We start from the raw sequence: 1,153,433 nt of genomic DNA, 5'->3' as shown, positions 1-1,153,433 counted from the left end.
ACGGTTGATGAAAGCCAATACACCGTATGCCTTCTTAACAACAGAGTCAACCTGCGCAGCTGCTTTGAGTGTCCTATGGACACAGACCCCAAGATCTCTCTGATCCTCCACACTGCCAAGAGTCTTACCATTAATACTATATTCTGTCTTCATATTTGACCTACCAAAATGAACCACTTCACACTTATCTGGGTTGAACTCCATCTGCCACTTCTCAACCTAACTCTGCCTCCTGTTGGTGGCCCACTGTAGCCTCTGACAATCCTCCAGACTATCCACAACAGCCCCAACTTTTGTATCATCAGCAAATTTACTAACCCATCCCTCCACTTACTCATCCAGGTCATTTATAAAAATCACGAAGAGTAAGGGTCCCTGAACAGATTCCTGAGGCACTCCACTAGTCACCAGCCTCCATGCAGAATATGACCCATTTACAACCACTCTTTGCCTTCTGTTGGCAAGCCAGTTCTGGATCCACAAAGCAATGTCCCCTTGGATCCCACGCTTTATTACTTTTTGAAGGAGCCTTGCATGGGGTATCTTATCAAATGCCTTACTGAAATCCATATACACCACATCCACAGCTCCACCTTCATCAATGTGTTTTGTTACATCCTCAAAGAATTCAATCAGGCTCGTAAGGCATGACCTGCCTTTGACAAAGCCATGCTGACTATTCCTAATCACATTATGTCTCTCTGTGTCAAAAGGCAGGCTCAAAAGGTGTTAGCATGATCTCCCCAGCTCCAAGACAGTGTCAATGGCCAGAGAGGATAAATCAGAAAATGGATAAGTCAAATATCCAAAATAAAAGCAAGGTTCTTTCTTTTTTCTAGTGTAAATCTCTATAACACTGACAGCCACTTTGACTGGGGAGCATTCCGTGACCTTGTGGAGGAGATGGAACTTGCCTCAAGCTCATCCTGGCTCTTTACTTATCGCTTCGACCAACCTGGTGTTCATGTCTTCCAACTGAGCAGCAACCCTAACAAGAAAATGGTGTGTGCCTATTTACTAATAGTAGTCCTTCTTTGGATTCAAGCTTGCTCAGAACCCTTAATGATGTCTTTACATCAGAATGATGTCTTCTGCTACTGTAGCCCATCCACTTCAAGGTTTGATGTGTTGTGGACTCGAGATGTTTTTCTGCACACCACTGTTGTAACGTGTGGTTATTTGAGTTACTGTCACCTTCCTGTCAGACTGAACCAGTCTGGCCATTCTCCTCTGACCTCTCTCATTAGCGAGGTGTTTTCACCCACAGAACTGCTGCTCACTGGATTTTTAAATTTGTTTTTCACACCATTCTATATAAACTCAAACTGTTATGAGTGAAAATCTTGGGAGATTAGCAGTTTCTGAGATACTCAAACCACTCCATCTGGCACCAACAATCACTCCATTCTTCCTCATTCTGATATTTGATCCGAACAATAACTGAGCCCTTGATTATGTCTGCATGCTTTTATGCATTGAGTTGCTGCCACAGATTGGCTGGTTAGATATTTGCATTAATGAGCTGGTGTACCTAATAAAATGGTCATTGAATGCATATTTACATCTATTAGGAATTTGCTGCGGTGTGACATGCAACAAAAACAGCAACATTCAGGAACTATAAATAATAAAAATATATAAAAATAAAGAAATATATAAATAAAAAAGCTAATAAATTTAGATGTTAAAGGATCTGGAATAAAATATGCTTAAATGAATACCAGCATGTAATTTCTAAGTAAACAGCATTGTAAAAAGTGGTTTAAAGTTTTTTCAGATTAACTGCCTGGGAGAAAAAACTTTTCAGATGACATGAAGCTTTGTTTTAATAGCCCAATAGTACTTTCCAGATGGGAGCTTTTCGAAAAGGGAGTGTACCAGGTGAGAAGTGTCCACAGTGATTTTTTTTTTGCTCGCTTCTTTGTCCTGGACACGCAAGTCCTGAGTGATGAGTTCAGATAAAGCAATGCCAAGTACCAACTAGCCTTCACTCCACGCTATGCCAGTATTGTGGCATACCCTGCCGTAATGAACTAAAAGTGATGCTTCCATTTCCCAAACTCTCATTTCAGATCTTTCTCAATTTAATTTTGACAGAAGAGGGACGGCAGTTGCAGGTACCTGGCACAAAAACCAAAGCTGGGGGAACTCCACTCTCAGTCTTTATGCAGTCTTGACCTGAAGCATTAACAATTCTTCCCAACTAAAAATATTTGATATCTAGAACAGCACAGTACAGGTCCTTTGGTCCATAATATTGCGCCAACCTTTAAACCTACTCCAAGATCAATATAACCCTTCCCTCTCACAGAGCCCTTCATTTTCCTTTCATCCATGTGCCTAAGAGTCTATCTGCCTGTACCACCACACCTCACAGCACATTCCATGCAACCACCACACTGTATTAAAAAAAAAACCCTACCTCTGACATCTTGCTATACTTTCCTCCAATCACCTTAAAATTACACCCTCTTGTGTTAGTCAATTTCACCCTAGGGAAAAAGTCTCTGGCTGCCCTTGCATCTCTGCATCTTATTATCTTGTATACCTCTATCAAGTCACCTCTCATCCTCTTTCACTCTAGAGAGAAAAGCCCTAGCTTGCTCAACGTTTCCTCTCCAATCCAGACAGCATCCTGGTAAATCTCTTCTGCACCTCTCTGAAGCTTCTACGTCCTTCCTCTGACAAGAATTGAACACAATACTGTGATGGTCCTGGGTTTCCAGTCCACAAAGCTGTAAACTCAAAAGGAGATTTTAAGCCTTATCTGATGTAGATATCTACAAGTTCCTCACTATAGGGAGGTTAGACCGTATCCACCTTCTTGTCAAGGACTAGCTTATTCCCCTGTCTAGTCAATGTGGCCAGGTTTAGCTGTTCGAGTGGTGGACTCCCCCTCCCTGCCAAGGAGGAACTACTTTCAGCTAAAAAAGTAGTTTAAACATCATCCATTTATTTTAGTTTTAAAGATACATGTTTAGCTTTTGGACAAATAGTTCTTAACACATGTTTGTCACTCACAGAGGATTTCTAATTTATAAAAGATTTCAGAATAACAAAAGATTTTAGAACAACAAAGGATTTCCAAACACAGGTACGATTCTTATGAACTAGAAGAACATGCCAACAAGTTACAGATGAGCAAATTGTCCATCACAGAAAGTAAAAGTTGAGGAATGAATTCTAGTTCTTCATTCTATAACTCCTTTGTCATTCGGACCATTCCCTAATGTATTCTAATATTTATACTATTTTCTGCTCAATGACATCATTGCAAGTAAAAAAATTGGTTCTCTTGAAGATCAGAATGGTGATCTGTCAGTCGCTCAGCATTCAGGATGAGGTAGTAAATTGGAGTAGACACTGGCTTTGCGGGAGAAGCCAGAGAGTGGTGGTAGATGGTTGCCTCTCTGACTGGAGGCCTGTGACTAGCGGAGTGTCACAGGGATCGGTGCTGGGTCCTTTGTTGTTTGTCATCTGTATCAGTCATCTGAATGATAATGTAAACTGGATCAGCAAATTTGCATACATCACCAAGACTGGGGGTGCAGTGGACAGCAAGGAAGACTATCAAAGCTTGAAGTGGGATCTGGAAAAATGGCTGACAAATGGCAGATGGAATTTAATGCGGATAAGTGTGAGGTTTTGCACTTCAGTAGACCAACTAGGGTAGGTCCTACACAGTGAGCAGTAGGGCACTGAGGAGTGTGGTAAGCAAAGGGATCTGGGAATACAGGTCCAAAATTCATTGAAGGTGGCATCACAGTTAGATAGGATGTGAAGAAACCTTTGGCACATTGGCCTTCATAAATCACTGTACTGAGTACAGGAGATGGGATGTTATGTTGATGTTGTGTAAGACATTGGTGAGGCCTAATTTAGAGTACTGTGTGCAGTTTTGGTCACCTACCTACAGGAATGATGTAAATAATATTGAAAGAGTACAGAAAAAATTGACAAGGATGTTGCCGGGTCTGGAGGACCCGAGTTATAAGGAGAGATTGAATAGGTTAGGACTTTATTCCCTAGAACATAGAAGATTGAGGGGAGATTTGATAGAGGTGTACAGAATCAGGAGGAGTATCATTCATTTGTTATGTGCTGTGTTGTATGACATGGGGATCATGGTCTTGATCCTGACTGTTCTTGACAAATTTTTCTACAGAAATGGTTTGCCCTTGCCTTCTCCTGGGCAGTGTCTTTACAAGACAGGTGGTCCCAGAGGGAAAGAGTGCCTTACACCTCCTTTGGTAGAGACGTATCTCTACCCCGCCACCCTATGAGGGGTATTAAATGTAAGCAGGGTTTTCCCACTGAGGTTGGGTGAGACCAACTAGAGGGGGTAAAGTGAAATGTTTAAGGGGAACATGAGGGGAAACTTTTTCAGTCAGCGGGTAGTGTGAGTGTGGAATGAGCTGCCAGTGCAAGGGGTAGATGCAATTTTGATTTCAATGTTCAAGAGAAGTTTAAATGGGAGGAGTACAGAACGATATGGTCTGGCTGCAGGTTGATGGGAGTAGGCAGTTTAAATGGTTCAGCATGGGCATGAATGTTTGAATACATTTGACAAACTTGATCCCATCTAGTCCTTTTATAGTATGGGAATCCCGGTCAATATGTGGAAAGTTAAAATCACCTACTATAACAAACTTGTCGCACTATGTTCGACCTTTTGATTTTGAACTTGTCTGAGGTCTTACCAACATCTGTCTCCACAACCTCTCCACTAACTGTCCTGGCACTCTGGTTCCCATCCCCCTGCAACTCTAGTTTAAACCCCACCGTGCAGCACTAGTAAACCTTCCAGTCAGAGTATTAGTTCCCCTCCAGTCAGGTGTAAACCGTTTCTTCTATACAGGTCTCACCTTCCCTGGAAGAGAGTCCAATGATCCAAAATTCTTATGCCCTCCCTCCTACACCAACTCCTTAGCCACATATTAAACCATGTGATCTTCCTCACCTAGCACGTGGCACGAGTAGCAATCCTGAGATCACAACCTTTGAAATCCTGCCCTTTAAATTAGCACCTACCTTCCTGAACTCACTTTGCAGAATCTTGTTACTCATCCTACCTATGTCATTGGTACCTACATGGACCATGGCCTCTGGCTGCTCACCCTCCCAATTAAGAGTGTAGAGGTCTCAATCCAAGATGTCTCAGACCCTGGCACCCAGGAGGCAACGTACCATCTGGGAATCTTATTCTCGTCTAGGGTTTTATAAAGCTTTACCTTGTGTCTCTTAAACTTAATACCCTGACTAATGATGCCAGTACACCATATATGCAATTGTAACCACCCTATCAATTTGCTTGGCAACTTTGAGGGATCTAGGGATGCGAAGCCCAAGATGCCTCTTTTCCTCCACACTTTTAACCCTGTATTCCGCCTTCAAGTTCGACCTTCCAAAGTGTATTTAAAATCCTGAATTTCTGTTTGATGAGAAATCTAAATGGGCTAATCTCTTTCTCAGTATGTCCGAGTGATGCCTGTTGGTGGCCAGTGCTATGAAGAAGGGCCCTTCTTCCCCACCACCCCCAGCAGTTTTATCCGCATGGGCATCCGCAGGGCCCAAGACCTACACTTCAATCCTGATTGGCTCATTATTTCTAGTTTACTGGCGGCAGTGATGGCAACAGTCGGTATCTGTGCAGGATTGATGGTGAGCAACTGAAACTGGTTTAATTACAGCTTATTCCACTATTTGGAAATTTTGGTTCTCGATCTCATTGATCTAACACCATTGTATTTCTGGGCTACGTTTCTTCTAATGTTACCTTAACAGGTGAACTGCATGTGTGTAATTTATTCACTTTTAGTTCAGAGATGAGACAGCAAACAATCTGACAGACAAACTCAGTAGGTCAAGCAACAAGTGTGGGAGGAAAGGAATTAATACTTAAAAGATTAGCTTTATTTGTCACATGTACATCGAAACTTCAAAACATTCAATGAAAATTGTTATTTGCGTCACAGTCCGAGGAAGTGCTGGGGGCAGCCTGCAAGTGTTGTCACGCTCCCAGCCTGTTTACTAAGCCTGACTCCTACGTCTTTGGAATGTGGGAGGAAACTCTGTAACAATTCCTTTCCACCCACAGACGCTGCTTGACCTGATGAGTTCTTCCAGCTGATTGCTGTTGCTCCAGATGTAGTTAGGATCATTCAGTATAGTTCCAATCTCTTTCTGCTGGAACTCAGAGCCCATGGGGAAGCAAAGCTTTATAGAGCACAGTATAGTTCAATATCGTGCAACAGACTATATCTTCTGTTATCTCATCGCTTTCCACATGGGCTTCTAATGAAATAAAGTGATGTCAATTTATAAAAGTCCATTCTGAAAAAGACCTCATAGCAAATGACTAAGTGTAAATTAGTTGCTATGATACAGAAGTAAAAAAGATTAGCTTTATTTGTCATGTGTACATCGTAACATGCAGTGAAATGTGTCGTTGACACTGAGGACATGCTGGAGGCAGTATGCAAGTGTCACCATGTTTCTGGCACCATGTCCACAACTCACTAACCTTAACCCGTATGTCTTTGGAATGTGGGAAGAAACCAGAGAACCCTAACCTACGCAGTCACGGGAGAAAGTACAAACTTCCTGCAGACGGTGTCAGGAATTCAGCCACAATTGCTGGCGCTATAAAGTGTTACGCTGACCGCGATGCTACAATACCACCCAACAGAATATCATTCAGCCAATCAAGGCTGATGTAATTACATTTTCACTATTATTTCCTGATAACCCTGCAATCTACTCTCTCACGCCCACCCTTTTTACCTACACTAGAGATATTTACAGCCACCAGTTTACCCATCAGCGTGTCTTTGGGAGGTCGGAAAAACCCAGAGCAGTCAGTGCATAGGGGGAACACGCAAGTTCCAGGCTAACAGCACTGGAAACTAATATAAAAACGGGGTCGGGGGTGAGGCATTGTGCAAACACACTGACAAGTAAAATATGCATTGCCTATTACTGCGAAGAGATTAGAATCATATAAGGAATCGTTGCTTTTGTTGTTACTGCTTCAAAAAGACTCTACCCTGGTTTACAAAGTGCAGTTTGCATATTTGTACCTAAAAATAGTTTACTTTAGAGATAAAGTTATATGGCAATCGTAGTTGTCCACGACAACCAAGTTACCTCGCTGAGCTAGTCCCATTTGTCTGCGAATAGCCATTGTCTTTCCTTTCTATTTCATTGTCTAAGTGCCTTTAAACATTGTAATTGGCCAGCAAAAAATTAGCAGATTGATGTCTGAGGAGTGAGGTCTGTCCTATGAAGAGAGAATGAGTAGGACGGGCCTATGTTGACGGTGTATCAGAGAAGTGAGAGGTGATCCCATTGAGACACACAGGAATTAACAGAGTGACACTGAGCTGCAGTTTACACTGGCTGGAGAATCTAAGGCCTAGAGACATTGTCAAACTGAGTCATAGAGCACTGTAGTGCTGAAACAGGTCCTTTGGCCCATCCAGTCTGTGCTGAACTGATCTTCTCCCTAATCCCATTTATCTGCATCCAGACCAAAGGGTTAGATCAATCCCTCCAAACCTCTCTCATCCATGTACTTATCCAAACTTCCCTTAAGTGTTACAATGGAACCCACATCTAGCACTTCCACTTACACCATTCTCTGAGTGCAGAAGTTTCCCTTCAGGTTCCCTTAAATAATTCACCTTTCACCCTTAACCTATGACTTCTAGTTCTAGTCTCACCCAACCTGAGGGGGAAAAAAGTCTGCATGCATTCACCCGATCCATCCCACAGAGAGAGGATCACTCATGAGCCACAGAGCTGATGTTTCCTAGTTCAGTCCTTCCCCATAGTACTGTGTGTGGAGTTTGTACATTCTCCCTGTGACTGCTTGGGTTTACTCCAAGTGCCCTGGTTTCCTCCCACATCCCACAGACATGAAGGCTTACTGACCACTGTAAATTAAACCTGGTGTGTAGGTGAGGGGTAGAATCTGGGCAGAGTTGATGGGAAAGTGGAGGAATACAACAGGACTAGTGTAGGATTTGTATAAGTAGATGCACAATAACTAGCACAGCTTGTCAGCTGAAAGGCCCATTTCTATTATGACCTAAATGAGAAAGAACATTGCTACTGAAAAGATGAGTAATATTAGGAATTCGCCACCTTAGAGAGCTGGGGATGTTTCTTCACTGACTACATTGAGGTAGGCGCATAGGTGATGGACAATTGGAGGGCTATGCAGGAGGGAGGGATTAGTTTGATCTTCAAGTAGGTTAAAGGGCTGGCACAATGTGAAGGGCTGAAGGGCCTGTATTGTGCTGTAGTAACCTACATGCTCTGTTCTATGTATAATTGAGCATTGAGATTATTAGACTTTTACAGGAAATGAATCAAGGAATGCAGGATATAAACAGTATGGTGGAAGATCATCCATGAATGATGGAATGAAAGTCCTGCACCAGCCTCTACTAACATAGCGCAGTACAGGCCTTTCAGCCTACGATGTTGTACCAACCTTTCCTTCCCCATTGTCCTGCCTCTGACACCTCCAATACCTTCCAATCACCTTAAAGTTATACCCCCTTGTATTAGCCATTTCTGCCTTGGGATAAAATCTCTGGCTGTCCACTCGATCTGTGGCTCTTATCATCTTGTACACCGCTATCAAGTCACCGCTCATCAATTTCTCTACAAAGGGAAAAGCCCTAGCTCACTCAAACTTCTCAGAGTTTTAGCGAAGGCTTTCCTGTAGCGGCCAGATGCACTGAGTGATTAAACACCAAGCCACAAGCACATCAGTCCTTGAACTCACAGGTGATGAAGGCATTGTCTGATCTTATCCAGGTCAGTGGTGGGGTCGGATTGTGCAACTGGGATTTGACATCTCTGCATTCATGAGAAACCAAGAAAGCAGGGTCCCAATCTCCACACTGCTGTGCTAACTCCTTCAAACAGGAAAGAATATCAACCCATAGTTCTTTAGTGAGACATTGGGTCATGACTCATCCTCTCAGTATTATTTATTTATTTAGTTATTGTATTTGCAAAGTTTGTTGTTTGTCAGTCTTTGTGTGAAGTTTTTCATTGATTCTATCTTATTTCATTGTTCTACTGTGAATGCCCATAAGAAAATGAATTTCTGGGTTGTATATAGTGACACGTATGTACTTTGATAATAAATTTACTTCGACCTTTGAACAAATGTGCCTGTGGAGTGGAGTTTCAGTTGTGAGTGACTGTCTCTGGACAGGAAGGGATAATAAAGGGAACAATATTAAAGACTGGAAGAATTAACCTATATTCAAAACCTTCAGCTTCTCTTCAGGAAGAGCAGTTGGCCCAAGAAAGCGATAGTTACTCCGAGGTACCAGCACCTCCAGAAGGCATATAACTTTGATGATTATTCCTCAAAAGAGGCTGCCATCATTGCTGTGAAAAAGATTCACCGGAGTCTGCAGTTTGCAGAACAAACTGAGGAAAAGGATGAGAATGGAGGCAGAAAGGAAGGTGAGAAATACAAAGATAAAACTACAGCCGTTGTAAACCCGAGACAAAATCTGAACATGCTGAAAGGAAATAGGTTCGATATTTCAGGCTAATGACCTACCAATGAAGGAGGTCACTGACCTGAAATGTTACCTCCGTTTCTATCTCCACAGATGCTGTCCGATCAGTGGAGAATTTCCAGCATTTTCTATTTCTGTCTTGAATGAGCATCTCAGCATTTTCTCCACAGAGTCAGAAATGATAGGAGCCTCGAATCCCATCAAATCACTGGAATGCTTGATAAGACTTTATACTGTAACTGGGGTGGTATCAATCTGTTGGGACTGCAGGTATCTAATATCATGCTTTTTTTTTCTAGTAAGTCTTCAGCTAATTTATAAGTTGGAAGCAAACTTGTAAAGAAAGGCCATTACATCTGTTGAATCACCAGAAGGCGGCCAATTGTTTTCAGGAGAAAAGCTGGTATTCAAATGATGCATAGCAAGATCTCACAACATGTGGGTGTGATGATCTATAGGATTTACTTTTCCACAATTTTGCAGTTTCTATGAAAAAAATAAACCAAATTATTCTATTTTAGATTCTGTCTCAAAAAACAGAGAATTTGGGAATTATGAACAGATTGATTTGGAATTGTTTAATACCAACACGTTCTATCAAATTCTACTGAAGCAATCGTTGGCAGTGTCAGTCAGATTAAGCCAACACAAGAAGGAGGTAAGACTCAAAGCAAAGCCTCCATAGTAATTTTTAATTAAATGAATATCATTGCTTTTTCCAGCACAAAATGTTCTTAAGCAATTTTATATTATTTTATCACAGATTTACCCACAGTGGCCATTTTACTAGGTACTTCCTGTATCTAATAAAGTGGCCACTGAGTGTATGTTTGTGGTCTTCTGGGGCTGTACCCATCCACTCCAAGGTTCGACATGTTGTGCATTCAGAGATGCTCTTCTGCACACCACTGTTGTACCGTGTGGTTATTTGAGTTACTGTCACCTTCCTGTCAGCTTGAACCAGTCTGGCCATTCTCCTCTGACCTCTCTCATTAACAAGGTGTTTTCACCCACAGAACTGTCGCTCACTGGATGTGGGTTTTTTTGCACCATTCTCTGTAACTTATAAATTTGGGTGTGAAAATCCCAGTTTCTGAAATACTCAAACCACCCTGTCTAGACATATCTGAACCTCTTGACCATGTCTGCATGCTTTTATACATTGAGTGGCTGCCACATGATTGGTTGATTAGATATTTGCATAAACAAGCTGGTGTACAGGTGTGCCTGATAGAGTGGCCTCTGAATGCACATTGTTCCTTAGTACTCCAATGTATAATGTGCTGGATTGGGTCTTTGACATTCAGATTCCAATAAGACCACCTCTTCTGCGGTGTCTCAAGACAAATTGAGCAAATTGATTGCTCTTTAGAAAGAAAATGGTCAACTAAATGACATTTTCCTTGTACTCTATGGTGTACACAGGTAATCAGGACCACAGTCTCCATGAGAGGAAAGGTTAAAAGTCATTAGCAACAGAAGTTGTCTATTGATAGTGATCATTGGGATACAAATTATTTTGTCTGACCTGATGGACCCTCCAGGTCACCAGTGCAGCTTTTTAAAGTGAAACATCATTCCATATTTATAACACCTTTTAGGGCCTCACTGTATCCCAAAGCATTTCCTTCCATTGATGTGTGGTCACTTTGTAATGTGGAAAACATAGAAAACCTACAGCACAATACAGGCCCTTCAGCCCACAAAGTTGTGCCGAACATGTCCCTACTTTAGAAATTACTAGGCTTACTCATAGCCCTCTATTTTTCTAAGCTCCATGTACCTATCCTGAAGTCTCTTAAAAGACCCTATCGTATCCACCTCCACCACCGTCACCGGCAGCCCATTCCACGCACTCGCCACTCTCTGCATGAAAAACTTACCCCTGACATCTCCTCTGTACCTACTTCCAAGCACCTTAAAAGTTCAATGTAATTGTGACTGGATAATCACAATTATCACAATTGTTGATTATAGGATAAATATTGACCAAGTCACTGGTGACATCCCTTCCACCCTGCATTACAGAAATCCTTTTGTATCCACTCGAGAGCAAATGGAGTCTTCCTTTAATGCCTCTTCCAAACTAATAACCCCTCTTAGGATATAACACTACCTTGTGCTTCAGGTGAAGTGCTGAAGGGAGAAAATTGAAACCTGTTAAAAGCAGTTAAAATTATTTTCTACATGTGTCCCTTTTAGGTAAAGATGTTGTATCAAAAAATAACTGAAGTGACTGAGTCGCTCAGGGAACGCTGGATGGAAAGAACGAACTTCGCTGGAAAGCATGTAATTAAGAAGACTGACCTGGAAGTGTATAAGAAGATGTGTTACAAGGTTCTACAGTTTACTTTCTTAACTGTTTTTAAGTTGTTGCAGTCTTTGGGAGTTAAAACCAAGTTGCGTATTAATTGTATTAATCTTCTTGTGTACTAATTCTAATTACAGCATTATGTAGCTGAGGGACCGTCACTGTATTGTGAGGCATAATATAGGACAGAATAGATCCGAGAAGGATGGATCTGAAAATGGTTGAAAAAATTCCTCACACTGAATGAGGGGATAAACACTTAAAACAAACAAGAGTGTAGTGGACGGAAATGTGCAATACAACATGTGACTATTTTTAATCCAGGTGACAAGGGCTTGCATTTCTCAACTGCCATATCCACTCACTTCTGAATATCTGTGAATATAAAATGCAGGCAGGGCTTACTTATTCCTTCAGTTCAAATTGCCCGATGGACATAAGGCAGGATCGGAATTAGGCCATTCGGCCCATCGAGTCTGCTCCCCCATTCCATCGTGGCCAATTTATTATCCCTTTCAACCTCATTCTCCTGATTTCTCCCCGTAACCTTTGGTTATTGACATAAACGACACATTTCACTGTGTGTTTCGATGTATGTGACAAGCAAAGCTAAAGCTGGACTCAATGACTTTTCATCAGAACAGTCTTTCCAACTATTATTTTGCTTCTGCTCAGTGGAATCTGACCTGCTATAGGAATGGGGCAAGCTTGGTATAGCACAGAGAAAAACATCACAACTGAAGTTTCCCCAGATTGCTCTCCACCTGCTTCTGAAAATGGTCCCAGCTCGCTCAGTGCAAACAGGATTAATTCTAAATGAAACATAACTGAGAGTTGTTGAACCATACCACCACTCTCTGCAGACAGTGAAAACTAATTTGCAGAAAAATAGAAAAAAAAACATATGAATTCACAACCCAGTAAAGGGATGGAGTTGAAGCCATCACCGATTCAATCTCAAACTGTGTTTCCAGGTAAGGCTGGAGATTAAGAGGCGGAAGGACATTGGGCTGGAGCTTGAAGAGATCCTGGGCAAGCAGCAACAACTATTCCAGGCAGACTGGAACCATCGAGAGGAACATCACATCACCTTCAGTGTAGCCCTGAGAGAAGCGGTCAGATTATTAGAAGAACCTCTAGACCATGAGGAGAACACAGCAGTGGAAACCAGCCGGGTCAATCAGCGGTATTTAGTTTACACTCTTGTACAAAGAAGTTGCTGTAACACAAGCATTTATTGCCACTTTTTATCTGAAGGTCACCATGTTAGTGCTACATTTCCACCATTCACTTTCATTCTTTACGGCAGGAAGATAGGAACAGCAGTATCTCATTGATACTGTTCACTGTTCTGTAAGGCATTTAGATCTGAACTGCTTCGTGCCCCAAGTCCACCTTTGTCCCATAAACCTCGCTGCCAAAGGTCCATTGATTCAAGTCTTTGATGTTTCGGTTGACATAACATCCCAACCCCTGCTCTCTCCCCAATCCAACCCCTACAGGAGAGGGCTCCAAGTTTACACTCCCCACCGTACAAATAAATGCTTCCTCATCTTTATGCTAATTGGCCAGCTCATTTCAAGGTGAACACCATGTTCAGGAGGAACTCAGTAGGTCAGGCAGCATCTGTGGAGGGAAATGGACAGAGGACAAGGAAGCAACACATGCAGGGCACAGGGAGAATGTGCAAGGTCTGTTGTCACCGATTAACAGAACTCTGAAAACTCACACTCGTTCCTCAATCACACTTTATTTACTTGTATCATAATTTAAAACAACCCCAACTACCTGCACAGGGTCTGTATCCGGCCATTTCCCTGCCTGTTCATGTCCAAGTGCCTCTTAACCATTGCTGCCACCACCTCCCCAGACGGCATGTTCCATGTAACTGCCACATTCTTGTCACCAATTAACTGCACTCATTCCTCAATCACACTTCACTTACTCGTGCACAAGGAGAACAGTACGGCCCCTGTCACCAAACTGCTCTGACACTTGAACAAAGAAATCTTAGTTTTATACAGAATTGACTAGCAGCTGCAGTTATTTACCTTTGGTAAACTATGTACAAGGGGTGATTGATAAGTCCGTGGCTTAAGGTAGAAAGAGTCAATTTTAGAAAATGCAGCACATTTATTTTTCAACATAGTCCCCTCCTACATTTACACACTTAGTCCAACGGTCACGGAGCATACGAATCTTGGACCTCCAGAAAGTGCCCACAGATGGGTGATTGATAAGTTTGTGGCCTACTGTAGGAAATGAGTTATACAGCTCTCGTTACATGCACGTGCAGTTCAACTCTTCGAGTGATTATGCAGTAAGTTTGAAGTTAATAACTCATCTTCTACCTTAGGCCACAAACTTATCAATCAGCCCTGATGCGTTATTAACTGATGAGTTATTAACTTCAAACGTTCTACATAATCACTCAAAGTTGAACTGCACATGCATGTAACGAGAGCTGTATAACTGGTCTCCTTCCACCTTAGGCCACAAACTTACCAATCACCATCTGTAGACACTTTCTGGAGGTCCAAGATCCGTATGCTCCACAACCGCTGGACTAAGTGTGTAAATGTAGGAGGGGACTATGTTGAAAAATAAATGTGCTAGGTTTTCTAAAATTGACTCCTTCTACCTTAGGCCACAAACTTATCAATCAGCCCTCTTTTGTTCAAATTCCTTACTTCCAAGGTCAATCACCATCCACAGTACAGAGTTAAAACTGACAACCGATGGTACTTTGAAGTTTGTAAAGCACAGTTGGTGTGTGTGTTTCGCATCCTTCTGTTACACTCTTGGCTCTAGTAAGTGCAATAGTTTCAGTAACCCGCTATGCAAAGAAGTTATGCTCATCAGAGACCTAGCATGCCTGGGCTGTCTCCAGTCTCTCCTTACCTGGATGTTATGTTAACCCTTATCTTATCACAACTTCCATAGCTCCACACCTATAATCTCTGAGGTCAGGACTGAACAGCAGCTGTGAGGTAGTGCCTTCCTACCTGTGCCACTGCTCTACCCTATATAAATCAGCACTGATTGGCACTGTGACACAGATAGACCCAAAATGTTTGTCAGTAACAAACTGTCCTACTGGTGCTCTTCTGAGATGTGATATTGGAATGTATTGGGGACTGAGGAAGGTGAGTCAGGGATCTTCATTCTGTGCCGGGCTGATTTACCAGGAGGAGACCCACACTTAACACCTAAAGTGGAAGCATTCTAGCCTTCATAGTCATGGTTCTCACTTTAAAAAGAAGAGAAAATGAAAAAAACAGAAGCACATGTGATCGTCACGCTATAGATGCTGCCCGGCCCGCTGTGTTCTACCAGCATTTTGTGTGTTGTGTTGTTTCTTGCATTTCCAACTTACTCTGATGTTTTCTCTCAGAGATTCAGAACAGGTTGAAGCATTGTTATTACAAATGTCGGATGCCATTGCAAAGGAGTGTGAGCGACTGAGTCTCTGGTCTGTGCTGGGGAAAGGAATGGGAGCCCAACTTGTAGAAAAGGAGACTTTGAAAGTTCTCTCCAAAGAGGAATTAATTGGTAAGAAAATTTCTATCAGAATCATAGAACTAATAGTGTAGATGGAAGCCATTCAGTCCAGCAAATCAATGCCAGCTCACATCAAAGCAATCCCATCAGTCCCATTCACCTGCTCTCCACATCTCCCCAAAGTGAGATTACTGGAACTGAATGCAGTATATTAATTGTAACAGCTTCCACCCCACTGTTATGAGACTCTTGAAGAGACTTCTTACACAATAAAGATGAACTCTTGATTGCTCTATCTACTTTGTCCTGTTTCTCGCACTCTTGCCCTGTAACTGTAGCATTGTATTTGATATCACACATGCGTCATTGTTCTGGATTCTGCCTCCTTCCTTTCCAGTCCTGATGAAGGATCTCAGCCCAAAACATCGACTGTTTATGCACCTCCTTAGATGCGACCTGACTTGCCGAGTTCCTCCAGCATTTTGTGTGTGTTGCTCAAGATTTGCAGCATCTGCAGAATCTGTTGTGATTATATTGTTTCTTTCCATTTTAATACTTCATTGTTCTTGTGTGTGGAAGGGTATGTCTGGAAGACAAACAACAACTTTTCACTATATCTCCATACAAGTGACAATACACTATTTACCAATTTAGCCAACTTGATACAGGGTTAACATACCTCAATTTTGCATCCAGAAGTTCATTTTGACAAAACTGTGCACTACTGCATGGATGATAGCAACTCAAAAAACTCGATCTACATTGTGGAACAGGCTGTTGGATTTGTATTCTGTTCTCACCTGATACGCTTTCTGATACGCTTTGGATGAAGGAGAATTACAAAGGGCCTTTGATTCAAGTTGAGGACAAAAATGAAGTTAACTTTCCTGTAGTCAATTGAACTATCTTTCAGAAGCAGAGTTCAATGCATGACTTAAGTCACATTAGTGCACTGAGGTCACACTGGAGTACAAACTTCTTGTAACCCACTTTCCCATCACCTTCTTGTTCTAATTTCAAGATAAGGTCTTCCATTCTAGAACATCTCAATTTTTCCTTTGTTAAGAGGCAGGTCTCCCCTTTTGCAATGGTTAATAGAGCCCACTCTTGCATCTCTTTTATTCCTCATACTTCTCTCCTCACCCCACCACCCTCCAGACCACCGCTCCCCAGACAAAGTTCTATCCCACTGCTGCCCTTCCAATTCCATCTCTGCCACAAATCTCCTGTCCACCAGGATATAGTGCTGATGAAATTACACTCGGAAGCCACTTTTAGGTATAGAAGTGTATTTCTCTGTTCATGATCGCTGAAGGCTGCAGCCTTCAAGGTTGAACTTCAAGGTCCAACGTGTTGTGCATTCACAGATGCTCTTCTGCACACATTTCAGTTACAGTCACCCTAAACCAGTCTAATCATTCTCCTCTAACCTCTCAATTCAGGGCAGTTTTGCCCCACAGAACTGCTACTCACTGGATTTTTTTTTTGGTTTTGTTTTTGTTTTTTGCACTATTCTCTGTAAACTTGAGCTACTGTTGGGTGTGGAAATCCCAGGAAATCAGGAGTTTCTGAGATACTCAAACCACCTCGTCTGGCACCAACAATCAATCAAAGTCACTTAGATCACATTTCTTCCCATTCTGATGTTTGGTTTGAACAACAACTGAACCTCTTGACCATGTCTGCATGCTTTTATTGCAGTGAGTTGGTGCTACACGATTGGCTGATTAGATATTTGCATTAACGAGCAGGTGTACCTAATAAAGTGGCCACTGAGTGGATTAACTGTTTTTGAAACTGTGACTTCCTATAACAGGAGCTGATAGAGACCATGGACTCCTCCAGGTGGATCAGCTGACGGGGCTGCTCACTCCAAGTTCTGGTGTTCTTATGCTTTTAGACAATAAATACACCATGCCTGTGCCCGACAGCTTCTTCCTTCACCCTCAGACTGGACGAGTGCTCCCCATGGCTGGCAACGTGTGTTATGACACTCTGAGGTCCTGTCTCCTTCCTGTCACAGACTTGGCAACAGGTCAGTTCCCTGAAGCAAAATAAAACAATTGTCAAGCTTTGAAAGGAAAATGCATCTCAAAGGCCGTCAGCACAGCAAATCACACTGTGAACCACCAGCAAGGATTTATGCTTAGTTCTATATTCTGTAATGGAATATTAGCCAATAGAATATTTATCATTCAGTCCCAGAAAGTATGATAAATGTCGCCTGTTCCCAACTGTCCCAGAGATGAGTTGCTTGCAAGAAGAGGATATATGGTGCTATCAGGCAGGAACTTGGAAGCATAAATTGCGAACAGATGTTCTCAGGGAAATGTACAGCAGAAATGTGGCAAATATTCAGGGGATATTTGCATGGAATTCTGCATAGGTATGTTCCAATGAGACAGGGAAAGGATGGTAGGGTACAGGAACCATGGTGTACAAAAGCAGTTGAAAATCTAGTCAAGAAGAAAAGAAAAGCTTACAAAAGGTTGAAAAAACTAGGTAATGATAGAGATCTAGAAGATTATAAGGCTAGCAGGAAGGAGATTAAAAATGAAATTAGGAGAGCCAGAAGGGGCCATGAGAAGGCCTTGGCAAGCAGGATTAAGGAAAACCCCAAGGCATTTCACAAGTATGTAAAGAGCAAGAGGATAAGACATGAGAGAATAAGACCAATCAAGTGTGACAGTGGAAAAGTGTGTATGGAACTGTAGGAGATAGCAGAGGTACTTAAAGAATACATTTTCTTCAGTATTCATGACCAAAAAGGATCTTGGCGATTGTAGGGATGACTTACAGTGGGTTGAAAAGTTATTAAGATTCGATATTGAGAAAGAGGATGTGCTGGAGCTTTTGGAAAGCATCAAGTTGGATAAGACACCAGGACCAGACGAGAGATGTACCCCAGACAACTGTGGGAGGCAAGGGAGGAGATTGCTGAGCCTCTGGCAATGATCTTTGCATCATCAATGGGGACGGGAGAGGTTCTGGAGGATTGGAGGGTTGCGGATGTTGTTCCTTTATTCAACAAAGGGAGTAGAGATAGCCCAGGAAATTATAGACCAGTGAGTCTTACTTCAGTGGTTGGAAAATTGATGGAGAAGATCCTGAGAGGCAGGATTTATGAACATTTGGAGAGGTATAATATGATTAGGAATAGCCAGCATGGCTTTGTCAAAGGCAGGTCATGCCTTACAAGCCTGATTGAATTTTTTTTGAAGATGTGACTAAACACATTGATGAAGGTAGAGCAGTAGATGTAGTGTATATGGATTTCAGCAAGGCATTTGATAAGGTACCCCATGCAAGGCTTATTGAGAAAGTAAGGAGGCATGGGATCCAAGGGGACCTTGCTTTGTGGATCCAGAATTGGCTTGCCCACAGAAGGCAAAGAGTGGTTGTAGACGGGTCATATTCTGCATGGAGGTTGGTGACCAATGGTGTGCCTCAGGGATCTGTTCTGGGACCCACGCTCTTCGTGATTTTTATAAATGACCTGAATGAAGAAGTGGAGGGATGGGTTAGTGAATTTGCTAATGACAGAAAAGTTGGAGGTGTTGTGAATAGTGTGGAGGGCTGTCAGAGGTTAAAGCGAGACATTGATAGGATGCAAAACTGGGCTGAGAAGTGGCAGATGGAGTTCAACCCAGGTAAGTGTGAGGTGGTTCATTTTGGTAGGTCAAATACAATGGCAGAATATAGTATTAATGGTAAGACTCTTGGCAATGTGGAGGATCAGAGGGATCTTGGGGTCTGAGTCCATGGGACACTCAAAGCTGCTGCGCAGGTTGACTCTGGTTAGGAAAGCATACGGTGCATTGGCCTACATCAATCGTGGAATTGAGTTTAGGAGCTGAGAGGTAATGTTACAGCTATACAAGACCATGGTCAGACCCCACTTGGAGTACTGTGCTCAGTTCTGGTCGCCTCACTACAGGAAGGATGTGGAAGCCATAGAAAGGGTACAGAGGAGATTTATAAGGATGTTGCCTGGATTGGGGAGCATGCCTTATGAGAATAGGTTAAGAGAAATTGTCCTTTTTTCCTTGGAGCGACGGAGGACAAGAGGTGACCTGATAGAGGTGTATAAGATAATGAGAGGCATTGATCGTGTGGATAGTCAGAGGCTTTTCCCAGGGCTGAAATGGCTAACATGAGAGGGCACAGTTTTAAGGTGCTGGGGAGCAGGTACAAAGGAGATGTCGGGGGTAAGTTTTTTATGCAGAGAGCGGTGAGTGTGTGGAATGGACTGCCGGTGGAGATGGAAACGATAGGGTCTTTTAAGAGACTCCTGGACAGGTACGTGGAGCTCAGAAAAATAGAGGGCTATGGGTAACCCTAGGCAATTTCTAAGGTAAAGACATGCTCGGCACAGCTTTGTAGGCCAAAGGGCCTGTATTGTGCTGTAGGTTTTCTATGTTTAAAGATTTAAATATAATGGAGGGTGTGGAGTTTGGTGTAGATCCAACCTCCAGCATCCCAGGTAAAGACATCACATTTCCTCCTCTGAACCTAGTGAGATCTTACAATAGTCCTTTGGTTTGCTATTAAGCTTAATAGTTTATTTCAGATTTCATTTTTTCAATTTAAATTCCCTATCTACCATGTAAGGATTGAGACACATGGTTCCAGGCCATTGGCCCAGACCTATCAATTCTAATAACTTAACCAGCAGGTTAACAATACAACTGACAAGTGGGTTTTTACCACCAGCCAGATGGAGGATATAACCATAAGTTTGTCCTAGGATCATAAAATAACATGGTATAGAAGGATGCCATTCAGTCCATTATCTAGATGCTAACACTGTGTGTGTGAACCAGTTTACTCATGCCATGTCCTTTCTATGTGATCCTGAAAATGCATCCTTCTATCCAATTTGTTTTTGAAAGTTAGTTTCAAAATCTTCTACCAACAACCTATTAAGCAACACTCTTCTGCACACCACTGTTGTAACGTGTGGTTATTTGAGTTACCGTCACCTTCCTGTCAGCTTGAACCAGTCTGGTCATTCTCCTCTGACCTCTCTCATTAACAAGGTGTTTTCACCCTCAGAACGGTCACTCACTGGGTGTTCTTATTTTGTTTTCCACACCATTCTCTGTAAGCTCTAGACTGTTGTATGTGAAAATCCCAGGACATCAGCAGTTTCTGAGATACTCGAACCACCCCATCTAGCACCAGAATCTTTCCATGGTCAAAGTCACTTAGATCACGTTTCTTCCCCACTCTGATGTTTGGTCTGAACAACAAATGAACCTCTTGACCATGTCTGCATGTGCTTTATGCATTAAAGTGCTGCCATGTGATTGGCTGATTAGATATTTGCATTAAGGAACAGATGTACCTAATAAAGTGGCCACTCAGTGTATGTCTCTCTTAAAGCAGAGTTTGATACGTTTTTGATTATTGGGGTGTCAAAGGTTATAAGGAGAAGGCAGATGAATGGGGATGAGAGGGATGATAAATCGCTCCTGATAGGCCTCAATAATGGGCTGAATGGCCAAAGTCTACTCCCATGTCTCATGGATTAATAGTTTTACAGTCTTATCTTTTGTTCTTCAATTCTTAGGTGTGGTTTACCAGAGTGAGGAGAATTTGATTCCATATGTACCGTACCCACTGTATCCAGAGGCCAGTCTCCCACAGAAGCTACAACTGGGTAGCCTTCCCCATCAGAGTGATGTGAAATTGGGAGGACCAATGCCAGATCCAGAGACGGGAATTAAAGTGCCTGTCATAGCCATGACTATTCACCTGCAGACTGGCCTGGTCCGTCCTCTAGGGGGAACCTATATCAGCCCGATCACAAGAATGCTGGCACCAATTGAACTGGGTGCTCCGATGGTCTGCGAGAAGACTGGTCAGATGGTACCCATCATAGGGGTTGGTCTGAACACCACAACAGGTAAACACAATGTGGATAGTAGCAGTAGTAAATACACAGTTGTGTCTCAAACTGTGATGACTCACGCCAGAAGATTTGAGGGAGACAAAGAAGGTGGATGTTGCACAGGGCATAGGGGAGATTATCCTAACTGGGTGCATTGCAGCCAAGTATGGAAACACCGATGCCCAGGAATGGAAAAGTCGACAGAAAGTGGTGGATACAGCCCCGTCCATCACAGGCAAAGCTGTTTCTGTCACAGAGTCACTAGTAAATTGGTTTATTAATGTCACATGGATTACACTACAGAGAAAGTCATTGTTTTCCATAGAGATCAAATCATCACATCAGTGCATTGAGGTAGAATGAGGGAAAGCAATAACACAGTGCAGAATACGGTTTTACAGTTATAGAGAACGTGTAGTGCAGGCAGAAAGGTAGGATAGGTCCTGAAGAGAGATTTTAGGGAGTTGGGTAGAAAGTTGAAAAGCAGGAGCTCCGGGGTAGTAATCTCTGGATTGCTGCCTGTGCCACAATCCAGTGAGGGTAAGAATAGGATGATTTGGCATGTGAATACATGGCTGAGGAACAGGTGCAGGGAGCGGGGGTTCAGATTTCTGGATCATTGGGATCTCTTTTGGGGAGGTATGACCTGTACAAAGGGGCAGGTTGCACCTGAACCTGATAGTGCTGAGGATGAGGTAGTTGGTTTACAAACAGAGGTGATGTGTAGTGAGGAGAGGCTGATGATGGGGCAAAATTGCAGACAACAGGATGAGTTACAATGTAAAAGGCAGACAAGATCAAAAAGAGTGAATACAAGACTGAAGGTGTTAAATTTGAATGCACGCAGTAGACAGACTAAGGCAGATGAACTTGTAGCACAGTTACTAATTGGCATGTATGATGTTGTAGGTATCACTGAATCATGGTTGAAATAAGATTACAGCTGGGAGCTTAATGTTTAAGGATACACGTTCTTTCAAAAGAACAGGCAAGTAGGCAGAGAGGGTGGCATGGCTCTGTTGGTAGAAAATGAAATCAAATCCTTAGGAAGAAGAGATGTAGGATTGAAAGGTGTAGAATCATTGTGGGTGGTAGGGCTGAGAAACTGCAAAGGTAAAATGACCCTGATGGGAGTTGTATACAGACCCCAAACAGTAGCAAAATTGTGGGATACAAATTACAATGGGAGATGAAAAATGCATGTCAAAAGGGCAACGTTATCATCGCTATGGGGAATTTCAATATGCAAGGAGATTGGGAACATCAGGTTGGTGCTAGATCCCAAGAGGATGGATTTGTAGAATGCCTACAAGATGGCTTTTTAGAGCAGCTCATGGTAGAGCCCACTAGGGGACCAGCTATTCTGGATTAGTTGTTGTGCAATGAATTAAAGAGGATACCAAAAGTTTCTTCAGATACATAGTGCAAAAGAGAGGTGACAGTAGATATCAGACTGCTGGGAAATGATGCTGAAGAGGTAGTAATGAGGGAGAAGGAAATGGAAAACAGACTGAATAAGTATTTTGCATCAGTCTTCACTGTGAAGACAATAGCAGTATACCAAAGGTTCAAAGAGTGTCAGGGGACAGAAGTGAGTGAAGTTGCTATTACTAGGGAGAAAGTTCTTGCGAAACAGAAAGTTTGAAGGTAGATAAGTCACCTGGACCAGATGGACTGCATGCCAGGGTTTTGAAAGAGGTAGCTGAACAAATTGTAGAGGCATTAGTAATGATCTTTCAAGAATAATTAGATCCTGGAATTGTTCCGGAGGACTGGAAAATTGCAAATGTCACTCCACTCTTTAAGAAGGGAGAAAGACAGGAGTAAGGAAATTACAGGCCAGTTAGTCTGACCTCAGTGGTTGGGAAGATGTTGGAGTTGATTGTTAAGGGTGAGGTTTCAGGGTGCTTAGAGGCACATGATAAAATAGGCTGTAGTCAGCATGTTTTCTTCAAGGGGAAACCTTGCCTGACAAATCTGTTGGAATGCTTTGAGGAAATAACAAGCAGGATAGACAAAGGAGAATCAGTTGATGTTGTGTACTTGGATTTTCAGAAGGCCTTTGACAAGGTGCCACACATGAGGATGCTCAACAAGCTATGAGCTATTCTAGCATGGATAAAGCATCGGCTGATTGGCTGGAGGCAAAGAGTGGGAATAACGGGAGCCTTTTCTGGTTGGCTGCTAGTGACTAGTGGAGTTCCACAGGGGTCTGGTTTGGGACTGCATCCTATTACATTATATCTCAATGATTTAGTTCAAGGGGTTGATGGCTTTGTGGTCAGTTTTGCAAATGATAGAAAGGCTACAGAGAGGCTACAGAAAGACTTAAACAGATTAGGAGAATGGACAAAGAAGTGGCAGATGAAATCCAGTGTCCGGAAGTGTATGGTCATGCACGTTGTAGAAGAAATGAAAGGGTTGACCGTTATCTAAGTGGTGTGAGAAAATACAAAACTCTGAGGTGCAAAGGGATTTTGGAGTCCTTGTGCAGGATTCCCTAAAGGTTAATTTGCAGGTTGAGTCTGTGGTGTGGAAGGGAAATGCAATGTTAGCATTAATTTCAAGAGGACTAGAATATAAAATCAAGGATGTAATGCAGAGGGTTTATAAGGCACTGGTGAGGCCTCGTTTGGAGTATTGTGAGCAGCTTTGGGCCTTTATTTAAAAAAGGATGTACTGACATTAGACAGGGTTCAAAGGAGGTTGAATGGCTTGTCATATGAAGGGCATTTGATGGTTCTGGGCCTGTATTCACTGGAATTCATAGGAATAAAGTGGGGGAGGATTTCTTTGAATCCTATTGATCGCAGAAAGGCCTCGATAGAATAGATTTGGATGTTTTCTTTGGTGGGAGAATCTGAGACCAGAGGACACAGCCTCAGAATAGAGGGACGTCCATTTAGAACAGATATAAGAAGGAATTTCTTTAGCCAGAGAGTGGTGAATCTGTGGAATTAGTTGCCACAAGCAGCTGTGGAGGCCAAGTCATTGGTTAATTTTAAGACAGAAGTTGATAGATTCTTGATTAAAGGATTGAGGGGATATGGGGAGATTGGGGCTGAGAGGGAAATGGATCAGCCATGATGAAATGGTGGAGCGGGCTTGATGGGCCAAATGGCCTAATCCTGCTTTTAAATCTTATGGTTTTGTAGTCTACCATAAGGTCCAAGGCATGACAAGGTACAGTAGATTGTGAAGTCAAGAGTCCATCTCATCATTCCTGGAGACCATTCAATAGACTTATTACAGCAGGATAGAAGCTGTCCTTGAACCTGGTGGTACGTGCTATCATGTTCTTCTGTTCTATGGAAGAGGTGGGAAGGGAGAATGTCCAGGGTTGGAGGGGCTTTTGATTATGCCCAGCTGCTTTACTGAATGCATATCTTCAGGTTCTTGTTTCCTTTTAGGTGCAGTGACACCTCTGGGAGGTGTGCTGAAGTCTTCCAATAAACCCATGTTTCTCGGGGACAGCTTTACAGAGCCTCTCAGTGGAAGACCTGCTCGAATTTCAGGCGCTTATGTTCAAGACACTGAAGTGGTGCCTCACACAGGTGGCTACCAGGCATTGCTCGATGGTGCCGTGCTGGTGAATGAAGTCTGGATCCTGGAAGCATTGAAGGGCTCTGTGACTGCACAAGGCTCAGGAGTGTCCTCCTCACACCAGAAACAGCGAGGCACACTGAGGGAAGCACTAGATGACCTAGTGAGGGCACGCAGAAGATCCTGGGCACACATTATTCACACCATGCACAACTTGGAGAGACAGAGGAAGGAAGCAAAAGATCTTGCAAACAGAGGTGGTAATGTTGGTAAGAAACCTAGCATAGTTGCAGGATAGAAAGAGGCCTTTCAGCTGACTGCATCTAAAGAGATTTTAAAAAAGGATTACCTTTATCTGTTACATGTACATCAAAACATCTGGTGAAATCAAGAATCCACATGGTACCAGTACATGCTGGGGGCAGCCTGCAGATTTTTCCACAGTTCTGGCACCAACGTAGCATTCCCACAACTCACTAACTCTAACCTGTATGTCTTTGGACTGTGGGAGGAAACCTACACAGTCACAGGGAGAACGTACAAACTCCTCACAGACAGCAGCAGGAATTAAACCTGGGTCACTGATCACTGGTATTGTAAAGCCTTGCACTGGTGGGAGTTGTCTATCGGCCACCAAATAATAACTCTCCCTGTAATGGCATATACCCATCCCACATGGCAGCTCAGACGTCCAGGAAAAGGAGCTGCTGCCTCAAAGATTCGGTGACCTGGGTTCAATTCTGAGCATGGGCGTTAGAGGTGCTGAGTTTACATTTTAAGGAAGAATGGTAGCATAACGGTTAGTGCAAGGCTTTACAATACCAGTGATCAGTGACCCGGGTTCAATTCCTGCTGTCTGTAAGATCGCCTACTCCTGCTCCTATTTCTTATGTTCTTATGATTTTTTTTAACCAGAGAGTGGTGAACCTGTGGAATTCTTTGCCACAGACACCTGTGGAGGCCAGGTCTTTATGTATATTTAAGGCCAAGGTTGATAGATTCGTGATTGGTCAGGGCGTGAAGGGATACAGGGGAGAAGGCAGGAGATTGGGGCTGAAAGGAAAATGGATCAGCCATGATGAAATGGCCTAATTCTGCTCCTATTTCTTATGGTCTTGCAGTCTTTATTAGTGCTTGTTAATGCAAATATTCACATGGCAGCAACCCAACGCATAAAAGCATGCAAACATGGTCAAGACATTAACTTATTGTTCAGACCAAACCATCAGAATGGAGAAGAAATGTGATCTGAGTGACTTTGACTGTGGAATGATTGTTGGTGCCATATGGGGTGGTTTGAGTATCTCAGAAACTGCTGATCTCCTGGGATTTTCACACACAACAGTCTCTAGAGTTTACAGAGAACGGTGTGAAAAACAAAAAACATCCAATGAGCAGCAGTTCTGTGGGTGAAAACACCTTGTTAATGAGAGAGGTCAGAGGAGAATGGCCAGACTGGTTCAAGCTGACAGGAAAGTGACAGTAACCAATAGCCATGTGTTATACAGGATGTACCTAATAAAGTAGCCACTGAGTGTATACCACCTTGAGAATTTTTTTTCAGGTATTTATAGAAAAATTAAGAAATGCAATAGAACTCATGAAAAACTTCACATAAGCAAAGATTGACAAATTACCAATGTGCAAAAGAAGACAAATTTTGAACAGTAAAATAAAAAACATAATACAGTGAACATGAGTTGTCAAGTCCTTGAAAGTGAGCCCATAGGTTGTGGAATCAGTTCATTGTTGAGGTGAGTGAAGTTATTCCCTCTGGTTCAAGTGCGATAAATACACTGGATATTCAAGCAGTTGGGCAGAGTGGAAGTTGTATCAGATGGGTCTGGCTTCCCCACGTGACTGATTTAACCCACCTCCTCAGATGCTAACCTTGCGTGAGAGGATGATGGCAGCATTTGAAAATTGTACTGCTCTGTGAGGTGGAGTTGGGTTTCCCATTTGGTGGTGTCAATTAAAAGTTGATCTGCCATTCATTCTGCTGCTCCTCTCTGTCCATCTTCAGTCAGTAGCAGAAACTCTTCTCACTACTACCATCGGGAAGGAAGTACAGGAGCCTTTGGTTCAGCAACAGTTATTACCCTTCAACCATCAGACTCCTGAACCAGTGTGGATAACCTCACTCACATCAACACTGAACTGATTCCACAACCTGTGGACTCATGTTCTCAGTATGATTTATTTATTTAGGTTTTATGTGTTCTTATTTGCACAGTTTGTCATCTTTAGCACATTGGTTGTTTGTCAGTTTTTGTCTATGTATAGTTCGTCCTTGATTCTGTTGTATTGCTTTGTTTTCCTATGAATGCCAGCAAAAAACCAGAAACCATGGCTGACTGCAGAGCTCCGCGCACTGCTTAGGAATCAGGGCATTGATGTATATGTGGGATTGGTGACTGGTTACACTGGAAAGAGCATTTGAGGATGTTACCATGATTAAACACTTCACTGCCAGGACAAACCAGAAACCATGGCTGACTGCAGAGCTCCGCGCACTGCTTAGGAATCAGGGCATTGATGTATATGTGGGATTGGTGACTTGGTTACACTGGAAAGAGCATTTGAGGATGTTACCATGATTAAACACTACACTGCCAGGACAAACCAGAAACCATGGCTGACTGCAGAGCTCCGCGCACTGCTTAGGAATCAGGGCATTGCCTTCAGATCAGGGAACAGGGCGAGAGCCGCGCTCACCAGTGCCTTCAGGAAGTGCACAGAAAACCCACAGACAGCAGGGACACACAGCACATCTGGCAAGGTATACAAACCATAACCGGTTTCCAGTCCACCCTGTACGTCAACAACAGCGACGACTCCCATCCTGATAAGCTGAATGATTTCTATACACAATGTCATCAATGGAATGAAGTGTCATCGAGGAAAGCCCCCTCTCCCCTGAGGTGTGGAGGACCCTAGCCAGGGTAAACTCACACAAAGCTGCAGAGGTGGACAACTTGCCTAGTCAGGTGCTGAGGGACTGTGTGGATCAATTAACAGAGGTCCTATTTAGTATCTCTCCAAAACAGTCCACTGTCACTGCAGGCTTCACGGCAGCCCCATCATTCCCGTGCCCAAGAGAGCACCAGTAACTGGTCGAAATGATTATCGCCCAGTGGCACGGACTTCAACAATCATGAAGTGCTTTGGGCATGTTTGGTTCTGGATCATAAAAAATCCCACCTTCCAGCTACATTGGACGCTTTCCAGTTCACCTACCGCTCAAACCGGTCCACTCGTGATGCCATAGCCTCAGCCATCTACTCCGTTCTGTCCCACCTAGAAAACTATGCCTCATACACCAAGGTGCTGTTCATCACCGTCAGCTTGGCATTTAACATGATCATCCCTCAGAAGCTGCTGGGTAAACTGTCCTCATTGGGACTCAGCAGCCCTCTGCATAACCGGACCTTGGGACTTCTTGATGGGAAGACCCAGTCAGTCAGAGTTGGCAGCAACATCTCCAGATCCATCACGCTGAGCGCTGGTACCCATCCACCCTCCAGGACTGTGTGTTCAGTCTGCTGCTGACTCACAACTGCACTGCCAGATTCAGCTTGAAACACATCATGTTCGCTGATGATACTCCACTGGGTGGCCTCATCAGCTACAATGATTAGCCGGCAAGTTTGTACATTCCTTCCTGTGTGGCATGGGTTTCCCCCACAGTCCAAAGACGTATCAGTTAGTAGGTTAATTGTTCATTGTAAATTGTCCCATGATTAGGCCAGGGTTAAATTGATGGTTGCTGGGTGGTGTGGCTCAAAGGGCCGGAAGGGCCTGTTCTGCACTCTATCTCTAAATAAAATACAAGAGATTCCCATCCATTTCAGTTTGTCTTCCTGTCCTCGTTCTGACATGTTTATCCAATGGCTACCTCTGCAGTCCTGATGAGGCCATGGATGAAAAACACCTCATATTCAGTCTGGGTAACCTCCAACCTGAACATCAAGTAATTTCTCCACCCATCTCTCTTTTTCCATTCCCCATTCCAGCTCCCTTCTCATTTGCCTATCACCTTGTTCTGTGTTTCCCTTTCTCCCATGGTCCACTGTCCTCTCCCATCACGTCCATTCTTCTTCAACTCTTTACCTTTTCCAACTATCACCTCCCAGCTTCTTACTTCACCCCTTCACCTTCCCCCTCCCTGCTTTCATCTATCACCTGCCAGCTTGCGCTCTTCCACCTCACCCCCCGCCCTTCCTTTCCAGACCTGTTAAAGGGTCTGGGCCCAAAATATCCCTTCCATAGATGCTGCCTGACCTGCTGAGTTCCTCCAGCATGTTGTATGGTGTGTTAGAATATTTAGGCATTTAATTACTAGTGTTATTAGTTTGGACAATATCATGGACTGAAGAGCCTGTTCCTTTGCTGTGCTGTTCTGTCTCTGGGCTATGGGAGGAAACCAGAGCACCTGAGAAAACCGCTTGGATACAGGGAAACTATAGAACATTCTTCATAAGTCAACATCAGAGACTGAACCAGGAAACTTGGTGATGTGAGCCAGTCACCATGTCATCACAATAAGACATCTTTACTGTCCCCTATGTTCTCTCATTCTGTAAGAGATTAGACACAGGTACAACGTTGAGCAAGTTTATAATGGACAAATGTAGTTACCTTTACTGATATCTTTAATCCTCCCATAGGAATGATACCATTTGCCACCACAGATTTGTTGTTTCCTGCTGTTGTCGGGATGTACATTCCTGATCCTGGAGGCTCTGGACTAGAAGTGCCAATTTTAGGGGTGGAATATGACTCAGACACTGGCCGGCTAATCCCACTTGCTGGGACCATGGAGGATGCTGATGGAAGAGGTACTTTCTGCTTAAACTCCACAAAATATCTTGTAGTTGACAAATTTCTCTTTCATTTCAAGATTTAAGTTTATAACATTCAGTTAGATCATGGCTGATCCAATGTTGGCAGCAGTTTTCCTGCTTCATCTCAGGATATCTTTACAATAAATGTCCCCATATCTCCACCCTGACCTTAACTCCACAAGCCTTGGGAGTAGAAAATGCCAAACGTTTACAGCACTCTGAGAGAAGAAATTCCTCATAATGTCAAGCATATTTTGGAACATAGACCCATTTCTTTCCCTCCCCCACCCACATATACAGATGTAACTGTAAAATAAAGTTAATTACATCTGAAATAAAAGTGATTCGTTGTAATACATCTGAAAAAAAAATGGATTAAACTTCCATGTAGAATCTTGCTAACGGAGGAATATTTGAGTTTCTAACCAATCTTGTTTTCAAGATTGTCAGCAACAAAGTATCAGCTAGTCAGCCACTTAAATCCACTCGCTCTTTTGTTCAATTAGACCATGGCTGATCCAATCTTGGTCTTAGTTTTCCTGTTCCCTCCCAGTACCCCTTTACACCTAAATGCCTATCTATCTCCACACACCTCTGGAGTAGAGAATGCTAAAGGGTTGCAGCACTCTGAGAGAAGAAGTTCAAAGTGCATTTATTATCAAAGTATGTATACTATATACAACCTTGAGGTTTGTCTCCTCACAGGCAGCCACAAAACAAAGAAACCAATAGAGCCCATTCAAAAATAGAAGACCATCAAACACACAATGCAAAAACAAATCGTGCAAACAATAAAAGTAAGCCAATAATACCCAGAACCGAAGCTCACGAAACTGAGTCCACAGTGACAAAGCTGGCCCAGGAGCCCATTGGTTACAGGCCACAGTCTCAGTTCAGCACAGAGAAAAGTGAGTTGAATTGGCCCGTCCCTCAACTCCGGCCCTGACACCCTGACCTTTACGATTTGGCCCGGTGCTTAAGTCAGCCAAAAGTCGGGTTGTTCCTCGCTCTTGGATTGCGGGTACAAATACCAATGCATGAACACACTGTACTAAAAAAAGAGTGAATTTCTATCTGCTCTTTTGGAGCCACTGTGCCGTAACATCTTTTTCTAGGAATTTCACAAATATGGAATCTTTATTCCATGCATTTTCCTTTCCAATTGGGACTTTAAAACAAAACTGTATGTAGGAGCCATGCACCCGTTCTCTATCTGCATTGTATTCAGTGTTGTGTGTTTATTACGTGTATTATGGTAACTGGTCACATGAGTACAGGTGTGGTAAAAGTGTGGGGAATAATTCACATCTTTGGGCTTTGTTCGTGGCAGTTTGTAGCTGGGAGCCGGCAGATAGCATATCTTTTGTTGACTGCTCAATTATGCTTAGCTTTTCTTAAGTTTCATTGTTTCAAGATTGTACATTTGCTAATTGCTAATAAAGGATCAAATAAGTATCTTCGTCTTTGGAACAACATTGTTGGAGCTGAGGGCGCATCTTACAAGTATAGCAAATCTGTAGAGTCACCAGCAGCGGCAATTGGTTTGGTTAGAATTGGCCGTTGCATTGTACCTTCAATAAATACTTGATCTTCACTCTCCTATTTCCTTCCAAACCTTTGCAGCCTTGGTGACAGCTGCTTACAATGTGGATCTTCAACTATATTTTTCAAGAAATATACCAAATGTATTTCATCTGCTCTCTTTGTTTGAGCCCTCGTGTTTTTTCCTGTTTTCCAGGGATGGTACCAATTGCTCTTGGTGCCAGAAGCATTGACCCCATCACCGGAGAAACTGGCCCGGTTGTAGGAGCCCGTTTAGATGCACAGACAAAGATTGTGCTGCCAGTCATACAGGCGTCAAGAGGCATCATGAGGCAAAAGCTGGATGGAGAAATGGTAATATACTGTGAACACTCCCAGGATGTCAGAGCGACTCAGCATTTATGGAGAGGAATAAACATTTGACCTTTTTGGGTCAAGACCCTTCATCAGTAATGGAAAGCACAGAAGCAGAAGCCAGAATAAGAAGATGGGGGGAGGGGAAGGAGTACAAGCTAGCAGTTGATAGGTGAGACCTAATGAAGGGAAAGGTGTGTCAGTAGGGGAAAAGTGATGAAGTGAGAAGCTGTGAAGGGATGGGTGGAAGAGATAAAGGGCTGAAGAAGAAGGAATATAACAGGCTAGGACAGTGAACTATGGAGAAAGGAAAGGAAGAGAGAAACCAGAAAGAGGTGATTGGTCAGTGAGGAGAAGAGAAAGGATGAGGGGGTAACTAGATACATATTGGTTGCTTTTAAACCCATTTCAGAGGTCTATCACACGCTGCTGAAAGTAGTCACAATTTAAGTTGTATAATAGCTCGGTACTTCAGGGTGATGGTTCCATATGTGTATCTGTTCAGGTCAAAACCCTGGATGAAGAATTCCACTGTAGGCGCGAACACTGGCATCATCAGCAACAGAATGAAGAAACCCTTTTCATTGCTTTGAAAGATTTACTGCAGGAGGTCACTGACACCAAAACTGATTGCAGATTCACAAAGGTACAGTATTGTGATAAATAGGTCTTTAATAATGGAGTCTAGAATCATTGGTTTATTTTGCATATATATGTTTAATTACCTGATTAAAAGGAACAGTATAGTGATACAAGGATCATTCGTATATCCCTTTAATGTTGGAGTCAAGAAACATAGGTTTATTTAGCTTGCATAGGTTTAATTACATACTTTAAAGGTCAGACCTAGAACTGCATGATGGTTGGTAGGGTTTAAATCTGTTTAGGTAGTTCTGAGAAGGCTTCAGGCCTTTAGTGAGTCGAATAATTCACTGTGATTGTCACACGAGAAATATTTCTCCCTGTCCCCTGTGGTCCTGAAGGTTCACATCCATATCTGGAAAATTGAATTGATGATCATTACCTTATCAATAGCTTTAGTTTTCCTTATTAAGGAACATAGAACACTACAGCACAGTACAGGCCCTTCAGCCCACAATGTTGTGCTGACCTTATAAGCTGCTGTCAGATCAATCTAACCTTTCCTTCCTGCGTAGCCTTCCATTTTTCTATCATCCATTTGCCTAAGAGTTTCTTAGCTTTGCCTAATGTATATATTATTCAATAGTTATTAATTATTGAACAAGCATTTTACTTCAACTGGACCAATAAGATTTTGAATTAGTCCTTTAGCTACTCTCTTTAAATTTAATTGTTATTCAGGTATAGGTTTGCAAGATTACAGTATCCTTTCTGAAATTTTGAGACCTGAGCCTTTGCCTTTATGATTATCGTGTCTCCAGTTTTGTTAATGATGATCGTCCATGCAGATCTGAACCTTCTCACTTGATTATCTTCAGGTTGAGGATAAGGTGAGAGCTGTTGGTGAAAACATCATCCTCTTACAAGACTGTGCCCAGAGTGAAGCACAGCGCAGGCACATGGAGGAATCTAACTTAGCATCCTTGATGCCAACTGACGTCATTGTTTTGTTGTCACGAGGTAATTCCATGTCCAAAGGCTAATTCCTTCACTATTTTCCAAACGCAAGTGTGTTGAAGTTAAGGAGCGCTGGATTTTTGTTTCTCCTTTCTTGTCTATACTTCTCAGCTATGCAAGGTCCCCAGTGTTGTTAACACTTTTATCGGGTGGGCAAGGCAGTGAAATGTAGGATGTTTGAACAGGTCACAGTCCAAATTCTGCCTGTCTTCTCACCTGGTGGTCAGACAAGTGTTTGACCTCCATCTCCAAAGATAATAGTTCCATCACTTCCTGGGTAACCACGCCAGTTGGCAACTGCCCTAAATGGTGGTTGTCTTCTGTACAAATATATACCACTTCATAACTGCCATCACAAGGCTTCACATCACTGAATCAGCCATGTATATCACAAAGAACAAGTGCCCCAACACCGATCCTTGTGGGACACCATTAGTTGCAATCACTCACACAACTGTCTACTACCACGCTCTGTCTCCAATTGCAAAGCCAATTTTGCCCAAGGTTCCCTGACCCCAAACCTTTGAACTCGTGTTCCATGTGGGACTTAATCAAATAATGTCACATACTGCATATTGTCCTCCCCTCATCAATATATCATGTTACCTTTTCAATCCATTTGGTCAGATTGGTCAGACATGATCTACAGTTGATGAACCCTTTCAGGTATCCTCCCTCAATACTGAAGTAAAGCAATCTTTCACCTTCAGTGCAAAGGCTCCTTGGGTTTTACTCCCACTCTCATTTACCTGATAATTCTTGTACATCCTAGGGTACTGAGTTGTCAGTTTTTAATCACATCTCAGTGATAGCAACAGTATCTTAGACACACCACTCCCCCCCCCCATATTAATTAAAGTGTTGAGTTCATCTACTTTATTATTCTTCTTGCATTAAAAAAGATGCAAATTATCTGGATTTATTTGAGATTCACTTACTCACTTGTTCTGCCTTTTGAACTCGCTAATGATTTCCCCTCTAGGGGCTTGCTAACACTAACCTAACCTCTCCATTTAAACAAGTACTGAATCTCTTTCTCCTGCCAGCTCAGTTTAAACCTTCTCCAACATATTAATTCATTGAAAATACTCAAAGTCAAAGTACACGTATGTCACCATATACTATCTTGAAATTTTGGCCGATGTTTAGGCACTATGGGAATCAAAGTATACAGGGATTGGATGGTAAAACATGATGTAATGGAATGGTGGAGTAAGCTGGGTAACCACTATGTCCCCCGCTCCCATTTTATGTTCTTAATCATCATGTAGGAAGTAAAGGAATCTTTCTACACCAGCTCTGAAACAATGCAGGCTCGCTGCAAGTTTTTGCATTTCTGTCTGGCTCTTCCCTTCTGACAATTATATTGTTGCGCTCTCTCCTGACTTCACTTTGCAGTGGACAAGGAGGAAGCGGAGCAGCAAATGTTATTCTTAGCTGCTGCTCAGACAATACTTGAAAAGCTGACCCAGTTTGCCAAAAAAATGAGTCAAGATGAGGCTCGCCAGAGGGGTCAACTGCGGCAACCATGGGAGGCTGCCTTTCAACAGGCAGAGGAAGCTTCTCCAATAGGGCACCCTCAGGTGGGTACTCCATGTGTGTACAGATCACATAAAATTTGTTCCATAGAAACATAGAAAACCTACAGCACAATCCAGGCCTTTCGGCCCACAAAGTTGTGCCGAACATGTACCTATCTTAGAAATTACTAGGGTTACCCATAGCCCTCTATTTTTCTAAGCTCCATGTACCTATCCACAAGTCTCTTAAAAGACCCTATCGTATCCGCCTCCACCACTGTTGCCGGCAGCCCATTCCACGCACTCACCACTCTCTGCGTTTTTAAAAAAAACTTACCCCTGACGTCTCCTCTGTACCTACTCCCCAGCATCTTATACACCCCTATCAGGTCACCTCTCAACCTCCGCACCACTCCAAGGAGAAAAGGCTGAGTTCACTCAACCTGTTTTCATAAGGCATGCTCCCCAATCCAGGCAACATCCTTGTAAATCTCCTCTATGGTTTCCACATCCTTCCTGTAGTGAGGTGACCAGAACTGAGCACAGTACTCCATGGGGTCTGACCAGGGTCCTATATCCCTGCAACATTACCTCTCAGCTCCTAAACTCAATCCCATGATTGATGAAGGCCAATACACCGTATGCCACCTTAACCACAGAGTCAACCTGTGCAACTGCTTTGAGTGTCATATCAACTCAGACACTAAGATCCCTCTGATCCTCCACACTGCCAAGAGTCTTACCTTTAATACTATATTCTGTCATCATAGTTGACCTACCAAAATAAACCACCTAACACTTATCTGGGTTGAACTCCATCTGCCACTTCTCAGCCCAGTTTTGCATCCTATCGACATCCAGCTGTAACCTCTGACAGCCCTCCACACTATCCACAACACCTCCAACCTCTGTGTCATCAGCAAACTTAATAACCCATCCCTCCACTTCCTCATCCATGTCGTTTATAAAAATCACAAAGAGTAAGGGTCCCAGAACAGATCCCTGAGGCACACCACTGATCACCGACCTCCATGCAGAATATGACCCATCTACAACTACTCTTTGCCTTCTGTGGGCAAGCCAGTTCTGGATCCACAAAGCAGTGCCCCCTTGGATCCCATGTTCCAATTTTAGGTTCATTCTGTTTTTCAAAGGTTTCTCTTGCTTGACCATCAAAGTTGTTCTTTCACCCTAAGCAACAAATTATTTTACTGTGTTTCTTTACCAGAGTTTCTTTTTTGCACAGCCAAAACTTGCAAAAGCTTTGTAAAACTTATTTTAATTCAACAGCCAAGATCAGGATGCTCCATGCATTATAGAATCATAAAGAGAGCTTTTGGCACATTGGCCTTCATAAATCAAAGTATTGTGAATAGGAGTTGGGATGTGCTGTTGACATTGGTGAGACCTAATTTAGAGCATTGTGTGCACTTCTGTTCATCAACATACAGGAATGTTATTAATAAACTTGAAAGAGCACTGGGAAAACTTACAAAGATGCTGCCTGGACTTGAGGAACTGAGTTATAGGGAAAGGTTGAATAGGTTTGAACTTCATTCCCTGGAGCGCAGGAGAATGAGGGGAGATTTGATAGAGGTATACAAAATTATGAGAGGCATAGATAGGGTAAATGCAAGCAGGCATTTTCCCCTCAGTTTGGGTGGGACTAGAACTAAAGGGTGAAAGGCAAAATATTTAAGGGGAATGTGGGGGAGGGGGCTTCTTCACTTAGAGGGTGGTGAGAGTGTGGAACACTCTGCCAGTGGAAGTGGTGCATGCAAGTTTGACTGCAATATTTCAGAGAAGTTTGGATAAGTGCATGGTTGGGAGGGGTAAGGATAACTCTGATGCAAGTACAGGTAGTGAGACAAGGCAGACCAGGCTGGCATGGACTAGATGGACGGAAAGTCCTGTTTTGCACTGTGGTGCTCTATGACTCTATAATATTATTTGAAGAGGGTAGAAAGGGCTGTTGGTTAGAAGTGAATTCAATAAGAATCATCAAGATGAAATGATAATAACATGAAAGTATATTAGTTGAATGGGGAAGATGCGGAGGGCAAGGAGAATATTGAATATTGCCTTAAAAACATTTGCATCAATGCAATGGCCTGAACGGCTTTATCCTTCTTTCGGCTCTCCAGCAGCCTTTTGTCACTGTGCTCTGATAGGTGTTTGTGTAAGGTGATAAATGAATTTTCCTCCAGGAAGCCTGCAATAAATAGCTGTTTAAAATGCTGTGAATCACTCTGCTGCTGGCAGTGTAATGAGCTGATCATAGGAGACAGCAGGTTGCTATGGCTACTGATGCCATTTTGAGGCTATCACCTGTCAGTTTCTGTCTCACCTCTCCCCCGCACTTCTATATACTGGCCATCTTTCCTCTTCGCCCACAACACCCCACCTCCCCCCTCCAAACCTGATCTAGGGTCTCGACCTAAAACATCAGCATATGCCTTTTGCCTCCATAAATGCTGCTCAATCCACTGAATCTTCCCACTCGTGTATTTGTTTTTCAGCATCTACAGTCTCTCATCTCTCTATAACCACCATTTTCATCATCGTGGTAGGCTTGGATATTAGTCTGAACAAAAAGTATCTTATGATCTTATTCCCAAGAAAGCCTTGTCCTGAATGCTGACTATCCATTTTCATTTACTTACAGTTGAAAACCCTTCTAACTCAAGAGTTTCAGGAAAACATAATGAGCCAATGGACTGACCTTGACATGGTCTACATCAGACTGGAGCATTTGCGAGAGCTAGCAGAACAGTGTGCACTGGAAGCCAAGGTACAATCTCAATAAATGAATGGCAGATAGTTTACTATCTATTGTAATAAAGTGTTGTGATCTAATTAGTCTGTCCCAATGTATATACTTCACCTGGAGTAATCTTCCATTTCAGGTTGTCCTATCTGGAGATGTCTATTGTTTTGGTGACTGTCAGCTGACCAGGAGCCAAAATGCTGGTGTTTTCCATGGGCCACCAGATTCCACCAACCGGAAAATGCTCCCTCTTATCAAACAACTAATAAATCTTTTGGATGCTGACAGGAACATTATCCTTTCCCGAGACACTCTGAACCTTGTATCAAACCAAGGTTGGACAATTCAGTTTCTATTAGGTTCTTGATTCTTTACCTTCAGTATATACAGTATGTCTCTCGTGGCTTATGCATGTTATGAAGCGCAGTGTCTAACTCCACCAATAGCCTAATCTGCTGGAGAAACTCGGCTGGTCAAGCAAAATCTGTGGAGGCAAAGAGGTGGTCATCATTTTAGGTCAAGGCTATTCAGTCACCTGACCATCAAGCTGCCACTTACACCAAACCTACATTGATCTAATTTAATTCTCACTCCACTCCTCTCAACCACCACCAGATCCTGCCTCTCATCCACATGTTAGGGACAGCTTTACAAAATCGATTAACTGACCAACCAACACCTCCTTGGGATCTGGGGGGAAATTGATCTAATTTAATTCTCACTCCACTCCTCTCAACCACCACCAGATCCTGCCTCTCATCCACATGTTAGGGACAGCTTTACAAAATCGATTAACTGACCAACCAACACCTCCTTGGGATCTGGGGGGAAATCTATGTGGTCACAGGAGAACTTGCAGACTCCACACAGGCAGCATCAGAGGTCAGGAATGAACCCAGATCATTAGAGCTGTTGAAGCAGTAGCCCTTCTACTTGTACTACTGTGCCGTCCCCCAGCCTGCTGAGTTCCTCCAACACTTTGCTCAAGATATTCAGCAGCGGCAGAATCTCTTGTGTTTTTGATATACAGTATTTTCTTTTTAAAAGGTCCTACAGCCAGCAGTAGGCCACAAGGAGGTTGGCTGCCATACCCAGAGCCTCCTGGAATTCCTGAGAGATCCCTCGCCATGGCTCCTAACACATCAGTTTCTGGATCGTCACCGCCAAGTAATAAAATGTATGCAGAGAGGCAAGCGTTAATTAGGTGGGCATTCATCAGAGGAGCAGCCTGGTATAATTGAAAACGAGAATCCCGTGGAAGTATTTAAAATTCCAGACTCCCCTCCATTTTAGACCATAAGACAGAGGAAAAGAATTGGGCCATTCAGCCCATCGAGTCACTCTGCCATTCCATCTTAGTGATTTACTATCCCTCTCAACTCTATTTTCCTGTCTTCTCCCCATAACGTTTGACACCCTGACTAACCAAGAACCTATAAAGCAGAGGTTGATATATACCCAATGAACTGGCCTCCACAGCCATCTGTGGCAATTTTCTGAGACATTTTTTGGGGAATAAGCATTAAGGTAGAGAGGAGAAAGCATTGGATCTGTACTTCAAGTCATAAAATCAGAGGGATGTAGGCCGATATTAAGGTATGTCCAATTCCACCCATACTGAACAACAATTCATCCAGTTATCATAGTCATACAGCATGGGCACAGATCCTTCAACCTCACTCGTCAATACCAACCATCGCATTAGTAACCATAGTTACTAATTCCATTTTATCTTCTCCACATTTCCCCAGATTCTACCACACATCTGTAAGTTTAGGGGAATTTGTACTGGCCAGTCCACCTGCCAATCTAGTTTATTCACAATAAAAATATTTACAAGTGTAAAATTATAATAAATTTATAAATGTTTACTTGTAACAATTTTACAAAACGATATGTCTTACATTTGTAAGAACACCTTTTCATTTTTACATTTACAGTCAATGCTGTCAGTCCTGTTCTGTCACATTCCTACACATCAATAAAACTGTTGCCAGTCCTGCGACACCCCCCCCCCACCCCCCGGGTACACTACTACAATAACTGAGGAGCTTCCTCACCCAACCCAGCCCCTCCGTCTCCAGTAATGAAAGTTCTCTAAATGTTGTCTTTCCATGCTCTTGCTATAGTGTCCCCAGACTCCTTGGCAATCACAATTGGAACCCTCCCCAAACCTAACGTCTCTTATCTAAAGTGAGAGGGGGAAGAACTTTAAAGGAGATGTGCAGGGCAAGTTTTTTTCATACAGTGGTGGGTGCCGGGGTGGTGGCATTTAAGGGGCTTTTAGATAGGCACGTGAATATGTCAGGAATGCAGGGCTGAGGATCATGTTCAGACAGAAGCGACTAGTTTAATTTAGCATCACAGTCGGCGCAGACATCGGGGACTGGTGGGCCTGTTCCTGTGCCTCTCTGTTCAATGGTTTTCTCATCAGTTACAGGGTGATGAGATTAAGCTGCAACTTTGCCACTTTTACTTTCAAGTGAACTGATCATTTTCTCATTTGTTCCACTTACTCCCTGCGCATCGTAAGATTCCACATTGAGAAGCAGGCGTCCGAGGCAGCACACCTGGAGATCGCCTTGATGTCGGATGAAGTGAAGCAGATATGGAAACTGCTGGAAGAGGTGCGTGAAGGGTAGAGGACACCAGGCAGCCGCAAACCATAAGCAGGGAGTTACTTTCCTTTGACTGCTGGCTCTCATTGAGAAATTTGGGCTCATTGAGGCGAAGGTCCTTAATAGTGGATGCCACCCTCTTGGGGCATTGCCTTTTGAAGATGTCCTCGATGGTGGGAGAATAGTGCCCATGAGGATTCGGCCAATGAGGACAAGCATTTGATGGAACAGCAGATGTTATTAATGCCAAGCTTAAGCTGCAGAAATCTGTAGACTGTTGGACAGAAATAAGGAGTTGTAATATGTTTCTTTAGCAAAGAAATAAGATGCTGGAGGATGCTGGGTAGTATCTACAGTACAGTGCAAAAGTACAGTCCTATATATAACTAGGGTGCCTAAGACTTTTGCACAGTACTGGAGTAATTTTATGTATTACATTGTACTGGTGCCACAAAATAAAACAAATTTCATGACATGTGAGTGATGATAAACCTGATTCTGATATGGGTCTCTGTTGTAGACTGAGTGGGAAGGGGGCAGGAAGAGGGGAATCATGATTGGGAAAAGGGGCAGGAAGCAGAGAATCATGGTTGGGAAAGGGGGAAAGGAAAGGTGAGGGAGTGGAAAGCACCAGAGAGACATTCTGTAATGATCAATAAACCAATTGTTTGGAGCTAAATGACCTTGCCTAGTGTCCCAGGGTTTGCATCCATCACTCCTCTGCCACCTGTCCCACAACACTCCTGTGACACTCCACCCTCGTCATTTGCAAGACCCTTTTCTTCCACCAGAATTACAAACTCACTCTCAGCTCCACGTTGACAAATATAGCACTGTGCTAAAGTCTCACCCTAGCTATACACGTATGTGCCGAAGGCTTTTGCACTGTACTGTATGGAGGGAAGTGGACAGTCAACTGTCCATTCATCTGGACTGAAAGATGGAAGGAAGGTAGTAAGAGCTGGCAGGCAATAGGTGGATCCATCTGTGGAATGGCAACAGGCAGATGGAAGAATGGAGAGTGGAAATCACAGCAGGAGATGTTAGGTATAGGAGACAACAGGCTGAAGATAGAATGCAAAAGGAGAGGAGGGTGGAGAATGGAATCAAGGGGGGAAAGTGATGAAGACATGTGAACATTAGGGATGGGACCCCAGTGGGAGGATTTTGTGGGTGGTGGACAGATGAGGTAGCTGCAGAATGGGAAAGAAGCAGGGTTTCTTTGTTCAGAATCAGAAACAGGTTTAATATCACCGATATATGTTGTGAAATTTGTTGTTTTGCCCATCCCTATTTGCCTGTACAGAGACCACCTGAGCATGCTGTGATCATAGCTTCCCTTCTCTGAAGGGCATAGTGAACTGACTGTTTTTACAACATTCTGGGAGCTTCATGATACTTTTCCTTTATTCCAGATTTATTTAATTGTTTAAAAATATCCCCAGTGGAATTGAAGGTGTGAGATCAATAGCTCGGGCTTCTGGGTTATACTCTTGTAACTGATGTTGTGATGCACACCCTGTAACTAACATGCCGTAAAAAGACAGAATACACTGATTTCGACACAAACCCAGAGAGAGCAAGGTGTGTAAAACCTTATCTTGGAGCTTGAATCAAAAATTTATCAGTGCATCACCACATTTATAAAACAAAGTCCATGTTCTGTCTAAGGAAGGACATTGTGCAAGTTTGTTCTACTCTGTTGCTTCCCGCTTTAAAAGAACACAAGACAGTTCCTATCTTATTTTATTTGACTATCTTGTATTGAACTTTTTGTTCAGGGCCCCCCCCCCCCAGCAATTGATCTTTAGTTCCTGTCCTTTCCATCACAGAGCTCTTCTCAAAGAAGAGCTCTAGACTGAGCAGAGAGATTCAGAGAGAGAATAGCTTTATTTGTCACATATACAGTGAAATTTGTCACTTGCCTCAAAGACCAACACCATTTTTATATCTGCTGGGGCCAGCCCACAAGTATTGCCACACATCAGGTGCCAAAAATGCATGCCCACAAATTACTAACTCTAATTTGTACGTCTTTGAAATGTGGGAGGAAGCCTATGTGGTCACAGGTAGAACATACAAACTCCTTGCAGACAGAGGCAGGAACTGAACCCCAATGGCTGATCACTACCGCTCAGTACTATGCAGTAAGTTGTTCACTGTGACCACTCTCTCTAAGTAGGATCTTTTCAAATATTTTTATTTGAAGGGATAACCACAAGCTCTTATTTTGCAAGAGAATCACTGCCTGGTTCGGAAATTGCACCATCTCGGATCGCAAGACCCTGCAGCGGATAGTGAGGTCAGCTGAGAAGACCATCACGGACATTTACACTACACGCTGCATCCGCAAAGGAAACAGCATTATGAAGGACCCCATGCACCCCTCATACAATCTCTTCTCCCTCCTGTCATCTGGGAAAAGGCTCCGAAGCATTCAGGCTCTCATGGCCAGACTATGTAACAGTTTCTTCCCCCAAGCTATCAGACTCCTCAACACCCGAAGCCTGGACTGACACCTTGCCCTATTGTCCTGTTTATTATTTATTGTAATGCCTGCACTGTTTTTGTGCACTTTATGTAGTCCTGTGTAGGTCTGTAGTCTAGTGTAGCTTTCTCTGTTTTTTACATAGTTCAGTCTAGTTTTTGTACTATGTCATGTAACACCATGGTCCTGAAAAATGTTGTCTCATTTTTACTATGTACTGTAGCAGCAGTTATGATTGAAATGACAATAAAAGTGACTTGACTTGAGGTAAGAATAAGGCACTTAGCTTGATAGGTAGTGAAGATACTGTTTGTATCACAGGACTAGTGAAACAGTATGGAGACATGAGTTCACATTTCATTCATTAAGACTGACATCAAAAATCTCTTATCAATGATTGTTAGATGAAACCACGGCATGTATTTATTACCAATGGAAATCTAACATCCTCATCTAGTCTGACCTATATATAAATCTGTAGCAACATGACTTATTGAAAGAAGAATCTTAAAAAAAACTTCAGATGGAAATCCAAAACAAAAAAAAAGGAAAATGCTGGAAACACTCAGTAGGTCAGACGGCATCAAGGGTCAGTATTACCTTTTGCAGATGCTACCTGACCTGCTGAGTGTTTCCAGCATTTTCAGATTTTTTGTTTGGGCCTCTGAGCTAGCTCAGCAAGCCATTGAGTTTGAACAAAGAGACATAGCCAATAAATCTTGGCCATGGTCACATCCCATGATTGACTAAGAAAGAAGTATCTTGATGATCTCACGTACAAAGTCTTTCCATCTCAGTTTCTTTGTGAGAATGGAACTTCCAGTTTCCTGTAGAAAGGAGGGTAACAACTACACAGTCAGAAGAGCCAGCTCTAGGCAAAATAAACATCAGCCACCACAGAAAAAGTCAGAATCAGATTTATTATCACTGACATGTTGTGAAATTGGTTGTTTTGCAGCAACAGTACATTGCAATGCATTAAAAAAAATGGTAAGTTACAATAAGAACTATATTGTACATAAAATAAAAGAACAAAAAGTGGGGTAGTGATCATGGTCTCTTTAGAAATCTGATGGCAGAGGGGAGGAAGCTATTCCTAAAATGTTGAGTGCGTGTCTACAGGCTTCAACAATGAGAAGAGGGCATCTTCTTGATGGTGAAGCTCCTTAATGATGGATGCCACTTTCTTGGGTCAACGCCTTTTAAAGATGTCCTCAGTGCTGGGGAGGTTATTGTCCATGATGGAGCAGGCTGAGTTTACAACTTTCTGCAGCTTTTTTTTATCCTGTGCAGTGGCACCTCTATCAAACAGTGATGCAACCAGTTGGAATGCTCTCCATGGTATATCTGTGGAAATTTGCTGGACTCTTTTGTTTCTACTATGTACTATGTACTATGTACTGTACCAGCAGTTTATGGTCAAAATGACAATAGACTTGACTTGACAAACCAAATCTCCTCGAACTCCTAATGAAATACAGCTGCTGGTGTGCCTTTGTAATTGGACCAATACATTGTCCCTAGGATAGATTTTCAGAGATGATGATAGTGTAATCTTACCAAGGCAGGTAGAGCAGGCAATAGTTATGTCCTTACAAAACAACATTCTTCTGTGGGTGCACCGTGGTCTGGAGGAATGTTTTGTTTGGTTGTACAGTATATATGCACAGTCAGATGACAATAAACTTGAAGATTCTATGTAAATACAGTCCCTTTGGAGCTCAATCCCCAGATAGAAAAATGAGTGAAGAATTAAATCATTGCTACAAAAAATGCACAAGCTGAGAATGTGGACAAAATACTGAAAAATGTTTGTGGCTGTTCAATTATTTACAGGAGCAACAGAAGGGAGAGGATAATGAGAGACTGGACCAGATGGAGAAACTGCTGAGCGATTTGTTGGAACAACATAGAAAATCAGTCCTGGCTCTGTATGGTCAACACACAGTGGAGCTAATGGAAGTGGGGCTTGACCCAAACCTAGCGATGCCCCAGAACATCCTTGGAATGGAGAATGATATAATGAGTGGTTTACAGCTGCTGGTCACTGATTTCCAAAAATTCCATGCAAGGAGCAAGCACAAACAGGTCAAATTAACTGACTGATTGAATAGACACCAAAGCATAAGCGGATGAACTGGAAATATAAGGATGGAGTTAAAGGGAAAGTGAAAATAAGAAAAGTTAATAAGGACAACAGAATCAATGGAGTAGAAAGCTCAAGAAGAGATCATACAGTATGGCCAAGTGAAATAGGAATTGATATGAAAGGAGAGGGAAGTAACGAATTAAAAGTATTATATATGAATGCATGAAGTATAAGGAATAAAGTAGATGAGCTTGAGGCTCAGTTGGAAATTGGCAAGTACGATGTTGTGGGAATAACAGACATGGCTTCAAGCAGACAGGGAAATGAATATTCAAGAATATACATCTTATCAAAAGGACAGACTGACTGGCAGAGGGGGTGGGGTGGCTCTGTTGGTGAGGAATGATATTCAGTCCCTTGTGAGGGGGGACATAGAATCTGGGGATGTAGAGTCAGTATGGATAGAACTGAGAAATTCTAAGGGTAGAAAGACCCTAATGGGAGTTATCTACAGGCCCCCAAACAGCAGTCTGGATGTAGGGTGTAAGTTGAATGAAGAGTTAAAATTGGCATGTTGCAAAGGGAATGATACAGTTGTCATGGGGGATTTCAACATGCAGGTAGACTGGGAGAATCAGAATGGTACTGGAGCCCAAGAAAGGGAGTTTGTGGAATGCCTCCGAGATGGATTCTTAGAACAGCTTCTACTGGGAAGAAGGCAATTCTAGATTTAGTGTTGTGCAATGAACCGGATTTGATCAGGGACCTCGAGGTCAAGGAGCCATTAGGAGATAGTGACCATAATATGATATGTTTTAACCTACAATTTGAGAAGGGAAAATCGGATGTGTCAGTATTACAGTTGAACAAAGGGAACTATGGAGCTATGAGGGAGGAGCTGGCCAAAGTTCAATGGAACAATACCCTAGCAGGGAAGACAGTGGAACAACAATGGCAGGTATTTCTGGGAATAATGCAGAAGGTGCAGGATCGGTTCATTCCAAAGAGGAAGAAAGATCCTAAGGGGAGTAAGGGGCAGCCGTGGCTGACGAGGGAAGTAAAGGGCAGTATAAAAATAAAAGAGAAGTATAACATAGCAAAGATGAGCGGGAAACTGGAGGACTGGGAAGCTTTTAAAGAGCAACAGAAGATAACAAAAAAGGCAATACGCCGAGAAAAAATGAGGTACGAAGGTAAACTAGCCAAGAATATAAAGGAGGATAGTAAAAGCTTCTTTAGGTATGTGAATAGCGAAAAATAGTAAGACCAAAATTGGGCCATTGAAGACAGAAACGGGTGAATTTATTATGGGGAACAAGGAAATGGCAGATGAGTTGAACAGGTACTTTGGATCTGTCTTCACTAGGGAAGACACAAACAATCTCCCAGATGTAATAGTGGCCAAAGGAACTAGGGTAAAGAATGAACTGAAGGAAATTTATATTAGGCAAGAAACGGTGTTGGATAGACTGTTGAGTCTGAAGGCTGATAAGTCCCCGGGACCTGATGGTCTGCATCTCAGGGTACTTAAAGAGGTGGCTCTAGAAATCATGGACTCATTGGTAATCATTTTCCAATGTTCTATAGATTCAGGAACAGTTCCTGCAGATTGGAGGGTGGCTAATGTTGTCCCACTTTTCAAGAAAGGAGGGAGAGATAAAACAGGGAACTATAGACCGGTTAGCCTGATGTCAGTGGTGGGAAAGATGTTGGAGTCAATTATAAAGGAGGAAATTACGATACATTTGGATAGCAGTAGAAGGATCAGTCCGAGTCAGCATGGATTTATGAAGGGAAAATCATGCTTGACTAATCTTCTGGAGTTTTTTGAGGATGTAACTATGAAAATGGACAAGGGAGAGCCAGTGGATGTAGTGTACCTGGACTTCCAGAAAGCTTTTGATAAAGTCCCACATAGGAGATTAGTGGGCAAAATTAGGGCACATGGTATTGAGGGCAGAGTACTGACATGGATTGAAAATTGGCTGGCTGACAGGAAACAGAGTAGCGATTAACGGGTCCCTTTCGGAATGGCAGGCTGTGACGAGTTGGGTACCACAAGGTTCGGTGCTGGGACTGCAGCTGTTTACAATATACATTAATAATTTAGATGAAGGGATTAAAAGTCACATTAGCAAATTTGCCAATGACACAAAGCTGGGTGGCAGTGTGAAATGTCAGGAGGATGTTATGAGAATGCAGGGTGACTTGGACAGGTTGGGTGAGTGGGCAAATGTATGGCAGATGCAGTTTAATGTGGATAAATGTGAGGTTATCCACTTTGGTGGCAAGAACAGGAAGGCAGATTACTATCTAAATGGAGTCAAGTTGGGAAAAGGGGAAGTACAACGAGATCTAGGTGTTCTTGTACATCAGTCAATGAAAGCAAGCATGCAGGTACAGCAGGCAGTGAAGCAAGCTAATGGCATGCTGGCCTTTATAACAAGAGGAATTGAGTATAGGAGGAAAGAGGTCCTTCTGCAGCTGTACAGGGCCCTGGTGAGACCCCACCTGGAGTATTGTGTGCAGTTTTGGTCTCCAAATTTGAGGAAGGACATTCTTGCTATTGAGAGAGTACAGCATAGGTTCACAAGGTTAATTCGTGGAATGGCGTGACTGTCATATGTTGAAAGATTGGAGCGACTGGGCTTGTATACACTGGAATTTAGAAGGATAAGAGGGGATCTGATTGAAACATATAAGATTATTAAGAGATTGGACACGCTGGAGGCAGGAAGCATGTTCCCGCTGCACTACAGGCCACAGTTTAAGAATAAGGGGTAGGCCATTTAGAACAGAGATGCAGAAAAACTTTTTCACCCAGAGAGTGGTGGATATGTGGAATGCTCTGCCCCAGAAGGCAGTGGAGGCCAAGTCTCTGGATGCATTCAAGAGAGAGTTAGATAGAGCTCTTATAGATAGCGGGGTCAAGGGATATGGGGAGAGGGCAGGAACAGGGTACTGATTGTGTATGATCAGCCATGATCACAGTGAATGGCGGTGCTGGCTAGAGGGGCCGAATGGCCTACTCCTGCATCTACTGTCTATTGTCATAACAACATTCTTTCATAAGAAAGAGAAGCAGAACGATGTTATTCTGTCCTCAAGGCTGCTCCACTTCATGTCTGTCTCAGTTTCACTTTTCCCCTAAATCCTACAAACTAAAAGTCAGTTGATCTCACTGTCAGACAGATTTATTAATGCTCTGTACTAGAGAGTTCCAAACATTTAGTGCCCTTTGAGAAAAGAAACTCTTCCCCTTCTCCATCTTAATTGGTACCTTTTGTGCCACCCATTCTCAATTCTCCATGATGGGATTCATCCTCTTAGCACCGAGCTTGTGCAGCCCCCACCGTGTTTCAGTAGGAACACCTTCCTAATGAGTACTGGCTAAGCACTCTCAACCTTAACTCCTAGGGAACCACTCTTCTCAGGAATCAATGTAGTAATTCTGCCTCCAGTACAAGTGAATCCCTCAGTAAATAAGGAGACCAGTAATTGATTTACAGACCAGTTAGAGTCGCCCCACTGACCTGGATAAGGGAGGAGTGGTATTAGAGGAGACCAACACATTCAAAATGCTGGAGAAACTCAGCAGGTCAGGCAGCATCAAAGGAGAGGAATAAACAGTTGACGTTTCTGGTCGAGACCCTTCATCAAGAGTTGGCATGAAATGTCAACTATGTATTCTTCTCCATAGCTGCTGCAGATCTGTTGAGTTCCACCAGCATTTTGTGTATGTTGCTCAAGATTTCCAGATCTGCAGAATCTCTTCTGTCTATTGGAATATAAACTGGGTTTGACAGAGCTCAAAGCTTCAGAACCAGTCAAAACTATAAATTTTGCATAGTGGAACTGCCACTTGCACTTAGCTCTCAGGCCAATTTACTGGCCTGGAAATCGTTTGACCTGATTGTCAAGGACCTGCACAAGTCCACAATCACATGTAATATGACTGGTTGGCTAAAGTGAGCAACACACACAAAATGCTATTCAATTTTATTTAGAGATGCAGCACAGTAACAAGCCCTTCCAGTTGTGCTACCCAATTACACCCATGTGACCAATTACCTACTAACCCATAAGTCTTTGGAATGTGGGAGGAAACCGGAGCACCCGGAAATGTGGAGAATGTGGAAGCACCTTACAGACAGCATAGGTGCTGTGCTAACCACTACCCTACCATGCCACCCCTCAGCAGGTCAGGCAACATCTGTGCAGGGGAATAAGCAGTCAATGTTTCAGGTGACATGCTGAGTTCCTCCAGCATTTGGTCAAGATTTCCAGCATCTGCAGAATCTCTTGTGCCTGTGATTGGTTGATGGCCTATCCACAAGGCTTTTGACCAACTTCACAGTCACAACCCTAGCATTGCCATTGGTCAAAAATCTCTGAATGCTCATGAATTAATCATTGAAAAAATATTTTTAAAAATAAATAACTCATTTAAAAATTATTTGCTTAAAAGCTTAAAAATAATTTAATGTAAATGTAACTAATATAATTAATTTTAATGATATAAAGAATGGCAAATAAAGATACAAACATGCCAGTAAAGTGGAAGCTGAAATATAATAAATCATTTTAAAGAATATAGTTTTAAGATCCTATATTTTACATATTCATAAATAGACATTGCTGTTCTTGACATAAAAATTGTTTTTGGGGACTATAAATGTACTAATTTGCAATGATCATTTACTACTCCATCGCTAACCTGAGCCTAAGGTTGAACATGCTGTCTGTGAAAACTTGTTTAAACAGTGATGGCTAGTTCAGGATTCCAGGTAATGTATGCAAACAAAGAAATCCTAAAATTTCCTAAATTAGATTAACTTTATTGCCATATATGCAGTATTTCAGAACATGTGTTATATATGTCAAACAGGGTCTGAGGATGTGCTGGGGGCAGCCGGCAAGTGCCACACTGTGCCCACAGCTCACTAACTTTATCTCGTACATTTTTGGAATATGAGAGGAAAATGGAACCTACAAGTTCACAGGAAGAACATACAAACTCATTGCAGACAGCATGGGAATTGAACCCCAGTCTCTAGTGCTAACCTCTATTCTACCATGCTGCTGTCACGGGATATTGGCAGCAAGTTCTAACAGTTTCACCATCGTAGCTACTACCCATCTGTTGAAGTAATGCCCAGTTCTTGGATCAGGAGCCTCTCAAATCAGAGTCAGGAAGGCCGCAATGGCTCTTGGTCATCTTTGCTTTCAGCAGCTGAAACTGTAAGGAGCAAGTCTGTGAGTTTCTCCATGCTCTCTCCATAGGATGTCCCCTTGCAGTCTGAGACAAGTGAACGTAACGTGGAAGCCCCTGTTGCACAGTGTCTGGACACAGAGGGCAGTCTTACCTATCACTCGCTTGAGACTCTGCAAAGTTGGGAATTGTCACTGGAAGCCTTAAAATTAGTGACGCTGGAAGTTAGGAAACTGAGCCGAGTGTATAAGACAATAGATATGTACAGTAAGTTACAGGTACAGTTATACTTATTTACCTCATTTTTCTCTGTAAATTCTCAAAACTATATTTTGAAGACTTTTTTTAAATTCACTCATAATTTTTTTTCTGAGAAGGGAAATTTGAGAGTTGCAGAGCAAAGCCTGGGATCCCAGTGTTTAAAACCAGCACCTCAATGCAGTACTCAGCCCAGAAGCAACCAGGCCAATGAGCAAGTGAGATTGAGAGGGGCTGAGGACTGGAAGAACCGTAGTGGGGTAGATGACTCCAGGGTGCAGGATGGGAGAGGCCAACGCAAAGATACATTCTTCATCCTCATTAGCAGGATGTCCAAAGCCTTGTGCACAGAGCAGACAGTGTTTTATTCGGTGGTGTGTATCTCAGTAATTTATTTTTGTTTAGAGATACAGCAGCGTAACAGGCTCCTCTGGCCCAGTGAGCCTGCATAGCCCAATTGCAGCCATGTGACCAATTAACTTACTAACCTGTACATCTTTGGAATGGGTGAGGAAACCCGAGCACCCGGAGGAAACCACACAGTCACAGGGTGAACCTACGGACCCTTACAGACAGCAGTGGGAATTGAACCACTTAGGCTGGTGCCTTGAAATAAAATAGTCTTGGAGAGAAAATGGGGCAGCAGGTTTGACATTTGGCTAATGTTTGTGTTTGGTGGAGTGATTCCTGTTATAATCCAACGAGTGAAACGCTTAGCAACAGGCAACCTGCCAGAACTGAGCAGGTCAAGCAGCATCTGTGGAGGGGGGGAGGAGGAATTGTCAATGGGGATACAACAGGGGTCCTTTTACACCCAGAGAGTAGTATGTACCTGGAATGCATTGCATGAGGGAGTAATAGAAGCAGGCACTGGCTACTTTTAAGAGTTATCGAAAATAGCATTGGAATAACCCGGGTAAAGAAGGCCAAGGCCCATTGCTGTAAAATGGCATTAGTAAAGTTTGTTGCTGATGCACCATCAATAACTCTCGGAGACGGGAGACAAAAGATAGGCTTTTATTAGCTGCAAACGTGACCACGACATCCTGGAGACTGAGGGAGGAGCAGAGCCTCCAATCGCTTTTATACAGGGATCTGTGGGAGGAGCAGTCAGCAGAGGGGCATGTCCAGACAGGTATACACAGTTTACCACAGTTGCCCACTGGTTTGGATGAACAAATGGTCTGTTTGCATGCTGTACTTTCTCCTTCATGTTGTCTGGTCCACCTCCAGGTGCAGAATTCATATCAAGCTGTTTCCCAACTTCTCAACAAACAAGATTGGCCACTGGGCGAGCAAACGGCTTTGAGAGTTGGGAGGTATCTAGAGGAGGAGCACATAAAAAGACTCTCTGATCTCCTGAGGCTGCAGAGGGAAGAGAGAAAGCGATGGATAAAGGCAGATGGAAAGCCACATGTAAGAATGACCCTCACCTAAATATGCACACCCTCCACAAACAATCCTTATTCAGTACAACCCAACTCTTCTTCAGCAGAAGATGTATACAGCACTAGCTTCAAGGCCAACTATCCTCCTGTTATATGATAAATCTGAACTGTTAATCTGTCTATCTTGTCATGACTCGTGCACTTTACTTGTCTACTCATGGTGCTTTCTCTGTGACTGCAACACTATATTCTGCATTAGAGTCATAGAGTACTACAGCACAAAAACAGACCCTTTGACCCAACTAGTCCATGCTTATTCTCCCTAGTCCCTTCGACCTGCACCTGGACCATACCCTTCCCATCCATGTACTTATCCAAACTTCTCTAAATGTTGCAATCGAACCAGCATCCACCACTTCTGCAAACAGCTTGTTTCACACTCTCACCACCCTCTGAGTGAAGAAGTTCCCCCTCAGGTTCCCCTTAAACACTTCACCTTTCATGCAACCTCAGTGGAAAAAGCCTGCTTGCATTTACCCTATCTATATCCCACATCATTTTGTATACCTCTGCCAAATCTGCCCTTTTTTTCCTGTTTTGTTTTGTATTTTTTTCTTTTGTACTGCTATGTACTTATGTCCATATTGTTTTGCTGACTTGTGGTTTGGTGTTTTTACAGTGGTGCTAGAAAGTTTGTGAAACCTTTAAAATTTTCTCTATTTCTGCATAAATATGACCTAAAATGTGATCAGATCTTCACCTAAGTCCTGAACCTAGATAAAGAGAACCCAATTAAATAAATAACACAAAACACATTATAGTTGTTCATTTATTTGTTATGAAAAATTATCCAATATTACATATATTTGTTGGAAGAAGTATGTGAACCTTTGCTTTCAGTTACTGGTGTGAACCCCTTGTACAGCAATAACTTCAACCAAACTTTTCCTGTAACTGTTGATCCATCCTGCAAATCATTTTTTGAAGAAATTTGGCCTGTCCCCTAAAACCCTCACTAATTTTTATAGATGCACTGTAGAAAGCATTCTCCTAGGGTGCATCACAACCTGGTTTGGAAATTGTCCTGTCTAAGACCGGAAGAAGCTGCAGAAGATCGTGAACATAGCCCAGCACATCACACAAACCAATCTTCCATCCTTGGACTCACTTTACACCACACGCTGTCGGAGCAGTGCTGCCAGGGTAATCAAGGACACGACCCACCCAGCCAACACACTTTTTGTCCCTCTTCCCTCCAGGAGAAGGTTCAGGAGCTTGAAGATTTGTACAGCCAGATTTGGGAACAGCTTCTTTCCAACTGTGATAAGACTGCTGTACGGATCCTGACCCGGATCTGGGCCCTACCTTCCAAATATCCGGACCTGACTTGCACTACCTTACTTTCCCTTTTCTATTTTCTAATTATGATTTATAATTTAAATTTTTATTATATTTACTTCGATTTGTACTCCAGGGAGCGCAAAGTGCAGAATCAAATATCGCTGTGATAATTGTATGCTCTAGTATCAATTGTTTGGTGACAATAAAGTAAAGTAATTTCTGCATACAAAACTGTTTCAGTTCATCAATATTTCTGGAAGGCCTTGCATGAACAGCCCTCTTTAGGTCATACCATAACATCTCAATTGGATTAAAATCTGGACTCTAACTTGGCCATTTCAAAATACAAATTTTCTTCTTTTTCAATCGTTCTGTTGTTGATTTACTCTTGTGTTTTGGATCATTGTCTTGTTGCATCATCCAATTTCTGTTAAGCTTCAGGTGACAGACCGCCACCCTGACATTCGCCTGTAAAACGTCTTGATACAATTTTGAATTCATTGTTCCCTCTGCGATTGCAAGCTGTCCTGGCCCTGAGGCAGCAAAACAACCCCAAACCATGATGCTCCTTCCACCGTGCTTCACACTTGGGATAAAGTTTTAGTGTTGGTTTGCAGTGCCCTTTTTCTCCAAACATAGCAATGTACATTTCTGTCAAAAAGTTCAACTTTTGTCTTACCTGTCCACAGAATATTGTCCCAGAAGCGTTGTGGAACATCCAGGTGGTCTTTGCAAACCTGAGGTGTGCAGCAATGTTTTTTTTTGGAGAGCAGTGGTTTCCTCCGTGGTGTCCTTCCATGAACTCCATTCTTGTTCAGTGTCATTCTTATAGTGGAGACATGAACAGAGACTTCAGCAAGTTCTAGAGATTGAATTCTTCAGGTCTTTTGCTGTTACCCTTAGATTCTTTTTCAATTCTTTCAGCATTGCATATTGTCCTCTTGGTATGATCTTTAAAGAACACCCTCTCCTTGGGAGAGTAGCAACAATACTGAATTTCTCCATTTGCAGACAATTTCTGTTACTGTGGACTGATGAACATTCAGGTCTTTAGAAATGCTTTTGTAGCCTTTTCCAGCTTCATGCATCTCTAAAATCTTTCTTCTAAGATCCTCTAGAAGTTGTTTTGATCGAGGCATGGTGCACAAAAAGATATCTTTCATAAGAAGTACAGGCTCTGTTGGTAACTAGACTTTGTATCTTTTTTATAGGGCAGGGCACCTCTACAACTCACACCTCCAATCTCAACTCATTGATTGGAACACCTGACTCCAAACATCTTTTGTCAATGACATTACCCCAGAGGATCACATATTTGATTGAACATATCCTGTGATTGTTTAAATGGTGTATCCAGGAGCAGATCGCGTTTGTCTATTATTGTGACTTAGATGAAGATCAGACCACATTTTATGAGTGATTAATGCAGAAAAGTTTTTCTTGCAACTGTACATTCTGTTTTTTACAATTTGCATGATTTGTTCTTTCTTTTGCACATGGGGGGGGGTTGATATTTTTCTTTGAATGGATTCCATTGTTTCTTTGTGGCTGTCTGGGAAAACAAATCTCAGAGTTGTATACTGCACACATACTTGTACTTTGAATCTTTGTATGATATGATCTGACTGGATAGCATACAAACCAAAAACTTCTAACTGTAGATCAGCACATGTGAGCCATAACCAATTGCATTTATGATTATAGTAATCACATACTGTAGCTACTACTTGTGTGCAGAGGTAATCTGTGAGATGTGATGGAGGAGAGTTTAATAACCTTGAATTTTATTCTGAGTGCAGGAAGGAAATGAAGGTTTATGTTTGACTGAAAAATTAGTTGGAGAGGATTCAATACCGCATTCAAGTAAACACAGTGCAGACCTACAGAGAGAGCTTGCCCTGCAAATCAAGGAACGCGAGAACCTCGTAGAGGAACAGGTGATTATTAATGTGGATAAAATAAGCATGGAAAATGTAGATTTAACACTCAGAATCAAGTTTATTATCATTGACATACGTTATGAAATTTGTTGTGTTGTGACAGTGCAATACACAAAAAAATTCTCTTAAGTTACAATAAGCAATATAAAAACAAATAAGTAGTACGAAAAGAGAACAAAATAGTGTTCATGGATTCATGGACCATTCAAAAACCTGCTGACGGAAGAGAAAAATCTGTTCTGAAAATGTTGAGTGTGTGTCTTCAAGCTCCTATACCACCTTCGTGATGGTAGCAATGAGAAGAGGACATGTCCTGGATGGTAAGGGTCCTTAATGATGAATGCTGCCTTCTTGAGGCACTGTCAATTGATTATGTCTTCGATGCTGGGGAGGCTAGTGCATATGATGGAGCTAGCTGAGTTCACAACCTTCTACATCTTTTTCCGATTCTGTACATTGGCACCTCCATACCAGATGGTGGAGCAACCAATTAGAATGCTCTCCGTGGTACATCTGTAGAAATTTGCCAGAATTGTGGATGACATACCAAATCTCCCCAAACTTCTAATGAAATACAGCTCTGGCACATTTTCCTTGTAATTGCCTCAATATGTTGGGCCAAGGATACATTTTGAATGAGAATCCCAAAAATTCATGTGTCTGGTGGTAGTTTATGAAAATATGACAGAAAATGTCACTCGCATTGGTCTGCATGAATCTTGCTCAAGGAACAATGGAAGATTGAGAGGATTTCAGGACCTGTACCTTGCCCTGCAGAAAATGGCTGTGTTGGGATTTCTATTTTGAATGAAATCCAAAATACCAAATGGCCAAGTTATTATTTCAATAGAGTTTGGATATTGGGCTTGTCTCCTTTAGTAAAGAGACTATAACATTTCCTAAAAGACATTAATTCTGCCCAGTCCCCTTGACTCACATGTGGACTATAACCCTTCATAACCCTCGCATCCATGTACCTATCCAAATTTCTCTGAAACATTACAATCGAACCTGCATCCACCATTTCTGCTGGCAGCTTGTTTCACACTCTCTCTACCCTCTGAGTGAAGAAGTTCTCACTCATATTCCTCTGAATTTTTGGGGAATTGGTGGCATTGATCCAGTTACATTCTCCAATGTTGGAAGGATTTCAAATCACCAGTGGGGACAGTAGGAGAAGGGAAGAGAATGACATGACACAAGGCAAAATCCATTTGCTCAAGGGGTTGAAATTAACTGGAACAAACTACTGAAGCAGTGATATCCAGAGAGAGAAGGGTTGAAGGTTGTTGTGAAGATATGCTATGGATTTGGGCTGCATCCAGCTTTTCTGTTCTGTCTGATCTTCAATTTCTCTCCTATTTTCAGTTGCAGTTGCAGGAGGAACAAACAATCATGGAAGTAAAGGCAGGAAATGGGAATAGTGACATTGCAACTGTGGTTTACGATATCCAATTGTTACGTCACCTGCGGCAGTACGTTCTTCTGGAGCAAAGACTCAAACAGCAGCAGCAGGAATTCAGGGAAGCGCCACACGACTGTGTAAAGGTCAGTCTATCTGCCTTCCTCACCCAAGACATTCATAAGGTTTAAAGTTATATACTGTAAAGTTGAAACGGAAAATACTGGAAATACTTGGCAGAAGAGGCTGCATTTGTGGGAAGAGAAACAGGTCGAAAACTGGTTTTACATGTAAAATAAATCTGGGGAAGTTGGAGCCAGAGGTCTGCTAGTCCTCTGGAGGCTGGAGGCCCAGAGGCTAAAGTTGGAGGACTGTGTGTGTGTGTGTGTGCGTGTGCGTGCATGCGCTTTCCTTCCCCATGGTGGGACTGTCTAAGTGAGAGGCATAACTTATAGGGAAAGTAGAAAGGATCCAAAGTTGATGTCTGTTCCCACAGACAGTGACTGGAGTCCAGAATGCACCAATCGAAGTGGAGATGGAAGCTGATACTCTTAAAACACTTAAGCTGCTCTATTCATTTATTTATTTAGAGATACAGCGTAGAACAGGCACTTCTAGCCCAGTGAGCCACACTTCCCAGCAACCCATCAATTTAACCCTAGCCTAATCACAGGACAATTTACCATAGAAACATAGAAAACCCACAGCACAATACAGGCCCTTCGGCCCACAATGCTGTGCCAAACATGTACTTACTTTAGAAATTACCTAGGGTTACCCACAGCCCTCTATTTTCCTAAGCTCCATGTATCTATCCAGGAGTCTCTTAAAAGACCCTATCGTATCCACCTCCACCACTGTCGCCAGCACCCCATTCCATGCACTCACCACTCTCTGCGTAAAAAAACTTACCCCTGGCATCTCCTCTGTTCCTACTTCCAAGCACCTTAAAACTGTGCCCTCTCGTGTTAGCCATTTCAGCCCTGGGAAAAAGGCCTCTGACTATCCACACGATCCTATCAGGTCACCCTATCATCCTCCATCACTCCAAGGAGAAAAGGCCGAGTTCACTCAACCTATTCTCATAAGGCATGCTCCCCAATCCAGGCAACATCCTTGTAAATCTCCTCTGCACCCTTTCTATGGTTTCCACGTCCTTCCTGTAGTGAGGTGACCAGAACTGAGCACAGTACTCCAAGTGGGGTCTGACCAGGGTCCTATATAGCTGAAATATTACCTCTCTGCTCTTAACCTCAATCCCACTGTTAATGAAGGCCAATGCACCGTATCCCTTAACCACAGAGTCGGCCCGCACAACAGCTTTGAGCATCCTATGGACTCGGACCCCAAGATCCCTCTGATCCTCCACACTCCACAACATATTTGACCTACCAAAATGAACCACCTCACACTTATCTAGGTTGAACTCCATCTGCCACTTCTCAGTCCAGTTTTGCATCCTATTGATGTCCCACTGTAACCTCTGACAGCCCTCCACACTATCCACAACACCCCCAACATTTGTGTCATAAGCAAACTTACGAACCCATCCCTCCACTTCCTCATCCAAGTCATTTATAAATATCATGAAGAGTAAGGGTCCCAGAACAGATCCCTGAGGCACACCACTGGGCACCGACCTTCTGTGGGCAAGCCAATTCTGGATCAACAAAGCAATGATCCATTGGATCCTATGCCTCCTTACTTTCTCAATAAGCCTTGCATGGGGTACCTTATCAAATGCCTTGCTGAAATCCATATACACTACATCTACTGCTCTTCCTTCAATGTGTTTAGTCACATGCTCAAAAAATTCAATCAAGCTTGTAAGGCACGACCTGCCCTTGAGAAAGCCATGCTGACTATTCCTACTCATGTGATGCCTCTCCAAATGTTCATGAATCCTGCCTCTCAGGATCTTCTCCATCAAATTTCCAACCACTGAAGTAAGACTCACTGGTCTATAATTTCCTGGGCTATCTCTACTCCCTTTCTCGAATAAGGGAACAACATCTGCAACCCTCCAATCCCCTGGAACCTGTCCCATCCCCATTGATGATGCAAAGATCATCACCAGAGGCTCAGCAATCTCCTCCCTCACCTCCCACAGTAGCCTGAGGTACATCTCATCCGGTTCCAGTGACTTATCCAGCTTGATGCTTTCCAAAAGCTCCAGCACATCCTCTTTCTTAATATCCATATGCTCAAGCATTTCAGTCTGTTGCAAGTCATCCCTACAATCGCCAAGGTCCTTTTCCGTAGTGAATACTGAAGCAAAGCATTCATTAAGTACCTCTGCTATCTCCTCTGGTTCCATACACACTTTTCCACTGTCACACTTGATTGGTCCTTTTCTCTCACATCTTATCCTCTTGCTCTTTACATACTTGTAGAATACCTTGGGTTTTCCTTCATCCTGCTCGCCAAGGCCTTCTCATGGCCCCTTCTGGCTCTCCTCATTTCATTTTTAATCTCCTTCCTGCTAGCCTTTATAATCTTCTAGATCTCTATCATTACCTAGTTTTTTGAACCTTTTGTAAGCTTTTCTTTTCTTCTTGACTAGATTTACTACAGCCTTTGTACACCACAGTTCCTGTACCCTACCATCCTTTCCCTGTCTCATTGGAACGTACCTATGCAGAATGCCACGCAAATATCCCCTGAACATTTGCCACATTTCTGCTGCACATTTCCCTGAGAACACCTGTTCCCAATTTATGCTTCCAATTTCCTGCCTGATAGCACCATATTTCCCCTTACTTCAATTAAACGCTTTCCTAACCTGTTTGTTCCTATCCCTCTCCAAAGCTATAGCAAAGGAGATAGAATTGTGATCACTATCTCCAAAATGCTCTCCCACTGAGAGACCTGACACCTGACAGGTTCATTTCCCAATATCAGATCAAGTACAGCCTCTCCTCTTGTAGGCTTATCTACATATTGTGTCGGGAAACCTTTCTGAACACACCTCACAAACTCCACCCCATCTAAACCCCTCGCTCTAGGGAGATGCTAATCAATATTTGGGAAATTAAAATCTCCCACCATGACAACCCTGTTATTATTGCACCTTTCCAGAATCTGTCTCCCTATCTGCTCCTTGAGGTCCCTGTTACTATATTTTAAAAAAACACCCAGTAGAGTTATTGACCCCTTCCTGTTTCTAACTTCCACCCTTAGAGACTCTGTAGTCACTCCCTCCTTTTCTGCAGTCGTGACACTATCTCTGATCAACAGTGCCATGCCCCCACCTCTTTTGCCTCCCTCCCTGTCCTTTCTGAAACATCTAAAACCTGGCACTCTAAGTAACCATTCCTGCCCCTGAGCCATCCAATTCTCTGTAATGGCCACAACATCATAGCTCCAAGTCCTGATCCACGCTCTAAGCTCATCCACTTTGTTCATGATGCTTCTTGCATTAAATTAGACACATCTCAAACCATCAGTCTGAGCATGTCCCTTCTCTATCACCTGCCTATCCTCCCTCTCTTACTATCTACAAGCTTTCTCGATTTGTGAGCCAACCGCCTCTTCCTCCATCTCTTCAGTTTGGTTCCCAACACCCAGCAATTCTAGTTTAAACTCTCCTCAATAGCTGTAGCAAACCTCCCTGCCAGGATATTGGTCTCCCTCACATTCAAGTGCAACCTGTCCTTTTTGTGCAGGTCACACCTGCCCCAAAGGAGGTCCCAATGATCCAGAAACTTGAATCCCTGCCCTCTGCTCCAATCCCTCAGCCACGCATTTATCCTCCACCTCACTCTATTCCTATACTCACTGTCTTGTGGTACAGGCAGTAATCCCGAGATTACTACCTTTGAGGTCCTGCTTCTCAACTTCCTTCCTAGCTCCCTGAAGTCTTCTTTCAGGACCTCCTCCCTTTCCTACCTATGTCGTTGGTCCCAATCTGTACCACGACCTCTGGCTGTTCACCTTCCCACTTCAGGATATCTTGGATGCGATCAGAAACATCCCAGACCCTGGCACTTGGGAGGCAAACTACCATCCACGTTTCTTTCCTGCGTCCACAGAATCACCTGTCTGACCCCCTGACTATAGAGTCCCCTATCACTACTGCCTTCCTCTTCCTTTCCCTACCCTTCTGAGCCACAGGGCCAGACTCCGTGCCAGAGGCACGGCCACTGTCGCTTCCCCCAGGTAGGCCGTTCCCCCAAAAGTACTCAAACAGGAACAATTAACCTACTAACTGGTACATCTTTGGACTGTGGGTGGAAACCAGAGCACCTGGAGCTAACCCACATGAGCACATGGAGAATATATAAACTCCTTGTAGATGGTGCCCTAATTGAACTCTAAACTCTGACACCCCCCATCTATAATAGCATCGTGTTAGCTGTGACACCCAAATCTGGACAAGAATTGTCAAGGCATAGACGTTATGGAGCTAAATGGCATTGGTGTAGATGGGTATGAACATGATGGGCTGAAGGGCTTGTTTCTATGACTGTTAAAATGGCATCTGAATAATGACACATTCAACACCTGTGTTCCAGCAGTTGTTGACAGAGGACAATGATGGTGACATGAAATGCTTGTACAACCAAGCCAAGGGCCAGAACCAAGCTCTTATGGGCCTAAAATCTGCTGCTGCCTTACTGGAGCTAACAGAAAAAAACCTTCAAGAGTTAGCCGATAGCTTGAAGTCTTTCACCTCTGACAAGGTTAGTAATGTGGAAATATCCAAACAATCTACTGGTGAACTAAGGCTGTGGTTTCTTCTTGACCTAAAAAAAAAGGTAATACTACACAAAAGTAGGCCCTTCGGCCCAACAGGTCCATGCTGACCACATCATCCTCCCTGCTAATCCCAATTATCCACATTAAGCCCATAGCCCTCCAATCCCCTCCCCTCCAGGTACCTATCCAAATGTCTCTTGTATGTTGCAACTGTATTCACCTCGACCACTTCCTCCGGCAACTCATTCCAGGTACTCACTGCCCTCTGTGTGAAGATCTCACCTCTCAGGTCTCTTGTAAATCTTTCCCATCTTATCTTGCATCTGTGTCCTTGAGTTTTGGACTCCCCAATCCTGGGAAAAAGACAATGACTGTCCCCCTTTACCAGACCCCTGAGGACTTGATGAACTTCCGCAAGGTTACCTCTCCTCGTGCTATGCTCCAAGGAATAAATCTTTCCCTGTAGTTGAGGCAGCATCCTCGTAAATATGAGCTGATATTCATAAGCACATGAGATTCTGCAGATGCTGGAAATCCAGAGTAACACACACAAAATGCTGGAGGAACTCAGCAGGTCAGGCAGCATCTATGGAGGGAAATGAATCAAGAATCGATGTTTGGGCCGAGACCCTCATCAGGGCTCAGCATTTCAGGCTGAGATTCTTCAGTCAGGGCTCTTACTATTTTACAGTGTGTGGAAGTAGCTGAATGTATGGCTGCTGAGCTAAAAGGCTTTAGACAGGGAAGTGTGAAGACTCTACAGGAACAGCTCCTAAATATAAATGGAACGAGACGTCTGGAGCAAGAAACAAGGAAAATGGCCTTAATAAATGAGGTATGTGGACCATAAATAGAACAGCATTTAATAGTGCTTTAAATATTCCTGCTATCTTGATTCTATCCACACACTCATTTAGCTTGCAGAGGGAGTTACAGGGATTGACCTTATTTTGACCAAATGGAGATCTCAACATACACATTAAAAATACAGGCCAATATGGGCTGCTACTTCACAACATAGTTACAATGCAACACTACTCTGATTGAGATTGAACTACTTTTTTATTTGTTATCGTAGTAGGTACAGTATACACTCAGTGACTTCTTTATTAAGTACCTCAGTCTACCTTGTCATGGCCCTTATATTCACTGTACTTTCTCTGTAACTGGAACACCACACTCAGTGGCCACTTTATCAGATACTTCCAGTGCCTAATAACGTGGCCACTGTGTGTACGTTCATGGTCTTCTGCTGCTGTAGCCCATCCACTTCACGGTTCGACATGTTGTGTGTTCAGAGATGCTCTTCTACACACCACTGTTGTAACGTGTGGTTATTTGAGTTACTATCACCTTCCTGTCAGCTTGAACCAGTCTGGCCATTCTCCTCTGACCTCTCTCATTAACAAGGCGTTTTCACCCACAGAACTGCCACTCACTGGGTGTGTTTTTAGCTTTTTTGCACCATTCTCTGTAAATTCTAGAGACTGTTGTGTGTGAAAATCATAAGGAGAGGAATAGAAGCTGTGGTCAGTGAAGTGCACACTTCAACATTCTACCCAGTCTCAGAAACAGAAGTAAATCATTTGGCCTCTTCTACCTTTTATTTGTTGTTGTGGTTTGACAACAATTTGTTGTCCTTTGAAATTCTCCACAGTGTAAATCTTCAGTTTATAACATTCATGTGTATTGATCACTGTGTAGATTAAGGAACGTGAGGCCAATTTAGCAGAAGAAGAGAAGCTGGAGGGAGAGGTGGTCGCACAAGACCTGCTGAAGAAGAAAAGACAGCTGAGCCTGTGGATGACGCAGGAAGAAACCAAATTACAAGACCAACTGGAACGAGGAGAACTGACACACGAGCATAGAGAGGTGTTGTTTTGTTACTTTGATTGATCTATTCATAACATTTTGAGCTATGATCATGTACTTTTACAAATCCATCTATGCCATGAAATTATGGCAAATGCTTTGCAACACAGAATCATGTTCAATTTCACTGGACACGTTGTGAAATATGTTGGCTTTGCGGCAGCAGTACAATAATAATAGAAAAACTGTGAATTACATGTAACCCCAGGTCCAGTGGGCTGTTAGTCCAGGGAAGGACACTCTCCGGCTCGCCAAACTTGTGAAATCTCGTTTGTGTGGATGCTGCATGATGTTTTCCCCTGTTACAAATCAGTACCCCGAAATAACAAACAGTACACCATATGTAATTAAATGATTTAGCTTTATAATTCTTAATTTGACTAGAGGGTTAATAAAGAAAAGGGCCCATTTTAATGAAACAGTCTAATACACAACATTGGAACTCATGATTTTACCATCCGTTTGTTCTCCATCGATTTCCCCCTGGCGTCGTCAACTCCCGATCCTATTCCACATCCACTGCGTCCTACAGTCTACGACCTTTCCATTCTGGGCTCTTCTCTGTCCATCTTCCACCAAACAAAAGCCCCACGAATCCCTCACTCTCAGGCACACAAGAAAGAAAACTACTCCCCTCATCAGACGCCGCACATTCCAAACCCCCGTCACTGCTGCTACAGAGAGACCATTACATTAGCAGTGAAACCTTTCCCAGGGCATTACATACAGAAAATAGATATATATTAAATAGTTAAATTAAATAAATAGTGCAAAAATAAAACTTTAAAAAAATAGCGTTCATGGGTTCAATGTCCATTAATAAATCAGATGACAGAGGGTAAGAAGCTGATCCTAAATCATTGAGTGTGTTACTTCAGGCTTCTGTACCTCCTTCCTGATGGTAGCAATGAGAAGAGGGCAAAACCTGGGTGATGGGGGTCCTTAATGCCTTTTTGAGGCATCACTCCTCAAAACACACAAGATGCTGGAGGAACTCAGCAAGTCAGCCAGTATCTATGGAAATGAACAAACAATTAACGTTTTGGCCCGGGACCTGTCATCATCAGGATGATGAAGGATCTTAGCCCAAAATGTTATCTGTTTATTCCTTTCCATAGATGTTGCCTGACCTGCTGGGTTCCTCCAGGATTTTGTGTGTGTTGCTCTGGATTTCTGGCATCTGCAGAATCTCTTCACTTTATGGCAAATTCTTTAATACCTTGTACCTTTAGGTATTTGAATGTGAGTCTGGAAAATATTCTGGAATTATGTTGCAGTAGAGTGTTATGATCAGGTAAAGGTTACGTGGAAATTCAGGTCCTTTTCTGACAAACAATGTGAGAAATGATGATTCATCTCTAGCCTGTATTCCAGTATGAATCTTGTAGCCTTTCATACAGCCAAAAAATCCACCTTGAATACAAGATTGTTTAATTCAGCATTGTTAAATGTCATTTCCAGTACACAAGTGTAAAAGAGAAAGAAATAATTGTTACTCCAGATCCAATGCAGCACAAAAAAACACATTAAGATAAAGTATACAATAATAATTTAAAAAACCACAATAAATACAAACATATAAGATAACTTACCTACATAGATTGATTGTATGCCCATAAAGTGACACTAGGTGCAGGAGTGTCTATACATAAGGGACCCTGACAGGAAATGATAAAGTAGTGGTGGTTGGGGTTGTGGAGGGGTGGGTTAGTGGGTGGAGGTGTTGATCAGCCTTACTGCCTAGGGAAAGTAACAGTTTTTGGGTCTGGTGCTCCTGGTGTGGACACTACATAGCCTCCTCCCTGATGGGAGTGGGACAAACAGTCCATAAGCAGGGTGGGTGGGATCCTTCATGATGTTACCGGCTCTTTTCTATATATATATGTGTGTCTTTGAATGTGGGTAGGCTGGTGCCAGTGATGCATTGGACAGTTCTGACTACCCGCTGTTGATCCTTCCTGTCCACTGCAGTGCAGTTTCCATACTATGCAGATAGGATGCTCTCTACCTGCGCATCCATAGAAGGATGTGAATATAGATGTGCATAGTCCATATGCTTAATAACTGAATGTCCATAGATTTCTGACAGAGGAAATTCCAAAGGTTCTCAACTCCCTCGTCCCACTTTTAATCGTTGAATCCCTTATGCTGAGTTCCTTAATCCTCAACTCTCCAGTCTATGGTCTTACCAACAAATTCATTTCTTAATCTTCTAAACTTCAGTAAGTATGGGCCAATCCTAGTCAATTTTTCTTTATAGACCTCCTATCCAACCCAGAAATCAGTTTGGTGAATCACTGTTTCACCACCTCTAAGGTAAGCGGCCAAAGCTGTATATAATACTCCAGATTCCATACAATCTCAGCAAGACTTTCTTGCTCTTGTAGTCCATTCCATATAATAAAATGGTCTTCAAATTGCCGCTTGCATACTGAAAATGCTCTGGAAGAGTAAAGGGTTTGAGTATTGTGAGCAGTTTGAGGACCCTTATCTAAGAAAGGACATGCTGGCATTGAAGAGGAGGTTCACAAGAATGATCCTAGGAATGAAAGGGTTAACATATGAGAAGCATTTGATGGCTCTGGGCCTGTACTCGTTGGAGTATAGAAGAATGAAAGGGGATCTCATCAAGACTTACCGAACATTGAAAGGCCTAGTCAGAATGGAAGTGGAGAGGATGTTTCATATAGTGGGTGAATCTAAGACCAGAGGGCATAACCTCAGAACAGAACAGAAGGACATTCCTTTAGAACAGATGAGGATAATTTCATTAGCCAGATGCTGGTGAATCTGTGGAATTCATTGCTATGATGTGCTGTGAAGCCCAAGTCATTTGGTATATTTAAAGATGAGGTTCTTGATTAGTAAGGATGTCAAAGGTTACAGGGAGAAGACAGGAAAATGGGTTTGAGAGGGATAATAAATCAGCCATGATGGAATGGCAGAGGCTCGATGGGCAGAATGGCCTAATTCTGCTCATATGTCTTATGTTCTTATGGTCTATTTCTAGTTAATTTTTAAAACTTCATTCCTGCAGAACCTTAATAAAGAGCACAGCATAAGACTGTGGCTGCAGGAGAGGAGTCTTCAGCAAGAGATTGAGCAGATTGAGAAGGATCAGGAGGTGAAGTGGAAAAGGAAAAAAGATGATGGCCAACAAAGAATTGCAGAAAGGAAAGCGCAAGAAGAGCAGAAAGCAGAAGCAAGCCATTCTCAGCAAGTCCGACAGCTTCTAAACAAAGGTATGAGTAGGGTAAACATAAAGTACACTGCAGATACTGTGGTCAAATAAACACGTACAAACAAGCTGGATGAACTCAGCAGGTCGGGCAGCATCCGTGGCAAGGAGCAGTCAACGTTTCGGGCCGAGACCCTTCATCCAGTTTGTTTGTACGTGTTTGTATGAGTAGGGTGTTTTCTTGGGAATGTGCACCAAAAATTAAAAATATGGATGGTTTGAAGGTATCATCTTCCCAGGATTTTGTTGATATCAAAACTGGTTGCGGGAGAATCTACAACATTATTTTTAGAATAACCCATTAATTTCTGCATGTGTAAAGCCCTTGGTGCATTGCCTGAGTTAGTGTTCATTCCCAACCCAGCAATCCCTAAAATCTGATTCGTCATTGCTTGTAAATATTTACAGGCATCACCCTTCCCTCATAAACTCCTTCAGCTCTACAAGCCACTGAGATCCCTACATTTTTCCAATTTTGCTGCCTTGGATATCCTCAATTTTGACTGCATGGCTATAGGTCCCCAGGCCTTGGGTTTATGAAATCTCAAATTCTGTCATTGCCTCACTACCACTTACTGTGTCTCTTGCCTCTGTGGCACACTTTTTGTCTCTTTATGTGCCTCATTATCTTTGCTAACACTCCTGGGAAGCACTTTGGAACATTTTACTATACTGACAATGCTGTCACAGTCAAGGCTTAGTGGCTTCAGGCAAGTCAGATATACAGTAGTTTATATTTCCTTACAGGGGATCTACATAGAACATTATAGCACAGTACAGGTCCGTCAGACACCATGTTGTGCTGACCTACTCTAAGGCTGATCTATCACTTCCCTTCAACATAGCCGTCCATTTCACTATCATCCTTGTACCTATGTAAGAGTCTATTAAATATCAAGGAGGATGTGAGGGCTAAGTTTTTCACTCAGAGTGGTGGATGCCTGGAATGAGCTGCCTGGTATGGTGGTAGAGGCAAATATATCAGAGACTTTAGACCATAGGACATAAGAGCAGAAATAAGCCCTTTGACCCATTGAGTCCTCCTGAAATGAATGCTAACATTGCATTTGCCTTCCTCACCACCAACTCAACCTGCAAGTTAACCTTCAGAGTGTTCTGCACAAGGACTCCCAAGTCCCCTCTGCATCTCAGATTTTTGGATTTTCTCCCCATTTAGAAAATAGTCCGCACATTTATTTCTTCTACCAAAGTGCATGACCATGCATTTTCCATTGTTGTATTTTATTTGCCACTCTCTTGCCTATTCCACTAATCTGTCTAAGTCCTTCTGCAACCTACCTGTTTCCGCAACACTACCTACCCCTCCTCCGATCTTTGTATCATCTGCAAACTTGGCAACAAAGCCATCTATTCAATCATCTAAATCATTGATATACAGCATAAGACATTATTTAAGGTGATTCCTCCAATCTCCTTAAAATTATGCCCCCATGTATGAGCCATTTCAGCCCTGTGGAAAAAATCTCTAGTTATCCAACAACTACAAGTTGTTGTTATTACCCACTTGTTGTGGGTAGTGCTGTTATTTCTTAGTCAAAAAGCTAGGAGTTTTAGAACACAAAAAAAATTGAGGCTGACACTTTAATATGTACTGAGGGAGTGCTGTGCTCCTGGGGATGCGACTTTAAACTGAAAGTGAGTGAGTGTGTGTGTGTAATCAGGTTTATTATCACTGACATATATATCATTAAATTTGTTCTTTTGCAGCACCAATACAGACAATAACGATAAATTACAATAAGAATATATATATAGGTATTTAATACATAAATAGTGCTAGAAGGGAGCAAAATAGCAAGGTAGTGCTCATGGTCCATACAGAAATTTGATGGTGCGGGGAGGGGGAAGAAGCTAATCCTAAAACATTGAGAGTGTGTGTCTTCAGGCTCCTTGATGACAGTAATGACAAGAGGGCATGTTCTTGGTGGTGAGGGCCCTTCATGGTGGATGCCACCTTGTTGAGGATCAGTGGTAAGAGGGCTAGTGTCTGTGATGGAGCTTGCTCAGTGTGTGTAAAAAGATAAAGGTGATCTTCACAAGAAAAGCAAAGTTGATTGTCCTTTCCCTCTTAATCTAACCATACATTTCTCTCAATGTCCCCAATGCTGATTGTCCATACAGTATCTTATCACTTTTTGGGTGAGCTAACTGTGTTATAAATTGGCTGCACAGTGATAGCACTACATAATTAACTGTAAAGTGATTAGAAATGATGGAGATCATAAAAGGTACCAAAATAGACAAGAGTTTCTATTTTATGATTTCCATAAATAAACATTTTTTTCCTTTCTTTTGCTCAGCCACCAAAGCCTTTGTACAAATGGCACGTTTTACTGCACGGAATTTTCCTGTACTCCACCTAAAACCCAGACCCATCTTGGGTAAGTATTATTGAGTCAGGTGAAGCTTTATAGAGTTGTGTAATTGATGTACAGGTTAACAATGACTGTTCTCTTAGCAAAGAGTATGTGAAACTGATTCAGATGACAAAGTCTGAGCTTTAATTCCCTACATACCGTCCCTAGGTAACAAATGGGTTCCTTTCCCACAGACGCTTATAAGTCAGATTTTTCCATAAATTGGAAAGCACGCAAAAATCACTCAAATTGGCAACCTTATAGAAATGTTTAAAACTATGAGAGGCAAAGATGATAAAAGTCTTTTCCCCAGGGTAGGGGAATCCAAAATTAGGGGTTATCACTTTAGGATGAAAAGGGGAAAGGTTTAAAAGGGACTTTAGGGGCAACCTATTCACACAGTGGATGTTCAGTGTATGGAATGAGCTTTCAAAGGAAGGGGTTCAGGCAGGTACAATCTTGTCATTTAAGATGCACTTGGATAGCTACGTGGAGGGATATGGGCCGAACTCAGAAAATTGGGATCAGGTAGTGGGCACCTTGTTAGCGTGGACTAGTTAGGCCAAAGGGCCTGTATTCTCTAACTCTACGACAGCTTCCACAACCCTTCTCCCTTTCCTAAGCTTACATTCTTACACTTCAAAAAAGTTTAAGAGTCCGGCAAAAACCGAGGATCAAAACAGAATATAAGATTTATCAGAAACTCCAATCAGTCAAAGTGCTTTGAGAGTTCAGTGATAATTGATGAATGAGGAGTTGACAAATAAGGTGGGAAAATGAGGATGAACATAGCATCGGTTAAAAGAATAAAGATCAGAAGCAAAACTTCTTATTTAAAATGATTCCAGTTTAAGATGGCACTGGTGAAACACAGCGATGACTTGTTGGCAGCAAACTATTAATTTCTTTATTAATCACCCTGTTTCTCAAAAATGATCACTCCAATCAATAGCCTGTAATTTCCCTTTTGAAGTTGGGCTTATGAACCGCCTGTACGACTTGGCTGTTTTGTGATGTGTATTGAGGTCTCAAAGGTGCAGGACGGTTGTGGCGTGACGTGCACGGGCCTGAGAATGGGGAATGGGCCAATGTTTGGCCATTGCTGGAGCAGGCGTGGAACTGATTCAAAGTGGCAGATTTCTTTCTTTTTACAATATTTTTATTCAGAAGAAAAAAAAAACAAGATTTACAGAGTGCAACACATAGATACATCTCAACATAACTTGTGTACATTCGTATATTGTGATAAAATTGATCAAAATGTTATAGCATAACACATAAAGGTATACCACTCTGTAATCAAAAATTTAAAGATAGGTCATACATCATAAAAGAAATTTTTTATATAAAAAAAGTCAACCCCCTACCAACTACCAAAGAAAAAAGCTGATGGATGACAATGGATAATTAGAAAAAAAAACATTCACTTAAGAAGAGAAGATAAAAATATACATAAAAGTCTGTGCACTGTTAAACTTTATAAATTGGAAAAGTAATTTAGGAAAGGTCCCCAGATATCATAAAAAGATTGTTTTGAATTTAAGACTGAGCAGCGGATCTTTTCTAAATTTAAATAAGACATAATATCACTTAGCCATTGAAGATGTGTAGGAGGGGTAGACTCCTTCCATTTAAGCAAGATTGCTCTCCTTGCTAAAAGAGAGGTAAACACTAAAACCTGTAGGTTAGGAGTATTTAAAGTTATATCTTCATCTGCAATAATACCAAACAAGGCAGTAAGGGTATTTGGGTCAAATTGGACCCTAAAAAGTTGTGAAAAGGTATGGAATACTTCCCGCCAAAACTTTTCAATTTTAGGGCAAAACCAAAACATATAAATTAAAGAGGCATCAGCAGAGTTGCATTTATTACAAAGTGGAGAAACATTCGGGTAAAAACTGGAGAGCTTCTGTTTAGAAATCTAAGCTCTATGAACCACTTTAAATTGTAGAAGAGAATGACGAGCACAGAAAGATGATTTATTAACCCGTTTAAGAATTTTATTCCATCTATCGTCAGAAATCTGACAATTTAGGTAATCCTCCCAAGCTTTTTTTATTTTATCTAAAAAGTCTTGTCTAGATTCAATCAAGTTATGGATACCGGTAATAGAACCATTAACAAAAGGTTTTAAATTTAAAAGGTCGTCCAGTAAATTTTTATCAGGACCTATAGGAAAAGTAGTTAATTGGAAATGTAAGAAATCTCTAATTTGAAGGTATCTGTAAAAATGTGTTTTTGGGAGTGCAAATTTAGTTGACAATTGGTCAAATGAAGCAAGAGATCCTGAGATAAACAAGTCCCAAAAACACTTAATACCTAGTTCATCCCAATCCTTAAAGACTTTGTCAGTCATGGAAGGGATAAAAAAATAATTAAGGAAAATGGGAGATGATAATGAAAAATTCGCTAAACCAAAAAATTTCCTAAATTGAGACCAAATCCTTAAAGTTTGCTTAACAATTATGTTATCTGTTATTTTATTTGCTGAAAAAGAAGAATATGATCCAAGAAGAGACAATAGAGGAATTTTTTACAGAATTAACTTCTAAGGAGACCCATGATGAGCAATCTTTATGATAAATATAATAAGACCAGAAAGTAATATTCCTTATATTGGCAGCCCAATAGTAAAACCTAAAATTGGGTAGGGCTAATCCACCCATCTCTTTATTTCTTTGTAGGTAAATTTTACTTAAACGAGCTTGCTTATTATTCCAAATATAAGATGTTAAAATTGAATCTAAAGAATCAAAGTAGGTCTTAGGAATAAAAATAGGTAAGGCCTGAAAAAGATATAAAAATTTAGGGAGAATCTTCATTTTAATCGAATTAATTCGGCCAATTAGGGATAAAGAAAGAGGAGACCTCCTTTAAGAAGAGATTCTTCTTTAGATGATACCTATATGAATGCTTTTTTCAGTAATATCAACATTCCTACATTGTCTACTGATAGCCTAACACAGTTAGATCAGCCTATTTCCAATGGAGAAGTTGCTGAGGCTATACGTGCTTTACATTCTGGTAAGACCCCAGGACCTGATGGCTTTCCTGGGGAGTTTTATAAAACTTTCACTATGTTACTTACACCTTATTTATCCTCTGTTTTATCTGAGTCCTTTAAATCAGGTAAACTCCCTCAATCTTTTTATGAAGCTTTTATTTCTCTTATTCTTTAAAAAAAAAAAAAAAAATCCAGCTGAATGTTCTTCATACAGACCGATCTCTTTATTAAATGTTGATGCAAAAATCTTATCCAAAATCTTAGCTCGAAGACTTGAAAATATTTTACCATCTATTATATCACATGACCAGACAGGATTTATTAAAAATCGTTACTCACATTTTAATATATGTCGGTTATTGAATGTGATATATTCACCATCCAAAAAAATATCAGAGTGTATATTATCCTTAGATGCAGAAAAAGCCTTTGATAGGATTGAGTGGAGTTATCTTTTTAAGACCTTAGAAAAATTTAATTTTGGGCCTAATTTTATTCGTTGGGTTAAATTAATCTACTTGTCTCCTACCGCTCAGGTTATTACTAACTCTCAAATTTCTAAGCCCTTTAAATTACAGCGGGGAACTAGACAAGGTTGTCCTCTTAGTCCTTTACTTTTTGCTTTAGCTATAGAACCCTTAACAATAGCATTTCAAGAATCTAAGGACGTTTCTGGTATACTAAGGGAAGGTATGACTCATAAAATTTCATTATATGCTGATGATATTTTACTTTTTATCTCTCACACTGAAACTTCTTTACCTTCGGTTCTTTAATTTCCCAGTTTAGTTCTTTTTCGGGATATAAGCTGAACTTACATAAAAGTGAGCTATTTTCTTTAAATGACCTAATGTCATCAAATGCCAAATTTCCGTTCCAAGTTGTTACAAGTCAATTTACATATCTAGGTGTAACAATTACTAAAAACTTCAAGAATCTATTCGAAGTGGCAGATTTGAGTCGAGGTGGTGGGGCCCAGAACCAAGAGCAAGGAACAAGCCGATGTTTGACTGATTTAAGTTCCAGGCCAGACTGGGGACAGGCTGAATCGAGGCAGTGGGTCCCAGGCCCGAGAGCATATTGAAGCGGCAAAGCCCAGGTCTGAGAGTAGGGAACAACCCACTGTTTGGCTGATTTAAGCGCTGGACCAGATTGAAACGGTCAGGGAGTCGAGGCCAGTGACGTGGGTCGGGCCGGTGTTCAGTTCACTGCTCGTTGAGGTTTACTTGTTTCTATGCTGAACTGAGGCCGTGACCTACAACTAACCGACTCCTAGATCGGCTGTGACTAGTTTTGTGCCTGTGAACTCACTTTTGTGAACTTTAGTTCTGAAAGTTATTTGCTTAATTTTACTGTTTGCATAATTTGTTCTCTTTTCTTGCATATTGGGTCTTTTATTTAAATTGGTTCTATTGGGTTTCTTTGTTTTGTGACTGCCTGTGAGGAGACAAATCTCAAGGGTGCACATAGTATATGTACATACTTCGATAATAAATGTTCTTTGAACTTGGGAAAACTCAACCCATCTGAATTAATCTAATCAATACCTGCCTGGCACCAGTGTGCTTTGGAAGTGCAGATGGGAATTCTGTGTGGTTAGGACAATGCAATGTTGACTTAATGGTATATCTTTTCATTTCTGTAGAGAAGAACTTTGCCAAGCTGCTTCTCCAAGTTCCACTCTTCAAGCTCCTTGGAGAAATAAACAAACATCTGAAAGCAAACCAAGAAGCTAAAATGGACCACCAGGGAACAAATCAATCCAAAGTCAAGTACGAAGGTAGAATGACATGTTTATTGATCATTTTCATGCCAAATTATTACCTTGACCTTCTGCATCCTCATATAAAATCCTTTATCTGCCATTCTCTCCACATCCCCTTGTTGACTCACTCAGTTTTAACTACCCATTGCTCAGTGATGTGATGGGTCATTAAAACTGCCTAATGCATATATATATAGAAAGGTGCTAGAAAAAGGCCAGCAATATCACGAAGGACCCCACCCACCCTGCTCATGGACTCAACTCCCATCAGGGAGGAGACTACGTAGCATCCACACCAGGACCATCAGACCCAAAAACAGTTCTTGAATCTTGACTTCGATCAATTTTAGCATTCTAATCTTTATTTTCAAATCCTTCCATGGTTTTACCCACCTGTCAAGGTATGTTTGTCCAGTCCGACAATCCCCTAAGGTATTGTTTCTCTTCCAGTTTTGTCCTTCTGAGTATCCCTGATATCAGGCATTCCATTACTAGTGTCTGAGTTTTCAGCCATGAAGTCCCCGAGCCCAGGATTTTTGTTCTTAAAGCCTTTGATCTCCCTGTCTTCCTTGAAGGCATGCCACAAAGACTGTGGTGGATCAATGCTAGCATCTTATGTCTGAGCCAAATATTCTGGATTTAATTCCCAACTTAGAGTCTCAGTTGACAATCCAAGGAACACTGTGTTGTCAGTGGTGTTAACTGGGAGATGAGATGTCAATCTGAAAGTTTAACCAATATTCATAAAATTGGATTGTCAAAGTTCAAAGTAAATTTATTATCAAAGTACATGTATGTTAACATATTGTATACTATGACATTTGCCTTCATGCAGGTGTTCACAGTAGGACAAAGAGATACAATAGAATGGTCTGGCCAGTGGTGTTATGGCATCAGCACTGATCTTCCAGGCAGATGGTCCTGAGTTCAAAGTATGACCAGGTCCCAAACTGCAGAACAGCATTATTTGTGCGGACAACTCAATGGCAACCAACAACGACAAACTTTCCTTGACCCTGGTCAGACTCCACTTGGAGTACTGTGCTCAGTTCTGGTTGCCTCACTACAGGAAGGATGTGGAAGCCATAGAAAGGGTGCAGAGGAGATTTACAAGGATGCTACCTGGATTGGGGAGCATGCCTTATGAAGACAGGTTGAGTGAACTTGGCCTTTTCTCCTTGGAGCGACAGAGGATGAGAGGTGACCTGATAGAGGTGTATAAGATGATGAGAGGCATTGATCGTGTGGATAGTCAGAGGCTTTTTCCCAGGACTGAAATGGCTGCCACAAGAGGGCATAGTTTTAAGGAACTTGGAAATAGGTACAGAGAAGATGTCAGGGGTTTTTAAAAAAACAGAGCATGTGAGTGCATGGAATGGGCTGCTGGCAACGGTGGTGGAGGTGGATACGATAGGGTCTTAGAAGAGACTCCTGGATAGGTACATGGAGCTTAGAAAAATAGAGGGCTATGGGTAACCCTAGGTAATTTCTAAAGTAAGTACATGTTCAGCACAGCATTGTGGGCTGAAGGGCCTGTATTGTGCTTTAAGTTTTCTGTGTTTCTATGTTTTAATCATAAAAAACTATATACAAAGACTGACAAACAATCAAAGTGCAAAACATGACAAATGGTGCAAATAAAAATATATAAATAGTAAATAAATAAATCAAACTGAGAGTCCTTGAAAGTGAGTCTATAAGTTGTGGAATCAGTTCAGAGTTGAGGTGAGTGAAGTTGTCCACACCGGTTCAGGAGTCTGATGGTAGTAGGGTAATAACAGTTTCAGAATCTGGTGGTGTGGGTCCTGGGGCTCCTGTACCACCTTCCAGTTGGCAGCAGAGAGAAGAGAGCATGGCCTGGATGGTGAGGATCTTTGATGTGCTGGTGTGGGGCCAAGTGGTTAAGGCTTTGGGCTGGTGTTCTGATGGTTGTTAGTTCAAGCCTCAGCTGAGGCAGTGTGTGTGTCATGAAATGTGTTGTTTTGCAGCAGCAGTATGGTGCAAGGCATTAAAAGATTACTGTAAGTTACAATAAGTAATACTGTGTATAAAATATAAATAAGTAATGTGCAAAATGGTAGTGTTCATGGGTTTGTGGGCTGTTCAGAAATCTGATTGCAGAGGGAAAGAAGCTGTTCCTAAAATGTTGAGTGTGCATCTTCAGGTTCCTGTACCTCTTTCTTGATGGTAGCAATGAGAAGAGAGCATGTCCTGGGTGATGGGGGTCCTGAATGATGGATGCTGCCTTTCTGAGGCATTGCCTTTTGAAATGTCCTCAATGCTGGGGAGGCTCATGCCCATGATGTAGCTGGCTAAGTTTCCAACTGTCTGCAGCTTTTTCTGATCCTGTTCATTGTCACCCTCGTACCAGATGGTGATGTAAGCAGTGAGAATGCTCTCCATGGTACATCTGTGGCCATTTTCTGGAGTCTGGTGACAGGACAAATCTCCTCAGTCTCCTAATGAAGTATAGCCACTGTTGTGCCTTCTCTGTAATTGCATCAATATGTTAGAACCAAGATAGATATTCAGAGATACCCAGGCTGGTTTTACTCATGTTAAGTGCAAGGTTGTTGTTGTGACACCACTCAAACAGCAGATCTATCTCACTCCTGTATGCCTCCACAACATAATTTTAAGATTTTGCTAACAACAGCTGTGCCATTGGTGAAGCACCTCTGATGCACCTTTTAACATTCAGAAAAACAAAAGTTGTTGACTGAGAGACGTACCATTCTGTTACAGAAAAAGGCAGACCGTACATAGATGCTGTGGATGCAGAATTTACATGTGAAGGAAACCTGGTACCACTAACTCCTGAGAAGATTTCTGTGACTGAGCTGGCTGTTTATCGGTTTGGGATCTACATAGTGCAGCGTGTGAAGAAAGTGATAAATGTGAGTTCCAGTGGCTTTGATGGGGATGTTAAATTGGTTTATTATTGTCACATGTACCAGAGTACAGTGAAAAGCTTGACCTGGATGCTGTTCCTACAGATCAATTTGTTACACAGTGTAGGACAAGGCAAACCAATAAGAGAATACAGAATAAAGTGTAACAGCTACAGAAAAAGTCCATTGCAGGTAGACAATATGGTGCAAGATCCTAATGAGGTAGAATATGTGACCAAGAGTTGCTACTATCAGCATCATACTAGCAAGAAAACATTGAACCTTAATTTGTTTTATCTATCTATCTACAGTATCTACTTACCTATCTATTTATTTAGAGCTACAACACGGTAACAGACCCTTTCACCCAATGAGCCCGTGCTGTCCAATTACACCCATGTAACCAATTAACCTAGCAAACTGTACGTCTTTGGAATGTGAGAGGAAACCAGAACACCCGGAGGAAACTCGTGCAGTCATGGGAGAACATACAAACTCTTAACAGACAGAAGTGGAATTGAACCTAGATCACTGGCATTGTAATAGCGTTATGCTATCTGCTACGTTTCTATGCTACCTCATGGTAGCATAGCAGTCAGCATAAGGCAATTATCCTTTCTTGAAGTCAAGATTCATCTTCTCTAAGTTTTGTTCAAGATCTAAAACCATGAACATTTCTAACTTCCCCCTACATAGCTGTTAATCTTTACTCTAGCTAAAATGTAGATAGCCAAGAAAAGGGGGAAGAGAAATATTCAACATCAGTGCTATAAGACAGGTATTTTCAAACTGGGATCCTTACAATTGACATTTTCTCTCCTTAAATACATAAACATTAATAGTTCATTTCATATATTTCAGTGATTAACATAAATCCACTCAGTAGCCACTTTATTAGGTGCACTTGTGCACCTGCTCATTGATGCAAGTATCTTGTTAGCCAATCATGTGGCAGCAACTCAATGTATAAAAGCATGCAGACATAGTCCAGAGTTTCAGTTGTTGTTCAGACCAAACATCAGAATGGGGAAGAAACGTGATCTAAGTGACTTTGACCGTGGAAAGATTGTTGGTGCCAAACAGGGTGATTTGAGTGTCTCAATCTGCTGATCTCCTGGGGTTTTCATATTCAACAGTCTGTAGAGTTTACAGAGAACGGTGTGAAAAACAAAAAAACATTCTCCAGTGAGTGGTAGTTCTGTGGGTGAAAACACCTTGTTAATGAGAGAGGTCAGAGGAGAATGGCCAGACTGGTTCAGTCTGACAGGAAGATGACAGTAACTCAAATAACCACACGTTACAACAGTGGTGTGCAGAAAGACATCTCTGAATGCACAACACTTCGAACCTTGAGATGGATGGGCTACAGCAACAGAAGACAATATTTATACGCTCAGTGGCTGCTTTGTTAGGGATCTCCTGTCCCTAATAAAGTAGCCACTGAGTGTTATCATTTTCATTGAGTAAAGAAGAGTGTGAGTGTGCAAAAGCATTTCGCATTTGTCCATTTGCATAGAGGGAGTTGAAGAAATATTTCTTACCTGTAGGTGGCGATCTAGAACTTCCTGCTTGACAGGACAATGGAACTTTTTTCCGCCACACTTGGAACATTCACAGAACTTTGGTTCTGTGTGACCATGCTATGGTTAATTCCAAATTTGTGGGCTACAAACCAATCAACATGGCCCATTAATGTAAATATAGGGAGTCACTCTTTCTGCAGCAGATGCTACAAAATAAGTGTGAACAGTTTGGCCAGCCTGTATAGAATGGGTCAAATGACTTCTTCTAAATTTCAAGTTGTTACCATCTTTCTTTAACACTTTCATACCACCATCATCAGATCATACTATATTTTTACAATGAGAAATTCTCTTTAATTTCCAGACTAATAAGGTTCAAGGATTATCTTTATTTGCTGTACACATTTACATGGATTAGGAATTTGTTGTGTGTTGTTCAGGGTGCGACATGCAACAAAAAACATCAACATTCAAAAATTCCAAGAGTAAAGAATTATATTTTTTTAAAAATTAGACATTAAATTAAGCTACAGATATGGAACAAAATGTGCATAATTACATAAACACCAGCATGTATTGACAATATAAACAGCATTATAAAATGTGGTTTAAAGTGTTTACAGTACAGTGTAGTGATGGAGTAAAGGACAGGAGGTGGGAGGGTAACTAGAATGGCTGATCAGATTATCTAGCTGGGGGAAGGAAATTTTTAAGATGGCATGAAGTTTTTGTTTTAATAGCCCTACAACACTTTCCAGAAGGGAGCATTTGGAAAAGTTAGGGTGGGTAGTGTCCACAATAATATGAATAATATTAAACTATTTCAAAATATCACTACAAGTATTAGTATTCCCCAGTATACTCAGCCTGCTCATTATGCAATTTCCTGTGATGTAAAACTTTTAGTTTCCGGCACCTTAAACTGAAGCGCAGTGGCAATTAAAGAATCTCGCACAGAGATGAGCTGGATGCAATACAAGCAGAAACACTGCTGTAGTCCTGACTTAGTTCAGTGAGCCTTCACTCCAGCAGTAGAATCTGCAGGATATCTATAATGGTGTAAAAATATCTCATTCGGAATTTAAGGGGCAATCTTAATAACTTTCACGACACATGCTGATGATAACCCGATTCTGATTCCAAACTCCCTCAGACAGATTTTACACTTCATTGAAACCAATTGTGTAATAATGGGAGAAATGTTCAGCCAAATACCATGCTCTGTGATTTTTAAAGATGAACTTTATTTGTCACATGCACATTGAAACATACTGTGAAATGTGCTGTTTGCATCAATGGCCAACACAGTCTGGGATGTGCTGGAGGCAGCTCACAAGTGTTGCCACGCTTCCAGCACCAATGTAGCTTCCCCTCAGCTCACTAAGTCTAAGGTTTGGCATGTCTGAGACAACCGGAGCGCCCGGAGGAAACCCGCATTGTCACAAACTCCACACACAGTGGCAGTATCGAACCCCAATCGCTGGCACTGTAAAATGTTACACTAACATGCCACCAGTTGTTCCTTTTACAACTAGTTGTCATAATACTGTATGTCATGTAGCAATAACTTTTTCTCATTTCTTGATAGGCCCCAGAGATAAAGCTGCTTCTCGCCTCCAGTTTGCCGCAGAATAATTACACACACAATACCTTCCGTAATTCCTTTTTCTATCAGGTACGTAATTTTTTACCAATAGACTCTCAGGAAGGGATAAGTGATGAGTCAATAACATCCAGTGGGAAATGCAAAGACAAGGACAGGCTGCACTGAAGAATCCCACATCTAATTTATGGGTCAGTATACTAACCATTGGGATAAATTGCTTAACTTGCAGGTTGAGTTGGTAGTAAGGAAGGAAAATATAATGCTGGGACTCATTTCCAAAAGAATAGAATATAAAAGCAAGGATGTAATGCTGAGGCTTTAGAAGGCGCTGGTCAGATAGCATTTGGATTATTGTGGGTAGTTTTGGGCTCCTTATCTAAGAAAGGATGTGCTGGCATTGGAGATGGTCCAGAGGAGGTTCACGAGAGTGATCCCGGAAATCAAAGGGTTAATGTATGAGGAGCGGTTGATGGCTCTGGGTCTGTACTTGCTGAAGTTTAGAAGAATGGGAGTGGGGTAATCGCATTGAAATCTACGGAATATTGATAGGCCTAGATAGAGTGGATATGGAGAGAATGTTCCCAATAGTGGGGGTGTCCAAGATCAGAGGGCACAGCCTCAGAATAGAGGGATGTCCATTTAGAACAGAGATGAGAAGGAATTTCTTTAGCCACAGGGTGGTGAATCTGTGGAATTCATTGCCACAGGTGACTGTGGAGGTCAAGTCATTGGGTATGTTTAAAGCAGCGGTTGATAGGTTCTTGATTAGTGAGGGCTTCAGATGTTACAGGGAGAAGGCAGGAGAATGGGGTTGAGAGGATAATAAATCATCATGGTGGTGGAGCAATCTCAAAGGGCTGAATGTTCTATGTCTTGCGGAGATGCACAAACCTCCAGATGGGCACATGGTTCTACAAAGTAACAGGGACATTGAGAAGCAGATAGGGAGACAGATTCAATAATAACAGGGTTGTTGTGGTGGGAGATTTTAATTTCCCAAATATTGATTGGCATCTCCCTAGAGCAAGGGGTTTAGATGGGGTGAAGTTTGTTAGGTGTGTTCAGGAAGGTTTCTTGACACAATATGTAGATAAGCCTACAAGAGGAGAGGCTGTACTTGATCTGATATTGGGAAATGAACCTGATCTGGTGTCGGGTCTCTCAGTGAGAGAGCATTTTGGAAATAGTGATCACAATTCTATCTCCTTTACCACAGCATTGGAGAAGGGTAGGAACAGACAAGTTAAGGAAATGTTTAATTGGAGTAAGGGGAAATATGGTGCTATCAGGCAGGAACTTGGAAGCATAAATTGCGAACAGATGTTCTCAGGGAAATGTACAGCAGAAATGTGGCAAATATTCAGGGGATATTTCGTGGAATTCTGCATAGGTATGTTCCAATGAGACAGGGAAAGGATGGTAGGGTACAGGAACTGTGGTGTACAAAGGCTGTTGTAAATCTAGTCAAGAAGAAAAGAAAAGCTTACAAAAGGTTCAAGAAACTAGATAATGATAGAGATCCAGAAGATTATAGGGCTAGCAGGAAGGAGTTTAAGAAGGAAATTAGGAGAGCCAGAAGGGGCCATGGGAAGGCCTTGGTAAGCAGGATTTTTAAAAAAACCAAGGCATTCTACAGCATGTGAAGAGCAAGAGGATAAGTTGTGAGAGAATAGGACCAATCAAGCGTGACAGTGGAAAAGTTTGTATGGAACCGGAGGAGATAGCGGAGGTACTTAATGAATACTTTGCTTCAGTATTCACTACAGAAAAGGATCTTGGCAATTGTAGGACTTGCAGCAGATTGAAAAGCTTGAGCATATAGACATTAAGAAAGAGGATGTACTGGAACTTTGGGACTGGGTGAGATGTACTCCAGGCTACAGTGGGGGAAAAGGAGGAAATTGCCGAGCCTCTGACAATGATCTTTGCATCATCAGTGAGGGCATGAGAGGTTCTGGATGTTTAGAGGGTTGCAGATGTTGTTCCCTTATTCAACAAAGGGAGTAGAGATAGCCCAGGAAATTATAGACCAGTGAGTCTTACTTCAGTGGTTGGTAAGTTGATGGAGAAGATCATGAGGGGCAGGATTTATGAACATATAGAGAGGCATAATATGATTAGGAATAGTCAGCATGGCTTTGTCAAAGGCAGGTCATGCCTTACGAGCCTGATTGAATTTTTTGAGGATGTGACTGAACACGTTGATGAAGGTAGAGCAGTAAATGTAGTGTATATGGATTTCAGCAAGGCATTTGACAAGGTACCCCATGCAAGGCTTATTGAGAAAGTAAGGAAGTATGAGATCTAAGTGAATCCAGAATTGGCTTGCCCACAGAAGGCAAAGAGTGGTTGTAGATGGGTCATATTCTGCATGGAGGTCGGTGACCAGTGGAGTGCCTCAGGGATCTGTTCTGAGACCCCCTTCTCTTGGTGATTTTTATAAATGACCTGGATGAGGAAGTGGAGGGATGGGTTCATAAATTTGTTGATGACACAGTTGTTGGGGGTGTTGTGGATAGTGTGGAGGACTGTCAGAGGTTACAGTGGGACATCAATAGGATGCAAAACTGGGCTGAGAAGTGGCAGATGGAGTTCAACCCGGATAAGTGTGAAGTGGTTCATTTTGGTAGGTCAAATATGATGGCAGAATATAGTATTAATGCTAAGACTCTTTGCAGTGTGGAGGATCAGAGGGATCTTGGGGTTCGAGTCCATAGGACACTCAAAGCTGCTACACAGGTTGACTCTGTGGTTAAGAAAGCATACAGTGTATTGACCTTCATCAACTGTGGGATTGAATTTAAGAGCCGAGAGGTAATGTTGCAACTATATAAGACCCTGGTCAGACCCCATTTGGAGTACTGTGCTCAGTTCTGGTCACCTCACTACAGGAAGGATGTGGAAACCATAGAAAGGGTGCAGAGGTGCGTGGAATGGGCTGCCAGCAATGGTCGTGGAGGTGGATACGATAGGGCCTTTTAAGAGACTCCTGGGTAGGTGCATGGAGTTTGGAAAAATAGGGCTATGGATAACCCTAGGTAATTACTAAAGTAAGCACATGTTTGGCACAGCATTGTGGGCCGAAGGGCCTGTATTGTGCTGTAGGTTTTCTATGTTTCATTTTTATTATATTTCCTAAAAAATAGTATCAATTTTACTACTTTATCACTTCAGAGACTATAAAGAGACCTTTGTATTACAGCATTCTCAGAATACACTGTTTATTCGACGACAGCGATTGGCATCTGTGGGTGACTTCTCCCTCCTCCTCGTGCACTGTTTGGCTCACCTTGCCGCGGGTCAGCTGAGTGACGACTCTGACACTCTCTTCCTCAAGTTTTTTCACCAGGTACAGCAGCAAATTTAAATTCCAGCCAGACTTAAAAGTCCCTTCAACATTCAAATGATGAACACAAGAGAAAATCTGCAGATGCTGGAAATCCAGAATCTCACACACAAAATGCTGGAGGAACTCAGCAGGTCAGGCAGCATCTGTGGAGAGGAGTAAATAGTCGACGTTTCAGCCTGGACCAGAAAGGAAGAAGCAGAAGCCTGAATAATAAGGTGGGGGTGGGGGAAGGAGTACAAGCTGATGGATGATAGGTGAAACCAGGAGAGGGAGAAGGTTGCTGGGTATGGGATGAGGAATGAAGCGAGAAATTGGCATGTGATAGGTGGAAGAAGTAAATTTGATTGGAGAAGACTGTGGACCATGGAAGAAAGGAATGGAAGGAGAGCACCAGAGGGAGGTTATGGGCAAGTGAAGAGAAGAGAATGGGTGCGAGGGTTACCAGAATGGGGAATAAAAGAATCAAGAAGGTGGGGGAGAATAACCAGAAGTTTGAGAAATTGATGTTCATGCCATCAGTCTGGAGGCTACCCAGACAGAACATGAGATGTGCTTCTCCAACCTGAGTTTGGCCTCATTATGGCAGTAGGAGAGGCCATGGACAGACGTGTCAGATTAGGAATGGGAAGTCGAATTGAAATGGGTGGTCACTGGGAGATCCTGCCTTTTGTGGCAAACAAGTGAAAGTGCTGAACAGAGAGGTCCTCCAATCAAATAATCCTTTTTAAACAACAATATGACTTCTGTGTTATTATCCTAGGCTCTGAAATTTATCTTCAAGGAAACATTCTTCACACGACTCAATGTTTCTCCTACATTATGTGCACATGAGCCAACGGGTTCCCCTTGGCACAATCTATTCCAAACAGAAGACTGCCTGGGCGTTCATACGGATGCAATTTCTGATTTACTGAACATCAAGCTGGAAGGCCCAAAATCTCTCGCAGATTTTGAAAAGGTAAATTTATGCTGTTAATTCATTTTATGTCAATAGTCAGCAGTGTGCTGTGATCTTCACAGTTTAAAGGACTACAGTCTAAAGCAGTTTAATATAAAGAAAGTGATACTTACATTTACACAGCACCTTGTCATCTCCATCAAACATGTTGCAAAGCCTTTTACCTGGGTTAATTTTTTTTTGAAACACAGCAACTATTATGGAGGCAAACATAGTGCATAGCAAGATGAAAGTCAAAGACAGGCTTATCGTCATATACATGAGTACACATATGCACAGGTGTAATGAAAAACATGCAGCAACGTCACAGGAACATAACATCAGATAAGTAGCATTTACGTGAATTCACTAGATTCCACAAATAGCAACAGAATGAATAATCTGTTCTTCTGCAGTAAGTGTTGTGATTAAAGGTTAAATATGTATGATAACACAATACAAAACTATCCCATTATAACAATGACATCAGCTGAATTATGGAATATGTGTGCTCTTTGCGTTCTGAACTACCAAAGAAAGTCCATTACAAACTGTGTAGAAGGTTCTAAGTTCTATGATAACATTGAGGTAGAAAATGAGACATAACTTTGATGTACATTATGAGTTTATTCAAGACATTATCATGGACAACCTCTGAAACATTTTGTATATAGTTCTAGCCCAGCCACACATACATTCCTTGCTAGGATGACAGCCTTTAGCCAGAGGGTGGAGAATCTGTGGAATTCATTGCCACAGATGGCTGTGGAGGCCAAGTCATTGGTTATATTTAAAAGGAAGGTTGATAAATTCTTGATTAGTCAGTGTGCCTAAGATTACAGGGAGAAGGCAGGAGAGTGGGGTTGAGAGGGAAAATACACTCAATGGCCACTTCATTCAGTACAGGAGTGGCACTGACTTGGTCTTCTGCTGCTGTACACATCCACTTCTAGGTTTGATATATTGTACATTCAGAGATGCACGTACTCTTCTGCACACCACTGTTGTAACGTGTGGTTATTTGAGTTTCGTCACTTTCCTGTCAGCTTGAACCAGTCTGGCCATTCTCCACTGTCCTCTCTCATTAACAAGGTGTTTTCACCCACAGAACTGCCACTCACTGGGTGCTTTTTGTTTTTCACACTAATCTGCATTTTGTTAGGATGTGGGAGGAAACTGGAGCACCTGATGAACATGCACATAGTGACGGGGAAATATGCAAACTCTGAACTCCATAACCTTAGCTTTCCCAATAATTAATGATGCACTGCAATAAAGCATTATCTGGGTTTGCAAATAGCATCGGTAAATGTTCAACTGAGAGGTAATTTATGTATTTGGAGATACAGCTTGGAACAGGCCCTTCCAGGTCACTGAGTCACTCCGCCCAGCAACCCACATATTTAACCCTAGCCTAATCATGGGACAACTTACAGTGCGCATTTAACCCACTAACCGGTACATCATTGGACTGTGGGAGGAACCCAGAGCACCCGGAGGAAAACCACGCAGACACAGGAAGGAATGTACAAACTTGCTTACAAAGGATGCCGGAAATGAACTCCAAACTCTGACAACAGCGTCACACGAACTGCCACACCTCTGTGACGCCCCAATCAATGAGGTGATACAATACAACGCTGCTTTGCAAGCACAGTACTGTTTTCTGTGGAGCAATGGCAAGATCTGTGACTTCTGCATTCACTCATCACTCTCCTCTCAGCACTCGCTGCAAAGCTCTGCACATTGGAGCCTTGTAGCAACCCCAATGTGCAACTCTCTGTCTCCATAGAGACAGGAGGCCTTGGGGAATGGACCAGAATTCAAGCCAGTAGTATGTACAGGTGTACCTAATAAAGTGGTCACTCCGTGTATAGCTGCAGACCAGTCACATGACACTTTCCTGACTGGTATGACAGACTTAAAGCTACAACTAATAGTCGTAACCAGTACAACATATACTACATTGGTGATCTTATGAACAATTCTTGATGCTTTAAAGAACTTTACACTTGTTAATAGGAGTAAAGAGAACACAATAGTAGTACATATTAACACTTCCTGAAAATATTTGTAAATTAATCAAAGATGTTCTAAGTTAGATGTATACTTCGAGGAAAGGGAACAATACTGGCTCGCTAACTGGAGAAATGTGCATATTTTTATGTATCTGCAGGAAGATAGAGAAATCAAAAAGGACAACAGAGCTTCAACCCAATCAAAAGACCAGCAAAGTGAAACGATGAATGGATATCAGAGTCAAATGGAGAGAAACAATGAGTAAATGTGCAACTTCATTCACTGATATTTAGGTTCTGTAGTTTTAAAGCCATGCATTTAGAAGAATGGGGGAGGGGTGTCTCAGAATAGAGGGGCACCCATTTAGAACAGAGATGATAAGGAATTAATTTAGCCATAGGGTGGTGAATCCGTGGAATTCATTGCCACTGGGTATATTTAAAGCGGAGGACGATAGGTTCTTGATTACTAAGGCAGCCAAAGGTAATGGGGAGGAGGCAGAGAATGGAGTTGAGAGGGGAAAATACATCAGCCATGGTAGAATATTGGAATATAGACAATGGGTCAAATGGCATAATTCAGCTCCTATGCCTTATGGTCTTAAGATAAGTTTTGGATCACAGCAAAGCAAGAATTATTGGAAAGTGCAGTTGAGGCTAAAGATTATATTAGCCACAGTTTCTTTGATGACAGATAGGGGTTATACGTCATAAGACCATAAGGCGTAGATGCAAGCGTGAGTCATCTAACCCTTTGAGTGTCCCCCACCATGGTGTTAAGATGAAAGATCATGATCGACCTTCTACCTCAGCACCATTTTACTGAACTATCCCCGTACCTTTTGGTTCCCCTAATATCCTGAAATCTATTGCTGACTGAGACTACACAACCCTCCAAGGCTGAGAGTTCAAAATATTCACCATGTTCTGTGCAAAGCAGTTTCTCCTCATCACAGTCCTAAGGAATTTTTTCTGAGATAGTGACTCCTGCTTCTAAACTCCTCAGACGGGGAGGCATCCTTTATTAATCTAGTCTGCCAAGCCCTGTAAGAAATTTATAAACTTCAATAAGATGTCCTCATTCTCTGAGCATCAGCAATTCTCCTCAAACATTTCTCATACAAGCCCACTATCCTAGGATCCAGTCAGGTGAATCATTGGTACAGTTCTCTTTAGCAAGAATATAATTTTATTTAGCTAATGAATCCAAAACTGCACACAACACTCCAGGTACACCAAGGCCCTATATATTTAAACGTAGAATATAGACCTTAAGACCATAAGATATAGGAGCAGAAGTAGGCCAATCGGCCCATCGAGTTTGCTCCGCCACACCACCATGAGCTAAACTATTCTCCCGTCTATTTCCAATTTCCGGCTTTTTCCCCATATCCCTTGATACCCTGACTAATTATGGTCACATGAAGTCATAAGACCATAAGATATAGGAGCAGAGGTGGGCCATTCGGCCCATCAAGTCTGCTCCACCATTCAATCATGGGCTGATCCAATTTTTCCAGTCATCCCCACTCCCCTGCCTTCTCCCCATACCCTTTCATGTCCTGGCTAATCTATCTCTGCCTTAAGTGCACCCAATGACTTGACCTCCACAGTCTTTCATGGCAACAAATTCCACAGATTTACCACCCTCTGACTAAAGTAGTTTCTCAGCATCTCTGTTCTAAACGGACGTCCTTCAATCCTGAAGTCGTGTCCTCTTGTCCTGGACTTCCCTACCATGAGAAATAACTTTGCCAAATCTAATCTGTTCAGGCCTTTTAACATTCAGAATGTTTCTATGAGATCCCCCCTCATTCTCCTGAACTCCAGGGAATACAGCCCAAGAGCTGCCAGATGTTCTTCATACGGTAACCTTTTCATTCCTGGAATCACTCTTGTGAATCTTTTCTGAACCCTCTCCTACGTCAGTATATCCTTTCTAAAATAAGGAGCCCAAAACTGCACACAATACTGCAAGTGTGGTCTCACGAGTGCCTTATAGAGCCTCAACGTCACATCCTTGCTCTTATATTCTATACCTCTAGAAATGAATGCCAACATTGCATTCGCCTTCTTCACAACCGACTCAACGTGGAGGCTAACCTTTAGGGTGTCATGCACAAGGACTCCCAAGTCCCTTTACATCTCTGCATTTTGAATTCTCTTCCCACCTAAATAATAGTCTGCCCATTTATTTCTTCCACCAAAGTGCATGACCATACACTTTCCAACATTGTATTTCATTTGCCACTTCTTTCCCCATTCCCCTAAACTATCTAAGACTTTCTGCAGGCTCTCTGTTTCCTCAACACTACCCGTTCCTCCGCCTATCTTTGTATCATCAGAAAATTTAGCCACAAATCCATTAATCCCATCGTCCAAATCATTGACATACATTGTAAAAAACAACGGTCCCAACACCGACCCCTGTGGAACTCCACTGGTAACCGGCAGCCAGTCAGAATAGGATCCCTTTATTCCCACTTTCTGTTTTCTGCCGATCAGCCAATGCTCCACCCATGCTAGTAACTTCCCTGTAATTCCATGGGCTTTTATCTTGTTAAGCAACCTCATGTGCAGCACCTTGTCAAGGGCCTTCTGAAAATCCTTTCAGGAAAACATGTTGGCTTTGGTCTATCTTGTCATGTGTCTCCAGGTACTCCGTAATCTCATCCCTAACGATCGATTCCAATAACTTCCCAACCACTGATGTCAGGCTAACAGGTCTATAGTTTCCTTTCTGCTGCCTCCCACCCTTCTTAAATCGCAGAGTAACATTTGCAATTTTCCAGTCAACCGGTACAATGCCAGAATCTATCAATTCTTGAAAGATCATCGTGAATGCCTCTGCAATCTCTCCAGCTACTTCCTTCAGAACCCAAGGGTGCATTCCATCAGGTCCAGGAGATTTATCCACCCTCAGACCATTAAGCTTCCTGAGCACCTTCTCAGTCGTAATTTTCTCTGCACATACTTCACTTCCCTGATACTCTTGGATATCCGGTATACTGCAGATGTCTTCCACTGTGAAGACTGATGCAAAATACGCATTCAGTTCCTCTGCCATCTCTGCGTCTCTCATTACAATATCTCCAGCGTCATTTTCTATTGGTCCTATATCTACCCTCAACTCTCTTTTACCCTTTATACACTTAAAAAAGGTTTTAGTATCTTCTTTAATATTAGTCACCAGCTTCCTTTCATAATTCATCTTTTCCTTCCTAATGACCTTCTTAGTTTCCTTCTGCAAGTTTTTAAAAGCTTCCCAATCCTCTATCTTCCCACTAGCTTGGCTTCCTTGTATGCCCTCTCTTTTGCCTATAGAACAGTATACCACAGCACAGGCCTTTCAGCCCACAATTCTGTGCTGACCTTTTAACCTACTCTAAGGTCAAACTAGCCCTTCCCTTCTACATAGCTCTGTATTTTTCTATCATTCACGTGCCTATCTAAGAGTCCCTTAAATATCCCTGATATACTTGCCTCTGCCTCCACCACTGGCAGCACGTTCCATGCTCCCACCACTCACTGCGTTTTTTAAAAAAAAACAACAAACTTATCTCTGGCATCTACCCTATACTTTCCTGCAATTATGCTTCCTCGTATTAGCCATTTCTGCCCTAAAAAAAAGTCTCTGGCTGTATCATGCAGTAAGATATCTTCACACCTGTACTCAAAGCTACTAGTAATATAGGCCAAGATGCAATTTGTCTTTTTAATTGCTTGCCAAACCTTTATATTGCTGTTCAGTGACTTGTCTAAAAGGCAATTTAGTCCCATGAACGTCAATTTCCCACATGCACCAAAGGAGAAAATCACTCACCCAGAATCAGAATCCTGTTTATTATCACTAAAATATTTTATTAAATTTATTGTTTTGAGGCAGCAGTACACAGCAAGACATAAACATTATTATGAGTTACAAAAATAAATAAATGGTGAGGTAGTGTTCATAGGTTCATGGACTGTTCAGAAATCTCCCTACTTCCTCTTCCTTAAGTCTACAATCAATTCTCTGGCCTTACTGGCATTGAGTGCAAAGTTATTGTTGCAACATCACTAAACCAACTATCTCTGAGATTCTGCCAACAATAGTGGTGTCATTGGTGAACTTATGGGTGCATTTCAGCTGTGTCTTGCCACACAGTGATGAGGTTAGAGCATGGGGCTCTGCCATTTCATCATGGCTGATCTATTTTCCCTCTCAACCCCATTCTCCTGACTTTCCCCATAATTTTTCACGTCCTGACTAATCAAGAACCCATCAACCTCCACCTCAGGTGACCTGGCCTCCATGGCTGCCTATGGCAATGAATTCCACAGACTCACCACACCCTGACTGAAAAAAATTCCTCCCCATCTCTGTTCTAAATGGACATCCCTTGATATGTTCTCTATTTATAGCTTATTTATTTTTAATATTAATATTTCTTTTTGAATTTGCACAGTTTGTTGTCCTTTGCACGTTGGTTGAACGCCCAAGTTGGTGCAGTCCTTCATTGATCCTATTATGATTACAGTAACATAGAAAACCCACAGCACTATACGGGCCTTCAGAGCACAAAGCTGTGCAGAACAGGTCCTTACCTTAGAAATTACCTGGGGTTACCCATAGCCCTCTATTTTTCTAAGCTCCATGTACCTACCCAGGAGTCTCTTAAAAGACCCTATCGTATCCACCTCCACCACCGTCGCCGGCAGCCCATTCCACACACTCACCACTTTCTGAGTAAAAAACTTACCCCTGACATCTGCTCTGTACCTACTCCCCAGCACCTTAAAACTGTGCCTGCTTGTGAAGCCACTTCAGCCCTGGGAAAAAGCTTCTGACTATCCACACGGTCAATTCCTCTCGTCATCTTGTATACCTCTATCAGGTCACCTCTCATCCTTCGTCGCTCCAAGGAGAAAAGGCCAAGTTCACTCAACCTATTCTCATAAGGCATGCTCCCCAATCCAGGCAACATCCTTGTAAATCTCCTCTGCACCCTTTCTATGGTTTCCACATCCTTCTATTATGATTCAATTATGGATTTATTGAGTTTGCCCACAAGAAAATGAATCTCAGGGTTGGATATGTACTTTGATAAAAAATTTACTTTGAATTTTGACCATCTTCTGAAAATTTGAATACACCACATCCTCTGGTCTCCCCCTTATCTATTTATAATTGCCACATCCTGAAAACTCCCCAACAGAGGTAATGTAGTTCTATAAAACTCTAGTTAGACCACACTTGGAGTATTGTAGTCACCTCATCACAGGAAAGCTTTAGAGAGAATGGGGAGAATGTACAAACTCCTTTCAGACATGAACTCAAGTCACTGGCACTGTAAAGTATTGTGCTAACCATTACTCTACTGTACTACCTATGTCTTTTGAAGAAAGGTTGAGTGGGTTAGGGCTTTTCTCTTTGGAGCAAAGGAGGATTAGAGGCAATTTAACAGAGGTGTATATTATTATGAGGGGCACATATAGACTAGACAACCAGCAACTTTCTCCTGGGGTGGCAATGGCCAGTACTGGAGTACATCCGTTCAAGGTGATTGGAGGAAAGTTTCAGGGGATGTCAGATGTAGATTTACTGTATACACAGATGTACTAGGTACCTGGAATGCATTGCCCGGGGGTGGTGGTGGACACTGATACAATAGGGACATTTTAAAAAACTTAGGTAGGCTCTGGTTGAAAGAAAAATGGAATATGGGAAAGGGTTAGATTGATTGTGGCAAACACAAGGAAATCTGCAGATGCTGGAAATTCAAACAACACACACAAAATGCTGGTGGAACACAGCAGGCCAGGCAGCATCTATAGGGAGAAGCACTGTCGACGTTTCGGGCTGACACCATTCGTCAGGATTGATCGTGGAGTAGGTTTATATAGGTCACCATAACATTATGGGCTGAAGACCCCATACTGTGCTGTTCTGTACTGTGTTCATTGTCCTATGTCAACCAAACATAATTTTTCTTTCATAAATCCATAATAGCTCTTATTCTATCTTATTATTCCCTCATGCAGAGAATTGCTAATTTGATAATCGCTCAAATAAAGAAATTTCTCCTCATCTCAATCCATACTGACTTTTATCGATTTGGAAGAAACAATTCTTGGTATATACCTGATCAATTTTGCTCAGGTTCTCATTGACATCATCTTTTATTCTTTGACACACCAATGAAAATAGAGCAAACTTACTTTTGTTAATGTAAAACCATCTGTGAATGGCTTGAAATTAGATGCAATGTTGGATAATGAGATTTGGAAATATAGAAGTGAAAACCAAAATATTTTAAATTCTGTACCCTGTACAGTCTTTGCTTAAGGAACTCTATTGGCTGATAATTGATATTTACATTGGCAACAATTATTTCTAACATGTTGTGCTTAATCTACATGAGTTTATAAATCTCACCATGCAAAACATCTGCCAGACGATGCTGAGGATGTTCTATGAGGTGGCCAGTGCTATCATGTTTGCTGTTGTGTGCTGGGGCAGCAGGCTGAGGGTAGCAGACACCAACAGAATCAACGAACTCATTCGTAAGGCCAGTGATGTTGTGGGGGTGGAACTGGACTCTCTGACGGTGGTGTCTGAAAAGAGGATGCTGTCCAAGTTGCATGCCATCTTGGACAATGACTCCCATCCACTCCATAATGTACTGGTTAGGCACAGGAGTACATTCAGCCAGAGACTCATTCCACCGAGATGTAACACTGAGCAACATAGGAAGTCATTCCTACCTGTGGCCATCAAACTTTACAACTCCTCCCTCGGAGTGTCAGACACCCTGAGCCAATAGGCTGGTCCTGGACTTATTTCCACTTGGCATGATTAACTTATTTTTATTTAATTATTTATGGTTTTATATTGCTATATTTCTTCACTATTCTTGGTTGGTGCAGCTGTAACGAAACCCAATTTCCCTCGGGATCAATAAAGTATGTCTGTCTGTCTGCTAGGTCACAGATTTATTTTCTTTAAAGTCCTTTCCAAACCCTTTCTTAAAGCTAATTCTGTTTATTATTTTCTCCTACTAAATCTCCTTTAGATGAATTTGTTGCTTTGGCATTGGTTTCTCTCTTGCTTGAACATGTGAATTTGTACATTTAAAACCTGTGCCATAAATGTAGGGTGACATAATTATAGATCCTACTTCCAAGTAAAGAGCATTTCCAGAATTCACTTAATTTTGTGTCTATAGTTGCAGAGCTTGCTTTGAATCAAGATCTGAACTGGATTTGCGTGATGTGCAAGAGAAGATAGATGATCTAACTATGGAGCTCGCAGTACTCCTTGACCTGGAACAGAAGGGGCAGGACAGAGCAATCTCTCAAAGAAAAGCATTCCTGTTTAAAGAAATTGAAGAACTGGAAGCAGAATTAGATAGAAAGGAAAACTGAGCTCTTCATTCATGTACAGTATAAGCAGTGTCATTACTCAGAGTAGGAATATATACGGTACATTAAAAAAAAAGGAAAATTCAGGGCCGTGGTCAAAGTCAAATTTATTATCAAAGTACATTTATGTCACCATATACTACCTTGAGATTTTCTTGACGGCACTTAAAGGAAAAGTGAAAAGCTGTACATATATAGAGACTGACAAACAATGTGGAAAAGAAGACAAATTCTGTAAAATATACTGTGTAACGTGTGTGTGTGTGTGTGTGTGTGTGTGTGTGAATATGAGAGAGAATGAGAATGAATATATGAGGAGAACACGGTTGCAGAGTCCCGATAGGTTGTGGAATCAGCTCACTGTTGTCATGAGTGAAGTTGTCCACACTGGTTCAGGAGCCTGGTGACTGAATGGTAATAACTGTTCCTAAACCTAGTGGTGTGGGACCTAAGGCTTCTGTACCTCCTTCCCGATATCTATAGTGAGAAGACTCCTGAACTAGTGTGGACAGCTTCACTAATTATTATTATTTGTTTTTGTTGTATTTGCACAGTGTGTCTCCTTTTGCACATTGGTTTTTGTCAGTGTGTCAGTGTTTCATTAATTATATTGTATTTCTCTGTTCTACTGTGAATGCCTGCAAGAAAATGAATCTCAGGATAGTATTCGGTGACATATTCGTACTTTGCTAATTGATTTACTTTTGAACTTTGAATGTTGATGTGAGCATGTCCTTGATGGTGGAAGAGTAGGAAGTAGGACTTATTACTCTTTCACTGTCATGATATGACGAAATCATTTATCCAAGAGAAACTTTGCCACTAATCACACACAGTCATTGGCTCAACTCTTCTACTCTTTCTTTCCGCAGATTTCACTCTCAAGGATTGGTTCTCCGTTATACCAATCATTGATCTGCAAAGGTTCAAAACCTTTTGTCTGACCACCCCAACCCTCCAATCACCACCACTCTCCGCTCTAATTACAAATGCTATATGAAAACTATTAATTTTTTATAGTGACACACACAGGCAGCATCTATGGAGGGGAATAAACACTCACAGCTTCAGCTCAAGACTCTTCATCAGGACCGGAAAGGAAAGGGAGAAGCAGAATAAGAAGGTAGGGGTGGGGAAAGTGTTCAAGTTAGCAGGTGATAGGTGAAACCAGTTGGGTGGGGGAGAGGGGATGGAGAGAGAATCTGGGAGGGATAGGTGGGAAAGTTTAAGGGCTGGAGAAGAAGGCATCTGATAGGAGAGGAAAGTGGACCATGGAGAAAGGGGAGGAGGAGGGACACCAAAAGGAGGTAATAGGCAGGTGAGGAGAAGAGGTAAGAGGGGAGTCACAGCGGGGAATGGAGAAAGAGGCAAGGGGTGGGGGGAGACATTACTGGATGTTAGGTAGTGTAGCGATTAGCGCAACCCTATTAAAGCTTGGGGTGTTGGAGTTCGGAGTTCAATCCCAGCGTCCTCTGTAAGAAAGTTTGCATGTTCTTCCTGTGTGAGTTAAACTCCACATGCTCCGGTTTCCTCCCACAGTCCAAAGACATACCGGTTATTAGGTTAATTGGTCATTGTAAATTGCCCTGTGATTAGGGCTAGGGTTAAATAGGTGGGCCGCTGGGCGGTGTAGCTCATTGGGCCAGAAGGGTCTGTTCCGTGCTGCATCTCAAAATAAAAATTCACTTAATTTGTGATTATTGACATGCTGCAAGAAGTGACAGTTTACTCAGGTTGTTGTAGCTTATTTATTAACTTAATTGTTAATTCATCAATACTGAATGTATATCACCACAAGGAGGCTCTAATCATGCATTGATGTTTCAAATTCTCAAATGCAGAAACTAATGAAAAATAAAATCAACTTTGAAGTTGGAATTATTCTGTACTTTATTTGCTGTATGAAGTTAGTCTACTTTTTTTATTAGATATTGTTTGATAATTAATTACCACACATTTCCCACTGCTGGGTGCATCATCGAACAGGCATGAGCAGAACCCAAAATAGGACCGTTGGCATGTGTGTGAAAGAGGGTCAAACCACCAGTTACTGTGAATGTAAGATTTTACCAAGGCCTTGAATAACTAAGCATAACTTCCTTACTAGAATTGTAAACAACAGTCTGTTAACTTTCTCAGTTACTTACCGTAAATGCTGTACTGGAGTTGGAATCTAAGATAGGCACGTGGATGATATGTGGGAGGGAAGGGTTAGATTCATCTTAAACTAGGTTAAAAGGTTTGTGCAACAGCGTGTGTAGCGGTTAGTGCTATGCTATTACAGCTCGGGCATCAGAGTTTGGAGTTCAATTCCAGTGTCCTCTGTAAGGAGTTTGTACATTCTTTCACGGGCGCTCCAGTTTCTTCTCACACTCCAGAGTCTTACCAGTTAGTAGGTGAATTGGTCATTGTAAATTGTCCCATGATTAGGTAAGAGTTAAATCAGGATTTTCAGGGGATGCTGGGTTGTGTGGCAGGAAGAGACTACTGCATGCTGTATTGGTAAATAAATAAAACAAGAGTTTATTAAATGCCCCTAATGCCTCTGCCTCTACCTCCACCTCCAACCCTGGCAGGGTGTTCCACTCACCCACCATCCTACTTCTGACATCCTGATGCACCATCAATAACTCTGAGACGTGGGTTAAGCTAGGCTTTTATTAGCTGGAAGAAAGCACAAGCAGCAAGTGACCACCACACAACATCCTGGAGACTGAGGGAGGAGCAGTGCCTCCAATCGCCTTTATACCGGGGTCTATGGGAGGAGCCACAGGAGCAGTCAGCAGAGGGGGCGTGTCCAGACAGGTATATGTAGTTCACCACACCCCCCCCCCCAATACTTTCCTCCAATCACCTTAAAATTATGCCCTCTTATATTAGCTATTTCCACTCTGGGAAAATGTCTCTGGCTATCCATTCTATCTATGCCTCCTTTCATCTTGTACACCTCTATATATAACGATATAACAATTACAGCACGGAAACAGGCCACCTCGGCCTTTCCAGTCCATGCCAAACACTTACTCTCACCTAGTCCCACCGACCTGCACTCAGCCCATAACCCTCCATTCCTTCCCTGTCCATATACCTCTCACCTGGATGGGGTCAGTGGTGCTGTGAGGATTACATTCCTGGACTTCTCTAGTGCCTTTAACACCATCCAGCCCAAGATCTTAAGGCACAAACTAACGGAGATGGGAGTAGACTCTCACATGGTGGATTGGATAGTGGACTACTTGACAGATAGACCTCAGTATGTGCGGTTGGGAGACTGTAGGTCTGACACGGTGGTCAGCAGCACAGGAGCGCCGCAGGGGACTGTGCTCTCTCCGGTCCTGTTCACCCTGTACACATTAGACTTCCAATATAACTCGGAGTCCTGCCATGTGCAGAAGTTCGCTGATGACACGGCCATAGTGGGGTGTGTCAGGAATGGACAGGAGGAGGAGTATAGGAAACTGATACAGGACTTTGTGATATGGTGCAACTCAAACTACCTGAGTCTCAATATCACCAAGACCAAGGAGATGGTGGTGGACTTTAGGAGATCTAGGCCTCATATGGAGCCAGTGATCATTAATGGAGAATGTGTGGAGCAGGTTAAGACCTACAAGTATCTGGGAGTACAGTTAGACGAGAAGCTAGACTGGACTGCCAACACAGATGCCTTGTCCAGGAAGGCACAGAGTCGACTGTACTTCCTTAGAAGGTTGGCGTCATTCAATGTTTGTAGTGAGATGCTGAAGATGTTCTATAGGTCAGTTGTGGAGAGTGCCCTCTTCTTTGTGGTGGCGTGTTGGGGAGGCAGCATTAAGAAGAGGGACGCCTCACGTCTTAATAAGCTGGTAAGGAAGGCGGGCTCTGTCGTGGGCAAAGTACTGGAGAGTATAACATCGGTAGCAGAGCGAAGGGCGCTGAGTAGGCTACGGTCAATTATGGAAAACCCTGAACATCCTCTACATAGCACCATCCAGAGACAGAGAAGCAGTTTCAGCGACAGGTTGCTATCGATGCAATGCTCCTCAGACAGGATGAAGAGATCAATACTCCCCAATGCCATTCGGCTTTACAATTCAACCGCCAGGAGTAAGATATGTTAAAGTGCCGGGGTTAGGACTTAATGTATTTAAGTAAACTACTTAAGAACTTTTTAAAAGCTATTATTAATGCTTTTTGAGAGGGTGATTTTAGATGCTGTTGGGCTTGAAATTCTGCCCTGTGTTCGTTTAGGAAGAGAGACAACCAACACCGGAATATTACAAAACTTGGGTTTATTGCAGAATCCGTAACTGGCACAGCGAATCCACGGAGTCGCTGGAGAAGGCACGTTCCGACTTCCCCTTACAATCTGCTCTTATTTATATCCCTTTTCCCCCCAGCACAACCCCCCGCTACATATTAGGTAATATCGGGCACTTGTGTCCATCTTATTGGCCCGATGCCATATACTCACGAGTTACCTGTTTCTTTTGTTTACTGAATCGCGTGACAATGGTAGTTTCGGAGTAGCGGAATCCCCAGTTTCGCTTCCCCCCCTCCCTCGCATTCCGGTCTCCTAATATTACGTGAGCCACTCCTGACCTGTAATGGCAGTCTCGAATTAACCCTAACATTAACCCTAACAATGCATATCATATTTTTACTGAGTTAAGTATTGTATGTAATTAGTTTTGCTACAATAAGTGTATGGGACATTGGAAAAAAAATGTTGAATTTCCCCATGGGGATGAATAAAGTATCTATCTATCTATCTACCTATCCAATTTTACTTTAAATGACAATATCGAACCTGCCTCTACCACTTCTTTGGAAGCTCATTCCACACAGCTACCACTCTCTAAGTAAAGAAATTCCCCCTCATGTTACCCCTAAACTTTTGCCCCCTAACTCTCAACTCATGTCCTCTTGTTTGAATCTCCCCTACTCTCAATGGAAAAAGCCTATCCACGTCAACTCTATCTATCCCCCTCATAATTTTAAATACCTCTATCAAGTCCCCCCTCAACCTTCTATGCTCCAAAGAATAAAGACCTAACTTGTTCAACCCTTCCCTGTAACTTAGGTGCTGAAACCCAGGTAACATTCTAGTAAATCTTCTCTGTACTCTCTCTATTTTGTTGACATCTTTCCTACAATTCGGTGACCAGAACTGTACACAATACTCCAAATTTGGCCTTACCAATGCCTTGTACAATTTTAACATTACATCCCAACTCCTACACTCAATGCTCTGATTTATAAAGGCCAGCATACCAAAAGCTTTCTGGTCCGCTGTCTGGTCCCCTCCCCTCGATGCCTTTAACCTTTCTTTTTCCAGCTCAAACTGCCTCTCTCTCTCCCTTTCTTCCCTCTGCCTTTCAGCCTCCTCCCTTTCCCTCTCTGCCTCCAGCTTCCTTATCCGGAACTCATGCTCCCTTTTCCTTTCCTCCTCATCCAACCTTAATTTTTCCAGCTGAAGCTGAAGCTCACCCCCTTCTGGTTTACTCTCAGGGAACAGCTCCAACACCTCTACTGGGAACACCATCTGGGATACATAATACATGGCTATAGCTCTCTGTATCGCCAACTTCCGCGTCACCGGTTTCACCGCTGAGAGATCCAACCGTCTCGCAATACTCAACAATTCCAACTTTGTGGCATCCTCTAACGCCCCTGAAGTTGGTTCCCTTAAAAATTTGTCAATCTCCATCTCTTCTGGTTTCCTTTCTGGTTTTCCACACAACCAGATCAGATAAGGGAATTCTACCCCGATTCACTGGCCCCCCAATTTGTTACATACCCCGTAACTGGGTTAACAGACCAGCAGAAATGGAATGATACGTTGGAGTCTGGTGGTACTGTAACTAAAGGTGTTTATTAGTAAACTAAGCAATACAGTATCAAAAATGCCAATATACATATAAAACAGGTTAGCAATGATAAATACAGAAGTGCAAGAATAAGAATCAAAAACCAAGCTCCTCCAAAGTCTAGGGGTAAATGAATTGTCATAGGAGAATATAGAGTTCAGTTCAGTTCGTGCTGAGGTAGTTGTTGTTGTGTTGCAATGTTGGAGAGAGAGAGCGAGTGAGCAAGAGATGAGCAGCTGCAGCAGGCAAACCTTCCATCGTCTTCTTGTTCCATTGTACCATTGGGGTCACCGATTGTGACCCTTCCGTTCCAGGCTAGACCGTTCTTCAATGATGGACTCGTCACCCAGGCAAGGGTGGACACACACACAAATCCCCACCGGTCTGCCTTCATCCACCGTACTCTGGACCGATTCTCCTGAACCGATCCTCCAGGCCCCCACCTTCCTGTGGGTGCACAACACTCTTTCAGTGTCCACTGGTGTGTCTGTGGGTGTCTCCGCAGACCCGTCTTTTATCTCCCCTGATGGAATATCAGCCATCAATCATTCAACATGTCCATGTCCATCAAACTAGGCTGCTCCCTGCTGTCTCAGCAGGAATGTTAACGAGTAAAAAGTGTCCTTGCAGCAAAAGATAAACAATCAGTAAAGAAGCCATAATAATAAATCATCCATCTCTCTCTCTCTTATCCGTAGCAGATGCCTCTACCTCTTCTTCATCTCTCTCTCTCATTAGCAGCATAGTTCCTGGGGGGGGTCAACTCTGGACCCCATTTCCATCTGGCTTGTTCAGCACACATAACACAACCAACATAATATAAGGTGGGGGCAGCGAACATAACATACCCACAATACTCAACAGAAAAACACAGAACACAAGTAATAAACAACAGCAAAGCCAAGCCCCTTTTGTCCTGCCCATGCACATGGACAGTCCTCAATTCTAGGACAGGACTCGTGTCTCCAGGCTTCACACATTGGGACTCAACTTCTAGACTTCTGATCAACCTTTGGGCTTCAGTCTTGGGTATCGACCACTGGACTAGCTGATGGTGGGACTCCAAACTCCAGACCTTTAACTCTGGACTCACAGTAATGTTTCTAATCTGCAGGGTTACAAGAGGATATGGAGGGTTGCAAGCCCAGCCAGCGTTGTTCTCACCACCATCAAGGATTTTTTCAAGATGCAGTGCCTCAGGAAGGTGACATCCATCATTAAAGACACTCGCCACCCAGGATATCCCCCTTCTCATTACAAACATCGGGGAGGAGGTACCGGAGCCTGAAGGGACATAGTCAATGTTTTAGGAACAGCTTCTTTCCCTCCGCCATCAGATTTCTGAATGGACAATGAACACTACCTCACTATTTTGCTCTCTTTTTGCAATACTTTTTTATCTTTCTTATTGTAACTTTAGTATTGCACTGTGATGTCACAAACAACATACATGTTTCATGACATATGTCAGAATTATAAATCTGATTCTGAAAGTAGGTGACCGAAGACATAGAGGTCAGAATGAGAGCAGGGTGGAGAATTCAAATGATGGACGACTGGAAGCTCAGAGTTATCCTTAAACACAGAACAGAGTTGATCTGTATAGCCACCCTACGTTTGAATTCTTAAGTATAAAGTGGTCATATTCTGACCACTAAATCTGGAAGAAATGCAAGTGTACTGATGCTTAATCCAGAGGAACAGTGGGTGATGAATCTGTGGAATTTATTGTCACAGAGGATTGTGGAGACCAAGTCCAAAGTAAATTTATTATCAAAATACATATATGTCACCGCATACTACTCTGAGATTCATCTTCTTGCGGGAGATCACAGTAAATACAAGAACCACAATAGAATCAATGAAAGACCATATCCAACAGGATGGACAAACAACCAATGTGCAAAAAACAAGAAACTGTGCAAATACAAAGAGAAAGAGAAAAAAAGGAAATAATAATTATAATAATGGCTGGCTTTGAGTTGGCGACCTCTACCCAGAAACAGAAGCATTCCTTGTAGCAATACAGGACCAGGTAGTTAACATGAAAAAATATCAAAAATTCATATTAAAAGATCATAAAAATTTAAGACAATAAAAGCAGAAAATGCCAAGAGAAACCAGAAACAATCCGATACATTACAGGATCCAGCAGCAGTTTGACTCAAAATGATTACTGACACAGGCACAATTAAGGGGCAAACATCATTCACCAAAATCTTGCTTTAAAAAACAAGCTCATAAAAAACACCAAATAAGCCAGAGAGTAGTATCGTGGCATCCTCACTGGTGAGTGAGTGGTCCCAGGTTCAGATCTGGTTGGCTCCTTGCACACTTTCTACCCATGCTGGGTTGAGCATTGAATTAGCAACTCGGCCTTGTAAAACAGACAAACGCTAAGGAAATGGCAAGGTTTTGCCTGATGCGCCAGTGAGGTGCGGGATTTTTATTAGGCCTACACAGCAATATTTATGTAACTCTCTAGAAAGTCTCAATACTAAACACCACTAGAATAGTCCAAAAGTTCCTAGCAATTGAGAAATGAATGTACTTCGGAGGTTTTACCAGCTTGAGCTGAGAGAAAAAAAATATTAATAATAGATAAATTAGCAATAAATATCGAGAACATAAGATGAAGAATCCTTCATAGTGAGCTCATAGGTTCTGGGAACAGTTCAATGATGGGGCGAGAGAAGTTGAGTGTAGTTATCCCCTCTGGTTCAAGAGCCTGATGATTGAGGGGTGATAATTGTTCCTGAACTTGTTGGTGTGTGTCCTAGGGTTCCTGTACCTTCTTCCTGATGGAAGCAGCGAGGAAAGAGCATGTTGTGGGGTGGTGGGGTCCTTGATAATGGATGGATGCTGCTTTCCTGTGGCAGCGCTCCGTGTAGATGTGATTAATGGTGGGGAGGCTGCACACATGATGGATTGGGCTGTGTCCACTACTTTTTGTAGTACTTATGTGTATTTAAGGCAGAGATTGTTAGGCTCTTGACTGGTAAATGGGTGTAAGATTATGGAAGAAGTTAGGAAAATTGGTTTGAAAAGAAAATCAGCAATGACTGAATGGTGGAGAAGACACTGATGGGCTGATTGGCCTAAATATGCTCTGAAATGATATGGTCTAACAGACAAGATGCTGGAGGAACTCAGCAGTTCAGGTAAATGGACAGTCAATATTTCATATCAAAACCTTTCAAATGGACTGAAAGGTAGAGGAGAGATCATGATTGGGTATAAAGTGGTGAAGGGAAGCGATGGAGAAAGAAGCAGTTGGTGAAAGGTGAATCTAGGTGAGGAGGGGTGATAGCCCTCTATTTTTCTAAGTTCCATGTACCTATCTCAGAGGCTGGTCCTGGACTTATTTCCACTTGGCATGATTAACTTATTATTATTTAATTATTTATGGTTTTATATTGCTATATTTCTACACTATTCTTGGTTGGCACGGCTGTAAGGAAACCCAATTTCCCTCGGGATCAATAAAGTATGTCTGTCTGTCTGTCTGTCTGTTAAAAGACCCTATTATATCTGCCTCTACCACCTTTGCTGGCAGTGCATTCCATGCACCCATCACTCTCTGTTCTATTTTCCTTTCCAGTTTCCAGTCACTGCAGTTTTTTGCTTCTCAATCAATAGAAAATATTTAAAGATGAGCTTTATTTGTCATATGCACATTGAAACACACAGTGAAATGCATTGTTTACATCATTGACCTAGAGTCGGAAGATTGATCTGGGGGCAGCCCACAAGTTTTGCCATGCTTCAGACGCCAACATAACTTGCCCACCACTTACTAACCCTAACCCATATGTCTTTGAAACGTGGGAAGACTGGCACGCTCCGAGTAAATCCACACAGTCATGAAGGGAACGGACAGCGGCAAGAATCGAATCCCAGCTGAGCAAACTACTATAAATAAAAATGGAAACAATGTAGATACTTGAACTTTGAACATTCAACAATTCAGGCAGCATCGGTGGAAAGAGAAACAGAGTTGATAATCCGGGAAAACAAAAGCTACAATATGGAAACTCTTCCGGAACTACAAATCCCAGCATTCCGTTTGCCCCATCCGCACGCATACGTGAAAGGTTGCTGAGGCCTTGAACAGTCTCAGCGCTTCGGGAGTTCTCTGGTCGGATTTGGGATGAGGCAGGAAGTCTTGGTTTCCTCCGCTGTCAGACGTGCTGAGCCTGGGCTTCGCAGGTGGGTGTGGGGGCACGGCTGCGGGTTATTTATTCTTCCACCTCTTCTGGACTGAATTTTTGTTTCCTCTCCTTTCAGATGTCGGGTGTCCCTGCCATCCCGCTACTGATCAATCTGGGCTGTTCGGTGCTCGGCCTCCTGGGCACTGCCGCCCTCGTCCCCGCCTTCAGGCAGCACTTCATTGCGGCTCGCCTCTACGGCATCGACCTCAACAAGACCTCCAAAGAGAAAGTGTGAGTATGGCGTAGAAGGGCCGAGTGGTTTGGGCAGGGCTGATTGTTGGGGAGGGGATTAGTGCGGGTCCACTGCAGACCCGAGGCTGGCAGAAGGAAAGTAAGCAAGGGGATGGGTGGCACGTATGTCTGTGTGGCGAACAGGGCAGTTTGCTTCGGGATCAGGGGAATGTTGGACCCCCAAGCCTTGGACCAGTGTCTACAAGGGAAGGCTGGATCCCAAACCCTGGACCTGAAAGATGTTACAGGGATGGACTGAATTACTTCAGGTTATGGGCCCTGCAGCTTGACACGTCCATGCTGGACTAGGTCCCTACCTGAGCTAGTTCCACTTTCCTGTATTTGTTGCATATCCCAACAATCCTTTCTAGTCCATTTTCAAAGTGTATTTCTTATCAAGGTATATATACTCAAAGTTCAAAGTAACATTTATTATCAGATTACTTGCATGTCAACTCATACAACCCTGAGTTTCTTTTTCTGTGGGCATACTTAGTAAATCTATAGAACAGTAACTGTAAACAGGATCAATGGACAACAAACTGCAAATGCAGATATAAATAAATAACAATAAATAATGAGCATGAAATAACAAAAGTCCTTCAATGACTGTAATCATCCCCTTTTGTTGAAGAGCCTGATGGTTGAGGGATAGTAACTGTTCTTGAACTTGGTGATGTGGGTCTGTACCTTCTACCTAATGGTAACAGTGAGAAGAGAGCATGGCCTGGGTGGTGAGCATCTTTGATGATGGATGCTGCTTTTCCACGGCAGTGTTTCATGTAGATGTGCTCAATAGTTTGCTGCTGCCAAAGTTCATCGAAACGCAAAACTGAAATCCCATTAATTGTCAGCGCTGGCCGAGTGTTGTCTCTTCTACCACCAGGGTATGTTTTTTTTGGTGGTCCATTAACAGTCCAACCCAGCATTGTGTTGGTTGCATTAGGGTCTATCTTTAACATTGCAATTCACTTGCAGTGGCTCCAATGCTTTTGGTACATGTGTCCCTATCAGCAGCTCAGTTTCTGGCAGTATGCTTCAGGTGAGACTATTCCTGATGATCTCTCTGACGAGGAATGTTTCCTTTTTGTAGACAGGCATACGTTCCTGTGTATAGATGTTAGGCAGTTCACAATAAGTTTTCACCATCTAAGCCAGCCACTTCCAATCCTGAAACGACGTAGCTACTCACAGCGTTCTCATGACCCCTCAATGCGTAAGAGAATGTGTAATTCCTTTTGCTGTCAGGTTGAGCTTGTTTATGAGGCTCTCTGTGCAGAACCCTGCTCTACCTCCTTGATCTAGGAAAGCATAAATACCCACTGTCTTGTTACTCTTTACCTGAACTGGAATTATCGTAAGTTTTCACTTATGATCGCCAGCTCCCATAAAGCCATTAGATACCAGACTGTTACTCGCTGCTGTGTCTGATTCTCTCTCAGCTTGTTTCGAATCAGCCCCCTTTTCATCAGTGCCGGGCTCAGTTGTAGCTTCACGCTCCACAGTAGCAGTAAAGCTGCTTTCTTTAGCTTGAGAATGTATTTGTTCACGCCTTTACTTACTGCCAGCGATGTAGAACATAGAAAATCTACAGCACGTTAGAGGCCCTTCGGCCCACAATGTTATGCCGACCATGTAACCTACTCTAGAAGCTGCCTAGAATTTCCCTACCGCATAGCCTCTATTTTTCTAAGCATTGTATTTTTTCCAAACACTGGATGCGTAGCTCGCCTTTCAAAAAATCAGCAACGTCATTGAAAATAATCGTAGGTGTGCCTTTCTTGCAGTTTGTAGAACGCCAATTTCCATTTTTCCCAAAGTTTATCAGGCAATTTATCTATAACAATCCTCATATTAGCAGGCATGTCCTGTATGTCTTCCGTGGCATTGCAGCAACCTCTAAGATAAAGACTGTAATCTTGAAGAGGCAATTTTTGACACGCTCTCTAGGGTGACCTCCAGTGAACTGTTCGGGAAAATGGCCACGCTCACCAGAAACATCAGTCGTGCCTTTAATGCTATTCTTGAAAGCCCTCATAAATGAGTGATACTGCAATGGATCGCCCTCGAAGATTTAAGTCTCTCTTCTAGGTAGAGATCCAATATGTTGTTGCATCACTATGCTTGTTATTTCCTTTCGGGTCCTTGTGGCCTCCAGCACAGCATTTACACCTTTATCATCTGAAACACGAGTATCGTACTATAAATCACTGTCCTCAGAATAAGCATTCAATGCGCTATTGGATATGGCTCAGGTTCAGAGTTCTTCCATCTGCTCCTGGTTTCTGAAGCTGTTCTGCCCGTTCTTCCAACGCATGTTTATCCATCAGTATTTGTTGTCTTGCGCATAACTCAGCTAAGTCAGCCTCCAAGGGATGCTCTGCTTGCAAAAAAAACCTATTGCATGTACGTTAGATGCACTGTTTTCAGCTTTGTACGTAGTCATAGTCTGTTCTGAGGCTTTATAAATATTTTCATTTCCTCCGGCAATCTTGACTTCAAGGTTACGGCTTCCAACTTGTCAAATATTCAATCTTGAAGCGATGAAACTTAAGTTTACCCAAGTATTATTGAGTGGTCAACAAAAGATATGATCTCCATCTATCCTCAGCTACTAGAAACTGCAATGAACAAAACTTGAAGATGTAACTTAATTCCCTTCACTTTTACCACGCACCCCCTCATGTGACTAGTTACCATAATGAACTAGGTGTGAGTATGGAACAAGCTGCCAGCGGAAGTGGTAGATGCGCATGCAATTTCAACACTTAAGAAAAGTTTGGATAAATGCATGAACATGAGGGGTATGAAGGGCTATGGTCCAGGTGTGGGTGGATGGGTCCAGCAGAATAACACTGGCAATGACTAGATGGGCCAAAGGGCCTGTATCTGTGCTGTAGTTCTCTATGTATTGAAGTAATGATGCCCAAAGTAAGGTTGAGGAACAGCATCTCATCTTCTCTCTGGATTTTTTTTACATCCTCGGGATTTAATTTTGAATTTAACATTTTCAGGTACCCACTTTTTTTTTGCTCCAAATACGTCTATACTTTTCTGTTTTGATTTTGTCCTTTTTGTCTCCAACTGTTAATTTTTAAGACATTTGTTACTTTGACAGTTTGGTTTGCATTTTTCGTGACATTTCCTCTACTGACTCCTCCCTTTCTTTTCAACTTGTATTTTCACTTTTCTGTTTCTGATGAAACTGTTCCAGGCACCAAGTGTCTGCTCTCTACTGATGCTGCCTGACTTGCTAAGACTTGCTTTTCTACTACCTGTTCTGGATTTTCAATATCTACAGTTTTTGCATTGCAGCCACTGGGGAAAAACTCCCTGCTCCTGTTCAAAATGGTGCCATTAGGCCTTGGTGTAACACTCTTTGGACATTAGTACTAGAAAAAGTCCTGCGTGGAGGTATTATCTAGTATAGTGTCAGGTCTCCAGTGTAGCAAATGCATCATCGTCTCAGATATAAGTTAGTTGGTGCACCAGAATCATCTTGTTATCTAAAATGATAGCCACTGGCAATTTAGGATTAGTAAAACTACTGAATCAGGGTTTGATATTAAAAATATTGAAGTATTCTGCAAATCAAATGCTTTGCAGGGAAGACCTGGTTGCTGTAAAGTTGAGTATGTGTCAACATGATCTTTTATTTTGAAAGCTGCCATCTGCATTCTGTCGCATTTCCTGCATTTGGGGTAAATAATTGCTCATTTGTCTCTCAGCCCAGAAGCTCAAGGGGTAATCAGCGGCGTGGTCTTCCTCATCATTCTTTTCTGTTTCATTCCTGTTCCTTTTCTGCACTGCTGGGCGAAGGAGCAGTGCATCACCTTTCCTCATGATGTGGTAAGTGCCTCCTTCCTTGCCAGATAATATGCCTTCTACTTGAACCATCATTGAGCCTATCATTTTTATTTTATTTAGAGATACAGCATGGTTAGAGGCCCTTTGGACCCAATGAGCCTGCACTGTCCAATTTCACCCATGTGACCAATTAATCTACTAACCTGTATGTCTTTGGACTGTGGGAGGGAACCGGAGCACCCGGAGGAAACCCACGTGGTCATGGGGAGAACATACAGATTCCTTACAAACAGCAGCAGAATTTAACCTGGTTGCTGGCGCTGTAATAGCGTTATGCTAGCCACAGTCTTATCATTGCCATCTTCTTGATTTATATCAGAAGTTCTGAATTAAACTGAAATACCCTGTATGATGTTGTCTTCTTATGCCCTTGATTATCAGGATGACAGATGTTTGTGTGATCTCACAGACACTGAGTATTTTCATTGAAATCTTAATTGACAGTTAATGTACAAGTTAAATTGAAATCTACGGTGGATACCTCTGTTATTAATCTTACAAAATAGGATTTGCTGCAGTATTTTCTCCAAGCAGTACATTCTGGCAATCACACATCGGTTCAAATCACTGTAACATGTAATAACAAATGCTCATTTATCATCGTTCATTCAGCAAAGAATCAGTCCATTCGGCCTACCATGTGCATACTGACCATCAAGAACCTTTCTGTACCAATCCCATTTACCAGCACTAGTGCATAGTTTATTATCCCTTAGCATATCAGGTGCTTATTTAAATACCTCTTTAATGTTCTGAGAATAATACCTTCCACCACCTTCTCGGACAATGTGTGCCAAGTTACAACTGCTCTCTGGATGAAAAATTCTTTCTCTGATCCCCTCTAATCTTCTTGCTGTTCATGTGAAACTTACACCCTCTGGTCACAGGTGTCTCAGTTCCAGTGGTGGGGAGGGATGGAGAAATCTCTTGCTCTCTACCTTATTTATGTGGCTGTCATAACTGTGCAGTTCCTTCCTCCCACCCCCACACAGGCCTCTTCTGTTTCATTTGGTCCTGTGAATTTGCTCCTTCCATGTACAAACAATCTGTTCCTGGATTCCAGTTCCTAGTTTAGCCCTACACTCAGTTCATCTCACAGAGCTGATAGCAATGAATAAGGAGGTGTAGACATACGCATCGCTGTCCTCATGATTTAAATCAAAAGTAGTAGCCAGAAAGTTATTTCCCATCTTGCGCTACTGCAAAGGTCCCAGAGGCACTGGGCACTATTATACTGTGCCCCCAACATTTGAATATTCATATCATGTCTATTTGTATATTAGAGCCCTTAGTCAAAAATCAATGTCAAGTTTATTGAAATGCCCTATGCACCAGATGCAGTGAAAAATGTACTTGCAGCAGTATTACAGGCACATAGCATCAAATATACAACATTCACAAGAGAAAACATAAGTTAGGTATACATTATGTGTAGTTGTTACTAGAAAGAACATTTAAAAAAAACAAAGTCCAGTTTGGTCCAAAGTGGTCATAGTGGTGTTGTACTGCAGTGATTGGGATTTTACTGGTTCTTTCATAAAAAACAAAAAGTCGAAGTGAAGTGACTGTTCTTGAACCTAGTGGTGTGGGACTTCAGGATTCTCTATCTCCTTCTTGCCCAATGGTAGCTACAAACTACTCCTAACCAAAATGTGCGGTGCTCAAAAGCATTAATTAACAATGTTGTTACTGGTTGCTATTTTCTTTATCCACAGCCTTACTTTATAAAACAGGGTTATTCTCTTTGTAAATAAAGTTTGCTGTTCTAATTGAAATTATTATATCTCCTTGCTCCACTCTTTTTCAAAAAAACTAATCATCTTGTATGATTTACTTTAACCTTGCTTGTACGATGCAGAATTCACCACTTGTGGAAAATAATACATTTTGCTATAGTACTGTACAGTGAATTGCTGTGTCAATCCACTGTGTGATTGAGGTGCATACTTCACAAATTCTTAAATAATTTCAAGCTCAAGCCATGAAGGAGAAAATGAGAAAATTTATGAAAATGCCTAACTTGATTTAATGTTCTTCCTTGTAACATGTAACAAAAAAGACAAGTTTGTGTAAAGTCAGTGCAATACAAAAATGTATTTAAAAAGTTGAATTTCTACCATAATTTAATTTGAACTTTTGTTGTCAGTTTGTGCAGTTAATTGGGGCCCTCCTTGCCATCTGTTGTATGATATTCTTGGGGTTTGCTGACGATGTCCTCAACCTGCAATGGAGACACAAATTGTTGTTGCCGACCATGGCCTCCCTGCCCCTACTCATGGTGTACTTCACCAACTTCGGCAACACCACAATTGTGGTGCCAAAACCCTTGCGCATGTTTCTGGGTCTCCATTTAGACTTGGGTAAGTTCAGGAATTCTCTATTGCTGGCAGCTTCATCGTTGTTACTGGCCAATTAAATAGGTTTTACTTGCCATTTATGCCTGTTGCTTTGCAAGTTTTTTTGTCCGTCTGATTTGTAGTCTATGCTGACATTAATACAAAATCCTGAGATTCTGTTCTGTGGCTCACTTGCTCTCCAAATCCACATAAAATTTTCTAAATTATGTAAATTCTAATAACCCATCTGTTCCTTACAAACATAGCAGTAGTTACACACAAATAAAGACAATAGTTTCATGTTTGTTTAAGAAATTGATTTATCATGGAATTTAAAAACTTGTGGGTTATGTTGCTGAAGACTGGTTCATCTTATTAAATTTGTTTTTTATGGAATATGATTGCTAAGACTACACAAAATATGCCTTGTAACTTTTGTCTCAGGTTCTCCAACTCTAATCTCTTTATCATACACAGATTTTGTTTTGTATTCTCTACACATTAAGTAGTGGACCAATAATAAATCTTAAAGCCATCATGTAGAGAATAATCATCAAAACAAACTAAAGTATTTGCCCAGGATGAAAGAATTTAGCTTGTGACTAACAAATTCTGATCAAATTTTCTAGTAAAACTAATTTGCTTGTTAAAGATTTGAAATACCTTTAATAGAATTTTAGTTAAACATCAACTCTATATACAATGGCATTGGATTTGCAATTTGCTGCTAATATAACATAATACTAATTAAAAATGGAAACAGAAGTTCAAGTATTCAGTGAATGGGAGATCCTGTGCATAGTCTCAGAAAGACTGTAATAGTGGAATCACTTGAGTTGAAAGGATATAATGAACATGCAAAGCAGCAAGGGTGTGTAATATAGGTAGAGCTTTCTTTGTTTGCTTGTCTGTTGTTGTACCTACAACCAAGAGAAATGATCAACACCTGTTAGAAAGTAAAGTTCTTGATATTTTCTTCAAAGTGGAATCTAAAGATAATTTATGCAAGTATTCAATTGAGAATTCATGTATTTTGGTGTAAAATAATGCAAGCAGATTTTATGCTGATCACAGAAGTAGCCAGGAAGGATTTGTGGCTGTGGTAGTGAGTCTGAGTGAGCACATGGGCGAAGTGGAAGAGAGCAGCAGCAATGACAGAATTTGGTGGTGTTGGGGAAGAGATAGAACAAAAAATTATGTCATGCAATGTTATTGTACTATAATGAAATACCTACATCAATACCCATGTCTTCTGTTTTGTGCCTTCCAGGAATTCTGTATTATGCCTATATGGGGATGCTGGCAGTGTTTTGCACCAATGCCATCAACATTCTGGCTGGTATCAATGGAATTGAGGCTGGACAGTCTCTAGTGATTGCCATGTCAATCATCATTTTTAATTTAATAGAATTAAATGGTGAGTTGATGTATCCATGGAGTTTAAACCTTGTGGCTAAGGACTGGTTCGTTTCATTATACTTCTATTGTTTAAGCTGTTAGTGCATCAAATGAGTTAGAAAGCATTTTATGTGAAGCCATCCAATTCCAAACACCTTGTTATATTGGAATGTATTGGGAGGTTTTCCATGTCGAGCTGATGAGGGATTTCAGGGTCAGGCTCCATGACCTAAACCCATTCAACAGGAGTGCTGCAATTTGGCTTGGAAAATAAAAATGAAATCTATCTGGTTTTTGTGAAACCACTCCCATACACAAGGCACAAGTCTAAATGGCCTATCCTTTTCCTATCTTTGTTGAATTCTGTCGTCTTGGCAAAACTATGGTGTAAGCTTCTATTTGGTGATTTGAATGTTTTTTAATTTGTTCATCATTTTGGGAGCTCCAAAAAGTTTTATTAAGAATTAGTTAGAGCAAAAGAGATTAAAAAAAAAACTTATAAAAGGAGTAAAGCAATGGGTAATATCTTCTGCAAAGGTGGTAAATATTAACACAACTACTCATTTGTCTTCTTCCTAGGTGACTACAAGGATGACCACATATTCTCCCTGTACTTCATGATACCCTTTTTCTTCACCACTTTAGGACTGTTATACCATAATTGGTACAGTAACATTTTTACATTTCTCTTGTTTCATGTAAGGCAGTCAATACTAGGTGGGCTCATACCACTGAGTTGTAGATTGACCTGGAAGTGGCTTCCATTTCATGTGCTTTGCTTAGAACGTTATAACTCCACATTAATTAATATATGTGCAAAATTATCATTTTGCATTTAGATTGCATTTTTAATATAGCAAATTTCAAGGTACAGTACTTCCTAACAGTAATATCAAGCAAAAATTTATACCAACCTACATAATAAAGTAGGACTAAATGGTCAAAAGTAGTTTTATAGAATATTATAAAGGAAAAAAGGACAGAATACTTTAAGAGCGTAACTTTGAACCTTTGCTGCCTTCATAGTTGAGGGCATGGCCACAGACAATTAATTAAGTTTGATCACTGGAGTAACACAAAATGCTGGAGGAACTCAGCAGGTCAGGCAGCATCTATGGAAGAAATAAACAGTTGATGTTTTGAGCCAAGACTCTTCCCCAGAATGGGAGAGGAAGGGTGAAGAAGCCAGAATAAAAAGTTGGGTGGAGAAGGAGTACAAGCTGATGGGTGAGACCAGGTGAAGGGAAAGGTGGGTTGGGGGGGGGGGGGGGGGGGCGGAGATGAAGTAAGAAGCCGGAGGTGATTGGTGGAAGAGTTAAGGGGCAGGAGAAAGAGGAATCTGATAGGATAGGAGAATGGACCAGGGAGAAAGGGAGGGAGAAGAGGCAGCAGTGGGAGGTGATGAGCAGATGAGGAGGAGAGAAGGGGTAAGAGGGGGGAGCCAGAATGGGGAATAGCAAATGGAGGGTGGAAGGAATTACCAACAGTTAGGGAAATAGATGTTCATGCCATCTTCTTCCTTCCCTTTCTCCCATTGTCCACTCTCCTCTCCTGCCAGATTCCTTCTTCAGCCCTTTACCTCTTAAGCCTATCCCCTTCCAGCTTCCCACTTCCCTATCCATCCATTTCCCCCTTGTGGTCTCACCTGCCACCTTGTGCGCCTTCTCCCTACTTTCTTGTTCTGGCGTCTTTGCCCTTCCTTTCCAGTCTCAATGAAGGATTTTGCCCCAAAACATCGACTATTTATTTATTTCTATAGGTGCTGCCTGATCTGTGGAATCTTCTGTGTTTATGATAACTGGAGCAAAGAGAAAAGCCAAATTGCTTGGAGGATGTGTACTATGTTATAAGCCAATAGCACACTTTTCCCTTTGAATTAAGGATCTTACCTTAATATGTGCAAGAGTGGCATACTGTTTATTTTCTAGTTATGTGACATCTCTGTTGGCATGGACCATTTAGGCCAAATGGCCTGATTCTGTGCTGTATAACTCTAGGTAACATTCTCTTGTCCGTTAATCATTAAGAGCTGTTGTTTTTCACTATGTAGTTGTCACTTGTGGTAGCAGTCAAGATGTAGCACTCAGAAAATGGAGAAATAGATGGAGGTGGAGAAAGATAACCTACTTAGACAAAGGAATGGTGGTGGGTGGGATATTATTGAATCACATCATCTGTAGTATCACATTGTTCAAGGTTAATTGTCATTCAACTGTGCATTTTAATATAGCTAAACAAAACAGCATTCTTCCAGGTCCAAGGTGCAAAACACTGTACATACTGGCACACACAGTACATACATATAGTTATGATAGCACATACAGTCACAAAAATAATATTAGTGCAGATCCTTGAGTGACATGGCCTGAAGATTGATGGTGCATGGGATGGTGTCCTGGAGTCACGTGTCTGCAAGAACAAGCACACAGCAGTTCCTCATCTCACACTGGGTCAGCTGCAGATGAAGAAAATCAAGCTTGCATTCTAGGGAATGAACACTGGAGGAGTAGCGCCAATGAAAGAACAGTCTTGCAGGGGCCAGCCCCCAACCCACCATGTTCTCTCTGTTCTCTCTTTCACCTCCGATGCCACCTCCCCTGGGAGGCTGTAACAAAATCTGGTCCACACAACAAAATGTAGCTTCTTCGCTATCAGTCTCAACAATGAACCAGACTTGCAGTAATTTTTATCACCAATGTTTAACAGGGTCTTGTGATCACCAGAAAAAAATAGTTTAAGGCACATATTTGCACCGTTATTTTGACTCGGAGAGGCTACTGCGACTAAATATGCTGCCATCTGACTGGAAGGCTGTTTCATTGTGATTCATCAGTACCGCATTTCAGTAATTTCTCCATAAATCAGAGATGACCTTTGGTGAAGGTGTGATGATTCCCAAGAGATTATAGGAAGCATCCATAGTTTTTAGTATTTGTGGACTTCCTGGCCTCTTATTTCTCTCAATTTTTCAATGAGCTGTCATTGCAATATTGTATGAAGTCAGAAGTTTTGTAGCTACTGTGTGAAGTGTGGGATTATTTCATAGGAAAGGTGACATGATTATGGGACCATTGTATGCACACAGGACAGTATATAAGAAGATGGAAATTTAAATTTCTTACTCGGTGTTTATTTCTTAATGCTGAAAGATGAGGTGGGCTGTATTAGTTTGTTGGCAGAAAGTAATTTTGACCTGAATCACTTTGTGCGTTGGAGGTATCCATCCATTGAGTCATTTTGATCTGTATCATTTAACTCTTGGTAAGATGGCTGTGCGCTCAGACACAGCGGCCGCTCCGGGTTCAACCAAAGGTTATTTGTTCATCTTCTATGTCTTTAAGATCACGAGTCACTGCTGGACATTAAGGACATCAAGTACTGCAGGCCTATCCCATCAGCGAGTTGCTCGATAGTGATGGAACTGGACTTAATGCATAACATTCTTGTGTTGTCACCTGGACTTGTTATTTACAGTTATTGTGCCAAGACAGTGCAAGTGATTGTCTTGGACATTCTTATTAGGATCTCAAGACCCTGATGGACATTGGTAACGTAGAATATTCCAAGTCCAGTTCACTGGTTCATTGGAAAGAACGATGGTAGGGGAGCTGTGTTGCCTCTGTTGTGGCGAGCACTAGTCCCTCAATGGGACTGGGACAACTCAGGGACTTCGGCTATATATATAACCTTTGTGACTAGGTTTTTCTGAAATAGTAACCAGATGTGCTATGTGCAGTGTGCTGTTGGTAATGTGTTTACACCTTGGTTTCAGATGTACGCTGTTTCATTTGGATATCTTAGTGTATAGTTGAATAATAATTGATTGAACTTGAACCTTTTGTGCTGCAGTTACCCATCTTGTATGTCATTTTGACCTGTGTCACCTTGTGTATTGCAGGTACCCATCTAGTGCATTTGTGGGCGATACATTCTGTTACTTTGCAGGAATGACTTTTGCAGTGGTTGGGATCCTTGGCCACTTCAGCAAGACCATGATGTTGTTTTTCATCCCTCAAACACTCAACTTTCTGTACTCAGTGCCTCAGCTTTTCCATGTCATTCCGTGTCCGCGGCATCGGATGCCCAGGTATGTTCTTGTTTAAGATCAGAGTCCTAGTGTGTTCCAAATCACTACACTACTGCTGGGGAAGGAATATTGGCCCTTCTGTCTGCTGACCGTCTCAAAGAAAGGTAAACCAATCCAGTGGGGAGATACTTTCTGAAAGAGCACAAAGTATTATTGCCTAATGTTAATCTTATAGAAAGCTGACAAAAGGGTGGGAATGTTGACTATTTATACCTGAAACTTAGATGATGTGTAAAAATGTTTTGCACGTATTGCATCTACTGTATGAGTAATATGTGCCAGCCAACAATATATAAATCGTAAAATTTTTTCATTCTTTTCCCCATCCAGACTAGATACCAGCACTGGAAAGCTAGGCATGAGTTACTCAAAATTCAAAACTAAGGATTTGCCCAAACTTGGATTCACAATTTTAAAGGTACTTGATGTTAGAATTAGAAATTAGTGGGTGATCAGTTGGCTTGGGTATGATGCAAGTTTTGATTTGCTGAATTTTTTATTCTTTAAAATCAGTTGCAACACACCTCTGCAGCATAATATATATTCTTAAAATTGATTTATAAAAGAGCAATGTGTCATCCCTGAAAAAATAATATTGCAGGTTTTTAATTGATTTTGTTTTATTCAGTTCAGATAATTACCAGCCCAAAAGGTTTCATTATATTTTGCATGTGTACATACTCTGCAAAATATAAAATATGCATAAATCACTTAATATCATAGCCATAACTGCACAGTACTGTAACAAATGGCATCAAAAGCACATGGACTAATAAGGAAGAACAATTGCTAAAAGTGGAGAGTGCATGTGCCTTTCTTGGAAGAGTATTTATTTACTTGCATCAGGCTGTTGAACTTGATCTTATGGGAATTCATTCTTATGGCTAATACAAGGGAGCATAATTCTAAGATGATGGAAGGAAAGTATAGGGAGGATGTCAGAGGTAGTTTTTTTGCACAGAGTTGGAGGTGCATGGAATGTACCAGGTGTGATAGAGGCAGATATATTAGGGGCATTTAATAAACTTAAGTAGGCATGGATGATGGAAAGATGGAGAACTATGTTGGAGGGAAAAGGTTAGATTATCTTAGAGTAGGTTAAAGGTCGGCACAGTATCATGGGCTGAAGGGCCTTACTGTGCTGTAAGGATCTATGTTCATTACTAAGTCACTTCAACTTATTTTCACAATATACGACATACTGAGCAGTAAAATGGATGCATCACATCTGACTTAATTTCATCCGCACTATTTCTATCTACCTCTCATTTCAGCATTCTGTTTATAGAAGATTATTTTATCCACAATTCCGATTTTGAGATCAATCTGCTTCTGGTCTTTTCATTCTGGAGTATCCAGTTCACCCAAGTAGTTCTTTTAGAGAAATATGCACTAAGATGATTTAGTTTTAAATTATTAGCACATGAAATAAACAAGGATGTGGCTGGGTCTGGAAGACCTAAGATATAAGGAAAGATTGAATAGATTCGGACTGTATTCCTTACAATGTAGAAGATTGAAAGGAGATTTGACAGAGGTGTATAAAATCATGAGGGGTAAATGCAAGCAGGCTTTTTCCACTGAGGTTGGGTGGGATTACAACCAAAGGTCATGTGTTAAGGGCGAAAAGTGGAAAGTTTAAGGGAAACATGAGGGGAAATATCATCACTCAGGGTCGTGAGAATGTGGAATGAGCCCCCCAGTCCAAGTGGTGCATGCAAGCTCAATTTTAATGTTTAAGAAAAGTTTGGATAGGTAAATAGATAGTAGGGATATGAAGGGCTATGGTCCTAGTGCAGCTCGATGGGAGTAGGCAGTTTGAATGTTCTTGGAATGGACTAGATGGGCTGAAAGTCCTGTTTCTGTGTTGTACTTCTCTGTGATTCTAGTGGTTGGTGTGCGAAAGAGGTGTTAGGTAGTGCAGAAAAAAACAATATGGGAGATATAGGATCTTTAGTCAAGAGAATTAAATGACAAAAAGAAGTGAAGGTAGTAATGAGAGATGTAAAGAAATGCAAAGTAGCTGTAGTGAGTGTGTGAATGGTTTCAAAGGTACAATTTAATATCAGAGAAATGTGTACAATATACATCCTGAAATGCTTTTACTTCACAAGGAATGGTATAGCAGAATCATTTAAAATTATTTATCTCATTGTTGAATCAAAAGCCTGTAAGGTGCCCAGTTCGAAGATAAGATTCTTTTCCTTGACTTGGTGTTACGTTTCATTGCATGAAGTGTGACAAAGAATTAAACCAGCAGGCAATCTGAAGACCAGAGTTATGCTGACAAACTTGATGGCCGGGAAACATGCACTTAAGATGCAGCAAACAGAGCAAATGCATCATGATTCCAGTTGCCCAAGTTCAGTCCTGACCTCTGGTACTGTCTGTGTTGAGTTTGTGCATATGCTTTGTGTGGTTGTCTGGGTTCCCTACCACATGTCAAAGATGTGGTTAATAGGTTAACTGGCCACTGTAAATGGCCTTGTGTATATGTAGGTGAGTGGTAAAATCTTGGAGTTAATTGGAATGTGGAAATATTAGATTATTGGGAAAATTAGTGGGGAGTAAACTTAATGGGTTATAATGGCCTCCTATGCCATATGAAAATAAGGTCTCCCTGGTGTAGAGGACAGATAGTGGAATGAAGAAATAAAAATCTGCTCCTGAATTGAGTCCATGTTTGCCCTGTACTACAGAACAGTCAGAGCGGCACATTGTCAGTGGGCTGTTCTGCATCTCCAACCAGCCATTTAGAGGGCCCAGTCACTCAGGTGATATGTAGGACACTCTTATTTAAAGTAGGTAAGGAAACGATGACAACGACAAACTTTGAGGATGAAAGCTCACGCTTTGTCTTGTAGGTAGCCAACAAGCTGGGCCTGGTGGAGATGAACCACGAAGTTGGAGAGAACAACGAATATACAGAATGCAACAACCTGACTCTGATTAACTTTGTATTAAAGCTGATAGGCCCTACACACGAAAGAACCCTAACCATTATACTTCTGTTTATCCAGGTGAGGCATGCTATTTCTCTTTTGTGTCCAGTTATACCTGGACACTCCATAAATGTTCTAATGTGGATATAAAGGGTACTATTTTGATTGTTATTGTGTTCTCCTGGGCTACACAATTCTTAAAATGTAATAGTTTCTTATAAACTGTGTTGTTCGTGAAAGCAAAATAGGTGTGAAACCAAGTCTATTGTTTTCCGTTCATTGCTTACACGACAATAGCTGTCTTACAAATAGGAGGAATGGTTCAGTCTGGTACAGAATGAATATTTCTTGATGATACTACTCCACTGAGAAGCAAGTATTTGTAGTGATTTTCATCATATTTCTTCTTCCAGTATTGATGGTGGGTAAGACTTGTGCTAAGCAAGGTTTCCTGTATCACTGTCCCTTAATCTCCTCTCCATTACTGAGGATTTTCCATGTAAATTAATACAGCATAGATACAGACCCTTCAGCCCAATTGGTTAATGCCAGCCAAGAAGCTCGTCTAAGCTAGTTCCATTTGTCCACATTTTCCCGTACGGTCACGATGGTTGCTGGCAGGACTGGAGCAACAGACTCTGTCATGTGAGCACAGCCGTGGCTTGACCCATGAGCGGAGAAACGGCAGACTCCCACGTAGAGATGGAAACAAGAGGTTAGACTTAGGAGTACCAACAGAGCATCAGAAAGTAGCACCGCAAGACACATCATTCTCAAGAAACACAAGGACTGAAACAGTGCTAAGCGAGAGTCCCCTTTAAATTTATCATTAAATGCAGGAAATGTATGCCAGTCACAATTAACTTGACGAGTTTAAACAGAAAACACCAAGGTTTTAACAGCTCTAACAATTAGTAAATAGAGTGCTCGAGAAACCTAGTAGCTCAACGGTCTATGGCAAGCTGCAAAGGCCCGCAGGGCTCATGGCAGTATCTCCTTTGCTAAGGCTGGCACTTGATGGCCCAGGAGGCCGTGGGAAACTTGAGAAGGGATGGAAACCCTGGGTTAGGCATGATGCTCTCAAGACGGGCTGGAAAACTCAGAAACATTGTGTATATGGCTCAGAAACTTTGTATTCCATTGTGCATATAGCTCTGAAACATTGCGTTGCGCAAATGGCTCTGAAACATTGCATTGCGCAAATGGCTCGGGAGCATGGAAACATGGCATTGCGCATACGGCTCTTGCGTTGTACATATGACTTGGGAACATAGCATAACATGGGAGACCTTGTGAAGCTTGTCAACCCAGAGAACCTCAGAAAAAATCTTGAACATAAACTGGAGAAGCTCGGAATGAACACAGCCTTTGGGAACATTTGGAACGCAGTCTTCCAGAACGTGAACTGAGTAACAAAAGCATCCTCACCTCTAGCCGACCGATGCCAAAGCCGCTGTAGAACCTCCGTTGGTCAATTGTAGTGGAGACTGACTGTTATGGTGGTCGCTGGCATGACTGGACCCAAGTGCAGAGGAACAACAGACTCCATCACAGTGGACTCTGGCAATGACTTAACCCAGGTGAGGAGAAACGAAACTCCCAAGAAGAAAAGAAGACAACAGGTTAGACATGGGAATACCAACAGGGCATAAGAGGCAAGACTGAGCAACCCTGTGAGACACAGCATTCTCAAAAAACACAGGGACTCCGAAACAGTGCTAAATGAGAGTCCCCTTTAAATATTAAAATACAGGAAACCTGTGCCGATCACAATTCACTTGACAAGATTAAACAGAAAACACCAGGGTTTAACAGCTTTATCAATTAGTAAATAGAGTGCTCGAGAAACCTAGAAGCCCAACGCTCTATGGCAAGAAACAGAGACCCTCAGGGCTCGTGGCACCATATCTCTCTAGACCTTGTCTGTCCAAATGATTTTAAATGTTGTCAAAGTACCTGCCTCAACCACTTCCACTAGCAGCTCATTCCATATATTGATTATCTTCTGGATGAATAAGTTGCCCCTCAGATTACTACCAAATCTCTCTCCTCTCACTGTATACCTCTGCAGTTGTATGATTTTTATACAACTCTATAAGATCATACCTTATTATCAAACATTCCAATGAATGAAGTTGTAACTTGCTTAACCTCTATAACTCAGTGCCTTGAGTCCTGGCATTATTCTCACAAAATCTTTTCTGCATTCTTTGCAGCTTAACAGCATCTTTTCTATAGCTGGGTGACCAAAGCGGAATACAGTATTCCAAACGTGGCCCCACCAATGTATTATACAATTCTTATTGTTCACTCCTTTCTGAACAGTTTGCCGAGCTCTAAACAGCAGTGGTCCATGTTTTTGTACAAGTTTACTGCAGGTGCAGTGCTTGAAGCCAGTGGAGAGCAACATTGATATCCAAACCCCACTGTGGAACCATAGAAACCTTAACCTACTTGCAAAATGAGCTTCATTTTTGCTTATCATTCAAAGTTGGGCAATTTAAATTTCAGAATGTAATAATATTTGCATTTTAACCTATATATCTTTAATAACCCCTCAGGTCTCAGGAAGTGTGTTTGCTTTTCTGATTCGTTACCACCTGGTCCGCTGGTTTTACGACGTCTGATTCTCATTCTCAAATGTTTGAAGCATGGTTATTCCTCTGGGGAGTTATTACTCCAAGCTGCCTATCAGAGCTTGCTGGATACAGGGGTATCTGTTGATTGGTTGGTTGGATGTATTGAGTTGGAGTTTTGTTTTATTGTTAGTGCACTTCATTGTTGAATAATGTTGCTGAAAATTAGTCTTGGAAAAGTAATGATTAATTGTTGTGGGCGTTGAAAGAATCAATGATAGAGAATGTTCTTATAATTTAAATGAACTGATTTAAAATAATGTGACAGTATCTCCAAATTGTGTGGAGACAATTTCAAAATATATTTTCTTGAATGATGCACTTCATTATGTTGCACACATCTTTACCATTTGTTCCTTTAGAATGTGGTGCAATATCAAAGAATTTGTTACTGTAAAGCAAAGCCTTTCAGTCCTTTGTTTTAATTTCAAGGTGATTTGCTCAGTTCTAGAGATTCTAAGCTCTAATTACCATTGACTATGAAGTCATGTAAGCTTTTGTGTTATTCCTGTTCTCCTTTAGCATTCTTACTTCGTCCATAAAAAATCCTGTCCAAATGTTGATGATAAAGATTTTGGGAAGTTTTCAGAGAAGATATGTGTGTCTATATGAACAGACAAACAGGTGGACAATACTAACAGAAAGTGCATCGACATTCCTGAGCAACTCAGGAGGATGCATGCTCAGTAACATATAACCATGGTACTAGTGTGTCTTTCCCTCACGGGCACTGATTTCAAAAAGGAAATTTGCAGTGTGCGGTTTGGTGTGTGAAACTTGTAAACTTGGTCAATGTTATAGAGTGCCAGTGATGCTTACTAAATCCCCTCAGGATGGATTGGATAACTGAAGGCAAAGCAAATCAGTCTCTGTAATGTTTGAACATAGTGTTTTTTGTTTTAAAAAAAAGCAAGTTACTATGCTACCATCCTCTTGCTGTCAATAAGCTGTATGTTATGACCCTGATTTCAGCATCAATACTCCAAAGAAATAGCTGCCAATTTAAAATAAAAGTAAAGCTCTGCAGATTTAAAATAACAAAATTCATGAAAACATTCAGCAAGTTCTATGCCTTCTGAGTAGAGACAAACCATGGAATAGTCATTCATTTTATCTCTCCACAGCTGTTGCATAACTTGCTGAAATTGACAGTATTTTCTGTTACCATCCTAGAAAATAAATTGCTATAAATGAAACCTAGAAGGATGGGTAAAAGCTGGGTGAACTAGGACAACAGTGGGTAAAGTCCTAAACCATTCAATAACTTGAAAAATTAACTGAATGAAAACGCACATCAAATTTCTTGTCAATTTTCATCACATTTCATTTCCCTAATTTACATACTAAAACTTGACACAGTTATTTAAACTACTATTGATAAGAAACAGAAATCCTATCATCCAGATGTTTTATGTGTTCAAGGCAAGGATAAAATGCTGTCATTGGACACTGAAATTGACCCAGTCAAAACTCCTTAATGTTTAAAATTTCCTAAATGTCTGTTGTTTTCGTATGACCTCAATTGTGTTAACTGGAAAGATAAGTGAACAATGTATGAGAGAACATTTCAATTTTTATACATTGTATGTAAAATAGATAATGTATATGTGTGTGTAACTGGGAATGAGATGCTCTAAGTTGTTGATAATATAAACTATGGGTTTGAGAATTGTGATTTCAAGAACCAAATAAAGATGAGAATTTAACTACGTATACTGGGCATAAGACACATTTATGAATACTAATTCAAAATTTAGTCTTTTTCCTTTATGGAAGTGAAAGAGGAAATTAAACCTTTTGTTTATGTCTTTGGAACCCACATACACTGAACTGCTGAGAGCATTTGTGCTCAAGATATTGTGACTTGGGCAAGATTGATGCCACTGAACCACAGAAGCTGCAAAACACTTGGTTCAAACTTAATCTTGCTGTTAGATGGTGAGTTTGTACATAAGACTCTAACAATAACATCCCTGTTCCATTGTCAATATTCCATATAATTGGCTTGCCTATCAGAAAAATGTAATTGAATTTTTGCATGCAAGAATCATAGGTGCAACCTTAAAGTAAATACATTATCAAAGTACATATACAGTTGCAAGAGAATGTTTGTGAACCCTGTGCAATTACAGTCGGCCCTCCTTATCCGCGGATTCCGCATGCACGGATTCAACCAACCATGGACTGGGAAAACCCGGAAGTTCTCTCCAGCACTCGTTGTTTGAGCATGTACAGACTATTTTTTCTTGTCATTATTCCCTAAACAATACAGTATAACAACTATTTATATAACATTTACATTGTATTAGGTATTATAAGTAATCTAGAAATGACTTAAAAGTGCAGGCAATCCCTGGGTTATGAATGAGTTCCATTCCTGAGTCCGTCTTTAAGTCGGATTTGAAGTCGGAACAGGTACATCCGGTATTATTTAGCGTCAGTTGGTCAAACGTATTTCTTAGTATATAGTACATATTTTACCTTTCTATGCATATTAAACACTTAAGAAACATATGTATTTCAATAATTAAACCACTGCGTTGCTTAGTAATAATTGTAGCTTTCATCGGGGCAGTGCCTTTCACATGCTCCATTAAACTTGTTCCAATCGTTGACTGACTGTAGCCTAATGCTTTTCCAATGACAGATGGCATTTCACCTCTTTCCGATCGCTTTATTACTTCCACCTTATTTTCAATTGTGATCATGATTATTTTCGTGAACAGAAACACCGCGGATTCAGAGCTATGGCGGGTCCTAATGTCCACTGCACGGAGACATGTTAAGTAAAGTCCAGGGTTCCACTGAGCCAGGTTAAATAAGAGACTTGAGCATCCGCGTTTTTTGGTATCCGCGGGGGGATCTCGGAACCAATCCCCCACGGATAAGAAGGGCTGACTGTACCTGGTTTTCTGCATTAATTACTCATAAAATGTGGGCTGATCTTCATCTAAGTCACAATAATAGACAAACACAATCTGCCTAAACTAATAATACACAGACAATTGTACTTTTTATGTCTTTATTGAACATATTGTTTAATCATTCACAGTCTAGGCTGGAAAAATGTATGTGAACCTCCTGTAGCTGCTGAGCAGACTTGCACAACGGTGAGGAGGAATTTTAGACAATCCTCCATACAAAACTGTTTCAGTTCATCATAATTTCTGAGATACCTTGCGTGAACAGCCCTCTTCAGTCCATGCCACAGCATCCCCTTTAGGTTATGGTCTGGACTCTGACTTGGCCATTACAAATGATGAATTTTCTTCTTTTTAAACCATTCTATTGTTGACTTACTTTTATTTCAGACCGTTGTCTTGTTGCACCATCCAAATTCTATTAGGCTTCATGTGACGGATCGCCACCCTGAGGCTACGTCGACACTACACTGGATAAATCCGTAACCAAAGCTTTTACTTTTCATTTTTACCCTCCGTCCACACTAAAATGGCGTTTTTGTCCTCTGAAAGCGGAGCTTTTCAGAAACGTTCTCCAGGGTGTGTAATTTTGAAAACACCGGACTGGCCGGAGCAGTGTGGACGGGGTAACCGGAGAAATCTGAAAACACTGTCAGACGGCAGTGCACTATTTCATTGTTTTCTTGAACGCAACCTAACAATTTTAGAACAGACGGCAACGAGACTGATGCCAGAAGAGTTAGAAATGTACTCACCAAATACTTTGACCCATAACTTACTGAATAAATAAGTATACTCACTTTGCCCTGTTTTCTGTCCTTGCTTGTATGAAGGTGGTTTACCTATTTTTGCAAGTACTTCTCTGACAATAGATGTGTAACAGCCTAATGTAACATTGTATGGAAATACAAGATAACACTGATGCAGACATGTTTTATACATTTAACAAGGTGCTTTATTAATGCAACAGAGTTAGTCAGTTTTTCAATGTTCGTCGTCAGCCGGGTCAAACTGTCCGTGAACTCCCTGTCGGTTGCCTCCGTACGCTCCAGTATTTGTTTTTTTTTTACTTTTAAGTTCTCCTGTGCGACAGCCAACAGCTGTCCGTAGTTTTAGGTTTTTCTAGTCTGTAATTACACAGACGCGCACTTCCACGGCGAGATTCGACACCAAACATGTCACTTGTTTTCGATAGATATGTCCTGCGCATGCGCAGCAGGAGGAGATTCGCCAAAATCTCCGTTTCAATGTGGACAGAGATGTTTTTTAAAACGCATAGTGTGGACGCTTATCGTTTTTATGCAAAACCGGCGTTTTCAAACTTATCTGGCCTAGTGTGGATGAAGCCTGACATTCTCCTGTAAGATGTCTTGAAACAATTTTGAATTCATTGTTCCCTCTAGCGGTCCATGCCCTGATGCAGCAAAGCAGCCCAAAACCATGTTGCTCCTTCCACAATGCTTCACTGTTAGGATGAGGTTTTGGTGTTGGTGTGCCTGCCTTTCTCCTCCAAACATAGCCAAAAAGTTCAACTTTTGTCTTAATCTGTCCACAGAACCTTGTCTCAAAAGTGTTGTGGAACATCCAAGTGGTCTTTTACAAATTTGAGACCTGCAGCAATGTTTTTTTAATTTGTAGAGCAGTGTGTCCTTCCATTATCAGAGACGTTAGCAAGTTTTAGAGATTTCTGCAGGTCTTTTTCACCTCCTTCAACATTGCACATTGTGCTCTTGGTGTGATCTTGCAGGACACCCACTCCTAGGGAGAGCAGCAACAGTACTGAATTTCCTCTCTTTGGAGGCAATTTCTCTTACAGTGGACTAATGAACACTTGGGTCTTTACAAATTCTTTTGCAGCCTTTTCCAGCTTCATGCATCCCTAAGGTCCTCTGAAACTTGTTTTGATTGAGGCATTGTGCACATAAACATATCTTTATTGAGAAGAGTAGGCTCTGTTGGTAACCTGACTTTGTGTCCTTTTTTATAGGGTACCTCTACAACCCACACCTCCAATCTCATCTCATTGATTGGAACACCTGACTCCAAATAGCTTGCTACTCCAGAGTTCCACATTTTATTGAACCTAGACTCTGATTGTGTAATGGTGTTTACAGTATTGATGAGAAGTAGAATTGCTTGTGTGTTATTAGTTTGAGCAGATTGTTTGTCTATTATTGTGATTTTAGATGAAGATCAGACCACATTTTATGAGTAATTATTGCAGAAGGCCAGGTAATTGCAAAGGGTTCATGTACTTCTTGCAACTGTATGTCACCATATCATCATTATGTGCCATGTCGTATGTCGTGGGCAATCATGGTCTTGTGACAATGATGATTCCTGGCAAAATTTTCTACAGAAGTGGTTTGCCATTGCCGCCTTCTGGGCAGTGTCACCAGATTCATTTTCTTGCAGATGTTCGTAGTGGAACAAATAAATGCAATGGAATCAATGGAAAAACTACACACAAAAACTGACAACCAAGGTATAAAAGAAGACAAACTATGCAAATACAAAAAAAATCAAATAAATAGAGTTCTCGAGTCCATATGTTGTGTTCAGTGTTGAGGTGAGTGATGTTATCCGCATTTTGTTCCTTGATTGAGGTTGCATCAATGATTCTAGTGTTTTATCTTCAAAGCAACAAAAATTTAGGATATTGATTGGCCAATTAGAATTAAAATGAAGAGGACATCTGTTGTGTCCCAGAGGACAGCTCGCAGCCATAGATTTTTTTGAAGCTTTAAGAGTATCCAATGACATGAGTATCAGGTGGAAACTGGGCAAGGCACAAAATCAGCCATGATCCTGACTAAAATTGAAAGTTTGTGATGCAGAACCAGCTACATCTCTAGCCAAGCTGTTCGAGTCAAAGTAAATGTTATTGTCAAATACTCAAGTACATGTAGGTACCAGTGTGTAGTTACAATCCTAGTTACTATTACTGTACTGCAATAGTTACTGTAGTTACTATTGTTGGGTGCCTACCCAACAATAGTAGTTTGCCCAGGTATATCTTGTTAGCAAAAAACAGGACAAATCTGTTCCTGCTGCTTCAAAAACAAAGTCAAGTTTATTATTATATTCACAAGTACAGGTATGCACAGGTGAAATGAAAAGCTTACTTGCAGCAACATCATAGGCACATAGCATCACATAAACAGCATTCATAAGAAAACATATTATACATAATGTTTACAAGAAAGAATACAATGGAACAATAGAAACCGCCTAAGTCCCTTTTAAGTGCAAAGTGATCAAAATGGTCATAGTGTTGCGGAACTCTAGTGATTGAGGTTTTGTCGGTTGGTTCAGGAACCAAATGATTGCAGGAAAGCAGCTGTCCTTGAACTTGGTGGTGGTTTTTTTTCCCCAAGAGAAGCTTATTCAAGAGCCAAGGCAAATGTCCAGCATATGGTGAGGGAGCTAATAAATTCTTGGTGGATTGAGAATGCTCTGGAAATCCAGAGAATGGCAGACTCCGATGACTTAAGAAGTTTCTTCAGTGCCACCAAAGTAGTACATGGTACAAGTTACTTAAGATTAAACCCCCTGTACTCAAAGGATGGGAAGAACTTGCTAAAGGAATGGAAGGGTATCAGTACTGTAGTTAATGGAGAGAGCACTTTCAAGAACTTCTTGACTGTGACAGCACTGCTAACCAAATACTCCAAACACCTGAGAGAGGAGACATGGGGGATTGCAAGACAAAGGGTCTTCAGCCGTCTGTACCTGATGGTAGCTGCAATTATAGTGATTATTTTATATATATATATATATATATATATATATATATACTGATTTATTGTTTTTTATTATGTATTGCAATCTGCTGCTGCGCAAAACAACAAATTTCACAACATATGCCAGTTGGTTAAGACATGTTATTGATTTATGCACGCTTTTTATATTTTGATAGCTGATTAAAAGTTTTAATGGTATCCCTGCCATTGATAAATTGTTTGCCGTCTGACTCTGAGATTGAAAATTAAGATATCAAAATTATAGTGAAAGGTAATTTTTATCAACTGAAATTGTTTTTAAAATGACAAATTCTGCCAAGTTATCTGTAAGGAAATAATTGATACCAAAATAGTGATTTGAACATTTCACTATTCAGTATTTGAAAATACGATGGAGTGTACCATTATTCACTTTGGTGCCCAAAGCAGAATATTTTCAAATGGTGGGAGAATGGATGATGATGTTCAGAAGAGTTATATGTCCTTGTATACATGTTATTGAAAGCTAATGTGCAATTGCAGTTAGCAATGAGTAGGACATATATAACCATATAACAATTACAGCACAGAAACAGGCCATCTCGGCCCTTCTAGTCCGTGCCAAACGCTTACTCTCACCTAGTCCCACCTACCTGCACTCAGCCCATAAGCCTCCATTTCTTTCCTGTCCATAAACCTATCCAACTTTTTTTTTAAATGACAAAATTGAACCTGCCTATACCACTTTTACTGGAAGCTCGTTCCACACAGCTACCACTCTCTGAGTAAAGAAGTTCCCCCTCGTGTTACCCCTAAACTTTTGCCCCTTAACTCTCAACTCATGTCCTCTTCTTTGAATCTCCCCTACTCTCAATGGAAAAAGCCTATCCACGTCAACTCTATCTATCCCCCTCATAATTTTAAATACCTCTATTGTCCCCCCTCAACCCTCTACGCTCCAAAGAATAAAGACCTAACTTGTTCAACCCTTCTCTGTAACTTAGGTGCTGAAACCCAGGTAACATTCTAGTAAATCTTCTCTGTACTCTCTCTATTTTGTTGACATCTTTCCTATAATTCGGTGACCAGAACTGTACACAATACTCCAAATTTGGCCTCACGAATGCCTTGTACAATTTTAACATTACATCCCAACTCCTATACTCAATGCTCTGATTTATAAAGGCCAGCATACCAAAAGCTTTCTTCACCACCCTATCCACATGAGATTCCACCTTCAGGGAACTATGCACCATTATTCCTAGATCACTCTGTTCTACTGCATTCCTCAATGCCCTACCATTTACCATGTAATTCCTATTTTGATCAGTCCTACCAAAATGTAGCATCTCACACTTATCAGCATTAAACTCCATCTGCCATCTTTCAGCCCACTCTTCTAACTGGCCTAAATCTCTCTGCAAGTTTTGAAAACCTACTTCATTATCCACAACTCCAGATCATTAATGTATATGACAAACAACATTGGACCCAGTACAGATCCCTGAGGCACACCACTAGTCACCGGCCTCCAACCTGACAAACAGTTATCCACCACTACTCTCTGGCATCTCCCATCCAGCCACTGCTTTACCCTTGTCAACTTTCCTAGTAACCTCTTCAAAAAATTCAATAAGATTTGTCAAACATGACCTTCCACGCACAAATCCATGTTGGCTGTTCCTAATCAGACCCTGTCTATCCAGATAAGTATATATACCATCCTAAGAATATTTCCCATTAATTTACCCACCACTGACGTCAAACTTACAGGCTGATAATTGCTAGGTTTACTCTTAGAACCCTTTTTAAACAATGGAACCACATGAGCAATACACCAATCCTCCAGCACCATCCCCATTTCTAATGACATTTGAAATATTTCTATCAGAGCCCCTGCTATTTCTACACTAACTTCCCTCAAGGTCCTAGGGAATATCCTGTCAGGACCCAGAGATTTATCCACTTTTATATTCTTTAAAGGCACCAGTACTTCCTCTTCTTTAATCATCACATTTTCCATAACTACCCTACTTGTTTCCCTTACCTTACACAATTCAATATCCTTCTCCTTAGAGAATACTGAAGAAAAGAAATTGTTCAAAATCTCCCCCATCTCTTTTGGCTCCACACATAGCTGTCCACTCTGATTCTCTAAGGGACCAATTTTATCCCTCACTATCCTTTTGCTATTAATATAACTGTAGAAACCCTTTGGATTTATTTTCACCTTACTTGCCAAAGCAACCTCATATCTTTTAGCTTTTCTAATTTCTTTCTTAAGATTCTTTTTACATTATATTCCTTGAGCACCTCATTTACTCTATGCTGCCTATATTTATTGAAGATCTCTCTCTTTTTCTGAACCAAGTTTCCAATATCCCTTGAAAACCATGGCTCTCTCAAACTTTTAACCTTTCCTTTCAACCTAACAGGAACATAAAAATTCTGTACCCTCAAAATTTCTCCTTTAAATGACCTCCATTTCTCTGTTGCATCCTTCCCATAAAACAAATTGTCCCAATCCACTCCTTCTAAATCCTTTTGCATCTCCTCAAAGTTAGCCTTTCTCCAATCAAAAATCTCAACCCTGGGTCCAGTCCTATCCTTCTCCATAATTATATTGAAACTAATGGTATTGTGATCACTGGACCTGAAGTGCTCCCCAACACATACCTCCGTCACCTGACCTATCTCATTCCCTAACAGGAGATCCAACACTGCCCCTTCTGTAGTCGGTACCTCTATGTATTGCTGCAAAAACTACCCTGCACACATTTTACAAACTCCAAACTATCCAGCTCTTTTACAGAATGGGCTTCCCAGTCTATGTGTGGAAAATTAAAATCTCCCACAATCACACCCTTGTGCTTACTACAAATATCTGCTATCTCCTTACAAATTTGCTCCTCCAATTCTCACTCCCCATTAGGTGGTCTATAATTGTCGTGGTTATTTGAAATGACTTGGAGACATAGACAATTCTTCAAGAAAATTAAACCTTTATTTGCAAACAAAGGCTGAGGCAATCAATGAACTTGTCACCGAAAGCCCCCCGAGCTCCGGTGTACAGCATTCTTTATAGTAATTTCTTATCTCAGTTACATTTCGGTTTCATCAGCATACCCAATCAAGTTTTAGTTGCATATCATCTATATATGAATTAATTAATCGCTCTTGCCTAGCCCACGGTACGTCACCATTGTTTTTCACCCGTTCGCATTGGGGCCTTATTCGTGGCCAAGATTATGTTTTCCAGACAACCACCCTCACAGTACATTCCTGCTCGCAGCATCCTGTCCGCCACCGTTATCTCGTACTAAACAAAGGCTGAGTGTAATACATGGGATACATTTCAGCTAATAGTGTTGCAAAACAAGCAGGTGTTCTGTAAGTGCCATAATATGCAGCTAAGAGAGTACAAAGTATCTAGTGAAAACAACACATAACAAAATGTGCCTAGTAAAATAATACATATTAATATTCGGTACCTAGAAGTGATTACATAGTATAGTAAATAGCTAATACATAGTGATTATAGTTCAGGTATATATAATGATTATGTCAGGTATATTTCTCAATATAATCCCCCCTTTGAGACCCACAGGGTCTCACACAGAAAGAGAACACTCAGAGGCCGTGCATCAAAGCCAAAATAAAGTCCAGCATTTTAATCCCAAATTTGGGTCAACTACAATTTCCATACTCGGAGCTCAAAATGATCTCTCTCTCTTACCCTAGGCTGTTGAGCCAAAAACCTGTCCCTCCGTAGCTGAGACAGGAAAAAAGTCTCAGACACCTTACAGACTAGTGTCCACATTATTAACACCTTCCAGTCCGCTTGATGCATCGTGCAGACTGTAACAGTACATCATCGGCTTTTCTCCTTGTCTAGGGTCAGATTCAACAATTTCCAGGAGCATCGGGAATTGTTTTGCTGTCGCACACATTATGAAAGTCTTGAGACATGGAAAAAAACAGCACAGAATAAATGCACAACTTATCAGCACAATGCCTGCAGTCATTGCCAATTTAATCAGCCACGCACCCCATCCCCCTAGTTTGCTTTCTAACCAGTCAAACCACCGATGCCCAAATCCTGCATTCTGTTTGACCTCCTTCCGCAGATTCTTTAATTTATTCATTGCTCTGGTGAAAGACCCTTCTGGGCTAGTATTGTTCGGTATGAAGGTGCAGCATTGATCTCCAAACATCACACACACACCCCCTTTTTCTGCCAAAAGCCAATCCAGTACCTGTCTGTTTTGCCACGCCATCCTGCTAGTTGCATCCAGCTGTTGCCCTAAGGCCTCCAGCGCATCGTCAGTGTAGTTGATGAACCTCTGTTGATTGTAGTATATATAATTTATCCATTCAACATTTTTGCTTATCCCTATCACAGGTATGAGAGCTTCCCAGCCTGCAGCAATCTCATTCCACGCCTTGAGTTCATTAGGTCTGCCTCTCGGCTGTCCTATACTGTCAATCCGGATTGTCGGGTTAGGTTCATATTTTCTCTTCCGCCGCAGCAGTGTCCGCTGCTCAGGGAAGTTAGCGCTGGACTGTACTTCAGGGGACATTATAACTTCCTGAAGCAGCATGACACGCGTACATGTTCCTGCCCAATTGAGGGGGAGCATAGATCTCAGACCTCCTTTCTGTCCACACAGCCACCAAGTGTCTGCTAATGGGATAGTCTGAGAGTCCAATGCTCCCTCAGGAGGAGGGGTACCCGTTATGTGTTTTTTACCTGGGGTGACATCCCATGTCTGAGTGCAGTTGCCTTGGAAATGGCCAACCAGGCGAGTGCCCACCCGCATAAAGCATTCATAACTCAAATGACCCTGCATCATAAATTGTTCCTGCATAGGTGTCTGGCTCCTTTTATTTATAGCCCAGGGTCTACTATAATTACAGTGATAGGCAAGCTTGTTCTGGTCAAATTGCGAGGACGCCTGATATAGCATACACCAATATGGGCACATGGGTGCATTATTCAGACAGTTTCTATAACAGGGATCAGTGTTAACACAAATCCCCATGTAACAAGCCCTAGCACTGACTGGACCAGGACATCGTTGCTCACATCGCTCCTTGTGTTCCCTACACCACTGCGCACAAGTGGAAGAATTATAAGGCATGGGGACTACGTGCTGCGCAGGGTTTGCCTTTGAGCACAGGTAGCAATTCTGTCTTTCCATCGTGCTTGCTGTATACATTGCCCATTGGTACCATGTGTTCTCTTGTCGTGACAAAACGGTGTGTGTGCTACTTCTCTTACTGCGTGCTCCCGAGTTTCCCAGGGTTACATCATTCCCATGCCATACCCTCCATGTTAATGGTTTCCAAATCTGCGCTATAGTAGGCAGGTGTGATACTTTGTGGGGCAAAACTGATTGTACCCAAACCATCCCCGTCATCTGGAGGAATACTACTATCCCCAACTTCATTCCCAGAGTCATCAGAATTACCAAAGACCTCCCTTACCACCTGGTCAAATCCCTGTGCTGCAGTGTCGGCTTCTTGATCTTCCAAGCTGGCCTCTGCAGTCTGCTCCTCCTCACCACTTACCTCGGGTTCCGCCTCTGACTGTACCTGCGGAACTGCCCTAGTGCAGTGGTTGAGATGATACCAAGAGGAACGCCCTTCCACCTGAACTGCAGTGGGTGATGCTTTGATTACCGTGAAAGGCCCTTCCCTTCTTGGTTCGTTTCACTTCCTTCGAAACGCTCGCACGTAGACCTGATCTCCCGGTTGGATTGGTCCTTCCCTTTGGACAGTCTCCGGCTCTTTCTGTTTTTCCTGTGTATAAATAGACTTATGTATCATAGTTAATTGTCGCATATATTGTCTTAGTTCAAGTTCCAATTGCTCTAAACTGGGTCCCTTATATGGTCCTCTCCATTGGGGCACTGGCATGGGCCTTCCAGTCAGCATTTCATGTGGTGTCAAGCATGTTACCCGATTAGTCTGCATACGGTAATTCATTACTGCTAACAGTAATGCATCAACCCAATTCAGTCTAGTCTCTGCACAAATTTTGTTCAGCTTGGCCTTCAGAGTGCCATTGATTCTTTCCACCATGCCCTGTGACTATGGGTGGTACACACATCCAAACCTTTGTTTTATTCTCAGTACTTGTAATACCAATTTGACCACCCTTTGGATGAAGGCCAAACTGTTGTCCGAGCTAACCTCCGAAGGTATTCCAAACCTTGGGATCACTTCATTTGTCAGGAACTTTACCACTGTTCCTGCCCTTTGATCCTTCGAGGGTATTGCCTCTACCCATCTGCTGAACCTGTCAATTACCACCAGAATGTATCTTTTTCCTCTTACCGTCTTTATCATATCTACATAGTCAATCACCAGATGTCGAAATGGTCCTTCAGGCACGGGTATGTGACCTATTGGGGTTGCAATCCCCCTTCGAACATTATTCTGTGCACAAACCTCACACTGTGCTAAAATATAGTCTACTGAAGCCTGTAAGTAAGGCGACCAGAAACCATCCTTTTTTTTTTCTTTATTACTTCCCCCCTTGCACAATGGTCCACTCCATGTGCTTCTGAAATTAGGATAGTCAACAAAGGAGTAGGAGCTACCCACAAACCATCCTCTGTGCTTCACAGGCCTTCTAAGTTCTGCTTGGCCCCCCCGTCGCCTCCACATTGTCTGTTCTGCCAACGTTGCCCAACCTTGCATTTCAACCAGGTCCTCTATCATGGGTTCCGGCTCTAGGCTTACCTGGGGTGCAATAATAACTGATGTACACCCAGACACTTTCCTGGCTGCTTTGCTTTTCCCGTGCCTGTCTCTTGTGTTAGAACCGCTGTGACATAACCCTCCTGTCAGTTGGATACATACAAATGAAAAACCTTCTCGTAGTCAGGCAAAGCTGGTGCTGACTGCAATTCCTGCTTAATAGTATTGAAAGCTATCTCCGCCTCTCCATTCCACTGTAAGCCGTTCTTCAAATTTGTATGTCCTGCTTCTTTCATTATCGTTCTCAAAGGTGCCACAATCTCACCATATTCTCCTATCCAATCTGAGCTATATCCTGTCATTCCCAGAAACGTCATCATCTGCCCTACTGTTTGGGGCTTTGGAGCCTTCGTTATCGCCTCAATCTGACTCGGCGCTACTGCCTTTACACCTTTATATACCATCCTTCCTAAATATTCCACCTGCTGCTTACAAAATTGCAGCTTTTTCTTAGATACTTTATGTCCTCCATACGCCAGTTTCTCTAAAAGTATCACAGTATCCCGTTCACATTGCTCTTCACTTTCAGAGCAAATCAACAAATCATCCACATACTGTATCAGTGTACTTTCCAGTGAAATGCCATCCAAATCTTCCTTCAATACTTTATTAAAAACATGTGGTGAATGCTTAAATCCTTGTGGCATTCTAGTGTAGGTGTATTGGTTGCCTCTGTATGTAAATGCAAACAAATACTGACACTGTTCGGCTCGGGGAATGCTGAAGAAAGCCGAACACAAATCAATTACTGAAAAGTAGCTTGCTTCTGGCGGGATATTAGTCAGCAGTGTGTGTGGATTCGGGACCACTGCTGCCAAATCCTCCACTACCTCATTCACTGCTCGTAAGTCATGCACCAGTCTCCATTTAGACCTGTCCGCTTTTGGGACAGGCAACAGCGGAGTATTGCAGGGGCTGTTTACTCTCTTAAGCACTCCTGCCCTTAACAGTCCCTGTATTGTCGGCGCTATACCTTCCTCTGCTTCCGGTCTTAAGGGATATTGTGGTCTCCTAGGTGGAACTGCTCCTTTCTTTAACCTTACCTCCACCGGACTGGCTGTTTCTATTTTCCCCACGTCCGTGTCATGTTGCGACCACAGAATAGATGGCAACTTGTCCAATATTTTATTTTTCTGCCGACCCCTTGCCTGCCCCAACAACGGCATGTGTGGCTGAGGAGTTACTTCAACTTCCTTCATAGTTCCTGTCACATCTATGTTTACCCCTATCTTAATGTAGTTGTTGTCTCCGGATATCCATACCTCAGGCATAACCTTTCTCCAAACCGTTACGGTGCTTACCTGCTTTACCAGGGGTCCTAGGTCTTTAGACTGGTATCCCTCATTTACCATTAAGGTTATGTGGGGTACAGCTTCCGGTATCCTGTACCATTCCTTCAAGAAGGTATTCCACCTGACTTGCAGGGCTGCCCCCTGCTTCCCAATTACTATGGCTTCCCCTTTTAGGTGTTGTTGAATATCTGTCCTCATGTTCCATCTCCTCTCTACCTCCTTATTCTGAGCCTCATTGAAAATTACAGTACAATGTAACTCAGATTTGGGCACTACAGCCTCAGGTAATATGGCCTGCATGCCCTGTTTCCACTTTTCCCAGGTATCCCAGATCTGATCTTCTATGTCCCCTATCCAAAAAACATTGGCTCTCTTATCTTCTTGCACTATTAATTGAGCCCCTGCTCTTTCCACACTCAGCCCATTTCTGGTGCATTCTAATTTTAATTCCAGTTTCAATAAAGCATCTCTGCCTAACAAATTAATCGGAGTTCCTTTAGATACTAGTACTGGTAAGACAATTCCTTTATTTCCCATTTTCAAATGCACTGGAGCCGTGCACTGTGTCAACTGTGTTTTCCCCGAGAACCCTACCGTCTTAATAAATTTTCCTGACATGGGAAGGTGAAGGGCATACTGTGGCTGTACGCAAGTGTACGTGGCTCCAGTATCTATCATCATTGGTGTCAGTTGCCCTTCTAACGTAACCTGAACCATAGGTTCCTCCTCTGCCTCCCTCGTTATCATTGGGTAATGTCCCTTCCCACTCGAGTTCTCGGGGCACCCCTAATACCTTGCATAGGGGTTTACAGGTCCGCTCGGACCCCCAGGAGCCGGCATGTAGCCAAACTGTGGCTCCCTTGCCATCGGCTCCTGCTGATATGAGACAGGCCATGGTTTAAATGGGCAGTCTCTCTTCATGTGTCCAGGCTGGTTGCATCCCCAGCACAATCTTTCTGCCTCTCTTTTCCCCCTGTCTCCTCTCTAATCCTCTCTGCCCATAACTCCTCTGCCCCCCTCCTTGGGAGTTCCAGTCCTGTCTGGGCTGTCGCTTAACTCTACTCTGTCCCAATAGGGCATCTGTGGAAATGTTCCGCGGGAGACATTCATTATTGGCATGGGGTTTTCTGGCCCTTGACTGACAGAATGACCGGTTCCTCCATCTAATGGTGTAATGGCTGTACTCACACTAGTGGTGGCTGGCAGCATCTTTTTGCTTTTGTCTTTGTCCTTCTTTTTCAGTTCTTCGAGCTGCATTTGCAATAGCTTTCGCTGCACCTCTTCTTGCTGATCAGCCAGCTTTCGTTTGTCTCTCCGATATTGGCAGAATTGAGGGTTTGACAGGAGGCTCAGAGGATTGATCGAGAACACGTAAGTACGAATAGGGCAACAAGAAGTTGAGTGAAGAAAATTCCACGTGGTGTTAGTAAATCCCTGTGGATACCGCTTCGCACAGAGCAAAGGGCTGCATGGGCAGGGTAAGGAAAATTGAGTAAATCCCTGTGGATACCGCTTCGCACAGAGCGAAGGGCTGCATGGGCAGGGTAAGGAAAAGTAGAGTAAATCCCTGTGGATACCACTTCGCACAGAGTGAAGGGCTGCACGGGCAGGGTAAGGAAAAGTAGAGTAAGTCCCTGTGGATACCGCTTCGCACAGAGCGAAGGGCTGCACAGGCAGGGTAAGGAAAAGTAGAGTAAATCCCTGTGGATACCGCTTCGCACAGAGCGAAGGGCTGCACGGGCAGGGTAAGGAAAAGTAGAGTAAATCCCTGTGGATACCGCTTCGCACAGAGCGAAGGGCTGCACGGGCAGGGTAAGGAAAAGTAGAGTAAATCCCTGTGGCTATTTCTCCACTGCGTGGACTACGTGATCACTGAATGCTTGAGGGGTCAGTTGCTACACACCTCTGAGTCCCCGAGACCCCCAAAACCAACAGAATTTTAATCCAAATTGTCGCAAAAAGCGCTTACCTTTTTCTGGGTGCACCCGTAATTCTGTTAGCTCTGTAAGGGCTCCCGAGGGACTGGGAAGCGGCCTCAACCCGCGGAATCTTTTCCGCGGGCCTCTTTCCGACCCTGCTCGCGGTCACCAATTTTGTCGTGGTTATTTGAAATGACTTGGAGACACAGACAATTCTTCAAGAAAATTAAACCTTTATTTGCAAACAAAGGCTGAGGCAATCAATGAACTTGTCACCGAAAGCCCCCCGAGCTCCGGTGTACAGCATTCTTTATAGTAATTTCTTATCTCAGTTACATTTCGGTTTTATTAGCATACCCAATCAATTTTTAGTTGCATATCATCTATATATGAATTAATTAATTGCTCTTGCCTAGCCCGCGGTACGTCACCATTGTTTTTCACCCGTTCGCATTGGGGCCTTATTCGTGGCCAAGATTATGTTTTCCAGACAACCTCCTTCACAGTACATTCCTGCTCGCAGCATCCTGTCCGCCACCGTTATCTCGTACTAAACAAAGGCTGAGTGTAATACATGGGATACATTTCAGCTAATAGTGTTGCAAAACAAGCAGGTGTTCTGTAAGTGCCATAATATGCAGCTAAGAGAGTACAAAGTATCTAGTGAAAACAACACATAACAAAATGTGCCTAGTAAAATAATACATATTAATATTCGGTACCTAGAAGTGATACATAGTATAGTAAATAGCTAATACATAGTGATTATAGTTCAGGTATATATAATGATTATGTCAGGTATATTTCTCAATATAATACACCCCTATAAGTGTTACTACACCTTTCCCATTCCTCAATTCCACTGAAATTGCCTCCTTAGACGAGCCCTCTAATCTATCCTGCCAAAGCACCACTGTAATATTTTCTCTGACAAGCAATGCAATACCTCTCCCACTTGCCCCTCCGATTCTATCACACCTGAAGCAACGAAATCCAGGAATATTTAGTTGTCAATCACACCCCTCCTGCAACCATGTTTCACTAATAGCTGCAACATCTGTCACGTACCCCGTGACGGGTTAAAGAACCAGCAGAAATGGAAAACACATTGGAGTCTGGTATTGCTAACAGCTATTAGTGTTTATTAGTTAGTAACTACGCAATACAGTACTATAAATGCAGATACATCAAACAGGTTAGCAATGATATATATATATATACACACACACATACTTAAGTGTGGAAATATGAACAAAACTAGGCTCTTTCAAACCTCGGGGTGAATGAATACAGTCTTACAATGATGAAGAGAGTTCTGTTCAGTTTGAGGTAGTTGAGTAACATTGGAGAGAGAGAGGTGAGAGGTGAGCTAATGCCGTCGATCTTCCCGTTGTCTTCCGAAAATCTGTTGAAGTCACCGACTGTGACCATAACACGTACGACCATTCTTCAGTAATGGAATTATCACACAGGCAAGGGTGGACACAAATAATTCCCCACTGGTCGCACCTTTTCACACTACTAGAGCCACTGATCGATTTCCCCGAATCAATCCTCCAAAAACCCCACCTTCCTGTGGGTGCAACAAAGCTTGTTCAGTGTCCGAAACTGTGTGTATGTCTGTGTAACAGCGGACCTGGTTTTCATCTCCACATGTTGGACACCAGCTGTCTATCAATCTGCTCTGCCCTCCTCTCTCTGCAAGAACTTTGCAAGCAGGCAAGTGTCCATGTGGAAAGGTAAACAACTTGTAGAGAAACCATAACATTGATCTTTCCAGCAGTTTCTGTCTCTCTCTCTCTCTCTCTCTCTCTCTCTCTCTCTCTCTTTTTTAATAACAGGGTCTCTGCGTTGGACATCTCCCTCTCTCTCTTTGTAACAGCTCAAACAGTGTCCAAAAGTCAGTCTCATTCTCCTGACATTTTAAAGTGATTGTCCACAGAAAATATGAACCCTAGGGGTACATAACACATCATATTTCCAGGTATCAATCCATGCTCTAAGCTCATCCACCTGTGCTCCTAGCATTAAAATAGATGCATTTAAGAAACTCTCCATCTCTTACTCTCTGTTTATCCCTAACAGTGCAAACAACTTTATTATCTTTTTCTTCCTTCTCCCCTACATCTTCGGTCTGAGCGCTTCCCTTCTCTATCACCTGCCTATCCTCCCTCACACACTGTCTACTAGCTTTCTCTATTTGTGAACTAACCTCCTCTCTCCTAGTCTCTTCAATTTGATTCCCACCCCCCAACCATTCTAGTTTAAAGTCTCCCCAGTAACCTTAGCAAATCTCCCTGCCAGGATATTGGTCCCCCTAGGATTCAAGTGCAACCCGTCCTCTTTGTACAGGTCACACCTGCCCCAAAAGAGGTCCCAATGATCCAGAAACTTGAATCCCTGCCCCCTGCTCCAATCCCTCAGCCACACATTTATCCTCCACCTCATTCCATTCCTACTCTCACTGTCGCGTGGCAGAGGCAGTAATCCCGAGATTACTACCTTTGCGGTCCTTCTTCTCAACTGCCTTCCTAACTCCCTATATTCTCCTTTCAGGACCTCTTCCCTTTTCCTATCTATGTCATTGGTACCTATATGTACCACGACCTCTGGCTCCTCACCCTCCCACTTCAGGATATCTTGGATGTGATTACATAGATTACATTTATCTTTATAATAAGAGAAGCTGAGTACATGAGTAAGGTGATTTTAGTGGGACTGCACCTGCAACTTTATATCGTTTCCTTGCTCTATTTCATCTAAAAATGGATGTATTTGCAAGGTACAGAATACACTAAACGTTTCTTAGAAAGTTTTCAAGATTAGTGGGTTTGCTGTACAAGGCAAGGGTGAGCCTGTACACTCTTAAAATTTGAAAGAATGAGAAGAGTTCCAACGGAAACATTCAAAATACGTACAAGGAAACATTCTTACAAAAGGATCTAATGCTTTCCCGGTGGATATGATGAATAAACTCTTCTCAGGCTTCCAGCCAGGAACTGGTATCAACTATAACTGATGTTTTGATGACAAACTCTGCCATCTTCATCAGCATCATCCCTGAAGGAGATAGCAGAGTTTGTCATCGAAACATTGGTTATAATCGATACTTGTACCCGGCTGGAAGCTCAAAGAGTTCATTTGATGTTCTTAGAAAGTTTGACAGACTGAATACATGGAAGATATTCCCCCAGATGAAGAGTTTAGACTCGGGTCACAGACTTACAATAAGGAATTGGCCATTTAGGATTGACGTTAGGATAGACATGTAGAACCATACAGCACAGGAACTGACCCTTCAGCTGGTGATGTATTCACCGAACACAGTGCTGAATTAAACTAAACCTTTTCTGCCTCCATATCCAAACACCCTCTGGCTAAAGAAATTTCTCTTCACCTCCATTCTAAATGGATGTCCCTCTATTCTAAGGCTGTGCCCTCTGGTCCTAGACTCACCCACACTAGGAAACATCCTCTCTACATCCACTCTATCTAGGCTTTTTTAAAATTCAATAGGTTTCAATGACATCCCTCTTCATTCTTCTAAATTCCAGCAAGTCCAGGCCCAAAGTAATTCAATGCTGCTCAGACATCAACCATTTCATTCCCAGAATCTTTCTCATGAACTTTCTCTGGACTCACTCCAATGCCAGTACATTTTTTATTAGATAAGGGGGCCCAAAACTGCTCACAATACTCCAATACTCCAAGTGAGGCCTCACCAGTTACATCTTTGCTTTTACATTCTAGTCCTCTTGAAATGAATGCTTACATTGTATTTGCCTTCCTCACTGCCGCCTGAACCTGAAAATTAACCTTTAGGGAATCCTGCACAAGGACTCCCAATTCCCTTTGTGCCTCAGAGCTTTGTATTTTCTCTCCATTTAGAAAATAGTCTACCCTTTCATTTCTTCTACCAAAGCGTAAGACCATACAATTTCTGACACTGTATTCCATCTGCCACTTATTTGTCCATTCTCCTAATCTGTCCAAGTCCTTCTGTAGCCTCTCTACTTCCTCAAAACTAGTTGCCCGTCCACCTATCTCTGTGTCGTCCACAAACTTGGCCACAAAGCTATCAATTCCATTATCCAAATCATTGACTTGCAACGTAAAAAGAAGTGATCCCTACACAGACCCCTGTGGAACACCATTAGTCACCAGCAGCCATTCAGAAAAGGCTTTCCCACTCTTTGCCTCCTGCCAATCAGTCAATGCTCTATTCATGCTAGTATCTTTCCTGTAGTACCATGAACTTTTGTTAAGTGCCTCATGTGCAGCTCCTTATCAAAGGCTGTCTGAGAATCCACTGATTCTCCTTTGTCTATCCTGCTTGTTATTTCCTCAAAGAATTCCAACAATCCAACCGAAAGGTTTTGGCCCGAAATGTTGACTGTACTCTTTTCCATAGATGCTGCCTGGCCTGCTGAGTTCCTCCAGCATTTTGTCTGTGTTCCTCTGGATTTCCAGCATCTGCAGATTTTCTCTTGTTTGTGATTCCAACAGATTTGTCAGGCAAGATTTTCCCTTAAGGAAACCATGCTGACTTTGGTATTATCTCTCCGGTGTTACTTTCCAGGGTTGCAATATCTACTCCTGCCTCTCTTTTACTCTTTATATATAAAAAACATCTTTGATATTGTTGGCTAGCTTACCTTTGTATTTCATCTTTTCCACTCTTATGGCTTTTTAGTTGCCTTCTGTTGGTTTTTAGAAGTTTCCCTATCCTCTAACTTCCTTCTAATTTTTGCTATATTATGTTGCTTTTGACTTCCCTTGTCAGACATGGTTGCCTTTGGGATGTGTCTATCTAGCACCTTCTGAATTGCTCTCAGAACTCCAGCCATTGCTGCTCTGCCATCATTCCTGCTAGTGTTTCCTTCCTATCAAGTTTAGCCAGTTCCTCTCTCATGCCTTTATAGTTCCCTTTACTCCACTGTAATTCTGATACATCTGACTTTAGCTTCTCCTTCTCTAATTGCAGGGTGATCTAACGTATTATGATCACTGCCTCCCAAGGGTTCCTTTCATAATCAAATCTGGTCCATTACACAACACCCCATTCAGAATAGCTGATGGGCTCAACCACATGCTGTTCTTAAAAGTCATGTTGCAGGCATTCTACAAATTCTCTCTCTTGAGATCCAGCACCAGCCTGATTTTCCCAATCTACTTGCATATTGATATCTCCCATAACTATCATAACATTGCCCTTATTACATGACAAAGATCATGAAGAAATACTAGATTAATACCATCCACAAAGCCATAATGAAGCTCAAATCAGAGTTTATAAGGGTCACAGATGACCTGGGACTCATGATGGCTAGCATTTACAGGATACCTGTGAATGCGGAGCAGCTTATGTCAGCCAGATGGGATGCATGGTGGAAACCTGAATCAAGGAGCACAGGAGGTGTATCTGTTTGGGTTACCTGGAGAAACTGGCGGCAGCAGAACATTGCATTTGCAATGGCCATAGGAGATTGACTTCGACAGCACAAAACTACTATGCCGTGCCAATGGCCTGGTGAAGGAAGCCATTGAAATAAAACTAGGGGAAAAGAAATTTAACAAAGATGAAGGTCTCATTCTAAGTAAGAACTGGAATTCGATTGTAAATAAGGTGGGACAGGGGAAACCTAATTGGTTGAGTACTAACCAATCAGGAGGGACGGATGATGGGGTTATAAATACCACCAGGCTAGACGTGCCCAGGTATCATCCCTGAGGAAAATGGCAGAGTCTGTCATTGAAACTTCTGTTATAGTCATTATCTGTAACTGGCTGGAAGCCCGAGAAGAGTTTATTAATCATATACGCTGAGAAAGCACTAGATTCTTCATCTATCTTCCTTTGTAATTTGTAGCCCACATCCTGGCTACAGCTAAGATCTTTCATCAGAACTGGGAAGGTCTCAGTTAGAAACATTGACTCTTTATTGCCCTTCATAGATACTGCCTGACTTGCTGAACTCAATTTTCTGAATGTGCAAGATCAGCCATGATTTTGATCAGTGATATAAAAGGGTAGAACATATAAATGGAATAATGTAATAAAATGAATAAGCTTAAGCTGATACAGTAGTTAGCGCTACACATGAAAACTATCATGGATCTGTTAGGCTGAATGGCCTTATCTGCCACCATTCTGACCAAAGCCAGAACCTTTCTCAGAGCTTAAAATATTGACTCCATTCGGACTCTTTCCCAGTCGGACCCACCGGCTTTATCCAATCAGAGACGTCGCCTTGCCAGCTGGTGATTGGACACCTCGGCGGGCCACATCCCACTCTTGCTGTCTGATTGTGAACAATTGGCTACTATGAGACCAATCACTGACTAACGTCTTTAGTGCGGTTACCGGGGTTGAGTCTCTGCAATCTCCGAAGACACCGTGAAACAGACCAGCTTCGAGATCGCGGCTCCGGCGGTCTGTACACCGGAAGTGTTCTACCGTCGTGAGGGAATTAGCGGTGGCTGTATTCTGACTTCCGGTGGCGACTCTGTGTTGAGACCGAGGTGGGAGTTGGGGGGTGGCGAGGAGAAGGAGGATGAGGTGTGGAGATAAGAGAGCGTGAGGCAAGGATCGTGGGATGAGGAGGTAGGGTGAGGGATTTGAAGGGAGGCATATTAAGAGCTCGAGAAATTCTGCAGATGTTGGAAATCAATAGCAACACACAAAATGCTGGAGAAACACAGCAGGTCAGGCAGTACCTATGGAAAAGAACAAACAGTCGACGTTTTGGGCCGAGACCCTTCTTCAGGACTGGAAAGGAAGGGGGAAAGATGCCAGAATAAAAAGGTGGGGGGAGGGGAAGGCGGGTAGCTGAAAGGTGATTGGTGAAGCCAGGTGAGTAGGAAAGGTAAAGGGCTGGAGAGGAGTAAGAAGTGTGGAGATGAGGGAAGGTAAGGTTTGGGGATGTGAGATAAAGAGGTGAAGAAGGATCGTAGTGCGATCAGGGATGATCAGCGAGAGGAGAGAAGGTGAGGTAAGAGGCATTGGTGGGGTAAGTAGAGTATTGTTAGAAGTTTTTGCTGAAGCTATGTTGGGGGTGGTGGTGCACGATGAACATCAGTTTTCCAGGCCAGTGAGTAAGTATTTGACTGTATAAATGTTATTTCTCTGTTACATAAAGGAAATCTGCTTTTACTGTTTTGATAATAAGTTTATTATTGTTGCATGTACTTGGGTGCAATGAAAAGCCTTTGCTTGCGTATCATCTGGCACATTGAGTTAGTACAAAATCAAAAACAATACGGAAGAGAAAGTGCAGTGCAGGTAGACAAAGTGCAAAAGACATGGTGAAATAAATTGAGAAATGGAGTAAGAAATAAGAATACCAGAACCTCATAATAGTGGGGTAGAAACAAGATATTAAATAACATGGATGTTTTCAATGAACATGGTTATAAATTTCACTGACATGCAAGCTCTATATGATGTGAGTCTGTGTTACTTACTGTACCTGGGGGTTTAACTCTTCAACAAATTGAGTAACTGTGATTGTGGTGTAGAGTGCACTCTAACTTTTCTATTATTTTCTTAGGTTATTTATCTAACCTTAACCTCACTGGAAAGTTGGATAAACTTGGTACCATTGGTTGAAGTAAACCAGCAACTTGCAGATCTTTGCTTGGATTGAAAGGGGAAGAATGACTGAATAAAAATCGGGTTATGTATTCTGGTATGATAAGAACCTACAGGCATGAAGATGCAAACTCAATAGAGTACTGTGACTGCGGCTGAATGTAGTGTGTGATTTGAGCCAAGCAAAATGGCAAAACGGAAAGCAGGGTAAATATTTTCCACATAATTACTTGTTTCCTTATTAAAGAAGCTACATAAAATATTAGTCTGCATCACAAAACTAGTATATAGACAGAATTCAGTGTAACATCTTAGAACTCATTTCTGCAATATTGAGTCCTTGTGTGACATTAAGGAGCCTCTGATTGCTATTGCCACAAAGGGGATATCTACATAAAGGTTAATGTACAGTTCTTGGGCACATGTAAAAAAAATCTGTAAAGGTGAAGATGCTTTCAAAAATAATGGAATGAAAAGATTAAAAAAAACTGTAAAGAGCAGTAAATATTAAAGCGAAATGAAATCAATATTTGGTACGATCACCCTTTACCTTTAAAACTGCATAACTTCTCTTTATGAAACTGTCATGCAGTTTTATCAGAAGATTAACTGATGGGTTGTTCCAAGCCTCTTGGAGTACTTGGCCACAGTTGTTCTGTAGACTTTAGCTGTCTCTGCAGGTGATACCAGACAGCTTCGATGATGTTGAGATTCTGGCTTTGGAGGCCGTACCGGCTGAAGCCATATATTAAAATTAGGGTGATTGATTTACTTATTTATTATTATTATTTTATTTTGTTTTTTTCTCTTCTAGATTATGTATTTCATTGAACTGCTGCTGCTAAGTTAACAAATTTTACGTTACGTGCCGGTGATAATAAACCTGATTCTGATTCTGACGTTGCGTGGTACTGTAGACATAAGAACTAATTACCCCAACAATCTTGGGCTATAAGCAGACATTTGATAAACATGAGATTCTGTAGGTGATTGAAATCCAGAGTAATACACACAAAATGCTGGAGATTGATTATAGATTGGACAGGAATTGGTGTGGTCATTTATAGCTTATTGACAGTTGTATGTCATAGCAGAAAATGTGCCAAGGGACGTATGATATATTGAAAACTTTTATTTGCCTTATATTATCCCACAACATAATTTAACAATAATCCCTATTGTTTCACCATGTCTTGATATGGATTGAAATGTTCTTATGACAAAGACCTGATATAGAAACACAAAACTTCCAGTTGTTCAGTTCATGTTTTGTAATAAGTATTTTACCTTATTAGAATTCTGACAGAACTAGTCGGCTTTTCTTGTGTAACTTCTAAGCTAAGCATTATTATCAGTGTAATGTGATAGTAGGGAGTAAGAATGTTTATGAGAAATGAATTGATTTTTTAAAAACAATATCCAAAGGCATGTGGACAGTGCTTGTACTTATTGCCTATTCTCCTTGAGGAACCGCTTTACAATTGCAGTCTTTCTGATATGGGTAGTTCAGTGCTGCTGGGAAATGGGTTGAAGGATTTCAACCCTATTGTGATACATTTCTAATTTAGAATTGTGTACAGTTTGAAAGGGAAATTTGAGATGGTGAAGGTGTTCCAATGCGGCTGTTGTCTTTTGCCTCTTTTGGTGATTGTAGTGGTGGGTTTGGGAGCTGCTGTTGTTGCCTAGGATGAGCAATGGCAGTGTGAATTTTATAAATAATAACACACTTCAGCCACTATGTACCCACAGGTGAGGGTGTGAAGGTTTAAGGTGATGTACTAATTAACTGTGCTGCTTTTCCCTAAGTAGTTTTGGGTTTCTGAAATATTGAAGCTGCATTCATTGAGCAAAAGAAGCATATTCCATCGCAATACTGACTTGTTTTAGCTTTGTGGCTTTTCCACCTGAGTTTCTGGTCGCTAGTGCCCTTCTTTAGCCCATTTCGATCCCTCCCTCTCTCCCAGAGGTTTTTAGTGTTGGGGAATGAAGCATCTGCGATGTCATTGAACATCGAGGGGAGGTGATGAGGCTCTCACTTGAGATTGTTGCTGTCTGATATTTGCTTGTTGTGCTCTGTCTTCCACTAAAGTGTGAAAGTTCATTCCCTTTATCTTGTATTGTGATTAGTAATGGGTCTAATTTCTAGCGTGACTTCTTAGATTAAAAAAAAGTTTACTTCAAAAAGACACTTAAACTATCCAATCCACTGTAGACCTATGAAATATAATACTTTCTCAATTTTTTTTATTGCAGGTTAATGTTATTACCTAACTTACTTTTGTTGGTACCCAGCTATAAAGTTATTGGTTCCATTAGGATTTTCATGAAGTGCCCTACACTTCCTGCACTACTGACAGATTCTCTGGGATGTCTTGTACTGTTTTAGGAACTATCAGTGTAAATTCTAATCTCCAGATTGTAGTTAACTATACATTAAAAATACAGGCCATCCCTGGGTTACCTAAGAGTTTTATTCCTTAGAACTCTCAGTAAGTCTTGTTTCCCCATAAATCAGAAATACAATTTTTCTACAATAACCCATACACTGGCTGTCATTCTTTGCTTTCATTGAATAATCCCACCTATAATTAAGGAAATGTAATATTCAGTCCACATCCAGTCATCAATGACTGCCAAGAAACATTATTAATAGCTTGAAAAATGCTTTCAAAAGGTATGGACGAACTTGCATGAAGATGGATTTCTACAAGTGAAGTTGTTAATGCAGGAGCTACTGTATTCCTTTGACTGCTGAGTACTTTGAAATTTCTTGAAGGGTGGTAAAAAGTACTGTCAACTAGTCTTTTGCTCATTAATGGATTCCTGAAAGTTTAATATTGTGTTGACTTGAAGAAATTGAAGGATGTTATTTATATTATTTAACATATTCTTACAGTTGTAGTCTTAGCTGGAATAGATGGGCTTTCTATAAACTGAGAATGGCCAACCTTAGACAATTCCTTGGTTGAAAATTGCTTTGGAATTTCAGAGCTTATAAAGTGCTATTTCATGGTTTAAGTTCTTTAACTTTCAAGATAATGCTGATATCTCACTGATTGTTGGAGTTTGAGGCAATTCGGCAATCACTTGGAGCAATACAGAAAACTCTGCGGCTCATAAAGAATTCCTCGCTGCAATAAATGTGTGCTTTTGGTTAGTTTCTTTGGTATAAGCAATTATAAGTTCACTGGTATTGCCTGTTTCTATTTAATTCATCATGACTGATTATAATCTAAATTGTAAAAGTAAACTTCGCTCAACAAACTTCAGTCAGGGAATGAATTATCAAATCCCAGAAAGGCAGTCAATATTTTGAAAGCTTCCAAGATCTGTTTTTTGCCTTTAATATGAATTTAACAGAGATTTACTCCACATCTTCTGCTGTCACATGGTATTCGTAAAACTGTTAACAGTAAATGTGTTTTTCTTTGACTAGGTGTGACGTAATGGCGGCCGGAAAGAATATGAAATATGACTCTCTGGTGCTTTTGTGTGAGTGGCATTCGTGTGGATTCACAGCGTATGGAATGGAAGATTTCAGTGATCATATCGCAGGGCATTTAAAAGAACATTTACAGGACCAAATACAGGGAGATGAAAATGATATTGAACAACAAGGTGGGGTGAGCAGTGAAATAACTGAGCTGATGATGGCAACCTTGGGGGGTGGTGGGGAATGTGAGCGATAGTAGTTCTGAAAACACTCAACCAGAAAGCTACATATTTACATATAGCTAATGGTAGTATTACCTGGATTTGAACAATACTCAGAGGCATAGCTCCTTTGGCCACTCGGCTGTCCCTTTCTCTTAAGTTCTAGTTGTGTGGCACAAATGATTAGCTGTCTTCAAAATTTCTATTATGTTTTGCTGTACTTTAAAAATATGCAAGCGCCATCTGTGAGCCTGCAAATCTAATTCCCTTTTTCTGAGGAGCATACCTGGGCAGAAAATTAATTGTCCGTTAACGAGTTAATTTTTCTGCAAGTATATTGCTCAGTTTGAGTTTGTGAATCCTGGTAGCATTAGGATGTTAACCCTGTGTGGCCAGTTAGAATGAGCTAATAATTAAACTTCTTTGGTTCCTTTAAATACTGTTCTAAAACGCTGTTCAAAGTTAAATGTGGAAGTTTAGAAGATGGAGAAGTGATGAGAAGGACTCCGGTTTTTGGTGGAGGATCTAACAGTGACAATAAGGCAGCTGAGACCAGAGTCCTTGCCACATAAGTTGAGGTGCAACTCAGGGCAAAGCAAAGCCTAAAATGTTGACTGTTTACTCTTTTGCATAGATGCTGCCTGGCCTGCTGAGTTCCAACAGCATTTTATGTGTGTGACTGTCATTGTTTCCTTCTGTTGAGTTCATCCAGCATCTTGTGTGCTGGTGGATGAATTAGAATAGGTCAAAGCCTTTTGTGGTCTTGATTTTAGGTATTTTAACAAAGCTATGCCATTGAATCAGAATCAGGTTTATTATCACCGGCATGTGACGTGAAATTTGTTAACTTAGCAGCAGCAGTTCAATGCAATACATAATCGAGCAGAGAGAGAAAAAAATAAAATAAAATAAAACATAATAAACAAGAGAATCAATTATGTATATTGAATAGGTTATTAAAAACATGCAAAAAAACAGAAATACTTTTTTTTTAAAAAGTGAGGTAGTGTCCAAAGCTTCAATGTCCATTTAGGAATCGGATGGCAGAGGGGAAGAAGCTGTTCCTGAATCACTGAGTGTGTGCCTTCAGGCTTCTGTACCTCCTACCTGATGGTAACAGTGAGAAAAGGGCATGCCCTGGGTGCTGGAGGTCCTTAACAATGGACGTTGCCTTTTTGAGACACCGCTCCATAAAGATGTCCAAGGGTACTTTGTAGGCTAGTACCCAAGATGGAGCTGACTAGATTTACAGTCCTCTACAGCTTCTTTTGGTCCTGTGCAGTAGCCCCTCCATGCCAGTCAGTAATGCAGCCTGTCAGAATGCTCTCCATGGTACAACTATCGAAATTTTTGAGTGTATTTGTCGATGTACCAAATCTCTTCAAACTCCTAATAAAGTATAGCCGCTGTCTTGCCTTCTTTATGACTGCATCAATATGTTGGAACCAGTTTAGATCCTCAGAGATCTTGACACCCAGGAACTTGAGGCTGCTCACCCTCTCCACTTCTGATCCCTCTGAGGATTGGTATGTGTTCCTTTGTCCTACCTTTCCTCAAGTCCACAATCAGCTCTTTTGTCTTACTGACATTGAGTGCCAGGTTGTTGCTGTGGCACCATTCCACTAATTGGCATATTTCACTCCTGTACGCCCTCTTGTCACCACCTGAGATTCTACCAACAATGGTTGTATCATCAGCAAATTTACAGATGGTATTTGAGTTGTGCCTAGCCATACAGTCATGTGTATACAGAGAGTAGAGCAGTGGGCTAAGCACACACCCCTGAGGTGCGCCTGTGTTGATCGTCAGCGAGGAGGATATGTTATCACCGATCCGCACAGACTGTGGTCTTCTGGTTAGGAAGTTGAGGATCCATTTGCCAAGGGAGGTACAGAGGCCCAGGTTCTGCAACTTCTGAATCAGGATTGGCCTTGTAATGCCACAAATGTAAATTTTTCCTTTGACATTTTCATTCTCTACCTTTGAGAGTGAATGGAATCAGAGTTTGAGCAGAGTGAGATGATGACTGGTGGCTTCTCACATCAGGCCAACCATGCCAATGCATTGGCTCGAGTTTAAGAAATATTAAGAATCTACACTATTTTCAGATTCTGCATTGAGCAAAATATATTGCAAACCCTCTGAAAGCAGTTAATGAAAATGGGTAAATCGCAGCTTAATTTTTGCCTCCAGTGTACAATGTATTGAAATATATTTTCATCCGTGTATATAAATGGTTAATGGAGCTGATTTAGGGGAATTTTACTTTGTCCGAATTCCTGAGTAATACAAAAAAGGATCCTTATAATGTTAGCATCCCATATTGTAATGCCTAATACTTAGAAAGTATTCTTAAGCCCACTGTCCCTACTGGGGCATTGCCACCGACAGCTCTCCAGAGTCCTCTGTCCTGAGTCGAAGGTTGATCAGCTCTGTGGCTTCCGCTTTCACTACATGACTCCATACGTTTTCTAGATGAAGATCCTTCCTTGGAAAAGAAGGTCTTTAGAGCTTCTGTTGGTGTTTCTGTGGCTCTGGGTTTTTACAGTGTGGAGTTGTTAGGCCCATGTCCAACCCTTCTCTTTTCCCATCTGGGCTTGGGCCTATCCGTGGCAGAGTTTTATAACCTGTAATTTAGCCAATTTAGGAAACTGCTCTATCCAGTTAGCATCAGCAGCAATGCAAGTTCCTTCATTGGAGTAGAAGGTTCATATTTGCAAATCTTCTGCTGCAATAGAGGTCAAAATCAAATGACTCACCAATTAAAGAAACAGAATGAACTATGCATGTGTCCCAACATAGTCTCTTGTGATGTGTTGATACTCAAAGTGAGGTGGTTACATGTTAATTCAGTATTTTAACAACATAAGCAAACAGCAATTTTAAGTACTTTGACTAGAGAAATGTGAATAATGCTTGTTTGAATACTGTAGAATATTTTGAGATTGAGATGTAACTGGGAGAACTATTTATTTTGGAGCAAAAAATTTAGACATGCCATTTTCTATTTTACTCAGCGAATCAGGCACCATTTTGTGTCAGTGTACTTTCATGAGAACTAAGAATAGTTGGGTATAGTACAGAAGCTATAGAGTTGGAGAAGACAGAGAATTTGTGCGGTAGGGTAAAAACCAAGAAACTGAATGAAACAAGTGATGGTGCCAGCTTAGGGTGCTGAAGGTTTGTTACCCCACTGTTGACAATCTGAAAAGTGACGAGCTTGAAATGTTAGTCTCTTTCCCCATAATGTGCTGAATTTGCATAATTTTTTAAATAACTTTTGTGCCTGCAATTTTCTCACTGTGCAATTAAACCTGTGCCTCCATTGACCCACTGTGAATTTTGTTTATTTCTTAGAGGAACACCAGTGTCTGTGGGCTGACTGTGGCTACTACTCCGTGGAGAGTTCAACTGATGTGATCCGCCATGTATATTTTCACGCCTACCACACGAAGCTTAAGCACTGGGGTTTGCAGACCCTTCAGGCTCAGACTGAACTCGAGCATTGTTTACTGGATCGGCAGAGCCGTAATATCATTCCAGAAATTCCAGAGAGCTTTATCTGTCTCTGGGGGCACTGTGATGTGAGAATTCATCTTAGCAGTCTTGTTTGTTGTAATTCTGCCTATCGGTTTGTAGAATCATTCAGTCTTACAACATGGAAATAAGCCCTTTGTCCACAATATCTACACTGACTCATCAAGCCCCGATTTACACTGAACCCTGTTTCAAGTTCAAATTCAATTGTCATTCAACCATACATGAATACAGCCAAGCAAAACAGAGTACTAGCAGTCATACATGTATAACATTTAATTACAATAGCAGTAAACATACAGCGCACAAAAAAAAATAACATAGCCCAAGTCCCTGAGTGTAATGTTCTGTAGACTGGTGGTGCATCGGATGTTGTCGGCAAGAACAAGCCTGCAGCAGTTTGATCATCACATATGGCTGAAGGTGAATGTAATCCAGTTTGTCTTCCACCAAGTGAATATCAGAGAACAGCACCAACCCACATTCCCATCAACTCTGTCTGGTTCCGTCCCTCACATACACGCCTGAGGCACCTTACAGTGAGCAAATAACCTATCAACATTCACATCTTGGGTAGGTATATGGAGGCTGGCACACCCAGAGGAAACCCAAGTGGTCACAGGCAGAAAGTGTAAACTTCACATGCACCAGTGGTCAGGATTGAACCTGGAACTCTGAATCTGTGAAGCAGCAACTCTGTAAGTCACACCAATATGCTGACCAGTCAACGTATTGAAAACATCGCATTTTAAGCTGTAGTCACCACAGCAACATTGTCTCGTTCAGTGAGGATGAGGGAGGAAAATGCCGCTTCCTAAACAACAATCAATACATTCCATATGTGTGAGAGGGAGGTGGTTTCCCTTGATTTGTCTAGAGGGTTAGATATGCACAGATTGCATATTGTGTTAATAGTTCATCACTTGCCATGTTGCTTTCCCATTTATCATTGCTGTGTTTTCCTTTTAGAGCACTTTTGAGAATCCAGAGTGGTTCTACAGACATGTGGACATGCATGGGATGTGTTCAGACCGTGATGCAACCTCAGAGTCTAATGTTATAATACCCTGCTGTTGGAAAGGTGAGCCCTTCCTAGCATCGGATTGATCATCAGGCTCTTGCACACACTAATTCACTGAGCAAACCTAGCTACCAAATAAGTTGTAAAATTAACATGACTTCCAAATTTGTTGGGGTAGGGCAGTAGATCTTGACATCCTAATAGCTGCTGCTCTCTGTTGATAGCTATCTCTGAGGCTTTATTTGAAATGGAATATTCTGTAAAGTAATACTGATAATTGAAGTTGAAGGGCCAAGTAATTAGGAAAGGCAAAATTAATGTGGATGATTTGTACCACAAATGGTTGGGTTTCATGAATTCTGTTGACTTGAGCTGTGGCTTTGGGGTGTAATGGCAAGTTTTCAATGTGTCTAATGGAGAAGAGTCTAATATTGGCATGTTTTGATACAGAAAATCGAATAGTGGCTGGGTAAGTCTCAGGATTTCCTTAAAGTAATTGATATTGATGGAATAAAGGAACTTTGGGATCTGATAAACATCTACTACTTACTATTTAGTTACCTTGCAGACTTCTGATTGTGATTACATAATCATGTTTTTGGCTATTCATTGCCCATTTTCTGCTTTTAGATTGTGAAGCAACATTCAAAGTGAAATTTAAATTAAGAGAACATCTGCGTAGTCACACTCAAGAGAAAGTAGTGGCATGTCCAACTTGTGGAGGGATGTTTGCCAGCAATACCAAATTCTTTGATCATATACGCAGGCAGATGGCAACAGAATGTAAGTAAAATGCTTTGGGAATACTCTGAGAGATTTTTATTTTAAACAATTTCACAGAGCAAGATCACTGACTATGAAGCAGAGTTACTTTGCAGGCTTACATTACTCTAAGCATGGTCTGAACATTGAAACGACGTACTGTATATAACACAGCTCCTAACCACAGCACAATCACAATGCGAAGTACTTCAGGACATGAACTCCAATTAGGACTTGTTAAATAGTGTTGGCAATATTCATTGCCCTTGTGTGGCCGTATCCTGTAGAAGTTATTTACTTTTGACTTTGATATAAAGCCAGATACTTCAAAGTGGGTTGTGACTTCATGTCATTTGATGTCATTGACCTAGATACAACTTCATAAAGGCTCATGTGAATGTCTATTTTTACACAGAGCTGAACCTATTGCTATAAGAATTGCTTGTCATAAGGTTTTGTTCTGTCTCACTAGACCAACGCTTTCAATGCTCCCACTGCTCTAAAAGATTCGCCACTGAGAGGCTACTCAGAGATCACATGCGGCATCATGGCAAGTCAAGTTTCATGCTGTTTCTAACTTTTTCCAATTAGGCTTTTGTTGTACGAATATCTTTTATTGATATCATTTTTTTATGGGGGTGTGTGGTGTTCCAACATTTAGGTTTGTTCCAGTAACAACCTCCCTCTTAGAAATTCTCAGATCTCTAGATTTTGTGATCAACTGTGCTCTCAAACTTTCCAAAGAAAGCTGTCCACATAGATCCCTGCAGCAGAGTTGATTTTTGTCATTGGTTTAGGAGGATACCTGGTGCTGGCAACTGTGATATAAAATGGGAGGGGGAAAAGCACAATGTTTTCTGTTTTAAGCATTTTACAGAGCTAAAAATGATTACAATATCCATCTTAAAGTATAACATTTTCTAAAATTGTTTTGGAAATCTTTAGTTGACTTATTACAACATTGAATTACACACACCAACAAGCAAAATAATGTACTTGTTTTAGGGTATTTAGCAACAATATTAGTTTGTAAATATAAAAAAAATTCGTTGGTGTATGGGAATGCTGCAGAACCATGCAATTTTAACGCTTGTTTCACAGACAGCAACTCCAGAGTTTTACATAGCAACTTCACCTGTGTAGTTCTATTTATTATCAAAGTAAGTATGCAGTATACAACCCTGAAATTTTTTTCCACACCAATGGTCAAGAAACAAAGCAGAACTGTGGAACAAACCTGTTCAAACATCAACCCTCACCACCCCGCATGCGCAAAAAAAATTGCGCAAATGGCAACAAAATAAAACGATTAAAAAAACACTATATAAAACACAAAACGCATAATTCGTTCAGCCCAGCGTTCATCACTTACAGGCCACTGGATTCAAAACTCGCCCAATTGTAGCAACAAAAAAAGAGCAGCTCAAACTAGAAATGGAACACATTTAAAAACTGAATCTAAGTCTACAATCCATGTCGACTGAATCCTGCTCCGGCTCCATCCGCCAACACCATCGAACGCAAGGACCTTCCCTTGGGAGCAGCGAGCGAGAGACTGCCAGATGCAGACACTGTCTCCAGCAGAAGCAAGCAAGAAGCTGGCAATCAGCGCTAAACACTTGCCTTCCGCACTCATCTAAATGATTTCAGTCTTCCTAGGTGCTTTAATCGTCGAGAGGTTGTCAATCATGGGCCTAGGCCTTGCCTCCTGGCTTCCTATCCTCCACGTAGCATGTTTTGGTCACAGCCTCGTGGAACCCCCTCAGAGACAGCAAAGTGCTGGATTGCCTGATCGGCCCAAAATCACACCACCAGATTACAGGTTTTAATAAGTAATATAACAATATCTGAAATAAAAAGAAGTGAAAGGATTGGTTTGTGACCATCTTGAGGACGTCACCTTTGGTAGCATTGTTTGCTGATGCCATTTTCTTCCAGATTTGTCATTATAGGCTGGAAGACCTCTTTCACCATAGATGAGATGTACTCTTTTACGTTTCCCGCTAATAAGAAGGAGTTGGCTCTTTGTTGAAGTTAAAGGACTGCATTGGAGACATTGATCAAAGTCTTCCTGGTCCCTGAAAGTTGGAGCTAAGTTCATTATAGGCTTGATATTCCAAACCATTTATTATGCACTTCTTTCTGTAGATTCCTCAAGCAGTTAGGAATTGATAACTTTTGTTCTAAAATGGTTAGCAAGTTTCAGAGCTATTGAAATAATATTTTTAGCGTAGATGAAACAAATTGTGCTTTAGACTAAGCTCCCTAGGTTATTACTGAACAGTGGTGTGTCCTTCATATTTGGGTTTGAATGAATGTTTTTGTTTTCTAGTGAATTATTACAAGTGCCCATTTTGCGATATGACCTGTCCAGCTCCATCTGCCTTGCGGAACCATATCAAGTTCCGCCATAGTGACGAAAAACCATTCAGATGTGAATACTGTGAATACAGGTTTGTGTAGAGTTAAAATTTTGGGTTTTCTTGTCCATTGCTCCTCTTTTCCCCCCTCCCCCCAATCCCCAGATCTTCCTCATTCTCCTTTCCCTTGGAGATAATTTGGTCTGGACTTTCCCGTTTAGTGAAAATGTTAATACTTGCTGGTCAGTGTTGATATCCTCAGTTGCCATTTCACCAACCAGTGGAAGCAGTTCATTAGAACTTGTCTCATTGTATTCTATCATAACTCTTGGACTTGACTCTTGTACTCATTGCGAGGATCTGATCTGGCTTAAGCTCTGAGAGCAGTTTCTTCTCCACACTATGCAAGTGCTGAACAATTCCACGTGATGTCCAGTGGCAGAGAGTTGCAGTGAAAGTTAATAAGTTTGGAATGCTTGCAAAATATATATCTTTGTGTTTTGGTATTCCTTTTGAAATAATATAATTTAATGTGTTTGTAATTGCTTTGCCCATTCTTGTTTCTGATTCAATATTTTCTTGCATTGCATTACGATTTGCCATCTGTTTGCCCAGAAATTTACATTGTCTTTTCCACATTTCTTATCACAATTTGCCACAATCTCATTTGGAATGGTCAGCAACTTTAAAACTATTCCCTTAACTTCCAAATGCAGATCACAAGTTGGAAATGAACAATGTCATTAGGAACCTTACACAATGGTACAAAACAGATATTTCTAATTATAGAAACTACCCTTTGTTCTCTACCCCTGTGTCTATATTTCCCTTAATTATATGCTCCATTACAATTGTTTTTTTAATCAAGTAGTGTTCAAAGTTCCATGTAAACTACATTAATTATTTCTTTAGGACTGTTTCATTTCAGTTTTATCTTGGTTGAGCTCCTGACCTACCTTTATAGAATACACACTGTTAAAATATTTTGTTAAGTCATTTCATCTCTTAAGACCTGTTGCCAATTTTGAAATATGTAACTTGCTGATAATTTCATTGGTTTGCTTTTGAAAAATTATCATGCATTTATCCCCTATTGGCATGGTAACTAATTTTCAGAATATTTAGAAAACTTTTGCTGCTTTGTTCTGTAGCTTCCTTCGGGAGCATTGGATGAAAAACTTACTATCTTAATTTTTGACCATCTGGCACTTATTTTGTAGTCCCAGTTTCCATTATCTCTAAAAGTCAGACAAAATACTTCTACCACTATTGTTTAACCAGTCACCTTCTCTTCATTTATTAATCCTGTTTCCTGTTTGGTAGTATCAAGTTTTACTGTCATTTGGATGTTTTTGTTAGTATCTTTACTGTAGTTTTTTTGGTCACTTCAATTTCACCATATACTTTCCTATATTTATTTTACCCATCTTATGTTTACTACTTGTACTGAAGGTTTAATTATTTAGTTTGATTGTATCCTGTAAAGTGCTCAGGTCCTCAACATTAATTTATCTGAATTTATTGTCCTCGCTATTTCTTAAATGCTGCCCTCCTTTAAGATTGATACTATAGAGCAATACAGCACAGGAACAGGCCCAATGGCCATGATGAATTTGACAAACATGATGGCGGCTATACTTCAGTAGGAGTTTGAAGAGATTTAGCATGCCAACAAATACACTCAAACTTCTATAGTTGTACCGTGGAGAGCATTCTGAGAGGCTGCATCACTGTCTGGTATGGAGGGGCTACAGCACAGGAATAAAAGAAGCTGCAGAGGGTTGTAAATCTAGTCAGCTCCATCTTGGGTATGAGCCTGCAAAGTACCCTTGGACATCTTTATGGAGTGGTGTCTCAGAAAGGCAGCGTCTATTATTAAGGACCTTCAGGAATGCCCTTTACTCACTGTTACCATCAGGTAGGAGGTACAGAAGCCTGAAGGCACACACTCAGCAATTCAGGAACAGCTTCTTCCCCTCTGCCATCCGATTCCTAAATGGACATTGAATCCTTCGACACTACCTCACTTTTTTTTAATATACGGTATTTCTGTTTTTTGCACGTTTTTTAATCTATTCAATATACATATGCTGTAATTGATTTACTTGTTTATTTACTATTTTTATTTTATTATTTTCTCTGCTAGATTATGTATTGCATTGAATTGCTGCTGCTAAGTTAACAAATTTCACATCACATGCCAATGATAATAAACCTGATTCTGAGTCTGATAAATCTCTTCAGCTTGCACATGATGCTTATCCCTCTATTTCCCCACATATTCATGTGTCTATCTAAAAGCCTTTTAAATGCCACTAATATATCTGCTTCCATCACTACCTCCTGCAGCCTGCTCCACTTATCTACATTTCTGTGTGTTTAAAAAAAAGTTTTACGTTACTTTTTGAAAATCAAAGACTGCAGATGCTGGAAATCTGAAATAAAATAAAAAATGCTAGAAACACTCAGTAAGTCAATCAGCAACTTTGGAAAAGGAAGGAGTTAACATTTCAGGTTGAACACTGCTAGATCTAAGAGGAAATCAGTTGGCTTTAAGTTGCAGAAAAAACGTAAGGAGTGGATAGAAGAATTCCAATGTTTTTTTTTTAAAAATAGTAATTTCTGATGAAGATCTTTATGTTGAATCTTAACGGCTGGTCAGGTTGGATCGGTGGAAAGGGAAACAGTGTTTTTATTGCCCTCAACAAATGTTACCAGACCCACTGAGTTCCTCCAGCAGTTTTTCTTCCACATTCTATCATCTGCAGTCTTTTGTGTCTTTCCAGCATTTTGTTTTTAATTAAGCATTATTGCTTTCCCTGCTGGAGTATCAACACTGAAAATGATTAATTACATAAAGTCTCTTAATTATCTAATTTTGGACCAATTCTCTTAAAACTGTGACAGTTGATGTTGACTATTCTGTTCCATTCACAGATGTCACTTTTAGTTTCTTTGCTGATCAATGGTCTATGAAACAGTCACAGTAGACCTCTGCAGATGAAGGAATTTTCTTCTGATTTCTCCATTTTAATCTTTAGAATAAAATGAAGTATGCATCTTTCAATATATATAGCTTGTTGTTGTTCCTTTCCACCCCTTGTGGCACATCGGGCACCAACCTTGCCATTTCTATAGCATTTATCTGCATTTTATGAAGCTGAGTTGCTGGCTTGACACTACTCTGTACAGATGGAAAGCAGGCAAGGAGCCAGCCAGATTCAAACTCGGGACCATTCACCTTGAAGTTTGGTGCTGATGCCACTACACCACCAGCCAGCTAGTATATAGCTTGGGAATCTCAAAATTTTCACTTAAGCCCCCTACGATGCTATTATTAAGATTGCTTTTGAGGCATCTCCTCGCGCCCCCCCCCCCCCCCCCCAGTAAAATTTCTGCATCTTAAAATAAAAATACTCTTAGGCAAATCACTGTACCAGTCTTGTTCCTGTAATTTTCAAATATAATTGGGAAATGTTAGAAAATTGATAAGGTCACTGTAATTTGTTTTCACCTAGTTGCAAGAACTTAGTGGATCTAAGGAAACATTTGGACACCCACAGTGAGGATCCGACCTACCGCTGTGAGTTTGCAGGTTGCACATTCAGCGCACGATCCCAATATTCTATCAAGTCCCACTACAGGAAGGTACACGAGGTGAGTAGGGGAAGAAAGTGCAGCACTTCTGCATTGTGTGAATTCTTAGAGCATAGAAGAGTACAGCACAGGAACAGGCCATTTGGCCCACAATGCTGTGCTGAACCAGCTTAAAAAGCAAATCAAAAACACCTGAACACTAATCCCTCCTACCTACACCATGTCCATATCTCTCCATCTTCCTTATATCTATGTGCCTATCCAAAATTTTTAAAAGCCTCTATTGTAGTTGCTTGTACCACCATATCAGGCAGTGCATTCTAGACATCCACCAGTTTGAGTAAAAAAACCTTGCCCCTCATGTCCCCCTTGAACCTACCCCCTCACCTTCAATGGATGCCCTCTGGTATTAGACATTTCAACCCTGGGAAACAGATACACTCTGTCCACTCTGTCTATGCCTCTCATAATTTTGTAAACCTTTAGATCTCCCCTCAGCCTCTCCCAAGGCTCCAGAAAAAGCAACCCAAATTTATCCAGCCTCTCGTGATAGCATATGCCCTCTAAACTAGGCAGCATCCTGGTGAATTTCTTCTGCACCCTCTCCAAAGCCTCAACATCCTTCCTAGAGTGGGGCAACCAGAACTGTACGCAATACTCCAGATGTGGCCTGACCAGAGTTTTATGAAGTTGCAACATAGCCTCTTGACTGTTGAACTCAATGCCTCGACTAATAAAAAGCAAGCATTCCATAAACCACCTTAACCACCTTATCGACCTGTGTAGCTCTTTCAAGGAATTATGAACTTAGATCTCAAGATCTCTGTTCAGCAACACTGTTAAGGATCTTGCCCTTAACAGAGTGCTGTCTCCTTGCATTTTCCCTACCGAGCTGCAACACCTCACATTTATCTAGGTTAAACTCCATCTGCCATTTCTCAGACCATATCTACAACTGATCTATATCGTGCTGTATTCTTTGCCAGTCTTCTACACCACCCACAACTCCACCAATCTTGGTATCATCTGCAAATTTACCGACCTACCCATCTACATTTTCATCCAGGTCATTTAAATACACTAAAAAGAGTAGAGGTCCCAGCACAGATCCCTGTGGAACTCCCCTAATCACAGACTTCCAGATCAAATACGTCTCTTCAACCACTACCCTTTGTCTTCTCTGCACAAGCCAGTACTGAATACAAACAGACAATTTGCAGCAGATCCCATGCATCTTAATCTTCTGGACTAGACTCCCATGAGGGACTTTGTCAAATGACTTAAAAATCCATGTAGACAACATCCACTGCCCTACTCTCTCTCATCACCTTGTCAAAAAACTAAGTTGGTAAGGCATGACCTGCCAAACACAAAGCCATGGGTTTCCAAATGCTCATTTTTCCTATTCATAAGAATTTTCTCCAGCAATTTCCCTACAACTGATGTGAGACTCACTTGTCTATAGTTCCCAGGATTTTCCCTTGTTCCCTTCTTAAATAGAAGTATAACATTAGCCACCTGCCAGTCCTCCGGGACCTCACCTGTGTCTAGAGAGGACACAAAGATACTGGTCAAAGGCTCAGCACTCGTCTGTTGCCTCCTTCAATAACCTGGGGTAAATCTGATCAGACCATGGGGATTTATCCACCTTGATACTCCCTGAGAGGCCCAACACTTCTTCCACCTTGACCTCTAAACGCCCTAACGTATTTATACACTCAGCACTGATGATCTGGTCCTCCACATCCTTTTCCTGGTAAATACTGAAGTAAAGTACTCATTAAGTACCTCACTCACATTTTCTGCATCCAAGCAAATATTCCCCCCTTTATCCTTGAGTAGTCCCACTCTCTCCCTAGTTATCATTTTACTCTTGTATGTATAGATACATACTTGTCATCTGCAGTGTCAGTCTTCCTGCAGGAAAATGGATGGCATCTGAAATGGGATGGCCTATTTCTATTTTAATTCTCTCTGCAGAAACAGGTCATTCACTCCAGCAAAGCTCTGCTAATGCATATGTCCTCCCATCCGCTCTGAGTCCCCTATTTCTTTCTACTGCATATATTTTATACAGCTTCTCCTTAAACATTTCTGTGCTCTTCACTAATCCCTCTGCAGTGAAGAGTACATCATAACTACATTCCAGGTAAAGAAGTTTTTCCTGAATTCATTGTTGTGTTGATGAGTGACTATCTTATTTAAGGTACTGATTCTAGAATTGCAAGATGAAACAACTTCTGCATACCTATACTATCAAACACCTCCATGATTTCAAGGTGAACCCTATCAAACCACTCCAACAGCTTTTACACCATCCACAGTGTCTTGGATGATTCCTGTTACGGGGCCTTTATATCAGTGTTATTGATTACTGCTGCAGAAAATTGGAACTAAGTGCTTCGGTAGTAGAATGATGGTACTCTTGGCAAACATAAAGGCCATTAATTATAAGTACTTGTTGATGGCATACTGTTCTTCATGGGTTATTTGGGGGGGGGGGGGGGGAGGGAACTATCTGATATATCCAGGCTTGAGTTTTTTTACATTGTTGTGAGCAAGAATGGAATTGATGGGGTTCCTCTTCTTGCATTGACTTTCCTTCGCTATTCATTGTTGAAAGGTCATGTCTTGAACTTGTCAACCCAGCCCTGAGGCTGACAAGAGTATTTTTGAGACAACAGTTTTCTCATATACCTAATTTTTTATCTGCTAGAAAATTAACATTGATTCATTGGTTTTGAACTGCATATTAAATTAACTATTTCAAGCTTTTGTGTTAAAAGCCCATTTCCAAGAGTGTCAGGAAAACATGCAGTCCATTAAGCTTTTGTATCATTAAAAGCTGATAGTCATTAATTCTTTGAGTATTGCAAAAAATTTTCTTAGTATAGATACTGTCTTTGAGTGGCTTAAGTTAGGTTATTGAGTTAATTAGTACTTTGGCCTTTTCTTTGTACAGTTATTGTCTTTGAGTGGCTCAAGTTAGGTTATTGAGTTAATTATTACTTTGGCCTTTTCAGGGGGATTTGGAACCCAGATACAAATGTCATGTTTGTGACAAATGTTTCACAAGAGGTAACAATCTGACCGTGCACCTCAGGAAGAAGCATCAGTTCAAGTGGCCTTCGGGTCACCCCCGGTTCAGGTGTGCTATCTATTTCATTTGATGCCATTTATACTCCTTAACAGAATTGATGGCTTTGTGGCCAAGTTTGTGGATGATACAAAGATATATAGAGGAGCGTGTGGTATTGAGAAAGCAGGAAATCTGCAGAAGAACTTGGACAGGTTAGGAGACTGGACAAGCAAGAGGCAGATGGATTACTGTAAGGAAGTGTATGGTCATATGCTTCGGTAGAAGGAGTAAAAGCGTAGGCTATTTTCTAAATGGGGAGAGAATTCAAAAATTAGAGGTGCAAAGGGAGTGGGAGTCGTTGTGCAGGATTCCTTAAAAAGTTAACTTGCTGGTTGAGTCGATGGTAAGGAAGGCAAATGTAATGTTAGCACTAATTTCGAGAGGATTAGAATATAAAAGTAAGGATGTAATGTGGAGGCTTCATAAGGCATTGGTTAGATCACATTTGGAGTATTGTGAGCAGTTTTGGACCCCCTATTTAAGAAAGGTTCTCTGCCGAAGGGTTTTGGCCCAAAAATCAACTACTTTTTTCTATAGATGCTGCCTGGCCTGCTGATTTCCTCCAGCATTTTGTGTGTGTGTGTTACTTGGATTTCTAGAATCTGCAGATTTTCTGTTTAAGAAAGGATGTGCTGGCCTTGGTGAAGGTCCAGAGAAGATTTATGAGAATGATCCTGGGAATGAAACAGTTAATAAATGAGGCGTGCTTGGCTCTGGGCCTGTACTCGATGGAGTTTAGAAAAGTGAGAGTGGAATCTCTTTGAAACCTATTGAATATTGAAAGGCCTGGTTAGAGTGGATGTGGAGAGGATGTTTCAAATAGGTGGAAACTCCAGGATCAGAATCAAGTTTATTGTCACTAAAATATGTCATAGAATGTGGCAGCAATACAGTGTTATACGTTTTTAAAAAAACTATAGGTTACAATTAGAAATATAAATGATTCCAAAAGAGAGCAAAATAGTCAGATAGTTTTCATGGATGGTTCAGAAGTCTGTTGGCAAAGGGGAAGAGGTTGTTCCTAAAATGTTGCGCGAGTCTTCAGGCTCCTGTACTTCCTCCCCGATGACCCCCTTCTCAATAGTGTGTCTGTAGAAATTTGTGTTTGGTGACATACCGAATCTCCTCGAACTCCTAAATAAGTAAAGCATTCATGATTGCATCCATGTGTCACCCCAGGATAATCATTGTTCAATTCTAATCGGTAACTTTTAACTTTAGGTACAAAGAGCATGAGGATGGCTACATGCGACTGCAGTTGGTACGTTATGAGAGTGTTGAACTGACTGAACAACTAATGAAAGACCGGGAAAAGCATGATGGTCGCTTAGACGGCGTATCGGAGAGTTTGGTCTTGTCCGAAGCTAACCTACGAGGGATTATACTGGAGCCTGTGGAAGAATCCAATAGCGAGGACCAGGGGGTGGAAAAGCACAGCCCCGACTGCTGTGTCAGTGAATGCACGGATCACTGTAATTATAGTAATGCTGTTGATGGGGAACATTCCCAACAATCGCCGTTAGTCTCCTGTGACTCAAATGAAAGCCCCATCATTCGAGTGGCCAATCGGACAAATGAACATGGAGAGAATGAAACCGTTTACTACGTTCTGACCAATGCGCAAAGCCCAGGGAAGACTGCGCCAACTGCCAACACGGAGACTGAGGAAACCTCCACCGACAACATAGAAAAAACTGCAGAAGAACTGGGCATTGAAATAATTGGCTAGTACTAATTAATCAAATGCTCTGTGTGTGTGTGTGTGTGTGTGTGTGTGATAGATAGCTGTTTTTGTCTTGTTCTGTATATTTGCTTCTAAATTAGTCAGGCTGTGTGATGCTTTGTGGGTTGGCCAGCTGCTGTTGATGTATTTATAGACCTGTTTCTTTTTAATGTAGCCCCATTGATATAAGCGTTTGATTATGTTGATCTTAATCATTGCCAGAAGCAATACAGGTCCTGCTCTCAATTATGCTACAATCATTAACTCAAACAAATCTATTCAAAGTAGATTTTGACTGACGTACAGTGTCAATACAAGTACAGTCTTTCACCAGAATAATGATTTTTATTGTGTAAAAGTCTACTGGTGGTGATTTTAATAAAATGCACTTTTTAAAGTCCTACAATTCCTTTGTTGCAGACAATTCTAAAATATCTTGTACTCTCCCGAATGTAGAAATTGTTCTTGTGCCCCCTGTTGACGTACACAAAGAAACAGCAGAGTTTGGTCCTGGAAATTAATTGAACCACCAAATTGCTCTCTGATGTAGTGGGTCCAATTTGTGCAACCTCATGTACGGTAAAGGCAAGTTCCTGTACAACAGTACTGCTGATTTTATGGTTCACTCTTTTGTCACCTCTGCTGCTTTCATTCTTCTCTGCCCCCCCACACCACCTCCTTAAAGGCAAGAGGGGTTCTGGAATGTTAAAATCTGACTCTGTTGCTAAGGTATTGTGACTCTCTGGGTGGCTGTTTATTGTCTTTGAATGTAAGCTATAGCCCATCATTTTGAGTTTAAATATCTATTTGTATTACTTATTTTTCTAAGCCACCCTTGATCTGTTAAAGGTCAAAGGTATACAAGATCATGAAGGGTTCTGTTAGGGTAAATGGAAGTTGATCATAGTGGAGGTTGATCAGGAATTGGGGAACAAAAATAATTTAAGCAGATTGAGCAATGCACAAAATGCTGAAGGAACTCAACAGATCAGGCAGCATCTATGCAAATAAATAGACAGTCGATGTTTTGGACTCTTCATCAGGTTACGTTGCTCTGGATTTCCAGGTGTATTAGATGATGAGAGGCATTAATTGTGTGGATAGCCAGAGGCTTTTTCCCAGGGCTGAGATGGTTAACACGAGGGGTCATAGTTTTAAGGTGCTTGGGAATGGGTACTGAGGGGATGTCAGGGGTGAGTTTTTCACACAGAGAGTGGTGGGTGTGTGGAATGCACTGCCAATGACAGTGGTAGAGGCGGATACAATATGGTCTTTTAAGAGACTCCTGGATGGGTATGTGGAGCTTAGAAAAATAGAGGGCTATGCGGTAGGGAAATTCTAGGCAGTTTCTTGAGTAGGTTACAGCACATTACAGGCCCCAGTATCCTGCTTTCTCCCTGTAACTTTTGATGCCCTTACAGGCCTCTGGGCCTCCAGTCATCCAACTTTAATCTTCAATGTTGACCAACATACACTTTTCCATGTATTTAACTTCCCAAGAGTAGCATCCTTGTTTTGCCATTCTTAATAATAAAACTGATATTAACAAATTTAGCTCAAGCCTATTTTGCCCAAATTGTGATATTCTTTTAAAGAGAATTTCACTTTAATCACCCCTTTTTTGGGTTCTTCTTCATCCCAAATGCTGATGAGGTGAAGCTGTGAAGTCTGATAAAATGTGTTGCTTTGTGGCAGCAGTGCTGTGCAATACATAAAATTACCAAAAATTACAATAAGAAATATTTTTAAAAATCACTAAGTTGTGCAAAAAGGGAACAAAAATTGTGAGGTAATGTTCATGGGTTCATTGTCTGTTCAGAAATCTAATGGCAGAGAGGAAGAAACTGTTCCTAAAATGTTGAGTGTGTGTCTTCAGGCTCCTGTACTTGCTCTCTGATAGTAGTAATGAGTCATGGGTGATTGAGGTCCTTGATAATGGATGCCATCTTTTTGAGGCATTGACTTGATAGTAAGGAGGCTTCTTATTTCTATAACTAATGACAAAAGAGCTATTACGCATTTTCAAACAAAATGTACCATAAGAATCAAAATTATTTTGCCCTGTAGATGGTGCAGTGGGTTAGAAAATGTCCTTTAACCTCAGAGGCAACAGCCAAATGATTGATTGAATCTCTTTGACTGTTCAGCACAGTTCTTGTTCTTTAAAGATGATTTATTTATCACATGTACATGTAACATGCAGTGAAATGTATCATTTACATTTACAATCAACACTACCAAGGATGTGCGGTGTTCAACAAAACAACACAACAGAACAAAACAAGATAACAGCAAAACAAGCTCCCACCTCTACGTGTGTGCACACACACTCCTCCACCCCCAAGACAGGCTGCCTCTTGGCCTCCAGTCCTTGGCCATGGACTCTCAAATTTGCAGACATCTGTTCTCCACCCTCCAGTCCCTGGCCCAGACTTGAACTTCAGACCTTCAACCTCCAGTCTCTGGGCCGGACTTGCTGACTTTGGTCTTAAATCTTTTGTGCTTTCTACCTCAGACTCAACAAGCTCAGTACATCAACCTTCAGCTTTGCTGTCCTCTGGGTATCGACCCTAGGACTCATAAACCATGGGTTGACCTTCAGGCCTTGACTGAGAGGAGAAGAGCAACATTAGTAATAATGCACCATGATGTCCTCAAGGAACAGATCAGATAAGAGAAGCAGGTGAAGTTTCTGTTTCAAAAAAGAAACTGCTGGAGTAACTGAGCACACTGGGCAGCATTTGTGAAGGAAAGTGGATGTTGGGATGTCAGGTTGAGATCCTTTATCTGGACTTAATTGATAGAGGAGAGAGAGCTGGTATAAGGAGGTAAAGGGAAGGGGTGATGTGACCTTCCTGTTTCTCTGTCCACAGAAAGTTTCTATCAGGAAGGATTATGTAGCATTTAAGTATTTAAATTTTTATTTTGGTTCTGTCTGGGGACTTTTTTTTGTTGGTATTCTCATTTGGCAATACTGGGTATGGAAATAATCACTAAAATGCTAGGGATTTTTTTCTTTGCAGTGAAGGGTGATGAGAGGTGACTTGATAGAGGTGTACAAGATTATAGAGGAATAGATACAGTGGATAAGTCAGATTTTTCCTGGGACGGAAATGGCTAATATGAGGGGGCACAATTTTATGGTGATTGGAGGAATGTTCTTTACACAGGGTGGTTGGTGTGTGGAATGTACTGCCAGGCAGGATGTTGGAGGCAGAGAAGGGGACATTTAACTCTTAGGTAGGCATGTTGATGATAGGTTGTGGGAGGGAAATGTTAAATTGATCTTAGAGTGGGTTAAAATGTTGACTGGGCATCATGGGCCAAAGGGCCTCAACTGTTTGATGTTCTAAAAAGATGCATCATCTTTTGGTTTCAATATGATAGAACTAAACTGCCACACATCCTCTGTTGCCACTCACCAATGGGATTAATCAGGAGTCTTCATGTGTATTTTGAAAGCTTATAAAATAATTCTTTAAACAAATGGAATGAAAGTGAAAATTGTGCATTGTTGTTGGTGCAGAGATCTAATGGTGAAAAAATAAAACTTTCCACTTCAGTCTTCAAGGGCTGTTTTTATCTTCAACTGAAAATTTAAGTTGCTAAGGCAAAAAGGAGAGCATTAACAGCACGTGTTAACTGATTTATTGTTCACACGAGGAAATCTGCAGATGCTGGAAATTCAAGCAACACACACAAAATGCTGGTGGAACGCAGCAGGCCAGGCAGCATCTATAGGAAGAAGTACAGTTGACGTTTCGGGCCATGACCCTTCGTCAGGACTAACTGAAAGAAAAGATAGTAAGAGATTTGAAAGTAGGAGGGGGAGATCCGAAATAATAGGAGAAGACAGGAGGGCGAGGGGTGAAGCTAAGAGCTGGAAAGTTGATTGGCAAAAGGGATACAGAGCTGGAGAAGGGAAAGGATGGGAGGCCTAGGGAGAAAGAAAGGGAGAGGGGAGCACCAGAGGGAGATGGAGAACAGGCAAAAAATGATTGTGAAAGGGGCAGAGAGAGAAAAAAGGGGGAATAAACAAATAAGGGATGGGGTAAGAAGGGGAGGAGGGGCATTAACAGAAGTTGGAGAAATCAATGTTCATGCCATCAGGTTGGAGGCTACCCAGACGGAATATAACGTGTTCCTCCAACCTGAGTGTGGCTTCATCTTGACAGTAGAGGAGGCCATGTACAGACATATCAGAATGGGAATGGGACATTGAATTAAAATGTGTGGCCACTGGGAGATCCTGCTTTCCATGATCCTTTCCCTTCTCCAGCTCTGTATCCCTTTTGCCAATCACCTTTCCAGCTCTTAGCTTCACCCCACCCCCTCCTGTCTTCTATCATTTCGGAATTTCCCCTCCCCCTCCTACTTTCAAATCTCTTACTTTTTCTTTTTACAATATTTTTATTTCCAGAAAAAAAAAGATTTACAGAGTGCAACACATAGATACATCTCAACATAACTTGTGTACATTCATATATTGTAATAAAATTGATCAAAATGTTATAGCATAACACATAAAGGTATACCACTCTGTAATCAAAAATTTAAAGATAGGTCATACATCATAAAAGAATTTTTTTTATATATAAAAAAGTCAACCCCCTACCAACTACCAAAGAAAAAAGCTGATGGATGACAATGGATAATTAGAAAAAAAAATTCACTTAAGAAGAGAAGATAAAAATATACATAAAAGTCTGTGCACTGTTAAACTTTATAAATTGGAAAAGTAATTTAGGAAAGGTCCCCATAAATCTCTTACTATCTTTTCTTTCAGGTAGTCCTGACGAAGGGTCTCGGCCCGAAACATCGACAGTGCTTCTTCCTATAGATGATGCCTGGTCTGCTGTGTTCCACCAGCATTTTGTGTGATTTATTGTTCAGTCATTTAGTCAAGTCCAACTCTTTGTGACCATAGGGTTTTCATGGCAAGATACAGAAGTACAGAAAAGCCAGGCCTTTCTTCCACGCGGATACTGCTGCTGCCCAGGTTGGGACCGGGCTGGGTTTGAACTCAGGACCATCTGCCTCGAAGTCCAGTGCTGATGCCACCACACCACCAGCTGTCTATGTTAACTGCTATTGTTATCCTATTCCAGTAAGTTCATATTGTTTATTGGTAAGTCAAAGCATACAAATCAAGTAGAGTTTATTGTCATATACACAGTGCAACTACAGCAAGGTGCATGTACAATGAAAAAAAATTGCTTTCAGCATTACAAACACATTGATTCAGACAGCACACAGAAGATTAATTATACAAGAGTGTTAAGGAAAATTGACTTTACAAAGCAAGAAATTAGTGCAAAAAATCTTTTAAAAATTAGTTTTATTTCTCATATGTACATCAAAACATTAAAACTTAATAGTGAAATGTGTCATTTGCATCAATGACCAACACAGTCTGAGAAGGATGTGCTTGGGGCAGACGCAAGTGTTGTCACACTTACTGTGCCAACACAATAGTTGCAGTTCCTGATCCTGGTGGTGTGGGAATGATGCCATTCAGCTGTCCCAGGTTGGTTCTGTATCCAGGATAATTTGACTCCGTCTTAACAAATGGCAATTGTGCTAAACACTTTTCTATGGTGCAATAGTTATTGTTGCTAACTCACAACTACCAGGAACCCACCTTCAAAACTAATCTCAGGTCTGTGTGGAGTTTCATACTCTCCATGACTGCCCGAGTTTCATCACGTTCAGAAGATTTTATAGAGGGTGCCATGGTAGCATGGTAGTTACTGTGACGCTACTACAGCTTGAGTGTCACAGTTCGGAGTTCAATTCCGACGTCTTCTGAAAGAAGTTTGTACGTCTTCCTGTGAGCACATAGGTTTCCTTTGGGTGCTCCAGTTTCCTCCCACAGTACAAAGACGTACTGGTTAGGAGGTTAATTGGTCATTGTAAATTGTCCTGTGATTAGGCTAGGGTTAAGTAGGTAGGTTGCTGCGGCAGCAAGGACCTGTTCTGCTCTGTATATCTAAATAAGATAAAAATAAACTGACCACTATAAATTATGCCAAGTGTAGATTGGTGACAGCAAGGCGAGTGGGGGACTTGATGAGTTTATGGGTCAGAATAGGGGTGCAGGGAAAATAATTGGGAAAATGTGACTGATGGGGAGCTGGCAAAGATTCAGTGGATCAACTGTTGTCAGAACTTATGAACAGTGCAAAAATATGAGTGAACGTTATGCTTGACTTGCCTATCACCTGTCAGCTTGTAATTCTTTCTGTCCACACCACCTTATTCCAGCTTCTTCCCCCTTCCTTTCCCGTCCTGATAAAGGATCTCAGCCTGAAACATCAACTGTTTATTCCTCTCCATAGATGCTGCCTGACCTCCTGAGTTCCTCCAGCATTTAGTGTGTGTTACTAAGTAAGGAGGTTAATTTTTGGATGTTGATTCATGTTTGACAAGATGCACAGCAAGAGAGTGCATGAGGAATGTGCCCCAGAGTTAGCCTGAGCTTTCTAAGGAACTGGCTTCAAGTTGGCCTCAGGTGCTGACATTGGCCCATAGGGTGAACAATGGATCTGTACTTAATGCTCAGTATGTTCAACAAAAATCCATCACAGATAAGAGAGCTAGTAAATAGTTGGTCCCAGAGAGCATATTCCAACCAGAGTGGCTTTGCTAAGGCATGGATGGCTGCTTGGCTTGCAATGACAGTAGGTAACACTAATGAAAGGTTTCTGCCTGAAATGTCAACTGTTTATTCCTCATCTGCTGAGTTCCTCCAGCATTTTGTATGTGTTATGCTGGATTTCCAGCATCTGCAGAATCTCTTGAGTTTATAGTTAACTGAAGAAGTTGAGATGGAAAGTTTCACCACCACCTCTGTATAGAACTGAGGAAGCAGATCAATAGGCAAGGACATAACTTATCCAATTTCTCTTGCTTGTTCTTCATATTTTCTTCCCATTTCTGCTCTGAATGTTTACCAGATTTCTTCCACACCCATTCTAATCTCCACTCTGGCCTTTGTGTCCATGCTCTGTCTATGCAAAACACCAAGAGGGGTATAGACAGGTTGTATACACAGTCTTTTCTTCCCTGGGTTGGGGAATCAAGAACTTGATGGCACAGGTTTAAGGAGTGAGGCGTGAGGTTTAATAGAAAGCTGAGGGGCAACTTTTTCTCCCAGAGGGTTGTTGATATGTGGAATAAGCTGCCAGAAGTGTTTGAGGCATGTACATTAATAACATTTCAAGGGCACTTGGACAGGCTCATGGGTAGGAAAGGTTTAGTTTGATGTGGGCTATATTCATGCATGGGTCAGTTGGACTGAAGGGCCTGTTTCTGTGTTCTATGATAGCTTGATTAGTGACTGCATTAACTGAATGGTGCTCTATTATCACTATTTTCCATATAGAAGAAATAATATTCCTTTTTAATGTACTTAATGACTTTTTTAAATAGTACAATCCTCTATTAAACTAGGTGCTGCAGTTTATAGAGTGCTCCCTCACAGTTACAGTAAGTTGAGTCCAATTGTGATCTCTGGTGATGTCTGTATTGAGTTTACACATTCTCCCTGTGACCTCGTGGGTTTCCCGTGTGCATCCTAAAGAACTTTGGATTGGTAGGTTAATTGCTTCTGATGTATAGGTGAATGATAGAAAATGTGAGGCATTGATGGGAAAGTGGGAGAACAAGGGAATGGTAGCACAGAATTGCCCTGTAGCGAGGGGGGAGGGGTACAGGAGATTGATGAGGACCTACGTCAATAAAGAAATATGAATATGATATTTAGAATATCTCTCTGCCATCCATGGTCCAGTAAAGATAATGCCAGTGATTAAGACTCACTTCACATCTCCTCACACAACTTTGTTTAGCATTTTCACTCCGTCTGCCTCAAAAGGCAGGATTTCCCAGTGACCACCCATTTCAATTCTACTTCCAATTCCCATTGTGACATGTTGGTTCATGGCCTTGTCTATGATAACAATGAGAGGAGCAATGCCTCATATACTGTCTGGATAGCCTCCAGCCTGATAGCATAAACATCAATTTCTCTAACTTCCAGTAATTACTTTTTTTTTCCATTCCCCATTCTGGCTCCCCTCTTACCTGTCTACCACCTTCCCCTGATGCCCCTCCTCCTTCCCTGTCTCCCATGGTCCACTCTCCTTTCCTATCATGTTCCTCCTTCAGCTCTTTTACCTCTTCCACATAGCACCTCAGCTTCTTACTTCATACCCCCTCTTCTCTTTCTCTTCAGCTGTTTTCACCTATCACCTGGCAGCTTGTATTCCTAGCCCCCACCTACCTTCTAATTTTGGCCTCTTACCCTTTTCTTTCCAGTTCTGATGAAGGGTCTCGGCCTGAAACAGTGACTGTTCATTTCCCTCCATAGACGTAGGTAGGTAGGTAGGTGTGTGTGTGTGTGTCTGTGTGTAAAAGGAATTCGGATTTCCAGCATCTGCAGAATCTCATCTTTATCCAGTTTTTTTTTCTTGTAGGTTTTTGCCATATTGTCAATACTAAGCTTAAAGTCATTGCTATTCATTTTGTATAAAGCCATAGAACAATTATTGTGGTTTTTTCAGATAACCACTCTTTTATATTATACATTAATATGCAAGGAATGGAGGTTTTTGTTTCCACACCCAGATGGTTGTTGGAGATTGGAACGCATTGTCTCAGAGGGTGGTGCAGGAAGAGACATTTAAGTAATACCAAGATAGGTATGCTTAAGAGGGATATAGGCCAAACATGGATAAATGGTAACATCTTACTTAGACAACTTGTTTGCTATGGGGAAGTTGGGTCAAAGAGCCTATTTCCATGCTGTATAATACTATGACTGTAATATAGATTTGAGAGAGACAGTCTATCTTGGAGATATCTGTAATCATGGCTGAATCAAAAGGTGAAATTTGGGATTTTAGATTGAATTTGTTTGAATGATTAGGGTCAAGACATTAATTGAAGAAAGAGAGAGTTTGTGTGTTTTACAGATTGCTAACTGAAGCCCAGGAGAACAGAAAGCAAAGAGGCATCTGGTTCTAATGAAAATTCATCAATCTGAAACGTTAACTCTGTTTCTCTCTCCACAGGTGCTGCCTGACCTGCTGGATAGTTAGAGAAATTTGTGTGAATTGTTATTTTTTTTAAGTCAGTATTTAATATACTAAGCTAAGATTCATCTAGTGGTTCATGGGTGACAGAATGGGGAAACACCTAGTTTATTGGCCAATATCCCTTTTCAGTTAATACCTGCAAGATAATCACTTGGTTTATGGGATCTTGCTATATGCAAGGCATTTACCTGGCATACCAGCTGCAACTGCACAGAATTCATTGGAAATTAATCACAACAGGCTGAAGTGCTTCAGAGGACCTTGTTCACCAGGTAAAAAATTATGCACCATTGGGTTAATTTGTGATCCCCTCTGCAGTTTAGTCCTTTGACTTTCAATGGCCAAGCTGATAGATGAACAAGATGAGTGGAAAGCTGGCATCTGAGTCAGTGAAAGGTCTTTGTACCTGACAGGGAAGAAGATAGAAGGGCAATGTTAATGGAGATGGACTGAACAGATGGCAGTTCCACCTCAGCTCCTCAGGCATCACTGTTACAACAGACAAAACAGTAAATGTCACTCCTGAGACCAGAGCAACTTAGCAACAACCTGATGTAAAACTTAATAAAATTTAATCAGTCTCTGTGGATAAATCATGCTTCTTAAAAATCTTGGTTCTGTTCTGCAATGTACGCTCCATGGTATAACAATGATTTTCTGGCATCCAAAAGAACTGCTTTTGGTCTTTTGTCCTTCCGCTCTTCTCTCATCTTCCATTCCCTATTCTGGCTCCCCTCTTACCCCTTTTCACCAGCCCATCATCTCCCCATCGTCCACTCTCCTCCTATCAGATTCCTTCTTCAGCCCTTTATCTCCTCCCCCTATCACCTCCCAGCTTCTTACTTCATTCCATCCCCACCCACCCAGCTTCTCCCTCACCTGATCCATCTGCCAGCTTGTCGTCCTCCTCCTCTCCCACCTTCTTGTCCTGGCATCTTTTCCCTTCCTTTCTAGTCCTGATGAAGGGTCTTGGCCCGGAACATCAACAGTTTATTGCCTTCTATAGATGCTGCCTGATCTGCTGAATTCCTCCAATATTTTGTGTGTTGCTTCTGAATCTTCAACATCTGGAGAATTTCTAGTGTTGTTGTATACATGTAATGATTTTTTAAAATGCTTAATTCTGTCAGTGCAGTAAAGTCTAGCTGTATTCTTAATCATTGCTGGAAATGCAAGAGACTGCAGATGTTGAAATCAGGAGCAACACTTGACCTGGCAGGATACAAGGGCACAGCCTCAGAATAGAGGGACATCCCTTTAAGAACTGAAATGAGGAGAAATTTCTTCAGCCAGAGGGTGGTGAATCTGGAATTTATTGCCAAAGATGGCTGTGGATGCGCTGTCATAGGATGTATTCAAGATTGTTATTTCCTGCACAGAAGTGTAAAGGAGAACAAAATAATTGTTACTCCAGATCTGATGCAGTGCAAAAGCAAAGAAGATATAGAACACATAATAATAATCAAAACACACATAGCTTTCTACATAAATTTGAAGCAGAATTTTAAAGTCAAAGTAAATTTATTATCAAAGTACATGTATGTCACCATATACTACCCTGAGATTCATCCTCTTGCAGCCATTTGCAGGAAATACAAAGAAATAAAATAAAATCCATTACTATTTATAGATAGATAGATAGATACTTTATTCATCCCCATGGGGAAATTCAACTTTTTTCCAATGTCCCATACACTTGTTGTAGCAAAACTAATTACATACAATACTTAACTCAGTAAAAAATATGATATGCATCTAAATCACTATCTCAAAAAGCATTAATAATAGCTTTTAAAAAGTTCTTAAGTCCTGGCGGTAGAATTGTAAAGCCTAATGGCATTGGGGAGTATTGACCTCTTCATCCTGTCTGAGGAGCATTGCATCGATAGTAACCTGTCGCTGAAACTGCTTCTCTGTCTCTGGATGGTGCTATGTAGAGGATGTTCAGAGTTTTCCATAATTGACCGTAGCCTACTCAGCGCCCTTCGCTCAGCTACCGATGTTAAACTCTCCAGTACTTTGCCCACGACAGAGCCCGCCTTCCTTACCAGCTTATTAAGACGTGAGGCGTCCCTCTTCTTAATGCTGCCTCCCCAACACGCCACCACAAAGAAGAGGGCGCTCTCCACAACTGACCTATAGAACATCTTCAGCATCTCACTACAGACATTGAATGACGCCAACCTTCTAAGGAAGTACAGTCGACTCTGTGCCTTCCTGCACAAGGCATCTGTGTTGGCAGTCCAGTCTAGCTTCTCGTCTAACTGTACTCCCAGATACTTGTAGGTCTTAACCTGCTCCACACATTCTCCATTAATGATCACTGGCTCCATATGAGGCCTAGATCTCCTAAAGTCCACCACCATCTCCTTGGTCTTGGTGATATTGAGACGCAGGTAGTTTGAGTTGCACCATATCACAAAGTCCTGTATCAGTTTCCTATACTCCTCCTGTCCATTCCTGACACACCCCACTATGGCCGTGTCATCAGCGAACTTCTGCACATGGCAGGACTCCGAGTTATATTGGAAGTCTGATGTGTACAGGGTGAACAGGACCGGAGAGAGTACGGTTCCCTGCGGCGCTCCTGTGCTGCTGACCACCGTGTCAGACCTACAGTCTCCCAACCGCACATACTGAGGTCTATCTGTCAAGTAGTCCACTATCCAATCCACCATGTGAGAGTCTACTCCCATCTCCGTTAGTTTATAAAGATAATTTATAAAGATTAACAACCAATGTGCAAAAGAAATCAGCCAAAATTGAATGATGTAGTAGACTCAATGGGCTGAATGGCCAAATTCTGCTCCTACAGTGCTTTGAAGGAGTACTCAGCCCCCACACCCATTTTCATATTTTACTGTCTCATTTTGAAAATTTAAATGTATTGAAATAGGATTTTTGAGCTAATCTACAAATCATTGTGGATCACATCAAATCAAAAGAAAAAATCCAAAATCTGTCAACAATTTACTAAACATTAAAAACCAAATTTAAGGGTGTAAAAGTACTTGTCCCTTTTGTAATTACTGCATTAACTTTTCACAGGTGCAATATATCACCTTACCAACTCAACCAATTTGTTCATGTAGAAAATTGGAGCATCACCGGCTTCAATGAATATATATTAACGATCTGGAGGAGGGGACCATGTGTAGTGTATCTAAGTTTGCTGATGGCACTAAACTGAGTGGAAAAGCAAATTGTACAGAGAATATGGAGAGTCTGCAGAGAGATATAGGATATAGATAGATTAAGTGAGTGGGCAAGGGTCTGGCAAATGGAGTACAATGTTGGTTTAAAAAAATGGGAGATCAGATTATTATTTAAATGGTAAAAGATTGCAGCATGCTGCTGTTCAGAGGGACTTGGGTGTGCTTGTGCATGAATCACAAAAGTTTGGTTTGCAGGTGCATTGCTAGAGAGATTGAATTCAAGAGCAGGGAGGTTATGCTGCAACTGAACAGGGTACTGGTGAGACTGCACCTGAAGTACTGAGTGCAGTTCTGGTCTCCATACTTGAGGAAGGAAATACTGGCTTTAGAGGCAGTGCAGAGGAGATTCACCAGGTTGATTCCAGAGATAAAGGGGTTAGACGATGAGGAGAGATTAAGTCGCTTGGGACTGTACTTGCTGGAATTTAGAAGAATGAGAGGGGATCTTATTAAACACATATAAAATTATGAAAGGGATAGATAAGGTAGAGGCAGGAAAGTTGTTTCCACTGGTAGGTGAAAATAGAAGTAGGGGACGTAACCTCAAGATTCAGAGGAGTAGATTTAAGTTGGAATGAAGAGGGTTGCTTTTCCCAGAAGGTGGTGAAACTGGAATTCTCTGCCCAATGAAGCAGTGGAGGCTACCTCAGTAAACATATTTAAGACAAGGTTGGATAGATGGTTGCATAGTAGGGGAATTATGGGTTATGGGGAAAAAAGCAGGTAGGTGAAGATGAGTCCGTGGTCAGATCAGCTTTACAAGGCACCCTGGTCTTCTGCAAAAGGAAAACTTGGGCTTGAGCAGCATCTCTGGGAGAAGGATTGCAGGCTCCCCTTATTGCTACCCATCCTCAAGTCCCCACCCCACTCCTCCCCTTTGTCCACCTCTCCCATCCTCCCTCACCAAACTACCCCCTCACCTTCCCTTCTCTCCAACCCCTCCTCCCTCCACTCCCCCACATAACCCTCAATTTTCTCCCCCACCCACTCCCCTCTCTCCCCTCATAACCCTCAATTCTCTCTCTCCCTTTGCTCGCCCCTCCTGCCCTTTTGCTCCCTCTCCCTTCCTCCCCCCACTCCCACCCACCCTCCCGCCCCTCTACCCACACAACCCCAACCCCCTTTCCCACTACCCCACACCCCTCTCCTCCCCCCACTCCCCCTTCCCCCTCACTCCTCTCCTCCCCACTCTAGCCTCTACCCAACCAATCCTCTACCCACCCACCCTATCCCCCTGCCCCCACACCCCCCACTCTAGCCTCTACCCAGCCACCCTATCCCCCCCCGCCCCCCACTCCCCGTCCCCCCAACCCCCCACTCTAGCCTCTACCCAACCAACTCTACCGTCCCTCCCTACTCCCCTCCACCCCCTTCCCCCCGCCCCCGTACCCCCCTTCCCCACAATACCCCTCCAGTTACCTGTCTCTCCTCCCACCCACCTCAGCGGCCGCCCCTGCGCAGTGCGAGCGCCGCCGGAGCTGCTGTCTCTGCCTCCGCCTGCGCTCTGAATGCTGGGCTACAGTTTTGTTCTGTTCGGTTCCGGGCTGCAAAGCAACCGAGCGCCGGTGGCGCCTCCACTTCCCTGTCGCTGCGCGTTCCGGCCTTTGACCGACTATCTACAGAAGGGAGAAGATTCCTGCGGATGAAGTCACCTGCCTCAAATTGACACTCCCATCAATTTCAGTTTCAAACCATGGGTGGCTGAGGGGTCTTCCGACACCTACATGGATCTGAGAAGGTGTGCAACTGCGAGCATTGCAAGATCACAGTGTATCGACCTGAAACAACCCATATCGCAGTATCAATGTTGCAATACATGTAATGTAGACATCGCGGATCCCAGGGAGGTCTGCGTGTGTGTGTGTTCCTCGGGCAAGGATACACTCTATCCAATGCGCCAGAGTTATTTGCAAGTTGGATTCGTTTGCCACATCTCGGGCTCCGACTGAAGATTCTTCGCTCTGTGTCTGTTGACTATGGCTCTGGCCTTTGGTCTACTCGGCGGCACCTCTGCTACTTTCCAGGACGCCGGCTGGTTGATTCTCTTGCTGCTGTTCGCGGCCTCCATAGTGACAGTGTTGACTTGGCTAGTGCAGTATTCCTTCGGGATTTTACGGCGTTCTGGCCCGGCCGCTCTTCGGCACCGGCCTCCTGCCGCTCTGGGACTCTGGAGCTCACTCCTGCAGTTGGGCTGCTCCCGGGAAGATAGCGGCTCCACCTCGGGGCTCCGGCATCTGCTCAGGTCCCTCTCCTCCTTCAAGTCCTTCAGAGACAATTGGCAGAAGGCATGGATCAGGGCGCTGAACGACCAGGCTTGTCGCATTGGGGTAGGTTACCTTATTCTATTTACTCCAATCTCTCTTCGGTTTTATCAACACCAGCTTCCTCCTTCCACCACGGTGCCGCTGCCGGAGCCGGTAGCAGCTCACCCGGGCGTCTCTGCTGGGTTCCTATATTGTGCACCGTCTCCCCTGTAGTTTTGCTGGGTTTCGTGTACATGTCGAACGCGGATCTCTGTGTCATTTTTTGAATGTGGAGAATGTTGGGCATTTTATTTTAAACCAGTAAACTTACTGTTTGGCGCACCATTATCAAATGGAGCGTTGGACATTCCTGAGAAGAGAGGGTTCACTGGTTTCGAGACTGATGAATGTATGCGGCGAATGGTGATCCAATGTTCAAACATGCATATGTTTATAACCAACACAGAAAATTCTGGAAACATTCAGCAGGTCTGCAAGCATTTCTGGAAAAAGAAACACGATCATTATCCCAGTTTCCAATTTTAAATACATCGAAACATTAGATTTAAATTCAGGACAGAAGGGAACCATTCCATAGACTCAACAATTCAGATTTCTTCCTCATCGTCACTCCCCATATCACAAGATCATCTTCAGTTTTTTCCTTAATCTTTCACCAAGGCTATCATCTTATTTATTTAGGATACAGTGCAAAAACAGGCTCTTACACCCAAATACCCCACACCATCTGTTAACCCACTAACCTGTGCGTCTTTGGAATATGGGAAAAAACGGAGCACCCAGAGGAAACCCACACAATCACAGGGAGAACATACCAACTCCTTACAGACAGCAGCGGGAATTGAATCTGGGTTGCTGGTACCGTAAAACGTTATGCTAATTGCTATGCTACTGTGGCGCCCCACTCTTGGTAGACTGACAAATTCCACTTCTTTACTAATACACTGGGGTATGGATGGAATCTACAGTATCCAGCCTGAGGAGATGCCTGTTGCTGATGTAACATTATTGCCACATGTACCCAGATACAGTGAAAAACGTGCCATCCAGACAGATCATTCCATACATTGTTGTAGTGCTGAGGGAAGAACCATAGCAGAATGCAGAATCTAGTGTTAGTTACAGAGAGAGTGCAGTGCAGGTAGACAAATAAGGTGCAAGGGCCACTTGTCCTTGAATGATCCATGAATGCTACCTTATAATTTTGCTCTCTGTTTGCCCTTATTTTTTTATAATTATTTTAACTTATTTACATATTGCACTATACTGTTCACAGAAAACAAATTTGACAATGTACATTTGTGATAATAAACCTGACTCTGAAGTTAGTTTGAGAGATGGAAGCCTGTTCAAGAATGTCATGCCAGCGGGATAGAAGCTGTCCTTAAGCCCGGTGGTGTGTGTTTCCAATCTTTCGTATCATCATTCTGCTGGGAGAGGGGGGAATGGAGAATGTCTTGGGTAGGTCATTGGTATTAAATCAAATCAGCAAGGACTGTGCTGTGGTCAGCCCACAGCGTCACCACACATCTGCTGCCAATGGAACTTGCTCACAACTCACTAACCCTAACTCGTACATCTTTGGAATGTGGTCTTGAGTGGTTGATAATATGTCCTGGATTCCTGAGGCAGCGGGAATTGTAGTCAGCATGTGCTATTAGTGAAATATTGTGAGACATGATTATATAATGGTACTACTTGTGGGTTATATCAAGTTCAAGTTTATGAATGCATCAGATAGCCAGGAATTACAGCTTTTATTCATTAGCTTTAAGCTATCATGGGCAGAAATATTCGGTATAAAAAACATTAAAATCGGCTTTTAGGCCTATAAAGCACTGGACTATTTTGACCACTTTAGCAGAGACTGGAATGTTATACCTTCCAAGCCAGTAAAATTCAGCCGCACCTTATATGTACTTGGTGTTGGTAATGGCTCAGCTGGTAATGTGTTCTTCTGAACATTAGCGGTCTTCCTATGCCTTTGGATAATCAAAATTACCATTTTAGAAATCAGTGACTGGCATGACCCTAGTCCATAGCAACCTATTTCTAAAAATGAGAATGAGCCTGATTCCAGCTCATATTGGAAAGGTTTTCATAAGTACTGCGCTTTTCCTGCAAGTAAAAGGGACTCCCCATGCATGATGCACACTCACTGGCTACATCCTGTATTGAATAAAGTGGCCACTGGGAGAACGATCGTGGTCTTCTGCTGCTGTAGCCCATCCACTTCAAGGTTTGACATGTGTGTTCAAAGATGCTCTTCTGCACACCACTGTTGTAACACGTGGTTACTTGAGTTATTGTCACCTTCCTGTCAGCTTGAACCAGTCTGGCCATTCTCCACTGACCTCTCTCATTAACATTGTGTTTTTGCCTACAGAATTGCTGCACATTGGATTTTTTTTTTGTTTTTCACACCATTCTCTAAACTCTAGAGACTGTTGTGCATGAAAATCCCAAGAGATAAGCAGTTTCTGAGATAGTCAAACCACCCTGTCTGGCACCAACCATCATTCCATGGTCAAAGTCATTTAGATCACATTTCTTCCCCATTCTGATGTTTGGTCTGAACAACAGAACCTCTTGACCATGGCACTGCAGAACTGCCCTTAAATGAACTGAAATAAATAATCTTGGTTATAGCATAAGTTTTATGCATTGAGTTGCTGCCACATGATTGGATATTTGCAAAAACAAGCAACTGTACCTAATAAAGTGGTCACTGAGTGTACATTCTGTACACTATTGTATATCCTGGATGTGCTGTTGAGTATACTATGGAGAAAGTCTCAAGTAATTCTGCTTGTTTATGGCCCACATCTCCTGATTTCTTCGGGATCACCTTCATTGGTTCCTGAATCTGGGTTCATGCAGGGAAACTTCTCCATTGGCCCTACTTCTGGAGAATTGTGAGGCTTGTTTTTATCATTGGATATCTAGAGTAGGTTCAAGTTTATCCTGGCTGCTTGACTTAAAAAAATAATATCAAGCTGAATGAGTCAGTCAATTGGAGTTCTGCTCTGTATTTATTTGAATCACATCCAGACTGATGGATGAATAATTATGAAAGTTGGAAGCTTTTTGTTATTGTGAGGATCAGCATTGCAGAACTGCCCTTAAATGAACTGGAATAAATAATCTTGGTTATAGCATAACCTGGGGAATTTAACGTTACTGTTGCATTATTTTCTGGAGTTAAAATGAGGTTCCTGTCCTCAATTGCTTCTTGGCCTACACATACTCTGCAATAGGCACTGGAAAAGGAACTAGTACTCATACCTTTGATGCATTATTTCGCAGGTTGAGGGGAAGGAGATGTTGGTAATGAAGTAACACTCTTAAATGTTGCTGTTGGTGATATCAGTGAAAGATCATGGTGCATAAAGCTAACATTTCTGATTTCAGATTCTTTTTATTTGTCATGCATACAGTGTAATATGTCATTTGTGTTAACAACCAATGCAACCTAAGGATGAGTTGGGAGCAGCCCACAAGTGACATCGCATATTCTGGTGCCAGTATGCCAAACCCACGATGTTTGGCAGAACAACGCATAACACAACAAGCAACAAAACAACAACAACATAACAAGCCCCTTTCCTCCCTCCCACTCTCCCACCCACTCATATACACAGTCCTCCAATTCTAAAACTGGTTGTCTTCTGCCTTCAGCCTCCACCTCCAGTGGACTTATGGATTTGAAGACATTGAGCTTTGGCCTCCCCAGTGGACTCCCTGTCAATAATTCCAAAGAGCCAAGTATTATGTTTACATCCTGTCACTTCAATAATTTCAGTCAGTAATGCCACAGGACATGCAGATTATCAGGAAGTTATCACTGTGAAAGAGAAAGGAAAATGGATTTTGACCATTTGAGTCACCATTAGCAGATCTCCTTTCAGTTATCAAGGGCTAAGGTTTGCTATTTCACCTCTAAAATGCTCCTCTCCCCCCCCCCCCCCCCCCCCATGATGGTTCTGAACAACTGTTTCATTGACCAGATGTTTGTCATCTCTCCTTGACACTGGGAAACGCTTCTTTGAGATAAAATGAATTAACCTTTATACCAAGGATTATAAGACATTAGTATTAGGCCATTCAGCCCATTGAGCCTGCACTACTTTTCAATCATGGCTGATTTATTTTCCCTTTCAACCCTATTCCTCTGCCTTCTCTGCATAACCTTTAATTCCCCGACTACTCAAGAACCTATCAACTTCCACTTTAAATATATCTAACTATTTTTCATTTACCCTAATATTTTCCTACATTGCTTGATGGCAATTTTATTAGGAAATGCTTCTTTGTGGTACAGTAGGTCGACTTTGATGCCAAGGATCACAAGACCATAAGACACAGGAGCAGAATTAGACCACTTGGCCCATTGAGTCTGCTCTGCCATTCCATCATGACTGATTTATTATCCTTCCCAACCGAATTCTCCTGCCTTCTCCCCATAATTTTTGAGTATACCCAATGTCTTGGCCTCCACAGCCATTTCTGGTAATGAATTCCACAGATTCACCATCCAATGGTTAAGGAAATTCTTTTCCTCTGTTCTAAAGGAACATCCTTCTACCGGGGGGGGGGGGTATGCTATATAAATAGAAATTGTTGGTCAGGTGTGTTGGGCACCAGTTCGAGCCATTTTTAGAGAGATTAAAGAGATTCACAAAAATAAATTTGAGCTTAATGCGTTGATCAAGATTAAAATCAACAAGGAGGAGAGTGGAAAACAAGGGGTATTTAGCGCTGTCAGCCTGCATTTGACCGGTCTACAGTGGATGCAGGAATCTTGGGTCCCACACTGCAAGGTTCGATTGCCTCGGTGGCTTCTTGCTGTGGACTCACTTTTGGGGACTCTGCAGTTCGATGTTTAATGTTCTGTGTATTATTCGCTTACTTTTTGTACTTTGTGCGATTCCTTTTTTTCACACTCTGTGTTTTTGATGGTCTTTGTTGTATGGGGCTTTCTTTAAACGGGTTCTATGATGTTTCTTTGTTTCGTGACTGCCTGTGGGAAGACGAACCTGAGGGTTGTATACTGTATAGATATTGATAATATACTTTGAAATGGTTAAGCTGTGATCAAATGTAGCATAATCTAAGCTGGCAATCCCTTTAGAAGGTTGTATGGATAACTTGATTGGTGTTTGAAATGATCGTGACTTGACAAGGTGATTGGTGGAGCAGCTCAGCAGGGCCTAGAAAAGAACTAGAGTAGCACACACACACAATGCTGGAGGAACTCAGTAAGTTGGGGAGCATCTGGAGAGGAATCCCAATGAAGAGACTTCAGCCTGAAACATCCCCTCTATGGATGCTACCTGAGCTGCTGAGTTCCTTCAACATTATCTGTGTGTGCCCTGCTTTCTCAGAATCTGCAGAATGTACCACGTTTGTCTAGTTTGTTCTTATAGGTCTTTGACTTATTGATAGTGCTAAGCCTTTTTCAAGCATTTGCCGAATGCTTTTTCAAGCATTTCTAAGCTCTTGTGTTTAGAATTTGAGCAAGACTGGACAGGAGTGAATTATGGAAACAACTTCTTACACGGTAAAAATACACCCCCATGGAGAGGGATTTATCAAGGGTCTTCTGAAACTTTGGTAAACTTTAAGGGCTGGTAAATAGTCATAGATCAGCTTGGATCTAATTGAAGGGCTGAGCCATCTTGAGGAACTGAACAGTCTGCTCCTGCTCCTCTGTTACACAATATGTTTAACTAAGCATACGAACTGGTTCATTAATGAAGCTGTGTAAATGATGCAGTTCTTTTGGGTATTGCAATTTGGGTCACTTAGAATGCAGCTTCATTTCCGCTGCTACATTTAAAAATAAAACTTACTTCAGGTGTGTGAATTTTGTGCAAGAAAATTAAAGTGGAATGTTAACAGCGATGAATATTCATTTAATGATCTAATTGGTGAAATCTGCTTTAACGCTTGCTATACAAGTGTTACAGACTCTCACTTTCAATGTGTGGCGATGTCTTCCAGTAAAGACACTGGGTTGTTTTATGGAAATATGATTCAACGAGGGGCAGTAAACATTGGGAGTGTATTTGACCAGAGCCTACACGCCAGGTCCTGGTTTGTTAGTCCACAGGTCCTGGCATTGAGCCACTTTGGATCATGTTGTGGAAGTTGCAATAACACAAGGGTTAACATAATTGCCAGGTAAGGATAGATTGCAGACAGAATGCAGAGAGCCCAGCCAAGCAAGGTCTTTGATGAGCATAACCTCCCTTTGAACATACATAGTTTACCAAATAGTCATAACTGCTAGACAATTCTGTATAAAAATGGCATTAATCTGTCCAGAGTTCAAAACAGTGTGGGTGACAGGAGCCATGCTGTTTTCATTGTGCACAAATAAAATAAAGTATATTTGAGTTGGAAGTGTGCATGTGTTCTGGGTCTAGCTAATTGGTGATGGGAAGGTCAATATATTGGGTTGGTTTTGGCATTCTGGGCAGTCTCACTCAGTGTTAGAGGTGGTGGCTGTGTCAAACTGATCCTCCCTATGGATAATAACTTGCTCTTGGGTGTGAGGATAACTTTCAGGGGATGATTACAAAATTGACTCTGTTAGCATACGGGATTGATACCTCAATGTTCAAAGTAAATTTATTATCGAAGAACATATTTGTCACCAGATGCTGCCCTGAGATTCGTTTTCTTGCAGGCATTCATAATAGAACAAAGAAATACAATGGAATCAATGAAAAACTATACACAGAGACTGACATCCATTTCTGCTGGAAACTTGTTTCACACTCACACCACCCTCTGAATTAAAGAATTTCCCCTTCAGTATTTCACCTTTCACCCTTAACTTATGACTTCTTGTTCTAGTTTCACCCAACCTCAGTGGGGGGAGAAAACCTGCTTGCATGTAACCTATTTATACCCCTCATAATTTATAATAAAATATAAAGAGTAGGCATCACAAAATTATTGGATTGGCTTAAAAATGGTGTCCTTGGGGAAGGAAGTTGGCAATACTACACTGATATTATCTGTATGTAACTCCTAACCTATAGTGATGTACTTGACTCTTCTCTCTGAAGTGATATTGCATCACAGTGCATTGAGGTAGAACACATTCAGGTCAGGGACAGATAAAATTAGCCACCATGTGTTTACAATTATGATAATTTGAAATAAATATTAAAAAAAAATTTTTGTCAAGTTTTCCCACTCTTGCTAATACAATGCCGAATGTGTTTGACATTGTTAGGATCAGAGGTTAAGCCACCTACTGATTGACAATTGATTGTGCTGTCAGAAAACATGTCAATACACAAACTGCTGGAAGTTGTAACTCTCAGAAAAGCAGTATCATGTTCAGTCACAGAAACTCACTGCCATAATACAAAAATATATATGAGAGCCTGAAAGCATGCACCACCAGATGCAAGGACACCTTCTACGCTACTGTTATAAGACAACTGAATGGTTCTCTCATATAACAAGATGGACAGTTGACCTCACAATCTGCCTCATTATGATTTTGCACCTTACTGTCTACCTGCAATGTGGCTTACATTCTATTCCACATTCAGTTATTGTTTTACCTTGTTGTACCTCAATGCACTGTGTAATGATTTGGCCTGTAAGAAAAGTATGCAAGAGAAGCTTTTCACTGTATCTTGGTACATATCACAATAATAAACAAATTCCAATAAACAGCCAAAATGTGGCAATTTCTTGCAACAAATGGAATTTTTTTATTCTTTGGCCCATGAAGAGAATGGATTGGTGTGATTGCAATGGTCTTTCTGAACAGTGAACCAAATCTAAATGTTAAATATACAACTAATGTACCTTAGTCTTTTGTTAAAGTTACCTTTGTTTATGTTTAATGACACATTGGGGTTGGCCTAGGGTCTGCTGGCAATTAAATCAAGGAATTCTATAACTTTTAAGAATTGGTGATGAGGCATAATTTCTTGGGGGGAAAATTAACTTGGATTTTCTGTAATGTCAAAAGAAAGCATTTACACAGAGTGGTGGGTGCGTAGAACGTGGTTCCTGTGTTGACAGCACAGGCAGCATGATGGACATTTAAGAGATTAAGAGATAGGCACATGGATGAGAGAAAAGTGGAGGGCTTTATGGAAGGGAAGGATTAGATTGATCTCGGAGTAGGTTGAAAATCAGCACAACGTCATGTGCTGAAGGGCCTGTACTGTGCTGTAGTGTTCAACGTTCTATCCTGCTAAACCTGCTGCCTGGCTCCTTGATCCACTTTACAATGGTACAATGTCATGACTTCTCACGGAATGAATATTTCTTAAGAGGTGTGATCATCAACACTGATCGATGCATTAGAGTAACAGAGCAAAAGCATTTTACAGAAGAGCTCGGGAATAATTTCAGTGTGACAGCACTCTGTGACTGTGTTGTTAAGGGATGCTTCATCGATACCGTGTACAGCGCTATGCTGTCAGCTGTGCATTCTGTTGCTTGGCAACCTGCATCTGCAAAATACATGCAGGTCATGGCAGTGGTGTGGGGGATGGTGAGCTGCCTGCCATCTTGTAAAATCTAATCTCTAATCATTTTATGATATCCTGCTTTTAAGGGTGGAGTTCCTATATTATGTGGGTTCACATCTTTGATTCACACCGTGGTTAAATATTAAAACACCAGAGAACAGCCAAAAGGTTTCAGTAGTTTGAAAATTGTCTCCTCACTGATCTGTAGAATGAGCTTTGGGTGTAACCAGACACCAGGTGACTAGCTACAGGCCCTGGTAACAGCAGCTCACAAGTGGATGAAAAGCAAAATACTGGTCAGGCAGCATCTGTGGGGGAAAATGGGTAATCAATACTTCAGGTCAAGACCCTTCACCTGGACTGTACTTAAGTCTCATGCAACCCTTCTGGGTGGAAACTTTCTGTGAATTATGAAACCGGAAGCTGACTCCACCCTTTCCACTCACCTCTTTACACTGGTTATCTTCCCTCCATCTTGGTGCAGCACAATAGCACAGTGGTTAGTATAATGCTTTACAGTGACAGCAAACAGAAGATTCAGATTCAATTCCTGCCACTGTCTGTAAGGAGCTTGTTTGTTCTCTGTGTGACTGTGTGGGGTTCCTCCCACATACAGGTTAGGGCTAGTGAGTTGTGGGCATGCTATGTTGGCGCCAGAAGCGTGTCCTCAACTGTGTTGGTCATAGTCACAAATGATGCATTTGTGTATGTTTCGGTGTTTTAATGTCCATGTGATAAAACTAATCTTAATCTTTCAGTCCAGATGAAAGGTCTTGATCTGAAACATGGACTGTTCATTTCCCTTTGCAGATTCTACATGACCCATTGAATTCCTCCATTTTGTTTTTGCATCTGCAGTCTCTTGGTGTTTCTTTTCTGTATGTGAATAAAGTTCCCAAAGTGTTCCTATCTTCCAGAATTGGAAGGAAATTGGGGCTCGAGATGTGATGATTGAACACTTGGTCATGGAAGGGGCCTGTAAAGGATTTATTGGAGCTTATGAAAATGGGATTTGACAGAGTGTGGACCCAGGCAGCTGGTGTGAGTGGAGTGAAGCTGTCATGGGTATGATGATCACTTGGACAGGCATGTGTTGACAGAGTTATTGGCAGCAAACTGCACTTCTAGCTGCATTTTATAAAGATTTATTGGACACACATACATTGAAGCATCAAAACATACAGGCAGATGCATCAAGGTCTGAGGGTGAGACTCGCTACACCCACAACTCGATGAAAAAAATGATCGGGGTCTCTCTCCCCTTCATTCAGGGCACACGCAGGGCCTCAAGCATTGTCCAGGACCCCTCCCATCCTTCCCACAACCTCTGACCTTCTACCATCAGGCAGAGGGTACTGCAGCATAAGAACCAGAACTGTCAGGCTGGGCAATAGCTTCCACCAAGCTGTTAGATTTAAACCCTGCTGCCATCCATTACTCATGTACACCCTTGTCCAAATGCCCTGCTCCACTTCCCAAGTCACAGACACACTCACATCCTGCACTGGTCACTTTTCATCTTGTATTGCTGCTGTTTCACATATCTATCAGACTGCTTGTTTTATTATGATCGTGTCAGTAACATTACACTGTCTTACAGAAACATGTACCTCACACTTTCAATCTTCAGACCATGCCACTCAGGAACTTGTGCTGGTATTATTTTGTGACTATATGCGCTGGATCGTAACTCTATGTGCTGTGTGTGACCGTATGTACTGTGTTTTGTACCTTGGTCCCAGAGCCACACTGTTTTGTTTGGCTATGTATTTGTGTATGGTTGAGTAGCTATAAGCTTGAACTTACTAACCTTTGGAATGTGGGAGGAAACTGGAGCACCTTGAGGAAACCCCTGTAATCATGGGGAGAATGTACAAGCTCCTTAAACACTGATGGAAATTGATCCCTGAATACTAGTGATGTAAAGTGTTATGTTAATTGTGATGTTACCATGCCATACCTAATGGGGTGAATGGCAGCCTGATAAACTCAGAACCCCTGGTGCGATCAGTTGTTTGTTCATCTGCTGAGCTTGTTTTTACCCTCTCTGACTTTTAGATCCAATGAGGAACAGAAAAAAAACCCAGTAAGGTCAGTAGCAAATAATGAAAGATCCCTGTTGCATAACAGTTTATTCATTCATTAACACAAGAGAATTTGCAAATGCTGGAAATCCAGAGCAACACACACAAAATGCTGGAGGAACTCAGCAGGTCAGGCAGCATCTATAGAAAAGAATAAAGAGTTGATGTTGCAGGCTGAAACCTTTCATCAGGACTGGTCTCCACCTGAAAAATTGACTGATTATTCCCTTCCATAGATACTGCCTGACTTGCTGAGTTTCTTCAGCAGTTTGAGAGATTTTTTTAATCTACTGAGTCACTTGCTCATTATCCTGTCCATGCATGTATCTCAGAACTTTCCTGTACAATTTCAGCTTGCTTCCTTCTTATCAGCATACTTCTCTCCTTCTCTTCCACTAGAGCCCGGCAAGCTGACCATGAAGCTCTATCTCAGTTAGCAGTTACAGGTGGCTGTGGGTATTAAACCTAGCAGGAAGTTGAAGTGACATGTGAGGTTCCCAAATTAAAAAGATGTATCAGCCACATTTGCACCACCTCCGTCTCCTTCCATATGCAGCAGGTTGCCCGTAAACAAACTTGTACACTCAGTGGCCACCTTATTAGGTACACCTGTACTCCTCGTTAATGCAGATATCTAATCAGCCAATCATGTGGCAGCAACTCGATGAATTAAAGCATGCAGACATGGTCAAGAGGTTCAGTTGTTGTTCAACCCATGCATCACAATGGGGAAGAAATGTGATCCAAGTGACATTGACCGTGGAATGATTGTTCGTGCTGGATGGGGTGATTTGAGTATCTCAGAAACTGCTGATCTCCTGGGATTTTCACACCCAACAGTCTCTAGAGTTTACAGAGAATGGTGTGGAAAAACCCAAAAAGCATCCAGTGAGCAGCAGTTCTGTGGGCAAAAGCGCCTTGTTAATGAGAGAGGTCAGAGGAGAATGGCCAGACTGGTTCAAGCTGACAGGAAGGTGACAGTAACTCAAATAACCACATGTTACAACAGTGGTGTGCAGAAAAACATCTGTAAATGCACAACACGTCGAAACCATGAAGTGGATGGGCAACAGCAGCAGAAGATCATGAACATACACTCAGTGACCATTTTATTAGGTCCAGGAGGTACCTGATAAAGTGATCTCTCAGTATAATTCTCAGTGCTAGTAAGGTGTCAGAGTGCTGCCACTGAACTTCCCCAATGGCACCCAACCTAGGTGTGGAGAGGGGCTAGTGGTTCTAAAGATATTCAATAAAACGTGAAGGAAAAAGAGTTTGCTTCTCACTTGATGAACATATCTGCATTATGTATAGTGCTAATGCCCACCTTTCAGTGATTAAATGATTGTTGGATGGTTACACTGTTCTTTTTGCTGCTTTTCATTGTAAGTTGTTTATCTTTCACTTTCCATGGTGTCATCTCCCCTTGAATTTCTAGCCTTTACCCAAACTTTTAATCAAGTTTCCTCTGATTCTGCATGAATTCATGATCATTATTCCATTGTGACTATCATTGAGATCTTTTTCTCCAATGAAGGTGCTTTGCAAATACAGCTTCTATATACAGGTCTAGTGATCTAACCACCCAGATGATGTTTTAAAAAAAAATTAGCTTTATTTGTCGCATGCACATCAAAACACACAGTGAAATATGACATTTGTGAGTATTGTGCTATACAGCCTACAAGTGTCCCCACACTTCTGCCGCCAGCATAGCATGCTCACAACTCACTAACCCAAACGTTAGGAACGTGGGAGGAAACAGGAGCACCCAGAGGAAACCCACGTGGTCATGGGGAGAAAGTACAAACTCAGTTCAGGAATCGAAGCCTGATCTTAACAGCTGGTGCTGTAAAGCATTGCGTTAACCACTATGCTACCGTACTGCCCCAATGGTACATCTGTCATGCACGTCTGTTTCATTTCTTGGTTGTTTGCAACATACCTTCAGCATTTCCAGTCCTTTGATTCTGGTTCATAATGAAAGTAGGAAGGGTGTGTCTGTGTTATGGGTCTGATACTCAAAAATTGTTAGCACAATTCTCAGAAACCATTCAAAGTTCTTGCACAAAAAAGAGATTGGTAGTTTCACAGATGTTGAACCTTGTATTGGAAAGGGAGTTTAATTCTTTCCAGCACCAGACTATAGTAGACCTCTTCCTAACTCTGGTACTGTAGCATATCAGCTAACGTAATACTTTACAGCACCACTGTACGTTTCAATGTTTGTGACAAATAAAAGTAAATCCATCCTCACAAGTATGTTTCAAATGATCTACTCCCCATCAATAATTCTACGTTCCTTGACCAATAGTGTGAAGGTCACTTTAAACCACTGGTTTACTGAATGTGGATGATACTGGCATTTATTGTCCATCCCTGACTCTGCCTGAAGTGAGAGACAGTGTAGAGTCAATTGATTCAAAGGTCAACTGTACTTGTAGCTTGGATTTCCAGCATCTGCAGATTCTCTCTTGTTTGTGATTCAGCAATGATTCATTTGATAAGATAGCACTTGGAGAATTGTGTTCAGTTTTAGTCACCCTGCTATCGGAAAAATGCCATTAAACTGGGAAGAGTGCAGAGGAGATTCATGAGGTTGTTAACGAGACTGGGACTGAGTTAAGAAGAAAGGTTGAGCAAGTTGGGACTTTATTCACTGAAGGGGTGATCTCATAGAGGTGTATAAAATCATGAATACAGACATCCTTTTTTCCCAGAAAAGGGAATTAAAAATATAGATTTAGGGTGAGAGGGGAGGCATTTAATAGGAACCCAAGGGACAACTTTTTCACCCAAAAGGTAGTCTGTAGCTTGAATGAGCTAACAGATGAAGTGGATGAGGCAGATACATTAGCAACATTTAAAAGGACTTCAGTAGTATGTGGATAAGAAAGGTTGAGAATGATATGTGCGAAATGGGAATCTTGGTTGTCATGGACAATTGGGTAAAAGGGCCTGTTTCCATTATGAATGATGATGACAGAGTCATGAATAGATTTCAAGTATAGGCATGGCTGGATAAGGGATGGCAGATCAATATTTCTGGCCTTGGGTTATTAGTCTGATATCTTGATCAAAATGCTGCCACAAATCATCCATGAAGTTCTTATATTAGTAGGTTTTGCTTCCATAAATGTAAGTCTGTCTGTGCTTTCCACTGAGATCAGAAAGAGGCCCTTTAGAAGATATAGTCCATGCTGAACTGTTAATCTGCTTAATCCCATCGACCCACACTTTAACCATAGTCCTCCATGCCCCTCCCATCCACGTACTTATCCAATTTTCTTTTAAACATTGAAATCGAACTTGCATCCATAATTTGCGCTGGCAGCTCATTCTACATTCTCACCATGCTCTGAGTGAAGAGGTTCCCCCTCATGTTCCCTTAGCATTTCATGTTTCACCCTTAACCCATGACTTCTAGTTGTAGTCTCACTCAACATCCGTGGGGAAAAAGGTCTGCTTGCATTTAAGGCAATACACACAAAATGCTGGAGGAACTCAGCAGGTCAGGCAGCATCCATGGAAATGAATAAGCATTTGACATTTAGGGCCAAGAACATTCATTTTTATTCCTTTCCATTGACACTACCTGAGCTGCTGAGTTCTTCCAGCATTTTGTGTGTGTTTCCCTGGATTTCCAGAATCTCTTGTGTTTATGACTGCTTACATTTACCCTATCTATACCCCTCATAATTTTGTATACCTCTATCAAATATCCTGTGAATAAAGTCCTAACCTATTCAACCTATCCCTGTAACTCAGGTCCTCAAGTACCAGCAATATCAGTATCACTCAGTGACATTCTGAAAGCTTCTTTGAAAATGTGGCTCTCTATTTCATCTGGTAAATTCCCTTTCTTGCACAGTTGTATTATGTGAATAAAATTGACAACAGTGAGTGACATTGTTAAACTCAATGAGGATTCAGTGTCATTTCATGGTAACTCCTGGGCTGTGGTCACTTCTCCAAATCTTCCCTACACTCTGTTCTTGTTCCTGAAGAAATGGGGTAGTGAATTTGGATGACCAGTGAATAGTGGAGCTGGCCTGAATGTTGAGTGGTCTACTTTCTTTCCTGCTTTGTGTTGTTGAGAAACAAAGTTGAGAAATGCCTTATTGTCCAGCTTTATTAAAAAACCAAAAAGATTAAAGTTTAGTTTTATTTGTCACATGTACATCAAAGCCATGAGATGTGTCATTTGTATCAAATCAAATCAGTGGGCACACCTCTGGCACCAACTCACAACTCACCAACCCTAACCATTCATCTTTGGAATGTGGAAGGAAACCGAAGCACCCAGAAGAAACCCACGTAATCACGGGGAGAATACAGGTAGTGTGGGAATTGAACCCCGATTGCACTAACTGCTACGCTACTGTGCCATCACTTCATGGAACGTAGAAGGGACCCACTTTGTTTTGCCATCCTGACCCTCCAGAATTATTTGGGGGTTTGAAAAAGTATAATGTTTAGCAAACTGATTTATGGGTGTATGTACCTTATAATGTATAGTAGTATATATGTGGCTAAGACTTTTGTACAAAATTGTATGCAAGTACTTAGAGAGCATTTGTGAATGGTATGCCAACAGCTTGAAGTATTAGGAACCTGGGGTGATAAATCATCAGGATGACTAAAGTGTGTTACACAACATTAAACATATTGATGTGAGTGTGATTTAGCTTTTGTTGTGTTATGTCCTACAGTGCAGTAGTAAGCAGGCCCAGAGACAACACTGACTTGTCATTAAAAAGAGAAGTTATTTAACCCAAATCTGTCACAGCTGTTCGTGAGTAATTGTGAGATTAGAATTTCACTGGATAATTCTGTCATCTTTGTATCAGAGGGCTGCACCAGCCTCATGACTGCTGTGGTTTCACAGAAGCTTTGTGGATCTTACGCTAGTCTACCTGGACCTGTTTTACTGCAGTGGTTGGAAGCAGTGTCCCCAGAATATAATTGTGTTGGGACACTAACACCCATTTGTTGTGAACACCAACACCAGTTGTGCAGCTGGTGTGGAGGTTTCGATGCAAGCAGACGCCATACTTCAAAAACTCAGGCACTCAAGCTTTTTCCCCTGATTCAGGTTGCAGGTCTCTCTAGTGCAGTAGCAGTCTCTCGGGACTGCAGGCAGGCATTTTAGACACAAGTCACTCAGATTAATTTATCACATATACATTGAAACACACAACCTAAGGATGTGCTGGGGGCAGCCCACATGTGTTGCCACGAACATCAGTACCACCATTGGGAGTATTTAATAGGTAGTGGGAACTTATTACCATTGCCACCCCCACCTTTAACAATCTTAAGGAACCACAACAGGCAACAAACCAACAGCAAAGCAAAACAAACCCTGTTCCTCCCAACGCACACACACAGCCCATAATATCATAAGACATAGGACCAGAATTAGCCCTTTTGGCCCATCGAATCTGTTCCACCATTCCATCATGGCTGCTTTATTATCCCTCACAATACCCATTCTCCTGCTTTCTACCTGTAACATTTAATGCCCTGACTAACCAAGAAACTCAACCTCCGCTTTAAATATATCCAATGACTTGGCATTCACAGCTGTCCGTGGTAATGAATTCCAAAGATTCACCGCTCTCTGTCAAGAGAAATTCCATTAAGACTATAAGATATAGGAGCAGAATTAGGCTATTTGGCCCATCAAGTGTGCTCTGCCATTTCATCATGGCTGATCCATTTTCCTCTCAATCTCCTGCCTTCCCCCCACCCACCCTAACTAATAAAACGATCAACCTCTGCCTTAAATATACATAAAGACGACCTCCACAGCTGCCTGTGGTAACAAATTCCACAGTTTCACCACTCTCTAGCTATAAAAAATCATCCTCATCTCTGTTCTAAAAGGACACTCCTCTATTCTGAGGCTGTGCCCTCTGGTGCTAGACTCTCCCACCATAGGAAACGTCCTCTCCATATCCACTCTATCAAGGCCTTTCACCATTCAGTAGGTTTCAATGAGATCCCCCCCTCATTATTCTGAATTCCAGTGAATACAGGCCCGGAGCTATCAAACACTCTTCATGTGACAATCCTGGAATCATTTTTGTGAACCTCCTTTGAACCTTCTCCAGTTTCAGTACATCCTTTCTAAGATAAGGGGCCCAAATCTGCTCACAATACTCCAAGTGAGGCCTCACCAGTGCTTTATAAAGTCTCGATGTTATATCCTTTCTTTTGTATTCTAGTCCTCTTGATATTAATGTTAATGTTGCATTTGTCTTCCTCACCAGAGACTCAACCTGCAAATTCTGCACAAGGGAATCCTGCATAAGGGCTCCCAAGTCCCTTTGCTCCTCAGTTTTTTTGTATTTTCTCTCCATTTAGAAAATAGTCAACCCTTTCATTTCTTCTACCAAAGTGCATAACCATACACTTCCCAAACTGTATTGACATATAATGTAAAAAGTAGTGGTCCCTACACAGACCCCTGTGGAACACCAGTAGTCACCAGCAGCCAACTAGAAAAGGCTCCCTTTGCCTCCTGCCAGTCAGCCTGATGTTTCGGGGCTGGATGTGTTTGCACCCACGCCACACCCACCCTGGCACTCCTCCTCTGCCACCTGACTCACACCTCTCCTGCAGTGCTGTGCAAAGGTCTTAGGCATACAGTCGACCCTCCTCATCCGCGGGGGATTGGTTCCGGGACCCCCCACGGATACCAAAATTCGCGGATGCTCAAGTCCCTTATTTAACATGTATCAGTCCGGTGATCTTTAGGACCCAGCGGAACCCCTGACTTTATTTAACATGTCTCCGTATGGTGGACATTAGGACCTGGCGCCACAGCTCTGAATCCGCAGTGTTTCTGTTCACAAAAATAATCACGATCGCGATTGAAAATAAGGTGGAAGTAATAAAGTGATCGGAAAGAGGTGAAACGCCATCGATCATTTGGAAAGCGTTAGGCTACAATCGGTCAACGTTCGGAACAATTTTAATGGAGCATATGAAAGGCCCTGCCCCGATGAAAGCTACAGTTATTACTAAGCAACGCAGTGGTTTAATTATTGAAATACGTATGTTTTTTAATTGTTCTATATGCATAGAAAGGTAAAATATGTACTATATACTAAGAAAAACATTTGACTAACTGACGCTAAATAATACCGGATGTACCTGTTCCGACTTCAAATGCAACTTAAAGACAGACTCAGGAACTGAACTCATTCATAACCCGGGGACCGCCTGTAATTTAAGTCATTTCTAGATTACTTATAATACCTAGTACAATGTAAATGCTATGTAAACAGTTGTTATACTGTATTGTTTAGGGAATAATGACAAGAAAAAATAGCCTGTACATGCTCAGGCAATGAGTGCTGGAGAGAGAACTTCCGGGTTTTCCCGATCCGCGGTTGGTTGAATCTGCACATACGGAATCCGTGGATAAGGAGGGCCAACTGTACTAGCAATATACACCCAGACCCCGCTTAACACTGAGGATGCATTCCTCGAAGGTGGATTGCTATGCAAATCAGCGCTATGTAGGGTCATTATAACATTGTGTAAATGGATATTTGTGCCTGATTTTTAAGAAAATCAAACCCGAGATGTATGATCTGTTATTTTACGTATACACAGTGGAGCAGCAACACATCACAGCAGCACCAGCAGAGGGAAGCGGGTGGTGGTTACATCTTAGAGGAGGGACCAGGTTGTGGATCCTCCAACAACTTTGGTATCTTCTTCGAGTAGGCATCAAGATTTGACTGCCTTTTCTTAAGTTTCCTCTGAAGAAGCAGTTCTTGGTAGCAGGAAATAATGTTGAGAACACCTCTCTTTGCCTTATTGCTTCGCTCCCAGTCAGGGTCATTCTGACTGTCGATGTATCCAACTTCAGTGAGGTGCCAACATCAACCTGGTGCTCACCAGCTTCGAAATGCCGTATCACTTGCAGTTTCACATCCACGCTAATGCTTTTCCTCGACATTTTCTTAGATGTACTACCCTCGCTGGAAGTTGCAGGCCGTAAAACCAGACATTATGGATGAAAAAACTGGAATAAATTGGCGGGGGAGCAGGATCGTTTACACACGTGGGGAGGCAGAGCGTAAACTAATACGTGATTGGCTGTGAGTGGCTCAGAGCGTATATAAAGTGCTCTCATTGGCTGATTGAATGTTTACTGTAATAGCAGCCACTCGAGAAGTTTTAACTGTTGTTTAGAATGAATTTTTGTCATTTATAAAAGTTTCAATAAAGAATTGAATAACCACTTTGTAACGAATCAGTGTTATGTGGGGTCTGAGTGTATATGTGCCCAAGACTTTTGCACAGTACTGTGCATGGAAACGCACAGTGAAATGTGTTGTTTGAGTTACAACCAACACGCTTAAGGATGTGCTGGGGGCAGCCCGCAAGTGTCACCAAACATTCCAGAACCTACTGTTCAGCAGAACAACGTAGAACACAACAGCAAAAACACACACAGACACCTTCTCCAACCTCAGGACAGGCTGACTTCGGAATCATTCATCAGTTTTACTCCAAGCTTTGGCTAAATTAAAGCCTGATGTGTAGTCTTATCTTTTGATTGGTTGCTTCCTGTCCTGTCAGAGCTGTTGGCAACAATTGAAGTGCCACAGGCTGATGTTGGGTGTGGGGTGGGAGGGGTAAAGTAGTGAGGAGGTGATGGGAGCTTCTGGCTGGGTGTTGCTTGCTGGTTGTTTAACAAAGGAGTGTTGTTTGTCTTTCTGAAAGCACCTGTGTAAGAAGTCAAATGCTAGAAGCTGTCCCAGATCACCACATCAATAAAATATCTTGGAAATGGAGTCCTTCAGCAGGTAATTTAAAACCAGCCATCAACCAAACACACATACGCTAACTAGCTTTTATTCATTAGTTGAGGGTTAAGTATTGTCCTGAGCATTGACAGTGGCATCCCTGATTGCCTTCAAAAGAGTGCTGTGGGATCTCGAACTTCCTTACATACACATACAATAAGAACTTCCCCATGACCGCTTGGGTTTCCTCCTATAGTCCAAAGACGTAGGGGTTAGTAGGTTAATTGGTCACATGGGTGTAATTGGGCAGTGTGGATTCGTTGGGCCAGAGGGCCTGTTACTGTCCTGTATCTCTAAATAAAATAAATAAACTAAAATTTCAGGTGCTCAGTTGAACAGCCATTAGAAAAGTTAGATTCTCCTGCAATAGCATATTTAACCATATCCATGTGTCCAGCCTCCTCACAATCATCTATTTTTCAATTAAAGTCACTCTCCAAACAGATAAAAGCATTGCCTGAACAATGTTTTCTCAGAAGATAAGCTGCAGTTCCACATTTCAGTCTGACCTAGCATTCTCTGAATTGCTTCCAGTGCATTCACACTCCTTAAATTAGGAGCCCAATATGGTTGGCAGAACTCCAGATGAAGTTTTACCAATGCCTTAAATAACTACACATAACCTCTTGTTTATTGCTAGTGGAATTGTGAACCACATTCTCATTTACTTACTGTATCGACGTGCACTCAGTGGCGACTTCATTAGGCACACCTGTATGCCTGCTCGTTAATGCAAATATCTAATCAGCCAATCATGTGGCAGCAACTCAACGCATAAAAGCATGCAGACATGGTCAAGAGGTTCAGTTGTTGTTCAACCCATGCATCACAATGGGGAAGAAATGTGATCCAAGTGACATTGACCGTGGAATGATTGTTGGTGCCAGACGGACTGTTTTGAGTGTCTTAGAAACTGCTGATCTCCTGGGATTTTCAACACAACAGTCTCTAAGAGTTTGCAGAGGAAAAACAAAGAACATCTAGTGAGCAGTAGTTCTGTGGGTGAAAATGCCTGGTTAATGAGAGAGGTCAGAGGAGAATGGCCAGACTGGTTCAAGCTGACAGGAAGGTGACAGTAACTCAAATAACCACACGTTACAACAGTGGTGTGCAAAAATACATCTCTGAATGCACAACACATTGAACTTTGAAGTGGATGGACTGCAGCAGCAGAAGACTACGAACATACACGCAGTGGCTACTTTATTAAGTATCTCCTGTACCTCAAAGTGGCCACTGAATGTTCTTGCCCTTGATGACACCCAGATCCTCTGCATCTCAAAGAACATACAAAGGCTAGGTCTGACATCTCATCTACAAGACAGCTCCATCATTGAGTAGTTTGACACAGATAAGTACAATGTATTCGTTGTACTTGAAATATGATGAGCATTTGATGTCTCTGTACCTGCACTCGATGGAGTTCAGAAGGATGAGGGTGGAATTCATTGAAGCCTAGCAGATTACTAAAGGCCTGATGGAGTGGACAGGGAGATCATGTTTCCATTCATAGATAGATAGATAGATAGATACTTTATTCATCCCCATGGGGAAATTCAACTTTTTTCCAATGTCCCATACACTTGTTGTAGCAAAACTAATTACATACAATACTTAACTCAGTAAAAAAATATGATATGCATCTAAATCACTATCTCAAAAAGCATTAATAATAGCTTTTAAAAAGTTCTTAAGTCCTGGTGGTAGAATTGTAAAGCCTAATGGCATTGGGGAGTATTGACCGCTTCATCCTGTCTGAGGAGCATTGCATCGATAGTAACCTGTCACTGAAACTGCTTCTCTGTCTCTGGATGGTGCTATGTAGAGGATGTTCAGAGTTATCCATAATTGACCGTAGCCTACTCAGCGCCCTTCGCTCAGCTACCGATGTTAAACTCTCCAGTACTTTGCCCACGACAGAGCCCGCCTTCCTTACCAGCTTATTAAGACGTGAGGCGTCCCTCTTCTTAATGCTGCCTCCCCAACACGCCACCACAAAGAAGAGGGCGCTCTCCACAACTGACCTATAGAACATCTTCAGCATCTCACTACAGACATTGAATGACGCCAACCTTCTAAGGAAGTACAGTCGACTCTGTGCCTTCCTGCACAAGGCATCTGTGTTGGCAGTCCAGTCTAGCTTCTCGTCTAACTGTACTCCCAGATACTTGTAGGTCCAGGATCCAAAGGCATAGCCTCAGAATAAAGGGACCTCTCTTTAAAATTGCAACAAGGAGAAATTTCATCAGCTAGAAGGTGGTAAATGTATGGAGCAGTGTTTGATAGTTTCTTGATTGGTGGGCGGGGGGGGTTAACAGTTACAAGAACTGGTAAAATGAGGTTGAAAAAATACCAGCCATGATTGAATGGCAGTGCAGACTCAGTGGGCTGAATGGCCTAATGTCTGCTCCTAAATCTTATGGTCATATGTTTTTCATTCATGATATGTGAAAAGGAGGACAGTAAGTGGGATTGAAGGTGTCAACTAACAATTGAATGTACCTCAGTGATGAGGCTAGTGAAGTTATGCCTTCTGGTTCAAGAGCCTGATGGTTGAGGGGTAGTAATTGTTCCTGAATCTGGTGGTGTGAGTCCTGAGGCTCCTGTACCACCTTCCTGATGGCAGCAGTGAGAAGAGAGCATGTCGTGGGTGGTGGGGGTCTTTGATGATGGATGCTGCTTTCCTGCAACATTGTTCCATGTAGATGTGCTCATTGAGGGGAGTGCTTTACCAATGAAGGACTGGGCTGTATCCACTACTTTTTGCAGGATTTTCCGTTCAAGGGCATTGGTGTTTCCATACCAGGCTGTAATGCTGCCAGTCAACATACTCTCCACCATGCATCTCTAGAGGTCTGTCAAAGTATGAGATGTCATGCTGAATCTTCATAAACTCCTAAGGAAGTAGAGGCACTGCTGTGCTTTCTTCATAATGGTACTTACGTGCTGGGCTTAGGAGAGGTCTTCTGAAATGATAACACTGAGGAATTTAAAGTTGCTGACCCTCTCCACCTCTGACACCTTGATATAGTCCCCATGGACCTCTGGTTTCCTTCTCCTGAAGTCAAAAATCAGCTCCTTGGTCTTGCTGATATTGAGTGAGAGGTTGTTGTTGTGGCACCAATCAGCCAGATTTTCAATTTCGCTCTGATATATGGATTCATCACCACCTTTGACTTGGCGAATGACAGTGGTGTCATCAGCTAACTTAAACATGGCATTGGAGCTGTGCTTAGCCACACAGTCATAAATATAAAGTGAGTAGAGCAGGGGGCTCAGCACACAGCCTTGTGGTACACCTGTTCTGATGGAGATCATGGAGGGGATGTTGTTGTCAATCCAAGCTGAATGGGTTCTGCAAGTGAGGAAATCCAGGGTCTAAATGCACGAGGAGGTATTGGGCCAAGGTCTTGAAGCTTATTGATTAGTTTTGAGGGAATCATGTTGTTGAATGTTGAGCTGTAGTTGATAAAGAATATCCTGATGTATGCATCTTTCCTGTCTAGATGTTCCAGGGTTGAGTGAAGAACCAATCATCTGCTGTGGACCTGTTGCTCTTGTAGGCAAATTGGAGGCAATTGGTAGACAAATAAGAGCAAGAGTAAGCCATTTGGCCCCTCTAGTGTGTTCCTCCATTTGATTTTCACCTCCCATTCCCATCTCCATGGTAATATAAGTGGCCAAGATCCATCAATCTCATTGAAGACCCTCTGATCTATTGCGAAAGAAGGCATTTCACCTTGACTCAATTCAAAATGGCTAACCCTTCACCACAGCCTTTCATTGTGTCTTATAGCCACTCAGCATCAACTCTGTCAAGCTCTCTTTAATACTTTTAAAAACTATCAATTCTAAAAGTCTGCAATGGATTTGCATTTCTGTTGTATCTTTTAAAGGACAAAGACTTTGCATAATGCACTATGTAACTTAGAGCAATCCCAAAGTACTTTTCTACCACTTTAGTAATTTTGAAGCATAACCATTCTTGTAACATAGGAAGCAAGGGAGCCAGTTTAAGCATAGTTAACTCCACAATCAGAATCAGGTCTAGTATCACTGACATATATTGTGAAATTTGTTGTTTCATGGAAGCAGTACAATGCAATATATATATATATATGTGTATGTGTGTGTGTGTTTGTATATACAGTATATGTGTGTTTTAAATACACACACACACACACACACACACACACACACACACACACACACACACACACACACACACACACACACACACACACACACACACACACACACACACACACACACACCCCCCCCCCCCCCCCCCCCCCCCCATACCCATGAAGGATTCTGAAAAATTGAAATAAACACTGAAACTGCTCAAAACACTCAGCAGGTCAGGCAGCAGTTCTGAAGAGATGCAGAGATAATATTTCAGGTCAATGACAGTGTTTGACCTGCTGAATATTTCCAGCAGCTTTTTATCTTTGCCCAGACTAATTTCCCCTGCTGTTCAGAACAGTGGCTGGGAAACTTTGTGTCCACTGCAAGAGCAGATTGTTGTTTAACAGTGAAAAAACTTTTGCATTTGTGGTCAATACATTCAGTAGTGCAAACTTTAATAAAAATGCAAGTCAACTGGCACCATTTGTCCCTTGAGGGACCTCCCCAAGTGTGGTACTCCCCCAGTACCTCACCAGCAAGGTCAGCCTAAGTTTCTTGGGGGGAAGGAATTGAATCCTCAACCATTTGGGTCAGATGGAAGAGCTGCTCTCTGCGCCTCAGTTGACATTTGAAATTTATTGCAGTGCTGCTGTATCTCAAGGTCAAGACTGTGTGTGCCTTCAGCAAGTTCTTGACAGGTTTTAGAATGCAGTTTTACTGAGGCTTTGCAAAGTTATGATTTTAATCTCCAGAGAAGCTTGCAGTTGTTCTGTTCCTTCAGTGACTCAGCTATGTAGACACTAACTTGTAGTACAGTCACATCCTCTTTACTTCACCCCTTTTCAGAATAACTCATGTTGACCTTATCTTGGATCGTGTCACCTACTGTGTGTTCCAGCGGTGCTGTAATCGATTTTGAAACTGACTCACAAGATCTGCTCATATAAGATTATTGTAAGCACCTTTATTAAGACTTCAATGAGACTAATGAATCTCAGCCCAAAAGATCAACTGTTCCTTTCCTTCCATAGATGCTGCCTGACCTCCTACTGTAAGTTCCTTCGGCATTTTTCGTGCTCCTCCAGATTTCTAGCATCTGCAGTCTTTGTGTCTCTAACTTGGCATTTTATTTGGCACAGACATTATAGACTGAAGGCACTGTTCCTTTACTGTACTGTTCTGTGTTTCCAAAGATGCTTGCAAATTTCTACAGATGTACTGTGGAGAGCATTCTAACTGGTTGCAACACTATCTGGTATGGAGGTGCCAATACATGGGATCTGAAAAAGCTGCAGTAAGTTGTAAACTCAGCCAGCTCTATCATGGGCATGAGCCTCTCCAGGTTCAAGTACATCTCGAAAAGGTGATGGTTCAAGAAGGTAGTATCCATCTTTAAGGACCCCTATTACCCAGGACATGCCCTCTTCTCAATGCGGCCATACAGGGGGAGGTACGGGGGGGGGGGGTCTGAATACACACACTTAACGTTTCAAGAATAGCCTGTTCCCCTCCACCATCAGACAATGAGCCCATGAACACTACCTCTCAATTTTTTAATTAGGTCTCTTTTTTTAACTGCTTAATTTATATGAAACAGTTTTTTTACTGGGTGTTTCTAGAAACACAGCTTGTTAGCCCTTCACTAACAGCCACTGGACTCAGCTGTGAGAAGGCTACCTTTCTCAGACTCGATACATCCAGGGGCAGTATGACCTGAGTCCCACCAAAACCGGCAAATTAGGATGTCTTCTGAACCCCAATCTGTGTAAATACTGCCCCCTGCAATTAGCTTTTATCAAGAAATAACAGATTGTACACTGCATATAATTATAAAGAAAGTAGATTTACAAATGTCAGCTTTCTCAAACAGTAAGAAAAAGAGAAGAAAAAAATTAAAAGGACTCATTACAGTTAATCCAGTCCAAATGTGCACAAACGTTTGAGTTCATCTTGAAGTTGTCTGTAACTCATGCACTCATGTAACTCATGTCAGCGTGAAAGCACACACCACATTCCAAATGTGCTCAAAGTTCATCTCAAACAAATAAGCTCCCCCACGGTAGTGTGGGTCCTCCCTTGAAGCCATTCATCTGCACGAAGCACCTTGTGCAACAGGGACAGCATCCCCAGCCATCTTCCCTCCAGTCTTCAGCCTTCACCAAAAAGACCTCGACCCACACCAGTGTCCATCACAAAAACCTCTCCACCTGGCGTTCTCGGGAACCTTCTCCCAATTCCACTATCCTGATTGGATGACACTACATTCCTAAGCATGAACTTCTCAACCCCTTATCCGTTGCTCAAACCCAAACATGCTGAAAACAGAACAGTGTGCTCTTACAGAACTGCTAAAATGAAATACCTGCAGCGTATTTTTTCCTATTGTAATTTATAGTTTTTTTAAAGATTATTATGTATTGCAATGAACTGCTGCCACAAAACAACATATTTCATGATATATGCCAGTGATATTAAACCTGATTCTGATTATGGAACATAGATAGTATAGCACAGGGACTCGGTATCTATGGAGGGAAATGAAAAGTCGATGTTTTGGGCCTGGACTCATCAGTCTCATTCATGTACTGATGAAGGTGCTTACAGTAATCCTATTTGTTTATTCTCTTCACATGTGCATGTCATTGGGTTGTGGGGGGGATTCTGGAACATCTGGAGTAAACTTGTGTGTTCACAGGGAGAACATGGCAACTCTACAGAAACAGTAGCCGAGATCAGATTGAACCTGGGTTCCTGGAGATGTGAGGTAGCAGCTCACCCTGTGGTGCACTTGGTAAATTAACTGAATTTAGATTCTACATCTGCAATTATTGAAGCTTCTTGCTGTGGGGAATATGGAATTGGTATTGGGTTAATGTCACATGTACTAAGATGCAGTGAAAAGCTTGTCTTGCATACTGTTCATACAGATTAGATCATTACATAGTGCATTGAATTAGAACAAGCTAAGACAATGTCAGAATGTAGAGCAGTTATAGAGAAGGCGCAGTGCAGGTCGACTGAAAGACATAAGTAGATTGTGAGGTCGAGTCCATTTTATTGTTCTACAGACTGTTCAATAGTATGATAACAGTGGGATGGAAACTGTCCTTGAGCTTAGTGGAACATGTTTTCTGGCTTTTGTATACTGCCCTCAATGAGAGGAGGGGAGATGAGCGAATGTTCAGGGTGGGTGGGGTCTTTGATGATGCTGGCTGCTTCACTGAGGCAGTGAGAAGTGTAGACAGCGTCCATGGAAGTGAGGCCTCCCCATCCTGTAAATTAATCACATTCTGTTCTCTGATAAAGTCCTATGCAATAACTTTGCAGCCCTTGTGCTCATTAAACCAGCAGAGTCCTCAGATATGTAGATTGTTCCTTGTTCCTCAGTGGAAGGGGTGTGGAGGTAGTTCAGACAGGCCACTCACTAGTGATTCCACGAGAGAGGTGAAGGAGGTCCCTGACTGAGGGTGAACTGTTGGGTTGTCAGTGATTCAGAGCAGGTCCTTGAAGTTTCTAGGAATTGAATAACTTGGAGAAAAATTAAAAGCAGGGAGGATATATAAGTGGCAACTGTTTCCACTTTATGATTTTTGAAGGTAGTAGAAGAGGCTATTTCTGTCGTCTGTTAGGAAGTGGAAAGTCATGAGTTTGTATTTCCATGAACAGGACTGAGCTAGAAACCTTCCCAAACAGTTAAAATTGCAATCTTGTATCTTGTTTGAGTGGTTACAACACTTCTGTTATCTTATATGGAATGCCTGAAGGGTTGTGTTTGTGGAGCACTTGGAGAGACTCTGGCTCATGGCCCATCCTTTAGATACCAGGAATTGTTTGTGATAAGGGCTGTTTTACAATATTGTGGGTCAAAGTCTAGGTAGCAATAGGTCAGCACTTTTAAAGAATTTTTAGAGAATTTAGGAAGTTAGGAAAAAGGTTAGGATTGCAATCTTGGAATTGCTCCCTTTGTCATATGCTGGCAAGGCCAGAGAGATAGGAAGATAAGACCATAAGATATAGGAGCAAAATTAAGTCATTTGACCCATCAAGTCTGCTCTGCCATTTGATCATGGCTGATTTATTTTCCCTCTCAAACCCATACTGCCTTCTCCCCATAACCTTTGAAACCCTGACTAATCAAAATCTATCAACCTCTGCTTGAAATACACCCAATGACTTGGTCTCCACAGCCATCTGTAGCAATGAATTCCACAGATACACCACTCTCCAGCTAAAGAAATTTCTCCTCATCTGTTCTTAAGGGATGTCCCTTTATTTTGAGGCTGTGTCCTCTGGTTCTAGACTCACCCACTAGAGGAAACATCCCCTCCACATTCACTCTATCGAGACCTTTCGGTATTCGATAGGTTTCAGTGAGATGTCACCCCCCACCCCCCATTTTTCTAAACTCTAATGTCTCATAGAACTGGATCAGCCATGATCAAATGATGGAGCAGACTTGATGGGATGAATGGCCTAAATCTTATGGACTGCAAGCTGAGAGCCATCAAACGCTCTTGATATGTTAACCCTTTCATTTATAGTACAGTTGAATGTGTGGCTAAAAGACTTGTGTAGGACGGCTGGCTTCAGCTACCTGGATCATTACGATCTGTTCCAGGGCAGGTGAAAGCTGTACAAGAGGGACGGGCTGGATATGAACTTGCAAGAATGTTTCTAGTGCCACTTGGGAGGTGTGACGGGGTGGAAAGCTGAGCAGTAGTTCAGTAGGTGGAGGGTATAGTTCTCCCTAACATCAGGGACACCTACAAGGGGCAATATCTCAGGAGGGCAATGCCCATCATTTAGCACAAAGTACAAAGCACAAAAAATTTATTATCAAAGTACATGTATACCACCATGTACAATCCTGAGATTCATTTCTTGTAGGTATTCGCGGTAGATACAAGGAAATACAATAGAATCAATGAAAAACTACACAAAAATACTGACTGGCACAAATGTGTGAAAGAAGTCAAACTGTGTAAATATTAAAAAAAATAACAATAAATAACTAAGTAAATAATACTGTGAACATAATGAGTTGTAGAGTCCTTGAAAGTGAGTCCATCAGTTCAGTGTTTCAAATGAAGTTATAACTGAGTCTGGTATTCGGTATTGCTGGAGGACACTGCAGTTTTGAAGAGATGAGAAGCTAGGATTTTTTTTTCTCTAGGGGTTATGAAGGTGAGCCATGACCTAATGGATTATGATCAAATAAATAGCTGATCACCAGATACTGCTAGTTAGCTAACCAGGAGAGAAAGCAAACAGGGTTGAAGTATTGGGTAGAAAATCTGTTTATACAGAATGGGAAGGAATTTTTGGCCAGTTGCTGAAGCTATCCTTCTGTTCTTTGGAAAGTAAATTAGCTGTTTGAAAGGGTGGATGGTCAACAGGGAATAACCACAGATTAGATGAAATGGATTATTGCTGGGCTGAGCTGCCAGTTTGATATGCTCAATGACAAAATTGTCCATAGTCCATATAACCCTTAGAGGTGGAATTTCCCTGTTGTTAAACAGCAAAAATTAAGAGATGAAAGTCAAAAACTTTTTTGGAAAGGCTTAACAAAGATGTCAGAAACCCACTTGAATTAAACCTCAAACAGAAATTTGATCTAAGCCTGCTGTCGCTAAGAGGAATTTCAACTCCAAATTCCGGATGTGCTTTGTTTTGATGGATTGTGTTTACGTGGAAGAGTTAGAGTTGCCATCTGTGAAAACTGTAAATGGGACTGGTTTAGGATGAAACGATAGTGTTGCAATACCTTGGCTAAGCTACTGCAAGTAAATGCTTTGAAGTCTAAAGTTCAAAGTTCAAAGTAAATTTATTATTAAAGCACATTATATCAGATATACTTCCCTGAGATCCATTTTCTTGCAGGCATTTCCAGGAAAATAAAGAAATACAAATATCAAAGATCAGCAAACACCCAATGTGCAAAAGAACACAAATTGTTCAAATAATAACAAAAAGTAGTTAAATAATACTTGTAAGTGCAAGAATTTATTTAGTTCCTTTTTTTTAGGATGTGGAATCAGTTCAGCGTTGAGAGTGAAGTTATCTGCACTCACCTCATTGCAGATAATGAGAGGTGACCTCATTGAAACCTATCGAATACTGAAAGGCCTGTATAGAGTGGATGTGGAGAGGATGCTTCCTATAATGGGGGAGTCTAAGACCAGAGGACACAGCCTCAGAATAGAGGGATGTCCATTTAAATCATTTTTTTGCCAGTGAGTGGTGAATCAGTGGAATTCATTGCTACAGATGGCTGTGGAGGCCAAGTCATTGGGTGTATTTAAGGTAGAAATTGATAGATTCTTGATTATTTAAGGTGTGAAGGGATATGGGAAGAAGGCAAAAGAGAGACAAATGGATCAGCCATAATGAAATGGCCTAGTTCTGCTCCAATATGTCTGATAACCTGAGGCTGAAGGTGAAAGCCGTTTGGAAGCTAAGCCTTTGGCACCTCTCCCAATCCACTGGCTTGTTTAGTTTGTAAGTGGATCTGAGACAGTGGTTCAGTTACAAATGTTTTGATCTGATGGATGAGGGTGCTGACAGGGTGAACGTGATGCCACTGGATAGATTAATTACTCATTCATCTCATGCCTTCAAATTAAAAAGAAACAAGCTCAAGATTGAAGTTTATTTATCATGTGTACTGTGAATCAGAATCAGGTTTAATATCACTGGCATATGTCGTGAAATTCGTTGTTTTGCGGCAGCAGTACAATGCAAAGCCTCATAATAAAATGATACATCACAATAAGAAATATATTTAAAAATAAGATAGTGCAAAAAGAGAAAAAATACTGAGGATAGTGTACATTGTCCATTCAGAAGTCTGATGGTGGAGGGGAAGGAGGTGTTCCTGAATCGTACTGTGCCAACTGTATTGAAACAGACTGTGAAATGTGTTGTTTGCGCTGATAACCAATACAACCGAAGGGTGTGCTGTGGGCAGCATGCCAAGTGTCACCATACATTCCAGTGCCAAAACAGCATGCCCACAGCAGGACAGCTCAGAATACAACAAGCAACAAAATAACTGCAGCAAAATGAGCTCCTTTCCTCCCTCCCTCCCTCCCACCCACCCACCCACCCGTGTGCACAGTTCTCTAACCCCAAGACAGGCCTTCTCCTTTGGCATCCAGTCTCCAGTGGACTCGGACATGCAAATACAGGGCCTTTAACTATCCGAGTAGATTTGCTGAGTCTCTGGCCAATGGATCTCTAAATTTCTGACAACCTGGATATGTAAGCTGTTACATCATTCTTCATGAGTCAAAGACTTGCAAATTCCACTCCAAAATCTCTGTGGCAGCAGCGTCTTGACATAGTTGCTTCTACATTAATTTATGGGACATGGCTGTCATTGGTAAGGCTCTCAGTTATTGCACCCCTACGTGCCCTGGAACCATGTACTGTGTGGAGCTGTTTCCAATGGCAGCTACAGCACAATTAGTCAGATGCTGTTCAGTGTAAGTAAAGACAACACTTTTCTTTCCTGGACTGATATTATTAAACAAGGTAGTTTCTTTACAACAATCTAGTACCTTCATAGGCATCATTGCTGATACTATGTAATTTGAATTTATTTAATTAATTGAATTTAAGTTGAATCTGCTGAGGTATAATTTGAACTCGAGTCTCAGAAGGATTAATCCTGGAAGGATTAGAGGAGGTACTGAAGCACGAAGACACACACTGAACATTTTAGGAACAACTTCTTCCCCTCTGCCATCAGATTTCTGCATGGTCCATGACCACTACCACACTATTTTTAATTATTTTAATGTATTTCTTAATATAACTTAATGAAGTACCTCCTGTACCTAATAAAGTGGCCACTTTATTATGTTCATGGTCTTCTGCTGCTGTAGCCCATCCACTTCAAGGTTCAGTGTGTTGTGTGTTCAGAGATGCACACCACTGTTGTAACATGTGGTTATTTGAGTTACTGTCACCTTCCTGTCAGCTTGAACCAGTCTGGCCATTCTCCACTGACCTCTCTCATTAACAAGGTGTTTTCACCCACACCACTGCTGCTCACTGGATGTTTTGGTGTTTTTCACACCATTCTCTATACATTTTAGAGACCGTTGTGCATGAAAATCCCAGGAGATCAGCAGTTTCGGAGATACTCAAACCACCCTGTCTGGCACCAACAAACATTCCATGGTCAAAGTCATTGAGATCACATTTCTTCCCCATTCTGATGTTTGGTCTGAACAACAACTGAACCTCTTGACCATGTCTGCATGCTTTTATACATTGAGTTGCAGCTACATGATTGGCTGATTAGATGTTTGCATTAATGAGCAGCTGTACAGGTGTACCTAATAAAGTAGCCACTGAGTGTATTTCAGTGATAGTAAACCTGAACTTGCTTCCGCTTTTGTAAATGCAACCACCCCAATAGCACTGGTTCTGGAGAGAGAATCATTGTCACCTCTCCAGGGAAAATGAGAAAGGGCAAGAAATACTGCTTGCAAGAGAGAGGATATGTGTCTGTCAGAAGCTCTCTGATTGACAGCTACACACCCCGGACTCACAATCGCATCTGGCGGCAAGCGTGAGGCTCACCTGCTGTGTACTTAAACACAAGAGATTCTGCAGATGCTGGAAATCCTAATTAACATACACAAAATGCTGGAGGACTTTCAGTCTTTTCTGTTTTTGCTTCATTTATTCTGTATTTGGTTATGGGCATTTGTTTTGCCATAATGACTGTTGTGTTATACTAAATACAGTATGTATATCATATGGACTACTGTTACCTGTGGGAAAACTGGAACTGGACTATAGCTGCAAATACTAAATGCCAGGATGTAGCAACCAGGTCAAATCCTGTTTGAACCACAATGAACATGTCACAGCAGTGTCTGTACATAAGGTGACGATAAATTTGTGGTGGTTGGGGGCGTGTTAATGTGGATTTAGTGGGTAGAGCTGTTGATCAGCCTTACTGCTTGGGGTATGTAATTGTTTTTGATTGTCATTGAAACCTACTGAATATTGAAAGGCCTAGACAGAGTGGAAGTGGAGAAGATGTTTCCTATAGTGAGAGAGTCTAAGACCAGAAGGCACAGCTGCAGAATAGAGGAACATCCATTTAGAACAGATGAGGAGAAATTTCTTCAGCTAGATGGTGGTAAATCTGTGGAATTCATTGCCACAAATGGCCATGGAAGCCAAATCATTGGGTATATTTAAAGGGGAGGTAGATAGGTTCTTAATTAGTCAGGGTGTCAGTTATGGAGAGAATGCAGGAGAATGAGGTTGAGAGGGATAATAAATCAGCCATGATGGAATAGTGGAGCAGACTCGATGGGCTAAATGCCTAATTCTGCTCCTATGTCTTATGGTCTTATACTAGGGGAATCCAACACTAGGGGCATAGGTTTAATGTGAGGGGGGAAGGATTTGAAAGGAGTATGAGGGTTAACTTCTTCACCCAGAGAGTGGTGAGTACATGGAATGAACTGCCAAAGGAAGTGGTTGAGGAGGTACTAGATAATGTAGAAGCACTTGGTTAGGTGCATGGCGGAGCAAGAGTTGGAGGGATATGGGCCAAATGCAAGAATATGGTGGCACTGGTTGATATGGACCAGTTGGGCTGAAGGGCCTGTGACTGTGCTGTATTGCTCTATAACTCTGTGAACCAACTGCCATCAATAAAAACCTGCATTAAAAGATCTTGGGGTATTAGACACGTACTTGTAAGGTAAGCGTTTATTGCCTTTGTGCATTCAAGCTTGTTTAATGCTATTTCCTGTACACAAGTGTAAAGGAGAATGAAATAATTGTTACTCTGGATCTGGTGCAGCACAAAAAAACACTATGAGATAAAGAACACAATAAATATCAATACATAAGATAGCTTATATACATTGATTGTCTATCCATAATATGACGCTAGGCACAGGAGTGTCTGTACAGAAGGTGACCCTGACAGGAAAGAGGTTGAGGGGTGTGGAGGGGTGGGTTAGTGGATGGCAGTATTGATCAGCCTTACTGCTCGGGAAAAATAACAGTTTTTGAGTCCAGTGGTCCTGGCGTGGATGCTATGTAGCCTCTTCCCTGATGGGGGTGGGACAAACAATTATTTAGTTGAGTTATCATGATTATCTAGTCCTCAAGATGAAGGAAATCAGTATTAAGAATGAAATTCCAGGGTTGTAACCCAGTGACAGGTCACTGCTCAGTCTTCACCAGCCAAGGTCTGAACTTGGTGCCATTTGGTGTTACTTTTTTGTGGTGGCAGAGCTACAGAGGGAAAAGCAATGTTTTTCCAAGCTGGGATAGTTGAGATTTGGGCGGGAGCTACAGGTATCACCCTCAGGTGACCCTGCCACCTTTGGTGGGATTCATTCCAGCTGCCACTTGAGTGGAGAAATGGCTTCTATGTCTTTCACTTCATAATTTTAACTTTTGTGTCACAAAATGTCTGAATTATCCAACACACACCAAATGCTGGAAGAACTCAGCAGCTCAGGTTGTATCTATGGAATTGATGGGGATGTCCCGAGAAAATTTCTCGGCCTGAACCATCGACCTTTTATTCATTTCCACAGATGCTGCCTGACCCGCTGAGTTCCTCCAGCGCTTTGTGTGTGTTGCTCTGGATTTCCAGTATCTGCCGAATCCGTTGTGTTGCAGTGATCTTTGCCTCATCTTCCTATAACTGTGCAGAATGAGGCCATTTGGCCTAGCAAATGTATGCATGCCCACCAATTCTTATTAGATTCCTTCTGTGAGGAGTAATCACTTCCAGTGGCAAATGAACTTCAAGAACATCTTTGGGATGAGGGGGAAAGCCGAGCAGCCAAGGAAAGCCAATGAGATCACAGGGAGGACATGCTCAGACTGCAGCAAGAGCCAAAATCAATCCTGGTGACTGGAATGTGTGCAGATGTGCAACTTGATGACATCATTATGCATATGTGTGTCGTTAGTAGTTTACAATAGGGGTGTTTGCAGTGTTGAGTCTCCTAGGGGTATAAGTAGTCACTAGTTCTCGTTTGGGTTTATCCCCCAATGCACCACAGTACTTATTGTGACGGTCTTTGTGTAGGGAGGCAGGAAGTGGAACATTTCATAATCACCTGCTTGTGAATGTGCTCTGTGGCTGTATCCAACTAATTCTTCATGAAAAGTTTTCTCCTTTGCTGGTTAACCACGGGAAGGTGTCAGAGGTGGATGTGTTTGGGCAAGTCCAAAGCCAGGGTAAGCACTCCAGCCAGCTGTCTGAGGATGGAAAGTGAAAGTGACAGATCAGGATGATATACTGGTCAGAAGGCAGGCAAAGCTATGTGGGTAGTGATAGGAAATTGGTTGTCCACCCACTGACTCCACCACTACTTTATTGTTTCCTGTCATTCACCTTGCAATATATATCCCAATGAGCATTGAGTCTCCTAGAGGTATAAATACTGTTAGTTCAGGACTGCATTTATCTCCGATGCACTGTCGTATGTATTGTGATGGCCTTTTTGTTGGGAGGTAGGAAGTGGAACGTGGCTCCTGTGCAGCCTAGTATCACTTTATGGACAAACAATCAATCTGTGTATCTTATGTATTTATATTTATTGTGATCTTTATCTTATGATGTATTTTCGGCTGCATCAGATCCAGAATAACAATTATTTCATTCTCCTTTACACTTGTGTACAGGGAAAGGCATTAAACAATCTTGAATCTTGGCTGTTTCACCTGGGAAGATGTGCATCACATTGGAGGGCAGGAGTGATTAAACAATAAGAAATGATGGCAAAATGAGATAATTATCACTCCTAGAAACAATCAGTAAGAAACAGCCCTACATTTTTATAGCCTCTTGGCACCCCCATATGCTTTACAATCATAGAACAGATCTGTACAACTCAGGAACGGTCCTTTTGGCCAATGTTATTGTGCTGAACAAATTAAACGAGTAATTAAATGCCTAAACTAATCCCTTCTGCCTACACAATGTCCATGTCTCTCCATTCTCTGCACATTCACGTGCCTATCTCAGAGCCTCTTAACACCTCTTATAGTTTCCTCCATTCCCAGCCCTGGTAGTGCATTCCAGGCATCCGCTTGCCTCTGTGTAGAAATAAATCTTGCCCTGCACATCTCTGCCCCCCTCTCACCTTAAATACACGCTCTTGAGTTTTAATTGTTTCAGCCTGGGAAAAAGATGCCAGTTGAATACTCGGTAATCTTGTAAACTTCTCTCTGGGAAGTCATTGAAATTCTCAACAGTTAGAAAATGTCAGAAGTTTCTTTGCAGGTGATCTCACAAACTGTGTGGTAATGACCGGTTTTAATGCAAGCGATGTTATAACTTCCCTGTTCCTCTTCAGTCCCTTGCTATGGGGTTTTATTTCTGACCATCCATCGGATAGGTAGGACCTCTCCTGAAAAATAGCACTCTGGCAATCTTAGTTCAACAGCAGAGCTTTGTTCTCAAGAGACAAGAACAATTTATCCACAGCCACACTCACAAGGTTAGATTTTCAGTCCAGGGACCTCTCCCGCAAATGCTGAAAACTCCAGGTGTTAGACTAAAGCCCTCATGGATGTAGAAAGCTATAGGAAGACAAGAATTGTCCCCTCTCCTGTTGTCTTGTGGGACTGTTTTATCAGCATAACGATGTCACCTGTCATCATTCTGAAAGTGTGAACATTTAAGAGGCAATTTAACTGTAAGTGTTCTCAGATCTCCTCAGATCAAAAATGGAAGCCCTGGCAAACTTCACAGGAAGTTTGTTTCCTCAAAGATTAAGGGACAGTTACTGAGGCAATTGAGGAACAGACTTATCACTGGCCAATATAACGCTTAAAGATTAGCTTTATTTGTCACGTCATACATACATCAAACATACAGTGAACTCTGTCATTTATATCAGCGATTGTCACAAACGGAGGATATGCTGGGGGCAGCCAACGAGTGTCGCAGCTCTTCCTGCACCAACGTAGCATGCATACAACTTACTAACTGACCCTAACTGTATGTGTTTGTAATGTGGGAGGATACCGGAGTACCTGGAGGAAACTCACATGGTCATGGGAGAAACTCCTTACACACAGTCACTTGCACTGTAAAGCATTATGCTAACTGCTATGCTACTGTTCCGCCCCACTGGGACTTTGATATGGGGATATCCTTGTCAGAGTGGACTGAAGCCCACAGTGAGTTTCAAATGGTAAGATGGATGCTTGCAGATGGCAAGTGGAAATCGAATTAAATATGTATATAAAGTGCGTTGTGCTGGGGAATTTGACACAACCACAAAGTAAGATAAATCCATTGTAAATTGACAAATGGTTTTCAACAGGGTTTGCTGGGAAGTGTGGAAAGCTTTCAGTGTTTTTTTCATGCAGAAAGGCGAGCTGCTTAAGGGAAGCTGAGAGACTTGTGCTACTTACTGTTTCCACATGACTCAACACAAAACCACTGGGGAAATATGCTGCTGGACTGCAACATGATTCATCCCCCCAGGGCAGCAATTCACTTTCAAAATTAATTTTTGGCTTTGCAAAAGATTGATTGGGAAAAGACTGAGCATTATATAATCAGAGGGGAACTGAGGAAGGCAGAACATCTGGTGGTTTTTTGGATTTGTGAGGAGTTTGCCAGCTAGGGAGAGCAGGGTAATGATATTTTGCATTTCTTCTCCATTATGATCTCAGGTATTTCTTGACTGAAGTGAAATGGTGTTCAGTAAAAGCAGTTTCATTTGTAACAGGCGATGATGATTGGTATGTGAGAAGACAGAAGATGGGAGTGCTTGGGATTTAATGCAGTGATATAGGCCATTTGTACCAATAGTGTCCATCTCCATGATCTACACAAGAATCCACATCCAAAACCCTTCAACTACTTTCTCACTTCTGTATGCAGTGGGCAGCATGTTAGCATGACGCTTTACAGTGTGAGCTGTAAATCAGGGTTCAATTTCTGCTGCTCTCTGTAAGGAGTTTCTACATTCTCACTGTGACCTCATGGGTTTCATCTGAGTGCTCTGCTTTCCTCTCACATTCCAAAAATTGTGCGGTTTAGGGTTAGTGAGTTGTGGGTATGCTATGTTGGCAACAGGAACTTAGCGACACTTGCAGGCTGCTCCCAGTGCATCCTTGGACTGTGTTGATCATTAACACAGACAGTACATTTCACTGTATGTTTTGATGTACATGTGACAAATAAGCTAATCTCTCTTTATCTTTTGTTCCTTAAGTACATCCATGCTGTTTTGCTTAGTCACTGCCTATCTGCAGAAGTTCTGCATTCTAACCACAGTCCATTTCTCCTGAATTAATAACTGGCTGATATATATAAACTCTGACTTGTGAGCCTCCTCACTAACGGAATAGTTTACTAAGATGTGTCAGCTTTGCCTCTCAGTCAACGTGTTGGGCATGTGCACTGATGAAAGTGTTGTCCTAGTATACAAGGGCAGACTGAGGCTAAAGGGAATTCCCTTAAAGCTGAGATGAGGAAGAGAGTGGTGAATCTGAAGAATCCATTGCCATAAAGCATATGTGTCAAACTCAAGGCCCGCGGGCCAAATCCGGCCCGCGGTGGAATTATCTTTGGCCCGCGAGATAATATCTAATTACTATTAAAGCTGGCCCCAGTAATCGAAGTGCCTATGGCGTATGATATGGTTAATGCTGAGTTTATTCAGGTACCAGGTTTTCAGGGTTTTTAGTGTTTATTCGGCAGTCTTCTTCATAAGAAACGGAATTTGTAAAGTGAACCACTTTGTAGTTATAGCAGAGACTGAGACACATGAGAGCAGGCTGAAAAAACGGAGGCAACGAAAGCTGCGTTTGCACGCGTCCGACTGATCCGGCCCGCATGAAGCTGCATTTTGCTCAATCTGGCCCGTGACCTAAAATGAGTTTGACACCCCTGCCCTAAAGGGTTGTGGAGGCCAAGTCAGTGGGTGTATTTAAGGCAGAGATTGACAGGTTTTGGATTGTTAAGAGGGTTAAGGGTTAAGGGGAGAATATAAGAGAAAGGGGTTTAAAAAAAACCAACCATGTTTGAACAGTTGTGCTCTATGGCTCTTCTGCATGTACATTGATGCCCATGCAATTGTTCTAACAGATATCTTCGACATCTCTCAGGAACAGTCCACTGTCCCCTCAGGCTTCAAGGCAGCCACCATCACCCCAGTGCCCAAGAGGGTGACGGTAACCCGCCTTAACAACTACCGTCTAGTGGCACTGACCTCAACAATAGTGAAGTGCTTTGAGCAGGTGGTTCTGGATCACATTAAACCCCATCTTCCTGCCACATTGGACCCTTCCCAGTTCGTTTATCACTCAAATCGGTCCACTGATGATGCCATAGCCCCTACACTTCACCCTGTCCCACTTGGAAAATAGTGCCTCATATGCCAGAATGCTGTTATGGATTTCAGCTCGGAATTTAATAGGATCATCCATCGGAAGCTGGTGGGTAAATTGTCCTTGTTGGGTCTCAACATTTCTCTCTGTAACTGGATCTTGGATTCTTGACAGAAAGACCACTGTCTGTCTGTGTTGACAGAAACCTCTCTAGCTCCATCACGCTGAGCACCAGTGCTCCCCAGGACTGTGCGCTCAGCCCATGCCGCTAACGTATGACTGCATTGCTAGATCCAGTTCAAACTGAATCATCAAGTTTGCTGATGACACAACAGTGGTTGGCCTCATGAATAACTTTGACATGAGAGTGTACAGAGAGAAGGTAGAGCAGCTGGTAGATTGGTGTGTGCACAGCAACTTGAGTTTCAACGTGGACAAGACCAAAGTGGTGAAGGTGCTGGCTGACCTTTACTCACTGCATGTACACGGTTCCTACGTGGAGAGAGTTAGGATTACCAAGTTTCTGGGATGGCAGTAATGGACGATCTCACCCGGTCCCTCAACACAGCTTCTTTGGTCAAGAAAGCACAGCAGCATCTCCACTTCCTGAGGAGGTTGAGGTGAGTGAAGCTCCACTCCCTCATTCTAATCAATTTTTACAGGAGCACCGTCGAGAGTGTCCTGACCAGCTGCATCACGGTCTGGTACGGGAATTGCAAGGTATCTGACCGCAAGTCCCTACAAAGGATTGCGGTGACTGTTGAGAGGATCGGAGGATCATTGGGCAGTCTCTCTTCCACCCATTAGAGATATTTATCAGGAGTGCTGTGTAAGCAGGGCCCTAAGCATTGGCAATGATTTCTCCCATCCGTCCCACAGTCTCTTTGACCCCAGGCAGGCAGGAGGTACCATAGCATTAGGACAAGAATTGTTAGGATGGAAACAGCTTCTTCCCCCGAGCCATCAGACTACAGAACCTCCTGCCACCACCCAGGTCTCATCACGTATGAAGCGACAGTAGTGTTATACTGTTTACTTTTTAACTTGTATCGTGTATGCAACTTATTATTAATTTATTGTGGTAATATTACTTTATGTGTTATGTCTGTGAGTTGTACATATTGTTATGCACCTTGATCCAGAGGATCGTTGTTTCATTCAGCGGTATACAGGTTACAATTGAATGACAATAAACTAAATTTGAAATGGAACTCTTCCATTCCCAGCGTATTCATATGTCTGTCTAGCAGGCCCTTAAATGCCACTATCATATCTGCTTCTACCACTACCACTAGAAGCCTGTTTCAGTCACCTATCACATTGCACATAAAAAAACTTGCCCCATACATCTCCCTTAAACCGTTCCTCTCTCACCTTAAACTATCCCCCTTGCTATGTTTTGTAACTTTAAAGCATCAAACTAATCAAAATAAAAACAAGGGAGTTTGGAAAACGTTTCTAACTTTGTTTTTACTTTAACCAAGGCGTGTACGTAATGGGCAGTGGCATGATGACGCATACCATGCACGTGCTTTTACATATAACCCATAATGAATTATTTAAACAACAGAGAATGCGTAATCAAACAGTATATTTACAATACTACTCAAATATTACTGTTATATTATACACTCCTCCCTGCTCAGATTCTGGTGCCTTCTCCATGGTGGTTGTAGGAGTTGACTCTGAGACTGCAAGAAGTGGCTCTGATTCCTCTGGACACCTTTCTTCTTTTCTCGGTTGTGCTTCCTTGTACTCAGTTTTCCCATGGTCTTGCTTATGTTCTCATTCCCACTCTTTTTCTTTCTTGTGTTCCTCTCTCTTTCACACCTTTCTTTTTCTTGTTTCTTATGAATGTCTCTGAATTTGCTAATTTTTCAGGGAATTAGGTCTCGTTTATCCTTTTCCACTTCCATAGCACTTGTGTTATCCTCGTCTTGCTTTTCCTTTTTCTTCTTTCTGGGATGTGCATCTTGATCTTGGGAAGGTCCATTTGGTTCACTGGAGTATTCTCTTGACTTTCCTTCTGTTGATCTCTTTACGATCTGATCTCTCTGCTTGGATTCCATATCCACAACATCAGTTGACGAATCTCTATTGTCTCCTTTTATTTTTGGCCTTCCATTTATCCAGCTGGGCTTTGGTCTTTACGTTTACTTTTACAAGCAGCTTTTTGTCTCCCACTTGAAGTTCATGCATCAACATTAATGCATGCAGAATAGGTTTTGGTACTTTATACTCACAAAAGCCAAATGCTTGCAACTTTCCTGAAGCTCCTTGAACTCTTCCAGTTTAAAACCAAGCAGCATTTCACAAGTAACTGCTTGATTACCATATCACAAGCTTTCTTAGAAATGTTGCCTACAAAAACTGTTGTAATCTGACTACTACTTTCGCCACTTTCACGATTCCTCTGAGAAGCATGGTCCTTCCTTGGTCCAATTTGGCACTAACACCTGTTTGCCCTCTGTTGGGGAATGGTTCATGGTGTACAGCATGGACACAGTTGCAGCATCATTCAGTACCTTTCTTAATTTGTTTTCAGTTGACTATAGCAGGGGATGTGACATGCAAATTCCCACAATGCTGGCCGTCCTGTTTTTACCACATACAAGCTCAATGTGGCTTGTAGGTTGTTGTATTTCACTGTTACGAATGTCATTCCCGCAGGAGTGATCTTTTCTCCTGTGTAAGTTCTTAGTTGGATATCTGCAGGCTTCAGTTCAGTATCTTTGAAATGCTGTTCAAACTCATTTGGTGGAATGACTGAAACAGCTGAGCCAATTCTATTTTAATTAATTTGCCGTTCACTTCTGGTGTAAGCCATATTGTTTGTGTCCTATTAGTTTTCACATTGTAAATCCTATGACTGCCCAGTCTTGTGTCACTGTCATCATTATCAGATCTTTTTTATCAACAGCATGCAAATTAGTAATCTTTTTGAAACTGTCATTTAAAAAAAATCTTTTTCTCTTTCCTGAGCAGTCCATTTATTTTTGTCTGCCGGCCATGCTCTTTGTATATGTCATAGGTTGTTGTATTTTCTGTGCAAGTTTCATCTTTAACCCTTTGGTAACTCAACCAACATGAAAAACCACAGTTTTGAGTGCCGTTGCAGAGCAAAGACCTTGATAAAACCCTAGTTACCTTGAAAAGGGGAAAAAAAAAGAGACATTAAAGAAGAATTTAGAGGACATTAAAGAGGAATTTGTGTTGTTTCTGTACATGAACTCAAAAAGGCAGCTATTTGGCACCATCTTAACTTCACTTGTGATAGAGGTACACAAGATAATAAGCATGGATCAAGTGGACATCCAGAGACTTTTTCTCAGGATGAATAGGGCTAATATGAGGGACGTTACTTTGAAGTGATTGGAGGGAAGTATGAGGGGGAATATCAGAGGTAGGTTATTTTACACAGAGAGTGGGGGGGGGGGGTACATAGAACGCCCTCACAGGTCTGGTGGTAGAGGCATACACATTAGTGACATTTAAGAAACTCTTAGATAGGCACATGAATGACAGAAAAATGGAGGGCTATGTAGGAGGGAAGGGTTAGATTGATCTTAGAGTAGGTTAAAAGGTTGTGGGCCAAAGTGCCTGTACTGTGCTGTAGTGTTCCATGTACTATTACTTTCCAGACACATTAGTTTAATAATAAATGGCCTGCCACTTATAATTTAATCATCTCTTCTGACCTCTGCAAACAGACGCTTTTTCCATGTGTAGTGGGCCATGAACAAGCCAAGCTGCATTAATGCATTGTGTCAACTCAACCAGCAGCTTGCATTCAGTGAAGCTAAAGCATTTACCTAGCACCCTTTCATGTCTCTCAGGATGCCATTCCTTGAATAAATTGAATACAGTCAATCTAATGTAACTATCCTCCAGTGGAGGTGTGCTCCAGGGCTCCCCAGTGATTATTGCAAAGCATTAACTGTTAGCATGCTAAGTAAGTGTTGGATTTGCAAGATGAATGTACTGGTTGTTGAGTGAAAATTCCTCCTCTGTTTGTGGGGTTTGAGAGTCTGTAGAGCATTCACTTTATTAGATGTGAAAGGTTTAGGGAGAGTGCAGAGGATGCTACCTGGATTAGAGAGCATATTTTATAAGGAAAGGTTGAGTGAACTCCAAAAAAAAAGCAAGAGTTAGTCATAAACACAAGCGTTTTACATGTGCTGAAAATCTTGAGCAACGCACACAAAATGCTGGAGGAAATCAGCAGATCAGGCAGCATCTATAGAGGTGAAAAGGATTTGGCATCTCAGACTGTTCCCTCGAAGCTGCGTGGAATCGCAGTAACAGAAATGCTCTCGTGCATGTCGCCTATGTTGCCACACAGCTGGAATTTTCTTTTATTAAAATGCTACACAGTTTTCAGGCCATTTAAAAAATTCCTCTTCAGAGCAGTGGTTGGTCCACACAGCTGTAAAAAAAATTAGAGGCAATGTTGGGGCCAAGACCCTTAATCGGGACTGGAAAGGGAAGGGGGCAGAAGTCAGAATAAGAAGGTGGGAAAGAGGGTGGAATACAAATTGGCAGGTGTTAGGTGAAACCAGGTGAGAGGGAAGGTGGCTGGGTGTAGGATGAGGGATGAAAAAGCTGGGAGGTGATAGGTGGAAGAGATAAAAGTGCTGACAAAAGAGGAGTGTTGAGGGGAGAATTGCTCCATCGTGTGTAACTGGACAATTATAATTGTCAACGTGTGGAGCGACATAGCAGCCACACAGGTAACCAACCATGTTGGGACACATTAATTTTCATTTTCCAAACTCAGCCAAAAGGATGTGCTATTAAATTGGAAGTTTTACCTATTTGGAACTAATGAGAATTAACAGATACTAGAAGACCATGGCCAAATGCCTTTATTGCTTTGAGAGAGCCCGTCCTCTTTATCTGCAGTTTCTCCCCTTTAAATGGGCAGCATGTTAGCATAGCAATTAGCATAATACTATTATAGTACCAGCGACCTGGGTTCAGTTCTACTGCTGTCTGTAAGAAGTCTGTATCCCATGACCACATGGGTTTCCTCCCACATTCCAAAGACATATAGGTTAGTAACTTGGGCACAATTGGGTGACGTGGGCTTGTTAGGCCGGAAGGACCTGTTACTGTGCTGTATCTCTTAAAAAAATACTCAACCAGTATAACAATTTACAGCATTCAAAAATATTCTTCTCACTTCCTCTCTTTTTTTAGTGAGTTACCTCATGCTTGCTTTTTGTCCAGCCTACCACCATGAACAGTTTCTTCCCATTTCCACCATCAAAATTGCCTCTATGATTCTGAACATCTCCATGAATGTTTCTCTAAGGTTTTTAAATAGGTGGACATCTGGCTGGTTTGGAACCCTTTATTTCAGACCAACAGATAGTTGAATTTAATCCATTAGATTAACTGTTCTGGTAACTTTAATTGGATTTGTGCTTGCTGGCAATAGTTGGAATCAGTCGCTTGAATTTCTGTCTTATGCTGACTTTGTTATGATTTTTCAGAGGAATATTTAGCTGGGAACGTCAGCCTTTGGCACAAATCAGAAAATGGGCATGTTTGTGCATCCAAAGCTGGGCATACAATTTCTTCAGAGAGTTTTAGATTCAGTCCTTTTGAAACAAACTAGTATTCACTCCAATAAAGGCATCTCCTCTTGTCATTCATCTCATTTCTGTGGCATCTTACACCATGCACAAAATATCTGCTGCATTCAGCTACAGAACTCCCAGCACTTTTGTGAAGTGGTTAATTGAACATAAAATATTTGGGGTCATTTAAGAGACAGAAGAAAGAGAAAATTAGTAACATCTTTTAATTTCTAACTGCCTCGTTATAATAGTGACACATTGCAACCATGAAACTTTAGGAAGAAAGTGAGTGTTTAACAAATGTTATTTTCTTGCACAGGTGTTTACTCATTCACAAGGGCATCTATGAATGTTGGCAGGACCAACGTGTGTTACTCATGTTTGCTCTTTAAGATGCTGGCAAGTTGCAGTGTGGGGCAGGTGATCACAGCAGTGGAGTGGATTCCACACAGCACCTGAATGGGACTGTAAGATGGATAGGGAGTACTAACACCAACTTCCATTTCATATGTAAGCTGTCTCATCTGTGATCCAGACCTGGCCTACCATGTTCCTATGGTAGAAGTGCATTGTTGCAAACTCTGCCAAAACTCTGTTTATGCAGTGGTAGCAACCTTGAGAGCTGTATCTTTCAGAGTTCCCAGTGAAGAGCTTTGTCTTTAAATTGCCATGTTAAGGCCATAAGACATGGGAGCAGAATTAGGCCATTCAGCCCATTGAGTCTGCTCTGCCATTCAATCATGGCTAATTTATTTTCTGTTACAACTCCCTTCTCTACCTTCTCCCTGTAACCTTTGACAGCCTTACTAATCAAGAACCTATCAACTACAGCTTTAATACACCCAGTGACTTAGTCTCCACAGCCATCTGTGGCAGTGACTTTCCACAGATTGATCATCCTTTGGTCAAAGAAATTCCTCCTCATCTCTGTGATGTTAAATGTAATGTAATATCTCTGATGTCGGAATTTCTTGATGCGTGCCTAGAATTTTTGAATCATTGATCTTCCATTTACTGAACTTTGGTGGCTGTCAATGAATGAGGCTTCCAGGTTAAAGCTGTTTGTCAATCTTTGTTTATGTATGCATTTTCAAAGATTATATTGCATTTCTTTTGTTTTCCTGTAAATGTCTGCAAGAAAATAAATGTCAAAGTACTGTATAATATATATGTACTTTGAACCACCCATTTAGGCAATGCTCTGCAGATCTCTCAGGAAGCCTGTCAAAAGCTGCTTTCAATAACAAAGCTGGTTTGACTGGTTCAGGCAGTTCATTGTGATTAATCTTACAAGAATGTAGCCAACCACAGCTGGTCATTCTTTACTTCAGTGAGAGTCATGTTAGGAGAGGAAAAGTCAAGGTCAGAATCTGCCAGCAAAAAGCTTAATTATTTGTATTGTCCCAAATCAGAATTTCTGCAATGATGCCCTTCAACCAACCCAAAGCAGCTTGCAACCAATAAGTCAAAGTCCAACATGGTAGGCTGGTCCAGAAGCTTCAATGGCTTGGCATTCAGGATGATGAGTAAATTGGATTAGGCGTTGGCTTAGCGCAGGGGTTTCCAAACTGGAGTCCATGGACACCTCGGCTACTGGCAGGATTAAAAAAGGTTGGGAACCCCTGGCTTAGCAGGAGAAGCCAGAAAGTGGTAATAGATGGTTGCCTCTCTGACTGGAAGCCTGCTTGTGTGACTGTACCACAGGGATCGGTGCTGGCTCCATTGTTGTTTGTCATCTATATCAATGATCTGGATGCTAATGTGGTTAACTGGATCAGCAAATATGCGGATTACACCAAGATTGGGAGTGTGGTGAACAGCAAGGAAGACTGTCAGAGCTTGCAGCATGATCTTGATCGGCTGGAAAAATAGGGTGAAAAATGGCTGAATGAAATGAAAAGTTAATGCAGACAAGTGTGAGATGTTGCATTTTGAGAGGACAAGCCAGGTGAGTGGCAGAGCATTATGGTAGCACGAAGGGATCTGGGAATACAGATCTGTTATTCCTTGAAAGTGACATCACAGGTAGATAAAGGAAACATTTGGAGTATGGTGTACAGTTCTGGTCACCGAATTATAGGAAAGATATTAACAAAATAGAGAGAGTACAGAGGAGATTTACTAGAATGTTACCTGGGTTTCAGCACCTAAGTTACAGAGAAAGGTTGAACAAATTACGTCTTTGTTCTTTGGAGCGTAGAAGGTTGAGGGGGGACTTGATAGAGGTATTTAAAATTATGTGGGGGATAGATAGAGTTGACGTGGATAGGCTTTTTCCATTGAGAGTAGGGGAGATTCAAACAAGAGGACATGATTTGAGAGTTAAGGGGCAATAGTTTAGGAGTAACATGAGGGGGAACTTCTTTACTCAGAAGTTGTGTGGAATGAGCTTCCAGTAGAAGTGGCAGAGGCAGGTTCGGTATTGTCATTTAAAGTAAAATTGGATAGGTATATGGACAGTAAAGGAATGGAGGGTTATGGGCTGAGTGGGACTAGGTGAGTGTAAGCGTCGGCATAGACTAGAAGGGTCGAGATGGCCTGTTTCCGTGTTGTAATTGTTATATGGTTATATTTGGTAAATTGGCCTTCATAAATCAAGGTATTGAGTACAGGAGTAGGAGAAGTTGGGATGTTATGTTGAAGTCATGTAAGATGTTGGTGAGGCCAAATTTGGAGTATTGTGTGCAGTTCTGGTCATCTACCTACAGGAAAGATGTCAGTATGATTTAAAGAGCTGACCATGCCAGTGATAATAAACCAGATTTGATTCTGATCCAAAATTATGATGGGTATAGATAGGGTAAGTACAAGCAGGATTTTTCCAAAATTTGGGTGAGACTAGAACTAGAGGTCATGGATTAAGGGTGAGATGTTTAAGGGGATTATGAGGGGGAACTACTTCACTCAGAGGGTGATATGAGTTCGAAATGAGCTGCCAGTGGAACTGGTGGATGCAGGTTTGATAGCAACATTTAAATGAAGTTTAGATAAGTACATGGATGGGAGGGGTATGGAGAGCTATGGTCCACATGTGGGTTGATGGAACCAAGCAGAATAACAATTTGGCATGGACTAAATGGGCCTGTTTTTGTTCTGTGGTGCTCTATGACTCAGTGATTTTAAGTACCTTCATTGCTATAATGTAGGAAAGATGACACCTAACTCTCAAAACCTGTCAAGTGACACCATAGCACAATATCTAGTTACTAATGTTGATTGAAGAATAAATATTGGCAAGAATACCTGAGCTCACTCTGCTGTTCTGAGTTTCTGCACTATTACCATTGTACAATGTTCCTTGGCCTGGGGAAGTCACTTCCCAGCATCTGCCCCTTTATTAATGACATAGTATTGGCTTGAATTCTACTGCACACCTATTCTAGTGGTAGTGTAGCGATGAGCATAACACTATTACAGTGCCAGCGACCCAGGTTCAATTCCACTCTGCCTGTAAGGAACCTGTACGTTCTCCCCATGACTGTGTGTGATTTTCCGCCGGTTGCTCTGGTTTCCTCCCACATTCCCAAGATGTACGGGCTAGTAGGTTAATTGGTCACATGGATGCATAGTTGGGCTGAAAGAGCCTGTTACTATGCTCTATCGCTAAATAATAATAAAATAATAAATAATAGTTAATCTGAATCATGTTGTGGCATTTAAATTGCAAAGGTAGAGTGGGTAATGGCAGGCGAGAGGGATAATGCTTTCACAGGGGTTAGCCTGGAGTCAAGTTCAGGGAAAACTCATTAAGACATTAAACTCCAGCTGCAGATATGCACATACTACTGGCTTGAATTCTGGTCCATTCCCCAAGGCCTCCTGTCTCTATGGAGACAGAGAGTTGCACATTGGGGTTGCTACAAGGCTCCAATGTGCAGAGCTTTGCAGCGAGTGCTGAGAGGAGAGTGATGAGTGAATGCAGAAGTCACAGATCTTGCCACTGCTCCACAGAAAACAGTACTGTGCTTGCAAAGCAGCGTTGTATTGTATCACCTCATTGATTGGGGCGTCACAGAGGTGTAGCAGTTCGTGTGACGCTGTTGTCAGAGTTTGGAGTTCATTTCCGGCATCCTTTGTAAGCAAGTTTGTACATTCCTTCCTGTGTCTGCGTGGTTTTCCTCCTGGTGCTCTGGGTTCCTCCCACAGTCCAACGATGTACCGGTTAGTGGGTTAAATGCGCACTGTAAGTTGTCCCGTGATTAGGCTATGGGTTGCTGGGCGGAGTGACTCAGTGACCTGGAAGGGCCTGTTCCAAGCTGTATCTCCAAATACATAAATTACCTCTCAGTTGAACATTTACCGATGCTATTTGCAAACCCAGATAATGCTTTATTGCAGTGCATCATTAATTATTGGGAAAGCTAAGGTTATGGAGTTCAGAGTTTGCATATTTCCCCGTCACTATGTCCATGTCCATCAGGTGCTCCAGTTTCCTCCCAGATCCTAACAAAATGTTGGTTGATAAATTAATTGCCCATTGTAAGTTGTCCCTAGTGTATAGATGAATAGTAGAATCTGGGGGGGGGGGGGTGGGTGGCAGATTGTGATACAAGAGAGTAGGTAACAAATGAAGCATTGATATTGGTAGGATGGCTCTGACTATGGGCCGAATGATGAATTCCTACATCATGCATCGCTTCCCATATCTCACTACTACCATCAGGGAGGGGGTACAGGGGCCTGAAGATGCACATTTAATGTTTTAGGAACAGTTTCTTCCCATCCGCCATCAGATTTCTGAATGGTTCATGAACACTACTTCACTGCTTTGCTCACTCTCAGTGGCCACTTCATTAGGTACACCATTACACCTGCTCGTTAATGCAAGTATCTAATTAGCCAATCATGTGGCAGCAACTCGATGCATAAAAGCATGCAGACATAGTTAAGTGGTTCAGTTGTTGTTCAGACCAAACATCAGAATGGGGAAGAAATGTGATCTAAGTAACTTCAACCATGGAATGATTGTTGGTGCCAGATGGGGTGGTTTGAGTATCTCTCAAACTGCTGATTTCCTGGGATTACCCCTTATTCTGAATTTAGCCCTTTATCTTTAGATGTTGTCCAGTAGGGGAAATATCGTCTAAACATCCATCTCATCCATCTAGTCAACCCCCGTCTACTCAGAATCTTATGTTCCAATAAGATCTCTTGCCCTTCAGGCCCACCTGTTTAGCTTTTTTTCCATGTTCATTTGCAGCCACTCTCTCATGGATGGGCAGCACTTTGGTGCAATAAGTAATGAAGGCACTGTAGTGCAGTGGTTATCCCAGTCGCTTTACAGTGCTGGAGGTTTGATTCTCACCACCGTCTGTATGAAGTTTGTATGTACTTCCTTTGACTCTGTGGGTTTCCTCCTACATTCCAAAGATGTACGATTTAGGTTTAGTGAGTTGTGGGTATGCTGTGTTGGCACCAAAAGCATGGCGACACTAGCCGGCTGCCCCAGAACATTGAATCTAATCCAGGTGGTGAGGCTCCCTCACAATTTGAGAGAGACAGATTCAGTCCTGACCTTGGATGTTGTCAGGGTAAAGTTAATGCAATCACATCGCCCTATCAGTCAGAAATCAGGTTTATTGTCACTAACATATGTCATGAAAGTTTTTGTTTTGCAGTAGTAAAATCACAACAAGCTACAAAGAGGATTAGTGGAAAAGACAAGGTAGTGTTCATGGATTCGTGGACTGTTAAGAAATCTGATGGCAGAGGGGAAGAAGCTGTTCCTAAAACATTGAGTGTGTGTCTTCAGGCTCATGTGCCTCCTCCCTGATGGTAGCAATGAGAAGAGGGCATGTCCTGGATGGTCAGGGACTTTAAAGATGAATGCTGCCTTCTTGAGGGACTTCCTTTGGAAGTGGTTCACGATAGTTTTTAAACCCAATTAAACTTAATTTCTCATAAAAAGTATTTACAAGAATGAACCGTGCAATTCTTAAATTTGTAGGCAATGTACTCAGTGTTCGATTACTTTGTTTAAAGCCAATTGCACCATTGCCACTTGTAATTCCTTGGGTTGGTACACTACTATGATACAATAATTGAAGGGTTTCCTCACCCAGCCCGGTCCCTCCCTGTCCAGTAGCGGACACTGCGGTCCTTCTCCACTGAGTCCTTGGGCTTCAGTGTGTCCCTCAGCACGTACTCCTGCAGCCTGGACTGGGACATTTGGAAGCTTTCCTCCAAGGTCATCTCAATGTGCCGGCACACCAAGTTTAGGGCCAACCGAAGAGCGTCTTTCACTGAGTTGATGACGTTCCAGCAGTACTTGATGCCTGTCTGTGTGTATGCCCCAGAGAATAGCCCTTAGATCAGAGAGACCTCTGTTACACAGCTGCTGGGGATGAACTGAAACACAAGTGGTGTCAGGAGAAAACATCGAAAGGAAATGCAAATGTGACATTGTCATTCTAGGAATTAACTGAGTGAACCTTCTCTGCATATCATAAGTACAATCCTTCCTTCATTAGGGACTATATTATCATTATCACCATATACAGTTCTCCAGGTGTGGTCTGAGCTACACCCTATGACATTTCATTGGAACTTCTCTCATTTAATATGCCACATCTTTTGCAATAAATGCCAACGTTCCATCAGCCCTCTGAATCACACACTTGTATGCTAATATTTTATACCAGGAACCTTGGATCTCTATTTGTTATCTCGCCCCATTAGAGATGTGGCTGGAAGGTGTGAACCCAATGTCCGGAAGGGGTGTGCTGAGTTCTCCAGTGCATTTTCAATCTGAGTCTCAGCCTGGAAAGGGTCCTGACTGTACGGAAGACATCACATGTGGTGTACCCAAGAAGGGCCAACTGAAAGTCTTGAATGACTATCATCCAGTGGCCCTGGCCTCACACATCATTAAGACCCTAGAGAGGCTGATCCTAACTCACCTTCGACCCCGGTCAGATCAGCCCTTGATCACCTGCAGTTTGCCTACCAGGAGCAAATTGCAGTCAATGATGCTGTCATTTATCTGCTGAACAGAGCCAACTCCCATTTGGATAAACAGGGCAGCATTGTGAAGATCATGCTTTTGATTTTTCTAGTGCCTTCAATACTATATAGCCCTTGTCGCTGGGAATAAAAGTTCTGTTCAGTACAGGTTGGCACTTCCATTGTATCCTGGATAATGGATTACCTATCTGGCAGACCACAGTTTGTGCAGCTCAGAACTGTGTGTCAGCACTAGGGCCCCACAGGGTCTGTATTGGCTCCCTTCCTGTTTACCCTGTACACCTCGAACTTTAGATACAACACTGAGTCATGTCATCTGCAGAAATTCTCTGATGACTCAGCAATAGTTGGGTGTTTAAGGGAGGATGGGAGGATGAATACAGGGCCCTGGTGGAGGACTTTGTCGAATAGTGCAAGCTGAATCATCTGCAGCTCGACATCAGTAAGACAAAGGAGATGGTGAAGGACTTTGAGAAGACTAAGCCTGCACAGTTCCCTGGTACTGTTGATGGTGAGAATGTGGATGTGGTGAGGATCTGAGGGTGCACCTGGATGACAGTGGAGCACCAACACAGAGTCTGTGTACAAGAAGGGCCAGAGTTGCCTCTACTTCCTGAGGAGACTGAGGTCCTTTGGAGTGTGCAGGCCTCTCCTTCACATGTCCTACCTGTCTGTGGTTGCCAGTACAATCTTTTATGTGGTGTCATCAACACGGGTGATGCCAAAAGGCTCAATAAACTGATTAGAAAGGCTGGCTCTGATATAGGAGTCAAACTGGACACACTGGAGGCTGTGGTAAAACAAAGGACCCTACGGAAAATCCTGGCAATTCTGGACAATGTCTTTCACGCTCTGCATGCCACCTTGGCTGAACAGAGGAACAATTTCCATAATACAGTAAGACAACTGCGCCGCTCCAAAGAGTCCTATGTCTTACCATTAGGCTTTATAATGAGTCAGCCTATAGCTGGGGAAATGATGACCCTCTCCTGTTAGACTGTTATTAACCTCTGTTTACCACATCCTGTGCAATATTACCATCACTTCTTATCTGGACTGTGTGAATATGCACCCATTACTGTTAATATTATGGTAATTCTTGTACTACCATCTTATAAGTGTGAATTTGGAAATCTTGTAAATCTTGTAATCTTTGACTTGTAAATCTTATACATCTTATTTTTAAGGTAACTTATTTTTATTCTTTCTTGCTTCTAATATTTTTATATCTGTGCACTTGTAATGCTACTGTGACACTGTAATTTCCTTTGGAATTAGTAAAGTATTTATCTATCTAGTTAACTAGTGTCACTCCACTTAAATAATGTTCCTTTTTCAAAAAACATCATTTATCTCCATCTGCCAATTCCTAACCTCTCTGAAACCCTCTGCTGGTACCCCACATTACCTCACAACTTGCTAACTCGCCTGTCTTTGTGTAATCAGCAAACATGGCTTCAGCAAATTCAATTCCTTCATCCATAACACCATTAGACATAGGAGTAGAATTAGGCCGTTTGGCCCATCGAGTCTGTTCCACCATACTGATTTACATTCAATGGCTAATTGATTATATACCTTCTGCACCTAATAAAATGGTCACTGAGTGTATGTTCATGGTCTTCTGGTGGTGAAGCCTGTTCACTTCAAAGTTCGACATGTTGTGCATTCAGAGATGCTGTTCTACACACCACTGTTGTAACATGTGGTTATTTGAGTTACTGTCACCTTCCTGTCAGACTGAACCAGTCTGGCCATTCTCCTCTGACCTCTCTCATTAACAAGGTGTTTTCACCCACAGAACTGTCACTCACTGGATGCTTTTTGTTTTTCACACCATTGTCTGTAAACTCTACAGACTTGTGCATGAAAATCCCAAGAGTTCAGTAGTTTCTGATCAAACCACCACGTCTGGCACCAACAATCATTCCACAGTCAAAGTCACTTAGATCATATCTCTTCCCCATTCTGATGTTCGGTCTGAACAACAACTGAACCTCTTGACCATGTCTGCATGCTTTTATGCATTGAGTTGCTGCCACATGATTAGCTGATTAGATATTTGTATTAATGTACAGTGGCCACTGAGTATATTTTCCCTCTTAACCCCATTCTCCTGCCTTCTCCTCGTAATCTTTGACATCCTGACTAATCAAGACCCTATCAACCTCTGCTTTAAATATGCCCAATGACTTGGCCTCCACAGTCATCACATGTTCACCACCCTCTTGCTGAAGAAATTCCTCATCTCTGTCCTAAAGGGACATCCTTCTATTCTGAGGCCGCGCCCTCTGATCCTAGACTCTGCCATTATTGGAAACATCTTCTGCATGTCCACTCTATCTAGCCCTTTAGATTTCAATGTGATTGCCCCACATTTTTCTAAACTTCACCAAGTACAGGCCCAAAGCCATCAAACTCTTCTCATTTGTTATCCCTTTCATTCCTGAAATCTATGGGGAAAAATGGGGTAGAAGCAGGTGCCATCTCAGTTCAGTTGTTGAAAAGAACTGGAGGCTGACATGGAGGAGTTGGGAAAAAGTCTCTTTCAAAAAGTTGGGCCATCTGCACATCCTCTCACAGTTCTGACTTTCCATTGGCTGAAATTCACATTCTGGGAATTTTCTTTTATGTAGGTGTATGGTACTCTAAGTTGCATTGTGCACATAGTACAAATGTTTTTGGAGTTTGTCCGTGATATAAGTGCTTGTAAAAGTATTCATCCCCAAGCCTTTGCTGATAGAAATGAGTATTACAACCAGACATTTTTTGATCAATTTAACTGAGAATTTTTACTTGTGAATCACACACTCCATTTTTTCCCTCACAGTCAAGCCCAAACAACATGGAAAATTGTGAAACATAGAACACTAAAAATTCAAAAACTGAAACGTCAGCAGTTCAACAGTTATCATCCCCCTTTGCTCAGTACTTGTTGAACCACCTCTCGCAGCTATTCCAGTATTATCTTTTTAGATAAGTCTCTATTAGTTTTGCACAATGTGACGGAGCAAGAGTTGTCCATTCATCCTTGCAAAATTGCTCAAGCTGTGCCAAGTTAGTTGGGGAGTGGTGGTAGTCAGCAGTCTTGAGGTCTTACCAGAGATGTTTGATTTGGTTAAGGTCAGGACTCAGAATCGGCCACTGAAGGACATCAATTTCCTTAAATCGATTCCTCTGGTAGTGTGCTTTAAGTTTTTGTCCTGCTGAAAGACTAATTTCCTCCCCAGTTTTAGCCTCTAGCAGAGGCTAACAGGTTTTTATCCAGAATCTCTCTGTATTTAGCAGCATTCATCTTCCCATCAATCCTGACCAGATTTCCAGTCCTTGCTACTGAAAAGCATCCCCATAGCATGATGCTTTACAGTCGGGATGGTGATAGCTGGCTGATACGCAGTATTAGATTTATGCCACAGGTACCCCTTAGTGTTGAGGCTAAAAAGTTCCACTTTAGTCTCATCCAACCACAAGACCTTCATCCACATCTTTATAGTATCTTCTAAGTGACGTTTGCAAAGTCTTTACGGGCAAGGATAAGCTTTTTATTAAGCTAGGGCTTTATAGGTTACAGGGAGAAGGCCACTCACTCAGAGTGACTGGTGTCACAGTAGCCTCTCGTACAAGTGCCATTCCTCTCTGGTGACTAAGTTTAGAGACTGCCCTGACCTAGGCAGTGTGGCTGTAGTTTCATATTTTTCCACTTGTCCACAATGGACTGTACTGAGCTCTGGGGTATGCTCAGTGCCTTTGAGGTGGTCTTGTACACTTCCCCGGATTTGTGTTTCTCTATTATCATTTCCCTGACTTGTCTCGAATGCTCCCTTGTCTTCATTTTGGTTTGGTCTGTTGAAAATCCACCATACTGTTGGACTTTACAGAGAGAAGGGGTACTTATCCTTATGAGTTCATTGAAAACAGGTGATCCTCCAATTTTCCACATTGATAAATTGGGTGAGCTTGTAAGGTAATATGCAGTATTGCACTTGAGGAAAGTTAGTTTAGCAATTACAAAAGGGGTGACTACTTTTTCAGCTCTATTTTGGTTTTTAATTTTTAATTGTTGACAGGTTTTGGAATTTTTCTTTGACTTGATGCACAATGTTTTGTAGATTAGCTCAAAAATTTCTATTTCAATATATTTTAAATTTAGAAAATGAGAATACTTTTTCAATATCCTCCTCCGGACTCTGAGGACAACAACCAATCTGCTGGAGGAACTCTGGGGGAGGAGAGGAATTGCTGACATTTCCGTTTGAAACCTTGCATCAAGACTGAGAGTGGAGATGGAAGGCGGCAAGAATAAAGGAGTAGGGAGACAGGAGTCCAAGGTGAATGTTGGACTAAGGAGTTAATGGTTGCATGGTAGTGTAGCAGTTATCATATCTTTATTACAATATTCAATATTCAACAGGTTTCAATGAGATTCCCTCTCATTATTCTAAACTGCAGTGAGTACAGCCCTAAAATCCTCAAACACTCCTCATATGTTAACCCTTTCATTCCAGGAATCATTCTCCTCTGGATCCTCTCTAATGCACGAACACCTTTTCTCAGATAATGAGTCCAAAATTTCTCTCAGTACTCCAAGTGAGGCCTCAGCAGCGCCTTATAAAGCCTCAACATTACGTCCTTGTTTTTACATTCTAGTCTTGAAATGAATGCTGACATTGCATTTGCCTTCCTTACCAACCAATTCAATGTGAAAATTAACCTTTAGGGAATTCTGCACAAGGGCTCCCAAGTCCCTTTGGATTTCTGATTTTTGAATTTTCTCTCCATTTAGAAAACAGTCTATACTTTTATTTTTTCTACCAGGGTGCATGTCCATACACTTCCCTACACTATATTCCATCTGCCACTTCTTTGCCCATTCTCACAACCTGTCTGTCCTTCTGTAGGCTCTGCTTCCTCAACGCTACCTGCTCTTCCACCTAACTTTGTATCATCCACAAACTTAGCCACAAAGCCATCAATTGCATCATCGACATATAACATGAAAAGAAGCGGTGTCCTACTGACCTCTGCAAAACACCACTAGTCACCGGAACAGTCACTCTTTGCCACCTGGCAGTCAGCCAATCTCCTATACATGCTAGTACCTTGTCAAAGGGCTGCTGAAAATCCAAATAAACAATATCCATGGACTCTCCATTGTCGACAGTCGTTTCTTCCCACATTGCAAAAGTGTACAGTTTCGGGTTAATAAGTTGTGGGCACGCTATGTTGACACCGATAGCTTGGTGCACTTGCTGGCTGCTCCCAGCACATCCTTGGACTGTCTTGATCATTGATGCAAACGATACTTTTCACTGTCTATTTCAAAGCATGTGATAAATAAAGCTATTCTTTACATCTCTGTGGTAGGAGTTCGGACCCACCATCTTCTGATACAGAGATGAGAAAGAGCCAACTGAGTTAAGTTTGGCACCTCCTATAAACTGCCTGCGCGATTTATGATTAAAACCGTGAACATCAACAGTAGGGAGTAATTATCTCTCTCAGCCTGTCACGCAGTGTATGAATTGCACTCACTCAGCGGATTCATAAGTGAGCAGGTGCTAGGCAGGCAGCAGTCTCTGTGGTCACGGCAGAGAATCTCACTCCTGGTCAATGGGTCTGTCGGTCAGCAATCTCCTGAAGTCTGGAATCAAGTGCATGAGAAAAACCTTTGCCCTTCCCAGCTGATTGGCTGAAAAGCTTGAAGGTTCTTGGGATCACTACCAGCCGATGGAACTTTGCAAAGCTTGAAGGTATTTAATTAAATGTCCAATTAGTGAGGTATATTGACACTTGCTTGGTCAGTTAGGGAGGTATTTAAACACAGCCCTGATCAGGGTAGTATTTAAATCCATACCTTGTCAGTGGGTCTTTTAAGTGCCTTTCCCATCGGGTGGGTTATTAAAGTCACATTGGTTCACAAGATTAAACATAATCCAGTTGGTGGTAGTTTAGGATAAATTAGTCCGGAGTGTGTTTAAATGCATACTTGGTTTAAAGAAAAGCTGCAGATTCTGAAAACCTGAAATTATAACAAATCTTGGAAGCAGGCAGCAACTGTGGAAGGAACCTTGATAGCTCAGGTTAAAGGTCCTTCATCATTTCTTCCTCAACCTGAAACATAACTGTTCCTCTTTGCACAGTTGTTCCCTGACCTGCTGAGTATTTCCAGGGCTTTTTTTTACACTTAAGGTCAGGGGATTATTTAAACATATACCTGTTCAGTGAGACAGTTGTAGTGAACATTCAATAGGTTCATGTTCAGGCTCTTCATTTGCTGGGTTTTTAAAGGTTCATTTTATTATCAAAGTACATACGCAGAATACAGCTCTGGGATTTGTCTTCTCCAGATAGCAATAAAATACAGAAAAACCATAGGTTGTTAAAAGAAAAGACATCAACAACCCCCCCCCCCGCACAAAAAGAAAGAGAAACAAAAACTCATAAACCCCAAGGCCCCCAACCCCTCCCTCGCACAAAAACTAACAACAATCTATAAGCACTGTTTCACCACAAGGCATAGGATAGGAATTAGGCTATTTGGCCCATCAAGTTTGCTCTGTCATTTGATGATTGTTGACCTCTCAACCACTTTCTCCGTACCTTTGACACCCTTACTGATGAAGAACCTATCAACCTCCGCTTTAAATATGCCCAATGACTTGGCCTCCACAGCCATCTGAAACAAAAGAAATTCCTCTGGCTAAAGTAATTCCTCCTCATCTCTGTTCTACATGGACATCTTCTATTCTGTGGCTGTGCCCTCTGGTCCTGACTCTCCTACTATAGTAAACATCTTCTGCACACCCACTCTTATCTAGGGCTTTTCAATATTTAGTATGTTTCAAAGAGATTTCTCCCCCCCCCCCCCCCCCCGTTCTTCTAAACTGAGTACAGACCAGAGTCAACAAAGGCTCCTCATACGTTAACCCTTTTATTCCTGAGATCATTCTCATGAACCTCCACTGGACCCTCTCCAATACCAGCACATCCTTCCTTAGATATGGGGCTTAAAACTGCTTACAATACTCCCAAGTGCAGTCTGACCAATGCCTGATAATGCCTCAGCATTACATCCTTGCTTTTATGTTCTGGTCCTCTCAAACTGAATGCTAACATCGCATTTGCCTTCCTCACCACAGACTCAATCTGCAAGTTCACCTTTAAGGAATCCTGCACAAGAACTCCCAAATCACTCTGCACCTCCGAATTCTGAATTTGCTCCCCATTTAGAAAATAATCCATGCATTAATTTCTTCTATCAAAAATGCATGATCCTGTTTAGAAAATAGCATCTTGATGCATGTGACAATAATAAATCAATTTTAATTCCAATTGTGAAAAGCCATAGTCCATATACTGTTTATTATTTGTCTTTGTTCTTCCAAGTCAATTAGGATTATAACTTATGGGAGTTAAACACTTTGGGATAAAAAAAATGTAAGCCTTGTCTCTGGCATAAGGGTTGTAAAAATAGCAGCAAATCTTTCTTCTAACCCCTCGTCATAATCCATCACCTAAGGGATCCCTAGGGTAAAGATTGTCATCAGTTGTACAATCAGGTGCACCATTGTGTTACGTAGAGCACCCTTGAGGATAGAATATAGAGGGCAGCACAGTGGTGTGGCTGCAGTAACCCAGGTTCAATCCCAACCTCTGGTGCTGTTGGAGTGGACCTTGCACTTTATGCCCTGTGCCAGCGTGTGTTTCCTCCCAAATTCAAATATGTGCAGCTTGGTAGATTAAATTGTCCTTGGGGGCTAGGCGTGAATGTGGGGAGGATGAAATAGATTAGGATAGTGTTGGATCTGGTGATATTGCTGCAGAGGTTCCTTGATCCGTTTCAGTATATTTAAAGGTTCAAAGACTCAAAGAGTAATACACATGGAAACAGGTCCCTTCAGCCCGACTTCACCATGCTAGTCCCGTTTGCCCATATTTGGCCCAAATTCTTCCAGACATTTTCCCAGAATTTACCAAGAAACCAGCGAACGTAACGTAACAAGAGGTCACAGTTGGCACCAGGGGATTACTAGTGGTGGTTTGATTAGCTATGCAGAAAAATAGGAGGTCCATTCATAGTCATTCAAATTCCTCCACTTTTGAAGGAGCACTGCTGCCTGACAGCTCCAGTGATCCGGGTTTGATCCTGACATCAGATGCTGTCTGTGTGGAGTCTGCATATTCTTCCAATTTTTTCCAGGTGCCCTGATTTCCTTCCACATCCTAAAGGTGTGCTAATAAGTTAATCAATTTCTGTAACTTGCCCCTGGTGTGGGTAAATGATAGGACTGTGAAGGTGGCAGCTGGTAGGTGCTTGGAGTGGTCTTTCACTGCTGTTATGTGAGCTCAGTGTGGGAGGAGAAAGATACCTGTGGTCATTACAGAATCACCCAATGCTGTTGCATGCTAACAATGTCATCTGACAGGGGTCTTTCAACCTCTGGTCTGATACATTCCTCCTCCTGAGGGGAAATGATACTGCCCATTGTCTCTTTGCTCCTCATGCATCGGCCAGAAGACGCAACCAGGCTCAAGGACAGCTTTTACCCCACTGTATTAAGACTATTGAGTAGTTCCCTAGTATGATAAGGTCACAATCTACCTCATTATGATTTTACATATTGCCTACCTGCCCTGCATTTGCTCTGTAGCTGCTACACTTTATTCTTTGTCTGTCATTGTTTTACCCCATACTAGCTCATTGCATTCTGTATAAACAATGTGTAAGACAAACTTTTCACTGGACTTCAGTACATGTGACAATAATACACCAATACAATCTAGTCTTCACTATGGAGTTAGAGCTGCGCTGGACCATGCTCTGACAAATGTACAGTTGTTTTGATTTCAAACTATGGCATAAAATGAGCAATGTGGAGGTGGCCACTTGCATACATTTTCCTGAAGTCAGTGATTGCTGTGTAATGCCCATTTTGTACATTGCCTGCAGTCAAAATGGCCCTCCAGAGTTTAAGTACCGTAGATTCCGGACTACAGAGTGCACCTGATTAAAAGCCGCTGGCTTTAATTTTAGAAATAAAATCAATTTTTTAATTGTAAAGGCCGCACCGGATTTTAGGCCGCACCGGATTTTCGGCCGCAGGTGTCCCACGTTGTAATATGAGATATTTACACAGAAAGATATTACACATGAGGATTTTTTAACTTTTAATTAAATCCATATGGTAACAAAAACAAATACATATTGCAAATGCTTTTTTTCGAACCGTGCCCGTAACGCGGCTACTTTTAAATATACGTTGCGTATACTTCTTTACTGAACAACATTCCAATATCTCCTAACGACTGGTAAAAAATATATATACTGCAGCCTACCAGGAAAAGTTATTGATCGCCTTTAACTTAAAAGCAGCGTTTCGCTCCGCCGCTCGACCCCCCGCCTTTCCGTTTATCGCAAACGGCATTTTTCCCACAAGACACCGCGAAACCGGGTGTGACATCATAGCATCCCGCGATGTAGTACAGAAAACAAATATAGTTAAAACTCTTCTAACTTTAACTAGAAAATGAATTACTAAGCGAAAATATTATAAACTAAATAACTGCCATAAGGCAGCACAATGCTTCGAGTGTTTTCCATGTTGATGAGGGTGAGTACAAATGACTGATTTACAATAATTTAATTGTGCAAGTGCGCTTGATTTATCGTACAATTTCATTGGACCTCTGTGAACTACTCATCAATTTTATTGGTCTACTGTTATGAGGCAAAATGTTTACGAGGCGGCATGAAAAAAATCATGTATTAGCCGCTCCGTATTAAAGGCCGCAAAGTTCAAAGCTGTTCAAAATGTGGGAAAAAAGTAGCGGCTTAAAATCCGGAATCTACGGTAATTTCAACTCTGCTAATTTGGAAGCCGCTGTGGGAGGGGGATAAAACCAGGAAAATGCTGGAAGCGCTCAGTGGGACAGGCATCATCTGTGGTGAGTGAAGCGGAGACAATATTTCAGTTTCAGAACCCTCGGTTGGTTTTGAAGTGGGATCCCAAACCTGAAATATTAACTCATTTTTTACGCCCAGTTGCTACCAATGTTTTCTGTTTTTATTTCCTATTTCCAGCATCAGTGGTTTTTTATACTGGGACAAGGCTTGTTTTCCCTAATTAATTGTTTTTAACTCCATTTTAATCTCTCCTTCTGTGCTCAGCATTCCCTGTGTGACTGGTTCCTGCCCCAATGCCAGACTCAGTGCCACTTACTTCTTCAATGGCAATTGCTAGTGAACTCGCACCCAGATCAGGAAGGGTTTTCTTAGATTTCTTGTATACTCAAAGTTCAAAGTAAATCTATTGTCAAAGTATGGACAGACCACCATATACAACACTAAGATTCGCTTTCTTGCAGGCATTCACAGTAGAACAACAAAATATAATAAAAGCAATGAAAAACTACCCATAAATAATGACTGACAAGCAATGCACAAAAGAAAACAAATTACACAAATATAAAAGAGAAACAAATAATAATAAATCATATGGAGGACATGAGTCCTTGAAAGTGAGTCCATAGGTTGTGGAATCAACTATATTGAGCGGTTGCTACACCCTCTGAGATGCTTTGTTGCAGGTTAATGGCGGGGCCCTCAAGCCTGTTCAGATGCACTCTGAATATCCCATAATATTATTCACAGAGTAAGAGTGTAGGCCAGAATTCCTTGGTCAAACAGCAGCACCCAGAGCCAGAACCAACAGTTCATCACTGTTTCTGGGACATGGTAGCTTTTGCATTTGCCTGCATTACCTCCCTTTAAATCATCTGAAATTATTTGACAGAATCGTTTTGATGAGATAAAGAGCTACTAAAATGCAAATGGATCTATTAAATTCATGGTGAATTGATATCGCTGGCACAAAAAATACATGCTCACTCGCTTTAATGACTGCTCTTTGGGGATTAGCAGAGATCAGCACTTTGCAAACAAAGGCTGCCCAATGTTATTGCCAATCTCTTTCCAAGTCCTGGAACAGGAGGAGGTCATTTATTCAGCGTTTATTTAGCTCTGACTGATTTCTGCCTTTATTCCATTTGACGGTATCTCTCATCGCTTTCTCTTCCCCCCCCCATATTAGTTGACTGGTAGAAAGCTGAAAGGTCAAGGACCGAAGTCGGTGACTCCAGAGGTAGAGGTCAAAAGGTTGAGCCTGGGCCAGGGACTGGAAATTGGAGATCTGATGTCTGAGAGTTTGAGGCTGCGGGCTGGAGGCCCAGAGGTGGCCAGTTCTGGGGTTGGAGGCCAGTCTGTGTGTGTGATTGAATGGAAATGGGCTTGTTAAGCTGCTGCTGTTGTCTTGTTTTGTTCTGTTGTTGCTACTGCTGTTTATGGTTGTTCTGCTGAGCATTGTGAACATGCTATGTTGGTGCCAGCATGTGTGGTGACACATCCTCCGTTGTGTTGGTTGTTAATGTAAATGACCCATTTCACTGTATGTTTCCCTGAACATGTGATAAATAAATCTAATTCTGGTATCTACAGGCTTCATGGAGAGGGATCTAGTTTGCCATATCCCTTTGTTTTGAACTTGTGTTTCCTGGTTCTACACAGACTGGCAAAGTCGGCTTGTCTCCAGAGGTAAAACTAAGTATCCGTGGCTGACACAGTACAAATAGGTTAAGTCAGCACTGTTAATGATGCAACTTGACTGGCAAGAAAGTTAAGCTACTTACACGCACTGCAACAGGTCCACGCCAACTGTCATCACCCATTTATTTAGAGAATTGCTTGGTAACAGGCCTTTCAGGCCCAATAAGCTCACACCAACCAATTACACCCATGTGGCCAATAATCTATTAACCCGTATGCCTTTGGACTGTGGAAGGAAACCAGAGCACCCAGAGGAAACCCATGCGGGTACAGGCAGAATGTACAAACTTATAGACAGCGGTGGGAATTGAACCCGGGTCACTGGCATTGTAGTAGTGTTATGCTGACCACTACGCCACCGTGCCACCCACCAATCCCACATTTATCCTATTTTATTCTCCCCATGTCCCATCTATTCCCCCCAAATTCTGTTACTCACTTCCAATTGAGGTGATTTACAGTTAACCTTTCAACTTGCATCTCTGTGGGATACAGTAGGAACCAGAGTACCTGGACAATACCCACCCAGTCAGCAGGAGATGGTGTAACCTCCAGATACACAGTGACCGAGGTCAGCATTAAACCCAGATCATTGGAGCTTTTGACAACAGCTCTACTGACTGTGTGACTGGCATTGGTCTCTGGTTGCCAAGTGACCTGCCACGATCTGAGGAACTGAGGGCTAAGTTTTTCATACAGGGTGGTAAATGTTTGGAACAAGCTGCCAATAGAAGCAGATTCAATTAGACCACAAGACCAAAATATATAGCAACAGAAATGGAGCATTTGGTCCATTGAGTTTACTTCGCCTTTCAGTCATGGCTGATTAATCTTTTTCCCACAGTCCCATTCTCCCACTGTAATTGTTAACCCCTTTTACCAATCAAGAAATCTCCCTCAGCAATTACAATCTTTAAAGGCCCCCCCCGCCCCCCTCTCTGCCCACTCTCCACCCCCTCTCCCCACTCTTTCCCCCACATCCTCTCCACCCCCTTCCTCCACCCCACTTCCCCCCACAGAAAACATTTTCCACCCCTTATTTAAAAATATATTCCTTTTCTTTTTTATAATTTTCTTCCTCTCCTCATTAGCAAGCAGTCTGTACATATTCTCCAGCTTTAGATGAAACAGTGATCTATTATCCTGCCTGTGATCAGTAAACACTAAATTTCATCTAATTTAAGAAGCACTCTTTCTTAAATTAGATTCAGAAGATTATCTCTGTGTAGCTTTCCTGTCTGTTGAATCATATTTGCCAGCATGCTTTGATCTCTATGCTGTACTCTCACCAATAATTTGCATGTGTTTATAACCTGTAACACAGCAAGCTATTTTTTGAGTCCTGAAAAAGTGTCTCAGTCCAAAGCGTCGATGTCGATGTTTTATTATCTTCCCCGGATGCTGCCTGGCCTGCTGAGTTCCTCCAGCATTTTGTGTGTGCTGCTTTGGATTTCCAGCACCTGCAGATATTCTCCTGTTTAAGCTATTTTTAAAGTACTTCACAAGACAAATTTGACTGTAGGACAAATGAAGTGATAATAGGCCATTAGAAGCTGTCCTCGATCCTGGTTGCACACGATTCTGTAGCTTCTGCCCAATGGAAGAGGGGAGAAGGGGGGTTGTCCAGGTTGGGTGGGGTCCTTGATTATTCTCGCAGCAGTGAGAAGTGTAGACAAAGTCCAGAGATGGGAGGCTGATTTCCGTGATGTACAGGTCTGTGTTCATAACTCAGTGCAGTTTCTTGCCGTCATGGGTAGAGTAGATGCCGTACGAAGCTGTGATGTATCTGCACAGGACGCTTTCTATATGGTGCAGTATCAAAGGACACATTTCATCAGCCTCCTTAGAACTTCAGTCTTTAATGCTGGTGTTGAAATCTGGAATTTCATTTTATTATCCAAAGACAAGGAATTACAAGTACTGGAAATGGTAGGTGAAGACAAAGAATTCTGGGAATGCTCAGCAGGTCAGGCAGGATCTGTACAGAGAGAAGCAGTTAACATCTCAGCAGGACTAATTGACAGTCTGACTGTTTCTCTCTGTTTCTACAGATGTTTTCTGACCTGCTGAGTCATTCTTGTTTTGTGAATATTCATTAGGCAGAACTTGTGAAATTCTCTGTGAAACAATTAAAATAAAATGAAAAGGTTGCTTAGTACTTTGAATTATTAATTGTTTGCTTACTAAATTTGCCAGAAGACTTGGTCAGGCTTCTGACTTGAAGATCAGTTATTACCATTGGGACATCATTGAAGCCTGCCGACCTAGACTACAGGATTAAGTGAGATTGCTGTGTACTAAACTCAAAACTTAAGCTGCTTTAGAGTAGAGTAATTTTATGAGGGATTAGAACTGACGTAGATGACAATGTGTATTTAAAGAAACAGGCACCCTTCATGGAATGGAAAATCAAGAAAAAAATTGAAGATGCTGAAAATCTGAGATAAAATCAGAAACAATTGGAAGCACACTGCAGGACAGGCAACATCACCGGAGAGAGAAATAGTTAATCTTTCAAATCAAACATCCAAGAACTATTGAGCACATCTACAGTTGCAAGAAAATGTTTGTTAACCTTTTGCAATTACCTGCTTTTCTGCATTAATTACTCATAAAAATGTGCTCTGATCTTCATCTAAGTCACAATAATAGACAAGTAAAATCTGCCTAAACTAATAACACACAAACAATTGCATTTTCAAGTCTTTATTGAACACATTATTTAATTATTCACAATCCAGGCTAGTAAAAGTAGGTAAACCCTTGTATTTAATAACTGGTAGAACCTCCTTTAGCAGCAATAACCTCCACCAAATGTTTCCTGTAGCTGCTGATCAGACTTGTACTATGGCAAGGAGGAATCTTAGACCATTCCTCCATACAAAACTGTTTCTGTTTATCAATATTTAGAACATAGAACATAAAAAACCTACAGCACAATACAGGCCCTTTGGCCTACAAAGCTGTGCTGAACATGTCCCTACCTGAGAAATTACCTAGGGTTATCCATAGCCCTCTATTTTTCTAAGCTCCATGTACCTATCTAGGAGTCTCTTAAAAGACCCTATCGTTTCCACCTCTACCACCGCCATTGGCAGCCCATTCCACGCACTCACCACTCTCTGTGTAAAAAAAACTTACCCCTGACATCTCCTCTGTACCTACTTCCAAGCACCTTAAAACTATGCCCTCTTGTGCTAGCCATTTCAGCCCTGGGAAAGAGCCTCTGACTATCCACACGATCAATGCCTCTCATTATCTTGTACACCTCTATCAGGTCACTTCTCATCCTCCGTCACTCCAAGGAGAAAAGGCTGAGTTCACTCAAACTATTCTCATAAGGCATGCTCCCCATCCAGGCAACATTCTTGTAAATCTCCTCTGCACCCTTTCTAAGGTTTCCACATCCTTCCTGTTGTGAGGTGACCAGAACTGAACACAGTACTCCATGTGGGGTCTGACCAGGGTCCAATAGCTGCAACATTACCTCTCGGCTCTTAAACTCAATCCCACGATCGATGAAGGTCAATACACCGTATGCCTTCTTAACTACAGAGTCAACCTGTGTAGCAGCTTTGAGTCTCCTATGGACTCGGACCCCAAGATCGCTCTGATCCTCCACACTGCCAAGAGTCTTACCATTAATGCTATATTCTGCCATCAGATTTGACCTACCAAAGTGAACCACCTCACACTTATCTGGGTTGAACTCCATCTGCCACCTCTCAGCCTAGTTTTGCATCCTATCAATGTCCCACTGTAACCTCTGACAACCCTCCACACTATCCACAACACCCCCAACCTTTGTGTCATCAGCAAATTTACCAACCCATCCCTCCATTTCCTCATCCAGGTCATTTATAAAAATCACAAAGAGAAGGGGGTCTCAGAACAGATCCCTGAGGCACACCACTGGTGACTGACCTCCATGCAGAATATGACCTGTCTACAACTACTCTTTGCCTTCTGTGGGTGTGCCAGTTCTGGATCCACAAAGCAAGGTCCCCTTGGATCCCATGCCTCCTTACTTTCTCAATAAGCCTTGCATGGGGTACCTTATCAAATGCCTTGCTAAAATCCATATGCACTACATCTATGGAATGGACACCCTGCATGAATAGCCCTCGTCAGGTCATGCCACAGCATCTCAATTGGGTTATGGTCTGGACTTTGTCTTGGCCATTCCAAAAGATGTATTTTCTTCTTTTTAAACCATTCTGTTGTTGATTTACTCTTGTGTTTGGGATCATTGACTTGATACATTATCCAACTTCTATTAAGTTTCAGGTGACAGACCACTACCCTGACATTCGCCTGTAAAATGCCTTGATACAATTTTGAATAGCTGTTCCCTCAACGATTGCAAAGCTGTCCAGACCCCAAGGTAGCAAATCACCCCTAAACCATGATGCTCCTTTCACCATGTTTCACAGTTGGGGTGAGGTTTTGGTGTTGTTGTGCAGTGCCCTTTTTCCTCCAAACATAGCAATCTGCTTTCCTGCCAAAAGTTCAACTTTCGTTTCATCTGTCCACAGAACATTGCCCCAGAAGTATTGTGGAACATCCAGGTGATCTTTTGCAAACTTGCAGCAATGTTTTTTTTGTAAAGCATTGATTTCCTCCACGTTGTCCTTCCATGAGCATCATTCAGTGTTTGCCTAATAGTGGATACATGAACAGAGACTTTAGCAAGTTCTAGAGATTGCTGCAGGTTCTTTACTGTTGCCTTTTGATTCTTTTTCACCTCCTTCAGTATTGCACGTTGTGCTCTTGATGTGATCTTTACAGGATGCCCACTCCCAGGGAGAGTAACAACAGTACTGAGTTTCCTCCATTTGCAGACATTCTTTTTACTGTGGACTGATGAACACTCAGGCCTTTAGAAATGCTTTTGTAGCCTTTTCCAGCTCATGCATCTCTACAGTTCTTCTTCTAAGGTCCTCTGAAAGTTGATTTGATTGAGGCATAGTGAACATAAACAGATCTTTCTTGAGAAGAGCAGGCTCTGTCAATAACCTGATTTTGAGTGTCTTTTTTTATATAGGGCAGGGCACCTCCACGACACACACCTCCAATCTAATCCCATTGATCGGAACACCTGACTCCAAATAGCTTTTGTAGCAGGCACTGCCCCAGAGGTTCACATACTTTTTTGAACCTAGACTGATTGTTTAATTGGTCTACTCAGTATTGATAAGAAGAACAATTGTTCGTGAGTTATTAGTTTAGGCAGATTGTGTTTGTATATTATTGTGATCAGACCACATTTTATGAGCAATTAATGCAGAAGGTCAGGTAATTGCCAAGGCTTCACAAACCTTTGCTTGCAACTGCATGAAATGCTGTTGTAGCAAAGCAGCATCCATCATTAGGGACCCAACCATCTAGGCCAAGCTCTCTTCTCGCTGCTGCCATCAGGCAGAAGGTACAGTTCCTCAGGACTCACACCACCAGGTTCAAGAACATTTACTACCCCTCAAACATCAGGTTCTTGAATAAAATGGAATAACTACACTCAACTTCACTTGCCCCATCATTGAAATGTTCCCGCAACCAATAATCTCACTTTCAAGGACTCTATCAAATTATTTCATGCTCTCGTTATTTATTGCTATTTATTTATATTTGCATTTGCAAAGTTTGTTGTCTTCAGCACTCTAACTGATCTTTCATTGATCCTGTTATAGTTACTATTCTATAGATTTGCTAAGTTTGCTTGCTGGAAAATGAATCTCAGGGTTGCATTTGGTGGCATTAGTATACTTTGATAATAAATTTACTTTGAAGTTTGAACTTTGAACTCATCATCAGATGGGTCACATTAGATAGCAGAATCTGTGTGATCTTTTAAAAAATTCAGGAGAGGGAGAGTTTGGATTTTTCACCTGAAAGGTTAACCTTTTCTTTCCATAGATACTGCTTCACTACCAAGAAATAGAATTGTTTCTGAGTTCTTATCTGTGGGTGAGGCTGGTTGTTCTTTAATTAATTTTGAGGATTGCAATAATAGCAAACGTTTTGTGCAGTCCCTTCCAAAAAAGGGACTAAGGATAATTTTGCCTTAACATAGCAGTTAGTATAATGTATTACAGCGCCAGTGACACAGGATCACTTAAGGAGTTTGTAAGTTCTTCCTGTGATTGTGTGAATTTCTTCTGGTTGCTGCTGTTTCCTCCTATTTCCAAAGACGTACGGGTTAGGGTTAGTGAATTGTGGGTGTGCTATGTTGGCACTGGGAGCATAGTGAGACTTGTGATACTGCCCCCAGCACATCCTCAGACTATTTTGGTCATTGATGTAAATAATGTATTTCACTGTATGTTTTGATGTACATATAACAAATAAAGCTAACCTTTCTTTTTTTGTAAAAACACTAAGTCATGATAGTTCTGAGCTTGCTGTCAGAAAGGATGGGGGACTGGCAGCTTTTAAATTCAATAAATAAAAAGTTGATTGCAGGGAGGATGGAACTGGGGAGCTCATTCAAAGAGTCTCCATGGGGACAGTGGGCTAATGGAACCATCACTTCAAGGTGAATTTATTGTCAAAGTACGTATGTCACCATTTCATTTTCTTGCAGGCATTTACAGTAGAACAAGAAAGTGTAATAGAATCAATGAAAAATTACACACAAGCAAAGACTGGCAAACTGTGCAAAAGAAGACAAACTGCAAATACAAAATAATAATAATAAATAAATAAATAGTAAACAATACCGAGAATATGAGCTTTAGAATCTTTTAGTTCTGTCTCAAAGGCTGCAAAAACTCCTGTCCACAAGGAAGGAGCTGGTCTTGTGAGGAAGACTTTCTCGTGTTGGGAGATCCACATACGGTATGTGGGCCGAGTGTGAGAGGGAGTCTCTACAGCTGTTACACTGTCTCCATCCATTCCTGATCAAATATATTTGCCTGTTAGATTTGTTAATTATTTTTACATAGACTGAGAGACAGTGAAAAACTTGTCTTGGTTACTGTTCATACAGATCAGATCATTGCACAGTGCATTGAGATAGTACCAGATAGAACAATAACTGACTGTGGAATAAAGTGTAGCAGCATCAGAGGAAGTACAGTGCAGTAGACAATAAGGTGCAAGATCATAAGGAGCTAGATTGTGAGGTCAAGAGTCCATTTTTTCATCCTAGGGAACCATTCAGTCAAAGCAGTCTATGATATTTTGGCACACGCAATTGAGTATACACTCAAGCGTCTTGACCCAAAATATTGAGTGTTTATTTCCCTCCATAGATGCTGCCTGACCTGCTGAGTTCCTCCAGCATTTTGTGTGTGTTGCTCTGGATTTCCAGCATCACTTTGTGTTTACAAATATATACATTCTTCTTTCATATGTAGTCCTGTAATAGCCAACCCTAATCTGGTTATATCACACACTCTGTAGTAGTACTAGTAGTGTGATCACTCGAGTCGAGTATACTGTTCTCCTAAGGAGTTGCCTATTGGCTCTAGAGGCTGATCCGGGATCCATGTGTTCTGGTGCTGTGTGGGCAAGAGTAAGTGATGGCTGTGGTTCGTGGTTGGGTCTTTTCGTTTTTCAGTCTCTTCTCTCATAGGTGCTGCTTGTTCTCTGTGACACAGCGGAGGTTGTTCTCATGAGGTACAGCTCCCTCTTGAACAGATTTCAACCAGATGCATCTATTGAGTGCAGTGTCTTCCCAGTGTTCAGATGTAAAGTTGAATGTCTTCAGGCTGATTTTGATGTCATCTTTGAAGCATTTCCTTTGCCCACCAGGGGCTCCCTGACCTTCCTTCAACTGGGAGTGACGGATCTGTTCAGGGAGATGTGAGTTAGGCATCCGGAATGATTGTTGGTGCCAGACAGGGTGGTTTGAGCATTTCAGAAACTGCTGATCTCCTGGGATTGTCACCCACAACAGTCTCAAGATTTACAGAGAATGGTGTGAAAAACAAAAAATCCAGTGAGTGGCAGTTCTGAGGGTGAAAACACCTTGTTAATGAGAGAGGTCAGAGGAGAATGGCCAGACTGGTTCAAGCTTACAGGAAGGCGACAGTAACCACACGTTATAGCAGTGGTGTGTAGAAGAGCATCTATGAATGCACAACATGTTGAACCTTGAAGTGGATGGGTACAGTAGCAGAAGATCACACCAGTTTCCACTCCTATACCTAATATAGTGGCCACCGAGTGCATGTAGAGTGTACAGCACAGATGTGGGCCACACTTGGACCATCTAGTTTTTGCTGATGTTTATGTTATATTACCAGGTCCCATCTCACTTTGTCACCATACCATCTAATCTTCTCCCTTTGTGTTTCCCCAGCTTCTATTTGTATATTGTATTTTTTTTTAACTTTAATTTACCCCTGCTGCTCATCTCAACTGTTCCCTGTAGTCTACCTCTGCCCTTTGAAACCTTCTCATCATTGAAAACTTTAGTGTCTGATCGCAAAAGGAGACATTTTTCACCATCAAAGTCATCTTTCCAGCCACCCTGTAATCAAGAATGGTGCTGATTAGTTTAAGTTTACAGGAAGATCCCTTTTCTTGGGATTATTCATTTAAGTAGAATGTGTTGATGTACTGATTTCCCAAGCAACACACACAAAATGCTGGAGGATTGCTTTGGATTTCCAACATCTGCAGATTTTCTCATGTTTGTGGGCCTGAGCTCCCAATGTGGTTTAGATTTTTTTAATATAAAAAGCAAATGATTGGCCAGAGCAGTGACCATACAGGAATGGCAATTGACTACATCCCTGACTCCACACCTTTCTTGCTGCCTTATTTTATGATCTTACAATTGCAAAAAAAAACAAATCAGATTTTCCATGCGAGCAGAGTGGAGTGGTTGGCCAACCAGACCCGTGCGGATCGTGAGGGGGGGTGGACCAACCATATGGACTATGTGCTCTCACAGAGGGCCTAAAACCTAGGTCTCAATTTTGGAATTAAAATCAAAGTTCCTTAAACCTCCCTCTCTTCAAATACATTTACACATCAGCATTTGCATTTAAAAACAGAGCACTTTATAATTTGAATGATGAATACTGTTTATTCAGAAATCGTAGTTGCCTTTAAATACCATCGCAGGGAAATTTTGCTCAGTTAATCAGTGGGTTGGACTAACCTAATTGGTGGAAAGCGTTGACAGCAAATCAAAAATCAACCTCAAGGCTGCTGTTTCTTGCCTCATAATCAGACAGTAAACAGAAGCTCAGCTGACCAAATGCTGCTGCAATTAAGATCCTCATTGTTCAGTGAGATATGACTGACACAGTCGTCACTAAATGAGGGTGAAGGTTGCCCGCTAAGGAGGAGGGGAAGCAGCTTTGAAATCCCAGCTGTAGGGAGAAAATAAATTGATTACTATTCGGTGGTTGTGGTTTTTTTGACAAATCCCACATTAGCTTTGCGCTGAGTCTTCATGTTTCAGCCATCTGCCAGAGAGGGAATTGATGTCTATTTTATCCTGCAACTGAGCCAGTTGTTGTTGCTCAGATGGTAACTCAATATCAGCGAGGGTAGAGTTACCATGAGATAAAGGGATGAGCCAGAGGTGTTCACTGTTAGTGAAATCTCCATGATTAGGAGCTTGCTGCAGAGGCCCCTGTGCCCCACTAGTGTTCCTGTCATCTAATTCAAGGGCAAAGGAGCAAAGAAAACACTCTTGCCTGTGAGCCTCAGGAGCTTTGTTGGCTCTGAAGCCTTTCCTCCAATGAAGTGACCAAAATTGAATATAGAACTCCCAAGTGGTCCAGCATTTGCTCTAAGCTGAGCAGGTGCACAGCTGCACAGTGACTGAAATGCTCCTGTGCACATAGCCTTTGTTGCTGCATAGCTGGGATTTTCTTTTATATAATGTCAATATAAAGTGCTGCACAGTTTTCAGGCCGCGTAAAAATTTTCTGCTCACAATTTCCTGCACACAGTTGTAAAAAAATTATTAGAAGGAACGTTGGTGTGGTCAAACAAGGGTTCTTAGAGCCATAGCTTGAACTCTTGAACTCAATCCCCTGATTGATGAAGGCCAACACACCATATGCTGTATTAACCAACCTATCAACTTATGCTTTCTTGGGACAGGAGTATGTGGGGGTGCCAGTGTTCAGGTGTGTGTGTGTGTGTGTGTGTGTGTGTGTGTGTGTGTGTGTGTGTGTGTGTGTGTGTGTGTGTGTGTGTGTGTGTGTGTGTGTGTGTGTGTGTGTGTGTGTGTGTGTGTGTGTGTGTGTGTGTGTGTGTGTGTGTGTGTGTGTTGCAGTATTTGTGAGGATTGTGTGACTACGACGGTATTTGTCAGCAGTCTGTGTGAGCTTAGGAGTATTGGTGGAGCTGGGTGGGGGGCGGTCTGTGAGTGTGTCACTAAACACATATTAAGGTCAAACATTTGTACCTTTCAGCATAAGTTGCCACTTATTATTTCCTTCAAGTCCCAACATGCTGTGATAGCATCAGTCAATCATGTGTCTTCATGCCGGTGATAATGGATGTGAAGCACAATTGTTCGCAGCAGGAATTTGAAAGGCAGCACCAGCCTTGTTACTCCCTCAAATCATCTCAATTTTTGGGAGTCAGTATTTTTAGTGAATATGAGGCAAGGCTCTACTGAAAGTGACCATTGTCCTTCCAGAACATTCCAGATCAGAACCTCTCATTGCATAAACCTAACTCCCCTTGACTCCTAAACACAAGAGATTCTACAGACACTGGAAATCCAGAGCAACACACACAAAATGCTGGAGGAACTCGGCAGGTCAGGCAGTGTCTATGGGGAAAATAAACAGCTGATGTTTTGGGCTGAGGCACCTTCATCAGGACTGGAAAGGAAGGGGGAAGAAGCCAGAATAAGGAGTATGAGCTGACATGACAAGTGAAGCCATGGTGAGGGGGAAAGTGAATGGATGTGGGGAGTGAGGTGAAGAAAGAAGCTGGGAGGTGAAAAAGAAGGAATCTGCTAGGAGAGGACAGTGGACCATGAAAGAATGGAAAGGAGGAGAGAGGGTAACCGGAATGGGAAAAGGGAGAAGGAGGAAGTGGAAGTAATTACCCGAAGTTGGAGAAAACTTTGTTCATGCCATCAGGTTGGAGGCTACCCAGATGGAATGTGAGGTGTTGCTCCTCCAACCTGAGTGTGGCCTCTTCATGGAAATAAAAGAAGTCATACACAGACAAGTCAGAATGGGAAGCCAAATTTAAATGGCTAGCTACTGGGAGATCTCATAGCAGACAGAGCAGTTACCAAACCTGTGTTGGGTCTAACCAATGTAGAGGAGGGGGTCATTGAGCAATGGATGTAACAGACTTGCAAGTAAAATTTTGCCTCACCTTGAAGGCCCTGAGTGGTGGCGAAGGATGAGATGTAGGGGCAGGTGTAGCACTTGTCTGCTTGCAGGGATAAGTGCCAGGAGGGAGATTGGTGGGGATGAACAAGTGTACAAAAAATCATGAAAAGCAGAGAGAAGGGAGAGGAAAGTTTTCTTTTGCCAGGCACCCTAACTCCTTCTCCTCAATGAGCCTCTGCCACTGAAAACAGTTTCCACAACTTCACACAAATCCTTTATTGATTTTGGATACCATTTTAACTTTGTCCCTTATAAACACCCCTCCACAGGTTTGTGTGGAATGAAGTATTTACTGTGTTAAGGTATTCAGTGTGAGGAGGTTACGTGAGCTGGGGTTGTGTAACAGGTGTCAGGCGGAGACTTGCTGTTGAGCTGGACTTTGGAAATCTCTGAGACACAGTATACTGCTGATGGTGGAAATCCAGAGTGACACACACAAAGTGCTGGAGGAACTCAGCAAGCCAGGCAGCATCTATGGAGGGGACTGAAAAGAAAGAGGGTAGAAGCCAGAATAAAAGTGTAGGGAGGGGCGGGGGCTTGAGCTATGGTTGATTGGTGAATCCAGGTGAGAGGGGGAAGGTAGGGAGGTGGGAATGATGTAGAAGCTGGGAGAAGATACATTGGTGCTAGAAAATTTGTGAACCCTGTGGAATTCTCTCTATTTCTGCATAAAAATGACCTAAAATGGGATCGGCTTTTCATGCTAGTCCTAAAACTAGATAGAGAACCCAATTAAATAAATAACACAAAATGTTATACTTGTTCATTTATTTATTGAGAAAAATAATCCAATATTACATATATTTGTTGAAAAAATTTGTTTAGCTCCGCTATAGGTAGAAGATGCAAAGGGCTAAAGAAGGGGGAATCTGATAGGAGTGGACAGTGGACCATGGAATGAAGAGGAGGAGGAGGTGGAATTATGGGCAGGTCATGAGAGCAGGGTAGGGGAAAGAGAATAGAGTAACAGGGCCAGAAGGATAAAGAAAAATAAAGGGGGAGGGGAAAACAGAGGGAGAGGTTACTGAAAGATAGAGAAATTGATAATGGTGCTGGCAGGTGGAGACTACTAAGATAAAATATAAGGTGTTGCTCCTCCAGTCTGCCCCTGGTCTCAACAGGGCAGTAGACGAGGCTGTGGACAGACATATCAGTGTGGGAATGGGCAATGGAATTAAAATGGCTCACCACTAGGAAATCCTGGCTGTTACAGCATCTATGGAGGGAAATGGTTAGCTGACGTTTTAAGTCAAGACCCTTCATCTGGACTGGTGAAAGACATCAGTCCAGATGAAGGGTCTCGACCCAAAATGTCAACCATCCATTTACTTCCACCAAAGTAAATGGACAGTCAGCATTCTGAATGCCACGGTAGCATAGCAGTTAGCACGATGTTACTATAGCTCGGGTCGTCAGAGTTTGTAGTTCACTTCCGACATCATCTGTAAGGAGACTATATGTCCTCCTTGTGGAATGCGTGGCTTTCCTCCGGGTGCTCCAGTTTCCTCCCACAGTCCCAAAGCGTATGGGTTAGTAGGTTAATTGGTCATTGTAAATTGTCCTGTGATTAGGCTAGGGTTAAATCGGTGTGTTACTGGGCGAAGCGACTCGTCGAGCAGGAAGGGCCTGTTCTGTGCTGTATCTCTAAATAAATAAATAAATCCTCAGGTTTAAAAACTAGTTTGTGTGTGCTGCTGGGTGATTGTCAGTGTTACTTTCACAAGGTACAAGCATGAGGCAGATGTGAAACCAATACTATTGAATTAAAATCTAAAAGAAGCAACACTGTTTAAATATTAAGCCTACTATTGTAGTCTCTAACAGGTGCAACAGCTACAGAGGAAAATGGTGCTTACATTTAACTATGCAAGGTTAAAGGCATTTCTGTGAAGCCTACGTGTTTTAAGGTTTTGTTCCCAGATTCCCCATTTCATGGGATTAAAAGGGTACATGAAATCTGATAGATTGTTACTTGGAAAAAGTACAAGTTGTACAGTATATCGCTGATGAGATACACCCAGTTTATAAATAGATGGGATTGATTTCACAGGGTCTCCAATTTCCAATGTCTTAAAACAAAACTTGTTATAAAAACACTTGTTCTGCAAGTGTTGATAGTCGATGTATTAAAGGATGCCTTTGAATTGGTGAGGGTACACAGACCTGTTACTCTGCTGCAGTGGATCCATGTGCAGGACTGAAACGGTTCTCAGCGATCAGGTGTAAAGTGACAGACGCAGAACAATACACAGCTCTGTCCCTACAGGCAGATCTCAGACATGGCTCTGTCTCTCTAATCGACAGCTGTTAAATATTTCTCACTCACTTGCAGAATTGTAACAATGCAAGAAGAGGCCTTTCAGCCCATTGAGTCTAAGCTGTTTCCTTGCACAGAAATCCCATACTCTTCATACTCTTTCCCATAACCCTGCAAGAGATCAAGAGGGTATCTCACTACCACCTCCTCATTGGCAATTGTGAATGGACCAGAATCAAATCATAGAAACATAGAAAATAGGTGCAGGAGTAGGCCATTCGGCCCTTCTAGCCTGCACTGCCATTCAGTATGATCATGGCTGATCATCCAACTCAGAACCCTGTACCTGCTTTCTCTCCATACCCCCTGATCCCTTTAGCCACAAGGGCCATATCTAACTTCCTCTTAAATATAGCCAATGAACTGGCCTCAACTGTTTCCTGTGGCAGAGAATTCCACAAATTCACCACTCTCTGTGTGATGAAGTTTTTCCTCATCTCGGTCCTAAAAGGCTTCCCTTTTATCCTTAAACTGTGACCCCTCGTTCTGGACTTCCCCAACATCGGAAACAATCTTCCTGCATCTAGCCTGTCCAATCCCTTTAGAATTTTATACGTTTCAATAAGATCCCCCCTCAATCTTCTAAATTCCAGTGAGTATAAGCCTAGACGATCCAGTCTTTCTTCATATGAAAGTCCTGCCATCCCAGGAATCAATCTGGTGAACCTTCTCTGTACTCCCTCTATGGCAAGAATGTCTTTCCTCAGATTAGGGGACCAAAACTGCACACAATATTCTAGGTGTGGTCTCACCAAGGCCTTATACAACTGCAGTAGAACCTCCCTGCTCCTGTACTCAAATCCTTTTGCTATGAATGCCAACATACCATTTGCCCGCCTGCTGTACCTGCATGCCCACCTTCAATGACTGGTGTACAATGACAACCAGGTCTCGTTGCACCTCCCCTTTTCCTAATCGGCCACCGTTCAGATAATAATCTGTTTTCCTGTTCTTGCAACCAAAGTGGATAACCTCATATTTATCCACATCAAATTGCATCTGCCATGAATTTGCCCACTCACCTAACCTATCCAGGCTACCCTGCATCCTCTTAGCATCCTCCTCACAGCTAACACCGCCGCCCAGCTTCGTGTCATCCGCAAACTTGGAGATGCTGCATTTAATTCCCTCGTCTAAATCATTAATATATATTGTAAACAACTGGGGTCCCAGCACTGAGCCTTGCGGTACCCCACTAGTCACTGCCTGCCATTCTGAAAAGGTCCTGTTTACTCCCACTCTTTTCTTCCTGTCTGCCAACCAATTCTCTATCCACATCAATACTATACCCCCAATACCATGTGCTTTAAGTTTGCACACTAATCTCCTGTGTGGGACCTTGTCAAAAGCCTTTTGAAAATCTAAATATACCACATCCACTGGCTCTCCCCTATCCACTCTACTAGTTACATCTTCAAAAAATTCTATAAGATTTGTCGGACATGATTTTCCTTTCACAAATCCATGCTGACTTTGTCCGATGATTTCACCTCTTTCCAAATGTGCTGTTATCACATCTTTGATAACCAACTCTAGCATTTTCCCCACCACCAATGTCAGACGAACCGGTCTATAAATCCCCGGTTTCTCTCTCTCTCCCTTTTTTAAAAAGTGGGGTTACATTAGCCACCCTCCAATCCTCAGGTACTAATCCAGAATCTAAGGAGTTTTGAAAAATTATCACTAATGCATCCACTATTTCTTGGGCTACTTCCTTAAGCACTCTAGGATGCAGACCATCAGGCCCTAGGGATTTATCTGCCTTTAATCCCTTCAAATTACCTAACACCACTTCCCTACTAACATGTATTTCCCTCAGTTCCTCCATCTCACTAGACCCTCGGTCCCTTACTATTTCCGGAAGATTATTTATGTCCTCCTTAGTGAAGACAGAACCAAAGTAGTTATTCAATTGGTCTGCCATGTCTTTGTTCCCTATGATCAATTCACCTGTTTCTGATTGTAAAGGACCTACATTTGTCTTGACCAATCCTTTTCACGTATCTATAAAGGCTTTTACAGTCAGTTTTTATGTTCCCTGCCAGCTTTCTCTCATAATCTTTTTTCCCTTTCCTAATTAAGCCCTTTGTCCTCCTCTGCTGGTCTCTGAATTTCTCCCGGTCCTCAGGTGTGCCGCTTTGTTTTGCTAATTTATATGTTTCTTCTTTGGACTTGATACTATCCCTAATTTCCCTTGTCAGCCACGGGTGCACTACCTTCCCTGGTTTATTCTTTTGCCAACTGGGATGAACAATTGTTGCAGTTCATCCATGCGACCTTTAAATGCTTGCCATTGCATATCCACCGTCAACCCTTTAAGTATCATTTGCCAGTCTATCTTAGCTAATTCACATCTCATTCCACCGGGGAATCAGAGTCATAAACACAAAACATTCATCCTTTAAACGACAGAGAAACAAATCCTTTCGGGAGGAAACTGGAGACATGGAGGAAACCCACGCATTTCACTGGCAGACTGTAGAAACCCCTTACAGGTGACATCGGAATTGAACTCTGAACTCCCCCCCCCCCCACACCCGTAATAGCATTCTGCTGACCACTATGCTTCCATGTCTTGTACAGTACAGAACTGATATTTTTGTATCATTTCAAAACTCTTACAAATCAACCAACTTCATGTACTGATCTAAACTAACCTTATAACATAGAGAGAAATGTCTCCTAATTTATTTTACGCTTGAAGGCAGTATATATTTTGAAGTATGTAAATGTCAGAGGAGCTCTGCATCGAGAAGCTGTCCATCTCCTGTGGTGTTCCCTCTGGACATTCTGCACACTCCTACGCATTTCAAATGCGTGACCTTCTCCCACTCACAACTGGGGTTACAACAGCCTGGCATGGTTATGAATACTTTAGTGTTGGAACCTGATGGTGAGTGCCAATCAGAGCCAGATCGCTTATTGTAATTAGGCTGTGGCAACCGTTATACAAGTTGTTAAGTACTGTGTGCTCAGCTTGTGTCGAGAGAGATTTTTCTTTCCTGGTGGATTTGATTATGAATGTTTAATGGAACAATGTGCACTCCAGGTTAAGGAGCAGAAGTGCCCAGGATTGCCAATCTAGTGAGACTGTGATAATCTGGATTATTTGAAGAGACTATGCAGCATCTGTGCCAGGAACACCAGACTCAAAAACAGTTATTTCCCCCAAGCTGTCTAGCTGATTAACACCTCCACTCAATAACCCACTCCACACCACTACTTTATCATTTCTTGTCAGTCACTTTATGTACAGACATTCCTGTACTTGGTGTCACTTTTGTACAAATATTCAGTCTATATATGTAAAAGCTAATCTTGTGTACTTACATTTATTGTGGTTTTATACTACGTCAGATCTGGAGTAACAATCATTTTGTTCTCCTTTACACTTGGGTACTGATGAGTGACAATAAACAATCTCGAAACTTGAATCTTATTCAGAATCGCTGACGTTCTGGCATCACGCTCGCTGATAATTCCACAATGGAGCCGGGAATCTAGAATGCAAGCAGTGTGTGTGGCCAGATCTGGAACCAGGATTGGGGACTGGACCATCAGGAATCAGGAACGTGGATGGGTTTCTAGCTCCGCGGAGTCAGGGCCTGGAGTGGTTGTATCTTTACTGTTCCCTCTAATTTCACTGGAAAAATTGTACACTATAGAAACAAGAGTGGAAAAAAAACGTTTTGGTGTTAATTGGAGTTACATCCATTGGCCCAAGAATTTGCTCATGTAAAATTGAGGGCGTACTAGATTATCGACATTTTACAGTATTGTTTTTTTCTGTGGAGTATCACTGGCCAAGGGAAAATTTAATTGCTGTGTTGATGATTATCAACAGACTGCAGGTGCTGGAATCCTCAGCAAGTCAAGTAGTATCTCAGGAGAAATAGTGAATGCTTTCAGTCTGGACCCATCCGATAGAACTTTTTTGTGGATGCTGCCCAGCCTGCTAACAACTGTGTGTGCGATTAGGGTAACTGTTAAGCAAGCCAAAAGGGCAATAACTAGAAGAGGTGAAACTTTTATCACCAGATCAGTAGTGTAGGAAATTCGGGCAGACACTTCACTGCATTTAATAAGTAGCTGGATTATTAAATGTGCATGGCATAGGACAGAGATTTAGGAAGAATCATTACTCTAACTAGCCTTTGACCAGTCTGTATGATCATAATAAGCTTGATGACTGCACCCGTGTTATCTACAGTATTTCTATGATTCTGTAAATCCATCTTCTATGACTTCTGCTGAATGTTTCCTATAGTGAGGGAATTTAGGACCAGAGGACATAGCCTCAGAATAGAACGTCCCTTTAGAATAGAAATGAGGAGAAATTTCTTTAGCCCGATGATGGTGAATCTGTGGAATTCTTTGCCACAGATGACTGTGGAGGCCAAGTCATTGGGTATATTTAAAGTGGAGGTTGATAGGTTCTTGATTAGTTGAGGCATCAAAGGTTACAGGGAGAAGGCAGGAGAATGGGGTTGAAAGGGATAATAAATCAGCCATGATGGAATGGTGGAGCAGACTCAATGGGCCAAATGGGCTAATTGTTGCTCCTGTGGAAATGTACAGTACATGTATGAGTGCCCAGGAGGAAAGAGGATTTGTCTTGCCTTGGACACTTGTGCAAGTTATTTGCTGGTGCTTGATGGGGTGAGATGATGGGGGAAGTTTTTGAAAAGTATGCATACAGTGTAATTATCCAGAGTTTACCCTGAGGTCGTTAGGAATCATGTAGGTCACAGTCCCAGAGCTCTGCTGTCCTATATATGTTTGTGGAGCAGCTTTCTCAGTTTTTACTGAGACCAAAGCTTGGATAACCAGAATTATCAAATTACTTTCTCAGTTTACAATGGTGAGAGTTTAACCTCTAACTAGAAAGTTCACTTTTACAGCCACTTCTCTACTCTCCCATTAAATGGTTATTACTGGACCAGCCACTCAGAAACCCGCAATAATAATGTGAATTCAAATCCCAGCATTGCATATGAGTATAACAGAATGAGACCATTCAGACCATCAAGTCTTCGCCACAATTCAATCATGGCTGACTCATTTTACCTCTTAACCCCATTCTCCTGCCTTCTCCCCATAACCTTTACACACTTATTAATCAAGAACGTATCAACCTCTGCTTTAAATATACCAATGACTTGGCCTTCATGAATGAAACGTGCTTCCCTCTTCTTGTCTCGCCTATCTGTGACTTGATACCCACTATCCCGTGAAATAGCTTGCCAACCTTGAGGCTACCCCCAGAGTAATTAAGGGTGACTGTTTACTGCTTACTTTCTGTTATAGCAACCTCTCTTGAATAAATAAAATAGAATTTAAATTTGAGCACTTCTTAAAAATATTTCAATGTGATTCACATTTAAATCACTGAAGTGCAGTGACTTGTATTAAAAGAAGAGGGCACCTTGAAGGAGAATTAATTAATGGACCAGTGCACTGAGCGACTGTGCAAGCTTTCAGTACTGGTGATGCAGTAGTGCACCTGTGAGCTAGATATGTACGGTAAATGGAAATATTTTATGCATTATCTCTCCTCAAGCTATCTTTTTTACTGCGCCAGGGTTGGGGGAGGGGGGGAATATTTAACTCTTGGAAAGCATTTTGGGCTTTTTCCCTGTATTAAAGGTGTTGCATGAATCTTTAATTCCTAAAAGTGTAAGAACTAGCAAAATGGTAGACTACTCAGCCCATCTAGTCTGCTTCATCTTCAACACTTTTCTGCTCTTGCCCCCATAACTTCCAATTCCCTCGCTGATTAGAAATCTGCAAAGGTCTCTGTCCCCGCAGCATTCCATGGCAGAGTTCCAAAGACTTGCAACCCTCTGCGAGAAAATAAATTCTTCCTCATCTTGGTCTTAAATGGATACCCTCTTGTTCTGAAACCCTGTCCTCTTGGCCCTGGACTCTCCCATCAGAGACTTCCTCTCAGTGTTTACCTAATATGGTTCCTTCAGACCCTTATAGGTTTCAAAAAGGTCGTCTATCATTCTTCCAAACTTCAATGAGTCTTAACCTGTTGAATCTTTACATTTAGGACAACCTCTGCATGTGCTGTATCATTCCAGTGAACCTTCTCAGAGATGCCTCCAATGAAATAATATCTTCCTTTAAATAAAGGTAACAGAACTCTAGATGTGGTCTCACCATTGCCTTGTGTAGAAGTAATAAGACTTCCCCAGTTTTATACTCCGGTCCTTCTGAAGTAGAGGCCAATATTTCATTAGCCTTCATTATTGTCTGCTAGACTGGTGTGCTAGCTTTCAGGGTGTCATGCACAAGGGCCGCCAATCTTTGTGAGTTGCAGCTTTCGATGTTCTTCCATAAAGAAATTGCTCTTCCTTCCAAAATAAATGACATTTTACCACATTATGCTCCATTTACCAGTTTCTTGCCCACTCACTTAATCTATCAATTGCTTTCTGGAAACTGTTTGTGTCCTCCTTGCAACTTCCCTTCCAACTTATTTTTGTGCTGTCTGCAAATTTGCCATACAATCTACTTCTTTTCTCCAAGTCATTAATATCTGGCTTGTTTTCATTGCTGTGCATTGTCTAAGCCAAGAGGGACATGCTCCAGCAATACTTAATCTTTAACTCATTGAGGAATGTGATACTGAGACCATTATCTTCATGGAGGCAGCAAAGTGCAGTTTGCAACAATTCAAATTTATTGTCATATGCCCAAGTACATATCTGCATAGGTGTAATCAGAAGCTTACTTGCAGCAGCATTGCAACGGATCAAATGCGCAACATTCACAAGAACAGCATAAATTATACAAAGCACAAAATTAGAATTTAAAAAAGTCCTTGGTCAAAGTACTCATAGTCCTGCTATACTGAGGCAATGTTTAGGTTTGCGCAGGTTGGTTCAAAAACCATATGGTTGAAGGGAAGTAGCTGTTCTTGAACCTGGTGGTGTGGGACTTCAGGCTTGTTGACTTTCTGCCCAGTGGTAGCTTCAAGAAGATGGCATAGTCGGAATGGTAGGGATTTTTGATGGATGTTGCCTTCTTGAGGCATTGCCTCCTGTAGATACCACCAATAGTGGGGAAGGATGTGACTGTGATATACTGGGCAGAGTCCACTATCCTGTGCAGCTTCTTGTGTTCCTGCACATTCAAATTGCCATACTAGACTGTGATGCCATCATTCACAATGCTTGCAGTGGTCGATTCAGAATCAGGTTTATTATCACCACATGTGCCGTGAAATTTGTTAACTTAGCAGCAGCAGTTCAATGCAATACATATTATAAAAAGAAAACAAAGTAAATATATTACAGTAAGTGTAAATATATGTGAGGCACCCTGGTTTCCTTGGCTGCATATGTCTAGGGAAAACAATCACCGGCCCCACCAAATGTGTGAGATTGAGGCGCGAGCGCATCCCAAGCCCCCTGTTTGTGTGGATGCTGTGTAAGAGTGCCACGAAATGACAGGCAGTACACCATATGCAATTAAATGATTTAGCTTTATAATTCTTAATTTGACTAAAGGGTTAGTAAAAAGAACAAAAACTGAAAAGGGCCCATTTTCATGAAACAGTCTAATGTGCACAAGTTGGAGCTCACGGTTTCCCCAAGTCACCGATCCTTAATCGCCGGGTTTCGTCAAACCATGGTCCCGCTCTGGGTCAAATCCTACAACCTCTTCTCTTTGGCATCTTCTCTCTTCATCTCTCTTGAACCACCCAAAAAAACTCCAAGCCCAATCTTAGTGTCCCTCACCAGAGGAAACCCCCCTCCCCTTAATTCGACCATCCTAATTGGATGTCAGACATTTCTCCTCATCTCTTATCTTCAACAATAACCCCCAACACAAGCTGAAAACAAGCAGCTCGCACAGATCAGCACAAAATGAAATACATACAGCACAACAGTAAAAAAAATCAACCAGGGCATTACATATGTATATTAAATAGATTAAAGTAGTGCAAAAACAGAAGTAGTGTATGTTAAAAAAGTGAGGTAGTGTTCATGGGTACAATGTCCATTTAGAAATTGTATGGCAGAGGAGAAGAAGCTGTTCCTGAATCACTGAGTGTGTGCCTTCAGGCTTCTGTACCTCCTACCTGATGGTAACAATGAGAAGAGGGCATGTCCTGGGTGATGGAGGTCCTTAATAATGGATGCTGCCTTTCTGAGGTACTGCTCCTCGAAAATGTCTTGGATACTACGGAGGCTAGTACCCAAGTTGTACCAAATTTTACAACTTTCTGCAGCTTCTTTCGGTCCTGTGCAGTAGCCCCCTCATACCAGACAGTGATGCAGTCTGTCAGAATGCTCTCCATGGTACATCTATAGAAGTTTTCAAGTGTGTTCAGTGACAAACCAAATTTCTTCAAACTCCTAATGAAATATAGTCGCTGTCTTGCCTTCTTTATAGCTGCATCAATATGTTGGGACCAGGTTAGATCCTCAGAGATCTTGACGCCCAGGAACTTGAAACTGCTCATTCTCTCCACTTCTGATCCATCTGTGATGATTGGTATGTGTTCCCTCGTCGTACCCTTCCTGAAGGCCACAATCTGCTCTTTCATCTTACTGACATTGAGTGCCAGGTTGTTGCTGTGACACCATTCCACTAGTTGGCATATCTCACTCCTATATGCCCCCTCATCTCCATCTGAGAACTACCAACAATGGTTGTATCATCATCAAATTTATAGATGGTACTTGATTCAACATTTGTAGTAGTTTATTTTTATTTGTTATTTAGTGATGCAGCATGGTGATAGGCCCTTCTGGCCCAACGAACTCAGACTGCTCAATTACACCCATGTGACCAATTAACCCACTAATCCTTACACCTTTGGAATGTGTGGGGGGGGGGGGGGAATGGAGCACCTAGAGGAAATCCATACAGTCACAGGGAGACAGTACAGACTGCTTACGGACAACAGCAGAAACTGAACCTGGGTCTGGCACTAATTGCTATGCTATTGTGCCATCAGTGACACACTAAACCTTCTTAGGTTCCTGTATACCTTCCTTATGATTGCATCAATGTGCAGGGCAATGTATTGGGTAAAAGAGGCAAAAAAAATCCACATGGCTATTATATTTGAAAATGGTTATTCGTCTCTGCTGTGTGCTGTTTTGTTGATAGCTCCAGGTCTACAGGCAAACTCTGGGAATCTAAAACTGGTAACAAGCTTGTCTTAATGAATCTGTTTTTCTTTAAGAGTTCCGTGCAGATCAGCTTTGAAGAGGGTTCGCACCTGCCGTCAACAGCAGGCATCAGTCATGTGACGTGTACCGAACAGTCAGAGCAGAGCATGGTAAGTTAATGGATGTAGGAAGATGGGCACGAGTCTGAGTGCTGGGCTGATGTGTTCCAGGTTAGAATGGAGAGGGAGAATTATAAGGCCCATTTGGCCCATCGAGTCTGCCCTGCCATTCAAACATAGCTGATTTATTTTCCCTTTCAACTGAATATTCTGTCTTCTCTCTATAACCTTTGACACCCTTACTAATTAAGAACCTAGTAACCTCCAACTTTAATGACCTGGCAATGAATTCCACTGATTACTACAATACTCCACATCCCTGTTTTAAAGCAATGTCCTATATTCTGAAGCTGTGCCCTTTGGTCCTAGACTCTCTCACTATTTTAGTTATTTGCTCTTCATCTTCTCTATCTGGGCCTTTCAATATTTGGTAATTATCTTCATGATTGAGTCAACAAAGAAGACTACAAAGTGTTTGTCATATGAGGAGAAAGTACCTAGACCAGCCCTGTTTCTATTCAGGAAATCAGTAGAAATTTCTTCACCCAACGTGTTGTGTCCCAGCTCAAGAGGAATGTGGAGGCTCAGTATTTGAGGTAATTGAGGGACATGGGTTCAGTGAAGAAACTTGTGCAGAATAGCCATGTCTATTTAATGGTAAGACAAACCTGAAGGGCTGAATAGGTTGATTCTGTTATTTATATTGTCAGGCAATGTATTAATGACACTAAAAAGCAGTGACTTTTTGTGCCCTCTTAAGATTTAAGATGAAAGATTAGTTTTATTTGTCACATGTACCTGAAACATACAGTGAAATGTGTTATTTGCATCAAAACCAATCAGTGAGGATTGTGCTGGACAGCCTGCAAGTGTTTCCATGCTTCCTGCATGCCCACAACTCAGTAACCCTAAACAAACAGTGCCTATAAAAAGTATTCACCCCACCCCCCATAAGTTTTCGTGTACTATTGTTTTACAACATTGAATCACAGTGGATTTAATATGTGTTTTTTTTATACTGATCAACAGAAAAAGACTCTCGTGTGTCAAAGTGAAAACAGATCTCTATGAAGTGATCTCAATTAATTACAATTATTAAACAAAATAATTGGTTGCATAATTACTCAGCTGCTTCAAGTCAGTATTTAGTATTTGCACCTTTGGCAGCAATTACAGCCTGGAGTCCATGTGGATATGTCTATCAGCTTTGCACATCTGGACACTGCAATTTTTCCCCATTCTTGGAAACATAGAAAACTTACAGCACAATACAGGCCCTTTGGTCCACAATGCTGTGCTGAACATGTACTTTCTGTAGAAATTACTAAGGGTTACCCATAGCCCTCCAGTTTTCTAAGCTCTATGTACCTATCCAGGAGTCTCTTAAAAGACCTTATCGTATCCACCTCCACCACCGTCGCCGGTAGCCCATTCCACACACTCATCACCCTCTGCGTAAAAATCTTACCCCTGACATCTCCTGTGTACCTACTTCCAAGCACCTTAAACCTGTGTCCTCTCATGTTAGCCATTTCAGCCCTGGGAAAAAACCTCTGACTATCCACATGATCAACGCCTCTCATCATCTTATACACAAAAATGATATGCATCACTTTCTTTACAAAACTCTGGCAGATTCAATGGGATTTGTGAGCGTATAGCCCTTTTCAAGTTCAACCACAAATTCTCAATTGGATTGAGGTCTGGATTCTGACTTGGCCACTCCAGGACATTAACTTTGTTGTTTTTGAGCCATTCCTGTGTAGCTTTGGCTTTCTGCTTGGGGTCATTGACTTGCTGGAAAACAAATCTTCTCCCAAGTCACAGTTCTCTTGCAGACTGTATCAGGTTTTCCTGCAGGATTTCCCTGTTTTTTTTTGCTGCATTCATTTTACCCTCTACCTTCACAAACCTTCCTGAGCCTGCTGCAGTGAAGCATCCCCACAGCATGATGCAGCCACCATCATGCTTCACGGTAGGGATGGTGTATTTTTGTTGATATGCAGTGTTTGGCTCATGCCAAACATAGTGTTTAGTCTGATGGCCAAAAAACTCAACTTTGGTTTCATCACATCATAGAACCTTCTTCCAGCTGACTTCAGAGTCTCCGACATGCCTTCTGGCAAACTCTAGACAAGATTTCATGAGAGTTTTTTTCAACAGTGGCTTTCTCTTTGCCACTCTCCCATAAAGCTGTGACTGGTGAAGCACCCGGGTAACAGTTGTTGTATGTGCAGTCTCTCCCATCTCAGCCACTGAAGCCTGTAACCCCTCCAGAGTTGTCAAAGGACTCTAGATTGCCTTCCCCACTAGTCCCCTACTTGTACAGTCACAGTTTTGAGGACAGCCTGCTCTAGGCAGATTTACAGCTGTGCCATATTCTTTCCATTTCTTAATGATTGACTTAACTGTATTCCAAGGGATATTCAATAACTTAGAAATTTTCTTGTATCCATCTCCTGACTTGTGCTTTTCAATAATCTTTTTGTGGATTTGCTTGGAGTGTTCTTGGGCTTTTCATGGTGTAGTTTTTGCCAGGATACCGACTCACCAGCAGTTGGACCTTTCAGATACAGGTGTATTTTTACTACAATCAGTCGAAGTACCTTGACTGCACATGGTGATCTCCATTTAACTAATTATGTGACTTCTAAAACCAATTGGCTGCACCAGTGATGATTTGGTTAGTCATATTAAAGGGGGGGTGAATACTTATACAAGTATTGGCTCAGTCCCTTCCTACCTACATCCGTGACACTTCACAGGCCCCAAGCATCTTATTTTTATCGTGAATGTCCGGTCCCTATACATCTCCATTTCCCACCAGGAAGGCCTCAAAGTTCTCAGTTTCTTTCTGCACACCAGACCCAACCAGTTCTCCTCCACCATCACCTTCCTTCATTTGGCAGTAATAACTCACTCGCAATAATTTCTCCTTTGGCTTCGCCCACTTCCTTCAAACAAAGGGGGTAGCCATGGGCACTCACATGGGTCCCAGCTATGCCTGCCTTTTTGTTGGTTACGTGAAACAGTCTATGTTCCAAGCCTACAATGGTGTCCATCCCCATTTTTTCCTACGTACATTGATGACTGCATTGGTGCTGCTTCCTGCACCCATACTGAGCTCGTTGACTTCATCAACTTTGCCTCCAGCTTCCACCCTGCCCTCAAATTTACCTGGTCTATTTCCGAAACCTCTCTCCACCTTTTCAATCTCTCTGTCTCTATCCCTGGAGACAGCTTATCTACTGATGTCTATTATAAACCCAGTGATTCTCACAGCTACCTGGACTATACCTCTTCCCACCTGGTTACTAGTAAAAGTGACATCCCCTACTCTCAATTCCTCCATCTCCGCCACATCTGCTCTGAAAATGAGGCTTTTCATTCCAGAATGAAGGAGATGTCCTCCTCCTTCCCTTCCTCCACCATCAATGCTACTAGCAACCGCATCTCTTCTATTTCACATATGTCTGCTCTTATCCCATCCTCCCACCACCTTACCAGGAATAGGGTTCCTCTTGTCCTCACCTACCACCTCACCAGCCTCCACATCCAGCATATAATTTTCCAAAACTTTCACCGCTTCCAATGGGACCCCGTCACAAAGCACATCCTCCCCCCCCCACCCCACTTTCTGCTTTCCGCAGGGATCCCTCCCACCCGAGTCCCTTGCCCATTTGTCCCTCCCCACTAATCTCCCTCCTGGCACTTAAACTTTCAAGTGGAACAAGTGCTACACCTGTCCCTACACCTCCTCCCTCACTACCATTCAGGGCCCTAAACAGTCCTTCTAGGTGAAGCAACACTTCACCTGTGAGTCTGATGGAGTCATATACTGTGTCTGGTGCTCGTTGTGTGGCCTCCTGTATATCGGTGAGACCCAGCATAGATTGGGACACTAGTTTGCCAAGTATTTACATTCCGTTCACCAGAAAATTGGGATCTCCTGGTGGCCATCCATTTTAATTCCATTTCCCATTCCCATTCTGACATGTTGGTCCATGGCTTCCTCTATTGTCGCAATGAGGCCACACTCAGGTTGGAGGAAAAACACCTAATATTCCGCCTGGGTTGCCTCCAACCTGATGGCATGAACATTGACTTCTCAAACTTCCAGTAATTCCCCCTCCTTTCACCATTCCCCATCCCCTTTCCCCTCTCTCACTTTATCTCCCTACCTGCCCATCGCCTCTCTCTGGTGTTCCTCCCCCTTTTCTTTCTTCCTTGGCCTTCTGTCCTCTCCTATTAGATTCCCCCTTCTCCATCCCTGTATCTCTTTCACCAATTGAATTCCCAGATCTTTACTTCAGCATTTGCAGATTTACTCTTGTTTGCAATCAATTATTTTATATTTTATTTGTAATTAACTTAGATCACTTTGTTGAGATCTGTTTTCATTTTGACACAAAAGAATCTTTTTCTGTTAATCAGTGCCAAAAAAAAAACAAATTAAATACACTGTGATTCAAATTTGTAGAACAATAAAACATGAAAACTTCCAAGGGGGTGAATACTTTTTATAGGCACTGTATGTCTTTGGAATGTGGCTGGACACCAGAGCACCCTGGGGAAACCATGTGGTCACGGAGAGAGAGTACAAACTCCGTACAAACAGTGGCAGGAATCAAACCTGAGTATTGTAGCTGGCACTGTAACGTGGTGCGCTAACCACACAGAAAGATATTCAGTTCATTACTGCTGCTTTTTTTTCTGAACTTGTTGTGGTCAAGAGACTTGTGAGTTCCTGATATCCAGAGACCACTTAGCTCCTGATAGGGTCACCCACAGGGGTAAGGTCAAGGGGGAGGTTTCAGATGAAGAGTGATCAAACCAAGACCTCAACAGTGGTGAGGCTGGTGGAAGATGATGACACATCACAACGGCAGTGAAGATGGAGGAAGGCTGTAGCAGTGAAGGGTCCCCAGTCGTCTTGCATCCCATAGCACTGGACTCTGACTGTGTGGTGCCTGCCTGTGCATCAACTTCCCCAGGTTAAGCAAAGTCACACATAGGCGTTCTCCATTAAGGGAATGCACCCTAACATCTCAGTTATGTGGATCCTGGATCAGCCTCTACAGTCACCTGATGACCCACCAATGGACAACCCCTTAGGAGAACATCATACTTGACCCGAGTGATTGCACTACTACTGCTGCGTGGACTCATTATTAAAGGTATCTGGTTAACTGTATTTCCCTATCCTGTAGATCTATAACATTTTCCCCATAATCACTGCCTACCTCACAGCAGCTTGCACACAGCAAGCCACGGATACAGCAAGCACTGACTAATAAACATACGAGATTCTGGAAACCTAGAGCAACACATACACAAAATGCTGGAATTCAGCAAGTCAGGCAGCATCTGTGGAGGGAGTAACCAGTCGACATTTCAGGCCGAGACCCTTCATCAGGATCCTGATTATGCTGACTGACTTGCTAAGTTACTCTGGCATTTTGTGCGTGTTTCACTGATAGATAAGACCATAAAACATAGGAGCAGAATTAGGCCATTTGGCCCATTGTGTCTGCTCTGCCATTCAATCATGGCTGATCTGTTTTTCCCCTCCTCAGCCCCCCCCTCCCCAGCCTTTTCCCCGTAACCTTTGATGCTGTGTCCAATCAAAAACCTATCTATCTCTGCCTTAAATGCACCCAACGACCTGGCCTCCACAGCTGCATGTGGCAACAAATTCCACAAATTCACCACCATTTGGCTAAAGAAATTTAGCCTTTCAACATTCACAAGGTTTCAATGAGATCCCTCCCTCATTCTTTTAAATTCCAGCGAGTACAGACCCAGAGCCATCAAACATTCCTTGTATGATAACCCTTTCATTCGTGGAATCATCCTTGTGAACCTCCTCTGGACCCTCTCCCATGTCAGCATATCTTTTCTAAGATAAGGGGCCCAAAACTGTTCACAATACTCAAGGTGAGGTCTCACCAGTGCCTTATAAAGCCTCAGCATCACATCCCTGCACTTATATTGGAGCAAGATGCCAGATGAAGTGGTTGAGGCAGGTATGATAACAACATTTAAAGGACATTTGGATAGGTAGGAGGGGTTTAGAGGGATATGGGCCAAACAGGACTAGCTTGCTGGGCGGAGCATTTGACACAGACAGTTTGGCCTGAAGGGCATGTTCCCATGTCATAGAGACAAGGCTATTGTTTAATGTCTCAAGCAGCTCTGATGGTACAGCACTCCCTCAGTTTTGCACTGAGGAGACACACTGCACTTGGGTTTCTAGAGCAGAGCTTGAACTCTGAATCTTCTTATTCAGTCCTACAATTGACCTGCTGGGACTGAAGGAATGTTATTTTTCAGGATATTGCCATTGTTATAAATGTGACAAACTGTTCTGAAGCACTGACTGTTACTGATGTGAGCGAATGTATCCATCAATGCACTTTCCCACACTCAGTGTGGTTTACTGGTTTGATGAGCCAGCTCCTGTTCACTCAACACTTAGTTTCAACATTCAGCAAATAGTTGGAATTATAAGTAGCCTGCGGAATGTTCAGGAAAAGCATGATAGAGATTGAAATATGTTTAGTTAATTGAAGAGTTGTTAGTTGAAGAGTTTAATTGTCAACCATTTGTTTGCTGTAGGTGCTTTGTTGCAATATAGCGGTGGATACAATTCAGTTCCCTGTGTCTGTTACTCAGCAGTCTCCAGCAGCCGTGTCTATGGATTCCTACCAAGTCACCTTGGCACCACTTCAGGCTCAGGTAATTAGTTTGTCATATTATTGAGTCAAACAACATGGGAACAGGCCCTTCGGCCCATCATGCCCACACTAACTATCAGTCCTATGCAACTTCCATTTTCCCTCTGGTTTCCTCATAAACTCCACCTGCCTCTGCACGTACACTCAGAAACCACTTTATTAGGTACACCTGCTCATTTATGCAAATATCTAATCAGCCAATCATGTGGCAGCAACTCGATGAATTAAAGCATGCAGACATGGTCAAGAGGTTCAATTGCTGTTCAGACCAAACATCAGAATGGGGAAGAAATGTGATCTAAGTGACTTTGACCGTGGAATGATTGTTGGTGCCAGACGGACTGTTTTGAGTGTCTTAGAAACTGCTGATCTCCTGGGATTTTCACACACAACAGTGTCTAAAATTTACAGAGAATAGTGTGAAAAACAAAAAAAATCCAGTGAGTGACAGTTCTGTGGGCGAAAAAAACATTGTGATTGAGAGAGGTCAGAGGAGAATGGCCAGACTGGTTCAAGCTGACAGGAAGGTGACAGTAACTCAAATAACCACACGTTACAACAGTGGTGTGCAGAAGAGCATCTGTAAATGCACAACATGTCAAACCTTGAAGTGGATGGGCTACAGCAGCAGAAGACCATGAACATACACTCAGTGGCCACTTTATTAGGTACAGAAGGTATCTAATAAAGTGGTCACTGAGTGTATATCTAAGTCTGAGATAAATACTCCAGACTTAAATTTAAGGGAATCAGTATAAAAATAAATAATATGAGAACACAAGTTGTAGAGGCCTTGAAAGTGGGTTTGTAGGTTGCGGAATCGGTTCAGAGTTGAGGTGAGTGAAGTTATCCACACTGGTTTAGGAGCCTGATACAAAATAGCTAGGTAAATGCTTGTTTAATTCAAGGGGTTGGAGTACAAGTTTGAGGAAGTTGTGGTTCTCTTGTAAAGCTCTCAGTCAGACCTCACCTGGAACACTGCAGTAAGTTAAAGCCACGGTAAGGAGGGACTGGCCCAAGAGTGGAAATAGCACTGATTTGTCAGTGTATTACCAGTGCTGAAATGGTTACATTATTAAGACAGCTCAAATGAACTTGGATTGCTTGAGATGATTAAAGTGTTGAAAGGGTTTGACAGAGTAGATTTGGGTGAAATGTCACCTTTCACAGTCCTAAAATTGGAGTTAAATGCTGGGGAAGCAATGTTGGTAGAAATTGATAACCTTGTCAAAACCGTGTGGATGTTACTTCATGTATTGGTTTAAGAGCAAGATCAGCAGATGATCGGCAGGAAAGGGTTTTGATGGAGTGGAGAATGGAAATATAAGATGCTGTTTGACAAGCCAAGCTTCTTCCTACTCCCAAAGTACTCTAAAGATAATTGTAATGTAAAAAGGAATTATTAATAAATGAGCCTTGCTTATCGTTCCTGTTTGATGACTGTCTAACTGATGCCTGCTGTTTAGATTTGTGCCTTAAACTGAAACATCACTGGACTGCTGCCCAGTTTGTATGTACTTGGCCTGACATAAGGACAAAAGAGCAGGATTAGACTTTTAAGTATGGCTGGCCAAAATCAATATGATCTTGGGTGATCTTCACAAACCCAATAGATTCTGCAAATGCTGGAAAATCCCGAGTAACACACACAAAATGTTGGAGGAACTCAGCAGGTCAGACAGCATCTATGGAGAGGAATGTATGACAATTGTGATTGTTTATTGATGCTGTCTGACCTGCTGAGTTCCTCCAGCATTTTGTGTGTGTTTTGCTCTGGATTTCCAGCAAGTACAGAAACTCTTGTGTGAATAACTGTTGTCTGACTTTAATATAAATCAATGTAAAATGTACGAGTTTCATTATATAATTTTCTCTCCCTTCCAGAGGAAAGCTCTCAAACAGTACAGAACATTTTGATACCCTGTTTGAAACATTGATAAAGGATCTGTACAATTAATTTGTCATCATCTTCCCCCTTCCTTTCCAGTCCCGATGAAGGGTCACAGCCAGAAATGCTGAGTTTATTCATTTCCATAGATGCTGTCTGACCTGCTGAGTTCCTCCAGCATTTTGTGTGTGACCTTCAGTCTCAAGAGCCAGCTTCCTGCTATATTCCTTTGATTCCCTTAAACAATCTATCAATCACTGTCTTGGTCGTCATTGACTAAGCATTTTGTGTGTGACCTTCAGTCTCAAGAGCCAGCATCCTACGTAGAGAATTCCAAAGATTAGCTCATCCTTGAGGAACACTTTTTTCATTTCAGTCATAAATGATTTATCCTGAGACTATGATAGATGAACTGAACTGTTTGGGAGGACTGGACCATCATTGAACTGTTCCCATAACGAATGGACTCACTTTCAAGGACTCTTCATCTCATATCCTCAAATTTATTGCATAATTATTTTTTATTGTTATTACCTTTTCTTTCTTTTTGTGTATTTGCACAGTTTGTTGTCTTTTGCACGTTTGTTGTCTGCCCTGTTGGAGTGGTCTTTCATTGATTCTATTATGGTTACTGGATTTATTGAGTATGCCTGCAAGAAAATGAATCTCAGGGTTGTATATGTTGGCAAATATGTACTTTGATAATAAATTTACTTTGAACTTTGAAGGAATGGAAATGTATTCCAAATCAAGTTGGTGAGCAGCTTGGAGCAGAAACTGTAAGTTGAGATAGTGCTGTGGACTTGCTGCCCTTCTTCTAAAGGGTAGAGATTATGAGTTTGGGAGAAGTGCCTGGGTACCCTGAACAAGTAAGTGCAGTGAGTTTTGGACATCACAGCTACAGTGTGTAGCCAGAATGGTTTGGTTGGAATAGACAGAGTGATTAGAATGGGTCAGTTCTTGGATTTTCCACGTAGGATGAGACATGAAGAGAGAATCCATCACCCTCTTCCTCACCCTCCTTCTCCCTCACCTTCCATCACACCACTCTTTAATCCCTCCATCATCCTTTAACCTTCTTCAACCGCTAACCCCCTCACCTTCTAAACCCTCCCCCCTCAAAACTCTCCTTGCCCTCACTCTCTCTCTACATATCCCCTTGCCCTGTCTCTCGGTCACGCTCTGTCTGTCTCTGTCTTACTCTCTCACTCACTCTTTCTGTCTCTTTCTCTCCCTCTGTATCTCTTTCACTTTCTCTCCCTCTCTCTTTCCCACTCTCTCTCCCCCTCCCTCCCTCTCCCTCTCTCTCTTTCCCTCCCCCTCTGGCTGTCTCCCTCATTCTCTGACCCTCTCTCCCTCCCTCCCACTTCTGTCTCCCTCCCTCTCTCCTTCTACCCTCCCTTCTCACAGTTCTATCACAAAGCCATTTCAATGCAGAGCAACAGTCAGACATTCCTCATCTCGTGTTAATGAGATGCTTTTAATTGAAAAAATGTAGAACAGAAGAGCGGCTACTGCTGTGAGTTACTGTCATGCCACCACCTGCCTCCCAGCTGCTGTAAAAAATAAGAAAAGTTAAAAAGGACAACAGAATCAATGGAGTAGAAAGCTCAAGAAGAGATCATACAGCATGGCCAAGTGAAATAGTAATTGATATGAAAGGAGAGGGGAGTACCGAATTAAAAGTATTATATATGAATGCACGAAGTATAAAGAATAAAGTAGATGAGCTTGAGGCTCAGTTGGAAATTGGCAAGTACGATGTTGTGGGAATAACTGAGACATGGCTTCAAGCGGACAGGGCCTGGGAAATGAATATTCAAGGATATACATCTTATCGAAAGGATAGACTGACTGGCAGAGGGGGTGGGGTGGCTCTGTTGGTGAGGAATGATATTCAGTCCCTTGCGAGGGGGGACATAGAATCTGGGGATGTAGAGTCAGTATGGATAGAACTGAGAAATTCTAAGGGTAGAAAGACCCTAATGGGAGTTATCAACAGGCCCCCAAACAGCAGTCTGGATGTAGGGTGTAAGTTGAATGAAGAGTTAAAATTGGCATGTCGCAAAGGTAATGATACAGTTGTCATGGGGGATTTCAACATGCAGGTAGACTGGGAGAATCAGGATGGTACTGGAGCCCAAGAAAGGGAGTTTGTGGAGTGCCTCCGAGATGGATTCTTAGAACAGCTTGTACTGGAGCCTATCAGGGAGAAGGCAATTCTAGATTTAGTGTTGTGCAATGAACCGGATTTGATCAGGGACCTTGAGGTAAAGGAACCATTAGGAGGTAGTGACCATAATATGATATGTTTTAACCTACAGTTTGAGAAGGAGAAGGGAAAATCAGATGTGTCAGTATTACAGTTGAACAAAGGGAACTATGGAGCTATGAGGGAGGAGCTGGCCAGACGAGGGAAGTAAAGGGCAGTATAAAAATAAAAGAGAAGTATAACATAGCAAAGATGAGCGGGAAACCGGAGGACTGGGAAGCTTTTAAAGAGCAACAGAAGATAACAAAAAAGGCAATACGCCAAGAAAAAATGAGGTACGAAGGTAAACTAGCCAAGAATATAAAGGAGGGTAGTAAAAGCTTCTTTAGCTATGTGAATAGCAAAAAAATTGGGCCACTGAAGACAGAAACGGGTGAATTTATTATGGGGAACAAGGAAATGGCAGATGAGTTGAACAGGTACTTTGGATCTGTCTTCACTAGGGAAGACACAAACAATCTCCCAGATGTAAAAGTGGCCAAAGGAACTAGGGTCTTTTCTTCTTGTGTATGATCAGCCATGATCACAGTGAATGGCAGTGCTGGCTAGAAGGGCCGAATGGCCTACTCCTGCACCTACTGTCTATTGTCTATTGTAGGCAAGTAGACAAAATCTTAGATCAAGGAATCAAAGCAATTAATATTATGTTAATTTGAAAAAAAACCCTTCAGATTCTTTGAAACTGTATTAATAGCAAGAAGCTGTAATGGTCACCGAAAGCTGCCTGTGAATTTATTGCTAAGATGGTGTACGTTCGACATTTCCTTTCTCGTGCCTGTATATCCTTCATTCTTTCAAATGCTGACATGAGATTATGAATCTGCACTAAAGAAGGGATACCAGAGCTGCATTGTAAAGTATTAATCATAACTTAGGGTGTTGCTGCAGGCATTTACCATGGCAATCTGCCGTCTGATTGCAGTTTGAATTTTGAAATCTAATACAAGGTAGAAATTAAGGAGTTTTAAAAAATATTTTCCATTTATCACATGCCAACTACGAGGAGTTGTTGGTTCTAGATAAAATGCCCATTAAGCAGGTGCTGGTTTCATTGTTCAGTGTGCCACAGTCCTACCTGATGCCAAGTTTAATGTGCACTGTCAAATAAAACAGAAAATGCTGTGTAACACTTGGCAGATCAGGCATTACCATTAGAGTCTGCAAGTGCACTGGAGGCTGGAGATGGAACACTACCTGTGCGTGTGTGTGTGTAGAGAGGAACAGGACTTGTTTTGCTGCTGCTGTTTTGCTCTTGTTGTTGCTTGTATTGTTCTGCTGAACATTGCAGACATGCTATATTGGTGCTGGAATGTGTGGAAACACTTGCAGGTTGCCCCAGCAGATCATTAGGTTGTGTTGGTTGTTAACACAAATAACACATTTCACTGTATGTTTCGATGTGCATGTGATAAATAAATGAATTGACATTAATCTGGTGGTTGGGATATTGATGCAAAATGTTTCTCCTCATAGAGTCGTAAAAAACAACAGCGCAGAAACAGGCCCTTCAGCCCATCTAGTCTGTGCCCAACCATTTAAATTGCCTACTCAAATGGACCTCCACAGGGACCATTTCCCTTCATACCCCTACCATCCATGTACCTATCCAAACCTCTTAAACATTGAAATCGAGCTTGCATGCACCACTTCTGCTGGCAGCTCATTCCACATTCTCATGAGCCTCTGAGTGAAGAAGTTTCCCCTTATACTACCCTTAAATATTTCACCTTTCATCCTTAACCCATAACCTCTGCATGTAGTCCCACCCAACCTCAGTGGAAAAAGCCTGCTTGCATTTACTGTATCTATACCCCTATCAAATCTCCTCTCAATCTTCTAAATTCTGAGGAACAAAGTCCTAGATTATTCAATCTTTCTATATAACTCAGGTCCTCCAGACCCGGCAACATCCTTGTAAATTTTCTCTGTACTCTTAAACCTTGTTTACATCTTTCCTGTAGTTAGGTGACCAAAACTGCACACAATACTCCAAACTAGGCCTCACCAACGTCTTATACAACTTCAACAAAACATCCTATCTCCTGCGTTCAGTATTTTGATTTATGAAGGCCGGTGTGTCAAAAGCTTTCTTTATGACCCTATAAGAACATAAGAACTAGGAGCAGGAGTAGGCCATCTGTCTTGTCGCACCTGCTCTGCCATTCAATAAGATTGTGGCTGATTTGACCATGGACTATCTCCACCACCCTACCTTTTCCCCGTAACCCCTAATTCCCCTACTATGCAAAAATCTATCCAACTGTGTCTTAAATATATTTACTGAGGTAGCCTCCACTGCTTCATTGGGCAGAGAATTCCACAGATTCCCCACTCTCTGGGAAAATCAATTCCTCCTCATCTCCATCCTAAATCTACTCCCCGAATCTAGAGGCTATGTCCCCTAGTTCTATTCTCACCTACCAGTGGAAACAACTTTCCTGCCTCTCATCTATCCCCTTTATAATTTTATATGTTTCTATAAGATCTCGTCTCATTCTTCTGAATTCCAGTGAATACAGTCCCAGGTGACTCAATCTCTCCTCATAGTCTAACCCCCACATCTCTGGAATCAACCTGGTGAACATCCTCTGCACTGCCTCCAAAGCCAGTATATGCTTCCGCAAGTAAGGAGACCAGAACTGCACGCAGTACTCCAGGTGCGGCCTCACCAGTACCCTGTACAGTTGCAGCATAACCTCCCTGCTCTTAAATTCAATCCCTCTAGCCTGCTGCACTTGCAAACCAATCTTTTGTGATTCATGCACAAGCTACCTCAGACACCACTTTCAATAAATTATGGACCTGTATTCCCAGATGCCTTTGTTCTACCACACTCCTCAGGGCCCTACCGTTCACTGTGTAAGACCCACCCTGGTTGGTCCTACCAAAGTGCAACACCTTGCACTTGTCTGCATTAAATTCTCTCTGCCATTTTTCAGTCCATTTTTCCAGCTGGTCCAGATCCCTCTGCAAGCTCTGATAGTCTTCCTCACCCCCAATCTTGGTGTCATCCACAAATTTGCTGATCCAGTTAAGCACATTATCATCCAGATCATTGATACATATCACAAAGAACAAAGGATCCAGCACCAATCCCTGTGGCACTCCACTAGCCACAGGCCTCCAGTCAGGGAGGCAACCCTCTACTACCACTCTCTGGGTTCTCCAACAAAGCTGATGTCTAATCCAGTTTACTACCTCATCTTGAATGTGGACTGACTGAACCTTCTTGACCAATCTCTCATGCGGGACCTTGTCAAATGCTTTACTGAAGTCCATGTGGACAACATACACAGCCTTGCCTTCATCCACTTTCCTGGTAACTTCCTCAAAATAATCTATAAGATTGGTTAGACATGATCTACCATGCATGAAGCCATGCTGACTATCCTTAATCAGTCCATGTCTATCCAAATACTTATAAATCTAGTCCCTTGGAATACCTCCCAATAACTTTACTACTACTGATGTCAAGCTCACCACCCTTCAATTTCCTGGTTTATGTTTAGAACAACATTGACTATCCCCCAATCCTCCAGTACCTCACCTGTTACTGAGGGTGATTTAAATATTTCTGCACTTGCCTCCAGCAAGGTCCGAGGGTACACCTTGTCAGTCCCTGGTGATTTATCCACCCTGATTTGCCTCAGGACAGCAGACACCTCCTCCTCTGTAATCTGTACAGGGTTCATGAAGTTGATACCACTTTGCCTCACTTCTACAGACTCTGTGTCTATCTCCCGAGTAAATACAGATGCAAAAAAAAATTGAAGATTTCCATCCATCTGTTTTGGCTCCACACATGGATTACCTTTCTGATCTTCTAGAGGACCAATTTTGTCCCTTGAAATCCTTTAGCTCTTAACATATCTATAGAATCCCTTGGGATTCTCCATCACCTTGTCTGCTAGGGCAACCTCATGCCTTCTTTTAGCTCTCTTGATTTCTTTCTTGAGTGTCTTGTACTCCATAAACACCACATTTGTTCATACCTGCATATACCTGCTATGCACCTTTTTTTAAATCTTAACCAGGGTCTCAATATCTCTTGAAAACCCAAGGTTCCCGACACTTGTTATCTTTACCTTTTATTCTGACAGGCACTTAAAAATGTAGTACTTAAAAATTTCACTTTTAAAGGCCTCTCACTTACCAAGTACACCTTTGCCAGAAAACAGCCTGTCCCAATCCACACTTGCCAGATCATATCTGATACCATCAAAACTGGCCTTTCTCCAATTTAGAATCTCAACCCGTGAACCAGACCTACCTCTTTTTGCATATTTACTTTGAAACTATTGGCATTATGATAATTTGATGCAAAGTGTTCACCTGCACAAACTTATGTCACCTGCCCTGTCTCATTCCCTAGTAGCAGATCCAGTATCACACACTCTCTCCTTGGGAACAGATTTGACAAACTCTATCCCATCTGGCCCTTTTACAGAATGTGAGCTTCTGTCAATACGTGGAAAGTTAAAAATCACCTACTATAGCAACCTTATGTTTCTTGCAGCATTCTGCGATCTCTGTACAATTTTGTTTCTCTAAATCCCATGGACTGTTGGGTGGTGTGTAATATAGTTCCATTAATGTGGTCATAACTTTCTTATTTCTAAGTAACGCCCATAATGCCTCACTAGTTGAGTTTTCCAGTCTGTCCTGACTGAGCACTGCCGTGACATTTTCCCTGATCAGTAACGCCACCCCTCCCCCTTTAATCCCTCCCGCTCTGTCATATCTAAAACAACAGAACCCTGGGATATTGTGCTTCCAGTCCTGTCCCTCCTGCAACCAAGTCTCACTAATGGCTACTATGTCATAATTCCAGGTGTTAATCCATGCCCTGAGCTCATCCACCTTTCCTACGGTACCTGCAGTGAAATATAGACAGCTCAGGACACTAGTCACACCATGCTCAACCTTTTGATTGTTGACTTTGTCTGAGGTCTTACCAACATCAGCCACCCTAACCTCTCCACTAACTGTTCTGACACTCTGGTTCCTATTCCCCTTGCATGGCCCCCTTAAAGTTTGTACCTTTCACCCTTAACCCATGACCTCTGGTTGTAGTCCCACTTAACCTCAATGGAAAAAGCCTGCTTGAATTTACCCTATTTATACCCTTAATAATTTTGTATACCACTATCAAATCTCCTCTCAATCTTCTATGTTCCAAAGAATAAAGGCCTGACCTATATAATCTTTCAGGAGAGACAGAATGAGAAAAGCAGTTACAGCACATAAAGAATTTCAAAAAGTAGGCCATTTGTGCAGAAACGAGGAGAATTGTTTGGGATCTGTAGATTAAAGAAGCCTAGGAGTTGAAGGGGTAGTGCTGGAAATTGGTGTCAAGATAGATGATCAGCCATTATCTTATTGATCAAAAAGTTCAGATGTCACATGTACATCAAAATATCGAAACATACAGTGAAATGCATCATTTTGCATCAACAACTAACACAGCCCATGGATGTCTTGGGGGCACCCCGCACATGTTGACACACTTCTGGCACCAACATAGCATGCCCACAACTTACCAAGCCTAACCTATACTTTTTTGGAATTTGGGAGGAAATTGGACAGGTCATAGGGAAAATGTACAAATTCCTTACAGCCAGCAGTGGGAATTGAACTTCTAATCACTGGTGCTGTAAAGTATTACACTAACTGCTGTGCTACCATGCTGCCAAGCTTTTTGCTTTAAAGTTTTCAAAAAGTTCAGGACTCTAGGTGTTCAAACTGATCGATTTGAATTGACAGCAAAGTAGGGACAATAGACAATAGGTGCAGAAGTAGACCATTCGGCCCTTCAAGCCTGCACCACCATTTTGAGATCATGGCTGATCATCTACTATCAATACCCGGTTCCTGCCTTGTCCCCATATCCCTTGATTCCCCTATCCATAAGATACCTATCTAGCTCCTTCTTGAAAGCATCCAGAGAATTGGCCTCCACTACCTTCCGAGGCAGTGCATTCCAGACCCCCACAACTCTCTGGGAGAAGAAGTTTTTCCTCAACTCTGTCCTAAATGACCTACCCCTTATTCTCAAACCATGCCCTCTGGTACTGGACTCTCCCAGCATCTGGAACATATTTCCTGCCTCTATCTTGTCCAATCCCTTAATAATCTTATATGTTTCAATCAGATCCCCTCTCAATCTCTTTAATTCCAGCGTGTACAAGCCCAGTCTCTCTAACGTCTCTGCGTAAGACAGTCCAGACATCCCAGGAATTAACCTCGTGAATCTACGCTGCACTTCCTCTACAGCCAGGATGTCCTTCCTTAACCCTGGAGACCAAAACTGTACACAATACTCCAGGTGTGGTCTCACTAGGGCTCTGTACAAATGCAAGAGGATTTCCTTGCTCTTGTACTCAATTCCCTTTGTAATAAAGGCCAACATTCCATTAGCCTTCTTCACTGCCTGCTGCACTTGCTCATTCACCTTCAGTGACTGATGAACAAGGACTCCTAGATCTCTTTGTATTTCTCCCTTACCTAACTCTAAACCGTTCAGATAATAATCTGCCTTCCTGTTCTTACTCCCAAAGTGGATAATAATCTGCCTTCCTGTTCTTACTCCCAAAGTGGATAACCTCACACTTATTCACATTAAACGTCATCTGCCAAGTATCTGCCCACTCACCCAGCCTATCCAAGTCACCCTGAATTCTCCTAACATCCTCATCACATGTCACACTGCCACCCAGCTTAGTATCATCAGCAAATTTGCTGATGTTATTCTCAATGCCTTCATCTAAATCGTTGACGTAAATTGTAAACAGCTGTGGTCCCAATACCGAGCCCTGTGGCACCCCACTAGTCACCACCTGCCATTCCAAGAAACACCCATTCACTGCTACCCTTTGCTTTCTATCTGCCAACCAGTTTTCTATCCATGTCAATGTCTTCCCCCCGATGCCCTGAGCTTTGATTTTACCCACCAATCTCCTATGTGGGACCTTATCAAATGCCTTCTGAAAATCGAGGTACACTACATCCACTGGATCTCCCCCGTCTAACTTCCTGGTTACATCCTCGAAAAACTCCAACAAATTAGTCAAGCATGATTTGCCCTTGGTAAATCCATGCTGGCTCGGCCCAATCCTATCACTGCTATCTAGATATGCCACTATTTCATCCTTAATAATGGACTCTAGCATCTTCCCCACCACCGATGTCAGGCTGACAGGTCGATAGTTCTCCGTTTTCTCCCTCCCTCCTTTCTTAAAAAGTGGGATAACATTAGCCATTCTCCAATCCTCAGGAACTGATCCTGAATCTAAGGAACATTGGAAAATGATTACCAATGCATCCGCAATTTCCAGGGCCACCTCCTTTAGTACCCTAGGATGCAGACCATCTGGACCTGGGGATTTGTCAGCCTTCAGTCCCATCAGTCTTCTCATCACCGTTTCCTTCCTAATGTCAATCTGTTTCATTTCCTCTGTTACCCTATGTCCTTGGCCCATCCATACATCTGGGAGATTGCTTGTGTCTTCCTTAGTGAAAACAGATCTAAAGTACTCATTAAATTCTTCTGCCATTTCTCTGTTTCCCATAACAATTTCACCCAATTCATTCTTCAAGGGCCCAACATTGTTCTTAACTACCTTCTTTCTCTTCACATACCTAAAAAAAAGCTTTTGCTATCTTCCTTTATATTCCTGGCTAGCTTGCGTTTGTACCTCATTTTTTCTCCCCGTATTGTCTTTTTAGTTAAGTTCTGTTGTTCCTTAAAAACTTCCCAATCATCTGTCCTCCCACTCACCTTAGCTCTGTCATACTTCCTTTTTTTTAATGCTATGCAATCTCTGACTTCCTTTGTCAACCACTGTGGCCCCTTTCCCCCCTTTGAATCCTTCCTTCTCTGGGGGATGAACTGATTTTGCACCTTGTGCATTATTCCCAAGAATACCTGCCATTGCTGTTCCACTGTCTTTTCTGCTAGGCTATCCGTCCAGTCAACTTTGGCCAGCTCCTCCCTCATGGCTCCATAGTTTCCCCTGTTCAATTGCAACACTGACACCTCCGAGCTGCCCTTATCCTTCTCAAATTGCAGATAAAAACTTATCATATTATGATCACTACCTCCTAATGGCTCCTTTACTGCAAGATCGCTTATCAAATCCTGTTCATTACATAACACTAAATCCAGAATAGTCTTTTCCCTGGTCGGCTCTCGTACAAGCTGTTCCAAGAATGCATCCCGTAGGCACTCTACAAACTCCCTGTCCTGTGGTCCAGCACCAACCTGATTCTCCCAGTTCACCTGCATGTTGAAATCCCCCATAACTACTGCGACATTACCTTTGCCACATGCCAATGTTAACTCCCTATTCAACTTGCACCCAACATCCATGCTACTGTTTGGTGGCCTGTAGACAACACCCATTTGGGTCCTTTTGCCCTTACTGTTCCTCAGTTCTATCCACACAGACTCTACTTCTCCTGACCCTATGTCCCCCCTTGCAAAGGACTGAATCTCATTCCTCACCAACAGGGCCACCCCACCCCCTCTGCCCACATTTCTGTCCCTACGATAGCACGTATACCCTTGTACATTCATTTCCCAGGTCTGATCTCCCTGCAGCCATGTCTCCGTTATCCCAACAACATCATAGTTACCCATTCGCACCGTAGTTAGGCACAGGTTCAGATGGAGCCTATCTGACTAGGGTGGTGAAATTGGAGTAGCTACTGAGAGTAGAGGAAATGAGAAGAATCAGCACTGGGTTTACAGCAAGATGATCTATGCTTCCTTCCATTTTTCTGCATTGAGATTCAAAGGTTCAAAGTGCAAAATAAAGTTATTATCAAAATACATATATGTCACCATATACAGCCCTGATATTTATTTTCTTGTGGTTAATCACAGTAAATACAAGAACCACAATAGAATCAATCAAAGACCACACCCAACAGGATGGACAAACAACCAATGTGCAAAAGGCAACAAATTGCAAGTACAAAAAGGAAAAAAAGGAAGTAATAATAATAATAAATATTGATAAAATGAGTCCTTGAAAGTGAGCCCATTATCACCTGGCTGAGGTGTTCGAATATGGCCATGAAATTGTACCCCAGCAAGAATCAACAGAGTCTTAGCTTCATATATATTGCTGACTCTTGATGTTTCACAGCTGTCAGGCTGTCTGATTACATCACGTGACACTGCTTATCGCTGTGAATGTGCTGGACTCTAGGGCCATCTAGAGGAGTATACTTGAACAGTCATCAAACATGATGTACACATGACAGCCACTCTGTCACTTTGTGAAGTCACACAGACAAAATGCTGGAGGAACTCTGTGGGTCAAGCAGCCTCTGTAGAAAGGAATAAAGAGCTGACATTTCAGGCCAAGACCCCTCATCAGGATTGGAAAGGAAGAGGGAAGAAGCCAGAGTAAGAAGGTAGGGGCAGGAGAAGTATAAGCTAGGAGGTGATAGATGATACCAGGTGAGGAGAAGGTGGGTGGGTACTTTGTGAACTGTTTTCTTTTGTTATTACAGATGGAGATCTGTTTGGAAGAAGCAGAGATGAAAGGCCTGCTAGTCACTTGGTCATTCAAGGAGCCCCCTGCTCTGTCCCTCACAGTTACTCCTAAACTACAGCGAGGGGTAAGAGAAAAATAAATATTCTAGAAGTTTAATTTGACTTGAGCGAGAATTGTAATCAAGTGATGATATGTAAATGGAGGAATGAGAAATGGACTTAAAGACAATGCTGTTCAATGGCTTGCCGACCACCAGTCCCTGTTGAATACAGAAGATCCCTGCTACTTGCTGTTGCTAGTGCGATCATCTGTGTTAGTTCTCAAACACATATCAACTTGAGCAGTGTTCCAGTGAGGCACAGGGAGCAATGAGAATATATCAGGAAAGGTGCGTATTTCGAAACAAACGTCATAATGAGGAATGTATTGAATGGAATTCATTATAGAAGTCAGCAAACATTCTCTGCTCATGCCCCAATTTACTAACTCTAAATCTTTTGACTTGGGAATGTGGGAAGAAACTGGAGCACCTGAAGGAAACCCATGTGGTCACAGGAAGAATTTACAAACTCCTTACAGACAGCAGTGGAATGCTCAGTCTGAGATGGTCAGAGGCTAATTATACTTTCTTGAGTATTTGAAAGTGAATCCCTATACAATTTGGGCATTTACTTTGGAAAACAACTTTCCCCCTCTGCATGTGCATATTAACAATCAATTGGCATAAAAGTGGCTTCCCTATTCTCTGGATCGTGTATTTAAAAATGACAGCAATAAAACCTCATTAATATAATAAAGTACCAGCAATATTGTGTTTAGTGTTATTCGAACGTTATTGGTACACCGTGCATTTTAAAGGTATTACCATCTGGGAATCGATCTTCCAGGTTTTACATTTGTAAGACAATGCATTGTAGTAATGCATATATCGCATTCACAAAATTTGTAGCCAGGTGTAGTGCGAACTGGTATTACTTTAGGTATGTATTTAATTATGTTAGTTCATGTTGCCTTGTTTCTTTCTTTACCAGACTTCTATTCAGCAGATGTCTCAACCAATTTCTGAAGTTCAATCCTGAAAAGTGCAAAGTGATTTACTTTGAAAGGTCGAACTTGAAGGCAGAGTACAGGGTTAATGGCAAGATTCTTAGTGTGGAGGAACAGAGGGATCTTGGGGTCCATGTCTACAGATCCCACAAAGTTGCTGCACAAGTTGATAGGATGGTTAAGAAGGCATTTGATGTGTTGACCTTCATTAGTCAGGGGACTGAGTTCAAGAGCCATGAGGTTTATGTTGCAGCTCTGTAAAAACCTGGTTAGAGCATACTTGGAGTATTATGTTCATTTCTGGTCACATCATTTATAGGAAGGATGTGGAAGCTTTAGAGAGGGTGCAGAGGATATTTAGCAGGATGTTGTCTGGATTAGAGAGCATGTCTTGTGAGGATAGGTTGTGCAAGCTAGGACTTTTCTATCTGGATCAAAGGAGGATTAGAGATGTACAAGATGATAAGAAGTATAGATAGAGTGGACAGCCAGAGACATTTTCCCAGGGTTGAAATAACTAATACGAGAGGTCATAATTTTAAGGTGATTGGAGGAAAATAGAGGGAGGGTGTCAGAGGTAGTGTTTTTTTGTACACAGACAGGGGTGAGCGCATGAAACACCCTGCTAGGGGTGGTGGTAGAGACAGATACGTTAGGGACATATAAGAGATAGGCACATGGATGAAAAAAAAATTGAAGGTTATGCAGGAGGTAAGGGTTAGATCAGAATCAGGTTTATTATCACTGGCATGTGATGTGAGATTGATCTTGGAGTTGGTTAAAAGGTCAGCACAACATCATGGGCTGAAGGGCCTGTACTGTAATGTTCTATTTTATAATACAAATTATGATTGATATCAAATCTGTTGACTGTGTAGGGAGCGTTTGTGTTCTTTCTTCTACTAGCACACCGATTTTCCAAGGGAAATGCTGGATTATTTACCTGAACTTTTGTCTGGGCAGGAGAATGATGGGAAAGCAGACATCTCCACCATCAAAGAATTGATCGAGGATACAATTGTCAGCACCAATCCAGCCATGTTGATCAATCTCGAGGCACACATCACAAACACAGTGGTAGGTAGTAACTGTGTATTGGAGATATCACCTTCAATAGGGTTGAGTTCTTTATACCCTTTCTAACTACAGTACTCCAGAAGATGGAGCATCATAGATATTGCTGAAAAGCATTTTTAGAGCAATGCAAGTGTTAAATTGGATATAATAGGGCACCAATAGGCAGAATTGCATTTGCTGGCCATTGTACCACTCTGCCAATGTTGAGCCCTGTTGAGGTTGGTAGTGTTGAATATTGCAAAGGGCTTATGGCAGGAAACCAACATGAGATTGAATATTTAGAATCCTTACAGTTCTTAATGATCTGCAGAAGGTTTTCAGTTTAGTTTGTATTAGTCCCTGCACTGTTTTCTCTTGTCTTCTTTGTGTTTAGAACTTTGAGGACATTGCTGCCTCCACTGTTCCCTCGCTGGTGATTATGCAGCTGATATTTATACAGAGACCATATATGAGAATGTTGCTGAGATTTGAGAATCTGAATTATAGGGAAAGGGTCAACATGTTAGGAATTTATTCCCTGGAGCATAGGAGGATGATCTTAGGGAGATAATACAAAATTATGAGGGATATACATAGGGTAATTGCAAGCATTCTTTTTCCACTGAGGTTGGGTGAGACTGGAACTGGAGGGCAATGGTTAAAGGTGAAATGGGAAGCTGAGGAGGAACACTTTCACTCAGACGGTGTGATCTGCCAGTGGAAGTGGTGGATGTGGGTTCAATTGCAAACTTTAGAAGTTTGGATAAGTACATAGATGTGAGGGCTATGATCCAGGTGTGGGTCAATGAGGCTAGGTAGAATAACAGTTTGGCACAGACTAGATGGAACAAAAGGCCTGTTTCTGTGCTGTAGTGCTCTATGACTCTATATTGATACAATAGCGTGTTGCTGGAAATCCAGTGATTTGAATGAATATTCAGAGTTCCCATTTCCACCGAGGTTGGTATCTATAATGGGGACCGTGAAACCTTGTGATTGCCACAGTAGAATTTGGGCAAATTTAAAGAGATTCACTTTATTTGTCATATGTACAATGAAACAGTAAAACATACAGTGAAATGAGTTGTTTGTGTCAAAGACTAACCCAGTCTAAGAGTGTACTGAGGCAGCCCACAAGTGCGCCACACTTCTGGCACCATCATAGCATGGCCACAACTCACTAAACCTAAATCGTATGTCTTTGGAATTTAGGAGGAAACCCATGTGGTCACAGGAAAAACATACAAACTCTTTACAAACAGTGGTGTGAATTAGACCATAAGACATAGGAGCATAATTAGGCCATTCAGCCCATGGATTCTGCTCTGCCATTCCATCATGGCTGATTTATTTTCCCTCTCAACCCCATTCTATTGCTTTCTCCCTGTAACCTTTGACACTTACTAATCAAGAACCTATCAACCTCCATTTTAAATATACCCAATGACTAGCTCTCCACAGCCATCTGTGGCAATGAATCCCACAGATTCACCACCCTCTGGCTAAAGGAATCCCTCCTCATCTCTGTTCTAAAGGGATGCTGTTAAATTGAAGCCCAGTTGGTGACCGTTGCCACTGAGGAGTGTTGTGTTAGCCATCATGCTACTGTGCCACCCTTCAAATTTGTCCAAGTAACTGCTTTTTTCCTTCCACTTAGGTGGCAGGGGAGAAACCTGGTAAAGCCTCGACTCCTCCATCAAAGATCACACTTAATGCTGGGGGTAAACTGGTGGTCAGACAGCTGAAGGCCAATATCAGCAGAGTGGAAGAAGTGGGTAAGGCTTTTGGATTACATGAAACAATTCATCCCATAATTTGGTGGTTCTTGGAGTGCCTCACAATTATTGATAGAAAGAATTAGATCACTTGGTGTTCCTGGATTGGATCCCTACAGAATGGTGTGCATAGAGAGATGCTGCCCACAAACCTGTGCTGTTATTTGTCTATTCTCATTCCCTGTTCTGTTCTTCTGTCCATTATTATTCTGTAACTTTAAACAATGATTCTTTCTTAGCAATCTAGGAATTCTGCATCTGACAAAGAATTCCACCTGCTAATTATCAAAACAAATGAAATCCTTTTAAGACTGTTCTTGTTTTGTTCCTGAACAACCTATGGCTATTTACCACAATGTAGCTCTTCATTATTCAGAAGACCTTTATCACATCACCATCTCGTCGGCACTGAAAATCTTCTTGAGTCCCTGTTCACTGGTGTCACCACACACCTGTGCAAGAATATGGCACAAGTGTGCAGTCAAACTGGCCACAGGTGGCTTAACACCTTGGTAACACTAGGTGTCAAAGGTCAGGTAGCCATGGCAACTTAAATGGTCTTTTACAGGACATCTAATACCTATAGTGACAAAACAGAGAAGAAAACGACATCAAAGAAAATATTCATCATCATCCATTTTCATAATCAAAGTTAACTGGTAAATAACAAGCCAAACCTTTCCCTTCCAGTAGATAAATTGGCAGAAGGTTGTTGAATGGATTCCCATTGATTGTTGACTGTTGAGTGATGGTAGGGGGCAGTGACGTGGGAAATTGTAACAGATATTAAATCCATAAGAAGTAGACAGTTACAGAAATAAGTTATATTGGCAATTTTTTTTCACATGCTTGGTGTGAATGAAATAGCTTCACATCCAATCAAATACTTCTGAACACAACCTTACAGTTAACAGAAGTATTTTTTGGAGACCAAAAGCAATGAGCTATTTTTGCAGTCTTAGTTGGAGAAAATTGTTTGATCCTGGATAAGATGTCCACATTTCTTCAAAACAAAATATCAGGATATTCTCAGAGCTTTCCTGGAGAATTCATCGAAAAGGCATCATCTCCAACATTGCAGCACCCATTCCATTTTATACTAAAATTTCCGAACAGATCATGTGCACCAAATGTAGTGGGACTTGCACCAAGAATCTTCAAACTTCTAATCACTGGCCAACATCAAACATCTTAATTACAGTTACAAGCAGTGATTGATAAGTTTGTGGCCTAAGGTAGAAGGGGATATTAACTTCAAACTTTCTGCGTTTTCACTCAGAGTTGAAATCCATGTGCATGTAACAAGAGCTGTATAACTCATCTCCTTCTACCTTAGGCCATGAACTTATCAATCACCCTGCTATGGACCACTTCTACAAAGAAGAATCCGTATGCTACATGACCACTGGACTAAGTGTGTACATGTAGAAGGGGACTATGTTGAAAAATCAATGCGCTAGGTTTTCTAAAATTGACTCCTTCTACCTTAGGCCACAAACTTATCAATCACCCCTCATAGAATATTGTTGTAGTCATGAATTATGGCTGTACAATTCTGCTGTGTGACAGTCACGGATTACAGGTATACTATTCTGATGTCATTATCTCCTAATTTGCAGGTGGTGGAGAACTGTGCTGTGTGATGGAGCTTGATAGACCTGCACAGCTGAAAAGAACCAGATCTGTGACACCCACATCCCAGAGTCCAAACACTGATCTGAAGTGGAACGATGAACTAACCTTGTAAGCAGTTTTTACACATTCATCTTGTATATCTTACTGCAAAACAAAGAATCTCAATTTCCAGAATCTTCCCATTTATGGATAGCTATAGGGCAGAGAAAGTTTTAGATTTCCATGAAGAACTTCTGCATATTGACCACAGAACATATTATCCATCTAAAAATTCTGAAATCTGTATCTAAGATGAGTAGACCTTTATGTTCTGACCATTAGTTCAAGTCATGCTGAGTCAAATTTATTGTCAAATGAGCACAGCGAGGTTACAAGTACAATGAAAAACTTGCTTGCAGCACGTAGAGTTGGACAGCAGCACAGAGAATGTATGTAAATTATACATAACAAGGCAATGAAGAGAAAAAGCCAATGATACAATGAGAGAGATGTATTTGGATTGGGGAGTTCCAAATCAACCAAGGTTATAAGTGGGGGAGGAGGAGAAAAATAGCATCTGAGAAAGGTAATATAGCATTTGTAATATTATCTAGGATTGAGTGGGATCTGCTGGTCCTCATCAGTGCCCAATAACCACAGCATATAGAAACTGAGTAAAGTCAACAACTGATTTGCCTATGATGGTAGAGTAAGGTCTGGGATATGAAATGGGACTGGAAACAACCAATACTGGAGGAACAGTCAACATGTAGTTATTAACAAATGCCTTTGATTATTTGGGCGAAAAATAATACAGGGAAACAAAAATGAAAGGGAAGGAGTATCTTGGAGAAGACCTGGTCCCGTCAGTTACCGGTATTTGTGGTGAGAGAGGTGGTTAAATGCAGAAGAATCATTCAGCAAATATTTAAATTTTTTCAGCTTTTTTCAGAAAACTATTATTATGTTCTTGGTGGCTTGGTGGGTCTTCAAATCCTGCCACTACTCTGGTCATCTTATTATGTTCCCTCCTACAGTGCAAGTCATTGTACCAAACTTATGAACATCCAGGTCCATTCAGCAACAAAGGTAAACTGTCAAAAAAATTCAACTCCAGTCCAGTGTTATTATATCACTCTCATTCTAGTAGATAGAACACCATTTTGATGATTCGTCATTCTATTCCCTGAGCATTGAGAGAGAGAGGCAATAAATGACGAGAACCAGTTAAATGTACTGAGACAGTCTACGCAAAACAAAATTAGGCAAAACATTGTGGTCAAGAACATCACAGGTGAGAATTGTCTTCCATTGACTTGATAGACTGACACTGAGGGACATGCTCTATTAATCTGGAAACATGAGTTCAAATCCCTGTGTGGTACCTGGGATTTTTAAATTCAACAATTAAAATTGGGTATTGGGTATATTTAAAGCAGTGATTGATGGGTTCTTGATTAGTAGTGGCATCAAAGGTTACAGAGGGAAGGCATGGGAATGAGGTTTGTGAGGGAAAATAAATCAGCCATGATCAAATGGTAGAGCAGACTCGATAGACCAAATGGCCTAATTCTGCTCCTATGTCTGAATATATTTACTACGAGCTTGTAACTTAATGGTGACCATAAGACTGTTAAACTGTTTTTTTTTAAAAACACATTTAGTTGACTACCTGTCTTCTGGAAAGACTGTTTGCTGTCCTTACCTGGCCTGATTCAGGATCCATTACAGTGCAGTTGATTTCTAAATGATCCAAATATCCACTCAGTTCAGGGGCAATTATGGTTGAATGATAAATGTTGTGTTGTCTCTCACCACATCTTGTGAATACACTTTTTAAAACAAGTGCTGGATCTAGGCATTACCTGGTATATTCATTCTCATTTTGGTGAAAATTCAGTGCAGTTAATATTACACCTCCAAGTGAAGTGGAGTCACCTTAAGTCATGGAGACAGGTGGCACACAAAGAGGTCATTCATTGCATGGCACCTGTGTTGGTGGTTTGAAAGAGATGTCTAATTGATATGACCTACTCCTATTCTTCACCACCCCCCTCCCCACCCACCACCACAATAGTTCCTGGAATTAAACACTGTTTTGTTATGTCTCGACTAATTTCCTGATGTATTTTATGTTCTTTGCTAGTGAGTTGGGAGCAGACACCAAGGAGATGAAAGTGAAAGTCCTGGAGAAGACGGACCAAAGTGAGAGTAAGTATGCATTTGAAGCAAGAAGGTTCTTAACAACAACTTGGGCTGCTACAATAGTGTCACAGTTAGCGTGACACTATTACAGCTTGAGGTGTTGCAGTTGAATTCCAAGTTCTCTGTAAGCAAGTTTGTACATTCCTTCCTGTGCACATGTAAGTTTCCTCGGGGTGCTCCAGTTTCCACCCACAATCCAAAGATGTACCAGTTAGTAGGTTAATTTATTTATTTAATTTCTGCCCGTCACACCACTGGCATTTAGGGAAACAATGGAGGTCCTCCATCTCAACCTGTCCTTGGCCAACCAATTTCAGTCTTGGTCTTGGCGGTATTCAGGGCTTCCTTCATCATGTCAGTTGCTTCTTCTTGGTATTCAATACTGTCAGTTATGCAAGTCCTGGGTGGAATACCATTGCACTCAGATGTAGAAAGATTCATCATTGATGTTTCTGTAACAGATTTGTTTTACCAGTCAAGGCTGTTAGCCCTGAGCTGAACCTCTGAACCCAGAGGACCACTCTTAGTCTGGTATTTGCCTTTGCTCTGATTCCAGCCCATGTAGCTGTATGGGCCATTGAGGCATGGATCTCTGCGTCCAGCACTTAACTCCCTGGAACATCCGCCATCTCCAATGGGATCCCACCACTAAGCACATCTTTCTCACCCCCACCCTCCCCCAACCACTTTCTGCTTACCGCAAGGATCCCTCCCTACGCAACTCCCTTGTCCATTTGTCCCTCCCCACTGATCTCCCTCCTGGCACCTATCCTTACAAGTGGAACAAGTGCAACACGTGGCCCCTACACCTATCCCTCACTACCATTCAGGGCCCCAAATAGTCCTTCCAGGTGAGGCGCCACTTCACCTGTGAGTCTGTTGGAGTCACTTACTGTGTTCGGCCAGCAAAAGCAGGATCTCCTAGTGGCCACCCATTTTAATTCCACTTCCCATTCCCATTCCAATATGTCAATCCACTGCCTTCTCTACTGTTGAGATGAGGCCACACTTAGGTAGCCTCCAACCTGATGGCATGAATATTGACTTCCCGAACTTCACCATTCCCCATCCCCTTTTCCCTCTCTTACCTTATCTCCGTGCCTGCCCAATACCTCCCTCTAACGCTCCTCCCCGTTTTTCTTTCTTCCATGGCCTTCTGTCCTCTCCTATCAGATTCTCTCTTCTCCAGCCCTGTATCTCTTTCACCAATCAACTTCCCAGCTCTTTACTTTACCTTCCCCCCCCCACCTCCCAGATTCACCTATCACCTACCACCTTGTACTTCCTCCCCTCCCTCACCTTCTTACTCTGATATTTCATCTTCCTTTCCAGTCCTGCTGAAGGGTCTTGGCCCAAAACGTCCATTGTAGTCTTTTTCATAGATGTTGCCTGGCCTGCTGAGTTCCTCCAGCATTTTGTGTGCGCGGCTTGGATTTCCAGCACTTGCAGACTTTCTCTTCTTTGTGCAAGGATTTTTACATGTACCTGAAAGTTCAGTATCAGCCCCAGTTTAGTATGTGGTCTAAGAATCCACATTTCAGATGCTGCTGAGTGGTGTCAGATTAGATTTTGTGTAGCTTGTGAGCCAATTGAAGGACAAATTAATTTGATTTTAGGAAGTGCAGGATTAGTAGATATATAAGAGTTGATATTTGTGATTGGGTTGCTATTGTACATTTACTTATGTCCATTTTTTATTCCTCATAGTTCCCTTATTTAATATTGTTCTCACAACATAAGGGAAGTTTCTGCCAGCTTTCCATCAGTGCCATTCTACCACTCATTTTTCTGTAAACTATTTTTCCTCTCACACCCACCCTGTAATTCTCCAAAAGTCCACAACACTGAAGTAATTTACAGTAGCCAATTAATCTACAAAGATTGGTGGAGGGGCAGGTAGTGTTGTGGAAACAGGTAGGATGCAGAAGGACTTGGATAGATTAGGAGAATGGGCAAATAGTGGCAAATGAAATACAATCTTGGAAAATGCATGGTCATGCACTTTGGTAGTAGAAATAAATGTGCAGACTATTTCCTAAATGGGGAGAAAATCCAGGAATCTGAGACGCAGAGGGACTTGGGAGTCCCTGAAGGTTAACTTGCAGATTGAGTCAGTGGTGAGGAAGGCAAATGCAATGTTAGCATTCATTTCAAGAAGTCTAGAATACAAGGGCGAGGATGTGATGCTGAGGCTTTATAAGGCACTGGTGATGCCACACCTTGAGTATTGTGAACGGTTTTGGGCTCCTCATCTTAGAAAAATGTGCTGGCATTGGAGAGGGTAGAGAGGAGGTTCACAAGGATGATTCCAGGAACGAAAGGGTTATCTTACGAGGAACGTTTGGCTCTGGGTCTGTACTCGCTGAAATTCAGAAGGATGAGGGGGAATCTCATTTAAACCTTTCAAATGTTGAAAGGCCTAGACAGAATAGATGTAAAAAGGATGTTTCCCATGGTGGGAGAGTCTAGGACAAGAGGGCACAGCCTCAGGATAGGAGGGTGTCCTTTCAAAACAGAGATGAAGAGAAATTCCTTTAGCTAGAGGATGGTGAATTTGGAATTTGTTACTACAGGCAGCTGTGGAGGCTAGGTCATTGGGTGTATTTAAGGCAGAGATTGATAGGTTCTTGAATGGACATGGCATCAAAGGTTATAGGGAGAAGGCCATGAACTGGGATTGAGGAGGAGATTACAAAAAAGGATGAGCCATGATTGAATGGTGCAGCAGACTGAATGGGCTGGATAGCTAATTCTGCTCCTTTGTCTTATGATCTTATGGTCAATCTATCACCATGTCTTTGGGATGTGTAAGGAAATTGAGCACTTGTCTTAGAGAAAGCCTACACAATCACAGAGAGAATGTACCAAATCCAAGCAGAGAGCACCTGAGAGGAAGATTGATCCCGGGCCTGCCGAGTGGTGCAACAGCACTAACTGCTGAACCTCTCTACCGCCCTTGAGTCTCTTCCATGAAAAAATATTTATAGCAAAGGATTTCCACCCCAGTTCTAACTCCATGTCACTTCTATTTAATCTGAAATGCAGCAATCCAACCATTAAATAATGAGCTCCCTCACAGTGGACTGTAGATATTGCTGAATTTTGCTTGTAATATAAAGTGACTGTAATTTGACAATGTTCTTTTTCTACCATTTTCTTTCTAAGTAAATTCTTCACTTGTGGGCTCATGTGCTTTCTCCCGCTCCCTCTGATCACACAGCTAGAAATTAAATTATAGGAGCAACAAACAATATCCTGGAGGAACTCAGTATGTTGAGCTGCATTTTTTGGGAGGTGTGGATAGAAATGTTGTTGTTTAAACATCAATAATTCCTTCCTCCTGACTTTCTACAAATGCTGCTTAACTCCAAGAGTTCCTGCAGCAGATTGTTTGTTGCCAAGTATCCCAGTGTCTCTTGTGTTTCCACAGAAGTGAAGAAGCTAGGTTGAATCTCTTTCATCCCAACGTGAATATTGTGTCTGATTCTCTTGGCACTGCTCTGTAAGAAGGTTGTGAATGATTGGGGGCAAGGAGGTGGAAATGTGAATTACTAGTGGGGTTATAAACACAAGAGATACTGCACCTGCTAGAAATCTTGAAGAACACACGCAAGTAGGGTTGTAGGGAATGAAAAACTTCAGGAATCAGGAATGCTGCATCTGTCAGATTGTTTACCCAGAGTCATAGGAATATACTGAAATTGTAAGGCGATAGAGCTGGGTGATGCAGTAACGCAATATGCTGATAAGCTGTACCATACTATGACGGAAGAAGACTACATGAATTTGACCATAAGACATAGGAGCAGAATTAGGCCATTTGGCCCATCGAGTCTGCTCCACCATCATGGTTGATCCAATTTTCCTCTCAGCCCCAATCTCCTGTCTTCTCCCCGTAACCTTTGATGTCCTGACTATTCAAGAATCAATCAACCACTGCCTTAAATATATATAAAGACTTGGCCTCCACAGATTCAACACTCTCTGGCTAAAGAAATTCCTTCTTGTCTCCGTTCTAAAAGGATGCCCCTCTATTCTGAGGCTGTATCCTCTGGTGCTAGACTCTCCCACCATAGGAAACATCTTCTCTATATCCATGCTATCAAAGGCTTTCAACATTCAATAGGTTTCAATGAAATTACACCTCATTCTTCTGAGTTCTTGTGAATACAAGCCCAGAGCCATCAAACACTCTTTATATAACAAGCTGTTCAAACCTGGAGTCACTTTTGTGAATGTCCTTTGAACCGTCACCACTTTCAGCACGTTCTTTCTAAGAGGCCCAAATCTTCTCACAATACTCCCAAGTGAGGCCTCACCAGTGCTTTATAAAGACTCAACATTTCATCCTTGCTTTTGTATTCTAGTCCTCTTGAAATGAATGCTAACATTGCATTTGCCTTCCTCACCACAGGCTCAACCTGCAAATTAACCCTTAGGAAATCCTGCACAAGGACTCCCAAGACCCTTTGCACCTCAGATTTTTGTATTTTCTCTCCATTTAGAAAATAGTCTACCCCATTCATTTCTTCTACAAAAGTGCATGACCATACACTTCCATCTGCCTTTTCTTTGCCCATTCTCCTTACCTGTCTAAGTCCTTCTGTAGCCTCTCTTCTTCCTCAACAATACCTACCCCTCCACCTATCTTCAAATAGTCTGCAAATTTTGCAACAAACCCGCCAATTCTGTCATCCAAATCATTGGCATAAAAAGTAAAAAGAAGCGGTCCCAACATAGACCCCTGTGGAACAACACTAGACTCTGGCAGCCAAACAGAAAAACTTCCCTGTATCCCCACTCTTTGCCTCCTGCCAATCGGCCACTGCTTTATCCATGCTAGTATCTTTCCTGTAATACTATGGGCTCTTAACTTGTTAAGCAGTCTCATGTGTGGCACCTTGTCAAAGGCTTTCTAAAAAACACAAGTTCAACCAATTCTCCCTCGTCCATCCTGCTTGTGACTTCTTCAAAGAACTTCAACACGCTGACTATGGCCTGTTTTATCATGTGCCTCCCAAGTATCCCGAAATCATATCCTTAATAATCAGCTTCAACATCTTCCCAACCACTGACGTCAGACTAACTGGCCTATAGTTTCCTTTCTTCTTCCTCTCTCCCTTCCTGAAGAGTGTAATCACATTTGAAATTTTGCAATTTTCCAGTCTTCCAGAACCATTCCAGAATCTAGTGATTCTTGAAAGATCATTACTAATGCCTCCACAATCTCTTCAGCCACCTCTTTCAGAACCCTGGGGTGTACACCATCTGGTCCAGGTGACTTGTCTACAGTGCCTATAAAAAGTTTTCAGCCCCGTCTCGGAAGTTTACATGTTATCTTACAACATTGAATCACAGTGGATTTAATGTGGCTTTTTTTGACCCTGATCAACAGAAAAAGACACTTTCGAGTCAAAGTGAAAACAGATCTCTACAGAGTGATCTAAATTAGTTACAGATATAAAACAAAATATAATTGATTACATAAGTATACACCCCCTTTAATATGACACACTAAATCATCACTGGTTTAGCCGATTAGTTTTAGAAACCATGTAATTAGCTAAATGGAGGCCACCGTGTGCAGTCAAGGTGTTTCAATTGATTGTAGTAAAAATACACCTGTATCTGGAAGGTCCAACTGCTGGTGAGTCAGTATCCTGGCAAAAACTACACCACGAAGACAAAAGAACACTCCAAGTACATACGCAAAAAGGTTATTGAAAAACACAAGTCAGGAGATGGATACAAAAACATTTCCAAGTCACTGAATATCCCTTGGAGCACAGCTAAGTCAATCATCAAGAAATGGAAAGAATATGGCACAGCTGTAAATCTGCCTGAGCAGGCCATCCTCAAAAACTGAGTGACCGTGCAAGAAAGGGAATAGTGAGGGAGGCCACTATGATAACTCTGGAGGGGTTACAAGCTTCAGTGGCTGAGATGGGAGAGACTGCACAGATAGCAACTGTTGTCCGGGTGCTTCACCAGTCGCAGCTTTATGGGAGAGTGGCAAAGAGAATGCCACTGTTGGGGGCGGGGGGGGGGGGGGGAACTCACATGAAATCTTGTCTAGAGTTTGCCAGAAGGCATGTGGGAGACTCTGAAGTCAGCTGGAAGAAGGTTCTATGGTCTGATTAAACCAAAATTGGGCTTTTTGGCCTTCAGACTAAACACTATGTTTGGCATAAGCCAAACACTGCACATAATCAAAAACACACCATCCCTACCGTGAAGCATGGTGGTCCATGCATCATGCTGTGAGATGCTTCACTGCAGCAGGCCCTGGGAGGCTTGTGAAGGTAGAGGGTAAAATGAATGCAGCAAAAAACAAGGAAATCCTGCAGGAAAACCTGATGCAGTCTGCAAGAGAACTGTGACTTGGGAGAAGATTTGTTTTCCAGCAAGACAATGACCACAAGCATAAAGCCAAAGCTACACAGGAATGGCTTAAAAACAACAAAGTTAATGTCCTGGAGTGGCCAAGTCAGAGTCCAGACCTCAACCTGGACTTGAAAAGGGCTGTGCACTTATGATCTCTATGCAATTTGACAAAATTTGAGCGGTTTTGTAAAGAAGAATGGGGAAAATTACAGTGTCCAGATGTGCAAAGCTGATAGAGACTTAATTGCTGCCAAAGGTGCATCTACTAAATACTGACTTGAAGGGACGAGTAATTATGCAATAAATAAATAATGTTGTGCTTAATAATTGTAATAAATTGAAACCAATTTGTAGAAAATTGTTTTCACTTTCACATGAAAGTGTCTTTTTCTGTTAATCAGTGTAAAAGAAAAAGCCAAATTAAATCCAATATGATTCAATGTTGTAAAACAATAGAATATGAACATTTCTGGGGGGGGTGGGGGATACTTTTTATAGGCACTGTACCTTCAGACCTTTTAGTTTCCCAAGAACTTTCTCCCTAGTAATAACAAGTTTACACATTTCTGACCCCTGACACTCAGGAACTTTCACCACACTGCCAGTGTCTTTCACAGTGAAGACTGATGCAAAATAGTACCGTAATTCTTTTGTCCACCACTCCTATGTTCCCCATTACTACCTCTCTAGCATCGTTTGCTGGTGGTCCGATATCCACACTCACCTCTTTTACACTTTATGTATCTGAAAAACTTTTGGTATTCTCTTTAATATTATTGGCTAGCTTACTTTTATATTCCACCTTCATCTTTCTTAATGACTTTTTAGTTGCCTTCTGTTGGATTTTAAAAGCTTCCCAATCCTCTAATTTCCCACTAGTCTTTGCTCTATTATGTGCCCTCTCTATGGGCCCCCTGCACCAGTTCCTCAACCATGCATTCACCTGCCAAATCATCCTATTCTTGCCCTCGCTGGCACATGGCACAGGCAGCAATCTAGGGATTACCACCCCGGAGGTCCTGTTTCTCAGCTTTCTACCTAGCTCCCTAAAATCTCTCTTTGTGACCTCCTCACCTTGCCTACCTATGTCATTGGTGCCAATATGCACCAAAACTTCTGGCTGCTCACCCTCACCCTTGAGAATGCCATGGGCCCAATCCGAGACACCCCTGACCCTGGCACCAGGGAGCCAACATACCATCCAGGTGTCTCTATCGCGCCTACAGAGCCTCCTCTCTGTTCCTCTGACTGAGGAATCTCCTATCAACAGTACAGTCCTCTTCACCTCTCTGCCCTTCTGAGCCACAGCACCAGACTCAGTACCAGTGACCTGGTCACTGTGGCTCCCCTCTCGTAGGTCATCCCCCTCAATAGTATCTGAAGTTGAGTACTTATAATTGAGGGGAACAGCCATAAGAGTACTTTGTACCAGCTGCCCCTTTCCCCTCTTTCTCCTGACCGTCACCCAGTTACCTGCAACCTAGGGATGACTACCTCCCTGTAGCTCCTGTCTATCATCTCCTCATTCTCCCGTATGAGTCCTAGGTTCCTACAGCTCGAGTTCCTTAATACGTTCTCTCAGGAGCTGGAGCTCGGTGCACCTGGTACAGATGTGGTTATCCGGGAGGCTGCAGGTCTCCCAGACTTCCCACATTCCACACACAGTATAAAACGCTGCCCCTGGAGTCTTTCTCACTACACTACCATGCCCTAACAGACAAAGAATGAACAAATAAGAACAAAATTAGAGAAACTTACCAAATACTTTACCTCACCCAAGCCTGATCTTGCTAAAGCCACTCCAAACACTGCCACACTCAAAAGAATGGCTTCTCCGCTTGCACTTGCATTACTTTTATTTGCCCTTTCTAATGAATCCCTCTCACTGATTGGTCGCAGCCCAACTCAGAGAAACTGTCGCAAAGCTCTGCCTTTTAAATCTTGATCGCGGACCTGATTGAAAAGGTAGCTCTATTTTCGCACTCCCTCTTGTTGATTGGTCGCAGTCCAACTCAGAGAAACTGTCGCAAAGCTCTGCCTTTTAAATCTTGATCGCGGACCTGATTGAAAAGGTAACTCTATTTATGCACTCCCTCTCGTTGATTGGTTGCAGTCCAACTTGGACCATTGCAGGCAGATCACAAGCCATCTGTTGGGACTGAAGATCCCCAGTGTATTGAGGCATCTTCTGATATGGGTGGGTGGCAGTCATACATCAAAATGCGTGTTTATTCTTTTCCAGATGTATTATTGGGACAGAGTGTGATCCCACTGGATTTATCTCGGAGATCACCTTCTGGATGCCAGAGCTTTCCCTTAGCAGCCTCTCCAGAAATGTCGAGTACTTCCGCTGGATCAGTCTCACTGGAGGTAGTCTAACTTTCCTGCCTTTCATCTTTGTTATTTGATTTCATTTTCCTCATTTCTCCTATGTTGCTGGTGTCTGTTCCTCCTTAAATGAGGAACATCTCCAAGGATCTATCCTGGGCCCCAACACATTGATTCAGTCAGGAAGAAGCCACACCAGCGGCTATACTTCATTAGGATTTTGAAGAGATTTGCTTTGTTACAAAAGACTTGAGCAACTTCTATTGATGTACAAAGCATTCCGACTGGTTGTTTCACCCCCTGCTCTGGAGGCTCCAATGCACAGGATCAAAAGAGGGTGCAGAGGATCGTAGACTCAGCCAGCTGCATCACGGGCTTAACTCTCCCCACCATCGAGGGCATTTTCAAAAGGCAGCATCCATCATAACCCAGGACATCCTCCGCCTAGGGCATTCACTCTTATTACTGCCAGGAACAGGAACCGAAAGACCTGCACTCTATGTTTCAGGAACAACTTCCTCCTCTCCATCATCAGATTTCTGAATGGACAATTCAAAGGATTCAAAGTCAAAATACATTTCTTATCAAAGTATGTATACAGTACACAACTCTAGGATTCATCTTCTCACAGACAGCCACAAAACAAAGAAGAACAATGGAACCATTCAAAGCATCAAACCCCACCCCCCATGCGCAAATAAACAAATCGCGCAAACAGCAAAAAAGCTAGCGAAAGCTCAAAATCAAAAGGCAAGCTTCAGTTCAGCGCAGTGTTCATTATCTGCAGGCCTCCCGATTCAAAAATCACCCAGAACTAGCAACAAAAAAAGGAACAACCAGAAAAACGAGAACACATCATAAACGTGAATTAGAGTCCCATCCGGAAACTGTGTCGATTAAACTTTGCTCTGGCACTATCCTCCGACGGCATCGAGAGAGAGAGAGAGATCATTCGAATGCAAGGACCTTCCCTTGGGAGCAGCGAGTGGGAGGGAGACAGAGACGGTAACACACAGACACTTTCCTTCACCGGCAGCGAGTGAGAGGCTGGTAGACGGCGCTGAACACCCGCTCACCTCTGCACCCTCCTTGATGGTTTGAGTCTCCCTTGGTGCTTTGATCAGCGAGAGATGGAGTTGATCATGGGTTCGCTATTGCCCCCACCCACCACCCCGTCTCCAGGCTTCCTGGCCTCCATACCACACACTTTGCTCGCGGCCTCGTGGTACCCTCTCGGAGACAGCAAAGCGCCAGATTGCCCGTTCAGCCCAAAAACACACCAGAAGGCAGATAACAGGCTCCAAGAGTAGCAGAACCACACCTGAAATGTAAAGAGGTGAAAGGAGATGCTTCATGACCTGTCTTGCTCTCTTTCTACACTGTCTATTTATTTATTTATTATTGCGATCTGTGGTAAATTTTTATATTGTAATGTACTGTTGCTGTAGGCTAACAAATTTTATATGTGTCAGTGACAATAAATCTGATTCTGATTCTGAAATGCGGAGGTTCTGCTATGCTTGAGAGGACCCTGCAGTAAACCTAGATCAAAAGATCCAATTATTTCCTTTCATTTGCATTTGTGGCAATATTTGCAAATAGTTGCTGTGACATTTTGTCCACAAACATCTTCCCCTCAGCACTGATTAAGAGTGAGACTGAGAACAATGAGGTTTTATTTGTTTGGTTGTTTAGTGATATGGTGTGGTGTAGCCTCTTCCTGCCCTTCGAGCCACCCGGCCCCAGCAACCTCTGACAATCCTGATTAACCCTGACCTAATCACGGAACAATTTACAATGACCAATGGACCTGACCAGTTGGTCTTTGGACAGGAGGAGGAAACCAGAGCACCCAGAGAAAACCCACACATTCCATGGGGAAGATGTATAAACCGCTTACAGATGGCGCCAAATTCTGGAACACCCCAAGCTATAATATTAACCACTACACTACGGTGGCACCCAAAATGCCTCGAGGTGGAAAATTATCCATAGTCACTTGCAGCAATTTTGCAAAGAGATTAATGGCTGCATGCTATAGTCACCTTCCAGAATTTGATTTTCACTGACTTCCAATGCTGTTCTACATCATACATTTCACACAGAGACCAATAATTTCTAACCCTCTGATTCAACTGGTGAATAGCCAACACCCAAGGGCCTGACAGGCTTCATATTCAAACCTCAGCCTCTGCAGATATCAAAGAATTGGGAAAGCAAAAGATAAGCTTCTGGAGTTACTCAGTGGGTCAGGCAACATCCAAGGAGGCAAAGCAATGGTTGGTATTTCAGGTCGAGATCAAACAGGAGATTGTACAGGGCAGATAGTGTGAAGAAGTGAGAGGGAGAAGTTTGAGGCTTCACACTAGCTATTTCTCCATGGCATGGTAGTGTAGCGGTTAGCGTAATCACCTTACCAGGCTTTGTTTCCACTGCTATCTGAAAGGAGTTTGTATACTCTGCCCATGACCTTTTGGGTTTCCTCTGGGTGCTCCAGTTTCCTCCAAAGGAGTACAGTTAGGGTTAGTAAATTGTGGGCATATTATGTTGGTGTCGGATGTATGGCGACATGTTGGCTGTCCAGCACAATTCTAGCTGATTTTGATTTAACACAACCAATGCATTTCACTGTATGTTTTGATGTACATGTGACAAATAAAGCTCATCTTTCTGTCTTTCTTTTCTCCACACTCTCAGTCCTGATGCAGAGTCTCAAACTGAGATGTCAACCATCTCTCTACCTCAACCTGTTGAGTTCCTCCAGCAGTCAGATTTGTTGCATCAAATTCCAGTATCTGCAGTGTCTTGAGTTTTCATTGTGAAAGCAAGAAACTGCTGATGTGAGAAATTTGAAATCAAAACAATAAATACTGTAAACTCTTCAAGGTAGGCGATGTAATTGGTGCTAGAATATTAGTGTTTCAAGTTGAAGACCTTCTCTAAAGAACAACTGCATCTCAGCAGTAATGGTGCCTGCCTATCCTCACAGTCTACTGAACTTCACTGCCTAAGTTTGTATGCAAAGAATATCTCCTGACCAGATAGCATAAATTTAATTCAGGTTTATTTATCACATGTACATCAAAACAGACTGAAGTGCATTGTTGGCATTAATGAACAACACAACCCAAGGATGTGCTGTGGACCAGCTGCAAGTGTGGCCACATTCCAGCACCAACAAAGCATGCTCGGGAAAGCAAAACAGAACACAACAAAACAAAACAACAGCAGCAAAATAAGCCCTTTTCCTCCCCACCCCTTCCCTCCCAACTCTGAGTCCTCCAATTCCAGGACAGGCCTCAGGACTTCCCCAGTGGACTTCAGACTCATAGGCCCAAGGCTTTGATCATTGGGCTTCAACTTCCAGGCTTCTGATCAACCTCAGGACCAGCTGGTGACGGGACCATTCACAGGACATTATGGCAACCAAGAAACATTAACTGATCACTACTTTTGGGAAAATAGAGGCACAGATAGGGAGGTAGTAGAGACAGATCATTCAGTGTTTTTCACTCAGTGTGTTTTTTCCCCCATAGTTGATTTACGTGGAGCCAACAGATCCCAAGCCAGCCCAGTCACTGCTCCCTCTGCGGACAACTGTCACCCCTACGAAAAAGATTGAAATGGATCGAACGATAATGCCTGACGGAACCATAGTGACAACAGTAACGACAATCCAATCCCGGCCTAAATTGGATAGCAAAATAGGTGAGGCTCCTGTTGTTTTCATATTGAAATAGCTCATCTATTTGTATTTCTAGAGCTCGCTGGCTGAATGTGCCTTTTCCTTCTGGTAGTTCCAAATACAGGTAGTCCCCGAGTTACGAACACCCGACTTACGGTCAACTCGTACTTACGAACTGAGGAAAGAGAACGCCGTTCGCCATTTTAAGTCAGATCACAACACCATCCGCCATTTTGTTGTTGCCGTTGACACTATGTTGAGTGTTTAACTTTGTATTTGGCTTAAGTTTTCTTAGTAAGATTCACCCTGACTGCACCCCCCCCCCCCCCCCATTCCGGTCAGCTGGTGGTGCAGTGAGATCGGTGCCGGGCTAGAGAACAGAGGTTCCTGAGTTCGATTTAGTGACAGACTGCTCCCGTTGATGTCGATCCAGTGACTCCCGTACCATCCGTGCCGGGTTGGTGACGAGCTTGCAACTCGACCTTGTAAAAAAAACACTGCCACCTCCAGTTTAAATTCCCACGCAGAATATTGTGGAGAATCAAATACCCATACCCAAACTCAGCACAGCCCCCACATGTCCCATTTAGCCTTTCTCAGTGTGGTGGAGTTTAGGACCTAGGGAATTCACTGCGGTGGTCCTTAGGACCCAGCGGACCTCGGGAGCCGGCGGAGCTTGGGACCCGTCGCCCGCAGTGTTTCTGTTCCATTGACGGGAAGCGATCGCGATTGAAAATAAAGTGGAAATAATAAAGCGTTTGGAAAGAGGTGAAATGCCATTGGTAATTGGAAAAGCGTTAGGCTACAGTCGGTCAACGATCGGAACAATTTTAAAGGATAACGGATAAAGTGAGAATAGTGGAGAATGTGAAACGCCCTGCCCCGATGAAAGCTACAATTATTACTAAGCAACGCGGTAGTTTAATTATTGGAATACATACGTTTCTGAAGTGTTTTATATGCATAGAAAGGTAAAATATATACTATATACTAAGACAAACGTTTGACTAACTGATGCTAAATAATACCGGATGTACTTGTTCTGACTTATGTACAAGTCCAACTTAAAGACGGACTCAGGAACAGAACTCGTACGTAACCCGGGGACTGCCTGTACTTTTTTGTTACGGAATCCACCTGTTTTTTAATGTTACATAGTACCAATTGCAGTCACTCGCTACTTACGTCAAACACAGCTGCAGCTGTGTATTCAGAGCCTTTCAACTAAAGGTCTGTTAACTTCTGTGCTTCTTGCCCTCAGATTCTCCCACAAGGTCGCCCTCCAAGGTGGAAGTAACGGAGAAGAGAAACATCAAGCTGGATGATAGCCCCATGAGTCAGCCTCCCAGTAATGGTAAATTGTGTCACTCTGAGAACCCAAGTTCAGGGATGGTGCTACTTCTGAAAGCCTCTGGGACTATAGCCTCTTTTGAGACAATTTTAACTTTTACAAGATGATCAATATTGGATTTACCACCTAAAACATGTTAATTTATTCCAATAGAAAAGTGGAAAAGAGTGCATGTTAGACTGCCAGTCCAATCTTGCTCACTTTAGCCAAAGCAAAGCACCAAATGCTTAAATAAAAAAACACAGGAAGTGTAGATGCTATAAAACTGGAACAAAATGAGAAAATAAAATGCTGGAAATCCGGAGTAACCTACACAAACAAAATGCTGGAGGAACTCAGCAGGTCAGGCAGCATCCATGGTTATGAATAAACAGTCAGTGTTTCGGGCTGAGACCCTTCATCAGTACTGGAAAGGAAGGGGGAAGAAGCCAGAATAAGAAGGTGGGCTAGGGGAAGAAGTGCGAGCTAGAAGGTGATAGATGAAGCCAGGTGAGTGGGGGAGAGGAGATAAAGTGAGAAGCTGACAGGTGATAGGTGGAAGAAGTAAAGGGATGATGAAGGAATCTGATAGGAAAGCAGCGTGGACCATGGAATAAAAGGAAGGAGGAGGGGCATCAGAGGGAGGCGATGGGCAGGTGAGGAGAAGAGAAAGGGGGTAAACGGGGAGCCAGAATAGCTCTTGGCATTAAGAAATACTGTAAAGTCTCAACATGTCAGGTAATATATGTATAGAGAAACAGAATTTTGTTTCATCAGCTCAAAACATTGACTCTCTATGATGCTTTTGATCTGCTGAGTCTCAGTAGCATTTTCCTTTATTGTTTTAAATGTTTGACTAAGCTTTTTCTAGTACATTCTTCCTGAGGTCCGCTGGGTCCCAAGTGCTGGTAAATGGGATTAGTGTAGAGGTTAGTCCCAGACCCCTTGTTTAACGGTATTGGTCCATGGCCTAAATGGTTGGGAGCCCCTGGTGTAGATGGATAATTAAGGATTGGTGTAGACATAGTGAACAAACAGGTGTGTGTCTGTACTGTATGAGTCTATAACACCTCCACCAAAGAGGACAGGAGTACTGATCGCTGTCCTTAATGCTATATCGGAAGCTGTCTTCTTTCGTATCTGCCTTGATGGCGCTGTTAACTGGCACTTTCTGGCAAACCTTGTACATCAATTATGGAGTTTGTGTTGAACTCTTCACCAAGGCATATATGAAAGAAGACTGTTTCTTTACCTTCATCAGGACCTGAAGAACAGTCTTGGCCCAAAATGTAGAATGTTTATTCATTTACATTTCTTGACCTGTTGAGCTCCCCCAGCATTTTCCAGCATCTACAGAACCTCTTGTGTTTCTATTTCTCTCCCTGCAGATACTACCTGACATATTGAGATTTTCCAGTTTTTCTTTTTGATTCAATTGTACAGTGTCTACACTTCCTTTGCTATTAATTGAACTCATGCCTTCAGTGTGAATGGGTGGTTAAAGGTGAATTCACCTATACCCTCCAAGCTGTCTCTCTGCTTCCCCGCGTGTGTTTCTCTCTTTGACTACCCCCTTCATTCTTTCACATCTTTTTTCTTTCTCCTCTCATTCTCTCTTTACACCTACCTCCTCCCCAACTCTCTCCACCATACTCCCTCCCCCCCCCAGTCCATTTCTCCCTCTCATGTACTTCCGTGCTAATGATAACATTGTACGTTTGGACAGTAGTGGATAACCACCTCGCTAATGGTTTGGATCCAGTCGTACAGACTGCAATTCGGCAACTGACAGAATCTGCTAACAAGCCTAGCAAAAAGACACCAACCAAGCGCAGCACACTGATTATTTCAGGAGTTTCAAAGGTAACCTTACTCCACTAATGAGCAATGTGCACTGGTTTCAGCAGCTTGTGTGGTTGTTCATTTAATGGTCTCCTTATATTAGCAATTTGAGAGGCAGAAATGTAAGCAGCAACTTTGGAAGAAAATGTTAACTATTAAAACTTAATGGTCAATACCAGTCCAAACACTCAAGGCTATTGCTTAAGTTTTGCATAATCAATTGTTTGTTGTGATACACAAGAGTTTTATTGTCGCAGGTGATAAACCAGGGATGTGCAATCCTCAAGGCCATAGGGACAATGAAAAGTTCAAATTGCAGCTTGGATATGTTTGATTTACAGGTCTATTCAGAGTTTTTAGATGTGTCTGGGAGGAAAAAAGGCAGGAGAGTGGGGTTAATCTGCGAATTCACTTGCAGACCAAGATGATCTTTGTTGATTTGTTCTATCAGGCTACATCCTTGCAGAAAGGAGCTAGAAGATTGTTCTTGAATCTACTGGATAAAAATGAAAGCCAGATGGTATGAAGTGTGAATTATTAGATAGCTATCTTCTGCTTCTATTTCTGTAGGGGCTGTGTAGGAATCTTCTCTCCCCCTTTATCTTCCTCCCAAGTTCCAAAGACGTGCGGTTAAGTTTAGTAAGTTGTGGGCATGCTACGTTGATGCGGGAAGCGTGGTGACACTTGCTAGCTGCTCCCTGGCACAATCCTCAGTGACTTGATATGACACAGAAGACACATTTCACTGTATGTTTTGATGTACATGTGGCAAGTACAGCTAATCTTTAACTCTTTAATTAAAAACCTACCTTTATGACCGACCCTTAACTGCCCCAAATTCTCCTTGCTTAACTTGGTGTCAAAGTTTATCTGGTACTGAGCTCGTAACATTAAGATAAACTTCAGCTTATAGCATTAAGATATAAGCTGGTATTGAGCTTAGAACACTGAGATTCTACGTAAGTTCAAGTTATTTTTTTTCCTTAAAATGTTATTGTTATTTTAATCATGCACCTGTATCTCATTTGCACAACAAGGTTTCACCATTTGATTCAAGGTACATAAAAGTACACATTCACTATCAATGTCAACATGGATTAATTAGCACTAAAACAGAACAGGACAGCACAGGAACAGGCCCTACGGCCCACAGTGTGGTTCCGAGCTAATTAAGCCAATGACTCCTAATCCATTCTGCCAGCATGTGGTCCAATTCCCTCAATTCTTTGCATATTAATGTATCTATCTGAGAGCTTCTTAACTATTTTTATCATATCTCCCTTCACCACCACTCCTGGCAGCAGATTCCAGGCATCCACCAGTCTGTAGGGGGGAAAAATTTGCCTCGCACATCTTCTTTGGACTTCTCCCTTACTAGAAACGCATGCCTTAGAACAACTATGGTACACGTCAGAGAATGATCAAATAAGACACCAAGCCAAAGCGGTTGATTTGAGAAGCACCTTAAAGGAGGAAAAAGAGAACTGGAGAGATTAGGGAAGGAATTTGGAAGCTGACGCCCATGGCAGCCAGAAGTGGGAGAGAGAATATGAAAGGAGTTCTACACACAAAAATGCTGGAGGAACTCAACAGGTCAGGCATCATCTATGTAGAGGAATAAACAGTTAATGTTTTAGACCAAGATTCTTCATCAGAAGAACAGAAGTATTATAGAGTGCTTTGGGGTTAAAGGAAATTATAGAGAATGGGTTGGGGAAAAAAAGTGACTAGAATTGTCTGCACTATATACATAGGCTGATGTCCTCTCCTTTTTTTTCTGATCCAGACTCCCATTGATCAGGAAGAAATGGCTCTGTCTGTGGGCTATGCAGCAGCTATGGACGCCTCTCTGCAGTCCGAGCCGGGGTTGCCTGCCCTCCCCCAGTGCAGTGCTCAGACTGCACTAGAGTCGCCCAAATCCATTGATTCTCTGAACCAGCGGCAACCAGCCAGCCAAGACCAGGACGAAGCCGTTGCATCTGATATTTCAGAGCGGCCGTCAGTGGATGATGTAGAATCTGAAACAGGGTCAACGGGAGCACTGGAAACGAGAAGCTTGAAGGATCACAAAGGTAAACACAAAGGAGTCGATCATTACGCTTTTAAGTATCTCTCTCCCCCCTCCCACCAATGAATTGTATCACTTTGTAAATCTTCCAGGCACTACAGTTTAAGTTATATTAAATGCTAAATAATGCATCAATAATAATTATCTGTGGGGAAAATGGAGGGCAGTGAGCTATAGTTCCTTCATTTTGTATTTTTCTTCAAGGGAAGTGGGCTTTGCAAACTGAAGAAGTATTTCATTGCCCGCCTCTAGTTGCCCTCGAGAAGGTAGTAGTGAGCTGCCTTTCTGAACTGCTACACACCTTGAGATGTGGGTATGTTCACTATGCTGTTAGGAGAGAGTATCTACATCTAGTTTTATTTCATTGTGGTTTATTGCAACTGAATGGCTTGCTAAACTATTTCAGAGGGCATTTAAGAGGCAACCACATGGCTGTAGGTCACATACAGGCCATGTAATTCCTTACACCTGTTTGGCACGGTCACATAGTGGTTAGCACAATCAGTTTCCAGCATGAGCGATTACTGATCAGGGTTCAATTCCCATTGCTGTCTGTAAGGAGTTCTCCCCATGACTGCATGGGTTTCCTCCTGGTGCTCCAGTTTCCTCCCACATTCCAATTGCATATGGGTTAGAGTTCGTAAGTCGTGAGTATGCTATGTTGGCACCAGAAGTACGGCACCACTTGCGGGCTGTCCCCAGCGCATCCTCAGACTGTGATTTGACACGATCAATTAACTTCACTGTATGTTTCAGTGTTTTGATATGAATGTGACAGATAAAACTAATCTTTTAATATCTTTGTCAATGGCAGATGTACCTTTCCATGGTTGTACGTTAATATTCTAGGCCAATGAACTATGTCCAGCACTATCTTCTTTATATAATACTGTTTCATTCCTCTATCCCATGATGAATTATCATTGCTAGATTGTTATCATATTTTCTTGTAGTTGGCTTTCTACGAAGTGGAACCAAGCTTTTGTTCAGGAAGAAACACAAGCAGAAGGAGTCAGGCTTTAGTCACTCCCACGATGACCTATCCAACGTGAGTGACAGTCCTTCATCTACACGGAAGAAATCGGGAAGCTTCTCTCGAAAGCTTATTAAGCGCTTCTCCTTCAAGTCCAAGTCCAAGTCAAAGGCCAACACAAACGGCAATTCTGGGGCAAGTGGGAACTGAATGAGCTAGAATGCCCAAACAGCGTTGTTAGATTGGGTACTTGGAGGTTCAACTGACAACAAGAGGCAAAGCACTAAGGGGCCCATCTGAGATTGTTGCAGTAATTTCTGTCCTGGGTTTCTTTTCAGTGACTTTCTGTGAAATGATAAGAGTGCTATCATCATTCATCTGCCATCGCTTGTGAAAGCCACTTTGCAATAACATTTCTCCCATGTCTGACAATGTTGTGTTGATGGGAAATAAAATGGACCTTTCAACAGCCTGAAGCCAAGGAAGTCCTTGAGATAAAGACAAAGACACAAATGCATTTGTTTGGTGACACTAGCTTTGAATGTAAATTAACAACCAGATTTAACCTTTCCCCAACTTTATTTATTGAAAGTCTATAACTTTGCCAAGCTTTGGCAGCTGTATAAGATATTTTATTAGAAATACTGTTGTAATGTTTTAATTGGGAGGAATGAATTGTTATTGATTGCTGCCTGTTATTGCATTTACTGATTTATTGATATTTTGAAAATGTAAATGTAGAGACAAAATTTTATTCTTTCTCTGTTCTCCTTAGATCCTGAAAGACATCCAAAACAAGGGCATGATGAGATGGGTTATTTCTACAGGGGGAGAATGTGCTTGCTTTGGGAAATTGAGATAACATTAATCAGTTGCATTTGTTGCACTTTCTTGCATTCACCAGGTTTACTGACAGATCACATCCTGCTTTCCTTGTAAACCAGGATGTTGAATCTAATTCTGGTCAAGGCCTGGTGAAGGTACAGAGAATATTTGTGAGGAATGTGAATCTTCAGTTTCAGAGAGGCCATGTCTTTGGAGCATAGGTATAGGGAAAGATTTGAAAATCAGCCATGATTGAATGGTGGAGCGGACTTGAACAGCCTAATTCTGCTTCTGTATCTTATGGTCTTAAGGCCTTGTTCCAAATTTTGAAGATATTTAGTAAAAGCAACTGGGAAATAAACAGTTTCTAATGGTACAAGCTTTGGGAATTGATGACAGGTAAGATTTTTTTAATGCAGTGAGTTATTTGATGTGAAGTGCTCATCCTAAAAAGAATAGGAATAGATTCAATTGTAAGTCTCAAAGTGGACATCAAAGAGAGAAAATTTGCAGGGATACAGAGTAAGGAAGTGGCTCTATCGAAAAGTTAACCTAGGCACAATGGACTGCAATGTCTTCCGTAATGTATCGTTCTTTGGTTTTATAAATATCCCATTGGCCCAATAGTGACTGAGTGTAACTTAAATAAATGTCATTAGAAAATGCTGGAAAACACTCCACAGGTCAGGGTGAATTGGTGGAGAGACAAAAAGAATTACTGTTTCAGGCTGATGAATTCAGATTCCCAACAAACCATTTCAGATGACAAATGTTCCCTGTAATATTAACTGTTACCTCTTCAACAATCTTCCTGACCTGAAGAGTGTTTTTAATCTACCTTCAGATTTTATTTTAGAATTTCTGGCAATTGTCACTATTTTTGTGCTTGTCAAAGAAAATCATGTTCAGGATGGGTGGTGGGCTGTAATTTAATATGAAGATAATATTTACCCCCTTGTGAAGGAACTGACGTGAGACCATACAGTAACCATTATCACGATACCCAGTGGGTGCATAGCCTTTGGCATAGCCACAATAAGATAGTTACTAAGGTGCCCGAGGCATGTTCATGATAAACTTTGTATATAGAGAAATTTATACTAGTGCAAGTCTATCCTGCAGTGCTTGGTGAGACTGCCTATAAAAGATGATTTGTGCCCAGTTTCTTGAACAACGCTGACTCTATGGATTAGATCCCCACTCCAATTAATTTGTTTTAGTTTTTGTTCTATTGATAAATTCTAAGGCATCTCAGTTGCCTCCTCACAGAGATTGGTGATTATTCCAAGACTTCTTGCAGGTAGCTCCTTGTGAGATACACATGTAAAAAGAATTGTCCACAATAAACCTTAATCTTGTCTTTTCTGCAGCCAGGTGAAGGATGGTGAATGAATATAATTATGATGTGACATCATCTTAGCTCTGACAGTCATTTTGTAGCGGCAGGTAACGCTTTGGAAATCACAGCCAGCCAGTTGGCTTCCAATTCTTGCAGAGTGGACTCCGTTCTGAAATTAGTTTTTGTTAAGAATGAAAAATATATCAAAAACCTTAAAAACCTCAAAAAATAATCCTCCTAGAGACAAGTGGGAAGATTACCTCTTAAGAATAACCAGTCAGCTGACACCAAGATGGAGATGTGTGTTGGGTTTGGAAGGTCTCCAGTCATCATTGTTTGCTACTGGTTTGCAGAGTGGTCAAACCCCAGGAAGCAAATACCATTTTAGGAGGTACATATCTGTAGGTACTTTCCCATAGATTACTGTGGGCTGCACTGTCCTGAATGCTACTTTAAACCCAAACTCATTTCCTGAAGTTTCTTGGAAATAAATATTGTTTTAAAAATGTATTGTTCACACAGCAACCGCATGTTTTAATAAAGATTTTGATTGTTTTTAAGTGTATAATTTGAAAAAGGTTGGCTCCATCCTGGACAAAGCATTCACCACCCTCTGGCCCTCTATGACTGTGGTGCACCATCCTGGCAAGGTTTCTTCCAAAGACAACACATTCCAATCCCGTTATTTCTTCATCAAGAATGACAAAAGCAGAAAGTATGTGGGAATCAAACTACAGATTTATCAGGCAAGATTTCCACTTAAAGAAACCATGCTGACTGTGGCCTATTTTATCATGTGCCTCAAGGTACCCTGAAACCACATGCTTAACAATGGACTCCAACATCTTCCCAATCACTGAAGTCAGGCTAACTGACCTAATTTCTTTTGTTCTGCTCCCCTAGTGATTCTTGAAAGATCATTACTAATGCATCCACAATCTCTTCAGCTACCTCTTTTCAGAACTCTGGGATGTGGTCTATCTCGTCCAGATTGACTTATCTACCTTAAGATCTTCCAACTTCCCATGCATCTTCTCCTTAGTAACAGTAACTACACTCACTTCTGCCCCCTGGCACTCTTGAACATCCAGCATACTACTGTGTCTTCCACAGAGAAGAATGACACAAAATACTTAAGTTTATCCACCATTTCTTTGCCCTCATTACTACCTCTCCAGCATCATTTTCCAGCAGTCCAATATCTACTGTTGCCTCTCTTACTCTTTATATATTTGAAAAAACTTTTGGTATTCTCCTTGATATTATTGGCTAGCTTATCTTCATGTTTCATCTTTTCTCTCCTTATTGCTTTTTTAGTAGCCTTCTGTTGTTCCCAATTCTCTAACTTCCCACTAATTTTTGCTCTATTACATGCCCTCTCTTCTGCTTTTATGTTGGCTTTGACTTCCCTTGACAGTCACTGATGTGTCATCCTGCCTTTAATGTATTTTATCTTTGGGATGTATCTATCCTGCCCCTTCCAAATTGCTCCCAGAAACTCTAGCCTTTGATATTATGCCTTCGTCCCTTCCAATCAACTTTGGCCAACACCTCTCTTGTGCCACTCTGTAATTCCCTTTACTCTACTGTAATACTGATACATTTGACTTCTCCCTCTCAAATTGCAGGGTGAAGTTGATCATATTATGATCAATGTCTGATAAGGGTTGAACTCCCTCATCAAATCTGATTCATTAGACAACACCGAATCCAGAATTTTCTTTTCCCTCATGGGTTCAACCACAAGCTGCTCTAAAATATCTTCTAATATGTATTCTACCAATTCCCTCTCTTGGGATCCAGCACCATTCTGATTTTCCCAATTTACCTGCATTTTGAAATCCCCCTTGACTATCATAACATTGCCCTTATGACATGCTTTTTCTATCTCCCATTGTAATCTGTAGTCCACATCCTGGCTACTGTCCAGAGGCCTGAATATAACTCCCATCAGGGTCTTTTTACTCTTACAGTTTCTTAACAAGGATTCTACATGTTCCAATCCTATGTCACTTCTTTCTAAGAATTTGATTTTATTTTTAACAACAGAACCACCCAGCCCCTTTGCCTACCTGCCTGTGTATTCTTGGATGTTAAGCTCCCAGCTGTGATCTTCTTTCAATCACAACTTAGAGATGCCCACAATGCCACACCTGCCAATCTTTAACTGCATCACAAGCTACTTTATTCCATATATTCAAGCAACACACACAAAATGCTGGTGGAACACAGCAGGCCAGGCAGCATCTATAGGGAGAAGCACTGTCGACGTTTCGGGCCGAGACCCTTCGTCCTGACGAAGGAGACCCTTGAGTCCTGACGAAGGGTCTCGGCCCGAAACGTCGACAGTGCTTCTCCCTATAGATGCTGCCTGGCCTGCTGCGTTCCACCAGCATTTTGTGTGTGTTGCTTGAATTTCCAGCATGGGCAGATTTCCTCGTGTTATTCCGTATATTGTATGCATTCAAATATACTGTAACACCTTTGGTCCTGCATTCATTACTCTTTTTGATTTTGCCTCCAGGCTGCACTTCAACTTATCCAACTGAGTATGCTCTGCCATTTCATCATGGCTGATCTATGATCCTCCTTCTCCCTATAATATTTGACACCCTTACTAATCCAAAACCTATCAACCTTCGTTTTTAATATACTCAATGACTTGGCCTCCACAGCTGTCCATGGCAATAAATTCCATAGATTCACCACCCACTGGTTACAGAAATTCCTCCTCGTCAGTGTATTCTGAGGCTGTGCACTCTGGTCCTAGATTCCCCCACTATAGGAAACATCCTCTCCATGTCTACTTTATCCTGGCCTTTCAATATTCGGTAGGTTTCAATGAGATTCCCCCACATCTTTTGAAACTCAAGTGAGAACAAGCCCAGAGTCATTAAATGCTCCTCATACATTAACACTTTCATTCTCATAAACCTCCCCCAGATCCCCTCCAATGCCAACACATCTTTCTTTAGATATGGGACCCAAAACTGCTCACGATACTCCAAATGTGATCTGATAAATGCCTTATAAAGTCTCAGCATTACATCCTTGCTTCTATATTCTAGTCCTCACAAAACAAATGTTATCATTGCTTTTGCCTTCCTTGCTTATCTTGCTCTTATGAATAAAGGGCAAAGCATTTATTTTCAACCCACTGCTTTTTGCTCCTCCTCCAAATTTTAATGGGTTTGAGTTAAGATTTGCATATAAGGTAAACTAAGTGATATTCACATTCAAAATAGTTCTATTTGGGAAGAGTTTGGATTTTCCAATAGATCTGTTGGATAAACTTTGAGTGCCCCTCTGTTAGATGGTCTTTGTGAAGATTCTCTTAGATAGTTCTCCATTCACCCCAGTTTCATATATCCATGATCTACTGTATGTACAAGAGAGCATCTACTTCCTGGATTGTGTACAAGTAACATTATACAATGCAATTTTGAAAAGTGATGGTCCATTCAACATTAAGCAATAATCTCAGGAGAGAGAGAAACCACACCCCCCCCCGCCCCCCCCCCCCCCCGTTCAGTATATGTGAAAGGCACATGAGGAGTTTATTAATGCAACCTGTTTTTCATGACACGAGCAAAGAAATGCTGCTTTGTGAGATACTGCCACATGTCCCGAGGTACAGTGAAGCAATGCCAACCATATGGATCAGTACCTCACATCAGTACATCGAAGTACTAAGGGCACAAGGAAAAGCAATAACAGAATGCAAAATAAAGTATTACAGTTACAGAGAATGAACACATTTAACTTTAGCTTTAAATTAATTTTTTAATTTCAAGATTGTTTAATACTATTTCCTGTACACAAGTGTAAAGGAGAATTAAATAATTGTTACTCTGGATCTGATGCAGCACACAAAAGTTAAAGAATACAATAATAAAAAAAAATGAATACATAAGATAGCTTATATACATTGTAGATCCGTAAAGTGATGCTAGGCACAGGAGTGTCTGTACATAAGATGACTGACAAAGAACTGATAGTGGTGAACAGCAAGAAGCTCAAAAATGCACCTGTGGAGCAGTCAATAGTAAAAGATTATGTTTGCCTGATCGATTTTGCCATAATAATCAACCTTGCTTTAGCAGCAATTCCACAAGTTCCACTGTTAGGTTCGCACATTAGTAATGAGTTTGGCACAGTGCCACCCTGCAGGTAATTTATTTCTAATCCTCAAAAGTTAACAGCCTCTGTACATAATTCACCTGATCATCAATGAAAAAATACTTACCATTATATTGCATCTATCAAAAAATATTCTGTTATCTGAAATTGTTTTATACTCAACATGGTACTAGTCAAGATTAATTTATTAGCAAAGAATGTATGAATTATACAACCTTGAGATTTGTTTGCTCACATGTAGCCACAAAGCAAGAAGAAAAAAAAAGAAATCATGCAAACAATTGAAGTGAACAACTACTAAGTTGTAGATACTTTTGTAATGTAGGATATGCAGCATCCTTATTTTTTCCATAACTACCTTGACCCCTATAGCGTCCAAAATAAATATTCTGCCACTGACATGCTACCTGATGGTCCAGTTACGCTCTCTATGATCTATGGCCATGCTATGTTGGTGCCTTAAGCATGGTGACACTTGTGGGTGTAATCCTCAGACTGTGTTGGTCATTGATGCAAAACAATGCATTTCCCGGCATGTTTTGATGTTCCTGTGACAAATAAAGCTAATCCCTTTATCTCTCAGATTACATACAGTACAGTCCTTCTCAGATCAGGACTATCTGCACACTGGGTCAAAACTCTCCTGGATTTATTTTGGAAACTCCACTCCCTCTTGAATTTCATGTTAGGGTGATCCGAGTTAATACTAGGAAAGCTGAAAGCTTGCTACTAACATCTAACAAGCTGCGTTGCTGCATGATATCGAAACTGCACTGCGACGGACAGGATGTCTCTACAATGGGTAGTCAAAACTACCCAGGGCATCACCAGCACCAGCAATCAAGGACCAGTATATACAGAAAAGTGCTGGAATAAAGACCAGTAACATCATGAAGGATTCTACCCACCCTGATCATGGACTGTTTGTCCCACTCCCATCAGGGAGGAGGCTACATTGCATCCACACCAGGACCACCAGACTCAAAAACTGTTACTTTCCTCAAGCAGTAAGGCTGATCAACACCTCTACCCACTAACCCACCCCTCCACACCCCCAACCACCACAACTTTATCATTTCCATGTCAGTCACCTTAAGTTAATAAGCTGTCTTATGTACTTATATTGATAGTGTTTTTATTATTGTGTTCTTGTGGTTTTTTTGTGCTGGAAATTACATTAAAGAATCTTGACATTAAATAGCATGGAGGTTGGACATTCAGTGGTTCAAGTGTACCCCAACCATTCTGAACTGATTCCATTTGCCCAAGTTCCAGTGATCAAAGAATTCTGACACCGTCCTTCCTACACTTTCCTTTCAGCCACACTTTCACCCGATCACCCTATCTTCCATTTCCTATACATGTCACCACTTGGCAGTGAAATTAGAGATTACAAATCTAGAGATCTAAACAAAAAATACAGATATTACCATTTTAGAGGTCTTCCTCTTTATTCTGTGACCTAACTCCCTAACTAATATTGCACCTTTTCACCTGTGTTCTCAGTCGTCATCCAGCACAGAAACAGAGCCTCCAGCCCAACTTGTGCATGGTGATCCAGACATCTATCTGAGCTGGTCCCAAACACAAGAGATTCTGCAGGTGCTGGAGATCTTGACCAACAAGTCCTGAAGAAGGGTTTTGGCCCAAAACATTGTTTATTCCCCTCCAGAGATGCTGCCTGCCTCCAGCGTTTTGTGTGCATTGAGCTAGTCCCATGTGCCTGCATCTCTCTAGGCCTTTTCTATCCATGTATCTGACCAAATGTCTGTTAAATGTTGAAATTGTACGCACATTTACAGCTTCCTCTAGCAGCTCATTCTAACCACCTCCTGTGTGAAAGAATTGCCTCTCAGGACACTTCTAAATCTTTTTTTCTCTCACCTTAAATCTCTGCCCTCTGCTTGCCCTGGGAAAATGACTGTGACAATCCATCTATCCATCTTGTGTGTGTATATATAATAATAAGTACTTTATTGATCCCAAGTGGGAAATTCTTTTGTTACTGCAGCAACATTTAAAAGCACATTTAGCAGTGTGCAGGTTTAACTAATGATAAAGTACAAAATAATATACACAATAATAATTTACCAAAGTGCAATAATAATGTACAAAATAATAAAACAGAGACTACTGTACTATGATGTGTGTTCTCCTGTTGCACAGAGATGAACTGTTGTACATGCTTATTGCATTTGGTAGGTAAGATTTTCTGTAATGATCCTTGTGACAGTGGAGCTGATTGAGTCTGTTTGAAAGGGTGCTCCACTGCCTGTTCAGTAGGTCATGGAGAGGATGTGCCTGATTGTCCAGAATGGATAACAGTTTGTTTAGTGAGTTGAGTGTTGAGGAAAAATTGAAAAAAACACTGCAGATGCTGGAAATCAGAAACAAAATCACAAAGTGATGGAAAATTTCTGCAAGTGGGGCAGCATCTGTGGAAAGGAAAATAAACAACAGTGGGGGAAAAAGAGGTGCAAATATCTCTACACACAAAATGCTGGTGGAACGCAGCAGGCCAGGCAGCATCTATAGGGAGAAGCACTGTCGACGTTTCGGGCCGAGACCCTTCGTCAGGACTAACTGAAAGGAGAGATAGTAAGAGATTTGAAAGTAGTGGGGGGGAGGCAAATATCTCAGTTGGAAGAAATGTCCTTTAGGCCAACTATGACATTCTTCTACACACATGTACAGTATACACCTAAAAACAGTGTTCTCCAAGGCCAAGGTGCAAAACACTACATACAGTCACACACAGCACATAGTCACAAAATATTAGCACAGATCCCTGAGTGATATGGCCTGAAGTTTGATGGTGCATGGGATGTGGTCCTGAAGCTATGCTTCTGCAATAAGAAGCACACAGTAGTTCTTCATCTCACACTGGTTCAGCAAAGAAGGCTTGAGCTACTAGGCCTGCGTAAGGAGTTGTTAATGTCTGGCAGACTAGACATATGTATATGTATAGGATTGAATCAAAACCCACACCACCAGGTTCAGGAACAGTTATCAGCCCTCAACCATCACCCTCTTGAACCAGAGGGGATAACTTCACTCGCCCCATCACTGATATGTTTCCACAATCAATAGACTCACTTTCAAGGATTCTTCATCTCATGTTCTAGGTATTTATTGATTATTTATTTATTATTTTGTTTATGCTTTTAGCTTATTTGTATTTACTGTGAATACCCACAAGACAATGAATCTCAGGTTTGAATATGGTGACATACTGTATGTATATTTTGATAATAAATTTACTTTGTACCTTGAAATAAATGGAAAATGCTAGTCAGGCAGCATCTGTGGGGTAAAAGTAAATATGGCAGATGGGGAACTTATCATTAGACTTGAGGAGAAATGAGAAGACTGAGCAGCGGGGAAAATGTGGGAGAAAACAATTTTTTTGTTACAATGAACGCATATGGAGACAGGATAAGATACTGCTACATTACGGGCAGCCTACTTTGTGGTTGATATGGTTCTGGCACAGAAGGACATGCTCAGGCCCGAATACACACAGGGAAGAAAATAAAATGATCTGCGGGTGGAAATGTTTCTGATATAACAAGAAGAAAGAGCGTGTTATCTATTAACAGATACAGAGAGCTTGTGTTATCTGAAGAGAAACAGCGCTCGGAGTTTTCGCTGACCCTCCTCACCGAAACCCAGAGCGTATTGTTGTTAGAAAGGTGACATTGAATTGGAACCAAGTGCTTTTTCGTTAAAAAAGAGGGGAGGCCGTAAAATCGAGCAATTAAGGTTCAAAAGTCGAATTTAATGTTAGAGATATGTATACAATATACATCCTAAAATGCTTTTTCTAAGCAAACATCCACGAAAACAGAGAAGAGACAGTGAAACGTGAGAACCCGAAGTCGCCCCCCCCCCGCTCCGCGCGCGTAAATAAACGGCAAAAATAAACCATTATTCCCAGTCGCTCAACAAACTAAACTGCCTTTCCTGATTTTATTGAACCGGTTAACTTTATTTTTTCCCCACCTGCTCTATTAGATTGTCTATCTACTCAAGCTATTTGCATTTCCAGTTTGTGATGCAGGCTTCACTGATTTAAATCTATTAATCTGTTAAACTTCTTGCTCAAAATTATCAATTAGATATAACCCAATTCCCCATTGGCCTACAAATGCAACAAGGACCTGTTCATTCTTGATTTATTGTAATATTCAACAATACACGCCGTGGATGTTATTTTCTGCATCTCGGCCAAGTTGCAATTTTTTTTATTCGTTCTAGTACACTGCAGTAAACTTATGTTTTATATTCAATAGAAGTAAATGGTATAAAGTGAAGAAATGGATAATTGAAAATGTTACGTTCGCAAGTTATACTACCGTAAGTTTTATTGTACTTTTTAAAAGTGAAATTTTGCACATCTTATTTTCAATCAAGCGGTCGGTTGTTGGAACAGACAGACAGACATACTTTATTGATCCCAAGGGAAATTGGGTTTCGTTACAGCCGCACCAACCAAGAAAAGTGTAGAAATATAGCAATATAAAACCACAAATAATTAAATAATAATAAGACACTCCGAGGGAGGAGTTGTAAAGTTTGATGGCTACGGGTAGGAATGACTTCCAGTATTACGGGAATTACAGTATTACATCTCGGTGGAATGAGACTCTGGCTGAATGTATTCCTGTGCCTAACCAGTACATTATGGAGTGGATGGGAAACATTGTCCAAGATGGCATGCAACTTCTTGGAAGTTAACGAAACTAAATTACTAAAATCGTGTCCACAACAGAAGTACCCACAGCATAAAAATAGCACAAAGGCGCAAGACGCATTTACTGAATTGGAGAATGTTGATCTCTCTAGATCTTACAAAGGTTTAACAAAAAATTGTGGAACGTACACGCTATGTTTAATTTTGGGCGCTGGGTCTGCAAACCTCGTTGGCCAAGAGTTTTTAATTTTCTTTCCGATTAAAAAGGACAGAAAACTCCTTACTAATATTACAATTGAATATAGCGCATTTGAAATACACGTACGATTAAAAACAAATATTTTCGCGTTGGTTTCAGGATAAACCCATTTTAATTAGCGCGCCTTTACCGTCGCAAAAAAATTAAAATCCTGTTTTGAGGCGGGGACATTAATCATTGGTCTATGACTGAGTGGCTTGCCCAATCACAGTCAGACGGAGAATGGCGCGCGAGCAAATTCTGGCCGGCCAACTGATTATTCTGATTGATCTGATAGATCGCCAATAGAAGAGTGGGATGGGGTCCAATTCTCCAATGGACGAACGACTAGGGGGCGGCACCTTGACGTAACGGGTGGGATGACTATAAGTAAGCAGACCCGCCAAGCTTTCAACGCCATTTTACAGGTTATTGAAAACGATTAGAACATGTCTGGAAGAGGCAAAAGCAGTGGCGGGAAAGTCCGGGCTAAAGCTAAGACACGGTCGTCCCGGGCTGGGCTACAGTTTCCAGTTGGTCGAGTGCACCGTCTACTACGTAAAGGGAACTACGCCGATCGTGTGGGGGCCGGCGCCCCTGTTTACCTGGCGGCTGTGCTTGAGTACCTGACAGCCGAAATCCTGGAGCTGGCGGGAAACGCGGCCCGCGACAACAAGAAGTCGCGCATCATCCCCCGCCACCTGCAGCTCGCCATCCGCAATGACGAGGAGCTCAACAAGCTGCTAGGCGGTGTCACCATCGCCCAGGGCGGCGTACTTCCCAATATCCAGGCCGTCCTGCTGCCGAAGAAAACGAGTTCGGCACCCGCCACCGTCGGGGGCAGCGGCGGAGGCAAGTCCGGTGGCAAGAAGAGCTCGCAGCAGTCGCAGGATTTCTAGGACGCCCCGTAGTGGAGTGGAGGAGGACGTGCACCGGCTGGAGGACTCGTCCAGAAGCCGTAAGAGAAATGCAATGGACTTTAAAAAGCTTTGAGTCCACTAAGGCCCTTCTCGGGTCCTCTCAGGAACAAGAGGGGCTGTGACACTTTCATGAGTTTTATGCTGTTTTGTTACCAAATTTGTGTTCCAATTTTTATGAAGTTCTGTTCTCGTTTCTTCGACTTTTATTGAAAACTTTTAGTTGACTGCATTTTCTGATTGCAATTGAATGAAACAGTTCTTGGGTTTTGTTACTTTTATTGCCTGGCGGCTTGGTTAGACCCTCTGCCACGTAAACGGAGGGTCTGTTTTGCACCAGGCTCGTTTTGTATTGAATTGGGAGTTCGAAAACCGATGTTCAAGTTGCTGTGTTAGCTTGTCCAGGCTGTTAATGGTTTGTTCAAGTTTCTTTAGCGTTAGCTTGCACAAGCAATTCCTCAACAGTGCCTTCTTCACGTTGTTCGCAAACCTGTAATAAAATGTGGGTTGTGTTTAAGGGCTTTTGCTCGAAAATAATTTGCGTTCTCGTTTTACTGAAAATTCGAGGTAGTTCTTTGATAAACGTTGTTATCTTTGTCATGTGATCATGTCATCCTGTTTCAACTATACTAATATAGAATTCTGTTTAACTGACAACGGATTTCAACATCTGCAAGGTTTATTGTAAGATTGTGCAGGGGCACATGTTCAATTGAAAACCTGCCTTTTCAGTAAGTGTACCCTGCTGGTTCAGAATAAAGATTTTCTTTTTTACATAAAACTAGCATTTCTACAGACATTCTTTATTCTCGTTTTGCGCTATTTAGCGTGACACCTGACAAACTGAATCCAGTTTAAGTTCTTCCTGCTACAGCACTTAAACAATCCACTGTATTGGGCTGTGAACAATGCATGACAACGTAGAGGGAAATTGACTTGTACTTATGCAAAAGATACTAGATCAAATGTTTGTCCATTTGAAACCAGATGTGGTTGTTTAAGATGGGTTCATGGTCAATGACCTGAGAACATCCAAGTAACATGAAGTGGGGGCAAAGTTTGGAAATTTGAATCTGCTGTGAAATTTTTAATAGGTTATAGAAGAAAGCCAGGAGCATGAAATCTGCCTCTCAGATGCCTCCTTTGGTCAAGGGAACTAAAATTGTACACAAAGTTTCATTGTATGGCCCTGTAAAGTAAGATGGCAATTACAGTAATGGCCCATGAGCCATTTACTCTTGTTTCCTTCTGTTCCTGCACATGAGCATTGGTCACTACAAGGTCCTTGGTCTACATTTTGCAAATGTTCAATATCTGGCATTTGATTTTACTGAACTGGTTAACTTTATTTTAGCCCCACCTGCTCCATTAGATTGTCTATCTACTCAAGCCATTTGCATTTCCAGTTTGTGATGCAGGCTTCACTGATTTAATTTTTTTTTTGCAGTGGGAAGTTCCACCAACCATTTGTGGTATCTTATGTGCCTGTATTTATTCCCTGCTATTGCATGCACTCCACTACTAATCCAGCATTATTCCTGTTATTACCACTTTAACAAATAGCTTTGCAAATGCAAATCTTGGCCCTTCTAGTCTGTGCCAAACGCTTACTCTCACCTAGTCCCACTGACCTGCACTCAGCCCATAACCCTCCATTCCTTTCCTGTCCATATACCTATCCAATTTTACTTTAAATGACAATACCGAACCTGCCTCTGCCACTTCTACTGGAAGCTCGAACCACACAGCTTCTGAGTAAAGAAGTTCCCCCTCATGTTACCCCTTAACTCTCAACTCATGTCCTCTTGTTTGAATCTCCCCTACTCTCAATGGAAAAAGCCTATCCATGTCAACTTTATCTATCCCCCTCATAATTTTAAATACCTCTATCAAGTCCCCTCTCAACCTTCTACGCTCCAAAGAATAAAGGCCTAACTTGTTCAGCCTTTACATGTTTATATTGCAGACTCGGGTTCTGCAACTTCTCAATCGGGATCATGGGAATTATGGTGTTAAATGCAGAGCTATAGTCAATGACTAAAGACAAACAATGAGGTGGTGTTCAACCATTTTGAAATCTGATGGCAGAAGGCAACATGCTGCTCTTAAAACATTCAGTGTGGGTCTTCAGGCTCCTGTGCCTCCTCCCTGAATGTAACAACAGCAGGCCAGGCCCCAGTTTCAATACCTGGCGTGGTATGTGATGTACTGGAAATCTGTTGTGTACCCCAGTATCAATTCTTGGAACAGTATGCGAAGTACTGGAAATCTGTGACTTTGTTTCTTGTACTGTCATGTGATGACCTATCACAACAGTATCAAAGTAGCCATGCAGATTGCTCTGGAGATGCACTTTGGGAGGGACTCACTTTGGTGGAGAGTTGCTTGTTAATTTTCTGTTTCTGCTTGAGTGTTAATAAACTTAGTTGTTTTGCAATAACTTCCTGACTCCATTCCATATCTATTACAGGTGTCCCCCACTTCAAGCCACTTCACTTTTACAAAAGACCTACATTAGTACCTGTTTTCACATTAAAAAGAGGATTTTTGCTTTTACAAACATTTTTCCCATATGAATTAATGGTTCTTCGCTTTATTCCATTTTGGTTTAAGAACGGTTTCATAGGAACGCTCTACCTTTGTAAGGGGGGGGGGGCACCTGTATTGCTGGTTCCACGTAACACACTTTATCCTTTAAAATTGTTCGGATCATTGACTGACTGTAGCCTAACACTTTTCCAATGACCGATGACATTTCACCTCTTTCCAATCGCTTTATTACTTCCACCTTATCTTTCAATTGTGATTGTTTTCTGTCAACAGAACAGAAACACCAAGTAAGCCTCTCCCTTCTCTTAATTTAACCACATTCTTTATCTTTTTCCTTCTGTTGCTTATTTGACTTCTCTTTAAGAGCTAGTTGCCTCATCTATGTACTTCAGGTTACGTACATTCGCATGTTTCCTGAATTTGTTTTAGCAACTACCGGTAGCTCATTTATGTTTGCTGGTTCTGATTTTACCTGCAAGTCTTTACTTTCTGTAGCTATTCCTTCAAAGCTTTCTATCTCAAATTACCTCTGGCCTAGATGAACAATCCCAGTCTATTAATCTTTCCTGTTTCCTCTTTAATCAGTTTTGATTTTATTTGTGACTTTTTTCTGGTTCATTCACAGGGTATGGTAGTCAATGGTAAAACCAGCATTTAATACATATTTAATACTTTAAGGAGATAGTGATGAACTCTACTGCAGTCCTGTGAATTAAGATAACCAAACTTCCAATCAGGCATAGAATTCCAACACTGATGTAATAACAATAAAGTTATGACTGTGTGACCTATAAGAAAACCCACATATATCCCCTGCTAGCTTCTGTCCATCTGAATGACAGGTTGATGGTCTGGGAAAATTTGCTGTTGACAACTTAAGTTGTGTGTTTTAGACTGCATATACTGCAGCCACAGTCTGCTGATGCTGTTTGGTTTTTAAAGCAATTAAGTAATTAAAAATTAATATTTAATTTTGAAAAAAATTTAAAGTGGGTGCCATGCTAGTGTAGTGTAATGCTATTACAGGTCGGGGCATTCCAGAGTTTGGAGTTCAATTCTGGCACCATTTTCTAATGAATCTCTTGCATGTCCTCCCTGTGGAATGGGTAGATTTTCTTGGGGGTTGTTGAAGGGCTGGAAGGGCCTACTCTGCACTGTATCACTAAATAAACAAATAACTGGAATTTATAGTAAAACAGGCTGTTTTGCTAAGGATGGTATCCAGCCTTTTATGACTGGCTGTATGATCCCATGACTTTCAGTACCTGAACCCCTCGAATAAACTCTTACTGGTCTTCCAGCCAGGTACAAATTTAGATTATAACTGACGTTTTGATGACAATCTGCCATCTTCATCAAGGATGATGCCTGGCCATATCACGAATCCCAGGCAAGCATTAGATCCTCCTGAATCCTTCCTTGTCATAGTCTTACTAAGTGACAAAACACTGGTCAAGGTGGCACCAGCTTTCTTAGACGATATCTTTCAGATAGTTCACAAAACTGTTTATTGTTTCTTCTGCATTTTATTTTTATTTTAAGTGTTTCTGGTACCGTTAGAGCCTCCAATTTACAGTTTGAAGATCTATTGAGTGATTTAGCACTTTGCTATCTCCAAGAAGATTCCAGGAGTCAAGTGGCCTGGCGAAGAAGCTTCAAGCTCATGATGGACTCCATTTCTCACTGATTAAAGTGTAGAGGAAGATTGAAACATTGAGGTGAATGTGGAAGGTGAGTTAAGTGCCTCTTGACCGTTGCTCCCAAGGGAAGGCCTCTTCCCGCTTCTCCTCCATGCAGTTTGAGGATATTACCAAAGTTCTGCAATTTATGGATTGGAACTGTGGACTGTAGTTCAAATTGGATTCTTTCCTTTTTATGTTCTGTATTCTCACCTGTTTCTTTTTGCCATTTGCATGATTTGTTGGATTCCTTTGTGTTGGGGAGTTGATGTTTTTTGTTGCCGTATGCACAAATTTTTTCTGTGGGGGAGTTGATCATGTTAGCGTGACTTGTTTTTTTTTGTGTGTATGGTGGGTGAGTGATGTGTTTCTTTGAATGGCCTCCATGGTTTTCTTTGTTTTGCAGCTATCTGCATTAGATGAATTTGAGAGTTCTATGCTGCATACATACTTTGATAATAAATGTACCTTTGAGATGAGTATGAGATGGACCATGATGAATGGTGTTATCTCTGCACACAACTTGATACTGCTACAGTCACACAGCAAAATTAGCTTACAAAAGACTCTTCACTGAAACATTATCAAAAAATAATCAAAACTTGATGTGATAATGTACTATGAACAACAGCCACTGAAAATTGGCCCCTGTTCATCCAATTTTTAGAAAGATCAATTCACATCATCACAATGCTCCAGGTATAAATTGAATCTTGTTAAAATACTGTAGATTGTCATTTTCCTCAAGTGGTGTCAGTGTTTATTGCGCCTTTCAATACAAATATAACAATAGTGCACAGAGGTCCAAACTGATAAAACCTCTATGGGCTACTCATAGCATTGAAGAAGACCCAAACCTCTTGCTGTAATTGCAGCTATTTTCTAGATTCTATGTGAAGCAGAGAGCCAGCTTCCTGCAGTATCTCACAGGTTACGTTGGGAAGTTTGGTGAGCCTGGGCCAAATTAAACCTGGTGCTGACTCCATTCATTTCAAGGGTAAGAGACTGCTGTGGGGTGAGAAGAAAGTCTTAAGTATTTTATACTTTATGTTGAGATTTTTGTATGACTTTATTATGCCTACATTCTCTAATTTCCTCTAGACCTGCAATCCTCCATGATTTCTGCAATTTGTTGACTTTCCCTTCCTTTTATCTGGTTTCAATGAAAATGAAAATTAGTGTTTTACCAGGTTGGAATTGCCCAAGGCTGCCTTTTTCACATAAATCTGAGGTTGTTTCAGTATTTATTACTGGAAACTATATTAACACTTCCCTGACTGGGGATGATTACTAGTTGATCAATTTATTTTTGTAGCATACTAATGGGAAAAATAAACGTTTCATAAAAATCACACTAATTTGCCACCGTTAAGTACACTGGATTTTGATCACTGCACTTGCAACACACAAAATGCTGGAGGAACTCAGCAGGCCAGGCAGCATCTTGGAAAAGGAGACCCGGTGTAGGTTGGGAGACCGTTCTGCTGAGCACCTACACTCCATCCACCAGAAAAAGCAGGATCCCCCAGTGGCCACCCATTTTAATTCCACTTCCCATTCCGATATGTCTGTCCATGGCCTCCTGCACTGTCATGATGAGGCCACGCTTGGAGTAACAACACCTTGTAATCCATTTGGGTAGTCTCCAACCTGATGGCATGATCATCGATTTCTCAGACTTCCTGGTATGCCCCCCATCCCTCCCTCTCCTTTTCCATTCCCCATCCCCTTTTCCATCTCTCATCTTATCTCCTTGCCCGCCCATCACCTCCTTCTGGTGCTCCTACCCCTTTCCTTTCTTCCATGGCCTTCTGTCTCTTTCACCAATCAACTTCCCAGCTCTTTGCTTCATCCCTTCCCCTTAAGGTTTTACCTGTCACCTTGTGTTTCTCTCCCCTTCCCCCCCCCCATTTTTTAAATCTACTCAGCTTTTTCTTTCCAGTCCTGCCAAAGGGTTTCAGCCCGAAACATCAACTGTACTCCTTTCCACAGGTGCTACCTGGCCTGTTGAGTTCCTCCAGCATTTTGTGTGTGTTGCTCTTTAGTGAGGTAGAGAGATGGGCAGTTGATAGGTGAATGAGATAAAGGGCTGGAGAAGGGAGAACCTGATATGAGAGGATAGAAGACCATGGAAGAAAGGGAAGGAGGCAGAGCACCAGAGGGAGACGCTGGGGAGTTAAGGAGATAAGCTGAGAGAGGGAGACAGGAATGGTGAAAGGTGAGGCAATTACCATAAGTATGAGAAATTGATATTCATGCCATCAGGTTGGAGACTACCCAGACAGAATATAAGGTATTGTACGTACCTCCAAACTGAGTGTGGCCTCATTGTGGCAGTAGAGGGGGCCATGGACTGACAAATGGGAATGGGAAGTAAGATTGAAATGGGTGGCCACCGGGGAGATCCTGCATTTTCTGGCAGACTGCATAGCTGCTCAGCGAAGCGGTCTCCCAATTTACACTGGGTCTCACTGATAAGCTTGACTCCTTATTCCTGTCTCTAACACCTATAGCTTGTCCTCTAGTAGTGTTTATAGGTACATATAAACTCTCCAAAACTATTGTTTTTTGTAAACTGTTATTGATTTGATCTAGTTCCAAGCTGTTTCTGTAAAGCATTGTTTTACCATTATTAATGATTGGTTCATTTTCTGTGCCAATAAATGAGAATTATATGAATAATATTAGTGTGAATGACTGCATGGACTCATTGGGCTGACTGGACGGTTTCCATGCGATGTCTCTAATATTCATTCACATGAAGTTTTCTAAAGTCAAATTGTTTCTGATGTTTAATTTGTGGAATATATTTTAAAGCTTATAACAGCATTTTTGACAGTTCTGCCAGCTGGTAAACTTGGTGTGTGACTTAGCTGGCAGGAGTTTTGTGGTTTACAGCAGGAAGGCCTTGTCCTATGCTGCACTGAGCTTCAGGCAATCAGTAACTTTGGGAACTTGCACAGGTAACTAATTTTTAATTCACTTTAAACATTTTGCAGAAAGCATAATGATTAGGATATGGACAGCTCTGATTCCACAACCTACAGACTCACTTTCAAGGACTGTGCAACTCATGTTCTCAATATTATTCAGTTATATATATATTTTTCTATAGTCCATTTGTTACAAATTAGTTGTCAGTCTTTATGTATTGTTTTTCATAAGTTCTATTGTTATTTCTTTACTTTCCTGTAAATACCTGCAAGAAAATGAATCTCAAGTTAGTATATGGTCACATATGCATATTTTGATTAAAATTTACTTTGACTTTGGACATTAGATTAAGATAGCTGCTAAATTATAATTAAAAAGTCAAAAGAATAGAATTGCGAAATTAGTGGCTGAGGAAATGAGAGTTCACCTAAAATTAATGGTGTAAATAGTAATTATGACTTGGAATGCAATTTAAGACTTGCATCTTAGTCAACAGTGCCTATTTTTGTGGCAAACATTTAAAGATGATATCAATTTTCTGATTACACTGGAAAACTCAGCAACAATGCATCATGTAGATAAGCAGTTAGTGTAGACTCTTGAGTTCCTATTTAATAATTGCATATGTAGTTTCTCCATTAAAATGGTGAGCATTGCAAGCCTTATTACTCAGTGCAAATTTAACTCTTTGCTTATCATGTTTTGCATGTGAATAGAAAGTCTCATAGGATTACTTCAAAACGAGGAGATGAATTATCCTTGGTGTCCTGGCTGATACTTCTACCTTTATCTGTGTCACTGAAGCAGGTTATTTGATAATCATCACATTTCTGCTAACTGTGTGCAAAGTGGCTTCTGTGGTTCCTACATTTATCCACAAAAATGCTTCTTTCTGGAAAAACTGCAGCATTCAGAGATTGTGAAAGGCCTTATATAAGTGCAGGTTTCTTTACTTGACAAAATGTAAAATGCATGTTTCTTTAAAAGTGCAACTTTGTCTCCTTTCATATCAGAATAAGTAATGTTAATACATCACATTTTCAATTGATGTCGTGCTTCACATGTTTATTGTTGAAAATTTAAATAAAGCATATAACATAACTAACTGCCACTGTTGCTTATTAAAGTTGTCCAACCCAAATAAAGTGCTGTTCATTTGAAATCCCAAGTTGATTACCCAGCTGTTTACTCTAGCATTAAGTAGTGTGAATGAGTTGCAGTGTGAGGTTTGTACATATCTGTAAATAGCAATGTGAATGTTGGTTGAATGATTAACTTCTAGAAATAGGAAAGTCACTAGGGAGATTGCAATACATCGTCACAAGATATTTCATATACACTTGAAAGCACAAACAGGACCACAGCTCAGTATCTTCTGCATTGGGCAGTTTTACGCAGGAATGGTAACTGATCATAATTGCAATAGGCTCAAGTTTTCCCTGCTGTGTTATATTTAACTCAGTGCAACAACACTAAATGGATGCTTGGTCTGATTCTGGGTTAGAAGACAGGACTGAAAAGGAATCAACCATACAAAAACATTCAATGCTGATGCCAGTTTCTACATTCTCAGTGTGCAAATCTCCATTGCCTTAATACGCAGACACTGGAAATAGTGACAACTTAAACTGTCTAGGATGTGAATCCAAAGGAAACTTTGGCTACAGCTTTATGCCTTGACAACCACTATGTTTAATGTTTAAACATGATGGGAAGAATTGAAATTGCTGAGATCTGTACTAGTACTGTTTTTTAAAAAAACACCAAACACGCCTTACAATACAATCGTGTTTTGATGATGAGATTTTGTGCAGCTGCCACAGAAATTTCTTCCTGGATTATGACTTCAACTCTACTACATTCTATTTCTTTCCCACAGCTCTGTCCTTCCTCATCACTGCTTCTCCTTGACGGAACAAAAACAGACTTCCTTTGGTCCTTTACCTTCCACCACATCAGCCTTTGCTTTCAACTGCCTGGGCTATCTCTATCAACATCTTCAACCCTCCAATCCTCCGGAACCTCTTCCATCCTCATTGATGATGCAAAGATCATCGCCAGAGGCTCAGCAATCTGGAAAGGTGTAATAATAACAGGGTTGTTGTGATGGGAGATTTTAATTTTCCAAATATTGATTGGCATCTCCTTAGATTGAGGGGTTTAGATGGGGTGGAGTTTGTTAGGTGTGTTCAGGAAGGTTTCTTGACACAATATGTAGATAAGCCTACAAGAGGAGAGGCTGTACTTGATCTGGTATTGGGAAATGAACCTGGTTAGGTGTCAGGTCTCTGGGAGAGCATTTTGGAGATAGTGATCACAATTCTATCTCTTACCATAGCATAGGAGAGGGATAGGAACAGACAAGTTAGGGAAATGTAAGGGAATAAGGGGAATTATGAGGCTATCAGGCAGGAACTTGGAAGCATGAATTGGAAACAGATGTTCTCTAAATGTACGGTAGAAATGTGGCAAATGTTCAGGGGATATTTGCATGGGGTTCTGAGTAGTGCGTTGCAATGAGACGAGAAGGATGGTAGGGTACAAGATCTGTGGTGTACAAAGGCTGTTGTAAATCTAGTCAAGAAGAAAAGAAGAGCTTATGAAAGGTTCAAAAAACTAGGTAATGATAGGAATCTAGAAGATTATAAGGCTAGCAGGAAGCAGCTTAAGAATGAAATTAGGAGAGCCAGAAGGGGCCATGAGAAGGCCTTGGCGGGCAGAATTAAGGAAAACCTCAAGGCATTCTTACAAGTATGTGAAGAGCAAGAGGATAAGACATGAGAGAATAGGACCAATCAAGTGTGATAGTGTTAAAATGTGTATGGAATTGGAGGAGATAGCAGAGGTATTTAATGAATATTTTGCTTCAGTATTCACTATAGAAAAGGATCTTGGCGATTGTAGGGCTGACTTGCAGTGGACTGAAAAGCTTGAGCATGTAGATATTGAGAAAGAGGGTGTGCAGGAGCTTTTGGAAAGCATCAAGTTTGATAAGTCACCGGGACCAGACGGGATTTACCCCGGGCTACTGTAGGAAGCGAGGGAGGAGATTGCTGAGCCTCTGGCAATGATCTTTGCATCATCAATGAGGACAGGAGTGGTTCTGGAGGATTGGAGGGTTGCGGATGTTGTTCCCTTATTCAAGAAAGGGAGTTGGGATAGGCCAGTGAGTCTTACTTCAGTGGTTGGTAAGTTGATGGAGAAGATCCTGAGAGGCAGGATTTATGAACATTTGGAGAGGCATAATGTGATTAGGAATAGTCAGCATAGCTTTGTCAAAGGTAGGTTGTGCCTTATGAGCCTGATTGAATTTTTTGAGGATGTGACTAAACACATTGATGAAGGTGGAGCTGTAGATGTAGTGTATATGGATTTTAGCAAAGCATTTGATAAGGTACCCCATGCAAGGCTTTTTGAGAAAGTAAGGAGTTCATGGGATACAAGGGGACATTGCTTAGTGGATCCAGAACTGGCTTGCCCACGAAGGCAAAGAGTGATTGTCGATGGGTCATATTCTGCATGGAGGCCAGTGACCAGTGGTGTGCCTCAGGGATCTGTTCTGGGACCCCTACTCTTTGTGATTTTTATAAATGACCTGGATGAGGAAGTGGAGGGATGGGTTAGTAAATTTGCTGATGACACAATGGTTGGGGGTGTTGTGGATAGTGTGGAGGGCTGTCAGAGGTTACAGCGGGACATTGATAGGATGCAAAACGGCTGAGAAGTGGCAGATGGAGTTCAACCCAGGTAAATGTGAGGTGGTTCATTTTGGTAGGTCAAATATGATGGCAGAATATAGTATTAATGGTAAGACTTGGCAGTGTGGAGGATCAGAGGGATCTTAGGGTCTGAGTCCATAGCACACTCAAAACTACTGCACAGGTTGACTCTGGTTAAGAAGGCATAAGGTGCATTGGCCTTCAATCGTGGGATTGAGTTTAAGAGCTGAGAGGTAATGTTGCAGCTATATGGGACCCTGATCAGACCCCACTTGGAGTACTGTTCTCAATTCTGGTCGCCTCACTACAGGAAGGACGTGGAAACCATAGAAAGGGTGCAGAGGAAATTTACAAGGACGTTGCCTGGATTGGGGAGCATGCCTTATGAGAATATAAGAACATAGAATAGTACAGCACATTACAGGCCCTTCGGCCCACAATGTTGTGCCGACCCTCAAACCCTGCCTCCCATATAACCCCCCACCTTAAATTCCTCCATATACCTGTCTAGTCTCTTAAACTTCACTAGTGTATCTGTCTCCACCACTGACTCAGGCAGTGCATTCCACGCACCAACCACTCTGAGTGAAAAACCTTCCTCTAATATCCCCCTTGAACTTCCCTCCCCTTACCTCAAAGCCATGTCCTCTTGTACTGTGCAGCGGTGCCCTGGGGAAGAGGCGCTGGCTGTCCACTCTGTCTGTTCCTCTTAATATCTTGTACACCTCTATCATGTCTCCACTCATCCTCCTCCTCTCCAAAGAGTAAAGCCCTAGCTCCCTTAATCTCTGATCATAATCCATACTCTCTAAACCAGGCAGCGTCCTGGTAAATCTCTTCTGTACCCTTTCCAATGCTTCCACATCCTTCCTATACTGAGGCGACCAGAACTGGACACAGGAATAGGTTAAGTGAACTCGGCCTTTTCTCCTTGGAGCGACAGGATGAGAGGTGACCTGACAGAGTTGTTCAAGATAATGAGAGGCGTTGATCGTGTGGATAGTCAGAGGCTTTTCCCCAGGGCTGAATTGGCTAGCATGCGGGGGCACAGTTTTAAGGTCTTGGATGTAGGTAAAGAGGAGATGTCGGGTAAGTTTTTTTACACAGAGTGGTGAGTGTGTGGAATGGGCTGCCGGCGGTGGTGGAGGCGGATACAATAGGGTCTTTTAAGAGACTCCTGGATGGCTACATGGAGCTTAGAAAAATAGAGGGCTATGGGTAAAGCCTAGGTAGTTCTAAGGTAGGAGGCATGTTCGACACAGCTTTGTGGACCGAAGTGCCTATATTGTGCTGTAGGTTTTCTGTGTTCTCATCTAGTCTATTTGTTTATATTGGAGAAACCAAACACAAATTTGGTGATTGCTTTGCAGAGCACCTGTGTTCATTCTGCAGGAGTGACCCTGAGCTGGTTGGTTACATGTAACTTTAATTCTTCTCACTTTTACTCTTACATTTATGTCTGCGGCCTCCTTTACTGTTACAATGAGGCCAAAAGTAATGTTGAGAAACAACACTTCGACTTTAGGTAAATCAATCTTTCTGTGTCACAACTGATCATTTCTGCTTGCTTTCATTGTTGGTTAGCTTTTCATCTAATTGTATTACATTGGCAAATGCCAGGTTAATATTCATTTCAAGAGGTCTAGAATACAAGAGCAGGGATGTGATGCTGAGGCTTTATAAGGAATGGGTGAGGCCTCACTTTGAGCATTGTGAACAGTTTTTGGCCCCTCATCTTAGAAAAGATGTGCTGGCATTGGAGAAGGTTCAGAGGAGGTTCATATGGATGATTCCGGGAATGAAAGGGTTATCATGCGAGGAATGTTTGATAGCTCTGGGTCTGTACGCGCTGGAATTCAGAAGGAAGAGGGGGGATCTCATTGAAACCTTTTGAATGCTGAAATGCCAAGCCAGAGTAGATGTGGTAAGGACATTTCCTATGGTGCGTGAGTCTTGGGCAAGAGGGCACAGCCTCAGGAAAGCAGGGTGTCCTTTTAAAATAGAGATGTGGAGAAACAACTTTAGCTAGGGAGTGGTGAATTTGTTACCATTGTTTCTCCATTGATGTTGTCTGACCTACTAAGTTTCTCCAGCACCTTGTGTGGTGCAAAAGCTAATTGACTTTCCCAATTTTGATGAAAGGTCCAGACCTGAAACATTAACTTTGTGGGGGGTTTTTTACCACATTGATGCTGCCAAGCCCACTGAGTGTGTCCAACATTTTCTGTATTAATCCTTGTAGTTTCCTTTAGATAACCTATTTTTTTCCTCTGAGATTCTTTCTAGAAGATTAGCTATTTCCCACAAAATTTACTTGTAAGTCATAAAACTTGCCATAGAGCATTCATTTTGAAATAGAGTACCGTCCATTTTGAGGTTGTGTTCCAAGGGTTAATATTAACACCCGAAACCAGTTTAATGTAAGTTGTTTCACTAGATGGTGCTGCATTCTGATGAAATCTCAAGTTGCCCACATCCCAATCACCACTAGATGGCATTTCATCCTAACTTGTGTCGTATGTTCAAAAGTAGAAAACTTAAAGATTTACACATTTTAATCTTTGAAATAATTATAACTAAAATTAGAATAATCGACTAAGATCATACAAAATTCAGTCTTCCTAAACCAGAAGCCCTGGATGAATCATAAGATTCACAATCTGCTGAGGGCCAGGTCAGAGGTATTCAAGTCTGGGGACCAAGAAAGTTGCAAGTGGTTCATCTTCAATCTCCGGAAAGCCATCTCATGGGTGAAGTGGCAATTCTGGACTAAACTTGAATTGATAAAGGATGATTGGTAGTTGTGTCAGGGCTTAAATGCTATCATCTCTTACAAAGTGACATAGGTGACAACAGGACTTCACTTCCAAATGAGCTCAATGCCTTCTATGTTTGCTTTGATCATTGAAACACGGAGAAACCATCACAAGCTCCCACAGCCCCCGATAACCCTGAGATTTCAGTATTTGAGGCTAAAGTGCAAGCAGCCTTCGGGGGGGGGGGGTGAACCCACAAAATGCATCCGGCCCAGATGGGGTAACTGGCCGAATACTAAAGACTTGAGTTGATCAACTGGCTGGAGTGTTTACTGAGATCATTAACCTCTCACTGCAGCAGTCTGAGGTACCCACCTGCTTCAATTATACTAGTGCCTAAGAATGTGGTAACCTGCCTCAGTGGCTATCGTTCATTGGTGCTTACATCTACAGCGATGAAATGTTTTGAGAGGTTGGTGATGAAACATATCAATTCTTGCTTGAGAAGTGACTTATACCAAAAGGTTATGTGCTTAGCCTCACAGGCTGGTATGGAAACACCAATGCCCTTGAACGGCAAATCCTGCAAAAAGTAGTGGAAGCAGCCCAGGCCATCACACGTAAGTCTGTCCCCACCATCTCCAAGGAGCATTATTACAGGAAAGCAAATCCATCCATCATCAGGGACCCCCACCATCCAGGTCATGCTCTTGCTGCTTCCATTAGGAAAGTACCTCAGGACTCGTATTGTTAGGTCCAGAAACACTTATTACCCATCACCTATCGGGCTGCTGAACCAGAGGCAATAACTTCACTTGCCCCATCACTGAACTGTTCCCACAACCTATGGACTCACTTTCAAGGTCTCTTCATCTCATGCTTGTAATATTTATTGTGTATTTATTTATTATTATGATTTTTTATTTATTTTTGTATTTGTTCAGCTTGTTTGGTTTTGCACACTGGTTGTCTGCCCCATTGGTGTGGTCTTTCATTGATTCTGTTATGGTTATTGGATTTATTGAGTATGCCTACAAAAAAATTAATCTCAGGCTTGTATATGATGACATACAGTACTGTGCGCATACAGTATGTAGGCACATACTCGTGTGTGTGTTGTGTGTGTGTATATATATATATATATATAGATATATTGATACATCTGTCTGTCTTGAAGGATGTTGGAATTGGCTCTGGAGTAACTTCTCTAGGTTTTAAGCCTGGACAGAAAGAATGGAGGTTTTGGGATGCCCAGTTGTCAAAATCTCCCTTTTGGCCTCACCAGTGCAAGCTAGAGTGCCTAAGTCTTTTACACAATACTGTAGTAATTTTATGTATTGTACTATACTGCTGCAAAAAAAAACATGACATTTCAGTGAGTGATGATAAAACCTAATTCTGATATGTGGACTGAGAGTAGGATGGGGTCAGGGAGAGGGGAAGCAATGTTGGGAAAATGAGAAGGGAGAAGGGAGGGAACGGGAAGTACCAGAAAGACATTCTGCAATTATCAATAAACCAATGGTTTGGAATTGAATGACTTTGACTGGTGTCTCAGGGTGGGGTGTGTCTGCACCCATTCCGGTACTCCTCTGCTACCTGTCCCACACCCGTCCCATGGCTACACCCTCACCATTCCTAACATCTTTTGCTCCTGCCAGATTTACAAACTCGCTCTCCACTCTACGTTGACAAATACAGTATTGTGTAAAAGTCTTAGGCACCCTAGCTATATATATATGTGTGTGGCTAATAGTTTTGCACAGAACTGTATGTACCTGGATAATAAATTTATTTTGAAAAAAATAAAACAGACCATAGTAAAGCACTGGATAGGCTATTCAGCCCACCACATTGTGCTGACCATGATGCCAATTTATACAAAATGTTCTCCTGTGTATCGTCCATATCCCTCCATTTCCTGCATATTCATGTGTCTATCTAAAAGCCTCTTTAACACCACAAAATTGTCTGCTTCTATTATTTCAAGTGAACTTATTATTGAGTTTCCAGTGTCCCATAGACTGACATCACCCAGTAATTTCAGAGTGAGGAAATTCTCAACACAGAAATGAAGAAATGTCCATATTATTGTGCATCCTCTATTGAGCAGCTTCATCCCATTGTGTATTGAAATTACAGAAGCAAGGTGGAACGACAATGTCAGAGGAATGGTCCACGTCACAAGCTGCCAGTGGAGGTGGTAGACAGATGCAATGTATAAAAAACATTTGGGCAGACACTTAGACAGGAATGATGTAGATCAAGGGTTCCACAGACTCCTCAGTTAATGATAGGGGACAATGGCATAAAAAAGGTTGGGAAGCCCTGGTGAAGAGGGCTACAGACCAACGGCAAGCAAATCGGATATGCACAGATAACATGGAGTGGTGGGCCAAAGGGGCCTTTTTCTGTGCTGCTGTATGATTCTGTGATCTATGAGCAAGCATAAATAATATCTCAAATGCAGCTTTGTTTATTAAAGTGTCAGCAGCCATTCTAATTAGAATCAGGTGTATTATCACTGACATATTTCATGAAATTTCTTGTTTTGTGACAACAATGCAGTGCAAGACATAAAAATTGTTCTAAGTTACAAATAATATAGAGCAAGAGGAATAGTGTAGTGTGGTCGTGTGCATAGTTTCATGGGTTATTCAGAGATCTGATGATGGAAAGGAAGAAGCTGTTCCTAAAATGTTAATTGTGGGACTTCAGGCTCTTGTACCTGATGATAGTAGGACATGTCTTGGATGGTGTGGGTCCTTAATGTGGATGCTGCCACTGGAGCACTGTCAAAATGTTCAACTAGAAATTAGTTAAGGAAATTTTAGGACCAATGATATATAGTTCTAATGCAAGGTTTTTAAGTAACTTCTCAAAGGAGGAGAGATAGACAGGAAGAGATCGAAGAAGTGATGGTTCAATGGGGCTTCAATTAAGGGAAGCTGAGTTTTTTTTGGAACGTGGAGAATGGGAGGACAACAAATAGTACATTGGATTGTTCAGATTTTTTTTTTGCAATTTAGGATTGTTCAAATCTAATGTAACAAATGCACGTATAAGGATTTCACCACTAAGGTGGGGCAAAGTTGGGGGATAACACAAAGGACAATCTTGGTGATCCAGTGGTATTGTGCTCCCCTCAGTATGTCATGTGGACTTTGAGGACATAGTCCTTTCTTCCATAATCATATAATCAGTGAACCGATTCTCTCAGTCTTTGGAAATCTTCCAGACTGATTTAGGAACGGAGTTGTTTGCTGTGTGGACTTTGAGGACATAGTTCATTCTTCTGTAATCATATAATCAGTGAACCGGTGCTCTTTGACTTCACTCTCAGTCTTTGAACATTTTCCAGACTGATTCAGGAACGGAGTTGTTTGCATTAACGCTGTCCAAGGGTGATTGCAAGGGCACTGACAGGCAGTTAAAGATTACACAGAGTCTCTAAATCAGGCCAAGTAAGCTCATTAGTGGTCTTATGGCAATCTTGCTGAGATTCATCAGACTACCCCATCCACTCCACGAAGCATTCGGCTGGGAAAATCACTTCAGGAGGAAAAAGATTGCACAAAAAGGATAGAAAATGCTGGGGACCCTGATGACAGTGTTGTTCCTTATCAGCAGAGCAGTTGGACAGGTGAGTCTGACTGGAAGATTCTAACAGCATAAGTAACAATTGCGGTGCAAACAAATATCATTACATTAATATGATTTGTTTTCAAAGAAATTATTGTCCTCTTTCCCCCAATACACTCTTAACCCCTCCCTACAACCCGATTAATTAAATGTATTGTCGTGGTCAGCCTTATTGACTGATAAGGCCTTAGTTTAATTGTGAACCAATGCTGTATGAGGTGATCTCAGCCAAGTTAACATAGGTTACAAGCTATATTTGGGTCAATGGATAACCTGTTATGACTCTCACACTTTGCACTGTTATCCTGTGACTTCTGAAAACTGTGAATGCAGACATCAAATTGTAGGTGGCATCAGGTGTGAACGTAATGGTGTTTCAATGAATTGCTCAAGACATAGAAAGATCTTTATATTCAATTCCTACTGTACACATCATCCAGAAATCTCCAAACCTTGTCCATACCAAAGTCAACTGGTCAAGAGCTGACACAGAAGGACGCAGTAATAAATACATAAGACTCATGACTGTGATGAGAGACAACAGATCCCACACCTTTAGCTTGGCTCACTGCTCACAAGCACCTCTAAGTCATGATCTTGTTGAGGCCATTTTGCATTGTACACCACACCAGAAAGACAATACTTTGGTTGATGGACACAGGAAGGGAAAGACCTTACTGCCACATTGACAGTTGGAATCTTGTCTGATACCGTGGCTGTTGACAAATCAGAATAATCAATCTCTATATATTAATTTACACCAGGTTGGTCTAGTGGTAAAAGTCATAGAGCACTACAGCACCAAAACAGGCCATTCAGCCCACCTATTCCTTGTGAACTGTTATTCTGCCTACTCCCATTGACTGCACTTGGGCCATAGCCCTCCATACCCCTCCCATCCATGTACTTGTCCGCACTTACGTTTGGCAATCAAACCCAGATCCACCACTTCCACTGACAGCTTGTTCCACAATTGCAACACCCTTTAAGTGAAGAAGTTCCCCCTTAAGGTCCTCTTAAATATTTCACCTTTTACCCTTAACCTGCGATCTCTAGTTCCAGTCTCACCTAACTTCAGTGGTTGCTGAGCCTCTGGCAATGATCTTTATATCATCAATGGGGATGGGAGAGGTTCCGGAGGATTGGAGGGTTGCGGATGTTGTTCCCTTATTCAAGAAAGGGATTAAAGATAGCCCAGGAAGTTATAGGCCAGTGAGATCCTGAGAGGCAGGATTTATGAACATTTGGAGAGGCATAACATGAGTAGGAATAGTCAGCATAGCTTTGTCAAAGGCAGGTCGTGCCATACAAACCTGATTGAATTTTTTGAGGAGGTGACTAAACACATTGATGAAGGTAGAGCAGTAGATGTCGATTTCAGCAAGACATTTGATAAGGTACCCCATACAAGGTTTATTGAGAAAGTAAGGAGGCATGGGATCCAAGGGGATCTAGAATTGGCTTGCCCACAGAAGGCAAAGAGTGATTGTAGACGGGTCATATTCTGCATGGAGGCCAGTGACCAGTGGTGTGCCTTAGGGATCTGTTCTGGGACCCCTACTCATTGTGATTTTTATAAATCACCTGGATGAGGAAGTGGAGGGATGGGTTAGTAAATTTGCTGATGACACAAAGGTTGGGGGTGTTGTAGATAGTGTGGAGGGCTGTCAGAGGTTACAGCAGGACATTGTAAGGATGCAAAACTGGGCTGAGAAGTGGCAGATGGAGTTCAACCCAGAAAAGTGTGAGGTGGTTCATTTTGATAGGTCAAATATGATGGCAAAATATAGTATAATGGTAAGACAGTACAGAAGGCATATGGTGCATTGGCCTTCATCAATCGTGGGATTGAGTTTAAGAGCCGAGAGGTAATGTTGCAGTTATATAGGACCCTGATCAGACCCTACATGGAGTACTGTGCTCAATTCTTGTCACCTCACTACAGGAAGGACGTGGAAACCATGGAAAGGGTACAGAGGAGATTTACAAGGATGTTGCCTGGATTTTGGAGCATGCCTTAAGAGATTAGGTTGAGTGAACTCGGCCTTTTCTCCTTGGAGCGACGGAGGATGAGAGGTGACCTGATAGAGGTGTTTAAGATGAAGAGAGGCATTGATCGTGTGGATAGTCAGAGGCTTTTTCCCTGGGCTGAAATGGCTACCACGAGAGTTTTAAGGTGCTGGGGAGTAGGTACAGAGGAGATGTCAGGGGTAAGTTTTTTACACAGAGAGTGGTGAGTGTGTGGAATGGGCTGCCGGCAATGGTGGTGGAGGCAGATACAATAGGGTCTTTTAAGAGACTTTTGGATAGGTACATGGAGCTTAGAAAAATAGAGGGCTATGGGTAAAGCCTAGGTAGTTCTAAGGTAAGGAAATGTTCAGCACAGCTTTGTGGGTCGAAGGGCCTGTATTATGCAGTATGTTTTCTATGTTTCTATAAAAAAACTTGCTTGTATTTACTCTATCTAGAACCACTACCACTATCAAATCCTACCTCATTCTCCTATGCTCCAGGGAGTAAATTTGTAACTTAATCAGCTTTTCCCTATAACTCAAGTCCTTAAGTCCTGACAACTTGTAATTTTTCTCTGTATTCTTTCAATCTTAATGATATCTTTCCATCAGTTGTTTATCTACCGTGTGTCCACATAGGTTCAAGGTCAGCTATTCCTAACCACAAGGGTATACTTATCACTTCCCATGTTTCCAATTACTTATACACTGTGTCACAAAACACACTTTGATATATTGACAATTGACCTATTATCTTTTGAGTATTCTTCAGACAATTTAGACTTGAGATTCAAAAGAATTTGCAGGTATTCTTCAACCTCCCATTTCCCGAGGTTTAAATGTATGGAAATTTGCCTTTAAGTGTGTTTTGAAGTTTAGGCCAGTAGAGATATAGGGTACCTCACACAAAATTGTGGGCTTATTAGATCATTATGGAATCTGAAAGAAAACCTTGTCTCAGTAACAATAATTGTGACAGATAATTAAACACTTAATAAAATAGTTTCAGTAACAGCTTAAAGTGTTTTCAATTATCACCAGGCTGAGGTAACAGATTTATCAGAGCTGGTGGATTTATCAGAGCCCAGCATGAATGAGCACCTTCAAAAATAGACACAGTTATTTTATACCAGCTTATCTCACCTCATTTTTTTTAAATTAAGGCTTAACTTTATTCACCATATATCCATTTACTTGTGTTAGGAATTTGCTGTGGTGATGATTTCACGTGCAATGATCTACCTTTTTGGACTGTGTAGGGGATTACACCCACTTGTTTAAGCAGGACAATGTCCCGGATCTGCTTTGATTAGCAGTGCATACCCAAATCACTGGAATAGTTAGGCAGAACTTATTTTACCTTTCTATCTGATTGAAAGCACTTCTAAAAGTATGATATTCCTACAGTGCTGCTCTGAAACTTCCACACAGCCATTCCACTGAAGATTCAGAATGAGGCTTCATCTTCCAGCCTTCAGTGTACTGGCGTCTCAGTTGAACAAGTGCAAGCATAGTGTTAGCATGATGCTATTACAGCTCAGGGTGTCAGAGTTTAATTCCAATGTCATCTGTAAGGAGTCTATACGTTCTCCCTTTGGAATGCACGGGTTTCCTGTTGGTTTTCTCCCACAGTCCAAAGACATACCAATTGATAGGTAAATTGGTCATTGCAAATTGTCCTGTAATTAGGCTAGGATTTGTCGGGGGCTGGTGGCAGCGCCGCTCAAAAGGCTGGAAGGGCCTACTCTGTGCTGTATCACTAAATAAAATAAAATAAGAGGGGCAGACAAAAATGTTTAGCCCTGTCTGAGTATGAATACATCAAACAGGCAAATTTGCTCTTTTGATTGCTGTACATTTTTAACATATTTAAGACAGTATGTAGAAACATAGAGAAACTTACAGCACAATACAGGCCCTTCGGCCCACAAAGTTGTGCTGAACATGTCCCTACCTTAGAAATTACTAGGCTGACCCATAGCCCTCTATTTTTCTAAGCTCCATGTACCTATCCAAAAGTCTCTCAAAAGACCCTATCGTTTCCACCTCCATCACCATCACCAGCAGCCCATTCCACACACTCACCACTTTCTGCGTAAAACAACTTACCCCTGACATCTCCTCCATACCTGCTTCCAAGCACCTTAAACCTGTGCCCTCTTGTGCTAGTCATTTCAGCCCTGGGAAAAAGCCTCTGACTATCCACACGATCAATGCTTTAAAAGATGTATTAAGACAATGTAAGGGGAAGGATATAAGACATATCAGGAGAATGTAAGCAGTCAATGGCAAGAAATAATGAGTGTACAGGAGGATCTTGGGGTCCTGAAAATGTCTGCACAAGCGCACAGGGTGGTAAAGATGACATACTACGTACTTCATTGGTTTGGCCATTGACGATAGACAATAGGTGCAGAAGTAGACTATTCGGCCCTTTGAGCCTGCACCGCCATTTTGAGATCATGGCTGATCAACTACTATCAATACCCCGTTCCTGCCTTGTCCCCATATCCCTTGATTCCCCTATCCATAAGATACCTATCTAGCTCCTTCTTGAAAGCATCCAGAGAATTGGCCTCCACTGCCTTCCGAGGCAGTGCATTCCAGACCCCCACAACTCTCTGGGAGAAGAAGTTTTTCCTTAACTCTGTCCTAAATGACCTACCCCTTATTCTCAAACCATGCCCTCTGGTACTGAACTCTCCCAGCATCTAGAACATATTTCCTGCCTCTATCTTGTCCAATCCCTTAATAATCTTATATGCTGCAATCAGATCCCCTCTCAATCTCCTTAATTCCAGCGTGTACAAGCCCAGTCTCTCTAACGTCTCTGCGTAAGACAGTCCAGACATCCCAGGAATTAACCTCGTGAATCTACGCTGCACTTCCTCTACAACCAGGAAGGAAGAGTAAGGAAGTTATGCGAGAGTAAGGAAGTTATGTTGCAGCTAAGTGAGACAGCGGCGTGAATTGAACCCTAATCTTACAGCTAGCATTATAAAACATTACAATGATCACTACAGTACTCTGCTGCCAAGGATAGAGATGTCAAATTTATAGAGGGCATACATTTAAGGAACGAGGGTAAAAATTTAAAGGAGATGTGCAGGACAGGCTTTTTTAAAACACTAGGTAGTGTGGAGCAGGCTGTTAGGGATAGTGGTGGAAGCAGATATGATAATGGCACATTAGGCACATGAATATTTGGGGAATGGAGAACTATATATCATGTATAAGCAGAAGAAATTTAGTTAAATTAGGTAAGACATTGTGGGATGATGGGCTTCTTCCTGTGCTGTGCTATGTTCTAAGACTTTCCATGACCAAATGCTAAGTAGGTGTTTCTCATCTCTTCCTTGTTACTTTCTATTTCAATCTTCAACCCTTTCCAATCACAACCCGGTGCCAATTCAAAGTTTGAGATCGGCATGCGCCAGCGGCAGGAGCCTTTACGCTACCAGGTGTTTCAGCCTCTGCCCTGGCAGCTGCAAAACGTCAGTCGCAATCGCAAGTCCAGTCGAATTGACAAGGTAAAAGCCACTTGTTATTAGATGATGTATTGATTTCTGTCAGCATTTTTATACTTTAATTATAATGACCATGAGATGAGATGGCTAATGTGCTTTGATTTCGGAGTCCAAGTTCTGCTTGTATAAGTGCTCCATCATCTCTGATTTTGGAGGTGAGGATTATGGCTGCATCTGATTCAGAAGACTCTGGATGTAGAGCTGCCTGCAGATACTCAAATGCAATGATCTAGAGTGACCTAGACACAGTGGGTGCCTGGAATCTACTGCCTGGGGTGGTGGTAGAGACAGATACATTAGGGACTTTTAAGAAATGTTTAGATAGGCACATGAAAGTGAGGAAAATGGAAGGATATGGATTTTTTTTAGACAGAAAAGATTAGTTGGCCATTTGATTACTAATTTGATTGGTTCAGCACAACATTGTGGGCTGAAGGGCCTGTTCCTGTGCTGTACTGTGCTATCTTCTAAGATAGACTGGTGCAGTTCTGAGGGAAGGCTGTGATGCCACCCAGCAGAGGTTCTGTTTGCTTACTGAAAGAAACTGGCACTCCTTTGAAGGAGAATTACCATTTGGGCATTTATATCAGCTGGTTGTGTTTGCCATCCTATCATAATTAGAATCAGAGTTAAATTTGTTCATGGATTCAGGGTCTTGGACTATATTATTTTGTGTGACTGTTCTGTGTTTTTTTTGTATTCTGTGTTTTTTGCCTGCTCTTTCTCGTATTTTTGTGTGCAGGTCTATGGGGGAGGAGGATTTGGGGTTGGTGTGCTGTTTGTTTTTTTGTGTGGGAAGGAAGGATTTGGGGTTTGATGATTGTGCTGCCATTCTTTTCTTTCTTGATTTCATGGAGAAGAATTCCAGAGTTGTATACTTTGATAATAAATGAACCTTTGAACCTTTTCTGCGATCTTATGTGTGTTATATGTGCCTTCTACTGTGTATGACTGTTGGTATACTGTATGTTTTGCACCTTGGCTCCAGAGGAACACTTTCATTTGGCTGTATTCATGGATATTCATGTATGCTTGAATGGAAATTGAACTTGAACTTGAAACTGGAGCACCTGGAGGAAGTCCACATGGTCACATGGAGAACACACGAACTCCACATAGAGAGTATCTGAGGTGAGGATTGAACCTGTGTCCATGCTGTAAAATGGTGGATCTATGCTACTGTGCCACAGCCTTCAGAAGAGGAAATCTGAATGTTTGTCTGTGCTGCTGTGCCCCAACTGACAGAGAAAGTGCTGAGATGTTGCACCAATTCCCTGTTAGTCATAGCAGACTACTGCATATCTAGTCCATGCCAAACTGTAACTCTGCTTACTCCCATCGACCTGTACCTGCACCATGGCCCTCCATACCCCTTCTATCCATGTACCTATCCAAACTTCTCTTAAATGTTGCAATCACACCAACTCTGAGTGAAGTTCATCTTCAGGTTTCCCCATAAGTTTCACCCTTAAACTATGATCTTTAGTTCTAGATTCTAGATTCACCCAACCTGAGGGGACAATAGACAATAGTTGCAGGAGTAGGCCCTTCGGCCCTTCGAGCCAGCACCGCCATTCAATATGATCATGCCTGATCATCCACAATCAGTACCCCGTTCCTGCCTTCTCTCCATATCCCTTGACTCCACTATCTTTAAGAGCTCTATCTAACTTTTTCTTGAAAGCATCCAGAGAATTAGCCTCCACTGCCTTCTGAGGCAGAGCATTCCACAGATCCACAACTCTCTGGGTGAAAAAGTTTTTCCACATCTCTGTTCTAAATGGCCTACCCCTTACTCTTAAACTGTGGCCTCTGGTTCTGGACTCCCCCAACATTGGGAACGTTTTTCCTGCCTCTAGTGTGTCCAATCCCTTAATAATCTTATATGTTTTAATCAGATTCTCTCTTATCCTTCTAAATTCCAGTGTATACAAGTCCAGTTACTCCAATCTTTCAACATATGATAGTCCCGCCATCCCGGGAATTAACCTTGTGAAACTACACTGCACTCCCTCAATAGCAAGAATGTCCTTCCTCAAATTTGGAGACCAAAACTGCACACGATACTCCAGGTGTGGTCTCACCAAGGCCCTGTAAAACTGCAGAAGTACCTCTTTGCTCCTATACTCAACTCCCCTTGTTATGAAGGCCAGCATGCCATTAGCTTTCTTCACTGCCTGCTGTACTTGCATGCTTACTTTCAGTGACTGATGAACAAGGACACCTAGATCTCGTTGTACTTCCCCTTTTCCTAACTTGACTCCATTTAGATAGTAATCTGCCTTCCTGTTCTTGCCACCAAAGTGGATAACCTCACATTTATCCACATTAAACTGCACCTGCCATGCATCTGCCCACTCACCCAACCTGTCCAAGTCACCCTGCATTCTCCTAACATCCTCCTCATATTTCACACTACTACCCAGCTTTGTGTCAACTGCAAATTTACTTATGTTACTTTTAATCCCTTCATCGAAATCATTAATGTATATTGTAAACAACTGCGGTCCCAGCACTGAGCCTTGCGGTACCCCACTAGTCACTGCCTGCCATTCTGAAAAGGACCTGTTAATCCCTACTCTTTGTTTCCTGTCTGCCAACCAATTTTCTATCCATGTCAGTACCCTACCCCCAATACCATGTGTTTTAATTTTGCCCACTAATCTCCTATGTGGGACCTTATCAAAGGCTTTCTGAAAGTCCAGGTACACTACATCCACTGGCTCTCCCTTGTCCATTTTCATAGTTACATCCTCAAAAAATTCCAGAAGATTAGTCAAGCATGATTTCCCCTTTGTAAATCCATGCTGACTCAGACCGATCCTGTTACTGCTATCCAAATGTCCTGCTATTTCATCTTTTATAGTTGACTCCAGCATCTTCCCCACCACTGATGTCAGGCTAACAGGGACAAAGGTTGCAATTGATATCTTTTGGTAGGTAGGTGTTCAGGTCTGTACATAATACTCCACATTTGGTTTCACCAATGTCTTATACAGCTTCAGGGTGGAGTTGTAGTTGCCCTGACTTTTTGGCTGTGAGAATTTATTTTCTATTCATATCTTCACAGCCAGAATTTGCATATGTCATGATCTAGAGTCTTAAGAATATCTGTGGATGTCCTATGGAGACACAAGGGACTGCAGGTGCTAGAATCTGGAGCAAATAAATGTTGTTGGTAAAGTAGAAAAACAACAGGTCAGGCAGTGTCTGTGGAGGGAAATGTTTTAGGTCAAGACCCTTCATCTGGATTTGATGTTCTGTTCCTGTATCACACATTAGCTCAGAGTCAAAGTTCTAGTTCAAGTTTATTGTCATTCAACCATCCATATAAACCAAACAAAACAATATTCCTCTGGGATAGTACGATTTAATGTCATATGCACAAGGACAGGTGCAATAAAATACTTAGTTGCAGCAGCATCACAGAAACATTAGCAACGTTCACAAGATAAGTATAAATTAAACATAAATTACACACAATTTTTACAAGACAAAACAATTAGAGCAATAAAGAAAGTCCATTTTAATGCAAAGTAGTCACAGTCGATAAACTGTTATGCTAGGGGCTTTGCTGGTTGGTTCAAACACAAATGTTCGAAGGAAGTAGATTGGTGGTGTGTGAATTTACACCTCTGTATGTTCTGCCCGATGGAAGTTACAAAAAATGGCAGGCCTGAATGGTGGGAATATTTGATGCTGCCTGTAATGTGCAGCCATCAGTGTGCAATTAAATATATTATTGATATATACACTCTGTGGCCACTTCATTGCACTTCTGTGCAGCTGCTTATTAATGCAAATATCAGCCAATCATGTGGCAGCAACTCAATGCATAAAAGCATGCAGACATGGTCAAAAGGTTCAGTTGTTGTTCAGACCAAACATCAGAATGGGGAAGAAATGTGATCTAAGTGACTTTGACCATGGAATGATTGTTGGTGACAGACAGGGTGATATGAGTATCTCAGAAACTGCTGATCTTCCAGGATTTTCACACATAATGGTCTTTAAAGTTTACAGAAAAATTATGAGAAGCAAAAAAAAGTCCAGTGAGTGGCAGTTCTGTAGGTGAAAACACCTTGTTAATGAGAGAGGTCAGGGAGAATGGCCAGACTGGTTCAAGCTGACAGGAAGGTGACAGTAACTCAAATAACCACACGTTACAACAGTGGTGTGCAGAAGAACATCTCTGAACGCACAACATGTCAAACCTTGAAGTGGTTGGGCTACAGCAGCAGAAGACCAGATTGGGTTCCACTCCTGTACCTAATAAAGTGACCATAATAAGTGGCCATTGATAAATAAGACACACAGTGAGTGGTGGGTACGAGGAATGTCCTGCCGGTGTTGGTGGTAGAGACAGATACGTTAGGATCATCTAAGAGGCTTTGAGATAGGCATATGAATGAAAGAAAAATGGAGGGCTAAGGGGAGGAAAGGTTTAGAATGATCTTAGAGTAAGTTAAATGGATGGCACAACATCGTGGGCTGAAGGGCCTGTTCTGTGCTGTACTGTTTTATGTTCCATGCTCTAAAAGGTGCATGATGTAAGATAAGTAGCTTGCAGATTCGTTGCTTATTTCAAACATAGTAGAAAGGAGCATGTTGTATTACCACACAATTCATTGCAGTCAATAATTCATCTCTCCAGTGTATTCGCTCACAGATTGTGGGCACTTACAGGGCAACATAACTGTGAACATGAAGTCATGTTTGGGGAGACCAAGTAAGTACAGCAGATTACCTTCCCTGAAGCAAATCAGATTTTTATAACAATCTAATAACTTCGTGGTCACCATTATTGATGCTAGCTTTTTATTAACAGATTTCCTTAATTCATTGAATTAAAAACTCCCCATAGGTTTCTGGGTGGGATTTGAACTCAAGACTTTGGAACTTTAATCCAAAAATCATAATCACTGTTGTACCATTTCCATCTGAGCAAAATGTTCTGTTTTATTTAAGAGACGTCTCTGGAAAAACATTAAAATTGAGAATTTTTGTGCAAGTAAATAGAAGGAAATGGAGCGTCTAGCTAATGTGCTGGATTTAATTAAAAATTACTTTTGTCAAAACAAACCTTCTCATTGCATAAGCAACCCACAAACTGCACACGCACTGAGATTTTAAAGATGTGAGTAGAGAGATTAAGGCACTTTGGACAAATAAAACACAGAGAACATGGAAGCCATCTTGCTGATATTCTAACAACATGATCTTTATTGATAACAAAAATACAGAGTAATGAAAAAAGATGCCTCTCCCAGGCCAATAAACAATTGAGCAAGCCCCAGTGTGGAGTGTGAGCTTGTTGCTTGACTGATACTGTTTCCAGGCAGCGTTGACATATTTATAATTCCTTAATCCCTGCTGTGGCTTCCACCATCTGTGCATCTCCAGCAGAAGGAACGTGACCTTCCAGTGCCAGGGGAAAACAGTGGAGTCGGGGGAAAACGAAGGCAAGAAATTGCTGTCTCATAATATAGGTTACCAAGTCGAAACTTGACAGCTGATGGATGTTCAGACCATCAGTTCCAAGAGAGAGTGATCTCATCCCCCAGAAGCACGAATCAACAACATAATTTGTGCTTCGAAAATCAAACTCCTTCTTGCTATCTTAAGTATTTAAATTTTATGTAAATTAATAACATTTTCCCACAAGAAGCTTTTCCAAGAGAATGAAAGCTTTCTGGTAGGTAAATGGTAGTTGGCATCAATAGGGTTAACTTGAGACGAGTAAGTTGTCTATTGGTGGGTCTTCTGATGGTTGTGGAAGCCGATCCAGGATCCATGTATTCTGGTGTAGTATGGACACAAGTAAGGAGCAGCTGTGGTTAGTCATTGTGTATTGGTATCAGTAACAACACACACAAAACGCTGGAGGAACTCAGCAGGTCAGGCAGCACCTATGAAAATGAATGAACAGTTGACATTCCTTCAGGACTGAAAAGGTAGGGAGAAGATACCTGAGTAAAAAAGTGGGGGAGGGGAAGGAGGATCGCTAGAAGATGAGAGGTGAAGCCAGGTGGGTGGGAAAGATGAAGGGCTGGAGAGGAAGGAATCTGAGAGGAGAGTGGACCGTAGAAGAAAGGAAAGAAGGAGGGGACCAAGGAGGAAGTGATAGCAGGTGAGAAGAGGTAAAAGGTCAGAATGGGGAGTAGAAGAAGAGGGGAGGAGGAGGGGAAATGTTTATTGGAAGGAGAAATTGATATCCATGCCATTAGTTTGGAGGCTACCCAGATAGAATATAAGGCGTTGCTCCTCCACCCTGAGGGTGGCCTCATCTTGACATAAGAGGTGGCCATGGACTGACATGTTGGAACGGGAATGGGAGTTAAAATGTTTGGCCATTGGGCAGTTCCGCTTTTGGCGGATGGAGTGGAGGTGCTCGACAAAGCAGTCCCCCAATTTACAATGGGTCTCACCGACGTAGAGGAGGCTGCATCAGGAGCACCAAACACAATAGACGACCCCCACAGACTCGCAGGTGAAGTGTAGCCTCACCTGGAAGGAGTGGTAATTTGTATTAATACTGATTGGTATCAGTAACCCAGTAAGTCAAGATAATCTTTTGTTTGAAAGTTGTAACTTCTTTTCTTCAGACATATTTATTCAAGGGAATTAACATAATTCAAAGTTACCAAAGTACATATATGTTACCCTGAGCTTAATTTTCTTATGGGCATTCAAAGTAAATACAAGGAAACACAATAGAATCATTGAAAAACTACACACAAACAAAGGCAGACAAAGAAAATACATCAAATTGTGCAAAAATGAAAAGAAAAACAAAATGATAATAATAGATTGACAAGTAATAAATAATATTGAGAACATTGGCAAGGTCGGAATCTACAGTATTATCCAACACTAATTTCCTTTGAGGTTTGCCTTTGTGAACTGCTACAGTTTGTGCGGTGAACATGCCCCCACTTAGCAGCTTGACAACAGCCAAATAGATAGATAGATACTTTATTCATCCCCATGGGGAAATTCAACATTTTTTCCAATGTCCCATACACTTGTTGTAGCAAAACTAATTACATACAATACTTAACTCAGTAAAAATATGATATGCATCTAAATCACTCTCTCAAAAAGCATTAATAATAGCTTTTAAAAAGTTCTTAAGTAGTTTACTTAAATACATTAAATACAATCAACCTCGGCACTTTAACATATCTTACTCCTGGCGGTTGAATTGTAAAGCCTAATGGCATTGGGGAGTATTGACCTCTTCATCCTGTCTGAGGAGCATTGCATCGATAGCAACCTGTCGCTGAAACTGCTTCTCTGTCTCTGGATGGTGCTATGTAGAGGATGTTCAGGGTTTTCCATAATTGACCGTAGCCTACTTAGCGCCCTTCGCTCAGCTACCGATGTTATACTCTCCAGTACTTTGCCCACGACAGAGCCCGCCTTCCTTACCAGCTTATTAAGACGTGAGGCGTCCCTCTTCTTAATGCTGCCTCCCCAACACGCCACCACAAAGAAGAGGGCGCTCTCCACAACTGACCTATAGAACATCTTCAGCATCTCACTACAAACATTGAATGACGCCAACCTTCTAAGGAAGTACAGTCGACTCTGTGCCTTCCTGCGCAAGGCATCTGTGTTGGCAGTCCAGTCTAGCTTCTCGTCTAACTGTACTCCCAGATACTTGTAGGTCTTAACCTGTTCCACAAATTCTCCATTAATGATCACTGGCTCCATATGAGGCCTAGATCTCCTAAAGTCCACCACCATCTCCTTGGTCTTGGTGATATTGAGACGCAGGTAGTTTGAGTTGCACCATATCACAAAGTCCTGTATCAGTTTCCTATACTCCTCCTCCTGTCCATTCCTGACACACACAGAACAGTTTTATAACCATGGAATCATTTAGGGACAGAAGGAGGCCATTCAGTCCATAAAGTCTGTGCCAGTTTTGTATGGATTGCCCTGGGGAATGATCTGTCTGAATGGCTTTTCACTGTTTCACTGCACATGACCATAATAAACCAATTTGCTAATGACAATTCTCCTTCACATTTTTCTCTTCAAAATGTCTGTCCAGTTCCCTTTTGAAAGCAGTAATTAATAGGGGAGAATATGGTTGGTATTCTGATATACAACTGTGTGGCCTTGGTTGTAGCAAGGAGTAGGCTTCATGCAGGCTTGCCTGCTGCTGCAGTCCAGATTGGACTCTGCACTGGAGGCGGTGTAGCATGGAGTCCATGCTCAGCTGGGAGCTGGCCTCTCCCATCAGTGCTGCCCTCCAGTGTTTGATCGGCAGAATGACAGGCTGGATTGTCAGGAGCTGTACCATCAATTTGCATGTCATTTATAGTCCTAAACACTTGGATTATACATGTGTTTTTTTTGCATAATCTGAACCAACATCTCCTCCAGGTGCCTAGAATGTGGAAACTTAATGCAAGTCCTCGCCATCTTACAAACCCCTGTCTTGGGTACAATCTGTGCACACAAATGACTATTTGGGAGATTGGGATGAATTCACCAGCTGCCAAGGGACTGCAAGAATCTTTTACCACCTGGGATCACGGCCACATTTCTGACTGGTGAACTATTCAAGTTGCAATCAGTTCACAGTAACGGAACCCTGCCGTCACCTATCTGTCAAATTATAAAATGCATTCCCACCACTGCAGTAAAAATTAAATCAAGGTTTGTGCTGGCCTTTTGTGCACCTCTAGTTACTGGTGCCTTCATCTTCAGATGCCATAGCCCTCATTTCTGGAATTCCCTCCTTAAATCTCTTTGATTCTAAGCCTTTCTTTAAGGAACCTTAACCTTTCCTTAGTAACACATACCAAATGCTTATTGAGAGAAATAAACAATCCCGAAGTATCAACTCTTTATTCTTCTCCATAGATGCTGCCTGACCTGCTGAGTTTCTCCAGCTTTTTGAGTGTGTTGCTCAAGATTTCCAGCATATACAGAATCCCTTGTTTCTCTTAACCTTTCCTCTTTAGGGAAACTTTGATCTGCTTTTCTACTGTTATGTATGATTTGATGCCATGCCTGTGAAACAGTCTGGGATGTTTTTAGAGTGTTAATAGATCCCATATAAACAAGTTATCATTGAATATTCTTGGCATGTTATGAAGAAATACTGTTTTAATCTTCCAAATGTTTGATTTAATTTTCGCAAATACCTCTGGCTGTCTCATGTGGCAAGTATTATCCCTTTTTTGTCACCATTTGCCAATTGCTTAATAGAACTAAATCTTTTAATAAATCTTTTGCTATATCCCCTACTTCTTACTGCTCTTCTTAATTTAGTGTTGCCAGTAACATTAACAAAATGTAGAATTCATAGACGATCAGAACAAGGGCATCATGTAAAACAATGACTTGGAATTGTGGGAGTCCTTGTTGCCAAGGATGTCATTGTGCTGGAGAGAGTGCTGAGGAGATTCACCAGGATGTTGCCTGAATTAGAACATTTTAATTATAAGGAGAGATTAGATAGGCAATATTTGTTTCTCCTGTGGTGAATGAGGGTGAGAGGCAAGCTGACAGAAATATGCAAAGTGATGAGGGGAATAGATAGAGTAGGTAGTAAGAATCCTTTTGTTTTCTTGCTGTGGGTGTCTAAAACAAGGATAGAGTCACAGAGGAATACAGCACAGAAACAGGCCCTTTGGCCCATCTAGTCCATGCCAAAACCATTTAAACTGCCTAGTCCCAACGACCTTGCACCGGGGCAATAGCCCTCCATACTCCTACTATCCATGAACTTATCCAAACTTCTCTTCAACGTTGAAATTGAGCTTGAATAGACCACTTGAGCTGGCAGCTCATTCCACACTCCCACAACTCTCTGAGTGAAGATGTTTCCCCTTATGTTCCCCTTAAACTTCTCACCTTTCACCATTAACTCATGACCTCTGGTTGTAGTCTCACTCAAGCTCAGTGGGAAAAGCCTGTTTGCATTTACCCTATCTATACCCCTCATAAATCTGTATACCTCTATCAAATCTCCTTTCAATCTTCTACATTCTAAGCAATACAGTCCAAACCTATTCAATCTTTCCTTATAACTCAGGTCCTCCAGACCCGGCAACATCTTTGTCAATTTTCTCTGTACTCTTTCAACCCTGTTTACATCTTTCCTGTAGGTAGGTGACCAGAACTGCACACAGTACTCTAGATCAGGCCTCACCAACATCTTATACAACTTCAACATAACATCCCAACTGCAGTATTTCCAGGTGAGGCGACACTTCACCTGTGAGTCGGCTGGTGTGGTATACTGCGTCCGGTGCTCCCGATGTGGCCTTTTATATATTGGTGAGATCCGACACAGACTGGGAGACCGTTTCGCTGAACACCTACACTCTGTCCGCCAGAGGAAGCAGGATCTCCTAGTGGCCACACATTTTAATTCCACGTCCCATTCCCATTCTGATATGTCTATCCATGGCCTCCTCAACTGCCAAGATGAAGCCACACTCAGGTTGGAGGAACAACACCTTATATACTGGCTGGGTAGCCTCCAACCTGATGGCATGAACATTGACTTCTCTAACTTCTGTTAATGCCCCTCCTCCCCTTCTTACCCCATCCCTGATATATTTAGTTTTTTTTCCCTCCCTTTTTTTTCCTTTCTCTCTCTGCCCATCACTCTGCCTGTTCTCCATCTCCCTCTGGTGCTCCCCCCTCCCCCTTTCTTTCTCCCTAGGCCTCCCCTCCTATGATCCTTTCCCTTCTCTAGCTCTGTATCCCTTTTGCCAATCACCTTTCTGGCTCTCAGCTTCACCCCACCCCCTCCGGTCTTCTCCTATTATTTCACATTTTTCCCTCCCCCTCCTACTTTCAAATCTCTTACTATCTTTCCTTTCAGTTAGTCCTGACGAAGGGTCTCAGCCCGAAACGTCAACAGTGCTTCTCCCTCCATAGATGCTGCCTGGCCTGCTGCGTTCCACCAGCATTTTGTGTGTGTTCCTGTACTCAATACATTGATTTATGAAGGCCAATGTGCCAAAAGCTTTCTTTACAATCCTACCTACCTGTGATGCCACTTTCAATGAATTGTGGACCTATATTCCCAGATCCCTTTGTTCCACCGCACTTCTCAGTGCCCTACCGTTCACTGTGTACGACCTACTCTGGTTGGTCCTACCGAAATGGAAAGCCTCACACTTGTCTGTATTAAATTCCATCTGCCATTTTTCAGCCCAATTTTCCAGCTGGTCCAGATCCCTCTGCAAGGCATGAAAGCCTTCCTCACTGCCCACTACACCTCCAATCTTTGTGTCATCTGCAAATTTGCTGATCCAGTTAAGCACATTATCATCCAGACCATTGATACAGATGACAAACAACAATGGACCCAGCACCAATCCCTGAGGCACTCCACTAGTCACAGGCCTCCAGTCAGAGAGCCAAATCCTCTACCACCACGCTCTGGCTTCTCTCAAAGCTAATGTCTAATCCAATTTATTACATCATCCTGAATGCCGAGCGACTGAACCTTCTTGACCAGCCTCCCATGCAGGACCTTGTCAAATGCCTTACTAAAGTCCATGTAGACAACATCTACTACCTTCCCTTCATCAACATTCATGGCAACTTCCTCGAAAAACTATATGAGATTGGTTAGACATGATCTACCACGCACAAAGCCATGCTGACTATCCTTAATCAGTCCATGTCTATCCAAATACTCATATATCCGGTCCCTTAGAACACCTTCCAATAACTTTCCAACTGCTGATGTCAGGCTCAATGGCCTATAATTTCCTGGTTTGTGTTTAGAGCCTTTTTTAAATAGTGGAACAACATTGGCTATCCCCCAATCCTCTGGTACCTCTCCTGTTGCTAAGGATGATTTAAATATCTCTGCTAGAGGCCTGGCAATTTATGCACTTCCCTCCTGTAAGCTCTGCGGAAACACCTTGTCAGGCCCTGGGGATTTATCCACTCTGCCTCAGGGTAGCAAAATCCTCCTCCTCTGTAATCTATACAGGGTCCATGAGGTTGATGCCGCTTTGCCTCACTTCTGTAGAGTCTGTGTCTGTCTCCTGAGTAAATACAGATGCAAAACATCCATTTCAGATCTTCCCCATCTCTTCTGGCTTCATGCATGGATTACCATTCTGATCTTCCAGAGGACCAACTTTGTCCTTTGCTATCTTTTTGCTCTACCTGTAGAATCTCTTAGGATTCTCCTTCACCTTGTCTGCTAAGGCAACCTCTTGCCTTCTTTTAGCCCTCCTGATTTCTTTCTTAAGTGTTATTTTACATTTCTTATATTCCATAAGTACCTCATTTGTTCCTACCTGCCTATACCTGCTATGCACCTTTTTTTTAACCAGGGTCACAATATCCCTTGAAAACCAAAGTTCCCTACACTTGTTATTTTTACCTTTGATACTGACAGGCACAAGCAAGCTTTGTACTTTCAAAATTTCGTTTTTGAAGGCCTCTCACTTACCAAGCACACTTTTGCCAGAAAACAGCCTGTCCCAATCCACACCTGGCAGGTCATTTCTGATAACATCAAAGTTTAGAATCTCAACCTGCAGACCAGACCTATCTTTTTGCATATTGATTTTGAAACTAATGCCACTGTGGTCACTGGATGCAGTGTTCCCCTACACATCACCTGCCCTGTCTCATTCCCTAATCACAGATCCAGTATCACACACTCTCTCGCTGAGACTTTGACCTACTAATGAAGGAAACTTTCCAGAACGCATTTGACAAACTCTATCCCATCTCGTCCTTTTACAGTATGGGATTCCCCGTCAATATGTGGAAAGTTAGAATCACCTACTATAACAACCTTATGTTCCTTGCAACAGTCTGCAATCTCTTTACAAGTGTGTTCTGTTAAATCCCTCGGACTTTTGGGTGCTCTGTGATATAGCCCCATAAACGTGGTCATACGGTATCTTTGTTCTTTCTCAGTTCCACCCATAACACCTCACTAGTTGAGTTTTCCAGTCTGTCCTGACTGAGCACTGCCGTGACATTTTCCCTGATCAGTAACGCCACCCCTCCCCCTTTAATCCCTCCCACTCTGTCAGCTCTAAAACAACAGAACCCTGGGATATTGTGCTTCCAGTCCTGTCCCTCCTGCAACCAAGTCTCACTAATAGCTACAATGTCATTATTTCACATGCTGATCGATGCCTTAAGCTCATCTGCCTTTCCTACAATACTCCTTGTATTGAAATATAAATAGGATTGGCAGCTCCATTCATTCAAAAGGCAAGAGGTAAGAATATTTTTCAATTTAGTTTAATGTTCTTGTTACTTCTAAATTTTAATAGTCAGAGGCAATTCATCTGTTAAAATTCCTTGCCAGTTTGACAGAGGTTCATGGTTTTGCCATCAAAAGCCCGTCAAGGTGCTCTGTGTTCAGGAGTTCTGCCCTCTGCTGCCCGAGGCTTAATTGCCTGATTTGAGGGTGTGGAGGCTCAGTGTGATCGCCTGCTGTGTCCAGACAGGTGAGCGGTTGTGTGGGATGGGAGCAGGCTGTGGATTCTACCTGGAGGATCCACCCCATTCTAGTTACTCTTCTATTACCAGCATTATAACATCAACAAGAATAGAGAGGTAAGAGATATCAGATTCAGATTGAGTTTCATTTATCTATCACAGGTACATTATAACATGCAGTGAATTGTTAACAACCTAAAGATATGCTGAGGGCAGCCCGCAAGTGAAGCCACATATTTCGACACCAACATACCATGCCCACAATGTACAGCAGAACAGCATGAGCAGTACCAACAACAACAAAACTACAGCAAAAAAAACAACAAAACAAGACCCTTTTGTCCCTCCCACCCACATACCCAGGCCTCCAATCCCAGAACAGGCTGCCTCTGAGCCTCCTGTCTAGCGGACATCAGCTGTGGACTGGCAGACTCGCAGACCCAGGGCTTCGGCCATTGGGCCTCAAATTCCAAGCATACCGACTTCCGACTTTGACATCTGGTATTGACCCCAGGCTTGCCAATGACAGGACCCCGAAATCTAGGCATGTAACACAAGTAACTCCATGACACATAGAAAATCTACAGCACAATACAGGCCTTTGGCCCACAATGCTGTGCTGAACATGTCCCTACCTTGGAAACTACCTAGGGTTACCCATAGCCCTCTATTTTTCTAAACACCATGTACCTGTCCAGTCTCTTAAAAGACCCTATTGTATCCACCTCCACCACAGTCACTGGCAGCCCATTCCACTCACTCACCACTCTCTGAGTAAAAACCTTACCCCTGTCAATCTCCTCTGTACCTACTCCCCAGCACCTTAAACCTGTGTCCTCTTGTGGTAACCATTTTAGCCCTGGGAAAAAAACCTCTGACTATCCACACAATCAATGCCTCTCATAATCTTATACACCTCTATCAGGTCACCTCTCATCCTCCGTCGCTCCAAGGAGAAAAGGCCGAGTTCACTCAACCTATTCTCATAAGGCATGCTCTCCAATCCAGGCAACATCCTTGTAAATCTCCTCTGCACCCTTTCTATGGCTTCCACATACTTCCTGTAGTGAGGTGACCAGAACTGAGCACAGTACTCCAAGTGGGGTCTGACCAGGGTCCTATATAGCTGTAACATTACCTCTCGGCTCTTGAACTCAATCCCACAATTGATGAAGGCCAATGCACTGTATGTCTTCTAAACCACAGAGTCAACCTGCGTGAGTCTCCTATGGACTCGGACCCCAAGATCGCTCTGATCCTCCACACTGCCAAGAGTCTTACCCATTAATACTCTAATCTGCCATCATATTCGACCTACCAAAAGTGAACCACCTCACACTTATCTGGGTTGAACTCCATCTGCCACTTCTCAGCCCAGTTTTGTATCCTTACAATGTCCCACTGTAACCTCTGACAGCCCTCCACACTATCTACAACACCCCCAAACTTTGTGTCATCAGCAAATTTACGAACCCATCCCTCCACTTCCTCATCCAGGTTATTTGTAAAAATCACGAAGAGAAGGAGTCCCAGAACAGATCCCTGTGGCACACCACCGGTCACCAACCTCCATGCAGAATATGACCTGTCTACAACCACTCTTTGCCTTCTGTGGGCAAGCCAATTCTAGATTCACAAAGCAATGTCCCCTTGGATCCCATGCCTCCTTACTTTCTCAATAAGCCTTGCATGAGGTACCTTATCAAATGCCTTGCTGAAATCCATATACACAACATCAACTGCTCTACCTTCATCAATGTGTTTAGTCACCTCCTCAAAAAATTCAATCAGGCTTGTAAGGCACGACCTGCCCTTGACAAAGCCATGCTGACTATTCCTACTCATGTGATGCCTCTCCAAATGTACATAAATCCTGCCTCTCAGGATCTTCTCTATCAACTTACCAACCACTGAAGTAAGACTCACTGGTCTATGATTTCCTGGGCTATCTCTACACCCTTTCTTGAATAAGGGAACAACATCGGCAACCCTCCAATCCTCTGGAACCTCCCCCATCCCCACTAATGATGCAAAGATCATTGCCAGAGGCTCAGCAATCTCCTCTCTCGCCTCCCACAGTAGTCTGTGGTACATCTCATCCGGTCCTGGAGACTTATTCAACTTGATGCTTTCCAAAAGCTCCAGCACATCCTCTTTCTTAATGTCTATATGCTCAAGCTTTTCAATCCACTGCAAGTCATCCCTACAATCGCCAAGATCCTTTTCCGTAGTGAATACTGAAGCAAAGTATTCATTCAGTATCTCTGCTATCTCCTCCGGTTCCATACACACTTTCCCACTGTCACACTTGATTGGTCCTATTCTCTCACATCTTATCCTCTTGCTCTTTACATACTTGTAGAATGCCTTGGAGTTTTCCTTAATCCTGCTTGCCGAGGCCTTCTCATGGCCCCTTCTGGCTCTCCTAATTTACTTCTTAAACTCCTTCCTGCTAGCCTTATAATCTTCTAAATTTCTATCATTACCTATTTTTTGAACCTTTCATAAGCTTTTCTTTTCTTCTTGACTAGATTTACTACAGCATTTGTACACCACAGTTCCTGTACCCTACCATCCTTTCCCTGTCTCATTGGAACGTACCTATGCAGAATGCCACTTCGAAGACAACCCCTCCATGACTTCCTCCTTTTCGGCAGTCGTTACACTATCTCTGATCAACAGTGCCACACCCCCACCTCTTTTGCCTCCCTCCCTGTCCTTTCTGAAACATCTAAAGCCTGGCACTTGAAGTTGAATATATTTCATTCCAAAGAATTATAGTGTCTAAAATGTAGACTGAGTCTTTCCATTAGATGAAATTGTTGTGGAACAGTACCATACCATATGATTATTCCAATTTAACTAATTTGAATCTTAATAGAAGTTTACCTAATACTTTACCTGACTTGATAGATGTTGGTCAAATTTTGAGAGACATTAAATACGATAGACAGTCAGATTCTTTTTTCTTGGGTAGAAATGTCAAGTACTACATGCATTTAAAGCGAGAGGAGTGAAGTTTAGAGGAGATATAAAAATGAAGGGCTATGTAGGAGGGAAAGATTAGATTGATCATAGAGTAGGTTAAAGGGTTAGTACAACATTGTGGGCTGAAGAGCCTGTACTGTGATGTAGTGTTCTATGTACTATGTATGGAGTAAGTCTCTTTTACGCAGAGAGTGGTGTGGAAGCAGATATGACAGTGGTGTTCGAGAGGCATTTAGACAGACACATGAATATGCAAGGGGTGGAGGGATGTGCAAGCAGAAGGCATCAGTTTAATTTGGCATCATGTTTGACACAGAGCTCTCAGGCTGAAGGGCCTGTTCCTATGCTGTGCTGTGTGGTAAACTATGTATACCTGTCTAGACACGCCCCTCTGCTGACTGCTCCTGTGGCTCCTCCCACAGACCCCTGTATAAAGGCGATTGAGGACACTGCTTCCCCCCTCAGTCTCGACATGGTCGTGGTCCCTTTTTCGCTGTTAATAAAAGCCTATCGTTCACTTCCAGTCTCCTAGAGTTATTGATGGTGCATCATACTGTTCCATGGTCTATGTTCTTGAACATTTCTGCTGCAGTAGTTTGTCAGTATGAGAGAGAATGAAACGTATCCAATTTTATTCACACAAACTGCTACAGAAGAATGGTCCAAGAATTGCAAAGGATTAGGTTATAGCAGAAGCTCTTCAAATCAAGGCACAACACAATAGTTAACAATTTCTGTTACAGCTTTTTTTCTTTTAAAACAAAATTTATTTGGCTGAAAATATAAATCAAAACTAAAACAAATTTCAGGTTTATTTTATCTTGCAATTCCCTTTAAAAAAAAACTAAACTGGGTTAAAGGAACTTTATTGATATAAGAAACAACCTCCTTGGACGTGATAATGAGAATATCATGATGATAGTTGATCAAGATAGTGGTGACTATAATGGCCAATGATACAGATTCTTCTTGTTCTTTCAGAAGGACAGTGGTTCTCGCCGAAGCAGTGTTAATAGCTCAAAGGCCGGCACAGCAAGAGGTAGGTCTCCAATTTCCATCTGGCCACTATTCAGAACTGAAACTGAAGCCATCTGCTTATGTTTCAGTGGCCTGTCTCCAAATGCCGACATGACTGGCATGGATAGAAGATTGGCTGACTGGCAGGAAGCAAAGAGTGGGGGGGGGGGGGGGGGATAAAGGGGTCCTTTTCTGGTCAGCTAAGAATTCTAAGAAAAGATGTGCTAGCATTAGAGAGGGTCCAGAGGAGGTTCACAACAATGATTCCTGGAATGAAGGGGTTAATGCATGAGTAGTATTTGATGTCTCTGGGCCTGTACTCACTGGAGTTCAGAAGAATGAAGGGGGTGGGGGTATCTCATTTAAAATGGCCTAGGTAGAGTAGATGTGGAGAGAATGTTTCCTATGGTGGGAGAGTCAGTGGGCACAGCCTCAGAATAGAGGAACATCCCTTTAGAACAGAGATAAGGAAGAACTTCTGTAGCCAGAGGGTGGTGAATCTGTAGAATCATTGCCACAGATGACTGTGGAGGCCAAGTCATTGGGTGTATTTAAAGTGGAGGTTGATAGGTTTTGATTAGTCAAGGTGTGTAGCTGTCTCAGAGACATGTTTCATTGAGATGTTTATTTTATTTGTTTTTGTCATAAATTCATGATTTTTTTTGTCATAAATTCATGATTATTTTATCATCTTAAAATAATGTTTGATTAAAAATTTTGTGCCTTTTATGTAAGGTTTTAATATAGAGTTTAATGGGTCACATGACCAGAGGTTAATGGGTCACATGACCAGAGGTTAATGAGAGCATGACTGTGGCATTATGGGTCAGAACCAATATGGAAGCAGAGAAAGACATATGGCCTTAAAATAACCTTATTCTGCATGTGGTCCAAGAGGTGCACACGGTAATTGTGTTTTATTTGTTTTATATAATGCTGTTGATGTGCCTTTACGTGGACAGTGTGATATGTTTTTAGTGATTTATTGTGCAGAAGTGTTTTGGGGTTGTTTATCAGTGGACATGAGCTTGAGAGACTTTAAAAGATGTATGTTTCAAGCTTTTTATGTCCTTTACTTTCTTGTAGTTTTCACAGTGTCTGCTGAAGAAAGAGAGAGAGAGGGAAATAAAAATAAATCTTCAAGGACATCTGTATGTTGTGTGGCCATTATTTCATTGGACTGGTGCAGTTACAAGGTGTCTAGGGTTAAGGGAGATGACAAGAGAATAGGGTTGAATGGGGTAATAAATCAGCCATGATGGAATGGTAGAGCAGATTTGACAGACTGAATGGCCTATGTCTGCTCTTATGTCTTATGGACTGTTCAAGCTGCCTAGAGAAACTGGACAGCATAATTATCCACTCAGACCCTTTGGAAGACTAGTGGCCATGAAGTCAAAAGACATAAAAAAAAAACAATTTGTATGTCATTTTCAGCTCATCCCAATTATATTCTGACCCAATCAATTACTTAAAAAATGAGTTAGTGTAGGAAGTGCAGCAGCCTATTCATGCACAGCAAGCACCAACAAACAGCAATATGATAACCATGACCATCAGACATAGGAGCAGAATGAGGCCATTCAGCCCATTGGGTCTGCACCATTCCATCATAGCTGATATATTTTCTCTCTCAACCCCATTCTCCTGCCTTCCTCCTGTCACCTTTGATGCCCTGACTAATCAAGCACCTAAAATGACCAGATAATCTGATGGAGGGGAACACTGAGTTACACTACTCTGCTTAAGAATATTCTACGTCAAGATCAGACACTTTTAGTTTAACATCTAATCTTGAAAACAGGCCAAACCTTGGTGGTTGGAACTGGTAGTCCTGATTGGAAGAGCCATTGAAACTTTTGTAAGTGTCAGACCTCCAAGGATTAAAGATCAACTTTGTTTGCCATGTACATTTAGATGCATTAGGAATTTGACGTAGTGTGTTGGTCAGAGTGTGACATGCAACAAAAACAACATTCAACAATTATAAGAATAAAGAATTATATAAAAAATAAGCTAGTGGTTAAAGTATGGATATGGAATGAAATGTGCATAAATACATAAATACCAACATGTACTTACAACGTAAACAGCTTTATAAACAGTGGTTTAAAGTGTTTATAGTGCAGTGACAGGGGTAATGGGGGGGGTGGGGAGGTTAACTAAAATCAGGTTTACTGTAGTTTCTTATAGTTGAGCATCAATAAAATGCTTGTAATATTAAGCAATCTTGGGTTGAATAACCTGGTGCCTTGAAAATCACTGGGTGGACATACTACAGCTGTATGTCCAGTGTGGAAAATCAAATCTGCAACAGCTGGTGAGGACCTTCTAATAGGCCATCTGTCTCTCTCTTTGGGAAGGGAAAATGAGAGAGAGGCATTATTAGCTGTAAGATTAGATTTTGTATGATAAATTAAAGTATGAAATTACCAGAAGAGGGAGTGCTCCATCAATTAAAGCAAGCTAGGATCGAATTTTCACTGGCTTTTCCCATGAACATTTGGAGAGAATGTTGCTAAGCTTACCTAAGTTGAAGTGAGCTCTGTTACCCTTTGTGTAAAATATTTTTGTAGCACTGGGCGGATGCAAGAGGAATGCCAGATCAGCATTGTGCGTGCAGCTGAGAGTTGATGGAATGGAAGGGTTAAAATGTGGTGTCAGAAGGAACCTTCAGAGAAGCTGAGGTCCCAGTGATTCCATAAGACTTTAAAACATAGGAGCGGAATGAGGCCATTCAGTCCATCGAGTCTGCTGCCATTCAGTCATGGCTGATTTATTTTCCCCCTCAACCCCATTCTCCTGCCTTCTCCCTGTAACCTTTGACACCCTGACTAATCAAGAACCTATACAACAGAGAAACAGGCCCTTCAACCCACCATATCTGTGCCAGCCATGATGCTAATCTAGACAATACCATTTGCCTGCTCGTGTGTCTGCTGCAATGCCTCTTAAATGTTGTTATCAAACATTCCACCACTACCCCGGCAGCCCATTCTAAGCACCTGCCACTCTCTGTGTAAGAAATTGCTTCACATGCCTCCTTTAAGCTTTCCAAGGTCTCAGCTGAAGTAAATTTATTATCAAAATGCGTGTATGTCACCGTATACTACCCTGAGATTCATTTTCTTGTGGGCATTCACAGCAAAATAAAAACAATAGAGCACATGAAAAACTATACACAACAAAGACAGGCAACAAATCATACAAATAATAAAAAAGTAAATAAACAATACTGAGAATATGAATTGTAGAGTCCTTGAAAGTGAGTCCACATGTTATAGACCCATCAAGCACTGGAGAAGGAAAGGCAGAAAACATAGGTAGATGTGCGTCTTCAGGCAAGTGGTAGAACAGCCAGGGCCGGCTCTCAGGGTGGCACAGGTCTCGAGATGATGCTTCTTGAGGTACCTGCCGGGAGGTTTTTCACCCTTCTTTAACCTTGTGTGTTGAATCTTTATGAATAACTTGTTGATGGAACATCCATCTCTGAACATAAAAGGTTTAATTTCTTGACTCTTTTCAGTCACGTGCTATGTTCTCTCCTCTTCAACTGCTCTTCAAAATTCAATATTCATGTTTATTTATCAGGTGTATATTGAAACATACAGTGAAATGCACTATTTGCATTAACAACCAACGATGCACTGGAGGCAGCTTGCAAATGTCACCACACATTCCAGCACCCACAATGTTTGGTGGAACAAAACAGAACGCAAGCAACAAAACAACAAAAACAAACACCATTCCTCCCTCCTACTATTGTACATACACAATCCCTTAACCCCTGGACTGGCCTCCAGCGGACACAGACTTGGGCCTGCAGACATCGGGCTTCAAGCTCCTAGCAGAGATTCACAGACTCTTCTGGAATATTCAAATTCACAATCATCCTTACTATTCTTCAGTTCCGAAACAGGGTCTCAACCCAATACATTGGCCACCCCTTTGCCGTCACAGATGTTGCCTGACTCGCTGAGTTCCTCCAGCAGCTTGTTTCTAGCTTCCTTGCAGTCCTCCTTGGTATCTGGTACAGACTGAGATCAAGTAACCTGCATGAATCGCCAACTAACTCTTGGCCCAACATTTCTCCGCAATCTTTCCAATGGTAAGATTTTTACACAGAGTGGAGAGTGTGTGGAATAGCCTGGCAGGGGTGGTGGTAGAAGCAGATACATTAGGGACATTTAAGAAAGCATGAGATTGACACATGGATGATAGAAAAATGGAGGGCTATGTAGGAAGGGTTAGATTGTTCTTAGAGTTGGTTAAAAGATCAGCACAATATTGTGTGTTGAAGGGCCTGTACTGTGCTGTAATGTTCTATGTTCTATTTCCCATCCTCTCAGCTCTGACCTAAATGGAGTTCTCAGCATATGAGCATTAACATTTTCCTGAGCCATTCACTTTATAGCAAGTAGCTTGATATTTACTTTGTTTCAACTACTTCTCTTTAACTTTCCTTCCAGGTTAAGCTGGAACAGATTTTAGCACATTCCATGCCACCTTGGTATCGGCATTTCTGCAGGGATGTATCCCGCAGTGGTGGAAGGTCTTGCTCTATGGCTTAGAGGAAAATCTGAATTACACCTAGCTTCCTTAAATTTGTGCACATTTCCCACAGCTTCTCTCTTTGGGGCTAGATGGTAAGGAGATGTAAAGTAATCTCTAATATCATCTTGGGCAAACTGAAAGTGTGGATCATTTATCTCTTACAATCTGCTCAGGAAAACCAAGCATCACGACAATGGATCTCAGTTCTTTTACATAAGTGGGGCATGCATCCCATCGCGATTGGCTGCCCGCCCACCAACATCACCTTTTTTGTGGTAGTCCTGATGGACACACACTGCCTTTGTTGCAGTCTTGCCAAATATGCACTTGCTGATTTTCAGATCCTTTTGTTTGCTGAGCTGATGCACACTAACAATGGCCATTGTCCATACGTGGCTTTTTGTTTATCCCCAACTCCTAACTGGAGATATCACTGCACGGTGTTTCAGTGCACAGCTGGTGGTGTGGTGCACAAGAAGAGACTAATCCATTGAGACTTCTCTTGCAGCAGTCTCATCTTCTTCGCTGTGTCCTCCCCAATGTTATGAATCACACACCTTTGATATTGATGCTGGGTAATAGTCATAAGATATTGTGGCAGAATTAGGCTATGTAGCCAATTGAGTTTGCCCTGGCATTCGCCTACGGCTCAGTTCTTTTTCAGCCCTATTCTCCTGCCTTTTCTCTTAATGTCCAGACCAATCAAGAACTGATTAATCTCTGCCATAAATACACCCAGTGACTTGGCATCTTGACTTTATTACAATGAAGCTGAAGAAGTTGTTCAGTGCAAAAATGAACTCAATGAGAGGAACGGGTGAAGGTGAGCTAGTTGGGCCTGCAATGAAGCAAGAAGTGATGAACCCTCCACTCATCCTGCTGTGGAATAGGTGTGCAGAGGGTTTATAGAGCCAGTTTGGACCAGGAAATAGGAAGCTGTCAAGGCCCATATCTTCTGCATGGGCACATTGTTGCCTTCAGAACTCAATACTGATTTCAACTATTTTAGATAATTTACTTTCTTTGTTTATAATAGAACTAGATAATTCTGCTGTGAGGAAGCAGTGTGGTTCACAGCTCCAGTGACCCGGGTTAGTTCTGACACTGAGTTTGCACCCTCTCCTGAGACTGCACTTGTTTTCACCCACATCCCAAAGTCATTAAGTGCCATCCTTTTAATCTATTTTAAGATTAATCTAATGCTTCCCCCTCCTACACAGTCCTCAATTTTTCTAACATCCATATATCTTTCCAAGAGTTTCCTAAATGTCCTCTGGCAGGGTATTCTGCGCACGCAACCCTCTGTGTGAAAAAAAAACTTAGAGTCCTTTAGCATCTTCCCCTTAATGGCTCAAATAACTTGTGCTGTAAGAAGGTCCAAATAAAGCCTCTCAAGGATGCTGAATATTGGATAGATTTGACTTTATTTTTTTCACATTTAACTATGAGGATGCACGAGGCAGATCTAACATGGTGAAGAACATCAGATTCTCACCAGAGTTCCAGTTCAGCCTGCTTCTGTATGTTGCAAAACTTTTGTACAGTGTACATTTCAAGTTCAAGTTTAATTGTCATTCATCCATAAATTGAATATAGCCAAAGGAACAGTGTTGCTCCAGGGCCAGGTGCCTGTAAAAAAGTATCCACCTCCTTTGGAAGTTTTCACGTTTTATTGTTTTACAACATTGAATCACAGTCGATGTAATCTGACTTTTTTCACACAGGTCAACAGAAAAAGATTCTTTCGCGTCAAACTGAAAACAGATTTTTACAAAGTGATCTTAAGTAAAAATATAAAAACAAAATAATTGATTGCATAAGTATTCACTTCCTTCAAGTCAATATTTAGTAGATGCACCTTTGGTAGTAACTATAGCCTCGAGTCTGTGTGGATAGGTCATATTGGCCACTCTTTAAACCATTCCTGTGTAGCTTTGGCTTTATGCTTGTGGTCATTGTCTTGCTGGAAAACAAATCTCCCAAGTCACAGTTCTCTTACAGACTGCATTAGGATTTCCTCCAGGATTGCCCTGTATTTTGCTGCATTCATTTTATCCTCTAACTTAAGCTTTCCTGAGCCTGCTGCAGTGAAGAATCTCCACAGCATGATGCAGCCACCACCATGCTTCACAGTAGGGATGGTGTGTTTTTGATGATGAGCATAATGTTTAGTCTGATGGCCAAAATGCCCAACTTTGGTTTAATCAGACCATAGAACCTTCTTCCAGCTGACTTCAGAGTCTCCCACATGCCTTCTGGCAAACTCTAGCCAAGAATTCATGTGAGATTTTTCAACTGTGTCCTTCTCTTTGCCACTCTCCCATAAAGCTGCGACTGATGTGGACAACAGTTGTATGTGCAGTCTCTCCCATCTCAGCCACTGAAGCTTGTTACCCCTCCAGAGTTGTCAAAGGTCTCTTGGTGGCCTCCCGCACTAGTCCCCTTCTTGCACTGTCACTCAGTTTGTGAGGATGGCCTGTTCTAGTCAGATTTACACCTGTGCCATATTCTTTCCATTTCTTGATGATTGACTTAACTGTACTCCAAGGGATATTCAGTGACTTGGAAATTTTCTTGTATCCATCTCCTGACTTGTGTTTTTCACGGAGTTGCTTGGAGTGTTCTTTTGTCTTCATGGTGTAGTTTTTGCCAGGATACTGACTCACCAGCAGTTGGACCTTCCAGATACAGGTGTATTTTTACTACAATTAATTGAAACACCTTGACTGCATAAAGGTCTCCAAAAACAGATCTCCATTTAACCAATTGTTAAATGTGACTTCTAAAATCAATTGGCTGCATCAGTGATGATTTGGTGTGTCATATTAAAGAGGGTGAATACTTATGTAATCAATTATGTTGTGTTTAATATTTGTAATTAATTTAAATCACTTTGTAGGGATTTGTTTTCACTCTGACACGAAAGTCTTTTTTTCTGTTGATCAGTGTAAAAAAAAGCCAAATTAAATCCATTGTGATTCAGTGTTGTAAAATAGTAAAACATGGAAACTTCCAAGGGGGGGTCAATACTTTTTATAGGACTGTGTATAAATATAGATATATATACTTATTGCGGGACAGGAAAGGCCTACATGAAATTCATGAGGATTTCGATATTTGAGACAAATGATGTCAAGATTAAGGAAGGCATTTTGTGGAAGGCATCCACAAAATAAACAGGTCACAAATGACAGGCACCTGGAAGAACGTCTAGTGGGACTGGAGAAAATTGCGTGGAAAACATTCAAGAATGTTGAAAATTTTCTTGGCAATTACAGAGCACCAAACTACGTGCAGCTGGTTGACAACATACTTGAAGCATACAAAACCATGAAGTGCAACATGTCACTAAAGATTAAATTTCTGCATTCCATTTAAACTTCTTCCTTGCAAATCTTGGCATTGTCAGCACTATTAAGCAGAAAAATCAATAAAAGTTGATTTCTTTTTTTCTCCAAATTCCTACGTGATACAAGTAGTCTGTAATTATATTTCTGTTCAGCTTCAAGTGGTCTATCAAAAACAAAAACAAAATCTGAGGAAGCAACACTTTAGAAAAAATTTGTTGTCCAGTGTTATCAAAGTACTATGTCACCATACACAACTCTGAGATTTTTCTTGTGAGTATTCACAGACAATGAAAAGAAACTCAATAGAATCGATGAACAACTGTACACAAAAAGATAGGCAAACAATCAATGTGCAAAAGACAACAAACTACAAATACAAAAAAGAAAAAAAACCAAAATAACAATAGTAAATAAATAAGTAAGTTGGAGTCCTTCAAAGTGAGTCTATAGGTTGTGGAATCAGTTCAGTGTTGGGGTGAGTGAAGTTGTCCACACCGGTTCAAGAACCTGATAGTAGTAGGGTAATAACTGTTCCTGAACCTGGTGGTTTGGTCCCTGAAGCTCCTGTACCTCCTTCCTGATGGCAGCAGCAAGAAGAGAGCAAGGCCTGGATGGTGGGGGTCCCTGATGACGGAAGCTGCTTTCCTGTGACAACGTTCCATGTAAATGCTGTCAATGGTGGGGAGGGCTTTACCTGTGATGGACTGGGCTGTATCAATTGCTTTTTGTTGGCTTTTCTGATAAAGGACCTTGGTGTTTCCATACCAGGCCATGATGAAACTAGTCAATGTAATCTCCACTGCGCATCTACAGTATAGAAGTTTGTCAAAGTTTTAGATGACATGCTGAATCTTTGTAGATTTCTAAGAAAGTAAAGGTACTGCCTTGCCTTCTTTGTCCTGGTACTTATGTGCTGCTGGACCCAGGACAAATCCTCTGAAATGATAATGCCAAGGGATTTAAGTTACTGACCTTCTCCACCTTTAATTCTTTATGGCTCATGGATCTCCAGTTTCCTCCTCAAGTCTCCAGCTCTTTGGTTTTGCTGCCATTGAATGAGAGATTGGTGTTGTTGCACCACTCAGTCAGATTTTCAATCTCCCTCCTAAATGCTGATTCATCACCACCTTTGATTTGGCCTACGACAGTGGTGTTATCAGCAAACTTAAACACGGCATTGGAGCTGTACTTAGTCTCACAGACATAAGCATAAAGCAAGTGATGGTAATTAATTGAAACATAGAAAACCTACTGCACAATACAGGCCCTTTGGCCCACAATGCTGTGCCAAGCATGTACTTATTTTAGAAATTACCTAGAGGTTACCCATAGCCCTCTATTTTTCTAAGCTCCATGTACCTATCCAGGAGTCTTTTAAAAGACTCTATCGTATCTGTCTCCACCACAGCCGCTGGCAGACCATTCCAAGCACTCACCACTCTCTGAGTAAAAAACTTGCCCCTGACATCTCCTCTGTACCTACTTCCAAGCACCTTAAACCTGTGCCCTCTTGTGGCAGCCATTTCAGCCCTGGGAAAAAGCCTCTGACTATCCACACGATCAATGGCTCTCATCATCTTATAGAAACATAGAAAATAGGTGCAGGAGTAGGCCATTCGGCCCTTCGAGCCTGCACCGCCATTCAGTATGATCATGGCTGATCATCCAACTCAGAACCCTGTACCTGCTTTCTCTCCATACCCCCTGATTCCTTTAGCCACAAGGGCCATATCTAACTTCCTCTTAAATATAGCCAATGAACCGGCCTCAACTGTTTCCTGTGGCAGAGAATTCCACAGATTCACCACTCTCTGTGTGAAGAAGTTTTTCCTCATCTCGGTCCTAAAAGGCTTCCCTTTTATCCTTAAACTGTGACCCCTCATTCTGGACTTCCCCAACATCGGAAACAATCTTCCTGCATCTAGCCTGTCCAATCCCTTTAGAATTTTATACGTTTCAATAAGATCCCCCCTCAATCTTCTAAATTCCAGTGAGTATAAGCCTAGACGATCCAGTCTTTCTTCATATGAAAGTCCTGCTATCCCAGGAATCAATCTGGTGAACCTTCTCTGTACTCCCTCTATGGCAAGAATGTCTTTCCTCAGATTAGGGGACCAAAACTGCACACAATATTCTAGGTGCGGTCTCACCAAGGCCTTATACAACTGCAGTAGAACCTCCCTGCTCCTGTACTCAAATCCTTTTGCTATGAATGCCAACATACCATTTGCCCGCCTGCTGTACCTGCATGCCCACCTTCAATGACTGGTGTACAATGACAACCAGGTCTCGTTGCACCTCCCCTTTTCCTAATCAGCCACCGTTCAGATAATAATCTGTTTTCCTGTTCTTGCAACCAAAGTGGATAACCTCACATTTATCCACATCAAATTGCATCTGCCATGAATTTGCCCACTCACCTAACCTATCCAAGTCACCCTGCATCCTCTTAGCATCCTCCTCACAGCTAACACCGCCGCCCAGCTTCGTGTCATCCACAGACTTGGAGATGCTGCATTTAATTCCCTTGTCTAAATCATTAATATAGTAAACAACTGGGGTCCCAGCACTGAGCCTTGCGGTACCCCACTAGTCACTGCCTGCCATTCTGAAAAGGTCCCGTTTACTCCCACTCTTTGCTTCCTGTCTGCCAACCAATTCTCTATCCACATCAATACCATACCCCCAATACCATGTGCTTTAAGTTTGCACACTAATCTCCTGTGTGGGACTTTGTCAAAAGCCTTTTGAAAATCTAAATATACCACATCCACTGGCTCTCCCCATCCACTCTACTAGTTACATCTTCAAAAAATTCTATAAGATTTGTCAGACATGATTTTCCTTTCACAAATCCATGCTGACTTTATCCGATGATTTCACCTCTTTCCAAATGTGCTGTTATCACATCTTTGACAACCGACTCTAGCATTTTCCCCACCACCGATGTCAGACTAACCGGTCTATAATTCCCCGGTTTCTCTCTCCCTCCTTTTTTAAAAAGTGGGGTTACATTAGCCACCCTCCAATCCTCAGGAACTAATCCGGAATCTAAGGAGTTTTGAAAAATTATCACTAATGCATCCACTATTTCTTGGGCTACTTCCTTAAGCACTCTGGGATGCAGACCATCAGGCCCTGGGGATTTATCTGCCTTTAATCCCTTCAATTTACCTAACACCACTTCCCCACTAACACAGAGGAGATGTTGCCAATCTGAACTGATTGGGGTCTGCAAGTGAGGAATTCTTGTCGAAGTCATTGCTGTTTCAGTGTGTCCAATACTTGCACTAATACTGCATCAGGTACTGACAGAAACTCCTGATGAAGAGTCTCAGCCCAAAACATCAACTGTTTATTCCCCTCCATAGATTCTGCCTGACTTGCTGAGTCCCTCCAGCATTTTCTGTGTGTCGCTCAAGATTTCCAGCATCTGCAGAATCTCTTGTGTTTATGACAGAGACCCTGAAGTTTTTAGAAGCTGTCTCCATTGCTATTTACATACGTGCTCAAACATTAAATCGTATGCATTCAATAAATTAGATTGGAATTGCTCAACTGTTAAACTGCACACAAACCTAACTCAGCACTCGGTGGAAAAGGACATGGAAATTAATGACAAATTCATCAATATCACTATATGATCTCAGGATTTTGGTCACAAATTTTTAACTTTCAGCAGTGTCTGAAGAGGCTGGGTTAAAATGATTCGGCAATCTCTACCAATTCATTAAATATGTTTCATCTTGCTTGGTGCTAGGAGGTCTCCTAAAGGCATACCTTTACTACCCTACCCTACTCTGTTTGAGACTACCCTATAGAAGAGGCTTGACCCAAAAGCAGAGCAGCAGAGATAATTCAGCAATGAATGATAAGTTTAACAGACTGCAAAAATAATACACCATGAAGGCAACAAAATGAGAGAGCAGGTAATAAGCACCACAGGCAACGAGATAACTGAAGACTAGGAGCAACTGGCTGAGGCTGGCTGGTTCAATGAGTGAACAAGGCAGGTTTAAATAGGCTGCAAGTGATGGGTTAGAAATGAGTGGCAAGGGACTCCTGTTAGCTGGGTGGAGACTGGGAGGTGCCTGTCTGGGCAGGGCTGACACCCTACTATGATCTCTCAGATGGTTTTATTTTGAATAAACCTCAATTTCAGTGGTGTTGTTCACCCTGCGAAACACCTCCACCCAATTTTACAGAGATTGAGAGAAACTGCAGGGAAATAGATCCTTCAGCCCATTGGGTCCATGCCAGCCATTTACAGTAATTGTACATAAATTCCATTTTGTATTCCCCCTCAGATTCTCATCAACTCCTACCACTCATCTACACAGCGGGTCAATTTATAGGTAACATGCCAACCTGCACATAGAGTTGGGGGGGAGGGGGGGTGTGGTTTGTCAGAGGTATGTTCTTTACACAGGGTGTGGAATGCTTGCTAGAGGCAGATCCATTAGGGGCATGAATGAAATTCTTAGGCACATGGATGATAGATAAATGGAGGGTTATTTAGGAGGGAATGGTTGGATTGATCTTAGAGTAAGTTAAAAGGGCCTGTACTGTGCTTTAATGCTCTATGTTCAATATAACATCCCAAATCCTGTACTCTGCCCAGATTTTTGAAATCCAGTGTGCCAAAAGCTCTCTTTATGGCCCTATCTACCTGAGCTTTGAAATACTCACTATTTTAAAGATTTTCTATTATATCATTCTTGATTATGTTTGAAATCTCCCAATTCCTCCTTCAGTTCATGATTGAGCCTAAAGAAATACATAAACATTTAAGGTGTAAATCAAACTGTATGTATGTTCTTGATGCCTACCTACCATCAAGAACATGTATACGGAAAGGTGCCGGAAAAGGACCAGTGACATCATGAAGGATCCATCCACCATGCTTATGGACTGTTTGTCCCTCTCCCACCAGGGAAGAGGCTATGTAGTGTCCACACCAGGACCACCAGACTCAAAAACTGTTACTTTTTTGAAGCAGTAAGGCTGATCAACATCTCCACCCACTAACCCACCCCTCCACACCCCTGACTACTACTACTTTATCATTTCCTGTCAGAGTCACCTTGTGTACAGACACTCCTGTGCCTCTCATCATGCAATCAATCTATGTATATAAGTTATCTTATGTATTTATATTTATTGTGTTTTATGATTATTGTGTATTTTACCTTACTGTGTTTTTTCGTGCATTCTCCTTTACATTTGTGTGCTGAAAGGGACATTAAACAGTCTTGAGTCCTCTTGAATCTAGAGAGATATTGTGTACAGGTTGGCATAATTATACACACAAAGTTCCCTTAGAGATATCTTTGCTTCTCTAACTTAGATCTTCTTCTTTTCTAAAAACGTATTCATTCCCTCACCAGTTCTGAGTCTTTAGTCTCAAACTCCTGACAACTGCAGTTCTTCTACCTTTGACTGTCTTCATCTTTCTCATCCCTTTACGATGATCCTTCAATTCTAGTGCCTCAAAATCTACCCACCAAACTTCTAGTTATACAACATAATGAGTCTGATCACAAACAAAAGAATTTCTGCAGGTGCTGGAAATCCAAAGCAACTCAAAAAACTCTGGAGGAGCTCAGCAGGTTCAGGGAGCATCTATGGAAAAGAGTAAACAGTTGATGTTTTGGGGCAAGATCCTTCATCTCCAATGTGTGATAATGGGTCGGACATCAATTTTATTTTGAAGATACTCCTATGAAGCAGCTGTTAATATTCATTGTTGCTGAGTTAAAGTGACTGTATAAATGAAAGTCCTTGTAGTCAATACAAAAGCACTGAAATGACATGGAATTATACAAGATCCAATGTAGAATGTATATGGAGTAACGGATGTTGGTTTGAGCACACCATAGATGCTGTCTCACCTGCTGAGTTCCTCCAGCATTGTGTTGCTCTTTTCACAAAATCTGCTTCAAGCATTAACCTGAAATGTCAACTCTGAATCTGTCTGAGTATTTCCAGGATTTTCTTGGACTGTAAGATGTAAGAGCAGAATTAGGCCACTTGGCCCACTGAGTCTGCTCTGCCATTCCACCATGGCTGATTTATTATCCCTCCCAACCCCATTCTCCTGCCATCTCCCTGTAACCTTTGACACCTTTACTAATCAAGAGCCTATCAATCTCCATTTTAAATATACTCAGTGACTTGGTGCCAGCTGGTGGCGCATTGACATCAGTGCTGGACTCCAGAGCAAAGGTTCCCGAGTTCGAACCCAGTCTGGCCGCTCCCGGGCACACTTTCCATCCGTGCTGGGTTGAGTGTCGAGCTTGCAACTCAACCTCGTTTTAAAAAATAAACAACTGTGCTGTGAGAAGGACGTGGGGGACCACTCACAGAATCTTTCCCCCAAGGCAACCACTTGGGGAAAAAAAGTAGTTGCTGAGGCTCTGGCAGAGAATGGCACACACAAAAATAAAGTGACTTGGCCTCCATAGCTGTCTGTGGCAATGAATTCCACAGATTTACTACCTTCTGGCTAAATAAATTCCTCCTCTAAATGGAGGAATTGTAAATGGACATCCCTCTATTCTGAGGCTGTGCCCTCTGATCCTAGGCTTCCCCCACTAAAGGAAATATTCTCTCCACATCATCTCTATCGAGGCCTTTCAATATTCAATAGGTTTCAATGGGATCCTCCTTATTCTTCTCAACTCCAGTGAGTATAGACCTAGGGCCATCAAACGCTTCTCATACATTAATGCTTTCATTCCTAGAATCATTCTTGTGGATTTCCTCAGGACCCTCTCAAATGTCAGCACATTTTCTTGGAAAAGGGGCCCAAAACTGCTCACAGTACTCCAGATGCAGTCTAACCAATTCTTTATGATGCCTCAGCATCACATCCTTACTTTGATATATTTTTTTCAAATGAATGCTAACATTGCATTTGCCTTCCTTACTACCAACTCAACCTGCAAGTGAACCTTTAGGGAATCCTGCATGAAGACTTCAAAGTCCCTTTGCACCTCAGAAGTTTGAATATTCTCGTATACGTCTTTATTCCTTCCACCAAAGTGCATGACCAGACATCTCCCTACACTATATTCGATCTGTCACTTCTTTGTCCATTCCCCCAATCTAAGTCCTTCTGCAGACCTTCTGCTTCCTCAACATCACCTGACCCTCCACTTATCTTCGTATTGTCCACAAACTTGTTTTTATTTTTTCTTGCTTTTATTCCAGGTTAGAATGTGTTGGTCTTGCCTTATCTTGGGTTGTTGATCCACTTCAGAAGCACATTAAAAAGTGGTTAATATAAGAAAGGGGGAGTGCAAACAGTGGAGAGTTAGATTAGACTGCATAATTTATGCTTAATCCTTCTGGAATTGTCTCTGAATATGCAAACAAATCAAAATCCCACCAATGGAGATCAAACTGGCACTTGACCCCGTTTCAACTGCATTATTAAAACCAGCTCCCTGATACAGCATGGTTTCGAGAATCTGCCAAGCCTCAATTTCCTAATCTACCCCAACAGGAAATTAAAACAAATACACAACTTCAACAGAATCAGAAAGATAAATGCTTAAAATTCATAATTTATTGTGATTGTTTTGACTTAGAAACAAAAATGATGTTGCTGCTGGATATTATATCATTTAGATGTGATAAAGCGGTAATAGACATCCTTGGGTTTAGAATTCATGGTTACACAAGGCAATGCAAGATATCCTTGCTTTTTAAATGATAGAATTAGCTCATTACTGTAAAAAAAAAATGAGTTTTGAAAATGCAATTCCACCTCAGGGGCCAATATCACATTTTTTTTATTTTATGGCAAGCAAAGCATTTTGGAAAATTAGCACTAGCAGCAATGAGGAGAAGCATGCAGATCAAGCATTAAGGATGAACTGATTGGTGGTCGTTTATAAACTGTTGTTTTGAAGATGCTCATTTGCCTGCGTAATTCTGAAACTGCCATTGTGACATACAGTAATGAAAAAAGTCCCTGTTCTTCACAAAAAAAAATGTTCTGGTGAACATATTGTAATAGTCTCCATCCTCTAGCAACCATACATTGTGAAATACATTTTTAGAAGTTTTTCTGCAGTTGGTAGATTTGGTGCTTTGTGCTGTCAGTGACTGACTGGAGAATGCATGCCCTCCCTGTGACTGCATGGGTCCTCTGCTCTCCCTCCACATCCCAAAGATAATGCTGGTTGGCAGGCTAATTGGCCACTGTAAATTCCCTCTGGGGTGTAGGTGAGTGGTGGAATCCGGGGGTGGGGAGGAGTTGATGAGAATATGGATAGATATTAAAAATTGGGATTAATATAGATTAATGTAAGAGGCTAGTCCGTGAGGACCGAGAAGGCTGATAGGCCTGTGCTCGTGCTATATATCCCCATGTCTTTTTGATTAACTCTCCCAACATCTTGCTTCTCTGTTGTCCTTCGATCAAATTGAGTGTGAGCTGATCAAGTTGCCTCCATACTGCCTTATTTATCCCAGGAACAAGTTATCCCAGGAAACTTGTTGATGGCAGATTTGGCTCTTTCCTCGCCTCCCTGTGGGTTGAAAGGATTCCATTGTGTCAGATTCATTTATTTATTTCATATGTCAGAACATACACTGCAATATATTTTGCGTTAAGACCACAAGACATTGGAGTAGACATAAACCGTTCAGCCCATCAAGTCTGCTCCACCATTCTATCCTGGCTGATTTATTATCCCTCTGAACCCTGTTTTCTGCTTTCTCCTCGTAACCTTTGTTGCCCTAACTAACCAAGAACCTATCAAACTCTGCTTTAAATGAATTCCACAGATTGACTACCCTCTAGCAAATTAAATTCCTTCAGTTCTGTTCTAAAATGGACATCCCTCTCTTCCCTCTATTCTGGGGCTGTGCCCTCTGGTTCCAGACACACCCACTAGAGGAAACATCCTCTCCCCATCCATGCTTGTTATGTTTTGTAACTTCTAATTCAAAGGAAGACATGGGAGTCGGAAATGCAGGTCCAACGTCAAGGTTACTTAAAGCGAGGCATGCAAATATCACTTGGTAGCATGAGGCATATGTAGTTCACATATTTATGCATATATACATGCAGTTTGTCCCTCCGGGAGCACGTTGGAGTTGATGATGCTGTCATTTACCTGCTGAACAGAGCCTACTCCCATTTGGATAAGCAGGCCAGCACTGTGAGGATCATGGTTTCTCAATTGCCTTCATACCATACAGCCCTCATTGCTCGGGGTGGGGGGGAGCTCTGTTCAATGCCGGTTGGCACTTCTATTGTGCCCTGGATAGTGGACTACCTGACTGGCAGACCACAGTTTGTGCAGCTTCAGAGCTGTGTGTCAGACAACAAACAGCACTAGGGCCCCACAGGGTCTGTATTGGCTCCCTTCCTGTTTACCCTGTATACCTCGAACTTTAGATACAACACTGAGTCATGTCATCTGCAGAAATTCTCTGATGAGTCAGCAATAGTTGGGTGTTTAAGGGAGGATGGGAGGATGAATACAGGGCCCTGGTGGAGGACTTTGTCGAATAGTGCAAGCTGAATCATCTGCAGCTCAGTAAGACAAAGGAGATGGTGAAGGACTTTGAGAAGACTAAGCCTGCACAGTTCCCTGGTACTGTTGATGGTGAGAATGTGGATGTGGTGAGGATCTGAGGGTGCACCTGGATGACAGTGGAGCACCAACACAGAGTCTGTGTACAAGAAGGGCCAGAGTCGCCTCTACTTCCTGAGGAGACTGAGGTCCTTTGGAGTGTGCAGGCCTCTCCTTCACATGTCCTACCTGTCTGCTGTCACCAGTACAATCTTCTGTGCAGTGGTGTGCTGGGGCAATGGCATCAACACGGTTGATGCTAACAGGCTCAATAAACTGATTAGAAAGAATGGCTCTGTTGTAGGAGTCAAACTGGACACACTGGAGGCTGTGGTAAAACAAAGGAGCCCCCAGAAAATCCTGGCAATTCTGGACAATGTTTCTCACCCTCTGCATGCCACCTTGGCTGAACAGAGGAGCACTTTCAGTAACAGACTGAGACAACTACGCTGCTCCAAAGAGCGGTATATGAGGTAATTCTTACCCTCGGCCATTAGGCTCCATAATGAGTCAACCTATAGCCGGGGAAGTGATGACCCCCTTCTGTTAGACTGTTTGAGGTAACTTAATTTATATTCTTTCTACTGCTCTTCTAATATTTATATTTGTATGCTATATAATACAACTACTATATACAGACATCCACAGCATAGAGTCATTGAAAAGTACAGCACAGAAACAGGCCCTTCGACCCATCTAGTCCATGCCAAACAATTTATACTGCCAACTCCCATCGACCTGCACCGGGACCAAAGCCTACCAGACCTCTACTATCCATGTGCCTATCCAAACTTCTCTTCAATGTTGAAATCGAGCTCGCATGCACCCCTTGTGCTGGCAGCTCGTTCCACACTCTCACCACTCCCTGAGTGAAGATGTTTCTGCTCGTGTTCCCCTTAAACTTCTCACCTTTCACCCTTAAGCCATGAAGCCACCCAATCTCAGTGGAAAAAGCCTCCTTGCATTTACCCTATCTAGACTCCTCATAATTTTGTATACCTCTATCAAATCTCCTCTCAATCTTCTATGTTCCAAGGTCCTAATACTAAAGTCCTAATCTATTCAAATCTTTCCTTATAACTCATGTCCTCCAGGCCCGGCAACATCCTTGTAAATTTTCTCTGTACTCTTTCAATATTATTTACATCTTTCCTGTAGGTCGGTGACCAAAACTGCAAATTAGGCCTCACCAATGTCTTATACAACTTCAACATAACATCCCATCTCCTGTACTCAATACTTGGATTTATGAAGGACAATGTACCAAAAGCTTTCTGTCTCCCTACAACAAAAATGCTGGAGGAACTCAACAAGCCAAACAGCATCTATGGAAAAGAGTATAGTAGATGTTTCGGGCTGAGACCCTTCAGCATGACTTTCTATCTCCCTGTCTCTTATCTTGTTAATGTGCGGTACCTTGTCAAAGGACTTCTGAAAATCTAAGTCAACAGCATCCACTGACTTGCCTTTGTCTATCCTGCCTGTTATTTCCTCAAAGAATTCCAACAGATTTGTCAGGCAAGATTTCCCTTAAGGAAATAATGCTGACTTTGGCCTATTTTATCATGAGCCTCCAAGTACCCCGAAACCTCATCCTTAATAATGGACTGCAACATGTTCTCAACAGCTGAAGTCAACCTAATTGGCCTATAATTTTCTTTCTTCTACCTCCCTCCCTTTCCGAAGATTGGAGTGATATTTGCAGTTTTCCTGTTTTCCGGAACAATTCCAAATTCTAGTGATTCTTGAAAGATCATTATTACTGCCTCCACAGTCTCTTCAACTACCTCCTTCAGAACCCTGTGGTGTAGTAAATCTGGTCCGGGTGACTTATCTACCCTCATGATCTAGTGCTTTCCTGGCATATACGATGAATAAACTTTTCTCGGGCTTCCAGCCAGGTACAGGTATCAATTTTAATTGACGCTTCAGTGGCAAACTCTGCCATCTTCATCAGGGATGATGCCTGGGTATGTCTAGTCCGGTGGTATTTATACCCCCGTCGTCTGCCCCTCATGATTGGTTAGTCTTCATCCAATCAGATTTCCCCTGTCCCACCTTGTTTACAATCAAATTCCAGTTCTTTCTTAGATCAAGACCTTCGTCTTTCTTTTCCTTTAGTTTTATTTCAATGGCTTCCTTCACTTTGGCGGTCCCAAAAGCCTTTGAAATGGTACAGTAGTTTTGTGCTGTCAAAGTCAATCAGTGAATGCAATGTTCTGCTGCCGCCAGTTTCTCCAGATCACCAAACAGATACACCTCCTGTGCTCCTTGATGCGGGTTTCCACCATGCATCCCATCTGGCCGATATACGCTGATCCGCATTCACAGGGAATCCTCTAAATGCCAGACATCTTGAGTCCCAGGCCATCTTTGACCCGCATAAGCTGTGACTTGAGCTGCTTTGCGAGTTTGTGGATGGTAAAAATCCTGCATTTCTTCAGGATCCTGGCGATCCTTTCAGGAACTGTGGAAGTAATGACAGTTTCCTCCTCATTGTTAGGTTTCCTGGTGAAGGAAGCCATTGAAATAAAAGGTTTCCTGTTGGCTTCATCCCTGATGAAGATGGCAGAGTTTGTAATCAAAACATCAGTTAAAATTGATACCTGTACCTGGCTGGAACCCAGAGAAAAGTTTATTTTATCAATCTTTGGCTTCCCAAGCACCTTCTCACCTGCTAACCCCTGAATCTCTTGAATTTCTGGCGTACTGCTTCCACAGTGAATACTGATGCAAGATACTTATTAAGTTCAGCTGTTTCTTTGTCCTCCATTACTACTATTCATTTTCTAGCGGTCCATTACTCTCGCCTCTCTTTTACTCTTTATATATCTGAAAAAAACATTTGGCATCCTCTTTGATATTATTGGCTAGCTTACCTTCATATTTCATCTTTTCTCTCCTTATGTTTTTAAGTTGCCTTCTGGTCTTTAAAAGCTTCCTAATACTCTAACTTACCATTAATTTTTGCTATATTATATGCCCTCTCTTTTGCTTTTATACTGTCTTCGAGTTTCCTTGTCAGCCATAATTGCCTCGTCCTGCCTTTAGAATACTTCTTTGGGAAATTCAAACTGTGTGAGGCGGGCCGCGGCTGTGTGGAGGCGAGGAAGAGCGGAGCCTGTTGTGGGTCTAACGTGGACTACCTTGAAAGAATGCCTTCAAAACGAAAAGCAACTGGTCGCAAAAATAATTCACTGGACTTAAAGAAGCATGAAAAACTTCAGGCTTTTCTAAAGGATTTTGACATTGAAGTTGAACGGCAGAAAAGAGAGATGGAGAAAGCTTTGAACAATATGGTCATTACAGTAGAAGCACATTACAGTCGTGCAATTATGAAACTTCCAATGGCTGTGAGACAAATGAATTATTTGGAATACCTCGCTATGGGTGGAAGTGCAGAGGCGGTGGCTGCAGCTGAACAAAAATGTATTAATGCTGCCTGTTTAGAAGTTGAAGCCATTGAATCAGAGATCCTGAAAGATGCTGCACAACTGAAGACTACAAGAAAACGTAAACAAAAAGCAAAGCTTGCCAATGACACAGTTGTAAACGAGAGTGAAAATGTTTCTCCAGCAGCCAAAATGCTACGGAAAGCTAAGCATGGCGTTACCTTCTCAGCTAAAAGTAGACCTCCGTGTACCACAAATGGTCGGACTATAAGGACAAGTCGAACCAAAGGACTCAGCTCTACAAATACTTCTGATATTTGGGGACCCACGCCGCTGATAACACCCAAGCTTAATCCACGACTTCCAAAGACAGCAACTCGTGCGTGGAAATTAGGGGAGCGTGTATTTAGTTTCACAGGAAGCCCACTTGCTGATTCCACAGAAATGATCATCAGTGTTCCAACTGGGCATGGACAGAGCAAACAATTTATAGCCAGCAAAATTACCAGCACAGATTTAAGTCAACTGGATGACCACACACTTAAATCTTTTGAACAACTATCACATGAACTCAATGAAGTGATGAAGATGAGAAAGTGAAAACAAAGTTGACAAAATATAATTCATGTGACTTGTTTGAAATTTGACATATGGTTTGTAGTAAATAAACATTTATTAATAGAATACTTCTTTGGGATGTATCTATCCAGCACATTCCAAATTGCTCCCAGAAACTCCAGCCATTGATGCTTGGCCGTCATCCCTGTCTGTGTCCCCTTCCAATCTACTTTGCCCAGTTTCTCTCTCATGCCTATGTAATTCCCTTTACTCCACTGTAACATTTGACTTTATCTTCACACTCTCAAACTACAGGGTGAATTCTATCATATTATGATCACTGCCTCTTAAGTTGGTTAATAACCAACACAACCCAAGGATGTGCTGGGGGCAGCCTGACCTCTGACCTTTGGACATGCTAACGCAGTGGCTACGACCTTCATGACTCGACCTCCAGACTCGCCAAACCCTGGCTGAGGTTGAATAAATGGAAGCACAATCTTTATGCTTCATTGCCAGAATGCCAGAACAGAAATCTCTGGCACAAATGGAGTGTCTTAAGTATTTGGAAAACTTTGTAAAAAGTCTGGGAGATTTTGCTTATTTATTAAGAATTGATTTTGACCAAAAAAGACATTGAAGAAAGATGTTTTACCCTTAGATCAGAAGACATAAGAGCAGAATTAGGCCATTCAACCCATTGAGTCTGTTCCACTATTCCACCCATTCTGTTAAGGGTGATCTAAGTCAGCCTAAATTTTTGGAACTGCTTATAAAATTTCCTGTACAGTAATCCTTTCAAAGTGCAATAAATGTTAGAGTAGTTTATTAATATTCTCTTAACCCATATAAATACACTCTGACTCTGTGCTTGGAGGGTCTACCAATCTGACAGGGGACCTGTCACTTAAGTTTTCTCATTAAAACATGCAGAACAAACGGCGACTGCTTATTCTTTTCCATAGTTGCTGCTTGACATGCTGAGCTTCTCTGTTTTGTGTGTGTTGTTCAGGGTTGCAGAATCTCTTGTTTCACTACCAATGTCCCACCCACCCCAGTTTGTACTTTGCTTTCTCCAATCACACCATTTTCACTTTGCACCTCTGTACTAGTTTAAAATCTGTTATTGTTTCCTCCAGCTTTGATGAAAGGTCAGCTCTGGTTAACTCGATCTCTACCTCCACAGATGCTGCCTGACTTAAGCATTCAGAGTAATTTCTGTCTTTATTTCAGCATCTCCAGTATTAAGTATTTGAATGCAATTTTTAAAAAATTAAATCGTGACATGGTTAAAAGAGAAGACTGACCAAATGGGTTTCAATAGGTACATTTAATGTCAGAGAAATATATACAATATACATCCTGAAATTCTTTTTCTTTGCAAACATCACAGAAACCAAAGAATGAATGACAGTTAAATGTTAGAACCCCGACCCTCCCCAGCTCCCCCCTCCCACACATAAGCAGCAGCAAAGCAATGATCTCCCCCCACCCCCCCACCAGCAAAAGAAGCATCGGCACCCTCCACCGAGCACTCAAGTGTGCAGCAAACATCAATAAAGACACAGACTTGCAGTACCCTAAGAACTACCTGTTCACCTGGTATTTGATATACCACAGGCTCTCTCTCTCCCTAATAAGGGAAAAAGAAGTGTCCCCATTTCACAGTGAGAGGGGAGACATAACAAACAACTCGCTGGTTTACGATGTTAAAAGTCTGTTGCATCGCTTTTTCCGAGCTCTGTGCCCAGAGATCTCGGGTCTCTGGGTCCGCAGCCAGCTCGCTGCTTTCGATCTTCCGTGTACTCCCACGACACACTAGGTGGCGACACCGGCCTCGAATCTGTCCGCCTCCAGAGCCACGAAAATTTGGCACCCTGAAGGCGTGCTGGTCTTCCAGGCCGTGTGTCTGGCATATCGAAAAGCGATCCCAAGAGTGGGTCCCATTTCCGCAAAGAACCAAAGTCAGTGTGTAACTCGAGGTCAGGGTCTTCAAAGGAACCCTGAAAAGGTTAAAAAAAAAGAGATATTAATGTTCAAAATCGAGCTGTTTCCGAAGATGCAAGCAAAGGAGTCGCCGTTAGGCACCATCACACTAAGCTCTGCTCTCCGTGTTTTAAAATAGTTGTTTTAAAAGGGTAATTTATATTTTTGCTTAGTGTCTATAACACATAGGAGCAGAATTGGGCCGTTTGGTCCTTTGAGTCTGTTCCACCATTCCATCATGTTCAATTTATTATCCCCCTCAACTCCATTCCTCTGCCTTCTTCCCGTAACCTTTGACACCCTGACTAATCATGAAACTATCAGCCTCCGCTTTAAATATATCCAATGACTCGGCCTCCACAGCCGTCTGTGGCAATGAATTCCACAGATTCACCACCCTTCGGCTAAAGAAATTCCTCCTGATCTCTGTTCTATAGGTATGGAACATAGAGAAGAAAATATCTGCATGGACCCCAGCCCAGAGAGGGCAGCGGTAACGATTCAAAAACAGTACAGAAGGTACCAGGAACGCAAGAAGCATGAAGACAGCCCATAAGCGATGTGATGTGTCTTGGTGAGATCTTTCCTGTAACATCGAAAGTAGTGCCAAGTGCTTGGAGTTTAACATTAGTGTTTGGTTATTAGATTCTAACTTCAAAACATAAAGGTAGATCATTATTCATACTCCTGTCTGCCATTTGTTGATCTGTATGTTTTAATGATTTTTAAATAAAGACTAGGAGACAAAAACCATGAGGTAGTGTTGCAGCTGTATATAACTCTGGTTAGACCACAGAATATTGTGTTCGGTTCTGGCTGCCTCATTATAGGAAGGATATGGAAGCTTTAGAAAGGGTGCAGAAGAGGTTTAGAAGGGTGCTGTCTGGATTATATGAGGATAGGCTGAGTGACCTAGATCTTGTCTATTTTGAGCAAAGGAAGATGAGAAGTAACTTAACAGAGGTGAATAAGATGTTAAGAGGTCTAGAGTGGATGGCCAGCACCTCCCATGCAGAAATAGCTAACTTGATGGGTATGATTTTAAGGTGATTGGAGGATGTTAGAGGTAGGTGTTTTACACAGAGAGTGGTGGTGGAGGCAAATATATTGATGGCATTTAAGAGACTCTTAGATAGGCACATGGATAAAAGAAGAATGGAGGACTGTGTGGGAGGGAAGGGTTAGGATGATCTTGGAGAAGGTTAAAAGGTTAGCAATATTGTGAGCCAAAGGGCCTGTACTGTGCTGTGCTGTGAACCAAATCTGACTGGACAGAAGGTCCATTGTAAGATGCACTCTAAGTTATGAACATGCCTTCATGTTATTCCAGTGTGAAAGTTATTCTATTAATGGCCTCAAGTATCCTGTCTGAAATGAATTGATTAAGCCTAGAAGCCAAGCTCCTTTTTAGCCGTGTCAACTATGGGTCCCTGGGAAACACAGTTACCTCTGTGATCCTGTTACTAATACCACAGACATTCTGTTGTTGGGGAAAAAAACAATTTAATCTGAAGTAGGGCAATTTTGTGCACTTTCCTGGGTGTCTTAGCATCCAGTTTAGCACAACATAACAGGACAGAGGGGATTACACAGGACAGGGTGCAGAGGAGATTTATCAGATCATGACCAACTGGAAAATGCAGCCATGAGGAAAGACGGTGAAAGCTTTGGTTGTTTTCTTTGGGAAAGTATAATGAAATTCTGAAGGGCTTGTGTAGAGGAAATTGAAGATTCTATTTTCCTTAGCTCCAGGATCAGCAAAGCTAGATTTTAAGTAACTGGCAGAAGGTTTGGGTGGGAGATGGGGAAACGTGGTACAGGCCGAGTGTTCACTGGCTGGATGAGGCAGAAGTCTCATCACTTGGGTGTGCGCTTTGTCCTGCAGGGCTCAAGGATCAATGTAGGAGGCTGAGCTTGGGCTGGGTTCCTCTTTAAGAAATAGCTCCTTCTGACTTGTAACTTTTCCTTGATTTGATGATTCTACAACTTGTTTTCATTGTTTTGTCAGATGTACATTCTCTCTATCACTTTCTTTCTGGTGTCAATATCGTCCAATGAGGGCACAGTTGTGCAACACACATTCATCTACAGTGTGATCTTTCACCACACGGGTCTGAAAGATAATTCTTATTCTCCAGTCCTGCTGAAGGGTCTTGGCCCAAATTGTCGACTGTACTCTTTAACATAGATGCTGCCTGGCCTGCTGTGTTCCTCCAGCATTTTGTGTGTTTTGCTTGGATTTCCAACATCTGCAGATTTTCTCTTGTTGATGATTCCTATCTGCCTCAAGACGATTCTAGCCTGCTGATGCTAACCTATGCCACATCCACCTTTGTCGCTCCCTTTGGAGGTCACCAAAGTTTGTACTGTAAGAAAATAGTTAAATGTGATTCCTCCTTGGTATATGCTAAAATAAAATGATGTTAGCTTGGAGTGGGATTGTTTTTAGAGTTCAAGAAAACCAGTCCATGGCAATGTTTTGAAAAAGTCAGCAGTGGAAAATGGTGACAAACACGTTTGTTTGGGGAAGGTGAGATCACAGGGCAGGTTTGACTGCAGACTTCTGTTTTTCTCCTGTATTGAATTTGTGCTAGTTCTAATAAAGTGTTTTCTTGTGGTTTAACACACGTGCAGTGCCTCCCTTTGTCTGCGAATGCATATGTGACTGCTCTGAGCTGAATTTTCATAACAAACTGCTTCAGATAAGTGATCCATCACATCAGCAAAGCTGTGTCAACAATCACTGCCCATGTGTTATAGGGATTCCCCCCAGCAACCTCAGCCAAAAGACTTAGGAGCAGAATTAGGCCATTTAGCCCATTAAGCCTGCTCCACCGTTCGATCATGGCCTGTCAGGACTTGTCTACGCAGCGGGAGATCACAGAGTGAGTTGGAGACAGTTCCTTGTGGACTTTACTCACCAGTTTTAAAAAATGAGCAGGGCCTGTCGAGACTTGTCCGTGGAAGCAGAGAATGCTAGGGTTTATTAGCAAGGGCCAATAAAAAGAAGAGGGTTTGATCAGAGCAACCATTGTTGAAGTGGCTGTTGTTGGCTTGTGAGTGGGGCAGTGTTAGAGTTGTCAGGCTTCAGTGAGAGTAGTTCGGGACCGTTCAGGAAGCTGAATTCTTCATAGACCAGTCTTTTACTGAGGTGAAGATGGGTGACCAACAGGAGAGGTACGGGGAGTAAGCAGTCAGTGTAGTGATCCCCTGTGGCCATTCCCCTCAGCAACAAGTATTCCCCTTTGCATACTGCTGGGCAGGGGAGGTTCATTTCCGAATACCAGATCAAGTACAGCCTCTCCTCTTGTAGGCTTATCTACATACTGTGTCAAGAAACCTTCCTGAACACATCTAACAAACTCCACCCCATCTAAACCCCTTGCTCTAGGGAGATGCCAATTGATATTTGGGAAATTAAAATCTCCCACCACGACAACCCTGTTATTATTGCACCTTTCCAGGATCTGTCTCCCTATCTGCTCCTCGATGTTCCTGTTACTATTGGGCGGCCTATAAAAAACACCCAGTAGAGTTATTGACCCCTTCCTGTTCCTAACCTCCACCCACAGAGACCAATACATTTGTTTGTACTTGCATACTCCAGGACAGTTGCATTCTTTGATGGGTCTGTTTGTTGTTGCTTCCAGTTTCAGGGAGGGGACCCGACCTCCTCCTCCTCTTCCTTCTGACTTTTAATGGTGTTGTCAGTGGAACTTAAAGGTGTATTACCCCCACCAAATGGACTGGAGTATGGTGCAGAGAATTCGGAGATAAAACGCCTACTAGTTCTTTATCAAATGAAAACTAAATTACCCTAAGGAGCCCTATAGATTGTAAATAATGAAAGACAATATTGTGAATTAAATTAACATCTCTTCCATAACTTTCATACTTTGAATATGAAATAACATTTGAAGAGTTTCCAGCAGTAAATCAGACCCATTGCTAGAACGATGTGTTTTAAGAATAGTCAAAGCCGATAAAGAATCTGAACAAATTGTAACTTTGCAAGGACAGATTTCCTCCACCACTGTAAGCCCAGAATGATGGCAACCAGCTCTGCAGTATATACTGACAAATAGTTAGTAAGACGTTTCTTTATTGTTACCTGTAATTCAAGCACAAAAACAGCCACACCGACATTCCCTGTTAAATTATCTTTTGATCCATCTGTAAAAATAGTTCACATATCACAATAATTTTCTTTAACATATTGCTGAACCACCAGACTCTCAGGCCTACAAGGATCCTTGGACTTCATTAAATCATTACTTAAGATCAATTAAAGTCATTGGGGGAAAAAACACGGTGGGGTTACCGAAGATAAGAACCCAGCCACCCAAAACTAAAAACACTCTTCTTGTGGTGTTCCCAACAGTCTTCCAACACACTTTTAACAGAGTGATCATCCTACCCCTCTGCTCCCTCAAATTAATCCAGTATGTTAACAACAGCTTCAGCTTCCGCAACTGTAAGGGTAACTGTCCCATTTCAACCAGTAAAGCTGAAACAGGGGACAATCTGTACCACAACACGGTCTTAAAACTTCTTCAAGAGTTTGACTCTATCATTTTAAATTAAGTGCATCTTTATTGATCCTCTTTGTAAAGCATATAACTTGTGTTTTAGCTACTGAAAGCTTAAAACACCATCTATTTGCCCACTGTTCAACCTTATTAATCGCTAATTGCATCCTATATACAGTTAAATTGAAATTTCTAAGGGTACCTGACTGATGGGTGGGGTGTCTTCAAAAAAGGTGCCTGTTTGTGGTAGGGATGGGGTGGGGGAAGAGTCCTGACTCCTGGAAAATGGTTAGTTGTGGATTGATTTTGTTGCACAAAGTCTTTGTGATCTTATTGCGATGAATGTATTTGTGGACATTTGTGATTGTGAAGAAGGATGTGAATTCCTGTGTTTTGTTTTTTGTGTAATTGCTCAGGCTCATGGTAACAACTTCCCCCGCATTCCAAAGAATGGAATATCCCTCTTCTCCCCTTATAAAGGAGATCCTGGCTTAAAAGTTCATTTTGGTGTAAGAGGGGAGGGTAGAGAGTTTGTGGTGAGGTAAGGTGAGGCGAATACATCTGTATTTTCTCTTTTTGACATTTTTGCCATTTTTTGTACTGTAAATATTTTTGGATTTTTTTCTGAAATGTTTACCCCGGCACACCATTAACACCTTTGCACTGAATGTGCTTTTGCAGCCTGCTGTCCGAGTTTTAAAATTTTAACCTTCATAAGGGCACGTGACCCTCACCAGAAACCTGCTTTGTCACACGTGAGCTAGGGTCCAGGATGTCTTGGGGCAGTTGCATATGATTCTCAAGAGGGCGGGTGAGCAGCCAAGGTTGTGGTGCACATTGGCACCAATGACATTGGTAGAAAGGAGGAAGATATTCTACACAGTGATGAGTATAGGGAGCTAAAGAACAGGACCTTCAAGATCTGGATTACTTCCAGTGCCACATGCTAGTCAGGGCAGGAACAGGATAATGGTACAGATGAATGAGTGGTTGAGGAAGTGATGCAGGGGGCAGGGTTTCAGATTTCTCGATTACTGGGATCTCTTCTGGGGAAGCTATGACCTGTACAAAATGGATGGGTTATACCCTGAGAGGTCCAATATCCTTGTGGGCGAGTTTGCTAGAGCTGTTGGGGATGGTTTAAACTAATTTATTAGGGGGATGGGAACTGGAGGGATAGGGCTGAGGTTAGGGCTGTTGGTTTACAAGCAGAGACTGTGTGTAGTGAGACTGTCAGGAAGGACAGGCAGACGATAGGGAGAAATTATAGTCAATGGGATGATTTGCAGTGTATAAGGGGACAAAATCGAAAAGGACGATGAATATAGGACCGAAGCAGTTATATATGAATGCAGGTAGTACACGTAATCAGGTAGCACAGTTAGAGATTGTCAGTATGATGTTGTGAGCATCACTGAGTCATGTCTGAAAGATTATAGTTGGGAACTTAACATCAAAGGATACACACTGTATTGAAAGGATAGACAGGTGGGCAGAGAGGGCCGTGTGGTTCTGCTGGTAAGAAATGAAATCAAATCCTTAGAAAGAGGAGACATAGGATTGCAAGATGTAGAATCCTTGTGGGTAGAGTCAAGAGTAAATAGACCTTGATGGGAGTTATATACAGGCTTCCAAACAGTAGCTGAGGTGTGGGCTAAAAATTACAACAGGAGATAGAAATGGCATGTCAAAAGAGGGGATAGTCATAGTCATGAAGGATGTCAATATGCAGGTAGATTGGGAAAATCAGGTTGGTGCTGGACTCCAAGAGAAATTTGTAGAATACCCACGAGATGGCTTTTCAGAGCAGCTTGTGGTTGAGCCCACTAGGGGATCAGCTATTCTGGATTGGGTGTTGTGTAATGAACCAGAATTGATTAGGGAGGGAGAGGCTAAAGTCAGATGTATCAGTATTACAGTGGAGTAAAGGGAATCACAGAGGCATGAGCGAGGAGTTGGCTAGATTGATTAGAAAAGAACACTGGCAGGGATGATGGCAGAGCAGCAATGGCTGGAATTTCTGGAAGCAATTTGGAAAGAACAGGATATACACATCCCAAAGAGGAAGAAGTATTCTAAAGGCAAGATGACACAACTGTGGCTAATAAGAGAAGTCGAAGCCAACATAAAAGCAAAAGAGGGCATATAATAGAGCAAAAATTAGTGGGAAGTTAGAGGATTGGGAAACAATTAAAAAGCCATGGGAGGTGAAGATGAAATACGAAGGTAGGCTAGCCAATAATATCAAAGAGGATGCCAAAAGGTTTTTCAGATATACAAAGAGTAAATTAGAGAGGAGAGTAGATATTGGACCACTGGAGAGTTAGTAATGGGGGGGGGGGGAGGAACAAGGAAATGGCAGACAAACTGAATAAGTATTTTGCATCACTCTTCACCGTGGAAGACACCAGCAGTTTGCCAGAAGTTCCAGGTGTCAGGGGTCAGAAGTGAGTTAAGTTCCATTACTAGGGAGAAGGTGCAAAGGAAACTGTAAGGTCTGAAAGTAGATAAGTCGCTTGGACCAGATGGTCTACATTACCAATGATCTTTCAAGAACCGATAGATTGTGGAAGATTGGAAAATTGCAAATGTTATTCCATCCTTTAAGAAGGGAGTGAGGCATAAGAAGGGAAATTATAGACCAGTTAACCTGACCTTCGTGGTTGAAAAGATGTTGGAGTTTATTATTAAGGATGAGATTTCAGGTACATGAAGACACATGATAAAATAGGCCAAAATCAGCATGGTTTCCTTCAGGGGAAATCTTGCCTGACAAATCTGTTAGAATTCTTTGGGGAAATAACAAACAGGATAGAAAAGGAGAATCGGTGGATCTTGTATACTTGGTTTTTCAGAAGGCCTTTGACAAGGTGCCACACACGAGGCTGCTTAACAAGATCCACGGTATTGCAGGAAAGATGCTAGCATGGATAGAACGTTGCCTGACTGGCAAGAGGCAAAGAGTGGAAATAAAGGGGGCCTATTCTGTTTGGCTCCCAGTGACTCATGGTGTTCCGCAGGCATCAGTGTTGGGACCGCTTCTCTTTACGTTGTATGTCAATGATTTTTATGATGGAATTGATGGCTTTGTGGCCAAGTTTGCAGATGATTCAAAAATAGGTGGAAGGGCAGGTAATGTTGAGGAAGCAAGGAGTCTGCAGAAGGATTTGGAGAACAGGCAAAAAAGTGGCAGGTGGAATACAATGTTGGGCAGTGCATGGTCGTGCACATTGGTAGAAGAAATGAAAGCGGAGGGAAAATTCAAAAATCCGAAATGAAAAGGAACTTGGGAGTCCTTGTGCAGGATTCCCTAAAAGTCAACTTGCAGGTTGAGTCAATGGTTAGGAAGGCAAATGCAATGTTAGCATTGATTTCGAGAGGACTCATTGCTTGGATGGCTGTGTATTTTTGAAGCAGAGGTTGATAGGTTCTTGATCAGTCAGGGTGTCAAAGGTTACAGAGAGAAGGCAAGAGAATGGGGTTGAGCGGGATAATAAATTAGCCATGATAGAATGGAAGAGCAGACTCAGTAGGCCAAATGGCCTAATTCTGCTCTTATGTTTAATGGTTTAAATATACCCAATGAGTTGGCTCCCACAATCATCTGTGGCAATGAATTCCACAGATTCAGCATTCTCTGGTTAAAGAAATCCTTCCTCATCTCTGTTCTATATAGATATCCTTCTGTTTTGAAGCTGTGTCATCTGGTCCTAGACTCCCCTACCATAGGAAACACCCTCTCCATATCACCTCTATCTAGGCCTTTCAACATTTGGTAAGTTTCAATGAGATACCCCCTCCTTATTCTAAATTCCAGCGATCACAGGTCCAGAGCCATCAAGCTCTCCTCATATGATAACCCCTTCATTCCCAGAATGTTTCTCGTGAACCTCCTCTGGACTCTCTCCAATGCCAGCACATCCTTTCTTAGATAAAGGGCCCAAAACAGCTCACGATACTCCAAGTGACGCCTCACTAGTACCTTATAAAGCTTCAGCATTACATCCATGCTTTTAACAAATAGAGAGAGAAAGAACATGATAGACTGGACATTGATATTGATATTGGTTGATTATTGTCACATACACTGGGATATTGTGAAAAGCTTTTGCTTGAGTGCCATCTGGGCATTGTACACCAAGGAAAACAGCAACTGAATGAGGAATATTTTGTAAGTGTCCCTCTGGTACTTGTGGCCAATTCTCACGCGAAGCTGGAGTACTGTCAGATTTAAACCCAAGTCCAAGATACAAGGCCATAAGAGCAGAATTAGGCCATTTGGCCCATCAACTCTGCTCTGCCATTCAATCATGGCTGACTTATTTTCCCTCTCAACCTCATTCTCTTGCCTTCTCCCCATTACCTTTGATGCTCTGACTAATTAATAACCCATCAACCTCCATTTTAAGGTTGCCAAGTCTGGTCAAATCATTGAGGTCCTATCACGTGGCTTTCCCTTGTCCCCATACTCCCACCATTGGTTCCTAACTCCTTTCTCTGTCCACTAGGCTGATAAGAAAGAGCAGTGACTAAAAGTGGGGGGGGGGGGGAGAGAGAGAGAGGGAGGAAACTAGTTCAGCATTTATAAGGATGGACGTATGTGTGTATGTAAGACTTTTAAATTTAACAATAATATGCAGGCCATTAATATGCAGAGGCGTCATACGTCGGGGTTTCTTAACCCAGGGATGGCTTGCAGTAGACTAGTTAATTCTTGCCTATCCCTCCCCCCCCCACTCTGGTCCTAAACTGCCCAACTAAAATTTGTTAAATATAATTTTTGAAGCTTAATAACCTTTGCCCTCAGGCCCTGGAGACTGCAGGGCAGTCTGGGAGGATTGACACCCATACCAAGAGGACAAAGGTCTGCCTGATATGACACCTGACCTGCTTGAGCTTCTGTTCAGTGTTTTTATCCCTTGTGACAGTCACAAATTCTAGAGCACCTATTCTTTTTATAGCAGAATTTCCATGGAAGGGAGCTGATGATTAACTGAAGCAGAACAGTAAACATAATTAAAGCCACCTTTTGCTCAGCAGCCAGAATCTGTTTTGCACTATGTCCCTGTGGTAAGCAGAATGCTGAAATCTTCCACACATTCAAACAAAAATGACATTGGACTGAGAAATTACCTTTTAAGATACGCTAATACCCAAGCAAAAGATAAAAGATCAGCTATATTTGTCACAAGTACATTGAAACATACATGGAATGCATTGTTTGCGTCAATCAAATTTGTCAGGATTGTGCTGGGCAGCCTACAGGTGTTGCCGTGTGTCACCGGAGCACCCGGAGGAAACCCACGCAGTCACGGGGAGAACGTACAAGCTCCTTACAGGCAGTGATGGGATGAGGATCACTATAGAGCAATGTGCTAACTGCAATGAGACCGAGCCAATTTGTAAAGAATAACCATATAGTTTTTCTTTCTTGTGTGTTGGTGGTGAGAAGATCAGGGTTAATAACCTGAATATCAGCTGAGCAGGAAGAGCACCCAGTCAGCTGGGTGGTGAGCAACAGGGGAATGCAGACCTGATCACAAATGGTTCAAAATCCAATTACACAGCTGGCGAGGAAACACAGGCATTTCTGATATGAAGAGCCAGTGAAAAAGGCCACACACATGATCAGGGCTTCTGATCATTAGCAAGTAGAGACTCTAATTACTGTCCTACTCCACTTGGGAGAGAAATATCAACCACAGTGCTAGTAATGACCACAAGTCTCTCCAAAATCATGTTAACTAACATGTTCCTCTGCTCCATATATTGACCTCCTCACTTGATTAATTGCCAAGTTCTAGACCTCAGAGGCCTCTGGACACACTTGAAGCTTAATTCAAATATCTACAAACACCATAGCTTTCAATTAATCCTTCACCTGCTGGATGTTGTGCCAATTTGAAGAATGCATTTCAAGTTTCATTGTGTTTTTCTCAGATTAACAGCTTATGAAATAGCATAGTGGCTAGTGCAAGACTTTACATCACCAACAGTCAGCAGTTTGGGGTTCAATTTCCACCTGTAAGGAGTTTGTATGTTCTCCCTGTGAACATCTGGGTTTCCTCTGAGCGTTTCGGTTTCCTCCCACATTCCTAAGAAATGCAGGTGAGGGTTAGTGAGTTGTGGGTGTGGTCCTGCTGGAAGCGTAGCAACACTTGCAGGCTGCCCCCAGCATAATCCTCAGACTGTATTGTCCGTTGGTGCAGAAGATGCATTTCACAGTATGCTTCAATGTACATATGACAAATAAAGCTAATCTTTAGGTGTCAGTTACCCAAAACCTCATTAATACAGCACATATGGTTCGGATCCTACTTCTTCAGAAAGACAAGATTCCTTTAGGAGGTCAGTACCACATGTTAAAGGGTAGTAGTTTCAGTGTGGATAGTCAATGACAGCAAACTGATTCAATGCTGCCGAATAGTGACCTTGCTTTCATGAACGTCCTTAATTACAGATGTCTTGAGATGTGGGAGATTCCTGGAAACTATCCAGAAAGAATAGTCTAGGGCTTTTCCTTTTGGAGTAAAGAAGGATGAGAGGTGACTTGATATACAGGTGTACAAGATGATAAGAGGCATAGATTGAGTGGATTCCCAGAGCAGGAATGGCTAATTCAAGAGGGCATCATTTTAAGGTGTTTGAAGGAAAGTATAGGGAGATGTCAGAGTGTATTTTTATCCAGAAAGCGGTGAGTGCACGAACACCCTACCAGGGGTGCTGGAGGAGGCAGATGCATTAAGGGCATTTAAGAAACTCTTCAATAGGCATGTGGATAAAAGAAAAGGGTCTGCACTGTGTCACTTTCTCCAAACCCTCAGAGCAGCGGCCTCTCCCTCCATGTCTTTCATGTATCTCACTCTTCCCCTTTCCAAATTCTGCTCCAGGGCTACTTTTAACCTAGAAGTAAAAATGAGGTACATGGTCCAGTAGTTTCTCAGCCTGTGATGTGCTGACCTTATAACCTACTCTACGATCAACCCAACCTTTCCCTCATACGCAGCTATCTAAGAGTTTCTTAAATGTCCCTAATCTATCTGCTTCTACCACCACCCATGGCAGGGTGTTCCACGCACACAACACTCTTTGTGTTTATAAAAAAAAACTTACCTCTGACATCCCCCCTCATGTTTTCTACCAATCACCTTAAAATTAGGAAAATTAGAAAGAAAGAAAAACATTTTCTTTTTTTTGTAATTTATTTTTTATTGAAATTCATCATCAAACATTTCCATAAGATGTATTTCAGATATTGTCCATATATATGTCATATTTGCCACAAATCTCCACATAATATTTATCTGAGGTATACACTTATAGATAAGAGAGGAAAGAAAGAACAAGCGAAAGGAGAAAACTATGTACAAGTAGGAAGTGATCTTTTTTTTTACAACACATTGATTTGTGAGAATAAAATCAGACCTATGAGGTGTTATGTAGTTAAACCATTTTTCCCAGTATGAATCAAATTGTTCCAACTTATGATTAACAGATGCTGTTATCTTCTCCATTTTGTAAATGTCCATTGTAATTTCCATCCATGCACTTAAGGTTGGGCTCTCCTGTGATAATCATTTCCTAGTAAGAGTCTTCTTACCAGCCACCAGCAGTATATTCATTAAATATTTATCTCTTTTCAACCATTCTTGAAGTATATACCCAAAATATATGGTCTTACTCTCTAAGGGTATTTCACATTTAAAGATGTCTTGTAAGGCATTATGTATCCCACTCCAATAGTCTTTGATAACGAGGCATTCCCAGAAAATATGATAATGGTTAGCATTTTGATTTCCACAATATCTCCAGCAAACAGGGAGGTTATTATCATAATGGGATTTCTGAGCGGGTGTAATAAAATATCTTATCAAGTTTTTCCATCCGAACTCCCTCCATTTCTGTGAACTGGTACACTTCCATTGATACTTCCATATTATTGTCCATTCTTCCTCAGATATAATTATCCCTCCTTCCTTCTCCCATTTTGTTTTAATGTATGAAGTAAAGTGTGTTTTAAGATTTGACAAACCCTTATACACACTTGAAATGATTCTGCTACTGTTATCTGAATTATATGCTTTTCTAAATAGCTCTGTCAAACATAAACTTGCCTTGGCTACATTTTTAACCATCCTAATAACGTATTGTTGCATCTGTAAGTACCGATAAAAGTCTTGTTTTTCTAATAAGTGTTTCACTTTAAGCATTTCAAAACTGAACATTGTTCCTTCTTTCATTATATTGCAAAGGACTGTTATTCCTTTAGCTGTCCAGTCCTTAAATCTAGCATCCAGTTTATTTGGTGTAAAATCCAAGTCATATGCACACCATTTAAGAATTGCAATATCTCCTTCTAGTTTATATTTTTTACAATAGTTTTCCATATTTTAAGAATCCATTTCGCCCATGGGTTATCAATAGTATTTATGTACCTTTGTAGGTTGTTATCAGCCAAAATTGCTTGTATGGGGATGGGAAGTACCCGCTCCTCAATGTTTTTCCATTGAGCGTCATATGATGGGTTGCACCAACATATCACAGCTCTCAACTGTGCTGCAAAATAATAATCTCTAAGAGAAGGTAGGCCCCATCCCCCCTTTTCCTTGGCTAATTGCAAAGTTTTGAGATGAACTCTAGGTCTTTCACCTTGCCAAATATATCTTGATAACATTTTGTTCCATTCATTGAATTGATCTTGATTAATCTTTATTGGTAGGGTCTGAAAGAGATGTAATAGTCTGGGCAGTATATTCATTTTAATAGATTCAATCTTTGAACTGAGACTAAAAAAAGGAATCAGGTTCCATCTTGCCATATCTTCCTTAATTTTTTTAATATATAGGCTGATAATTGCATTCTGATAATTTTGTCAGATCTTTTGGCATAATGATGCCCAAATATTTGAAAGACTCTGTTTGCCGTGCCCAGGGATATCTACTTCCAATTTCTCTTGGTGGGCTATAGTTATATGAAAATAATTGGGTTTTATCTATGTTGATCTTGTATCCTGTTAATTAACTATATTGTTCAAAGAATTGCATCAATTTAGGTAAAGAGTATGTTTGTTGCCCTAGATAGATCAAAATGTCATCCACGTAACAGGCCAATTTATGCTCTGTCCCTTTAATAGTAATTCCCCTGATATCTTCATTTTGTCTGATGTATTGAGCTAATGGTTCCAGATATAATGTGAAGAGTAGCGGTGACCTTGCACAACCTTGTCTTGTGCCCCTTTCTAGGGTAAAACTATTTGATAAATACCCATTGATTTTAATCCTAGCAGTAGGGTTGTCATATAGTGCCTGTATAGTTTTAATAATTGTGTCATGTAAACCAAATCTATGTAAAACTCTGTAAAGAAAATTCCAATTAACCAAATCAAATGCCTTTTCTCACTACGCTTATCCACGCTTATCACTATTGCTTCGATTTTATTTTTTTGTATATGATCCATAATGTGAAGTGTCCTTCATTTATTGTCTTGTGTTTGGCATTGTTGTATAAAACCTGTCTGATCGTTACATATCAGTATGGGTAGAAACTCCTCTAATCATTTGGCCATGATGGAGATAAATAATCTATAATCTACATTAAGAACGGATATTGGTCTAAATGACCCACATTCTATTTTATCCTTGCCTTCTTTCGGTATAGCTGAGATCATCGCTTCCTTCCAGCTGGGTGCCTTTTTTAGAGCCCAGTTCAGTGTGGGGAGTAAGACAGGAATTAACTCATTTTTAAATTCTCTGTACCACTCTGCCGTATACCCATCTGATCTTGGTGACTTGCTTAATTTAAGCCTACTAATTGCAGTTTTTAATTCAACTTCAGTTATGTCAGCAGTCATCGTTCTATTTTGTTCTTTGCTTAAAGTGGGTAACTCTAGAGAATTCAAGAAGGTGTCAATTTGGGTTATGCTTTCCCCTGGAACTTTGGAATATAGAGATTTGGAAAATACTTCAAAAGCTTTTTCAATTTCACTTAGCTTTTTTTTTACCATTTTTGTTCTTGGATCCCTAATTCTATGAATTGTATTTTCTGCTATCTTTTTCAGTTCCCACGCCAGTATTTTCATAGACTTAGATCCACTTTCATAATGTCTCTGTTTCAGAAACATTAAATTTTTCCTGATTTCTTGTGTAGCCAAACTATTAATTTCATTCCTAATTTTTTAAATTTCCTCTAATGTATCCTGTGCCAAATTCAATTTACAACACACACAAAATGCTGCCTAGCCTGCTGTGTTCCACCAGCATTTTGTGTGTGTTGTTGTTTGAATTTCCAGCATCTGCAGATTTCCTCGTGTTTGCTCTCCAAATTCAATTTGGTTTTTTTCTAGTTCCTTCAGCCTATTTTGTAATTCCTCTAATATTTTATTCCTTATTTATTTCTTTTATGAAGATATCGCTATAATTTCCCTCTTAAAACAGCCTTCAGTATCTCATAGAATGGGAGGTGAAACCTCTCCATTATCATTGAATTCTAAGTGAAGGCCAATTTCTTTTTTAATTTGTTCCTTAAAGTGGGGATCATTGAGTAGACTTGAATTTAGTTAGAAAAACATTTTTAAGAAAGTATACAGAAATAAATCTCCATTTGAAACCACTTTATAACTGCTCCAGAAATAGTATGTTTACTATTGGAATGTGGCTAGAATCAATACCCAGAATCAATGAAGCTTCTCTGTGATGTCAGCTCGTTCATAATGTGTGGGTAGTCACAAAAGGCTAAGTTATTGTGAGACTTAATACAATCCCACAAACCAATCACTTACAACAGCTAAACAGAAGGTTCAGCAGATGCTGGAAATCCAGAGCAGCACACACAAAATACTAGAGGAGCTCAGCAGCTTCTTCCTCCTCCTTTTCCAGTCCGGGTGAAGGGTCTCGGCCTGAAACATCAACTGTTTACTCCCCGCCATAGATGCTGCCTGGCCTGCTGAGTGCCTCCAACATTTTGTGTGTGTTGCTGACAACACTTAAGATTTTTTTGAATGTCAGACTGTTCCAACAATACTCAAGAGGTTCAGCAATAGCAAGATGAAAAAATTCTGCTTGACTGAGTCCCCATCCACCTCCCTGAACATTCTCAATCATATTTTCTTAGGACGTATGAGATTATTCTGTCTGTCAAATCCATGTCTGCTCTCAGGGCACTTTTATCAATCCTATTCCCCTTGTTACTGCTCTGTAACCCACTCTCTCTCACTGTACATCAATTCCTGCTGATTTTCTCACCTGTCATCTACCCTTGGGGCCTGTTATAGTGACAACCAACCTTTTTTTTGGGATGTGGAAAGATTTGGCACATTGGCCTTCACAAATTAGAGCAGCTTCAGCAAAATTGTGTTGAAGTTGTATAAGATGTCGGTGAGCCCGAATTTAGAGTATTGTGTTTAATTCTACCAGACCTACCTGCAGGAAAGATATCAATAAGTTTGAAAAAGTGCAGGCAAATTTACACCGATGCTGCTGGAACTTGAGGATCTGTGCTATAGGGAAAGATTGAATAGGTTAGAACTTTATTCCCTGGAGCACAGTAGGCTGATGAGAGATCTTACAAAATTATGAGGGATACAGATAGGGTGAATGCTTATTGGCTTTTTCCCCTCAGTTTGGGTGGGACTAGAACTAGATGTCATAGGTTTAGGATGAAAGGTGAAATATTTAAGTGAAATCTTAGGGTGCCTTATTCTGATTGCCTTAAGTCACTTCTGTTGTGATTGGTTAGTTTAGAAACTTCAGCTGCTTTTCCCATTGGATAATTGCCTGGTGTCCAGTTTCAAATAACCTGGGTATATAACATAGCTTGGGGCTCTCTTCTTCCTTTGTTTTAGGCAAGAATGCACATGACCATTGGGAAGATATACTCTGTGTGCACTTTTAGCTAAGGATGTTTGTTAAAGGTGCATATGTTTGTTGAATGTTCTGATTTGTAGTGTCTGTAGCTTGGGGAATATGAATGTTTGGTCAAATTTTTACTGTTTGTAAATAAATGATTAATATACTTATTCAAAGCCAATGCATTTCCCTTCTCACTTGCCGGAGCTGCGAACCTGATTTAACATTCCAGAAGGGAAACTTCTCCACTCAGAGGTGGTGTGAGCATGGAACAAGTTGTCAGTAGAATGATAGATTTGTAATTGTAACATTTATAACATTTCAGAGAAGTTTGGATAGGAGAAGTATGGAGGACTATGGTCTGGGTACATGTAGGTAGATGATTTTCATAAACTGACTCACTTCTTCATCTATTCTTACAGCAGCAGTTTGTTCTCAGTACAGATTTCTGATTAGGCGGAGGTCTTTCGAATCTAGATCTAGAGTTTCCTGTAATATTTCAAATAACTTTCTGTGCTTCACTTTATCAAATGCTTTTGTGTAATCGATAAAACAAACAAATCTTTTTGCACTTGAATAGCTCGTTCTGATAGTATCCTTAACATCAATATCGCGTTTCTTGTACCTTTGTCTTTCACAAAACCACATTGTTCTTTACCTATTTCAGCTTGTATCTTACTTTTAGCTCTTGTCATCAAAATTCTTAGAAGTATCTTGGTGATATGTCTCATTAAACTTATGGTCCTATGTAATTCACATTCTATTGCTCCAGGTTTCTTAGGAAGAGTGATAAATACTGATTTTTTTTTCATCTCTTCTGGTATTATTCCAGTCTCATAAATGTCATTGATTAAATCAGTAAATTTTTCAATTCTGTAGTCTTCAAGGGCGATAATTTGTTCTATTACTAATTCATCAGGACCTGCTGCCTTTACTTTCTTCATCTTATTTATTGCATTATGAACTTCAGATTTTAAAATACTTGGACCTTCAATTTTCTTCTTAATTTCTGGTTTTATGCCTTGATCGCCTTCAAGCAATTCCTGAATATACTCAGTCCATCTGTTCATAATCTCATCTTTTTCCATGACAATGGTACCGTCCTTTGCTTTCAAACATCCACCGGAAGAACAGAGGAGCTTTTTACCAGTGATATTCTTGATTTGTTGATATAACTTTTTTGGATCAGTAATAGGGATTCTTTCCAGTTGCTCACATTTCTGGTTTAACCGTTCTTTGGCTTTTTGACATAAACTTTTAACTTTTTTATCTAAGAACTTATTTTCTATAGGATTTGCTTTCTTCCGTCTCCTTTCTCACATTAGATTTTTGATTTTATCTGTCATCCAATTATTCTTTGTGCTTTTTCCTTTTGTTTAGGAATCACTGACTTTGCTGATTCTACCAAGGCACATCCTTAAGAGAGTTAAACTTAATTTCTACATGATTGTTATCATCTTCAACAGATTCTATTTCTAGACTTTGAAATCTATTCCTTACTTCAATTGTAAATTTTTGTCTTATGTTTTCTTTAATTAATTGCGAGTAGTCAAGGGATTGTTCAGGTTTTTGCTTCTTTAGTTTTTTAAGTTTTGCTTTTTTGTGACAAGTAAATTCGCTGTAAGAATTGATGGAGAAGTGAGTCAGTTTACGAAAATCAAGCGAGACGTTAGACAAGGGTTTGTTTTCTCCCTTAATTTGTTTAATGTGTACAGTGAAACAATATTCCAAAAACTGAGAGACATCTTGGGAATCAAAGTTGTGAAAACATCAGTAATTTCAGATATGTGTATGATACTGTGTTAATTGCAAGTGCGGAGGAAGAATGTTAGAATGTACGGTAATTATGGGAAAGATTGAAGGGAAGAAAGCAAGAGGAAGACAAAGACAAATGATGATGGAGACAGCAGTCAGAGAACTGGAAATGAATACCAATGAATTGATCCACTCGACCCGAAACAGGAGTGTGTGGGCCACGGCAGTCAAAGCTCAAACTGGGCATGGCACCTGATGATGTAGGTGGATGAGACTAGGCAGAAAAGTGGGTTGGCATGGACTAGATGGGCTGAAAGGTCTGTTTCTGTGCTGTGGTGCTTTATGACTGTATGAATCTATGACACCCAGTTTGGCGGGGGGGTGGGGAAGAAATCCCATGTGGTGCCTGGGAGAATTGTCAAAATCCACAGAAACAGCACCAGAGGCCAGAGTTGAACCTAGGTTAACAGAGCAGAGAGACTGTTGCTCTACGCAGCCTGGTAAACTGTGGTTGCAGTGTATGCCAAGGACTTCTGTGGTTAAAGTCAAAGGCAGATACAGTGCAGAAACAGGCCCTTCTGCCCAACTCCTCCATGCCAATCAAGATGCCCATCTAAGCTAATCCCATTTGCCTGCATTTGGCCCGCATCCCTCAAAATCAGGGGTCCCCAGACCCCTTGCTTAATGGTGTTGGTCCATGGCATAAAAATGGTTAGGAACCCCTGCTCTAAACTTTCCTATCTATGTACTTGTCCAAATGTTTATTAAACATAATTGTACCCACCTCTACCAGTTCCTCTGGTAGCTCATTCCATGTACCCACCACCCTCAGTGTAAAAAAAAAATGCCCCTTCGGGCCCTTTTAAATCTTTTCTCTCTCATCTAAACTTTAGACTCCCCTACCCTGGCTATTCATTTTTACCTATGCCTCCATATTTTCCAGCCTCCATAAAGTCACCCCCAGCCTGTCCAGTCTCTCCTTATCCTCTTTTGAGTCAGTATGGGTGGAAGTCAGGAACAGGAAGGGAGCAGTTACTCTGTTGGGGGTATTCTATAGGCCCCCTGGTAGCAGCAGAGATACTGAGGAGCAGATTGGGGGGCAGAGTTTGGAAAGGTGCAAAAATAACAGGGTTATTATCGTGGGTGACTTTAACTTCCCTAATATTTATTGGCACCTGATTAGTTCCAATGGTTTAGATGGGGCAGAGTTTGTTAAGTGCGTCCAGGACGGATTCCTGTCACAGTATGTTGACAGGCCGACTAGGGGGAATGCCATACCCCCTTTCCATCTAGTATTAGATAATGAACTGGGTCAGGTCACAGATCTGTCAGTGGGTGAGCATCTGGGGGACAGTGATCACCGCTCCCTGGCCTTTAACATTATCATGGAAAAGGATAGAATCAGAGAGGGCAGGAAAATTTTTAATTGGGGAAGGGCAAATTATGAGGCTATAAGGCTAGAACTTGCGGGTGTGAATTGGGATGACGTTTTTGCAGGGAAATGTACTATGGACATTTAGGGATCTCTTGCAGGATGTTAGGGATAAATTTGTCCCAGTGAGGAAGATAAAGAATGGTAGGGTGAAGGAACCATGGGTGACAAGTGAGGTGGAGAATCTAGTCAGGTGGAAGAAGGCAGCATACGTGAGGTTTAGGAAGGAAGGATCAGATGAGTCTATTGAGGAATATAGGGTAGCAAGAAAGGAGCTTAAGAAGGGGCTGAGGAGAGCAAGAAGGGGGCATGAGAAGGTCTTGGCGAGTAGGGTAAAGGAAAACCCCACGGCATTCTTCAATTATGTGAAGAACAAAAGGTTGACAGGAGTGAAGATAGGACCGATTAGAGATAAAGGTGGGAAGATGTGCCTGGAGGCTGTGGAAGTGAGCGAGGTCCTCAATGAATACTTCTCTTCGGTATTCACCAATAAGAGGGAACTTGATGACAGTGAGTGAGGTTGATGTTCTGGAGCATGTTGATATTAAGGGAGAGGAGGTGTTGGACTTGTTAAAATAGATTAGGATGGATAAGTCCCCGGGGCCTGACGGAATATTCCCCAGACTGCTCCATGAGGTGAGGGAAAAGATTGCTGAACCTCTGGCTAGGATCTTTATGTCCTCGTTGTCCACGGGAATGGTACCGGAGGATTGGAGGGAGGCGAATGTTGTCCCCTTGTTCAAAAAAGGTAGTAGGGATAGTCCGGGAAATTATAGACCAGTGAGCCTTACGTCTGTGGTGGGAAAGCTGTTGGAAAAGATTCTTAGAGATAGGATCTATGGGCATTTAGAGAATCATGGTCTGATCAGGGACAGTCAGCATGGTTTTGTGAAGGGCAGATTGTGTCTAACAAGCCTGATAGAGTTCTTTGAAGAGGTGACCAGGCATATAGATGAGGGTAGTGCAGTGGATGTGATCTACATGGATTTTAGTAAGGCATTTGACAAGGTACCACACGGTGGGATATATTCAGAAAGTCAGAAGGCATGGGATCCAGGGAAGTTTGGCCAGGTGGATTCAGAAATGGCTTGCCTGCAGAAAGCAGAGGGTCATGGTGGAGGAAGTACATTCGGATTGGAGGGTTGTAACTAGTGATGTCCCACAAGGATCTGTTCTGGGACCTCTACATTTTGTGATTTTTATTAACGACCTGGATGTGGGGGGTGGAAAGGTGGGTTGGCAAGTTTGCAGATGACATAAAGGTTGGTGGTGTTGTGGATAGTGTAGAGTATTGTCAAAGATTACAGAGGGACATTGATAGGATGCAGAAGTGGGCTGAGAAGTGGCAGATGGAGTTCAACCCGGAAAAGTGTGATGTGGTACACTTTGGAAGGACAAACTCCAAGGCAGAGTACAAAGTAAATGGCAGGATACTTGGTAGTGTGGAGGAGCAGAGGGATCTGGGGATACATGTCCACAGATCCCTGAAAGTTGCCTCACAGGTAGATAGGGTAGTTAAAGCTTATGGAGTGTTAGCTTTCATAAGTCGAGGGATAGAGTTTAAGAGTCACGGGGTAATGATGCAGCTTTATAAAACTTTGGTTAGGCCACACTTGGAGTACTGTGTCCAGTTCTGGTTGCCTCACTATAGGAAGGATGTGGAAGCATTGGAAAGGGTACAGAGGAGATTTACCGGGATGCTGCCTGGTTTAGAGAGTATGGATTATGATCAGAGATTAAGGGAGCTAGAACTTTACTCTCTGGAGAGGATGATGATGAGAGGAGACATGATAGAGGTATAAAAGGTATTAAGAGGAATAGACAGAGTGGACAGCCAGTGCCTCTTCCCCAGGGCACCACTGCTCAATACAAGAGGACATGGCTTTAAGGTAAGGGGTGGGAAGTTCAAGGGGGATATTAGAGGAAGGTTTTTCACTCAGAGAGTGGTTGGTGCGTGGAATGCACTGCCTGAGTCAGTGGTGGAGACAGATATACTAGTGAAGTTTAAGAGACTACTAGACAGGTATATGGAGGAATTTAAGGTGGAGGGTTATATGGGAAGCAGGGTTTAAGGGTTGGCACAACATTGTGGGCTGAAGGGTCTGTACTGTGTTGTATTGTTCTATGTTCTTATACTCAAATCCTCCAGTGCCAGTAGCATCCTTATGAATCTTTTCTGTACCCATTCCAGCTTTATGATATCCTTCCTATACCTGGGTGACCAGAACCATACACAGATCTGAGGTGCAAGGTTGTAGTCTCTCTAGTTTTTGCTTATGGAATCATAGAGCACTCCAGCACAGAAACAGGCCCTTCAGCCCATCTAGTCCACACTGAACTGTAACTCTGCCTAGTCACTTGACTTACACCTGAACCGTGGTCCTCCATATCCCTCCGAGCCATGTACCTATCTGAATTTCTCTTAAATGTTGCAATTTCCCCACATCCATCACTTCCACTGGCAGCTCGTTCCACACTCACTCTGAGTGATTAAGTTCTCCCTCCGCATCCTCTTTCACCCATGACCTCTAGCTCTATTCTTATCCAACCTCAGTGGATCTGCTTGCATTTACCGTATCTATACCCCTCATAATTCTGTATACCTCTATCAAATGTCCTCCCAATCTTCTACACTCCAGGGAATAAAGTCCTAACCTAATCAACCTATCCTGTAACTCAGGTCCTCAAGTCCTGGAGACATCCCCGTAAATTTTCTCAGTACTCTTTCAATCTTCTTGATGCACTTCCTTTAGATAGGGCCTATTTCTGCGCTGTTCGAGTCCATGATTCTAAATTCTTCACATCTAATCGTATTCTAGTAATTTGGTAGCACTTGATAGTGAAGAACAAACACTACCATCTGCAGGTTGGATTCCATGCCAAACAGCATCCTCATGTTTGATTTTCTGGTTTAGGAAAATCCTAAAACTTCATACCTTGGCATCAGCCCCCCCTCCCCCCCCAGAAAGAAGAACATTTTGAATGTTTTCCTCATATTTGATAATATTCTATCTCCACTAAAACTTATGCTAAACATAAGAGATTCTGCAGATGCTGGAAATGTTGAGCAACACAACATGCTGGAGGAACTTAGCAAAATGAAGAGTCTCAGCCCAAAACATCAACTGTTGATTCCCCTCCATAGATGCTGCCTGACTTGCTGAGTTCCTCAAGGATTTTGTGCATGTTGTCATGGGCTGAACATAAGTTGGTAGCTCATACCTTGCGAAAGACTTAAATGTCACTGTTCCTCATCATCGTGGGTAAATCCTGGAACTCCTCACCACAGAGCATTGTGAGAATATAATGTTTTAATTTTATTTATTGAGAGATACAGTGTGGAACAGGCCCTTCTGGCCCAATGACTGCACTGCCCAGTAATCCACTTGTTTAACCTTAACCTAATCACAGGACATTTTACAATGACCAATTAACTTTCTAATCGATACATCTTTGGACTGTGGGAGGAAACCCACGCGGTTTATGGGGAGATTGTAGAAGCTCCTCAAAGGTGGCACCAGAATTGAACTTTGAAATCCAGAATGCCCCGAAGGTAATGGCGTCACGCTAACTGCTACGCTACTGAAGGACAGAGGTGGCTCACAAAGACGGTTCACCATTTCAAGAGCTTTAGGGATGGGCGGTAAATGCTGGCCTTGCCATTGAAGAGAATGGATTAACCATGTTTGAAATATGTTGTGTTGGTCAACATTAACACACAGTGATGATGACCACAAAAACTAAGCACCTCAAATGGAACATTGGCATTTGTGATACAAGGTGAGTGAACTCATTTAGATGGCATTTGGTTGCAGATTGATGGAATGAGACCGAGGATCTGAATGTCTTCCATTTTAGTGTGTGTGTGTGTCCCCCCTCCACCCCCATTTAACTAACAGGAACAAAAGTCAAGCCATTAAGCAAACAACAGCATATAAACAAACGTTTTATTGCACACGGCGTTTGGAGATTTTTTCATAGAAAAAAGGTATTAACACAAGCATTTGCAAATAGAAGCAGATTCTTTTATGAGTTATCTCTTTAAACAGTAAAATAGTCCGCATGCAGTGGCTTCAGGGAGCTTGCTTTGAAACAATCCACAACATCAGAAAAAAAACCTCATTTGTGTCCTCTGTTCAAAACAATGTGCACTTTTTTTTTGTTTTTATTTTTTAAATAACATCACATTTTGATTTTTTTTTGTGCCCTGATCAGTCTGCAGAAGAAGAAAATAGTATTATTTATACAAAAAGAGTTCTTTATGTACAAGAAATATTTTTTATTACAAATTAGCAAGGGCGAGGGTAATAAGGGGATGTATTGGAGCCTACACCAGGGTGTAGGACTTAGAATAGGCTCCTGCCCCCTGCTTCTGTGACCGGCCTAGTCCAGCAGTACTCATCTCTAGTAGCGAGTCTCTGGAGCTGCTTATTTTGGTGTGTGCGGCCAGTCGAGGTTCAGCAGGGGCGCTCGCTCCGGTGGGGGCAGCGCTGGTGGCGCTCGTGTTGCTGGAAGTTGTGGTGGTGGGGGCTGTGGAGGCTGGCACGGTGAGAGTCCTCTGAGGTAAGGTGGTCGTGGCGTGCGGGTGGATGGGCGGCTTGCTGTTGGGGTCGAGGGTCAGGTGCCGGCCTTGTGACTGGTACGCTCTGGCCACGTTCCGGATGGAGGCTTCTCTCGGTGGCACCACAGGGCAAGGGTCGCGGGCATCGGACTTGCGGAAGAATGCATCTGACTTTACGTATAGGGGTAGATTGCAATAATCACCTGCAAAATAAATAATCATTAATGTTAAATTAATGCATCATGCCAAGAGTACCCAACAAAATAAAGGATTATGGATCAAGGATCAACTTTATTCGCCATACACATTTACATATGTGTCTTAGCAATTTTCCCCTCCTTCCTCCTCACTTGGTTTCACCTATCACCTACCAGCTTGCGCTCCTTTCCCTCCACCCACCTTCTTACTCTGACTTTTTCCCTCTTTCTGGTCCTGATGAAAGGTCTTGGTCTGAAATGTCAAATGTTTGTGCCTCTCCTTAGGTGCTGTCTGAGCTGATTAAGGGTCTTGGCTTGAAATGTTGACTGTTTATTTCTTTCCATGGGTGTTGCCTGACCTGCTGAGTTCCTCCAGCATTTTCTGATCAGCAACTGGGAGTCATGAATTCAAATCCCTCCCACCAAGGTAAGTAGAGAATTGTAATTCACAAAGCAAATCTCAGATTAAAACTAGTGATAGTAGCGGTGACCATATTGGTGACTGGTTGCCAGAAAAAAACCTGCTTGAATCACTAAGGAAATCTTGACCCTATTTGGTCCATAGCTGAATCTTAATTACCTTCTGAAATGGCCCAGCAAGGCTCATGTTTCAGGGGAGATTATAGATGGGCAATAAATCCTGTCCTTGCCAGAAGCATCTGCATCTCAAAAAATAATAAATTCCCAAAGTATCTACATTGCTGAAAGTTAAAATGTGGTTTCTGCTGAAGGTTTATTGAGAGTCAATGCAAACTCAAACAGCAGCTACATATCTGCACAGATGCAGACAGCCTGCATCCAAATGGGTCCATTATAAGTGATGTATCGCAGGCATGTTAGGTTACGTGATAAAATGTTGGTTTGGGAGGTTACACTTATAACTGTAACCATAGTGATATAAATTAATTACATTTAATGGGAAGCTTTGCCTCAGATGAACCATATTTTGGAAACCGTTTTTGTCAAGTTTTGCAGTCATCGTGATGAGGGATGTTAGTGCTGGGAACTGAAGACTTCCTATCAGTAGACCAGCCATGGTACAGGGGATGAGGAATGGTCTCTCCACATTCAGTCACCCCAGGTCAGGTAAGGCATGGGCTGGATATGGAGTAAAGAGTGCTCATTATTCCATGCAGGAGCCTGAAGGCACACACACTTCCCCTCTGCCGTCAGACTTCTGAATGGACAGTGAACCCGTGAACACTACCTCACCACTTTTTTAACTATCTGATACATATATATTTTTACTGTAATTTGGTTTTCTCTCTATTATCATTGTACTGCTGCTGCAAAGTTAACGAATTTCACAACCTATACCAGTGATATTAAACCTGATTCTGAACTCTCCAGGGAGAGTGTATGGGGAATATTACTGCAGCCAATGCTACATCTGTCTAACAAACAGAATATGCTCATGGAAAATACAAAGCAAAGAGGTCAGAACTTGAGAAGGAGAGGATTTGCAGGCTTTTTCAGTTTTTTAAATGGCCAACCAATTGGGAGCGGAGGAGCTGAAGACAGCCGATTGATTAGCTAGCGCACTATAAAAGAAGTTTCGTCTAGCGAAGCGGCCATCGTCGGAGTGGTCAGAGTGGGACGACTTCGGCTCAACAGGCAGGTTCTGGTAAGTTGTTTTTTTTTCTCTCATTTGATTTCTTTTTTAACGAGTCAGTTTAGAGAGAATGCCAGGCAGGATGTTCGAATGCTCCTCTTGCAGGATGTAGGAAGTCAGGGAGACCTCCGGTGTCCCTGACAACGACACCTGCAAGGAGTGCATCCAGCTGCAGCTCCTAACTAACCGCATTAGGGAACTGTAGCAGGAGCTGGATGACCTCCGGATCATTCAGGAGAATGTGGAGTTAATAGATAGTAGCTACAGGGAGGTAGTTACGCCAAAGGAGCAGGGCACAGGTAATTGGGGTTACCGTCAGGTGAGGGAAGGGGAAAGGGCAGGCAGAGCAGGGATCCCCTGTGGCCATTCCCCTCAACAACAAGTATACCGATTTGGGTACTGTTGGGGTGGGGGATGACTTGCCTGGGACAAGCTGCGGCAGCCAGATCTCTGGCACTGAGTCTGGTTCTGCAGTGCAGAAGGGAGGGGGGAAGAAGAGGAGAGCGGTAGTGACAGGGGACTCGATAGTTAGATGTACAGACAGGAGGTTCTGTGGTCGTCACAGAGACTCCCGGATGGTTTGTTGCCTCCTGGGTGCCAGGGTCAGGGATGTCTCTGAGCACGTGCACAGCATTCTGAAGTGGGAGGGTGAGCAGCCAGATGTCATGGTACACATCGGTACCAATGACGTAGGAAGAAAGAGTGAGGAGGTCCTGAAGAGTGAGTATAGAGAGCTTGGTAGAAAGTTAAAAAGCAGGACCTCGAGGGTGGTAATCTCAGGATTGCTACCTGTGCCACATGCCAGTGAGGGTAAGAATAGGATGCTCTGGAGGATGAACACGTGGCTGAGGAACTGGTGCAGGAGGCAGGGTTTCAGATTTCAGGATGATTGGGACCTCTTCTGGGGCAGGTGGGACTTGTACGAGAGAGACAGGTTACACCTGAACTACAGGGGGACCAATATCCTTGCAGGGAGGTTTGTTAGTGCTATTGGGGCGGGGGGGGGGGGGGGTGTTAAACTAGATTTGCAGGGGGATGGGAACCAGAGTGCCAGAGCAGATAGTGGAGCAGGGTGAAAATAAATTATGTTAAAGTTTCATGCAAAGTCAGAAATAGAAGGGTTGTGTGTGATGGTAATAATCTTCTGAGGTGTGTCTATTTCAATGTGAGAAGTATTGTGGGGAAGGCAGATGAGCTGAGGGCATGGATTGACACATGGAATTATGACATTATAGCCATTAGTGAAACTTAGCTACAGGAGGGGCAGCTTAATGTTCCAGGGTTCCGATGTTTCAGACGTAATAGAGGCAGAGTGATGAAGGGTGGGGGGGGGGGGGTGGCATTGCTAGTCAGGGAATGAAGGAGATTAGTGTTGAAATTGCAGGGGCCTTGGCAGATAAATTTAAAATGTCGGTACCCACGGGTGAGGTACCGGAGGATTGGAGGATAGCTCATGTAGTTCCGTTGTTTAAAAAAGGCTCAAAAAGTAATCCGGGAAATTATAGCTCTGGAAGTTTGTCATCAGTAGTAGGTAAATTATTGGAAGGCGTACTAAGAGATAGGATCTACAAGTCTTTGGATTGACAGGGACTTATTAGGGAGAGTCAACATGGCTCTTGTGTGTGGTAGGTCATGTTTAACAAATCTATTAGAGTTTTTCGAGGAGGTTGCCAGGAAAGTGGATGATAATCCTAAGAGCTTCTACAGGTATATTAAGAGCAAAAGGATAGTAAGGGATAAAATTGGTCCTCTTGAAGATCAGAGTGGTCGGCTATGTGTGGAACCAAAAGAAATGGGGGAGAAATGGTTTTTTGTATCTGTATTTACTAAGGAAACTGGCATGGAGTCAATGGAAATGAGGCAAACAAGTAGTGAGGTCATGGAACCTATACAGATTGAAGAGGAGGAGGTGCTTGCTATCTTGAGGCAAATCAGAGTAGATAAATCCCCAGGACCTGACAGGGTATTCCCTCGGACCTAGCGATCCAGTTGCTAGGTATACATGGTGAGGTAGTAAATTGGATTAGACATTGGCTCAATGGGAGAAGCCAGAGAGTGGTAGTGGAGGCTTGCTTCTCTGAGCCCAGCACTGATCCCTGTGGCACGCCACTAGTCACAGGCCTCCACTCAGAGAAGCAATCCTCCACTACCACTCTCTGGCTTCTCCCATTGAGCCAATGTCTAATCCAATTTACTACCTCACCATGTATACCTAGCGACTGAATCTTCCTAACTAACCTCCCATGCAGGACCTTGTCAAAGGCCTTACTGAAGTCCACGTAGACAACATCCAGTGCCTTCCCTTCATCCACTTTCCTGGTAGCCTCCTCGAAAAACTCTAATAGATTTGTTAAACATGACCTACCACGCACAAAGCCGTGTTGACTCTCCCTAATAGTCCCTGTCTATCTAAATACTTGTAGATCCTATCTCTTAGTACTCCTTCCAATAATTTACCTACTACTGATGACAAACTTCCAGAGCTATAATTTCCCGGATTACTTTTAGAGCCTTTTTTAAACAACGGAACAACATGAGCTATCCTCCAATCCTCCGGTACCTCACCCGTGGGTACCGACATTTTAAATATATCTGCCAAGGCCCCTGCAATTTCAACACTAATCTCCTTCATTCCCTGACTAGCAATGCCACACCCCCCCCCACCCTTCATCACTCTGCCTCTATTACGTCTGAAACATCGGAACCCTGGAACATTAAGCTGCCCCTCCTGTAGCTAAGTTTCACTAATGGCTATAATGTCATAATTCCACGTGTCAATCCACGCCCTCAGCTCGTCAGTCTTCCCCACAACACTCCTCGCATTGAAATAGACACACCTCAGAAGATTATTACCATCACACACAACCCTTCTATTTCTGACTTTGCATGAAACTTTAACATAATTTATTTTCACCCTGCTCCACTATCTGCTCTGGCACTCTGGTTCCCATCCCCCTGCAAATCTAGTTTAACACCCCCCCCCCCCCGCCCCAATAGCACTAACAAACCTCCCTGCAAGGATATTGGTACCCCTGTAGTTCAGGTGTAACCTGTCTCTCTCGTACAAGTCCCACCTGCCCCAGAAGAGGTCCCAATCATCCTGAAATCTGAAACCCTGCCTCCTGCACCAGTTCCTCAGCCACGTGTTCATCCTCCAGAGCATCCTATTCTTACCCTCACTGGCACGAGCACAGGTAGCAATCCTGAGATTACCACCCTCGAGGTCCTGCTTTTTAACTTCCTACCAAGTTCTCTATACTCACTCTTCAGGACCTTCTCACTCTTTCTTCCTACGTCATTGATACCGATGTGTACCATGACATCTGGCTGCTCACCCTCCCACTTCAGAATGCTGTGCACGTGCTCAGAGACATCCCTGACCCTGGCACCCAGGAGGCAACAAACCATCCGGGAGTCTCTGTCACAACCACAGAACCTCCTGTCTGTACATCTAAGTATTGAGTCCCCTATCACTTCCGCTCTCCTCTTCTACCACCCTCCCTTCTGCACTGCAGAACCAGACTCAGTGCCAGAGATCCAGCTGCCGCAGCTTGTCCCAGGTAAGTCATCCCCCACCCCAACAGTACCCAAATCGGTATACCTGTTGTTGAGGGGAATGGCCACAGGGGATCCCTGCTCTGCCTGCCCTTTCCCCTTCCCTGACGGTAACCCAATTACCTGTGCCCTGCTCCTTTGGCGTAACTACCTCCCTGTAGCTACTATCTATTAACTCCACATTCTCCCGAATTATCCGGAGGTCATCCAGCTCCTGCTACAGTTCCCTAATGCGGTTAGTTAGGAGCTGCAGCTGGATGCACTCCTTGCAGTTGTAGTCATCAGGGACACCGGAGGTCTCCCTGACTTCCTACATCCTGCAAGAGGAGCATTCGAACATCCTGCCTGGCATTCTCTCTGCTCTAAACAGAACAAAACTTACCAGAAACTACTCTCGCCTCTGCCTGTTCATGCCAAAGCCGTCCCACTCCGACTCAGTCCACTCTGACGATGGCCGCTGTATATGGTGGTCTTTCTTTAAACCTTTGGTGCGCTACATCACGCGCCTGCGCAGTCTAGCCTCTTTTCCCCGATCAATAAGAAAAAGACTTCTCTCCGAGATGCCTTTAATCCTTCACTCTCAGCCTCTTGCTTCGATTTACCACAGACGGTTGTGGAGGCCAAATCACTGGCGTATATTTAATGTGTTAATTAGTGGGGACGTCAAAGGTTATGGAGAGAAGACAGGAGAATGGGGTTAAGAGGGATAATAAATCAGTCATGATGGAATAGCAGAGCAATCTTGATGGGCCCATCGGCCTAATTCTGTTCCAATGTCTTATGAATTATAGGGAGAGGTTAGGCAAGCTGGGTCATTATTCCATGGAGCACAGGAAATTGAAGGTGACCTGAGTGAGGTGTATAAAACCAGGAGTGGCATAGGTAGGGTGAAGGCACACAGTCTTTTTCCCAGGAGAAGGGAATAAAATACCAGAAGGCATAGGTTCAACAGGAACCTGAAGAGCAACTTCTTCATTCAGAGAATGGTGCTTATAGGGAACAAGAGGAAGTGGTTGAGCCAACTACAATAACACCATTTTGAAAACATATGGATGGATAGGAAGGGTTTAGAGGGATATGGGCTAAATGGGACTTGCTTAGATGGGCAACTTGTTTGGCATGAATGAGCTGGGCTAAACGGCCTTTTTCTAAACTATATGACTAAAGCTCTGTCCAGGCTTGGGTGGCAGAGCTGCCTGTTGTAATTAAAGCCAAGGAGTTCTAGGTGGCATGGGTCTGGCACAGCTTACCAGCTCGGTGAGCAATGGGCACAGCAACATTCTTCCCTCGGTCAATGTCCTGGGGCTGTGGGGGTGACGCGGTGAACCTGCAGATTCCAGCTTCCGAGGGGGTGCTCATGGAGGTCATGCTGTCGGCGTTGTCGGTTGTGCCTGTGGTCATCTGGTCAGAGGAGCTGTCCGAGATGAAGCACTCAGTGATCTCGAACTTGGCGTGCTGCAACTGCTCCTCCAGCTTGGCATGCTCGTAGGCTCGAGCTAACTCCTCGTAGGTGGAGGAAGCACTCTCTGTAGAGACCATGCTGTTTCTGCCTTTGTCTTTGAAAGAAAAACAACAAAGATGAGGAAAGTTAGAGGAAAAGAATAGAACATGATACATGACATTGCTTAGGAGAGTCAGAGATCAGAAATCCTGGGTCATGAGTACCTGAAAGAGCAGTGAAACAGATTTAATGACCATTTTCCATGAGTTTCTGCAAATGCTGGAATTTAGAGCAACACACAAAATGCTGGAGGAATTCAGCAGGTAGTTTGTATCAAAAGGACATTCAGGAAGGCATAGGCAGTGGTGTGAATTACATCCTTTGAAAAGGTGACAGGGTCAGAGAATGTTGAATCCTTGTTGGTGGAGTTAAGAAACTGCAATGGTGAAAAAACCATTTGGGAATCATATATAGGCCTCCAACATGTGGGGTTGAGATTGCAAAGGGAGCTGGAAAAGGCATGTAATAAGGGTAATGCCACAATTGTAATTGGGGACTTCAATATGCAAGTGGAAAATCAGGTTGGTGTTGAATCACAAGAGAAGGAATTTATTGTATGTCTACGAGATTACTTTTTAGAGCAGCTTGTGCTCGAGGCAGTGATCATTCATACTGCAATTTGAGAGGGAGAAGCCTAACTCACATGTATCAGTATCACAATGGAATAAAGGGAATTACAGAGGTTTGAAAGAGGAGCTTGCTCAGGTGGACTGGAGGGGGATACTGGCAGGGATGACGGCAGAACAGAGTAACCATATAACCATATAACAATCACAGCACAGAAACAAGCCATTCCGGCCCTCCTAGTCCGTGCCGAACTCTTAATCTCACCTAGTCCCACCTACCCGCACTCAGCCCATAACCCTCCACTCCTTTCCTGTCCATATACCTATCCAATTTTACCTTAAATGACACAACTGAACTGGCCTCTACTACTTCTACAGGAAGCTCATTCCACACAGCTATCACTCTCTGAGTAAAGAAATACCCCCTCGTGTTTCCCTTAAACTTTTGCCCCCTAACTCTCAAATCATGTCCTCTTGTTTGAATCTCCCCTACTCTCAATGGAAACAGCCTATTCACGTCAACTCTATCTATCCCTCTCAACATTTTAAATATCTCGATCAAATCCCCCCTCAACCTTCTACGCTCCAATGAATAGAGACCTAACTTGTTCATCCTTTCTCTGTAACTTAAGTGCTGAAACCCAGGTAACATCCTAGTAAATCGTCTCTGCACTCTCTCTAATTTATTGATATCTTTCCTATAATTCGGTGACCAGAACTGTACACAATATTCCAAATTTGGCCTTACCAATGCCTTGTACAATTTTAACATTACCTCCCAACTTCTGTACTCAATGCTCTGATTTATAAAGGCCAGCATTCCAAAAGCCTTCTTCACTACCCTATCTACATGAGACTCCACCTTCAGGGAACTATGCACTGTTATTCCTAGATCTCTCTGTTCCACTGCATTCCTCAATGCCCTACCATTTACCCTGTATGTTCTATTTGGATTATTCCTGCCAAAATGTAGAACCTCACACTTCTCAGCATTAAACTCCATCTGCCAACGTTCAGCCCATTCTTCTAACCGGCATAAATCTCCCTGCAAGCTTTGAAAACCCACCTCATTATCCACAACACCTCCTACCTTAGTATCATCGGCATACTTACTAATCCAATTTACCACCCCATCATCCAGATCATTTATGTATATTACAAACAACATTGGGCCCAAAACAGATCCCTGAGGCACCCCGCTAGTCACCGGCCTCCATCCCGATAAACAATTATCCACCACTACTCTCTGGCATCTCCCATCTAGCCACTGTTGAATCCATTTTATTACTCCAGCATTAATACCTAACGACTGAACCTTCTTAACTAACCTTCCATGTGGAACTTTATCAAAGGCCTTGCTGAAGTCCATATAGACTACATCCACTGCCTTACCCTCGTCAACATTCCTCGTAACTACTTCAAAAAATTCAATAAGGTTTGTCAAACATGACCTTCCACGCACAAATCCATGCTGGCTACTCCTAATCAGATCCTGTCTATCCAGATAATTATAAATACTATCTCTAAGAATACTTTCCATTAATTTACCCACCACTGATGTCAAACTGACAGGTCTATAATTGCCAGGCTTACTTCTAGAACCCTTTTTAAACAATGGAACCACATGAGCAATACGCCAATCCTCCGGCACAATCCCCGTTTCTAATGACATCTGAAAGATCTCCGTCAGAGCTCCTGCTATCTCTACACAAACTTCCCTCAAGGTCCTGGGGAATATCCGGTCAGGACCCGGAGATTTATCCACTTTTAAATTTCTTAAAAGCGCCAGTACTTCCACCTCTTTAATTGTCATAGGTTCCATAACTTCCTTACTTGTTTCCCACACCTTACACCATTCAATATCCTTCTCCTTAGTGAATACCGAAGAGAAGAAATCGTTCAAAATCTCTCCCATCTCCCTCGGCTCCACACATAGCTGACCACCCTGATTCTCTAAGGGACCAATTTTATCCCTCACTATCCTCTTGCTTTTAATATAACTGTAGAAGCCTTTCGGATTTACTTCCACCTTATTTGCCAAACCAAACTCGTAACTTCTTTTAGCTTTTCTAATCTCTTTCTTAAGTTTCCTTTTACATTCTTTATATTCCTCGAGCAATTCCTTTACTCCATGCTGCCTATATCTATTGTAGACATCCCTCTTTTTTCGAACCAAGTTTCTAATATCCCTTGAAAACCATGGCGCTTTCAAACCTTTAACCTTTCCTTTCAACCGAACAGGAACATAAAGATTCTGTACCCTCATAATTTCACCCTTAAATGACCTTAGGCTGAAGTTTCTGGCAATAGTTCACAAGCGACAGGAGTAGGCAACCGTGGCTGACAAGGAAAGTTATAGACTGCATAAAAGCCAAGGAAAGGGTATATAACGTAACAAGAGTGAGTGGGAAGTTGCATGATTGGGAAACTTAAAATTCAACTAAAAAAGCTGTAAGTAGGGAAAAGATAAATATGAGGGCAAACTAGCTGATAATATAAAGCAAAATACTAAAAGTTTTTTTAACATTATATAAAGAATAAAAGGGAGGTGATAGTTGATAATTGGACCATTGGAAAATTATGCTGGTGAGGTAGTAATGGTGTCAAAGAAATGGCAGATGAACTTAATAAGTACTTTGCATCAGTCTTTACTGTGGAAGACACAAGCAGTGTGCCAGAGGTCTGTGAGTATCAGGGAGCAGGAGTGAGTGCCATTGCTATTACAAAGGTAAAGATGCTAGACGAACTGAAAGATTTTAAGGTGGATAAGTCACCTGGACCAGACGGACTACATCCCAGAGTCCTGAAAGAGGTTGCTGAAGAGATAACGGATGCATTGGTCATGATCTTTCAAGAATTAATTGATTCTAGCGTGGTCCCAGAGGACTGGAAAATTGCAGACCAGTTAGCCTAACCTCAGTGTTTGGGAAAGTGTTGGAGTCTATTATTAGGATGGTTTTTTGAGGTACTTGGAGACGAATGATAAAATAAGTCAAAGTCAGCATGGTTTCTGTAAAGGGAAATCTTGCCTGACAAACCTGTTAGAGTTCTTCAAGGAAGTAACAAGCAGGGTGGACAAAGGAGAGGTAGTGGATGCCATTTACTTAGATTTTCAGAAGGCAATTGATAAGGTGCCTCACATGAGGCTGCTTAACAAGATAAAATCCCATGGTGTTACAGGAAATATACTGGCATGGATAGAGGAATGGCTGACAGGCAGGAGGCAGTGAGTGGGAATAAAAGGGGTCTTTTCTGATTGGCTGCCAGTGACTAGTGGTGTTCCTCAGGGGTCAGTATTAGGACCGCTACTTTTCACATTGTTTGCCACAAAGCCATCAATTTCATTATCTAAATCATTGACAAAGTTTGCAGGTGATATGAAGATAGGTGGAGTGGTAGGTAGTGCTGAGGAAGCAATGTGATTGCAGCAGGACTTAGACAAATTGGAAGAATGGGCAAAAAAGTGGCCAATGGAATACAGTGTTGGGAAATGCATGATAATGCATTTTAGTAAAAGGAACAATAGTGCGGACTATTATCTAAATGGGGAGAAGGTTCAAACATCAGAGGTGCAGAGAGACTTGGGAGTCCTCGTGCAAGACTCCCAGAAGGTTAATGTACAGGTTGAGTCTGTGGTAAAGAAGGAAAATGCAATGTTGGCATTTCTTTCAAGGGGAATAGAATATAAAAGCAAGGAGATAATGTTGAACCTTTATAAGACACTAGTCAGGCCACACTTGGAGTATTGTCAACAGTTTTGGGCCCCATTGTTGTCATTGAAGAAGAGTCCAGAGGAGGGTCACAAGGATGATTCTGGGAATGAAGGGGTTAACATATGAGGAGCATTTGGCAGCTTTGGGTCTGTACGCACTAGAATTTAGAAGGATGCATGGGGATCTCATTGAAATCTACCGAAAGTTGAAAGGACTAGATGGGGTGGATGTGGAAAGGATGTTTCCTATGGTGGGGCATCCAGAACTGGAGGGCACAGCCTCAAAATTGAGGGGCAACCTTTTAGAACAGAAGTAAGGAGTTAGGTGAATGAAGTTATCTTCACTAGTTCAGGAACCTGATGATTGCAGGGTAATAACTGTTCCTGAACTTGGTGGTGTGGAACCTAATGCTCCTACTCAAAGGCAAGAGCAAGAAGAGAACATGGTTGTATGGTGGGGGTCTCTGATGGTGGATGCTGCTTTCCTGTGGCAGTACTCCTTAGCTCCAGGTTGGGGGAGCTGAGGAACAGAGTCTGCAGCAGTCACTGAGATCTACCATTCCTACTGCAAAAACTCAAACTGGAGTCTGAGTTGCATTTGTATTCAAGGAGAAATCAGATAATCACTTGAAAAACAGAAGTAGTAAATTTTGTGAGATAAGAGCTGGGGATTAGAACAGAAAGCACCAGTATGGCCTTCTCTGTGCACAAGATCTTAGAAGCTCCACAATACATAATTTATATTTTCAGAAGAAACCCTGGTGGATGAAATCTATCCTTGAAAAGTATAATCTTTTTGTTCCAGAGTTTAATTGAAGAATATTAAGTAAATCCTGATGCCTTTGCCAGTCATTACTGCTGGTGGCTGACTGAGCACTACTTTATCAAACATAGAACAGTACAGCACAGTACAGACCCTTTGGCTCATAATTGTATAGTTTTTCATTGATTCTACTGTATTTCTTTGTTTTACCATGAATGCCTATAAGAAAAAGAATCTCAGGATTGTATACGGTGACATATACACACTTTGATAATAAATTTACTTTGAACTTGAACTTGATGTTGTGCCGATTACTTAACCTGCTCTAAGATCACTCTAAACCTTCCCTTCCACATAGGTCTCCATTTTTTTTTATCTAGGTGCCTATCTGAGAGTCTCTTAAATGTCCCTAATTCATTCGCCTCCACCTTACTAACCATTTCTTCATTCAAGTCATTTATAAAAATCACAACTGTTAAGACAAGCTCAGGGCGAGAAAGAGATCGTAGATCTAATTGCACAACCCTCACTTCCCTCACAATGTTCCTGAAGGATTAACCCATCAGCAAGCCTTTACAACCCTGAATGCAAGACTGTTGCTGAGGGCAGTGACACTTGACCAGGTGAAATCAACCATGGATGTCACAATCTGGGTGTCAATGGATGATCATCAGGTGCGTACTGCTCTGGTCAGATTTTGTCCAAGGCTCACTAAGTAAAAGCACAATCTTTTTTTTTGTGTAAAGTAGCTGGCATTGGTGGCAAGACCAGCATTTAGAGTCAAAGAGCCCAGAAACAGGCTCTTTGGTGTAATGATCCATGCCAACCAAGGTTCCCATTAAAGCTGGACCCATTTGCTTCCATTTGGCCCATATACAATGCTTGTTTCAAAGTACAGAAGGGACAAGCGGGTGGCCATTGTCGAGAGTAGGCCAGTGGTGACAGTAGGAGTGTCAAGCTTTGGCTTAAAGGAGACTTCGGCTCAGAAGAAGTGTTGGCTCTGGGGAAGCTTCATTTTTTTTCTCCCTCTCTTAATGAACCTAGAGTAGTAAATGGCCATTGTGTGTTCTTCATGCCGGATGTTGGAGTCCTGGGAAACCCAGATTCTCCCGGGGAACTACATCTGCGTGAAGTGCATCCGGCTGCAGCTCCTTGAAGACCATGTTAGGGATCTGGAGCAGCAGCTGGATGACCTTCGGCTTGTATGGGAGAGTGAGGTGATAATCGATCAGAGTTACAGGGAAGTAGTCACCCCTAAGTTTCAGGAGGCGAGTAGCTGTGTAACTGTCAGAAGAAATGGAAATGTGAACAGGCAGTTAGCGCAGAGCACCCTTCAAAATGAGTGGATACTTGGATACTGATATGGGGGGGGGGGGGGGTGACTTTCCAGGGGAATGTCACAGAGACCTGGTTACTGGCTCTGAGCATAGGTCCATGGTGCAGAAGGGAAAAAGGGAGAAGAGGGGAGCGGTAGTGATAGGGGACTCAATAATCAGTGGAACAAACAGGAAATTCTGTGGACGTGAACGGGACACCTGAATGGTATGTTGCCTCCTTGATGCCAGGGTCAGGGACGTCTCAAATCACAACCACAACACAAAGCAGTCAGATGTCTTGGTGCATGTTGGTACCAATGATATAGGAAGGAAAAGCAAGGAAGTCCTGAAAAGAGAATTTAGAGAGCTAGGTAGAAAGCTGAGAATTTCTGGATTGCTGCCTGTGCCACACATCAGTGAGGGTAAAAACAGAATGAGTTGGCAGATATATGCATGGCTGAGAAGCTGGTGCAGGGGGCAGGGCTAAGGGTTCTCTTCTGGGGGAGGCATAACCTGCTCAAAAATGACGGGTTGCATCTGAACCCGAGGGGAACAAATATTCTAGCGGTCAGGTTTGTTAGAGCTGTTAGGGAGGGTTTAAACCAACTTGGCGAGGGGATGGGAACTGGAGTAAAGGGACTCAGGATAGGATGGATGGTAGAAAAGCAAAGATAGCATCCAGTCAGGCTGTCAGGAAGGGCAGGCAGGAGATAGGACATAATTACAGCCAACAAGGTGAGTATCAATGCATTAGGGATGCAGAGTCAGAAAGGGTAGCAAATGCAACAAAGTGTAATATCTCAATGCATGGAGTATACGAAATAAGGCGGATAATCTCTTGTTGCACTATTACAGATTGTCAGGTATGATGTTGTGGCCATCCCTGAAACATGGCTGAAGGGTGGTTGTAATTGGGAGCTGAATGTCCAAGGTTACACGTTATATCAGAGGGAGAGGAAGGTAGGCAGAGGGGGTGGTGTGGCTCTTCTGGTTAAGAATGGCATCAAATCAGTAGAAAGATGTGACATAGGATCGGAAGATGTTGAATCCTTGTGGGTTGAGTTAAGAAACTGCAAGGGTAAAAGGACCCTGATGGCAGTTACATACAGGCCTCCCAACAGTGGCTGGGATGTGGATCACAGATTACAACAGGAACTAAGAGGGGTGTGTCAAAAGGGCAGTGTTGTGATAGATTATAAGAGATTTCAGCACACACATCTATAGGGAAAATCAGGTTGGAAATGGATCCCAAGAGAGTGAGTTTGTTGAGTGTCTACAAGATGGCATTTTAGAACAGTTTGTCATTGACCCTACTAGGGGATCAGCTATACTGGATTGGGTGTTATGTAATGAATCAGAGGTGATTGGGGAGCTTAAGGTAAAAGAACCCTTAGGAGGCAGTAATCACAGTATGATTGAGTTCAACTTGAAATTTGATAGGGAGAAAGTAAAGTCTGATGTAGCAGTATTTCAGTGGAGTAAGGGAAATTACAGTGGTATGAGAGAGGAGTTGGCCAAAGTAAATTGGAAGGAGGTGCTGGCAGGGATGTCAGCAGAGCAGCAATGGTGTGAGTTTCTGGGAAAAATGAGGAAGGTGCAGGACATGTGTATTCCAAAAATGAAGAAATACTCAAATGGTAAAATAGTACAACCTTGGCTGACAAGGGAAGTCAAAGCTATTGTAAAAGCAAAAGAGAGACAAAGATTAGTGGGAAGATAGAGGATTCGGAAGTTTTTAAAAACCTACAGAGAGCAACTAAAAGAGTCATTAGAAAGGAAAAGATGATAATGAAAGTAAGCTAGCAAACAATAGTAAAGTGGATAGTATAAGCTTTTTCAAATATGTAAAAAATAGAAGAGAGATGAGAATGGATACAGGACCACTAGAAAAGTAGGCTGGAGAAATAATAATGGGGGCCAAGAATATGGCAAATGAACTAAATGAGAATGATGTATCAGTCTTCACTGTGGAAGACTCTAGCAGTGTGCCAGATGTTGAAGGGTGTGAGGGAAGGGAAGTGAGTGCAGTTACATTACAAGGGTGCTCAAAAAGCTGAGAGACCTAAGGGTACGTACATCACCTGGACGAGATGTTCAAGGCCTCACCTTGAGTATCGTGAACAGTTTTGGGCTTCTCACCTAAGAAAAGATGTGCTGGCATAGCAAGAGTTCAGAGGAGGTTCACAAGGATGATTCTGGGAATGAAAGGGTTGTCATACGAGGAACTTTTGATGGCTCTGGGTCTGTACTCGCTGGAATTAAGAAGGATGAGGAGGGTTCTCATTGAAACCTCTTGAATGTTGAAAGGCCTAGATAGAGTAGATGTGGAAAGGATGTTTCTCATGGTGGGAGAGTCTAGATCAAGAGGACACAGCCTCAGGATAGAGAGGCGTCTATTTAAAACAGAAATGCGGAGAAATTTCTCTAACCAGTGCATGGTGAATTTGTGAAATTTGATACCACAGACAGCTGTGGAGGCCAGGTCATTGGATGTATTTAAGGCAGAGATTGATAGGTTCTTTATTGGACATGGCATCAAGGGTTATGGGGAGACGACCGGGGAGTGGGGCTGAGAAGGGGAAAAAAGGATCAGCCAGGATTGAATGGTGGAGCAGACTTGATGGGCTGAATGACTATACCATGTACCTGCCCAGTTTCCTTTTAAATGTTGTTCATGTGGCTGGCTTAATCTCTTCCATCCACCAACCATGCTCTGGGTGAAAAGGTTGTTCTTCAGGTTCCTATTAAATCACTCCCCTGATAACTTAAACTTATGTCCTCTCGTTCTTGATTCCCAACCCTGGGGAAAAGATCCTATCTATGCCCCTCATAATTATATACTCTTTGATGAGATCTCCCTTCATTCTCCTACACTCCAGTGAAAAGAATCCTAACTTGCTCAACCTCTCTTCATAACTCAGTCCTTCAAGTCCAGGCAACATCCTTGTTATTGATCATCTGTCCTTGCTCTTGTCTTCTTTTTTTTAAACAATACTGTCCACTATGCTGAAGGTACACTCTATCCTACAACATTATTAGTTACCAACTTCAGGATTTCCATATTATGACAATGAAGGAGTGCAAAATATTTCCAAGTCAGGATGTGATTAAAAGATGAGGTGCCACTCTGTGCCCATTGTCCTTCATGGTGATTGAGGCTTGGGAGATGTTGTTGGAGTAGCCTATGTGAGCAAAACTACATTCAGTTTTGCAGGTGGTTCCTACTGGAGTCCTGGTGGACTGGCGGAGGAGGGAGGGACTGTTTGGGAAGGTGAATGGGGTTCCAAGTGGTACATTAGGTTATTTGGGAAGTTAAGTCTGACAATAAATACAGTAACTATCAAAATCTTTATGGTATAAACAACCAAGCAGGGCTCGTCCTGTCCCTTTACTGCCACTCTTACCTGTGTCCTGGGAGAGGCTGGCACTGTAGCTGTCACTCTCTGTCACCGTTATTCCATGCTGTGATCCCACAGTTCTCCAGTCAGAGGTTAAGGTTCGAGCTGGGGTTGAGGCCTGACACTTTGTAAGAGTCCACTGGCTGGAATACCTGTTCCTTGTACTGTGTGCTGATTTCACACTCTTCCTCGCAACAGGATCTAGTGGTGAGGAAACCAAGAGTCTTCATTGAGACATTGACCAACGCACACAAAGTGCTGGAGAAACTCAGCAGGTCAGACAGCTTCTATGGAGGGGAATAAACAGTCGACATTTTGGGCGGAGTCCTAATGAAAGGTCTTGGCCTGAAACATCGACTGTTTACTCTTCTCTATAGATGTTGCCTGAGCTGCTGAGTTTCTCCAGCATTTTATGTGTGTTGAACCATTTAAATTAATCATTTTCTTTCCCTCCCCATTGTCTGCAGCATGAACACATATGGATTGAAAGCTGGCTATTCGGCCCACCTGGTCTGATTGTCTCTGTGCTCACGCCTCTTCATCTGTCTCATCCACATATCCTGCATCTCCCATGCTTCACTTCCCCTTCAACCCCACTGTGCTGGTCACCCACATTCCAAGCAAAACAAGATCCATTTCTGGTCTGGTATTGTCTGACCTGAAGTCACTACACTTTTATAGAAACTCTGATACTTACTGGTGCCAGGCCGGATGTCTGACATGTCGATCAGTGGCCCCGTGTTCTGAACCAAGGCCGGGTGATGGAGAGATACACCCGTGCAGAAACTCTGGGGGTTGACCGATTGATTAAACTCGGAGTCTGTCACTGGGATCGTGGCCTTGTCTTCCCCTGCAGCAGAGAACATAAGAAGTAGGTGCAAGAGTAGGCCATATGGCCAGATCATGGCTTATCTGGTTGTCGACTCAACTCCACCTACCTACCTTTTCTCCATCACCCTTAATTTCCCTATTATAGAAGAATCTATGTCGCTGTGTCTTAAATCTACTTAATTTGTCTCTACAGTTTCCCTGGGCAGAGAACGCTTCAGATTCATTACTCTCTGGACAAAGCAGTTTCTTCTCATCTCCATCTTAAACCTATATTCCCTGAATCTTGAGTCTGTGTCTCCTAGTTCTAGTCTCACCTACCTGTGGAAACAAATTTCCAGTCTCTATCTCATCTATTTCTTACATAATTTTATGTTTCATAAAGTTCCCCTCTCATTCTTCAGAATTTCAGCAAGTATAGTCCCAGACAACTCAACTCCTTATCTCTGTGCTCACGCCTCTTCATCTGTCCCATCCACATATCCTGTACCTCCCATGCTTAACTTCCCCTTCAACCCTGCTATGAGGTTAACCATCTCATCTCCAGAATCAACCTGGTGAATCTCCTCTGCAACACCTCCAAAGCCAGTACATCTTTTCTTAAGTAAAGAGATCAGAACTGCACATAGTACTCTAGGTGAGGCCTCACCAGTACCTTCTATGGAAAGAAGACACAAAGAATGTGAAGAATATTGCCACTCACAGAGGAAGGTCTCACCAAAGTGTGGTTGGTCGAGAATGAAACCGCAGGCTCTCAAGGAAGAGTGGTGTCATCGCCGATTAACTGGACTCTGAAAACTCACACTCGTTCCTCAATCACATTTCAGTTACTTGTGAACAAGAACAGCCTGGCCCCTGTCACCAAAATGTTCTGAAGTGCTGAACAGAGAAATGTCATTTATACAAAACTGACTAGCAGTTACGGATATTGACCATTAGGAAAACTGTGTATGTTATCTTTACGGCGGGAAGATAGGAACAGCAGTAGGTCTCGTATCTCCTTGGTATTGTTCATTGTTCTGTAAGGCATTTAGATCTGAATTGCTTCGTGCCCCAAGTCCATCTTTGTCCCATAAACCTCACTGCCAAAGATCTATTGATTCAAGTCTTTGATGTTTCGGTTGACATAACATCCCAACCCCTGCCCTCTCCCCAATCCAACCCCTACAGGAGAGGGCTCCAAGTTTACACTCCCCACCGTACAAATAAATGCTTCCTCGTCTTTATGCTAATTGGCCAGCTCATTTCAAGGTGAACACCATGTTCAGGAGGAACTCAGTAGGTCAGGCAGCATCTGTGGAGGGAAATGGACAGAGGACAAGGAAGCAACACATGCAGGGCACAGGGAGAATGTGCAAGGTCTGTTGTCACCGATTAACAGAACTCTGAAAACTCACACTCGTTCCTCAATCACACTTTATTTACTTGTATCATAATTTAAAACAACCCCGACTACCTGCACAGGGTCTGTATCCGGCCATTTCCCTGCCTGTTCATGTCCAAGTGCCTCTTAACCATTGCTGCCACCACCTCCCCAGACGGCATGTTCCATGTAACTGCCACATTGTGTAAAAAATGCCATATAAATCTCCTTTAAATATTCCTTCCCTCACTTTAAAGCTATACACTCCATTTTTTCGATATTTCTACCCAGAGAAAGATTCGTCCTCTCAGCCTCAGAAACTCCTGAGCCAATAGTGCAACTTCTCCTAATCCAGGCAGCATCCTGATGAACCTCTTCTGCACTTTCTCAAAGTCTGCATATCCTTCCTGTAATGTTGCAACCAGAATTGCACACAATACTCCAAGTGTGGCCCAATCAAAGTTTTATACAGTTGCAATATAACTCAATGACTTTTATACTCAGTGTTCCAACTGCTGAAGCTAAGTGTGCAGAATGTCTTCTTTACAAGCATAAAGCTGGATCGAGATCCCTCTGTCCATCAGTGCTCCTCAGGGTCCTGGCATTTATTGTAAACCTTACTCCTACATCTTACCTCTCAAGGTACAACACCACATGTTTACTTGTCTGGAATAAACTCCACCTGCCATTTCTCTGCCCACATTACCAACTGGTTTATATCTTACTCTATCCTTTGACAATCTTCCTCACTATTCATATCTCCATCACTTCTCCACATTTCAAAGTACATTTATTATCAAAGTGCGTATACAGTCTACAACCCTGAGAGTCGTCCTCCCGCAGACACCCACAAAACAAAGAAACACCATGGAACTTGTTTAAAGAAAACATCAAACAACCAACGTGCAAAAAAAGAACAAATCACATAAATAGCAAAGAGAGAGCAAATAACATACAGAATATTAAACATCAACAGCAGAGTCCCTGAATTGGTCCAGGAGCCACAGTCACTGAGTCAGTCAGTTTAGCGCTGTGTCGACAACTGCAGGCCTCAGCTGCAGAGCCAGTTCCGCACTAAATCGCCTCGATCAAATCGCGCAACTAGCAAAATAGGAGTAACACTGGACAGCAAATTTTTTCAAAAGTGTTGCTTCCTCAGAAATATTTTGTGTTTATGATAGACTGCTTGAAGCTGAACACAAATATAATTTCAGACTATTTATATCACATAAGAATTTGGAGAAACACAATATTAACTTTTATTGAATATAATGCGTTGAATTGCATAATGGTATTGACACTTTCAATACTTCAACTGAGCTAAATATATTTTGTTGATGATTTTCATTTGTACTCCGTGTCTGAGGCTTCTCACCTAAGTGTCCAACAATAATCAGCCAGTATTGACAGGTTCCAGTTGTCCCGATACCTTTTCTACATGAACTCAATGTCCTGGTGAAACGTTTCACCGTGATCGGCACTGACAACTCCAAGAGTTGCAGGGAAGATGTCTACATGGGAATGCAGAAAATGAATCTTTAGTGACATGTTGCACTTCATGGTTTTGTATGCTTGAAGCATGTTGTCAACCAGCTGCATGTAGTTTGGTGTCTGTAGTTGGCAAGAAAATTTTCCAACAACATCCTTGAATGCCTTCCATGTGATTTTCTCCGGTCCCACTAGAAGCTCTTTGAATTGCCTGTCATTGGTGACTTGTTTGGTTTGTGGACCAACAAAAAAATGCCTTCCTTAGTCTTGGCATCAGTTATTCTGGGAAACATCTTTCTCAAATATCAAAATCCTTCACCTTTCTTGTCCATTGCTTTCATAAAATTTTTCACAATCCTCAGTTTTATATGAACAGTGGGCAAAATTATCTTTGTTGGTTTTACAAGTGGCTTACATGCCACACTTTTCTGCCCTGGAACCAACTGCTTATGGAGTGGCCAATTGTTTTTAATGTAAAGAGATTCTTTAGAATGGATGTCAGATTCACAAAATAACAACAGTACTTGTTGCATTCCTAGTAGCAGCACTACTACTTTCAGATCACCATAGATGTTCCAGTTGTAGTTGCTATGCTCTACGTGTTTCGACAAGACGCCCAGATTTCAGTGGTTTTCTTTCATGTGTACGGCTCAGCCGACTGGTATCGAAAGGTGGACACTGCCGTTCTGTAGCAGCACAGCTTTCAGGCTTAACATTGAAGAATCAATTAAAAAATTGCATTGTTGTGGGCCATACTGGCAACCCAAAACAGTGAAAAGGCCATTAACGTCAGAAATTATCAACCTGACCAAAGAGTTGTGTCAAATCTTCTTGGCGACTACGGAAGATGGAAATGTTTGTGCCTGGTGACAGCAGATTCCATCCTTGCAGCCTTGAACCCAGTAATTCTGTTTTTGCCTTTGACAAACCCAAGTCTCTGACCAGGTCATTTAACTCAGATTTAGTTATCAGATGAGGCTCACTCAACATAAAGGGTTCACACTCTGTATCAGTATCAGTGTTGTTTTTCATTGCTGCCTTGTGCATCGTGGCATCTCCGTCTGCCCCCTCTAGACTCCATGTCTCTGGTGGCTTTGGTCCTGAAAGACTATCGTCACGCGATGCAGGTCTCGTGGCTGAAGGGAGATTGGGGTATTCAATGGATTTCAGAGAAACCAGACCCCACACTGGTCAGACAGAAGGAGCAGTCTGTCACATGATCCTTCTGCTCTCACCGTATCATCAGGACAGCAAACGGCATTGATCTCCAAGTACCTCTGAGCTGAGCTCTAAGATCAACCGTGCATGTTGCGCAAAAACTGTGAGGAGCCCAGCCTTTGTCTTGGTCACCAATTTCACACCCAAAGTAGAGCTCATGGCTTTCTTAATAAGAGGAGTCATGCTCCATCGTTGAAATTTAAGTGTATACTCACCACAAATATAACAGAAAGTATCGCAGCTGTTGCAACATTGGCGAGACATTTTGCTATCACAAATACTTCTGAAGATACAATTACGTTATTATAATGAGTACATTTTTCATAGCGTGTCGCACCAGACAGTCAGCCGTTCTTGTCTGGCGCGTGGTGTCAGGATTGGTCTCCTTTTGGATTAACCGGGTCACAATATGAATGTTCCTGACTCGGCCCTTGTTTTTTACGAGGCCGAGTGGCTAGCTCGACGCTCAACTCAGCACAGATGGAAAGCGTGCTCGGGGGTGGCCCGACTTGGATTCGAACTCAGGAGCCTTTGCTCCTGACTCCAGCGCTGATGCTGATTGTGAGTACACACAATATGCTATGCGCGTAGAGCATGTGCATCAACGTGACTGCAAACGGATATACATGTAAATGCAATGTATAGAACAGTGTGTGCGTGATGCTTTATAGTCTTTCTAAAACCTGCTCTGCCTAAGCATACCTGGACAAGATAGAAAGCTTTTCAGTTTACATTGTGGGCAACATTTTAATTGAAAGAACAAATATAGGCAAGTTCAGAAAAACGGTGCGAGATAGGGAAATTTCATGGTGATTTTCATGATCAGCAGCCCCAAATTCAAAAGATACACTCAAAAGTATTCAGGAAGCAAAATCTTTGTTGTCCAGTGTAACCAGAAACCCATGAACCACAGAGTCCTCCAAAAATGAGTTCACAACTGCAGAGCGCATTCAGTGCTGAGGACATTAAACTTCCAAACACAGGGTTCCCCCCTGACCCCCAAAGAGTCCCATAGCCATAAGCTGCGTCGAGGTGATCAAATGTGCACCTTCCTCCGGCAGCAGCAAGAGGGAAACCGGTCAAATGGCTCTGAACACCCACTTTTGCCCCCATCAATTTCAAACTTGCTCAACACTTTAATTGGTGGGAAATACTGGAGGCTGACCACGGGTTTGTGTGCCGTCATTCAGAAACAACGGCTGCACATGCCATGCTCAACTTCACAAATTCTCCAGGAGATAGCAAAAGCACTAGATCACTCAGTCAGCCCAAAATGACATAATCACAATGGAAATGACAGGCTGCAATCGACTGCAGTTCAGCCGTAGAAGTATATTTAAAAGAAGAAGAAGTAGTAGAAGTAATTTAGTGAGCTCTCTGCGGGATGTTGCCGTTTGTTGCTGACGCCATCTTGTCATTCCCCTTTTGAATGACACTTTTTGTGTCATCTGCAAGTTTACTAATCAGCCCATCTACATTTTTGTCCAAATCATTTATATGTAATCACAAACAAGGCTCCTAGTACTGATCCTTGCAAAACACTACTGATCATACACCTCAAGTCAGAACAACATCCCTCCATCATTAGTGTCTGTTTCCTACAGCAAAAACAACTTTGAATCCAGTCTACCAAATCTCCATGGATCCCATATGCCTTTTGGACCAGCTTACTATTGTCTTACCCTTATCAATCATCTTTGTCACCATCTCAAAAAAAACTCAACCAAGTTTGTATGACATGACCCCTCCTACAATGTGGAGCAGTGTATTCTAGTAGAGTAGGCCATTCAGTAGGAATATCTTAAGTAACAATGGCAAACCCATTAATCTCCAGGGATTGTTCCCCCATTTAATAAGGTTATTGCTGGACCGCACTTTAACTCCAGTTAACCCTACTTCTCAGAAAGTGGAACACAGCAGGCCAGGCAGCATCTATAGGGATAAGCACTGTCGATGTTTCGGGCCGAGACTCAATCCCCCTGTTAATGAAGCCTAGCATCCCATAGGCCTTATTAACTACCCTATCAACCTGTGCAGCGACCTTGAGGGATGTATGGATTTGAACCCCAAGGTCCCTTTGTGCATCTAAACTCTGAAGTAACTGACCATTAATCCTGTACTCAGTCTTCTGGTTTGTCCTTCCAAAATGCATCACCTCACACTTGTCCGGAATGAATTCCATCTGTCATTTTTCTGCTCAACTCTGCAGCCTGTCTATATCCTCTTGTAACCTTCGACCACCTATAGCTCCATCCACAACTCTTCCAATCTTCATGTCATCCGCAATCTTACTCACCCATCCTTCTGCCTCTACATCCAGGTCATTTATAAAAATCACAAATAGCAGGGGTCCCAGGACAGATCCCTGCGGCACTCCACTAGTCACCGACCACCAGGCAGAATACTTTCCTTCCACAACTACCCTCTGCTTTCTTCCTTTAAGCCAATTTTTTATCCAAACAGCCAAGGTTCCACTTATCCCATGCCTCATGACTAATACAAGAGAGCATAATTTTAAGGTAGTTGGCGGAAATTATAAGTGGGGGGATGTGAGAGGTAGGCTTCTTTACACAGAGAGTGGTGAGTGCATGAAACGAGCTGTCAGATAGATCAGGGACATTTAAGAGATTCTTAAGTAGGCACGTGGATGATAGAAAAATGGAGAGTTGTGTGGGATGGAAGTAGTAACATTGATCTTAGAATAGATTAAAAGGTCAGCATCACATTGGGGGCAGAAGTGCCTGTACTGCGCTATGATATTCTGTATCATTCCTCTACTAACATTTCCACATAACATATACTCTTCACATTTCCATTAACTTTCCCCCAAATTCTCTCACTGACCTACAGAATAGGGGCATATTATCTTGGCCATTTGATCTTCTAACCCCACATCCTTTGTGATGGTCTGAAGTAAGATGTCACCTGGACCAGATGGTCTACACCCCAGGGTTCTGAAAGAGGAGGCTGAAGAGATTGTTGCGGCATTGGTAATGATCTTCCAAGAATCACTAGATTCTGGAATGGTTCAGGAAGACTGGAAAATTGTAAATATCACTCCACTCTTCAAGAAGGGGGAGAGGAAGAAGAAAGGAGACTATAGGCCAGTTAGTCTGACCTCAGTGGTTGGGAAGATATTGGAGTCGATTGATAAGGATGAGGTATCAAGGTAATTGGAGACACATGAAAAAAGAGGTTGTAGTCAGCATGGTTTCCTCAAGGGGAAATCTTGCCTGTTGGAATTCTTCGAAGAAATAACAAGCAGGATAGACAAAGGAGAATTGGTTGATGTTGTGTACTTGGATTTTCAGAAGGCCTTTGACGAGGTGCCACACATGAGACTGCTTAACAGGCTAGGAGCCCATGGAATTACAGGAAAAATTCTGACACGGATAAAACAGTGGCTGATTGACAGGAGGCAAAAAGAGCCTCCTGTCAATCAGGAATTGACAGGAAGAAAGGGAGTCTTTTCTGATTGGCTGCCAGTGATTAGTGGTGTTCCACATGGGTCTGTGTTGGGATCGATTCTTTTTAAGTTATATATAAATGATTTGGGCAATGGAATTGATGGCTTTGCTGCAAAGTTTGCAGACAATATGAAGCTAGGTAGAGGGGCAGGTAGTTTTAAGAAAGTAGAGAGTAAACAGATTAGGAGAATAGACAAAGAAATTACAGTGTTAGGAATTGGGAAGTGTATGGTCATGCACTTTGGTAGAAGAAATGAAAAGGTTGACTATTTTCTAAATGGAGAGAAAACTAAAAAAACGGAGGTGCAAAGGGACTTAGGAGTCCTTATACGGGATTCCCTAAAGGTTAATTTGCAGGTTGAGTCTGTGGTGAGGAAGGCAAATGCGATGTCAGCATTCCTTTCAAGAGGACTAGAATACAAAAGCAAGGATGTAATGTTGAGACTTTATAAAGCACTGGTGAGGCCTCACTTGGAGTATTGTGAGCAGTTTTGGGCCCCTTATTTTTGAAAGGATGTGCTGAAACTGAAGAGGATTCAAAAGAGGTTCACGAAAATGAAAATGGCTTGTCATTTGATGGCTCTGGGTCTGTATTCACTAGAATTCAGAAGAATGAGGGGTGACCTCATTGAAACCTATTAAATGGTGAAAGGCCTCGATAGAGTGGATGTGGAGAGGATGTTTCCTGTGATGGGAGAGTCTAAGGCCAGAGGATATGGACTCAGAATAGAGGGGCATCCTTTTAGAATGGAGATGAGGAGGAATTTCTTTAGCTAGAAAGTGGTGAATCTGTGGAATTCTTTGCCATTGGCAGCTGCGGAGGCCAAGTCTATATGTATATTTAAAGCAGAGGCTGATTAATTCTTGACTGGTCAGGGCATGAGGGGATACGTGGAGAAGACAGGAGATTGGGGCTGAGAGGAAAATTTGATCAGCCATGATGAAATGGTGGAGCAGATTCGAAGGGCCAAATGGCCTAACTTTGCTCCTATATCTTATGGCCTGATTGTGATGTGGGATGAAAGCAGAGCTCCTGGAGGAAAGACCTGAGGAGCTGTGATCCGTAGACATTTTGTTGAATTGGACTGCACTGATCATTTTTGATGGATTGAATGGCTTCTATCTACAACACAACTGTAATTAGTATGTTGAGATATATCACAGATTGACCACACCACCTTGAAAGGTCTGGGGAGGAAGTGGTACATTCCTGTACCTGTTAGAAAGTCATAGAACATCACAGAAACAAGCCCTTCAAGCCCATCTAGTCCATGCCAAATGATTATTCTGCCTAGTCCCATTGATCTGCACCTACAGGCATAGCTCTCCATCCAAATTTCTCTTTATTGTTGAAATCAAACCTGCATTCATCACTTAAGCTGGCAGCTCACTCCACACTCGCACCACCCTTTGAGTGAAGAAGTTTCTGTTCAGGTTCCACTTAAATATTTCACCCATAACCCATGCCTTCTAGTTCTAGTCTCACCCAAGCTCAGTGGAAAAAGTCTGCTTGTATTGACCTGGACTATACCCCTCATAATTTTGTACAACTAGAGCAGTAATCTTGTCCTACCTATTACTAGGAGCTTGTTACAGATTTTGAACTCTAGCACTCTGTACCACCTACCCAGTTGTTTAATTCCCTCCTTGTCCTCTATCAGCAACTGGACTCTTGGGATGTCGATGTGAAGCCGGGGTCCCTGAGGCTGCCCTTTCACCGGAGTATCGAAGCTTCGGTTATTCTTACTGCAATCAAAAAACATTTCACTATTCTATAATTTGAAAAACAAAAATTACTTGGATAGAATGTTTGGCAAGACACATCCAAAAACACTACATGGGAGTGTTATGAAACAAAATCTGATAAATTTAAAGTTAAATATTTGCAAAGAAATAGGATCTTAATGAACACCAAGTAATAACAGATCCAAGACGTAGATCGCAAATATGACCCCTGTAAAGCAATGGACAATAAACTCCCAACTTACCAGCAATGCTCACAGCACTCAGTATGAGCCTTATTAAATAAAAGGACAAAGAACCCCGCATTACACTAATCTCAGATACAATCCTGCTGCCTTATGGGCAACACTAAAATACACTAACAAAGAAGATCAAGGAGATACTAGACAGCCATCGGTGTCAGTTAGTTGCCTGCCTCAGCATTGTTAGGGTATCAAGGTAGCAAATACAGTTAGATTTTGAAAATAGGAATTGGTTAACACTCCTAGTCCAGACCTCTATGCTTCTACGGTGTGAGCGAGTGGAGGCAGTCGGCACATTTTGCGCGCCACAATCCTGAGGAAACACCACTCTGTGTAGAGGAAGAGAGAGTTTAAAAGAAGCGAGAGGAAGAAGTCAGCAAGTTTTGCATGCCACAGTCTCAAAAAGACACATGATAGCATAGTGGGACAGTGAATTTAAAAGAAGCGATCGGGTGCATTTGGCACATTTTGTGTGCCACAGTCGCTCGAAGAAACCGGGTTGCGACAAGGGACAGAAAGTTTAAAAGAAACGATCAGGTGCAGTTGGTATTTTTTGTGCGCCACAGTCCACAAGAGATACCGGATTGTGGAGAGAGACGGAGAGTTTAAAAGAAGCGATCGGGTGCAGTTGGCAATTTTTGTGCGTCACAGTCGTGAGGAGGCACCGGATTGCGGACAGAGACAGAGAGTTTAAAAGAAGCGATCGGGTGCAATTGACAATTTTGTGCGCCACAGTCGCTCGAAGAAACCGGGTTGCGACAAGGGACAGAAAGTTTAAAAGAAACGATCAGGCCACAGTCCACAAGAGACATTGGATTGCGGAGACAGAGAGAGAGTTTAAAAGAAACGCTTGGGTGCAATTGGCAATTTTTGTGTGCCAGTCACTCGGAGACACCAGATTACGGACAGAGAGTTTAAAAGAAGCGATTGAGTGCAATTGGCAATTTTTGTGCGTCACAGTCATGAGGAGGCACCGGATTGCGGACAGAGACAGAGAGTTTAAAAGAAGCGATCGGGTGCAATTGGCAATTTTTGTGCGTCACAGTCGTGAGGAGGCACCGGATTGCGGAGAGAGACAGAGAGTTTAAAAGCGATAGGGTGCAATTGGCAATTTTTGTGCGTCACAGTCGTGAGGAGGCACCGGATTGCGGACAGAGACAGAGAGTTTAAAAGAAGCGATCGGGTGCATTTGGCACATTTTGTGCACCACAGTCGCTTGAAGAAACCGGGTTGCGACAAGGGACAGTAAGTTTAAAAGAAACGATGAGGTGCAGTTGGTACTTTTTGTGCGCCACAGTCCACAAGAGACACCAGATTATGGAGAGAGACAGAGAGTTTAAAAGAAGCGATCGGGTGCAGTTGGCACATTTCTGTGCGTCACAGTCGTGAGGAGACACCGGATTGCGGAGAGAGACGGAGAGTTTAAAAGAAGCGATCGGGTGCAGTTGGCAATTTTTGTGCGCCACAGTCGCTTGGAGAAACTGGGCTGCGAGAAGGGACAGAAAGTTTAAAAGAGGCAATCAGGCCACAGTCCACAAGAGACATTGGATTGCGGAGACAGAGAGAGAGTTTAAAAGAAACGCTTGGGTGCAATTGGCAATTTTTGTGTGCCAGTCACTCGGAGACACCAGATTACGGACAGAGAGTTTAAAAGAAGCGATTGAGTGCAATTGGCAATTTTTGTGCGTCACAGTCATGAGGAGGCACCGGATTGCGGACAGAGACAGAGAGTTTAAAAGAAGCGATCGGGTGCAATTGGCAATTTTTGTGCGTCACAGTCGTGAGGAGGCACCGGATTGCGGAGAGAGACAGAGAGTTTAAAAGCGATCGGGTGCAATTGGCACATTTTGTGCACCACAGTCGCTCGAAGAAACCGGGTTGCGACAAGGGACAGAAAGTTTAAAAGAAACGATCAGGTGCAGTTGGTACTTTTTGTGCGCCACAGTCCACAGGAGACATCGGATTGCGGAGAGAGACAGTTTAAAAGAAGCGATCAGGTGCAGTTGGCAATTTCTGTGCGTCACAGTCGTGAGGAGGCACCGGATTGCGGAGAGAGACAGAGAGTTTAAAAGAAGCGATCGGGTGCATTTGGCACATTTTGTGCGCCACAGTTGCTCGAAGAAACCGGGTTGCGACAAGGGACAGAAAGTTTAAAAGAAACGATCAGGTGCAGTTGGTACTTTTTGTGCGCCACAGTCCACAAGAGATACCGGATTGTGGAGAGAGACAGAGAGTTTAAAAGCGATCGGGTGCAATTGGCACATTTTGTGCACCACAGTCGCTCGAAGAAACCGGGTTGCGACAAGGGACAGAAAGTTTAAAAGAAACGATCAGGTGCAGTTGGTACTTTTTGTGCGCCACAGTCCACAGGAGACATCGGATTGCGGAGAGAGACAGAGTTTAAAAGAAGCGATCAGGTGCAGTTGGCAATTTCTGTGCGTCACAGTCGTGAGGAGACACTGGATTGTGGAGAGAGACGGAGAGTTTAAAAGAAGCTATCGGGTGCAGTTGGCAATTTTTGTGTGCCAGTCACTCGGAGACACCAGATTACGGACAGAGAGTTTAAAAGAAGCGATCGGGTGCAGTTGGCAATTTTTGTGTGCCAGTCACTCGGAGACACCAGATTACGGACAGAGACAGAGAGTTTAAAAGAAGCGATTGAGTGCAGTTGGCAATTTTTGTGCGTCACAGTCGTGAGGAGGCACCGGATTGCGGACAGAGACAGAGAGTTTAAAAGAAGCGATCGGGTGCAATTGACAATTTTGTGCGCCACAGTCGCTCGAAGAAACCGGGTTGCGACAAGGGACAGAAAGTTTAAAAGAAACGATCAGGCCACAGTCCACAAGAGACATTGGATTGCGGAGACAGAGAGAGAGTTTAAAAGAAACGCTTGGGTGCAATTGGCAATTTTTGTGTGCCAGTCACTCGGAGACACCAGATTACGGACAGAGAGTTTAAAAGAAGCGATTGAGTGCAATTGGCAATTTTTGTGCGTCACAGTCATGAGGAGGCACCGGATTGCGGACAGAGACAGAGAGTTTAAAAGAAGCGATCGGGTGCAATTGGCAATTTTTGTGCGTCACAGTCGTGAGGAGGCACCGGATTGCGGAGAGAGACAGAGAGTTTAAAAGCGATAGGGTGCAATTGGCACATTTTGTGCACCACAGTCGCTTGAAGAAACCGGGTTGCGACAAGGGACAGTAAGTTTAAAAGAAACGATGAGGTGCAGTTGGTACTTTTTGTGCGCCACAGTCCACAAGAGATACCAGATTATGGAGAGAGACAGAGAGTTTAAAAGAAGCGATCGGGTGCAGTTGGCACATTTCTGTGCGTCACAGTCGTGAGGAGACACCGGATTGCGGACAGAGACAGAGAGTTTAAAAGCGATAGGGTGCAATTGGCACATTTTGTGCACCACAGTCGCTTGAAGAAACCGGGTTGCGACAAGGGACAGTAAGTTTAAAAGAAACGATGAGGTGCAGTTGGTACTTTTTGTGCGCCACAGTCCACAAGAGACACCAGATTATGGAGAGAGACAGAGAGTTTAAAAGAAGCGATCGGGTGCAGTTGGCACATTTCTGTGCGTCACAGTCGTGAGGAGACACCGGATTGCGGAGAGAGACGGAGAGTTTAAAAGAAGCGATCGGGTGCAGTTGGCAATTTTTGTGCGCCACAGTCGCTTGGAGAAACTGGGCTGCGAGAAGGGACAGAAAGTTTAAAAGAGGCAATCAGGCCACAGTCCACAAGAGACATTGGATTGCGGAGACAGAGAGAGAGTTTAAAAGAAACGCTTGGGTGCAATTGGCAATTTTTGTGTGCCAGTCACTCGGAGACACCAGATTACGGACAGAGAGTTTAAAAGAAGCGATTGAGTGCAATTGGCAATTTTTGTGCGTCACAGTCATGAGGAGGCACCGGATTGCGGACAGAGACAGAGAGTTTAAAAGAAGCGATCGGGTGCAATTGGCAATTTTTGTGCGTCACAGTCGTGAGGAGGCACCGGATTGCGGAGAGAGACAGAGAGTTTAAAAGCGATCGGGTGCAATTGGCACATTTTGTGCACCACAGTCGCTCGAAGAAACCGGGTTGCGACAAGGGACAGAAAGTTTAAAAGAAACGATCAGGTGCAGTTGGTACTTTTTGTGCGCCACAGTCCACAGGAGACATCGGATTGCGGAGAGAGACAGTTTAAAAGAAGCGATCAGGTGCAGTTGGCAATTTCTGTGCGTCACAGTCGTGAGGAGGCACCGGATTGCGGAGAGAGACAGAGAGTTTAAAAGAAGCGATCGGGTGCATTTGGCACATTTTGTGCGCCACAGTTGCTCGAAGAAACCGGGTTGCGACAAGGGACAGAAAGTTTAAAAGAAACGATCAGGTGCAGTTGGTACTTTTTGTGCGCCACAGTCCACAAGAGATACCGGATTGTGGAGAGAGACAGAGAGTTTAAAAGCGATCGGGTGCAATTGGCACATTTTGTGCACCACAGTCGCTCGAAGAAACCGGGTTGCGACAAGGGACAGAAAGTTTAAAAGAAACGATCAGGTGCAGTTGGTACTTTTTGTGCGCCACAGTCCACAGGAGACATCGGATTGCGGAGAGAGACAGAGTTTAAAAGAAGCGATCAGGTGCAGTTGGCAATTTCTGTGCGTCACAGTCGTGAGGAGACACTGGATTGTGGAGAGAGACGGAGAGTTTAAAAGAAGCTATCGGGTGCAGTTGGCAATTTTTGTGTGCCAGTCACTCGGAGACACCAGATTACGGACAGAGAGTTTAAAAGAAGCGATCGGGTGCAGTTGGCAATTTTTGTGTGCCAGTCACTCGGAGACACCAGATTACGGACAGAGACAGAGAGTTTAAAAGAAGCGATTGAGTGCAGTTGGCAATTTTTGTGCGTCACAGTCGTGAGGAGGCACCGGATTGCGGAGAGAGACAGAGAGTTTAAAAGAAGCGATCGGGTGCATTTGGCACATTTTGTGCGCCACAGTTGCTCGAAGAAACCGGGTTGCGACAAGGGACAGAAAGTTTAAAAGAAACGATCAGGTGCAGTTGGTACTTTTTGTGCGCCACAGTCCACAAGAGATACCGGATTGTGGAGAGAGACAGAGAGTTTAAAAGAAGCGATCGGGTGCAATTGGCACATTTTGTGCGCCACAGTCGCTCGAAGAAACCGGGTTGCGACAAGGGACAGAAAGTTTAAAAGAAGCGATCAGGTGCAGTTGGTACTTTTTGTGCGCCACAGTCCACAGGAGACATCGGATTGTGGAGAGAGACAGAGATTTTAAAAGAAGCGATCGGGTGCAGTTGGCAATTTCTGTGCATCACAGTCGTGAGGAGACACTGGATTGTGGAGAGAGACGGAGAGTTTAAAAGAAGCTATCGGGTGCAGTTGGCAATTTTTGTGTGCCAGTCACTCGGAGACACCAGATTACGGACAGAGACAGCGAGTTTAAAAGAAGCGATCGGGTGCAATTGGCAATTTTTGTGCGTCACAGTCGTGAGGAGGCACCGGATTGCGGAGAGAGACGGAGAGTTTAAAAGAAGCGATCGTGTGCATTTGGCACATTTTGTGCGCCACAGTTGCTCGAAGAAACTGGGTTGCGACAAGGGACAGAAAGTTTAAAAGAAACGATCAGGTGCAGTTGGTACTTTTTGTGCGCCACAGTCCACAAGAGATACCGGATTGTGGAGAGAGACAGAGAGTTTAAAAGAAGCGATCGGGTGCAGTTGGCAATTTCTGTGTGTCACAGTCGTGAGGAGACACTGGATTGTGGAGAGAGACGGAGAGTTTAAAAGAAGCGATCGGGTGCAGTTGGCAATTTTTGTGCGTCACAGTCGTGAGGAGGCACCGGATTGCGGAGAGAGACAGAGAGTTTAAAAGAAGCGATCGGGTGCATTTGGCACATTTTGTGCGCCACAGTCTCTCGAAGAAACCGGGTTACGACAAGGGACAGAAAGTTTAAAAGAGGCGATCAGGTGCAGTTGGTACTTTTTGTGCGTCACAGTTCAGAGGAGTCAGCGGATTGCGACGAGTTACAGAGAGTGTAAAAGAAACGAGTGGGTCAGGAGGCATATTTTGCACGCCATAGTACTGAGGAGATACCAGAATGCACAGTTAGAGAGAGTTTTAAAGAAGCGAGCTGGGGCAGTTAGCAATTTTACACACCACTGTTCCCAATGAGACTTTAGATTGCGTTCAGGAAAAAGTTTTAAAGAATCAAGCGGGGGCAATTGGCACAGTGAAGCAATGTATTGCGGAGAGAGAAAGAGTGAGTTTCAAAGAAGCAAATGGAAGCAGTCGGCACTTGATTGCATCACAGTCCCTAGGTGGCACCAGATTGCGTAGTGGGAGAGAGAGTTTGAAAGAGCGAGCGAAGGCGGTTGGCACCTCTTGCGTGACAGTGTCCCGGGGAGACACCAAATTGCGTAAAGGGAGGGAAAGTTTAAAAGAAGCGATTGGCGATAGGTGGCACATTTTGCGCTATAGTCTGAACTAGACACGGATTGCGCACAAGGAGCAAGTGTTTAAAAGAAGCAAGTACGGGCAGTTGGCACCTTTTGCACGACACTATCCGAGAATACACTGAACTGCGTAGAGGGACGGAGAGTTTAAAAGCAGCGAGCGGGTACAGCTGGCACAGTTTAGTCCCGAGGAGACATCAGGTTGTGTCGAGGAAGAGGGAGTTTAAAAGAAGTGAGCGGGAACAGTTGGCATTTTTTTGCATGCCATGGTCCCGACGAGTCATCAGATTGTGGTGGGAGTGAGAGAGAGAGTTTGAAAGAAGTGAAGAGGACCAATCGGCTGATTTTGCGCACCGCAATCCCGAGCAGACACTGGTTTGCGTAGAGGGAGAGAGCCTAAAAGAAGCCAGCAGTGGCGGTCAGCAATTTTGGCACGCTACAGTACCAAGAGACACCGGTTTATGTAGACGGACGGAGAGTTTAAAACAAGCAAGCGGGGGCAGTCGGCACATTTTACACACCACTGTTTTCCTAAGAGATACCAGATTGCGTAGAGGGAGAGAGAGTTTAAAATAAGCGAATGGAGGCAGTCGGCACATTTTGCGAACGGTAGTCCCCGAGGAGACACCAGATTGCGTAGAGGGTGCAACAATAGCGTTTTAAGCTTGACAATAGTGTGCGGGAGCAGTTGGCACTTTTTGTGCTATAGTCCTGAGAATACACCATACTGCGTAGAGGGAGAAAGAGTTTTAAAAAGGCAGTTGGCATCTCTTGCCCGACACTGCCCCGAAGAGACACCGAATTTCATAAGGGGAGGGAAAGTTTAAAAGGAATGAGTGGGGACAGTCAGCACATTTTGCGTTATAGTCCCGAGGGGACACCGAATTGCATAGAGGTACGGAGTGTTTAAAGGAAGCGAGCTGGTACAGCTGGCACAGTTTGTGCTATAATCCAGAAGAGATACCGGATTGTGTAGAGGGCGAAAGTTTAAAAGAAGCGAGTAGGAGCAATTGGCCGTTTACACGACACATTTTCTGAGGACATTGGATTTCATAGTGGGTTTAAAAGAAGCCAGCAGAGTCAGTTGGCACCTCTTGCGCGACACTGTCCCAATGAGACTCACGAACTGCGTAAAGGGAGGGAAAGTTTAAAAGAAACGATTGGGGTTAGGTGGCACATTTTGCGCTATAGTCCTGAGAATACAGCAGATTGTGTAGAGGGAGAAAGAGTTTAAAAGAAGCGAGCGGGGCAGTCAGCAGTTGGCACATTTTCCGTGCCACAGTCCCGTGGAGATACCGGATTGCGTAAAGGAGGAGAGACTTTCAAAGAATAGAACTTTTTTTCGCACCGCAGTCCCTAGGTGGCACCAGATTGCGTAGAGGGAGAAAAGGTTTAAAAGAAGCGAGTGGGGGGCAGTTGGCACTTCTTGCGCGACACTGTCCCGAAGAGACACCGAAATGCGTAGAGGGACGGAGAATTTAAAAGCAGCGAGCGGGTACAGCTGGCACAGTTTAGTCCCGAGGAGACACCGGATTGTGTCGAGGGAGAAAGTTTAAAAGCAGTTGACACAGTTTGCACGACACATTTTCCAAGGACTCGTTTGATTTCATAGAGGGAGAGGGACTTTAAAAGAATTGAGCGGGATCAGTTGATTTTTTTTTTACACACCACAGTCCCGACAAGTCATCAGATTGCGGTGGGAGCGAGAGAGAGTTTGAATGAAGTGAAGAGGAGCAATCGACTCATTTTGCGCACCGCAGTCCCGAGCAGACACTAGTTTGTGTGGCGGGAGAAAGCCTAAAAGAAGCCAACAGTGGCGGTCAGCAATTTTAGCACGCTACAGACACCGAGACACCGGTTTATGTAGACGGACGGAGAGTTTAAAACAAGCAGACGGTGGCAGTCGGCATATTTTGCATGCCACAGTTTTCTGAGGAGACACCGCATTGTGTATAGGGATAGACAATTTAAAGGAAGTGTGCGGGGACAGTTCGCAGATCTTACGTGCCACAGTTCCCGAAGATACACCGGGCTGCGCAGAAGAAGGGAGGGTTTCAAATAGGCGAGTGGGGGCAGTCGGCACTTTTTTTGGCACTACAGCCGCGAGGAGACACCTGATTGCATAGAGAGGGAGAGTAAAAGAAGCGAGTGGTTGCAGTTGGCAGTTATTGTGCTCCACAGTTCCCAAGGAGACACCGAATTGCGCGGAGATAGATAGAGAGAAAGAGTTTAAAAGAAGCAAGTGGTTGCAGTTGGCACTTTTTGCGCACCACACCCATGAGACATGGGATTGCGCAGAGAGACAGAGACATTAAAAGAAGCGAGTGGAGGTAATTGGCACTTTTTTGCGCACCACAATACCGAGTAGACAGCAGGCTGCGTAGAGGGAGAGAGAGTTTAAAAGAAGCGAGCGGAGGCAGTCAGCATATTTTGCGCACCACAGTCCCAAGGAGACATCGGATTATGTAAAGGAATAGAGAGTACCTTAAAAGAAGTGGCTAGGAGCAGTTGGCACTTACTACGCGCCATTGTCCTGAGGAGACACTGGGTTGCGTAGAGGGAGAGATAGGTTAAAAGAAGCGAGCCGGAATAGTCCTCACATCTTGCTCGGCACAGTCTAGATGAGACACCAGACTGGGTAGAAGGAGACAGTGAGTTTTAAAAAAAAGTGAGCAGGGGCAGTCAGCACTGTTTGCGCAAAATTTCCGAGGAGACACTGGATTGTGTAGAGGGAGAGAGATTTTAAAAGAAACGGAGACAGTTCATACAAATTGCACACTACAGTTCCCGCGGAGACACAAAATTGTGTATATGGATAGAGAGTTTAGTGAGTAGGGGCAGTTGGCACTTTCTATGTGCCAATATCCCCAGCAGAGACCAGATTGTACAGAGGGAGAGAGAGTTTAAAAGGAATGAGCATGGCTAGTCAGCACTCTTTTTGCGCCACAGTTCCCGAGAAGACATTGGATTGTGTACCATTAGGCACTTGGCAATATAAGTTAGGTTTAAGCAGAGCGGCCATTGTGTGAGTGGGTTAGTGTTGAAGTGAGTAGTTTGACTCATCGAGGCTTTGGTGAAGAGAGGCAGAGGTTGTAGGTAGATTGTTTCACTGTGTTAAGAAGTTGGAGCTGGAAATGGATGCACTCCTGATAATTTGGTATGCTGCGGGTTGATACAGGGAGGTAGTTACACCCAAGGTGCATGACACAGGGTGACTGTCAGGAGGGGGAAATGGGATAGTCAGCCAGTGCAGAATACCCCTGTGGCCATCCCCCCCATCAACAGGTATAGCACTTTGGATTCTGTTGGACCTAACAGAGGAAAGTCAGAGTGGTCGGGTCTCTGCCACTGCAACTCAGAAGGAAAGGGAGAGAAGAAGAAGCAAGCTGTGGTGATAGAGGAATTCATTAGTTAAGAAAACAAAACGGAGGTTCTGTGGGTGAGAATGACATTCCTAGATGCCAGGGTCCAGGACATCTTGGGTTGAGTCCTTAGCGTTCTTAAGTGGGAGGGTGAGCAGTCAGAGGCTGTGGTTCAAGTCAGTACCAATGACATGGGTAGGAAGAGTGACCAGATTCTGCAAACTGAGTTCAGGTGTAAGCTAAAGGGCAGGACCTTCAGGGTTTTCATCTCAGGGTTGCTACCCGTGTCACGTGCTAGTGAGGCCAGAAATAGGAAGACTATACAGTTTAACACTTGACTCAGGAGTTGGTGTAGGAGGGTGGGTTTCAGATTTTTGTATCATTGGTCTCTCTTCCAGGGAAGGTGGGACGGGTACAGAAAGAACGGTTTTCTCCTGATCTGGAGGGGAACTAATATCCCAGTGGGAAAGTTTGCTAGTGCTGCACGGTGGGGTTGAAACTAGAGCTGCAGGGGGATGGGAACCAGAGTGCCAGAACAGATGGGAGAGAGAGAGAGAGAAGTTGTTAAGCCTACATATAAAGTCAGGAATCAAAAGGTTGAGGATGGTGGGACTAATGTACTGAACTGCATATAGTTCAATGCAAGGAGTATCATAGGAAAGGCATGGATCAGCACGTGGAATTATTACATTGTAGCCATTTGTGAGACTTGGTTGCAGAAGGGACAGGACTGGTAGCTCAATGTTTCAGGATTCCCTTGTCTTAGATGTGATAGAGCGGGAGGGATTAAAGTGGGAGGACCCTGAGGACTTGTGGAAACTGTGTGGTGGTTTCTTTCGAACTTATAGTCTTTTAACATCTTTGGACTATTTTTACTGTGCCTGTGGTCTGTTTTTTTTTAATCAATTATGGTATTGCTTGCACTGTTGCAACTATATGTTAACTATAACTATATGTAACTATGTGGTTTTGTGTAGGTCTTGTAGTTTTAGTTTTTGGTTTGTTGGGTGGTAGAGATGGTCTCCTGACTTGGTGTGTCTGGGTAGTCTTGTTTTGTCTGGTGGATTTGGAGCTCCTTTCCGGGGAATGTGCTAAGATGGTAGCGCGATATTAATACGCAGTAGCCTCTCCGGACTCTGGATTGGGGATTGTCAAACGTTATGTGGATTTTCTGGTGTAATCTGTTTTGCCATGTGCTTTTGTGATATCATTCTGGAGGAACATTGTTTCATTTTTAACTGCATTGCAGTTGTGGTTTCTAAATGACAATAAACTGAAATTCAATTCAATTCAATAAGAAATGTAGGAAAACACTTAAGAAAGAAATCAGGCAGGCTAAAAGAAGGCAAGAGGCTGCTCTAGCAGACAAGGTGAAGGGGGATCCTAAGGGATATGTTAAAAGGATTGCAAGGGACAGAATGGTCCTGTGGAAGATCAGAATGGTAATCCATGTGTGGAGTCAGAAGAGATGGGGGAGACGGTAAATGGATTTTTTTGCATCAGGAGATGGACAGAGTGAGGCAAAGCAGCAGTGAAGTCATGGGCCCCGTACAGATTACGGAGGAGGAGGTGTTTGCTGCCTTGAGGCTAATCAGGGTGGATAAATCCCCAGGGCCTGACAAGGTGTCCCCTCAGACCCTGTGGGAGGCAAGTGCAGAAATTACAGGGACCCTAGCAGAGAGAGTTAAAACATCTTTAGCCACGGATCAGGTACCGGAGGAGTGGAGGATAGCTAAGGTTGTTCCGTCGTTTAAGAAAGGCTCTAAGAATAAACCAGGAAATTATAGGCTGGTGAGCCTGACATCAGTAGTGGGAAAGTTATTGGAAGTCATTCTAAGGGACCGGATATATGACTATTTGGAAAGACAGGGACTGATTAGGGATAGTCAGCATGACTTTGTGCATGGTAGGACATGCCTAACCAAGCAAGTTTTTCAAGGAAGTTACCAGCAAAGTTGATGCAGTGGATGTTGTCTATGTGGACTTTAGCAAGGATTTGACAAGGTCACGCATGGGTGGTTGGTCAAGAATGTGCAGTCGTTCAGTATTCCAGATAAGGTAGTCAATTGGATTAAATATTGGCTTTGGCGGAGAAGGCAGAGAGTGATTGTAGATAGTTGCCTCTCTGACTGGAGGCCTGTCTCTTGTGGTGTGCCACAGTGACCAGTGCTCCAGGACTGTTGTTTGTTATCTATCTGAATGATAATGTGGTTAATGGGATCAGCAAATTTGCGGATGATCATAAGATTGGGGGTATAGTGGATAGCAGGGAAAACTATCAAAGCTTTCAGTGGGATCTGGACTAGCTGAAACAATGGGCTGAAAAATGGCAGATGGGATTTAATGCAGACAAATGTGAGATGGGAGGACCAGACAGGGTAGGTCTTACACAGTGAACGGTAGGGCCCTGAGGAGTGTGGTAGAACAAAGGGATCTGGGAATACAGGTCCATAATTCATTGAAAGTAGTGTCACTGGTAGATAGGGTCGTAAAGAAGGCTTTGGGCATGTTGGCCTTCATAAATCAAAGTACTGACTACAGGAAATGGGATGTTATGTTGAAGTTGTGTAAGACATTGGTGAGGCCTAATTTGGAGTATTGTGTGCAGTTTTGGTTTTCTACCAAAATTATAAATAATATTGAAAGAGTACAGAGAAAATTTACAAGGATGTTGTCGGGGCTGGAGGACCTGAGTTCTATGGAAAGATTGAATAAGTTAGGACTTTATTCCTTGGAATGTAGATTTGGGTGAGTTATACAAAAATTATGAAGGGTATAGATAGGGTAAATGCAAGCAGGCTTTTACTACTAAGGTTGGATGGGACTACAACCAGAGGTCATGGGTTAAGGATGAAAGGTGAACACTTTAAGGGGAACGAGGGAAAATTTCTTCACTCAGAGGGTTGTGAGAGTGTGGAATGAGTTGCCAGCGCAAGTGACACATGCAAGCTTGATTTCAACATTGAAGAGAAGTTTGGATAGGTACATGGATGGTAGGAGTATGGAGAGCTATAGTCCCCGTGCAGGTTGATGGGAGTAGGCAGATTAAATCACTTGGCACGGACTAGGTGGGTGGGACTGCCTGTTTCTGTGCTGTACTATTCTATGACTCTGTATTGAGAGCACACAGTCAGGGTGGGGCATGACCGTGTGGAGGGTCAGAGTGTGGGAAGTCAGGGTAGCCAGTGACCTAGAATGTGGAGGGCCTGGGTAAGGTGTGACAGTCAGTATGAGGCATGACAGAGTGTGGAGAGTCAGGGTGGCCAGTGACTGGAGTATGGAGAGACCGGAAGGAGAAGGTCTAGGTGCAGAGGGCTGAATTGAAGAGGCCTGGGGTGAAACTGCTCCGTGTATTGGTTGGATTGCGGATGTCCCACATCAGAGCATGTTCAGTCTGCCACATTCGAGAGATCTTACCTAATCAGCATTTCTGCCAAGCTCTTCGCATCTGAAATATCAAAACAAAACAATTAATTTCATAAACACAAGAGATTCTGTAGATTTTGGAGGCCAAGACCCTTCATCAGGATTGGAAAGGAAGGGCATTAGGCCGAAATGCCAACTGTTTATTCCCATCCATAATGTTGCCTGACTGGCTGAGTTGCTCCAGCATTTTGTGCATTTTGCTTACAATTAGGTTTAGGCAACCAGCACAAAGAGGCGAGATTTTCCCTCCCCTTCTGTACAAAGCTGTAGGAAAGCTGTCCCCCAGTGCTCTGCAATTTGAACAGTGACCCAAGCAAGTGGTAGCATGATTGCGTAGTGGTCAGCACAATGCTTTACAGTCCCAGGGACCCAGGTTCAATATCTGCTACCTGTAAGGGGCTTGTTCATTATCACTGTGACCATGTGGGTTTCCTCTGGGTGCTCCAGTTTCCTCCCATAGACCAAAGGCATACAGGTTAGTACACTAATTGGTCATTGTAAATTGTCCTCTGATTAGGCTAGGGTTGTTGGGTTGTGCGGCTCAAAGGGCCAGGAAGGTCTATTCTGTGCTGTATCCCAATAAAATAAAAGATGAAAAGATTAATTGTCTGCAATGATTGGCAAGGCTGAGTGACAGATTCCTCTCAAAAGTGCCAAGCGGCCAGCTGCTTGTCTAACTTCCCCCAGCCATGCATTGTGACATTTTCCTCAGACATCAACAGTTCTCTAACATCACATCTTGCTTGCCACTCGCCGTAGAGTGTCCCCATTTTCATTCTGCTCCAGCGAGGTGTGCGCATAGCAGATATTTAATGTGAGCAATGTGATTCGAAGTTTGGGAGTTGGGGCTAGGAGGAGTGTGGGGGGGGGGGGGGAGAGAGGGAGAGTGAGAGAGAATGAGAGGGAGAGGTGAAGAGAGAGAAGGACAGAGTAAGTATGAGAGACGTGGGGGGGGAGAGAAAGAGAGGGAGGGAGGAAGAGAGGGAGAGCCACTGTTGAAACATCAGGAGATTGGAAGAACTGGGCACCAGTTTATGACTGGTTGAAAGAAACCAAGTAAGCAACATGAAGGAAGCTACTAAAATTTAATAGTTCAGATCACTGCTGCCGACCTAGGCTATCCAGCTTAATCCTAATTTCCATCTCTTCCTCTATAGCAAGGATGAGCAGAGGGCTTCTGCATCCACTATCCTTTCAGCCAGTGACACATAAACCCCTGAACACAAATAAATCCTTCACCATCTCAGTTCCTTCTAATGATTACTGTAAATCTCTGCTCTCCTTAGTTATTGAGCTCTGGATAAGGGAACACAGTTTTCCCTTTTCATTCCATCTCGATCTCTCATTATTTGACATGCCTCAATAAATAATCAGCCAATTTCTCATTTACAAAGAAACTGACCTCAGATTAACCAACATTTCCCTGCAGTTAAAATTTTCCCATTCTATAGAACTTCTAGTAATCTTCCTCTGAACCCTCTTTCCTGTATCCCCACCTCTCTATAATGGCCAGGTCCACACAGGGTTCTGCAATAGCACTGCTAATGATGTTTTGTCCCAGCAAGATCTCATTACTCTCATATTCTGTCTTAACCTGTTAAGTGTATATTCTAGTCATCATCAAGAATATAAGAACTTTGTTGGCTATAAATGTATCCAGTCTTCTTTTACCAGAGGCACTGAGAGATTTTATTCCTGTTCCCTGAAAATTGAGCAAATGGCACTAGGTGGCAATAATGGCAGGTTTTAGCTGCAGGCAATTGCTGAGGTTGATGTGAACCCTGGGATTGCTGAGATCTGAAAGTTAACAGAAGCAAGTACAGTTTTGTGCTATTACACGGGCCAATCTTTGGTCAGATGAGTGTTCAATGCTATTCATGACCAGGCAGCTTTTTTGTTTGCCAACAATACATCGTCTTAAAGAATCCGTTCCACCAGCGTCTGAGTACTCAGGCTTCAATAAGTGTACCATATTACAAGATACATTGTAACAAAATGCCAGGCTTTCTTTCTCAACACTTTCCAAACCCCAGATCAACCACTTGGAAGGACAATGCCAAAAGTACACCAATACGTATGACTTACCCTCCAAGTCAGAAACCATCCTGAATGGATCCTCTAGGTCTAAATCCTGGATCACTCTCTGACAGCATGAAGGGAATATCTTCACTTCAATGACTATTGTGGTTCAAGAAGAGAAATGGCTGCCACCTTCTCAAAGGCAGTCAGGGTCAGGCAATGAATGGTAACTTCACAGTGACCTGTGCATGCACGCATACATACAGAGTGAAATACCAGGACGGCATGGTAGCCCAGCTGTACAGCGCCAGCAATCACTGACTGGGGTTCAGTTCCTGCTGCTGTCTGTAAGATGGTTGTACTTTCTCCCCGTGGTTTCCTCCAGGTGCTCTGGTTGCCCCCAGAACATTGCAAAACAGTGACTACAATGAACATTTTACTCCATGTTTCAATGTACGTGTGACAAATAAAGCTAATCTTTATAATCTTTGATAGCCAACTATTTTAAATGCTATTGAATTGAGGTTTTGAATCCATATGCCATTATTTAGATTTTTCTTATTATCCTTTGGTGTGTGGGAACTTGAGAGAAGTGTTCCCCTCTCAGATGTACTGTGGATTGCTAACATGTCACAGAAGACTTCCTCTTACCCACCTCAGTTATATATCTCAGCTCACCTTCCAGTGCGCTTGGTTGCAGCAGCATCTACAGTGTTAACCAAAGGTGTTACTGCCTTCTTTAAATGAACTTTTTACAATTGCAATACCCTGCTGGACATTAAGAGCTTAAAGTAATACTGTCTACCCCATTAGTGAGTAGCTCATTGGTGGAGAAACTGAAGGGGCTGGACATGGTACGGACTGTGATGCTGCCTGTGATAGAGAGGTGTCAGTGTGATTGTCTTAGTTGCTTTTCTTGTGCTCACAAGACCCTATTGGTCATTGGTGTGGAATGCCGCGTTCATTTCATTGGTTTATTGGTGAACAGCGGGGGAGCTGTGTAGCCTCCGTTGTAGCGAAGACTAGGCCTCAAGCTGGGGGTGTCACCTTCTGTAACCACCCAGGGGGAGGTGTCAGAGTCGGGTGCTCGACTGGAGTCGGTGCTGACCCCCAGTGTTCACTTGGCAATAAGACAAGCTGGATTGTGTTTGACTGCAGACTGCTGCAACATTCATGGATTCAGGGTCTTTATATATTTTTTATCTGGCTGTATTTTACTGTTATTTTATGTGTGCCTTGTGCTGTGCATGACTGTTGGTACTGTGTTTTGTTCCTTGATCCCGGAATAATGCTGTTTTGTATGGCTGTATTCATGGGCATTCAGGTACTGTATGGTTGAATGACAATTAAACGAACGTGAACTGCATAGTCCAAGCTCTATGACCCATGATGTTGTACCAATCTATTCCACACTCTCCTACGCAGTCTATAACATTCCATTTTTCCTATATCCACGGTCCTATCTAAGAATCTCCTAAATGTCACTGTTGTATCAGCCTCTACCACCACCCAACAGGCCATTCCAGGCACTTACCATTCTGTGTAAAAATCCTACATCTGATATCTCTGCTAAACTTTCCTTCACTCACCCTAAAAGGATGTCGCTGGTATTGGCTATTATTGTCTGAGGAGAAAAGCGCTGGCTGTCCGCTCTTTTTATGCCTCTCACGTACTTATTCAATTATCTTTTAAATGTTGTTATTGTCTCAACCACTTCCTCTGGCACTCATTCTAAATACACACCAACTGCATAAAGAGGTTGCCGTATAGGTCCCTTTTAGATCTTTCACTTCTTACCATAAACCTATGTCCTCTAAAACCCTTGTCAGACTTATTATAAAGCAGAGGCTCAAACCACATTTGGAGTATCGTAAGCAGTTTTGGGCCTCTTAGCTAAGGAAGGATGTGCTGACATTGGAGAGGGTTCAGAGGAGGTTCACGAGAATGATTCCAGGAATGAAAGGGTTAAGGTATGAGGAGCATTTGATTGCTCTCGGCCTCTACTCCCTGGAATTTAAAGGAATAAAGGGACATCTTGTTGGAACCTGTTGAATAGAGAAAGGCCTATATAGAGTGAACGTGGAGAAGATGTTTCCTATTGTAGGGGAGTCAAGGACCAGAGGACATAACCTCAGAATACAAGGACATTCAAGATTCAAGATTGTTTAATGTCATTTCCAGTATACAAGTGCAAAGGAGAATGAAATAATTGTTACTTTGGATCCAAAGCAGCCCAAAATACACAATAAGATAAAGAATACAATAATAAAAAGATCACAATGAATATAAATAAATAAGATAGCTTATATACATTGATTGATTGTACATAAAGTATCTGTAGATGGCTGTAGAGATCAAGTCATTGGGTATATTTAAAGCGGAGGTTGATAGTAAGGGCATTAAATATTATGAAAAGAAAGCAGGAGAATGGGGTTAAGAGGGATGATAATTCATCCATGATGGAATGGCAGAGGAGGCCCAAGGTGCTGAATGGCCTAATTTTGCTCCTATGTCTAATGGTTTTTAGTTTTTAGTTTCCCTTCTCTGAGAAAAAGTCAACGTACCTATGTTCAACCTATTCCTCTCAATATGTTCCATACATCTACAAGGTCTGCCCTCGATCTCCTACATTCCAAGGAATAAAGTCCAAACCAGGCCGATCTCAGGACATAAAGTCCACATAAATCTTCTCTGCAATTATTCCAATTTCCAGAAACAGGGCAACTAAAACTGTACACAATACTCCAAGTGCAATCTCACAAGCATCTTGTACAAATGCAGACACCAAGAGTTTTCTGTTCTTATTGTAGGGGTGTCCAGGATGAAGATTATTCAGATTTTTTCAGCTTATCCATCTGGAAAGACCTGCTGTCTTCCCTTCAAAACTTCCAACTGTTACGTAAATGATTCCAGGAATTTTCCATGCCATCGTTCCTGATTGTCCAACTCATATTGCTGCCATCTGCCCGGGGGGGGGGGGGGGGGGCTTTTTCTGCCACCTGCACGACTGCAACAAATCTTTAAAGAGACTGGACTCTAATTAAACCTCAGCCAGATCCACACTCTGTGCACCTGGCATGGCCAAGGCAAATAAAACTGACAATCATGGCAGGTCATAAACCACAGGGAGATGGATTACTGGAAAATAATTAGTCATCTAAGGAGTTTCAAACAAAATGTAAAACACAGAATGAGCAAATAATAAACACAAGAAATTCTGCAGATGTTGGAAATCCAGAGTAACACACACAAAATGATGGAGGAACTCAGTAGGTCAGGTAACATCTATGGAGAGAGATAAACAGTTGATGTTTCAGGCTGAGACCCTTCATAAGGACTGGAAAAGGAGGGTGGAGGGTGGGGGAGGGGAAAGTAAGCCAGGAAAAGAAGGTGGGGGCAGGGAAAGGAGGCTACTTCCTATCCTCCGACCTTCTTATTCTGATGTCTTTCCCTTTCCTCATCAATCCTAACAAAGGGTCTCGGCCCAAAATGTCAATTGTTCATTCCCTTCCATAGATGTTGTCTGACCTGCTGAGTTCCCGCAATATTTTGTGTGTGTTACAGATTGAGCAAAATTTATTCAAGTTTTATTCCACTAAGAGACAGTGCTTGATCAGATCAGAGCTTCCTCCTAAATAGGGAGAATGTCTAGGTCTCAGATGCTAAAAATCTTGAGTAACACACACAAAGTGCTGGAGAAACTCTGCGAGTTAAGAAGCATCTATGGAGGGGAAATAAGCAGTCTATGAGATCCTTCATCAGGAGAATGTCAAGAAGTTCCCCTCAAATGAATGGTATTCTCAGAGTCATAGAAATTTATACCATAGATGGAACTATTCAGCCCATCATTTCCATGCCTGCTTCCTTACTCTGTGCTAAACCAATCAAGATCATACATGCTGTTAAAAGATGTAAAAAGAAACAAGGAACCCCATTAAATTTTTTTTGCCATATGCCTCTTATAAGACCGTAAGATATAGGAGCAGAAGTAGGCCATTCAGCCCATTGAGTCTGCTCCGCCATTCAATCATGGGCTGATCCAATTCTTCCAGTCATCCTCACTCCCTTGCCCTCTCCCCATACCCTTTGATGCCCTGGCTAATCAAGAACCTATCTGTCTCTGCCTGAATTGCACCCAATGACTTGGCCTCCACAGCCACTCGTGGCAACAAATTCCACAGATTTACCACCCTCTGATGAAAGTAATGTTCTAAATGGACATCCTTCAATCTTGAAGTTGTGTCCTCTTGTCCTGAACTTCACTACCATGGGAAATAACATTGCCATATCTAATCTGTTCAGGCCTTTTAACATTCGGAATGTTTCTATGAGATCCCCTCTCATTCTCCTGAACTCCAGGGAATACAGCCCAAGAGCTGCCAGAAGTTCCTCATATGGTAACCCTTTCATTCCTGGAATCATTGTCGTGAATCTTCTCTGAACCCTCTCCAATGTCAGTATATCCTTTCTAAAATAAGGAGCTCAAAATTGCACACAATATTCCAAGCGTGGTCTCAAGGATGCTTTATAGAGTCTCAACATCACATCTCTGCTCTTATATTCTATACCTCTAGAAATGAATGCCAACATTGCATTTGCCTTCTTCACCACTGACTCAACCTGGAGGTTAACCTTGAGGGTATCCTGCACAAGGACTCCCAAGTCCCTTTGCATCTCTGCATTTTGAATTCTCTCCCCACCTAAATAATAGTCTGTCCATTTATTTCTTCCACCAAAGTGCATGACCATACACTTTCCAACATTGTATTTCATTTGCCACTTCTTTGCCCATTCCCCTAAATTATCCAAGTCTCTCTGCAGGCTCTCTGTTTCCTCAACACTACCTGCTCCTCCACCTATCTTTGTAATTTCATTAATCCCACAGTCCAAGTACACCACATCTACTGCATCTCTTTTGTCTACTCTGCTTGTAATTTCTGCAAAAAATTGCAGGAGGTTAGTCAGGCAGGATTTTCCTTTCAGAAAACCATGCTGGCTTTGGCCCATCTTGTCATGTGTCTCCAGGTACTCCGTAATCTCACCCCTAACGATCAAATCCAACAATTTCCCAACCACTGATGTCAGGCTAACAGGTCTATAGTTTCCTTTCTGCTGCCTCCCACCCTTCTTAAATAGCAGAGTAACATTTGCAATTTTCCAGTCATCCAGTGCAATGCCAGAATCTATTGATTCTTGAAAGATCATTGTTAATGCCTCTCTACAATCTCTCCAGCTACTTCCTTCAGAACCTGAGGGTGCATTCCATCGGGTCCAGGAGATTCATCCACCCTCAGACCATTAAGCTTCCCAAGCACCTTCTCAGTCATAATTTTCACTGCACAAACTTCACTTTCCTGACTCTCTTGAATGTCCGGTATACTGCAGATATCTTCCACTGTGAAGACTGATGCAAAATACACATTCAGTTCCTCTGCCATCTCTGCGTCTCTCATTACAATATCTCCAGCGTCATTTTCTATTGGTCCTATATCTACCCTCAACTCTCTTTTACCCTTTATATACTTAAAAAAGCTTTTAGTATCTTTGGTATTAGTCACCAGTTTCCTTTCATAATTCATCTTTTCCTTCCTAATAACCTTCTTAGTTTCCTTCTGTAAGTTTTTAAAAGCTTCACAATCCTGTATCGTCCCATTAGCTTTGGATTCCTTATATGCCCTCTCTTTTGTTTTTACTTTGGCTCTGACTTGACTTGTCAGCCACAGTAGTGTCCTTCTTCCATTTGAAAATTTCTTCTCATTTGGAATATATCTGTCTTGCACTTCCCTCATTTTTAAAAAAAACTCTAGCCATTGCTGCTCTGCTGTCCTTCCTGCTAGTGTCCCTTTCCAGTCAACCTTGGCCAGTTCCCCTCTCATGCCACTGTAATTTCCTTTATTCCACTGAAATACCGACACATTGGAATTTAGTTTCTCCTTCTCAAATTTCAAAGTGAATTCGATCATATTGTGATCACTGTTCCCCAAGGGTTCCATAACCTTAAGCTCTCTTATCACCTCCGGATCATTGCACAACACCCAATCCAGCATAGCCGATCCCCTAGTTGGCTCAACAACAAGCTGTTCCAAAAAGCTATCCTTACACATTCTACAAATTCTCTCTCTTGAGGTCCAGTATTGACCTTGTTCTCCCAATCCACTTTCATGTTAAAATCCCCAACGATTATCACAACATTGCCCTTCTGACACATCTTTTCTGTCTCCTGCTGTAATTTGCAATCCACATCCCGGCTGTTATTTGGAGGCCTGTATACAACTGCCATTAGGGTCCTTTTACCCTTGTCATTTCTTAACTCAACCCATAGACTCTACACCTTCTAATCCTATGTCATCCCTTTCCAATGATTTAATATTATTTCTTATACACAGGGCCACACCACCACTCTGACTCCTAACCTATCTTTCCGATACACCATATATCTTTGGACATTCAGCTCGCAATATAGATGTACCAGCTACCTGACATCTGGTATGAGTAATTTATTTATTTTCATTTAGAGCACGGTAACAGCTGGCCAAACGAGCCTGTGCCACCCTATTACACCCTTGTGACCAATTAACCTACAAACATGTATGCTTTTGGAATGTGGGAAGAAACCAGAGCACCCACAAGAAACCCACACAGTCAAAGGGAGAATGTACAAACTCCTAACGTACAAACCAGATTGACCTTACCAGACAATGTTACTGGGTGGCAGTCAGGGTGGTAACAAAATCTGGTTCTTGCACCAAACTAATTGGAAAGCATTGAGTTTTACCCTAAAGCCCTTACTGTTACTGCAGTAGAGATCTTTGACCCTGGTGTCTCCTTAGATCACATACCTCTGTACCATGCCTTATTTTAACGAGGCTGTCATGGACATTGACGATTAAAATCTTGTGTTGTGGTGTAGGCCTCTCAGGACTTGTTTACCAGGGATAAGTAAGGGTCATGCCACAGCTATACAAACCGCCATCTTCGACCACTACTGTAGCACTTAAACAGGAAGAGTACAATGGCTATAGAAGAGATAGTAAATGCTGGAATCCAGAGAAACACACAATCTTCTGGAGGAACTCAGCAGGTTGAGCAGCGCGTCTGTGGTGAGGAGGGGAATTGTCGATGCTTTGGGTGAAAAACCTGCATCAGGATTCTCGGGAACCAGAAATATAGAGGCCTAGGAGGAAGTATAGCACAGATTTTCCAATATAGCGCGTGAACATGGAAGGGTTAAACTGTAGAGAAAGCTCTCACAAACTGATATTCTTTGCAAAATTTGATCATTTCAAGATGATTTTAAAGATATTGAAGAAGGAAGAACGGTGGTGAGTAGTCAGATCTGACAGTGGGATAGTTGAGATTGGGGGGGGGTGGGTGGGTGCAGATCTCTTACAGTAGTTTTTTTTTAAAGCTACAGTACAGGACAACAACAGACCCTTCTGGCCCAAAAAGCCCATGCCACCCCATTACACCCATGTGGCCAATGAACTTACTAATTCATATCTCTTGGAGCTGTGGGAGGAAAGTGGAGCACCCAGAAGAAACCCACATTGTTATGGGGAGAATGTACAAACCCCTTATAGACAGTGGTGGGAATAGAAAACATTCCTCACAACATGGGTCATAGATGTTTAGAACTCTCTTAATTCAAAGTTCAATGTAAGTTTATTATGAAAGTACATATATGATAGCATATACAACCTTGAGATTCATTTCCTTGCAAGCATTCACAGTAAAACGAAGAAATATAATAGAATCAATGGAAAACTACACACAAAGAAAGAGTGACTGGTGCAAAGGCTACTATCAGTTTTAAGTTTGGAAATTATGTATTTCTTTTAACCAAAGGTATTAAAGAATATGGGATACAGTGAGCTAAATGGGACTAACAGAGAGTTAACACAACTGAAACAGGCCCTTCAATTCAAATTGTCCAAGATGGCTATCTCCTTTTGCCTCTGCTTGACCTATATCCCTTTAAACCTCTTTTATTCTTCACCTTTCCTGAAGGTGGGCTCAAGGGGATGGGAGATGGCTCCTAGATTTCAGTGAATAACAGACATGAGGGGTTAACTGTTGCTATGTTTCTTAAGTTTCTTCAGAGTGATTGACAAACAATTCAGCAACATTTTGACCCTAAAATACTTGTGATGTTTCCCACTCATCCTTGCTTACCTCGCAGTCTCTTCAGGCGCTTTTCCTTGCGTTTCTTCCGGATAATGAACAGGAGAGCCACGGCAACTGTTGCCAGGATCACAGGGCAAGCAATGGTAAACAACTTCTTCACATCATCCCCTTCTCCTTGCATCGATTTGATTGGTGGGATTGTGCCTATATTATCAGAGCAAATACAGAAAATAAATCAAAATTTAGATAAGATTCACTTGGAAGGAAATTCCATGGAGGCGCACAAGAGGTCATGAACTGTAACAGTGGCAATGAGACAAGTTACAATTGCCTTAGGCTCAAAATCAGATTACTGCATTTACTTCAGTGATTTTTAAATTATTTATAGCAAATGCATTTGTTATTTATGGATGACATAAAATTGAAATGGTTCTTTGTAGTCATCATGCGAAGCAACCACTGTCTGTCTCCAGAATCTCATTTATACTGATACATGAATATTGAGTGAAAAAGATGTCAAGATTAAAGTACCAACAACAATTTGTTCTCGTATTGCGTCTCCAAGGCTACAAGGAGGGACATGATATGTATCTAAAACATGCTCCCCTAAAAGGCTGTGGGTGCAGAAGTGATTGGCAAAAGCTGGGATCGAATGATTTTGCCAGGGCAAGATTATAAAAGGATAAGGACTACATAAGATGCACGTCAGTCTTGATCTGCATACATACTGGAGCTGATCTGAGGGGCAGTTCTTAATTTGACGATGACAGGGTAAAACAGTCAAACAGGAGTATCAGGAGGTAGTGGCATTGGGTGACGAAGGAGGAAAGATGAATAGGCGTACATTTGATGTTTAAGAGGAAAAGATAGAATAAAAAATGTAAAAGAAAATAATAAACACAAGAGATTCTGCAGGTGCTGGAAATCCACAGCAGCACACACACAATGGAGGAAATCAGCAAGTCGTGCGGCATCTATGCAGAGGAATAAATGGTCGACATTTTGGGCTGAGATTCTTCATTGGGACTAGAAGGTAAGGGGGAACAAGCCAGAATAAGAAGGGGAGGGGAGGGGAAGGAGTACAAGCTGGCAGGTGATAGGTAACATTAGGCAAGAAGGGAGATAGGTGGGGTAGTGGAGGGGGATAGATGGAAAAGGTAAAAGGCTGGAGAAAAAGGGATCAGGAGAGTGGAACATGGAGGAAAGGGAAGGAGGAGGAGGGAGGAGCACTAGAGGGAGGTGATGAGCAAGTGAGGCAAAGAGAAAGGAAGCAGAAAAAGAGAAGCAAAACAAGGGAGAAATCACTGGAACTTAGAGAAGGGCAAAACCTGCATGAATTCACCCTACCTATACCCTTCATCAGATACCTCTATCAAACCTCCCCTCATTCTCCTGCACTCCAGGGAATAAAGTCCTAATCTATTCAACCTTTCCCTATAACTCAGGTCCTCAAGTCCCAGTAACATCCTTGTAAATTTTCTCTGCACTCCTTCAAGCTTATTGGTAGTTTTCTGTCTTCATGCCTTAACCTCTGACACCTGACTAATCAAGAACCTATCAATCTCCATCTTAAATATACCCAACGATTTGGTCAACACAGCCATCTGTGGCAATGAATTTCACAGATTCACTACCTTTTGGCTAAAGAAATGTTTCCTCATTTCTGTTCTAAATGGATGTCCTTCAATTCTGAGGCCATGCTCTCTGGTTCCAGACTCCCCAACTATTGAAAACATCCTCTCCAAATTCACTTTATCTAGGAATTTCAATATTTGATAGGTTTCAGTGAGATTCCCTCCACTCTCCACATTCTTCTGAACTCCATTGAGTACAAGCCCAGAGCCATCCAAATGCTCCTCGCATGTTAACCCTTTCATTCCTGGGATCATTCTTGTGAACCTCCTCTGGACCCTCTCCAATGCCAGCACATCTTTTTTTACCATAGGCTTTATCTTGCTAAGCAGCCTCATGTGCAACACCTTGTCAAAGGCCTTCTGAAAATCCAAGTACACAACATCCAGTGATTCTCCTTTATCTACCCTGCCTGTTATTTTCTCAAAGAATTCCAATAGACTTGTCAGGCAAGATTTCCCCTTCAGGAAACCATGCTGACTTTGGTCTATTTAATCATGTGCCTCTGAAACCTTATCATTAATAATAGACTCCAAAATCAGGCTAAGTTGCCTTTAATTTCTTTTCTTCTGTCTCCCTGCCTTCTTAAAGAGTAGAGTGACATTTGCAATTCTCCAGTCCTCGGGAACCATTTAGCAAAACTGCTCACAATACTCCAAGTACAGTCTGACTAATGCCTTATAAAGCCTCAGAATTACATCCTTGCTCTTATCTAGTTTTGTATAGTGATAGTATTTTCAGGGATTAACGTGGTGACGGTGGATATTTACGTGTACTACTTACACTCAGCCCACTGCAGGCACTGGTTAGACCATAAGCCATAGGAGCAGAAGGCCCATCTAGTCTGCACCACCATTCACTAATGTGCTAGTGTTCGTGGAGAAAAGGCAGATTTAATGTTACAAAACAAGAGATTCTGCAAACCTTGAATAACACACACAAAATGCTGGAGGAACTCACTAGGTCAGGTAGCACCTATGGAGGGGAATAAGCAGTTGATGTTTTGGGCTGAGACCCTTCATCAAGACTGGAAAGGAAGGGGGAAGAAGCCAGAACAAGAAGGTGCAGGTGGTGGGGGTCAAGGAGATGTACAAGCCAGCTGGTGATAAGTAATACCAGGTGAGGGAGAAAGAAAAGTGAACATTAAGTGTCTTTTATCCATATATAACAATTAAAAATGGTTCTTGTGACTGTTGTGTTGTTGTTACTTGCATTAGGGGTAGTGGTGGAGGCTGATACAGTGCATTATGGACACTTAAGAGACGGAGGGCTATGTAATAGGGAAGAGTTAGATTGATCTTGGAGTAGGATACAACATCATTGGCTGAAGGGCCTGTTGTGTGCTAACAGTGTTTTATGTTCTATATTAAGGATACCACCCAGATCAACGCATTCTATTTTATTCTTGCTTTCATAGTAATCCTGCTTTCTTTTTGCCTTTACTCCTAGTGTCAATGAGTTCCACCCTCTCTGGGTAAAGAACTTCTTTCAACTGGAGTGATGGGTTATTTGCAAACCTAAAGACCTTGACTGGGGAAGGTTTAGCACTGGGGAAAAGAGAGAATATCAGTCAGCACATCCTGAGGCTCTACAAGCACCAACAGATGGGCTGGCAGGTTTGGTGCTGCTGATGAGTGAATTAAAACACAGAGGAAAGCATCCAGTCAGCTGGAGAGACTTCAAGTCCTATTAGTGTGTAAGCCTGCTATTTTCTTCCCCCTCTCTACCTCCTGCCAACTCTGCCAGATCTGTGCATTAATTGTGCCCGTCAGGTAAAGGTTACTCTCAACCGGAATGTCAGCTCAGAGAACAGACTCACCTCTTTATCCTAGAAATCCTCCGCAGCCTCCAGGTTCAACCCCAGGGGCCAGTCAACATTTGTTGTTCAAGACTTGGGGATAAATTACCCACTACCTCAAAGTAACCTTTACAGGGTCTGGATGGGTCAGGCAGAGATTGCGGAGCTCATTGCCTGCTCTGCACCCCTGGTCAATGTGTGTTTCATATCCATTGTCATGGCATTGCACTTAATCCCACTGATCTTAGAGTCATAGAATACCACAGCTCAGAAACAGGCCCTTTGGCTCATCTAGTCTGTGCCGGCCTGATCATCTGCCTTGTCCCATCTACCTATACCTGGGATAGCCCTCCATACTTCTCTCTTATCCATGTACCTGTCCAAACTTTTCTGAAATATTACCATTGAACCTGTCTCTATCACTTCTGCTGGCAACTCATTTCACACTCGTATTCCTCTCTGAGTGAAGATGTTTTCCCTCAGACTTCCTTTAAATATTTCACCTTCCACTCTAATCCCATGACCTCTAGTACTATTTTCACCCAACCTCAGTAGAAAAAGGCTACCAGCATTCACCCTATCTATACCCCTCATAATTTTGTACACCTCTATCAAATCTCTCCTCAATCTTCTACGCTCCAGGGAATAAAGTCCTAACCTATTCAACCTTTTCATATAACTCAGTACCTCAAGGCCCAGCAAAATCCTTGTAAATTTTCTCTGCACTCTTTCAATCTTATTGGTATCTTCCCTGTAGCCAGGTGATCAGAAATGCACACAATACTTCAAATTCAGCCTCACCTATGTATTGTGCAACTTGGACATAACATCACAACTCCTATCCACATTAAAAGAAACAGGAGGATTTTTTACACCCAGCTGAGAAAGCAGAGAGGCCTCCAGTTAAAGGCTTCATTTAACAGTAATATCTGGAAACAGTGTGGCCCTGAGGAGGACATTTCAGTGACACAGCCACTAAAGCTACTGCCTCTTAGATCCAGTGACCCTGGTTCAATTCTGACTCCTGGTGCAGTCTGTGTGGAGTCTGCACGCTCCCCGTATGACTATATGTGTTTCCTCTCACATCCCAGAAGCGTGCAGGTTGGTTGGTTAATTGATCACTTTAAATTGTCCCTAGTATATGTAGCTGAGGGGTAGGATTTGGTGAGAGTTGATGGGAATATGGGGAGATTTAGGGCGGGTATTAGTTAGAAGTAGATGCTTGATGTTCAGCATGGACTCAGTGGGCTGAAGAGCCTGTTTCTGTGCTGACTCTCTATAATTCTATCACTCACTGACTACATGACACCCTCTTGGTACTGCAATGACGGATCAACCTGTTTCTAGAGTCACTAAAGTAAGCAAGACTCCTACCTATCGAGCAACAACTAATGTCATTATTATGTGTTTCAAGCATTCACAGAACAATGCCTTCTTACACAGAACATATACATTAGAGTACAGCACAGACTCAGGTCCTTCAGCCCATGGTGTCTCTGCTGTCCCTGCTGTCAATTTAAACCGTGTGTCTGCCTGCACATGGTATGTATCCCTCCATTCCGATTATTCAGATTCAGATTCATTTATTTATCACATGTTCATTGAAACATCAAACCAATCATCAGCCAATGATCAAATCGTTCACATGTGCTTAGTGGGGGAAGGAACAAGATGCCAAGTTCGGAGAAGTTCAGAGAACTCACTGGATTGGACAGGCAGAAAACTCTCACTGTTAAAAAAAAATGAATTGGGCCGAGGTGATGCCACTTTTGGCTTCAGCCAGTTGAGTTTGGTAAGTTTACTGAGGCAACAATGAATTGTGATGGTGTGTGTTTGACCAATCAGCTCAGTTCATGTTTACTTGGCAAAAAAATGATAGAAAAACTCAGCAGGTCAGTCTCGGCCTGAAATATTGACTGTTTATTCCCCTCCACAGATGCTGCCTGACTTGCTGAGTTCCTTCAAGATTTAGTGTGGTGCTCATCTGATTTACAGCATTTGCAGAATCTCTTGTGTGTTTATGATTTCAGGCCAAAAACCAGGTTCTTATGAAGTCTTTGAACTGAAACATTTCTCTATCCTGCCTGACCTGCTGAGTTTTCCCAGCATTTTCTATTTTTATTCCTGACTTCCAGCATCTTTTTTTTTTGATATTCCCATTTCTATGGAATTCTTACCCAGAAACAGGGCAATTGACCTAATAGGTCATCTTTGTTGTTTATGGCCCACATAAGTCTCTGCCTGGTGATCTCTTCCCAATCTGGCTCCTACATTCTTTGATCCACTGACTCCTTATTAATGCACAGACTTTCTCTTTCAGGTGTCTCCGCTTCCCTCGTCCATTCAAGGGATCGGTACGCATTTTACCTTTTGGCTTGAAATGCCATGCAGTCCACAACTGAAAGGTTCACCAGCCCTTTCCACAGGCAGTGAACACTCGGCAATGTCTGTGAATTTACACATAGGCCAGGCTGATTAGGTTGGGCAAGTTTCCTTTCCCGAGCGACATCAGAAAACTGCATCTTTGCTGTTCACTGGAATGTAGGAACACTCTAAACAACAGGTCTGATCTCAAATCTACCCACATTACTGAATCCTGGCACTGACACCATTTGTCATCTTGGCCAACACTCCTGGTAACACTTACCCAAGTTCATGAGTGGGTTGATAGTAAGTCAATGGACAATGAGACAGAAGTGGAGGCTGTTACAAGAATCTGGCAGTCTCATTATCACCATTGCTAATATCAGCTTCTGAATTCCAGATTATTTAATTAACTGAATTTAAATTTTCCCAATACTCCAGTGGGATTTAAATTCAGGTCTCTGGTTGACAAGTTTCTGAATTACTAGTCTGATAATTTAACCACTATGCTCCCAATGTTCTGTTACTTCTTAAAATTCCTGCAACCTTTATTAACCAACCATCTGGATGGACATCCACACTGGACAATGAAGGGCTGTGGGCTAAACATGACAGAGTTGAAATGAACTTTTCATTCCTACACTTATTAACTTCCTTCTACAGCCATGTTTATTGAATGGGCAATGTGATACTAGCAGGTCTTCTGGGTTCTAGTGGTAGAACATGCATTGTCCATCAGAGAAAAGGCAACGAGGATGTTAAAATAAAAATTAAAAATCAACTGCAGATCCTGGAAATCTGAAATAAAGATGGAAATTGTCAGCACCACTCAGAAGGTCAGGCAGCATCTGTGGAGAGGAAAACAGAAGCATTGACCTGAAATATTATCTCTGTTTCTCCATCCACAGATGCTGTCTGACCTACTGACTATTTCTGGCATTTTCTGTTTTTATTTAAATTTATATCATACTGGGATTAACAAACAGGATTATCTTGTTTGAGTGCTTCCAGCATTTCTACTTTATGTGCACCTTGGCTATGCAACATGAAACATTTGGGCTGAATGGCCTTAATAGTGTCAACGTATCAAGGCTCAGCAGTTAACGTAGAAGAAGCGGGGCAAGGGGAGATGCTAGGGAAGGGAAACACGGAAGGACAAGCAGTTTCTGTTGGTTGAAGTACTGATGAAGTAATAGAGCTTGTATTTGCTGCTGTTGTTTTGTTACTTGTTGTGTTCTGTGTTGTTCTGTCGAGGATTGTTGGCATGTTATGTTGGTGCTGGAATGTGCGGCATTACTTGCTGTCTGCCCCAGCACATCCTTAGGTTGTGTTGGTAGTTGTTAACACAAACAACACATTTCACTGTGTGTTTTGATGTACACGCGGTAAATAAACTAGAATATTGAATCTTGAACAATGAGTGAGTTTACCTCTCATCAGATGTCCTGTTTTCTAAAGATTAGCCTAAAGGAATAACAATACGAAGAAAACAGTAGAAAAATGAGTACAGTAAAAGTTAATTGCCAATCCTTGTCGGGACTTACTTCCATCATAATCCAGGGTGGCGAACTGTGTGCTTTCATTACCACAACCAGCACTGTTACAGGCTCGCATCTTCAACTCATACCAAGTAGCCTCTCGCAGGTCCTGCAGGAAGATCTCATTGGATAGGTTGGTTCTCAAGGTAAGCCAAGGCCAGGTGCCTTTGGGACGGTAGTCCATGATGATGGCCCTTATGGGGCAGCCACCATTGTTCCACCCCTGGAGGTTAAGCCTAGCATGGCTAGAATTAATGTGGGTAAAGAGATGGGTATCTTTGTTGAAAGCAGGTTCTAGGGCATAAAGCAAAGATAAAGAGTGAAATAAGACGCACTTTCATTTTCAAAGCTTTTACATGAATGCTTTATGAATAAACTATTGTCACATGAAAGGATAATGTTCAACTTATCACATTTTAGGCTCCAAATCCTTCTCTAATTCTTAAAGGCAAAACATTAATTTCAAAATCAAAGAATTCACCAAAAAGGCCTTTGAATCTCTACAAGTTCGCTGGGGTAGTTGGGGGCCCAGTGTCTAAGAAACCATGAGTCCGCTGGTGGCTGGAGGCCTGTCCTGAGCTTAGACGACGGTGTTTGTGCCTGGGTGGGTGTGGTGAACTACATATACCTGTCTGGACATGCCCCCCTGCTGACTGCTCCTGTGGCTCCTCCCACAGACCCCTGTATAAAGGCGATTGGAGGCACTGCTCCTCCCTCAGTCTCCAGGATGTTGTGTGGTGGGCTCTTGCTGCTGACAGTGCTTTCTTCCAGCTAATAAAAGCCTATCTCTCGCCTCACGTCTCCGAGAGTTATTGATGGTGCATCAATGGGTGGGTATGGAGAGAGGGAGGAATGGGAGTTGTTTCGTTGTTGTTGCTTTGTTGCCAAGTATGTTCTTGCTTGTTATGCTCTGCCATGCATTGTGAGCATGCTATGTTGGCACCGGAACGTGTGGCTACACTTGTGGGCTGCCCCCAGCACATCCTTAGATATAATGGTTGTTAACGCAACCAGCACATTTCACTGTATACAAATAAATCTGAACCTGATGTATTAATTTAATCATTAAGGAGTCCTTAAGCTCCAAACAGTTTAGGCCCACACGCTCCTTTAAACTTTGACCTTTGAAACTCTAGTGGCATTTAAAGCCTAAAGCCTGGACCCTTAGAGTGTAAAATCAAATTACGGATACTCAAGAGTTCATTGCTGAAAACTCATCATAAATGCTGAACTCATTTTTCAGGCTCTTTGGAACTGACAGGAATTACAATTTTGAGTTTGTAAAAACAAACTTGCTTAAATTCAGTTGTTAAGAACATTAGAACACAGTGCAGAGGCATGTAAGTACTGTTATTGTGCTTGCAGAACACCACTCAGGTCTCAAACATACTATTATGCCCTGCCTGAGCTACTGAGTTCCTCCAGCATTTTGTGCGTTTGCTTTGGATTTCGAACAGGTGCAGCTTTTCTGGTCTTTGTGATTTATTATTATGTCCAATTCTGGGCACTAGATTCTGAGAAGTGCTGTTAAGATGTAGGAGGAAGGGAAGGCTTATCAGAATAATTGAGGTACCACAGTTAGGAAGAGAGGTAGGAAATTGTGTGGTTGGCTCTGGACAGAAAGGAAGGTGAAAGGGAAATTGCCTGGAGGTGTTTAAAACTAGAAGGGGTTTCATAGGAAAGAGAACAACTTCAGAAATGATCTTCCCAGGGTTTTATTATTGGTGCATGGGTGATGTCAAGAGGGTATAAATTTAAGAGAAATGCTATGATCTGGAATACAAGCTTAAAAGAATTATGGAAACAGACTTAATTGTAACTTCCAAATGGACATTGGGAAATGTTTGGAAGGGTGATACTTGTTGAGCAACAAGAATATGAAGTGGGGTGGGAAAGTGATTTGCTTAGTTTAAAGAGATGGCATAGACACATTGGGCAGAATGGCCTTCCAACCTATAAAATTTCAAAATTCTTCCAGCTGGTAAAAGTCTTCTTATTTGACGAGCAGCATAATTCAGCTCAGTGTAGCTATGTTTCACTTTAAATCCAGAGCATAGAGATTTTTATCTATTTACATTAAATGTTTGAGTCTGTCCCTGAACTGACTACCTTGCTGGGGCATTTGACAGAATCAAAGAGTGGTTACAGTGTAGAACAGGGATTCATGGGCCACTTGCTTAATGGTATTGGTCCATGGCATAAAAAAGGTTGTGAACCTCTGGTGTAGAAGAAGGCCACTCACCCTGTCTAGTCCATACTGACTCAGTGAACAGTTAAGACAACATTTCTATGGGTCCAGAGTCAGTTATAAAACTAGCCCAAGCAACAGCAAGCTAGGACTTTTCTCTTTGGAACAAAGGAGGATGAGAGGTGACTTGATAGAAATGCACAAGGTGATAAGAGGATTAGATCATCTGGACAGCCAGAGACTTTTTCCCAGGGAAGAAGTGGCTAATATGAGGGGGCATAATTTCAAGGTGATTGGAGGAAAGTATCGGGGGAGATGTCAAAGGCAAGTTTGTTTTAAACAGAGAGTGGTGAGTGTGTGGAACACACTACCACGGGTAGAAGTAGAAGCAGACATATTAGGGGCATTTAATAAACTCTCAGATAGGCACATGGATGATAGAAAAATGGAGGGCTACGTGGGAGGTAAGGGTTAGATTGATCTTTCAGTAGGTTAAGAGGTCGGCACAACATCATAGGCCGAAGGGCTGTACTGTTCTATAGTTTATAATACAATGCCAGGTTTCTCCCTAAAGACATTTATAGAAAGGTTGTGGGCTCATTATTACCATAACACCATAGCTTTTTAAATTTCAGATTTGAATTTGGGGAATTGAACTCACATCTCCTGATTATTGGTTTATTATTTATTATTTAGAGATACAGTGCAGAACAGGCCCTTCTGGTCGTTCAAGCTATGCCGCTCAGCAACTATTTAGCACTAGCCTAATCACAGGACAATTTACAATGAGCAATTAACCTACTAACTGGTAGGAAACTGGAGCACCTGGAGGAAACCCAGTGTACATGGGAAGGAATGTACAGAGGAGGCTAGAATTGAATTCCAAACTCCAACGCCCCAAGCTGTACTAGTGTTGCATGAACCACTACACTACCATGGTACCTCACATTTATAAATTAGTAAAGTAAACCTTAACATTTGAAACCAGTGAGCCCAATGATTTACATCCTAAAGGCTTCTTGTAAATGCTGTAGTTGTGTTCTAGGATCTTTGGAATTGACAGGAATTACAAGATTGAATTGGTAAACACAAATTTGCTGCAATTCACTTGTTTCAGGATCTCGAACATCTTTCCCACACACACACAGTGCAGAGGCAGGAATGTATTCATATTGACTCAGACACATTAATTAGTTCCACTTGCAGCTTTAATGTCCAGAAGGAGGCAGGACCTCTATGACTCACCCCTTCCATGGGTCTTGGCTTCAATAATCTCACTAATACGCCCAGCTCCGACGCTGTTCTTGGCTGCCAGTTTTACCTTGTACCATGTGCCACATTTGAGGTTGTCCAGTTTGAAGGAGCGCTCGCTGGGGTTGATGAAGACATCCTTCCATTCCTCGCTGTTATCAACTGAGTACTGCAGCACGAAGCCTGTCAGAGAAGCAGGATTGATGTCTCATTAGTGCTGCAAATAGAATCACCAGCTGAACCTCCAAATGTCAATCACCCTGCAGGCCAGCAAGATCTCGCTTAGTTTTACAAAATTAACCTTTTCATTGTCAGGTCTTTTTTCTCATGAAGGCCTGATATTTCATATGCACAGAAAGGTTACTTAAAAAATAATCACTGCATGTGTTGTGGGCAAATGTGTAAGAAACAGGGGCAGGATAAGGTCACACAAGAGGCATGTGAACGTGAGGGAAATGGAAGGATATGGACATTGTGTAGGGAGAGGGGATTAATTTAGTTTGCCATTTGATTACTAATTTAATTGGTTCATAGAACAGTACAGGGCAGGAACAGGTCCTTCAGCCCATAGTGTTGGCTTGGCTGTATTGTTTTATCTGCTTGTATTGGTGACTATGGCTGATTCTACTTTGGACAATAGCACTACACACGGGGCGCCATGTTAGTGAAGCAATTAGTGGCATGTTATTATAGCTTAGGGTTCTGGAGTTCAGAGATGAATTCCAATGCCGTATGTAAGGAGTTTGTATTTCCTCCCTGTGAAATGCGTGTGTTTCCTCAGGGTGCTCTGGTTTTCTCCCACAGTCCAAAGATGTACTGGTTAGCAGGTAAACTGGTCATTGTAAATTGACCTGTGATTAGGCTAGGGTTAAATAGGTGGGTTGCTAGGCAGCACAGGTTATTGGGCCAGAAGGCCCTGTTCCACACTGTACCTCTAAACAGATAAATAAAATAAATAGCTTGTGTTGTCCTTTGTTTCCAATATAGTAGATTCAAATAGATGACGCAATATCTGACACAGAAGGGACTAAAAATATTGCAGGTCGTTTGGGTGATGGAAATTCATCATTACAGAATTCCCAAATCATTACCCATAATAACACTATGTTCTGCATTCTGTTACTGGTCTTCCTTCGGTATTACCTCAGTGTACATGTGTATGGAATAATCTGTCTGGATGGAAAGCAAACCATATAATCATATAACAATTACAGCACGGAAACAGGCCATCTTGGCCCTTCTAGTCTGTGCCAAACGCTTACTCTCAGCTAGTCCCACTGGCCTGCACTCAGCCCATAACCCTCCATTCCTTTCCTGTCCATATACCTATCCAATTTTACTCTAAATGACAATATCGAACCTGCCGCTACCACTTCTACTGGAAGCTCGTTCCACACAGCTACCACTCTCTGAGTTGTTACGTACCCCGTAACTGGGTCACTTACCAGCAAAGATAGAGAGGTCCATTGAAGTCTGATGGTACTATTTTTAACGGTATTTATTGATAAAAATACACAAAAATATCAATGCAAACATATATATAATATACATCGTCAATACTAAATCTAAAAGCGCGGGTATAATAATAATCAATAAGAAATAGCTCTATCGTTGTCTAGGGGATAATGTATTGTCCGATGGAAATATAAAAGTCACTTTAGTTCATTCAAGCTGCAGCTTTTTGTTGGAGAGAAAGACGGAGGTTTAACTTGCCCATTCCTTTTATGATGTCAATCCTTCGAGAGACGTTGGGGACTGATTTCCCCTTTGTGGTTAGCTAAAGCCGGGCTTCCGTGGTAAAGGCCCCACCAATTCCGAGGCAAATGGAAAAGGACGCACGTGGGCTTTTCCACCGGCTTTCGCTATTACGCTGTTACAGGAGTTCTAGCATTTCTTCTGGTGCGTCTGAGGGGCTGTTCCCACAGATCCTCTTTTATCCTGACTCGCAGGGTCTCAGATGTCAATCAGGTTGAGATGATGCAATCCCTCCACCAACCCTCCTCGGTTCATTGCCTGGGGGGGGCTTCGATGAATCGTACAGTATTCAATACACAATTCCATCTCCAAAAGACAATGACCTGTTCTGTGGCTTTGTATCGCCGAAGGGCCAAACATTCCAAACGTCTCTCTCTCATTTCCTGGGCCTCCTGACCTGAATTAATAGCGATCTTGCGATTCTCAAAAAGGAGGGGGCAAAGGCGTAACAGAGTAAAGAAGTTCCCCCTCGTGTTACCCCTAAACTTTTGCCCCCTAACTCTCAATTCATGTCCTCTTGTTTGAATCTCCCCTACTCTCAATGGAAAAAGCCTATCCACGTCAACTCTATCTATCCCCCTCATAATTTTAAATACCTCCATCAAGTCCCCCCTCAACCTTCTATGCTCCAAAGAATAAAGACCTAATTTGTTCAACCTTTCTCTGTAACTTAGGTGCTGAAACCCAGGTAACATTCTAGTAAATCTCCTCTGTACTCTCTCTATTTTGTTGACATCTTTTGACAAAATAATGCTTTTCACTGTATCTCGGTACAAATGAACTAAATAACAAATTTGAGATATGGAACAAAACTGGAACTTACAGAGACCTGGTCAGAGTCATACACCACAGAAAAAGGCCCTTTGGCCCAACATGTCCATGCTGAAGAAGCTGCCTGTGACATCCCTTTTAACTCCATTGCCTCTAATCTTAAATCCATGATCTCTTGTTTCTAGTACCCCTTCCTTGGAAAAAGACTATGTGTGATGTCTCTGTATTTGCCTTCCCTTTTATGTGAATAAAAAATAAATACATAAAAAGAAAATTTAATTTCTTTTCAACTGGGGTTTCTTGATGCATGTGTGGATGATGGAAAATCAAGATTTGGACAGTTTTCTAGGAACACACATAGTCATCTAAAAGTTAAAATAAGAAATTTGAACAAGTTATACTACCGAGACTTGGCTAGATTTTTTGAAATGGGTGCATATTACTTCTTTACCAGAAAAGTGGGTGTGATTTGTAGGTATGAGGGCTATTCCAAGGGCGAAGAGACAATTTAGAACGAGGTTGGAGGCGACATCGGATGCACGGCAACTCTGGCAGGGTCTGCAGGACATTACTTCCTACAAAGCGAAACCCAATAGTATGAATGGCAGCGATGTTTCACTACCAGATGAACTCAACGCCTTCTCTGCCCGTTTTGAAAGGGAGAACACAACTACAGCTGTGAAGATCCCTGCTGCACCTGATGACCCTGTGATCTCCGTCTCAGAGGCCGATGTTAGACTGTCTTTAAAGAGAGTGAACCCTCGCAAGGTGGAAGGTCCTGATGAAGTACATGGTAAGGCTCTGAAAACCTGTGCCAACCAACTAGCAGGAGTATTCAAGGACATATTCAACCTCTCACTGCTACGGGCGGAAGTTCCCACTTGCTTCAAAAAGGCAACAATTATACCAGTGCCTAAGAAGAAGAATGTGGGCTGCCTTAATGACTGTCGCCCGGTGGCACTCACATCGACAGTGATGAAATGCTTTGAAAGGTTGGTCATGACTAGACTGAACTCCTGCCTCAGCAAGGACCTGGACCCACTGCAATTTGCCTATCGTCACAATAGGTCAATAGCAGACACAATCTCAGTGGCTCTTCACACGGCTTTAGACCACCTGGACAACACAAACACTTACATCATTCTCACAATCCTGATTGAGAAGTTACAGAACCTGGGCCTCTGTACCTCCTTCTGCAATTGGGTCCTCGACCTCCTAACTGGAAGACCACAAACTGTGCAGATTGGCGATAACATCTCCTCCTCGCTGACGATCAACACTGGCGCACCTCAGGGGTGTGTGCTTAGCCCACTGCTCTACTCTCTGTATAGACATGACTGTGTGGCTAGGCATAGCTCAAATACCATCTCTAAAGTTGCTGATAATACAACCATTGTTGGTAGAATCTCAGGTGGTGACGAGAGGGTGTACAGGAGTGAGATATGCCAACTGGTGGAATGGTGCCGCAGCAACAACCTGGCACTCAACGTCAGTAAGATGAAAGAGCTGATTGTGAACTTCACAAAGGGTAAGACGAAGGAACACTTACCAATCCTCATAGTGGGATCAGAATTGGAGAGAGTGAGCAGCTTCAAGTTCCTGGGTGTCATGATCTCTGAGGATCTAATCTGGTCCCAACATATTGATGTAGTTATAAAGAAGGCAAGACAGCGGCTATTCTTTATTAGGAGTTTGAAGAGACTTGGCATGTCAACAAATACACTCAAAAACTTCAATAGTTGTACTGTGGAGAGCATTCTGACAGACTGCATCACTGTCTGGTATGGGGGGGCTACTGCACAGGACCGAAAGAAGCTGCAGAGGGTTGTAAATCTAGTCAGCTCCATCTTGGGCATTAGCCTACAAAGTACCCAGGACATCTTCAAGGAGAGGCGTCTCAAAAAGGCAGTGTCCATTATTAAGGACCTCCAGCACACAGGGCATGTCCTTTTCTCACTGTTACCATCAGGTAGGAGGTACAGAAGCCTGAAGGCACACACTCAGCGATTCAGGAACAGCTTCTTCCCCTTTGCCATCTGATTCCGAAATGGACTTTGAAGCTTTGGACACTACCTCACTTTTTAAAAATAATCTATTCAATATATATAATCGGTTTACTTATTAATTTATTATTATTATGATGTTTCATTTTATTTAATTAATTATTTCTTCTATATCATGTATTGCATTGACCTGCTGCTGCTAAGTTTACAAATTTCATGTCACATGCTTGTGATAATAAACCTGATTCTGATTCTGATATATTATATATTATTCAACAAATTGCCTTGGGTGTTTAAAGTCATTTAGACATTTGGCAATCATTCATTTCTTAACCAACCTTACCCCAAAACCCCTTCATTTCAGAGATCCTGATGATATATTGGCTCTGTTACAATCGTCGCTGTATTCTATTTGCAAGCTGTTAGATATATTACATATTACATACACTTCAGAATCATTTTCTGGCCATTTATTACTTCTTTTAGCAATTCATTTTGGAAAATGAGCTGAAGCTCCTAACAAATACAAACCACTTTAAACAGAAGAGAACTCCTTTGTTGAGATATACCTGAATGATAGAGAAACGTTGGACAGGTTAGAACTTTATTTCCTGGAACGTGGAAAAATGAGGAGAGATTTGACAGAGGTATACAACATTATCATGAGTATAGATAGGGTAAATGCAAGCAGGCTTTTTCTCACTGAGATTGGGTGAAACTAGAACCAGAGATCATAGGTCAAAGGTGAAGGTTGAAAGATTTAAGGAGAACATGAGAGAAACTTCTTCACTCAGAGAGTGGTGAGAGTGTGGAAAGAACTGCCAGTGCAAGTGGTGGGTGTGGGTTTGATTTCAACAGTTCAGATAAGTTTGGATAGGTACATGGATGGGAGGGGGATGGAGGGCTATGGTCTAGGTGCAGGTCGATGGGACTAAGCAGTATAATAGCTTGGCATGGACTAGATGGGCTGGAGGGCCTCTTTCTGTCCTGAAGTGCTCTATAACTCTATAAGCTGGCATAAAGGAAGCCTCAAGTTTGTCTAATGCAAGGGTTCCCAATCTTCTTTGTGCATGGACCACTACTGTTAACCAAGGGATCTGGGGACCCCAGGTCTGGTGGATTGAATGTAATTGTGATGGGAGTCCTTGATGAGGATGGTTTGAACCCAAATGCTGGAGTATCCGAGGCTAGGACCAAGACTGGATTAAGAACTGCATACAAAACAAACGTTAGACAATATCACAATTTCCTGGACATCACTTGGAGAGGCAAATCCTGAGTCAACAGCCAGACTTGCTGCCCAGGCTCAAAACTGGCCCCTGTCCTCTCTTGCCGTTGGCCTTTATTTCAGCCTTCCAGGTACAAGTTAACAAAATCTCCCTTGCCCAAGTCCATTTTTCCTTGCAGCGTCGGACTAGATCTTCAGCCGCAGGAAACCCAACCTTTGCCTCCTGCTCAGGGAAGTGAAGTGGAGAATACCCAAATTAGCATTTGAAAGGGGATATCCCATGCACCAAATGCCATAAAGATCAGAATGGTAATGTATGCGTGGAGCCGAAAGAGATGGGGCAGATCATAAATCTGTATTTATTTGAGAGACAGACACAGAATCTATAGAGGTCATGGACCCTGCGCCGATTACAGAGGAGGAGGTGTTTGCTGTCTTGAAGCAAATTAGGGTGGACAAATCCCCAGGACCTGACTAGGTGTTCCCTCAAACCCTGGGGGAGGTTACTCCAGAAATTGCAGTGGCCCTAGTAGAGATATTTACACCTTAGTCACAGGTGAGGTGCTGGAGGATTGGAGGATAGGTAATGTTGTTCTGTTGTTTATGAAAGGCTCTAAGAATAAGCCTGGAAATGATAGACCAGTGAGCCTGATACCAGTAGTGGAAAAGTTATTGGAAGGTGTTCTAAAGGACTGGAAATTTAAGTATTTGGATAGCCAGGACTGATTAGGGATACTTAATATGGCTTCGTGTGTTGTAGATCATGTCTAACCAATTTTATAGAGGTGTTTGAGGAAGTTACTAAGAAAGTGGATGAAGGCAAGGCAGTCAATGTTGTCTACATTGACGTTAGGAAGGCATTTGACAAGGTCCCGCATGGGAGGTTGGTCAAGAGTGTTCAGTCGCTTGGCATTCAAGATGAGGTAATAAACTGGATTAGACATTGGTTTTGTGGGAGAAGCCAGAGAGTGGTAGTAGATGGTTGCCTCTCTGACTGGAGGCCTGTGACTAGTGGAGTGCTGCAGGGCTCGGTGCTGAGTTTGTTGTTGTTTGTTATCTATATTAATGATCTGGATGATAATGTGGTGAACTCAATCAGCAAGTAGATAGGGTTGTAAAGAAAGCTTTTGGCACATTGGCCTTCATATATCAATGTACTGAGTACAGGAGTTGGGAAGTTATGTTCAAATTCTGTAAGACATTGGTGAGGTCTAACCTGGTGTACTGGGTGCAGTTTTGGTCACTCATATGTAGGGAAAATGGAAATGAGATTGAAAACGTTCGGAAAAATTCACAAGGATGTTGTCAGGACTTGAGGTCCTGAGTTATAAGGAAAGGTTGAATTGGTTAGGACCTTATTCCCTAGAGCACAGAAGAATAGAGGTATACAAAATTATGAGGGGTATAGACATACAGGGTAAATGCAGCAGGCTTTTTCCACTGAGGTTGGGTGAGACTAAACTGGAGGTCGTGGGTTAAGGGTGAAAAGTGAAATATTTAAGGGGAACATAAGGGGAAACTTCTTCATTCAGAGGCTGGTGAGAGTGTGGAACGAGCTGCAAATGTAAGTGGTGGATGTGGGTGTGTTTTCAACATTTAAGAGAAGTTTGGATCAGTACATGGAAGGGAAGGTTATGGAGGGCTATGGTTTGGCTGTAGGCCATTGGCACTAGGCAGATTAATGGTTTGGCAATGGGCTAGAAGGGCCAAAGGGCCTGTTTCTGTGCTGTAGTGTTCTATGACTCTGTGACATGGGTAGTACTTGGTGTTTCGTAACCTAGGGAATAACTTGATGTACATTTTCAGGACAGAGAAATCCTTTCTGTTGGTTGTGAAGTCTTTGATTAAGCATCAGAGAAGCTGGTTAAAATCTGAAATTCCCTCCCACAATGGTAACTGGTGCTTGTTTAATCTTCACCTTTGAAACTCAGGTTACGAGGTTTTTGTTAACTGAAGGTGTTCTGAGAAGAATATCTGTAAATTCACTCTCCTTCTGTTCAAGTTAATGGACTGAATTTTGAGGCAGACTACAATATATTGACATCAATATATAACAAGTTTAAGGACAGGGCAATAGAGCAAGTGATAGATAAGCCATCATATCATTACATAGAACACAGCACAGGAACAGGCCACTGATATCTGTGCTAACCATGAAGTCAATTTAAACTGCACATCTGCTTGTATATACAGTAGTCTATATTTTTATTCAGAGATACAGCACAATGACAGGCTCTTCCGGCCCAATGAGCCGCGTCTCCCAATTACACCCATGTGACCAATTAACCTACTAACCCATACATCTTTGGAATGTAGGAAAAAATCAGAACACCTAGAAGAAACGCAAGTGGTCACGGGGAGAATGTACTAACTCTTTACTGAACTCAGGTCATTGGTGCTGTAATGAAAATCACGTCGCTACCATACCACCCAAATATGCTCAGTGGCCACATTTTTAGGTACACCTATACACATACTTGTTAGTGCAACTATCTAATCAGCCAATCATGTGGCAGCAACTCAATGCATAAAACCATGCAGACATGGTCAAGAGGTTCAGTTGTTGTTTGGACTAAGTAACAGAATAGAGAAGAAATGTGATCTAAGTGATTTTGACTGTGAAATGATAGTTGGTGCCAGATGGGGTGGTTGAGTATCTCAAAAACTGTTATCTCCTGGGATTTTCACACACAACAATGCCTAGAATTTACAGAAAAAGGTGCGAAAACAAACAAAACATCCAGTGAGTAGCAGTTCTGTGGGCGAAAATGCCTTATTTATGAGAGAGGTCAGAGGGGAACAGGTGGCACACTTGCTCCTATCTACATCAACAGTGCTGAAGCCAAGAGGGCTGAGAGCTTCAAGTTCCTCAGAGTGAACATCACCAATAGCCAGTTCTGGTCCAAATAGAGTGCCTTTAAAAAGTATTCACCCCTCCAAACCCCTTGGAAGTTTTCATGTTTTATTGTTTTACAACACTGAATCACAGTGGATTTATAACCATATAACCATATAACAATCACAGCACGGAAACAGGCCATTCCGGCCCTCCTAGTCCGTGCCGAACTCTTAATCTCACCTAGTCCCACCTACCCGCACTCAGCCCATAACCCTCCACTCCTTTCCTATCCATATACCTATCCAATTTTACCTTAAATGACACAACTGAACTGGCCTCTACTACTTCTACAGGAAGCTCATTCCACACAGCTATCACTCTCTGAGTAAAGAAATACCCCCTCGTGTTTCCCTTAAACTTTTGCCCCCTAACTCTCAAATCATGTCCTCTCGTTTGAATCTCCCCTACTCTCAATGGAAACAGCCTATTCACGTCAACTCTATCTATCCCTCTCAACATTTTAAATACCTCGATCAAATCCCCCCTCAACCTTCTACGCTCCAATGAATAGAGACCTAACTTGTTCAACCTTTCTCTGTAACTTAAGTGCTGAAACCCAGGTAACATCCTAGTAAATCGTCTCTGCACTCTCTCTAATTTATTGATATCTTTCCTATAATTCGGTGACCAGAACTGTACACAATATTCCAAATTTGGCCTTACCAATGCCTTGTACAATTTTAACATTACATCCCAACTTCTGTACTCAATGCTCTGATTTATAAAGGCCAGCGTTCCAAAAGCCTTCTTCACCACCCTATCTACATGAGACTCCACCTTCAGGGAACTATGCACTGTTATTCCTAGATCTCTCTGTTCCACTGCATTCCTCAATGCCCTACCATTTACCCTGTATGTTCTATTTGGATTATTCCCGCCAAAATGTAGAACCTCACACTTCTCAGCATTAAACTCCATCTGCCAACGTTCAGCCCATTCTTCTAACCGGCATAAATCTCCCTGCAAGCTTTGAAAACCCACCTCATTATCCACAACACCTCCTACCTTAGTATCATCAGCATACTTACTAATCCAATTTACCACCCCATCATCCAGATCATTTATGTATATTACAAACAACATTGGGCCCAAAACAGATCCCTGAGGCACCCCGCTAGTCACCGGCCTCCATCCCGATAAACAATTATCCACCACTACTCTCTGGCATCTCCCATCTAGCCACTGTTGAATCCATTTTATTACTCCAGCATTAATACCTAACGACTGAACCTTCTTAACTAACCTTCCATGTGGAACTTTGTCAAAGGCCTTGCTGAAGTCCATATAGACTACATCCACTGCCTTACCCTCGTCAACATTCCTCGTAACTACTTCAAAAAATTCAATAAGGTTTGTCAAACATGACCTTCCACGCACAAATCCATGCTGGCTACTCCTAATCAGATCCTGTCTATCCAGATAATTATAAATACTATCTCTAAGAATACTTTCCATTAATTTACCCACCACTGATGTCAAACTGACAGGTCTATAATTGCCAGGCTTACTTCTAGAACCCTTTTTAAACAATGGAACCACATGAGCAATACGCCAATCCTCCGGCACAATCCCGGAGTTAATTTGGGTTTTTTTGACACTGACCTCTGTTGGAAGTCTCTTTCGTGTCAAAGTGAAAACAGATCTCTACAAAGTGATCTAAATTAATTACAAATATAAAACACAAAATCATTGAGTGCATAGTATTTACCCCCCCCCCCTTTAATTTGGAGGCCTACAATATGACACACCAAATCATCACTGCTGCAGCCAATTGGGTTTAGAAGTCATGTAATTAGTTAAATGGAGATCTGTGTGCAGTCAAGGTGTTTCAATTGATTGTAGTAAAAATACACCTGTATCTGGAAGGTCCAACTGCTGGTGAGTCAGTATCCTGGCAAAAACTACACCATGAAGACAAAAGAACACTCCAAGCAACTCCGTGAAAAACACAAGTCAGGAGATGGATACAAGAAAATTTCCAAGTCACTGAATATCCCTTGGAGTACAGTTAAGTCAATCATCCTGAAATGGAAAGAATATGGCACAGCTGTAAATCTGCCTAGAGCAAACTGTCCTCAAAAACTGAGTGACCGTGCAAGAAGGGGACTAGTGAGGGAGGCCATCAAGAGACCTCTCACAACTCTGGAGGGGTTACAAGCTTCACTGGCTGAGATGGGAGAGACTGCGCGTACAACAACTGTTGTCCGGGTGCTTCACCAGTCACAGCGTTATGGGAGAGTGGCAAAGAGAAAGCCACTGTTGATAAAAACTCACATGAAATCTCAGCCAGAGTTTGCCAGAAGGCAAGTGGGAGACTCTGAAGTCAGCTGGAAGAAGGTTCTCTGGTCTGATGAAACCAAAACTGAGCTTTTTAGCCATCAGATTAAATGCTATGTTTAATGTAAGCCAACCACTGCACATCATCAAAAACACACCATCCCTACAGTGAAGCATGGTGTTGGCTGCATCATGCTGTGGGGATGCTTCACTGTAGCAGGCTCTGGAAGGCTTGTGAAGGTAGAGAGTAAAATGAATGAGACAAAATACAGGGAAATCCTGGAGGAAAACCTGATGCAGTCTGCAAGAGTACTGCAACTTGGAACAAGATTTGTTTTCCAGAAAGACAATGACCCCAAGCATAAAATCAAAGCTACACAGGAATGGCTTAAAAAGAACAAAGTTAATGTCCTGGAGTGGCAAATTCAGTCCAGACCTCAATCCAATTGAGAATTTGTGGCTGGACTTGAAAAGGGCTGTTCACTCACGATCCCCATGCAATCTGACAGACCTTAAGCAGATCTGTAAAGAAGAATGGGGAAAATTGCAGCAGCCCGATGTGCAAGTTTGATAGAGACCTATCCACAAACTCAGGCTGTAACTGCTGCCAAGGGTGCATCTACTAAATACTGTACTGACTTGAAGGGGGTGAATACCTATGCAATCAGTTATTTTGTATTTTATACTTGTAATTAATTTAGATCACTTTGTAGAGATCTGTTTTGACATGAAAGAGAATTTTTTCTGTTGAAATGTGTTAAAAATGTCAAATTAAATCCATTGTGATTCAATATTGTACAACAATAAAACATGTAAACTTCTAAGGGGCGTGAATATATTTTTATAGGTTCAGTATGTGGACTCAACAGCCAAGAAAATTCACCACACCTCTACTTCCTCAGGAGTCTAAAGAAATTTGGCATTTCCTCTGTGACCCTCGACAATTACTGTTGACGCTCCGTAGAAAGCATTTTATCCAGATGTACCACAGATTGGCATGGCAAATACTTTGCCTGAGACCGCAAAAAAAAACGCAGACATTTGTGGACACAACTCAACACGTCACAGAAACCAGCCTCCCCTCTATGGCTCCATGGACTCTGCCTGCAGTTCTCACTGCCTTGATAAAGCAGACGGCATGATCAAAGACTCCACACCACCCTGGATATTCTCTTCCCCACACCCCCTCCCCAACCAGGCAGAAGATCCAAAGGTCTGAAAGCACACATGGCCAGGTTCAAGGACAGCTTCTATGCCACTGTTACAAGATTACTGAGAATAGACAACACACCAGTATGATAGAATAGAGTCCTGACCTCACTATCCACCTTATTATGTCCTTGCAGCCTGAAATCTGCCTGTGCTATGCTTCCTCTGTAACCGTGACGCAGTCTCCTGTAAAAATCCTATTCCCTTCTCTCAGTTCCTTCACTTCCAACACATCTGTTCCCAGGATGTGGCTTTCCATTGCAGGACATTAGAATGTCCTCCTTCCTCGAAGAATGTGGTTTCCCTCCCTCCACCATTGATGCTGTCCTCACCCACATCGCCTCCATTTCAAGAACAACTGCACCCACGCCATCTTCCCGCGCCTTAACAGTTCCTCTTGTCCTTACCTACCACCCCAGTAGCCTCTGCATCCAACACATCATTTTCTACAACTTCCAAAGGGATCTTAATACCAAACATATCTTCACCTCCATCCCCCCGCTTTATGCAATGATCCCTCTGAATTTCTCTTGTCCATTTGTCCCCACCCATTAATCTCCCTCCAGGCACTTATCCATGCAACCAGACTAAGTTCTACACCTGGCATTCACCTCCTCCCTCACCTCCATTCAGGGCCCTAAACATTCCTTTCAGGTGAGCCAACACCTCACCTGCTGGGGTCATCTATCGTGCCTGGAGCTCGCGATGTGGCCTCCTCTACATTGTAAAATGGGGGACTGCTTCGTCAAGCAGCTTTGCTCCATCCGCCACAAGTGGGATCTCCTGGTGGAAAAACATTTTAATTCCAATTCTCATTCCCTTTCCGACGTGTCGATCCACGGTGTCCTCTTGTGCCAAGATTAGGCCACTCTCAGGGTCAAGGAGCAACACCTTATATTCCATCTGAGTAGCCTCCAACTAATGGTATGAATATCGATTTTTCCTTCTGGTAAACAAATCCAATCCCCCTTCTTCTATTCCCCACTCTGACTTTTCACTTCTTCTCACCTGCCTATCACTTTCCCCTGGGTCACCTCCTCCTTCCCTTTCTCCTATGGTTCACTCATCTCTCCTATCAGATACCTTCTTTTCCAGCCCTTGACCTTTCCCACCATCTGGCTTGAAATATCACCTTCCAGCTAGCCTCTTTCCCCTTCCCCCACCTTTTTATTCTGCTGTCTTCTCTGTTCCTCTCCAGTCCTGAAGAAAGGTCTTGGCCCAAAACATCAACCTCTTATTCATTTCCATAGATACTACCTGACATACTGAGTTCCTCCAGAATTTTGTGTGTGTTTCATAAGACCATAAGACATAGGAGCAGAAGTAGGCCATGGTGAAAACATGCGAAGTCCACACAGAGAGTACCTGAGGTTAGGATTGAACCTGGGTCAATGGCCCTGTGAGGCAGCGACTCCCCCAGCTGTACCACAGTACCACCCTCTGTTGGTTGAAACCAGGCTGTTGGAGCCACAATTGCATTTAATCAAAACCTCCCTGATTATAAGACCATCAGTCATAGGAGCAGAATGAGTCCATTCGGCCCATTAAGTCTGCTCCACCATTCCATCATGGCTAATTTGTTATCCCTCTCAACCCCTTCTCCTGCCTTCTCCCCATAACCTTTGATGCCCTGTCTAATCAAGAAACTGCCAACCTCCGCTTTAAAGATACCCAATGACTTGGCCTCCACAACTGCCTGTGGCAATGAATTCCACAGATTCACCACTCTCTGACTATTTTTCCTCATCTATGTTCTAAATGGGCATCCTTTTTAGATGTCCGTATGTTCAAAGACCACAAACATACCTTCAGTGGTGTCTTTATTAGGTACAGGAGGTATTGAATAAAGTGACTACGGAATGTATAACTTCATAAAATTCAATCCCTCAATATCCATCAATTTCCTGCCTGTTCACGTGTTTAAATCCTGCTTAAATGTTGCTGTTATACCTGCTTCCACCACAACCCTGGCTGGGCACTCCAGGCACCTACCACTTTAATATTAGTTATGGTAATGAAACTACTGAATTGCTATAAATCCTTATTTGGTACACTCATATCAACAAAGCAAATTTATTGATGAATGCCTTCTATGGAAGGAAATTTTCTATCCTTATCTAGCCTGGCCTACATCAGATGTCCATCCTCAGTTTGGAAAAACTACCATGGCATTGCACATGATGCCCCCATCTTATGCAGGAATGAATAAATACGAGGAACCACATGCATCAAAATTACAGGAGTTAAGTTGAAGAACACCTGCATGCAGCAGTTGGTCTAGGCTCAGAAATGATTGCCCAACTAAGAACTCGATTGGACTCAATGGGCTGAAAGGTCTCCCTCCTGCAGTAACAATGGGCATCCCAACTGTCTATGTGATATGCAAGCCAGGGCAGTACTATAAGGAGAGCAAGCTGTTGCCCATGTAGTGGCCTCTTCATGCATCTGATGAACCCAAAGGAACGGCAGACACCGATATATTTGGCACCAGCAGCATTGCAGGGTTTACCAGTCAGCATTGAGCTCCAAGTAGGACTCCCTTAGGAACACAAGCTCCAGATTTTGCCCTCCAGAAGCCTTCCCCATGAGTGGGTATAGCCACAAGGCAGCGGAGGTTTGAGATCAGTTTTCTTTCTCCAAGATCAGCTGCCAACTAAGGCTGATAAGCCCCATCTACTTGAAGCAAATGGTTTTAAAGCAGCAGTAACCTGCCTTTGCCCCTTCTCCTTTCAGTAGAAATGGTTCAATCCTGAGCTCAGGTACTCACTCTGTGGAGTTTGCATGTTCTCCTTGCGTAGGTTTTTTCCAAGTGCTCTGATTTCCTCCCATATCTCAAAAACAGGTGAGTTGGTAGGTTAATTTTCCACTGAAAAGTATGTGGGTGCAGGGTAGCATGTGGAGGATGTTACTGCGAATAAATATTAGGATTAATATAGGATTGATGTAATTGGATGGCACAGACTTGACAGGCCAAAGGGCTTGTTTGCATGCTGTATCTCTCTATGAATCTACTCCTGTTGGTGGCAGCATGCATTCTGAGAGTGTAACGGATTGGCACCTTCAAGAGAATAGGCTGGCAGTAGGAATGTGGTCACGGAGTTATCCTTCAACTGGAGGTTGGAGGCGTGTGTGAGCGTGGGTGCGGAGGAAAGGGGCTTGTTTTGTTGTTGTTGCTTGTGTTGTTCTGCTGAACATTGTGGACAAGCTATGTTTGTGCCAGAATGTGTGGTGACACTCACAAGTGCCCCCCAGCACATCCTTAGGCCTCTGTCATTGTGATACAGACAAATAAACAGCATCTCATTCACATCACATAATTATAGCTACACGTCCTATGTCAACACGTATAATGTAGTATTAAGAAATCAAAGAAACATTGTTGTGGAATATTTCTGGAAATGGGGAGGTGGTAATTCACCAATAATTACATTTTGTGGCTTGATAGATGATGGAAATGTGTTTAAGCTGTGCGTCATGTTTGTGATTTCCTATAGGGGGTGCTCTTTAGCATTTTTTGATGTTCACAGTGCAGTAACCTGCTGTATTTTGATACTGACAAGTTGAGTTTTGCCTTCTTAACAGCTGAGAATTTAAACCTACTTTTGACAGATGTTAGCAGAAAGAAATGAAGTCAGCAAACTTTGAAACAACAGGGTTTCAAACACCTCAGCAGGCCCGCAATCCTCTGATAGGGCAGTAGGTACCTTTACTCCACAATGTGGAGCGCCCACTGAGCAGGAAGCTGTCAGCTCCATCTTGATGTATCAGAGTTTTGCCCCTCCGGACAATTCTCAAAAAGTCACAGAAACTGGAGGGGGAATATCACTGAGAAATGTAGCAGAGTATTGGCCTTTGTTAGTAAGGGGACTGAGTTCAAACTCTATAAAACTGTGCTTACACTACATTTGCAGTATTGTGCTCATTTCTGGACCCCTCATTATAGAAAGGATGATGAGGCTTTGGATAGTTATCAGGATTGGAGAACATGTCTTATGTGGGTAGGTTGAGCGAGCTAGAGCTTTTCTCTTTGGAGTGAAGGAGGATGATAGAGATGTACAAGATGATAAGAGGCACAGAAAGAGTGGACAGCCACAGACTTTTCCCATGGATGGTAATGGAAGAAAGAACAGGAGGGATGTCAGAGTTAGGTTTTTCACACAGCGTGTGGTGGATTCGTGGAACACTCTGCCAGGGATGGAGGTAGAGGCAGATACATTAGGATCATTTAAGAAACTCTTAGATAGGTACATGGATGAAAGAGAAAAATGGAGGCCTATGTGGGAGGGTAGGGTTAGATTGATCTCGCAGTGGGTTAAAAGGTCAGCACAACATTGTGGGCCGAAAGGCCTGTACTGTTCAATGTTCTATGTTCTAGAATTCAGAATATATAAGCTTATTTTCCCAGAGTGGAGAGGATGTGGAACTCACTTTGACATAAAATAATATGGGTGCATATAAGGGGAGACTGAGAATCACACGGGAGCGAGGGAAGGAAAAATGGGCAATGGCACAAACCTCAGCACGGAGCTGCTGGGCCAAATGGCCTGCTTCTGCATTGTGCATCCTAGTAGCTCTATGTAAGAAGGAAAGGAGGGTGGGAAGGAAGGACAGAAGGAAGGTAAAAGCAGAAAGGAAGGAAGAATTTATCCAAGAGGGTGTGAAAACAAAGAACGCAGTTGAAAGTTAGATAACTGGACTGAACAGACCTATCAGCAGTACTGGCTGATGGTGAAGTGAGCAGTCTGTGCTAAGGTTCACACACAAGCTGCCGTAGGGCAACTGCTACAAACTGTTACAAACAGATCTACAACCCAGCAAGTCTCTGGAGACGATAAATTGGGAAGCAGATTGAAAAAGATCGATGTCCCTCAAAGAGTTAATGTCACAGATGCCACCAATCATTTCGGAAATAGTTACTCTAGCTGTGCAGTGGGAACAAAAACAATTTTTGTTCATAATACGTTCAGTTATTTTGAACATAATGGGACTGGAAATTACATTCCATTTTACCACACAGAGTGTGTGCTTTCAGTATGGTTGGGGGAAGGGGGTTATCAGCGTGTTGTAAATCTTTGTACATCGCTCCAAATGATTGTGATCTCCGTGGCATGCTTAAGACAAGCGGGAGAGAGGTGAAGATCAAAATGGGAATGACATTTCTATAATACAAGCAAGATAAAGATTTCTAGCCCCAATGAGATTAGACCTCTAATATTGGTCAGTATTCAACAATATGACCCACACATGATTCAGACTCACATACACGTACATACATAATCTTTCTCATCTCAAGGAGCTCATATTTGCATTGGAAATCATCCATTCTCTACAGGCAGGCCTCAGGGAAAGGCTGCAGCTGTACGGGCTGTTGCTATGACAGCTGAAAGTAGCATCGAGGGAGGAGAAGTGTCCTGATTTAACTCTATCCAACAAGATGGCATTTACTTGGGTGAATCTTTCCATGGCTCAGACCCACACATAAAAGTTTACCTGACTCGGTGTGTAACCACATAGGCCGCTATTTACAAACAGGTCAAGAAGTATGACAGTGGCGTGATTATGTTACCAGCCTAATAATCTGGAGGCATGGATTAATGATCCAGAGACACAAGATTAAGTCCCCGCTGGGCAGCTGGGGAATTTAAATTCAGCTAATTAAATCTGGAATAAAATGTAATGATGTCTGAGAAGCCACCAGACTGTTGTGCGAACTCATTTGAACTTTATGAAATGAAATTTGTCACCCCTACCAACATTAACCCCAGATCCCCACCACTACACTCTTTAATTGGCTTTAGAAATAAGCTCACATGTTACTGAGTTGCATTTTCTGAACTATAGCACCTGGACACACAATAATGTGTCCTCTGGTCTGAGGCTCTCCCACAATAGGAAACATCCTCTCCATGTCTACTCCATCTCGGCCTTTCAATATTCGATAGGTTTTAATGAGATCCCCCCCCAACTGACCATTATGTTTTGAATATAATTGTCACCCCAGCACTGAACACAACCTACAGACTCACGTTCTCAGTATTATTTGTTTTTCATCGATTCTATTGTATTTCCTTATTCTACTGTAAATGGACATATAGGTGACATATATGTACTTTGATAATAAATTTATTTTGAACTTTGAGCTTTTGAAGCACACAGCCTGAAAGCAATGATGACCACAGGATCATGGGAACGTGCAGCACAGAAAGTGGATCCTCTTGTCCGTACCAATTGTGATGCCTGTCAATGCTAATCCCATTTGTCTGCATTGGACTCATATCCCTCTATGCCTTTCTCATCCAAGTACCTGCCAAATGTTGTAATTGTGTCCGCCTGGAAACTCGTTTCAGTGAAAGGCCAACTGCTGGAAGTCAATAAATGACAGGATCCAGAGGAGGTTTACAAGAATGATCCTGGGAATAAAAGAGTTAATGTATGAGGAGTATTTGATGGTTCTGAGCCAGTACTCACTCGAAAACAGTGGGTGGGGAGGGGGGTCTCACTGACACCTACCGACATTGAAAGGCCTTGATAGAGTGGATGTGGAAAGGATGCTTCCTATTGTGGGAGAGTCCTTGACCAGGGGGTACAATGTCAGAATACTAGGATATCCCTTTAGAACAGAGATGAGGAGAAATTTCTTTAGCCTGAGGGTGATGAATTTGCATAATTCATTCCTACAGACACCAAGTCATTGAGTATATTTGAAGCAGAGATTGAGAGGTTCTTGATTAGGTCGAAGATTACAGGGAAAAGGCAGGAGAATGGGGTTGAGAGGGTTAATAAATCAACCAAGATCGAATGACAGAGAAGACTTGATGGGCCAAATGGCCTTATCCTGCTACCACATCTTATGGACTGTAAAATCCACTTCACCCCTCAGATCTTTAAATTTCTCCCCTCGTTCTTTCAACCTGTGTCCTCAAGTTTTAGACTCCCCTGACCTGGATAAGGATTCTGACGATCTGTCTTATCTATGCTCCTCATAACTTTGTAAACCTCTTTTACATCTCCTCTCAACTTACTACATTGCAGGGAAAATAAACACATCCTTTTCAGCCTGCCCTTTTACGACATCCCTCCATTCCAGGCAACTCGTTATGCACGCTTTGATGGCACACTCATACACATTTCTGGATGACCCGGGCCATGCCATCTTCTCACAGCTATCGTTGGCCAAGATGTACAGAAGCCTGAAGTCCCACAGTACCACATTCAAGAACAGCTGCTTCCCTTCAAGCATTTGGTATTGACCCAATTTAACACAACAAGAGCATAAGCAGAAGTCAAGCTAAAAAGAGAAGCTTTAGGATGGATAACCAGGTCAATATTTTGTTGTAAGGAGTCTGTCTTAAAGGAGTTGGGGTGCTGGGTGGAAGAAAAAGTTAGGGAGAGGATGAGGGGGAGGGGGAGAGGGCAGGGGGAGGGAGAGGGAGAAGCTACAGAGGTAGATGTATAAGAAGGGAATTCCAGAGTTTACGGCTTTAGCAGACTGAGACATGGAAGTGAATGGTGGGTCAGTTCCGTTCAGGAATGAATATGACAATCAGAATGAACTGCACACATCTGTTGGAGGAGCTCAGTGGGCCGAGCAGTATTTATGGGAGGAAAGGGACTGTTGATATTGTGGGTCAAAATCCTGATTCAGGACTGATGCAGGGCTTCATCCTGAAATGTTGACAATCCCTTTCCTCTCACAGATGCTGCTTGACACACTGAGTTCTTGCAGCACATCGTTTCTTGTGTTTCCAGGAATAAAAGTGCAGATGCTAGAAATCTGAGAGAAGGAACAGGTATGTTTTACTTAAGGGGAGTTAATACTGGGCAAGATGTGTGGGGATGAGGAGTGAATGGGATTCATTGGAGTTAAAATACAACAACTACGGGATAGTGAGAGTCGAACAAGACTGGGCAAAGATGATTCACTCGATGAGTCGATATGACTGTGATTATTGCAATAGATTTCTGAAGGCTTTGTCTTACGGCAGATTATTTTTCAGTTTAGTGTTAGATGCTCCTTTAAAATGCTTGTTAAAAATGAAAAGATTAAAGATGAGTTTTATTTGTCACATGTACATTGAAACATACAGTGAAATGTGTCGTTTGTGTCAAATCGAATCAGCAAGGATTGTGCTGGTGACAGCCTGCAAGTGTTGCCACGCCTCCGGCACCAACACAACATGCCCACAACTCACTAACCCCAACCCGTACATCTTTGGAACGTGAGAGGAAACCGTGGCTCCTGGTGGAGAAACACGGTAAGAGAGAATGTATTGACTCCTTAAAGGCAGTGCTGGGATTTGAATCCCATTTTGCATCTAGTACTCTCATAATGTTAACCATTACGCTACAATGCAGCCCTTACAATTCCTGTTGTAATATCTTCATATTAGCAAAAACTCCTGTTTGATTATTTATAGGAAGCACCTCAGGACTTGCTGCTACTTGATCAAACTCTTCCAGCCCTTTACTTTTTCCACGTATTACCACCCTCCCAGCTTCTTACTTAATTCCCCTCCCCCACTCAATTGCCTCACCTATCACCTAGCTATCCTCTTTTTCCTTCTGCCACCTTCTTATTCTGGCATCTTTCCCTTTCTTTCCAATACTGATGAAGTGTCTCAGCCTGAAACGTCATCTGTTTATTTGTCTCCACAGATGCTGTCTGACCTGCTGAGTTCCTCCAGTATTTTGTATGTGTTACTCTGGATTTCCAGCATCTGCAGAATCTCTTGTGCTTACAATATTCTATTAATGCTTGTTACATATTTCAGTGAGAAGTGCAACCTCTACGATGAGACCAGGAGAACCAATTCCAAATTCTCCATTAGGTCATCAAAATTGGTACTGCAGTTTGCACTGTGCGCTCTCTGGGAAGGCAGGAGGAAGGAGATGAGTCCTTTTCACCTGATCTAATTACCCAGCGAATACGGAATCAGAATGATGGGCATCGGTATTTTTACTTTTTAATTTTGTTTATTTTATTTGAAGATACAGCACAGAACAGGGCCGTGTAACCCAGCAAGCTATCATAATCGTGGGACAAGTTACAACGACCAATTAACCTACTAACTAGTACATCTTTGGACTGTGGGAGGAAACCCGTGTACTCACAGGAAGAAACAGACAAGCTTCTTCCAGAGGGTGCTGGGATTGAACTCCGAACACCAATGCTCCAAACGGTAATCGTGTAATGCTAACCACTTCACTACTGTGGCATGATAGGGTGAATGCACACAATGGAAATAGAATCAATAGCTAGAGAGCACAGGCTTAAGGTGAGAGGTGAAAGATTTAAAAGGCACCTGACAGGCAACTTCTTCACCAAGATAGTGGTGCATAAATGGAATGAGCTGCCAGAGGAAGTGTTTGGCGCAGGTACAATAACATTTAAAAGACATTTGGACAGGTACATGGTCAGTGGTTTGATAGATACACCTGGAGGAAATCTGTTCAAGAGGGAGCTGTACCTCATGAGAACAACCGCTTGTGTCACAGAGAACAAGCGGCACCTATGAGAGGAGAGACTGAAAAACAAAAAGACCCAACCACGAACCACAGCCACCACTTACTCTTGCCCACACAGTACCAGAACACATGGATCCCGGATCGGCCCCTGGAGCCAATAGGCAACTCCTTAGGAGAACAGTATTTCTGACATGGGTGGTCATAGTGCTACTACTATGTTACTATTGGAAAGATTTCCAGAGTTATGGACCAAACACATGCAATTTGACTGGCTTAGATGGTCACCTTGGTCAGAATGAAAAGTTGGGCTGAAGGGTCTGTTTTTGTGCTATATGACTCTATGACGACAATATATTTGTGAAGCAAAATAACAAAAACAACCGCTGGAGGAGGTCAGTGGTTTAGGCGGATCTGTGGAGGCAAAGGGATAGTCAACCTTTTGGTCAACATCCTCCGTCAGGAGAAGAGAATTGTGCTCAGCTGTGGTCAAGAAGTTAATAACACTAAGCTTACATATTAAGAATGCCTTCTTGAACAAAGAACCAAGGGTCTGAAGCCCAAAGGGCAAGAAACTAGAGTCAGCAGTCGCATTTTGTGAATGGGAAACAGAGTTACAGTAATTGGAAAACAATGCATATTCCATGCCATTAGCAGAACTACATTTTAATTTCCCTCACACACAAAATATTGCCTTTACAACTTGATGCAAATGCTCTGTGAAAGGCTCTAAGCTTTCTTATTCTTGCAGTGTTAAATGAATTGCTAAATGCATACAGACAATAACATTGCGCTTTTACATTCCATAAATTGGATCACAGAATTTTAATACTTTGCAAATCAATAAAATCTGGAAGGTGATCTCTCATCCAGCACTGTTCTGCGATATGAGCCATTTTCAATATAGCTGCAGGCAAACTCAAACCAAACCCAACACAGGGTAAATGTTGGAACAAAATGTGATAGATTTAGTTTGAGACAAAAGGGGGTGATATTTGGATAGATGGGATTTCACTCACCTACTTATATCAAAGTTCAAAGTAAATTGATTATCAAACTACATATAGGTCACCATATACAACCCAGAGATTCATTTTTTGCAGGCATTCACAGTACATACGAAGAAACACAAATGAATCAATGAAAGATTGCACCTTCAGGATGGGCAACAACCAATGCACATCAGACAACAAACTGTGAAAATACTAAAACAAAAAATACAAAATAATAATCATAATAATAAATAAGCAATATATAATGAGATGAAGAGTCCTTGAAAATGAATCCATAGGTTGTGGGAATGGTTCAGTTGGGGTGAGTGAAGCTACATGCTTTTTTCAAGAACCTGATGGTTGAGGGGTATTAACTGTTCCTGAAACTGCCGGTGTGGGTCCTGAAGCTCCTGTGCCTGCTTCCTGATGGAATATGGCACAAGAGAAGGCCATTTGTTCCATTGGCTCTTTGTTGGCTCTGAATCCCATTCCCTCTCTCTTACTTCTCTGCAGCCCTACAATTCATTCAGTCTCTCTCACAGGCACACAGACTCCCTGTTATGGTTCTTCTGCCACCTACTTACAGTAGCTGAAGAACCAACCAATATGTTTTATTTTGTTGTTTCGTATGGCAGGTGTTTTTCTCTTCACACTTCTAATTGGTTTTTGTCATGACGGTGTCGTCTGGGAGGGGTAGATGCAAGCCTGTCCGTTCCGGAGCCGGGTTTGGATCGATCTTTGTGTGGCATCTTGTCCACAGCTGTTCCAACATGGGTGGTCTTGAGGTGGCATCGCCTGATGCAATCCTTGAAGCACACAAGCCTCCACACGACATCAAAGTGTTGATCCAGGTTGTGGAGGATTAAATTTTATAATGTGGGGGAAACTGGGCCACGTGACACAGAAATCAATACAGAGGAGGCACAAACTGTATCAGAGGTCAGGGTCAAACCTAGGGTTCCATTAAGGAGATTCTTAAAGGAACACAGAATACGGGCAAACACTGTATATATAAAAGGCATAAGTGTCAGTAGTTCAAGTTCAAGTTTAATTGTCATTCAGCCATACATCAATACCCATGAGGACAGCCAAACAAAACATTGTTACTCAGGGGCCAAGGTGCAAAACACAGTACCAAAAGTCACACAAACCACAACACACATACAGCACACATAAGATATCAGTAAAATACAGTCACAAACAAAAAAAATAGCCCAAGACCCTGAGTCCATGAACGTTGCAGCAGTCTGCAGCTGAACACATTACAGCTTGCCTTCTGCCGAGTGACCACTGGGGGCAGCACTGACTCCAGCTTGGACGCCGCACCATTTTGCTCCCGGTACTCCGGTGGAGCGCACTGACTCCAACACCTCTCTCCTGGGTGGCTGTAAACAGGCAACACCATAGCTTGAAGCTTTGTCATCGCTATGACAGAGGCCACGCGGCTGCCCACTGTCCACCTCTGCTATCCGCCAATAAATCAGTGAATCGGGCTTGCAGCATTCCATATGAGCAATGTCCAACAGAGTCTTGCGATCACAAGAAAAGCAACTAAGACGATCACTCGCTGTTAGACTGCACACTGCCTCTGCTTCCTGTCTTTCCCCCTTGTTCCTTCTCCTGTGCAAAGAACTGATGCTCTTATTTCACTAAGTCTAATAACAAACATTGCATTTAAAATCGATAGGGCACACACATGCTGCAGACACAGCAAAGAAATTAGGGTGCTCTGACTAGTATGTGTAGGTAAATAAACACTCTTGATACCTTAGTGCATTACTCATCATTCAGAGTGATGACCTTTAGTCAGGGCAGTGCACATGCAGAACTGTGTCTTTGTTTCAATGTGCAAAGACCCTCTGATCCTCTTGACTTTCAACAGCTCTGATAAACCTTCCGATTATACTCTGAATGCTATAGGCAGCTCCACTCATTTCCTGCACTTTAGGGATATGATTACCTTTCCATTTATTTCCTAATCAAACACAGTAATGGATGACTTCAATAGATAATGAAACTATATTGTCCCTAAACAGAATTTATCTCTAAAATGCAGGGAGTTGAAAAGTATCCTAGCCCACGTGTTTAAAATGTGAAATGGGTTCAAGAGGGTGCAGTCAGAGAACGTGAATGGTAACACTTGTGGCCTGCTCCCCAACATATCCTTGGCTGTTAACACAAATGATGCATTTCACTGTATATTTTGATGTACATGTGATAAATAATTCTCAATTTGAACCTATTTTATTTTCTTTATTTAGAGATACAGCATGTTACCAGACTCTTGCAGCCCAACGAGCCCGTGCCACCCAATTACATCGATGTGACCAATTAACCTTCTAACCTGTACATGTTTGGAGTGTGAGACAAAACCAGAGCACCCGGAAGAAACCCACACAATCATGGGGAGAGCATATAAACTTACAGACAATGGTGGGCCATGAATCCGGGTCATTGGCACTGTAATAGTGTTGTGCTAACCACTACATTACTGTGTTGGCCCCAATGATTTCCTTCAGGGGGAAATCAGATGGGGAAAATCTTCAAATTAAAAGTAGATTCCTGGAAGCAATTGTTCATACCAAGTAAGCGACTTCTGGATCTTTCAGTAGTTGCCAAGTCTAATGAAGTTTACATATCAGAGGGAGGAGTGTTGATTTATTTAGGGTGATGAAGGATATGCTGTGACAATGTATTGAGCTGCAGATCAGACGTGAATAGTGGAGCTGTAAGGATCATCTCTTTCTGAGGACTGCTCTCTAACCTGATGCTACTAATTAATATAATTCAATATAAATTTCCAAATATGTACCCGCAGAAGAAGACCATTGTCTGTAACAATTTACTGAACAAAGAGCTCCCTAGCTCTTTGCAACATCCTGGTGAGCTTCCCTTGCACCCTTTCCTCTGTGTACTAAGGGGTGCTGACCAGAACTACACACAACACTCCAGCCATAGCTAAGGTAATAATTTATAAAGCTGAATCAAAATTTCCATGTGCTTACAATCTATGCCCCAGCTAACGAAGGCAAGCATCCTATATGGTTTTTCACCACTCTATCTATATGCCACCCTCAGATATTTTGACTTGTACACCGAAGTGCCTCAGTTCCTCAATGCAAAGGGATAATACAAAATTCCTCACAGATGCCTTACCATTCATGAATCATATCATTCTCTAATTTTACCTTCCCCTCAAAATGCATTATCCCATATTTTTCAAGATTAAATTGCATTTGCTACTTTCCTGTCCAATTTGCCAATTGGTGGCTATCATAGTTTAGGCTGAAGTGATCCTCCTGACTAAAAACAACACTACCGATTTTTGTGTTATCTGCAGAATTACTGTTCACACATTATATGTTAACATCTAATTCAGTAAAGTGTACAACAAATAGCAAGGTTCCCAGAACTAATCACTGTGGTACACCACTGGCTAATCTTCCAATCACAAATCTTCTTCTGTTTCCTATTACCAAGCCAATTTTGGATCTAATTTGCTGACTTGCCTTAAATCCCACGGGCTCTAACCTTTTGGACCAACCTTCCATGCCTTCCTACTGTTTCAACTCTGACTTTTCTCGATACGATGAAAGCCATTGACCTGAATGCTGATAGAGATGGCTGACTTGCTGAACATTTCCAGCATCTGCAGTATACCGGTACAGTATGATACAATCGAGTGTCATGGTGCTCATGAAATATTTAGCCTTGCAGTGAAATACCTGTGTGCTCGAGAAAAAAGGCCAGATTCTTCCCCACATAAACCAACACCCAACAATGTGTCATAAGCTCCTCCTATAAATACCTTCTTTGTAATTCTGCTCATCTTTTACCCTTGGCTGGGTCACTGGTACAAAATTTAGAGAGCACAACCTTCCTGATCAACACCTAAAATGCTCAGCAGGTCAGGCCACATCTATGGAGGGGGATAAGTAGTCGACATTTCAGGCCGAGACTCTTCTTCACTTCCCGCTAGTATCTTCGATATGAGCTGAATAGCCTCCTCCCTTAATATACAATTTTTTTGATTCATCTATGTACCATGAGCATTGCATTTGTATGTGAAATCAGTGTGTCCACTCCAGCCTTGGATACTATTTTAGTAAAGGGAAGAGGTGCTTACCAAAGTGAATCTCAGAACAGGAGAAATAGGAGCAGGAGTTAGCCACGTGGCTCCTCCAGCCTGTTGTGCCACTCAATAAGACTCAGGCTGGGTCCTCTATCTCTTGCCATTACAATGACATCTAAAAATTTATCGATCTTATTGCTGGATATACTTAATGAGTGTACATCCATTGTGCTCACAACCCTCCATCAAGAGGTTCCTAAAGGACTGATCCTCATCTTGTTTTTAGTTCTGGAAAAGGCCATTAGTATTTATCTTGTTATTGCCTTTCAGGATCTCAATACCACTGACATACATACTACATATACCCCCTTCTATTTTCTACCATCAGGGAGGAGATTCTGGAGCCTGTAGACCCATATTCAATGATTCAGAAACAGCTTCTTTCCCTCTGCCACCAGATCTCTGAACAGTCCATGAACATGACCAGATGATTCCTTCATTTGTATTATTTATTTATTTTCTTAATCTTAAATTTATGTTTTTGCTGCTGGAAAACAGAAATTTTACATCATTAAAGTCAGTGATAATAAATCTGACTCTAATTCCACTTCTGCCTTTGTTACATTTACAAATAAGTACCTTACTAGTGATAAGAAAATAATATTTCAAACCCAATTTTCAGCAGTGACAATCTGTGGCAGCCATGACACTGGAAAAGTTACGGTTCACCACTACCTAACGAATGAGGCCAACAACCAATGAGTGACGAGTTCCACCAGAGCAGGGGTTCCCAACCTGGGGTCCATGGACCCCTCGGTTAATAGTAAGCCTCCATGGCATAAGAAAGGTTGGGAACCGCTGCACTGGGGCAATGATAATGTATGTTATAACATGGTCATTTTAAAGATAGAGATTAGTTTTATTTGTTACATGTACATTAAACATACAGTGAAATGTACTGTTTGCGATGTGCTGTGGTCAGCCCACAAGCGTTGCCACGCTTGCAGCATCAACACAGCATGCCCCTAATTCACTAACCTTGATTTATATGTCTTTGGAATGTGGGATGAATCCGGAGTCCGGCACCTGGAGGAAACTCATACAGTCATGGGGAAGAGGTACAAACTCCTTATAGACAGTCAAACTCAATCTTGCAGATGACAGTGTAAGGCGTTGCGGTAACCGCTTCGCGACTATTCAGCAATACTCAAACTAGCAGTGGAACATTGTATTCACTGGAATAAAGCTGACTATAATTCACCATTGCTTCTACATAGCACATTGAGGATAAATTTCCATGCAATTATGACTAAATCAACTTATTTCAACAGGAGGTGTTGTTGGCCATGAAGGAATTAAAATTTTGAAGAAAACACCAAACTCAAATCGAGTCAAAGACAGAGGAAGTAGATAACCAATTGTTTTTGTTCTTGTCATCTGGTTGCATATTTGGGAAGCTGCCCTGTAGCCTCCATTTTGTGGCCTGTGTTGTGAACTAGTTTTGCTCAGCAATAATTGTATCAAAGTGCTTTAAAGTGGATAGAATGATGCTCCTGATAATCTGTTGATCATTTTGAAATGAGAAGTTATTGGTGAGGTGTTCTTTGGTATGATAGAACATGCAGACTTACGAATAGGGGAATCTGTGTCTGACCTAAGTAACTCGAACCTAGTAACTGGCTAGTATGCTCTGATTCAGAATAAAGAGGCATTAATTACAGGTTGTCACTTGTGCAAGGACAATAAAGGGCTGGCTTGGACCAGAGCCAATAGGAAGCTGATAAACATTAGCCAGATAGTCTAGAACCAATGAGATTGAAACACATTTGAATTGATTTGTAGGGTATAGGAATGAGGAGCTTTGAATGCAAAGCGGTAATAACTCCAGAGACTAACTATCACAAGGAAGACAACCAACAATCCTCCCCCACCCCCACATATGCCAGGCGCTGGGAGAAGAAGGATTAATTGACTGGCCAATGGGAGATCCCTATACTGGTGTTATAAATTGTTGAAGTGGTCTGCGTGAGTGTTGTTACGGAGGGAACAGTAGAAGTCATGAGTTAAATTGTTGGCCTGGGTCAACTTAGTTAGTTTGTGCAGAGATAATAAAGTGCAAGTTTTGATTCATTAAGAGTTGTTGTGAATTGCCTAACCTAGATCACTTGATAATAATCAATAGCATCAGCACTTCACTTACTCACGATATAGGCTATAGTACAAGCACACGTTTGAATTACATCGACAGCCTCTTACTCAATTAGTGCCTTTGCTTTACAACATTGACATAGGAGCAGGAGGTGGCCACATTGTCCCTCTAGCCTGCACAGCCCCCCTTCCATTAAATCATGAATGGATGGATGGGTGGAGTAGGGGAGAAGAGAGGATTGCATGGGGGCTGGGTGGAGGAGGTGAGAGATGGTGGACCATGGAGCAAATGGAAAAAAGGTGGGGAACAAGAGGGAGGTAATACCTCTCCTATTGGCCCATAACCTCAAATGTTTATTCCCCTCTATAGATGTTGCCTGATCTGCTGATTTCCTCCACCATTTTGTGTGTGTTATTCTGGATCTCCAGCACCTGCAGAATCATAAGACCATAGACCATAAGACATGGGAGCAGAATTAGGCCATTTGGCCCATCAAGTCTGTTCCGCCTTTCAATCATGGCTGATCCATCATTCCTCTCAGCCCCAATCTTCTGCCTTCTCCCCGTATCCCTTCATGCCCCGACTGATCAAGAATCAATCAACCTCTGCCTTAAACATACATAAAGACTTGGCCTCCACAGCCGCTTGAGGCAATGACACATTTCACTGTATGTTTCAATTTTTCAATGTACATATAACCAAAAAAGGTAAACTTTATTTTACAATGGGCGTTTGATGGCCAGAAGACCCATTTTCATACTATATCTTTTCACCCCTTTTCAATGTCCTTCATGCCTCATTAATGAATTTCTTTACCTGCATATTCGGTTTCTTTGTTTCTTTTACAACACTCACATCTCTCAATTACCCAGCATTTATTAGTCTCTGTCTTGGAGGGATTAGTATTCAGGAGAAGTCAGGCAGAAATCACATGACAATTTCTTTATGGCAATCAAATCTCCTGTGCTGCAGTCTGGATGGAGATGAAGGCACATGCTGCTTTTATATCCAAGCTCAGATTTTAATATCAGTAACCCAATTAAGGGGAAAAAAAAAGTTTATCAACAAGTCAAATTTGAGAGAGAAGGGATTTTAGTGATTGGTTAAGGTAATTAAATGCTTGCTCATAATTAATTGCTGGGTTGGTCTCTTCTCTCTTACTGCTTCTGTATGTTTTGTTGCTGTTTGTTGACCTATGTGTGAGAAAGGCAGTAATGTCATTTTACTAAATAGGAAATTATTGCTAAATAGATTTTGTTCTAATTCACTAGTGAAGGATTACTAAAAAGGCACTTGTGTCTGATAAAAGAGGGCTGGGTATTATCAAATCAGATTTGAGCACACCTACCTTTGACCTTGGGAATCATTGACTGACCACCAAGACCAGAAGTGGTCTGGCTGGAGTGGAGAGGATGGAGGTTAGAGGGGAATATTGGGTGATGAAGATGACAACAAAGCATCTCCCAGGTCTATCGTATCACACACAAAATGCTGGAGGAATTTAGCAGGTTAGGCAGTATCTATGGAGAGGAATAGAGAGCTGATGCTTTGGGCCAAGATCCTGATGAAGGGTCTTAGCCCGAAATGATTTCCAGCACCTGCAGAATCTCTTGTTTCATGACTTCACTATTGTGAGACAGACAGAAGCAGGTGAGGAAATGGATCTTTTTTTCGCATATTTGACAATCATTACACATCATATTTTGGGGGACCCCACATTTAAAAACTCTTCTTCTTCGGCTGTCCATCAATTTCGATGTTGACTTGCTGAGAGTTTAGTCTCTGCAGGCACGTTTATGGGCCACAAGACAGCATTGGATCAGCACTGTCTCCCACATCGGTTGTATTTGCAATTTGACTGGTCTAGCACCGAATATCTGCATTCATGACCTGCTTCATATTTCTTCTGCCTTTTCTCCTCGATAGCTGGGATTGACTTCTCGGCAATGCAGCGCCAACTTCTTCTGTCCAAAGCATCTTTCTCCCAGGTGTTGACATTCATGTCAGTGTTTTTCATATGGAGCTTGAGTACATCTTTGTAGCGCAGCCTCTGACCACCATGCTTCCTCTTTCCTTCACGTAGCTCACCATAGAAAACAGCTTTGTATAAACGATCATCGCTCATTCTTGTGACATGACCAGTCCAACGCAGCTGAGAAGCTGTGATGAGCAATTCTGTGCTGACTGTCCCAGCACGTTTGAGCACCTCCACATCTGGTACCCTCTCTTGCCACTTGATGCGTAATATTTGGCGTAAATGCCTGAGTTGTGTCTTGGTCAGTTTCTTGATGTGCTTTTGATACAATGTCATCGTTTCAGTTGTCATCTCCGACAAAATCCTACCTTGGCGCCTCACCGTGGCGTAGGAGTGACACTGGCCGAACATCAGCGAAATATGACGGAGATTCGTTCTCTGGCAGGTCTAACCTAGCCGTGAAGGTGATGTTCCATCGGTATACTACTAGACTCGATCTAGTAGTAGGATCGTGGCTGGCTAAGTCAAGGAGGTAAGCATGCCGTTGCTACTTTGTAGGTTATGCCTCTTCAGGCAAAGGCTGCACTCACCGAGGACACCGGCAGCAGGGCGTCTGATGGTGTCTGTGGCAGACATTTAAAAACACTCTCTTAATAAACCCAAACACAAAAGATTCTACAGATGCTGGAAACACAATGAAAAAACTTATGATGGGTCTCAGCCCAAAAAAGTCATCCAAAACATTGACTGTTTACTCTTTTACAAAGATGCTGTCTGACCTGGTGAGTTTTTCCAGCATTTTGCCTGTGTTCCTCTCAATAACCCCTTCATATACATGTGTGAACAAATAAAATGCCATATTAATTACATTTATTGTGCTAATTGCAACCACCTGCTTGAAGAGGGCACATACCCGTACATCAATCAGATCAGTGATAACTACAACCTTACAGGAGCAGCTCTGAGGAACAAAGGAACAGGGAAAGGTTGTTCAGAACCTACCACAGAGGCTGTTGTGCCATTCAATTAGATCTTGACTAATCTGGACCTAACTCCAATTTCACAAGAGATTCTGCAGTTGCTGGAAATCCAGAGTTACACATGAAATGCTGGAAAACTCAGCAGGTTAGGAAACATCTATGGAGGGGAATGAGCAGTTGACATTTGAGTCCTGATACTTGGTCTCTGCCGAAACATTGACTGGCTATTCCCCTTTTGCCTGACTTCCTGAGTTTCTTAAGCATTTTGTGTGTTACTCTTTTACTAAAAATGTGTTCTCGCAAAGAACACATATTGAATCAGATTGAATGGTGGGGAAGGCTTTAGGGGCTGAATGGCCAATTCCTGATCCTATGTTCTCACTGTGTATCCTCTCCTTTTAAAATATCTCAATTAGCTTATGCTCACTCCCCTACCTTCAGAAGATGTACAAGCATTGGGGATTGGTCATAACTACCTGGGGCAAATTAAACATATTCAAATGAGCTTTCTGTAAGGAACTAATGGACTTGACTTCACACTAGGATGCAGTATTCCCTCAGGTTAACTAATGAGAAAAAGGATTAATTACAAAGGAGATAAATGTAAGAGGAATAATACTTTGACACATTTATGTTGCATCACTCAAGGTCCTGAGATGTTTTACAACCAATGAATTAATTTAGAGATTTCATCAGTCTTGTAATATGGGAGATGTGGCAGCCAATTTACCAACAAGATCCACAAATAGCATTGTAACGATCACAGATAAGCCTGGACGTTGGACTCCCCTTCAAAGTATTATTATATTATATTCTTGATCATAGCCAGAAGGATGTCAAGTAAAAGTACATCTCAAGTAAAAGCAGTAGCCGACAAGGCAACACACACACAAAATGCTGAAGCAACTCAACAGGCCAGGGAGCATCTATGGAAAAGAGTAAACAGTCAACGTTTCAGGCCAAGACCCTTCGTCAGGACTGTGTATTGCTTTGATTTCTGGCATCTGCTAATTTTCTCTTGTTTGTGAAAACTTAGAACAATACAAGACAAAGTAAGCTACTTGACTGGTCCACTATTCACTGATTCCACCACAGGCCACAATGTCTACCATCAATGGCACTGCAGTTATGCAGTTCCAAAACCTGTGATCCCTACAAACGAGAAAGATGAGGACAGCAGATACACAGGACCGACTGCAAGAAACACATTAGAATCCATGAAAGACCGCCTCAATGGGATGGACAAACAATCAATGTGCAAAAGTCAACAAAATTGAAATACAAAATAATAATAATAATAATAATAATAATAAATAGGCAATAAATATCGAGAACATGAGATGAGGAGTGTTTTAAAGTGAGTCCACAGGCTGTGGGAACAGTTCAGTGATGGGGTGAGTGAAGTTGAGTGAAGTTATCCTCACTGGTACAAGAGCCTAATTGTTGAGGGGTAATAACTGCTCCTGAACCTAGTGGCGTGAGTCCTGAGGCTTCTGTACCTTTTCCTGATGGCAGCTGCAAGAAGAGAGCATGGCTTAGGTGGTTGGGGTCTTTGATAAGGGAGGCTGTCATGTTGACAGACTCTGCTTAGGGTAAATCTCCTTCCCAGCAATATTATTGCCAGCAAATATTTTCAGTAGATTTTCCAGACCACATGATCAGACCTAATAAAACTACCTTGTTGAAGATTATATCTAGACTGAACATACAGTCCCAGAATAATAATTCCTCTATTTAGTATTTCCATTACAAAATAGAACAGGCATTATCATAACCAAGAAGACAGGAAAGGTTGTCCGACAGCAATGTTTTTATCCACCCAGGCTTTTGTGCGGATAAGTGATAACAAAATCAAGGACACTGGTAGCACTTAATGATGTTTTCAAGATTACAAAGACGATTGACAAGGCTGAACATTCACAATAGTGATGAGTTCAAATAGAAGGGGCATGACTTATAAGAAATGGTGGGCAGAATATTTTCCAACCTTAATAATAGATCAATGGATATCAGGAAACCTCATTCAATTGGACACAGCCTAAATAGATTCAAGAGACAAATTAATGGAATTTTTGAGCAAAATGATTTGAGGGATAAGATGAAAAACAGCACCATTTACTTAATTGATGGGAATAAAGGGTTTTACTTGTTAACAAAAGGAAAGTCTTTTTTCACATCTAATAAAGGGAGGATTTTGAATAGGGTAGAATACCATGGCTTAACATCTTAGTTCTTGCGAGTTATGTATACTTAGCAAAACTGAAATCAAGTCGCACTGAGGCAAGAAATTCTATCATTTGTGACAGAGTAAGTGGCGCAGGGTCGGAACATTTCCACCATTCATTCCCCTTTTAACTTCACTCACAGAGGTACGTCGAGGGAGATTTGTGGTCAGAGTTTGCAGGTGGAGTCCCAGAAAAGCTTTGAGGTCTCAGCTTTCAGAGATGTACACTAGGGGCTCTGAACTGGATTGCAGTGGAATGTTGTACAGTTAGCAGACCACTTTACAGTGCCAGAGATCACACATCGGGGTTCAATTCCTGCCGTTGTCCGTAAGGAGTTTGTATGTCCTCTCTGTGACAGAGTAGGTTTCCCCCGGTTTCCTCCATCATTCCACAAATCTCTGGTTAGGATTAGTGAGCTGTAAGCATGGCGACACTTGCCAACTGCCCCAAGCACAACCTCAGACTGTGTTAGTCATCGATAAAATAACACATTTCACTGGATGTTTCAATGTTTTGATGTACATTAGACAAATAAAACTGATCTTTAAAAAATGATCATAGCTCCACTTACATCTGTTGGGGTTAATAGCACCTCTAACCAGGACCCATTGTATCTACCACTGGGGTGTATCTGATGAAATACCAGCAACCTGAAACATTAATTCTGTCTCATTCTCCATTGATTGCTATGTGAATTGTCAATCATTGGCAGCATTTCCCATTTTTATAGTAACAGAATAATACAGCAGGGCAACAGGCCCTTTGGCCCAACCAGTCCATGCTGACCCATATCTCATTGTGATTGATGTCTGATTGAATCCAGCCATGCCATCAGTGAAACATTTCATCATAATATTGCTTGACTCAGACGTTAGATAGTGATTACGGTGCCAAATTGACATGCAGAAATAAAACGTTGCAATATAGCTGTAATAATATGTACATTAAAGACCAGATGTTTCCAAATACATACAGAATAAATGCTAATAGTATAGGGTTAAGACCTCCAAATACCTCTGATTGAACTGCCCCCATTGTCACCAGGTATCCAAGCCAATGTAATGGAGGAGGCGGAAGTTCGAGACACCGTCAAGCGAGGCTGGTCAGGTGGTACTAGGAAAAAGCAAGTAAACTGTAAATGAAATATTTTGAGATGATCACATATTTCAACTTCAACAACAAAATCTAAGGAACAGTGGGTTATAGAGTGAATGGTGATCATATTAAAACATTTATTATCCTATGAGGGTAAGACAAGGTAGATGTTTTCATTTGTGGGGGAGATTTCAATGAGGGAACGTGATTACAAAATAGGGAGCAGTCATTTAAACTGGCACATAGGAATTCCAGCTTACACAGGGTGGTGAATCTCAAGAATTCTCTGCCCTGGAGGTTGGATCACTGGGCATATTTTATAGATAGATTTTGGGAACTAGTACAGAAGTGGAGTTGAGTCCTGGGTCAGATCAGCCGTATTGAATGTTGGGGCAGGTGGAGCACTCCTGCTCCTGGTTTCTTTTGTTCTTGAGACATTAATGGACCACTGGCTTCCGTCCAACCCAAATAATGAGAATGAACTCTTAGAGGCTAGGGATTATTTTGTAAATGGATTGAACAAACTCCTAGAAACATGGATCCCAGTGAAATCTCTGGCTACAAATGAGGAAGCAAGGCTTTAAAAAGATGTGGGATTATAGAGGAATGGGGAACTCTAGTTCTGAGGAAAGAAAGGAGAAGTTGGGGGGATTTTAAATAATTCATATTAATGAAAGATATTTATAATATCTCGTAACAGTTTCATTGGCATACTTCACTTTTTGCACTATTTATTTATTTTGCAATTTATACATTCAGTGGCCACTTCGTTAGGTACACCTGTACACCTGCTTGTTAATGTAAATATCTAATCAGCCAATCATGTGGCAGCAACCCAAGAGGTTCAGTTGTTGTTCAGACCAAATGTCAGAATGGGGAAGAAATGTGATCTAAGTGACTTTGACCGTGGAATGATTGTTGATGCCAGATGGGGTGATTTGAGTATCTCAGAAACTGCTGATCTCCTGAGATTTTCACATACAACCATCTCTGAAGTTTACAGAGAATGGTGCGAAAAAAATTAAAAACACCCAGTGAGCAGCAGTTCTATGGGTGAAAACACCTTGTTAATGAGAGAGATCAGAGGAGAATGGCCAGACTGGTTCAAGCTGACAGGAAGGTGACAGTAACTCAAATAACCACATGTTACAACAGTAAGACCATAAGACATAGGAGCAGAATTAGGCCATTCAGCCCATCAAGTCCACTCTGACATTTCATCATGGCTGATCCCTGATCCCATTCAACCGCCTTCTTGCCATATGCCTTGATGCCCCAGCCAATCAGGAAACTATCAACTTCTGCTTTGAATATACCCACGAATTTGGCCTCCGCTGCAGTCTGTGGCAGAGCATTCCACAGATTCACCACTCTTTGGCTAAAAAAAAAATTCCTCCTTACTTCTGTTCTAAAAGGTTGCCCCTCAATTTCGAGTCTGTGTCCTCCAGTTCTGGATACCCCACCTGAAGAAACATCCTCTCTACATCCACCTTTTCTAGTCTTTTCAACATTCAGTAGATTTCAGTGAGATCCCCACGCATTTTTCTAAATTCCAGTGAGTACAAGCCCAAAGTAGCCAGATGCTCCACATATGTTAACCCTTTCATTCTGGTAATCATACTCGTGAACCTTCTCTGGACTCTCTCCAATGACAACACATCCTTTCTGAGATAAGGGGCCCAAAACTGTTGTCAATACTCCAAGTGCGGCCTGACTAGTGTCTTATAAAGCCTCAACATTACCGCCTTGTTTTTATATTCTGTTCCCCTTGAAATATAAAAATGTAGTAGTGTGCAGCAGAACATCTCGGAACACACGTCAAACCTTGAAGAGCTACAGCAGCAGAAGACCATTGTTACAATAATTCTGTTACAAGAATCATCCCTTGTAATAATGACCAGAGAGGCATAGACAGATCTGTATTTACCAACAAGTAACTTTTATTGTCTCAACTAAAATAATTTTGTTTTTAGTTCACCTAAGTGAACATACACTCAGTGATGCAGGAGATGCCTAATAAAGTGGCCACTAACTGTAGTAATTTTTATGCTTTGTACTGTATGCTGTGGCAAAATAACAAATTTTGCAACATACATCAATGATGAAAAAATTGATTCTGACTCTGGTTCTCTGGGACTGAGGTGAATAATACCAACAGAGATTTGCTGTGACTTAGAGAATGCAGGATGAGTGACAAATCAAAGGCGCTGTTGACTTTCGGTGGAATTGAACAAAAGCTTGATGGGTCTTTGGTGAAAGGCAGCAGGAGTGCATCTAATTGAACAATTCTTCAAAGAGTTGGGACAGTTTAAAAGGAGTGAAAGGTTTCCCTCAGCCTGATGCATTTCTATTTTGGAGCATAGATACTTCCTTGACATTACCCAAATAAACAAACACTCATAGCCATAATCTTGGGGTGTATATCATTTGTTTTGGATGCTAATTGGGAAGGTCCAAACTCTAAATATAAAAGTCACTGCAACTCCATGGTTCAAAGTTCAAGATAAATTTATTATCGAAGTATGTATATGTTACCAAAAACTACCAGGAGATTCATTTTCTTGTGGGCATTTACATGATAAAAAAAGAAATACAATAGGTTTTGTGAAAAACACCTATGTCGGGATGCTGTTCATCAACTATAGCTCAGCATTTAGTACCATCATTCCCACAATCCTGATTGAGAAGTTGCAGAACCTGGGCCTCTGTACCTCCCTCTGCAGTTGGATCCTCGACTTCCTAACCGGAAGACCACAACCTGTGCTGATTGGTGATAACATATCCTTTTCATTGACGATCAACACTGGCGCACCTCAGGGGTGTGTGCTTAGCCCACTGCTCTACTCCCTGTATACACATGACTGTGTGGCCAGGCATAGCTCAAATACCATCTACAAATTTGCTGATGATACAACCATTGTTGGTAGAATCTCAAGTGGTGATGAAATGGCGTACAGGGGTGAGATATGCCAACTAGTGGAGTGGTGCCGCAGCAACAACATGGCACTCAACATCAGTAAGACCGAAGAGCTGATTGTGGACTTCAGGAAGGGTAAGACAAAGGAACACATACCAATCCTCATAGAGGGATTAGAAGTGGAGAGAGTGAGCAGCTTCAAGTCCCTGGGTGTCAAGATCTCTGAGGATCTAACCTGGTCCCAACATATCGATGCAGTCATAAAGAAGGCAAGACAGTGGCTATACTTCATTAGGAGTTTGAAGCGATTTGGCATGTCAACAAATACACTCAAAAACTTCTATAGTTGTACTGTGAAGAGCATTCTGACAGGCTACGTCACTGTCTGGTATGGAGGGGCTACTGCACAGGACCGAAAGAAGCCGCAGAAAGTTGTAAATCTAGTCAACTCCATCGTGGGCACTAGCCTACAAAGTACCCAGGACATCTTCAGGGAGTGGTGTCTCAGAAAGGCAGCATCTATTATTAGGGACCTCCAGCACCCAGGACATGCCCTTTTCTCACTGTTACCATCAGGTAGGAGATACAGAAGCCTGAAGGCACACACTCAGGGATTCAGGAACAGCTTCTTTCCCTCTGTCATCTGATTCCTGAATGGACAGTGAACCCTTGGACACTACCTCACTTTTTTAAGATACAGTATTTCTGTTTTTGCACATTTTTTAATAATCTATTCAATAAACGTAATTGATTTACTTGCTTATTTATTATGTTTTATTTTATTTATTATTTTTTTTCTCTCTTTGCTAGATTATGTATTGCATTGAACTGCTGCTGCTAAGTTAACAAATTTCACATCACATGCCGGTGATAATAAACCTGATTCTGATTCTGCAAAATAAAACAAACAGTGCAAAAAAAGTACTGAGAACATGAGATGTTAGGAGTTTCTTGAAAGTGAATCCACAGGTGGTAGTCCAATTACAAACACAAAAAAATCTGCAGACGTTGGAAATCCCAGCAATACACACAAAATGCCAGAGGGTCTCAGCAGGCCAGGCAGCATCTATGGAAAGGCGTATAGTCGATGTTTCGGGCCGAGATCTTTCATCAAGATCCTTCATCCTGATTAAGGGTTTCAGCCGGAAATGTCGACTGCTTACTTTTTTCCATTGAAACTGCCTGGCCTGCTGAGTTCTTACAGCATCTTCTGTGTGTTCCATAGGTTGCAGAATCAGTTCAGGATAGTGGTGACTGAAGTTACCCACACCGGTTGAGAAAGCTGATGGTTGTAGGGTAATAAACTGTTAGTGATGTGTGTCCTAAGGCTTCTGTACCTCCTATCTGATGGTAGTTGTGAGAAAAGTACATGGTCAGGATATTGGGGGTCGTGGATGCTGCTTTCTTGTGACAGTGCTCCTTGTAAATGTACTAAATGGTGGGGAGGGCTTTGCCTGTGATGGACTAAGCTGTATCCACCAATTTCTGAAGCTTCTTTTCTTTCCTGGGCATCCATACGAGGCCATGATGCCAACAGTTAGGATACTCTCCATAGTACATCAATGGAAGTTTGTCTCAGTTTTTGGAAAGTAGGGGCACTGTTGTGCCTTCTTTATGATAATACTTGTGGTGCTAGTCCCAAGACAAATCTTCTGATATGTTAACACCAAAGGATCTAAAGCTACTGATCTTCTATACCTCTGTCCTCCTAATGAGGACTGTCTCATGGATCTCTGGCTTCTTCCTCCTGTAGCTGATCATCAGCTCTCCGGGTTTTGATGACGTTGCGAGAACTGCAATGCTGTCGATATGACCAACAGTTTTAGGATTGTTTAACAAGGAATCATGGCAATTAAAAATGGGATCGGGATGGAGCTAAAGGGTTTATTTTGGACACCATGTCCAGTATGAGAGGCAAAGCACCTGGAGGTCTTGTCACCATTAATGTTACAAAGTCCACAGCGGAGGAGAAAGGAACAAAAACTCACCATGAGCACACACTCACCTTGCACCAAGAGGTTGACGATGATTGTGTCAAAGCCCCAGGTATTTGTAGCCGTGCAGGTATAATACCCAGAATCCTCTGCCCTGACAGAGCGAAGAAACAAAGTGCCATTGTTGAAGATCATTCTGTGGCCATCAACTTGCACCGGAATAGCAGAGTCCTCACTGTAACAAACACCGAGCTGCAGTTAACTACCACTCAAAATCAACCTGCACTTCTAACTTATTTCCTTCCCATTGAGATTTCTCCTTATAATATATCCATTTAAGAAAGGACATGGCATCCTTGAGAGAAGGCACAGAAAACATTTACTGGAATGACTACATGATCTTCAGAAACAGCTCTATTTCTATCTTTAATATCTTTATTTTTCCCTTTCAGGGCTCTTTTGAAGACCCTGACCCTGAGTCACACGCTGACTACAGTTCTTTGCGGGAATGGGACCCACTATCAGGGTTTCATGGCTGGCCGTTGTTGTTCAGCATGCCAAGGGCTCGGCCTAAGAATCCGGCTCGGATTCAGAAGCCTAGGATCTCAGTGCTCTGGAGACGGGTGAATCGAGGGTTGGTGTCATGGCAGGAGACCCGTGTGAGTCGGGCGAGCTGGAATATCTACAGCTGTGTGCCCAGATCTTTGGGCACAGAGCTCGAAAAAAAAGCAACGTAATGGATTTTTAACATCGTAAACCAGCGAGTTGTTTGTTATGTCTCCCCTCTCGCTGTGAAACGGAGACATTTCTTTCTCCTTTATTAGGGAGAGAGTGAGCCCGTGGTGTGTCGATACCGGGTGAACAATGTAGTCTCTGGGGTAACTGCAAGTCTGTGTCTTTGCTGTGCCTTGCTCATGCTTGAGTGCTCGGTGGTGAGTGTTGATGCTTTTTTTGCCGGTGGGAGGGAGGGGGGATTGTTGCTTGCTGCCGCTTACGCACGGGAGGGAGGGGAGCTGGGGGGACTTTGGGGTCATTCATTCTTTGGGGCACTCCTCTGTTTTCATGGATGCTTGTGAAGAAAAAACATTTCAGGATGTATACTGTATACATTTCTCTGACATTAAATTGTAGCTTTGAAACCTTTGAAGAATTGTAGAGTTTGGATGCCATGGTAGTACAGTATAATGATTAGTGCAATGCTATTACAGCTCAGGACACCGGAATTCCAGGGCCATCTGTAAGAAAGCTTGTATGTTCTTTTCGTCAACACATTGGATTCCTCCGGGAGCTCCAGTTTCCTCCCACATTCCAAAGACACACCCGGCAGTAGGTTAATTGATCATTGTAGAGTTAAGCGGGAGGGTTGTTGGGCCAGAAGGGCTCAATCCACACTGTGTTTCTAAATGAATAAGTCTTAGGGGATTTAGCCCCAAGCTGGGGTTGTCCTCAATGGAATAAAGAAGGTGGTGAGGAGATCTTATGGAACTGTTCAACACCATGATGGGTTTATGTAGAGTGAACAGAGGAAGCTGCTTGCGTGAGCAGTTAGTTTAAGGATCATGGTAAACAGATCGACTCACAGGGTCATCGAGTTATAAATCAAAGAAACAGGCCCTTTAGCCCATCATGTGTAGGCTGAACATCAGGCCTATCTGAACTAAATACACCTGCATTAATTCCCCATCCCTTCATCCTCTGCTCATTCATGAACTTGTCCAGATGCCCCTTCAATATTGTAATTGTTCCTCCCTCCGCCACCGCCTTTGGCAGCTCATTCAAATAGCAATTACCCCTCCAATCCCCTTTAAACCTCCTCACTCTTACCTTAAACCTACCCCCTCTCATTTTAGACATCTCTACTATGGGAAACAGTCTCTGTCTAGCCTATGTCTTTCATAATTTTATATACTTCTATCATGTTACCCCTCTTCCTCTTTGCTAAATGGAAAAAGGACCCAGCCTGTCCGGCTTCTTGTTATTCCTCCAACCCTCCAATCCGGGCAACATTCTTTTGATTTATTTCTGTATCCTCTCTAATGTAATCACACCTTTCCTGTAGTTATTGTATCACCAGGCTCTAGGACAGCTTCCATCCCATTGTTATAGCGCCATTGAATGGTTCCCTAGTATAATCCGCTGTGCTCTTGACCTTGTCGTGGCCTTGCACCCTACTGCCTGCTGCAACTGCACTTTCTCTGTAATTGTTACATTTTATTCTGCATTCTGATATTGTACTACCTCAACGCATTGTTGTGATAAAATGATCCATAAGGATGGCATACAAAAACAAAGTTTTTCCACTGTACCTCTGTACATCTGACAACAATAAACCAATTTAACCAGTTTACCAATGAATGTGATGACCAGAACTGCACAGAAGTATGGTCTAATCAATGTTTTGTTAGTTGATTAAAAAAAAACTTCTTGTCAAAAATTAAGGGTGACTGCGAGGAGTGAAAAAGTACTCAAGGAGTGGTTATGGTTGTAAGAGTGGGGGAAATTCTTGATGAGTTAGGCAACTGAGAGATCAATTTGCAAGGCTGCGGGGAAAGACGAGGGGATGATGGGACTGTTTTAAATGGGACCAGCATCTACTTGTCAAGCTGGCTGGTAACCTTCTGTGCTATACCAATTCTAGTTTTTATTTACAAAGATCAGATTTCTTTAATTGTTGGCATAAGTAGGATATTGTTCAGTGACAATGTAGCCGACATTTCCATGTTTTACCTTATCTTCACTCATTTGTGCTGGAATTGTTAACTCTGGATGGCCATAGTCTGAGAGGTTAATCATCGGACTGCTGACTGAACTATCCCACCCCCATGTTCCTGCTATTGGTCCTGCAACACATCCACCATGACTTCCTCGTGCCAACTGGAAATCCCATCCTCACAATCATAGAGCTACTTCTCCCTTTATCTGTTAACTTTATAACTGATAAGTGAATGTCATAGACAGGAAACAGGCCCACTAACTACTTAGCGCTCATTTACACTAATTCCAAGTTAGCACAATTGTTGAGTTGTACAGCACAGAAACGGGCTCTTCGGTTCATACTATTCATGCTGACCATGATACCTGCCTAATCTAATCCCATTTCCTCAAATTAGGCCCATATCCCTCTATTCCTTTCTTAGTTTAGTGTATTTCCAATTTCTTTTCTATCCAAGAAATTGTCCACATTCTGCCCACATTCCTCCCAAACCTCCTCAAATTCTACCACTTAATACACACTAGGGGCAATTTACAGTGGCCAATGTCTGTAAGGAGTTTGTATGTTCTCCGTGACCATGTGGGTTTCCTCCGTGTGCTCTGGTTTCCTCCCACATTCCAAATATGTACATGGTTCACAGGTTAATTGGTCACATGCATGTCATTGGGCAGCTTGTAAGCCGGAAGGGCCTGCTACCATTTTGTATCTCTAAATAAATAAACAATTTTTTAAAAATGCTCGTCTTTGGCCTGTAGTGGGACTCTGCAGTAACGGAAGAAACCCATGTGGTCACAAGCAGAAACAGCAAACTCCACACAGATAGCACTGGGATTGAATCCAGGTCACTGAGCTGTGAGGTAGGGGCTCTACTGGTTACAACTAATGAACTTCCAGAAAAGTGTTCAGTGCGGGAGAAGCACTCTATTTCTATCACTGTACTGGGAATTCCTGGAGAGTGCAGATGTTCCTGGAGGGCTAGTAAGCTGTTCGCATTCAGCAAATGAACCTGACGGTTAAGGCCTGGGGTGGAAGGCCACATTACACTCACTAAAGGGTTCAGGAGATATTTCCTGAGATTAGCTTTTGAGACACATGCAGAAACACCTCACAAAAATTTTAATTTAATTGCAGCCTTGTTTATCCCCCTGGAGGGTGCCTTTGGTTAACACCTGGGAAAACGAGAAGTCTGGGTCATGGCCTCTGTGATGAGGCAGAGCTTTAGTTGCTGGCTCCATTTTGTCCATGTAGCAGCAACAGCTCCAATTATAATAAATGCCCAGAATTAACGCATTTTCTTTAAACATTTTTAAAAAATACTTCATCCCACTCTCTTTTGTTAAACATATTTTAATAGATTACTATCACCATTTAAATAGATTCGACAATTCCAAACACAGAGTATGAATTATCATAACATTAAAAAATTAAGGTGTAATATGGTGCCCAGAAGTTTGAAGGTTATGGTATTTTGCTTGGTTGAGAGTGTTATTATTTGTTAGCCTACATCACTGTCCCAGTGTTGTTATCATTCTTCATCTCTCCATGAATATCATTAGACATCTAAGCAGCAATCATTTCCATGGCAACTGTTAATGCTGTTTGCATTATTGGTCAATAATAGCAGAATTCTGAGGGTTAGAGAGATTCGTCTGTATTCCCTCATTCCCCAATTGAGATCCCTCACTGTGCAGAGCCTCTAAAAGGTCCTGGAAAGCCTCTCAGTGGGGGAGCACTGTGGTCAAAGTATTGGAGGAGCATCTCAATGTTGGTCCCAGCACTGTAGACTTACATAGAATATAGAACATGACAGCACAGTACAGGCCCTTTGGCCCATGATGTTGTACCGACCTTTTAACCTACTCTAAGATCAATCCAACTCTACTAATGCTATTACCACAATGTGGCCACTCACAGGTTGGACAGCAACATCTCATACTCTGTCTGGGTAGCCCTCAACCTAACAGAATGAATATAAGACATCTCTAACTTCTGGCAATTTTCCCCCTTCCCCTTCTCTCTTCTTCCATTCCCCACTCTGGCTCCCCTCTTACCTCTTCTCTTCTCAACTGCCTGTCACCTCGCTTTGGTGCTCCTTCTTTCTCCTTTACTCCCATCATTCACTCTCCTCTCCTATCAGATTCCTTCTTCTCCAACCCTTTACCTTTTTCATCCAACACTTCCCAGCTTCTCACTTCACCCCTTCCTCCTCCTACTCACCTACCTTCTCCCTCACCTGGCTTCACTTATTACCTTCTAGTTTGTATTCCTTCCCCTCCTGAAACCTTTTTTGGCTTCTTCCCTTTTCCTTTCCAGTTCTGATAAAGAGTCTTAGCCCTCTTATTCCTTTCTACGGATACTACCAGACCCGCTGAGTTTCTCCAGCATTTTGTATGTATTACTGAATCTAACCCTTCCCTCTGACATAGGCTTCCATTTTTTTTTCATCTATGTGCCTGTCTAAGAGTCTCTTACACCATGGATGAATAGGCCTCACTGAACTTTAATGCTCTGGAGGCAGGGATTTACAATGCCATGCCACATAGTCAGTTTGCTTTACCTGTCTTTTGTCCACTTGATGGTAGGTCCTGGATCACCTACAGCTCGGCAAGGTAGAAACACATCTTTCATCCAAGGAGTAGTCACCGTTCCTCCAAATGCAATAATCCTTGCTGGCGCTATAATTCAAATCAAAGAAGTTTTAGATGTTCAAGTCTGCAGCTTGCACCGCAATATTCATTACAGAAACTAGTTTGCAATCCTATGTCTTGTACAGCATACATCAGCTAAGAGAGGATGTACAATACAGAGCTTGAACTCCACAATATACCATAGAACCTGTGCCCTCTCATGACTTGGAAATACATCATTGGTGGATTTAAATATGGAACCCCCCAACCAACAGGTACTTTCACCAGAAGACCACAGCACCTCAAGAAGGCGGATCACCATCTTGAAGAGATTAAGTTTGGCTAATAAATGTTGGCAACACTATCAATATCCACATTCCATAAATAAATAGAAATATGGAGTAAATATACAAAATGGTGCGTTGTATGGCACTTGAAGCATTGTATCTAAAACCGTTCAGAGTTCATAATTGTCAAAGTTCAAAGTAAAATTATCAAAGGACAAACTGTAAGTCACCATATACAACCCTGAGATAAATTTTCATTCAGATATTTATGGGAAAATAAAGAATTACAATAGAATTGATGAAAAATTATCCACAAAACAGACAAAACTGATGTGCAAAAAGACTAATTTTGCAAATAAAAACAAATAAATAAGTAATATTGAGAACATGAGTTGTAGACTCATTGAAAGTGAGTCCACAGGTTGTGGAATCAATTCAGTGTTAAGGTTATCAGTGTTAGAAGCGTAGAAGGTTGAGGGGGGACTTGATAGAGGTATTTAAAATAACAAGGGGGATAGATTGAGTTGACGTGGATAGGCTTTTTCCATTGAGAGTGGGGGAGATTCAAACAAGAGGACATGATTTGAGAGTTAGGGGGCAAAAGTTTAAGGGTAACATGAGGGGGAATTTCTTTACTCAGAGAGTGATAGCTGTGTGGAACAAGCTTCCAGTAGAAGTGGTAGAGGCAGGTTCGGTATTGTCATTTAAAGTAAAGTTGGATAGGTATATGGACAGGAAAGGAATGGAGGATTATGGGCTGAGTACGGGCCAGTGGGACTAGGTGAGTGTAAGCGTCGGCACGGACTAGAAGGGCTGAGATGGCCTGTTTCCGTGCTGAAATTGTTATATGGTTATAAGGTGAGTGAAGTTATCCACTCTGGTTCAGGACAATATAAGGTAACGTGTACAATGCAGGATCATACGTATATTAAGCAATGCATTGAACAACCCTACACCAATTCAAGAAAAAACCTCCCTGACAATGAAGAAGAGGTTCCTGGAGATCAAAGTGTTTTCTACTGAAAGAAGATTCAAGATGGCGGCGCGATGCAGCTTGCAGCGGCCACTCCGAAACTGATTATCTGTTATTTCTGAAGTGGGGTGCCGTGTGCAATCATAATCGATTGAAAACGGACGTGGAAGCACGGAGAAACATCGGGAAATTCCAGGAAGACCTTCGTTGCTGCTGCTGCTGTGAGGTCCGGGACTCTGCTGGGAAGAACAGGCCCCCAGTCCTCGGGGTCACGTTGCCGATGGCCGTTGGCGGGGCTGTCTTAATACGCTCGGCAGAGGATGGTGCTCGGAGAAGCTGTGCCGGAGGGAATGGTCGTCGGCTCGGAGGTTCGACGGACTCGGAGTCCTTTCGATGGACTCAGGTCGCTTTCGGTGTGTGCTGCGTCTGCGAGGCTGGTTTCGACAGAGCTTCCATTGTGTGCTGCATCTGCGAGGCTGAGTCGGGCGGCGCCATGGAAGTCCATAGCGGGGGTATTCCCTTCTGCTGCCGGCGTGGGATGGCGAGTCTGTCGGGACCCTGGGGACTTGTGGAAACTGTGTGGTGATTTCTTTTGAACTTATAGTCCTTTAACATCTTGGACTATTTTTACTGTGCCCATAATCTGTTTTTTAATCAATTATGCTATTGTTTGCACTGTTGTAACTATATGTTGTAATTATGTGGTTTTGTGCAGGTGTTGTAGCTTTAGTTTTTGGTCTTGTTTTTGTCTGGTGGATTTGGAGCTCCTTTCTGGGGAACGCGCTAAGACGGTAGCGCGATATTAATACTCAGCAGCCTCTTCGGACTCTGGATTGGGGATTGCCAAATGTTACATGGATTTTCTGGTGTAGTCTGTTTTGTCATATGCTTTTGTGATATCATTCTGGGGGAACGTTGTCTCATTTTTTAACTGCATTGCATTTGTGATTTCTAAATGACAATAAACTGAATCTGAATCATGAATTATAAATTCACATTCCATCTGTATGCCTTGATATTAGCTACAATGATATCACTCCTCCACAAATAACTTCATTGAATGGCTTAAGGAAGCAGACACAGATTTGTGTGCTTGTGGCCACCTTAGGCTTCAAATGTCTTTGAAAAATTAATTTGTGCTTGGAAAGGACTGAATGGGGTATTGTTCCACTGATATCAATAGGCCTCCAGCACTTGCATTTCTCCATGTGTAATATAGATAAGAAGAAACACAGGACCATTAATTCACTTGCACCAGAGTCCTCTTCTGCCCTTTGTCAATGTTAATGACCAGGGACCTAAATGGGCTCACAGAGCAGTATTACACCAGTTGTCCTGTATGGTGGGGATGGGATTGGCATTACCACCCAACAGCTGTCCAAGCTGCAGCCTATTGACTGGGGATTTAGCAAGGGCTGAACTTGAGAGGAACTTCTTCAGAGGTTGGTGTGAGCTGCCAGAAGTGGTGGATGTGGGTTCGATTTCAATACTTAAGAGGTCTGTTTAAGTACGTAGGCAGAGTGATATGGAGGGCTATAGTCCAGATGGGACTAGGCAGAATGGACTAGATGGGTAGAAAAGCCTGTTTCTGCGTTGTAGTGCTCTATGACTCTATATTAGTCTTCATTAGCAGGATTGTGTAGCATAACATCAGGTGAAGGCGCTGAGACATGGCAGAGCTGCCACTGAAATTTCCAGCAAGCTAGATTGTTTCTTCAGTCACACCATTTTCAGACATAATCTCCTTTATCCCGTGATATAAACGGCAGAATCTTGTTAATTATCAACAACTTCCGTGATGTGAAAAAGGGTGTGTTTGAGTCACACCATGGTTTAAATGGACAAACCTATTTGCATGTTGTTATTTTCTAGTGAATCTGTTTACCATTCCTCCATACTCCAGGGACCAGTAGACTGAAGACAGGCTTCAAAAGGAAATCAGATCCATTTTTTGCTGTCGAGGTGCCAGCTAACAAGCTATTGCATCAACTCCTCTTAATGAAGCAGCGAGTTCGAGAGGCAGAAAGGGAGACATTTCTTCCCTTGTTATAATTTACCAAAAGAAGAGCTTGACCTGTTAGGTTGATAACACCTGTTCAGCACATAAACTGACAACTAGCAATTACATAAGATTGACACTGATTGAAAATGGAAAGAGATACTGAAAGCAAAATATGAAAAGATCACTGTGAAGAAAAAGGAGATGTAGAGAGGAAACAGCACACAGCTTAATCGATATTAACCAAATGCTTCACAATGAAGCAAAATTCTATAGATGAAACAACCAGGTAAATGTTAGTGGTGTACACACTCTGATGACTAGTTTCAGGAATTACTGCTTTGAAAAATAAATCAGTTTTGGCTTGTTGGTAACCCCTCATGGTTAATAATTTCTACCAGCCACCCATTTGTTATCTGAGCTCAATTTTTCGCCCTCTTTCCATTAATACAGTCCCACCTCCTGGGCATGTCCCACAGCCCTACTATTAATAACACACAGCACAAGTAAAGAAGCATGATCTGTTTCAAACTTCCTATTAGCCCATTTGGTCTTACCCTTTCAGAGAAACTTCCTTTACCCTAACCCTCCCCTACCTTCTCTTCAACCAAAACTAAACTTATTTTTTCTCATTCCCAGTTCTGTTGAAGGGACTTGGACCTGGAATATTAACTTTTCCTGATTCCACACATGCTGTCCAACTTGCTGAATGTTCCTAGTGTTTTCTGTTTGTATAAGGTCTAAGGGTCATAGACATAGGGGAAAATGTGAAATATTTAAAAGGAACATTGATTGTGTGGATAGTCAGAGGCTTTTGAGGCATTGATTGTGTGGACAGTCAGAGGCTTTTTCCCAGGGCTGAAATGGCTAATACCAGAGGGCACAGTTTTAAGGTGCTTGGAAGTAGGTACAGAGGAGATGTCAGGGGTAAGTTTTTTTTTCACGCTGAGTGGTGAGTGTGTGGAATGGGCTGCCGGCGATGATGGTGGAGGCAGATACACTAGGGCCTTTTAAGAGACTCCTGGATCGGTACATGGAGCTCAAAAAAATAGAGGGCTATGGGTAACCCTAGGTAATTTCTAAGGTAAGTACATGTTCTGCACAGCATTGTGGGCCGAATCGTGCTGTAGGCTTTCTATGTTACTAAGAATGCAGATTCAGTTGTAACATTTAAGTGAGGTTTGGATAAGTACATGGATTAAAAGGGAATGGAGCGCTATAGTCTGGGTGCAGGTAGCTGAGACTAGATAAAAGACCAGAGCAGCACAGACGAGATGGGCGGAAGGGCTTGTTTCTGAACTATGGTATTTTAGTAGTCTATGACCCAATGGTGTCACTCAATAGGGGGACTGAATGGGGCTAGGTGCCTTTTCACAGTGATCCACTGGTCTGGTGGCTCTGTTACATTCTTTCAGGTGAATTATCTGCACAACATAAGGTTAGCAAGAGGTTACCCAATGTGCCCTAACACTAACAGTTAAATGATGCACACTGAATTTGTTTGATGGAACCCAGTTTGGTAACCCATCTATTAAGGTAGAGCTTACACTTCTGTGTTGCTGAGACCATAAGGCCATACATAAGATGTAAGATTAGGCCACTTGGCCCACTGAGTCTGCTCCACCATTCCATCATGGCTGATTTATTATCCATCTCACCGCATTCTCCTGTCATCTCCTCATAACCTTTGACACCCTGACTAGTCAAGAACCCATCAAACTCTGCTTTAAAAATACCCAATGTCTTGGCCTCCACAACCATCTGTGGCATTGAATTCCATAGATTCACCACCTTCTGGCTAAAGAAATACCTCATCTCTGTATACTGATTAAGAAGATAAGAATGTGGCAAAGGTAAAATGGCTTCATTTAACATTGTTCTGTTCTGCCTGTTTAGCATTTTGGTGTGGTCGTTAGCTGTGTTCACATCAATATATTCAGTTCCATTACATCAACCAACTGAACTTTCGGTAAGATATGCCGTGTTCAGATGCAGCAGCCTCTTGTGCGGGTGGGGGCAACCAAATGTGCTTTTTTATTTGTTAACCATGTTTTTTATGATCGCAAGACCATGCTGGGCTTCAAGAGTTTCGGGTGCTGAGGCTCTATCCCACCAGTGAGCTGCTCATTAATCGAAAGAGCTGGCTGGGATGTCCAGGGTGTCGGACGATCTGGCCGGCGTGTTGGAGGAGCTGGACCAGGTGCAGACTGTGTTGCTGAAGGTATCGAAGTGGGTATGCGAAGGTGGCGTGCAGTGTAACCGTGGGTGACTGTCTTGGACGTTCCTCTTGCAATCGCAAGACTCAATAGGACTCTGATAACGTAAGGTGCTGCAGGCGTGTTTCCCTTCTTCAGTGGCGTGACAGGCAGGAGCTGCATGGCCTCAGTTGTAGTGAGGATTACGCCTCAAGCCACGGGCTTGCCTGCTGCTGCAGTCCAGGAGAGAGACGCCAGAGGTGGTAAAGCTGGCCTCTCTCCTCAGTGCTGCCACCCAGTGCTCGATCTTTGCAATGACAGACTGGAATGCAGTGGCTACGCACTGCTGGGAATCTGTACAATCAACTTGCAGGACTTGTCGCTCAGGGTCTTGGACTATATATGTGCTTATTTTGTGTGACTATGGTTTTTTTGCTCACTATTTTGAATGTGCTGTTGGTACTGTATTTTGCACCTTGCCCCCAGAGGAATGCTGTTTCGTTTGGCTGTATTTATGTATGGTTGAATGATAATTAAACTTGAATTTGAATTTGAAGTTTTGAATTTGAATTTGAACATGTAGACTGGAGTAATGCTGGTGGCCAGTACTGAAATAACCAGATAGTGCTGCCTTTCAGCAGGTCAGGCACAATCTGCTGAGAGAGAAACAAGAGCTAAGATTATAGGTCTCTGCCCTGGCACCTGATTTTCATCAGATTTAACTGAGGATGTGCTGGGGGCAGCCTGCAAGTGTTGCCATGTTTCTGGTGCCAACATAGCATGGCCACAACTTATTAACCCTAACTTTACGTCTTTGGAATGTGGGAGTCAAACTCGAGCACCTGGAGGAAACCCACACAGTCACAGGGAGAATGTACAAACTCCTTCCAGACAGCACTGGGAATCAAATGCCAATCTTACAGCTGGCACTGTAATAGGGTTATGCTAACTGCTGCCCCACCTTCTCCCTCCCTCAGCAGCACTCAGTTCTTGCTGATTCCCAACTGTAGACTTGTTCCAGTTGTTCAAGGTCTGATACATTAATCATGTTCTTACTGAATTTATACACCAATCATTGAACCCTGCTCATGGAGTAAACCCAATGGTACTGGCAGTCGAGGACAGCCCACCCTAGCCTATAAATTACGCATTTTTCATGAGCAAATCGCACATAGAAGTGATTCGACTGGGTTAACTCATGCCCCTGGTTAGTTCTGATGAATTCCGTTCCATTGGGAAAATGAACTGGCCAATTTTATGTACAATTCACTTACATTTTCCCAACATTCCACACAGTTCCTTCACTGGCAGTGAAAGTTAACACTCTTGCAGGGTAACCCGTGTCACTAAAAAATGCTAGGTGCTCATTGTGCTGAGATCACCAAATGGAAATCAAGAATCAAGTTCCCGTTCTTAGAGTCATAGAGTGCAAAAGCACAGGAACAGGCCTTTCAGCACATCTAATCTATGCTAAACTGTTAATCTGCCTACTCCCGTCGACCCATACCTAGACCATAGCCCTTCCCATCCGTGTTCTTATCCAAACTTCTTTTAAATGTTGTAATCGAAGCAGCATCCAGCAGTTCCATTGTCAGCTCATTCCACACTCTCACCACCTTCTGAATGAAGAAGTTTCCCCTCAGGTTCCCCTGAAATATTTCACCTTTCACCCTTACTCATAACTTCTAGTTCTTGTCTTACCCAACCTCAGGGAAAAAGCCTGCTTGCACTTACCCTACTTATACCCGTCGTAATTTTACATACCTCTATCAAATCTCCCCTCATTCTCCTACGCTTCAGAGAATAAAGTCCTAACCTATTCAACCTTTCCCCATAACTGAAGTCCTCAAGTTCTGACAACATCCTTGTAAATTTTCTCTGTACTCTTTCAATATTATTGATATTTTTCTTGTATGTAGGTGACCAAGACTGCACAAAGAACTCCAAATTAGGCTTCACCAACATCTTCAACATAAATCCCAAATTATTGATTAGTGAAGACCAAATTCTTCTCATTGTCTTGCACAGAGCATCTGCTAGCTTCGATTTTTAGTGCTCTGATGTGTGAAGCTTCACCACTAGTTGTTCCAACACTGATTACAGCCTAGTCATTGCAGGGTCTCAGAGCTGTGCACTCCCTCTGAAGCCCACAGATCCAAAGCCTCGTGTCTACAATAGGCACTGGCACATTGGTGATGAAATACCCAGTTGTGGAGAGTTTTGGAAACCCATCTCCCCCCATCGATACTCATACCAGTCACCTCTCAACTTATTCACACTGCTCTCAAATTGTGTCCAGTTGTAACAAAGGTCATTGTTAATAAGGCAGCTGAGAACTGCTGACATACCCTTTGCTGCAGGCTCCCCGGTGACCTTATTGCTGACATTGCCTCGACCAGCCGATGTAACTGCTGCCACCCAGAGCAAATATTGCTGTTTGCTCTTTAGGTTTGGGATCTGGTAGTACAGGGTCTCCGGCGAAGCCTCATATTCACTGGGAGCCTGTGCAGGAGAAACAGGGTTCGATTAGTCTGTTGCAACTACATTGGCAGGAGGTTACAGGGCCGTGCCCACCAATCCAACTGCTCAGCTGCCTACAATAGGCTCAGATTCAAGTATTCAATAGAGCAGCTATATTTAGAATCATATACTGAGCACCCAGCAAATAGTCCTTGAAGGTAGAATACAGAGTTAATTCTAAACAGCACGGAGGAACAGAGGAATCTTAGGGTCCATGTCCACAGACTCCTCAAAATTGCAGTGCAAGTTGATGGAGTGGTTCAGAAGGCGTTTGGTGTGTTGGCCTTTGTTAGTCAGAGGACTGAGTTCAAGAGTAGCAAGGTAATTTTGCAGCTCTATAAAAACATAGTTAGACCATGTTTGGAGTATTGTGTTCAGTTCTGGAACTGAACTAAAATTTCATGGAAGGTTGTGGTGCATGAGGAAGCTATGGAGATAGGAAAGCTTCAGAGGGATCACTGGGACAAGAATTAGAGCCAGTATAGATACACAACCAGATTGGGTGATGGGTATATGGGACTGCGGGAGGTCAAGATTACAGGTGTAAGATGATTGTTGTTAGGATAGAGTCACCTTGGTGGTCCTGTTCCACCAATCTAATTTTACAAAGGTTAGACAGCCTGTTTCCTGTAGCAACAACTCACAGCAGGTCAGGCAGGATCTATGGGGAGGAATAAATAGTCAATGTTTCAGGCCGAGACCCTTCATCAGGAATCAGAATCACACTTATTATCATTGGCATGTGACGTGAAATTTGTTAACTTAGCAGCAGCAGTTCAATGTAATACATAATATAGAAAAAAACAAAATAAAATAATAATAAATAAATAAATTACAGTAGACATATATTGAATAGATTAAAAATCATGCAAAAAACAGAAATACTATATATTTAAAAAGTGAGGTAGTGTCCAAGGGTTCAATGTCCATTTAGGAATCTGATGGCAGAGGGGAAGAAGCTGTTCCTGAATCGCTGAGTGTGTGCCTTCAGGCTTCTGTACCTCCTGAGGAAAGGACATGCTCTGGATGCTGGAGGTCCTTAATGGATGCTGCCTTTTTGAGACACCGCTCCTTGAAGATGTCCTGGGTACTTTGTAGGCTAGTACCCAAGATGGAGCCAATTAAATTTGCAACCCTCTGCAGCTTCTTTCGGTCCTGTGCAGTAGCCCCTCCAAATCAGACGGTGATGCAGACTGTTAGAATGCTCTCCATGGTACATTTATAGAAGTTTTTTTGAGTGTATTTGTTGACATACCAAATCTCTTCAAACTCCTAATGAAGTATAGCCACTTTATAACTGCATCAATATGTTGGGACCAGGTTAGGTCCTCAGAGATCTTGTCACCCAGGAACTTGAAGCTGCTCACTCTCTCCACTTCTGATCCCTCTATGAGGATTGGTACGTGTTCCTTCGTCTTACCCTTCCTGAAGTCCACAATCAGCTCTTTCGTCTTACTGACATTGAGTGCCAGGTTGTTGCTGCGGCACCACTCCACTAGTTGGCATATCTCACTCCTGCACGCCCTCTTGTCACCAGCTGAGATTCTACCAACAATGGTTATATCGTCAGCAAATTTATAGATGGTATTTGAGCTATGCCTGGCCACACAGTCATGTGTATTTAGAGAGTAGAGCAGTCGACTAAGCACACACCCCTGAGGTGCACCAGTGTTGATCATCAGCGAGGAGGATATGTTATCACCAATCTGCACAGATTGTTGTCTTAAGGTTAGAAAGTCAAGAATCCACTTGTGGAGGGAGATACAGAGGCCCAGTTCTGCAACTTCTCAATCAGGATTGTGGGAATGATAGTATTAAATGCTGAGCTATAGTCGATGAACAGCATCCTGACATAGGTGTTTGTGTTGTCTAGGTGGTCTAAGGTTGTGTGAAGAGCCATTGAGATTGCGTCTGCTATTGACCTATTGTGACGATAGGCAAATTGCAATGGGTCCAGGTCCTTGCTGAGGCAGGAGTTCAGTCTAGTCATGACCAACCTCTCAAAGCATTTCATCACTGTCGATGTGAGTGCTACCGGGCGACAGTCATTAAGGCAGCTCACATTATCAAGTGTGACAGTGTTAAAGTGTGTATGGAACCGGAGGAGATAGCAGAGGTACTTAATGAATACTTTGCTTCAGTATTCACTATAGAAAAGGATCTTGGCAATTGTAGGGATGACTTGCAGTGGACTGAAAAGTTTGAGCATGTAGATATTAAGGAAGAGGATGTGCTGGAGGTTTTGGAAAGCATCAAGTTGGATAAGTCACTGGGACCAGACGGGATGTACAGGAGAGGTTCCGGAGGATTGGAGGGTTGCGGATGTTGTTCCCTTATTCAAGAAAGGGAGTAGAGATGGCCCAGGAAATTATAGGCCAGTGAGTCTTACTTCAGCGGTTGGTAAGTTGATGGAGAAGATCCTGAGAGGCAGGATTTATGAACATTTGGAGAGGCATAATATGATTAGGAGTAGTCAGCATGGCTTTGTCAAAGGCAGGTCGTGCCATACGAGCCTGATTGAATTTTTTCAGGATGTGACTAAACACATTGATGAAGGCAGAGCCATAAATGTAATGTATATGGATTTCAGCAAGGCATTTGATAAGGTACCCCATGCAAGGCTTATTGAGAAAGTAAGGAGGCATGGGATCCAAGGGGACCTTGCTTTCTGTATCCAGAATTGGCTTGCCCACAGAAGGCAAAGAGTGGTTGTAGACGGGTCATATTCTGCATGGAGGTCGGTGATCAGTTGTGTGCCTCAGGGATCTGTTCTGGGGCCCCTTCTCTTCATGATTTTTATAAATGACCTGGATGAGGAAGTGGAGGGATGGGTTAGTAAATTTGCTGATGACACAAAGATTGGGAGAATTGTGGATAGTGTAGAGGGCTGTCAGAGATTACAGCGGGACAGTGATAGGATGCAAAACTGGGCTGAGAAGTGGCAGATGGAGTTCAATCCAGATAAGTGTGAGGTGGTTCATTTTGGTAGGTCAAATACGATGGCAGAATATACCATTAATGGCAAGACCCTTGGCAGTGTGGAGGATCAGAGGGATCTTGGGGTCCGAGTCTATAGGATTCTCAAAACTCCTACGCAGGTTGACTCTGTGTTTAAGAAGGCATGCAGTGCATTGGCCTTCATCAATCGTGGGATTGAGTTTAAGAGCCAAGAGGTAATGTTGCAGGAATATAGGACCTTGGTCAGACCCCACTTGGAGTACTGTGCTCAATTCTGGTCGCTTCACTACAGGAAGGATGTGGAAACCATAGAAAGGGTGCAGAGGAGATTTACAAGGATTTGGCCTGAATTAGGGAGCATGCCTTAGGAGAATAGGTTGAGTGAACTTGGCCTTTTCTCCTTGAAGCGACAGAGGATGAGAGGTGACCTGATAGAGGTGTACAAGATAATGAGAGGCATTGATCGTGTGGATAGTCAGAGGGTTTTTCCCAGGGCTGGAATGACTAGCACGAGAGGGCACAGTTTTAAGGTGTTTGGAAGTAGGTACAGAGGAGATGTCAGGGTAAGTTTTTTTTTACGCAAAGAATGGTGATGTGTGGAATGGGCTGCCAGCGGTGGTGGTGGAGGTGGAAACGACAGGGTCTTTTCAGAGACTCCTGGATAGGTACATGGAGCTTAGAAAAATAGAGGGCTATGGGTAAGTCTAGGTAGTTCTAAGGTAAGGACATGTTCAGCACATCATTGTGGGCCGAAGGGCCTGTATTGTGCTGTAGGCTTTCTATGTTTCTATTATTCTTAGGCACTGATATAATTGTTACCTTTTTGAAGCAAGTGTGAACTTCCGCCCGTAGCAGTGAGAGGTTGAAAATGTCCTCGAATATTCCCACCAGTTGGTTGACACAGGTATTCAGAGCCTTACCAGGTACTCCATTGGGACCTTTGCCTTGCGAGTTTTCACTCTCTTTAAAGACAGCCTAACATCAGCCTCTGAGACGGAGATCACAGGATCATTAGGTGCAGCAGGGATCTTCACAGCTGTCGTTCTGTTCTCCCTTTCAAAGTGGGCATAGAAGGTGTTAAGTTCATCTGGTAGTGAAGCATCACTGCCATTCATGCTATTGGGTTTCGCTTTGCTGGAAGTAATGTCTTGCAAACCCTGCCAGAGTTGTTGTGCCTCCAACCTCATCTGAAATTACCTCTTCACCCTTGAAATAGCCCTCTGCAAATCATACCTGGCTTTCTGGTACAGGCCTGGGTTGCCAGACTTGAATGCCACAGATCTAGTCTTCAGCAGACGATGTACCTTCTGTTTCATCCACGGCTTTTGGTTTGGGAATGTACAGTAAGTCTTTGTAGGCACAAACTCATCCACACAGGTTTTAATGAATTCAGTAACAACTGCAGCATACTCATCCAGGTTCGAAGATGAATCCCTGAATACAGTCCAGTCCACCGATTCAAAACAGGACTGATATGTCAACCGTTTATTCCTCTCCATGGACACTGCCTGATTTTGCAGAATTCCTCCAGCATTTTGTGTGTTGCTTAAAATTTCCAGCATCTGCAGAATCTCTTGTGTTCAGGTTGCCTGCAGGCTCTGACTTTGTCAAGAAACATTGAGCAATATGTTTTCTGATTTTCTTACATAAAGGGAATCGCATCAGATTCAGATTTATCACATGTACAGTACATCGAAACATACAGTGAAATACGTCATTTGCATTAACAATCTCATGCATAAGGGAATCACTAATTCCACTAAGCAAATGATTAAAGAGGGATGCCGATCATGTAATTGTAATGTATGGTTTCAATTACTAAAAGTTTTACCAATGCAATTTTCTTGAGTGAAGGGCTCATTTAAATGATTTTTTAAAAAAGAAAATTCACTGTTGCCTGCAAGATAACAGGCCAAATCTACAATGGCTGCACACAGTCACCTCATGTCCAGACTTCATCCAGACATGGTGGGCCTCTCTTGCTGGTCTACACCTTGAACTGAATGATGTCAGGGTCTTCAAATTCCCACTTAATTGCTTCTGACAGCTTTGACAACTGGCAAAGCCCCACCCCAGAGCAAATGACTGTCAAAGCTGCTATAGTTGTTATGTGCTTCTGAAAGAGATTCAGAAAGATCTACAAGATATTCAAATGAGTTAAAGAATTAACATATTTTGAAAATGTAATAAACGATGTTGCCAAGATACATTAACTCTTTTTCTCAGTCTGAAGATGCTACCTGACCTGATGAGTACATCCAGCATTTTCTAAGTGGTTTTATATTTCTAGCCACTGTTGCTTTTTGTACCTTGATAATGTAATTAAGGGAACTTTTCTTTTTCCCAGCAGCCCTGCCATCCTTACAGAAATCAATGCGGTCTAACTTGCCATGGGATCTGAGAGTAGATTGCTAGAAAAAATGCTATGGAAGTTTATCCAATGGGAGCTCTGCTGCCAAATACCATGGGGAAGAGGGAGGGGGAAGGAAGGATAACAAACTAAAATGCACACTACCAGTCATTCCTGAGTAAGTTGGGGAATAATAGTGAATCTGATGGAAAAGAGATGTTGGCGAATCAACATAAACCTCTCATGACTATGATTAGAGATCACTTGAGTTCCAAATATCTCACCTCTCTATTAGCCTTAGCCTTTTTCCTCCTCTCTTCAGAGATCATGACGGTTTTTGTGTGGGTTGGAGTGTTTGTAATTTATGACATACCAACTCCATGAGACAGAGGGGTTTTTATCCAACATCGATGGATACATTTGCAAGAAAAAGCTTGTGAATCCTATGCTATTACTTGGTTTTCTGTATTAATTACTCATAAAGTGTGGTCTGGACTTCGTCTAAGTCACAACAATAGACAAACACAATCTACCTAAACAAATAACACAAACAATTGCACTTACTCTCATCATTACTGAATACACCAATTAAACAATCACAGTCTAGGTTCAAAAAAGTATGTGAATCTCTGGGGTAGTGCCTTCTAAAAAAGCTATTTGGAGTCAGGTGTTCCAATCAATGAGATGAGATTGGAGGTGTGGGTTGTAGAGGTGTCCTGCCCTATCAAAAAGACACCCAAAGTCCCGTTTCTGACAGAGCCTGCTCTTCTCAAGAAAGATCTGTTTATGTGCACCATGTCTCAATCAAAACAACTTTCAGAGGACCTTAGAAGAATTGTAGAGATGCATGATGCTGGAAAAGGCTATAAAAACATTTCTAAAGACTTGAGTGTTCATCAGTCCACAGTAAGAGAAATTGTCGCCAAATGGAGGGAATTCAGAAATGTTGCTATACTTCCTTGGAGTGGGCGTCCTGCAAAGATCACACCAAGAGGACAACGTGCAATGCTGAAGGAGGTAAAAAGTAACCAAGGATAGCAGCAAAAGACCTGCAGAAATCTCTAGAACTTGCTGAAGTCTCTGTTCATGTGTCCACTATAAGAATGACGCTGAACAAGAATGGTGTTTATGGAAGGACACCATGGAGGAAACCACTGCTCTCCAAAAAAAACACTGCTGCACATCTCAAGTTTGCAAAGACCGCCTGGATGTTCCACACCAACACCATAACCTCATTCCAACTGTGAGGCATCATGTTTTGTGATTGCTTTGCTGTCTCAGGGCCTGGACAGCTTGTAATTGTTGAGGGAACGATATGTTCAAAATTGTATCGAGATATTTGAACATTTGGGACAAGACAATGAACCAAAACACAAGGGTAAATCAACAACAGAATGGTTTAAAAAGAAGAAAATTAGTGTTTTGAAATGGCCAAGTCAGAGTCCAGTTCTTAACCCAATTGAGATGCTGTGGCATGACCTGAAGAGGTCTGTTCATGCTAGGTATCCTAGAAATATTAATGAACTGAAACAGTTCTGTATGGAGGAATGATCGAAACTTCCTCCAAGCTGATGTGCAGGACTGATCAACAGCTGCTGGAAATGTTTGGTTGAAGTTATTGCTGTACGGGGGTGGGGTGGGTCATACCAGTGACTGAAAATGAAGGTTCACCTATTTTTTTCCATCAAATACATGTGATATTGGATCATTTTTCTCAATAAATAAATGAAGTATAATTTATTTGTGTTATTTATCTAATTAGGTTCTCCTTATCTAGTTTTAGGACTCACGTGAAGATCTGATCACATTTTAGGTCATATTTATGAAGAAATAAAGAAAATTCTACAGGGTTCACAAACTTCAAACTTTCTAGCGCCACTGTACCTGTAAATCACATTGGAACTTACAAAATAGATAGGCAGATCAATGGAAAAAGCTACTGCATAAACAACTTTCATCCTGTTCCTCCTTGTGTATGAACCCCTGGAGCTTAATTGTGTCATCTGTTAGGATTTCTCACAACATGGATTCTGGAGAGACTCTCTCAGAATCCTTGCACCCAAAAGGAAGAAACTAAGATGGAACTAAAAGGTGAAATTAACCGTCTTTTATTTCAAACTCTACTTTGTTATGGTTTACCAATAGATACTTTGACTTATTGAGATTTTCTCTTTCGAGTCCCATTTTTCTAATTATTTTTTTAAACCCTCTATGATTGATGTGGCTTTTAAAGAATGGGATAGATTAGGTATTAAATGTTTTCAGGACTTGTTTGTAGAGGGAAGTCTCTTTTCGCTTGAACAACTTTCAACTAAATATAATTTACCCAAAACTCATTTTTTCAATACCTACAAATAAGAGATTTTTACGGTCTCAAATAAGTACGTTTCCTAAAAGTCCTGATAAGAATCTACAAGATGTAATTTTTAATTTGAAATCTTTTTATAATGGATCTATATCTAATATTTATAATATGCTGTGGAATGAGAGGTGTTCCTTTAGATAAAATTAAAAATCTTTGGGATCAATATTTACAGACTTCAATTTCTGAGGAAACACGGAATCAAATTTTTAAATTGGTTAACATTTCATCGTTATGTGCCCGCCACTCTCTCCTACAATTTAAAGTGGTCCATAGGGCCTATATGACCAAGGATAAGTGGTCTCATTTTTATTTAGATATATTTCCGTATTGTGATAAATGTAATAATGGAGAAGCTTCACTCATTCATATGTTTTGGACATGTCCGAGTCTTGGAAAATATTGGAAAGAAGTATTTCAAACTTTCTCAATACTTTTCGAAGTAAACTTTAAGCCTAATCCTTTGACCGCTTTATTTGGTATTGTTGGAGGAAAGGATATTATTTTGGAGTCATCTGACTTGCACATTTTGGCTTTTATTTCTCTTATGGTCTTGCTTCAATGGAAAGATGCAGCCCCTCCTATTCATGCCCAATGGTTATGTGATGTGATATCATGTTTAAATTTAGAGAAGATTCGATGTTCAATCTCTGAATCTAGTCAAGACTTTCAAACATTGTGGGGACCTTTCTGAATTATTTTCAAAACCTTTGATTTGCTGTTAAAGCACAGATGATGACTAATAATTTTTTTCCTTTTTTTTTACTAATCAGCTTCAGTCTTGGTAGTGGGTTAGATTTTTTATATAATAAAACTACTATATTTCAATGTTACAAATTAATTAATTTGTATGAATATAGGGTAAGGAGCCTTTATATATGATTTAGTATAATGTATTGATATATATTTTTTCTTGCACTCTGTATGTTTATATGTAAATTAATAAAAATATTGGAAAGAGAGATATTATCTTGAACCAACATTTACGAGCTCATTCTCTCTTTTGTTAGACAGGGTGGAAAATACAGTTTGGCCAATGTCCACTCGCACTCCTGCCATACCATTGAGTTTGGTTTCCGGTTTACAAGTCATTTTTCTATGAGGAGATGGGCAAAGGTGCTACATTCTTTAGAAAGCGACAACCCTGACCCCACACCCCAGTGATAAGGAGACTGGAGATCTGCAAATTGCCACTTATCAAAACCTCTGCTTCAAATTCATTTCACTATCTGAGCTGTGCGTTGCCATGGAGTTGTAATCTGTTCATCAAAGCGGCTAGTTAAAACCATGGGGATCTGATACAGTTATTTTGCTGGCATGTTGTCAAAGCTGTCTTGAAAAATCTATAATAACACAGGGCACAATACTTCTAATTTTGGTGTGAATACCTGATGACAAAACTGTCATTTTTGGGGTCTGCAGTCATAATAAGATTTTAAATCCATATGTCTCAGAAAAGAAGATTGACACAAGACCCCCACCATCAATTGAATGTATCAATAGCAAACATACTTTCACAACAGGACACTTTTAAAATATGATGTTTCTTTCTCTGGCTGGCTGGGTTCTGTTTGGGGCGAGGCCGAGACCTTGAGCTGCAGGAAGATTGTATTAAGGGTGCCCTTAGACAGTTCACAGTGCCAGAGATCAGCAGGTGATGAATTTAGGCCTGCAATTTTCTAATAAGGCGTGGTCCTTGCTGGGGAAGATAAAATAGGGTTGTCAGTCATTCAGCATTGTCCCAGGGGAACAAAGATTAAATTCCAGAGTGTTGCTGCAAGCAGTTCTGCTGAGAAATCATAGGGTATCAAGTGAAATATGTCTGTTTCATTTTCCTTCAAGACAACTGTTTATTAATTATTCAAATATTGGCAAATCATGGAGGGAAGGGGTGGCGTGAAAAGGCTCTTGACCACGAGTTAAGACCTATCCAATTAAGTAACAGGAAGACAGCAGCATTTCCAATTGGTTATATGTTGCAAGGATGGACATGTCAACAGACTAACAATGGAAGAGTGGTTGGTGAGTGTGGGTCATGGGAAATCCTTTGACAAAAGACACATTTTCCCATAAAAATGGTGGTTTAGACTCTCAGTGACCAAAATAGACAAGAATATAATGTTACTGGCCTGTGGCTCAATGTACTTTTATCTTTAGGACAGAACAGTGTGGATTCAAATCCCACATTGGTGATTGAAGCAGAAAAAGATAAACACAAGAGATTCTGCAGACGCTGGAAATCCAGAGCAGTACACACAAAATGCTGGAGGAACGCAGCAGATCAGGTAGTATCTATGGAAATGAACAAACAGTCAACGTTTCAGGCCGGTGTCCAAGGTGTAACATTGAGGGAGCGAAACAGTAGTGGGGATACCGTCTTTTGTACAGGATGTCAGACTTGTCTGCCCAGTTGTAGAATATTGCATACTAATATTTTGAAGAACAGATGAGTTTACCCTTTTGTCCCTTTGTAAAATACTTAAAAATACCTACCCCTCCTCATAAAAGGGTGCTGTCAATTGCTGTTAATGGGAGCTTGATGTGTGCTGTGTTTCCTCCATTACAATAAAATACATATGTAAAAAGTACCTCAAAACTCTCATAAAAAATTACTTAACTACACAATTGTCCTTTTGTTCTGTTGAAAGGCTCTCCTTATTGGGGTTTAGAAGCCTTACTAAATGGTAGGAAGCCACTGATTTAGGACTGGTACTGAAGGCTGGGCCCTGAAATGTTGACTTTCTATTCCTCTCCATAGATCCTGCTTGGCCTGCTGAGTTCCTTCAGCATTTTGTATGTGTTACTCTGGATTTCCAGCATCTGCAGAACCTCTTTTGTTAATGATTTAGGACTAATAATGTTTTAAAAGCAGGGGCAAGTATCCCAATATAAACACAAACCATTCTGCAGATGCTGGAGATCTTGATCAAGACACACAAAATTCTGGAGGAACTCAACAATTCAGGCAGCATTGATGGAGAGGAATAAAACATAGAACAGAAATTTACAGCACGTTACAGGCCCTCCAGCCCACAAAGTTGTGCTGACCATGTAACCTACTCTACAGACTGCCTAGAATTTCACTACCACATAGCCCTCTATTTTTCGAAGCTCCATGTACCTATCTAAGAGGCTCTTAAAAGACCTTATTGTATCTGCTTCCACCACCATTGCCGGCAGTGCATTCCATGTACTCAGCACTCTGTGTGTGAAAAAATTACCCCTGACATCCCCTTGGTACCTATTTCCAAGCACCTCAAAACTATGTCCCCTCATGTTAGCCTCTTCAGCCCTGGGAAAAAGCCTCTGGCTATCCACACGATCAATGCCCTCATTATCTTATACACCTCTAGCAGGTCACTTCTCATCCTCCATCACTCCAAGGAGAAAAGACCAAGCTCACTCAACCTATTCTCATAAGGTACGCCATCAAATCCAGACATCCTTGTAAATCTCCTCTGCACGCTCTCTATAGTATCCTTTCTGTAGTGAGGTGACCAGAACTGAACACAGTACTCCGTGGGGTCTGACTAAGGTCTTATATAGCTGTAACATTACCTCACAGCTCTTGACCTCAATCCCATGGTTGATGAAGGCCAACACACCATACACCTTCTTAACCACATTGTCAACCTGCGCAGCAGCTTTGAGTGTCCTATCAACACGGACCCCAAGAGCTCTCAGATCCTCCACACTGCAAACGTCTTACCATTTATATTATATTCTGTCTTCAAATTGGACCTACCAAAATGAACCACTTCACACTTATCTGGGTTGAACTCCATCTGCCACTTCTCAGCCCAGTTCTGCATCCTATTGATGTCCCACTGTAATCTCTGACAACCCTCTGGACTATCCACAACATCCCCAACTTTTGTGTCATCAATAAACAATGTTTCAGGCTGAGACCCTTCACCAGGACTGGAAAGAAAGGGCAGAAGCCAGAATAAACACTGGGAAGCATGCCAACATGTTATCTGGTCTGGACATGACTGGAATACGTTGACTCTATGTCCCTTATCAGTATTTCTAAGACCCCATATTCTATCTTGTTCCTTGGATATCCTTCATCATCCATTATACTGAGTCACAAGGAGGCATCTTGGTGCCACACATGGGAATGTAGTAGAGAGTGCGAACAACAGTGGGGATGCCATTCCTATGCTGGCTCCAACACACCCAAAGTTAGAAAAAAGGATTTACATTTCAAAAACATTTCATTGCAATTTTCTGAATTTTCCTCTGCATGCATAATATTTGCATTTGCAGTGGAATTGTCCAGGAATTTCTATAGCATTTACTTGGACTGGTGGCTGAGGAAGGAGAGGGGACACTCTGGTAATTTCAGGGGAAGCTCTGCACTCCTTGTCTGAACATGAGTATATATCAATTCTCTTTAACTGGAGTCCATGCATCTCTTAGGTCTCGGGAGATTCTCCACAAAGCAAGTAGACTCATAGAGTTATAGAACACTACAGCACAGAAACAGGCCCTTTGTCCCATCTAGTCCATGCTGAACTGTTGATCTGCCTAGTACCATTGCTCTGCACCCAGACCATCACCCTCTATGCCCCTCCCATTCATGTGCCTATCCAAATTTCTCTTAAATAATGTTGAAATCGAACCTGCATCCACCACTTCCGCTGGCAGCTTGTTCCACACTGTCAACACTCTCTCAGAGAAGGTAATTCCCCCTCATATTCACCTTAAACATTTCACTTTTCCCCCTTAAACTATGACCTCTAGTTCTAATCTCACCCAATTTCAGTGGAAAAGGCCTGCTTGCATTTATCCTATCTATACGCCAGTCAAGTTGCTTGTGACTGATGAGCTGCTCAGCAATGTGTTCTCTGGTCCATAGCCTGCCGTTGGACTGGCCAAATTTCCTTGGGTCAGGGTGAACCCCATAAGACAGCTCCTTAATCATTAGCAGGGACTGAAGCAGCCCTGCTCTTAATTATTATGTTTTTGAACATCACTGAACTACACAAAAATATTTTATATTTATACACCATTTCTGAGTACAATTAAAGTGTTTTCAATATTTGCTAAGTGGAAATCAAAGCCAGGTATTTTCTACCTGAGAGTGAGAGTTACGCTGCTTCTTTTCAGATGATATTTGATTGATGCTTGTTAATATTTGAAAGGAATTTGCCTTTGTGGAGAAAAGAAATCCCCACTTGATCACAGAGGATTTACATTTGAAAGGATGCATTTTAAAATGTTATTAAAACACTCTTTACATGTAGAGGTTTCATATAGTATTATAATTTAATGGAAGTCTGAGTTAATGGATCTATTTCTGAAGTGCTCTTTCCACTGAAGAAGATTGGCAGCAATGGTATATTCCCTCGATTCTTTGGGATAGTCTCTAGACCAGGGGTTCCCAACCTGGGAACAGCAGATCCCTCGGTCCATGGCATAAAAATGTTGGGAACCCCTGTTCTAGATGATACAGCAGGTTCCCAGGTCAATATTATCCCCAGCAGGTTTTGTAAGTCAATGATATTCATCCTCAACAGTGGAGCAGACTTAAAAACATAGAAAAACCTACAGCACAATACCGGCCCTTCAGCCCACAAAGCTGTGCCGAGCATGTCCTTACCTTAGAAATTACCTAGGGTTAACCATAGCCCTCTATTTTTCTAAGCTCCATGTACCTATCCAGGAGTCCCTTAAAAGACCCTATCATATCCGCCTCCACCACCATCGCTGGCAGCCCATTCCACACACTCACCACTCAGCGTGAAAAAAAAACTTACCCCTGACATCTCCTCTGTACCTACGTCCAAGCTCCTTAAAACTGTGCCCTCTTGTGTTAGCCATTTCAGCCCTGGGAAAAAGACTCTGACTATCCACACAATCAATATCTCTCATTATCTTATATACCTCTATCAGGTCACCTCTCATCCTCCGACGCTCCAAGGAGAAAAGGCTGAGTACACTCAACCTATTCTCATAAGACATGCTCTCCAATCCAGGCAACAACCTTATAAATCTCTTCTGCAGCCTTTCTATGGTTTCCACGTCCTTCCTGTAGTGAGGCGACCAGAATTGAGCACAGTACTCCAAGTGGGGTCTGACCAGGGTCCTATACAGCTGCGACATTACCTCTCAGCTCCTAAATTCAATTCCACATTGATGAAGGCCAATGCACCGTATGCCTTCTTAACCACGGAGTCAACCTGCACAGCAGCTTTGAGTGCCCTATGGACTCGGACCCCAAGATCCATCTGATCCTGGAAGAGATCTTGGAGATCTGTTGGTATCAGGTTTGATTACAGGCATGAAAAACTCTGGGGATCCTGAACAATGTTTTCCCATCCCAAAGGGTCCATTTCTATTTTTATATCTCCACGACCCCTAGGTGGTGGATGGGTAGGGTGAGGAGGCAATTTCTAGTGATATCAGGGAAAATTCTAGAAGGCTCCTTGTCCTAGCATGAGCATATGTCAAAGCCTCTCAAACTGAGCACTCAAACAAAATTGAGATTACTAGTTCAAATCTCACAATGGCAATTTGAGAAATTGTATTTGTTTTGTTTGTTCATTTGCACTGTGCTGTATGACGTGATTGATCATGGCCTTTCCATGACCATGATTGTTCTTGGCAAATTTTTCTACAGAAGTGGTTCGGCATTGCCTTCTTCTGAGCAGTGTCTTTGTGAGACAGGTGACCCCAGCCATTTTCAATACTCTTCAGAAATTGTCTGCCTGGCGTCAGTGGTCGCATAACCAGAACTTGTGATATGCACCAGCTGCTCATACAACCATCCACCACCTACTCCCATGGCTTCACGTGACCTTGGTTGGAAGTGAGGGGAGGGGAAGCAGGTGCTACACCTTGCCCAAGGGTGACCTAAAGGCTAGTGGCCTTACACCTCCTTTGGTAGACACATATCTTCACCCCGTCACCCAATTGTTTAATTATTTGAAAATATTAAGTCCAGGTGTGAGTAAGAATGACTATGAAAGCATCAACCTGTAAAATCCCAAATGGTTCATTGTTGCTCTCTAGGAAGAGAATCTTTCTGACTCTAGTCCCTTTCAATCTAGTTAAATTTTAACTACCTTCATAAGGCAGCCAGAGAGCTCTTTGGTTGACCTGTCAGATACCTTGAAGAACCAAAGTGATACCCAAGAGGCAGACCATCAGAGCCAATAGGGAGCTAATGGTCATTTACATAAGGTAAGAACATAGGGTTAACAGCATTATCAGAAGTTTTCAGGAAGTTCAATAGAAAATTAAAAGTTTCCCAGCAAAAATTGGATAACAATATGAAGCTTGGCAGGATTGATTGTACATTTATTATGCTTTGGTTTCCTGGTATTCCCAGGGGTAAGTGATTAAATATTTAAAGGGGAGCTGGGGTGGAAGGGTATGGAATTTTCCAACTTACTGGCTGCCCAGATCCAGGGCTCGAACAAAAGATGGTGTATTTGCGGATGATTCCATTTGGCTTGGTAGGAGGGAGCCAGGACACCACCACACTGGTGGCCGAGGAGGGGACAGCTTTAATTCCAGCAGGAGGTCCTGGAACTGAAGCAAACAAGGAGCACAGCATGAAGTAAAGCAAAGCAAATTTAGTAACGCTTAGTCAGACTGGTTATTAATTCCTAGAACACAGAACAGCATGGGCTACAGAAAACCTGCCTTTTCATCTAATGCACAAAATCAAATTTAGAAACATATTTGCCAAAGTTCCTATTGATCAGCACTTGTTTTCAAAGAGGCTAAATTACACATTTCGTTATGCTAAAATATGAAAGAAAATATAGCAAATATCTGTCTCTATTATAACATACAAAGCCAAAGGCAAACCAAGTATATTTATCTAGAGAGCAGAGAATGTTTTAAATTGATCAGGAACACAGTCAGTTCTGTTTTACTGTTGGAATAAAGCGCTTTGCGGAGCGATTGATCCCAATTTTGGAACAAGATAAGGCCATTCATCCTCTCAGGCAAACTTACGCGTTATTACTATCATTGTGCCCTCTTACTGCCATTCACGTTACTGCCATCAGGGAGGAGGTACAGAAGCCTGAAGATCTGCACTCAATATTTTACATAAAACAATTTTTCCCCTCTGCTGTGAGATTTCTGAATGGTCCATGAACACTTCCTCACTATTCCTAATTTACACTATAAATTTTTGTGTAATTTATGGTAATTTGTTCTGCCTGTTCTGTACTGCTGTCACAAAACAACAAATATCACAACTTATATATAGGGTGCCTAAGACTTTTGCACAGTACCGTATCTACTAAGTATTCAGATATTGCTGTTTCATGGGCAAATGAAAGAGAGCACCGTGTGCTTCAAATCAAACCAAAATTAACCCATGCAGGAAATGACAGAACAGCTTACAGTACTGCGCAAAAGTCTTAGGCACCTTGGCTATACAATATGTGCCCGAGACTTTTGCACAGTACTGTATCCCATGACGTGGCCGTGCAGAGGTTAGTGTTTGTGGTTCAGAGCTTTGAGGATTTGGTTTGATCCTGACCCTGAGTGGCACATTAGCAACGTCTGCCTGTTCTCTCTGTGACTATATCAGTTTTTGTGCTCGAGTTTCCTCCCCCCATCCAAAGATGTGTTAATGGATTCAGATCATTTGATTGACGTTTACATTGACAGCCCTAGCTCACTGAAGCTCACAGCGTAAACATGGTAATAATGTTCACAGTAACACTTCACAGCATCAACGATCAGAAGATCAGGGTTCAATTCCCATTATTCTCTGTAAGGAGTTTGTACGTTTTCCCTATGATTACGCAGCTTTCCTCCGGGCAGTCCAGTTTCCTAGACATACAGTGTATGGGCTAGTACCGTAAGTAAGTTGTGGGCAGCTATGTCGGTGCCAGAAGCGTGGCGACACTGCGGGCTGCTCCCAGCACATCCTCAGACTGCGCTGGTCATTGATGCAAGTGACTTAGTTCATTGTATCTTTCAATGTACATATGGCAAATAAAATCAATTTTCCTCTTTACAACAATAAATACAGCAATGGGTGTAATTCAACTGAACAGCGTGAAGATTGCCATGCAGTCTGCAGTGGTGCAAAAAGAATTGCCTAATGACAACATTGGAAGCTGTAGAATTAAGGGTTGGAGAACGTGGCAGCCCCCCCGGGAAGGGTGTGTGAGTGAGGCGATTGGGTCAGAAGTCTGTTAAACAGTGGGGAAGAAGCTGTTCCTGAGCTCTTCCAACTGTGACAATATTGAGCAGAAATGGCTTCAGAACCATCCCAGTTTATAGATTGTATCTGTGAAAGTTTTGCACTCAATTAGTACTAAATAGTATATCAGGTTGCATACTTAAACCTCAGGGGTGGCTCTTGAACCCAAGAACAGTGAAGCAGGAGTGGGATATTTGGCTTGTTCTACTCTACTGTGACCTGCTTCACATACATGTCTTTTCCTCACATCCCTTCATATGTTTGGTTAACAAAAATCAAACACATTTACTCCAAATTACTCAGTGTAGGGAAGTGGCAAAAGAACAAGAAAGGGATTGGTAGGCTTGTGAAAGAATATACATTGTACAGCTATAGTAAAGTAAGGAGTGGAGAACAGGGCAGATGAGATTGTTTTGTGGCAAGCTGGTAGGCAGGTGACCTCCTTCTGTGTCATGGTATTCTATGATAGTTTCAATTCAGAATCAGGCTTCTTTGTTGTTTTGTGGCAGCAGTACAGTGAAATACATAAAAATTACTATTCATCACAAAAATAAATAATAAATAAATAAATAAATAGTGCTAAATGAGAGCAAAATAGTGAGGTAGTATTCTTGGGTCCATGGATCATTCAGAAATCTGATGGCAGAGGGGAAGAAGCTGTTCCTAGAATGCAGAGTGAGTGTCTCCAGGCTCCTGTACCACATCCCTGATGGTAGTAATGAGAAGAGAACATGTCCTGGGTGATGGATGCTGCCTTTCTGAGACACTGCCTTGCTACTGGAGCTGGCTGAGTCTACAATCCTGTGAAGCTTTTTTTGTCCCGATCCTGTGTACTGGAGTCTCCACACCAGCTGCTAATGTAATCAGTCCGCACTGTTGAAAATTTTACATTTGGAGAAAATATGAGATTTTGGTGCAAGAAAATGCTTCCACATTTCACTGATGGTTCTCTTTTCAAGTTGATACCTGCTCATTTTGACTCCATGCCAAAGTACACCAACCCCTTTGAAACCCGCTGTCACTTCAGCCTTCTAAACTAAAGGGTAAGATGACCAAGCTTATTGAGCCTGTTTTCATACTTCAGATGTAAATAAAAAACCCGTAGATTCTGGAAATCCTAAATTCCGGAAGACAAGCTGATTTGCCTTCGTCTGCTGCTGACCCAGTGCAAGATCAGGAGCTGCTGCATACCTGTTGTTGCAGAAACGTGTCTCAAGCACCACCAATCTACAGAGCATGCCGGTCAGGGACTGGTGCTATCATAACTATAGGTACTGTGTACCGTGTACTGAGTATGTAATGTGTTTGGCACCTTGGCCCCAGAGGAATACTGTATTTCATTGACAATTAAACTTGAACTGAAGTACAAAGCACTGTAAATATTTAGCATCTATGGAAAGAGAAAGATTTAACATTTCAGGTCAAAGCTTTTTCAACAAACCTTTTTTTAGGTCACTGGCCTGACACATAATTTCTGTTTCTCTCTCTGTAGATGCCACCTGACCTGTTGTGTCTGCAGCATTTCCTGTTATCAGATGAAGTTTGCACCCAGCGAATTTTCACTTTACCCTGTTCACAATTTATTGATTTATTATTACTGCTGACTTACATGATGTGAAATTTATAGTTCTGTAGCAGCAGTACACTACAAAGACTAAGATTACAGTACTATAAAACACATAAATAAATAATAATAGAGGATTGAAGGGATGGGTCCATGGACCCATCTGATGGTGGAGGGGAAGAAGCCATTTCTGAATCATTGAGGTTCTTGTACCTCCTTCCTGATGACAGTAATAAGAAGAGGGCATAAGGTGAGGGTCCTTAATGATGGATACCGCCTTTTTGATCCACAGCCTCTTCAATATGTCCTCAGTGGTGGGCAGGATTCACATTCAGATTTATTTATCACATGTATATTGAAACATACAGTGAAATGCCCCATTTTTGAGTTAACAACCAACACATCGAAGGATGTGTTGGGGGCAGTCTGCAAGTGTTGCTACATATCCTGGCGTCAATATAGCATGCCCAATTTGCTTGGCAGAACACAGAAAACAACAAAACAGAACATACCAGTCAACAGAAACAAGCCCCATTCCTCCCTCTCTCCACTCATGCATATGCACAGTTCTTTACACTAGGACAGACTCCAGTGGACTCCACTGAGTGTTGTCACAAGAAAGCAGCATCTATCATCACGGACTCCCACCACCCAGGCTATGCTCCCTTCTCGCTGCTGCCATCAGGAAGAAGGTACAGGAGCCTCAGGACTCACACCACCAGGTTCAGGAACAGTTATTACCCCTCAACTATCAGGAACTTGAACCACAGGGGATAACTGCACTCAGCTTCACATGCCCCATCACTGAAATGTTTCCACAACCTCTGGACTCACTTTCAAGGACTCTGCACTGCATGTTCTTGATATTTATTGCTTATTTATTTTTTATTATTATTATTTTTGTTCTGTATTTGCACGGTTTCTTGTCTTTTGCACACTGCTTGAACACCCAAGTTGTTGCGGTCTTTCATTGATTCGATTATTCTATTCTGGATTTATTGTGTATGTCGCAAGAAAATGAATCTCAGGGTTGTAAATGGTAACGTACATGTACTTTGATAATACATTTACTTTGAACTTGTGCATTCACAGATATTGGATCCCAACTTCTCCAGTGGACTCGCAGACATTCACAGATCCAGTGGCCATGATGGAGCTGGTGATGTCTGCAACCCTCTGCAGCCTCTTGGAATCCGATATGTGATGCGGCCAGTCAAACTGCTCTCACCGTACATCTACAAATCTCTATGTGCAGCGCCTAAAACTGAATTTAATACTCCAACAAGGCGTCCTAACCAAGTCTCCATACCCATCCAGTACTGCATTCTGGTGGTGATAAAAGACTCAGCTTTGGCTATTTGTGTGCCTGAAATAAATAAATCCCTTCCCTTGTGGAATAAAAAGACATCTGCATTGTTATTCTTATTTTATCAGATAAAATATAGAACTCCACATACTAACTCATACCAAGATGAATAAGTAGGAATATTGAGTAGCCTTTAATGGTTTGAATAGACAGGAATTCGATTCAATTAGCATATCAATTATCTTAACTGCTGCTTTAAGAGTTAATAATAAAACACGCAATCCATCTGGTGAGAAAGAGTGGAGCTCATCTTCATTAAATCCTTTCCTGTCATGTACATGTAGAGAGCAAAAAATTATTGGCTTTTAATGGCTAGTGATCTCAGACACATGCAGCCAGCTTATCCTCTGAATATCCAAGGCTGCCTTATTGGCTCTACTTTAGGTCTGCATTCAGCAAAATCTGGAATTCCAGACAGATGGGTGAGTTCAGGAACATCCTGAACCTCTCCGCAGGAGGAGACATCAGGCAAATTTTCAAACTGGGTACAGATCATTCTCCTTTGACAATTTGCCCTGCTAACACTGTAAACATGAGATTCTGCAGATGCTGGAAATCCAGAGTAACCCAGACAAAATGCTTGAGGAACTCAGCAGGTCAGGCAGCATCTATGGAGAGGAATAGATAGTCTCGGGTCAGAACATCGACTGTTTATTCCTCTCCATAGATGCTACCTGACCTGTTAAGTTCCTCCAGCATTTTGTGCGTGTGACTCTGCTAACATTGTGCTGCTGCTATCTTCTTCAAACTAAATGAGGCATTATCACAGACATCTGGGTAAAAGGGAATCACCTTCAAGTGTATTTTTAAAAAGCCATCAGGTTTAGAAAACAGGTAGATAGATTCCTATCTTTGTTTATTATAAGTACAACATATAATGCATGAAAGGGCAGGTAGTGAACTTGTCAAAGCTTCTGTGACAACAAATCCCAATTCCAAACAGAGATGATTTACAAGGATGTTGCTGGGACTTGAGGATCTTGGGTATAGGGAAAGATGGGATAGGTCAAGACTTTATTTCTTGGAGTGTAAGAGAATGAGGGAAGATTTGATAGAGGTATACAAAATCAGGGGTATAATTTAAAAAAGGGCTATAGATATGGTAAATGCTTTTTTCTCTGAGGTTGGGTGGGATTACAACTAGAGGTCATGGTTAAGGATGACAGGTGTAATGTTTAAGGAGAATATGAGGGGGATCTTTTTCACTCAGAGGGTGAAGAGAGAGCTGCCCTGTTACAGTGAAAGAATTTCATGGCTTGTAGAATAACCAGTGTTACAAATAGAAAACATTGCATGGTGTATTGTTGATTCTCCCTTTAAGATAGGAGTGCTCACACATCATTGGGATGGGAAAGATGCTGTTACAGTGATCTCATCACCATATTAAATATGAGCTTTATTTGTCACACGTACATCAAAACATACAGTGAAATGTGTCGCTTGCGTCAAATCAAATCAGCAAGGATTGTGCTGGGCTGCCCCCAAGGTACAATAAGGTCCAGAATCATAACAAGACAGATGCTGGAAATCTTGAGCATCTATCATACTAGGAGCCATTCAATTGTTTTATAACTACAGGAAAGGAGCTGTCCTTGAGCCTAGTGTTACGTACTTTCAGGCTTATGCTCGATGGGATTGAGGAGAAGTCTGGGGTTGTTGGGGTCTTTGTGCACTGGCTGCTTTACTGAGGCCGCAAGAAGTGGCGACAGAGTCCATGGAAGGGAGGCTGGTTTCTGCAGTGTGCTGAGCCAGTGGGTTTGGAACTTACAGAAAATCAGAGCACACTGACTAAGCGATGAGAAGTATCCTTGAACAGTTATCACCCACAGTGTGTCATCTTGTTCAACTGCCACAATTCCAATGGGCTGAATAGTCTTCTACTGTGGTCTAATTTCTTTATGATATTATGAAACAAGAATTTCCATTTCCAAGAAAGAAATCTGTCCCCTTAAGAATTCCATCTCTTTTAAAATGAATGCACTTGTTCCATGGAGGACTTTACACTGTTGATGAGAGACAGAGTGGGAGAGAGAGCGAAGTGTGGGAGATAGGAGGAATGTTTTAATCAGATTGGCCTTGTTCCTTCTCATAGATTCTTATGTTCAGAGATATAAACCAGACAGCCGAAGAATGATTGGTTGGGGAGGGAGACGGGGGGGGGGGGGGTGGCATGGTCTCTTTAAGTGGTCTGATAATTAACAAGGAAATGACAGCTGATGAGACAGAAGCGAACCGCATTATCTTGATTGGTCACCAAATCCTGCCACACACAGGTTTTGTTAGATATTGAATTTTGAGAAGCTTACAGGTATTAAGCAATGTTTCTTGCTGAAAGAGGGGCTTGGGAGGGGGCTTCAGGGAGAAGAGAGATGGTACAAGCAGCCAGGAGCCTAAATTTCTATTTTTCAGCATTATATGCTTAATGTGAAAGCATTATGATTGGACCGATAAAGATAAATTGTAATATTTAATACTTCAGGGACTATATCATCACAATTTAATCCATGTTCAAAGTTAATCCACATTCTCTGCACCTGTTAAAAATGGCAGGGTTTGAATAAGGACCTATGTGTGTAGATTAATCTGTGACAAAAGCTTTGGGCACAAATCCTTTATTTCTTCATAAAAATTGCATCAATGCAGCACACTTATTTTATTTCTAACTTCAGGCTATTCTATTTACAGCACAAGCTACAAATTTTGTGTGAAATATTCAAACGACAAATTACTGAATAATTGGACCTTCATTATATCTGCCAGGAAATGTGGTTGAAAACAATTGCAGTAGGTATTTTTTTAATAATAGATATATATAGTTTTTACATGCTCTAGCCTTGAATAATATCCTTAATTTTCATATTAACAGGCTCTTTCTTCACTCTGTTCAGGGAGCTCGGTCAATTTGGAGCTGCTTGAATTCTCCAATGCCGAATATCATGCTTTTTTAATCACTGGTCACTTTCTTGTGAATCCCAGGGCACCACAAAAGGTCCTTCTGGTAAGATTTCCTCTGTATCTTGGTCAATATTTCTCCCTTAACATTGCTATAATACACTATCTAATAATAATCTCATGATCAATTGTGGGACCTTCCTGTGCACAGACTAGCTGCCACATTTTCTACACAGCAACACTTCAGAAATATTTAGTTGGCTGTAAGATACTTCGGAATGTCTAAGTTAGATTCTTTAGAAATTGAAGTTCTTTTTTAAGACCAAATGCTAAAAGATAGCTTGGGATGGCGTTCTTCCATATCATCAAAAGATACTCTTGATCATGAACCAGTTTGGGCCAAATCCTGCAACTTGTCCTTGTTGATTTCCATTAGATTCCTATCTTCAAATTCATCTATGTCCTAATTTCTTCTTTCTTTTTCTTTGATAGTGTCTTGGGATCCAGACTGGGGTGGGATCTACAGGCCTTATCACAGGTGGGGAAATAGCTGTTGTGAAGGTTAGGTGGGAAGGGGCATAATATGGGAGATGAGCTGTTTCTTTTGATATCTTTGAGATACTTCCATGTGCTCCCAATGAAAAGATTCAAGGATTTGAAAGCCATTCTATATGCTCTTTCTCCACTTTGATCAGTCACAGGCTAAGGACTACCATGATTCTGTGAGGATGTTACATTTTTTCAAGGAGGCTATGGTGAGGTTTTGAGTACAGTACCTATTTCAGGCCTGAGGTATTCATTTATTTATTCATTCATAGGACTCCAACATTGCACAAGGCCAGGATTAACACCTATTCTTAACTGCCTCAAAAGGCTTTCTGGGCAGTTTCAGAAGGCAACTGAGATTTCTCAAACTTCTGGTAATTTCTCCCCCTCCACCTTCTCTCTTTTTCCATTCCCTATTCTAGTTCCCTTCTCATCCTTTCTTTTCTCCTCACTTACCCACCTCCTCCCTTTAGTCTCCCTCCGCCTTCCCTTTCTCCCATGAACCATTGTCATCTCCTATTAAACCTCGCCCATCTATCCCCACCAGCTTCTAACTTCATCCACCCTTTAACCTCTTCCATCTATCCCCACCAGCTTCTAACTTCATCCACCCTTTAACCTCTTCCATCTATCCCCACCAGCTTCTAACTTCATCCACCCTTTAATCTCTTCCATCTATCCCCACCAGCTTCGAACTTCATCCACCCTTTAACCTCTTCCATCTATCCCCACCAGCTTCTAACTTCATCCACCTTCCACCCTCATCTGGTCTCACTTATCTTCTGCCAGTGTGTACTCCTTCCCCCTCACCACGCCTTATTCTGACTCTTTCCACCTTCCTTTCCAGTCTTCACAAATGATCTCAGCCCAAAACATTGACTGTTTATCCCTCTCCATAGATGCTGCCTGACCTGCTGAATTCCTTCTGGATTTTGTGTATGTTGCTTAAGATTTCCAGCAACTGCAGAATCTCTCGTGTTCATGAGTGTCAATCTCATTTCTCTAGGTCAGACAGTGTAACGATATGAGTGAAGCAAATGTTTTTTTAACAACTCTCTAGGAGTTTTATGCTTAGTCATAGATCACTACAGCACAGAAACAGGCCTTTCAGCCCATCTAACCCATGCATATATACCATAATATAGAAACATAAGATCATAAAAAATAGGAGCAGGGGTAGGTCATCTGGCTTCCTACCCCTGCTTTACCATTCATTCATCTCAACATCATTTTCCAGCCCTCTCTTCAGATCACTTGCACAAGATATTCGGAATATTGTGTTCAGTTTTGGTCATTCTGCTACAGATAGGATGCCATCAAACTGGAAACAGGGCAGAGGAGATTTATGAGGATGTGAGGATGTTTCTGAGACTCGAGGGTCTGAGTTATGAAGAAAGGTTGAGATGCTGGAGTTTTATTCATTGAACCTGAGGGGAATGTAGGCGGATCTTACAGAGGTGTATAAAATCATGAGGGAAATAGACAGGGTGACTGTGCACAGTCTTTATCCTAGAGTTCGGGAATCAAGAACTAGAGGACATAGGTTTGGTGGGGGAAGTGGAATTTAATAGGAACTTGAGGGACAACTTTGTTCCCCCAGAGGGTGGTCAGTATATAGAACGATCTGTCCGAAGGCAGGTCCATTTAATAGGAGCTTGAAGGGTAATTTTTACCACCCAGTATATAGAAAAAGCTGTCAGAAGCTTGGTCCATTAGCAATGTTTAATGGACACTTGGACATGTGTGTAGATAGGAAGGGTGAAGAGGAAAATGGCCCAAATGTGGGCAAATGGTATTATCCTAGATGGTAATCTCGGAACTGAATACACAACCTATGGACTCACTTTCATGGACTCTGTACCTCGTATTCACGGTATTATTTACTTATTTATTATTTTATTGTGTAGTCTCTCTTCTTTTGTACATTGGTTGTCAGTCTTTGTGTGCAGTTTTTCATTGATTCTATCGTATCTACTGCGAATGCCCACAAAAAGTGAATCTCAAGGTAGTATATGGCAACATATACATACTTCGATAATAATTTGCTTTGAACTTTGAATCTCGGTTGGCATAGCTAGTTGGGCTAAAGGGCCTGTTTCCATTCTGCCTGACTCTATATCCATTAATTAATAAGTTTAGTTCTTTTTTATTCCTGATTTATTTAATATGAAATTGCCATCTGTCCCAGAATCAACAATGCAGGGTCTAGGCATACAGGTCCAGTAACCCCATTACATACACTATTCTCAGAGTCCACTTTATTAGGTACATCTGTGCACTTCTCAGAATGACTGCTGCCCATCAGATCTCACCCTGGTAGATGTTATATTATCCCAAGAAACCTGAGAGGAGTATATTCAGATGCCATTTTATTAGGCACACTTGCTTATTAATGCAAATATCTAATTAGCCAATCACGTGGCAGCAGCTCAATGCATAGAAACATGCAGACATGGTCAGGAGGTTCAGTTGTCATTCAAACCAAATATCAGAATGGGGAAGAAATGTGATCTTACTGACTTTGACCGTGGAAATGATTATTGGTGCCAGACGGGGAGGTTGAAGTATTTCAGAAACTGCTGATTTCCTAAGATTTTCACACATAACAGTCTCTGAAGTTTGTAGAGAATTGTATGAAAAACAAAAAAAAACATCCAGTGAGTAGCAGTTCTGTGGGTGAAAACACCTTGTTAATGAGAGAGGTGAGAGGAGAATGGCCAGACTGGTTCAAGCTGACAGGAAGGTGACAGTAACTCAAATAACCACACGTCACAACAGTGGTGTGCAGAAGAGCATCTCTGAATGCACAACGTGTCAAACCTTGGAGTGGATGGGCTACAGCAGAAGACTATAAACGTACACTCATTGATCACTTTACAGGAGGTACCACGGTGTATACCTTCTACTCTGTGTAACATTAAATGGCTGAAAGTAACCTGTCTGAGTACATGTGTACAATATTAATCAGCCAGGAAAGCAGAAACCCCGGCTGCCTACCAAGTAAAAGCCCAATGGAAATAAGCAAACCGAAGTCCATTCATTAATATGAATTTATTTCCACGATAGGATTATCATATTAAACGTGTCTGAAAACAACACATGACAGATTCATCTGCATTCTAGAGGTGCTTAAATATGTAATAATTACCCGGAGAACTCGGATTTCTTTTTGAATCAGAATATAAAAACCCTTCTGCTAACTCTTATGCAAAACAGGGATTAGTTAATGAAAAAAATATGCAAATACGTGGGGCTCATGGTATTATTAAAAAATAAAACAGGTGCAGATGCTGCTTTGCGTGGAAAATGGGTCATCCGGTTGATCTGGCAAGATTCCATGAGGATTTGCTATCCACTGCAATCAAGGGACAATTAATAACCTTGGAGGTGGTGTGTTATAATCGATTTGAACATGATAGGATTTGTTCTGGCATGAACTGAGGCCGTAATTTCAGGCTGCAGTCTATAATTAGGTACATTTTAATTTTAAATCACTTCACCGGTCGAAAGGCAAGCTTGCTGGACAAAATGCTATTCTAGCCACGTCCGCCCCAACTCGTTTCAACTCCCGGTTGTCCCAAATAATTCTTTTTAAATATGTTCTGCCCACTGGGAAAGCTACAGTGGGTTCTGTTCTCTGTGGTAGCCCCTTGGGTCTCAGTATGTGAAAGGGCCACGTCTAGTGTTGCAAAATGAGCTTACATGTCAGGTCTTTCAATCACAGCTGCATCGCTACACCAAGATTGCTGCCTGTCTGCACTTGGAGAACTCTGTTCCCTACAGTATGGCCCCAGACACGGTCTTCCATTGGGCCCATGCTCCCAGCCTTACAGCATTGCTGGGTGATGTGTATGGGCTGTCTCAGGACAGACACCTGCATAAACTCTCAGAACAGGTTTGACAGCCAGTCAGGCCCCTAATCCCTCACACTGGGGATATCCAAAATCTGGTAGGAAAAAATATCAAGATTAAAGTGCAAAACAAAAGATATACACATCTTTTGTGTTTGGTATTTTTCTCTTTGGAGTACTTTCATGTATACAAGCATAACACTAGTAAACAGTGTGCACACTGGAATGACTCATGCACACACACATGAATACGAAGGTTAAGATGCAAGAATGTCCACACTCACACATACTGATCCATTTCCAGAAACATATACACTAAACTTTTGCTCATCAGCTAATTTTCTCCATTCTTTTCATGGGGCTGCTGTGCTAAATTTGAGTCAACCGATCAAAGAACGGGTAAGTCTGTGCACAATGCCAGTGCCCTGTGTTCAGTGCAGGTTTCCTGATCTCACAGACTACATTTAGGGACAGCCAGAGTTATGAGTTTACTTTCTTGCTGATCCAAACTGTCCATTGCGGAAGATTGATCCCATTATAACTTGTTCATTTCCTGACCATGCGATGTTAATTTCACATCTACATCAGTGGATATTGAACCAGTTGGACGGGATGGTGCTGACAGGCTACTATGAAGAGAACTGCTGACTAAAACTCTTGAACAGAATTCTTATATGATAAGATGAACTTTATCTCTCAATTTACCTCATCATGCCCTTGCACCTCATTTGTCTCACTGCACTGCACTTTCTCTGTAACTGTAATATTATATTCTGCATTCTGTTATGCTACTTATGTATGGAATGATCTGTCTGAGCAGCCCAGACTGTACTTTGCTGGATGTTACATTACCAATTACAACCTGCAGTATATGTCATCGTGCCCTGGACTTCTGTAACTACATACAGCAGTACAGAGCATTGACAAGCAAGATGCACCTTCAATGGACGGTCAACATTTCAGGCAGAGACCCTTCATCAAGATTGGAGAGGAAGGGGGGCAGAAGCCAGAATAAGGTGGGGGAGGGGAAGGAGTACAAGCTGGCACACAACAGTGGAATTACGTTTGCCATCTTATAACCAGCCTAGCTGTGAATTCATCGTGCATGAATTCACGATTCATGCAGTCGTGAATGGGCTAATGAACTGAACCAATTCTTCAATAGGTTTGACAACTGCCCTCCTGTTTACACCCCCCCTCAGCACACCAGCCCAGGTGCCGAGGCACCCAATGATCCCTCAGCACCAACACCTCCGTTCCTCCAGTTCAACACGTGGATGAACAACACAGGCTACCACTGTCTACATCCCCTCCTTGCCCTGCACCTACCATCGACACCTCCATGTACCAACTGCTATCGTCCCAATCTTCACCTTCCACCAATTCCCCTGTTATCATGGACTCACCTTCACTACTGAGCAGGTGAGAAGGGCTCTGGGGAAACTCAGAAAAGCATCGGGTGGTGTGAACACAAGGTCCTGAAGGAGTGTGGAGCACATTTTCAATCTGAGTCTCATCCTGGAGAGGGTCCTGACTGTGGAAAATATCCCCATGTGTGTCCCAGTACCCAAGAAGAGCCCACCGAAAGTCTTAAATGACTACTGTCCAGTGGCCCTGGCCTCACACATCATGAAGAACCTACAGAGGCTGGTCCTCCCTCACCTCCAATCCTGGATCCCCTGCAATTTGTCCCTCTGGGAGCACGTTGGAGTTGATGATGCTGTCATTTACCCGCTGAACAGAGCCTACTCCCATTTGGATAAGCAGGCCAGCACTGTGAGGATCATGGTTTCTCAATTGCCTTCATACCATACAGCCCTCATTGCTGGGGGTGGGGGGGAGCTCTGTTCAATGCCGGTTGGCACTTCTATTGTGCCCTGGATAGTGGACTACCTGACTGGCAGACCACAGTTTGTGCAGCTTCAGAGCTGTGTGTCAGACAACAAACAGCACTAGTGCCCCACAGGGTCTGTATTGGCTCCCTTCCTGTTTACCCTGTATACCTCGAACTTTAGATACAACACTGAGTCATGTCATCTGCAGAAATTCTCTGATGACTCAGCAATAGTTGGGTGTTTAAGGGAGGACGGGAGGATGAATACAGGGCCCTGGTGGAGGACTTTGTCGAATAGACAATAGACAATAGGTGCAGAAGTAGACCATTCAGCCCTTCGAGCCTGCACTGCCATTTTGAGATCATGGCTGATCAACTACTATCAATACCCGGTTCTTGCCTTGTCCCCATATCCCTTGATTCTCCTATCCATAAGATACCTATCTAGCTCCTTCTTGAAAGCATCCAGAGAATTGGCCTCCACTACCTTCCGAGGCAGTGCATTCCAGACCCCCACAACTCTCTGGGAGAAGAAGTTTTTCCTCAACTCTGTCCTAAATGACCTACCCCTTATTCTCAAACCATGCCTTCTGGTACTGGACTCTCCCAGTATCTGGAACATATTTCCTGCCTCTATCTTGTCCAATCCCTTAATAATCTTATATGTTTCAATCAGATCCCCTCTCAATCTCCTTAATTCCAGCGTGTACAAGCCCAGTCTCTCTAACCTCTCTGCGTAAGACAGTCCAGACATCCCAGGAATTAACCTCGTGAATCTACGCTGCACTTCCTCTACAGCCAGGATGTCCTTCCTTAACCCTGGAGACCAAAACTGTACACAATACTCCAGGTGTGGTCTCACCAGGGCCCTGTACAAATGCAAAAGGATTTCCTTGCTCTTGTACTCAATTCCCTTTGTAATAAAGGCCAACATTCCATTAGCCTTCTTCACTGCCTGCTGCACTTGCTCATTCACCTTCAGTGACTGATGAACAAGGACTCCTAGATCTCTTTGTATTTCTCCCTTACCTAACTCTACACTGTTCAGATAATAATCTGTCTTCCTGTTCTTACTCCCAAAGTGGATAACCTCACACTTATTCACATTAAACGTCATCTGCCAAGTATCTGCCCACTCACCCAGCCTATCCAAGTCACCCTGAATTCTCCTAACATCCTCATCACATGTCACACTGCCACCCAGCTTAGTATCATCAGCAAATTTGCTGATGTTATTTTCAATGCCTTCATCCAAATCGTTGACGTAAATTGTAAACAGCTGTGGTCCCAATACCGAGTCCTGTGGCACCCCACTAGTCACTACTTGCCATTCCGAGAAACACCCATTCACCGCTACCCTTTGCTTTCTATCTGCCAACCAGTTTTCTATCCATGTCAATGTCTTCCCCCCATTGCCCTGAGCTTTGATTTTACCCACCAATCTCGTACGTGGGACCTTATCAAATAGTGCAAGCTGAATCATCTGCAGCTCAGTAAGACAAAGGAGATGGTGAAGGATTTTGAGAAGACTAAGCCTGCACAGTTCCCTGGTACTGTTGATGGTGAGAATGTGGATGTGGTGAGGATCTGAGGGTGCACCTGGATGACAGTGGAGCACCAACACAGAGTCTGTGTACAAGAAGGGCCAGAGTCGCCTCTACTTCCTGAGGAGACTGAGATCCTTTGGAGTGTGCAGGCCTCTCCTTCACGTGTCCTACCAGTCTGCTGTCACCAGTACAATCTTCTGTGCAGTGGTGTGCTGGGGCAATGGCATCAACACGGGTGATGCCAAAAGGCTCAATAAACTGATTAGAAAGGCTGGCTCTGATATAGGAGTCAAACTGGACACACTGGAGGCTGGGGTAAAACAAAGGACCCTACGGAAAATCCTGGCAATTCTGGACAATGTCTTTCACGCTCTGCATGCCACCTTGGCTGAACAGAGGAGCACTTTCAGTAACAGACTACTACAACTACACTGCTCCAAAGAGCTCTATATGAGGTAATTCTTACCCTTGGCCATTAGGCTCCATAATGAGTCAACCTATAGCCGGGGAAGTGATGACCCCCTCCTGTTAGACTGTTATTAACCTCTTTTTAAGCTCTGTTGAGCTCTGTTTACCACACCCTGCTATTGTGAACACCATGTGCAATACTGTGCAGTACTACCATCTCTTCTTATCTGGACGGTGTGAATGTGCACCCATTACTATTAATATTACAGCAATTCTTGCACTACCATCTTATCAATATGAACTTGGAAATCTTCTAAATCTTGCAATCTTTGACTTGAAAATCGTGTACATCTTATTTTAAGGTAATTTATCTTTTTATTTTTTCTTACTTCTCTTCTAATATTTGTATATCTGTGCAATTTTAATACTACTGTGACACTGTAATTTCCTTTGGGATCAATAAAGTATCTATCTATCTAATTGACAAGATGTTTTCCATAATCTGTCGAATTTTGGAAGATTACAGCCAATGCATCCACTATATTCAGCTTGGATTGGCAACAGCACAGATGCACAAGGCTGAGTGCTCAGCCTCCTGCTCAGGACATAAATGTCCTTTGATAATATATTTACTTTGAACTTTATATCAATGTTTGCTTTCTTTTGTAACCTGGGATGCAAATTTTCAAGCTCTGTGAATTTGTTCAGTTTTAGTGACATTAATTTATACTGAAATATGATTTTACTAATACTATGTTACTTTACTTCTTTCTTTTCTTTAGACTCTTTGTTTCCTAGAATTGTTGGGAAGTTATTTGTTCTATTTTCTTTCAAGTCAGAACTGAAATATTTATTGCCTGCTTCTCTGCTCTTTTCTTGATCCCTATTTTAATGTTTCCTCTTTTTAAGTGTGAGGATACCATATTGTTCATACTTGTGGAAGCTTTTGTAGTTCACTTTATGTTCCTTGAAGTTTACTCTCATGCTCCTGGAATCAAATTGTTGATCGTTATTTTGACCGAGGTACGACTGCGCAAGCGCGTAGACGTCAGCCAGTTAGAACAGCGAGAAGATTTTTAAAGGAGTCGGCTTTATAGAATGGGCATCAGAAAAGCAGGCAACAATGTAGAGGTAGGCAGAGTAGGAGGGCTTTGGTTCAATGGGTTGAGGCAAGGTAGGTTGGCTGTGTAGAATACAGATAGGAAGTATGCGTGTGAGGCCGGTGTTCTGTGCTCGATATCAGATGCGGGAAGTCTGGGAGACTCCCAGCCTCCTGGACGGCCATATCTGCACCAGGTGTGTCGAACTGCAGCTCCTTAGGGACTGTGTTAGGGAACTGGAGATGCAGCTCAATGACCTTCGTCTGGTCAGCGAAAGTGAGGAGGAGATAGAGAGGACCTATGGGCAAGTAGTCACACCAGGGCCTCGGGAGACAGATAAGTGGGTAACAGTCAGGAGAGGGAAGGGCAAGAGTCAGATACTAGAGAGTACCCCTGTGGCTGTCCCCCTTGACAATAAGTACTCCTGTTTGAGTACTGTTGGGGGGGACAGCCTCCCTGGGGGAAGCCACAGTGGCCGTGCCTCTGGCACAGAGTCTGGCCCTGTGGCTCAGAAGGGTAGGGAAAGGAAGAGGAAGGCAGTAGTGATAGGGGACTCTGTAGTTAGGGTGTCAGACAGGCGATTCTGTGGATGCAGGAAAGAAGCACAGATGGTAGTTTGCCTCCCAGTTGCCAGGGTCCGGGATGTTTCTGATCGCATCCACGATATCCTGAAGCGGGAAGGAGAACAGTCAGAGGTCGTGGTACATATTGGTACCAACGACATAGGTAGGAAAGGGAGGAGGTCCTGAAAACAGACTACAGGGAGTTAGGAAGGAAGTTGAGAAGCAGGACCTCAAAGGTAGTTATCTCGGGATTACTGCCTGTGCCACATGACAGTGAGAATAGGAATAGTGAGGTGGAGGATAAATGCATGGCTGAGGGATTGGACCAGGGGGCATGGATTCAGATTTCTGGATCATTGGGACCCCTTTTGGGGCAGGTGTGACCTGTACAAAAAGGACAGGTTGCACTTAAATGCGAGGGAGACCAATCCCCTGGCAGGGAGGTTTGCTACAGCTATTGAGGAGAGTGTAAACTTGAATTGCTGGGGGGTGGGAACCAAACTGAAGAGATGGAGGAAGAGGCGGTTGGCTCACAAATCGAGAAAGCTTGTAGACAGTGTGAGAGGGAGGATAGGCAGGTGATAGAGAAGGGACATGCTCAGACCAATGGTTTGAGATGTGTCTATTTTAATGAAAGGAGTATTATGAACAATGAAAATGAGCTTAGTGTGTGGATCAGTACCTGGAGCAATGATGTTGTGGCCATTACATAGACTTGGATGGCCCAGGGGCAGGAATGGTTACTTAGAGTGCCAGGTTTTAGGGTGCTTCAGAAAGGACAGGGAGGGAGGCAAAAGAGGTGGGGGTGTGCAACTGCTGATCAGAAAAGGAGGAAGTCATGGAGGGATTGTCTACTGAGTCTCTGTGGGTGGAAGTTAGAAACAGGAAGTGGTCAATAACTCTACTGGGTGTTTTTTATAGACCACCCAATAGTAACAGGGACATTGAGGAGCAGATAGGGATACAGATTCTGGAAAGGTGTAATAATAACAGGGTTGTCATGGTGGGAGATTTTAATTTCCCAAATATTGATTGGCATAATATGATTAGGAATAGTCAGTATGGCTTTGTGAAAGACAGGTCATACCTTATGAGCCTGATTGAATTTTTTGAGCATGTGACTAAACACATTGATGAAGGAAGAGCAGTAGATGTAGTGTATATGGATTTCAGCAAGGCATTTGATAAGGTGCCCCATGCAAGACTTATTGAGAAAGTAAGGAGACATGGGATCCAATGGGACCATGCTTTGTGAATCTAGAATTGGCTTGCCCACAGAAGGCAAAGGGTGGTTATCGACAGGTCATATTCTGCATGGAGGTCAGTCACCAGTGGTGTGCCTCAGGGATCTGTTCTGGGACCTCTACTCTTTGTGATTTTTATGAATGACCTGGATGAGGAAGTGGAGGGATGGGCTAGTAAATTTGCTGATGACACAAAGATTCGGGGTGTTTGGACAGTGTGGAGGGCTGTCAGAGGTTACAGCGGGACATTAATAGGATGCAAAACTGGGCTGTTAAGTGGCAGATGGAGTTCAAACCAGATAAGTGTGAGATGGTTCATTTTGGTAGATCAAATATGATGGCAGAATATAGTATTAATAGTAAGACTCTTGGCAGTGTGGAGGATCAGAGGGATCTTGGGGTCCGAGTCCATAGGATACTCAAAGCTGCTGTGCAGGTTGACTCTGTGGTTAAGAAGGCATACAGAGCATTGGCCTTCATCAATCGTGGGATCGAGTTTAGGAGCTGAGAGGTAATGTTGCAGCTATATAGGACCCTGATCAAACCCCACCTGAAGTACTGTGCTCAGTTCTGGTCACCTCACTACAGGAAGGATGTGGAAACCATAGGAAGGGTGCAGAGGAGATTTACAAGGAGGTTGCCTGGATTGGGGAGCATGTCTTATGAGAATAGGTTGAGTGAACTTGGCCTTTTCTTCTTGGAGCGACGGAGGATGAGAGATGACCTGATAGAGGTGTATAAGATGATGAGAGGCATTGATCGTGTGGATAATCAGAGGCTTTTTCCCAGGGCTGAAATGGCTAGCACGAGAGGACACATAGGTTTAAGGTGCTGGGGAGTAGGTGCAGAGGCAATGTCAGGGGTAAGTTTTTTTACGCAGAGAGTGGTGAGTGCGTGGAATGGGCTGCCGGCAGCAGTAGTAGAGGCAGAAACAATAGTGTCTTTTCAGAGACTCCTGGATAGGTACATGGAGCTTAGAAAAATAGAGGGCTATGGATAACCCTAGGTAATTTCTATAGTAAGGATATGTTTGGTACAGCTTTGTGGGCCGAAGGGCCTGTATTGTGCTGTAGGGTTTCTATGTTTCTATTTTGCTGAACTCTAAACTGCTTACAGTCCTCAGGTCTGCTTCCTCTATTTGCAACTTTTTATGCCTGCTTATTAGAGCTAATACAAGACCTTAATTTCCTCTGTGTGTCATGGCTGGGTCACCTTTTCTTCTGTATTTTTGCTCCCAAAAGGAAAGCAGTGTGCTTTGCTCCTGCTCTACTCACTTTACACTTGTGACTGTGAGGCTAAATACAGCTCCAATGCCATATTTAAGTTTGCTGGTGACACCGCTGTTGTGAACTGAATCAAAGGTGGTGATGAATTAGCATACAGTAGGGAGAGTGAAAATCTGGTTGAATGATGCCACAACAACCTCTCACACAATGTCAGCAAGATTAATGAACTGATTTCAGGAGAGGGAAGCCAGTGGTCCATGAGCCAGTCCTCACTGGAGGATCAAAGATGCACAGGATCAGCATTTTTAAATTTCTAGGTGCTTTGTTCAGGCTCTTGAATCAAAGGAGATAACTTCACTTGCTCCATCATTGAAATGTTCCCATAACTTATGGACTCACTTACAAGGACTCTTCATCACATGTTCTCAATATTTATTACTATTTATTTATATTAGCATTTTCACAGTTTGTTGTTTTCTGTACTCTGGTTGAATGTCCTAGTTGGGCGTCTTTCATTGATTCTGTTATAGTTAATATTCTATAGATTTGCTGAGTATGCCCACAGGAAAATTAATCTCAAGGTTGTGTATGGTGACATATTTGTACTTTGATAATAAAATTTACTTTGAACTTTGAATTAGGTTTATTATCACTGGCATATGTCATGAAATTTATTGTTGCAGTTTTGGCATTCACTGCACAACTGTTAACCACTGTCAGTCCACTGCCGAGCTTTTAAATGAAGCTCCCATTCCACAGATGGCTTTTTGTAAGGTTAGCCCAACTGGAGTGCTTAAAACCTTTAGGCTTGCTCCTCATTGATAAGGCAGCTAAAGATTGGCCAGTCAAAACCTCCAATTGAGGGGATAAATAAAAGCTGGATAAATAAATTCTGTACATCCACAGTACAGAAACAGACAACTGAACTATTCCATCCTTCTGCGCATCAATGCCCAAAGTCAAAGGGAATTTACTGTCAAAGTGCAAATATGTCACTATCTACTACCTTGAGACTCATTTTCTTGAGGTATTTACAGGAAAATAAATAAATACAATAGAATTTATGAACTATACATAAACAAAGACTGACAAACAACCAATGTACAAAAGAAGACAAATCGTGCAAAAAAAAGATGATAATATTGAGACCACGAGTAGTAGAGTCATTAAAAGTGAGTCTGTAAAGTCAATTCAGTGTTGAGGTGAGTGAAGTTACACCAGTTCAGGACCCTGATGGATGTATGGTGCTAAACGCTCCTGAACCTGGTGGTGTTGGACCTAAGGCTCCTGTATCTCCTGTCCGATTTTAGTAGCAAGAAGAGAGCATGTGCTGGATGGTGGGGGCCCTTGATAATAGATACTGCTTTCTTGTGGCAGCACTCCTTGTAAGTATGCTCAGTGATGAGGAGTGCTTTTCCTGTGATGAACTGGCAACAATGAATACCCAGGCAAAGAGAACAGCAGTTGCCGGAATCTGGAGCACCACAAAAGTTAATGCAGGAACTCAACATTGAGTGTGTTGCTGCATGAAATGCCTTTCTGTTACTTTATACTTGTGCTCATATCCAGCTTCCTCTAATATGATCAGTGCAATCTACTTCAATCTGTTACTTGTGTAGTGGTATGCCCTATGTACATAGATCCAAACTTAAACATGTGCTACATTTGCATGAAGATTATGTTTCATAAAAAGACATGGTAGCACAGTATGTAAAGAGTCTGTACATTTTCCCGGTTTGGGTTTCCTCCAAGTGTTCCGGATGGGTTAGGGCTAGTAAACTGTGGATGTGTTACATTGGTGCTGGAAGTGTTGTGAGCTGCCCAGAGCTGATTGATTTGACACAAACAATACATTTCACCGTATGTGTCAATGTACATGTGACAAATAAAGCTAAACTTTAATCTTTATAGAAGATTCATTGGGGTTGGAAGGAATGGGAGAATAGGCAAGATCAAATAGTAGTGGTGAGCACTTGCAGAGACTATCATCTCAGTATAAAGGATATTTTTGTACAGTTGTTGACCAGCAACACAATTGCTACAATTCCCAAAAGAAAAATACCTACAGAAATGCACATCCCTGTCAGGCATTATTGCAAGAGCAGCAAACAGATTCACATCAAACATTCCTAACAAGAAGAGTTTGAATACAGTGCAAACGAATAATATTGTGGATGCTGGAAATCTGAATGTCCCACCATACAAACTTAAATCAATAAACCATCTTGAAGACTGAGATATAGGAGCATAAATAAACTCTAGGATCATTTGCAGACATTTTATGTTGGTCAAAGGCAGCTGGAAATCCAGGATAAAACTTGGGTTGCTATGGAGAAAGCCAAAAGGAGTGTTACCACTGTAGAGATAACATACCATTAAATTGACACAGCAACATACACGATGATGTAACCCATTAAACTCTGAACCAACCAGGAGCAACCATGAGCAACCATGAACGAGAACAATTCTGTAGGAAGCAATTGTTGAAATAAGAATATCACAAACAAATACAAACACTGTAATTAATATCAAGCTTTTCTTACTACCATTAGCTAGAAGAGAGTGGTCCTAGTCCAGGAGAATAAAAGTCAAAAGATGTAGACTTTGAGTGATTATTAGTTTGGGTGACTGATTGGTGAAAAAAACTCTAGCAAAGATTGTTAAATACATAAATCATTTGTGTGGGAGAAACTGTCGAGACAGGTGTTATAGAGGGAAGGAGGGGGTTGTATTCCCAGAAAACCATCTCCATGTCACGATTTTCTGTAATTCAAAGTAACATCATTTGCGCACATAACAAGAAAAGTGAACTAAAATTAAAATAAAACTTGACATAAATTCCATGAGAGTGAATTTGTATTCTGTATCTCAGCTACTTTAGTAGCAATTGATCGGGTGGTTAAGAATGTGCATTGTATGTTCATCAGTCGGGGAGGGGGGGGATGAGTTTGAGAACCTTGAGGTGATATTGCAGCTCTATAAAACTCTGGTTAGACCATACTTGGAATATTGTGTTCAGTTCTAGTTGCCTCATTATGGGAAGGATGTGGAAGCTTTAGAGAGGGTTCAGAGGAGATTTGCCAGGATGCTGCCTGGATTAGAGAGCATGTTTTAAGAGGATAGGTTGAGCGAGCTAGGACTTTTCTCTTTGGAGTGAAGAAGGATGGGAGGTGACTTGATAGAAGTGTACAAAATGATAAGAGGCATAAATCGAGTGGACAGCCAGAGACATTTTCCAAACATAGGAGTGGCTAATATGAGGGGGCATAATTTTAAGGTGATTTAAGGAAAGTATAGAAAGGATATCAGAGGCAGCTTTTTTTACACAGAGCGTAGCAAGTGCATGAAATACCTTGGCAGGGGTGATAGTAGAGGAAGATACATTAGGGAGGGTGAAGAAATTCTTAGATAGGAACATTGATGATAGAAAAATGGAGATCCAAGAGGAACACAATCTTGTCATTGGGTTTGGAAGCTGCGTGCCTCAATGGCCCAGAGAGCAATGTTGCCTGACTGGAGTCAGGGCTTTATGCTTTGACTCTTGGTAGGGTCACCCATGCCAAACAAGTCAAAGGGTAGGAGACAGTCTAAAAATGGTCCACCGGTCCTCCAGGTTCGGGGGTTCAGCTCAGGGCTAAGAACTCTGACTAGTAAAACAAAATTGTTACGGAAGCAGCAACGGAGAATCTTTCTACACATGAAGATGGAGGACCTTCATAGCGGCCCTAAATGCCAGTAGCGTAATGGGCAGTAAATGTGGAATGGAAGGGTTAGATTGATCCTAGAATAGGTTAAATGATTGGCATGACAGCGTGGGCCAAATGGCCTGTACTGTGTTGTAATATTCTACTTTCCAAATTTCTCTTAAATGTTTGAAATCGAACCCGCATCCATCACTCCTGCAGGCAGCTTGTTCCACACTCTCACCACCTTCTGAGGTAAGAAATCCCCCTTTATTTCATTTTTGACCCTTAACCGATGACCTTTAGTTCTCGTCTCACACAACCTGAGGGCAAAATGCATGCTTGCATTTATAATATCTGGACCCCACAAATCTCCTCTCAATCTCAGATGCTAGTGTTAGCAACGTCACTCATAACCTCATGGAGGAAACTTGCTCTAGTGTTACAGAGAAGGAAAGAAAGGATTCTTACTGTCTTCTTTTGTCTGTGCGTAGATCACCAGGCTGCGCACGCCATCCCCTGCCTGAGTGAAGGCCAGCACCTGGACACTGTAATTGGTGAACTTCTCCAAGCCTCTCAGCTCCACTTGTGAGTCCATCGTGGTGATGTTCTGCATCTCTCCCCAGTCTGCACCAACACAAGATGGGGAAAAGTCACTCAGGACATGTATCAGTGCAACAAACACCTGCTACAGGCATTTTGCTTGTATTACTCCCATCAGAGAAGAGGCTACACCAGGACCTCCAGACTCAAAAGCAGTTACTTTCCCCAAGTCACCAGGCTGATCAACACCTCTACCCATTTTTATTTTACAAAACTATTCACTAAAAAAATACACAAATACAATCTTCAGGGATTTACAAGACTGCTAACAATTTCAAATTAAAATATGGTTACTGCTATCTATAAAATGCCCTGTGGTGGGGAAGCATACTGTTCCGATAATACTCAATGGCCCCTCTCCAAAGATACCCTAGCAGGGACATAAGGCTGGAAGAGGGGCAAGCAGTCAGCTCGGGCAGATCCCTCAACTGCCCGCTGCCTGGATCTATGAATGGCCATTTTGGCCAGGTCCAGGAGTAAGTCATACCTCCACCCATTTATCTACCCCACCACCCCACACTGTCACTTTATGTACAGACAATCAATCTATATATATATGTGTGTATATATATATAAGCTAATCTTATGTATATTTGGTCACACTCAACAGTTATTTGTACATTGTGTTTTATAAGATTGCTTTTATATTTATAATTACTGTGTTCTTTATGTTTATTGTGTTTTTTTTTATGCTGCTTCAGACCAGAGTAACAATAACTTCCTTCTCCTTTATACTTGTGTACTGAAGAATGACAATAAACTATTTTGAAACTTAAATTGGGAAGTAAGGTGATATTTGAGTTGAGGCCAGGGGAATCAAAGACCCATCCATCTGCAGGTTGTTATTCTATGTAAGATTTCATTTCAAAAATAAAATGTATTCATAATAATAAATCTAGGAACTGGAATACCATATGTACATGCCTTTCCTTACATTTGTAGTGTCATCCACTCAAAACGTTCTATTTACTAAACACGTGTCATACATCAGCAACACACATAAAATACTGGAGGAACTCAGCAGGCCAAGCAGCATCTATGGAAGAGAATAAACAGTTGACGTTTTGGGCCAAGACCCTTCTTCAGACTGTTCACAAGTTGTTTGTTTATTCATTTTCATAGATGCTGCCTGACTTGGTGAGTTCCTCCAGCATTTTGCATGTGTTTTGCTCAAGATATCCAGCAACTCGAGTTTAGTGTCATTCACAAAACACCAATCAAGTGCTTGCAGGGCAGTTAGACAGGAGCCAGCTCCTCAGAGTTCAGTGGCAGCAGAACCTTCAAGAGCAGTCTTTTCATTGACTGCACTGAGCTTCAGTGGAACCCTCACCATCCACTCCCATAGCCTGCACTGTGCCAGTCAGCAGCATTCACTTATGGGCATCTCATTGCAATGGAAGACTAATTCGTTTCGGGCAGACTAAAGTGTGCTTTTCACCAAATTGATGATCTTCTAGCAGCAGTTCATGTTTTCGGGGTCCTGATTGGAATAATGTTGCCAAGGTACAGTAAAGATCTCCAACATGCCAAGAGTTATGGGGTAAAGAGGTGGTAAGCAAGGCCTGACGCATGTTGAAGGATTAAAGTAGAGGTTCCCAACCATTTCTTATGCCATGGACCAATACTATTCAGCAAGGGGTCTGTGGACCACAGGTTGGGATTAATATCTAAATGTACTTTGTATGATCCGGCACTACTTGTCTCCAGCTCTGGATTCCTCAATTTTGTATGCACAAGCATGAAAGAAAATAGATATATAGGCATTTTAAATGTTTAGCTGAAGATTAGGACCCAGAAACTAACCTCCATCTTGGTGCACGGACCAGTAAATGACACGGAAACCCTTCAATACTCCATTCAAAGTACTACGTGGAGGTGGTGACCAAACAATAGTGACGACATCCGATGAGATGGACACAGCTTTCACGTTGTCTGGAGGTTGGCTGGGAACTGAGAGAGAGAGCAAAATGACAAATGAAAATTCAAAGCAAACCTTGTCAGTGTTACAAACCAAACTAATCGTCATTAAACAAAGAAGAACTCTGCTCCTGCTTTAACTTCTATACATCAGCTGTGGCAAAAACTTTGAACCATCTCAATAGATTTCTTTCTAAAATGAAATCAATGTAATCTAACCATCACCAAACAATAAGGAATTCATGACAATCACCCAAATGAACAACATCCCTTTATCAGGGGTCATGAAGTGCATGAAGTTACCATTACTACAGAGAAGAGTCTTCAGAAAATGAAGGGTCTGAAAGTAGACAAGTCACCTGGGCCAGAAGGTGTACAGCCCAGGGTTCTGAAAGAGGTGGCTGAAGAGATTGGGGAGGCATTAGTAATGATCTTCCAAGAATCACTAGATTCTGGAATGGTTCTGGAAGACTGGAAATTTGGAAATGTCACTCCACTCTTCAAGAAGGAGAGAGGCAGAAGAAAGGAAACTATAGGCGAGTTATTCTGACCTCAGTGTTGGGAAGAAGTTGGAGTCAATGATTAAGGACGAGGTCTCCGGGTACTTGGAGGCACATGATAAAATAGACCATAGTCAACATGGTTTCCTCAAGGGATAATCTTGCCTGACAAATCTGTTGGAATTCTTTGAAGAAATAACCAACAGGGTAGACAAAAGAGAATCTGTTGATGTAGTGTACTTGGATTTTCAGAAGGTCTTTGACAAGGTGCCACACATGAGGCTGCTTAACAAGCTACAAGCCCATGGCATTACAGGGAAGATTCTGGCATGGATAAAGCAGTGGCTGATTGGCAGGAGTGGGAATAAAAGAAGCCTCTTCTGACGGGCTGCCGGTGACTAGTGGTGTTCTGTATCAGGACTGATTCTTTTTATGTTTTATTTCAATGATTTGGATGATGGAATTGATGGCTTTGCTGTGTTACGAATGTGCCACAGCTCTGAGGGGCCGAAGGGTGCGGGGTAGCCCCCTCCTTTGTGAGAATCGCAAGATCACTATTAAGTCAGTTCAGGGGACACAGGAAATGAGAGAAAGACATGCAGAATCCACAAAAGGGTTGGAATGTGTCCTGGCCTCCAAAAGGCGGACCCATTGATACCGGCTATTGTCTCTTGGAGACGGACTTGTGTATTGCATCCTGTACGAGGCATCGAAGCCCCCCCCAGGCAATGAACCGAGGGGGAGGTTGGTGGAGGGATTGCATCATCCCAACCTGATCGACATCTGCGACCCTGTGAGTCAGGATAAAAAGAGGGTCTGGGGGAACAGCCCCTCAGACGCACCAGAAGAAACGCTAGCGATCCCGTAATAGCGAAAGCCGGTGGAAGGCCACGTGCGTCCGCTTCTATTTGCCCCGGAATCGGTGGCCTTTGCCATGGAAAAACGGTTTTTAGCTAACAACGGGGAACTCAACTCCCAACGACTCTCGAAGGATTGACATCATAAAAGGAATGGGCAAGTTTTAACCCATCTTTCTCTCCAACCAAAGGCTGCAGCCTACAGCTTGACTGAACTAAAGTGACTTTTATATTTCCATCGGACAATACATTATCCCCTAGACAACGATAGAGCTATTTCTTATTGATTATTATTATACCCGCGCTTTTAGATTTAGTATTGACGACGTATATTACCTGTGTGTTTGCATTGATATTATTTTTGTGTATTTCTATCAATAAATACTGTTAAAAAATAGTACCATCAGACTTCAACGGACCTCTCTATCTTTGCTGGTAAGTGACCCAGTTACGGGGTATGTAACAGCTGCAAGCAGATTATATGAAGATAGGTGGAGGGTCAGGTAGTTTTCAGGAAGTAGAGAGGCTGCAGAAGGACTTAGACAGATTATGAAGAAGAATGGGCAAAGAAACAGCAGATGGAATATTGTGTCAAGCACTTTGGTAGAAGAAATGAAAGGGTTGACTATTTTCAAAATGGAGAGAAAATTTAAAAAAAAACTGAGGCTGATATATTTTCTCTCTCAACCCCATTCTCCTGTCTTAACCCCAAAATCTATGACATCCTGACTAATCAAGAACCTATCAACCTCTGCTTTAAATATACCCAATGACTTGGCCTCCACAGCAGATCATAACAATGAATTCCACAGATTGACCTGCTTCTGACTAAAGGCATTCCTCCTTAACTTTGTTCTAAAGGGACATCCTTATATTCTGAGTTTCTGCCCTGTGGTTCTAGACTCTACAACTAAAGGAAACATCCTCTGTATGTCCACTCTGTCTAGGCCTTTTAATATTTGGTAGGTTTCAATGAGATCCCCCTCATTCTTCTAAATCCCAGTGGGTACAGGCCACGAGCCATCAAATTCTCCTCATGTATTAACCCTTTCATTCACAGGATCATTCTTGCTAACCTCCTCTGGACCCTGGGTCATACAGGAGCTGATACGGTAATCTGAGGACAACAGAAATGAGGGTGGTGGGTCAATCATTAATATTTAAGAGCTTGCTTGGAAGAAGCTCCTTTGGTGTGCAAGGCGATACCTATTATAGCTTCCTGCGTGCTATATAACTCTGTGCAACAGAAGTCAAACATTCTGAATGTTAAAAGGCCTGAACAAATTAGATATGGCAAAGTTATTTTCCATAGTAGGGGATTTTAGGACAAGAGGGCACGACTTCAGGATTGAAGGACATCCTTTTAGAAGTGGAGAAATTACTTTAGTCAGAGGGTGGTAAATCTGTGGAATTTGTTGCCATGAGCAGCTGTGGAGACCAAGTCATTGGGTGTATTTAAGGCAGAGATAGATAGGTTCTTGATTAGTCAGGGCATCAAAGGGTATGGGGAGAAGGCAGGGGAGTGGGGATGACTGGAAGAATTGGATCAGCCCAGGATTGAATGGTGGAACAGACTCGATGGGCCAAATGGCCTACTTCTGCTCCTATATCTTATGGTCTAATGAAATTATGTCGTGCTGATGTGAATCTGGATGTCCAGCAGTTTATGTGTGTGTATGTGCATGTGGGAGTGTGTGTGTGCATTCGCGTGAATGTGCATGTGTGTATGTATGTGTGTGGATGCATGGGTGTGCATGTGCCCGTGTGTTTGTGTTCTTGTGTAGATGGTGCGTCTGTAGGCAGTTATGCCTGTGGTGTGTGTGGATGTGTACGTTGTGTGCGTTAATGTGCAAGTGTGTGCACATGTATTTGTGTGATTGCATGTGTGTGTATGTGTTGTGCATGCATATTGTATGCATGTCTGCCCAATGTGCAAACACGTATGTGTGTTGGTGCATGGGTGTGCATGTACAGTTGCATGTGTGGTTGTGTGAGAGTAGCGCATGTTTGTGCATTTGTGTGGTACCCAGAGACCTGGAACAAACAGTTGGGAAGTTTGAAGGATCCAGACGAACACTTGAATTGCCAGGGCACAGAATGTGGTAAAGGGTAAATGGGATCATTATAAATACGGCTAGACTAAGCACCATAGGCTGAAGGGCCTATACAAACGTACAACTGTGTACTCTACAAACTGCATGACTAGTGCACCAGAAAATGCGACAGATGTTTGCCAAAATTCAATTAGGTAAAGTCAGAAAACTTCCCACTGCTCCACAGAATTTCCTGACTGGGAGTCTGATGAACACATCTGGAGTTTGATACATAGAGTTTAGAAAAATAGACGGCTATGGATAACCTGAGGTAATTTCAAAAGTAAGTACATGTTCGGCACAGCATTGTAGGCCGAAGGGCCTGTATTGTGTTGTAGGTTTTCTATGTTCTATGTCTCATCACATTTTCAGAAAACTCCTATTTATCTATCTTCTGCAAATGGTCATTTTCTGCTCAGAATCACAGCATACGTGCATCTTTATATCCTCAATTTCATCCTGTTGGAGGGATTGAAGAACTGTCCAGTTGCACGCCATCAACTTAAAAGACAGATGGTCACCAATATCGACACAGATGGTTTAATACAGGTTATCAACAGGTTTACATGCATGGTTGAATCAATTAATAACATTTGCCTGGCTGCAGGATACAGAGCTGAACCAGTTTGAATTGTTCGTCTCATTAAGGGCATCCTGATACAAAGCTCTCACAGCTTGGCTTTGTCCGGCATATAGTTAAAAGATGAGACAGACTTCTAAGGAGGTCTCCGTTTAACAGCTCTAATGATAAAGTGTACAACCTTTTCCTGTTTCTTCTGAAACCAAAGAGAGACCGTAAGACAATAAGACATAGGAGCAGCAGTAGGCTATTTGACCCATTGAGTCTGCTCCATCATTCTATCATGACTAATTTATCATCCTCCTCAACCCCATTCTCCTGCCCTCTTCCCATTGATACCCTGACCAATCAAGAACCTGTCAAACTCTACTTTAAATATACTCAATGACTTGGCCTCCACAACCATCTGTGGCAATGAATTCCACAGATTCACCACCCTTCGGCTAAAGTACAGTATTGTGCAAAAGCTTTAGGCACCCTAGATTTCTGATATAAATTTTGTTTTAGATGTTCATTTTTTGTCTTCTCTATTAGTGTGTCAGTAGATAAGAGCAAATTTTAGATTTACAAACATAAATTGTCCCAAAAATTAAACGGTACAGACAAATATTTGTATTTCATTAAAGAAAGTAACATATTAATAGACCATTTATTAGATAAAAACTTGATGGCTTTGTAGATATATAACCCAGTTCATGATTAAACAGAGATAACAAGCAGGAGGTTAATGGTCAATAATATAATGAGTTGAATGAACTAAACAGAAATGGGTGGAGAAGGAATCAAACTGTGAAAAGGACAACCAAACGAAAAAGGTGAGGGTGTGACTGTTTAACCTTCAAATCATCAACTCTTTCACCATGGCAAAAGTGAGCATAGCAACAAGACACAAGATGGTCACCGTGGATTAGCAAGGTCTCTCCTAAGCAGAAATTTCATGGCAGACAGGAGTTTTGTTTCAAGATCAAAGAGAAAATCTGCAGATACTAGAAATCCAAATAACACACACAAAATGCTAGAGGAACTCAGCAGGCCAGGCAGCATCTACGGTAAAGAGTACAATTGACGTTTCAGACTGAGACCCTTCATTGGGACTGGAGAAAAAAAGATGAGGGGTCAGAGCTAGAAGGTGGGTGAGGAGAGGAAGAAACACAAGGTGATAGGTGAAATTGGGAGAGGGGAGGGGTGAAGTAATGATCTGGGAAGTTGATTGGTGAAAAAGATAAAGGGCAGGAGAAGAGGGATTCTAATAGGAGAGGACAGAAGGCCATGCAAGAAAGAAAAAGGGGAAGAGCACCAGAGGAAGGTGATAAACAGGCAAGGAGATAAAGTGAGAGAGAGAAAAAGGGAATGGGGAATAGAGAAGGGGGGATTACTGGAAGTTCGAGAGATTGATGTTCATGCCATCAGGTTGGAGGCAACCCAGACGGAATATAAGGTGTTTTTCCTCCAACCTGAGTGTGGTCTCATTGTGACAATAGAGGAGGCCATGGATGAACTTGTTGGAATGGGAATGGGAAGTGGAATTAAAATGGGCGGCCATTGCGAGATCCTGCTTTTTTTTGCAGATGGAGCGTAGGTGCTCGGTAAAGCAGTCGTTCAATCTATGTCCGGTAGAAAGATGTAACAGTTACTTATAAAAATGCCATCCTTCTCTCAATTCCTCCATCTCTGCTGTATCTGCTCTCAGGATGAAGCTTTCCATTCTAGACCGAAGGAGATGTCCTCCTTCTTCAAAGAAAGGGGCTTCCCCTCCTCCACCATCAACGCTGCCCTCAATCGCACCTCTTCCATTTCACGCACATCTGCCCTCACCCTATCCTCCTGCCACCCCACCAGAGATCGGGTTCCTCTCATCCTCACCTACCACTCTACCAGCCTCCGTGTCCAGCACATAATTTTCCGTAACGTCCGCCATCTCCAACAGGAGCTCACCACCAAGCACATCTCCCCCCCACCCCACTTTCTGTTTTCTGCAGGGATCTCTCCCTACGTGACTCCCTTGTCCATTCACCACCCCTACTGATCTCCCTCCTGGCAAGCGGAACAAGTGCTACACCTGCCCTTACACCTCCTCCCTCACTACTATTCATGGCTCTAAACAGTCCTTCCAGGTGAGCTGACACTTCACCTGTAAGTCTGTTGGGGTTGTATACTGTGTCTGGTGTTCCTGGTGTGGTCTCCTGTGACACCTGACAGATTGGGAGACTGCTTCGCTGAGCACCTACGCTCCATCCACTAGAAAAAGTAATTTCACCTCCCATTCCCATCCTGATATGCTAGTCCATGGCCTCCTCTACTGTAATAATGAGGTCATACTCAGGTTGGAGAAGCAACACCTTATGTTCCGTCTGGGTAGCCTCCAACCTGATGGCATAAACATTAATTTCTCGAACTTCCAATAATGGCACCCCCTTCTCTATTCCTCATCTTCTTTCACCAATCGACTTCCCAGCTCTTTACTTCACCCCTCCTCATCTCCCAGTTTCCCCTATCACCTTGTGTTTCTTACCCCCACCCCCACCTTCTGGCTCTGACACCTCATCTTGCTGAAGGGTCTCGGTCCGAAATGTCGACTGCACTCTTGTTCATAGATGCTACCTGGCCTGCTGAGTTCCTCAGCATTTTGTGTGTATTGCTAGGAGTTTCAAGATGTGCTGTCCAAGCTCTCCTGAAGAAGCACAAAGAAACTGGCAAGGTTGAGGACCAGAAAGGCAGTGGTCAGCCACGGAAACGTAGTGCAGCAGATGAGAGATACATCAAACTGACGTCCCTTCTAAATCAGAAGTAGTACAGCACTGCTATCAGCTCTGAACTCACAGAAAACACTGGAACCCAAGTACACCCCTCTAGAGTCCAGAGAAGTCTTGTCAGAGGTAGTTTTCATGGAAGAGTTGCTGCCAAAAAGCCATTCCTCTGAAGTGGAAACAAAGCCAAGAAACTCACATACGTGCAAAAACACAAGGACTGGGGTGCTGAACGATGGCAGCAACGCTCTAGACTGAAGAGTGAAACTGTTTGGCTCAAACAGGAGGCAGTTTGTCTGCAGAAGAGCTGGAGAGCACCACGTGGATGAGTGTCTGCAGCCAACAGTGAAGCACGGAGGAGGTTCCCTGCAGGTTTGGAGCTGCATTTCTGTAAATAGAGTTGGTGATCTGGTCAAAATTAATGGAATCCTCAATGCTGAGAAGTACAATCAGACTCTCATCCATCACACAATACCATCAGGGAGACATCTGATCTGTCCCAACTTCATTCTGCAGCAGGACAATGACCCCAAACACAGGGCCAAGGTCAAAGATCTACCTTCAGCGAAAAGAACAAGGAGTTCTGCAATGAATACACAGAGCCCTGATCTCAACATCACCAGGCTATCTGGGATTACCTGGAGAGACAGAAGCAAGCGAGGCAGCCAGTGTCTGCAGAACTGTGACATGTTCTCCAAGATGCTTGGAACAACCTGCCAGCTGATTTTCTTATTAAACTGTACGACAGTAAACCCAAGAGAATTGAGGCAGTTTCAAAGGCATGGGCGGTCTCATTATACACTGATTCGACTTAGTTTATTTTAAGTGCGCTTTATAGCAATTATTTTGATATCTAGAAACTTAACATTTCATTATTTTTTTACAGTATTTCTTTCGCTTTACAGAATTTTTTTGCGTGTGCCTAAGACTTTTGCATAGAACTGTAATTCCTCCTCATCTCTGTTCTAAATGGACATCACATGCTGAGGCAGTGCCCTCTAATTTGAGACTTCCCCACTACAGGAAACATCCTCTCCACATTCACTCTATACAGGCCTTTCAATATTCAATAGGTTTTAATGAGATTCCTCTCCCCATTCTTCTAAACTCAGGTGACTACAAGCTCAAAGCCATCAAATGCTCCTCAGAGCATTTGATGAGCATCTGGAAACGACCTGGCATATCCGACTGTGTTCAAGGCAGATAAGGACACAAGAAACATAAGCAAGAGTAGGCCATTTAGCTACGATGGACTCTCTTTTGTTCTGGAATTATAGAACATTACAGCACAGAAACAGGCTCTTCGGCCCATCCATTAATCTGCCTAGTCCTACTGATCTGCACCCGGACCATATCCCTCCATACCCCGCTCATCCATGTACCTGTTGAAATTTCTCTTAAATGTTGCAATCGAACCCTGCATCCACCACTTCCACTGGCAGCTCGTTCCACACTCGCACCACCCTCAGCTTCCCCTCAATCCAACGTCTGGATAATCTGAGCAATGTGAACAGCATACCCTGATAAATTCACCATCATTTTGGGGGCCAGCTTGAAAAAGTCACTAAATAACTGCCATCAACAAATCACTCATACTACCAGAGGAAACAACACACTGGACCATTGTTACACCACCATCAAGAATGCCTACTGTGCCATTCCACACCCTCACTTCGGGAAGTCTGATCACCTGGCTGTACTTCTACTCCCTGAGTATAGGCAGAGACTGAAGACTGCAGCACCAGTAGTGAAGACCAAGACAGTTTGGACAAGGGAAGCACAGGAGCGTCTACAGGACTGCTTTGAATCGGTGGACTGGACTGTATTCAGGGATTCATCTTCGAACCTGGATGAGTATGCTGCAGTTGTTACCGACTTCATTAAAACTTGTGTGGATGAGTGTGTGCCTACAAAGACTTACTGTACATTCCCAAACCAAAAGCCATGGATGAACCAGGAGATCTGTGGCATTTAAGTTTGATGTCCCAGGTCTGTACAAGAAAGCCAGGTAGGACTTGCAGAAGGCTATTTCAAGAACGAAGAAACAATTTCAAATGCGGCTGGAGGTGACATCAGATGCACGTCAACTCTGGCAGGGACTGCAAGACATTACTTCCTGCAATAGCATGAAAGGCAGCGATGCTTCACTACCAGATGAGCTCAATGACTTCTATGCCCGCTTTGAAAGGGAGAATGTAACTACAGCTGTGAAGATGTACTCCACCTGGTGACCCTGTGATCTCTGTCTCAGAGGCTGATGTTAGACTGTCTTTAAAGAGAATGAACCCTTGCTAGGTGGAAGGCCTGACAACGTACCTGGTAAGGCTCTGAAAACCTATGCCAACTGGCGGGAGTATTCATCCACGCAGTGCTCTCCAATTCTTCTGCAGACAAACTGCCTCCTGTTTGAGCCAAACATTTCAACCTCTCACAGCTATGGTCAGAAGTTCCCACTTGCTTCAAAAAGGCAGCAATTATACCAGTGTCTGAGAAGAATAATGTGAGCTGCCTTAATGACCATCACCCAGTAGCACTCACATCGACAGTGATGAAATGCTTTGAGAAGTTGGTCATGACTAGACTGAACTCCTGCCTCAGCAAGGTCCTGGACCCATTGCAATTTGCAATTAGTTCAAATACCATCTATAAATTTGCTGACAATACAACCATTGTTGGTTGACGATGAGGGCGCTCAGATGGTGACGAGAGGGCGTACAGGAGTGAGATATGCCAACTAGTGGAGTGGTGCCACAGCAACAACTTGGCACTCAACGTCCGTAAGACGAAAGAGCTGATTGTGGATTTCAAGAAGGGTAAGACAAAGGAACACATACCAATCCTCATAGAGGAATCAAGAGTGGAGAGAGTGAGCAGTTTCAAGTTCCTGGGTGTCAAGATCTCTGAGGATCTAACCTGGTCCCAACATGTCGATGCAGTTTTGAAGAAGGCAAGAGAGCGGCTATACTTCATTAGGGGTTTGAAGAGATTTGTTATGTCGACAAAAACACTCAAAAACTTCTATAGATGTACCATGGAGAGCATTCTGACAGGCTGTATCACTGCCTGGTATGGAGGGGCTACTGCACAGGACCAAAAGAAGCTGCAGAAAGTTGTAAAATTAGTCACCTCCATCTTGGGTACTAGCCTACAAAGTATCCATGATATTTTCAAGGAGCAGTACTTCAGAAAGGCAGCATCCATTATTAAGAAACCCCTCACCCCGAACTTATCTCCTTCTCACTGTTACTATTAGGAAGGAGGTACAGAAGCCTGAATGCACACACTCAGCGATTCAGGAACAGCTTCTTCCCCTCTGCCATCAGATTCCTAAATGGACATTGAACCCTTGGACACTACCTTATTTTTCTAATATATATTATTTCTATTTTTACATTACTTTTAGTCTATTTAATATACATATATACACTACCATAACTGATTTACTTATTTATTTTTTTCTCTTTCTATATTATTATGTATTGCATTGAACTGCTGCTGCTAAGTTTACAAATTTCACGTCACACGCCGGTGATAATAAACCTGATTCTGATTCATGTTCCCTTAAACATTTCACCTTTCACCCAAACTCAATGGAAAAAGCCTGCTTGTATTTACCCTTTCTATGTCCCTCATAATTTTGTATACTTCCATCAGATCTCCCCTCTTTCTCCTACACTCTAGGGAATAAAGTCCCAACCTATTCAAACTCTCCCTTTAACTCAGGTACTCAAGTCTTCAATTCAGTTCAGGCATTCATTAAGTTCAAGGCTGATCCATTACCTCAGAGACATTTTTCTCTAACCTCATATTCACACTACGTTTATTCATTCCAACACTAACTTCATTCTGTTACTGCTTTTCCCTCAAGTACTTATGGTTTTGAAATGATCTGTATGGATGGCTTGCAAAATTCAAATTTTTCATTGCATCTCCATATATGTAGCAACAATAAACCAATGCCAATATTTCTAAATACCTAACATCTAAAAATCTCTTTATGTTTTCGTGACTGAACTGCCCCTTGGGTAGAGAATTTCAATAGTCCACTTCCTTCTGGGTGAAAAGATTTCTTCTCATCTTAACTGCTGAATGGCTGACTCCTTAGGTTCAGATGTTCAGTCATTAAATGAAATTGTCATGCTAACTTTCAACTAGATAGGATGGGAGCAATCGCTTTACAGTGCCTGCAAACACTGCTGTCCATAAGGAACTTTTATGGCTTCCTCCCACATTCCAGTGACCCAGGTTTACTTCCTGCTGCTATCTGTAAGGAGTTTGTGTGTTCCACCCGGTGACCATCTCAGTTCCCTCCAGGTGCTCTGGTTTCCTTCCACATTCCAAAGCCGTATGGTTAGGGTTGGTAAATGGTGGGCATGCTATGTGGGCAGCCTTCAGCACAATTCTCACTGATTTGATTTGACACAAATGATGCATTTCACTGGATGTTTTGCTGTTAACACAAAGCTAATCTTAATCTTTTGGAGTTCCTGATTACACATGCTTCCTAATTTAACGATAGAGCATGGAATACCAACTGACCCAATGAATTTAAGATGGTGAAGCACAGCGATGACTTGCTGGCAGCAAACAAAACCACTAACTACTTTATTAATCACACTTCTGGCAGCCCACCAGCTTGTTTACACATCCCTGCTCTGCTATCATATTTGTACATCAATCGCAGCAGGAGTCAAAACTCTGAACCATCTCGATTGATTTTTTTCTGAAAGAGAAATCAATAACCACATTTGTAGAACAGAACTAAAATAAATCAGGTGCAAGCTCTTTCTATCCCCTTGATAACTGAGAGGGATATATGGGTCAAGGAAAGTGCTGTTCAGTGATCATATTCAGTATATTCTTGTCCCCTTCAACCTCAACAAGTTCTTGACAGCAATCCACAGCCAACCCCTTCCACCTTAAAATCTCAAAATATTTCCTCAATTGCTTCATGAGCCACATCAACAATTTTTCCTCTTGTTAAAATAAAGATGTGTATTCATTCATCACCTTACAGCCTTCTCTGGGTGTCTGAGTCTGTTTTGCATCCAGTGAGACAGTGGCAGTTGTAACATTGAAAACACAGCAGCTAATGTGAGCACAGCAAGGCTCTACAAACATTGATGTGATTGTGACAAGATAAACTGATATTTAGTGACATAGACCGAGGCTGTCACACCATGGAGAACTCCTGTTTCACTGTGAAACGGTGCTTTCAGACCTGCTGCGTCCACGTGGGTGAGCGGGTGAGCAGACGAGACTCTGGCGTAACATTGCAACCCAAGTAGGTGAATGGGAAAGAACTTTGAGAACTGGCAGATACTTGAAGGACATAGAACATACAGTACAGACCCTTTGGCCCATGATGTTGGGTCAACCTTTTAACCTACTCCAAGATCAATCTAACCCTCTTTCTTTCTATCATCCGTGTGTCTATCTAAGAGTTACTTAAATGCCCCTAAGGTATCTGTCTCTACTACCACCCTGGCAGGGAATTCCATGCACTCACCACCCTCTGAGTACAATACCTACCTCTGACATCCCCACTAAGAATTATACCTCTTGTTTTACTTATTTCCACCCTAGGACAAAGTCTCTGGATGTCCACTCTGTCTATGCCTCTTATCGTCTTGTACACCTCTATCAAGTCACCTCTCATTCTCCTTTCCTGCAAAGGGAAAAACCCTAGTTTGCTCAACCTATCTTAATACAACATACTTTCTAATCCGGACAACACCCTGGCAAATTTCCTCTGCACCCTTTCTAAATGTTGCACATCCTTCCTATAATGAGACCACCAGAGTTGAACACCATATCCTAAGTGTAGTCTTACCACAGTTTTACCCCCAACTAATGTAGGTCAACACACCATACATATTCTTAATAACCCAATCACCTTGCACAATCTTCACTGCTGTGCAATTCAGTGAGTATCTCTTGGCACACTCATCTTTGCATTTCCCTCCTCCAATCCCTACTCAACCAATCCCTTGGCAACTCTCAGGTTATCTAACTATGGGCACTTTCATTAATTTTCACTAAAATGGACCACTATTCTTTGTTCTATTTCTGTACTTTCTTGTAGACCTGTGTATGATTTGAGTTCAATTTATGTTTCTTTCTTGTGAATGCTGATCTTATGATGTTATGTGCACATGATGCTACTGCAAGGAAGTTGTTTTTTGCACCCATGCAGACATATTTAAAAAAAATTATTTTTGCAATACAGCACAGTAACAGACCTTTCCAGCCCGATGTGCCCACTCTGGTCAATTACAACCATGTGACTTATTAACCTAATAACCTGTATGTCCTTGTGATGTGGGGGAGGGGCAGAATCGGAGCACCTGGAGGAAACCTATGTGGTCACAGGAGAATATAGAAGGACATTACAGACTGTGGTGAAATTGAACCCAGGTCCAATAGCTGTGATAGCAATATACTAACCACTATGCTATTGTGATGCCCTAATTCTATGTACTTGTGCATATGACAATGAACTCGACTTTTGATTTAAGACATTTAACTACCCCTCTTGCAACCCACACCATCTCCCATCACATAGATACATAAATAATTTGAAATCATTAGAAATTATTTCACACAAAATGCTGGAGGAACTCAGTAGGTCAGGCAGCATCTATGGAAATGAATAAACAGTCAGTGTCTGTTTATAAACATTGATTGTTCAATCATTTCCATAGATGCTGCCTGACCTGCTGAGTTCCTCCAGCATCTTGAGTGTGTTGTTCTGGATTTCCAGCATCTGCAGTACCTCTTGTATTTAGGAATAATTCCATCGATACTTAGCATGTCCAATCTCTTCTTGTAATAAAGGTCATATATTGATGAATCTTTCTGCACTTTCTCTAATGCTACCACATCCTACCTATAATGTGGCAAACAAAAATGTAGGCAATACCCCCATGTGTGGCCTAAACAATGTTTTGTACAGTTGCTAGATGAATCCAAATGTGAATTCTCAATGCCTCAGCCTCTGAGGGCAAGTATGCCAAAAGCCTTCATAACTAACAAGAAACAATCTGCAGATACTGGAAAACCAAGCAACACACACAAAACACTGGAGGAACAGGCCAGGCAGCATCTAGTAAAAGAGTACAGTCGACGTTTCAGGTCGAAACCCTTTGGCAGGACCTGTTCTGTGCTGTTCTGCTGAGCATTGTGGGTATGTTATTTTGGCATCGGATGGTGACACATGTGGTAACACTTGCGGGCTGCCCCCAGCACATCTTTGATTGTGATGATTGTTAATGCAAACAAGACATTGCACTGTATGTTTTGATGTACATGTGATCAATAAATGAATCTGAATGTCCAGAATCTCCCTCAGGAAAGATCCTACCACCTACCCGTTACCCTCCCTTGCTTCCTTTTCCCTTCTCCACCACCCTCTTTGTGATTAAGTAAGTTGAATCAGTGATCTTTGAAAAATGAGGGGTAAAAGGGTAGATTCTAAGGTAGTATGTAGGATGTTTCCACCAATGAGAGAATCTCAAAAAAGGGTCAAAGTTACAAGATAAAGGGGTGGACATTTACAACCAATGTGGGCAGGAAATTTCTCTCACTTGATGGTGTTGAATCTTTGGAATTCCCTAAGACAGAAGGCTGTGTAGTCTCGATCACTAGAGCTACTTAAAGAAGAGGTGGATAAGTTTTTGAAAGATCGAGGAATTGAGAGCTATGGGGAATTGGCACAAAAGAAATGAAGCATGGGAACAGGTCAGCTATGATCAGATTGAATGGTGAGTCAGGCTTGAAGAACCGAGTGGCCTGCCTCTACTCCAATTTTCTTCTCCCTGCCTCCCCCTCCCTCTCACACAACTTCTACCCTTCCCTCCTTTCCGTTATCAATCATTGAAACTAAAGAACAGCCAGAGAAGAGGCTACTAATCAAAGAAGGGTTAACTGGCAGTATCGCTGTGGAAAACGTGTTTTCACTATTCCTCAGAACTATGAATAATCTTACCAAGTACACTTAAAATCTGACGTTCTGATAGGGTGCTTTAATTACTTCAATTTGCATACAGTTAAATTATCACCTAAAGCAGACTATTAACCAATTAAATAATCTATTTAATGCTTAGTTGAAACAGGATGAGCTTTGGAGCTGCGTTTCTCCACCACTCTTCCACACAGACCTGTCCCCCTCCGATTCTCGGCATTTCATAATAAGTATTCAGGAAGGATCATAAGGAAAGCTCCAGTTCCTCACGGCTGGTGGGATCATGATCTGGTACGGCAATTCAGTTGTGCGGAAATGTAAGAAGCTTCAGAGAGTAGTGGATTCAGCTGAATAGATCACTGGAACATCCTTCCTCATCATCACTGCCTCAGAAAGGTAACATCCATCATCAAATATTGTCACCATTTGAACCATGCCATCTTCTCACAGCTACCATCAGGCAGGAGGTAGAGAAACCTGAGGTCCCACACCACCAGGTTTAAGAAAAGCTTCTTCCCTTCAACCATTCAGTACTTGAACCAACCAGCACAGCCTTAATCACTGTCTCACTATAGCAACACTGTCCACCTTATCCACTCTATGCTATAATGGCCTTTTGTTTTTTTTGGTCTCAGCCTTAAATAGGTACCTCCCTTATTCTGAATTATGCTTCCTTCTACATTCCCCCACAAGAGGAATCATCCACACAATATTTGCACTGAGATATCCACTTAAAATTACATTTGTTCCTTTAAACCCCAATGAGTGCTGTCCTAAGTTCCTCAATCGCTCCTCGGGGGGAAAATCTTCAACCCAAATTCCAGTGAACCTTCCCTGGACCCATTCCAATGCTGGTATAAGAAGATCTTCTTATAGATCTAAACTGTAGCTAAGACAACACTTGAAATCTGTCCAATGCTCTCTTCAGTTGTGGCAGGACTTTGCCACATTTATACTTAATCCTCTTTTCAATTAAGGACAGCACTCTAATGATAGGGGATTGTCCTGAAATGTTAACTCTACCTGAACTGCTTCTTCTGTTTTTACTTTTGGATTCATTTTTCTAATGACCTGCTGAACATGGATAAGGTCACTCAGACCACTCTGTGGATTAGTAGTCTCTCTTTAACCAATATTTTAATTTTTTGTTCCAAAAATTAAAGACCTTAAAGATTAGCTTTATTTGTCATATGTACATTGAAGCATTAAAATGTACAGTGAATTGCATCATTTGCGTCAATGATCAACACAGTCTGAGGATGTGCTGGATTGCAAGTGTTACCACGCTTCTGGCACCAACATAGCATGCTTCTAACTTTCTAACCCTAACTCATATGTTTTTGGAATGTGGGTGGAAATCTAAGCACCCAGAGGAAACCCACGCACTCACAGCGAAAACCTAGAAACAAAGAAAACCTACAGCACAATGCCGGCCCTTTGGCCCACAAAGCTGTGCCGAACATGTCCTTACCTGAGAAATTACCTAGGCTTTACCCATAGACTTCTATTTTTCTAAGCTCCATGTATCTATCCAGGAGTCTCTTAAAGGACCCTACCATATTCACCTCCACCACCGTCGCCGGCAGCCCATTCCACACACTCACCACTCTCTGTGTAAAAAAAAACTTACCCCTGACATCTCCTCTGTACCTACTCCCCAGCACCTTAAACCTGTGCCCTCTCGTGTTAGCCATTTCAGCCCTGGGAAAAAGCCTCTGACTATCCACACGATCAATATCTCTCACTATCTTGCACACCTCTTTCAGGTCACCTCTCATCCTCCGTCACTCCAAGGAGAAAAGGCCGAGTTCACTCAATCTATTCTCATAAGGCATGCTCCCCAATCCAGGTAACATCCTTGTAAATCTCCTCTGCACCCTTTCTATGGTTTCCACGTCCTTCCTGTATTGAGGCAACCAGAACTAAGCACAGTACTCCAAGTGAGGTCTGACCAGGGTCCTATATAGCTGAAATATTACCTCTCAGCTCCTAAACTCAATCCCATGATTGATGAAGGCCAATGCACCATATGCTTTCTTAACCACAGAGTCAACCTGCGCAGCAGCTTTGAATGTCCTATGGACTCAGACACTAAGATCCCTCTGATCCTCCACACTGCCAAGAGTCTTACCATTAATACTATATTCTGTCATCATATTTGATCTACCAAAATGAACCATCTCACACTTATCTGGTTTGAACTCCATCTGCCACTTCTCAGCCCAGTTTTGCATCCTATCAATGTCCCACTGTAACCTCTGACAGCCCTCCACACAATCCACAACACCTCCAACCTTTGTGTCATCAGCAAATTTACTAATCCATCCCTCCACTTCTTCATCCAGGTCATTTATAAAAATCATGAAGAGTAGGGGTCCCAGAACAGATTCCTGAGGCACACCACTGGTCACCGATCTCCATGCAGAATATGACCCGTCTACAACCACTCTTTGCCTACTGTGGGCAAGCCAATTCTGGATGCAGAAAGCAATGTCCCCTTGGATCCCATGCCTCCTTACTTTCTCAATAAGCCTTGCATGGGGCACCTTATCAAATGCCTTGCTGAAATCCATATACACTACATCTACTGCTCTACCTTCATCAATGTGTTCAGTCACTTCCTCAAAAAATTCAATCAGGTTCCTAAGGCATGACCTGCCCTTGACAAAGCTATGCTGACTATTCCAAATCAGATTATGCCTCTCCAAATGTTCATAAATCCTGCCTCTCAGGATCTTCTCCATCACTCAACCAAAATGTACAGACAGTGGTGGGAATTGAACCTCGATCGCTGGCGCTGTAAAGCGTTATGTTGCCATACTGCCCATTGACCAAACACATTTTCTCACTTTACAATCTTTCTGCCAATATTTGCACACACCCGTAATTTACCTTGGTAGACATTTTGTGTTCCTAACCACTTACTTTCCCCACCCCACCAAATTTGTTTCTTCAACAATTGTGTCTTCATTTGACTAATTCCCTTCATTAGATTCAATTTTGTAGATTGTAAACAAATGATACCAAGCATTGTTCTCTGTGGCATCCCACAGCTTCCTGCTTTCCAACATGGGTGATGTAATGGCGCATCAGGTAGTGTTAGTGTCTCGCAGTTACTGTGACTTGGGTCTAATCCTGACTTCTGGTGCTGTCTGCATGGAGTTTGGACAACTCATCCACATCTTGGGTAGTTTAAATGGTGGGAGAATCAGGGGAACGTTGGACACATAGGAGGGAAGAGGTTGCAGGGTGATTGACTGATAGAGCTAGCATAAACTCAATAGGCTGATGGAACTCTCTCGATATAAGATGGATGAAGTGATTTCAGGATGGAGAAAGGTACAGAGAGAAAAATATGACAGGGTGAAACAGAAATTGAGAGAGGGAATGAGAAACAGATTGAAGAATATTGGAAAAGAGCAGGGACGAAGGGGAGAAATAAAGTGGTGAGAGTGAGTGAGACAGAGAAGCGGGTGGAAGAGAGTGGGAGAAAGAGACAGAGACAGAGAATTTATGTGAATGAGAATAAATGAGGGAGAGGGAGGGAGAGGGGAAGGGGAGAGAGAGGGAGAGGAAGAAAAAGTAAAGAAGAGGTTCCAGAACCTGAGAATTTACCCAAAAATTGAGAGGGAGATAGACAAAGATGGAGAACACACGAAAGAGAGTGTGAAAAGAGGGGAAGGGAGAGGGACAGAGAAGAACTGGGTCAGAGAGAGGCATAGGGAGATGGGGAGAGAAAGAACAAGGGAGAGAGAGAGGAGAGGGACATCGATAGGATGCAGAACTGGGCTGAGAAGTGGCAGATGGAGTTCAAACCAAATAAATGTTAAGTGGTTCATTTTGGTAAGTCAAATATGAAGGCAGAATATAGTATTAATGGTAAGACTTCTGGCAGTGTAGAGGATCAGAGGGATCTTGGGGTCCGAGTCCAGCTCAAAGCAGCTGCGCAGGTTTACTCTGTGGTTAAGAAGGCGTACAGTGTATTGGCCTTCAATCGTGAATTGAATTTAGGAGCCGAGAGGTAATGTTGTAGCTATATAGGACCCTGGTCAGACCCCACTTGGAGTACTGTGCTCAGTTCTGGTCACCTCACTACAGGAAGGATGTGGAAGCCATAGAAAGGCTGCAGAGGAGATTTACAAGGATGTTGCCTGGATTGGGGAGCATGCCTTATGAGAATAGGATGAGTGAACTCGGCCTTTTCTCCTTGGAGCGACGGAGGATGAGAGGTGACCTGATAGAGGTGTACAAGATAATGAGAGACATTGATCGTGTGGATAGTCAGAGGCTTTTTCCCAGGGCTGAAATGGTTCTCACAAGAGGACACAGGTTTAAGGTGCTGGGGAGTAGGTACAGAGGAGATGTCAGGGGTAAGTTTTTTACGCAGAGAGTGGTGAGTGCGTGGAATGGGCTGCTGGCGATGGTGGTGGAGGCCGATACGATATGGTCTTTTAAGAGACTTTTGGATAGGTACATGGAGCTTAGAAAAATAGAGGGCTATAGGTAAGCCTAGTATATTTCTAAGGTAGGGACATGTTCGGCACAACTTTGTGGGCTGAAGGACCTGTATTGTGCTGTAGGTTTTCTATGACAGCAGAGAGTGAGGGGAAGAGGAGAACAGGTAGTGAAGTGAAGAGGTAGAGGGAGAAGGCCTTAAGGGAGAGGGCAGACAAGGTGATAGGAGGAGGCGTGGAGAAGAAATGAAAGAGGACAAAAGAAATGAAACAGAGAGGGAAAAGGGAGACATAGAAGATAGAACAGTATGGCACAGAACAGTCCACAATGCTATCCAACTCTTTAACCTACTCTCAGATCAAACTTTTCCCTCCTACGTTTTTCTATCATCAGTGTGGCCCATCTAAGAGTCTCTTAAAATGCTCCTAATGTATCTGCCTCTACCACCACCCTTGATGGGGCATTCCATGCACCCACTGCTGTGTGTGAAAATCTTGCCTCTGACAAACCCCCTATACTTTTTTCCAATCTGCTTAAAATTATGCCCCCTCGTATTAGCCATTTTGGCTCTGGGAAAAAGGTTATGCAGAAGAATGACGAAAAATAATGTAGTATACTAGAAGTGAGGAAGGGAGGGAGTGGGAAGCAGAGGATGGGGGCATGGTGAAAGGGGGAGAGTAGAGAGATAGAGAGGCTGCAAAGTAGAGGGGGAACACCTGGATAGAGTGGACATGAAAAGGATGTTTCCTATAGTGGGGGAGTCTAGGGCAAATCAAAGGGCACAGTCTCAGAATAGAAGGACATCCATTTAGACCAGAGAAGAGGACGAATTTCTTTAGCCAGAGGGTGGTGAATCTCTGGAATTCATTGCCACAGTGGCTGGGGAGGCCAAGTCATTGGATATACTTAAAGTGGAGGGTGAACGATTCTTGATTAATAAGGGCTTCAAAGGTTATGAGGAGAAGGCAGGAGAATGGGTTGAGAAGGATAATCAATCAGCCATCTCGATGGGCCAAATGGCCTAATTCTGCTCCTACGTCTTACGGTCTTATGATCTTAGAGTGTAAAACAGTGAGAAGGAAAGGAAAAGAAATGTACAGGTGAGGCAGAGAGGTAGGGAGGGAGTGGGAACCAGAGGATGGGGGCACGGTGAAAGGGGACAGTAGGAAGATAGAGGGCAGCAAAGTCGAGGGGGAAGGGGTAAATATTAGACGTGGAGTAGTAGAGAGGTAAAAGGAGGAGCGAGGTCAGAGCGGGGGATGAGGGGAAGGAGAGCAGTGGGGAAAGTGTGAATGGGGTGGGGGGAGAGTGGCAGAGGTGAAACAAAACATATCCATGTGAGTTTGTGGCTGGCATTACATCTACACATCTGCAGCCGTGGAACCCACTCAGCTGGACACAGCCAGAAGTATGTCGATTCGTTCCAAAATCAAACTACCAGCTAAGGCAGTCACTGAGCAGTAATTTATGTAATTCTGTCATAAGAACCAAGAGCTCTTTCTTCTGTCATTGCAAGTGTTTAGTAGCAAAGCAATCTTCCTTCTCTTTATGCCTTAGAATAGTGTGACATCAATTATACTGTGCTGAATTGTGCTGATAACAGGCTTAAGAGATAGCGTGCCTGATGACGGTGTTAGGAGATTACAGGGTGCTACACTCATTAAAAACTGATCATTGAATTGTAAATCCAGGCTGACATCAGTTTAATTAGACGGCAGATCCACTGTAATTTGGATTTTGAGATTTTGTAAGTGCTGATTGGTGCTTCTTTGTTACAAAACAATTAGGATGAGAAAGAGGCAAATATCAGATGGGCTTCGCTATCCTGCATTTACACCAGAAATAAAATTATAGCTTGTCATAAATTGTCAGTGATCGCATACAAAAAAAATGCCAGGGGTGCTGTGTTTACTCATTGCAATGTTTTCTTATCAACACAGGGAGGTGTCCTGTTTCTGAGGATGACTATGCCCATAATGCACTTCCACTTCTGTAATGAATGGGTGAGAATCAGTTTTCAGTTCTTTCAAGAATTTATTTCCTATGCTTCCTGTATGGGGATCCTACACTCAACAGGAGCACAAGACCATAAGACATAGAAGCAGAATTAGGCCATTCGGCCCATTGAGTATGTCTAAAATCAAGAGAATTCTCAAATCAATCTACCGACCCACCTGCCTCCCCCACCCAAGAGTTTCAAGTGAATGAATATGTGGGAGGGGCAGCAGCGGAATGAGTAGGAGTATCCTCTTTACATACAGGCTGTGATCCCAACCATCAGATCCACAATGGAGCCAATCACAGCAAAGACCAACTCCAATAAGGCCGTACCATTATTCCAACAACTCTTTTCAATCTTACTTGAATTCCTTCTATAAATCACCCTGCAGAGGTGGAGCTAATAGTCATAGTGTGCACAAACAGTCCCCTTGGTCCATCTAGTCTATGTTATTCTGCCCAGTTCTAGGATCTGCACCTTGATCATATCTCTTCCTACTCCTTCCACCCATGCACTTATGGAAATTTCTCTTGAGTGTTGAAATCAAACTGGCATCCATCACTTCCACTGAAAGCTTCTTCCACACTTTCACCATCCTCCGAGTGAAGAAAATCCCCCGTGAGTGGGGATGGAGGAAGGTTCAATGCCTTTGCTGCTGCTTGTGCAAAGGGAAGGGAAGGGGATCGGGGTTCAATGTTTCTATCATTCATTCAATGGAGTTTCTTGTTTCATGGATGTCTGTGAAGAGTATGAATTTCAGGTTGTATACAATATACATTCTCTAATATTAAATGAACCTTTGAACCTTTCCTCTCCTATTCATGCAATCTCACTTTCCCACTAGTTTTCTTTGTAACCCATCATCCCATCATTCCCATCAACCCCTCACAGACTCCACTTACACACCAGGGCTGTTTACAATAGCTACTTAATTTCCCAATCTGCACGTCTTTGGGACATGGGAGAATGTCAGGCTGGAAGCTCAGTGCTCCAGCCTGAGTTCAATCCTGACCTTGGGTGCTGTCTAAGTGGTGTTTGTACGTTCTCCTGTATTGTATGGGTTTCATCCAGGTGTGGGTTGGTAGGTTAATTGGTCACTGTAAAATCCCCCATTGGTGATATGCAGGATATGGAAAGGAGAGGAGAAAGGAGTGGAGAGATTAACACGTTAGGGTAGAACTAGCATGAAGGGGTTCTTGATGGTTGGTACAAACATGATAGGATAAGTATGGCTTCACAAATCTGTGAAACCAGAGCACCCAGGAGAAACTCAGTCACAGGGAGAATGTGCAAACTCGAAAGAGACAGCACTTGAGTCCAGGTTTGAAGCCTGGTTCTCTGGTGCCGTGAGGCAGTGATTTTCCTCACTGTACCACTGTGTCACCAGTGTTTGGCATCTCTCAATGAGCTTGGAAAGTGTGAGTATCAACAACCAGACAAACTATAAATTCGCCGATGACACAACTGTTGTTGGCAGAATCTTAGATGGTGATGAGGAGGCATATGGGAGTGAGTTAGATCAGTTGATTGAGTAGTGTCACAACAGCAACCTTGCACTCAACGTCAGTGAGACCAAGGAATTGATTGTGGACTTCAGGAAAGGGAAATTGAGGGAACGCACACCAGTCTTCATCGAGGGATCAGCAGTGGAAATGGTGAGCTGTTTCAAGTTCCTTGATGTCAACATCTCTGAAAATCTATCTTGGGCCCAAGATATTGATGCAATTATGAACAGGGCACATCAGTAGCTATATTTCATAAGGAGTTTGAGGAGATTTGGCATGTCACCAAACAATCCAGCAAATCTCTCCAGGTGTACTGTGTAGAGCATTCTAACTGGTTGCATCACCATCTGGTATGGAGAGGCCACTGCACAGGATCAGCTCACTAGTCTCCGAGAACATCTTCAAAAGGCGATCCCTCAGAAAGGTGGCATCCATTATGAAAGTCCTTCACTATCTGAGACAATCCGTCTTCTCATTACTACCATTAGTGAGGTGGTACAGGAGCCTGAAGATGCAAACTTAACATTTTAGGAGCAGCTTCTTCCCCTCTGCCATCAGATTTCTGAATGATCCATGGACCCATGAACACAACCTCACTGTTTTGCTCTCTTTTTGCATTACATATGTATTATTTTATATTTCTGTTGTAACTTATTGTAATTTTATTGTATTGCACCATACTGCTGTTGCGAAACAACAGATTTCAAAACAAACTGCATGTCAGTGATAATAAACCTGATTCTGATTCAGACAGAGAACATTATGTTGGATTGACCTACCATCCTCAAGCGTTGTAGCATTGATTTCAGAAGAACTCGGTCCGGTGCCAGCTCGGTTAAATGCCTGCACGACAACGCCATACTGGGCAAACTTCTTCAGGTTGTCCAGTGTGTATACCTCGCTGTCTCCTGTTGCCTTCATCTCCACGATACTGTACTGCCCGTTGCTGCCAGGGCCGTTTTCCCGGTAGCCAATCTGGTAGCCCCGGATCACCCCATTCTGGAGTTCCTTCCTGGGTGCCTGAAGGTTGAAACACAAAGCTCTTGGTTACTCAGTGCTGCCCCAGATCTCAATTTCTGTTTCAAAGTTCAAATTTCAAAGTAACATTATAGAACCACACAGCAATACAACACAGAAACAGGCCCTTCAGCCCAACCAAGATGTCCATCTATGTTGTCCCATTTGACTGTGTTTGGCCCATTTACATCTAATATTTTACCATCTAGGTGTCTATCCAAGTGGCTTTTAAATGTTTTTTTTTGTGCTTGCCTCAACCACTCTCAGTATCTTAGCTCTTCACAAATCATAATGTGGGAATTGGAGGAAAATCTAGTCATTAAGAAGCCCAGTGAGCTGCAGTAGGCAGAAGGACATTGTTACTATCAAATTATGTACATGTTACCTTGAGATTCATTTTCTTGAAGGCATTTACAGGAAAATTAACAAATATAATAAAATTTATGAAAAACGATGTATAAGCAAAGACTTACAAACAATTAAATCAAAAATAAGTCAAAACAAGCAAACAAACCATAATACTGAAAACATGAATTGTAAATAGTTCTTGAAAATGAGTCTGTAGATAGACATATGGATGATAGAAAAATGTAAGGCTATGTAGCAGGGAAGGGTTAGGTTGATCTTAGAGTAGGTTAAAAGGTTGGCACAATATCGCAGGTCCGAAGGGCTGTAACGTTCTATGTTGTACTGTAGAACCAGTTCTGTGTAGTAGTGAGTGAAGTTATCAATGGTGGTTCAAGAGATGGACGGTTGAAGGCTAATAACTGTTCCTGAACTTGGTGTGTGGGTCCTAAGGCTTCTATGCCTTCTGCCTGATGATAATAGCAAAAAGAGGGCCTGGTCTGAATGGTGGGGGTTTATTTTGTGGTTAGTCAGCACAGGCTGCTCCCAGACTCCTAGACCAGAGAAAACACCCCCTCCCCCAAGTGACTCCAAGTGGTCACTGATTATAGTTAGAACAATGATTTTTAGATATTAGGCACATCAAGAGATTTGAGGTTAGTTCTGGAAAGTGTTACTGAGGTAAAAGATCAGCTATGACCTTATGGAATCTTATTGATGCTATTCAATAAGGTTTTATTGATCTTATCGAGCAAAAGGTACACAAGCCAGAATTTTCACATGTTCAAAGAGCAGGTAATTCCCTTCAACGATTCGGTTCTTGAGCCAACTGGCAAAAACCTAATCACTACAGTTTAGCAACATTGTAACCACTTTGATTATTTTCCACTAAAATGAGCTTTGTTTTTTTTTCTTTAGAAATGTTATAATTCATGTTTCTTTGTTTTTGTGAATGTGGCCTATCGGACAATATGTCCCCTGTGATGCTGCTGGAAATATGTTTTTCATTGCGCTTGTGCATATGAAAATAAACTCGACTATGAATGTGAGCGGGCACAAGGAATTGAATGGCCTAGATAGACTTCTATGTCTTAAGTTCTTCTGTGTTTATGTTTTGTCTTCAGAAAAGTCTCTTGGGGAGTAGACTGTAGGTCAAGATTCTGGAAAGTCCAACGCCAACAGCATTGTGGGATTTCATTCAGTGTAGTGGCTTGAGAATGCAGCTCAATAGCTCCTACTCAAGGGCAATTAGAGAGAAAATAAGATTAGATACATTAGCTTTAAATACACCCAATGACTTAGCCTCCACAGCCATCTGTGACAATGAATTCCACTCTGGCTAAAATGTGAAGGGATCAGACATCTGGAGGTCAGTTAACCAGAAACATTATGATTTATCTGTGTTCTTCAGATAGATCATTAGAGCATTATGATGATACTTAATGACTGGATTGTGGACAGGTGGGGAGGGGGAGGGTTTACATGCAGGTCTATGGCTGTATAGGCTGCCTATATGAAGCATCTCTTTACAAGGGGTCTCACATTGCCTGCTTAGATAATGCCTTAGAGTTGAATCTTCAGCCAAGATGCCCATCCAAGCTTCTTTCATCTGCTCGGCTGATGGTCTTGCAAATTGACGCTCCTGGCTGGTCTCAGCGCCTGTTTCATATTCTGACGTTCCTCCCTCTCACCGGATACTGTCTATGTTGTTCTGTAGCATGTAGCCACTACAACAAGCTGCTTAGCCACTCAGCCAACTGAGTGCAAGCAGGGGGAGCACCCCCTCGCCCCCGACAGACAAAGGGAGTAGGATGGCATGTTCCACAGCTACCCTGACGCCCTCACAGCATCCTCACTGGGTCATTTTAGTGGGAAATTGTGCAAGAAACAATGGAATTAGAGGCAGCTCTTGTCCCTCCGGTTGCTGAAAACATCAGGATAAAGGAATGATGATGGAATACTTGGTGTTCACCGCTATTAAATTCTTCTCAGCATCCAGGGCCAGCTGGGCATTCAGACAGCGGAAACCCTCTCCGTGCAAGAAATGATGCGAGTTGCTAATCAGAGGGTTTCTGGCAGCTGACAGGTGGCTGTGCTCATGGGAAGCCAGCGTTGTTGGCAAATCCTGGTGCCTCAGGAGGCACTGACATCAAGTAAGACCTTTCCTTTGTGAGTCAAGTCCCGGTTAAGTTCTCTGGTGTCTTGGCAAACTGAGAAGACCATAAGACATAGGAGCAGAATTAGGCCATTCAGCCCATCGAGTTTGCCCCACCATTCAATCATGGCTTATTCTGGATCCCACTCAACCCCATACACCTGCCTTCTTGCCATATCCTTCGATGCCCTGACCAATCAGGAAACGATCAACTTCCGCCTTAAAAATACCTATGGACTTGGCCTCCACTGCAGTTTGTGGCAGAGATTTATTACTCTCTGGCTAAAAATAATTCCTCCTTATCTCTGTTCTAAAAGGTCGCCGCTCTATTTTGAAACTGCCCTCTAGGTCTGGATGCCCTCAGCATAGGATACAGCCTTTCCACATCCACCTATCTAGTCCTTTCAGCTTTCGGTAGGTTTCAATGAGATCCCCCACATTCTTCTAAATTCCACTGAGTACAGGCCCAAAGCTGCCAAATGCTTTTCACATATTAACCCTTCATTCTCGGAATCATACTCGTGAACTTCCTCTGAACTCTTTTCAGAAATGTGGTGTGGCTCCACCATCACTGCCTAGAATGATCCAGTAGCCGAGAGATTAAGCATCACCAACGTGCTGATCTCCAAAGTGGGAATGAAGGTGAGCTGGCAGGAAGACACTCATCTCAGAGGTGGGAGGCATAAAGAACGAGAGGGTCGATTGTTGGAGTCTTCTTTTCAGAGTAGAAAGTACAGGGGTATGTATAAAATATTGAGGGGTATGAATGGAGTGAGCATGCACAGTCTTTTTTCCAAGGGTTGGACAATCAACCGATTAGAGGACGTAGGTTAAGGGTGAAAGGGAAGAGATTTAATTGGAACCTGAGGGACAATTTTTTTCCACTCACAAGGTGCTGCATATTTGGAATGAGCTGTCAGCAGGTTCAGGTGGGTACAATCACAACATATAGAAGGTATTTGGATAGATACATGGATAGGAAGGGTATAGAGCAAAGGTTCCCAACCTGAGGCTGATGAACCCCTTGCTTAATAGTATTGGTCCATGACATAAAATAGGTTAGGAACCCTGATTTTGAGGGATATGGGCCAAATGTGGGCAAATGGGCCAAGCTCAGCTGGGAATCTTTGTCAACATGGATCAGTTGGGCTGAAGGGGCTGTGTTTGTGCTAGAATATTCTATGAATCTAGATGTCAAATAACAGAAGGCATATAGTAGCTTTAAGGTGAGAGGGGATAGGTTTCAAGGTGATTTATCTGGCATATTTTATTTACACAGAGACTGGTAGGTGTTCAGAATGTGCTGCTAGTGAAAGTGAAGGAAGCAGATATGAAAGTGGTATTTAGACAGGCACAAGATCAGGCAGGAAATGGAAGGATAGGGATCACGTAAAGGCAGAGGGGGTTAGTATAATTTGGCAGCAGACTTGCTCAGCACAGATATGGTGGGCTGAAGGGCTTGTTTTTGTGCTGGTCTGTTCCATGCTCTGTGATCTATCTCAGTGATGGCAGATGTTGACAATCGGAACTTCCCAATGGCTTGTCCATCAGATTGTTTCAGGGAGGATGTGTGCAAGACGAGCTTTTCACTGTACCTTGGTACATATGCCAATAATAAATTAATTCCAGTTCCAATTACTGGGAATGGGCTCTTCCCAAATCTGAGCCTCCTGCTCCCAGGTTGCTGACCCTCCCCGAGGTGCTGGCTGCTGGTTAATATGGTGGGGCAGCAAATAGACCTGACAGCTCCAAAAACACACATTCCATCTGTCTGTGTAGAGTTTGCACAATCTCCCTGTCGTCTCCAGTCTCCTCCTTTGCACCTTGGTCCCGGAGGAACATTGTTTCGTTGAGCTGTATACATGTGTACGGCTGAATGACAATAAGCATGAACTTCTACATCCCAAAGAAGTGCAGGTTGGTAGGTGAGATGGCTGTGTAGGTGAGAGTTAGAATTGGGATGAGTTGATGGGAATGTGGAGAGAATACAAGTCCTCCCTGGGTTACAATGGGGTTATAGAACATAGAAATATCTTGCACATCACAGGCTCTTGGGCCCACAAAGTTGTGCCAGCTATGTAACCTACTCTAGAGACTGCCTAGAATTTCCCTACCACATAGCCCTCTATTTTTCTAAGCTCCTTGTACCTATCTAAGAGGCTCTTAAAAGACACTATTGTATCCACCTCCACCACCACTGCTGGCAGTGCATTCCACACACCCACCACTCTCTGTGTGAAAAACTTACCCCTGACATCCCCTCAGTACCTATTTCCAAGCACTTTAAACCTATGTGTCCTCTAGTGCTAGGCATTTCAGCCCTGGAAAAAAACCCTCTGGTTATCCACACGATCAATGCCCCTCATCACCTTATACACCTCTATCAGTGCCTCTCATCCACTGTCGCTCCAAGGAGGAAAGGTCAAGTTCACTCAACTTATTCTTATAATTTACGCCCTCCAATCCAGGCAATATCCTTTTAAATCTCCTCTGCACTCTCTCTATAGTATCCACATCCTTCCTGTAGTGAGGTGACCAGAACTGGTAACCTAATGTTATATAGGTTTAACATTACCTCACAGCTCTTGAAATCAGTCCCATGGTTGATGAATGCCAACACACCATACACCGTCTTAACAACAATGTTTCCTTACTTTCTGAAGGAGCCTTGCATGGGGAACCTTATCAAATGTCTTACTGAAATCCATATACATTACATCCACTGCTCTACCTTCATCAACAGCTTTGGGCTTCCATTGAACTGTTTGAATTCAATGTCTGAGTCTCCAGGAAAAGAGAATCTAATGAGTTACTTCCCTCTGAGTGAAGGGATTTTCTCTGTTTCAGTTTAAAATGGCCTACCCTTAATTTCAATCTGTGACCTTCAGTGTCCACCCCCAGAGGGAGAGGAAACATCTTTGCTGCACTCCCTCTGTCCATCCCTCTGGTGATTTTGTACATTTATATAAGGTCACATCTTATCTTGCATGGAGTTTGGAGAATAGAGCCCTCACCTACTCACTCTCACCTCCTATGACAAATTCAAGTCTGGAGAACCAGTCTGGAGAATCTTCCTGTACTATGTTACAAATGTATCTTTTGTTAGGTACAGAGACAAAAATTGTAAATGACTGAATTCACCAAGACCCTAACTAATTGTAGTAAGATATTTTTACTCTGTATCCAAATCTTAAGAGTCACAGAGTGATACAGCATGGAAACAGGCCCTTTGGCATTGAGTCCACACTGACCATCACACACACAGTTACAGGAACCGTACATAGTAATTCCAGTTTATTCTTCCCACATGTTGATCAGCTGTCCCCAGATTCTACTACTCAAATGCACACTAATGGGATTTACAATGGCAAACTAAATAACCAACCTGCATATCTTTGGGATATGGAGGAAACCAGAGAACACAGAGGAAGCCCACCCAGCCAAAGGGAAATTGTGCAAACTCCACACCGATAGTGCAAAATTTCTCACAGCCGGGTTGGGAATGAACCCGGGTCTCCATGTCAACTAGCTCTACTACTGTGCTGTCCTTCTTCTTGTGACTAAGGTCAACTTATCTTTTGCCTTCCTGATTACTATTTGCTGAATTTTGAAGTGAATTTTTGATGACTTGTGTAAAAAGACAGCAATTTCTTTAAAATGTTGAAGTGAATTTTTGATGACTTGTGTAAAAAGACAGCAATTTCTTTAAAATGTCATTTTTTCTGAGTTTGTCATCATACTCTGTATTCCTCTGCTGTGTCTGTGTGTGTGTGTGTGTGTGTGTGTGTGTGTGCGTGTGCGCATGTACATGCATGTGTGGAAGAGACAGGCAAAATGTTATGCTCATCAAGACCTTGTTCAAAAAAACCACACTGAAAATTTGTGAAAACCAAGAACGAAGAGGGACTTTTGTTATATGTAACAAATTCCGAAGTCAATCTAATTGATAATAATATTTTGCTTCAGGGTATTGAAAAGCCTGCACCTACAGGGAACGGTTTTGGATATAAATTCCTTTGTCCCTGTTCATAATAGAAATCTGCTCTGTAAAGGTGTCACAGTGATGTTACCGTTGCTTGCCACCTTACCCTCCTGGGTCATGGCAGTGCCACAGTTGGTGTCAAGAGGGATCTGTGTGACACTAGCTTGAATAGTTTCTGAAATAAATTGAACAGAGTGTTTTCTTTTTCCCTATCAAATTAAATCAGATAGAAAACCTCCTCACAGCCTTGGATTGTCCATCAGAATATAGTATATGTACACATTTCCCAAATTAAGATGTTTCTTGGAAGATCCATAAGGAAGTTCTGTGCTCCCTGTGTCTATTGAAATCCCATTAACAGTATTTACTTTAGTTCTACTTTAAATTAACTGGTACATATTATCCAGCAGGCAATCTCAAATAGATACTGTTCACCATTTCCCTATTGATTTTTCTCTATTTATATAATCAAAACCTTACTTAAACATGCTTTGCGTTAATTATACAGAGTTGTAAGCATTGCTTTTTATTGGCTCATTCCTTCTTTGAACCTCCATTTGCTTCTTCATTGCTGCTTCTTTTTTCTTCTTTCTCTCGCTCCCCAGTGTTAAAATATCCCATGTCTGACTTTGGACCTGACTCACTTAAGTCAAGAAAGTTCTGGTTTTGAGTCCATCTTTGTGAATCCCAACTTCACAAAGTTCTCTTGTTGTGGCCTATCTCGTGATAGATACTGGAGGCACAATAAACTGCAGATGCTGGAATCTGGGGCAACAAATTCACTGCTGGAGGAACCAGATGAAAGGTCCCAACCGAAAATGCTGACTATCCATTTCCCTCCACAGGTGCTGCCTGACCTGTTGAGTTCCTCCAGCAACTTGTTTTTCTTTGCTGGTAACAGATCCTGCTTTATCATGACCATCCTGCTCCAATACCACATGCCTCAATCACTTCTTCTCAGCTGATACTTCAGCAATATAGCAGTTAAAAAGGGCAGCACGGTAGCATAACAATTTGCATAACACCTTACAGCTCCAGTGATCACCGATCGGGGTTCAATTCCTGACGCTGTTTGTAAAGGAGTTTGTACATTCTCTCCATGACAAAATGGGCTTCCTCTGGGTGTACTGGTTTCTTTCCACATTCTAAAAATATGTTTGAATTACCATGAGTAAATTGTTGGCATATTATTGGCACTAGAAACATAGCAGGACTTGTGGGTTGCCCTTAGCATATCCTCAGACTGTGCTGGTCGTTGAAGCAAACAAAGCATTTCACTATATATTTCAATGTACAAGTGACAAATAAAGCCAATTTTTATCTAATATTAAATATAAATTGGTAAAGGGACATATAATGAATGCTTTAGGTCAAAGGCCCTCCATCGGTGAGCTCTGAGAATGGATCCGTTAACTCTGTTTTTCTGTCTACACAGATGCTGCCTGACTTGCTGAGTGTTTGCAATGGTTTTGTTTTTATTTCAGATTTTCAGTCTTTTAAAATTATAATCTAAACACTGTGGCCTTTAACAATGCAAAACATCTGAAGATGTATTCCAAAAATAACATTATTGAGAACGTTCTTGAAACTGTGTGATAAAGCTGTCAAAGGTTAGGCTAGGAATAGTCTATTCCTATTGGAATCCTATTGTGTACAAATAGGCTGCCACTCTCCCTGCATTCCAACAACTTCACTTCAAAGCTTCTTCAACTGTGTAAACCAAACTGGAATGTTGTGAAAGAGATGAGAGAAGTGCAGTGGGAATGGATCATACCCTAGTTGGAAGGTGCAGGAAGCTGAAAGGGAACAAAATCAATTTGTAACAGCCCAGTCTTGAGTTGAAGGTGACCTTAAGGAATTCTCCTGGTGCTTTCCCAGCTGCTGAGTGTGTGCCCAGACTAGGCTATGAGGACCAATCTTTGCTGAGTGCCGTGTGACATGTCTCAAATTCTGTGGAATTCTGTTTCTGTGGAACCCACAGAATCACACCAGAGGGAAAAAAAATGAGACTGGAAAGCATAGGAAATTGAGGAAGGACTTTTCCCACCACAGACACTGTTCGTTTAGATACAATGTATGGAAATGAGCAGAAACCTTGCAGCTCCACTGAGGAGCAATAGGAGAAGAATAAAATTACCTTCCAGGTCACTCTGATGCTCTGAGATGTGACAGGCTCTAATATGACATCCATGGGTGGGCCATCCGGAGCTGAAAGAGAGGAAATGAGGATCCAGTGTTATATACTGTATATATGGATGAGATGTTCCCATAGGGTCACTTGCCAACACTTCAGGCACAAACAATATTTGATTGTCCAAGGTGGATTTTTCCGCTTATGGTTTCAAACACAAGTTCTGTATTAAGTTCAGCCCTGATGAAGGGTCATGGCCCAAATTATCGACTATTTATTCCCCTCTGTAAATGCTGCCTGACCTGCAGAGTTCCTCCTGAATTTTGTGTATGTTGCTTTGGATTTCTCGCATCTGCAGAATCTGCCTTTACATGCGCTCACATGGGAAATAGACCCAACAACCTCTCATGTGTACATGAAGTGCACAGGACTCAACAGTAGCTATGGCATGGTAGAAAGCATTTCGACTGGTCACATCACCACTTGATATGGAAGCTCCAACGTGCAGGATCGATAAAAAGCTGCAGAGTTGTAGTCTCAGCCAACTCCATCAGAGATACAATGCTTCCCACCACATCTTCAAGAGGCAGTACCTCAGGAAGACAATATCCATCATTAAGGACACTCAGCAATCAGGACATGTCTCTTCTCATTGCTACCATTGGGAAGGAGGTACAGGAGCCTGAGGAGCTACATTCAACTTTTAAGGAATAGTTTCTTCCCCTTTGCCATCAGATTTCTGAACAGTCCATGAACTCATGAGCACTACCTCACTAATCCTCTTTTGCACTATTTACTTTGTAAGTAATAGGGTTTACAAATGAAGTCCAGGTTGGTTCTTCAGTACAGTACCGAGGAAGCACTGCATAGTTGGAGATGCTGTCTTTCAAGTAAGATGTTAAACTAAAGCTTGCTCTGGCGAATGGGAAAAGAACAAGGCAGTCTGCAGACATGCATTGTGTTCTCCTAGACAGCCCTCATTTCTCACCGAACACTCACAAAACCTACTGTTGTGTTATTTACCGCAGTCTGCTGACTACGATATTTTGGATTAGAACAAAGAATGAGCTTCAAGACTGCACTAGTCATGAAGTCCCCTGAGACTTCCTGCAAACACAAAGCATTCCTTATATGTGCAAACCCTTTGCTTCTTTGTCTCAACCACAGATCAAGAGTTTTATGGACATTCTTAAAAAACACTGTATTTGCCACTGCTTCGCACCAAATTTTAGTTTTATAGTTGTGGTGAATAAATTTTGTTTCTGTTTTGCATTCCCCAGCTGTTGTCTTCACTGAAATATAATCAAAATCCATAAAAGCAGGTAAGACAGTTAGAAAGAATGGTAATTGACAACAGCTTAATTTCAATGTCCACAGGTTACAGAAAGTTCCTGAAATATATATATTTTTCAAATAAATAAAAGACATCTTTATCAAAAAGAGGGAGTTAATTACAACTCAGGTTGAAGTACTAAACAGTGAGTATGAAGGAATGATTATTTCACGCTTCAATTAAGAACAAAGATTTTTATGTCTGGATTAACGGAAGGAGGGAAGCAACTAGGTTACATGTACTACTGACTCTTTTCTGCTAAATACCCCAGGTGAAAGTAGAATTAATCTTTGCCTTCATGCCTTCTGCAAGTAGGCATACAAATGAAGAACTTCCCTTGGGTCAACAACCAGAGAGCCACCAAAACCATAAGCCCATAAGATATAGGAGCGGAATTAGGCCATTTGGCCCATTGAGTTTGTGCCACCATTTCATCATGGCTGATCCAATTTTCCTCTTAGCTCCAATCTCCTGCCTTCTCCCCATATTTCTTCATGCCCTGACCAATCAAGAATCTATCAACCTCTGCCTTAAATAAACATAAAGACTCAGCATTACAGGTTATTTACAGTTTAACATGTGATGTCTTTGAACAAACAACAAAGATTCACCAAGCAACCAAACTGCTGCCTATCAACAGAAGCGTCAAACAACCAATTGAAGAAACCTCTCGTGACCATAAACACAGCAGCAAAAGAGTCAAGACTCTACATGACCACGTGGCAATGTATCGCCCATGGACAAGTAGTAGCTTGACTAATTCAATCATTCTCTTATTCTCAGGTTATGCTTTGAAAGCCACTTCATCTCTGGTAAATTGCTGCATTGCCAATTAAAGTTCCAGTGGCAACATGCCCAATTAACAATCATCTCTGGAGCTTCATCACAGGTGCAACACTGTATATTGGCTTCATTGGTGACCTCTTACACCTGAGTCACAGAACTCTGGGTTCCAATGAATTGAGTAGGAAAGTCCAGGCCCATAGTTGATTAGGACTACATGTCAAAAGTGCCATCTTTCATACAACATATTTAACTAAAGTGTTGTTTGCTCTCTCACTAAAGATTCCATAGGGGCTACTACAGGGGTAAAAGTAACCTAACTTTCTTATTGATAAGGTTGTATAATTAACACTGCCATTTTAAATCATGTGTACTGATTGTGTCAGCTGGTTTCTCACTGATAAACACTGTACCATCCATACTGGTTTCTTTTTACTCCTGCATGCCTCCAAAGAACAGGGAGGATATCCCCAGAGTCCTGGACAATAATCATCCATCAATCAGCATTACTAAAAGTAGATTATCAGCCCATTATCCTGTGGTTGCTGGTCAGGACTTATTGCATGCAAGTTGGCTGATCTATTCCCCACACTCCAACTATGAATACAGGGTCAGAGTACTTCGCTGGCTGTGAAGTTCTCTGTGCCATGAAAAACAGTGTCTCTCTTTCCTAGTGTCCAATGATTTCACTATTCTCAGTCCTATTTTCTGGCTTATTTCAGAGCCCTTTTTAAAATAAGGTATTGTTGCTTGCTGTATGTTGGCTGTGTGTTGTTCTGCTGTACATTGTAGGCATGCTATGTTGGCGCTGGAATGTATGGTGACATTCGCAGGCTGTCCTAACACATCCTCATATCGTGTTGGTTTCTAATGCAAATGACATATTTATTTGTGCCTTGATGTACACATGATTAATAAATAAATCTAAATCTATTTATATATATTTCAATGCTTTATAGCCAATGAAGCACTTTTGAAGTAACAAACAGTGAATGCAGGAAACACTCAGCAGGTCAGACAGTATCTGTAGAGGGAGAAAAAGATTTAGTGATTCAACCCTTCAACAGAACTGACTTTTCTTCAGATTTGCAGCATCTGCAGGTTTTTAATTTTGAGTTTGTCATGGCTGTAAGGTAGCAAGTGTGGCAAACAATTTGCAAATTTTGCAAACAACAATAACCAGGAATTATGTTTATAACAAGGTTTTTGATGGAGCAAGCATTGGCCAGGACACTGAGGAGAACTCATTTACTCTTTGCTAATGTACAGCCATAGTGTGTGCTATCCGCCTGAGAGCATCTCATCTGGAAGTTATCACCTGAAACAATAAGCACCTTATTGGCATTATTGTGCTGGAGTTTTTGCATTGGTAATTTGGGAACTATAGGTGCAGGGATAGAGCCCAGGTCATCCAATCACCTTTCTTCCTGTGAAGTGGAACTTAATACCTAACAGTTGAATATATCAGTCATGGCAATCCAATTCTGGTTAAATAATTGGTTCATATTTGTATTCTTTTCCTTACACCACAGGTATCCTGGAAGTTAACCTATCAAAGAGAATATTATAATTAATATGACTTCCAAATCTACATATAGCCATTACCATCACTTAAGGTGATGGAATTTAAAATCGTGGTTTAAAAAATCAGTGACCTTGAGGACAGACTGCACAGAGTACCTTGATCTGGTGAATTTATTTGAGAAAGTTAAGCCTGTTTCTTACTGAAATAATGATCAAGTTGGTCCAAAGATAGGCACCATATAGCAATAATCCAGACAGAGGGATTGTTTCTAATGCAGAAGTCCACACAACTCCAGACTGTAGCTTCCGGCATCAAGTCTAGACAAATATCCTCAGATTCCTGTTCAGCACCGAGGAGAACTCCCTGCGTCGATCTTGCACCCCGTGGCCCTCTGCACTGTTTATTTTCAAACTGAACAAATTCTAGACTAGAGTTTGAGTAAATAAGAGAGAGGTGACCTGATGAGTTAAGGGGACATGTGCTGGGTGCGAGCTGAGAGTGACAAGAGAATAACAGAACTCTAGACTGTTTTGGTGAATTTTATCCTGGAAATTGACCCTTTTTCAAACTGAAGGCTTAATGATGTTGCATTACAATTAAGCACCGTATAACATTAATTAGACTAGAGAGATCTCTGAAACCAGCCCTCATCGCTTAAGAGTCTCAGAGAGGGCAATCAACTCTCCTTTCATAATCCGGGTTAGCAGCCTTACACCTTAGCAGTCCATTATTGCAATCGGATGACTGATTATTCAAAGCATTGCTTGATTGCAATAAGGAAAGTAAAAAAAAATGTGATTGCCCAATGATTCAGTAAGTGGACACAATGTCCAATGTCGATCTTTGCCTGGTGCTGAGCTTACTTATCTCAGCTGTCATAAGAAAGCTTGGTCTCTGTTTCTCCAAGGAAAAAGAAAGAGAAAACTAACCCAGGGTGATGGTGCATTGTCCCTATGGTATAGAAACACATAGATGACAAGTGAAAACAAAACTGGATGTGCCTCATAGTCAAACAGGCTGTAGACATCCTCAGTGGGTGCCTGGAACCAAATCCCTGCACCCTTAGATCTATTCAGGATGGTCAAGGCTGTTAAACAGTGGCATTAAGGCCTTCTCTATCTTGGCAACTCAAGCACTCATTTAGATACTTTTTAAGTGTCGTGGGCGATTCCACCTTCACCCCACCCTCAGGCAGGGAGTTCCCAATTCCATCTGCATTCCAGCCAATAAAAAGATCTTCCTCGAATCTCTCCTAAGCACCCCTTCCTTACTTTAAACATCTCTGCTATGGAGAGAAGTTTCTTATTATTTCATTGAGCTACAGCAGAGAACAGGCCCTTCTGACATTCGAGTCCACACCACCCATTTAATCTTAGCCTACTTTACAATGGCCAATGAACCTACCGACTGACGTCTTTAGAATGTGGGAGGAAGCCGGAGAACCTGACGGAAACCCATGCGGTCACGGGGAGAACATACAAACTTCTTACAGGCAGCAGCGGCAATTGAACCTGGGTCACTGGTAACCACCACACTTCCACGCCACACCAATTCTTGCTCTTTAACCTGTTTATTCTTCTCAAAATTTTGCAATGATCTTAAACCTGTGTCCTCTAATTGCTGACCTGCTACTGGAGACAGACTCTCCAACAAAATATTGACACCATCTATCAAATCTGCTCTTAGTACTGAGTGCAGACTTCAATTCCCTCCCCTGTTAATTGAAATCTTTCATCTGGCACCATTTTAGAAAAACACTAACTCCTTTCAAATCCCTAAAGTATGTTGCCCTATCCAAAAGTACGCAGCTCAGATTTGAACACAATGCATCAGCACCTTAAAATCAAGTTAAATAATGATTTAGTGTAACTTCCCTTTCAACATTAACCACATTCTCTCAACAAACTGAAGCAGGGTATAGGGACAGCTTCAAATCTGGACAATTTGACTTTAGTGGATAGTGGTTCTGATTTGGTACCTGCTTCCTCTGTGCTGACAGTTAATTCTTTGCTTGATTCACTTCTGCCGATCTTGTTGAATGAGTAGATCCTTATACTGTAGACGGATGCTGGGTGCAGATCCACAATGTTGGCCTGGTTTATGGTTGGGTTGATATTCCGAGTACTCTGCTTTAAGTCCCATGAGTCTGTTGGTGAGAGAAGGAGCAATTGTTTTTTTTAATAGGATCTTATATAATGAAATTTGAACCCAGAAGATAATGATGAAAAATTTCTGAGACAATAATTTCAACTTTAAGGCTTGTATCTTAACACCCCAACCTTACATTCCTACATTAAATGGTGACTGTCCTTTAGGAGTAATTAATTGCCTATAAAAGAATTTGGGAAATCCAGAGGTTATGAAAGGTGTGACACAGATGTAAATATCTCCCTTTGAACAGCTTGTTTCTATACACCTGAAATCAGCAGGAACACCATGTGCTTCTAGACTGAGTATTGACATTGGGAACGGGATTGGTATTAGTTTATTGTTGTTTCATGTACCAACTTACAATGGAAAAGCTTGTCTTGCAAACTGTTCATACAGATCAAATGATTACACACTACATTGAGCTAGAACAAGATAAAACAATAACAATGCAGAATAAAATGTAAAAGCTACCAAAAAGTGCAGTGCAAGTAAATGATAAGGTGCAAGATCATAAGAAGGTAGACTGTGCGACCAAGACTCTATCTTATTGCAACCGTGGGACAGAAGCATGGCGATACGTGCTTTCAAACTATTGTATCTTTTGATCAATGAGAGAGAGGAGAAGAGAGAATGTCTGGGGTGGTTGGGATCTTTGATTGTGCTGGCTGCTCTACTGAGGCAATAAGAAGTATAGATATGATTCATCAAGAGAAGGTTGGTTGCTGGAATGTGCTAAGCTGTGTCCACAACTCTCTGTAGTTTCCTGTGGTTCTGTGCAGAGCAGCTGCCATACTGAGCCATTTTGCATACAGACTGAATGCTTTTTATGGTGCATCGATAAAACTTGGTAAGAGCCAATAGGAATATGCCGAACGTTTTTAGCTTTCCAAGGAAGTAGAGGCATTGGTGAGCTTTTTTGATTGTGCCATCAACATGGTTGGACCAGGATAAGCTATTGGTGATGTTCACACCAAGAAATTTGAAGCTCTCAAACACAACACCGTTGATGTAGACAGGAGCATGTGCACCACCCCTCTTCCTAAAGCCAATGACCAGCTCTTTTGTTCTGCAGACACTGAGGGAAAGGTTGCTGTCATGACACCATGTCCCTAAGCTCTTGATTCCCTTGTACTCCAATTCATTGTTATTTGCGATATGGCCCACTAGTGTAGTATCATCAGCAAACTTGTAGACAGAGTTGGACCATAATCTGCATGAACCATTCCCATTTCAGGAAAGTCTTAATTCCAAGATGCTTCAATCAAGTCATCAGATAATCCAAGATTTTAGTCAGGGAAGTTCTGTTATTTAACGAAAGTTACTCAATTCAAATAATCACTTCAGTGAAAAAGAGGGTCAAGTTAATTGGTCAGATTTTAAGGGTTGCATGCTTGACAGCATAACATTTGCAATCCTGATGGTTCAGCATGACATGGGTCAGAGAGAATCCACCTTTCTCTAATTTAGTTTAGTATTATGCGCTCTGAATTGATGATCCAGAGACATGTATTTGAATTTCCCCACAGCTACTGAATTTAAATTGAAGTCTGTAAATAAATCTAGAACAGAACACTAGCATTATTGATGGAGGACCATGAAGTACCAGACGGTTGTAAACAAAAATCATCTCTTTTATTAGGTCACTCCAAGCATGATTCTGCTCTCCTTAATGACTCTGGTCTACATGTGCCTCTTGGGGTACCTGAACTGTACCAGATCGATTGCAAAAATGTGGCAAATCTGCATGTGGGCAATGGATTGCGCGGTGAATCAACTGGGCCTCCTACATGTGGAAGGCCCCTTTCTTTGTACATGGGCTTTCAAGAGCACATTCTTATCTTGGCGGGCCTGGTTCATCACTCCTATGCTGTAAGTTGTCAACTGTGTACTGTGGCTAAAGGTGACTCAGTCAAAACATTTAATCCTACTGCTCCATTGTTGTTTTTGCTTTACACATATATAGCACTACCAATGGCAGTCAACTCTTAATCACCTTCAGCAAGAGCCTAGCAAGTCACTAAGTTCAGCAGACAACAACAAATGGGAGGTTCTGTCAGTAACATCTAACCCTCTTTAATTCATAAAAATAGCAAATGTACTGTGTTTCCATCTGGTATGCACCATTCTCTGGTCTAAAGATCATGCAAAATATCCCAGTGCAACTGGGAGTGACATTCTAGCTCTTGTGGGTGTAGCCTTGGCACTGCTTTATACCCCCTCCTTCACTATGCCCAATACTCTACACTTGTGGAGATAACAATGGCAGACCTCACAGAGTCATACAACATGAAAAAGGACCTTCAGCACAACTCATCTATGCCAATCAAGATGCCCACCTATGCTAGCTCCTTTTGCTTATACAGTATTTGGCCTCTATACCTTTCCTGTCCATGTACATGTTCATATGTCTTTGAAAGTTTGTTTTTGGCACTGAAATTGGTGTGCTATTGTCACATCCATTGAGGTACAGTGAAAAGCTTGTCTTGCATACTGTTCGACCAGATCAATTCATTACACAGTGCACTGAAGTAGAACAAGGTAAAGCAATAACAATGCAGAATAAATGTAACAGCTCCAGAGAAAGTGGTAAACAATCAAGTGCAAGATCATAACAAAGTGGATTGTAAGATGAAGAGTCCATTTTATACCAGGGAACCATTCAATAGTCTGTACCTGCCTCAACCACTTCCTCAGGCAGCTTGTTCTATATAACCACCAGCCTCTATGTAAAATAGATGTCCCTTAGGGCCCTTTTAAAATTTTCACCTCTTATATTAAATTTAAGCCCTTGTGTACTTAATTATCATTTGCCCTCCAAAAGTTAAGCAATCCTAATTTCCATCTATGCTGTGGTGGTGTTTAATGGGAGGGGGATGTTTCTTTAAGTTCTGGAAGCTTGTCCATGTAGGTCTGAACAGGTGCCAGTTACCAATAGAATGATGTATTGGCAATGGCCAACTGAGAAATGAATGCCATTTGTAGCAAATTTAATCTACATCCAGTGACCACTTTATTAGGTACACCAGTACATCTCCTCATTAATACATATATCAAATCAGCCAATCATGTGGCAGCAATTCAATGAATAAAAGCATGCAGACATGGTCAAGAAGTTCAGTTGTTGTTCAAAACCAACATGAGAATGGGGAAGAGAGGCGATCTAAGTGACTTTGACCATGGAATGATGATTGGCGCCAGATGGGGTGATTTGAGTATCTCAGAAACTGCTGATGTCCTGGGATTTTCACACACAACAGTCTCTAGAGTTTACAGAGAATGGTGTGAAAAACAAGAAAAAACATCCAGTGAGTGGCAGTTCTGTAGGCAAAAACACCTTGTGAGGATGCTGAGGATGTTCTACGAGGCTGTGGTGGCCAGTGCTATCATGTTTGCTGTTGTGTGCTGGGACAGCAGGCTGAGGGTAGCAGACACCAACAGAATCAACGAACTCATTCGTAAGGCCAGTGATGTTGTGGGGGTGGAACTGGACTCTCTGACGGTGGTGTCTGAAAAGAGGATGCTGTCCAAGTTGCATGCCATCTTGGCCAATGACTCCCATCCACTCCATAATGTACTGGTTAGGCACAGGAGTACATTCAGCCAGAGACTCATTCCACCGAGATGTAACACTGAGCGTCATAGGAAGTCATTCCTACCTGTGGCCATCAAACTTTACAACTCCTCCCTAGGAGTGTCAGACACCCTGAGTCATTAGGCTGGTCCTGGACTTATTTCCACTGGGTGTGATTAACTTATTATTATTTAATTATTTATGGTTTTATATTGCTATATTTCTTCACTATTCTTGGTTGGTGCGGCTGTAACGAAACCCAATTTCCCTCGGGATCAATAAAGTATGTCTGTCTGTTAATGAGAGAGGTCAGAGGAGAATGGCCAGACTGGTTCAAGCGAACAGGAAGGTGACAGTAACTCAAATAACCACACGTTACAACAGTGGTGTGCAGAAGAACATCTCTGAATGCATAATACACTGAACCTTGAAGTGGATGAGCTACAGCAGAGAAGACCACGGGCACATACTCAGGTACAGTAGGTACATAATAAAGTGGTCATTGAGTGTATATTACAAAGATATGGAAGTACAGTGTCTGTATTCCATTCCACATTGGGAAGAAGAAATTTAACCCAAAGTTAAATCTGATAAAGGGCACGTTATCGAAAAGAACAACTTGAGCTAATTTATAAACCTGTATATCATCAATTAATTTATGTACAGAAAACATGGAAAACAACAATAATTATGCTTAAACCCAACAGATTTTGTTTATAGGCAATGGCAATCCCTTACAAGAATTTATTTATATCAGTAAGCCTGATAGGAATGTATTAAATACATGCATGGATTAACTATAAAAAAACTTGTCAGATTAGAATTGATTATACAGAAGGATGATGAATGAAACACCCAACAATCTTATCAAACTCTGATAGAATACACAGTATATAATTAATATTTGCAGCCCTTGTACAATATTAATTTACAAAATTTAATCATATTTTAATCTCTCCTGGTATGGCAGCAACAGGATTTGGATTTCTAGCAATGAATTTAAATTGTCAATTAGAGGCCTTGAATAAGTGCTGCACTCCCCTTAATGATGTCTCGGGAGCTGTGTTGAGATTGGATTTTAAACGCAGTGTAAAGGTGGTGTTCAAAGGACCTTCAATGTTTGCAGGAGAGTAAGAATTAACGCACTTTATAGGACGTGCTCTGTTTAATGGTCGACCAAGACAGAATGAAGCCTTAGGGCATCTGAACATTTACATCAATGTGTTTTAATGTTGTACCTTAACGTATACTCTGTGGCCACTTTATTAGGTACCCCCTGTTCCAAATAAAGTGGCCACTGAGTGTATGTTCATGGTCTATCTGCTGCTGTAGCCCATCACTTCTAGGTTCAACTTGTTGTGTGTTCAGAGATGCTCTTCTGCACACCACTGTTGTAACATGTGGTTATTTGAGTTACTGTCACCTTCCTGTCAGCTTGAACCAGTCTGGCCATTCTCCTCTGACCTCTCTCATTAACAAGGTGTTTTCACCCACAGAACTGGATGTTTTGTTTTGTTTTTCACACCATTCACTGTAAACTCTAGAAACTGTTGTGTGTGAAAATCCCAGGAGATCAGCAGTTTCTGAGATACTCAAACCACCCCATCTGGCACCAACAATCATTTCATGGTCAAAGTCACTTAGATCACATTTCTTCCCCCATTGCGATGTTTGGTCTGAACAATTACTGAGCCCTTGACCATGTCTGCCTGCTTTTTCTGCATTCAGTTGCTGCCACATGACTGGCTGATTAGATATTTACATTACCAAGCAGGTGTACCTAATGAAGTGGCCTCTAAGTATGACTTAGCACTGCCTTGATTTGGCAGACTCTTTAGAGGCTGGAACAGAAGCCTCTGCTTGAATGTGTAACTGGCACTTTAAGCATAAGATTCGTCACTCAATTAAAACTACCTTGCACGTTAAGTTTCTGAAAACTGAGGTGCTCTTAAATGGAGAGGCTGGGGCCTATTAGGTATTATTCAAAGGGCTCCATATACAAGGGATGCTTTCAGAGAGTTCAGGGTTTCCTGTCAGGCACTTTCCTTATCTTTCTATCATCTCAACTCCACTGTCCCTTCATTCCAATGTCCTCATCCCAATCCCCATGTTCCACAGTCCACTTCACTGTCTACATGAAGCCTCCCATCAACTGCTTGAGCCTTCCCCACACAAATCTCTCTCCAAAGCCCCACACTCACATAATCCTCTCTGAGCCCCCTTCTTCTGTGATCACCAAAATGGGAGATTATGGATTAAGGGCCTCTCCTATCAACCACACCTCTTTGAGTTTGAGCAATTCTTTAACACACAATACAGACCCTGTAGAAATGGGCCCTCCAGCCCAATTCTTTTGCCCCAGTTCTTCAGCCTCTATGTCTGTCTTCTGAGTAAATACAGATTCATACAGTACATTTAAGATCCACCACTTCTCTTTTAGCTTCATACGTTAATGACCACACTGATCTTCAAGATGACGAATTTTGCTATCACTTTGCTCTTGATATACCCATACAAACATTTGGGATTCTCCTTCACCCTGTCTTTTAAGATATAAGACATATGAGCAGAATTAGGCTATCTGGCCCTTTCCGTCTGCTTCACCATTCAATCATGAGTGATTATTATCCCTCTCAACCCCATTCTTCTGCCTTCTCCCCGTAACCTTTCATGTCCTTACTGATCACGAACCCTCCTGATTTCTCCTCATAACCCAAGGTCTATTACTGGTGCAACACATACAAAATGCTGGAGGAACTCAGCAGGGATTTATGGCCCTTTATCTCAGAAAGGATGTGTTGTCATTGGAGAGAGTCCAGAGGAGGTTCACGAGGATGATTCTGGGAATGAAGGGGTTAATATATGAGGAGCGTTTGGCAGCTTTGGGCTTGAACTCATTGGAATTTAGAAGAATACATGGGGATCTCATTGAAACCTACTGAATATTGAAAGGACTAGATAGGGTGGATGTTTCCTATGGTGGGGGTATCCAGAACTAGAGGGCACAGCTTCAAAACTGAGGGGCAACCCTTTAGAACAGAGGTAAGGAGGAATTTTGTTTTAGCCAGAGAGTGGTGAATCTGAGAAATGCACTGCAACAGACTGCGGTGGAGGCCAAGTCTGTGGGTATACTTAAAGTGGAAGCTGCTAAGATTCCTGATTGGTCAGGCCATCAAGAAATATGGTGAAAGGGCAGATGTGTGGGGTTGAATGGGATCTGGGATTGTCCATGATGAAATGGCGGAGTGAACTTGATGGGTTGAATAGACTAATTCTGCTCCTATGTCTTAAAGTCTAATGGACTGTGTTGGTCATTGATGAAAATGACACATTTCAGAGTATTTTTTGATGAACATCTGACAAATAAAACCAACCTTTAGTCACAGATATCAGAATGAGTGAGGTGTTTGAACACAAGGAGAAAAGTTTTGAAAAAACAAGGTGCTAGTGGTTTTGAAATCAATATATGTTAGAGGACATGTGCTCAATGAAAGGGACCAGGTATGATGTGGTAGAGCTTGCTTTATTGGAGAGGAAGGCAGGGATCAACCAGGAGGTAACTGGATTGGCTGAAAGCAGGAAAGCAGATGACAAAGGCAACTGAAATGATGACCATGCCATATCCTATGATAGAGGTGATACAGGCATGTCCATCTCTGGGTAAAACAGGATGCTTATCATGGGGTTTAATCTGGTTTACAAAGTGGGAAGTTTGGGAACTGGAATGAGGCTAAACACTTGGAAGACATCGATGCACAGTGAGATGATTGCCAATGCAGTGAGATCAGTGACTACCCACCTGACTTGTTCTTATATTCAATGTCAAAGCCAAGGATAAGACTGTTCCCATCAAATCGCTGTGTCCAGCGGAGATTCATGCTGCGGGCTTTCACTTCTCTGATCTCCAGCTCAGGAGGATCAGGTGGCTCTGTGGAGGATAGAGATATGCAGGAGTTAATTAACTCTTCCCTGTACAGTTTTCTTGCTATCTGTAACATTTTCATTCATACAATGATGCAATTCAGCTCATCAAAATCAAATAACAACTAAAGTACAATTCTCCGGGAATGGTCATGCATAAGTTGTGTTAATTTACAAAATTTGAATTAATTACTTTGCTGCCATTGTTTAGAAACTAAAGTAAAAGAAATTCAACACAGAGTAAGAAATGGTTTCGATAAGTAACTGCTGCTTTCCACCGTTGACAAAAAAAGGAAGAAGCTTTCAAGGAAAAGAATCAAAGGAGAGTAGCAGTGAGGTTAATCAGCTCATTAAACTCTCCTCCACTCACAGTGTTACTGGGACATAGCCGTCTTGGTCTATGACCTTGTTAAACCCCATACAAAAGGAGCTTCAAACACTCCAGATGGTTTTTCAGTTTAACAGCATCTGAGGTCACTTGGTCAAAAGGATGAGAGTTAGTTTCAATCACAGGACTTCGATACTATCTAAATGGTGATCATAAAGGACTTGCCCAGGTGTTTCTTTATGATTGGAACAGGGCATTGGTGAGACTACACCTGAAGCACTATATACATATATGGTCTTCTTCTTCAGGAAGAATTTGAGGTATTTCTGACTGATTGTGAATGGGACTGGCTCCATGGATAAAATGGCTCTCTTATAAAGAAATTCTGAGCAGGTTGGGCTCATACACATTAATGCTTAGATGAATAGATGTGATCTTAATGAAACTTAAATGATTTTTAAGTGTTCGACAAACTAGATGGTGAGAAAATGCTTCCCTCCATGAGGGAAATCAAAGGTGTGGTCTCAGAATGAGAGGTGTCCAGTTAAGGTAGTGATGAGGAGAAGATTGTGAGTGATTGAAATACTTCTCCTTTGACATCTTTGGAGTCGACATTCAATATACACTTTATTAGATACACCTGTACACCTGTTCTTTAATGAAAATATCAAATCAGCCCATCATGTGGCAGCAGCTCAATGCATAAAAGTATTCAGATATGGTCAAGGGGTTTAGTTGTTGTTCAGGCCAAACACCAGAGTGAAGAAGAAATGTGATCTATGTGACTTTGATCGTGGAATGATCATTGGTGCCAGACAGGGTGGTTTGAGTATCTCAGAAACTGCTGATCTCCTGGGATTTTCATGCACAACAGTCTCTAGAGTTACAGAGAATGGGGTAAAAAAACATCCAGTGAGCGGCAGTTCTGTGGGTGAAAACACCTCGTTAATGACAGAGGTCAGAGGAGAATGGCCAGACTGGTTCAAGCTGACAGGGAGGTGACAGTAATTCAAATAACCACACGTTACAACAGTGGTGTGCAGAAGAGCATCTCTGAATTCACAACTTGTCAAACCTTGAAGTGTGTGTATTACAGCAGCAGAAGACCACACTGGGTTCCACTCCTGTACCAAATAAAGTGGCCACTGAGTTTATTTAAGGCTGAGTTTGGTGTGCAGCATTATTGGTCCACAAGGCAATCAACTTAGCATGAAAGTATTACTAAGGCCCCAGCTTGTTTGGTGGAGCTGGCTGGAAGAATGACGTGGACACCTCTATCCTTATTATTTGTGTACATGTGAATGCAGCCATGTCAGGATCAAACTAATTCATTCAGATGAGGAGCTAAGTTTCTTTACAGAAATTGCTCTGGGATTTATAAACACAGTCCCAATGCAATTTGTTTTCTACAAACTTTTTTGCTTCTTTTTAAGTTAACTCTTTTGTGTTGAGAGATTTCAAGGGTTTGTTCTTTGAAAAAAAAATGAGTTCACTACTTTTTCACCATGAGTAAGTTTATCTACAAATGATTTCACACCCACGATTTGGGTTGAAAATGGACCAGTGCTCCTAATTATGTTGGAAATACATGTGTGGATATCAGAAAACAGTAACTCAGTCAGCTCCATTCCTGAATTGACCCAGGACGCTTGTGGTAACCTAAGATGTATACTATTTATGCAAGACTCTGACCAGAGATGGTTAAAATGATGAGGAAAGATTGGACAGACAGCTTGCATACTCATTCTGTTTGGATTAAAGGAATCTAATTGAGGTGTTAAAGGTGATTAAAGGATTTAATGGGATAGACAAAGAGAAACTAATTTCTCTGGGTGCAGGAGGAAGTTGAAACCAAGGGGAGAGATTTTACAATTAAGAGTGCTGATGAAGGAAAGCTTATCACACTAAGGGTGATGAACACTGAAAGTCTCTCCTCAAAGCACTGATTTAGATTCAGATTTATTTATCACATGTACATCGAAACACATAGTGAAATGTGTTTTTTGCGTAGCTAGCCAACACAACCTAAGGATGTGCTAGGGGCAGCTCGCAAATATCACCACATATTCTGGCGCCCCATAGTGTTCAGCAGAGGTAAGGTTGAGGTAAGATCAATTGAAAACATTAGAAGAACAAGATCAATAGATTGTCTATAGGCAAAAGTATAAAATGATGTAGAATAAAGTCATACAAATAGTGATTAGATACAGATCAATCCAGTTGTAACTGAATGGCAGAGCTGGTTTGAGAACTCAATGGCCATTCCTGTTCTTGTGAGTCAAGGCTTTCTGAGGTGTATTGTGAGCACCTGAAATTGGAGAGAATGAATATGTGTCTTTGCTAGGTCAAGGCCATGAGCAGATCTTATTTTTTCTCGAATGAACTGCTAAACCACATTATCTGCAGGATGAACAATATTTCCCTTGAACCAACCTCAAGCAGCACCAAGCCAGAACATGAGTAGAAAAATCTTGGCTCATGGTCTCCAGAAAATGGAACCCATCAGCTCATCTCCTGAGGAGATGAGCAAAGTTACACACAAATAAATTATGTGCATAGAAGAAGCTTATTTAGTTACACTGTGGCTGACAAAATGCTTTTGGAGCCAACATCCCTGCAATAGACTTTAACAGTACATATGCATAGCCTAAATTTCACTGTCTTCTATCTGAGATTAAGAGAGAAAGTAATTTGTGAATAAGCCTTTCCACAATGCTTCTTCAGTTACTTCTGTGTTTTATTGGAAATTCAATAATTTTATATTGAAGATCACCATAAGCCTTACGCCCTTGAAAACTATAAGTTGTGTATGAGTATTATTGATGCCCTGAACACGGGAAATCGGAGTGCCATATAGCATGAGAATGAACATCAATTGTTAGCTCAGAGTACAAGGCCATCACAAATTTCCTCTGGATGAAAGGAAAGGTTCAAAACTTCAAGGAACCTTTGGATGTAAATCTTTCTCTATTGTACATACTAAATGTGCAGCATTCAAATTATATACACATTGATCATGAACACTAGAGATTCTGCAGATGCTGGAAATCTTGAGCAACACATACAAGATGCTGGAGGAAACTCAGCAGGCCAGGCAGCATCTATATAAGGAAATATACAGTTGACATTTTGGCCAATGATGAAGGGTCTCAGTCCAAAACATTGACCATTTATTCCCCTCCATAGATGCTGCCTGACTTGCTGAGTTCCTCTGGCACTGCATGTATATGCACACTGATCTTTGGTTCTGTAACTACTTTTGTTAACCTCCCTGGAACCATATTTCAGACACAAAGTCCAACATTTTTAAGCGTTTAATATATACAATCAGGATCAGAATCAGAATCCGATTTAATATCTGTCGTAAAATTTGTTAGCTTTACGGCAGCAGTGCAATGAAATACATGATAAATAAATATAGAGAAAAACTGAGTTACAATAAGTTTATATATGTCTATTAAATAGTTAAGTTACAGTAAAATAAGTAGTGCATAATAACAGAAATAAAAAAAGTAGTGAGTTATTGTCCAAGGGTTCAATGTCCATTTAAGAATCTGATGGCAGAGGGGAAGAAGCTGTTCCTGAATCGCTGAGTGTGTGCCTTCAGGCTTCTGTACCTCCTCCCTGATAGTAACAATGAGAAGAGGGCATGTCCTGGGTGGTGGAGGTCCTTAATGATGGATGTCACTTTCCTACCTTCCTAATGCACCACTCCTTGAAGATATCTTGGATACTATGGAGGCTGGTACCTGTGGTAGAGCTGACTAATTTTACAAGTTTCTGCAAATTATTTTGAACTTGTGCAGTAGCCCCCCACCCCTCCCCATACCAGACGGTGATACAGTCAGTCAGACTGGCCTCCAGGGTACATTTGTAGAAGTTTCTGAGTGCTTTAGTTGGTAAACCAAATCTCCTCAAACTCCTAATGAAATAGAGCTGCTGTCTTGCCTTCTTTATAACTGCATCGATATGTTAGGACCAGGTTAGATCCTCAGAGATCTTGACACCCAGGAACTAGAAACTGCTCACTCTCTTAACTTCTGATCTGTCTATGAGGATTGGTATGTGTTCCCTTGTCTTACCCTTCCTGAAGTCCACAATCAGCTCTTTGGTCTTGCTGCAAGGTTGTTACTGCTACACCACTCAACTAGCTGGTATATTCTAAGAAGGTTGGCGTCATTCAATGTCTGTAGTGAGATGCTGAAGATGTTCTATAGGTCAGTTGTGGAGAGCGCCCTCTTCTTTGTGGTGGCGTGTTGGGGAGGAAGCATTAAGAAGAGGGATGCCTCACGTCTTAATAAGCTGGTAAGGAAGGCGGGCTCTGTCGTGGGCAAAGTACTGGAGAGTTTAACATCGGTAGCTGAGCGAAGGGCGCTGAGTAGGCTACGGTCAATTATGGATAACTCTGAACATCCTCTACATAGCACCATCCAGAGACAGAGAAGCAGTTTCAGCGACAGGTTACTATCGATGCAATGCTCCTCAGACAGGATGAAGAGGTCAATACTCCCCAATGCCATTAGGCTTTACAATTCTACCGCCAGGACTTAAGAACTTTTTAAAAGCTATTATTAATGCTTTTTGAGATAGTGATTTAGATGCATATCATATTTTTTACTGAGTTAAGTATTGTATGTAATTAGTTTTGCTACAACAAGTGTATGGGACATTGGAAAAAAAAGTTGAATTTCCCCATGGGGATGAATAAAGTATCTATCTATCTATCTATTCTGCTTCTGTACGCCCTTTCGTTGCCATCTGAAATTCTGCCAACAATGGTTGTATCATCAGCAAATTTATGGATGCTGTTTAAGCTATGCCTAGCTGCACAGTTATGGGTGGAGAGAGATTAGAACACTGGACTAAGCACACACCCTGTGGAGCACCAGTGTTAATTGTCAGTGAGGTGGAGATGTTATTTTCAGTCCGTACAGATTGTGGTCTTCTGGTTAGGAAGTCGAGGATCCAATTGCAGAGGGAGGTACAGAGGCCCAGGTTCTGCAACTTCTCAATCAGGATTGTCGGAATGATGGTATTAATTGCTGAGCTATAGTCGATGAACAGCATCCTGACATAGGTGTGTGTATTGTCCAGGTGATCCAAGGTGATCCATTTACAAAATAATAAATATAAAAATATTCTATATAGAGTATTTAAACTATATATGTAAATATCCATACCTAGTAAACAGAAACAGTCTTACCTGAAATCTGCAAAGCTTTTTTTAATGTCCTAAACAAAACTTTCCAAAAAAATTACATTACAGCAATATGCATTGTGACATCCAACTGTTTGATACATTTGGTTAAAATCAAACGATTAAGTGTCAGAATGCAATTCACTTGGGCTTGCACAAAGCTAGCTTCATGCATTGAAGATCAGACATGCTTCTCACTTCACCAGCTCAATGAGAAATCTTTCTGAGGTAGAAATTAGGATCAGTTACACCTGGACCTCTTTTTATGCTCTTAGGGAGAAACTCATGAATGGTATTGGTTGTAAGCGTGTGTGTGTTGGCTGATGATTACACACAAATCCAGTGATGTGCACAGTTAGCAGTTGATGCTCTCTCTCATGCTTGACTTTGATAATCAAAGGCAAATTCCTCCTCTTTTACCTCACTAACCTCATCAAATATGATGCAGCAGAAAAGGCTGCTGTTTAAACACTGACTGAAATGCTGCAAGAATTGTAAAAAAATATTTGGCTTCATTTAATAAGAACATAATACATGGGATCAGAATCAGGCCATTCAGTCCACTGTGTCTGCACCATTCCATCATGGCTGATTTATTATCCCTCTCACCCCATTCTCCTCCCTTCTTCCCATAACCTTTGACTCCCTAACTAATCAAGAACCTATCAACCTCCGCTTTAAGTATACCCGGTGGCTTGGCCTCCACAGCCATTTGTGGAAATGAATTCTACAGATTCATCATCCTATAGCTAAAGAAATTCCTTCTCATTTCATCTCTGTTCTAAATGGATGTCCCTCTATTCTGAGGCTGTGCCCTCTGGTCCTTGACTTACCTATTATAGGAAACATCCTCTCTATGTCCACTCTATCTAGGCCTTTCAATATTTCATAGGTTTCAATGAAATACCTCTCATTCTTCTAAACTCCAGTGAGCACAGGCCCAGACCCATCAAATGCTTCTCACAGGTTAATCCTTTCATTACTGGAATCATTCTCGTGAACCTCCTCTGGATCCTCTCCAATGCCAGCACATCTTTTCTTAGATAAGGGGCCCAAAACTGCACAAAGTACTCCAAGTGAGGTCTGACCAATGCTTTATAGTGCCTCAGCGTTCCATTCTTGCTGTTATATTCCAGTCCTCTAGCCATGAATACTGACATTACATTTACCTTCCTTACCATAAACTTAACCTGCAAGTTAACCTTCAAGGAATCCTGCCAAGTCCCTTTGCACCCCTGATTTTTTTAAATTTTCTCACTGTTTAGAAAATAGTGCATGACCATACACTTTCCTACACTGTATGCCATCTGCCACATCATTGTCCATTCTCCCAATCTGTCCATGGCCTTCTGCAGGCTCTGTGCTTCCTTAACACTACTTGTCCCTTCACCAATCTTTGTATCATTGGCAAACCTGGCCACAAAGCCATCAACTCTGTCATCCAAATCACTGATGTACAGTATATGTGAAAAAAGTGCTCCCAATACTGACCCTCTGAGGAACACCACTAGTCACTGAAGACAACCAGAAAGGGCCCCCTTTATTCCCACTCTGCCGCCTGCCAAGCAGCCAATCTTCTATTCATGCTCATACCTTTCCTGTAATGCCATGAGCTTTTATCTTTTTAAGCAGCCTCAAGTTCTGCACCTTGTCAAAGGCCATCTGAAAATCCAAATAAACAACATCCACTGACTCTCCTTTGTCTGTCCTGTTTGTTATTTCCTCAAAGAAATCCAAAAGATTTGTCAGGCAGGATTTCCCCTTAAGGAAAGATGCTGGCTTTGGCCTACTTTATCATGTGCTTCCAAGTACCCTGAAATCCTCTCCTTAATAATCAATTCCAACATCTTCCTAACCACTGAAGTCAGCTTAATTAGCCTAAAATTTCCTTTCTTCTGCCTCTCTCACTTCTTAAAGAGTGGAGAGACATCTGCAATTTTCCAGTACTCAGGAGGCATTCTGGGATCTCGTGATTCATGAAAGATCATTACTAATGTCTCCACGATCACTTCAGCAACCTCTTTCAAAACCCTGTGGTGTCATCTATCTGGTCCAGATGACTTACATACCTTCAGCTCCCCAAGCACCTTCTCCTTAGTAATAGCAACTACGCTCACTTCTGCCCCTGACACTCTAGAATTTCTGGCATCGTACTAGTCTTCCACAGTGAAGACAGACGCTAAATACTTATTAGGTTCATCTGCTATTACTACCTCTCTAGTGTCATTTCCCAGTGGTCCAATATCCACTCTCACCTCTCTTTTAAATTCCTACCCAAATTTCCAGGCAAAGGAACTCCTGACTGGAGTGAGTCACCTGCCTGTGTGTGTCAGGGGGTGGATGGACAGGAGGGTGGAAAAGGGGCTTGCTTTGCTGTTGTTGTTGTTGCTTGTGTTGTTCTGCTAAACACTGTGGACGTGCTATCTTGGCATCAGAATGTGTGGCGACACTTGTGGGCTGCCCCCAGCACATCCTTAGGATGGCTGTTAGTGTAAATGATGCATTTCACTGTATGTTCCCATGTACATGTGATAAGTAAAAGCATCTGAATGTGAGAGTCTGAAACAAGTATAGAAACATAGAAGCCCTACAACACAATACAGGCCCTTCGGCCCACAAAGCTGTGCCAAACATGTCCCTACCTCAGAAATTACTAGGCTTGCCTATAGCCCTCTATTTTTCTAAACTCCATGTACCTATCTAAAAGCCTCTTAAAAGACCCTATCATTTCCGCCTCCACCACCATTGCCGGCAGCCCATTCCACGCACTCACCACTCTCTGTGTGAAAAACTTACCCTTGACATCTCCTCTGTACCTACTTCCAAGCACCTTAAAACTGTGTCCTCTTGTGGCAACGATTTCAGCCCTGGGAAAAAGCCTTTGACTATCCACACAATCAATGCCTCTCATCATCTTGTACACCTCTATCAGGTCACCTCTCATCCTCCGTCACTCCAAGGAGAAAAGGCCGAGTTCACTCAACCTGTTCTCATAAGGCATGCTCCCCAATCCAAGCAACATCCTTGTAAATCTCCTCTGCACTCTTTCTATGGCTTCTACATCCTTCCTGTAGTGAGGTGACCAGAACTGAGCACAGTACTCCAAGTGGGGTCTGACCAGGGTCCTATATAGCTGCAACATACCTAAATTCAATTCCACGATTGATAAAGGCTAATACACCATACGCCTTCTTAACCACAGAGTCAACCTGTGCAGTTATTTTGAGCGTCCTATGGACTCAGATCCCAAGATCCCTCTGATCCTCCACACTGCCAGGAGTCTTACCATTAATACTATATTCTGCCAGCATATTTGACCTACCAAAATGAACCACTTCACACTTATCTGGGTTGAACTCCATCTGCCACTTCTCAGCCCAGTTTTGCATCCTATCAATGTCCCACTGTAACTTCTGACAGCCCTCCACACTATCCACAACATCTACAACCTTCATGTCATCAGCAAATTTACTAACCCATTCCTCCACTTCCTCATCCAGGTCATTTATAAAAATCACAAAGTGTAAGGGTCCCAGAACAAATCCCTGAGGCACACCACTGGTCACCGACCGCCATGCAGAATATGACCCGTCTACAACCACTCTTTGCCTTCTGTGGGTAAGCCAGTTCTGGATCCACAAAGCAATGTCCCCTTGGATCCCATGCCTCCTTACTTTCTCAATAAGTCTTGCATGGGGTACCTTATCAAGTGCCTTGCTGAAATCCATATACACTACATCTACTGCTCTTCCTTCATCAATGTGTTCAGTCACTTCCTCAAAAAATTCAATCAGGTTCCTAAGGCACGACCTGCCCTTGACAAAGCCATGCTGACTACTCCTAATCATATTACGTCTCTCCAAATGTTCATAAATCCTGCCTCTCAGGATCTTCTCCATCAACTTACCAACCACTGAAGTAAGACTTAGCTTATGTCTAAACTAAAAGAGAAGAATGAGAGGTCTTTAATCTAAAATTAATCTAGACTGCTCCTGATAAGGACATTGATGACAGAACTGATGAGCAAGCAATAGCTACCCTAGTTCATCAGAACCTACCCAACTGTATACACTCAGTGGTCACATTATTAGATACCTCCTGTACCTAATAAAGTGGCACTGAGTGTATGTTCATGGTCTTCTCTGCTGTAACCCATCCACTTCAAGGTTTGATGTCTTGTGCATTCAGACAGACTCTTATGAACATCAATGTTGTAAAATGTGGCTATTTGAGTTACTGTCATCTTCCTGTCAGCTTGAACCAGTTCGGTCTCCAAATTTGAGGAGGGATATTCTTGCTATTGAGACAGTGCAGCGTAGGTTCATGAGGTTAATTCCCGGGATGGCGGGACTGTCATATGTTGAAAGATTGGAGTGACTGGGCTTGTATACACTGGAATTTAGAAGGATGAGAGGGGATCTGATTGAAACATATAAGATTATTAAGGGATTGGACACGCTAGAAGCAGGAAACATGTTCCCGATGTTGGGGGAGTCCAGAACCAGAGGCCACAGTTTAAGAATAAGGGGTAAGCCATTTATAACGGAGTTGAGGAAAAACTTTTTCACCCAGAGAGTTGTGGATCTGTGGAATGCTCTGCCTCAGAAGGCAGTGGAGGCCAATTCTCTGGGTGCTTTCAGAAAAAGAGATAGATAGAGCTCTTAAAGATAGCGGAGTCAAGGGTTATGGGGAGAAGGCAGGAACGGGGTACTGATTGTGGATGATCAGCCATGATCACAGTGAATGGCGGTGCTGGCTCGAAGTGCTGAATGGCCGAGTAGGATGTACCTATTGTCTATTGTCATTCTCCTCTGACCTTTCTCGTTAATAAGGTATTTTTGCCCACAGAATTGTGATTTACTGGACGTTTTTGTTTGTTTTTCCACACCATTCTCTGTAAGATTTTAGAGACAGTTGTGTGTGAAAATCCCAGGAGATTACCAATCTCTGAGATATTCAAACCACTCTGTCTAGCACTGACAATCACTCCACTGTCAAAGTCACTTAGATCACATTTCTTCCCCATTCTGATGTTCGGTCTGAACAACAACTGAACCTCTTGACCATGTCTGCATGCTTTTATGCGTTGAGTTGCTGCCACATGATTGGCTAATTAGATATTTGCATTAACGAGGTGTACAGGTGTACCTAATAAAGTGGCCACCGAGTGTAAAATACTATTAAAAACTATAAACTAAGTGTAAGTAATGTTCCACCAAATTCTTACATCAAGTGAAAGATAAAGGTGCCCTCGATTATATTGGTTGCCAATTTTAATTTCATTATATTTATTTGCAATTATCAGTCCTGATGTATTGCTCAACTCTGGTTGGGGAAAGTTAATGAAAATGCTTGAGAGTTTGTACAGATAAGAAGTCTAGGTTTGGTTAAGGGCTTCAATAATACTCATCCAATACTTGTAGTCCCAAGAGCATAAAATTTATTGAGGTCTCTAATATTAAATTATTGATTTTTCAATAAAATAAAAATGTAACTGAAGAAACCTAACACTTTAGGCTAGAATTGGGCCAGATCCCAGTGCTGAAAAAATGCAAATGTACCGTACCCAATGTTATGAATATCAGGAGCAAACCCCAGATCAGAGATGAATTGAATGAACAACATATCACGTGGAATACCTTGAACCGTGAGTTGAATGAGTCCTCGATCCTCTCCGTAGGAATTGATTGCATGGCAAGAGAAGAAGCCAGAATCCCCTCGATCGGCAGGTATGATCTGCAAGAGACAGACGTGCAACAGGACATATGTTTAACATGCAGCAAAAGTTGGGATCCTCTGCTCCAGTGTTCAACTGAGCAACTAAAGGCAGCCCTGTTGAGTCACTGAAACAGGTATTGAAATACATCAATTATGAACAAAGTTTCCATTAATGGCAGATGCTCTGCATGTTACTACAAGAAACTGCAGAGAGTTGTGGACACAATTGTGGGCATGCTATTCTGGTGCAGACTGCCCAGCACAGTCCTCGCTGATATGATTTCATGCAAATTGTGCATTGCACTTTATGTTTCAATGTACATATGACAAATAAAGTTCATCTTTAAAAATCTTTAAAACTGTTGAACCACTGGTGTCCTGTAAAGCATTGTGCCAACCCCTATGCTACTGTGTCGCCCGTAAATTCCTGAATTCCTGAGGTTTCTCTTTTCATATGCTAATTAAAATCTGAATCTGTCAAACCACCTCTCATGAATCAATCAAAGTTGAAAGTAAATTTGTTATCGAAGTACATATATGTCACCATAGACAACCCTGAGATTTGTTTTCTTGTGGGCATTCATGATAAATATAGAGAAACATAATAGAATCAATGAAAAACCACGAGACAGATAAGCCACCAATGTGCAAAATTCAACAAAATGTGCTAATACAAAAAAATGTAAATAATAATAATAAATAAATAAGTGATAAATATTGGGAGCATAAGCTAAACAGTTCTTGAAAGTGAGTCCATTAGTTGTGGGAACATTTCAATGATGTGGCAAGTGAAGTTGAGTGATGTTATTCCCCTTAGTTTAAGAGTCTGATGGTTTAGGGGTAATAACTGTTCCTGAACCTGGTGGTGTGAGTCCTGAAGCTCCTTCCTGATGGCACCAGCAAGAAGAGAGCATGTTCTGGATGGTGGGGGTCCTTGATGATGGATGCTGCTTTCCTAATTTGGAAGTCCTAGCTTGGAAGCTCCGATTTTTAACATAGCTTACCTTTGTGTTAGGAAAAAGCATTAAAAGATGAAGGAAATGCAATGTGGATTCAACAACAGTGAAAAATTAAAAAAACACTTTATAGAGAGAATCATTAGAAATTTGACTCCAAGTCCCACTGGAACAAGAAGTTTAGGTGTAACTTGGAACTAGTGTAAATGCAGTAAGGTTGGATTTTCTGGTATTTTTTTGTGGGGGAAGCAGAGTGCCAGATTTGTGTAGGGGGAGCTGGCAATTGTATCACTTGGTTAGTGCCAAAGAGCAAGAAAACTTGGTTTTGTGTAACATTTTAGCAAATGTAATATCTGCCCAAAGTTTCTCAATCTATTGCATGAGTAATCAGCATAGAACCATCACCCTCTCTCAGTCATCACCAACAATATTGGACATACTCTGTTCTCTCTACCCCTTCACTTCTCTGCAACTCAAGCACATGCTTTTCCCACTTTTCCAATTTGTATGAAGGATCATTGACTTTTTTCTTGTTAACTCCTCATTCATGTTTCTTTCAGGAGACGGAGCTCCTTTAACATCTGTCGGACGATGCTGAGAATGTTCTACGAGGATGTGGTGGCCAGTGCTATCATGTTTGCTGTTGTGTGCTGGGGCAGCAGGCTGAGGGTAGCAAACACCAACAGAATCAACAAACTCATTCGTAAGGCCAGTGATGTTGTGGGGGTGGAACTGGACTCTCTGACGGTGGTGTCTGAAAAGAGGATGCTGTCCAAGTTGCATGCCATCTTGGACAATGTCTCCTATCCACTCCATAATGTACTGGTTAGGCACAGGAGTACATTCAGCCAGAGACTCATTCCACCGAGATGCAACACTGAGCATCATAGGAAGTCATTCCTGCCTGTGGCCATCAAATTTTACAACTCCTCCCTCGGAGTGTCAGACACCCTGAGCCAATAGGCTGGTCCTGGACTTATTTCCACTTGGAATAACTTACTTATTATTATTATTTAGTTATTTATGGTTTTATATTGCTATATTTCTACACTATTCTTGGTTGGTGCGACTGTAATGAAACCCAATTTCCCTTGGGATCAATAATGTATGTCTGTCTGTTTCTCCACAGAAGTTGTAAAATCTGCTGAATGCCTCCAACTATACTAGTGGCCACTTTATGAGGTGCAGATGAAAGTGCATAATAATGTGGTCACTGAATGTATGAGGGGTGATTGATAAGTTTGTGGCCTAAGGTAGGAGTCAATTTTAGAAAACCTAGCACATTTATTTTTCAACATAGTCCCCTCCTACATTTACACACTTAGTCCAGCAGTCGTGGAGCATACGATCTTGGACCTCCAGAAAGTGTCCACAGATGGGTGATTGATAAGTTCGTGGCCTACGGTAGAAGGTACATGCAGAAAATTTGAAGTTAATAACTCATCTCCTTCTACCTTAGGCTATGAACTTATCAATCACCCTTGATGAGTTATTAACTGATGAGTTACTAACTTCAAACTTTCTGCATTATCAAAGAGTTGAATGGCATGTACATGCAACAAGAGCTGTATAAATTATCTCCTTCTATCTTAGGCCACAAACTTTTCAATCACCTCTGCTGTAGACACTTTCTGAAGTTCCAAGATCCGTATGCTCCACGACTGCTGGTCTAAGTGTGTAAATGTAGGAGGGGACTATGTTGAAAAATAAATGTACTAGGTTTTCTAAAATTGACTGCTTCTACCTCAGGCCACAAACTTATCAATCACCCCTTCTATTTCTGTGTGTTCATGGTCTTCTGCTACAGTAGCCCATCCACTTCAAAGTTCAATGTGTTGTGCATTTACGCATGCTTTCCTGCACACCACTGTTGCAAAATGTGGCTACTTGAGTTAATGTTGCCATCCTGTCAGTTTGAACCAGTCTGGCCATTCCCCTCTGACCTCTCTTGTTAACAAGGCATTTTCACCCACAGAACTGCTGCTCACTAGATTTTTCTTTTGTTTTTCACACCATTCTCGATAAACTTCAAAGACTGTTATATAGAAACATAGAAAACCTACAGCACAATACAGGCCCTTTGGCCCACAAAGCTGTGCCAAACATATCCCTACCTTAGAACTACCTAGGCTTCACCCATAGCCCTCTATTTTTCTAAGCTGCATGTTGCCATCCCGGAGTCTCTTAAAAGACCCTATTGTTTCTGCCTCTACTACTGCTGCCGGCAGCCCATTCCACGCACTCACCACTCTCTGCGTAAAAAACTTACCCCTGATATCTCCTCTGTACCTACTTCCAAGCACCTTAAAACTATGTCCTCTTGTGCTTGCCACTTCAGCCCTGGGAAAAAGCCTCTGACTATCCACACGATCAATGCCTCTCATTATCTTGTACACCTCTATCAGGTTACCTCTCATCCTCTGTCGCTCCAAGGAGAAAAGGCCGAGTTCACTCAACCTATTCTCATAAGGCATGCTCCCCAATCCAGGCAACATCCTTGTAAATCTCCTCTGCACCCTTTCTATGGTTTCCACGTCATTCCTAGAGTGAGGTGACCAGAATTGAGCACAGTACTCCAAGCGTAGGTCTGACCAAGATCCTATATAGCTGCAACATTACCTTTCGGCTCTTAAACTCAATCCCATGGTTGATGAAGGCCAATGCACTGTATGCCTTCTTAACCACAGAGTCAACCTGCGCAGCAGCTTTGAGTGTCCTATGGAAATATGCAGAAATCCCAGGAGACCAGCTACTTCTGAGATACTTAAACCATCCCATCTGACACCAACAATCATTCCACAGGCAAAGTAATTGAGATCACATTTCTTCCCCACTCTGATATTTCGTCTGAACAATTAAACGTCTTGACCATATCTGCATGCTTTTATGAACTGAGTGGCTGCCACATGATTGGTTGATTAATTATTTGCACTAATGAGCAAGTGTGCATATGTACCTAATAAAGTGGCCACCGAATATATCTTGGTATTGGAATTGGTTTATTATTATCACTGTACCAAGGTATAGTGAAGAGCTCATCTTGAATACTGTTCATACAGATCAAATCATTACACAGCGCATTGAGCTAGAACAAGGTAAAACAATAACAATGCAGAATAAAGTGTAAAAGCTACCAAAGAGTGCAGTGCAAGTAGGCAATAAAGTGCAATATAATAACAAAGCAAATCGTGAGGTCACAAGTCAATCTTATTCAGGTTCATTCAAGAGTCTGATAACAGTGGGAGTGAAACTGTTCTTGAGCCAGAAAGTACATGCTTTCAGGCTTTTGTATCTTCTGTCCAATGGGAGAGGGGAGAAGAGAGAATGGGAAAAAGTGCAGTGTAGAAAAACGATAATGTGCAAGATCATAACAAGGTAGATTGTGAGGTCAAAAGTCCATCTTATTGAGGTCCACCCAAGAATCTGTTAATAGCAGGACAGAAGTTGTCCTTGAGCCTGATAGTACATGCTTTCTGCATGCATTTCTCTTTTTATTACTAAGCCAAGCACTTCACATTTAAATTACTTATCTTGATATTGTCCTTCAAACAAAACACACCTAATTAGCCATCATGAGAGAATAGAACTTTAGTTAGCATGTGCCTGGTCACCACACTAAGACAAACCCAACAGCACTGGCAGAATAAATAACCATAAGACCAAAGGACATTGGAGCAGAATTAGGCAATTTGGTCCAGAGTCTGCTCCACCACCCCTTCCTCAGCCCCACTCCCCATAACCTATCAAGCTCTGCCTTAAATACACCCAACGGCCTGGCCTTCACAGCTGTCTGTGGTAAAAAAAATTCCACATATTCGCCTCCCTCTGGTTAAATAAATTTCTCTGCATCTTTGTTTTAAATGGACTCCCTTCTATCCTGAGGCTGTGCCCTCTTGTCCTGGACTCCACCCACCATGGGAAACATCTTTTCTACATCTACCATGTCTAGCCCTTTCAACATTCAAAAGGTTTCAGTGAGATTCCCCCTCATCCTTCTAAATTCCAATGAATATAGACCCAAAGCGGTCAAATGCTCCTCATATGATAACCCTTTCATTCCTAGAGTCATCTTTGTGAACCTGTTCTGAACCCTCTCCAATGCCAGCACATCTTTTCCTTGATGAGGAGCCCAAAACTGTTCACAATACTCAAGCTGAGGCCTCATCAGTGCCTTATAAAGTCTCAGCATCACATCCCTACTCTTGTATTCTGGGCCTCTTGAAATCAGTGCTAACATTGCATTTGCCTTCCTCACCACTGACTCTATCTGTAAGCCCCTATGCATCTTAGATTTTTGGATTTTCTCCTCATTTAGAAAATAGTCTGCACATTTATTCCTACTACCAAAGTGCATGACCATGCATTTTCCAACATTGTATTTCATTTGCCACTTTCTTGCCCATTCCATTAATCTGTCTAAGTCCTTCTGCAGCCTACCTGTTTCCTCAACACCACCTGCTGCTCCAACAATCTTTGTATCATCTGCAAACTTAGCAACAAAGCCATCTATTCCATCATCTAAATCATTTATATAAAGCACAAAAAGAAGTGGTCCCAGCACCGACCACTGCAGAACACCACTAGTCACTGGCAGCCAACCGGAAAAAGATCCTTTCATTCCTACTCGCTGCCTGCTATCAATCAGCCAATCACTAGCCAAGCCAATAACTTTCCTGTAATACCATGGACTCTTAACTTAATAAGCAGCCTCATGTGTGGCACCTTGTCAAAGGCCTTCTGAAAGTCCAAATATACAACATCCACTGCATCCCCTTTATCTATCCTACGTGTAATTTACTCAAAGAATTCCAACAGGTTAGTCAGGCAGGATTTTCCCTGAAGGAAACCATGCTGACTTTGTTCTATCTTGTCCTGTGTCACCAAGTACTCCATCACCTCATCCTTAACAATTGACTCTAACATCTTCCCAACCACTGAGGTCAGGCTAACTGGTCTATAATTTCCTTTCTGCTGTCTTCCTCCTTTCTTAAAGTGTGGAGTGACATTTACAATTTTCCAGTCCTCTGGCACCATGCCAGAGTCCAATGATTTTTGAAAGATTATTTCTAATGCCACCACAATCTCTACCGCTACCTCTTTCAGAACCATAGGGTGCAGTTCATCTGGCCTGGGTGACTATGATCACTTAGATCTTACAGCTTTTTGAGCACATTCTCCCTTGTAATTGTAACTGCACTCACTTCTCTTCTCTCACGCCCTTCAACATCTGGCATACTGCTAGTGTCTTCCACAGTGAAGATTAATGCAAAATGGATGGAAAAATGTATGGTGACAGTCCATCCCATGCACAGAATTGTATATTTTGACCAGCATGCTTAGTCATCTTTTAGCACAAGTTACAACCATTTCCTTCCACTCCCATTATCACTTCAATTGGAGCCTTTCATTTCTCAGTGAACCCACATTTTTATAATTTATTATATAGACTCATGCAAACCAGTTCCTATACTTACTACTACTCCTGTTCCAACAAAACAACATTCTTTGTGAAAGCATAAGTATTTTTCTCACTATCCCTGGATTAGATTCGTGTGGACCATGGTGTTCCAGGTAATCTCCATGAGCCTCAAGAGGGACCACTTTTAAGGTTTTCTGCCTTGGAATTCTCGTATTTTCATATGGCAGAGAAGGGAGCCATTCAGCCCATCTAGTCTACGCTGGCTATCAGAACACACCCATCTTCTCATTGCACCACTTACTTCCCCACAACCTATTCTTACATACAAGCCCATCAATCCCCATCCAATTCTTCAGTCACTCACCATGGGAAAAAATACTTTTGCTAATTAATCTAGCATTTTGTGGTCTAGGAGGAAATTTAAGCACCCAGAGGAAAGCCACCAGTCACTGGGAGAACATGTGAGTGTAATGCCAGTGGTTAGGATTGAATCCTGGTTTCTGGAACTGTGGGATGCAATGTTACTGTGTTGTCCATGTTCCTACAGCATCGATCCACCCCATAAGACATCCTCAAATTTTGTAATTCATGTAACGCAGAAATCCCTCTGTCCTTTAGCACAGTTGTCATCCAGAACACTGGCAGAAGTGAATATCTAATTTGGTTATAATCTTTTAAAGAAATTTACATAGAGAACATTGCATACTTATTATGTCTCAAGGTTAAAACTATGCAACTTCATATCTTAAAATATAAATGTCAAGGTGGCTGTAAATGCTGAGATATGATCCCCTTTAAAATTATACAAAATAGATTTGCTTTTAATAGGAGACTTGAAGCAAAACAGCATCAAAGATAGAGTATTTAATTAAACATTTAATGTGATCAATTCTTCTTCAGTTTGAGACCCCCCACTCCACCCCTCCTTTGGCTAAAGCTTTGGGATTGATTCTAATCAGTGCTGAGATATTTCTCACTTGGTGTTCATTGTTCATTATTCAGTTTTAATCTGACTCGGCAACTTGAGGAAGAAAAGTGTTGATTAAACTGGAGCTGAAGCTCTGATGATCTATGAAAAATCTGTGGGTCATCAATTTCCTCAGCTGATGGCCCTTGACTCACAGGCAGCAAGTATTAAGCTATAAGCACTACTGATCCTGCAAATGGTGGAAATTTTGAACAATACATACAAAATGCTGGAGGAACTCAGCAAGCTTCCCACCACCTTCTTACTCTGGCTTCTTCCCCCTTCCTTTCCAAGCCTGATGAAGGGTCTTGGCCTGAACATTGACTATTAATGTCATTCAACCATTTGGTCTTCACTTATGATTCCATCCCAGCCTACTCCTGTTACTCTCTTTTAAGTGACACCTTTCTCCCTCACACATAAACTTTGTCTTGGTTTATCTACTACATTCACAATTTTGATCAATCTCTGTGTAAAGATGTTTCCCCAAATTTCCTTGTCAGATTTATTAATGACCATTATATCTTCACAGTGCCTTGTTCTAAACTTCTCTGAAAAGACAGAAACATCTTCTCCACCAGCCTGACATTAAAGATTCAGAGATATACCACAGAAACAGGCCCTTCAGCCCAGCGAGACCATGCTGACCATCAGCCACCATGTACACTAATCCTACGTTAATCCTCCTCTCGCTGCATTCTATCAACTTCATCCAGACTTTACCAATCACCCACACACTACGGAAAATTTGCAGTGTCCAACTAATCTGAACTAATGGGGTGCAGTGGTAGTGTAGTGGTTAGCACGATGCTATTACAGCTCAGGGCATTGGAGTTCAGAGTTCAATTCTGATGCCGACTGTAAGGAATTCCTATGCTCTTCCTGTGAGCATATGGGTTTCCTCTGGGTGGTCTGGTTTCCTCCCACAGTCCAAAGACGTACTGGTTAGTAGATTAGTTGATCATTGTAAATTGTCCTGTGGTGAGGCTAGGGTTAAATAAGTGGGTTGCTGGGCAGTGTGGCTCATTGGGCCAGAAGGACCTGTTCCGCACTGTATCTCTAAATAAATAAATAATCTACTAACCCTCATATTTTGGGAATGTGGGAGCATCCAGCACCCAGAGGAAACCCTGCAAACTCACAGGGAGAATGTGCAAACTTCTCACAGCCAGCACCTGAGGTCAGGATAGAACCCAGGTCTCTGGTGTTGTAGGCTGCACCATTTATCAGCCCAATTGAATTAATAAATCATCGATAACCTACCTTCAGGGTGGAGACAACCTCTTCCCCATTGTCCTTGGTGGCCACTGAGTATCGGAACATTCTGTCTGGATCAATCACTGTGTCCTCCTTCTCCCAGCGAATGATGATGGGCCGTTCTCCACGGGCTGTGCAGTTAAGCTCCTTGTTCTGACCCTTGATGGCGATGGTGGTGTTGGGGTGGGAAGTAATCATAGCTGGGACTGGATGAAGAAGGAAGAAATATACAACAGTTCACTCAAGGTGAGTACCAGACCACAGTCAAGTTGACGGTGAGGCTGCAAAACAATGCTGTGACCATTACTGGGAAAATTAATTTTAGTGAACAAAAATCAAAAAGTGCAGACACCGAAAAACTGAAATAAAAATAGAAAATGGTGGTCAGACATCATCAGTGGAAAGAGAAACAGAATCACATTTCCAGTAATGGATCCTTCATCAGAACTCGGAACAGGGAAAACGCTATTTATATTTATTTTGTATTGAGTTTGAAGGGTGAGAAAGAGTCAGTCACACAGCAGGGAAACAAACCCTTCGGCCTAACTCAACCATGCCGATAGCGTTGTCCAGTGAGTATGGAGAGAACATAGGGAATATCCCCATAGGGTGAGGCTAGCTTACCTTGGAGAAGTTATTGATGTCGTCGTCTAGTTGATGGGTTAATGAGGGCATTCACAGAAAGCAACATAAAGACTGTTGAATATTTCCAGCATTTTGTTTCCATAGGCTGGTTTCAGTGTTTCTAACTAAATGAATACCCACTCAGTGGCCCCTTATCAGGTACCTTCTGTACCTAATAAAGTTTTATTATGTTTTTCTGTCTGTTTATGGTCTTCTGCTGCTGTAGCCCACCCACTTCAAGGTTCAGTGTTGTTCATTCAGAGATGCACTTCTGCACAGGAGATCAGCAGTTTCTGAGATACTCAAACTACCCCATCTGGCACCAACGATCATTGCACTGTCTAAATCACTTACAGTGTTCATAAAAAATATTCACTCCCTTGGAGGTTTTCGTGTTTTATGTTTGTAATTAATTTAGATCGTTTTGCAGATATTTGTTTTCACTTTGACACAAAAGAGACTTTTCTGTTGTTCAGTATCAAAACAGCCAAATTAAATCCACTGTGATTCAATGTTGTAAAATAATAAAACCTGATTTGTCAAGGGTAGGTCATGCCTTACGAGCCTGATTGAATTTTTTCAGGATGTGACGAAACACATTGCTGAAGGTAGAGCAGTAAATATAGTGTATATGGATTTCAGCAAGGCATTTGATAAGATACCCCATGCAAGGCTTATTGAGAAAGTAAGCAGGCATGGGATCCAAGAGGACATTGCTTTGTGGATCCAGAACTGGCTTGCCCACAGAAGGCAAAGAGTGGTTGTAGACGGGTCATATTCTGCACGGAGGCCAGTGACCAGTGGAGTGCCTCAGGGATCTGTTCTGGGACCCTTACTCTTCGTGATTTTTATAAATGACCTGGATGAGGAAGTGGAGGGATGGGTTAGTAAATTTGCTGATGCCCAAAGTTTGGGGGTGTTGTGGATAGTGTGGAGGGCTGTCAGAGGTTACAGTGGGACATTGATAGGGTGCAAAACTGGGCTGACAAGTGGCAGATGAAGTTCAACCCAGATAAGCGTGAGGTGGTTCATTTTGGTAGGTCAAATATGATGGCAGAATATAGTATTAATGGGAAGACTCTTGGCAGTGTGGAGGATCAGAGAGATCTTGGGGTCCGAGTCCATAGGACACTCAAAGCTGCTGCACAGGTTGACTCTGTGGTTAAGAAGGCATACAGTGCATTGGCCTTCATCAATCGTGGGATTGAGTTTAAGAGCCAAGAGGTAATGTTGCAGCTATATAGGACCCTGGTCAGACCCCACTTGGAGTACTGTGCTCAGTTCTCATTGCCTTACTACAGGAAGGATGTGGAAACCACGGAAAGGCTGCAGAGGAGATTTACAAGGATGTTGCATGGTTTAGGGAGCATGTCTTATGAGAACAGGTTGAGTGAACTCGGCCATTTTACCTTGGAGTGATGGAGGATGAGAGGTGACCTGATAAAGGTGTATACGATGATGAGAGGCATTGATTGTGTGGACAGTCAGAGGCTTTTTCCCAGGGCTGAAATGGCTAGCACGAGAGGGCACAGTTTTAAGGTGCTTGGGGAAGTAGGTACAGAGGAGATTTCAGGAGTAAGTTTCTTACGCAGAGAGTGGTGAGTGCGTGGAATGGGCTGCCGGCGACGGTGGTGGAGGTGGAAACGATAGGGGTTTTTAAGAGACTCCTGGATAGGTGCATGGAGCTTAGAAAAATAGAGGGCTGTAGGTAACCCTAGGCAATTTCTCAGGTAGGGGCATGTTCGGTACAGCTTTGTGTGCCGAAGGGCCCGTATTGTGCTGTAGGTTTTCTATGTTTCTATGAAAACTTCCAAGGAGGGGGAATACTTTTTAGATGAACTGTAGATCACATTTCTTCCGCATTCTGATGTTTGGTCTGAACAACAACTGAACCTCTTGACCATGTCTGCATGCTTTATGCTTTGAGTTGCTGCCACATGATTGGCTGATTAGATAATTTGTATGAATGAGCAGGTGTACAGGTGTACCTAATAAAGCGGCCACTAAGTGCACATTGGATTCATTACTTTGTCAATGTACCAGATGGCTACAAATGGCAGAGTATAATGATCTTTATGTGTATTTTTTAAAAAAATGTTTGTTCATTGACAAATGTGGGCATTGCCAGCATGGCCAGCATTCATTACCCATCTCCAATTGCCCTCAGCAAGATAGTGTTGAGAGCTTACTTCAACCATTGATGCCTGTGCGATGATTGTATTCCCACAGCACTATGCATGTTTTCCTCCTTTTTCTCTTTCAGCTGATGCCTGGCCCACTGAACATCTACAGCATTTTCTGTTTTTTTTTATTACAGTTTGGTACAGGAGTGGATGATGTTATTTATTCCTTCCAATATGCTCCAGCTCTTTTGTACAACTGTCTATAATTGATGTCTCTTTCCAGTAAATTCCTGTAGCCCCATAAAACCCTCTCTTTCAAATACTTTCACATTACTAGCTAATTTTCTTCCTTCATCATTTCAGGTAATACATTCCAGGCCATAATAATAGGCATCTGTTAGTCTGGAGAGACCATGGATCTGTGCCTGGAGTTTCCAGGGCGCAGGCCTGGGCAGGGTTGTATGGGAGACCGGCAGTTGCCCAAGCTGCAAGTCTCCCCTGTCCACGCCACCGATGGTGTCCAAGGGAAGGGCACTAGGACCCATGCAGCTTGGCACCGGTATCGTCGCAGAGCAATGTGTGGTTAAGTGCCTTGCTCAAGGACACAACACGCTGCCTTAGCACTAGACCAATGCCTTGACCATTTGGCCACGCGCTAACAACCTCCTGTGATATGAATGCTTCCTCCTGTCTTATGGTCTTTTGGTCTAAGGTCAGATCTTGAAATTAAATGTTCATTTGGCAGCATGGTGCCAGGGATTTGAATGACACAGTCTGACTAGTTGAAGTGACTCAGTGTAATCCATGTCTTAGTGTTGTGAATAGTGATCTGGGAGAGACCGTGAGTGATCTGGTCCATATAGCATGTGATCTCAGACCAAGAGCAAAGTGCTTGAATCTTCACTACCCTCTGAGAAGATCAAGGAACCTACCCAGTTGTAGAAGATCTTATCAAGGGTAGTTAGCAAATGTTCAGAATTCAAAGTAATTTTATGATCAAAGTACATATGTTATCATATACCACCTTGAGATTCATTTTCTTGCAGGCATTTACTGGAAATAAGGAAATACAGTAGAAGTTATGAAGAACTATATATGAAGAACAAAGACTGACAAACAGCCAATATGCAAAAGACAAACTGCAAATAAAAAATGAATACTGAGAACAAGAGTTGTAAGTAGTCTTTGTAAGTGAGTCAGTTGTAGGATCAGTTCAGAACAGTGGTGATTGAAGTTATTCAAGGCAGTTCAGGAGCCTGATGTTAGAAGGGTAACAATGCTTCCTGAACCTGGTGGTGTGGAATCTGAGGCTTCCTCATCTCCTACCCAATGGTAATGCAAGAAGAGAGCATGGCCTGGATGGTGAGGGTCCTTGATGATGGATGCTGCTTTCTCGTGGCGGCACTCCATATAAATGTATTCAATGGTGGGGAGGGCTTTGCCTGCAATGGACTGGGCTGTATCCATCACTTTCTGTTGCCTTTTCCATTCCTAAGCAATGTCCCATAAGATAATTTTAATAGTGCTGATCATCTTTTTTCAGATTCCTGTGGTGTGGTCAGCATCGTTGGACAGGGCCCTGAATTAAATGAATAAGCAACAGAGGAAACAACAGGAATGCTTCTTCCCAGAGTTCTACATGCCAGGAAGTGAGGACTGAATACTGAAATATGTCTCTCTCTTTAATCAGCTCAATGGTGCTGATACAACCTTTGTTTGGCTAATGAGGAATTAAATTATTCATGTACTACTTTCATTAAATATTTCAATTAGTAATAAAATTAATAATGAGTCCATAAACTTTTATGTACACAAAATAATGGCTGCTCCTGTTTTGTGCTTAGAAGAGCTATTCCAGGCAGCTAGCTACAAGAGCCACAATAGATTATACTAATAAAACCTTCCACAGGATAGCCCCAAGCGAACTGGACTGTACTCCAGTAACTGAAGGCAGCAGATTACATTGGAAACGGGCTGTTAATCTTACTTTAGGAAAACAAATTCTGCTTTCAGTAAAGTCATTCTTCATCCGCAGAGTGGGAAAATGTTCTACATTCCTGGGGTCTCTGCCTCGTTACTGTGGTTAATCCAGTCACTCATTTATAAATAAAAGACCCTGCGGATACATTTACTGTGACAAAATGGAGGGCTGGGGAGACAGGAAGAGATCACATTGTATTCAGGGGAAGTGCAAACTATTATCTGTAAAGCAGGAAATGGCATCTTCCCTGAGAATTTCTTCATCCACTTAAGGTGATAGTGCTAAGTACAGCTATGGATCTATTATGCAAGGAAGTTGGGTACATTTAAAAACAATGACAATTTAAATCAATTTCACCAAATATTGTATGGTGCTTTGCAGGAGTATCAGATGAACTTTTGTTGCAAAGTCACTCAGAGAGACACCGAGCCTTTTGTCTAGAAGTTGGTTGAAGGTGTAGGGTTTAAGAATTGAATTTAAGATGGAAAGAGAAGCAAAGGGGTGGAGAGATTTAGGAAATGAATCTCAGAATTCAGGGCCTTGGCAACTGATGAATCAGCTACTATTGGGGAGCAATTAAACTCGCGAGTGATCAACAGCTCAGAATTGGAGGATTACAAATTTCGGAAGATCATTATGGAGCTGGAGGAGATTGGAAGGATACAACCTGCAACATCTAGTCCTACTGAATGATGATGGATTTCCTGGCATTGTCTTTGGATGGGATTCTTACTCTCAGATTTGTTACTGCTGGTATTTCACTCTCTGTAATATAGTTTGAAATACCACCTCCGTGGTTGGCAGAAACTAACAGTCCCATCAGGATTTTCACTCATGAAGAGTAGAAATAGATGATCATATTGGCCTTTGTCCTCTTAACACACTTCAACTTGGGACACCTGATAAAGCTCCCCATATGACAGAAAGACTGCCAACAATTGCTGGATCTGTTTCACTGGAGTGCAGTGCATTGTGCTCTGATTTGTCTTGTAATTCATGTTGTGAAAAGGTCCGTGTCTGTTTGCACTTTACATGTGCTTGGTGGGGGAAGTAAAATGGAGAAAAGATCCCAAAGTTTCCACATACTAGAAATTTTCATTCACTCAGTATTACATTTAATAAAACACCTATGGAAAATTCCATTCCAATTTGAAGATTGAAGAGTAACTGTTGTACAGGGCCACTGATTGAGGAGTAATCACTGGCCAGAGCACCAGGAAGAACTGTCACTGATCATTTTGATATACATTAAATAAAGAAAATCAATCAGAATCTGAATTAATATGATGATATTTCTGGCAATACAATATTCCTTCTCTGGCAGGTCAACTCAGAATCTTCATTCATGTTCTGAACCAACTGGAATAATCTGGATTACTGCAAAAGTCAAACCTCAACGAAAGAGAAGGCTGAGGGGTGAATTAATGAAAGGGCTACCACAAGGGAAGCAAATAGAATGGATGTATTGAAGGGGAAAATACATAAAGGACACAGGAAAATAGGAACTGAAATAGAATACCAGTCCTTCAAACTTGTCCTGCCATTGAATATGATCATGACTGACGTAACTCAAGCATTTTCTTCCTTTCTGCCACAGATCCATCATCTTCAATCCTCTGATCTTTCAAAAAAAATCTAACACTACTAATGTGCTAGCTTCCAAAATTGTCAAAGGCAGAGAATTCCAGAGACTCATCACTCTCTATGAAAAGGAATTTCTATATATTTCTGTTTTAAATTACCTGCCCCTTATCATGAAACAATCTCATTCTGTTTAAGATTCTCCCACTCATAAAAACAGTTTAACATCTATCCCAATGCCCCTTAGGTTCTTACATGCTTCAATAAGATCGCCCTTCATTCTTTTAAACTCCAAGAAATACAGATCCAACCATTGAGCCTCTCTCGAAAGGACAACACTCTCATCCCAGAAGGTAGTATGGTGAATCACATTTGTATTGTCTCAAATGCTATTATATACCTTCCTGGATATGGGGACCAAAACTGTACATAGTTTTCCATGTATGGCTCTACAAACCCTGTGTGATAGCACAATACTTCCCTATTTCTAAACTACAACCAATTTGCAAGGGAAAAGAACAAAAAGTAAATCTAACAGAATGCAATGAAGTGGGGTGGGAAGGAGAGGATTATATGGAGTATAATTCATTATGGAATCCATTGACGCTAAATGGTTGCTTCTGAGGCACAGGAACAATTCATTTAGTGACATACTACTGCATAAGTAGGACTTTGCATCACTCTACTGAAGATCCAAGAAACTAGAAAAGAAACAAGTATGTATTCTGATGAAAGATCATCGACCTGAATTTACCCCTACACATATGTTGCTTAATCGGCTAAACACATCCAGCATTTTCTTTCCCATTTAAGATTTTCTGAGTGGTTTTGGGAAGGTGGCCACAGTAAAATCAATATATCAGGGATCATTAACTGATTAGACCAGCAATGTCTGTAGATTTGTTTTTTGACAAAGTAGTTTAAATTCTAAAATATGAGGTTGTCCGTTCCATTTCTGTGCCTTTGGGCAGATAATCAGTCCATAAGTATTACACACAGCTGAGGCTGCAGAATGGAAAATTTGGTCCTTTTTGAGTCCTTGGTTGGAATAGGAACAACAGGAGGCTTGGACTAAACCACACATTTACCAGCAAACTGACTTCTCTAAAATTTTTATTCCTTGGAGGCAAGCCTTATAATAAATGAGAAGAAATGTTGAGCACTGAGTCTGATGTGGATTCCCAGACCTCAGGCTGTTTCTCTTCATTCTTTCTGCTGCTGGAATTATTTCCACAATGCCCAAGCGAGTTGTGTGCTATAAGGTCGCCTCAGGCCCAGGCATGCTAAGTATACATCACTAAGCAGTTAGGTCAGAGTGCAGAATGGAATTCATGTTGCAGTGTTCCAGGGACATGTGTCAAGCCTGCACTCTTCCACAGTAACTATTGACCATGCAGACTTTCTCATCCAAACTGTAAACACAGGCAGCACGGTAGCACATTGCTTTGCAGTGTCAGTCAGTGATCAGCGAATGGGGTTCAATTCCTACCACTGTCTGTAAGAACTTTGTATGTTCTGCCCATGGCCACATGGGTTTCCAAATACATATGGTTAAGGTTAGTGAGTTGTGGGCATGCTATGTTGGCACTGGAAGTGTAGCAACACTTGTGAGCTGCCCAGCACAATCCTTGCTGATTTGATTTGAAGCAAGCGACACAATTCACACAACAGACACAAAGTACTGGAGGAGCTTGGCAGGCTAGGCAGCATCTATGGAAAAAAGTAAACAGTCGACTGTACTCTTTTCCATAGATGCTGCCTGACCTGCTGAGTTCCTCTAGCATTTTGTGTGTGTTACTTGGATTTCCAGTATATACAGATTTTCTCCTCTTGGTGATTGGACACAATTCACTATATGCTTCGATGTGCATATAACAAAATAAGGCCAATCTTTAATGATCCTATTTGTCCCAAATCTAGCAAATTCCTGCACATACCCCTTCTTCTTAGAAGCATATTTGTCTTTGAAGGTATAGTGCAGAGGAGCACTTCTGCAAATTTCCAGAGGAAGATCTTGCAACGACCCAATAACTTGCTGTGGCAGTGATATTTGAGGGAATAAATGATGGCCAGGGTGCTGGAAGGAATTGCCTTGCTGCTCTTTCAGAATGCACCATTGGATGGTTAAGCCCTCACAGAAACAGCAGATGAGGCCAAGAATGAGAAGAGGTCTTAATGTAACTTACAAAGTTTGTGTAGGGTCTCCTTGGGCCTGTGGAATCTAGGACCAGAGGCCTTGGCTTCAGAACAAGAGAGGGAAACTGTTTATCAATGAGAAAATAGAAATTCCTTCACTCTGAGGATGGTGAACCTTTGGAATTCTCTACCTTGCAGGGCAGTATTCATCCAGAATACAGATCAATGAAAAATCTGCTATGACCCTGATGAATGGTGGACCAGGTTAGGTGGCCAACTCCCAAACCTCCTGCTGATATTGTTCTATTCTTAATGCAAGAAATGTTTAGAATATGGCATTTCCTAACATAAGAAATGGAAGCAGTGACACATACAGCTCCTCACACCCACTGAATAAGATATTAGCCCTGTACCTAATCTCCATTCTAATTCCCTTTGTTTCTGAAAATCACTCATTGAATACACTCAAGGATGGAGTATAATTGAGAATTTCAAAAATTTACTGGAATTTTCCTTTCAGCTCACCTACATTTGGTTAACCTCTGACTTTGAGACTACCATGATCGTCCATCCCTCCCATTCAAGATTCTCTCTACGGAGGAAGAGCTTCTGTATCTCCCATATCATTCCCACTCCTATCTGAATCTGTTCTTCTGAAATCATACAAGCAAAGGTTGACCTTACTGAATATCTACACCAAAGGTAACCAACCTCCTCATCCCCAGAATTCCTTGAAAGTGGCATCATAGGTAGATAGGCTCATAATTTCTAGAAAGTGGTGTCACATGATAGTCATAGAATTTTTTTTGGCACATTGGCCTTCATCGATCAAAGTACTGAGTACAGGAGTTGGGATGTTATGTTGAAGTTGTATAAGAATTTGATTAAACCAAATTTGGAGCACAGTGCGTGGTTCTGCTCACCTACTTTGAGGAAAATATCAATAGGACTGAAAGATTACAGAGAAAGTTTAGAGAGAATTACAGAGAATGTTGCTGGGACTTGAGGATCTGAGTTATAGGGAAACATTGAATATGTAAGACTTTATTCCCAGAGCGTAGGAGATTTGATAGAGACATACAAAATAATGAAGGCATAAATAGGATTAACGTAAGCAGGCCTTTTCCACTGAGGTTGGGTGAATCAAGAATTAGAGGTTATAGGTTAAAGGTGAAATGTTGAAGAGGAACCTGAGGGGGAACTTCTTCACTCAGAGGGTGCTGAGAGTGTGAAACAAGCTGTTTGCAGAAGTGGTGGATGTGGGTTTGATTGCAATATTTAAGAAAAGTTTAGATAAGAATGTGGATGGAAGGGGTATGGAGGGCTATGGTCCTGGTACAGGTCAGTGGCAGTAGGCAGAACAACAGTTCAGCATGGACTAGATGAGCCAAAGGGCCTGTTTCTGTGCTGCAGTGCTCTATGACTCTTTGAGACTCAACCTGAATAATCAACACTGCACTGAATCTGGGTAGGCTGATCTTCTTACAACTATGGAAAACAAAACTACACACAGCACTCCTAATATTGCAATTGGTGAGACTCTGGTCATTTGGCTACAGGAAGGATGCCATTAAGTTGAAAGGGACCAGAAAAGATTTACAAAGATGTGGTCAATACTGAGTTATAAGGAGAGGCTGGATATGCTTTTGACTATTCTTCCCTGGAGAGGTGACATAATAGAGGCATATAAATTCATAAGGGGCATATATAAGTTGAGTGGTCCCAGTCTTTTTTGCAAGAGAAGGAAAGTCTAAAGCTAGAGAATATAAGTTTGAGATGAGAAGGGAAAGGCTGAAATGAGATCACAGGGGTTACTGTTTCAGGCAGAGGGTAGTGAATACATGGAATAAACTGTCTGAAGAAGCTGTAGAGGTAGATACAATAATGGTGTTTAGTATTTTGTGTGTGTTTCTTGAATTTCCAGTATCTGCAGATTTCCTCATGTTTGCAAATGGGACTTGGTTGGATGGCATTGACAGGTTAGGCCTGTTTCGATGCTGTATGACTCCATAACATCTCACCAAAACCTTACACAATTAGGAGTGCAAAACCATTTGCCGTCCTAATTACCTGCATGTTAGTTAGGTACCAGGGTCTGGGATATCTCAGATTCAGTCCTCAGAATTCTTAAGTGGAGGGTGAACAGGCAGAGGTCATGGTCCACGTAGATACCAATGTCATAGGTAGGACGAATGTCCAGGTTCTGCACAGGGAGTTAGGTGCCAAAGTTAAAGGGCAGGACCTCCAGGGTTGTGATCTCAGGATTATTACCCGTACCAGAACATTGGCAGGGATGACAGCAGAACCACAGTGGCTGGAATTTCTGGAAGCAATTGGAAGGCACAGGATATATACATCCCAAAGAGGAAGAAGTATTCTAAAGGAAAGATGACACAGCTATAACTGACAAGAGTATTCAAAGCCAACATAAAAGCCAAAGAGGGGGCATGTAATAGACCAAATATCAGTGGGAAGTTAGAGGATTGGAAAGCTTTTAAAAACCAACAGAAGCCAACTAAAATGTCATTTAGGTAAAGATGGAATACGAAGGAAAGCTAGCCAATAACCTTAAAGAGAATACCAAAAGTTTCTTCAGATACATAAAATATTAAAGAAAAGTAAGAGTAGATTTTGGACCACTAGAAAACGATGCTGGAGAGACAGTAATAGGGAACAATGAAATAGTGGATGAACTGAGTAAGTATTTTTGCAGCAGTCTTCATTGTGGAAGACACTAGCAGTCTGGTGGAAGCTCCAGGTGTTGGGGACATGAAATGTGTGAAGTTACCATAACTAGAGAGAAGGTTCTTGGGAAACTGAAAGGTGTGAAGGTAGGTAAGTCACCTGGAACAGATGGTGTACACCCCAGAGTGGCTGAAGAGATTGTGGATGCATTAGTACTGATCTTTCAAGAATCACTAGATTCTGGAATGGTTCCAGGTAACTCTTCAAGAAGGAAGAGGGGCAGAGAAAAGGAAACTATAGGCCAGTTAGTCTGATCTCAGTGGTTGGAAAGATGATGGAGATGATTATTAAGGATGAGGTTCTCAGGATACTTGGAGGCACTTGATAAAATAGGCCATAGTCAGCATGGTTTCCTCATGGGAAAATCTTGCCTGACAAATCTGTGTTGGAACCATTTTTTTTACATTATATGTCAATGATTTAGGTGATGGAATTGATGGCTCTGTTGCAAAGTTTGCAGACAATATGAAGATAGGTGGAGGGGCAGATAGTTTTCAGGAAGTAGAGAGACTACAGAAGGACTTAGACAGATTAGGGGAATGTGCAAAGAAGTAGCAGATGGAATACAGTGACGGGAATTGCATGGTCATGCACTTGGTAGAAGAAATGAAAATGTAGACTATTTTCTAAATGGAAAAAATATACAGAATTGAGGCTCAAAGGGACTTGAGAGTCCTTGTGCAGGATTCTCTAAAGGTAAATTTGCAGTTTGGGTCAGTGGTGAGGAAGGCAAATGTGATGTTAGCATTCATTTCAAGAGGACTAGAATGTAAAAGCAAAGTTGTAATGTTGAGACTTTATAAAGCACTGGTGAGGACTCAGTTGGAGTACTGTGAGCAAGTCTTGGCCCCCTTATCTTAGAAAGAATGTGCTGAAACTGGAGAGGGTTCAAAGGAGGTTCATGAAAATGATTCCAGGATTGAATGGCTTGTCATATGAAGAGCATTTGATGGTTCTGGACCTGTATTCAGTAGAATTCAGAAGAATGAGGAGTGACTTCATTGAAACCTATCGAATGGTGAAAGGCCTTAATAGAGTGGATATGGAGAGGATATTTCCGACGGTGGGAGAGTCTAAGATCAGAGGGCACAGCCTCAGAATAGAGGGGTGCCCTTCTAGAACAGATGAGGAAGAATTTCTCTAGCACAAGAGTGGTGAATCTGTGGAATTCAGGCAGTTGTGGAGGCCAAGTCTTTATGTATATTTAAGGCAGAGGTTGATTGATTCTTGATTGATCAGTGCATGACAGGATAAAGAGAGAAAGCAGGAGATTGGGGCTGAGAGGAAAATTGGATCAGCCCTGATGAAATGGCAGAGCAGACTCAATGGGCCAAATGGCCTCAGTCTGCTCCTATATCTTATGGTCCTATAGTCTTATGTTTATTTTCTGCATCTCAATAAATACGTGATTCGGAGGGCATGAACCTCAACCTCATTTCCAGAATCTTCAGTCTGGGAGAAAAGTCTCTCAGCAACTATTTGCAAAGGACTTAACTTACATCATGCCAACTGAAATTCCCATTTCCTTCCTTCCTCTCAGCCTTGAATTCACAAAGTAGATTAAATGCTAGCAGTATGGCAGATTTCACTTTTAAAAGGAATCACACATGTCTACAACAGCCCAAAACAAACTCTCCCCTCCTACACCCGAATGCAGCCTGTTAATTCTGGATCAGGAACTGAGTTTCAATCTTTTGTCTTTATTACTTATGCATGTGATGTGCTGTTAGCAGATAGACTAAATGAGTACAGGCAATGCATTTTGTTGGTATCATGACTGAACACAATGGGTGAGGTGGGAAGACAAGCGTTGCCGAGAAGAGTTCAATCAATAAACCACAAGACCCTCCAGGAGCAGATATTGATTTGAGAAACAAGACATTGTCAAAACACAATGTGAATGCCCGTTGTCTGCAAAATTACTTCCAGCTTATCTCATGTTAGTTTGACTCCAATCCCCCGTACATCTTTATATTTAATGAACACCCCCACCATCCTTCCTATACCCCACAACTTACCAACGACTGCTGCTTGTAAATAAAATTAACTTTGCACCATGTAAAGAGACACAAGGGAGCAGATACTGGAAGCTGGAGCAGAAACACCAACTGCTGAGGGAACTCAGTGGATTGATCAGCATCTCTGGGAGGAAGGAAGTTGCCCTACATCAGGACCCAAATATCAACTTTCCATCTCTCACCCCTCCCCCCACAAATGCTGCTCAATTCGCTGAGTTCCTCCAGCAGTTTGCTTATTGCATCGTGTAAGGTACTGATAGAGCAGTAAATGTGAGACAGTCGATTTGACGCTTTGTAATTTTATTTAATTATTTAGACATACAGCACAGTAAGAGGCCCTTCCGGCTCAACAAGCCTGTGCTGCTGAAGTACACCCATGTGACCAATTAACCTCCTAACCCGTATGTGTTTGGAATGTGCGAGGGAACTAGCGCAACCAGAGGAGTCCCACGCAGGGTCATGGGGAACATACAGACAGCAGCGAGAAAAATACAGTAAAAGTAGAGTGAAGTATTTGAAAGGGTTCCTACAGCACTCTCAGCACTGTAAAAAAAAAACTTTAAAACTGCCCTCCTTTAAACCCCATTATTGTTTGCTTTAGCCTGGATTTCCTGATCACATTGCCAATGGTAACTTATTCCTCCCCACCTAGTAGATAAAGGTAGCCCATTAGTTCCCTCAGGTGCCAGATATCCATTGGAATCTGGTTTGGCACCCTGTACAGGGTTGCACATCAATAAGCTGTTGTGGTAGGCACTGACTGAGGAGGATGTGGGCATTGTTTGCAAAGCCTACATTTAAGCCCATCCTAGTTGGTCTTCAATCCAATGCACAAAATGTCAGGTGCTTCAGAAATGTATAGTTAATGCCTTTCATAACCATGGTGTGTGAACTATCATTTTATATATAGTTGGAAATATAGCATTCAGTTTGCCCACAGCATGGTCCCAAAATGATAATCAGGAAATTTGTTTGTGTTTAATTGCTAATTGGCCAGATCATAAGGGCAACTATCTTCAGCTTTGCAATAATATCGTGAAGTCTTTAAATGAGTCATAAAATCTTAAGCACAGATATGGGCCCTTCAGCTGACTGAGTATGTAGTGATGGTCAACTCTCTCCCATTTATACTAATCCTGACTATTCCCATCTTTATTGTTCCATATTCTCATCATCTTCCACAGATTCGACCACTTATGGGATTAGTGCAGGTGAGTACCTTGGATGAGGTGGGCCAAAGAGCTTGTTTCCATGTTATCAAAGACCAAAGTAAGTTGGAGAGAGCTGTAAAATTAGTTGGCTCCATCATAGGCTCCATCACCTTGTCAGGGCACAAGAGCCACCCTCACTTGGCTACAGAAAGTTTAAAGAGAAGTATACCCCCAGAGTCTGTGAGAGCGGGGGCGCAAGAAGACTCTCTCACTGACCTCCCGGTAACGAACTTTGGCATGGACATCAACTCGTGGTCTTAAAATTCAACAAGGATGGAAGAAATGCTTGAAAATCTCCAACCCAGGGCCCCGCATTGAACAGATTCTGTTAAGAGGAAGGTCAAATCAGTCAGATGAAACTCAGCGGCAGGAAGAAACTCACAGTCCGCAGAGTATCAGCACCCTACGGGATGTGGAAAAAGTTTCAGGCACAAGCAGTAGTCCAAGACACAGCCAGGCACATCGTAAAGTGGAGAACATGCAAGGACGTAAGCCGTTGGTGAAATGGCCAAAGTCTAACAACAAGGAGTGGGAAACCATCAATGCAGATGTGAGCCTGATCTTAAGTGGCATCAAGGGATCAGCAGAAAAGAAGTTGGAAAAGATGGGCGACCTGATCTACAGGTACGGAAAGGAGAAATTTGGAGTGAAGGGACAAGTCAGCAAGAAAGATATGCCTCCTGCCCCCAAATCCCGTTGTCTCCAGGAAATCCAACAACTTGTTAAAGAAAGAAGAGACCTGAGGAAGTCGTGGGGAAAAGCAACAGCAGAAGAAAGGGAGGGCATCAACCTCCTTCAAGAGGACCTAAAACAGAGGCTCTCGAAGTTGCGCAGAGCAAAGAATTTAAGGAAATGACGCAAAAAGAAGGAAAAAGCTAGAACAGACTTCTACGAAGTCCCCTTTAAATATGTGAAAGGCATTTTTACAAAAGAGAAAAGCGGATCCCTGAAAGCATCAAAAGAAGAGGTTGAAAGATATCTCAGAGCCACCCACACTGATGAGATAAAAGATGAACCGATACTTGTCCCAGCTGACATCCCACCAATCTCACCCCCACAACATCTATTTAACATCAGCCCTCCAAGCTGAGTGAGGTGAAAAAGGCAGTGAAGAAGGCAAGATCAGCATCAGCGCCAGGCCCTAAAGGTGTTCCATATGGTGTCTACAAGGACGCCCTGGATGTTCTGAAATTTCTCTGGAGAAACATGAGGGTTGCGTGGGAAAAGCAAGTGATCCCAAAGCCTGGAGAAGAGCGGAGGGAGTTTTAATCCCAAAAGAAAAGAATTCGTCCACCATCGAACAGTTTCGCCAAATAAACCTTCTGAACACAGAAGGCAAGATCTTTTTCAGTGTGTTGACGCAAAGACTTACAAAATATCTGAAACAAAACCATTTCATTGACACATCAATCCAAAAGGCTGGCATAGCAGGCTTCTCGGGATGCCTTGAACATACCAGCGTCATATGGCATCAAATCCAGACAGCTAAGAAAGAAGGAAAGGATCTGCATGTCTTGTTCCTCGACCTGGCCAACGCCTATGGATCAGTTCCTCATTCCCTACTGTGGACTGCTTTTGAATTCTTTCAGGTGCCTGCAACAATCACAAATCTGGTAAAACACTACTTCCAGGATCTGCAAGTTTGTCTCACAACATCAGACTTCACCACATCAGCTTGGCAACCACTGGAAGTAGGCATCATGGCGGGGTGCACCATCTCCCCATTGGCCTTCACTATGGCAATGGAGTTCATTGTCAGAGCCTCAAAATAGGTTGCAGGAGGAAAATGGCTACAGTTTGGTCTACAGTTACCACCAATATGAGCCTACATGGACGATATAACAATACTGATGACAACCGTCCCCTGCACCAAGAGACTTCTGGAAAAGCTTCATCAAAACATCACATGGGCGAGGATGAAGATCAAGCCCAGCAAGTGCAGAAGCATCTCCATTGTCAAAGGTCAAGTCACGGATCAAAGATTTCATATTGATGGAACACCTGCCCCAACTGTTTCAGAAATGCCAGTGAAGAGCTTGGGCCGCTGTATGATGCTAAGCTCAAGGACACTGAGCAGTTTAAACAACTCAGAAAGGATACCATCGTGTACATAGCTCGCATCAACAAGACCTTGCTGCCAGGAAAACTCAAGCTGTGGTGCTTCCAGTTCGGCATACTCCCAAGACTCATGTGGTCTTTAACAGTGTATGAAATCCCCATCAACAAGGTGGAAAAGCTCGAAAGAGTGATCAGCACACATGTGAAACAGTGGCTTGGACTTCCACAATGATTAAGTCCTGTTGGACTGTACGGGAACGGCAAATTAGAATTACCAATTACAAGTCTTGTGGAAGAATTCAAATGCACCAAATCAAGGTTGGTCATGACCCTCACTGAATCTGAAGATACTGTTATTCGAACAGCGGACCCCCCCCCCCCCCCCAGGTGGCAATGGGGAGTAAGTGGACCCCATCTGAAGCCATTCAGAGTGCTAAGACTGCTCTTCGCTTCAGGGATGTGGTTGGCCAAGTCCAATTTGGGAGAGCCAGGCTCGGGCTCGTCCCAAAGGCTCCTCAATGGCACAAGGCAACATCAGTGCAGAAGAGACGGCTCGTGGTGGAGGAGGTGAGAGGACAGGAGGAGGCAGAGCAACATACCAGGGCCGTCTCAATGGCCAAGCAGGGCCAATGGACTAATTGGGAGAGCCTGGAAAAGTGGAAACTCAGCTGGTGTGACATCTGGGAGATGGAGGGATCTTGGCTAAGTTTTGTCATCAGAGCCACTTATGACCTCCTACCAACACCTCAAAACCTGAACCAGTGGTGGGGAGAAGACCCCACTTGCTCTCTTTGTCAAGCACCTGGATCACTAAGGCACATTTTAACAGGATGCACCATGAGCCTCAGCCAGGGGCGGTATACTCAGCAGCATAACCAAGTTCTCAGACAGCTGGCATCAATCTTGGAACAGAGGCGAAATACCACAAATGCTCCCCCACAAACATCGGCAGGAAATGACCACATCACACGATTTGTACCAGCAGGCCAAACTCCAGAGCACCATACAACATCAAAAGAGGTAAGCGTTCTGCAGGTTGCTCGGGATTGGAAAATGGACGTGGACTTGGAAAAAAGCTTGCATTTCACCCAGACATTGCGGCTACAACACTCCGGCCAGACATAGTCCTGTGGTCCACAACAGCCAAGCTGGCATATGTAGTGGAACTGACAGTACCATGGGAAGATGGCGTTGAAGAAGCTTATGAGAGGAAAAAGGCCTAGTACTCTGAACTGGCAACTGAAGCTGCCTAGAACGGCTGGAATACCAAGATTTTCCCTGTAGAAGTGGGATGCAGGGGATTCGTGGCACATCTACGACCAGTCTATTGAAGAAGATGGGGGTGAGGGGTTATTCAATCCAACAAGCAATCAAGTTCTTGTCAAATGCAGCAGAAGAAAGCAGTAATTGGATTTGGATTAAAAGGAAAGACAACAACTGGGCTGCAAGATGAAGTCAGGAGGGTATGGAACTGAGGGGGGTGTATCTGGGACGCCAGGTAGCACTGTTGAGCCCTCCAGAGATGTCGTGGGCTTATCAATGAAACGTCAAAGAAGCAGGGTGCCCACCTGATGACCCCAATGAGGAACTACCCTCCTCGTCACCACTCCAAGCTCACTGCCAACATCGAGAGTGCCGACTTATCATAGGGATTGAAACATCAAGTCCTATTAGCTCTACTGATCTACCAGCCTCCATAGTATCTTCAAGGAGAGGTGCCTTAGGAAGGTAGCATCCATTATTAAGGATCCCCACCACTCAGGATACGCCCTCGTCTCATTGTTACCGTCAGAAAGGAGGTACAGAAGCCTGAAGACACACACACTCAGTGATTCAGGAACAGCTTCTTCCCCTCTGCCATATCATTCCTAAATGGACTTTGAACTCATGAACATTACCTCACTACTTGTTTTTCTATTATTTCTGGGTTTTCTTGCACTACTTATTTTAACTTAACTATTTAACAGATATATATATACTTACTGTGCTTCAGGTTTTTTCTCTCGAAATTCATTTGTCATGTATTTCATTGTACTGCTGTTGTAAAGTTAGCGAATTTTACGATATACAGTATGCTGGTGATATTAAACCAGATTCTGATTCTGAGCTCACTCTATGATGCGATGGCCTACAAACAGAAATTTACAGTGGCTACTTAACCTGCACATCTTAGGGATGTGGGAAGAAAATGGAGCACTTGGAAAAAAAATCCATGTGGTCACAAGGAAAATATGAAGACATGGCCCAGACAGCACCTGAGGTTAGGACTGAACCTGGATCTCTAGTCCTGTGAAGCAGAGGTTCTACTAGTTGCACCACCATCCCACAATGGTTGGCTGAAACAGATGATTCATCTCTAAATGCCTCGACCTGGGACTTAACACCTCCCTTCGCAGTTGGATCCTTGACTTCCTGATCAACAGACGCTGAAGACAGGCAGCAACACTTATGCCATGACTAGCCTCAACATTGGTGTGCCCCAAGGCTGCATCCACAGTCCCTGTACAAGCATAACTGATTCCGCTCTACTTCCATCTACAATTTTTTTTCAAAGATTAGCTTTATTTGTCACATGTACATTGAAAGATCAAAACATATAGTGCAATGTATCTTTTTGCATCAATGACCAAAACAGTCCTAGGATTTTGATGGGGACAGACCACAAGTGTCACCATGCTTCCAGTGCTAAGATAGCTGCACTGTCTGCAAGTTTGCAGCCGATACCATTGTCGTGGGCTGACTCTCAAATAACAATGAGTCAGACTACAGGAGGGAGACAGAGAGCCGAGTGCCATGGTGTCACATAGGCAAACAAAGGAGCTGGTCATTGACTACAGGAAGGGGGAGTGGTGCGGTGCACTTGCTCCTATCTACATCAACAGTGCTGAAGCCAAGAGGGCTGAGAGCTTCAAGTTCCTCAGAGTGAACATCACCAATAGCCAGTCCTGGTCCAATAATGTGGACTCGACAGCCAAGAAAATTCACCACACCTCTACTTCCTCAGGAGTCTAAAGAAATTTGGCATTTCCTCTGTGACCCTCGACAATTACTGTTGACGCTCCGTAGAAAGCATTTTATCCAGATATACCACAGATTGGCATGGCAAATACTTTGCCTGAGACCGCAAAAAAAAAACGCAGACATTTGTGGACACAGCTCAGCACATCACAGAAACCAGCCTCCCCTCTATGGCTCCATGGACTCTGCCTGCAGTTCTCACTGCCTTGATAAAGCAGACGGCATGATCAAAGACTCCACACCACCCTGGATATTCTCTTCCCCACACCCCCTCCCCAACCAGGCAGAAGATCCAAAGGTCTGAAAGCACACATGGCCAGGTTCAAGGACAGCTTCTATGCCACTGTTACAAGATTACTGAGAATAGACAACACACCAGTATGATAGAATAGAGTCCTGACCTCACTATCCACCTTATTATGTCCTTGCAGCCTGAAATCTGCCTGTGCTATGCTTCCTCTGTAACCGTGACGCAGCCTCCTGTAAAAATCCTATTCCCTTCTCTCAGTTCCTTCACTTCCAACACATCTGTTCCCAGGATGTGGCTTTCCATTGCAGGACATTAGAATGTCCTCCTTCCTCGAAGAATGTGGTTTCCCTCCCTCCACCATTGATGCTGTCCTCACCCACATCGCCTCCATTTCAAGAACAACTGCACCCACACCATCTTCCCGCACCTTAACAGTTCCTCTTGTCCTTACCTACCACCCCATTAGCCTCTGCATCCAACACATCATTTTCTACAACTTCCAAAGGGATCTTAATACCAAACATATATTTACCACCCCCCACCTTCCATAGGTATCGCTCCAACCGTGGTTCCTTATCCATTCATCCCTCCTACTAATCTCCTTAAGGCACTTAACCCTCCAAGTGCCCAAAGAGCCTATTCGCCTCCTCCCTTACCTCCATTCAGGGTCCTAAACAGTCCTTCCAGGTGAGGCAACACTTCACCTGTGAATCTCCTGGGGTTGTCCATTTTGTCTGGAGCTCCCGAAACAGTATCCTCTACATTGGTGAGACCTGTCATAAATTGGGGGACCACTTCATTGAGCACCTCCACTCTGTTCGCCAAAAGTAGAACTTTCCAGTGGCCAAATGTTTTAATTCTCATTCCCATTCCTGTTCCAACATGTCAGTCCATGGGCTGCTCTTGTGCCAAGATGAGGCCATCCTCAGGGTGGAGGAGCAACACCTTATATTTCTGTTCAGTAGCCTTTAACCTGATGGCATGAGTATCGATTTCCCCTTCCGGTAAAAAAATTTACCCTCCCACTTCCCTCTTCTATTCCCCACTCCGGCCTCTTATCTCTTCTCATTTGCCATTCACCTCATCCTTCCCTTTCTCCTATGGTCCACTCTCCTCTCCTATCAGATTCTTTCCTCTCCCGCCCTTTACCTTTCCCACCCACCTGGCTTCACCTAGCATCTTCTAGCTATTCTCCTTTCCCTCCACCCTCCTTTATATTCTGGTGTCTTCCCCCTTCATTCCTAGTCCTGAAGAAGGATCTTGAACCAAGACGTCAACTGTGTTTTTCCTTGTACTACCTCGATGCACTGATGTGATTAAATAATCCGTTTGGATGGCATGCAGAGCAGTTTTTCAGTACATGCGATTCATAAGGAGACTTCAGGTTTGTATTTCAACTGAATGACACTACATTCAACAGTGTAAGATCAGCTCAAGTCCCTTGAGTAGAACTTGACTGGACATTTGGATTCAAAAATTGAAACCAATTCCTCCACAACACATGGCAATTATTTGCCCTCATGGCAAGCTATGTTGGACGATAAGCTGCTTTTCTGGGACATGACAAGGACAAAAAAATAAAATATTTATTATAGAATTAGCATGGAGCAAGTGGTATCATGTTCCATTAAATTAGATCACCCCATCAAAAGCATGATGGTCATTGGCCAATAAACAGTAAGGCAGTACAGCAGCTTGTGCTTGAGATCCTTGAGAAGCGGTTGTGTCAGTTTGGGCAAGAAAGCACCAAGTAAAAAGTGGAGCTAGGTCAAGCTTGGGATCTGAGAGGGAAGAAGTATCAAACAGAGACGACTCAACCACATTATTCTCCACCTAACACTTTGAGAACATGGGATAATTTATTTTTTTGGCCGAGTCTCAGGTACGATCACACTTGAGCTGCAGAATCCACCAATTAGACTATAAATCAACTTCTGGGCAACAGACTGCTAAAGGAATGTGATGGCAGTGGAGTGGGTGCAAATGAGATTTACAAGGTGTGACCAGGATTGCAGAATCTTACACATACGGGAAGATTGCCCTGGCTGGGATTGTTTTCCTTGGAGCAGTGAGGATGGAGTAGAGAGCTTATCTAGCTGGTAAAAGGTGGATGAAGTGCATTCCTCAAAGCAAGAATATGACGAACAAGGGATGATTAATCATGGTAGTGCAGTAGTTAGCATGATGCTATTACAGCTCGGGGTGTTCCGCAGTTCAGAGTTCAATTCTGGCGCTGTCTGTAAGGAGTTTCTGTATGTTTTCCCTGTGACTGCATGAGTTTCCTCCGTGTGGTCTGGTTTCCACCCACAGTCCAAAGATGTACCAGTTATTAGGTTAATTGGCCATTGTAAATTGTCCTTTGATTAGGCGAGGGTTAAATCGATGGATTGCTGGGCAGCACAGTTTGGTGGATCAGAAGGGCCCGTTCTGCGCTGTATCTCTAAATAAATAAATTTTAAAACAGTTGGCAGAAGACTTAGTGCAGAGATAAGGACAATTTCATTCCAGAGGCACTGGTGGTCTGGATATGCTGTGTACATATACACCTAACATACACATGGAGACAAATTCCCTTAACTCATTGGTTGAAAGAACAATAGAGGGAGATATTATACTTGAAAATCACCTTCGGTGCCATAACTAGAGAATCATAGAGCTAGAGCTAGGAATAGGATAAAGCAGGATAATCTTTCCGTATGACAAGGAGTTGCTGGAATAAATGGCCTCATTCTTTTCCTGAAATACATATCTGTAGCAGTTACCATCCTGTCTGCGACTCCTCCAGGCTCCCCCCAAATGCCAGAGTTTTGCTGTTTACATTTCCAGGTCTTGTACTTCTTTTTCTCAAGTGTATGAGTGAGTAATTCATCAAAGAGTTGCAGCCTTCCCTCCAATTCCACGACCCCACTCCCACCCTCCACCCATAACCGCATCATAACACAGAGGGAGACTAGAAGCTCCGAGGAAAGCCACCGCTACAACCTGGTCACCTCTGAGGCTGAGGTACACAGATGTTTCCAACGAGTGGACAGTCGCAAGGCTGCGGGACCGGACGGCATCCCAGGGCGAGTACTCAGGATGTGCACAGCACAACTGGCAGGTGTGTTTCCTGACATTTTAAATCTCTCCCTCTCCCAGTGTAGAATGCCCTCCTGCTTCAAAACATCCACCATTGTCCCTGTACCAAAAAAGACCAAGATAACATGCCTGAATGACTGTCGTCCTGTCGCATTCACCTCAATAATAAGCAAATGCTTTGAGAGGCTGGTCAAGGATTACATCTGCAGTATGCTACCAGCCACAGTGGACCCCCTACAATTCACTTACCCACACAACCGATTGACAGATGACGCAATAGCCACTGCTCTACATACTGTCCTTACACATCTGGAGAAGAAGGATGCTTATGTGAGAATGCTGTTCTTGACCTTGGCCTTGACCCTGCCTTGTGCAGCTGGATCCTGGACTTCCTGTCAGATCACCAGCAGGCTGTAAGAGTGGGCTCCCTCACCTCCAACCCTCTGACTCTCAATACAGGAGCCCCTCTGGGCTGCATACTGAGTCCCCTCCTTTACTCCCTGTATACCCATGACTGTGTCGCCACCCACAGCTCTAATCTGCTAATTAAATTTGCCAATGACACTACATTGATTGGCCTAATCTCAAACAATAACAAGGTGGCCTACAGGGAAGAAGTCTCCTCTCTGACACAGTGGTGTCAAGAAAACAACCTCTCCCTCAATGTCGCAAAAACAAAGGAGCTGGTTGTGGATTACAGGAGGAATGGAGATGGGCTAGCCCCTATAGACATCAATGGATCTGGGGTTGAGAGGGTAAACAGCTTCAAGTTCCTCAGCATCCACATCACCGAGGACCTCACGTGGTCTGTACACAACAGCGCCTCTTTCACCTCAGACGATTGAGGAAGTTTGGTATGAGCACCCAAATTCTAAGGACTTTCTACAGGGGCACAATTGAGAGCATCCTGACTGGCTGCATCACTGCCTGGTATGGGAACTGTACTTCCCTCAATCGCGGGACTCTGCAGAGAGTGGTGCAGACAGCCCAGCGCATCTGTAGTTGTGAACTTCCCACTATTCAGGACATTTACAAAGACAGATGTGAGAAAAGGGCCCAGAGGATCACTGGGGACCTGAGTCACCCCAACCACAATCTATTCCACCTGCTACCATCTGGGAAACGGTACCGCAGCATAAAAGCCAGGACCAACAGGCTTTGGGACAGCCTCTTCCACCAGGCCATCAGACTGATGAACTCACGCTGATTTCAGTGTATTTCTATGTTACATTGACTGTTCTATTTATTATAAATTACTGAGATTGCACATTGCACATTTAGATGGAGACATAATGTAAAGATTTTTGCTCCTCATGCATGCGAAGGATGTAAGAAATAAAGTCAATTTAATTAAATTCAATCAGGACTGGAAAGGAGGGGGGAAGAAGCCAGAATAAGAGGGTGGGGGGAGGGAAAGGAGAGTGAGGGGTGAGACCAGGTGACAGGGAAGGTGAGTGGGGTACAGGTGATGAAGTGAGAAGCTGGGAGGTGATATGTGAAAAAATTAAAGGGTTGGAGAAGAAGGAATCTGATAGGAGAGGAGAGTGGATCATGGGTGAAAGGGAAGGAGGGGCACCAGTGAGAGGCAATAGGCAGGTGAGGAGAAGAGAAGGGATAAGAGGGGAGCCAGAATGGGGAATGAGAAAAGAAAGAAGGGTGAGGGGGGTGAAATTACCAGAAGTAAGAGAAACCAATGTTCATACTGTCAGGTTAGAGGCTACCCAGTCAGAATAGGAGGTGTTGCTTCTCCACCTGAGAGTAGCCACATTATGGCAGTAGAGGAGGCCACTGACTAACATGTCGGAATGGGAATTAAAATCGTTGATCAGCGGGCAGCCTGCCTACTGTGGACGCAGCGAAGTTCCTCGACAATATGGTCCCCAATCTACAGTATGTTGGGTCTCTTTTTACTCGTTTTGTAGATAACACAGTTATTGGGTTTGAGGCAGTGAGAAAAATCTAATATCAAATTCTTATTTCACAGCCTTTCAAGATAGAAACCCAGTAGTCACCTCTGGAGCACTTTGAATCAAATAATGAATAGTGTTAAAGCTCTCTCCGCGCTTCTAATGGTGCTCATTAAAACAAACTAAAGACTACATTACAGGCGGCATCACATAAATCTCAGGGCAGATATTGGGAAGAAAAGACTGTTTGCAACCAGATAGCTACAGAAAGCCTGGTACATGATGCAACAAAAACAACTCTTACTTCAGACAGGAGCCACTCAATGATACTGCACGCTCAGGAAAGGACATTATACAGAGTATGGGGGGGGGGTAATCCATTCACTAATGTTGGTCCTTCCTTTGACTGTCTCTAATTGCAAACCGAGGCACAAGAAACAGCAGATGATGGAATCTAGAGCAAGGCACAATCTGCTGGAGGAACTCAGTAGCTGAAGCACCTTTGGTGGAGGGAAAGAAACTGGGTGGCATAGCAGTTAGTGTAACACTATTACAGCACCAGCGGTAAGATTGGGATCCAACTCCTGCCACTGTCTTTAAGAAGTTTGTTCATTCTCCCCATTACCACGTGGGTTTCCTCCCACAATCCAAAGATTCAAAGGCGTACCAGTTAGGGTTAGTGAGTTGGGGGCATGCTACATTGGAACTGGAAGTGACGCTTGCAGGCTGCCCAGTGCAATTCGCTGATTTCATTTGATGCAAACAATACATTTTGCTGTATGTTTCAATGTATAATTGACAAATAAAGCTAATCCTTAGATCTTTTTAAATATAATGCTTTGGGTCCTGATGCAAGGGCCTTAGCCAGAAACATCAACTGTTCATTTTCCTCCACAGATGCCGCCTGACCTTTTGGGTTTCCCCAAATTTCCAGCATCTGCAGTCTTTCTTGTGCTTCCACCATCATTTTCCGTTTTCTACCATCAAACCAATTCTGTAGACAGCTCTCCTTGGATTTCAACAGCAGACTACCATGTAGAACCTTATCAGAGGCTTTAAAGAAGCTCACGCAGACTGTCTACCACCCCACCCTCATCAACCTTCTTGGTTTCTTCTGCAAAAAACTCAACGAAATTCATGAGAAATGATTTCCCACACACAAAGCCAGTTTGACTAATCCTAATCAACTTCATTCATTCTAAACGCACATAAATTTTGCAATATTTGTTAATTTTATAACTTATAGTAATGTTTATGTCTTGCACTATACTGCTGCTGCAAAATGACAAAGTTCATGACATACGTCAGTGATAATAAACTTAATTCTTATTCAGAAATCATTCATTTCTGACTTATGGAAAAATCACCTTACAGACGGTTCTCAGGAATGGAAATATATTCTACACAGTGTCTTGCTACAGTCCAGAATGTACTGCCCGAGAGGGTCTAAATACATAGAGTATAATTTAAACAGAATATTTACGTGATCTACAGTAAGAGCCAACAGAAGCCTGATGGACTAAATGGCCTCCTGTTGTGCTGTGATATTCTCCATTTCCAGTTTTAACAAATTTTACCTTTAAATCAACAAAATTAACGAAAATCCCATTAAAACCTTTACACTCATATCTTGATGATTAAAAATCAATTGTATCCAGCACTGTGAATTAGCAACACTGCAAATTGACCATCATGAACGTCTTTGATGTGACTGGAATAGGAATTCATGGAGGAAGCCATGACAAGCAACTCCATCCATCTCGGGAAGATTCAGAATAACAGTATGTATACTCGGACTCTACTACTTCTAGCATGAATATGCCACTTGCTGGTCCACATACCTAAATCTAAAGCACTCAACTATAATGTACGTATATGGGGAGATTCAGCAGATCAGGCAGCATCTATAGAAAGGAATAAAGAGTTGTCATTTCAGGTCGAAATGAGTCCTGACCTGAATAGATATTGCCTGACCTGCTGAGTTCTTCCAGCATTTTGTGTTTGTTGTTCCGGATTTCCAGCATCTATAGAATTGCATGTTTATCTAAGGACATTTTCTAACCTGTGAGACACTATTCTACAGCTTACATCTATGCTGATGAAAATATGTTCTATAAATAAAGCTGTTTCATCAGTCTATTGTTCAAGTGCTTTCCTCAGCCTGAATACACTGTAATATGGAACTGTAGTAGTGAATAAACAGTGTATTAGGGAGAAATCAATGACTATCTGTGTTTCATTACAAAGTATTGTGGAAAATGCATGGCTATTAATGGGTGCTAATTGGCGTAAGAAACAAATGACCCCCAAGCACCTAATCAATATGAAATTTACAATCACAGCACCACTATTGACAATTAAGAAATGCACTGTCCCTTAGCCAACAACTTGCTAATCAATCTCAGATCAATTTCTTAAATCAAGAATCAACCATCCGGTGACCTCTGCAAGTGGGTACTATAGGTCATTTATAAATCAGGAAAAGGATTATGACATCGGTCAAATTGGAACAAATTCTGCACTGTATCAGGGATCATTGAATCTTGTCCGCTGACTTATATTAATACACAGCCTAAGGAACAGAGCAAAGGAGAAGACTACTGTGCCCCTCAATAAGATTAAGGCTGATTAATTCTACTCATTTAACATTGCTTCTGTATCCTTACCTATCCAAAACTGAGCCAAGAGAATTCTGACATTTTCAGCTGACAGTCTTATCTCAAGTTTGATAGCACTGCATAATTGTTATTTTCCCTGGAGTTTAACTTTATTATGCTTGTTTGTATTTATATATAATTATCTATAGACATATAATTGTTCAGTGTGTTTTTCACTGGTTGGAGTTGTGTTTCATATATCTTTCTGGAAATGAAGTTTCAGTGGCCGGTATCACATTACTTGAATAGGGGCTATCTTTTTGGTTAATTTAGGCAATGGAATTCGAATGGAATGTGCATTATCAGCAGTCTGGTATAAGAGGACCAGACTACTTTGGTTCTCTCTCTTTCCCCTCTTCTGTTCTTTCTCCTGCCTCTAGGCTCTTTTGTCTTTTGCTCTCCAGTATAAAGCATTCCTTTCCCCTTGTAATGCTTAATAAACAATCACAAAAACATGGGGATCTAACAGTTGTTTTGGAAGACAGAATTCCAGATCTGCACAGTTCTTTGCAAAATTGTCTTACATGCCCCTGGATTTCCATTCACACCCTAGACTGATTTATCTTTACTTCCTGTGTTAAATCTATGCTATTTTCGTTGACTTCAATGGATAGAATTCTGGAAATAGAGAACATCAAGCATTTGGTGCTTGTGATTAAGGATACATTTCTAATGCAATGACTTTATCTGCATTCTAACCAAAGATGAGCACAGTGACCTATTGGATTCAGATTCAGATACAATTATTTATCATATGTCAATCAAAATATATCGTACAGTGAAATACGTCATTTTTGTATTAACATCATCTCAGGATGTACTGGGGACAGCTTGCAAGTACCACCACGCATTTCGGTGCAAATATAGCATGCCCATCATGTTCAAAGTAAATTTATTATCAAAATGCAGAGACATCACCAATACTACCCTGAGATCCATTTGCTTGTGGGATTCACAGTAAGTACAAAGAAACACAACAGAATCAATGAAAAACTGCACATAAAGACTGATAAACAGCCAATGTGCAAAAGAAGACAAACTGTGAAAATACAAAAAAATAATTAAATTAATTAATAAATAATACTGAGAACAAGGCATAGAGTCAACAGAACAACAGCAAAACAAGTCACTTTCCCCCATCAGCCACATCTGCATGCACACACAGACTCCACACTCACATACCCCAGCCTACATAAAGAGTTTACTCCTCATGTATGTGAAGAAATAAAGTCAATTCAATATACTGTTTCTATGAATCCACAATTGATTGCCTTTTGTCCTCTCATACTGTTCATACAAAGTATATCTGCATGGTTTTTACACTCTCCAGGTATGAGCAACCCCCTCCACTAACTTTTGACTTGTGTTTTGGTTGGGTACATGCTTCACTGCAGAAGATGGAAAGTGAATTTGTGAGCCTGGGGTGTTGAATGATAGCTCTCTCATCAATGCTGCTCTCCAGTATTCACTTCCTGGAAGACAAGTTGGATTGCCTTTGTCTGCGGCTGACCCAGTGCGAGATGAGGAATGCATGCTGTGGCTCCAGGACAAGCTGCAATGCATCAATCTTCAGGCCATGCCATTCAGGGACTTAAGCTAATATTATTTTTGCAATTGTATGTGCTGTGTGCGACTGTACTACCCTGGGGGAACGCTGTTTCGTTTAGCTGTATACATGTGCATGGTTGAGTGTCATATTAATTAAACTTGAACTTGAAGGAAGCTAGAGGTCAACTAAGGAGAGGCAGCAATGATTCATGGTGTTTATTCAGGAAGATGGCCAAAGAAGCTCCACAGCCCACTGTTGACTAGTTTTCTGCAAAAGAATGGAATCTTTGAAATGCTAAGCCAGGCACTTAGAGCTCCCACAAGTACCTCAAGTCAGAAACCCCTTAACTCACTGTCACAGCTAGTTACACAGACTTGTAACAGGTCCTAACCTGACATTATTTGTTTGTGGTATAATATCAGCTCGCTTCCAATTTCAAAAGACCCTTCAAATGAAAAGGGAAAATAATTATGGACTGAGGACTTTTTTCCCCTGCTTAATCTCTTAAAAGAGACTAGGGAAAGGGATTACTGTTTGTGAGCCACAGATAACACATTCAAAGGGAAGCTGTGTGTGGTAGCAGCAAGTTCAGCAAGCTACAACTTCAAAGGTTGCTGAATTACAGGAAATGTTAATGGGATTATATCATTTTATCTATTTTGCTCCATCTGTGTATATGAGACTAATCAGGTTACTGAATGATTTGCACCTGTTGTCTCTGTTCTACTGTACATGGGTAAATATAATGGACAATTCTCTGCTCCTATTCACGATGATCAAAATCCAATCAGCTACTTTCTTTCAACCATTCAGTTCTTGAACTATCCAGCGCAACCCTAATCACCACAGCTTATATCACTATGATCCCTTTGCACTAAAATGGACTTAGTTTCTTTTTGTTCTAATTGTGTTCTTTCTTGGGAAAATCATGTATAATTTGTTATATTTTTATTTTACTTTATTTAGAAATACAGGCCCAACCGGCTCAACGAGCTCGAGATGCCTAATTACACCTGTGTGACCAATTAACCTACTAACCTGTACATCTTTGGAATGTGGGAGGAAACTGGTGCACCCAGAGGAAACCCACGCAGTCACAGGGAGAACGTACAAACTCCTTACAGACAGCGCCTGGCATTGAACCCTGCTCACTGGCGCTGTAATAGCGTTACGCTACCTGATGAGCTACCATACTGCCCCATGTATAATTGTGTATAATTTTAGTCTCATTTATGTTTTTCTTGTGAATGCTGCTTGGATCTGATCAGATTTACAAAGGTTGGTGGATGAACAAGAGAGTGCAGGAATGGTCCTGTTTAGAGATAAGTTGGGTGACAGGATGACACAGCAGTTTCTGGCATTGTTTTAAGTTCGATCCTAGCTTCTGGTGCTCTCTCTATGGAGTATACACCTTTTTTCCCTGTGACTGTGTCAGTTTCCTTACATATCTCAAAAAAGTACAGGAGGATTAATTGCTTCTGTAAATTACCAGTGAGTAACTGGCAAAGGAATTATAACCCTCGTAGACTCAATATCGGTGTCATTTTACTGATATGACACTGAACCAAAATCAAGAGGATACTAAAGCTGTCCTGGCAACATTTTGGAATAGAGCAGAAGTGAATCTGGTATTCTGACCAGCAATATCATCAGAACACTCACCCTTCACTGTTCACAGTGTATCTGCTTTGTGGATGTCTCTGACTGGTTTCTTACATTACAGCAGTGAGCAAAGTTTACAAAGTGTTTAAAAGTCACCACAGAAATGCAAATTTATCTTCTCCCATGTTGGGTCAGAAAAGAAAAATTTTGGCACTTGAGTTTATTTCTTCAGTGAACCTTTCTGTAGTTCTAATTCACATTTCCCTGTGAGCTTTACCCTTGCATAATTTTAAGGTGATTGGAGGAAAGTATGGGGGGGTATCAGAAATAGTTTTTTTTTACACACAGAGAGCACTAAGTACATGGAACCCTCAGCCAGGCGTGATTAAAAAGGCACATATATTCGGGACATTTAAGAGACTCTTAGAGGGGCACATGGATGATTTAAAAAATGGAGGGCTATGTGATAGGGAAGATTTAAATTGATCTTGGAGAAGGTGAAAGGGTGAGCACAACATCATGGGCCAAAGGGTCTGTACTGTTCTATGTTCTATGGAACTGATGGCATTATTTTGTAAGGACCCAATAGCTGAATGGCCTCCTCTGTATGATAGTAAGTGAGCTAACTGCAATCAATAAACATTGATACATTGATAAAGGGCTTCAAATTGGTTGAAGCAAGGGTAGAGTTAAGTAATGGTAGACATGGTGAGGACATGCAAAGAAACAGAAAACCTACAGCACAATGCTGTGCCGAACATGTATTTACTTTAGAAATTACCTAGGGTTACCCATAGCCCTCTATTTTTCTAAGCTCCATGTACCTATCCAAGAGTCTCTTAAAAGACCCTTTCATATCCGTCTCCACCACCGTCACCGACAGCCCATTCCATGCACTCACCACGCTCTGCATAAAAAACTTACCCCTGATATCTCCTCTGTACCTACTTCCAAGCACCTTAAAACTGTGCCCTCTCGTGCTAGCCATTTCAGCCCTGGGAAAAAGCCTCTGACTATCCACACGATCAATGCTTCTCATTATCTTATACACCTCTATCAGGTTACCTCTCATCCTCTGTCGCTTCAAGGAGAAAAGGCTGAGTTCACTCAACCTATTCTCACAAGGCATGCTCCCCAATCCAGGCAGTATCCTTGTAAATCTTCTTTGCACCCTTTCCATGGTTTCCACATCCTTCCTGTAGTGAGGTGACCAGAGCTGAGCACAATACTCCAAGTGGGGTTTGACCAGGGTCCCAGATAGCTGTAAAATTACCTCTTGGCTCTTGAACTCAATCCCACGGTTGATGAAGGCCAATACACCATATGCCTTCTTAACCACACAGTCAACCTGTGCAGCAGTTTTGAGTGTCCAATGGACTCGGACACCAAGATCCCTCTGATCCTCCACACTGCCAAGGGTCTTAGCATTAATACTATATTCTGCCATCATATTTGACCTACAGAAATGAACCACCTCACACTTTTCTGGGTTGAACTCCATCTGCCACTTCTCAGCCCAGTTTTGCATCCGATCAATGTCCCACTGTAACCTCTGACAGCCTTCCACACTATCCACAACACCCCCAAACTTTATGTCATCAGCAAATTTACTAACCCATCCTCCACATCCTCATCCATATCATTTATAAAAATCACGAAGAAAAAAGGTCCCAGAACAGATCCCTGATGCACACCACTGGTCACCGACCTCCATGCAGAATATGACCCGTCTACAACCACTCTTTGCCTTCTGTGGGCAAGTCAGTTCTGGATCAACAAAGCAATGATTCATTGGATCCCATGCCTCCTTACTTTCTCAATAAGCCTTGCATGGGGTACCTTATCAAATGCCTTGCTGAAATCCATATACACTATATCTACGCTCTACCTTCATCAATGTGTTTAGTCACATCCTCAAAAAAATCAATCAGACTCGTAAGGCATGACCTGCCCTTGACAAAGCCATGCTGACTATTCCTAATCATATAACGCCTCTCTAAATGTTCATAAATCCTGCCTCTCAGGACTTTTTCCATCAATTTACTAACCACTGAAGTAAGACTCACTGGTCTATAATTTCCTGGGCTATCTCGACTCAAAGGGAACAACATCTGCAACCCTCCAATCCTCTAGAACCTCTCCCGTCCCCATTGATGATGCAAAGATCATTGCCAGAGGCTCAACAATCTCCTGCATTTCGGAATTTCATTCAGGATCAAACTGGATGGCAAGGTTGGGAACAATCTAGTTCAGTTTTAGACAGTTGCCAAGGGAAAGGAATACAGCACTTCAGAGAAAGAAGGTACAAAAGCCTTAGGAAAAAATTTTGCATAAGGATAAAAATTATTTCGACCATCGACAAACTGAAAGAAAAACAAATGATTAGGCTTTGTATCTCCCCTTTCATGGTCACAAGGTTTTATAGCCAATGAGGTTCTTTTAGAGTCTAAACACTGTTTCAGTGAACAAGAAAGCTAAAATGAAATCATGTCGTGGCTGCTTTTGGGAATGTTTTTTGGGGAATAAACATTGGCCTGGACAACCTTAATTCAGCTTAGTTTAGTTTATTGTCATATACATCAGGTTGCAATGAAATCTCATGTCTCTGTGAAGTGAACAGAGTTACGGTAAACCTGGTAATAATAAATACAGTGATGAGCGTAAAACAACAGGATGGTGAAGAATATTGGAGTGATGCAAAACGAAATGCTGAGGTGACAGTAATGGAAGGGGTAGAATTAAGGGTTGGGAAATGAATCTCAAAGTTCAAAGTTCAGATTAAATTTATTTATCAAAATACATATATGTCACCATATACTGTACTAATTCCCCAGAGATTCATTTTCTTGCAAGCATACTCAATAAATCCAAGAAACACAACAGAATCAATGAAAGGCCATGCCCAAGAGGAATGACAATCAATGTGCAAAAGACAACAAACTGTGCAAATACAAAATAGTAATAATAATAAGTAAAGCAATAAATATCGAGAACATGAGATGAAGAGTCCTTGAAAGTGAATCCATAGGCTGTGGGAACATTTCAATTACAGGGTGAGTGAAGTTATCCCCTCTGGTTCAAGAGCCTGATGGTTGAGGGGTAATAACTGTTCCTGAACCTGGTGGTGTGAATCCTGAGGCTCTTGTCACTTCCTCCTAATGGCCTGGGTGGTGGGAGTCTCTGATGATGGATGCTGCTTTCTTGTGATAACACTCTGTGCAGATGTGTTCTAAAGGGTTGTATATGGTCACATACATGGACCTCGATAATAAATTTACCTTGAACTTTGAAAGCATGGCAGTACCATCAGGAAGAGGATCTGAAAGAGGTGACTGATTCAGAAGTGTTAGCCCTAACCACTCCTGAAATGACTGGTTCTCATTTTCAGACTCTGCCCCATCTTGCCTGAGACTCAACAATGGAAGAAAATAGTTTCTGATAGCAGTGGGGAAAGTGGTATTCTGGATTTCTTCCAGTCACGACATCACTGAGCAGACATGGCCTCGGGGCTCATCCCAGCCTCAAGACTGCATCTTGGTCGGGCTACACACCCTTCATACTGAGTACCAACTCAGGTTTTATGCTTAGAGCTCTAACACCTTTGTCAGATTCAAGAACAGTGAAGCAGGAGTGAGATATTTGGCTTGTTCCACTCCACTGAGACCTAGTTCATTTTTTGTCATTTCCTCAAACCCCTTCATACCTTTGGTTAACAGAAATCTAACAATGTCAGATTTCATATTATCGACTGATCTAGCATCAACTGTCTTGTTACAGTTTGTCATCGCCAAACAACTGGACTCTGAAAACTTGAACTCATTCCTCAATCATACCTTATTTACTTGTGCAGAAGGAGAACAGCATGGCCCGTCACTAAAGTCTGAACAGAAGAATTACATTTTTATGCAGAATTGACTAGTGTATAGTTATTGACCAATTGGTAACCTTCTTTGCGTAATTCCTTATTTGTGTGATCGATCATCATTCACAACACAGGTTTAAACGTCAAGAGAAACTACAAGCTGATACTCCAATGTTAGAAAATAATTGTCCCCAAGTTGGTGTGTGCCTTCTGTCCGTCCATTACATTCCTATCTTGGGTCAGTATGCCAAAAGGTTTCAGTCCCCTACTGTACAAAGGGAAGCTATGCTCTTCAAAAACCTTTCTTGCTTGGGGTGACTGTACACTATCTGTAAACTATCCTTGCCCTGACATTATCCTAACCTTTGCCTTGCTGCAACTTCTACAGGTTTCGACCCGAGTCATTGTTAATTCTTCTCCCTCCCTCCGCCCCATACATGCTGCTTGACCATCCAAGTTCCTCCAGCAGATTGTGTTTTGATTGACTGCCATCAGCTTCACCATCCTCTGTATTTCATAACCATTCCTGAAAGGAATGGATCTCATTTTCAGTCTCTATCGCCCAGACAACAATTAGAGGAAATAGTTTCAATTTATTTCTATTTATCTTGATCAATTCTCCCTAATGTCTTTAAACCTACCAAGTAATCCCTCATCCTTCCCAACTCCAAATCTCTGCAGTACACGTTGGTTTCTTTCACTGGTCACAATAAAACTCAGTGTTACCTTCTGTAGAACTCTCCACAGAAGTGTGGAAATTACAGCAACATAAGGGTTAAAGTGGTGTGCTAATCGAACAAAGCACAGACACTTTGTATGGTTTTCTCTGTGTGAAAGCTCACTAAGAGAACAGTAAAGGTGATAAGTTGACAGAGATAGTGTAGAGACATCGTGCAGTCACTCAGACTGAACATAGCCCTTGAAAGCCTAACTCACGTACAGCCCTTCTGTCCAAGCCTGGGAACCAAGGTCACCGAGCAGACCCAGACAAGATAAAGATGCAAACGAGGGTTTCTAGGGAAACCATCACTATTGCAGTTATTTTACTAATTCTCAAGTAATATTGGCCTTTAACACACTGATTTAATTGATTATTAACATCTGAAATATGTATTATGATTGGTACTTAAATATGCAAATGATATACAACTAGTTAATTTCTGTATAAAAATGAAATTTCTCTGTTCAAACTTCAAAACAATGCGGTGTCAGGGGACATGTTGTTCTTCTTGTGCTCAAGTAAATGAAGTGTGATTGAGAAATGAGCGTGAGTTTCCAGACTCCAATTAATTGGCGACGACAGAGGTGACTTGCCTGAATAATGTTATTTTAAAAATGCAATTAAACCCGTGCCAGTGTAAATAACATTTTCTTAAATCTATGCTTTACTTCTTTCAAGGCCAATATATCTTTCTCAGAACTGATTACATTACTTCAGGTATGGAGTCCAAATAGATACAGTATGATTTCTAGTCCCTTGTACATATGTAGTTCCCTGGATGTAAAAGCCAGAAATGATACCAACAAATCAAGCTGGACAATAAAGGCTTGTCAAAGGCTAACACAAAATTCAATATAAATACAGGTGAACTGTCGCCCACCATGAAGAAATGAAACAATTACATTTCTGTCAGTGTGGAGACATTCGTATTATGCATGTGGCCCTCCGTACTGTGGTGGCTACTGGAGCACTTCCCTAAAGAGGTTAGTTCAGATCCAATCATGAATTTAAATCCCATTATTGAAATAAATTTGGAATAAAATGCATAGCAATAAAGGTGACGATCAAATTCTCAGGTTGTCCCATTAGATGCACCCTTGGGGGAAAATCTGCAAAACCCCATCTATTCTGGTCTATAAATAAGTCCAGACTAACGACAGTCATTGATTCTTAGAAAAACACACAAAATGCTTAAGGGACTCAATAGGTCAGGCAGCACCTATAGAGAGGAATAAAGAGTTGATGTTTCAGGCTGAAACCCTTCATTAGGACTGGCCCTTCCGTACCGGATGCAGTGATTCAAATTGACGGGTTTACTACACACCATCAGGTCAGATCTATAGAGTCTCCCATAAGCAGAGGTGGAGGAGTATGCCTCATGATCAACTCTTCTTGGAGCATGAATATATCAGTGCTGTCCCAATTCTGCTCACCAGACCTGGAATATCTAGCAGTAAAGTGCCGTCCTTTTTACCTACCATGGGAGTCCTCTGGGGTCATTTTGGTAGCAGCTTATATTCCACCTCAGGCCAATGTCAATCAGGCTTTAGATGATCTGAGCAATGGGATCAACATGCACGAAACAGCGCACCCTAACACCTTCACCATTGTTTTGGGAGATTTCAATCAGGCCAGTTTGAAAAAAGTCACTGAGCAACTACCATCAACAGATCACTTGCAATACCAGAGGAAACAACACACTGGGCCATTGCTACACCACCAACAAGATTGCCTACCGTGCTATTCCACACCCTCACTCCGGGAAGTCTGATCACTTGGCTGTACTTCTACTCCCTGAGTATAGGCAGAGACTGAAGACTGCAGCACAAGTAGTGAGGACCAAGACGGTTTGGACAAGGGAAGCACAGGAGCGTCTACAGGACTGCTTTGAATCAGTGGACTGAAATGTATTCAGGGATTCATCTTCAAACCTGGATGAGTATGCTGCAGTTGTTACCAACTTCATTAAAACCTGTATGGATGAGTGTGTGCCTACAAAGACTTACTGTACATTTCCAAACCAAAAGCCGTGGATGAAACAGAAGGTACATCGTCTGCTGAAGGCTAGATCTGTGGCATTCAAGTCTGGCAACCCAGGCCTGTACCAGAAAGCCAGGTATGATTTGCAGAAGGCTATATCAAGGACGAAGTGGTAATAAATTTGATTCTGATTCTGAAGATGGGGGGAAGGGGCGTGAAGAAGCAAGAAGAGGAAGGTGGGGGGGGGGGAAGGTGTTAATTGAAACCAGGTGAGGGCAAAGGTGGGAGGGGGGATGGGGGCGAGGAGATGAAGCGAGAAGATGGGAGATGATAGGGCTGAAAAAGGAGGAATCTGATAGGAGAGGAGTGTGGGCCATTGGAGAAAGGGAAGGAGGAGGGGGCCAGAGGGAAGTGATAGGTGGGAGAGGAGAAAAGAAGGGATAAGTGGGGACCCTAGAATGGGGAATAGAAAACAGAGAACAGGAAGTGGGAGAAATTACTGGATCCTCAGCTACCTTAAGAAATGAGAACACAACCTTACCCATTATTGAAGGCATCTCAGGAAGACTGGATCTATCATTAAAGACTGTCACTATCTCGGACACATCCTCTAAATATTACTACTACCAGGAAGGAGGTGCAGGAGTCTGAAGACTGACAGTTAGTGTTTTAAGAACAGCTTCTTCCACTCCACCATCAGATTAGTGAACTGTCTGTGAATCCATGAAAATTCTCATTATTCCTCTTTTCCACTATTTATTTATTTTGTAACTTATAGTCCACAAAACAACAAATTTCACAGCATATGTCAGTGATAATAAACCTGATTCTGATTCTGACATAGCAAACCACTTGGGGACAATTAGAGATAGATTCTTATAACTTATGACTAGTGTCCAGTTTCCACAAATTGATAAATAAAAAGGAAATCTGTCCACACTTTTCCCACATTATGCTTCTTTTAAATGCAATGTGATTCAGTTATAACTTTGCTTAGAATAAACGCCACAACCAATCATCCCTAGGTTAGATAACTACAATCAGAAAATACTTGAACAATTTACATTGGTGTTGGCAGAAATGGGAACTGTGCAATAATTATATTGTTGGAAGCCTCACAATGGAAAATTTCAATGCTGCCAATTTGGAACACAATCTTGTTTCCATAGATGCTGCCTGACCTGCTGAGTGATTCCAGCTTTTTCTTCTTTTATTACACCCAAAAATTAATTTTGTACTGTTGTCATTGCTCCATTGTCAAATGTCTTAATGATTGTTCATCACTTCTCATAGACAGCAGTGAGAATAATAATAGGTTAATGGTAAAGAGATTGTGGGAGCAGAATCAATAACAACTTTCAGATGGGAAACTGGTTTACTTTCTTGAAAAAAAATGTGCTGAAGGAGGGGGAGGGGGGCCTAAAGCATGAAGTCTCAGACCGCCAGGTTCAAATATAGATAATTCCCTTCAACCATTCGGTTCTTGAGCCAACTGGTGCAACCCATATCACAACTTAACAAGAAACTGCAGAGTTCTGGACACATCCCAGCACATCACAGGAATCATCCTCCCTTCCATGGACTCTGTCTACACTTCTCACTGACTCAGTAAAGCAGCCAGCATCATCAAAGACCCCACCCACCCTGGACATTCGCTCATCTCCCTCTCCCATTGGGCAGAAGATACAAAAGCCTGAAAGGTCATACCACCAAGCTCAAGGACAGCTTTGATCGCAGTGTTATCAGACTCTGGAATGGATCTCTTGCATGTTAAGTGGACCCTGGCCTCACAATCTACTTTGTAATGATCTTGCATTTGATTGCTTACATGCACTGCACTCTTGGTAGCTTGTATACTTTATTCTGCATTGCTGTTGCCTTACCTTATTCTACACCAGTGCACTGTGTAATAATTTGATCTGTATGAACAGTTTTACACTGTGTCTTGGTACCTGTGACAGTAATAATAAGCAGTCAAGAGGATTTGGCAGAAGATGATCACAATCTAGGATGGGCTGCTTACCAAAAGAGGACATTTGTGTAAATGTTGAGATTTCTTGTTTTCTGCACAGTATCTTGGTAGCATGTAGACGTAATTATTCTAGTATCATAATTAGGGGAGTGGATGTAGGAACCACACATCTGTGTTGTGCATTTATTATGGTAACTAGTTGCATGAGTGGGGTGCGTGGTAAAAACAAAGCAAATAAGTTACGTATTCATGCTTTGTTCACTGCAGTTTGTAGCTTGGGATCGGCAGAGGTCATATCTTTGATGACCACTGTGATGGTGCTCAATAATGCTTAATTGTAAGTTTGCTAATTATTAATAAAGGATCTAGATAGGGAATTCGACTCTGGAGCAATTAATGGAAGTCTGGGTGTGTCACACAAGTATAACAACTCCATCTGGGGTTGCAGGCTGGCAGCAATTGTCTTGCTTCGATTTTGGATCAATATTCTGAGATAGTGGTATTTGTAGCAGCAGTACAAAGACATAAAGTTGCTGTAAATACTAAAAAGGAGAAGAAGCTGGTGTTCATGGATTATTTAGAAATGTGATGGTGGAGGGTAAGAAACTGCTTCTAAATTGTTGAGTGTGGGTTGTCAGGTTTCCTGTATCTTCTCCCTGATCGCAGAGGACATGTTCTGGATGGTGAGGGTCCTTATTGATGGATGCTGCCTTCTTGAGACATAGCCTCTTGAAAATGTTACGTGCCTGTAATGTTGCTGCAAGTAACAATGTACTTGTGCTTATGACAATGAACTTGACATTCAACTTTCGATCAAACAGAGAACTCCCTTTCAAAAGCTGACAGCAAGGCTGATGGGCCAAATTGCCTTTTTTGTGCCCCATCATCTTGTCTCATTTTGGTGTGGTCAGTGGAGAGAGAGCTATTGCTCAGGGCACAGGGAGAACTCTTTCAAATGAATGAGATTTGTCAGAGATGGAGGTGCAAGTAAATGATCAACTTCCCTAAGCCTTGCCTGTGTTTTAAGGACTTGTTTCTAGTTGTGATTTGTGTCTGTATTGAAGCAGCCACTAAGTCACTTTTGGCAGAAAGAGCTGCTGATTGATTACTCCGATACACCGACTGGATAGGGTTTTTTTTCATTGTGATCTGTGTGGCATTCCCACAGGAGCAAAATCAATCGTTTCTCATCCTTCAGTATGGATTACCTGCCTCTCTGTTGTTGTTGGAAACTTTTCCCCTTCCTCCTCCCCCACCCAGACTCCTGTAAACATCAGTGTACATGAGCCTTGTTAACAACTTCAATTTACCAGCCTAATGAAATAGGAAATGACATTGTTTGGATTATTAAAAAAACAGGAAAATGAGATAGAGGAAACAAGTAGAAGAGCAGGGTAGTCAAGATCAACATACGCAAAATGCTGGAGAAAAAGAATCGGAGGGCAGCAGAGATCACAGAGGGGGAGCAGTGAGTGGGGGTTTAACTGAACTCCTGTCGAAGACAAGATTTAAGGTAACCATCCCTGGAAGAGACTTTGCAGTGTAGTAGTCCAATCACAAACAAGAGAAAATCTGCAGATGTTAGAAATCCAAGCAACACACACAAAATTCAGCAGCCTTCAGACTCACCTTATGCTTCTTCCTCCCCTCTCCCCACCCTCGAACTCTGACCCCTCATCTTTTTTTCTCCAGTCCTGATGAAAGGGTCTTGGCCCAAAATGTCGACTGTACTCTTTTCCATAGATGCTGCCTGGCCTGCTGAGTTCCTCCAGCATTTTGTGTGTGTTGCTTGGATTTCCAGCATCTACCAATTTTCTCTTGTTTGTGATTGAAATGTGTTGTATACATCAACAACCAACACAGTCTGAGGATGTGCTGGGTGCAGCCCGTAATTGTCGTCATGCTTCTGGCGTCAACTCAGAACTCTAAATCATGTGTCTTTGGAATGTGGGGAAACCCACGCAGTCACAGGGAAAATGTACAAATTCCTTATAGACAGTGGCGTGAATTGAATCCCTTTCTTACAGCTGCCGCTTAGAAGTTTATGCAACCTGTACTGGACTGGGGTCCAGTGAGAGAGTGCAGTTTCAGAAGTTCTCCATCACATATAGTAGGAAATTCCACTCAAACATCTTGCACAAAGGAGTCCTTCACTGAGTTCAGTGGAAGAGAATGGCCACAAAGAATGTTTGCTTAGTTTTCAATTCTTTTCGGTTTATTTAACTCAGTTTTAACTGTTTTGATGTGCTTTCTGTTAAGTTAAAAAATTATGCTAGCTTTTAACAGTTTCAATACCTCAAATATTGTTGCTTTCCAGTTTTGAAGTTTTCAAAAGTTTAAACAGCTGGTTAAATCAGGAGGGGTTATGTTGAGCTGTTTTGGCAGGGCTTATTTTGCCTCTTGATACACTGCATGCTCACCCTGCCCTTCACCCATGGCACGGCACAGAGTGGCACTGTAGCATAATGGTTAACAGCAGGCTTTACAGTGTCAGCTGTAAGATCAGGGTTCAATTCCCATTATTGCCTGTAAGGAGTTTGTACGTTCTGCCTGTGACCACGTGGGCTTCCTCCCACATTCCAAAGGCATACCATTCGGGTTAGTGAGTTGTGGGCATGTCTGTTGGTACCAGAAGCGTGGCAATGCCTGTGGGTTGTCCCCAGTGCGATCCTCGCTGGTTTGATTTGACATTTCACTGTATGTTTTGATGTACATGTGACAGATCAAGTTAATCTTTATCACCCTATCTCATCACTACACCTCTGTGTGATTTCACTTACAACCTGGAAGGTTCTGCTGCCTTGCATTGTTGAGGATTGAAATGGTTTCTTTGATCAAATAATTACCAGAGAATCTGTCTAAGTGTCAAGTACAGGTCATTGGTTGCTGACAGTAAAGCTTTGACCATTATTTTTCTTTTGCAGAAATGCTGAAGAAGTGATTTCATAAAACTGCTCAAAATAAGATGATTTTCGATAAAATATCTAGGAACAAAATGTCTCCACTGGAGGAATTTCAGTAAATAAAGAATAGAGGTAGCCTAGAATCCAGGAGAGAAATGAACAGTTTTTCTTTATTGAATACAACAAATTGTTATGATCTGGATGCACAGCCTGAAAGCAGAATCAATGGTAATTTTTGATCGACATTCAGTTAGATACCTGAAAAGGAGAGATTCTCAGAGCTATAAAAAAAAAGGTGGAAAATAAGATGGCCAAAACAGAAGCTCTTTCAAAGAGAAATCATAAATACAGTGGGCAACTGGCCTTCTTCTTCATTGGTAAGTTCTGCCATAGTTAAAAATCTGTTTTTAAGTGGTTTGTACTGATCAAGGTTTTGGAAGACAATGTGTTAAACAATCATGTTCACTGACTTTCAAGTGGGCTTTCAACATGCATGGATTTTGGAAAATATGGTCTAAAAGTAACTACTTACTCTTTACTGTAAGAAACATTGACTTGCTGATGTCGGTGCCAACTCCATTGCTTGCTTGGCAAAGGTAGTACCCAATATCTTCTTCTAAAACATGACGAATCAACAAGGAACCGTTAGCCAGGATCTGAATTCGGCCTGTCAATGGGACAGGGTGATACTGCTGAGGGTTTCCACTTCCTGCAATGGATAAAGACAATGATAATTCATGGAATTCAGAGGATTACTAAGACATACAATAAACAATAATCCTGCCCAATGAACAAATTGAATTATGGTAAAGCTCTGCTGATCATCACATGTAGTCACTAGTGGACTTATGTGCAATGAGCTTGGTGGTTATCCATTTCAATTTGACTTCATATTACCATTCTGAAATTTCAGTCCACGGTCTTCTCATAGTGAATACTGAAGTAAAGTATTCATTAAGTACCTCTGCTATTTCCTTCAGTTCCATACACACTTTCATATAATACCCCATATTCCATCTGAATAGCCTGCAACCTGATGACATGGACATCAATTTCTCCCCCCTTCCTCCTTCCCTCTTTTTCATTTACCATTCTTGTGACCCTCTTACTCCTTTTCTCCTTACCTGCCCATCACCTCCCCCTGGTGTCCCTCCTCCTTCCCGTCCATAGTCCACTCTCCTCGCCTATTAGATTCCCCCTTCTTCAGCCCTTTACTATCCCCTTCCCTACCCACCCAGCTCCCCCCTCACTTTGCATCACCTATCACCTGCTAGCTTGTGCTCCTTCCCCTCCCCCAACTTTCTGATTCTGGCTTCTACCGCCGCTTCCTTTCCAGTCTCAACCCAAAACGTCAGCTGTTTATTCCCCTCCATTGATGCTGCCTGACTTGTTGAGTTACTCCAGCATTTTGAGTGTATTGCTCAAGATTTCCAGCATCTGCAGAATCTCCTGTGTTTAAAAGAGCAGCAATGTTTCTCTTCTGGATCATAGGCAGGATCCATAATTTGAGGGTACATCAGAGGACTCAAACCTCAACTGTTCCTTCACCTATAACCTCTATCCTTCCAGAAACTATGACCAAAAGCCAGCTCAGATTCAAATTAATTTACTTATCACGTGTACATGGGTACATACTGTGAAATGAATTGTTTGAGTTAACAACCAACACAACCTAAGGGTGCACTCGGGGCAGCCCACAAGTGCCTCCACTCATTCCGATGCCAACATAGTGTGCCCACGATAACATGCTCAAATTTAACCACAGCACACACCGGTTAGTTCTTATTAACAGTATACAGAAACTGTCTTCATAAATATTCTTCACTTACATTGGTTATTACTGTGTGTATTAAACAAAATATTTGTTCTTAACTTGGGAATTTATTCCACACAAGCATCTGCCATTCTCACCAAACTCCCCTAAACCATCTGTCAAGATGAACGGAGTTAATAATGTTTCTCTCACTCTTTCAGCTATCCATTGTAAGGATTAGGGCAGGTGGGGTTATTTATTTTCATCAGATTGGTTCTTGAAGCCAAAGGACTATTATACTTTTGACAGTCATACACATCTCCCAACTCATAATTATCTCAGACTTTATTTAGTGTGATATTGATTTGGACTCAGAGATAATGCAGGAACAAAACGTTATCATTGAGCAACATCAGAAGATTTAATAGCCAAAAGCTTGGTCAAAGCGTTGGGCTCTAAGTAATGACATTAAGGAGTAAATAAGAGAGGTTTATGGAGGGGATTTCCAAGTTTAGAAACCTTGGTCACTAATGCTGCAGCAATTAAACTTTGGGTGAACAAGTTGACACAAATGGCAGGCAGCCGATACCCTGGAGGTCTTGGTTCTGAAGGAAATAATGGAAGAGAGCAGCCACAGAAGGTTTGGATTTTTAACAGAGCATTGCTTATTTGTGAGTGAATGTGGTTTTGGCCAGCAGGGTTAGTGGGTGAACAGGACCTAGTGTGAGTTACAGCATGGGAAACTATGCTTTCAGAATCAGAATCAGATTTATCATCACAGATATATCATGAAATTTATTGTTTGTGGCAGCAGTACAATGCAAAACATAAAAATTATTATAATGTAATAAATAAATGGATAGATAAATAGCACAAAAGAGGAATAGCGAAGGAGTGTTCATGGACTGTTTTGAAATTTGACAGCAAGGGAAGAAGCTGTTGATATATCATTGAGTGTGGGTCCTTCTTCAAGCTCCTGCACAACCCCTCTCCCCCCGATGGCAGTAATGAGAAGAGGGCATGTCCCAGATGGGAAAGTCCTCTCCATCAGGTAGAATGAGGGAAGTCAGTAATGATTCTGTTGGGATTATCAAACCTCATGGCAAACAATGACCTAGATCACACAATAAACTTGTCAAATTTCTTGGACAATCCATGAATTATAGAACATCATAGACAATATGAAAGACAATATTCTTCACGCTAATACCCTTAGTTCTGACTGATATGATAGGAGAACAGGGGTGGTGTTAAGAGGTAGGTACATTAGGGACACTTTAGAAACTCTTAAATAGGCACATGGATGATGGAAAAATGGAGAACAATGTGGGAGGGAATGGTTAGATTGATTTTAGAGTAGGCTAAAATATGGTACAACATCATGGGTCGAAGGGCCTGTATTGTGCTGTAATGCTCTATTTAAACGTTCTATTAACAAACAGCCAAGAATCAACCCATCAGGAAATAAAGAATCGTGAGTGATGTGTTGGGTGACCAGTGATGGAAGTGTAGGGGAAGTACAGTGGATTAAGGAATACTCCCAAATGGAGGTGGTGGCATGAGCACAGAGCCTACATATTAAAGCCACTCTACATAGTAAAGTCAATATTGTAGTGACATACATACCAATGAGCACCAGGAAACCAGAAGCAGACCCAGATTACAAGCAATGGAGTCCTACCTTTTGCATGCTTCCACATGACCTTCGGAGGAGGGTATCCATCCACCGAACAGTTAAGAACTCCAGATTTCCCATAGATCCCATCTTGGTTATTGGGCTGTACCACAAAACGAGGGGGAACTGGAACACAGACATTAAGGTTTAAGAAATTTCAGTGATCTGGTCAACAATGAACATGAGAGCAATTCAGAAAATAACTAAGAGTTGCCATGGGAAGAATAACCCATATTGGTCAAAATGGCTTCTTTATCTTTTATATTCATTTATCTTTGGCACTGTGCATTGACAAGAGAAATAGCTGCAGCCATATACTGGACTGGGCGATGCTGGCACTGTAACATTTTTATTAAGAGAGTGACAGCACACAGTGAGATAAGTGTTTTATCAGTGGCTCAATTGGTTGTACAATTCGGTCTGAGTCAGACAGCTGTTGCGTTCAAGCCCCAGCACAGGTCTGAGACAGCACCGACCATCTAGAACCTCACACTAATCCAGTTTTACTGCCTTCACATTCCAACTGCAGTGACCAATTACCCTATCATCCTACATGTTTTTGAGATGTGGGAATTAACTGCTGGGCCAGAAAGATTGGAAAGGCAGGGTGTCAGGGTTGAGTTGGTTCTGCTCTGTGATATTTTACTCTGCTCTTTTTGATGCTGAGGCTGTAAGACTGCTCCAGCTGCTATGTGCTTCGTATCTGCGAGCTTCGCGGTGATTGGTCCTGCGAAATGATAAACTGAGGCCAAGGCTTTGGGCTTACTCCAGCTGCTCCAGCATTTGGGACTATGGACTCAATCTGCTAGCTTTTATTGTTTGCACGATTTATGATTTTTTTAAAAATTGTGATTTTTTTTTTGAGTTTCTTGCTTTGTAGCTGCCTATAAGTAGACAGATCTCAAGGTTGTATAATTTATACCAACTTGGAGAATAAATGTACTTTTACCCAAAGTACCTTGGGGAAACCACACGGTTGCAGGGAAAATGTGCGAAGTCCACAAAGTGGGCACTGGACATCAGACTGAACTGACATCGCTGGAGCTGTGAGAGGTATCAGTTTGACAAGCTGCACTACTGTGTTGACCTGTGACATGATTTAAATGAGAGCAAAGTGCTGCCCCAGTTACGCACACAGCCAGGTGATAGGTAAGACCAGGTGAGAAGGAAGGTGTGTGAGTGAGAAAGGGGAGATGAAGAAAGAAGCTGGGCCAGTGATAGGTGGAAGAGATGAAGGGCTGAAGAAGAAGGAATCTGATAGGAGAGGAGAGTGGACCATGAGCAATAGGAAAGGAGGGAAACCAGAGGGAATTAGCAGGAGAGAAGAGATAAGAAGGGAGCCAGAATGGGGAATGGAAAAAGAAAGAAGAGGAAATGGGGAAAAATTACCAGAAGTTAGAGAAATCAATGTTCATGCCATCAAATTGGAGGCTACACAAACAGAATATGAAATGTTACTCCTCTAACCTGAATGTGGCTTCATCGAGGCAGTAGAGGAGGTCATGGACCGACATTTCAGAATGGGAATGGGAGGTCAAATTGAAATGGATAACCACTGGGAAATCTCGTCTTTTTGTGGCAGAAGGAGTGAAGTTGCTCAATCTACATTGAGTCTCACCAATGTAAAGGAGGCCAATATTTATTGCAGAATCCACAGGTAATGCAAAACTAAAAGATAGACTTTGTCACATCTCGAGAAAGTAAAATTACTATTGTATTCCTGACAAAACTGGCAGCAAATTGATGCAGGGAGATCCCAATGTGATGGACTGTCAATTAGAGGGTAGTTTGGTTGCAAGACTGTAAAGACAACTCAACAATTTCCTAATAAAAATGGTTTGTCCTTCCTTTATGGATACTACCATCATCAAACCATCCTGGCCCAATTGCAATCAGTGCTCCACAAGCACTCAGTAGATATCTAGAACATCATCTAAGGATATTTAACGTGGGAAAAGTTACGAGAGCTTCTCACCTCGGACAATGAGCCGCCGCTCACGCATGACAGTTGCTGCCTCGTTACTGGCGATGCATGTGTAGTTGCCATTGTGTTTCAGAGAGACACTGGAGATCTGCAGGGAGCTCATGAATTCTTTGGTTTCGATGGTGACCCCGGAGCCAGAGAGTATGAGCTGACCATCCTTCCTCCAGGTGATGCGAATGGGCATGTCACCTGAGGACACCACGCAGGGGATGTAGAGCAGCTGGCCAATCGATGCTGGTGGGAACTCAAACGGCTGGATCAGTGGGGGTACTGCAAATAATTCATCATTAATTACCTGGGACATCCAAAGTAAGAAATTCTTAACCACAATTCTAGCCTTGATCATCTTTCTTTGAAGGGTAATTTTGTCTCTGACTATGATTCATTTTTGCACTAATATCTTATTTTGCAGTCTCTTTTTTCTTCACTGTCTTGTTTAATTTATGTATAACTTATATTACGGACACTAGCCACCTTGAAACTGCTTTTTCCAAAAGTTTACTGGAAAGTATGATAGAGCTATTAAAAGAAAAACTTCATGAATCTTCAAAGTTTCTCCCCCAGCTAGATAAGGTGATCAGCCATTCCAGTTACCACCCCCCCATCTACTGTATTACCCCCATCACTGCACTGTAAACACTTTAAACCACTGTTTATAATACTGTTTACATTGTAAATACATGTTGGTATTTATGCATATTTTATTCCATACCTGTACTTTAACCTCAAACATTTATTTTTTATGTAAGTCTTTGTTCTTGATAATTGTTGAATATTGTTTTTGTTGCATGTCATACCTGACCAACCCACCACAGCCAATTCCTAATATATGGAAATATACGTGATGAATAAAGTTGATTTTTGATCTTTGTGCATTGTCAGTACCTACATGCGTGTCACAGCTGCAAGCAAGTTCCCAATTGTACCTACACTTGTGCCCATGACAACACTTGAATATGATGTTTGCTACAATTTGACATTCCCTGCAGTTTACCATTGACATGGATCAAAGGAGCAACTGCTAATTTTAATCTTTTGAAATCAAGTTTGAATCGAAACTAGATGTGATATAAAGGTTTCGGACGTGATATGATCCCTGAGACTGGGCCAACAAAAGGGATCATTCATAATTGATGAACAAAATAACTTCCCCCAGGATTTATCACCAGTGGACACTAACTTAATGAACTTAATCAAGGTAACCACTGGTCCCTGCTTTTATTCATTGAGAAATACTTGATAGCACTGTGTGGCATTCACATGTGGCAGGGTGACCCAAGCTTCCAGTCACCTGTCACTTTTCTATCCATCCATCTCTCACTTTAATCTCTCTGCCTTTGATCTCCAATACAGTTTTAATGAAGTTCTATATAAACTCAAGGAACGTTGTCACATTTTTTTTTCATAGAGGCACTTTGCAGCTCTTTGACTAAAAAACTGAATCTGATACTTTTAGGTTGCCAGCCATTCCATTATTGTTAAGGCAGACCAGTTTGGATGTAAAATAATTAATCTGTTACGTTACCTCAGTTTCATTCTCCACTAATGCAGCCTGTCTTGCCATGTATTCCAGACCCCTTTATTTTCCTTTCAGAAACTTGCAACACCATTATAACTATTTCCTAAAGAACTGAAATATCATCCATCTTTTGCACCTGTTAACTTGTTGTTGTATGTCTTTGAATAAGTCCACCAGGGCTGTCAAACTATGGAAATGTACAGAGTTTTTTGGGGTTCTAAAATTCCACATGTTGTTTTGGGGTCCACTGCTTTGCAAAAGCCAAACCGTGGATGTGATCTTCACATAAACAGTGGGCAATGCAGTTGTGTTTGAGACCGGAATCCCTTTAACAAATTCTGTGGCTTTAATAAACTGCAGGAGCTGCCAAGCTCTACTCAGTCACAAGATCCAAGTTGTCAGAGCAGATGCAAACAGATTTGTTTGTAGGGTGCTGGTTTTTAATGTCTGAAGCTTTTGTGGGGTATTCGTGCCTATCCAATGAATTAAAGTATTACACCTCCACGTTTGAGCAGTCAAATCCTCCAGGGCACGAGCCACATTCTTGTGTAGTATAATCAGAATTTAATCATGGCAAAGCTTGGAAACGCAATGGCTTCGTCTGAACACACAGCTCCCTGCATAGCCCTGAATAATTAATGTGAGCAAGATGCATTTTAGATGTTCTCTTGAGCACTTAAAAACGATGCTTCTTATTTTTTCAAACAGCTAGCAAAGCATTCAAAGGCATTGCAGTAACATTGGAGGAGATCAGCCCTGCACAAGTTACATGCTTTAATATGTTGTCGACATTGTGAAACCTTGTTTTGCATGTAAGAAGTACCTAGATTTTATGTTACAGTTAAATTGCATTCCTTCTCACATTATTTTTGCCCTTTCTCTTTGACTGGCATAATGCATTTATTAAAAAAAAAGACAAGAGGATTTCCTCTGAAGCTTGGAAAATTTCATTAACCTTTCACCAACCACATAGACTTCATTTGACTTGTCATTCACCATTAAAGAAAGGAGCACCCAGAAGTATTGCAATATGCCTAAGTTTTTCTGGGAAGGGAAATCAGTCTTTCCTGTTTTTGATTCTTTTCTTCATCAATCAGTTCAAAACACATCCATTTCTCAAACTGTTGGATAAGAGTGGAATGGGGCAAAGCGTCACCTGGGACCTTGATGGACAAGTGGTCTGGTTGCAAGATGGTTATTACAATGCACAGGTATATGCAGTGGATGCAGCCTGGTCCGTCATAGGTGCAGCCCTCCCCACCACTGACACCCACCATCCAGGCAATGCCCTCTTCTCACTACTGGGTGCAGCCTGCAAGTGTCGCCATGTTTCTGGCACCAACATAGCATGCCTAGAACTTATTAATCCTACCCCGTGCATCATTGAAACGTGGGAGGAAGTCGGAGCAACTAGAGGAAACCCACTGTGCTAACTGCTATGCTAATATGCCATCTCTTGACATAGGAATGAGGGTGTAGAGTGCATTGGAAATGCGATCAGGTAAAGGAAAAATGTCTTTCATTCTTTCTCCATTCTGCCATTTCTTTGCCCAAATGAGCTTGTAGTTACTGTCTCAGTGAGTTGACAGATACTCATCTGGAGTTGGAAACCGGCTCTATTTTCGCATCAGTAAAACAGGAGTGGCAAGACCAGGAGTTAACCTCCTTCTAACTGGGTTGAGACCCACCAGCTCCATATAGCTGGCTGTTTGAATCACAGATCTGGGCTCCATGAGCAAGCTCCTCACCTCATTAATCTGCCTGAGTCTGAGGTATTAGGGAGTTCAATATTCTCTCTGTCCTAATGTATGGGATCTGATTGTTTCTCCAGAGTCCTCAACTGAATAAAAATAATTAGGAGGCAGTAGGAATTTTGTGTTGCTCAATGCAATCTGTTTCATTTCAAATTTGCAAAGACTGGAAAGTAGAAAAGGAGTATTTTAACCAATAAGATTTTTATAGGGGATGTTGAAAATGGCTAATCTTCTAACTCCTCCATTCTATTAAAAATCCAATGTAAAACCTATTTAGGATTTCAAAGGAGTAAATGTATTTGCAAGCCTTGTTTCTCAGTATATTCTGAACTGTCCACGGTGAGTGACTAACTGCTACATTACTTTGGACAAAACATCAGCAAGAGCAGCTAGAGTCACATGTACATCAAAATATACAGTGAAATGTGTCAACAACCAATATATCCAGGGATGTGCTGGAGGCAGCCTGCAAATGTCGCCACACATTCAGACACCAACATAGCATGCCCAAGGGTAGAGATGAGAACATGCCCCTTGTTCCCTGAAGATTCACATGGTACAGAAGTAGGAAGTGCACCAGCTACTGCCTTGATTCAGACTAGATGGGCGATTACTTGAACACCTTTGCTCAACAGAACATAGAAGAGTACAGCAGAATAAAGGCCCTGTGGCCCATGATGTTATGCTAACCTTTTAACTTACTCCTAGATCAATATCATGCTTCCTTCCCATAGGCCTCCATTTTTTGTTTAGTTTATCTCTACATCTCTACGATATTTCCTCTGTACATCTCCACTGACACCTCAATTATTCATCTGCATTTCCCTGTTGCCCTGCTCCACTTCCACACCTTCCTCTAATCCTCCATTAAGATGCTTTTGTACACCTACATTTACATCCCATGCTACGTTCCACTGGTGAATATTCTGAATTTAATGGAAAGACATCTCCGTTGCTGATGCAGGGGAAAATTTGCTGACTGTGAATACATTGAATTCCAGGCTGGCATCTGGCAACAACTGATGGTGTGGAGCGACTATGGCAGTGCCAAAGGTCGCTGCAGGGAGTGCTGTGATGGCCGATTACCTCAGTCACGCGTCATTCTTGTCAAAGGCTGACAGAATCCTGGCACAACCTTACTCTTCAGCTTGGAGGCATGCATTCCCCAGAGCTGAGAATAATATTCAGTGCCAACAAGATATTCAATCCCTGATTGGAACTGTGGTGCAGAGATGTGTAAGTTCCATTCAAAGACAATCTGTCAAAGTATCAAATGCACAAGTCTGCAAAGATCATTATATTACTCCAACAAACTGCTGGTTTTATAAAACCCATTGGCCATATAAACTTGTTTTCAGCTCATCCTCATCACCATCCTGATTTATCTGATCTTGGGCAAAGGGAGGGGCAGGGGCTAGGGGAAAGGCAGTGGGACAGGCGAGGGTCAATGAAATAGAGCAGGGCAGGAAGGTAGATGGGAGGGTTGGGCTTTCTAGATCTTTCTAGTAGGTACATATCGCCTCTAAGCTTCTCAAATCATCTCCCCTCTCCCTTGCTGGGTTTCACCTATCACCTGCCTCCTTCCCCTCCCCCACTTTCTTATCCTGGCTTTTGTCCCCTACCTTTCCAGTCCTGATGACTGGTCTCACCTGGGTCTCAACCAGAACCACCAATTGTTTATCTCCCTCCATAGGTCTGAGCTGCTGAGTTTCCTCAGTATTTTGTGCGTGTTGCTCAGTGTGCAACATCTATTGTACAGGAAAGTATGCCTAGAACTCACTCACCTTAACCTGTAAAGCAATTGCACTACCTGCTATGCTATTGTACCTACAAGCTAATAGTACGTACATTCTATCTGTCCTAACTTATGGGATCTGGTTGATTCTCTAGATTCCTCAAATGAATAAAAATAATTAGGAGGCAGTGGGAATTTTGTGTTGCTCAATGCAATCTATTGCATTTCAAATTTGCAAATAATGGAAAATTTAAATGATATGTGGAAGATTTTGGCTTCTGACCCCTTCCTTTTTTGACCTGATGAAACATTGACTGTTTACAGATGCTACCTGCTGTGCTACTCTAGCATTTTTTGTGTGTTGCTCAGGACTTTCAGCACCTGCAGAATCTCGTGTCTCAGATATTACATTGTGATGCCTTCAGTACATCAGGCATGTTCAACGATGACTGCCCCTTGCTGATCACTGTACCTTTAACAGCGACGTGGACCCTCTGGCTGATGGAATGCTGCTGCTGCACCAGCACACTGCACACGTACTCCCCTTCATCCATCCCTTTCTGCACATCAACCAGCTTCAAAGTACCATTCTCAAATACGGCCTGCCTGTGATTGTCAGGAAGCAATATCGAGTCTTTGTACCACTTGATGGAGTAGTAGGGATATCCAATAACCCGGCAGTTAATGAAGGTATCTCTCCCAGCAATGGCCGTGATGTTTTTCATGGAGCGTATACTCGGAGAGCCTGTGAAAAAAGATTGCAGCATTAAAACAGTGATATTTATCACACTCTGTTGGTTTGTAGTCAAGTGATTACTATATGTGAAATCTAAGTCATTTACCCTTGGACATCAAAACAACTGCCACATACTTCAGCAAATAAAATGTGCAAATGATACATTTGTAAAACCATTTTGTTATGATCATGCACCTTATTGTCTCCCTACTCTGCACTCTATTCTGCATTGTTATTGTTTTAACTTGTACTATCTCAATGTATTGTGTGATGAGTTGATCTGTATGAACAGTATATATTTCACGATACCTTGGTACATGTGACAATAATAAACAATTCCAATTCCAATGATGGTAGAATTTGAATCTATGTACAGTCCACTAACAAATTCAGGATTACCTTTCACAACCATGCATTGTTGATGAATGGGTGATGGAGCATTTGGGAGTTCTCACAGAGGACTGCCTGGGAATTCAGTCATCTCATGCTCTTTCTGCACAGTATCCAATCACAGCCTTCCCAGACACAAGCGGGGGCATTAAGTGGAAAGTGAGTTTCCTATTGACAATGGGTAGTGAATAATGTGTTCCTGACAGGAATCCCAGGAGCAGAGGGTGATAGTGCATGATTTCATATTGGAGGCCTGAGATCAATGGTGTTCCACAGGAAGACGTACTGGGTCCTTTGTAGTTTAATCATATACATTAATGATTTGGATGAGAAGGCAGATGGCATGATTAATAAATATGCAGATGATATTGGAAAAAAATGGCATATGGAATTAACTCGAACAAGTGTGAAGAGATGCATTTTTGGAAGTTAAATCAGAGCAGACCAAATATGTTGAATGGGTAGTATTGCTGAACAGGGGCACATTGGTATACAAGTACACGATACTGTGAAAGCGGCAATACAGGCAGAAGGATGATTTTGGCAATACAGACAGAAGGAATACAGGCACATGATTGATTTTGAAATTTTAGTTCCATCCAAGTTATGACACCTGAGAACCACAGGCAGAGAAATGGCACTGGCACAATACACTAGCCCCCTGCCCATGTTCACACTTAGCTCACCTCCAGAGATACAGTAAACGATGGCAGTCCCTTCCCTGGTGACCAGTCTAAAGCAGACTATCCAAGTTGCCATTCTTACTCGGACCCGACAAGCAATGGCTTTTTTTTCAATTTAGAGATATAGCACGGTTACAGGCCGTCCAGGCCCAATGAGCCCACACAGCCCAATCACACCCATGTGACCAATTAACACTAACCGGTAAGTCTTTGGAACATGGGAGAAAACCCATGTGGTCATTGGGAGAATGTACAGGTTCCTTATAGACAGCAGCGAAAATTGAACCCAGGTTGCTGGTGTTACACTAACTGCTACGCTACCACGCTGCCCTGATAGTTTGCATTTATTTTAGCAGCACTTCAGACCCAACAACTCCACGTCAGCCAATTAGACCCAAGTTACTTCCTTGTGTGAGGGAACTGAATTACCTGGAGGAAATTCATGCAGTTGCAGGGAGAACATACAAACTCTTTACAGACAACAGCAGGAATTGAACCCGGGTCAGTGACGTTGTAATAGTGTTACACTAATTGCTATGCTACCGTGCCATTCCTAATTTTTCTCAAATGCAAAATAAACAATAGGTGAGGAAGGCAGAGAATATCATCCCAGTTAGTCAGAGAGGTTTAGGATCAGAGTGATGTGACTCCCTGCCTCTGTTAACATTGGGAGGTACCTCAATAGGTGGAGAAGCTTTGGTCCCTCCCAGCCCACAGGTACCTACTGCTGCTTTTTTCATCTGTTTCTCTAAAAAACTCATCAAAACCCTGCAGGGAAAGTTCTCCCGTCGTTTTATCTCAGCTGGCAGGTTGGAGGTATTAATTAGACGAGGGATTAACTTGCAACTCTCAAGAATGCAATTACCCTTGAAGCATCCTAGATAGTGATCCCCAAACATCCTTGAAGTAATCACACATTTCAGTCCTGTAGTCATGGGAAAAAAATACAATTTGCAAAAAGACATTTAAACTAAAAGTCCTTTTACGGCACAAATATAGGCTGCAGTCTCTTTAAATGCATTGCTTGTTAAAAAGTCTCTGGTATAATTGTGCGCAATAAACTGTGGAGAAGGCTGAGAAGGGGGGAGCCAGGCGTGAAATGTAGGCGACATACAAAAAATAAAAGCTCACACTGCATGTTTTTCCCTTTGATTTGTCAAATGTGATTAGAAAAAAACAACTTAAGCTAATGCAGAACATTGAAGGTTTTTCTCCGTTACTCCAGCACCTGCCATACTACAAGCTACCTCAGACTCTCTCTGTAAGAATTCCTATGAGGATTGTGAAAAAAACACAAAACCTTCAGAAATGACTTATTTTACTGATTAAATCTCTGAGAGAATGCTATATTGTGGGTGCTCCCATGGGCCTGTGATAGGTGTCATTAAAATATCTGCTTTCAGCCGCAGTTCATGAGTATTCTGCAAAGCTTCAAGGCTTGCTGACACTTGTCTCATTGTCTTGTTCACTGGGGCTGATCGCAAACAAAGGAGTTTGTTCTAGGCCTGGCCCTAATGACACAGGATTTACATGACTGAGGGAGTAGCGCAAAGCACCACACTTCCTAACCACGGGGGAGTGTGGGGGATAATTTCCTTCTTGGCAGGAACGGGATGAGGGAATGCTCAGTGAAGTCCTAGGCAGCAAAAGATTCAGATTTTAACTTGCTCCAGTAAGCGAACAACTAAAGTTGATGGACAACAGGATGAAATTGGGGGAAAATGAGCCATTGGTTTTCATAGAGTCATAGGTTGCTGTACTGCAGCAAAACATCAAATTTAATGCCATGCCAGTGATAATTTCTGTTCCATAAATGCTTATGGTGAATGCAATATCATAACTGCAGCTGCAGAATAATACTCAAGTAGGGATTCATTCTTAAAATCATTCTTTCTGGAGCCTAAATAGCATCTCTGGAGGCATGTCTGTGTTTGCAGTAACAAGCTGAGAGTTCCCAATGTCCCATGAGTAAAGTAACGAGGTTGAACAGAGACCATGAGCAGGAGCAAGTTCTCAGGCCAGTCAAGTATTTGCTGCTCCACCTTAAGGAAGATTTTCACAAGAACATAAAGGTAAATAACACAGACTAGTTTTAGCAAAGCAGGTTTCAAACAGAGTCCAGCTGTGTCAGATACGGGGCCCTGTTTTTGCCTCCAACTCTACTCAGGGTAGAGGAGGACTGAAGCTTGTCATTGTTAAGGCGATGGAAATCCGACTCTACAGTTTAGGCATAAATGGAGATGTGACACAGAATGTCAGAGAAGTGGAATAGACTATGTTTGGCCTTGGATTATATCCGTCCAAAGAATGGGATCTGTATCATTGCTAACACGACAATGATTAGACGTTTTAAACATACTACACCTACTCCATATGCCCATCACCTACACCCACCTCCCACTGTTCCATCTGCCCACCATCCCTTCCTTATCCCTTCCTCTTTTCAATTTTTCTTCTCAGTTTCCACAACCAGCAGCCCTTTGTTGTCTCCCAGCATTTGTCACTATCTCCACTCTTGAAAGTGGAGGTTGCTAAGTTCTTGATTAGTAAGTACATCAGAGGTCACGGAGAGAAAGAAGGAGACTGGGGTCGAGAGGGATAATAAATAAGCCATGACAGAATGGCAGGTCAGACCAGATGGGCAGAATAGCCTAATTCTGCTCCAATGTCTTATGGTCTTAATAGAGGTGACTTGATAGATGAGTATAAGATGATAAGAGGTGGAGATTGAATGGACAGCCAAGGACTTTTTCCCAGGGTGGAATTGGCTAATATGAGAGGACATAATTTTAGATCATTGGATGAAAGGGAGGGATATTCAATTTCTCTCCAATAGATGCTGCCTGACCTGTTGAGCTCCCCAGTAGCTCATTTTTTCACATCCAAGTATATTCCTTTCATTAATTATTGCATATTATTCTCCCTAATTTCTTTGTAAGCCTCCACATTATTTACCCCCTGCCCCAAGGTACCCCAACATGCAACTATCTCTTAACAAAGGACATTGGTTTCTGATCATGATCCTGGTATATCATTTGGGTAGCATGAATCTACCCAAACTGAATGGGCTCTTTCTGTGTCATCAAAGGTGCAATGCATCTGCAGAGCATACCACTCAAGGAACAAAACCCACACAGTTGCCTGTCTCTGATAGGCGCATGATCAGATGCCAGTGTGCATGGTTGGTTGGTACAAAGGGCTAGGAGAGAAAGGGCAAGGTGGAGAGAATGGCAGAGCTCAGAAAGAAAGAGGGAGGTAATATGCAACTATTAATGATGGGAATATGATTCTTTTGCAAAAAGAGTCCCACTTGGTGAGGACAAGGCTGTAAATGCACATTGGAATAAAACATAAGGTTAACACAATGGACTTAACAAAAGAAGTTATTCCTATCTGATATTGAAAAGTAGACAGGCACCTCTTACGTTTATTCGCGCTTGGTACTCGGCGCTGCCGACCAGGTTCCTCGCGGTACAGCGATAAACCCCTCCGTCTTTGATCTGTGGGCTCGTGACGTTCATATGGCTGACGGTGGTGCCATCTGTCATGGTGTACTGGTTGGTCCGGTGCCCACTGTCTCTGATGATCAACTCATCGTCTAACGTCCAGGACAGGGTGGGAGGAGGGGCACCCTTTGCCGCACACATCAGAGAAAACTGCTCTCCCGGATTGACCACCTTCTCGCTGAAGGACGAGATAATCCGAGGCGTACCATCTGGGAATGGTAAGAGAGAAAGAATTAATTCGGGGATCATGAGTGAATCTGCCCACCTCACTGCCAAGGTAGCATTCTGTTGAATGGAATATTTTCAATGTCCAGTCACCAACACCAAGCTTCTCAATGGAAATGAACAAAAACTTAATTTACATTCATCGTGATTAAGAGAAATCAAAATTTATTTCACAGCGTAAAGTCCTGGGAAGGAGACAATTTAACATATTCCTTGTGGAATATGGTTAATAAAACAAAGAGCCAATCCAAATACAAGAAACTCTGTAGATGCTGGAAATCCAAAGCAACGAATTCAAAATGCTGGAGGAAATCAGCAGGTAAGGGAGCATCTGTAGAAATGAACAAACAGTCAATATTTTGGACTTTTCTTCAGGACTGGAAATGAAGGGGAAAGATACATGAATAAAAAGGAGGGGGAGGGGAAAGAGGCTAGCTGGAGATGGTAGGTGAAGCCAAGTGGGTGGGAAAGATAAAGGGCTGGAGAAAAAGGAATCTGATAAGAGAGGAGAGTGGACCATAGGTGAAAGGGAAGGAGGAGCACCAGGAAGAGGTGATAGGCAGTTGAGAAAAGGTAAGAGGCCAGGGTGTGGAATAGAATATGAGGGGAGGGGGATAATTTATTCAAAGGAGAAAACGATATTCATGCCATCAAGTTGGAGGTTACCCAGATGGAATATAAGATGTTGCTCCTCCACCTTGAGGGTGGTCTCATCATGGCACAAGAGGAGGTCATAGACTGGCAAGTCGGAATGGAAATTGGAATTAAAGTGTTTGGCCAAAAGGAAGTTCCGTTTTTGGTGGATGGAGCGGAGGTGTTCAACAAAGGGATCCCCCAGTTTACGATGGGTCTCATCAATGTAGAGGAGGCCACTTCAGGAGCCCCACTCATAATAGACGACCTCAACAGATTCACAAGTGAAGTATTGGCTCAGCAGGAAGGACTATTTTGGGTCTGAATACAGGAGAGGAAGGAGGTGAGTGGGCAGGTGTAGCACTTAGGCTGCTTGCAGGGATAAGTACTGGAAGGGTGAATGTAGGGAATTAGTAGGGAAGGAATTCGTGATTAAGAGAAATCAAAATTTATTTCACAGCGTAAAGTCCTGGGAAGGAGACAATTTAACATATTCCTTGTCGAATATGGATTCCACAAGGAATGAATTAGTAGGGAAGGATGAATGGACAAGGGAATCACAGAGGGAGTGATCCCTGTGGAGAGCAGAGAAGGGAGGAGCACCACACACATATGTATAGTGGTGAGATCCCTTTGGAGATGGCGGAAATTGTGGAGGATGATGTGTTGGATGCAGAGGCTCATGGGATGGAAGGTAAGGACAAGAGGAACTCTATCACTGTTAAGGTGGCGGGAAGATGGTGTGAGCACGATGTCTGGGAAATGGAGGAGAAATCCAAAACTCCTCCGCCTTTTCAAGATACCCTCTACTCCACCTGTTTTCTAGAGACTCTGTCGCACCACCCAAACTCCACTAGCTTCAGCCCCTTGTTCACTCTCTTTTGGTAAAATAGCATTAAGATCCCAATGACATCATCAGGATCTGACTGCATAGCAAAAGAGGCGAGGAAAATCTTGAATAATACACCCAGAACGCGACTCCTTTGCTTGCATCTTCGGAAACAGCACTATTTCTACCTTTAATATCTTTTTTTTTCCTTTTCAGGGTTCTTTTGAAGACCCTGACCTGGAGTTACACACTAACTTCGGTTCTTTGCTGAAATGGGACCCACTCTTGGAGTCTCACAACTGGCCGCTTTTTGATATGCCAAGGACGCGTCCTAGAAGACTAACGCACCTTCAGAGTGCCAGATTTTCATGGCTCTGAAGGCAGGTGGACTCAAAGTCAGTGCCGCCACCTGGTGCATCGAGGGAAATGGAAGATCAAAAGCAACGAGCTGGCTGTGTTCTTTGGATACGAGTCCTTTGGGCACAGAGCTCAGAAAAAGCGACCCAACAAACTTTTAACATCGTAAATCAGCGAGTTGTTTGTCATGTCTCCCCCTTGCTGTGAAATGGGGACACTTCTTTTTCCCTTATTAGGGAGAGAGAAAGAGCCAGTGGTATGTCAAATACCAGGTGAACAGGTAGTCTTGGGGTACTGCAAGTCTGTCTCTTTATTGATGCTTTGCTGCACGCTTGAGAGCTTGGCGGGGGGCTGCTGATGCATTTTGCTGGTGGGGGGGTTGCTGTTTTGCTGCTGCTTATGCATGGGAGGGGGGAGCTGGGGGGGCTTTGGGGTTCTAACATTTAACTGTCATTCATTCTTTGTGGCACTCCTCTGTTGTTTGTGGATGGTTGTGAAGTAAAAGAATTTCAGGATGTATATTGTATACATTCCTCTGACATTAAATGCATTAAATGTACCTATTGAAATGCTGAAGGAACTCAGTAAGTCAGACAGCATCTACTGTATGAAGATGAATAAACAGTCCTTCAACTGGACTGGAAAATAAAGGGGCAGAAAGCAGAATAAGAAGGTGGAGGGAGGGGAAGAAATACAAAATGCGTTTGTGATAGGTGAGACCAGGTGAGGGAAAGTTGGCGAAGTGGGTATGAAGTAAGAGCAAGAAGCTGGGAGGTGATAGGCGGAAAAGATAAATGACTGAACAAAAAAGAATCTGATAGGAGAGGACAGTGGACCATGGAAGAAAGGAAAGGCACAAGAGAGGTGTTGGGAAGGGGAAGAGAAGGGATGAAAGGGGAGCCAGAATGGGGGAAAAATTACCAGAAATTAGAAAAATTGATGTTCGTGCCATCAGTTGGATATGAGGTGATGTTCCTCTAACCTGAGTGAGGCCTCATTGTGACAGTTGAGGAGGTTATGAACCGACACGGTGGAATGGAAATGGGAAGTTGAATTGAAATTGGTGGCACTCACCTTCCAAGACAATTATGGAAAAGTCCTGTGCAGTCTGGGATTTCCTGGAGGCAAAGCACTGGTAGGCCCCTGAGTGACTCTTCTGCGCAGATGTGATAAGGAGGGTTTCATTGTTGATTCCTCGAATGGAAATGTAACTGTCAGGAACAACAAGCTCAGTGTCCCGGTACCACCTGATGACATACTCAGGGGAGCCCATCACACTGCACGAGAGGATGACTGTGCTGCCGATCCCAGTTTTCAGCTTTTTTGGAGTCACAGTTACTCTCAGTGGATCTGCAAAGGTGACATGGAAAGAAGAGGAGAAAATCGCCACAGTGAGAGGAGACAGTAAAATGCAAATAGATAGATTCAGCATGAATCCCCCACACTGATCATCTTTGAAAGTGTAGACTGAATGCCATAGAGTCATAGAACACTACAGCACAGAAACAGGCCCTTTGGTCCATGCCAAACTCTTATTCTGCCTAGTCTCATATACTTTGTACTTTTTAGCCCTCCATACCCTCCTGTCCATTTACCTACCCAAAACTCTCTTAAATGTTGAAATCGAATCTGCATCTACCACTTCCGCTGGCAGTTCATTCCACACTCTGACCATGTTCAGAAGGTCTGTGTGATGCAAGCCATTTGGCAATGGATGGATTTTACAGCATTTTCTCTTACCCTCGAAGTTTTACAAGTAAAGGCAGGGAATTAGTGCAGCCAACTTGAACATATCAGGCTGTCACAATTGACAAATGAGATGAATCACAGTAAATCTCTTGTCAGTGGTCATTGTGGTGAGAGGAATGTTGACCAAGACATTGAGGAGAACTGCTCCTAAAATAAATACATAGAAATTTTTTAGATCAACCTGGATATGTAGATAACTTAATGTCTTATTTGGAAGATGGTGAATACTCAGGCACTGAAGCATCAGTCCAGATTCTACATTTAGGTCCTGGAGTAGACCTGATTCCAACTTAGAGGGAAAGGGTACCATTAACTGAGTCAAGAAAGTACTTTCAGTCATCACAAAGAGGGTTTTATTGTTGAATCCATTTTCACCATGGATTTAGGAAACTGAGTTATACATATTTTAGGATACTGAGTTATCGGTTATGGCAACTTGATGTGTAAAAATAAAATAAAAGTAAAAATAATGAACACTTTTCAACAAGCATTCATGAGATTTTTCAGCTTAGCAGCTAATAAAGACAAATATTTCCGACCCATTCCTTGCCCCTCAAATATCTCAAATGGATTTAAAAGAGATGATAATTATAGATAACGAGCTTCTTTTAATACTAAACATTTATGAGCAATACATACAAAATGCTGGAGGAACTCAGCAAGTTAAGCAGCATCTAAGAAGGGGAATAAACAGCTGACTCTGTTAACATCAGAGTTTGGACAGTTGACTATGGTAGGAATTGAACCCAATTTGTCTTTACTATAAAACATTGTGCCAACCACTACGCTACCATGCCACTGAGGGATCCATGATGTTGAAGGGGTTCATGAAAGTGGAGTTTTCCTGACTGTACTAACCCTTGCTCAGCTGGAACTACTCATTGGACCCAAGGCTCAAAATATCTCCCAGGAGTCAGTCCTGCACAACATGAGCCACTGTTCCATTTTGCAATGCTGTTCCTGGTCTGGTCATGCCGTGGCACAAGGGCCATCTTGCAGTGAGGGAGGCCCAGTGGAGGTCTCTTTACGTGAAAGTCCTCCCCCTTTGCACTGGGACCTATGGTGGAAAGCATTGCAGAGAGCAGTTCTGTGTCACAGATTCTTGGTTTACCTTTCATTTCTGCTGCTGGGAGGAGATAGCATATCAAGTACATATGGAGTGTGAGAGGTACCAGCCTCTATGTGAGTACCTGAAGGGGCTGCTCCCAAATTCTAGCTGCACTTCAGCCACACACTTCGGTCACCCGGTGTGGAAAGAGGTGGGATAGTCAGGGGATCTCCTGGTCAGTTTGTACCTGGGCCTGGCCAAGTAGGCCATTCACAGCTCTAGTTGGTGAACAGCCTGAGCTGATTGCCTGCCGCTCTTTTGCAGCTACATCCATTCCCACATCTTCCCGGAGAAGGAATGCATGGTATCCATGGAATCCATGGATACAATGGGAGATTTCCAGGACCAATGGGTGCCACAAGGGCTCAAGTGTGTTTTGGATAGAGTTGACTATGTTATGAACTGAAACTGTAAATAGTGAAGTATTGTGATATTATACTAATGTGATTTTGTAATCGTTGAATAAACCATCTTTGGAAAAGGAAAAGAACTCTCCATGATTTTCTGACACAAGTTTGCAATCAATAATCCCAGATGAAGTTAGGCTAATGAGGACATGGCTCGTTAGCTACTTGTCCTGTGACAAATCAAAAAGCTTCTGGCCTGCTGCTGGAAGAGGGTCCGTGGTAATGATATGTCTTTGAAAGAGAAGGCCAAAGAGAAAGAGATAATAAAAGGTGTAAACTTGCATTTTCTGACTTGGAGTAGCTGTAATAGCGAGCATAGGTAATAAATTTCAAGCATCCAAATGAGCTATCAATTTCTCCGAATAGATATATTAATTTCAGCCTGGATGAACTATAAAACATAGTGAAGAAAACTCCTAGGGAACATACAGGAGGTCATTTGGCACAAAGGGACTGTTTTGGTATATCACAAAACTGTCTCCATTCAATTCATCTCAAATAGAAACGCATTACTCTCAGGCAGTCAATGAACATTTATGTTCTAGGTTATATTCCATTATAGAGTCAGTGTCAATGAACAGCTCATGGCAGAAGGTTGAGATCACAGCATCAATCTCAGATGATTCCTGAACACACACCGATATTAGATAACAATACCTTACCTAAGTCTCAACAAGAGATTCAAGTATTTGCCTTTCAGCATCAGCCTGAGTACCATTGACAATGGGCAATCAAGATAAAACTGCACACTGTACCGATGTCCACATGAATTGGTGGACACCCATCTCATACAAATGACCAAAAGATCAATCCATCCTTTGAATGTAATTCTTTCAGACATGTGAGGTGAGCAGCTGAAGACCAATTCCTTCTTTTATTCACCTGGGGGTTGTGGGTATGAAAGAGTAGTAACCATTTTCCATTCCTATCCCCCTCCACCTCCCCTGATTACACTTTGAACTGAACAGATTACAAGGTTACTTCACAGGGCCAACCTATTGATTCAGAACCTTAAATAGACTGATCTCCTTCCCAAAAGGGCATTAGGGAACCTGACGAGTCTTTAAGGCAATCCAGCACTAATAACAGCTATTTAAAAAAATTAATTCAACTAAAATTACAACTTAGCTGTTGTAATGGGATTTGAGTATGTGGCTCTGGATTAGAAACCAAGGCCGTTGGATGGTGCTGCATTAATTTAACTACCAGATCACTGTAGTCCATAATGGAGCAAAAAAGATTCTGCTGAAGATTGTTGCTCCAGATTTCAGTATTAGCAGTCTCTTGTGCCCCCATTGAAAATATAAAGGTTAGCTTTATTTGTCACAGGTACATCAAAACATACAGTGAAATGTGCTGTTTGCATTAATGACCAACACAGTCTGAGGATGCGCCACACTCCTCATGTCAACGTAGCAACCCTACAACTCACTAACTCTAACCTGTATGTCTCTGGAATTTGGGAAGAAACTGGAGCACTCAGAGGAAACCGGAGCACTCACGAGGAGAATGTACAAACTCATTGGTAGGAATTGAACAGGCGCGCTGGTGCTGTAATAGCATTCCATCATGGCTGATTTATTATCCCTCTCAACCCCATTCTCCTGCCTTTGACACCCTGACTAATCAAGAACCTGTCAACCACCACTTTAATGACTCGGCTTCCACAACCGTCTGTGGCAATGAATTCCACAGATTCACCACCTTCTGGCTAAATAAACTCCTCCACATCTCTGTTCTAAAGGGACTTCCTTCTATTCCAAGGATGTTCACTCTAGTCCTAGACTCCCCCACTATAAGAAACATCTTCTCTATGTCCATTCTATCTTGGTCTTTCAATATTCGATAGTATTGAGATTCCCTCTCATTCTTCTAAGCTCCAGTAAGTACAGGCCCAGAGCCATCAAACGTTCCTCAAACGTTAACCATTCCATTATGGGTTTTGGATACCAATTCACAACTTTAATTTGCTGTTATGATACCCCATATGAAATAGTTAGTACAATATTAGTTAATCTCTTCCATTATTATGCCAGCCCAGTTGTAACTATGGTGCCAGGGTGCAATGGCCACTTTCTCATGTGTCCAGAAGGCAGTGCAGTGGGTTTTACATGTGAAGGGATCACACTGCGATTGCACAGTGCATCACCAGATTTTGAAGCCTTGCCTTATGATCATCTGTCTGCTCAAGACTACTCACTGTGATGCTGGTGCCCTGGACTGACACCTGAGCAGTTGGGCATGTTTGTTAGCATGAAATATTAAGCAAGATTTATTTAAACATTTATCTTATCTGTCTCGCATTGCATTCTGCTCCACTGACTGGTTTTCCCAACTCTCCTGTTGGATTAGCAGAATAAAGGTGGGAGATTGACCTTTTAACCGCTGAAATATGGAGAAGAGGAGTAAAGCAGTGTGTGAATGAAATTCCATCCAAACATATAAGTTCTCTTACTGATGTAACACCAAACCTGGAGTGTCCAAGTAAACTGGTCTGTGGGGGCAATTACTATAATTTGTTAATGAGGTTGCATTTCTGATATCAAAGGACCGAAGGTCAACTTTATTCGCTGTATACATTAACGTGTATTAGGAATTTGCTGTGGTGTGTTGGTCAGGGTGTGACATGCAACAAAAACATCAACATTCAACAATTATAAAGAATAAGATTTATATAAACAAAGTTAGTTTAAAGTATGGATATGGGATAAAATGTGCATAAATATCAGCATGTATTTGCAATGTAAACAACATTATAAAATGTGGTTTAAAGTGTTTACAGTACAGTGTAATGACAGAGGTAATAAGTAGAGGGGTGGAAGGGCAAACTCCCCTCCCCTAGCCAACAAATTCATTGGTTGATCAAATTCTTCTGCTGGAAGAGGATGGTGCCAGCGAAAAACACGAGCAAGGACGATATCCTCTAGATGGTTCACAAAACTACTGCTTTCTTTCACTTCTTCTGTTTACTTCAAATCTGTTCCTGCTACTGTTGGAGCCTGTGATCTACATTTCGGTTGTGTGTTCCTGAGCTGATTGAGCAATCTGGCACTTTTCTATCTCTGAGGGTGTTTTGTGAGGCTCCTCTTCTCCATCTCTCATGGGCTCATGCCAACCACCATTTTATCATCGATTAAAGTGTCGAGGAAGATGAAATCATCAAAACGAGAACAGAAAGCGAGTGGGTGTTCGGCACTGTCTACCAGCCTCTCTCTTGCTGCTGCTGGAGAAAGGTACCTGTGTTTCAATGGTCACTCTTTCTCTCCCTTGGTGCTGTCAGAAGATGGACAAGGTTTAATCGATGCAGTTTGCGGATTGGTCTCTAGTTCATGTTATGATATGTTTCTGGTCGCTCTTTTTTTTTGTTGCTGTCTTGGCCAATTTTGATTGGGGTGACCCCAGATAATGAATGGCACAGTGTTAGATAGAACTAGAAGTGAGCTGAACTGAATATGCCTGGACTCTTTCAATTACGATTTTATGTCATATATTCTGTGTTTCTTGCTCGTTTTCTGCCAGTTGTGCAATTTGATTTTTTTTGTGCATGGGGAGGGTTGATGTTTTTCTTTGAATGGGCTCCATGCCATTTCTTTGTTTCGTGGCTGTCTGTGGGAAGACAAATCTCAGGGTTGTATACTGCATACATACTTTGATAACAAATGTACTTTGAATCTACTGTATCTTTGAGATTAACTGCATGGGGGAAGAAATGTTAAAATGGCGTGGTTTTCATTTCAATAGTCCTATAACACATTCCAAAAGGCAGCTTTTGGAAAAGGCAGTTTGCAGGATGGGTAGTATGAATAATGATTTTTAGTGCCCGCTTCTTTGTCCTATGTTAAATTTGCCCTGCATTGCTTATAAAGTTTTAATCAAGTTCCATAGATTGCATTGTGTCATTGTAGCTCCTCTCTGAGAGTTGTTATTGGTTAATATTCCGGGAACTGTTTGGTGACAGGTGATGCTGGATCACACAGCACAATCAGCACCGGAGCAACTGAAATGCTGCCACAATTGGCAGAATCAAAAACAGGTTTATGGTTGCTGACATTAGCTGTGAAATTTGTTGTTTTGTCGCAGCAGTACAGTGCAAGCAGAACAAATTACTCCAAGTTACAATAAAAAAAAAAGAAATAGTGCAAAATAAGAATAGTAAGAAAGTGTTTGTGGGTTTATTACCCATTCAGAAATCTGATGGCAGTGGGGAAGAAGCTGTTCCTAAAATGTTGAGTGTGGGTCTTTAGACTCCTGTAGCTCACTTTTAACTCTGATGTAATGGGAAATCAAATGGCGTGGAATCTCTTCTGACAGGTCTTTTCCCTACTTCCTTCACCGATGCCAAGTGAAAAATGATAATGAGTTCCTACCATTGAATTTGAGAAGTGTCCTCATTCCTAGGAGTGCCCATTCCTCTCACCCTTGCTGTAAAAACCCACATCTTAAGAGCCAAACATGACCAAATAGGCCAAACATGGGCAAAAAGGACAACGTTGGGTGTACACCTTGGTCAGTATATTCCAGTTGGGCTGAAGGGCCTGTTTCTTTGCAGCAGTACTCTAAGATTCTTCCCTAGTGGACTAACACTTCCTTTTCATCTCTCCCTACAGATGCCTATTCTATATTCTTGGTACCAACTGAAAGAATATTTGACTTGTCCCAACTTTGCTGCCTTCAAAGACCAAAACAGATGCTTTGCACAAAAGTAGCTTTTCAAAGTATACCACACCATTAAAAAGAGAGACAGGGAGCAAAGAGGTGACAGTGGAGGGATGGCAAATAAACATCAGATGAAAGAAACTGTTGGATTCAGGCCACCCAAATATCCGCCCTTCTCAGCATGATGCTAAGAGTGGAAGTGCGTCAGCCTCCTACAGCCAAGAAAGAAGCACTTCAAATGAATTAATTCCTCCACCCTCCCTTTGACTGCATAATATAATTGAAAGGGGCAAGGAGAAAACTAGTATTTTCAATGGCTGAGGGAGGAGAGATTGTCAGAGAAGAAACAGATACTTTGAACAAAGACCTGTCGGCTCCCTTAGTCTAGAGTAGTCAATAGCAGTAGCAAATAGTAGAATAGCAGGTTGTGAAAGTGATGTCATATAAAACACAGTCTTTTATCCAGAAAGGGGTTTGATACAAACAAGAGGGCATAGGTTTAGGAGCAGAGGTGAGAGATTTAAAAGGGACATCAGGGGTAGCTTCTTCATGCAAAGGGTGGCATTTGGAATTCGCTGCCAGAAATAGTGATTGAGGTGAGCACGTTAGGGGAGAATGCAGAAGAATAGGATTGAGAGGGATAATATATCAGCCATGATGAAATGGCAGAGCAGATTCAATGGGCCGAAAAGCCTAATTCTGCTCCTATGTCTTATGGTCTTATTTGCAACATTAAAAAAGCCATCTAGGTAATTACATGGCTAGGAGAGGTTTAGAGGGCTATGGGCTAAAAGCGGGCAGATGGGGCTAACTCACTGGGCAATACAGTCAGCGTGGATGAGTCAGGCTGAAGGGCCTGTTTCTGTGCAGTAAGACTCATGACTCTAAATGTTAGACTCAACGGCATATCAGAAATTGACCTCAGGTTGTTGTTGTAGGGCAGCAGTAGAGATAAAGAAAGAGAATGTAAACAAAGGATTTGACCACATGCTTACAAGGAGGGTCACTGCAGTTCAATTGGTCAGCATTGTGCCAGTTAGTTACGAGGTTTTGTTGGGGGATGTGTATGGTAATAATCCCAACATCCAATGCAACACTGGTTTTCCTATTGAAGCAAGCAAAGCTGAATGCATCAGGTACTTTCTTATCCAATGCAATCACGACAAGGTGAAGTGAATCCTTTACTGGAATTTAAGAATTTCTGGTTTGTAGCATCTCTTAAACCTTGGCTTAAAAACTAAACTAGTATTTACTCGAGCAAAAATTATTCACCTGTGACCTCAGTGCACACCAATAGGAACTCAGCATTGACTTACCTATCACTTTAATGATCCCAGTGACCTCTGCCGAGCCGAATGTATTTGTCACCTCACAGATATAAGTCCCACTGTCCTCCACACGCAAGGTGTTGATCGTCAGGCCTGTGATGCGTTTGGTCCATCTGCTATCTACTGGCAAGGGCCTGTTGTCTTTCAGCCAACGGATTGTTGGGTTTGGGTAACCTGAAGCAATGCAAGGAAGCTCCATAGTTTTCCTGGTTTTAACTTCTCTGGACTGAAAACTGTCCAAGACTGTAGGCGCTGATTCCATAGGATCTGTGGGAGAAAACATGTGGAATGTTGAGCCTTGTTTCTGGAAGTGAGTCTTGTAACATTTCACTCCCATTACTCCTTGCAATGAAGGAAAGAGGAAAAGGATAGAGGGAAAGTATGGAAGGGGAATGGCGAGTAAATGAGGAAAGGAAGGAAGGGAGAAAAAGTCAGGGAAGAAAAGGAAATAAAGGGAGAAAAGGGAAGAGATAGAAAAATCTAGAAAGGGATAAATACAGAAATAAAGGAAGGAAACAGCAACAAGACTGACAAAATGAAAATGAGAGGCAAATTTGAGATTCAGAGAGTAACACAGCATGCAAACAGGCCGACAAAAGTGCCCATCTAAGCTATCTCATATGACCATGATTAGCCTGAATGTTTGACAAATCAGTCACAGAAAACATCAGGATCTCTTTTCTCATTTCTATTTTGTTCATCCTTCTGCTTCCTGTGCTGATGGCTATTAATTCAATTCAAACCCCAAGTTTGTTTCCTTGATGAAATATCCCATAGGGTGATATGTGCAGCTAAACAGGTGTAGTGGCAGCAATTCAGAGTTAAAGAACCATTAACATCATGCTGCATCACCAACAGTTAGAACATGATGTCTTCTCTCTCTGAGGGTCATCAATCTTTAGAAACCCGTTTCATCAAAATGCTGTGGAAGCAGAATCTTTGAACATTTGCTAACAAGGGTGGGAAAGGTTAACGATGGACAGATGGAATTCAACTCACAATCAGATCAGCTTTGATCTTATTAAATGATGGTGCAGGTTCTGGTGGACAACTGGGCTGTTCTTGTTTGTGATTCACATGTCTGTAAGAGTCCTAATTGCCCATGGATGGACTCATGAGGATCTCCTTTAACTGTTCCAATAAATAATTTAATTTCTGTGATTTTATTGACTTTTTAATGATGAAAGGGTAATTCCATTTATTAGTACAATGTTAGATTCTAGAAACTTTGAATGAGCATGTTGCTCTTCCTAATTGGAGGTGGACTGGATCATATCTCTGACATTCAGATTGCCAGTCTCTATAGCTTTACCATTCTCCTTTGTTTCAAAGCTGGTTTTGATTCCGTTAAAAGCAAATTATTTGAAAAAGAAGTTCAAAATTTAAAGAAAGCAGAGAAACGATTATATCAATATGCACATTAAGTGAAAATTTCATCTGCACTTCTTTCAATTCCATTCAGAACTCATGATGTGATCGCTGTGCTGGACAAACCAAACACAAATTGGGTGATTACTTTTGGAGATCATCTCCATTTAGTCTGTAGTGGAGACCCTGAACTTACTGATCACCTGTTCCTTTAATTTTATTCAACTCCCATTCTGATAGCCAACAAAAGAAAATCTGCAGAGGCTGGAAATCCTAGCAACACACACAAAATGCTGGAGGAATTCAGCAGCCCAAGCAGCATCTATGGAAAAGTGTACAGTTGACGTTTTGGGTCGAGACCCTTCAGCAGGACTGGAGAAAAAAAAGATGAGGAGTAGATTTGAAAGATGAAGAGAAACAGAAGGTGATAGGTGAAACCAGGAGGGGAGGGATGAGTAAAGAGCTGGGAAGTTGATTGTGAAGGAGATACAGGGCTGGAGATGGGGAAATCTAATAGGAGAAGACAGAAGGTCATGGAAGAAAGAAAAGGGGGTGGGAAGCACCAGAGGGAGGTGATGGGCAGGCAAAGAGATAAGATGAGAGAGGGAAAAGGGGATGGGGAATGGTGAAGGGCGGAGGCATTACCAGAAATTCAAGAAATCAATGTTCATGCCATCGGGTTGGAGGCTACCCAGATGGAATATAAGATGTTGTTCCTTCAAGTTGAATACTCATCATGACAGTAGAGGGGCCATGGATTGACATAACGGAATGGGAATTGGAAGTGGTATTAAGATGGGGGGCCCTTGGGAGTTCCCGCTTCTCCTAGCGGACGGAGCGTAGTTGCTCTGCAAAGCAGTTGCCCAGTCATTGTCAGATCTCTTCCAGATGAGGCAAAATTTCACCTGTGAGTCTGCTGGGATCATATACTGTGTCTGGTGTTCCTGGTGTGGCCTCCTGTATATCGGTGAGACCTGACATAGAGTGTGAGACCGCTGGGGCTCGGTGTTGAATTCAACAAATTCAAATAACCAAGACTCAAGAGATTCTGAAGATGCACGAAATCTTGAGCAACATACACAAAAGAATGCTGGAGAAACTCAGTAGGTCAGACAGCACCAATGGAGGGAAATGAACAGTCATATTTTGGGCCTAGACCTGATGAAGCCCAAAACATTGACTATTCATTTCCCTCCATAGATGCTGCCTGACTTACTGAGTTCTTCCAGCAGTTTTTTGTGTGTAGTTCAGATAACCCACCTGTTCTGATTGTGTCTGACCTGCTTTTCCCTCATCACAAATCTCCTGACTGTTTCCAGCATTTATTTTTGTCCTCATTCTCCTCTCTTTAATATTTCTGTCAAATGAATCAGCTACGATTATCAAACATTCATGGCTCTCTTTTTGGGGTGTCACCTGGATTTTCCAGATCTCCATCCTATCTCAGACATTCCCTTTAGTCTCTTCACCTTTCCTCAATGTCTGCAATTTAAAATATACTTGTTTTCTCATGTTTCCAGTTCTGTTGAGAGGTCATTGACCTGAAACATTCACTCTGTTTCTCTTTGCATAGACCTGCTGATAATTTCCACTATGTTCTATGTTTAGAGCAGATAAGAAAATTTTGCAATTAAGTTAAACAATGGCTGGTATAAAGAATCAAAGCATTCAGACAAACCACAAGTGTTGGCCCTTTGCACCAATTTGGGTGGATAATCCAAGTGAACATGCTTCATATAAAGTACATCTTTCTCAATCATTCACACAATGCTGCCACCACAGGCAAGACCACGACTTTTGACCATGACCAATTTCCCATGAACTAAGTAATTTGTTGAGCTATTTCAAAGGGCAATGAAGAGTCAATCACATCAGAGATTATCTGATTTATTTTTATCCAAATAATTAAATTCCTCATCTGCAATAGTGAGATTTAAATCTATATCTCAAATTGATAATGCAAGTCTATAAACCCTAGTTTGGTAGCTTAACCATGATGGTACACAGTAGAATTGAATGAATTGCAAACACAAACTCAACTTGAAGAGAATAACATGGTCACAAGAGATTTTGCAGATGGTGGAAATCCAGAGCAACACCCACAAAATGCTGGAGGCACTCAACTGGTCATGCAGCATCTATGGACATGAATAACCAGTTGATGTTTTGGGCCGAGACTCTTCATCAAGACCGGAAAGGAAAGGGGAAGGTGCCAGAGTAATAAGGTGGGGGGAGGGAAAGGAGGACAAGCTAGAATGTGATAGGTGAAGCCAGTTGGTGGGGGAGGCGGAATGCACATAATGTTCATTACAGAGATATGGCTATAAGGTAGAAAGGGCTAGGGATTAAGTGATTCTCAATGTAGTTTAAGGCTAATAAATCTTTAGCGTTACAAGAAGGTATAATGAGAGGTAAACAGGCAGTGAAAACTTCATGCCTTTAACTAATTAATAAAGAAGAATTCCAAACTAGTGTGAGTTGTGTTTAGGTCTATGGGTAGACTCAGATAAAACAAGGTTGGACAAGCTGTAGTAAAGATGAAGACAAAGCAGACTGCAGATGCTGAAATCTGGAACAAAAGAGAAATTGAATGTTCAAAGAACTCAGCAGGTCAATCAGCATCTGTGGAGGCAAAAGCTGTACGTCAACATTTCAGGTCAAGACCCTACATCAGGACAATATGCTTAGGACTGTTTAAGGTGTTCAGCCCAAAAACATAAAGGCTTTTAGTAAGGAGTAGTATGCATTGATCAATAGAGATTTGAACAGTCTTTTACACTTTGGATTTGAGTTTTAGTCAGTTGTTAATTTTATATTTAAAATGTATATATTTCTAGTAAGCATAGGTATTAAGAATATGGGGAAAAGATTAGTTTTGATCTCATTGAATGGAAGAACAGGGTAGAGAGATTAAATATCCTAAATTCTGCACCCATGTTCCAATTAGCCCCATTATTCCATTCATGTCCTGAAACCCTTGAATGCCATTTGTTTATGTATACAGTATGTATAATTTCTTTTTGAGTGTTATGACTGAAACTGCTTCCATCATCCTCTTCAGTGATCTATCCTGATCTCAGTTCATACTGCATGAAAATACTTGCCACTTAGTTTGCCTCCTGAACTTTGTACAACAACCTTAAGTCTATATTTCTTAGATACCTATCCACTTGTGGAGAGCTGTGACTAAGCACAAGTAAAATACACATTTTTAATTCAGATTGTGCTTTGAATATTAATTTTGTGGACTGAATTTTTATTACAGCAATAATCTTGCCAGTATTATTTTCCTTAAGATCAGTGCTTGCTTCAGTGCTTGACTTTCACTTCAGGAAGAAATGTCCTTGTGTTACTAGATCTATGTAAATGGCATCATCTGGTAGGACACACATTGGAAAATCATTATGTTACATCAGCAGGAAGAGAAAGAACTCTGTTCTTTTCCATCCATTCTAACTATTGGACAGAATAAGACTGGCCGCAGTTGTGTAATTCTTCTCAGGTGAACTAATATGCAAGTTAGAAGACATTCCACATCATTTGATTTCCCAGTACATGAGAGTTAATAATGAGGTCCAGGAGCCTGAAGACACACACTCAACGTTTCAGGAATAGCTTCTTCCTCTCTGGCATCAGGTTTCTGAATGAACAATGAAAACCACCTCACTTTTTGCTTTTTCTTTTGCAATATATTCCTTATTGCAACTTATAGTAATTTTTATTGAAATACTGTATTTGAAACCAGAAACTTATATAACTGGTTACATTGAGATACAGTCCTTGTATTGTATGAGTATAGTTTAACACTTGATCCCCCTGTGCAGACAGTGAGATCCATGAGAAGTGAAAAGAAAAAAAAGTCAAAGAGACTATCTAAATGAAATTGGAAACTTAGATGAAGAGGGATCCTGTGCTAAGGATTAGGGGAGCTCTAACCTCGCTGCACAAGCTATAGCCATCTTTTGTTCTTTTTTAAGCCCTTACCTTAACACACCACATAAGTGATCCAGGGACAACTGCTAAGACTTCATCTATCAGAATAAGTAGAGGGATCATAGACTAAATCTGTGTGGTATATTCAAGAAAAGATAATACTGATGAATCAATTATCATTGCTGTAGGATTCAGTCTCCCGCTCAAACTCACCCCACCTCACCCCCACCTCCTGATGTATCATTAGAAAATGTCCTGTTTGGAGAAACAGTAAGTTCCTTCACCTCTATGAAGCCACATTCAAGTTTCCCTTTTTATTGCATCAACACTCTAGAAATAATATATCACTACTTGGATCCATTCCAATTTAAGAACATTTCTGTCACATTGAATCAGAACCAGAATCAGGTCTAATATCACTGGCATATAGAAACATAAAAAACCTACAGCACAATACAGGCCCTTCAGCCCACAAAGTTGTGCCAAACATGTCCCTACCTTAGAAATTACTAGGCTTACCTATAGCCCTCTATTTTTCTAAGCTCCATGTACCTATCCAAAAGTCTCTTAAACGACCTTATCGTATCTGCCTCCACCACCGCCGCTGGCAGCCCATTCCACGCACTAACCATGCTCTGCGTAAAAAACTTACCCCTGACATCTCCTCTGTACCGACTCCCCAGCACCTTACACCTGTGTCCTCTTGTGGCAACCATTTCAACCCTGGGGAAAAGCCTCTGACTAGCCACACGATCAATGCCTCTCATCATCTTATACACCACTATTAGATCACCTCTCATCCTCCGTCACTCCAAGGAGAAGAGGCCGAGTTCACTCAAACTGTTGTCATGAAATTTGCTGTTTTTCAGCAGCAGTACAGTGCAAATACATAAAAATAATAAAAACTATACATTACAATAAGAATATATCTATCTATATCTATATTTATTTATCTACGTACAGATAGATAAAAAAGTGAGGTGGTGTAAATGGGTTTATTGCCCATTCAGAAAACTGATAGCGCAGTGGAAGAAGCTGTTTCTAAAATGTTGAGTGTGTGGCTTCAAGCTCCTGAACCTCCTCTCCGATGGTAGCACTAAGAGCTACAATTTTAAATTTATAATTTTAAATACATCTTTAAGCATAGGAATATTTTTAACAGTCTTGGGTATAATTATCACTTCCTCCCACCCTACCACTGCCGACAACAACTTTATAAAATTAATCTTGGATGTGTTCATTTCAGAACACCCAAGGAAATCCACCATCACAGTTAAAGCAAGGGACTTTGAGGGGAATCTGATGGAGGGAGCAATAGAGGTAATGAGGTTGATGGTGTTGGATGAGAGCATGGACCAGCTGAACAAGTTACCTGCTGCAAATAACTTGTAATTTTGTGAAACTCTGAGCAAAATGTCATATAAAGATAAAAGTTTAGTTTCATAACTCTGAATATAATTCAGCAAATTAGACAGTTATAATGTTCTGCCCTGTCACTGATCCAATCAATAAGTAATTATTGAATTGTTTATGAGCTTTCGATTTGGAAGTGATTTGACTTTGTGGTCCTTGGTCTGAATCAAGCTACGATTTCACTCATCGATGTGTCCAGAATATATCGAGATTGAATTGTTCTGGCTCTCTCACTCTCCGATGCCAATGAAAGGACTTTCAAAGTTGTAGCTATTTCCTTCTGACACTAAAGGAGTGGCTATTGGCCTATTAATTCTATGCTGGTTCTCCAGAGCACATCTATCATTCTCATTCACCCAACTATATTCTTGTAATGCATTTTTTTCACACAAGTCACCTCATATCCCTCTTCACATAACCCATCACAGCCCTTAATTCACCTGCCACCCAACTACACAAGGGGCAATTGCAGTGGCCAAGTAGATGGATGTGGGTTCGCTTTCAATGTTTAAGAGAAATTCGGATAAATGCGTGGGTGGGTGGTGTATGGAGGGCTGTGGTCCTGGTGTGGGTCAATGGGACTAGGCAGTATAAGTTTGGCATGGACTAGATGTGCTGAAGGGCCTGTTTGTGTGCAGTGGTGCTCTATGACTCTACATCTTTGGGATGTGGGGAGAAACCCAAACACCCAGGGAAACTCCCAGGGAGAATATGCAAACTTGACACAGGCAGCAATTTGGATCAAGCTTGAACTTGGGTTACTGGAGCTATGTACACAGCAGCACTACATGTCCAATCCCGCAGTGTGAAACAGTTAAACTGGCTGGCATTTAGGTCTTGTTCAGCTGATGTTCTGTGCTGGTATGTTTAGCCTATTCAGTCTATTCTTGTTGATCTGTGTCCCAGCTATTCCTCATGCACTCTCATATATTTGGATTTGGTAATGGTACAGTAGTTAATAAGTTAGTGATTCGGAGACCTCCATACTAATCCAGAGACATGAGTTTGATTCTCAGCATGGAAGCTGTGAAATTTAAGTTCTGTTAAAAATAATCAAAGAATTGAAAGTAACAATTCTTAAAAATGCTTATTATGAAATGGCTGTAAAAGTCCATATGATTCACCCCTCTGAAGGAGGAATTCTGCTGCTTTTATCTGGTTGTGAATCTAGAGCTGAAGTGATGTGACCATTAAACTCCCCCTGCAATGGCCCAGCCACTCAATTGCAAAATATTTGCTATACTTACAAAAATCTACCAACATCAAATTTAGAATTAACCTGATATTAATCATCATTGGCTTATAAAACTATTCTGTTCACATTGATACTTATCCTAACCTTGTTCAATAAAAATATGACTTTTACTTTCCAATCTGATCCCATGTCTTAGATTTTAAAAATCACCCAAAATAGGATTTTTCCTCATAACTTTATGTTGGATTCTAAGTACCACTTAATAGTCCCACACTATAAGGTTGATAACCTTTCTAGAATACAGTACCTAGAAATACATACATTCTTCAGGCTTGGTTTAAGTAAAGTCTTTTACATCTGTAGTTTCTAATCCCTTGTCTTCAGATAGAAAGGCTAGAAGTTTTCTGTTTTTATAAACAAATTTTTAAAAGCCACTTTTACAATTATTTTCCAAAGTTTTAAATCCTGGAGACTCTGAATTAAATTGGAAGGGGTGGCAGTTACGTGTGACAGTGTGTGGCAAACCGTCCCTTACCGGAAACAGAGAGGCGGGCTCCATTGCTCTGCCGCGTTTCTCCGCTGTATTTATGTCTGGTGATACACCTGTACGTGGACAGCGCGTCCTCCTTTTGTACATCAGATATGTACAAGGCTCCATACGAAGTGATGTGGAATCTACTCCCTAGAGACAAAGAGAAACAAAACATTCAGTTTCTTGTCTGTCAATCAGGTGTAGGAAAGGATTCAAGTAGAAACTGGTCTCTGACAATGGATTGGACCATCATTTCCTTAACATCTGGAGCCCTTATTTTTATTGCAATAATTACCAGCACCAAGCAAACAATGTGAATCCAAGATTCTGAGGCTGTGTATTCGATTCCAGTGAATAACAATCTTTTAGCACGTTTACCCTTACAGCAAAAGCAAAGGATTTACTAAGCCATCACATCTTTCCCTGCCTGAGGATATCCCCATGCTTTTTGCATCCAATGAGTATAGCCACTATTGCAATGTACGGTATTTAATACAGAAAGTGTGTATCTAGCAAGCAGTCACAATCAAAAATAACTGCCAGGTAATCTATTTTGTTAGTGATATTGATTAAGGAATACACATGAACCAAGACACCAGGAAAAATTCCATCTGCAGCATTGATGAGACTTGGTTTAACATCCATGGCATCTACTCAGCTTCTATCGATTCCATGATCACCAACACAACCAAGCAACATAAATTATGAGACACTCAATTGATTCGAATTTGCCCATCACCAGGATCTCCCAGTTTCTTTTCTCAGGCTCTCCTACTGTGCTGTATTATCAGCATTTAAAGGCCTAACTCAATAGTTCCCTGCAGAAGATGCCAGAAGTTCAACAACAGGAGCCGTGTGCACGGCACAGCTGGTCAATGAATCACTCAAAATACACCAAACGATGGAAGTCTGAAATCAAACAGAAATTGCTGGAAAAACTCAGCACGCAGCACCCATGGAGAGAGAAGTGAAGCTAATGTTTCAGTTCAATATTTTTTCAGTCGGGATTGTAGCAAAGGAATGGGCTGAGCATTGTGATCAGTGGTGGAGCTCGTGCTCTCGTGCAATCCCAGTGAAGGTAGACTTCATCTTTCATGCTAGGAGAATCAACATCAAGTGGGTATAGATTCAAGGTGAGAAGGGGGAGTTGTTACGTTAAGATCTTTTTGCATAGAGATCGGTTGATTTCTGTGGTGGGATCAGATACAATTAGAGTTTTTAAGACACAGTTAGACTGACATACAATCGGCAAGGCTTAGAAGGATATGGACCTAATGTGGGCAAATGGTGCATGCACTTGGTGGGTGTCTGTGATGTACAATTCTATGACTCTTCCTGATATCTGTTGCTGTCAGGTGTCAAGACAAGGCTATTTCTTGTGTCCAGAAACAAGGACGTTATTGGTATTGGTATTAAGACCATAAGACATAGGAGCAGAATTAGGCCATTCAGCCCATTGAGTCTGCTCTGACATTCCATCATGGCTGATATATTATTCCCTTCAACACCATGCTCCTGCCTTCTCCCTGCAACCTTTAACACCCCAATTAATCATGAACCTACCAATCTTCTCCTTAAATATACTCAATCACTTGGCCTCCACAGATTCACCAACCCTCTGGCTAAAAAAAAAAATTCCTCATGTCTGTTCTAAATGGATGTCCCTCCATTCTGAGGCTGTGTTTTCTTGCCCTAGACTACCCCACTACTGGAAAGCATCCTCTTCACATCCACTGAATCTAGACTTTTCATTAATCTATAGATTTCAATGAGATCCCTCCTCATTCTTCTAAACTCCAGCGAGTACAACAAACGGCCCTCAAATGTCAATCTTTTTCATTCCTCGGATCCTCTTTGTGAACCTCCTCTGGACTCTCTCCAATGCCAGCACATCTTTTCTTAGGTAAGGGCCCAAAAGTGCTCACAATACTCCAAGTGCGGTCTGACCAATGCCTATAAAGCCTTAGCATTATATCCTTGATTTTGTATTCTATTCCTCTTGAAATGAATGCTAACATTGCATTTGCCTTCCTCACCACCAACTCAACCTACAAGTTAACCTTGAGGGAATCCTGCATGAGGATTCCTGTCCTCTTGCACCTCTGATTTTTGAATTTTCTCCCCATTTAGAAAATAGTCTATGCCTTTATATGTTCTGCCAAAGTGCATGACCATGCACTTCTCTACATTATATTCCATCTGTCATTTCTTTGCCCATTCCCCCAATCTGTCTAAGTCCTTCTTCAGACACCCTGCTTCCTTAACACTAACTGCCCCTCCACTTACGTTTGTAAACTTGGCCACAAAGCCATCAATTCCTTCATCCAAATCACCGAATTATAACCTGAATAGAATAGGTCCCAACACCGACCCCACTAGTCACCAGCAGCCAACCAAAAAAGGCCCCTTTATCCCACTCTTTATCTTCTATTCATGCTAGTATATTTCCTGTAGTAGTACCATCAGCTCTTATCTTGTTAAGCAGCCTCATGTTTATCACCTTATCAAAGGCCTTCTGAAAATCCAAATAAACACCATCCACTGACTCTCCTTTGTCTATCCTGTCTGTTATTTTCTTAAAGAATTCCAAGAAATTTGTCTGGAAAGATTTCCCCTGAAGAAAACTATTTTGGCTTTGGCCTATTTTATCAAGTGCCTCAAAGTACTCTGAAATCTCATCCTTAATAATAGACTCCAACATCTTTTGAACCACTGAGATCAGACTAACTGGCCTATAGTTTCCTTTCTTCTGCCTCTCTCCCTTCTTAAAGAGTGGAGTGACATTTGCAATTTTCCTGTTCTACAGGAACATTCCAGAACCTAGTGATTCTTGAAAGATCGTTACTAATGCCTCCACAATCTCTTCAACTGCCTCTTTCAGAATCCTGGGGTGTAGTCCATCTGGTCCAGGTGACTTATCTACCTTCAGACCTTTCAGTTTCCCAAGCACCTTCACACTAGTAATGACAACTGCACTCACTTCGGCCCCCTGACACTCTTGAACCTCTGGAATACTGCTATTGTCTTCCACAGAGAGGATTGATGCAAAATACTTCCGTTTGTCTGCCTTTTCCTTGTCCCCTATTACTATCTCTCCAGTGTCATTTTCCAGTGGTCAGATCTCCAATCTCGTCTTGCTTTTAATCTTCAGCTATCTGAAAAACTTTCTGTATCCTCTTTGATATTATTAGCCAGCTTACTTTCATATTTCATCTTTTCTCTCTTTATGGCTTTTTAGTTGCCTTCTGTTGGTTTCTAAAAGGTTCCCAATCCTCTCCTTTTCACTAATGTTTGCAATATATGTCTTCTCTTTTTCTTTTACAGTATCTTTGACTTCCATTGTCAACCAACGTTACCTCATTTTCCCTTTAGAATACTTCTACATCTTTGGGATGTATCCTTCCTGCACCTACCAAATCTCCCCAGAAACACCAGTATTGCTGTTCTGCCATTATCCCTGCTGCTGTCCCCTTCAAATCAACTTTGCCAGCTGCTCTCTCACGCCTCTGTAATTCCCTTTACTCCACTGTGATACCGATACATCAATTTTAGCTTCTCATTCTCAAAATTTATGATCACTGTCTCCCAAGGGTTCCTTTACCTTAAGCTCCCTTATCAAATCTGGGTTATTACACATCACCAAATCCACAACTGCTATTCCCCTAGTGGGCTCAAGCACAAGCTGTTATGGAAAGCCTTCTTATAGGCATTCTTCAAATTCTCTCTCTTAGGATCCAGCACCAACCTGATTTTTTTGAATTTACCTGCATATTGAAATTCCCATAATTATCACAATTATCACAATGTTGCCCTTCTAACATGCCTTTTCTCTCTCCTATTGTAATCTGTAGCCCATGTCCTGCTACTGTTCGGAACCTGTATATAACTCCCATCAGGATCTTTTTACCTTTGCAGGCTTTAAACTCTACCCACGATTCTGCACCTTCCCATCCTACATCACCTCTTTCGAATGACTTGATTTCATTTTTCACCAACAGAGCCACCCCAAGCCCTCCACCTACCTGCCTGTCCCAGTGATACTGGTATTGGTATTGGATTATTATTGTCACATGCTCAAAGATAAACTGAAAAACTTGTCACATATATAGATCAAGTCATTACACAGAGCATTGAGGTAGGACAAGGTAAAACAATAACAATGCAGACTAAAGCATGAAAGCTGCAGAAAAAGTGCAGTGCAGGCGAACGATGAAGTTTAAGATCATAATGAGGTAGATAGTGAAGTCAAGTCCATTCTATCACACAAGAAGTCCGTTCAAGAGTCTGATTGAGCAGACCAAGCATGAGTGACAGAGAAGCGCAGCTGGTAGAGCTGCTGCCTTTCAGGTCCAATGATCTGGGTTCGATCCTGACCTCGGGTGCTACCTGTGTGAAGCGAACAAGATCTCTCTTTGACTGCGTGAGTTTTCCCAGGGTGCTCTGGATTTCATCCCATATCCCAAAGATGTACCAGTGGCAGGCTAATTAGCTGCTGTAAATTGCCTCTGGTGGACAGTCAGATCCAGGGGGAGTTGATGGGAATGTAGGGGAAAAAGGGATTAGTTTAGGATTAGTGTAAATGGGTACTTGATACAACAGGCCAAAGGGCTTTTTTCTGTGCTCTATGACTGTGACATCAATAAACCATCAGACATCAAGACTAACATAAAAAGCAAAGATTTTGACTAACTTTATAAACATTTTATAGAGCTCCAAACAATAAAATAGGATTAGAATAGGATTAGTACAAATCAGTATGGGATGGTCAATACAGACTTGGTGAGCTGAATGATTGCTGTATAATTCTACGACTCTGACTTTATGACTAAGGATTGGAACATACACAAGGGACTAAGTCAGGAATTGGAATGAAGGTTCTTTAAATAAAAAAGTAAAAACTATTTTTAATCTATCAAGTTTTAAAATAATTATCTTGGAAAATGACAATCTTTACATATAAATCAGGTTCAAAGGGAAAAGAGATCAATAAGCAGGAATGAGGATTTAGTATGTTATTAAAATTACTCACGCCCCATGTAAAAATAAAACATTTGGAGTTTTCTTTTACAAAGTATGCAGGCAGTTGACATTTTTTGGGGATTTCACTCATTTCTGAGGATTATATTGAAATCAGCTGCAAAATAGGACCCCTTTGGGTGAGCAGGGAATCACTGACAATACCTACTGGCTTCCCTTGCTGAACTCTGCATGAGTGCACTCCAGAGAATGCTGTCAGGTTGCTTCTGTTAGAATTGAGCACTGAAAGAGTCTCTAACTACAAATTCCCTGTCTTATTTTTCAGCATGATTTGCTGTAGACCATTCAATCCATCAAGTTCAAACTGGCTCTAACATTTCAGTTACCCCCCCCCCCCATTCCCATAATCTTCTTCCTATAAACTTTTCTTCATTCTAATCCTTGACCAGCCCCCTTTTTACTGTTACTATTGAACTTGATTCCTCCTCTATCCCTAGTGGTGCAATGCAGACCCAAACTACTCTCTCTGTAGCTTCTTAATAAAGTATCTAAGTGGCCCAAGTGTTGGAAGATGGGATGAATATTGTTGGGTTCTGACTGGTGTGAAAGGACCATGTTGTATGGTTCAATGACTTTGTGAGACCATAAGACCATAAGACATACAAATTAGACCACTTGGTCCATCTAGTCTGCTTCGCCATTCCATCATGGCTGATTTATTGTCCCCTTCAACTCCTTTCTTCTGCCCTTTCCCCATATACTTTGATGCTCGAATAGCCAAGAACATATCAACTTCTGCTTTAAATATATTCAATAACTTGGCCATGAATTCCACAGATTCACCACCCTCTGGCTAAAGAAATTCCTCCTCAGTTCTGTTCTAAATGGATGTCCCGCCATTCTGAGGCTGTGCTCTCTTGCCCTAGACTCACTCAAGTATAGGCAACATCCTCTCCACATCCACTATATCTAGGCCTTTCAATATTCAATAGGTTTCAAGGAGATTTCCCACTCATTCTTTAAAACTCCGTCAAGTACAGGCCCAGAGCCAAACACTCCTCATATATTAAACCTTTCATTCCTGGAATCATTCTGTTCCATCTGCCACTTCTTTGCCTATTCGCCCAAACTGCTGAAGTCCTTTTGTTGACTCCATGCTTCCTCAACATTACTTACCCTCACCACCAACCTTTGTATCATTTACAAACTTGGGCACAAAGCCATCAATTCTGTCATCCAAATCACTGACATACAACCTCAAGAGAAGCGGTCCCAACACCAACTCCTGCGGAACACCACGAGTCACCGGCAGCCAACCAGAATAGGCCCCCTTTATTCCCACTCTTTGCCTCCTGCCAGTCAGCCAATCTTGTATCCATTCCTATAATACCATGGGATCTTATCTCGTTAAGCAGAACCTTGTCAAAGGCCTTCTGAAAATCAAGTAAACAAAATTCACTGACACTCCTTTATCTATCCTGCCTGCTATTTCCTCAAAGAATTCCAAGATTTGCCAGGGATTATTTCACCTGGAGGAAACTATGTTGACTTTTGCCTACTTTATCATATACCTCCAAGTATACTGAAACCTCATCCTTAAAAATGGACTCTAACATTTTCCCAACCATTGAAGTCAGGCTAACCGGTCTACAATTTCCTTTCCTCCACCTCCCTCCCATCTTAAAGAGTGGAATGGCATTTGCAATTTTCCTGTCCTCCAGAACTTTTCCAGAATCTAGTGATTCTTGAAAGATCACTACTAATACCTCCACAATCTCTTCAGCTACCTCTTTCTGAATCCTGAACTGTAGACCATCTGGTCCAGCTGACTTATCTACTTTCAGACCTTTCAGCTTCCGAAGCACCTTCTCTTTAGTGTTAGCAACTTACTCACTTCTGCCCCCGACACTCTTGAACTTCTGGCATACTGCTCATGTATTCCACTGTGAAGACTGCCACAAAATACTTAGTATGTTTGTTCAACATTTCTTTGTCCCCATTACTACCTCTTCAGTGTCTGTATATGTTGCCATACAGGGAAATGTGATCAAAATGACTTTGACTGTGGAATGATTATTGGTGCCAGACGGGGCAGTTCGAGTATCTCAGAAACTGCTGATCTCCTGGGATCTTCATGCACAACAGTCTCTAGAGTTTACAGAGAATGGTGTGAAAAACAAAATAAAAACATCCAGTGAGCAGCAGTTCTGTGAGTGAAAACACCTTGTTAATGAAAGGGGTCAGAGGAGAATGGCCAGACTAGTTCAAGCTGACAGGAAGGTGACAATAACTCAAATAACCTCACATTACAACAGCGGTGTGCAGAAGTAATAAAGTGGTCATTGAGTGTATAACAAACAGCTAGAGTTCCTGTGGTCCCACCACTGGTCACAGGCTTCCAACCACAAGAACGCATCTCCATCATCACTCTCCACCTTTTTGGATCAGTTCCCATGTCAGATCTTGTCAAAGGCCTTCTTGAAATCCCTGTAGACTACATCAACTGTACCGCCCTCATAGGATCTGACCAATAAGCAACTCATGCTGATTATCTTTGATTAATCTCTGTTTTACCAAGTGTAGATTAATCTTGTATCTCAGAATTATTTTCTAATAACATCTCTACCACTGACGTTAGACTCACAGGGCTACAATTACTTGACTTATTCACACAGCACTTCTTGAATTCCTTTGTCTAAATATCTGGAGAGTAAAGCTAAATTGTATTCATTAGATTGAAACCAAGGCTAAGAGGGTTAAATCCAGGTCAGTTCCAGTATTCCAAGGCCTCAAACAGAGAAAGTAAAGGGTGATCTAATTTACATTTACAAGCTAACTAGGGTAGAGTCAGAGAATTATTTCTTTGGGAATTGGGTATGAGAGTGAGGGAAAAGGGTGACAAGTTCAGAATACAGCAGCACAATGTTAAAACTAGAGGTGGGAGTCCCACGGATTGCCATTAATGATACACAGGGGATTGGGGAAGGGGGCCAGTTGAAAACTTTAAACTTAAGATTGAATGATAATTGCTCAGCAAAATCTCACTAGTGGGATGGAGTAGTGATGCAGGTTAGTCACAGCTAACTGGATGGTCAGGAGGTCCTACCCATGTCACTAAGTTCATGTGCACATCTTCTCAAACCTCCATGTCCTTGTTTTCCTTTGTAGGATCTGTTCTCAGACTCTCAGGGTAAAGTCATCAGCACACCCTGTGAATGATGGCAACTCATCCTTTTAAGATCCTGTCGGACGTTTACACATGTTTGGAACATCCTCTCCTTCCTTCCTTCCTCCTCTCTCCACTTCTCCCTTCACTTTTTCCTTTTATGCTTCACAGAGTCAACAGCACAATGAGGATAATTTGCTGTACAAAGTGGATGCTACACAGGAACCAACCCAACATACAGCTGCCAATCATACCTATCTCTGTGGAGAGCAAAGGGTATGACAAGGCACAGACGATGTCATAGGAAGACCCCAGTTTGTTCATACCACTGGACTCGGATTGCTAAGGCTGAGAGAGTGCAAATGCCCCAGCGCAAAGCCCTTGCCACTTTAAAAACTCTTTTGCACAGGTTGTATGTCATCGTCAGACATCACAAGCAACCAACTGTAAGTAAAGCAGCTCTCCACTTGCATCTTTGTCAATGTGGCCAGACAAAGGGAAGAAGGAAAGGAAGACATTGAAGCAGCATCTACGAAGGGGAATAAAGAGTCAACATTTTGGGCTGAGAGTCCTGTTGAAGGGTCTTGGCCTGAAATGTTGACTCTTTATTCCTCTCCATAGATGCTGTCTGACCAGCTGAGTTCCTCCAGCATTCTGTGTGAGCAACAGATAGATAGGATGGTGAAGAAGGCCTTTGGTAAGTTAGCCTTCATTACTCAGAGCAATGAGTTAGGACATTATGTTGCAGCTGCACAAGGCATTGATGAGGCCACGTAAGCTGGAAAGAGTGCAAAGAAGATTTTTCAAAACGTTGCCAAAACTCGAGGGCCGAAGTTATAACGCGAGGTGGGGTAGGCTGAGATTTTATTTCTTGGAGAGTAGGAGATAGAGGGATGACCTTATAGAGGTGAATAAAATCATGAGGGGCATAGATAGGGTGAATGCACATGAACTTTTTCTCCAGAGAAAGATAATTGAAAACTAGAGGGCAAAGGTTTAAGATAAGAGGGGAAAGATATAAAAGGAATGTGAGGGGCAACTTCTACACACAGAAGGTGGCGTGTCCATGGTATGATCTGCCAGAAGAAGTGGTTGAAGCAGGTACAATTACAACAGATATGAAAAGTTTACAGGCCAGATGAGGGCAAATGTGACTAGCTCAGATAGACGTTTTGTTTAGCACGGACAGGTCAGGCCTGCTTCCACGATGTATTTATTCCCTGACTCTGTGACAACAGTGACCAGACTTTAAAAAAAAAGACCTTTGGTGATTATAAAGTGCTTTGCGTGTTCTACATGGGAAATAGGAAAAAACGAATCTTTCTTTATGATGCTTGCATCTACAAAGAAAATTATAGTTAAGCCATTAGGTCAAATTTGATAGCCTTCCTTAAATGGTTTTACTCGGAGGTTGTGACGACTCAGGATACAAGGCCTGTATGAACTAAGACTGGTGCTGGGGCCTGGGCTGAGTAAAGCCATGGCATCTACTGTGGGTAGCAACTGGGGGAAAAGAGCCAAAGGCTGCATTTCAAACAATCTCCCTCATGACTATAAATCAGGCTGAATGGACTCACACATGAAGAAATTGCCTTTTGTAGAGCTTCCAGAGGTCTGATGATGCCTGACAAAAGGGTAAGAGCAGAAGTTAAAAATTTAGTAAGTACTTATAAAGGTGAATAGAGAGAGACTGGCTAGGCATTCAACTATGTGGGTCAACAGTTTAAAATTTCTACTAAGCTGAAAGATTCTCCTTTCAAATGGTGTTTGAATATTTTCTAACAAAGTGGTTGAGGCATACTAAAAGAAAATTTGATTCAGCAACTGACACAAACCCCAGATTTGAATCCACACGCTCATCCCACTGGTTCCCTTCCCCCCTCAGTTCCCATCTGCTTTCCCCACCTCCCTCACTTGATCCTATGCTATGCCTTTTTTTCCTAGCAGGTTCCACCATCTGCAGCCCCTAGTCGTCTTCACCTGTCACCTCCCAGCCTCTGTCGCTATTTTCCTCTTCCACCTGCCTATCATCCCTCCTCATCTGGATCCATATATCCCCTGTCAACTTTTAACCCATTCCTTCTCTTCACCTCTTTACACTGGCTCCCTCCTGCAATATTTCAGTGGTGATGAAGGATCTTGACCCTAATTGTCCCTACAGTCTAGCCTCTTTCCAATCCTGGACATAGAGGGGCTGAATTAAATGTTAAGCACCTCAAGCACTGAGAGGGTGTATAATTTCAGAAGGCCACATGACTGTGGTGGACACGCGAACAAACTACCTAGTTGTGTAGTTGAGAGCGGTACCTTAGAGACTTTCAAATCCAAACTCAATATAGTTATTTCAACACACTATGTGAATAGGAATTTGGCAAGCTTTGTTGGGCCAAATAACATGTTCTTGTTAAAAACTTTCTAATGCTCTATATACTGTATATTTTAATCATAGTCATACAACATCGAAACAGGCCCTCTGACCCAACATGTCCACACTGACCATGAATAAAAATACTTCTTACCTGACTTAATAAGAACACAACTTTATTACAAATATAGTTTATTTTTGAAAAAGAGTCATTCTCCATTGATGCTGCCTGACCTGCTGAGCTCCTCCGACATCTTATTTTAAGGAACAAAGAACAGTACAGTACAGGCCCTTCTGCACATAATGTTGTGCTGACCTTTTAACCTACTCCAAGATCAAGCTAACCCTCCTCCCACCCCACCACATGGACTTCCATTTTTCTTTTATCCACGTGCCTATCTAGGAACTTCTTAAACATCCCTAATGTATCTGCCTTTATCACCAACCCTGGCAGGGTGTTCCACACATCTACAATGCTCTGTAAGTAGTGCAAAAAGGGAGCAAAAATAGTGAGCTGGTGTTCATGGGTTGGATCATTGTCCATTCAGAAATCTGAAGATAGAGGGGAAGAAGCTATTCCTAAAACGTTGAGTGTGTGTCTTTAGGCTCCTGTACCTCCTCCTTGATGGGGGCAACGAGAGGCAGGCATGTCCAACATGATGGAGATCCTTACTCATGGATGCCACCTTTTTGAGGCATCACCTTTTTTAGATGAAGGGGCTGGCTGAGTTTGCAACTTTCTGCAGCTTTTTCTGATTCTGTGCAGTGGCCCCTCCATACTAGACAATGATGCAACCAGAAAAATGAGAACAAAAAAAGAAAACCTAGATTTTTAAAGTGTGTAAAACAAGATATGTCTGACAGAAATTACTGAGCAGCTATGAATTTAGCCAATTCTCATTAATATTGTACAACAGGTGGCTCAAGTCACAGAATTCAATATCAAGACTTATTGCATTTATATTTCATTTCAGGTGATTTAAATTGTTGGGATTTTCTGGGTCTGGAAGCATGGAAAGAGCTGGCCTTAACTCTGATGCCTTTTAGGTGGATTAATGCTAAATCAGAATTATTGAGATTCATGCACATTTATGAGAATGTGGAATGAAATTATATTTTTTTCCTGTACCATGTCTGTGCCCACCTTAAAAGTTAAAAATCTAACTCATAGGATGGATTCTGACAATGATCATCTCTCTGTCACCTGGACATTTTGGTCTTTATGATGGATTATGAGATATAGAGGGAGTAAACATTGAATTTTACACACAGCCTGCTAAACAGAGCTACAAATCCTCCAACTGGGTCTCCTGGCTGCTTGGGGTGCTGAGAAATCAAACAATCAACAAAAAGAATCTGAGAGCTTAACTCCAGGACCAGCAAACATGGTTCATGAATTAACAGCCAATTATGGATTTACGTTATTGCTCATCAGGGGTTCTTCAGTGGAAGGAGGTGTCTGGAAGTTCAATCTTTGAATACATTTTCATTCAGTTTACGCAACTGAAAATCACTGTCTCTCCGAGTGGAACAAGATAGGGACCACATCGGAAATGTTCTGTGTCATTCTGGAAGTTCAACTGGCTTCTTTCAGTTAGGAATTCTCTCTCATCTGCTTGACATGATCTGTGCATCAGCTGCTTGTGGAATAATGATTCTCCCAGTGCAACTTTCATTTGGTGTCTCACTATCCTAGATAGGACAGGGTGTTTGCATTGCGGAGCACCACTGGGAGATCATCAGCATCAAGTCATCTGTCACTTTCATTCTCCATCCTCTCTGATCTCCTTGATTTTGGCCTCTTACACTTTTCCAGCAAAGACCAGAAGCTTGAGAGCAAGGCCTCATTGTCCACAAAGGTGCTCAGGACTTGACACTTCATTTTAAATATTAGATAAGCAGCCTTTTTTGAGGAAAGGTTATCAGCCTGAAATGTTGTCTTTCCCTCCATTGATATTTACAGTGTACTCTGATTTACTTCAGATTTCCAACATCTGTAGGGCTTTGCTTCTTGCAGTTGTGGCAATGTTTTCTTTTCTCCTTTCTTACTCCTCTTCTATTTACATGCATCTCCTTCAATTTATATCTCTCCTCATAGATGGATTAGGCTTTCTGAGCACTGCTGGCATTTGCTTTTATATTAGATTTCCAACACGTGCTTATTTTTGCTTTTTTTTGTTTGGCTACTTTGGACCACATTGGGCCACCTTTCTCTGAACTGTTCTGGGAGTTTGTGTCACTGGGTCAGCTCGGCCTTCCCTACACAGACGGGGTATTTGTGGTGAACTACATATACCTGTCTGGACATGCCCCCTGATGACTGCTCCTGTGGCTCCTCCCACAGACCCCTGTATAAAGGTGATGGAGGTCTGAGCCCGGCCTCTCTGTCTTCAGGATGTAGTATAGTGATCAATCACTGCTTGTTCCTTCTTCCAGTCAATAAAAGCCAATACCTCGCCTTTACATCTCAGAGTGAGTTATTGATGGTGCATCAGTATTGAAATTCCATACTTACTTATGATTCGTGCGACCCACCTTCCCGCTATCACAATTTGACCACAAAGTGCTAATTCTTCTCTGTATCACATCTTAGCTGGGGAGACAATATCTCCAGCTTGGACCTAATCTTGTTTACGGGCACATATCCCACACTTTGCTCACCACTCACCTACCACACCCAGGATCTCATTCCTGACCTATGACTCAGGTTTTTTACCATCCCCTCTCTTGATCCCCATACTAGACCTCTGTCCCAAATGGCATATTTTCAACAACAAAATGTGCAACCCTTTTTAGCAAGGCTTTCAGTCTTAGGGTTATTGAAATTTAGCACACGTGTTTTGGATTAATCACAGGAGATTTCCCAGGAGTCAGCAACTTTGGACTTACAACATCTTTTATCCTTTCAAGGCACTGGAAGGTTGGCACTTATTGTCCACCCTAACTGCTGCTGAGTCCACCACAATGGACTTGCCAAGCATGGTTGAGACTTGGTGAACTATATAGGCTTTTACAATAATCCTATCATTCCATTGTTACTGTTGGAATTGGGAAATTGGATTATTATTATTGCGACAAGTACCAAGTACAGTGAAAGACTTTGTTTTCTATATAGATCATTCCACACATAAGAACATCAAAGTAGTTCAAAGGGAAAAACAATAACAGAATACAGAACATCTTGTTACAACTACAGGGAAAGTGCAGTGCAGATAGATAGATAAAGTGCAAGGTCTCGACAAGGTAGATTGAGATATCAAGAGCTCACCATTATCATGCAAGAGATTCATTCAAGAGTCTTATAATGCCGCAGACCAGGCAGCATCTATGGAAAAGAGTACAGTCGACGTTTTGGGCCGAGACCCTTCGTCGAATGTACTCTTTTTCATAGATGCTGCCTGGCCCAATAAGTGACTTCTGTAATCTGCTGAAACACAGCTACTAAGTTCCGTTGTAAGATAAGTCATAAGTACTTTGGACAGGTTATTGACCTGAACAAGGTGAGCTCAGTGTAGACTCAATCTTTTAACTACTTTTTACATTGTCCCTATGAAGATAAGCAACTGGATATTTGAAACCAAGCAAGTTCTGCACCTCTACTGAAACAGAGACAGTCATGGAACCTCACAAATCAGTGCTCTGAAAGATGCAGTCTTGCTCTTTTAACTCTGAACATTTATTCATCTTTGGCTGGTTGCTGCTGGTGCGTTTGTTAGAATGTTGGCAACAGCAAGGAGAAATGATAACATCCATCTGGTCACAAGTGATAAGAGACAAAGAAGAAATTTAGTTCCCCAAGGAGTTGCTGAAATTATTTTCTTAGACGCAATAACCTGAACAACACATTGACCATGGCCTGAAGAAGTCAAACATTGTTCAACTGTACACTGGAAAGGCCCCAAAAGATCTGCTTTCTCAGCAAAGTATGTAATGAAAACTCTAGTGATATCAAAGGACACTAGATTAACCTAACTGTGGTAAATGATCACTCTGACAATGGAGTGAGAGAACAAGATGGGTAACAACTCTGTTCTTTCCAGCATTGCTTTGCACCTTGAGAACAATCTAAAAGCAATCCAATTTTCTCTGAAGCCAACTGATAACAAGCAGGCGAGATATTTTGTTTGGCACATGACAACGTCTGCCCAAACACCACGAGGTAACAGAAAGATGATTGAACTGATCTGAAATATGTAGCAGGGCAAATGGTAAAGGGAGAGAATCAGCATATAGGAGGGAGATTGAAAATCTGGATGAATGGTGCCACAACAACCTCTTATTCAACATCAACAAAACCAATGAGCTGTTTATTGACTACAGGAGAAAGAAACTGGAAGTCTGTGAGTCAGATAGAAAGGGGAATGAACTTTAGATTCTATGATGTTGTCATATCAGAGGATCTGTCCTGGGAGCAGCATTTAAATTTCTTTACACAGAAGGCAAGATAGAGTCTCTACTTACTTAGAAGTTTGTACACATTTGGCATGTCATCTAAAAATTTAACAAGGTTCTATAGATGCACAGTGGTTCCTTAAGGTTGTTATAGCTGGGGATTGTATTGGGAACAAGCTCCCACTACCTATTAAATGCTCCCAATGTCATGCGACTCAAATATCTTCCGCCAACCAAGTCCAGCTCCTGGTCTTCATGTGTGGCTTAGCTACTAAGCCCAGTGGAACCATTTCTACTGACAGGAGAAGGGGTAAAGGCAAGTTACTGGAGCCTCAAAACCAGTTGCTTTGGGTAGATGGGGCTCGTCAGCCATGGTTGGCAGCCCATCTAGGAGAAGGAAAACTCTGATCTCAAACCTCCTCTGCCTTGTAGCTATATCCATCATGGGGAAGGCTTTGGGAGTAAACCCTGAGGAAAAATTCCAGAGCTGGAGCCCTTAAGGCAGTCCTAAGTTGAGTTTAACACTGAGTGGCAACTCCTGTGATAACTCTGGTACCAAACTGTATCGATCTCTGCCGTTCCTTTGGGTTCATCAGATGCATGGAGAGGGGGAGCTTGCAACAGCTTGCTCTCTATATCATACTGCCCAGGCTTGCTTATCTAGACAGCTAGGACGTAACAGCCATGGTTGGCCCTGACCGATGAAGGCCTCAATCAATCACTCACAATGGAGAGCATCGTAACTGGTTACATCATAGCCTGGTATGGAGACACCAATGTCCAAGAATGGAAAAGATACCAAAAGTAGTGGATACAGCCTAGTCCATCACAGGCAAAGCCCTTCCCACCATTGAACACATCAACATGGAGTGCTGCTGCCACAGGAAAGCAGCATCCATCATTAAGGACCCTCACCATCCAGGCCATGCTCCCATTTCACAACTGCCATCAGGACAGAGGTAGAGTTATATCCATTCAAATATCAGGCTTCTAAACCACCGTGGAAAACTTCACTTAACTCTACTCTGAACTGATTCCACAACATATGGACTCGCTTTCAAAGGCTCTACTCCTCATGTTCTCAGTATTATTTATTTACTTATTTATTTATGATTATTAATATTGCATTAGCAAAGATTATCTTCTTTTGCACATTGGTTGTCTGCCTGTCTTGGTTTGTATACAGCTTTTCATTGATTCTATTGGATTTTTTGTTCTACTGTGAATGCCAGTAAGAAAATTGAATTGAATTGAATTGGCTTTATTACTTACATCGATCACATACATGAGGAGTAAAAATCTTTACGTTGCCTCTCCATCTAAATGTGCAATGTGCAATTTATAGTAATTTATAATAGATATTATATACAACAGGACAGTCAGTGTAACATAGAAATACACTCAGATCAGCGAGAGTTAATCAGTCTGATGGCCTGGTGGAAGAAGCTGTCCCGGAGCCTGTTGGTCCTGGCTTTTATGCTGTGGTACCATTTCCCAGATGGTAGCAGCTGGAACAATTTGTGGTTGGGGTGACTCAGGTCCCCAGTGATCCTTTGGGCCCCTTTGAACCTTTGGGTAGTATATAGTGACATAAATGTACTTTGATAATAAATTTACTTTGAACTTTGGAAGGATCCTACCTTGGTACTGCTGTCAATAATGTATCCCCAGGGAGATGACACCACTTAGAAGTTCTTTATTCCATGTTCCTGGACTAAGAAACCTGACTTAAAATGCTATGTGAGTTTCATTGAAGCACTGCTTGGCTGAGGAAAATTAAGTGAAGATAGCCTGTATAGAAAACAGTCTCTAAAATGGTGGTGCAACTTGATCTAAGTGAATGAAGATGAATTCCAATAATTTAGCATTCAACCCAAGGGGAAGGAAAACGCAGACGGCATGAAAGAGAAAAACCTGAGCACAGAGAAAGATTTAGTGAACATCTTTAAATAAATTCAAAGGAAAGGCAAATTATTTATTTATGGCAATGATCCACAATAGGTTTGTGAGTAATTGCTGTGTGATCTCTTGCCGGATGAAGAATATTGTGGTGTGTAATACAATTACATGAAGCTGAGGGATAGGTGTGCGATGGGGGTAGTGAGTGGGAGAAAATAATTTATTTTTAAAAATGAATGAGACAGAGAGGGAACAAGCAAGTCGGCTGATTTCCTTTGGTTGCTGTGCAGATCATAACCAGACAAGGAAAGGTTTCCTCTGGCAAGATTTTTTTTAGAAGAACTTAAAACATGTCCTAAATGGAATGTATTTCCCATTATGTTAGAAATATCCACAAGGTGAAATCTTCAAGCATTTGTTTACAGCCCTTTTCCACACTGTAACATGAAGATATTATCTCTGCACAAGAAAAAAACAAATCATTTTTTTCTAGACTCACAGCCTGACAAAGAAATAAAGGTTATTGGTATACACTCAGTGGCCATTTTATTAGGTACACCTGCCTGTTAATGCAAATATCTAATCAGCCAATCATGTGGCAGCAAGTCAATGCATAAAAGCATGCAGATACGGTCAAGAGGTTCAGTTGTTGTTCAACCCAAGCATCAGAATGGGGAAGAAATGTGATCTAAGGGACTTTGACTGTGGAATGATTGTTGGTGCCAGATGGGGTGGTTTGAGCATCTCCGAGGCTGCTGATCTCCTGGGATTTTCAAGCACAACAATCTCTAGAGTTTACAGAGAATGGTGCGAAAAAACCAAATGAGCAGCAGTTCTGAGGGTAAAAACACCTTGTTAATGAGAGAGGTCAGAGGAGAATGACCAGACTGGTTCAAGCTGACAGGAAGGTGACGGTAACTCAAATAACCACACGTTACAACAGTGGTGTGCAGAAAAGTATCTGAACATACAGCATGTCACAGCTTGAAGTGGTTGGGCTACAGCAGCAGAAGACCATGAGCATACACTCAGTGGCCACATTAATAGATATAGCAGCTACCTCATCAAGAAGCCAGCAACTGTATAATATCCAGCTCTTTTTGTCACTATTCCCCCGTTCCTCAGAAGGTCAGGCTATAAAGTGACCCACAAGCTAGAAAGTAGAACTCAGTAGAAATTGGGGCAGCACAGTGATCAGTCTAGTGGAACTGCTGCCACATAGCTCCTGCAGCCCACGCTGGATTCTGACCTCTGTGCCCTCTGTGTGGAGCTTGCACTTTTGTGTGCGACATGGTAGTGTAGTGATTAGCATAATGCTTTACGCTACCAGCGACTCAGGTTCAATTCTGCTGCTGTCTGTATGGAGTTTGTATGTTCTCCCCGTGACTGCTTTGGTTTCTACCCACATTCCAAAGATGTATGTATGAGGGTTAGTAAGTGTGGGCATGCTATGTTCAGTGCTGGAAACATGGCAACACTTGTGGGCCGCTCTCAGCACATCCTCGGACCGTGTTGATCCTTGACACAAACAATACATTTCAATGTACGTTTTAATGTACGTGACAAATAAAGCTAATCTTTTAAAATTCTTTCTGCCTGTGACTGAATGAGCTGTCTCCAGATGCTCCCAGAACCCTGAGGCATGCAGGTTAGTAGGACACATGGTGTCTGTAAACTGCGCAAAGGATTTTGTGGTGAGTTAGGATTTGGAGGAATTGATGGAAATATGGGAATAGAATATGACTTGTGCAGTGCGAGTGTAAATGGTTGTTTGATAGTAGACATGTTCTCAGTAGGCCAATGGGCCTGTTTCTGTGCTGAATGGCTCTCTGGCTGGAGTACAGCTTTACAACGAGCATTATGGTGACTTACTTGGGCTTCAGAATCATCAGCAAGCCCTGCAGTGAAGTTGACAGGGTCAGGTGCAAATTGATTTTACACTCCAATGGCTTTCTGAAGACGAAAGATACACTCCTTTTATCTGACCATATACCTGATAGATCCAATCTATAGTCCTATGCATACCATTCCACTCCATCTTGTCCCTCTCTTGACTAGCAAACAATCTGCTGGAAGAACTGTGGAAGGCAAAGACCTGTCAATGTTTTGGGTCAAAAGCCTGTATCAGGACTGTCCTGGATTTTAATCTGAAATGTTAACAAATCCTTTCTTCTCAAGGATGCAGTTCAACCACTGAATTCTTCCAGCAGATTCCAGATTCCAGCATCTGCAGTTTCTTGTATCTCTAAAAATACATCAGTCTTTAATAGGACACACATAAAATGCTGGAGGAATTCAGCCAGCTGGGTAGCATCTATGGAAAAAGTACAGTCAACATTTCGGGCCAAACCCCTTCGGCAGGACAACAAGATTTGCCAAGTCTTTGCCATTAAAGCAGGATTTCAAAGCAATTAAATTAGCAAAGCTTAGTTAATATAGCTCACTTGCATCTTTTTATGTCACTTTTATTCATTACATGTTTTAAAACTTTGGCCAATGTATCAGAGATCACTCAATTTACATTGCTTACACTCAGCTGGCTGACACTTTAACATGAGATCTTTACCAATATCAATGATTAATTCTATATGATGCTCAGAATGGTATCAGAGGGCAAATATGAAGAGAAATGGAACAATTTAGTGTGGAATATTGAACCACCAATGTCACAGAGTCACAGAGCACTACAACATCAAAACAGGCCCTTCAGTGCATCTAGTCCATACTGACCTGTTTCTGCCTAGTCCCATCTACCCACACCTAGACCTTAGCCTTCCGTACCTCTCTCATCCGTGTACTTTCCCAAACTCCTCTTAAATGTTGCAAGTGAACCTACATCCTCCACTTTCATTGGCAGCTTGTTTCATATTCCCTCCACCCTCTGAGTGAAGAAGATCCCCCTCAGATTCCACCTAACTACTTCACCTTACACCCTAAACCTATGACCTCTGGTTCGAGTCTCACCCAATCTCAGGGGGAAAAGCCTCAATGTATTTACTCTATCTATGCCCCTCATAATTTTGTATACCTCTATAACAGTTCCCAATCTTTTTTATACCGTGGGTCAATACCATTAAGCAAGAGGTCCATGGACCCCAGGTTGGGAACCCTGCTCTATAAGATTTCCCTTCATTCTCCTGCATGTCAGGGAATAAAATCTTCTACCATCAAATCCTGGAAGCATCTTTGTAAATATTCTATACATTCTTTCAAGATTATTAATATATTTCCTGTAGATTGGTGAGCAGAATTGCACACAATACTCCAAATTCAGCCTCACCAACATCTCATACAACTTCAACATTTGACAAAGCAGAAGTTAGTTACAAGCAATGTGCAAAAGACAACAAACTGTGCAAACACAAACATAAACATAATAATAACAATAATAATAATAACAATAATAAAGCTTGAAAGTGAGTCCAATGGATATGGGAACATTTCAGTGACGGGGTGAGTGAAATTGACTAAAGTTATCCCTTCTGGATAGTTGAGGGGTAATAACTGAACTTGGTGGCGTGAGTCCTGAGGTTTGTGAACCTACATCTTGATGGTAGCAGCAAGAAGAGAGCATGGTCTGGATGGCGGGGTCCTTGATGACCGATGCTGCTTTCCTGTAGCAGTGCTCCAGGTAGATGTGCTCAAAAGTGGGGATGGCTTTTTCCATAATGGACTGGACTGTATCCACTACTTTTTGTAGACTTCTTTGATCAAAGGCATTGATGTTTTCATACCTAGCCATGATGCACTCAGTCAATATACTTTTCACCACACATTTATAGATGTTTGTCAAAGTTTTGGATGTCATACTAAATCCTCACAAACTTCTAAGGAAGTATAGGCACTGCCGTGCTTTCTTCGTAATGGCATTTATGTACTAAACCCAGGACAAATCCTCTGAAATGTTAACACTGAGGAATTTAAAGTTGATGACTCTCTCCACCTCTGATCCCTCAATGAGGACTGGCTCATGGACCTCTTGTTTCCTCCTCCTGAAGTCAATAATCAGTTGTCTGGTCTTGCTGACATTGAACGAGAGGTTATTGTTATGTCACCACTCAACCAGATTTTCAATCTCTCTCCTATATGCTGATTCATCACCACCCTTAATTCAGCCAATGACAGGGCTATCATTGCCAAACTTAAGTATGATATTAAAGCTGTGCTTAGCCTCACAGACATAAGTATAAAGTGAACAGAGCATCAACTCAACCTTCCACCATCTAAACTCGAGGACACATGCTTTAGATTTGTGTAATCTCTTCCCACATGTTGTAAGCCACAGCCATCAAATGGTGGTAGAAATGATAAAGCCAGTTCACTCTGCACTGGTACACCAATCCTTTGCACAAACTTCTGACTCTGATGTGAAGCAAAAAGGCACTATGTAGATGATGACAAAAATCCTCGAAAATTTTTGAATCTTAATTCAGATAACCAATCAAGGCAGATTTAAAACACATTTCCACCAGTCACATTAAACAATGTTATTGATGGAAAATGTTATGGATGGAAGCTTTGGAGAGGGTGCAGAGGAGATTTACCAGGATGCTGCCTGGATTAGAGAGCATGTTTTATGAGGATAGTTTGAGTGAGCTAAAGCTTTTCTCTTTGGAATGAAGGAGGATATGAGAGGTGACTTGATAGAAGAGTATAAGATTATAAGAGGCAGAGATAGAGTGGACATCTACTGACTTTTTCCAAGAGCGGTAATGGTTAATATAGGGGAGCAGAGTTTTAAGGTGTTTGGAGGAAAGCATAGGGGAAATACCAGAGGCAGGATTTTTACACAGAGAGTGGTGGGTGCATGGAACTCACTGCAAGGGCTGGTGGTACAGATAGATACATTAGAGACTCTTAGACACATAAAGAAAGAAGATTGAAAGATTATGTGCACTAGATTAGAGTAGGTTATTCAGTTGGCACAACATTGTGGACCGAAGGGCCTGTACTGTTTTGCACTGTTCTACATTCTAAAATGGAAATGAGCTTACAATGGGTAACATGGGGACCATAAATTTTTATAAAAGCAATAGTGATGAAAGATACATGCACTATGACTGAGACTTAACAATAACCTGGATCATTTCTGAGTGAGCTACATTTTGCTATGTTTCCTACATTACAGCAGTGACCACACTTCAGGAGTAATCACTGGTTGTAAAGACATTTGCTGCATCCTCAGAGACATGAAAGTGCTACATGAATGTACTTTTAAAATTCTTTGAATTGAAAACCAGAGAGGGGGAAAACAAAGTCTTGATTTATGACCAAATCTCTGAGGCTTCCAGTTGAAAATACTCACCCAGCATTGCAAATAATATTTTTATTTCTTCACCGAGCTGTGCAATAGGCACAGATTGTATTTTAAAAGGTTCTTACAGTCCAATTCATCTTTTAGAAATTTTGCATTCAGGATACTCAGGTATTGCGCCTTAAACTGGCACTTTGAAGGCATCTGTGCTACCCCAGACTGAATTCCAGCAGAGGCTATAAATTGCTATTATGATGCTGCTAAGTGTGTTTGGCATTCTGTGCCATTGCTGAAGAGCATCATGGATTCACTGGCACATCTGTCAGTTTCACCCTTTTACAAGCAGGACTGATTCCTTCCTGATTTATTCAAATTCATTACGGATGATGAGATTGCACTGTTTCACTGAGGCAGCGGGATACAGGAGCATTTCCGTTCAGAGCATCACCTCCAGCAGCAGTGATGCTGACAGGCACTCTTCTAGCTGCCTAGACCCCAATTAAGAGCAACTCTCTTCTATATAGGGAAATCACTCTAAACAAACAAGGTGCTCACTTGTATGTCACACACTCCCTGCAGTTGATTATGTTGTCATTTTTTCCCATTTACCCTGCAGACTGAACCAGTCAAACAAAAAATTATTCTCTGCATCATTCTGCTTACCGTGCATCCTGGTATTTAATGATCACTGTGATTTTTGAAGGGAGGTGGAAGAGTTGAAATCAGATCCATACCTTTTCATTCACCTCAATGAAAATCTGTACTGGCTTTTTGTGGCTTGTTGAAAATATTTTTTGGTAAGCATTTTACAAATAAGAAATCCAGCATCAATGCCACTGAAATTTTCCCTGCGTGGTAATGGGAGGGATGATCAACATGGCTCCTGCTTGCAGTGCATTCTGGGATTTAATCATCAGACAACAGCTGGCTTCTGCCCAGCCAGTAAACTCAAGACTTTCCCTGCTAAATACATTGCTATGCATCTATGCATGTAGCAATGCATGTAGTAACAGAAGTTCTGAATATAATAATGTACTGTATTTTATTGAAACATTGAGAACACTTCAGCTGCTAATTCATCTCATTTCACTGTTGGTTAAATTCAGCTGTGACTTAGGGGATAAGTCTCTCTTCTTTCAGGTGATGGATTTATGGGGTTAAAATCCCAGAGTGCATCAATGTGGCAGAGAGGAAGCGCCATCTTGCACATAATCTTGCCTGATGTCTTCAATGGATCTAAAAGATCCCCATGTCGTTAATCTGAAGAAGAGTAGAGGAGTTATCTCTGACACAAAAAAAACTACATGCATGACTCACAGCTCTGGCACGGGGGGTTCAGTACTGAATTTAGATGCTTGCTGTGTGGAGTTTGCAACTTCTTATATGACCACGAGTTTTACCCAAGCTGCTCAAGTTTCCTTCCACATTGTAAAGGAAGTTGATTAACCTCCAAAACTATCTCATCATGGCCATTGCACCTGATTTTCTACCTTCACTGCATTTTCTCTGTAACTCCAATAATATTTTCTGCATTCTGATATTGCTTTTCCCTCGTACTGCTTCCAGGTAATTACGTTTTGAAATGATCTGTATGGATGATTTGCAAAACTAAGTTTTTCACTGTTTTTTGGGAAATTTAACAACAACAAGCCAATATTAATACTGGCTAACACGAGGAAATCTGCAGATGCTGGAAATTCGAACAACACACACAAAATGCTGGTGGAACACAGCAGGCCAGGCAGCATCTATAGGGAGAAGCGCTGTCGACGTTTCGGGCCGAGACCCTTTGTCCTTCAGTCCTGACAAAGGGTCTCGGCCTGAAACGTCGACAGCGCTTCTCCCATTAATACTGGCTATTGGAATTCACCTCTAACATAGACAAAAAAAGGAAGTTAATGGGCTAATGAGAGGAAAGAGTTTGAAGGGTTACAAGGGAAATGGGATTGAAGGGATAGGAAATGGGATTGAAGGGATAGTAAAGGGATAGCCTAGATCCAATGGGCTGAATGGCTTGCTTTGTGCAGTCAGGAAGAACTAAGCACTTGATGTGTTTGGAAAGAGTAAAGGAATAAATGATTCGGGTCATGAAATATTTTTGTCTTTTAGACCATAAGACGGGATCAGAACTAGGCCATTTGGCTCACCAAGTCTGCTCCGCCATTCAATCACGGCTGATTTAACCCAATACTCCAGCCTTCACCCTGTAACCTTTGACACCCTGACTAATCAAGCATCTACAACCTTCGCTTTAAATATATCCAATGACCTGGCCTCCACAGCCACCTGTGGCAACAAATTCCATAGATTCGCCACCTTCCGGCTAAAGAAATTCCTCCTCATCTCCATTCCATAGGAACGTGATTCATTTGCTTTTATATCCAGCATATTTTTCTTTTGTTTAAGTTATAAATGGTGTCTTGGCCAATAGTTGTCAATCAATCAACATTACAAAAAAATGTATATGGTCTGGTCAGTAGCACACTTCAGTTTCTGCAACTAAATCGTGTTCCAACCATTTCTATGTTTCACCATAATTACAAAAGTAGTTCATTTGCTGTAAATGTGCTCATGGATGAATTGAAGCCGTGGGATACATATCAATACACTTTTAAGAACGTTTCTGCCACATCTGTAGTGTGATAGGAGATACTTTTGTGAGATTTGGTGATAAGGCTGACAGCTTGACAATGTGGAGTCACCTATTTCAGAGTCAGAAGAAATTTTGTATCTCAGAGGGTTGTGAATCCACGGAATTTTCTGTCCCAGAGAGACCTGGAGGTGAAGTACATTCAAGACATTCCCGTCGCTTTCTCCCATGACCATGTGGGTTTCATCCGGGTGCTCTGGTTTCCTCCCATGTTCTGAAGACGTACATGTGAGTAGGCTAATTGGTCACAAGAGTGTAACTGGGTGGCACTGACTCTTTAGGCTAAAAGGGTCTGTTACCATGCTGTATCTCCAAATAAAAATAAAATATAATTCAAGGGGTAAGGGGAGAGCAGTGAAGTGGTGTTAATCCCAAAATTGGATCAGCCCTGATTTTATTGACCGATGGAGCACCATTACAGGGCAATGTCTTCCTCTTGCTCCTGTTTCTAATATTCCATTCCTGGCTGTCAATCTCCCAGGTCTGCAGGAATATCTCCAGCGTCATTTTCTATTGGTCCTATATCTACCCTCAACTCTCTTTTACCCTTTATATACTTTTAGTATCTTCTTTGATATTAGTCGCCAGCTTCCTTTTACAATTCATCTTTTCCTTCTTGGTTTCCTTCTGCAAGTCTTTAAAAGCTTCTCAATCCTCTATCTTCCCACTAGCTTTGGCTTCCTTGTATGCCTTCTCTTTTGCTTTTACTTGGCTCTGACTTCACTTCTCAGCCATGATAGTGTCCTTCTTCCATTCAAAAATGTCTTCTTATTTGGAATATATCTGTCTTGTACTTCCCTCATTTTTTGCAAAAGCTCTAGCCATTGCTGCTCTGCTGTCCTTCCTGCTAATGTTCCTTTCCAGTCAACTTTGGCCAGTTCCCCTCTTGTGCCATTGTAATTTCCTTTATTCCACTAAAATACCAACACATTGGAATTCAGTTTCTCCTTCTCAGATTTCAAAGTGAACTCGATCATACTGTGATCACTGTTCCCTAAGGGTTCCTTAACCTTAAGCTCTCTTATCACCTCCGGATCATTGCACAACACCCAATCCAGCACAGCCAATCCCCTAATGGGCTCAACAACAAGCTGTTCTAAAAAGCCATCCCTTAGACATTCTACAGATTCTCTCTCTTGAGGTCCAGTACTGGCCTATCCTTCAGAACTTTACTTTTTCACACCAATGATGCAGGTTGGTCGAGGCCTGAAATTCAAAATTGTGATAAGCAAGTCTTGGGGTTGAGGCCCGAAGGTCAAATCCATAATCAGCAAGTCCTAGGGTTGATTCCTTTTTGTCGGCGGAATCTGGAGGATGATGCTGAAGGTTGAAATCTAGAGCTCAGCAAGTCTGGAGGTAGAAAGGACCAGAAGTCGATAGCCAAAGTCCGCAAATCCAGAGGTAGAGGCCCGAAGGTTGTCAGTGAGTCTGGGCCAGGCACTGGAGGTTGAAGCCCCAGAGATGCCTGTCCTGGGGTTGGAGGCCTATCTGTATGTGTGAGAGGGTGAATGGGTGAGAGGATGGGAAAGGGGCTTGATTTGCCATTGTTGTCTTGTTTTGTTTTGTTGTTGTTGCTTGTGTTGTTCTGCTGACATACTGTGTTGACAGAGAAATGTGTGGTGACACTTGGGACTACCTCAGCACATGCGTTGGTGTGTTGATGGTTAATGCAAATGACACTTTTCACTGTGTGTTCAATGTTCATATGATAAATAAATCCAAAATTTGACCTTGCCACCTTCTGCTACTACAGCCATCATTTTCTGAGATCAGGCCTAATTAAGCCCATGGAGATGAAGTTTACTGAAAGTGGGTGAAGGCAATTGTCCTTCTAAAATTTGGTTCCAGTTTCTGAAGCATTCCTCAAACAACAGGAGGCAAGTTAATCTTCAAAGTAATGGTCAATTTTCAAAATATAGGAGTCTTACTATAAACTTGAGTAAGTCTGCAGGTGCTGGAAATTCAAAGCAACACACACAAAATGCTGGAGGAACTTAGATCAGGCAGCATCTATGGAGATGAATATACAGTCAACATTTCAGGTCGAGACCTTTCTTCAGGACTGAGAAGGAAGGGAGAAAGACATAAGAATCTTACCCTTCCCCCTTCCTTCTCACTCCTGAAGAAGGGTCTCAGCCTAAAATGTCAACTGTTCATTCATTTCCATGGATAGTGCCTGACCTGCTAAGTCCCCCCAGCATTTTGGTAGTCTTCTTACTGATGGTTTATGTTACTGCTTTGCTGCACATTGGCCAAAATAGTTTATTTATTAGTTTGGTACAATAATATTGTATTATTGTATTACTTGTGATTAATAAGCCAATGTAAATCTTGGCCAACTGACCTAATAACAAAGAAAAACAGAAAATTGCTCTTCTCTCCCCACGGATGCTGCCTGACTTGCAGAGTATTCCCAGAATTTTCCCATCTTTACTTCGAGGATTTCCAGTTCGTTTTCCAGAACCAAATCCGATTCAGATTCAGATTTATTTATCACACATACATCGAAACATACAGTGAAATGCACCACTTTTCAATTAACAACCAACACACCTAAGGATATGTTGGGGGCAGTCTGCAAGTGTTGCCACACATTCCAGCGCCAACATAACATGTGTACAATGCTTGGCAGAACAACACAGAACACAACAACCAACAAAACAACAGCAGCAAAATAAGCCCCGTTCCTCCCACCAACTCATCCACAACCACACTCACACACACAGACAGTTCTCCAACCCCAGGACTGATCTCCGGGCATCCAGCCTCCAGAAAAGTGACAGAATTGGTTGGCAATTTCCACAATGAGAGGAAAAATCCAGCTGAATTTTCATTCTCTACCAGGGGCCATTTTGTTTGCAAGCTGAACTTTTACACAGGATGGCCTTGACAATCTGTCGAGGGCAATCAACAAGGAATTTCCTGCTTACCGGAGAGGAATCGCATGTTACCTGAACAAGGTCTTCTAATGTAACTAAATGGAGAGTAGCTATTTATTGCAAGATGCACTGACTCGAAGAGACAAGGAAGTCACAGCCCAGAGGGATATACAAGTACGGCAAGAAGAGGAACAATCAATAAGTGTTACAGCTTCTGCTCTATCCAATATAGATTTATAAAAATAATGAGGACGATACTTCAGGCCAAAATATACTGTGTAGTTCATCCAATTAATGAGCTCCCCATCCCTGGGTATTTGAGGGCCAATTTCTGTCTTACAAATGCTATTTTAACTCCTCGGGAATCGATATACCGGGTTTTATGAACCAGCCGTGGCACTGTTACACATAACTAGTGCCTCACTGACAGGTAACACACGCCATTATTTTCAGCTCAGTTAAGGCTGGGAATTTGTTTCAGATAAAGCCTCACATATACCTCCTAATTTATTTACATAACCATCCCCTCCTCTAAATCAATGTCGCAACCAGCATCATTGAAGAACAAAGTCAGAGGAGATAATCCCAATGCTTTGTTTTCTTTATCAGGAACAACTCCTCAGGGCTTTCACCATGATATTCCCTAACTTCCTCATTTCCCAATTACTAACATACCCGACATGATATATTTTTTCTATTTATTATTTATTTAATTAGTTAGTTAGTTCATCAATTAGTTAGTTAGAAATAGTGCAGAACAGGCCCAATAAGCCACACTGCCCAGCAACCCATCTATTTAACCCTTGCCTAATCACAGGACAATATATAATGACCAGTTAACCTACTAACTGGTATGTGTTTGGACTGTGGGAGGAAACTAGAGCACCCGGAGGAAACCCACGCACACATGGGAAGCGGCGTACACACTCCTTACAGTTGGCGCCAGAAATGAACTCCAAAACGTCCTGAGCTGTAATAACATCCCACTAACCATTACACTACCATGGCAACTGTTATTAGGAAAACACTTGAAAAAGATTAAAAAGGTCAGAACAACATTGTGGGCCAAAAGGCCTGTGCTGTGCTGTTCTGTATAGTTCTGACTTTGAAGTCTAAGAAAGCACGATGATAAAAAGGTTTTGGGACAATATGTGTTAGGGAAGTTATTAAAGATTATGCAACAGGTCTTGCTGGCTTCGGAAACTTGGCCAGAAGCCAGAGTAATTGCTCTCCAGCCACTAGTAAACTGAGAATAGAATCATGTCTCTATGATGAGACAGGCCACTTTATCTCTGACACTCTGTTACAAGTGTGATGTGTTTATAATGCAAAGTAACAGGATTAAAAAGTAGTAATCTATTAAGTCAGAGTGGACTTTGGGATGTACAAATAAATGGACTATTAAAGCCAATATGGGCACAAGAGCCTGAAGGTCTGCTTCAGTTCTGTAGGACTTTTTGGCCTTCCTGTTCTTATGAAACTGTGTGTCCTACAGTACATTTTTGCACTGTGAATACACCATGTTTTCCATCTGACCAGAATTTGAAGTCATTCAAAATCCTCCTGTACATATAATTTCTGACAAGAACTCTCTTTTTCACTCCACTCCTCTGCTTGCTGAATGCACTGGCTCACTCTCGACAGCAGTAGAAATCACTGAGAGGATCAGCAGGGTCTCCCTACCCCCTATTTGTGACATTTACCGGAAGCATTGTAGGCAAAGCGTTCAAAGCATTGTTGAGGATCCCTATCACCCATCTCACAATCTCTTTGACCCACTATCGTCAGGAAGGAGATACAGGAGCATCAAGTCGAGGACTGCCAAACTGAGTAACAGCTTCTTCCCCAGGCTGTGAGACTAATGAATACCCTGCCACCCCCAAGGTCTTGTCATTAGGACAGTGAGCTGTTTACTGTTTACCTATCCTGTGCACTACATGCAATTTGAATTATATTTTATTAATGTATTTGTGGTAATATTTTGTTTTATGTACTGTGTGTGATATATGATCTGTGGGTGCACTGTGGTCCAGAGGAATGTTGTTTTATTTGATTGTATATATTTACAGTCAGATGACAATAAACTTGAACTTGAACTTGAGTTAATCACTTTCAAATCTCACCCCTATCACTGCAACCTCTTTCGGCTCCCTAACCTCATAAGGTCTACCCTATTTCAGGGTTCCAATGCATCACTGATTATTATTCTTATTATAATTCTGTTCTTCCATTCCACCAACATCACTGACCTCCCCATTGACAGTTACAATGTGACCCTCTCACAGCCCTGGGATCTTTCCAACTGCAGATCATGCTATCAGCAATTAGAAAGCCTTAACCTCTGAATTAAACCAAGTCTTCACCTGGCAAGGTGTTTGATCTTTAATTTTCTTCCCATTTGTCCTGATCTTTTGACTTTTCTTACCTTAATGCCTTCAAAAACTACTTCTTAGGATGTGTAAGCTATCTCCCTATAGCTGTCAACATCTATTCAGTAATGCTCCTGTGAAACTCCTTGGGACATTTTACTTCACCAAATATTACATAAATTGAAGTTGCATTCACTGGTAATCTTGCCATGACTGCATCAGTATCTTTCAGCACTGACTCATTATATAAGTCAACTGTAGCAATTTGTGAGATGTGACGACAGCAATGAAGTATAGATTCCAGGCACATCAACATCTCTTGCCCCTCCTCCATCCAATCACATACAGACAAACAAGATAGAAACAAGCCTGCCACATCAATGCTGACAATCAGGTACCAACACACACAAAATGCTGGAGGAAGCCAGCAGGTCAGGCAGCAGCTATGGAGGGAAATAAACAGTCGACCATTTGTGCTGAAAACCTTCATCAGGAGCGCTCCAGCATTTTGCATGTGTTGCTCAAGATTTCCAGCATCTGCAGAGTCTCTTATGTCACTAGCTAGATTAATCCCACTTGCTAGCACGTGGTCTGGAAGCCCTGGTGATTCAAGTGCTCGTCCGGATGTTTTTAACTGCTTCCCAAACCTTCTCAGGAAGTGCCTTTCAGATTCCAACTTTCCTCCGGATGACTTCTGTTTTCTTCAGGTCCACTCCAAAACTCTTATTCCTCACCTTCAACCGACACCTTTGTTTTTAGACACAATGCGTCTCAGGCCCCTTGCTGGGTTTGATCTGTTTCATAGCTTTCCCAGCAGGATGTCGCGGAATCCTACACAACTGGGTCCCATGAAGTGTCCGGCACGATCAACAGGCAGGTTTAATACCACCACCCTTATCCCTGCATTTTTTTCACTTGCCAGATTTCTACATTTTTCAGCTTGTGTAATGAATAAGACCATAAGAACATAAGACATAGGAACAAAATTAAGCCATTCAGCCCATTGAGTCTGTTCCGACATTCCATTATGGCTGATCGTGGATCCCACTCAACCCCATACACCTGCCTTCTCGACATAAAATTTGATGCCCTGACTATTCAGGAAACTATCAATTTCTGCCTTAAATATACCCACAGACTTGGCCTCCACCGCAGTCTGTGGCAGAGCATTCCACAGATTCACTACTCTCTGGCTAAAATAATTCCTACTTATCTCTTTTCAAAAAGTCGCCCCTCAATTTTGAGGCTGTGCCCTCTAGTTCTGGATATCCCCACCAGAGGAAACATCCTCTCTACATCCACCCCATCTAGTCCTTTCAACAACTGGTAGGTTTCAATGAGATCCCCCCCGCATTCTTCTAAATTCCAGTGAGTACAGGCCTAAAGCTGTCAAACACTCCTCATATGTTAACCCCTTCATTCCCGAAATCATCCTCGAGAACCTCCTCTGGACTCTCTCTAATGATAACACATCCTTTCTGAGATACGGGGCACAAAACTGTTGACAATACCCCAAGTGCAGCATGACTGGTGTCTTATAAAGCCTCAGTATTATCTCCCTGCTTTAATATTCTTTTCACCTTGAAATAGATGCCAACATTGTAGTTGCCTTCTTTACCACAACTCAACCTGTAAACTAACCTTCTGGGAGTCTTGCACAAGGACTCCTAAGTCCCTCTGCACCTCTGATGTTTGAACCTTCTCCCATTTAGATAATAGTCCACACTATTGTTCCTTTTACCAAAATGCATTATCATACATTTCCCAACACTGTATTCCATCTGCCACTTTTTTGCCCATTCTTTCAATTTGTCTAAGTCCTGCTGCAATCACATTGCTTCCTCAGCACTACCTACCACTCCAAATATCTGCAAACTTTGCCACAAAGCCATCAATTCCATTATCTAAATCATTGACGAACAATGTGAAAAGTAGCGGTCCTAATACTGACCCCTGAGGAACAGCACTAGTCACTGGCAGCCAACCAAAAAAAGCCCCTTTTATTCCCACTTGCTGCTTCCTGCCGTCAGCCATTCCGCTATCCATGCCAGTATATTTCCTGTAATGCCATAGGATTTTATCTTGTTAAGCAGTCTCATGTGTGGCACCTTATCAAATGCCTTCTAAAAATCCAAGTAAATTACATCCACTGCCTCTGCTATGTCTACTTTGCTTGGTTCTTCCTTGAAGAACTCTAACAGATTAGTCAGGCAAGATTTTCCTTTACAGAAACCATGCTGACTTTGACTTATTTTATCATTAGTCTCCAAGTACCTCGAAACCTCATCTTGAATAATGGACTCCAACACTTTCCAAGCCTCTGAAGTCAGGCTAACTGGCCCATAATTTCCTTTCTTTTGCCTTCCTCCCTTCTTAAAGAATGGAGTCATGCTTGCAATCTTCCAGTCCCCCAGGACCATGCCAGAATCAAGTGATTCTTTAAAGATCATGACCAATATATCCATTATCTCTTCAGCAACCTCTCTCAGAACTCTGGGATGTAGTCCATCTGGTCCAGGTGACTTATCCACCTTAAAACCTTTCAGTTTGCCTAGCACATTTTTCTTTGTAATAACAATGGCACTCACTCCTGCTCCCTGACACTCACAGACCTCTGGCACACTGCCAGTATCTTCCAGAGTGAAGACAGATACAAAGTACTCATTAACGTAATCTGCAATTTCTTTGTCCCCCATTTGTACCTCAGCAGCATCATTTTCCAGTGATCCAATATTAACTTGCACCTTCCAGTTTACTCTTTATATAACTGAAAAAACTTTTAGTATCCTGCTATATATTATTGGGTAGTCTGCTCTCATATTTCATCTTTTCCCTTCTTATAGCTTTCTCAGTTGCTTTTCGTTGGATTTTAAAAGCTTCCCAATCATCCAACTTCCCTCTCACTTTTGCTTCCTTATATGCCCTTTCCTTGGCTTTTATCCAGTCCTTAAATTCCCTTGTCAGCCACAATTGCCTACCCCTGCATTTGAGAACAACTTCTTCTGTGGGTCATATCAATCCTGTGCCCAGAATCAGAATCAGATTTATTATCACCAGCATGTGTCATGAAATTTAGCAGCAGCAGTTCAATACACTACATAATATATAAGAAAAATAAATAAATTGCAGTTTACTGTATGTGTATTGAATAGATTAAAAATCATGCAAAAACAGAAATAAGATATATTTAAAAAGTGAGTTAGTGTGGGACTCTGTGGGACATATCTATCCTGCATCTTGTGAACTATTCCCAGAAACTTCAGCCATCTCTGGTCTGCCGTCATTCCTGCCAGTATCCTCCTCCAATCCACCTGGGCAAGTTCCTCTCTCATGCCTCTGTAATTCCCTTTATTCCATTTTGATACTGATTCATGTGACTTATGCTTCTCCCTTTCAAATTGTAGAATGAATTCAATCATATTATGATCACTGCCTCCTAAGGGATCCTTGATGTTAAGCTCCCTAATAAGGTCTGGGTTATTACACAACATCCAGTCTATGATGGCTTTTCCCTGAGATGGCTCAAGCACGAGCTACTCTAGAAACCCATCTCGTAGGCATTCAACAAATACCCTCTCTTGCGATCCGATACCAATCTGATTTTCCCAATCTCCTTGCATATTGAAGACCCCTTGCAGTTTCTTAACTCCACCCATAAAGATTTGAGATTCTCTGACCCTATGTCACCTCTTTCTAAAGACATAATTCCATCTCTTACCAACAGAGCCACACCACCACATATGCCTTCCTGCCTGTCCTTTCAATACATAGTATATTCTTTGATGTTAAGCTCCCAACTATGTCCTTCTTTCAGCCATGTCTCAGTGATGCCCACAATGTTATACTGACCAATCCCTAACTGTGCCATGAGTTCATCCACCTTATTCCAAATGCTATTCACATTTAAATACAGCACCTTCAGTCCTGCATTCTTCGCCCTTTTGAATTTTGCCTCTCTGATACAATTTAACTCTGCTCTGTCTGCATTTATACCCAATAATTGGCTTCTCCTTCCTTACACCCATCATCTATTTGTAACCCTGCTGGCTCATCCTCAGTTCTGTCATACTGCTTCCCATCCCCCTGCCATATTAGTTTAAACCACTCCCAACAGCTCTAGTAAATCTGTCCACAAAGATATTAGTCCCCCTCAGATTCAAGTGCAACCCGTCCCTTTTGTACAGGTCACACCTGCCCCAGAAGAGGTCCCAATGATCCAGAAATCTGAATCCCTGCCCCCTGCTCCAATTCTTCAGCCACACAGTTATCTGCCGCCTCATTCTATTCCTATCCTCACTGTCGCGTGGCACAGGCAGCAATCCTGAGATTACTACCCTTGAGATCCTGCTTCTCAACTTCCTTCCTAACTCCCTGTATTCTGTTTTCAGGACCTCCTCCCTTTTTCTACCTGCGTCGTTAGTACCAATATGTACCACAACTTCTGGCTGTTCTTCCCACTTCAGGATATTGTGGTGCGTCTAGAAACATCTTGGACCTTGGCACCTGGGAGGCAAACTACCATCAGCGTTTCCTTTTCATGCCTACAGTATCGCTTATCTGTCCCGCTGACTATAGAGTCCCCTATTACTATGACCATCCTCAACAGTTCCCAACCCTTCTGAGCCACAGGGCCAGACTCGGTGCAAGAGGCACAGCTGCTTTTGCTTCCCTTAGGTAGGTAACCCCCCCCCCCACTGTACTCAAAATGGAGTACTTATTCTTGAGGGGGTTGGCCACAGGGGTGTTCTCTACTATCTGACGTTCTCCCCTCCCTCTCCTGACAGTCACCCATTTATCTGACTCCTGTAGCCTTGGGGTGACTACCTTCCTGTAGTTCCTGTCTGTCACCTCCTCACTCTCCCTAACAGGCCGAAGGTCATCGAGATGCAGCTCCAGTTCCCTAATACGGTCTCTAAGGAGCTGCATCTCGACCCACCTGGAGCAGATGTGGTCACTGGGGAGGCTGGCAGTCTCCTGGAAATCCCACATCTGACACACAGAATGGAACCCTGGCTCTGTAGACATACCCCCTATTCTCTCTAGAGTTAAATAAGAAATAAGGAATGAACTTACCTAGCCTCCGTCAGTTCATGCCAAAGCCCTGTTTGAGCTAAAGCCCCACTACTCTGACTCAAGACTACTCCGACATTGACCGCTCTGCTAGGCTGTACCTCTCTTTTACAGAAACTGGGTTTTTAAAAGCTCTTTGTTGGACCTGCGCAGGAATGCTCCTGTTGCGTATTGGGGTTCTGACTGACTTCTGATAAGAGATTGCTGGCAGTAGTAACAATACTACTGCTATGTTCCACTGTGCATTACCTTCATTCTCTGTTTACCACTGATGACATGAAAGAGCACTTAACTTGGTATAAAAAGTTATAAGTGATTTGGTGTGTCACCAAAGAGACTAGCAAATTTGTATAGATATACTATGGAGAGCATTCTAACTGGCTGCATCACCGTCTGATATGGAGGACCACTGCACAGGACTGGAAAAAGCTGCAGAGGGTTGTAAACTCCATCGTGGGCACTAGCCTCCCCAGCATCAAGGACATCTTCAAAAGGTGATGCCTCAAAAAGATGACATCCATCATTAAGGTCCTCTTCTCACTACTACCATGAGAGAGGAGGTACAGGAGCCTGAAGACACACACTCAGCATTTTAGGAACAGCTTCTTCCTTTCCACCAACAGATTTCTGAACGGCCCATGAACCAACCCATGAATTCACTATTTTTGCTCTCTATTTGCATTATTTATTCATTGTTTAAAATATATATACATATATTTCTTATTGAAATTTATAGTTCATTTTTATGTTTCTACAGTTATATTAATAGCAAAAGGATAATGAGGGATAAAATTGGTCCCTTAGAGAATCAGAGTGGACAGCTATGTGCGGAGCTAAAAGAGATGGGGGAAATTTTGAACAATTTCTTTTCTTCAGTATTCATTAAGGAGAAGGATATTGAATTGTGTAAGGTAAGGGAAACAAGTAGGGTAGTTATGGAAACTATGATGATTAAAGAGGAGGAAGTACTGGTGCTTTTAAAGAATATAAAAGTGGATAAATCTCCGGGTCCTGACAGGATATTCCCTAGGACCTTGAGGGAAGTTAGTGTAGAAATAACAGGATCTCTGGCATAAATATTTCAAATGTCATTAGAGATGGGGATGGTGCTGGAGGATTGGCGTATTGCTCATGTGGTTCCATTGTTTAAAAAGGGTTCTAAGAGTAAACCTAGCAATTATCGGCCTGTAAGTTTGACGTCAGTGGTGGGTAAATTAATGGAAAGTATTCTTAGAGATGGTATATATAATTATCTGGATAGACAGGGTCTGATTAGGAACGCATGGATTTGTGCATGGAAGGTCACATTTGACAAATCTTGTTGAATTTTTTGAAGAGGTTACTAGGAAAGTTGACAAGGGTAAAGCAGTGGATGTTGTCTATATGGACTTCAGTAAGGCCTTTGACAAGGTTCCGCATGGAAGGTTAGTTAGGAAAGTTCAATCGTTAGGTATTAATATTGAAGTAGTAAAATGGATTCAACAGTGGCTGGATGGGAGATGCCAGAGAGTAGTGGTGGATAACTGTTTGTCAAGGTTGGAGGCCGGTGACTAGTGGTGTGCCTCAGGGATCTGTACTGGGTCCAATATTGTTTGTCATATATATTAATGATCTGAATGATGGGGTGGTAAATTGGATTAGTAAGTATGCAGATGATACTAAGATAGGTGGCGTTCTGGATAATGAAGTAGGTTTTCAAAGCTTGCAGAGAGATTTAGGTCAGTTAGAAGAGTGGGCTGAAAGATGGCAGATGGAGTTTAATGCTGATAAGTGTGAGGTGCTACATTTTGGTAGGACTAATCAAAATAGGACATACATGGTAAATGGTAAGGCATTGAAGAATGCAGTAGAACAGAGTGATCTAGGAATAATGGTGCATAGTTCCCTGAAGGTGGAATCTCAAGTGGATAGGGTTGTGAAGAAAGCTTTTGGTATGCTGGCCTTTATAAATCAGAGCATTGAGTATAGGAGTTGGGATGTAATGTTAAAATTGTACAAGGCATTGGTGAGGCCAAATTTGGAGTATTGTGTACAGTTCTGGTCACTGAATTATAGGAAAGATATCAACAAAATAGAGAGAGTACAGTGAAGATTTACTAGAATGTTAGCTGGGTTTCAGCACCTAAGTTACAGAGTAAAGTTGAACAAGTTAGGTCTTTATTCTTTGGAGCGTAGAAGATTGAAGGGGGACTTGATAGAGGTATTTAAAATTACGAAGGGGATAGATAGAGTTGACGTGGATAGGCTTTTTCCATTGAGAGTAGGGGAGATTCAAACAAGAGGACATGAGTTGAGAGTTAGGGTGCAAAAATTTAGGGGTAACACGAGGTGGAACTTCTTTACTCAAAGAGTGGAGCGAAGGGCGCTGAGTAGGCTACGGTCAATTATGGATAACTCTGAACATCCTCTACATAGCACCATCCAGAGACAGAGAAGCAGTTTCAGTGACAGGTTACTATCGATGCAATGCTCCTCAGACAGGATGAAGAGGTCAATACTCCCCAATGCCATTAGGCTTTACAATTCTACCACCAGGACTTAAGAACTTTTTAAAAGCTATTATTAATGCTTTTTGAGACGGTGATTTAGATGCATATCATATTTTTTTTTACTGAGTTAAGTATTGTATGTTATTAGTTTTGCTACAACAAGTGTATGGGACATTGGAAAAAAAGTTGAATTTCCCCATGGGGATGAATAAAGTATCTATCTATCTATCTATCTGTGTGGAACAAGCTTCCGGTAGAAGTGGTAGAGGCAGGTTCGATTTTCTCATTTTAAAAAAATGGATACATATATGGACAGGAAAGGAATGGAGGGTTATGAACTGAGTGCAGGTCAGTGGGACTAGGTGAGAGTAAGCATTCTGCACGGACTAGAAGGGCCGAGATGGTCTGTTTCCGTGCTGTAATTGTTATATGGTTATGAATTGCACTGTACTAGTGCCACAAAGACAACAAATTTCATGATATATGTCAGTGATATTAAACCTGATTCTGATTCTGCCTGACAACCAAACCCATCCAGTTCTGTCTTTCCAAAGCACCAAGGAAGGAGAAGCGTCATGCTGATGGACAAGCTGGGTAACCAAAAATGGGAGTGCAAGGGCCATCATGTGATCCAACACACATGCTGCTCTCAGCTTCAAGTTGTCTTCTGCATGCTTTTTAACTCAAATTGTTGGTCATGTAGCTATAAGCAAGCACTGATATACATAACAGTTTGCATTACAGAGGGCTTCCTGTTACACAAATTCTTGATAAAGAAGGGTGTAAAGATTCAAATTTAAAGCCAAGAACAAATTGCCAGAGACAAGACTCACTGATGACCTGATATAGCAGGATCAAACTTGAAATGAGGACATTGTCAGGCCTGTTTCACAGATTGATTCTGTTTGGTTAACATTATTCCTCAGGTCCCATCAACTGCATTATTGAAGAAATTAATGGTGTTGTACATTAGCAGGGAACATATTTGGAGAATGTTCAAATTAATTGCATATCTATTCTCACATCGTTCTGCAGATGTGCGATAGAGAGCCATTCTAACAAGCTGCACCACTGCATGGTATGTAAACTGCTCCACCATGGGTAATCAAAACTGGCCAATGCATCACTGGCACCAGCTTATCCGCCATCAACGGAAAGGTGCTGGAAAAGGACCAGTGACATCATGAAGGATCCCACCCACCCTGCTCGTGGACTGCTTGTCCCTCTCCCACCAGGGAGGAGGCTATGTAGCATCCGTGCCAGGACCACTGGACTCAAAAATCAGTTACTTTCCCCAAGCAGCAAGGCTGATCAACACCTCCACCCATTAACCCACCCCATTACACCCCCAACCACCACTACTTTATCATTTCTTGTCATGGTCACTTTACGTACAGACACTCCTGTACCTAGCATCACTTTCTGGACATACAATCAATCAGTCTATGTATATACGCTATCTTACGTATTTATATTTATTGTGTTTTATGATTATTATTGTGTACTTTATACTTCGTGTTTTTTTGTACTGCATTGGATCCAGAGTAACAATTATTTTGTTCTCCTTTACACTTGTGTGCTGGAAATTACATTAAACATTCTAAAAAGTTGAACTTTGTCTTTTTCACCTCCTCCCTTGAAATTAGTGATTCCCTGTGGTTACAAACAGTCTCCCATGAATTTTTTTTAATGCTTTTAATCTGCAAACTCTAACAGCATATTCAGCCACTGTTAAAACGCATAACCTCAGAATAGAGAGACATCCCTTTAGAACTGAGATGAGGAGGAATTTCTGCAGTCAAAGGGTGGTGCATCAGTGAAATTTGTTGCCGCAGAGGACTATGCAGGCAAGCCATTGGGTGTATTTAAAAAATAGACTGGTTCTTGATTGCTAAAGGGGTTAAGAATTACAGGATAAAGACAGAAGAACAGGGTTGACAAATCAATCAGCCATGATTGAAGGGCAGAGCAGATTTGATGGGCCAAATGGCCTAATTCTGCTGCTATATCTAATGGTCTGATGGACTAAGTAACAAGGTTTCACAGAGAGTGGCAGTTGCCAGTAACTCGCTGTCAAGGGAAGCAGATACAAATTCATTTGGACAGATACACAATCAGTCAGGCAAAGGAGGGATAGTGATGACGTGTTGGCAGCCAGGATAAGTATGGATTGGCATCGGGGTCGGTACAGACAATGTGGACTGAAGAGCCTGTTCCTGAGCTCTGTCCATGAACAACAGTAACAAAAACTTGACTTAATCATTCATTCAGGGAAAATATTGGCATTAAATCCTTAAGCAGACCTCTGGGAAGTGTTTATGCTGTGTCAGAAACTAAAGCAAAAGCTTCCAAGTTTGCTTTGTCAACCAGTCAACGAGCATACTCACCACCCCCACCTCTCCCTCTGTAATACTGAACATATTACTCACCAATTCCACTCACAAATGTATTGCAACTCAAATGTTTGCTCCTTATCTGCAAAATAGCTTTCACCAGCATGGACTCTAACCTCTCGGGGAACTGAAGGGAATTTGGATTATAAATGAAACAAGAATATGGATTAGGGCCTTTTATCTGCTGCTTCAATTAAATTACATATATATGAGTCAGAAACAGTGATAGGTCAGCCAGACCCTCAAGCCAGATGCACTATTTAATAATATCATGACTGATTTGATTGTGACTTCCATTCTGCTGTCATGTCTACATCCTATAACCTTTCACCCTCTTGCTCATCAAGAACACGTCTACCTCTGCTTTAAGAATGCTCAAAAACAACCTGGGAGAAAATAAAATCATTTCATCACTGTCTTAAATGGATGACCTCTTATAAGTAATCAAGTTTATGATTCTTCTACAAGAGGAAAGATCCTGTCTATATCCATCCTTTCAACGTAGGACAGAAACAGACATTTCAGTCCAGCTAATACATGCTGTTATTTCTTCTCTATTTGAAGTCTCCTCCTCTCCCTTTATCTGGAGGAGATGCTAGAAAAGATGGCACCAGGGGCTTTTGCAGACCAGATTGACTTCTTCCAGTTTGTCTATGAAATAGCTTATTCTTTTCTTACGTCTTTCTTTTCAAGATGGTTGTGGTTTTGTTGAAGTCCATGATCTACAGATCAAACTATGGTTCTTCACAAGTGGGACTTTGGATCAGCTGTGCACACTTCGCTATCTCCCCAGGACGGCCTGGAAGGCGTGTGTCTTCAGGGAGTGGCCCTGTAGATGATCTGGCTCCTCGCCGAGTTCGGCGACTGAAGCATTGTGGGAGACTGAAACATCAAGAAGACAACAGGTGGTATGTGCTGTTGGTGGAGGATGGCTCCTGTACTTAAGCGATCCCTCTCTCTCCCTCTCTTTTGATGGTGAGTGAGGGCCTGACGGTCCTTAAGTCAGTAGACCTGGAGGGGCGACGTAGAAGATTGTAACAATGGAACAGTAAGCTGCTGGTCTCCACTCTCCAGTCTGTCTGGGATACTGAAATTCTGGGTTATGGACGGTAGCTTTTGATGGACTCTAGCTCAAGGTCTCTTTGGGGACTTTTGCTGTTGCTTGCATGGTGGGGAGGGGGGGTCGGTGTTTCTGCTGGCACAAGTGGCACGGGGAGGGTCAATGTTTCTGCTGCTGTTTGTGCGTGGGGGGGAAGGGTTCTGATGTTTCCATTATTCATTCTATGGGATCTCGTGTTTTGTGGATGTCTGTGGAGAGTAAGACTTTCAGGCTGCATACTGTATACATTCTCTGATATTAAATGGAACCATTGAAATTTGTCAGTTTAAGCAAAACTGGAGTAGCCATAGCTAAGTTCAAAGTACATACAGTATATGTCACCATGTTGTACCAAGAGATTCATTGAAAGAACACAAATCTCAAGGTAGTATACGGTGACACACATATATGTACTTTAATAATAAAGTACCTCTGTCACCATATACTTCAAAATTCATTATTTGAAGATGGCTCTAAGAACAGGTGAGAATCCTGCAGTGTGCAACTCATTTCATAATTCACCAAAGCCTACAAGGATCAAGTCAGGAGTGTGATGGAATATGCTCTACATGCCTGCTGATTGGTCTGTTGCAATAATGAAGTACTGCTGTAATTCCTTGGACAGCACCTTCCAAACCCACAACTTCTATCAGCTAGAAAGACAAAGGCAGCAAAAGCACAGGGAATACCACCAACTGGAAGCTGCCATCCCACCCCCCAAGCCACACACCATTCTGACTCGGAGATACTGCACCATTTTGGGTCAAAACCTTGGAACTCTGTCCCGAACAGCACTGTAGTTGTTAACAACAGGGGCAGCGTGGTAGCATTGTGGTTAGTGTAACGTGTTACAGTGCCAACGATCACCACACATTCCAGAACCAACATTGCATACCCACAATGCTTGGCAGAACAACACAGAACTCAACAAGCAACAAAACAACTACAGCAAAAAACAATCATTGTTCCACACACACACACCCACTCTCAATTGCACACAGACTCATTCACAACCACCCTCAGTTATATATATATACTCTCTCTCTCTCTCCCTCCCTCTCTTTCTCTCGCCTTTAAACCCAAGAAGGCCTCCAGTTCTAACCTCCAGCGATCTTGGGTCTGCAAACACCAGGCTTCAACCTCCTTTATGGTTCACAGAGATTTGACATCTGACATCCAGCATCCACGAACATTCCACATCTGTGTCACTAGTCTTCAATTGCTCTCAACTTCTAATTTCCCACATCCCTGTTTCTAAACACTAACCCAACCCCTAGTTCCCCCCTCTGTTCCCAAAACTATCCTTATAAACCTAAAAAGTATGAAAAATTAACCAATTAAACAGTTAGAAATCAACTAAATCTGAGCTGCAATTCAATGGAGGTCGCAGCTCAGTGGCACCTTGGGAAAAATGAGTGAAAGAGAAAGAGGGTTAGAGAGAAGTGGGGGGAGAGAAAGCGAGCGTGAGAGAGGGATAAGTGCAACTAATTTTGTATTCATGAAAACAAATCAGACAAATATCACAGTCAACATCAGGGTAACAGCAAGGCTCCTGGAAAATCCCAATGGTTCAGCTCTTTTATGATTAAAATACATTTTAGATTAAATGTGTACACTTGTAGGCACTGACATTGGCAGCGATATGGATCACAAAATGAGCAAACCGAAGGCAAGCCTCCACCAGTCCTGCACTGGCTGCCTGTTACCCAGGGAAAAAGACAGGCCCACTTCACAGCCTGCAGCTACATTGTGAGCTTGTTACTGGGGTGGAAAGTTGGATCAAGCAAGATGTGAAGAAAATAACACAACTCCACAGAAAAGAACTACCTATCTTCAAATCTTCAATTGCTCACAATCTCATGAGGGAGTGTTGGCTAGGCTTACCTCAACTAGGCGCCCACAGCTGTTGCCTCTAAAAGCCTAGATTATACTTTGCATGATGGGAGTGATAACAGTATGTAAGATTTATTAAGATATAGCTTTATTCCATCAGCTATATGTTAGTAATAGGATTTCATTCTGTAAGACCCTAAGAATAGAAGCAGCCAGGCCATTCAGCCCATCAAGTCTGTTCTGCTATTCAATCATGGCTGACTTTTATTTCATCAACATTATCCATGTAATCCTTACTACCCATACTTATCAAAACTCTTGGCCTCCACAGGCCTCCGTGGCAACAGATTCCACAGACACACCACCCTTTAGTTGAAGAAATTCTTACTCATCTCAGTTTAAAGGAACGTCACTTTATTCTGAGGTGTATCTTCTGGCCCAAGGCTCTCCCACTGTTGGAAAAATGCTCTCCACATCTACTTTATCCAGGCCTTTCAGTACTTGGTAGGTTTCAGTGAGATCTCCCCTCATTCTTCTGTGCTCCAAGTACAAGCTGAGCCTCTGTATGTTCACTGTACACTTGTAAAGGTGGAAAGAGCAAAGGGGATCAATGATAATACGATGTGCTTGCTGCATTGCCCTAACACTTTCACCTTTGAATTCAGGCATTTGGATTCAAGTGCTTTTGCAGACATCTGAGTGTGCAATAAAGCCTGACATTTCCATGCTACGCTGTCAGAGTCTCTCTTTCAGGTGAGATTTTCAGCCAGGTTTGTGCTTGCTCTTTCAGATGAAAGATCCATTTTAGTGTTCAATAACTACCAGGTGAATCCTGTGGCATCTTAAACAGGCTTCATCCCTCAAATACTATCTACAAATTAAAAATCAATAATCCATGTAAGTTGGTTGTTATGTTTCCCCTTATGTCTGCGAACAGCCTCATCGGCTATTGGGCGGCACGGTAATGTAGCAGTTAGCGTAACACTTTACAGCAATAGCGGTAAGATCAGAGTTCAGTTCCCACCGCTGTTTAGAAGGAGTTTGTACATTTTCCCTGTGACTGCATGTGGTTCCTCTGGGTGCTTCAGTTTCCTCCTACAGTCCAAGGATATATGGATTGATAAGTTATGTGAAAAATAGCGCTACCTTTTTCATAATCTTAAATAAGCCCTCCGCCTCCTGTGCTCCAGTGAGAAAAAACAGAGCCTTCCAATCTTTCCTTATAAGTAAAATCCTCCATTCAAGGTGAAACTTTTCAGCCCTCTTTCTACTGCTAACATACCCTTCATGTAGAGTGGTAGTCAGAACCGTACACGAGACTTCGCGTGCAGCCTACATCAAGATTTAAAATTCAGTTGATCAATCAGAAGTCCAGGTGTCGAGGCCCAATTACTGGAGCCTGGGTCTCTGCAAGCCCACTGGGAAAACCAGGACCCAGTGGCTGCGAGAGCACTGGAGGCTGAAGAAGGTGGCCTATCCTGGGCTTAGAGAACTGTGTCGGAGCATGGGCAGATGAGTGGCAGGGAGGAAGGAACGGGGATTGTTGCTTTGCTGCTTGTCATGTTCTGTTTTGCTGTGTTCTGTGTTGTGGGCATGTTACAGTATGTTAGCACAGAAATGTGTGCTGGCATTTTGCACATCCTTGTATTGGTTGTTAATGTAAATAACACTTTTTGCTGTGTGTTTTGACGTATATGTGATTAATAAATCTAAATCTGAAATCTGACTTTCCAACTTTTATACTCTGTGTCTCAGTCAATGAAAGCAGGCGCACCAAATGCCTTCTTCGATACCCTATCCTGTGTCTGCAATTTCAGGGAGCTATGAACTGGCACCCACAGGCTCCTCTGTACATCAGTACTTCTAAAGCCACTGCCATTTACTGTATGTGTGCTTAGTTCCTGACATTCCAAAGTGCATTACCTCACACTTGTCTGTATTAAATTCCATTTGCCTGCTCACCACCCAGCACTCCAGCTGATCTGCATCCTTTCACAATCTTTGTTATCTACGGTTGTAGATATACTATATAGAGAGCAAAAATAGTGAGGCAGTGTTCATGGGCTCAATGTCCATTCAGAAATCTGACAGTGGAGAGGAAGAAGCTGTTTCTAAAACATTGAATGTGCGCTTACAGGCTCCTTTACCTCCTCCTTGATGGTAGCAATGAGAGGACATATCTTGGGTGGTGAGGGTCCTTAACGATTGATGCTGCCTTTTTGAGACATCCCCTTTTAAAGATGTCCTTGATGAAGGGGAGGCTAGTGCCCGTGATGAAGCTGGCTGAGTTTACAACCCTCTGCAATATGTAAGGTGTGGTGATTAGAGCAATGCACTCTGGATAAGGCAAAGTGTGCATTGTTGTAATCGTAACATAGCAGCAAGAAATGGTTTAGAGATATACAAGGATGTTAGTAATGCTATAAGAAAAGGTGAGCTAGGCTGAGAGGATTTTCTTTCGGACTGAGCATGCTTAGAGAGATGTATTTGAGATATATAAAACTCTGAGGGGGCTACAGAGATTGAACAGTAAGAAGCTAAACAAAACTGCAGAATTGTCAATAATTACAGGGAATAAACTGTAGGTATTTAACAGAATTAGAAGGGAGCTATGTTGGGTTTTTTTTTTACCCAAAGGGTAGTGGAAATCTGGAACCCACAGCCTAGAAGGTTGCTAAGGACAGAAAACCTGTACCATTTTAAAAGCAAATGGAAAGGCATAAGAACCACAATCTAAAGGTTGTGTTCAAGAACTTGAAAACGGGATTCAGCTGGATCCCTTTGCTTAGATTGCACAGGCATGATGGACCAAATGGCCTTGTTTGTGTATCAAAAGTCAATGCTCCTGTGATTCTATTCTGAATTTTTTGTCCTTAATGTCATCCATTGGCTTTCCCTGGAAGATATGAATGTGTAGAGTGAGGGTTAAGAATGATTTTTGCTTGGCATTGATGTCCTAACTTTTCTGGCCATTCCCACCCCCCTGGCTGGCACTAAGAGCCACAACAGAAGATAAAATACTTCTCATGAACCTGCCCCTCCAAGGTTGAGTTAACAATTTAAAGTTAACTCAAAAAGATTGCATGAGGAGGCCAAATATAATCATGAACCTTCCGTAATAACACCATGGTTTTATGTTGTGATGTCTGCAATGGAAGTGAATTTGGAACTCAGCTAATTCTTCATCTAATATGCGTTACTGCAGAGGGATGTAGTGAGCTTAGTACAAATCCTTTCAGGCCACACTAATGAAGGCAATATTTCATTGTTTATTAAATTCATGTTGTGATTTTTTCTCTCACACTCTCTCACTCACCCAGTAGTCATACTGGCAGTAGATTAGATGAAGATTTTTAATCAAGTCATATTAACCTTGGTAAAATACATATTGACCTTCTGTCATGGAGTAAAGCCTGATAAAGATTGCGTCTGTCGGGATACCATAAAAGTATAGAGTGGAGACACAAGTATACAAAGGGCATTAGAACTAGTGAGTGTGGAGCAAGATCACCCTTTGAGCAGAGGTGTCACAAGCCTCACTGGCATCATTCACATCCACACTCAGTAGCCACTTTATTAAATACACCTATACACTTGATCATTAATGCAAATATATAATCTGCCAATCATGTAGCAGTAACTCGATGCATAAAAGCAAGCAGACATGGCCAAGAGGTTGAGTTGTTGTTCAGACCAAACATCTGAATGGGGAAGAAATGTGATCTAAATGACTTTGACCATGAAATGGTGCCAGACAGGGTGGTTTGAGTATCTCAGAAACTGCTGATCTCCTGGGATTTTCACATACAACAGTCTCTAGAGTTTACAGAGAATGTTGTGAAAAATAAAAAAAAAATCCAGTGAGCAGCAGTTCTGTGGGTGAAAACACCTCGTTAATGAGAGAGGTCAGAGGAGAATGGCCAGACTGGTTCAAGCTGACAGGAAGGTGACAGTAACTCAAATAACCACACATTACAACAGTGGTGTGCAGAAGAGCATCTCTGAACACACAACATGTCAAACCTTGAAGTGGATGGGCTACAGCAGCAGAAGACCATGAACATGCATTCAGCAGCCACTTTATTAGGTACAGGAGATATTGAAAATCTGTCACTAATATGGATGTGGATTTTGCGCTAACAATAAGATATATAGATAGAAAAGGTTTAGAGAAATATGAGACAAACACAAGCAAAAGGGAACCTTGGTTGGGCTGAAGAGCCTCTTTTTGTGCTGTACGGCTTTATGGTGGGGTACCACAGTAGTGTAGTGGTTAGCACGAAGCTATTACAGCTTGGGTTGTTGGAGTTTGACGTTCAATTCTGGTGTCCTCTGTAAGAAAGTTTGTACATTCTCCCTGTGAAAGCATGGAGCTCCTTTGGGTGCTGCAGCTTCCTCCCATAGTCCAAAGACATATAGTACATATTAGTGGGTTAATTGCTTATTGTAAATTGTCCTGTGATTAGGCAAGCTAAGGTTAAATAAGTGGGTTGCTGGGCAGTGCGGCTTATTGGGCTGGAGGGGTTTGTTCTGTGCTGTATCTCCAAATAAATAAATAAAAACCTAACAAAGGAGCAGCCTGCTGCACTGCTAAAATAAAGGTGCAAATCAGGTAGCACCTTTAAAGGCAGTATAGTACAGTTAAAGGCAGAAATCAAAAAGTTTGGTCATATTAACCTCAAGAAACTGTACTATACAATTTTGGTGTCTCATGGAGAGACCTGCCATGTAAATACATCCATGATTTACACCTGTAATACTTCAGAAATATTCACTAAACCTCAAAAAGGTAAAGCTTGCTCATTTTAGTGTCAATTTAAAACCAGTAAGAGTCTTCATTACTGCCAAGAAATGTTGTTGCTATTGAAAATTAATATTTACAAGTGTGGATTTTTCTTTTTACAGCTTTGAATTATTGATTGATTTTTCTTCATTTTTTTTCCTTCTCTCTCCTTATTTTGTTTTCTTTGATGCATAATTTGATGTTGGATTGGATATTCTGGAAAAGTTCCAATGAGAATTTGTCAACCTGAAATGTTAACTCTGTTTCTTTCCTCTCCACTGCCGGAGCTTTAGAATATCTCCAGCATTTTCTGTTTCTTTTTAAATTTATTTCAGATTTCCAGTAGATGCATTTCTTTTTTCCTACAAATGGGTGTATATGCTTGGCTGAGGAGACAATGCTGCAAAGCTAGCTTCTGCGGTTAAATGCCTGTCAGAATCCTGCCTAGATTATTTTCCTAAAGTTATTGTAATGTATTAGAATGACAATTGTTAAAAAAATGTGGCATAAATTGTGGGATTAAAAAACAAGAGTATCTGGGTTTAGCATTTCATAGTTAAAATACGACAAGGTTTGAATGACAATGGTATGGAACAGGACCATGCAGGAACAGGCCCATGATGTCTGTGCTGAAGACAATGCCAAATTATATATGTAAAAATAGTATATGGTGACATATAAAGTACATACTTTAATAATAGATTTACTGTAAGCTAAATCTCTTTTGCCTGCACATGATCCATATCCCTCCATTCTCTGCATATTCATTGTACATAGAACACTATAAAACAGTACAAGCCCTTCGGCAAATTATGTTGTGCTGACATCTTAACCTACTTTAAGGTCAATCTAACCCTTCCCTCCCTTATAACCCTCCATTTTTCCATCATCCATGTGTCTACCTGAGAATTTCTTAAATGCCAATGCCCCTAATGCATCTGCTTCTACCACCAGTCCTGGCAGTGCATTCCACTCATCACAATTCATGCGAAAAAAACCTTACCTCTGAGATCCCCCCTATACTTCCCTCCAGTCATCTCCCTTATACTTTCCTCGAGGGGCATAAAAATTATGCCCCTAGTATTATCCATTTCTGCCCAGGGAAAAAAAGTTTCTGGCTGCCCACTCAATTAGAGGAAGTCAGCAGGTCAAGCAACATCTATGGAAAAGAGGTGTACAAGATCTAATTAAGATATCTATTATATGGAACACACACAAAATGTTGGAGGAACTCAGCAGGTTAGTCAGGGCTTGATGAAGGGCCTCGGTCCAAAACGACGACGGTTTACCCTCTTCCGTTGATGCAGCCTGACCTGCTGAATTCTTCCAGCATTTTGTGTGTTGCTTTGGAGTTCCAGCATCTGCAGACTGTCTAGTATTTGTGATATCGATCATATACCTATCTAATCACCTCATACATGCCACTACATCTGCCTGCTCATTCCAGGCGCCTACCACTCTTGTGTGAAAACAAATTGCCCCACAAATCTCCTTTAAACTTTCACCCTCACACCTCAAGTGCATGCCCTCTAGCTTTTGACATTTCTCTCCAGAAGAAAATATTCTGTCCATTATATCTGTGCCTCTTTTAATTTTATAAGTTTCTATCAGGTCCACCCTCAACCTCTGGCACTCCAGAGAAAATAAACCTTAGTTTGTCCAACCTCTACCTATAGCTCGTACCCTCTAATCCAGGCATCATCCTGGTAAACCCCTTCTGTACCCACTCCAAAGCCTCCACATCCTTGTCAGGCCTGGATCTTTAAATTGACGATGAAGTCTTGACGAAGGGACTTGGCCTGAAACATCGACTAAGGCTACCTGACCTGCTGAGTTCCTCCAGCATTTTGTGTGTGCTACTCTGGATTTCCAGCATCTGCAGAATCTCTTGTGTCTGTGCCTTTGAATTGTCTGCCTGGTGAGGATCTTGGTGGATCATAACAAAGCCACTGAGGATTAGAGGGGCTGATCTTTTCAAGGACTCTACCTTCTCATTGAGCATATGGAGATAAAATTAAACTGCATCACAACTACTGGTGGCAGTACAAAATGGAAAAAGCTGAAAATATTATCTGAAGTATTTCAATACTTTGCTTTGCAGGTCAGGCTAACTATATTGAATATAGGAACATTACAAATGATATCTGAGATGTCCGTCATAAAGGAGCAGAGAATATAATATCATTACTTGATAATACTTAGAACTCCAGCAACAGTGGGCATCACAAAACATTGAAGAGCACAGCAAGGCCTATGACCCACAATATTGTGCCAGACTAATTCAATTTGTTATGACAGAGCAGTTACAATATCATAGAAGTTTACAATTGGCCCAGAAAGTCAGTGAAGGCTCCATTATAATATAACATCACAGTATATGAAAATGAGAATGTGAAAATAACTTGTTCCTACTCCAATTTTTCGTCTTATGTACACGGTCAATAATAGTTTCATCCATAACTTATCTTATGAACTGTAAGTCATGAAGGACAACTGCACTCAAGCAGACAACAACTTTAGCATGGAAACCAGTTTTAACAGGCAGATGTTCTGTCACATATTACCAATATTCCATACAAAATCTACCCTGGTAATATATAAGGATCACTTAAAGTCAGAGCCACATGACAGAAATGGGCCCTTTGGCCCAACTTGTCCATGCCGACCATGGTGCCTATCTGCAATAATGTAATTTGCTTGCATTAGGCCCCGATCCCTGTACTCCTTTCAACAGGGCCTTCAGCCCACACTGACTCCTCTCCCATCAAATTAGCTGTCTAAATGTTGTTTATAGGCTGTAATTGTTTCTGCTTCCATCAATTCTCCTGGCAGCTCATTCCACATAACATGATGCAAGTTTTCATGTCAGTCAAAGCTCAGATGATAGCACATCTCCTTTGAATGAGGTGATTATGGGTTCATATCCCAGTCCAAAGCCTGAAGCGCAAAAATCTCAGGTGACACTCGAGTGGATTAGTAGGAGAAAATCACACTGACAGAGGGGTGATCTTTTAGATCTGCCAACAAAACCAATCTTTTTCTCTCTCAGAGTACAAGATCCATTGTCAGTATTTTGGGGGCAGCACGGTAGCGTAGTGGGAAGCGTAACACTTTACAGTGCCAGCAAGCCAGGTCCAATTCCCATCACTGACTGTAAGGAGTTTGTACATTCTCCCCGTGACTGAGTGGCTTTCCTCCAGGTGCTCCAGTTCCCCCCACACTCCAAAGAAATACGGATTCAAGCTTCAAGATTGGTTAATGTCATTCCCAGTACACAAGTGTAAAGGTGAACAAAATAGTTGTTACTCTGGATCCAAAGCAGGATAAGTAAAAACACAAAAGATAAAGAACACCAATTTAAAAAAAAAATTGATTATATTGTTAGTAGGTTAATTGATCACATGTAGTTGGGCAGTGTGGGCTTATTAGGCCGGAAGGGCCTGTTACTGTGCTCTACCTCTAAATGAATAAATAAAAAAAATAAACTTTGAAGAAAGGCACGGAATACCTTTGTTCTGCACTACATCAGTCAACTACTGGGTCCTGATCACAGAGCTGTTCGTGGAAGCTGGTAGAATACAAATTGGCTGCATCTTCCCTAAACCATAAAGCTAACTACACTTGGCTGTAAAGTGCTTTGGAATGTTCTAAGGACAAGATGCCACATTAATTAAGGTCTGTTTTTCACAGCTTATACTGAAACTTCACAGTATAAGTTGTGACCCGAGGGTTTGGCTCTATTTATCTTTCCACAGACGCTAACTGGCCTGCTGAATGTTTCTAATATTTTCTGCTTTCATTTCAGCAATTTTGTTCTGTTTTTTACATTTAGATTTATCAAGTTCAAAGTTCAAAGTAAATTTACTTTCAAAGTACATGTATGTCATCATATACAACCATGAGATTCATTTTTTTGCAGACATTCACAGTAAATAGCAGAAACACAATAGAATCAATGAAAGAAAAACACAAAATGCTGGCAGAACTCAGCAGGCCAGACAGCATCTATGGGAGGAGGTAGTGACGACGTTTCGGGCCGAAACCCTTCAACGAAAGACTCCACCCAGGAGGATGGACAAACAACCTTTGTGCAAAAGACAACAAACTATGCAAATACAAAAAAGAAAGAAAAATGAGAAATGATAGTAATAATAATAAATAAGCAGTAAATATCAAGAACATGAGATGAAGAGTCCTTGAAAGTGAGCCCAAAGGTTGTGGGAACAGTTCAGTGACGGGGTGAGTGGTTATCCCCTCTGGTTTAAGAGCCTAATGGTTGAGGGGTATTAACTGTTCCGGAACCTGCTGGTGTGAGTCCTGAGGCTCCTGTACCTCCTCCCTGATGGCAGCAGTGAGAAGAGAGCATGTCCTGTGTGGTGAGGATGCAGCATAATGGATGCTGCTTTCCTGTGACCCTGCTCGTTACTTATCACATGTACATAGAGACATACTGTGCAGTGATATGCGTTGTTTGAGTTAACAGCCACCACACCCAAGAATGTGCTGGGGGAAGCCCACAAATGTCACCACACTTTTCGGTGCCAACATAGCATGCCCACAACACAAGCAACAACAACAGAAAACACGACAACAAAAGCAAAGCAAACCCCATTCCCACCCTCCAATCTACCCACACACCCAGACAGGTCTCTAACCCCAGGACAGGCTACTTCTGGCCTCTGGTCCTTGGCCCCAGACTCCACATCCAATTACTGCTGGCCTACAGAGGTTGCTAAGTGACTACACTAACCATCACACCATGGAAGTCCACATGCCTTGTCAAGGGTAGATACACAACAGACATGCAAATTGGATCTCTAACAGAACTGAAAAAAAACGTGGTGATCCAGCAAACCAAAACTGATAATTCGGATTCTGTCAGATCACGAGACCACATGGGAGGCATCTTTCAACTTCATGATTCAAGTCCCAGATTCAAGGTGCCCAAGAATCAACAGCATATGAACAGTACAAAATGGCATTCCCTTTGCCTAGAGAAATATTTCATTCATTCATCTTTATTTTGATATCTCCAAACAAGGGTCCACAACACAATCATGGAAATTGTGCACCATATGCTCCTGCCTTGCTCAGGATTCTGAGCTGAGGATAGCCTGGCCCAGGAATAGCACTATGTATAGGATGATTACAATGGAAAATCGGTATTCTCTCGTTGCACACACAGACATTCTCCAAATTCCCAGGACAGGTATGTTTGCACAATCTTGATAGATCCCATTAATTGCCAGGCATTTGCAGCTTGGTTAATTTAAAGAAATATTCATGATACAGGAAAAAGATGAAGACAAAAAAAAAAATCAGATCTACTCCGAGTCCTTGATGGAAGCCTGGGCAAATGACATTGCTTCAATCTCTGTCTGTGAAGGGTAATTTTCACAAGGAGTCAAAAATAATGATGGACTCTTCTCACTTCTCTGAATGTGAACAACATAATTAAGTCAGCCTTCTGAATTCTTATCATCACATTGTCTTGATTGTTCAAGAAGGTGCTCCTAACTCCAGACCCTATTCATGAACTGCCAGACTTATCCTGTTACTTCCAGTTTAACAATGGATACTTTCTTCCTTTCCCATTTTATTCTTCCTAAATTTAGTTTCCAGTGTTTTTCTTAATTAAAAGAAAAGCTGGTCAGTGAAATGTCAAATGCAACATGGCTGACATTTGTAGCAAACCCATCTCTTTCACGAATATCCTCTGGTGTGTAAATCCATCATCCTTATTCATTCTGGTCTATATGTGGCTCTGGAGCCACTAAGTGGTTGCCTCTTTCCTGCCTCTTCAGTCAAGGGTAATTAGGAATATACAATGAATGTTGGCTTTGCCAGTGATATTCATATCTCATTAATGAATGGAAATAAAAGAAGGAAGTTTGATCCCTCTTTTGTGAGAGTTAATTCAACATGCACAGTGAGGCACAACAGTTGGAAGAATCACCTTTAGGTTCACCTTCCCAGGTACTGATTGAAGACATTAATAGTTTAATGGGCTTATGATTAAAAGCCTGCAAACCTAGTAAGTGTTGATCCATACTCAGTGTGTATCTACCTATACTGGGCATTGGAAAACAGTTCTTGCTGCCAAATTCAAGCTGAAACACTGCTTTGAATTTCATCAGTGAGAGACCATAAGACATAAGAGTAGAATCAGTCTAGTCCGCTCCACTGCAAAGCTGTGTCAGATGGTTCCACTCGACTTCCAAAATACAGTTCTATATTAATGCTACCGAGCAGGGACGGATTTCTCAGCAAACCTCCTTAGAGGGAAATGAAGAAAAAAATAGTCAAAACTGTCAAAATTTCAGTGATATTAAGCTATTCTGGAAGTACCAGAACAGAACAATCCAGATCAGAACTTTTAATTATAGCAGGAAAAAGTCCTAAAGACCAAGTTTGCATTACTGAAAAATACCCAGGTTATGCAAAAATATTTCATGCCAATTGACAATTTTAAATTTTGAAAATAATCCATTTTATCATTTAAAGAAGCAGGAAGAAAATATCAAATCATACGGAGGGGAATCATTTTAAGGTGATTGGAGGAAAGTATACAGGGGGATGTGAGAGGTAAGAATTTTTCACAGAGTGTTGAGTGCGTGGAACACACCCTGCCATGGATGGTGGTAAAGGCAAATACACTAAGGACATTTAAGAGACCCTTTGATAGGCACGTGGATGATAGAAAAACAGAGGGTTACATAGGAGGGGAAGGTTAGATTGATCTTAGAATAGGTTGAAAGGTTGACACAATATCATGTGTGTAGGGCCTGTACTGTGCTGTAATGGTCTATATTCAATGTTCATTCCCAATGGAATGTGAGAGTACACTCAGTGGCCACTTTATTAGGTACACCAGTACACCTGGTCGTTAATGCAAATATCTAATCAGCCAGTCATGTGGTAGAAACTCAATGCATAAAAGCACGCAGATGTGGTCAAGAGTTTCAGTTGTTATTCAGACCAAACATCAGAATGGGGAAGAAATGTGATCTGAGTGACTTTGACCGTGGAATGATTGGTTGAGTATCTCAGAAACTGCTGATCACCTGGATTTTCACACACAACAGTCTCTAGAGTTTACAGAGAATGGTGTGAAAAACAAAAAAATCATCCAGTGACCAGTAGTTCTGAGGGCAAAAACACCTTGTTAATGAGAGAAGTCAGAGGAGAATGGCCAGACTGGTTCAAACTGACAGGAAGGTGACAGTAACTCAAATAACCACACATTACAACAGTGGTGTGCAGAAGAACATCTCCAAGTGAACACGTCGAACCGTGAAGTGGATGGGCTACAGCAGCAGAAAACCACGAACGTACACTCAGTGGCCAGTTCATTCGTTATGTGCCATGTCATTATGACTTGGGCGATCATGGTCTCATGACCATGATTGTTCTTGGCAAATTTTTCTACAGAAGTAGTTTGCCATTTCCTTCTTCTGGGCAGCGTCTTTACAAGATAGATGACTTCAGCCATTATCAATACTCTTCAGAGTTTGTCTGCCTGGAGTCAGTGGTCGCATAACCGGGACTTGTGATATACATCAGCTGCTCATACAACCATCCACCACCTGCTCCCATGGCTTTACATGACCCTGATTGGAGGGGGGGGGGGGGGGGAAGCTAAGCAGGTGCTACACTTTGCCCAAGGATGACCTGCAGGCTAGCAGAGGGAAGGAACGTCTTACACCTCCTTTGGTAGAGATGTAACTTCACCCTGCTACCCCATACGCTCAGCAACGACTTTATCAGGTACAGGAGGTACTTAATAACATGGTCACTGAGTGCATAAACATGATAACAATCTTAACTATGATTCCCCATTTGTCAAGAACCTATGGACACATTGAAATTTATCTCAGATGAATGCATACTTGGACAAGGTTTTAAAGGGTGTGTGCTAATTGCCCAGTGATTGCTATTCCCCACTGTGAGGAATCAATGTTGTCAAAAGAGGATTAAAAAATCAAGTACATGCAGATATAAAAATGAAACCTATTTAAAAACTGCCTTAATGTAGAACAACACAACAGGACCTTACAGTCACCGAGTCTCTGCTGTGTAATGCAGGAAATTGCAGATTTAATATTCAGGACTCACGGAACCTCCCAGCAGATGTTTCACTGCATACTTTGCATCATCTCTCCTTCAGAAATGTAAATAGCACAAACGTACCAGTCCACTGAAGGTCAGAAGTCCCCAACAGTGGCAACATGGGAATAGCTTTGAAATTACTTGTCTCTGTGCCTGTGCTTGCTGAGACTGTGTTCACCATAATAAGCATCATATCCTATTTGCATAACACACTCCTTCATTTACTTCAGCTTTCAAGCGGGGATTTTTTTTCTGCAAAAATAAATATAATTAAGATGACATTAATTCAGCCAAGTCTGGTGGCAAGCTTTCACTGAGAGAGGTGACAAAATGTCAATGTTAGATTTGAGGTTGCCCTTGGATTCGGAAATCAGAGTGGGAGAGGGTGGTGGTGGAGGAGGGGAGGGGAAGCTTTTAAAATTGCTAAATTGTCACGTTAGTTTATTATTGCATGAGCAGCAAGCAATAACAAAAAACTTGGTTTTGCAAGCCATCTATTTCATTGCATCAGTGCATCGAGGCAATGCAGAGAAAGCAACAGCAGAATACAGTGCTACAGATACCGAGAAAGTGCCACTCAGGCAGACAACAAAGTGCAAGGCCATAATGAGGTAGATTGTAAGGCCAAGAGTCCATCTTATACTAAACTCAAGAGATACTGCAGATGCTGGAAATCCAGAGCAACACACACAAAATGCTGGGGGATCTCAGCAGGTCAGGCAGTGTCAATGGAAAGGAATAAACAGTTAACATTTTGGGCCAAGACCCTTCAGACCTCTCTATTTCCAGGTGGAAATGTTAAATGGGAGCTACAACTTCCCACTCAGATGTATACAAAATATCCGTGTTACCATTCCAAAGAAAAACTGGGGTGTTCTTTCTAGTGTTCAGACCAAAGGTGAAGAGTTTGAACCAGCTGTGCAATATGTTGTCATGATGATGCCACACACAGATGAGACAATTTGACATAACTTGCTTCAAATTTCAAAGTTCAATTTAAAGTAAATTTATTATCAAAGTTCAAATGTCACGATATACTACCTTGTGATTCATTTTCTTGAAACCATATACAGAAAAGAAATGCAATTGAATTTATGAAAAACTATACATAAAGACTGACAACCAAACTGCAAAAGAAGACAAATCCTGTAAATAAAAAAAATAGATAAGTAAATAAATAATACTGAGAAAATGAGTTGTAGAGTCCTTGAAAGTGAGTCTATAGGTTGTGGAATCAGTTCAGACTCGTTGAGGTGAGTGAAGTTATTCACGCTGGTTCAGAAGCACGATGGTTGGAGGGTAATAACTGTTTTGCTCTATCATGAAAATCAGCTTCAGGAGGTATCTTCCCTTTCAGTGAAAAGGACTTTGTTTCTGAAGCTGAGAGGCTTGTCTATCAGAAATGCTTGAGACTGGCCAAGCTCAATAGATTTAGCTGCTTGGCTGCAACTTTTCTTGTAATAACATCACTGTTCTGAGTGGGTATATCACAATCTGCTTCAATGTCGTAACAGAATAATGTGACTTGCCAAAAAAGCATTTTCAGAAACAATCTGCCAAAATGTGCATTTAAAATCGTTTTTGTCCTCTCTGCTATCTCCAATCTTCCTGACTTCTCTGCATCCAAGTGCATTGACACTTGTTCAGGGGAAGCAGGAATTCACTTTCACTTCTTGGACCAGTTGTTTCTCCTTGCGCAGACGCTAAACATTTCCATTATTTTCTGTTTTTACTCAGGAGACATGTCAAACTCACCCTCATCTGTATCTGTACAGGTGACAAGGCAGAGCAGCAGAACACATCACTCCCCTCTAGTCAGACTAGCTTAGTTATATGGCGTGGAACATAGAACACAGAACATAGACTATTGCAGCACAATACAGGCCCTTCAGCCCACAATGATGTGCTGACCTTTTTATCTACTCAAAGATCAATCGAACCCTTAAACAAGAGAGAATCCACAGATGCAGGAAATCCAAGCAACATTGTACGTCAACTGTACTTTTTTTCCATAGATGCTGCCTGGCCTGCTGAGCTCCTCCAGCATTTTGTGGGTGTTTCTCAATCTGACCCTTGCTTCCCTGAAACCCTCCAGTTTTCCATCATCCATGTGTCTATCTAAGAGTTTTTTTAAATGTCCCTGATGTATCTGCCTCTATCATTAACCCCAGCAGCACATGCCACACACTCATAACTCTCTGTGTAAAGAACATGCCTCTGGTACGCCCCCATACTTTCCTCTAATCCCCTTAAAATGATACACTTTGTATGCATTTACTTTGGAGGAAAGGGGGATGAGAGGTACAGAGCTGTACAGGATGATAAATGCCATTCGGCTTTACAATTCAACCGCCAGGGGAAAGATATGTTAAAGTGCCGGGGTTATGACTGAGCTTAAGTTACCATTCAATGTATTTTAGTAAACTATTTAAGAACTTTTTAAAAGCTATTTATTAATGCTTTTTTTTGAGAGGGTGATTTTAGATGCATATCATATTTATACTGAGTTAAGTATTGTATGTAATTAGTTTTTGATACAATAAGTGTATGGGACATTGGAAAAATGTTGAATTTCCCCATGGGGATGAATAAAGTATCTATCTATCTATCTAAGAGGCATAGATAGAGTGGATAGCTGGAGACTTGTTCCCAGAGCAGGAATGGCTAATATGAGGGGGCATAATTTTAAGGTGATTGGAGGAAAGTATGGGGGGGGGGATGTCAAAGTTGATTTTACACAGTGAGTGGTGGGTGTGTGGAACATACTGCCAATGGCAGTGTTAGAGGTGGACCCATTAGGGACATTTAAGAGACTCTTGGAATAGACACATGGATGATAGAAAAATGGAGTTTACGTGGGAGGGAAAGGATAGACTGATCTTAAAGTGGATTTAAAGGTTGTCACAACATCGTAGGCTGAAGGGTCTTGTATTGTCTTAGGTTCATAGGTGTAATTGGACAGAACAGGCTCACTGGGCAAGAAGGGCTTGTTACCGTGCTGTGTCTCTAAAAAAATAAATAAATTTAAGGTCCAGTATACTTTTTTTCTGCTGAAGGACACTGTCACTTTAAGATATAGCCATTGACACACAGTGAGTTGTGTTGTGGAAACATCATATTAATAGATCACATGCAGCTCCTCCACATAATATTTGTGCTCTATAATCCTGTTCATCACCACTGTGGTGAATTATATAGCCTTTACAGTTACATATGTGTATACACACTTCCATACTCATGAAGACACATCCACATACTCACTCTCTCACATACATATAAAGAAACTCGCATGCACACGCATATGAACAAAGCTGCGTGCACACTCTCTCACTACAAGACTGCAATACATTGCCGATGAGAGATTAGGGGAATTTCATGAAATCTTGAAAGGTGGATAAATTATCTAAACAGAGCCATTTTTTAAATGCATGCGAACATCACATGTAAATATGCTGCAAATTATGGCCTCCATATGTCAATGAAAATGATCCCAGCACTGGAATCTCAAAATATTGCGTCAGTGATGTTTTTGTTATTGCTTTCAAGGGTGCCGTCAACCTTGGAATCACATACAGAATGTGTCTTAATTATTTTGTGCACTGTCAGTCAGGGGATAATAGAACAGCGAATATTAGCTCCCAAATTAGAAGTCATTTAATTGGCAGGCGATGAAAACACTTTGGAGTATACTCGAGGTCTGTGTTTTACAGGGTGATGTGTGCAGTTAAAATGTGATGGATGACCTACATCGGTTCCGTTCCTTGTGTGTGTTTTAAACTAACATATTCAGATCTCCTGGAGATGACTCCCAGGCGCCTGTAAGCATGAACACTATTGGCAAGGGTCTTGTACTGCTTAAAGGGAGGTTATTAATACAGGGGGAATACATTCACTTACACAGCTTCGTATAAATCAAGGGGTTGTGACCACATTTTGACACCAAGTCACATCAAGAGATTTAGGAGAAGTTTTTGGCAGTAGGCTTTGAAAGGTGGAAGGCTCAAGGAACTTGGTAGTCCTCATGCAGAATTTCCTAAAGGTTAACTACAGGTCAGTGCTAAGGAAATCAAATGCATTGTTATCATTTATTTTGAGAGGTCTAGAATATAAAAGCAAGTATGTAATGCTGAGGCTTTATAAGGCATTGGTCAGACCACACTTGGAGTATTGTGAGCAATTTGGGGTCCTTATCTAAGCAGAGGTTCACAGGTTCTTGATTAGTAATGGCACCACAGGTTACGGGGAAAGGCAGATTAATGGGGTTAATAGAGATAATAAATCAGCCAGAATGATTTGGCAGAGTAGACTCGATGGGCCAAATGGTGTAATGTTGTTCTTATGTCTTATGGTCTTAAGAAGGGAAGTATAGAGCTCATGAACTGAACAGCAGAAGCAGCAGCCTGCAGTGGTGGAATGATTAAAACAAGAAAGCTCAAAAGGCCAAAATTGAGGGAGTGCGAATAACTGAGGGCTTTCGCACAGTGACTGCCACAGTGGTAGGAAGTAGAAAACAACTGTAGGACTTCAAAACTGAATTACTAAATTGACTTTATTTCTTACATCCTTCACATACATGAGGAGTAAAAATCTTTTTGTTACGTCTCCATCTAAATGTGCTGTTTCTAAGATGGCACCGTGTACAGTGGCTGTGTTGCGAGCTCCATCCCAAATCTACAGTATACGACTAATTTCCAATAACAACCAGGAGAACTTTGAAGTTAAACTGCTCATAGTGAAGCTGGGGAGCCAGGAGTAACAGGCAACAACACAGAGTGAGCAAAACTCAAATTGCTGGAAAAACCTTGTGGGTCAGGCAGCATCTGTGAAGGCAAAGGGATGGTCAACATTTTGGGGGATCAGGACTGAGAATTGAGAGGAAAGATAGCCAGTATGTAGCAGTTGTGGGGGGTGGATGGGACAGAGTCTGGTAGCTGATAGGTGGAACCAGATATGGAAGGGGCAGTAAGCAGATAGAACCAGGGGAGGAGGGATTGAAAGGTGATCCATGCTGTAAGGATTGACCAGCGAGGTTGTGGACTCATTTTGGGACACTTTGAGGTTGAATTGAATTGACTTTATTTCTTATATCTTGCACATACGTGAATAAAAAATGTTTATGTTACATCTCCATCTAAATGTGCCATGTGCAATCATAGTAATTTATAAGACTGTAAATAGAACAGTGTAACATAGAAATACACTGAAATCAGCGTGAGCTCATCAGTCTGATGGCCTGGTGGAAGAAGTTGTCCTGGAGCCTGTTGGTCCTGGCTTTTATGCTGCAGTACCGTTTCCCAGATGGTAGCAGCTGGAACAGATTGTAGTTGGTGTGACTCAGGTCCCCAGTGATCCTTTGGGCCCTTTTTATACATCGGTCCTTGTAAATGTCCTGAATCGTGGGAAGTTCACAACTACAGATACGCTGGGCTGTCCGCACCACTCTCTGCAGAGTCCTGCGATTGAGGGAAGTACAGTTCCCATACCTTCTGGCCCTTTTTTCACACCTTTCTTTGTAAATGTCCTGAATCATGGGAAGTTCATTACTACAGATGCCCTGGGCTGTCCGCACCACTCTCTGCAGAGTCCTGCTGCATGTATTCTTGGATTCTGGTTACTTTTTTTTGCTGCTTTTGAGCAGTTTGACTGATGCAGACTGGGGTGCTTTGGCACAGAATGGCCCAATGGGCAGCAATGGTGAGGTACTGAACTGAACTAAACTGAAAACCATTGGACTCCGGGTTTGATGTCTGATGCTCTATGTGTTGTTTGTGTAATTTGTTGTTTTTTCATGCCTTTGGTGTTTGATGTTTTCTTGAACGGGTTCCATGGTGTTTCTTTGTTTTGTGGCTGCCTGCGGGAGGACAAATCTCAGAGTTGTATTCTGTGTACGTACTTTGACTCTTTGAAACCCAGGTAGAGAGGTATGGTGAGTGATGGGCAGCTGGAACCAAATGAGGGAGAGAGATCTTAGATGAACTGATAAGGAATGTGAATGAAACAATGGGGGTGTGGGTTACCTGAAATTGGAAAAAATCAATGTCATTGGGCTGTAGGCTACCTAGACAGAATATGTGGTGCTGTACTTCAGTTTGTGTTGGGCCTCACCATCCAGTGCAGAAAGCTGAGAACACACAGGCTAGTATGAGAATGGGAATGACATAGTGACGCTCACTACAAGTTGAGAAACAAATAGCAGACTTTTGGTGGCCTCAAGTTCATGAAAGCTACAAGATTAAACAGCATATTTGGTGACATTGTAGCATAGAGCTATTGCCTTACAACACCAGAGACACGGATTCGTTCTTGATCTCAGATCTTGTCTGTGTGGAGTTTGCCTATTTTCCCTGTGACTTCGCAAGTTTCTACCAGATACTCTGGTTTTCTCCTACACCCCAAAGACACAGGGTGGTAGGTTAATTGGCTGCTGTCAACAGCTCCTAGAGCATGACTAAGCAGTAAATCTTGTGGGAATCCATGAGAATTTGTGCCTTTCTGGGACATGGGGATGCTACGACTGCCATTTAACTCCTGTTAAAACACAAAGAAGTGAGTCTGAAAGTCAAGGCCCGATGTCCGAAGCCCTGTGTCTGCAAGTCGTGTCTCCACTGGGGCAGTTGGAGGCCCAATGTCTGTGAGCCCATTGGAGGCTGAAGGTGTGGAGGCAGCCTTTCCTTGAGTTGGAGGCTTGTGAGTGGGTGAGAGGGAGGAATAAGGCTTGTTTTGTTGCTGTTTTTCTTTTTTGTTGTGTTCTGCATCGTTCTGCTGCACATCACGAATGTGCTATGTTGACACTGGAATGTGTGGTGACACTTGCGCGCTGCCCCAGCACATCCTTAGGTTGCGTTAGTTATTAATGCAAACAACATACTTCAGTGTATGTTTCGATGCACATGCGAAAAATAAATCTCAGTCTGAATCTGAATCTTGTTGCCACCACAACAGAATCTGCCTCAATCACAGCAGCAGTCAGCAGCCTGGATCAAGATTTAGGATTAACTCAAGTAAATGAGAGCCTCACAGTAGCCCCAGATCAAACTCCACGTGAATCTGAAATCAAAGCAATTTATCTGGATCATTCACAGTCCTATCATTAAACATTTTCACTGCATCTTATTTCAACTACTTGTTTCGAGACATAAGAAGCAAGATCTATTTGTGGTGGCATGCTCCCTATGTAGAACCTCCAAGATCTTGGAAACATCCCAATGGAACTTAGAAGATACTGGAATTTGGAGCAACAAACAATCTGCTGGAGGAACTCAGCGGGCCAAGTAGTGTTTGTGGGGAAAAGGAAATGATGACAGCAAATTGTTTGTTGCAATGGAACATGGAATGTGAGAGTGAGAAAAGAGCGTGTATCTTCATGTCACTCTCCATTAAGATCTATCAAAACCTTCTGTTACATTTGGTTCATATGGACCAGTTGGGCTGCAAGGCCTGTTTCCATGTGGTGTGACTCTGTTCAGGGGAATATTGTTATACTGTGGAGCAGCACAGCAATCAGAGAAATATAAAAATTTCTTGCATAAAATAAGTTCAAAGTAAATGTTATAATCAAAGTACATATATGTCACCATGTACAACTCTGAGATTCTTTTTCCAGTGGGCATACTCAGCAAATCTATAGAACATTATTACAGAATCAGTGAAAGATCAACCAGAGTGCAGAAGACAACAAACTGTGCAAATACAAATATAAATAAATAGCAATAAATAACAAGAACATGAGATAATGAGATAAAGAATTCTTAAAGTGAGATTATTGGCTGTGGGAACATTGCAATGATGGGGCAAGTGAGTGTAGTTATCCCCTTTTCTTCAAGAGCCCGATGATTGAGGGGTAGTAACTGTTCTTGAACCTGGTGGTGTGAGTCCTGAGGCACTTGTACCTTCTACCTGATGGCAGCAGTGAGAAAAGAGCATGGCTTGGGTTGTGGAGGTTGCTGATGATGGACGTTGCTTTCATGTGACAGCATTTTGTGTAGAAGTGCTCATTGTGGGGAGAGCTTTACCAGTGATGTACTGAGCTGAATCCACTAAGTTTTCTAGGATTTTCTATTCAAAGGCATTGGTGTTTCCATACCAGGCTGGGATGCAACCAGTCAATATACTCTCCACAACACATCTACAGAAGTTTATCAAAATTTTAGATGTCATGCCGAATCTTCACAAACTTCTAAGGAACTAGAGGCACTGTTGTGCTTTCTTTAGAATTGCACTCACGTGCTGAGTCCAGGATAAGTCCTCTGAAATAGTAACATTCAGGTATTTAAAGTTGCTGACCCTCTTCACCTCTGATCCTCCAATGAGGATGAGTATATGAACAATATATCTTCATATTGCCCTCCTATACCAAAAGTACCTTCGATGATACAAGTGGAATTGATATAATTCCACTCTTCATTCATCAGATGTAGGTGCCACTGGCAAGACCGGTGTTTATTGAACATTCCTAAATCCTGTTGAGTAGATCTGTGAACTGTTGCCTTCTGCTGGAGGTGCTCCTAGCATGTTCTTAGGTGATGATTTATATCCAGAGAACGGCAACAGATTTCCAGCTCAGGGAGGTGTGTGACTTGGAAGGCAACTTGGAATTGCAGTAATTCTCAAGATAAAGCTGGAAACTATTTAAGATGTGAAATCTACACTATGTTCCTCAATAATTTTGACAAACAGCATTACACCAGAATCCATGTGTAATTTTTACCATCGCTGCCAAACTTTGACATCGAGTATGCTACTTGGAACCTTCATTCTGCTGCTGTTATGACGAGATAGGACCAAAGTAGAGTTGATAAGCCTCCGTTCATTCATTCTCTACGATCTCCATCCATGTACCAAATACCAAAAAAATCCCATTCACCCCTCTCCATCGGAAAAGAGCGTTAGAATGTGCTTTGCTTTTGTTGAAAATTTAGAATTGACATTCTTGTCCTTATATTCAAATCAGTTCTCCAGTTCTAACATCTCACCCAGCATCACAATCTTTCAAGGTTTTTGCATTACTCTGTCAAGAATATCTGCAGATGCTGGACATCCAGGCAACACACACAAAATGCAGGAGAAACTCAGCTGGCCAGGCAACATCTATGGAAAAGAGTACAGTCAACTTTTCAGGCTGAGACCCTTCACCAGGACTGGAGAAAAAGATGTGAAGTCAGAGCAAGAAGGTGGGGGGAAGGGAGGAAGAAAGACAAGGTGCTAGGCCCTTCTCCCCTCCCCCCACCTTCTTGCTCTGACTTCTCATCTTTTTCTCCAGTCCTGATGAAGGGTCTCAGCCTGATACATCGACTGTACTCTTTTCCATAGATGCTGCCTGGCCTGCTGAGTTCCTCCAGCATTTTGTGTATGTTGCTTCCATCACTCTGTATCAGGCTTTGCTTCATTAAGCTCTACTGTCCTACAGTTCTCGAGTTCCCTGAGTAACTCTTGACTCCTTCCACAAGCACTTACTCTCCAAATACCTCCTTCTCTGGCTCTACATCTACTTTTCATCTTTGAAGAGCTTCTGAATGACATAGGTTAAAGGTATACAATTGAAATCTGAATTGTTGCAAAGATAACCTGTGTTCAAAGTTCACAGTACATTTATTATCAAAGCATGTATACCATATACAACCTTAAGATTTGTCTTCTTGCAGGCAGCCACAAGACAAAGAAATGCAACATAACCCACTAATAAGCCCCACAAAACAAACACCATCAACCAAGAGCAAGTCATGCAAGTAATAAAAAGTAAACAAATAACACACAGAATATGAATTGCAAAGTCCCTGAAAGTGAATCTACTGCAGACCACAGCCACGGACACCACAACCCTACTGACCTCAGTTCAATCCTGACCCCTAATGCTGTCTGTGTGGAGCTGTATGCACTTTCTGTAATGACACGGGCTTCCTTGAGTGGTCTGGTATCCCCCAGAGTAACCAAGGATGTAGTAAGTCAATTATCACCGTGCGTTGCCCCGAAGGTATGGGTGAGCGGTGGAATCAGAGTCGGGAGAGAGATATAATGAGTGTGGGGGAAAATACAATGGGATTAGTGTAAATGTGTGCTTTATGGTCAGCATGGATTTGCAGGGCTGAAGGACCTGTTTCAATACCGTATGATGCAAAGAGATATTTATTTAGTGACATTATTAAGGTTGGCATTTATTGTACATCATTGTATCAAAAGGACAGGCAGGAAGGCATAGATGGTGGTGTAGTTCTGTTGGTAATTACATCTTAAGAAAGAGGTGACAGAGGGTCGGAGAACGTTGAATCTTTGTGGGTGGAGTTAAGTAACTGCAAGGGTAAAAACAACATTATGAGAATCATATACAGGCCTCCAAATAGTAGCCAAGATGTAGGGTTGAGAGCTGGAAAGTGCATGAAATAAGAGTAATCACACAATTGTAATGGGGGACTTCAATATGCAAGGGGATTGGGAAATGCTGGTGTCATTTCGCAAGAGAGGGAATTTGTTGAATGCCTGTGAGATGGCTTTTTAGAGCAGTTTGTGCCTGAGCCTACTCAGGGAAAGGCTATCATAGACCGGATGTTGTGTAATAACCCAGACCTTATTAGGGAGCTTAACATAAAGGAACCCTTAGGAGGCAGTGATCAAAATATGATTGAATTCATACTGCAATTTGAGAGGGAGAAGCCTAACTCACATGTATCAGTATCGCAATGGAATAAAGGGAATTACAGAAGCACGAGAGAGGATCTTTCCCAGGTGGATTGGAGGAGGATACTGGCAGGAATGACGGCAGACCAGAGATGGCTGAAGTTTCTGGGAATAGTTCACAAGATGCAGGATAGATCTGTCCCATAGAAGAACTTCTCAAATGACAGTGGTAGGCAACTGTGACTGATGAGGGAAATTAATGACTAGATAAAAGCCAAGGAAAGGGCAAATAAGGTAGCAAAAATGGGTAGGAATTTGGATGATTGGGAAGCTTTTAAAATCCAATGAAAGGCAACTGAGAAAGCTATAAGAAGGGAAAAGATGAAAAATGAGAGTAAACTACCCAATAATATATAGCAGGATATCAAAAGTTTTCTCAGTTTTATAAACAATAAAAAGGTGAGACTTGATATTGGACCACTGGAAAATGATGCTGGTGAGGTAGTAATGGGGTTCCAAGAAAATGGCAGATGAAGTTAATGGGTACTTGGCATCTGTCTTCACCATGGAAGTCACTAGTAGTGTGCCAGAGGTCAGTGAGTGCCAGAGAGCAGGAGTGAGTGTCATTGCTATTACAAAGGAAATCGTGCTAATCAAACTGAAAGGTCTTAAGGTGGATAAGTCACCTGGACTAGATGGATTACATCCCAGAGTCCTGAGAGAGGTTGCTGAAAAGTTAACGGATGCATTGGTCATGATCTTTCAAGACTCACTTAATTCTGGCATGGTCTCAGAAGACTGGAAGATTGAAAATGTCACTCCACTCTTTAAGAAAGCAGGAAGGCAAAAGAGAGGAAATTATAGGCCAGTTATCCTAATCTCAGTGTTTGGGAAAGCGTTGGAGTCCATTATTAAGGATGAGGTTTCAGGGCACTTGGAGACTAATGATAAAATAATTCAAAGTCAGCATGGTTTCTGTTAAGGGAAATCTTGCCTGACAAATCTGTTAGAGTTCTTCAAGGAAGTAGCAAGCAGACTGGATAAAGGAGAGGCAGTGGATGTAATTTATTTGGATTTTCAGAAGGCATATGATAAGGTGCCATACATGAGTGTGCTTAACAAGATAAAATCCTATGGTGCTACATGAAAGATACTGGCATGGATAGAGGAATGGCTGACAGGCAGGAGACAGCAAGTGGGATTAAAAAGGGTATTTTCTGGTTGGCTGCCGGTGACGAGTGGTGTTCCACAGGGGTCAGTATTGGGACCGTTACTTTTCACATTGTTTGTCGATGATTTGGGTAATGGAATTGATGGCTTTGTGGCAAAGTTTGCAGGTGATATGAAGATAGGTGGAGGGGTAGGTAGTGCTGAGGAAGCAATATGATTGCAGCAAGACTTAGACAAATTGGAAGAATGGGCAAAAAAGTGGCAGATGGAATAGAGAGTTGGGAAACGCATGATAATGCATTTTGGTAAAAGGAACAGTAGTGCGGATTATTATCTAAATGGGGAGAAGGTTCAAACATCAGAAGTGCAGAGGGACTTGGGAGTCCTCGTGCAAGACTCTCAGAAGGTTAATTTACAGGTTGAGTCTGTGGTAAAGAAGGCAACTACAATGTTGGCATTTATTTCAAGGGGAATAGAATATAAAAGCAAGGAGATAATGCTGAGGCTTTATAAGACACTAGTCAGGCCACAATTGGAATATTGTCAACAGTTTTGGGCCCATATCTCAGAAAGGATGTGTTGTTATTGGAGAGAATCCAGAGGAGGTTCACGAGGATGATTCTGGGAATGAAGGGGTTAACACATGAGGAGCGTTTGGCAGCTTTGCACCTGTACTCACTGGGATTTCGAAGAATGCGGGGGGATCTCATTGAAACCTACCAAATATCGAAAGGACTAGATAGGGTGGATGGGGAGAGTTTGTTTTCTCTGATGAGAGTATCCAGAACTAGAGGGCACAGCCTCAAAATTGAGGGATGACCTTTTAGAACAGAGGTAAGGAGGAATTTTTTTTTAGCCAGAAGAGTGGTGAATCTGTGGAATGCTCTGCCACAGACTATGGTGGAGGTCAGGTCTGTGGGTATAATTAAGGCAGAAATTGATCATTTCCTGATCTGTCAGGGCTTCAAAGGATATGGCAAGAAGGCAGGTGTATGGGGTTGAGTTGGATCTGGAATTAGCCGTGATATAATGGCAGAGCAGACTCAATGGGCTGAATCGCCTAATTTTGCTCCTATGTCTTATGGTCTTATCTGTACTTGGCCCCTGTCATCAGGGTCAATCACATTGTTTGGTCTACTTACAAGCAGTCCACACCAGCTAAAGAAGAGTAGATTCCCCTATCTGAGGAACATTTGCCCTGCTCCAGTTTGATTCTCTCCTACAAGCTCCATACTTATCTATAGCTTTCCTAAAGAACATTTCTGAATTATACACACAAAATACTGGAAGAACTCATCAGATGAGGCAGCATCAATGGAAATGAATAAACACTCAACATTTTTGGCTGAGACTCTTCATCAGGACCCTCTAAGTTCATCAAGATGAGTCACGATGAAGGGTCTTGGACCGAAAATTGATTGTTCTTTCATTTTCACAGATGCTACCTGACCTTCTGAGTTCCTCCAGCATTTTGTGTGTATTACTCTGGATTTCCAGCATCTGCAGAATTTCTTGTGCTTATGATTTGTGAATTACACTATTTTAACAGCAGTGCAGAAGTTGTATTCATTATTGATTCAAATTCTGCTTGAAAGTACTATATTTATTTTAAATAAAGTAATTTAAATATATCCATATCAAAATGGAATTTAACCTCCTGTCTCTGGATCACAGCTGGGCCTCTAAATGCCAGTCTCATAGCAAAATCACACCCTTTTATTACAATGGAGAGAAGGCTTGTTTACTTAATAAGTCGTGTTAGTTTTGTGAAGGCAGCTGCTTCTGTCTTGATCGAAAATATTCACATATAAGAGAATATTCTGGAATACAGTTTATTGTCCAAGAATACATCTGCCCCGTGTGGAGAGCAGGACTGAAGAAGTGGCTTTGTTGGATGAATGAGAGGACAATTAAACTGTACAAGACATCACCAGCTCTGTCAGCATTGCCCTTTTAAGTGTTGTGCATTCGCACAGAGAATGCCAAATACAAAAATTCAGAATCAAAGCCATCAACTAGACCACCTCAGAGGTAGGCTTCACCTCAATCCCAAGAATGCAAGAAACCGCCATTATATTGATAATTATTAAACCGATAACAAACACCATCATTGACAGGCATGCTACCAAAGCAGGAATGCTCCTACCCCCCACAAAAATGTCACTAAATAAGGGAAATGCACCTTTTTTCTCTTTGAAAATTGCAACAGAGTGGCAAGCAAGACAACGCGACAACAAGCAGGAGATGAAGGCTCCGTTCGCACTCACATTTGATGCTGCTGTGGGACCCACGCGTGCAACTGCGGGTGATGACAGCAGCACAGCGAGCTACAGCTCAGTGGCTGGCACATTGTTTTCTCAGCCAGAACGGTTGTGAGTTTAATTCCCACACTCGAGTACAGGATCTGGGTTAACCGGATTGAAGGAACGCTGTACTGCCAAAACACTTTGCAGATAAATATCTCTTTCCTAATTGCTCTTGCTGTTACTTATCCCTCAACTAACAAGACTGGCTGTGGATGTTCTATTGACCTGCAGTCTTCCGCAGCGTGGCCATTGTACTTGTTCTAGTGTGGCCCGTGATGTCATCGACCTCTGAAGCGCAGCTCCCAATGTTTTGAAGTGCAGCCTAGGTCTAACTCCATAATGGAGACAGGCAGCTGTACTCACAGAATGTCTATGACAGCTGCCCCACTGAACACTCTTCACTTAGAATGAAACACTTACAATCAAATGAGGCAATTATGATCAAGTAGGGCAGCGCGGTAGCGTAGTGGTTAGTGTAACACTATTACAGTGCCATTGACCCAGGTTCAATTTCACTACTGCTGCCTGTGAAGAGTTCGTACATTCTCTCCATAGGTTTCCTTGGGGTGCTCAAGTTTCCTCCCACATTCCAAAGACATATGGGCTAGTAGGTTAATTGGTCACATGGGTGTAATTGGGCAGCACAGGCTCATTTGGGTCAGAAAGGCCTGTTAGTGTGCTGTATCTCTAAATAAAAACATAAATAACATTTAGGGCCTATTCAGAAATTAAAACACTGTCACAGACTAAAATAATTACAATTGAAACTAACAAATTAACAATTGATAAAATTACCACTTACATTCTCCTAGCTGACCGTTCTGAATGGCAGCTTGAGTCCCCATCTAAATGTAATTCTCACAGGACAGGTCTTTGAGAAATGGAGTCTGCAAGAGCTTGTGTTGCTCTGTTTGACTCCATGGGGAGTCCACAGGGATAGGTGTCAGGTTGGAAGATCCTACTGCTGTTTTTGGTCCATGATAGCACTGGAAGCTGAGGATTCTCTGTGTGTGGATCAGGCCCAATATAACGTCCAACGCTCGGGCAGAAGATCATAGAGCTCATCCATCAGACTTTTGAACGAACTGCACATAAGCTAAAAGATGATCTCACAATCTACCTCAGTTTACCTGTCTCACTGCACTGCCCTTTCTCTGAAACTGCGACACTTTATTCTGCATTCTGCTTTCCTTTTGACTGCCTCGATGTATTTATGTATGGCATGATCTCTCTGGATGGCACATTAAAGCTTTTCACACAAAATGGTGGAGGAACTCAGCAGATCATGCAGCATGCATGGAGAAGAATAAGTAGTCACTGTTTTGAGCCAAGACCCTTAATTAGGACTGCAGGGTAATTCCAGTCCTGATGAAGGGTCTCGGACCAAAACGTTGACTATTTGTTCATTTCCATGGATGTTGCATGATCTGCTGAGTTCCTCTGGCATTTTGTGTGTGTTGTTCTGGATTTCCAGCATCTGCAGAATCTCCTGTGTTTATCAAAAGCTCTTCACTGTATCTTGGTACATGTAACAATAATAAACCTATTCCATTCTGAGACATGCTATTTCTGGGCCACTAACACCCAAAATTGCATTTCAGATTGCCTGTTTTCTATGAGTGACTGAACCTCAAGAGTGCTTATGATGTGTTGACGTTATAAAAGGTGCTACATAAATGCATGTCTTTCTTTCAGTTTAGTGTCCCCTTTTTCCAGATTGCAACCCACAGAGAAAACGGTCAGTCATAAAGAAATCCCACAGAAAGAAGTCCAGTACCTGATTTCTCTTTTGTTAAACAGCGTTTACCACCTGGTGTCATGAAAGTCCATCGGGGCTTCTAAAAGAGAGTTGTATATCTATTTGAAGGAAAGTCATATGGAGGATTATGGGAAAAGAGTGGAGGAAATTGGACTGAGGGAATTGTTCTACGGGGATCTGGCACAGACTTATTGAAATAAGTGTGCCTTGTGGTCCGGGGATATGAGAGAGTGCTGCACTACAATAAGGAATCAAACTGTGGGTGGGTGTTGGGTATTAGTCATAAAGTCACCCAACACATAAACAGGCCACTCAGCCCACTAAGTACACACTGACTATCAGATTCAGATTCATTTATCACATGTATTTGTGTTAACAACCAACACAACCTAAGGATGTGCTGGGGGCAGCCCGCAAGTGTTGCCACATATTCCAGCACCAACATAGCATGCCCACAATGCTCAGCAGAGCAACAGAGAACACAACAAGCAACAGAAAAACAAGCCCCTTCCTTCCATCCCATCCACCACCCACCCACTCACATACACAGACAGTCCTCCAATCCCAGGACAGGCTGCCTCCAGGCCTTCAGCAGGCTTGCAAATTTGCAGAATTCAGGCCTCTAACTTCCCCAGTGGGCTTGCTTTTACACTAATCCTATGTTGTTCTCTCCCACCGATATTTCACCATTCATCTGCACACTAGGAAATATTTACATTGGACAAATTAACCTGCCAATCGCTACATCTTCGGAATGTGGGAGGTTTTTCTGTCAGACACTGTTTTGCTAAACAAAATCATGAATCAGCCCTCCCTGATCTCAATATAAGTCATTGTTTATGGAATCTCCTTACTTCCGCCTACCCACTTCTCCAATTCTAATCCTGTACAGGGTGTAGGTTTTAGAGCTCAGCAGAAGAATTGTGAACACATCTGGGTTCTACCTTCTAGGAAGGGTGTTGTGGCTTTGGCCAGGTGCAAAGGGCATCCACAATAATGGTCACACATCCATGGGATTTCAGTCTTTAGGAGAGTCATACGAAAAGGCAGAGACTTTTGCCCAGGGCAGAAAAGGCTAATAAGAGGAGGCATAATTTTAAGGTGATTGGAGTATGGTGCGAGGGGAGGATATCAAAGTTAAGTTCCCTACACAGAGAGTGGTGGGCACTGTTTTAGGGGTGGTTGTAGAGGCAGATACATTAAGGACACTAAAGCGTCTCTTAGATAGGGACACGGATGTAAGAAAAATTGAGGGTTATGTGGGAACTGTTAGATCGATCTTAAAGTAGGTTAAAAAGTCAGAACAACAGCGTGGGCTGAAGAGCCTGCACTGCATTGTAGTGTTCTATTTTCTAAGTTCTGAAGTAATGCAAAAGGTCATTCAGCCCAATTCACCCATGCTATCCAAGGTGCCACTTGCCCATATGTAGCCCATATCCAAATGCCTTTCAAGTGATATTGTACCTATCTCAGCCACTTTCTCTGGTCATTTGGTCCCTATATGGACTAACCTTTGTTGCTCTTCAGGTACCTTTTAAATCTTTTCCCTCTCACCTTAATCCTGTACCCTCTAGTTTTTGGTTTCCTTTCCTGGAAAGAAGGAAAAGAGAGGCAAGAGAAGATGGCACTGTCTCCTTAGAGCAGTGAAGTTAGGAGGAGATTTAACATGAATATTGAAAACTCTGGCAGAGGTTGAAGAAAATTCCCACTTGCAAATGGGTTCACAACTGAAGGAGAGGGATTTCAAATAATTGAAACCAAAGCAATGGAGAGATGAAGGGATTTTCTCTCTCTTCTCCCAGTGAGTTATGATTTGGAATGCACAAGCTGAAAGGTTGATGGAAGCAGATCCAAAATGCAGTTTTTAAAAGGTATTTATATAATTTCAAAATAAAATTACCAGACTGATAGAAAACACCAGGCAGTGTGAATCATTAGAAAGCTCATTCAGCCTGCTGTCATGGAGACGATGGGTTGAACGGACTGATTTTGCATTTAGTAATTCTAATCATTCATTTTTATGGTCTTTTGAATGAAAAAAATAGCCTATGTGTGGTACTCAATCTATATTACTACTGTAAAATAAAGCTAAAATACAGATATTCTTCAAGAGCAGAAATTAGATCTCACAAGGAACACTGAAGCAATCGATCATGGTTCCGTGTTGTGCTCACATTTTATTTCTCCTGGTGAATCCCACAGCAACAGCTCTGGGAAGGCCCCATCAATGAGCTTGTGCTCACGACTCTGAGTTCATTGTCCAACACATGGAGACAACAACTGTGCAAGTGTCACCTACTGTGGACAGCAGAACAGCATCTCCTAACAAAAGGCGTCTTTTTCCTCCAGTCTGACTTTGCGAAATAAGGAAAAATGGAACAAGCCCACCAACGGAAGCCTCCTGCAGGAGTTTAAGATATAAACGTTACTAGGCATTGCCTTAGTCTAACCAACAATGACAGTCATCTTCCCTCAGGCTGGTTTGACCAGTCCTCCTGTCATCTGTAGGTGGCTGATGGCTCTTTTGGTGTTTCTCTCCTTTCGGCTTGCACTCCCATGATGGATGGGGCAAAATTTACATTCCACAAGCCTTTCAGACTGACAGGATACAAATTATTCATTTGTCACAGCTGCTGCTCAGGCAAGCAGACCCATATTCCACCAGCTGCCACTGCACTATACATCTCTGGTGTTCTTTCTGAAGTGCTGGATATTAGACAGTAATTAGATTTAGGAAGAGAAATAAGTCCGGCATCACCATGGCAACCAGAGGAGGGTTCATAATTCATACGGTCCCTAGGAGAACCAGCAAGGCCGTTAAACCCAGAATCCTGACTCACACATTGACATGGAGATGGATAGTGTTGGCAGTGGGAGGGCGGGAGGATATCGGGGAGATTAATAAGGATGGGAGGGGGAGATAGGAAAAGATCAAGATATTTCCTGGTGCTTTCTCTTCATTCGGGAGACAATAAATGTTATATTTTTTTAAAACTCAGCAATAGGAAGGAATGAAGGCTAGCTGCATTTTCTGTGCATACATGGGTGATTAGAACAGGTATCTGAATAGTAAGATGGAGTTGTCAAAGATGTGCTGCTCTGTGAACAAATACCAACATTATTACCTTTTATACAACCAAGACATGAAACCACACATGATACGAGAGCAAACCTTCTGAACCAGGCAAGAGAATATTTCACAGAAATCTCAGCTGCACAGGAGAATATTCCTCAGCTATTAAACTGGCGAAAGTTACACAAAGGGAATCGATAGCCATTCTTGACTTGCCTCGCTCATATTGAGAGCTTTAGTGGGCATGAAGGCAGACCCTCTTCCCCTCCCCCAGACTCCGACTGAAGCCATAAATCACCATAGCCTTCTTGTAAGGGGTGGTCCCATCTGTCAATCCCCCTTCTGCAAATACCTGTCTCGTAACACATTTTAACCATCATTTTCCCAGCTCAGTAGCAGGAAGCAGGCTTCACTTTCTGCTGTTCTGTGCAGCACATATCAGTAGTAATTAAATTAATTTGCTTTAGTTTTTAATTAGTCAATAGCTTAGATGCTTTCTCTCTGGAGTCATGTGTGGGGGAGGGAATAGGCAGTGAGAGGGGACAACTGACTGGGTTGCAGGGGAAGGCATTTACTCGGCATTATCAGAATCAGAATCACAATCAGAATCAAAATTAGAATCAGGTTTAATATCACTGGCACGTCATAAAATTTTGTTGTTTTGCGGCAGCAGTACATTGCAATACATAATAAAAACTATAAACTGCAATAAGAAATATATTTATAAAAATTAAATGTATTGCAAAAAGACATCAAAATTTTTTTTTTAAATAGTGAGGTAGTGTACACAGGTTTATTGGGTTATAGGGTTAACCCTGATGGTGAAGGGAAGAAACTGTTCCTAAAGTGTTGAGTGTGTGTCTTCAGGCTCCTGTACCTCCTCCTCAACGGGAGCAATGAGAAGAGGGCATGTCCTGGATGATGGAGTCTTTAATGATGAATTTAGATTCTTTTTGAAGAACTTTCCACTAAGGTCCATCTCCTCAGGTAATTGCCTTCCTCAAGTTCATTTTGAGCCTCTGTGGAATCTAATATTCATGTAGAAGTTCACTTTTTGAAGCACTAATAATTATAAACACCAATGTTCTCAATGTGCTATTTCCCTCAGTACCACCTAATGCATTTTACTTCTCTTTCAGTTTTTGTCTTTTGAAAGTTATTATATGCAACCCTTCTTGAGAACTGGGATATCAACACTCCACAGATCAAAAAGAAGCATCATATGTATTGGTTCTTTGATTGGGAGGTTTACTAAAGCCAAAACATCAGGGATAATCTCAATGGCCAGGTTGAGGCTAAATACAAACTAAAGGAACAGCAATTCGTCTTTCACCTGGATGATCTGCAACCCAATGGCATAAAAGGGCAGCCCAACATCATGGGCTGAAGGGCCTGTACTGTGCTGTAGTGTTCTATGTTCTTCTTTGAACTCACATTATTGTTTCTCCAATATACTCCAAAGCAGTGGCTTCTGAGAGATACCATTCCAACAAGAGGAGAGAACTCCTGTAATCTCTCTTATCCACTGATATCATCTCACTGATAGTGATGAAGGTGAATGGAATCAAAATGCCACTTGCAAGTCATCATTTCCATATTTCCTTGCAAAATTAGAGAACCCATTTTGTTCCATCAATTCTATACTAGCTCACAGAGCAATCCAATTCCATTACTTATCTTCCCTGTCACCTACTCTCTTCACATTCCTTTAAACCCTAGATTCTATGATTTGTCTACACATGAGGAGCAATTTACAGAGGCCTATCAGCCCACACAACAGTACCTAGGTCACAACTGAAGCAGGGTCACCCGAGCTATAAGACAGCATTTACTTCATTGTCAGTGGGGTTACCCTGAGTACAGATGCCTTGCAATATTGATATTTATATTTATATTTAAACTCTCTATACATGCTCCCCAAGGAGATGTACCCTATGGACAGCTCAATCAGATGCCTTAAGAGATGTCATTTGGAGTTATACCAAGCTGGAAATGTGGATTTGGAAAACCAAACACTTCTGAAGGCTAACAATGGATTCGGGACACAAGAGATTCTGCAGATTCTGGAAATCTTGAGCAACACATGCAAAATGTTGGAGGCACTCAGCAGGTCAGGCAGCATCCATGGAGGTAAATAAACAGTTTTGGGCCAACCCTTCATCAGGTCTGGAAAGGAGGGAGGCAGAATCCAGAGTAAGGTGGTAGGAGGGGTAAAAATACAAGGTGGCAGGTGATAGATGAGTCTAACTAAGGGGGAAAGTGTATGGGTTAGGGAGGAGGTTTGAGGTGATGAGGAAGGAAATTAATGAAGACTCCATCCACCCCAGACATTCTCTCTTCTCCCCTCTCCCATTGGGTAGAAGCCTGAAAGATGCACCATCAAGTTCAAGGACAGTTTCTATCCCCGTTATCAGACTCTTGAATGGACTTCTTGTACGATAAGATGGACGCTTGGCCTCACAATCTACCTTGTTATGATCTTGCACTTTATCATTTATTGTTTACCTGCACTGTACCTTTTTGGTAGCTGTTATACTTTATTCTGCATTGTTATTGTTTTACCTTGTTCTACCTCAATGCACTGTGTAATGATTTGGACTACAGTATGTAAGACAAGCTTTTCACTGTATCTTGGCACATGTGACAATAATAGACAACACCGATATCCATTCTCCTGCTTGACAGTAGGAATTCTACTCCAAGAGAACTCCACTGGCTGTGCCTTGTAATATGCAGAAAAGGATGTGGAAGGTCGGGTCTTCCTATTTTCTCATTTTCAGATATATTGCCAAAGTCGTTTACAAAGAAGAGATATGTCTGTGCACAGCCAAAAACAATGCACAATCTATAAGCCTCTGTGAGCAGGCTTTCTTTCTGCTAGCTGGCAATGCAACACAACATCTGCAGATTAAGAGTCTGTTCAAGAGGTCTGATTATGTACTGAGAAGTTCGTCATGACCACACGCAGGTCAAATTTGGACCTGTGGTTTGGGAGAGTTCGAAGGCAGCTTGACATAAGCATCAAGTTAGATTTTGAAAGCTTCTCTTACACAAAGAAAAACAGATATAATAATACCGTTTTCTGTTACGAGTGGATGGCACCAGCAACAGATGGCAAGTATTGCTGCGGTGTCTTGTGTCAAAAACACACTCACTCACCAAGTGCTGGAGTGACACTGGGTCACGTAATGACATGGATAATATAGGTAACATGGTAGACTCAGTGCATGAAAACATAACATATATGTACATTGCAAAGCACAAAACCTTCCATGTATACAAAGGGGGAAGGAAAATTAAAACCTCAGAAGCGGAAAATTTTAATTGAAAAATATCATAAGGTAATAAGGTCACAAGACCTAGGAGCAGTATTAGGCCACCTGGCCCATTGAGTCTGCTCCGCCATTCAATCACGGCTGATCCTTTTTTTTCTATCTCCTCCTCAACCCCAGTTCCCGGCCTTCTTCCCGTAACCTTTGATGCCATGTCCAATCAAGAACCTATCAATCTCTGCCTTAAATACACTCAATGACCTGGCCTCCACAGCTGCATGTGGCAACAAATTCCACAAATTCACCACTCTGGCTAAAGAGATTTCTCCGCATCTCTGTTTTGAAAGGGCACCACTTTATCCTGAGGCTGTGCCCTCTTGTCCTAGACTCTCCCACCATGGGAAACATCTTTTCCACATCTACTCTGTCTAAGCCTTTCAACATTCGAAAGGCTTCGATGAGATTCCCCCTCATCCTCCTGAATTCCAATGAGTACAGACCCAGAGCCATCAAATGCTCCTTATATGATAAATCTTTCATTCCTTGAATCATCCTTGTGAACTTCCTCTGAACCCTCTCCAATGCCAGCACATCTTTTCTAAAATAAGGAGCCCAAAACTGTTCACAATATTCAAGGTAAGGCCTCACCAGTGTCTTATAAAGCCTCAGCAACACATCCTTGCTCTTGTATTCTAGACCTCTTGAAATGAATGCTAACATGGCATTTGCCTTCCTCACCACCGACTCAACCTGCAAGTTAACTTTCAGGGTGTTCTACACAAGGACTCCCAAGTCCCTCTGTCTCTCAGATTCCTAGATTTTCTCCCCGTTTAGAAAATAGTCCGCACATTTATTTCTACTACCAAAGTGTATGACCATGCATTTTCCAACATTGTATTTCATTTGCCACTTTCTTGCTTATTCTCCTAATCTGTCTAAATCCTTCTGCATCCTACCTGTTTCCTCAACACTTCCTGCCCCTCCACCAATCTTCATATCATCTGCAAACTTGGCAACAAAGCCATCTATTCCATCATCTAAATCATTGATATACAGCATGGAAAGAAGTGGTCCCAACACCGACCCCTTACAAATCTCACTTATAAAACCAATTCTCCTCCTCAGATGCTGAATGACCTGCTGAATGACATTTTCCATTTAATTTCTGTGGCAGTCTCGCTCATATGTTGTCCGTCTATATGCAACTAACAAACACAGCAAGGAGAAATAACTTTTTTTTGAATGAAAATTACTGTTCCCACCTTCTGCAGCTCTTTTACATTTTTTCAAATATATTCTCTTTATTTCACATCCCTCTCCTGATTTGTACATAAGTGTGTCATTCTTGTCAGTCGAAGAATGGGTACATATCTGATCAAGATGAACTGCAATACCCCTGCCCTTGCTTTTACTAGCAAAGCAGATAGGGTTATTTTAATCCCCAGAATGCTCTGTTTACAAAAGCATTAAAGATGGGATTAAAAATATAATGCAGCAGACCTTTCCTAAAATCAGGATTTATGTCCTACGGAAGATTCTGAATGTGGAAGATATTGTAGGCAGGCAGGACCCCAGAACTGGGGCTAAAAGTGAGGGGGTATTCTGCCCAAGTGCTATTCATATATTGGCACAGTTCTCGTGTCTGTGAATGATACATAATTGATGGAAACACAATCAGATACAAACTCATAATCATCATCTGCTCAGCATGGAGAGTACAGACATTGCCGTTGTATTGTATTTGCTCCTCAGCCTCAATGCAACACAGTTGCAGTGACGTTTACTGTAGAGTTTCACAACCATGCACATTACCTCAGAGCAAGCTAGCGGGCTGTCTTAACAGAGGCCTTTGAAGCTTACGGAAGGAATGCTACAGGGCGGGCACAGGAAATACTGTAAGCTTCCACGTGCAGGGGAGTCCCAAACCAGGGGTTCATCAAAAATAACCCAGTCAAATGAAGATTAAATTTTTAAAAGCAATAATGGGCAATCAGAGTTCACGTCCACTGGGAATGGTTGAGACATACAACATTGATACATTTTGGGGAGGCTGATATGTACAGGAGTGAGAAAAGTGGGATAGACTGCTAAAATCAAATGAAAAAAGTGTGGGAGAATGTTCACTTGATGCTTTAATAGAGGCACGCAGCAGTTGTTCCAAATGGCCCATTTCTCTGCTCTGAATAGCAATGATCAGGAGTACTCTCTTAGAGTCATACAGCATGGAAACAGGCCTTCTGGTCCAATTCATCCATGCTGACCAAGATGCCTATCCCACTTAGGCTAATCCCATTTGGCAGTGTTTGGCCCATATCTTTCTAAAGTCTAAACCTTTCTAAATGTCTTTTAATTATTAAAATTGTATCCACCTTTGCCACTTCCTTTAGCAATTCATTCCATATATTCACCACCCTCCGTGTGAAAAACTTGCCTCCCTCAGAATCCCTTTAATTATTTCCCCTCACAACTTAAACTGATGGCCTATTGTTTAAGGTTCCTCAACTCTGGGGAGAAGATTGTAACTGTTCACCTTATTGATGCCCTTATAATTTGATCAACCTCTCCAAGATTATCCCTCAGCCCACAAAAAGACTTCCATGCCTTCTTCACCAATCTGTCTATCTGAAAGGCCAAGACAGTGTGGACGTGGACAGATACTTCCCACAGTGGGAGAGTCTAGAACCAGAGGGCACAGCCTTAGAAAGGAAAGATGTACCTTTAGAACAGAGATAAGGAAGAACTTCTTTAGCCAGAGGGTGGTGAATCTGTGGAATTCATTGCCACAGGTGGCTGTGGAGGTCAAGTCATTGGGCACATTTAAAGGTTGATAGGTTCTTGATTTTTCAGGGTGTCAAAGGTTTTGGAGAGAAGGCAGGAGAATAGGGTTGAGAAGGATATTAAATTAACCATAATGAATTGGTAGAGCAGACTCAATGGACTGAATGGCCTAATTCTGCTCCTATGTGTTACAGTCTTATGGTGTTGCTACTTAGAACTATGTACTTATAGCTCAATGTTCGATAACATCCCCCATGGCCCTGCCACTTTCTGTGTCCCAGTCTGTTTAACTTACCAAAATACATCACTTTGCACTGGTCTAAATTAAATACCATCAGCCATTCTGTTGCCCAATTTCAGATCTGACCATTACTTCAGACAATGTTCTTCACTATTCCACTGATTTTACTGCCATCTGCAAATGTACTAATCATGCCACCCATACTCCCCACTCACAGTAACGTGCAGGTTTAACCAGTATTAGGTACATGGAACAAGGATGATGATCTATAAATACACAAACTTTTTCTATGTAACAAAAAAGCAGATGCTGGAAGATGTTGAAAAAATGTAGAGACTACAACTAGAGGTCATGGGTTAAGGGTGAAATGTTTAAGGGGAACATGAGAGGAAATTCTTCACTCAGAGGGTGGTGAGAGTGTTGATGAGCTGCCAATGCAAGTGGTGCGTGCTGGCTCAATTTCAACGCTGAAGGAAATTTGGGATAGGTACATGGATGGGAAGGGTTTGGAGGGCTATGGTCCAAGGGCAGGTCGATGGGACTAGGCAGATTAACAGTTTGGCAGGGACTAGATTGGCCAAAGGGCCGCATTAAAGGGGAGATTGCCAAAGCAACGATGCATGCGGTGGATGAGACCATTCCCTTCCAAGTAGAGAGTGATGCTTCCGACTTCACGCTGGCTGCTACCCTCAATCAGGCAGGAAGGGTGGTAGCATTCTTCTCTCGTACCCTTCAGGGCCCTGAAATTCGGCACTCCACGGTGGAGAAAGAAGCCCAGGCCATAGTGGAAGCTATTAGGCACTGGAGGCACTATCCCGCCGGCAAAAGGTTCACCTTGCTGACCGACCAGCGCTCAGTTGCGTTCATGTTCAGCAACCAACAGCGGGGCAAAATCAAAAATGATAAAATTTTGAGGTGGAGAATAGAACTCTCCACCTACAACTATGACATCCTGTACCAGCCTGGAAGGCTCAATGAGCCCCCTGATGCCCTAACACGGGGAGCATGTGCCAGCGCACAGCTCAACCGACTGTACGCCCTCCATGCAGATCTTTGCCACCCGGGGGTCACCCGACTTTACCATTTCGTGAAAGCCCGGAACCTGCCTTACTCCCTTGAGGAAATCAGGACGATGACCAGGGACTGTCAAGTCTGCGCTGAGTGCAAACCGCACTTCTACCATCCTGAAAAGGCATGACTTATCAAGGCCACCCACCCCTTTGAGCAACTGAGTGTCGACTTTAAGGGCCCCCTTCCCTCCACCGACCGCAATGTCTACTTTCTCAACATAATCGACGAGTACTCGCGGTTCCTGCTGTAGTTCCCTCTAACTCTATTGGCATTGCTGTCATCATGTAGAAGGTACAAGAGCCTCAGGACATGTAACACCAGACTCAAGAACAGTTACTAACACTCAATCATCATTGAAATGTTCCCACAACCTGGTCAGGTCTCTCAGTGGGAGAGCATTTTGGAAATTGTGATCATAATTCTATCTCATTTACCATAGCATTGGAGAGGGATAGGAACAGACAAGTTAGGAAAGTGTTTAATTGGAGTAAGGGGAACTATGAAGCTATCAGGCAGGAAATTAGAAGCATAAATTGGGAACAGATGTTCTCAGGGAAATATGGCAGAAATGTGGCAAATATTCAGGGGATATTTGCATGGAATTCTGCATAGGTATGTTCCAATGAGACAGGGAAAGGATGGTAGGGTACAGGAACCATGGTGTACAAAGGCTGTAATAAGGCATGGGATCCAAGGGGACATTGCTCTGTGGAACCAGAACTGGTTTGCACACGGAAGGCAAAGAGTGGTTGTAGACACGTCATATTCTGCAGGGAGACTGGTGACCAGTGGTGTGCCTCAAGGATCTGTTCTGGGATTCTTTCTCTTCGTGATGAGGAAGTGGAGGGATGGGTTAGTAAATTTGCTGATGACACAAAGGTTGGAGGTGTTGTAGATAGTGTGAAGGGCTGTCAGAGGTTACAAGTGGGACATCGATAGGATGCAAAACTGGGCTGAGAAGTGACAGATGGAGTTCAACCCAGATAAGTGTGAGGTGGTTCATTTTGGTAGGTCAAATATGATGGCAGAATATAGTATTATTGGTAAGACTCTTGGCAGCGTGGAGGATCAGAGGGATCTTGGAGTCCCAGCCCATAGGACTCTCAAAGCTGCTTCACAGGTTGATTATGTGGTAAGGCAGCATACGGTGCATTAGCCTTCATCAACCGTGGGATTGAGTTCAAGAGCCGAGAGGTAATGTTACAGTTGTATAGGACCCTGGTCAGACTCCACTTGGAGTACTGTGCTCAGTTCTGGTTGCCTCACTACAGGAAGGATGTGGAAACCATAGAAAGTGTGCAGAGGAGTTTTATGTTACCTGGATTGGGGAGCATGCCTTACGAGAATAAGTTGAGTGAACTTGGCCTTTTCTCCTTGGAGCGACCGAGGATGAGAGGTGACCTGATAGAGGTGTACAAGATGATGAGAGGCATTCATCATGTGGATAGACGGAGGCTTTTTCCCAGGGCTGAAATGACTAACACGAGAGAGCACAGTTTTAAGGCGCTTGGAAGTAGGTACAGAGGAGGTGTCGGGGCAAGTTTTTTATGCAGAGAGTGGTGAGTGTGTGGAATGGGCTGCTGGCGACTGTGGTGAAGGCAGATACAATAGGGTCTTTTAAGAGACTCCTGGGTAGGTACATGGAGCTTAGAAAAATAAAGTGCTATGGGTAACCCTATGTAATTTCTAAAGTAAGTACATGCTCGTCACAGTATTGTGGGCCAAAGGGCCTGTATCATGCTGTAGGTTTTCTATGTTCTAACCAATGATCTCACGTTACAGAATATTTATCTCATGTTCTCATTATTTATTGCTATTTATTTATAGTTGCATATGCACAGTTTTTGTCTTCTGCACTCTAGTTGATCTTTCATTGTACCTGTTATAGTTACTATTCTCTGGATTAGCTGAAAATGCACACAGAAGAATGAATCTCAGGATTGTATCTGGTGACATATATGTATTTTGATAATAAAGTTTACTTTGAACTTTGATTCTAAATCTAAAATAAAACTACTGAGCAGGTCAGGCAGTATCTATGGATTCTTTTTTTTGACAAAACATTAATTCCCTTTTTGTGTCATAGTTTTTGAGTAACACGAATTGTAGCCAAATTCCAAAGAAAGAATTTGCATTCACAGGATATTCTGCACCTCAGGATATATTCGAATGCTTACAGCTTGTGTAAAGTGTGTTTATGTCTGTACTGCAGAAAAGAAATAGTTCACTTGTACAAAGTTGGCTCCCACAGAGGTTAGTGTGGTTATGGATTGAATGAAGTTAATGAAGTTACCCAAGGGATAAATTGTGGTCTGGACATCAAGTAGAACTCTTCTGGATTCCTTCAATGCCATTGAATTTCTTGCATTCACTGAGTGAGCAGAAATGATCTTCATTTGATCCTAAATTGTCCAGCACTCCCTCAGTGACGACCTGGAGTAATGGCCGAGACTATGCGCTGAGTGCAACACACAGAAAGTGCCAGAGGAACACAGCAGGTCAGGCAGCATCATGGAGGAAATGAACAGTCGATATTTTAGGCCAAAATACTTCATCAGGACTAGAAAGGGAAAGAAAATAAGTCAGAAAAAAATAGCAGGGAGAGTAGGGATGAGCAGGAGCTAGCAGGTCTATGGCCTGCTCATCCCCCTCTCCCTACTCTTTTATTATGTTACATTATGTTATATGTTAATGATTTGGATGATGGAATTGATGGCTTTGTGTTCAAGTTTGCAGACAATATGAAGATGGGTGGAGGGGCAGGTAGTTTTGAGTAAGTAGAGAGGCTATAGAAGGACTTAGACAGATTCGGAGAATGGGCAAAGAAGCGGCAGATGGAATAGTGTTGGGAAACGTATGATCATGCACTTCAGTAGAAGAAACTAAAGTGTAGACTAGTTTCTAAATGGAGAGAAAATTCAAAAATCTGAGGCACAACGGGACTTGGGAGTCCTCATGCAGGATTCCTTGAAGGTTGATTTGCAGGTCGGGTCAATGGTGAGGAAGATAAATGCGATAGCATTCATTTCAAGAGGACTAGAATACAAAAGCAAGGATGTAATGTTGAAGCTTTATAAAGCATTGGTGAGGTCTCACTTGGAATATTGTGAGCAGTTTTGGGCATCTTATTTAAGAAAGGATGGGCTGATATTGGAGAGGCTTCAAAGGAGGTTTATGAAAATGATTCCAGAGTTGAAAGGCTTGTCATATGAAAACTGTTTGATGGCTCTGGGCCTCCACTCACTGGAATTCTGGAGAGTAATGGGTGACCTCATTGAAACCTATTGAATGGTGAAAAGCCTCAATAGAGTGGACGTGGAGAGGATGTTGCCTTTGCTGGGAGAGTCTAAGACCAGAGGACACAGATTCAGAATAGAGGGGCATCCTTTTAGAACAGAGATGAAGAGGAATTTCTTTAGGCAGAGAGTGGTGAATCAGTGGAATTTGTTACCACAGGCGGCTATGGAGGCCAAGTCATTGGGTATATTTAAAGCAGAGGTTAATAGATTCTTGATTTGTCATGGCTATCCCTCCAGGTCGAGGATGATGGTCTTTATTCCATTGATCTATTTATGGGCTCTCAAGTGGCTTATGAGTTCAATCTTGGCTTTGAAAGTTCTTCCGCACTCAGGACAGGTAGTTCCAGATGGCAGATCGGGCTTTGATTGTTGCTGCCTCTCTTTTCTTCTAATTCTGCACATCTGTTGTCTTCGAAAGTTGCTGTTGCTTCTCAGATGATGGTTTGCCAGAGTTTCCTGTCCTTGACATTGGGTTCCCAATTGTTGATGTCTATGTTACATTTCTTCACGTTGGCTTTTAAGATATCTTTGAATCTCTTCTGTTGTCCGCCTCTTTTACATTTACCTTATTTAAGCTGGGAGTAAAAGATTTGTTTCTGCAGACATTCAAGACATCCATGAGTTCCCTCATCGAGTTCCAATACACAGATGACAACAGTGTTGCAGCTCTCTCAGAAAACCACCTACAACAGATTCTGACTGCATTCAACCGTGCATACACAAAACTTGGAGACTCTTGAGTAGTCAGGGCATGAAGGTATTTGGGGAGAAGGCAGGAGATCGGGGCTGAGATGAAAATGGATCAACCATGATGAAATTGTGCACAGCCTCAATGGGCCAAATGGTTTAATTCTGCTCCTATATCTTATCGTCTTATGATCTTATTATGCATCTTTCCTATTCCTTTCCAGTCCTGATGAAGAGTCTTGGCCTGAAATGTCGACTCGTTATTCCCTTCCATGCCTGACCTGTTGAGTACCCCTGCTGACTGCTGAGTTCCTCTGGCATTTTCTGTGTGGGACTCAAGAGTTGCTAAGGCTTCCAGCATCTGCAGAATCTCTTGTGGCTGTGTGCTAAGGTCTCTGAGGTGAATGTTCAAGTGCCTTAAGTTGGTCCACACAACTGGTTTTTGATAGGATTCCAAGGCAGGAATCCACGTATACAATGAAACACAATAGAATCAATGAAAGACTACACCCAACAGGGCAGACAAACAACCAATGTGCAAAAGACAACAAACTGTGCAAGTACAAAAATAAAGAGTAAAACAAAATAATAATAATAAATAAGCAATAAATATGTAGAACATGAGATGAAGAGCACTTGAAAGTGAGTCTATAGGTTGTAGGACTTTGTAGGCTCCTTCCTAGTTCCAGTGACGGTTTTTGAACTGAAGTGTTAACTTTCCACCCACAAATACAGGCTGACCTGCTGGGCATTTCCAGCAAATTCTGTTTTTATTTTAGATCTTTAGGACTGCCTTCACTTCACCTTGTGTCTGCAGATTCAAGGCAGGAGTGCTGCTCCTGAGCTTAAGCTGGCACTCTGAAACAGGAAGAATTGATCAAAGGTTTCAGAAATATTGAGAGAGGCAACAAAACACACAGCTCGTGGTCCTTAAAAAATAACTGCAGCAAAAAAGGCTACTCAGTTCTGACCTGGCATCAGCAAAGGCTGCATCGGACAGACTAATTAACAAATGCTCTTCAATTGCTTTGTCATCAATGTCATTTTTGTGCAACTTGGAATATGAACCATTCCTTTATGCTACTGTTATTGGGATGGGCTTACAAACATAGAAACATGCTTATTGAAGAAAGAGGAAGGACGTTAAGGCTCTAGGGTATTATGGTTACTCAACACCTCCTGAAGAACACTGCAAAGATACAGGATGATTATGAGACAGGGAAACTGTTAGACTGTCTCCCACTGTGCCATGTCTTGACCAATGTTTAATAAGCAGGAGATGTGCCCAGATTACAGACATACTGTAAGTAATACTGTGTCTGAACAACTATAGTCTGTGAGAAAGGGTGTAAGGGTCATATAGATTCAACAACACCTTGAGAGAAATATGGGTTATACCGCTTTGCAAGTCTGTATGACAGCAATGAAGCTTGTGAAAATGACACATGCAGATTGTCAAATAGCAATTGCTCACAGTAATGAAATGGGAAGAGGTAATTCAAAGAACTACTGACACTCCTTAGAGCACTACATATGGGAACATAGAATAAACAGTACAGTTCAGCACAAGAAGAGGCCCTTTAGCCCACAATATTTTGCCAAACTAATTAGTCATTAAATACCTAACTAAACTAAACCCCTCTGCCTACAAAATGTCCACATCCCTCCATTCTCTACATATTCAAGTGTTCATCTAAGAATCTCTTATACACCTTTATGCATTTGCCTCCAATACCACACTTGGCAGGTACCCACCACACTCTGTATTAAAAAAACTTGCTCCACATATCTCCTTTGAATTTATCCTCTCCCCACCTCCCAGTTAAATGCATGTCCTCTAGACATGTTAACCCTGTGGAAAATACCAGCTGTCTACCTAAACATAATCCTGATGAAGGGTCCTGGTCTGAAACATTGACCCAGAATTTTCTCCATAGATTCTGCTTGACTTGCTGACTTTCTCCAGAATTTCGTGCATGTTATCTGTCTATCCGTGCCTCTTCAGTCAGGTCTCCCTTTAGCCTCTGTCATTTCAGAGTAAACAACCAAACTTTGTCCAACCTCGCCTCACCAGCATCCTGGCAAACCTCTTTTGTACCCTCTCCAAAGCCTCCATATCCTTCATCTAATGGGGTGACAAGATTTGAATGCAATACTCAATGAAAATCAGGAAAGAGCAAAATTTAAAAAATTTAAATACACCATGCATACATACAGTACATATTCAAGCATCCTGGGATTTTGGATGACTAAGTTATCATGTTAAGATATAAAGAGCATTTGAAGCCTCATCGATACACTGCTATGGACTACTGGTGCATTAGCACTGCTGATAGCTCCAATGAGTTATTATTAATGGAATCAGCATCCAGTGAAATGTCAATGTTGTCATATACAATTGCATATGATTATCAACTCATTAATGGACTGCCCAGGCAGATGGGTCTCATCAGCTATGATTGGCAGCTCATCTAGGAGATGGAAAACTCTGATCTCAGACTTCTGCTGTCTTGTGGCTACACACACTCATGGGGAAGTCCTACGTTGTGTTCAATGCTGACTGCCAATTCCTGTGACACCATTGGTGTCAAAGTGTATTGGTCTCTGCCATTCCTTTGGATTCATCAGCTGCATGGAGAAGGGGTGCTTGCAATATGACTGACAGCTTGCTCTCCATATTGTACTGCCCTGGCTTGCATAACGGCTTGCTGTTGGCAGCTAAGGCACAACATCCATGGCCAACACTGACCAATGGAGGGCCTCCCAAGTGGACTGCAGTGAGATTTTACCTTCTCTTTCCCCCATCCCTGCCATTCGTCAGCAGCAGACCTATTAATCACCCTGTTTGGCCATTTTTTTTAACAACTGCCACACTATAACACACATACTTGTAATCTGGAAAAGTTGATGTGAGTGTAATCACACATCTCTTTATTAGTACAATTAAAAATTCCTTTGTTTCAGCTATAGGTTTTGGCTATAATGGTAGGCCAGAAAATGATGTTGCCTTGTCAACATCTGGGATATTTCATCCAAACATTCTGCCATGAAATCCAAGATTTGTGTGTTCAGTCAGCATGTGTAATAAAAGATGTCTTTCAATTCATTCTGCTAGTTGTGATGTAAAAAGAATGTAACTGAATCGCTAACACCTACTGGCTTGTATTCCTTCCCCTCCCCTCCACTTTTTTCTGGCTTCTGTCCCCTTCCTTTCCAGTCCTGATGAATTCCTGGGGAAGGAAAGGGTAAAGCAGTTTCAATCAAACCACACTGAACCCAAGTCAAAATAAGAGAACTGAATTCTGGCAAGGCAAAGATCAAAACCACTTGAAATTGAGGCTCCTGTCTTGCTTGCCTCGATCAAAGATTTGAAGAATGGAATTTGTTACCGATGAGTTTCCCTAGCTGCTACTGGTCTCCCATGCCCTACTGCACTGCAGTGGACAGACACAGCCTAATGGCAGCCCTCCTCTACCTAACAAACTAGAAATAAAGTGAGCAGCATGTGGCTGTCCTGAGATAGCAGTGTCTGTGATTTCCCAGATTCATTTAGACAGAGCAATCCAGGGAAAGAAATTGGTTTCTTACTTGAATGAGCTATATTTCACAACATTACAACTTGAGGACTAACTTCAGGTTATTCATTTGGAAGCTTTACATCACACTTCAAAACCATCCAGAGATGTTTTCCTAGTCACTTCCATTAGGTAGTGTTAAATGTATGATATATTCACAGCAGTCAAGTCAAGTCATAGAGCACTACAGCACAGAATCAGGCCCTTCAGTCCATCTATTCGGTGATTAATTATTATTCTGCCTAGTTCCATCAATCTGCAATTGGACCATAGCCCTCCATACACCTAACATCCATGTACCTATCCAAATTTCTCTTAAATGTTGAAATGAAAATCGCATCCACCACTTCCACCAGCAGCTTGTTCCACCATCCTTTGCATGAAGTTTTTCCTCATATTCCCATTAAATATTTCACCTTTTCTCCCTTAACCCATGACCTCCAGTTCGAGTCTCACCCAACCTCAGTGGAAAAAGCCTGCTTGCATTTATCCTATCAATATTCCTCACAATATAGTTGGCGGTGTTTTCCTAGTCACTGCTATTAGGTAGTGTTAAATATATCACATATCCACAGCAGTTGAGTTCAAGTTTAGCTATCAAGTTTAGCTATCATTCAACCATACATAAATATAGCCAGCAGCATTCCTCCAGTACAAGGTGCAAAACACATAACAGAGCATAGTACACTGCACATAGAATGAATAGTACAAATAGTTACGATTTCAGAACAAAACATAAGGTCACAAAAAGAAAAAAAAGATGCAGCCCAAGTCTGTATGTGGTATGATTAGACTGATAGTAAGTTGTCCTGGTCCACTGAAAGAACACTGAAGCTGAGTTTATTCTCATCTGCACAAGCACATCACAGCATCACAAACACATAGCGTTGGAAACACAACATTCAATACTGAAACATATCCATATTATATACAAAATTATACAAGAAAGAACTCTATTCGAATGAAAACAAAACAAAGTTAACTGCAGTGCACAGTGAGATACACTGAGGTAGTGATTAGAGTTGTGCAGGTTGCTTCAAAACCTGAATCGTTGAAGGGAAGTAGCTGTTCTTGAACCTGATGGGTAGATGTTCAGGTTTCTCCACCTCATACCACACGGTATGAGAAGATGGACCTTAAATTAACATTCATCATGATAGAGAGCCTCTCTCTAGTGATAGTCAGACTGATCTGTTGACAATTTCTGGTGTACGCCCCCACTGTTGAAATGTGATCTATTGGATTGAAGGCAGTGACAGTGGTAGCTGTGTTGGGTATGAGGGCATGGGGGGGGGGGCTGTGGGAGAAGGGCTGAAATAATCCAGTATTGTGGACACTAATTAACTGACTTCCACCCTTGATTCAGTAACATTTGTCAAACAGAAGATTAATACACCAAGTATCAATACTTGGTAGGGAGGGTCGGGGGATGCAGGGAGAAAAGGGCAGAGGAGTGAGGTTGGGAGACTGTCAAAATGGGAGGCACAAACAGTGGATGAATGAAAGATGGGAGACAATGAGGCACAGGAAGGAAAAGGGATAGAGAAATGTATCTCTTTCACTACTCAACTTCCTAGCTCTTTACTTCACCCCTCCACCACCTCCCGGTTTCACCTTGTGATTCTTCCTCCACTCCCCCCACTTTCTTACTCTGACTCCTCATCTTTTTTTTCCCAGTCTCGGCCCGAAATGTCGACCGTTTACTCTTTTCCATAGATGCTGCCTGACCTGCTGAGTTCCTCTAGCATTTTGTGTGTTTTGCTTAGATAAATAAGGGAATTTTTTTCGTAAGCTCTATTGTATTTCTTTATTTTTCCTGTGAATGCATACAAGAAAATGAATCTCAAGGTAGTAAATGGTAACATATATGTACTTTGATAATAAATTTACTTTGACTTTGGGAGTGGGTATGGGTCTGCAGGACAGGGCAGGTGAGATAGAGAGGGAAGGAAGGAGATGGTAATGGGGCTTGAATGAGTGAGGAGCTGAGCAGGTGAAGGGATAAAGAGTTAAGCAGGAGGGGAGACAGAAGGGATAAATGGGAGAGAGTGAAACAGAAGTTGTCAAGAACAGGGTCATGAATCTTATTTTGAGATTTTTCAATTCACATTGGAAGTGGAAAAAATGCTGAAGTAAAATTATTTGAAATAAAGGCTGTTATTTTCTATCAGGGGTTTAAAAGTGTAAGAAGCAGGTAGAGAACCCTAGTTACTTCTACTCAAAGTAATCGTCCATCTTGTCAATTAGTTACAAGGGGATTTTGACGATTTCTGATTCACCTACCAATGCAACAGGTCTACAGCAGATGTTATCCCATTGGCTCTTCACACAACCCTGGAATATCCGGACAACAAAGATGCATACATCAGGATGCTCTTTATTGATTACAGCTCAGCATTTAACACCATTGTCCCCTCAAAGCTAATCAGTAAACTCCAAGACCTGGGCCTCAATGCCCCTTGGTGCAATTGGATCCTGGATTTCCTCACTTGTAGACCCCAGTCAATTCAGATTGGCAAAAACATCTCCTCCACAACCTCCATCAGCACAGGAGCACCACAGGGATCTGTACTTAGCCCCCCTGCTCCACTTGTTTTACACCTAGGACTGTGTGGCTAAGTACAGCTCCAACACCATATACAAGTTTGCTGACAACACACACCACTGTTGTGGGTTGTATCCAAGATGGGGATGAATCAACGTACATGAGGGAGACTGAAAACTTGGTTGGGTGGTGTAACAACAACCTCTCACTCAATGTCAACAAGACCAAGGAACTGATTGTAGACTTCAGGAGAGGGAAACCAGGGGTCCATGAGCCAATAATCAGAGGATCAGAGGTGGAGGGTCAGTAACTTTAAATTCCTGGGTGTCACTATCTCAGGGGACTTGTCCTGGATCCATTATATAAATATTATCGTGAAGAAAGCACAACAGCACCTCTACATCCTCAGGAGTCTGCAGAGATTCGGCATGTCATCGAAAACCTTGGCAAACCTCTATAGATGTGAGGTGGAAAGTGTGCTGACTGGCTGCATTACGGCCTGGTATGGAAACACCAATGCCTTTGCGTGGAAAATCCTACAAAGGTAATGGATTTGACCCAGTACATCACAGGTAAAACCCTCCCAACCATTGAGCACATCTACATGAAACGTTGCTGTAGAAAAGCAGCGTCCATCATCAAAGATCCTCACCACATAGGCCATGCTCTTTTCTTGCTGCTGCCACTGGGCAGGAAGTACAAGAGCCTCAGGACTCACACCACCAGGTTCAAGAACAGTTACTACCCCTTAACCATCAGACTCTTCAACAAAAGGGGATAATTACAGTCATTTAAGGACTCTGTTATATTGCTATTTCATGCTCGTTATTTATTGCTATTTATTTATATCTGCTTTTGCAATGGTTTGTTTACAGTTTACAGTTTCTGTTCGATAAATTTGCTAAGTATGCCCGCAGAAAAAGAATCTCGAGGTCGTATGTGGTGTCATGTATTTACTCTGATAATAAATTTTACTTTGAACTTTAAATTTTTGTCTTTACTGTAAGCAGAAATGGTTGTCATCTCCTCTCCATCTGCCCACTTCCCATCCTCCATTCTAGAAAAGTCCAAAATCAAAATGTGATGTGTAAGACCATGACAAGCCTTCAGTCTGCACTAAACAGAGAGAAAGATAAAGAAAGAGAGAGGAGAGTGAAAGGGAGAGGGAGAGGGGGAGAGAGGGTGAGATGGAAAGGGAGGGAGAGAAAGACAGGGAGGGAGGGAGACGTAGGAGAGGGAGTTAAAGAGAGGGAGGGAGAAAGGGAGGGGGAGAGAGAGGGAGGGAGAGAGGGAGGGAGAGGGAGAGGGAGGGAGAGGGAGAGGGAGGGGGAGAGAGAGGGAGGGAGAGGGAGAGAGGGAGGGGGAGAGAGAGGGAGGGAGAGGGAGAGAGGGAGGGGGAGGGAGAGGGAGGGAGAGGGGGAGAGAGAGAGGGAAAGGGAGAGGGGGGAAGGGGAGAGAGAGGGGGGAGAACACAAATAAAAAAGGGGGGGAGGGAGAAACAGAGGGAGTGAATGTGTGTGTTGTGGACCTAGAAATGTTAAATTACTTTTTCCCTAAGGTATTTTACTTACATTTAAAAGAGATGAACTTTACTTATTTCCAGATTCCCTGCAATCACTTTACTGAGTATATTTCTTTATTTTTTTAATTTATAAACTGAAGCAATAGTGAATCAACTCAGTGATTTCTGACTAAATTCTCTCTCCAAAGAGTAAGCTAGGTTTTTACAAGAGTATCTAAATAGGTTTGAATTTTTGTTATCTTTGGATTATGCTATGCTCTGTCAATTGCACATGGCATTCTACATTGTGGTTCCAATATGTTATATGATATTAATGACCAAGGTTTTGTTAAATATCATTTCAACAATGAAATAGGATACTACATAAAGGAGCCCTTTTGTTGTGTTTCCACAGCCTTGGATGAGGATGAACCAGCCTTGCCTCCAAGCCAAAATGTTGAGCATTGAAGTGCCATTTCCCCGAGTCTCAATGTATCCTGCCCATGTTTCCACTCTACCTTCCAGCATCAAGTTCATCGTTCTGTTGGTCTCAGCTCTTCAAGAAATGTTTTAAGGATTTTTGCCTGAAACACAATTTCTGGAATGAGTTCCAGACCTTCATCACTTTCTGGATGAAAACTTTTATGCTCATTGTCCCACTAATCCTTCTACCAATCATCTTAAATCTAATTCCCCTTATTTTCAAATCCTCTTCAAGGGAAATAGGCCCATCGTATTTCCTCAACCTTTGTCCCTCTTAATTTTATACACCTCATTCTCTCTTCACCTGCTTACGTTATAAAGACAGCTATGCTACCCTCATCCAGTCTTCCCCCATTTCTATATTTCCCTGTTCCAAAAGCATCTTCTGCACTGTCTTCAGTGCATTTAGAATCAGAATCATGTTTATTATCACTGGCATGTGACATGAAATTTGTTAACTTAGCAGCAGCAGTACAATGCAATACATAATATAGAAGAAAAAATAAAATAATAATAATAAATAAGTAAATCTTATTTAGTATACTTTATACAGTACATGTATATCGAATAGATTAAAAATCATGCAAAATATTGAAATACTATATAATTTTGTTTTAAAATGAGGAATGTTCAAGAATTCAATGTCCATTTAGGAATTGGATGGCAGAGGGGAAGAAGCTGTTCCTGAATCGCTGAATGTGTGCCTTCAGGCTTCTGTACCTCTTACCTGATGGTAACAGTGAGAAAAGGCCATGCCCTGGGTGCTGGAAGTCCTTAATAGTGGATGCTGCCTTTCTGAGACACCGCTCTGTGAAGATGTCCTGGGTACTTTGTAGTCTAGTACCCAAGATGGAGCTGACTAGATTTACAACCTTCTGCAGCTTCTTTTGGTCCTGTGCAGCAGCTCCTCCCACCCCCCATACCAGAGATGCTCTCCATGGTACATCTATATAAGTTTTTAAGTGTATTTGTTGATGTACTAAATCTCTTCAAACTCCTAATGAAGTTTAGCTGCTGTCTTGCTTTCTTTATAACTACATCGATATGTTGGGATCAGGTTAGATCCTCAGAGATCTTGACACCCAGGAACTTGAAACTGCTCACTCTCTCCACTTCTGATCCCTCTATGAGGATTGATATGTGTTCCCTTGTCTTACTCTTCCTGAAGTCCACAATCAGCTCTTTTGTCTTACTGACGTTGAGTGCCAGGTTATTGCTGTGGCACCATTCCACTAGTTGGCATATCTCATTCCTGTACGCCCTCTTGTCACCACCAGAGATTCTACCAACAATGGTTGTATCGTCAGCAAATTTATAGATGGTATTTGAGCTATGCCTAGCCACATAGTCATGGGTAGATAGAGTAGAGCAGTGGACTAAGCACACACCCCTGGAGTGCATCAGTGTCAATCGTCATCGAGGAGGAGATGTTATCGCCAATCTGCAAAGATTGTGGTCTTCTGGTTAGGAAGTCAAGGATCCAATTGCGGAGGGAGGTACAGAGGCCCAGGTTCTGCAACTTCTCAGTTAGGGTTGTGGGAATGATGGTATTAAATGCTGAGCTATAGTCGATGAACAGCATCCAGGTGGTCTAAAGCTGCGTGGAAAGCCATTGAGATTGCATCTGCCATTGACTTACTGTGGCAATAGGCAAATTGCAATGGGTTCAGGTCCTTGCCGAGGAAGAAGTTCAGTCTAGTCATAACCAGCCTCTCAAAGCATTTCATCATTCTAGATGTGTGTGCTACCGGGCAATAGTCATTAAGGAACATCATATTATTCTTCTTAGGCACTGGTATAATTGTTGCCTTTTTGAAGCAAGTGGGATCTTCTGCCCGTAGCAGTGAGAGGTTGAAAATACTCCTGCTAGTTGGTTGACACAGGGTTTCAGAGCCTTACCAGGTACTCCATTGGGACCTTCCACCTTGTGAGGGTTCACTCTCTTTAAAGACAGCCTAACATCAGCCTCTGAGACAGAGATCACAGGGTCATCAGGTGCGACAGAGATCTTCACAGCTGTAGTTGTATTCCCCCTTTCAAAGCGGGTATAGAAGGCGTTGAGTTCATCTGGTAGTGAAACATCGCTGCCTTTCACGCTATTGGGTTTCGCTTTGTAGGAAGTAATGTCTTGCAGACTCTGCCAGAGTTGTCGTGCATCCGATGTCGCCTCCAAATTGTTTCTTTGCCCTTGAAATAGCCCTCCGCAAATCATACCTGGTTTTCTGATAGAGGCCTGTGTTGCCAGACTTGAATGCCACAGATCTAGCCTTCAGCAGACGATGTACCTCTTGGTTCATCCATGGATTTTGGTTTGGGAATGTGCAGCAAGTCTTGTAGGTACACACTCATCCACACAGGTTTTAATAAATTCGGTAACAACTGCACATATTCATCCAGGTTTGAAGATGAATCCAGTCCACTGATTCAAAGCAGTCCTGTAGACGCTTCTGTGCTTCCCTTGTCCGAACCGTCTTGGTCCTCACTGCTGGTGCTGCAGTCTTCAGTCTCTGCCTATACTCAGGGAGTAGAAGTACAGCCAGGTGATCAGACTTCCCGAAGTGAGGGTGTGGAATAGCACGGTAGGCATTCTTGATGGTGGTGTAACAATGGTCCAGTGTGTTGTTTCCTCTGGTATTGCAAGTGATCTGTTGATGGTAGTTGCTTAGTGATTTTTTTCAGACTGGCCTGGTTAAAATCCCCCAAAACAATGGTGGGTACACTGTTTCGTGCATGTTGATCCCATTGCTCAGATCATCTAAAGCCTGTATGACATTGGCCTGAAGTGGAATGTAAACTGCAACAAAAATGACCCCAGAGAACTCCTGGGGTAGGTAAAAAGGACGGCACTTTACTGCTAGATATTCCAGGTCTGGTGAGCAGAAAGGACACCTTTCTCCAAAATTGACTGGAACTCTAAATAATCCTCAAACCATGGTCTATCTAGTGCAGTGTACAGTTCGGGCATAATTTCCCTAGTTTTATATGTTCATCCTAAAGGAATGCATCCCTTTGTATTTTTATTCACCTTGTTGCCCTGTCCAGGTACCAATTAGCACAACTTGTTACAGCCAACCAATCGGATGATTGCTCCGGTTCATTCTCTGCTCATTAGCAAACCTTCAATCTATGTCCTTACCACAATGGAATGAAGTATGATTTTATCTGATGAGCTTGCATGGCATTTCCTCTAATCCTTTTTCATGACCAAATGCACGTCTCCCATAGATTTTCGCTCACCTACCGCAAGTAGCAAGCTGAGAAAACTGAGTTATGCTTTTATAAATTCATGATGAATCTACCTGATCATTTTACACTTTACATGCATTAACACATCCCTAATATTTTCCTGCAACTCTGATGTCGGCCCTTCTTCCCTCCTTTCTAAAACAGCTGGATTATATTTCCTGCTTTCCAATCCATATGTATCATTCTCAAACCTAAGGAATTCTGGAAGATCAGAACCAACACACTCACTCCTGCAGGTATCCCTTGTAAACATGTAGGGTATCAGGTTCAGGGGACTAGCTGTTCTTTATCCCCTTTCTACAACTCTATTTCTTTACTAATGCACTTTTAGTTTCGCATTACCACTAGACTATTTCTGGAATATAGTTTTTACTTTTGTCTCATGGAGACAATTGGAAATGCTTAGAAACTGGTACCTTCAATGAATCTGAATTTCAGAAGTACACAGAGTTTCTATTATTTAGCAGGCTTAGTGCTATTGACCACAGGTAAACATCTAGCCTAGGGGTTCCCAACTTTTGTTATGCCATGTATCCTTACCATTACCAAGTGTTCCGTGGACACTAGGCTGGGAACCCTTTCTTCAGGCAAAAGTTTTGCTTAATGGTTCTACTATTTCTTTACTCCCTCTCAGCACACCTCCACCTGTGACAGACATTATTCATTACTCTTTATGTTTTATTTTGCTTCTACCAGGGTCTTACAATCGCTTTATTCCTCTTTTATATATTCTTCCATGTTAATTTTTTGCTCTCTTTATCAATTCCTGGATAATGGCCTAATGAATTCTTACATTTTCCTAATCCACTAATTCTTTTGAACAAAATAATCTATTTTCTTTTTCCTGAACTTCTCACGTTCTCTACATTTCAATACTTGCCCGATGGGTTTTTATTCCTTCACATATACTAGTAGTAAATAATAAATAATGTCTTTGTTCACTTGTCATGCCTTATCTCTATCTTTTTTAAAAGAAAAAAGCTAAGAGGAAAATATAATATTTGTCACATGTATATGGAGTATTGTGTACAGTTCTGGTCACCGAATTATAGGAAAGATGTCAACAAAATAGAGAGAGTACAGAGAAGATTTACTAGAATATTACCTGGGTTTCAGCACCTAAGTTACAGGGAAAGGTTGAACAAGTTAGGTCTTTATTCTTTGGAGCGTAGAAGGTTGAGGGGGGACTTGATAGAGGTATTTAAAATTATGAGGGGGATAGATAGAGTTGACATGGATAGGATTTTTCCATTGAGAGTAGGGGAGATTCAAACAAGAGGACAAGAGTTGAGAGTTAGGGGGCAAAAGTTTAGGGGTAACACAAGGGGGAATTTCTTTACTCAGAGAGTGGTAGCTGTGTGGAACGAGCTTCCAGTAGAAATGGTAGAGGCAGGTTCGGTATTGTCATTTAAAGTAAAGTTGGACAGGTATATGGACAGGAAAGGAATTGAGGGTTATGGGCTGAGTGCGGGCCAGTGGGACTAGGTGAGAGTAAGCGTTCGGCATGGACTAGAAGGGCCGAGATGGCCTGTTTCCGTGCTGTAATTGTTATATGGTTTTTTTATATCAAAATATTAGCTTTATTTGCCACATGTATAACACAGTCAGTGAAATATGTTGTTTGCTTCAATGACCAACACAGTCCAAGGATGTGCTGAAGGCATCCCACAAGTGTTGCAGTGCTTCCAGCACCCACAGATCACTAACCCTAAAGCACGTCTTTGGAATGTGGGAGGAAACTGCAGCACCAGAGGACACTCACACAGCCATGGGGAGAATGCACAAACTCCTTACAGACAGCAGCATTGACTGAACCCTAATCGCTCGCATCATAAGGTGTTGAACTAATTGCTATGCTGTCAGGCTGCCTATCCTATCATTTAATCAAATTTCCCTAAGATAATTGTTTTAACCAATACAGTGGATTCCAGTTAATTGGGCTATCAGTTAATTGGGGCAGCCACTTATTTGGGACAACTCTCAAAGAACAAAAATAAATCATGACAGTAGCTAGGGTAATGTTGAAAGGACTAGATAAGGTGGATGTGGAGAGGACGTTTCCTATGGTAGGGGCATCCAGAACTAGAGGGGACAGCCTCAAAATTGAGGGGCAACCTTTTAGAACTGAGGTAAGGAGGAACTTTTTTAGCCAGAGGGTAGTGAATCTGTGGAATGCTCTGCCACAGGCTGCAGTGGAGGCCAAGCCCGTGGGTATAAGTAAAGCGGAAGATGATCATTTCCTGATCGGTCAGGACATCAAAGGATATGGTGAGAAGGCAGGTGTACGGGGTTGAGTGGGATCCAGGATCAGCCCTGATGGAATGGTGGAGTGGACTTGATGGGCTGAATGGCCTAATTCTGCTTCTATGTTTTATTGCCTTCATTCATTTGGGACACTATGCCACTTATTTGGGACAGGAGACTATTGCCAAAAAGCATCTAACTAGCATTATTTGCGTGCACTTGTGTGGCTGTTAGATACAACAGCATGTATCTAGCAAATAGTTTTTAAATAGCATCAGTTGTGGGTGTTTGTGTTCAAAAAGCAGTGATTTTCGTCACTGATAGTTGGTGAGAAATAAACAATAAGACAATTCAGAACTGTTATGTTCACTGCAGTTTCAAGCATTCAGGCTTCCAGATGCCAGAAACAGCTTGGAGTGAAAATGAAACGACTTCACTATTTCAACAAGTTAAGAACTATGAAGAATTTGAAGGTAAACACGAGGAAATCTGCAGATGCTGGAAATTCAAGCAACACACACAAAATGCTGGTGGAACACAGCAGGTCAGGCAGCATCTATAGGGAGAAGCGCTGTCAATGTTTCGGGCCGAGACCCTTCGTCAGGACTAACTGAAAGGAAAGATAGTAAGAGATTTGAAAGTAGGAGGGGGAGGGGGAGATCTGAAATGACAGGAGAAGACCGGAGGGGGTGGGGTGAAGCTGAGAGCCGGAAAGGTGATTGGCAAAAGGGATACAGAGCTAGAGAAGGGAAAGGATCATGAGATGGGAGGCCTAGGGAGAAAGTAAGGGAGGGGAGCACCAGAGGGAGATGGAGAACAGGCAGAGTGATGGGCAGAAAGAGAAAAAAAAAGGAGGGGGGAGAAAAGCTAAATATATCAGGGATGGGGTAAGAAGGGAAGGAGGGGCATTAACGGAAGTTAGAGAAGTCAATGTTCATGCCATCAGGTTGGAGGCTACCCAGGCGGTATATAAGGTGTTGTTCCTCCAACCTGAGTGTGGCTTCATCTTGACAGTGGAGGAGGCCATGGATGGACATATCAGAATGGGAATGGGACGTGGAATTAAAATGTGTGGCCACTGGGAGATCCTGTTTTCTCTGGCGGACAGAGCGTAGGTGTTCAGCGAAACGGTCTCCCAGTCTGCATCTGGTCTCACCGATATATAAAAGGCCACACCGGGTATCGACAATCATCTTGAATGACACAATGAAAATGAAGATTTGGAAGATGTAATTGTCAACAGCATTGTATGAAGGCAGTCCATTATCTACAGTAGGTGTCTGCGCTGATTTTGTTCATTTACAGTCAATACTCTGTCGATAACTATTAGGAACTATTACACATTTTTACAATACTGTAGTATTGGTAATGTTCTAATTCGTTCTGTATTTCATTTAAATACATAATTTGTTACTCAGTTAAATGGTAGTTTGTCTTTTTTTTTAATACCTTTTTAACTATTTCCATGAAATTTCGGTTAATTGGGGCAGCCACTTAATTGGGCCAAGATGCATTGGTCCCAATGTGCCCCAATTAACCAGAATACACAGTGTCTCTTTCCCGCTGTGGGATAACTGGCTTCCTTGGAGGTATGAGTTTTGGCTCTTAGGCATAGTCTTGCAGGATTTCCTCACACAAAGTTTTTAAAAGTTCTATAATAGCCAATGAGTAGACCAACATATGAGGCGCAATAATAAGCAAGGAATAGTAAAGGATATTAATTTGGAAAATCCATTTCACTTAATGCCTCGGTTATTATTTGTTCTTGTCATTTGCAACCATGATCTCGAAAGTAACCTTTAATTCCTGGGAACTTCAGTTCCTGGTAACCCTAGTCAAAATCAGAATCTGGTTCAGTAACACTGAAATATGTCGTGAAATTTGTTGTTTTGTGGTAGCAGTACATTGCAATACATAAAACTACTATAAGTTACAAGAAGAAATATAAATACAGCACTGGGCAAAAGTCTTAAGCATCTATATATATATAAATAAAAAACTAGGGTGTCTAAGACTTTTGCACAGTAATTTTACATATTGCCTTGTACTACTGCATGAAAACAAAATCATGAGTGATGATAAACCTGATTCTGATATTGGTCTCTACAGTGGACTGAGAGTGGGAAGGGGACAGGGAGAGGGGAATCGTGGTTGGGAAAGGGGGAAGAAAGAGGGGAGGGAATGGGAAACACCAGACAGATATTCTGTAATGAGAAGAAGCTGTCCTAAAACATTTTGCTTGTTTGTCAGGCTCCTGTATATCTTACCTGATGGTAGCAATGAGAAGAGGGTATGTCCTGGTTGGTGGGGGTCCTTAATGATGGATACCATCTTTTTAAGGCTTCACCTTTTGAAGAACCCTAGTGATGTGCAATCTGCTCATGTCAACTTCACATTAATGGATGGATGAGGAAATATTTCAAAGTAATGAGATAATTGAAATGAGGAAGTAACTCTAGGTATTGATTGCGCACTTAAAAACTTAAATTTTAAATCTGACGCAACCCATGTTAACTCAGCTGGACTGCAAGAAACAATTGATATATTTATTATGCACCAGTAACAGCACAGAGCAGAATTCAGTGTAATACAGAAAATGTAACTTGTCCAAAAGCCTCAAAGACAAGCTTCCCTACTGTTAATTCTGATGACTTCATTCACTCAGTGGCCGTAATTGTTATTTCAGGGGCCCAGAAGGAAGCCACACTACAGATGTACAGCAGGAATTTTAAACCAAGATCAACCTGTGACATTTTAATAATCCCGAAAGCCTTCACTCTGCAGACGAACAATGTAAGACATGAAATATCAGCAGATTCCTATTCTCACTCTCATTACAACTTCAACTTCTCTGCCACACTAATGCTATTTTTCCATTACCCAGTGCAGAGATGCAGAGACATTCATTAACAGCCCTGTACCTTGACGCACATTTGCAGCCCATGGTACATCTGTCCTGACACTTCACTGTAAGATTGTGTTAAATGATAACTATCCTCCAGGCTAATATTACCCTGCTTTTTAATAAAGACAAATGCAATTGTTCTTTTTCGTTCAGTGCACAGAATTTGTTCATTAGTTAACTGGTCGGAAATGGAGTTTGTATAATCGAAGGCAATGTATAATGATGTTTGCTAATTGTGCAGACTCTGTGTTCCTCTGCTAGGTACATCTGCACCTTTGGGACTATGGTGGGCCACCATGCTGTTCGACTGATGAGGAAAACACGAAGGTTCTAGGTTCCCAAGTGATTGCACAATTTCCATGTGGTTGACCAGCCCTCTGCTAGGACTCATCAGTGATGGACAATCAGTTACCCTGGATGTAACTAGTAGAGTGGATAGGGGAGAGCCAGTGGAAGTGGTATATTTAGATTTTCAAAAGGCTTTTGACAAGGTCCCACACAGGAGATTAGTGTGCAAACTTAAAGCACACAGTATTGGGGGTATGGTATTGATGTGGATAGAGAATTGGTTGGCAGACAGGAAGCAAAGACTGGGAGTAAACGGGACCTTTTCAGAATGGCAGGCAGTGACTAGTGGGGTACCACAAGGCTCAGTGCTGGGACCCCAGTTGTTTATAATATATATTAATGATTTAGACGAGGGAATTAAATGCAGCATCTCCAAGTTTGCGGATGACACGAAGCTGGGCGGCGGTGTTAGCTGTGAGGAGGATGCTAAGAGGATGCAGGGTAGCCTGGATAGGTTAGGTGAGTGGGCAAATTCATGGCAGATGCAATTTAATGTGGATAAATGTGAGGTTATCCACTTTGGTTGCAAGAACAGGAAAACAGATTATTATCTGAATGGTGGCCGATTAGGAAAAGGGGAGGTACAACAAGACCTGGGTGTCATTGTACACCAGTCATTGAAGGTGGGCATGCAGGTACAGCAGGCAGTGAAAAAGGCAAATGGTATGTTGGCATTCATAGCAAAAGGATTTGAGTACAGGAGCAGGGAGGTTCTACTGCAGTTGTACAAGGCCTTGGTGAGACCGCACCTAGAGTATTGTGCGCAGTTTTGGTCCCTTAATCTGAGGAAAGACATTCTTGCCATAGAGGGAGTACAAAGAAGGTTCACTAGATTGATTCCTGGGATGGCAGGACTTTCACATGAAGAAAGACTGGATCGACTAGGCTTATACTCACTAGAATTTAGAAGATTGAGCGGGGATCTGATTGAAACGTATAAAGTTCTAAAGGGATTGGACAGGCAAGATCCAGGAAGATTGTTTCCAATGTTGGGGAAGTCCAGAACGAGGGGTCACAGTTTAAGGATAAAGGGGAAGCCTTTTAGGACCGAGATGAGGAAAAACTTCTTCACACAGAGAGTGGTGAATCTGTGGAATTCTCTGCCACAGGAAACAGTTGAGGCCGGTTCATTGGCTATATTTAAGAAGAAGTTAGATATGGTCCTTGTGGCTAAAGGGATCAGGGGGTATGGAGAGAAAGCAGGTACAGGGTTCTGAGTTGGATGATCAGCCATGATCACACTGAATGGCGGTGCAGGCTCGAAGGGCCAAATGGCCTACTCCTGCACCTATTTTCTTTGTTTCTATGTTTCTAAATGTGCATCAGTCTTCTCAGCTCAACGTGTCATTGCATCTATTGTTTTATGACCATTAAACTATGGTCTTAATCATATTAACTTTCTATCACAGCTGCCTCGGGAAAGCAGCCAACATAATAAAACACACCTCCCATCCTAGACATTTACTCTTCTCCCTGTTTCCATTGGACAGAAGATACAAAAACTTAAAAATTCATACCATCAGACTCAAGGGCGCACTCAATCCTGCTGTTATGAGACACCTGAACAGAACTTTTGCATGATATAGATGAATTCTTGATCTCACAATCTTACATCTTATTTGTCTAACTCACCACCTCTGTAACTGTAACACTATATTCTGCATTCTGTCTTCCTTCCCACAACCCCAATGTACTTCTATTTGGAATAATCTGTCTAGATTGCATGCAAACAAAACTTTTCACCATATCTTGTTGTATAAGACCATAAAGTCATAAGACATAGGAGCAGAATCAGGCCATTCTGTCCATCCAGTCTGTTCTGCCATTCAATCATGGCTGATTTATTATCCCTCTCAATCCCATTCTTCTGCTTTCTCCCTGTTACCGTTGTACTAATCAAAAACCTATCAACATCTGTCTTTCAATATATCCAGTGACTTAGCCTCCACAGACATCTCTGACAATGACTTCTGCAGATTCACCACCCTCTGGCTAAAGAACTTTCTCCTCATCTCTGTTCTAATGAGATAATAATGTGTATGTGACAAGAATAAAGCAATATCCAATCGAGTTGGTTAAAATTGTTGCTATTATCTCAAGTCGAAGTGATACAAGTAGTAGTTTTCCACAAGATGGACCATTCACTTCATAGTCATAGAGTATCTTGTTACCTTTCAAGATTTTCCACCATTACCATATACCCTCCTTGTCACTCTTCTTACCATCCATCCTATGTCTTTCCCATACTTTATGAATCTCTGGGGATTTTAATCTATTTTCAGATAATTTTCTTTTAACATAATTTATAAGATGAATTACACTAAATGTCTTCCCTGGATAAACAGCTAAAAATCCCCAAAGCATTGACACTTTCCATCAAGCAAGTGAATTTCAAGTCTGCACCACAATGTTGCACAAAAAAAACCCATTTGAAAACGAAAGTATTTTATCTTTTATATCTATTATGAAATGAATACAGAGAGCTCAAAATGGATTGAAGTATCTAAATGAATCTCAAGGGCTCCAATAATGTCTGTAAGCTGCTCAAGCTTGGCTCTTGTAGTTTGTATTGCAATTTAAAATCTATGATTAGATTGCTGTGTTATAATTCACGGAGGGAACCATTGTCTGCCTTGTAATGGAAACAGTGGGTGGTACAATGACTCGCTCTGCAATATGTTACTGAGATATTTAATCTTTGTAGGAGTTGTATTATACTAAATTATGCATATAATAAAAAGTGTGACACCATTCAGGAAGGGTTTTCATAATATATATAGTTAGTCCCTTACCACCTTTGACCACCAAACTAAATCTTTTCTTACACTTCCCTACTTCTCCGAAGATCGTCACCTTGTCATGGTGGAGAGACTTGTAAGTTCCCGAGATGCCGAAAGTGATGTCGTTTGAAGTTTAGCCATCTGGTATTTAGCTCCTGGTAAGGTCGCCCATGGGGGTAAGGTCAAGGGAGAGGTTCCAGACAAAGAGCGATCAAACCAAGACCTCAACAGTGGTGAGGCTGGTGGAAGATGATGACACATCACAGCGGCAGTGAAGGCGGAGGAAAGCTGCAGCAGTGAAGGGTCCCCAGTCGTCTTGCATTCCATAGCACTGGACCCTGACACCAATCTGTCAATACCATGTGGTAGCTGTCTGTGCCGCCCCACATTAAACAAAGCCATGCACTAGCAGTCTTCATTAAGAGAATCCTCCTAATCTGCACCAGAATATGTGGATCCCGGATTGGCCTCTGAAGCCACCCAAGAACCAACCAACAGACAACCCCTTAGGAGAACAGCATACTCGACTCGAGTGATCACACTATTACTGCTACACTTTCGCTGACGTTGTTTGAACAAGGTCAATACAAAAATTACATGCAGGACTTGGATCCTGGATACACACACCACAGAAATTGAAATATCCTTTAGCTCACTGAATCCAGGCGAATCATCAAGCATCCATTTTGCACTAATCTTTTGCCCATATTACTCTCCTTGTCCTTGGATGTGCAAATGGCAGTCCACGATCATCTTCTCAAAAGCAATTAGGAATGGACTATAACTGCTGCCCTTGCCAGTGATGTGCAGATTCCAAAAATAAAAACAAATAAAAAACAATCTTTTCTCTTCATTACCTGATTTTACAAAAATGGGGTTGCTGAGAGGAAGTGTTACTGCTGCAACGATAGACAGCCTTCTGCCCAAGTGCAGGTGCGGTGATCAAACAGCATGCACTGGCACTATTGCAGATGGAATTTGGACAGGCAGTGTGATGCTTTAATGAGGGTAAAGCAGCCAAACTCAAGACTTTCCTGGGAGAAGACAAACCACATTGTTAACAAGATGGGATGTGGCTCTTCATGGAGGTAGCTGGTCAATCAGCCAACACAAATCAGCAACGGCAAAAAGCCCATAAAAGAAAAGGAAGATAAAGGAGGCAGGAGGATAGGTGAAGTGGGGAAACAACTTTAGGTCCACTCTACCACAGCCTTTAAATATTCGGTAGATGTCAGACATTCCACCCTCTCCCCCACCTCCATTCTTCTAAACTCCAGCGAGTACAGTCCAAGAGCCATCAAATTCTTCTCATATATTAACCCCTTCATTCCCAGGATCATTCTCTGGGCCCTCTACAATACCAGCACATCCTTTCATAGATAAGGGGCCCAAGACTGCTCACAATACTCCAAATGAGGCCTCACCAAAGAAAAGCCTCAGCATTACATCCTTGCTTTTAACGAATAGAGAATGTGATGATAGGCTGGGTATTGATTGATTATTGCCAAATGTACCAGGATATTGTGAAAAGCTTTTGTTTGAGTGCCATCCAGACAGATCATCGAGGTAGTGCAAAAGGAAAACAGAATGCAGAATGTGTCTAGTTCTGGTCATCTACCTACAGGAAAGATATCAATAAGATTGAATGAGTGCAGAGAAAACCTACAAGGATGTTGCTGGGACTTGAGGACCTGAGTTGTAGGGAAAGGTTGAATAGGTTCTGTTTATTCCCAGGAGCCGAGGAGAATGATGGCAGCTTTGATAGAGTGGTGAGAATGTGGAATAAACTACCAGCTTGCGATGAGGGATGGAGCACAAAATGTGATGAGACAGAAAACAGAGTGAAGGGTGCAGAGAGGTAAAGATCAAATGAGGAACTCTGAGTGCAATGAAGAAAGGGGAAAAGCTCATGTAGGACCTTCTTTCTGGCATGGTAACATCACTATTATTTGTAATCAGCAGCTCGTATTTCTGTTTAGCTCAAGGCCCTTCACCTATAGTGCTGGCTCTCGATCTAAAAGGTTGAATGGTCTTGGCATCCCTCAATCTCCCAGGATACTGAACTTGGTTGTCTAATCTGGTACACTGCAGTGCTGTTGCATGGCCCATGCATCTTCTTACTATGCCCCATGAACTGAATATTACCTTCTCCTGACATCACAGCAATGTTTCCCTCTCAATTCCAGCACTTGTTAAAAGTTGTGAACATAGCAGAAAAGTAGGCACTTGAGTAGGTGTCACTTGCAAGATAGTATGTGATAATTGCTGACAAAAGATGTCAAAATTATCAAATAAGGTCAAACAAACACAAGTCTCCAACCAGCAGCTTGCATCATAAGGGGACATGATTAGACAAAAAAGATTACGATGAATCACAGCCCATCAACAATCTTACTGTTGACACGGTCTGCGAAAGCACAGAGTAAAAAAAAAATGAAGTATTTATCTGGTTTGTCCAGCATTCCAAGCTGTGCAACTGGAGAAATTTGGCTACATTTGACACAGGGAGTCAGAGAGATGAATAATACTCCAGTTAAATAAGTAGGTTTTAAGGTACATTATTTGGAAGTGGTGCATTTCTGAGAGGGGATTCTGTAGGACTGGAGACATGCGAGCAGAGGCTGGCATCTGGAGTAACAAACACTCTGCTGGAGAAACTCAGCCGGTCAAACAGTATCAGTGGGAGGAAAGGAGCCATCAATATTTTAACTCAAAACTTTGCATCAGGATTGGCCATAATGCAGCTCCTGATGATCCTGGTGCAGCATTTCAACTCGAAACATCGACAATTCATTGTTCTCACAGACGCTGCACCTTCCCACAGATGGTTAGGACTGAGTCAAGGTGGAAGGTGAAGTGAAGGAAATGGCACAGAGTACAAAAATGAGGCTTGGAAACATGGATGAAGAATTTTTGTCTAAATGAAGGCTAGAAGGGATTTGCAAGCAGACAAAAGAAGAATAAATGCAACTCTGTTCAGTGGTGTTGAAAACCAGGCAGGTTTAGAGAAGTGAAGTAGAGACAATTCCAAACCTTAGGCCTTACATTGGTCAGAGTCGACCATGGATGTTGCATCGCAGCTGCCTATGCAGTACGCAAGCTAGGACAGTATGATATGGAGAGTGAGCAGTTGCCCATTTAGCAAGCTCCCCCTCTGCACACAGCTGATGAATCCAAAGGAACGGCGGAGACCGGTGCAGGAACTGCCAGTCAGATGAGGCTACTTCCTTGCTGCAGCTCTTGGTGACAACATACATGGCTATGTGCCAAATTTTCCTCACAGCTGCACCTGCAAAATGCCACAGGTAGTTTTATTTTGTTAAGACCACAAATACACTAAAAAGCTGCAGAAAGTTGTAACCTCTGCCAGCTCCATCACGGGCATGAACCTTCCCAGCTCTAACATGGCATAAGACATGCCCTTTCCTCATTGTTGCCATCAAGGAGGAGGTACAGAAGCCTGAAGGCACACACTCAACCTTCCAGGAACAGCTTCTTCCCCTCTGCCATCAGATTTCTGAATGGACAGTGAACCCATCAACACCACCTCACTATTTTTCCCTCTCCTTTTGCACTACTTATTTAATTTTTTTATATATACTTATTGTTCTAACTCAAAGTTTCTACTATTATGTATTTTAATGTACTGCTACCAAAACCGAACAAACTTCAAGACATATGCCAGTGATTTTATACCTCACTCTGAACTCTAGAGACCACTGTGGGTGAAAATCCCAGGAGATCAATAGTTTTTGAGATACTCAAATCACTCCATCTGGCACCAACAATCATTCCATGGTCTGTTTGGTCTGAAAAACAACTGAACATCTTGACTATGTTTGCATGCTTTAATGCACTGAATTGCTGCTACATGATTGGCTGATCAGATATTTGCAGGAGTATAGGTGTACCTAATAATGTAAGTGAGAGTATTACTTTTGTTTTATTGTGATATTGTGATCACGCACTGAGAGGCGTTATTTTTGTACATTGGAATCCTTTGTAATGGGCTTAACTGTGGAGGCCTTTGGTGAGTAAGGAAATAATGCTTCTTCTTCAGATGATTATTCTTTAAACGTGCTTATCAAAGGGGAATAGACTCTTTGTTCAGTTCAGGGACAGCCATCAGCAAGGAACTCTTATGCTCTGAAAACATCGATTGTTGAGAAGTTGAAAGAAGTGGTTAGATTGCAGTATGCAGTAAAAGGAGAGAAAATCACCAGGAAATATATAGGCAGAGCTCCTAAAGACGAGGATAGAGGACGAGAACTGTTTTTGTAACCCAAGTTCATTGAGATCTGAATCTAGGGCAGGGACAGGGAGGATGGGGTTTGGTACAGGCTGGGCTGACACGGTTGTATACTCCAAAAATACTTTCAAGCTAAGTTCAGGTTGGCTCCTGCTTGGCTCATTATACCACTTAGATCACAGAATCACAGAAAACAGGAACAGGAGTAGCCAATCTCCCCTTCCAGCCAGCTCCACCATTCAAAATAATCATGGCTTGTCATCCAGACTGAATACCCTGTCCCTGCTTTCTCCTCATATTTCTTCACCCCAAAACAATATCTAAATCCTTCTGAAATATATTTAATAGTTTTACTTTAATGTCCTTCTGGGGTAGATAATTCTACAAGTTCACCACTCTTCAGTAGAAGAATTTTCTTTATATCTTACTCTTAAATGGCTTATCCATTATCCTCAGTCTGTCATCCTCGGTCTATTCTACCCAATTACAGCCAGGTGACCATTTAATTTACTAATTCTTAGGCAGGTGTGTTTACATTTTTAATCTCTCCCTCTTCCAGTGTAGAGTGCCCTCCTGCTTTAAAACTAATGTCTACCATTGTCCCAGTACCTAAAAAGGCCAAGGTAACATGTCTGAACGATTGGCATCCTATCACACTCACCTCAATAATAAGCAAATGCTTTGAGAGGCTGGTCAAAGATTCAACCTACAGCAGGTTACCACCCACACTGGACCCCCTACAATTCACCCACCAACACAACCGAAGCTGTGACAGACATCGGTGATAGACATGTTGTGTTGGATCGACAGATGATGCAATAGCCACAGCTCTACACACCATCCTTACACATCTGGAGAAGGATGCTTATGTGAGAATACTGTTCTTGGACTACAGTTCAGCATTCAACACCATATATCCCCCCAAGTTTGACAAGAAGCTCAGAGACCTCGGCCTTCACCCTGTCTTGTGTAGCTGGATCCTGGACTTCCTGTCAGATTGCTGGCAAATGCTAAGAGTGGGCTCCCTCAACTCTGACCCTCAACACAGGAGCCCCTCAGGGCTGTGTCCTAAGCCCCCTCCTTTACTCTCCGTATACCCATGACTGTGTCACAACCCACAGCTCTAATCCGCTAATTAAATTTGCTGATGACACTACACTGATTGACCTAATCTCAAATAATAATGAGGCAGCCTACAGAGAAGAAGTCTTCACCCTGACACAGCAGTGTCAAGAAAACAACCTCTCCCTCGATGCCGCAAAAATAAAGGAGCTGGTTGTGGATTACAGGAGGAACGGAGACAGGCTAACCCCTTTTGACATCAATGGATCTGGGGTTGAGAGGGTGAACAGCTTTAAGTTCCTCAGCATAAACATCACCGAGCATCTCACGTGGTCTGTACACACTGGCTGTGTGGTGAAAAAGGCACAACAGTACCTCTTTCACCTCAGACAGTTGAAGAAGTTTGGTATGGGCCCTCAAATCCTAAGAACTTTCTACAGGAGCACAATTGAGAGCATCCTGACTGGCTGCATTACTGCCTGGTATGGGAACTGTACTTCCCTCAATCGCAGGACTCTGCAGAGAGTGGTGCAGACAGCCCAGTGCATCTGTAGTTGTAAACTTCCCACTATTCAGGGCATTTATAAAGACAGGTGTGTAAAAAAGGCCCATGAAGGATCATTGGGGACCTGAGTCACCCCAACCACAATCTATTCCTGCTGCTACCATCTGGGAAACGGTACCGCAGCATAAAAGCCAGGACCAAAAGGCTCCAGGACAGCTTCTTCCACCAGGCCATCAGGTTGATTAATTCATGCTGATACATGAATTGTACATAATATTTATTACAAATTACTATAAATTGCACATTATAAATTGTACATTTAGACGGAGACGTAACGTAAAGATTTTTACTCCTTACAGACTGTGGCAGAATTGAACCCAGATCACTGGAATTCTAATAGCATTATGCTAATTACCACACAACCATACCATCCACAATGTGGATAAAGAGAAGTTAACAACAAGTAAAGACTTCACATAATTGTTTGTGAAAGTGTAGAGTAAAAATGTGACTAAACAAGTTGATGAGGTAATTAAACACATTGATGAAGGTAGAGCAGTAGATGTAGTGTATATGGATTTCAGCAAGGCATTTGATAAGATACCCCATGCAAGGCTCACTGAGAAAGTAAGGAGGCATGGGATCCAAGGGGACCTTACTTTGTGGATCCAGAACTGGCTTGCCCACAGAAGGCAAAGAGAAATTGTAGACGGGTCATATTCTGCATGGAGGTCAATGACCAGTGGTGTGCCTCAGGGATCTGTTCTGGGACCTTTACTCTTTGTGATTTTTATAAATGACCTGGATGAGGAAGTGGAGTGATGGGTTAGTAAATTTGCTGATGACACAAAGGCTGGGGGTGTTGTGGACAGCGTGGAGGGCTGTCAGAGGTTACAACGAGACATTGATAGGATGCAAAACTGGGCTGACAAGTGGCAGATGGAGTTCAACCCAGATAAGTGTGAGGTGGTTCATTTTGGTAGGTCAAATATGATGGCAGAATATAGTATTAATGGTAAGACTTGGCAGTGTGGAGGATCAGAGGGATCTTGGAGTCTGAGTCCATAGGACACTCAAAGCTGCTGCGCAGGTTGAATCTGTGGTTAAGAAGGCATACGGTGCATTGGCCTTCATCAATCATGGGACTGAGTTCAAGAGGCAAGAGGTAGTGTTATATAGCTGTATAGGACCCTGGTCAGACCCCACTTGGAGTACTGTGCTCAGTTCTGGTTGCCTCACTACAGGAAGGATGTGTAAACTATAGAAAGGGTACAGAGGAGATTTACAAGGATGTTGCCTGGATTGGGGAGCATGCTCTGTGAGAGTAGGATGGGTGAACTTGGCCTTTTCTCCTTGGAATGACGGAGGATGAGAGGTGACCTGATAGAGGTGTATAAGATGATGAAGGGCATTGATCATGTGGATAGACAGAGGTCTTTTTTTCCCAGGGCTGAAATGGCTAACACGAGCGGGCACAGGTTTAAAGTGCTTGGAAGTAGGTACAGAGGAGGTGTCAGGGTTTAAGTTTTTTACACAGGGAGTGGTGAGTGTGTGGAATGGGCTGCTGGTGATGGTGGTGGAGGCGGACACAATAGGGTCTTTTAGGAGACTCCTGGATAGGTACATGGAGCTTAGAAAAATAGAGGGATATGGGTAACCCTAGGTAATTTCTGAAGTAAGTACATGTTCAGCACAGCATTGTGGGCTGAAGGGCCTGTACTGTGCTGCAGTTTTCTATGTTCTATGTTCTAAATTATAACTAATTTCTGTGCAATAGTGAATACCAGTGAGTCTTCCTCAGGAGAACATCACTTACTACATGTTCCCTTCCAAGTCATGTACTGTTCTGATCTGGAATGTTCAGTATACCTTCATTGTTGTGGGATCTGGACTATGGAACTCCCCACCCAACAGCACTGTGTGAGAACCTTCAGCGGACAACTGCACTAGTTCAAGAAAATGGTTCACCATTACTTCCTCAAGAGGATTTATAGGTGGAGAATGAATGCATGTATTACCAGCAAACCACATAAAGGAATTAAAGCAAGGATTTTTCTGTAATTTTGAAAGACACATTGGATTGAGCAGTGTGAGTGCCAAATATCCAAAGTGATGGCAAGCATCTCTGCCCTAAGACTGCTCTTGGTTTGGGTGTGAAGCAGGTATCTTGGATAATGTCAGGTCATGGGAATACATTGAGAGAAGGATCACACTAAAGCAAAGATTCATTCCTCTCTGCCTCGCCTACAGGTTTCTGTAGGGTATCCATGAAAGGTCACTGTACTGGGCAGGTTGGAGCTGGTGCCCTGGTCTCTCTAGCGACAGTCCTCTAGTACCACACAGCTGAGATCTTAGTACTGGTGGGCAATCGGCCTGCGACAACAAAAGATGAGGATCAAACCCCACCACCCATAGCTTGCTATCTGCAATGACAAAGAGCTCATTAAGCTACTGGGTGGGATCACAATTGTCCAGGGTGGGGTTCTGCCCAACATCCATGCTGTGCTGATAACCAAGAAAATGGGTCACCCAGCAAAGTTTATACTTAAATACCAGAAATAAAAAAAAGATTCTGTGTGAAGAACTCTGTCATGATGCAATTACAACTTTGGTCTGATCCACTAATGCAAATACTCATAATAGCCAAGCTGCCTATCAGGTCATGCACTAAAAAACTTTATTGATGATGTTAATAGATATTTTATTTTAATATCCAGTCACTGAGGATAGAGGGTGATCATATTAATCCATCCCATGTGGTGAAAAATCCTACAGCATTAGTTGGATCACTACATTTTCACCATGTCTAATATTGCTCTCCATTGACTGACATTGAATAGGATCCAAACCCAGAATCAGGTTTACTGTCACTGACATAAGTCATGAAGTTTGTTGCTTTGTGGTAGCAGTACAGTGCAAGCATTACAAATTACTATAAGTTAGAATAAAATAGTGAGATCATGTTCATGGATTCATAGACCGTTCAGAAATCTGATGGCAGAGGGGAAGAAATTGATCCTAAAACATTGAATGTCAGTCTTCAGGCTTCCTGATGGTAGTAATGAGAAAAGAGTACGTCCTTCATGATGAAATGATAACACAAAGGAATTTAAAGTTGCTGACCCTCTCCATCTCTGATCCCCCGACAACGACTCATGGACCTCTGGTTTCCTCCTTCTGAAGTCAATAATCATTTCTCTGGTCTTGCTGACATTGAATAAGAGATTGTTGCTATGGCACCACTCAGCCATATTTTCAATCTCCCTCACTACCACTGATTCTTCACCACCTTTGATTCAGCCTACGACAGTGGTATCGTCAGCAAATTTAGATACGGCATTGGAGCTGTGCTGAGCCTCATGTTCGTAAGTGCAAAGCAAGTAGAGCAGTGAGCTAAACCCACAGCCTTGTGGAGGAGATGTTGAGGAGATGTTGTTGCCAATCTGAACTGACTGGGGTCAGCAAGAGGAAATCAAGGATGCAATTGCACAGGAGGTATTGAGCCCAAGGTGTTGAAGCTTATTGATTAGTTTTTGAGGGGATGATGGTATTGAATGCTGAGCTGTAGTCAATAAAGAGAATCCTGATGTCTGCACCTTTGCTGTCCAGATGTTCCAGGGTTGAGTGAAGAGCCAATGAGATGGCATCTGCTGTGGAACTGTTATCCCAGTTGGCATTTTGGAGCAGATCTAAATCACTTCTTGGGCAGTGGATGTAAGTGCTACTGGACGATAGTCACTGAGGCAAGTCACCATGTTCTCCTAGGCACCGTTATAATTGAAATCTGCTTGAAGCAGGTAGGTACCTCAGACTGCCAAAGTGAGAGGTTAAAGATCTCAGTGAACATACCAGCCAGTTGATCAGCACGGGTCTTTAGGACTCAGACAGGTACCCAATCTGCACAAGATGCTTTCTATGAGTTCACACTCCTAAAGTCTGCTCTCACATTGGCCTCAGAGACTGAAATCACAGGATCATAAGGGGCTGCGGGAGTCTGTGATGGTTCCTCCAAGTTTTGACAGTCAAAGCAAGCACAGAAGGCATTGAGCTCATCTGGAAGTGAAGCCCTGTTGTCACCTATGTTGCTTGATTTCACTCTATAAGAGGTGATAGTACTCCAGTGAGAGTAAGTTGCAGAGCTATTGAGCAATAGGCAGAGCGGAAGGAAGAGATTTCTTTGCTAGGAGCCAGAAAGACTTGATGGGCTGAAGACCCTCCTCCTTTAGTTAATGACCTAAATTTCCTTTGATAGAAGTTAAGTCCACTGTCCAGCACCAAAAAATGAAAGGTCCTATAACTCCAATTTTTCGATTAAAACGTGGAAGAATTTTTTTGCCAGAAAACATCTCTAAACGAGCTGCAGTATTGATGAGCTTAAACGTGACCTCCATCACTTTCTGCAGTGATATGTACATCCAAGTGCAGATTCCTGCATCTGCAGAGTCATTAAGGATCAGCTGAGAGTGTACACATTAATAAGAGTGCTAACTAAATGATGCACCATTAAACATATTTTTCTGGGAAATTCTCCACCAACTTTTTTTGTTGCCTTTGAGAAACACCTTAATAACACCTTAAGGCCGTCCATTGTAATATCTTTCTTTTTTGAAAATGTTGGCAATCTAACTATTTGAATCCATCAAAGTCAGCTGCAATCATCCTGAATTTCCTTAAGTTGGACATTTTACTGTGTGCCAAGTCAGAATTCTTTCCTCACCTTTCAACTGAATTTTCTTTTTGCCATGAGATACTGTAGTTGTGAATGATAATGGGGCACCTGGGACTCCATTCATCAGCCGATTGACAATCCTTTCTTCTTAATCAACAGGATTTAAGGACCATGGTAAATGACATAGAAGGCAGTGGAGCGAAATGGAGTGAAGTTAGATCCAGGAACTGAAATAGATAGGGAAAGAATGTAGAAAAGAAATAAACAGGAAAAGAATCAAAAGGTATCACACTTCAGATTCAGATTAATTTATTTATCACATGTACATCAAAACATACAGTGAAATGTGTTGTTTGAGTTAACAACCAACACAACCTAAGTATGTGCTGGGGCAGCCCACAAGTGTCGTTACACATTCTGACGCCAACATAGCAAACCCACAATGCTCAGCAGAACAACACAGAACACAACGACCAACAGAACAATAAAAGCAAAAACAAGTCAATTTCCTCCCTTCCTTCCACCTACACAGAAAATCCTCCAATCCCAGGATAGGCTTCTGGGCCTTTAATGGACTCATGGACAATGGGCCTTCGACTTCCCCAGTGCACTTCAGACTTGCAGACCAAGGGCTTCATACATTAATAATCTCTCACAACTAACTTCTGTCTGTGGGTAGGATTCTGGACAGATTAAATTGCTGCCTTCCTGTGCTAAGGCTTTTGGGTAGTATTCCATCACTAAGCATCAGTATTAACTCCTCACAATATTGACCTAGACTAAGATCAATCATTAAACCTTTTTTCTTGCAGATGTTAGTGTGATGTCAGTTTGAAACACCTGACTTACCACAAGTCCTGATGAAAAGTATTGGCCCAAATCCAGAGCAACACACAAAATGCTGGAGGAACTCAGCAGGTCAAACAACATCTATGGAAAAGAATACATAGTCGATGTTTCAGGCCAAGACCCTTCTTCAGAACTGAGAAGGAAGGGGGAAGATGGCAGAATAAAAAGGTAGGTGGAGGAGAAGAGGCTAGCTGGAAGGTGATACATACTTTGATAATAAACACTTTGAAATCTGATCATGAATGTGCAGAGTATGGAGGGATATGCACATTGTGTAGGCAGAAGGTTAGTTAGGCATTTAATTACAAATTCATTTAGCTCAGCAGAACATTGTGGGCTGAAGCTCCTGTTACTGTGCTGTACTGGTCTATGTTCTACTGTATACAGACATGCAGACTACATTTCTGAAACAGCTCACAGTCACGTGGTTCTCTCTTCCGCCTGAGCTGTGAAGCGTGAATGGATTTACAGATGTAAAGTCACATCTTGGTAACCTTCAGAACAAATCCCTGACATTCTTCACACAGCACTGCACTAACAGGTTATACATTACCAGGGTGGAAATATCAACTCCCCAACAGCCCATTACACCAAGCGGAACTCTATACACACGTTTTATCAGCAATCTTACCTCGATACTATTAACGCACAGTACTTATTTTTATAAACTCCGGCACCAGCTGAATGGCAAGTTTCTTAATGCATTATTTAATGACTGAAATAAAAGAAGTTATTCCATGAGGAATCACAATGTTAGAATAACCAAATCAGATGTAGTCATGTAGGAGGACAAGTGCCACATGGGCAGACAGGCAGAATTGTCTGTTATTCTACTGTATATCCAGTGTCATCAGGGGAAGAGCAGACAGTAGTTATTATAAGCAGTAAGTTTTCATTTTCCTTATAAATTCTCATCTTTGTCTCCTTTTCTCATCTATCGGCAATAAGAGCCAGGCATGTTTCAAAGTAACTAGAAGGCTATTCTACCATTAGATGCATCACACATCTTGTATTACACACCCTATGAAGCTCTGAATGGTGGTGTTCAATATTCAGTTCCAGTGGACAATTTACAATCAGAGTTAGATGTACAAAATAATGACTGACAGCTGTAATGGTTCACCAACTTCAATACCTCCACGGCCCCACAGAATCTCCTAAAATTAATCTGATTTAATCATTTCCTCCAACTAAACCATCCAGATTAGATTAGTTTTATTTGTCACATGTACATTGAAACATCAAATCATACAGTGAAATGTTTTGTTTGGCGTCAAAGGCCAACATAGTCCACAGATGTGCTGGAGGCAGCCCACAAGTGTCACCACACTTCTGGCGCCAACATAGCATACCCACAACTCACTAACCCTAAACCGCACATCATTTGGAATGTGGAAGGACACAAGGAGAACATACAAATTCCTTACAGACAGCAGAGGGAACTGAACCCTGATCTTTTGATTGCTGGCACTGTAAAGCATCATGATCCCAATTCTATTCACTATTCTATTATTTCCAACATTCTAGTTTATTCCCCCAATCCTCACCCACCTCTCCTCTGCTCCTCACCATCTCCCCTGCCCACAATTAAGTCCGTTTGTTGGGGGCTGTATTGATTTAGTAAACACCGACTTGTGCCACTAATTGTGTGGGTCTATTGTGGCCTCATTCCACGAACTGTTGTTCAGTCGTTTAGTTGAGTCCAGCTCTTCGTGAACCATGGCAAGATACAGAAGTACAGAAAAGCCAGGCCTTTCTTCCACGCGGATACTGCTGCTGCCCAGGTTGGGACCGGGCTGGGTTTGAACTCAGGACCATCTGCCTCGAAGTCCAGTGCTGATGCCACTACACCACCAGCTGGCCCAACCTCTCAGAGGTACAAATGTACAAATTGCAAATTCCAGTAAGTGTTAACTATGCTTCGTAGTGGCTACTGTATGTATATGTAGGTTTATTATGCCTCCAGAGGTTATACAAAGTATAATTCTGGAAAGCTCTGGAAACTTCTTTGTACTGCATTATTTGAATAAGTGCTTTCTCATTGGTTAATTCTAATCTATAAATTTGAATGGAACTTTCCTTATCTACGGGTATTTGATAGATAGATAGATAGATAGATAGATAGATAGATACTTTATTCATCCCCATGGGGAAATTCAACTTTTTTCCAATGTCTCATACACTTGTTGTAGCAAAACTAATTACATACAATACTTAACTCAGTAAAAAATATGATATGCATCTAAATCACTATCTCAAAAAGCATTAATAATAGCTTTTAAAAAGTTCTTAAGTCCTGGCGGTAGAATTGTAAAGCCTAATGGCATTGGGGAGTATTGACCTCTTCATCCTGTCTGAGGAGCATTGCATCGATAGTAACCTGTCGCTGAAACTGCTTCTCTGTCTCTGGATGGTGCTATGTAGAGGATGTTCAGAGTTATCCATAATTGACCGTAGCCTACTCAGCTTACTAGATCTTCATCGCTGTCTGCTCAACTTCCCTTTGTTCTATCAACACTTAAAACCATCATGAAGCAACAAGTTTTGTGCCTCTTTCCTGACTTCTGAAAGAAACTTTTGATTAAAACATCAAAATCCAACACAGCTCAGAAAAACCTGACCTTTTGGGTAAGGTGCCAAAATCGGACAAAAAAAAATCAAATCTATTCTAATATGCATGGAATAAAGAAGCACATAGACCATCATTAGAAATGCATAAAGAGATGGAAAATCATTAGGTAATGGCATTGGACACAGGAGGCTGCAACAACCAATCTGCTGAAGGAGATCAGCAGGTCGAGCAGCATCTGTGTGAGGAAAGGACTTGTCACTGTTTCAGGCCTGAAAGGGATGGCGACTCTAAAATGTCAACAATCCCTTCCCCCCATAGATGCTGCTCGAACTGCTGAGTTCCTCCACCAGGACTGGTTATCGCTCGCTCTAAGGGACTTTCCAGTTGAAGCAGTTTTCATATCACACCAGGTGTGAGTCACTGTAAGCACTTGGAGCCAAGCCTTTCGTGTGGTACTGTGCGTCATTACAAAGGTCCTGTGGGAACTGTGAACTTCAAAGCACTGTGCTGCACTTTCTATGTGGTAGAATATACATTAAGAAGAATACCACTAAGCAGTGAGCTCGGGATATGGTTGATCATATAGTATGGACCAAGGAGAAGCTTAGAACATTTATTGTGAAATTATAGTCTTCCCCTAATCATGATCATATTGTTATAAAATACTCCTTAGCACCAATTTAAATCAAGGCTGTGGAAGGCTTACCTGTACCAACATAACATGAAAAATAAAGTACTTCAAAACATTAATTGTCAGGAGAGATTGTGCATGCACAGGGGAGCCACCTGCACTCTCGATATCAGACCTGTTCTTCAAAAACTGGAGGGCAGTGGTTTAAGGTGAGAGGAGAAAGGCTTAAAAGGGACCTGAGGGCAACTTCTTCACAGGAACAAACTGCCAGAGGAAGAGGTTGAGGGCACAATTCTTTCCAAATACAGGAACGCCTGTTTTTCAAGCATGTTTGAGACTTGGTAACAGACTAGCAGAATTCCCAGACCATCAGATATTTATTTCACATCTTCTTTAAATGTTAACAGTACAATAATGAATTACCCAGTGGAGCCCATGCACAAGTAACATAGTCGGGGGAAATGTGGCATCATCTGAGGATTCATAGCTAATCAATGAACCCTTTTAAAACCCATCAGGTTGGGCATCAGCACCTCTCCATTTGTCCCATTCCTTTCTTTCTTGACAGCCAGACTACTAACCTCTGGAAATTCTGAATACAACAGAAAGTGAATGCTATTTAAAAGGCGCTTGGGAAGGTACATGGCTGGGAAAGGTTTAGAGCCCAAAGCTCTTCAGTGGATGCTGTGCTTCCTTCTGTTTAGGACTCTATGTTTAGAGGTCGAAGAGATAAAGAAAAGATTAATGGGTGTCATTTTCCAGCAGTTACAATGCAAATGGTGGTAAAGCAACATACTCCAAATGGCAACACATACAGAAAATGCTGGAGGAACTTAGTAGGTCAGGCAGCATAATTGGAGGGAACCCTCGGGTCTCAGTCTGAAATGTCGACAGTTTATAAGAACACACTCAACGGTTATTTGTACATTGTGTTTCATAGGATTGATTTTATATGCACATTTATTGTGGGTTTTTTGTACGCGTTGTGTTTTTATGCTTACTGAATTTGCATTAGATCCAGAATAACGATTGTGCTCTGAAGAATGACAATAATCTTGAATTTGGTCTCAGCCTACCAGAAGTATTCCCTTTGTTCAACCCATCTCTTCCCCAGTCTTTTTTGTACTAACCTAGCTTATTTTCTGTCTTTCCTCATTCAAGTGGAGGGTCTCAAAGCTGAAACTTCAGCAGTTTCTCTTTCCACAAATGCTGTCTGACTTGATGAATCTTTCCAGCAAGCAGCGGAGGAAAAAATTATTGAAATGTTTGTGCATAAAATCAAAAGCTTTCCAAACACAAGTCTGACATTTAGCTAAATAATCAAATAATCATTTCCACCTTTCTAAGACTGCCGTACACAAATGCTCTTGCACAACAATGAAAATTACTGGTTTGGTGAATGTAGCCACCTACCCATACAAAATGCATCTGCCATGTTCCAGTTTCAAAATCACAGCCTGGTACTCAGAGATTCCATTCACTGTTGATCATGGACACAGACACATCTGCAACCGATTAATCTCTCTTTAATAGGAACACCTGGAACTTGTTAATGGGCTATTCTCTCCTGCATATTTGTTAATCAATGTAAACAGTAAATGTATCGTGGGGTCCCAATAATGCCATAAACTGCAACCAGTAGCTTTCAGAAACACTGATTTAAGGTGTGAACCCCGACACCTCTTAGTGGTTTGCTCTCCAAACATTCGTCCAGGGTTCACACATCCTCTTAAGCTGCCAAAATCCTGGCCAACCATGGATACAGAGAAAGAAATCATTTGGCATTCCATGGATAATGTGACTCTTGAGACAGTCTAGAATATGACACAGGGAATTCCAAGATGCATCCACACATCTGATTCACTGTCACAGTCCCAGAAATCATGTGTTATTAACCATTTCCTTTCAGGAGTTGCCATTGGCTCCCAGCATGTATTCCATGGACATAGACAATCTGCAGCATCCAGTGAACCTTCTGACCCCTACATTTTTTGGACATTGGAGGAAAGCAGAAAGTCCAGATGGTCATAGAGAATGGTAAAACTTCATGCAAACGGCAGCCGAGATCAGGATTTAACCCGGGTCACTGGAGTTGTGCTACATATCATCTTCCCCTAAGGCTGCGGATTCCTTTGAAGCAAACTGTCGAAATTACTTCTGATTTCTTCTAACGTGTGTAAGAATAACAACACGGTAGGACCTTCTTAACTGTCGCGCATGTTCTGGCTACAGCCTTGCCTTTGGAAATACATACTGGAAAATAAGGTTCACAGCACTTCCCGACTTTCCATGCAAACAAACTCCTTGTTGGAAGTAAAAACTCACCAAATGGGGTGGATATAGATCCTTGGGGTTTAATATTAAAGACACAACATAGAAATGGACACACATTTTATTCTGCTTTGAAAATGCTGTTTATTGAGTGCTGAGTGCAAGAGTCAGGTATGAATTTCTACAGATCTCTTATGTTAAGTAACAAATCGATAACTGCTGAATTTCCTGAGTTATAGTGCATTCTATATTGAGAGTGTACCTCAATGATGGGAGATTCCTCTTTGCTCAAATATCACCCATTAGATGAATCCGAACTAGGGCAGTGTTCCTACTCAGGTTCAAGTTCAAGTTTACTGTCATTTCAAATGTATACATGTATACCACCAAATGAAACAAAGTTCCTTGGGACCACAGGTGCACAACACAGTATGTATAACTCACACACAATGCATAAAGTAATATTACCACAAATAAATTAACAAATAATAAGGTGCACTTGTGACACTAGTTAAAAAGTAAATAGTATAACGCTATTGGCACTTCATACATGATAAGACCTGGATAGCGGCTGGGAATTCAGTCCTCTGAAGGCCTGGGGGAAGAAACTATTTCCTACCCTAACAGCCCTTGTTCTAATGCTATGATACTTCTTGCCTGATGGTAAGGGTCAAAGAGATTGTGGGAAAGATGGGAGTTATCATTGACAATGCTGAGGGCCCTGCATATGTAGCGCTCCTGATAAATATCTTGGATGGGTGGAAGAGAGACCCCCGATGATCCTCTCAACAGTCCTCACAATCCTTGCATCAGGTACCTAGCAATCCCGTAACAGACGATGATGCAGCTTCAGCCTCCTATCACTGAATTACCGAATAATAGAGGAGATGAAATTATTGCCACATGGTTATCCGATCTCAAGGTTTGGATATAGCTTCTTTCATTTCACAACAGTTCTCATATTCCTGCAATGAATTCCAGACTCCAGGGTGTCCAGTACTCTATACATAAACCAACAATCCCTGCTATTAAGTCACTGCCTGTAACTCGCTCCTGGGTACTCGTTATTTTCCCACTTTGCATATTACAAAGTCAGGATAGTCGTACAGAATTTTTTTTAATGCAGATGCTTGAGGTCTGAAGTGAAAACAAAAAATGCTAAAAACACTCATTAGGCAGCATCTTTAGAAGGACTTGATGTTTCAGATCCTGAATCCTTTGTTAGAGAGAGAAATAAAACAAGTTAGTTGCCTTGGGTGGTGGATAGGACAAAGGGAATATCACTGATAGATTAAGACCAAATTACTTGCTTCTATCTGGAGATGTCGGAGCTCGCTGTCTGCCGCTGGATTTGGTACTTATTTGGTGGCTTGCGCTTCCTGTTGGTGCTGCCCTCCAGTGCTCATTCAGTGCTGCTCTCCAGTGTTTGCTTGGTGCTGCCCTCCAGTGCTCATTCAGTGCTGCTCTCCAGTGTTTGCTTGGTGCTGCCCTCTAGTGCTCATTCAGTGCTGCTCTCCAGTGTTTGCTTGGTGCTGCCCTCTAGTGCTCATTCAGTGCTGCTCTCCAGTGTTTGCTTGGTGCTGCCCTCTAGTGCTCATTCAGTGCTGCTCTCCAGTGTTTGCTTGGTGCTGCCCTCTAGTGCTCATTCAGTGCTGCTCTCCAGTGTTTGCTTGGTGCTGCCTGCCGTCCAGTGGGTTCGCTTGATGGAAGAACACACTAGACCAGGACAACTTAGGAACTTGAGTGATACTAGTATTTTTTGACTATATGATTTTCTGAAATCATAACAATATGTGCTATTTGTGCTATGTGCAGTGTGCTATTGGTAATGTGTTTTGCACCTTGGTTCTGGATGAACACTGTTTCGTTGGGCTATATTCATGTATGGCTGAATGATAATTAAATATGAAACTTGAAACTGCTGTTATGAGACTGTTGAACAGACTTTTGCCATCACAATCTACTTCATCCTGGCCTTCCACCTTAATGTCTGTCTGCACTGCACCTTTTCTTTAAGTGTAACAATTAATTCTGCTTTCTGTTATTGCTTTTCTCTTATACAACCTTAATGTACTGATGTAATAGATGGCATTCTAAACCAAGATTTTCACTGTATCTCAGAACATGTGACAAAAATAAACCAATTATCTAAAGTGGTAGATAGAAGCCCATCATGTACAGACCACATAGGTAAAGCAGCATAACTCAGTACCATGAGAAGTTTACCTGAGAACTTTCATTTTTAAGCAGACCCGTATTTTTTGAGAAGAAATTTGGTTAGATCTGTAGCAACGGAGAAAATCTGGCAAAGTCTCCCAGATTACCTTCACACAGTTAACAATGGTAATTTACAACTTAGATCAAAAACTGTCCTCTTTCCCAGGATGCATGGTAACACGCCTCACCAATGAGCACTAAATTACAGTAGTGCTGTAAATTTGAGTTACTTTCCCTCTGGCAACCCATTAAAAATGCTATTAAAAATTAGGTCTGAAGCATCCAAGAATAAGTACATTTTTGATGGTGTGATACATGTTAATTACTGCCAAACAACCTCTCTGACCCTGAAAATATCATTTCACAACTGTGGATCTTTCCTAAAATATTTTTGAGATGACAAAAGAAGTTTGCATTTTAACTTGTTCCTGCCCATGTCTTTTGAAAAAAAAACTCAGCTGTATCAACTAATTTGGATATCAGAAACCAAATTTAGACTTCATGGTTTTGATGCTGCAGGACTTTTGATGAGGTTTCTTCAGTTTGTTAGGAAAAGAATCTCTTATTTTCTTAACAACGCAATAAATGATCTGATGCTGAATTAGTACATCTTTGCTGAGAAAGAAGGTTCTATGAAAATCTATTGGTGAAGTGAATGTTGATTACACTCACAAAAATTAACAACACAGAAATAGGCCATTGGATCGCCATGTCTAAATTAGACAAAGTTAATCGCTCTTGTTGGATTGAAGTGTAAAATTGTTGTTTTACTCGTAGCTTAGCTTTTCCTATGCTTGCTTGTACTTTCATATAATCACCTAAGTAAGCTTAATTGTTCAGTGAACTTTTTCTGTAATTGTAGTATCGCTGATTCTGTATTTTCCAGAAGCTTCTCTGCACCAGATGCCATGCCACTGAGTCAGGCTATGATATAGATTATTCTTATCTTTGGAATGTCTTGTTACTTGTCTAGTCTGAGCTAGTTTTTGGTGTCAAACAACTGCAACTTCTTTGTTCTTTTTAGTTCTTTGTATTTTTTTCTTTGTTCATTTTTTATTCCAGTAATACTTCATATATACCTGTAACCAACAAGTTTTATGCTTCATTCACGACTTCCAAAGAACTTTTGGATCACAAAATCAGCAGGATTCAATAGTCTTCTCACCTCATGCTCCACTGTCCTGCAGGTTTCTTACAAATACCATACTCTACAAACATAGTGAGGATTTCTACCTCCTCCATCCTTCCAGGCAGTAACTTCCAGACTCCCAATATTCATTAATTGAAAAAAACATTGTCACAGTCATGGAGAAATATAACATCAAACAGGCCAGTCAGCCCAACAAGTTTGAACTGACCATCAATCACTCATTAAGCATCGACTCACTCCATCCCTATTCTTCCAGAAACATAGCTTAAATCTATGCTTTTAAGTCACATCTAATGGATATGGTCCTCACCATTTATCCTGTCTAAACACATCATTATTTTATTTACCTCAGTTAAATTTTACAATTCAGGTGTAACAGCACTATCACATCCTATGGTGCAGTGACCAGAACAGGCAGAGTGATGGGCAGAGAGAGAGAAAAAAACAAACAGCCAAATAAATACCTTCTTACCCCATCCCTGACATATTTAGTTGGTTTTTTTTCTCTCTCTGCCCATCACCTTGCCTGTTCTCCATCTCCCTCTGGTGCTCCCCCCTCCCCCTTTCTTTCTCTTGAGGCCTCCCGTCCCATGATCCTTTCCCTTCTCCAGCTCTGTATCACTTTCGCCAATCACCTTTCCAGCTCTTAGCTTCATCCCACCCCCTCCGGTCTTCTCCTATCATTTCGCATTTCCACCTCCCCCCACTACTTTTAAATCTCTTACTATCTTTCCTTTCGGTTAGTCCTGATGAAGGGTCTCAGCCCGAAACGTCGACAGTGCTTCTCCTTATAGATGCTGCCTGGCCTGCTGTGTTCCACCAGCATTTTGTGTGTGATAATTCTGTCATGCCTTCTTAAATACTTCAAAGGTTCAAAATAACTTTATTATCAAAGTACATATGTCACCATACACAACTCTGAGATTCATTTTCTTGCAGGTATTCACAGTAAATACAAGAAACACAATAGAATCAATGAAAGACCGCACACAAGACAAACAACCCATGTGCAAAAGACAACAAACTGTGCAAATACAAAAAGAGAGAGAAAAAATAATAATAAATAAATAAGCAGTAAGTATTGAGAACCTGAGATGAAGAGCCTTTGAAAATGAGTCCATTGGTTGTGGGAACAGTTCAGCGTTGGGGCAAGTGAAGTTATCCCCTCTGGCTCAAGAGCCTGATGGTCCTACTATTTCCAGATAAATATCCTAGAATTCCTCTGTTCCTGACATCTAATCATTAATCATGTATTCTTTTGTTTTGCTTGTCTTCTGCTAACACAGCTCCATCTTTACAACATTCAAGCCTATCATATATCAACACAAATACATATCTATTTTCCTTTCACACAGTTGACATACATACATATTTACTTATTCTCACATCTCTCTCCCATTACTCGATACCACTGATATATTAAATCTCCATACATAACTAGTTTTATATATGCTGCTAGCAATTATGCTCGTGGTTTTATATATCCTGCTCTCTCTACATACTGTACCTAGTTTAATAAATCCTGCTCATAATTCCAATGCTAGACTCTGCTGCTTTTACAATATTTCAATGTATCTTGTTTTGATATTTTACAAAAACTGTTTATTCTATCTATTTTATCCACCAAAAGCATGAGAGGAATAATTGTGGAAAAAATGGCTAGAGAAGTATGCATTTGCTGTTTGGTTTATGTTAAAATAAATACAGGCAGCTGTATAATAAGAGTAAACCACCCCAGCCCAACATTATACAGATAGAATACGATAATAATTATATCAAATATCAGCAAGGAAGGGCAAAATACTATTTCATTTTGATCTGCAATAATTAGATTGCATGTTGAAGAATAATTCTTGCTTTGTGCCTTGAGTACAATCTAGTTTCTAACCATTCCCTGCAAAAAATTGTCTTGTTAAGCAGAGCATGATTGATTTCAAATGAAAATGGGAAGAGATACAATTTATCACCCAATTGCTCAGGCACAGGCTAGGCAACACAAGCACAGACACGTCCAAATTTGCCACCCAGCTCTTTTCCCACTGTCAACAAAGCTCAGCGTTGTCCAGGTGTGACGACACTCAGAGTTGCTGTTCATCCTATTAATGGCCACAACATTATTGTGAAGAATTCCCTTTCCATTTATGCTGCAATGGATTTCCCCCGTGGAATGGTGATTCCTCTAGATTAGTGCGACAAAGCTCAATGCCTGGGACTAGCATGGGAATTGATTTTTTTTTTCAGAGCACGCTGCATACAGCCACTGGCCCTATTCATCACCACTCACTTAATACAGTTTCATTCGTGGTGGCACTATTTTCCAAATGCCTGTTCTCCTGTCTCTCTGCTGTGTTGACGATTACTGTGTAAAACAATTCACTGATCTTTCCACAATTTTTGACCCTTCTCCTGAATGTTTTTAGCATCTGCCATTTTTAAAAATCTTTTTGTATTACAGGAAATATGGCTGCCAACCTGCACACAGCAAGATTCCGCAAGAAGTAACAGACCAGCGCATCTGGTTTAATGTTAATTAAATACTGATAAGACAACAAGAAAGCTCATCTGCAATTCATCAAGTGATAGCCACAACATTATCTACCTGCCAGTTTTCTGCATTCCAGTATAAAATTCAGCATAGCTGATAACACAAACATTTACTGCACATCAATAATTTCCCTAAAGGAGATGGAAGTGAGCATTTTCTTAACCACTGCAGTCTCGGAGGTAAAGTCACCCTGGGGAGTTCCAGGAATTCAGACCCCAACAACAATAAAGGAACAGCGGTGCAGAGTTCAGAGCTCAATTTCAACGCCATCTGTAAGGACTTTGTATGTTACACCCTGTCACCATGTGGGTTCCCTCTGGGTGCTCTGGTTTCCTCCCACAGTCCAAAGACCTACCATTCAGTAGGTTAATTCATTATTGTAAATTGCCCTGTGATTAGGCTAGGGTTAAATCGGTGGGTTGCTCGGCAGTACGGCTCATCGGGCCAGAATGGCCTGTTCCATGCTCTATCTCTAAATAAATAATATATAACAGGGATTGACAGGATTGATGCCGAACAGATGTTTCCTCTTGTGGGGAATTCAGAGTTTCAGAATAACTGGTTTATCCATTTAAAATGGAGATGATAACGAATTCCTTCTCTGCAGGCATGAATCAGAAGTTCTCTGTTCTACAGAATCATGGAGACAGAGAGTTGTTGACTATTAGTGACAAATAGACTACAGGGGAGTCAAAAAGATGGGGGAGCTGAAGTTAAAATCAGATTAACCATGACCATATTGGATAGCAGACCAATTCAAAGACTGTGAGCTTTACCCCTACTTTCTTAAGAAAACAAAATCCTTTAATTTAATCTGATGACCTCAGATATCAAAGGAAGGAGCAGACAAGTCTACGGCTTCCATCAAGGAAATGGAAGGAGGAGTAGGACGGGAATACACTGCAACCTGCCACTTATCGCGGGACTGACAGGATTTTATTCTGTTAAATAAATGAAACTTCAAAATGAACAAGGCAATAGGTGCAGTGTTTGAAACAAATTTTGCCCAAGGAGTTGCTCAAATGAACCTAAATATGCCCTTGCTCTGTCCTCGAGGGACTGCAGTTTCAGAGTAGCATGTGTGAATAGATCAAGGCATTTGTACTGTAATGGTAAAAAACATTGCCTTTGGCTTTCATTCGCATCAATATTTCATAACAAAGTGTGGTCGAATCCATCAACTGTGCTGAAGGCAAAGATTCGGGTCAATACTAAGTTGAAACTATTGAGGATCACACTAGGATTCTGGTTTCAAAAATGCTTCCAATTTCTTGGCAATTGTTCTTATTAAGTGGGACGTCTCAGCTGGGGTCGTCTATCTGGAAAGGTGTGGGCAGAGGAGAAATCTGTCAGTGTTCCTAATCATCTGGTATTCCCAATCCAAAGTGGGTGGTCATCAGCTGAAGGCAGGCTTGCTGCTGACCAGAAAACAGCGTAGAAAGTGTTTGCTAATGAGGAAGTTGTGTGGCACTAACTGGCACAGCTTTTCAGGAGAAACAAAGTCAGCAGATGAAAGAGTAACACACAAAATGCTGGAGGATTTCAGTAAGTCAGGCAGCATCTATGGAAAGGAATAAAGAGCTGATGTTTCGGACCAAGACCCTTCATCAGGACAGATGATGAGGCAGATGAAAGAGAAAGGTTATACAGATGGGGCACGATATTGAAGGTGGGGGAGGAGGCCAATGCTAATCACCTATTACTAATATGTTTCACCCAATGAATCCCATTCCTCATATGCCCGACATCTCTCCCTTATCGGTTCCCATTATCACTTTCATTACTTACCGGACTCCAGCACTGGTAACTTTTGTGTCCCCATTTAACACCCTCCAGGATCTGTCTTCACCTTCATCTTCCCTTCCCACGATCTGTCTCCAGCTACCTTTTATCTCCTTTGTTTGTTTCCACCTATCACCCACCTGCTGTCTCCCAGATCCATGTCTCCCTCACTGAAATGCACCTGACCATCATCCTTCACCCATCCTCATTCCCCATATTACCTTCTGACCTCTGTCTCACTCCTTTACCCTCTTCCCAGTGTAATTGCTATCTCCCCTCTCCATTCACAGTCCAGATGCAATGTTTTGACTCAAAACATTGACATTTCTTTTCCCCTCCACAGATGCTGCTTGACCTGCTCTGTTTCTCCAGCAGATTGTTTGTTACTAATGTTAAACATGCAGACTTGTTGGGATGAATAGACTCTTCCTATGTTTTATGATCTCTGGATTCTTCCCACGTGTATGAACATTGAGTGTTTCTACCCTGACAAGAGTTAATAAAGGAACTGGTGCCTTCAGAATATGTTAAGTGGATGATATGTGATGGGGCAGTGGTGCTATACTGTACTGCTCTATGTTCTGTAAAAAATTGGAAAGCTATGTGTTTAGGAAGGGTTAGAACCTGTACTGTGCTGTACTTTTCGATGTTTTATATAATTCAAGGACATCTACCTGTAAAGTGTTGTGGTGCGTGAACCCAAGGTGTCATACAGTGCTGAGGCAGATGGTACAGTGGTTGTTACTCACAACCTCTGCTGTTATCATCATGGAGTTTGCATGCTCTCCCTGTAAATATCTGGGTTTCCCACGTATGCTCTCGTTTCCTCTTGCATCCCACGACAGCTACTATAAATTGTTCCTGACGGCAGTGATTGCAATGTGTGGTGGGACAGTGAAATTGATGGGTAGGTGAGAATGAAGAAGATACAAATGGTGAATGAGTTTGGTGAATATACTCTGAGAGCCAGGCTAGGTTTGATGGGCTGAATGGCCTACTGGTCTGTCTTTGTGAAATAGGAAAATAGAAATAATAGCTACATACTCAAAAGAATTCCCCTCAGCCAGTCAGATGGACATTCAGGAGATTACTGAAAGAGTGGTACAGTGGAGAAAGTTGCATGGGATGAGGTGAGGCTGAGGGTCAGACTTACAATGGGTGGTAATGTCGGGGCTGTAGTGGAAGACAGTACAGAACATTGGCTCAGGGATAAAGAGAGGCATCAGTAGGGAGGGTGGCCATCAAAACAGTGAATGGGGTGTGCCAGGTAAGAATTTCAAGTAATTAAGTGAGTTCTGTTTAAGATATTTAAAGGGAATCTGAGGAGGGAACTACTTCACTCAAAAGGTGGTGTGGGTATGGAACGAGCTGCCAGTGGAAGTGGTAACGCAAAATCAATTGTAATATTTAAAAGCAGTTTGTTGGGTACATTGATGAGTGGGGTATAATGGGCTATGGTCCTGTAGCAGGTAGATGGGACATAGCGGAATATCAGACCAGCATGGACTAGATGAGCTGAAGGTCCTGTTCTGTGACTCTAACAATAAAGCAGGGATTGTACTCACTGCAAAGGCCTCCAGCAATCTCCCTGGGGAAATTAAAATCCTGGTATGGTATTGAGACGTTCATTGTACATCTTTGGAAGCGTGTCTAGCTCCTGTATGTGCTTGAATATCTAATGCATGGAAAACCCTTCAAAGACTTTATTGAACACACAGTCATTCCATTCTCTTGAATATTCTCCAATCAGTCCACATAAATTTACTTATAAACAAAAGATTGCTAATAAACATTGCAATGGATAGTGCCCACGTAGAATCAATGACATCGTTGCTGAATAGTTTTCCCTTAATGTGTGATTACATTAAATTTTGTTTAATTTGAGGATAAAACTGGCTTATTATGTACCAAACTATAGTAAATAAATGTTTTGCATACCATCTATATGGATCATTTCATCACAATGGTACATCAGAGTAGAACAAGAGAAAGCAACAACAGAATGAAGAATAGTGTTACAGTTACAGAGAACAGACAGACAATAAGGTACAAGGCCATAACGAGGTTATTGTCAAGTTAAGAGGTCATTTAATCAAACTAGGGATCATTCTATAATCTTATAACAGTGGGATAGAAGCTGTCCTTGAGCCTGGTGGTACTTTGATTCAGGCTTTTGTATCTTCTGCTCGATAGGAGGGTAAAGAATAGAGTACGGCTGGGTTTGGCTTTGTTCCTTGATTATGCTGGCTGCTTTACTGAGTTGGTGAGAAGTGTAAACAGAGTCCATCGAGTGGAGGCTAGTTTCCATCATGAGCTGAGCTGCATGCACAACTACCTGCAGCAGTGAGAAGTGTAGACACAGTCCATGGAGGGGAGCAAACATGAGGAAATCTGCAGATGCTGGAAATTCAAACAACACACACAAAATGCTGGTGGAACACAGCAGGCCAAGCAGCATCTATAGGGAGAAGCGCTGTCGACGTTTTGGGCCGAGACCCTTCGTCATGGAGGGGAGGCTGGTTTCCATGATCTGTTGAGCTGCGTGCACAACTCTCTGCATTTGCTCGCAGTCCCAGGCAAAGCAGTTGCTGTGATGCACCCCATGCATCAATAAAAAATTGATAAGCGTCAAAGGGGACATTGCAAATTTCTTTAGCCTGATGAAGTAGAGGTGCTGGTCTGCTTTCTTGGTCCTGGTGACTACGTGATTGGATGAGGGCAGGCTATTGGTGATGCTGCACTCATCCAAAGCATGATTTGCACTTCAACACTAGATCAAATTGACGAGAAAGAAATTCACCCTACTCTCCAGAGGAACTGATCCCTCCCTGATTCCCTTGTCCATTCGTTCCTCCCCACTAATCCCCCTTCTGGCACATACCCCTGCAAGTGTCAGAAATGCTGCGCTTTCTCATTCACCACCTCCCTTACCTCCATTCAGGGCCCAAACAAACCTTCCAGGTGAGGTAACACTTCACTTGTGAATCTTTCGGGGTTGTCTAATGTATCCGGTGCTCCCAATATGGCCGTCTCTACGCTGGTGAGACCTGACGTAAATTGGGGGACTGCTTCGTCAAGCACCTCCGCTCCATCCGCCAAAAGCAGAATTTCCCAATGACCAACCACTTTAATTCCTATCCATACTCCCTTTCCAACATGCCAGTCCACAGCCTCCTCTTTTGCCATGATGAGACCATTCTCAAAGTGGAGGAGCAACAGCTCATTTTCCATCTAGGTAGCCTCCAACCTGATAGCATGAACATTGATTTCTCCTTCTGGTAATATAATATAATTTTTCCCTCCCCATTCTCTCTTCTTCTGTCTCCACTCTGGCCTCTTACGTCTTCTCCTCTCCAACCTATCACCTCCCCGTGGTACCTCCTCTTCTTCTCCTTCTCCCATGATCCACTCTCCTCTCCTATTAGATTTCTTCTTCTCCAGCCCTTCACCAGTCTCACCCACATGGCTTCACCTGTCACCTTCTAGCTATTCTCCTTCCCAATCTCACCACCTTTTTATTCTGATGTCTGCACCCCTTCTTTTCCAGTCCTGATGAAGGGTTTCAGCCTGAAATGTCAATTGAACTTTGTGTGTGTTGCTTATGGTAAAGAAATGCACACTGGGAGCCAGCTAATCAATGATAGTTATTGCTCAACACTGATGGTGGCCTGACATTAAAATTGCCTGACCTCAACTTGTTTTCTAGGTGCTGAGTGGCTGATGAATGGGTTAGCGAGTGGGTAGTTTGAGCATCTGTTTCTGCACACTTCTTCTCGAGTCTGAGTGGTCTAGGACCCTGAATTGGCTTGGCACATCTCTGAGTTACCCTATCCCGACTTCCTACCCCTCTTCCTCTGGCAACTTATCATACCTTACCATCACTTTATCTCATATTTTGCTCTTAGAAGTATTCCTGGTTTTCCACAAGCCCACTACCATTCTTAATGTTACAGCAATCAGCTCCTTTAAAATAGAGGGACACAAAATATTCCATTATTTTAATTTAATTTATTATGTTTTATTAATCCAAAACATTAAAACTAATTGAAAGCAAAACAAGGAGTTGGCAGATAAACATGTGTACTTCGTTTTACCTTAGCGAAGTGCACACGAATGACACAGTGGTGTGATGACGTATACCATTCACGTAATTCATATAACCATAATGAATTATTTAAACAAAAAATGCTTAATCAATCAATATATTTATAATAGTACTCAAATACTGCTGAAATACCAAATACACAACAGTTATTTTAATTTTTACTTAGAGATACAGCACAGCAGGCCCTTCCAGCCCAACAAGTCAATGCCACCCAATTAAACACGTGACCAATTAACCAAAGTGGGAGGAAACCAAAGCACCCAGAGAAAATTCACACAGTTTGGGTAGCACAGTAGCGTAGCGGTACAGGTAACCTGGCTTCCATTCTTGCCACTGCCTGTAAGGAGTTTGTACCTTCTCTCCGTGACTGTGAGAGTTTCCTCCTACGGTCCAAAGATGCACTGGTCGGTAGGATAGTTGGTCATTGTAAATTGTCCCATGACTAGGCTAGGGTTAAATCAGGGGTTGCGAGGCAGCATGGCACGAAGGGTCGAAAGACCGATAAATAAATGAACATACAAACTCCTTACTGACAGTGGCAGGAACTGAACCTGGCGCTGTAAAGTGTCTAACCGCTATGCTACCAGGCCACTGCCTGCGACACCCAGAGCCTATGGGTCTGCTACTTACACAAACCAATATCTATTTTAAGTTTCACTTATACTGTCATTGAATCTTTCTAGATCCACTGTCCTTCTTTATACATTTTGAATATTCCACAGAATCCCAGCCAGGATCACGAGTTACCTCCCTCAAGCCGAGAGGCTGATGTATACCTCCACCCATTAACCCACCCTATCACCACATCACCTGCTGTCACGTTATGTCCATACAAGGTGGATACTGTTGGGTTTCACTCACAGCTTAAAGCAACCAATCTTTTGTGGCTAGTTTCTCAATACAGGACAATAAATCGGAGCTATCCTGAAAGGTGTTCAATTAAAAAAAACATTAACCACCATTAGAAATGGGGAAGTAGATGGATAATCACACTTTAATGATATTGTTTGGGACTCAGTTTCTTTCAGGTCACCTGATGAAGCAGTTTGAATTGAATTGACTTTATTACTTACATCCTTCATATACAAGAGGAGTAAAAATCTTTACATTATGTCGCCATCTAAATGTGCAACTTATAGTAATTTATAATAAATAGTATGTACAACAGGACAGTCAATATAACATAGAAATACAATTGTATCAGTCTGATGGCCTGGTGGAAGAAGCTGTCCCGGAGCCTGTTGGTCCTGGCTTTTATGCTGCGGTACTATTTCCCAGATGGTAGCAGCTGGAACAGATTGTGGTTGGGGTGACCCAGGTCCCCAATGATCCTACGGGCCCTTTATACACACCTGTCTTTGTAAATGTCCTGAACAGAGGGAAGTTCACAACTGCTGCTACCTAGGGGGGTTCCGCTTGTTGAGAGTCACTTGGTCACATTATCACTTCTGATCAGATTCTCCTGAACCTCCTGTCACTTGATGTACATACAAAAAAATATTAGATACATGCTAATATTTGTATATATGGCCACACTCAAAGAGTCACTTGTACATTGTGTTTCATAGGATTACTTTTATATTTATATTTATTGGGGATGTTTTTGCTTTTTTATTGTTTACTTATGCTTATTGTGTTTTTTATGTAGCATTGGATCCGGAGTAACAGTCTTCTCGTTCTCCTTTACACTTGTTTTTCTGAAGAATGACAATACACAATCTTGAATCATTGAATTGAATTGAGTCATTGAACATCTCCAAATTTATAGGAAATCTCAAAATCTGGGCTCAGTTTACCAAGGCTCAGTGAGTGCCCATTGGAATTGTGATTAAATGTCATTGATCTGAAGCATTAACGGCTTCTCTTATCGCAGATGCTGCCTGACTTGCTGATGACTCCCAGCGCTATCTGTAATCTCAATCAGCAGCAGCAACAGTGCTTTGCTTTTGTACCAAGATAAGTCAATGAAACACTCTTCCTCACAGGGCTGTGGAAAGAGAATCTTTGAATATTTTTACAGTGGAGATAGAGAGATTATTGGCTATCAATGCAATGAAAGGTTACTTGGAGTTGGGGTTAAAGTCAGATCAACAACTGTCTTATTAAATAACAGCACAGATCCTAATTCAAATGACTGTATGTGTCATAGCGATCATAGAGTAATCTAAACAGCCTCTGTTTAGAACAGAGATGAGGAGGAGTTTCCTTAGTCAAAAGTGGTGAATCTGTGGAATTCATTGCCTCAGATGGCTATGGAGGCCATGTCATTGGGTCTATTTAAAGCACTGGTTGACAGGATCTTGATTTGTAAGGGTGTCAAAGGTTACAGGGAAAAGGCAGGAGATTGGGGTTAAGAGGAAAAATAAATCAGCCATGATCAAATAGAGGAGCAGACTTGATGGGCCAAATGGCCTAATTCTGCTCCTGTCCTAGCACAGAGATGGGCCCTTCAGTCTAACCCAGCCATGACAACCAAGCTCGTCCCATTTGCATCTAAATCTTTCCTATCCATGGATCTATCAAAGTGTCTTTCAAAGGTTCTTGTTCCAGCAGCTGGTCCCTTTAGTGCAAAACTCAGAGCATGAAGAATTTGCCCTTAAAGTCCTTTTTAAATCGTTCTCTTCTCTCCTTAAGCCTATGTTCTCGAGTTCTTGATTTCTGTTCCCTGGGAAAAAAGACTGTGTGCATTGATCTTCTCTATACCCTTCGTGACACTGTAAGATAACCCCTCTGTGTGCTAACTCCCAATGAATGAAGACACCCCCCCTTCCCAACCTCTCCCTGTAACTTGAGTTGGGACTTCATTCAACTTTTGGCACCTTCTTTATGAAACTAAGACTTAATCTGTCCTCGCAGATGACAGTAGAAATTTCTAGGTACTGCATTAAAAAGCAACAAGATAGTTTTTGACTACCGTAGTATTTAATGGTCTACAAACATCAGAGTATACAGAACCTTTGGTCAAATGGTCAAATATCTTATTGCTGCTTATTGGATCTTTTTGCATTCAAATACATGTCTCACTGCCTTGGCAAAGCAACTAACATAATCAAACAGCCTACACATCCATTCCAAACATTCTCTCCATTTGGGCAGAAGATACAAAAGACTACCACCTGGCTTAAATAACCTCCTATCTTCTGTTATAAGACTATTGAATGGTCCCATAGTATGATAAGATGGACACTTGACCTTGTAATTTACTTCATTACAGCCTTGCACCTTATTGTCTGCCTGCACTGCACTTTCTCTGTAATTGTAACACTTTGTTCTGCACTCTGAGATTGTTTTACCTTGTACTACCTCAATGCACTATTGTAAAGACATGATCTGTGTGAATGGCATGCAAAATCAAGTTTTTTTTCTGTACCTCTTTACATGCAACAATAATAAACCAATTATGGGTGGCACAATAGCATAGCATTTATCATAATTCAGTTCTGCCCCTGCCTGCTGGACGTTTGTACTGTGATCACGTGGGTTTGCTCCGGGAGTTCCAGTTTCCTCCAACGTCCCAAAGACGTGGAGTTAGAGTTAGGGTTGGTAAGTCGTATGCTGGCAGCTGAAGCATGGTGACACTTGCAGGCTGTCCTCAGATTGATGCAAACAACATAGTTCACTGGTTGTTTCAATGTACATGTGACAAATAAACCTAACCTTTAATCTTCAATATATCAAATTATCTGGTTTGTTTCCCTAACTCATAATACAAACCACATTTTTATAATGAACACGGTGCCGAGTGTTTTAAAACCTGACAAGTACAAATGCAATTTGCAATACAGATAAATCTGATGTGGTGATGCAATAGACAGGTTGAAGCTCTGCTGGCAATACTTAGTTAGCATCAGCCCAATTACTGGACTCTTGGAAATAAATCAGCTGTTTGACTGCATTTCATTTCATTGGCTCCTACGTGCGAGCACGTGCGTCAGGATTGGGTAAGAGCAGAATTAGGCTCAAATGCAAGGCTCCTTCCTCTCAAGAGCTGAAAGAGCCTGCTGGCATCATTCAGCTTCACAACTTGAGGTGACAGTAGCCACTTTTGCCAAAGGAACACCCCACTTGGGAATGAAGGTATAGTGCATGCTTCTATATAGGATGCACTGTCCAGGTGTTTGGTAATGCTGCTGTTTCACACAAGTGCAACTCTAATGATCAGCTCTTTGTCCTTTTGCTCCGATTAAACATTCCCATTATGTTATTTGGAAAGCTCATTCTAAAGGAGGTATCTGCAACCCCCTAGTCCCGATCATTCAAACACTCCATCACTTGCACTCAGGCTAATTCTGCCTTTAATGAGATTTTATTTACCCTTTCTACATCACCCCAACTTAAATATGATAATTTAATTTAGAGATGTAGCATGGTATAGGACCCTCCAGCCCAATGAGCCCATTCACTCAAAAACGACCAGGTGACCAGTTAAACCACTAGTCTTTGGAAGGTGGGAGGAAACCCACGCAGTCATGGAGAGAACGTGCAGACTCCTTACAGACAGTGATGGAATTGAATCCAGGTCACGGGTGCTGTAATAGCATTACGTGAACTACACCGCCCCCTCACATGGATTGTTACACTAAATCGTTGCACCAACTAATCCTTTTGTGATGGTGATCTTTGAATCCAAGGGGCTGTTTGTACTTCGATGTTGCTAATTGATTTCATTTCCAATCAACAAAAGCACATTAAAGATCACGGAAGTCGCTCGGTTTGAAACGAGTGAAATTGACTTGAGTCGGACTAGTTCAGAGACTGAGTAAATATATAGAAACATTAAGAAGGATTGCCCAGGGCTGTACACTCCTTCCCCCCTCCTTATAATTAAAGAACAACACAGAGAGTGATTTACTCACTTGTCTTCCTAGTTGGCCTAATATTTCAGGTTCTGCTCACACCTGGAATACTTCCAACACCACAGGCTGTAACTGACCTACATACAGCACATCCTGCAATAGCTCCATGCTCTCAGAAATCGTAGATGGTGCTTTGAACTGGACAATATGCCGAAGGCAACAAAACACGGAAATCTCTAAGCCAGCTGATGCACAAAGATACACACTGCAGGCATTTAAGGTAATTATAACATGGTGTACTTTCTCCTAAACATTTCCTTAGATGTGTCTTTTAAATGGCAGACACATACGGATAAACACCCCATAGTAACCAAGGAAAGCAATCAGAAAAAAAAACTGATGATAAACTAAGAAAGGAGATATAGCACACACAGAGGACTGTAGGAATTCACTAGTCAGGCAGCATCTATGGAAAGAAATAAAGAGTCAAGGTTTCAGGCCGAGACCCTTCATCAGGACTGGAAAGGAGAGGGGAAGAAGCCAGAATAAGAAGCTGTGGGGGAGGGATAGGAGTACAAGTTGGCAGGTGATAGGTGACACCAAGTGAGGGGGAGAGGTGATGAAGTAAGAAGTTGAGAGGTGATAGGTAGAAAAGGAAAAGAGCTGAAGAAGAAGAGATCTGATAGGAGAGGAGAATAAACGTTGGGAGAAAGGGAAGGAGGGCACTAGGGAAGGTGACAGGCAGGTGAGGAGAAGAGAAGGGGTAAGAGGGGAGCCCACAGGGGAAATGGATAGAGAGAAGAGGGAGGGGGAGATATTACAGGAAGTCATAGAAATTGATGTACATGCTGTTGGGTTGGAGGCTACTCAGATGGAATATGAGGTGTTAATTAGTGAAAAGATCAGTGTGAATTTATTTTACCCAATGCAACGTGGGTCTCTGGGACCCATTGTCTGAAAGGGTGATGATGGGAGAAACTTTCATACATTTACATATCAGAATGAGAATTTGATGAGCCATAATCTGCAGGATCATGAACTAACAGCAGAGATGTGGGGTTAAGCATTTTTAGTTGGCATGGATATAATGGCTCCACTGAGCTCCATCCCATCTGCCTGCATTTGACCCACCTCCCTCTCTTCTTGCTACAACCATCAGTCTGGAGGTGCAGAAGTCTTGGGTTCCACACCACCAGTAGTCACCCCATAACCATTGGGCTCCAGGACCAGCTTCACTTGCCTCAGCGATGAACTGGCTCCACAGCCCATGGACTCACTTTCAGAGAATCTGCAGTTTATGTGTTCAGTATGATTTGTTTAATTTTTATTAATTGCACAATTTGTCCTCTGTTGCACATTTGATGCTTGTCAGTCTTTGTTTTGCATGACTTTTCGTGGATTCTATTGTATTTCTTCACATCCCTGTGGCTGCCTGCAAGAAGACGAATCTCAGGATTGTGTATGGTATGCATACTTTGATAATAAATTTAGCATGAAACTTTGAACTTTGAAATTCCATATTCCCCATTGCTGTGATCATTACCTAGTTTATCAGGTACTAGGGTTGTTAAACAATGTGAAGAGGGCATGTCTTGGGTGGTGCTTGGGTAGTTTGCAATAAACATAGAACATAGTTGTGCTGACCATGTAACCTACTCTGGAAACTGCCAAGAATTTCCCTAGCGCATAGCCCTCTATTTTTCTAAGCTCAATGTACTGATCTAAGAGTCTCTTAAAAGACTCTACTGTGTCCGCCTCCACCACCACCGCCAGCAGTGCATTCCACGCACTCACCACTTGCTGTGTGAAACACTTACCCCTGACATCCCCTCTGTACCTGCTTCCATGCACATTAAAGCTGTGCCCTCTCATGTTAGCCATTCAGCCCTCAGAAAAAGCCTCTGGCTATCTACACATTCAATGCCCCTCATCATCTTATACACCTCTATCAGGTCACCTCTCATCCTTCATCACTCCAAGGAGAAAAGGCCAATTCTCAAAAGGTATGTCCTCCAATCCAGGCAACATCCTTGTAAATCTCCTCTGCACTCTCTCCATAGTATCCACATCTTTCTTGTAGTGAGATGACTAGAACTGGAAACGGTACTCCAAGTGGAGTCTGACCAAGGTCTTATATAGCTCTAACATTACCTCATGGCTCTTGAACTCAATCCCACGGCTGATAAATGCCAACACACCATACGCCTTCTTAACAACACTGTCAACCTGCTCAGCAGCTTTGAATGTCCTATGGACACAGACCCCCAAGTTCTCTCTGATCCTCCACACTGTCAAGAGTCTTACCATTAACACTATATTCTGTCTTCAAATTTGACCTACCAAAATGAACCACTTCACACTTACTGGGTTGAACTCTATCCGCCACTTCTCAGCCCAGTTCTGCATCCTATCGATGTCCCACTGTAACCTCCGACAGCCCTCCACACTATCCACGACAACCCCAACCTTTGTGTCATCAGCAAACTTACCAACCCATCCTTCTACTTCTTCATCCAGGTCATTTGTAAAAATCACAAAGAGGAGGGGTCCCAGAACAGATCCCCGTGGAACACCACTGGTCACCGACCTCCATGCAGAATATGAACCATCTATAACCATCCTTTGCCTTCTGTGGGCAAGCCAATTCTGGATCCACAAAGCCATGTCTCCTTGGATCCCATGCCTCCTTACTTTCTGAATGAGCCTGGCATGGGAAACCTTATCAAATGCCTTATTGAAATCCATGTACACTACATCCACTGCTCGACCTTCATCAATGTGTTTTGTTACCTTCTCAAATAATTCAATCAGGCTCATAAGGCATGGCCTGGCCTTGACAAAGCCATACTGACTGTCCCTAATCAGATTATGTCTCTCCAAATGCTCATAAATCCTGCCTCTCAGGATCTTCTCCAACAACTTGCCCACCACTGAAGTCAGACTCACTGGTCTATAATTTCCTGGGTTATCTCTACTTCCTTTCTTGAACAAGGGAACAGCACTTGCAACCCTCCAATCCTCCAGTACTTCTCCCATTCCTATTGGTGAAACAAAGATCATCGCCAGCAGCTCCGCAATCTCCCCTTTTACTTCTCACAGGAATCTGATGGCATGAACATTGATTTCCCCAACTTATGGAGTGCAGCAATAAATGATGAAAAGTGACCAGTGCAGGATGAGAGTGCGTCTGTGAGTTGGGGGTGGCAGGGCATTCAGACAGGATGTACATGTGTACTGGGTGGCAGCAGGGTGTTAAATCTAACAGCCTGGGGAAAGAAGCTGTCACCAAGGTTGACAGTACTTGTTCTTCTGCCTGATGGGATGTCAAAGAGACTGTAGGAAGGATGATAGGGGTCCTTAGCAATGCAGGAGGCACTGTGTATGCAATGCTTCTAATATATACCCGGAATGGAGGGGGGGAGGGAGAAAGACTCCAACCCCGCAATCCTCACTATCCACTGTAGGATCTTGCCTTGCAATTCCCAGCCCAGCTGGTCAGTTAGCAATACAGCATCACAAAATCAGATCAGCTGCTTATATTAGCATTTCTGATTGTGGGATCTTTCTGTGTACAAATTGTCTGCTGTATTTCTCAGAGTGCAAAAGCATTCCTCCTCAAAATTACACTGGCCATAAACACCTTTGAGAATCCCACACGTTAATATGCCTTGCATTTCTCCAACACTTGTCATGATTTTAGGATGTCCCAAAGCAACTTGTAATGCGGGAAAATACAAGGCAGCTCAAACACAGCAAGCTCCCACAATCAGTAACGTGATAATAAACTGGAATGTCAGTGATAATTACCTTGCTCCTCTCAAAATAAATTCCCTGATGGGACTGGCAGAGTCTTCATTTAATATCTTGTTCAACAGAATACTTCAACTACAGTGTGATATTCCTTCCCCACTGCTCGGAGTATCAGCCTAGATATTGTGTCAAGTCTCTGGAGTTGCACTTCAACCTTCTTTGAGTGAAAAAACAGTTCTAAACTTGTTCTAAACTCAAATGAAGACTTAAAGCCCCATCTGATGTAGATAGCCATGGGTACCCTCACTAAAGGGAGGTTATTCTGTAACTACTCAATCTTTAAAAGCTAGTTCACTTCCGTTTATCCTCCATGGTGAGCTTAGCTGCCAATGTCTGCTAGCTGCATCTCCTACTGAGGAGGAGACACTTCCAGCTAACAAAGTAGTTTAAAGACAGTTATTTATTTTCAGTGATACACGTTTAAATCCAAACAACATTCTAGAAACCCATTTAAGACTACAGAGGATTTCTCTTATAACCGACTTACAACTTACAATTTCCAAAACACAAAGTATTTCCAAAACACAGGTACAGTTCCCACTGTATAAGCTAAAAAGACATACTTCTGAGCTGCAGGCAAGCCAGTTGCCCATCGCAGAAATTGAAGGCAAAGGAACGGATTCTAGTTCACCCTATGTTTCTGTCATTCTTCTTGATGTTCCCAGACCATTCTTAAAAAACCTGAACTGCTTTCTACATTTATTCTATTTCTCTGCTACTTGGGTGACTTTACATAAGAGATATTTTTCCAGATACCTTTTAACACAAACAATCTAAAAGCTTCTGGAGACGGAGTTCCCAGCTATCCACAATTAATGCTGCGAAGCCGACTCTGAGTACACAAACCTTCCAACTGCTAACACATCAGCTATTTAATATGCTAAATGATAATATCATCTCAGCCACAATTGTCTAGTTTGAAGCAAGCCAAATCAAATAACCCATTGTCTTACAATGCACCTCTTCAGCAATAATCCCTGGTGCTGTGGGGCCTATAGACAATGCTTGTTAGCAAAGCTGACTTCCTAACTTCAAACAGGTTACTGTTTGCAATTAAGAACTGAAGACTGGCTCCCATTTACAATAGGATGCAAACCAAATAATACTTGTTGGAAGTTTAACTTAATCAAAAACAACTGTTTGAACCTTAGAAGCTCACCGTTGTGCGTGTTTAGAAAGCTGAGCTTGGGAAAAAAGAAAAGAAATCCATCAAACAGCAAAAAGCCACGAGTAATGAGCAACAAAAGGTTAATTGGTTACATGGGTGTAACTGGATGGCGGAGGCTTGTTGAGGGGCCTGTTACTGTTCTGTATCGCTAAATAAAAGTAAATTTTAAAAACACAGTGAAAAGCTTGTCTTGCATACAGTTCATAAAGATCAAATCCCAGTGCATTGAGATAGAATGAGGTAAAACAATAACAATACAGAATAAAGTTTAACAGCTAAAGAGTAAGTGTAGTGCAGGATCATGAGATGAATGAATAAGGAAAAGAAATTCTTCCACGTATACATCTTACACAAAGGTTTGGAATATTTTCTATAGTGTGGTTTAATTTAGTCTGAAACGTATGGGAATGTGGTGCAGACAAAGCAGCACCAATCATGCACTAATTGGTAAGGTGCCAACACTTAGCCAGAGTTGTAATAAGGCCTCAGCATCACCGAGCAAGCTGTGAGAAGATGAAATCAATTACGGCTATTGAACATGAACTCATCCCTGGAAAGAACACAGGTGAAGGCAGGATGCCCACATGGAGAATGTTCTGGATACCTGAATAAGACGTGGGATGTGTCTGCAGATCACAGGGAAAAGTTGTGGATCCCCTAGCACCTGTGGAGCATCTTCTCGCCCTTACTAAAGTATCAGATGTCATTACCATTAATGATAAATAGGTGTCCAATAGCCATCAGACATAGGAGCAGAATGAGGCCATTGAGTCTGCTCTGTCATTCCATCATGGCTGATTTATTACCCATTCTCCTGTATTCTCCATATGACTTTTGACGCCCTTACTAATCAAGAATCTATTAACCCACACTTTAAATATATCTAATGACTTGACCCCACAACTGTCAGTGGCAACAAATTCTCTGGCTAAAGAAATTCCTCCTCACCTCTGTTCTAAAGGGCTGTCCTTATATTCTGAAGTTGTGCCCTCTGGTTCTAGACTCCCCACGACAGGAAACATCCTCTTCATGTCCACTCCATCTAGGCTCATCAACCTTTGATAAGTTTCAATGAGATCCCCCATCATTCGTCTGAACTCCAGTGGGTACAGGCCCGGAGCCATTAAACACTCCTAATATGTTAACCCTTTCATTCGTGGGATCATTCTCATGAACCTCCTCTGGACCCTCTCCAATGCAGAGGCCTGTTCACAGATTTAGTTCCTTCCTAAACATTCAACGAGGCCAGCTCCTCCTGCTACAACTTTTCCAGGAAATTCAAAATAAAAATTGAAAGATTTAAAACTGACTAAGTGCTGGAGAACATCACAGCTGAGGTGCTGGGGGAGTGTAAGCTAAACAGCTTGGATTGTCTGCTGCCTTGCTAGTAAACATGATTTGAAACTAGAGTGGGAGGAAAGAGGTGTAAGGGTGGTCGAGTCCCACTGAAGTCTGATCTCACTTGATGTTCCACACTGCAATTGGAAGGCCAACTGTATAAATACACTTATACAGTTATACAGTGGATGAGTATGTCCCCACAAAATCATTTCGAGTCATCCCCAAGAAGCAGAACCACTCCTGCTTCTCCCTCTGAATACTGCGTTCTCTGACCTGCTGAGTTCCTCCAGCATTTTGTGTGTGTTGCTGGAATTATGAAAAATGAGGGGGGGATCTAATTGAAATCTATTGGATGTTGAAAGGCCTTGATAGAGTGATGTGGAGAAGATGTTTCCTATAGTGGGTGAGTCCAAGACCAGGGGACACAGCCTCAGAATAGAGGGTCATCCATTTGGAATGGAGATGAAGAGGGATTTTTGTAGCCACAGAGTGGTGAATCTGTAGAATTCATTACCACAGGTGGTTGTGGAAACAAAGTCATTGGATATATTTAAGAAGAGAGGTTAATAGATTCTGGATTGGTCAGGGCATGAAAAGATATAGGGAGAAAGCAGGAGATTGGGGCTGAGAGAGAAATGGATTAGCTACAATGAAATGGTGGAGCAGACTTGATGGGCCAAATGGCCTAATTCTACTCCTATATCTTATGGTCTTATGGTTAGAATGGGAGCTCTGAAGGATTACGTCTGGTGTTTATCATACAGCAGCCCCAGAACAAGGACTCCCGAGTCACAGAAGACCTGACTTATGGAAATCTGACTTTACATAAATTCTCCCATATATTTTTGAAGAATTTTGCAGCATTAACAGCTGAATACAATATATATTCCATTAGTTTAATAGTGGGTGGTGTTAGAGTGAATATTTGATAAAATGAAAGAATTATAGGAAGTGTATACATTCAGGAATAATATGGGTAGATAGGGAAAATGCAAGTTTCTGACATGAAGAAATCAACTATAGACAGTTCTCAGAAACAAAACCTCTGTGCAACCAGGGTACTGCCTCTATAGGACTGTGATACTATAACATTAGAACCTAGAATGTTACAGCACTGTTAGGAACCCTGCGGCCTGCCATAGTGTGTTGAGCTTCTGGGGTTTTTGAGCACCTGTATTTGCTAATCAATGCCTTAACTAGGGTTGATAAGCCCTCGTACTTTCGGTTTAATTGTGTCAAGTTAATTCTTGCATTCTGTGATTATTTAAAGAGAACTCTCATTCAGTGCTTTAGTGGGGTTATTGTGTTGGTGAGGATGAATTAGCTTGTGATGTTGCTCAGTTACTCGGCCAAGGCTCTGATTCTGATGTTTGACTTCTTGTTTCCATCTCTTGCTGGGAATCCTGACATTCCTCCATGCCTGGGTCCACTCCTTCACGAGTACACCAAGGCAAGCACAGTGGAGGCCCTTCAGCCCACAATGTTGTGCCAACCTTTAACCTACTCTAAGATCAATTTAACCCTCCCCTTTACTTTGTTTCCACTATCTGGAAAAGTTAGTTTGTTACTTGTGATGCTCCAAAAGAAGTCAAGCATTGAAATGACCTCATCCCTAATGCAACTAATGAGAGGATTTTACCAGGACCACAGAGGTGAGCCACACTCAGACTTGTCTGGCTGAATTTCAGGAATAATGCTAAACTACATACAAATGGTCATTATCTATTTTCCCCAAGAAAAATGCAATTTTCAAATTATGTAATCCTAAAGAAAGTGCCATTTTGATTGCATTTAGAACATTGAACCTAGAACAAAACAGCCCAGGAACAGGCCCTGCAACCCACAATGTCATGCCAAAATAACTAAATTAGTAATCAAATGCCCAGCTACATCAATCCCTTCTTCCTACACAATGTCCATATCCTTCCTATCATGGGCCCATCTAAGTGCCTCCACTTGTAGGCAAATCCTTCCCATCTCAGACATTATTTTACCAGACATTTCTAATTTACAAATTGGCACAGTGGCCTGTTCCCATGGGAAGGAAACAAGAAAGTGATCTCTCATTTGACACTTGAGATTTTTTTTAACACTGACAACAGTGAGACAGGAAGACAACGGCACCAGAATAGAAATAATGGAGACAAATATAATGTGATGCACGTACTGACAATCTGTAATGAAAACAAAAAATACTGAAAAAATATTCAGCAAGTTAGGAGACTTGTGAGGGGAGAGGAACCAAGCTGGGACTTCAGGAGACTGAGTTCAACCTTGGAGTTCAAGGTTGTGTATGGTATACATACTTTGATAATAAATTTACTTTCAATTTTGATTTTTCATTAGGCCACCAGTTCTTTGATCAGGCTGAATCTAATGGGGAATAGTGAATTCTTGGCTCTGTCACACAGCAAAAAGAGAAGCAGGGATGAGTATGTAGCAGTGAGATAAAGGGGGTCCCTGCATGGTTGGTAGCAGTCTGTAATAGTCTCAACTGGCCCGAGCTACAAACTATAGGCTAAAGTGAACATGCCCGGTTACTAGCCAAGCTGTGGATCCATTAATTCCAGGATGGGCATTGCCATTGTACATATAAGCTAAAAGCAGAACTGTACACAGCTCACATAGAACATAGGTTCTGAAGCTTGACTTTGCAAAAGACTTAACTCACTACGTACAGTATACACAGCTCATGTGGTGTAGAGATAGTTGGAGGAAGGTAGATAAGAAATAGCATAAGAATAATGACAACTTTGGATTGGGAGCATTCATTCTATGATGTTGACATCAGCTTGCAATAAAGAGAAAGTGAACCCTAGACTGTATTTGAGTTCTTTCTGTCTATACTAAAGCTCAGCCAGCCCAGCTACATGGCTGAGAATCAATTTAAAGATTCTACATCTAGCTCCAAAATGCAGGACACCTTGGATGACTTTCCTACTTCAACTAACAGTGCACCCACAGAAGACCATAAGACATAGAGGCAGAATTAGGCCATTTGGCTCATTGAGTCTGCTCTGCCATTCCATGATGGCCGATTTATTTTCCATCTCAACCCCACTCTCCTGCCTTCACCCTGTAACCTTTGACACCTTTACTAATCAAGACCCTATCAAACTCTGCTTTAAATACACCCAATGACTTGGCCGCTACAGACATCATTTTCACATATTGCCCAGTGATGGCAGCAACTTTTATATGCAAGATACAGAGCCAGATTTTTTACCTGGTGAATGCCAATCGTATGCAATGGAAACTATCTCAGCTGGCAGACTATGACAGCAAGTTCCATTACTTGCCATCTACACTCTGTAATAACCTATCCAATATTGTTCATTCATTTCATTGCTTTTATTGGGTTTGATTGGTTTAATAGATCAACGGGTTCTGCTGCTGCAATTTCTATGAAACAATTACATTAACACCTGACATAGGGCTTGAATGCAAAACCCTTTGATGAAGAAAATGCCAGCATGAATTAAATACAAGATTTTTGGAGAGAACCAACAACAGGAAATGGACCATCAGCTCCTTGGAACCTGATGCAATATACAGTTGGATCATCACACAAAGGGCTGAAGGAACTCCGTGAAGGAGCACCTACGGAGGGAAATAGGAAGCTCCAGGTCAGAATTGTTAATCTGGACCTGAAACATCGACTGTCTATTTCCCTCCATAGATGCCACCTGACACACTGAGTTCCTCTAGCACTTTGTGTGTTGCTCCAGATTCTAGTATCTGCCCTCTCTTGTGTCATTCATGAATCATGTTTGATTTGCAACTCTCATTTCCTAAAACCTTAACACAACAAAAAGTTAACTTCAAAAACAAGAGACAATCTGCAGATGCTGGAAATCCAAGCAACACACACAAAAGGCTGGAGGAACTCAGCAGGCCAGGCAGCATCTGTGGAAAAGAGTACAGTCAAATTTTTGGGCTGAGACCCTTCATCGTGACTGGAGAAATAAAGATGAGAAGTCAGAGTTAGAAGGTGGAAGAAACACAAGGTGATAGATGAAACTGGGAGGGGGGTGAAGTAAAGAGCTGAGAAGTTGATTTGTGAAAGAGATACAGGGCTGGAGAAGGGGAAATCTGATAGGAGAGGACAGAAGGCCATGGAAGAAAGAAAAGGGGGAGGAACACCAGAGGGAAGTGATGGGCAAGTATGGAGATAAGGTGAGAGGGGGAAAAGGGGATGGGGAATGGTGAAGGTGGGGGGTGGGATAACCAGAAGATCAAGAAAACAGTGTTCATGCCATCAGGTTGGAGGATACCCTGATGGAATATAAGGTTTTGCTCCTCCAACCTGAGTGTGGCCTCATTGTGACAGCAGAGGAGGCCATAGACTGACATGTTGGAATGGGAATGGGAAGTGGAATTAAAATAAGTGGCCACTAGGAGATCCCGCTTTTTCTAGCAGGTGGAGCATTAACTTTGATGTTAGGAACACTAACGTTCACCCTGCTACCGAGAAGTATTCTATCTAGAATAGTTCGATCTAGAAGACTGCTATCTAAGTAGCCCTGATGCAACCTAGAAGAGTTCTTTTTGCCAAGTCACTTTGTCATTCCCTGTCAGAGTCACCTTATGTACAGATACTCCTACACCTAGCATCACTTTATGCACATACAATCAGTCTATGTACAGTATATAAGCTAATCTTATGTATATAATGGGCCATATGCAGCTACTTGTACATTGTGTTTTATAGGATTGAATTTATATTTATATCTATAATGTTTTTTATGCTCATTGAGTTTTTTATGCTGCATCAGATTCAGAGTAGCAATCATCTCGTTCTCCTTTACACTTGTAAACTAAAGAATGACAACAAACAATCTTGAAGCTTGTATGAAAATTGAAATTCAAACATAATGGCATGGAATTTACAGCCAGTGGAAAATAAATGTGCTCTCTATTGACTTTGAAGAATCTACCCATGAAGCAATTACTGTTGAAGATACATCCTACTTTCCGCCAATCACTGTCTGTTGTCTTCTAGTCATCTGGATCTTTGACATCCGGTAGCTTTCAGAGCAAGCTTTAGAAAACACCCATAGGAAACAAACTAGGATGCCTAAAATTATTCCTGCCTAAAAGTTTCTTGAATTTTGAAGCATTGTACACAATGCTAAAAGCAGACAGAAAAATGCATAGTGGAAACTAAAGTGTCATAAACTCTCCAAAACTAATAGAAAAAAATCCTCATATGTTTAAAGTTTTGAGAGTCTTGCCATAAACATCCAAAATTTTAGATCTATATAGGACCAGATAGTTTATTGGCAAAAGAATTTGCTTGGAACTCATGCAAATATGTGAATCAATTCTAGTGTTTTTCCCCCAGTGGTGTAAATAGCTTCAATTTACTGCAATGTAAGTGATTTCCCTTGACTGCAGTGGAAAAAACTGCCAACAGCATCACCCATAGAAGAGAGCTCGGTCAATGGGAGTTCTACGGTAAAATATGCACACTTGAAAATTCATACATTGCTGCCAGTTTCATGGATTAACAATGCCAAATGTGACTAGATTTGCCATTACTACCACAAAATTTAACCACATTATATCCTCATTACCTGCCTGAAATGCTTTGCAACTTTCCCCAGTCCTCACTTATTACACACCACCAGTAGCTATATGAAAGTTCATTGGTTCAAGTGGGCAAGGGGGGAGAAAGTCACAGTAATTTAGCACAGAAATGGGCCCTTCACTCTACCATGTCCATGCCAATGGTTTTGCCCATCCATACTGCCTTGTACCATGTACCGATGAGAGCATTCTAACTGGTTGCACCACCATCTAGTATGGAGGGACAACTTCACAAGATTGGAAAAAGCTGCAGAGGGTTATAAATTCAGCCAGCTCCATCATGGGCACTAGCCTCCACACTATCAAGGACAGTTTCAAAAGGTGATGCCTCAAAATAAAAAAGAAATAGCTATATATATATTATTGCAATTTATAGTATATTTCATGTAGTGCACTATACTGCTGCTGCAAAACAACAAATTTCATGACATATGTCAGTGATGCCACAGGCAGTGACTAGTGGGGTACCGCAAGGCTCCGTGCTGGGACCGCAGCTATTTACAATATACATTAATGATTTAGGTGAAGGGATTAAAAGTAACATTAGCAAATTTGCAAATGACACAAAGTTGGGTGGTAGCGTGAAATATGAGGAGGATGTTAGGAGAATGCAGGGTGACTTGGACAGGTTGGGTGAGTGGGCAGATGCATGGCAGGTGCAGTTTAATGTGGATAAATGTGAGGTTATCCACTTTGGTGGCAAGAATAGGAAGGCAGATTACTATCTGAATGGTGTCAAGTTAGGAAAAGGGGAAGTACAATGAGATCTAGGTGTCTTTGTTCATCAGTCACTGAAAGTAAGCATGCAGGTACAGCAGGCAGTGAAGAAAGCTAATGGCATGTTGGCCTTCATAACAAGGGGAGTTAGTATAGGAGCAAAGAGGTCCTTCTGCAGTTGTACAGGGCCCTGGTGAGACCACGCCTGGAATATTGTGTTCAGTTCTGGTCTCCAAATTTGAGGAGGGACATTCTTGCTATTGAGGGAGTACAGCGTAGGTTCATGAGGTTGATTCCCGGGACGGCAGGACTGTCATATGTTGAAAGATTGGAGCAACTGGGCTTGTATACACTGGAATTTAGAAGGATGAGAGGGGATCTGATTGAAACATATAAGATTATTAAGGGATTGGACACGTTAGAGGCAGGAAGCATGTTCCCAATGTTGGGGGAAGTCCAGAACCAGGGGCCACAGTTTAAGAATAAGGGGTAGGCCATTTAGAACAGAGATGTGGAAAAACTTTTTCACCCAGAGAGTTGTGGATCTATGGAATGCTCTGCCTCAGAAGGCAGTGGAGGCCAATTCTCTGGATGCTTTCAAGAGAGAGTTAGATAGAGCTCTTAAAGATAGTGAAGTCAAGGGATATGGAGAGAAGGCAGGAACGGGGTACTGATTGTGGATGATCAGCCATGATCACATTGAATGGCAGTGCCGGCTTGAAGGGCTGAATGACCTACTCCTGCACCTATTGTCTATTAATAAACCTGATTCTGATTATCCACCTTGTTTATTTGTAAGTCTGTCTAAATGCTTCTTAAACAGAGTAATTGCATGAAACTCTATCACCTCCTCTGGGAGTGGGGAGGGATTACCAAGTGAAATCCATGAGCACTGTACTTTATTTGCTCTCAGAGATATTGTTTTGTAATAATGACCAGTATGAAATGGGAAAGATGCGATTGAGGGCAGCATTGATGGTAGAGGAGGAGAAGCCCCTTTCTTTGAAAAAGGAGGACATGTCCTTTGCTCTGGAATGAAAAGCCTCATCCTAAGAGCAGATACAGTGAGATGGAGGAACTGAGAGAAGGAGATGGCATTTTTACAAGAAACAAGGTGGAAAGAGGTATTATCCGGGTAGCTGTGAGAGTCCGTGGGTTTATAATAGACATCAGTAGGTAAGCTCTCTCCAGAGAGAGAGAAAGGGAAGGGAGGTGTCAGAAATGGACCAGGTAAATTTGAGGGCAGGGTGAAAGTTGGAGGCAAAGTTGATGAAGTCAACAAGCTCAGCATGTGTGCAGGAGGCAGCGCCAATGCAGTCGTCGATGTAGCGTAGGAAAAAATGGGGAGTTAAACCAGTGTAGGCTAGGAGTGTAGACTGTTCCACGTAGCCAACAAAAAAGCAGGCATAGCTGGGACCCATGCGAGTGCCCATGGCTACACCTTTTATTTGAAGGAAGTGGGAGGAGCCAAAGGAGAAATCATTTAGATTGAGGGCAAGTTCCGCCAGACGGAGGAGAGTGGTGGTGGAGGGGAACTGGTATCCAGAGAGAAGCGGAGAGCTTTGAGGCTTTCCTGGCAGGGGATGGAGGTGTATAGAGACTGGATATCCATAGTGAAAAAAGATCCTTTGTGTGTCAATGCAAGGAGCATTCATAACAAGGTGGATGAATTGAATGTGCAGATAGTTATTACTGAATATGATATAGTTGGGATCACAGAGACATGGCTCCAGGGTGACCAAGGATGGGAGCTCAACATCCAGGGATATTCAATATTCAGGAGGGATAGACAGGAAAGAAAAGGAGGTGGGGTAGCATTGCTGGTTAGAGAGGAGATTAATGCAATAGAAAGGGACATTAGCCTGGAGGATGTGGAATCGATATGGGTAGAGCTGCATAACACTAAGGGGCAGAAAACGCTGGTGGGAGTTGTGTACAGGCCACCTAACAGTAGTAGTGAGGTTGGGGATGGCATTAAACAGGAAATTAGAAATGGGTGCAATAAAGGAACAGTAGTTATAATGGGTGACTTCAATCTACATATAAATTGGGTGAACCAAATTGGTAAGGGTGCTGAGGAAGAGGATTTCTTGGAATGTATGTGGGATGGTTTGCTGAACCAACATGTTGAGGAACCAACTAGAGAGCAGGCCATTCTAGATTGGGTATTGAGCAATGAGGAAGGGTTAGTTAGCAATCTTGTCGTGCGAGGCCCCTGGGGTAAGAGTGACCATAATATGGCGGAATTCTTCATTAAGATGGAGAGTGACATAGTTAATTCAGAAACAAAGGTTCTGAACTTAAAGAAGGGTAACTTTGAAGGTATGAGACGTGAATTAGCTAAGATAGACTGGCAAATGATACTTAAAGGGTTGATGGTGGATATGCAATGGCAAGCATTTAAAGATTGCATGGATGAACTACAACAATTGTTCATCCCAGTTTGGCAAAAGAATAAACCAGGGAAGGTGGTGCACCCGTGGCTGACAAGGAAAATTAGGGATAGTATCAAGTCCAAAGAAGAAACATATAAATTAGCAAAAAAAAGCGGCACACCTGAGGACTGGGAGAAATTCAGAGACCAGCAGAGGAGGACAAAGGGCTTAATTAGGAACGGGAAAAAAGATTATGAGAGAAAGCTGGCAGGGAACATAAAAACTGACTGTAAAAGCTTTTATAGATACATGAAAAGAAAAAGATTGGTCAAGACAAATGTAGGTCCTTTACAGTCAGAAACAGGTGAATTGATCATAGGGAACAAAGACATGGCAGACCAATTGAATAACTACTTTGGTTCTGTCTTCACGAAGGAGGACATAAATAATCTTCCGGAAATAGTAAGGGACCGAGGGTCTAGTGAGATGGAGGAACTGAGGGAAATACATGTAAGTAGGGAAGTGGTGTTAGGTAAATTGAAGGGATTAAAGGCAGATAAATCCCCAGGGCCAGATGGTCTGCATCCCAGAGTGCTTAAGGAAGTAGCCCAAGAAATAGTGGATGCATTAGTGATAATTTTTCAAAACTGCTTAGATTCTGGATTAGTTCCTGAGGATTGGAGGGTGGCTAATGTAACCCCACTTTTTAAAAAAGGAGGGAGAGAGAAACCGAGGAATTATAGACCGGTTAGTCTGACATCAGTGGTGGGGAAAATGCTAGAGTTGGTTATCAAAGATGTGATAACAGCACATTTGGAAAGAGGTGAAATCATCGGACAAATTCAGCATGGATTTGTGAAAGGAAAATCATGTCCGACGAATCTTATAGAATTTTTGAAGATGTAGCTAGTAGAGTGGATAGGGGAGAGCCAGTGGAAGTGGTATATTTAGATTTTCAAAAGGCTTTTGACAAGGTCCCACACAGGAGATTAGTGTGCAAACTTAAAGCACACGGTATTGGGGGTATGGTATTGATGTGGATAGAGAATTGGTTGGCAGACAGGAAGCAAAGAGTGGGAGTAAACGGGACCTTTTCAGAAGGGCAGGCAGTGACTAGTGGGGTACCGCAAGGCTCAGTGCTGGGACCCCAGTTGTTTACAATATATATTAATGATTTAGACGAGGGAATTAAATGCAGCATCTCCAAGTTTGCGGATGACACGAAGCTGGGCGGTGGTGTTAGCTGTGAGGAGGATGCTGAGAGGATGCAGGGTAACTTGGATAGATTAGGTGAGTGGGCAAATTCATGGCAGATCCAACTTGATGTGGATAAATGTGAGGTTATCCACTTTGGTTGCAAGAACAGGAAAACAGATTATTATCTGAACGGTGGCCGATTAGGAAAAGGGGAGATGCAACGAGACCTGGGTGTCATTGTACACCAGTCATTGAAGGTGGGCATGCAGGTACAGCAGGCGGTGAAAAAGGCAAATGGTATGTTGGCATTCATAGCAAAAGGATTTGAGTACAGGAGCAGGGAGGTTCTACTGCAGTTGTACAAGGCTTTGGTGAGACCGCACCTAGAATATTGTGTGCAGTTTTGGTCCCCTAATCTGAGGAAAGACATTCTTGCCATAGAGGGAGTACAGAGAAGGTTCACCAGATTGATTCCTGGGATGGCAGGACTTTCATATGAAGAAAGACTGGATTGACTAGGCTTATACTCACTGGAATTTAGATTGAGGGGGGATCTTATTGAAACGTATAAAATTCTAAAGGGATTGGACAGGCTAGATGCAGAAAGATTGTTTCCAATGTTGGGGAAGTCCAGAATGAGGGGTCACAGTTTAAGGATAAAGGGGAAGCCTTTTAGGACCGAGATGAGGAAAAACTTCTTCACACAGAGAGTGGTGAATCTGTGGAATTCTCTGCCACAGGAAACAGTGGAGGCCGGTTCATTGGCTATATTTAAGAGGAAGTTAGATATGGCCCTTGTGGCTAAAGGGATCGGGGGTATGGAGAAAAAGCAGGTACAGGGTTCTGAGTTGGATGATCAGCCATGATCATACTGAATGGCGGTGCAGGCTAGAAGGGCCGAATGGCCTACTCCTGCGCCTATTTTCTATGTTTCTATGTTTCTATCCTCTCTCACTTTATCTCATTGCCTGCCCATCACCTCCCTCTAGTGCTCCTCTCCCTTTTCTTTCTTCCATGTCCTTCTGTGCTCTCCTATCAGATCCCTCCTTCTCCAGTCCTGCATCTCTTTCACCAATCAACTTCCCAGCTCTTTACTTCACCCCTCCACCCCCTCCCTATTTCACCCATCACCTTGTGTTTCTTCCTCCCCTCTCCCCACCTTTTAACTCTGACTCCTCATCTTTTTTTCTCCAAGTCCTGATGAAGGGCCTCAGCCTGAAATGTCAGCTGTACTCTTTTCCATAGATGCTGCCTGGCCTGCTGAGTTCCTCCAGTATTTTGTGTGTGTTGCTTGGATTTCTAGCATCTGCAGATTTTCTCTTGGTTGTGTTTGGAGTAATGCAAGCGTTTATTTTTCCAAGACAGTTTTAATAAGGGTAGGTTAGGCAATTAATTGATTTTGTATTTGGTCAAATCCTACCTGAGTCAATATGATGGTTTCTCTGACCCAGACTCATATGGTATTGAAGGGAGCCATTGTACCTGTTCTATTCCATTCAATCCCTCTCCCTTGCTCTTTGCTCTTTGAATGTATTTCTTCTTTCTTAGTGCACTGTACAAGTGAAGTGACTATGGTTTAAAAAGATCAGTGTAAGTAGCAACTTCAGTCAGAGATACAAGCAATTCCACAGATTTTGGGAATCTTAAACAACACACAAAATGCTGGAGGAAACCTGCAGGTCAGGCAACATCTACTATATGTAGGGAAATACACAGTCACTATTTCAAGCCAAGTCTCTTCATCAGGACTGGAAAGAAACTGGGCAGAAACCAAAATAAGGTAGGGGAGGGGGTGAATAAAAGCTGACAGGTGATAGGTGAGATCAGGTGAGGGAAAGTGGGGGGGATGATATGAAAAGCAAGGAGTTGATAGTTGAAGAGGTAAAGGGCTGAACAAGGAAGCATCTGAAAAGAGAAGACAGTAGACCATGGAAGAAAGGGAAGGAGGTAGGAAACCAGAGGAAGATGATAGGCTGATCATGAGGGTGGGGGAGGAGAAAGAAGAGTATAAAAAATCTACTTCTGACATCCCCCATATACTTTCCTCCAATCACCTTAAAATTATGCCCTCTCATATTAGCCATTTCCACTATCTTATACATCTCTATCAAGTATATTTATTATCAAAGTATGTATATAGTTACCTCTCATTCTCCATCGCTCCACAAAAAAAATCCGTAGCTTGCTCAACCTTTCCTCATAAGATGCGCTCTCTAATGCAGGCAGTATCCTGGTAAATCTCCTCTAAAGCTTCCACATCCTTCATATAATGAGGGAACCAATGCTCCAAGTGCAATCTAACCAGGGTTTTATAGAACTGCAACATTACCTCGCATCTCTTGAACTCACATCAATCTCCTCAGGAAGGGGAGACACTGCTGTGCTTTCTTGACTAAACAGGTGTTGTTTAGGGACCAAGTGATATCATCCATTATGTGCACTCCTAGAAACTTACTGCTCCTAACTCTCTCCACCAAAGAACTGTTTACATGCAGTGAGGAGTGGTCAGTCTGCATCTTCCTCAAGTCCACAATCATCTCTTTAGTCTTGAGACTCAAGTTATTGTGCTTGCACCATTCTATCAGCTGCTCTACCTCCTCTCTTTGTTGATGAGGCCAACCACTGTTGTGTCATCAGCGAACTTGACGATTCAGTTTGAGCTGGATCTCACAGTGCAGACATACGTTAGCAGCTTGAACAGCAGTGGACTGAGCATGCAGCCTGGGGGGGCGCCGATGCTCAGCATGATGGATCTGGAGATGTTGCGGCCAACACAGACTGACTGTGGTCTTTCTGTCAAGAAGTCCAAGATGCAATTACAGAGAGAAATGTTGAGCACCAACCAGGACAGTTAAAGTACAGATATGGAATAAAATGTACATAAATACCAGCACATATTTACAATGTAAACAGCATTATAAAAAGTGGTTTAAAGTGTTTACAGTACAGTGTAGTGACAGGGGTAATAAGTAGAGGGGGTGGGGGCAAATAGAATGGTTGATCAGATTAACTGCCTGGAGGGAAAAAAAATTAAATGGCGTAAAGTTTTTGTTTTAATAGTCCTATAGCGCTTTCCAGAAGGGAGCCTTGGAAAAGGCAGTTTGTTGGGTGGGTAGTGTCCACAGTGGGTAATGTAAAGAAAATGATAAAAAGTCAAAATTAAGAGCTCTGTCACAAATCGTGTTGTATCTGAAACAAGATCAATAAGGTTACAGCAGAAATAGAGATAAATAGATATGATCTGATCACTATCACAGATACAAACTGATTAAACCTGGCAACATAATATTCAGGGATATTTGTCAGGTAGGATAGAAAAGTTGGTAGGGTATAAGACCAAAAAACAATAAGATATAGAAGCACAATTGGGCCATTCAGCCCATTGACGCTGCTCTGTGATTCCATCATGACTGATCCCGGGTCCCACTCAACCCCATACACCTGTCTTCTTGCCATAAACTTTTGATGCCCTGACCAATCAGGAAACTATCTATTTCCACTTTAAATACACCCACAGTCTTGGATTCCACAGCTGTCTGTGGCAGAGTATTCCACAGATTAACTACTTTCCGGCTAAAAAAATTCCTCCTTACCTCTGGTGAGTGCGTGGAGTGGGCTGGTGGCGACGGTGGTGGAGGCTGATACAATAAGGTATTTTAAGAAATTCCTGAATAGGTACATGGAGCTTAGAAAAATAGAGGGCTAGGTAATTTCTAAGGTAGGGACATGTTTGGCACAGCATTGTGGGCTGAAGGGCCTTTATTGTGCTGTAGGTTTTCTACGTTTCTAAAGAGTTGATTTTGAGGCTGTGCCGTCTAGTTATGGACACCCCCACCAGAGGATACATCCTCTCCACATCCACCCTATTTGGTTCTTTCAACATTCAGTGAGATCCCCTTGCATTCTTCTAAATTCCAGTGATTACAGGCTCAAATCTGCCAAACGCTCCTCATGTGTTAACCCTTTCATTCCCCGAATCATCCTCATGAACCTCCTCTGGACTCTCTCCAATGACAACACATCCTTTGAGACATGGGGCCCAAAACTCTTAACAATACTCCAAGTGTGGCCTGGCAAGTGTCTTTTAAAGCCTCAGTATTATCTCCTGTTTTTTATATTCTATTCCCCTTGAAATAAATTCCAACATTGCATTTGCATTCTTTAGCACAGACTCGACCTGTAAATTAACCTTCTGGGAGTTTTGCACGAGGACTCCTAAGTCGCTTTGCACCTCTGATTTTTGAATTTTCTCCACATTTAGATAATAATCTGCACTTTTGTTCCTTTTACCAAAGTACATTATCATACATTTTCCAACTCTGTATTCCATCTGCCACTTTTTTACCCATTCTTCCAATTTGTCTAAGTCCTACACAGCTGTGTCCTGACCAGCTGCATCACGGTCTGGTACGGGAATTGCAAGGTATCTGACCGCAAGTCCCTACAAAGGATTGCGGTGACTGTTGAGAGGATCGGAGGATCATTGGGCAGTCTCTCTTCCACCCATTAGAGATATTTATCAGGAGTGCTGTGTAAGCAGGGCCCTAACCATTGGCAATGATTTCTCCCATCCGTCCCACAGTCTCTTTGACCCCAGGCAGGCAGGAGGTACCATAGCATTAGGACAAGAATTGTTAGGATGAGAAATAGCTTCTTCCCCCGGGCCATCAGACTACAGAACCTCCTGCCACCACCCAGGTCTCATCACGTATGAAGCGACAGTAGTGTTATACTGTTTACTTTTTAACTTGTATCGTGTATGCAACTTATTATTAATTTATTGTGGTAATATTTCTTTATGTGTTATGTCTGTGAGTTATACATATTGTTATGCACCTTGATCCAGAGTAACATTGCTTCATTTGGCAGTATGCATGTGTGGAGTCAACAGAGGGGTAGGAGGGGCAGCACCTCTGGTGAAGGGGCTTGTCACGTCCATTTTGGGGAAGCTCACTCACCTTTGGTCCCCACTGGATACTCAGCTCTCACCTGCGGCTCCAAGACAGCAGCCACATCCCAGTACACCACTCCAACAGGTGGGCTAAATCAGGTGAGGGTAGCTGGCAAGCCTCATAGCCTGGTGAGATAGCATGCGAAGTGAGGTCTGGCGGACTGGGTGGATGAGATCTACAGTGTGATCCAACATCCAGGAAAGAGGTACTACAACACTCCATGGAGAGCAAAGGGTATGACAAGGCGCAGGAGGCATGGTCATCCACTGCAACCAAGGAAGACCCCAGTACATGATGCTTATTCATACCAATGACTTCTGGGGTCCAGAGAGTGAACTGTCCCAGTGCAATGGCTTTTCCACTTTAAAAACTCTCCCGTCATCGTCGGACATGACGGACAACCAACATACAGATGTATGGTTGAATGACAATAAACTGAAACTGAACTTGACCTAGATACCACATCCACTAATTTCCCTGCATCTAATCTACTTAACACATCCTCAAAAAACTCTAAACATAAGAAATTTTTCAGATGCTGGAAATTCAGAATAGCACATACCAAATACTGGATGAACTCAGCAGGTCAGGCAGCATCTGTGGAAATGAATAAGTAGTCGATGTTTCGAGCTGAGACCTTTCATAAGGACTGGCTAATAGATTTATTAAACTTTATTTTATAAATTCATGTTTAATTTCTTCAATAATGTTACTATTTTTCAAGTGCTTTGATCTCAGATCTTTTATAATGGCTTTCAACATTTCCCCACCAAAAGCTTAGTAGTTCCCCTTTTTCTCCTTTTCTTCCTTCTTGAATAGTGAAGACCAATAAAAGCAAGGATATATTGCTGAGCATAAGACACTGGTCAGACTGCATTTGGAGTATTATGAGTAGTTTTAGATCCCATATCTAAAAAGGGATGTGTTGGCAGAGGAGGGTCACAAAATCATGGCTCTTGGCCTGTACTCATTGGAATTTAGAAGAATGAGGGGTGGGCAGGGGAGCTCTCTTTGAAACCTATCGAATATTAAAAGATCTAGATAGAGTGGACACACAGAGGATGTTTCCAGTAGTGGGAGAGTCTACGACTAGAGGGCACAGCATCAGAATTGAAGGACTTACCTTTTGAACAGAGATTAAAAAGTATTTCTTTAGCTCGAGGGAATTCATTGCCACGGACGGCTGTGGAGGCCATCATATTTAAAGCAGAGGTTGATAGGTTCTTGATTCATCAGGACATCAAAAGTAATGGGGAAAAGGCATGTGAACAGGGTTGAGAGGGAAAATACATCAGCCATGATGGAATGGCAGAACAGACTCGGTGGGCCAAATAACCTAATTCTCTCCTATGTCTTATTGTCTACACTCTAATCTGCAGGAAGCATTCGAGAGTCTGTTTCATTTTGAAGAGACATAACTAGAGCATTCCCTACCTTTAAGACGCCTCTTCAAAATGCTGGGATATAGATAGTCAGCTTTCAGACTCATTCATCCCTCTGATTCTTTGTCTTTAATATTACCAATTTCTTTTGTTTCTTCATTTGCACTGGACTTCTGGTTCTCCAGCATGTCTGGGAGGTTTTTTGTTTAACGGTATTTTCCATAAAGACATACAGGAAGTATTTGTTTAATTCCTCTGCCATTTTATTATCCAACCCCCACCCCCACCTCACCTATTAATTTCTTCCATCTCTGTCTCAAACAGAACCACATTTGCCATTGTGATCTTTCATTGTTACCTTCCTGTATCTTCTTACAGCATGATTTTGCCTTTTTATGCATATTCATTCTGTGCTGCCAGTGGATCATTTAGTGTTTCTATGAACGTGTCAGGGTTAAGAACATTAAGCAGCTTTTAAGCTTTTTACGTAAGCAAATTGAGGATTTAGTTTGAGTTTCCCGTGTCCAGGTCCACCAGTCTAATATTTAATGCATTATTCTACTTTTTAAATTGTTGGGAAAGTTTCCAAAAAAATGTACCTCAACAATAATGAAAACAAGATTCAGATTGTAATCCCACCCTTCTCTGGCTCGCTCTCCATTCTTATTCAAAAGTTGTTCCCAAAAAATAAAAAATACAATCTTGTTGCAAGCATCTCATTAATGGAAAAAAAAATACAAACCTGCCTCAGTGTTCAGATGAACAGACTGACTGAGCTGCCTTCACTGCTTTATTGCCTGTTCAGGTCAGCTCCTGCTAATGTCAAAACTAGCATTAAGGTTACTTCTGGTATTGGAGTATTAGGTGGCAGTTTTGACTATTCAATAGGAGAGGAACTGCTTAAAGCTAAATAAGCTAGGCTACTGACACCAATCACTTCTGCAGGGAAGTACCCTGGGATAGTTATTCAATAAGTCATAATTGGGCTTGGCTGGGGTATCACTCTTCAACTCAGATTTCACTTGAAGAATTACTTCTTATTTGACATTTTCAACCCTGCAGTCAAATCTAGATTTGGATTTACAGTGCTTCACCTTATTTGATTTTATTTAGAGATACAGCACAAATAAGCCCTTCTGACCCAATGAGCCACACCGCCCAGCAACCCACCTATTAACACTAGCCTAATCACGGGACAATTTACAATAACCAACTAGCCTACTAACCAGTATGTCTTTGGACTGTGAGAGAAAACCACAGTACCTAGAGGAAATACATGCAGTCACGGGAAGAACGTACAAACACCTTACAGATGGCACTGGAATTGAACTTTGAACTTGGACGAACTGAGCTTTAATAGTGTCATAGTAACCGCCATATCATGGCACCTTACCGCTGGGATAAGCACAAATTCTTCAACTTCAGAGGACCTAGGTTTAAGGTAGCTGGTGGAAGTTTCTGAAGGGAAGAAAGGTGGTTTGCCAGAGCATTTTAGGGTTCTTGGACCCATTATTTTGAAGTATGGTAAAGCTGTATGATGGGCTGAATGGACTTCTCATGCATTACAAATTTTCTATGCTTCTCTGATATTTGCTTTTAACCACTGCAGCCCCTTACACAATGTACACCACACTGGTTATGTCAAACATCTCTCCTCCTCCCCACCTCATTCTATCATTCCTGTACTCTGATTTATTTTTATCTTGAATTCTTAAGCAGCTTTTATCTGGAAATGTTCCTTTGGAGCACCTAGGAATATTTTACTACATTTGAATTGCTTTATGTTTTACTCTATAAAATTATACACCCATCACTGATCTCACAGTTAAGCTTCCTATGAGAGAGACAGCTTTAATGATTGGAAAACAATGCAGGCTTTACACTAGGCTCCAATAGTGTAGGCATTAGAAGCACAAATAACTCAGGGGACAATATCTCCAGTGGCTTAGTGCATCTCCTTGTTGGGGTCTGTTGCATAGATAGACATGTTCAAATTGATTGCATGAACATCAATTTCTCTCGTCGGTAGGTCGCATCTGGAATTTCCAGTTGGTGGACGATTTCCCTCCACGCTGCTCTGACATGTTGGGAAATCATGTACATGGCAAGTTACAGCAGTGGTTTGCCTTTGCCTTCTGCTGGGTGAGTTTAAAGAGATCACCACCTCTTAAACCAGCACAGATGGAGAGCGTGCAAGGGAGCCGGCCAGATTCAAACTCAGGACTTCTCGCCCCGAAGTCCAGTGCTGATGCCACTATGCCACTAACTATTAGTAATTCTCCCCTCCCCCCACATTTCCTCTTCTTCTATTCCCCACTCTGGCTCTTCCCCTCACCTGCCTATCACCTCCCCTTGGTGCCCCTCCTTCCCATTCTCCCATGGTACACTCTCCTCTCCTATCATATTCCTTCTTCTTCAGCCCTTTACTTTTTCCACCTATCACCTGTCAGCTTCTCACTTCATCCTCCCTCCCCACCCACCTGGCTTCACCTGTCACCTTCTGGCTTGTACTCCTTCTCTTCCCCCCACTTTATTTTGGGCTTTCTACCCTTCCTTTCCAGTCCTGAAGGGTCTTGGCCTGAGACGTCAACTGTTTATTCCTCTCCATAGATGCTGTCTGACTTGCTGAGTTCCTCCAGCATTTTGTGTATGTTACTCTGGATTTCCAGCATCTGTAGATTCTCTTGTGTTTAGGTCAATTACCAAATATGATTACTGAAGGGACCAGCCTTTTGTTCTGAAATCATTATTTTCCACTGACCTATTTATTCACTCAACAGGTCCAAGTCAGGCTAAGTAAGGAAAGTATGAAGAGGCAAGAACTACAAAGCAACATTAACAACAGTAAAATGGTTAAGATCAATCAGCCTCCCGACATACTTATTGGTGTAAGTTGTAAGTATCATGATAGATTGTATGGTGGCAATTCAATAGTCTGACTGCATTTATTGAAGAGAAAATCTTCTAGATTACATGTCAAGTAGATGGAGTGTACAACTCTGGGTTTATTAAATATTAAAGGCGAGCAAATCTCAGCACCATTACCTCAGAAAATAAATGAGAGCTCATCATTAAAGGGCTTGGGGTAAGACAGGTATTTACATCCAGAATCTCCAAGGTAACAAGATGCAGGTTTTGACTTGTTGAAGATGCATACAGGAAGAGAGTCACTTCTTTTGTTGGATATTGAAGGTAAATCAATGTGAATTAATTCTAGCTATTGACTGAAGTTGATAATGTGAGCTTAAGGAATATTGCATAGCAATGATGGAGGAGCTCTTCTGGTTGACTCCATGTTGATAGCAAGAGGAGCTATAATAAATCAAACAGATTATGTTGTTTCAAGACGTAAAAACAAACTGGATGAACTCAGCAGGTCGGGCAGCATCCGTTGAAATGAACAGTCAACGCATGCTTCATCCTGACGAAGGGTCTCAGCCCGAAACGTTGACTGCTCATTTCAACGGATGCTGCCCGACCTGCTGAGTTCATCCAGCTTGTTTGTACGTCTTGATTTGACCACAGCATCTGCAGTGTACTTTGTGTTTAAGATTATGTTGTTTTTTTGGCAAAATGAAAGAAATTTTAGATCTACTTGGTAACATCCCATTAATGTAGTGTATGAATACATAGATCAGTAGAAAAGCATGGTTCTGAATTTCTAAGCATGCTTCCTTCAGCAAACCTGTGGCCTGCCCAATGGGTATTAACCTTATAGAAACTGATATACTGTATATTCTCCAGAGGACGTTTTGCCTACTGAATTAGCTGCACTTCTAACTATTGGTCCCATGAATATCTCCATTGATGTCTCAAAAAGACATCCCCCCAGAAAGGAGGTAAATATAGTTTTACAACCCACCTCACCACATCTGACCAGCTTCAAAGGTATTTAAAGGTAGAGCAGGCATTTTTCCTCTTCCAAGTCTCATTCAGTCCCTTGGAATATTGTAAATTTAACTACACTGGGAAGCCAAGGTACATCTCCTCACTACCTGCTTGCATGATGTTTTATAACTTGTGATAGATTCTGTGGGTTGGGTGGAGGTGATTGGAAGGGGGAAGATTATACACTGTTTCTTGTGAAAATAATTATAATTCAATAAAACTTATGAGGATATAGATAGGATAAATGCAAGCAGGCTTTTTCCACTGAGGGTGGGTGAGACTAGTACTAGAGGTCATAGGTTAAGGATGAAAGGTGAAGTATTTATGGGGAATCGGAGGGTGACACAAGTGCGGAACAAACTGTCAGCAGAAGTTGTGGAAACACATTTGATTGTAACATTTATGAGAAACTTAGATAGATACATGGATGGGAGGGGTATGGAGGGCTATGGTCCAGATGAAGGTTGATGGAACTAGGCAAAATAACAGTTTAGTACAGTTTACATGGGCCAAAGGATCATTTCTGTGTTGTAGTGATATGTGACTCTGTGTTAATGAGACAGGAAGAGGACAATATACAGTGTTCCCCTTGCTTAAGAAGAAGAGTTTAAGACATTACACCAAGCTAACTCTAAATTTCAGAGGTTCAACAGTTTTGGCAACTTATAATGCTTCTCACCACTCGAACCAACACCACACACCACGCCTCACCCCCAATTCTCCATGGTAGAGATGAGAAACAAGAGAATTCAGAGTAAGAAAATAATGCAAGTCAGACCTTGAAGAAAACTACTTAGGTTTGAAAAGGAGAACAAGGGAGCTAGATAACACAAAACATCTAAACCACAGAATATTCAGCAGCCATTCCTTCCCACGTGACAGACAAGTGTGCATATTTAACCTCTATTTGAAACTTCTAGTGTGGGTGTGTAACGGGCGGTGACAGAGGCAGATCCATAAGCACCTGGATAAGAGAAAAATGGAGGGCTACATAGGAGGGAAGAGATAGATTGATCTTAGAGTTGGTTAAAAGGACAGCACAACATGTGGTCTAAAGGGCCACAATAATAAACAATAAAATAATAAACATAATTAGATAATAATACAGAGAACATGAGTTTTAGAGTTCTTGAAATTGCGCCCATAGGTTGTGAGTGAAGTTAGCCACACCGGTGCAGGAACCTGATGGTTGAAAAGTAATAACTGTTCCTGAACCTAATGGTGTGGGACCTGAGGCTCCTGTACCTCCTTCCTGATAGCAGCAGTGAAAAGAGAACATGGCCTGGATGGTGGGCGTCCTTGATGATTGATGCAACTCTCTTGTGGAGGCACTCCTTATAAATGTTCTCAATCATGCAGAAGGCTTTTCCTGTGACGGACTTGGCTGTATTCACTACTTGTTTTAGACTTTTCAGTTCTTAGGCATTGGCGATTCCAGACCAGGCCATGATGTAACCAGTCAGGATACTCTCCCCTGTGCATCTAAAGAAGTCTGTCAAAGTTTTAAATAATTATGCATACCGTAATTTATTTATTTATTTATTTATTTTCTTCTATATTATGTATTGCATTGAACTGCTGCTGCTAAGTTAACAAATTTCACATCACATGCCAGTGATAATAAACCTGATTCTGATTCAGCATGCAGGTAGATTGGGAAAATCAGGTTGGTTCTGGTTGCCAAGAGAGGGAATTTGTAGAATGCCTATGAGACAACATTTTAGAGCAGTTTGTGATTGAGCCCACCAGGGGAAAGGCAATTCTGGATTGGTGTTGTGTAATGAACCAGACTTGATTAGGGAGCTTAAGGTAAAGGAACCCTTAGGAGAGAGTGATCATAATATGATAGAATTCACCCTGCAGTTTGAGAGGAAGAAGATAAAGTCAGATGTATCAGTATTACAATGGAGTAAAAAGAATTACAGAGGCATAAATGATGAGCTGGCTAAAGTTGATTGTTAGGAGGCACTACCAGGGATGATGGCAAAAGTGCAGGATAGATATGTCACAAAGATAAAGTAGTATCCTAAAAGGAGGATGAGGTAACCACAGATGACAAGGGAAGTCAAAGACAGCATAGAATTAAAACGGAGGGCACATAATATAGCAAAAGATAGCAGGAAGTTAGAGGATTGGGATGTTTTTAAAAACCAACAGAAGATAACTAAAGAGCCATAAGAAAAGAAAACATGAAATATGAAGTTAAGCGAGCTAATGATATAAAAGAGGAGGCCAAAAGCTTTTTTCAGATATATAAAGAGTAAAAGAGAGACGGAAGTGGATATCGGACTGCTGGAAAATGGTGCTCAAGAGATATAATTGGGGGACAAAGAAATGGAAGATGAGCTTAATAAATATTTTGTTATTGTACAAGACACTAGCAGTATGCCAGAAATTTGAGAGTGCCAGGGGAGGAAGAGAGTGTAGTTGTTATTACTAAGGAGAAGATGCTGGAAAACTGAAAGATCTGAAGATAGATAAGTCACCTGAACCAGATGAACTATACCCCAGGGTTCTGAAAGTGATAGCTAAAGAGATTGTGGAGGCATTGGTAATGATCTTTCAAGAACCACTAGATTCTGGAATGGTTCCTGAGGACTGGAAAATTGCAAATGTCACTCCACTCTTCAAAAAGTGAGGGAGGCAGAACTAAGTGATATTAAACCTGATTTTGATTCCAAACGAAGTCTTACCTAACTTTTCATGCAGAAGTAGAAGCCCCATGGCAAGATCTTGAAGAAGAGCTGGGAATTTATGATATGGGTCCATTTTATCCTTCAGCCAATATCATATAAATATTTTATTCAGTAAGTACCTCATTGCTCTTTATGGGAATTTCCTGTGAACAACTTGATTACCATTTTCAATGACCCCTGCCATTGTCCCACAATCTCTTTGACCTTGTACCATCAGGCAGAAGGTACCGCAGAATAAGAACAAGAACTGTCAGGCTGGGTAACAGCTTCTTTCCCCCAGACTGTGAAACTTCTGAACAGCTTGATACCACCCAAGTTTAGAATATATGGGATTTGATGCTGACCTGATTGGATCAGTAATCTCTCCTTAGCCATTATTGATGACAGCATCAATAACATTATATTGATGTATATTTAACTATACATTGTATATTCACTTTATATCAGCCTGGACATCTACAGAATACTTCTTTTATCTGTTAACATTATTTTATGTGCTGTATGTGACATATATACTGTGTTTTGCGCCTTGGTCCCAGAAGAACAATGTTTCATTTAGCTTTATTCACGTGTATGGTTGAATGACAATAAACTTGAACATGATTAGTGTTCAGGGGAGCTTTCTGCGTACAAACTGATGATAATTGAAATGATTTAATTTGATCGGATGGAAAACAAATTTAGGATATGCTGAACGGTTCTACATAAATCTAAGTTTTTCGTTTCTTCACCTCTTCCTCTTTTCTATTTTTCACCAATTCCCTATAAGAATCTCCTGACAGAGAGCCTCAGGTAAATCGCCAATGCATGGTTGCTAAAGGCACATGGTGTAGGAGGGAATGGAAAAAAAATGGATTTGCATTTACATTCCCAAATTTCCTAATGGGGCAGTGTTACTATGGCAATAGGATATTGTTACCATGGTGAGGTTTCATGCAAAACACTTCAAATTTGTGCAGTCAAATCATGCGTTTGTTGATCTGAGACATCATTACAACGATCTGATCCACAGAACACAGCAATAAATGAGATAGATTTTCTGTCTGCCTGTAAGTATTGTCCTTCACTCCATTCCCATAAAGTGACCCTGCTCCTTTAATACAGGTATTCCTACAGTTAGACCAGGTATTCATTCGCAGGGATGATACTGGGTTTCATGCTGATGACAAAGCAGCAGGGTTAATTATTGATGCAATCTGTGAGCTTTTTGTTGCAGGTCCAGCTTTTCCATTCGGTTGCATTAATTAGCCACGAGCTCCGATCCTCTGCTGGAAGGTCAGATGCTCACATTACGACCATCTGATCTGCATGGACCACCTTCTGGTTGACCCCCCCTTCCATGTCTCTTTAGAAACCCAGCACCATCTGCCTAGGTATACAACACTCCAAACAATAGCTTTGAAAAGATGCAGGACAGGCCAGATGTGAAAGAGAAAGGCTTGTGTGTTAAAAGGACTGTTACTACGAGAAGTGGATGACAGTTATTGGTGCACCTGAGTTAAAAACTCAATTAGGCGAAACAAGAGAGGTCAGAAATCTGTATTTTTTTTCTTATTAAACAGGACAGCTCATTTAAACAGTCAAAAATAAATGAAATCCTCCTGTTTAAAAAAACAGAGCATCCAGAGAGTATTCAATGTGATCATGGGGTTAAATAGCATTTAAAAAAAATCATTTTCCCTTTTTAATTGTAGAGTTTGGAAACTTGTGTTATGGTAATATAACTCATGCTGCTATGGAACTGTAATTCAATACATTGACATTATTACACCACCAGGTCTGTATAATGTTGTATACAGTGATGAGGCTATTCTAAGACAGAGTGGACATGATTAGATAATTCCACTGTCAATCTTGCCAGGCAATCACCTTGCTACAAGTGACAGATATTGAACTGTAGCACCAATCTTGCCGATAACTATCCTCTATGCCTTGCACTTCAAGCAAGTGTACACTGCTCCCTATGTTCTATGAGTTGATTTGTTTGTATATTGCTGCTTTAAACTTTATAAACATTGCTCACCATAAATCTAGATTCACAAACAACTCAATGGTTGTCAGTGAACTTTCAGTCAACATGGAGTCTACTGTCTCGAAATAAGACATCATAGGACATCAACTATTTGTGGTGTGTTAAATTGATGTTTAGCTGATGTTTAACGCAAACAGCAATTTAGATTTCTGGAAAAAAATTGATTGAAAAGATTTTTGGGGTGGTTTACACCCAGAACCATGCAATAAAACAATAAAAAGGGACCACTCTCAGTTCTACTTCTGATAATTAGCTGTATCAGTCTGAGAAAGGCACCCCAGCCTTTAAAAGATATACACCCCAAAGAGGTAGCCAACAGTAATGCACACTGTGACAGCAATGGAACTCACCATTTCACTTAAAGAGACATAGAAGACCTGGTCAATGGGATGAGACTATGCTATGCTGGCTTAGCTCTGTACTTTTTTCAGGGCAGTATGAGTGTCAGTTGTCAGTTGCTGAGTTAGACAGGTCCTTTTCTGAGTAATCGATGAGCCCGTGACCTGGGACAAGAGGGTGATTTTGGGGAGTTAATTCAAGATGTCAATGACAGGATGTTAGAGCTGGCAAGAGGCAGGCAATGTTGTCCAGATCTGGGACAACTTTCTGACACTTTGATTTCAAGTTGGTTCCAGTGCCATGATGAAGCAGTGACATCTGCTTGTGGGATGTGGCTGAGGGAGACTCGGTATGGTTTGAATGTCCAGTCTAAATAGAGCTGGGTGTGATATCCCACATCCAGGTCAGGTTATGGAATTCTGACATCGGGTTAGGTTGAGCATGGAAAAACAATGGGTGGCTGATTGTGAGCGTGGACTCAGTGGGTCAAAGGTTGTGCTTCTATACTGAATTTCTCTGTGAACCTATAATCTCCGACATGGGCTGGGTTTTGATTGGCCACAGTTCCAAATGGTGATGGTTGGGTTGGATTTTAATGTTATATACACATGCAGCCTACCAGCCCCATGCATCAGGGGGACTTAAACATTAGTTTTATTCGTCACACATACATCAAAATATTGATATGCGTCTTTTGCGACAATGACCAAAACAGTCTGAGGATGTGCTGGGGGCAGCCCACAAGTATTGCTATGCTTCACGCACCAACGTAGCTGACTAACGCTAACTGTACGTCTTTAGAATATGGGAGAAAACCCATGCAGTCCTGATGAAAACATATAAACTCTTTATAGACAGCAGTGAGAATCGAACCCTGATTTTCTCATCATTGGCATTGTAAAGCATTACACTAACCACTATATTATCATGCTATCCAACTTGAAGTCATGACTGGGCCACTATAAATATAGCCTTGCCATGCTCTCGTACCTCCCTACAATCTGAGATTCTCCACATTGTGCACCAGTAAATTTCAGGGAGAGCTGCACATCACTGAAAGCAACTGTAGCCCAGCATTTTATTAATTGGATCAGGAATTCATTTATTGATGTTTTATAATCATAGCAGGTGGACCTGCAAAGCAGCTTGTGAGGGATTATTATGCATTATCTGGGCTTGCTTCATGATTATTGGTGTACTGTGCTATTGGTAATGATTGGAGTGTGGAGAAGGTCACATGTTTTGCACTGGGAACTATTATCTTGCAAGTTCCTTACATAAAACATCTCTCTTTTAGGGAGACCATGATATCCCACATGGATAATGCCAGTCTGGGAGAGAAGTGTGAATGCTGAGTAGGAACATAACCTGGATCTTTCTCCTTTCCTTCTTTTCTTGCTGCTCTCCAGGTTTTGAGGTTTCAGGCTTCCTTCAGTCTCTTGGTAATTGGTTGATTATTGTACTGAGATGGAGTAGAAAGCTTTTGTTTGTATGCCATTCCACACATGGGCATATTGAGGTAGTATGAGGGGGAGGATTTATATACTGTAATAGTGTCACAATTATAGAAAAAGTGCAAAGCAGAATGACAAATAAAGTGCAAAGGTCATGGCGAGGTAGATACCACATATGAAGTCCATTCAATTCTGGCTATTGTCCTTATTTGCAAGATTTTGCAGCACACGATTATGAAGTCTCCACATCTGTTTAATATGGATTGAGTGTGCAGGCAATGGAAACTCATCTTGACAAGATTGAGCAAACACGAGGAAATCTGCAGATGCTGGAAATTCAAACAACACATACAAAATGCTGGTGGAACACAGCATCTATAAGGAGAAGCACTGTCGACGTTCCGGGCCGAGACCTGACGAAGGTCGACAGTGCTTCTCCTTATAGATGCTGTGTTCCACCAGCATTTTGTGTGAGTTGTCTGACAAGATTGATAGGGTTTTCTATTGCAGTACTAATTAATTATCCAGATGAAGGGTCTTAACCTAAAACATCAACTGTCCATTCCCCTCTACAGATGCTACTAGACCAGAAGACCACAATCTGTGCGGATCGGTGATAACATATCCTCCTCGTTGACGATCAACACTGGCGCACCTCAGGGGTGTGTGCTTAGCCCACTGCTCCACTCTCTGTATACCCATGACTGTGTGGCTAGGCATAGCTCAAATACTACCTATAAATTTGGCAAAATCTCAGATGGAGATGAGAGGGCAAACAGGAGTGAGAGATACCAGCTAGTTGAGTGGTGTTGCAGGGGATTTAGTTTGTCACCTAAAGCATTTAGGTGAGAGCAGTTTGAAGGCTGTATCACTGTCTGGTTTTGGGGGGGAGGGGTTCGGATGGAGAGCTACTGCACAGGATCGAAAGAAGCGAGAGAAGTTGTAAAATTAGTCGGCTCCTTCTCGGGTATGAGCTACCGTAGTATCCGAGACATCTTCAAGGAGCGGTGCCTCAGAAAGGCGGTGTCCATTATTAAGGACCCCCATCACCCAGGACATGCCCACTTCTCATTGTTACCATCAGGAAGGAGGTACAGAAGCCTGAAGGCACACACTCAGTGATTCAGGAACAGCTTCTTCCCCTCTGCCATACAATTTCTAAATGGACATTGTACCCATGAACACTACCTCACTTTTTTAAAAAATTATTTCTGTTTTGGCACTATTTTTAATTTAACTATTTAATATACATATATACTTAGTGTAATTGATTTACTTATTTATTTTTTTCTATATTATTATGTATTGCATTGTACTGCTGCTGCTAAGTTAATAAATTTCCCGACATAAGCCAGTGATATTAAAACTGATTCTCATTCATATTACCAGAAATGATCAGATTATCAGAGATCCTTATATATGGAACCTTTACCTCGTGAGTGCAGTACCAAGGTGACAAGTCTGATTTTATAGTGATGGACAAACCATGTGACCTACAAAGGTCTGCTATGGCCATTGGAATGACCCTATGATGAAAAATTTCAGAATCAAGATGACCTATAAGAAAGACTTCACGCCTGTTATGAGAGCATGGTTACAGATCTTCCAATAGAATTTCACATATCTCAGTGATGACAACCTTGGAAAACCTGATTCTCCATAGAATGTTCATCAGATTGAGTGTAGTGAAGATCTCCTGGAAACAGGCTATACATAGATGTCCCTACCTCCTGCCTGATGTCATTATTCCTGTAATAGTGTCAGCAATTCTCCCCTCAATTTCAGCAAAACAGAAGGTCTGGTCATTGACTTAAGAGATTCTGTAAAATCCGAGCAACACACACAAAATGCTGGAGGAATTCAGCAAGCCAAGCAGCATCTGATGAAAATTCTTGGCCTGAAACGTCAACTGTTTATTCCTCTCCATAAATGATGCATGACCTGCAGAGTTTCTTCAGCATTCTGTGTGTGTTGAGCTGGTCATTGACTTCAGGAAGGGTGGGGGGGTGGGGGTATGGTGTACATGCTCCTCTTTATGTCAACAGTGCTGAGGTTGAGAGCTTCAAGTTCCTATCATGGATGATAGGCAAGACCTATTACATACAGGTGGCCATGTAATCAAGTGATTCTAATTTCATCAAAATGTTGCTTTACCCAAGGAAATGGTAGATTTCAGTCAAATAACCATGCACTAATTCTGGTGAAACAAAAGAATACAGATGTTGCAAACAAAAACCCAGAAGAACTCAGCAGGTCAGGAAACACCTCTGGAGGGAAATTCACTGCTGATGGTTAGGGTCAAGATCCTCCATCTGAACTGAAAGGCAACAGCCTCCCTCATTGCCAAGGTGAGGCTAAATGCGAACTAGAGGAACAGCACCTCATATTATATTGAATTCTCCAACTTCTGATAAACTGCTCCCTCTCTGTCCCTTTTCTCTAACCTCACCCATCATTCTGTCTGTTACTCCTCTTCTACCCTCTCCATCTGCCTATCACCCACATACTCCTCCCAATGGTTCCCCACCCCCTTGACTCCCATCAGTCCTTGCCATCTACCTCCCTTAATTCCATCCGGCACCTTCCTTACCTCTCAGATTGCATCTTCAAGCTCTTTGTTGCCACTCCCTACAACACCTCCCAACTCTGATGTTATTCACACCGTCTTCTCTCCCATCTGCTCAATCACCCCTCCTGAACTGGATCCTCCTATCATCTGCTTCCTCTATATATTCCCATTTATACTGGCTATTTTAAAGATTAACTTTATTCGAAACAAATAAACCACCAGGTTCCTAAACCATTGTAAATAACTTTACTCACCTCAACTCTGAACATAACCTATGGACTCACCTTCAAGGACTCTACAACTCATGTTCTCAGTATTATTTATTTATTTACTATTATTTGGATTTTTTTTCTTTGTATTTGCAAAGTTTGTCTTCTTAAGCACATTGGTTGCTTGTCGGTTTTCGTGTGTAGTTCCTCCAGTTTGTTGTATGTTAACTAAGAGTACCTGACTGAACACAACTCAACCTGCACATTGGTTGAACTAAGAGTGAACCTACAATGTCTCAAGTCATTGCTAAACACAGCTGAGGTGCAGGTTCAGGTCCGTGAAAAAGGTTTTTGCATAGAGAGGTAGACACTGTGAGGTATCAGTGGATTAAAATAAGGGTGTCCAACACTAGAAGATCTGATTTCACTGCAATTTAATTGACAGCTTTACATCTACTGAATAAAGATGGATTAAAGAGAAATGCAGACCTCTTTAAATGATATTTGAATTCCCAGCAATGTTCCAGTAAAGTCTGCCTTATGCCCAGTGCAGCACTATATAAATCTGCTGGCCCAATCCATCATTTGTGGCTCAGTGGGGATTCTCTTACTTTCAGATGAGAAAGACATAGGTTCAAACTGAGCTGATGATCTAGTACATTCAGATTTTCTGTCAGTCATGTGAGATGTTAAATGAAGGGCCATTTTGGCTTCTCATTTGGACATAATAGATCTCAACTCACTATTTCTCTCTGCCACTCTGGCCAATGTTTGACCATGCAGATATTTACTTGGTTCCTTAAATTTGAAATAGGCTGAAGGGGGTGGTGAGGATAGGCTCCCACTACCTCTTAAATGCTCCCAATGGTATGCGTCTCAAATAGCCTCTGACAACCAGGTCCAGCTCCTGACTTTCACATGTGGCTTAGCTACAAACTGCTTCTACTGACAGAAGAAGGGGCAAAAGTGGGTTACTGGTACCATCAAGCCAGCTACTGCAGGCAGGTGGGGCTCGTCAACTCATCCAGAAGGAAAACTCTGATCTTAAATCTCCACTATCTTGCAGATATACCCACTCATGGAAAAGGCTTTGGCAGTAAGCCCCGAGGAAAAATCCGGAGCTGGAGTCCCTAAGGCAGTCTTACGTTGAGTTCAATGCTGACCAGCAACTCCTGCGATGCCACTGGTGCCAAACTATGTTGGTCCCTGCACCGTTCCTTTGGGTTCAGCGGCCATTTGGAGAGGAGAAGCCTGCTATGTGGGCAATAGCTTGCTCTCCTAATTGTACTGCCCTGATTTGCGTATCACATAGACACAAGGGTACAACATCAATGGTCAACCTCAAACAACAGAGGCCAAGAAGGATTATTTAGTCATCACTACAAATTATGCAAATTTGAACTAAAGAGGTACAGGAAATACTGAGCAGTTCAGGTAGCATCTGTGGGAAGATATATCAAATTGATATTTCAGGTCTGAGATCCTGAAACTGTTTCTCTTTTCACAGATGCTGACTGACTTCCTGAGTGTTCCCTGCATTTCTTGTATTTATTCTGTAATCAACTTTACATTAAACTGGTAGAAAAGAGGTTAGACAACCATTCAAGCTTTCAAAGCATTCTCTCTTATTCCCTAATTATTTTAAATAAAATACATTTTGGAGGTATGGGCTTTGCCAGAATGCAAGGGTGAGCCATTTTCCTTGGACTGCTGTAGTCACACTGCAGGTGATTAGACAGTGCTGTTGCAAAGGAGCTGAAGGATTTTGATCTAGCAGTTATGACCAAGTACATTCAGTGGGGCTGGTATACCTAACCTGTTGGGTAATTTGGAGACTCCTACACACCTACGTAGGTGGCATAGAAAGACACAAGACAGAAAAAATACTAACAATAAAAGGAAAAATCTTTTTTTTTTAATGACTGGAAATTACAACAAAGGAACATGAAGACATTTAACTCCCACGTAACAGAAACTTCCAAAATGAAAGAAGTCTTCAGTGCAAGATGAACTGCCTAACTGTAATGGCATTCTCATTTAAATGCTGTGAAAGGAAGTGGCTACTTGAAAAAGGAATAGGCTCACATTGTTTATATAATAGATAACTGAGGTCAAATTTTAATGAAAAGATTTTCTTTTATTTCCCATGATGATAATATGGAACAAACAACTAGATCCAACACGGAGGTCAGTTCCAGAGATTTATTTTTGTTTTATTTTCATTGAATAAGAGCAACAAAATATTTCTGTTTGGTGTGGAAATGAGCTAGAACTAACAATTGGGATAAACTTCTGAGCGAATATAATTGAACATAGTCATATCAATACAGACAGATGAGGGAATCTACTTGATTCATCCAGTTCATACTGTATATCCACCCTGTCTCCCATCTCACTGCCTCATAAGTATTTCCAATGATTTGCCATTTAGTTGTGACAAACCTTACGTATAGAAGTACTGTACTTTATACAATACTTGATCTTCCTATTTTCCAAACTGCTTCCACATCTCCTTGCAGAAACATAGGATCATCTAGGAGGTCCAGGAGCCTGAGGTCCCACACCATCAGATTCAGAAACAGTTCAACCATCAGGCTGCTAAACCAATGTAAATAACATCTCAACAATGAACATAACCTATGGATTCACTTTCAAGGACTCTACAACTTGTGTTCTCCGTATTATTTATTTGTTTATTATTTATTTTGTGTGTTTGCAGTTTGTCTTCTTTAGCACATTGGCTGTCTGTTTGTCTTTGTGTGTAGTTTTTCATTGATTCTATTATTTTTTTTGTTCTACTGTGAATGCCCACAAGAAAATAAATCTGAGCATTGTATATGGTGACATATATGTCCTTTGATAATAAATTTATTTGGAACTTTGAACTTTGTTAGCTGTCTGAGCCAAATTTGCTACTTCACTTCGCTCACAGTTAATCAACCTTAATTCCTTCAACTCATCTGGCTCCCATTATCTTTAACACCTCTGACCAGCATTCATAGTTTGACTTGAAACAATTACTTTTTCTACTCCATTAGCATTTTACTGAAGACTCCCACTCAGTCAAGTATTTCTTAGGACTGTGTTTTTTAATCCTTTTTTATTATTCATTCTCTACACCTGTTTTGAAGATGGATAATTCCCTTGTGTCTTTGAAATTAAATACTAAAAATTGTGGCTTGACTATAATAAAGGAATCATTAAAATGCTACAGCACAGAAGGAGTCTGGTTGACCGATACAATCTATCCCAGGAAATACAGTACAGATTTACTGATTGACATTGAACAGACCCCTCAGTCCACGAAACCTATGCCAATCATCATGCTAATTTAAAATGCAGACCTGCCTACACAGGGTCTATATCCCTCTATTTCCTATCTGTTCTGTGCCTCTTAAATATCACTATCTATACACTTCTACTGCCTCCACTGGCAGTGGGTAATCGATGTATTAGATATTTCTAAGTCAATGTCTCTAACACTGAGAACTGCATAGGTAACAACATGGCTCTGCTTCCAAGTTACACTCAGTGGTCACTTTATTAGGTACAGCTTTCTAGTACTGGGTAATAATGGGCAGCTGTAGCCCATTCGATGTGTTGTGAATTTAGAGATGCTCCTCCACACACTACTCTGTAACGTGTGGTTATTTGAGTTACTGTCGCCTTCCTGTCAGCTTGAACCAGTCTGGCCATTCTCCACTGACCTCTCTCATTAACAAGGTGTTTTCACCCACAGAACTGGATGTGTTTTGTTTTTCACAGCGTTCTCTGTAAACGCTAGAGACTATTATACGTGAAAATCCCAGGAGATCAACAATTTCTGAGATACTTAAAACAACCCCGCCTGGCACCAACAATCATTCCACATTCAAAGTCACTCAGATCACGTTTCTTCCCCATTCTGATGTTTGGTCTGAACAACAGCTAAACCTCTTGACCACGTCTGCATGCTTTTATGCATTGAGGTTTATATGTATTTGGCTGATTAGATATTTGTGTTAACGAGGTGTACAGGTGTACCTATTAAGTGGCCACTCAGTGTACACACCATGTTGATTTGGAATTATAAAAACCTTTGTCTCACTATTTCTGGTCATGATCCTGGATGCCTCCCCCACCATCAACCATTAAGTTCCTTTGCCATGTAGGTTGCAGTGCTTTAAGAAGGCAGGTCAATACCAACTCTTTAAGGGAATTTGTAGATAGCTGACTTCTCATCATCTGCCATTTAATCAAAATATTTTATTTCTGAATCTTGTATATTTGAGATCAAAAAAGTGTTAATAAATGTCCAATCCATCCATTACAAGTCCATAGAGATTCCCTTTTGCCTACATAACTGCCTACAGCTTCCTTTGTTTCAGCAAGTTCTTAAGTCATCTCTTAGTTTTAATTATTCTTTTCAGTTTGTACAGGAGCTGCACATTTGCCATGTCAGTTCTTTAAACACAGGAAGGGGAAAAAAATCAGTCAGAGGCCTAACAATTCAAACAGAGACCTGTACATTTGAAATCTACCTATTTCTGGAGTGAAGCAAGACCACAACTATTTCTTGGTACAGTTGTGTCTCCCCTGGAAGTCAGCTGAGTAGTTCAGGTCATGATGCACCCTGGAAAGTCTGAACAAATTTCCATTTTGATGTCAGATGACATCATTTCCTTTAGAACATTGCCAAGGAAATGAAGTCACAACATTCATCAGTATCAGCCTATCCACTATCAAAGATATACCGTACTGTGCAAAATCTTAGGTGTGTGGTACAGATCGCAGAGAAGAAGCGCCAGGGGCACAGATAATGACACAACCAGCCCTATATCAGAATCAGGTTTAATGTCACGAAATTCATGGTGTTTTTTTTTGCAGTAGCAGTACAGTGCAATACATAAAATTACTCTAGTACTGTGCCAAAGTCTTAGGCACCCTAGCTATATATATACTTCAGACTTTTGCACAGTATACAGAAAGATGCTGGAAAGTCTAGCAATATCATAAAGGATCCCTCCCACCCTGCTCATGGACTGTTTGTTCAACTCCTATCAGGGAAGAGGCTATGTAGCATCCACACCAGGACCACTAAACTCAGTAACGGTTATTTGCCCCAAGCTGTCAGGCTGATTAACACCTCCACCCATTAACCCACCCTGCCACCACTACATCCACCGCAGCGCCATTCATCCCTTCATGCACTGCCACTTTACAGATACTTGTACATTGTGTTTTATAGGATGGTTTCTATATTTATATTTATTGTTTTTAATGCTTACTGTGATTTTTTTTTATGCCAGAGTAACAATCATTTCACTTTCCATTACACTCATATATCGAAGAATGACAATAAACAATTTTGAATCTGAAGAGTACTTCTTCTTGAACATTCCTAATACAATCCTGTTTTCATAAGGAAGCCTCCAACCTGGCAGTGGTAACTGGATCCAAGCAGGTCACTTTTTCTAAGCTTACTCTGTCCCCTCCAATACTACCCCCATGCCTACCCAATTAAAATGCTTTTCACTCTTACAAATCGTACAAGGGACTCTCAATGTAGTTCTTTAACAATAGGGTTGCTGCATTGAATCCGAGATGACTCCTGCATTTCCTGTTGTAGTGGTACTAAGAATACCTATCAGAAATCCTCATCTTCAGCAACTAGCCAAACCTTGACATTGACTTGGCTCCATTTGTTTGTCCATTTTCCATTGGCTGGTTGAACTGACTGCCCTTCAGATACAACGTACTTGTGTGTAAGGTATGACAGGATGTGACTTTGCTCCTGGTTAACCAATCAGCTCCTGCACACTCAGACTAGTCTGGATCCTATCCCCACCATTGGTCAGATGATGATTAGCATTAAACCTTTAAGATTGAGAACCTATTGTTATAGCCTCAGCAAAATGAAGAAAACCACATGCTTCAGTGAATCTCATATATAGAATATATATAAAATAAAATAAGAATACTCAGTAGCATGCTTCAAGACTATAGCACATCAAGGAATTCAGATGACAAAGGCTGTTCATAGAGTTTGAACGTTATTCTTGTGATTGATGACTGCACCTGCACTCTCTGATGTATAACAGCCTTGTAACACAGTCTTAAGTATCTATTATCCTAGGATTTATTGTATTCGTGACAGGCTTTTGGCGCTGGAACTACACACAATGCAAGAAGGTGAATAATCTTGGGAGGAGGAACAAGAGTCAAAAAAACCTTCTGTCAGATTTGTCCAGCAACGTATGAAGACAAGTATAGAAGATTCCAAATGGCCCGACTTTTGTTTTTTCTCTTGATCATCCTTTGACATAGTCACACCAGCACCTCAGCTGAGAAATCACCAATAGTCCCATTTGGCTGAGCAAGAGAGGCCTGGAGCTCACCAGTTTACCACCAAACTCGGCTGTGAACAACTCAGGTGACATTTAAGGTCACTTTGGTTCAACCACAAATCTAGGTTTGGGAGAAGGGAAAATAAATCAGCCAAGATCAAAGGTGAAGTAACATCAAGGGGGCAAGCGGCCTAATTATGCTCCTATTTCTTATTATCTTACCGCTTTATTTATGCACAGTCTGACAAGGAAATAACTTGTCCATTCACTGCAAGTGTCAAAACTGGCTTAGGACAGAGAAACATAGAACATAGAACAGTACAGCACAGGACCAAGCCCTTCCACCTATGATGTCTGTGCCCAACACAATGCCAAATTAAACTACATTTCCTCTGCCTGCACGTGATCCATATCCCTCTATTCACTGAATATTCACATGCCTTTCAAATAGCTTCAAACATAATATATCTGCTTCCACCACTCCACCCTGGCAACCCATTTTAGGCACCCAGCCCCTGTGTAAATAAACTTGCCCTGCACATCTCCTTCAAACTTTCCCTCTCTCACTTCAAATGCATGTCTTCCAGTATTTGACATTATCTACCCTTGATAAAAGATTGTCTTCCGTATCTATGCCTCTCTTAATTTTATAAACTTCCATTTGATCTCCTATCAGCCTCTGACACTCCAGACAAAATAACCAAAGTTTGTTCAATTTCACCTTGTAGCTCGTACCTTCTAATCCAGGTAACATCCTGGTAAACCTCTTCTGTACCTTGTCCAAAGCCTCCACATCCTTGTCAGGCCTGGATCTTTGAATTGATGGTGAAGTGCTGATGAAGGGTCTCAACCCAAAACATCAATGCTATTGATGCTGTCTGGGTTCCTCCAGCATGTTGCTCAAGATTACCAGCATCTGCAGAATCTGTAAGTGAATGCCTCCAGTAACACAGCACTCCTTTAGTACTACATCAGAACCATTGGCTGGGGCATCTAGCCAGTGAACTGATGCTAGACACTTCAGGTCTGGCACTTCAAATGGTGTAAATTCATAATCTTTTTTTAAAGAAGTGACCAGAATTGCAAATAATTCAAGAAAGAAGGCCATCTTATTTTAAAATTGCAAATTATCATTCAAGTGAAAGCATTTACATCAAATTGACCCAGTTTTAACACTGATGTTCACCTACTTAACTTAGTCTATCATATGTAAGTTTAAAGTAACTTTTGATTAGAACAGACAATTGAGAGATGCTGTGCTAGCTGGTCAAATGAGTTACGAGGGATTGAGTCTGCAGTTTCAACAGTACATTGGAACACAGCAATGATTTGACTGGTACTCTAATAAACTGTGAATAATAAACAGCTTTTGAACCAGTAGAATCTCAGCTCAATGCCATAACATAAGTGGAACAAAAAGTGTTGGAAACACTCAGTCCAAGATGTTTCAGCCTGCTGACTCTTCACCAGTTTGTAAGCTGAGTCAGTGGTAAGAAAGGCAAATGCAACGTTAGTATTCATTTTGAGAGAAGCAAAATATGACAGCAAAGATGCAAAGCAAAGCCTTTATAAGACATTGGTTGGTCCCCACTTGGAGTATTGTGAACAGTTTAGGCCCCTTATGTAAGAAGTTATGTGCTGCCATTGCAGAGGGTCCAGAGGAGGATCATGAGAATGATCCCAGGAATAAAGGGTTATCATATGAGTAGCATTTGATGGCTCTGGGCCTGTACTCACTGGAATTTGGAAGAATGAGAGGGGACCTCCTTGAAACCTATCGAATATTGTAAGGCCTCAATAGAGTGGATGTGGAGAGGATGTTTCTTATACTGGGGGAGTATAGGACTTGAGGACACAGCCTCAGAATAGAGGGACGTCCATTTAGAACAGGAGGAATTTCTTTAGCCTCAGAGCAGTGAATCTATGGAATTCATTACCACAGGTGGCTATGGAGGCCAAGTGATTGGGTATATTTAAAGTGAGGTTGATAGGTTCTTGATTAGTCAGGGCATTAAAGGTTATGGGGAGAAGGCAGGAGAATGGGGTTAAGAGGGATAATAAATCAGCATTGAATGGCGGAACAGACTCGATGGGCTGAATGGCCTAATTCTGCTCCTATGTCTTATGGTCTCCGATGAAGTGGTCATGTAGCTATTCGTCCAAGCTGAACAGCTGGACCCTGGAATCTCCAATACTAATGTTCCATCTCAACAATACAGCTGAAAACAACAAAAAATGCAATAGCAAAGGGGTGTTGTGTGCATGATGGGCAGGGTGTAGAGAAGATGATGATGTTCCCATACCTTGAAACATGGGCATAAGATTAGAACTCTGTTCTTCAAGGATACTCTGCCATTCAATATAATCAGAGTTGATCATTTACTTCAAAATTCAAGACTCAAAATTATTTTATGTCATTTCCTGTACACAGGTGTAAAGGAGAACAAAATAATTGTTACTCCGGATCTGATGCAGCACAAAATAACATACTAAGATTAAGAACACAGTAATAAAAAAGCACAATAAATATAAATACATAAGATAGCTCATATACATAGATATGTCCATAAAGTGAAACTACACACAGGTGTCTGTACATAAGGTGACTGATGGGAAATAATAAAGTAATGGTGGTGGGGAGGGTGTGGTGGGGTATGTTAGTGGGTGGAGGTGTTGATCAGTCTTACTGCTTGGAGAAAGCAACTGTTTTTGAGTCTCGGGGTCCTGGTGTGGATGTTTCAGCATTCCAATCCCATTTGTTCCCAATATCCCCTTATTTCTTTCACATTAGGAAATATCTCTATCTCCTACTTAAATAAATTTCATGACTTGGCCTCCATGTCATTCTGCTGTTGAAGGAGGTTCTTCCTATCTGGGCTGTAAATGACATACCCCGTGTCCTGACTCTATGGCCCCTTGATTCTTGACTCTCTAACCATCAGGAACAGACTTCCTTCCTGCATATAACAATCACGGCAGCATGGCTACCAGTTTATGGCGACCAGCCTCTTCTCCACTGGCGTTTGCACACTGTTACAAACCACACTGGGCAACAGGTAAATCTGCCTACTGAACATTGAAAGACCTAGGTAACCATATAACCATATAACAATCACAGCACGGAAACAGGCCATTCCGGCCCTCCTAGTCCGTGCCGAACTCTTAATCTCACCTAGTCCCACCTTCCCGCACTCAGCCCATAACCCTCCACTCCTTTCCTGTCCATATACCTATCCAATTTTACCTTAAATGACACAACTGAACTGGCCTCTACTACTTCTACAGGAAGCTCATTCCACACAGCTATCACTCTCTGAGTAAAGAAATACCCCCTCGTGTTTCCCTTAAACTTTTGCCCCCTAACTCTCAAATCATGTCCTCTCGTTTGAATCTCCCCTACTCTCAATGGAAACAGCCTATTCACATCAACTCTATCTATCCCTCTCAAAATTTTAAATACTTCAATCAAATCCCCCCTCAACCTTCTACGCTCCAATGAATAGAGACCTAACTTGTTCAACCTTTCTCTGTAACTTAAGTGCTGAAACCCAGGTAACATCCTAGTAAATCGTCTCTGCACTCTCTCTAATTTATTGATATCTTTCCTATAATTCGGTGACCAGAACTGTACACAATATTCCAAATTTGGCCTTACCAATGCCTTGTACAATTTTAACATTACCTCCCAACTTCTGTACTCAATGCTCTGATTTATAAAGGCCAGCATTCCAAAAGCCTTCTTCACTACCCTATCTACATGAGACTCCACCTTCAGGGAACTATGCACTGTTATTCCTAGATCTCTCTGTTCCACTGCATTCCTCAATGCCCTACCATTTACCCTGTATGTTCTATTTGGATTATTCCTGCCAAAATGTAGAACCTCACACTTCTCAGCATTAAACTCCATCTGCCAACGTTCAGCCCATTCTTCTAACTGGCATAAATCTCCCTGCAAGCTTTGAAAACCCACCTCATTATCCACACCTCCTCCTACCTTAGTATCATCGGCATACTTACTAATCCAATTTACCACCCCATCATCCAGATCATTTATGTATATTACAAACAACATTGGGCCCAAAACAGATCCCTGAGGCACCCCGCTAGTCACCGGCCTCCATCCCGATAAACAATTATCCACCACTACTCTCTGGCATCTCCCATCTAGCCACTGTTGAATCCATTTTATTACTCCAGCATTAATACCTAATGACTGAACCTTCTTAACTAACCTTCCATGTGGAACTTTGTCAAAGGCCTTGCTGAAGTCCATATAGACTACATCCACTGCCTTACCCTCGTCAACATTCCTCGTAACTTCTTCAAAAAATTCAATAAGGTTTGTCAAACATGACCTTCCACGCACAAATCCATGCTGGCTACTCCTAATCAGATCCTGTCTATCCAGATAATTATAAATACTATCTCTAAGAATACTTTCCATTAATTTACCCACCACTGATGTCAAACTGACAGGTCTATAATTGCCAGGCTTACTTCTAGAACCCTTTTTAAACAATGGAACCACATGAGCAATACGCCAATCCTCCGGCACAATCCCCGTTTCTAATGACATCTGAAAGATCTCCGTCAGAGCTCCTGCTATCTCTACACAAACTTCCCTCAAGGTCCTGGGGAATATCCTGTCAGGACCCGGAGATTTATCCACTTTTAAATTTCTTAAAAGCGCCAGTACTTCCACCTCTTTAATTGTCATAGGTTCCATAACTTCCTTACTTGTTTCCCACACCTTACACAATTCAATATCCATCTTGTCTTGTCTGTCTAATCCTCTTAGAACTTTACAGGTTTCTACAAGAGTCCCAGAGGCTGCCTTCGTTCTGTTAGGTTCAGGAGGATGCTACATGACTGTGTCCTTTCATCTTGTTTCTGCAGGAGCAGGAAGTGGCTCAAACCTGTCCTGCCATTCAATCTGATCATCCTCTTTTCTGTGGGTTCCCCATAGCTCTAAATTCTATGATTTTTTTAAATCAAAAATCATCCAGCTCCACTTTAAATATTCTCCAACAATCCAGCTTCCACAACCCTCCAAGGAGAGAGATCTTCAGGGACTGACCACTCAGTGCTAGAGGTTGTTCCTATTCCCTTCAGTTGTAAATGATCACCCCGTAATCATGTAACTATGCCCCCTTGTTTGAGGTTTTACCTGCACAATCATGCTTTTTAAGGATCATACATGTTTCAAAAGATCACCCCTTATTCTTCTAAACTCCAACAAATACAAATCTAATTTACTTTGTTGTATGGACAATCAGTCAGGTAACAAAGGGAAAGCTGGTATCCTTTCAAACCAGTGTGGGAAGCTGGTGTGACATGAGCTGCCATGATTTAAATGTGCGATCACTGGCAGCCATGTCTTCATCTGCCCAAACATCACTCTCCCTCAACTGTTCTTCCTCACTGCTCTCTTCCCTCCTTTAAAGCCACCTTCTTAACAACATTTCTGATTATATTGTGTTGCTACTTAGAACAGACAGATAATCAGTCAACCAATAGGGACCCTGAGGAAACTGGGGCCCTTAAAGGAATCATTTTGGTGATGAAACCTCCAGAAATGTGGCCAAGAAGATTTGAAAAGCAGCACCCAATCTCACAAAAATAATCCAAAATTAAAAACATTGCCATCGACCAGAGAAGAGGTGTACATGGCTAAACTCACAAAGATACAAGGGAACAGAAACAATTGAGATTCTGCAACTGCTGGAAATCTTAAGCAACACATTCAAATGATGGAAGAGCTTAGCAAGAAGTCAGGCAACATCTAAAGAGAGAAATAAGCAGTCAACATTTCAGGCCAAGACACTTCATGAAGTCCGGAATGGAAGAGGGCCCAAAAGCTGAAATAAATAGATGAGATGTGGGGAAGGAGTAAAAGCTGGCAGGAGTTAGGTGAGATCAGGTGAGATGGAAGGGGGGGGAGGGAGGATGAAGGGAGGACGAAGGAAGAAGCTGAGGGTTGATAGATGGAAGAGGTAAAGGGGTGAAGAAGGAACCTAATAGGAGAGGCAAATGAACAATGGAAGAAAGGGAAGGAGGAAGGGAACCAGAGGGGTGTGAGAGGCAGGTGAGGAGAAAAGACAAGCTGAGAGGGTAACCAGAATGGGGAATAGAAAAAGAGACAAGGAGGAAAGGCTAGAAATTACTGGAAGTTAGAGAAATCAATGTTCACATAAGTAGGTTGGAGGCTACCCAGGTATAATATGTTGCTCCTCCAACCTGAGTTTGGCCTCATCATGATAGTAGAGTGACATGTCAGAATGGGAATGGGAAGTTGAATTAAAATGGGTATCCAACAGAAGGTCCTGCCTAGTGCAGCAGAGAAAGCGAGGCTGGTCTCACCTATCATCTGCTAACTTATATTTCTCCCTACGCACCCCCCCCCCCCACCGCCCAGCTTGTAATTGTGACCTGCTCTCTTCCTTTCCAGTCCTAATGAAGAGTCTTAGCCCGAAACATCAACTATTTATTGCCTTCCAAGGATACGTGGGAAAATATTGTAAGCTCATTAACCAAAGCTCCCAACCCTGCAATCTCGACACCTCCTGCAGTGCAATACTTAAACATGACTCCGAGACTTCAAAATTACAACCAGACACTTTTAATATTTCAGACACATATTCTATGGAGGAGTAGGGGGTGCTTATGGGAAGACTTTAAGTTGACAATGTTCCCACACTTCAGCTGCTCTTGTCCCAAGTCACAGAGGAGATTACATCCCTGTATCCCTTGTCTCTGTGGATTCTCCCCTGCTGACAGCTGGTAATCTCTCCCCATTGGAGATGACCCCCAGTCAAGAGCAGGCACTGGGACCAGCACTAGCAGAGCAAACCTGGGAAAGGTCACTCACCCATTCCTTTAGTACGAAAGCAAAGGAATGTTTAATTAGAGATACCAGCTTCACTTGGCAAGCCTTTCCTGCACATTTGCCAAACCTAAACACTAAAACTGTTCTAAGTTAGGGCTCAAAGGTGTGATGCTACTTGCCAGTGAAATTATTTGCAATTTAACTCACTCCTGGGATATTCAGCTTCTCTCCCACAAGGGCAACCAAGGTGAGGCCCCTTAGCAAAGGGACAAACCTTTTCACAAAGTTTGGTTTTGGAGTTGGAGCACAATTGGAGAGTTATATATTTTTTTTATTTAGTGATGGTAACAGTGCCTTCCAGCCCAATGAACCCTCACAGCCCAAATACACCCATGTGACCAATTAACCTAGTAACAAGTATGTCTTTGGAATGTGGGAGCAAATTAGAGCTACTGCACAACTTGATTGGACCTCTGGCGAAATAAAGGTGAACCCTCGATCTGCCAATCAACCTTGCCATGGCCCTTGCACCTTTCTATTACCCTGCACTTCTTGAGGCGCTACATTGATTAGGGTCGACCATGGATATTGCGTCCGAGTTGTCTACGTGATACGCAAGCCAGGGCAGTATAATATGGAAAACAAGCTATGACTGCCCATGCCTCTCCATGTAGCTGATGAATCCAAAGGAATGGCAGAGACTGATACAATTTGGCACCAGCAGTGTTGCAGGAGTTGCCAGTCAGCATTGAGCTCAACGTAGGACTGCCTTAAGGCCTCCAGCTCTGGATTTTTCCCTCAGGGTTTACTCCCAAAGCCTTCCCCATGAGGGGGTATAGCTGCAAGGCAGTGCAGTTTTGAGACGGGTGACGAGCCCCATCTGCCCGGAGCGACTGGTTTTAAGGCACCGTTAACCAGCCTTTGTCCCTTCTCCTGTCAGTAAAAACAATTCCACCAGGCTTAGTGTGAAGGCCAGGAGCTGGATTTGGTTGTCAGAGACTATTTGAGATGCACTCCATTAGGAGCATTTAATAGGTGGTGCAAGCTTATCCCCACTACCTCCCCAGGCAAAAGGAGCATTCAACTATCCTGTCTGGAATCTCTGCGGTCCGAGCTGAGCAGCTGTAATAGTACAGAACTTACTCACCATACTAGGAAGATAAGTGACCCACATCAGTATTCTCTCCCAGCTGGTTCCTAATGGCAGGCCATGTCATCTACGTGACCAACACCAGACTCCCGAAACATAAAGTGCTCTTCATTCATTTCTCTCCTGCTGAAGGGCTTCGGCCCAAAATGTCAACTGTTTTCCTCCCCATTGACACTGCCTGACATGCTGAGTTCCTCCAGCATTTTGTGTTTACACTCTGGTTTTCCAGCATCTGCAGAATCTCTTGTGTTTATTCTTTTCTCTTGTAAATGTTGTGTATCCAGTGCCTCATGTCTGTGATGCTGCTACAAGGAAGTTTTCCATTGCACTTGCACATACGTACATGTAGAATCAGAATCAGGACTATTGTCACCGATAAATGTTGTGGAATTTGTTCTGCAACAGCAGTACAGTGAATATATAAAATAATTACTGTAGGTTACAAAAAGAAATAAAAAAAACAAAAAATGGGTGCAAAAAGAGAGCAAAATAGTGAGGTAGTGTTCATGAGCTCATTGTCCATTCAGAAATCTGATGGCGGAGTATGGTTTTCAGGTTCCTGTACCTTCTCACTGATGGTAGTAATGAAAGAGGGCACGTCCTGGATGGTGACTTGTGCATAGGACAGTAACCACAAATTTGACTTTTGACTTCAGATTTCTAGGTGGACGGGGGAAAGATTCAAGGATGTGCTAAAAGCCTCCATGAGGAGCTCCAACACCCCAGTCACTCCCAGAAATCTTTTAACAATGAGCGGAGAAGGAGCGCTAGGGACAGGATTGAGAAGGTGGATCCCAGGCATCAAGAAGGAATCCATCACCTCACAAGGTACCTAACTGCACACCCCGACCACTCCCACCAACCCCAGTCAGATCAAAACAGGCTTGATCAAAACTTACTTGATACAGCAGTACCCTCACTCCTTTAGTGCTAGCTTAGAAAACTAAGTTGAATCATGGGGCATTGCTCAAAACCCAGCAGGTTTCGATTCAAAGCCTGGACTATAATTATCTGAACCAAACTAAATTAGCACAACTGAAACAAAATAGTACAAGTATCAAATGAAATGGTCCATCCTACATGCTGCCTTCAAAAGGAAAGAACAGATCTGTGATACACATACCTTATCTCTGCTACAAAGGCCCACAAGAAGTGGCAAACTTTCACACAGACATTCGCTCACTAATCCTCTTTTCCACACTGATAGCAACATTGCAATGCAAGCAGCATAAGGTGGTTTAGAATGGATTATACAGCCTCGATTCTTCCAGCCTTTGAGGGAGGAAAATGGTTCTTCAAATCACGTTTTCTGCCACAAGCATTTAACAAATAATCACACCACAAATCCCCCTCCTTGAGCTCAAGACAGGAAAAGAAGCCAAACAACGGTTAGGTAGGAGCCATTAAAAGAATTAAGTGAAACAGGGAACATCACAGGGAAGCAACAAGCCTGTCATAGAGTTGTAGACCACTACAGCACAGAAACAGGCCCTTTGGCACATCTAGTCCATGCCGAACTGTTACTCTGACTAGCCCCATTGACCTGCACTCGGACCATATCCCTCTATTCCCTTCCCATTCATGTACTTACCCAAATTTCTCTTAAATGTTAAAATTGAGCCTACATCCACCACATCTGCTGGCAGCTTATTCCATACTCTCACCATCCTTTGCATGAAGAAGCTCCTCATGTTCTCATTAAACATTTCCCTTTTCACCCTTAACCCATGACCTCCAGTTCTAGTTTCAATCCAACCTCAGTGGAAAAAGCCTGCTTGCATTTACCCTATATATACCTCTATCAAATCTTCCCTCATTCTCTGACGCTCCAGGGAAAAAAGTCCTAACCTATTCAACCTTTCCCTATAACTCATGTCCTCAAATCCCAGTAAAATCCTTGTAAATTTAAGACTATGGCATTTTCTCAAAACATGCCTTAATATTGTAAGAGGCAGGCATTTAGCCACAAACTTTTTTCTGGGGCACTAGAAGAATTATTCTCCACCTGCCAGTGAACTTAGAACATTATAAGTGCCAACACTTCTGCCTTTGGCAGTAGAGATTATTTTTCAAACACATCTCCTTCCCACAATACTGCCATAACCCTTTAAGAGCTAGCTTCAAGACCAAGGCCACATTACTTCCTTGTGCAAATGGATCCTCAATTTCCTCACATTCTTTAAATTCCTTGGTATTATCATTTTAGAGGATCTATCCTAAGTGTAACATTAGGTGCTATTATGCTATTAGGTGCTAAGACCAGAGGACACAGCCTCAGAATAGATGAGAGTCCTTTTAGAATGGAGATGAGGAGGAATTTCTTTAGCCAGAGGGTGGTGATTCTGTGGAATTCTGCCACAGGCAGCTGTGGAGGCCAAGTATTTATATATATTTAAGGCAGAGATTGATAGATACTTGATTAGTCAGGGCATGAAGAGATACAGGTGCAAGACAGGAGATGGGGGCTGAGAGGAAAACCGAATCAGCCATGATGAAATGGTGGAGCAGACTCAATAGGCCAAATGGCTTAATTCTGCTCCTATGTCCTATGGACTTATGGTCTTATGTGTCAACAAGAACCCCCACCATACAGGCCATGGTCTCTTCTCGCTGCTGTCATCAGGAAAAAAAAATATAGGAGCCTTGAGACCCGCAGCACCATGTTCAGTAACAGTTATTACCCCTCAACCATCAGGCTCTTGAACCAGAGGGGATAACTTCACTCAACTTCAGTTGCCCCATCACTGAACTGTTCCCACAAACTATGGATTCATTTTCAAGGCCTCTTCAAATTATATCCTTGGTATTTATTGCCTATTATTTAATATTATTATTTCTTTTTTTCTCTTTCTTTTTGTATTTGCACAATTTGTTTTTTTTCTGCACATCAGTCATTTGTCCTGTTGGCGCAGTCTTTCATTAATTCTATTGTGTTTCTTATATATACAGTAAATACGCACAAGAAAATGAATTGCAGAGGTGACATGTATGTATTTTGATAATAAACTTACTTTGGAACTCTGAACCTAAAAGTTAAGACAATTCAGCAAAGTAATTCACACACCTACATATGGTCCTATAAATTAGGAGCAGGAACAGATCACTTGGCTGCTCAAGCCCACCCTTCATTCATTAATCTAAATTGAACCTCAACTCCACATTCCCATTTAACTCCCCTGTTCAACAAATATCTACCTACCTTTGCCTTAAAAATGCTTCTAGGCCGGTACTTGCTGGAGTTTAGAAGAATGAGGGGAACTTCACTGAAGTCTATCGAATATTGAAAGGCCTAGATACAGTAGATGTGGAGAGGATGTTTCCTGTAGTGAAGGAGTCTAGGACCAGAAAGCACAGCCTCAGAATACAAGGGCATCCCTTTAGAACAGAGATGACAAGGAATTTCTTTAGCAAGAAGGTGGTGAATACCACATTCAGCTGCATTAGCCAAATCATTGGGTATATTTAACGTGAAGATAGATAGGCTCTTGATGAGTCAAGGTGTCAATAGTTACGTGGAGAAGACAGGAGAATGGGGTTGAGAGGGATAATAAATCAGTCATGCTGGAAAGGCAGAGCAGACTCGATGGTCTAAATAACCTCATTATGATCCTATGTCTTATGGTCTTACTGAGCCTATAAGGGACTTTCAGAGACTTTTAATCCTCTATCTGAAAAAGTTTCATCTTGTGATGCAGAGTTCCAACCCAAACATCGACAATTCCTTCCCCCCCACCTCACTCCACAGATCCTGCTCAACCCATTGAGTTCCTCCAGCAGATGTTTGTAGCTCCAGATTTCAACACCTGCAGTCTCTTGTGTCCTTATGGTGAATGGTAACATTTCACATCCATTTCAAGATTCTACCATAAGAGAAAACTTTCAGATCAATCCTGCTTCAGTCAGCTCCCTTCTTGCTCTTCTAAACTCCGGTGGATAACAAGCCAAGCCTGTCCAGCTTTTCATTGTAAGGGAACCTGCCCATTCTAGATATTACTCTAATAAATCTTCTCTGAACTACTTTCAATGTGTTAACAGGGTACATTAAACAAGACAGATATTGCACACAGTATTCCTAATGTGGTCCCAGGCATGCCATACGTAAATGAAGTATATCCTTCTCATTTTCATATTTAATTTCCATAGCAATAAACATTCCATTTGCTTTCCTAATCACCCGCTATACCTGCAATCCTAGCCTTCTGCAAAGCATGCATTAGCAGACCCAAATCCCTCTGCATCTCTGAACTCAGAACAAAAATCACATCCGTCTATCCAACAGAAGCCAACCATTTGAGTCTGGACCACACTGTCCAGCTGCCTACTAAAGTCACTCGATTCTCTTTTTATTGCTAGAAATAATTTTTTTGCACAGAGTGGTGGGCATATGGAACACACTGCTAGAGAGGTGATAAAGGAAGAAATATTTGGGGACATTTACGAAACTCTTAGATAGACACATGGATGATAGAAAAATGGAGCGTTATGTATGAGGGAAGGGTTAGATAGATCTTAGGTTAGGTTAAAAGGCTGGTACCGCATCATAGGCCGAAGGGCCTGTGCTGTGCTGTAATGTTCTATGTTCTAAAACATGGCTGCTTATTTTTCACTCAACTGGGTATCTCCCTCTGTAGCTCCATGTTAAATTTTGTCTGATAATGTTGCCAAGATGCACTTTGAGACATTTACGAAGGCACTTCATAAATGGAAGAGTTTCTTGTTCAACTTAGACAGCATCTATGGACAAGACTGCTGAAGGATCTCAGCACAAAATGTTGACTGTTTATTCATTCCTATAGATACCGCCTGACCTGTTGAATTCCTCCAGCACTTTGTATGTTACTCTGGATTTCCAGCATCTGCAGAATCTCCAGCAACCCCAGTTCAATCCTGATATCACTTGCTCTCTGTGTAGGGTTTGCACATTCTTGTGTCTGTATGGGTTTCCTCCTATGTCCTAAAGATATGGGTTGATAGGTTAATTGCCTCCTAGTGGATAATGAGTGGGAGAATCAGGGGTGGGGCAGGTGGAGTTGGGAATGTGAGGAAAATGAATTGGGTTATGTTCAGATTATTGAACACAGGTGTTTGCTGTTTGGCACAGATTTCATGGGCTGAAGGATCTGTTTCCACGCTGTACCTCAGTAACTTTCTGAGCTCCAGACTGAAAAGTACATTGGAGGCAGTGTTACAGGTTTTCATTTGCTTCTGATGATCTAATCTGATCAGTCAGGCTCAGCAGTGTCTGACATTTTTAAACTGATTGTTATCATATTGAATTATTTGATCTCTGCAAACCTCTGGGGCTGAAGGTAAGTCACAACAATCTGTTCTGGGGTTAATCAAAACAGATTGAATAAGCTACTTTCACCAGAACGGCACAGGCAGCTCCTTTACACACCAGATCTAAATCACATGAAAGGGAAATTTATAAATGTGGACCTTCATCACAGGATCTCATTAGTCTCAGGATGGCAGCTGAATTGCTACTCCTAGAGATGTGTATCATGTACTTCAGACAATGAATGAAACTCAGGTCCCTGTATCTTTGAGAGGGAATTTTCACTTTACAGCATCTTTGGCCTTTCTGCACCTATTATTCAAAACGTTAGAAATCTTGAGCAACACACACAAAATACAGGAAGAACTCCGCAGGTCAGACAGCATCCATGGAGGGAAATAAACAGCTGATGTTTCATGCTCCATCTAGCCATTGGACTGCGGGTGAAATCCAAAGGAAAGACTCGCTGTTGCCCCAGTTAGTTTGCAAAATGCCCTTCAGAAACATGATGGGAATTGCGGCCCACGATCCTACACATCATCCACTGGAAAACAGTGGAACCGGAAGACTCGGTGCAGAACAATTTCAGCTGTCTCCACCACAGATGGAAGTCTGTGGAAGGCGATGAACTTGCAATCCACAATTACCATGGTAGCGGTCTTCCCCTTGAAAGGAGCAAGACCTATGACAAGGTCCATGGAGATGTGCGCCCATAGTCTGTCTGGAACAGGTAAGGGGTGGAGAAGACCTTGAGGTCAGGTATAGGGCTCCTTGTTCTGAGCACACACCTCGCATGCCTGCACGTACTGCTGAACTCCCTTCATCATTCTGGGCCTCCTCTTGATAAACTCGAGGGTCCTGGTAATCCTGGGTGAGTGGTCATTCTCAATGAATGTCCCCATTGCAGGACCCGGGACTGGATGGAACCTGAGATGAACAGCCGACCCGAAGGACCATTGATAGGAATCTTCCCTTGCGCTTGGGCCCTGTGAACAAGAGCATCGATTCCAGTTTGTCAAACTGACAGCACAAGGCATCTGGCTTCTCATTCTTTGACCCCAGTTGATAGTTCAGGATGAAATTTAAACTGTTAAAGAACAAAGACTACCTGGCCTGCCTGGAATTCAGCCTCTTGGCCTCCTAAATATAAGCCAGGTTCTTGTGGTCTGTCAGAAACAATAAAAGGGTTCTTTGTCCCCTCTAGCCAGTGACGCCATTCCTCCAAAGCTAACTTAACTGCAAGAAGCTCCTGATTCCTGAGGTCATAATTCATCTATGCTGGGGATTGCCATCTGGAAAAGAACGCACACAGGTGCAATTTATTGTTGGAAGGTATCCACCGAGACAACACTACACCCATTCCAACATCCAAGGCATCCACCTTGATGATGAAGGGAAGGTCCAGCTTAGCTGCAACCAAAATGGGAGCTGTCATGAACCGCTGTTTGAGCTCTGCAAAAGCAGCCCCCACTTCAGTAGACTAAACAAAAGGGCCCATGGATCCCTTGGTTAGTGCTGTCAGCAGAGCTGCCATTGAGCTGAAGCTTTTGGTGAACTTTCAGTAAAAGTTAGCAAATCCCAGGAATCGTTGGACCCGTTTCACACTGCATGGTTGTGGCCAATCTCGACTGCCTGCATCTTACTCGGGTCCATCTGGAGATCGACATTAGAGATGATGATGAAACCCAAAAATGTAATGGTGGTTTCGTGAAATTCAAACTTCTCCAGCTTGATGTAAAGTCCATGATGAAAAAGTCTCTTTTGGATATCTTTGACATGAGTGTGTATTCCTACATGGTCAGAGAAAATGTTGTCCAGAGCACGTCATTTTAAAGGCTTAGAAAACTGCTGCCACATTCACAAGGCCGAACAGCATGACCAGGTACTCATAGTGTCCTGTCGGTGTGTTGAATGCCGTCTTCCACTCTTCGCCCTCCTTTTAGTATCTTTCGGCATTACCTGGTAAACAGGGCTATCTAAATGCTGAGTCTGTTCGGTTCATTTACGATATCAGGTGCTCCTGGTACAACCTACTCGACATCAGGGAGCTCCAACATAGATTGGGAGACCACTTTGTTGAGTACTTTCGCTCCATCTGCAACTGGATTTGTCAGTGGCCAACCATTTTAATTCCAATCCCTATTTCCATTCCAACATGTAGTTCCCATGGCCTCCTCCACTGCCAATGATGAGGCCACTCTCAAGGTGGAGGAGCAACACCTCTTATTCCATCTGGGTAGCCTCCAACCTGATGACATGAACACTGATTTCTTGAACTTGCTGTAATCTTTTCCACCCTGCCCCTCATCTGCTTTTCCATTCTCCTCTCTGGCTCCTGCCTTATCCCTTCTCTACTCCTCACCTGCCTATCACCTCTCTCTGGTGCCCCTTCTCCTTCCCTTTCAGATTCCTTCTTCTTCAGCCCTTTACCTTTTGCACTATCACCTCTCAGATTCTCATTTTAATGCCCCCTTCCCTATTCACCTACCCCTTACCCGGTCTCACCTATCACCTGCCAGCTTGTACTCCTTCCCCAAAACATAAGCCATTTGTTCCTCTTCATAGGTGCTGCCTAACCTATTGAGTTCCTCCAGCATTTTGTGTGTGTTACTCTGTATAAATGCTGCTTGTGATTCATCTATCCACTCTTTTACCATTTCCAATTCCAGCTAGAGCTTGTTGTAACTGCCTAGGAGAGAAGTCACCGGAGGCGGTGTGGCACAGTGGGTGTTACTGGGTTGGGGACTGCCCTCTAGTATTTGCTCAGTGGAAGATAAACTGGATTGTGTTTGCCTGCAGCTGCACTAGCATGTGATGATCGGACTGCTGCGTGTTTATTCTTGCAGAAACCTGGCTCCAGGACAACATCCCATGCACCATCAATCTGCAGGCCATGACAATCAGGGACTTGGGCTCTATTATTATTTGTGTGACTATATGCTTACTGCTGTTGTAATTATATGTGCCTCATGCTGTGTGTGACTGTTGGTACTGTGTTTTGCACCTTGGCCCTGGAGTAATGCTGTTTCATTTGTCTGTGTTCATGGGTATTCATGTATGGTTGAATGACACTTAAACTTGAACTTCAACACAGTGTTCAGTTATTGAGGTTTCACCCGTTTACCCAGAAAATATAGTGTCTTTCCAATGAAATTTTGTGCTTGGTGCTTTAAGTGATATTGGTGTGAAATACATTTCAGTGGATTTCATGGGGCATCTCGATTAAGCATCAATCACTCTTTGTTCCAGTTAATGTGATTCAGGACAGTGTAAAGATTCCGTTATTACTTTCCCTCAGGATATGACTAATTTATTGCTCATCCTACTGTCCCTGTGATGTTGTTCTTCAGTGCTGGTAGGCAGAAAGTTTCAGGATTATCATGATAATCGCACAATTGATGAATGCTCATGCCATGGTGTTGTGGGATGGGATATTCAAAGGAGATAGGAATGTTCTTAATGGTGGTGGGGCTCGCAGGAGATGAATGTTCTGTCAAAGTAATCTCTTGTGAGCTGGCAAAATTGAGGTGTATAACATGCCATGGGTCTCTAGCAGAGGCATCATCAAGCAGACAACTGTTCCATTCAACTTGTGCCTCAATCCCAACATCAAAGGATTGTCCCGCCCTGCAGCAGCCTAACGACTGTCCCACTTCCTGCAGCCTCGCTGAGCAGGGGTGCCAATTAGCTGAATATTTAGAGCATATTTTTTTTGCTCCCAAGGACTCGTGTTAAGAATTCTGATGGACTTTTCACATTGAAAACCGTACAGAACAGAGTAACAGTTGGAATCCAAAAGATAAAACTGAATTTCAAATTGTAAAATATTTACTTTCAAAAGCTATGCAGTACAGCAAGTGACTAACTGCATTCCAGCTGAACTGTATAATCATAGTGTCAAGATCATAAAATTATTTTAATACCATAATGTTTTACCCCAAACACTAAACAAACTTAAGTAGGGATGTTATAACAATAAAACAATGAGTCATTTATTTCAGTAGGGTTACAGCCAGGGCCAATATTTGATTATTTCTTCACATGCAGTATCAGCTTAGAACAAACACTACTGAAGGCTCCTGTGGTGTCGGTTGGATAGTTACTAAGGAAAGTGCTACCTTAAGGTTGGTGGATTGTTCCTAACTTAAATTATCACGTTGCATGGTAACACTGTTAGTGTTGTGCACGCGGTTCAGCTGAAGATAGATTGCAAAAATAAATACTTCTGTTTACTTGACCATACTAGACCATGATGCAACCAGAAGAAGTCTACAAAAAGAGGTGGATACAGCCCAGTCCATCACAGTTAAAGACCTCCCCACCACTGAGCACATCTACAAGGAGTGTTACCACAAGAAAGCAGCACCCCCACCATCCAGGCCATTCTCTCTTCTTGCTATTGTCATCAGGAAGGAGGTACAGGAGCCTTGGGTCCCACACCACCAGGTCCAAGAACAGTTATTATCCTTCAAAAATCAGGCTCCTGAAACGTGTGGATAACTTCACTCACCTTAACTCTGAACTGATTCCATAATCTACAGACTCACTTTCAAGACTCTACAACTCATGTTCTCAGTATTATTTTTTACTATTTTTATTGTATTTGCACAATTTGTCTTCTTTTGCACATAAGTTGTTTGCCAATGTTACTATTATATCTCTGTTTTAATGTAAAAGCCTGCAAGAAAATGAATCTCAGGGTTGTATATGACGGCATATACATACTTTGATAATAATTTTATTTTGACAATTGGTAGAAATAAGTTGTCACTTAGTTTTTTACTTAGAGTGGCGCAGAGGTTACTGCATCGCCTTACAGTGCAAGCAATCACTGATCAGGGTTCAATTCCCGGCACCGTCTGTAAGGAGTTTGTACGTTCTCCCTGTGATCGTGTGGGTTTCCTCCAGGTGCTCCAGTTTCCTCTCATATTCCAAAGACGTATGGGTTAGGGCTAGTGACTTGTGGGCATGTTAGGTTGAATCTGGTAAGTATGAAGGTACTTCCAGGCTGTCCCCAGTACAATCCTCGGACTGTATTGGTTGTTGAAGCTAAGTGATGCTTTTCACTGTACAGGTGACAAATAAAGCTAATCTCTTTAGTCTCAGGAGCACAAGGGATAATGGAGCCCAGATGCTGGATTTAGCATAAACTGAAAATAAATGACCTTTTTTTTCTTGTTCATTTTTGGGATCTGGGCATCACTGGCAAGGCCAACATTTACTGCCCTGAAGAAGGTGGTAGTGAGCTGTCTACTCCAGCTATTGCAGTCCTTCTGGTAAAAGTGCCCCCTGCTGTGTTTTTGGATTTGGAGTTCTGGAATATTGACAAAGAAGGAATATTTGTATACGATGGAAATGAATAAACAGTCGACCTTTCAGGCCAAGACATCAGGACTGGAAAGGAAGGGGAAAGATGTCAGAATCAACTATTCTATAATTTCCATAGATGCTGCCTGATCTGTTGAGTTCCTCCAGCATTTTGTGTGTGTTACTCTGGATTTCCAGCATCTGCAGAATATCTTGTGTTTATATTTGTGTACTTTCAAGCCAGGATAATGTGTGACATATCAGGAGAGTACATGAGGCAGTGTTCCCTTGTGACTGCTGCCTTGTCCTTCTGAGTGGCAGAGGTGGTCCCCCTGAGGGGTACTGCTAGAGTAGGCTGGGTTATGCCTTTTGTAGATCATACACTCTGCAATCTTGACTCTCCAGTGGTGGAGGGATTAAATGCTTAGTGAGAATGATGGGGTCCTGGATGGGGCTGAGCTCTTTGAGTGTTGTTGGCACTGCACTCATCCAAGCATCTGGACAATATTCAGACACATTGCCGACTTGTGCCTTGTAGAAATAGAGCAGGCCCTTCTGGCCCAAATAGTCCATGCTGCCCAATTACACTCAGATGATCAATTAAGCTACTAACCTGTACTTCAAGACTACTTAATAGCTGATTTTAATTACCACAGCTGCCATTTGTTAAGCTATTTTTTTGCCCACAGACTTTCTTTGAGGTTTGCACACAAGTTAGCAGTCAGTAAAAATCCATGCAGCACCCTCAATGCAGCAATTGTACCCTGCAAGGTCAACACTTAACGAAGCAGGGTGAAGGGCTGTTAATGAGCACAACAGCGTCTGGAGTACAAGTTATTTAATGCAATGTCAAATCAGTTGTAGAAAGCAAAATAGAGTGAGGGAAATTTTTAATTAAGATGAAGAGAAACAAGGCATAAGTAAAAATTAAATTTGCTTCAAATTTCCAACAATAGTAAAATTTGATATAGTGATATTTTACATATGTTAATCATCACAGATGCCAGGCAGTAATCAAGATTTACTGTTCCATTAAAATTGGTTTTACACTTAACAAGCAACTTTTCTTGTACAAGTTTATTCTGCAACCATAGTATTGCTGAGAGGACTTTATGTCATTTGTAATGAACCAAGAGAGCAATATACCATTTTCAATTAAAGGGAAACAATAGATCTCATATGGTAACATTAGATTTGGACTTCTACCTACATGTCTGCATTTGTCAGAGATGGCTACATTACTTTTAGATAAGTAGGGTGATGTACTGCTAATCATACTGCTAATCTCACAGTAATCTCCAACCAACGTGACCCTCAGCACTGAGCAGATATTCTGTGCAGAAGATTATAAATGGGGGGGGAGAAACATGGGTGAAATTACGGCAGCCAGTGGCAGATAACCAGACTGCTCTGAAACTGGGAGAATCCTACACCTCTTATAACATGAGGTTTGGCAGCTACTGGCTCATTCTTGCCTAGTACAATTAACTAGAACGTTAGTTGGTCTTTGCAAAGCACATGCAAGAGCCCATGTTTGTTCATATAGACTTAGCCAAAGATGCATGTAAAATCACCTAACAGGCATCCTTCAGGGCAGTATACTGAATCCCAAAATTAGGCCCATAAACCAATTCTAACATTTTGAAAAGAGTACTGAATGGAAATGGGAAAAATGGGTGCTTTCCAATTCTTGGCCTACATTAGGTGGGCTGACTACTTCCCAACTGTTGACAGTTGAGACATGACAACTTCAGGTCCACTTCTCAATGTCAGAGGGCTAAAAATACTCATAGTTTGTACACCTTGCTCAGGGAGAGAGGGCTGGTATGGGAAACCAAAGTAACACAGCAGTCTGTAAATAGAGTAGAACAGGGGTTCCCGACCTTTTTTTATGCATGGACCAATACCAATAAGCAAGGAATCCGTGGAGTAGAGGAACATTCTTCAGGTAATGAAGTGAAAACTTTGTCCAGTTATGTGGTTATGTATAACTAACCCTCGGGAAATGCATATTGGTATTGGATGATCCAAATTGGTAACAAAGGCATGCAGTTGTCCTCCTGTACCATTTCCAAGGCAAAGGACACAAAAGGTGGACTATTTGCATTTCTCCAAAATGGTAACATGCTCAGTGGTTAATAAGGAGATTTTACCTGTGCATTTCAATGATAACACTAAAGCTGAGCTTTGAACAATATAATAACTTAGCTTTTCGATGTATCCCAACCATTCTTTATTCTAAAGTAATTGCATGTCTTGTAATTACAGCCTTATCAAACATTAATGAATAGGTTATGGTACTGTATTTACAGGAGATTTTACTAATTCAGTATTACAGCCTGGCAACTGTCTGATCGTCAAGCACTAATTAATAATTCAGGAGAAAAGTAGAACAGTTTTACTCAAAGTTTGACACTTTCCTTAATGGCTTCGTTTTGAAATGTACAGGATTCTACTGTATGGTGTTGACCCCCACAGACCAGACAAACCTCCCACCCTGGGTTGGACATACATAAGCCAGAACTCCCACTCACAATTTTTGTTCTAGATTCAAAGCATGGGATAGGTTTGGGGTAAAGGCTATCTTGGTTGAATTGCTTCGGCAATATCTGTTTACTCATTGAGCCCCGAAGAAGGGCCTCAGCTCAAAACGTCAACTGCTTCTTCACTTCCATAAATGCTACCTGACCTACTGAGTTCCTCCGGCATGTTGCATTCATTTGACTGATTTGCTTAGATAGAGTTGTAAAGGAAGCTTTTGGGCACTTTGGCCTTCATAAATCAATGTATTGAGTACAGGAGATTGGATGTTATGTTGAAGTTGTATAAGACTTTGATGAGACCTGCCTAATTTGGAGTATTGTGTGCAGTTTTGGTCACCTACCTACAGGAAAGATGTAAACAAGGTTGAAAGAGTGCAGAGAAAAGTTACAAGGATGTTGCCAGGACTGGAGGACCTAATTTATAAGGAAAGATTTGAATAGGCTAGAATTTTATTTCCTAAAATGTAGAAGATTGAAGGGTTAAAGATATGCAAAGATATGAGGGGCATAGATGGAGTAAATGCAAGCAGGGTTTTTCCACTGAGGTTACAGATTGAGGGGGAACATGAGGGAAAACTTCTTCACCTCAGAGGGTGGTGACAGTGTGGAATGAGCTGCCAGTGTAAGTGGTGCATGCGAGCTCGATTTCAACATTTAAGAGAAGTTTGGATAGGTACATGGATAGTAGGGGTATGGAGGGCTGTGGTCAGTTTAAATGGTTTTCAGCATGGATTAGATGGGCTGAATGACCTATTTCTGTGCTGTACTTCTCTATGACCATCCATGAGTTTGAATGAGGAAAGCGGTGGTTTCCTCCTCCTTACCCAAATGAAGAGCTGTGCATTTTCAGGTATTCACAGTTAGGGGTGAGGTTGGGGTTTAGGCACAGAGATGGGTCAAAATGGGTCTATGACTTGCAAAATGGCACAAAATGAAGGGCAGCAGACCATACCCTAGCACAGTATGGAATCAAGAAGAAAGGATGGACAGAGCAAACCTCCCAGCTTATAACTTGGAAGCCAACACTAGCTAAGTGCTCAAAACTCAGATTTAATTTGTACAAGGTAACATAAAATGAAGTTTTATGGTTTTGGCATGAACTAGATGGGCTGAGGGGCTTACAGATTATAGGCGCTATTACAGACTCCTTATAGATGATATTGGAATTGAACTCCGATGTGCTGAGCCGTAATAGCGTCTCACTATTATGATACTAAGCTGGGTGGCAGTGTGACATGTGATGAGGATGTTAGGAGAATACGGGGTGACTTGGATAGGCTGGGTGAGTGGGCAGATACTTGGCAGATGGCGTTTAATGTGAATAAGTGTGAGGTTATCCACTTTGGGAGTAAGAACAGGAAGGCAGATTATTATCTGAACGGTGTAGAGTTGGGTAAGAGAGAAATACAAAGAGATCTCGGAGTCCTTGTTCATCAGTCACTGAAGGTGAATGAGCAAGTGCAGCAGGCAGTGAAGAAGGCTAATGGAATGTTGGCCTTTATTACAAAGGGAATTGAGTACAAGAGCAAGGAAATCCTCTTGCATTTGTACAGAGCCCTAGTGAGACCACACCTGGAGTATTGTGTACAGTTTTGGTCTCCAGGGTTAAGGACATCCTGACTGTAAAGGAAGTGCAGCATAGATTCACGAGGTTAATTCCTGGGATGTCTGGACTGTCTTACGCAGAGAGGTTAGAGAGACTGGGCTTGTACACGCTGGAATTAAGGAGATTGAGAGGGGATCTGATTGAAACATATAAGATTATTAAGGGATTGGACAAGATAGAGGCAGGAAATATGTTCCAGATGCTGGGAGAGTCCAGTACCAGAGGGCATGGTTTGAGAATAAGGGGTAGGTCATTTAGGACAGAGTTAAGGAAAAACTTCTTCTCCCAGAGAGTTGTGGGGGTCTGGAATGCACTGCCTCGGAAGGTAGTGGAGGCCAATTCTCTGGATGCTTTCAAGAAGGAGCTAGATAGGTATCTTATGGATAGGGGAATCAAGGTATATGGGGACAAGGCAGGAACCGGGTATTGATAGTAATTGATCAGCCATGATCTCAAAATGGCGGTGCAGGCTCGATGGGCCGAATGGTCTACTTCTGCACCTATTGTCTATTGTCTAACTGCCATGCTACCAAAGCGCCTTACAAGATATTTTCAACATACTTGTGGTTAGCACTATACTGGATAGGGGGGAGGAGGGGGTGGGAAGGCAGATGTTCTCCCAGTTCTAGATGACATTACCTATCAACATACAGAATAACAACTGCAGATAAGGTCAATCGGAATCAAAGGTGATGTCTCAAGGTGAGATGTTCCTGATCAAAACAAAAAGACAAGTCCTATAGAGATTGCAAGTCTGAAACAAAAAAAAGATCAGTTTATAATCTAGAATCTAAAAAAATTCTGGTCATAGGTAATATTGACCACAAAACTACAGTTTGTCAGAAAATTCCATCCATTCACAAAAATCCTTCAGGGAGCAAAGTCTGCTATCCTTACTCATCCTCTACGTGATTCCAATCACCAGTGTAGCTGAAAAAGCCCAGCAAGCAATTCAGTTCGAGAGCATTCTTCCCTGAGGCTGTGACCCTGCTGAATATCACAGCGCTAAGCAGTATTGCACCCATATTGTACTGTCTCAGTACTTTTATATTTGTGTGCTGTAGCACTTACTTTTTATTCGCAATTATTTTGTACATAACACTATTCTTTGCATTTCTCGTTAGATGCTAACTGCATTTCATTGGCTTTGTATCTGTACTTGGCACAATGACAATAAAGTTGAATCTAATCTAATCTAATTAGGGCTGGGCAACAAAATGATGCCTAGATCTCAAGTAACAGATCAGGAACTTGAAAGGTCCATACCCAGAATCGACCAGATATATTTATTAAGAAATACAATTCTTCACAAATGCAACCTGATCTATCAGTCAAATCAGTAGAATGAGCATAATATTCAATTGTTTATTTATAATATACACACTGTCCACTGAATGCCTCAATATGAATTTATCCATTGCCTCACATGCTCAATAGGGCAATGTAACAGTTCAGAGAAAGAGTATTTAAAAAAAATAAATGTTTTTAACTCCAAAACTACAAAGACTTTTGTGTCCATAAGACTGCAACAATGACTTTGATTTCAGGGTTTGAAGATTCTGAGCCCCTAAGCTCTACACCCACTGATGAGGCACTATGTGAGCCAGTTAGCTAAGTACTGGCTTCTGATCAATCTGCCCATTCGTAAAATGGCATGCCCCACTCTTAAGTTACAGAGTACCTTCGGTCACCCAGGTAAAAGATTGCAGAACAATGTAAGAGGTCAGCTCACTCCTGGCTTCCAGCCAATTATGTCAGCATCCAGAGCGCTGGTAGTGTTGCAAACCAAATCCACTGGCCTCATCTGCTCAGGATTCAGTCTGTGCTCAAGCAACTGTACAATGTTGGTTTTGCACCATCACATCTTATAGTTCCACATGATGCCACTGACACCAACCACCCCCCCACCCCTGTTTCAGTACTTAGTTACGCAGTCAGAAAAAGGAGATTATAACCTCCCTCCCATTAAATACTAAGGAAAAAAATTGAAAAGCCCGTGTAAAAAGATCACAATTTGGTACAAGTACCTCATCTTACTGCTTTTGATTTGAAGCTAGAAGCTTGAAAGATAGGGAATTCATCCAATGACTTAGGAAGTGCTGCACTGTGGGAGGAGATGCCTTTCTAATTAGGGTTCAAATCAAAATACCATATGAACTCTGAGAAAGTTTCTTGGTCACTTAATACCAACATTTATCCTTCAGAAATGACCATAAGACATTGTAGCAGAAATAGGTTGTTTGGCCCATTGGATCTACTCCGCCATTCCATCATGGCTGACTTATTATCCCTCTCAACCCCATTCTCCTGCCTTCTCCCTGTAACCTTTGACGCCCTGATTAATCAAAAACCTGTCAACCATTTTAAATATACTCATTGACTTGGCCTCCACAGCCATCCATGGCAATGAATCCCACAGATTCACCACCCTCTGGGTAATTAAATTTCTCCTCATTTCCATTCTAAATGGATGCCCCTCTTTTCTGAGTCTGTGCCCTTTGATCCTGAGCTCCCACCCCCCCCCCCCACCACATCCACTCTATCTAGACCTTTCAATATTCAATAGGTTCCAAAGAGTAAGGTAACGAACAACGTTACTTGTTGGAGCTTGCTGTGTGCATATTCAGTGTCAACTTGCCTACAGCAGTCCACCATTCAAAAGTACTTCTTTGGTTGTAAAGCTGATTGGGATGTATGAAGGCAGTGATAGGCACTATATAAATACAAGTGTATCCTTTGATGTATGAATTCTGGACGAACAATTCAATGTACAAAGTCAAAGTGTTTTTTTAATCATTAAATTATTTTAATACTGCCATGACTTTGTTGCCAACAGTAGATGTGCTTAATTGGGTTTGAATTATAGCTATAAAATAATGAGTCCGATATAATTATAACCCGGGCTAACACTTAGTAATGTCTTAACATGTATTATTACACTGTAATGAACACCCTTCCTGAAACTTTTACCAATGAACTGCTCACACACAGTATTAATGTCTATTCAATTATCTGTGGAGCCATATACTCAGTGGCCACCTCATTAGGTACACCTGCTTATTAACACAAGTATCTAATCAGCCAATCATGTGGTAGCAACTCCATGAATTAAAGCATGCAGACATGGTCAAGAGGTTCAGTTGTTTGTGGTTCAGACCAAATGTCGGAATTGGGAAGAAATGTGATCTAAGTGACTTTGACTATGGAATGACTGTTGGTGCCAGACAGGGTGGTTTGAGAATCTCAGAAGCTGCTGAACTCCTGGGATTTTCACACAAAACAGTCTTTAGTGTTAATAGAGAATTGTGCACAAAGCAAAATAAAAACATCCAGTGAGCGGCAGTTCTGTAGGTGAAAACACCTTGCTAATGAGAGAGGTCAGAGGAGAATGGCCAGACTGGTTCAAGCTGACAGGAAGGTGACAGTAACTCAAATAACCACACGTTACAACAGTGGTGTGCAGAAGCATCTCTGAATGCACAACATGTCAAACCTTGAAGTGGATGGGCTACAGCAGCAGAAGACCATGAACATACACTTAAAGTGGCCACTTTTTTAGGTACAGGAAGTCCCTAATAAAATGGGTACTGAGTGTACTTCTTTGTTTAAAATATCATGTGTGTAATGGATAGAGGATACGGATATTTCCACTACTAGGACTAGGAAAGTAAGATGAAAGTTTCCTGTGTCATGGTGCAAGTGTTAAATAAAAGGTATTGTATAACTTGGTATCATGTGAGCGCTCACAGGTGTTTCAAATCCAGTCCTCCCATCTAAGAAGCTCCTCAGTTTACAAATTTGACTGCTTTGTTATTTTATATTCTCCCAGTGTTCTCCAACTGAAAATCAATTTTCCTAGGAGAGAATAACTTACAAACATAAACATTAGAAGAAATAGGCCATTCGTCCCCTCAAGCCTATATTGCCATTTTAATAAGATCAAGGGTGATTGGAACATAACTACAATTTGTTTTTTATCTTCAAGATTCCTGAATTTGGGGGGATTCAGTATGTCACCAAGAACTCTTACAAATTTCTGTAGATGTAAGGTGGAGAGAATTCTGACTGGTGGCAACACAGCCTGGCATGAAGCCTCTAATGCACAGGATCACAGGAGGCCAGTTCCACCACAACCATAACTCTCCCAATCATCAAGGAAGTCTTCAGGAGACAGTGACTCAAGAAGTAGCATCCATCATTGTGGCCACCCAGCCGCCAGGACATGCACTCTCCTTGTTACTGCCATTGGAGAGGAGATGCAGGAGCCAGAAGGCCCACAATCAATGATGATTCAAGAACAGCTTTTTCCTCTCTGCCATCAGATTTCTGGATGGTCGATGAACACTACCTCATTATCCCTTTTATTGCACTGTCTATTTATTTTCGTAATTTATAGTAAGTTTATGTCTTTGCTCTGTATTGCTGCCACAAAACAACAAACTTCATGTCATTTAAGTCAGTGATAATAAATCTGATCCTGCAACCTGCAGTAATCCTTCATCTTCATGTTTATCAGTTATCTATATCTGACTCTCTTTCTCAGTGATGGTTGAAGCAGACTTTCAAAGCCTCTGAGAGAAAAGCCTTTGCCTTATCTTTCTGCCACTGCCTGGAGTTTGTATTATTTCCCCATAACCACGTGGGTTTCCTCCAGCTGCTTTGATTTCCTCCCATAGACCAAAGACGTATGGGTTGGTAGATTAATTGGTAATAGTAAATTGTCCCTAATTAGGCTCAGATTAAATTGGAGGATTGTTGGGCAGTGTGACTCAAAGGGCTGTAAGGGCCTATTCTGTGCTGTATTTCAATCAATCAATAAATAAAAGGGTAACTCCTTAAATTTAAACAGTGACCTTTTATTCAAGATTCTCCACAAATGACAGCATGCTCTCCAATCCACCATTTCAGGACCCCTCAGGATTTACATATTTTAATCAAGACGCCTCTCATTCCAGTGGGTACAAGCCTAGCCTGTACAAACTTGCCTTGAAAGACATCTGATCATTCCAAGCATGAGCTCAAGAATCCTTTTTTTGACCAGTTTCCAATACATTAACATTCTCTGTTAGATTAGGAAACCATTAATGTATGCATTTCTCCAGATGTGGACTCACTATGACTGAAGCACAACCTCCCAATTTTTGTATTCAATTCCCTTTGCAGAAACCAGTATCATTCTGTGAGCTTTCCTAATGTACCTGCACAGTGTTCTTCTGTGAATCATGTACAAGGATAGATCTCTCTGTATCCCAAAGCTCTGCAAGCACTCATCAATTAAAAAAAGACCTCTATTTATTCTGTCTTCCAAAATGGTCAATTTTCATTTTCCCACATTGTAGTTCATTTGCCAGCTCTTTACCCACTCATTCAACCAGCCTACACCCCTTTATAGAAAGACTGCAGGTGCTGGAAATCTGGAGCAACATGCTGGGAAACTCAGCAGGCCAGGCAGTATCTATGAAGGGAAATGAACAGCCGACATTGCGAACTGACACCCCTCACCAGGAATCCTTGCTCATCCCTCTCCACAGGTGCTGCCTGATCTGCTGAGATCACCCAATGGGGTGGTGTGTGTGTGTGTGTGTGTGTGTGTGTGTGTGTGTGTGTGTGTGTGTGTGTGTGTGTGTGTGTGTGTGTGTGTGTGTGTGTGTGTGTGTGTGTGTGTGTGTGTGTGTGTGTGTGTGTGTGTGTGTGTGTGTGTGTGTGTGTGTGTGTGTGTGTGTGACTGTATTCCTTTATAACACCCTTAAATCCTCTTCACACCTTCCTTTTCTTCCTATCTTTATATCATCAGTAAATTTATTGACTATGCCTTCAGCACTTCAATCAAAGACATTTAGATAAACTATATGAAGAAACCCAGGCACAGATCCCAGTGCCACATTATCCTTTGATTTAACAATCAAATGCCGTTTCTCCACTTCCTGGTAACCAGCCAACCTTCTTTATTCATGTCAACATCTTACATGAGGAGCTTCTATTTTCAACAATAATTCTTACTTCTGGTGATCTTAGTATGGAAAATATACTAAGTTCCCCTTCATCCACAGCACATGTCAATTCTATAAAGAATTTCAATAAATAGATCAAATATGATTGCCTTTTCACTAAATCATGTCTGTAGACTTTGCCTAATTACCTCAAAATATTCCAAATACCCTGCTATAACATCCATAATAATGGTTTCGAACTGATGTTAAGCAACTGGTCTGTAATTTCCTGTTTTCTCTGAGTGAATAAAGGAGTTACATTTTCTGTTGCCCTACCGAATAGAATCTTCCATGAATAGAGGAAATTCTGAAAAAGCAAAACCAATCCATTAACTAACTTACCAGACTCTTCCTTTAAAGTCTTTAAGTCCATCAGAGTGTAAGGTCCTATCTCCTACAATTTGCTTACTACCAGATCTCTGGTGACTGCAATTTTCCTGATTTCCACTCCCTTTCAATTCCCAATCTACAACCATTCCTAAGAGGTCACTAAAATCCTCCATTATGAAGAATGATACAAAATCCCCATTTAATTCCTCTGTCAGCTCCTTATTTTCCATTACCAATTCCCTTTAATTTCTACAGGAGCAACATTCACTTCAGTAACTTTTTTTTAAATATAGAAACTTTTGCTTTCTGCTTTTATTCTTTTCTGGCTCATTTTTTCTTATTAATCTTTTTGTCATTCATTTCTGTTTTTCATGTGCCTGGATCTTTTTGTATAGCTTGTGAAATAAACTACTACTTCTAACCTTGAGCGACCTTTGAAACTCAACAAGATTCCGTTGCAGGGAAATTCGGGCTTTATTGTCCAGGAAACCCAGTTTTGGATGCTGTTACGATTCATATTTCCTAATGACTTGGAAGAAGGTGGTTCAGCCCATTGGGTTTAGGCCCTCTTCTTGCTACTACCATTGGGAAGAGCTATAAAAGTCTGAAGATCCTCATTCACTATTTGAGAAATAGTTCTTTCCCCTCTACCATAAGATTTTTGAATGGACCATGTACCCACGAACACTACCTCATTATTCCTTCTTTTCACACTATTTGTTTTTGCAATTTCTTAATTGTATGTCTTTGCACTGCTGTCACAAACCAACAAATTTCACATCACATGTCAGTGATCATAATGACTAAAACAAATAGGATAAATGCAAGAATTTTGCAAATGGGTGTCTGATGGTCGGTGTGGACTCAGTGGGTCAAGAGGGCCTGTTTCTGTGCTATATTACTCTATGACTTAAAACATTTAGAAGAGTTACAACTAATTCAGGCAGCCACAAAACAATTATGAGTTTTCAAGTGAATCTATATCGATTCAGTAGATTGGGTTGGTGAATGAAGAAGGGAAAATGAGATTTAAACAGATTGGGACTCACACAATGAGTAAACGATGAGATGGACTGAATGGACGCATGCAGTGTTAGTTCTGCGTACCTAAATATTTTTCCTCTTCCACCTTAAGAACGTTGGTAGAAAAAAATACTGCAGTTTTTGACAGATTTCAAAGGTGCTAAGCTCAATGAGTTCTTTCAGCTGACAGTGTGCTTCACATTATGCTGTTGTCAAAAACAGAACGCAAAAGCATCAAAATAAAGCGAGGATTGTCACAAAGGATAGTGAAGCACATGGGACGTGGAGGGCCAGGACTGGAAGCACCAATCATCTGGGCAGCCTGATTATCTGCATCAGAATTAATACATCTCTATCACTGCAAACGCCAGGTAAAACAATCTGACAAACTCGATTAAGCAAGCATGAACAGAGGTTTGCGCACAGACTGCGCTCAGCTGAAACTAACCCAAGGCAGCCCGAAGGCACTGCTGTAACCCTGCATTTGCATAACTGAAGTGATTGGCTACACAAAGTGAAGGGGTGCAGAATGACTGCCTGATCCAATGGACCCATCAGAACAACCCAACCATCACTGCCTGACAAGCACCAGGGAGATGACAGATGTGGGGCATTTATCAACCCACAGACTGAGTAAGCTAGACCTTTGCTCTTTGGAGCAAGGGAGGATGAGAGGTGACTTTATAGAGGTGTATAATTTGATGAGAAGCATCAACAGAACAGACATCCAGAGACTTTTGCCCAGTGCAGCATTATGAGAGGGCCTAACTTTAAGGTGACTAGAGAAAGGTACAGAGGGAATGTCAAAGCTAGGATTTTTTTTAACAGAGAGTGATGGGTGCCAGGGATGGTGGTAGAGGCTGGTACATTCAGGATATTTAAGTGACTCAGAGAGTCACATGGATGATAGAAAAAAGGAGGGTTATGTGGGAACAAAAGGTTAGACTGATCTTAGAGTAGGTTAAAAGGTCAGCACAATATCATGGGCCAAAGGGCCTGTACTGTGCTGTACATAGAACACCATGTTCCATCTTCTTCTACACCTCATCACCATTCCTTAAACTAACAACTGCCTGCCTCTTATGTTTAATTGTCCCAAATGTCTTAGTTCACTTGTTTCTCTGCAATTTGAAGTCATAGAGCTAAAAATCACAGAAACAGGTCCATCATGCTGTCTATCAAATATCAGAATAGCTTCTTCCCCTTCCCTTCCAGTCTTGATGAAGGGTCTCAACCCAAAACGCCAACTCTTTATTCCTCTCCATCAATGCTGCCTGACCTGCTGAGTTCCTCCAGCATTTTAGAAACATAGAAACCCTACAGCACAATACAGGCCCTTCGGCTCACAAAGTTGTGCCGAACATGTCCCTACCTTAGAGCTACCTAGGCTTACCCATAGCCCTCTATTTTTCTAGGCTCCATGTACCTATCCAAAAGTCTCTTAAAAGACCCTATCATATCTGCCTCCACCACCGTTGCCGGCAGCCCATTCCACGCACTCACCACTCTCTGTGTAAAAAATTTATCCACCCGATCAATGCCTCTCATTATCTTGTACCCCTCTTTCAGGTCACCTCTCATCCTCCGTCACTCCAAGGAGAAAAGGCCGAGTTCACTCAACCTGTTCTCATAATGCATTATCCCTAATCCAGGCAACAACCTTGTAAATCTCCTCTGCACCCTTTCTATGGTTTCCACATCCTTCCTGTAGTGAAGCAATACAATGTAAAGTATGCAAGGTTCTGATTCCATGATCAGAGGTGAGAGGGAAAAGTCAAGATTTTGGGATAGGTCAGTGATCTGGAGGAGGAGAGGTTGTCAAGGAAACAGAGAGAAATGTTTGGTGGCCAGTTCAAAGGGAATTGGTAGCCAGTTTGAAGTGGGGAAGGAGACACAAGAGACTGCTTAGGTGAGGTGACACTTCACCTGTGAGTCTGCTGGAGTCACTTACTGTGTTCGGTGCTCCCGGTGTGGCCTCCTGTATATCAGTGAGACCTGTTGTAGATTGGGAGACTGCTTTGCCAAGCATCTACGCTCCGTCCGCCAGAACAAGCGGGATCTCCCAGTGGCCACCCATTTTAATTCCACTTCCCATTCCCATTCTGATATGCCTATCCATGGCTTCTTCCACTGTCATGATGAGGCCACACTAAGGTTGGACAAACAATACCTTATATTCCAGGTGGGTAGCCTCCAACCTGATGGCATGAACATCGATTTCTTGAACTTCTGATAATGACCCCCAACCGCCACTCTCCTTCACCATTTCCCATCCCCTTTTCCCTTTCTCACTTTATCTCCTTGCCTGCCCATTGCCTTCCTCTGGTGCTCCTCCCCCTGTTTTCCTTTCTTCCATGGTCTTCTGTCTCTTTCACCAATCAGCTTCCCAGCTCTTTACTTCATCCCCCCCCCCCCCCTTCCAGGTTTCATCTATCACCTGGTGATTCTCTCTCCCCTCTCCCCATCTTTTAAATCTACTCCTCAGTTTTTTTTCTCCAGTCCTGCCGAAAGGTCTCAGCCCGAAACATCAACTGTTTACTCTTTTCCGTAGATGCTCCCTGGCCTGCTGAGTTCCTCCAGCATTTTGTGTGTGTTGCTTGGATTGCAGATTTTCTCTTGTTAGAGACTGCATATGCTGGAATCTAGAGTGTCAAAGATATTCCGGAGGAACCGAGCATGTTGGGCAGCACCCAATGTGAGGTTTTAACATAGAACATACTACAGATTCTTTGGCCTATGTTGTGCTGATCTTTTAACCTACTTTCAGTTCAATCTAACCCTTCCCTCTCACTTAGCCCTCAAGTTTACTATTATCCATGTACCTATCTAAGAGTCTCTTGAATGCCCTTAATGTATCTGCCTCCACAACCAACCCTGGCAGTGTGTTCGACGCACCCACCATTATCTGTATAAAAACCTACCTCTGACATCCCCAATAATCTCCTCCAATCACTTTAAAATTATGCCCCCTTGTATTAAGCCCTTATGCCCTCTCAATGCCCTTGAAAAAATGTGCTTGCTGTCCACTCCATCTAGGCCTCTTTTAATCTTATACACCTTTATCGTCACCTCTCCACCTCCTTTGCTCCAAAGAGAAAAGCCCAAGCTCGGTCAACCTATCCTTATAAGATATACTCTCAAATCCAGGCAGCACCTTGGTAAATCTGCTCTATACACTCTCTAAAAGTTCTGCATCCTTCCTAAAATGAGGTGACCAAAACTGAATACAATTTTCCAAATGTGGCCTAACCAGAATTTTATAGAGCTGCAACATTACCTCGTGGCTCTTAAACTCAATCCCCCAGAGTTTTGACACAAAACTTGGACAGTTCCTTTCCTCCCATGAATGCTGCTTGACCTATTGAGTTCCTTCAGAAGATTGTTTGTTCCCTGAACTAGGAAAGGAATGGGCAGGCAGAATCTCACACATTTCACCACAGAGACATTTAACCCATGAATAACAGATGTTGGGCAGCCAAATTCTTGGGTTTAAAAATCTTAACTGAATAAGGAACTCCCCACACAAAAGGGCTAGAGTCAAATGCATCCATTCTGAATGAAGCCCTTCCTTTGGAATAATTCTTATCACCAAGACAACAAAATGTCTACTATAAAGAGACACAGGAGATTTTACAGATGCTGGATGTATAAAGCAATTCACACACAAAATGCTGGAGGGACTCAGAAGGTCAGGCAGCATCCATGGAGGGAAATAAACAGTCATTATTTTGGGTCGACTTCCCAGCCCTGATGAAGGGTCTTTGCCCTAAACATTGACTGTTCATTTCCTCATGTTCCCTCTGACGCTGCATTATTCAGGCATCTTGTGAGTGTTGATGCATCAGAAGGACTATGGTCACATTAAAAGCTATGAAAAAAGAGGACATTTCTTTAACAATAACCTTGTGGCAGCTGGCCTACAGCCGAATTTTGTCAGTAACTCGATGTCCACAATTCCCAAAGATCCATTTTGCCCTTCACTAATTTACATGTGGGTGAAAGGCCTGCAAGAGACATAGAAATGGGCCCTTTGAATGTCCAGGGAGCTGCTTGCTTTATACTATTGAGCATGATGGATTTTGTTTCTGTAGCTTAATGCATCCAAAATGCAAAGTTATTTTCATTTCACAGCATCTACATCAAAGAAAGATCACATTAATCCCTTTTTTTGATCAAGGCTTGACCTCTAGTCATGTGAGATGGAAAGAAAGTGAGCAGGAGAGACACTGAAGGTAAAGAACCTCTTGCTTTCCCCATCAGAAGCAACCCTACCCTTTGTCTAAAATAGCTGATTCGGTTTGACATGTTATGAACATAATCCAGTCATCTGTAAAATAAAACTGAGCTGGGGTTGTGAAGGTGGAGTCCTTACTACAAAGCACAACAGATGCTGAGTACACTGGTTTAGCCTGGCACTGCTGCTGCTCTGACTTGCTGCAGTCTCAGTGGACAATTTGACGAGACTGCAACATTCAGCAAGGCCCGGCCTTTGAATTTATTCTTAACTATAGCTGCTGATTTTCATTCACCTGGATTGCTCTGCAAGTATCACTTACAATTACCACCCAAGGCCATGCTCTCTTCTCGCTGCTGTCATTGGGAAGGAGGTACAGGAGCCTTAAGTGCCACACCACCAGGTTCAGGCACAGCCATCAGGTTCCTGAACCAGCATGGATAAGTTCACTCAGCCCAACACTGAACTGATTCCACAATCTATGGACTCACTTTCAAAGACTCTACAACTCATATAACCATATAACAATTACAGCACGGAAACAGGCCAGCTCGGCCCTTCTAGTCTGTGCCGAACGCTTACTCTCACCTAGTCCCACTGGCCTGCACTCAGCCCATAACCCTCCATTCCTTTCCTGTCCATATATCTATCCAATTTTACTTTAAATGACAATACTGAACCTGCCTCTACCACTTCTACTGGAAGCTCGTTCCACACAGCTACCACTCTCTGAGTAAAGTTCTCCCTTGTGTTACCCCTAAACTTTTGCCCCTTAACTCTCAAAACTCATGTCCTCTTGTTTGAATCTCCCCTACTCTCAATGGAAAAAGCCTATCCACGTCAACTCTATCTATCCCCCTCATAATTTTAAATACCTCTATCAAGTCCCCCCCTCAACCTTCTACACTCCAAAGAATAAAGACGTAATTTGTTCAACCTTTCTCTGTAACTTAGGTGCTGAAACCCAGGTAACATTCTAGTAAATCTCCTCTGTACTCTCTCTATTTTGTTAACATCTTTCCTATAATTCGGCGACCAGAACTGTACACAATACTCTAAATTTGGCCTCATCAATGCCTTGTACAATTTTAACATTACATCCCAACTCTTATACTCAATGCTCTGATTTATAAAGGCCAGCATACCAAAAGCTTTCTTCACCACCCTATCCACAAGATTCCACCTTCAGGGAACTATGCACCATTATTCCTAGATCACTCTGTTCTACTGCATTCCTCAATGCCCTACCATTTACCATGTATGTCCTATTTTGATTAGTCCTACCAAAATGTAGCACCTCACACTTATCAGCATTAAACTCCATCTGCCATCTTTCAGCCCACTCTTCTAACTGGCCTAAATCTCTCTGCAAGCTTTGAAAACCTACTTCATTATCCACAACGCCACCTACCTTAGTATCATCTGCATACTTACTAATCCAATTTACCACCCCATCATCCAGATCATTAATGTATATGACAAACAACATTGGACCCAGTACAGATCCCTGAGGCACACCACTAGTCACCAGCCTCCAACCTGACAAACAGTCATTTTCTCAGTAATATTTATTTACTATTCGTTTTTTTTTGTATTTGCATAGTTTGTCTTACTTTGCTCATTGGTTGGTTGTATGTGTAGTTTTTCATTGATTCTTTTTAAAATTTCTTTGTTCTACTGTGAATGCCTGCAAGAAAATGAATCTTATGGTAGTATATGATGGCATATATGTACTTTGATAATAAATTTACCTTGAACTATGAATTAACACCCTGTAGAGAAAGATGAGGTAAAATCTTCTTTCAAGATTGGCAAATTTCTCTAGCTGAGTTGTGTGATCCAGGACTGGAGTAATGCAATTTATTTCCAGTCACTCCATGTGACTGGGGTGCTGACTGGAAATTTGTTCCCATAATGCAGTTTGTTTCCAGACACCCTGTATGAATGAGTTGATGACTGAAACTTGCCCATAGGCAGTTATTGTGATGGGTTAACTGTTACCGAAGTTGACAGCCAAGCTCAGCACAGCAGTCGACTTTTGAGTCTCTTGACCTTTTCAAAATGGGCCACATTGGGAAAGTACAAGGAAAATGATCAACTGCAGCATCTTCTCATGTGCAGTGTTTCTGAATGGTTTAACAGTCGGTGTTGATGATGTCAGCAGTGTGGACAATTAGTTATAGAGTTTGACATCGCTATTGTAAAAGGTCCAGTTAAGTGAAAAAAAATCTTGTGAAATTCATGACTCTCATATCGATCCAGCAACAGAAAGTACTTAAATTTTAGTGGCAACTTTAATAAAGGAACTTGTCCTGAAGCATCTCACATGATTGTTACCAAATAAATATTAAATCTAACTTAGATGAGAATTTAGGATAGTTAGTCAGGTCAAAGAGCTTGTTGTATGGAACATCTCAAAGGAATGATAAGAGTTAGAGAGATGGAGGAGATAGACAGAGATGAAGGAGATTGAGACCATAAGATAGATAAATAGATACTTTATTGATCCCAAAGGAAATTACAGTGTCACAGTAGCATTACAAGTGCACAGATATACAAATATTAATAGAGAAGAATGAAAGAATAAAAAATAAGTTAGTTCCAACAGTCTAACGGGAGGGGTTCATCATTTCCCTGGCTATAGGTTGACTCATTATAGAGCCTAATGGCTGATGGTAAAAAAGACCTCATATAGCATTCTTTGGAGCAGTGTAGCTGTCTTAATCTATCACTATTAAGTGCTCCTCTGTTCAGCCAAGGTGGCATGTGGCATGAAGAGGATAAGAAACATTGTCTAGAATTGCCAGGATTTTCCGTAGGGTCCTTTGTTCTACCACAGCCTCCAGTGTAACCAGTTTGACTCCCTTAACAGGGCTAGCCTTTCTAATCAGTTTATTGAGCCCAGTACACCACTACATAGAAGACTGTACTGGCAACCACAGACAGGTAGAACATGTGAAGGAGAGGCCTGCACACTCCAAAGGAGCTCAGTCTCCTCAGGAAGTAGAGGCGACTCTGGCCCTTCTTGTACACAGACTCTGTGTTGGTGCTCCACTGTCATCCAGGTGCACCCTCAGATCCTCACCACATCCACATTCTCACCATCAACAGTACCAGGGAACTGTGCAGGCTTAGTCTTCTCAAAGTCCTTCACCATCTCCTTTGTCTTACTGATGTTGAGCTGCAGATGATTCAGCTTGCACTATTCGACAAAGTCCTCCACCAGGGCCCTGTATTCATCCTCCCATCCTCCCTTAAACACCCAACTATTTCCATAAGACATAGGACCAGAATTAGGCCATTTGGCCCATCGAGTCTGCTCCACCATTTCATCATGGCTGATCCATTTTTCCACTCAGCCCCAATCTCCTGCCTTCTCCTCATATCTCTTCATGCCCTGACTGATCAAGAATCAATCAACCTCTGCCTTAAATATACATAAAGACTTGGACTCCACAGCTGCCTGTGGCAAAGAACTCCACAAGTTTCTCCACTCTCTGACTAAAGAAATTCCTCCTTATTTTCATTCTGAAAGGATGCCCCTCTATTCTGAGGCTGTGTTCTCTGGTCCTAGACTCTCCCATCATAGGAAACATTCTTTTCAAATCCACTTTATCAAGGCTTTTCACCATTCAATAGGTTTCAATGAGGTCAGCCCTCATTCTTCTGAATTCTAGTGAATACAGGCCCAGAGCCATCAAACACTCTTCATATGACAAGCCATTCAATCCTAGAATCATTTTCGTGAACCTCCTTTGAACCCTCTCCAGTTTCAGTACATCCTTTCTCAGAAAACAAACCAAAACTGCTCATAATACTCCAACTGAGGCCTCACCAGTGCTTTATAAAGTCTCAACATTACATCCTTGCTTTTATATTCTTGTCTTCTTGAAATGAATGCTGACATCACATTTGCCTTCCTCACCACAGACTCAACCTGCAAACTAACCTTTAGGGAATCTCGCACAAGGGCTTCCAAGTCCCTTCACACATCAGTTTTTTTGTATTTTCTCTTCATTCAGAAAACAGTCAAATGCTTCATTTCTTCTACCAAAGTGCATGACCATACACTTCCTGACATTGTATTCCATCTGCCATTGACATACAATATAAAAAGAATCGGTCCTAACACAGACCCCTGTGGAACACCACTAGTCACTGACAGCCAGCCAGAAAAGGCTCCCTTTATTCCCACTCTTTGCCTCTTGCCAATCAGCCACTGCTTTATCCATACTAGAATCTTCCCTGTAATACCATGGGTTCATATCTTGTAAGTTGACTCATGTGTAACACCTTTTCAAAGGCCTTCTGAAAATTCAAGTACACAACACCAACCAATTCTCCTTTGTCTATCCTGCTTGTTATCTCTTCAAAGAATTCCAATAGGAAAGAGATGAAGGAGATAGAGGGAGATGGAGATGATATAGGAAGATAGAGGAGATAGACAGAGATGGAGGAGATAAAGAGGTGGGGCAGCACAGTAACCAGCAATTAGCACAATGCTTTAGAGCGCCAGCAATCACCAATTCAGGTTCAATTCCTGTCGCTGTCTGTAAGTCATTCTCCCTGTGACCATGTGTGTTTCCTCCAGGTACTCTGGTTTGCTCCCACATTCCAAAAGACATACTTCTTAGGTTAGTAAGTTGCGAGCGTGCTATGTTAGCACCAAAAATGTGGCAGGACTCATGGGCTGCACCCAACACAATCATCACTGATTTAACTTGATGCAAAACGTTTCATTGTATGTTTCAATGTACATGTGAGAAATAAAGCTAACTTTATAAAAGTTTGAGGAAATTCTGGTAGCTTAGCCCCAGTGGTGGAGTAATAAAGTCCAGGGATATGCAAGGGAGCAGATTCTGACAAATGCTTTTCTGTAGTTACCCAATGAAAGGCATCCCGGAATTGAGCAGTGGAAAGTATAGTGCCTTCATCGCTCAATCAGGCTTTGAATTCCTTCCAAAACAGGTTTCCCCTTGCCTTCATGTCATTAAATTGGTAAATTGGTTTATTATTGGCACATGTATGTACCAAGGTACAATGAAAAACTTTGTTTTGCAAGCCAACCATACAAATCATTTCATCACATTGGTGCATTGAATTCATACAAGGAAAAGCAACAACAGAGTTCAGAATGAAGTGTTACAGAGAAACTGCCAATCACTTGTTATAAGACCATAACAAGGTTGATTGTGAGGTCAACAGTCCATCTTATTGAACTACGGAACTGTTCAATAGCCTTATAAAAGTGGGATAGAAGCTGTCCTTGAGCCTGGTGAGTATGTGCTTTCAGGCTTTTGGAACTTCTGCTGAATTGGAGCGGGGGTGGAGAAGAGGGAATGTTCAGATCTTTCATTATGTTATCTGCTTTACTGAGGCAGTGAGAAGTATAGACACAGTCCACAGAGGAGTGACTGGTTTCCATGTGCTGAGCTGTGCCTAGAACTCTCTGCAGTTTCTTGTAGTCACACACAGAACAGTTGTCATATCAAGTCATGATGCATCCATATAGAATGCTTTCTGTCGTACACTAGTTCTTACTGTTCAAATATAAGCAAAATGCTTGAATCAAATATTACCATTCCAACCCATGAACATGGATGGAGATTAGAATCACTTTACTTTAGTGGTCTTAGCTAACTGCACTAGGTCTAGAAACAATTAATATTGATAGGAAATATCCCAATTTCTAATGCTGGACAAATGAGGCTGAGTTAACTCCAGAGGCATCAAAGGTTATGAGGAGAAGTCAGGAGAATGGGGTTGAGAGGATCAATAAATCAGCCATGATGGAATGGTGAAACAGATTCAAGGGGCCTAATTTTGCTTCTATGTCTTATGACACCTCTAAATACATTCACTTTTGCTCTGCAGGAGAGTCAAATAAGAGGTAGGAAAATGAAGTTGAGATGAGATCAGATCCACCATAAACACAAGAGATTCTGCAGATGCCACAAAATAGCAAATTTCATGACATACGTTAGTGAGAATAAACCAGATTCTAATTCCGGATAAAGTCACCCAAAGCCTGACTTCCCTTTCATTCAGTCTCTAGGTTCACCGGTGGGTAGTATGACTTAATTAAAATGGGAACTTTGTCACAGAGGCAAGTTTCAAGAATCAGTCAGAGGTTAGAACATGGAAGGTGCTAAGAAGAAAAACAGACCCAAGGAAAGGTACTTATTTCAGTCCTGATGAAGGGACTCAGCCCAAAATGTCAACTGTTCATTGCTCTGCATAGATGCTGCTTGACCTGCTGAGTTCCTCCAGCATTTTGTGTGGATTTCTAGCATCTACAGAATCTCTTGTGTTTAAGATACTTACATGATCCTCACTTAACTACCAGTAGGAAATAACCACACAAATACCACCAATAGCCTTTAAGAATACCTTGAGAACAATAATCCCAAAAAACCCAATAAAATAAATGAATGTCAAATTGCAACCAAGCCTGAGTACAAGTTCAATAATTTTAAGGACACTACTCAGAATTCTCATCGTGATTCCTTTATATAAAGTAATGAAATTGGAATTGCAACTTATATGATTTTCTTTCCCAAGGATAAAAAGTATGAATATCTATTTTCACCCACATGCATATTTCCTGTATATATAAATCTTCATCTTCCAATCATGATTTCAGGACAGACGTGCTCTCTGCAAACTTCACAAATTTTGGCTCTCAGCATACTTGAACAATCATTATTAAAAATGCTTTTTTCCCCTCTCCATCTCTAGCTGACTTATTTTGCATTTCTCTTGTGATTGTGGAAATCCTGGTGTAATGTGTGGGATCTACAGAAGAAATGCATTATTCACAAGCATGCAAATAACATCATTTCACAGAATGAATATCTTCAATCGGCGAATCACATGCAGGGATTTCATTAGATGGCTGCCTGCCTCATTCAAATCCTGAATATATTTATTGAAATTCCAAATGAAATCTCATGCCCTGGCATAAGTAGATGGTGCTACCTGCCTTTCCCTCGACAGAACTGTTCACTTACCTGGCAGAGTCCCACATAGCAGCTGCAGCATATTTGAAACATCATCACACATACTCCGTCGCTACTTCATCAGGTACTTCCTGTACCTAAAAAAGTGGCCAATAAGTATTACTGCATGTTCATGGTCTTCTGCTGCTGTAGCTCATCCACTTCAAGGTTTGATGAGTTGTGGACTCAGAGATGCTCTTTTGTACACCACTATTGTAACACATGGTTATTTAAGTTACTGTTGACTTTCAGTCAGTCTGGCCATTCTCCTCTGACCTCTCTCATTAACAAGGTGTTTTCACCCAGAGAACTGCTGCTCACTGATGCTTTTGGGCAGGTGCAGCGCTTTGGCTGCTTGCAGGGATAAGTGCCTGGAGGGAGATTGGACAAGGGAATCATGGAAGGAGGGTTCCCTGCAAAAAGTGGAAAGTGGGGAGAGGTAAAGATATGTTTAGTGGTGGGATCCCTTTGGAGATGGCCGAAGTTGTAGTGGATGATTTGTTGGATGCGGAGGCTGATGGGGTGGTAGGTAAGGACAAGAGGAACTCTATTACTGTTAAGGTGATGGGAAGATGGGGTGAGTGCAGATGTTTGGGAAATGGAGGAGATGCGGGTGAGGGTAGCATCAGTAATGGAGAATGGGAAACTCCATTCTTTGAAGGAAGAGGACATTTCTAATGTCCTGGAAAGGAAAGTCTCATTCTGGAAACAGATGTGGCAGACATGAAGGAACTGAGAAAAGAGAATAGCGTTTTTCCAGGCGACAGGGTGGGAAGAGGTATAGTCAAGATAGCTGGGGAAATTGGAGACAAAGTTGATGATTTAGTACAATTAGTTTAATTAGTTGAAGTAGAATTGGTAGAACTCATTGCCCATCTCTAATTACTTTTCAATACATTAATATAACCCTGTTGGTAACTCTTACATTTCTTGCAACCTGGGTACAGGGATGACAGATGCAACTGTGAATCAGATGAGTTTTTACAGTCCCTCTTACTAACACTAGATTTTTAATTCCAAAGTTATTTAATTACTGGAATTTAGCAAATTACTTAGTTGCCATGATTTATTATTTATTATCAAAGTGTGTATATGTCAACGTATACTACCCCAAAGGTAGTCATAGTGGTAGTGGGGATGAGCTCCCACTGCTGAACAAATGCTCTTCATGGCGTGCATCTCAAACTGCCTCTGACAACCAAGTCCAACTCCTGGCTTTCACGCGTGGCATAGTTCTTATGCCCGGCGGAGCTGTTCTCACTGACCGGAGAAGAGGCAAAGGCGGGCCACTGGCACCTTAAAACCAGTCGCTCCGAGCAGATTGAGCTTGTTACCCATGGATTGTAGCTCATCTAGGAGAGGGAAAACTCCGATTTCAAACCTCCGCTGCCTTGCGGCTGTACCTGCTCACCGGAAAGGCTTTGGGAGTAAACCCCGAGGAAAAATCCGGAGTCGGAGTCCCGAAGGTGGCTGACTGCTGTAACCAACAAGGCACGGCAACTCCTGCGATGCTGCTGGCACCAAACTGTATCGACTTTCGTCGTTCCTTTGGACCTGTCATCAGCATGGGGGGGGGGGGTCCCCACTGCATGGGCAACAGATGGATCTCTGTATCAACTCCGCCCTGGCTTGCGCCCTGAAGAAGCCACTCCCAGTGACTACCAGAGGCACAGTACCCATGGTCGACCACAACCGACGGAGGCCACACACACACTACCCCAAGAAAATGGATCTCAGGGTAGTATATGATGACATATATGAACTTTGATAATAAATTTGCTTTAAACTTTCATGAGATTTAAAATGACATCAGTAACTAAAACTTAAAAAAATGCAGATGCTGGAAATCTGAAATAAAAACAGAAAACACTGATAACACTTAGCAAATCAGTATCATCTGTGAAGATGACATACCTTGAACCTGAAACATTAATTCTCCTTCTCTTTCTACAGATAACACCTGACCCACTGAGTGTTTACAGCATTTTCTGTTTTTATTTTAAACTCACTTTTGTGAATCTGTTGTTAAGATCTCTTGGTGCTTTAAACTTTACCCTACCATACACATTACTAAAGACCTAGTAATTCTTTCTCTCAGTCATTTCCCGCTCTTCAAATGCACACATAAACACTCTAAAAATACACTTACATACACACACTTGAGTACTGTTTGCCTTAAATACTTTTTATTAATAGAGCTTGCTAAAGACAACAATTTTATTTCAAGCGATTCCTGAAATGGTTAAATTATGAAGCCAATATTTTAAGTCACCCTCCCCCAAGCCAAGCATGGGAAGTTTGTTCTAACACTGCCCGGGGCTCCACAAGCTGTTGTCTACCAACCCCATCTTGCCCTATCCTGTGTTTGCCAGCTCAGTGAATCCAGGCTAACATCAAGATGTTGAGGTCAGCCTCAATAACATACACCCACATCATAATTATATCAACAGAATAACATGCACCCATATAGTAATTACATCCACAGAAGAACCCATCAAACTCTGCTTTAAATATACCCAAATCATTGGGTATATTTAAAGCAAAGATTGATAGTTCCTTCATTAGTAGGGGCTTCAAAGATTTGAATGGCCAAATTCTGCTCCTATATCTTATGATCTTATAATTTTATTGATCTTCTATGTGCTCTTGTATTTGACATTTCCACTGTGAGGGGATAAAAACACTATCTTCTCCATCCATGGCTTTTCATTATTTTATATACTTCTCTCAGATAATCCCTCTACCACTAACTCTCCAGGTTTAGTCATAGAGCCCTACAGCACAGAAACTGGCCACTTAGTCCATGCCAAATTATTAATTTTGCCTCGTCCCATCAATCTACACCTAGGCCATAGCCCATAGAGGTTTGTTCTACCTTTACCTATAGCTAATACTCTCCAACCCAGGCGACATTCTGGTGAATCTTTTCTGCTCTCTCTCCAAATCCTCCACATCCCTGTCATAATGTGGTAATCTACAACTGCACACAATACTCCAAATGTATCCTAAACAAAGTCTTAAACCACTGCAACATGAATCAATGCCCCAGGTAACAAAAGAAAGCATGCTGTATACCTTCCTTACCACCCTATCCACTTACGTTGCCACTTTGAGGGAGCAACAAGGCTTCCACGGCAAGAACCCTCCATACATCAAGGTACCTGTCATTTACTGTACAATTTCCTCTTATGTTTGACCTCCCAAAGTGCATCACTCCCTTATTTGGATTAAATTCCATTAACTAAGGCTCTTCCTCAAATTTCCAATTGATCTATATTCTGCTGTATATTTTTGACAACTTTCCTCAGAATTCACAGTTCCGCCAAATTCTGTGTTGCTTGCAAACTTACTAATCACAGTACCCATTTATATACATCAGAAACAACAGAGGCTCAAACAAGGATCCTTGCAGAACACTGCTGGAAGCAGACCTCCAATCAGAAAAGCACTTCTGAACTACTAACAACTGTATTCTATGATCAAGCCAACTTTGAATCTAATTTACCCCACGTGACTTAATCTTCTGGACAAGCCTACCAATGAGAGACCTTGTCAAATGGTTTGCAAAAATTCACGGAGACAACATTCACTGCCCTACCCTCATCAATCACCTTCATCGCTTCCTCAAAAAGCTCAATTAGGTTTGTGAGACAGGACATCCCCAGCACCAAGCCATGCCACCAATTCCCTAAAAAGTCCATGCTTTTACAAATATGAGTAAGTCCTGTTTCTAAGAATCTTCTCAAATACTTTTCCTACTAATGATGTAAGGTTCACTAGCCTATAATTTCTTGGTATGTCCCTGTTGCTCTTCTTAAACAATACCAGCTATTCGCCAGTCCTCCAGAAAGCTTATTGTATCCTATTTAAACAAAAGCAATGAACCACACACATCTGATTTTCTTTCTAGAGAATAAAAAAAGTATGACTGTATTTTCTTCTTCTCCACATGCACATAATCACAAAAGAGAAAAACTAGGTCATCTGCCCAGGCACACTCATGCTCAGATTTTGATCTACATAAATACCCACATAATGGTAAGAGGAAGCCATTCATGGGCCCAGAGGCAGAGAGAAAGACTGGTTAAATCAGAACACCTCTTCAATGAATCTCAGAAACTCATTGCATTCTACAACAAAATGTTTGTAAGTGAAGAAAAGTTAGAACATTACAGCACAGAGCAGGCCATACAGCCCATGAAGTTGTGCAAACATTTTAACCTACTCTAGAATCAATCGAATTCTTCCTTCTTACATAGCCCTCCATTTTTCTTTCATCCATGTGGCTATCTATGAGTTTCTTAAATGCCCCTACTGTATCTGGCTCTACCACCAACCGTGACAGTGTTTTATACACACCCTCCACTCTCTGTGTGAAAACCATGACTCTGACATTTCCCCTACACTTTCCTCCAATCACCTTAAAATTATGCCCCCTTGTATTAGCCATTTCCACCCGAGGAAAAATACTCTGGCTATCCACGCAATCCAAGAAAATATTGTTTGAAAATACAGTTCAGACTTGTGAGGACAATTGGTCCTTATGAGTCACCTCCCAAAGGATTCGAGTTTCAAAAAGTGACAAAAGTTATCAAGAGGAGTGATGAGGTTCCTGTGTTAATATCATTTTCTGTTACTGGCACCTTAAAACCAATCACTTCGGGCAGTCTGGGCTCTTTAGCTGTAGTTTGCAGCTGATCTAGCAGAAGGAAATCTCTGATCTCCGCTGCCTTGTGCCTACACCAATTCACGGGGAAGTCTTTGAGAGTAAAGCTCTGGAGTCCCTAAGGCAGTCCTACATTGAGTCCAACACTGACTGGCAACTCCTGCGACACCGCTGGTGCCAAACTGTATCGGTCTCTGCCGTTCCTTTGGATTCATTAGCTGCATGGAGAGGGGGAGCCTGCCCCATGGGCAACAGCTTGCTCTTCATATCGTACTGCCCTGGCTTGAGAACTGATCTGAATACTACTTGGACAACTAAGACGCAACATGCTTGGTCAACCCTGACCAGCGGAAGGCCCCATTCCTTTTCTTAGATGCTGAAGAAGTCAATATTTCAAACCTACAACAAGGGCACTTTATTAAATGCTCACTGTTTGAAGACAGCATTTTTCTTACTGTGGCATACCTCACAGAGACAATGGACCACTAAGCATTAATGTCAGAGCACAAGAATTTACATGATACAATTCCTAAAGTGGTACCAGTCAATATTAAAACATTATAGAGGATTTTAAATCAGGAAGATTTATCTTGCTGGAATATAGGGACTGTAATGTAGATGAAAACAGATTAAACAGAAACATTATCATGGGAATTAGCTTGCAGAAGATTGCAGTACAGGGGTCACGGTGTTGCACTAATGATCCAGAGAGATGACTAGCGATTGGGATACACGAGTCATATCTTACTGCCCGTCCGTAATTACCTAATAATCTACATTAGGCATAAATATGCCACAACTGATAAGGATGATAAATTTCCCTCCCTGAGGATCATGGATTTTTAAGATAATCTCTTTGTTTCAATAGGGCATCACTCCTATATTGGTTCAAAATCTATTTTACGGTGACAACTACCCCTCTCTCTATAACCTCCCCGCCCAACACCCCCACCTATTACCTCAGTCACTGCACTGTAAACACTTTAAACCACTTTTTATAAAGCTGTTTACACTGTAAATACATGTTGATGTTTATGAAATTATGCACGTTATTCCATATCAACACTTTAACCTCACTATTTTTTATATAATTCTTTATTCTTTATAATTGTTGAATGTTGTTGCTTTTTTGTTGCCTGATGTGCCAATACACTACAATAAATTTAAAATCCTACAAAAAGTACAAGTTATGGTCCATCACAGGTAACACCAATCATTGAGCACATCTATATGGAGCATTGTTGCAGGAAAGCATCATCCATCGTCAAGGACACTCACCACTCCAACCATGCTCTCTTCTCACTGCTGCCATCAGGAAGAAGGTACAGGAGCCTCAGGACTCACACCACCATGTTCAGAAATAGTTATTACCCCTCAACCATCAGGCTCCTGAACCAGCGGGGATAACTTCACTCAGCTTCATTTGCCCCATCACTGAACTGTTCTCACAAACTATGGGCTCACTTTCAAGGACCGTTCATCTCATATCCTTGGTATTTATTGTATATTTTATTATTATTATTATTATTATTTCTCTTTTGTATTTCTAGTTTGGTGTCTTTTGCACATTGGTTGGTTGTCCGTCCTTTTGGGTACACGTACACGCATTTTGAATTATATTTTATTAACTTATTTGTGGTAATATTTTGTTGTATACGCTGTGTGTGACATATGCATTGTGGGCAAACCATGGTCTGAGGAACGTTGTTTCATTTGGTCATATATGTGTACAGATAAATGACAATAAAACTGAACTTGAACTTGAACTTAAATTGCCCCAAGTGTATAGGCAGAGGTCAAATCTGGGAGAGTTGAGGAAAATGTGGGGGGAATAAAATGGGATGAATGTAGATTTACTCTACGATGGCTCCCACAGACTCAGTGAGTAGAAGATCCTGTTTCTGTGCTCAATGACTCTATCTGTACTTGCTTCTTCACTCCAGATTTATTTACTGACTTGAGTTGATGTTGCGGTGGGATGTGAACTTATAAACCCCAGAGCAATGTTCCTAGCCTCTGTATATGCATGCCTAGTAACATAACCTGGTTCAATGGGATGTAAAGTGTGATCTTATGATACTGGGAATACAGTGTCCTCTGTTCCCAGCCAATATTTAACTTCAACCAATATGATTAACTCATAAACACGGGAAGATCTGCAGATGCTAGAAATCCAGAGCAACACACACAAAATACTGGAGGAACTTAGGCAGCATCGATGGAAAAGAATAAACAGTCAATATTTCAGGCCGAGACTCTTCTTCATCCTCAACCATATTCTGGCTTCTTCCCCCCCCCCCCCTTTCTTTTCCAGTAGTGAAGAAGAGGCTCAGCCCAAAGTGTCAATTCTTTATTCCTTTCCACAGATGCTGAATGACCTGCTGAGTTCCTCCAACATTTTGTGATTAAATGCTGTTCGTGGGTGCTTGCTGTGCCCAGATTTTCTATTACTGAAAGGTACATTTCAATGTCTTGCGGTTGTCAAGGTAAAAAAGCAAGACAGATTCCCTCTTTTTTTTTATTTAAATCCCAATGCAAGGTATATCTCCTCTCTGTGAGAAGTGACAAAGATTGATCACAAGGGCCTCAGATTTACACTATACTTTGGAACCCTGAGGATAAAGCTAAGGCTGTTGCTGTGGATTCAGGTTGCTAGGAATCCCACTAGCTCGAGCAACTTGTCAAGTTGTTCAGTGTCTTTGGTGCTTGACATCATTTCATCTGCACCTGATATTTGACGTTCAATGAGTTCTAAGCTTTCTTTAGATTGACAACAGGACGTTGTGACAGGTTATGCCTAGACAGAGACAGGAAAATGCAACGTGAAAGAGACGTCGTTTAAAAACAAATTGCTGATGGATTAGACAGGGACATTGGGAATCCTTTGCGAACAAGTGCCAATGGGTGATTTTGTTCCTCCGCTCTTTTCCCCAATAGCTTCCTTTCCTGAAAGAGCCAATTTCTTACCAGTCTGCCCTTTAATGTAAAACAAAACTGACCACAATCCCTGGTTCATTATCATGTAATAAACTTAACCAACGAGACACACGAGAGTACAGACACTGAAATCTAGAGCAACACACAAAACACCGTAGGAACGCAGTGATTCAGGCAGCATTTATGGAGGGAAACGGACAGGCCATGTTTCAGGTGAAGACCCTTCATCTGCAACCTGTTTCCTTCATAATTCTGATGAAGGTCTCAGACCGGAAATGTTATGTTTTTCTTCCCACAGATGCTGCCTGACTTGTTGAGATTGTCCTGCATTGTGTTTCTATTTCAGATTTCTAACATCCACATAAAGGGTCTTGACCCAGAAGATCGACTGTCTATTTCTTTCCATAGATGCTACCTGACCCACTGAGTTTCTCCAGTATTTTACAAGACCACAAGACCATAAGATATAGGAGCAGAATTAGGTAATTTGGCTCATCAAGCTTGCTCCACCATTTCATCATGGCTTATCCAATTTTTCTCTCAGCCCCAATCTTCTACCTTCGCCCCATATCCCTTCATGCCCTGACCAATCAAGAAACTGTCAACCTCTACCTTAAATATACATAAAGACTTGGCCTCCACAGCTGCCTGTGGCAAAGAATTCCACAGATTTGCCATACTCTGGCTAAAGAAATTCCTCTTCATTTTCGTTCTAGAAGGACGCCCCTCTATTCTGCAGCTGTGTCCTCTGGTCTTACACTCTCCCACCGTAGGAAACATCCCCTCCACATCCACTCTATCAAGGCCTTTCACCACTCAATAGGTTTCAAATGAGGTCAACCCCTCATTATTCTGAATTTTAGCAAATACAGGCCCAGAGCCATCAAACACTCTTCATATGTCAAATTTTGTGCATTGCTATACTTTATCCAGACTTTACAATATTAGCAACACATTAAATGGATAAGGGAGCTTACCTGCCCCATTAAAGTCATATTCTTTCATGCTATCCTTTTGTTACACTCATCTACCCTCCCATCTTCTCTACCTGGACAACCTGGAGCATGGAATCAGAATCAGGTTTATTATCACTGTCATACACTATGTCATGAATTTGTTGTTTTGTGGCAGCAATACAACGTAATACTCTATAAATTACAATATAATAGTAGTGGAAAAGAGTGCAGAAATAGTGAGGTAGTGTTCATGGGTTCATGAACTGTTCAAAAATCTGATGATGGATGGGAAGAAACTGTTCTTGAAATGTTGAATGCCTTCAGGCTCCTGTATCTCTTCCCTGATGATAATAAAGAGAAGATGACATCTCCTGGGTGGTGGGGGTCCTTAATAATGTATGCCACCTTCTTGAGACATTGCCTTTAGAAGATGTCCTTGATGAAGGGGAGGCTAGTGCCCGTGATGGAGCTGGCTGAGTTTACAACTTTCTGCAGGTTTTTTTCTGATTCTCTGCAGTGGCCCCTTCATAGTGACCAGTTAGAATGCTCTCCACAGTATATCTGTAGAAATACCCTTTCAATAGCCCTTGAAGTCAGTATTGAATCATCTTGAAATCAAGAAAATCAGTAAAAACTAACTGAACTATGTTACAACAGTGTAAGGTCTCTATTTAAATGCAAGTGTTTGTTTTAGCTGGTGATGCAAAATAACCAGAAGAAATAATTTCAAGGCTCTCAAAGCTCTTTTATTTTAATTGACTAAGCCAACAGGATAACAGCAAGTCCATTCCAATTATGACTTTGATTTTAGAAAAGTAATGAAGTGTTTTGACTGCCTCTGGTTGGTTGTTGACCTTCATGGTCTGAATAGAACACATCAAGTGTTTCTCTTAGAAATTCTTCACCTGAAGAAACAGGTGAAGAGCTTCAAACATCAAAATGAAAGCATCATAGAGAACATATTCCCCTTTAGGCTGGTCATTCAACCTGACACAACAAGCAAGATGGCACAGGGAAGTACTAGCCAACAGACTGAGAAGAAATCTTCAGCAAGGACGTGAAGGGGTTAGAAATAACATCTGCGCTATATTAAAATATAACATTTGCACTGTAAAAATTATCATGCAAAAAATAAAACATGTAGGTACATTCAGAGAAACTTGTACAACAGTAATTAATGACCATGGTAACCACATGTACACAAATTAAGGAGAAACTATTTCACTGGTCAGTTACTCCCTCAAAGCATCAGTTGATTAGGGCAGCAAACAGCTGGATACTGAGAGAACTCTCTTTTCCTCCAATAATGCCATATAATCTTTTGCATCCATCTGACAAGCCAGGTAGGACCTCAATCAGGACATTATTTTTTTGACAATGCAAAGACCCCCGATGCTGTACTGAAGTCAAGCCCTGGATGAATTACTTTGGGTTTGAATGTACAACTTTCACTGATATCTACCCTGAGCCAAATTAAAAAAGAGAGAGAAATATAATGGAAAAAAAACTAAAGAGAAGCCCTCCACCTGATGTTTTTTGAGCATTTTTGTTTCTTCCAGAGATTTGAGATCTACAAATTTATTTAATTATTTTTTCTTGATTTAGAGATACAGCACACTAGCAGGCCCTTCCGGTCCAATAAGCCCACGCTACCAATTTATACCTATGTGATCAATTAACCTACTAACCCGCATGTCCTTAGAATATGGGAAGAAACCTGTGCACCTAGAGGAAAGCCATGCGGTCACAAAGAGATGTACAAACTCCTTACAGACAGCGTTGAAACTGAACCCGGGTTGCTGGTGCTATAATAACATTATGCTAACCACTATGCTCTCATAGCTACTGTACTGTACAGCAACGGTGCTACTGTACCATTTTCAGTCACTGTTCCCAGAAATATATTTCACTTCCATGTATTTGCATATGCTTAATCTTGTGATTATTTCAGAAGAGCAGGGATGAAGATTGTGTAATCCTACTACAGCAGAGTTAGAAATGAGAGAGATTTTGGCCCCAAGTTTCACCTCCCTCATCCCTGTAGTCACTCCATTAAACAGAATTCTTGTTCATCCTATCCAAGCAACAAGTACATCTAAGTGCCCAAAATCTGATAAATAATATATTCAGATTAAAGCTCCAATGACTAAATGCACTCGAGTGTTTATACAAAGCCACCTAAACATTCACACAATATACCTTGTAGCTGCATTATTTATTAGGAACTAAAACATTTATTTAGAGATAAGAGAAACTGTGGTTTCAGGAGAGTATACCATTTTAAAGCTACTTAGGTGTATTTTGTCCCTGGGAGCTTTTTGGATCCCAAGCAATCAGCTTTGCCTGAAGCCACAAGTCCACTGCAGCACATCCATAAGGCCAAGAGTTCTAAATACACTGATTTTCTTCACAATTGCACTCATATCCAGTCCCTATGCTGCCAAAGAGAAACAAAGGCCTAGCAGCAACATGTGTATTGAAAAGCACAGATAAAATGGATGTGAAGAGGATGTTTCCGTAAGTGAAAGAGTCGAGAACCAAAGGGCACAGCCTCAGGAAATAAGGGCATCCCGTTAGAATCAAGATGAGGAGGAATTCCTTCCTCCTCTTAACCAAAGGGTGGTGAATCAGTGGAATTCACTGCCACAAATGGCTGCGGAGACTGCCATTAGGTATATTTCAGATTCAGATTTATCAGGTGTACATTGAAATATACAGTGAAATGCATCATTTGTATTAACAGCCAACACACTGCGGGCAGACAGCAAGTGTCACCCCACATTTGGACGCCGACATAGCACATCCACAATGCTCGACAGAACCACACTGAACACGACAACAGAAAACAAGATGAAATGGAAGTTGATAAATAAGGTGTTAAAAATTACATGGAGAAGGCAGGCGCAAAAGGACCCATTTCCGTGCTGTACGACTCTGACAATCCTACAACAGAGTGGTAACTGTGTGGCATTAGCACATAACTGTTATGGGACATGCTGAAGGTATGATTGGCGCAAAGAGAAATTGTAAGCATTTTCTCTTCAAAGACCTAAGTCCAGAAAAGACACACTGGGATACCAGATATGAGTATCGATCTTGTCAACTCTAGCAAATGAAATACAAGGCCTGGTACACAAAAATGGATCACAAAAATAATCACATACAGAATGCTACTGAAGTATTATTGAACATTGTTATATGGTTAAATGTGGAGGTTTGTCAAAAGGCATGGCCGTGTAGTGATTAGTGCAATCGCTTTACAGTGCCAGCAATGACCAATCAGGGTTCAATTCCTGTCGCTATCTGTAAGGAGTTTGTACGTTCCCCCCATGACTACATCACAAGGGTTTTCCCTGGATTCTCTGGTTTCTCCCACATTCCAAAAATGTATGGTTAGGGTTAAAGTTAGTATGTTGGCATTAGAAGCATAGCAATACTTGGAAGCTGCCCATAGCACAATCTTTGCTGATATGATTTGACACAAATGACTCATTTCACTGTATGTTTCAATGTACGTGACAATTAAAGCTAATCTTTATCTTTGTTAATCTTTAAAAGAGTTTTAAAATCTCTATTGGAACATCAATTATTTCCCTCGAACCAATTAACAGTCTTCAAGTTTGCCTTGTTAAAAAGGACAGACCATTCTCAAAGTGCAAGGCAATTCGTGCCTAAAGAATGGGTTCCCATTCACTCCTCCCTGCCCCTAATCTGTTCAGGTCTAATGATGTTCTGGATGATTAAGTGACACCTTATAATGAAAATTACACCAATTGACATAAATTTCTTTGGCCTTTAATTTGATGGAAGGAAGAGTCTCAGAGGCCTGTGGGAGCCTGCAATGAAGATTAGCCCCATTCCACTTTCAGTGGCTGGTTATTGTTCATTTCCTCAGCACCAGCTGCATTCATCCACAGTCCAACCTTATTTACAATTACACAGGGTATAAGGCAGCTGTGCCCATAAATCAGTTCAGCTCCAGGCACTCACACAAGCCAGAGATCATTCAGTTTCTTATTAAAAGAAATCAAACATGGTCTTTTAAGCCTGAGGATCAAAGCAAGGATTCTTCTTGGCCCACTTAACAGTACCTATAAATATTGACTACATCAGAAATATGTGGGAGCAAACCCTTGATGTCTTTTTGAAATGACAAAGGACTAAAGAGTGACAAAGATTATTTGCTCAAATCTACATCATCAAGTCAAAGGAAAGATACCGATGGATCTAACCCACCAGGCTGCTTGCCATATCAAATTTCTCCTATTCAAACATGATGACAAAAATGCAGATGTTGAAATAGTTGGCAGGTCAGGCTGCATCTGAGGAGGAAGAAACAGGGAACAATTCAGAAGATGCTTCATCAGAAGTGGAAAAAGTTGCAGTAAATCAGGTTTCAAGATGCAGGGGAAGTGAAGAGTGGGTAAAGACAAAGAAATTAAGAATAGAGACGTTGCAATGTAATAAATGTCCAGAGGAGGTGAAAATGCAAAACTATCTGAAATTATGAAGTAATTTGAAAGGAATGTTGGGAATCCAGATTTTAAAATGGCAGGATATCAATTTTATTATTTTTTAAGTTAATGTTGAGTCTGGAAGGCTGCAGTGTATCCAGTCAGAGAGTAGGTGCTATTCCTTGGGCTCCCATTGGAAAAGTGCAGGAGATAGAGGGCAGAGAGACGAAGTAGGACTGAGATTGAAAATTAATGTTGGGGGCCTTCAAGGTTAAGGATCAAAATAAGTATTGTTCTCTACCTAATTAATAGTATCTACAGTATGTAAACATACTTCTTATATGAAGGTGTTGATTTAGGCAAAGATTTCCTGTCTACCCAGTTTAGTAACAGAGATAAGTTGTTGGTCTCTTTGTTGAATGAATGTTCTGAAAAGAAATCACACAATCTGCATTTTGTTTTGCCAATGAAGAAGACCCTAATAAATATAATCCATAGTGTCCAAGACATCTTCAAGGAGCAGTACCTCAGAAAGGTGGCATCTATATTAAGGACCTCCACCACCCAGGCACTCTGCCATCATTCCCTCTGCCATTCAATTTCTGAATGTACCCATGAACACAACCTCATACTTCTTTTAAATTTATGTTTTTGCACCTCTTATTTCACTATTTGATATACATACTTACTGTAATTCAGTTTTTTCATATATTATCATGTATCGTATTGTACTGCTGCTGCAAAATTTAACAAATTTCACAATATATGCCAATGATATTAAACCTAATTCTGCTTTTGATATACTATTGTAAATTGGAGGAAGTATATACTAAGGATTTAAGATTAGCTTTAATTGTCATATGTACATCAAAACATTGAAACCTACGGAGAAATGTGTCATTTGCATCAATGACCAATACAGTGAGAGGATATGCTGGAGGCAGTCCACAAGTATTGCCATGATTTTGGGGCCAACATAGCATACCCACAACTTACTAACCCTAACCCACACATCTTTGGAATGTGGGAGGAAACCTACGTGGTCAAAGCTCCGTATAGGCAGTGTTGGGAATTGAGTCCTGATCGGTGATCACTGGCGCTGTAAAGTGACATGCTAACCACTACGCTCCTTGGTATAGTTTACAGGACACAGAAAAAGCATCAGTCCATAAGAACAAGCTATTGGCAAATGTTTTCCAAAAATAATCAAAGTTCAAAGTAAAGTTATTATCAAAGTACATACACTGTATGTCACCACATACTACCCTGAGATTCATTTTCTTGCATTCACAGTAGAACTAAGAAATACAATAGAACCAATGACAAACCGCACACAATCAAAAGGAGACAATCTGTGCAAATACAAAAACATTAAAAAAATAAATAATACCGAGAACATGAGTTGTAGAGTCCTTGAAAGTGAATCCATTGGTTGTGGAGTTAGTTCAGAGTTGAAACAAGTGAACATTATAATATTCAAAGATTGGCATATTTTGATAGACAGTAAATCTTTAAGTTCACATCTTCACATTATGTGAGATAAGAAGTACGTTTCTGTAGACACCATGTACTGGATAGAGAACAATATTTATTTTGATCCTCGGCCTTGAAAGATCTCAGTTGATTTAAAGAATCGATGATATGAATAGAAAAGGCTGCCACTACTTCACAGACCAGACAGGCTCAGTGGAGAGAAAAAAAGAAAGTTAACATTTAAGGTGATGACCTTTCACCTGTTCTGATGAAAAGTTATCGACCTGTTTCTTGCTTGACAGATGTGGCTTGACCTGCTGAGTGTTTCTAGCAATTTTGGGTTTTATTTCAGATTTCCAGCATCAACCAAATTTCACTTTTGAATCAATGCTGTCAAATGCTATTTGACCATTTTTACAAATATTATCTTGGTACATTGCTGGCCATGCTGTAGAAATGCAGAAAATACAATTATTGAGACCCAACAACTAATTTTTAAAGACATAAATAGAGACTATTTACTCAAGTGAAGATGGATAATTCACCTGCCAATTATTCATTCTTTAAAAGCTTTGAAACATTTCTATGCTGCCATGTTCAAACTAAATGGCTAAGGAGGAATGATGTTAAAGAATTGGTCTGAAAGAATTTTCAGTGCATCATTCACAGGAGATGCACATTTAATATAGCATTTGAGCCTCCAAATCCTCTCTTTTGTACACAAAATTATGGCTTGCAAGTACTTCTGCATTATGTTATAATTTGAATGGAATTATATTTACATTGTAAAAATAATTGTTATATAAATCAGCTTTATTAAGTGTATTTTTAAGCTGTTTTTGTTTGCATCTATGTATGAGTTTGTATTGTACTCCCTTTGGAGAAGAGTCATGTGACATGCGTGCTTCTCAATAATATTACACTTTTGCAGACAGCTTGCACCAACAGTTTAAGATTCAACTGTCCTAAATGTAGTGTCCTGCAAATAAACATTACCTCTCTACGCAATCGTGAATACATTACAGGTTTGCAATAAACATTGAAAGCCCGTGAACTGAAAACATGCAAGAAGTGGTAGTTTTAAAACATAAATGCAGGGAGATTGGAGAATATTTAACCACTCAACAGCTTAAAAAAAGGGAAGTGTTTATTAACACAGGGCAGTACTCCATTTAAGTTTTCTTAAAAAGCTGTATTACCAACGTTCTCACTTGTAGGGAACTGAGGCAATCAGTTGAACGTTCATCCCACTCGCATCAGAATCAGGTTTAATATCACCGGCTAATGTCATGAAGGTCGTTGTTCGCAGCAGCAGAACATTGCAATACATGATAATAAAAACTGTAAATTACGGTAAATATATATAAAGTTAAATTAAATAGGCAGTGCAAAAAGAGAACTAAAATTAGCAAGGTAGTGTTTGTGGGTTCAATGTCCATTCAAAAATCTAATAGCAGAGGGGAAGAAGCTGTTTCTAAAACATTGTGTGTGCCTTCAGGCTCCTGTACTTCCTCCTTGATGGTAGCAATGACAAGAGGGTTTGCCCGAGATGATGGGGGTCCTTAATGATGGATGGGAGGAGGCTACACAGCACCCATGCCAGGACCATCAGTTACGTTCTCTAAGCAGTGAGGCCTCCACCTACTGTCCACAACCCCCACCATCACTACTTCATTTCCTTATCAGTCTCCTATGTACAAATATTCCTGTGCCTAGTGTCACTTTATGGACTACAATGTATATAAGCTATCTTATGTATCTGTATTTATTGTTCTTTTTATTATTGTGTTCTTTATCTTACTGTGTTTTTTGTGCTGCACCAGATGAAGAGTAACAATAATTTATTTCTCCTTTACACTTGTGTACTGGAAATGACATTAAACAATTCTGAATCTTGAATGAATGGTTTAGCTGTGGCAGGCATTTGTTTGATCAGGGGTTTAACCAAGCTTGCAGATACACGTTTTTGTTCCTCTCTGCGTCTCAGTGCCTTTGCCTGTATTGTTTCCAATGTAAATTCTCTTGATCTTGCAGCTTTTACCCATGCATCGTGTGTCTGGGTCATGTACAGATAGGAGCTGATCAAGTCAAGTGCACAGAGAACAGGGATAATAGTCCAATCTGAAAATTGTAGGTTGGCACATATTCAAAGCTTATAACCACAGGATCAACTTTCTGATGGGATGTCAGAGGCAGATGTTACACACTTGGACAACTGACCTCTAGCATGTGCTTACATCTATGAAAAACATATACAGCAAGGAGACCAATCAGCCCATCATTCCCATGCTAACTTTTTGAAAGAGACTTGCTCTTGTGATTTTAACCCACAATCCTGCAAGTCTTTCTAGTTCAAGTATATTTTCAATTCCCTTCTGAAGATCATTATCAAATCTGCTTCAATTTTTCAAGTCCAACAAGACTATCACAATCCAAAACATAGAACAGGACTGTACAACACAGTACAGGTTCTTCATCCGAAGATGTTGTGCTGACCTAATAACCTCCTCTAAGATCAATCTAACCTTTCCCTACCACATACTCTTCCATTTGTCTTTCATCCATGTACCTATCTAAGGGTCTCTTAAACGTCGCTAACGTATCTGCCTCTACCTCCACCCCTGACAGTGCTTTTCAGGCAGCCACCACTGCTTAAATGAACCTACCTCTGATAACCGCACCCCCCCCCCCCCAAACTTCCTTCCAATCATCTTAAAATTATGCCTCTCATATTAGTCAGTTCTGCCCTGGGGAAAAGTCTCTGGTTATCCACTCTATCGATGCCTCTTATCTTGGACACCTTTATCAAGTCATTTCTCATCCTCCTTCATTCCAAAGAGAAAAGTCCAAGCTTGCTCAACCTATTCTCACAAGACATGCTCTCTGATCTAGGCAGCATCCCAATAAATCTCTTCTGTGCCTTTTCTAAAGCTTCCACACAACATGAAGGATATTCCCTAGTTTTCTGTAACTACATTACATTTGTGATCTCTGTTCACTGACACACTCTCGCAGCAGGATGCAGTCTTCCATCTATTCATAAATTTGAATACATACTTTAAATCTTCATTTAGTTTTCTTTTATCATTCCAGGAAAAATATCCCAGCTTTTCTATTCTCCTTGCATTGTTACTGGCAATCGAGTACATCTCTCCAGCTCCTTTTCCAATGTAAGATTCTTCCCTTTATTTGTGACACTTCATTCATAAAAAAAAATTTGTAAGACTCAGCTAAGACAGGGCAGTCCTCTGTGATGAGTGAATCAAGGATCAACTTTACTCGACATATACATTAACATGTATTAGGAATTTGCTGTGGTGTGTTGGTCAGGGTGTGACATGCAACAAAAACAACATTCAACAGTTATAAAGAATAATAGAAAAATAAGTTAGAGGTTAAAGGATGGATATAGAATAAAACGTGCATAAATACATAAATACCAGTATGTATTTACAATGTAAACAGTTTTATAAAAAGTGGTTTAAAATGTTTACAGTGCAGTGCAGTGATGGGGGTAATAGACAGAGGGGTAGAATAGGTTAACGTGAATGGCTGATCTGATTTGCTACCTGGGGGAAAAGCTTTTAAGATGACGTGAAGTTTGAATATACTGTACATATCACTGGCTGACAAGTCTTAAACTTGCCTTTTTAAACATCACCACGTCCATTCCTGTAAGACAATTTCACTTAATAACATATCCTTTCTTGGGTTAGTGTCATTTTTTTCTTCTGTTCAGTGACTTGAAATACTTTACAAGATGCAAGCTAAATGAGTAGTGTTGTTCAAATGCCATAGCTTCTTTCCTCTTTTACAAGACCCTAACTTCAGCTGAATGAGGATGGTGTTCATTCTATCATGAAACATCTCTCACCTTAATGTATTAAAGATGCAAGATTCAAGTTTATTTGCCACATGTTCATCAAACCATACAGTGAAATGTCATTTGTATAAACAACCAACACACCCGAGGGGGCAGTCCACAAGTGCCACTACACATTCCGATGCCAACATAAACATGCCCATAATGTTGACACCAAATATGTGAAATAATGAATGGATTATCATTAACATCCTGGAATATGGTTCAAACCAGGTGCTCTGGTTTCCTCCCACATTCCAAATGCGTACCAGTTAGCTAGTAAGTTAATTGGTCATTGTAAATTGTCTTGTGATTAAGCTAGGGTTAAATCAGTGGGTTGCTGGGCAGTGTGGTTCATTGGACCAACAGATCCTGTTCTGTGCTGTATCTCTAAATGAATAAATAAATAAATCAGGGGCCAAATAAAAAAAAATAAAAGTTCTACATTCGTATATGTTGAACTCTCTAATCATTGGCTCGGCCTTAATATGTATTAACAACAAATCCCTTGTTCTTGTGTTACGAGTGCTTGGTTTGATGTCTTGCTGAGGGTACAAGCTAATTAAACCAACACCGATAGCTCTGACTCATAGCCCCATGACCCTGCTGCTCCATGTGGCCACACATTTATCTTTCCAAGCCAACCATTTGGAATGTCAAGAGAAACCCCGCTGTTATTTTCTAACCCCAGTACAAGCTTCACAAACCACCAGTGTCTCTTCCCCCACCTCCCCCTATCTCTCTCTTCTAACCATTAAGCCCTCTCCATGCACCAAAGCCAAACAGTAGAAAAGCTCTTTAATTCAGTAGGAGATTAGGGGATGTGCTGCATACATAATACCAGCGCTGAGAGGCTGGCAGAGCACAGGGCTGCAAATGAATAGGTACACGTGCGAACTTTAACACACTGCGAGTGCATTAACATTATTGATGGCTTGTCATTTAAGCAAAGGAAGCTTGTTAAATGAAAAACCTCTTAGGAACATGCCCTGAAGATTTACAATGAACGGCTCAAACTCAACTGTTCTAACACATCTCCTGTCGCGATGTAATGTACAACATCACCCTCATTGTTTTCTGAACAACACCAGCGGCAGAAAATATTGATGCCTTAGTGGCCTGAGTCCAGAAGGGCAGAGCAAGTCATCAATTCTACTCTGTTGGTGAACACACTGATCAGTCAGTAACCCACCCACGAAGAGAGGGAAGGTTTCTTGTGCAGCCCCCTCTTGCTGTCTCATAGTGGCTGGAGGTACCTGAACAAAATCCTGTTTGTCAGGCAACATCTGTGAAGGGTATTCAGACTGATATTAGTTTATTGTTGTCACATGTACTGCGATACACTGTACAGCCATACAGTGAAAAGCTTGTCTTGCATACTGTTCATACAGATCACATCACTGCACAGAGCACTGAGGTAGAACAAGGTAAAACAATAATAATGCAGAATAAAGTGTAACAGCTACCAAAGAGTGCAGTCACATAAACAATGAAGTGCAAGATCATAATGAGGTAGATTGTGAGGCCAAGAATCCATTAAGTGGTCCATTCAAGCGTGATAACAGTGGGTAGAAATTGTTCTTGAGCCTGGTGGTATGTGCTTTCAGGTTTTTGTATCTTCTGCCTGACGGGAGAGGGAGAAGAGAGAATGTCCAGGGTGGGTGGGGTCTTTGATTGTGCTGCTTGCTGGCTGTTTTTACTGAGGCAGCAATAAGTACAGACAAAGTCCATAGATTGAGGGGGAGGGGGACGTGGTATTGGTTCCTGTAATGTGCTGAGATGCGTTCACAACTCTCCAGAGTTCCTTGTGGATACATGTAGAGCAGTCGCCATCCCAAGACAGAATGTTCCCTATGGTGCATGGACAGTCGAATTTTCTGCTCAAAACACATCACGTGGACCGAAAGAGTAGAGGGAAGATGGGCAGTACAAGCAGTTGAGTGGAGAGGAGAGGTTTCCTCCTTTTGTCCTCTTCCATTCTCCTCTCTACTCTTTCAGTCCAGATGAAACAGTTCAACCCAAAACATCGACTGTCTACCTCCCTCTACGGACGCTGCCTGACCCGTTGATTTTCCCCGTCAGATCATGTTCTGCTGCAGATTCCAGCATCTGTAGTCTGACCATCATTGCAGGTGACAAGTACCCCACCCAATGTTCCTCCGTCGGACCACACTTTGTGGTGTCTTTATAAAGGAGGGTGGGGTGACATGATAGAGGTGGATAAAATTTCGAGAGGCACAGAGATGGTTGATAGGCATGGTCTGTTTCCCATCATAGGGATGTAGAAAACTCAAACGCTGAGGATCAAGATTCCATAACTTACAGACTCACTTTAAAGGACTCTAATACTCATGTTCTCCGCATTAATTAATTATATGTCATTGGTTATTTTTTGTATTTGCACAGTTTGTCTTCTTTTATACATTGGGTGCTTGTCAATCTTTGTGTGCAGTTTCCCACTGATTCTATTGATTCTCCAAGGGTGTTCCATGAGGCTTTGAGCAAAGGTGCAGCTTCAAGGCCAAAAGGCAGGAGACAGGGTACGAGCCCATGATTAACTCCATTTCTCTCCGATCTTGCTGATTAAAGCGCAGAGGAAGATTGAGGTCAATGAGGCGAGTGCGGAGGGCAAACCATCAGCCGACCTCTCAGCCGCTGCTGCCAGAGGAAGGCGGCTGCGTGTGACTGTCTCACACTCTCCACTCCCAGCGGAAGGTCCCTGTGTTCGAATGGTCTCTCTCTCCTGATGTTGTTGGAGTTTAATCAACGGGGTTTGTTGCTCGGACTCTGTAGTTCATGTGACGATGTGTCTCTGGTTGCTCCTTTTTTTGTGACTTTGAATTGGAGCAACTTGAAGAAAATAAACTGAGCTGAACTGAATATATCTGGGCACTTTCGATTTTGTGTTTTATATCCTGTGTTCTTCCCTCTCTTTTTTGTTGCAATTTGCATGATTTGGTTTTTTTTGGGCGTTGGGGGGTGGTGCTTGATGTTTTTCTTTGAATGGGTTCCATGGTTCTCTTCTGTTTCATGACTGTCTGTGGGAAGATGAATCTCAGGGTTTGTATACTGCATACATACTTCGATAACAAAAATGTTCTTTGAATCTACTATGATTGCCCCACAAGAAACTGAATCTAAGAGTAGTATCTGGTGACATATACACGTTGATAACAAATTTACTTTGAACTTTAAACTGCTACATTCCTTCCAAGGAAGATGCCCCTCTGAAGCTGTAAGGTAATTAAATCTAGGACTCAGCAGTGGTGAAGAATGGTACACAACAGGCAACATGGTTTCTATGCGCCCAAAACCATGGTCCTTCTGAGGTCACAGGTTCAGGAGACGCTTTGGAAAAGTTTATGTGGGTAGCTGCAGTGCATCTTGTAAACAGTTCACACTGCACCACTGTGTGTTGCTGGTGAAGGGATGAATGCTTAGGTTGACTCATGGGGTATCAGTCATGTGGGCTGGATTATGCCCTGGAAGGTGCTGGGCTTCTAGAGAGTTGGTGGAGCTGGAGATTAATCAGGAGGAGAACTTCCAATCACTTACACCAGACCAGAGGCTTGTAAATTGGAGGAAGGTTTTGTGGGTCAAGGAGCCTTTCATCTGCTCTTGCAGCAAAATTTCTAAATGGCTACCCTAGATGAGCTGATGTTGATTCAGCTTCAGGCATATTTATCACATGTACATCGAAACATGCTGTGAAATGTACTGTTTGTGTTAACAACCAACACAACTGAAGGATGTGCTGTGGCAGCTTCTGACCCGCATATATCAGGCCTCTGACCTCCAGACAAGATGACCCAGCGGCTTCGACCCAGCATTAGATTGGATGACAAATGCAGGGAACCAAATTTTCCCTTGTAGGATTTGGTCAGGTATACAAGGTTACTTGTATCTTATCAGCTCATACATGAATATTCTGCAAGGTCTTGCTGCATTCAGGACTGAAGGGAACTGATTCATTCCCTCAGGAGTTGTATGTTTTGCAGTCATCAGCAAACATCTGCACTTTGAACCTTCCGAAGGAAGGAAGACCATTATTGAAGCAGCCGAAGATAGTTTGGTCCAGATGAGTGAATGCCCTGATAAACCCCTGCAGTGACGTCCAGGGGCTGAACTGACTGGCCTCCAAAATCACAACCACCTTCCTTTGAATAAGGCCCAGGTCTGAGAGCGAGGAATGACATGACATTCGGTCGATTTAAGCACCGGGCCAGATTGAAAAGTTCAGGGTGTTGGGGCTAGAGGAGAGGGATGGGCTAGTTCAGCTTATTGCTCTGCGAGGTTTACTCATCTCTGTGCTGAACCGAGGCTGTGGCCTGCAACTTATGGGCTACTGAATCAGCTGCAGTGATGACTGGCTTCATATCTGTGACTCAACTTTCATGAATTTCAGTTCTGAATGTGATTTGCTTACTTTTATTGTTTTTTTTCTGCACATTGGGTGTATGATGGTCTTTTTTCAATGGGCTTTACTGGGTTTCTTTGTTTGTGGCTGTCTGTAAGGAGAGGAATCTCAAGGTTGTATATAGTATGCATACTTTGATAATAAATGTACTTTGAACTTTTTGAACTTTGAATAAGGAATTATCACAGCATTGGTCGCTTTTCTCTTTGATGCCTGGTGACTCATTTTATCAGGGCTTTTTGATGCTACATTTAATCAACTACTTCCAATGTCAGCATGATAACCACATTTAGAAAATGCTGAACAAAAATTAAACACCCATGTTCTTTTACAGCAACCTGGAGTAACTGCCAGTTCCTTAGTCAAATATCTCATCAGAAAGGTAGTATGTCACCCTTGCCTTTTGCATCTAAATATCCGAGGTGTGATTTGAACCTCCAACTTTTGGACTGAGGATCAAGAGTACAAACAACTGAACTGTGATCCTCAAGGAAAGGTCATGTTGGCTCAAAGGACACCCAACCAAGATTCCAAAGGGTTCATGAGAATGATCCTTGGAATAAAATTGTTAATGTACGAAGTGCTTTTGATGGCCTGGACTCAATGGAGTTTAGAAGAATGGTGGGGGGGGGGGAATCCTATTAAAACCAATTAAATGTTGAAAGGCTTAGAAAGTGTGGATGTGGAGAGAATCTTTCCTGTAGTGGGGGAGTCTAGGACCAGAGGGCACAGCCTCAGAATACATGGATGTCACTTTAGAACAGAGATGATGAGGAATTTCTTTAGCCAGAGTTTAGATTCACTAATCTGTGGAATTCATTGTCACAGATGGCTGTGGAGGTCAAGTCATTGAGTGTATTTAAAGCAGAGGTTAATAGGTTCTTGATTAGTCAGGGCATCAAAGGTTACGGGGAGGAGGCAGGTGAATAGGGTTGAGAGAGAAAATGGATCAGCCATGATGAAGTGGCAGAGCACACTCCTTGGGCGAAATGGCCTAATTCTGCTTCTATGTCAAAACCACCATTCTCAGCCCAGAACAACCCATTATATTTTGTTTTTGCCCTCAGGACATCCAGAACGAGGTAAAACCATTTGTTCATCAAATGTTATTTGCTGTTTCAAATTGAGTCCACTCACCATTCTGCAAAAACTACCACAAAATGGCCCTTTCACAATTTCTATTTTTGAATTTTGAATTTAGGCAGCTTTGGGAGCTGTGAGCTACATGTTTGCACCATTCCAGACAAATTAAAATCAAAATCTGGCTAACCTCCACTGTAACAGTCCCTAGGAGATGTAACATACTGGCACTGTGTATGTTGTGTGAATGACCTGTAATAGAAAAGATGTTTGTAATGTTTATTAATGAGAGATGTCCATCAACAGTGCATGATCACAATGGTTTATACACTATTACACACCACTAATGGCTCTACTGGAGCTCAAAGATTTGAACATGATCTTGCATACATTCTGAGACAGGTACTATAGCAACAACCACAGACAACTGCCTTCCAATGAAGTCTTAAAAGCAGGCCCTTCTCCCCTATTAGACAGTGCACTAAACATTAGATACTACCAGTCAAAGGAAAGCAGAGATATTCTGCCACTATCCCAGCCAACGATTTTCCCTTTTGTCAATGGTACCAAACATACTAAGACAGATATTTCCTTGTCTTGATAACCACTTGCTCCCAAGCCATGCTGCTTGTTCTGGTGTGGCCCCAGGAGAGCCATACACTGGTAGAGTGGCCCTGATGATCGATGTGTTCGAGGCCCGTTTATGGCATGTGATCCAGAAGGCCAGCCCACATGTTTGGGGGAGGGGGATTTCTATTACCAATAAGGTGCTGCTTACCTCTATCCTTTCATTTATTTCCCCTCATGATTTTCCTCTCATTCATTTGCTGCACTCGCTCTACGTTTTCCCTCATCTCAATGGCTCCCCACATGGTTGCCATGGAGAGAGCTCTTCGGCAGCACTGACCTACTTCCCAGCAGACAGCAGGTGAGTGAGATGGCAGCTAGGAGCTCAGACAGCCTATGCTGTTGTGAACACACAAGTCAATCTCTATTGCTTAAAACAGGAGAAAACTGTAACCATTTATTAAAGTAACAATATCACAATTTTTATGATATTTTGGTGCTCAATATTCTACATTAGAGCAAAACAAAACCTCCACTTAACACACTAAAAATAGACGTGATCAAACTTTTAGGTTTTGGCTTGGTTATATATGCAATATTTCCCCAAGACACGTAAAATTTTGCCGTACAAAAATACCAAGGAATATAAAACAGATAAGCTAAGCTCATGGACCTTGCTGACTCGAGGAAAAAAAGATGGCATCGAAGGAGGGAAGGGAAAACAACAACAACTTTCATTTCCTCTCTGCCCTGCTTTTGCTACATTGGTTCACAAAATTGCAAAATTCCTCTCAGTGCCATTTTACAGGAAACGTTCACCAATTTGTTTTAAACAGGTTAACAGCTGTATTAAAATAGCACATTCAGGAACATAACAAAAACGTAACACCTGCAGAAAAAATATAGCACAGGCAGGAAATTAAAACATTGAGCAATGGAGAAAGAACAATATACACATACTGAATAGCAGAAAGTGAATGAAACACAATGCAATGGATAATACATAGCTGTGCAACGTTTTATAATGTGTAGTCAAGGAACTTGTAATGAAGGAAACATGGTGACAAATTTGCACACACTAAACTCTCACAAATAATAATTATTTTTTAAACTAGACCATCTTCTCCAGTGACACATGAGATTGCAGATGCTGGAATCTGGAGCAACAGCAATCTGCTGGAGGAACTCAGCAGGTCAAGCAGCATCTGTGGGACGAAAGGAATTGTCAATGTATTGTGCCAAACTTCTATATCAGGACTTTTAAACCTGATTCTGATTTTGATATCCTGCCAGGGCACCAGGAAGAATTCCTCTGTTCTTTCTAAAAATGGCATTAGAGAGTCTTTCATATTGGAGATTGGATGAGCCACAAGAGACTACAGACAATGGAGTCTGCAGCATTAAAATATTGCTGGAGAAACACAATGGGTCAGGCAGCATCTGTGGAGGGAAAGGAATGGCTGACATCTCAGGTTAGGAGTCTGCATTAGGACTAGATGAGATTTGATTGACACATAGTTTATTCTACTCTCTGGCACTTCTGGGAACACAGCTTTTTCTCTCTATAGCAGTACACAGAATGCCAGAAATATACATAGGGCCAATAAAGGCAGATACTGGGTAAGAAAAGGAAAGAGACAATAGCAGACAGGATGGGAGGAAAATAGAATGTGACAAATGTTGATCAGAAGTTACCAAGTGCAGTGTGCCGGTGGACCAGATTAATCCTAGAAACCTTTGCAAGGAACACACACAAAATGCTGGTGGAACACAGCAGGCCAGGCAGCATCTATAAGAAGCACTGTTGATGTTTTGGGATAAGCAGAAGCACTGTCGACGTTTCGGGATAAGGAGAAGCACTGTCAACTTATAGATGCTGCCTGGCCTGCTGCGTTCCACCAGCATTTTGTGTGTGTTTTTTGAATTTCCAGCATCTGCAGATTTCCTCGTGTTTGCTTCTTAACCTTTACAAGGGTCGGTTTTATATGGCAATTATACACAAGCAAAAACAGTAAGTCCTTTCTGCCCAGCTAATTCAAAAGCCAATTATTCCAACTAACTAGGCAACCTGCATTGAATTTTACAATAATTCCTAAGGATTCTGGGAGGGAGACATAAGGGATGGAAAAGTACTGAGAGGCACAACTGAGGTGGACAGGAATTGAGGAGGCAAAGGGAAGGAGGAGAATTGAGGAAGAAATTCTGAACAGAAGCATGTGTGTGAATGAATATACATAAATGTACGCTCAGTGGCCACTTCATTAAGTACACCTGCTCATTAATGCAAATATCCAATCAGCCAATCATGTGGCAGCAACTCAATGCATGAAAGTATGCATAGTCAGGAAATTTGGTTGTTCCTCAGACCAAATATCAGAATGGGGAAGGAATGTGATCTGATTAACTTTGACTGTGGAATGATTGTTGGTGCCAGATGGGGTGGTTTGAGTATCTCAGAAACTGCTAACCTCCTGGGATCTTCATGCACAATAGGGATTCTGGATCTTTGTTATGCATGGACCACTACCATTAACCGAGTGTCTCGTGGACCTCAAGTTGGGAACTCCTGCTCTAGAGTTTACAGAGGATGGTGTGAAAAACAAAAAAACATCCTGTGAGCAGCAGTTCTGTGTTAATGAGAATGGCCAGACTGGTTCAAGCTGGCAGGAAGGTGACAGTAACTCAAATAACCACACGTTACAACAGTGGTGTGTACAAGAGCATCTCTGAACACACAACACATCGAAACTTGAAGTGGATGGGCTACAGCAGCAGAAGACCACAGACGTACTCAGTGGCCACTTTATCAGGTACAGGAGTGTATACTCTATATAATTTGTATACAAGAGGGAGGTCAAAAGAGGGAGGGGAGAGGTAGAAAGTATCTGTATGTACTCTATGGGGCATTATGCCAGTGCAGCAGAGTGAGATATCAAATAATAATGATCCACTTTACCACTGGAACAAGACATCACTCTGTCAAGAATATGTGGTAGCTGGGATCCGATGACTATTCCACATGACAAACTTACTCACATACAGTATCTTCCACTCCTCAAAGCTGGTCAGGAAGCAAGTCATCCTTGAAACTTAGCGACTGTGGAGGAGGAAAGGACAGTTTCAACTTTTTTCTCCTCCTCAAAAAAGCTTTGTTAAAAGTTCAACAGCTCACAATGTTGCCAAGTTGAAAATCATTGACTTGATCTTGGCAGCAACGGGGAGCTAAAAGCAAACTCATTACGTGAGGAGAGTCCTTGATGAGGATGGCTTGGGCCCAAATGTGGCGTCTCCGAGGCTGGGATCAAGACACGGTTTCAAACAGGATTGAGGAACTGAGCATAAAACAAACACTAGACGTAATCACTGGTAGGCTCACAATAGAGCACTGAACCTACGTTCAGTTATTTCTCCAATTCTTGGCGTCCAAAACATGATTATCAATTAATGGGAAAGTCTTAGGCCCTTAATGAGGCCGGCCAGCCATCTGTGCTGCGGAGAAATAGAGCAATCTCGGAAGCTGGCATGGCTGGGAGTGTCTTGTAACAGGACCCCCTCCCCTACGGCCGACTACTGATGGCCCTGGTTGCTCGGAGAGACAGTGACGGTAATCGTGGATGACAGTCGGATCCAGGCTCTCTCTTTCTGGCACCCAGCCCCTCTCCTCTGGTCTGAATCCCTCCCAGTCCACTTGGTACTGCCGAACACCTCAAACAGTACCATCTCTAGACCTTCCTTTGAGGACGACGCCTGACACTTCTTTCGGGGTGATTCGAGGGGCTTCAGAGTCCTCTCCTTGAGCTTACAAATTTCATTTCATGGAAACGGTGGCCAAGTCAGAGTCCAACTCCCCATCTGTATCCACAGACAATGGCAGCAAGGTATTACAGAGGGTTCTTGCATCCCTGGGAATAGGCTTCAAGGATCAGCGTATAGGAGTCTTTCCCTTCCTTGAAACCTGGCAGCTGGTTCCCTTCAGCTTAGTGTCAAGTCTCCCAGACTGCTCAGGCATCTCCTTGTACCTCTCTTGGCCTAGAAATTCCCTCTCTCTAGTTCCTGAGGGATTCTGACTAGACTGTCGGGACTCGCACTGTCCCCTTGGCCAGAACCGGCTTCTCCGCTCTTGAGGACTGACCAGGTCTCCAGAAGGTCTCAGGTTCTCTTGCACTGAAACCTGCCCCCTTATAGGTCATTGGTCACGAGAGGGTCTAGCTGTAAAAACAAAGCCTCGTACAATGACTGGACCAAGCAATGACTCTCCCCTGTCTCCAGTCCACAGATGGGTTATGCTGAGACAGCCAAGGGTACCCAAGGATCTGGGGTATGAGTGGAGAGTCAATAATGTAGAAACTAATGTCTTCCACATGATCCCCTGTCCTCATCTGCAAAACCACTGTCTGTTGCTGGATCTGCCTGGAACCTAGCGGGTCCAAGACAGTTGTGGGCAAGGACTGGCTCAACTCTCACAGTATTATATCGAACCGACGGAAAATTACCCACTGCCCCGCAAGTCTTCAAAAGCCTTCACCTGCCTCAGGTCCTTACCCCAGGTGAACTCCACCTTCAGCACAAAACCAGAAACCGTGGGACTGGGCGTAGGGGCTGCTATCGTCACAGTCCTCCCAACACTGAACAATCTTAGCAGTTCCCCAGGTGGCTGCAGCTTTGGACGTTCGGGACCTGCTTCCTTGCAGTAAAAGCAGCAACCTTGGCACCTCTCATCGGTGCAACTGACCTGTACACATTCAACTGGACCTTGAACAGGTGACAGGCTGGTCATGGTCCAAGGTTGAGAGTGGAACTGTGATGTGTAGGGACCAGGCTCAGACCGGCTCTCTTTGACCTCCTGACTTTCACTCTGACAGACAGTTATCGAGACAGATGGACTGGGTGATGAGAACCTCTGTCGAATCTTCATCAAGCAGTCTGATGCTCGGCTAGCTCCGGTGGGTTGATGAAACACCTCCCTCATGGCGGCCCTGAACTTCTCCGAATCCGCACAGAACTCTGACCTACGTTCCCGGTGCACGGTGGCCCAGGCCAGGGCTCTGCCAGTCAGGAGGGAGATAATGAAGGTCACTTCTCCACACTGCGAAGGGAATCATGACAGTTGAATGAAGTTCAAGTACTAATGAGCATTGAACGAGGAAGCCGCGGCAAGAGCCTAGGTTACCGTGAAGTCTCTCCAGGGTTGGATGATGTACTGGCTCCAAAGTGGGACAGACTGTTTCTCCCAAACAACTCTGGTTTCCTCCTTGCAAAAGTTGACCAATGGCTACCTGGAGGTTGTGAATCTCCAGACTCTGTTGGGAAATATCTGCTCTGTGGCTGGTCACAGCGGATGAAAAACTCTGATACCCAGTTGGGTCCATATTGGCTCAATCGTACCATGACGAGAGTCCTTGACAAGGATGCCTTGGACCCAAATGCTGGAGTATCTGAGGCTGGGATCGAGACACAATTTCAAACTGGATCGAGAAACTGGGCACAAAATAATCACTGGTAGGTTTACGATTGAGCACTGAACCTATGTTCAGGTGTTTCTTAACTACTCAATTCTTGGCGCCCAAAACATGATTATCAATTAACACGAACATCCCAAGTCCTTAAAGAGGCCGCATCAGCTACCTGTACTCTGGAGCATTAGAGTATTTAAATCTCGGAAGCTGCTGTGGTTGGGAGTATCTCGTAACACATTATATCTCAGGAGTCAGAGAAGATCCTAAAGATAGAGATATAAGAGGAAGAGAAGTAACAAAAGTAGTTTCTTGAATTTATCTCTTACCTGAATCTTCACAAGTCCAATGATTCTATAAATTAGCTGCAGTGGATGCCTGTACTGGGTAATTAAGTATGTGAAGAATCCTGTCACATCACTCTATCTACTGTGAGTAAAGTTGCGCCTCAAATTCCACAATATGCTCGAGGATCATGTTGGACAATAGAATGCTGGTGGAGCAAATGCAATGGACGAATGGCCTAATTCTGCTCCAGTGTTTTATAAATCATTGAAAATATTTGCCCCATTCAATAGATGATTTTATGATCCTTCTGGATTAATTCTCTGGGATCTCTAATTTTGATCACCTATGTATCTTAAATATCCTTTGCCCCATCAGTTGTATGGCTTCAGCCGTCTGGGCGCTAGGTTCTAGAAATCCTTACAAAAATACTCCCCATTGTAGAGATCCATAAAACCTATAACTTCATACTTTCAATTATTTCAACATCCCTTGCTATAGTTCAGCTTCATGTTTTTTTGTCACAAGGAAACATTGATAGCACTCTGCACATTCATTATGTTCAGAATGCTATGGAAGTCATTGTTTGATGCAATTATTAATGCTTCCATACACTGATTTCCCAATAACCCAAACTCTCCAGATTCTCTGATATTACTTGTGTAAACTTTACTTACCTCTTCATTCTACCACCCTTAGCACATTTGTTGAGCTCTCCTGCTTTTCCATCAGCTGTGCATTTCTGAGCCGGCATTGCTGCTTCCCTGCTAAACCCAATGACCCCACGTGTGCCGAGCTCAACATACGGCTCTACAACTTGCCAAGTCTATTCCAATAGCATCTTCCAAACACATTACCATGGCCTTTGAGTACAACAGAGGCTGGCACGGCTGCGTAGTGATTAGCATAACACTATTACAGTGCCAGTGACCTGGGTTCAGTTCCTCTGTTGCCTGTAAGGGGTTTGTACATTCTCCCTGTGACTGCAGGGGCTTCGGTTTCCTCCCACATTCCAAAGGTTAGTATGTCTCTAAATAAAAAATAAAAATAAAAGCAAGGGTAGTTGGGACAAGGAAGCACCATCATCTGTGAGCTCTGCTCCTCCATGCCACAAGTCCCTCCCCACTATTTGTGACGTGAATGTTGTAAATGAAAGACCTGAAGTATTATTGAGGATCCCTATCACCCATCCCTCAATCTCTTTGACCCACTACTGTCAGGAAGGAGCTACAGGAGTATCAGGACTAGGACTGACAGACTGAGTAACAGCTTCTTCCCTCAGGCTGTGAGACTAATGAATACCCTGCTACCACCGAGGTCTCATCACTGGGACAGTGAGCTGTTTATCTGTGTTGCGCATTTCACATCCATTTTGAATGATATTTTATGAACTTAGCTGTGTTAATATTTTGTTTCATGTGCTGTTTGTGACATATGTGTAGGGGGAGCACCACGATCCAGTGGAACGTTGTTTCGATTGGTTGTATATATGTACAGTCAGATGACAATAAACATGAACTTGAACTAGAAAAGTGTCATTGTTCCTTCTCAGTAAACCCTGGAAGTTCTACTGTGAGAGCACCTTCAACTCCATCACTCCTATGTGCTGGCTCAGCCCGGCTTCTCAAGGACAATTTGGGATGAGTAGAAACTGTTATCCTTGTCTACATAGGGTCGAGTCACCCAAATGTAATTTACCCACTCATGGCTACCGGCCACATCCTGGCCTCCACTCAACTCCAGGCGAAGCTCAACGGGCTGGGTTTCTGCCAAACTCTGTCCTGCTCAGCTGTCTTCAGTGGGTGAAGGAGATCACATGACCAGCCTCAGCATCTGCTGATGACAAATAATGATCGGTCCTCCCAGGTGATTGAGAGGGAATCCTTGGACATGATCCTCAACTGCATCATTTATTAAGCATGGGGAAGGAGTCATGTTCCCAAAGTCCATTCCAAATGAGGATACAGTTGAGAAACATCACCAAGTGTCTCCATGGCAATGTCCTTGGGGGAAGGAAATGTTAAACTATCAAGGTATTAGTATTGGTATCGGTTTACTATTCTCACATGTACCAAGATACAGTGGAAAGATTGTCTTGCATATTGTTCATACAGATCAGAACATTACACAGTGCAGAAGCTCAAAGCTCCCAAAGCTGAGCAAGGAAACATTTTCACAATACAATACCAAGTTGAGATTAAAGTATAGAAGAGTAAGGGAAGGCAGTGTGGCCTGTTGGTGTGTTTGTGGTGATGTGGAAAGTGTTTGTGGTAATATTACACAACATGTAGCCCAACAAATTGTAACCAACTCAGCTTGGGCAATTCGTTAACAAACTTTGGCTGGTCCCAGCAGACAGTAACAAACAACACCCCTCCAACCTCAAGCCAGGCCCTTTTCCTGTTTGTACATAATGCTTGGAGCTCAAACTGGAGTTCAGAGTCCCTGAGATGGCCTGTCCTGGGGTCGGAGGCCCATATGTGTGCACGGGTGTGGGGAAGGCAGAGGTGGGAGAGGAGTTTGTTTTGCTGTTGTTTCTTGTTATATGTTGGCTTCCTGTCGTTCTGCTGAAAATCGTGCGCATGCCATGTTAGTGCGAAATGTGAGATGACATTTGCAGGCTGCCCTCTCCACATCCTCAGATTGTGTTAGCTGTTAACAAAATGACATGTTGTTTCAATGTACATGTGATTAACAAATAAATCTAATCTAATCGACCATGAGGTTAAACTTCTTACTTCTCCACACCATTGCACACCAGATCTCTCTGATTTCATTCGGAATGGCACGTTCAGGCCAAGTAGCCAGGCGCTGAATGTGGATTGAGAAACGTTACCCCTGCAACAGTCCTCTCTGAGCTTTGGCTGGTAAAATGATGCAAAGCATCTCAGGATAGCTAATTCATATCCAAGGGACTGGAACACATCGAAGCCACATACCGGCTTTTCAAATACAAATCCATTTATCTAACTGTGACTTCTGCTGTGAGTGCCATTCATTCCCTCTAGCAGGCAAGCATAATACTGTTAGCCCACTTCCTCTGCACCAGTTGAGGATCTAGGAACTAACATGCTGAATGATAATCACAAGGCTGCAGCCCAGTCCTGAGTTAAGACACCTCTGCCACGCCTTACTTAGCTCAGTTGGCTTCTGTTGGCAAGTGATTAGATTACAGGATCTGTGCCTGTTACAATTAAGAGGATAAACCAGATTATGGAGGGATTAATTTGTTGGTTTGGCAAACTGTCAATAGCCTAGAGTCTGACAAGAAGGCTATTGAGATTCTCCAACTTTGGTTTGCGCTTTCAGACAGAGAATCATCACTTTTTAAAATCCCACTAATTTTTAATTGAATTAAATTATATTTATTTATCACACGTACATTGAAACATTCAATGAAATGTGTTGTTTGTGTTAACAACCAACATAATCTGAAGTTACGCTGGGGGCAGCCTGCAAGTGTCGCCACACTTTCCGACACCAACATAGCATGTCCTGATGTTCAGCAGAACAGCATGCAGCCAACATACGACAACAATAACAATCCCCTTTCTCACTCCTTACTCCGAATAGTAACAATAAATTCTCTTTTTTCTTGTCCAGCCAATCAACTAATCAAAACTACAAGCTGTACATTACCCCAGGTGTCCATGGTCCTCTGCGTGGATAGTTCTGAATGCAGCAAATCGCCCAAATGGTTTATTGGATGCAGAGGACTGAAGCTTATTAACGTAAACTGCCTGAACACTCCAGCCCCATTCTGTAATCTGTACAGTGCAGAATGCAATCCAACAATTTTTCTTTTGAAATAGTGAGGCACGATCAGATTGATGGGATCTGAAATTTTCAATTAGTAATGCCCTCAAAACAGGCTTGAACTGCTATATGCCTTAACAGGGTTAAGCCTGATTGAAATGGAACAGTGGAATAAATGTCACCCTGCAGTGCATTACAAGGCTGACAGAAAATGGATGCCACACAACAGAACTAGGGAGTGAGTGATTTGAAGCGATGTTCCTCTCCTGTTATCAAACTTGTGGTTCCACTAACAAAAAGATGGATTTGTATTTACATGCTGCTTTTTTCCTGATGTTAAATCAAGCTCCCATCATCTCTTTCAAATGCTACCCATTCTTAGAACATAAAACATCACAGCACACTCAGCCTTCGGCCTATGATTTTGTGCCGATGTTTTATCCTATTATAAAATCAATCTAACACTTCCTTCCTATGTAGCCCACTTTTTTTTATCATCCATGTGCTTATTTAAGAGTTTTTAAACGCCCCTAATGTATCTGCCTCCACCACCACACCTAGCAGGGTGTTCCATGCACCACCACACACTGTGTAAAGAACCTGCTCTGACATCCCCTTATGCCTTCCTTCAATCACCTTAAAGTTATGTCCTCTTCAAAGTTCAAAGTAAATTGATTATCAAAGACTGTATATATCGCAATATACTACCCTGAAATTCATTTTCTTGTGGGCATTCTCGTAGAACAAAGAGATACAAGAGAATCAATGAGAAACTTCATAGACTGACAAACCACTTGTATGCAAAAGAAGACAAACTATGCAAATACAAAAACAAATAATAATAATAAATAGTAAATAAATAATATTGAGAGCATGAGTTGTAGAGTCCTTGAGAGAGGGTCCATGGGTTGTGGAATCAGTTCAGTGTTATGGTGAGTGAAGTTATCCACGCTGGTTCAGGAGCCTGATGGTTGTAGGGCAATAACTGTTCCTGAAGCTGGTGGTGTGGGACCTAAGGCTTCTGTACCTCCTTCCTGATAGCAGCAGCAAGAAGAAAGCATGGCCCTCGTATTAGTGGAAAATAGAAAGGCTCTCGCATCACAGTCACCATCTAACATCCTGTGTGCTGGATGGAGGCTTGGGCAATGTACAAGAGAGGAACACTGCCAGTAGCACACTGCATCCTTCAGGGAGAGGGAGAACATTGTGTTGCTGGAGCTATGAAGGGCATCATTATCGATCTGAATCATAGGACTCCATCTGCAGGGCACAGTTAATGGTCATGTTAAAACAGTTCCTGCAACCAAGGATGTGCCAAGAATTTTGATGTTTGTCAAACAAATGACCATTTAAAAGTCCGTCGCTGATGTTCTGTCATGCAGAGGTCAACACTTTCACCAAACTAATACTTTCTTTACAGTGGGTACTTGAATAGTCTACAGTATTGAATTTGTCTGAATCAGTACAAGAAGATCCAATATATCCCAGAATGTGTAAGATTCTTTTATTTGTACTTAGAGAGCTGTCTTTCTACAATGTCTCTGTCTGCGCCTGTGTCTTTGTGCGTGTGTGCTTATATGAGAGAGGGTATTAAAGGCAGAGGTTGATAGGTTCTTGATTAGTCAGGGCTTCAAAGGTCATGGGGAAAAGGCTGGAGAGTGGGGTTGACAAATATAACAAATCAGCCATGATGGAATGGTACAACAGATTCAATGGGCCAAATGGCCTAATTCTGCTCCTATGTCTTATGTGAGAGAGAGGAGGGAACATATGTGAATGTGGTGTGTGAAGGAGAATGGTACGTGTGTCAGTGTATTCTCAGAATCAGTTTAATATCTCTGGCATATGTCATGAAATTTGTTGTTTTGAGGCACCAATAACTTGCTATAAATAATTTGAAAAACTATAAATTACAATAAATATATATAAAAACAAAAATTAAATTATGTAAGTAGTGCAAAAAAAGAGAGGAGAAAAATAATGAGGTAGTCCTCATGAGTTCACTGTCCATTCAGAAATCTGAAGGCGGAGGGAAAGGAGCTGTTCCTGAAACATTGAGCTCGTGTCTTCAGATTCCTGTACCTCCTCCTTGATGGCAGAAATGGGAAGAAGACAGGTCCTGAATGATTGGGGTACTTAATGATGGATACCACCTTTTTGAGGCATTGTCTTTTGAAGATGTCCTGGATGCTGGGGAAGTTAGTCCATGATGAAGCTGACTGAGTTTGCAAATTTCTGCAGCTTTTCCGGATCCTGTGAAGTGGTCCCTCCATACCAGATGGTGTTCCAACCACCGTACATCTGTAGAAACTTGTGAGTGTCTTTGGTGACATACCAAGCCTCCTCAAACTCCTAATGAAATATAGACACTGACATGCCTTATTTGTAATTGCATCAATATGTTGGGCCTCAATGTCAATAGATCCTCAGAGATGTTGACACTCAGGAACTTGAAACTGCTCACTCTTCCCACTTCTGATCTCTCGATCAGCTCCCTTGACTTCCCCTTCCTGAAGTCCACAATCAATTCCCTGTTCTTACTGATGTTGAGTGTGAGGTTGTTGATTAGACACCAACCAGCTGACCTATCTCAGTCCCATATGCCTCCTCGTCACCATCTGAAATTCTGCCAACAGTAGTTGTGTCGTCAGCAAATTTATAGATTGCATTTGAGCTGTGCATAGCCACACAATCATGTGTGTAGAGAGAGCAGAACAATGGGCTGAGCCAGCATCCTTGAGGTGTGCTAGTGTTGATTATCAGCAAGGAAGAGATGTTATTTCCAATCCACACAGACTGGTCTCCCAGTGAGGAAGTCAAGGATACAGTTTTAGAGGGAGGTACAGAGGCCCAGGTTTTGGAGCTTGTTGATTAGAACTGAGGGTATGATTGTGTTGAACACTGAGCTGTAATCAATAAATAGCAGCTTGATCTAAGTATTACTACTGTCGAGGAGATCCAAGGCTGAGTGAAGATCCAGTGAGATTGCATCCACTGTAGACCTATAGTGGTGATAGGCAAGTTGCAGCAGGTCCAGGTCCTTGCTGAGGCAGGAGTTGATTCCAGCCATGACCAACCTCTCAAAGCACTTCAACACAGTAGATGTGAGTGCCAGTGGGCGATAGTCATTGGGCAGCTCACCCTGCTCTTCTTGGGCACCCTTTTGAAGCAGATGGGAACCTCCAACTGCAACAGTGAAGTATGGAAGATTACCTTGAACATTCTCCGCCAGTTGGTTAGCATAGGTTTTCATAGCCCTACCAGGTCCACCATCAGGGCCTAACACCTTGCGAGGGTTCACCTTCTCAAAAGATGTTCTGATATCGGCCTCCAAGACAGAGGTCCAGACAGGTATAGATTTATTCTCCCTTTCAATCTGTGCATAAAAGGCATTGAGCTCATCTGGGAGTGAAGCACCTCAGCCATTTATGATTTTAGGTTTCGTCTTGTAGGAAGTAATGACCTGCAATCCCAGGCAGAACTGACATGTATCCAATTTCATCCCTAACCTCAATTGGAATTGTTTTCTCACCCTTAAAATAGCCTCCCTGGACTTCTTGGATAGTTCTAGATCACTGGTCTTGAACACTACAGATCTAGCCCTCAGCAGACTACAAATCTGGTTTATCTATAGATTTTGGTTTGGGATTAGTCTCTCCTATCAATTCAAGACCTGTCTTCTAGCCTCCTTTGGTTTTGTTCTATCGACATATAATTCAAAATTCTTTTTAAAACTTGCATAAGGAGGACGAGAAAGGAGGAAGGAGGAGGAGAGGGATGTGTGAAGGTGGAGGGAAGGAGAGAAGCAGAAGAGGAGCCTTTGCTTCCACTTGCACTCAAACATTCAATTGTTAACTAAATAAGTGAAAAAGCATTTGGTTGATCCTTTTAAAGAGATAAAGACATTTCTAGGTTCAAATTCCACTGATTTTAAAGAGGTTTTAAATCCTAATTAGGATTACAGAAAGGTAGCATTCAAGAAAGATGTAAAGTATTAAAGACTAAGGGACAGGCTTCAACTGGAGAAGGAAGGGAAAAAAAACTCAATAGGAGAAGGCTTAAAGATTTTTGCAAAATCACACAACTGTTTCCCACATTACAGTGTGGCTGAAGTTCAGCAAATGCTTCTCTGGCCTTGGGAAGCAAACAAAATGCTTCTGTACAGCGTCAATAATTACTTGCATTTATATAGTACCGAGATCATGATGAAGTGTGTCATGGTGCAAACCAAGAAAATTAAAGAAAAAAGATACAGGACATAATTTAATACTAAGATACAGAAGAGGGATCAAGAAAGAGGAACCAAACAATTGGTGAAATGATAGATTGCAGCTAATTTCTTAGAAGAGGGTAAAAGGCAAAATACTGTAAGGTGGAATTCTAGAGCTTAGAATTTCCACCTTAACAATCAAGCTTCTTCAATACTGGCACAGCAGCATAGTGGTTAGCACAATGCTTTACAGTACCAGCGATTGGGTTCAATTGCCGCCACTCCCTTTAAGGAGCTTGTACATTCTCCTTGTGACGACATGGGTTTCCTCCGGGTACTTCGGTTTCCTCCCACAGTCCAAAGTAACACTGGTTGGTAGGTTAATTGATCACTGTAACTTGTCCCATGATTAGGCTAGGATTAACCTGAGGCTTGCTGGGTGGTGTGGCTTGAAGGATCTGAAGGGCCCATTGGATTGAATTGATTTTATTACTTACATCCTTCACATACATGAGGAGTAAAAATCTTTACGTTACATCTCTGTCTAAATGTGCAATGTGCAACTTATAGTAATTTATAATAAACAGTATGTCAATATAATATAGAAATACAGTTGCATCAGTGTGAGTTAGTCAGTCTGATGGCCTGGTGGGAGAAGCTGTCCCGGAGCCTGTTGGTCCTGGCTTTTATGCTGCGGTACCGTTTCCCGAATGGTAGCAGCTGGAATAGATTGTGCTAAGATCGGCACGGATTAGAAGGGCCAAGATGGCCTGTTTCCGTGCTGTAATTGTTATATAGTTATATGGTTGGGCTGACCCGGGTCCCCAATGATCCTCTGGGCCATTTACTCACACCTGTCTTTATAAATATCCTGAATCGTGGGAAGTTCACAACTACAGATGTGCTGGGCAGTCCGCACCACTCTCTGCAGAGTCCTGCGATTGAGGGAAGTACAGTTCCCATACCAGGCAGTGATGCAGCCAGTCAGGATGCTCTTAATTGTGCCCCTGTAGAAAGTTCTTGGGATTTGGGGACTCATACCAAACTTCTTCAACTGTCTGAGATGAAAGAGGCGCTGTTTTGCCTTTTTCACCACACAGCCAGTGTGTACGGACCACATGAGGTCCTTGGTGATGTGGATGCCGAGGAACTTAAAACTGTTTACTCTCTCAGCCCCATATCCATTGATGTCAATAGGGGTTAGCCTGTCTCCATTCCTCCCGTAATCCACAACCAGCTCCTTTGTTTTTGTGACGTTGAGGGAGAGGTTGTTTTCTTGACACCGCTGTGTCAGAGAGGAGACTTCTTCCCTGTAGGCCACCTTGTTATTGTTTGAGATTAGGCCAATCAGTGTAGTGTCGTTGGCAAATTTAATTAGCAGATTGGAGCTGTGGGTGGCGACACAGTCATGGGTATACAGAGAGTAAAGGAAGGTACTCAGTACACAGCCATGAGGGGCACCAGTGTTGAGGGTCAGAGGGTTGGAGGTGAGGGAGCCCACTCTTACAACCTGCTGGCAATCTGACAGGAAGTCCAGGATTCAGCTGCACAAGGCAGGGTCGAGGCTGCGGTCTCTGAGCTTCTTGTCGAGCCTGGATGGAATTATGGTGTTGAATGCTGAACTGCAGTCCAAGAACAGCATTCTCACATAAGCATCCCTCTTCTCCAGATGTGTAAGGATGGTACACATAAAAATTTAAAATTAAAAATAAATAAACACACGTGATTTTATACTGTATTAAGGCCTGTCATACATTGATCAATAGATGAGTGATTATGATTAGCTAATATTAGCACAGTATCAAATGACTACAAGTATTTTAGCAATTGTCCAGCAATCCCAATGTTCATAGAATGGAAGAATGGGTGAATTGGGATAACAATATACTTTGCAGCTTGGTTCGCCTGTTCTCCTTAACAAATGTCTCCCTACTAAACACACTTAAACGGCAGTGCATGAATCTCTCAGCACTAATGTGACAAACATTTACTGGTGACATTTTACTACAGGTGTGGATGCATGCCCCTTTTCTGTTCACGATCCCCTGAAGACACAAGTGACATTAAAATAATCATAGTAAGAACTTCCAGTCTGGTAGTATGAAATAAAACAAGACATTCCTGAAACTGTACAGTGGTTCAGCTTGTTATCAGACAGAGTAAGATGTTGTCAGGTGGGGCCACGCTTTTGCAAATACCGTATTGTAAAGACAAAACCCAATTTTAGGTCTCTTAACCACTTGACTGAGACGTTGGGCGTTTTTAGAGACCTTGTTACGCCAACCCAGCAACAAAGCAGATGAGACAGAAATTAAAAAAAACAAATGTCACTTCTTTTGACTCATCTTGCCTGCAGCTTCTCTTCACTATAATTTGCATATTGAGCACCATTATGATAATATAATGACCTGTACCAAGTAAAGTATTATCAAGTATCATTTGACTCGAAGACATCTGAGGAGTTAAGATGTAATCTTTGTGAAACAGGAAATGATGTAAATGGGGAGATATGCAGAGATGGGGAGGTGAAGGAATGAACACTGAGGAAGGGATTTGAATACACAGAACATAACAACACAGAACAGCCCCCTCCCCCCCCCGGCCGACGATGTGCCAACCTTTTAACCTACTCTAAGATCAATCTAACCCTTCCTCCCACCATAGCCCCCTATTTTCCTATAATCCATTTGTCCGTTAAAGCATTTCTTAAATGTCTCTATCGTATCTTCTTCTACCAGGACGCCTGGCAAGGTTTTCCATACAGCCACCACTCTGTGTAAAAAGCATACTCCTGCTTTCCCCCTATACTTTCCTCCAATCAACTCTTAATCCTCAATAATGAGGACAGATACAAGGTATTGATGGGAGATGGCCTCATGAGTTAGCAAGATCAAGGTAATGATCATCGATGTGAGAGCAGTCCTGAGACCATGCTTTGTGAAACAATGAGATAATAATAAATCAGAAGTTCTCAATCCTTATGTAATATGCTTTGGTCCATCATGCCCACAGAAATGCAACAGTCCCCAGACTGCTCCAATATACAGGACTCAGAATCACAGAGCACAGAAACAGGCCCAACCAGTCCACGTCAACCAAGATGACCACCAAAGCTGGTCCCATTTTCCCGTGTTTGGCCCATAACCTTCTAAGCTTTTTCCCATCAATGTGCCTGTTCGACAGTCCTTACAATGTTTTAGGGAACTTCCCTTCCCAACTACCCCTTCAAAATTGACACACATTCGAAGCACCCTACTGCTCTCCTTCAATCCTGACATGTTCCCAGGACCCTAGCCCCCTACCTCTGCCCCATTGCTGCCGTTAAAATGAACCATATCAGCGCGACCCCAGCAACCGTCCACATCCAAGAACAACACTGTTAACTCACTCTCAGGAATCCTCAGGAGCATACACCCAGAGAGCCCTGTGGTACTGTTGGCACTTCAGATCCGAATGTTCAACTGACACAGACCCAGTGCATAATCAGTGCAAATTCAGTGTGGCACAGTAGCATGGCAGTTAGCGTAATGCTTTATAGCACCAGCAATCAGGATTCAATTCCCGGCACTGTCAGTAAGGAGTATACATGTTCTCCCCATGACCACATGGGTTTTCTTCCAACTTCCAAAAGATGTACTGTTTATGGTAAGTTTTGGGCATGCTATGTTGGTGCCCAAAGCATGGTGACACCTTGGAGGGCTGCCTCCATCAGATCTTCAGACTGTGTTGGTCATTGACACAAAAGACACATTTCACTGTATGCTTCAATGTACACATGACAAATAAAGCTAGTTCTTTCTACACATCAACAGATAATATCTTGCACCGAAATTAACAAAGAAGGAAAAGCGCACAGAAATCGGAGGACAGGCGGAATTCTTATGACTACATTTCCCGCCACCCTCAAGAATCCAGAAATTCCAGTTTGGCAATCTATGCATTAATAAGAGGATAAAGACCAAAAAGAAAGAAAAGTCACCAGAAAGCACGGATGGCTGTGACACATAAAAGGACTGAGTGGCAGGACTGGCCTGTAGCTGCCCACATGTTTGCTGTCATTCCCAGCCCAGCCATTATTCTGATCTCAACACTCATTCCTGCAGCCAGACATCAGCTAAAATCACTTGTCAGCTGCCAAGCAGTCCAAACAGAGAGCGAGTGATACACTTTTTGCTTTTAGACCCATAAATTAAATTAATGTGACAGCTTGTTAATGAAAGCAGCAGCACTCAGTAAGTATGTAAATATACCATTTTAAAAGTAGATCAGTAAAAGCCTTTAAAATATCAAACAAACATGAAGACATTGATATGGAAGGATTTGCACAAGATTTCGCTGTCAGCTTTTTCAATTTTTCTTCCAAGTGATCACTCCATCTGCACAGTTTATCTAAACTTCCCCATTCCTTACTTCCCCCAATGAAAGCCTCAACTCAATAAAGCAAAATGCTGCAAATGCTGCTAATCTGAAATAAATTCTGGATACGCACATGTCGATCAGATAGCAGCAGTATGGTGGGAATGAACGGTCATTGAAGGGTTAACTCCATTTGGAGACACAAGAGACTGGAGACGCAGGAATCTGTAACAACAAATAAGATCCTGGAGGAGCTTAGTGGTTCAGGTAGCATCCATGGAGGGAAATGGACAGTCAATATTTCAAGTAGAGATCCTTCACATGGACTGCCCGGACCCAAAATGTCAAATGTCCATTTTTCACCACAGATTCTGTTTGACCCGCTGACTTGCCCCAGCATCTTGATGTTAACTCCATTCCTCTGTCTACAGGCGTGCAACCTGCAGAGTACTTCCAACCATTCAACTCAACTTCACCATCCCATTCTGACATGTCTATTCATGGCCTCCTCTACTGCCTTGGAGGAGTAAAACCTAATGTTCCACCTGGGTAGCCTCCAACCTGACGGCATAATCATTGATTTCACTAACTTCCAGTAATGTCTTCTCCTCTCTCCTTTTCTCTTTAAATGTTCCCCATTCTGGTACCTCCTCACCCCTTCTCTTCTCCTCACCTGTCCATTTCCTCCCTCTGGTTCTCCAGCTCCTTCCCTTTCTCACATGGTCCACTGTCCTCCCCCACCCTCTCACCTACCACCTGCCAGCTTGTACTCCTCACCTTCTTATTCTGGCTCCTGCCCCCTTCCTTTCTAGTCCTGCTGAATGGTCTTACCCCAAAATGTTGACTGTTTACCCCCCCCCCATGAATGCTGCCTGACTTGCTGAGTTTCTCCAGCATTGTACTTACGTTGCTCAAGATTTCCAGCGTCTGCAGAACCTCGTGTTTATAATTTATTGCTTATCTGAAAATTAAAGATCTGCTCAAGAGTAGCACTTCTTAAAATGGAATGACTGTGTGGTTTATTAGACTAACTCTTCATGGCTAGATGTTGGAAGAAAATTATTTATAATCACTTTATCAACAACTTTTTACCCTCCACCATCACATTTCTGAATAGCCTATGAACACAACCTCACTATTCTGTTTTTTTGCACAATATGTTTTTATTACTTATAGTAATTTTATGTCTTTACACTGTACTATTGCCACCAAACCACAAATTTCACATCATAAGTCATAGATAACAATTCTGATTCTGATGCACATGCCTCATAACTGAACCTCTAACGTCTCTGCAGGTTAACAGAGTTTAACTAAACTGATAACTAGATGGAAGCAGGACGTGTCATTTACAGGTACAGACAAAGTTTTGGACCAATACTACTAAACCAACATGCAAGGAGAGTTCTGTAATAATAGATAATTTTCTTCAACACTGACTGAAGTCTGCTTTACAAGGACCATTGGATAACACATCTTATTTTTCTGCATCTCTGCAACTACCCTTCAAGTTCTACCATTCTATGTAACACACAGACTGATCTGTACAACCCAGTTCCGCAGTAGAAAATAGAATGGTCAGCTGTGCCCTCTGCCAAAGAGGGGGTACACAGTGCTTGCTTTCAAGGGGATATCAATGACTGCTCTTGATTCCAGTCCCACCATGATGAAAGAATTCAGCCTGTTATTGTACTTTCAGTCAGACTTGGCCAGATCCTTCAGAGTAAACTCATATTCTGTAGAGTTTTGTCTCATGAATGGACAGTTCCACACTCAAAACACATATCTAACTGCTGAAAAAACTGGATCTTTTGTGGATAACCACCCCAATGCAGCTCGATATTTCCAAGTTATTGAAACAGTATATTCAGTAAAAGAAATCTGCCTCACTGATCCAATTGTTTCCCCAGACATCAGCAGTCCTAGGATCAGCACATTCAAATTTGCTGGGGTGGGAAGGAATGAGTAGAGTAGGGGAGATTCAAACAAGAGGACATGAATTGAGAGTTAGGGAGCAAAAATTTAGGGGGAACACGAGGGGGAACTTGTTTACTCAGAGAGTGGTAGCTGTGTGGAATGAGCTTCCAGTAGAAGTGGTAGAGGCAGGTTCGGTATTGTCATTTAAAGTAAAGTTGGATAGGTATATGGACAGGAAAGGAATGGAGGGTTATGGGCTGAGTGCAGGTCGGTGGGACTAGGTGAGGGTAAGCGTTCGGCACGGACTAGAAGGGCCGTGATGGCCTGATTCCGTGCTGTAATTGTTATATGGTTATTCCATCATTTAAAGCTTAATGAAACTCTGCAAATGTCTTCTCCAAAGAGCGACTGAAGCTGGGGACAGAGCAGGTGATAGAACATCTCAAAATTGAGACTGGTAGTTTTTATTTGCTGCACCTGGAAATTACAACATGCAGGGGTGGTGAACCTGTGGCATGTGTGCCCAAGATGGCACATGCAAAAATTTTGTTGACACACAGCATGCAGTGCTGCCCTTCATTTCTTCAAACCCACCCATGCTTCATTTATATCAATCTGTCTCTCCGTTATACTTTTATTAATAATAAAACAATGAGTACATATAAATAAGCAACGGGACTTATCCCTTTTCCTTAAAAAAAGTCAATTATTATGTTATTAATTTATTAATCAATGATAATCGCTAATCAAAATTACAAGGGAATTTTATAGAAGATTATTGCCAATTTGGGCACATTCTCTCAAAAGGTTTTGCCAACTCTGATCTAGAACCAAGGCAGTTAGCTGGAGTTATGGTGTAGATGTTTTTAACTGGATGGCAGAAAATGCTTGAGGGGCTGAATAGCTTACTGTTCCAATGGAAAAACCTTCAGTGAAAATACTGCTGGTCAATAACTGAGCAGATCAAGTTAAATTCTACTTTCTATTAACTGTTGAAAAGAATGAAAGATCTTTCAAGGATTCGAGCATATTGATTTTTGAAAAAGGTTATGATTTTAATTCCCTTCATTTACTAGTAAAGAGAAATGTAGCCATCAATGGAGAAGTGTTAGGTCAATAATTCACTTGAGTTCTTTCTTAATATACCTTCGCTCAACACAAGAGCAGTTTACACTCATATCCAGGCCAATGTTAAACAGTCATACTTCTGATGGAGAGAGATCCAAATTCAAAGAGAATAGAATCCATGATAACAGGAAATGCAATTGAAACTTCCCAATTCCCCAAAGCCTAATTAATGTCCCCACTGTGAGTGTGTTGAATTTATAGCTGCTGAAATTGCAGATCATAGGCTTGAACCTATTATTGAATGAATAGCCTTCAAAATACCCATTTTTCCCATCATAAAACATCTGAAGAAATTATATATTCCCAACAGGGTCCTCCTCAGACCCATACTTCATTTTAAATTGGCAATATTCTTGGTTTAAACCATCATCCGGCAAAAGGTTATGATCAGGATGACTCCTGCTCCTCCAATCTCCCTTTATAAATTTCATCACATTATGACGAATTTTTGTTGTTTATATTTTCACCAACTGAGAATATCAAGTTGTCAATAGTAAAGAATTTAGAAGCTGCTTCACCCAGAGAGTGGCTAAAATTTGGAAGCTCCAGGTGAGGCTCAGTATTAAGTACAGGTTGAGTCTGTGGTGAGGAAGGCAAATGCGATGTTAGCATTCATTTCCAGAGGACGAGAATGTAAAAACAAGGACACAATGCTGAGGTTTTATAAGGCATTGGTCAGATTGTACTTGCAGTATTGTTAGCAGTTTTATCTAGGATCCAGAGGAGGATCATGAGAACGGTCCCGGGAATGAAAATGTTATCGTATGGTTGCATTTGATGGCTCTGGACCTGTACTCATTGGAGTTGAGAAAAATGAAGGGGGATCTCAATGAAACCTATTGAATGTTGAAAGGCCTAGATAAAGTGGATGTGGAGATGATGTTTCTGAGAGTGGGTGAGTCTAGGACCAGAGAGCACAGCCTCAGAAGAGGGACATCCATTCAGAACAGAGATGAGAAGGAATGTCTTAACTAGAGGGTGATGAATCTGTGGAATTTATTGCCACTGGCATTGGGAATATTTAAAACTGAGGTTGATAGGTTCTTGATTAGTAAGGGTATCAAAGGTTACAGAGAGAAAATAGGAGAAGGCGGTTGAGAGGGATAATAAATCAATTATGATCAAATGGCAGAGCACATTCAATGGTCAGAATGACCTAATTTACTCCTATGTCAATAACTGAGCAGATTAAGTTAAATTCTACTCCACAGTCTGCCCAGTGCATCAGCAGCACCAGTCCACCTGCCGTCAAGGACATACATACAGAAAGATACTGGAACAAGGCCAGTAACATCATGAAGGATCCCACTCACTCTATTCATGGACTGCTTGCCCACTCCCATCAGGGAGGAGGCTATGTAACATCCAGACAAAGGACCACCAGACCCCAAAAACAGTTACATTTCCCAAGCAGTAAGTCTGATCAACACCTCCACAACCCCCATCTCCACTACTTTATCATTTCCTGTCAGGGTCACCCGATGTATAGACACTCTTGTGCCTAGCATCACTTTACAGACATATAATCAATCTATGTATATAAGCTATCTTTTAAATTTATATTTATTGGGTTCTGTATTGTTATTTTTATGCTTAGTGCATTTTTATGCTGCATCGGATCTGGAGTAACAATCTTTATGTTCTCCTTTACACTTGAGTACTGAATAATGATGATACACAATCTCAAATCTTGATAATAAATCTTACTTGGAGATTTAGACCTGGTTCATAAATACTTTGGCTACCAAAGTAGGTCAGAGTAGACTGTGGCAAGTAACTCACCTTCTGATACCCCAAGACTCTTCCATCATCTAGCTGGCACAAGTGTGTGGGAACATTCTCCATTTGCCAGGATGAACGTGGCACCCAAAAGTCCTAACACACTTAGAACCACCATCCACATTCATTCCTTCCACCACTGGCACATTATGGTACCCGTGTGTACCACCTACAGAATGCATTCACCTTCCAAACACATGGCAAAGTCATGAGGGGAGAGAGAGTGAGAGCGAGAGAGGAAGGGGGTAGAGAGAGAGTAGAATGGGGGGAGAGAGGGGAGAAAGTGAGAGAGGGGAGAGAGAGAGAGCGAGAGAGAGAGTAGAATGGGGAAGAGAGAGGGGAGAAAGTGAGAGAGAGGGGAGAGAGAAGGGGGAGAGGGGAGAGAGGGGAGAGAGTGGGAGAGAGTGGGAGAGAGAGAGAGAGAGAAGGGGAGAAAGAGGGAGGGGGGAGAAAGAGGGAGGGGGGAGAAAGAGGGAGGGGGGAGAAAGAGGGAGGGGGGAGAAAGAGGGAGGGGGAGAAAGAGGGAGGGGGGAGAAAGAGGGAGGGGGAGAAAGAGGGAGAGGGGGAGAAAGAGGGAGAGGGGGAGAAAGAGGGAGAGGGGGAGAAAGAGAAAAGAGGAGAGAGAGAGATTGATTCAAGTTTATTTGTCATGTACACATCAAAATAGACAGCGAAATGTGTTTACAACCAACATATCGGAGGATGAGCTGGGGGCAGACGGCAAGTGTTGCCACACATTCCAGCGCCAACATAGCTTGCCCATAATGCTCGGCAGAGCGACACAGAACACAACAAGCAACAAAGGCAAAAACAAGCCCCGTTCCACACACACAACTAACATGCATGAAAGTGTGCATATATGTGCATGTCCATATTTTCACTGGTCGGTGGAGACAAGCGTTCTGTGACCCACCAAAAGGTTCAGTCTGGGACTGGAAAGTGTGGGTAGGTTAAAGCTGCTTCCTTGTGACTCTGTGACTTTATTCAAAAGCAGCATTTGGGATGATGTCATGCAACAGAAACTAGATAATTAAGCAAATTCATTACCACTGCAAATCCTGGAAACCGAAACGCTGAAAAGTAAACCACAGTAGAGCTGCACATCTTTTGTTAGGAAGCAACAGCTGCCGGATGCTCTCATTTAGTCCAAATGAACAGCATCCTTCAATATAAAACTCTACACTGCCAGATGGATTTCCGTCTAAATTCTGTTAACTATCCTGATATTAGCTTACTCGTATGGCAATTGTGTTGTTCTGCATACAAAGTTGTTTGTTTAACCCACTGCTCCTGCAAGTGATCAAGTCTGCTCACACTGAAGTGAGAATTGCAGTAATGAAGCTATTACAATTTTGCCATTAATATTGATTGAGGGTTATATATTAGTTGAGACAATTCCCTTCCAAACAGTCATTTACCTAAGATAGCAAAAGGGAGCTCAACTTAACACCCCATCTAGAAGATGGCAACTCTGACAACACAATACTCTCTCAGTACTGCACTGAGTTGCACCCCAGAATTTGTGCCCAGATCTGAAGTATGTGTTGAAGTAGGCCGAAATGTGTCAGCAGGGTGCAGACCCAGAGCATATCAACGCGATAGACCTGATGTTTGGACGATTTAACCTCTGGGCCAGATGGATTGAAAAGGCAGGGTGTCGGGACCAGAGGCAAGGGTTGGGCCAGCTCTGCTTGCTGCTCCAACATTTACTCTGCTCTTCACTGTACTGAGGCCGAGGCTTGCTCTGGTTTCTCCGGGCTCCATGACGGTTACTCTGCTATGTGCTGAATTGAGGCTGAGGCTTTAGGCTTGCTTTGGCTGCTCTGGGCTTCATGTCTGAGAATTCATTTCATTTGAAATGCTAGTTGTTTACTTCTATCCTTTCACAATTTTTTTCTCTCTCTCCACATTGGGTGTTGGTCTTTTTATGGGTACTTTTGGGCTTCTTGTTTTGTGGCTATTTGTAAGGAGACAATGTCAACGTTGTATAATATACACACACTTTGATAATAAATGTACTTTAAACCCACAACTTTCTGATCATGAGGTGAAGAGACTATGTATTAAACTACAGCTAACATCAAAGAAGTACTTACACTGGGATGAGATGCAGATTAAGATTAAGATTAGCTGTATTTGTCACATGTATAACAAAACATATAGTGAAATGCATTGTTTGCGTCAAAGACCAACCATCCAAGGATGTGCTAGTGTCGCCATGCTTCCCAGCCCACAACTTACTAATCCTCACAAACCCATACATCCTTAGAATGAGAGAGGAAGCCAGAATACCCGGAGGAAATCCACGCTGACATGGGCAAACTCCTTATAGGCAGCAGCAGGAATTGAATTGAACCCTGATTTTATGGCTGCTGTTGTAAAGTGATACGTGAGACACTACACTGCTGAGCCACCTGCAGCAAAGGAGGAGAAGAACGATGTGAATTCAGTCCCCAGAAAATTATGGCAAGTAACAAAGCTTTTAGTCTTTTCAAATAAATTGGAGTGTCTGAGTGAAGTTAAACTTTGATTATCTTCTTTCCTATTAAAACTGTTCTTTAAAATTTATTTATTGAGATAGAGTGCGGAATAGGCCCTTCCTGTCTTTTGAGCCACACTGCCTAGTAATCCCCAGATTTAATCTGAGCCTAATCACAGGGCAGTTTACTATGACCAACTAACCTACCAACTGGTATATCTTTGGAGTGTGGGAGGAAACCTGAGCACACAGAGAAAACCCATGTGGTCATGGGGAGAACATACAAACTCGTTGCAGGCAGCGGTGGGAATTGAACATGGGTCACCGGTACTGTAAAGCAGTGTGCTAACCACTATGCTACCGTGCCACCCCCATTGTGAAGATATAACAGACTGCATATTGTGAATTCTGGACTAACCAATTATCTGCTGGAGGAGCTCAGTGGCTGAGCAGCATCTGCGAAAGGAAAGGAATTGTCAACCTCGCAAAGCCTAAAACATCAACAATTACTTTCTTCCCGCAGATGCTGCTTGACCTGTCAGATTCCTCAGCAGACTGCCAGTATATTGTGTCTCTGGTTTTCATGCTCAATCAAAAAATAAGGGTTGATTCTACAGAACAACAAGAAGAGAGTATAATTTCTCCCCACTATTACCTGATTTCATCCGCTTCATGCAATTTGATGTAATTTTTTGATAGATATATATATATCAGGGTTCCATTTCTGAGAAATGTATGTAAATTGATTCCTCTGACAGTCAGAATCTTCCGTTTTCTACAGTAACCCATGGAGTCTTGCTTTCAACACGAGATTCTGCAGATGTTGGAAATCCAGAACAACACAGACAAAATGCTGGAAGAACTCAGCAGGTTAGGCAGCATCTATGGAAATGAACAAATAGTCAACGTTTCAGGCCGAGACCTGTCTCAGCATGAAACACTGACTGTTTGTTTCCAGTCTCACTCTAAGTACACTAAGTTCAAGTTCATTTGTCATTCAACCATACACATGAATACAGCCAAATGAAACTTCTTCATTTCATTGAATAATCACTCTATTACCTATAATTAAGCTAATGAAATACATACAGTAGCCAATTATAAATCAATAAGATTCAAGATTGTTTAATGTTATTTCCTGTACACAAGTGCAAAGGAGAATGAAATAATTGTTACTCCGGATCCAATGCAGCACAAAAAAACACAATAAATATAAATACATAAGATAGCTTACATACACAGATTGATTGTATGTCCATAAAGTGACGCTAGGTACAGGAGTGCCTGTATATAAGGTGACTGACAGGAAATGATAAAGTAGTGGTTGGAGTGGAGATGTTGATCAGCCTTACTGCTTGGGGAAAGTAATTATTTTTGAGTCTGGCACAGATGCTGCATAGCGTCCTCCCTGATGGGAGAGGAACAAACAGTCCATGAGCAGGGTGACTGCGATCCCTCATGATGTTACTGGCCTTTTCCCAGCACCTTTCTGCATAGATGTCTTTGATGCGAGGTGGGCTGGTGCTGATAATCAAGGACATGACTCACCCAGCCAACACACTTTTTGTCCCTCTTCCCTCCGGGAGAAGGTTCAGGACCTTGAAGATTTGTACAGCCAGATTTGGGAACAGCTTCTTTCCAACTGTGATAAGACTGCTGAACAGATCCTGTCCCGGATCTGGGCCGTACCTTCCAAATATCCGGACCCATCTCTCGGTTTTTTTGCACTACCTTATTTTCTCTTTTCTATTTTCTATTTATGATTTATAATTTAAATTTTTATTATATTTACTATCAATTTGTACTTCAGGGAGCGCGAAGCACAGAATCAAATATCGCTGTGATGATTGTACGCTCTAGTATCAATTGTTTGGTGATAATAAATTAAAGTAATAATACATTGGGCAGTCTTGATTATCTGTGGTAGATTTTTCCGGTCTGCCGCAGCGCAGCTTCCGTACCCTACAGTGATGTAGCATGTTAGGATCCTCTCTATTACTCATCTATAGGATGCGAGTATAGACATTGTATAATTGTTACCTGCTTTAAAAATGTTTTAAAATGTATGGGGGAATATGTATAAAGTCCGATTTTCTATAGTCAAATTATTCATAACTTGGAAGTGTCCTATTATTTCACCTCCAGCATCAGCTCCCTCCTGTAATATTTGCTGTGTTACACTCTGGTATGTACCTTCCTTTATTTTAAAACGGTGACCTCAATTCACCATTTGCAAGGGAAGAATCAGCACAAGATCAGAGTCTTGAAATCACTTGCCTCAACACGTGAAAACCCAGCAGTGATCAGTGAAGAACTGAACAAAGAAAACTCAGAAACAAAGCAGCTGTGAATTATTTTCATTGCATCCTGTGCAGGGGGCCAGGGGATGGAGTCCACCATGAACACTAGCCTCCCCACCATCAAGAACATCGACACATGGCGATACTTCCTAAAGACAGCATCCATCTTAAGGACCCTCACCACGCAGGACATGCCCTCTCCTCATTGCTACCATCAGAGGGGTGCTACAGGAGCCTGAAGACACAAACTCAGCATTTTGCAAACAACTTCTACCCACACCCCCCCATGCCATCAGATTTCTGAATAGTCCCATGAGCCATGAACACTAGCACAGTATTTCATCCACTATTTGTACTACTTATTTATTTTCTTATATTTCTTATTGAAATTTATAGTTTTTATTATTATGTAGTGCAGCCACAGAACAATAAATTTCACAACATATGCCACAGATATTAAAAAAAACCTGCTTTTGACTCTGAAATACCTTTGTTTGGGGGCACCAAGTTGTCACATTAAATCCTGTAAATCATGCCCAGCGCATCTGTAGTTGTGGACTTCCCATGATTCAGAACACTTACAAGGACAGGTGTGTAAAAAGGGCCCGAAGGATCATTGGGGACCTGGGTCACCCCAACCAACCACTATCTATTCCAGCTGCTACCATCCGGGAAACGGTACTGCAGCATAAAAGCCAGGACCAACAGGCTCCGGGACAGCTTCTTCCACCAGGCCATCAGACTGATGAACTCACGCTGATTTCAGTGTATTTCTATGTTACATTGACTGTTCTATTTATTATAAATTACTGTGATTGCACATTGCACGTTTAGACGGAAACATAACGTAAAGATTTTTACGCATGTATGTGAAGGATGTAAGAAATAAAGTCAATTCAATTAAAGCGAATAAAAGGTCTCTCTCCACACCAGTCCTAATCCCAACAAAGTATTCACATGGTTAGCCCATGGCTGCCAAATGTGGAGCCTTTTTATGGGATTCTTTTGTTGCCTCCATAAGCTGTAAACATTAGAAATGGAAAGAGATTGCCCTCGTTCTACCTGCCCTCACTTTCCCTCGCCCTTCCACTCACCCACCCTCGCTCTCCCTCGCCTTTGCATTCATCCACCCCTGCTCTCCCTCGCCCCTGCGCTCACCCGCCCCACTCTCCCTCACCCCTGCACTCACCCGCCCCGCTCTCCCTCGCCCCTGCACTCACCCGCCCCGCTCTCCCTTGCCCCTGCACTCACCCACCCTGCTCTCCCTTGCCCCTGCACTCACCCGCCCCGCTCTCCCTCGCCCCTGCACTCACCCACCCTGCTCTCCCTTGCCCCTGCACTCACCCGCCCCGCTCTCCCTTGCCCCTGCGCTCACCCACCCCTGCTCTCCCTCGCCCCTGCGCTCACCCGCCCCACTCTCCCTCACCCCTGCGCTCACCCGCCCTGCTCTCCCTCGCCCCTGCGCTCACCCGCCACGCTCTCCTTCACCCCTGCACTCACCCGCCCTGCTCTCCCTTGCCCCTGCACTCACCCGCCCCGCTCTCCCTTGCCCCTGCACTCACCCGCCCCGCTCTCCCTTGCCCCTGCGCTCACCCGCCCCGCTGTCCTTCACCCCTGCACTCACCCGCCCTCGCACGTTCCCTCTCCCGCTCTCTCTCACTGTTCCACTCACTCACCCCTGCTCTCCCTCACCCTCACACTCACCTGCCCTTGCTCTTCCTCGCCCAAATACTCTTACCCAATGAAGATCTATCACACTATTTAAATAGTCAGAATCAGGTTTAATATCACTGGCATATGTCATGAAATTTGTTGTTTTATGGCAGCAAACCATAGCAATACATAATAAAAAAACTATAAATTACAATAAGAATATAGGAAAAGATAGATCGTAGTGCAAAAAGAGAGGGGAAAAATACTAAAGAAATGTTCATGAGTTCATTGTCCATTCAGAAATCTGATGCCAGATGGGAAAACATTGAGTGTGTGTCTTCAGGCTTCTCTACCTCCTTCCTGATGGTAGCAATGAGAAGAGGGCATGTCCTGCGTGCTGGAGGTGGCTTTTCAAAGCTTTGCCTTTTGAAGATGTCCTCAATGCTGGGGAGGCCAGTGCCCATGATGGAGCTGGCTGAGTTTACAACTTTCTGCAGCTTTTTCCGACCCTGTGCAGTGGCCCCTTCTTACCAGACAGTGATGCAACCAGTTAGAGTGCTCTCCACGGTGCATCTGTAGAAATCTGAGAGTGTCTTTAATTCAATTATTCCATTTAATATCAGACAATGTATACAGTACACAACCTGAAATTCTTACTCTCCACAGGTAGCCACAAAACAGAAGAAAGCCCCAAAGAATGAATGACAAGAAAATGTCTGAACCCCAAAGCCCCCTCCCCCTCCCACAATCTCCTCAACCTCCTAAAGAACTATAGCCACTGTCGTGCCTTCTTTGTAATTGTATCAACAAGTCGAGTCCTGGAAAAGGGTCTCAGCCCAAAATGTTGACTGTTAATCCAACATTTTGTGTGTGTTGCTTTCGATTTCCAGCATCTGCAGACTTTCTCGTGTTTGTGATCAACAAGTCCATAACTTGTTTTTGTTTGGAGTGAGGTAATTCTATATATCCCTATCCTTCATGCAGAATCTTTATTTGGTTCCAATTTTATGATTATTGTAAAACATCTTTATGCATGGAATATACTGTTTATTCCTGGCTGGTATTGTGATCCAATTGGGTAGTGGAGTCATGTGGCGCATCTTGCTTTGAGCAGTGCACCAATTCCAAAGACATTTAATCTACAGAAGCCATTTAAAGTCTCAGCAGGTAAGCAGTTTTAACTTGCACACAAACACTACCATTTTGCATGCACAATATGCTTTCCTCAATGCACTCAGAAGGTATTGGAATTAATTATTTTCTTATTCTTGATTCCACCACCAAACAAAATTATTTCTGTATCTACTCCTCTGAATCTTTTAATTATTTTAAATATCTTTATCAGATCAAACTTTTGATTCTGGATATTCAAGGGAGTATGCCAAGTTTGTGTTGGCTTGAATTGATATATAAACTTAATTATCTTTTCTATTTACCTAGAGATTCAGCATGGCCAAACAAGCCTGTGCCACCCAATTACACCCATGTGACTAATTAACCTATTAACCCATACATCTTTGGAATGTGCGAGGAAACTAAAGCGCTTGAAGAAACCCACGCAGTCACGGGGAGAATACACAAACTCCTTACGGAGCAGCAGAATTGAATCCAGGTCGCTGGTACTACAATAGCATTACAGTAACTGTTATGCTATTGTGTCATCCCAATATATCTCAACCATTCCTTGTGGAAAGGAAATCCCAATTCTCCTACCTCTCTGAGTAAACCTCTTGACACAAAAGGAAAAACTTTGACACAAAGAACCATTTAACCAGCAGACACTAATAATGCATTTTGAGTTTATAAGACCTTTAAGACCATAAGACATAGGAGCCAGAATTAGGACATTTAGCCCATCAAGTCTGCTCCGCCATTCAATCATGGTATTATCCTTTATTCCCCTCCTCAGCCCCACTCCTTGGCCTTCTTCATGTAACCTTTGATGCCAAGTTCAGGTGGATTGTGAATGCCCTTTTCGACAACTGTGATAAATAGCTCAGTATTTAACACAGATATTGTAATCCACGTTAGATTATCTCAACTGCTCTTTGTATGCTGGCTGGTGGTGCAGTGACATCAGCACCAGACCTCGAAGCAAGTGGTCCCGGGTTTGAATACGACCCGTTCCTTGCACGCTTTCCATCCGTGTGGGGTTGAGCATCGAGCTAGCAACACTGCCTTGTAAAAAGAAGGCAAAGTGCAAAAGAAATGGCATGGTTGCTGCCTGAGGCGGCACCAGGCACAGAGAGGAATACCAATCAAATATCAACTGCTCTACGTAGTGGTGAGGTCCACATTTTAGGTTAAAACAAGAGCTATTTGTAATGTATGGATCTATTTCTTTTAAAAGCAATGACCCACCCCCCCCCCCCTTAGCACTAGGTACTGATATGCTGTCTATGCATGCGCACTGCTCTCTCTCTCTCGCTGCAATGTGAATACAGTACATCAGTTTAAGCCATCTCCAGCGTGCGTGCTTTTATTTAATTGAGATGTAGTTGTGCACAGACATAACAAACTGGTGACGAGGATGAATCTGAAAGTCAGAAAATATCACCTACTGCACCGACAGTCACGGGATGAAACAGCGAGAGTTAAACAGCACGAGAAAGCCAAAGGACCCTTGAGTAACAGTGAAAGAGGCACAGAATCTAAAGTTAGAATAACAAGGCGATGGCTTCAGTCGGGAAAGTTGACTATTGAGAGGGTTGAACTGTATTGTCATGCGAACAACATGGAGGAACAAAAGAAAGCTCCATCAATTCTTAGCTTAATGGGTCCAAGAATATACAGTCTCTTATGCAAATGATTACCCCTGAAAAGCCAGCAAGCAATACGTTCAATGAAATTGTTACAATTTTATAAAATCACTTGAGCCCTAGTAATAGCTGAGAAATTTAGATTTTACAAAAGGAACCAGTTAAAGGATAAAAACATTTCTGAATACATTGCAGAACTTAGCAAATTTGTCCAGTACTGTGACTTTAAAGATGGACTTTCTGATGCATTAAGGGACAGGCTTGTATGTGACAGGCATAGTCAAAGCACTCAAATGAGGTTACTATCCGAAAGAGACCTAACCTTAGAATGGGCATTGACCATTGCAATATCGTTAGAGACTGCAGCAAAGGATGCAACAGAACTACAGAAAAGGAGGTTAGAATGTGTAATGCACAGAATGCACAAAAGGTCATATAGAGAGAGTGTGCAAGCCAGACAAAAAGCACAACCAAGTGAAAAGACTCAAGCACAAAACTCAGCAAATGCATAAACAGAATCAGACAACACAGAGTCTGACAAAGGTGAACTGTCACACCTAGAACTGCATAATATAACTGAAGCAGATCACAAAATCATCTGGATCACAATAGATGTGTCTGGTGTAAAACTGATACAGGGTTGGCTTTGTCCATAATTCCAGAGGCTGACTACAACATACTGTTTTCTAAGATTCCATTAGAGAAGACCTACACAGGTGAAAAAGTGACTCCCAAACTGAACGTGAAGGTGATGTATGGAGGCCAAACACAACAGTTAGAGCTTTATGTATTGTAAAGTGGAGGGCCAGCACTTTTCAGATGTGAATGGTTGAGAAAAATCCAACCAGACTGGCATTCAGTCAAAGCTCTTAGTGTGACATCGACAGGGAATGGCAACACAAATGGTTGCACTAACCAGAGACTGGCACAGATGCTTAATGCTAATGAGAAAGTGTTTGAGAAGGGGAGTGGTAAACTCAGAAGCACGAAGGCCGGAATTGAATTGAGTGAAGCAGCAACACCAAGATTCCACAAAGCGCGCATCACGTGCCTTATGCACTACACCCTAAAGTGGAGGCTGAACTGCAGAGCTTGGAGGGGTCTGGAATTCTCTCCAAGGTTGAGTGGAGTGATTGGGCCATGTCCATTGCCTGGTGATCACGAAAGGGAAGGCCGGATCCATTAGCATATGTGGGGATGTCAAGGTGAGCATCAATCTGGTGTTGTGTACTGTGTAGTATCCCCTGCCGTGAATAGAAGACATTTTTGCATCTTTGGCAGGCGGGAGAGGTTTACAAAGATTGACTTGTCACAAACCTATCTACAAATGGAGACTGAAGAGTCAAGCAGGAAGTTCTCACGATCAACACTCACAAGGGACTGAATTGTCTCGTCTTTGGCGTCGCATCAGCTCCAGCAATTTGGCTAAGAGCAATGGACCATGTGCTCCAAGATATCCCAGGTACACAATGTTACCCTGATGACATCATTGTGACTGGCAAAAATGATGAAGAGTACCTCCGGAACCTTGGTCAAGTGCTTAGCCAGTTGAGTGAGTATGGTCTGGGTTTTTCAAGAATGAAATCTCGTACTGTGGACATGTCACTGACAAGTATGGTTTACAGAAGTCACAAGAGAAGACTGAAGCAGTGCTGCAGGCACCCAAACCTTGTAAACTACCTCCTCTCCTCTGGTTTCTACCAAACATTACTACAGTGCTGTATCCATTGATAGACAGGAGCAAAGTGGGAGTGGTCAGAAAGATGTGATAAAAACATTCAAGGAAACAAAGAGACTAATAATACAGGTATCCGATGAACTGCCCGCCCATTATGACATATCCCTGCCCATCAGACTGGCATGCGATGAGTCTCGTTATGGCTTTGGAGCCGTTTTGTTGCACACTATGAAAGATGGATCTGAATTTCCAATTGTGTTTGCTTCAAGATCACTGAACGCAACCATGTACAGATCGACTGAGAAGCCTTTAGTCTAGTATAAGGAATAAAGAAGTTCCACCACTACCTCATTGGACAAAAGTTTATGCTAGTGACAGACCACCAGCCCCTTGTGTCTGTTGTCAATCCCAGGAAGGGAATTCCAGTGATGTCTGCTACCCGGTTGCGACTTTGGGCACTTTTCCTAGGAGCCCACTCTAATGACCAAACAACACAGCAACACTGATAACTTGTCACGTCTTCCACTATTGGCAACTGAAGAAAAGTCATCATACTGTGACCCAGCAGAAGTGTTCCACGCCGCATTGGTGGACTAGTTGCCAGTAACAAGTTCCAAAATACAAAGGGAAACAAAGAATGACTCGACATTGTCAAAAGTCTACAAAATCACCATGAAAGGACGGCCAGCTCATAGTCTTAGACAAGACACCTACGAAACTTGATGCCACTCCACAGCCCCAGAGGGGCGATGAGAATGTTATTGTTGACAAAACGCCTGCCAAACCTGATGCACTCCTTGAGTCCAGAGGCACTATCCTGAAAGAAACAGAGCACCATCCAAAAGACCAAATCTGTGGAACTGTGAAGTTAGTTATGGAACATGGCTATTTGGAATATGGGTTTATGAAAGGGAAATTGAATGTTTTGAAGATATATAGCTTCATGTTGCATTAATCTAAAGAGGGAGGAAGTGTAATGTATGGATCTATTTCTTTGAGCAATGACCCCCCTGCTACACATGCACATTGTTCTCCCTCTCTCTTTGCAATGTGAATACACTGATTAAAGCCCTCTCCAGCACGTGTGCTTTTATTTAATTGATATGTAGTTGTGCACAGACTCTATTCTCAGCTTTTTACTGAATATTTGAACATTTCTGCCTTAGACCTTTGGTTTCTTCACCAAACTTTTTTGTCTGCATCAACTCTTTATAGTTAGTTTGTGAAGTTTTACTATTAGGTCACCCCTTCAGCCTTCCCTTTTCTACATAAAATAACCCTCTATTTATTCTTCTTATTCTGGCTTCTTCCCCCTTCTTTATCAGTCCAGATATAGAGTCTCAGCCTGAAATGTCAACTGATTATTCTTCCTCACAGATGCTGGCAGACCTGCAGAATTCCTTCAACATTTTGTGTGTGTTACTCTTGATTTCTAGCATCTGCAGAATCACTTGTGTTCCTATTTAATATTGGGCATTATAGTTCCCACCTGTAGCACCTTCACCAGCACGTTCATTTCCATTTTGTAATAAGGTTATCAGAAGACAATGCATTAAACTTTCTGCAAACAGTTTCAGACTGCCATGAGAGATATAATATTGGTGTGCATCTCTTAATATGTGCTGAGCTGCCACCATTCATTGCAATTTCATTTTTATTGGTTGGCATTTCACTGGGCAAAGAGAAAAATCTGCTTTCCTCTACACAGATCTGTACAATTTTCCTCCTCAGTAGCACAGGTAATAAAGACTTCAGCAGGAACATTAAAATGTGCCAATTTATTACTCCAATCTTATTACCATAACAACAAAACATAAGCCCCTTTAAGGGTCTGTAATAATCCAGATAAAGAGTTCAAAATCAAACCAAGCTTTCTGTCAATTTTCACATTACAATCTCTGTCAGTCTTACTCTTTTCAACACTCTGGACAGATGGATGTAAGCTTTCAAAATTAATTATTTACATTTTACTTTTTGGAATATTTATGATAAAAGCAATCTACTGCTCTCTTCAATGATCAAATTAGTTACAACTCTCACCTCCCCCCACCTCCAGAAGAAAGCAGAGGAGAAAATGCCATTAAGGTTTGAATTAATGAACAAGGACATTGCAACATCCATTAAAGATGATTGGCCAAATTCTGTAAAACCACATCAAAATTCCTTTTATTATATATTGGCAAGAAAGGCCACCAACCTTGCATTGGGACTTAAAAGGCATTGAAATCAAAGAATTAAAAGGCATTGCTTCCTCAATATTTAAACATATAGAGGCGATGGTTGGTCATATAAACATCGAGGGCAATGCTATTCACAGTGATCAGGGAAGGTGTCTTCCAGGGGAGATGTTAAAATGAGGCCCAGTCTTCCCTTTCCAATGGACACAAGGAGCTGGTCATTGACTTCATGAAGCAGGGCAGAGTACACAATCCTATCTATATGAATAGTGCTGATGCGGAGATGGTCAATAGCTTCAAGTTCCATAGTGTAAATATCAACAATAATTAGTCACGTGGACAGAATGGCCAAGAAATCACACCAATGCTGCTAATTCCTCAGAAGCTGAAGGAAATTCAGTATGTCTCCAACGACTCTCACTAATTTCTACAGATGCAGCACAGAAAGAATTCTATCCTCCAAATGCATTACAGCCTGGTATGGCAACTGCTCTTCCCAAGACCACGAGAAATTGCAGAGAATCCATCGCAGAAACCAGCTTGTCCTCCAGTGTTTCTGTCTTCTCTACACTTCCTGCTGCCTTGGGAGAGTAGCCAAAATAATCAAGTACCTCTCCCAGGCTGGTCATTCGCTCTTCTCCCCTCTTCCATCAGGCAGAAGATATAAAAGCTTGAGAGTACATACCAGCAGGCTCAAGGATGGCTTCTATCCCATTGTTACTAGACTCTTGAATGGACTTCTCGTAGGTTAAAAAAATTAAGCTCTTGATCTCCCAATCTACCTCGTTGTGACTTACACTTCATTTGCCTACCTGCTCTGCATGTTCTCTGCAAATGCAACACTATCCTGTATTCTGTTTTTGTCTTTACTACTTTGATGTATTTATATAGGGAACAATCTTTCTGGATGACACACAAACAAAGCTTTTCACTATACCACGGTACATATGACAATAATAAACCAACCTTCCAATTTTCCTAGCAGAAAACATTGGCACAACTTCAAAGAAAGGCACAGGCTCTCTGGTGCCCTGGTCATTGCTTATTCATCACTCGTCATTCCTAAATTAAACTCTCAGGTTCAAATAAGTTTGGATACAAAGAATCTGCTGGAGGAACTTAACAGGACAAGCAATGTCTATGGAGGTGGGGGTGAGGGGGAGAAATTGTTGACATTCTGGGTCAAAACTGAGAGCAGAGAGGGGTGAGATGGCCAATTTAAAGAGGAGAGATTTAGTGGGGAAACAGAAGCCATTGGTGATGGTGGACTGAAGAGGGGTGAAAGATGGGTAGATCAAGCCAGGTAAATGATAGATGGAGACAGGCAACACAATTTTAAAAATGAGAGGCAGATAGAGGTTTGGAGGGAAGGGTGAAGGTAGAGACAGCTCAAATAAATGGGTCCCTTAATGAGGAACAGAATTCAAAACTAAGAGGTAAAGGTTTTTCCGTGAAGCCTGGAGGACCAATTCTCATTTTCTGTCATATAATTAAAAACTCTCATGATTTCAATTTTTTTTCAGTACTATCTTCACCCAGTGCAAAAAAAATCATTACGTTATTGCTAACATTGTATCTTATCAATAAAAATAAGCACCCTGCCAGTTTTGGGATTGTTGTAATGTGCCCACAGCAATGACTTGGAGCTTTGGAACATACTCAACCTAATCAACATCAAAATCAGAATCAGGTTTAATATCACTGGCATTTCATGAAATTTGTTGTTTTGCAGCAGCAGGTGAGTAGATACATAATAAAAAAAACTAAGCAGATCAATAAGCTGATTAAACAGACCATCAGATTGAAAGACCTTCCTTCACACCTTCAGTGCATCAATGTTACTGCTCCAGAAGAGGAAATCTATATTAATGCATCTTTAAAAAAAAAACCTTTACCAATCAGCTTATCAGCACAGCCCCATTAAGATAGATAAAGGGAAGACTGAATGAGGAAATATCAGACAGGTTGCATTGATTATAAATATACTTTATGTATTATGTTGCAATGACCCACTAAGGCAGCGACTGCTGCAGGATAATATACAAAATAATAGTCAAAGCCATTTTGTTCATCTAATATTCATTTGCCAAATCACAGTCAATAGAATATTGCTGCCCTTTCAACATGGCTGTGTAATGTAGGCATGACCTATTCCACACAGCATGACTCAAAATGATCGATAAAGAGCAATACGTATCAAACATGATGTCCCAATGTTGAAGAAAATTAACATAAAAGGAGCCTAAAATTTGCCTGATATTCCCCCTCCCAAATGTCACCTATCTTAATGAGGATTCCAGAGTCAGTCAATCATTTTGACCCCTGCTGTAAAGACTGATCTGTTGTTTCTCAATTAATAAGTTAACATCTCACTCCCAACAACCTACGTGGGACCTTGCGAACCTACCTTGTCAATTCAATTCAAGTCCTACAATCTATCCTTCAAGATGATCTTTTCCCATCTGCGTAATGCCATTTGTCTATTGTAGTCATCCTGCAACTGAAAACCTTTGTCATCTCTACAATCAATTGCTTTTTCAATCCCTCAAGCTATGAATTACCAGTGAGTTCCACACATAGCAACCTGCATACTGTCCACTACTTAATCCTACCTTGCCACTCAATTGCACTGACTTTAACTGGCGTCCTGTCCCCAATACAATTAATTTATAATCCTTAAGCAGATCCCACCAAATGGTTGTTCCATACCATGTCTGCACCCTCTTCCAGCCCAGCATCCTTTCTCAGATTTCCATATCCTCTTCTCTGTCTCAAAGCCCACCTTTTCAATCGTGCTTCCAGGTGCATTGCAGATACAAATTTATTCATCACTATACACTCAGCGGCCACTTTATTAGGTACAGGAGTGGGACCCAGTGTGGTCTTCCACTGCTATAGCCCATCCACTTCAAGGTTCAATGTGTTGTGTGTTGAGAGATGCTCTTCTGCATACCACTGTTGTGACGTGTGGTTGTTTGAGCTACTGTCACCTTCCTGTCAGCTTGAACCAGTCTGGCCATTTTCCTCTGATCTCTCTCATTAAGATGATGTTTTCACCCACAGAACTGCTGCTCACTGGATATTTTTTCCCCACACCATTCTCTGTAAACTCTAGAGACTTTTGTGCATGAAAATCCCAGGAGATCAGCAGTTTCTGAGATACTCAAACCACCCTGTCTGGCACCAACAATCATTTCACAGTCAAAGTCACTTAGATCACATTTCTTCCCCTTTCTGATGTTTGGTCTGAACAACAACTGAACCTCTTGACCATGTCTGCATGCTTTTATGCATTGAGTTGCAGCCATGTGATTGGCTGATTAGATATTTGCATTAACAAGCAGGTGTAATGGTGTACCTAATAAAATGGCCACTGAGTGCACATCAAAACATTCAGTGAAATGTGTTGTTTGTGTTAATAACCAACACAATGAATGATGTGCTGGGAAGCAGACCACAAGTGCAGCCACACATTCTGGTGGCAACGTAGCACGCCTGTCATGTTCCACAGAACAACACAGAGCACAACAAGCAGCAAAACAACAGCAAAAGAAGCCCGGTTCCTAAACCACACATATACACTGTCCTCTAAGCCCAGGATAGGCCGTCTTTGGCCTCCAGTGGACTCGTGGATCTACAGACACTGGGCCTTCAACATCTGGGTTAGTAATCTCATTATTCACAGAAAGGAGGACTTAATTGCTGGATTTGATATCAATTAGATTGTGGAAAACAACACTTCAACAGAGAGCCAGTCAGAAAAGGACAGCACAAAGCAGATGTTCTAAACAATGATTCAGGAATAATGTGGTATAATGTGGTATTGAATGTGTAGGTTTCCCTATCTCTTTTGACACAAATCTATTTAACTCTAAGATCTACTGTGACATCAGTGAAGATAAATATCTCTTTATGTGCTTTGAGTGATTTCAGTGAATGCTGTTAATGAAGGGAAACTTGTAATCCTCTTAAAACTCTTTAATATTATGCAGTCAGGGAGATATAACATAAGAGACATCAGCTAGGTTCTCCTCACTAATGAAAGGCCTGGAAGTCCCATTCTCCTTTCTATCAGCCCTCTATTGAGTGTATTAATGGGTGTCAGTCCACTGTACTGAGAAACTCCAGCTCCATTTATCTTATCATCAGCTTCAGATCCATCGCTGGGGCCTTTATGCTGAAATTATTCAACACTGGGCCTGTTACAAGGACTTCTACTTCAAAGAACCTGATGTTTTGACAGGCATGGCAAGTCTCATTGATTCTGAGTGCCTCTGAATCCTTCTTGAAAAAGGAACATTTTCAAATGATGTTTCAGATTTTCTTCCCTTAAGTCCGGAGGCTTGGGATTCTGAAAAGGCTCCTAAAGTAAAGAAGGAACTCTCTCTGCAGATGTCAGTCTTCCCATCCACACTCCTCTGGCCTGGTGGAAAGGAGGCAACAAAGAAGTAGTTTCTGACTGTGTTGAATATACTAAGCCCTGCCTTCCACTGCAGAAGAAAGAATGATGAAATATGTCTACTACTAATCGACAAGACACATAGAACACAGGAACACATCCTTTATCTCATGATGTCTTTGCTAAACACAATGCTAAATTAAGCTAAATCTCTTCTACTTGTATATAATCCATATCCCTCAATTCCCTGCATGCTCATATGTCCAGCTAAAAGCCTCTTAAAAACCACTACCACAGATTCATTCGCAAGGACACTACAGCCCAAAGTTCATAGTTTAAAGTTTCAAATAAATTTATTATCAAAGTATATATATGTCACCATATACTAACCCAAGATTCATTTTCTTGCAGGCATTTGTGGTAGATACAAAGAAGTACAATAGAATCAATGAAAAGCTACAAACAACCAATGTGCAAAGATGGCATATTGTGCAAATACAAAATGTAAAACATAATAATAACAACAAATAAATGAGCAATAAATATTCTTGACAACATGAGCAATGAACACTGAGAACTGCTGAGTTCCTTCAGCCTCTGCAGAATCGCTTGTGTTTATTGAGAACATGATTTGCAGAGTCCTTGAAAGTGAGTCTATAGGTTGTGGAATCAGTATTGAGGTGAGTGAAGCTATCGCCTCTGGTTCAAGAGCCTGATAGTTGAAAGGTGATAACTGTTCTTGAACCTGGTTGGCCAGGGCCTAAGGCTCCTGTATCTCTTTTGCGATGGCAGCAACAGGAAGAGAGGAGGGCCTGGATGGTGGCGGTCCTTGACGATGGATGCTGCCTTCTTATGGTAGCTCTCTTTGTAGATGTACTCAATGATGGGGAGGGCTTTTCCTCTCAAAGCACTTCATCACTCCTGTTCACAGTATTATTTATTTATTTTTATTTGCATAATTTATCATTTGCACTTTGGTTGCCAGTCTTTATTTATGTGTAGTTTGTTTTCATAAATTCTACTTTATTTCTTTATTTTCCTGCAATTGCCTGCAAAAAATGTATCTCTAGGTAGTACATGATGATATATATACACTCAGTAGTCACATTATTAAGTACCTCCTGTAGTCCTACATCAGTATCCTGAAGTCTGAAATTGGGCTGTCTTCTTTGACTGAACAAGGGAAACCAGTTTGGGCGAGGTTAATAAATTGGATCACGACAAATTCGGTGCTGTGGCTGAGGAACCTGAGTGCAAACGTACCATGATCACATCATGAAGGACGTAATTTATGACTGGGCTAATCGCCTCCATTAATGTATCTTTTTCTTTTCAGCATCTCATCAATGGAATTCTGATCTAAAAATCTTTACCTTTCTTTCCTGTATAAATGTCCTTAAAACCTACCTTACTGGTGGAAATACCAAGTTCTAACATCTTATGCCTCTCAGATGTTACACCTCAGAGGTGTCCTTGGGCTGTTTCATTGTTTAAAGGTGTTATTATATTATCAGCTTGCAGAGGACAGGGGGATGGGGATGGAGATGGGAATGGGAGGCAGCTGAAATATTTTCCGAGTACTTCTCCATGAATACAAGCGCACTTTCAACAACAGCCTCACCGTCTGAACTTGCCTTCTCTTTTTATGGTTGCATATTCAAGCTGTGCTCAGTTATCCCTTCATATCAAGCTGAGGCCTGGGCATGAAAACACCACTGTTTAAGCACTCCTGTAAATAACAGTGCCATAAGTTAAGAACAGATTACTCAACATATCACCCATTAATTTTCATCCAATAAACCGAATCTTTTTAAACTCTGGGTATCAAATGCCTCAAATTAATTTTTTAAAAGGATGACAAAGTATGGGATGCATGAAACATTCATTGCTTCATTTGATTTAAAAATGTGTCTTACAAGCAGACTTCAAAAGGAAGAATGAAGGATAGTGTAACAGCTCCATTCCTGGGAGGTTCTGTAAAACTGAGACCTGGGCTTAATCCATGCTCACTTTAGGACAGGGAAACAACACTCACTCCTGAACAAATTTCAAACTTCTGCCTGTGCAGAGTCAGACCTGGAAGTCCAAGGTGAGCAGGAGGTCATCAGTTGATTCCATTACTGGATTCACTGGCAGAGCAGGAAGTTGGTGTAGATGAAATTTCCAATGTAAATGTTCACTACGATAACAGTAACTACAAAACAATCAGACTGAAATAAAATAAAAATAGAAACTTCTGGAAAGACTCAGGCATCTTCTGGGCAAAGAGAAATAGTCATGGAATCAAGTTGAACACAGAGTCATTGGGGCCTGAAACATTCAAGCAGTTTCACTTTCCACAGATGCCGCCTGAGTGTTTTCATCATTTTCTTTAAGATTTCCAGTATATGTATTACGCACAGCACTGGAAAGTGGTAACTCTACATGAAGCTGGCAGACTAATGGCTATATTTCATTATGAGTTTGAGGAGGTTTGGTATGTCACCAAAAACTCTCGCAAATTTCTACAGATGTACCACGGAGAGCATTCTAATTCGTCACATCACTGTCTGGTATGGAACGGAAAAAGTTGCAGAGGGTTGTAAACTCAGCTGGCTCCATCATAGGCACTAGCCTCCCCAGCATCAAGTACAGCATCAAAAGGCAATGCCTCAAAAAAGCAGCATCCACCATTAAGGACCCCCATCACCTAGTGCATGTTCTCTTCTTGTTACTACCATCAGGGTGGAGATACTGGAGCCTGAGAATGCACACTCAATATTTTAGGAACAGCTTCTTCCCCTCCACCATAAAATTTCTAAATGGACAATGAACCAACCTATGAACTCTACCTCACTACCTTTTGCACCCCTTTTGCACTACTTATTTAATTTTATATATATATTAAAAAAAACTTATGATGATTTAGAGTATATTTTATGTATTGCTCTGTACTGCTGCTGCAAAATAACTAATTTCATGACATATGTCAGTAATATTAAACTTGATTCTGTTCTGTGATTTTTCTTTGATCCAGATTGTCATAAAAAAAATCCATCTAATTTACTAATGTCCTTCAGAGAAGCAAATTTTCCCTATCTGGCCAATGTGACTCCAGCCCGCCCAATGTAGTTGACTCTTAACTGCTTCAGCAATTCCAAGGGATGGACAAATAAATGCTGGCATTGCTGGTGAGGTTGATGTCCTGAGAACAAAATAAATATTTCTGTTTAAATGAAAGATAAGTACATTTAAAATGTTTTCCAGAGGGTTGAGAACCACATTCAAATGTAAGGGGTTGTTGTTGAAATGCCATCTCTCCCTGGAGTACAGCTGATGGTCTGGCATGAATAAGGTATTGAATCCAAGTGGAAGTTCAGGTGTGGAGATAGAAGTTAGAATATGGAACAACAAACAACCTGCTGAAGGGTTTCAACCTGAAACGTTGACAATTCCTTCTCCCCACAAATATTATTTGGCCTGAGAATTCCTCCAGCAGATTACTTGGAAGATCAGGAGTTCAGGTGCATTGATAGATATATAGATATATAGACAGACAGATAGATAGAGAGAGAGAGACATACATACACACACACACAAACCAGTGCACCAATTCACTATACAATCATGTGGATGTGGAACACACAAGTGGCTATACAACATTAAGAGTTTGAGGAGATTTGGTATGTCAGCAACAATTCTAACAAATTTCTACAGGTGTACCATGTAGAGCATTCTGACTGGTTGCATCACCGTCTGGTATGGAGGCTCCACTGCACAGAATCGAAAAGAGGTAGAGAGGGTTGTAAACTCAGCCAGCTCCATCATGGGCACATCTTTGAAAGGCAGCATCCATCATTAAGGACCCTCACCACCTGGCACATAACTTTTTCTCATTACTACCATCGGGGAGGAGATGCAAGAATCTGACGATCCTACTCATCAATTCAGTAACAGCTTCTTCCCCTCCGCCATCAGAATTCTATGAACACTACCGCACTATTCCTCTTTTGTACTATTGATCTATTTACTTAATTATGTAACTGTGATTTTTTTAATATAGTGCACTGTACTGTTGCCACAAAACAACAAATATCATGAAATACATCAGTGATAATAAACCTAATTCTGATTCCTATTGGAACTCTCCATCTTCAGCCTGTGGATTAATGCAATCCCTTCCTGAGCATGAGAGGAGGAGGTGGAGGTAACTGGTGAGGACTGCTGCACCCTCAGTCTACAGGCCATGACACACAGGGGCTTGGGCTATATATGTTTTTGAGACTGCATGTTTTTCTGCTGTGTGTGACTATTAGTTCTGTGTTTTGCACCTTAGCCCTGGAGGAACACTGTTTTGTTTGCCTGTATTCATATATGGTTGAATGACATTTCAACTTGAACTTGACATCTGGCAAGGAATGAAATGGGGTGCTAGTGAGCTGGTGAAGCAAGGAGGAAGAGACTCTTTAATGGGTTTTTAAAAAAAAGATGGAAGTGACATTGGGCTGGAATTGACCAATGTGGTTTGCCTCATGTTTACAGTCAGAGATAGCAATCGGTATGTTATATCAATTACTTCTGCTACATTAGTGCCTTTATCAAAACCTATAGTAGCTGGAGGCTCTTCAAGTGTAATAGCATCTCCAGACAATATCAGAAAAATGTCACATCAGATAAAACATTATTACTGTGATCCTTGACGGCATCTGACACTGATTTCCACATTTGTCACAAAACAAGCTGATCTTCTGTCTCTATAATTCGCATCAGACCATCAAGCTTCACAAAATAAATTCACATTTGAACTCATATGCTCGCTAATTTCATGGATCAATAAGAAATCCAGACATATAAATACATATATTCTCCATTTGACTTAATCCCACTCATCACCCCCTGAAACATCACAAGGAAACTCATTTACTGAACAGTATCTCTGCCTTACCAGAGGTATAAAATGAGAAAAATAAATAAACGGTGGTCTTGTGTTACACAAAGGGAGGAATGATTCCTATTCACTCGGATTCAATCATATTGTCAAGAAGTGAAGAGGGAAGAGAAATTCTCTCACATGTTCACCTTAGTCGCTTAAGCAAAGAACAATAAAGATTTGTCACTGAAATTAGCAAACACAGGAGTCTCACTCCAACACGATGCATGCATATGCAAGGGCTAGATCAACCCAAAACATAAAAAGTTGTTGGATTGCACTGTTTTAACTGAAAAGAGTGCTTTTTCAGCTCTGCTGTGCAGGGCATACATCTCAATGAAAAGTCTATTACATAACTAAGTCAGTTTACATGGCAAGGGTCTGAGCAAACATTAAACACAGAACAGGATCAGAATCAGAATTTAATATCATTGGCATATGTTGTCAAATTTGTCTTGCACCAGCTGTACATTGTAATACATAATTAAAACATTATAAATTATAATATAAAATAAATATATATGCATCAATAAATTAATAAGCAGTGCAAAAAAGAGCAAAGAAGGGATAAAAAGCCCTTTGGCCCACAATATTGTGATGACTGTTTAACACAATCTAAGTCATTTCGCCTCCATTTTTCTTTCCTCCATGTAAAGAGTTGCTGAATTCAGTGACTTTGATCTTTGCAATTCAACAATGAGGCACAAAAGTTCAAAATAAATTTATTATCAAGTACATAAACATCATCATATACACACTGAGATTTATTTTCTTGCAGGCATACTCAATAAATCTATAGAATAATAACCACAGGGCAGGTAACCCGTGTGTAAAAGACAACAAACTGCAAATGCAATCAGGAAGAAAATAAAGAAATAATAATAATTAAATAAGCAATAAATACCGATGACATGAGATGAAGAGTCCTTGAAAGTGAGTCCATAGGTTGTGGGAACAGTTCAATGATGGGGCAAGTGAAATTGAGTGAAGTTATCCCCTGTGGATCAGGAGCCTGATGACTGAGGGGTAATAACTGTTCCTGAACCTGGTGGTGTGAGTCCTGTTGCTCCTGTACCTTCTTCCTGATGGCAGCAGCAAGAAGAGAGTATGACCTGTGTGGTGGGGATCTCTCATGATAGATGTTGCTTTCCTGCGACAATGTCTCATGTAGATATGCTCAATGGTTGGGAAGGCTTTACCCATGATGGACTGGGCCATATCCACTACTTTTTATAGGATTTTCCATTCAAGGGCATTGGTGTTTCCATACCAGGCTGTGATGCAACCAGTCAATATACTCTCCATCACACATCCATAGAAGTTAGTCAAAGTTTTAGATGTCATGCTAGATCTTTACAAACTCCTATGGAAGTAGAGGCACTGTCGTGCTTTCTAAGTAATTGGAACTGCTTTCTAAGTAATACTTGTCCCAGGACAGGTCCTCCAAAATGAAAACTTGGTAGTTATACCTGTTTTATTAAGTGTGTTACAAGAACAGAGGCAAACAAAAAACAAAGAAAAAGAAGTTGTGGTCATCTCATACTCAGAGTGGAGATAAATCACATTCCATTGAGAAGATGTGGCCTATGAAGTAGCCAGATTCAGGTGATGTGACACCTGCTGAAGAACTAAGAATCTTCTAGAAAATACAGAGTAGTCTGTATTACAATTATTTTTAAAAAATTACTTAACAATTACAATTATATAAGCAAGCACAGGAAAGTTAAACCACAAAAGAAATAACAATTCTACACCCTAATCCAATAGAGTGGAGGAAATAGAAACCATACCAACTTTGCCCCTCAAAAAAAGTAAAGCAGCTTCTTCAATAAAACACAGTGAGTAGATTTGATCAATTTCAGTCGCTTACAGCAATGTGGTCACCAAATCTCATTGACAGTAGAACTAACCAATCATCTCCACCTTGACTGGTTTTGGCATTAGATTAAAAAAAACAGCTTTTCTGGTTCTCAATGGAAATGCACTGAACATTTTAAAGTTGCTTTCTGTTCATGGTTGATGAAAAAAATCATTCCAGTACCCTTTTGATATTGAGTTAATAAGTGTAATTACTACCAGACAATCCTTCTAATGCTGCAAACTAACAACTACTAATGTTTTGTCTCATTCAGTTGGATTTTAATTGTTAGCCATTTTAAAAATGCAAACAACATCTTTGTCTTTTCTCTTTTTATCCTCTCAGTTTTTCCGTTTCTTTCCTTGACATGCATGATTTGACTATGAACTCACTATTTTCATGCAGCTCTACCCCAGTTCGCATGCAATGAATTGCCCAGGCCTTCAAAGGAGATAAACTGTACATTAACATAAGCAAACTTTTGTAAACTCTACTGTCTATATCCCAAGCTCACGTACAATCCTGCTCAGGTGTTATCCTATAAACCCAACATAATAATGCAATTACAAAGAGGGCACGCCAATGGCTAGACTGTATTTCATTAAGAGTTTAAGGAGATTTGGTACATCACCAAAAACTCTAGCAATTTTTTCTGCAGATGTACCATGGAGAGTATCCTAACTGGTGGCATCACTGTCTGGTTTGGAGATGCTAATTTGCAGAAGTTGTAGATTCAGCTGGCTCCATTATAGTCTCCCGGCCATCAAGGACATCTTCAAAAGGCAATGCCTCAAAAAGGTAGATCCATCATTAAGGACCCCCACCACCCAGGATATGCCCTCTTCTGTATTGGAGGTTCAGAAGCCTGCAGACACACACTCAACATTTTAGAAACAGTTTTCTCCCCTCTACCATCAGATTTTTGAATGGACAATGAACCCATAAACGCTACCTCATAATTTTTGTTCTCTATTGCACTAATTATTTATCTTTTATTAATATACATTTCTTATTATACTTTATAGTATATTCCTACGTATGACACTGTACTGCTGCTGTACAACACCAAATTTCATGAGATATGTTAGTGATAATAAACATGAATCTGATACTAATGGTATGCATACCTTCCCAAGAGCACAAACTAGGCTTCATCTGAATAAAACACCTCATGCAGTAGAGCAGCACAATAAGACATGAGCCTAGATTTCTATGTTCAAGTACCTTGACTGAGGCATGCCCACCGTATTACTCAAAGGAAATAGACCTCCTGTTAAGCCAAACCGACAAGTCATGACAACAAAAGAATGTAATACAGCTGATACATATCTTGTCATTTAGAACAACCTCAATGCACTGTGTAATGAAATGATCTGTATGGATGGCTTGCTGATCTGCATGGGATTCCAGTTAAACTGCTCACATTCCAAATGACATTGAGGTTATAGGGTTAGTAAGCTGTGGGCATGCACATCCTGGGATTGTGTTGCTCATTGACACAAATGGTCCATTTCAGTGCATGTTTCAATGTATGTGTAACAAATAAAGCAAATTTTTAAGGGTCTCCATATCTCTGTAACTTCTTTTAGCCCTCCTAACTTACATGAAAATGCTCTGCTTAAATCAAATTTAATAGCACATCATTGCTGACCATGCCTTCTGTTGCCAAGACCTTGAGCTCTGCTATTCCCTTCTTTAATCCACTCTGTGGCATCATCATCTTAAGAAAAATCCTTAACGCTTCCTTTTTTGACTACGTCTTTTAACAACCTGCATAATATCACCCTATGGTGCTCGGTATCCAAGTTTTGTTTAATAATGTACCTGTAAATATCTCTTGGAATGCATTACAGTGTTGTAGGTGTTATATAAAATACAGGCTGTTGTCATTATTTGCTAGGAGCCATTACATATCCAATATAATCAAGAACCCCACTCACTCCAAATATTCCCTCTTCTCTCCCCCACCAGCCCCACCACCACCAAGGGGCAAACGATACAAACTCGCATCACCAGGCTCTTGCTGTGAAACTCTTTCTCTGTGACTCCAACTATGGATAATCCTCAGAAATAATCAAAGGTAAAACATTTCCTAAATCTGCTTCTTGCTTTTATACATAAGTCTCTCTGTTGACATGACACACTATTATAAAAGAAGAATGTGCACAGGAACTCACTCCAGCTGATGAATGGGGACTGTTGCAATTTCCGAGTCTTTTCACATTAATTGCACTGTGCTAAATTATCCAGAGTTGAAAGGAAAAGTGGTGAGTGCCTAGAATCCAATTACATAAACCAACTGAAAATTGATATTTTTCTGGAGTGAAAGGTGATAATAACTATTTTGTCAGTTGTTTCGTATCACTGTGGAACTTCAGTTGGTTTTGTGCTTCCCCCCAACACGGACTCAAGGGGCCTGCCAAAATATGCTGGCCCATTATACAGTAGCTCTTGGCTCATACGCAGATTAGAGACAGGTAATCATAAGAGAACAGCGAATGAAACAGTGGCTGGGGGTAGGAGGACAGGGAGAAAGGGAGAGTTGGAAGATGAGAGGTGGTGAGAGACAGAAAGAGAAAAAGAGCGAAACTGTGTGAGAGTGACAGTGAGAAAGAGAGAGTGAGGAGATAAGAGGGTGAGGGGATAAAAGGGTGAGAGAGGGTGAAAGATGTGAGAGGAAAGGGAGAGGATGCGAGGGAGAGGGGATTAGTTCCAATCCAGCTAAAAACAGAGATCTGCAAATCATATGCATGTTTCTCAAACCCTCAGCAGTTAAGTGGCATAAAAATCACGTATCTTCACTATTTTATAAAATTATTTGTTAACCATTCCACAGAAATGGTGTTCATTCTCTGAAATTGTGTTACGAATGTAAAAGTCCCTTTTTAAAAAAACACAGCTGTTCCTATTGAGTTAACCATAGCACACAGGATTAGCCTTGTACAGATTATCAACACTATCACAGTGATAGTTCATTAATCATTGAAATTTTTAGTTGCAAAACAGCCAGTCATCTGACTACATATATGTTTAATGCACCTTGTATAATGTATAATAAATGGCATACCATGGATCTAGCAGAGAGAAGGTTTTTTTTAAAAAAGGAAAACGGTAGCAGATGTACAAGTGTGAATGCACAGCCTGGAATGTCATTAAACCAATTAAAGTATGATTACACCTCAATAGTTAAGAGGGTGCTGTTTCCACACTTACACCCAAACTCTCCCACCTCCCTACCTAATGCACCTGCTTGTGGGATTATGTTTCCAGCCATAAAGTGGGTTAATGATGGCTTTGATTATGGTGAGTAATAACAACTCACATTTACATAGCACCCTTTAACATTGTAAAAAGTCCCAAGATGCTTCACTGGAGGGGTGTCAGCCAACAGCTGCCACTGGGCAACATCTGTAGTTTTTAGCTCTGTTCAGTAAATGCCTAGTTAAAGTGAGAGTTTTCAGAATCAGAATCAGGTTTATTATCACTTACATATGTCATGAAATTTGCTGCTTTGCGACAGCAGTGCAGCGCAATACAATACATAAAATATACTAATAAGTAATATATAGTTTTAAATTAAATATATAGCCCAAAAAGAGAGCAAAACAGTGAGGTGTTCATTGGTTCATGGGCAGTCCAGAATTCTGATGGCGATGGAGGGTGAAGCTGTTCTTAAAACACTGTGAGTGTGTCTTCAGGCTCCCGTACCTCCTCCCTGATGGTAGGAATGAAAATAGGGTACATCTGGATGGTGAGTGTCCTTAATGATGGATGTCGCCTTCTTGAACTTAAGATTGAGATTCAGATCTAAGATTGTTACCACTGAACCACAGATAACATAATGGTAAAACTGCCTTGGGAAGATGAGGATCATGTGTTTTTTAACTTAACGAGTGATTATGATCTGGAACCGCCAGTTGTTAGATGCATGTTTTCAAAAGGATCTGGATACAATCTAAAATGAAAAAAATACTGGACAAGGAACAGAAAAGAACAAAGATCTCCTGTCTTTTATGATTTTAAGGCTGCTGCAATGCATTGCTTTTCTTAGTGACTTTATTGCAAACCATTGTCAGTGGTTAAGACTCAGTGATGATCAACTGCATGGCATTCAGCACAATGGAAATGCAAGATTAAGTACAAGAAAGACCATGAAAAAGCAGGTGGAACAAAATAAGTGAGTGAGAGCTAAGTGAGGGAGTTACAGGACAGGTACCAAACACTACTAGACTATTTCCGTCGTGTGACACTGGGTCTTTTCCAGTACCTTGTATATATTATTAAAAGATTAGTCTTCATCACCGCAGCTGTGCTCTGGCAATCAGCCAAGCTAACCAATTGCTAAAACTGACTTTACACAATAAAAAAAACCGAGACTTAATCAATTCACAGAGACTCCAACTGAGCCTGCATTCAGAGTGAACACAGGGAAGGATACATTTTATACCAACTTCCAATTTTAATTCCAGAAATGCAGAAAGAATCACACTGTTTTCATTGGTATGGTTTAAAGACAAACATAGACCCGAGTCTCTGATTCACAGTCTGCTTTACCTTCTCTTGGTGTCTTCATGGGGAAAAGTGCATATTCAGAAATTGGATTTCTGCTAAATGAAACTGCGGTGGCTTAAGATGCTATTTTATGGCTAGTTTCCCCACACAAAATCATGAAGTTTTGTGGGGGGGGGGGGGGGGGGAACAATCAAAACAGCTTTAGGCTAGACTGGAAGCTGCATGGATCCCCACAGGAAGACATTCAGCTGAAGGCAGCCTCTGATAATTCACTGCACAACAGTCTTAACATGGCATCAGTCCTCTTAAGGCACGCAGCCCATGATAACCAATAACACACACTATGGTTGTCATGGAGAAGATAGAGGCAGCAGAGGACAGTGAGAAAGCCCTTGGGTACATCAGATTAATGCTGTGTACCATAGAGGACGGCAGGACCCCAAACTGGGTACACCCTGCAGAGCCTGATGGAGATGCCTCCGTGGAGAAAAACATTCTTTCAAGCAATGCAGATATAAATTTGATGTCTTCATTAGATAAGACAGTTGAAGTGAGACATTTCAGTAGTGACTCAAGATCCATTGTAGCTCTCCCAACCGTAAGAGGCAATGTCTTAGAGAAACAAAATCCACCATCAAGGACCTCTACCATCTAGATCTTACCTTCTTTTCAACAGGAATGTTTAAACAAGATTGTGGATATGCAGCAGATGTGAAATACAATGTCAATTACCCTTTTAATTCCATACAACAATCATATTTCTTCAATTGAAAGGTTTCAAGATTGTCAACAATTCCTCTTCGGAAAGGAAATGAATTCCAGAACCTTCTGACTAGCTTAAACAGGAGGTACAGGAACCTGAAGACCCACACCTCAAGGTTCAACAACAGCTTCTTCCCCACAGCTATCAGGTTATTGAACTAAACTGAAAAACCCTAATTCTACCTTGGACTATATTTCCCTCAACCTGCACTAATGTTATGTTTATTTTTGTTGCATAAATCTAGTACAATCTATGTTAATTTGAGTAATGTACTGCACTGCTGCTGCAAAAAAGCTGATTTTCATGGCATTTACACCCTGGGTATAAATTATATACCTATAACAAATAACATCAACTTGAAAGGTAGTTCTATTATGGAGGATGTTGGGGTTGTGGACTAAAGACAGAAAATGCTGGAAATATCTATCAGCATCTATGGAAAGAGAAGCAGAGTTAACATTTCAGGTTGAAGACCTGTGGTTGGACACAAAACATTAATTCTGTTTCACTTTATGCACATAGACATTTGCAAGTTCCTACAGATGTACCATGGAGAACATTCTGACTAGCTGTATCACCGTCTGATATGGAGGGACAAATGCACAGGATTGAAAAAAACTGCAGAGGGTTGGGGACAGCCGGCTTCATCACAGGCCCAACCCTCCCCACCGTCAAGGACATCTTCAAATGGTGATGACTCAAGAAGTCAGCATCCATTATTAAGGACCGTCCCCATCCAGGACATGCCCTGTTCTCATTGCTACCATCAGGGAGGAGGTGGAGAAACCTAAAGACACACGTTCACCATTTTTGGAACAGCTTCAACCCCATCATCATCATATTCCTGAACAGTTTTTGAACACTACCTCACTATTTTGCTCTCTTTTTGCACTGTTCATTTTTATTTTTTATTGTAACTTCTAGTCATATTGTATGTATTGCACTGTACTGCTGTTGCAAAACAAGTTTCACAACATATGTCATTGATAATAAACCTGATTCTGACTCTGCTGTCTGTGTGGAGTTTGCACGTTCTTGCTGTGTCTGCATGGCTTTACTCTGGAGGCCACAGAGTAGTAAGCTACTCCTGGTAAAAAGCTCTCAGGGAGATCTGGGGAAGGAAATAAGTGCAGATTTTGATCACGTGTTTTGGGGAAGTCTGTAGAGTCTAGGATCTCTGATTTCCTTCCATATCCCATAGGTCATTTGCCTACTTTGCAGACTTCCTCAAAACACAGGTGATCAATGTCTGCACTCATTTCCATCCAGAAGCCTCCCGAACATAATTCATGCCAGGAGAGGCTGGCTATGTCTGTAGATTTCAGAGTAAATCTGGCCTCCTTCATTTTACCAACTGAGAGATCTTACCACATATCAATAGGGAGTCTGTGTTGAAACCAATATCATCAGTTTCACTGCAGAGAGGCAAAACAAAAAGTGGCATGGAGTAATTTCCAGGCCAACATCTTCAGCAGAGGTTAATTTTAACACATGTTTCTTATATTTAAAGCATAGGGTTACTGCTGACTTCAAAACTATAGAATAGTGATTCTCATATCCAAATGTGTTAATAGCATAATTGAGGCTTTCTGTGCATACCAGGCAAGAGAGCTGAGAGATAACCTAATACAAGTGGTGAAAGTTTTTGACAGGGTAGATAAGGGGAATGCTTCCCATGTGAACATGAACATAACTAGAGTTCATCAGTATGAGATAGTCAACATGAAGTCCTATAGGAAATACTGAAGAAACCCCTTTATCCAAAATGTAGTAAGAACATGGAATTCTCATGTATGGGGAGTGGTTAAAGTAAATGGTATTGACTTCAGAGTCATAATCACGTTTATTATCACTGACATACGTCAGGAAATCTGTTGTTTTGTGGCAGCAGTATAGTGCATACATAAAATAATCCATCAATTACAATAAGAAATATATAATATTTATTATTTTTACTACCTATTATATAACATACTCTATAAGTAGTGCAAAATAGAGAGCAAAAATAGTGAGGTAGTGTTCATGAGTTCATTGACCATTCAAAAATCTGATGACGGAAGGGAAGAAACTGTTCCTAAGATGTTGAGTGTTTGTTTTCAGGCTCCTGTACTTCCTCCTTCATGGTAACGAGAAGAGGACGTGTCCTGGGTGATGGGGTTTCTGAATGATGGATGCCACCTTTTTGAGGCTTTGTGTTTTGAAATGTCTTTGATACTGGGTTGATACTGGACTGCCAACACAGATGCCTTGTGCAGGAAGGCACAGAGTCGACTGTACTTCCTAAGAAGGTTGGCGTCATTCAATGTCTGTAGTGAGATGCTGAAGATGTTCTATAGGTCAGTTGTGGAGAGCGCCCTCTCCTTTGTGGTGGCGTGTTGGGGAGGAAGCATTAAGAAGAGGGACGCCTCACGTCTTAATAAGCTTGTAAGGAAGGCGGGCTCTGTCGTGGGCAAAGTACTGGAGAGTTTAACATCGGTAGCTGAGCGAAGGGCACTGAGTAGGCTACGGTCAATTATGGATAACTCTGAACATCCTCTACATAGCACCATCCAGAGACAGAGAAGCAGTTTCAGCGACAGGTTACTATCGATGCAATGCTCCTCAGACAGGATGAAGAGGTCAATACTCCCCAATGCCATTAGGCTTTACAATTCTACCGCCAGGACTTAAGAACTCTTTAAAAGCTATTATTAATGCTTTTTGAGATAGTGATTTAGATGCATATATTTTTTACTGAGTTAAGTATTGTATGTAATTAGTTTTGCTACAACAAGTGTATGGGACATTGGAAAAAAAGTTGAATTTCCCCATGGGGATGAATAAAGTATCTATCTATCTATCTATCTATCTAGTACCCATGATGAAGCTGGCTTTTCCGATCCGGTTCCAATGTATTTGAGGGAAGGCCGGACAATTATTCAGGGAGACAGAACAGAGGGTTCTATTGTTAGTTTTTGATCAGGGAGTCGTGGTCATAAAATCATAGAGAAGTACAACACAAAAACTGACCCTTTGGTCAATCTAATCTGTGCTGAAAACCAGTTAAACTGTCTACTCCCAATGACCTGCACCGGGACCACAGCCCTCCAAAACCTTACCATCCATGTACCTATCCAAACTTCTCTTAAACGTTGAAATCGAACTCACATGCACCACTTGTGCCGGCAGCTAATTCCACACTCTCATCCTCTGAGTGAAGAGGTTTCCCCTCATGTTCCCCTTAAACTTCTCATCTTTCACCTTAAGCCATGACCTCTGGTTGTAGTCCCATCTAATCTCAGTGGAAAAAGCCTGCTTGCATTTACTTAATCTTTATTCCTTATAATTTTGTTCAATCTTCTATATTCTGAAGAATAAAGTCTTAACCTATAGAGGACAGGAAGAAGCTTGATTGAAGCAAAATTGATGTCATGGGTACATTCTGTACATTTTATCCTGCGAAGTCTTAAGAAATCTGATAAAATGCAGCTTCTGAGTTGAAGAGAAAGGAGATACGGCTTAATCAGCCCTGGGACTCTTCAATTCAACTGAAGTTTATCAAAAAAACAAATATCATAAGTTTGTGAATACTTGCTCTCAACCAATACATTATGTCGGAATATAAAAAGTAGCATGAGGAGGCCGTTTGGCCCTCATTCCTGCTCTGATAGCTAATAAGATCATGGCTGACGTGCTACATCACTGTCACTTTCCTGAACTATCACATCATCTCTGGCTTCTCATAACATCCAAACGCCTTTCCATTTCAGCAACTGAGTTTCTGCACTCTTCTGGTATGACCTCGTGCTGTGCTGTATGATATATGCAGATCTACATGAATGGCTGAGAAGTCAATAGTTGATAAACTTCACAGGTTTAGAGTATATGGTATCTGACGCTAACCTGGTTGGACCAGTAATCTCTCCTTACCCATTATTGAGACAGCATCAGTAACATTCTACTCTTGTATATTTAACTATATATCGTAATGCACTTTACATCAAATTGTTCATCTACAGAATACTTTTCCATTACCTATTAACATTGTTGTCTTAATACTATTTTATGTCTGTATGTGATATATGTACTGTGTTTTGTGCCTTGGTCCCAAAGGAACAATGTTTTATTTAGCCGTATTTGTGCATACAGTTGAATGACAATAAACTTGAACTTGAAGATTATAAAGAAAATACTAAGTGAATCACAATGTTAAGAATTACTAAGGGAAAGAACAATAGGCTCAATAAGCACATCCACCTTTAATGGATTCATCTTACTTACCAGCTTTTTCACTATATCCCTAAATCCCTGCTCTCTCTGGAATCTATCTAATTATTTCCAGAATCCATTGATCGTCTCTGCTTCAACAAATCTTCCCCAGCAATGTATTCTTCATCCCACTTTGGGTGAAAAGGTTACACCTGGCTTAGTCTTTTCTGCTAATTCTATATTTTCTTTTATCTTGTACCACTGTATTTCGCGAACCAGGTCCCCACTAACAGCTCACTTGGATTAACTGTGTCAATCCCTTAATAATGTTGAAATGATCAAATTAACTGGAAAATGTACACTTTGCATGCAATTAATTATTATAATTAAATTAATTACTCCTGTGTTGGGTGAAAATGTGGTCATTCTACATATACTTAGTGGCCACTTTATTAGGTACCTCCTGTATCTAATAAAGTGGCCATTGAGTGGATGTTTGTGGTTTTCTGGTGCAGTCGACCATCCACTTCAAGGTTCCACGTGTTGTACATTCAGAGATTTTCTTCTGCACACCACTGTTGTAACGTGTGGTTATTTGAGTTACTGTCACCTTCCTGTCAGTTTGAACCAGTCTGGCCATTCTCCTCTGACCTCTCTCTTTAACAAGGCGTTTTCGACCTCAGAACTGCGACTCACTGGTTTGTTTTTTTTTTGTTTTTCACACCGTTCTATGTATACGCTAGATAACACAGTGTGTAAATCCCAGGAAATCAGCAGTTTCTGAAATACTCAAACCACCCATCTGGCGCCAACAGTCATTTCACAAAGTCACTAAGATCATATTTCTTCCCCATTCCGATGTTTGGTCTGAACAACAACTGAACCTCTTGACCTTGTCTGCATGTTTTATGCATTGAGGTTTATACATAATTGGCTGATTAGCTATTTAATTAACGAGCCAGTATACAGGATAAAGTATATAGCAGATCATGCCAACAACAAGGAAATTAATGACTAGTTAACTAAGAGATTAGATGGCTATTTTGTGGAAACCTGCACTGTCACAATGGTCCCCCCTTGAGCTTTCAGTTGCAACACCCCTTCCCAATCCCACATCAACCCATCTGACCTCGGCCTTCCTAATTTGCCACAGCAAAGCCCAATGCAAACTGGTGAACAACATAACCTTCATCAGGTGTCTCTGATTGTGGGTCATCCTGATCAGTTTCAACCTGATGAAAAGTCTCGGCCCATAATGTCGACTGTGCATTCCCCTTCATAGATGCTACCTGAACCGCCGAGTTCTTTGAATATTTTGTCTGGGTTGCTGGAAGAACACCTCATAATCCACTGGGAACCCTACTACCCAATGGTCTAAACATTGACTTTAACAATTCAGGTACCCCACACTCTGTTTTCCTTTCCCACTCTGACTGGTGTACCTAGATTCTCTCTCCACGTTTTTCCTTTTCCACTCCCACCACCCCATTAACCTAGATTTGTTACTCTCTCCCATGTGGTTTCATCTGCCCATCATTCACACTCTGATCTAGCAGGATTTCTTCTCCCTTGTCCTACTTCTCTCATCTCCTCAACATCAGGTTCCACCTAACTATCATCCTTCATTATCTTGTTGCACATCATCTTTCATCTTTTCCTTCTCCATTCCTTCCCTCTCCCCCCCCCCACACCTGGCTCCATCTCTCGTGTGGTTCCACCTATCAGCCTCTGTCTCACCTGTCCCTCTCACCACTTTATACTAGCTATCTTTCTGCACTCTCTGCCCTGGTACAGTCTCAACCCAAAGCATCAACAATTCTTTTGTCTCCACAAATGCTGCCTGACCTGCTGAGTTTTCCAGCAGTTTGTTCATTTTTGCTTAATGATTAGTTAATGAATGCTGGTGCTGGTTGGGAGACAAGCTTGACCAAAACATACCTATTTTTCTTGGGATGTAAACTATTTCCTTCAGAAATGCATCTTTCATAGGCCTCACCTTAATCTTAGAAGGTTGAGTCTCTCTAGAGACTTCAGTGCAAATACTTACAGTGCCAACTGGTGCTGTAAGGCGATTGCACTAACCGCTACCACACCACCCTGGCTTACACAGAGGTGTTTACACTGAGGCCCCAGTGCGGCACTGTCAAAAATTACTGTTTATTGTATGAGTTGTTAAAAAGGGTCTAATCTACTCTCTCAGAGAAGATTAAAGGCTTTAAAGATGAGCTTTATTTGTCACATGTTCATCAAAACATACAATAAAATGCATTTGTTTTGTTTCAGATTAAATCAGCGAGGATTATGCTGGGGGCAGCCCGCAAATGTCGCCAGACTTCTGGCACTAACATAGCATCCCCACAATTTACTAATCATAACCCGCAAGTCTTTGGACCGTGGGAGGAAACAGGAGCACCCAGAAGAAACTTATGTGGTCAAGTGGAAAACATACAAACCCTTACAGACAGCAGTGGGAATTGAAATCCAATCAGTGATTGCTGGCCCTGTAAAGCGATTTCACTAACCACTACACTACTGTGCCACTCCAGAGGAGCTACAACACTTTCAAAGAAGGATAGGAAAATTAAATCTAATTACCTCACCAACTGTTAATCTTCATCTAATATTACTAAAAACCATGTTCCAGTCACAACATGGTGTATGGCATATAAGACCATAAAACCATAAGATGGTCATGTGAAAATTCCCCACTCTGTTTACCACATTATAATAGTGATTATTCATCACAAGTAATGCATAGACCACAAAATGCTTTGAAACCCACCAAAGGAACAGAGAGAAAGAGAGAGATGGAGGGAGGAGAAAAAGATTGAAAGATAGAGAGAGAAAGAGATGGAGAGAGAGAGAGAAGACAGAAAGAAAGAAAGAGAAAGGGAGGGAGGAAGAGGGAAAGGGAAGAAAGAGAAGAGGAAAAAGAAATAAGCAAAAAGACTGATTTCAAAATATTTCAAAATTCTTTACAGTTAATTAATTACTTTCATAGTAACTTTTGTAATGAAGAAACACAGCAACAAGTTTGCACTGAGCAAGTTTACACAAGCAGCAATGTGTTAACGACCAGATGGTCTGTTTTAATAATATTCACTGAGGTGTAATTACTAGGCAGGACACCAAGAAGACCTGCCATATTCTTGTGTCTTGGGTTCTTTTCTCCCCTCCCGAGAGGAGGGAAAATGTTACAATTCATTCAGAAGGCAGAACCAGCCAGCAGTGCAGCCAGCCTGCACTCAATAATGAGGTTTTTAAAGTGTTAGTCTGAATTCTATGTCAAGTTTTTTGCAGGTACTGATCATCTGTTAATAAGATATAGGAGCAGAATTGGACCATTTTGGCCTTTTGAGTCCACTCCAACATTTCATCATGGCTGATCCATTTCCCTCTCAGCCCCAATCTCTTGCCCGTATCCCTTCATGCCCTGACTAATCAAGAATATAATTATGATTTAATAGGTTTATGCATGCAGGATATTCTACACCCTTTATTCTGAAACTACATTCCTACATATAATATAGAACAGTACAGCACAGACATTTTAACCTACTGTAAGATCAGTCGAACCCTTGCCACCCACATCTTTCCTTCTCCATTTCCAGAATGGAAATGACATAGCCTTCTTGTCACAGGGACTAAAATCACTGGACTTTCATATTTAATACATATCATATACTATGTGTTTTCTGATAAAGAATCATCTCTCTAAACTGAGAGATCTGGCCCCTCATCAGAGCACCGCCAAACAGACTAGGGTAATGTAAAAACCTACACCTGCTTTCCTCATAAAAATACACATAAAAAGAATTTCTTAAAGATATGCAATAATAAACAGTCATAAGTCACATTGAATTATAAAATAGCTATGTCTTGCAAAGACAGTCACGCCCAATGTTTCAGTCCATTGCATTATTGCGCCTTACATCTTCCACAATTGTTCTTGCAACCATAAAATCAAAAACAGCCATCTGTAACTTCTGTGAGACAAAATATTTAATAATTATCTTGCCTGGTCTTGACCGTTCCCTTCTCAGCTCCAACACACGTCACCACGGTACACATGGGCATAATATATCTTTTATGATGGTGTTAGGGATGGAAAATTGGTTATAGCCTGCAAAAAACAAACTCTATGTGCAACAGAGGGGGAGGGGTGATGGTTGCAAGTCCATATTTATCTTGTATTCAGTCACTTAAGGACTATCAAAAAGATAAACAGCTGGCCTGTTAGAACCTGGGCTTTGAGAGAATAAATTGATCGCCTCAAGTTTATGCACTAGGTACACACAGGGTCAACACTATGGAAGGATATACTGGCCTTGGCAGGAATAATAACACAGATTCATCAACACAATAGCAGGACTTAAAAGGATTGAATTGTGAGGATAGGCTGCACAAAGCTGAAGTACACACTTCAGCCCAGCAAACCGAGGTTAGGAGTGATGTTTAAAAAAATAGATATATGGAGACCATTTACTCAATTGGAAGAATTCAGATCAAAGGACCACATTATTTAAATTACAAGTGCAAAATAATGAAGCACTTGATCACAATGATTGAAATCATTTAAATAATTAGACATGCAGGGACAATGGAAATGTTCAAGATTTAGATTTATAAGCTTTTATTAGGTAAAGGTTTCATCTGTCAAACGAAGTTAAATTGAGTTGAGATACAGATTATCCACAGGAATGTCAGAATAAGTTTGATGGTGCTGCATTCCAACTATGGGCCATTCAGCAGATGTGGTCTATATGTACTGTATCTCACGTAGTTGGTCACTTCTGAATGCTAATGATTTTTTAAGATGAGGATTAACTTTATTTGTCGTATGTGCATCAAAACATTGAAACATACAGTGAAATGCATCATTTGCATCAACAACCAGCACAGTCCGAGGATGTGCTGAGGGCAGCCCGCAAGTATTGCCGTGCTTCTGGCACTGACGTAGCATGTCCACAGCTTACTAACGCGATTATGGTAGAGGACTTTCAGCCAGATCCCTGTGCAAAGTTTTTTTGTCAATTGCCTGACTTAACAAAATGAAATAATGCATACAATTCTAATAAATGCTGCATCTTGGCAATCCTAGGAAAACATCTGGAATCAAAAATTGATGTCAGGATGCTACCTGGAGTATTAGCTGCAAAGAGAGGTTGAACAAACTTGGGTTGTTTTCTCTGGAATGTCAGAAACTGAGGGGAGACCTGATAGAAGCTTATAACATCAGGAGAGGTATAGATAGGATTGATAGCCAGATCCTTCTTCCCAAGGTGGAAATGTTAATTAAAAGAGGGCATAGCTTTAAGATGAGATGGGAGGGGGAGGAAAGATGAAAGGAGACAGGTAGGGTAATTTTTTTTTTTACGCAAACAGTGGAATACACTGCCAATTTTTGAGAGCTGTGAGCCAATCAGAAACCATTTCTCAGAACTTGACTGCATCACAGACCGCCACCATGATCTCGAGCTTTCTGTAATCATCGCCAACGGTGGCCCACTGGTAATATTTTGGTTTTCAAATCATTGCAGGATTTGAAAGGCTACATGCATCAAAAAAATGTCAGTAATATAATGCTTCTGGGCACCAAGCATGTTTTTCGCAAATTAATCATTTAAAAAAAATTGTGAATGGGAAAAAAAATCTAAACACATATTATTTTGCTGGCATTTAATTGCAAAGGTTGTTTTACAGAAAGAAGTTCTTTATGATAGTTAACACTCCTTTCTTAATGCCCCATACCACATGCTCACACTCAAATAAGGAAACAAATATTCTAAGCCCAGGCCATCAATGAAAAGGTTTATTCACAATTTCAAAGGTGGTTTAAATTATTAGTCATTCTAATTTTATCACTGAATCTAAAAAATGCCAAAAATGGGAAGGACTGGGATCAGATAGTTTTTGTTCTTTAATCAGAAAGGATGAGGTTGTTCTGAGCTGTGTCGGTCTTCAGAGACACAATTCTCATTTTCCCCAAAGTCTCTGTCTTTTGGACACATCTTGCAGACAATTTGCATCATAATTGTCAACATCATGAAAATTATGTAAGACAAACAATGAGAGACAATTCTCAGATAAACACATGTGGCTGTGTTTATTCTTGAGGAAGGTACATGTTAATCTAGGTTGCAATTTTCAACCAAATAACTAAGCTTCGCGGCCAATGGGAAAGCCTAATGGTAACAATGGGAGAGGGTATATAATGGGGAGAAGTTCATAGTGGAAACCATCTGCTTTGAAACTGGATCACGTCATCTTGCCATTGTATGTGCAAACTGATTTGTTTCAGAGAAAACTAAAATAAGAAGGAAAATCAGGGACCAATTTTAAGTCCACAATTTTCCTTCTATATATGCCAATTCACAGTGGTGAAGTGTAGGGTGGAAAGGTTGCTCAGTGTGTGGCGCTCTCCAGCAGCACTTGATGCCTTGGACCTTACTTCACACACCCTTCAATTCCTGAGAAACAACGCATTCAATGTTTTGCATTTCCACACCTCTCCAGCATTAAGAGGTTTCCTAGGACTAACCCATGACCAGATTTAACCTGCTGGATTAAGATGTAGCATTGTATTATTTTTCTTGTAGTTCAACTTTCCTATGCTTGATTAAAATTTTTACATAATCACCAATATACATGCAATTGTTCAGTAAATTTTCTAGAAATTTTAGTATAGCCGATTATGTATTTTTCTAGAAGCTTCTCAGTTTTTCTCCAGCAGGCATCACACCACCCAAGTCTGGCTACTTCAAAGGTACATCATTGACATGTGTTTTTTATTTTTAGTCTGAGAAAGAGACAACCATGACTTCTTTTTCTTTGTTTGGTCTTTTTTTTGGTAACACCCCTTAATAAAACAACCGCGACCACCAAGTTTTATGCCTCTGAATCAATATCACCAGATCCAACAAGCCATATATTAAAGGGTTAAAAAATAAGGAGCTTTTCATTTTTCACTTAATAATTTCACTTTTGAAGACCTTCCACTTACCAAGTATACCTTTGCCATAAAGCAGACTGTCCTAATCCACACCTGCCAGATCCTTTGGGATACCACCAAATTTGCCCTTTCTCCAGTTTAGAATCTCAACCCGCAGACCAGATCTACCTTTTTCCATATTTACTTTGAAATTAATGGCATTGTGGTCACTAGATGCAAAGTGTTCCCCTACACTAACTTCTTTCACCTACCCTATCTCATTCCCTCATAGCAGATCAAGTACCACTTCTATTTACTGATTAAGAAAACTTTCCTGAACAGATTTGACAAACTGTATCCCATGTAGTGGTTTTACAGAATGCGAGTCCCAGTCAATATGTGGAAAATTAAAATCACCTACTATAACAACCTTATGTTTCTTGTAACAGTCTGTGATCTCTCTACAACTTTGTTCCTTTAAATCACAGGACTGTTGCATGGTCTGTAATACAGCCCCATTAACGTGGTCATACCTTTCTTATTCTCAGTTCCACCCATAACTCCTCACTAATCACGTTCTCCAGTCTGTTCTGACTGAGCACTGTGCATGCTCGGAGACTCACAGTGCAGGAGCAAACTGGACCCACTAAGATGAAAGCATGCACACTCAAAAACCCGCTCAAAAATAGAGAGCCTTCTACACATAGGAGGCCCAATTGATTCACCACACAATCAACAGGCCTCATACGCACTTGCCTCATTCTCTCAATCGATCTGATAGGGTACCATGCCACCCTGCTACTCCAGCAAACATGACGGACTTAGTGACTTCAAGTTATATAGTTATACAGTATGGTAACAGGCACTTTGGGCCACCAAGTCTGTTCTGATCCTCAGGCTCTCATTACACTGGATCAGTTGAAATCTCTGATTTACTAGTCTCCTGTTGTAACAACTGATCCACTACCCTGCCAGTTGCACTGGGAACTAATCAAATAAATAGCATTCTCATTACTTGTTAATACAAAAGCTACAGGGCTCTCAAGGGTTAAAGGAGAAGCCAAAACAAGAGAGTTAGGAATAACAGATCATTAAGCACCAGGTCTCAGTGCCAGTAAGTGCAAGTTGTAACCTGCCTTTTTTTAACGACTGCACTCTGGGTACTCACAAGCACCATTCTTCTAAGTTTGTGGGTAATTAATTAAGCAATAATGGACACACATGCCCACTCTCTTGCCAAAGTGAGAATAGGCCAGGCAACTGATAGACTTCACCTTTGGTCTAAGTCATTAATCATCCTGTCTAAACTCAATGTGCTGAAATGCAAGCTCATAGATCATTACAGTGATATGGCTGGGCCTTAACGTTTTCTTATTTTCCTGACAGACTGTTCTAAAGCATTCTCCTCATGCACAATCCCAACCGACTGAAGCAGCAGAGGGTGCCATTCACATTCATTTCTGATCTTCCTTGTTTCCACCTCAGAGACTTGTGCTCTAATCTATAGACTGTTTTCAGTTGAAAGTGGGTCAACAACCACAAGGCACACATCGGCAAAACAACCGGAAAGATTAAAAAGATGTGTACCTAATGCATCTGGAAGGCAATGATGAATGCAAGCAGATTCAACAGCAACTTTTCAAAAGGTTCTCCTCCCTCCACGCCGCTTCTCCATTCCCATTCCCCATTCTGGCTCCTCTCCTATGCCTTCTCTTCTCATCTGCCTATCACCTTCCTCTGGTGCCCCTCTTCCTTCCCTTTCTCCCATGATCCACTCTTCCCTCATATCAGTTTCCTTCTTCTTCAGCTCCCTATCTCTTCCACCTATAAAGTCACAGCTTCTCACTTCATCCTCCATCCCCACCTACCTACCTTCCCCTACTTCACCTATCATTTTCTAACGTGCTCCTTCCTCTCACCCCCAAATCTTGATTCTGGCTTCTTCCCCCTTCATTTCTAGCCCTGATGAATGGTCAGCCCAAAATGTCGACATTTTATTCCTCTCTATAGATGCTGCCTGAACCGCTGATTTCCTCCAGCATTTTGTGTGTGCTAGCGTAGATTTACAGCATCTGCAGAATCTCGTGTTTTCTAAAGGAAACTGGAAAAAAAAGTATTCGAGGGTGTGGGGAATGTGCTGGAATGTAGATAAAGAACAAGGAAGTGATACTAATTTGCCAGCTCTTTCACAGAGCCAACACAGGTCCTATGGGCAAAATGGCCACCTCCTGAGATTCTATAAACTCATCACCATGACAATATTCAATGAGAAGTCAAACCTTATATCCTCAGAGGAGGCTCTGCAGCCAATCAAATTTCATTACTTTGTGACTGAATCCAAAATCCCAGATGTGTGATTGTGGCTTGTAGCTTTATTTATAGCACAGATGTAAAACTAATGTTTAATTCAATATTTGGTCCCGCTGTCACATTTCCTCTTTCTGGCAGGATCACAATAACACTCAAAGCTACAGATGTCTTTTTCCAACCAACCGCTCTGCGTCATTGACACAGAATGGAACAACAAGCTAAAAAAAATAAATAAAATGGCAGTGTTTATCATTTTCCTGATGCTCTCTCATCCTTGAGACCACAAATACGGTAAATTTAGAATCCCAAACTGTACCAGAAACATTTGAAATTAGAATGCATGCAATCCCCATAAATGCTGAGTCTTTGAGCTGTTAGTTATTTATTTTGAGATACAGGCCCTTCCGCCCCAATGAGCCACACCACCCAGCAACCCACCAATTTAACCCTAGCCTAATCACAGGACAACTTACCTACATCTTTGGACTGTGGGAGGAAAATAGAGCACTGGAGGAAACCCACGTGATCACGGGGAGAACATACAAACACCTTATGGATGGCACCAGAATTGAACTTTGAACTCTAAACTCCAAACACCCCAGTTTAGCATACATCATTTTTAATCCCATTTACCACTTAGAATGGCACATCTGGGCAAGAAACTTGAGCATTACATCTGTTCTATTGCCAATTTTTAAAAATTATTGGACAAACAGTGGCCAGAGTATTCAGCTACAAATTAACATAATTTATGCATAAATTGTTGTCATGGTGACATCAACTAAGCTTGCACATGGTTTATCACAACCACAAACAGTGCTGATCCAGCAAAGGTGATGGTATTGGGTTCGCTGACCGCAAAGCTCTAAACTTAAATGAAGACTTTAAGCCCTATCCAATGTAGATAGCCATGGATGTCCTCACTAAAGATTATACTGTAAATACCCAATCTTTAAAAGCTAATTTACTTCTGTTTATTTTCCATGGTAAGGTTAGCTGCCAAAACCCACTATTCAAGTGGTGGGTCCCCCCCCCCCACTGAGGAGGAGATACTTCCAGTTGACAGTGTAGTTTAAAGACAGTTCATTGATTTTCAGTGTTACATGTTTAAATCCAAACATTCTTAAAACACATTTAAAGCTCATAGAAGATTCCTATCTCATAAAAAACTTACAAATTACAAACCATTTCTAAAACATAAAGTATTTCCAAAACAAGTACACAGGTAAACACAGCTATAAGCTAAAAAGACATATCCATGAGCCACAACGAAACAGTCGACCGTCGCAGAAATCAAAGGCAGAGTAATGGATTCTAGTTTGCCCCATGTTTCTGCACTCTTTGTGATGCTTTTGGATGATTCCTAAAAGGCTTGGACTTCTCCCTATGGTCATATAGTTTCTTTGCTACTTAGGTGACTTCACACATACGTGATATTCTTTCAGATACCTTTTTTACACAAATGGTCTAAAAGCTTCTTGGAGGCATAGATCCTAGGTACCCACAATCTGTTTGCAAAGTTGCTCTTTTCAACTTCAAACTGATTACTGCTTGCCATTTACATTAAAATCTGAAGACTGGTTCCCGTTTATGACCAGCGCCTAAACAACTGATATTAGTTGGAAGTTTAACTTACAACTGTTTGATCTTTACAAGTGAGAGTTGCTGTGTTTAGAACACTGAGCTTGGCAAAAAAAAAACAAGAGGCCCCCGTCCCAGGAAGTAAATATTCATCACAGGCTCAATTGCCTATACAATGCATGCTTCAATAGTCGGTGAACAAGGATGAGAGTTGTATAACACAATGTTCCATCAAAACCAGGCATAATGTCATTATGTACTGGCAAGCAACACTGCATTGAGCATGCCTGGTCCTCTGGAGTTAAGAAACATACCTTATTATCTAAATGGCAGAAACAATGCTGGTTGGTTTTTTTTTTTGTTTGTTTTTTTTAAATAAACACAGAGAGCGGTGGATGCCTGGAAGGTGCTGTCTGGGGGTGCTGGTAGTGACAGATACATTAGAGACATTTAAGAGATGTTTATATAATCATTTGAATGTGGGTAAATTGGAAAGATATGGACATTGTGTAGGCAGAGAAGATTAGTTTAGTTGGCCATTTGATTACTAATTTAACTGGTTTAGCACAACATTGTGGGCTGAAAGGCCTGTTCTTGTGCTATGTTCTATGTTTTAAAAATCACACTTAATGGATTCAAACCCAAGGTCACCAGTTGCCAAATGATTCAGAGTATTGAGATGGGTCCAATGAGTTAATTTTTACAGCTTTCTGTCTCAGAACAGTGGAAACCCATGTTAAATCCACTGTGCTGAAATGGCCTTCATTGGGTCAGCCTTTTCTTCCCATCACAGTGTCAACAAACAGACCATCCCAAATAACAGCACCCACTGAGTGTAAGGTCACAAGCTCAATGAAACATAATCTTTACTTTGAAACAGTCAGACAGGTGGAAATAAGATACTGAAACCTTTTATAAGCAAAATAGCTATGACTCATACCAAGCAAATGCCACTTAGCCTGTCAATTGTCTTATGATATAAACCCCTGCAAGTATGAAAAGACTATACTAGTGATCCAAATGTTAAATTCCTTTGTTAAGCAACATTGGTTTTAATAAGATACAAATATCTTTGTTAGTTACGTTTCTTCAAGAAGACAAAAGTCAACAGTTGCTCAGTCATTCACCATTCTGGACTTCCCCACCCTTCTCATTCCTCCTCCTTAGACAATCATGATATTGGTTATGGCATCAGAGAAGGTTATTCAGCCAAATGAGTCTTTTCTAGCACCAGGTGGGGCAATTTCTTGTCCATTTCTCCTGCTTTATTCCCAGAACATTGCAATGCACTTTCCCATAAAATTGATCTCCAGAATACCTTACAAGCACAATGCTCAGACTTATAATTGATCAACAGGCTTACCAAGAGTACACAGGATTCAAAGGTCACCCACTACGTAAATAGAATCATGCATGTAGTTTTAAAAAGTCAAGAACAGGATTGGACTGATGTTGGTATTTCTGTGGAAGTGAATGTGTGAACTACCATCACAGAAAGCAAACTTCTGAAAGCAAGACAAAACAAAAGCCAAACTTGCCAAAATCTTTCACTCTTTCAAATCAAATACAGATCTCCATTTCATCATGGTAGAAAATGAAACATAAAGAATGAGGTCAGTCCCCATCACTAACTGGATTCATTAAACCAATGTCTTCAAAGACAATAAATTTTTAAATAATTCTCTTGATGTTCTTATTTTTAGAAAATAAATCAAAATACTAAACTTCAACAAACATCCAATTAATGAAAAACACATAAAAAGAGAATTGCAGTCCTCATGTCCCTTGTATCAGTAAATAAGATCCCAATTATTTAAATGAATGCGATAATGCAGTCTGCAAGTCGCAAATGTCAGTGATTTCTGACTCTTCCTAAGCCAAATTTCCCTCTTAATGACTCTTCATCATCTCACACTTCCCAAATGCCCTAATGTCCCATGTTGATGGTTTTAATCTTAACATGTTTTCAAACTGGAATAAAAATCTATTTTGGGAAATGTTCTGTTGCATTCTGTGACAACAGATACTGCTATTAAAGAATGGGATCCTTCTAAACCTTTTTCTCTGACACTTGTCCATCTTCCTGTAGCCCTATATAATGCAATTGTCCCAGGTGAAATGTTCTGGTTCTCCATCTCTGCCAATTCAAAAACCCTAACACCTACATCAACCTGTTCCCAAGATCCCTTCCAATACCATTATTGACTTCACAAATTATGGCTTGGTGAAGCATCTTGAGATGTACTGTCCACGTGTGAGTGCCCACTGGCGGGATGTGAGTGGCCAGTCTCTTAGGGACTGGTTGTGAACTGCATTAGTGGCATCTGGAGCCACATGTAGATTGAGTCAAGTAAGGAAAGGGGGCTTCCTTCCTTGAAAAATGTGTAAATGCATGGTGTTGCAGCCTATTGCTGTTAACGAAGATGTGATAATCAAAAGGTGTGTGCTCACATGTAACGATGGTCGAAATATTGTTAGTACCAATTCATTAACAAGAGTCTCAACTGCTGCACTTCAAAATGGACTGGTTTATCAGCAGGCAATTGGGAAAGACATTTAGGTAGAAAATTGCTCAATTGCTTTGTTAAAAGGTGACATTTAACTAAGTAGGTTTCACTACAGAAGCATTGCTTCAAATGGTCTTCAAAGCTTTGAACACCAAGGTTGAACAATGTAGGATATAGTTCCCTTGACAATCTACCTGGGTGCAAGCCATCAAGACTACACAGAATCCATGACTGCTGAACAAAAAGTGATAGCCATTAAAAGGCCCAGTCATGTTACAACATGATCATGCTTTGAAGGTGAATTGGACAACTCTTGCAGCTCTCACTTCAAAGCCACCTTTGTCTCCAGATCTACGGCACCTGGGTCATGCCATTCTTGACTTCCTCTCGACAGGTACATTTTGTTTCCCACCTCGCATTTTGTGTAACTGTTTCCACAACACTGAACTGACTTCACAACCTACGGACTCTCTTTCAAAGACTCAACAACTCATGTTCTCAGCATTAATTTATTTATTTCCACAATTTGCCTTCTTTTACACATTGGTTTGTCAGTCTTTGTTAATGTGTAGTATTTCATATATTTTATTGTATTTCTCTATTTTTCTGTAAATACCTGCAAGAAAATTTATCTCAAAGTAATATAGGGAGACAGAATCAGAATCAGGTTTAATATCACCGGCATATGTCATGAAATTTGCTAATTTAGCAGCAGCAGTACAATGTAATACATGATGATTTAGAAAAAAACTGAATTACAGTATGAATATGTATATATTAAATAGTTCCATTAAATAAGTAATGTAAAAAGTGAAATAAAAAAGGTAGTGAGGTAGTGTCCAAGGGTTCAATGTTCATTTAGAAATCAGATGGCAGAGGGGAAGAAGCTGTTCTTGAATCGCTGAGTGTGTGCTTTCAGGTTTCTGTATCTCCTTCCTGATGGTAACAGTGTGAAGAGGGCATGTCCTGGGTGATGGGGGTCCTTAATAATGGATGCCACCTTTTTGAGGCATTGCTCCTTGAAGATGTCTTGAATACTACAAAGGGTAGTGTCTGTGATGGAGCTGACTAATTTTACAACCCTCTGCAGCTTCTTTCAGTCCTGTGCAGTAGCCTCCCCATACCAGAGGGTGATCCAGCCAGTCAGAATGCTCTCCACGGTATATCTGCAGAAATTTGCAAGCATTTTTGGTGACAAACCAAATCTTCACAAACCTCTAATGAAATATAGTTGCTGTCTAACTTTATAGCTGCATCGATATATTGGGACCAGGTTAAGTCCTCAGAGATCTTGACACCCAGGAACTTGAAATAGATCACTCTTTCCATTTCTGATCCCTCTAGGAGGACTGGTGTGTGTTCCCTCGTCTTACCCTTTCTGAAGTCCACAATCAGTTCTTTGGTCTTACTAACATTGAGTGCAAGGTTGTTGCTGCGACACAACTCAACTAGCTGGTATATCTTGCTCCTGTACGTCCTCTTGTCACCATCTGTGACTCTGCCAACAATGGCTTTATTATCAGCAAACTTATAGATGGCATTTGAACTGTGCCTAGCCACACAATCATGGATACAGAGAGAACAGAGCAATGGGATAAGCACACATCCTTGAGGTGTACCAGTGCTGATTATTAACGAAGTGGACATGTTATTTCCAGTCATATACATACTTTGATAATAAACTTACCTTGAGTTGACTTTTGGCAAGAATAACAAACACTCAGGACTGGAATTGTTGAAGACTGTTTGATACTTCCAAGCAGTCACCAAATAAATTTTCCATCTGAGTGAAGTACATTACTTCATGAGGGGACTGATTGCACTTAACAAGTACGAACACCACGGGGGCATTCAACGCAAGATCTCTAGTCACATCCCACCAAATCAGGAAAACAAAACATTCTTTAAACTAAAACAGAAGAGCAAAATATGAGTTGACAATCATCTTCTTAAAGAGAGATGTTACTCTGTCTTGTATCAGAGATAGTAGTACCTATATCTGAGTAATAGAACCTTACACCTCTTTGGGCAGTAAAAATATCCTCATCTGGCTATCTACGTGACAATATAAGTTTATCTGATCAATTGATACACAATTGACATGCACCAGTGTATGTGAGCTTTGTGTATACATATGATCCATTGTATATAACCTTGTAGAAATCATAGGAACCCCGACGAACAAAAGCATCAAGAAACTGAATTCTTATTGTTGACAAAGGTCAACACATGGGCTTACAATCACCAAGGGTAATCCTGGAAAATTTGCATCTGAAACACACGCAACCTGAGGTTATACAGTAACTCCACACCAAGTTAAACAGCTAAGCAATTTCTTAAGTCTTTTCCAAAGACCAATCATCAGTACAGTATATGAGAAGATGTCAGACATTCAAGTGCTGCATTTCACTGTTTCAGTAAAGCACCGACATCATATAAATGAAATCAAATGAACAGGAGGTGGAGCGCACACTTAGATTTAGGGATACACATTCAAGAAACTGATGATACTGACGCAATTAAATATCACATTACCATCTCATCAGGTTCAAATATCTGAAGTAACACCAGCCTTTCTCATTTTCCTACCTGGGATGATTGAGACTGTATCTCTTTCCCACGACACAACGCTAACATACTCCTGCACCGAAGGAGGAATGAGGCACTTGAAGACAGCCACGCTTCCACGCATTGACCTTTGATCCTCCACCCGTACGGTGTAGGGTTCCCTGAAAACTGAGAGAAAGTGAAGAATGTAAATGGGAGTCTATGAACCACTCTTCGTGTTCTGAGGAACCAACAACTATGCAAATCTCTTCATCGCCAATTTATCTGGAAATCAAAAATAGAACTGAACCTACATCATAAATATATATTTAGTTCCCAGAGTTCAATCTGAAGGAAAGAAAGCAGTCAGGTGTGAGTACAGTGTGTGAGTGAATTAAATAATATTCTGGATAAAGGGATATCTCTCCCTGTTTCAGGATTTATTCTTTTGCTAATAGCAGAGATCTGGTAAGATGCTACAGAGTTTACAGAAAGTTTAGAATCATAAAGTAATATAATAAAAAGCATGGTAACATGCCCTTCAGATAAGATCGAGGTTCAATTCCCACTGCTGTCTGTAAGGAGTTTGTATGTTCACCTGGCAACTCCATGGGCTTCCTCTGGCTGCTCCAGTTTCCTCCCACATTCCAAAGATGTACATTTAGGGTTAATGAGTTGTGGGGATGCTGCGGTGACACTTGTGGGCTGCCCAGCACAATCCTCACTGATTTGCTTTGATGCACATGGCACATTTCACTGTATGTTTCAATGTACATGTGACAAAGCTCATTTTTAATCTTCAAATCTTTAACTCATCCAAGCCTAAACTGGTCCCATTTGCTTGCGTTTGTCTTGTAACCTCTGGTCCTTTCCTATTCACGTACATACTTACCCAAATATATTTTAAATAGCATTATTGCACCTGCTTCAACTGCTTTCTCTGGCATCTTGTTCCATGTATGCACAACTGTCTGCATGGACAAGTTGCCCCTGAGGTCACTTTTAGATCTTTCTCCTCTCAGCTTAATTCCAAGCCCTCTGATTCATTTTTGGGAAAAAACTGCATTTGCCCTATGTATGCCTGTCATGCTTTGATATGCCCTTCAGTGTCCTATGTTCCAAGGAATAAAGTCCTCGCCTGCCCAACTGCACCCTATAATTCAGGTGCTTAGGACCTGGCAACATCATTGTAAATTTTCTTTCCACACTATCCAATGTAATGATGTCTTTCTTATAAACACACTGAGCAGAGGTGTACACAATAATCCAGGTGCATCCTCATCCATGTCTTGTGCAACTCAACTAACTCTATTACACGAGCTGCCATTCAGGCTATTTTCCCATAGCCGTGTAATTCCTTTCTTTCATATATACATCCAGTTCCCTCCTGAGTGCCACAACTGAATCTTTGGCATTCCAAACAAGAAGCATCGAATGCAGGAAAAGTCTTTCCTCTTGTCATTTTCCATACTTCTGCTCATCACATTAATTTTATGTCTGTTGGTTTTTTAACTCTTTGCCATTGGGAACATATTAGATTGTCACCTCTGTCTGCTAATTGCTTCCATCAGATCCAATCTTAACCTCTTCTATTCCAAGAAGAGAACCCTCAGTCTCTCCAGTCCACCATCCCTGGAATGATTCCAGTAAATCTGATCCCATACAAGGGCAGTGCAGACTCTTTGGGCAGGATGGGCCTGCTACCATGCTGTATCACTAAACAAAAATAGAACAATCAGAAATTCATCCAGAAAATTGTACACAAAAATTCCCCCTCCCCTTTCTCTCTTATTGCATTCCCCTTTTCTGGTTCACCTCCCCTTGCTTATCCACCACTTCCCTCTGGTGCCCCTCCTCCTTCCCTTTCCTCCATGGTCCACTCCTATCAGATTGCTTCTTCTTCAATCTTCCTCTTCCACCTATCCCTCCCAGCTTCTTACTTCATTCCCTCTCCACCAACCACACACCTTACCTTATACCTGGCTTCACCTATCAGCTACTAGCTTGAACTCCCCCCACCACCCCCTTATTCTGGCTTCTTTCCTCTTACTTTCCAGATCCAGAGAAAGGTATCGGCCCAAAACATCAACTGTTCATTCCCCTCCACAGATGCTGCCTGACCTTTCGAGTTCCTCCAGCATTTTGTGTGTGTTGTTCAAGGGATTCTATAGATGCTGGAAGTCGCGAGCAATACACACAAACTGCTGAAGAACTCAGCAAGTCAGGCAGCATCTATAAAAGGGAATAAACAATCACTTACCCATCACCTTTCCCTTGTGCTTCTCCTCCTTCCCTATCTCCCATGGTCCACTGTTCTCTCCAGTCAGATTCCTTCTTCATCAGCCCCTTACCCCTTCCACCTATTGCCTCCCAGCTTCTTACTTCATCCTCCCACCCACACCCGCCTACCTTCCCCATCACTCATAAGAGACCCAGTGCCAGCTTGTACCCCTTCCACCCCCACCTCCTCCATCTCATTGTGACCTCTGCTCCCCTCCTTTCCAGTCCTGATGAAGGGTCTCGGCCTGAAGCGTTTCCTCCCCTCCATAGATGCTGCCTGACCTGCTGAGCAGAGAGAGGAAACTAGTTCTGCTCTTAATAAAAACAAATGCATGTACACATGCCAGTCTTTTAAATTTTATAATATTTTAGGAGCTCCTTTGAATGTAGGGGTATCCATGAAGTCATGTGCCTGTAACCCAAGGGTGTTCTGCATATTCACAGGCAGAGATTGTCACTCCATACAGAGCTAATTGTGTTTGGCCACTTATGATGACTCCCCAAGTCAATATAATAATCACGTGATGTCCCCTTTCATCCAAGTAACTACAGTGACACTGTCAAATAAACATTTTGAACAGAAAGAATTTGAAATTAGTTTATTATTGTCACATGTACTGAGATACAGGGAAAAGCCTGTCTTGCGTATAGTTCATACAGATCAAATTATTGCACAGTGCATTGGGGTAAGTCAAGGTAAAAAATAATGTGCAAGATTATAAAACTATAAGACATAGGAACAGAATTAGGCCATTTGGCCCAGCATCTCTGCTCTGTTATTCCATCATGGATGATCCCAGTTCCCACACAACTCCATACCTGCCTTAATAAGACCATAAGGCATAGGAGCAGGCATATCCCACCTCATCCTTCTAAATTCCAGCGAGTACAGGCCCAGAGCCATCAAACATTCCTCATATAACTATTTTATTCCTGAAAACATCCTTGTGAACCTCCTCTCCAATGCCAGCACATCTTTTCTTCAATGAGGGGCCCAAAACTGTTCACAACACTCAAGGTGAGGCCTCACCAGTGCCTTATAAAGCCTCAGCATCACACCCCTGCTCTTGTATTCTAGAACTCTTGAAATGAATGCTAACATTGCATTTGCCTTCCTCACCACCAACTCTACCTGCAAGTTAACATTTAGGCTGTTCTGCACAGGACTCTCAAGTCCCTTTGCATCTCAGATTTTTGAATTACCTCCCCATTTAGAAAATAGTCTGCACATTTATTTCTTCTACCAAAGTGCATGACCATGCATTTTCCAACATTGTATTTTGTGTGCCAATCTCTTCCCATTCTCCTAATCTAAGTCCTTCTGCAGTTTACCTGCTTCCTCAACACTACCTGTCCCTCCACCAATCGTTGTATCATCTGCAAACTTGGCAATAAAGCCAACTATTCCATCATCTAAATCATTGATATACAGCTTAAAAACCAGTCCTAACACCAACCTCTGCGGAACACCACTAGTCACTGGCTGTCAACCAGAAAAGGATCCTTTTATTCCCACTCGCTGCCTCCTACCAATCAGCCAATATGCTAACCATGCAAGTAACTTTCCTGTAATACCATGGGCTCTTAACTTGGTAAGCAGTTTCATGTGTGGCACCTTGTCAAAGGCCTTCTGAAAGTCCAAATATACAACATCCACTGAATTCCCTTTATCTATCCTACTTGTAATCTCCTCAGAATTCCAACAGGTTCGTCAGGCAGGATTTTCCCTATCTTTGTCCTATCTTTACTAGAATTACTATCTTTGTCCTAGATTTACTAGAATGTTACCTGGGTTTCAGCACCTAAGTTAAAGGGAAAGGCTGAACAAGTTGGGTCTTTATTCTTCGGAACGTAGAAGGTTGAGGGGGGATTTGATAGAGGTATTTAAAATAATGAGGGGGATAGATCAAATTGATGTGGATAGGCTTTTTCCATTGAGAGTAGGGGAGATTCAAACAAGAGGACATGATTTGAGAGTTAGGGGGCAAAAGTTTAGGGGTAACACGAGGGGGAATTTCTTTACTCAGAGAGTGGTAGCTGTGTGGAACGAGCTTCCAGTAGAAGTGGTAGAGGTAGGTTCGGTATTGTCATTTAAAGTAAAGTTGGATAGGTATATGGACAGGAAAGGAATGGAGGGTTATGGGCTGAGTGCGGGCCAGTGGGACTAGGTGAGTGTAAGCGTCGGCACGGACTAGAAGGGCCGAGATGGCCTGTTTCCGTGTTGTAATTGTTATATGTTCTATCTTGTCCTGTGTCACCAAATACTCCATAACCTCATCCTTAACAATTGACTCCAACATCTTCCCAGCCACTGGGGTCAGGCTAACTGGTCTATAATTTCCTTTCTGCTGCCTTCCTCCTTTCTTAAAGAGTGGAGTGACATTTGCAATTTTCCAGTCCTCTGGCACCATGCCAGAGCCCAATGATTTTTGAAAGATCATTACTAATGCTTCCACAATCTCTATCGCTGCCTCTTTCAGAACCCTGGGGTGCAGTTCATCTGGCCCAGGTGACTTATGTACCTTTATGTCTTTCAGCTTTTTGAGCACTTTCTCTCTTGTAACTGCACTCATTTCTCTTCCCTCACACCCTTCAACATCTGGCACACTGCTGGCATCTTCCACAGTGAAGTCTGATGCAAAATACTTATTTAGTTCCTCAGCCATCTACTTGTCCCCCATTATTATTTCTCCTGCCTCATTTTCTAGTGGCACTCTCATCTCTCTTTTATTTTTTTTTATAAACTTGAAAAACTTTTTCTATCCACCTTGATATTGTTTGCTAGCTTGCTTTCATATTTCATCTTTTCCCTTCTAATGATTCTTTTAGTTGCTTCTGTAGGTTTTTAAAAGCTTCCCGATCCTTCATCTTCTAGCTAATTCTCACTTTGTCGTATGCCCTCTCTTTTGCTTTTACATTAGCTTTGACTTCCCTTGTCAGCCACTGTTACATTATTTTGCCTTTTGAGTATTTCTTTGTTTTTGGAATCCATCTATCCTGCACCTTTCTCACTTTTACAAGCAACTCTTTTACAAGAGGAAAAGACTTGAGAGAATAGGACAAATCAAGTGTGACAGTGGAAAAGTGTGTATGGAACCGACGGAGATAGCAGAGATACTTAATGAGTACTCTACTTCAGTATTCACTACGGGAAAAGGACCTTGGCCATTGTAGGGATAACTTACAGTGGACTGAAAAGCTTGAACAGGCTACTGTGGGAGGCGAGGGAGGAGATTGCTGACCCTCTGGTGATGATCTTTGCATCATCAATGGGGACGGGAGAGGTTCCGGAGGATTGGAGGGTTGTGGATGTTGTTCCCTTATTCAAGAAAGGGAGTAGAGATAGCCCAGGAAATTATAGACAAGTGAGTCTTATTTCAGTGGTTGGTAAGTTGATGGAGAATATCCTGAGAGGCATGATTTATGAACATTTGGAGAGGCATAATATGGTTAGGAATAGTCAGCATGGCTTTGTCAAGGCAGGTTGTGCCTTCTGAGCCTGACTGAATTTTTTTTGAGGATGTGACTAGACACAGTGATGAAGGTAGAGCAGTAGATGTAGTGTATATGGATTTCAGCAAGGCATTTGATAAGGTACCCCATGCAAGGCTTACTGAGGGCCTTTTAAGAGACTCCTGGATAGGTACATGGAGCTTAGAAAAATAGAGGGCTATGGGAAACCCTAGGCAATTTCTAAACTAAGGATATGTTCGGCACAGCATCGTGGGCAGAAGGACCTGTATTGTGCTGTAGGTTTTCTATGTTTCTAAACTCACACCATTGCTTCTCTGCTGTCATCCCTGCCAGCATCTCCTTCCAATTTACTTTGGCCAATTCCTCTCTCATACCACTGTAATTTCCCTTACCCCACTGAAATACTGCTACATCAGACTTTACTTTCTCCCTATCAAGTTTCAAGTTGAACTCAATCATAATTGTGATCACTGTCTCCTAAGGGTTCCTTTATCTTAACCTCCCTGATCACCTCCGGTTCATTACATAACACCCAATTCAGTATAGCTGATCCCCTAATAGGCTTAACAACAAACTGCTCTAAAAAGCCATCTTGTAGGCATTCAACAAACTCACTCTCTTGAGATCCATTACCAACCTGATTTTCCCGATCAACCTGCATGTTAAAATCTCCCATGACTATCATAACATTGCTCTTTTGGCACACCTTTTTTTTTTACCTCCCATTGTAATCTGTGGTCCACATCCCAGCTACTGTTGGGAGGCCTGTATATAACCATCAGGGTCCTTTTACCCTTACAGTTTCTTAACTCAACCCATAAGTATTCAACAACTTCCGATCCTATGTCTCATCTTTCTAATGATTTGATGCCATTCTTTACCAGCAGAGCCACACCTCTCCCTCTACCTACCTTCCTCTCCCTCTGATACAATGTGTAACCTTGGACATTCAGCTCCCAACTACAACCATCCTTCAGCCACGATTCAGTGATGGCCACAACATCATACCTGACAGTCTGTAATAATGCAACTCCGTGCATTGGGATGTAACACTTTGAGTAAGGTGTTTGCTACCCTTTTTGATTCTGCATCCCGAATGCACTGATACTCACCCTGCTGGCTGCATTTTTGCCCCATCACCTGCCTGCCTTTCCTGACAGTCTGACTGCATGCTATCTTTGCTTTTTTACCATCCGTCCTATCCTGAGTCCCATCATTCCGGTTCCCACCCCCCTGCCAAATTAGGTTAGACCCTCCCCAACAGCTCTAACAAACCTGCCCATGAGATTATTGGTCCCCCTCTGGTTCAGCTGTAACCCGTCACTTTTGAACAGGTCATGCCTCCCCCAGAAGAGATCCCAATTATCCAAGAACATGAAGCCCTGCCCTCTGCACCAGCTTCTCAGCCACACATTTATCTGCCAAATCATCCTGTTTCTACTCTCACTGGTGCATGGCCCAGGCAGCAATCCAGAAATTACTACCCGGGAGGTCCTGCTTCTCAGCTTTCTACCTGGCTCTCTAAATTCTCTCTTCAGGACCTCTTTGCTTTTCCTTCCTATGTCATTGGTACCAATATGTACCAGGACATCTGGCTGCTCTCCCTCCCTCTCCAAAATGCTGTGGATGTTATCTGAGACATCCGAGATAGAAGCTGTCCTTGAGCTTGGTGGTTTCAGGCTTTTGTATCTTCTACTTGATGGGAGAGTGGAGAAGAGAGAATGTCTGGGGTGAGTGGGTCTTTGATTATGCTGGCTGTTTAACTGAGACAGTGGGAAGTGTAGACAGAATACATGGAGAGGAGGCTGATTCCAGTGATGTGCTAAGCTGTGTTTACAACTCTCTGCAGTTTCCTACAGTCACTTTCAGAGCTGCTGCCATGCCAAGCCAAATGCATCCAGAAAGTATGTTTTCTACGGTGCATTGATAAAAATTGATGGGGACATGCTGAATTTCTTTAGCCTCCTGAGGAAGCAGCAGCTTTGGTGTGCTTTCTTGGCAGTGACATCAACATGTCTGAACCAGGACAGGCTATTGGTGATGTTCACTTCTAGGAATTCGAAGCTCTCAACACTCGTAACCTCAACACTGTTTGACGTATCCAGGGCCATGAGCACCGCCTCTCCCCCAGTTCTGAAATCAATGACCGGCTCTTTTATTTTTGTTGATTCAGTGATATTTACTGCAGTGTTGCTGTTGCTATGTATAACACAGCCATATGGTGAAATCAAGATCTTCTGCATGTAGCTGTGACAACTGGGTTTTATGGTGGTATATACTGGGATGAAGGCTTTGATTTAATCTCAGGCCTCGCCATCTGTCAGTGGGCACAAAGATGAACTCCCATAATTCGTGTCAGGAGAACGCTAGTCATGTGAGCTATGGCTTTTAGCCAGCTCAAAACAGTTCTGATAAATCCAGAGTTCATAAGCATTAGACGATAGTAAATTACAAGCACCAAGCTTAAATCATGAAATACAATGATGACAGCGTTAGTTTATACAGGAATAGGGGAAGGCCTGTTAGCCCCTCAATGCTTTTCAGCTATAAAATCACAGCTGACCTGTATCTAAACACCTTCATTATGTATCTCTTCAGATATGTAATTGCCTGAGAAAAATCCATAATACCTCATAATACTTTCAAATGACATCCAATTCATGAAGACTAAAACTTTCTAGCAGGGCTTTATATTCCTAGTAGGAGTTAATTGGCCCTTCCCTCTTTCGTACTCTGTAAATACAATGGATTCCGGCTAATTGGGACACATCGAGACCAGTACCTTTTGGCCCAAATAAGTGGCTGTCCCAATTAGCCAAAGTTAAAGAGTTATAAAGATATAATAAAGACAAACTGCCCTTTAACTGAGTAACAAGTTATGTATTTAAATGAAGTGCAGAATAAATTAGAACACTACCAAAACTACTACAGTACTATAAAACTGTATATCTATCTATCTATTAATTCCTAAAAGTTATCAACAGAGGACTTCATTCACTGTACGTGCAGTTCTTTTGATTGACTGTAAATGAACAAAATCAGTGCAGACACCTAGAACAGATAATGGACTGTCTTCATAAAGTGCTTTCAATGATTACATCCTCCAAATCTTCATTTTCATTGTCACATTCAACATGATTGTCGATGTCTTTAAATTCTTCATTGGTCCTAACTTGTTGAAGTAGTAAAATAATTTCATTTTCACTCCCAGCCGTTTTTGATCCCTGGTTACCGGTCATCATAAGCGTTGGTTCCTCAGGTGCTCACAGCTCACCTCACGGCCCTGATCCTGTAAGTTGTGTCCAGTTCAATATGCTTATTAATAGAATCTTCCATTGAGAACCAAACCTAATTTCTCTTGATTTCTTGTTTTGTGCTTCTGCCAGGATTTTTGTAATTTCCTGAGGCCAAACACAGTTTGTCCAGACTGTGGCGTGTGGCATTATGCAACAAGCCATGAATACAAGAAACATATTTGCAGCAAATGCCGTAACTGTGGACATAAAGAAGGTGTTTGCTGTCCTTCACTGCGTTCAAGGCCAGTGAAACACAAGGACAATAAGTTTCAAAAGGCATCAAAATCCACAAGGAACTTAATGGTCATTTTCAAAGTGGACTTCCCCCCCAGGAAACAGTCCTTCAACGTATTTATCAAAATTAGTTGGTCATGATACAACTCAACACGATGTTGGACATCACCATTATCTCCAAATGTACATGTCGGGCACTTGGGACCCCACCAGTCAAACAACTCATCACTCCACCTGTAGTGCATCAGGTGGAACCCCCAGCTATCTAGCAAAGTGCCAGAAGCTGGGCAACAACCAAGTCAATTGTGTGTTAGCTAATAGACCAGCCAGATCTGAATGTCCTTGCCATTAAATGGATGGACAAGCCTGATCTCTGGAGCATCTCTCTGGACAAAGGCAGTGACTGTTTAAATCATGTCCATCAACATAACAGCACCATCAGTTTGTGAGACCATACAACAACTGCAACAGTGCAATCCTGCAGTGTTTCAAGTAGGGTCAGGTTCAAGCAGAACTCCATCTCTGTCCAAACTCAAAGCCAGTCTTCTGTCCCAAAAGACCAGTACCATATACAGCCTTGCCAATTGTGGAGCAAGAACTAGGTCACCTGCAACAGGATGTTGTCATTAAAGCCACGTTGGGCAACTCCTACAGTCATCATCAAGAAAGCCAAAGGTACAGTGAGATTGTGTGCAGACCTCTCAACAGATCTCAATGCAGCTCTGCAGACACACCAGTGCCCATTACCAGTAGTACCAGCAGATATTTTTGAAATTTGAATGCTGGTCATTACATTGCAAATTAGGACTTGGCTGAAGTGGCAGAAGATTCAGAGGAGCTTCACACTATCACAACAGTTTTCCTCTTTCCCTCTCCTTCAATTTCCCAGCAGCTCATGGACACCGTGCTGAATGGTATTGATGGTGTTGCCGCTAACCTCGATGGGGACAGATCAGATAGAATTATGGCAACACCTGGACCTGGACCAGGTTTTGAACAAATTACACGATTTGGGCAGAAAAATGCAGCTTCATGATGTCTTTAATCAAGTACCATCATAGGTGAGCGTGGTTGTCGCCCAGATCACCGTATCTTAACGATGCCCCAGCATCAGATATCAGCACATTACTACCATTTTGGGCATGATCTGTCATTATTCAGCATTCCTCCGGGCAATGCACAGGCTGAGGGAATCACTGACTGCCCTGCTCAGGAAGTGGAAGTGGTCCACAAAATGCCAAGAAGCTTTTGATCAGGTGAAGAATATGCTGTCATCTAACCTTCTCTTGGTGCATTTCAACCCAGAATTACCAAATGTCATCATGATGGATGTGTCCAGCTTCATATCCCTTATCTTTCCTGATGGTTCCAAAAATGCTGTCATGCACGCAGCCAGATCACTGACTGCAGCAGAAAGGAACAATGGACAAATCAAGAAGGAAACCTTGGGAATCACCTTTGCTGTGAAGAAATTCCACAAGATGCTCTATGGCAAGCACTTCACTCTTCTGACTGAACGCAAGCCACTGTCGGACAACGATGTTATTGGCCCATGACTTTGAAATCAAGCACACATCGATCCAGGAACTTGGTCAGGCAGACGACCCTCCAGACTTATGAACCAGCAGGGCAGTGAAGACGAAGATGCAGTCGTGGCTGCAATTTCAATGGATTGCGAAATGCACGGGGTTGTATCGGATGCTGCTGAACATCTCCCGGTCACGGTCAACAAGATCAGAGCAGAAACGGCTACAGATCTTCTTCTTCAGCGTATCTCCAGATTCCGCTTTGTTGGATGGCCATGAAGACAATGTCGTATCCATTTATCGAGGTCGTACATTGCTCTCAACTGTGGACTTCTGTCTAATGTTTGGAGACAGAATAGTGATTCCACAAACACTTCGACCAAAGGTAATGGAACAATTCCACTGTGGTCACCCAGCCATCAATCACCCGGTGAGAAGCTTTGTGTATGGGCTGAGCATAGATGAAGATATCACATCTGTACTCAGTGCTCTACAGCAGCAAAGAATCAACGTCAAGCCGATCCACAAGCATGGCCTCAGGTTACCAAACCTTGCAGTTGAGTACATATTGACTTTACTGACCCAATCAATGGGTGTACCTACCTTGTCCTAGTTGATGCCCGTTAACAAAATGGCCAGAAGTATTACCTATGAAATTAACAACAACAGAGGCTACCGTTCAACAGCTGCTGCAGACCTTTAGCCGCACTGGGACACCAGAATCTCTTATTTCTGACAACGGCACTCAATTCAGTTCATAGCAGTTTGCTGCAATCAGCCAGAACAGTGTAGGTAAACATCCACTCACCCCTGTATCATCCATCATCCGATGGCCAAGCAGAGGGGGTTGTGGATACCTTCAAGCAGTTGCTTCTGAAATCAAGAGGGGAAGGAACATTGGCCAAGGCTCTCGAGACATTTCTGCTGACGTATCCAACTACACCGCATCCAGGCCTCGAGAAGAAGTCTCCAGCTGAAGCAATTTTGGGAAGAAAATAGCACTCAGTTTTGGATGTGATGTTGCCACAGCATCCAGCATCTGAGACAGCAGATGGTCAGGTGCACAAGACAACCACACAGCCTTGGTCGATGGGTGAAATCATTCAAGCCCGGAGTGGCAGTATGGGTCAGACAGTACCACAATGGGCAAGGCCCCTGGGTACCAGGTCATATTGCCAATGATTGGGGAAAGTACTCTCTGAAGTTATTGTAGATCAACATCCCTGATGTTGCCACACAAACCAGTTGTGAACATGTGATCCCACAAGCACAAGTTCAAACGCAGAGCTAGACCTTCATCTCCTCCTGGAATTACCCCGACTGAACCAACCACCAGCATAAGCACAACAGCAAGCGACATTGTGATGGCCTGCACAACCACAAACTGCTCTAAGGCATTCTACAAATTCATCATCATTTACCTTCTGCTTCTGGGGTAAAAAAAATCTTTCTCACATCCCCTCTAAATCCCCTACCTCTTGCCCTAAACCTATTTTCTCTGATTTAATACATCACTTTAATGGGGAAAGCTTCTTATTGCCTTCCCCATTTATGCCCCACAGTTTTGTATGCCTCAGGCAGGTTTCCCTCAGCCCCCTCTGGTCCAGCTGACTGCCTATCCTTCTACTCAGTCTCATTACATGCACCTACTTGTATACCAACTGCCCCATCATCTGCCCTATCACTCTGGTTCCAGCCCCCAGTTATAGTTAGGGTTCGAAGTTGAGGGCATGTTATGTTGGTGCTGGACGCATGGCAACACTTGTGGGCTGCCTCCAGCCCAATCCTCACTAATTTGATTTGATGCAAACAGCATGTGTTTCAATGTACAAGTCACAAATAATGTAGTCTTTAATCTTTTATCTGTGAAGGTCAGGTGGTGAAAAATAGATTACAGTGCTGTAGATGATTGATAAGGACATGATGGGCCAAAAGCTCTTTATCTGTGTTGTCTGACTCTATGCCTTAAATTACTCTATTAAAAATTAGACTCAGTTACTATTTGAGGGATTTAAGCAACTGTCTACCAACAGCAGTGGGCAAGTTCCATATTAAACTGGCTCTTATAAACCCGCTGCACCATTTCAAATAACTCCACCATTATATTCTCCTAATGGTGTCACATTACGAGACAATGTCATCACAAAAACCTCTTGCTCTACAATCGGTGCCCTCCAATTACACTATTAAGATTTTACGAATACTGAAGTGTGCAGTAGAGAATGAATAATAAAGATATAATCTAATCAAGAGGTTCATATTGTCAACCATCAACCACAGCTCACAAGGCAAGGCAAAACCCCAGAAGAAGTGCATGCTCCTGGCACTGTTTCCCAAGAACTATAGTGTGATTTACTTCATTCATTTTGATGAATTAGCATTGAGTGGAATAATACTGTTACTGGAGAAAAAATGCAAGATCAGAACTCTGGCAAGCATCCATAACTAATTGACAGTATCGTTCAGCTATGGAATCAACTGCTTCAAAGTTCAAAGGTGGAAGTTCAATGTAAATTTATTATCAAAGTACAAATATGTCACCATACACTACCCTAGTATTAATTTTCTTGCATTCACAGAAATACAATAGAATTAACAAAACGCTACACACAAAGACTGTACAAAAGAAGGCAATCTGTGCAAATACAAAGAGACAGATAGATAATGGCCAAAGTAGTTAAACCTGGTGTGGTCTTCTGCTGCAGTAGCCCATTCACTTCAAGTTTCGATGTGTTGTGCATTCAAAGATGCTCTTCTGCACACCACTGTTGTAACGTGTGGTTATTTGAGTTACTGTCACCTTCCTGTCAGCTTGAACCAGTCTGACCATTCTCCTCTGACCTCTCTCATTAACAAAATGTTTTCACCCACAGAACTGCTACTCACTGGATGTTTTTGTTTTTCACACCATTCTCTGTAAACTCTAGAGACTTGTGTGCGTGAAGATCCCAGGAGATCAGCAGTTTCTGAGATGCTCAAATCACCCTGCCTGGCAACAATGTCTGGAAATTGAATCTCAAGATAATATATGGCAAGTTATACATACTGTGATAATATATTTACGTTTGTGGATTGAGCTCATTTTTTCCACTCCCGATGAAGATTTACAACCCGAAATATCAACTATCTTATTCCCTCCATAGACGTAGCCTGACCTGTGGAGTTTCTCCAGCATTTTGTGTGTTGCTAGCAGTGGTATATGATACTTCCCAAATTTAATGTGCACTCCCAACAAACGCCAGGAACGTGTTCGTCATGGGTGAGGCTTTATCGCCATGGGCAGAGTCTGTCCTCTTTCACCAGGAGGGTGCTGGCTGCTCCTGGAACGTCTCGCTGGAATGATTGCACCAAATAATTCAACAAACCACTGGTGTTCACCACAAACCCATAATCCTGGCTTTTTGCTTCTATTGGGCAACTCCAAGATGATTTGGTTCAGTCACACAGTTCGAAACTAACCAACTTGGATGACTAGAAGTCAAATATCCAAGCTGGCAAAATTATGTAGGAAATAGGTTGTCCTATATAAATTGTGTTTGAAACTAGTCTATTTTTCATTGGAATTGGGAAGTTCCTGACAAAAAAAATATTTTTGGTAACCATATTCCCTCACGATAGCGCAATCACTCGAGTATGCTGTTCTCCTAAGGGGTTGTCTATTGGTGGGTCCTCATGTGGCTCTAGAGGCTGATCCGGGATCCGATTATTCTGGTGCCATGCGGGCAAAAGTAAGCAGTGGCTGTGGTTAATAGTTGGGTCTTTCCATTGCTCAGATTCTTCCATCACAGCTGCTGCTCGTCCCTTATATAAGGTTATAAAATCATGAATAGCCGAAGTCTTTTTCAGAGGGTAGGGAAGTCCAAAACGAGAGGGTGTAGGTTGAAGTTGAGAAGGGCAAGATTTGAAATGGATCTGAGAGGCAACTTTTTCACACAGAGGTTAATGGTTATATGGAATGAGCTGCACAAGGAAATTGTAGGGACAGGTACAATTACAATATTTTAAAGACTCTTGGACAGGAGAGGTTTATAGAGATATGGGCCAAATGTAGAAGGACTGTTTATATGCATGGCTGGCTGGATGGGAGGAAGGAAAGGGGCTTATTCTTGCTGTTGTTATTTTGTTGCTTGTTGTGTTCTGTGTCGCTCTGCCGAGCATTATGGGCAAGCTATGTTGGTATTGGTATGTGTGATGACACTTGGCGTCTGCCCCCAGCACATCCTTACGTTGTGTTGATTGTTAATATAAATGATGCATTTCCATGTACACCCGATAAATCTGAACCTGAATCTGAATTAAGACCAGTTACAGGGACAGATTGGGCCAAAGGGCCTTTTTCCATGCTGTGTTGCTCTATGACTATCGATCTGTGAATCCCACCAGATAATCTTACCTGCTTTGACACGGATATTTGGGCTCCTTATCTTGCCGGCTTTGTTTTCAGCCGTGCAGAAGTAGTCATTGTCGTGGATAAAGCTATTAAACCCTGATGGCGGGAAGGGATAGAGCTGCAGAGTGCCGTTGAGGTGGACGTGGCGGATATTGGGCACATCGTAGATGTCATCTTTTGTGGCAAGGTACCAGCGGAGGATGGTGCCCGGAGAGCCGGCAGCCGGGCAGGGCAGCACCGTGCCCACCGAGCTGGAGAAGATCACCTGCTGCAACGAGTCATTCACGAAGTACAGGCTCGTCCTTGGATCCTCACTGTGTGCTGTGAGGGCAAAGACAAAGGAAGATCGATCAGACCAAAGTTCAAGGTAAATTTACTATCAAAGTATGTATATGTCATCATACACTGCCCTGAGATTGATTTTCTTGCAGGTGTTGACAGAACGAAGAAATGCAATGCAATCAATGGAAAACAACACACAAAACAGACAAACATTTGTTTCAGATGTTCAAACATTTCACATCTCAACTTCACCTACATATATTTTATGTATTTTCTGTTCTGCTGCCATGCTGCCACAAAACAACAAATTTCACAACAGACTGTACGTTAATGATAATAAAGTTGATTCTGATTCTAAATCTCTTATCCCTCACCCCAAGTCTATGTCATCTAATTCTATTCATCTCTGAGAATGAGGTAAATCTTACATCCTCTCCAAACCCATCAAAAGTTTTATGTTTAAAGGACCCACTTTTCTGTTCATACGATAGTCTGCCTCTCGTGTAAAATTAGAAGCATACGTTATATGAGCAGAATTAGGCCATTCAGCCCATCAACTCTACATCTGAAGGTTTTCCCCAACCACAGAAACAATGATTTGTGCATCCATGAGAAATAGGTTGTGCTGTATTCACTGGACCTAAGAAACAGGGTTGGTTGCTCTGGAATGTTACATCCAATTCTTTGTTCCATTTTGGGAAAGAAATGTCATATTGTACCAGCAACCTGCAGAAGAAACCAAACTTCTGGTGAAAAGGCACACAACTGTGGCAAACCATGGGTTATCAAGGATTAAAACGTAACCAAACTCAGGCATGAAACAATTTCAGCCTCATATCTTCTTAAAACAGATGCCTCTAAATAAAGAAAGGCTTACAGTCTACAGCATTTCACTACCTCAGCCAGTGGGATTTACTGCAAGTTATATCGTAAATGCACCTGCCAGTTTACAGTCAGCAAAGATCCTGAAATAAGAAATAAAATAAATCGCCAAAACAACTGCCTCATTACATAAATTTAGGAAGAAAATTTTGTCGTTTAAAGAAGTTGCTGGGAAAGCGCACCAACTACTTCCTCAGGAGGCTAAAGGAATTTGGCATGTTCTCTTTGAACCTCACGAATTTTTATCACTGCATCCTATACAAATGCATCATGGCTTGCACGGCAGCTGCTCTGGCGAGACCACAACAAACTGCGTAGATTTGTGGACATGGTTCAGCACATCACAGAAAGATGCCTCGCTGCTATGGGTTCTGTCTACACTTCTTGCTCCCTCGGTAAAGCACCCACCCCTGACATCATCCCTCGTGAACCACCAGGGCAGTTTCAAAGAATAATGGGGGAGCTCATTAAAACCTATCAAATGCACTGGACAACAAAGATTTTGCTTCCTGAATACTTTTGGCTGTAACTTATGGATTTTGGGTTGCTGATCTTGAAGGTCACTATGAAATTTCCCTATCACATACCATTTTTTGAAATCACCTATATTTGTTATTTCAATTCATAATTCAAGCCAGAATAACTGATGCCAAGACTAAGGAAGGCATTTTTTTGTTGGTCCACAAACCAAACAAGTCACCAATGACAGGCATTTCAAAGAACTTCTAGTGGGACCAGAGAAAATCACATGGAAGGCATTCAAGGATGTTGTTGGAAAATTTTCTTGCCAACTACAGACACCAAACTACATGTAGCTGGTTGACAACATGCTTCAAGCATACAAAACCATGAAGTGCAACATGTCACTAAAGATTCATTTTCTGCATTCCCATGTAGACATCTTCCCTGCAAATCTTGGAGCTGTCAGTGACGAGCACGGTGAAACGTTTCACCAGGTCATTGGGGTCGTGGAGAAACGGTATCAGGACAACTGGAACCCATCAATGCTGGCTGATTATTGTTGGAGACTTAGGTGAGAAGTCTCAAACACTGAGTACAAATAAAAATCATTAACAAAATACTTTTAGCTTTGTTGACCTATTGCAAAGCGTCAACACTGTTGTGTAATTAAATGCATTATATTCAATAAAAGTTAATTTCTTGGTTCTCCAAATTCCTATGTGATACAAGTAGTCTGTAATTATATTTGTGGTCAGCATCAAGCAGTCTATCATTAAAAAATATCTGAGTAAACAACATTTTCAAAAAATTTTCCACTGATATTGAAAGGCCTGGATAGAGTGGACATGGAGAGGATGTTTCCTATAGTGGGGGAATCTAGGACCAGAGGGCACAACCTCAGAGTCGAGGGATGACCATTTTGAACAGAGATGAAGAGGAATTTCTTTAGCCAGAGGGTGGCGAATCTGTGGAATTCACTGTCACAGACCGCTGTAGAGGGGAGAAGGCAGAAGAATGGGTTTGAGAGGGAATGATAAATCAGCCATGATGGATCAGCAGAGCAGTCTCAATGGGCCAAATGGCTTAACTATGCTCCTGTCTTATGGTCTTCTTCCACCTCCATCAGTCAGAAGATACAAAAACCTGAAAGCATGTAGCAGAAGGCTCAAGAACAGCTCATATCCTGCTGTTCTAGGACAATTGAAAGGTCCCCAGTACACTAAGATGTACTCATCCTCACACTCTACCTCTTCATAGCTTTGCTCCTTATTGTCTACTTGCACTCTCCCTTCTCACTTTATTCTGCATTCTGTTAATGCTTTTTCTTTGTACTATCTCAATACACTAATGTGATGAAATTATCTGTACAGATGACATGCAAAACAAAGTTGTTTTTACTGTACCTTGGTACATGTGGCATCATAGACCAATTATGAAGTGAATGGGGTATTTAATGTTTAGTTGGAAAAACACATAGAGACTCCATTTAATCTTACATCCTGAGAGCAAACTCTCTAACGGTTCAGCATTCCCTCAGTGCCACGGTTATATATGTGCCAAGATTGTATTTTCCTTTCTTACTGAGACTTTATCACGGATTGACTCTGGGATCCTTTTGCCAGGTAAACGGAGGCCAAAACAGGAAGGAAAAGAGAACTGCACGTGGCAACCAACAAGTTCAATGTCCATTTAAAATGAAGAGACAGACGATAATACAAAGAACAGACCTTGTTAAAACTCAGCGCAGATGCGACACTCAGACAGAATTACTGCTTTGTAGAGAGATGTGGAGACACACAAACTCCCTGTGAGTTTCGAGTGTTTGTTTTTTTTTAAAAAACGCAAAAAAAAAAGCTGAAGAAAAGTGGACAGTAAACCTCTGTGAGGGACAGAATAAAGTCTGAATTAATCAAATTCTGAATTAATAGACAGTTGACTCTGTTGAGAAGAAGGAGTGGAAAGGCTTACTGGACAAAAGCAGTTTCTTCTTGAAGGTGTCCTGCAGTCAAATACGGAATAGTCATGATTTAGTAACAGTCTTTATGAGAGAGAGTATTACAGGGTCAAATGCATTTTCCACGTCTCTAGTCTCTTCTATGCTTTCATATGAATTCCTCAACAAATCTAGCTTTTGTTTTTCTCAGGAAGATTTACCTGTGCCAGTTTGCGGGCTCGGTTTGCACACACTCCCGCTCTTGTGATTCACACCTGCGTCGGCTCAGCAGGAGATGTGATCCACGGGCTACAATTCACACTGATCCCAGAGATGGACCCTTGGAAACCACAGGCTGCTCCACCTAGTGGTCACTCTGAGAACGAGCTGACGGTGTGGATTAAACTGAGACGCAACTTGAAAGTCGTTGAACTGTGCTGCTTTATCACTGTCAAAAAGATTCTCAATAAGGACTTTACACAATTACATTATTCTGAGCGGAGTTATGTTTTGTAGCAGGAATAAGGCAGCAGTCTCCACCTTGAACTCAGCCTGCTCCATCGTGGGCACTAGCGTCGACACCTTCCAAGATATCTTCAAAAATCGATGCCTCAAAAAGGCAGTTTCCATTATTAAGAACCCCGTCACCCAGGACATGCCCTCTTCTCATTGCCACCATTACGGACGAGGTACAGGAACCTGAAGATACACACTCAACGATTTAGGAACAGCTTCTTCCCCTCTGCCATCAGATTCCTGAATGGTCTGTGAACCCATGTTTTAGTCACCTCACAATTTTTGCTCTTTTTTTTCAACTATTTATTTAATTTTTAAGATGTATTTCTTATTGTAATTTATAGTGTATTTTATGTATTGCACCATCCTGCTCTTGCAAAAAAAAACAAATTCCATTGCACTTGTCAGTGATGATAAACCTGATTCTGATCCTGATTTTTATCACAGAGGCTGAGAGTCCAGAAGCATTCACCGCACCTCCTCATGGATTCTTTCAGCATTTGAATGTTGGCCTTGAGATCTGTGCAGAACTAGAGAACACCTACAACATGAAAATCACGACACACACATCCAACCTCACAACCAGGAGGAATTTCTTTAGCCAGAGGGTAGTGAATCTGTGGAATGCAATGTCACAGATGGCTGTTGAAGCCAAGTCATTAGGTACATCCATACACCTATTTGTTAATGCAAATATCTAATCAGCCAAAAATGTGGCAGTAACTAAATGCATAAAAGCATGTAGACGCTTGACTAAATGCACAGTCAAGACGCCCAGGCCAAACATCAGAATGTGTAAGAAATGTGATCCAAGTGACTTTGACTGTCTTGTCTTGACCATACTGCACCAAGCGCTGCCACTGGACTATAAACGTGCAGGAGCAGTGTGTGGTTAAGTGCCTTGCTCAAGGACACACACACTGACTCGGCTGAGGTTCAAACTAATAATCACCAGCCCAAAGCCTTAACCAACACGAGTGAATCTGCAGATGCTGGAAATAAATAAAAACACAAAATGCTGGCAGAACTCAGCAGGCCAGACAGCATCTATGGGAGGAGGTAGTGCCGATGTTTCGGCCCGAAATGTCGTCATTACTTCCTCCCATAGATGCTGTCTGATCTGCTGAGTTCTGCCAGCATTTTGTGTTTTTATCAAAGTCTTAACCACTTGACCACGCGCCAACAAAAAAGTGACCGTGGAATGATTGTTGGTGCCAGACAGGGTGGTTTGAGTATCTCAGAAACTGCTGATCTCCTGGGATTTTCACACACAACAGTCTCTAGAGTTTACAGAGAATGGTGTGAAAAACAAAACAAAAGTCCAGTGAGTGACAGTTCTGTGGGCGAAAATACCTTGTTCTTTTCAAATCTTTTTATTAATTTTTAAGAAAAACATAAGAAAAATATTAGTACAAAACATTTGAGAGTACATAATAGATTAATTAACAATCAAATATGTATTAATCAATACATAGAGTCTCCCAAACTCATAGTATAATGAAAAGAAATTAAGAAAAAAAAAGAAAAGAAACCCCCCCAAAAAAAAACAACTAAAAAAAAACTAAAAAAAAACTAACCAACATGGGCAATCGCATAATGTTAAATACATACAGCAGTGCCAATGACTCCCAACCTCCATCCACACAATTCAGGATAGTAACAATAAGGTTCAGGATCAGACCATTTAATGCATATGAAAATGTTGAATAAATGGTCTCCAAGTTTCCTCAAATTTAACTGAAGAATCAAAAACCACACTTCTAATTTTTTCTAAACTCAAACAGGAAATAGTTTGAGAAAACCACTGAAAACTTGTTAATGAGAGAGGTCAGAGGAGAATGGCCAGACTGGTTCAAGGGAACAGGGAGGAAATGGTAATTCAAATGACCACAACAGTGGTGTGCGGAAGAGCATCTCTGAAAGCACAACATGTCAAACTTTGAAGTGGATGGGCTACAGCAGCAAAAAACCACGAACATACACATAGTGGCCGCTTTATTAGATACAGGAGGTACCAAATAAAGTCACCACTGAGTGTATGGGTCTGCTTAGTGAAAGGAAACATTGATATACTGGAAGATTAAGGCTGGATATCCATTACAACAGCAATATATTATTGTGAAAGTACTGGAGTATTAGCTTATTATTGTCATATGTACCTGGATATGGGATAAAGCTTGTCTTGCTTACTGTTTATGCAGATCAAACCATTATACAGTGTATTGAGCTAGAACAAGGTAAAACAAGAATAATGCAGAATAAAGAGAAAGTGTCCTGCAGGTAAACAATAAGATACATGATTATAATGTATGCCTATAAGTCATTAGGTTATATAATGCCTATAAGTGCGTGCTTGGGAGCTATAGCTACCTGCAGATTGGTTTGTGATCCATCCAAGCTGAGAGAAACCAGAATATTATATTGCATTGCCATATTTAGACGACACTTCACCAGGGAAATTATTATCAGAGTTATAGCCCTCGCATAGAAGGTACATAGAAATCTCAATGACCGACACACACATGCTGTACATTATAGTTATGTATTGTCCTTCTGCTGATGATTTACTTTGCTTGTTTGTCAATTTCCAAAGACCTTGGGGTCGGCATATAAACAAAGGTCTACTTAAATGTCTTGCAGTTATTACTTTCAAAGGGACTCTGTATGCATGTGTGAGCATGTCTTGAAAGGGATGTGAAAGGTGGTATTCAAGTGCTCATTTTTTTTTTAAAAACAGTGCAATCGATATGGAATGCACTATTAAAATGCAAGTTTTTTAAGCTAACAATGCGCATGAATACAACACCAAGCAGAGCGCTACTCTTATACAATATGGTGTCTTCACTAACTCTATTCTTCTGCCTGCATTTGACTCCTCTCCCTCTCTTCTCACTGCTACTGTCGGGTGGGAGGTGCACGTATCTTGGGTCCCGCAGAACCAGGTTCATGAATCGTGTTTGCCCTACAACTATGGGGCTCAGTACTAAACTGACCACACAGCCAGTAGACTCACTTTCAGGGTCTCTGCCTTTGTTACGTGTGACTTTCATGGATTCTATTGGATTTCTTTGTTTTGTGGGTATCTACACAAAATGAATCTGAAGGTTGTATATGTTATACATATTTTGATGATAAATTTACTTGAAATTTTAAAAGGGGGAGAGTGGGGTTTCCAGGTACATAACTTCATGATGATGACTGAGAGGAGCAGCTTTGATGGACTATAGGTGTATGAGATTACATCATACAGTGAACTCAGTGATCAAAGATCAAGGATGCTCACTCCGACAATTAATATTTTATTTTGTGAACTTCCCTATGGGAAGGGGATATAACAATTCATTAAAAACAAAATGGGCCAGGAGACTTGAGAGCGGTGACAAAGTGCAGTCTAAATTCTCGTCTTTCGTGTCCAATTGTAACACAATGGCTGAGTGATGGTCTCATCAGCTGTTTACATGGGCCACTACACAGTTTTGAAAACAGAGGCAATAAAACACATCAGATAGAGATTGTAATCTATAAAATGAAGAGAGCAAGACAACAGTAAAGAGATTGATTTATGTCATTATAATAGCAATCAATGTCATTTAGATTGAAAACCAGAGATTTGCTTTCTAACATAATATCACACTATCCATTAGCTTTTTGTATTTCATTTGCAATTAATTCCTGTGGGTCATTTTTGGAATATGTAATCATTTGTGGATAAAAAGGAATTCAAGAGGAGTCTCTGGACCCTATGGGAAGAGTGATTGGGGTCCAGGGGTGTTCCCACGGCAATGGTTTCCTTCAATCAGTTAGATTTGTGTTTGTTAACTGGTACATGAATCCCACTGCTATTTATTAATGGATCTTTTCTGCACCTCTGCACTATTTTTCTTTGTCTGACCAAGTAAATAGTCTAGGGTTTCCTGAGAATGTATCCATATCTGCAGGGGCTCCAAATAACTGCATCAATACTTACAAACAAAAATTTTGAAATTCAATACATCATGTTGTAGATTCATTTACTTAACAAAAATATCATTTTATAATTGAGATAAGATGCCAAGCATGGAACTTTAAACCATTTAATGTTAAACTGGGAGCCAATTAGAATGGGGGTTTCTTAACTATGTCTCCATGATCAGGGAAGTACAAGACTGACAGTGAGATGAGTCCATGATAGAATTAAAAGTGATTAAGAGATGGATTTAGTATCAATTCCCTAGTGGGAGTACATCCGTACATACATAGGACAAAGGTCAATGTAACAAAGGGAAGGGTTTGTTTTAAACAGACAACCACTGCCAAAGTCTATGTGGTTCATGCAGAGGTTGAGGTGTATAAAGACCAAGGAAAACTATCATCTCTCCTCAGCGAGGAGCTTCAGGCACAGCTCAGGCTTTTCGTTTACATACTAGCAATGAAGGGATTGAGAAAGAACCATATCCCTCAGGAACATCTCAAATTCCCTTCACACAATAAATAACTTAACCATAGCAACTGTTGCTATGCAGATTAATGTGGCAGCCATTTTGCATACAGCATGACCTCAGAAGCAACAACATGGGTACCCAGTTAACAAGGTTTAGAGCAGAAACTTGATGAGGATGCTGCGGAGAATAGGAATTAACAGAATATTAAAGCTAGCTGATATCATTCTGGACCTCACAACAGTCACAGAATAATGGATGGAATTTTTTTTTTACTAAATGCAATTTGGGAGAATTTTCTTTATGTTGTCACAATGTCATTTTCCCTGAACAATTCCATTACTGTTGAAGGGGAAATAATATGAAATGAATCTCCAGAACATTCTTAATGAACAAGAGATAATTTATCTTGCTGTGGGACATGCTCTCACCAGTAAACAATCTGTTATTCTTACAAAGAAAACCACGGATCTTGCAGAAGTGAAGGATAAGGTTGGCAAAGTGTTTGAAGTATAACTTACTGAGTGGCTCCAACATCTGGGATTCGGTAATTGGTTTATTATTGTCACAAGTACTGAGATATAATGAAAATCCTTATTTGAATGCCATCCAGACAGATCATTCCATACACAACTACAATGAGGCAATACAAAAGGAAAACAATAACAGAATGCAGAATACAGTATTGCAGTTATTACAGAAAAAGTGCAATGCACTAGTCAAATAATATGCAAGGACCACGATGAGATAGATTGAGAGATCAGGAGGTCTTTATTGGTCAAGAGATATGTTCAGCAGTCTTATAACAGTAGGACAGAATCTGTCTTTGAGCCTGGTGATATGTGTTCACAAGCTTTTGTATCTTCTTCCCAATGGAAGTGGGGAGAAAAGAGAATGACCAGCATGGGAAGGGTCTTGGATTATGTTGGCTGTTTTGCCGAGACAGTGGTGTGTGTAGAGAGAATCCAAGGAGGGAAGATTGGCCTTTATGATGGACTGAGCTGTGTCCATAACTCTCTACAATTTCTTGTAGTCTTGGGCAGAGCAGCTGCCATAGTGAGCTATGATGCATCTAGATCAGAAGCATCTGTAAAAATATCTTTACCACACATGCCCAACATCCACAGTTTTTCTGATGTTCATTAGATCCTGAGCAGTGAGCAGCAGAAGTTCCAGAGATACCATTTGACATGGTCTAGTCAAATCTAATGACTTTTCAGTATTAACACAAGCTTGGTGATTGATACGTGGTATTTGTAGAACAGAACTCTAAAGTCCCTTGGCTTCACCATCACATATACTCCATTCATACCTCATAAAAGTGCTCATAGAAAGCTGGATATTCTCCTACTGCCATCAGGTTTGCCTTAAAGAAGTGATAAACAGTTTTGTACCAGTATTTATATTGTTATAAATACAAATTCAAGGCTGGTGCAACACTTTCCAGGGTTATGTTCAAGTAATTTTAAGGGTGATAAAACAACTGGAAATGAGAGAAAGCCCGTTAATAGCACAAAAGCTTGCTTCTCAAAGACAAGGCAAGAAGAAGAAAAGGGCATCATGGTAGCATAGTGGTTAGCTTCCCCTCACCTCACCTTCTTTTCCCTTCCTTTCCTTTCCTGATGAAGGGTCTCAGCCTGAAAAGTCAACTCTTTATTCCTCTCCATAATGTACCTGATCTGCTGAGTTCCTCCAGCATTTTGTGAGTGTTGCTCTGGATTTCCAGCATCTGCTGAATCACTTTTGTTTAGTGTAATGCTCTACAGTGCCAGCAATCAGGGCTCAATTCCCACTGTTGTCTGTAAGGAGATTGTACATTTCCTCATGACCTCGTGTGTTTTCTCCGGGAGCTCTGGTTTCCTCCCATATTCCAAAGGTGTATGGGTAAGTAAGGGTCAGTAAGTTTGGACATGCTGTGTCAGTGCCGGAAGCAAGGTGATACTTGTAGGCTACCACCAGTACATCCTCAGACGCTATTGACCGTTGCTTCAAACAATGCGTTTCACTGTATGTTTCGATGCTTTGGTGTCCACATGACAAATAAAGCCAATCTTTATCTGTAAGTTGGGAAGCAAAGCCAGAGGGAATAGTCCACCAGCCTCTTGTCGCAGAAGTTAGATAGGGTAAATTCAAGCAGGCTATTTCCACTGAAGTTGAGTGAGACTAGAACTAGAGGTCATAAGTTATAGGTGAAAAGTGAAATACTTAGGGGGAACCTGAAGAGAAACTTCTTCACTCAGTGGGTGGTATGAGTGTGAAACCAGCTGCCAGTGGAAGTGATGGTTGCAGGTTTGATTGCAACATTTAAGAGAAATTTGGATAAGTACATGATGGGAGGGATATGGAGGATTAGGGTCCAGGTGCAAGTCAGGGCTACTAAGCAGAATAATAGTTTGGGCCGAAGGACCTGTTTCTGTGCTGTAGTGTTCTATGACTCATTCTGGAGATCAGGAAGAGTCCACCACAATGCACGTCCATTGGGACAATATCACAGAAATCACTTGGAGTATTCCACTGGGAGACATTGGTCAGTGATTGGAAGAGAACATAAAAATGTTACATGTTTAGAAAATTATTCTTTGCCAGTTTGCTTCTCCACAGCTCCGGAGGTCCAGATTTTTACTAGGACTCTTTTCCATGGTCACCTTCAGCATCTTTCCCAAGAAGCCAGCCTTAGTTTGGTCTGGAGTTGTTTACCCTGGCAAATAGGCTATTGACACCCAAGCAAATCAGACCAGCTCACACTGTCTTTCTCATTGAGTCATCCAGTGTAAAATTAGGAACTCTGGAGAATGAGCATTAAATGTACTGATTTATTGTGGGATTGAAATATGCCACTAGACCCATTATGTCTACGCTGTCTTCTACTAGTGAAATTCTATCAATCCCATTCACTTGTTCTTCCCTCACAGTCTGCAAATTATTCTCTCCTGTATCTATCTAATTCCCTTTTGAAATCACTGAATGGTTCTGTTGCCATCAATTTATCGAGACTGAAATCCAGAATACTCTTGAGCATATATGTCAAACTCAAGGCCTGCGGGCCAAATTCGGCCCGCGGTGGAATTATCTTTGGCCCGCAAGATAATATCTAATTCCTATTAAAGCTGGCCCCAGTAATCGAAGCGCCTATGGCGTATGATATGGCTAATGCTGAGTTTATTCAGGTACCAGGTTTTCAGGGTTTTTAGTGTTTATTCGGCAGTCTTCTTCATAAGAAACAGAATTTGTAAAGTGAAACACTTTGTAGTTATAGCAGAGACTGAGACACATGAGAGCAGGCTGAAAAAACGGAGGCAACGAAAGCTGCGTTCGCACGCGTCCGACTGATCCGGCCCGCATGAAGCTGCATTTTGCTCAATCCGGCACGTGACCTAAAATGAGTTTGACACCCCTGCTCTTGAGTAAAGGTATTTTTCCAAATCACCCTTGAGATGTCCTCGTACTACCCACGTTGCTTGAATCATCCACACCAATGGGAACATCTGACTGCTTCCTGACCATCCTGACATGTTGCATCATGGTCTGGTATGGCATTTCCAACGTGAACTGTCAAGATTAGGAACAGTTCACAGGAATGGAACCCTGTTGTAACCCGGGGAGGAAATGTAATATGACCATGACAGATTTAGATAGCATAAGGAGAAGGAAGGTGAGAGTCAGTATCCAAGTTTATTGTCATGTGCACAAGTACGTGCATGCACAGGTGTAATGAAAAACTTTCTTGCAGCAGCGTCACAGGAACATAACATTAGAGGGACCATATTAACCAGTAAAAGCATAAAACAAACATAAATTATGTAAGAAAGGCATAAATAGAACAAAAGGAAAAACAGTGCAAATTGGTCAAAGAGTTGCTATATTGAGATAGTGATTAGGTTTGTACAGTTTAGTTCAAGAACTGAATGGGTGAAGGGAAATAGTTGTTCCTGAACCCGGCGGCGTAGAACTTCAGGCTTCTCTACCACCTGCCTGATAGCGGCTGTGAGAAGATGCCATAGTTCAGATGTTGGGATTTTATGAGGCAGCATCGATCTTTATCATATTATCGATAGTGGTGAGGAATATACCTGTATGTGGTGTATTGTGCCGAATCCACTACTCTCTGCAGTTTCTTACGTTCCTGCACATTTGAATTGGCGTACCAGACCGTGATACCACCAGTCAGGATACTTTCAACAGTGGCAGTTTACTGGAGTGTTCAGTGACATGTCAAACCTACTTAACCTTCTAAGAAAGTAAAGACACTAGGTGCCTTCCTTGGCACTGCATCGATGTGCTGGGCTCAGGATGTTGTTACCCAGGAATTTAAAGCTGCTGACCCTCTCCACCATTGATCCACCAATGTAGACCAGTGCATGTTCAACCCCGCCTTCCCCTTCCTGGAGTCAACAATGCGTCCTTTAGTTTTGCTGACATTGAGTGAGAACCTGTTGTTCATTCATTTCCTTAATAGGCAACTTCTCAGATTGTGGTCCCTAACTAACTATCTAGTCCAAAGAGCACTGCAAAAATCATATCAACCAAGACTCTTCATATAGGCAGGTGACTGATCCAGGTGAAAATGTTGACCTGAAATGACAATGGTCCATTTCCCTCCACAGACTGTTATTCCTCTCCATAGATGCTGCCTGATCAGCTGAGTTCCTCTGCCAGTCCTTTGTTGTCACTCCCAACAGAACTGTGGAAGCTCGTTCTCCATTGAGACCACAGCAATTCAGCAAGATTACCATCACCTTCTCAAGAGCAGTTTAGGAATGGACAATAAATGCTGACCCTGACAGTGACAGCAAGATATCAAAAATGAATCAATGAACCTAAATCTCAGCCCTCTCACATTCCACAGCACTAATTCTCAGTGCCTTTATTTATATAAAGCCAGCCAAGTCCCTGAGTGGCACAGTAGTGGGATTGGTAGAACCACTTCATCTCAGCATCTGAGACCCAGGTTCAGTCCTGCCCACGCGTGCTGGTCTGTGTGGAGTTTGCACGTTCTCCCTGTAACTGTGTGGGCTTCTTTTGGCTACTGCAGTTTCCTGCCACATTCCTAGGAAAAACTATTTGGCAAGTTAATTGGCCACTGTAAATTGCCAGTAGCATGTAAGTGAGGTGTAAGACTTATTCTGGGGAGGGGGAATTACTGAGAATAAAATGAGATTAGTCTAAATGGGAGGTTAAGGGCTGGCATCGACTCAAAAGGCTGAAGGATTCATTCCCTCTCCATGACTATGATTCAAAGAGTGCAATTCTTGTACTAAACTACATGTATAGTCAAGTCCAGTTGGGCTCAGACCTGCTTGCCAAGTTCTAATGCAAGGAGCACATAGTGTTAAAGATGTGGGGTTAGAAGAGACTGATTAGGGCCATGGGTGGAAGATATCGTAGGAGAAAGGCATTCAAAACAAGCATTTAAAACTCCGGGCCTTTTGGGGTCTCGAACTACCTTGAGGGACTGATACAGTTCAAAGACTTCAGTTGTAGCTCCAAGTTCAAAGTGTGTATATCTATATACTACCTTAATATTCATTTTCTTGTGGGCATCTATGGAGAAAAAAAATACAATAGAATTTATGAAAAAATCACATACACAGACAAAGACTGACAAAAACTAGACGAACTTCAAATAAAAAATAATACTGAGGACATTAGTTGCAAAGGGTCCCTGAAGTGAGTTTGTAGGTTGTAAGATCAGTTATGCGTTGAGGTGAGTGAAGTTACCCACACTGGTTCAGGACCCTGATGGTTGTAGGATAATAGCTGTTCCTGAACCTGGTTGTGTGGGACCTGAGGCTTCTGTACCTCCTGCCGGATTGTTGTAGTGAGAAGAGAGCATGGCTTGGATGGTGGGATGCTGCTTTCCTGTGGCAGCACTCCATGGAAATGTACTCAATGGTGGGGAGGGCTTTGCCTGTGATGGACTGGGCTGTATCCACCTCTTTCCACGTGAACAAGAGATAAAGCCAGCAGAGGTTGTTTATGTTGGTTAGAAGACACACGACTGGGCAGCAAAATCTTATGAATGAAAGCTGTCTAACCTGCGTTTGAATGAATCGATACCAACTGCTGGCGATGTCTCCCTTGTGAGCTTGTTCCATAGACAGGCTATCTAAGAAAGTGTTGTTGCTTCATTAGAGCGTAAACCCTCCATAAGGCCTGATTTCAGGAGTTTAAGCAAATTAATGGGATCGTGGATTTAATCCTGACATTGCCCCGGGCCGCATAAGAAATCCACACAAGGCAAAACCTAGTCTGTTCAGTGTTGGCTGGCATATTAAACCAGGGAGAGAACTAGGACTAAGCCTTTAGTATCTAAACACATTACTCACAGACACACACATTCAAACCCATTCTCACTTACACACACACAGACTCATCACACCCACTTTCAAATACACACAGGCTCACCTTCAGATACACAGTCACACCTAAATTCACTTACACACACACAGATTTATTCACACACTCAGACTCATCACACCCATTCTCACTTACACACACACAGAGACTCATTCACACCCATTCTCACTTACACACACACAGACTCATTCATGTCCACCCTCACATATACACACAAACTCATTCATACACACTCTCACACAGACACAAGACTCATTCACACCCACTCACACACATACTGATTCATTCACACCCACACTCACTTACATTCACACAAACTCACTCATACCCACTCTCACTTAATGACACAGATTCATTCACACCCACACACAGACACAAAGTCTCATTCACACACACACACACACACACACACTCACTAACACACACATATTTATTTACACCCATTCCCACTTACACACACACACACACACACACACACACACACACACACACAAACTCATTCATACACACTCTCATAGAGACTCATTCACACCCACTCTCATTCATACACAGACCCACATGGGCTCATTCACACCCTCTCTCTCTCTCTCACACACACACACACACACACATTCACAGAGACACACAGACTCATTCTTACCCACTCTCATTTACACACAGAGATTCGTTCACATACACAGTCTCATTCATACCCACACAGAGACTGATTCTTACCCACTCTCACTTACACACACAGAGATTCGTTCACACAGACTCATTCACACCCACTCCCAACTCTCAATTACACACACACACAGATTAATTCACAGACTCATTTACACCCACATTCACACACACAAACTTATTCATACACACTCTCACAGAGACACAAAGGCCCAACCACAACCACTCTCACTTACACACGCACACTCACACCCACTTTTACATACACACACAGACTCATTCACACTCACACTCAATTACACACGCAAATTCATTCACACACACAAAGACTCATTCACATCCACTCCCAACTATATACACACACACACACACACACACACACACAGATTCATTCACACACTCAGACTCATTCACATACACTCTCACTTACACACACAGATTCACTCATGCCCACTTTCACTTACACAGATTTATTCACACACACAGAGAATCAACCACAGTCACCCTCACTTACACACATGCACCAACTCACTCACACCCACTTTCACATACAGACACATAGATTTATTCATATACACACAGATTTATTCACACCCACACTCACTTACACACACAAACTCATTCACACGTACACAGACTCTTTCACACCAATCCTCACTTACACACAGGCTTACTCTCACACACAGAGATTTATTCAGGACACAGACTCATTCACACCCACTCTCACTTAAACATACACACAAAGAGACTCATTCACACCAGTCTCACTTATACACACAGATTTATTCATATACACACACACAGATTCATTCATGCAGACACAGAGGCTCAACTACAGCCACTCTCTCTCTCTCTCACACACACACACACACACACTTCACATCAGCAGATTACTGAATAATATTTAGGAATTATAATCTTGCCTTGTCCATCTGATGAGATCAAGAAATTTTGTAAAGTGAGTTTAGCTACAATGTTCCCATAGTCTGACATACTGTTCCATCTCAAATCCAGGCTCTCCCACTGAAGGCCCTATTCCTATCAGTACCAGAAAGCAGGCCTGCTTGGCTTCATTTTACTTATTTACCTAACTCTTCCTGCTGGATCACCTTCCTGATTGCTGCCAACCACTAAAGGGGCTGCTGGGATTGAAATTGTTGCCACCTTCTCCACAAAGATGGAGGAAAAAGCCATTGGGCTCCAGGTTTATTCTGCCTGTTCTGCTTGTACGGAATAGCTCATTCTTGCTGATATCCAACTCCTTCACAATTAGGCATTTGCGCTTTAAACGTGAAGTTGTACTTCGGCCAACCTTACCATCTGGCAGAACATCTTCAAAGGCATTAGAGGAGGATGCCATTGAACACTATTGAGCACTCCCACGACCCCTCAGTTTGTCTGTAGCCAGCCTGCAGGAACTCCAGCTGTCCGCTGACACCCATCTTTCCTAAGGCTACCAACACTGACGGAACTGAGATGATGGGCTCATTGTCAGGAACAGTGACAGATGTGTTCACTGGGACAATAACCTCCCTTTGAAAGTGACATTCATACCAAAAAAAACAGTTCCGGTACAAAATTGTGACAGAATGTTAACTCAGGATGAGAAAGTAACAACATCACAAGAAGGATAAATATCAGGCATCTTTGTTCCGCTGACAAATAAGGCAACAAAATCTTGCATCTTTAACATTTATTTTTATTTAGTTAGAGATACAGCACAGTAACAGGCCTTTCCAGCCCAACAAGCCTGCACTGCCCAATTACTCCTATTGACCAATGAGCCCATTAATCCATACGTCTTTGGGATGTAGCAAGAAACTAGAGCACTCGGAGAAAAGAGAAGAACAAACAAACTCCTTACTAACAGCGGCGGGAATTGATGCTAACATGGTAAAATGTTCCAAAAGGACATTCAGAGAGGAATGAACAACATCTCACTCAGATCCAAAGAAGAAATGGTGGGGGAAAGTGACAAAAAGACTGGTCAAAGTGGGGGATGATGTTTTATGTCACAGGAGGGTTGTGAATGAGGTTAGAGAGTTCAGGAGGACAAAGGCTGTAGAGACTTTACAAAAGGGCAGGGTGAAGGGGTTCTGTGGTTAGAGGAGGTGACAATCAGGAGTGATGAGACTGAAAAGTGTTTACAGACAAGGATTTGAATTTTAACAATCCAGAGACTGCTAGACTGGAAGCCATTGTAGGTCAGAGCACAGTCGGGGTGGGGGGGGGGAAGGCCAGATGGTATTTGGTGTGTCAGTATTTAGCACCCAACCAACAGTTGTATTTTCACTTCCAGGAGCCAGTCTCTAGGAAAATGGGAGCTTTATGCTGCTGGAAAGAGACCATGTTCACCAAATGAGGCGTAAATGATAAAACGGATAAATGCCAGCATTATTCGTCAAATCAAGATGAATTATGATGCAATGAATCAAATCCTATAAAACAAATTACATCTGAACGACAGTGACTTATGTAGATGTTCAGAGTAACACACACAACGCTGGAGGAAAAAGAATGTCAAGTTGATGTTTTGGGCCAAGACCCTTCAACAGGGCAGAAGCCACAACGAGAAGGAGAGGGTGAGGAGTACAAGCTGGCAGATGATAGGTGAGGGGGAAGGTGGGTGGGTGGAGGAGGGGGAATGATGTAAGAAGCTAAACCTCTAGTTCTCTATCAAATGGCATGCTGTGTCCAATTCTGGGCACCACATTTTGGGAAAGATTTGAAGGCGTTAGGGTATTGCTAAAAAGATTTATTGACTCAATCCTGATGAAGGATCTCAGCCCAAAATGTCAACTCTTTATTCCTTTCCATGATGCTGCCTGACCTGCTGAGTTCCCCAGCATTTTGTGTGTGTTCCTCTGGATTTCCAGTGTCTGCAGAGTCTCTCATGTTAAATTAGTTTCGACAAATGTAATAAATAACTAAAAGTAAATAAGCACTAGTTTTGTTTCTGAGGATAGTCAAGGAGGAATTGCTCTGAATATCTCCTAACTGCCTACCTCTAGTCTGCATGAGCAGAACAGGTGGACTGGAATCAGTTTATATCAGGAAACATGGGCACGGTATTTCCATTACTAGAATCCAGAAGTCTGGATCAATAAGCAAAGAACAGAGTTTAAACTTAACAATAAGAGTTTCAATTCAGTTTCAAAAAAGACTTGAAATAATTTATTTCAGCAAAGGTGTCAGTGTCGCAGTTGAGTTATTGTTCAGCCCCAATACCTTCAAATAATGTTTGGTATTCACCAAGGAAAATGATGCTGAAGATGGCAAGATCATAGAGAGATATATTGACATTCTAGAATATATGTTATTAAGAAGGAGAACGTTTGGGTTTCTTAAAAGACATTAAGATGGATAAGACCCCAAGGGTGCTGTGGAGGAAACAAAAGAGATTTCTGTGGCTTTGACAAAGATCTTGATATCCTCTCAAGGTCCCAGAAGATTGGAGAATAGCCAATGTTTTTCCCTTCGTTTAAGAATGGGAACAAGGATAACCCAGGAAATTATACATTTAATTTATAAATTAAAGATAACAGACTCAAAACTGCTCACAATACTCCAAGTGAGGCCTCACCAGTGCTTTATAAAGTCTCAACATTACATCCTTGCTTTTGTATTCCAGTCCTCTTGAAATGAATGCTAATATCGCACTGGCCTTCCTCACCACAGACTCAACCTGCAAATTTATCTTTAGGGAATCCTGCACAAGGACTCCCAAACCCTTTGCACCTCAGTTTTTGTATTTCCTCTCCATTTAGAAAATAGTCAACCCTTTTATTTCTTCTACAAAGTGCATGACCATACACTTCCTGACACTGTATTCCATCTGCCACTTCTTTGCCTATTCTCCTAATCTGTCCAAGTCCTTCTGTAGCCTCTCTACTTCCGCAAAACTACCTGCCCCTGCACCTGCCTTCATATAATCTGCAAGCTTTGCAACAAAGTCATCAGTTCCATCATCCAAATCATTGACATAGAATGTAAAAAGTATTGGTCCCAACACAGACCCTTATGGAACACCACTAGTCACCAGCAGCCCATCAGAAAAGGCTCCCTTTTTTCCCCACACTTTACCTCCTGCCAATCAGCCACTGCTCTAATCCATGCTAGAATCATATCTTGTTAAGCAGCCTCATGTGTAGCATCTTGTCAAAGGCTTCAGAAAATCCAAGTGCACAACATCAACCGATTCTCCTTTGTCTATCCTGCTTGTTATTTCTTCAAAGAGTTCCAACAGATTTGTCAGGCAAGATTTTCCCTTGAGGAAACCATGCTGACTACGTCCTAGTTTATCATGTGCCTCCAAGTACCCTGAGATCTCATCCTTAACAATCCACTCCAACATCTTCCCAAACTCTGAGGTCAGAGAAACTGGCCTATAGTTTCCTTTCTTCTGTCTCTCTCCCTTCTTGAGGAGTGGGGTTACATTTCCAATTTTCCAGTCTTCCAGAACCATTCCAGAATCTAGTGATTCTTGGAAGATCATTACCAATGCCTCCACAATCTCTTCAGCCGCCTCTTTCAGAACTCTGGGCTGGACACCATCTGGTCCAGGTGACTTACCTACCTTCAGACCTTTCAGTTTCCCAAGAACCTTCTCTCTAGTTATGGTAACTTCATACACTTCATGACCTGTGACACCCGGAACTTCCACCATATTGCTGGTGACTTCCACCATGAAAGCTAGTGCAAAATACTTATTCAGTTCAACCACTATTTCATTGCCCTCCCATTACTATCTCTCCAGCATCATTTTCTAGTGGTCTGATATCCACTCTCACCTCTCATTTACACTTTATGTATCTGAAGAAACGTTAGGTACCCTCTTTAATATTATTGGCTAGCTTACCTTCATATTCCATCTTTACCTTCTTAATAACTTGTTTTAGTAGCCTTGTTTTTTAAAAAGCTTCCCAATCCTCTAACTTCCCACAAATGTTTGCTTTACTAAAATCAAAGAGAGGGCATATATGTTGGTTTTAACTTTTCATGTTAACGACAGTTGTGTTATCTTTCCTTTAGAATACTTCCTCTTTGGGATGCATATATCCTGTGCCTTCCGAATTGCTTCCAGAAATTCCAGCCATTGCTGCTCTGCCGTCATCCCTGCCAGTGTCCCTTTCCAATCAATTCTGGCCAACTCCTCTCTCATCTTTGTAATTCTCTTAACTTCACTGTAATACTGATACATCTGACTTTAGCTTCTCCTTCACAAATTTCAAGGTAAATTCAATCATATTATAATCACTTATCCCTAAGGGTTCTTTTCCCATCAGCTCCCTAATCAATTCCGGTTCATTGCACAACACCCAATCCAGAATAGCTGATTCCTCCAGTGGGCTTAACCACGAGCTGGTCTAAAAAGTCATCTCGTAGGCACTGGAGAAATTCCTCCAATTGTAATCCAGCACCAACTTGATTTTCCCAATCTATCTGCATATTGAAATCCCCAATGACTATTGTAGCATTGCCCTTCTGGCATGCATTTTCTATCTCCTGTTATAATTTGTAGGCCACATCAATTTTACTGTTTAGGAGTCTGTGTACAACTCCCATCAGGGTCTTCTTACCCTTGCAGTTCCTTTGCTTTATATACAATGATTCAACACCTTCTGGCCTATGTCATCTCTTTCTAAAGATTTGATTTCAATTTTTACCAACAGAGTAATGCCGCCCCCTCTGCCTTCCTGCCTGTCCTTCTGATACAATGTATATCCTTGAACATTAAGCTCCCAGCTATGATCTTTCAGCCATGACTCAGTGATGACTATAACATCATACCTGCCAATCTGCAATTGTGCTACAAGTTCATCTACCTTATTCAGTATACTGCGCACATTCAGATATAACACCTTCAGTCTTGTATTCACCTTTTTCAATTCTGTCCACCTTTTACATTGTAACTCATCCTGTTGACTGCAATTTTGCCCCATCAACAGCCTCTCCTCATTACACATTGCCTCTGTTTGCAAACCAGCTACCTCATCCTCAGCACTATTATCCACCTTTCCTACGACACTTCTTGCATTGAAATATACACAGCTCAAGACCCCAGTTGCACCATGCTCAACCTTTTGATTCCTGACTTTGTCTGAGGTCTTACCAACATCTGTCTCCACAACCCCTCCACTAACTGTTCTGGCACTCTGGTTCCCATCCCCCTGCAACTCTAGTTTAAACCCCACCGTGAAGCATTAACAAATCTTCCTGCTATGATATTAGTTCCCTTCCAGTTCAGACAAGGTGGTCTGAGTGTCTCAAACTGCTGATTTCCTGGGATTTTCACACACAACAATCTCTAGAGTTTACAGAGAATAGGGGTGCAGAAAAACAAAGAAAAATTTCCAGTGAGCAGCAGTTCTGTGGGTGAAAACACCTTGTTAATGAGAGAGGTCAGAGGAGAATGGCCAGACTGGTTCAAGCTGACAGGAAGGTGACAGTAACTCAAATAACCACACGTTACAGCAATGGTGTACAGAAGAGTATCTCTGAATGCTCAACATGTCAAACCTTGTAGTGGATGGTCTACAGCAGCAGAAGATCACAGACATACACTCAGAGGACATTTTATTAGGCACAGGAGGTACCCAATAAGGTGGCCTCTTAGTGTATTTCTTTTGCATTTCTTTACACTTTCAAAGTAGTAAAAATGATCACTGGAGTTTGACAACAGTTTAGATAAGGCAAAATCTGACAGTGTACCACATAAGGAACTAACAGGGATGGGTAGAGCAGCAGAAGATAAATAATAAAGTGGCCACTGGGTGTATATAAAGAGTCATTGAATATTCACACTGTGACAAGTAGAACATGCTCTAAAATGGAAGCATTCCAAATTTCAAACACAGCTTCGGAAACAGAGAAACCCTCTCTGGCAAAACCAAACTGGTCCTTTAAAATCACAACAACCATTCTCTGATTTCCAAAAAGTCCAGTTGTTATTCAGTGCTTTCCAGTCTTTGCATTTTTAAATAATCATACAAGAATTGCCTAATTCTGCATGCCAATCACATCTGTACACTTGTCTTCAAGGTCCTATTTAACCATATTTGGATTGATGGGGCATGGGGAACTTCACTTAAAGCGGTACTGAAACATAAAATTACATTTCTGTTTTAAGCTTAAAGGAGTAATATTCTTTAATTAATGCCTCTAGAACAACTGGGTCCATCAAACAACCAAATATAGATGCACAACAGAAATATAATGACCCAAATAAATGCTGGGGAAATGCAACAAAATCTTTGAATGGTATTCACTGTGGAGGCAAACCCACCAACAGCGGTGAGGTCACAGGTTCAATCAGGGGCTTGGGTAGAAGGCTCCAGCCATGAACCAGTGACTTCTCCAGGATGCCCAAGGTTTAATCTTTGGCCTTTTTGTCAGGGCAGAAGCTGGATGACTAACGTTGTCTTTGGTATTTCTGAGTACTGCTAGAGCAGTAACCAGACAGTTTCATCTCTTGATTATCATCCAGTAAAATTCCCCAAATTTTGATGACTCACCTACTGAGATTAAGTGAACACAAGAGATCCTACAGAAGCTGGAAATCTTGGCTTTTAAATTCTTCCAGTATTTATGTGTGTTGCACTGAGATGAAGTGATCTTCTGGCATATTTTGGCCACCAATGATCAAGGCCACTGGTCTGACTGCACAAAGCAGGCATCACTATCTTCAAAAGACAAGGGGTCACTTGAGAAGATTGGACTGTGGTCAAGGTCATGGGGTTCTTGAAGTTCATAATGTATGCATATATAAATTGAAAAATTATCAATACTTGAAGAATTATCAATACCATGTGATATGACTGCTAACCAGATGCAAGGTTCTTATTCTTTGTAATTATCTAAATAGAATAAAGACAAAATTAGAATAGACACAGAGGATTGGTATTAAGAACATTACAACTGTTGTAGGTATAGACCAGAGCTCAGCACATGTTGCCTGAAGTATGGCTCCGAGTAATGTCCAATATTTCCCTTAACAAGTTAACCCTCTGTTGATGAGCACAGCAACCTCCTTAACACTTTTTACCTTTTAGCAAATCTTTGACACCTTAGAATATTCTGTTTCATGTATTTCATGGGATATTTTTAAGGAGTGTGGACATGATTTGGCAATGCTAGCTTTTATTGTCATCCCTAATTACCACTGAATTAAGGACGCAGTCAAAAGACAGCTACATTGGAGGTCTGGAGTCACGTAGACTAGGTAAGGATGGCGGATTATGACCACAAGAGATTCTGCAGATGCTGGAAATCCAGAGTAACACACACGAAATGCTGGAGGAACTCAGCAGGTCAGGCAGCATCTATGGAAAGGAATAAACAGTTGATGTTTCAGCTGACTTCATCATGAGAAGTCTGCTAAGTTCCTCCAGCATTTTATGTACATTACTAAGGATAGCAGATTTCCTTCCATGAATGACATCCAGTGATCAGATCTATTTTTTTAAACAAGAATTAAATAATTTTATGGTCTCCTTAATGAGACCATCTTAAAACTCTGTATTTAATTATTTAGAGGTTTCTCCTGATTAACAAAGGACCATGCTCCTAAGGCAGGGAAGTAAGTAAGGAATCATTACTTGCTGCATTAATGATTCAGTTTGGTATCTTATGGTGCTGGTGGAGAATGATGAAGAGATGGGCTCTTCACCCAGTGTCAAGAGTGATAGAGTCATACAACATGCTCACAGGCCCTTTGGCCCAACAGGGTCCATTCTGACCAACATTCCATCTTGGCCAGTCCCATTTGCCTGCATTTGACTCATATTCCTCTGAATTTTCCTATCCACGTGTCTTCTAAGTGTTGTTAATGAATCTGGGATTCATTGCCACAGGTGGCTGTGGAGGCCAAGTCATTGGATATGTTTAAAGCAGAGGATGATGGGTTCTTGATTTGTAAGGGTGTTGAAAGTTACAGGGAAAAGGCAGGAGAATCTCGTTGAGAGGGATAATAAATCAGCCTTGATGGAATGACAGAGCAGACTCGATGGGCCGAATGGCCTATTTCTGCTACCACGTCATATGGTCTTATGGTCAATGAGAAATGTAGTCGATCGCAGCCACTCATCTCATCTCTGAGTTTCTCCTCATGCTCGCACTTCTCTGCTGGAGTTTTCTCAGGGACAGCAGAGTGCTAGCTCACACGATCAAACTACAGGCTCTAAGTCACAGGTTCCAGCAGTTTCAAAAACAAAATTAGGGTAAAAAGAATAAGTTGAAGATGTAGACAGCTGAAATGTTTGACTATCTAGAAGATGTCACCCGAGCTTTCAACTCAACTCTTGCCTCTAGCCCAGAACTCAGGCTGCGTGTCCAATTGTTTACATCTGTTGTGTCAATGTCTGTCACAGAAGCATGGAAACAGGTACTACAGCCACATCCCAGGAATCAGCTCCCGTCTATGGACTCTGTCTATACTTCCCACAGTAAAGCAGCCAGCATAATCAAAGACCCCACTTACCCACCCGCTGTGGAAATTCTCTCTTCTCCTCTCTCCCATTGGACACAAGATATAAAAGCCTGAAAGCATTTACCACCAGGTTCAAGAACAGCTTCCGCCCCACTGTTATCAGACTCGTAGCCTCATCATCTACCTCATTATCATCCTGCATTTGATTGTTTACCTGCACTGCACTTTGTTGGCAGCCATTACACTTCATTCTGCATTGTTATTGTTTTACCTTATTCCAGCTCAGTGCTCTGTGTAATGATCTGATCTGTAGGAACAGTTTGCAAGACAAGCTTTTCACTGTATCTTGGTGCAGGTGACAATAATAATCAACTAAACCAAACCAAATCAAGCCAACTCTGTGCCTGTCAGCAACCGCCCATTTGCACTGATTTAGACACAGATTCAGATTTATCACGTCTACATTCAAACAAACAGTGAAATGTGTTGTTTGTGTTAACAACCAATACAACACAATGCAAGGACGTGCTGTGGGCAGCCCACACATTCCGGCGCCAACATTTCACATTAATCACAAATTTTCATCCAGATTCTATCACTCCCCTACACACTGGGGACAATCTACAGTGGCCTATTAACCTAGCAGCCCTCGATTTAAGAGGACACCGCAGAACCCTAAGGAAATTCATGCAGTCACGGGGGGGGGGGGGGGGATGTACAAAGAGGATGGGATTGAACCCAAGTCTCTGGCACTGTGAGGCAGCAGCAGTCAGAACCATAGAACATTACAGCACAGAAACAGGCCTTTTGGCCCTTCTTGGCTGTGCCGAACCATTTTTCTGCCTAGTCCCACTGACCTGCACCTGGGCCATATCCCTCCAAACCCCTCTCATCCATATACCTGTCCAAGTTTTTCTGAAATGTTAAAAGTGAGCCCACATTCACCACTTCATCTGGCAGCTCATTCCACACTCCCACCACTCTCTGTGTGAAGAAGCCCCCCCCCCACAATGTTCCCTTTAAACTCTTCCCCCTTCAACCTTAACCCATGTCCTCTGGTTTTTTTCTCCCCTAGCCTCAGAGGAAAAAGCCTGCTTGCATTCACTCTATCTATAACCATCATAATTTTGTACACCACTATCAAATCACCACTCATTCTCCTACGCTCCAGGGAATAAAGTCCTAACCTATTCAAACTATCTCTGTAACTCAGTTTCTCAAGTCCCGGCAACATCCTTGTAAACCTTCTCTGCACTCTTTCAACCTTATTAATACCCTTCCTGTAATTTGGTGACCAAAACTGCACACAATACTCCAAATTTGTCCTCACCAATGCCTTATACAACCTCACCATAACATTCCAACTCTTATACTCAATACTTTGATTTATAAAGGCCAATGTACCAAAAGCTCTCTTTACTACCCTAGTTCTACTAGTTCTACTAGCTGAACCATTGTCACCCAAAATATGGGTGATATTTAACACCGAACACCTTTTAATATTTGCTCTCATGCGGTGATCTAGATATGACCAGGTAAGGTTGTAGCAAATTTTTGTTTAGTGAATCCACTGGAATTTTATAACAATCTTTCTGTTAAATAACCATTACTAATGCGAGCCTTTCACTCCAGACTTCTTAATTGCTTCAGTTTAAGACCATAAGATATAGGACTAGAATTATTCTATTTGGCCCATTGAGTCTGATCTACCATTCCATCATGGCTGGTTTATTTTCCCCCTCAACTCTATTCTCCTGCCTTCTCACTGTAACCTTTGACACCTCCGCTTTAAATATATCCAATGAATTGACTTCCATAGCCATCTGTGGCAATGAATTCCACAAATTCACCACCGTCTGGCTAAAGAAATTCCTCCTCATTTAAATTCTTCAGCTGTTGTTATGATATTTAAACTCATATCACTGGATCACCATCTGAGGCCTTTAGATTACTGTTCCAGTAAATTTGACTTTACGTTACCATAGCTCTGGAAATGACAGCAGAACACATCAAAAACATAAATTCTGGGAAGATGGATTAATAATTGCAATTGATCAACAAATTCCCACCGCAACTCCAAATGCTCCTTAACACAAGGAAACATGCAAATCCAAAAATACAACACTGAGCCAGCAGCTCTACTTTATTAGTACTTTGAGGTGATTTGGTATGTTGTCAAAGACTCTTGCACATTTCTGCAGATTTGCATGGTGAAGAGCTTTCTGGCTGGTTGCATCACAACCTGGCATGAAGTCTCCAATGCGCAAAATTGCTAAAGATTGCAGAGTGTTGAAGATACAGTCAGTTCTATCACAGGCACAAGCATCCACATCAAGAGGTAGTGCCTAAAAAAGGTGGCATTCATCATTGGGACCCTCACCATCAGGGACATGCCCTCTTTTCCTTACTACCATCGGGGGGAAGACACAGATGCCTGAATAAACACATTCAACATTTTAAGAACAGCTACCTCCCCTCTGCCACCAGTTTTCTGAATGATCCATCAACACTACCTCATTATTCATCTTTTGCATTATTTATATAGTTTGTAACTGCAGTAATTTTTATGTCTTGCACTGTACTGCTGCTGCAAAACAACAAATACCACGATATATGTCAGTGATAATAAACCTGATTCAGATTCTGATTCCGAATCCAGTCAACATCCGTACAATCCGAGGCCTGATGTGACATTTCTGAATAATTCCTCATGGGCACTGTTCTTCAGAGAGCTCAGAACAGATCTTTGTTCTGTATGCAAGTTTTTGATGAACAGACCAATTATACAAGGATCGTTCCTCAGGGGTGCGGAGAAACATCAAAGAACACGGCAGATAACAAAGGGACACTCCATCGTCTGAAGTCAAACTGCCTTGCTACTGATTGCAAAAGGTTATCCAGATGTATGAGTTCCATCAATAAGTTCCCAAGAACAGCAGCAGATATTTTGTGCTGCTGAAGTGATCAACTAGAATGTGGTCAATGTTGACTCTCGCTGACAAGTTTTCCCAAAGCAGCTTATCTGCTGACTGAATAAACATTATGTTTTGGAACAGCATCAATAATTCAACAGTATTGATAGGTTGGTCACTAGGGACTCCTGGACATCTGTCTTTCTCATACAAATTTTAGCTATGAAGTTCCAATATAAACCAATATATTCTTGAAGTCATTTGTGGATACTCTTTCTGAATCATACATTTTCAAGTGTTATCAAATTATCCTGGCAATGCTTACATCTCTCCAAATTCCCAATGGGGCACTTACCACAGCTTTGCACAGGAACATAATGGCTTTAAACATCCTCTCTGGTCATGCTTATTTTGTACATTAATAGTTCTTCTCAGGAAGGTGCAGTGAACCTGCAAATATTTCTTCATTGCAAGAGAAAAAGGAATTATAATCTTGACATTTTTGTGTTGTAGCTTTTGCGCTGCCTTGTCCACAATCAAGACTGGCAAGTTAGTGACAAATGTGGGAGGACCTCAGGTAAGCCAAGCTAAGACTGACAAAACTCTTTTGCATTAGAAATCTGAACCATATTAACAAAAGGTGGAACAAATTATTTGAAGTCATTAACTTTTTTTCAGCAATCACCATTTATTAAGTGAGAACTAAAGACATAGAGGATTCTTGTAATTCTGTTTAATCTTTATATTAGTGTGTGATGGTTCAATGTTCAAGGTTTAAAGTAAATTTATTATTGAAGTACATTTATGTTATCGTATACAACCCTAAGATTTATTTTCTTGCAGGCATGGACAGTTGATTAAAGAACTACAATAGGGTCAATGAAAAACTGCACACAAAGACTGACAAAAAACCAATGTGCAAAAGAAGACAAAGTGTGCAAATATAATAATAAGCAAATAAATAAATAATGCAATTCCAAGAACATGAGCTGCAGAGTCTTTGAAAGTGAGCTGATAGTTTGAGGAATCAGTTCAGAGTTGACTTGAGTGAAGTTATCCATACTAGTCAGGAGCCTGATGGTTGAAGGGTAATAACATGCTTTCACTTCAAAGAACCCAAAATGAAGTAATGAGCCTTCCAGTCTCTAGAAGCCAAGTGGTTGTGGCACAAAACTAGCCCAATAGCAAGCTCACCCAGAGGTGCTAGAGAAGGACAAGAGAAAACTGGAAGATCTATTCTGTCGACTCTGCGGTTTGCCCCTTGAACTTGAACTTGTTGACCTTGTGTTCACCATCCCAATCATTTACATTTGAAAACCAATGGAAATTTTATTTAACTATATACCAGTCAGTAGCATGTAGCTCCCTGTATCCTGACAAATGAACAAACTTGGCTGATTTCCATGGGAATGGATCCAGAATTATCACACTGGCTGCCAACTGTATTAAGTAAACTTGAAAAGCCACGGTTGTATTGTGCTACTTAAACTTTACATTCTCCACTTCATTCAGACTCCTCATGTGAAAAGAACCCGATGTCCCATCTCTTTAATGCAATTAAACCAAATCTCAGGACAAACACCGTCTATTTTTTTATGTCTCAGTGATCATGTATGACCTCTTTGCTGTTTTAATGAAGTATGTACGTTATATATGATGGAGGAAAAACATCCACACTTCATAACAGATTCAGATTTATTTATCACTTGTACATCAAAACATACAGTAAAATCGTTCATTCACGTTAACAGCTAACACACCCAAAAATGTGCTGGAGGCAGCCCACAAGTGTTTCCACACATTCCAGCACCAACATTGCATGTCCACAATGTGCAGCAGGACAACACAAAGAACAACAACAACATCAACAAAACAACAGCAGCAAAAGAAGCTCCACACACAAACACAAACAGGCCTCCAGCCACTGGACAGGCTGCCTCTGGACCTCTAATCCTTGGCTCGGGATTCTCAGACATCAGGCTGCCTGTTAACCTGTAAACCAAATGAACAGTTTATTTTATCTTATTTCATGCACTGAATCCATCCAAAAAATCTCCGAGAAAAGGACCATCTCCAGTCCCTGGCTTGGATGCTTAGACTTGACCTTTGGGTTTCTACCTCCAAACCCAAGAGAGTAGACTAGAGACACAATACCTTCTTCGCCACCTTTTCAACCTGTGTTGCTCCCTTCATGGAATGGTGGATTTTAAATTCAATTTCAAGTTTAATTGTCATTGAAACCGTACACACATGTACACAGCTATACAAAACTCTGTTCGTCCAGTGTCAAGGGTGCAAAACATAGTACATATGTCACACACAGCACATACATATAGTTAAGATCCAGCACACACAGTCACAAAATAATATTAGCACGTCCCTGAGTGACATGGCCTGTAGATTGATGGTACTTAGGATGCTTCCTGGAGCCGTGTTCCTGCAGCGGCCCCTCATCTCCCACAGCTACAAACGGAGGCAATCCAGCTTGACTTGCAGTGAGCAGCACCGATGGAGAGCTGGGCCGCAGGGACCAGCCCCCAACCCAGCACAGATTCCAGCATACCTGCTGCACCTCTGTTCTCTCCAACACTGCCTCCAGCACCTACTCCTCCTCTGGGTGGCAGTAACAAGCAACAACGTGGTATGAAGGCCTGGCCTGTGCAAAACCAAAGCCATGCAGCACCCCCAACATTGGTCTTGCCAATGAACTGGACTTGTAGCATTTTGTATTACCAATGTCGATTAAGGTCTTGCAATCACAAGAAAAATTTTTAAGACAAACACTTGCACCTTTTGATGGATCCAGAGAGGCTGCTGTGACCAAGCATGGTGCCATCTTACTGGAAACTTGTACCCTGTTGTATATTTAATATTTCAGTAACATTTGAGTAATATTGTAAATATGTAGTTAATTCTTGCTCTTTAAAATAACTTATTACAGGTTATATGTAAAAATATGTAAATTGTATATGTCATCATGCTACCACAAGATACAATTCTCATCGCTGCCTGTAAGGAATTTGTACCTTCTCCTCATGACCGCGTGAGGTTTCCTCCGGGTGTTCCAGTTTCCACCCACAATCCAAAGACATACAGTTAGTCGGTTAATTGGCCACATGGGTGTAACTGGGCATTGTGCTGGAAGGACCTGTTACTGTGCTGGACTGACCTGCATTGTCAGGTTACTTTCATATTTCCAGCATCTGTAGTTTTACTTTAATTTTTAAATACAATTGAGTCTTTAATTGTCCCAGCCACATAAGTAATACAATATGTTTTCAAGGAGCAGCATGCACACAGAATGCTGGAGGAATTCAGCAAGTCAGGCACCATCTATGGAGGGAAATAAACAGGCAATATTTCAAGCTGAGACCCTTCATCAGGACTGGAAAAGAAGAAAGCAGTAGCTAAAATAAAAAGGTGGGTGGAGGGGGAGCTGATAGATGAGACCAGGTGGGAGGGGAGGGAAGAGGAAGAAAGCAAGTGGAAGGAGATAGGTAGAAGGGGTTAGGCTGAAGGAAGAAATATGACAGGAAAGGAGATCTTCCTCCTTTCCCAGTCTTGACAAAGGGTCTCAGCCTGAAATGTCGATTGTTTATTCCTCTCCATAGATGCTGCCTGACTTGCTGAGTTTCTCCAGCACTTCGTGTTGCTCAGAATTTCCAGCCTCTACAGAATCTCTTGTGCTTATGTGTTCAAGGAATCTTCGCTTTTCTCTCAACTCATGACAATGAATGGAAAAGAACTGAAAACACTGTCCAAAATAAGGAAATCCCTCAATACTGAACAGCAAAGTTGCCTGGACTTCACCTTAGAAACAAAGAAAACCTGCAGCACAATACAGGCCCTTCGGCCCACAATACTGTGCCAAACATGTACTTACTTTAGAAATTACCTAGGGTAACGCATAAGCTCTATTTTTCTGAGCTCCATGTACCTGTCCAGGAGTCTCTTAAAAGACCCTATCGTATCCGCCTCTACCACCATCGCCGTCAGCCCATTCCACACACTCACCACCCTCTGCGTAAAAATCTTACCCCTGACATCTCCTCTGTACCTACTCCCCAGCACCTTAAATTTGTGTCCTCTAGTGCTAGCCATCCTCAGTGGATAAACAAAGGTCTGTGCAGGATGTGGACCATGCAGGAAGTAGATATCTATGTGCCAATCTAAATGTCTGGTGTACCTATGAATGCGGTCATGTGGATCAACAATAGATTAGACTGTCACATGCTCCCAGCAATACCAAATTCAATGGAGACATTATTGAGGTAAGCTCACAAAGGCAAAGAATTTCATTATTTTCTGGTAAATATGGCAATAGACTAACCTGAGTCCCTCCAAAAGCCCATGCCATAGCTTATGAACCATACATTACCAGGAGTGGGGAATTTTAATTATGAAGACAAATTAGATAAGCTTATGTAGTTCTTGGAACAAAGAGGAAGCTTAATTTCCCTGTATAAAATCAGAAGGAGAATGACCATTATCCCTTGGCAGAAAGAACCTGAGGTGTACAGCATGTTTACAGTAGAAGTGTGTTTGCTGTCAACCAATGAGTTGGAGGTAGGTGGAGCAGAGCACTTTATTGCACATTAAATATTTAATATATGGTAAACAAATCCACCTACACAGAAAATAGATTGTGTTTAAGAGGAATCAGAAACTTTCCTCAATAAATCTACGGTAAATACATTGAGTGAATGATAGTCAGTTGTACATAATGCATAAGATCAATTTTGATCAACTATATCAGCATGATCACGAAACATGATTAACAGAGAAAATTAACAAAATGTTTCCAGTCTGGTTGGCATCCGTATGATCAATAAATGCAGCCTCAAGGTAACTAGGATTTAGATTAGAGGGGAGATGAGTAGCAGTTTGTGCGATCAGTGTTTGATTCCCACTGTTGTCTGTAAGGAGTTTGTACGTTCGCCCTGTGACTGCATGGGTTTCCTCCCACATTCCAAATATGTACAGGTTAGGGTTTGTAAGTTCTGGGCAGGTTCTGTGCCTGTGTGGAGTTTTCACATTCTCCATCTGACCGGGAGGGGTTCCTCAGGGGACTCCAATTTGCTCTGACATTCCAAAGGCATGCAGGTCTGTAGGTTAATTGGACACTGTAAATTGCCTCTTTTGTGTGAGTGAGTGTTGAAATCAGGGGGAGTTAGTGAAATGGGAGTAGGGTATGTTACAGATGAAATTATTGGGAGAATGGCTTGCTCCACGAATTCCCCAGCATTGATGACAGCTCCAAAAGGCAGTATCTATCATTAAGGGCCCACACCACCCAGGACATGCCCTCTTCTCATTACTACCATCAGGAACGAGGTACAGGAGCCTGAAGACACTCACTCAGCATTTTAATTTTTGGAACAGCTTTTTCCCCTCTGCCATCAGATTTCTGAAGAGTCCATGAGCCAATGAATGCTACTTTACTATTTTGCTCTCTTGTAATACTGCCACAAAACAACAAATTTCATGACATATGTCAGTGATAACAAACCTGATTCTGACTCTGCTCTGCGAGCCATCCAAATCCTAATGGACTCAAAGGCAATGTTCATATGGAAATATAGGACCACATAGCCACTGTTCATCAGGCACAGACAAACTGATATGAGTGACATTCTGTGATGCATGAGACAACGGCATTAATCTCCAGACTATCAAAATTCAAATTGGACGAAATGAAGTGCAAATATAAAATGGTGCAGCTGCCAGCCACTTCTGTAACTGGACTGGTAACCAAGAGAGATTGGTTAGTAATTCAGCAAAAATGAGATTGAGATTCTACCATGGCAATTTTAGCATATGAATTCAATTTAGATAACATTAGAAATTCAAACATAAGAATTTAACAAATAGGGTGGTGAATCTGTGGAATTCATTGGCACAGATGGCTGTGGAGGGCTAGTCATTTAAAGCAGAGGTTGTTAAGTTCTTGATTAGTCAGGGCATCAAAGATTATGGGGAGAAGGCGGGAGAACAGGGTTGAGAGGAAAAATGGATCAGCCATGATGAAATGGGAAAGCAGATTTGATGGACCAAATGGCCTAATTCTGCTCCTGTGTCTTATGGAATAGGGTCCTCATAACTGTTCTGTTCTATCATGGATGTTCAGGTTCTTTTCTCTGTCTTCCTGCCCGCCGTCTATAACCTCAGTGTATGTCAATCTCAGCTTTATATATAATTAATGACCCACAGCCTCCAGAGATCATATTCCAAAGATACACAGCCTTTTGAGAGTAGAACTTTGCCTGGCTGAGTAATGGCCCCTTCCAAAGGAATAACACTGAACCTTATCAATCCACCTCAAGGACTTATGTGATACAATAAAATAACACCTCGTTTTTCTAAATTCTGGTGAGTCTAGCCAAACATGCTCTATCTTTTCTCCTAAAGAAGCTCCCTTATTTTAAGAATGAATGCAGTGAGCCTTCTCTGCACCCCCTCCAAGGTAATTATATTCTCCCTTAAACAAAGAGTACGTATGAACAGAAAGTTTTAGATTATCATAAAACAATGATGCGCATTTTTCATAACCCCAACCCCTTGCCAAAGTTCATTCCATCTAATGAAGTAATTTTAAATTGAAGTTACTACTGTGGTATTGAAAACATGGCAGCCAATTTGCATAAAGTAAGCTCCTGCGAAAATTGATGGGCAAACCATTCCTGCTCCATCATGACTCATCACTTACCTCAGTGCCACGTTCCTGCACTGACTCTATATCCCTTGATTTGATTACTATCTATTGATTGCTTTCTTCAATATACATCAGTGACTGAGCCTCCGTGCACCCTTGGGAAGAAAACTCCTAAGATTCACTAACTTCTGGGTAAAGGCATTTTTTTCTCATCTCAGTCCTGACTGGTTGACCCTTTACTTTGAGATTGTGACTGTTTGCTCTAGTCATTCCAGCTAGAAGAAACATCTGTCCAGTCAAGCTCTGTAAAATGTTGTATGTTTCAATCTGATTCTTCTCAACTCAAGAGAGTATAAGGAAACAATCAATGCATTCACCATTTCTATGACTACTACATTAAAGACCTGGAGATTTATCTGCATTTAAAATCATTATTTTCTACAATACTTGGGTTTAGTAAAACTGCACCATGGACAGTCCCAAGCCCTCCTACAAACAGAGGAAGGTTGGGCATGGGCAGCAACCCTATCCTGTAAAATCCCAGAGCTACAGAAACACCAACAGAAGTTCCAAAGGCCTCATCCCTGAGAGAGGAAGGATGTAAGAAGATGGGATAACTTGAAAGAATGACCCAGAACTGTAGTGAGCTGTTCCTTCACTCTATATCTGACCTATGGTTTTACATTATTTCCCATGAGTTTTCTGTCTCACCTCTTATGAAGGTTGACAGCATTTACTTGTTTCATTTTCATTCTTCTAGGGAAAGAGAATTAAAAACAAGAGTGCATTTGGTTTAAGGTAATTGGGGAAAGATGAAATGCAATCGTTAATTTCTCTGTACTCGCTGGAGTTTAGAAGAATGTTGTGGGGGGGGGGGGGTCGGGGTAATCTCATTGAAACCTATTCAAGGCCTAGATGTAGTGGACGTGGAGAGGTTGTTTCCTAGTCTAGGAACAAAGGGCACAGCCTCAGAATAGAGGAACATCCCTTTAGAACAGAAATGAGGAGGAATTTCTTTAGCCAGAGGGTGGTGAATCTGTGGAATCATTGCCACAGACAAGTCCAATTCATTGGGTGTATTTAAAGTGGAGTTTGATAGGTTCTTGATTTGTCAGGGCACCGAGGGTTACGGGAAGGAGGCAGGAAAATGGGGTTGAGAGGAATCATAAATCAGCCATGGTGGAGCAGACTTGATTAGCTGAATAGACTAATGTCAAACAAACGTGCCAGCTGTCCCCAATGATTTTTTTTAAAGGAGCTTTTATTGCTCCTTATCTTTAGTGTGAACACCTGTCTGGTAGAATCATATTTTATAAACAAACATCACTTCCTCTTATACCTTGGTACATTACATGCTGCCAAGCAAATTAGCTCAATATGACCTCACTTGTAATTTTTACACAATGTTGCTCTTCCAGGATTGTGTTAACCCTTTCGTGGTTTGCTGCAACTTTTGAACAAAGACTCTTCTGTAGATTTCTGATTCACTACCAAGCTGGTTAATCGTTTTCTGTTGGTCAAAGACTACAAACAATCCATAATGTTTCTCAGTGAGTTATGTGTGTGTCACAACAAAATGACTTCAGTTAATACAAAATTAAATGGGGAGACATCCAGTTGAACACTCAGTGGCCACTTTATTAGGTACACCTGCTTGTTAATGCAACTATGTTATCAGCCAATCATGTGGCAGCAATTTGATGCACAAAAGCATGCAGACATGGTCAAATGGTTCATTTGTTGTTCAGACCAAACATCAGAATGTGTAGGAAATGTGATCTAAGTGACTTTAACGGTGGAATGATTGTTGGCGCCAAACTGGGTGGTTTGAGTATCTCTGAAACTGCTGATGTCCTGGGATTTTCACACACAACAGACTCTGGAGTTTACAGAGAATGGTGTGAAAACCAAAAAAAAAAATTCCAGTGAGCAGCAGTTCTGAGGGTAAAAACACCTTGTTAATGAGAGAGGTCAGAGGAGAATGGCCAGACTGGTTCAAGCTGACAGGAAGGTGACAGTAACTCAAATAACCACACGGTACAACAGTGGTGTGCAGAAGAGCATCTCTGAATGCACAACATGTCGAACCTTGAAGATGATGGGCTACAGCAGCAGAAGACCACGAACATACACTCAGTGGCCATTTTATTAGGTACAGGAGATATCTAATAAAGTGGCTACTGAGTGTATATTGAAAGGCAAATTTTTTTACATGACATTAGGTGCAGGAATGCAAACAAGAACCTCAAGAGGAGAAATCTCCACTCCATAATACACCAGAAAGGGGTTTGACTGGGGCACACATTTCCTCTTGGTCAAGCTGTATCTTTGGACCAATGAACAGGAAAACAAAATTGTGTAACAAAGCATTTCAAATATGTTTAAAACAAAAACATTGTATAGGATGAAGGGGAATATAGTAGCAGCCCCCCAAACTGACCAGGTGCTCTAACAATCCACCTCCTACAGCTAAGGTAACCACAGACTGATATAACTTGCATTGTGCACCCCTGCTACAGATTACACATCCCTCACTACAGGGTGTGCACCCAACTCCCCTCAATTCTTTTCACTTCTCAGTAGCAGTGCATATAATTACGAATTATTTTCTTTTTTTGTGTTTACAGGGGCGGCTGGAGGGAGGGGGTGGGGAGAAGAACCAGGCAGTTTTCTATTTAGAAGATTTAGGAGAGCTTATCGGGCTTGAAATATAAAGCGGAATTTACAGGCATTATCCTTCAGCGGGTGAGTGTTCACAATGGAAAAGGGGTGAATCGCCGGCAATTAAAGGCACTTAATTGAATTGAACCGGTCTACGGTGGGAACAATAGGGACTACCGAGCACCTGGTCTGTGAATTATCTCAATTTCGTACTGAATTAATACGTAAAGGAACTGTATCCGAACATACAGGATAACACTCCCACGCCGCAATCAGCCAACGGGATGGTTTTAAAAACAATAGAGTTAATCAGCGATTCATTGAGCGCAGTAAGAAGCAAATGTTCAGATGGAAAATTCTGCTCCGTTTCATATCTGACTGTAAATCACCCCGAGCAAAAGTTGATTCCTCCTCTGGGGAATTTGCTGTTGCTGTCGTTTTGACTTAATGCCCCCATCGATTGTCCGGGGCGTTTAGACAATAAATTCCTAGATGTTCTACGATAGCTCAGCGGGTTGCACCTAATTCGGGAAACCCGAGGAGCACGTGAATGAGATATGTACCAGACTGAGCCGCGGTTTTTACGGAGTTAGTTCGAGGGCAAAGGAGCTAAAGTGAGTGAATGAGAGCAAAAGTGAATATGTGAGAGTGAGAGGGTTGACAAAATGGTGAAAGAGTGTGGGCGAAGGGGGAGAGAGAACGGCTAAGAGGCGTGTGCGATGAGAGCGATGTGAAAAGGGGAAAAAGGGGAGAGGGTGAGGAAGGAGGTAAAGTGGGAAATGGGAGGGGAGGAGAGGGAAGAAGAGGAGGGGAAAAGAAGCGACATTATCTGAGAAAGAAGATGTGTAAGCGAGTTTGTGGACAGAGAGGATGAGGTCACGATGTTCGTGTAACAAAGAGGCAAATATTCGTCCGTTTATTTTTTTTAACAACCATTTTAATCCTGTGCGTACGAGGGTTTGTGTGGGGGTGGGTGAGGAAGAGGAGAGAATAATTGATTTTTTTTTACGGAGATTGGCTCCAGGAGGCTCGGAGATAAGGACTGTGGTAATAATGAGCGAAGTGGCGCGCTGCTTAGCTCTGTGCCCGCGCCGGAGAGCGACCTGAACCAGTTGCTTTGCTCGAACAAAACTGTGTGTCTATAACTAAATGGAATCACCTTTCCGTCGCTACCTGACATCAATGCTACCCCGCTCACTCACATTTTACACCAAAAAATTGGATAAATAAATTGCAAAAGTATTTCCACATTTAGTAAGATGCAATTCCAATTGAGGCATTGGTCCTTTCTCAAACGTTTGAACCGTTTCTTCTTTACGTTGGGTTAACATACACTCCGAACTCTTGAGACAGACAGCTTGGTTATCCTGCGACTGATGCCCCTCAACCACAGGGTCTCGGCCCGAAACATCACCTGTTTATTCCTCTCCAAGGATGCTGCCTGACCTGCTGAGTACCTCCAGCATTTTGTGTGTGTTACAAAGGATGCATAACTCGTTCGCGTTCCCGGGCAACACTCAGCGTGAAGCAGAAACCCCGTGGGAACCGATAGTGGGAGAACCGCTCGCGGTTGGCACCGGACGGACCAGCTACGAGCCCCGACAAGAGTGAACCGAAGGACTCGTTTACACAGAGTCGTTAACACTGTATTGTGAGGATAAATTCGAAATATCCAAATATCAGCAATGTTGTGTTAAAACTACTCCAGGGATCAATAAGCCCCAATCTGATGAACACACGAAGAGATGAATAATGAAATACATAATTTAAATAAATCATAAAAAATCCATGAATAAGGGTTGGTTCACTCCTCCAACCACTGTGCCCCGGGACATGGTTTGCCATGGTTCTCCGAAACAGGCGCCGGAATCTCGGAAAAGAGCGGTGTGGAATGTGGGCACAAGGGAAGTGTTCCCCGAGCACTAATCACTCATACACCTGCAGAAATCTCGTTCCCTTCTATGGTGTCCGTGGGGGGTGGGGAGAAAAATTGAACAGAATCCTGTGAAATAACACGCGAGATAGACCTTTTTAAAACGAATACACAAATTCGAACCACCCCAAACGCACAAGGAAAAGCATATATCTTATAAAGCGAGTCCAGAACTCAGCGGAAAACCTTTGCCAGGAGAAGAAACGCGTGTTAATTATATCTGCAACTGTATTTGATGCCGGGGTGTATTACATTTGTATACGCGAGACCTCTAATCTTAATACGGTCGCTACGTTACACTTACTGTCGTTTCTATCAAAAATCTATTTGTAAATCACATTCTGGATGTAGAGGTTCCTTTAATACGTGTTTGATTAAAATTATATAAAATTCCAGTGAAGCGTGTTTTGTATTTGGGGATACAATAGTTGATATATTCGAAACTCGTTAAAAATCGACTATATCTCCCCTTTAGAATATTTTATATCGATTATCATTGGCGCAAAAGCGTGGTAGTTTATAGAGTAAATATAACAAGATGACTCACTTTTTGTCTGTATCTCACAAATATCATATTGCAATTGTTAATTAGTTAACGATTTGAAAACAAACAAGACGTACCTCGGGTTAGAGAGTACAGCAGGATTAGACTTATAAGCCACATGCCATAAACAGCACCTATTTCCCTCTGTGTGTGTCTCAGTGCGGTTGGGAGAGAGCTCAGATCCCTCGCTTTGGTTGTCGGAGACTGCGAGGTGAAGGTAACGGCGGTTCCCCAACGACAGCCTACCCGGGACATGTCATCGTTTGCAAAGGTGGGTAATGTCAACTCGCCCCGCCCAGTCACAGAAATCTGGAGATAACGCGCACGCCACAGTCACTGCACGGACCGTGGAGCATCCGACAAACCTTCGCTTGCCCGATTATTTATCACTGCGGTCTTTTGCATCCACGCACGTGTGGCAGAAGGTAGATTTGCACTGAAAAGGGGGGGGGGGGGTTGGAGATACCCCTCAGGAGAACTATGATATGGGGAAGCTGACGAGATAGATAATACACCAAATATTATCCACATTCACATAGGCAGCGTCGACACCGAACCAGGCGCTAGAAAATTAGTACATCAGCTTTTCAATTAAAGCGATTTAATTAAACCCACAATGTCATTAAATTAAAACGTCAATGGTGAAGTGATTGATAGATTATGTCGAAGATAGGTATATGTTTATTTGGATACAAACGGTCGACAAAATACACCGTGCAAGATTGTGGATCGTAATAAAAGTGGTTCAGAGATGGACTAGAATAACAGACCATCCAATGTTAAAGTCAAAGCCAAGTTTATTGTCATTTGCGCAAATACCTGGATGTACAGGTGTACTGAAAAACTTACTCGCAGGAGCATCACAGGCACATTGCATCAGATAAGCAGGATTCACAGGAAAAACACACATTAAACATTTTGGACTGTATTAGAGAACACGTGCTTCTTAAACGGCCCAAACTCATAGTAGGAAGGGTGAGCGAGCATCAGACGCGAGAGATAAAGGTTTGACAAAGGGGGTTAATCACTGAGCGGTAAAAATACTAATTTCATTAGGTAGTAATATTCAGCGACAAGCAACTGACCCAGTGCCGCGCTGAGCTCCGCCCGAACAATTCCAGCCTCCACGACTTTAGCTATTAATTTCTAAACGGTGTGAGAAAACGTAAAGAATTCCGTATGCTTTGTAAAGGTGAGGCATTACGGAGTTTCACGAAACTCTCAAAGCAGAAGGTGTACTTGTCGTGTTTTGACCCGGAGCCCAGAATGAAGAGCAAAAGTTTCCAACCTTCGGAAAAGTTGCTGCGGCATTCCCGCGTCTTTAGGCTCCCTCTACTGGTTCAAGTCAACCGCACAGGAAGAGAGTCCTTACCGAGTAATCCTATCGCAAGCGGAATCACGGCACAGAAAGACAGTTCGGCCCTTTCAACATCCTATCCCACAGCCTTGCAAATTTTTACCCCTTCAAACATTTCTCCAGCTCCTCTATATTTTTTCTAAAGAAAGATCAGCTCCCACCGTCCAAGTTTCAGGAAATCGATCGAAGTGTTCCACACCTCGGCAACACTCCGATCAATTTCCTGAAACTTGTACCAGAAATGAATGCTGAACCAGATCTACTCCGAGTGTTTGTCTTTGTGGAAAGGGGTTGGGGGAGGAGGTGAAAATTATTATTACATTCAACCTGAAATTCGATTATTTCAAGCATTAGACCGAGAATGTTTCAAATATGTATAAACGAAAACACTAACAATTTATTTAACAATCTAAATGAATCTTTCAACTTTACAATGAATCTGCAGTGAATCCGTTTTGTTTTAATGTATATATTCTTCCTGGAATGTGTAACGGCCAACCCATGATCGCCGAGACCCGTGGCTAATGTTCTGAATCACACGATCTGACGTTGAAAGCAATAAAAGATTAAGTGTTCACAGCGACCACATTCGCTGTTCTGTCCGAATGGTTCGGTGCGAAACGGGGTATTTAAACTGGAAATGTTTGCTTTACTGACCACCCCCCCTCCACACACACACACCTGTCTCAACATCGCACCGCCTATGGTTATCACAATAGGATCTGCATATGAATTGTGGTTTCACAACAGAACTGAAATCCATTGAGAGATTATGTTGATCATCTTTAAGGCAGCGCATTTTAAATACACACGTGACGTGATTCTGTAACAATTCTGTATTATTTGTATTATACTGTAACAATCGTTGCATTTTTTATTAACGCAATAGATATTACAACTTAATCTTATAATTTTTAATTACTGATTTTAGCAGCAATTCATAAATGGGAACTGATATTCCTGTCAATCACATGTGCAAAATCAATGACATCATAGACTCCCGAGATCATTAAAGCTGATAGTGTTTTCGTTCTACCATATTTTGATTGGAATAATGGATTATCAAAGACGGTGTCACTTTAAATGCGTGAATGTCAGTCAGGTGAAAGATGTATTAATGGTAAACGGGCTTTCAAAGATGTAGTTAGTTAATTGGTGAAAACATTATATGTAAAGCGGGTAGGGCGTAATTGCTCGTTAACCAAAAGTCTTAAGTTACAGTCGAGTTAAAGATGAGCTGCCTCTTTAAAAGTTATTTTACACTTTCACATGGTAGCAGCCAACTCCTTTTGTGAGGTCGATCAAGATCTGAGGCGCGAACTATCATTAACAGGCAGCAGTAAAACGTGCCCCGACTTGCAAAGGGCAAAACAGGACAAGAAAGGTCTGTCCAACCAAACTCCGATACAAAACGGCTGTGGATACCGGGAAGCAGACAGACACAGACAGAGACCTGCTCAGTTTAGCATTAAAACAAGCATAGTAATGACCTTTAACCTCCCCCTCCACCACAGTGTACATCTTTAAAGAAACGCGAGATTGGAAAAAAACGTACGTTTTTGTAAATTATATTATTTTCTTCTGCTGTTGTCTCTCTCCCCACCTCTGACAGCATGTAAAGGAGGCACTGTCTCAAGAAAATGGCACCTGTAATCAAAATGGCTTCACACCTTCAGGGCCAAGCCCTTTCCTAACTGCTATGGTTGGACATGAGGCGAGGAAGCCTGAAGTCCCACACCAGCAAGTTCAAGAATAACTATTTTCCTACAACCATCCTACAACAGCTGGAACCAATTTCTAACTCCATCTACAAATTTGCAGATGATGCCATAGTGGGCTGCATCTCAAGTAACAACTAGTTATTGCACTGTAAAGAGATAGAGTGCTTAGTAACATGGTGTCATGACTACAAACTTCCCCTTAATGTCAGCAAAACAAAAGAGCTGGTTATTGCCCCCATCGATTGGCCGCGGCTTTTGTACGGTCTTCTCCCCTCTCCCATAGAGCAGAAGATACAAAAGCCTGAAAGCACATACCACCAGGCTCAAGGACAGCTTCTACGCAACTGTAATGACTATTAGATGGTTCCCTCGCAATCTACCTCACTATGATTTTGCTATTTATTGTCTACCTGCACTGCACTTTCTCTGTAGCCAACACACTTTATTCTGAGTTGATATTGTTTTACCTTGTTCTACCTCAATGCACTGTGTAATGATTTGACCTATATGAACAGAATGCAAGACAAGCTTTTCACTGTATCTTGGCACGTGCGACAATAACAAACCAACATCAATTTCATCAGCTTCATAAACTGACCTGCACACACCAACCCCTGCCTCAGCAATGGATCAGAATTATAATCAGGTTTACTATCACTGGCATATGTAGTGAAATTTGTTGTCTTGCGTTACCAATACAGTGCAAAAAAAATTCCAAGTTACAAAAAATATATAATAAATAGTGCAAAAGAGGAATAACAAGGTAGTGTTCAGAAATCTGATGTTGGACATGACAGACAACCTTTTGCCCGACCATGGACTTGACCCAGATTGTGTTTTTTTTGCACTGAGGCCTTGTTTTTACTCAATTGTTTTGTTTCCTCTCTCTTCACATTTTTGTATAATATATAATTTATGTTGTATGTGTTGTCTGCACCTACGTGCCTGTGGTGCTGCTGCAAACATGTGTTTTGTTCTGCTAGTACCTCACTGCACTGCTGCACAAGACAATAAATTTGACTCAACTTGTTCCTCCTGGTGCCAACTCAAACACTGCTATTGTTCCCAAATGAGCAATTTCCAGAGGTGAGTCTTCTCTTTCTTCTTTGTCTATCACCCCGACTGGGGCATAGGCTGTTGGCAGCAGCACATCAGAGTCCTCCATCCAGGGCCATTCTTTCAAATTGTCACCAGGTGTAGTTCATCTTCAAAGATCCTTCCTCTTCCAGGGATGAGGTCTTTGGAGGTTCTGTTGCCATTTCTGTAGCACTGGGTTTGCTAGCCCCATTTCCAACCCTCCACATTTCACAGCTGAGCTTGGGACTGTTCATGGTGGAGCAGAGGTGAGCCTGGCTGGTGAGAATACAGAGCCACCAGTCCTAATCTCATAAAGGAAAGATCAGTTTGCTTCATATGAATTTCATATTTCTGGCAGTCTCTCAGGTTTAAGGAATCATATTCCCACTCTGGGGTCATAGCTATTGAGTTGCTGATAAGCCCAAAGTAGAAACCTCCCTCTTTTACAGGTGGAGCAGGAGATGCCTGATATGGTAGGCAGATGGATAATTTGTGAGGTAGTGCTCTCCCTCTCCCATTACATGGAGCCTCTGTGAGCTTTTTATGCATAGCCTCAAGATACACAATAACATCTTGAAAGCTTCTTGCTCATTTTGGGTGGTCACGAGTGCCGGGCATCTATGGATGCTTTGAGTGCATCCTTGATTTTCTTTCCTTGGACTGCTTAGTAATCTTTCACTATGAGAGAACTGGAAATATAGTGTCTTTATCAGGAGCCTCGTGTTGGTCAGGCAGACAATGTTTGAGGTAACTGACTGCACGCAACTGGGGCCTCATTGTTGAGGATATGGATCTAGCAAGGAACATGAGTTCACTGACCCTTCTAGTGAATTTGGAAAGTTTTGCAGAGGCACCATTGATGGTATTTTCCCAGTCTCTTATGATCTCTGATGAGCCATTTGAGTAGTCACTTTTGTTTATAAAGTCTTAAAGGGTATCTGAGGGACTAGCTTTTTCTTGCAGAGTGGTTGTAATCTGAAATGTACTTCCAGAAGTGATGATGCAATCAGGTACAATTGTTACATTTAGCATCAGACTTAGGAGCAGAATTAGGCCATTCAACCCATCGAAGCTGCAGAATTAGACCATTTGGCCCATTGAGTTTGCTCATATTAGGACAGTATCCTACTATGTCTTACCTATATAAGAGGCATTTAATTTAGGCATTGTAGAATACTGTTCTAATGTGAGTGATAGAGATGGGGAAAATAATTGGCATGAATGTGGTGGGCTGAATGATCCATTTCTGTACTATACAGTTCTATTACCTCTTCTGTGACTCAGCATCACTTTTTCTTTGATAACTTCTCTGTGAATCCCTTTGGGATTCTCCAGCAATATTAAAGGTGTTATACAAATGGAGGTTGTTACTTCAGCTCAGAGGTGTGAGAACAGCATATCTGAGGTATAATTGGACAGTAGCTGAGAAGAGAGAACTGTCAGCTGATACACGGCACAGAAGTTGGATGGTCATCACTTCAGTGTGAATTGGTAATTGCTTTAATATTGTCACATGTATCAAGATACAGTGAAAAATATTTCATATACAGTTTGCATGCTATCCAGAAGACCATTAGAGCAGAATTAGGCCATTCTATCAAGGCTGATTCATTCTCTTGCCTTCTCCTCATAACCTTTGATATCCTTACTAATCAAGAACCTATCACATTCCGCTTTAAAAATACCAAATGACTTGGCCTCCATAGCCATCCGTGGCAATGATTTCCACAGATTCACCATACTTTGACTAAAGAAATTCCTCCTTATTTCTGTTCTAAAGGAAAGACTTTGTATTCCGAGGCTGTGCCCTCTGGTCCTGGACTCCCCAACTGAAGGAAACCTCCTCTCCACGTCCATTCTATCTAGGCCTTTCAATATTTGATAGGTTTCATTGAGATTCCCCCCTCATTCTTTTAAACTCCAGTGAGTACAGGTTCAGGTACAGTTATTACCCTTCAATCATCAGGCTCCTGAACCAGTGTGGATAACTTCACTCAACTGATTCTGCAACCTTTGGACTCACTTTCAAGAATTCTACAACTCATGTTCTTGAGATTATTTATTTATTTAATTGTTGTTTGTTTCATTTGATACTTGCACAGTTTGTCTGCTTTTGCACCTTGGTTGTTTGTCCATCTTTGTGTGTAGTTTTTCATTGATTCTATTGTATTTCAAAGTTCCACTGTGAATGCCTGCAAGAAAGTTAATAACCATATAACAATTACAGCACGGAAACAGGCCATCTCAGCCCTTCTAGTCTGTGCCAAACGTTTACTCTCACCTAATCCCACTGACCCGCACTCAGCCCATAACAGACAGACAGACAGACATACTTTATTGATCCCAAGGGAAATTGGGTTTCCCTAACTCTCCATTCCTTTCCTGTCCATATACCTATCCAATTTTGCTTTAAATGACAATACCAAACCTGCCTCTACCACTTCTACTGGAAGCTCATTCCACACAGCTACCACTCTCTGAATAAAGAAATTCCCCTCATGTTACCCTTAAACTTTTGCCCCCTAATTCTCAACTCATGTCCTCTTGTTTGAATCTCCCCTACTCTCAATGGAAAAATTAATCTCAGGGTAGTATATGGTGTTTGGTATGAAGGTCAAGATGAGGTTAGGGAGGGTCTAAGATGTTGTGGGAAAGAAGCCAGAGAAAGAGGCCTGGTCACTATATGAGCAAAAGGTTAGGGATAAGTGAGTCACAGTGGGGAGAATTGTTACATGAATTCTTCTCCACCATGGACTAATTTTTCTTAGGGAATACCTCGGGTAAAATCAGAAAACAATTTATTTGGAATCAATACAGAGATGCTGGAAATCCAGAGTAACACACTCAAAATGCTGGAGGAACTTAGCAGGTCCGGCAGCATTTATGGAGAGGAATAAACAGTTGACATATCGGGCCAAGACTCTTTATCAGTTTTTAAAGGGACAATAATAACTCTATCCCTGTTATGGTGGTGGGAAGGTGGGGTGAGGGCAGATGTACAGAAAGTGGAGGGAATGTGAATTCGGATGAAGGGTCTCAGCCTAAAACATCGACAGTTTGTTTACGAGATGCATTGTGCCTTCCAAAAGCTGTCAGACATAAAATCCTGTTGCTAGAACTTTGATGCTCCACTGGTCTGAAGTTTTAATGGGCATCGTTGGCCTTAGATTTTTGGCACTTTCAGGAATTAAACACTAAAGGAAGTGTCCCTTTGTAATGAACTTATACATATGGGTCAGTTCCACTGTGGCCTTGGTAATATGGGTCTTAAGATTAACTGTTATCACACTGAATGGTGGAACAAGCCAATGGAGGCAAATAACCAACCCCTGCTGATGTTTTTTAAGTCCTTATGTTTTTTTGTAAACTATGTGTCTGAGGTGCAAGCAATCCAGTATCAAATTACCGCATCTTTTATACCTTGCGCGAAGGCAGGTGATGAATGAGCAGTAACTCCCATTTACAATGGGATCTCCTTGGGATGCAGGTGGTATTGCTGTTATAAAACTGATTTGTGTAACTTATTTAACCAGCAACCGAAAAATAGAAGTGGAGAAAAATTGGTTTGCCTTCATGAAGCAAGCAAAAAAAAAGCAAAGGATTTGAGTTTCCCATTAATCACATCAAGAGAATACTCAAAACTGCATACTAAATTTTCACTAAGCAAGCCATAACATAGCAGAAATGGACATGAAACCTTATATATGTTGTTTTTTTAATCTTGTATCAAAAATATGCAAAAAAGCTTTTGCTTCCTAATTCCTTGTTGATATGGGATACATAATTGTCATCGAATCATCTTTTTATCAGAATTACAATGCTCTAAATGACTGTCATATCATAACTCTGATGTATTTTTGTTCTGTACCCATCAGTATAAAATGGAGAATGATTAGAATGGTATATTTATATCTGGTTAAAGTGTACATGATAGCAATGTGGGTTTTCTCCCAATACTTTATGTTTATGCTCATTGCAAAAGAAAGCAAGCTAGTACTTCCTATAAACCATAATTTAATGCAATGTGTGCTTTAATATACCTTGGGGTGAACAATCGTCTTCTATGTTGGTACATCCACCATAGTGTCATAGATTAATACAGCATAGAAACAGGCCCTTCAGTCCAAATCATCCATGCTGAACAAGATATAAAAACAGATATAAATATATTAACATTATGATTAATATACTGTACCTCAATATTTTAAGCTAATTTCTGAAACCAAAATAACTAATTATTTCAAACATTCACAAGCAAAACAATGAAGGCATCTAGCATGCTAATTTCAGCACAGTGGAATTTCATTTTACCAATATGATATAAAAATATAAACGCATCTCATACTGTGATAGGTAAATATTAAGAGAAAAACAAACACCTGGTAATTAATATTAATTAGTTTGATCACCCATCATGGATATGGGGTAGAATTGCATTGACAGATTTATTAAATACTAAATTAATATCATGATGAAATTAAAACATGAGGACATTCTTTTTGGAAACTCTAATCCACTTCTCCCCAGCTCGCTTGACCTAATCCTGGACTTGGTCTTGATTCTACGTACAAGTTTCAAGATTCATGATTCAACATTGTTAAATGTCATTTCCCGTACTCAAGTGTAAAAGAGAATGAAATAATTGTTACTCCAGATCAGATGCAGCACTAAAAAACACAGAAGATAAAGGACACAATAATAAAAAAGATACGATAAATATAAATACATAAAATAGCTTATATACATAGATTGATTATATGCCCATAAAGTGACATTATGCTGTACATAAGGTAACTGATGGGAAATAATAAAGTAGCAGTGGAGTTAGTGAGCGGGAAATGTTGATCAGCCTTACTGCTTGTGGAAAGTAATTGTTTTTGCATCTCGTGGTCCTGGCGTGGATGCTATGTAACCTCCTCCCAATGGGAGTGGGGTAAACACTCCATGAGCAGTGTGTGTAGGATCCTTCATGATGTTACTGGCCCTTTTCTGGCATCTTTCTTTATGTTTGTCTGATGGCGGGTAGGCTGATGCCGCTGATCCATTGGGCAGTTTTGACCACCTGTCCGCCGCAGTGCAGTTTCCGTACCACACAGTGATGCAGCAAGTCAGGATGCTCTCTGCTGCACATCTGCAGAATGACATGAGTGTCGATGTGCATGATCCAACTCTCTTCAGCCTCCTCAGAAAGTACAGACATTGATGAGCTTTCTTGACTGTGTAGTATGTGTTCTGGGACTATGAGAGGTTGTGGGAGATGTGCACTCCCAGGAGTTTGAAACTGCTTGCAGAAAGAAAATGATTAGTTTCCGTTTTAGGTTGTATTAGCATCCGAAGATTCAAGAAAACAACAAAAGGATTATAAAACTTTAATAACAAGTATAATTTTATGCCAGTGAAGAACAGACAACAATGTTAAAATTAGTAGCAGCAATAATGAATCATGAAAAAAAATCCTTCCCAAACAACTACAGTCAGGATCACAGGCTCTGGAATTTACAACGTGAACTCCCCTTCACTCTCCTCATGTATATAGGCAATTTTCTGGATGCTTGACAATCTAGAGTGAATGTACAAGGAAGCTACTATATTAAAGAGCTATAAACTCGGACATTATGACATTTTCATGTTATACACTCACCATTTGTCAAGCCCAAATGAAAAATCTGAACACTATGAGATATAGATGTAGAGTGTGAGGTTCCCACTGGAGTATTAGCTCAGAGCCATGGCTGAGGTAGGGAGCAGATCAATGGTACAACTATTAATCTAAATAATCTCCATCCACTGGGAACTCATCCACAATGTAACACTCTCGCTGGAACAGTTTTATATTTCTTTAATTAATTAAAGTTCAAAGCTGGTAAATGTGGGGTTGGGTTGAATGAGCTGGCCTGTTTGACCAGAAAGTTGACAGCAGCCAAAGACCACAAACGCACACTTAGTGGCCACTTTATTAGGTATGGAGACACTTCATAACGTGGCCAGTTAGAGTAGAATTCTTTGATTCTACTTTCTGGATATAAAACACCCTCATGGTATTTCAAACTGGATTCATGATTTTTTTTAAAGACAAAGACCTAATATGATACAAGCGTAAATGGAGCCATGCATTTTCCTCCCACGTTCTAAAGGTGTATTTTTAGTAGGTTAATAGGCCACATGCACATAGGTGTACTTGGATGTTGTGGGCTGGTTGGGCCAGAGGGGTCTTCTACCATGCTGTATCTCGAATAATAATAACAAACACACAAGAATGGGTGCAACCCAATTTCTGGGTAATAATGTCCGCCACTATACTTAGGAGCACATATACCTTGTTCTAAGCCAACTTCCCCTCATTACCACAGTTACCAAATCTTCCAAGTCACCCGTAATTGGTCAAACAAGGGTTATATATCAATAGGGTCTTCATCACAGTCAGTCTTCTCATTTCCTTTGAACTATATTGGAGTCAGGTTTGAAAGATGCATGCAGAAAGAATGTAGCACTGGGGAATGTGTGTTGTGATTCTGAATTATAATCATGAAATGTTGATATATTTTCTGTTTGGAACTCAGTAATGGAGCATCAATTTGAAACTCTCTTGTGAGAATAAAGGAATGTTTGAAGACAGTTTTCATATAGAAAACTGTGAGAAATGAATGTTTTGCCTCAAGGTGCATTTAAAGTGGGTACTTCCAGATTTTTGAAGGAAAATTTGGTTATATGTTTGAAGAAGAGGAAGATTTAAGGTGAAGATTATCTTTGGATTGCTGTTGTGAAGAAGCTTCCCTAAAGGGTGAGCTCAATTAACAGCAACACAAAAAAACCAGAGGAACCCAACAGCTCAGGCAACATCAATGGAGGGAAATGGACAGTTGACATTTTGGGCCAAGACCCTTCATCAGGACAGGAAAGAAAGAGGGGAGTTGGGGGCAGAAAAGGTGGGGCAAGGGATCAACCAAGAGCTGGTCAGTGATAGGGAGATCCAGGTGGAGGGTGGGGTGGGTGACAGGCAGATGAAGTAATGGGAAAGTGGGATTGACACAAGAAGTTGGAAGATAATAGGTGGAATTGACAAAGGGCTGAATAAAATAGAATCTGATAGGAGAGGAAAGTAGACATTGAACCAAAGCTACTTGTCGTCGAACTGAAATTTCTATGATGCTGTATTCTACTAGAGATTATAGGTGAGATGAGAAAAATTAAGAGATTTACAAAGCAATTTTAGATGTCTAGAATGAACTGCCAGGAATAGTGGTGAAAACAGATATGATAATAATGTTTAAGAAGTGTTTAGACAGATACATGAATGGGCATGGGACGGAGGGATATAGTGCTCATGCAGGTAAGTGTGCTGTTTGAAATGCACTATGATCAACATAGATGTCGTGGGCTGAAGGGCCTGTTACTGTGCCGTACTGTTCTATGTTCTACATAGCCACAAGGTTGAGATACAAGAATGGATACTAAATTGGCAGCTGTTGGTTCAGTAACAAGTAGTGAAGTGAATAGAGAGAACCTGTGACACAAGAGACTGCAGATAGTGGAACGTGGAGCAAAATCAAACTACCGGAGAATATTAGTGGGTCAGGCAGGATCTGTAGAGGCAGAAAAACGGTCAACTTGTCAGGTCAAAACTCTGCATCAGGAATGATGCAAGTTCTCCATCCAAAATATCAACCATGCTGCTGCCTCCACGGAGGCTGCCCAGCTAACTGAGTTCATCCTGCAGTTTGCTTCTTGCTCCAGAGTTATATTTATTTATTTAGAGATATAGTGTGAAACAGGCCCTTCTGGCCCAATGAGCTGCACTGCCCAGAAACCTTCCCCCCCCCCCCCCCCAATTCAACCTGAGCCTGATCACTGGATAGCTTACAATGACCAGTTAACCTACTATCTGGTACGTCTTTGGACTGTGGGAGGAAACTGGAGCTCCTGAGGAAACCCACGCCGTCTCAGGGAGATCATATAAATTCCTTACAGATGGTGCCAGAATTGAACTCTGAACAACAGAATGCCCTGAGTTAGCATTGTGCTAACTGCTATGTTATCGTGTGACTGGGGATGGAACAGATTACACACCACCAGTAAAAGAAGCCTTTGTTATCATTACCATTTCCCACCCCAACCTTCCACACCACTCATGCACTGTAGCTACAGTGTTAACTATCCAAAACATTCACTGCAGTTTCACACCATGATTTCATTAACATTTCCCAAAACCACAATCTCTATCATTAAGCAGCAAAGCACAGAACATAGATCAGTAGAGACCCTTTGGTCTACAAAATTGTGCCAATATTTTAACCCACTCCAAGATCAATCTAACCCTTCCCTCTCACACAGCCCTTCATTTTACTATCATTCATCTGCCTATCTAGGAGTCTCTTAAATGTCCCTAATGTATCTGCCTCCACCACCACCACTGGCAAGGTGTCCACACACCCACTACTCTTGGTGTAAACAACCTTCCTCTGACAAACACCATACTTTCCTCCTATTACCTTAAAGTTATGCCCCCTAATTTTTGTTATTTCCACCCCGGGAATAAAGTCTATCTGTCTACTCTGTCTGTGCCTCGTATCATCTTATACACCTCCATCAAGTCACCTCTCATCTTCCTTCGCTCCAAAGAGAAAAGCCGTAGCTCGCTCAAACTATCCTCATAAGACATGCTCTCTAATCCAGCAGCATCCTGGTAAATCTCCTCTGCACCCTCTCTAAAGAGTCACATTCATCCTATAATGAGGCAACCAGCACTAAACATAATATTCCAAATGTGATCTAAGCAGGGTTTTATAGAGCTGCAATACTATCTCGTGGCTCTTGAACTCAATCCCTCCACCCCCAATGAAGGTCAATACACCATACACCTTCTGAAACACACGATCAACTTGCGTGGCAACTTTCAACTCAATTTATATCCTGGAGATCCTTGTAGTCCCTATGTCACATGAACGCCATCAGACCAAGATAGCAGTTCACTCTCATGGTGCCAGCTGGAGAAGAATATCATTGATTCTGTAAATGAATTCAGAAAAAGGGTATTCTTTCTCACCCTTCATGTATTGCTTTATTCATACATTGATGTAACCAATAATTAAAGATGGATTGGTAGAAAGGAGGGATAATGATAATAAGGTCTCTGTCCTCTGGTTGTTGTTAGTTAATGAAAACACTTAAAAACAGAATATCTTGGGTACTTCTCTCAATCAATAATTTCAAGGTGAGGGAAGTTGAAGAATGGAATGCCTTTATAACTTATTACCCAGTTTGAATGTCCAAGGTCAGATATACCATATTCCAGATGCGGTGTAATACAGATTTAGGGTGGTACAGTGGCAAAAGACCATAAGACCATAGGATATAGGAGCAGAATTAAGCCATTTGGCCCATCAAGTCTGCTCCGCCATTTCATCATGGCTGATCCATTTTTCCTCTCAGCCCCAATTTCCTGCCTTCCCCCCATATCCCTTTACACCTTGAACAATCAAAAATTAATCAACCTCTTCCTTAAATATTCATAAAGACTTGGTCTCCACAGCTATGTGAAGCAACAAATTCCACAGATTCACCACTCTCTGGCAAAAGAAATTCCTCTTCATCTCCATTCTAGGCGGACACCCCTCTATTCTGAGGCTGTGTCCTCTGGTCTTAGACTCTCCCTCCACAGGAAACATCCTCTCTACATCCACTCAATCAAGACTTTTCTCCATATGTTAGGTTTCATTTAAGTCACCTGTAATTCTGAATCCTAGTGAAAACAGGCTCAGAGCCATCAAATGTTCTTCATATGACAAGCTGTTCAATCCTGGAATCATTTTCATGAACCCCCTTTGAACCCTCTTCAGAGTCAGCACATCCTTTCTAAGATAAGGGGCTCAAACCTGCTCACAATACTCCAAGTGAAGTCTCACCAGTGCTTTAAAAAGTTACAACATTACATCCTTGCTTTTATATTCTCGTCCTCTTGAAATGAATGCTAACATCACATTTGCCTTCCTCACCACAGACTCAACCTGCAAATTAACCTTCAGGGAATCCTGCTCAAAGATTCCCAGACCCCTTTGTACATCAGATTTTTGAACTTTCTCTTCATTTAGAGAATAGTTTACCCTTTCATTTCTTCTACAAAGTGCATGACTGTACACTTCCCAACACTATATTCTGTCTACCACTTCTTTGCCCATTCTCATAATGTGACTAAGTCTTTTTGTAGCCTCTCTACTTCCTCAAAACTACCTGCCCTTCCACCTATCTTTGTATCATCCATAAACTTGGCACCTTGTCAATGCCCTTCTGAAAATCCAAATACACAACATCAACTGACTCTCCACGATCTATCCTGCTTTTCATTTCTTCAAAGAATTTCAACAGATTTCCCAGGCAAACTTTTCCCTTGAGGAAACCATGCTGACTACAGCCTATTTTATCATGAGCTTCCAACTACCCTGAATCGTTAACAATTCCAGCATCTTCCCAACCACTGAGGTCAGACTAACTTGTCTAGAATTTCCTATCATTCGCTCTTTCCCCTCTTGAAGAGTGGAGTGACATTTGCAATGTTCCAGTCTTCCGGAACCATTCCTGAATCTATTGATTCTTGAAAGATCATTACGACTACCTCCACAATCTCTTCAGCCACCTCTTTCAGAATATACAGCTGAGATATACACCTTATGGTCCAGGTGATTTATCTACCTTCAGACCTTTCAGTTTCCCAATAACTTTCTCCCTAGTAATGGCAACTTCACACACACTTCTGACCCCTGACACTTTGGAACTTCCAGCATACTGTTAGTGTCTTCCACAGTGAAGACTGATGCAAAATACTTATTCAGTTCATCTGTCATTTCCTTGCCTCCCATTACTACCTCTCCAGCATGAGAAAATCTGCAGATGCTGGAAAACACAAAATGCTGGAGAAACTCAGCAGGCCAGGCAGCATCTATGGAAAAAAGTAAACAGCCAATGTTTCAGGCTGAGACCCTTCATCAGGATTGGAAAAAAGGTGAGAAGTCAGAGCAAGATGGTAGGGGGAGGGGAGGTAAAAAGACAAGGTGGTAGGTGCTACGTGAAACCGGGAGGGGGAAGGGTGAAGTAAAGAGCTGGGAAGTTGATTGGTAAGAGAGATAAAGGGCTGGAAAAGGGGAAATCTGATAGGAGAGGGTAGAAGACCATTGAAGAAAGGGAAGGGGGAGGAGCACTGGAGGGAGGAGATGGGAAAGTAAGGAGATAAGATGTGAGAGAAATAGGAATGCGGGAATGGTGAAGGGGTGGGGCTTGCAATCTACCTCCCAGCATCATTTTCCAGTGGTCCGATATCCACTCTCACCTCTCTTTTACACTTTATGTATCTGAAGAAACTTTTGGTATCCTCTTTAATGTGATTGGCTAGCTTACCTTCGTATTCCATCTTTTCCTTCTTTATGACTTTTTTAGTTGCCTCCTGTTGGGAATTAAAAGCTTCCCAATCCTCTATCTTCCCACAAATTTTTGCTCTATTATATGCCCTCTCTTTGATTTTTATGTTGGCTTTAACTTCTCTTGTTAGCCACAGTTGTCTCAACTTGTCTTTAGCATACTTCTTCCGCTTTGGGATGTGTATATCCTGTGCCTTCCAAATTGCTTCCAGAAATTCCAGCCATTGCTGCTCTGCTGTCATCCCTGCCCGTGTTCTTTTTCAATCAATCTGGCCAACTCCTCACTCATGCCTCTGTAATTCCCTTTACTGCACTGTAATGCTGATACATCTGACTTTAGCTTCTCCTTCTCAAGTTGCAGGGAGAATTTAATCACGTTATGATCACTTTCCCCTAAGGGTCCTTTTACCATAAGCTCTCTAATCAATTCCAGTTCATTGCACAACACCCAATCCAGAATAGCTGATCCTCTAGTGGGCTCGACCACATGCTGGTCTAAAAAACCATCTCAAAGGCACTTTGTAAATTTCCTCTCCTACAATCCAACACCAACCTGATTTTCCAAATCTATCTGCATATTGAAGTCCCCCTTGACTATTGAAACATTGCCCTTTTGCATGCCTTCTCTGTCACTCATTGAAATTTGTATCCCACATCCTGGCTACTATTCAGAGCCCTATATATAACTCTCACCAGGGTTTTTTTATCCTTACAGTTCCTTAGCTCTACCAACAATGTTTCAACACCTTCTGACCCTATGTCACCCTTTCTAGTGATCTGATTTAATATTTTACCAATAGATCCATTCCACCCCTCTACCTACCTGCCTGTCCTTCTGATACAATGTATATCCTTGGACATTAAGCTCCCAGCTACAATCTTTCAGCCATGATTCAGTGATGCCTACAACATCATACCTGCCAATCTACAACCGTGTTACAAGTTCATCTACCTTATTTCGTATACTGCGCTTTCAAATATAATACCTTCAGTCCTGTATTCACCCTTTTTGATTTTGTCCATTTTTTACATTGCAACTCATCCTACTGACTGCCATTTTGCCCCATCATTGGCCTCTACTTGCTAGGAGTCTGACTACACATTGCCTCTGTTTGTAAACCAACTACCTCATCTTCAGCACTATCACTCCAGTTCCCATCCCCCTGTCGAATTAGTTCAAACCCTCCTGAACAACTCCATCAAAACTGTAGCATTAATTGGAACACCAACCATCAGCAATCAGGGTTCAATTCCTGCTGCTGTCTGTAAGGAGTTTGTACGTTCTCCCCGTGACCGCGTGGGATTCCTCTGGGTGCTCCAGTTTCCTCCCACAGTCCAAAGGCGTACGCTTAGGGTTAGTGAATTGTGGTCACACTATGTTGACATTGGAAGCGTGGTGACACTTGTCAGCTGCCCAGCACAAACCCTGCTCATTTACTTTGATGTAAATAATGTATTTCACTGTATATTTCAATGTTTTGATGTACATGTGATAAATAAAGCTCATCTAAGTTTTAATTTTTAATATCCCTTTCCCTGTCCCAATTATGTAGTACAATCTCAAAAGCATCCCTAAATGTCAAAACTCATTTCTATTCTAATAAAAGACTTTGAATTCTTTGCCACTGGCAAGATCATTTTCATTGTAATAGTTTATGATTAATGTAAATACAGATCTTTAACACTGTTGGATCCCTCAATCCTCCATTCAATAGGAGACAGAAATCTATTACATTTGTACAGGATCTGGACCATTAGTCCTTTCTAATCTTTCCTCACAATATTGTTCCAGTCTATCAGACTAAATTCATAATTTGACTTTCTGTGCATCACATTCTTGATGAATCAACTCTAAATGCTTTTTCAATTATGTTGTTTCCTTGGAATCATGAAGTAAAGAACAAATGATATTGCAAATAATATGGTCAAACAAATAACATGGTGAAACTTTCCATTAAAATTGTGTCCCGGGACACATTAAGAAGCATAAGTGGAATACTCAGAACTAACACAGACATCCTGCATTAAAGAACAACAAATAGTAGAAACAGTCAGCAGGTCAGTGGGCACCCGTAGAGAGACTTACTGCTGGTTACGCCACTGGCATTGGGGGCAGCACTGAAGGTCCTCTATCTCTGGCAGTGTTTGGGCTTCCTTCATCATGTCAGTAGCTTCCCCTTGGTTTTCACTATGTCAGTCATGCAAGTCCTGGAATACCATTGCACTCAGATGTAGAAGGATTCTTCATTACTGTTTCCATAATGATTTTGTTTGACCAGTCAGGGTTGTTAGCCCTGAGCTGAAACCCTGAACCCGGAGGACCGGTGGACCCCTCTTAGTCTGGCCTCTACCCTTTGACCTGTTTGGCATGGGTGACCCTACCAAGAGCCAAAGCATAAAGCCCTGACTCCAGCCAACGTAGCTCTCTGGGTCATTGAGACACGCAAGCCTCCAAACCCTACGACAAGGTTGTGGTCCTCTTGGAGGCTCCGTGGAGAGATAATCAGAATTGATGCTTGAGGTTGAAGACTCTTCAGCTTGGAAGATTAACTCTGTTTCTAACAGATTTTGCCTGACCTGCACCACCTTTAGTTTTTATTTCTGATTTCCAGCATATGCAGGTTTACGATTTTCAAAGTCAAAGCACATTGTCTCGAGAAATGCCGATTATTTGTTGTTTCAGGCCAGAGCTGAGGGTCTTGGCCTGGAATGGTGACTGCTTAGGTGCTGCCTGATCTGCTGAGTTCCTCTAGCATTTTGTGTGTGTTGTTCTGAATGTCCTGCATCTGCAGAATCTCTTTGATTTATGCCAATTATTTGGTTGTGACGTATGTCAAGCTCTAACTCCACAGTGACAAACTGCAGAACAACTGTATGTGGAGGCTGTAGTAAACTTCTTTCATTTAGAGATAACAGGTCCTTCCAGCCCAATGAGCTTACACTGCCTAATTACACCCATCTGATCAATTAACCTACCTAACTCGTATGTCTTTGGAAAGTTGAAAGGAACCAGAGCTCTGAGAGGAAACCCACACGGTCGCAGTGAGAGCGTACAAACTCCTTACAGACAGCAGTGGAATTGAACCTGTGTCGCTGGCACTGTGATAGTGTTACGCTAACTGCTATGCTTGTTGCCTCAAAGCTTTGTAGGCCTTGTCATCAAACAGTGAGTTATCATATACCCACTGGTTTTCTCAAGTGGTTGAAAAACGAAGCAAGGAGTTAAATATTCCTGATGACAAAAACTGCTGTGACTCTTTAATCAGTAATTTAGAATGCAGGGGTGTTTTTTTCTGGCAGAGAATACCCAAAATTGGAGAGGATTTGATTGGATGTACAGCACAGAATCAAGCCAATCAGCTCAACCACCTATTTCCAATGTTTATACATTGCTGAGGCTAAATAAGGCATTGGTCAGAGTGGTTTTGGGCCTCTTTCCTAAGAAAGGATGTGCTGGCATCGGAGAAGGTTCTGAGCAGGTTCACGAGAATAATGCCAGGAATGAAAGGGTTATCGTATGTAGAGTGTTTGATGGCTCTCGGTCTGTACTCTCTGGAGTTTAAAAGAATGATGAAACCTATCAAATATTAGAAGGTCTGGATAGAGTGGATGTGGAGAGGATGTTTCCTGTAGTGGGAGACTCTTGGACCAGAAGGCACAGCCTCAGAATAGAGGGATGTCCATTTAAAAAAGAGATAAGGAGGAATTTCTTTAGCCAGAGGGTGGTGAATCTCTGGAATTCATTGTCACCATTGGCTGGGGAGGTATATTTAAAGCAGAAGTTGATAGTTTCTTGATAGTAACAGCATCAAAAGGTTACAAGGAGAAGGCAGGAGGAGAATAAATCAGCCAAGATGGAATGCCAGAGCAGACTCAATTTTCCAAATGTCCTAGTTTCGCTCTTATGCTCTTAAAGCCTCCTCCTATATTTCCTCATTTAAATAAAGAGATTAGGCACAGTCTTGCAGAGCAAAATCAAAGGATGAATGGCCGAGTCCTGATCTTGTTTCTGATGTGCTTAATTACCGCAGTAATTCAAGAAGACAATTCACCATCATTTGCACAAGGTCGCTTGTGCCAACAACAACCATGTCTCACAAATAAACAACACTAAATCATTTATTTCTAACAAGGTTTTCTTTCTACCTCAACTCCCTTTCCTTACCCTTCTGTATTCTGATTGCTTACGATCACTGTCTCCATGTGGGCCAAATGGGATGTTGGGTCAGCCTGGGCTTTAATAACACTCTTTGTTTACTGCTGTTATTATATTTTCACTGTTCGATGACTCTTCCCAGTTAGGAATTGTCAGAGCTTGAAGCCAAATCACTTTCTGCCTAAATATTTCATCAGTAGCTGATAAAATGGTGCAAAGAAGCAAATATCTCAGGTTCGTGGGAGAGAGAAGGAGCAAAGTCGGCTCTGAGCATCATGAGAAACATTAAGAAAATAATGGAAATGAACCAGCATATATTATATTTCATAAATAATAAAAAAGATTTTGGCCCAGCTATTTTGCTGCAAGTCATATTTAGTATTTATATATAAACATATTAATAAGGGTGGGGAGGAATGGGAGTCATCACGGACTGAAATTTTTATGACATCCTTCAACCCTTTAATGAGTTGCTGATCACAGCAAGATACGGTGATGCTTTTTTCCTTGACAATATGAAAGACAACAAATTATCCTGTGCGATGGATACAGTCATTTTTAAAAGGTAATTCTGCAATTATATATTTAAAAATAGCAGCAAAAACAACAGATAAAATATATAATTGAGTTCATCATGTTGACAGGGCTACAAACATTTCTTTCTGTGGTGTTGACAATGCCGTTATCATTTATTTATTTATGCATAATTTGTATTGGAAAGCTCGATCCCTAGTGATCTGTAAAGGAATGATTAATGTTACATGCTAAACCATACCCCACACACAGGGCCCGCACTGCAGCATCTTGTAGGGGAATGGTGGATGGGATTTGCATTGCTAGTTCTGTCTGCATTGGATAAATTACGTATATAAATAGCATCAACATTTCAGTTCTCCTGAAATATACAGTTAATTAAACTAATTATTACCTAAAGACTTGGCATATACTTATAAGCAGCAGTTTGCATATTAACTGAAAATCTTTTTTACGCTCTTATTTTCTATGTCTTAACATTCTCTTGCATTTTTCCTTCTATATTTTTATGATTCAGACCTCACTACATGACAGGGTGATGGAAGGAGATTCAAAATTAATTAATAATCATTGGGGAAATAGATGGTTGCTGGGAAAGGATGCAAAACTCATGATAAGGTGTGGGTGAGGGGGATTAATTGACATGCTCCTTTAAAGAGACAGTACAGACAGAATGGGCTGGTTCACCTTGTTTTTGTTGTACTATTGTACTCTATTGTTCATTTGCTTGTTGGCTTCATGGCTTGAGTGGAGCAAGAATAAGGTATGCTGAATTTTCATGACCACCAAAATTGAGGACAGCATTCCATGATTCACCCTGATTAATGAAGAGGACAGCAAAGTTTTTTTACAGGTATATAAAGAGGGGGCTGGAGAGATAGTAATGGGAAACAAAGAAATGGCAGACAAGCTTAATAAGTATTTTGCATTAGTCTTCACTCTGGAAGACACCACCAGCATGCCAGAAATTCGGGAGTGTCAGGGGGGCAGAAGTGACTGTAGTCGTTATTACTAAGGAGAAGGGAAACTGAAAGGTATAATGATAGATAGGTCACCTGAACCAAGTGGACTACACCCCAGGGTTCTGAAAGACGTAGCTGAAGAGATTGTGGAGGCATCAGTAGAAATCACTAGATTCTGGAATGGTTCTAAAAGACTGGAAAACTGTAAATGTCACACCACTCTTTAAGAAGAGAGGGAGCAAAAGGCAGGAAATTACAGGCCAGTTAAACTTTTTTCAGTGGTTAGCAAAATGCTAGATGAACAGAATCTACACAGCGATTTGGGAGGAAGTTCTTCAGCCACTGAGAGGAGGCATTTGAGAAAGATCCTGGCAACGACTCTTCCCTGTAGCCATCTCTGTAGTTACCACAATTGAACATCACCATCCTTGAAGATGGTCACAATCATAGCATCTCCGAGATCCCCTGGTGTACCTTCCACTCTGATTTGAATGATGGGATTGTGGAACTTGTGATTGAAGCTTCACTTCTCAGAACCTCTGGCCCAGAAATAACATGTTGAAGGAACATTTGGGATGGTATTGAGAACACTAAGGTAAAAGGAATATATCACCTTACTAACTACCCTTTCAGACCACTCCTGTCCTATCTAGGGAAGAGCCTGTAATCCCATTTCAGCCACAAAGAAAACTAGAGTGTAAGCAAGTAATCTTTAACCCTAAGGGATTGCCTTGAACTCCCTGCAACCAAAAAATATATATATTTAACTTTACTACCATCAATTCTTGAAAGCATAAAATAGGAGTGATTATGAGGAAATCTGCAGATGCTGGAAATTCAAACAACAACACACACAAAATGCTGGTGGAACACAGCAGGCCAGGCAGCATCTATAGGGAGAAGCACTGTCGACGATAGGAGAGTGGCCCAGTTACATGAACCAAGAGGTACTAGTAGAAGCAATAAAAGGTACTTCAACAGATACATGGATATGAAAGGTTTAGAGGGATATGGGACAAACACAGGCAAATGGGACAAGTTTAGAAGGCAATCTTGGTTGGCATAGACCCATTGGTCTAAAGGAACTGACGCTATGCTGTATGACTATGGCTACGAGGAATTAAGCTATCAAGTTTCAAATCATGGAACCTTGCATACAACATGGAGGCAGAATCAAGGTTTTCTATAATTTTCTAATAGATTGAATGTTCTGATTTAACAGGTCAAAGGCAGTTCGTGCCTTACGAGCCTGATTGAATTTTTTGAGGATGTGACTAAGCACATTGATGAAGGTAGAGCCATAGATGTAGTGTATATGGATTCTAGCAAGGCATTTGATAAGGTACCCCATGCAAGGCTTATTGAGAAAGTAAGGAGGCATGGGATCCAAGGGGACATTGCTTTGTGAATCCAGAACTAGCTTGCCCACAGAAGGCAAAGAGTAGTTGTAGACAGGTCATATTCTGCATGGAGGTCAGTGACCAGTGGTGTGCCTCAGGGATCTGTTCTGGGACCCCTACTCTTTGTGATTTTTATAAATGACCTGGATGGAGAAGTGGAGGGATGGGTTAGTAAATTTGCTGATGACTCAAAGGTTGGAGGTGTTGTGGATAATGTAGAAGGCTGTCAGAGGTTACAACAGGACATTGATCCGATGCAAAACTGGGCTGAGAAGTGGCAAATGGAGTTCAACCCAGATAAGTGTGAGGTGGTTCACTTTGGTAGGTCAAATATGATGGCAGAATATAGTATTAATGGTAAGACTCTTGGCAGTGTGGAGGATCAGAGGGATCTTGGGGTCTGAGTCCATAGGACACTCAAAGCTGCTGCGCAGGTTGACTCTGTGGTTAAGAAGGCACATGGTGCATTGGCCTTCATCAATCGTGGGATTGAGTTTAGGAGCTGAGAGGTAATGTTGCAGCTATATAGGACCCTGATCAGACCCCACTTGGAGTACTGTGCTCAGTTCTGGTCGCCTCATTATAGGAAGGATGTGGAAACCATAGAAAGGGTGCAGAGGAGATTTACAAGGATGTTGCCTGGATTGGGGAGCATGCCTTATGAGAATAGGTTGAGTGAACTTGACCTTTTCTCCTTGGAGTGACGGAGGATGAGAGGTGACCTGATAGAGGTGTACAAGATAATGAGAGGCATTGATCATGTGGATAGTCAGAGGCTTTCCCCCAGGGTTGAAATGGCAATCACGAGAGGGCATAGTTTTAAGGTGCTTGGAAGCAGGTACAGAGGAGATGTCAGGGGTAAGCTGTTTTTTTTTAAAATGCAGAGAGTGGTGAGTGTGTGGAATGGGCTGCTGGTGACGGTGGTGGAGGCAGATACAATAGGGTCTTTTAAGAGGCTCCTGTACAGTTACATGGAGCTTAGAAAAATAGAAGGCTATGGGTAAGCCTAGGTAGTTCTAAGGTAGGGACATGTTCAGCACAGCTTTGTGGGCCGAAGGGCCTGTATTGTGCTGTAGGTTTTCTATGTTTCTATCAAATAGCTTATCAAACTATTGTGCTCCCATACACCATGTAAGGAGAATAAACCAACTAGTGAGGATACAATGATGGTTAAGTTAATCAAGTATTGTTCATTGGCTGGGACTAATACTCCACAGACATTCGTTTAGGTCCAATAATAGCAACTGTGGAATTTAAGTTTAAACTAAATACAAAATAACATACTAGTATCAGTACAGTGTACCTCTGTGTAACTGTAGTTTGGGAAATGGAAATTCACCTTTATAAGTCACAAATTGCTACCAAAATTTTGAGATACAAAATAAAAAGTCACTCTTAAAGAATGGAAATATCAATAAATAACAAAAAATACTAACAGAGAACTGAACTAGCTTACCAAGGCCATTGTTCACAGGCTATCAGTTCAGAGCAGGAGACCACTTAAGGAATTTGCTTTGGGAACTGACAATGTGACCTCTTCTTTTGATACCTATACATTAATAGTTTGTTAAACGACATAACATTCATTTCTCTGCAATTAAAACAACCCTTTCTCTTCTGCCAAGAATATAATCTGAATTCCCTTGGATATAAACCACTCACTCAATGGGGCCCCATTGACATTGAGACAAAAACTTTCCATACAAACGCATTTTCATTGACAGTATTGGATTCAATGGGGAAAATGGGTTCACATTATGGAAAATTGTGAAATAGATAGTTTTCTTGGAATGCAAAGATGCATACATCAGGATGCTCTTTATCGATTACAGCTCAGTATTCAATACCATCATCCCCTCAAAACTAATTAGTAAACTCCATGACCTGGGCCTCAATACCCCCTTGTGCAATTGGATCCTGGATTTCCTCACTTGTAGACCCCAGTCAGTTCAGATTGGCAACATCTCCTCCACAATCTCCATCAGCACAGGAGCACAACATGGCTGTGTGCTTAGTCCCTGCTCTACTTGCTTTACATTTATGACTGGGTGGCTAAGTGCAGCTCCAACACCATACACGTTTGCTGATGACACACACCACTGTTGTGGGCCATATCAAAGGTGGGAATGAATCAGCATACAGCAGGGAGATTGAAAATTTGGCTGAATTGTGTCATAACAACAACCTCTCATTCAATGTCTGCAAGACTAAGGAACTGATTGTAGACATCTGAAGAAGGAAACCAGAGGTCCATCAGCCAGTCCTCATCGAAGGATCAGAGGTGGAGAGGATCAGTAACTTCAAATTCCTGAGTGCCACTATCTCAGAGAACCTGTCTTGGACCCATCATACTTCCTTAAGCCTCTACTCCCTTAGGATTCTGCAGAGATTTAGCATGACATCAAAAACCTTGGCAACCTTCCATAGATGTCTGGTGGAAAGTGTATTGACTGACTGGTTGCATTACAGCATAGTGTGGGAACACCAATGCCTCTGAGCAGAAGTCCTACAAAAGGTAGTGGATTTGGCCCAGTACATCACGGGTAAAACCCTCCCAACCATTGAGCACATCTACATGAAATGTTGCCGTAGAAAAGCAGCGTCCATCATCAAAGATCCTCACCACCCAGGCCATGCTCTTTTCTCGCTGCTGCCATCAGGTAGAAGATACAAGTGTCTCAGGACTCACACCACCAGGTTCAAGAACAGTTACTACCCCTCAGCCATCAGGCTCTTGAACAAAAGGGGATAACTACACTCATCTATTGAAATGTTCTCACTTTAAAGACTCTTTATCTTGTTATTTCATGCTCTCATTATTTATTGCTATTTATTTATATTTGTATTTGCACAGTTTGTTGTCTTCTATGCTCTTGCTCTTTCATTGATCCTGTTTACAGTTCCTATTCTGTAGATTTGCTGAGTATGCCCACAGGAAAATGAATCTCAAAGTTGTATGGGTGACATGTATGTACTCTAGTAATAAAATTTATGTTGAACTTTGAATGCAGTCGAACTATGGCACTGAACTACAATGTATTAGGATTCATGAAATACCAGACTGTCACTAATTCATGTCTTTCAGTGGAGTTAGCTTGCCACCCTTACCTGTCTGCATATGACCCCTTTCTCCCCTCTCTCAACATGCTCTCCCCTCTCACTGCACTTTAACTTTCCTATAAGCTGTACTGGCATAGCCAATGATACTGATGTCCTGTGAGCAAATATATGTTTTAAATTTTGCCATCATGAGCCAAGAACAGTGTTTATAGGGCAGTTTGTCAAGATTCACTGGATAGATATGAATCAACTGCAATGGGTCATAAGGTCAAGCTACAATCAGTCTATTAGCATGTTCTGTTCATCTTTGGTATGCGTCAACCAAAGTTCATTAAGTTTATCTACAAACTATCTCCTTATGGCCTTACATCTTATTGCCTGCCTGCACTGTACTTTCTCTTTAACTGCAACACTTTATACTGCATTCTGTTATTGTGTTCCCTTGTACTAACTCAATGCACTGATGTGATGAAATGATTTGTATGAATAGCAAGCAAAACAAAGTTTCTCATTGTACTTTGGTACATGTGATGATAACAAACCAATCTACACCACTGGGATTATCTCTTCATGCAGACAGACAAACCTGTAAACAGACCTTCATCTAATCGATCTTCAATACAGCTTCCAATTGATTCATCAGGGGCCTCCATTGTGGGTCAGCTCCTCATCGAGCTGGCATTCCTGGTGGGATCTCCATATCCTCAAATTAGTGGTTTGCTTCTACTACTGACAGTGGAATTTCCAGGCTGTGTCCCCATCACCACTGGTGGATTCTCCAGGTCTTTGCATCAGTGGGTTATCTCCAATACTAGTGACACCAGTCTTAGGTCACCTGAAGCTGCAGGGATATATTTTCCCACCCTGCCCATCAGCCTGAGCTGTTCTGTGCTCAGACCCAGGGTTAGGTTTGAGCGTTCAAAGCTAATACACATTTTTAGAACATAGAACAGTATGAAACAAGAACCGGCTCTTTGGACAACAAGGTTGTGCCAAACTAATTCCATTAGTAATAAAACTAACCCCATCTGTCTAAACAAGGTCCATATCCTTTCATCTCCTGCACATTCATCTACCTACCTTAGAGCTTCTTAAAGAGATTATATTAAAGATTAGCTTTATTTGCCACATGTACATTGAAACATACAGTGAAATGTGTCATTTATGTCAATGATCAACACAGTCCGAATTTGTTCTGGGGACAACCTGTAAGTGTCACCATACTTCCAGCACCAGCATAGCATAGCCATAACTTACAAGCCAACATCTTTGGAACATGCATGGGAGGAAAATGGAGCAATATATTTGCCTGCACCGCCACCACATTCCAGACCCCTACAACTCTGTGTAAACTTGCCTGCCACATCTCCTTCGAACTTACCTCCTATCACCTTAACACATGCTCTTTGGTATGAGACATTTCAACTCTGACCCTCTGTCTATGCCTTTCCTAATCTTATAAACCCCTATCAGATATCTCCTCGGCCTCCATCACTCTAAAGAAAACCCAGGTTTTGCCCAAAATTTCCTTGTAGAACAGGCTCTCTAATTTAGGCTGTAACCTGGTAAACCTCTTCTGCACTCTCTCCAAAGCCTCTATATCCTTCCTAAAATGGGCTGACCTGAAATGAATATAATATTCCAGATGACACCTACGTAACTAGAATTTTATTAAGCTGGAACATAACTTCCCGACTCTTGAACACTTGAATTCCTTGACTAATTAAGGCAAGCATACCATAAGCTTTCTTTGCCACCCTATCAACCTGTGTAGCCACTTCCAGGAAGCTATGGACCTGGGCCTCAAGATCCATCTGTCCAGCAATGCTGTTAAAGGTCTTTTAATTCCAAGTCTGCATTTGGTTGAAAGTACAGATTTTCCCTAGTTGGGGCATTTAAGAGACTCTTAAATAGGCACAAGGAACAAAAAATAGAGGGCTATGTGAGAGGAAAGAGTTAGATTGATTTTGGTGTGGGTTAAAAGGTCGGCACAACATTGTGAGCCAAAGGGCCTGTACTGTACTGTGCTATACCATACACCCAGTGGCCACTTTATTAGGTACACCTGTACACCTCGTTAATGCAAATATCTAATCAGCCAATCATGTGGCAGCAACTCAATGTATAAAAGCATGCAGACATGGTCAAGAGGTTCAGTTGTTGTTCAGACCAAACATCAGAATGGGGAAGAAACGTGATCTAAGTGACTTTGACAGTGGAGTGATTGTCAGTGCCAGACAGAGTGGTTTGAGTATCTCAGAGATTGGTAATCTCCTGGGATTTTCACACACAACTGTCTCTAAAATCTTACAGAGAATGGTGTGGAAAACAAAAAAAAATCCAGTGAGCAGCAGTTCTGTGCATGAAAATGACTTGTTAATGAGAGGTCAGAGGAGAATGTCTAGGCTCATTCAAGCTGACAGGAAGGTGACAGTAACTCAAATAACCACACGTTACAACAGTGGTGTGCAGAGGAGCATCTCTGAATGCACAACACATTGAACCATGAAGTGGATGGGCTACAGCAGCAGAAGACCACAAACGTATAATCAGTAGCTGCTTTATTGCAAGACCAGAGTTTATCTGGTCTTCCTTGGATGGAAAAGGAGCGGTCAGGCAGGAGTCCTGTCTTGGGTGTAAAGTAGCTACAAGTGGAGGTAAGGTAAGACTCTCCCACACCCCCCCCCCCCAATTAAACATTCAAACAACACATGGCAATGAACCATGGTAGTAATTGAGTGCGAGCTTGCAAAGACCTCTCACCAGATACTGTTGACACTCAAAGCTTTTCTTATTGGACAACAGTCAAACCTTGTGATCACTTCCAGATGTCAGAGAGTTGACTGTTCCCCAACCCATACTTTAGTTAGCATCATTATTTTATATCATCCAAGTGGTTATAGAAAAGTACAGCACAGTACAAATGAATCAGCCCACAATGTTCTGCTGACTTTTTAACCTTTGCCTCATACACAGACCATAACCCTCCATTTTTCTTTCATCCATCTACAAGTCTCTTAAACGTTCTAATGTATCAGCCTCTACCACCTCCTCCAGCAGTGCATTCCAGGTACTTACGACTCTCTGTGTAACGAGAACTGTATCTACAGGCACCTTGGCCCACCACGTTGTGCCAACTTTTTAATGTACTCCAAGATTAGTCAACCCTTCCCTCCCACATAGCCCTCCAGTTTTCTTTCATCTATGTGCCTATCAAAGAGTCTCTTAAACATCTCTAATGTATCTGACTCTACCAGAACCCTAGCAGGGCATTCCACACACCCACCACTCACTATGTTAAAAAAAAATCTGCCTCTTATATCCCCCCTAAATTTTCCTCCATTCACTTTAAACACACGTTCTCTGGTACAGGTTGAGTACCCCTTATCGAAAATTCCAAAATCCAAAATGTTTTTGAGCGCTGACATGGTCTTACCAATGGAAAATTCCAAAAGGCGCTGGGAAGGTTCCCAGGCGATGCATAGATCTGTGCACACCACAGACAGTTCTGAGAAGTGACCTCATATATGTAATGAACAGAAGTTAATGAAAAATAAAAAAACACTGCATAAAGTGAAAAATGAAGATCTCGATTGTGTATGGAAAGAATGGATTTATCAGCGTCAGAATGAATATATGCCACTTAACGAAATGCTGATCATGAAACAAGCAAAGATCTATCACGACAAACTGAAAATTGAAGATAATTGGGAATATTCAACAGGCTGGTTTTAAGAAAAGGCATGGCATTAAATTTTTAAAGATTAAAAAATGTTATTGATAAAGTGTCTGCTGATCATGGGGCAGCAGAGAAATTCATTAATGAGTTTGTGAAGATCATTGCTGATGAAAATCTAACCCTGGAACAAGTCTACGATGCTGATCGTTTTTTATACCTTACATAAAACTTTTAAAAATGTAAAATGCAAATACGGTGTATCTTTTGATGAAATCACAGCATCATAGGTGGAGACCGAACATCTGCTGTTGCTTGTTGTTGGTGAACAGCTGATTCAGGTATTCTCTCGAGATGCTGCTGTGCTGCTTTCTTACCCTGAACACAGTAGATTTTCATTTTCTTAATGGTATGTAATAGTTTTTAACTGTTAAATACATGCATCTGATGAACAAGTGTAAGACAAAGACTGCTTACTGGTAGCACATAAATTCAGAGTTGGAGATGATGGCGATCCCAAGCTATCTCACTATATATTCTGAAATCCGAAAAAAATTAAAGATCTCAGCCCAGAGCATTTCAAATAAGTGGTACTCAATCTGTAATAGCCATTGCCATCCTGGAGAAAAGAAAAGTCTCTGACTGTCCACTCTATCTATGACCCTAATCACTCCTTTATCAAGTCACCTTTCATCCTATAAGACCGTAAGATATAGGAGTAGAATTAGGACATTTGGCCATTCGAGTCTGCTGTACTATTTCATCATGGCTGATCCATTTTTTTCCTCTCAGCCTCAATCTCCTGCCTTCTCCCCATAACCTTTGACAACCTGATTATTCCAGAACCTATTAACCTCTGCCTTAAATACACCCAATGACTTGGCCTGCACAGCCATCTGTGCAATGAATTCCACAGATTCACCACCCTCTGGCTAAAGAAATTCCTCCTCATCTCTGTTCTAAATGGACGATTCTCAATTCTGAGGTTGTACCTTCTAGTCCTAGACTCCCCCACTATAGGAAACATCCTCTCCACATCCACTCTATCTGTGTCCTCTGGTCCTAGACTGCCCCCACTATAGGAAACATTCTCTCCACATCCACTTTATCCATACCTTTCAATATTCGATAGGTTGCAATGAGATCTCTCCTCGTTCTTCTAAACTCCATTGAGTACAGGCCCAGAGCCATCAAACGCTCCTCATATGTTAACCCTTTCATTTCTGGGAGCATTCTTGTGAACCTCCTCTGAACCTTGTCCAATACCGACACATCTTTTCTTAGATAAGGGGTCCAAAACTGCTCACGATATTCCAAGTGCAGTCTGACCAATGCCTTATAAAGCCTCAGCATTACATCCTCTCAAAATGAATGCGAACATTGCATTTGTCTTCCTTACCATAAACTTAACCTGCAAGTTAACCTTGAGGGAAACCTGCACAAGTCCCTTTGCACCTCTGATTTTTTAATTTTCTCCCCATTTACAAAATAATCTACACCTTTATTCCTCGTGCCAAAGTGGACGACCATGCACTTCCCTACATTATATTCTATCTGCCACTTCTTTGCCCATTCCCTCAATCTGTCTAAGTCCTTCTGCAGACATCCTGCTTCCTCATCACTACCTGCCCTTCCACTTATCTTCATATCACCCGCAAACCTGGCCATAAGGCTATCAATTCCTTCATCAAAATCATTGACATGCATTAAAAAAAGCAATCCCAACACTGACACCTGTGGAACACCACTAGTCACCGGCAGCCAACCAGAAAAGGCGTCCTTTCTTCCCACTCTTTGCCTCCTGCCAATCAGCCAATCTTCTATTCATGCTAGTACCTTTCCCATAATACCATGGGTTCTTGTTTTGTTAAGCAGCCTCATGTGTGGCATCTTGTCAAAGGCCTTCTGAAAATCCAAATAAACATCATTCACTGGCCCTCCTTCATCTATCCTGCCTGTTATTTCCTCAAAGAACTACAACAGATTTGTCAGGCAAGATTTCCTCTTTGGAAAACCATGCTGACTTTGGTGTACTTTATCATGTGCCTCCAAATACCCCGAAACCTCATCCTTAACAATTGACTCCAACGTCTTCCCAACTATTGAGGTCAGCCTACTTAACCTATAATTTCCTTTCTTCTGCCTCCCTCCTTTCTTGAAGAGTGGAGTGACATTTGCAATTTTCCAGTCCTCTGGAACAATGCTAGAATCCACTGATTCTTGAAAGATCATTATTAATGCCTCAACAATCTCTTCAGGTACCTCTTTCTGAACCCTAGTGTGTAGACACGCTTGGCCAGGTGACTTGTCTATCTTCAGGCTTTTCAGCTTCCCAAGTACCATCTCTTTAATACATTCACTTCTACTTCCCCCCCCCCCCCACCACTCCAACATTCTTGAATTTCTGCCATTCTACAAGTGTCTTCCACAGTAAAGGCTGATACAAAATACCTATTTAGTTTGTCCTCCATTTCTTTTCCCTCATTACTACCTCTCCAGACTCATTTTCTAGTGGTTCGCTACCTGCTCTTAACTCTCTTTTACTCTTTATATAAAAGCTTATATAAACTTTTTGTATCCTGTTTTATATTATTGGCTAGCTTACCTTCATATTTCATCTTTTCTCTCTTTATGGCTTTTGTTTTATTTGTCTTCTACTAGTTTTTAAAGGCTTCTGAATCCTCTACCTTCTCACTAATTTTTGGTAATTTTGACTTCTCTTGTTCCCTCATTCTTCCTTTAGAATACTACTTCATCTTTGGTATGTATCTTCCCTGCAACTCCTGAATTTCCCCCAGAAACTCCAGCCATTACTGTTCTAAAGTCATCCTTTCTAGTATCCCCTTCCAAACATGTTTGGTCAGCTCCTCTCTCATGCCTCTGTAATTCCCTTTTCTCCACTGGAATACCGATACATCTGACTTTAGCTTCTCCCTCTCAAATTCCAGGGTGAAGTCTATCATATTATGATCACTGCCTCCTAAGGGTTCCCTTATCTTAAGCTCTCTAATCAAATCTAGTTCATTACATAACACCCAAACCATAATTGCTGTTCCCTTAGTGGGTTCAACCACAAGCTGCTCTAAAAAGCCATCTAGTAGGCACTACAAATTCCCTCTTGGGATCCAGCACCAACTAGATTTTCCCAATCGACCTGCATATTCAGAATCAGAATCAGGTTTATTATCACCGGCATGTGATGTGAAATTTGTTAACTTAGCAGCAACAGTTCAATGCAATAACTAATGTAGAAGAAAAAACCCCAAAATAAAATAATAATAAGTATATAAGTAACTCAGTTACAGTATACATATATTGAATAGATTAAAAATCATGCAAAAAACAGAAATACTATATATTAAAAAAGTGAGGTAGTGTCCAAGGGTTCAATGTCCATTTTGGAATCGGATGGCAGAGGGGAAGAAGCTGTTCCTGAATCACTGAACACACACAAAATGCTGGTGGAACACAGCAGGCCAGGCAGCATCTACAGGAGAAGCACTGTCGACGTTTCGGGCCAAGACCCTTTGTTTGAATTTCCAGCATCTGCAGATTTCCTCGTGTTTGCTCCTGAATCACTGAGTGTGTGCCTTCAGGTTTCTGTATCTCCAACCTGATGGTAACAGTGAGAAAAGGGCATGTCCTCGGTGCTGGAGGTCTTTAATAATGGACATTGCCTTTCTGAGACACCGCTCCCTAAAGATGTCCTGGGTACTTTGTAGGCTAGTGCCCAAGATGGAGCTGACTAGAGTTACAACCCTCTGCAGCTTCTTTCGGTCCTGTGCAGTAGCCCCTTCGTACCAGACAGTGATGCAGTCTGTCAGAATGCTCTCCATGGTACATCTATAGAAGTTTTTGAGTGTATTTCTTGACATACCAAATCTCTTCAAACTCCTAATGAAGTATAGTCGCTGTCTTGCCTTCTTTATAGCTGCATCAATATGTTGGGACCAGATTAGATCCTCAGAGATCTTGACACCCAGGAACTTGAAACTGCTCACTCTCTCCACTTCTAATCCCTCTATGAGGATTGGTATATGTTCCTTTGTCTTACCCTTCTTGAAGTCCACAATCAGCTCTTTCGTCTTACTGACATTGAAATCCCCCATTGCCCTTTTTACATGGAATTTCTATCTTCCATTGTAATTTGTAGCCCACATCCTGGCGACTGTTTGTTGGCCTGCATATAATTCCATCTTCCGATCCTATGTCACCTCTTTCTAAGGAAATTATTTCATTATTTACTAATAGAGCCACCCCAACCCCTCTACCCATCTGTCTGTCCTTTTGATACAATGTGTATCCTTGGATGTTAAACTCCCAACTATGATCTTCTTTCAGCCATCACTCAGAGATGCCCACAACTTCATATTGCCAATACTACATGCATTCAAATATACTGTAACACCTTCAGTCCTAAATTCATCACCCTTTTTAATTTTGGCACCCTGGTACACTTTAACTCATCCCACTGACTGCAAATTTGCCCTATCTTTTGCCTACCGTTCCTCACAATCTCACTGCACACTGAATCTACTTGTATATCAACTGCCCTATCACTCCGGTTTCCTCTTTCACTCAAAGAGAAAAGCCCTAGCCCGCTCAATCTTTCCTCATAAGACATGCTCTCTAATCTAGGTAGCATCCTAGTAAATCTCCTCTACACCCTCCCTAAAGCTGAGGAGTGGTTTGGAGCTGCATCATTTAGGGAGCAGGACATCCCCCACTGTGCAAGTTATTCCCGGGCACAGACACACTGACTGTTAGAAAGTCCTTGCACATACAGCACCTCACTGATCATTTGATGGCCTTTCACTCATCAGGAGATTGTGCCAAATAGCGCATCAGGAGAAACAATACTCTCCCAATGATCATCGACTGGGTAGCTCATCCATTATTGAAAGATCTGGCCCGATGGCTATTTAGTCCCACTGAGCAATACTCTCAGATAAGCAGAGCCAAGTGCAATCCTACAGGTCATTTTAAAATATTTCCTGAAATCATTTTTACTGATGGAAACTTCAGTAGTGAATTTATTAAATTAGCAGGTGGAATTCTGGAAAATTCATCACTGACATGAGTTATAGTTCCAAATGGTGAATGGGAATTAATTTTCAGGTAATCAGACTAATAGACACACTTAGAACAGTGAAACGCAGGACTGCTGGGCCAAACACAATGCTGAACTAAACTTAATCTCTTCTGCCTGTACAAAATCCATACCTTTCCATCCCTGCATGATCATGAGTCAAATATCATCTTAAACATGATTTCCACCACTTCCATTGACAGCCTGTTGCAGATATCCACTGCCCTCTGTGTAAAATACTTGTCTGGCACATCTCCTTTACACTTTCTCCTATCACCTCATCTCAAATGCATGGACTCAAGTATTTGAGAATTCTATCCTCTGTAAAAGAATGTCTACCTTACAAATGCCTACCAAGTCTCCCCTCAGCTTCTGACGCTCCAGATAAAACAACCCAAGTACGCCCAAACCACCCCATATAGCTCATACCTTTAATCCGGGCAACATCCTCGTACAGCGTTTCTGCACCCACTCCACATTCTTCCTCTAATGGGGTGACCAGAATTGGACACAATACTCCAAGTGCAGCCTAACCAAAGCTGCAACCTGACTTCTTGACTCTTGTACTCAATGCCCTGTGCTCTAAAGGCAAGCTTACAATCTGCCTTCTTTACTATTCTATCTACTTCCAGGGAACTATGGGCTTGGATCCCACAATCCCTCTGTACATCCATGTTGTTAAGTGACCTGCCATTAACTGTATCCAAATCTGTATTTTTTAGTTGTCTCAGTATTGGTAGCCTAAAAACTAACATTGTGAAAGCCTGTCAGATTTACTAATGTTCTTTACAGGAGGAAACCTACATTTCCTACCTGGTCTGGCTCCAGACCTACAAACAGGGTCTACTGTTAACTGCCTCAGAGCACTCTGGGATGGATAATAAACCTGGCATTGGCAGTGACGTTTATGCCCCACAAATAAATGAAACAAAAGCCCAGGTATTACAATCAGCCATTTAAAACCTCCAAAGCAAATTTCTCTGAAGAAAAATGAAATGTTTGTTGTCTTTTAAAAACTAGAATAATTGCAGAATGCATTACAGGTCAGCTGTAATGTACCCTTATGCTGCTTCCATGGGATAAAAGCTCATGAAATATAGATCAGATCAGACTGCAGAACATGTTGGAAATTCAGTCTATTTGCATAACATAATATTCTTGCTGTCTTTTTAGATATCCTCATCCAAATGGTGTTGGAAAACTGATTACTAACTCTATTTTATTAGACTTCCAATGCCAAACATCTTCCTCTTAAAATTACAAGGCTCATTCAATAGAAAGATGTGAGATGTTAAAACGTAGGAATTTCCCCTAGATGTTGTGGTGTCTTCATATACCAGGCTTACATCTGAGTGTTTCTTTTAAATATGACACATTGGGGTAAAGCCTCCCATTTGGAAATCATTAATGAGAGACCATTTTAACAAGTTCCTCTGCCATTTTCCAGCAATTCTTGCAAAGTAGGTGCAGCAGATCCACATTAAACAATTCACCATCTGTTTTTGAGAGAAGGGGATGAGGGACCGGAAAGAACAGAACTATTTTGAATATTCAGATGCAAATTTCAGCTGACATCTTTGTTTATGGGGGTTCAATGAAGAGCAAATATCACAAAGTCTTCCCAAGTAATAGGAATCATTAAAAATGGTTAATGCTAAAAACTGGACCATCACATGACTGTCAGAATCTCACTGTGGCCAAACCTTTTTCCATAAATATCAAACATGTTTGCTCTGAATATCTAAGATTCTAACTTTCTTTCAAGTTGATCATAGTTTTTCAGCTTTATAACACACGTCTGAGGGATGCAACTTGATGTATGATTTTATGATTCATTATCAAATGTTACTAAAGAAAAGTTTCACTGTGGAGCCTCTGCTGCTCTCCTCCTATCATGAACACTTTCCATTCGGTCCTACAGTGGTTAAAGGATACCTTCCCTTGCCCAGGCTGCGGTCATCTTCAGAATTATGTACATCAGGCCTGATTTCAATTCATTGGCAGAATACACTTGTTTGGGAAAATTAATATTTGCATTGAAGATGAACAGACAATAATATGGGGATCCAATTATTAACAGAGCAGTTTTCTGTTTTCTGGTTGGTTATATTAGCTAATTATCTGACACATTGAATGATACATGCTATATTACAAAATACATTACGTAATATACAGAGTCTATAATGAGGTGTTGGATGATTGGTCCACAGTTACCTCATTCACAACATCTACAGTCACAAATGCACACACTTTTTTGCATATGTTAATAATAGACAATAGGCAATAGGTGCAGGAGTAGGCCATTCGGCCCTTCTAGCCAGCACCGCCATTCACTGTGATCATGGCTGATCATACACAATCAGTACCCTGTTCCTGCCCTCTCCCCATATCCCTTGACCCCGCTACCTATAAGAGCTCTATCTAACTCTCTCTTGAAAGCATCCAGAGACTTGGCCTCCACTGCCTTCTGGGGCAGAGCATTCCACATATCCACCACTCTCTGGGTGAAAAAGTTTTTCCGCATCTCAATTCTAAATGGCCTACCCCTTATTCTTAAACTGTGGCCTCTAGTTCTGGACTCACCCATCAGCGGGAACATGCTTCCTGCCTCCAACGTGTCCAGTCCCTTAATAATCTTATATGTCTCAATCAGATCCCCTCTCATCCTTCTAAATTAATAATATTGAATGATGGGGTGAAAATACACAAACATACTAAGAAGACACTTAGAGGGAAAGTTATTCAGTTATAGGGAAAGGTTGAATAGGTTATATGGTTCCTCTCTGACCGGAGGCCTGTGACTAGTGGAGTACCACAGGGATCAGTGCTGGGTCCATTGCTGTTTGTGATCTGTATTAATGATCTGGATGATAATCTGGTAAACTGGATCAGCAAATTTGCAGATGATACCAGGAGTGGTGACATGGTTTACAGCAAGAAAGGCTACTAAAATGTACAAGGGGAAAAATGGTAGATGGAATTTAATGCAGACAAGTGTGGGGTGTTGCACTTTGGGAGAGCAAACCAGGGTAGGTCTTACACAGTGAGCAGTAGGGCACTGAGGAGTGGGGGTCTGGGAAAACAGTTTCGTAATTTCTGCAAAAGTGGCGTCACAGGTAGATAGGGTCATTAAAGGAGCTTTAGACACATTGGCCTTCATAAATCAAAGCACTGAGTACAGGAGTTGGGATGTTATGTTGAAGTTGTATAAGAACCATATGTGAAGTATGCAATTTTGTTCACCTACCTACAGGAAATATATCATTAAGATTGAAAGAGTACAGAGAAAATTTACAAGGATGTTGCCGGGACTTGAGTTCCTGGGTTATAGGGAAAGGCTGAGTAGGTTAGGACTTTATTCCCTGGTGTGTAGGAGAATGCGAGGAGGCTTGACAGAGGTAGACAAAATTATGAGGGGCATATTTAGGTAAATGTGAACAGGCATTTTCCACTGGGGTTGGGTGAGACCAGAACTAGATGTTCTATTAAACATCTACTAAAGAGGGAAAGGTGAAATATTTAACATAGAAACATAGAAAATCTATAGCACAATACAGGCCCTTCGGCCCACAATACTGTGCTGAACATGTACTTACTTAAGAAATTACTTCGGATTACCCATAGCCCTCTATTTTTCTAAGTTCCGTGTACCTATTTAGGAGTCTCTTAAAAGACCCCATCATATTAAAGGGGAACTCCTTCATTCAGAGGGTGGTGAGAGTGTGGAATGAGTTACCAGCAGAAGTGCTGGATGCTGGTTTGATTGCAACATTTAAGAGAAGTTTGGATATGTACATGGATGGGAGGGTGTGGAAGGCCATGGTCTAGGTCTGGGCCAATTGCTAGGCAGAATAACAGTTCAGCACAGACTAGATGGCCTGTTTGTGTGCTGTAGTGTTCCATGACTCTGACTCCATATAAGTATTGACAAGACATTTTTAAGTTGTTGTTATAACACAGGTCTATGTTTAATCAATAACTTAATATTGGATTTGTTAATCAGGAAAATATTTATCCAATACTGGTAATGTACTATTAAATTGTATCCTTGTTTTCTCAATGTTTGCAATAGATTTCCCATTAAGGACTACACAATAGAAACAGAATGTAAATGGTCTTGTACACACAATTGTATGCAAATTTGAATTAATTTGCAATGCTTCCTAGAAAAATTACAAACATTTCAGACACATTTCTTCACATTCTCTTGCGTACACTATAATTAAGCGAATAATTAAATCACAAGGTTCTGTTTTCATAGTGAAATAAGCATCTTCTTTTATATTTACCCAATAGAACAACTGGGACCTCACCTTCCTGAATCCCATGGCAGATACCTTCCTCCACAGCATGGTAACAGCACAGTATTCCTCAAGCAGCATCTCTATAACAGATTATCCGCTGATTATAACATTGCTCCATGTGAAACCTGCTTGGCACAGATTTGGCCATATTACTGACTAGGTATACTTAAAAAAACTTATTAGCTGAAAATTTGGGAGATATTATATGGCTATATAAATGCATATGAGGTTAAGTTTGCTGCCAGCCAATTTCTCCCAGTACTAAACATCAACATGAGGTAATCTCAGGTAAACAAACTTACCCCTACCCCACCTTCACTATTCCCCACTCTCACCTTTTACTTCTTCCCACCTGCCTATTATTTCCCCTGGGTCTCCTCCTCTTCTCCTTTTTCCTATGGTCCACTCTCCTGTCCTATCAGATTCCTTCTTCTCCAGCCCTTGACCTTTCCCATCTGCCCAGCTTCCCCTATCACCTTCCAGCTACCCCCTTCCCCTCCCCCCCCACCTTTTTATTCTGGCACTTTCCCCCTTCCTTTCCAGTCCTGAAGAAGGGTCTCAGCCTGAAATGTCGACTGTTTGTTCTTTTCCATCCATGGATCGAGTTGCTGCCACATGATTGGCTGATTAGATATTTGCATTAACGAGCAGGTGTACAGGTGTGCCTGATAGAGTGGCCACTGAGTGCGTTGTGCTTCCAGAGGCAAGGCTCACCTGAATCATTGCATTTCTTTACGGTACAGAAACAGAACATTAGCACTAACATTGTTATCTGTGTTTATGGAATCATGGCTGAGTTGTGGAACATTCTATGATATGCTCCCAGCAGGAGACTACTTTAAGAAATAAAATCTAATTAGAAGAGCAACATGGTGTTATTACACAACAGGACACGTTAACCCTTAGAGAGCTAGAATGAAGTTTTCTCACTTACATTATTTATGCAACTGACACTGAAATAAGCTGAATTAGCAATGCTGCCATCTGCAGTGAGATGAGTCATTTATCAGCTCACACAATTACACCACCATCAACACCTTTTCTCCCTGACCCACTGCCACTTGCAAATGATGGCAGAAGAATATGGCAACCTGTTGTGTGGCTCCTGAGCTGATAGATTTGTTCTGTTTCTGTTCTTGCACTTACAGAAGATTTGAGTCACACTCCTGGAGGTTCTACAGGTATTACCACAGGGCAGTTTGTAAGTCTGCCTTACTACTGATTCACTGAAATCTGGAAAACAGCACGGTGTACTGACAAGAGGACAGCACTAAACGCAATGCAAGGCTATAAAGAGCATTTGTTGTAGGGATTGATCAAGGCTTCCATGCATTCCCAGGGAAACGTTTAAACAAGAGACTGAAGAGAAAAAAAGATTGGAATATTTCATTACAGGAAACAATTTTCAGTGTATTACACCTGCCCTTTCACATCCTCCCTCACCTCCATTCAGGGCCCAAAACAGTCTTTCCAGGTGAGACAACACTTCAGCTGGGTTGTCTATTGTGTCTGGTGCTGCCTCCTCTAGAGAGCTGACGTAAATTGGGGGACGGCCTCGTCGAGCACCTCCACTTCATCCGCCACAAGCGAGACTTCCCAGTGCCTAAACATCTTAATTCTGATTCACATTCCAGTTCTGACATGTCAGTCCACAGCCTACTCTTGTGCCAAGATGAGGTCACCCTCAGGGTGGAGGAGCAACACCTTATATTCTGTCTGGGTAGCCTCCAAACTGATGGTATGGATATGAATTTCTCCTTCTGGTAAAAACAATTCTAACCCTTCCCCTCTTCCCTACTCTGACCTTTTACCTCTTCCCACTTGCCTGTCACCTGTGCCTGGGTCCCCTCCATCTTCCCTTTTCCCTATGGTTCACCCTCCTCTCCTATCCGATTCCTCCTTCTCCAGCCTTTGACCTTTCCCACCCACCTGGCTTCACCTATCACCTCCCAGCTAGCCTCCTTCCCCTCCCCCACAATTCTTTATTCCAGCTTCTTCCCTGTTCCTTTCCAGTGTTGAAGAAGTGTCTCGGCCCAAAATGTCAACTGTTTACTCATTTGCATAAATGCTACCCGACCTGCTGAGTTCCTCCAGCATTTTGTGTGTGATGCTTCAATGTATACAATAAGGTTAAAAAGTACCACCACCTGAAATAATCAGGCAGGTTGGTTGCAAAGAAAACTATCACATTTAAATGTACTTGTGAGATTAAAGTCCTAATTACTTTAGACAAGAGCAACAAAGATCTTGTCTTTGTGTTACTACTGCACTGCAAAGTTTCTTCCAGGGATGCTTACCCTGAAGAAATTTGAACCATCCCTCTGACAGGAGTCCAGTGAAACCCTCTTTCACTGCTCCTCCTCTGTGATCTCTGCTGCTCTCCAACTCTTCAACCACGTGCTCACCCAATCCCACTACCACAGCCATGTATCCTTCCTGGGAACATGTCTTTACCGCCAGCTTGTGCCACATGGCCTCCAGATTTGTTTTCAAGCTTCTCGATTCGGACCCTCTGAGGATCCCAGGTACTTGCATTCAATCGACTGCTTCTCCCACCACGTTTTACACGCCACACTTTCCGTTGTGAGGAGATACCTTGTGTCCCTATCCCAGTCACTTCCACAGCTCCGGGGTTCTCTCTCCACTGCCTGCAATGGACCTGTCCAATACTTTATCCTCCATCGGATCCATGCTTTCAATTGTTGATTCTTCGTCTTTCTCATGTCCAGCAAGGATTGGAAGATTGCCTGTCTACGGATGACAGAAGCTGCCATCTCCAATGCCGGCAGCCACGACTGACCCCAGAGGGTGACCCCTGTACCAATGTCAACGGTTCCAATATTCTCAAGCAGAATCTGAACCTGAACTCCACCTCCTTCATTGCACATTCTAATGACACCGAACACTTTCAAAATACCTAACTTGAACTCCTGGACCTTGACCGACAGCACTGGGACTTTACACGCTGCTGCTGGAACCCCCCCCCCCCCCCCGTCTCTCTTTCCCCCCACCACCACTTTGCAATCCCCTGGCTCTCGGGTCCCACTAACAGCTCTTGAGTCCTCAGAGACTTCATCTTCCTCCCACCCCACCTTCCCTGAAAACCCCAATCCTCCCCTCTCCTCAGACACTACCGACCCTCTTCCCCCCTCCGATCCCAGCTCTCAACTGTGCCAGATTTTCATCATCCCCTCTGACCTTCACCTCTCTGAGGCAGAACGTTCTGTCCTCAGTAAGGGCCTCACCTTGTCCCCTGCACCTGCGATGACACTGAGCTCTTCCATCTCTGTCCAACCCGCACCAATGACCTCTTCTCCCATCTTCAATTCTCCTCCTTTTCCTGGATACCCCACTTCAGTCTTAAGGATTGCTTTGGATCTTTTCGTTGCTAACTGCCAATGAGACATCAACCATCTCGACTTTACCATTCCTCTCTCCAATTCTAACCTCACTTCTTCCAAACACACTGCTCTCCACTCTCTCTGCACTAATCCTAATCTCAGAGTCCTGGTGAAGAGTCTCGGCCTGAAACGTTGACTGTGTACTCTTTTCCATAGATGCTGCCTGACCTGTTGAGTTCCTCCTGAATTTTTTGTGTGTTGCTAATTACTTTGGATTTGTAGCACTGAAAGATATAAAACTTTATTGATATATACATTTATATACACAAGTAACTCCTGCATACTAAATACACAATCACAGTTTAATAAAGGGAAGGAAATTATGTAACAAATTAACCCTCAGGTTTGTGATCTCTGAACTATGTTTTTGACTTGAGAATGAAAGTTGAGAGGTTGTTCAATGTGAGAACAAGTTTAGTCTAATGAAGGAGAGTGATAGTGGATGGCAACTGATTAGGTCTCTGTTCAAGGAAGAAGAGTCCTCAAATCATTCTGGTGTAGGGTGGAGGTAAAGAGAAATAGAAAGCCCATGGTGAATTACCCTGACCAGTGGTAGGGAAGATGATGGAGTTCATCTTTAAGGATGAGGTTTCAGGGTACTTGGAGGCATATGATAAAATAGGCTGAAGTCAGCTTGGTTTCCTTAAGGGAAAATCTTGCCTGACAAATCTGTTGGAATTCTTTGAGAAAATATCAGGCAGGATAGACAAGGGAGGGTCAGTGGATGTTGTTTATTTGGAATTTCAAAAGGCCTTTGACAAGGTTCCACACATGAAGCTGCATAACAAGATAAGAGCCGTGATATTACAAGAAAGGTACACACATTAATAGAAGATTGGCTAACTGGCATGAGTCAAAAAGTGAGAATAAAGGGAGCCTTTTCTGGTTGGCTGCCGGTGACTAGTGATGCTCTGCAGGGGTCAGTGCTGGAACTGCCTCATTTCATGTTATATGTCAATAATCTGGATGATGGAATTGTGGCCAAGTTTGCAGATGATACAAATAAGTGGAGGGGCTGGTAATGTTGAGGAAGCAGGGAATCTGCAGAGGGTTTAGACAGATTGGGAGAATGGGCAAAGAAGTGGCAGATGGAATACTGTGTCGGGAAGTGTATGGTCATGCACTTTGGCAGAAGAAATGAAAGGGTTAACTATTTTCTAACTGGGGGAGACAATTCTAAAATCAGAGGTGCAAGGGATTTGGATGTCCTTGTGTAGGATTCCCTGAAGGTTAACTTGAAGGTTGAGTCAGTAGTGAGGAAAGGAAGTGCAATGTTAGCATTCATTTTGAGAAGATTAGAATATAAGAGCAAGGATGTGATGCTGAGGCTTTATAAGGCATCGATCAGACTGCATTTGGAGTATTGTGAGCAGTTTTGGGCTCCTAAGGATATGCTAAAATTGGAGAGGGTTCAGAGGAGGTTCAGGAGAATGATCCAGGGAATAAAAAGGGCATTTGATGGTTATGGGCCTTCACTCACTGGAGTTTAGATGAATGTGTGGGGGGGAGAATTCTCATTGAAACCTACTGAATATTGAAAGGCCTAGACAGAGTAGTCGTTGAGAGAATATGTCCAATAGTGGGGCAGCCTAGGACCATAGGATATGGCCTCAAAATAAATGGATGTCTATTTAGAACAGAGATGAGGAGAAAGTTTTTTGGCCAGAGGGTAGTGAATCTATGGAATCTGTTGTCACAGTCAGCTGTGGAGGGCAAGTCATTGGGTATAATTAAAGTAGAGCTTGGTAGGTTCTTGGTTAGTCGAGGTGCCAAAGGCAGGAGAATGGGGTTCCTGCTGATGAGTCTTGGCCTGAAACATCGTCTGCACTCCTTTCCATTGCTGCTGCCTGGCCTGCGGAGTTCCTCCAGCATTTTGTGTGTGCTGGTTGTATTGATGCAAATGTGTGTTTCTCCATTTTATCAGTCCAAAAATATAGATTAACAACACCTTATTGTTATAAATCAAGGTAGTTACTATAAAATTATTGACCCTGCTTATAACCAAGTATTCAAAACATCAAAATTACTGGAATATGCGAAAGTGTGGTTTACATCAATTAGGTCAAGTGCTGGACCATGGCCCAAAATGTGATTCAGTTGTGATTTTCCATTTACTGCTTTGAAGCAGGGTAATTTTTGTAAGAAGTGAATGAACTTTATGTAAACCATGTCCTGTTACTTTTAATATCTTTCCTTTATTATCCATAGAGGTAAATCTGACGATGTATCTCTACAGTACAGTGAGGACATTAACATTCTGCAGGATATGTTTTGATATATATTTCCATTCAACTCAAATGCTGCCTTCTCTTTATGAACCCTTGCTCCCTGTGTGTGTAATCACATGCACACTCACACACGGACACACACACACCACATACGCACAGATAGATTTGAAGCTTCTTTCAGTCAAGCTAATGACAATTTAATTTACAAGTACTTAAGACACCAGGACCTGAATAAATAAATCCTCCATGTAAATTTGAATATATTTCTCCATGGATAATTAAATAAAGCAGAACCTTTCAAAACCCAGTGCATGAATTCATAGACACAAGAGATTCTGCAGATGCTGGAAATCTAAAGCAACACACACAAAATGCCGGAGGAATTCAGCATGTCAGGCAGCACCTATGGACATGAATAAACAGTCACTATTTCGGGCCGAGACCCTTCATCAGGACTGGAATTGAGGAGGAAGAAAACCAGAATAAGAAAGTGAGGGGAGGGGAAGGAGTACAAGATGGCAGATGATAGGTGAGACCAGGTGAGGGGGAAGGTGGATGTGTGGGGGAGTATGGATGACCAATCTTCCCCTGCACCTGGCTTCACCCTTCACCTTCTAGCTAGTCTCTTCCCCTCCCCCCACCTTTTTATTCCAGCTTCTTACCCCTCCCTTTTCTGTGCTGATGAAGGATCGCAGCTCGAAACATCGACTGTTTATTCCTCTCTATAGATGTAGCTGACGCGCTGAGTTCCTGTGTTTCATGTGTGTTGCTGCGCAATAGGTGAAAGCGGTCAAGAGCTGAAGAGGAAACCTGATGGGAGAGGACAGTGGAAAAAAGCGAAAGAGTAAAGAGTAAAAGAGGAGGAATAAAGGGAACTAAGGGATTAATCCATGCCATCTGCAAAATGCATTGTAAGAGATAATGCAAATCCTCCCAAATGCAAGGCAACACTCTGTAACTGGCTGTGCAGCTGTTCTCTTAGGCTTTTGTTTGCTAAAGGTGTTTTAATAAATTGATGAGGAAGCTGGCTGAAACAATATTGCAACAAAATCAATAAAGACATCGAGCCATTTGTTTATCTATGTTTGGTAAGTTTACATCTAATGTAATGAATGAAAGATAAATGGAAAGTTAAAACAACACCTTTGATAGAAACTTTGACATGGTTACAGAAAACTCAGACATGTATGGGGGAGAGAAGTATGGCTTCAGAATTGCAGATTATATGTTTAACAAAAGACCATTTGTCAGATGTTTACAGCCAGGTAAATTCTAATATACTGGGTGGAGCCAAATTTATTTAAAACACCTGTTCCTGTAAGCAATATATTCAGGGTAAGAGATAAGCAGGTAGTATTTCTGGTTTCCTAGTACAGATATCTTTGTCCTATTTTTATTGCCGACTGTCACAATCCTATTAAATAAAAGACATTTGATTTTCATAGGGGCTGCTCTTTGCTAGTGTGCTGAAGAGAGTAGAAGGTGTCTGTTTACAGTGGTATCACCACAGACAGTCTGAAAACAAGTCAGTAAGAAAAATGAAAATAATTGTATGATTTATTTCTCAAATATATGATAGTTCTTTAAAATGTTTTTAACCAAGATAATTAGCATGGGATGATTTATCTCAACATGTGTGGGAGGCAGTTATAGTTGACATATAGATTTAAAGCCTTTTTAAAATTTATTTGGAGATACAGCACAGTAATAGGCCTTTCCAGCCCAACGAGCCTGGCCACCCATTTGTAAACATCTAATCCGTACATCTTTGGAATGTGGGAGGAAATCAGAGCACCTGGAGGAAACTCAGGCAGTCTTGGGGAGAACGTACTAACTCCATAGAGGCAGCAGCGGGAATCGAACCCAGGTCACTGGTGCTGAAATAGTGTTGTGCTTCTAGTGGCATTTAGCTGACTGCATAGTCTGAGTCTGAAGATGTTTTTCTTCAGGTTGGGATCTCAGTCTATTTTTGTGCAAATGATTAACAGTAGAGTCCTTTTCAAAGGTTATAATGCATGTAACAAATACAATGGAGAAGCTGAACCGGAGTTGGCATAAATTTGTAGTTAACATGGGGATTGCAATTTACTTAAAACTTAGACAGATTACCTATTCAGAGACCACTTGGATGGACCTTAGATTAAGCTCAATCCCTCTGTCTGTATATTCCACACTACAGTGGAAAGAGAGATCACAGGGATGTGCAAGGTCATTCGATTTCTGCCTTTCCAATGCTGTGTGCTGGGAATTCCAAGTTCTTTATATTTCTGCTTTATTGATTTATTAGCATATTTCTCTCTTGCATTATTTTACATGCATAGCTTTTGATTCTAAGTAGCTGATGTGGCCTTAAAGTGAGATCAGGATTTCCAAGCAGTACGTCAATATTTCTTGTGAATTCATGAACAGAGTTTACTGTTCAGTCAATAGATACACAAAATTAGCTCCATGTGATTTTTTTTAATGAGCTTATCTGGGACTCTATAACTGACAAATGCAACTGAGTTTTTTTCCTGAAAGTAAATTTTAAAGGATTCAATAAAAAGACCAGAATACAGGACACAGAAATTGTGGAAAGTATTGATTCTATTTAAAGACTAAAGATTCACTTTATTTGTCACATGTACATCAAAACAGAGTGAAATATGCCATTTACATCAATGACCAACACAGTCCGAGGATTATGCTGGGGCAGCCAGCCCACAAAGTATCACCACTCTTCCTGCGCCAACATAGCATGCCCACAACTTACCCTAAACTGTAAGTCTTTGGAATGTGGGAGGAAATTAGAGCACCATAACGAAACCCATGTGATTACATGAAGAACGTATAAACTTGTTAAAGACAGTGATGAGAATATTGAATTCTGATCAGTGGTGCTGTAAAGAGTTACACTAACGGTTACGTTACCATGCTGCCAATGGTATTATTTCTTATGATTAAATTCTTTATTTAAAGAACAAATTAATAATGAACACGTGTTTGTCTAGAAACTACAGAGTGTAAATTCTTACCCAAATTAAATAAATTACTTTAGGTTTATCAGATGTTTGAACCATGTGGAACTACTCACCTGAATCATTCTCCCTGGAGCCATTTACACAGGGTTCACCTGACAGAGTGCATCTCCGACTTACAAGAACTTTACTGCAAACTGGGAAAACCAATTCCAGGGAAATTTGTTGCAGAATAATAGTGTACAGAAAGTCATTCAACCCATCATATTTATCCTTGGTAGAACAGTCAAATTAATTTCATTTCTCAGCTCTCTTTACTTAGTCATAAATATTTCCCATGTAGTGTTTATCCAATCCTCTTTCAAATGTTCTTTTATCATCTTTTCAGGCAATACATATCAAGTCACAAGGGGTGCCATGTTTCCCCTTGCTTCCTCTGTTTCTTCTACCCCTTGTCCTAGGTTTGTAACCTTTGATGATCTACCAAGGAATTGCTCCCACCACAGCTTGTAAGATGCATGACACTGTTTACCATAATTGTAGTTGGGGGAGAATGTGGAGGAGCACGGACACATTGAGAGCTGTTAGATTGTTAGATTGGAGTCAGAGTCAGAGTCAGAGTCAGAGTCAAAATAAAATATTATCAAAGTACATATATGTCACTATATACTACTTTAAGATTCTTTTTCTTGCAGGCATGTACAGAAAAATTAATAAATACAATAGAACTTATGAAAAAATAAACATAAACAAAGCAAAAACTTACAAACATCCAAAAGAAGATCAATTGTGCAAATTTAAAAATTAAATAAGTAATAATGAGAAAGTGAGTCCACAGGTCATGGAGTCAGTTCAGTGTTGAGGTGAGTGAAGTTATCCAGACTAGTTCAGGAGTCTGATGGTTGTAGGGTTACAACCACCAACCTGAACATGTTGGTGTGGGTCCTAAGGCTCCTGTACTTTCTTCCTGATGGCAGCAATGGCCTGGATGGTGAAGGTCCTTGACGTTGGATCCTGCTTTCATATGGCAGCACTCCATGTATTTTTTTCTCAATGGTGGGGAATATTTTGCCTGTGATGGGCTGTATCCTGCACTTTCTGTAGACTTTTCCATTCAGGGGCAATGGTGTTTCCATACCTGGTTGTAATGCAACCAGTCAGGATACACTTCACTGTGCATCAAAGTTTTAGGTGGTACACTAAATCTATGAACATTTCTAAGAAAGTAGAGGTGCTGTCATGCCTTCTTTGTGATGGCACTTACTTTAATCTTAAATTTAAACTTTCGCCTCTGATCTCCTGATGAGGACTCATGGCTTCCTCCTCCTGCAGTCAATAACTAGCTGTTTGGTTTTGCTGATGTTGAGTGAGAGGTTGTTGTTCTGGCACCATTCATCCAGATTTAACGTGCCCTTTATCCTGTAGTATTTGCATCTGAATATTGAAGAGGAAGGTGTCTCCATTCAATAGTGTCAATATTCATTTCTTCAGCTTCTGCTGTAGTGCAACATTCATCACTCCAGACTCTAACATCGTATTGCATGTATGTGTACATTTCTAATTTTCTCACTTTGCATCACAAACTTCAATTATCATTCCACCATTCCATTACCAGACGTCTGATTTGCTCCCCACAATAACACAGGAACTCTATTATGTTTTTAAGTTGTTTCTCTCCCTTGTTTGAGTTGACATTATATGTATCAACTCTTTTCTTGCATTGACATCCTTCTCAGACTCCTGCACACTTTAATATAAAACAGGCTCTTCAGGCCATGATGTCTGTGCCAAACACTATGCCAAATTAAATCCCTTCCCTGTCTTCCTGCTGCCATAACGGGAATAGGGTTCCCCTATCTACCACCCCATGAGCCTCCGTATCCAGCACTTCATTCCCTGTAACTTCTGCCATCTACAATGGGTTCCTACCAGTAAGCACTTATTTCCCTCGCCCCCTTCACTTTCCAAAGTGATCACTAAATCCTCCTTTCCCCCTCAGTTGGCTTCACCTTTCACCTTCTAGCTTGTACTCCTTCTCCTCCCACCATCTTCTTATTTTGGTTTCTTCCCCTTCTTTTCCAGTGCTGAAGGGTCTCAGCCTGAAATGTTGCCTTTTTATTCCCCTCCATAGACGCTGTCTGACCTGCTGAGTTCCTCCAGCATTTTGTGTGTGCTGCTCTGGATTTCCAGCATCTGCAGAATCTCTTGTGTTAAATCTTTTCTTCCTGCACATGACCCATATTCCTCCATTTCCTGTATGTTCATTTGCTTAACTAGGAGCTTAAACTTTCAAATCCTCTTTCACCACTATCTCCGGCAGCCCATTCCAGACACCTATCGCTCTCTGTGTAAAAAAAACTTGCCCTGCATATATTCTCCAAACTCTGCCCCTCTCACATAGAGTGCATATACATGGAAACACAGCAGGCAGACAGGTTTTCATCAAATATTTCTTCATTATATAGTTTAGCAAAAAGCTACCTGATCACAATTCCACTGTTAATCTTGTGCACCTGTACACTTCAGTCTTTTTTAAAAATCAACATTGGATGCTGAATGATGGGGAAGTAACTTTGTTGTACAAAGCTCCAAAGCTGAAGGCCCAGAGGCAGCCTACCCTGGGGTTGGAAACCTGTCTGTGTGTGAGTGTGGGTGGGAGAGAGGAAGGAGATTTGTTTTGTTTTGTTTTGTTGGTGTTGTTTGTGTTGTTCGGCTGAACATTGTGGACATGCTGTGTTGGTTCCGGAATGTGTGGTGACACATCCTTTAGGTTGTGTAGGTTGCAAAGGCCAGTGATGCATATTACTCTATGTTTTGGTGTGGATGTGATAAACAAATGGATCTAAATCTAAGAGCAATGAACAAAACTAAAGACCATTATCTGAGACAAGTTTATCTTTAAGCCAAAATACAAGAAAGTGGCCTCAGTTTTGGAAAGGTACACTTGGTGCAGAACCCAATGATTGCTTCAAGTGATTGTTAATAAGTACTAAGTAGTTATCAATCCCTTTCTCACAATAATCAATAGAAAAGTATTTGGAAAGGTCTTATTGACTATTTCTAACTCCGTAAAAGTGTTTTATCTACTTTATATGTACAATATTGACAGATAGTTCTCTTATCTACCTTGTTTGTTGAGATCGTTATCTAATACAGACAAATCTTTCGGTTTAAGATAGCGCTACTGAATGTGTGCGACAACTAACTGGTAGTTGGCAAGAAGTTCAACTAAAACATACTGATCACACTTTTGCTGAAGTAAATTGTGGTAAATTATCACCACAAACAATGAAGAGGTGAGCAAGGGTGAAGTGAATTTGAGGGATGAACAGTGCTGGTACATTGCAGAATCAATGCAGATGGAGCAAGCCATTTGGAGAGGAGAATTCAAGGCAGAGGAGTTCCGATGCCTGTACAACTGGCACGGGTGCGAGGTTGGATCATCACGCCGATATGGAGAAATGGAGAGTGGCTTTGGGATGGGTGGCAAAATCTGGGCCCGGAATGAGTCACTAGATGGCATGTTCTAGGCCCAGAACCTTTTGCTGCAGCAATGCCTGGGTCTGAGTGCAAGATATGATACGCTGTTTGGACAATTTAAATGGCAGCCCAGATATACTGGAAAGACATCGCTCAGTCTGCCACGATGTTCACTCCTCTCTCCGCGATACTGGGGCTATGAAGACTGCCCCGGCTGCTGTGCTAACACTTACTTTGGTTCAGAATGGCGTTGCTCACTTCAATTGTTCGCATGATTTGCATTTTTTCCCCTTTCTCTGCACATCATGTGTTGGTCTTTATTTTAGTTGCGTTCTTTCAGATTTCTTGCTTGGTGGCTGCCTGTAAGCAAACAAATCTAATTTATAGCAACACACACAAAACGCTGGTGGAACACAGCAGGCCAGGCAGCATCTATAGGGAGAAGCACTGTTGACGTTTTGGGCCGAGACCCTTCGTCAGGACTAACTGAAAGGAAAGATAGTAAGAGATTTGAAAGTAGGAGGGGGAGATCCGAAATAATAGGAGAAGACATTCTTTGATAATAAGTGTACTTTGAAACTTTGAAATATACTTCAAACAATTGCCTTCACACGCATGACCTGAATGATCAATGCGGAACTCTTCTTAAGCTTGTCTTCTCAACATACTTGGTATGAAAACTCTGTTCCCAATTAACAAAACCTTATTCAATCAACGTAGCATTGATTGCAAGTTATATGACTATCTCTTGCCTCTATCTAGACATCTGTCTTGTTCAGTCCAGCTTTTTAAAGTTCTCTTATATTCATTGTAGAACATTATCTTTTTGTCACGGAGCCATAGAGTTGTAACTAGTAGATATTCTCTTGGAGACTGCTCAGTAAAATATTTTCAAACTCAAAGTGCAAGAACAAATATAACGGTATGTGATTCAATGCAATTTCTAAAGCTGCAATGACATTGTTTATTTTTTTTTGTGTGACAACAGTTCCTTTCAAGTATACATTTACAGTGGGAGTACCTTGTTACCGACAAGATACCCCTGTGTTCAAACATTGTCACTGGAACAAGGTAATTCACACAGATGGTCTGAAAGCTTCTCAGGACAGAAATGCCAGACACCCAAAATTCAAGAGGCAAGGGCAGATTTTTTGGGTGCACAAATATCCCATTACTGGTAGACAGAACAAATATGCCCATGCTTGATATGCTTAGTGACAAAATAACTATCTGGTATCAGATGTCTGGTTTGATGAAGTTGATCGGGTTGTTAAGATGGTGTATAGTATATTGGCATTCACTAATTGAGGGACTGCATTCAAGAGCTGCGAGATTATGCTACAGCTCGACAAATCCCGAGTTAGACCACACTTAGAATGTTGTGTTCATTTCTGGTCTCCTCATTATAGAAAGGACGTGTAAGTTTTAAAGAGGGTGCAGAGGAGATTTACCAGGATGCTGCCTGGATTAGGGAGCATGTTTTATGAGGGCAGAATAAGCGAGCTAAGGCTTTTCACTTTAGAGCAAAGGAGCTTGAGAGGTGAATGATAAGAAGCAGAGATAGAATGAACAGCCAGCATCTTTCTCCCAGGTGGAAATGGCTGATACGAGAGGGCATAATTTTAAGGTGATTGGAGGAAAGTATAAGTGGAATGTCAGTGATAAGATTTTCTTATTCAGAGAGTGGAAGGTGCATAGAACATATTGACAGGGCTGGTGATAGAAGCAGATATATTGGGGCATTTAAGAGACTCTCAGATGGGCACATGGATGATAGAAAAATGGAGAGACATGGGGAAGGAAGCATTAGATTAATTTTAAGTAGATTAAAAGGTCAGCACAACATTGTGGGCCAAAGGGTCTTTCTGTAATATTCTGTATCCTGTTGCCTTATGTTTGGCTGATGCATACAGAACAGCTCATGGTTATATCAGTTTACAACCACGTCTCTCGAGCTGCCTGATGCTGACGGCCATGAGTATTTGCTCTGCAGACAATGCATCTGTTTACATAAATGTCATTTCAATTCCAAAACAGATTACTGCTTGTGCATTATATTTCAACAAATCTTTTTGAAGACTGGGTCTTGTTTGTATTAACACCTATATTTACATAATTTCAAAAATTCTCAATAATTCCTAACAATAGAGTTATAATCACATATACAGAAACAATCCCCTTCGGCCAGTAGATGTTGACAGATCATCAAGAACCACCCCATACTAATCCTAATTACTGGCACTTGGTCTATAAAATCAAAGTAGATTTATTGTCTAGGTACATGTATGTCACCATATACTACCTTGAGATTCATTTTCTTGCAGGCATTTACAGGAAGCAAAAAACAATGAAAAACTATACATAAACAAAGACTGACAAACAACCAATGTACAAAAGAAGACCAATATACGAGTGATTGAAGTGCTTGCTGGATATTCCTTAAATATCTTCCCCAGCCACTTGGGCAGCATATTCTAGATTCCATTCATCCATTGGTTGGAAAGGTTCTTCACTGGATCCTCTCGAAACCACCTTGGTCATCACGTAAACCTACACCCTCTAGTTTTAATTACATGTTTTGAAGTACCTTAGATCAGCAAGAAGTTTGTATCAAAAATCACAGTAAATAGTTAAATTAGTTTAATTTAACTATTTGTGTCCATTTACCATCTATAAATTTGCTGACAATACATCCATTGTTGGTAGAATCTCAGATGGTGACGAGAGGGTGTACAGAAGTGAGATATGCCAACTAGTGGAGTGGTGTCACAGCAACAACCTGGCACTCAACGTCAGTAAGATGAAAGAGCTGATTGTGGACTTCAGGAAGGGTAAGACGAAGGAACACATACCAATCCTCATAGAGGGATCAGAGGTGGAGAGAGTGAGCAGTTTCAAGTTTCTGATTGTCAAGATCTCTGAGGATCTAACCTGGTCCCAACATATCGATGTAATTATAAAGAAGGCAAGACTGCGGCTATACTTCATTGGGAGTTTGAAGAGATTTGGCATGTCAACAAATACACTCAAAAACTTCTATAGTTGTACCTTGAAGAGCATTCTGACAGGCTGCATCACTGTCTGGTATGGAGGGGCTACTGCACAGGACCGAAAGAAGCTGCAGAAGGTTGTAAATCTAGTCAGCTCCATCTTGGGCACTAGCCTACAAAGTACCCAGGACATCTTCAGGGAGTGGTGTCTCAGAAAGACAGAGTCCATTATTAAACACCTCCAGCACCCAGGGCATGTCCTTTTCTCACTGTTACCATCAGGTGGGAGGTACAGAAGCCTGAAGGCACACACTCAGTGATTCAGGAACAGCTTCTTCCCCTCTGCCATCCGCTTCCTAAATGGACATTGAACCCTTGGACACTACCTCACTTTTTAATATATGTTATTTCTGTTTTTGCATGATTTTTAATCTATTCAATATATATTTATTGTAATTGATTATTTATTTTTAATTTTTTTCTTCTAGATTATGTATTACATTGAACTGCTGCTGCTAATTTAACAAATTTCACGTCACACGCCGGTGATAATAAACCTGATTCTGATTCATTTGTAGATCTATCAAAATGATGCAAATGACCATGAAGGTGATTGAGCTACAACTATTTACATTATCTCTTCTCTAATTATTCAATGAGGTTGCAATATGCTTAGGTTCAAATTTATTGTCATTCAACCGTACACATGTATACTGCCAAAGGACCAAGGTGTATATAACCCACACATGTAACACATAAAGTAATATTACCACACATATATATATATTCCAGAAGATTAACATTTAGCATGAGGTGAATTTGCAGCACAAGTTAAAAGTAAAGAGTGTAACGCTACTGGCGCTTCATACATTCTGAGAGCTGGATGGTGGCAGGGAGTTCAGTCATCTCACAGTCTGTGGGAACAAGCTGTTTCCATCCTAACAGTTCTTTCCCTAATGCCATGGTACCTCCTACTTGAGGATAGGTGGTCAAAAAGATTGTGCGACGAATGGAAGGGATCCTTGACAATTCTGCATACATAACGCTCCTGATAAATATCTCTGATGAGCGGAAGAGAGATTGTAGTGATCCTTTCAGCTGTCCTCACCATCCTTTGTAGGGTTTTGCAGACTGACGTCTTGCATTTCCTGTACCAGACGGTGATGCAGCTGGTCAGGACACTCACGATGGTTCTCCTGTAAAAATTTATTAGAAAGGGGTGTGTGGGGGGTGGGGAGCCTCACTCACTTCAATCTCCTCAGGAAGTGGAAATACTGCTGTGCTTTCTTGACTAAAGAGGTGATGTTGAGGAACCAGGTGAGATCGTCCATTATGTGCACCCCCAGAAATTTGGTGCTCATAACCTGTTACACTTGTACCATTCTACTAGCCGCTCTACCTCCATCTGTATTTCTGTACGCCATCTTTTTGTTGTTATTGATGAGGCCAACTGCTGTTGTGTCATCAGCAAACTTGATGATTCAGTTTGAACTGGATCTAGCAATGCAGTCATACGTTAGCGGCATGGGCTGAGCGCACAGTCCTGGGGAGCACTGGTGCTCAGCGTGATGGAGCTAGAGAGGTTTCTGTCAACACAGACAGACAGTGATCTTTCTGTCAAGAATCCAAGATCCAGTTACAGAGAGAAATGTTGAGACCCAACAAGGACAATTTACCCACCAGCTTCCGATGGATGATCCTATTAAATTCCGAGCTGAAATCCATAACAGCATTCTGGCATATGAGGCACTATTTTCCAAGTGGGACAGGGTGAAGTGTAGGGGCTATGGCATCATCAGTGGGCCGATTTGAGTGATAAATGAACTGGGAAGGGTCCAATGTAGCAGGAAGATGGGGTTTAATGTGATCCAGAACCACCTGCTTAAAGCACTTCACTATTGTTGAGGTCAGTGCCACTGGACGGTAGTTGTTAAGGCGGGTTACCGTCACCCTCTTGGGCACTGGGGTGATGGTGGCTGCCTTGAAGCCTGAGGGGACAGTGGACTGTTCCTGAGAGATGTTGAAGATGTCTGTTAGAAACTCTGTTAACTGGGCTGTCCAGTCACTCAGCACCTGACTAGATATGTTATCAAGCCCCACCGTTTCAATGGGTTGATCCTGGCTAGGGTCTTCCTCATATCAGCCTTTCTTTCCTTCCTTACCAGCACATTGTTCTGTGCACCAAACCATACGTAAAAGACAATCAGCCTACAGGAAAAGAGGCGTCACTGTCATTGGCACACAGGTTGGCTTATAGTCCATTATGGTCTGAATGCCCTGCCAGATTCTCTCCGGTGTCCATTCAACAACATGTGCCTGTGGTGTCACAGATATTGCTGTATATTCTCTGAATAATCTAGCTTTTTCTTCCTGATGGCATGGGAAAATGCAGGTCTTGCTGACTTGAAAGCTGTCTTATCCTCCAATCTGAAGGCAGCATCCCAATCTCTCAGCCATGCCTGGACCTTTGCTGTCAACCATGGCTTCTGATTTACCCTCACATTGTTGTGTTTAATAATGGTAACATCCTCAATGTATTTCTCTATATATCCACTCACAGATCCTAAATATTCATCGATGTTAATATGGTGGTCGTAGGTAGCCATCTCCTTAAACACATTCCAGTGTGTGTTTTCAAAACTCCCATATCGCTGAGGTTGCTCCTTCTAACCAGGCTTTTATCTCCCTTTGAACTGGTTTGACTTATTCAATTAGTGGTCTGTTTGCAGGAATTAGCAAAATAGATAAGCAGTCAGAATATCCAAGTTGGGGGTGGGGGCAGCCCTGTATGTACCAGGGATGTTGAAATAAACCAGGTTGATCGACAAGTGGCTCATGTGTAAAGTCTGTACCTCCATGCCAAGTTGTGTGATTCCTTCACAAGCATAAATTTGGATTCCAGGTAGTATCAGCAACTCAGAATTGGGTAGGGTCATGAGAGCAAAAATGTATTCCACCACAATCTGTAAGGTTGGATTTGAATGTCCCTTGTTCTCCCATTACTAGCCAAGGTGGGAGATAAACCTCAAGAACACGTATGATAGAGCTCAATCAGGAACACCTAAGTAAAAGGTAACAACCTGACAAAACCACCCAGATCTACTTGCACGGTAAACAATAAAACAGAATCTATGAGCAGAACTAAATAATCCTACAATGTGCAGATCAAATCAGAGTGTTCTGTGTCTGTTATCCTGCCACACCTGGTCACAAGTAACAGTATAAATTGAAAAGCAAGAGGAGCATCCATGAATATTCTAGCCCAATATTCATGGAAAGGACAAGATGGAAGTGTTAGCATTCACTTTGAATCAGCTCAGCCATGTAGATAATCTGTTAATCAACCTCATGGTCACACAAGTTAACCATCATTTAATATCAAGCTGTGTTCTGTCCACACTCTTGTACAGGTCAGGATGCTGGTGCATGGCAGAGAGCGACCTTGCCAAGTTGTTGTCATTCTACACCATGAGTCTCCAGAAGATCCCCCTATTTTCTGGCCAAGTAAGATCTCCAACCATGCCCTACTCCTTCAGTATCACCAAGAGGACATGGCCACAATCATCATGAGGGAACGATGAAGATGGATTGGGCACATGATGAGAAGAGAGCCAAATCCATTAGCAAGACAGCTCTTCATTGGATCCCTGAAGAGCGGAGGAAACACAAGAGGCCAAAGACAACTTGACGCTGTATTGTGGAGGCAGAAATGAGGGCCCTGAACCACACATGTGCCACGGTAGAGAAGGTGGCCAAGGACAGACAGAGATGGAGGATCTTCATTGCTGCCCTAAATGCCAGTGGCGTAACAGGCAGTAACTACTAAACCTAATATATAGCATAGATTAAAATGAATGCACCAAGCTGAAATATCAAACCCTCATGCAACAGACCCATTTGCTTCTTTTTCCCACAACTGCTCCCCAATTTTCCAGTATTCTTTGCAGTTATACCCAAATTATTGGTGTCAGTGTAACTATACAATCTGAAAGTCATCCAAAATTGTTACTGTATCAATGACATGAAGACTGTCTGCTTTCAGGTTTCCTTGCCTTCACAATCCATTCCACTTTTACTTTAGACTGGTTGCAATCTATTGACATATTCTGTCAGCCCAAGACAAACAGCTTCTTTCTGCATAAAGCCAAGTTCCTTCTTTTGGGCTCTACATTGTTTTTGAGTCACAGCATGAACACTCTAAGAATTGAAAATTTTATTTGCCAGATGTAGTTATTAATGCATCATCTTGATTGATTAGACAATGATCCACATCTCGTGATATCTTGAAATATCTTCAGTGGTGACTTCATTCCATAAAGCAGCACTGTGTACGAATAAATACCTCTGTGTATTGTTTATCAAACATTGTTGACTTTCCAAATCGACATTCAGGTGACAGATCTAATTTGGTGAGGATTTTAGCTCCTTTCAACTCTACAAATGAATCCTGTAAAATAGGTAATAGATACAACTCATCGTTAACTGCCTTCCTGCAAACATTACATTGATGAATGGTTTTGTGTTTCTGGTACAGCTGCAAGTGTCGCTGCACATTCTGCACCAAACATAGCATGCCCACAAAGTTCAGCAGAACAACACAAGCAACAACAAAATAACAAAATAAGACAGCAACATAATTGGAAAAGAAGTCAATTCTAAACTAAGTCAATTCTATAGCTGTGAGCTTGAAAACATCTTCAAGGGACGTATTGAAGACTTTTGGCTATATTAAGTATTTAGTGAGCCACAACAGTCAGTCGACAGACCTCTCAATGATTGGATTTAGTTCAATTGAACAATTAGTTTAATTGAACAAGACCGGACAAAACTTGGTTGAGGAAATTAAAGTTTGAATGGTCATGAGTATTCAGCACGGAGCCTTTAAAATCAAAATATCTTTGAATATTTGCAGCTGTCATGGGCACTAGCTTCCCCACTGAGGCCACCTTCAAAAGGTGAGCCTGAAGACACACAGTCAACATTTTAGGAACAGCTCCTTCCCTTCTGCCTTCAGATTTCTGAATGGACAATGAATCCATGAACACTACCTCACTATTTTTGCTCTCTTTTTGCACTACTTAATTTATATTATAAATATATTTAGATATATATTTATATTATAGTGTGCAATCTTATTGAAATTTATAGTATTTTTATGTATTGCACTGTACTGTTGACACAAAACAACAAATTTCACTACCTATATCAGTGATATTAAACCTGACTGTGATTCTGCTCTTGATCTCATTGAGGACCATCCCAAGGCTGCTCCTCTCTCATGCAGACTGATTATTTCTCTGTCACATTTACTCTTGGCATTACAGCACAGAGCAGACCCTTCAGCTCATCATAGCCATGCTATCAAGCCATTTACACTCATCCCATTTTAAACTCCTGCATTCCTATCAACCCTTCTCCTGTTACCCACCTGCACAAAAGGCAAGCTGCAAAAACTAATTAACATTGATATGTGTGAAGAACCCAAAATTATGGAAGAAATGTGCACATTCACAGGGAGAACATGCAAATTCCACACAGAAGGAATCTTAGCTCTGAATTGAACATGGGTTACTGGAACTGTGAGGCACCAGCACCATTATGTAAATGGACTGACCTGGATTTACCATTAACTGTTACATGTTCATCAATACTGCTGGAAAGATAGTTTAAATTAACAAAATTTAACAACATTAGTTTAAATTATTGTGTCCAGTTCTGGTCACCTTATTATAGGAAGGATGTGGAAGCTTTCGAGAGGGTGTAGAGGAGATTTATCAGGATGCTGTCTGGATTAGAGAGCATGTCTTATGAGAAAATTTTGAAAGAGCTGGGACTTTTCTCTCTGGAGTGAAGGAGAGTGAGAGGTGTTACGTACCCCATAACTGGGTTTACAGACCAGCAGAAATAGAAGAATCCGTTGGAGTCTGGTGGTACTGAAAACTAAAGGTGTTTATTAGTAAACTACACAATACAGTATCAAAAAGGCAAATATATACATAAAACAGGTTAGCAATAATAAACATAGAAGTGTAGGAATAATAATCAACAATAATAAACAAGCTCTATCAATGTCTGGGGCAAATGAATTGTCATAAGAGAATATAGAGTTCAGTTCAGTTCATGTGTGCTGAGGTAGTTGTGGTTGTATTGCAATCATTGGAGAGAGAGAGCAAGCGAGATGTAACAGCTGCAGCAGGCAAACCTTCCATTGTCTTCTTATTCCTTCGTACCATTGTGGTCATTCGGTTATGACCCCTCCATCCTCGGCTAGACCGTTCTTCTGTGGTGGACTCGTCACTCTGGCATGAGTGGACACACACACAAGTCCCCACCGGCCCTGCTGTAACACTGTGAGCTTTGTTGACCGATCTCCTGGTTCGGTCCTCGAAGCCCCCACCTTCCTGTGGGTGCACAACACTCGGTCAGTGTCCACTGGTGAGCCATCCATCAACTCAAAATGACCATGTCCATCAAATCAGGCCACTCCTGCTGTCTCCTTAGGAATGTTAACGAGCAAAGTAACGTCCCTGTAGCGAAAGGTAAACAATCCAGGAAGAAGCCACAATACATAAATCAAATGTGTGTCTCTCTCTCTTATCTGTAGCAGATGTCCCTGCCTCTGTGCTTCATGTCGCTCTCTCATTAGCAGCACATCAATAGCAATAGTTCATAGTTCTCAAAAGGGGGGAGGGGAATGGTGAACTCTGCACCCCATTTCCATCAGGTCTGTTCAGCACTCATAACAGAGGTGATTTGATAGAGGTGTACAAGATATGAGGCATAGGTGGAAATGATTAATACAAGAGGGCATAATTTTAAGATGATTGGATGAAAGCACAGGAGGGATATGAGAGATAGGTTTTTATTTTACACAGAGTGGTGGATGCATGGAACAAGCTGCTAGGGATGGTGATAGAAGTTGCTATATTGGGAACATTTAAGAGACTCTTAGATAGGCCACATGGATGAAAGAAAAATGGAGGGCTATGTAGGAGGAAAGGATTAGATTAATCTCGGAGTAGGTTAAAAGGTCAGCACAACATTGTAGACCAAAGTGCTTGTACAATGCTGTACTGTTCTATGTTCTAATATGAAAAAAAAATCAGTAAAATGGTGTAAATGAGCTATCAAAATATAGTTCTGGAACAGTATAAAATATTTATGAGGAGAGCCTTGGAGAAGGTGGGTCTAATTCATTTTTGCTATTGGTGAGAATTTATCTGAAATGACAGTTGCAGATGAATTATGAAACCAAATAGATTTTGCAATAGAGTTCAGATGGAATGGAAAACTATTGAATTAATAAAAAATAAGCAACAATATTTAAAAGAAATCTCAATCTATTTGATGTCTAGGCATTCATTATAAAGTCATGAGAATTTACTACCTTCTTGTCTTTACCAGGCCTGGCCTATTTGTGCCTCCTGACCACCAACAGGCGTGACCATTAACCACTTCCTCAGTTTAAGTGGCAATAAGGAATGGACAGTAAATGTCAGAATGGGCAACAATGCTCAACATTTCAAATTAGTAAATAAAGCACACAACTCTGGAGTGAAAGGAAAAGAGTATTATAACAACAACTTGCAATGAATCAGGTGCTAACAATGAAAGATGATCAATACAGTTTTATGGACATTAAGGACACCTCCAGAATGCAGCAATATCTCATAACTGCTTTTCCAAAACTTACAATAAATCACTTAAATGATTGTCTAATTCAATTTCAACTTACATCAGCAATAAATACAGTACCTTCTCAATCCAATAAACACACAGTAAAAACTCTTCAATGTACTACCACAGAGAGGATATGGTAAGTCACTGTTAAGATGTACATCTATGTGACACAAGAGAAAGTTAAAAGTTTCCCTCCAAATAGTTCTTGTACAGTGAGATGGCAGGAGGAAATCAGTTTTGAAATCTCTAGATATTCTGAAATAAAACCCAATGGTTGGAAAGATGTACCTAGCAACTATGAGACAAAATCAAGAAAGAGGAAAAAGATAGAACCATGTGCAAACTGAAATCAATGGCATATGGTTACAAAATCTTAATCTTGAGGGGTTTTTGAGTTTATACAGGTAAATTGATTATCTACGAATGAAAACAATGTACCAATCTCATTAATTCATATAGCTAATGATGACAAGTTTGAAATTATAACCCCGGAGTCCCAGTAATTACAAAGGAAGTCAGTTCACTGGAATTTGTATATTTGTAGTTGACACCAACTAGGTGTCCTAGATGTTCCAACTTGTTTTGCAACAAGTGACAGAAAGGTGTACACAACACATCCATGATGGCAACAAGTTAATCTTACAAATTATAATTAATATTTTGCACCGAGGTTTGCACTAAATTGAAAAAATGCCACTGAAAATCTCAGATGACATTGAAATAAGACGTTTTATTGATAAAATTAATAGCCAGACGAGGAATACTCGCTCAGTGGAACTATTGAGTTCTTTGTAGGTTTTGACTACCTTCAAATTCTTAGAAGCAGCACAGAAAGAGACCTCTCCAACCCACCTTGCCTATGGTGATTGTAAAACCAATTAATGTTATTTCTGTTTGCCTACATTAGACTCATTTCCCTCTAACCTTTCCCATCTAAGTGGCCGCCCTTTTAAAAGTTGTCATTGTTTCTACCTCTACCATCAGCTCTGGCAGTCTGTTCCAGATACCACCCACTTTCTGCCTGGAAAAACCTAACCTTCAAATATTTAAATATTATCCATTTTAAACCTGTGCCCTCTAGTAGACTCACCTGCCCTAGAGAATAGGCTTGATCTATCCTATCTACCCCTCATAATTTTTATAAACTTTGATAACGTCTCTCCTCTGCCTCTTACATTCCAGTGAAAACAAACATACTCTTTCCTTAGCCACCTTCTGGCTTTTAATATATTTTAAAAATATTTTAGGATAATCCTTAGTCATATTCATCAAGCTCATTTTATGGCCTCTTTCTGCCCTACTTTCTTAAGCTCTCTCCTATATTCCCCTTAAACCTGGAAGGACTTATTTGATATCAATTTCCTATACCTGACATATCTTCCTTCTTTTTTCTGATCAAACATTCAAACCCTTTATTGACCAAAATTCCATAAACTTTTTGTGTCTTATCCTTACAGGGACTCTTACTACCTCACTCTTAATGGCCCCTACTTGTTGGATGTTGTTATTTCATCAGGCAGCTGCATTCAACCTACTTCTGCTACGTCCTGTCTTACACTATTGAAACTTGCCTTCCCCTACATTGGGCTCTATCATGAATACCAATCTTATGTTTTCCCATGAAATTGACTGGTATTTACTTCTGCAGGAAAACCCAGATGTTTATAGGTACCCCATTAATTAGGCTTTGCATTCGGCATTCACAATATGGAAAAATGTCCACTATATTGGAGAAACTGATATGTCCATGTTGCAGGGCACCTGCGTTCAAGGATGACCTTGAGCTTCCTGTTTCCTGCCTTTTTAATTCTCCAACGCACTCCCATTCAGAGGCCCAATGTAAGCTTTAGGATAAACTCATCTTCCAGCTGGGCATGTCACAGCATTCCAGAGACAATATCAAATATCAAATTTTCCAATTTTAGGTAATTTGCTTCCAATCATCTATGATTTTAGTTCAGTTTTTCCTCTGTCCTTTAGCGTAATCAGACCTGCTGGATATGTCCCTCTGCCATGCTATTAGCAACATGTAACACAATTCAAAGCAGCATAATGTGCTTCTAAATGTTATTATAATACACAATTTATATTATTATTTTTGTATTAATTGAATACAAATTCTTCCAAACTTTAGGTTATTTGGTCTCACCCCATCAAAAATATTTCCCTTGTTTTACCCATTTGTCCCCCCACCTTCTCTGCTACTAACATCTGAAATGTAAACTCCATTTCTCTTGCTTCAGATGCTTCCTGACCTGCTTAGAGTTTCCAGTATTTTCTGTTTTCATTCCTAATTAATAAAAGTCTGCTAACTCAGCAATTTTTCTCCCAGCTCCAATCATGCTCTTCACACATTGAAGCTAACATTTCAACTGGCATGATAATTAGGGTCAGGAAGGCAAACATGTTCCACAAAGGGGCAAAGTCTAATGAAATATGCATAAAGTCAGGCATACTTTGAGTCACGTTTTTGCCTTGGGGAATGCTGAAATTAATACATAGTCTTTCTAATTCCAAACCGAACAATTGAGTTTGAGCACTTTCCAAAGCATTGCATAGTTTGTCTGTTTTATACCCTTGAGCGATAAGAGCTTCATGGTACCTGAATCTTCCAGATACAAGGATGAGCTTGGTATGTGTCAGGAGATGAAGATCTGAGGTTATATTCTACAAAATACATCCATAATATAATGCAATTGATACAACACATACACATTGTAAACATGTAGTATCTAAATAACTCCCACAGGAATTGGGGAGGTGCAAGTTCTCACATAACTTTAATTCTGGAATCACTATGTTAAGATGGAGGAGTACTAAATCAATCTCGGGTCAATAGGTGCTGAACAAACACTTCCAAGTCACAGTTCCTTGTCTTGATCTATTTTTTCATTCATTTATCACGTGTACATGTGAAATGTGATGTTTGTGCTAACAAACACAACCTAAGGATGTGCTGGGGGCAGGCTGCAAGTGGTGCCACACATTCCAGCACCAACTTAGCAATGTTTAGCAGAACATAGGCAATTATAGCAACAGCAAAATAAGCCCCTTTCCCACCCTCCCACAGATAGGCTTCCAACCTCAGGACAGGTTGCCTCCGGAGTCCAGTGGGCAAATTTAAAAGGGGCTGTGTAATTAAATGTCTTAAATTCAAGCTCAATATTTTGACTGTTGGTTTCATCCCTGCTGCTTGCATGCTGCCTGTGGGTCTGGCCACATCTCTGGTTAACCCACAAGTGCCTGAGAGTAGTGAACATCAGTAATTCAGTTAAAAATTTCAGGAGGCATTGACCACTGAAAGCAAACCTCATGGGCCATTATCTCAGGGTTGGTGAAATAGCAGCCTTTTTGTGATGTAAAATGCTCTTTTGTAACTCAGATTTTCTTACGAGGTAGAAGAAGCCATTTAACCCATTGATTCTATACCAATTCTCAGAGCAACAGCATGAACCTCATTCCATGTTTATTTTCCTGGAACCTACTCTCTCTCACTTGCCTGGATCTCTGATTGCTCGCTGATAAAACTAGATAGGAATCACAATGACAGGCTGTCAGTTCTGTTTTTCTGTTTATATGAAAAACAATAGCAAATGCAGTCATTTAAATGCAGGATGTCATTAGGGTGTGGGAGGAAAGCAGACCAATAGGAGGAAACCCATGGGTGTGCAGACTCCACATTGAAACAGAAGTTGGGTATGAACCAGTTGCTGGAGTTGAGGTGTTACTTGCAGCACCACAGTGCTGGTTTTCTTCCACTTTGCTTGCAAGGAGAGTTTCACAGTAAAGGAAGAACATATTTTAACTTTTCAATTTCAGAGATTTACTAGGATGCTGCATGGATTAGAGAACATGTCTTAAGCGGAAAGGTTGAGTGAGCTAGGGCTTTTCTCTTTGGAGTGAAGGAGGATGTGAGGTGACTTGATAGAAATGTACAAGATGATAAGACTTTCTCCCCCCTCCACCTCCCAAGAGTGGAAATGGCTTTTACGAGAAGGTATAATTTTAAGGTGATTGGAGGAAAGTATAGGGGGAAATGTCAGAAAAAGGATTTTTTTTACACACAGAGAGTGGTGGGTGCATGGAACATGCTGCCTAGGGAGGAGGTAGAGGCAGATATAGTAGAGACATTTAAGAAACTCTTAGATAGGCATATGGATGATAGAAAAATGGAGGATGATGTAGGAGGGGTGGCATAATATCATGGGTGAAGGGACTGTACTGTTTATTCAGAGATACTTGAATGCCCTATGTTCTGATTATAATGTTAGAACAGGGAATGGGTGAGAAGAATATGGGCCAGATGCTGCCAAATGAGACTAGCTTAGGTGGGCACCTTGGTCAGCATGAACAACCTGTTTCCCTGCTGGATTAATCTATAACTCTATACTTAGATTTCAGAATAAACAGAATAATGCCCTGTGACTAAATAGAAATAAAATATAACTAGTATTGTTTACCTTATATGAAAGATTAATTCTGGCAAACATTAAGCATTAACTTATTAATCAGGTATAAAGGTTACCGTGGTAACACTAAAATTTCGACAGGTTTTCAAAGCTGATCAAAAGTAGAAAAATACTGCAGAGCGGAATGTAGCATTAATAATAACATCAATAAACTGCAAAGGATTTCACATTCATATATATGCATGAAGAATTTTGGACAAGGTACCAGCTGGTACTCAGACAAAATACATCCTGCCTATTCCTCCCTATTTCCACTTTAAAATTCCCAAATACACACTATGAAAACTGTATCATACTTGTGTTCCCAAGACCTTGCTATTTTGCTGTAGCAGCAATGAAAGTAGAAAGGGGTCCCTTGTCACAATAGACAGAGAAGTATATATAATTAAAATGTACAAAAATACAAATAAAGATTTATCTTTGACTTGGGACTAAATGCCCATTCTTCTCTGAAGATTAAATTTGCGTTTAATTCATTGCTTGTAACAGTGCAGGAGTGTGATGACAGTTATGGAAAAATAATTACTTCTCTTAAAATACATCATTAGGACAACATAAAAGAATTAAAAACAGGAAACAATTTAAATTTAAAAAAAAATCTTACTGCTGCATGTTTCTAAATTTCAGACATTTAAACATCAGGATTTTCAGTTTAATGTCCAGTTTTCTCTCCAGCTGATGTGAAACCCTTCACTGATGACATGTTAAGATGAATTTTACCATTGTTTTCAAAGATTTTTAACAAAACAGGCTGGATGATTAAAGTTACCTATATTTGCACATTTTTAAGTCTTTGACAAAATCACTATGATTAATATTTTTTTCTTTAGAATGCTGCTTATATGATGCTACTGCAAGTAAGTTTTTCATTGCACATATGCATACACACTTATGCATACAACAATAAACTCAACATTGTAAATACACCACAAAATGAGGGTGACCTTGAAAAAAAGGGGTTAATATTCCACGTCAATTTTGTAAATATTATACAACAAATAAGGAAACAGAAACCAACTCTGCAAAGGGCACACACTCAGAAGCAGTAAGGCTCAGAGGGTATGTTTCATTTAGGGAGATTATGAGTAAGTAATAATAAGTAAAATGGAATAACATTGCTCAATTGAACTGTGCAACAAAGGAAAGAGATCTAAAGGCTACTGTGGACAAGTGTAAGAGAGGTCAGTGTACTGTTTGACAATACTTAAAAAAACACTAACTAGTGTAAGGTACAGGACAAATCCAAAGTTTTGATACTGTATGAAGAGTTATTCTGATCTTATTTATAATTTAGAGCAGCATGGTCATGTAGCAGTTACACAACAATTTACAGTGCCAGCAGTGACCTCAATTGTGGTTCAATTCCCACTGCTGTCTTTAAGAAGTTTGCACGTTCTCCCTGTGACCACATAGGTTTCTTCCAGGTGCTCCGATTTCCTCCCATATCCCGAAAAGTATGACAAAGATTATTAAGTATGAGGTCTCAGGGTACTTGGAGGCACATGATGAAATAGGTCAAAGTCAGCTTGGTTTCCTTAAGGGGAAATCTTGCCTGACAAATCTGTTGGAATTCTTTGAGGAAATAACAGGCAGGATAGACAAAGGAGAGTCAGTGGATGTTGTGTACTTGGTTTTTCAGAAGGCCTTTGACATGGTGCTAGACATGCTGATTAACAAGATAAGAGCCCATGATATTACAGGAAAGGTATTAGCATGGATAAAGCATTGGCTGATTGGCAGGAGGCAAAAAGTGGAAATAAAAGGAGCGCTTTCTGGTTGGCTGCCAGGGACTTGTGGTGTTCTGCAGGGGTCGGTGTAGGGACCACTTCTTTTTATGTTATATGTCAATGATTTGGATGATGGAATTGATGGCTTTCTGGCTATGTTTGCAGATGAAGTTAAGTGGAGGGGTAGGTAGCATTGAGGAAGCAAGGTGTCTGCAGAACGACTTAGACAAAGAAGTGGCAGATGGAATAGTGTCAGGAAGTGTATGGTTATGCACTTTTGTAGAAGGAATAAATGCATAGATTATTTTCTAAACAGTGAGAAAATTTAAAAAATCCAAGGTGCAAAGGGTCTTGGGAGTCATCGCACAGATTCCCTAAAGGCTTCAGGTTCAGTTGATGTTGAGGAAGGCAAATGCATATTAACATTCATTTCGAGAGGACTAGAATATAAAAGCAAGGATGTAATGTTGAGGCTTTATAAGGCACTGGCGAGGCCTCATTTGGAGTATTGTGAGCAGTTTTGGTTCCTTTATCTAAGAAAGGATGTGCTGACATTGGAGAGGATTCAGAGGAGATTTACAAGAATGATTCTGGTAATGGAAGGGTTATTGCATGAAGAGCGTTTAATGGCTCTTGGTATGTACTTGCTGGAATTTAGAAGAATGGGGGGGGGGGAGAAATCTCATTGAAACCTATTGAATGTCGAAGGGCCTAGATAGAGTGGATGTGGAGAGGATGTTTCCTGTAGCGTGGGACTCCAGGACAAGCAGGCACTGCCTCAGAAAAGAGGGACCTCCATTTAGAAGAGAGTTGGGGAGGAATTTCTTCAGCCAGAAGGTGGTGAATCCGTGGAATTTGTTGCCACATGCTGCTGTGGAGGCCAAGTCACTGGGTGTATTTAAGGTGAAATTTGATAGGTTTTTGATTAGTCAGAGTGTGACTAAGACAAGAGTATGGGAGAAGGCTGGAGTATGCAGTTAAGAAGGAAAATGTATCAGCCATGGTGGAGCAGACTTGATGGGCCAATTGGCCTAATTCTGCTCCTATCTCTTATGGTCTAAGACTTGCAGGTTAGGGTTAGTGAACTGTAGGTATGCTATGTTGGCACCAGAAGCATGGTGACACTTACGGGCTGTGCTGGTTGTTGATGCAAGTGACACATTTAACTGTATGTTTTAACGTACATGTGACAAATAAAGCCAATCTAAATCTAAAATTTCCCTTTGAATCTGGTCAGCTAAGCAAGATGGTTTTAGTGATGTTGAAAAAATGTAGAAAAGAGCAGCTGAAAGAAGCTAAGGCAAAAGATTAACAAAATTAGGCCTAAATGAGATTCAAGATGACCCACTGGAAGATTTCATAATTAGGAAAAGATTTGAGATAATTGATTCATGCAAATTATTCAGTCTGATGAGGCCTCCTGAGTCAAGCCAACAAAATAATTAGGATTACGAGAGGATGGCTCATAAACATTTCTTGCAGAACATGGAAAGAATTATCTGTAAAATCTCTGGAAGCAAATAGTGTAAGCTCTAAATTCTAGAAGCCCTGTACAGTAGATGCTACCTCGCTCTTTCTTTAATAAGACTGTGATGGTTCAGGAAGACAGCTCACCAGCAGCTTCTCAAGCACAACTAGG

General features: G+C 41.9%; 9 protein-coding genes and 1 long non-coding RNA gene across 24 annotated transcripts; 8 read left to right on the top strand and 2 right to left on the bottom strand.

The window, feature by feature from the left end:
* Positions 1-49,383: 49,383 nt before the first annotated feature.
* Positions 49,384-61,322, top strand: LOC140716712 (uncharacterized). Its single transcript, XM_073029524.1, has 7 exons — positions 49,384-49,404; positions 49,901-50,107; positions 51,321-51,503; positions 54,616-54,753; positions 56,125-56,304; positions 60,673-60,840; positions 61,245-61,322. The coding sequence occupies exons 1-7, from the start codon at positions 49,384-49,386 to the stop codon at positions 61,320-61,322; spliced, it is 975 nt and encodes a 324-aa protein (XP_072885625.1).
* Positions 61,323-61,605: 283 nt separating this feature from the next.
* LOC140716692 (uncharacterized) lies at positions 61,606-94,680 on the top strand. The gene is made up of 11 exons (XM_073029516.1): positions 61,606-61,691; positions 62,561-62,728; positions 65,766-65,970; positions 68,288-68,368; positions 72,994-73,128; positions 75,859-76,010; positions 79,116-79,202; positions 82,336-82,482; positions 83,243-83,440; positions 85,596-85,699; positions 92,646-94,680. The coding sequence occupies exons 1-11, from the start codon at positions 61,674-61,676 to the stop codon at positions 92,842-92,844; spliced, it is 1,494 nt and encodes a 497-aa protein (XP_072885617.1). The 5' UTR covers positions 61,606-61,673; the 3' UTR covers positions 92,845-94,680.
* Positions 94,681-102,757: 8,077 nt separating this feature from the next.
* dpagt1 (dolichyl-phosphate (UDP-N-acetylglucosamine) N-acetylglucosaminephosphotransferase 1 (GlcNAc-1-P transferase)) lies at positions 102,758-122,111 on the top strand. Its single transcript, XM_073030086.1, has 10 exons — positions 102,758-102,899; positions 102,978-103,132; positions 106,861-106,981; positions 109,146-109,359; positions 110,606-110,752; positions 111,313-111,397; positions 114,632-114,820; positions 115,151-115,238; positions 117,685-117,840; positions 120,324-122,111. Exons 2-10 carry the CDS (start codon positions 102,978-102,980, stop codon positions 120,387-120,389), a joined length of 1,221 nt encoding a protein of 406 aa, XP_072886187.1. The 5' UTR covers positions 102,758-102,899; the 3' UTR covers positions 120,390-122,111.
* Positions 117,703-174,091, top strand: hinfp (histone H4 transcription factor). 12 transcript variants are annotated; one of them, XR_012096389.1, is made up of 13 exons: positions 143,322-144,111; positions 144,567-144,814; positions 148,044-148,225; positions 151,619-151,845; positions 152,768-152,879; positions 153,450-153,602; positions 154,054-154,131; positions 155,914-156,034; positions 159,460-159,598; positions 162,562-162,686; positions 163,899-164,401; positions 169,328-169,507; positions 173,475-174,091. XR_012096389.1 is itself a non-coding variant. In XM_073030078.1 (12 exons), the coding sequence occupies exons 2-12, from the start codon at positions 144,795-144,797 to the stop codon at positions 169,453-169,455; spliced, it is 1,788 nt and encodes a 595-aa protein (XP_072886179.1). In that variant the 5' UTR covers positions 143,322-143,538; positions 144,567-144,794; the 3' UTR covers positions 169,456-174,091. The 12 variants fall into 12 exon arrangements, 11 of the variants coding, with proteins under 11 accessions (XP_072886183.1, XP_072886182.1, XP_072886181.1 ...); XM_073030078.1 differs by having other exon boundaries at positions 143,322-143,538; positions 169,328-174,091; XM_073030076.1 differs by having other exon boundaries at positions 143,322-144,003; positions 169,328-174,091.
* On the bottom strand, positions 130,024-131,676 carry LOC140716938 (uncharacterized). Its single transcript, XR_012096390.1, has 2 exons — positions 131,298-131,676; positions 130,024-131,000 (listed from the first exon to the last, which is right to left on the bottom strand). It is a non-coding gene; the product is annotated as an uncharacterized lncRNA (long non-coding RNA).
* A 4,076-nt stretch (positions 174,092-178,167) lies between the features above and the next one.
* c2cd2l (c2cd2 like) lies at positions 178,168-314,333 on the top strand. Of its 3 annotated transcripts, none has more exons than XM_073030072.1 (14): positions 178,168-179,040; positions 264,863-264,958; positions 271,526-271,645; positions 285,324-285,431; positions 287,318-287,431; positions 289,068-289,185; positions 290,805-290,928; positions 292,946-293,010; positions 301,631-301,758; positions 305,253-305,424; positions 306,663-306,755; positions 308,461-308,594; positions 310,360-310,645; positions 311,595-314,333. In XM_073030072.1, exons 1-14 carry the CDS (start codon positions 178,690-178,692, stop codon positions 311,822-311,824), a joined length of 2,139 nt encoding a protein of 712 aa, XP_072886173.1. In that variant the 5' UTR covers positions 178,168-178,689; the 3' UTR covers positions 311,825-314,333. The 3 variants fall into 3 exon arrangements, with proteins under 3 accessions (XP_072886173.1, XP_072886172.1, XP_072886174.1); XM_073030071.1 differs by having other exon boundaries at positions 178,169-179,040; positions 308,458-308,594; XM_073030073.1 differs by lacking the exon at positions 271,526-271,645 and having other exon boundaries at positions 178,169-179,040; positions 308,458-308,594.
* An 8,911-nt stretch (positions 314,334-323,244) lies between these two features.
* Positions 323,245-324,547, top strand: LOC140716933 (histone H2A-like). The gene has a single exon (XM_073030070.1). The coding sequence runs from the start codon at positions 323,299-323,301 to the stop codon at positions 323,746-323,748; it is 450 nt and encodes a 149-aa protein (XP_072886171.1). The 5' UTR covers positions 323,245-323,298; the 3' UTR covers positions 323,749-324,547.
* Positions 324,548-340,900: 16,353 nt separating this feature from the next.
* LOC140716691 (uncharacterized) lies at positions 340,901-389,964 on the top strand. Its single transcript, XM_073029515.1, has 4 exons — positions 340,901-341,047; positions 346,475-346,588; positions 364,010-364,067; positions 387,913-389,964. The coding sequence occupies exons 1-4, from the start codon at positions 340,994-340,996 to the stop codon at positions 388,029-388,031; spliced, it is 345 nt and encodes a 114-aa protein (XP_072885616.1). The 5' UTR covers positions 340,901-340,993; the 3' UTR covers positions 388,032-389,964.
* LOC140716690 (borealin-like) lies at positions 384,633-385,604 on the top strand. The gene has a single exon (XM_073029514.1). It carries the CDS (start codon positions 384,695-384,697, stop codon positions 385,529-385,531), a length of 837 nt encoding a protein of 278 aa, XP_072885615.1. The 5' UTR covers positions 384,633-384,694; the 3' UTR covers positions 385,532-385,604.
* A 20,998-nt stretch (positions 389,965-410,962) lies between the features above and the next one.
* On the bottom strand, positions 410,963-1,084,470 carry dscaml1 (Down syndrome cell adhesion molecule like 1). Of its 2 annotated transcripts, XM_073030068.1 has the most exons (33): positions 1,084,196-1,084,470; positions 1,044,480-1,044,797; positions 1,029,319-1,029,465; positions 710,077-710,223; positions 701,621-701,899; positions 693,459-693,734; positions 690,253-690,549; positions 685,498-685,770; positions 680,009-680,287; positions 678,040-678,159; positions 675,138-675,314; positions 632,636-632,835; positions 623,952-624,048; positions 612,666-612,794; positions 605,123-605,290; positions 599,510-599,580; positions 590,653-590,893; positions 567,061-567,207; positions 565,126-565,281; positions 541,052-541,191; positions 525,811-525,964; positions 517,939-518,056; positions 512,740-512,903; positions 507,737-507,835; positions 472,720-472,908; positions 469,293-469,580; positions 462,003-462,158; positions 451,803-451,833; positions 438,207-438,325; positions 428,913-429,065; positions 428,222-428,416; positions 418,210-418,515; positions 410,963-411,798 (listed from the first exon to the last, which is right to left on the bottom strand). In XM_073030068.1, exons 1-33 carry the CDS (start codon positions 1,084,371-1,084,373, stop codon positions 411,362-411,364), a joined length of 6,249 nt encoding a protein of 2,082 aa, XP_072886169.1. In that variant the 5' UTR covers positions 1,084,374-1,084,470; the 3' UTR covers positions 410,963-411,361. The 2 variants fall into 2 exon arrangements, with proteins under 2 accessions (XP_072886169.1, XP_072886170.1); XM_073030069.1 differs by lacking the exons at positions 1,029,319-1,029,465; positions 1,044,480-1,044,797; positions 1,084,196-1,084,470 and adding an exon at positions 732,790-732,892.
* Positions 1,084,471-1,153,433: the final 68,963 nt, after the last annotated feature.

The sequence above is a fragment of the Hemitrygon akajei genome, chromosome 26 (genome assembly GCF_048418815.1).
Source record: "Hemitrygon akajei chromosome 26, sHemAka1.3, whole genome shotgun sequence".
Lineage (NCBI taxonomy): Eukaryota > Metazoa > Chordata > Chondrichthyes > Myliobatiformes > Dasyatidae > Hemitrygon > Hemitrygon akajei.
The sequence above is the reverse complement of the archived record's forward strand: the minus strand, read 5'-3'. Positions and strand labels throughout refer to the sequence as shown.

Bases quoted from the DNA above. Each gene is read 5' to 3' on its own strand.
- LOC140716692 (XM_073029516.1), top strand. The intron at 83,441-85,595 runs GTAAATTTATGC...ATGTATCTGCAG, and splicing joins CTCTCGCAGATTTTGAAAAG to GAAGATAGAGAAATCAAAAA. The intron at 85,700-92,645 runs GTAAATGTGCAA...TTGTGTCTATAG, and splicing joins CAAATGGAGAGAAACAATGA to TTGCAGAGCTTGCTTTGAAT.
- LOC140716691 (XM_073029515.1), top strand. From the start codon at position 340,994: ATGCTGGGGACCCTGATGACAGTGTTGTTCCTTATCAGCAGAGCAGTT. The intron at 341,048-346,474 runs GTGAGTCTGACT...GCCAATTCAAAG, and splicing joins TCAGCAGAGCAGTTGGACAG to TTTGAGATCGGCATGCGCCA. The intron at 364,068-387,912 runs GTAGGTCTCCAA...TCTGTTCTATAG, and splicing joins AAAGGCCGGCACAGCAAGAG to GTATGGAACATAGAGAAGAA.
- LOC140716690 (XM_073029514.1), top strand. From the start codon at position 384,695: ATGCCTTCAAAACGAAAAGCAACTGGTCGCAAAAATAATTCACTGGAC.
- dpagt1 (XM_073030086.1), top strand. From the start codon at position 102,978: ATGTCGGGTGTCCCTGCCATCCCGCTACTGATCAATCTGGGCTGTTCG. The intron at 109,360-110,605 runs GTAAGTTCAGGA...TGTGCCTTCCAG, and splicing joins GGGTCTCCATTTAGACTTGG to GAATTCTGTATTATGCCTAT. The intron at 110,753-111,312 runs GTGAGTTGATGT...TCTTCTTCCTAG, and splicing joins TAATTTAATAGAATTAAATG to GTGACTACAAGGATGACCAC.
- LOC140716712 (XM_073029524.1), top strand. From the start codon at position 49,384: ATGGCTAGTTCAGGATTCCAG. The intron at 51,504-54,615 runs GTAAGAATGACC...TTCTGAGTGCAG, and splicing joins AGGCAGATGGAAAGCCACAT to GAAGGAAATGAAGGTTTATG. The intron at 56,305-60,672 runs GTCAGTCTATCT...CCTGTGTTCCAG, and splicing joins CGCCACACGACTGTGTAAAG to CAGTTGTTGACAGAGGACAA.
- LOC140716933 (XM_073030070.1), top strand. From the start codon at position 323,299: ATGTCTGGAAGAGGCAAAAGCAGTGGCGGGAAAGTCCGGGCTAAAGCT.
- hinfp (XM_073030078.1), top strand. From the start codon at position 144,795: ATGGCAAAACGGAAAGCAGG. The intron at 153,603-154,053 runs GTAAGTAAAATG...CTGTCTCACTAG, and splicing joins CAGGCAGATGGCAACAGAAT to ACCAACGCTTTCAATGCTCC. The intron at 159,599-162,561 runs GTGAGTAGGGGA...TGGCCTTTTCAG, and splicing joins ACTACAGGAAGGTACACGAG to GGGGATTTGGAACCCAGATA.
- c2cd2l (XM_073030071.1), top strand. From the start codon at position 178,690: ATGGCTCTGGCCTTTGGTCTACTCGGCGGCACCTCTGCTACTTTCCAG. The intron at 264,959-271,525 runs GTAAGTTAATGG...TGTTTGCTGTAG, and splicing joins AACAGTCAGAGCAGAGCATG to GTGCTTTGTTGCAATATAGC. The intron at 290,929-292,945 runs GTAAGCAGTTTT...GTTCTTTGCTAG, and splicing joins TGGAACGATGAACTAACCTT to TGAGTTGGGAGCAGACACCA.
- dscaml1 (XM_073030068.1), bottom strand. From the start codon at position 1,084,373: ATGTCCCGGGTAGGCTGTCGTTGGGGAACCGCCGTTACCTTCACCTCG. The intron at 680,288-685,497 runs GTACAGTGATCA...AATTATTTGCAG, and splicing joins GGTCCACGTCGCTGTTAAAG to TACCCCCACTGATCCAGCCG. The intron at 599,581-605,122 runs GTACCAAATCAG...CCTCTCTTTCAG, and splicing joins TGTCAGCACAGAGGAAGCAG to CTCCGGATGGCCCACCCATG.